Below are 1,019,592 nucleotides of genomic sequence, written 5' to 3'. Positions count from 1 at the left end.
TTATTGGAAAATGGCACAGCTGATGCTTTACTTTAGTAGAAATTATTTTTCCATGTGTAATATACATGGAGATGAGTATACAATCTCATCAGATGCATGAGTGTGCAGCTCAATGAACTTAACAAAGTAAACACACCCATGTAACAAGCATTCAGACCAAGACAGAGAATGTTACCAACTTCCAGAAGCCCCATCATATCCTTTCTCTGTTGAATTCTCCCAGGATAATTAATATCCTGACTATTAGCACTATAGGTCCATTTTTTCCTGCTTTTGAAGTTTATAATAAGTAGACTCTTTTCCTTCTGGTCAATGTGATGTTTGAGAGATTTATTCATATTGTTACCCTTAGTTGGAGATCATTCATCTCATTTTTGTGTGGCCCTGGTATGACTATATCTAGACAGTTAATATTTGATCAGTAAATCTCTTCATTCAGGGGAGCTGACACTTGTCTGTGGCCTCCCCAGATCTTCTCTGATTCCAGCTGGAATCCACAGAAGGACTCTCAAGTCACTCTAACGACTTGCCTTGGGTGTCAGTATAAAGCATTTAAGCTCTTGCAATTTTTAAAAACTACGTACAAGGTTAGAATCTTTCAGAAAAAGGTTTATTATTTCTTCCTATTCTTTATATTTTATCCCATCAATCTGCTCTTTTAATTTGCCTGATTTAGAATCATAGAACATTTGAGCCAGAAGAAAAAACACATCTCTTGGGAAACATTTTGCATAAATTCTGATAACAGTTGTATGAGTTTCTATTTCCTCAGGAATTATGATAAGAAGTTTTATCACACAGCCCCAAGAAAAACTGAAACAAGTCCATTCACAATAGCAAGTGGAAGCCAAAAATACTTCCCTGAGTATTTCTTGCGATGTACTTTATAATTATGTAGCAGAATTTTTTTTCAATTAAAATGAAAGGCTTCAGAGCATGATAGATTTTTATCAAGAGTAGGGTGGGGATCCCTGGGTGGTGCAGTGGTTTGGCGCCTGCCTTTGGCCCAGGGCGCGATTCTGGAGACTCAGGATCGAATCCCACATCGGGCTCCCAATGCATGGAGCCTGCTTCTCCCTCTGCCTGTCTCTCTGCCTCTCTCTCTCTCTCTGTGTGACTATCATAAATAAATTTTAAAAAAAATTTTTAAAAAGAGTAGGGTGACTTTTTAGTCTATTTCAATAAAAATTTGTATTTTAAAGTTTCACGGTGAAATTCAGTAAGTGTTTTGAAAACTTATCAGAGTTAGCTTCATGGATTAATATCGATACCAGTTTAAAATGTTGAAGTTAAAATAGTGTCTGTGCTCCAAATAAAAAATGAAAAGCTCTAGAGACTTGTGTGTTTTTTTAAGATTTATTTATTTATTTGAGAGAGAGAGAGCGCGCACATGCATGCATGTGGGCAGAAGGAGGGACAGAAGGAGAAGCAGAATCCTTGCTGAGCAGGGAGCCTCACATGGGGCTCAATCTCAGGACCCCGGGATTATGACCTGAGCCGAAGGCAGACACTTGACTGACTGAGCCACCTAGGCATCCCAAAAGACTTGTGTTTTAATGAAATTCTGTTTAACAAATGTTAGAATATAAATAGAACATCATTTTAAGTTGGAAAATCTTTTCATTCAAACAGGGGTGTATATATAACTTAGTTCATTTATTCATCCATTCAACAAAATATTTAAGGAGCATCTGCTGTGCATTAGGCATTGCACTAGGCTATAGACGTGTCATGTGGGTATGGTCAATATTGCCACTGTCCTCAGGAACCTATAGTTCAGTGTAGTTGGAAGATAGTTTCTAGACAGAGTAACTACTGCTTCTATATGTAGTTACAGAAGCACCCAAAAGGCACTAAATCAACCCTTGGATGGTCACGGAATCTTTCCCCAAGTAAATGATACTTAAAGTGGGTAATCAGATACAGGGTAGACGGGAGAGTGGTGTAGACATTCACAAAGGCTGAAGCAACTGGATGCCATTAACTGACATAGGGCATATAGTACAAAAATTTGATGGGAAAAGGAAAGAGAGGGGCACCTGGGTGGCTCAGTCAGTTAAACATCTGCCTTTGGCTCAGGTCATGATCTCAGGGTCCTGGGATCCAGCCCCGCATCGGGCTCCCTGCTTAGCAGAGTCTGCTTCTTCCTCTCCTTCTGCTGCTCCCTCTATTTGTGCTCTCTCTCTCTCTCTCTGTCAAATAAATTAATAAAATCTTTTAAAAGGGGGGGTAGGGGAAAGGAAGAGTAACATAATTAAATGAGCTGGAAACCTGAAAATACACATTCAAAATCCCAAAGAACAATAATCTTTAAGACAGCATAGGAGACTAACATGGGTCTAGAGTCAGGCCAACTTCACATCCTAGCTTCACCACCTGACAGATGTGTGAGATTGAACAAACCCTTTAACTTTCAGAGTCTCAGCTTCCCCACTGTGTAAAATGGGGACGAAATGTAAACATTCTGGGGTGGTAGGGAGGATTCAGTGGGATGATGCATGTGAAAGTGCCTAGCCCAGGTCCTGGCACATACTGAGCACTTAGAAATTGGAAGCTTTGTTATCTTGGAACAAAATCAGGAGCTGGGGGCAGAGTCAGTATTCAAAGACCAAAGTCAGGAAGATAAAGAGTTTCACAGGATCCCTTTGGCTAGAGTTAAAGCTACCAGCAATTAGTTTCCTTTTCAATTGACAAGTGAACCATAAAAGTGAATGAACTTGTGGTTGGTCAGATAAAGGAACCCATCAGAGCTGTAATTTACTTTCCGTGGACACAGTTGTTTACCAGACACACTGAAGGTAGGGATGGCCAGCAGCAAAATTATAAAGCAGATCCGTTTTCAAACCCTCCCAAGCCAGCTTTCAGTTTCCTGGAGAAAATGGGAAATGGACTTCTGGGTCGGTGATCAGTTGGGTATTTGCATTTACCTTGGTCTTTGGAAACCTAGTACAATGACAGTAGAGGAACTGTTATTTTAAGGCAGAAACCCACAGCACAAGTGAGATGAGGAGGGAAGATAAAACAAACTTTAGGAAATTTAGTAGGTATGAGAAAGGTGATCCCTAAATGTGCCTCAAGGAAGCTTGGGGATTGCCTGATTGCATCGCAGAAACCCCAAAAGGCATGGGAATATCAGTACCACTGGAAATGGGGATCAAGTGGGGTTAAAAACAAGAGGAATGGTTTGTAAGTCTGTTAGATGCCCTAGCCAATGTTGGAGAGCCAGGTCACTGGCCTCTCCCAGCCTGGGAGAGGCTGGAGAAGGTGAATAGAGAGAATCATGTTCTGAGGAACACTTGGCACATTTGGGGGTGATATTCAACAAGGTGAACAGAAGGGAGGTGGTTTCTGCAAACATTTATGGAAACATTTGTAACCAAATAAAAGCCAGAGTCTTTTACCTCCATTCTGATTCCAGAAGGCTGGAGATTGGAATGTCTGGGGTATCCGACTAAGCAGAGAGGAAAGACCTAAAGATACTGACATCAAAGGGCCCAATTATTTCTCAGGGGAAGGGAGGGGGAAATACAGTAAGATGAAGTCAGAGCAGGAGACAAACCACAAGAAACTCTTAACCATAGGAAACACACCTGAGGGTCGCTGGAGGGGAGGCGGGTGGGGGATGCAATGACTGGGTGATGGGCTTAAAGGAGGGCACTTGGTGTAGTGAGCACTGGGTATTGTATGCAACTGATGAATCACTGTCCTATACTTCTGAAACTAATAATTATTATATGTTAATCAATTGAATTTAAATAAAATTTAAAAATTAAAAAGAATGCCCCAATTAAATGATCCAGAGTACTAGAAACTGAAGCCACCGAAGAGGCTCCCGCCACCCCCCACCCCTCCACCATGGGACCAGAATTTCCTGGAAGCTTTTTTAGTACCTCACTCTTAAACTCAAGATAACCAAAAATTATCAGACATTAAAGGAAAACCACCAATACAAAAGTGTTGACTCAATATGAATAAGTCTTTCAGAATGTCGAAAAAGAAACAGAGTTTTATTTGAACCCAAGTTAGGACAGCTGCCCGGGAAGCACACTCTTCCCAGGGAAGAAAGTGCTCCAGAGAATGAGCAGTTTTACAGGGTTAGATACATTTTTACATTTTGTAAACACTCAAAAGATTATAGATTAATAAATAGGCAGGAATCACAAGTTTTGTTTTGTTTTGTTTTGTTTGTTTTTAGGAATCACAAGTTTTAATGTCAAGGAATGCAGGGAGTATTGATTGATGTCTTAGGGAATAGATGGTTTTCTTTATTTTATTTTATTTTATTTTATTTTATTTTATTTATTTGTTCATGAGAGACACAGAGACAGAGGCAGAGACACAAGCAGAAGGAGAAGCAGGCTCCCTCTGGGGAGCCCGATGCAGGACTCGATCCCAGGACCCTGGGATCACAACCTGAGCCAAAGGCAGATGCTCAACCACTGAGCCACCCAGGTGCTCCAGGAAACTATTTTCAATTCACACAGAGGATAAGAGTGACATTGCACCTGTGAAACGAGTATTATGTAATTTTAAAAGGACTATTCATGGAATTAAGGAGGGCTTTGGGAAGTTAAAAAGATACATGGTAGCAGGATAAAAAATTCCAAGAAAGTGTGTATGATCAAGTTGAGCAAATCTCCAGAAAGTAGAGAAAAAGAAAGATGGAAAATAAGAGTTGAAAAAAAGAAAAGAAAATTAGAGTACCAGAATAAGAAGTTTAATAGCTACACAAGAGGAGTTCCATGAAAAGAGACAGATAAAACCAGAGGACAGAAATCATCAACAAAATGATTCCAGAAAATTCAAGGAGAGGACATGAGTTTGCAGATTGTAAGAGCTGGGTGTTCAGATAATACATGAAGTTAGACCCATTCCAAGACCCGTTACTGTGCAATTTCCAAACACTATGCATTTGTTTGCTAGAGCTGCCATTCAAAACACCACAGAGCATGTGGTTTAAATAACAGAAACTCGTCATCTCAGTTCAAGAGGCTGAAAGTTCATGATCATGGTGGTATAGACCCCAGAATATATATATTTTTAAAATATGTGAAACTAAAGAAATACCTGATCTGAACATATGTAAAGGACAGTTAGAGAATTTATAAGAGTTTGAGATGAATTAGGGGTGCCTGGGTGGCTCGGTGGTTAAGCATCTGCCTTGGGCTCAGGTCATGATCCCAGGGTCCTGGGATTGAGTCCTGCATCAGGCTCCCTGCTCAGTGGAGAGCCTGCTTCTCCCTCTCCCTCTGCTGTTCCCCCATGTGCTCTCTCGTGCTCTCTTTGTCAAATAAGTAAATAAAATTTTTTTAAAAGAGTTTGAGATGAATTAATAATAAGTAAACGATAGTAAGCAAGCAAAATAACAAACACAAAAACAAGAAAAATATTAATTTCAGGGAATATGAAAAGTTGAGTAGGAAAGGAAAATGCAGGACACCATGATTCAATTGTGAATATCATTTACACAGTTCCAATAACGTTGAAATAAATTATAATCTAACCGAGACAAAGCACGCATGTTGGAAGTTGGGGAGATTAAAATAGTGGTGCATGTTGGCTGTATGTGTAGGTGAGGTATGAGAGGTTGCTAAATTTTCCTATGTACAATCTGTGGATATATAAAAAAAATCATTAATCTGAACATTTATGATTAGTAAGCTTTAAATATTGGTTATGGCTCAACTTAAAAAACCAAAACGCCAGGACACATGGGTGGCTCAGTAGGTTAAGCATCTGCCTTTGGGTCAGGTCATGATCCCAGGGTCCTGGGATGGTGTTCCGCATCAGGCTCTCTTCTCAGTAGGGAGCCTGCTTCTTCCTCTCCCTCTGCTTGTGCTCTCTTTCTTTGGGTCAAATAAATAAACAAAATCATTTTTAAAAGATCAACAATTGTTGCTCAGATTTCAACCTAAGATCACAAACACAAATGCCCACTGGGGTTGGACAAAGAGCTTAACTAAGTGAAGTCGTCTTGGTAAGATGGGATAGTGTATTGGTGGGGACATAGTAAACCAAAGAACACATGCTCTGTTCTTCAAGTAGGCTACCCCTACTTGGCTCCAGTTATAAAAATATATATTGCAAAATTTAAGGATTTTTGAGTTAAGCCGGATATGTAAGTTTTTACAAATGAAAATGTCCTGATTTTTAAAACACTGCTTTATGAAAAAACATAGCTGTGGGCTATATTTGGCCTATATGCTGCCAGTTAAATGGAAGAGGGTGTGGGAGAGACCTAATATCTCTGAAATTATGTTACATTGGGTTAGTCAAGTTGGCTCTGGATGAAAATAATTTTAAACAGCGAACCAAGAAACAAAGACCTATGAAACTAACAAGCCAGAGCAAAACAAAACAAAGAAACGAAAACCTCTGGACCTTAACATTTTCCCAAGGCACGTTGATGCGATAAAATCAGAATTACCTAGTGCTTATAAAATATCAAAGATTTTGCCTTTGACTTCACAAGTTCAGAGAAACAATTTAATTGGGATGACTTCTGCAAATTAACCGACGATCTAAAACAACTGGATGCCTCAGATCCAGCTTATATGTAAAATATTTAAAGTCCATTTTTATTCTGATGTCGATGAATGTCTCACATTTCTCTTAACTTCGAAGCTAATCAGTGTCCTGTGTCAAATACCAAACAACATGTAGATTTTAGTCTTCTCGTTCCTACAGTGTCTATGTCTGTTAGAATGCAGATGAACAGGGGTAAAAGGTCAAGCAAATAAATGAGAAAAATTACAGTATTGTGTAAATAAAGACAGCAAATAGATCAATGGTTGCCTGGGGCCCAAGGTAGAGAGATTGTCCACAGACAATCTTGGGGGATGATGGAAGTGTTCTAAAACTAGATTGTAATGATTGTTGCTCAACTGTATAAATGAATTAAAATTCTTGAATTGTACACTTAACATGGGTGAATGTTATGCTAGGTCAATTACACCTTAACAAAGCTGTGACTTTAAAAAAAGAATAATGGATGATAAAATTCATGGACTAAACTATAATGAGAAATAAGATATTTACATAGTCTCAAAGTATCTCCCCACTAGATACTTATTAACTACAAAGGGGAAAATAGTAACTTTATGGTGGAGAAACTTGGCAGAGGCTGTTTTAACCAAGTGATCAAAGGTAACATCACCCCAAAGGGAGGTATGGATATCATGTATCTTCTGAAGCCACACACATATCACATATCAGTATCTTCTGAAGGGACAGCACGGAGGAGATAATATCAACTTGTGATATTCCAGCCCCAAATGCATAACCTGAATTTAATCCTGAGTTAGCATAAACCAAACCTGGACTGAGGGACATTCTACAGAATAACTGACCAAGTACTATTTCAAAGTGTAGAAGCAGGGAAAAAGATTGAGCAATGCTCCAGAATAAGTAGATTAAAGAGATGTGACAACTAAGTGTATGTAACGTGAGACTAAATTGGATCCTGGTCCAGAATGTGGATGTTAGTGGGACATCCTGAAAAATTTGCAAAACTTGTTCATGTTAATGTCCTGCTTTTGATGATTGTGCTGTGATTGTGTGAAATACTAAAATTAGGGGAAACTGAAGAGTTGTGTGAGAATCTCTGTATTATTTCTGTAACTTAAAAAAAGATTTTATTTATTTAATTGAGAGAAAGAGAGAGAGAGAGAGACAGCGAGCAGGGGGGAGGAGAAAGGGGCAGAGGCAGAAGGAGAAGCAGACTTGTACTGAGCAGGGAGCCCAACTCGGGGCTCCATCCCAGGAGTTTGGGATCAGGACCTGAGCCAAAGGTAGATGCTTATCTGACTAAGCCACTGAGGTGCCCCTATTTTTGTAATTTGTGTAAGTTATTTAGAAATAGTTTTGTTTTTTTTTTAAAGATTCCATCTATTCATCCATGAGAGAGATGCACACAGAGAGAGGCAGAGACATAGGTAGAGGGAGTAGCAGACTCCCCACTGAGCAGGGAGCCCGATGTGGGTCTCGATCCCAGGACCCTGGGATCACAACCCTCCAAAGGCAGATGCTCAACCACTGAGCCACCCAGGTGTCTCTATTTAAAAATAGTTTTAAATGAAATGTTTAAAAGTTAAAATGAAGTTTTTACCTTTTGGCTTGGAAAATGGCTGTGGATTGATAAAAATTAGTGAAGTGATGACCCAAATTCTATCCATTGCTAAGAAAGCAGTAAGTAAGAAAATAAGTTGATGTAGAGATGTATTTAAATTAAGTACTAAAAAGAAATATTATTATATTAACCATTCTCTCCTTCTTGTCCCTCCTTTCCCAGTAGAATCATACTTTATGTAGTATTCTGTATTTCTTTTTCTATTTAACAACACATCCTTTTAATGACTCTTATATTAGTCAAATAAAGTATTTTAAACCCAAAATTTTGATTCTGCTTTACTTAATTTAAAAGATAGGTTAGGGGATTCCTGGGTGGCTCAGCGGTTTAGCACATGCCTTTGGCCCAGGGCACGATCCTGGAGTTCCGGGATCGAGACCCACGTCGAGCTCCTGGCATGGAGCCTGCTTCTCTCTCCTCCTGTGTCTCTGCGCCTCTCTCTCTCTCTCTCTCTCTCTCTCTATGTCTATCATAAATAAATTAAAAAAAAAACACAGGTTATGGGTCACAATGATATTTTATGCAAAACTTGGCAAGGCAAAATTTTATTGACTCCAGGGTTTTTAGAATTCAAAGTACTGCTCTGGTTATTGTGTTGCTCAGTAAAGATAATAGAGTGAATGTTTACATTCTGGTGACCACAGAGACACAATACACAAAGAGCCCCGGCCAGGTAGGGCAAAGTTCTGTGTGTTTTGTTGCTGTTATGATATATTTATCATATGTGTGCTCTGTTCTGTTCTATTACTTTTTCTCATCAATATTTACTGAAAAAGAGCAAGTAGCTATCCAGGTGAGTCGATTGTTAACTTCAAAGTTACTTAATCTCCTGGAATATAACCTTTAACTTGAATGCCTGTTGTGACCTTATCAACATGTTTATTGAAGGAAATCCTAATTGTTTCCTTAATCTCTTGGGGTATAGATGTTACAGGAAATGAAATGCTTTCGAATAAGCTGTATATGAATTTACCACACTTGAGACTAATAAAACATCCACTATCTTTTAGTGTAGAGTCTCTTATTAGTCAGAATGCTTCATTCACTCTTTTTTTGTCCAACCTTCTCTTGGAGGATATTCAAAAAAAGTACTTCTAGCAGTTTCATATGTAGATACAGTGCAAAGCTTTACCCGACTATACTATTCCAGTGTATGAATGAGCCAAATTTATGTAGCTATACCCCTTATGGGTGGATAGTTAGGATGTTTCCAATGTCTTAGCCTTAGAGCAATGTGTTTTAGTAGAATTTCTAGGTCAAAAGGCATATGCAATTAATATGTGGATAGCTACTTTATAACCTGTCTTTCATAAAAAGGTTGTTGATATCTATCTTATTTATTTCAAAAAGTTTAACTTTCAGGGGCTCCTGGGTGGCTCAGTTAGTTAAGTGTCTGACTTTAGCTCAGGTCATGATCTTAGGGTCCTGGGATCCAGCCCTGGCATCAGGCTCCCTGCTCAGTGGGGAGTCTGCTTCTCCCTCTCCCCCTGCCACTCACCCTGCTTGTGCACACACGCAGGTTCTCTCAAATAAATAAAATCTTTAAAATAAATAAATAAATAAAATCTTTTTATAAAGCTTAATTTTCAGATTAAAAAATTGTAGATGCCTTTTGTAACCAGTAATTTGATACTAAGATGTATTTTAAAAATAAAAGGTATCATTTCTCCTTTTTCTCACTGCCTTTGCCACCTATCCTACTTCCCTGAGGGGGACCATGCCATTACAATGATGTGTACCCTTCCAAACATAGAACTCCCACATAAATATGTCAGCATGCACATACATATATAACTTGGTCCTTAAACAACACGAGTTTATGCTATAACTGTATTTTCCCTTATTATTTTCTCAATTTTTCTTTTCTCTAGCTTACTTTATTGTAAGAATAAAGTATATAATAAAAATATGTGTTAATTGACTTTTCATGTTATTGGTAAGGCTTCTGGTCAACAGCAGGCTACCAGTAGTTCAGTTTTTAGGGAGTCAAAATTCTTATGTAGATTTTCTTTTTTTTTTTTTTAAGATTTTATTTATTTATTAATGAGAGACATAGAGAGAGAGAGAGGCAGAGACATAGGCAGAGGGAGAAGCAGGCTTCCTGTGGGGAGCCTGATGTGGGACTCAATCCGGGGACTCCAGGATCACTCCCTGAGCCAAAGGCAGCCGCCCAGCTGCTGAGCCACCCAAGTGCCCCAGAATTCTTATGTAGATTTTCGACTGCATGAGGAGCCAGTGCCCCAAACCCCATGTTTTTCAAGGGTCCAGTGTATATCCATTTATATTCAATTGTATCTAAACAGGATTATATTACAAATACATTTTTAAGATGTTTTGTATTTTATACATGCTATTTCTAAAGGATTTTTTTTTTTCTTTTTTGGGACAGAGGGCTTGCTTCTTCTTCCTCTTTGCATCTGCCACCCATATCACCTTCCTTATTTCTTCTCCCTCAAAGGCAAACCCTACTAACAACTTGATTATGCTCTAATAATTATACATAGGTATATAAATATCACTTCTATTTATATTTTTTGTAGTTATCAGTGCAAAAAGAAGTGTGCCAAAGCTTAATTGTCTCTTGCCAACATCATCACTAGCTTATGTGGTAGAATATTTTATTTTTTTCTTAAAGATTTTTATTTTATTTATTCTAGGAAGAGAAAGAGAGAGAATATGGAGGAGGAGCGGAGGGAGAGGGACCAGCAGACTCTGCCCTGAGCACGGAGCCTAGTTCTGGATTCTATCTCAGAACCCTGAGATCATGACCTGAGCTGAAACCAAGAGTTGGACACTTAAAAGACTGAGTCACCCAGGTGCCTCAGAACATTTCATAAACAAAAATAGATGAAGTTAGGAATGCCTGGGTGGCCCAGTGGTTGAGCATCTGCCTTTGGCTCAGGTAGTGATCCCGGGGGGCTGGGTCGAGTCCCACATCAGGCTATGTGGAGCCTGCTTCTCCCTCTGTTTATATCTCTGTCTCTGTCTCTCTTTCTCTCTCTCTGTCTCTCATGAATAAATAAAATCTGAAAAAAGGGGATCCCTGGGTGGCTCAGTGGTTTAGCGCCTGCCTTTGGCCCAGGTCACCATCCTGGGGTCCCGGGATCAAGTCCCATGTCGGACTCCCAGCATGGAGCCTGCTTCTCCCTCCTCCTGTGTCTCTGCCTCTCTCTCTCTCTTTCTCTCTCTATCATAAATAAATAAATAAATTTTTTTTAAAAATCTGAAAAAAAAATAGATGAAGTTAAAAGAGCCATCAAGATAGAAAATTATATAGTATAATAATCTGTCTACTAATACTTTCCAGTAGTGTTACTCTCGGCTTTGAAGAGGTAAGTTAGGGACACCTGGGTGGCTCAGTGGTTTAGCGCCTGCCTTCGGCCCAGGGTGTGATCCTGGAGTCCTGAGATCGAGTCCCACATTGGGGTCTCCTCATGGAGCCTGCTTCTCCCTCTGCCTGAGTCTCTGCCTCTGTGTGTGTGTGTGTGTGTGTGTGTCTCATGAATAAATAAATAAAATCTTTTTTTAAAAAAAGAGGTAAGTTGTAAAACGAGCACAAAGTAGCACAATAATCAAAATCCAACATGTAAACTCAATTTTTCTACAAACAGCAATTCAGAAATGAATTTAAGCCATGTATTTACACTGTTGCCCAAAACTCACAAACTACAATTAAATTATAGAAGTATACATGTAAAGTTACATACAGTAAACACACAATCCAAACCATGACATGTTATAAAATAAATACAGTATATGCATAGAATCACATTAATTGTAACTAACCCAGAACTATTGACAAGAAGTTATAAATTTAAACCATTAATATTTCATAAGTGGACTGAACTAATTTAATAAGAGAAGCTAACAACTCTCAAATACCAAACTGGAATTGAAATAAAATTTATTGTCATATAAGCTTTAGTTTACCAGAATACTTTCGCTAATCTGTTGAGTTTACTGTGGAGCATGTTCTAGAGGTGTCTAATCAATCTGCAGGACCCTTACAAAGATAGGGTGAAAGAGTTATAATCTCCTTCTCTGTCTTTTATTATAAGATGCCTCTCTTAAGGGATCCCTGGGTGGCGCAGCGGTTTGGCGCCTGCCTTTGGCCCAGGGCGTGATCCTGGAGACCCGGGATCGAATCCCACGTTGGGCTCCTGGTGCATGGAGCCTGCTTCTCCCTCTGCCTATATCTCTGCCTCTCTCTCTCTCTCTCTGTGACTATCATAAATAAATAAATAAAAAAAATTAAAAAAAAAAAAGATGCCTCTCTTAAGAAATACCATGAGTGATTAAAAATGAATGATGTAGTTCTAACTCTAGTGAGAAGGAAAAGGATCAGCACAGATTAAAAGAGCAAGTTCCAAAACAAAGCCTATTTGTATGCTCCTAGTTATACTAAAAGCGAAAGCCGCATTTGACAGATGCATTGAAAAATGTCTGACCACTATGACAGTGGCAGAGACAGTATTAGACCAAAAAAAATTCCAGACCAATGTCACTAAATTGCTCACAGAGAGTGTATATCATCAGCGAGGGGAGGTGGGCGGTGAGGCTTTGGGTAGTGGCAGATTTCCACTGTTAACCTTAGATGCATCTGCACCGTTTGAATTTTTTCTAATTACAGAGCATTCGGCTGTTATTTATATTAAGAAGTGCTTTTACATAAGAAGTGCTTCAGCAGGAACACCTGGGTGGCTCAGTGGTTGAGCGTCTGCCTTTGACTCAGGTCGTGATCCCAGGGTCCTGGGATTGAGTCCTGCATCGGGCTCCCCAGAGGGCGCCTGCTTCTCCCTCTGCCTATGTCTCTGCCTCTGTCTCTGTGTCTCCCATGAATAAACAAATAAAATCTTAAAAAAAAAAAAAAGTGCTTTAGCCATCACTGTGGCACTCCAGGCAGGGAGATGAAGAAAGGAGTATAGGACACTACATCCCGGAAAACTGCCCGATGGCATTTCTGCATTCCATTAACCAAAACTCCATAACATGGCCATTCTCAGCTGCCAGGTAGCCTAGAAAGTGTAGTCTTGATCCTGGAGGCCTTGTACCTAGCTTAAAAATCAGGATTCTGCTATTATTAAACTACAGGGTAGGGAGGGTACTGAGTAATACACATATCTAATTCAGGAATTTCAGATTATTATATATCTAAGTTTGGAGGGATCACTTATTAAACATATAAGTTTGGAGGGATCACTAAAATCAAGGTAGCCTGTAGAAGGGGTAAGTATACAGAAGGATGTTGACATGAAGAAAGTTTCCTACAGAAAGACTATGTGGTCGAGATGTAAGCATGAAAGTGGCTCAGTGGCTTGAGAAGAGGTGCTGTCGTGTAATTGGAGTAGTCCACACTGGGACTCCAGGCCAGAACAGAAACATTAAAATAATAAGAGGAAAGTAAATCAAACTGAAAAGGATTCATGAATCTTCCTCCGTAAGTGAAATCATGGTGCTTCACTGAGAGAGCTATGGGACTCAAAAGACACTGGCTTAAAACTCGGAAGACCTGGCTTTGCTGATAGCACAATATTTCGGTTAAGTGCAACTGAATCCTCTTTGAGGGAATTTGAAGGAAAAGGAAGAAGAAGGAAGAGTGGAGGTAATTTATTTTTGTTTCTGTGTCTTTTACCTACATTGAAGAAATCATGTGTAGGTGTCCGTGAATTTTGCCACTTCTCTAAAACTATAAAAGTTAAAAAGCAAAACATTTATTTTTTTAAAAGATTTTTCTTTAAAAAAAAATAAAAAAAATAAAATTAAAAAAAAAAGATTTTTCTTATTCATTCATGAGAGACACAGAGAGATGCAGAGACACAGGTAGAGAGAGAAGCAGGCTGCCTGCAGGGAGCCTGGTGTGGGACTCGATCCCGATCCCGGGGATCATGACCAAAGGCAGGCACTCAATCATTGAGCCACCCGGGTGCCCAGAAAGCAAAACCAAAGCTACAAATGTCACTTTTAAATGTCCATTGACAAAAGAAGAGGAAATTATTTAGACAGTCTCCTAAACTGTTGCAAAACAATCAGTCTTTTTTTTTTTTTTTTAGTTCTATTCAATGTCCATTCCTTTGCCCAATAGTGTATTTTGGAGACAATGTGCACCACTCAACAGTCCAGCTTGTAGGCTTTGAATAATGTTTCCTTTTGTCTGTGTGTCAGTGAAACTGATCTGTAAGTGACTAGGCTGTGAGTTAAGCCATATTAACATTCTGTTTTAACAGAGACCATGAATTAGAGTAATATTACTGATAGTCTTTGAAATGAAAGTCACACTCTCCAAAAACACTGAAATGTACCTATTTCACCTACCAGCCACCATCAGCATTCTGGGGGAAAGAATATTATTTCATGTCCTTACAATGGTTTTATATCTTAACAGAGGACTAGACAATATTTGAATATTGATATTCTATTCTAACTGAAGTGGTTCCAATAATAAAAGCCTTTGGCTTCTGGCCTTTCAGAAATGTTCCCACTAAGTTCTCGTGCAGTAAGTGAAAAACAGCAAATAAATTGATAAATATTAAGTGTTTAAGAGATGTTTTATTTGTTGTTTGTTTACCAACCACAGCTAGGTAAGGTAAGAGGAACTGGGTTAATTCTGAAACCCTCAGTTTCCTTTCCTCTAACCCAATAGCTATTGCAGGCCACTAATGTGTTCTTTCCTTTGTAGGAAGTTGCAAATCGAGAGAAGAAAAAACAAAACAAAACAAAACCAAGCAGGCATTATTTTTAGCTTCCCTTTGATTTGGACAAAGCTATGGTCCTTACTTTTTCTCGTGCCGACTCTCATAACCATTCAAAGAAGCAAAAATGAGCCAAAGGGGAGAAAGAGGGAATTGTGCCAAAGGACTTAAGGCAGGGTTATTGTCACGATGCTGAGTTGCAGGAATCCAGACAACCAGAGAGCTTATTTGCTCTAATCCGACGCAGGAGGGCTTGTCCCATCAGGCAGACACAGGTGCTGCCTAAATTGGATCCCTCTGAGACCAGGTATCTCCAGTTTCCTTGGAGAAATAGTTTAAGCTTCTCAGCTTCAGACCTTCCTCTGAATATTAATATGGTGGTAACTATGGTGTCTAACCCTTGGAGAGCAAGGGGTTGTTGCAATGAAGGATTTACAAACTAAGCTTAAAAATAGCAAGGATGCGGGATCCCTGGGTGGCGCAGCGGTTTAGTGCCTGCCTTTGGCCCAGGGCACGATCCTGGAGACCCGGGATCGAATCCCACGTCGAGCTCCCGGTGCATGGAGCCTGCTTCTCCCTCTGCCTGTGTCTCTGCCTCTCTCTCTCTCTCTCTGTGTGACTATCATAAATAAATAAAAAAATTTAAAAAAATAATTTAAAAAAAATAGCAAGGATGCTATTTACAAAAATATATCAGTAGTAAATAAATAAAATAGCAAAGATGATCTATTTTTGCAAAATTTTGTTTAATACAACTTAACAAGGCAGCACATGTTAGCTTAGATATGTAGTTGGTGGACTATGGCTCATTGTCTCATTTTGTACTACCTGCAAGCTGAGAATGAACAGTATATTGTGATGTATGAAAATTATGTCAAATTAAAATTTCAAAATTTGTTCTCTCTCTGTTTAAAGATTTTATTTATTTATTAGAGATGGTGGGGAGAGAGAGAGGCAGAGACAAGGCAGAGGGAGAAGCAGGCTCCACGCAGGGAGCCTGAGGTGGGATTAGATCCCAAGTCTCCAGGATCACACCCTGGGCTAAAGGCAGCGCTAAACTGCTAAGCCACCAGGGCTGCCCTGTTCTCTCTTATTATGCAAGTACCTACATAATATCATTGACTTTGCCTGTTAACCTGTAAGACAAAATATTTACTACCTGGTCCTTTACAGAAAATGTTTGAAAATGAGTGAAAATATCAGTGAGGGTGACAAAACATGAGAGACACCTAACTCTGGGAAATGAACAAGGGGTAGTGGAAGGGGAGGTGGGCGGGGGATTGGGGTGACTGGGTGATGGGCACTGAGGGGAGCACTTGGCGGGATGAGCACTGGTTGTTATGCTATATGTTGGCAAATTGAACTCCAATTTAAAAAAGAAAAAAAAAGAAAAAGAAAATGTTTGAAGATTCCTGGTTTAGAAGAGTATGGGATAGAGTGTCAGGTAAACCTGGTAAATCCAGGGCTGCCATTTAACTGTATGACCTTGAAGAAGATACTTAACATTTCAAGGCTTAGTTTCTTTGTCTAGAAAATGGGCATACGAATACTATTCATCTTGCCAGGTTAAATAAGATAATGCTTTTGACATGCTTAACACAATGCGTATCAGATGATAAGGGATCCACACATTACTATTATTGCTGTCATTGTTGTTTTGCCACAAAGCTACTGAAACTAAACAAAAGGCAAAACTGAGGAAATTTTAAAGTTACCTTAGAACATGCAAGACAGTCTACAATATTATACTTAGGAATTTTTAAAAACTTATTTTAAAAGGCATTTGGGATTAAACAACAACAATGCCTCACTCAGAATGGATAAAAGTGGTAAGTCCTATGTTAAGATATAAAAACAGTCACACATGTAGAGAGAGCTGAGATTGCAAGCCATGTATCTGACTATATCAAATCCCTCACCTCTTCAGACACATACATGCTGAATTTTGAAAAGTTGATAAAGTCAGGAAAGAAAATGGCTGAACTCCACAGAATTCATAGGTGATATATTGTTGAAGAGTATTATGGAAATAGAAGAAAAAAATGTATTGAGCTGTGATCTTTATACTCATGCCCATGTATGGCTCAGTTGAGGAATCACTACAAATAGGTCCAGACTTAACTGCAGAAAGCCAGGACTTGAAATCGCTGGACGCAGAACTTGAAGCCATTGCTTCTCAGCAAACTCACGCTGGTACCGCCACGTTTTGATGCACAGTGGAAACGTCAATATTTTTAAAAACAGCAGCTATATTGGAATAAAATTCATATACCCTATTATACAGCTATTTAAAGTATACGGGGGCACCTGGGTGGCTCAGTTGGTTGAATGCCTGATTCTTAGTTTCAGCTCAGGTCACAGTCTCATGGGTCATGGGAAGGATCCCTGTGTGGAGCTCTGCACTCAGCAGGGGAGTCTGCTGGAAGATTCTCTCCCTCTGCCCTCTACCCTCATGCTCATTTTCTCTCTCAAATAAATAAACAAATCTTAAAAAAAAAAAAAAGCATACTATTCAGTATTGGGTTTTTTTTTTTTTTTGTATTTTCACAGGATTGTGTTATCACCACCATAATTAATTTTAGAACATTTTCATCACCCCAAAAATGTACATATTCACAGTCACTCCCCTCAGCCCCCAGTCCTGATTACAACGAATCTACTTTCTGTTTCCACAGATTTGCCTCCTCTGCACATTTCAGGTAAATAGAACCACACACTATGTGATATTTCGTGAATGCCTTTTTACTTACCATAATACTTTTGAGGTTCATTCATCTTATAGCAGGTACTTCATTCTTGTTTGTTGTGAGATAATTTTTCATTGTATGGATGTATCACATTTTGTTTATTCATTCATCGGGTGATGAACACGTGGAGTGCCTTTAACTTTTGACCATTGGACCATGTAAAACTCTTTTTGCTCAGACCAAGACTATATAGCGTTACTCACCTTGACTTCGCTGGGCCTTGTTGGGCACAGTTTGCTCTCGGTGAGATAAGAGATGTTGATATAACATTCTTTCAGAGCTACATAAGGGAATCTTCAAGCATGTGTCTGAGAAATGTGTAAGGGAAAGTGGTTAGAGCTGTTAACAGCTTCTGTTCAGGCAGTAATGCAGTGCAGAAAGGTCACTGAATTATTTCCAGCAAAACCTGGAAATAATTGACAGGAAATGAGTGAAGAAATTGCAAAACAGAATATAATACAACAAAGAAGTTGAAAACATAGGTAAACTCAGGAGATTACATATTATATGACACTCTTTTAATGAAGTTCAAAGACAAGCAAAATTAAAAAACATATTGTCATATATATATAAATGTTTAATAAAACTAAAATGAAAGGAGGGAATGATCAGTCACCCCAAAACAATTCAGGATAATGGTTATTATCTTAGGGGAGAGGCAGAGAGTTGGAATAGGATACTGGCCCCCATTGGTACTTATAACTCTTTGGTAATGTGGTATGCCTAGGGTGGCTCAGGGTGTGATTCTGGGGTCTGGGATCAAGTCTCACATCGGGCTCCCTGCATGGAGCCTGCTTCTCCCTCTGCCTATGTGTCTGACTCTCTCTCTCTCTGTGTCTCTCATGAATAAATAAAATCTTTTTTTTTTGAAATCTTAAAAAAACAAACAAACAAACCTTACTGGTAATGTTCTTGGGCTAGGGATGAGGTCAAAGGAGTTCACTATAAACTTATAAATATAAAAGAGGGCTACCTACAGGTTAATGATGAGAATGTCATGAACCAATGAATATGATAAATGAACATAGGTTACTTGAGCCCAAATTAAAAAAATGAGAAAGAAAAATAAATAAAAGTAATACACGTACATTGTAAAAATTTGGATATCCATGTAAAATATGTAGTTATAATAAAGAAAAAAAGTTTTGCTGCTTATTCCTTGAGGAGGTAGAAAAATTACAATTAATAGTGTTATAGTTTCCCATTCTTTTCCCTATGGATTAAAAAAAGTCTTTAATTTTATTTATTTTTTAAAAATATTTTATTTTTTTTTTTATGAGAGACACAAAGAGACAGAGACATAGGCAGAGGGGAAGCCTGATGCGGGACTCGATCCCATGACCCCAGGACCAGGACTTGAGCCAAAAGCAGATGCTCAACCGCTGAGCCACCCAGGCGTCCCTAAAAAAAGTTTTATAATGACACTAAAAAAAAAAAAATCACATTAATAAAGTCTGTTCTCCACGGGGATTGTTTAGGTCAGGCTGCCCACGCAGCAGGTAGCAGCGGGACTGCGCACCGCGACAGCATCAGGACTGGAGTCCTAACAGCTCCGCCCGCTGCGCTCAGGTTCGGAGGACACGCCCAGGGGGTGTGTCCAGCGCCTCCGGGGGGCGTGGCTAAGAGGCGAGGAGGCGGGCCTCGGCGGGCCTCAGGTAATCGGGGCGGGATCGCGAGGCGCCGCGCGTCGCAGCGTGATGACGTCAAGCGCGCCCGGCGTGGCGCTTCCGGCGTGCGCAGCCGCGTTGTCGGCGTCCTGGTCGCGGAGAGGCGTGCTGTGCGCTTGGCGGGGATGTTCCCGGCTGTGGGTGCTGTGGATGAGGAAGAGGAGCCGGCGGAGGAGGACTGCCCGGAATTGGTCCCCATTGAGACGAAGCTAAGAGAGGAGGAGGAAAAGTCTGGCCCCGGCGCTAAGATCCCAGTCACAATCATCACCGGGTATTTAGGTAACTAACCATCCCGGTCAGAAAATGCCGTGAACGCTGGTATCCTGGGCGTTTGGGGGCTGCCGGTGCCTCTTCACCTTAGGCATCTGGGCCTTCTGGCCCACAGCAGATGTATCTGAGGTAGGGGCTGGGTCGCTCGCTCCCCGGTTTGGGTGGCGTTTCATCTCGGGGCTTACGGATGCCCAAGCCCCCTGCCCCCTTTGCGTTAGATGCACCTTTGTCAAGGGAGGTGGAAAGCTAACTTCGCATCGTGACCCTAGTTGTGGCTCTGCGCTTAGAGGCCTGGACCCGCCCCTCTCCCGCCTGACCTCTCCCTGGCTATCTTAGTTACCTTCCGGAAGCTCGGGAGCCTCCTTGGAAAGTGGAAGTCCTCTCCGTCACCTGTTTGAGTTGGTTTTCTCCTCTCCTAAATGAGAGAGCGGGAAACACCTCCCCTACAAGTCTGTTATCTTTACAGGGTGCCCTGTCTGCACAGTGCGCCACCCACAACGGGCTTCCTCTGGTAGATTCCCCTTCCTTCCCCATGGGCCGGTCTCTTCCAGCTCTTCGGGGAGAGGACTCTTTATTTTTTAAGTAAAGATTTTATTTATTTATTCATGAGAAAGAGAGAGGCAGAGCCATAGGCAGAGGGAGAAGCAGGCTCTCTGTGGGGAACCGGGTGCGGGACTCGATCCCAGGACCGTGGGATCACGCCCTGAGCAGAAGGCAGATGCTCAACCACTGAGCCACCCAGATGCCCCCGGACTAATTTTTAAAGGAATTTATTTTTGATGTTTCCCCACTATTATTCAGAAGCTGCTCTGTTAAGTCCAAGACCGTGTGGTTCAGTTTGGCTTTTCCCATTTTTCTAATTCCTAGGTCGGTAGAGCATTGGAGGTAATGGCCTGAAGGTTAGGAATGAGAGCTTTTGCCAACAACCTTGTTGCTGAATATGGGGGAATATAGTTTCTCTACTTATTCCTGATCTTTTTCTCTCTTTTGAAACATTGTTCTATCGGCTTCCATCACATTTTTCTTCTGAAATTTCCACCCACTTCTCTGGCTTTTCTTTTAAAAAATTTCTCCCACCTGTTTTTAACTTCATCCTTTTAACTTTACACACAGGTAGTTTCTATTCTGGTGTCCCACAGACATCTCAAACTCAGCGGGTCCAGAACTTGAAATGTTACCTAACCCTCCAGTCCTTCTGCTCCTGCGATTCCAACCACCTGGAATATTCTAAAAATGTTCTAATTACCCTTGTGTAATTCTTCCCTTTAATACATTCTTTGTATTTTAGCCTTAATGATCTTTGTAAATGTCAACTGATTGTGTCACACCATTCAGTGGTTTCCATTTGGGCTACAGTTCAAATTCCTAAACACGAATCAGAAGGTCCTTTATGATCTGGCTCTTGACAGCCTTTCTAGGCTTCAAAACTGTGATCCAGACACATTAAACAACTTACTCATAAAAGGTGCCAAGTATGTTAGGCCCTGGAATACTTTTCTATTTTGTTACTCCTCTGTGTAGACCTCCCTCCTAGGTGCTCCATGACATCTTGTACATCTCCTATCCACTCTATAATTCTGTGGCATAATTGCCTCTTGATTGATCTGAATTAACTTCCATCATGCACTCAGTCTTTTGTAAGCATCATGAAAGTAGAGACAGAAAAAAAAAAAGAAAGAAAGAAAGAAAGAAAGTAGAGACAGTTTGTCTCTGTTTTGTGCATTTTTCACCAAAGCCTAGCATAAAATCTGGCCCAGAGTAGACTTTTGAATGCACCAACTGTGCCTTAAAGTCTTCTGTTTTAAGTCTTAGTAATTCTATTAGACAATCTCTTAACTCCACCTCTTCCTCTCCATTTTCATGGCGTCAGTCATGTTCAGGGTCTCTGTCTCACGCTCCATCTGGTTTCTAAGAATTTCCTCAGTGCCCTGTCTCCTCCAGCTCTGTCCCTTTCACTATATACTTCACACTTTTGTGATGTTGAGCTTTTAGAAGCGCTCTAAACACAAGCCTTTCATCCCTTCAACAGCCTTTTAAGGAATATGGCCTAGAAATGTAGAAGATATTAATACCCTAATGATCAGGCAGCCCTGGTGGCGCAGTGGTTTAGTGCTGCCTGCAGCCTGGGGTGTGATCCTGGAGACCTGGGATCGAGTCCCATGTCAGGCTCCCCGCATGGAGCCTGCTTCTCCCTCTGCCTGTGTCTCTGCCCCTCTCTCTCTCTCTCTCTGTGTCTCTCATGAATAAATAAATAAAATCTTAAAAAAAAAATACCCTAATGATCATTAAATCCCTCCTAGTTGTATGGTAGAAATCTTGTATGTCCTTCAGGAGAGACCTATGAGCTTACATGGAAAAGTTCTTAGCAGTACTGTTGAGGAGAATAAAATGCTGGAGAGAACACAAATGCCCACCAGCAGAAAAGTAAATAAATGATGTATTCATACAATTGAACTACACTACGGTGCAATTTTTTTCCCCGTCTTTGAACTTTGCTGTGTATAGTTGTTCTCAAGATAAATGTTTTTCTTCTACTTGAGCTGAACATACTAGGTTTAACATGCCACCTACTGGATAAAGTTAGTGTAGCTTTATGAATTTATTTTCCTAAGTACTGAATATTCTGTACATTAACGTTTTCTACATTCATTCTCCTATTTTGCGTGTGTTTTATGGATAGGTAGACAGATACAGTTGACCCTTGAACAGTGTGGGGTTAGGAGTGCCAACATCTTGCACAGTTGAAAACCTGCATATAAACCCCAAAAAACTACCAATAACCTACTGTTGATCAGAAGCTTTAGTGATAATATAAAGCCAATTAACACATATTTTGTACATGTATTACATACTGTATTTGTATAGTAAAGTAAGCTAGAGAAAAGTTATGAAGAAAAATCATAAGGGGGAGAAAATAAAGTACTGTACCATATTTACAGAAAAGAAAAATCCAAATGTAAGTGGACCCATGACCCACACAGTTAATTGTTCGAGGGTCAGCTGTATATATCATATTTTCTTACAGGTTACTGTTAGCATACTGAAAGTAGCCCTGTGGTCAGTTTGAATTTGTGTCTGTTTAATGACAGATACTGAAATAAAAAATAGGGCTTTATATGTAAATGTTAGGGAAATAAACCGTATATATTTAGTTAAGAAACATTGTCATCATGTAAAAGTGCCTAAATATTTTAAATAAAGTATATGAATAATTTAAATAAAGTAAGTTTACTTTACAATAAATAAAGTACCTCAGTACTTTATTACCAAGAAGCCATTATTTCAATAATTCCTCACTCAATAGAAAGTTTAGATGCCTTAGTGTTAAATATATCATAAATTGTGTAGAAGGCAAATTTTTGTTATATGAGGTTGAAGAAAGCTGTGATCCAAGTTGTAGGAATATTCGTAAATATAAGATTTAATCAGTATAAAGCTTTTTTAGTAGTTTGCAAAAGATACTTTAATCTTTTCCTCTGGAATCTTCTATACCATAGTTAAATATTTTAAAAATAGCACAGAAATTTTTAAAAACAAAATTATAAAAATATTAGGACTTTTTTGTGTATGTGCCTTTAAAATTAGCCTTTGAATGTTATTTAAATACATTTTATAGGTGCTGGAAAGACAACACTTCTGAACTATATCTTGACAGAGCAACATAGTAAGAGAGTGGCGGTTATTCTAAATGAATTTGGGGAAGGTAAGTAAAATTCAATGAATGCCATGCTGTAAGAATTTGTAGGGTAGCTTATCCCCCTAATTGAATTGATGAAAATACAAAGTATTATAATGTGAACACATTGATGCAGATGGTTTTGGGAAAATTAGATTAGTTTCTGTCAAGCCTTATTTTGTAGAGATTGGAGGTACTGAAATCAAGTAGTTTTTTTTTTTTTTTTTTTTTTAAGATTTTATTGATTTATTCATGAGAGACACAGATAGAGAGACACAGAGGCAGAGACACAGGCAGAGGAAGAAGCAGGCTCCATGCAAGGAGCCTGACGTGGGACTCAATCCCAAGGACTCCAAGGATCACGCCCTGGGCCAGGGGCTCATGCTAAACTGCTGAGCCACCCAGGGATCCGATCCCCCAGATAGTTTTTATAAAATTTTATGTAACTTTGGAATTCATAGCAACAGAATAAATTAGATTTTTACATGAAAGAACTCCAGAAGTAAAAATGGAAACATATGAAAGAAAGTTATTTCAGGCACTTTCTGTGTACTTTTGTACTGATTATATATTGTTCACTTGTAACTTCTGAAAAATATTTAAAAATGCTTCGGTTTTTATAAGTTTACCTTGTTGGATGTTTATTATTTGCAAAGCATTTAAAACTGAAGATTTTTTAAAGATTTTATTTATTCATGAGAGACACAGAAAAAGAGGCAGAGACACAGGCAGAGGGAGAAGCAGGCCCCATGCAGGGAGCCTGACGTGGGACTCGATTCCGGGTCTCCAGGATCATGTTCTGGGCCGAAGGAGATACTAAACTGCTGAGCCACCTGGGCTGCCCTAAAACTGAAGATTTTAAAAATAAGTTAAATATATGGTTTCCATCCTTAAGCCCCGGCAGTTGTCTGTGGAAATATATGCATTTAAAATTCCATTTTTGGGGGGGTTTTTGTTTTGTTTTATTTTTTAAAGATTTTATTCATTTATTCATGAGAGACACAGAGGCAGAGGGAGAAGCAGGCTCCGTGCCAGGAGCCCTATGTGGGACTCGATCCCAGGACCCAGGGATCATGCCCTGAGCCGAAGGCGGATGCTCAACCACTGGCCACCCAGACGTCCCATCATTTTTTTGTTTTGTTTTTAATATTGAACTGTGCTTTAATATCTACACAGCAGTGTTAGACACAATTCTTAGATTACTTTTAGAAGTCTTTCTTCTTACAAGTGAACTTTAAAGCTTGCTTTTAACCAAAAAATATGTTGAACTATTTTTTATAGTATGCTATTTTCTCAGTATTAAATGAATAATGGAGCTAGGTTTTATGAAGAAGGGAGACCTGTTAAACTTGATTTCTCATTTTAATAAACTAAAGTGAAAAGCCCTGTTAAAATAAAAATGCTAAGATTTTTTTAAATCTGTCTTTTACTCTAGCTTCTTATTAACATCTGTTGGACACTGATCACATTTTTTGTTACTCTTTTCTTCATTTTTTCCTGATCATTTGTGTAATTTTGTCCTTTACAGCATTTAAAATACTTTCCTTTGCATTTTATTCATATCTTTTATACCCTGAATTCTGTAGCAGTCCCTTTCAAAGCTCTTTATCCTTGCCTAACTGAACTATAAACAGAAACTATATAAATGAAAAATTATTCAGTTTTCTTTTTTGGCCATTTGCTTTACTGGATTTAGAATTCTTCCTTTCTTTATTGGAGGAAAAGTAAGATACTTAAAATTATTCTTGTATGATAGCAAGTATCTCAGAATTTCAAGTATATATTATTTCTTAAGTAAACATTGCTAAGAAAACTTCAGTTTAAAAATTTAGTTTTTAAATGAGCACATTGATACCCTGGCCAGACAAACTTTCTTAAAATGAACTAGAGTTTTTACTCATACTGGGAATATTGAGTACTCTAATACAAACAAAAACAATTTAGAGGAAGATGGAAAGTAAAAAATAGATAAGGCAATCTTCTAAGAGCATTAAGGGCATACAAAAATCAATATATTAAATGTACTAAATGTTGGCCATGGACAAAAAGGAGTGCTTTTGAAATAGGTACTGTATTAGGATATAGGAGTGAGCAAGCGAGAGGCCTGAAGAAGTAAGTTTGAGTCATTGATTTTGGATTTGCCTTTTTAGGGACTTAAATCCTCTTAAAAACGTAAAAGCTAAAGTAATCTAGAATAGTATAGTTTAAAATATTGAGGCTGCGCAAACAGAATGTATTGTTATAAATGTATAAAATGATTTGAAATCTGTGCTATTGATAGTCTCATCTTTGTTTTTGTTGGCTAGTGAACATAATCTAAAGAGTTCACTAGCCAACAAAAAATCTAAAGAGTGTTTCTTGGGATCCCTGGATGGCTCAGCGGTTTACTGCCTGCCTTCGGCCCAGGGCGTGGTCCTGGAGTCCCAGGCTTGGGTCCCACGTCGGGCTCCCTGCATGGAGCCTGCTTCTCCCTCTGCCTGTGTCTCTGCCTCTTTCTCTCTGTGTCTCTCATGAATAAATAAATAAAATCTAAAAAAATAAAATAAAGAGTGTTTCTTGTTAATTACAGGAAGTGCAGTGGAGAAATCCTTAGCTGTCAGCCAAGGCGGAGAGCTCTATGAAGAATGGCTGGAACTTAGAAACGGTTGCCTCTGCTGTTCAGTAAAGTGAGGAATGGGTTTACTGTGTGCTTATTGGTTTGTTATAAGTGTTTATTGATTATATTGATTATATTTACAGCTCTTATTTTCTCTTGTAACTGAATTTCACAGTTTGCTTCTTTGTATTTTCACATAGAAAATAACATTAGGATGTATTAAAGTGTTTCTTGCTATCTTACTTATTTTCTTGTCTGCTCTAATGCTTTGGTCCTTTTATTGAGTTTCTAGTTTCTAGTCACATTTCATGTATACAAAAATTATTATTCTACATTGAATGAGTCATTGGTCTAATTTCCAAGGATTCAACTTCTAAAAATAAAAATAAATGACCATCCAAAAGGTCCAAAGGCTTATGCCGTGTTCTACCAGTGATGGTTGTTTCCAAGGACAGTGTCTGTTTTTTTCACTAACATACCATAGATCTTAGAAAAGGACTTGACATACATATTTACTCAAATATTTGTTGAGTAAATTAGGAAAATTAATACCTGTGCAGTTAATTTTGTATATTTTAGTGAATTAAATTTTTTCTATGTCGTTTACAACTTAGGTATTTGACTTTGAGTCAAATATATTAACAAAGTTAAAATCATGACAGATTTTCTTGAACAACCAAAATGAAATCCAGTAAGTATTTTCTTGCACTGTTGATATTCTAAGAAAAAAGGGAAATTAAAGTCTGGTACCCTTATTCAGAACCAAATTGAAGAGTAATGATCATGTCCCTTTAGATGTTATATTAAACCACTGTAATTCATAAATTTTATCATTGTTTTGGATGTTCAGTGTTTTCTTACGTAATGCTATGAAAATAGATTTTTATTTTAGTCAGGGTTATTAAAGTTTCTTCTGCTTTTAGTTTTAATAAAATTAAAGTATTAACTCTTCATGTATCTGATTTATTTTACTTGTCAGTATATATGTCTCTGTTTTTCTCCACCATTGGTAAATATTGATGGACATGGTGTTAGAAGTTTGGGAATAAGTTAAATTTTTACACGGCTAAAGATATTTTCGTCTCAGGTTGCTATATATACACTTTAAAATGTTTATAATGATCATTTAAAAATATTCAGGTAATCAGCTGTATTTTATATTTTGGTATTCTCCAGGGACAATGGCCTTAGAGCTATTGAGAATTTGATGCAGAAGAAGGGGAAATTTGATTACATACTATTAGAGACCACTGGGTTAGCAGATCCTGGTAAGAAATGACATTATTAATAACCAGAATATAGTTTTAAAACATTTTTAAATGTATTAGAGAAATATGTAAATTAAGCATTAAACCTGTACTCCAGACTAAACACTTTTTGTTGTTGTTTAAAACAGGGAAAATACCGGATTGTGGGTTTTTTTGTTTTTGTTTTTGTTTTGCAGGTAAATCATGATTAGAGTAGTTGGTACTTTTAACTTGATTATAGGATTGAAGTTCAATTGATTGATTTAAGATCAATGGTAGGAACACAAATTGTTAAAAGTATGGAGATTTAGGAAAAATAAGGACATTCTTTCTTTTTTTTTTTTTTTTTAAGAGTTTATTTATTTATTCATGAGAGACACAGAGGCAGAGACACAGCACAGGGAAGAGAAGCAGGCTCCATGCAAAGAGCCTAATGTTGGACTCCATCCCGGAACTCCGGGATCATGCCCTGAGCCAAAGGCAGATGCTCAACCACTGAGCCACCCAGGCGTCCCAAGACAGTCTACTTCTAAGTTTACTTCTATATTTGATTGGTTATGTACTCTACAGAGATCTTATTTCTGATTACTTTCTAATCCAGCTTTCTCAGAGGGTCATTTAAAGATATTTAAGGGCTTTTGGACTTTAATCCCAGCATTGCTTACTTTTTCAATCAATTGCTAGCATCTTGTTTTTCTATTACTAAAGTTGAAATAATTTTATTTGTAAATACTGTCATTAGGTACACAATTAAATTAAGCCTATTGGGCCTTTGTCCTGAGTGTGGAATTAATGATTATCCATGAGTTTTTATCTCTGAATAGAATTTCATGTAAACTTCTCTATTGAAAGCTACACAAAGTTAAACCGTGTTTGTTTTTTAAAGATATTTATTTGAGGAGAGAGAGAGAGAGAGAAAGAGCACACAAGCAGGAGTGAGGAGTAAAGGGAGAAGCAGGCTCCCCATCAAGCAGGGTGCCTGGTTGGGACTTGATCCCAGGAATCTGGGATCATGAACCAAGTTGAATGCAGGTACTTCAGATGCCCCCAAAGCTGACTGTTTTACTGTTTTAACAATTGATTTGTTTCCTTCTTACCCAAATGTCTTTTAGTTGACAGATTATTCCTAGTTTGCTTAGTGTTCATGTGTTCATTTTGTAAGTCCTAAGCGTACCTTTTTTTTTTTTTTTTTTTTTTAGTTAATGGCATTGGGCCATAAAACTATTTTAAAAGTAGTGTTTATGAATAATTTTTTAGGGGTCATAACTGCTTAAAACATACTAAAGTACCTGAAAGGTCCAAATGTAATCAGTGGTTATTGTACTTAAAATAGTAGCATTGTCCTTATGTTTTCTTTTCTTTTTTTTTTAAAGATTTTATTTATTCATGAGAGAGAGAGACATAGGCAGAGGGAGAAGCAGGCTCTGCAGGGAGCACGACACAGGACTTGATGATCCCAGGCTACTGGGATCATGCCCTGAACCAAAGGCAGACAGACGCCGAACTGCTGAGCCACCCAGGTGTCCCTGTCCCTGTGTTTTCAAAATAGTATTGATTTGGGCTGTTTTGGTCCCGAACTAGACCATATTACATACATTTTCATACATTTCCAATAGATCTAATAATAGGACTTGAACTATTTAACATTGATGTTGAACATTAACCTGGTAAGATGGGGAAATATACTGTATGTCTCCTTTTTGAAATAGCAAATAATCAGTTTCATTCATGGTAGCCACTTTATACAGAAAAACTCTTCTAACTTTTCTTTTGTAGGTGAGTTTGATAAAACATGGTTCAGCTCTTCAGAGAGAGAAAGAAAAGTTAAAGATCTCAGTGAAAGCTTTTATACAAATTGTAGGTATGAACAGGTTAATGTTTCTTGCTTTTAACTTTCTTTAGAGTAATGATTTTATTGTTTGGGTAAAAATGGACATTCATTATAAAAAAGATTTACCCAATACCTAAGAAAATGCAGAGATGAAAGTTAAAAATCAATCACACTATATCTCACTATCATGAAATACAAAGTAGGTTGATTTTATTCCAGGGATTTTATTCCAGTGCTACTTGTTGAATGACAGCATCAGTCTCTGCTGGAAGCTTGGGAAAATGCAGATTCTTGGGCCCCAATCCCAAATCTATGAATCAGAATCTGTAAGAGTGGGGCCCAGCAATCTATTTTAATAAGCCCTTCAGGGGATTCTTATACATTCATAAATTTGGGAAGCCCTGCTCTGTGTGCTTCTGAAAGCTGTATAAACATACAGAAATAATTTTATAAAAATGTGATTGTGTTGTTTGTGCTACTCTTAATAATTATTAATTTAGTTTTACTTCAATCTTAAATAGCACTTGGAGGCAGTTCAAGATGGCAGCTTAGGAACACCCTGAACTTACCTCTTTTCATAGACACACCAGATCTGCAGCTACTTAAGAAATAATTTCTATTCAGAAAGATCTGAAAACTAGCTGAACAGCTCCTTCTACAACAAGGAATGGAAGGGCCACATTGAAATGGATAGGAGAGTTGGAGATGGAGGCGTGATCTTGCCAAAACTTCACCCCTCATGCAGCAACTCACAGTAGGGAACTTACAGGTCTGGAGTCTTTCTTGACATGAGGAGGGACAGGTTTATACCCCACTTTGGGTATGCCAGTCCTTGGAGTCTACACTGGAGAGACAAGGCCCCCTAGATGGATTTGGAAACCAAAGGGGCTTGTGTACAGTAGACCTTGGGGGCTCTGGGGAATCTGAGATACTCCTTTTGAGGGGTTCACATGTAAGCACACTCACCTTGGAATCCAGTGCAAAGGCAGTGGTTTGAAAAGTGACTAGTGTGAAGTGATTTATATGTGAAGATTCATTTGCTAATTCTGAAGTGTTTGCTGGAATAGTTGGGACCAGTTGGGACAGAGGTACTTGTGAGAACCATTTTTGTGCTCTCCTTCCACTTTGCTATTGTAGTCAGTCATGGTGGACACAGTCTCCCTAAAGCCATGAGTGTGTGCCCCATCCCCAGCCATCCCCCTGCCTCACTAAAGCTTTGAGAGTATCCTGACCAAATTGTTCTCCTGCGTCCCTAAAGCCATGGATGTGCCCCACCCCCAGTACTCTTTCAGCTTTGCTAAAGCCCGCCTTTGAGTGCAGTCCACAGAGGGAATGCCCGTTAACCAACTGTCCCTGGTGGCCAGACTGGCTTGAATTTCTGTGCCCCATGGAGCTGTAATAGGAAGGTAGTTTGGGGAAGGCTACCATACCCAAGGTACTACAGAGACAGCAGGCTGAAATACACCACTAGCCTACCTGTGATAAAGGCCCATCTCCTTGTCCTGGAGCTCCAGCCTAAGGGATAGGCTTCAGAGGTGCTCTTGCAAGGTAGGCAAGGAGACAACACCATCTTTGATCTCTCCTTTGGCCTCAACACAGCTTGCTAATACTTCCAAAAAGTTTATACACTTGTCTGAAGCCCTGATTTTTGCAGCTGGAGTTCAGGAGACCCCTCTAGATCTCTTGGGCTGGAGATCAGCAGGGTTTACAGTTATGGTGCCCCAGGGCCATATATTTGCCTACTCCAAGAGCTCCTTCCTGTGGAACTTTCAGTCAGCCTGAAACTAGGTGCTGAGATCTCCCTTTGGAACACTGGCAGGGCTTGACACACTCTCACCAAATGGGATCTATCAAGAATAATTCAGGCTAATTAGGTAATCCCAAAGTTTCAGACAACCAAGAGTTAAGGCAAGATGAATAATAAGATTTATTCACCTATATAAGCCTACTTCTTCAAAAGTGGGAGAGATAACCTTTGCTTAATACATAGAAACAGAGAGTCAAGGAAAATGACACAGGAATATTTTCCAAACAAAGGAGACAAAACCTCAGAAAGAAGACCTTAATGAAGTAGAGATAATTAATCTACCTGATAAAAGGTTCAAGGTAATGGTTATAAAGATGTTTACCAGAGTCAGAAGAATAGTTGAACACAGTGAGACTTCAACAAAGGGTTAGTAAATATAAGGAAGTACCAAATACAAGTCACAGAGCTGAAGAATAAAGTAACTGAACTGAAAAATGTACTAGAAATGTTCAGCATCAGAATAAATGAAGCAGAAGAATAGATCAGTGACCTGGGGGCAGGGCAATGGAACTCAGCCAAATAAAACAGCAACAACAGTATTGATGAAGACAGCTTAAGGAACCTATGGGACAATGTCAAATGGAATAACATTCACATTACAGGGATCCCAGCGGAAAAGAAGATGAGAGGCAGAAGACTTCCCTAATCCAGGGAAGAAAACTGACATCTAGATCTTAGAAGCACAGAATTCCAAATAAGATGAACTTAAAGACATCCACATCAAGAGACATAATAATTACAATGTCAGAATTAAAGAGGGGATCTTAAAAGCAATAAGAGAAAAACAACTTGTAAAGTACAGGGGAATACCCAAGTCACTATCAACTGATACTTCAGATGAAGCTTTACAGGCTGGAAGGGAGTGGCATGATAGATTTGAGGTGCTGAAAGGAAAAAAAACTTCCAACTAAGAATATTCTACCTGCCAGTATTGGAGAAGAGTTTACTAGACAAGCAAAAGCTAAAGGAGTTCACCACTACCCTAGCCTTACAAGAAATGTTAAAGGGACTTGGTTAAGCTGAAAAGGAAAGATACTAATAACAAAACGTGGGAAAGTAAAAATCTCACTCGTAAGGGCAAATATATAACAAAGGTAGTGGATTAACCAATTATAAACCTACTATAGGGGAACGTGTGGGTGGCTTAGTTGGTTGAGCATCTGCCTTTGGCTCAGGTCGTGATACCGGGGTCCTGGGATTGAGTCCCACATTGGGCTCCCCATAGAGAACCTGCTTCTCCCTCTGTTTCTCCCTTTCTCTTTGTGTCTCTCATAAATAAAATCTCAAAAAAAAAACAACCCTACAATGAAGGTTAAAAGACAAGTGGCAAACTTGTCTACAACAATTTGGTATGCACAAAGTAAGATGATGTAAAATATGTCATAAAAACAAAATGTGGTGGGGAACAGAAATGTAGAGTTTCTATAATACATTCAGATTTAAGTTGCTATCAACTTGAAATAGGCTTGTATTTAATATGTAAGTATGTGTAAATATATACCTAAATATATAAGTATAAATATAAGTATATAAATATAAATGTGTGTGGGTGTGTGTGTAAGTAGGTTGTTAGCTGTGAACCTCATGGTAACTACAAAGCAAAAACTTATGGTAGACGTAGAAAAGATAATGAGAAAAGATTCTAAACATTAAACTAAAGAAAGGCATCAAACCACAAGGGAAAAGAAAAGAAAAAAAGAACAGAGGAACTACAAAAACAACCAGAAAATAATGAACAGAATGGCAAGAAGTACGTACCTATCAATAATTGCTTAAATGTAAATGGGCACAATCTCCAATCAAAAGATGTAACGATATACTATTATATGTTGGCTAATTGAATTAAAAAGACCTACAGTAATTGAATAGATTTTTTTTAAAAAGGCTCATTTATATATTTGCCCATAAGAGATTCACTTCAGATCTAATGGCACAGAGACTAAAATATGCATAGGAATTCCTAAATAAATCAGATATTGACAGACTTAAAGGGAAAAATGGACAGCAGTACAATAATAGAAGACTTTAATACTCCACTTATATCAATGAATAGGTTATCCAGATAGAAAACCGATAACATATCAGCCTTAAAACAACATGAGGCCAGGTGGACTCATTAGGTATACAGGTAACTCTTGAACAGTGAGTTTGACCTGTGTGAGTGGGTCCACTTATATACAGATTTTTTACAATATAATACTGTACATGTATTTTCTGTTCCTTATGATTTTCTTAATAACATTTTCTCTAGTTTTTTATAAGAATATGATATATAGTATAACCTACAAAATATGTATTAATCAACTATAGTATCAGTATGGCTTCTAGTCAGTGATAGGCTCTTAATAGTTAAGTTTTTAGGAACACAAAGGTGATATATGGATTTTTGACTGCACAGGAGGTCAGTGCCCTAACTCTTAGATTTTTCAGGGGTGAATTGTATACAAAGTATATTATCTAAAAGCCACAGAATACACATTCTTCTCTGCATATGGGTAGGCCTTCAGGATAGGTCACACGTTAGATCACAAAACAAGTCTCAGTAAACTTAAGAAGATTGAAATCATATCAAGTATCTTCTATAACGATAGTGGTATGAAACAAACCAATTACACAAAGAAAACTGGAAAAATCATAAATATGTGAAAATTAAATAACATACAACTGTTATAATCAATGGGTCAGTGAAGAAATCAGACAGGAAATTAAAAATGCCTTGACATAAATGGAAATATAGCATTCCAAAATCTATAGGATGCAGCAAAAGCAGTTCTAAGAGTGAAGTGCACAAAAAGATAACTCTACCTAAAGGAATTAGAAAAACAACAGATAAATGCCACAGTTAGAAGGAAAGAAATAATAAAAGATTCAGAGCAGAAATAAATGAGACTAAAAAACTATAGAAAAGATCAATGAAAGTAAGAGCTGATTATTTTCAGAAATGAAAGAAGTTAACATACCACAGAAATCAAGGATCAAATAGACTATTATGCTAATGAAGTGGGTTAATTCCTAGTAATATACAGTCTTTCAAGACTTCCAATCTTCGGGCAGCCTGGGTGGCTCGGCAGTTTAGTGCCATCTTCGGCCTGGTGTGGTCCTGGAGTCCTGGGATTAAGTCCCGCGTTGGGCTCCTTGCATGGAGCCCGCTTCTCCCTCTGCCTCTGTGTGTGTGTGTGTGTGTGTGTGTGTGTGTGTGTGTGATAAATGGATAAAGTCTTTAAAAAAAAAAAAAAAAGACTTCCAGTCTTCCATGAAGAAGTAGAAAATCTGAATAGATGCATTACTAGTAAGGAGATGTAATCTCTAATCAAAAACCTCCCAGCAAACAAGTCCAGGACCAGATGTCTTCATGGGGGAATTCTACCACATATATAAAAAAGGAATAATACCTATTCTCAAACTATTCCAAAATATTGAAGAGAAGGGAAAGCTTCCAAACTCATGAGGCCAGCATTACTCTGAGAAGGACACCACACAAAAAAATTACAGGCTTGTATCCTTGATGAACACAGATGTAAAAATTCTCAACAAAATATTAGCAAACTGAATTGGACAATGCCTTAAAAGGATCACACCCCATGATCAGTGGGATTTATTCCTGGAATGCAAGGATGGTTTAACATCTGCAGATCAGTGTGATACACCCTATAACAAAATGAGTAACAGTCATGTGATCATCTCAAGTGGGGAGAAGCCTTTGATAAAATTTGGTGTCCATTTATGATAAAAACAGTGGGTATAGAGGGAATGTACTTCAATATAATAAGGGCTATATATAACAGACTCATACTCAATGGTGTCAAGCGGGAAGCTTTCCCTCTAAGATCATGAACAAAATAAGAATGCCCACTCTTGCCTGTTCTATTCAATATAGTGTTGGAAGTCCTACCCACAGCAGTAACACAAGAAAAAGATAAAAGCATCGAAATTTGAAGAAATAAAACTATTGCTACTTGCAGATGACATAATACTATATATGGAAGACCTGAAAAACCCCACCAAAAATAAATAAATAAATAAATAAATAAATAAATAAATAATAAATAAACTCATTCATATTGCTGTATACAAAATTGGTATACACTTATGTGTTGTGTTTCTATGCACAAATAATGAAACTGTCAGAAATTAGGAAATCCTTGTCATAAGCCTAACAAAGCAATGTGTATCAAATAGGATAAAATACCTAGAAATACATTTAACCAAGGAGGTGAAAGACCTGTACATTGAAAACTGTAGGATACTGATGAAAGAAGTTAAGTCACAAATAAATGGGAAGTTATTCTATGCTCTTGTCTGGGAGAACTAATACTGTTAAAATGTCCATAGTACCCAATGCAATATACATGTTCAGTGTAAACTCAGAATTATATTTAATTTTTTATTTTATTTTTTTTAAGATTTTATTTATCCATGAGAGACAAAGAGGCAGAGACATACATAGAGAGAAGCAGGTTCCCTGCAAAGAGCCCGATATGAGACTCAATCCCAGACCCCAGGATCATGGCCTGAGCCAAAGGCAGATGGTCAACCACTGAGCCACCCAGGTGTCCCTCTATCAGAATTTCAATGCTATTTTTCACAAAACTAGAACAAATAATTTCTTCAAAGATTTTTAAAAAGTAATCTATACCCAACAGGGGACTTGAATGTACAACCCTGAGATCAAGAGTCACATTGTCTACCAACTGAGACAACCCAGGCACTCCTAGAGCAAATAATTCTAAGGTTTGTGTAGAATCAGAAGATTCTGAATAGCCCAAGCAGTCTTTAGAAAGAAGACCAAATGGAAGATATCATAGTCCAGACTTCAAACTATACTGCAAAGCTGTAGTATGAAAACGGTATGGTAATGGCATAAAAACAGACACAGATCAATGAAACAGAATAGAGAACCCATATATAAACCCACACTTTTCTGGCCAATTAATCTATGACAAAGGAGGCAAGAATATACAAGGAAGAAAAGACTGTCCCTTCAATAAATGGTAATGGGAAAACTACACCTAAATGAAAAGAATGAAACTATATATACAAAAATTAACTTGTAATCGGTAAAATATTTGAATGTAAAGCCTGAAACCATAAAATTCCTAGAAGAGAACAGGTGGTTAGCTCCTTGACATCAGTCTTGGCATTGAATTTTTGGATCTATCTCCAAAAGCAAAGGCAACAAAAGCAAAATCAGTAAGTGGGACTATATCAAACTAAAAGGCATCTGCACAGCAAAGGAAACCATCAATAAAATGAAAAGGCAATCTACTGACGGGAGAAAATATGTACAAATCCTATATCTGATAAGAGGTTAATATCCGAAATGTATAAACTCAATAGCAAAAAAAAAAAAAACAAAAACAAACATATTGAAAAGAAGGCAGAGGATCTAAACAAACATTTTTCCAAAGAATGTATACAAATGGGCAACAAGCACATGAGAAGATGCTCAACTAATTTTCAGGGAAATGCAAGTCAAAACCACAATATGATACAACTGCATACCTATTAGAATCAAATCAACAAGAAATAAGTGTTGGCGAGGATGCATAGAAGAGGGAACCCTGGGCAGCCCCGGTGGTGCAGCGGTTTAGCGCCGCCTGCAGCCCAGGGTGTGATCCTGGAGACCTGGGATCGAGTCCCACGTCGGGCTCCCTTCATGGAGCCTGCTTCTCCCTCTGCCTGTGTCCTCTCTCTCTCTCTAAATAAATAAATAAATAAATACATAAATACATAAATAAAATTTTTTTAAAAAAAGAAAAGGGAACCCTTCTACACTATTGGTGGGAATGCAAATTGGTGCAACCGGTATAGAAAAACAGTATGGTGATTCCTCAGAACATTAAAAATAGAACTATCATGTGATCAGCTGTTTCACTTGTCGGTGTTTTTTTTTTTTTTCTTTTTAAGAAAATGAAAACACTAATTTGAAAAGGTATTTGCACTCTTATGTTCATTGCAGCATTATTTACAATAGCCAAGATGTGGAAACAATGTGTCTGTCAATGGATGAATAAAGATGATGTGATTAGATAGATAGATAGATAGATATAGACAGATATAGATAGATATAGATATAGATATATAGACAACGGCCTTGCCATTTGCAGCAACAGGGATGGACTTTGAGGGTATTATGCTATGGGAAATACATTCGATTTCACTTATCTGTGGAACCTAAGAAACAAAACTCAGATACAGGGAACAAATTGATGGTTATCAGAGGGAAAGGGGTTAGAGGGCTGAAGCGGATGAAGGGAGTCAGTTATATGGTGTTGGATGGTAACTAGAATTACTGTGGTGATCACTTTGTAATGCATACAAATACTGAACTGCATACAAATACTGAGTCATTATGCCATCCACCTGAAACTAAATTCTACCATTTTACCTTAATTAAAAATGTCTTGAGGGGAGCCCAGGTGGCTCAGCAGTTTAGCGCCGCCTTCAGTCCAGGGTCTGATCCTGGAGACCCAGGATCGAATCCCACATTGGGTTCTCTGCATGGAGCCTGCTTCTCCCTCTGCCTATGCCTGTGCCTCTCTCTCTCTCTCTCTCTCTCTCTCTCTCTCTTATGATTTAATAAAATAAAGTCCTTTAAAAAAAATGTCTTTTGTATATGTGAACCACCTAATGTTAGCCAACACATATTAGGTACTTCACAAATCAACTGTTAGTATCACTAGAATGAACTATCTAATAAATTGCTCAATAAAAGGTAGGCAAAAGCAAAAAAAAAAAAATATGTAATTGAAAAAAGAGAACTTGAGAGAAATGAAGGAACCCTGAATATCAGAAAAATGTTTTTCACTGGAAGGGATATGAGTTAAGGGGAAAAAAGGTTTATAAAGAACATAAACAAATGGGACAAGTTGTTTTTTGAATTCTTAAATTTTTTTTTAATTTTTATTTATTTATGATAGTCACAGAGAGAGAGAGAGAGAGGCAGAGACACAGGCAGAGGGAGAAGCAGGCTCCATGCACCGGGAGCCCGACGTGGGATTCGATCCCGGGTCTCCAGGATCGCGCCCTGGGCCAAAGGCAGGCACCAAACCGCTGCGCCACCCAGGGATCCCTGTTTTTTGAATTCTATGTGTCAGTTCAGAGTATTTTTTGACTCCCTGATATAAAGGAGTAAGGAGTGAATACTTGTGCTTATTCCCATCTCCTGGTTTTGGTGGATTTATTCTATGCTGTGTTGTTAAGATTTTTTTTTTAAAGGACTTTATTTTTTTATTTGAGAGAGAGGTAGCAAGAGATAACATGAGTGGGGAGGAGAGGGAAAAGCAGACACCCCCACTGAGCGGGGTGCTGGATGTAGGGCTCAGTCCCAGGACCCCAGGATCATGACCTGAGCTGAATGCAAATGCTTAACCAACTGATCTACCCAGGCACCCCTGTTTTTAAGATTTCTAACATCTATATTCTCTCACACTTCGTTTAGTTCTGTTTTAAACCGTTTTAGTCCTCATCACCTCAGTACTGTGGCTTCTCCATTCCTGAGTTGATGAATCTCTTGATTGAGTGTATTTCAGGGTTAGGTAATTGCTTCAAGCTATAGATGGCATGTTCCTTGAGTTCTTTTTAATTTTTTAAAAGATTTATTCATTTGAGGGACGCCTGGGTGGTTCAGTGGTTGAGCATCTGCCTTTGGCTCAGGGTATGATCCTGGAGTCACAGGATTGAGTCCCGCATTGGGAGCCTGCTTCTCCCTCTGCCTGTGTCTCTGCCTCTCTCTGTGTCTTTCTCATAAATAAATATTTTTTAAAAGTTTATTCATTTGAGAGAGAGACAGAGTCAGGAGCAGGGCCAGAGGGAGAGGGAGAGAAGATTCCAAGCAGACTCCTTGCTGAGCACAGAGCCTGACATGGGGCTCGGTGTCATGATCACAACCTGAGCTGAAGCCCAGAGTTGGGCAGATAAGCACCCAGGCACCAACCAGGCACCCCTCTTGCTTGAGTTCTTGCATACTTGCTTGAGAATGCTTGTCTTTTGTTTTTATACTTGAAGGATGACTAGGTATAAAATTTCCAGATCACAGGTTCCTTCTCTAAGAACATGGCAAATATTGCTCCTGCTCCTTGATTTTGTATTTTTTGATTGGCAGGATTTCCTTTTTTATTCATTAGGAAGGATATGTGAGTGATATATTTTTTGAGCTTTAATGCTGTTGTTTCCTCTAATGCTTTGAGTATGTCTGCCTGATGTTTTCATTGTTGAAAAACAACTCGGCAGGAGGTGATATCCTTAGGGAGCACTTGTATTAGAATTTTGTGGTCATTATTATATTGGGGCAAGGAATGCTACTGTAGAAAAGTCTGATTTTTTTTTCTGCCTTCTTAAAAGTGACCTGCTTTGTCATCCAAAATGCCTGACAGTTTTTTCCTTTATATTTGGAGGTCAGTAATATAACCAAGGTACATCTATGTGTCACTCATAATTATTTTTTTCTTTACACTGTGCTCTTTAATCTGTAGGTTTCTTCATTGAGGGACATTTTACTTATTTATTACCATGAAGATTTTTTTGTCCAATTATTGGGTCCTATATTTTATGGTACCAGTTTTCCTACTGAATATTATCTTGTTCTCCATACCTTCTATCTTCTACTTGTTTTGTCTTTTGCTTCTGCATTTACTTTAATCATCTCAGATTGGTCCTCTTTGTCAGTAATTTTGTTTTTACCAGTTTCTGTTCTGTTCCTTGATGTTTTAAAAGTATTTGTTAAGTAATGATATGTTTGTTGGCTGTATGTTTATTTCTTTAGCACAAACTACCATTTCATATTATTCTACTTTATCTTGCCCCTTAGAGTTTGTTTTTAATTGATTGTTTTGTTTTTAAGTTCTTTATTATGAATTGGCCTTTGAGAATTTTCTTTGGCTTCCTGGGTTGTTTCCTTCCAGAATGAGTTCTTTGCCATTTATATGCCTTATTCATTTCTTCAACTTTTTCCTTTTATCTTTTTTGTTTCTTCTAAGTTGTTATATAGGTTCATTGTTTTTTCAGCATGTTGGTGCTTGATGTAGGAGGCTCAGAGAACATCGGCTTACTTATATATGGTGTTGAAGAATTATTTTTAATATCGTACCCATCTTACCTAAACTTATTTTTCTCTTGGGCCTCAATTTGAATGCTGAATATTGCAGGGAGCAGGGGAAGGGACACAAAGAAGCAGGGTAACTGAGAAGCCAGATGGGCTATCTGACTTTTAGGCTCTGCTCCCTTAAAGTACCAACTGTTCCCCTCCTGATTTTCCTCTAACTACTCATGAATTCCATATCTTGTGTGGATACATCCTCAAGCTTCAAACCCTTGAGTTCATTTTGCTCTGAGCCCTAGGAAGTGACCCCTCCTCCAAAAATGTGGAAATGGTTAGAAACTTTTACCCTTGCTTGACTTTTTCCCATATTACTTATTCCTTGCTTAGTTCCTCTTCTTTTGAAAGCTGTTTCTGATAAGTATTTGGATTTTATTAACTCTTTCCCCACAGCCACTTCTTTGTGGAGGTAGAATTAAGAATTATCAGAAGTCACATGAGACTTTCTGTTTCTTATTGAGACTATCACTCTTCAAAATTTGTTACAAGAGGTTGTATATTTGGTTGTTGCTGATAACATTTGGCTTTTAAATTTTTATTTAAATTTTTATTGTAATCAGTTTTGAATAGGGAGATTTTATAATCTAGCTCAAGGTTTCTTAACCTTGACACAAATGACATTTTGGGTTGGATAGTTCTTTTTCATAGAGGATTGGCTTGTGGATTGTAGATGTTTTTGTTTGTTTTTGTGGTTATTGTTGTTGTTTGCATTGTGGGATGTTTAACAGCATCCCTGGCTTCTACCCACAAATGCCAGTAGCATTCCCCTAGTTGAGACAGTTAAAAATATCTTCATGGGCAGTCCAGGTGGCTCAGCGGTTTAGCGCCTGCCTTCGGCCTGGGGCATGATCCTGGAGACCCAGGATCGAGTCCCACCTGCGTGGAGCCTGCTTCTCCCTCTGCCTGTGTCTCTGCCTCTCTCTCTCTGTGTCTCTCTCTGTCTTTCATGAATGGATGAATGGAATCTTTAAAAAAAAAAAATATCTTCAGGCATTGCCAGATATTCCCTGGGGAGAAAAATCACCCTGGGTTTGGAACTACTGTTTAACTTATTCTCTCATCTTTACTCCTCTTGCTAAACACCTGCATCTAAATCTTAAACAGTTCTTTCTTGGGTAGCTTGGTAAGTATTACCAAAGATGCACCACAAAAGAAAAAAAAAAACCCTCATACACTCTTGCAGTTCAACTTTATACTACACGAATGTTAACTGTGTAGGACTTACAAGCTATCTGAATAGTAATCCATGAGTTAAAAAAAAATGTTTATGAACAATGTGGAATTTTACTGCGTGAAAAAAATTAAGACCTTTTTTTTTTAATGACTTCTTGTTTGGAGTAATGATACTCAGTGTAGATTTATGTTTTTCTCCCCCATTAATTAAAATCATGTTGTTAGCCAAGTAAGTGAAGAAAATTCTTATTGGCAATTCAGTTGTTTCCCGTTTAGGAGACTGACACTCTCCAGTTCTAAGCTAAATAATTGTCATGGTAAAGTAATTTCCTTGAAAAGAACAGGCATTGATTCGCCCCTGTTACTCACAAATCCTATTTCAGTCAAATTGGAAAACTATTAAGTTTTTGGGAAAAAATCAATAGGTATCAGGAAACCATTAGATCTTGTGGCCCTTGCTATATCTTGCATGAGTAATCACTGTAAACAGCTGACAGGTATTTCTCACTGTTGACACAGAGTGATGCTTGGGGGACCACATCTCTTCAGGGTAGGTGGACAGCTTCAGACACTGGAATGAGTTCAGTTATCCTTGTTTTTCCCTACTCCTCATTCTTTTAGACAGCCCTGTCACTAACTGGACCTGTGATGCTTTGAAAAATCAAATACTTTCTTTACTGCCAGTTTTCTTTCTCTTGTATAGGGCATACTGATCAGGGCTTCTGGTTTGCCACCAAACCAATTTCTGTCAAAAACAAGGTTTAATTTCTTACTTAGAAATTATTTTTCCTCAGACACAAATTTTATATCAGTATTGAATAGTGTGAGGTTTTATTAGTAATGCTGTAGATTATATAATTTTACCTCCTCTTTCTCTTCTTTTTTTCTTCTATAAAACTTAAAAGCTTTTCTCTTTTTTTTTGTCTAATGACTTCAGAATTATCTATGTTGTGGTTTGCTTTCCTTTAGAGAGATAATTCATTATTTGTGAGCTGTATGATTATTAAATTTGAGAGAGAAAAAATAAAAATAAGTCCTATATGCACATATAATACCCAGATTATTTGGTAATATCTGTTGGTAGATTATTATGGCACTGATAGAAGCTTGGTATTGGGTTTGTGATAAGAGTTGATCTGTTTTCCTTCCTTCCTTCTTCCTTCTTTTTTTTTTTTTTTTTTTTTTTTTTTTTTTTTTTTTTTTGAGGAAAAGGGAGAAAGGAAGAAAATATAAAGAGTAAAGGATTCTATCATTGTAATTTCCATAAAGAAGTTTGGAAAGCCATACTTAATTCGTATATGTGTTCGCCTGCTAATTCTGTTAGGACAAATTAAAACAGCATGGACAGAATAATGTTTCTCAGTTTTGTTTTTTTTCCTCAGTTTAAAGAAATATTTTTATTTGATGAATATTATATATATTTTTCAGGTGCTGTAGCTTCTATGTTTTGGGTTGATGCTGAATTAGGGGTTGATATTTATCTTGATGGTAAGTGAAAAAGCAAATATTTTTGTTTTCAAGTACAGTGTTATAGTTAAGATTTTTTTTTTCATTCACATTTTAATCCTCGCATTGTTACTCCTTTTAAATTTGTTTAGTTTGATAATGAAGTGAGCCTTTGTTTATAACAGATTACAAAGCCTCAGACAATGGTAGAACTAGATGCTGGATCTTAATGTCACCTCCCAATTAGTGCTTTCACTAGGATTTTCCTTTTAAAATACGATGTAGGGTTTTGTTTTGTTTTTTTTTTTTTTTTGAGATTTATTTATTTATTCATGAGAGACACACAGAGAGAAACAGAGACATAAGCAGAGGGAGAAGGAGAAGCTGTCTCCCTGCAGGGAGCCTGATGGTGGAACTGGATCCTAGATCCCAGGATCAAGCCCTGAGCCAAAGGCAGATGCTCAACCACTGAGCCACCCAGCTGTCCCTGATGTGGGTTTCTTTTATCCTCTGTTTGATTTATGTACTTAGTATATTAGCAAATGTACAGTATGAGAATCATATTTCTACATTTCAATTTCAAGAATTAAGCAAAGCCCTCACCCCTTACTTTATTTGCTGTAACTTTTGGACAATTTTATTCATAGACTTCATTTAAGACATATTAGAAACTTTGTGAATGAAGTAACTATGCCCCTCTCATCCTTTCCCTTCTTTAAACCAGGTCTTCCTTAGACTAAAGAGTGAAATTTAAGACTGTGCCCAGTCATTTGGCGCTAATATGTGTAGCATGTAGTTGGTTGAATTCCCTAGATATCGTCAAACTCATTCTGCTGTTACCATTTGAAAAAATTATTTAGCTTATACATTCAGAGATTGCCAAACAAATTGACCTTTTGGAAACTTAGGTACATGTTATGGAAAATATTAGTGTGAGATTCAATGCAAAGTACTGAGAATAAGATCTCTAAAGACATCTCAGATTTAAAAAGCAATAATTTAAATGTTAAGAAAAGTCTTGATTTTGATTATGTGAATAAAAACTGGAAAAATAACCTATCTTGTGTAATTTATCACATTCCACTTTATATTATGGAATTTGTCTCATCATATTTTGGAATGTGAGCTTTTTAAAGGCCAAAGAAATCTTATTTTCTTCTTTATTTAATTTAAAAAATATTTTATAATCTCTATAATGCCTTAACATGGTGCTAAGCACTCAGTACACATTTGAAATGTGTTTACTTATTGGTGGAATTGAATTAAATTGCATCTTTGTCAATACTTTATTGAGTAACATTTGGCAACTGAAATAGGTTAGTTGTGATTTTCATTCTCAAGTATAAAGGTGATTAAAAGATGTATTCCTTTGTAGGTATCATAACTGTTGTGGATTCAAAATATGGATTAAAAGTAAGTTGAAAGATTGCTGTGCATTGCTAATTATTGGTTAAAGCTGGGAATGTGGATCGATTATCTTATTTTTTCTACATTTTTGTTTGGGTATTTTAATAAAAAACTTTTTTTTAAATATCCTGAACAGTAGATGAAATTTGTGTGTCTTAATTATTGCATTTTAAAATTAAGTTATTTTCTGTTACCCTGGTTTGATATGATAGAAATTGGAAGTGTAATATTTTATAATGACTGTATTAAAGGATACAGTTTGGGTATGTGTAACTCCTCACTGGGATTCAACCCCAATGTTGATGGGTTTTTCTAGTTGATAGAAAAAAGTGAGCTTGATAAAACAGAACTTTTTTTTTCTTGTTAAACTGCTATCAGAAATAATTGCATTTAAAAATATAATTGCTTTACCTTATTTTGAAGAAATCAAGATTTATACATAGGTGTAATGAGGAGAAACTCTCCTTTAAAAGTCATCCTCCCTCAAAAAAAAAAAAAAAGCCATCCTCCTGTGAATGTTTTCATAACTATCAAGCTCCTCAAATGCATTTAAAGAGACTTCAGTTCATAAAATGCACCTAGTAAGATTTTTATTTATTTTTTTTTAAGATTTATTTATTTATTCATGAGAGACACAGAGGGAAAGAGAGGCAGTGACACAGGCAGAGGGAGAGGGAGAAGCAGGCTCCATGCAGGGAGCCTGATGTGGGACTCGATCCTGGGTCTCCAGGATCATGCCCTGGGCTGAAGGCGGCGCTAAACCACTGAGCCACCCAGGCTGCCCTAGTAAGATTTTTTAAAACATATTAGTGCATAAAATAAAACAGTAATTCTCAACTTTCCAAGTGAAATATTACTAGGGAAAAGAGAATGAAATTATCTTCCATCTCCTGGTCCCAGTCTGGAATGTGGATAGCACCCTAAGTAATCATTTCTAGGAAATTTAAATTTAATATTTAAAATTTCATGTCCATTTTATATTCGGTTCCACAATATATCTGAATTTGTTAATTTGAAAAAGTTTTCCTTCTGGGGCACCTGGCTGGTTCAGTCCATGGAGTTGTGTGACTTTTGATCACAGGGTTGTGAGTTCAAGCCTTGGGTATAGAGATTGCCTAAAAAAATAAAATCTTAGAAAAAAAGTTTTTCTTCCAAACCTTCAATAAAATTATTCTCTCGGGGTTATATGACAGGCTTGTTAAATGGTTACCAGTATCCCTTCACTGGCCCTTTGGCTCCTTCAGGAATAGAGCAGGCTAATTTGAGATGTTTGGGAAATAATTTCTTTGTAGATTTTAAGTCCAAATTTATTAATCATCTTAGGAATCAAAGAAAGATTCCAAATATTATAGTTTTACTCAGAAAAATTCCAACAGTTCTAAAATCGTTTTATTTCTAACAAAATGTTTATGGGGGAAACAAAATACACATCAAATTCTTCACTCTGAATGTTTATTATAGGCATATTTGAATTAATCTCTTATGTATATTTATTATCAAATTTGAGATGCCTACAGGAGATAAGTTATTTTGTTCTTTTGATAGACTTAAAGTATTGAGAGTTATTGAGAGTTAAACTCTTTATGTATTTATGATTACAGGAATAATTTTATATGTCTATTTAGATGTGCAGAGGAGTTAAATAGAATCTATTGTCAGTGTAATTGAGGCCATATAAACAAAGCAACATTCTGAATAATGCAAACACAGTAAACGTTTAACCTTCTGCCACCTTGATAAAACCTCTTAAATTATTAAATCAATATACCTACACAAAACTGACATACTGTCAGGATAATGGAAACTTTAGATTTTCTAAGTCAGATGCCAGATAAATAACTTTTCTTTTATATAAAGAATTTGCCCACTTGTCCAATTCCTCTGGATGCAAAGCTTGACCTCAGTAGCTGCTTGTGATTCAGAGAATTCTGAGGCAGTACAAGTAATGACACTTGGATAATGGGCAGCAATTTAAGGGTGTCATGCTTCACAGAGCCAGCCCATCACAAGTAAAGCTGAGAAATGGTACCCTGTGGCCAGGCAGCCAAATTGAAACTGAAATGGTAATTGATATCATGGGCTATCACTCTAATGGGATTGTCACCCATTGATCTGAAATATTCATTTTTTAATCACGGGCAAAGAATTGGACAACTTCAAATGACAGCTCTCTATTCTCAGGACTTGACACCTAGGCTACCAACATTGTTCTTTTCAGTTCTACAAACGTGACAGCATTTAATGCAATAGAATCAATGGATGAAGTTACACAGGAAAGGTCAAGCGAGAGGTTTCTTTTTGGCTCTTCTGTTATATTGCACTAGCTGTTGAAACAATTCAGTCAGAAAACAGTTTGGCTTGGAAAAGACTAGAAAAATAAATAGACTGACATTATGCAATAATCATTTTCTAGCAGCTGAAATAGCATCAGATCTATATCCAATCCTTTAGAAAGAGAGAGCTGCTTACTGCTGCTTTTTAAAAATGTAGTCTGACATCTTTGACACTAGATTTCTTTCCAGTTTGGTCAACAACAATGTTTCCCCCATCTTTCTCTCTTCTTTCCCATCCACCTTGTTTCTGTTTCTGCAGAAAAGGACACCCAGTAGCCATTCTTAAAGTCATGTCTACCTTGGTGTTATTTCAAAGGGTTTCTTTCACAGTAAGAGATAAAGAAACCTTACACTCTTACTGTGTGCTGACTTGGAGGGTTGAATCTTGACTCTTTGGATGTGTTGGATTAATTAGTACCAAAATCTTTTTTCTCTTTCCTAATATATAAGCAAAAGCCATAGTTTCTCAGCAGAGATAAGGAATCCTTTGGGCGTGTGTGTGTGTGTGTGTGTGTGTGTGTATTCACACATATGCACTCTAAAATTTGGGGGGGGGGGATTGCAAATATTTTCCTTCCTTGCCTGTACAAGTAGAATAGAATACCAGAATTCCCATTTTTTAACATTGTAAATGGAAGTTACCCAACTGAATCATTGATATGGAGAATGTCCTCTTGAAAAACAGAGTGGTTTTAGTCTTTTTGCAGTTTGACTTGGGGAAGTAGGAAGTTACATAAGGGAAATAAATGTTGGTAAATATTTATATGATAAAATAAATGTTAATGTGCATTTATTATTTATGTTTCTATAACCATATATGCATAGAACAGGGCTTTCTATCTGTTTTTCTATAATTATGTATGATTATAACATGTCTTATCTGTAATAGATTGTACATATTGGCCTATTTTTATTTTGGGGATTTTAACTTGTTTTTATTTTTGATGCTTCTTGACTTCCTGAAGGTAGTAAAATATTGGTTTTTCCAAGTTAACTTTTGACTGTAGATTTCTAATCTTCTGGAGAAGTAAATGCATTAAAAACATGGATTACTTGTGAAACTATTAGTTCTATTTAGGTATGGAAATGAAAAACCAAAATCTCTTATTTTCTTGCCATATCTTTTTTTATAACCCACTAACTCAGCCAGAGAGCCCCAAATTCATATGTAAATAAAGCTTCCAAAAGGTCAACAATGTAGTACTTTGAAAAATATTCCAAATTTTTGAAAGAACTAGTATATTCCAGGATCTTTCAGGAACATATACCTTATGAAAAAGACATCTTTGTTAAATATACACCACCGAATAGAAAGGGATTTGTTGCTACACATCAAATAGAATATTTCAAATAACATCCACTTATCTTTGTCAACAAATAGGGGTGTTAACTACAGTTCATTCAACAAATATTTTTTTAGCCTGTGCCAGTTATTATTTCCAGAATGGTGAGAGCCCTTATTCTCTATAGGACATTAATAATAGGGTTTACAGTAGCCTCAGATCAAGAATAACTAGTAAAAATAGTAAACTTTGTCTTTTGGCAAGGAACAGTTTTATATCAGTTATTATAACAGTTATTATATCAACAGTTTTTGATATAATACTCTAATAATAAAAATATAATTTGTAATTTTTAGGTAATCTCTATGAGTATACTCTTACATGATTGTTAACATTTATGTAACATCTGTATACAAGACTGATTTTATATGACATAAAAAGCTTTCATTCATAAGTTTTTAAAATAATGGTCATTTTACTTCAATTGAGCTTGTTTTCAGTTTTTGAAAAATTCCCCTATCATAGGGTATCCTGTGACAGTGACAGTATTAGATTTAGTTTCTTCTTTTGTAAAATGAGAATAGCTATTTCCTTGAATTCTTATGAAGGCTAAATGAGTTAATGTCTGTAAATGGATTTAAGAATTTATGAAGTTTGATTTCAAATACAAAGAATGTTAATATAATCAAATTGCCTTTAACCTCAGTAAACAGCTTTTTATTGTGAGGGTTGGAGTAATGAAGGTGAAACGTTTTGCAGAGATGAGCCTTATGGCATTGATGCCTTTAGGGATTTAAATAGGATTGTGGACAAATAATAACTGCTTCTGGAGAGATAAAAGCTTCCTTGTAGGCCCCTAAATTAGTGTCATAGTATTTTTTTGGAGCTAGTAGTATTTTTTTGACCTCTGGAGAGGGTCAGCAAAGTCAACAGTTGCCCTGAGAGGCCATGTCACTAAAGTGTGGATTTCTCTAAGTGATAAACTGCTTTTAGGCTAGAATTGGGGCTGTGGCCTTCCCTTGTTTCGAGGGCATATGAAGGGCTCAGCACTGAATCCATATTGTATGTAATGCTAGGATGGGAAGTGGGATGTGGGACTGGAATGGACAGAAGTGTATTAGATTTTAAGGAAGTCTAATTTTAGTGGTTATCTCTTTTTTCAAAAAATAAAATAATGAATATTTAGAAGAAAAACAGTTTTAAGAAAAGAAAAAGGCCTATACTTTGACAAAAGCCTATTGCTTTTTGTTTTTATTGACATTATTTAAACCTAGAGGGTTTTCCTTTTAACAAAAAGGAGATAGCAGGGGAACAATTTCAGTCCTGCCCTCTCCTCTCAAAAACCCAACAGGTTCACTATAGGAAAACAATTACAAATGGGGATTAAAATGCTTTAAGTTAGAAAAATTAGTTCTGCATTTGCATGTTCAGTGATAGAACTTGTTGAAATCTATATTAGAAGCAAGAAAGGGGGATCCCTGGGTGGCGCAGCGGTTTGGCGCCTGCCTTTGGCCCAGGGCACGATCCTGGAGACCTGGGATCGAATCCCACGTCGGGCTCCCAGTGCATGGAGCCTGCTTCTCCCTCTGCCTGTTTCTCTGTCTCTGCCTCTCTCTCTCTCTCTCTCTCTCTCTCTCTCTGTGACTATCATAAATAAATAAAAAATAAAAAAAAAAAGAAGCAAGAAAGGAGTCTCCAAAGTAAAATTCATTGTGTTGATATTAGCATTTATGTTTTCCCACAGTAACTTTTTTCAAACTTTGTTTTTGTTTTTTTTTTTTTCCAAACTTTGTTTTTTGTTTAGCATTTAGAAGAAGAAAAACCTGATGGCCTTATCAATGAAGCTTCCAGGTATTCATATTTAAAGTACATACTGATTACTGGGGGCACCTGTGTGGGTGGTTCAGCATATCATGCTCCCAGGGTCCTGGATCAATCACCATGTTGGGCTACTTGCTTCTCCTTCTCCCTCTGCCCCCTGCTTGTACTCTCTCTCATTCTCTCTTTGTCACGTAAATAAAGTGTTAAAAAAAAAAAAAAGTATATATTGATTACTAGCGAATTGGAAAGAAGAAATTATTATGAAATCCCAAGCCAAAGTGAGAAATACAAAAACATAGTCAAGGAAAATTTGTTATCTTTTTTCCCCGGTAATTGAATTATTGCTGTTTATAATGGTCTGATGACTAAATTTTATTTAAAACTTTTACTATATAGCATAAAATAAGTGTTGGGTGCAGCAGTTCTCTGAGAGGAGCTTGGGAACAGTGGAATATTTAAAACTAATTTTTTGTTCTTATGTAATTTCATTGGGATTGAAGAGGATTATAAAGAAAAGAATTGGTTCATTTACTGCCTTCTTCAACAGTAATTCATTTAATTCACATATTCACTGTTATTTAGAACAACAGAGGGACAAATATGGAAATAGTTTTAATTTGCATTTAGAACATTTTTTTGTTTAGATACCTTTATGTTCCTAATTGGGTTGTCTTTAGACTTAGAAATATTTAACTTAGTGTGCCTACCCTAAGCATTCTTGCTAATGGAGGAAAAAGCTTTGCCACACAGCACAGTTGCTAAGTCTGCTGCTGGGGTGAAGGGGGGGAGGCTCTCTGACGTTTGCTAAGGATGATCCAGACATTAATAATAGATTGCCAGCAAGCAGTTGGCTCCCTCTCATTTTGGAGTGTGGTGCTCTGTGGTGCTGTAATCCTGCCTGAACACTGCATTGGGTATATAGGTATAATTCAGATTAAACTGAACTTAAACATTTTTGTAAGCTTATTTATTAAAATATATTCATTATAGAAAATGTAATATAAATAAATAAGCCAAATAGAAAATAGTGAAGTGTCATAAAAGCCACAATGAAGATGAGGCACCTGGGTGGCTCATTCAGTTTAAGTGACTTGATTTCAGCTCAGGTCAAGGTCTTAGGGTATGAGAGATCTAGCCTGTGTTGGGCTCTGTGCTCAGCAGGGAGTCTGTTTCTCTCCTTTTCCTTCTGCCCCTTCCCTCCACTTGTGCTCTCTCTTTCAACTAAATAAACCTTTTTTAAAAAGCCAAAATAAAGTAAAACATAGAAGGCTTCCAGTTTAAATATAGCAACTGTTTATATTTTGAGATGTCCACATTAAATCTTTATTCATAGAACACTTAAACAAAAACGGGATTGCGATGTATATACTATAATACTTGGTATATATTTCAATACTTGGTTTTTCAATGAATTAAAGTTCATTTATTTTTGAGAATTTGGCTATGTTCTTTGAAACAAATGACGATATCTTCAAGTAGCATAAAACTAGAATTAGGGATAAATAGCCTAGTGATTAAAATTTCCTGAGGAATTGAGGAACATTTAAAGAATCTCAGTTCTCTACTTCTGTTAATAGAAAAAGAACTTCTATTTATAGTAAGCTATTTTGTTATCTAGCATTCTGTCAATGGGATTCTTTAACTTGAATGTCTGTGTATCTATTTTACAGAGAAAATACATATTTATAGTGATGAAAAAGACATTTGTCCAAGATCTCGATGTATCTTTTGAAGTGTAGTTTAAAAAAAAATGGTTTGGTGTTCATGTTAATTTGTTTTATGTCCTTGAAAATTCTAGGTAATAACATGGAATATTTTAATCAGTAGACTATCCATGTTTGACCATATTGAATATCTGACTTTTTTGCATTTCTTTACAAAATTATGAGTTGAAAATAATCCTTGATTGTAAACATTTGGGAATATGTTGTAGTTTCAGAGTAACAAGTGAGAGCACTTTGGAAATATCTTTTGAATGAATACATGTGAAATCTGAATTTAATAGTGATGGATGCAATTTATTCTTACTGTTTGAAGCATAATAAATAGTAAATTCACTTACTGTATAGAGTACTATATAGTTCTTAATGCTATTTGATCTGAAGGAGGTGTTGCTATTTTTAATTTCTTAACTCTCTCTTGACATCTGTTCTTTGCTAATTTAGGCAAGTCGCTTTGGCAGATATCATCATCATTAATAAAACAGACTTGGTTTCAGAAGAGGATTTAAGCAAATTAAGAGCAGCCATTAGGTATGAAATTTTAAGTGTTAATTACCTACAGATCCGAAGTGTACTATACAAAATACTAGTATATTATCCTGTAGAAACTTAAGTTCAAGGTTGACCTGCATCAAGTATCATTTGGGAATCATTTATTGTTGATGTCTGATTGGCTATTATGTAAATGGCAATATATAGAATTATTCCCCATTTCTCACAAAATGGAGTTAGAACATAGACTAATATTCAGGATCTTCTGACTCCATCCTCCTTTTCTGGTCTTCTCTTTGACTCTCTCCCTACAGGAAGCTCTCTAACTTTACTCAGGGTGACTTACTTTCCCATGGATGTGTCTTGCCAGATCCTTTATTTACTCTTACGTGCTCTCACTCCGCTAATCCTTGAATTCCTTCATTGTCTCTGTTTTTCTTTGCTTTCTTTTTTTGTTTTTCATAAGCAATTTTATGCATTCTCTAGAGTCCTCCCAATGCCCCCTCCCTCACTCCTCTGTGAAGTCTCCCCTGACTCAGGTGGTCTCCTTTCCCTGAGCCCTCACTGATTTGTCTTCCCTGACTGTCAACTAAACATGCCTGTCTTTCAGCTTTGGTTTGATGTCTTCAGTGTCTGTGGCCAAGATTGGTCAATGTAGGACAAGATGAATGGTACTCACTCAGATGTGCTAAATGACCCAACAGTCATTTGGATTTTTCAAATGGCATTTGAGTTCCAGGACTTTGAATTATTTTTTAAGACCTAAGTTAATAAATGTCATCTTCAAAGAGACAGTCAGTAGCTTTTATTATTAATCATTTCTAATGGGTGTTATCTGCTGACATCAGATTTTGATTCTGTTTATATAGTGTGTTATAAATTGAATCAGTAAAGATAAGGCTTATAAGAAGATTGCCTACAGTGATTGATGATTGAAGAAGTAAATTTCCTATTTGTCTGTATATTTGTTTTATCTTAATAATAATATCCTTTGAGTCTTTACTATGAAAAACTGTAATACTGTCTCCATGTGGAGGGCAGGTAGTGCTGCATAGTGGGTTTTGTTTTTTGTTTTTTTGTTTTTTTGTTTCTGGAAGATCTTATTTTATTCATGAGAGACACAGGCAGAGGGAGAAGCAGGCTCCATGCAGGGAGCCCAACACGGGACTTGATCCTGGGTCTCCAGGATCACGCCCTGGGCTAAAGGCGGCACTAAACCGCTGAGCCACCCAGGCTGCCCACTGCATAGTGTTTAAGAAGATGAACTTTGGAATTTGGTTGGGTTCTACTTTTTGTCTGTTTTTTTGCTGTGTTCTTTTTTTTTTTTAATTATTTTTTTATTGGAGTTCAATTTGCCAACATACAGCATATCACCTAGTGCTCATCCCATCAAGTGCCCCCCTCAGTGCCTGTCACCCAGTCACCCCAATCCCCCGCCCACCTCCCTTTACGCTATCCATTGTTCGTTTCCCAGAGTTAGGTGTCTCTCATGTTCTGTCACCCTCACTGATATTTCCCACTCATTTTCTCTCCTTTCCCCTTTATTCCCTTATACTATTTTTTATATTCCCCAAATGAATGAGACTGTATAAAGTTTGTCCTTTTCTGATTGACTTATTTCACTCAGCATAATACCCTCCAGTTCCATCCACGGTGAAGCAAATGGTGGATATTTGTCGTTTCTAATGGCTGAGTAATATTCCATTGTATACATAGACCACATCTTCTTTATCCATTCATCTTTCGATGGACACCGAGGCTCCTTCTGCAGTGTGGCTATTGTGGACATTGCTGCTATAAACATTGGAGTGCAGGTGTCCCGGCGTTTCACTGCATCTGTATTTTTGGGGTAAATCCCCAGCAGTGCAATTGCTGGGTTGTAGGGTAGTTCTATTTTTAACTCTGTGAGGAACCTTCACACCGTTTTCCAGAGTGGCTGTACCAGTTCACATTCCCACCAACAGTGCAAGAGGGTTCCCCTTTCTCCACATCCTGTCCAACATTTGTTGTTTCCTGTCTTTTTTTTTTTTTAATATTTATTTATTTATGAGAGAGAGAGAGAGAGAGAGGCAAGAGACACAGGCAGAGGGAGTAGCAGGCTCCATGCAGGGAGCCCGACGTGGGACTCAATCCCGGGACTCCAGGATCACGCCCTGGGCCAAAGGCAGGCGCTAAACCGCTGAGCCACCCAGGGATACCCATGTTGTTTCCTGTCTTGTTAATTTTCCCCATTCTCACTGGTGTGAGGTGGTATCTCATTGTGGTTTTGATTTGTATCTCCCTGATGGCAAGGGATGCGGAGCATTTTCTCATGTGCTTGTTAGCCATGTCTATGTCTTCCTCTGTGAAATTTCTGTTCATGTCTTTTGCCCATTTCATGATTGGATTGTTTGTTTCTTTGCTGTTGAGTTTAAGAAGTTCTTTATACACCTTGGATACTAGCCCTTTATGTGATATGTCATTTGCAAATATCTTCTCCCATTCTGTAGGTTGTCTTTGAGTTTTGTTGACTGTATCCTTTGCTGTGCAGAAGCTATTTATCTTGATTAAATCCCAATAATTCATTTTTGCTTTTGTTTCCCTTGCCTTCATAGATGTATCTTGCAAGAAGTTGCTGTGGCCAAGTTCAAAAAGGGTGTTGCCTTGTTTTCCTCTAGGATTTTGATGGAATCTTGTCTCACATTTAGATCTTTCATCCATTTTGAGTTTATCTTTGTGTATGGTGTAAGAGAATGGTCTAGGTTCATTCTTTTCCACATGGCTGTCCAGTTTTCCCAGCACCATTTATTGAAGTGACTGTCCTTTTTCCAGTGGATAGCCTTTCCTGCTTTGTCAAATATTAGTTGACCATAGAGTTGAGGGTCCATTTCTGGATTCTCTATTCTGTTCCATTGATTTATGTGTCTGTTTTTGTGCCAGTACCATACTGTCTTGATGATCACAGTTTGTTGTACAGCTTGAAATCCGGCATTGTGGTACCCCCGACTCTGGTTTTCTTTTATAATATTCCCCTGGCTATTCGGGGTCTTTTCTGATTCCACACAAATCTTAAGATGATTTGTTCCAACTCTCTGAAGAAAGTCCATGGTATTTTGATAGGGATTGCATTAAATGTGTAAATTGCCCTGGGTAGCATTGACATTTTCACAATATTAATTCTTGCAATCCATGAGCATGGAATATTTTTCCATCTCTTTGTGTCTTCCTCAATTTCTTTCAGAAGTGTTCTGTAGTTTTTTAGGGTATAGATCCTTTATCTCTTTGGTTAGGTTTATTCCTAGGTATCTTATGCTTTTGGGTGCAATTATAAATGGGATTGACTCCTTAATTTCTCTTTCTTCAGTCTCATTGTTAGTGTATCGAAATGCCACTGATTTCTGGGCACTGATTTTGTATCCTGCCACACTGTGGAATTGCTGTAGGAGTTCCAGCAATCTTGGAGTGGAGTCTTTTGGGTTTTCTATGTACAGTATCATGTCATCTGCAAAGAGGGAGAGTTTGACTTCTTTGCCAATTTGAGTGCCTTTTATTTCTTTTAGTTGCCTGATTGCTGAGGCTAGGACTTCTAGTACTATGTTGAATAGCAGTGGTGAAAGTGGCCGTCCCTGTTGTGGTCCTGATCTTAGAGGAAAGGCTCCCAGTGTTTCCCCATTGAGAATGATATTTGCTGTGGACTTTTCGTAGATAGCTTTTAAGATGATGAGGAATGTTCCCTCTATCCCTACACTCTGAAGAGTTTTGATCAGGAATGGATGCTGTATTTTGTCAAATGCTTTCTCTGTATCTATTGAGAGGATCATATGGTTCTTGTTTTTTCTCTTCTTGATATGGTTTATCACATTGATGGCTTTTACGAGTGTTGAACCAGCCTTGCATCCCGGGGATAAATCCCACTTGGTCATGGTGAATCTTTTTAAAGAATAAAACAAAAAAATTCTTTTTTTTAAAAAAAAGATTTTATTTATTTATTAATGAGAGACACAGAGAGATAGAGAGAGAGGCAGAGACACAGGCAGAGGGAGAAGCAGGCTCCATGCAGGGAGCCCGACATGGGACTCGATCCTGGGTCTCCAGGATCACGCCCTGGGCCCAAGGCGGTGCTAAACCGCTGAGCCACCTAGGCTGCCCTAATCTTCTTAATGTACTGTTGGATACTATTGGCTAGTATCTTGTTGAGAATTTTTGCATCTGTGTTCATCAGGGATATTGGTCTATAATTCTCCTTTTTGGTGGCGTCTTTGTCTGGTTTTGGAATTAAGGTGATGCTGTGTTCTTTTTAATTCTCCTCTCTAAAATGGGAAATAATATGTACTTCGTTAAGTTCGATTTAAGTGTTCATGAGACAGTGTTGGCAAACTTTGCACAGTGCCTGAGACATAGTAAGTGCTCTGTTAGCTACTGTTAAAATTATTAGAGTATAGATTTTTTTTATCATGGTTTACATAGTATTTTCAAGCTGCAATGAATAAAAACAGGAAAGAAATAGAAAAATGTTTGATATATTTGAAAAGTCTAGAAAGATGAAAGCAGTGAATGGAGATTACTTCTTTTACCCCTTTTGACACTGGTCTCCTAAATTTTGTTTCTCTTTCCAAAATCCTCTACATCATTGTGATTGCTGGAAAGGAGGACATAAATCCGTGTAGCAAACATTTTTGGCATGAAAGAAAGGATTATTGCTACTGGACTTATCCATTGCCATATTGACTGTTTAAGCTGGGTCTGTAACATCAGTAATATTGACTGTTATCCACCTTGTTGCAAGGCTACTCTGTACAGCAATCCCAGTAAAGAATTTGGACAAAGCACTTTGATAAACGACAGACCCTTTGGTTTTGGGTCCTCCATTGTACATCAGACTTGTAACTGACTGGGTGTTTGATTTGAGGAATTGGAAGAAGATGAACATATCTGAGAGAAGTGGCCATCAGGCCATACAGTATATTCAGTTGAGAAGATTAAGAAATTTTGAAATGGTAGAGAGACTTGCCACAGAACCCAAGCTTCAATGAAAGGCACATATAGAAGCATGTAGCACTGAAGGCAGTGGGATTGCTGGTATAAAGATAAATAGTTGTGGTATATAGTATGTGGCAAAGAATTTAGCTAGTATTTTTGGTGCCATACAGAGGGAGTCCTGTTTCATTATATTAATAGTATCAGAAAGGGAAGGACTGGCAAAAACTCTCGTTAGGGAACCAAAAGGTAATTATGTGAAAGAACTTGGATGCTTGACTTAGTGTTACTGTGAATACTCAGGACCATCTGGGGTCAAAGCCACTCACAACTAGGTTTTTACTTCTAGGCTGTGTATGGCCATGTCCACAATGTGTGCTTGTGGAAAATGAGTCTCAGTAAGAATCTTGATTTATCTACTCATTTTGAAAACATTAGAATTACCAGCTGTTCATGAATCATTTTTCCTTAAGTGAAGGATCTCTTTATAATTCAGAGTAGCCCCTAGTTTGTCAGTTGTGCAGTGGATTTTTGCCTATCATGTCTGAAGTAGAATATACCTGATTTATGATTAGAAAAAAAATAAATTATAAAAAATATAAGTTTTATTTAAAAATATATGTTATAAAAAATAGAAATTTGTTTTAATTTTTTATCCAGATATATTTGTATATGCTTATTTCCTGTTTTAGAATAACATGCCTTATGATTTTTTAAAAATTTAACAATTTTTATCCTTTCTTCCTCATTTTTATCTTTATTTCAGATCAATAAATGGACTGGGAAAAATTTTAGAAACACAAAGATCAAGGTACTTTTAAAAGCCGTTATGAATATTTACAAATAATTTTAGTTAATAATAATTATTAAGTAATTGATAAATATACTTGATTCTACTATAAGAAAAATACATGTGCATTTTTAAAAAATGGGGCCCCCAAAATGTTTTAAATGTTCTTTATAAATTAGTTTGGTTGGGCAGCCCAGATGGCTCAGCCGTTTAGCGCTGCCTTCAGTCCAGAGTCTGATCCTGGAGACCCGGGATTGAGTCCCATGTCAGACTCCCTGCATGGAGCCTGCTTCTCCCTCTGCCTCTGCCTCTGTCTCTCTCTCTCTCTCTTTCTCTCTTTCTCTCTCTCTCATGAATAAATAAATCTAAAAAAAAAAATTCCAATCTTAAATAAATAAATAAATAAATAAGTTTGGTTTATTTGGTCAATAAATAAACCAAATAAACTTTTGCTTCTTCTTGTAGCTAAGACTACAGAGCCATGGTAAGACTGGGTAACTGCGCTTTTGCTTCATGAGGAAGACGACCTAGGACTTTTCATCCACTCAAAAAAGTAACTAGTATAGAAATCTCTAAAAGTATATTATTAGGAATCTTATCTTAGCTTGAAGTACTTAAATGGCTTTCTAATATTTAAAAAAAAAATCTTAGTTTTTTCTATAGTTGGAAAAATCTGTTATGTAAAAATAGATGCAACCTTTAAGTTCCTAACACATCCTTTTACATTTTGATTTCCATTTCCTGTAGGTTCTTCTGTCTTTTTATTCTGTTCATACAGATGTGCATTACTTTGCAAAATAGACATATTCTTGAAACATCTGTGAAGTGTATTTCTGTGAATTCTGTTTTCCAACGAATGCTATTATGATTTCAGAAACTTTCTTAAGGGAATTTGTCGTTAAGCTCATTTTTTAATAAGAATGGTTCAGCAGCTGATAGACCCAGCAACATGCAGTCGCATCTCTAAGGCTCACAGCTGGCAGTCTAGTGCCAACCCAGTCCTTAATTCAGAGATTCTTTCCTTGGAAGTGCAGCAGAGGTCTTAGCCGAGAGGCTTGTCTGCTATGGCAGAGATTAGAGGTGCTGACAGACTACCCTAAGTGTTAGGCAGTAACAGTGGCAGCTGCTTGTGTGCATGTGAACAGCTGGGGAATTAATTTGGTATGCATTCTCAGAAGCCACTCATCTGCTGGCAGAGGTAGCAGAAGAATGCCCTTAGTGTAAGTCTTCTACAAGCATACACCAAATGTGCTCCCTGCATTTCAGATTCCAATTGTAGAAAATCTCTAACTCCTACCAGAGCCATTCCTCAGTTATTGGTCTTTTTCTATTGCATTTTACCATTTTCTTTCTCCTTAAACTTTCTCTTCATTACAAAGGGACACATAGACGAAATTAAAAAAATAAATTTTTTAAGATTTATTTATTCATGAGAGAGAGAGAGAGAGAGGCAGAGACACAGGCAGAGGGAGAAGCAGGCTCCACGCAGGGAACCCGACATGGGACTCGATCCCGGTCTCCAGATTATGCCCTGGGCTGAAGATGGCGCTAAACCGCTGAGCCACCCAGGGATCCTCTCTTATCTTCAGTGTCTTGTGTTTGCCATTGTATCTGAGAATCTAGGAACTTTCTGAAATAGTACTTCCTTGCTGTGAGAACTGAAGTTGAATTAAGATCTTTTTCAGTGAAGAGCAGACCTCCATGGTAGAATTCTTACCCTGGTCATGAATCTTACATTAAATATTTCCCTCAGTTCCTTGAGGCAGAGCAACTTGAGCTTCCCAGTTTAGAAACTAGAGATCTTGTTTTTAACAATAATGTTTGAGGTCAATGATGGAAGTTTTGTTTTATTGTGTTTGGTTTTTTGTTTTTAAATTTTAATGCCTCAAGCATTTTGTGGTTGACAAACACTGATAGTGAAACTGACAATAATAAGACTGCTGTAAGCATATATAGAAAAGGCTTACCTTGAATATTTAAGTTGAGGAATAAGAGTCTTATTGGTAAGACTTAAGTTGACTTTGAAGCAAATGGAAGTTCTAATGGACCACATAGACTTAAGAAGGGGAAGGCAGGGATCCCTGGGTGGCGCAGCGGTTTGGCGCCTGCCTTTGGCCCAGGGCGCGATCCTGGAGACCCGGGATCGAATCCCACATCGGGCTCCCGGTGCATGGAGCCTGCTTCTCCCTCTGCCTGTGTCTCTGCCTCTCTCTCTCTGTGTCTCTCATGAATAAATAAATAAAATCTTTAAAAAAAAAAAAAAAAAAAAAAGAAGGGGAAGGCAGTAACAGTGGCAGCTGGAAGATCAGAAGAAGGGCCATTCTTTTTTTTTTTTTTTTTTTTTTTTAACATTTATTTATTATTCTTGAGAGACAGAGAGAGGCGGAGACTCAGGCAGAGGGAGAAGCAGGCTTCTTGCAAGGAGCCCGCCAGATGTGGGACTGGATCCCGAATCCTGGGATCATGCGCTGAGCCGAAGCCAGACGCTCAACCACTGAGCCACCCAGGGGTCCCAAGAAAGGCCATTCTTACCTCTTCCTGACTCTTTTTTAATCTTAGATATTTCAGAGGACTGAACAGAGGAAAACCAAAATCCAGTTGTTCAGTAATATTAATTCAACAAACTACTTACTGGGCTTTCTCTTAGTTGTTAGGCATTTCTTGGCTTGTTGAGGATTTAAGCAATGGGTAAAGCAAAAACTGCCTTTGGAGTAGGTGATGAGTCATTTGGGGGAGACAGAAGTAAATAAACTCAATATATTAAATATAATTAATATAACATCAGTATTAATTGTGTAGGGTCCTATAAGAACCGGGAGATAAAGCAACAACTACCCAGGTCTTCTTGATGAAGATTCAGGACATTTTGAGAAGGTGATTATTGACCTGAGTCTTGAAGGATGAATAGGATTTTCCCAATGAATAAGAGTAGTGATGCTTTTTAGGCATAAGGAAGATTTTGTATTCCAGGGACCTGTGAGTATTTTAGAATGACTATAGCACATGGTATGTGGCAGAGAGAAAAAGACTGAAGAGATGGAGAACTTTCCACAAAAGATCTTGAATGCCATAATATATACTTTGGATTTTTTTTTCCTGTGGGCAACAAGGAGTTTAGTGAAAGATTTTAAAAGCAGAATGAGTCCTGGAGAAGGATTGAATATGATACAATTCTCCACCTAAAGCAGGAGCAGCTTCCATGAGGTAGTGATAGCAAGGATTTGGTAAAAGGTGGTTAGTTGAGTTTTGTAGATAGTGAGTTTGAGGTGCCACTGGGGAAGGTCTTCAGAAATCTGGTTCTGGAGTTCAGGAGTTAGCTATTGGATGGGTATGACAATTTGTAAATCTGGGATTGGCTGGTGGCCCCTGTTTAGGAGACTCATTGAACTTTGGAAAACTAATCTCAGAGTAGCAGCTGACCTCCCCTCCGCACCACATAAAAACTGATGGTAATCATCTTTTCGTTTTTATTTTTTTGTATTACTGTTCCGGAAATATCTGATATTTTTATCTCTAATGAAGGAAATTAAATATATTTCATGCCATAGGAATTAGTTTTTAATTGGATGAATGAAGGAATTTACTTTTCATGGTACTAGATTTTGGGCAGGTCCATGTTAACTCTAATCTGGAACTTTAGGCTTTTCCTGTTTTCCTCTCCATTTCAATCTGGTGAGATACAGTGAGAGATTGGTATTATTTTATTCTCTGTATGTGCTCGCTTTGGCAGCACATATATTCTCTGTAGATTTTTTTGCCCCTCCCCTCCAACACTGCTCTAGCACTCCCCATCCCCCAGTGGTCCTCGCAGTGGAGAGCTCCAGTCTGGTCCAGGTGGGAGCAGAGCTCCCCCAGCCCTATTCCAGCTCTTTCCCCATGTGTACAGAAAAGAGAGGCATGGACCCTGGCACCCCTAGCATCCCAGCTCTGCCACAGGAGCAATGGCAGTGGCTACTTTGAGGCAGCTTCAGTGGAGGCTTATTCTCTAAATTTTAACAGATATAGATCTAGTGTTGATCCTGTGTGTTTTGGAAATATCAAAAGATTCTGAGTATCAAGCAGAATTATTTCTAAACTTGAGACATAGATTCTTAAGAACACTGTCAGAGTGAAACTGTTTATTTAAGAAATGTGTGTTTCAAAACTGACTTTCAGTATTCATACAGTTGGCCTGAATTTCGATATCCAGATGATTGGCAGGTGTACATTTTAAACTAGCTATTTCCTAAGGTAAAGGTGATAAACTTGGGGGAGAAGTTCATTCATTTGCATGTATCAGTATAAACATTTACTCAACTGTCATGGTGAAAATGGAAATATGTTTCATGTTAAGGCTTTGATCTCTTATGTAAGTTGGTATTTAAAAATGTCTTCATGGAACATTTACTTCTTTGATGATTTTCCTGATTCTTTTCATCTAGAATGTCCTGAATTTGAAGTGGTGTTATAGTTTATTAACATATAACTTTGGAGTGTTACTCTTTTAGTAAGATGGGAATATGTCTGCCTCATGCCAGGATAAGTATTCATGATCAAACAGTATTGTTGCTGCAGGCATGAATATATGGCAGACTGCTGAGAATCAGCAAAACAGGCAGAGCTGGTCACTCCTAAGTTACAGGAGGTGGTTTGGCTTACATGTTGGCATATTTTTAAAAATCTTGAATTTGATTAAGTTTTATTTTCCTTGTGACAGAAAAATGGCAAATTCTCGGAGTCTAATTTGGAGATTCATACTGCTCTCACTTTCTTGAAATATTCCTTCGTCGTAAACTTTGATTATAAAGGCTAAGGATCACTGTCCTCTGCTGTTTTACAGGCTCATGTAAATATTGGAACTTACTAGTCTTTGTACTTAAATCAAAAGTAAAGTTCTGTCTGTGATAGGATATTCTCCTCTGATTTGAATCACTGCTTTCCTAATAAAGCCATAATTACCTCTAAATAATTCCCATGGAAATAATATTTATTCAGATAGAGAACTAACTGGGATGTTGCAGTCTCTGCAACTCTGGCCTGAAGGAAATAAACCACATTCTTAGGATGTAGATTAGAGTCATAGAGTGAACATTTATACATTAGTTCCCTGACTCCTCATATTCTTAAAATATTACCTGTTATATCATGGAAGGGGGGAGGTGAAGTAAAAGAAATACAGACATTCCCAAAGAAAGGTGGTACTGTATTGCCACACTAGTTCAATTTGCTTTACTTCCTCCATTTCATCTTTTGAGCAATAAGCTGCTGCTTTGCAAAATTCCATTTCTATAACTGATTTTTTTGGGGGGAGGTGTAAAAATGTATTTGAAATCAAGCTTATAAATTTAGAGGATTGAAAAGAGAATTTAAAGTAAAAATATATGGGATCCCTGGGTGGCGCAGCGGTTTGGCGCCTGCCTTTGGCCCAGGGCGCGATCCTGGAGACCCGGGATCGAATCCCACATCAGGCTCCCGGTGCATGGAGCCTGCTTCTCCCTCTGCCTGTGTCTCTGCCTCTCTCTCTCTCTCTCTGTGTGACTATCATAAATAAATAAATTAATTTAAAAAAATAAAGTAAAAATATAAATATAAATAGCTTATTAAAGCAATGATCAAGTAATTTTCTGCCTTGACTTTATACTGTTTACTGTTTTTTTTTAATTTTATGAAGAAATTCTATTACAAAGTTTGACAAAAAGCTTTTTGTTCCTTGCTTGTCATTTTTATGTGTTTCCCAATATGATATATTGATTAAACTTTAGGTCTACATTTTTGGCAAAAGTCTTAGATTTTTTTCCTTGATTAATTGAATATTTTTCACAGAATTTCCCATTGTTAACACTGGATTTCTTCCTTTTAGAGTTGACCTCTCTAATGTATTAGATCTTCATGCCTTTGACAGCCTTTCTGGAATAAGGTATGTTTTCTGTATTTTGCTCACTTTTATTGTAATGTACTTTTTATTCCATAGTTATAGAAGTTACAGGAATGGTTTATACAGTTACACATTTTATTTAAATGTCTTATCATTCCTGTAGATCATTCCTAATGATTATGTTCTTGAAACTTATTAATTTGATGTTTAGAAATCATAATACATTTTCCTATAGTAATCATAGTGTAAATGGTAGTTAATGTTAAGGATTAATTAATATGTCTACACCAACCACTGTGTGTAATACTTTATAAGAAAATGCATGAAATACATAAAAAATTTTTGGCTTGAGGTATTCCTACAGACTTCTTTTTTCTCCTAAGTGATGTATCACTTTCCTGTTTCTTTCCCTGGAGGAAATCTTTTTGATAAGGGACAGGAATGTGTTTCTTCCCTGGACATCAGTATCTTTTTGTTGTTGTTGTTGTTTTTAATAATCATCTTATTTTTAAGTGTACAACTCAGTAGTGTAAAGTATATTCACATTGTTGTGCAATAGTTCTACAGAACTTCTCATCTTGCCGACGTGAAACTCTGTAACTGTTGAATGACAGCTCTCCATGTTCAGCACCTGGCAACCACCAATCTATTATCTGTTTTTTTTTCTTTTTTTTAAAGATTTTACTTATTCATGAGAGACACACAGAGAGAGAGAGAGAGAGAGAGAGAGGCAGAGACACAGGCAGAGGGAGAACCAGGCCCCATGCAGGGAGCCTGACGTGGGACTCAATCCCAGGCCTCCAGGATCAGGCCCTGGGCTGAAGGTGGCTGAGCCACCCGGGCTGCCCTCTATTATCTGTTTTTAAGAATTTGACTACTTTAGGGGTGTCTGGGTGGCTCAGTCAAGCAGCTGCCTTCAACTCAGGTCATGAACTTGGGGTTCTGGGATCAAACCCTGTGTTGGGCTCCCCTTTCAGCAGGGAGTCTGCTTCTCCTTCTCCCTCTGCCCCTCCCCACCACTTGTGTTCTCTCTTGCTCTCTTTGTCAAATAAAGAATTAAAAAAAAAAAAAAGAATCTAGATTCCTTATACCAGTGAAAGTTATGGCATTTGTTATATTGTAACTGGCTTATTTCACTTAATCCTCAAGGTTCATGTTGGAGCATGTGACAGGATTTCTTTCCTTTAATGCTAAATAATATCCCATCGTATGTACGTACCACATTTTCTTTATCCATCCATCCGTTGGTGAACATTTGGGTTGCTTCCACCTCTTGGCTGTTGTGAACAATGTTGCTGTGACGTGGGTGTGCAAATGTCTCTTTGAGATTTCTGCTTTCATGTATTTTTAATATTTGAAGCATGCCATACTATTATTCACAACAGCTGCACCATTTGAACTTGCCACCAGCAGCGTACAGGATTCCAGTTTTTCCACGGCCTGGCCAACACTCCAGTTGGTTTTGGTAGTAGCCATCCTCCTGAGTGTGAGGTGGCAGCTCATTGTGGTTATGCTTTGCATTTTTCTAATGGTTAGAGATCACGAACATCTTTTCATATGCTTAGTGGCCATTTGTAGATCATCATCTTTGGAGAAATGTCTATGCAAATACTGTATCCATTTTTTAATCAGGTGGTTTGTTGTTTTGGGCCGAGCTGGAGGAGTTTTATATATATATATATTCTAGGTATTACACCTTACCAGATATGTGATTTGGAAATATTTTCTCCCATTTCTTCTGAAGTAGTTGACACAAAAGCCTCACGTGAGAGTACCCTCACTATGCCCAGAGGAAAGGAACATCCTTACCTCTAAAGACTAAAGTACTCACGGAGGAATCTGAAAATACTGGTCTCTCTGAATATCCCCCAGTTTAACACTTGTTTCATACTCTGCCCCCTTGCATCTTTCCTCAGCCTTCCACTCTTCATCAAATGTAGCATAAAAACACTCAGGTTTAACCATTTCTTTGGTTTTTCATTTCTTTATGAAGGCTTCTTTGTGACATAAAATTTACATTAATAGGGGTATCTGACTGCCTCAGTCGGTTAAGTGTCTGACTCTTGTTTTGGCCCAGATCATGACCTCAGGGTCCTGGGATTCAGCCCTGTGTTGGGCTCCATGCTTGGCACTCAGCCGAGAGTCCACTTGGGATTCTCTCTCCCTCTCCCTTTGCTCCTCTCCCCTGCACGTTCTCTCTTTCTCTCTCTAAAATAATATATTTTTTAAAAAACTTAAATTAATAAACTTGTACACTTTTCTCCTGTTAATCGTTCTAATTTTCACACCCAGCCAGGCATCTAAGAGGGTTGAAGAAAACTTTTCCTTCCTTGCACAAGTTGTTGGCAGTTATTTTTAACAACATTAAATATTGAACATGAGAGAGTGTGTGATTTTTCAAACATTTTCTAAGATAATCTCATCCCACACTTGCTTAAAAACAGTGATAATGCATTGGTGACACTTAAAGAAGTATCTACTTATGTGATGCCCTCTCTGGCTCAGGCCTGTGCATAACTTTTCATTGTGCTCAGTTGCTAAAATGGAGAATCCTTTCCTGAGCAACCAGCTGGGAAGGATTTAATTTGACACTTTCTCTACTAAGACCCCCTCCAGTGAGGCTCATTTCCCTCCAGCAGTTCCTACAATCCTCTTCTCTTTTCTAAACTCCCTGTTACTAATTTACCCCTCACTGTTCTGCAAAGCAAAACATCTGCAAGGTTTTAAGTCCTTTTCCTCCTCTCAGCCTTTACCACCATCAGTGTCCAAATGTGTGCTACAGTTGTTAAGGGTATAACTTGTGCCATATTGATCTTCTTGTTCTTTTTCATATCAAAACAGTACATTTTTAAGATTCTTTTTGTTTTCGCTCACTGGCACGTGACCCGAAACTTATATTTGTGGATACTACTTATTTCCTAATAAGTAGATATGTTTAAGGGAAAACATCGATAAAGGAAAAAATACACTCTTCTAACTTTCTTTGGGTACTAGCATTATTTTCACATTAGGAAGCATGGGGCATGTTGAGGAAATTTGTATGTGTATTTTTCTAGACCAGTAATAGATCTGTTGGAATTGAAAAGAAATGTGCTGACATATTTAACCACACAAAATCATGTTGCTGAAGATTAGTTTTTTCTGTATTGTGCGTATATTATGCATGTGAACTTATGTACATTTTTTATTGAAGTGTAACAAACAATGTTTTATTTTCAGATGTACAAAATAGTGAATTGAGAATTCTGTATCTTACTTAGTGCTCACTTTCGTAAATGTGGTCACCATACAATGTTACTACACTATTATTGACTATATTTTCTGCTTTTCACCTTTGAATTATTTATTTTGTAACTGGAAGTTTGTACATCTTAGTCCCCTTCACTTCTCCCATGCCCCATCCCCCTCCCCTCTGGCAACCACCAATATTCTTGCGTGTTTGTTAAATGTGTACACATCATCAGGAAAAATCTTTAAACAATCTGCTAGTTTTTTGCTATAGAATACGTTAAACAGTATGTAAAATTGGAACTGTATAATTGAGTTGTGGAAACTCTCTTCTTTTATGTAGTTCTGTATTCTAAGTAACGTAGAAGGTTAAATCGGAAGTATATTGATCTCTGAATTTATAATCAGTTGTTTTTAGTTTGCAGAAAAAACTTCAGCATGTGCCAACAACACAGCCTCACCTTGATCAGGTAAAAAACATCTTTAAAGAATTTTAAGCATTTAAAAAAATAAATTGGTTCTTTCAGCATTGTTTTATTTGAGACTTGCTAAAAAATATTTTTGAACTGTGTTGCTAATTTTTAGAATATGAGTGCTTTTGAGGTAATCTCATTTAGCTTCTTAAAGTCTAACAGGAATTCATCAAACCAGAGTTTTTTAGAATCTTAAGAAATCATCCTTGCTAGCTTCTCCATTCAACAGGTCATTCAGCAGAGTTAATCAGTTCTTGTGAGAAATCACCACTTAAAAGCAGTCTGGGAGTTCTATATGCAGCCTATTTTTAACTATGTTGAACTAACAGATTAAGGGAAAGTCTGGTAAAAGCATCTACTGCTTAAATAAAAATTAACTTTGAGTTTCACCTGCAGCTAGCGCTGAAAACCTGACTCCCTCAGGTGTCCTTTATTTAGGAGCTCTCAAACTGTACTCCCTGAGGTAAATATTGAAGCTACTAGGAACAAACAAAAAAAAACATGTTTTCACTGTACTCGTCTTTCTTTTAAGCAAGTCATAGACGGTGGAGGTTTCAGGTACTTTCTTTGTTCTATTTAAACATGGTGAGAGCAAGGGGGCCTGTGAGTGAGTGGTGTCTGGTCTTCCCTCCTCTGGAAACCACCACTCAGTCTTTGAAGGATTACTTTTTATGATGGGGCCACTTTTTTGTTTGTCTTCATTCTGGCTCGTATTTATAAGGACCTATACTACCGTGTTTGTGCCACTCTTCCTCTCAGAAACTTAATAAAATATTCATCTTTGGAATTCTTAAAATGAGTGAATGAGAGAAATACAATTCTCTGGTGGTAGAATTTTTGGGAAAAACCAACTGTTTACTCAGCAGTAGTCCTAAAGATGAACCAGAAACGTATTCTTATGGACTTTCCAGGTGAGGGACATCACACTAGGAGTCATAGGTGTAAAAGATGAAGAATGTAGTAGTCTCTTTCAAGAATCTTTATAACTGCTAGTGTCCATATCTGTGGTATCTTGCACATACCCTGTCATGGCATTGATAATGCCTTGTAGTTTGGGTTGAAATGCTTTTTTCCTTGTAGTAATCTGTGTACTCCTTAAATGTGGATTCCTCAGTGCTTAGCACAGGGCATGGTGTGTGGTGCTGCTCAGTGAATATTTGTTCTAAGAATGAAAAGCTGTGATTCTCAAATGGGGAACATCAGAGTCACTTGTGGAACTTTAAAAAAATATATATTGGGTGCTCTCAGTAGTCCCCACCTGTCATATATGCTGGAGTGGGGCCTGGGTATGTGCAAATTAAAATGTATGTACATTTTTAACATTTTATTACAGAAATTTCCAAAGATATACAAAAGTACAGAGAATAGCAAAAGGAACCTAGTTGCGGTGGCTGTCGGCTTTTTGCTGATTTTATTTCCTCTGCTCCACATTTCTTCTGGTGGAGTATTTTTTAAACAGAAAATTTCAAATATACATAAAAGTAGAATAGTATAATAAAACTGCAAGTGCTCTTGCCCTTGCTGGAGTGTATTAAAACAAACCCCAGACAGTGTGTTATTTCACCAGTAAGTAGAGCATGTCTTTTTTTTTTTTTTTTTTTTTAAAGACTCTGCAGGAGATTCCGATGCACTCACCTGCTTTAGATCAATAAGAAAGTGTGGAATATAATACTGCAGACAAAGGACTGTGGGTTTCAGGGGAATGATGGTCTTCTTTGGTTTAGTGGGTCTGAGACTTTATGAAAGATAGTTGGTTTTATTTATTTATTTTTAAAGTACAGTAAAGCTTACAAGTTTTTAGCATACAAGTCAGCGTGTCTTTACATATATTTGTGCCTGTGTATCGGTCCATCTGCACACATGAACACCTATCTCTGTAATTCCCTCTTAGATGGAGATACAGATTTCCACAATTGTTAAGGGAGTTCTCTTGTGTCTCTTTCCAATTAGCAGCACTCTTTGCAAAGATGCAACTGCTATTCTGAGTAAAACATCAAAACATAGCCTTAGACCAGGAGGTTTTTGTTTGGAAGAAAGGAAAGAGAAATCCAAATTTTTGAAATTGGAAAAGTGAGAATACTCTAGAAGAGGACCCTTGTGTAGAAATCTTGGTGGATGTTTAATATTTGAATCCTGAACTCAGGTGTTGGTCTTTGATGTGCTGATGTGCGGGGCAAGCAGAATTCATGCTGTGCTGTCCCACAGCGTCAGGTAAGCAGGATTGGAGCTGACATCAGGAGACCAAGCAGGAGGATGCCCTGTGACAAGAGCCTGCACTGTGTGGGTCACAGGGGGAATAGAAATGGGATAAATCGAGGGCTGATTCACAGGTAGACTTGCCTGAATAGCCTTACTGACTGATGCTGGCGCAGAAAGATGGGAGAAGTGCTGGGAAACAAGCCTGCTTGGCTGGAGAGGCCGAGGCCTAGAGAAACCTGGAAGGCACATTGATTTGGAGAAGGATACCAGACTTTCAGCTTCATACTTGGTGGCAGAGTATCACAGTAGAAATGACCCATGTAGAGTTTCACATTTGGGGTTGAACATGTTACTTCCAGAGAAAGAAAATAGGCAGAAGTTGTTGCATGTTAGATATTGTTTGCCAAAGAGTAGGACACCAAGGGAAATATCCTGGGAGATTAAAAAAAAAAAAAAAAAGACAAGAAAACTAAAAGTTTGGAGTTATTCCTAAATTTTATTTTAGGGGTAGTACCTTATTTTTTTTTTTTTTTTTTCTGACTGATTGCTTTGGTATTTTGCTTCTTCCTGTGTCTGGGGAAAGGAGAGTTAATTTTAGATTCAAAACAACTGGGAAAAAGTCTGATATGGGTAATACCTAAGATATAGTACGTATGTTATTAAGGTTTTATTCCTGAATCCTCTGTAATGCAGCTCTCTAGCTTTCATGGACTCCTTGTTTTCCTTCCTATAAGGAGGACCCAGGGTTGTAGGGTGAGAAGGTGAAAAAACTCAAATGGCAGTCTGTGCATAGTTTATTAAATTAAGAATTATGAGTTGTGACCCTCATCCTCTGCACTGGGAGTTTGCAGATTTCATCTTTAAGGTTTGTCTACTGTGTGAAGAGTGTATTGGTGCAGAAAAACATCTAGTTCTAAAATGTGTATCTCACTCCTTGAGCCCCCTGATACATTGTCATAATTTTTAAAACCCATTTAATCTCATACTGGAGTTAATTGTACCCCTTAGAAATATTGTCATATCTCTAACCTGCCAAAAGCAATGTCATTCCCAGTAAGAATTCTTTAAGCTAGGATAAAGCAGTATTGAGTTCCATGTTGAGACCTTTCCAATATTAAAACCCAAGTTATCCAACTGAATAAAATACATTTTAAGCAGTTTTTTTTTAAGGTTTTATTTTTTTATTCATGAGAGACACACACAGAGAGGCACAGACACAGGCAGAGGGAGAAGCAGGCCCCATGCAGGGAGCCTGACATGGGACTTGATCCCAGGTCCCCAGGATCACGCCCCAGGCCGAAGGTGTCGCTAAACCACTAAGCTACCTAGGTTGCCCATTTTAAGCAGTTTGAAAGGTTGAATTGCTACGGTCTTTTGAAAATGACAAATTATGGGTGTTTTACTATATATTTTGATATGTTATATAATTGCTGTACATTTTGATATGGACTTTTAGGTATTTGTAGTGATTGCTTTAAGAGGGAAAGAAAACTATTTAAATGCATACTATTAAACTTATAAAACAAATAGTTTAAAAGCAGAGTGTGTTTATTTAGATTTAAAAATAAGTGCTTTAAAAAAATTATGGCGGCCAGCCCCCGTGGCTTAGTGGTTTAGTGCCACCTTCAGCCCAGGGCGTGATCCTGGAGACCTGGGATCGAGTCCCACGTCGGGCTTCCTGCACGGAGCCTGCTTCTCCCTCTGCCTGTGTCTCTGCCTCTCTCTCTCTCTCTCTGTCTCTAATAAATAAATCTTTTAAAAAAAGATTATGGCAAAAAAAAGAAAAAGATTATGGCAAACACATGTGACCTACCCTCTTGATAAATTTTTTTTTTAAGATTTTATTTATTCATGAGAGACACATACAGAGAGAGAGAGAGAGAAGCAGAGACACAGGCAGAGGGAGAAGTAGGCTCCGTGCAGGGAGCCCGACGTGGGACTCGAACCCGGGTCTCCAGGATCACGCCCTGGACTGAAGGCAGCGCTAAACCGCTGAGCCACCTGGGCTGCCTGGGATCCCTGCTCTTGATAAATGTTTAAGTACGGTATCATTAGCTGATACTCTCTGCGTAGTCTTGTACAGCAGATCTCTAGGACTTTTTCATCTTGCATGACTGAAACTGTGTTCATTGGACAGCAGCTCCCCATTTCCCTCACCACCTAACCCTGGCAACCACCCTTCTACTTTTTACTTCTGTAAGTTTGACCATGTAGATACCTCGCTTAAGTGGAATCATGCAGTATTTGTCCTTCTGTGACTGGCTTACATCACTTAGCATGGTGTCCTCAAGGCTCATCCATGTTTGTAGCACATGGGCAGAATTTCCTTTTCTTTAAGATGAATAATGGTTCATTAATATGCCACATGTTAGTACCAAACTATTATACTACATTGTCTTTATCCGTCTGTTAGTGTTATACTGTTTCCATCTCTTGGCCATGGTGACAAAATAAGTACTTTTAAAAAGCTGACATTTTAAAGTCGATTTTAGTTGGCTTTCATGTCTCACAAGAAAGTGCTTTCTGCTTTTCCTGTTGCTAGCAACAGTGGAGACTAAATGTCAGTATATTTTGTCCTTAGATTGGTCTTTAGTACTGACCTTTTGCAGTCCTATATGTTTGGATAAAAAACAACTTGGTCTTTTCATATTCTCTGCTATAAGCCTGTCTGCTGGGGCACCTGAGTGGCTCAGCAGTTGAGCATCTGCCTTTGGCTCAGGGCATGAGCCCAGGGTCCTGGGATTGAGACCTGCATCAGGCTCCCTGCAGGGAGCCTGCTTCTCCCTCTGCCTATGTCTCTGCCTCTCTCTGTGTGTCTCTCATGAATAAATAAATGAAATCTTAAAAAAAAAAAAAAAAAGCCTTGTGCTTTTCTGTTTGTGAATAAAATTGCTGTTAATATATGAAGTTTTAGGAAATTATTGAAAGCCGTGCTTTACTATGTTTCTCCTTCCTGTTCTAAAGCTTGGCTTGAGCATCTTATCCTAATTATTCAAGGGGGGGGGGGGTTCTGTTATCATCATCTTATGTTTAGCCCTTGTGTATTTTCATCATTAAGTTGAAATTTTGGTTACAGGAACAAATGGAGCTTTGGATTTTAGTTATGTGACCAGCTACAGAAAATTTTGAGCTTCTGGTTCCTTAGAGTGGACAGTGAGATATTTATCAGGAGCAGGAGGAAAAATAAATCTCAGCGTTAACATTCTAAATGATGTCAACCTTCTCAAACCAAAGGTGACATTCTACTCTTATTCTCATCTCCAGATACTCTTTTTCCCTTTGGCACATGCTTGGTCAGAGATAAGCTGAATTTTTCCTTTGTATTTTTTCCAGAGAACAGAATTATACTTTTGTTTTTGAGTTTCCCAGCTCTAAGTAGTTTAATTTTTCTGAGCCTTATTCCCCCCCAATTTATAAAAGGAAAGTAATTCTCTTTATTCCATAGGATTGTTGTCACAGAGTAAATGAAAAGATGAAGTGACCCAGGCAATAGTACCTGGCTTGGTAGATAGTCAAGTACACTGTAGATACTACCTTCCCACTTAGTGCTGAGAGTCCTGGAAGGAATGAATTAAACCATGAATATCCTTTCATAAAAGTTTCTGTTTAAATATGAACCCACTGATCACCTCTGCAGAATACTAAAAATGGAATTACTGCCACTAGAACTCAGCGAGATAGTGAAAAAGATAGACCCACTATAGTTGTTAGGCAGCATACATGTTCATGAATGTATTCCTTACTTTTGTCTTAAAATGTACCAACAGGGATCCCTGGGTGGCGCAGCGGTTTAGCGCCTGCCTTTGGCCCAGGGCGCGATCCTGGAGACCCGGGATCGGGTCCCACGTCGGGCTCCCGGTGCATGGAGCCTGCTTCTCCCTCTGCCTGTGTCTCTGCCTCTCTCTCTCTCTCTCTGTCTCTCTGTTACTATCATAAATAAATAAAAATTAAAAAAAAAAAATGTACCAACATTGCTATAAAATATGTCAACATTACTATTAAAAAAAAACATGATTGATTATCTCTTGATTTCTAGAGCATTATTACGGTGACATTTGAAGTACCAGGAAATGCAAAGGAAGAAAGTCTGAATGTATTTATTCAGGTGAATGCAGTATTTAACTGATAATGATTTGCCACCTGTTGTGTTACATGGTGGTTGCTGGCAGCAATGGTTAGTCTTATTAAAATATGTCACTTGATGCAGAATCTTCTGTGGGAGAAGAATATAAGAAACAAGGATGATGACTGCATGGAGGTCATACGGCTAAAGGTACAGTGTTCAGTCTCTACCTTTATACTTTTGGACAAAGGCCCTTTCCTTTCCTGACTGTTAAACTGTATTTAAACACAAGCACTGGTTTTAGAACAAATAACTTTTGTTTGTTTTCATTTTTCTTATTTCCATTGCTGAAAAGAAGCTTTGAAAATCACTGTGTAAAGCGTGGTTTATTTGCATAGCTTCATTTAGTGTTGCAGCTAAAACAACCTGTGTGCTTTGAAACATCACCTCCTGTTTTCTCCTCCCAAGTGTTTTGAGCAGCTATGTGGCTGATGAGCTTGACTTGCTGGAACTCCTTTCCTTGGCACGTAGCATGGTCAGTTAGAGAAAACTGAATGAACATCTTTGTTGTTGTTAGGGAACAGTGGGGAGGGAGAGATTGGGAAGGAGACAGAATTTTAAGCAGGTTCTGTCCCCAGTGTGAGCCCCATGTGGGGCTCAGTCTCACGACCCTGAGATCATGACCTGAGCTGAAATCAAGAGTCAGACACTTAACCAACTGAGCCACCCAGGCGCCCTTTGAATATTTTTTTCATTTAATTTTCCAAGAGAGCTTCATTAACAGAGAAATAACATCAGAAATCTTGCTGCAGCTAAATCTGTGTTGCTTGGTGCATTTAGCAGACACTAAACAGTTATCATACTATAAAGAGTTAGAGAAGACTGGAATTCTTGCTCTGTGTTTGGAAACCCACTCGTGTTACTTGGTGTTTGGGTATTTATGTCACGGAAAGTTTTTTCTGAGGGGGCAATGGTTCTAGTTGTGTGCTTAACCGATCAGTAGTCATTTGTCTACTCTCGTTTCCAGAAGTATGCATGAAGTTTTTATTCTTACTATTTGTTGTTATTACTATTAGTAACGGGATTTTCCAGTTAGCTAACTCACGGGGGTCATAGAATGACAAAGTGACTGTCGAGAAGCCATCCAGGTTTAGATTTCTTTACTTCCTGTGCTGGCTCTGCCTGGGATCCTGTTCAGAGCAACGTGGGTGACACTCAGTCTGTTCACAGGTCATTCCCACCCAGAGGAACTAAGCGTGATCCTGCTGCTGCCTTAATGACTGGAGCACCATCCACATCCCATGATCCTAAACTGAGAGATTGTATTTCATTCTGTAACTGCTTTTATCTCCTGCTATTGAATGGGGTACTCAGTACAAAAGCAGCCCATTGGGCATTTATATGAATGCTACCACGAAGTCCTCCACACAGAGTTCAGTGGTTCCTCCTGCACCATCCCAGCGTGACAGTTTGTCTGCAGTCGTCTGTCCTCCTTGGTTCTTCCCTTGGCCTTCCTCTATCACAACAACACTGGGAGATCTGGGGCAACACAGCCTTCACCTTCATAGACTTCCTTCTTTTCTGGCTACAAAATGTTAGTGTGCTAATGATAAACATGTTTAAAATGTTCACTCAGGTAATAGCTAACACTTCCAAGTCTTTATACAAGTAATAGAAAATTGATGTTTAGATCATTCTTTCTGAGGAGTTATTACATATTCAGATTTTAAAAGCAGAAATCAAATCATACTGTACACTCTAATACAATGCTGTATGTCAATTTTATCAGTAAAACTAGAAAAAAAAAAAAGAAAACAGAAGTGGGCAAAGGAAAACAGGAAGAACATATACCTAAAATACATGGTTATGTGGCAGGAGTGACTATGAGTCATTTGTCTCTTATTGTTTTTGCAATGTCTATATTAATTTTTTTTAATTTTATTTATTTATTTATTCAGGACAGACACAGGGAGAGAGGCAGAGACACAGGCAGTGGAAGAAGCAGGGAGCCCGATGCTTGACTCAATCCCGAGACTCTAGGATCACACCCTGGGCTGAAGGCAGGCGCCAAACCACTGAGCCACCCAGGGATTCCCTCTATATTATTCCCTCTATATATATTATATTCCCTCTATATATATTATATTCCCTCTATATATATTATATTATATTTGTTATAACAAATATGATAAACATTATTTTAGAGAAATTTTCTCCTCTGAGGGACCAGTTTATGAGATAATTCATTTCTCATTTTGGCATATCAATTAAAAAAATGAACTTTATCCAGATTGTTTCCTTTCCTTTATACCGTCATTCCCTGCACTGCTCATTGCAACCCAGTCAAAATTATCACCGGAGTCCTTTAATACCTCAAATTTTCCCACTAAAACTGTGAAACAAGGATAAAATCCTTAGAAACATCAATAGAATTAGATTCATATTTGGGCACCCCTGGTGGCTCAGCGGTTTAGCGCTGCTTTCAGCCCAGGGCGTGATCCTGGAGACCTGGGATCGAGTCCCATGTGGTGCTCCCTATAAGGAGCCTGCTTCTCCCTCTGCCTGTGTCTCTGCCTCTCTCTCTTTCTCTCTCTCTATGTCTCTCATGAATAAATAAATAAAATCTTTTAAAAAAAAAAAGGAATTAAATGCATATTTTATCATTTGGTTGTTTCAGTTTTTTATTGTAATGCTGAAAGGACAGCCTAACATATTAATTTTATCATTAGAAAAAGGGACTTTTGCACACTTTTTTTTTTTTTTTTTTTTTTTACAAAATTGGAGGTTTTAGGGGCACCTGGGTGGCTGAGTTTGTTAAGCGGCTGCCTCCAGCTCAGGTCATGATCTCAGGGTCCTGGGATGGAGCCCTGCATTGGGCTCCCTGGTTGGTGGGGAGTCTGCTTCTCCCCCTCCCTCTGCTGCTCCCCCTGCTCATGCTCTTTCTCTCACTCCCTCTCACTTTCTCAGATAAATCAATAAAAAATAAAAGTTAGAAGCTTTAAGAAACTCTTTCTATAATGCACAAATAACTGGATTCAAGTAATTTTAACAGCATCTTCATGGGTTTGTCTTTAAATGGAATAGGAATAATCCATAACACTGATGCTCAGTTTCTGCTTTAAATTTGAACTGAGGCTGATTGATCCCTCTCCTCTGAGCAGGGGCTGGTGTCGATCAAAGACAAAGCAAAGCAGGTGATTGTCCAGGGTGTCCATGAGCTCTATGATCTGGAGGAGACTCCACTGAGCTGGAAAGATGACACCGAGAGAACAAATCGATTGGTTCTTATTGGTAAGTGACAGTTAAATTTCTAAAGGAAAGTAAAATGCATATTTGAAAGTGATATAATATGCTACTTAACCAGTATTAACCAATCTCAACCCCTTTGTCAACCTAACTAAGCCTGTGGTGAATGTATTTGTCTTCATGATGTGATAATATTCATAAGAACTTGTTAGAGGTTTTGTTCTTCTTCAAATTTAGGAAAGTAATTAAAATGCCAATTTGGTTCTAGGGACTTACCTAGAAGTAGGAAGTTAAGGGAAAGAATCACTAATTTAGCTTGTGTAAATTTCTGAAGATTATCAAGCCGTTAATGATTTGGAATTGATAGGCAAACTGTCATCTTTAATAAGCATAATATAATCACACCATGTTTTATTCTGTTTGCAGGCAGGAATTTAGATAAGGAGATCCTAAGGCAACTGTTTGTAGCTACTGTGACTGAAGCAGAGAAGCGGTGGACAACACATTTCAAAGAAGATCAAGTTTGCCTATAACGTTAGAAGCATCACAGAAATTAGGTGATAAATCAGGAGTAAGTTTCCTACTGAGTGTATTTCAAGCATTTCTTCTATGTATTTCTTCTGCTGTGGATTCCAGTGTACTTTAAAATAGTGTTTATTTTATGGAACACATAAGATGTAGTAAGTACTTCAAACATTTGACATTCATACAATAAAATTAATGTCTTCTGAATTGCTTTTTATTTTGTTTTTTTTGTTGTTGTTGTTGTTGTTTGTTTGTTTGAGAGTATGTGGGAGGTGTGCATGTGGGGGAAGGAGAGAATCCTAAGCAGGCTCCATGCTTCACACAGAGCCTGACCTAGGGCTTGATCCCACAACCCTGAGATCATGACCTGAGCCAGAATCAAGAGACAGACACTCAACCCACTGAGCCATCCCAGACACCCAGAGTTTTGTTTTTGTTTTTGTTTTTTTTAATAGATATTTCACAAAATATTTGTCAGAATTACTTTGGGACTTCCATATGCTAAACTTTTCACCCATGGGAGTTATTTATAATCTTTTTTTTTTTTTAACATTTTTATTTATTTATTCATGAGAGACACAGAAAGAGACAGAGACGTAGGCAGAAGGAGAAGCAGGCTCTATGCAGAGAGCCTGATGTGGGACTCAATCCTGGGACTCCAGGATTAGGCCCTGAGCTAAAGGCAGATGCTCAACCACTGAGCCACCCAGGCATCCCTATAATCTTGATGATAAAACTTACTTTCACACTGTAACTTTTTCCCTTAGAACAACACTTACACTGATGATATAGGTATGATTTTTTTACTGTTATTAACAAAAACTTTTTTTTTTAAGATTTTACTTATTTATCTATTAGAGACACAGAGAGAGACAGAGAGGCAGAAACACAGGCAGAGGGAGAAGCAGGCTCCATGCAGGGAGCCCGATGTGGGACTCGATCCCGGGTCTCCAGGATCACACCCTGGGCTGAAGGCAGGCGCTAAACCGCTGAGTCACCAGGGCTGCCCAACAAAAACTATTTAAAAACAAATACCATCACTCTTTTTGTTAAATGAATTTGAAGTCTTGTGGCTAGAGACTTAAAAGTGAAAGAAATCTGAGTTAAAAAATTAAAGCTATCTCTTATTCTTAGTCAATTCTAAGCTGGTAGATTAATGGAACATCAGCCATTTACTTGGTAATATATTTAGATGATTCCAATTTGAGAGCTTTTAACGTTAAGTAGAATTTGCTGTTGATAACATATTCATCTTGATTTCTTTGAACTTTTAATTTTCAACATAAGCAAAAAGATGAGGTGCAAAATTTCAGATATAACTGCAAATAATTTAGGAATATTTAACCATCTTTGTATCAGTCGTTGGTGTATAAGTGTGGCTTACTTACTTCCTATTCCTGCTAAAGGTCAGGTCACTGTAACTGTATTCAGATTGTAAGAGAAAAGCATGAGATGGGATTTAAAGAAGAACTTTCCCAAACTAATGATCATTAAATATCAGGCTATCGAAATGTTTTGGAATATTTTTTCCCCAGAATTTTAAGAGTTCTATCTCTGTACCTTGAATGGTTCCATTGTTTGGAGACAGGCCGACTGATTAGATTATTTGTCTTTCAGGGCACCTGGGTGGCTCAGTGGTTTAGCCTCTGCCTTTGGCTCAGGTCATGGCCCCAGGGTCCTGGGATGGAGGCCCATGTTGGGCTCTATGCTCAGTGGGGAGTCTGCTTCTCTCTCCCCCTCTGCTCCTCCCACTCATGCTCTCTCCCTCTCTCTCTCTCAATGAATAAATATAATCTTTAAAAATAAAAAGATTATCTGTCTCTTTCCCTGCACTCTGTCCCTTTTTTATAAAAGTTCTCTATATTTATCCATTTGCCTCCTGAATCCATTCTCTTAAATTCATGGTTGAGAGAATAAGCTTACTTAAGGTGGCAGCAGATTGGCCAGTAGAAACTCAGCTGATTTTTGAGTCTGATCTGGGCTTTTAATTGCAGTTCTTTTGCTTCTTGGCTGAGTAATCTTGGGCAAAGTGTTTTCTTGAGATTGGTTTCTGTATTTATAAGGTGGGCAGTGATAATATCAATCATTCAAGGTTGTTGTGAGGATTGAATAGGTTTCTAACACACCCAGCTCAGCCCCTGGCACACAGCAGAGCCTGAATAAATTTTTTCTTATTTCTAACAATTTAAATTGATTTGTTTATAGTTAATGTTGCTACACTAATACTCCATAATGTTCTTTGGCAAATAATAAGAATCTAGATTCATCTGTTCTAGGCCATGAAAAAAGCTTACTTTATTTGTCCTGTTGTGGGAGAAAAGCCTGAAGTAATATTAATCTATACTCTTTATCAAACTGTCTGTCTTTATCAAACTCACAAATACTTGTCTTTTCTTTAAAATGTATTAATCTTTAAATATTTTTTATTATGTAAGTATTGACTGAATACATTTGTGTTGTAAAAATGCAAATGTTGCAGATGAAGTCTCCCCTGACCTTTCTCCTTCTGTCACTGTCACTCCTTGGGGGTAAGCAATGTTGTCAGCTTCATGTCTGCCCTTTTACGTGTTTCTTTTCACTTACACACACATGGCTTACACTGTCGTCCAAAGTGAATTATTTTCAGTGATTAGAGTCATAATTTAAGCTGCTGCTTCAGGAGATTGAGGAGCTTGCCATAAATATATCCTCAAGGAAGGGTCTTATTTTTATAATGTGTGTGTTTTAGATAAAATATCATTCTTTATATATTATAATGCAGTTTGCTTTTAAAATTTTTATTTATTTTACGGAGAGAGTGAGAGTGTGAGTGCATGTGCACCTGGGAGAGGGGAGGAACAGAGGGAGAGGGAGAAGCAGACTCCAAACTCAGGGCAGAGCCTTACGCAGGGTTTGATCCCTGGACCATGATGTCATGACCTGAGCTGAAATCAAGAGCCAGCCACTCAACCAACTGAGCCACCAAGCACCCCTGCAGCTTGGCTTTTCTTTTTTTTTTTCTTTTTCTAAACTCAATTATTAGCGTTAGATTTTTCTATGGCAGTGCATATAATATGTCTTATTCTGTAATTGCTGCACAGAAATTAATTGTATAGCATAGAATACATTCATTTAAAAAATCATTTATTGAGGCTTCCAGTCACCCACATGTGAGTGCTAGACTGATGCTGCACAGGACAGATGAGGGCCAGGTTCTTACACTGTTTACATTTTGGTGGAAGGATATAAATAAATTAGAAAATATGAGGAAAATAAGTAGGCTGATAAAAGGACTGGGCGTGGTTGAAAAGCTTCCCAGAGAAGAGATGGTTTCTGAGTTGAGAATGGAGCTGAAAGGAGATGTACATTGGAAGGGAAGAAGGTTCCACACAGAGAGAGCAAGCAGTAGAACAGCCTCTGAGGTGGGAGTCCACGCAGCGCCATGCAAGACCAGGCGGGAGGCCAGGGCCATAGAGGGTGGAAAGCCAGGGTATGAGGTGCAGTTGGACTTGTGAGCTAGGGCCAGCCTCATTGCTCCCTGTGGAGCAGCCAACATGTGCTTTATTCTGAATGCCCTGGGAAGTGGCTGAAGGGTTGTAGCTGGAGAAGCCCTGTGGTTTGTGATCTTGTGGCAGATGAACCAGTCCTTTCCTGCCTTCAAAACTACAAACAGTGCTGCAGTGAACATCATTGTCTAGCGTGTCTCTCTGTTGTCAGGTGAGAATGTAATGTTTCTCTAGAATACAGAGATTCAGGGATCCCTGGGTGGCTCAGTGGTTTAGCGCCTGCCTTTGGCCCAGGCCATGATCCTGGAGTCTGGGGATCGAGTCCCTCATCGGGCTCCCTGCATGGAACCTGCTTCTCCCTCTGCCTGTGTCTCTGCCTCTCTCTGTGTGTGACTCTCATGAATAAATAAATAAAAATCTTAAAAAAAGAAAAAAAAAGGTTCAGGCGGAATCACTAGCTTCCGGCATGTGCACATGTGAAATGCTTAATAGAACTGATAAACTGCTCTTCCAAATGGCTGCAACTTTTTGCGTTTATACAGCAGGGTATGAAAGTACCCATTTTTCCAAACCTAGTTAACACACTTCATCTTTGCCGGTCTGGGTGGAATGGCATCTCACTGTTTTAATTTATATTTTGTACTATATTTTATGTTATTTTTATTTTTATTTTTTTAGATTTTAATTATTTGAGAGAGCACAAGTGAAGGGTGGGAATGGCAGAGGGAGAGGGAGAAGCTGACCCCTCCTCCCCGTGAGCAGGGAGCCCAATGCGGGGCTCTATCCTTGTGACCCTGGGATCAGGACCTGAGCCAAAGGCAGACACCCAAGCATCCCTAAACTTAACCTTCTTAAAGTGTACAATTCATGGCTTTAGTATATCCACAGGTAGCAGCAAGTACTAGCACCGCTATCTCATTCCAGAACATTTTCCTCACTCCGCAAAGAAACTATCCATCCATCAGATCAGCAGTTAGTCCCTGCTCCTAGCCCCCAGCAACTGCTGATCTACTTTCTGTTTCTATAACTGGTCTACTCGGACTCTTTCACCACCATAATGTTTTCAAGATTCATCCTTGTGGTGTAGTATGTATGTATCAACCCTTCGTATCTTTTTGTTCCTGAACAAAAATCTATATACCACATTTTGTTCGTTCATCAGCCGATGGACATTTTGAGTTTCTACTTTTTGGCTATCGGGCCTTTTTTCCCATGTTTAATTTTTTAAACTAATAGAATGTAATTTTCAGAACAGTTTTAGATTTACAGGAAAATTGAGCAGATCGTACAAGATACAAGTACAGATGGTACAAGTTCCCATATCACCTACCACCCCCCCACAACACACACTTAAGGTGTTAAATAGTATGGCACATTTGTTAAAATTAGTGAACCAATATTGATACATTATTAACCAAAGTCCATAGTTTATTCAGATATCCTTAATTTTTACATAGTTTCCTTTATCTTTTCCAGAATGCCATGCAAGATAATTGGATAGACAAGTTAGTTGTCATGTCTTTGTAGACTCTTCTTGGCTATGACAGTTTCTTAGACTTCCCTTGTTTTGGTTACCTTGATAGTTTGAGAATGGTTTTGCTTAGGTACATAAGATGCTCCTCTATTGGAATTTGTCTGTTTTTCTCCTGATTTAGATGGGTTTTGGGGAGCGAGATCACAGGGTGCTATTTTTATCACATCTCAAGATGCTATTAACATGGTTTATGACTATTAATGTTAACAGTGGTCACCTGATGACCTGGCTGAAGTGTTTGTCCAGTTTCTCCACTTGTAAGATTATTCCCCTTCCCTCCCCTGCCCCAGACTGTACTCTTTGGAAGGAAGCCACTCAGCACTGCCCACCACAGTAAAGGAGTAAGGAAATATGCTCTTCCTCCCTGAGGAGTATCTACATTATTTGGAATTCTTCTTCATGGGCGATTTGCTTCTTTTCCTCTGCTTATTTTTTGGGGTTTTGTTTTGTTAATTTATTTTTGGGGGGGGGGGGTTGTTTTGTTTAAATGAGCTCTATGCCCAGTGCCCAGTGTGGGTCTTGAACTCAGGACCCTGAGATCAAGAGTCACATGCTCTACTGGCTGAGCCACCCAGGTATCCCTCTTTCCCCCATTTATTAATTTACTTGATCATTTCATTTTTATCAGTATGGACACATGAATATTTACCTTATACTTTGAGTTATAATCTAATACTCCTTCCTCAAATTGTCCAAGCTGGGGCCACGGAGGTTGGGGTGGGGGACGGGCTCTTTGTCTCCTGTGCCCCCTTTGACACACCTCCACCAATGGGGGTGGTTTCAGTTGTTTTGTTTTTGCCTGTCTTTCCTTTCCTCCTTTCATTTTTAAATAACGCAAATCCCCACAGAAGTTGACTCTAGGAAAACTAACAATACTCCCTTTCCAGGTCTTCAGATTCCTCTGCTGCTGGCCAAACTGTGCCTTACCTGCAGGGGGTTGACGGGGAGGCAGCTGGGAGTCTGAATTTGAATGCAACACCTGTCAGCCCTCCTGGAGCTTAGTTTAGTAGATCACACTAGTAGTAATTGGTGAATCTGGGATTCAAACACAAATCTGTTAGGCTCAGAAGCTTGGGTCATTTGTCCCAGGTTAGGCTACATTTGACTGAGAAGCCTGAGGGTGAGAACCTCAGGAGTACAGGATAAGCTTTTAAAAGACACGAGAGGAAGCGGTTTTCAAAATTTTATCCTGAAAGGACTAGCTACTTCGAGCTACTTTTTTTTTTTTGTCATATTTTGCCCTTTTAGCTGACCTCTGATTTCTTGCTGAAAATTCATTATCATTTACAAGCACAAATGAAAGATTCACTCAGTGACAATCAGTGGCATGATACAATATTTTCACACTGTGTTTTTTTTTAATTTATTTTTTATTGGTGTTCAATTTACTAACATACAGAATAACCCCCAGTGCCCGTCACCCATTCACTCCCACCCCCCGCCCTTCTCCCCTTCCACCTCACACTGTGTTTTTATTAGATGCCTTCTCAAATTCTTTTCACTAGTGGGTGGATATTAAATTATGAATATGCGCTGTTGCTCAGCATTTCACCATAAGATCCCCTTAGATAACACATATTATGTCCCACCACTCTAGTCTCTGAGCAGATTTAAATGAACCCCATTTAAAAATCCTTGACTTTCAAGGACATCAGATGAGTTAAACAGCTTTGTCTGCCCTGTCACTCCTCCAGAACCGCACCTCCCCTTTGCCTTATTTAAGGTTTCAACTTTAGTATTTATTATTATAGTAAAAGTGCTTAATGTTGGATTTTGAAAAGGGAGGGAGGGAGGAGGAGGGAGAGAATACATGTGTGAGAGATTGACCGTCAGACTGGTGCATCCCTTGGTGTTGTGAGGCTATTTTTCTGAAAACAGGATTTTTCACACTGGCTCTGTACTGGTTAGGATGTGGCAAAATCAGTGTAGTTGGTTGTGGATATTAAAAATAAAAAAGCAAAACAGTGGTCACTTGTTTTATGAAATCTATTTTAGTTACCAAAGTCTATCTAAAATAGTGATGTAAAATATACATCCTACATTTAATGTCAAATGTTCAAAGAAGTTGGAGAATCAGTGATGCAAGGGGACTTCTCCTTAGCTCTCCTGCTTTCCTTTCACCCTGAACTTCCATAACTTCACGCCAAGGACATTTCGTCCTTTTCTGAAAAGCTGAGCAGGAGAACATTTGGGGGAGCTAAGGTAGGGAGTAGATGGGACCATGCCAGCCTCGCTCCCACCCCCCACCCCCAAGAACATTAAGAATATTTCATTCATTCCGGATGAGGATGGAATCCACCAGTGAAAATGAGTGAATCACCAGCTATGACACACTAAAGCATTTAAACATTCTTTCAGAGTCAAACACCGTAGATTATAGGACCCCCCTCCCCCATTTCTATCCTCCAGGGGGGAGGCCTGGGTGTCAAGGTGGCCGCAGGTGGTTGGGTCCCGTATCTTCCTACCTCTTCTTCCTTCGCACGTTTTCGAAGCGCTTTAGGGGCGCATCTTCCCTGGGGGCGGGTGGGCGTGAGGAGGAGGAGGAGGAGGCGGCGGAAGGTTCTGGCCCTGTCGGGAACGCGCCGAGGACCCTCTTCATTGGACTGCGTCGGGGGGAAGTGGGAGTCTGGAGGTAGGGGAGAAGGGGTATAAAGGGGAGGAGGGCGCGAGGAAGCCGCGGTAACAGGCGACGCGCATCTTCGCTGGACACTGTTGGACACCGAGGCGCCGGCAGAGAGGAGCCGCGGGGCCTCCATGAACTTGCCCCAGCCCGACGGCCTCGGGCGCGCGGACCCCGGAGGCGGCCGGGCCGACGCCCCGGGGGAGGAGGGGGCCCCGCCGCCGCCCGCCAAGCCGCCCTACTCGTACATCGCGCTCATCACCATGGCCATCCTGCAGAGCCCGCACAAGCGCCTCACGCTCAGCGGCATCTGCGCCTTCATCCGCGGCCGCTTCCCCTACTACCGCCGCAAGTTCCCCGCCTGGCAGAACAGCATCCGCCACAACCTGTCGCTCAACGACTGCTTCGTCAAGATCCCCCGCGAGCCGGGCCACCCGGGCAAGGGCAACTACTGGAGCCTGGACCCCGCCTCCCAGGACATGTTTGACAACGGCAGCTTCCTCCGGCGCAGGAAGCGCTTCAAGCGCCCCCCGCCGCCCCCGGGGGCGCCCCTGCACGCCGCGCTCCCGCCGCCCGCCGCGCCCGCCGCGCCCGCCGCCCTGCACGGCGCGCTCCCCGGCCTGCTGCTCGGGCCCCCGGCCCCGCCGCAGCCCGTCCCGGGGCCGCTGCTGCACCCGCTCCCGCTGCGCTACCTGCTGCTGTCGGCCCCGGCCGCCGCCGAGGCGCCCCGGACAGCGCCGGCCGTCCAGCTGCAGCCCCCTCTGCGCGCCCGGCCTCGCCAGGAGGGCCGGGGGCCGGGAGACCCACGCAGCCCCTTCAGCATCGACAGCATCATGCACGGCGTCCGCGGAGGGGCCCCCGGGGCCGCGCAGAGCCCGCCCCCGCCCCCGCCCCCGCCCCCGCCCCCGCCCCCGTGGGGCTACTGCCACCTGCTGCAGGTGTCCGCCGCCGCCGCCGCCGCCGCCGCCGCCGCCCGGACGCGGTTAGAGCAGCCGCCCCCGCCGCCCCGGGACGGCACCCGCGCTGTGCTGGGCCAACACCTGCCCGGCCCCGCGGCGCTGCTGGGGTGCCAGCCCGGAGCCCCCGCCGCGGCCAGCCTTGCCGGCGGGGACCGCACCTTGCCAGCCTCATCCTGAGGAGCGCACCTGCGCCGGGCGTGACCGGCCAAGCCGCAGCGCAGACGCGCGGGGAGTCCCCAGGGGCCCTGCGCGGACGCGGCGACGCGGAACCCTCGGAACCGCCACTACCCCAACCGCCGTTTGGGTCGCCGCGAAGTATCTACAAGGCTGCAGCTGGAGCGGGCTCGGACCACCGGAACGTGCACCCCGGATCGCGCCCACTCTCGCCCTTTCTTTGCCAGCCTCCGGGTGTGGCTTCCAGCACCTTTCCCGGGACACGGGTCCAGAGGCTGAGGAACGTGAGTGGGGCATTTCGTTCTGGTCAAAAATACATAGACAATGTCCGATGATGCACAACTTGTTTCCCCTTGTTGGCTCCCTAGCAATCGTAAATACTGGTCCCAAGTCAAGTGCAAAATACTCACGTTCTTTATGTTTTCCTGAAATCGGCGTGTAATATAGAACTTTAATTGCAAGACATTTGTTTCCCATCTGTGTGTTTGATGTGCCATCTTCCGTGGAAAGATGTTAAAATTAAAGCTAGCTATATAGACTAAATAAAATGCTAGATCACTACGGTAACATTGTTTCATATCACTTCTCGATTTCTCTCTAAATAGAACTTCTTTTATTTATTTTTAAAGATTTATTTCTTTATTCCTTCTCCTCCTTGCCGGTCCCCTCCCCACACCCCACCCTCTCCCCTCTGGTTCCCCCAGATCTATGAACTACAACATTATCAGGACATTCTTTTGTAACTTGTTCAATTTCTAGAGTTTTAAGAAAGCTTATTTATTAGTGAATATAACCTGGCTTTGCAAACAGAATGCAAAGCCTGTATTTTGGACTAAATACTAATTGACTAGAGTGCTATAAACTTGCTGTAACATTTATGGCAATTGCAAGTTGCCCTGCTAGGTGGTCTTAATCTGGCATTAACTTATTTTCTATATCCGGCTTAATATGAATCTGGTGTCGATGCAATGCCTCAGTGATGCATTAGATCTCTAATAAAGTCTGTATATAAATGTAAAAGAGAGAGAGAGAGAGAGAGAGAGGCAGAGACCTAGGCAGAGGGAGAAGCAGGCTCCTCCAGGGAGCCCAATATGGGACTCAATACTCACACCCTTGAGCTGAAGGCAGATGCTCAACCACTGAGCCACCCAGGTGTCAAAATGGAACTTCTTTTAAAACATAGTTCTTTCCTCCCAGTTAAATAATGTAGTTTTACAGTTCATGTTCTTTAAAGGTATCAGAAACTGTTCAAAATGGCTTTCAAACTTCCAGATAGTTGGGGGGGGGGGGACCCTTCCAAATAGTTGAAGTTGAAAAAGTCCTGGGTTTTAAAACATGAGATTCAGTATTTAATGAAACCTACAGAAGAAAAAGAATTGGCGGGGAACGTAAATATATTCTCCATTTGTTCTTCATTTTTTTTAAAGCTTTTATTTATTTATTCATGATAGACATAGAGAGACAGAGGCAGAGACACAGGCAGGAGAAGCAGGCTCCATGCCGGGAGCCCTATGCAGGACTCCATCCAGGGACTCCAGGACTCCTGGGCCGGAGGCAGGCGCTAAACTACTGAGCCACCCAGGGATCCCCTGTTCTTCACTTTTCTAAATACGTTGGTTTTTCATATGAATAAAGTGGAGCATCATTTGAGATCAATTTAGAATGTAGTGGGCAACATTTACTAGGAGAAAATAAAAGGCAATTTTTAAAAAGCATTAGAATTTTAAAAGCCAGGTTAAAAAGGAAGCATCAAATGAAGCATTTGTGTTCTGGACATTTACAATTAAATCAGTTTTATCCCCAGATGGTTGCCATCTAAGGGCTTATTGTCCCTTTGTTTAGAACAGAAAGAACTTCGCTGTTGTTATTTCAAAAAGAATTTCTTTTTTTTTTTTAATTTTGTTTTAATTTTTATTTATTTATGATAGTCACAGAGAGAGAAAGAGAGAGAGGCAGAGACATAGGCAGAGGGAGAAGCAGGCTCCATGCACCGGGAGCCCGACGTGGGATTCGATCCCGGGTCTCCAGGATCGCGCCCTGGGCCAAAGGCAGGCGCCAAACCGCTGCGCCACCCAGGGATCCCTCAAAAAGAATTTCTGAAAGAACTTTGCAATCAGAAAAGTTTCACTGTCATTGGGCTTCAGGTGACCAGATGGGAAGGAAACCAGAGGAAGATGCCCAACAGGAAATACTCCCAAGAGAAAGCAAGTTTCTAGAGACTCTGCCATACTCTGGATTGTGTTTCAAAAGAATTGCATCCCTGCCACTTTAGGAAAAGTCACTTGGTAAGTGTGAGAAGGTCCTTCCCCTTCATCCACAGCTGTTCCAGCTGTGCATTTCTAGTTACAGGCGGGACAGAAGACAAACACATTTTTATAGCTGTTTATTTGGTCCACCTTTACCCCCGTGTCTCCCCTCCTCCCCATCACTTAGAGCTTCCCAAGGGCACCTGGGTGGCTCAGCTGTTGAGCGTCTGCCTTTGGCTCAGGGCATCATCCCACTGTAGGTCCTGAGATCGAGTTCCGCATTGGGCTCCCCACAGGGAGCCTGCCTCTCCCTCTGCCTGGGTCTCTGCCTCTCTCTGTGTGTCTCTCATGAATAAATAAGTAAAATCTTAAAAAAAAAAAAAAAAAAAAAAAAAGCAACTTCTTCCCAAGTCCTGGCTGCAATCCTCACCTTCTCCAGGCTTGCAGTAGTGCAGTTCTGAGGACCTTCTGGAAAGTTTTCAAGCCCAACCCTCGACGGCCACCTAGACTGAACTTACATTCTCCCTCCTCCAGTTTCCTGCAAGGGCCCCTGTGCTCTGACTGTGGGAGACCCAAAAGCCCCTCTACCCTCCCCCCCCCCCCCATCCAGCCACCTTCCCTTCTCACTTTGCCAGACCCTCCGCACCCAGCTTTAAGATCCAGATCCATGTAGCATGTTCTGCAGATCTGGGGCTACCTTTGTTTGGCTACAAGCCTTAATAAAGAGAGCTTGTTTCCTGCCAAGTACAATCCCTTTTAGGGTCCAGAACCCCCAGCTCCCCCGTTCGGGTGTCTGAGGGGCAGAAACTGGCCCAAGCCACCCGCCCTGCTCCTACTGATGAAACCATACCCAACATGAATTTTTTCTTCTTCTTAATTCATTTTTTATTTCAATTCAATTTGCCAACATATAGTATAACCTCAAGTGCTCAACCCTTCAACCTCCGTGCCCATCACCCAGTTACCGCAACCCCGACCCCCCCCCACCTCCCCTTCCACAACCCTTGGTTTGTTTCCCAGAGTTAGGGTCTCTCATGGTTTGTCTCCCTAATTGTTCCTGCTCAGTTCCCCTCCTTTCCCTTATAGTCCCTTTCACTGTTTCTTATATTTCACGTATGAGTGAAACCATACGAACGTGAATTTTCAAGAAAGGCCTCCATTGGGTGGAAGGGTACATTAAACCTTGGGCTCCAGTCGAACTTGGCCGCAGCGGGACAGGTCTGGCCTCACATGGGGCTCGCGGGGTGCCCCTCCCGGCCCAGGACTGGCCCTGGCCAGGCCCTCCCAGCCCGCGGTGGGGCGCGCGGGGTAGGGGTGGGCGGTGGTGGTGACGGGGGCGTCAGGGGGATCGGGGGTCCTGCGCGCCCCCCCCCCCCGGGTCCCCGCTGCCGACAGGGCCACACCGGCGCGCAGGGCACAGCGCTTGCCAGGTGGGCAGAGCCACGGAGAGACGGGGTCGCCTCCTCCTCCCGCTCGTCCTCTGAGGCCGGGCCCCCTGGACGCTTGCAGGGCGGCTGGGGCGACGGAGGCCGGGGAAAGCGACTCCACCGTCGGGTCCCATGACAGTAACCACAGTGGCTCCCCGTCCTCCACTGCCCCCTGTGTGCCAGGTTTAGCACCCTCCAGCACCCAGGGGGAAGACACCCTGGAATCCCCGTCGCACAGATTAGGAGTTTGCGACTTAGGGAAAGCGAGACGCTCGCCCCGAGACTCTTAGGCTGTGGCCTCGGGGCCCCATTTGGTTTCCACTAACCCTAAGGACGCCCGCGACCTTCTCCTGCCTGGGCCCCGGGTGGGTGGCGGAGACCGAGCGGGTTCCCCAAGCCCCGGCCCCGGCCCCCGGCCCCCTGCCCCCTGCCCCAGGCCGGGCGTGCGGGAAAGCGCATCTGTCCCCGCGCCGTGCGCCCCCGGTGCGTGTGCCGGGCCGTGCGCCCCCCGCGTGTGTGCCGGGGCCGTGCGCCCCCCGCGTGTGTGCTGGGGCCGTGCGCCCCCGGTGCGTGTGCCGGGGCCGTGCGCTCCCCGCGTGTGTGCCGGGGCCGTGCGCCCCCCGTGTGTGTGCCGGGCCGTGCGCCCCCCCCCCGTGTGTGTGCTGGGCCGTGCGCCCCCCGCGCGTGTGCCGGGGCCGTGCGCCCCCCGCGTGTGTGCCGGGCCGTGCGCCCCCCGCGCGTGTGCCGGGCCGTGCGCCCCCCGCGTGTGTGCCGGGCCGTGCGCCCCCCGCGTGTGCGCTGGGGCCTCACCCGGCTACGCCCGAGGGTCCGTCCTCGGGCAGCGGGGACGCAGAGCAGTCGGAGAGTGCGTTCCGCTCGGCACTGGGGTCCCCGTCCTCTCTCTCGGGTGAGCCCGAACACCCAGGCAGCCCGGTGCACCTGCGCGCGCCGCCCGGTGCCTGCAGAGCCCTGGGCCGCAGCCCCGGGAATCTGGACCCGCGCGGGGCTCTGGGTTCGCGGCGGGTCGGGGGAGCCGGGCGCCCGCGGGGGGGAGCCGGGAGGGCTGCGAGGCCGCGCTGGGACTGCGGGCGCTCAACCCGCCCTGCGGTCGGAAGGCGCGGGCCCCGGCGCGGCGGTGGGGTGGGAGCCCCCGCGGGCCCGGAGCGGGGCGTCGGGGGACCCCGGGCAGGTGCTGGGGGCGGGGTGCCGGTGCTCGCGTCCTGCTCCCGCATGCTTGGGGCGCCCAAGGTCGCAGAAACGTCGGGGGGAACGGATGGCGAGTCAGGAGCCTGTCTTCTCCAGTCGCCTGAACCAGACGCCCCTGCTCCGTCCCTGGGCCGTGGAAGCCACGAGCACAGAAAATCTAGAGAAACAGCAGAAACGAGTAAGAGAGAAAGCGAATATGGGCAAAACGGGAATAAGAACTAACACGAAAAAAAAAAAAAAAGAACACGACTGGGAACGAGACGACGCGAATTTCATCCTTTGAGATTTTGCCCCGATCCTCCACATTTCACTGAAAGCCTGGGGTGGGGGGGGGGGGGGGGGCCTCGGCTCTCCTTCCCCCCAGCGTTTAGGAAGAAAGCAGAACGTCTTCCCCAGGAACCTCTGACTCGAGCCCGAACTGTATGTAATCTTACCCAGACTACCTGTAATTCCTACAAAAATGGGTTAGGCTTGATGGCTGTTTTGTCCTGATTATCAGCACTGAAATAATTTAAGTGTGTTTCATGGATCCATTGATTCCATATGCACCATTCGAAGAACTTCAATAGATGATAGTTAGTAATGTCCAAATCTGCCACCACCACCACCCCCCCAAAAAAAACCCACCACGTAGAAATAGGTGTAGGAGAAGCAAAAGGGTTTGAGAATCCTGCCTGAAATTCGGTTCAACATCAGTTCCCTGTTGCTCAACTACTTTAACATAATCAAGGTTTATATGTCAAAATGGGTGCTTATAAAAGAAGTATCTGGAGATAGACCTCATTTTATTATCTGTTCTTGGGATGCAGGAGTATGTTTATTGAAACCAGTAGTCAAGAACATTTTGGGATAGTTATACCTTATTTAGCCAGTGAAGGGGTTTCTATTCCCAAAATACAGGCAAAGAGAATAATGAGATTAAATTAAGCATAAGAGATATCCTTTTTTTTTCCAGATAATTTTGCTATGAATAGCTATGTCTATATTTAAAGTCAGATTTATGACCAACAGTTTTTATTTATTTTTTAAATTTTATTTATTTACTCATGAAAGACAGAGAGAGGCAGAGACACAGGCAGAGGGAGAAGCAGGCTCCATGCAGGGAGCCCGATGTGGGACTGGATCCCGAGTCTCCAGGATCACGCCCTGGGCTGAAAGCGGCACTAAACCGCTGAGCAACCCGGGGATCCCCTGACCAACAGTTTTTAAAATTAGCATGACTAGTACTGTGTGATCTGAAACATCTTTTATAAGATATTGTGCCATATTTCAAGCACTGACTATTTTTCCCTTAAATTTCCAGTCTTTTTGAAATATATATAATGGAAACTTTCAAACATCCACAAAGTTAGGGAGATTAGTATAATTAACCTGCACGTGCCCCTCCCCAAGGCTAACCAGGTTTCATCTTTACCCTCTGACAGTTCTCTGCCCCACTGGGTTATTTTAAATCAAATCCCGGATATCCTGTCATTTCACCCATAAATATTTTTGAACATTTCTCAAAAAGATAAGAATTCCATATGGTGGCATGTAACCGGGATACCATTAGCACACCTGAGCAACTCACTAATGGTGTCGACTTCTCCAGGCAGTATTTACATATTCTGAATCATCTCAAAACTTTTTGTATAGTTGGTTGGTTTGGATTAGGACACACACAAGGGCTGCATATACATGGTTGATACCATCTCTTCTGTGTCGGTGAGGAGGCTTCCATCCCCTATATTGTGCTGCATTTTCATTGTTGCAGAAACCGGACTGTTTCTCCTAAAGAATTTGACATTCTGGATCTTGTGGTTACAGGCAACGTGTTTCTGGTAAGATATTCTCAAGTACAAGGTTATTTATTTAGACTTTTGAATATTTGCAGATAATAGTACTGTTTGTAGAGGGGCAGGGAGTCGTCAAGATACCTCGAAGAGTCAGCTGTTGAGAGAATACATTTTTGTTAGGGGAAGCATGGGTCTGGGGCGGCTTATATTAAATTTTCCCAAATGTATAATTTTTAAAAAGAGATTATATTCCAGGATGTCTAGCTGGCTGGGTCGATAGATCATAGGATTCTTGATCTTGGGGCTGTGAGTTCAAATCCCACATTGGATATAGAGATTACTTAAAAAATAAAATCTTAGATATTACTTAAAAATAAATAAAAATAAAGTCTTGGAGATCACTAAAAAATAAAAATAAATAAAAATTAAAAAATAAAAAATAAGTAAAACCCAGGGGCACCTGGGTGGCTCAGGTCATGATCTAAGTGTCCTGGGATCCAGCCGTGGGTTGGGTTCCAAGCTCAATGGCTCAGTGGGGATCTACTTGTCCTTCCTCTCCCTCTGCCCCCACTCACCTGTGCACGTGTGCACACATACACATGCGTGTGTGTGCTGTCTCTTTCATAAATAAAATCTTTTAAAAGTGTTAAATAAGAGAGATTATTTCCCATGTACTTACAGAAATATAAAATTACCAATCAAATATTTCTAAATCTAAAATTTTAACCTAATAAATTAGAATCAGGTCTTCTTCTGGCATGAATGAATCTCTTTATGCCTTCAAGTCCCAAAGACACTTTGTGTCAAAACTTTGTTTTATATTGTTTTGTATTTTAGAATGAGAAGTAGTAACAATCAATGAGGCCCCAGGTAGGATACTATGGAACATAAATTTTGTGCTCATGAGAAGAAAATTCATTTTAGGATAATTCTAAATTGAAGGGACTCAGGGTGTGAAAGAAATTAGATTGGACAGGAAAAAATGAATAAAAAGTTTAATAAAAATGGAAAATAACTGGGCCCCTGAAAGGCATAGTTGGTTGAATTTCTGACTCTTGGTTTGGGCTCAGGTCACGATCTCAGGGTCCTTGGTTCGAACCCCCACCCCTGCACTCAGTGGGGAGTCTGCTTGAGATCCTCTCTCTCTCTCTCTCTCTCTCTCTCCCTCTGCCCCTCCCCCCACTCTCTCTTACAAATAAGTAAATAAATCCATAAAAAAAGGAACCTAACCAACTTTTTGGGAGTTTCTTTTACTTTCACAGGTATACACACTAAATAAAATTTCCATTTCCATTCTTCTGGAAAAGAAGAAGATATTGGGTATTGGACTTCTATTACCCATTTGTCTCATTCTGCAGTTCTTTGCAGATGTTTCTATGTTATACATTCTCTGAAATCCCTATGAGTCTTATTGATCTTTATATTTCAAACAATTCCCAGCACATTGTCAAAAACACATGTTAAATTAATCTAAATCAGTTGTATCTATAATATTGATAAGTGTTCAGAAGTATTGGGCTCTGATTTGAGCTTAGGTGGATCTAAATATTCAAATTACCAACAGTGTTTGAAAATTATTATTCATCCAGAACAGATAGGGATTTTATTTATTTTTTTAAATTTATTTTATTTTTATTTATGATAGTCACAGAGAGAGAGAGAGGCAGAGACATAGGCAGAGGGAGAAGCAGGCTCCATGCCCGGGGGGCCCGACGTGGGACTCGATCCCGGGTCCCCAGGATCGCGCCCTGGGCCAAAGGCAGGCGCCAAACCGCTGCGCCACCCAGGGATCCCCAGATAGAGATTTTAGATAAGGCTGGATCTGTATAAGACCTTAACTAATAAGTCACATTTCCAGACCATTCAATATCTGTTTGGTAAGCAGTTGATGCTCTATATGATGTGGTTGGGTATTTTTTGTTTGCTTGAATTTCCTGATTCACTGCATTTGTCACTTAATATGATATGATATAATATATGTATATTATATACATGTATGTGTTTATTAGATGTGTATATTTGTGTATATTAGATGTGTATATTTAGTAGCTTTGGAACTTTAATCCTGGAATAGATTTCCAATGTTTACTAAAACTGTTTACATACCCACTGCAAGAAAACAGTTTTTATTTCTTAAAAACAAAAAACAAAACCCCAAAACACCAGGCTCCTGTTTTCTCAGCGACTGAGGCTAGGTGGCAGCCAGGTCTGCAGTCTCTGGACGAAGCATACGTTGGTTTGCATTCCAGCTCTACCTCCTTCTAGCTCTATGATCTTGGGCAAACAACCTAACCTCTCAAAGCCTCAATGTCCCCATCTGTACAGTGGTGATAATTGTAGATTTCATTGCGAGGCTTACCTGAAATAATGCACCTGGAGCACTTAGCAGAGTGGTGCATAAAATGCTCTAGAAAAGTCAGCTGTTCTTTAGTGATGATAATAACTATGATGTGTCCCAAAGTCCTGGTGGAATTTTGCCTGACGTTTTCTTTGTGTGCCGGTCACTCTTCACACGGGCGGGCATCCTTTATTTGCAGCCGTACAGGGGTGGTGCACCTGTTACTTCCCTTCCAGAAGGTGCCCAGCGCAAGGCTCCTGCCAGGTGAGGTCAGCCTTCCTGTGTGAGGACCCAGCATGTGTGCCACCACTTCCCGAGGAGAGCAGAGTCCAGGACACCCCTTGGGCGGGCTCTCCCTGTTGGCCTAGGGAGTTGCTCCTGTCTACCACTCAAGCCTGGCATGGTCACGTGAAGTACACAACCTCTAGAATTAGAATTAGCACACGTGAAGTGACAGAGGCATCCTTCTCTTGAGTGAATCATCTGCCTCATTTCTGCCCAGACTCACTGGCACTGCATAGGAAGATTTTTTTTTTCCAATATTTTCCTGGATTTTTTTCCCCAATAATTCCTCAAATATTGATTGAGCAGTGACTGTGTGAAGTGTTTTGCTTGGAGCACGGGATGCGGGGATGAGCAAGACAGATGAAGCCTCGGGCCTCTGTGTCCGGCCGAGGTCACAGACCAGGACACAGGTGACCATGCTATGCTGGGTATTGTGAGAACACGGAGACGGGTTGAGGGCATGTGTGCAGCCCTGTGGCAGAGGGCGCAGGTCACTCTCCCCGCTGAGATTGGAGGTGGTGAGAGACATGGGTTCTGGTTTATCTTCATCAGGTCCAGTTGGTTCTGGTGGATTCATTCTGCAACCCCCCACCCCACGCTTCAAGTGCAGCTTTGCTCCCTGACTGATGGCTCGTCACCCTGCAGGAACTTCCAGCCACCACCAGACGCTAAGGCATCTGCCTACTGTGGACTTCGTCACCAGCTCTCATAATTGTATAAGGCCTGGCCACTATCATAAATCCCTTACAGGGGTTCTGCTTCTCTGAATCCAGGCGATGCACTCCCCGTTAGGTTATAAACTGCTGGTGGAAATGGACCATATGGCATCATTTCTCCTCTGGAGCCTAGACCAGGGGTCAGCAAAATCCTGTCTTCAGCATCGTGGGTCATGTGTAATCTGCCACTTTTCCTTTTCTTCTCTCCTCTTTCCTCTCCTCTCCTCTCCTCTCCTCTCCTCTCCTCTCCTCTCCTCTCCTCTCCTCTCCTCTTCCTCTCCCTCCTCTTTCTTCTCCACCTCTTCACAACCCTTTTAAAAGGGGAAGCCATTCTTGGCTCATAGGCCATACCAAGGCAACCCATGGCAGACCATAGAGTTTGCTGCCCCTGGTCTTTTCCAGACCAATGGTTATCAAAGAAGTGGAACCTCACTCATGGAGTGATTTTTGTTTTTTGGGCACAGTGATTGGGAGGCATTACTAAAATTTTGGGAGGTGATATTTAGGTCTTCTTTTTTTTTTTTCTGAGAGACAGAGAGCATGAGTGGGGAGGGGCAGAGAGGGGGGGAGAGAGAGAATCTCAAGCAGGCTTCACATCCAGCACCAAGCCTAATGCAGGGCTCCATCTCACAACACTGAGATCCTCACCTGAGCCAAAATCAGGAGTCAGATGCTTAAATGACTGATCCACCCAGGTGCCCCTGGGTGATATTTAGGGTTAGTGAACATCCCGAAATATACCAGACAGTCCCACCCCAGAAAAAAAACCACATATGGTATTTGAATAAAAATTCATGGTGTAACACCTCCTGCCATGGTCTGCATCTGTGGCTGTCACTTCCATGGTGGTTTACAGGTTTATTATTATTATTTTTTAAGATTTTATTTATTTATTCATGAGAGGCACACAGAGAGAGGCAGAGACACAGGCAGAGGGAGAAGCAGGCTACGTGCGGGGAGCCCGATATGGGACTGGATCCCAGGACCCCGGGATCACAACTTGAGCCAAAGGCAGATGCCCAACCATGGAGCCACCCAGGCATCCCCAGGAGCCAAGTCTTGAAGTCTGTTCACTGGATTTGGCACTAGCAGGTCACATGCAGAAGACTCTCGGAGCCAGAGGAAGATAAGCGTGACATATAGGGTGTCTCAGTTTCTTGGGGCTGCCACCACAAAGCACCTCAAGCCAGGTGGCTTAAAACCAAAGCCATTTCCTCTCTCTGAGTCCCGGAGGCTAGAAGTCTGAAGTCAAGGTGCCCAAAGGGCCTCTTAATGCTCTAAGAAAGGTCTCTTCCATGCCTTTGTTTTAGTTTCTGGTGCTGCCAGCAATCCTTGGGGTTCCTTGGTTTGTGGACACCATGTCCCAATCTATGCCTTCATCGTCATGAGACATTCTCCCTGAGTGCTGTGTGCGACTCCTGGCCTCTTCTTAGAAAGACACTGGTCTGACTGGGGAACAATTAGAGAGGGAGACAAACCAGGAGAGATCCCGAACTCTGGGAAACAAAGGGTTGTGGAAGGGGAGGGGGGTGGGGGGATAGGGTGACTGGGTGACAGGCACTGAGGAGGGCACTTGACAGGATGAGCACTGGGTGTTATACTATATGTTGGCAAATTGAATTTAAATTTTAAAAAATGTAAGAGAGAAAGAAAAAGAAAGAAAGAAAGAAAGAAAGAAAGAAAGAAAGAAAGAAAGAAAGAAAGAAAGAGAAAGAAAGAAAGAAAGAAAGAAAGAAAGAAAGAAAGAAAGAAAGAAAGAAAGAAAGAAAGAAAGAAAAAGAAAGGAAGGAAGGAAGGAAGGAAGGAAGGAAGGAAGAAAGAAAGAAAGAAAGAAAGAAAGAAAGACAGACAGACACTGGTCTGGGATGCCTGGGTGGCTCAGTGGTGGAGCGTCTGCCTTCACCTCAGAGCCTGATCCCGGGGTGGTGAGATGGAGTCCCGCACCGGGCTTCCCACGGGGAGCCTGCTTCTCTGCCTAGGTCTCTGCCTCTCTCTGTGCCTCTCATGAATAAATAAATCAAATCTTAAAAAAAAAAAAAAAGACACTGGTCATGTCGGACCAGTGTCTTCATTAATTTACTAACTTAACTAATTATATCTGCAAAACCCTATTTTCAAATAAGGTCACGCTCTGAGGTTCCCGGGAAAAACATAAATTGTGTGTTGGGGGAGTTGGAGCAGTTCCTTGATCTTCAAGTATCAAGGAAAAGAGTGTGGACTTTGCTTCAAGAAGTTGGAGAGAGGGCAGCCCGGGTGGCTCAGCGGTTTAGCGCCGCCTTCAGCCCAGGGCGTGATCCTGGAGACCCCGGATCGAGTCCCACCTCGGGCTCCCTGCATGAGCCTGCTTCTCCCTCTGCCTGTGTCTCTGCCTCTCTCTGCGTGTCTCTCATTAATATATAAATAAGATCTTAAAAAAAAAAAAGTTGGAGAAAGACAGGAATAAGGGGAAGATTATTCTTTTCTTTCCCCAAAAGGAGAGTCTTCAACATGCTACTGTGTTGAATAACCGAAGGAGCCTGGGGATGGGAGGTCAAGGATTCGCAGCTGAGAGCAAGTCATGGGTGATGCAAGGCCCTGGGGCTGGGGCTGGAGCCCAGGAGGTAAGTCCAGGGTGGGCAGGCAGGGGCAGGAGGGGGGCGAGGTGCCGCAGCCAGATGGGGACACGTTTGGGGCCGAGAGGACCCAGCGGGGCGGGTGCAGCGTGACCACGCGGCCTGTTGGGGTGGCTTCGTTCAGCAAATCAAGAGCAGATGTTGAAGCGAGCAGCTGAAACAACAGCTTGAGAAACTGGGCCTACTCTGTGGGGAGAGGATTAGTTAAGGATTCTGGCCATGGGAACCCAGAAGAGGAGGGGAGTCTGTTCGTGCCTATTACACAGGTTTAGGGGAACAGCTTTGGCGTCAACTGGGAAAATGTGCGTGGACGCGGGAGGGGAGAGGCCCTGCCATCGAGGTGCCAGCCCGTGGCTCGGAGACAAGTCTCCGCCCCCTGCTCTTGCTGCCTTCCCCGTCCTAAAGGTCCCGGGTTTGGCGATCTGGAGGTGTCCTTATGGCAAAGAATGGGGGGGCGGGGCGGAGCCCCAGGGCTGGGATGTGAGACTGCTCAGGTCGGGAGGGGCTGGCAGCGGTGGGACAGGCTGTGTGCAGCCCCCAGGACAGCCTGGCCTTCAGTTCCCGGAGAGCAGAGCCACCAGCAGCCTTAGGGGACAGTCCCCAGGACCAGCTCCGGACGTGAAATTCACGAACACCTGTCACAGGCCAGCATCCCACACCTGGGAGCCCTGCAATCTCTCTTTTGCTTCAACCCCCACCTCCCTTGGCTCCTTCATCTCAGAGTCTGTGAGAGGAGCCAGGAGGCTTGAGGAATAATTATTCCGAAGGAAATCCCAAATGTGTTGTGTTTATCAAGTGCAGGGAAAAATTGGAAACAGGGTAAGGGTTTTCACAGAGCTTATTCCCACTGCATCAAGTTTTGGGTCCATAGGAAGGAGCCTTTTCTGGATCATGCTCTTTAATTGTTGTGGAAACTCTGGCCTTAAATCTGAGCAGATGAAAACCATTTTAGGGGAGTTGAAGTCCTAATCGTTGGTGGTGTAAAGCAGCTGAGCCCTGGCCCTGTGTTTTCACACATGGATTTCAACAAGCTGCCTCTACAGCTAGAACCATGATTCCCAATCAGGGGCAAATGCTGTCCCCCCAAGGGACATTTGGCAATGTCCAGAGAATATTTCACCCCTTCTATTTTTGAAAATCATGGCAGACGACAGATAATATAAAATTTAGCGTTCTGACCGCATTTTGGTGGTTGGCTCTGTGGCCTAAGAGCATTCACACTGTGGTGCATCCATCACCGCTGTCCATCTCCAGACCCCTTTACATCTTCATAAAACTGAAACTCTACATGATCAGAGGTAACTCTCCGTTCTTTCCTCCCTCCAGCCTCTGGGAACCCGCATTCTTCTTTCTGTGCCTCTGTGAATTGGACTTCTCTAGGCCCCTCACACAAGTGAACACACTGTGTGATGACAGTCACAGCTGGGGAGGGGGTGCTGCGGGCCCCCAGGGCGTGCGGGCCAAGGGTGCCCCTCAACCTCCTACAACGCACAGAACAACTCCCACCACACAGTGTCACCCAACCCCAGGTGTCACTCGTCCTGAGCTTGGGAAACCCTGAGACCAAAGAGGTCTAGTCTCAAGCTGTAGCATATTAGTCAGCAGATACCAGTTGTGCCACAGTAATAAAGCATCTGGAGACCTGTGATGTCACAACAAGTTTAGTTTTTGCTCTCAACATGGGGCATCATTGGCGGCCCAGGGTGGTGAAGCATGTGATGGCTTTGAAAGCTTCTGTTGGAAGTGGCCACATCACTCTCATCCATGGTTTATCGGCCCAATCAAATCACACGCCCATGCCTCATTTCAGAGGAAGCAAGGAAGTGCATGTTTGTTGTGTGCCTGGGAGAGAGACAACCACCACTTAGCAGTTAAAACTAAAGTTCATGGTGTCGTCTGCTCCGCAGCAGTGCTCGGGCCGCAGTGCTCGGGCCGCTGATGCTGAGCAGCAGGGGCATCAGCTGGGCCTCCTTACTCGCCCTCTTCAGGCCTTGCTGTCAGACTGGCCTCTGCTCTACTTCCAGATTTTTCTGTCGACCTCTGTTCCAGTGAACCTCCCCTGACACATCATCATCACCCAAAGTTCATAGATTACAGGAGGGTCCACTCTTGGTGTTATAGATTGTTTTGGTAAATATGTAAGGATATGTATCCACCTTTATAGTATCACAGAGAATAGTTTCACTGCCCTGAAAATCCTCTGTGCTCTATTTACCTCTCCCTGCCCCGGCCCCTAGCGACAACTGGTCTTTGTATTGCCTCCATAGTTTTGCCTTTTTAAAGAATGTCATATAGTATGACATTGGAACATTGGAATCATCCAGTATACAGCCTTTTCATGTGGGCTTCTTCCACTTAGTAATATGCATCTAGAATATGTGGGGCCAAAGTGAGCACAGTAATATGCATCTAGAGTGCTTCCTTGTCTTTTCATGGCTTGGCAGCTTGTTTCTTTATAGTGCTGAATCATATTCCATTGCCTGGATGGACTGAAGTTTATCCACTCACCCAACTGAAGGACGAGTTTGTTGGTTCCAGGTTGTTGGCCACTTTTCAGAAAGTGATTTAACGGCAAATACTCTGAGACTCAGGTGATTTGGAGGAAATTTCAAATATTTAAAGGAGTAAATTCTTTTTTTTAAAGATTTTATTTATTTATTGGAGAGAGAGAGAGAGAGAGAGAGAGAGAGAAAGAGAGAGAATGAGCAGGAGGGAGGGGCAGAAGGAGAGGGAGAAGCAGACTCTGCAGGGAGCCTGATGTGGAACTCCATCCCAGGACGCTGGGACCATGACCTGAGCCAAAGACAGACACTTAACCAGCTGAGCCATCCAGGTGCCCCTAGAGGAGTAAATTCTTAGTTTTCATCGTAGGTCATTTTTTTTTTAAAAGATTGGTGGGGGGGATCCCTGGGTGGCTCAGCGGTTCAGCGCCTGCCTTTGGCCCAGGGCGTGATCCTGGAGTCCCGGGATCAGGTCCCGTGTCAGGCTCCTGGCATGGAGCCTGCTTCTCTGCCTCTCTCTCTCTCTCATGAATACATAAACAAAATCTTTAAAAAAAAAAATAAAAGATTGGTGGGATTCTATCCTGGCTGCACTAGAGTCACAGAAGAGCTCTTAAAAGTACTCTGATGCTGGGTTCCATTTCAAGCGATACTAAATTAATTGTTTGGATTTTCTAGGTGCAGCCAAGATTGAAAGTCATTTGCACAGAACTCATCCTGGTTGGTATCAATCTCCTTAGAAATTGGAGACTCGGAGATCCCTGGGTGGCTCAGTGGTTCAGCACCTGCCTTCGACCTAGGGCGTGATCCTGGAGTCCTGGGATTGAGTCCCGCATCAGGCTCCCTGAAGGGAGTCTGCTTCTCCCTCTCTGTCTCTCATGAATAAATAAAATCTTTAAAAAAAAAAAAAAAAAAAAAGAAAGAAATCAGAGACTCTGTTTTGATAAGGCAAGTGATGACTACTCCTGATCCTTTAACTTTTTGCCTTTCTCTGTGCTACGAACTAGAACTATAGGGACCTCAGTAGAACCAAAATTCATTCAAGTGCATGAGAAGATTTTAAGCTATTTTTTTGGTGAAAATCTTGACCTTGCTGGAAGTGCTCTTGAAGCTTACTTGCCAAGTGAGCATAAAAACAGTAGTGGGGTACCTGGATGGCTCAGTCGATTAAGCATCTGACTCTTAATTTTTGGCTCAGGTCATGATCTCAGGGTAGTGAGATGGAGCCCCGCATTGGGCTCTGGGCTGGGTATGGAGCCTGATTGAGATTCTCTCTCCCTGTTCCCTAAACAAACAAACAAACAAACAAAAACCATCACTGAGCAGTTACTGTGCAATGCATATTGGACTGAACACTTTTGCATATAATATTTAACATTCTTTTTTAAAACTTTATTTTTTTAAGAATTTATTTATTTTTTTTTTTCATGAGAGACACACACAGAGAGAGGCAGAGACACAGGCAGAGGGAGAAGCAGGCTCCATGCAGGGAGCCTGGTATGGGACTCAATCCCAGGACCCTAGGATCACACCCTGGGCTGAAAGCAGGTGCTAAACCACTGAGCCACCTAGGCGTACCTAACATTCTTTTTTTTTCTTTTTCAATCCAGTCTTCATCCATTATCAGTGTGATAATTCATTTGGAAGTTTATATAAAGTAGGAGAAAGGTTTTTGTTTTTGTTTTTGTTTTTTTGTTTTTTTGTTTTTTTTGTTTTGTTTTGTTTTTACCTTGCTATTAAATCTGGAAATTTATTTTCCTAAGACCCATATATATTTTCTATTTTTAACTTATTAAAAATGTCATGTCAAGGTAATACAATAGCATTGCATTAGTTTCAGGTATACAGTGTAATGATTCAATTTGTGTATACTGTGAGATGATCACCACAATATGTCCTGTTAACAGCCACCACCATACATAGTTAGCATTTTTTTTCTTATGATGATAACTTTTGATTATTTTTTTAAAAGATTTTTTGTATTTATTTGACACAGAGAGAGAGAGAGTGAGAGAGAGCACAAGGAGAGGGAACAGCAGAGGGAGAGGAAGAAGCAGACTCTCTGCTGAGCAAAGAGGCCGACATGGGGCCCAATCCCAGGACTCTGGGATCATGACCTGAGCTGAAGGCAGACACCTAACCGACTGAGCCACCCAGGCACCCCATTGATTCTTTTTTTAAAGAACTTATTTAGAGAGAAAGAGAGCATGAGTGTGTGCGCACTAATATTAGAAGGGGCAGAAGGAGAAGGAGTGAGAATCTCAAGCAGCCTCCCTGCTAAGCATGGAGCCCAATGTGGGGCTTGATCTAATGACCCTGAGATCATGACCTGAGCGGAAACCAAGTGTTGGCCCCCCAATTGACTGGGCCACCCAGGCGCCCCTTAACTCTTGACTCTTGGCACAAGCTTGCAAGGCTGGTACTTTTATTGCCTGTGGCTTTGCAGCCAAGGAAACTATAATCCGGGAAGGCTAAGCAAATCACACAGGTTGTAATTTGCAGACTTGGGCTTCAAAGACCTATCCAGAAATTCAAAAAAATTCTTGCTCTTTTTATCATATCATGCAGCATAAGCTCACTGCAACTTAGCACAATTTGGAGTCAAAACTTTCCCACCAAAATCTAAGTTCTGAGGTTTGCATTTCCTAGCACAATGTTCATGGCTTCCTATTTACTCAGCAGCACTTCCGGGAGCATTTGGGGCCCTCTGACGGCAATCAAGCCCTCTGCCACCACGCTTCTGAGAGAGACAGTCTGATAGATGTATTAACCTTCTAGGCTTCCAGTTTCCCTAAGCCCCGACTAGGCTGCAACAGCCTCAGAAGGCATATCTCTGATGAAGTTACGTCAGATACAACTCTAGAAAAGCCTTCCCAAGAATAAATGTTAACAATGATGCCCTCCACTTGAATCGAGAGGAGGCCTTAAATGGTATCACCAGGTACTCTTCCCATGGCAAGTACCACGAAGGGCTGAGACAGGGGGCCTGAGGGATAGCTTTTAACAACGTCGAGGGGCATGATTCCTCAGAGTGGGCATGAGAATGATTTTCAAAGAAGGGAAGGATGCTCTCATTCTAACTTGAGGCAGAATAATAAGGAGTAAGAATCAGTAGCTGTGACCCCAGTGGTCACTTCAGACTTTATGCAGGAGGGAGAGGGGCTTACAGCTGTGATTTCGTGTGGAGGGCTGGAGGGTTGGGGAGTAGTCTCAGAGCTGTGTCTGTGTAGCAGGTGCACCATTTTCACCCCCTTCATGTATTTATTTGGGGTGACTTTGGGAGCAGGTCCCTGGAGGTTATGAGGGTCTAGAGTACCTCAGACATCCTGGAATACCACCACTGTGAGATACGGAATCAGAAGACGACAGTCAGATGTCTTGATGACCTCAAGACATTCGGTAGAACACAGAGAGAGAGAGAGAGACAGAGACAGAGACAGAGACACAGGCAGAGGGAGAAGCAGGCTCCATGCAGGGAGCCCTACCTGGGACTCGATCCAGGGTCTCCAGGATCAGGCCCTGGGCTGAAGGCGATGCTAAACCGCTGAGCCACCTGGGCTGCCCAAATAAAATCTTAATAAAATAAAATAAAATAAAATAAAACAATACAAAAATCAAATCAAATCTCCCCTTCATGGTTTTGGAACAAAGTTGACACAAAGAGCTGTGTTCAATCTTCTACGGTTTTCCATAGGCCTTAGGAGTCTCTCCTGGTCCTGCTCTGACTCTAATTATTTGTGTGTTTCTCTCTCAGCAGATATGCCAGTGTCACAGGCTTGCATGGGATTGTGTTCTTGACTTCAGGAACATCTGGACCAGGCTACAGTGGCTGAAAGATGACATGTTCTGAAAGGTGAGTGCCTTCAGTGTGTCCCAGGTAAGTGGCCTGGGCACGCACACACCCACCAGACCCTGCCACTCCGAAGACCATCACAAGTGCTGTGATAGAGCACTCACGTGCAATGGGAGGGGAAAGGTTTCTAAGCACAAGCATGGCACACCTGGAGGCGACCCTAGAGAGAAATCTGGTTCATGCTCCTGGCTTTATACAGGAGGAAACTGAAGCTCAGGTTCACACAGGTAACAAATGGCCAATGTTGGGAAATCATGTGAGGGACAGATCTGAGGACCGGGCAGGCACCTGTGATAACCACTGGTGGCAGGAGCTAGGGATCTATGGATGGGGAAGGGAACTACCCCGGACACAGGCTCCAGTCTGGGGGCCAGGGAGCTCATGGGATACCCACTGGAATGAAGGAAAGAAACTGAGGCAGGAGCTGTGCTCTGCCTGGATGTGTGAAGGTGACAAAGGAAGAGGAATTAGCAGAGCAGCCAGGAAGGTGAGAAAAGAGACAGTAGAGGGTGAGAGCATCTGGTGCCAGAGAAGCCAAGGCAGGAGAGGATTTAAAGGGGGGCTCAAGGAGTTTCAGAGTTTTTTTTTTTTTAAAGATTTTATTTTATTTATTTATTCATGAGAGACAGAGAGAGAGAGAGAGGCAGAGACACAGGCAGAGAAGCAGGCTCCATGCAGGGAGCCCAACGTGGGACTTGATCCTAGGACTAGCCCTGGGCCAAAGGCAGGCACTTTACCGCTGAGCCACCCAGGGATCCCCCCAGAGTTTGAGTTGGTGATGGTCACGGCTGCAGAGCAGGGACAAGAAGGGGAGGAGACAACGTGGAGCTGGTGGGCACAGAGGATAATTCCAGATGTTGGCCAGAGTCTGGGAGGAGAGGGAGGCTGGACCCTGGAAGGGGAGACAAGTCAGAGTATGTCTTTAGGAGGGAGTCTTGTTTGGTTTGGGGGAATGAGCTAATCTTGCATAATGGGATTAAAGTTTTCTTTTGCTTTCATCTCTGAGGCTTCCTTCTTATCATCTTTAAAGCAGGGATTAGAAAGAATTTGTCATAGGTTTATGAGGATTAAATGGGTAAAATGCACAAATAATGCTTAGTACGATGCCTGGAACATTATAAACACATAACACGTGGTAGTTATTTTAAATATTTTATCGCTACAGATTTGTGAAGGACTCATTCCAGAATTTTAAGGAAAATATTGCTTACATTTTAAATCTTGGTATCTTATAGTTAATACTTTATGGGGGTAAAGTTGATAAATAAATAAATAAGATTTCACATATTTTGAAAGATTGGTCTGGAAACAGGCCCAGAGAAGCATTATTTTTTTTAATCTCTCATGTACATGTGGAAATTATACATTTTAATTAAGTGCTATTATATGAGCCAACTTCCATCCTCATGGGTGTTGGTGGGAGTTTCCCTTTCGGGAGGGAGAATTTGGTTTTGGACTTATTACTTACATCTGCAAAAGGAGTAAGGAAGAGCAAGAACAGGACACTCTGATAAGCAATTTGGCTGCTTGGTGTTTTTTTTTTAATATTTTATTTATTTATTCACAAGAGACAGAGACAGAGAGAGAGAGGCAGAGACACAGGCAGAGGAAGAAGCAGGCTCCATGCAGGGAGCCCGACGCGGGACTCGATCCCGGGTCTCCAGGATCACACCCTGGGCCAAAGGCAGGTGCTAAACTGCTGAGTCACCCAGGGATTCCCTGCTTGGTGTTTTTTGTTTTGTTTTGTTTTGTTTTTCATTTTGATCTGTAATTCAAGATTGGGGTAACTATTTTTATTTATTAAAAGAAAACTCTTTTGGTAGGCTGGAATGATGTTTAAGCAAGGGTAAATCACAGATGATAGACTTTTCTCTTGAAGTACTCCATTGCTATGCTTTTTTTGAGCAAACTTCATTTAAAAAAAAAGAGCTAAAAAATGGAGGTGGGGTGGGGGTATGGTCAGGAAACCAAGGGACAAAATCTTTTTCTTTTTAAAGAAGACACCTGTGACGCCAGCCAGTGAGCACGGCCACATGGGGCGGAAAGGGATTAGTTACAGCCCTAAAAGAGGGATAAATGCATCTGGTGTCAGATTAACTCTAGCAAACAGACTTGCTTCGTCCCAAATGCTCCAACTCAAAAGCACGCTGATTTCAGCGTTAGAAATGGATGTGTGAAGATGACTTCTCAATAAGCAAAGTGTGTTGGGTGCATCTTAGGTGGACATAAAGCACATCAGTAGGTCTTAAAAACATGATGTTGAGTGCAATGGTATTAAAAAAAAGACTTGATTTAATGCTATTATGTAATTTAAAGCCACATGTGCATAGACAATAGCCCTACCAACTTCTACAGAGATGCATGCATTTAAGGACATGTATCTGACATATTGGAGAGGTTGCCTAAGAGGTAGGGGAGAGGTATGTGAGGATCAGAGTTAAGAGGGGAAGAAAAAAATAAGAGAAGGGCTTTGCACAGATTGATAATTATAAAGAGCCATGAACTAACTATGATTTTAGTTTTTTGAAGATTTTATTTGACAGAGAGCACAAGCAGGGGGAAAAGGAGAAGCAGACCCCCCACTGAGTAGAGAGCCTGACCTGGGGCTTGATGCCAGGACGCTGGGATCATCACCTGAGCCGAAAGGCAGATGCTTAACCAACTGAATCCCCAGGTGCCCCTTAACTGTGATTAAAAAAAAAAAAAATGGAAATCTTGTAGCCATTGGTCTTCTCCTTCTGGCTGTATAGTCAGTCTGATGCAAAGGCAAAGAAATTTCAGGCAAACATGCTGTCCTAAGGGTGACGGGGTTCAAGGGGTTCAAGGGATTCCTGAGATCGTGTTGGGTTGGCTTCCAGAGGGTAAAACCAAAGAACTTCGGTTTCAGCCAAGTGTCAGAAGCAGGGCACCACCTGCGTCTGGCCTCCAGGGGGCGCTCCTCACACGGGCGGACACGGCTGCCCCCGGCCCACCTGGGCTGCAATCCTGGGTCCTACTGCTTTTTCGGGGGCTGTCTCCCAGGATATCTTTACAACTTTCCCTTAGACCCTGCTCTGGTGGAAATGATAAGGATGAAAACAAGCAAGCTGGGAACTACGTCGTGGCATTTTTACATTGAGAGAAATAGGAATATAGGAGAGCACAGATGGAATACCTTAAATATTTTATGACTTTTTTCCCCCCACTCTTAGTCTGCTTGCTTCAGCTTCAGCATGTATATTGGCCTAGAAGAGTTCTTGGAATGAGTTTGAGCTTTGATCTTGTATGATCATCGCTTCTCGGCCTTTTGGCTAAGATCAAGTGTGATCTTGTATGGTCCATCTTGCTAGCAGGGATTCTCAATATGCAGTCCCTGGACCTCGGAGCACCAGCATGGAACTTGTTAGAAATGCAAATTCCAAGGCCCCTTGGGGATGTCTTGAACCACAGACTCTGGGGATGGGGCCAGACCACCTGTGGTTTCACTAGCCCTCCAGGTGGTTCTGAGGCAGTTAAAGCATTAGAACCATTGATCTAGATCCCTAAGTCTTAAACTTGGCTGTATAGACTTTCCTCATAGTAACCTGCCAGCTTTTTATAAGCTTGAGGGGTTTTTAAAAACTCCCAGGCCAGGATGCCTGGATGGCTCAGCAGTTGAGCATCTGCCTTTTCAGTGGTTCAGGTGTGATCCCGGGGTCCTGGGATCAAGTCCCACATTGGACTACATTGGAATCTAGGAGGTAGGGCCCAGACATCAGTATTTTTTATTTCTCCAGATGGTTCTAATGTGCTGCCAAGTTAGAGAACCAATGATCTGGACCAGGCCTTCTCAAACCTTACTGTCCATTTGAATCAACGGAAGTCATGTTACAAGTTGTGAGTGGGTAGGCCTGGGATGGGGTCTGAGCTACTGCATTTTTTACAAGTCTCCAGGGCACACCACCACTTCTGGATTGCCAACCACATTTGGAGAAACAAGGATCTGGTGTGCAGAGGAAAGAGCATTAACTGAGGGTTAGTAGATCTGGTGTTAGGAGGTGGGAGAGGAGGGATAGTCTTCTCAATGAGAAGGCACTTTGAGACCAGAAAACAAAGCTGACGACTCCCTACAGGATATGTAGAGTAGTTTTATTCAGGATAACTTACTGATGAGGGAATCATGTGGGCGACAACCCAGAGCTATGCAGCTATTCTCAAAAAGTCTGAACCTTAGTCCACAGATGTTATAGAGCAATGGGACATGCAGAGGGTGTTGTAGTGAGATCAAAGGGTTCACGTGCACCTAATTGACAGTTAATCTTTCATTAGATCTTGTGGCACAGTCTCTGTGTCAAGAAGAAGAAACACCATGTCATTTTAAACAAATTTATAGCAGGCCAAAGCGAGACTCCCCCCATCCCAGCCTTGGTGGGCATTTCTTTCTTTCTTTTTTTTTTTTTTTAAAGGTTTTGTTTATTTATTCATGAGAGACAGAGAGAGAGAGAGAGAGAGAGAGAGAGAGGCAGAGACATAGGCAGAGAGAGAGGCAGGCTCCATACAGGGAGCCTGATGTGGGACTCGATCCCGGGTCTCCAGGATCAGGCCCTGGGCTGAAGGCGGCGCTAAACCCTGAGCCACCCGGGCTGCCCTTGGTGGGCATTTCTAAGATACATATATTTATCACTAAGGGGCCCAGAACGAGTAGCTCCGAGAGAGCACATAACCAAGACGGCAGGCCAAAGATGGGGTTGATACTGTCGACACTCCTATACCTGGCTTCCTGGTCATGTTTACTTTTATCTGGCTGTCATCCAGCTTGGACTGCCACTTCAGTTCTCTGGGCCAACGTTTGCCTTCCTTATCTATCTCATAGGGATGTTGAGAACACTGAATGACTAACACAGAATTGTTTCCCAAGTGTGTGCACGTACCCCATGAATTTAGAGAGTGTGTGGAGAAACATTTAATATTTTTAATAGTTGTGAGTTTATTGTTATGAGTACTTAGAGTACTAAAGTATTAGTACTTAGAGTACTTTACTTATCACTTTACAAGTGATAATGGCCTTCAGTATATAGTGGCCCTAAAACTACCTTTTAAAAGACATGTATCTGCCCTTAGAAAGTGTGGCCATTTAAATAAATAATAGTAGAGGTCATTGACAGAGCAAAATAAAGACAGGATGGGAATGAGTCAAGTTTGGGAAATGCTGAGAAAGCAGATATAGAACTATGAGAGCTAAAAAACAAAAAAACTCTTGATTTTGATTATATGTTAGATCATTTATGGAATAGGCATTCTGCAACACTCATGTTGCACTCAGGGGTGATGGACTCATTATTCAAAAAATATTTATTGAGTGCTTGCTTTGCACTGGATACTCACTCTTTTGGTCACTGGGGAGAGAGACAACAAATCATCTCTGTCTACAAGGAAATTATAGGAGGATAAGAGGTCATGAAATAAACCAATATGTTCTTTTTAATTTAATATTTCATATGAAAAAAAAAAAGTCTTGCTCACTAACAGCTAGGAAAGTTGCCCTAACATAATAATTCATTCATGTACAAATCAAAATCAGGAAAAGTCAAAAGTCTCAATTCTGACAAATTCTTTTTTTTTTTTTAATTCTGACAAATTCTAATGGATTGGCCATGTTTACCAGATGTAGGGAAAGGAGCCAGGCTGATTTCTTGAACTAACTCAATGGTCTTTGTGTAGTTATGTTATAAGGATGCCTTGTGACAGCCCATGAGGACAGAGCTCCATGAATCTAGTCACTGGCTCTGACTCAAAATAAGAATTTCTAAGATTCCTAAATAAGGAGGCAGGAAGGAATCTAGTATGATTTGACCCATACCTGTGGTCCTTGGCCTCTGCCCCTGAGCATGTGTGGGGATTTTCCACAGGTCATTTCCTGTTTTATTTGTTTAACACTTTGGGAACAAATGACTTAACCTCCTCTGGGTTTCAATGTCCTCACCCATGAAATGACAGGATTGGACAGTCACCAGGTTCTCTTTAGACATAACATTTTGGTATCTATGATTTTACATTTGAGGAGGGATATCTAATGGAGAATACACAGGGGAGGAGTCAAGGGCTTATGAAAGGTTTAGTTAGACGATGAATTGTAAGAATAGCATTTTCTAATAATGTCTTTGTCCAATCGAGGTTTCTTTTTTTTTTTAAGATTTATTTATTTATTTATTTATTTATTTATTTATTTATGATAGACATAGAGAGAGACAGAGGCAAAGACACAGGCAGAAGGAGAAGCAGGCCCCATGCAGGGAGCCCGATGCAGGACTCGATCCTGAGACTCCAGGATTGCGCCTGGGCCAAAGGCAGGCACCAAACCGCTGAGCCACCCAGGGATCCCTGGTTTCTGATCCTACCTGATTATAGTGCCTGGAGGAATGAGTGTGTTAAAAATAAAAATGAGGGGGCACCTGGGTGACTCAGGGTTGAGCGTCTTCCTTTGGCTCAGGTTGTGATTCCAGGGCCCTAGGATAGAGCCCCACATCAGGCTCCCTGATCAGGCTCCCTCCCTCCCCGCAGGGAGCCTGCTTCTCCCTCTGCCTGTGTCTCTGCCTCTCTCTGTGTGTCTCTCATGAATAAATAAATAGCATTTTTTTAAAAAGCTAATCTCCTAAAACCATTGATTACAAAAATAAATAAAAATGAGGTAAAACTCAACTTTATTTGAACTTCTTCATAATGCTGATTTTTCTCTTTAATCTGAGGGTGTGAAAGCTTTGAAAACATGCCCTGAATTGGGTCTATCTAGGGAAAGTGAAGGTGGAGTCAATGCCTGATGAGTTTTTTTTTCTTAAGATTTTATTTATTTATGAGAGAGAGAGAGAGAGAGAGAGAGAGGCAGAGACACAGGCAGAGGGAGGAGCAGGCTCCATGCAGGGAGCTGAGGTGGGACTTGATCCCGGGTCTCCAGGATCATACCCTGGGTTGAAGGCAGGCGCTAAACCGCTCAGCCACCCAGGGATCCCCACCTGATGAGTTTAAATAAGTAGCCAATAAAAAGAGTGACATAAGCCCCCTCCCTTTCATCAACATATGTGTAGAAAGGGACGGAGAAAAATTCTCCATTTTTAATTGTAGGGATTGGGGAACTGGAATGCAGCCATCCTTGCTTGCGCCTCTCGCCTCTCGCCTCTCGATTGTGGCTTTGCTCAGACCCAGAGGCAGGGAGAGGACCCTGTCAGGCCAGCCTCCCTTGCCAAGCCTCCCGCGTCTCTAACCTGCCATCTGGAGACAGGGGTCTGAGATTTATCTCACTTGCACCAAGGAGGAGCCAAAGGGAGGCTGGAAGTCTGCTGGCTCTGTTGCTCCGTGTGGAGGAGAAACAGACGGGGTGAATTTGTGTCTGATCCCGAAGGGGAAAGTGTCTTTGTGCTATATTTCTTTCTGACCTGGAAACCCTGAAAGCAGTTCAGTCACAAGCTGGAAGAGGCAGTTCCTCAGGTCTGGATTTGTTTGCGTTTTGGGGAGGGCCTTGATTAGAAAAGAAGAAATGCTTTATTTATATATGCCAGATGGAATGCAGGGGTCCCTGCTCCGTCTTTCCAGGCACCAGGAACCTCTTGATGAGAATCAGTCGTCTCAATTAGGAGTCTTTCCGTGTTGGGCAGAACCTGATATTACCATTTCCTCCCCAGGATTTGCTGGCATCCGTGCGTTCCCTTCAAGTGATGACAAACTAATTGCACTGGCTTCCTGTCACCAGCACAGTCTTCCTGCAGAGATGGGGTGGAGGGTGACAGGGGGAAGGGAGGAGTCAGTCTTTCCAATGAGCCGGGTCCCCAGCTTGCATTTCTCTGCTAACGCAGACGGGCTCCGTTGCACTTAACATCTCTCCACTGTAAGTGGAGCTGTTGGACCACCTTCCTCGTGTGCACTTGCCATCGGTACCCTCACCGCCTTCAGAGGCTGATTTGCTATCAAAAGGCCTAGTCTTCATGACTAAAAGGAACTTTCTTCCTATGATACTTTGAGCCTACGTGGAGGCAGCTCTGACTCCTCTTAGCTTGCAACCCTGTTGTGATTAAAAAAATTAAATAAAGCAGGTTGGGTGATGTAGTGGTGCCTTCTGGACATGCCTGTCTAGTGGAAACTGAGAGGGTAGTGGAAGGTTTTGAGGCTTCCCTGGCAGCAGCGGCAGCCGGTGATGTAACCAGACAGTGTAGAAGTGTGGGAGGGGATCACACATGGCAAAAAGTGAATGATCATTTTTATATAAAAGAAGTAAGAGGGTGACGGGCAATGAGGAGGGCACTTGATGGGATGAGCTCTGGATATTATATGTTGGCAAATTGAATTTGAATAAAAAATGTAAAAAAAAAAGAAGTAAGAAAAAGAGGGGGGATAAAGGGATGGAGCCCAGAAAAGTGCACGAAAAGGAAAAAAGATTTGCTTTGATGATGAGCCAGAGAGACCATTATGGGCTGAGTCCATGTGTCCAATTTTTAAAGCTTTTTTACTTAAAAAACATTTGTAGGTATGCACGTATTTTAGAATAGCTGCAGGTATGTATTACTTTTATAATCAGCAAATGGATTTACTTCCTTCTCTCTCAGCGGCTCCTTCCCCAAGTCACTGACCCCTGGCAGCCCTAGTTACCTTCTCCCTCTTTCCAGAATGCCAGAGGACAGCTGAGCTTCATGACCCTGGCTCAGGGAGGGTTATGCCATGTAAACATTGGATCTCTAAGTAGCTCGCCTCTTAGAGAAAGTGTGTCACGGTTTTTTTTTTAATTTTTTTTTGTGTGTGTGTGTGTCACGTTTTTAAACTTAGTATTCTGTGGCACTTATTTCATGAGACCATGAGACATTAGACTTGTTATTTTATTTTTTCCGAAGAGGAGGGAGCTCAGTGGTGGATGTAACTGATAAGGTTGTTTTTCCTTTGTGCCATCAGTAGAGGTTCTGTGGGCCTAGGAAGGGGGTGACCACTGGACTGGCACCTCCTGCATAATGTATCATCGGTACCTTTTTTTTAAAACGGAATGAAAATGCAGGAGTTTTGATCTGGGGCAGTCTGGCAGGAGAGGGCTGGTACACTTGGTTTCCTTCTGTCGCACTTTTGGTGAAATGAATTAGACTTTTAAATCAGGAACTTGAGCGAGATGAGTTAGATCTTTGCACAAAAGCAGTGGAGGATTTCCAGCTGGCTGGGGGTATGATATGGAAATGTCTTGCTAAATTGGGGGTCTGGTGGAATGTTGCTCTCCTGGCGGGCTCTGTTTCTTGCAAGTGAGCTGTGGGTTGCATGCAGAATGGAGCGAGCAGGGAGCGTAAGCATTGTCTTGCTTGTGGGAAGACCTGGGGGTTCAGATGTTTTTCATTAGGAGCTGGTTGTGAGCTTTTTCAAGTTAAAGCACTTTTAGTAGGAAAAGCCTCCCTGAGCTGGGTCTTCTCTTTCTGGATATTCTCCATCAGGGAGGCAGGTTTTAGCAGAAAGGGTTGTTAATGGTGGATTTTGTGCAGTGGAAACCCTATGGGAGGATGGGAAAGATGCAGAAAGAGGTGGTTATGGACCTCACCACTTTATTAAAAGCTGTTTGTTTTATTATAACCAGCCAAGACAAAGGCACTCGCTCTGGATGAAAATGTTGCCTTCCCTTGCAATTATAGATGGCTTCGTGCTGAGTCTCACACAGCAATGCATTTCTCCCCGCCTGACTGATAACTGATTTTTCTGGTTGTCCAGGCAATATCCAAATTATCAGGCAAATATTTGTCTCTGAAACAAATATTTTATACCATATTGAGCCAATCACCAGCCCTTTCCAAAGTAAGGCCTGACCTTTCTTTTCCCTCCATTCATTTGTAATTTCTGTTTGTTGGAATCCACTTCCTGTTGGTTCTGTGGATTGGCTCTGATATAACCTGAACAAGGTTCTTCACACCCTTTTTAGACAGAAAACACAGTTTGGCTCATTGTTTCTGGGTTCACACATGGGTTTTCTTGCCTGTGGATACTGATACTGGGGACTTTCTTGGATGTTGTTGTATTAAGGGCTGGGTTATACCAAGAGCTGGAGGCATGGGGGGCAGGGCAGGACTGCCCAGGACTTGGGATACAAGCTGGCAGGTGTTAATGTGGGTTGATCCTGGGAAACTCAGAACTTTCAGGTTCCCACGTGGGAGAAAAAAACCACCCACCATCTGACTGGCAATGTGTGTCCAAAGGAGGGCTAGACGCATGTTGGATGAAGAAACCAAATCAATAGTCATCATCATATTAAAAACAGATGGGTTGATCTTCTTATTTCATTTTATTATTTATTTATTTATTTATTTATTTATTTATTTATTTATTTATTTATTTATTTTTTAATTGAAGTTCGATGGACTGGTCTTCTGATGGCCAATCAGTGGCTGAACCTAGTGGAACAAAGTTAGGGTGGTTCAAGGGAAAGGCACCAGGTAGGTTTTCTTTGTCACATCCTGTCTGGCCTTTCGGTTTCTTGTCCCCATGGTTCAAGGGTGGCCCTGCTCACTCTGACCCTCTATTTCAGTGCCTTGCCTTTAGGAAGAGGGGTGGCTGGCAAGTTTCTTGGTTGTTGGCATATGCTTAACCTTCCAAGAGTTCTGTTTTTATTTTAATTAGGGAGTTCTTCAGTAAGAGCAGACCATTCTAAGATCCTAAGTCAAAAATTTGAAACGGTGGAATTTCATATGACAGGGAGAGATAGTTTTGGGCAACTTAGCTTTCCAAGTGAGCCTGACATGTGAATGACCACTTCTTCAGTGCTTCAAATATGCTTTCAGTTTACTGGATTAATTCTTCTCCCACTTTCTCCAGTATCTGGAACAAGATATGTAGTGGTTAGAATGGAATCAGAGTTTTGCTGTTTACTAGCTGTGTGACCTTGGGCAAGTCATTTAATCTCTCCAAACCTCAATTTCATTCTGTAAAATAGAAGTAATAATGATATCTTTTCAAAGAGTCTTTTTTTTAAGATTTAGTTTTTTAGAGAGAGAGCATACACATGTGTGCGAGTGGAAGGAGTGGGGCAGAAGGAGAGAGAGAGAATCCTCTAACAGACTCCCTGCTGAGCTTGGAGCCAATGGGGGACTCCATCCCAGGACCCTGAGATCATGACCTGAGCCAAAATCAGAGCTTGCTCCTAGCTGACTGAATCACCCAGGTGCCCCTTTTCAGAGTCTTTTGAAAGAGTTTTTGTGAGCTTCAAATGGGTAACACACACACACACACACACACACACAATCCCCTTGTTCTTATGTACATAGGATATTCTTTAAAGATAATAAAAAAATCTGGAAACATTTGATTGCCTCCAGGGAGTTAAGCAGGCATAGGGATGGAAAACTTTTCATTGTTATTCTCTTCCCTATTTTTGGAATTTTGGACCACACAAATGTGTAAGGCACATAAAATATTAAAATTAAAACATTCCTAAATAACTTACTAGGAATTTGGTTCACATAAAGACATGTCACTTTGCTAGCGGCTCTCTTGTACTCAGTGCAGGCCACTGATGAGTGCTTTTTAGAACTTACTTCACTTGATCCTGATGAGTATTAATGTGAAGAAGATGCTCTGGAGGGATTCATAGTTGGGATATCAGACTGTGATGGTTTGGCAGCTATCTTATATATATGTAATAACTTTGTTTTTATTATTTTTTAAGATCTTATTTATTCATAAGAGACACACAGAGAGAGGCAATGATATAGGCAGAGAGAGAAGCAGGCTCCCTGCAGGGAGTCCGTTGGGGGACTCGATCCCAGGACTCCAGAATCACACCCTGAGCCAAAGGCAGACATTCAACCATTGAGCCACCCAGGCATCCCTATGTAATAACTTAATTTTTTATTTTTAATTTTTTTTCCTATGTAGTAACTTTAAAAAGCGTTTTTGTTACACAGCATTTCAAACATATGGGAAAATAAAAGTCTTTGTCTATAATTATTTAAAATGCTCTTAGGAAAAAAAATAAAATAAAATGCTCTTAGGGGTGGCTATAGAATTTATTATCCAAACTGGGATACTGGTGAGGATCACGCTGGAGTAGCAAATGTAAACTCAACAGCCCCAGGTAAACTAGGTTGGAGGGTCAGTTGGAAATTAAGTGTTACCATGACTGTTGAAGTCCCCACTTGGGCCTTTCTTCCTGGTCCATGTTACCCGTGCCCCTCAAGGGAGCCACCATCTTGATGTAAATGTACACCTGTTCATGATCTGTGCGTGGACTCCATGGGTGTATGTCATAAACTGTACAGAGTATTCCATTATGTGTTTCTAAATGTTACTTAAATGAAATCCCTAAATCAGTAAGGCATTTTTTTCCCCTCTTGTTCCTGGAAAATTGAAGGAACTCGACCAGGGAATGATGATGTATTAGCTAAGGTTCTTTTGATGGAAAGCAACAGAAACTACTTCTAGCTAGCTTAAACCAGAGGAGGATTTAATGATGAATATTGAGGCATCTTAATTATCTATCCATGACTGGAAAACAGGAGGTTCAGGGCAGCTCTTTGGGACATGAGCACCAGGTAGCGATGGGTTCAATCCTTCCCTCACACATTATCAACATGGCCAAGTCACAGTGACCCCCAATCTCTCTCTGTCTGGATTCCAGGAGTCAAATTCCAGAGACAGTGAGAGAATCCAGTTGGGCTAGATAGCCCTCCCTGGGCCAACCCCCTATATTTGGTCAGGAATGCAGGATTATGTAGTAAGTCCATAACCACAGAGAACCCATCCCACAGTGCTGGGGCTATTCCCTGCAGAGGGGAAATTGTGAGCTGGGCACCTAGAGAGGTGATAATCATAAGTGAGCAGAGAAAATGTGGAGATGAGAAGGAAAGCTCTGTGTTGATGATTTCTTCTGAAAAAGAACAAAGAAAGGGTTTCCATTTGGGAATTCCTTCCTGGAACTCCTTGGGAAATTTACATGGACTCTCGAATTCTGGATTCTGAGAAAAGTCAATTGAGAAGTCAGGAAAATTGGAAGAAGTGTTATAATTCTCCTGAGAGAATGAAAGCTTAATAGTCCATATAGAGACCTTACTGGTTTGAAGAAATCCACTGACCTCAAGTTGAAAGCAAAAGCAGAAAACATTGATGCATGGAATCAAAGGTCAAGGTTGACATTTCTGGGGCTGAGGACAGGAGCCGTAGAAGAGAAGCATCAGTGGGACTTTCTTGTATCTGTTGCTCTAAGTGGACATTCAGGGCTTTGCTGATAGTGAGTCAGTCTTAGAGATAAACATTAATAAGTTCATGGGCTAGTACTTTTTACATGCATGTTGTGCTAAGAAACACCAGCTTTTGGAAGCAGAATATGTCCTTAAGTCAACTATTCTGACATTTGCCTCTCTGAAGTGCTCTTAACCTTACCAGTAGATCCAGAATATTAAATTATTTGAATTCTACTGGAGAGAACAGTTGATGCTTTGTGGTGCTAAAAATTTCATTTAAAGAAAAGGATAACATTGAACTATTTTGGTATCACTTTCCAGTTTTTAAAAAAGATGTTATTTATTTATTCATGAGAGACAGAGAGAGGCAGAGACATAGGCAGAGGGAGAAGCAGGCTCCCTGCGGGGAGCCCAATGTGGGACTTGATCCCAGGACCCTGGGATCACACCCTGAGCCGAAGGCAGATGCTCAACCACTGAGCCACCCAGGTATCCCTACTTTCCAATTTTTAAACAGTTTTTATTTAGCATTTATTTTGTGTGAATGTTCATTTCTTTTGAATGTTTTCTATTATCCTGCACCTGTATTAGGTAGAGACCATTTTTATATTACTGGATTTTATAATCTTGTCATAACATATAGGTTCATAATAATAAGCCATGCATTTGCTATTATATCTTTTTTTAAAAAGAGGACCACAGAGGGCAGCCCTGGTGGTGTAGCAGTTTAGCGCCGCCTGCAGCGCTATTCATTCTCTCTGAATGAATAAATAAATAAATCTTTTTTTTTTTTTTTTTAAACTTTTATTTATTTATGATAGGCACACAGTGAGAGAGAGAGAGAGAGAGAGGCATAGACACAGGCAGAGGGAGAAGCAGGCTCCATGCACTGGGAGCCCGACATGGGATTCGATCCCGGATATCCAGGATCGCGCCCTGGGCCAAAGGCAGGCGCCAAACCGCTGCGCCACCCAGGGATCCCGTAAATAAATAAATCTTTAAAAAAAATAATAAAAAGAGGACCACAGAAACTTTTCATATAATCCTACTATAGAAAAAATAGTTCTCTGCTTATTATTATTATTATTATTCTTTTTAAGATTTATTTATTTGAGAGAGACTGCATACATACAAGTGGGGGCAGGGGCAGAGGGAGAGAGAGAAAGAGAATCCCAAGCAGACTCCTGGCTGAGCATGGAGCCAGATGCAGGGCTTGATCTCACGACCCTGAGATCATGACCTGAGCCAAAATCAAGAGTCAGCTCCTTAACTGACCGAGCCACTCAGGCGCTCTGTGACTACTTATTTTTCAAAAGCATCTAAATAAAGTGTTATGAAACCTGTGGAATAACATGAATTCTGGAATCCCTGAGAATTCTCAGAAATTCCATTTCCTCATTCTTGAGTACTATTATTAATATCCATCAAAAGTTTGGATGCAGCGTAAGGGACTAGCATCCTATATTGGATACCTGGCAGGGTTAATGGTGGCAGGTTATTTATCTCTGAGCTGCTCTCACTAATGATGTCCCCACTCCTTGGGGCACTAAGATACATGGAGACAACTGCTACTGGGTAAAAACCTGGTTGATTTCAGCTCCTGCTGAAACTTGGAAAAATCAATTCCATGAGAAATGAGATGACCTTTTTCTGGCTTCCAAGGAAACATTAGAAACAAAGAAGGAGAAAAATGCTAACCAATGAAGGTGCCCATAGGCTTCCTGTTGAAGTTGATGGCTATATTTTAATTAACCGAGAAACCCTGATCATCAGCATCACTTTGGGGTTAAAACATTGTGTTCAGAAAACCCCAGGTTAGAAGGCAGTTGTGTGTATTGTTTCTCTATTTGCTTGAGTTAATTTTCAAATCAGTGCGCCCTTTGTAGGCGTGCTCCCAGGGAATAACCGAGAGGGAATCTTGGGGAGAAACTCATCTGCATGGGCAAGGCATGTAGAATTGTTGGGGACAGTGGTTCCTGACACATGTACAAGTAAGAGCTGAGCTGGGCCTGGGCTGGCCTAGAGGGGCTGACAATGTCATCGGCTCCCAGACCTAGAAGGGATTGGTCCTGATGACATAGTATTTATTCTTCCTTTTTTTTTTTTTTTTAAAGGTTTACTCATTTATTGAGAGAGAGAGAGAGAGAATGAGCAGGGGAAGGGACAGAGGGAGAGGGAGAATCTGCAAGCAGACTCCCTGCTGAGTGTGGAGCTGGATTCGGGCTTGATCCCAGGATCCTAAGATGTGAGCTGAAATCAAGAGTTGGCCCCTCAACTGACTGAGACACCCTGGGGCCTTAGCATTTTTTTTAAATTTAAGTATAATTAACATAGAGTGTTATATTAGTTTCAGGTGTAGGATCTAATGTTTCAACAATTCTGTTCATTGCTCAGTGTACTTTTAATCCTCTTTATCTCAACCATCCCCCTTCTAGTAACCACTGGTTTGTTCTCTCTTTTTAAGAGTCTGTTTTTTGTTTGTTTGTCTCTTTTTTTCTTTGTTTTATTTATTCCACATATGGTTGAAATCATATATATCTGGCTGACTTATTTCACTTAGCATTATACTGTTTAGATCATCCATGTTGTCACAAATAGTGAGATGTCATTTTTATGGCTGAATAATATTCTCGTGTGTGTGTGTGTGTGTGTGTGTGTGTGTGTATTGCAATATATAGGTGATATATATATATATGGATATATCCATATATATCACATCTTCTTTGTCCATTCATCCAGTGATGGACATTTCATTGTTTCCATATCTTGGCTATTGTAAGACAGTATTTCACTATGAGTCATGCAAATTGACCCAGCCTTTATGGCTAAAAAAATCCACTCATAAGGCAGGAATACTTGCTAGTATGACATACTTGGTATTTAGCTCCATGATGTAGATGGATATAAATAGCTTTAAAAAAATGACATTACATAGAAATGCTAAATATTTATTCAGAGATTGGCCATATATTGGGGGAAGGGGATCCTAAAACCCAAGACATAAAAACCACCCAAGAAAAATTCCATGTAGGCTATGATTGCAAATGTAAGTTTAATGAAATATGGAAAATACATTTCCTTTATAATAAAGACTTAGATTGTGTTTCTTTTTGAAGCCTTAAAAACAAATTTCAACTATTAAAAAAGTGTAGAGATAGCTTTACAACCTTTTGCATTTTATGAAATAAAGGACTTTTATAAGATTGCTTATAAGCCTGTCAATATTCTGTTATTGGTGTATCATTGATGCTTCTAGATGCTGTGGGGGACTCCTGGAAATGGAATATTCATTTTTGGCAGATCAGTGGCCTATTATTTTTACATAAAACTGAATTAAGATGAAACCTTTTGCTTTCCCAGAACCACAATTTTTACAAGTTAGTCAATTAACATTAAATACTTCTCAGAGTTGGGGCCAGAACACTGCAGTAGTCAGGAAACCACACCTGCAAGAGTTTTCCATCAACTTCTCCTGCTGGCCTCAGGGGATTCCTAATAGCACTTCAGTATTCCGAAGCTTCGAAGCTTCCCGTGGCTACCACCAAAAGCAAACCCCAGGGGCACCTGAGTGGCTCAGTGGTTGAAGGCCTGCCTTTGGCTGAGGTCATGATCTGGGGTCCTGGGATCAAGTCCCATATCAGGGAGTCTGCTTTTCCCTCTGCCTATGTCTCTGCCTCTCTCTGTGTTTCTCATGAATAAATAAATAAAGTCTTTGAAAAAAAACCCAAAACAACAAACAAACTCCAGTGGAACTGGAGCTTTCATGTATTAGGCTGATGGCTCTTTTTGCACAATTGTTTACAAAGTATTTAAGGGTTACAATAAGACATAATCAGAGAGGGAGGCAAAGGATAAGAGACTCTTAACTCTAGGAAAGGGAGGGTTGCTGGAGGGCAGGTAGGTAGCGTATGGGGTAGATTGTGATGGACAATAAGGAGGGCACTTGATGTTATGAGCACTAGGCGTTATATGCAATTGATGAATAATAACTGAACTCTTCATTGGAAACTAATGATACACTATATGTGAATTAAATGAACTTAAAATAAGATAAAAATTTAGGACAAAAAATTAATTTTTTTTCACCCTTAATACGAGTTCACTAATTTGCAAGTGATGTCATGCTGGATATTGTGCTGAAAAGGTTAATTAGACATAATTGCTGCCATCAAGGATAATACTGGCTGAAGATTCAGAATCATTATTATTATAGTAATAGGAATTATGTTAATACCATTTTAATAATTAGTAATAATTACTTATAATAATTTAATAATAATAATTACATAATACGAAAAAATTGCCGTGCTAAGCAATTTGTACATATTTGCTCTCTGAATATGATCATCAACCCTGGGAGGTAGGTGGTAGCATTATGCCCATTTTATAGATGCAGAAACTGAGCTTTAAAGAGGGTAAGCAACTTGTCCAAGGCCATACAGGCAGTCATCCATGAAGGTAGGAAACAGTTTTGAAACCTGAGATACAAGTACATAGAGATCTGCTGCGCACAAACATTTGCAAGACACACGTGCTACAAGTACCTTTCACCTTTCCATCACTTGAACACTCACTTAGTGGCCTTCTAGTGAAAGATGTGGAGAAGCAGCAAGTTCTGTTGGAATTATTCTGTGTGATTTCATTTGCTGGGGGACAGAAGGCTCAGTGGAAGGTGGTGTGTTTTAGGAGAAATATATAATTGACTTCCCCATGACCAGAGCTTTTTGGTCAGATGAAAAAGAGTATTCATGCTTCTGAGATGTCCACTCATGAGATTTTCTACCTGCTTTTCTGCCTCTTGTCTTGTACTATTGGTATTTCTTCTACTCTTAGCGTTAGTGAGCCAACGGCATGTTTTTAGCACTCCCTATGTGCCAGAAGTCCTCTGACTGAACAGGAGTGTGTAATTACCAGGGGTCAAAGATGTGTGCCAGTTTTTCCTGCCAGCAGGGGTCAGGGGCAGGGGTGGTGGTATGTGGATGTGTGTGTGGGGGGGCATATAGAGGAATAGGACATATAAAATAAAATTATCTATGAGTATATTTAATTCATTTTAAGTCTCAAAATCACTCAAGGGTATGTTTTTTTAATTGGGCAATTTTACCTGTTCCCCTTTGCATATTCTGATAAGTCCAAACATAGAAGCCTGATAGAAATTAATCTTTTAATGCCTCACAAGCAAAAATGCAAATTATAGAATGATGTAGCTGGAAGGGACCCCAGAGATCTAAAGTGCTTCGTGGGCTCTTCATGTCCTTGCAAAAGACCTTACTTTACCGTGGTCAGGCAAAATTTGGAAATTTAAAGTTAAATAGGTTTCTTTCCTGTGGACCTCTATGGTCTTTAATATGGTAACGTGCTTTGTGAATCTACAAGATAGAGTGTAAAGTGTTTCAACACTCATTTGACCCCCCCACCCCAAAATCCTTTTGTGGGAAATGCAGGTCTAGCTGAGGCAGCTCTTGCAATCTATGAAGATGGTAGTGGACACCTTTTTGAGGGCAAGGAAGTCCCAAGGTAAAGGAAGGATAGATGGGGTGTTCCTGTTACAGGGCAGGAATTCTCAGTGAAAGCTGAAAGACACCCCGGCAAATGGGGCTCCTCCCCTTCACTGTGAGCCACACCGCAGAGAAGTGTGAACCCAGCACAAAGGGGTGACCAGCCTCTTAAAATCAGGAGAGCGTCTTTATCTCTGACCCAGCCCACGGGGGACATATAAAGGTGGAAGGGGGCTGTCTCCAGGCTACAGTCACAAAGCTGATCTGAGTCTTTCCCTAGACAAACTGGGCACCTGAGTTTAGGTTGAGAAGCACCAGTTTGAAAGCTCTCAGAGCTTTTCATACGAAAATGTGCACCATAAAGCTCCAAGAATGAGGTAGTGTGTGCAGGATTTTTAAAGTTGCTTGACCATGCAGCTTCTTGCTTTGTGTGGCATGTGGGAGGCACTCATGTTCTGAGGAAAGCCCTTTGGGAAACACTGATCTAATCCAACCTTCTCATTTTACCAGTGAGCAGCTAAGGACAAGGCATTTCTTGTGGGGCCCTCTCGGGTTTCTTTCTCCATCACTGTAACACATTTATTGGAACTAACTGGACCAACTTTGAGGGCAGCTTTGGAGAGATTTCTTTAGTTCATAAACTTTTTTTTTTGTTTTTTTTTGTTCAAGGGGAAATCACTCTATATATATCTTGAATTTCCATTGTCAAAAAATGCAGATGAATTCAACCAACAACGTGTATGGAATATCACCTATGCCCAAAGACCCTTTATGCAGAGTGGTGGTCTACAAAGATATAAAATAGTTCTTGCCAAAGAGGACATCGATAATCATGATAAATATGATATTGATGGTGATACCATGAACACCTAACATTTATCGAAGGCCTTTCTGTTTGTCAGGCACTATACCAGGTATTTTAATCCTCCCAACAATTGATGAGGTGAGGATTATAATAATTCTTATTTTGCGCTGAGGATAACCAGGTGAGGAGAGGTTAAGGAATTATTCCAAGGTCATACACAGCTGGAGGAGAGAAGATGTACATAGAAAGTTGTAGCAGCACATGAAGCATTCCTTATGAGTGATGCAAAGTGCTGTATGAATTTAGTGAAAAGAAAAATAAGTTTTGAAAGACTTGATCAATTATGTGGTGGACAATTATGGTTGGTCACCGGTCTCTCTTCCCTCTGGGGAACAACACCCCCTTCCTTTGGAGGAACTCTTTTGCGTTTCACTGTGGGGTCTGGCTCCGTGGGTGGGCACATTGCGTTAAGCTGGACCAGTTGGAGTCTTTGGGAATTTGGCGATTAGAAGCAAGGGAAGAGGGCCACCGGGTGGCTCAGCGGTTTAGCGCCGCCTTCGGCCCAGGGCCTGATCCTGGAGACCTGGGATCGAGTCCCACGTAGGGCTCCCTGCATGGAGCCTGCTTCTCCCTCTGCCCGTGTCTCTGTCTGTCTGTCTCTGTCTCTCATGAATAAATAGATAAAATCTTAAAAAAAAAAAAAAGAAGAAGAAGCAAGGGAAGAGGTTTTTCCCCTTGGCTGGTAAAACTGTAGAAGCTTTTCTGAGATGTTCATGCCTTTTCCGCAGCCCTGCGGAAGAGCTAGGCTTTGGTAGGAGAATCGGTGTTGGAGGTGGAGAGATGGAGTAGTAGATCTTCTGGTTAACTCTGAGGCTTGGAGGCTGAGTCCTCCTCTTTATTGGGGCAGAGAATTTACTACCCTCTCTTCTTCTGGGAATGACACTGTTCTTCCTTGCAAAAAAAAAAAAAAAAGAAAAGTTACTAGACAGTGATTTTTTTTTTCCAGTTTTATATCTTTATTTGACAATCAGCGATTAGTTCTCATCCACATTAACAGTCTGTAGATTTTTGAAAGTGGTGACAGGTACGTAGGTAACCAGCATGTAGAGCTTGTTTGGTGAATCTTCATCCTCGTTGTGTTTTCTGGACAACCGCACACGGATACGGTATGGAACATTCCTTATTCCTTTGGCCCAGACAGCTTTGTTGAGCCTGGTGTCCATGCGCACATCTGGAGTTCCCATCTCCTTCATGGCAAATTTCCGGATCTCTTTGAGTGCCCGAGGGGCACGCTTCTGGAAACCCACTCCATGGATACATTTGTGAATGTTGATGGTGTATTCTCTGGTCACTACCTCGTTGATGGCAGAACGGCCCTTCTTCTTCTCGCCACCCTTCTTTGCGGGAGCCATTCTGCTGGACCCTAGTTGGAAAGGAAGCCTAGACAGTGATTTAAAAAACCTACACTATAGGGATATACACAGATCCTTAGATGTGTTGAGGTTCTGTCTGTTGGGTGCTACAGGGGAATGGGCTCTTGGGGGCCCAAGGAGAAACAAAGACAGAACTATTTTTAAAAAGATACAACAATAACCTAACTTTGGTGTTTAAGAGAATAACTAAAATGTCCAACAGGATTCAGTTGATGGCTTCAGTGGTTTCCCCATCACACTTCAGTGATATTAATAAAAACAGGAGGGGCCATACAAGAATTCAGACCTACTGCAAATGCCACCTTAGCCATTCTTGAATCTCACAGAAAGCTTCCCTTTCCTCATCTGTAAAATCAGAATGATATGAATGTCGTTCCTCCTTCTTTCGTTTTGAGCCTCCACAGAGAAAACAGATGCAAAGCCTTTTGTCAACTGCAGAACAGCATGCAAGTTTCACAGTCCTCTTACTGGGATCAAACACTTTATAACCCTGCAGGAGGTCAAATTCAGTCCCAGCAAGTGGACAGTATTTGGGGGAGGAGAAGACGGAGGAGGAGATTTCAGGCCAGGAGCCTTAGAGGGTGTTAAAAAATGCTTGGAAGGTGAAAGGTGATAGATGAAAAAAAAAATAGTCCCTTCTTTCTTTGGGTTTTATCCTTTTGGTCCATTGTCTCTTCAGTTCTGTTTTCTATGGGGGGGGGGATTTCTTGGTTTGGGATTTTAGATGGGCTTTATCGAGACACAGGGCAGAACGAGAAGTTGCAGGGAAAGGACCCAGAACGGGTCCTGGTACCCTGCTCTTGTTTGGGTTCGTTCGTTCGTTCATTCATTCATTCATTCATTCATTCCTGGTGGGATATTGGAGAGGGCTCTGCCCTTCTCCTCTGAAAGTGATCAACCCGAGTAGGAGCTCAGCAGTGTGGACAAACACCGTGTGGGACCAGCCCGTCGGAAGCATGGACTGGGCTTGGGGGAGGAGAGGAGGAGGAAGGATAAAGAAACACGCGTCGTCTACGTTGCTGTTGTTGCAAGACCAGGGGAAAGGACCTCTCGGCGCTGCGCGGGGCCGGGCGGGGGCGGGGGCGGGGGCGGCCGCGGGAGGGCCGGGCGGCGCGTGACTCGGGGCAGCAAGCGGTGGGGGCGCGGGCGGGCGCAGGAGACGCTCGGCCTCCAGTGGCGGCCCCGCGGGGGGGACGATTCGCAGTTCGCCGCTCCAGGGTTATTTTTGGCCGGGGCTGTTCGCCGGCGGCCAAGGGTTCAGCCCCGTCCCCCCTCCCTCCTCCTCCTCCTCCTCCTCCTCCTCCAGAAGAGAAACTCGGGCTCCTAAAGCGCTCACTTGCGGGGCGCGGGGCGCGGGGCGCGGGGCGCGGGGCTGCGGCGGGAGGGCCGGGGACTCGGGGGTCTGGTTCGGAGCCGAGGGTGCGCTCCGGGGCGCCGCGGGCGCGGGGGAGGCTCGGGCGGGCGCGCGCGGGGGGCGCCGGGGTGGCCGGGGTCGGGCTCCCGGCCGCGGGAGCGGGGTTCGGGGCTCACCCCGAGGGAGCCCAGCTGGGGCGCGGGACTGCCGGCGCCTCGGGCGGTCGCGCGGCGGAGGGAGTCGGGCGGAGCTAAGTTTCTGGGAAGGTAGAGGCCGGGCTCGGGCGGGCGGCGGCGGCGCGGGGCGGGGCGGGGCGGGCGCAGGGCGCCGGGGGCCGGGGCGGGGCGGGGCGGGGCGGGGCCGGCCGGGGGCGGGGAGGGGGCCCGGCGGCCGCGGATGCCCTGGGCTCGCGGGAGCCGCGCAGGACCGGCCAGCAGGCGCCATGGAGGGGAGCCCCATCCCGGTGCTGACGGTGCCCACGGTGCCCTACGAGGACCAGCGGCCGGCCGGCGGCGGGGGGCTGCGGCGGCCCACCGGGCTCTTCGAGGGCCAGCGCAACTACCTGCCCAACTTCATCCAGAGCGTGCTGTCGTCCATCGACCTGCGCGACCGCCAGGGCTGCACCATGGTGGTGGGCAGCGACGGCAGGTACTTCAGCAGGACGGCCACCGAGATCGTGGTGCAGATGGCCGCGGCCAACGGGGTGAGTGCCCGCCGCCCCCGCCGCCCCCGCCGCCCCCGCCCGGGCGCCTCGGGCCTGCCGCCCCCGGGGGCCGCCCCCACCCCCGTCCCCGCCCCCCCCCCCGGGGGCCGCCCCCTCCCGGGAGCCCGCCCCGGCGCCCCGAGCGCTCCCCAGCTCCCCGGCCGCACCTGCCCGCCTTCCTTCCGGGCCTTCTCCTCCCCAGCCCTCAGGACCGTCTGTCCTGACCCCGTTCACTGCCCCCCACCCTTCTTTCCTAGGCTACCAACATCGTGGGCCCCCCCCCTCCTTTTCTCCCGTGTCCTACTTGTACTCCTCTTCTTCCCCCCCTAGATTTGGGCTTGGCCAGACTTAACGGTAGTGTTGTCTCCAGCACGGGCGTGCATCCCACCCTGTACACACACACACACACACACACACACACACACGAGGCTCCGCTGTTGATCCTTGGCACGTTTGGCAAAGTGGCCCCTAAAGATTTTTAATATAAGGTGATTCCTTAACCCAGTGGAATTACTTTACTATTAATTTGATTCAGGTAGGGGTGGGGTGGAGATCAATCTGATGCCACACAGCCTGGGGTCTCCTTGTGGGGGGCCCTGGAGGGGTTATCCCTCCATGATCTGGAATGAGACTTGCCATGCCTTTCCTCTTTTTTTTTTTTTTTTTTTTAAGATTTTATTTATTCATGATAGACATAGAGAGAGGGGGGTGGGCAGAGACACAGGCAGAGGGAGAAGCAGGCTCCAGCCTGATGTGGGACTCGATCCCAGGACCCCAGGATGGCGCCCTGGGCCAAAGGCAGGTGCTAAATCGCTGCGCCACCCAGGGATCCCCCTTGCCATGCCTTTCTTAAAGCAATTCCTAACTTCTCTGCAGGAGGCTGGTGGTTGACAGCATTTTGTGCCTCTTCTCCCTTTCACTTTTCATCCTCATTTCCTCAGACTTTGGGTTTTTCCTCTTTCTACCCAGACTTTGGGTTTTTCCTCTTTCTACCTCTTTTGTTTCTGTCCTACAACTAGAAACCCCTTCTGGCATCACCCTGTACCCCAGGGCCCTCCTTCCCAAATCCCCCAGCCTCTCAAGGACTTCTGCAAGCAGGACACCTCACCTCAGTGGTCTTGGTGGGAAGCGTCTAAAAGAGTCATTTCAGCCTTGTGCGGACAGTCAGATTCACACATGTAGCACATTTAAGCAAAATCTCTGCATATGTGTAAATAAGTGTGAACATTTAAAAAAAGTGAAACTGAACAACTGTCTGGCATACGGATTCCCTTTCTCCTTCCCAATCCCCTTCTTTTAATTTTCTCCCTTCCTTCCTTTTTTTTTTTTTTTTTTAATCTTTAGAGTTGTCCATGCTCTATAATTGTGTATTCTGATTCCCCTCTCTCAGTGTTTTAGGGATGGGGAAAGTGGATATTTTTTTTTTGTTTTTTGTTTTTTTTTTCCCCCCAAATAAAATAACCCAAAAGCAATTGGGAAAAAAGAGCCGAGGGCTGACTTTGGTGGTGGTGGAGCTGTGATTTCCAACCCCTGCAGACAATGCTGCTGGAGATACAAGACTTGTGTTTCTCTCTGGCTCCTTATTTGAGATTGATAAAAACTGGCTTGAATTGGAGAGTTGGAGAGAGGTTGACAAATGGTCTTTTACTCTTGTCTGACAAAGCTGTTCCCATGGACTGATGGAGAATAATGGGCCTTGGGAGGCTATGGCAGCTCTCGTACTCCTTCCTGGGCCAGTTTTTCCAGGGAGTGAGAGAAACATCCACTTATTTTTTTGTGGGTGAGGATATTTTTGAAGCTCCAGTTGTCGATTTGCATGGTCAAGGTATTATTATGTTTACTTATTTCTTGGCACCCGTTACCATCAACTTCTTACTTCAGTGGATCTTCTTTGATAAACACATTTTATTAACTTTAAGGGTGGACTTTATTTTGGGAAATAGCATATGTTAACAAATGGTTAAAGTAGAATCACGCTTAACCTCACAGTTGTTGCAAGAGACAGAATGACAAGTTACAATCCACAGGGAGGCACCATCTCTTAAATAATCTGAAAGTATTATTTCTAAAATGGGTGGGTATGGGTGAAGGGAATGGTCAACATCTACCAAAGTTTCAGGCAGCCAATTTTAACCAATATTTTCCTCATTTCATTTGCCTTCTTGAGGGCTTTTGCTAAAGCACATGGATAATCAGAAGGCTGGCTTCAGGAGACAGGTGGTTTTACCATGAGCAAAATTGGTCTTGAATGATGGTAAATTGATAGGAATGCACTTTTCTTCTCACTTAACCTGTGGAGTTATACTCAGGAGTGAGAAACTGCTTTATTCCAAAAACTTTGCCTCTTTTGACTTCCCACTGGATATTCATAAACAGGCTAGAAAAATGGGAGAAAAATAGAATTATGCTCTTCAAACTGACTTGAATCTGGGTGGGCTGCATCTCTATATCTGAAAAATCTTGGTTGTGTTGTGATAGAAAAAGTTGATTTTACTAAGCAGTTTAATATAAAAGAAAACTGTAGCTGCTCTTTGATTATATAATTGCTGGAGGAGAACAGAAGTTTGGAATTTCCAAAATGATGAACTGCGCTACTTATGTTCTAATATGTCATAGAGTTTGAAATAGATTCTCAGATATATACCTGTACAATTTGGGCAAAAAATTTTTTTATTGTAAAATTATGAAAATTTCAAACTTCCAAAAAAGTGGAGAGAATAGATAAATGGCATCCATGTGCCCGTACTTTAGACTTAACATTTTTTTCTGTATTTGTTTCCTCTTTGAGTTCTAAAGTATTTTGAAATATATTAAAAGTGACATTTTATCCCTAAATTCAGTATGGATCTCTAAAAACTAAGAACAACTTTCTTGATAGTTATATCATTATCATCCCAAACAAAATAAAAAAGGATTTCTTCATACATCTATTACCCAGTCCACATTCAGATTTCCTCAGTTATTCTGAAATGTCTTTTATAGCTGTTTTTTCAAACCAGTTTCTTCTGATCAAGGAGCACACATTGGATTTGGTTGTCTTAAGTCTCCTTTAACCTAGAAAATCTCTTCCTCTTTATTTTTATTTTTTGTTAATGAAATCGACTCGTTGAAGAGACTAGGTTGATTGGCTGTCCTATAGAATGAATGCTCCCCCTCTACGTGCCTTTCTGAAATTTTCTGATTTTCTTTTTATGGTGTCATTTAACTTTTCGCTAAATTTTCTGTGTATATATGTATGTACTAGGAATTAGTTCTAGAGGCTTAATCAGATTCAGGCTCAACTTATTTATTTATTTTTTATTTTTGCAAGACTATTTCACAGGTGATGGTGTATATTCATGTTGTATCATGTTAGAGAACAATCTCTGGGTGATCCATTGTTCGTGATGCTGAGAGGATTATAGGGCTGTTGTGGTGATTGCCTCTGTCTTCCAGTATTTTCTCCCTTGGAACTGGTCAGTAGCCTGTGGGGTGAGCTTTGTACCATGTGAATATTCAGTTCCTGTCAACCTTTCTTCAGTTGTTTTAGCATCCATTAGTGATCCTGGCTTGAATGGATTATTTCGTTAGGGGTTTCAGATGATTTTTGGATTCTTTAGTTCCATCTACATGCTTCAGCTAGCATTTTTCTAAAGATTGGGCATTTCCCTCACTATTGGGCTATCTTGGAGTATAGTTTCTTCTATATTAGCAGAATATAGAAGAAAATATGTTTATTTCTCTCTTTTTAAATTATCAATTTTCAAAGTAAGGATTTGGTGAAATAGCCACGTCCACCGCTGACACATGAGTTTTGTTTTGCTTTGCTTATGCTCTTTTGTGTATCACTGTGGACTCTTGAATATTTATATAATAAGTTTGAGTGGATTCATAAATAAATGAGAAGATATTTTTACCTGTTTTTGTGATGTTTATATAGCTGTGTGAACTTATCTAAAAAGTCCCCAGAAGTATTTTAATGCTTCTTTAAAGATACAAACTGTATCATCCCATATAGAGCAAAAGAAAACTACTAAGTAGGAGAGTAAATAGCATGGTTTAAATGAATTGTGAAATGTGATTTGTTACTAATTTAAACTTAGTTTGTAACTAAGTGATTTTTTATCCTGTTTTTTCCACATCTGCTTCAGATCCTTTCCAGAGGTTTAGATTCTCTACGTATACATTTATTTTAATCTCTTAAAGATTTCAGGGTCTCAATGCAAATAATGGCTACATTATGAAAAAATGCCTTTGCTTTCTTCTGGGTGGATCTATCTGTGACTAAGGGTATCTCTCTCTTACTCCTCTTTGTTCTAGTCTTTTTTGTTTTTATTTTTTCCTAAAATACCTTTAATATTGGGCAGATGGCAGCACTGTGTCTGCCTGAAGTTGACTTTTTCCAAAGTCTTTTTTATCTCTGGAGATGACACTATATACTATCAGTGTCCAATAGAACTTTTTGAGATGATGGAAAGGTTCTGTAATCTACCCTGGCCACTAGCCACATGTGATTATCAAACTCCTGAAACGTTCTTGAAATGTACAAAATGTGACTGAAGAACTGAATCCTATATTTTATTTAATTTTAATTAATTAAAATTTACATTTAAATAGTTACAAGTGATTAATAGCTACCATACTGGATAACACAGCTCTATAATTTAGCATTTAAAAAGTAGAATTTTTTTTTTTATGGGGCCAGATTGTTCAACCAAAAGCAATTATAAGTTAAATAAAAGTAAATCACCAAACACTACAAATGCATATTTGGCAAAGGCAAACCAGATTTCTTCATGTGATAACCACACTCTCTTTTGACTTCAGCCCAAGAGACAGTGAGGTATGGTAGAAAAAGCACTGCATCTCTCAGCAGCTGGAAGGCTTGCTTTCTTTTCCTAGCTCTGCCACATAAGCCACAGAGCAAATGCTTCGCCTCTTGAAATACCTAAAAACCACTTGTTTCCTCACCTATAAATTGGGTATGACAGCATGGCTGAATTATCCTGGCAATCAGATGAAAGCATTATGTAACATCCATACCATTAAGAAATGTAAAGGAATATTATTATGGTCAACTGATTATGTATCATAAAATAATTATTTGGCTGCATGTATTGAATAAAACAACTTATAACTGTTGCAAGTTTTAGCCAAGAGAAAATCCATTTGCTGATGAGCCACACACTCTACTGGCCATATGATGATCAGCAGTGGTAATAATATTATTAACATACAGTTCAGCTTACAGAATCAGTTCAGCTTACAAGAACTCCTCAATGCCTTATGAAGTCTTCTGGAGATAGAGGTCAAAGGGCAATGGTATGAAGAAGGCTGAGTCAGCAAGGGACTTGGGTGCGCCTTCCAGACGGATGCTTGTACCAGTTTTGTCTGATTCCAATGGGCCATGCAGAGGTGGTTGTTCCAAAGAATGGGAGTGCACTTGGCTTGACATTTACTAGAGCTATCTGGGGATCAAATTTTGATGTGATCCCAAAGAGAAGGAACAGGTTTGGAAGGGAGGCAGAGTGGGATATGGTGGGGTGTGGAACATAGGGAAGAAGAAGGAGGCTAGCCTGTGTTTGAACACATAAGGCTTCTTTTCTGGGATGGATCTGGAAGTCTGGGATTGGCTGACTTCAGGTCTCATCTCTAAAAGGGAAAAAGAACTGGGTGGTGATTGTTCTGTATTTTCTACTGGTGTTCACTACAGAATAGGTGAATGGAATGAGTTCTATGGCCCAGACATTAGGAAGGGCAGGTTTGTAATACACAAAAAAGCCCTAGAGAGCCTGCCATAACTTTGTCTTGCTTCCCTTCACAAATCCCCATCCCTGAACTGTGGAAATGGGAAATCCATTACATGAGCAACAGCAAAGTTTAGGTTCCCCGTGGTTCTGTCTCTCTGTCCGGTCAGTTCATTCTTGAAACTTTTAGCCTCACGTTGTCATTCACTGTTTTTATGGGGAAGGAAAAGGAATGGGAGAGGTTTTAGGAACAGCTGGGCCCTCCCAGTTGCTGGGGTGGGTTATTTTAAGCTTTGTTTAATGTGTCCAGAGACCCAGATGACATTTTTAACTAAGCTGCTTTATTAAATCTTGTGATAAAGCATAACGATGTTTATGGAAAAGACAGACACACATCAGCAACGTTATATGTGAAACTTGCCCTAAGAATTTTCTATAAAACATCTGTTCCCTTTGAGTCCTTTGTGAACTCTGGAAGTTTGATCGTTTCTGTACAGACTTGAGGGGTAGAAGTTGGAACCTATTTTTGAGGAATCTAAGCATAGGTAATGGCTTCGCTGACCTTAACCTTCATGTTTTGGGCTCTAACCACTCTTATGTTAGACAAGAGTAATGTAAACAAATACTGTGATAGGTTTTGGATGGGATTATTTAAAAATAATAGGTGGGGTAGAGAGGAAGGTCTGAATTTCCCACGATTTTTAAGTTGAAGGTAGAAAACTCAATGTCTCTTGTTAGCCTACAGCTTTGACAGTTACTTGCAAACACTTGAGATTTGGCCAGTATGCCCTTAATGTTTATACTGGGGGAGCCAAGAGAGAAATTTTAGGTCCTTTCATCTGACTTGACTCTCATTAGTTATGAATAAGAGGATATCTAGCATATACACAAGACTTGTTAAAATCCACATTTTCTGAATCTTTATCTTTCATCTCCTATATTTTTAGTGACGTCATATTTTGGAGGGTTGCATTGTATTTGTATGAAGAGAAAATGTTCAGGAGATTCAAAGAAATTCTTCTTGACACCAAGTCACAGAAATTTTTCTTTCCCTTTCCAAGTTGCTACTTCTAGGTGTTTTTAATGTTACATTTAACTATTGCCTTTTGTTTTGTTTTGTTTTCCTCTGATAAGAGTCCTCTTTTGTAGCTAGGGGTATCTAGTTTCGTATTCAGGGCTTTCTAACAGAAAGAGAAAAGAAGTTGAAACCAGAAGACCAGAGTTTATTCTATTTGACAAAAGATGCCATGGAATACAGGGAAGAGTTTTATAACGAATAGTTAATATCTGCAATATATGAAAACCTTTTCCAAATTAGTAAAAAATTCAAAAGAAATATTGTCAATTACAATAACAAACACATGAACTGGAGATCATCCTCAGTAATAACTGAAGAAATATAAACAAAATCCATCAGTTTGAAAAAACTCTAAAGTACTCAGAGTTGGTGTGAATGTTTGAAAATTGTCATGTTATTGGAAGTTAAATTGATATAACCTTTTGTCCAGGCAGTTCGGCAGTGTGTATTGAAGTTAATGAAGTACCTGTCCAATAATCCAGGAATCCCTTAATCCAAGAATCTGTCTTGTAAATTTCCTAAGACAAATGTGGAAACGTCTGTGTACAAGAATACTTGCCACAGCATTTGCAAAAGAAAAATGTTGAAATAGTGTATATGTTCAGTGGTGAACGGGTACCTAACTTATGACACAACCATACCGCCGATGCATCAAAACCCATAAACAGAGGAGGTGGATCTATATGGTACATGAAAAAGATGTGAATGATAGGTTGTTCAGTGAAACAAAGCAATTAATAGAATAAGAAGAATATGGTTCCAATTTCTATCCCTCAAGTCTGAAGAGAAACGATCAAACTTCCAGAGTTCATGAAGGGCTCAAAGGGAACAGATGTTTTATAGAAAATTCTTAGGGCAGGTTTCACACATAATGTTGCTGATGTGTGTCTGTCTTTTCTGTAAACATTGTTGTGCTGTATCACAAGATTTAATAAAGCAGCTTAGTTAAAAATGTCCTCTGGGCCTCTGGACACATTAAACAAATCTATAATGTAGCCATAGTGTTGGAAGAACATACTCTAGTCAACAGTGAATACGTCTGTTGTATGTATGGTGGGGAAGGAGAATCCTTTCCCTTTCTACTTCATATACTTCTCTTTATTAAATATTCATACACACATACACATTGCTTTGATGATTAAGCACACCAGGATCCAAGCTCTGGATGTGAATTATGATTCTACCATTTGCAACATGTGTGAGCATGGAGTCGTCACCTGGCTTTCTGAGGTTTGTCTTGTCATTTCCACAGGCACACACACACGCACACACACTCTCACTCATGCGCACACACCCTGCCATGGTACTTGAGGTGGCAACAGCTGTTCTGACATACACTTTAACTCAAAGGACTTTTCTGCACGGTCTATGCATTATTCCCTGGTACGAATGAGCTGAGTCAATGCCATGCTTTTCCACCTTAAACCTTTCTGCAGCTCCGGCTGTCTAAGCAGCTCCCCCCCCCCCCTTCTGAAGCCAGATCTTAATCTGCTCATTTCACGAGGATTTTCAAGCCTAATGGACTGGGCCATGTGAGAGATTACTGGGAGGAACAGACCAGCAGAGGCTAAGAGACTCCACACTAATCTGCTGAGTCGTCTGAAAATGCACAGCTGCAAGCACTGGAAATGCATTAAAGTATTTTGTCAGGATGTTTGTCAGGGTGCCTGTTCCTGCAGCCTTGCTGAATGTTTGGTTCGGAGGCATAATCTTTTTTTGGACAGGATCTCCCAAATGTAAAGTGACAGATGCTAATGTGGAATATAATACAGAAGACCCAGCCTTACTGTCATAAATAATGGTAAATTGTTTAATCTTGCTGAGTTGTAAATCTATTATTGCCAGAGGTCTTTAGTTCAGTGGAACACAGTCTAAGGAGTGGGGGCACTTTGCAAATGGGCAGTGATTATTTCCCCACCAGACAGGAATGGGCCTAATGGAATTTATTTAAAAAGCCACGTAAATGCATTTTAATTGATTGCGACACCTACTCAGGAAAAAACACATGGCTGTAGAGACTGAGTTTTTTTGGGGGGGAATATATAGGCATACACATAAATACATGTGTATAAGTATATATATATATATTTTTAAGATTTTATTTATTTATTAGAGAGAGAGAGAGAGAGAGAGAGAGACAGGCAGAGGGAGAAGCAGGCTCCATGCAGGGAGCCTGATGTGGGACTCGATCCCAGATCTCCAGGATCACGCCCTGGGCTGAAGGCAGTGCTAAACCGCTGAGCCACTGGGCCTGCCCTGTTTTTTTTTTTTTTTTTTTTTAAGATTTTATTTATTGACTCATGAGAGACACAGAGAGAGGCAGAGACACAGGCAGAGGGAGAAGCAGGCTCCATGCAGGGAGCCTGACGCGGGACTCAATCCCAGATCTCCAGGATCAGGCCCTGGGCCGAAGGTGGCACTAAACCGCTGAGCCACCTGGGCTGCTGTATATATATATATTCTATCTATAAAGATTCCAAAGATACTGAGTTTATATATATATATATAGCTTTGTTTATGTGTGTGTGTATATATTTTTATATATAACTTTTTTTTTCTGGCTACCTATAAAAGTACCAGATGGAAAGTGTTTTTAAGCATTTAGAGAGTTTATCAAGTAACATATTTATGCACACATATGCACAGGATACTCCCTCCCCCAAATATATATCTTCTTCCGGGACATTGTCAAAAGAAGAGTAGACCAGATGTCAGAAATGTTTGAAGGCTACGTAGAACCAAAGGAGGTGGCTAAATGTTCCCCAGTGACCTATGTTTCTATGGTAATAAATAGAATTGTGTTGGAGTTGGATGGGCTGATATTAAGAAATATAAGTAGAAGAAATCATACTGTTCTAGGCAGGAGTCTGTCTTGCAAGGACAGCTCTCTGCAGTGAGCTCAACAACATGGGTAAGTCAGCAGGTCGGCATAGCACATACCAACAGATAGTACAGATCAGAGGCATGGATATGAAAATGAAATGATCCAGGTCAAGACGAGGGTACAGATGTGATCCTGTCACTCCTTACCATGGACTTCAGTGGTTCTCAGTGAACAGACTTGGTGGTTAAAGAAGGAAGAAGACATTGTTTTTATGTAGGCATGTTAAAACCAATTTGCTATTTCATTGCTGCCAAGCTATATTCAGTTTAATTTATTTGATAGCTTGTGTTTAGTCCTCAGTTTTTAGTTTCACATAGAAAAATTTTGAGTAAAAGGACACTTTAAAAAAAATTATTTTAAAGAGAGAGAGTGAGAGAAAGAGAGCATGAATGTATGTATGCAAATGGGGGCAGGCAGGGAGGAGAGAGAGAGAGAGACTCACAAGCAGACTCTGTGGTAAGCACAGAGCCAGATGCAGGCTCAATCTCATGACCCTGAGATCATGACCTGAGCCAAAATTAAGAGTCTGACACTCAATTGACTGTACCACCCAAGTTCCCCAAAAGAACTCTTTTATATTGATCAGTAAATGATGGTACATTTAAATAAGGGAAGACTATACACATACTAGAATAATGTTGTGGAAGGATATTCAGTGACATAGAAATGTAGACACCAGGGAAGGCCTGGATATATTAAGTGAAAGACATAGGTGACACAACAATCCCTTTTGTAAAAATATGGAAGTACGTAAATGAGTGACAGAGACAGAGAAACAGAGATACCAAGACACAAAGTTTACACACAGTAATGTGAACAGTGCTCATTTTCAGTTTTAGAGATGACTCTTATTTTCTTCTTGTTTATGTGTACTCCCTAAATATTCAAAAGAGTAACACACACACACACATATATATATTTGTAGATAGAAAAACCACTGTAGGTTAGCAAACAACAAAAGATTCATTCAATTACTATGAATTATGGAACTCATATTTAAGAATTAAGAAATGGCCTGGGGGAAGAGGAAGAAAGGCAAAGGAAGCTCCTTGAGTATTTATTTGGTGCCAGACACTGAACTACAGCTTGCTTACATTACCTCCTCTTACCTTCCATCTTTTAGATAACAAAACTGAGACACAGAGGGATCTTGCCCGAAGTCACATAGCCAGTAGGTGGCAAAGTCAGTTTCTATATCCTTGCCCATTAGATACCAGAATATCAGCTTTTTTTTTAAATTAAGATTTTATTTATTTACTCATGAGAGACACAGAGAGAGAGAGGCAGAGACATAGGCAGAGGGAGAAGCAGGCTCCCTGTGGGGAGACTGATGTGGGACTCAATCTCAGGACCCCAAGATCTCAACCTGAGCCAAGGGCAAACACTCAACCACTGAGCCACCCAGGCATCCCTGGAATTTCAGCTTTTATCTCAGGGCACTCAACTGCTTTCTTGACCCAGGTAGATCCAGTGTTTCCTATTAGCGTCTTCAGTTGGGTTGAGCACCTCATAAAATAGCAGCAGACAGGCCCTTTCTTGTTTCAGTGTGCCAAGTTCTGAACCTCAAAGATTTCAGGATTTTCCAAGTGCTGAATTACCTAATTACCAGGAGGGACACAGTTCTAATATCACCACTCCCATTTTGCACATGAGGAGAGCTAGACTGCCTGATTCTCAATGAGATCTTGAGAATTGGTGAGCTGGTTGAGGGATAGAACTTAAGCCAAACTTCTGCATGCCTGTGACGTTTCTGCACATGCTCAGACATCAGGGACTGAATGTGAAATCCATCCTGGTTGGATTCTAGTGCACTCCCATCTCTCCTTCCAGCCCCGAAATGTGTGCACAGAGACTTCCAGGGGGACATGAAGCTGAGGATGGGCTCACTTGCTCCCATCTGGTCTCCACATAACAAAGCCTATAACCAATCTCATCATTATCTATGTGAAAATGGAGAATTCCCTTGATGTTTGGATAACCACATCCATGACTTGAGTTTGTGATTTCTCAAAATTCCACTTAGCCATCTCCTGCTTACTCATGAGCCGCAATGTGCAAAGCCTGGGATGTCTCCCTGACAGTGGGGGCTGAGAGATTGAGGCCCTCCCATCATGGCAGCTTGGCTTTGGGATTTCCTTGTGGGTTTGGGTTTTTGTTTAATTGAGAAGACAGGAAACAGGCATCTTTGTGTATATGGCTTTCTGTGCACTTTGGAGATGGCCGTGGTGGTGGCTGTGTGGTCCTGCAGAACACTCTTTCTGGGAACGATCAAGGAAGCTTCTGTTTATTGCTCTCTTTTCTTTCTGATCCACTTTGGGAATTACAGGGATAGGACACAGTGAGTGGAGGATATTGGGGAATGCCAGGCTTACTTTTTCTAGCTCTTTGGGACTCTTTAAAAAAAAAAAAAAAAGACTTATTTAAAGCCAAAAGGAAATCATCGGTGGGGGTGGGGGAGGGGGAGTCATATTTAAGGGAGTTCACAGATGAAAACAATCCTGGTTCATTAGTGTTATGTTACTGGGAAGAACTCAGTTGGAGTAAAATATCTGCCTCTCCTCTGAGACCCTAGCCTGGGGGTTTAAACTGCACGTCACTGGTCTGTAGGGCTTTGAGCTAGTTAGAAACCGAACTCACTGCTAAATCTAATTTAGAAGAATAGTTGTTAGTGTTCTGAAGAGAGGGAGCCATGAAAAAGAAAATTATTACTTAAAAAAAAAGATTTTATTTATTCATGAGAGACAGAGAGAGAGAGAGAGGCAGAGACACAGGCAGAGGGAGAAGCAGGCCCCATGCATGGAGCCCGACGTGGGACTTGATCCCGGAACTCCAGGACCAGGCCCTGGGCTGAAGGTGGCACTAAACCACTGAGCCACCCAAGCTGCCCAAATTATTACTTTTTTAAAAATTTATTTATTTATTTTGAGGGGGGAGCAGAGGGAGAAAGAGAGAATCTCAAGAAGATTCTCCACTGAACACAAAGCCCAATGTGGGGCTCAATCTCAAGATCCTGAGATCATGACCTGAGCCAAAATCAAGAGTCAGATGCTTAACTGACTGAGCCACCCCGGGTGCCCTGAGAAAGAAAATCATTTTAAAAATTAGCTTTATTGGCACGCAATGTAAAGAAATGGCAGGGCTGGGAGAAAGCTTTATGAGATAAAATGTTCTCTTCTCAGGACACTGGTGTGTGGCATGTGGAGGGGCACACTGATTCCCTCGCACCTGCTATGCCCATTTAGGGGTCAAGCAGTAATGATGCAATCCAGGTGAGGTTTAAGAGTCGATGGGAGGTACCAACATCAAATTAGACCAGACACAGAGGATCGATTAAGTGATGGCACCCTGCAAAATGTGCCTAATTGCACACTGGCCCCTGCTATGTCCACTCTTTCACAAGTGTGTACAAGTGCTGACCAGGGAAGAACAAGCTCAAGCTGGGTCTGTCGGCGTATCTGTGGGTCTGGGAAAGTGTCGGCCTTGCGGGTGTCTGCAGGTGCCTGTGTGATAGTTTTTATGTGGCTACCTGTGGATCCGTACTTGTATACCACCTACTGTGTGTGTAGTAACAGGGCACTAGGGGCCACCTAACCCCTCTCCACGAGTGGGAACGGAATGACAATGTTCCTCAGTGGTGGTGAAGGCCACCCTGTTTCCCCTTCCAACAGCCAAAGCCGGACTGAATGGGAAAGGAACGGCAATTCCTCTGGTGGCCCCGTGGGAGGGTCAGGGAGGAGGCCACAGGGTGCCTTGCCCTGGGCCCCCCTGGGTCTCAGCCTGGGGTTCACTCAGGAATGAAAGGCAGAGGCTGCCTGCTGCAATGCCCTAACCAAGACCCACACTGATTGTGCAAGTAGACCATCTTCTCCTTGCAAGGTAGCAGTCTGCTACATAGGCAAGGGGTAGTACTTCTGAGACTTTTTCGGAGAGTGAAATGGTAGTTTAAGGGATAAACTATTGTCTAAAAAGGGAATTTAGGGGAATCTGGGTGACGCAGTTAAGCGTTTGACTCTTGATTTTGGCTCAGGCTGTGATCTCAGGGTCATCAGATGGAGCACCACTCCAGGATCTGCATTTAGTGGGGAGTCTGCTTGAGATTCTCTCTCCCTCTCCCCCACCCCTCCTCCTGCTCACCCCCCAGATGCTTGCTCTATCTTTCTCAAAATAGAGAAATAAATCTTTTTAAAAAATGAATTTCAAATGTTTGAGGAGAGTGATGGAATTTGGGGAGCAGTAACATAACTTATGTCATGCTTAATTTCACAAAGGGTTTTTATTTATGGGATCTCGTCTTAAGATTCTTGGCTTTGCCAATGAAGACACAAAGTCTCAGAAAAGTGAAGTGATTTGCCCTGTACTGAGTTTGTGGAAGAGGAAATACACAGTGTAGAGGAGGCACATCTGCTTCTTACATGCAGTATTTCTGTCCGCATTCTCACGTTCATCATCTGTTGTGAAATTAGTCATGCGGCCCCACTAGATGCAAGGGTGGGCTGGGAAATGTGGCCTCTGGTTGGGGGCTAGAGGTTGCTCCTCAATGAGAAGTCTGCACTTGGGAGGGGTGGGGGATCAGTGCTCTTTGTGGACTTTGAACCAAGTGTGCCACAGGTGCATTCTTTTCTTTCTTTTTTTTTTTTTTTTAGAGATTTTATTTATTTATTTATTCATGAGAGACACAGAGAGAAGCAGAGACACAGGCAGAGGGAGAAGCAGGCTCCATGCAGGGAGCCCGATGTGGGACTGGATCCAGGTCCCCAAATCATTTTCTTAAGTATCCTTTAAAATGACTGAGGAGGGATCCCTGGGTGGCTCAGCGGCTCAGTGCCTGCCTTCGGCCCAGGGCATGATCCTGGAGTCCCGGGATCGAGTCCCATGTCAGGCTCCCAGCATGGAGCCTGCTTCTCCCTCTGCCTGTGTCTCTGCCTCTCTCTCTCTCTCTATCATGAATAAACAAATAACATTTTTTAAAAAATAAAATGGCTGAGGAGTATTCTATAAGTTGGTACATCACACTCCATGTAACAGGTCTTTCTATTATTGTTCCTTATTTATAAAGATTGCTTTGGATTTTTCACTTTTAATGAATACTGCTGTAGGAATTATCTACACACACATACCTCTTCCCCCTTTATTTTTTTTAAAGGTTTTATTTATTTATTCCAGAGAGAGAGAAAGAGAGGGAAGGAGCGGAGGGAGAGGGACAAGCCCGATGTGAGGTTTGATCCCGGGACACTGGGATCATGACCTGAGCCAAAACCAAGAGCTGGATGCCTAGGTGGATGAGCCACCTAGGTGCCTGTTTCTCTATAAGCAATTGTAAAAAATGGGAAATACAGAAAAATATCACTGAAAGTTACAAATATTTTTTTCAGATTCATGAACCTACAAACCTATTCTCTGAGGGCATTGACTAAACCATCTTCATTACTATATCTGCAGGGTCTTTGACATACCTGTTTCATGGTAATACTCAATAAAATGAGTTGAATGAGTAAATAAATTTTAACAAGAGCATGTGAAACATAATTTATTATGGCTATGGAAAACAATATGAGTGTAATTATTGTCCTATGCCTTTCCCATCTTGATAAATGACACCATCATCCATTAAGATATTAAAGGTGGAAATCTGGGAGTAGATTCTTTTCCTCGCTGCCCTTGTATTAGTTGTTCATTACTGTGCAGGAAATTAAGACAAAACTTATGGCCAAACATGACAACAAAAATTTGTTTTACTCAAGGGGATAGGTTGTTCTGACCTGGAGACTCTCATGAGGTCACAGTCGCGGGTTGGTGGGGGCTTTGTCATATGAAGGTTTGGTGGGGGCTGGAGGATCCATCAGGAGATGGCCCACTCACACAGCTAAAAAGTTGCTGTGGGCTGTTGGAGGCCTCAGTTCCTCTCCCTTTGGGTACCTACGTAGGGCTCCTTGTGTGTTTTCCTGACAGAGTGGCTTGGTCTCCTTCAGAGTCAACCATCCAGGACAGCAATGCAGAAGCAACAGTGTCACTTATGGCTTCACCTTGGAAGTGACACACTCTCTGTTGTACAGTGTTCTACTAATCACCTCGTCCTGCCTTGTTCAGTGTGGGTGGGAACGGCGGGAATGCACAAATGCCAGAAGGCAAGGATCATCGGGGGCCATCTTGAAGGCAGGCTACCAGAGTTTCTTTCTTCCACATTTCATTCTAACTATGTATTCTTTTCATTCTCCTTCAAAAAAAAAAATAAAAATAAAAAAAAAAAAAAAAAAAAAAAAAAAAACCAAACCACCTCAAATAGAATCCCTTCTCTTCATTTCTCTTGTCTCTAGCCTCATCCAAGACACCGTCCACACTCAGCTCTGCTAGCCTTCCATCTGATCTTCCTCTTTTGGCTCTTGTCTCTCTAACACATTTCTCACAAACTAACCACTGATTCATTTTTCTCAATGAATCAGTTCAATACTGTGGTCTTACCATGTACCAGGTTTGTTCTAGGTTCTTGAAATATAGTGGTTGATAAAACAAAGCCGTTAGAGCTTCTACATAGTTGGGAAATAAACAAATATGGAAAATGTTAGATGGTAATATGTATAGTAGGGATGATTAAAACAGGAAATAGGAAACTTCCTATTCCTAGGGATGTGTGGGTGCTGTGTTATACAGGTCAGTCAGTGGTGCTCTCTCTGATTAGTTGACTTTGGGACAGAAACCCAAAGGATAGGAGGAGGCAGGCATATAAATATCTGGGTAAATGTATCTGAAGCAGAGGAAAGAGAAAATGCAAAGGTCCCTCATCATGCTTGACAGGTTTGAGGAACAGTAAACCAACCAGTGCAGCTGGAGCAGAGGAAGGAGGGATGTGGAAGATGTCAGGTCATGGGGTTAGGTCATGTTGGGGCCTTGTAGATTAGGACAATGATGACTTTGGCTTTACTTTGGCTTTGTTGTTGACATATATTTTGCTGATGTGATATGACTTGCTTTCTGAACAGATCATTTGGACTGCTCATTCTGTGATCTTTTAGAATGTAAATGCTCTCCGGTCATTTCCACTACTTCAAGCTCTTCCATGAATTCCCATTGTGTTTAGGATAAAATCCAAGCTTGCTTTGTTATTATTATTATTGTTTGTTTTATTATTAAAATTGACACTTCATTATTCTATTTCACAGAACCCTGCTCATCTCCTTCCTAATATGTATCTAACTAGTAAATATTATTATTAGGCTTATTTGTTTATAGTCTGCCTCCATCACTTGAAAATGTATACTCTGGGGATGTTCTGGGTCTTTCCATACTAAATCATCCCAGGACGGCTTTATTCTTGGAGCTCTTGTGTTTGCTTTTTGTACATTTTTTCCTGTATGTTCCCTCATTGTCATGTTTGGTCAGTTACCTACTTCTAGCAATGCTCTAGTTGGTGCCAGGGTAATTTTTGTTTGGGCTGGATGCTAGAGCTCGCCTTGGCTTATGGGCTACAGCAGTACTTCTCAAATTTTAATGGATAAATGAATTAGCTGGAAGGGGGGGAGAGGGTCTTGTTAAGGTACTTACTGATTCTTCCTCAGTGGGTCCTGAGTGGACCTTGAGGTTCTGCATTTCTGCCATGCTCTTTAGTGATGCCCATGCTGCTGTAATTCTTTGTGAAACAAGGAGATTTGATCACCAAATTTGAAATCACCCATAGGGCTTTAAAGATCACAAAGCCTTGATTTTACCCCGAGATATTCCAGTATAATTAGTCTGAATATTGGTAATTTTAAGGCTTCATTAGGATTCTGAATTGTAGTAACATTCGAGAACCATTGGACTGGATGACATTGGTCTCTATTTTAAGATAAAGCATCCTGGGTAATACTCTGCAGGGCTATGTGGCTTTCTTTTTTAAAAGTCAGTTTTGTAGCTATAGAAAGACTCTGGCCACACCCATGGATGACTTCCAGGTCTCTGCTTACCATGGCTGGATGGTTTTCCCTGTATCCCCAACACATGTTACCAGTGGCAGAAATAAAATTCTTGCCTTTTAAGAGTGGTCATTCCGAGTGTGGTTAAATACACCTGCTGCTGCTGAGGCTCAGTAAGCCATGTCCCTCCTGTATGAGCTCGTGCTGAGGAAGAGAGAAGAAGTGGGTGAAACAAAGAAGCCTCCATTTCTTTTTTCTTATAATTTCTAGCATGTTCGAGTGTAGAGTTTCTAAGCCAGTAACAAATTAAGAACTTCTTGTGTAGTTGAAGCTACCCCTTTGGTCATCAAACATGGATGTTTCAAATGACTAAAAATCAGTGAAGCAGATCCAATTTACAACTTGATAATTGACTGCTAGATGTGGGTGCCCCAATGGTGTTGGAGATACAGGACAGGAGAGACAATGCCAGAGCTCTCCTTTACCCCCTAAGCCAAAGCCCACTCAGTTCCTTTTGCCAAGTGATTTACTGTGTATTAACAGAGGCTTCGATCCCATGTGACTGGATTGATTTTTTTTTTCCTTGGCCAATCTAGATTGGACGCCTGATAATTGGACAGAATGGCATCTTGTCAACACCTGCTGTTTCCTGCATTATCAGGAAGATCAAGGCAGCTGGTGGGATCATCCTAACAGCCAGCCACTGCCCTGGAGGACCAGGGGGAGAATTTGGAGTGAAGTTCAATGTTGCCAATGGAGGTATGTAGCTTAGAATATACCTTAATCATAATAATTTCTGTTCTCTTATGTTATCATAGTCTTTTTTTAAAAAAATATTTGAGAGAGAGAGAGAGAGAGAAGCAAGAACACAAGAGCAAGAGAAGGGGCAGAGGGAGGAGAGGGAGAATCTTGAACAGACTTGGGTTGAGCATGGAGCCTGATGTGGGGCTCCATCTCATGACCCTGAGATCACGATCTGAGCCGAAACCAAGAGTCTGACACTTAACTGACTGTGCCACCCATGTGGCCCTATTATTATAGTCTTACAATGATCCTCCGATATATAGACAAGCAAAGTGGAGGGGAAATGGCTCAGAAAGTTCCAGTGAGGTGCTGTATTAGACAGGTTTCTTCAGAGGAACAGAGCCAGTAGGCTTACAAAGAGATTTTTAAAATAAGGAATTGGCTGAAAAAAAAAATAAGGAATTGGCTGGGTTCTGGTTCCAGATGGTGATGTAGGAATATCAGAACTCACCTCCTCATGGGCACACCGAATCTACAGATATATGGATTAATTTCCTCTGAAAAAACTCTAGAAACTAGCAGAGCAGCCCCTTTACACAGAGAAAGGGCACATGAGAGGAAAATGTCCAAGTGGGTAGGAGAGGCTGGGATACAACCTTACCATAAACCTCACTGCTGGTGAAATAATTCACTATTTGGAGAGAATGTAAAAACCCTGAGCTACTCTCCGAGGAAGAGAGGGTTCGTCTTCTACATTGAGTACTCCAGCTTTTAAGACTGGCATCCGAGATGTGAGCCCCTAAAACATTTGCTTTGAAGACCAACTGGTTCATACCCTTGACCCACAGGGCTGTGGTGATCTGAGGGATGGCTTTTAAAGGGCCCACACACAGCCTCCTTGTCTGCACTGGGGCCCAGAGAGGGAGTTGGCTTGGGTGATGATGGAGGCTGAAAAGTCCTGAGACCTATAGACCCAGGAAAGTTGATGGCAGAATTCTGTTCTGAGTCCCAAGGCCTGAGAAACAGCAGAGCTGGTGGTGTAAGTTCCACTGTGAGTCCAGCTTTGAAGGCAGGAGAGGACCAGTGTCTTAGTTTGAAGCCATGCAGAGAGTGTGAATTCTCCTTTATTCAGCCCCTTATTCTGTCCAGGCTTTCAGTGGGTTGGATGAGGCTATCACACTGGAGAGAACACTCTCCTTCACTCAGTCTACTGATTCAAATGCTAATCTTATCCAGAAACAGCCCTACAGACACATGGGAATAAGGTTTCACCAAATGTCTGGGCACCCCGTGGCCCGGTCAGGTTGACATATAAAATTAACCATCACAATCCTTGAGGTGACATGACAAAGGAGTGGCCTGAAGGGATCTTGAAACCATTTGGTCTCTTGGTCCTCTTCCCTCCTTAGCACAGTGAAATAGTTGAATAATTGATGCCTCTCTGACCTGGAAAGACTTTGGATTTTAAAGTTGGAACATACCCCCTAAAATAATTAGACCCTTCCTGTCATTGTATAGATGAAGAAATCAAATCCCCAAGAGGCTGTTATTTGCTCAAGTTCACATGGCTGCCCAAGGCCAGACAGATGATTTTTTAGCATAACTTGTAGACATCCCTCTTTCCTATAGTGTTGACTTTCTCTCACTGACATGCTTAGAATCATTTCACTTTTCCTTACAGTTACAGAAATGTATAGTTTGGAGGTCTTTGTGGGGTGGGAGATGTGTATAGGGGTGAAATGAACAAATTTTTAAACCTACATAAAGTTAAGGGGGAAAATAAATGGGTAGCCTGTGTCCATCATCTTGGTGTTCCATTTTGCACTTTATTTTCCTAAAGGATTTTAAGATAAATTACAGCATGAAGACATTTTACACAAATCTTTCTGAATACATCTCTTAAAAAGGAAGACATATTCCAACATAACTACATTATCACACCTAATTCTCTAATATCATCTAAAACCTAATCCATACTCAGATTTTTCCAGTTGCCTCCAACATGTTATTTATAAATGTTTTATTTAAACCAGGATTCATCCCAGAACTATGCATTACATTTGGTTGTTAATTCTCTTAATCTTAATCTTAATCTAGAACACTGAGTCTGCATTTACATGTGGGTAGGAGCAAATTTTAACCATTAACAGTTACCTTTATGAATTATTTCTGGCCTGGGCCAGATTATTCATTATTTCCTTCTCCTTGCAGTCATTTTGGACACTATCCAAACAAATGAACTTCACTCATGTCAACTGTTTAAAAAAGAAAAACACCTTATGAAGTGTCCCATACTTAGAGATGTTCTGCTTCATTAAAAAGCACACTTAGGACCCATGTCTAGTCTTGCTACTGAGGATTTTAGGAAAAAATTGGCAATATTCAGGTATTCTATATGCTGTTAACACAGGAAACCGAATGGGCTCAGAAAATGGGAATTTGTAGAGAAATGGGCTATAAAAGTTGCCAAGTTAAACAATGGATTTCAAGTAAGCATTTGGAATTTATATTTGATTTCATATCTTATAAGAACATCTCAGTCATCTCTATGATATCCTGTGAAGCATAAGGAGAGAAGATATTATTTAAATACCCATTTTGTAGACCAAATTAAAGGAGGAAATGAGACCTATTCAGCCATAGAGTGGGGCATTGAATTTATCATTTGGCCTTTAACTGTTTTGAAAGTCCCTTTCTTGTGCTTAATTCTTCATATTTGCATGTCTCAGCATTCTTCATGAAGCTAACATTCTTAATAGCCTAGAAAGATTCACTTGGTTTCTTCCTACTGAAAGTAGAATAAATCTTTATCATAATTTCTTTTCCTGAAGAGGTATTCCTCTCTTTTATTGTGTGTCATATAGATACATTTTGTAATGAATTAAAAGGCCAAGTATCTTGGGGTGCCTGGGTGACTCAGTCGTTTGGGCATCCAACTCTTGATTTCAGCTCAGCTTGTGATCTTGGGGTCATGGGATTGAGCCCCACGTCAACCCCACATCAGGCTCTGTACTCAGCAGAGGGTTTTACCTCTTTCTCTCTCTCTCTCTCTTCCTCTGCCCCTCACCCCACTCATGCTTTCTCTCTCAAATAAATAAATCTTTAAAAAAAAAAAGGAAAAGGCTAAGTGTCTACAGAATTAGTAGGCACATTCAGGGATATGGAACATATCTGGAACTATGTTGTTTTTAAAAGGGATTTAGAGGACAGGACCGTTCTGAGCATGTTTTTTTAAGTAGAGGGGAAGATGCTAGAGGGGACATGGAATTCATAATAAAAATACTGGATTTTCCAGAATCTTACAATGTGCTTGCACTATACTCAGAACTTTACATGTATTATCTCATTTAATCCTTATCCCAATCTGATGAAGTCACTGAGGAATAAAATGGTTTAGAAAATTTGTTTTTTTTTTTTTTTTTTTTTGGTTTAGAAAATTTGACCAGTGTTGCAGAATGAGTAAGCTGTAGAAGCTCAATTAGAGCCCAGATTCTGGCAAGAGGGCAGAACTTCTGAATAAGAAGGTGAAGATGGGGAAAGAAGAAACTCTAAGGGGTGCGGATTGAAAGTTTGGGGAAATAGTTGCTGTGTCTGTTCAAAAAGAAAGTAAAAAGATAGGTTGTCTGCTGAGATAATTTGACAAGGATAGAGGAGGGACTTGGGACATGTTTTGTAAGAGGTACACTGGGAAATGTGTTGAGGATTCATGCCTAACACATTGTAAAGCTAATAAGCAGATTCATTCTTAGGGGGAGCCAAGGGGTGTAATTTTGTGACTATCTCCAGCAATATGATGGAGTCTAGAAATGGCAGCAATGGGGGCTGATGATGGCAATGTCCCAGGGTGGGCATGGCACAGCCTCAAGGAGGCTTGTGCTTTTTTTGGGTGTCTGGACTGACTTCAGACAGTTAGGATTCAGAATCCAGCCTCTGTCTGTCACCAGTGAGGGGACTTTGGTTAAGGATCTCCACCTCCTCAAATTTGTTTCCCCATTTGGAAAATGAGGATAATATTAATTCCTACTTCATCTGCTTTTTGTGAGTGTGGAACACCAAGTAAAGTGTGAAATGTGGTATATGTAAATTTCAATAATTATAGGCTCATGTGATGATGCTAACAAGGGAATGGCTCAAATGGTGGACCATAGCGTCCTGCCTGGGATAGGAGACCAGTGAAACTAGAATGGGCTGATAGCCTGGGATTAATCAAGTGATGATGAGCATCAGTCTAGGAATGAGCAGGTTCAGCAGAGGTATGAAGGAGGGTAGCTGGCAGGTAAGGAATTTGTGGGTTGAAGGCACTCAAATTTGACATTTTTGAAAGGATTGCAAGAGACAGTAATACTTAAGATATGACTCTACCAGCCCCTGACTAAAATGGAGAGGAAAGTCATGGGAGTGGAAGATGTCAAAGAACTTGGAAGTTGTCAATGGATGCAGAGGCTGTTGATGAACTGTGAAGTTAACAACATGAGTGGTTGAGTGGCATCCTAGAAAACTACCATGCTAAAGTTGTTTAACATTTAGAAATCAGTGTATGTGGTCATGAAATCAGACTTTTTAAAAGTGAGGGACACAGCCAAAGAACGTAGGGTGGCCCCTAAGGGAGCAGGGAGATAGTCATGCATTCTCTAATGGGACATGAACAAGACTACTTACTGCTTTAAGTTTTGCAAAAGTTCAAAAAATGTTAAGGAGTGGAGGAGGAGGGTCATTTTTTTTTCGGTCTTTGGTTTTCCTATAGGACAAGGAAATATGGGTAAAATCTACTAGGCTTCTTTCTTATGCACTAGAGTGGGGCTATTGCTATTCCTTTATTTTTAAAATAGCTTTCTTGAGGTTTAATTTATATACAAAAGATCACATATTTAATATGTGCAGTTTAATGTGTTTGGGTGCTGTTCCTTTTTTTATACATTCCATGAGCATTTATTGGGATACAAAAACCATGCTGTGCTTCAAGGCACAGGTCTAATAGAAATATATTGTGAGTTGGAGATGATTTTCAACTTTCTAGTAGCTACATGAAAAAGTAAAAAAAAAAAAAGATGAACAATGCCATTTTGAACCTAGTATACTGAAAATACTATCATTTCAGCATGTTACTGTAAAAATTAAGTACAATCTATTATGTTTTTTTTCTAGGAACTGTTCAAAATTTGATGTATATTTTGCAATTACAATACTTCTCAATTTCACTAGCCAATATCAAGTGCTCAATAGCTGCATATAGCCAATGACTACTGTACTGGCTATAGGGAACTTGAAGGATTGGGATAGAAAAGAAATTATTTCTTGATTTCTTTTTAGTTGAAAGTTACAATAGAGTTGGTGAGTATAATTCATACAAAACCCACCTATTGGCTAACATTTATATTTCAGATCTTTCAGTGTATTCATTTGATTCCCAAACTTGTTGCAAAAAATCAAAAGTGATTTGCAGTAAGATATAAAAATTAAAAAGAAAGTGAAAGGAGGACAACTGTTGATTTTATGTTCATTTAAAGTCTCTCTCAGCACAATTATCCTCTTGACCTTGTGAGGGAACACATCAAATATTTTTGGCTAAACCTCATTTTAAAACCTTGGAAGTCACTCGAGAGAGTGAGTTGGGGAAAATAGTTTACCCTGGTAAGCTCCTGCCTCCACAAGGCAGCCGATCAGGGAGTAGAAGTTGTATTTTCTTTCTCTAGGTGCACTTGGGAGGCTGCAGTTTAAATCTGGAATCCCTTACTTCTGTCAAGTGCATATCCTGTTGGTGTCTCATATCCTGAATAAAGCTGATTACATAATCGGGTCTCCCCAGCAGGTGTGAAACTATTTTTAGGGAAGATGTATCATTGCTCAGAAGTGGATTCAGACAAACAAACATGTGGGTTATTAGCCTACATAAAACAGGTGAGGCTGACCAAATTTCTTCCATACTGGATGAATACAGCACAAGGAAAATGGAAGCTAATTGAACTGTCAACTGTTGTCCATTGTTTGGAAGACGATTGAATCATTCTTTTGCTTGGTGGTGAAGGAGGTAACATTCCCTTGATTGAAGTTGCAGGCACTTTTTAAAAAACTTATTTTTGGTGGTATGCTACTTCCAAATGCAGGTCCTGCACCAGATGTGGTCTCAGACAAAATCTATCAGATCAGCAAAACAATCGAGGAATACGCCATATGCCCTGATCTTCGAATCGACCTATCTCGGCTTGGAAGACAAGAATTTGACCTGGAGAACAAATTCAAACCATTTAGAGGTAATAGATTATATTTTGAAGAAGTTGGAATAACTCCGTGGGTGGGAGCGACTGCTTTCCGCAGGGGAGAGCGCACATTAAAGTGATTGGATTATCTATTTTGGGAGTGACTTCATAAACAGATGTAGTATGACTGTAGTGCAAAGGAAGGTGAGAGAAGCCAAGATACTCAGAACTGGCAACTTTCAAAAATGACTTCCCAAGCCCAGGATCATTTTCAACATAGGAAAAATGTCATAGCTGACTCCATTCCAAGAATAGATTGTGAATCGCCAGGATATGTCTTCACTTTTTTAATTAACTAAGGTGAAAAAGCTGGAATATCTTATATAATTAAGAAGAGAACCAACAAGATAATGGAATCATTAAAATTTCCCATGGAATGTAGGCATTTTTTTTCCCAAGCCACTAAAGCGCTGTTCAACTTGATTCAGTGTGCCAATGATCACCTCTTCTATACCAAGCACTATGTTAGGAGATTTTCCTAGGATTCCAGTACATACCAAATGGATTTAGGCAAAGAACAGAATGAAATTGCCCCCAACTAGCCTTTACTATAGAGTGACTGAAACTTTAAAGTACTCAGATTATAACCTTTAACTTTACAGATTAATATTGAACCATATAACATCATTAATATCATGCATGTTATTTCCCCCTCTCTTTTGTCTTATTGCTTTTTCCTAGAATGTATACAATTAGCCATAAACCAACTTTTTACTCTGTTAGTTCCCTATTAGCTTAAATACAATTGGTGTTAAGATGTTATCCTTATTTGACAATGAATTTAGCTAAAAAGATTAAGTACCAGGCTCACAGCCACATGCTATTTGAGGGACAGGGAAGAGCCTGAAATGGATTGTTGAGGGGTCACACTATGAAGCCAACACTACTACCATTTTCTTGAAGAATTTTGAGTCAATTGCTTGTTTAATCAGCAGAAACTAATTGAAAGCCATGTGATACTGGAAACGATGGTGCCTCCTTTTATTAATCTAGTTGCAAGCATGCGCACACATGTACACACAGTGGTTTGACAACTATAAACAAGGGATATATTATACGAAACAAATGTATTTAAATATGCTTATTTACATATTTTGGAAAAATTGGACAATAAGATGACTGGGAAAAATTAGGCATTACTATGAGGAAGAAGTTATGAGTGCCTTATTTACTTTTGGTCATTTTCACAATTTTTATACTTGTCTAAGAGACCCACATCTTTGGTGAGTTCAGATTAAGGCTCTTTCTGCAGGCACATTGCTAGTTTGATGAGTTTTCTAAAATGCTATGGATACCAGGAAGCGGCTAGAAGAATTCCCTGGTTCCTAAGAAGAATTTGGAAATAATCGCTGGGGATAGTTTATATTCTATGTTCTTGCTGTTTTAAATGTTGAGCAAGGTTTGAGTTAACTGGACACACATCATTCCTTGGCATTTCACTTTACAGGGTCAAGACCATGAACTATTTGATGTGAACTTTCAATTTTCACTGAATTCTACTTGCTTCCTTGTTTTTTACATTTCTGTTTACTATGTATTATCTTCTATGAATACTAAGTACATTTAGGCAAATGGTTCAAGGGCTAAAGAACCAGAATGAAATTGCCAAAATTATCCTATATTGTAGAGTGAGTAAGTCTTCTAACATATTCAGGATATAATCTTTTATTTTATAGGTTATTTTTTACTGTGGTATAATGTATATAACATAAAATTGAACATTTTAACCATTTTTAGGTATACATTTCATGTAGATTAATTCCTAATTTATTGTATAAATCAATATCTCCCTCAGGCCAAAGGATTTTTTTTTAAGCCAAAGGATTAAAAATGATTTGTGTTCATCAAAAAATAGTTGCATTATATTTGAATGAGTACACATACTACACTGATTTAGGTGTAAAGAAGAATATTTTTAGATGTGTATTTGACCAAAGGGATAGTTTCATATAACATATTAAAATTCCATCTGTTAACTATTATACCTGGATTTACTGAAAATTATTAAAGGTGGATTGGTAATATCTTTAGTGCAGGTTTAAGTATTTCAGAATTCCCAAGTAGTAGGTATTTGAAAAACTTGAAAAACAACATACATATGCTTCGAAACTTAACTATGAATTTAAAAGCAGGGCTTTTGAACAAATTTTAGTGTCTAAAGAGTCAAATATTTACTATTCTAGGAAAATACTTTCTTAGTATTATATGCTGATGGTGAAGTTTAAAAAATGTAATGTCTTTTGGGTTTTGTGTATGTCAGATAACTGGAAAAGACTAGTTTTGGATTCCTGGTCACTGGGTGGTGCCAGACACTGAAGAACATTTGTGTTTAATGAAGATTTGTAAATATCTGGCATTCACCCTGAAATCTGTACTGGATTGGGCACACCAGAGACTTCATACAAACTCAGGATTATATTCTTCATCACCAATTCTAACCCTAGATTTGGTGGACCCCAATGGTGTTTAGAAAATAAGGGTCACTACTGAGGTCACTCCTTGATTTGTTTCAAGCTCACTGAGTGGTTCTTTGTCTAACCCCCACAGTGAATGAGTGTGTCAAGATGCCTCTTGACATTGAGGTGTGTGCATTTTTTGGGAGAGAGGTGGTGGAAGAAAGGTGGGATAAAAGGGTACAGTTTTAACACCTTTATTCTGTGGTTGATTCTTCATTTGCTAAGAGGAATGTATAACTTGTATTAAGTACACCTACAGATGACTGGAAAAGTCTGTGGGATCTTGATTGTGCCTTAATTTGTGACTTAGCCTACAAATGGATACTTGGCTTCCTGCATGATGTGTAGGGTTATGATGGGATTGTGAACAGAACGTCACCCTATGAGGGTGGTGATTCATTTTATACTTCCAGATAGACTTCATGGATATGGTCAATGATGTTTCCTTTTGCTTTCATATCCTTAGTGGAGATAGTGGACCCAGTAGATATCTATCTCAACCTTCTTCGGACCATCTTTGACTTTAATGCCATCAAGAGTTTGCTGACAGGGCCTGGCCAACTGAAGATCCGGGTTGACGCGATGCACGGAGGTAAGTTTGTGGTCTTCTCCCAGTTGGTGGACAGGAAATGTTAAGGAGGGCAGCCTGGGTGGCTCAGCGATTTAGCACTGCCTCAGCCCAGGGCATGATCCTGGAGATCTGGGATCAAGTCCCATGTCAGACTCTCTGCATAGAGCCTGCTTCTCCCTCTGCCTGTGTTTCTGCCTCTCTCTTAATCTGGTCTTTCATGAATAAATAAATAAAATCTTAAAAAAAAAAAAAAGAAATATTAAGGAGAGCTCTACCCATGGTGGGTTTCTGGATTATGAGGAAGATTGGATTCATAGATATTCACACAATGTGTGGATGTTCAGATATTTGGAATGTTCTGGAAAATTTCAGAGTTCTTCTCTCTTTTTTTCTTACTTAGTTTTTTTAAAAAAATGTATATCATTTTTTAATTGAAGTGTAGTTGACATGCAATGTTATAATAATTTAAGGTGTGCAACATAGTGATTTGACAGCTCTACATGTTATGCTCTGTGCACCATGAGTCTAGTAGCTACCATCTGTCACCATACAATGCTATTATAATACTATTGACTCTATTTCCTATCCTGTATCTTTCGTCCCCATTACTTGTTCATTCTGTAACTGGAATCCTGGATCTCCCACTCTCCTTCCTCCATTTTGCCCATCCCCTTGATCCCTCTCCCTCTGGCACTTTCTCTCTTGATGCAAATGAAAATAGTGGTGAACAAATGAGTTGGAGCCTATTTGGGAAGGATAGTTAACTGTAATCATTTAAAAAAATCTATTTTGGGATCCCTGGGTGGCGCAGCGGTTTGGCGCCTGCCTTTGGCCCAGGGCGCGATCCTGGAGACCCGGGATCGAATACCACGTCAGGCTCCCGGTACATGGAGCCTGCTTCTCCCTCTGCCTATGTCTCTGCCTCTCTCTCTCTCTCTCTGTGACTATCCTAAGTAAGTTAAAAAAAAATTAAAATAAAAAGAAAACTAAAAAAATCTATTTTGATAAAAAAGTATATTTTGATCAGTGTACATGCATATAATTTAAACAGTCAAGTAGTTAAAAGTTCATTATAAAAAAGTCTACCCCTCTGTTCCCCCCAATTTTCTACAAAGGGAACTTTTTTTTAAATAACAGTTTTAACTTTTTTTGGGGGAAGTATATATCTCCCTATTACTAAATACTATGAATGTACTGAGTTTCAGTTTGGGTCTTACTGACTTGACGATGGAAGATGAGGTCATAGCTTTTTTTCACCCTCTCCATTCACTAAATCCAAGCACACTTCTCTCAACTAATTATATTCTGATTTTGATGAGATCAGTATGCAGTGTCTATATCATCAGATCCCTGCTAAGCCGTGCAACATACTATAGTTATATTTTCTCACAGAAAATTTTAATTTTCTTCATCTTGTTTTCTCATTGCTTAGTTTTCATTAGATGGATTTACCAGTATTAGCCCCCATACTCTCTAGGGGTCTAAGTCCTCCTGCCTTGTGTTCCTGGAAATCTCTGATCTGCTCTGTTCTGCTCTGCACTGGTTGTTCTCTGAGTTGCTCTTATCATCATTCTAGATATTCTCTGTACAATTTCTGGTGTTGGCTATCCTTATTTCTGGATCCTTTGTCTTCCATTTTTGTGATTTACTCCTGTGTTTTGGAGGAACCCATTCTCCAGGAGCTCTGAGAGAAAATTGATGGGAAGTAAATGTGTTTAGTTATTGCATATCTGAAAATGCCTTTTTTTTCTCCTTGCTCTTAACTGATATTTATCTGGATACAGAAATCTAAGATGAATATTATTTTTCTTTAGAAGTTTGAGGGCATTGCCACATTACCTTATAGCCATCATATTGAACTTGAGAAGTCTGATGCTATTCTGATTTTAGTTCATGGTATGAAATCTTTCTTTTTTCTTCTCTGGAGACTTTAGGGCCTTTGGTTTATTATCAGTGTTTCTTCCTTTTGGAAAGATGAGTCTTACTGTGGGGCTATTTTCCTCTATTATGCTGGGAACTTGGGGGATCCTCTTAATCTGGAAACTTGCATCCTTAAATCCTGGGAAATTTTCTTGTATTACTTCTTGAGTTATTTCCTCTATTATTGTCTCTTTTTCTTTTTTTTTTTTTTATTGTCTCTTTTTCTTTCCAGAATGGTTATTGCTTAAGTATTGAACGTACTGGATTAATTCCTTAGTTATCCCTATTCTCTCCTCTGCCCTCACCACCCATTTTCCTTTTCTTTGTTTTGTGCTGTGTTCTGAGATTTCCTCAACTTTATCTCCAGGTCCTTCCATTATGTTTTTCAGTTCCATATCATATTTCTAATTTCCTAAAACTTTTTTCTTTTCCAAATAATCTCTCTCTCTCTTTTTTAGAGGTTATACAAGCATGCATGGGAGTTGGGGAGAGGGGTGGTGGGAGAGGGAGAGAGAGAATCTTAAGCAGGCTCCATGGCCAGCTGGAGCCTGACATGGAAATCAATCACAGGATCCTGAGATCATAACCTGAGCTGAAATAAAAAGTTGGATGTTTAACTGATTGAACTACCTAGGCACCCCCAAATAATCACTTTTTAAAATATTCATGTTTCATGAATGCCATATTTTAAAAAATAAGTCAGGTTTACTGAGATATAATTTATATGCAGTAAAACTGACATCTTTTAGGCATGCAGTTTGATGAGGTTTGATAAGCATATATATACATGTAATGACTATTGACAATGTAGATATAGAATATTGCTCTCTTTCAAGTTCCTTGTGGCCCTTTGTAATCATACCCCACATCTTAACTCCTAGCTCCTGGCAATCACTCTTCTGCTTTTGCCTGCATAATTTTGCCATTTTCTGTAAAACTACCTAAATCAAAGCATAAATATGTAGCCCTCTTCTTCAGGCTACTTTCACTCACATAAAGTTTTAGAGATGGGTTCATGGTGTTGACCATATCAATAGTGATTTCTTGTTACCACTGAGTATTTCATGGAATGGATGTACTACAGTTTGTTTATCTATTCATCAGTTGAAATAATTATGGTTATTTCTAGGGTTTGACTACTACAAACAAAGTTGTCATAAACATTTGTGAATAAGTCTTTATAGGCTACATGATTTTGTTTGTCTTAGATAAATACCTAGGACTGGGATTGCTGAACCATAGGTCAAGTCCACATTTCACTTTAAAAGAAACTGCCAAGCTCTTGTCCAAATTGGCTGTACCATTTGCACTGCTAATAGTGTATGAGGGCTTCAGTTTTTCCATGTCCTCACCAACACTTGGCATTGTCAGTCTTTTTAATTTTAGCCATTCTACCATATCTTGTTGATTTCTATTAAAATATTACTGATGTATATTTTATTTTTTTAAAGATTTTATTTATTTGAGAGAGAGAGCATGCACAAGTTGGGGAAGGAGCAGAGAGAGAGGGAGAAGCAGGCTCTCCACTGAGCAGGGAGCTCAATGAGGGACTCGATCCGGGGACCCTGGGATCCTGACCTGAGCTGAAGGAGATGCTTAACTGACTGAGCCACCGAGGTGCCCCTATTAATGTATATTTTAAAAGTTTTCTTCACCCTATATGGTTTCTTTTTTTTTTAAGATTTATGTATTTATTCATAAGAGACACACAGAGAGAGGCAGAGACACAGGCAGAGGGAAAAGCGGGCTCTGTATGGGGACCCTGATGCGGGACTCGATCCCAGATCCCGGGATCATGCCCTGAGCCAAAGGCAGATGTTCAACCGCTGAGCCACCCAGGTGTCCCCTCCCTGTATAGTTTCTGTTTCTTCCAGGTTGCTCTTTATTCTTTTTGTTTTGGTCTCACATTGACTGAATTTTTCAAAAGTTTGGCAATCCTTGGCTGTCTGGCATGTTTGAGAATGGGGCACTGAAAATTTTGTTAGGAGGTCTGAGCCCATGTGTAGCACTCATCCTCCATGGCTTTACTCTAAGGTCATCTGGTTGGGCTGTTTTGTTCTTTCTTATTGCCCCAATCATATTCCCCAGAAAAGGATCTTTCAGGTTCTTGCCCTAGCATTATCTGGCCTAGAGGGAAGACAGCTTCTCTTTTTTAACAGTTTGAGCAGTATATCTGGTTTTGAGCCTCACTGCCTTGTTTGTACTGTATATCCATCCTCCAATCAATCACTCTGGCTGAGGGATGGAAGATGTTGATTGGGCAGACTTAGGTCACCTTCTCAGCCTTGGGGCAAGTGGGATTTAGCCATATCCACCTGATAAGAACTAAGATGGGGAAGGAATTTATTCTCTAGAGGAAACCCAAAGTATTGCTACTAGAGGAAGGGGAAATAAGTGCTGGACAGCAATGTTCTTTGTGTCTGCAATCATTTTAACTCTACCAACTATATAATTAGATGCTGTAAACCACTGAAGTATATAAAACTAAGCATGTTTTACAAAATAAGTGCTAAGGAGTGGTATTTTCCGGTTCAACACACATTTATGGAGCGCCTAAATAAATTCCTGTGTTAGGAACAGAATCATCATATGTTAGGAACAAAAACATCATAATCAAGGGATGCAAAGCACATAGTTTCTGCATTATTGGGCTCTTAATACAATAGCAGCATGAGTCAAATCTATAGGTGAGTGAGTGAGTGAGTGATGGTAAGACTGGTGCTATGTAATGTATATTTATGAAATAATTAGGTCCAATGGCTTACAAGAAGAAACTACCACAGGTAAAGTTTCAAGAAGGAGGTAGCATTTCTGGAGGATCTGCATTTCTTAGAAAGAATATAAATTAGATAGAGATGGGGAGTAGAGATGCCACCCAAATGGAAAGGACATTATAAACAAGGGAATGGAGCCTGAGGTAGAACTTACAGCACATTTAGGGACCACTATGTAATCCTGTTGGCTGAAATATATGTAAAGCATTGCTTTCCATTTAATTTTCACTGATACAACACAACCCTCAAACAGTGAACATCTTTTGATTTTGCCTGTCAGGCATGCTAGATACTCAATGGATAGTAGTTGAAGTAAGTGTTACTCTGTGTTGTGTCTTGAAAGGGCTTGTAGAATTTTTTTTCTCTCTGCTATTAAATGGCCTTTCTTGTTCTAACCAGAACAGAACACACTTGTGGGTTTCTGCAAAGATTTCATATTGCTGCATATTTCTTTTCAGTTATGGGACCCTACGTGAGAAAAGTCTTGTGTGATGAGCTGGGAGCTCCAGCCAATTCTGCAATAAACTGTGTCCCCCTGGAAGATTTTGGAGGGCAGCATCCTGACCCAAACCTGACATATGCAACAACCCTTCTGGAAGCAATGAAAGGAGGAGAATATGGATTTGGAGCTGCATTTGATGCTGATGGGGTAAGTAGGAATGTTTCCTGCCTTCTAACCCTTTTACCATATCATAAGCCAAGCATTGGAAGCCAGAGAATTCATGGGGCTGGCTGACATGTATGCAGCATTTGAACCCTAATTGGCTCCGCATCTGCTCTTCTTTTTACTGGCTCTCCTGTACTGCAATTAAACAGCCTTTATGTTTCTTAGTTCCAGAGTGCATTATGTTATTAAAAGGTTATTTCTTTTAAAAAATACTCATGCAATAAATCTTTATTTATAGTTGGTTTTGTTAAAACTGCATTAAGGAGCTAGGTTAGGTAGGTAGTTCAACAATAATTCTTGTTCTCTATTATATTTTGGGGAAAGTATGAGATAAGTATATGGAGACTACTGAAGCCTGAGGTAGTCATCCACCTTTCAACAGGTGGGATACATTCTTAACAGTGTCAAGGTCCTGGGCCCTACAGTACTCAGGAATGAACTTATTTATTTAGTTAGTTAAAAAAAAGATTTTGTTTATTTGATTGAGAGAAAGAGAGAGCAAATACAAGTAGGTGGAGTGGCAGGCTGGGGGAGAGGGAGAAGCAGGCTCCCTACTGAGCAGAGAGCCCGATGTAGGACTCGATCCTAGGACTGGGATCATGACCTGAGCCGAAAGCAGACGCTTAACCAACTGAGCCAACAACTGCTGAGCACCACTATACTCAGGAATTTAAAATAAGGCTTCCCATGTCCTCTTTGGCTTCATTCAAGTTGTTTTAGATTGTTGAAATACAGAATGGCAGTAAAGTAGCTTGTGATGATTATGGGAATGGCATTGCCAGCAGCACATGCCTCTGTCCGATCATTTTCACGCTTTCCTTCTGACAGGACCGTTATATGATCCTAGGCCGAAATGGCTTCTTTGTGAGCCCTTCCGACTCCCTGGCCATCATTGCTGCCAACCTCCCTTGCATTCCATATTTCCGTCAGATGGGGGTCCGAGGGTTTGGGAGGAGTATGCCCACCAGCATGGCCCTGGACAGGTAAGCAATGATATCACCGTGAAAAACTGTGTGGTAGGTTTCTGACATCAGTGTCTCCTTTGTCATTAGCTGTAGCTCATTCTCCCCTCCTCCGGTGGGAATGGTTGGAAGTATGAGAACTTAGAGGCATGTATAGTGCACTTGGTATGGAGCATGGAGAATCTGGCGGCCTGAACTCCATTCTTGGTTCTGCCTCTTAGCTGTGGGAACTCGAGAGACTTATTTGATCTCTGAGCCTCATTCTTTTTTTGCCATTCTTTTTAATTTTAGCAATGCTAGTGTGTGCAAAATATTATTTCCTTTTTAAAAAATGGAAGTGTCATTAACATACAGTGTTCTGTTAGTGTCAGGTGTACAATGTGATTTCAACATCTGTACATTACTCGGTGCTCATCATGATGAGTGTGCTTTTTGATTCCCTCCTCCCTCCCTCCCTCCCTCCCTCCCTCCCTCTCTCTCTCTCTCTCTCTCTCTTCTTTCTTTCTTTCTTTCTTTCTTTCTTTCTTTCTTTCTTTCTTTCTTTCTTGATTTTATGTCACAAGCTACGCAGAGACAGAGAGAAGCAGAGACACAGGCAGAGGGAGAAGCAGGCTCCATGCAGGGAGCCTGACTTCGGACTCAATCCTGGGTCTTCAGGGTCACACCCTGGGGTGAAGGCAGTGCTAAACCACTGAGCCACCTGGGCTGCCCCCTTCACCTTTCCCACCCATCACCCCACCAACCTTCCCTCTGGTAACCATCACTTTGTTCTCTGCTTTTAAGAGTCGGCTTTCTGTTTGTCTCTTGTTTTCTTTCTTTCTTTCTTTCTTTCTTTCTTTCTTTCTTTCTTTCTTTCTTTCTTTCTTTCTTTCTCTCTTTCTTTAAAACAATCTAAAATGATTATTTAATTCAATCGAAGCATATCAGTAGTTTCTTAACATTTTTCATTAAATGGTAAAAATATATATGCATTATTAAAATTAGAAATCGCAGATAAACAAAAAGTAGAAAACAAGTTATAATATGCAGTGGTAATCAATTTTGCTATATATATTTCCAGTATTTCTCTTTTTTTCTTACTTAGGAATTTTAATGCAAAAATCCTTAATAAAAGCAAACAGAATCCAAAACATGTGCTCAAATGAGATTTACTCTAGTAATACAAAAATAATTCAATATTAAGAAACCCATTATTATAATTTATTATAGTAATATAAGTAAGGGCAAAAGTGATGATTTTCTTGTTTTATTTCTTAAATTCCACATATGAGTGAAATCATATGGCACTTGATTTTCTTTGATCGACTTACTTCACTTGGCATTATATCGTATTATATTTAATAGCTGAGTAACACTCCATTTATATGTATACCACTTCTTCTTTATCCACTCATTTGTGGATGGACACTTGGGTTGCTTCCATATCTTGGCGCTTATAAATAATGCTACAATAAATATAGAGGTGTTGGGCAGCCCTGGTAGTTCAGCGGTTTGGTGCTACCTTCAGCCTAGGGCATGATCCTGGGGACCCAGAATCAAGTCCCATGTCGGGCTCCCTGCATGGAGCCTGCTTATCCCTCTGCCTGTGTCTCTGCCTCTCTCTCTGTGTGTGTCTCTCATGAATAAATAAATAAAATCTTCTAAATAAATAAATAGGTGCATGTATCTTTTCAAATTAGTGTTTTCATTTTCTTGGAGTAAACACACAATAGTGGAATTACTGGATCATATGGCAATTGCATTTTCAATTTTTTTGAGGAACCTCCATACTGTTTTCCACAGTGGCTGCATCGATCTCCATTCCTATCAACAGTGTGTGAGGGTTCCTTTTTCTCTCAGCTGTGGCACCCCAGCTGCCCAGGTCTCCAGGTGACAGCTCCCTGGGGGAGCCTATGCTGGCCAAGCCCTCAAACCTCAAGTCCTCCCTCTTGTTTCATGTTGTCCTTGGTCCCATCTTCAGGAGGGAGGAGATGAGACTGGACAAGGATGAGTAGAGGCGCCCACAGCACAGTCTCCACACCAGGAAGTGGAGCCTTCATGGGAAGAATGAGAAGGCAGGACAAGGGATCCATTCCTCTTTTTGCCTGCCTGTGGGCTAGTGGGCTGACCACTGGCCAAGCCTTCCCCTGGGGGTGGAGTGCAAATGAAGCTTCTCAGGCAGTGGAGCAGGGCATGGGCTCTAGGCCATTCTGCTCCAGGCCTCAGGAGAGAAGACAAAAGAGGAGCATGAGGTTGTCCAGACAGGAGGAGCCAGAGAAGTTGGGGCAGATGCTTCAGGCAGTTGAATAAAGGGTGTGCACTTGTCTGTTGCCCTCTGAGAACCTCTGCTCTCAGCCAACACCTCAGGAGTCCTCATGAGCTCTCCAGGGCTTCCCAGGCCTGCTCCTCAACCTTTGGCTTCTGTGACTAGGGGTGCTGCTCCTCCTAGGAGGTGTTGTGATGTACAGGTTTCTCTCGCCACCTCATATAGATTTAATCGATCTTGATTTTTTTTTTTTTTTTTTTTAGTGGAACTTCATCTTTCTCCTAAAGATTCTCAGGGATTAAGGCTGAAACTGGAGCTCCACTTCAAGCTTCTTACCCATTTTTAACAAGTAGAGCCCATCCTTTGGCATGCTTACACTCAAATTCCCTTGGTATCAATTTGACATTTACATGCTTTTGCTGGCCTCTCTCTATAATGCAAGTGGCATTTGGGTGTTGACACTAGCTGAGTTGAAGGGGCATTGTGGACACAGTCTAATCACTCTGTGGTTCAGGATCATCTAGAGAAACCAGTCCCGTATTGCTTATATCCTGGCAATCTTTGTACACTTTGACTCTGAATGCAGCCAGTGTGTTAAGACCCTGGGTGTCAGCAGCTTGTTGAGAAGGAGACCTTTCGGAAGAGGGAAATAATGCAAAATCTGATGGGATGGGCTGGAGAGGCATCTCTTGAACCTCACTCTGAGATTCCTTGAGTCTTTGATATCCACTCTAAGCAGTGGCTGGCTGTTTGTGGTTCCATTTTGATGAAGGTAAGGGGAAAAGCGCTTTGCACAGGCCTCAAAAGTAAAAAAGATACTGTAGTCCTTAAAACAAACGCCCCAAATGCACACATATCTTGGGAGGCTCCTGCCAAGCGAAACTTGTGTTGAAATTTTCTCTTTTCTTTTGGCTGAGATTTGCATCATTGTAATAGCTAGTGATGTTGAACTCATTTTCATATGCTTATTCTCCATTTGTGTAACTTTTTTTGTTATAGCTATTCATAATGCATTTGCTCAATTAAAAAATTAGGTTGTCTTTTGTTATTGACTTATAGAAGTTCTTTATATATTCTGGATAATGTCTTTTGTCTGATATATGTATTGCAAATATTTGCTCCTGGCTTCTTGCTTGCCTTTTCATATAGTTAGTGGTGCCTTTTGATGACCAGATGTTTTACATTTTGATGAAGTTTAGTTTATTAATATTTTCTTGTATAGTTAGTGTGTACTTTTTGTTCTCTGCAAGAAGTCTCTGCTTACCCAAAAGTCAGAAACATGTGTTCCCTAGAATTGTTATAATTTTAATTTTCACATTTCAGTCTATGATGATTTTGAATTAATTTTCGTGTATGGTGAAAGGCAGAGAGGAAGGTTTACTTCTTCCTAAATCCAATTGTTCCAACCTTGTTCATTGAAAAGAATTTTCTTTTCTTTTTTTTAAGATTTTATTTATTTATTCATGAGACACACACACACACACACAGAGAGAGAGAGAGGCAGAGACACAGGCAGAGGGAGAAGCAGGCTCCATGCAGGGAGTCTGATGTGGGACTCGATCCTGGGTCCCCAGGATCATGCCCTGGGCTGAAGGCGGTGCTAAACTGCTGAGCCACCCGGGCTGCCCATGAGAAGACTTTTCTTTCCCCTTGGTACCTTTGTTAAAAATAAGTTGGCTGTATGTGTTTGGGTCTATTTCAGGATTCTCTATTTTCTTTCATTGATCTTTTTTCCTATCCTTATGCCAATATTACACTGACTTGATTATTAAACTTTTAAAGTCGTACTGAAATCAGATCCCCCAAGTGTTTTTTTCTTCTTGGCCAAATTTAAAAAGATGATACATCCTTGGTCTTTTGTATTTCTATACACATTTCAAATCAGCTTGTCAATATCTACCAGTTGTTACAGTTTTGATTGGAATTGGGTGGAATTATAGAATAATTTGAGAAGAATTGCATTTCAATAATACTGAGCTCTCCAGTTCATGAATGTGGTTTATCTCTTCATTTTAGTTTTCTTCAGTTTCCCTTACATACTTTGTAGTATAATTTCTCTTATGTATATTTTGTGGTTTGCTGTAGAGGTTGCACACATTTTTTATTGAATTTATTTCTGAGTATTTTTTATGTTTCTGATGCTATGATAAATGGAATAGTTTTATAAGTTTAATTTCCAGTTGTGTGCTGCTAACAGTTGAAAATACAACTGGTTTCTGTAACTTGACCTTGGATTCTTCGACCAGGAAGAGTCTTTTGGATGACCCCACTTTACTTCTCCCTTAGGCTTATGGTGATGATCCAACCTCAGTGCAGGGCAGCACCAAAGAGTAGGCTATATTATTGCAATTAATTTTTGTATATGGTGAAAGCAGGGAGAAAGGTTTACTTCTTCCTAAATCTAATTGTTCCAACCTTGTTCATTGAAAAGAATTTTCTTTTCTTTTTTTAAGATTTTATTTATTTATTCATGAGACACACACACACACACACACACACACACACACACACACAGAGGCAGAGACACAGGCGGAGGGAGAAACAGGCTCCATGCAGGGAGCCCAACATGGGACTCAATCCCACATTGAAAAAATGAATTTTTTTTCCATTTGCCTTTGCTCATAACCTTCCTTAAAAAAAAAGAAAAAAAAAAGGATTCAGTAAAACTGTGAATAGTGCAAAATTGAGCCATCTTTAGACATTGAGGACTCAGGGTCATACAGAAACCTGATTACTATGTAGGTTACTTAATATTATGGGAATGTATTTAATAGTACTTTTCCCTTACTTACACAGGATATTAAAAAGTAGAAAGAAGTTGGGTACATCTGATTTCACTTGATCTTTGCACGAATTTAGTGGGTAATTGGGGAGGCATTATTCTCATCATCTTTTTTTTTTATTTTTTATTCTCACCATCTTAAAGATATTGAATCAAGTATCAGAGAGGCTAAGTGACTTGTACAAAGTTATACAGCTAATCAGAAAGTGACCCAGGATTTGAAACTAGGTCTTCTAGTTTACAATTGCATCTGCCCAGTAACTACCACTAGATCAAGATGATCCCTGAGAAACTAGTGGAGAATATTGCCCAACTCTCCTGGGGGATAGCCAGCAACTTTCCAAATGCTGGCCAGGAGAGGCAGGTTTCATTCTGACAACAAAAACCATTTGTCCTCTTTTCTCCCGGACATTTCCTGGTGGTTCTTGATTTCACTTTGTCCCCTCCCTCCCAATAAAACTCTGTTTCAGTCGGAAACCGGAGTCCTTGCTTAGAAATTTCACAAAGAGCTTGTTCTGATATGTAAGTGACCATTTAAAAGGATTATTCATGCTTGCTGGTTGGGATCCAGAATCCTGTGGGGCTCTGACGTGGTGATTTGTTTTGGGTATTTGATCTGTTGTGTAGTTCCCAGGTGGATTCTCATGATGGACACTTTATGAGCTTCTTTTTTCTTTGGTAAAATAAATACAGCTTCAAACTTTTATCTTAACCATGGTTTGCCATATAAGTTTTATTTTTTTTTATGAAAAAAATTATTGGAATGTGCCCTTTAGTGCCAGGACCCAGAAGAATGACAACTCAGTAGTTGAGATGCATTAAATGGTGCACTTGCCTAAACTCTTGGGATTCCGAATCAGAGGTGGGTGTGAGGGGCCTGCACCCTTGAAACTGATGAATTATTCAGGCAAAATTTCATTGTTTGCAGATAATCATTGCTCCCTGAGGGAAGACTTTCAGTTTCTTTAATTTCTACTCTTACAGTGTCACTGAAACAAGGATTCCATTTACTTCAGAATAATACAGTTTCAGCCTTGAAAATGGCATTCTTTTTAAGCTTTGTCACTCTGAATGTGCCTGATTTGTAGTTGCAGAGAAGTCGGTGTTGCTGAAATCATTTTAGTTCAAATGATTTGAGAAGTAAAGCACATTCAAAGTAGATTTGTGGCCCGAGGTCTGTCTCCACCCCATGCAGAAGTATTAAATAATCCTCTGTGTCATCATCCTTTAATAATATTTATGAAGAGCCCATCTGCACTTGGGAGTGTGCCGAGTGCTGTGCAAAAGAAGGCAAACACACGCAGACTTGAGCCCTTCTCGTTAGAGATATTTACAGCCTCACCCAATGCTAGCAGCATCCTTGAGTGCACTGCAAGGGATCCAGATCTGAAAAGTATGTTTTGACTACAAGGGAGGCCATGTGAGGCGCACCACCCATAAATGTGGTAGGGAAGGGAATCAATCCTTTTCTACCTTCTATGGGCTATTTGTGCCACCCCTGTTGTTCACTATTTACTTACTCAAGAATATTTATTAAGGGCCTTTTGTGTCCTAGACAGGGTCCCTTGCCCTGAGGGAACTTCAGTCTCATGGAGAAAACAAACAACAGGAAGTAAAAGGAAAAATATAAATACAAATTGTAGCACATGCTCATGGGAAATGAACTTGGCTCAGTAATAATTGGTGGGTATGGAGCATGCTGCTTAGATGGTATAGCCAGGCAAGGACTCCCCGAGGAGGTTATGGGTAGGATCAAAGATCAGAAACATTCAGCTGGACCTGGCTATGATGCTAGGATTAGAAATGACCCATGATACATGTGAAAATGCTTATTTTTCAGAATGTAGTCCATAGCTATTTGTTGCCAATCCCCAATCTGAAATATGGACTGTAGCTTTATCTTGAACATATTCAGCTGCTTGTTGGAATCCAGACAGTGTTAATCCTATAAGTATGCAAGTATCTACTGATCTACAATGACATTGGTTTTTACTGCATCCTTTGGATCTGTGCTCTTTTATCTCTAAGATCAGTCATGATGGATCAGAGTAGTGGGAGAGATAGTGATCTGAGCTAGTGTCTAATTACTCAGTCTCCCATACATTGTTTCTGCTACAGAATAATGGGAATTATTTTGCTTCAGCAGATAAATATATTCAAGTGCATCCTGTATTAAAATTAAAGGAAAAAATGGGGAGGGGGGGGCAAGCTCTTTATCATAGGAGTTATTCCCTGAAACTCTCCATAGCTGATTTAGTCAGAGTTAAGGCAGAAAAGGGATGGCACCCTCAAAAGAGATTTACTAAAGAGAACTTAATAATAGTAACTTAATACAAAATTATGGACAAAGTTAAGGAAAGCAAAACAATGAAGAGATGGAGAAGTACCCATGACTCAGAATAATAGAAAGTTGTTAGTTCCTCCAGGACTGAAGTGTCAAAGGGGGAGGGATTAAGTAACCATAAGCCTCTTATGAGATCTGGAGTTGTGGAAGGTGGGCTGTTGGACAGGAACTGAACCTGTCACGTAGGTATAATACCCCAACTTCTCTCTTTTTTCTCCCTCCTATCTCCTGCTGATGATTCCTCTTGATGAAACCCAACTGGAAGCAGGAGTGCAAATCTGTGATGTTTAGCCTCCACAGGAAGAGAGTAGGGCAAAGATCGCCATGGAATGAAATGGGTCTTCCAGTGGACAAATTTTTAAAAGATATTTCGAGGGTGAATATGATTAATTCAACTCTATGCCTCAGTTGAGGCATAGAAAGAGGGGAGAGGATGAGACTGGTATTTAAGCAAGTAGAGATTACTAAAATGACTGGCCAGTGTACTGGTTATGCTGGTTATTGTTGGTTTGCCCCTTCCACTGTATAGTCAAATATCCTACTGGTGTTTTAATTTTTCATATCTCATATTAGCAATGAATTTGAGCATTTCTTCAAATGCTTAAGAGATTTGGGGGGTATTTTTATTAATTGCCCATTCCTGTCCTTTGCTCATCTTTATATTTTGGGTTCCTCTTTTTTTATGGATTTATAGGAGATCATTACATATTGAGATATTAGACCCTTGTCAACTTTAAGCACTTCTAATTTTCACTTTTTTTCCTTCACAGAAAATTATACTACTGAGCTCTATACCCAGATTTGCTGTTAATAAACAGCTCTATGTGGACAACTCAAATTTCATATGTATCAATAGCAACTTTTCTGATTTTCCATGAAAATTGCTCTTGTTTTTTTTTATGGATACTATCTGTGTGAATCATCTATCACCCAAATTATACATCTTGGAATAATCCTAGACTTCTACTTCCTCCTTATTCCCAAGGTACCATTAGTCACTGAGTTCTGTCAGAACAGAGTTCTGTCAGAAAAGGTACTTAAATGTCTCCTGAACTATTCTTTCTTCTCCATACTTGCTTTTACTTTCCTAGTTCAGGTTCCCATAATCTTTTGCTTGAACTATTGCAATAGTTCAGTAGATGAACTGGTCTCCCTGCCTCCAGACCTCTTCTTCTACATTCATATTCTGGACCACCCCATGAAGAAAGCCATGCTTCTCCCTGCCTTGCTTAAAATCTGTTGTTAGCATCAAATGCCTGCCCAATGATATCTCATTTCTGGATTCTAAAGTGTGCATAATTTCCTGATTATGAATATTTTGCTCCTGCCTCCATTTTTTACTCTGCCTCCTAGGTATGTCCTGTTGCTTACAATCCCCCAAATTCAGTGGCCTCTTACACTGCTGGATCTTTGCACATGCTACTGTCTTTCCTTGAATCCATGTTTTTACATGTTCCCTTTGTTCCACCCCATCCTTCCTTATTTTTTAAGGCTTAAGTCAAGTATCACCTCCTTGATAAGTCCTCCTTTGGTGTTGTGTTCTTGCCACCCCGAAGCAGCGTATGGAACTTGTTCTTCATAGATCGCTTTATCACAAATGTCACAGGCATTGAAAACATATACTTGTCTGTTTCCTAATGTCCAATGAGCCCCCTGAGGGGCAACGTTTTTATCCAGTGCCTGGCACAGAATAGTTCTTAATAAACACTTCTTAAATGAATGGGATTTTTTTCCCTTGATACCTTTTGTTTGAAAGAAAAAAAAATAACTAGAACTCCACAGATCTAATCACAGAGTTCTCAAAGTTAAGGACTGAACTACCAACACATTTCTTTTGACTTTTGTACAACGTAAGCTTGTTGATGCTATCACCTGGTGGCATGAGGAAGTGTATCTGAATGATAAGGAGCAAATAAATGATGTATAATTACACAGAGGTCTTTGAGTATAATAAAACTGTGCCTGATTTATGGTTTTCATTTGCATCTAGGTAAATTTGTAGTGAGTCAGATTTTTAATAATGATACAGAGGTATTGATTACAACTTCATCAAGGTGAGATAAAAGGAAGCAATCAGGGATCCCTGGGTGGCGCAGCGGTTTAGCGCCTGCCTTTGGCCCAGGGCGCGATCCTGGAGACCCGGGATCGAATCCCACGTCGGGCTCCCGGTGCATGGAGCCTGCTTCTCCCTCTGCCTGTGTCTCTGCCTCTCTCTCTCTGTGACTATCATAAATAAATAAAAATTAAAAAAAAAAAAAAGGAAGCAATCACATAGTAGTTATTTCCTACTCAATAATTAAAAACTCACTACAGCCTGAACAAAAGCTCAGTATTATTTATTTATTTCTTGCCCTAGTGAGTAGGATGAGGAATGGATTTTTTTTCCCCTAGGAATTTAGAAGATGCCTAGTATTTACCCCCTGTATGGTTTTTGTGTTCACTTACTGGAAAGGAGGCAGACAATGATTCAAGCCCATTTTTGTGTTTCTAAGTGTTAATGCCTGATAAACACACAATAACATGTACAATTAGTAAAGGGCATTTATGAATTAAGTGGCTAAGGAGAAAGGAATAAATTGTTAACATTTTAAGACTAGAAGCTGCAAGAGCTTTGGAGATGTTGGATAAACTATCTTTTGTTCAGTTGTTCAGAGCCATCTTTAGTTTTTGCTGTTAGAGTTGGTCAGAAAAACAATTTTGGATAAGCATTAAGTGACCTGAGTTCCAAAATATATAGTCATCATTACCCTCCCTTGTGAACTGGAAGACAAGCCATATTTAGAAGTCGGCTCTCTCTTGCCTGCTACATTTGCAAGGACTCTTTGCCATTCTTTGGCATCATCTCTAGAAAGGCATGGTCATTGCCAAGGGTGTCCAGCATCTTATCCTCAGCCCTTCCACTTCTTGGCCCTCTTTGGCCTTTGGCTAGTCACTTTGACCACTGGTGGACCCATCCAGTACTGAAAGAAGCCCCTTAACCACCACCCTGGGTATTTGGGGATTAAAGACCATTTTAAGCAGGGATTTCAATTCCATCTGGTCTGGAGCATGTAACTAAGTGGCATGCAGTTGCTTTGCAATGGGAACATTGACTTCATGGCCTGCCTTTATTTATAATCTCAGTTTTGGTTTTGGAGGGCTTGTGTGGTTAAATAACCTCCTTCCATTTTTCTCCTTTGTGACTTAAAATATTAATATGATTTTAAAATCAGTCCCATTCATTTCTTTTTTAAAAAAATATTTATTTATTTATTTTGAAATAAAGCATGAGCCGGGGGAGGGGCAAAGGAAGAAGGAGAGAGAAGACTCAAGCAGACTCCCTGCTGAGTGTGGAGTCTAACACAGAGCTCAGTCCCAGAATCCTGCGATCATGACCTGAGCCGAAATCAGGAGTCAAATGCTTAACGACTGAGACACCCAAGTGCCTCTTGTCCCATTCATTTCTACAGAGAGGCATGAGGTGACTCTATATCTTAATTATGGTGGTAGTTATACATACATCATTAAACACTATGTATATGTCGAGACTCTTGGATCTGTACAATTGATAAATTTTATTTTATGTAAATTATACCTGATAAAATTGATAAAAATAATCAAACCCTATTTATTTAAAAAAACAAAACAAAGCACCTCTCTTGGGTCTTTACTTACCATTGGGGTCAGAAATCAACTCTTGCTCTCAGCATTGAGGCTGGCATTTCATAGATTGGCCAGATTCAGGTGACTCAAGTGGCCTTTGGAATCTCTGCCCATTGCTCTTTTCTCTGGCAAGCCAGAATGTCAATATACTACCCGCAATTGTTGTCTGCTTTGGAAAAGACTCAACTTATATTTGGAGTTGGAGGTTCTTAGATTTCAAGGTCATTGGTCAAATTTATTGACATAAAAGATATAAGAAAGATAGGATAGCCCACCATAATTCTGAGCCATATGCTTTGCCAAGCTGTCAGAGAGGTTTGGCACTTAACAATGATTTTAAATGAAGGGGCATAATGATCAATTGTCCTAGACCTGAAGATTCTGTTGAAGGAAAAAGCTGTGTACTTTTTTATGTGCTTTATATTTTGAAATAGATTTTGAGCTCTAACCAAAAAAGCCAAAAAGTTTTAAAATGGATTTTAAACCCCAACCTCATAGGGTAGTGTTAAGCTGGCCCTGTTGGAATACTGCTTACATGGATTGTTAAATATCACCAATTTTACTTTACCCATTGAGCTAAAGGAACAATAGTATCTAAGAAAGATGCACAGGGTGAATCAAGAAGCTACTCAAAAGTTTTGCCAGCTCAGCATAGAGTAAAAGGATAAATGCATTTTTATTTACAATGTAATTTATTAAAATATCTTGTTCAATTTTTGCCAAATCCTCAGAAGTATTTGTCAGGTGCTATTATTGACATTTTATTTTTGAGGGAGGTATCACATTGAAAGGTTAAGCAATTTGCCCAAGGTCACCCATCAAGAAAGAAGCAGTGAATACTGGTACCAGATTGTCTAATTCTAAATCTAATCATTTTTTACTAATCCTAATTGTTGAGAACAGGAAGGTGTTCTGATTGTATCTTTAAAAAAAATAGATTTTATTTATTTATTCATGAGAGACCCACATAGAGAGGCAGAGACATAAGCAGAGGGAGAAGCAGGCTCCCTGCAGGGAGCCCAGTGCGGGACTCGATCCCAGGACCCCAGGATCACAATCTGAGCTGAAGGCAGATGCTCAACTGCTGAGTCACCCAGGTGCCCCATTCTGATTGTATCTTGAGTGAAAATCATTTGTGCAGGTTGGGGTGTGTGTGAGAGAATCTTTGTTGCTCAAAAAGTGGTAGATGACATCAGATAAGCATAATTAATGTCAACCCCAAGTTGTCTCTTGATTTTAACCTTGAACATCACTACTGTTTAGGAAAGCTCTGGAAGAAGCAGTCCCTGGCTTTAACTTAAGACTTCCAGGAAAATGTTGACTGGCATTCAAAGTAAGGTTTGAATTTTATAGCCTCAGGATCTGCTTGAAGTAGTAAGATCAGCAGTGGCTACATGAAAAAACATTTATCAGGTTTCAACAGCTTTCCTCTATCACATTCTCGATAAAGTGGGTTAAGCAGATAACAATTCTCTAAGAGTTTTTGATCTCAGACAGAAAACACCGATGACCAGAGACATAAAATATACCAACTAGGTAAAATGGGTTCTTTTAGTAAATAATGTGTCAGGGGTTGGGTATATGATGTCAGTGCTTAGAAGAAAAAACAAGACAAGAAATCTTGTCAGCCCCTGTGTGCCCTATACAGGTGAGGGTGGAATCTAGATCTGAGTATCTGTTCATCTTGCCTCTGATCAGGTTTCTGCATGAGGTTTAAAGTTGTCATTTGGAATTCGAAATTCTCTTAGAGTTCTCAGTTGCATCAGTGGTTTTATATTCTAGCATGCAGGAAAACTCTTTGGTGAGCTGTTGCTTGTGTTTAAGAATGCAAGATCTCTATCCAGGACTCACAGAGAGATTCTATCAGTCAGGATCTTTGTGCTGCAAATGAGAGAAAACTAGCTGAAGTAGGGCCTAAATAATAAAGGGAATGTGTTGGCCCACATAAGTAGAGGTGGCCACAGGTGAACCTCTCTCCAGCAGCTCAAATGATACCTCCACTTGACCTGGATATCGCTGTTAACTGTCAGAGAGAGAAGGTATCACTCTCATCCTCAGGCTCCCTGCCTCTGGCTCTCCAGGCTTTCCCTATTGGGGAGCAAATACCTGCAGGATTCTAGACTTCTCACTCTTATACAATCTTGTCTATGAGGAGAAGGATTTCCTTCTTTCCTCTCCCCTCCTCTCTCTCCCACTCTCTCTATTTCTTTTTCTTTCTTTGTTTCTTTTCTTTCCTGTCCAGGAGACAAAGCTTTTTGAGAAAGAAACAACCAAAAACATCTCCTGGAGTCTTGACTTTGTTTGGGATTTGTACTACCTCTGACCCATTGACTCACCAGCCCATGACTGGTAGGATAGGCTGACGGTCTTAAGCCCCTTCCTCCTTATCAGGTGGAGCTGGGAGGACCGTCATTCTTTCCCAAACCAAATGACCAAGAATGGATGTAGTTGTTCTCAAAAGCAGGATGTTTCTTTTCTCCTTCCAAAAGGGGGTAGTAACTGCAGCCATTTGGGACCCCATTCATGATACAGAATGATGGAAGCTAGGTGAGGGCATTGGGGTACAGTTCTGGAAGGAGAACTCAGGACCCAGCTAAGAACTCAAGGTGCCCTTCTTGTTATCCCTCATGCCCCTGCCAATCCCCTGCCAGTAACTGACAATGGTATTGGAATTAGAACGGCAGTGCTTGCCTATGATCCTTGTATAATATACTCATGGATTCATCTGCCCTTCTCTCCCATCCATCCTCCCTCCCTCCCTCCCTCCCTTCCTCCTTCCTTCCTTCTTTCCTTCCTTCCTTCCTTCCTCCTTCTCTCTCCTCTTCTTCTCTCCCTCTTCCTCCCTTCTTTTCTCCATTTCTTTTGACCTCTCCCTCTTTCTTTTCTTTCTGACTTCCTCTCTTCTTCCTTATCTTTTCTTCCTCCAGCCCCTCCCTTTCTCTTCACCTGCCTTCTATTTTGCCATTTTTCAAACAACATTTTTTTAGTACCGGCTGTATGCCAGGCACACTGCTGGGTTCTGGATATAACTAATGGAGTTCACCTTCTCTTCTGCCTCCATTCTTTTTCTGTCAAACTTCATTGTCAACAAAATTTATAAAAATTCTCCGTGTAAAGTATTCTGCTGGATTTAGAGAAATTCATGACTTTAATCTGATGTTATGGTAGATTTGGAGAGTCTTTAAATAATTGATGATGACATATCCTGCAGATTGCCTTACATAGACTCTACTACCTATATTTTGGAGTAGGAAGGAGAGAGAGAACATAAGTTAAGGAGTGCAAACATGTATGCCTGCCAGCATACTTAAATGAGCTCATGCACAAAATGGAACATGGTACTTTCTGACTTTGATTGGCCTCTATGTTCAGACTTATCCAACTTTGAATTCTGACTCCTTTACTCTGGCTGTGACCTTGGGCTGGTTCCCTGATCAGGGTCTCATCACTAAATGAGAATATAAGAACATCTCTCTTATTAAGGATTAAATGAGATAATATATGGGTAGTGCTTAGAGCAGTGCCAGTCTACAGTAGGAGCTCAATGAATGTTAGCTATTATTAACACAATGGTGGAGTTTTATAGATAACAAACTCAAGAATGAACAGTGGATTCTAATGATCAGTCTCCAGTTCTTCTACTAAGAGGGTAGGACTTAATCAGTGGCTACACTTAGATCCTATCTGACTCATCAAGTAACAGTGATTAGGTGGTGCTCCTTGTTGTGGGTACCTCACATTTCCCAGTACAACAAAGCTTTTAGAAGACTGCTCTATGAGCTTTAAGTATGTGTATTTGGTGTTTTTCAGAATATTTTCTAAGTAATGGTTGTTAATTTTCTTTTTCTAAAAAAGATTTTAAGTAATCTCTGCACCCAACATGGGGCTTGAATTTATAATCCTGAAATCAACAGTCTCATGCTCCACCAACTGAGCCAGCAGGTGCCCCTAATGATTGTTAACTTTCTTTAGGTCTTTCTTATGTGTATATGGAAACTTTTAAGTAGGTATCCAGGATTAGACCCATTGCTTTTGATTTTTTGCCTTTGTATTAGCATCCTTTATTTCCTCTTTGATTTCTTCACTGACCCACTGGCTGTTTAGTAGCATGCTGTTTAGCCTCCATTTGTTTGTATTTTTCCAGTTTTTTCTTATGATTGATTTCTAGTTTCATATCATTGTGGTCTTATTTTCTTTAAAGATTTATTTATTTATTTATTCATGAGAGACAGAGAGAGAGAGAGAGAGAGAGAGAGAGAGGCAGAGACACAGGCAGAGAGAGAAGCAGGCTCCACGCAGGGAGCCCGATGCGGGACTCGATCCTGGGTCTCCAGGATCAGGCCCTGGGCCAAAGGCAGGCGCTAAACTGCTGAGCCACCGGGGCTGCCCAACATTGTGGTCTTAAAAGATGAAATACCATTATGATTTCAGTTTTCTTAAACTTATTGAAATTTGTTTTGTGGCTTATCATGTGATCTATCCTGGAGAATTTTCCATGTGCACTTGAAAAAAATGTGTGTGTTCTGTTGTTTTTGGATGGAATATTCTGCATATATATATATATATATATATATATATATGTCCATCTGGTCTAATGTGTTATTCAAAGATATGGTTTTGTTATTGATTTTCTGCATAGATCTATCTATTGTTGTAAATAAGGTGTTAAGGTCTCCTAATATTATTGTCTTACTCTCAATTTCTCCCTCTGTGTCTGTTGATATTTGCTTTATGTATTTATTTAGGTGGCCTAATGTTGAGTGCATAGGTATTTACAATTGTTATATACTCTTGTTGGATTGACTCTTTTATCATAATGCAGTGCCCTTCTTTGTCTCTTCTGACAGTCTTTATTTTATTTTATTTTATTTTATTTTATTTTATTTTATTTTATTTTATTTTATTTTATTTTATTTTATTTTTTAAAGATTTTATTTATTTATTAATGAGAGACACAGAGAGAAAGAGAGGCAGAGACACAGGCAGAGGGAAGCAGGCTCCATGCAGGGAGCCTGACTTGGGACTCGATCCCAGGTCGCCAGGATCATGCCCTGGGCTGAAGGCGGCGTTAAACTGCTGAGCCACCCAGGCTGCCCCAGTCTTTATTTTATTTTATTTTATTTTATTTTATTTTTTTTATTTTTAAAATATTTTATTTATTTATTCATAGACACAGAGAGAGAGAGGCAGAGACACAGGCAGAGGGAGAAGCAGGCTCCACATAGGGAACCTGATGTGGGACTTGATCCCAGGTCTCCAGGATCACACCCCAGGCCGCAGGCGGCGCCAAACCGCTGCGCCACCAGGGCTGCCCCCCAGTCTTTATTTTAAAGTCAATATTGTCTGATGTAAATATTGCAGCTGTGGCCTTTGTCCACTTCTTTTGGCATGGAATATCCTTTTTCCATCCTTTCACTTTCAGTTTGTGTGTGTTTTCAGGTCTAAAGTGAGTCTCTTATAGGCAGCTTATTAAGATCCTTTAAAGCTGTTACAAATTGGAAGATCTTTGTTCACGCTCTCAAGTGCTTCTCTAGAATACATATTGGACCCTAGAAGCCTTCTTTCTTTTTTTTTTTTTTTTTTTAAGATTTTATTTATTTATTCATCAGAGACAGAGAGAGAGAGGAAGAGAGAGAGAGAGAGAGAGGCAGAGACACAGGCAGAGAGAAGCAGGCTCCATGCAGGGAGCCCGATGTGGGACTCGATCCTGGGACTCCAGGATCATGCCCTGGGCTGAAGGCAGGTGCTAAACCGCTAAGCCACCCAGGGATCCCCAGAAGCCTTATTTCTTTAGAAAAATTGTCCTTTTGGGAAAACATAGAGTTTCTTTTTCTTCTTTGAAAACACACCTGTGACTCTCTGTATCCTGGCCCAAACCATTAAATCCCCATACACAGCTCAAGTTTTTTTCTCTGCCACTAATTCTGATGATAGGATTTTGACTTTGCATTGTATACACATCCCATTAAAGCATATAATGTGATTTCTGTGCATATTGTAAGTGCTTGTCCATTCCATAATCTATTCAGTAGTTCAGCCAAAAGCTAAAAAGGTAAAATAAAAAAAGCCACCATTACCAAATGAATTGTCCTGTGATATACCCATGCATGGGGATGAGAGGACAGAAGAGAGATTCACAAAAAATGGCTATTTTAAAATTAATGTAACATCAGCCATTTCCTTTTCAAATAGTATTCAATCCTGATTTACTGTTGTCATGGTCTTTTCAAGCTTTTATAGTGACTTTTTAAAAAGTCATAAGCTCTAGGACTTCTGGGTGGCTCAGTTGGTTAAGCATCTGACTTCAGCTCAGGTAATGATCCCAGAGTTTGGGGTCAAGTCCTGAGCCCCGAGTTGGGCTCCCTGCTCAGTGGGGAGGCTGCTTCTCCCTCTCTCTCTGCCCTCTCCTCTCCCTGGCTCATGCTCTCTCTCCAATGCATGCTTTCACTCTTTCTCTTGCAAATAAATAGGTAAAATCATTTTTAAAAAATCATTAACTCCTCTGTAGTCCCTTTATTTGCAAAGCCACTAATTTCTCTGGTATCTAGGGAGAGACTTAGGAGGAGGAAGGGCAGATATTCTTCCCCAAATGAGGTTTGTTTACCTGAATTTTACCAAAGCTGATAGCTGCCAGGAGAAATTTTAGAATGAGAGTTGATTTGGACAAGGTCATTGGATTTGTAGAGGAAACTTCCATCTGAGGACCACTTTCAGAGGCAGACTGGGTTGTGGCTCTGGGTCAGCTTGACATTGAGCCAGGGTGTGGCTGACTAGAGAGAGATAGCTCATGGAAGAAAAAGAACAAAAAAGGAAATGTAAATGTCTGAGGGTCTGGTACATCTGACTTTACCCATGAGTCTTGTTACTTTTCAAAGCCTGGCTTGCCCCATCTAGAAAGGAAATGGTCAGGGCTGGGATAGTGGCTCATCCCCACAGAGCTTTCAGGGGCCCACATTCCTCCTAGGTCATTGTTGTGCCTCCTTTGGGGATAGCCCTTGCCTTCATGTTTTAGGATAGTAAGAGCTCCAGCCACCGTGTTTACATGTTAGGCAGCTACTGGAGCAAAGGATATAGAAGAAGGGTAAAGAGAAGAGCAAAGATAGATATACCCTCTATCTTTGAAAGAGGTTCATGAAGCAGACACCTGATACTTTTGCTTATATCCTACTGGCCAGAACTTAAATTATATGCCTAACTGCAAGACAAAACTGCAAAAAAGGGAGTCTTTTATTTATGTGCCTTTTTGAGGTAAAAAAAATCTTTTCTGTGAAGCTGTCCAGTACAATACTCAAGTTCACCTTCACTGATGATGAGTAATGAAGTCATGGTTCTGTTAATGAGGAAATCAGTGTGAATGACTTCGAGTGGGCAACTGTCAGTACCTGCTAATTCATTTAAATTATTGCCCACCATTTTTTAAAAATTTTTATTTATTCATGATAGTCACACAGAGAGAGAGAGAGAGAGAGGCAGAGACACAGGCAGAGGGAGAAGCAGGCTCCATGCAGGGAGCCCGATGTGGGACTTGATCCCGGGTCTCCAGGATCGTGCCCTGGGCCAAAGGCAGGCGCCAAACCGCTGCGCCACCCAGGGTTCCCTAAATTATTGCCCACCATTAAAGAACATTCTAGAATTATGGATGTTTCCCTGAAGATGCCATTGTCTTTGACGTCAGTGAGTTTTTCTCTTACTCATCAACAAACATTTATGGAATACAGTTCATGCTTACCCTCAAAAAAATTTTATGGTTTAGTGAGAAAGACCAATATCCTGAGCTACACTTATGATACAGTGTGAGGAATGCAGTAATAGGGGCCATGAAGGTGCTGAGAGGGAAGCATTTACATTGATCTGGATTGGGATCAGGACTTGTGGCTTTAATAGAATTTTTATTTCTTTTGGGTTATAAGTGTTGCTCATGGGAAGCCTTTGAATGAGCTCCTTGAGAACAGGGGCACCTTTTATTCTTTACCTCTGTTGTTGTTATTTTTTTAAAAAAGATTTTATTTATTTATTCATGAGAGACACAGAGAGAGAGAGAGGCAGAGACACAGGAAGAGGGAGAAGCAGGCCCCATGCAGGGAGTCCAACGTGGGACTCTATCCCAGGTCTCCAGGATCAGGCCCTGGGCCAAAGGCGGTGCTAAGCCACTGAGCCACCCAGGCTGCCCATACCTCTGTTGTTTTAAACTGAATATAATGCTTAATCACAGTGGTTCAGTGTGGTAAGGAGGATGAGTCAGGTCAGGAAAAGAGAAAACATTCTGGAAAAACTACCCATTGTGTGCAAGAAAGTGCTCCAGTGTGGTGGAAAAGACCGTGAGTTTTGGATTCACAAAGACCTGAGTTCAAGTGTGAGATCTGCTGTTATGTAGCTGTGCAAATGTAGGGAAGTTATCTAACCTCTCTGTGTCTGTTTTCTCATCTGTTAAATGAAAATTAGAGTTCTTAACCTCATCAGGTTGTCATGCAACTGGTCAAGCGATCAGCACAGAATAAGCATTCAATGGATATTAGCTATTTTATAGTCTACCTAATTTTCCCCTCCCTTTTCTCAATCTTCAAATTTTAAAAAATATTTTATTTGAGAGAGAGAGAGAGCTGGGTGGGGGGGGGGTGTAGCAGAGGGAGAGGCACAAGCAGGCTTCTCACTGAGTATGGAGCCCAGTGCAGGGTTTGATCCCAGGACCCTGAGAGGGTGACCTAAGCCAAAACCAAAAGTTGGACACTTAACAGACTGAGCCACCCAGGCGCCCCTAAACTTCAATTTTATGAAGTTGTTTGTTGAAGAAAGTGCTTTCTCTAAGTCACAGAGTCTCTGGCAACTCAAAGTGAACCTCACACAGATGATACTTCATGGTGTCTTGGTTGAGAATCTTAGAGTTAACAGACATTTATAGTCTGATTCTGACGAATCTCACATGTTAGTATTTCCTACATTCCGTTTACTCTGTGTTCTCTACTTCCTAAAATAGGAAAGGGTGCACTGTTGAAGCGTTGCCAAATTTTCTTTACAAGTGGCTGGCTGGGTTTTCCTTAATTGATGAGTCACCCTGTGTTGATGGGACCCGCATACATGGGAACTTCTAGGTCTTCTCAGGGCTCGCATTCTGGAGTCTCCCTTCAACAAGTGATGTGAGGTATCCTGACAGTCATAGCAGCCGCATGTCAGAGGTGATATTTCCTCTAATTGGCTTGAGGGACCATTTTCTTAATAGTTTCTTCCTTTTATAAAACTATATGCCATGTTCCATTTATGAGAAGAACACAATATTCCAGAGCACGTGAAGTTATTTTGGGATAACTGACCTAACAAATGGAACTGTGAGGTTAGGGAGAAATCCAGTCTCATGGAGGCCCCTGGTCTTATGTGTGGCTTGAAGAGATTGAGGATGCTGATGTGTTCTTTGGGGAGAGATTCAGACAGGAAACATCTGCTTTAATTTGCTCCAACATCAACACGATCGATGTGGTAGGAAGCCTGTTGTTACTGTGTGGGTTCCATTTCTCCAGCCAGAGCTGTGCCTGAGATCAGGGCTGTTTGGACAGGCAACACAATATGGTCCCATTTGTCAAAATATGGACATAACAGGCAGCATTATTTGAGAGTATCCTGGGACTATTTCTCTATATAGAGGGAATTATTTTCCTTCCAAACCTGTCTCTCTATCTCTTTTCCTTTATGTTTTCTCTCTCTTGCCACATTTCCATTCTGGATTTCAATTATGAGTGAACACTTCTCAACCTTAACTCTATCACTGCATCCTCTCCCATGAGTGAGAATAGCTTCCTGTGGAGGATGATTCTCCCCACGGGTATCAGAATATCTGGGAAACAAGTGTGCAAACATGCAGATTCTCACACACTCACACTCACAAAACCTTAGAGATTGTCATCTAATCCTGAAGGTCTATCTTCCTCCTCTCCCTACCTCCAGAGTCACTACCTAGAATTAATGAAAGATTCTGTTACATTAGCATTATAGAATTGGTTTGTAGAGAAACCTGCCTCATTTTTCTTTTCTTTCTTTCATTTTTTAGATTTATTTTACTTATTTGAGAGAGTGCATGCACGTGTGGGGAGGGGCAGAGGGAGAGAGAATCTCTAGCAGACTCCCTGCTGAGCATGGAGCCTGACTCTGACTCCAGAGCTCGGGGCTCAACCCCATGACCCCAAGATCATGACCTGAGCTGAAATCAAGAGTCAGATGCTTAACTGACTGGACCACCTAGGTGCCCCTCATTTTTCATTTTTTGAAAGAGTAAAGGTGGTACCTGACACCTAAAATTTGCCTCTGGAGAATTCAGGGAATTCAAAGTACACTTCTTGTATCAGTGCAGCTGTAATACTAATACTCAAAAAATTATTGCACTGGTAATAAGATGTGGAGTGTGGATTCATAGAGCTGAGCCCACATTTTCTCCATGATTATTTTTTAAATTCTACTGCCATAAAGTCCTAGGCATTGTGAACAACTAATAAAGGAACATTAGTGTTGATAATCTTTGTAACAACAACAACAACGACAACAACAATAACAACAAAGCCTCAGTTACATTCAGATATAATCAAGGTCCTTTTATACCCATTCTGGTGTTGATTAATCAAAGATATTGCTAGAGCCCACTCACACCACCAGTTGTAATAAATCCAGGAGCTTCCAAGTTCTTTTTTGTTGACTCTGGCAGTGGGCCCAAATGAAGGTCAATGAAAAGATCTGTGGTTGGTTACTTTCTCTTCTATCTCTCTCCTATTTTCTACCTGATGATCTGATGGTATATGTATTCCAGATGTTGGTCCCATCCCATGTGGACAGATTCACTTCCTTTCTCTTTCCAGCATCTTATTCCCTGGCCAGGCCGGTGTCTGCACTGCTCTGTGTCAGGTACTCTGTATAGCATGGAGGGGAAGTCCCCAAGGAAATGATAAGACACATTCTCTGCCTTAAAGAATCGCAAAGCCTGAGAGGAGATACAGATGACTAAACTAATAATCATGGAAATGAGCGGTACAAGGCACATTGATGACACAAAGAAGTGATGAATCAAGTTTGCTTGAGACTGGAGGATGCTGGGAAGAGGTCTTCAGAGAGGCAGAGGTGCTTGGAGAGTGTTTTGAAGGTTGAATAGAAGGTTTGGAGAACAGGAGTTTGTCTGGTGGACAGGAAGGAAGGAGAATTGGAAGGACATTCCAGACAGTGGACAGCAATCAGTAAAAGGGTGTGAGGCATAAATAATCAAGACACATGAGGAGACTGATAAGCACGATGTTTCTGGAGCATTTGTTGCAGGACTCAGGGAGGTATGCAGAAATAAACCAATGGTAAAGAATAATGCTGGAAATGTAGCCAAAGGTCGGGATAAGGAAAGGCCACTATCTTGTGTGCTGGGGCCTCATTCTGTAGTGGAGAAACAGTTCTCTGGACCTTCTTATGTTCCTTATGAAGTCTGTCTGGCTTCTTGTCCACTTATTTGCTGGTTATTCAAGACCTACCACTGTCTAGTATCCAGTTACTCCTCACATGCAAAACCTGGGGCCTGAATGGAAAACCATGGGCCAAATCAAATGTGAAGACCTAGGGACCCAGGCTGACCTCTGGGAAGTGTGGGATGTGTGACAGCCCTCAGGGAGAGCAACTGAGGTGCTTGTTCCAAGAGGTAGTGGTAAGCGAGACACTGAACCCAAAGACTAGCAGGTAGGTATCCAACTGGATAAAGTCCTTCAAGGGAATTCAGGTAAGAGCTTTAGGATTGGAACTAGACTCACTTGGCCAGAGTTGGGGCATTCAGAGCACAGTCTAGAACCTGGAGGAATCCTCTGAGCCACATGAATGTGGGCCTCTGAGGCCATGCCCTAGACCACAGGCAGAGAGGTCGTTGTTAGATGCAGGAAACAACTTGGCTTACACATGACTCATATTAATTTTTCCAGAACATTTCCTTCATTTCCACCCAGTTGGAATTTATTGCTTCCTCCTTGGTGGTATAGAACATTCTATTTGTGCTTTTTTTTTTTTTTAAGACATTATTTATTTATTTGAGAGAGAGAGAGAGAGAACAAGCAGGGAGGAGGGGCAGAGGGAAAGAGAGAGAAACAGGCTTCCCACTGAGCAGGAAGCCCAATATGGGGCTCAGTCCGAGAACCCTGAGATCACGACCTAAGCTGAAGGCAGATACTTAACTGAGCCACCAAGGTGCCCCTCTATTTATGCGTTGAAGTAATTTTGTCATGCCTTGTTTCACAGTATTTCTGTACATTTCTGAGTCAACTCTTGATTATAAATTTGTTAAGTCAGGGAATATGTTTTTTTCAACTTTATTTCTATTATGCTTTAAATAGTATTTTGGACAGAGAATACATAAATACATAGATACACTTTTGTTGCCCCCTCATCTTTCTGAATAGAAATTGTGTTTTCTGGTACCTAGAAGTGATTACAGAAGAAGTCAGTATTGTTGCTAAGATCTTAAAATGACTGATTGCCTTATTCCATTCAGTCTGCTATAACAAAATATACACACTGGGTGGCTTATGAACAACAAAATTTTTTTTAAAGATTTTATTTATTTATTTATTTATTTATTTATTTATTTATTTATTTATTTGACACAGAGAGAGCACAAGCAGGGGGAGCTGCAGGCAGAGGGATAGGGAGAAGCAGACTCCTCGCTGAGCAGGGAGCCCGATGATGCGGGACTCGATCCCTGGACCCCAGGATCATGACCTGAGCTGAAGGCGAACAATTAACCAACTGAGCCACCCAGGCACCCTGAGCAACAGAAATTTATTTCTCACAGTTCTGGAGGCTGGAAGTCTGAGAGCAGGGTGCTAGCATGGTCAGGTGAGGGCCCCCTTCCAGAGTGTGGACTTCTCACTGTGTCCTCGCCTGGGGAAAAGGGCTAAGGAGCTCACTGGGTCTCTTATAAGAGCAATAATCCCATTCATGAAGGTTCCACCCTCATGACTGATGCACCTCTCAAAGGCCCCAATTCCTAATACCATCACTTTGGGCATTGAGATTTCAGTATATAAGTTTGGAGTAGACACAAACATTCAGGTCATAGCATTGGCAGATGCAGATGTGGGCTGGTGTGCATTGAATGGTGTCCACACCCAAAGTGAGTGGAACTGCTATCAGAGCAGAAGTAAATTGTCCATGCTTATGGGGAGATGCAGGATCTGGAGAATTCCTTTCACAAATGCTCTGCCTATCTGATTACTGGCTAACCAGTGATGCCCTCCTATCACACATGCAAAAAAAACCTGAAATAATAAAAGAAAATGAAATATTAGGTGAAATGCTTTGAGTCCCAAGGAGTTATGGATAACTCTATTGGGATTCCTACGTGAGTGCCTGAGGAGAAGTGTTGCATAAGTACCCCAGCTCCCTTGCATCTCCGTAGGATCCTGAGGGCATGTGTTTTCACAGTCTCCCAGTATCTGTGCAGGATTAAGTTTCAGTCACCTACAGTGGTAACTGGCTTGAGAGCTTGGCCTTTATTAGCTTTCTCCCCTACCTTGTCTTCCTTTCTTTCTCCCCTACTTAGGCTCCTTCCTCTTCCTTCTTTTCCCCACAGACCCAACCATGTGCACCTGACTCCTTGTCAAGCAGATTCTGTCTGTTTTTAGGGAAACCAAACTAAGCCATCCAGTACATTTATTCTCTTTCTTCTCATTTGGTGTGGATATATTTTAAGGCCCCAACAATTTCCCCGTAACATGCAGATCCAATTATTTGTGCCTGGCTTATGAAAAGTAGGTAATAAGAAAATTAAGGCACGCAGAGAAACTTTACATGTGTGTCCAAAAATGTGTCCAGCTTTACGGCATTATCTTGGGCCCCTCTAAGCAGGAAATCTGAAAGGAGGTGTTTCTAGCTTTCACGATTATGTGTGATTTTGTTATTTTATGAAATCTGCAGTGCAACCCTGTTGGGGCAAGACACTTGATAAGGCTAAGTAAACATCTGCCACAAAGGGAATTTTATCTCAAAAATGCTGTTTCCTCCTCAGCTCTGAATGTTGACAGATTCTTTCTGTCCTCGTGGGGTTTAGCAGATTGGCTGGAAAGCCAAGAGCAAATACCAGCAGGAAGTGTGAAGACCAGGCAAGCTCAGATCCAATGAGGACACCATTCCTTTGCTAAGTTCTTCAGCGTGTTAAGGCAGCCACCCTCTTGATGGATACGGGTCTGCTGGGTATCTTTAGAGTGTCTGCAGCAAAGCTGGATGATGGAGGTTCAGCTTCATTAAATTAGGGCTAGCAGAAGGTCCCATGCAATACAGTTTTCTTGGCCAAAATAAAAAGTGAGAGATAGTGACAGGATTCTATTTGGCGGTTCCTTGATTGAAAGTGGTTTGTGCTTTCAGCTTTTAGACGAATCATGCTGAGAAGCACAAGTGGTAAGGCCCCATGAAACTCCTCTTCTCTCTCCCCTAGACCCTTGCCAAACCCAAGGGACCTTCAGAGAGCAGTATTGAGAGTCAGAGAACAGGGAGCCCTGAGGACAGAGTGAAATGCTTGTGCTGTGTCTCCACTTGTGAAAACGTTGGCTCACGTGCCCTGCGTGATCCATTTCATGGGACACTGAGAGACACGTCCTCTCAGTTCCATCATTCATGACAATATCCAAACTATACGACAGACCTCTTTGAGCACACAATTGTATGAGGAAGAGAAATTAATGCTGGAAAGAAGAACATTTTACACCTGGTCAAGCAGGAAGAGGCCAGACAGCATGTAAAGGCTGCCAGATTTTGGGCCAACACCTGTCTTCAAAACCTATTCACCTCAGACTCTTTACCTTTCCTGGCTGTCAGGAAAGACTTTTCTACTGTGTGGCCGCCCACATCTTCCCTGGCTCAGTGGCCCGCTCCAGACCTGGGAGGAAGCCAAGAAAAGCCTCTTAGCTCTGCCTCAGTTGGACCAGGTCTCTTCCCTGTTGCTGGCCTCTTGGGATACTTCAGTTTCACGTTTGTGTTTTGGAAGCCTCTGGCAGTAGCTGTCCCTGCCTGGCTCACACGTCACTTGGGACACACGGTTGCCACAGCCCCGTCTGGTACCACCAGGGAGCAGGCAACTTCATTTTCCTGCCTTCAGTCTCCTTTTTGCTGTTTGTATCCTGACAAGAGCCAGAGCTCTTCTAGGGGGTCACCGAGGGCGTTTCTGTCCACGTTGTCCTTTTCCCCTTATATCCCCATGTTACAGTTTTCTCACACTCTCCTGCTTGTAGGATCCTGTATTTCGTTTATTGGGTTTGACCAAAGGCGTCTGCTCAGTCCAAGTGCCCCTATTTCCCTGGGCCAAAGAATTGGAATGCTTTTGTATTTACCTCTGTGAACTGGCAGGAAGGAGTCCCCTGAGAATTTGCCCGAGGTCAGGGGGGGCTCTCTGTCGCCTCCCTCTGTGCTGGGGCTCACGCAGAGGCATCCTGCACCTGACTCTGCCCAAGTACACACAAGCGCTGTTATTTTTAGCTTGCAGACCTTTCCGCTCACATCCTGCCGCATTGAGGGTGTGAGAGAGAAGCTCTTTGGAAATCAGACCCCGTCACTGATAGCTCATCCTAGACCAAAAGGACAAGAGGAGAAAGGATGCTTTGTATCCAGGAAAGAAGAAAACTCAGGCCCTGGGTTCTTGTGGCAGGCTTCTGTGTTCTCACCTTGCCTCCACTCTGTCCAGATGCCTCACCTAGCCCGTGAGGGCCTGCGCCTTTGCTGGCACCTCACTAACCCCTGCTGAGCCCTGGGAGTTGATATGAGCCTGGGCCTCTGATATGACCCTGCACCCTGGCAGGTCCCCCGCTGCTCCCCCAGCACCCTCCTGCTGGCACCCATCTGAACTCCTCCTACGGCCCCAGAGCATCTGTGCTTGGGTGTCAGCATGGAAGGGAGGAAGGAGGTGTTGGGATAAAGTTCAGGGGGGAAATCAATACTGTGTGGGGAACCAGGCTTATGGGAGCTTTAGGGTCAATCGAAAAAAAGAGAACATGGTAAGGAACAGGTGGCCTCTTTTATATGGTTGTAACTTCTGCTTTTAATACTTTTCCAAGTTCCTCCTCCACCCCTATGTATGTGTAGGAATGACCTTGCACTTTGGAATTTTGATGGAAAAGTCAGATTAAAGAAGTCTTATGAAATCAATTTGATTTAATAAAACACCATGGATCTCAATCCCATAGCTTATTATTATTATTGCATTAAGTGGGAGATACAGATGCTGGGGCATGAACATTCAGTTGTCTGAGGGAGAAGGTAAATAGAAGGTAATATGTTTTGAGTTTTGTGTTTTTTTAAGTTTTTTTTTTTAAGATTTTATTTTTATTTATTCCTGAGAGACACACAGAGAGAGGCAGAGACATAGGCAGAGGGAGAAGCAGGCTCCCTGAGGGGAACGTGATGCAGGACTCCATCCCAGGACTCTGGGATCATACCCTGAGCTGAAGGCAGACTCACAGGTGCCCCTGTGAGGTTTTTTTTTCTAAGTTTTAAATTTATGTGGTTGCTGGTAATTTTCAGTAAATTCATAGAGTGCCCATTACTGGACATTTTATAGACAAAACAGCAAATACAAATAGGCTTAATGATTAGCTCCAAGACCTGTTTGCTCCTTTTTCTCCCTTTCCACCACCAGCCAGATGTCTAGAAAGAGAAGGGGATCCTGTTTGGGAAGAGCAGGTGGTAGGCACAGATGCTCCTGGGGAGACCTGGCCGTGGCCAGAGGGGGCTGTTGCTTCGGATGCAGCTGGGCATTTTGAAGCTGTGGGGGAAGAAAAGCTGTATGTGAGGGGATGAGGGTGGGACCAGAGACAATGTCCCTAAGCTCTTCTGCACATCCTTCTCCTGCACACTTAGCTTTCCTTAGAAGCATTTCATGGGAACTAGTCTCTATTGGTTTTCGAAATTCCCATTTAAATGTTCCCAGTCTAGAGAGGTCATCACCCATATGCATACTCTCTGAGCCAAAACAGAAACATTCTCGTGGTAGAAAGGAGAGCATTTTTAGTGTCACTCCTAGGGCAGGCTTTATGTCTCTTTGGAGATGCCTTTCCCCCCTCGTGAGAATTCTGTGAACGCCTGTCATTGTTGAGAAATCCTATTCATTCTTCTGAGCACCATCTCTGCTGGATGATGGTTGCAGTCAAATTCCAGTTAGGCTGTGATGCTCCATCCTGAAGGGCCTGGCTGTCTTTGATCTGTAGTCCCAGTTAAAGACAGTTGCCAAATGTGGGGAAAGTGCCTTGACCCCAGCGTTTGGAGCTGTCACTACTTGCAGGCCAAATCAAGTGACCATCAAGCTCTTTATGCAAAAGTACCCCTAGAGGAATCCCAGCTATTTAATAGGAATTGGCTGTTCCCTCTGTACTGGGGGCAGGCATAGCTCAGAACTCTAGGAGCCCTGGAACTGTGTGATTCTCAGCAGCAAACCTCTGAAGTGTGCCATGCTCCAAATGTAGAGTCAGAGCTACTTTGCTGTCTGTGATTTTGTGGTTGGGCAAAGAGAAATAGGTCACATCTGGAGAAGAGTCCTCCAGTTGTGATCCTGAACGCAAATGAGGGTAACAGACTCCTTTGAACTCATGCCACGGGCCTCCAGGTTCATATTATCGATGAGGAATGAAAAAGGGACCCCACTGACCTTGAGCTTAGTCACTCACAGTGCGGTTAAGTTGGATACCTGGTTGTTATTATGATGTATTTCAGGAATATAATTAGATCAAATGGGGGGAAGGGAGGCACTTTGTAAGCCATCATGCACTATACGCATTATTGCTGTGATGAATTGTTTTTTAAATGGGTAACTTGAAGCCACAAAGCTGATTGAGAGACTATTGCCCGTGATTAATTTAGTGTTGCCTCATTTATTAGTCTATGGCCAGATGTGGCGACTTAAAGCCTTGAGGGATTAGTCTGCACAGCTGTGACCTTCAGGCATTCGCCAGTAGGCAGGACAGAACAGGTCTGGTCTTGGTGCCTGAAGAGTCTTTGAAACTTTGGACCTGACTCTGTGATACATGCATTGGGTGCCTCAATCTCTCTGAATGTCCTTATTTGTAAAACGAGGACACTCATACATGGATTCCCTCTGTGTGGTGGTTGTGACACTAACATAAAAATGCATGAATGGTTTTGAATGTGCTGTGAAACAGTACACTGTTATAAAAGCATAAGGTATGATGATGACATAAACATTCTGAAAGAAGTAATATGAACTTGGGATCCATGCTTTGGTCACAGGTAGCTTCTTCTCTGGAAGGCGAGGGTAAGGAAAGGTAGCTGAATGAACAATGTGCTCAGGTGGGAGCACCAGTGCCCACGTTGGGGTGCATAGTGTGACATGTGTGATGTTAGATGTGTTATGGTCATTTTCTTTTGCATTTAGATTGTCTCTGCCTTACTTTTTCCCTGCCCTTTGTCTCAGAGAGCATCACCCCCTCCCACGTCCCTGTCTCCTGCCAGCTTTGTCACTTACCCCAGAGATGTGGAACTACTTTCCATCAGATGGTACAGGCATCTGGGCTTCTCTTGTCCCTGCAGCTCTGGAGGTTCTGACCATTTCCTGACTTTGCAAATCTCTTTGTGGTCTCACCTCTTCTGTTTGGCTGCTTACTCTTCTGTCTCCTGGAGAACTGATTCTACGTTAAATTCTGCATTAAATTCCTTCTGTTTGAAATACCTAGAATTGATCCTGCTTTCTTCACTGGACCCGGGCTGATACAAGATGTTTACTTCATAGGTAGGTATTAGATGGAGACATGGCTACCAGCAATTTATAGAGATAAAAGATGATAGAGAATTTTTTTTAAAAGATTTTTATTTATTCATGAGAGAGAGAGAGAGACAGAGACAGAGAGACGCAGAGACATAGGCAGAGGGAGAGCAGGCTCTATTCAGGGAGCCTGACGTGGGACTTGATCCCCGGTCTCCAGGATCAGGCCCTGAGCTGAAGGTGGCGCTAAACTGCTGAGCCACCTGGGCTGCCAGATGATAGAGAATTTTAAACAAATGTTGAGCAAACTTAAAGGCCTGTAAATTTGGTTACTTTATTTTAAAACAAAGTAGCTATATTTTGAGTGTACACTGAATCTACTTGAGCACTTAAAATGAGCAGTGCAAGGGTGGCTCAGTCATTTAAGCATCTGACTCTTAATTTCAGCTCAGGGCATGATCTCAGATTCATCAGATTGAGTCCCATGTGAGGTTCTGGTCTCAGTAGGGAGTCTGCTTCTCTTCCTCTCTCTCTGCCCTTCCCCTCGCCCCCACCCCCTCACCCTGTTCACATATGCTTGGTCTCTCTCTCTCTCTCTCTCTCTCTCTCTCTCTCGGATAAATAAATAAATCTTTTTTTAAATAAATAAATCTTAAAAAAAAATAAGCAGTTCAGTAAAGTTTGAGATCTAATATTCTGAAGGAAAATTTTTAAAAAGTTTGTTTAACAAAAGCTTTTTCTTCCTAAAATCCTTTTTTAAATCTTAGAGTAACCAACCAGATGTTTTATAGTGTCTGAGTTTGCCAGGTCCTGGCATATAAAATGGGATAAGATCATTATCATCATGCAATAAACATGAATGAAAGAAACGCAAGCTTGCTTTTACAGAAAGCATATGGAGAGAGGCTGGAATCTAAATCTGGGTTCATTGCTATTACATTTCCATGTGATTAATTCTGAGTTCTCCTATGTGTGTTATCTTATTTGAGTCATTGTTTGTCTTGATAAAATTAAGGGTAGGATATAATTTCCTAAATTCTCAATCATGGAAGGTCAGGGGTGATTTTAAATGACTGCATCGTATTAGGTAAACAAAGGGCTTTCCAGTTCCAAAAGGCAGTTGTAATTTCATGTTAAGAATTCTTTGGATCTTAGGAAGTTAGTCAAAGGATTGGAGATGTCAAAGTTCCATTTGCCTATTTGTCCATCAGATCTTAACATTTCCGTTACATCTGTGGAAAGACTTAGAAACATCTGTATTGAGGTTCAGAATGAGTATGAGAGTCAAGTGATGAGCTTTAACTTAGTTTGCACTATCTATATTAAGGATGGAAACAAACAATAAAAGGCCGTTGATTAAGTGAGCAAAACACCAACCTTTTAAAATGTTAGTGTGTAAGCAAAATTATTCTTAGCGGTATATAAAACATCACACTCTGATAATTTGTTTGGAGTTCAAAGTGAGTTGTCCAATACCTGCATTTGCTAAGCACTAAACAAATATGTACTGAATGAATGAACCATAAGTAGAATAAGAATTGTATGCATTTGTTCTAAGTCACCGAAGAAAATAAAAACAATAAAACTAAGACACTATAGCAAGAGGCAGAATTAGCAAGGAAGTATAAAGTACAGGAAGTACAGAGTAAAATGACAGAAAAAAGTCCCTGATTTGTGTTCATATATTAAAAACATAAATGAATTAAAATATTTCAGTAAAAGCAAAGGCTCTCAGAATGGAGTTTAAATGATTAAAAGTAAAAAAAAAAGGGGGGGAGGGGATCCCTGGGTGGCTCAGCAGTTTAGCGTCTGCCTTTGGCCCAGGGCACGATCCTGGAGTCCTGGGATCGAGTCCCACGTTGGGCTCCTGGCATGGAACCTGCTTCTTCCTCCTCCTGTATCTCTGCCTCTTTCTCTCTCTATGTCTATCATAAATAAATAAATATAAAAAAAAATCAGGCAAGGAAACAGAAAACTTACGAGCAAAAATAAAAAAGCAAAATCAAGGTGAGAAAATGTCAGATAAATCCAGGAAGATAATCTTAATTAATTCTTATAACTCATGGATATTTCTGTATCAAATAACAGTATCAAAATATATAAAGAAATAATTCATTTTTTTAAAAGAAACTCTATAGTATTGAAAGAACTTACTGCAATTCTCCTAACTTTTGACAGAGCAAGTAAGAGGAAAAATCCCCAACAACAATAAAATAATGATTTGAGGATTTGATGAGATATTTAATAACATTAATTGGTTCCAAAGTGTTTTTGTTAGGGGGGTTTTAGGCATCATAATCTTTTTGGAGGTGGTCTAGAGGAATTGTCTTGAAACCGTGTTTGTGTAGCAGGGACTCAGTTTCTATGTTTGGTTCAGTTTGTGGGGAGAGATTGAAGCCGGTGATGAGTGGGGCTACAGGCCTCCACCTCCTTCCTCTTGGTTACACCACTGATCCTCAAGGTTCTCCCCATGCTCCCTCTGTCCCATTTAGAAAAGAAGAGAAAAGCAAACATGTAGATGAGATAATGAAGGGAAATAAAATAAATTGGCACACTCACAGGAAAATAAATAGCAGGATAAAAGCATTTTGCAAAGGCAAAAATATAGAAGAGCACACAGTAATCTGAATTTCAAAGAGTAAACGTCCTAGGCTGGAGGAGCTGCCGTGAAGGGAGACAGCTGGAAGGCACAGGATCCAGGAGCTCTGCACAGTCTCTGTTTGTAGCGGGGACAGTCAGGGAAATGACAGCAGTTTCAGGCGGGCCACTTCTCTCTCTCTGCTCTTTGGAGGCTGAGGTCCTTAAAGACTCCTGAGCATTCCATGAAAACGAAGAGACAGCCTGCAATACCACCTCGCAGTCTGAGTGGGAGGAGTGCAGGTGCATATACATCACTCCTTCTTCTCCTTCTTCTCCCCGGGCATGGGAGAAACAGGGACCCAGTAGGGAAACAGGATAGCCTTAGGGACCCAGAATTAGCCTCGAAGGAGAAGCCTTGGCTGAATTTCAGGAGCTGAGCTTTCCTTTCGAACCCATGCAGATGTCATGTCCCTTGACAAAATAAGAAGCAGACACAATCTGTGGCCATTTTCTTCTCACTTCATTTCAGAGCTCTTCTTCTCCTGTCTGCTCTCCCAGGCTCACCCTTCAGCCACTCCTGACCTCATGATGAACAGGGATGGGGAAGTGCCTGAAAATTTTTCCTGTGCAGAGCTGTTGACAATACCTGAGAGGTTGAGGCTAGAAAAAAAAATCAGTGTTGCATTTCCCACAAAGTGTTTCTCAGAATGCTGTTGTTGAGAACTGTTAATGGATGGGACACCTGGGTGGCTTAGTGGTTGAGCATCTACCTTGGACTCAGAGCATGATCCTGGGGTCCTGGGATCAAGTCCTCCCTATTGGAAGCCTGCTTCTCCCTCTGCCTGTGTCTCTGCCTCTCTCTCTGTGTCTCTCATGAATAAATAAATAAGCAAATAAATAAATAAAAATCTTTTAAAAAAGAAATGTTAATATGTTCTAAAACAAGGCACAGGGGTCCCATAGACAAAATACATTTGAAGAGGGATGAAATAAAGATCGTTTTCCTTTAAAACTTTTCACAACCTTGAACTGTGATTCTCCAGTTGAGGGCTATTGAATGAAGTCTTTCTCATACTTGCATGAACAAAGAACCCCAACCCAGGTGCACCTCCTAACATCTCCTAGAGCACTAGGGTTCCTTGGGAACCAAATCTTAACCTAAGCCATCAAACAGAAAAACAATGGGTTTATTCTGTATTTAATTAGAGGGTGCATGCTGGTAGAAGTTTGAGAGAGAGAGAGAGACAGAGACAGAGAGAGAAAATTTGATTCAATATAAGAGAAACTTTAACTATTAATGCTGCTCTGCAAAGGGATTAAATGGGCATCCTTGAAAAGGAAGCTCAGAAGCCCAGAGAAGCCAGTCAGCTCCATTGTTATAGATTTTACAGAAGGGATTTTATATTAGGAAGGAGGTTGAAGTTATTTGATTTTAAAGATCTCTTCCAAATCTGATACTATTTCGAGTTACAATCCCTGCTCAGACCTGTCTTATGATGTTCAAAATTGACTTTCTTCCCTCTTATCTGAAATTAATATAATTATGTGATTAAATACATTTCTAGCAAGGCCAATTTTATATAAGTCTCTAGCTATTCATTTGCTGTTCATTAAAAAAGTGAAGTTTCTTATTCAAAAGAAATAATTTAAGAATTATAATGGATCTTTCCTGAGAATTTTTCTTTATGCGCCTTCTAGTGTAAGTAACCTCAGCCTTGTTTTCTGTCCTTTGGCAGGCAAAACGACAGGTTTAGTAACAAGCAGGAATTATCAAAACTTCCATAGTAGTGGGAAAAAAAGAGAACAAGAAGAAGGCAAAGGAGGCACCCCCCCCAACCCCTGCCTGCTGACACCCAAGTAGCAGAATTGTTTTCAAATAATGGCCAGCAAGGCTCATGGCCAAAGTGTCCCATCTGGTTGGTGAGAATGTAACAGTCCAATCCACTATGAAAAGGGGAGAGAGGGGTACATTTTAGAGTAATGGAGATTTCAGGGTTTTATTACTGATAAATGGAGAGTTGTGGCGGCTTTCTGTTGTTTAGCTATCTTGGAGGAAGTAACCTTGGCATTTTGCAAATATACGTTTGCTATTGTATTTCTTAATATGCATCGTGGAGAGAAAGCAAATCAAGAGAGAACTCTCAGGGAATGTTGGGGTTGGATCAAATACTGTCCTAAGCATGGTCCTATTTTGGAGTTATGATACCTAAATTTTAGCAGTATCTTTAATCTGGAATAGCTCAGTGCTGAACATTCTGATTAAATGCTTGTTTGCTTGGCATGTACGAGGCAAACCATCTTGAAGCAATTGTGTTCAAAGGTCAAGCAGTACGATAACACCTTTTTGATTAATAAACTAAAAGTTTTGACTTCTGTGAGTAAAATTAGTTCACAAAAAGTGACAAGGGATGTCTAATAGGCTTTCTATAGCTGAGATCAAAATGAATTTGCATTGCAAACAGACTAAGATTCACATTTTCTTGATTTTCTGTTTTAGATAAACATACACACAAACAAAAAATAACACTCGGTTCGCAGCAAAGGTTATTTTTATGTTTGCTGTGTAAACCTCTCTGTCCTACTCAAGCTATATTTTAAAAAAATTGGTGAAAGCATTTTAAAATATTTAAAGAAGCATATTGATGTTTAAAAACTAGGAAACGTGGGGCACCTGGGTGGCTCAGTCGATTAAGTGTTTACCTTTGGCTCAGGTCATAATCCCAGGGTTCTGGAATTGAGCCCCAAGTCGGTCTCCTTTGTTGGTGGGGAGCCTGCTTCTTCCTCTCCCTCTGCTTTCTGTTGCCCTTGCTTGTGCTCTTTCTCTCTGTCAAATAAATACATAAAATATTTTTTAAAAACTCAAAAAAAACAGGAAAAGTTTCATCTGCACTAGCCCCAAACTATTTTCATTCTCCAGAAGCAGAGTAGTATGATGGAAAGAAAGAATTTGAGGTCAAATGTCTTTCTTGGGTTTACATTTTCTACTGCCCTTGAACAAGTCACTTATTCTCCTGAATCTCCATTCCTCATGTATAAAAAAAAATGTGCCTTCACTGTCATACTATCATACTTATTTCCCAGGGTGGTTATAAGTATCCAGTAAGAAAATATGTGAAAGAAACTCATAACCTTCAGATTCCTTACACATACATGCAATTATTTTTCGCTCCTTTCTGATCTTTGTTCACATATATATGGTTCCAATCACAGTACCTCATTCAAATTTGTGTTCTACTTTTTCCATCTGACATTATGGCTATGCTATAATTTACCAGCCTTCCCCCTATTGATGGACATTTAAATGGTTTACAGTTGTTCCCTATTATAATAATACATTGAAAAATGTCTTTGTACATTTAGGCCTTTGTTTTTTTTTTGGACCAATTTCTCTGGGACGAGTTCCAGAGGAGAGATTATGCAGTCAAAGTGAATGAACATTTTTTATCTATCCTGGTTTTTGAGCTTTCCCCTTCATCCAAAAACCCTTCCCTTTGGTAACTTTCCTAGAATGTCACAGAATGCTTAAATGCCTTCTTGAAGGCATCCAGCAAGATTCAGCATCTGCATTTGGTGGCCATATTTCCATCTTCAAGCTCTAACAAACCACGAGGCCTCCCTTTAGACTGCATGGTCCTCTGGGGCAAGACTGTACCAGTCACCTTTGCATCTTCCTGTGGTCTGGCCTGTCATAAGATCTCAATGAGTGGTTGTTCAGTGCAGATAATCTGAACAGATGGCTAGTACAGGATAGTCTCCTTATAGTCACCTGACTCACTGAAACCTTCATTCATCAAAGAGTTATTAAACATGCTAGGCCCTGGTCTTAGAAACTGGAGACAAAGAGGCAGATGGAGCATAGGTGGTCTCATTGCCCTAAGAGCTGAGTCCCCAGTGGGAGTACAAGACTTTGCTCTTCAATTTGGTCTTCAATCTGGAGTTAAAGGGTGGAGCTGGCTTGACTCATGTAATGTGATTTCAGGGAAGGCTCTCCCTTTGGTCAAATATTTTTATCATCCACCCTGGAATATCTGTCATTCTGTAACCAAGATCATGTAACAGAGGCTGGGATGACAGAAGGGGTCTCTGCTATGTTGTTGGATAACTATATCCCATGTCAAAAAACTCCAGACTGTGTCGTAAGAGCCAGGATGTGAAAACAGAGTTCCTTGACACAACAGGGGTAGGGAGGGTTTCCAAATCCCCTCTGGAGCAGAAAATCCCTGTTTGATCCTATTGAGCATCATGAGGCCACCTGCTGTGGGCATGGATGCTAGGGGCCACTGGCCAATTCAGGAAAGATCTGAGTTCTGAGGTTTTGACTTGCATATGAATGAATCCATGTCTAAACACTCTATGTATCCTCCTTGCCTCTTGCTGCACAACTTTGATAGGGGGAACAGAAACTGAGCAAATAGTTCTGAAAAGTTTTCCTTGGCCTCAAACTCTGGGTTGTTTTGCAACTGATTCCTTGGGAGTCTATGTAATTTATTGAAGGTTGACTGAAAGCCAATCTTGGGTCTACTATGAAGCCTCTTGTAGTGTTGGCTAAGCTTGAAGTCTGAGAGAAGAGATTGTCAAATAGGGCAGCTCTGATCCAAAATTCTAATTACTGTTGTTTTCTGTAGAAATTCTCAGAGAACCCTGACAAGTTTTTCAGATCCCAGATTGTTTTATGTTGGCCATTGCGCTATTGAGCAATGACTTGGAGTTTGCTCTATGAGTTAGAACGCTGTGGCTTTCCTTTTACAATGGTTTGTTAAAGAGTTCCCCACATTTGGCTAAAAATCTACACACTTTTTGGTGTGCATTGCAGTAAAAATAAATGGACTTGAACCTATCTGCATAGTTTAGTAAAAATAAATGCACTTGAACCTACCAAGAGATGAAACTCAATTTGTTAGCATTTATTAATTGTTCTTATTTTTTTAAAGATTTTATTTATGTATTCATGAAAGACACAGAGAGAGGTACAGACACAGGCAGAGGGAGAAGCAGGCTTCCATGCAGGGAGCCTGATGTGGGACTCTATCCCAGGTCTCCAGGATCACAACCCCCACCCCCACTCCGGGCTGAAGGCGGCGCTAAGCCGCTGAGCCACCCGGGCTGCCCTAATTGTTCTTATTTGATCATAAAAATATTATCTGCCCACCATGGCCACTTGACCAGTGAATCATCTCGGGGACTAAGGAATTTTTCTATTTCAGACACAGTGTCAATGATCCACAAGTTTTAAATGTCAACCAGGAGATGGATCTAGCACAGTTGTGTTGCATGGGTTATTGGTCATAATTCCACATGCGCACATATAGTTAGAGTTTTGGTAAGTGTTTGATTTATTTTTGGCCACCCATAGCTGGTTTCATTATCCCAAATTTATATTGAAGACCAAATTCTTTCAAATTTTTCCATTTCAGCTCCTATTTAAAAAGTGCCTGGGTGTAATTTTTACTTTGCCTCTGTCGACTGGCTTTTAGGCAGGCACGCTAATTCCCATTTCCCCTGAGCCAAGATCATGTCTTCTGTTTCAGCTGCAAGCTAATAACCTGTCAGGAGTATGGAAATATATATCTGGAGTTTGTGATTCTGCACAGAATCAGGATTTCTAAGAGCGCCTGAGAGAGGAAACTCTGCTCCATGCTTCTCATGTTTAAATGTTGGCTCTTAATGTTCATTCAAATCAACTGCAAGAGACCCAGGTTCCTCTGGAAGTTGCTTTCTCTATCTTTTCACCTTCTACAATCTCATATGCACATGCATCCATTGAAACTTATGGAATTTCTATGAGTCTTTGTGTTTTGGGGAGTGCTCCCCATAAAATCATTGCTGCATTACTGGGAAGGTGGCGTCCATGGTACAGGGCTGGGTTCAGATGCCAACTCTGTTAAATACTGGTTGGGTGATCTTGGGCAAATCTAACCTTTCTGTCTTTTGCTTTCCTCATATGTAAAATGAGGATGAAAATTGTCTTGGTTTCAGTTCTTCCAGTGATCCAAGGGCATATGGGTGCAATATTTCAGTGTCTGCTCTAGTAATTGTACTATTATAAGGATTATAGCAGCCTTGTTATAAGTTTTTTGTGAAGTTAATACTCTAAAGCTTTTTGAACAGTTCCTTGCACATAGCAAGCTTCTAATGTGCATTATTTACCATTATTACCTTAAGAATCTCAAGAAAATATCAATTCTCTGCCTCTGATAGGAGACTGAGCTCTAATTAAGCTAAATGCATGCCCACTGTGTGAAGTTTTGTTTTGTTTTCATTTCTAGAGCAGTAAATACAATCGCATGTCAAAAACAGCCAACCAATCAAATAACCAATCAACCAACCAAAATATCAATTCAGGTTCTAAAGCAAACACAAAATTCATAAAACACAAACTTATTTCAGGGAGTTGATCCAAACTTCCAGTTAATATTCTCTCTTGAAGAAGTATCTGTTGCTCTTATATCCCACAAAAGGCAAAACTCAGTGCCTGACAACGGTTTTTTTTTTTAATTTTTATTTATTATTTATGATAGTCACACACAGAGAGAGAGAGAGAGAGAGGCAGAGACACAGGCAGAGGGAGAAGCAGGCTCCATGCAGGGAGCCCGACGTGGGATTCGATCCCGGGTCCCCAGGATCGCGCCCTGGGCCAAAGGCAGGCGCCAAACCGCTGCGCCACCCAGGGATCCCTGACAATGGTTTTTGATAGTATTTTTTAAAGTTAAAAGAAACAAGTGTATCTTGGAATGAATAATATACAATGTGGTGAAAAATGGCCTCCATGTACAATTTTCATTGGTTCCTATGAGTTACACTGTCTTATATTAAAGAGCACTCATTCTGGTTGTCCCTACATCTGGAGAAGAACAGGCCACAGTTTTTTTCAGGCCTCTCTCCCAGAGTTTATTTTTTTATTTTTTTCTCCCAGAGTTTAATAGCTGTCCCTGCTTAAAATCTTTCTTACAGATAATCTGTGTTGTTGCAATTTAAGACAGTTTCCTTTTATCCTATTTTCCACTCATCCTATGGATAAGAGCCCAGTATGGACGTGAACCTCATAATCCTGTCACACAAAGAATGCCAGTGATCTAGACTGCCACTCAGTATTTGTGTTGCTGGGAGGATGAACAGTATCTGGGTTGGTTATTGTTGGTTTTATTCTCCTAATACCTTTGGGCTTTACTTGAAAGACAAAACCCAACTGAAAAACTTCTGTTATTATCTCTCTCTCTCTTTTTTTTAGTTAGGGGGAGAGAGAGAGAGAGAGAGAAAGAGAGAGAAAGGGAGGAGAAGCAGAGGGAGAGGGAGAGAGAGAGAATCTTAAACAGGCTTCATGCCCAGTGCAGAGCCTGATATGGTTCCATCTCATTATCCTGAGATCATGACCTGAGCCAAAATCAAGAGTCAGATGCTTAACCAACTGAGCCACCCAGTTTGGTGCCCCAATTTTCTTTTTATAAAGGAATTCTCAGATTTCCTTTCCTATACCTAGAAGTGTATGTACTTGGGTTCTTCTTTATGATCAGAAGCAAAGACAGCCAGAAAGTTTGAAAACTTTTAGGCAATTTCTAATCAGAAGATTACTTTCTCACTTAATTTTTTCTTTGAATTTGTCTTTTGAACTTAAGAGTATTCAGCTTGGCACAGAGGTAGCATCATAACCAATGAGGTTTATTTTTATTTTTTAAAGAACATTTTTATTTATTTATTCATGAAAGACACAGAGAGAGAAAGAGAGACAGAGACACAGGCAGAGGGAGAAGCAGACTCCATGCAGGAAGCCTGCCGTGGGACTTGATCCCGGGTCTCCAGGATTAGGCCCTGGGCTGAAGGCAGTGCTAAACTGCTGAGCCACCTGGGCTGCCCCAATGAGGTTTATTTGAGGCATGATTATTGCTAATTGAAATTAGAGTAGTCAACCTTAATTTGCATGTATGCATCAAAAATTTAAACCTGCTCATTATATTGTTTTTTTGCAATAAATTTTATACAGTGGCTCTTTTTTTCCTCCAGTTTTATAGGGATATAATTGACATGTAATATTGTGTAAGCTTAAGGTATACAGAGTGATGATTTGATATCCATATATATAGAGAAATGATGACCACAATAAGGTTAACACATCTATGACCTCACATACTTTCCACTTTTTGTGTATGTGGTGAGAACTTTTAAGATCTGTTCACTTAGCAACTTTCAAATATGTAACAGAGTATTGGTAACCATTGTCACCACGCTGTACATTATATCCTCAGATCTTATGCATCTTTTTTTTTTTTTAAAGATTTTATTTATTTATTCATGATAGTCACACACAGAGAGAGAGAGAGGCAGAGACACAGGCAGAGGGAGAAGCAGGCTCCATGCAGGGAGCCCGATGTGGGATTCGATCCCGGGTCTCCAGGATCGCGCCCTGGGCCAAAGGCAGGCGCCAAACCGCTGCGCCACCCAGGGATCCCTCTTATGCATCTTATAACTGGAATGTTTGTACCCTTTGACCACCTTCACCCATCCCACCTCCTCACCCCTCCCACCCCTGGCAATTACCAATCTATCTCTGTTTCTATGAGATCAGTTTTTTTAGATTCCACGTATAAGTCAGATCATACAATATTTATCTTTCTCTGACTTACTTCACTCAGCATAACATCCTCAAGTTTTATACATCTTACTGCAACTGGCAGGGTTTCCTACTTTTTTATGATTGAATAATATTCCATTGCATGTGTGTGTATTTTCTCGATCCATGTATCTGTCATTAGACCCTTAGATTGTTCCCATGTGTTGTGCTGCCATGAACATAGGAGTGCAGATATCTCTTCAAGATAGTGATTCCATTTCCTTCCAATTAATACCCAGAAGTGGAATTGCTAGATCAGATGGTATTTCTATTTTTATTTTTTTGAGGAAACTCCATTCTGTTTTCCATAGTAGACATACCAGTTAACCTTCCCACCAGTAGAGTACAGGGGTTCCCTTTTCTCCACATTCTTCCCAGCACCTGTTATCTATGGTCTTTTTGATAACAGCAGTTCTACCAAGTATGAGGTAATATCTCACTGTAGTTTTGATTTGCATTTTCTTGATGATTAGTGGTATCTGTCAAGCAACTTTTCATGTACCTGTTGGCATTTGTATATCTTCTTGGGAAAAATGTCTATTCAGCGCCTCTACCCAGTTTTTAATGGGGCTATTTTCTCTCTTGCTATCAAAGTTTATGAGAGCCTTACATATTTTGGATATTAACACAGTATCAGATACATAGTTTGCAAGCATTTTCTTTTATTCCATAGGTTCCCTTTCCAGTTTGTTCATGGGTTTTTTGTTTGTTTTTTGCTGTGCAGAAATGGTTTGATTTGCTGTATTCTCATTTGTTTATTTTTGCTTGTGTTGTTTATGCTCTTGGTGTCATAGTTAAAAAAAAAAATCATTGCCAAGACCAATGTAAAGGAACATTTTCCTTGTGTTTTATTCTAGGAATTTTATGGTTTCATGTCTTCTTTTTTATTCTTTTTTTTAATAAATTTATTTTTTATTGGTGTTCAATTTGCCAACATACAGAATAACACCCAGGGCTCATCCCGTCAAGTGCCCACCTCAGTGCCTGCCACCCAGTCACCCCCACCCCCCGCCCCTCCCACCACCACTAGTTCGTTCCCAGAGTTAGGAGTCTTCCATGTTCTGTCTCCCTTTTGGTTTCATGTCTTCTATTTCAAGTGTATTTTTGTGAGTGTTTTACAATAGGTGTCCAGTTTCATTCTTTTGCATGTAAATTTCTAATTTTCCCAGTACTTTTATTGAAGGGATTGTCTTTTTCACATTGAGTATTTTTGGCTCTCTTGTCCAATATTAGTTGGCCATATATGCATGGGTTTATTTCTGGGCTTCTAGGCTCTTGCTTCTGTTCCTTTGATCTAATGTGTCTGTTTTTATGCCAGGACCATACTGTTTTGATTACTATAGCTTTGTAATATAGTTTGAAATCAAAAAGTGTGCTGCATCCATCTTTGTGGATTTTTTCCCCCCTCAAGATTATTTGGCTCCTCAGGGTATTTTGTGTTTTTTTTTTTTTTTTTTTTTAAAGAATTTTATGATTGTTTTTTCTATTCCTTTGAAAAATTCTATTGGAATTTTGACAGGGATTTCACTGAGTCGACAGATGGCTTTGGGTTGTATGGATATTTTAACAATACTAATTCTCCAGATCTATGATCATGGAATATCTTTCTTTTTGTATCTTCTTCAATTTTTTCATCATTGTTTAATAGTTTTCAGTGTACTCGTTTATAGTTTTTACTTGCCGGGTTAAAATTTTGTTTCTAAGAATTTTATTCCTTTTGATGCTATTATAAACAAATTGTTTTCTTTATTTTTCAGATAATTTGTTGTTAATATGTAGAAACACAACTGAGTTTTGCATGTTAATCTTGTATCTTGCAGTTCTACGGAACTCATTGATTAGTTCTAGTAGTTTTTTTGATTAATAGTTTTTTGACTCTTCAGAGTTTCCTAGATATATAAGATCATGTTATTTGTAGAGACAATGTTATTTCTTCCTTTTTTATTTGTATTATGTTGAACTATATTTCTTCTATACTCAACTTGTTAAGAGTTTTTTTTATCATGAAAGGATGTTGAATTTTGCCAAATGCTTTTTCTGTATCTATTGAGACGTTCACATTATTTTTTATCTTTCGTTATTTAAGTGTGATGTATCATATTGATTGATTTGCATTTGCATCCCAGGGATGAATCCCAGTTGATCAAGGTGTAGATCCTTTCAATGTGCTGTTGATTTTGGGTTGCTAACATTTTGTTGAAAATTTTTATATCTGTTTTAATAGGGGCTCTTTGAGGTTTTATTTCTCGTAGTGTCCTTTTCCATCTTTGGCATCAGGGCACTGCTTGCGTCATAAAATGAATTTGGAAGTATTCCCATTTCTTTAGTTTTTTGGAAGACTTTAAGAAGGATTAGTATTAATTCTTCTTTAAATGTTTGATGGAATTCACCAGTGAAATCATCTGATCCTAGGCTTTCTTTGTTGGAAGGCTTTTGATTACTGAGTCAATCTCCTTACTTGTTGGTCTGTTCACATTTTTTTATGACTTCATGGATCAGTCTCAGTAGGTTGTATGTTTCTAGGAGTTTCTTCTAAGTGGTCCAATTTGCTGGCATAAAATTATTCACAGTAGGGCAGCCTGGGTGGCTCAGCGGTTAAACACCTGCCTTCAGCCCAGGACCTGATCCTGGAGACCCAGGATCGAGTCCCACATCAGGCTCCCTGCATGGGGCCTGCTTCTCTCTCTGCCTGTGTCTCTGCCTGTGTCTCTGCCTCTCTCTCTGTGTGTGCCTCTAATGAATAAATAAACAAAATCTTAAAAAAAATTATTCACAGTAGTCTTTTAGGATCCTTTGTATTTCTATGGTATCAGGTGTTATGTCTCTCTTTTCATTTCATTTTTTTGGTATTAAAATTTTTTTTATTGGAGTTTGATTTGCCAACATATAGTATAACACCCAGTGCTCATCCCATCAAGTGCCCCCCTCAGTGCCCGTCACCCAGTTACCGAATCCCCCCACCTACCTCCCTTTCCACTACCCCTTGTTCATTTCCCAGAGTTAGGAGTCTCTCGTGTTCTGTCACCCTCTCTGATATTTCCCACTCAATTTCCCACACTTCTTTCATTTCGGACTTTGAGTCCTCTTTCTTGTTTTCTTAGTGAGTCTAGCTAAAGGTTTGTCAATTTTGTTTATCTTTTCAAAGAAGCAACTCTTAGTTTTGTTCATCTTCTCCATTGTTTTCCTATTCTCTATTTCAGGTATTTCTGCTTTAATTTTTATTATTTCCTTCCTTCTGCTAACTTTGGGCTTCTTTGCTCTTCTTTTTCTAGTTCCTTGAGGCATAATGTTAAGTTTTTTATTTGAGAGCTTTCTTCTTCCTTAGTTGTGTACATTTATAACTATAAACTTACCTCTTAGAAATGCTCTTTTTGCTTCCCATAAATTTTGTTATGTGTTGTTTCTATTTTTGTTTGTCTCAAGACATTTTTAAGTTTTTCTTTTGATTTATTCTTTGATCTAGTGGTTGTTCAAAAGTATGTTTAATTTCCTTGTATTTATGGATTTTCCAGCTTTCCTTATTTTATTCATTAGAATTCCATGTGACTGTGGAAAATATACTTGATATGATTTCTATCTTCTTAAATTTATTGTGACTTGTTTTGTGGCCTAACACGATCTGTCCTAGAAAGTGTTCTGTGTGTGCTTTAAAAGACTATGTATTCTACTGCTGTTAGATCAGATGTTCTATATATATCTGTGAGGTCCATTTGGTCTACAGTTGTGTTCAAATGTGCTGTTTTCATACTGATCCTTACCTTGGCTCTTTTAAAGACAGTTTTGTGAGTATCATACCTGCCTATTCTCCTAGAATGTATTAGAGCCTGAATAAATTTTGTCCTTATATGACCAAGTGTTAGGGCAGTGTGACATTCAAAGAAATAACAAAAAGCAAATGAAAAGTGGGGGTTCTAAATTTTGCTTGCAGTTCTCAGAACACATTAAAAGGGATCAGTAAACAGATCGTAGCCATCTTGCGTAAGATTCTTATTGCCCTACTACTTCCTTATTGCTGGGGAATAAGGAGCTTTTCTTCTCCACTTTCTCTCTTCCACTACTTCCCACTGTTCTCCATTCCTTTTTCACCTGTTGGGTTCAGTCCTTCTAGTCTTGATTCTGCATCATAGGAACCCAGCAATTAATTTGGCAAGAGAAAAAAGATCCCTTGGAGGGGGGGCAAAGAGGAGACACCAAGCAGGCAGGGCCAATATTATTTTTATTGGGGAGCAGAGACCTCAAGTGTTCAAGTGAGACTAAAAATACTCAAATAATAATACATTTTGCATGTATCTCAAAAGCATTTTAAAAAAGAACATGACAGTTTAATGCAGTTGTTAAAGTTCTTTTTTGCTTTATTTAACTTAGTGTAAGCTTTTCAAAGGAGGCAACCTGTCCATAGTTCTCAAGCCCATGGCATTGGAATGTGAGCTTGGAGAAAACTCAGATAATACACTTAGAATATTCTTCTACAATTATAACAGATATAGGGACAAAATGCACAATGAAGAGTCTGAGTCTATTCTACTTCATGAGGAGAGTGGATTTTCCAGGATGTTGCTGTGGTTTTCCAGAATTTCCCTCTAGGAATAGCTAAAAGAGGCAGCTGGTTGGAAAGGAAGTGCTAGGGAGAATGAAAATTGGGTTTGAACAGCACTTTATGGAAGATGGAGAGAAAAACATTTTCCACATCAAAGAGTAGAGGGGTGGTGGTGGCTGCTGGAGGTCCACAGAACGCCAGAGCCTCCCCATCTAGTGCACCCCTGGGAACTCCCATTGCTCATGTATGAGCTGTTTGCAGCCCAAGAACCTTTCTTGCATGCATTGTGCCTCAGGTTATTGGCATACTGCATGGGTTATTTTATTATCCTTGAGGGAGTCTTTTTGTTGTGATGCTTTTGTTTTTAAAAATCCCTTTCTCTCTATATAAGCACTATTAAGAGTGGTCTGTGGCCTTTCAAACATACACAGAGGTTTAATTTGTGTTTTAAACAAACAAAAAATGAGATCATACCCACTCTTAGACTTGAAAATTTCTTTGCTTTCATTTTATAGTTGTCGTGAATATCCATGTCAGAATATTTAAGTATACTGAATTCCTTTTAACAACTGTTTATTTCATTGCATGATTGTAGAATCTTGTACTCAATAATTCCCCTATTGTTGGATATGTAGGTTACTTCCAACTTTTCATTTTACAAATAATGGTGCAGTGAATACCCTGTGAAGTGAGGAAAGTGGAACAGATGATGATTTCTGAGTTCCAATGGACCATGAATCTTACATTGACAAATTGATGTTGCCCAGTTTCAGAGATTTAGGGCTGTTCCAAACCAATATAAAAATCTGCTCTTCAAAAGATTACTAGCAACAAACTGATTTAAGTTGTCCTGATTGAGTTTGATTAATGGACAATCCATTGACCCATGGAAGATTCTTTTGAGACATTTAAGCTGTAATTTCTTTTCTTTTTTTTCCTTTTTTTAACGATTGTATTTATTTATTTGAGAGAGAGGGAGAGAGCACATGCACATTTGAGCAGGGGGAGGGGCGGGGGGAGACAGAGAGGGAGGCAGAAGCAGACTCCCCACGGAGCAGAGAGCCAGAGGTGGGGCTCAATCTCAAGACCCCAAGATCATGACCTGAGCCAAAGGCAGCCACTTAACCAATGGAGCCACATAGACACCCCCTATAAAATTTTCTTGTAGGATTTTTTGAAAGCTGAAAGACACTACTGAACAAACTTCAATTTGACCAGATTTTGTTTATGTGTCCAGTTCACATCAATTTGATGGCTGCATGTTTACGTGTGCACTTAAACATTCCCCAGTATTTGGATAGGGTACATTTGACCTGTTGGCCAATTAACAGATTTGGTTTAATCAGGTTCCAAGTAAGATATAGCATTCATGTGATAGTGCTCTTTCATTTAAAGTCTACGTTTTCCTTACTGAACCTTGGGAAAATCAAATATATAAATAAAATGAAGAGATTGGGAAAGAACTTGTTTTGGTTTCTTTCAACCTCTGCTTACTGAAGGCTCAGAGCCAAAAGGAGAAACATAGAGCAATAGGGATTTTACTATTTACTTGCGTAGCTGAACAGGTCTGTAGATGTCTGGAACCATTCTCTGTAAAATATAGTATTTACCAGCTCTTAAGAGTCTCTTAAGAAAACAATCCTGGTTCAATACAGTAAATATCAAAGTGCAAATCTGAAATCTATTCAAACCAATACAAGAATGGTTTAGAATATGCATTGGCAGATTACTTTTAGGTCAACTATACAAAAGATTATATAAATAATTTGTGCTATTAGCCAATGTACAAAACCTGGTGTTATATTTTGATCCCTCTGTGATATCACATCCTAATCAGGGTGAGTACGCATCACAAATAAGTTATTACTACTTCTGTGCCAAAGAGTGGTAGTAATTTGATTTTTATAAATGAACTTGAGGCCTAATAGATTAGCTAAAGGATGGACAACCAGTTCAATGTGGCCTATTCACAGACTAGTCATTATCCTTCGAAATAGAGCAAAAAGCTCTTCGCAAGCAGGGAATTACCAACACTATCAGATTTTTTTTTAATGATCTTGAGTTTCGTCATTTCAATATGTGAGAACCAGATAAGAATCTTCCTTGAGCAGGAACAGTTTGTAGGTTCTGAGATAGAAGGAATCTAGTGGAGTAATGATGGTCATAAGTGAGTGGAAGTTGCAAGTAAGCCAGAATAATGAGAAAACAGAACCTACAAAGGTAAAATTTAAATATGCATATAGAATAGAAGATGAGGAAGTCAGTGAGAAGGAGAGGCTGGGTTAGGGTGGTGACGAGTCATGACTAGCTGTATACCCTCCTTGGATTCTGAACAACACAAGTTCCTGAAGTCTAGGTGGTCAGTATTTCCCTAGATTTCTGTTAGGCCTTGGCCTCATGGTTGAAATTTCTGTGTTCTCATTCTCAAGTGTATTCTTACAAGCTACTTCATCCTGCAAAATCCTACCTTATTATTTGAGGTAACTTGAGTCAAGACTTTGTTCCTTGCAACTGGAAAAGCTAAGTTAAAAACTTACATTATTAACTGTGAAGAAACCAAGGCTTAAGGTCATATTCTAGTTGCTTAAGGGGCTGGAATTCAAGTCTGTGTTTATATGACTCAAAGGCCCAAACTTTTTAACTCTGTGGCATACATGATATATTTTCAGACACATTCAGGTGTTTAACTTTGACAGCAATACGCTCTCACCAGTTAAGTGAACTACTTTGGAACTAAGTGTAAATTAAATGATATTCCATCTGTATTAATGAATTTCTTCACTAAAATTAAAATATGGTATTGTATATATGCATAACTAACTTATGATTTCCTATTATTGATAATAATTAAGAACTGGTTTGTATATGAAATGTTTACAGCATTCATTTCACTTCATTATCCCCATGAGGTCAGATCACTTTGAAATTAAAATCAAATGAGACATGTCACATACTCTTCAGTAACTTGCAAGTTAAAAATTCTTGGCAAAAGAAATTAATCATAAATTTTGAGATTTATCTCTCTTTTACTAATTTCCTTCTCTTGTTTCATTTACTCTGGTTCTTGTTGAAAGAAGAGGCTTTTCTACACATGAATGTGTATACTATATGTGCACAACCAAATTCTAGAAGGGCTACCAGTTTTTCTCCAGACCAAAAATAGCAAAATGGTGTCCTGCAGTTTTATTTATTTTTTTATTTTTTTTATTTTTTTTGCAGTTTTATTTTTGAATTATTTTTCTGACATTTAGAAATTGAGAGACTTTATATTAAAAAAGATATTGTTAATGTTTTATTGAAAAATTGCCATCTGGCGCTACTGGGCTTGTATTCTCCTATAGGAATAGTTGTTTGGAGCATAGTGGAGGCTGCCTCCAACAAACATAGACTCTCTAGCTCACCACTGTCCCCATCATTTCCTGGTGTCATAGGTCCAACTGATGCTTAACATATACATTACATATGTGGCCAGTGGAGGCATTTGAGTTTGTAATCTCTGATTAAGAACCCAGACTTCTTTTTTTTCTTTTTTACATTTTTAAAATTTAAATTCAATTTGCCATCATATAGTGTAACACTCCCAGTTGCTTATCCCCTCTCTCCCCTTCAGCAACCCTCAGTTTGTTTCCCAGAGTTAAGAGTCTCTCATGGTTTGTCTTCCTCTCTAATATTTCCTAGTCAGTTCCCCTCCTCTCCCTTATAACCCCTTTCACTATTTCTTATATTCCATGTATGAGTGAAACTATATGATGATTGTCCTTCGATTGACTTATTTCACTCAGCATAATACCCTCCAGTTCCATCCACGTTGAAGCAAATGGTGGGTATTCATCTCTTGTGATGGTTGAATAATATTCCATAGTATCTACATACCCCATCTTCCTTATCCATTAATCTATCAAAGGACATCATGGCTCCTTTCACAGTTTAGCTATTGTGGACATTGCTGCTACGAACATTGGGGTGCAGGTATCGTGGTGTTTCACTACATCAGTATCTTTGGGGTAAAATACCCAGTAGTGCAATTGCTGGGTTGTAGAGTAGGTCTATTTTTAACTTCCTGAGGAACCTCCACACAGTTTTCCAGAGTGGCTGCACCAGTTTGCGTTCCCACCAACAGTGTAAGAGGGCTCCCCTTTCTCCACATCCTCTGCAACATTTGTTTCCTGTCTTGTTAATTTTCACCATTCTCACTGGGATGAGGTGTTATCTCATTGTGGTTTTGATTTATAAGAACCCAGAGTTCTTCAGTGTTGGCCATTATCAGAGTGATCTAGGATAGAATCTGAGCAGCTGCGGGTAATCTTCAGCTGCTTGATTTTATTCTGAGAAATTTCTCCCAACTGCAGATGTGCATCTAATATCTCCTGGGGTGCTTCCCCCAAATCTACATTTGGTCTCCTACTTCCCAGCTCCCCAACTGGGGGTAGATCCAGTAAGTCTGGTGTGGAGCCAGGGAATCTGAATGTTTAAAAAACAACCCTCTTGGTTCCCCTTGGTTTTGAGTAAGATGGAAAAAGCCCACCTCATCCCCTCTGCTTTCTGCTGAATGCAGCTATAAAACCTGGACAGGACACATGGAGTAGCTGTTTGAGGATTTTGAGATTTTGAAGAACAAATAGTAGCAGATAGGGGAAGAAGTCCAGGACTTAAAGTACCATCAAACTAGTGGTGAGTTCACCTTATATGTGTGTCTGCCATCTTCCAGCTTGACCTCAGTGTGATCTGAAACCTAAAAGTCAACACCAGCATGGATAGAACTCCAGGAGAAGTTCTGTAGTTCCTAGAGAGAATATGTCAGGAGATTTCCCATTTTTTCCCCTTTCTTTTTTTCCATCTGTTGTGCCATAGATCTCAAGCAGTCCTGGGGTAGTAGTAGCAGTAGGGGTAAGATGGCTGGCAGGAACCCCAAACTTGAAGTGGCTGTGAGACAGTCGGGAAAAACATCATTGCTTCCCCCCACCCTCCCCCGTCTTCCCACTACTTGACTCTCCATCCTCACAGAAAGGGGCAGGTATGGGAAGTGTATGACAGAATAGAGCAAATAAAGCCCCAACTTTCATGTCAGAGAACCAAAAAGAACCCCAGGGAAGCTGGAAAGTATCAAAAGAGAGGGTGGAATCAGGGGAAATTATGAAAGTTATTTATGAACTACTGGGCTTATTCCTTAGCTGAGCATGCATGGATCTGACCCTAAATTGTATATATAGACTTTGAGAACTCTACTGTAAAGTCTTTGAAAACCAAAATTATATTGGGTTAATTTACTAAGAAGATATAACATTCCTAAATGTATATGCTCCTAATAACAGAACTTCAAAGTACATGAAGCAACAATGGAGAGAACAGGAGGAAGAAATAGAGAATCTAGAATTATAGTTGGAGATATTAGTGATCTCTCAGAAACCTATAAAACAGACAAAGACAGATATGTTAGATAGAAAATCAGCAAGGGTATGGAAATACTGAACAACATTATCAACTGGATCTAATCGACATTTATAGAACACTCTAATCATCAGCAGAATATGTATTCTTTTCAAGTGCATGGAACATTTACCAAGGTAAATCATATCCCGAGTTGGTCATTAAAACAAACAAAAATAACAAAATGTAAAAGAACTGAAGTCATGCAAAATATGTTCCCATACTGTAAAGGAATTAGACTAAATATTGATGAGAAAAATAACAAAAATCTCTAAACATGTGGAAATTAAACAACATGCTTCTCAGCAATCTGTGAGTCAAAAAGAAACTTTCAAGGAAAATTAGAAAATATTTTGGACTAAATGAGAGTGAAAATACAACTCATAAAAATTTGTGGGATGCAGATATAGCAGTACTGAGGGGGGGAAATTATAGCAACAAATGTTTACATTGAAAAAGAAGACAATTTTTATTTTATTTTATTTGCATTTATTTATTTATTATTATTATTTTTTAATAATAAATTTATTTTTTACTGGTGTTCAATTTGCCAACATACAGAATAACACCCAGTGCTCATCCCAAGTGCCCCCCTCAGTGCCCGTCACCCATTCACCCCCACCCCCCGCCCTCCTCCCCTTCCACCACCCCTAGTTTGTTTCCCAGAGTTAGGAGTCTTCATGTTCTGTCTCCCTTTCTGATACTTCCTACCCATTTCAAGAAGACAATTTTTAAATCGGTAATCTATACTTCCACATTTTTCCACTAGAAAAAAGACAGCAAAATAAATACAAAGGTAAGGGGTAAAAAGATCACAGCAGAAATCAATGATATTGAAAACAGTAAAACAATAAGAAAAATTAAATAACCCCAAAGTTAGTTATATGAAAAGATGAATAAAATTGATAATACAGCAAGATTGACAAAGAGAAAAAGAGAATATACAAATTATGAGTATCAGGAAGAAAAATCACTACAGAGATTTTAGACATTAAAGGATGAAAAGGAAGTGCTACAAATTACTCTTCGTAAATAAATTCAACAACTTAGATGAAATGACTGATTTCTCAAAAAATACACATTGTCAATATCCAAAATGAAGTAGATAATTTGGACATTTTTATGGCCACTAAATAAATTGAATCTATAATTTAAAACCTCCCCCAAAATAAACTTGTAAGTGCAGACAGATACACTGGTGAATTTTCCAAATATTAAAATAAATTCTACACAATCTCTTCCAGAAAACAGAAAAGGGTGAAATACTCCAAACTTCTTTCATGAAGCCAGCATTATTCTGACACTAAAAGCAGACAAATATGGTATAAGAAGAGAAATATATAGATCAATATCCTTTATAAACATGTGTAAAAATCCTTAACAAAATATTAACAAATCCAGCAATATATAAAATAAAAAATCTGGGGTTTATCTAAGAATATGAGACTGGTTTAATATTCACAAACCAACCAAGGCAATCCACTATCTTAGCAATTTAAAGAAGAAAAACCACACACTCATATATGAATTGAGACAAAATCATTTAAACTAGTTCTTCAATCTACTAAAGGGCATTTACAAAAAAACCGTACAGCTAAAATTATTTTTCATGGTGAAACACTCAATGCTTCCCCCTTATGATCAGGAACAAAAGAAGTTTGTCCACTCTCATCACTACTATCTAACATTATACTGGAAGTAACAGCCAATATGACAAGGCATGAAAAGGAGTTAAAAGGCATATACAGAGTGGAAAGGAAGAAATAAGGCAATTTTTATTCACAGTTGATATGATTGTCTACATAGAAAATCCTGAGGAATCCCCCAAAAAGTCCTAAAACTAGTAAAGGAAAATCAGAAGATACAAAGTGAACACTCAAAAGCCAATTATACTTCTTTTTTTATTTTTTTAAGGATAAGGTTTTTTTTTTGTTGTTATTTGAGAGAGAGAACACAGAATGGGGATAGGGGTTGAGGAGTGAAGATGACACCCCGCTAAGCAGGGAGCCTTATGCAGGGCTCGATCCCAGGACTCAGATCATGACCTGAGCTGAAGGCAGACATATAACTGACTGAGCTACCTAAGCACCCCACCAATTGTATTTCTGTATGCTATCAATATTTAGTTGAAATGAGAACTGAAATGAGAAAAAGCAATACTATTTACAATTGCTCAAAGAAAGTGAAAAGCTTGGCTATAAACCTAACTAAACATAGGATCTATATTCTGAAAACTACTAAACATTGTTAAAAAAACAAAACAAAACACCAAAATGAAGGGATATACCATGTCCATGGTTTGGAAGACTCAATGTAGCAAAAGTGTCATCTTCTGATTATGGTTGATCCACAGATGTAATGCAATTCCAATAAACATTCCCATAAGATTTTGGTAGATGCAGACAGATGAAGTCTAGAATTTATATGGAAAGGCAAAGGAACTAGAGCAAGTAAAACAATTTTGAAAAAGAAGATAAAGCAGGAGGAGTCACATTTTTTGATTAGCAGAAAGCAGTAGGTATTGGCAAAGGGATAGACATATAGATGAATGAAACAGAATAGAGAGTCCAGAAATAGAACTGAATAAATATGACCAGTTGATTTTTGACCAAAGTGCTGAGTAACTCCTAGGAGAAACAATAATATTTTCAATGTATTAGAAGAGTCGGAACTGTGAATACAATTAAAAATTGGATCCAAAGAGGATATATGGATGTCAGATAAGGACATGAAATGATATTCAACATCATTAGCTTTTCGGAGCTGCCAACTGAAACCAGAATGAGCTATAACTACATAATAATTTGAATGAATGGCTAAAATAAAACATACTGCAAATACCAAGTGCTGATGAAGATGTACATCATTTGGAGCAGCATCTCATATACTGCTGGTGGGAATGCAAAATGGGATGTACTGCCACTCTGGAAAACAGTTTGTAAGTTGCTTATTAAAGAGATTATTAGCATATGATTCTATAATCCCACTGCTATGTATTTACCCTAGAGAATGAAACCTTAGGTTCACACAAAAACCTGGACACAGATATTTATAGCAGCTCTATTCATAATATTGACCAAACAGGAAACACCCCAAAGTCCTTCAACAGGTGAATGGATAAACAAAGTGTGATATACCTCTACAATGAAATACTACTTGACAATAAAATGGAACCCCTACTATACACAACTTGCATGAATCTCAAGGGATTATTCTGAGTGAAAGGTGCCTGCCTCAAAATGTCATATAACTGTGTGACTCCATTTATACGGTACTCAAAAAGACAAAAGTCTAGAGATGAAACCAGAGCAGTGGCTACTCAGGGCTGGGAGTGGGGGACTACGTGGATGCCTCGGTGGCCAGGTGCTGATTTGCCCGTGTATTAAGTGTGTCTGTGTGAGTTTCTTGAGAGTGATGGAAATGTTTGTCTCCTGATTGTGAAGCTAGTTTACATGAATTTATACATAAATTAAAATTCATAGAACAGAACATACCAAAAAAGTCCCATTTTACTGTAAGTTTTTAGAACATTAAAACACATTTTAAAATTTTCACCCTTACCATTAAGGTGCTGTCTGGGCTGCATACCACATCTCTGCAGCAACTACCCAATGGTAGGCCTCTTAAGGAACAGAGTTCTGGAACACCCCTCCAAAAAGAACTTATTTTGAAGAATCACAATAAGGAGTAAATAACTTGCAGCAGGAGATAGGCAATGGTTTCAAAGCAAGAGAAGTAAAGGGTCTTAAATGTTGCATGGCTGCCAAGTCAAATAGAAAACACAAATATTTGTATAGCTTTGTAACAAAAGAGCCATATGTGTTTTGGCAGAAAGACCTCTTAATGGCACTTGTGGCTTTAAAATAACTGAGCCTTGCTTCTATTATGTGGAAATTGCACACAGATGTACTGCATGTCAGGGACCACAGTGCTGCCTAGGGGAGAGGACATTAAAGATAAAACCCAGACTGACAAGGAGGCGAATCTGTCTACTTGTGCAGAGGGGGTGAGCCCAATAACTTCTTGGCACTGGATCTTGAGATTGCGTACACTACTTAGAAGCGTCGTTTGGATTACTTTGCTGTTGTGGGTTCATGACTATTTCTGTTTTCAGCTGCACAGATAGTATCTTAAGCCTTTTAGTTTGGGGATGAGGTGTTTGGGGATCAAAAGCAAAATACTTGGCTTTTTGGAACGAGTAGAGTGGTGGGTATTGATGGAGACCGGGTTTTTGGAAACGTATCCCCACACATCCAACTGCAAAGTCAAACAAATTCTCTGCTCCCGAAAAGGAGATACTTAACCCCAGCTTCCCTTTCTATCAAATTGAATCAAATGCTTACACATGCAAGGTTTGGGGTTAAGGAAGCAGAGGTCAAGAAGGGTTCTTGGCATATAAGTAAAAAAACCAATTTTAGGTTACTGAAAAAGAATGCCCTGGAAGGATAAGGGGTAATTATCAGAATCCGAGGAAGAACTAGTCTTAAAAATAATAGGAACCTGGGTGGTGGGAATTATGTATGGGCAATCTCTTTCAGAGAATTTCTCTCTGGATTAAGGAAGAAACTCAATCCATTGTCCCCATTTTCACATTAGTAAGATTCAGCCTGTGCTCATTCTTTGTTCAGTCACATGCTTGCTCTTTGGCCAGGGAAGTGGGGATCTATCACCTTGAGTGACCATGCAGTGGAGAAGGGGGTGGTTCTGCAAAAGCAAAGTTCTGTTTCCTTGAAAAGGGGCTGGATATTGGACGGGTAGAAACAGCAGTTTCCAGATCACCCCTGGAGAATGTGTGGGTGGGTATGGGTGTGATGCAGGGAGAGGTGGAGAAAGATGTTCGGTGTGACGGCAGAGCCTGGACAGGAGGTCCCTGAGGGCCCTGCCATCAGCTGGTATTGAGACCCCAGGGCAAGTCAGTTACTCTTCCAGGAGCTCTGCTTGCTTTTTTTAAAGAATGAAGTTGTACTAACTGTTGCCTAAGATCCCCTTTTGTTACAAACGTTAGGAGAAGTATACTTTGGGATTATATTTTTTACTTGGGTATAAGGTAGTGTTCAGGACATCAGGATTTTATTTTATTTTATTTTTTGAGTTTTTATAGCATTGGTTCTCAAATGTGCATAGGAATCTTATGGGGGTTGGGTGGGTAGAGAGGTCCTTGTTAAAATGCAGATTCCATGGCATCATCCCCAGATTTGGATTTAGTTAGGCTAAAGGGAGCCCAAGAATCTGCATTTCAAACAAAATGGCCAGGTAATTCTGCTGCAGGTGGTCAAGCCTACAGACTTGCTTACCTGTTTGGTTCTCAATCTCTGAAGGGAACTTCTTCAGTGGAAGCCACAGGTACTTAGAAATGTGTAAAGTTGGGTAATCCGCATGCTTCTAAAAGCTCCCGCTTCAGCCCCATAGGCAATGTGGAGATGCTAGGGAGACACTGGACGCTATGGTAGCCAGGTGCTTGTTTGCCCATGTATTAAGACACACACACACACAAAAAAAGACACAACACCCCAGGACTCTTGCATTTTCTCCTCATCTCTGCTTACTCTTTCTGCCTCAAATGTGGCCATGTGACAAAGCTGTGGGGTAGAGAGACTGCCATGTGTACCTTGACAGCTTTCCTTTATTATGTGAGCTACATGAGGATCTTAAATAGAACCTTTTCAGGTGAGTACACATACTTGGTATCAGTAGGGTGTGGTTTCTAAATTTCTGGTTTCAAGAAGTTGAACCTCTGGGCTACACTTTCACATTAAATACATCTCATCTGGGGAGTTATGTTGAAGGAAGTGTGGTCCACTGTTTTCTGGAGTGTTATTTGTACTGCACTTTCTGTCTGGGATCTCCAAGTGTTTTTCTTTTTTTAATTTAAATTCAATTTATTAGCAATAATCGTGCCTCGGATAAACCTCATTGGCTACGATACTGCCACTGCGCAAAGCTTAAATTCAATTTATTAACATACAGTGTATTATTAGTTTCAGAAGTAGAGTTCAGTGATTCATCAGTTGCATACAACACCCAGTGCTCATCACATCATGTCCCTCCTTAATGCCCATCACTCAGTTACCCCATTTCCCCACCCCTGTCCCCTCTAGCAACCCTCAGTGTTTTCTGGAGTTAAGAGTCTCCTATGGTTTGTTTCCCTTCCTGATTCATCTTACTGCTTTTTTAAAGTATTTGGTTTCACTCAGGGATCTCCATGCACATGTGCATTTTGTAAATCGTGAAGGTCTACGTGCTTGCATGATGAGCCTGAATCTTTCTCTACTAGCTTGTATAATGTGCCATTAAAAACCATAGTGGTGGGGATCTCTGGGTGGCTTGGCGGTTTGGCGCCTGCCTTTGGCCCAGGGCGTGATCCTGGAGTCCCGGGATCGAGTCCCACGTCAGGCTCCCGACATGGAGCCTGCTTCTCCCTCCTCCTGTGTCTCTGCTTCTCTCTCTCTCTCTGTCTATCATAAATAAATAAATCTTTAAAAATAAAAAAAAATAAAAACCATAGTGGCCACTCAAGCATTCCTTGGCATTCTGAGGCTGGATAGAGGAATTCGGTCATTTGGACCAGCATGCACTTTGGATAAATTCACAGTCCTGACCCAATGAAGTGAATTATAGCAAGGGTGAACATAGTTTAAGTAGTGATATAACTTATACTTGGATATATCCAAGAAACTTACCCGTGTAATAAATAAATTAAAAAATGTAACTTAAAAACAACCAGTCTAAGAGGACATTACCATAGTGTTTAACTGTAAACGTATGATTTATAATGTACAAAGCATTTTCCTGTACATTCTAATCTGATACACCCTCTTGTCCTTGCTGGTTCCAGGCTCAGGACAGAGGCCTGATGGGAAAAACTGATCTGTGGCTTCTAACAACATGGCTAAGTCCTTTTATAGATAGGAGATAGGAACTCATCATAGCTGACTGGTCCTCTGTCCTATTTCTACATTATATTTCAAACGAAATTGTCCTTTCTTCTCAGATGCTCAACTGGTTGTGTATATGCAGTATGGGTGTATGTGTGTGTGTGTGTGTGTGTGTGTGTGTGTGTGTGTGTGTACTGGGGAAACAAAGCCTAGGCCAGGAGAGAGGGCAAATGTATGAAGGATAAATTCTACATGTTTTTATTCTTGCTTTCTTTTTCTCTTTCTCCAATACTTGGAGGGGGGGCGGTAGGGCTCTGCATACTCTTGGCTTCAAAACGTGTTGATATTTGAGAGAGGAACAAAAATGTTTATTCTTCAGAGTTAAAAAACAAAAAACAAAAAACCCTCAGCAAGTATGCATTCTATTCCACTTGCTCTTGTAAGTCTTTTGCCAGTGAGATGAGCTTTAGATTTTACTCCCTGCTGAAACATCCCCACATCTCCTGATCGACATTCCTCCACTCTTGTGCTTCATAAATTAGCAGGGAGGGTGCCATTGTAATACTTGACCATATAAGGGGAAGAGAGGCCCCGCCGTTATGTGGTTTTGCCCGCATATCAGAACTGTATATACACTCCAGGCCTTTTAAGGGAACATGGTGCGTGCAGTGAAAACATCCCCAGGCAGCCCATCCATTTTCTCTGCTACTGCAGACTCGGTGCCTGCAAGCTGCGTGTCACTGGGAAGCATAAATCACAGGGGGTTGCTGGCACCGAGCTTGAGGGAGGAAGCCTCAGACGACCATGCTTGCTGCCTAGAGCTGTTGGCATCTTTGTTTTCCCTAAAAGCCCATCTCACAGCTTGGCCTGCAGACTTATAATGAGAACTTCACCACTAAAGCACCTTGGTGTTCACCTGCCTAGCCCCCATCCTGGTTATAAATACTTACGATGGCTGCAGCGAGGTGACCACGGCCTCCTGAAGTTTTCAGATGAGTCTTGTCTGGCTGTAGCATTTGGCTTGGTACTGTGGGAGGTCTCGAGTCTGGAGAGAGCTGGCTTGGAACCACAGGGCTTTCTCTTCCTAGCTTTGAGATCTTGGACAAGTGACAGCCTCTCAGAGCCCCAATGTCTTCATCCAAAAACAGGCAACATCAGTGGGATCAAATCCACCTTAAAGTGTTTAGCACAGTACTTGGCACATAGTAAACACTTACTAAATGTTAGCTGTTGCGATCATTACTGTTACTGTCAGAAGAGCGCTATACTTTTGCTCTTTGCGGCATTTCAATGATTCCCGCTGCTCTGAATCCAGTAGGCTTTATGAACAGATTTTCTTCAATAGGCAAAACACATCCAGAAGGCCCCGAAGAATGTCTTGGCACAATTCATTGTATAGAGAATGGGTTCTGGAATCAGGCAAGTCGGGGCCTGAATCCCTGACTGGCCATTTATCAGTTTACGGCATTTTGGATGAACTGCTTAATCTGTTGGTACCTCAGTTTTGTAGTCTGTAGTCTGGTGATAATGGCTGTTTAAAACCAGGCATTTTGGGTGGCTCAGTTCGTTCAGCGTCTGCCTTCGGCTTAGGTCATGATCTCAGGATCCTGGAATCGAGCCCTATGTCAGGCTCCCTGCTCAGTGGGGAGTCTGCTTCTCCCTCTTCCTCTGTCTGCCATTCTGCCTACTTGTGCTCTCTCTCTCTCTCAAATAAATTAAATATTAACAAAATAAAGTAAAACCAGGCATTTTGGTTGCCAGGGGTGGAAATGAATCACGTTAGAGCAAAGGCAAACAAAGGGTTTATTGCAAACCTGTAGAGGGTCCATGGACATGACCTGTGGTTCTAAGGCTGCTCAGTGCCATCCATGAGTGACATAGCAGCCCTTGTGCTCTCTCAGGTCTGGTATGGCTCAGTTTCCCTGGAGGACACCCCCATCTAGCCTTCAGATCCTTCCCTGTCGTGGGGCCTCTGGGCAGGGGTACTTCCCTGGGCTGGGCAACAGGAATAGAGCCCCAGGAGGATTATAGTAAAGCTGACCTGGGGGCCTGGCCGGGACGTGTCCATGCATGCATCAATGTGGGAACACACCCAGCCCGTGCCTGGCACTAGGTAGATGCTCACCAAACCTGAGTCATGTTCCTTCTCTTCTCCCTTCCTTGAGAGTGAATATCCCCTCCTAGAGCTATAGCACCAGAAAGGGGGAGCAGAAAGAGAGCATTGTTGTCAATTCTGGGTTAAAATCCAAAGGGAGAGGGACAGCTGAGCTGGGGAAGAGGGAAAAGGAAAGGCTTCGAAGGGTGAAGGGGCTTCTCCCTATAGGTACGGAGGTTGTCTCCTCTAGTGACTTCTTATCCTACACTCACTCCCTTCTTTGAATTCCACCTTCTTGAGCTTTATTTCCCAGTGAACAAGACAAAAGTCCTGCACGACAGGTCAGAATGAGTCCTGTCCTTCTGTTCTGGCAGGTCCAGCAGCAGCCGTGCTGCTGAATCCTCTAGGCCAAGAAGACTTGGGGGAGACCCTTAGGGAAGTTTGTATGTGACCTTCCTCCAGGTCCCCACACCTTCAGGTAGAGCCCTGGTCTCACTCACGGTTTCCACCTGGCACCCAGGAGCCTCCCAGTGATTTCATTAAGACACCTGTGTCGGTTGGGACTTCCCTCTTTGTCTTGGTAAGGTCATGGGTTCTCAAAGTGTTTTCCTGTTCATAGGCATAGCCCTCTCCATGAGGAACATCTGCTGCTACCTGCAGGGATTCTCAAAGCAGGTGGGGGTCTGCATATTAGAATCTCCCCACTTCGGAGTTTCCTTTTTTAAAAAAAGATTTTATTTATTTATTCATGAGAGACACAGAGAGAGAGAGGCAGAGTCATAGGCAGAGGGAGAAGCAGGTTTCCTCTGGGGAGTCTGATGTGGAACTCCATCCCAGGACCCCAGGATCACGACCTGAGGCAAAGGCAGATACTCAACCACTGAGCCACCCAGGTTCCCCTGAGTTTCTGATAATCATATGTGGTCTTATGCTAGGAGTCGAAATTCAGAGAAAGACACAGCCCTTGTCCATGGAGGAAACAGACACAGACCACTTTGTGGAGAGGGCTGTGAGGGAGGGGTTACCTGGCAGGATGGGAGAGCACAAGAGGACTTCCATGGTGGGTGCTCATGCTGCCCTTAAGGAGCCTCAGGAGGGGACTTTCCTCCTCCAGGGGCCATGCAGGTGTTTCCCAGGAGCTGAGACTTGAAGGACAATTAGGAGGCAACTGGCTGGGACCCTTGGGGTTACAGACTGTTGTAGGGGTTGAGTGGAAGACAAGATGAAGGATTGTTCTTGAAACCTTATTATGCAGGAAACTACCTATGGTTCTGATAAGTTACAGTGCCCTCCCTTACTCCTATTTTTTTATTCTTTTTTTTATACATTTATTTTTTATTGGTGTTCAATTTTCCAACATATAGAATAACACCCAGTGCTCATCTCATCAAGTGCCCCCCTCAGTGCCCATCACCCAGTCACCCAACCCCCCACCCACCTCCCCTTCCACCACCCCTAGTTCATTTCCCAGAGTTAGAAGTCTCTCATGTTCTGTCTCCCTCTCTGATATTTCCCACTCATTTTTTATCTTTTCCCCTTTATTCCCTTTCACTACTTTTTATATTCCCCAAATGAATGAGACCATATAATTGTAATAAGTCTGATTGACTTATTTCACTCAGCATAATACCCTCCAGTTCCATCCACGTCAAAGCAGATGGTGGGTATTTGTCGTTTCTAATGGCTGAGTAATATTCCATTGTATACATAAACCACATCTTCTTTATCCATTCATCTTTTGATGGACACCGAGGCTCCTTCCACAGTTTGGCTATTGTGGACATTGCTGCTAGAAACATCGGGGTGCAGGTGTCCCGGTGTTTCACTGCATCTGTATCTTTGGGGTAAATCCCCAGCAGTGCAACTGCTGGGTCATAGGGCAGATCTATTTTTAACTCTTTGAGGAACCTCCACACAGTTTTCCAGATCCCTTACTCCTAACACACACACATACACACACACACACATGCATACACACATACGCACATGTATGCATACACACACTCATACACACTTGCACACATACACACAGTATACATGCCTATACACGCTCACATACACACACATGCCCACGTACCCCAGGGTCATGTCATCCCTCTTCAGCATTCTCAGTCCCAGCATTCTCAGTCCCAGTCCCAGTCCTCAGGCCTTCAGCCTTTGTGAGCCTAAAGTTACAGACCTGAAAGCAATTATTAGCTCCAAAATCAAGAAAACTGCTGCATCAACATGATTAACTGCCTAGTGTAACGTGTAGAAAATGCGACATATTGTCACTTTGTCATCAAACTCAGTATCCAAGAAATCATCCTAATGCTTGAAGAATCATTTGTAGAGTGTATCTTCTCCTTTTGAAAGGATTCCTGAATGTGCATGATCAATGAGAAAGGATTGTCAATAGCTAATTAAATGAGTGACTTGTTGCCTCATCATTTCAAAAACAGAATTAGAAAAATCCTTTCAAGATTCTTTCGGAGCAAAAAGATTTTTATATGAGATGTGGGTGTATGTTAATATGTTTGGTATTATATGGAGTGAGGCCTCATACACACATATACATTCCCAGAGTTCCTCACATCAAATGCTATTGGGCAGGCCATATGGTTGGAGACAAATAAAATGTGCCATTCAAAGCTGTGTCTTCAACTATGCCAAGACTGTGAAAGGCTTTTAGGTCTACTCCCAGTCATATGACCATTGATCAGGGTATGATGTACTCCTCGCCCTCCTGCTACACCAGGAACGTGGTTTAAGGGACTTAATAACAGTTGCTTCTACTCTGCCTAAATTCAGGTGAGGTTGATGGACAGCTGCTGCATACAGTTGCACAAGATGTGCACTGTGTAAGGACTCCACAGTCCGAGGCAGCAGTGTTCATATTGAGGATACCTCCTTTTGAATATATGTTATGACAATGTTTCAGCAGATGGCATTAAAGTGCTCTTTTTTTTTAATTTTTATTTATGATATTTGCACAGAGAGAGAGAGAGAGAGAGAGAGGCAGAGACACAGGCAGAGGGAGAAGCAGGCTCCACGCACCGGGAGCCCGACGTGGGATTCGATCCCGGGTCTCCAGGATCACGCCCTGGGCCAAAGGCAGGCGCCAAACCGCTGCGCCACCCAGGGATCCCTAAAGTGCTCTTTTCTAAGAAAAGCAGTGTACTACAACACTTTTGACAGCTGGAAATGATTGTATTTTTAAGGGGGTGTGTTTTTAGCACAAGGGCACTTCTTGGGCTATGGCTCTGGGCTGACACAGAGAGTGGTGCTCCTACTGCTCCATTCATCTTTGTCATCCCTTTGCCGTAGGTTGTGGGATCTTGACCCGAAGAGAACTGTTCCTCTCCCACAAGATTGTGCCCCTGCAGTGGTTTCAGTGCCCAGAAGCCATCCTGTCTTCTCTTGACCCTGCCCTTCCTCTGTGATGAAGTTTCGAAGCCCCCAGGTAGGCCCAGCAGGGGCCTTCATACAGAACGGATCCACACACATAAACAGTAAATATGCCCGCGACTTGAACTCAGAGAAGTGGCGGGGACAAGGCCCCCCTTCGGGAGAAGTTGAGTGGCCTCCTTGTTTCCCTGGGGTAGTCTCTGCTTTTCCAATTAATTTCAGGAACTGTGTGTTCTCGCCAACCTATTTTGGTCTCTGCCCCCTAGAGACAACTCTCTGAGGGGAGAGTTCATCTCAGCTACAGCCGGCACTGCATGGGACACCCTGAATGCTAACAGCTGCTTTTCCTTCCTCCTTCCTCTTCCCCCACTGGATCCCTGGGACTGACTGCTCAGGGGATGAGCCCAGGACTCCCTGAGATCCCCATGATCCCTGCTGTCAACCACATGCACTAGCCATGCCCCTGGGCTACCTCTCTCTGCCCAGCTCCAAGCTTTTTGTAATCCAAGACCTAGAGAACCAGTGTCTCTGCTTCCCTGGATGCCTCTCCAACTTCTCATCTCTCAGGCTTCTTTGGGAAAGGCATCTTGCTGCGGATCCTTGACATGACTCAAGGCCGTTTGACATGTTCCTTCTCCTTTGCTCTTCAAAAGTGTTCAGTGGGAGTATATGCTTTTGAAAGACAGCCCTGTGACCGTCATGTAAGGAATATATTTCTTGGTTCATCTCAACTAGTGTTTTCCAACAGATGCTAAATGAGACATCAGCCCCATGAGGTGCTCCTTGTAAACATGAGAAATGGGTATCCTACTCCCTCTTTGAAGTGTCACAGTAAAATAAGGCTTTAGTTCTGAGAAATCCCACAAAAGGAAAGACTGGCCACTTTTACTATAATCTCCTACCTGTTCACAGTACACTTAGAGCTTTGGACTTGCTAAACTAACAGACATTTGATTAGAAGTAAGATAATCAGTCTTTTCAGCCAACCCTCCATATGCAATTCCCTTTGGAAATTCATCCACTATGACTTAATCTTATCCCGAACCTTCTTAAAAATTTATTATTTGTTTGACAGAGAGAGAGAGAGAGAGAGTAAGAGAGTGCACAAGGAGTCTGTGTGCTGGCAACGTGCCTCTTCTGAAGGTCATGGCTCCTGTCAAGCAGTCCTGTCCATCCAGCTCTGTCTCTGGGTCTGGATTCCAGGAATGGATCTGAGGGTGGGGCAATGCTGTGTTACTTGCCCTGGGGGTGCTGTACTGTTCATTATGTTCCCCCTCTCCACTTCCCACACCTGTGTAAATAGTTCCTGTATGCCACGTGAGTGGGTCATCTGTTCCTGTTGGGACTCTGACTGATACAAAGAGTATCTGCACCCAAGTGAGGGATGTATGCAAGGATCCAAAGCTGCAAGGTATTTTTGGGAGGCACTAGCAGAATACTAGTTTGGTATGGCAGGAAGATGAGGGGGGAGGGAGAAGCAGCAGCTGTAGAGCTTACAAGGCTAGAAGCTGTTGCTGATGTCCATGCACTCCTTTGGATGTTTGGGGCTTCCCAAACATCACCCCATTCAGGCCTCTCTAAGTAAGGAGTTTTACTGTTACTCCATTTCATAGGTGAAAGAGCTGGGCTTGTGGAATTATGGTAAGTTGGCCATGGTCACAGGGCCAAGAAGGATGGAGCTGGGTGGGGACCCAGGCAGTCACAACTCAGAGCCCACCTCTCATCCCTGGGAAGGTGTTTGGACTTGATCACATAGGCAGCACGTGTTTGCCTACCTTTCATGTCTACTCAGTTTTACCCCATGCCATGAAACTTATTTCCCACAAAAAGAACTTTTTCAGTCATTTCTTTCCTCATGACCATTTCTCATTAAGCCAAAAACATTTTTAAGGACAAATTAGTGTTAGAGCAGAATGAACATGGCATGGACTTGCCTTATACTTATTGGCAAAATTAAACTCAGTCCTGAGGAAAGGATGGAAATGCTGGAAGGATAAGCACAGTCTCCAATACGGGGTACTCGTTAGGTGGGTGGCTGCCTATGTGTCCTTTGATGAGTGCTTATTTTCTCAGAGCCCATTTAGAGAGGGCTGTCCCATGACTTGTTCTGGCTTCCCAGGAAACTTCAACCTGGGTCATCCATTATCCACAGGTCAGAGTTCCCCATGGGCTAACACACCAGAGGAATGTCTTGTGTGGTCTATTATATTTTAAAACCAGCATGGGCAGCTGCAGCTCACATTCCCAAAGGGAAACCCACCAAATCTAAAGGTCTTTGTGTTTCAGAGCAGGCATTGCCTCTTGGAACTTTGAGTGCTGTGGTCCAGAAGGTTCTTTGTCTTCCTTCTGTCAAAGAACCAAGAACTAAGTCCCTACAGGGAGCTGAAAATGGCAATCTCTATTAAGAAACACATGCAGAACCAGTAGAATCTTCTCTGTGATGTTGATGGATGGGTTAGCAAGCGAAAAGGGAGGGGGAAATGCTTATACTACACAGAATATAAGCCCCATCTCTTAATTAAAAAGGAAGAAAAAAAAGGAGGGAGAAAGGAAGTTGGCTTGGTTCTGTGTTCTATCCACGCAAGTGGAAAGCTCTGAATAAGAATCTTGGGAAATGTGCAAGCCAATTAATTATGGCAGGCTGCTGCTGGTGTATGTGGACTTGCTCTCTGCCTTCAGAGGCATAGTTATGGGTCAAGGAAGATCTTCCTAGTTATGCCGTGCTCTGGTAGCATTGGCAGGTTCTGGATGATTCTCTGAACCCGATGATGTAGGGGCTCTTCATTTAGTAATTCAGTTCCATTCATTCTTCCTGGTTACAAATATCTGAAACCTATTATTAGAAGTAGGAACGCTATCCCATTAGGTTTTCAATTAGAACTAGTGAGGGAGAAATAGTAATTGGAATACTAGGGATCCAAGATAATATTGCAAGGCAGAAATACACATTTAATTCCTACTTTGTGATGTTTTTGCAACCTATGCATTGGGACCCTTGAATCACAGCTGTTTATTTGCTGCTGTATAAACAAGCCACAGCTTGTCAAGTCCCCTACTGATGGACCACTGAGTAGCTTCCGGTTTTGCTCTTTTTCTCTCTCACCAACAGTGCTGTGATAGACATCCTTGAACCATGTCTCCTTGTGCGTACTTATACCAGTTTCTCTAAAATAGATACCAAGAGATGGGCTTGCTGGGTCTTGGAGTATGATTAACTCCCACTTGGATATCTCAATTCCCCTATAAAGTGAGTGTACTAATTTATAATTCTGCCATCAATGTTTAGGTTTCCATTTTCCTGTAACATTCCCACCAACACTTGGTATTATAAGATCTTTTTCTTTTTTTACACAATGAGCATGATTTTATGTCTGGCTGTTTTAAAATTTTCATTTCCCTGCTGTGTATTTTCTTTCTTTTAAAAGGTTTTATTTATTCATTCGTTAGAAACACAGAAAGAGAGAGGCAGAGACATAGGCAGAGGGAGAAGCAGGATCCTCTGCAGGGAACCTGATGCGAGACTCGATCTTAGGACCCCAGGATCACACCCTAAGCCAAAGGCAGATGCTCAACCGTGGAGCCACCCAGGCGTACCTACTGTATATTTTCATACTGGCCAATTAATCTTCCTTTTCTGTGAATGGCTTAGGTCAGTTGAGTTTTTCATATTGGTTTACACGACTTCTTTATTTAGGTTGGCTACTGATCTTTCAGTGTTATGTATTGCGAATATCTTATCTCAGTCTAAGGCTTGCCTCCTTTTTTTGGTGTCCTTGACTAATAGAAATTTTTATGGATTTTAATGCAATTAAGTTTATTAATCTTTTCCTTGTATTTAGCCCCAACACATGGAATATTCTGCTCATTCTTATGAAGAATGGGGATATTACCTATGGGGATAGATTGCCAAAACTCTTCTGTCAAAGTTAGACTGAAAAGGTTTAAATTAACCATCTTAGGGTCAAAATAGGCTCATAGGACACTGGGGACAAGCACTGAGGTCCCAGTGGTGTTGCTGAAAGTGAATCCAGCATGAAATACCAGAGCAAGGAATAGGTTGTTTGCTTTGAGAAAACTGATAATGCCTTCCTATTTCAGTGTTTACCTGTGCTCATGGCATTATCCACAGAATGGTGATGCAGCATTGTACAAATACTAGTTTACTCTAGGTTTTGGTCTCCCTTTGGAATGACTATCCATTTACAGTCACTGTGTATTTATTTAATGTCCAAAATCCAGATATCTCTTCTCTCCTGTTTTATGACATGGGATCGATAAGATTTGTATAATATCCTCCAGGAAAAGATACTAGTTGAATCCAGAAGAGAAAAGAAAGAAAAGGCTTTGAGAAAGAGAACAAGTTTTGTTTACTGAGATATGTTATCTCCTGCGTTTGAGCTGTCACATCATTTCTTATTACTGTTTATCTATAGGAGTGAGTGAGTGGATTGATTCTAAATCTTCCAAGTGTATTATATAGACATTTTAAAAAGCTTCAGGAAGGTGTCTACAAACCAAAAATTCAAAGCAAAACAAAAAGATGAGATAATTCACTTTTTGGTGTTCGGGGAACAATCTCATGGGAATCTGAAGGACTGCTGACAATTGTCTCTTTATCCCTCAGCTTAGCTGGAACTCTTGGGGCTTAAAATTCACCAGCCCTTGCCTTTCAACAATTTTTCTTCTTTGAAAATAATTAGAACCAGAAGCAGTTTACATCAAAGTGCTCAAGCATCAAGATTGTAAACAGACACTTGTTAATTCCCAGACATAGGGTTCCAGATAATTTCCTAGCTTAGGAGAGTGAACCTGTGATTTTTTCAGTTTTACATATTTTTCTCTTGGATCTTTGGTCAATTTCTCAAAGCCAAAATTTTTTCTTTTAAACGATATCAAGATCCTCAGAAATATGCCTGCCTTATGTTTCTTAACAAAATTTAAAATCTAATTAAGAGTCTATTCTTCCGCTGTAACATTTAACCTAAAATCAAAGTGCAGAAGCTTCTAGATAAAGCAGCAAAGGCCCTTGGGTTTGGGTTCCGCCTTTGTTTGTTTTATAGTTGGCCAAAATCTAGAAGTTTAAAGGGAACATGAGACATGTAGATATCTTTTGGGTTTTTTTCCCTATAAATATTCTTTAAATGAAACGTCCATTTCCCTTTGAATTAAATGAAAGATCCCATATGAAGAACAGTGATCACGTGGTAGCTCTGTAGGGCATTTTTTGGTTGTTAGAGCCCCTTCTTTTCATCATTGACCATCTTATTTGATCTTTACAACCTCCCTCATAGGATAAGCAAGAAAGGTGTTATTTAATAAGTGAGTTTTGGGGTTTAGACCAGGCTGAGAAATTGCAGGGCTCAGGGACAAGCAGCATTTTGCTCAAGTTTATATATAGTCGGAAACCTTTTTATGGTCCTCTTACTATGACAGCCTCCCATTTAATATTTATTTTACCTGAAAGTGTGAGTTGCTCCATCCAAAAGATGAGTTTAAGAGTAGACTTTAATGCCCATGAGTTTCAGCTCTTCTCCCACAGGGGCTTTTAACCAATAGCACTAAGTGAGAATTTGAAAGACTAGCAAACTTGTCATAGATCAGGACAACTCTGAGGCAAGGATTATAATCCAAAGTCCCAGGGAAGGGTCTGGCTGCAACTACTGTCTGCACAGTGGAGCCTGAGATCACACCATGGCTTGGCTTCCTCCCCTTCTCCATGCTACCCTCCTAGCCCTTACCCATCTCTCCTTGTTAAATCTCTAGTAGAGGAATCTGTGTCTCAGAGCCTGCCTCTAAGGAATTCCCATCTAAGACACCTAGACTGCTAGTCCTCATTCTCTAGATCTCAGGTCAAATGTCACTTCTTAGGAATTCCTAACTATGGAAAGTTCTCCTTCCACTTCACTTGGTGAGAGCCTTTCCTTCATAGAACATTCCAATAACAACTTTATATACATTGGTTAGTCTTTGACCATAAGCCACATAAGGCAGGGGCCACGCGTGTTTGACTTATCACTCTGTCCCTAGGGCTTGGCATAGTAGCTTAAGAACAATCAATCAAGATTTACTAAACAGACAACAAAAAAAGTGTAGACTTTAAGATGGTTATTAGAAAACCAGGCCTAGCTGAATTCTGACTAATTCGTATTTGTGAGTTGAGTAGGCTGCCTTAGAAATGCCTTTTTTTTAAACATATTTTTTTAATTGGAGTTCAATTTGCCAACATATAGCATAACACCCATTGCTCATCCCATCAAGTGCCCCCCTCAGTGCCCATCACCCAGTCACCCCCACCCCCCGCCCACCTCCCTTTCCACCACCTCTTGTTCGTTTCCCAGAGTTAGGAGTCTTTCATGTTCTGTCTCCCTTTCTGATATTTCCCACTCATTTTTTTCCTCCTCTCCCCTTTATTCCCTTTCACTAATTTTTATATTCCCTAAATGAATGAGACCATATAATGTTTGTCCTTCTCCGATTGACTTATTTCACTCAGCATAATACCCTCCAGTTCCATCCATGTCGAAGCAAATGGTGGGTATTTGTCGTTTCTAATGGCTGAGTAATATTCCATTGTATACATAGACCACATCTTCTTTATCCATTCATCTTTCGATGGACACCGAGGCTCCTTCCACAGTTTGGCTATTGTGGACATTGCTGCTAGAAACATTGGGGTGCAGGTGTCCCGGCATTTCATTGCATCTGTATCTTTGGGGTAAATCCTCAGCAGTGCAATTGCTGGGTCATAGGGCAGATCTATTTTTAACTCTTTGAGGAACCTCCACAGAGTTTTCCAGAGTGGCTGCACCAGTTCACATTCCCACCAACAGTGCAAGAGGGTTCCCCTTTCTCCACATCCTCTCCAGCATTTGTTGTTTCCTGCCTTGTTAATTTTCCCCATTCTCACTGGTGTGAGGTGGTATCTCATTGTGGTTTTGATGTGTATTTCCCTGAAGGCAAGTGATGTGGAGCATTTTCTTATGTGCATGTTGGCCATGTCTATGTCTTTCTCTGTGAGATTTCTGTTCATGTCTTTTGCCCATTTCATGATTGGATTGTTTGTCCAATCATGAAATAGAAATGCTTTTAAAATGCAAACTCACATAAGCTTTTTACCTCAGAGTAGCTCCAGCCAGCAGTGCCAGACATCAAAGAAGGGATCTGGGAGTGAACTCATCGATGTGAAAATACTAAAGGGCTAATTCTAGGGCAGTTTTGTTAAATGTCTGCTAGACGTTACCCAAGGTATCCAGAATGCTATTAAACTCCATCTTCAGTAGTTTATTTCTTGGGATTGTGTAAACATGGCTGACTCAAACATGTATTTAGTCATAACTACTACAGCGGGCTTTTTCTTTTAAATAAATGTTTGTTGAAGTATAAATGTATATAAAGAAAAGGACAGCTTTTAAGTCACCCAAGGACTTTTCACAAAGGGAACATTCCCACGTAACTCATATCTAGATCAAGTAGCTGAGCAGCCCTCCTGAAGCCTGTTTTCTGTGTCAAGTACTACTGCCTCCCTCCCTCCCTCCCTCCCTCCTCCCTCTTTCCCTCCTCCCTCTCTCCCTCCCTCCCTCCCTCCCTCCCCAGAGACAACTGCTATCCTGACTTCTGTCACCGATGATGATCACAAACATTACCATAGTTAATTAACTCATTCACCACAGCACATAATTGCTTTTTTTTTTTTTATGAGAATGCTACTGTCAGCAGATTTCCAGTATACCGTATGTATTCCTAACTATAATCACCGTGCTGTACCTTAGATCCTCAGAACTTACTCATCTTGACTGAAAATTTGTGCCCTTTGGCCAATGTCTTCCCATTATCCCCATCCCCTAGGCCCTGGCAACCACTAATCTATTCTCTATCAGTCTGCTTTTTTTTTAGACTCCATGTATAAGGGAGTTTTTGTTTTCTGCCTGGCTTATTTCACTTAGCAGAATGCCCTCTAGGTTCATGTATGTTGTCACAAATGGCAGGATTTCCTTTTATTTGTGGCCGAATAATATTCATTGTATATATACATATTCATATATACTGCATCTTCTTTATCCGTTTATCCATTGACAGACATGTAGGTTGTTTCCATATTTTGACTGTTGTAAACAATCGTGTAATGAACATGGACATGCAGATATCTTTTTGAGATCCTATTTTCATTGCTTTTGGGTATATACCCAGAAGTCAGATTGATAGATCATATGGTAGTTAACTATTTTTTAATTTTTTGAGGAACTTTCATACTATTTTCCATGGGGGCTGTACCAATTTACATTCCCATCAACAGTGCACAAGGATTCCCTTCTCTCTACCTCCTTGCCAGCTCTTATCTATTGTCTTTTTTAATAATAGCCATTCTAACAGATGTGAGGTGATATCTCATTGTGGTTTTCATTTGCATTTCCCAGATAATTAGTAATATTGAGTATCTTTCAGTATATCTGTTGGCCATTTGTATGTGTTCTTCAGAAAAATGTCTATTTAGATCCTTCACATATTTTTTTTTATTGAATTGTTTGTTTTCTGGTTGTTGAGTTGTAAGAGTTCCTTATGTATTTTGAATATTAACCCTTCATTGGATATAGGGTGTGTGAATATTTTCTCCTGTTCTGAGGTTGTCTTTTCATTTTGTTGGTAGTTTCCTTTGCTGTGCAGTAACTCTTTGGTTTATGTAGTCCCACTTGTTTATTTTGGGTTTTGTTGCCTGTACTTTTAGTGTTATATTAAAAAAATTGCCTAGACCAATGTCAATGGTTAGTTTTGTCTATTTTGAACTACATGTAAAATTGAATCATACAGTATATATTCATCTATGCTGACTTTTTTAACTCAATGTTATATTTATGTGATGCATTCATATTTTTCTGTGTAGTGATAGTTTGTTCATTTTCTCTTTTCTATGCTTCTGTTTTGTGGAAATATGTCACATAAATAAATATACCATTGTCAGTACTGATTTGCATTCCTTTAGCAATACATGAATTCCCTATCTTCACCAGCACTTGGCAATACCACTCTTTTCAGCTAATCTTATGGGTGTGTAGTATTATCTCATTGTGTTTTTAATTTGCAGTTAAACATCTCTACTGATCCTGAACATCCTTTCATATGCTAATTGGTCAATTGGATATCCTTTTTTATAAAGTGCTTGTTCAAAATTTTTGCTCAAGACTTTTAAAAAGGTTATCTGCCTTTTTAACTGATGTATGAGTTTTTTTTAAATAAATTTATTTTTTATTGGTGTTCAATTTGTCAACATGTAGAATAACACCCAGTGCTCATCCCATCAAGTGCCCACTTCAGTGCCCGCCACCCAGTCACCCCCCCACCCCTGCCCACCTCCCCTTCCACCACCCCTAGTTCGTTTCCCAGAGTTAGGAGTCTTTCATGTTCTGTCTCCCTTTCTGATATTTCCCACTTATTTTTTTCTCCTTTCCCCTTTATTCCCTTTCACTAATTTTTATATTCCCTAAATGAATGAGACCATATAATGTTTGTCCTTCTCCGATTGACTTATTTCACTCAGCATAATACCCTCCAGTTCCATCCATGTCGAAGCAAATGGTGGGTATTTGTCGTTTCTAATGGCTGAGTAATATTCCATTGTATACATCTATTTTTAACTCTTTGAGGAACCTCCACAGAGTTTTCCAGAGTGGCTGCACCAGTTCACATTCCCACCAACAGTGTAAGAGGGTTCCCTTTTCTCCACATCCTCTCCAACAATTGTGGTTTCCTGCCTTGTTAATTTTCCCCCATTCTCACTGGTGTGAGGTGGTATCTCATTTTGGTTTAGAGTTTTAAAATGTAAACTGCAGGGATGCCTAGGTGGCAGAGTGACTGAACATCTGCCTTTGGCTCATGGCCTGATCCTGGAGTCAAGGGATCAAGTCCCACATCGGGCTCCCTGCATGAAGCCTGCTTCTCCTCCCTCTGTCTATGTCTCTGCCTCTCTCTGTGTCTCTTGTGGATAAATAAATAAAATATTTAAAAAATAAAAATAATAAAATAAAATGTAAACTGCATATAAGCCTTTTGTTGGATATATGGAAGGCAAATATCTTCTACTCCATGCTGTTGGGGGCTTTTAAAAAGGGAGCTGAGAATTCAGAGTGTAGAAAATAGGATCATGAGCCCTACTAGGCTCTCAAGAAAGTGAACATTTGAAGGGAAATCGAAGAAAGAGGAATCTGGATCTTGTTCTCTTTAAGTCTACTGTAGCTTTCTTGAAGTAGAATTCTAAGAGCAGCTGAATATGCTTCATATGCTTGATATAATCAATCATTGTTTATTTGGCTGTTCTCTCACGTGCTAAAAGGGAGTCATTAATCATTGATATTCCAGTAGAGTATATCACACATAATGATGTAATACTGTATAATTGAGCTAATAGATATTTGAATAACTACTCTGGCCATGCACTGTGTTGGAGACACAAAGATGGATATGTCAGCACCACTTAATTTGGTGAGCTTGTAGGGCACTGTTAGGATGCTTTTGTATCTGTTATCTTGTTTGATCATATGTGGGTAGGGTGATGACCAGATGAAATAGAAAAAGATATTCTCCTGATCCTCAAACCTTTGGTTTTCAGTCAGTCATTGCCTTAATTATATGAGATCTTTATTTCTAAGAAATGCCTTTGTCTCATCTTGATAACCCTACTAATTAATATCTTGTGAAATTCTCTTTCTTAAAATGATTACTTTAAATAAAACATGCAATGGGGCACCTAGAGTGGCTCAGTTGATGAGTCTCTGACTCTTGATTTTGGTTCAGGTCATGATCTCAGGGTTATGAGATTGAGCCTCACGTGGGGCTCTGCACTCAGCACAGAGTCTGCTTGGAATTCTCTCTCCCTCTCTCTCTGCCCCTTCCCCTTCTCACACTCTCTCTCTCTGAAAAATAAATAAATAAATAAATAAATAAATAAATAAATAAATAATCTTTTAAAATAAATGAAACATGCAGAAATGACATTTTTTTATATTTTTATTTTTAGGAAACTACAAGATAAAAAGACCATAAAATAGAGATACTTTATTCCCTGCTATCCAATAACAGCCATTAAATAATAGGAATTAGTCAACTGAAATCATACAGAATTTATTAAGGGCAGATCTGATAAGCTGTTATATTATTTTAAACACTGAAGAGCTATAAAAGTATATAAGATTTAATTTCTGCATCAAAGAACGTCTAATACATTGGTAGTGCTGGTAGTGTGCATCTGTGTGTAGAAGAAAAGTGTTAAGGATGTGACAACATCAATGACAACATGAACATAAAGACCTATGCTAAGTGAAAGGAAACATAATAGCAGGAAGGGTTACTTTGGTTTGATTGTAATAATGAGGAAGAGTCATATTGATTAAGAAAATAGAGCTGCTACTACAATACAATATTCTCAGTCATCAAAAGTTAAAAATAGGTGTTCCTGATTGATGGTTGATTCTGCTCCAACTGGCAATTTAGAGACCTAGATTCTTCCACATTGTGAGTCTGCTGTCTTCAGTGTATAGCTTCCAGGTTTGCTGGGCTTGTCCACTTGAAGCTGGCAGAAGAAGAAAGAACATGGGGGATGGGAAGTTTTCATAGCCAGATCTAAAAAGGGTATATGTCATTTCCACTCAAGTTCCACTGACTGGAACTCCACCATGTGGCCATAGCTGACTGGGAGGGAGGGTGGGAAGTGTAGTCCACCGTGTGTCCAGGAGAAGAGATGGATTTGTTGGTCACCTAGCAGCCTTTGCCACAGGCTTCATGGTGGCAGGGCATTTGAGATAGGTCTAAACAGGGCTCCTGGGCAGCTCAGTCAGTTAAGCATCTGTCTTTGGCTCAGGTCATGATCCCAGGGTCCTGGGATTGAGCCCCATGTCAGGCTCCATGCTCCCCAGGGAGCCTGCTTCTCCCTCTTCCTCTGCCCCTCCCCGTGCTTGTGCTCTCTTTCTCATACACACACACACACACACACACACACACAGTCTCTCTCTCTCAAATAAATAAATAAAATCTAAAAGGAAGGAAGGAAGGAAGGAAGGAAGGAACAAAGGAAGGAAGGAAGGAAGGAAGGAAGGAAGGAAGGAAAGAAAAGAAAACAAAAGAAAACAAAAAGAAAAGAAAGAAAGAAAGAAGAAAGAAAGAAAGGTCTTGAAACAACATGAAGTATTTTGACAGAGATTGGAAAGGATTAATCCAGGTAAAATGAAAAGCATGAAGAAGGACTCAGGAGCAGTCAACAACAGCAAAAATGAAAGAGCAAATTTGGAAAATAAGAGATGGTCCAGTTATTAGGAACTTATAGTGACTTTCATGAGAGAAATTGTTGGAAAGATAGGTTGAGGCTGTTTCCAACCTGAAGCACATTTTTAGAGGTTTTAAAAATCAAACTGAGAAGCTTACATCCACTATGGGTTTTTTTTGTTTCTTTTTTAAAGATTTGTTTATGTGTGAGAGAGAGTGTGCATGTGCATGTGCACATAAGGAGAGGGGCCAAGGGAGAGTCTTTTTTTTTTTTTTCAAATTTTTATTTATTTATGATAGTCACAGAGAGAGAGAGAGGCAGAGACATAGGCAGAGGGAGAAGCAGGCTCCATGCACCGGGAGCCCGATGTGGGATTCGATCCCGGGTCTCCAGGATCGCACCCTGGGCCAAAGGCAGGCGCCAAACCGCTGCACCACCCAGGGATCCTGCCAAGGGAGAGTCTTAAGCAGACTCCATGCTGTGTGCAGACCCTGACACCTAAGCTGAAACCAAAATTTGGAGACTTAATGAGGGTACTGTCCAGGCATCCCTGTTCTTTTTTCTTTTTTTAACTCCAGATCTCAACCCCCCACTTGCTGGAAAATGGTTGTTGAGACTTGTTTTCTTTCTTTTTCTTTATACTCTAGTCTTCCCTAGAAAGTGAGTTTCTGTTTGTCTCCAGCACATGGTGGCAGTGGTTAAGAGAGGTGAAGACCCTCAGCATGAGCAGCTTCATTTTAAGCTTTCAGAAACTCTCCAGGGGATCTCCTGCCAAAAACCAGTCTAGAGCATGGTATCTGCTGAGTGCTGTGTTTGGGATGGATCCCAAGTTCAGTAGAGGGAGGAGGGAGGGGAATTCCTTTCTGACTCTAGGGCACAATCGACTCATGCTCAGGATCCCGGAACTTAATTACCCACATTGTTTTCTTAGCTTGCATAGCTGCAACTGTGGCTTATAGTTATAGAAGTATCCGGTCCTTTAAAATCCAGCCTCAACCCTCAGCCCAGTGACCTCCTGACAGTGATTAATGGAGAAGGGTGGGAGCAAGGGAAATCCTTTCCCCTCCCTTCAGATCTGCCAACTTGGCTTTGAACCTACAAGAATGTTTTAGCCAGAAAATATGTGTCCCCACACTCTCTACCCTTTTTCTTACCCTTACATCTGCTCCATGTTGCACATTCTAATAATATGCATTCATATTTGCTAAATTAGTTTTGACCTAGGCTTCACTATCTGCTGACTCTGGAAGTTTCTGTGTGAATTAATCCTCTTTCCCTCAGCTTCTGACTATGAAATTGATGGCTATGAAAATGCACCTTTGATCTAAAATTTGGGAAGGATTTCTTTCATTGTTCCTACCAGGATATAAGTATGATTGCATATATTTCTTAGACCATTAAACAACAACAACAACAAAGCCTTTGATATAATATCCGAATATCTAAAAAGTGCTTCTTTTCAAAGCAAACTTGAAAGAGATTTAGTATATAATTTTTCAAAGTCCTGAACACATTGGCTATATTTGGATATTATGGAAAGGAAGGTGTTCGCTTTCCTGTGGCAAGAGTTTCTTGGTATTTTTTTTTTCTCTAGCTGGCCACAAAGCAAACCTAAAGAAATCATTATTTCATTGTGTCCTTTGTGCTCTGTATACTTTTTTTCCTCTTCTTCACCAAGGTACCCTCATTGGTTCCTCTCCCTGGCCATCAGCTGCACTTACAGCCTTGGAAAAACTAAATTTTGCTGGTGGCAGGCATTTGGTGTTTTGCGTTTTGGCTGCTTGCATGTGGAGAAGAGGAAGCTCTTTAGGTCAATGGTACAGTACTAGATTGTTCCCCAACATACTCCCTGAGATCTACATACCTCTTACAACGTTTGGGGAGACAACATGGTATAGTGGAATGGAACATGAGCAGCAATTAAGCAGATTTGTGTCCAAATTCTAGCTTTGCCTCTTACCTCTGTGAAACCGTAAACGGAACACTTGACCTCTCTGATCCTCTGAGCCTGAAAGGAGACAGCACTGATTAGTTTTAGCTGTTCCTGAAGTTTATCTCAGTGGCACAATGCAGTATTTATTTTCTTTAAGATTTTATTTATTTATTTATTTGAGAGAGACAGAGAGAGAGAAAGAGAAAGCATGAGTGGGGAAGAGGCAGATGGAGAGGGAGAAGTAGACTCCCCACTGAGCAGGGAGCCCGATGTGGGGCTCTGTCCCAGGACTCTGGGATCATGACCTGCCAAAGGCAGATGTTTAACCAGCTGAACCATCCAGGTGCCCCTACAGTGTATATTTTCTTGTTCCCACTTTCTTTTACTTGCTATAATGTTTGTGAGATTCATCCAAGTTGTTGCATGTAGCAATAGTTTGTTCAATAAAATTTATGAGAGTGCATTGTATGTCACAAATCATCTGTCCTTTCTACTCAGTGGATGTTTGCTTTGTTCAGTTCTTATGAATTGTGATGCTATGATCATTTTTGTAAAATCTTGTGTACATTCTCTGTTGAGTAATGTCACACACTGGGTTCCCAGGTATCAGCCGTCAGAGAGATTTTGTTTGCAAGAAATTTGTTCCTTTTTTGCCATCAAGGCCGAAGTTGTCCTCAAGAGCAGCACCTATATGGATGCAAAGGAGGAATTGGACACACAGAGAGAAATTGAACTGCAGTACAGTCACAGCAAAGGACTCAGCCAACCTGTAGGGAGCTTTAGAGCTGAAATGGTCCCACAGAGTTGTGCCAAATAGGGGCAAGGAAGCTAGACCTTTATACACCCTTCATTTACCAGTCATTGGATGTGGATTGACCCAGGAAAGAAAGCATGATTTTGAGTGTGACATCTCTCTTTGGCAGAGAGTGCAGGCCACATCTGTGAACTGTTAGCCATCAACATTTCTACGAACTGGTAGAATGAGTATTCCAATCCTAAAAGTCCTACTGTGTGTGTGCGTGTTGACAGTGAAGCAGAGATGTGCACCTCAGTGTCTACTACATGTTAATAGTAATTTCTAGGAGGTGAATTGCTGATTCATGAGATATGTGCATATTCATCTTAATAGATATTGTCAAACAATATTCCAAAGCGTTTGTACCCAAACTCCCTCTTAATTTAGATTCTGAGAGGGGATCTCTGGGTGGCTCAGTGGTTTAGCACCTGCTCTCGGCCCAGGGAGTGATCCTGGAGTCCCAGGATCAAGTCCTGCGTCAGGCTCCCTGCATGGGGCCTGCTTCTCCCTCTGCCTGTGTCTCTGCCTCTCTCTCTCTCTCTCTCTCTCTCTCTCACTCTCTGTGTGTCTCTCATGAATAAATAAATAAAATCTTAAAAAAAAAAAGATTCTGAGATCCCCAAGTAGGATCTTACCATGAAGATAAAGGAACATTAATAGAAGGGAAACAGATATGTGAGAATATCCTATATATTAACTTAATATTTTCTATATTATGGGGAGAGCAAAACTAAGAACCACTGGAATAGACTATATACCATTTTCTGCCTATGGCTTAACATCCTGAAAAATGTCAACACTGTCCAGAATGTTCTGAAATCTAGTTATGGAGTTATTAAGTTCTAAAGATTTCCTTCTGTGCTGATAAAAGAAAGGAAAAGAGATACATGAGTTGACTGTTGCTTTGAATTTAATTTTTCAGAGTGGCCAAATCAATGAAGGTCCCTGTATATGAGACCCCAGCGGGATGGAGATTTTTCTCAAATCTGATGGACTCGGGACGATGCTCTCTGTGTGGAGAAGAGAGTTTTGGCACTGGTAGGTTTTGCTGGGGTGATGTCACTGGAGAGGGTGGCTGTGGCTGCAGCACTGAGTGGCCCCAGTTTGGAGGCCTATGACCCCACCGTGAATCAAAGGCTACAGGAAGAGATAATTAGAGGAAAAAATCAGAGAAACCTGGTGGGATATGTGCTATCATACATTTATCTCTTATGTCCATTTTTTTCTTTTTTTTAAAAAAAATTCCAGTTTTGGATCATATGGTAATTCTGTTTTGAATTTTTTGTTGAACCTCTACACTATTTTCCATAATGACTCTACCAGTTTACATTTCCACCAACGTTGCACAAGGGTTCCCCTTTCTCCACATCTTCACCAACACCTGTTTTTTTGAATGTTGTTGATTTTAGTCATTCTGACTGGTGTGAGGTGGTATCTCATTGTGGTTTTGATTTGCATTTCCCTGATGATTGGTGATGTTGAGTATTCTTTCATGTGTCTGTTGGCCATCTGTACTTCTTTGGAAAATGTCTATTTAGGTCCTCTGCCCATTTTAAAATCAGATTGTTTGGGGGTTTTTTGGTGTTGAGTTGCATAAGTTCTTTATATATTTTGGATATTAACCCCTTATTAGACATATTATTTGCAAATATCTTCTCCCATTCAGTAGGTTGCCTTTTTCATTTTGTTCATGGTTTCCTTTCCTGTGCAAACACTTTTTATTTTTATGTAGCCTCAATAGCTTATTTTTGTGTTTGTTTCCCTTGCATTAGGAGACATATCTAGAAAAATGTTGCTGTAGCCAATGTCGCATTTTTATGGTTTCAGTTCTTTAATCCATTTGAAGTTTATTTTTGTCCATGGTGGGTATTTACCCTAAGAAGATGAAAATGCTAATTTGAAAAGATATATGCACCTCTATGTTCATTGCAGCATTATTTACAATAGCTAAGATATGGAAGCAACTAAGTGACCATTGACAGATGAATGGATAAGGAAGATATCAGGTGTGTGTGTGTGTGTGTGTGTGTGTGTGTGTTGGAATATTACACAGCCATAAAAAGGATGAAATTATTCTATGTGCAACAACATGGACAGAATTAAAGAGCATTATGCTAAGTGAAATGTCAGACTGAGAAACATAAATAAATATGATTTAATTCATATGTAGAATATAAAAAACAAATGAATAGACAAAAAACAAAATCACCCAAACATCTATCCATAGATGAATGGATAAAGAAAATGTGGTATACACTGCTATTCAACATAGTACTAGAGGTCCTTAGAGTCCTAGCCTTAGCAATCAGGCAACAAAAAGAAATAAAAGGCATTCAAACTGGCGAAGAAGAAGTCAAACTCTCCCTCTTCCCAGATGACATGATACTGTACATAGAAAACCCAAAAAACTCCACCCCAAGATTGCTAGAACTCACACAGCAATTCGGCAGTGTGGCAGGATACAAAATCAATGCCCAGAAATCAGTGGCATTTCTATACACTAACAATGAGACTGAAGAAAGAGAAATTAAGGAGTTAATCCCATTTACAATTGCACCCAAAAGCATAAGATACCTAGGAATAAACCTAACCAAAGAGGTAAAGGACCTATACTCTAAAAACTACAGAACACTTCTGAAAGAAATAGAGGAAGACACAAAGAGATGGAAAAATACTCCATGCTTATGGACTGAAAGAATTAATATTGTGAAATATCAATGCTACCCAGGGCAATTTACACATTTCATGCAATCCCTATCAAAATACCATGGATTTTCTTCAGAGAGTTGGAACAAATCATCTTAAGATTTGTGTGGAATCAGAAAAGACCCCAAATAGCCAAGGGAATATTAAAGAAGAAAACCAGAGCCGGGGGCATCACAATGCCAGATTTCAGGTTGTACTACAAAGTTGTGGTCATCAAGACAGTGTGGTACTGGCACAAAAACAGACACATAGATCAATGGAACAGAATAGAGAATCCAGAAATGGACCCTCAACTTTATGGTCAACTAATATTAGACAAAGCAGGAAAGCCTATCCACTGGAACAGAATAGAGAATCCAGAAGTGAACCCTCAACTTTATGGTCAACTAATATTAGACAAAGCAGGAAAGACTATCCACAGTCTCTTCAATAAAGGTGTGGAGGGTGTGGAGAAAGGGGAACCCTCTTGCGCTGTTGGTGGTGGGAATGTGAACTGGTGCAGCCACTCTGGAAAACGGTGTGGAGGTTCCTCAAAGAGTTAAAAATAGAACTTCTCTATGACCCAGCAATTGCACTGCTGGGGATTTACCCCAAAGATACAGATGCAGTGAAACACCGGGATACCTGCACCCCGATGTTTCTAGCAGCAATGTCCACAATAGCCAAACTGTGGAAGGAGCCTCGGTGTCCATCGAAAGATGAATGGATAAAGAAGATGTGGTCTATGTATACAATGGAATATTACTCAGCCATTAGAAACGACAAATACCCACCATTTGCTTCGATGTGGATGGAACTGGAGGGTATTATGCTGAGTGAAATAAGTCAATCGGAGAAGGACAAACATTATATGGTCTCATTCATTTGGGGAATATAAGAATTAGTGAAAGGGAATAAAGGGGAAATGAGAGAAAATGAGTGAAAATATCAGTGAGGGTGACAAAACACGAGAGATACCTAACTCTGGGAAACGAACAAGAGGTAGTGGAAAGGGAGGGGGGTGGGGGGTGGGGGTCACTGGGTGATTGGCACTGAGGGGAGCACTTGGCGGGATGAGCACTGGGTGTTATGCTATATGTTGGCAAATTGAACTCCAATAAAAAATTTTTTTAAAATTAAAGAAAATGTGGTATATATACACAGTGGAATATTACTCAGCCATAATAAGAATGAGATCTCGCCATTTGCAGCAATATGGATGGACCCAGAGGGTAGAGCATTAAGTCAAATAGATCAGTAGAGAAGAACAGGTAATATATGATTTCACTCATATGTGGAATTTAAGGAACAACAACAACAAAATGAACAAAGAAAAAAGAGACAAACAAAAATCGGCTCTTAAATACAAAGAAAAAAACTGATGGTTGCCAATGGGGGTCGGGGGAGAGATAGGCAAAATAAGTGAAGAGGAATAGGAGATCCAAGTTTCTAGTTATGGAATGAATAAGTCATGGGAATGAAAGGCACAGCACAGGGAATATAGTCAAAGGTATTGTGCTAGTGTTATATGGTGACAGATAGTAGCTACACTTGTGGTGAGCATTACATTATGTATAGAGAAGTTGAATCACTATGTTGTATACCTGCAACTAATGTAACATTGTGTGTCAACTGTACTCAAATAAAAAATATTTTAAAGTTTCCATTTCTTTACAAAATTATCTATTATGGCAATTAAAAATTTTTTTCTTCTAAGATTTTATTTATTTATTTATGAGAGATACAACGAGAGAGGTATTTATTTATGAGAGATACAACGAGAGAGGCAGAGGCATAGGCAGAGGGAGAAGAAGGCTCTGTGCAGGGAGCCCAATGCAGGACTCGATCCCAGGACCCCAGGATAATGCCTGAGTTGAAGACAGACGCTCAACCACTGAACCACACAGGTGCCCCTTAAAAAATGTTATGATAGTAGAGACTATATCATATTGAATTCCCATGGGCCTATCACCTAGTTTCAATCTTCATCAACTCATGATCAGTCTTACTTTATCTTTACCTTCATCTGCAAGGTGAGTGCCCCTCTCTAGTGTGTGAAACAAGCCCTAGTGTGAATCATTAAGTATACAAGCTATTGAGAAAAATATATATAATACCACATTACCATTGTCACACCTAAGATGTTAAGAATTATTCTTTTTTCAGTATTTTAAAGATGTTATTTCATTGTCTTCTGGCTTGCATATTTTCCAAGAAGGATGCTTCAGTTCATGTCCTTGTTCCTCTATGTTTAAACTCTTCCCAACCTCTACCTCTGGCTGCCTTCAATATTTTCTTTTTTGTTTTCAACAGTTTGATGATAATATATCTAGTTTTTTTTTTAACCTTGCTTGGGGTTTTAGGGATTCTTGGATATATTGCTTATTGTCTTTCATTAATTTTAGAAAATTCTCAACCATTACCTTTTTAAATATTTCTCCTTCCCCATTGTCTCTCTCTTCTTCTGGGGTTTTGATTATACACGTTAGTTGATTTGTGACCATAGGCTGTCTCAGAGCTCTTTACACGTTCTGTTTGTTTTGTTTTCCTTTTTCTTTTGTGTTTCAGTTTAGATAGTGTCTATTGTCATTGTCTTTAAATCATTCTTTCCTTAGCTATGTTCAATCTTCTGGTGAGCCTAATGAAGGAATTCTTCATCTCTGATATTCTTTTTTATTTCTAGCATTTCTCTTTAACTCTTCCTATAATTTTTATCTTGGTGAAAAAATTCTCCATATGTTTATATATGTTGCTTATCTTTTCTATTGGATCATTTTAACATTCAAACATAGTTATTCCAAACTCCCTCCCTGTTATTTCTAAAATCTGGTTTATCTCTGATTCTGGTTCTCTTGATTGTTTTATTTCTTGATAAAGCAGTGGCTTACTCTTTCTTGCTTTTTGTGCATCTCACGATTTTTCATTGAATGCTGGACAGTATGTATATAAGAATAGTAGAGACTCAGGTAAGCAATATTTATACACAGAAATGGGCACACCTCTTTTATCAGGCCACTACTGTGCAAGGTTAAATTAATGTAGTTAGGAGTTGAACTGGGCTTGGATTTTATTGTTTCTATTATAATTTTTAGTGTTGCATAGGGTTCAAATTCTTCCAGAAGTGGTATATTTTTACTGTGTGCCAAAAGCAAAGGGTGCTAGAAGAGATTTTTCAGTGTGTCTGTTTCATCTGCAGCTTTCAAAGTTACTGCATGTCTGTGATACAAGATAGACCTCTATGGTCAGGTGCTTGACCCTTCTCCAATGGCAGCAGACATCTGCTTAGTATTGGTGTTTGCTACCTATGCTATTTCCAAGGGCAGAGGGTTTTTACTTCAATCCCTATTTCATTAGCAATGGATTTTTGCATGGGCTCTTAGGATGAGAAAGTTTGCAAGTCATACATCCAAAAGTTTAAGCCTTTTGTTTTCTATCAAAGAAGGATTTGGGGAGCTGGAAGGGCTTCATGCTTGTCTTTCAGCAACTGATCATTGCCTGCATGCCAGCACCAGAAAGTCTCCTTCTCTGTTTTCCGATCTTTTCTATAAGCACCCAGTGAAGGTTTGTGGGAAATAACTTGGAAATGTGTTCCTTATATTCAGGACTCTAAGCAATTTTAGACTAATATGATAAGCTATACTTGGCCTTTAACAATTTTTGAAACTTTTAAGCAACTTATTTTTTACTTGTATGGAAGCATCCTCTTTTTCTCTGATCTACCAAAGGGGAGATGGTTTTGTGTCCTGTTTCTCCTTGAAGAGGCCTGTCACTTTTTGGAATTTACTTACTTTATTGCCTTATGACTTCATATTTCTAATGAGTTCAAGAAAAGCTATGATTTTGTAAGTTTCCTGGCCTTTGCTTATTACTGGGAAAGGAATGGTATTCTCTTATAGATTTCCATACCCTAAAGAGAAATGCAGAAGTAGAATTCCAAGAGTAATTTTTAAATAATTTCTCCTATTCTCACTCCTTCCTTGATAGTTTTTTTCCATTTGGGATCCAAAAGATTTTACTTTATAACTGGTTGATGTCTCCTAAGTATCTTTTTACCTGCAAATCTCCCTTTTACATGTTCTTTTTCTAATTTATTAACTAAGGAAATTGGGTCATATGTCCTATAAAGCTTTGATTTTAATGTTGATATTTCCATTTTTCTTTCTAAAATATTTGGTGCTTACATCAGGTGAAGCTATTGATTAATATGCCTTTTCTCTTCTTTGCAACCACCTTAGCACATTCTAGTATTAATTACAGCATTTTCTTTTTTAAAAATTATAATCTCTTGTGATTTTTAAAAGGTAAATGGTCATATGATTTGTGACTAAAAGATTTTTTATGTTTCCTTTTCTAATATTTACACCCTTTATGTCATATTCTTATTGCATTAGGTATAACAATAATTGTTATAATTCATGATTTTAATGGAAATGGACTTAATATTTTACTGTCTGTTTTGGTGATTGCTTTTCAAAAAATTTTAAAAATATTTTATTCATTTGGGAGGGAGAGGGGTAAAAGGAGAGGGAATTTCAAGCAGATTCCATGCTGAATAAGGAGCCCTATCCTGGGCTTGATCTCATGACACTGCGATCATGACCTGAGAGAAATTGAGAAAGAGTCAGACAGACACTCAACCCACTGAGCTAACCAGGCGCCCCGGTGATTGCTTTTTAATGTTGGTGAAATCTTTATCAGGTCTATGTATTTTTTTCCTATTTTCATTTTACTCAGAACCTTGTTAGAAACCGTTGCTGGATTTATCAGGTGTCCTTTCAGAATCAGGTGATATGGTAGTCTTTTTTTCTCTTTTATTATGAATGTAATGAAATATGATTGATTTGCTGATATCAAACCATCCTTGAATTCCTGAAAATGAGTCCTGTTTGGCTATGCTTAAACAGAATATAGTAAAACCACTTTAACTGGTTATAAGATAGCATTTCGAGATATTTCAGGATTCCTGAAGAAATTTCATTCTGGAGAATTTTCTTCCTTACTCCCTCTAGTGGGTAGATGGTGTGTATTTTTGTTTCCTTGGGAAAGGAGAGACCATATCAAGCTCTCTCAAGTGCTACTGTTTAGACTCAGAATGTATGGCTGGTAGTTGTGCTAAGGTCAGTCCAGAGTCAGTCCATTGTGATACCTTCTTCCTGTTGAGGCCCTAACACATACAACAGGCTCTTGCCTTTTTGGTATTCTACATGTCTAAACCAGTGACTGTGACTCAAAAAATCAGGGATTATATTTAATTTATAGTAATTCTTCTTCTGGTTATTAAAATAACACAGATCTAGCAAGTGGAATGGAAAGTGGTGAGCTCAGGTTATCCCTCCCTCTCTCTTTGTCTTTAGAAGCATTTATTGAGCATTACAATATGTCATATATTTATAGGCTTTAACATTGCAGGATAAAATATTACATGCATAAACCATATTATACCATTAGTAACAAATATTTGCTTACTTCAATTTAATAAACACTTATTCAGTATTTACAGAGTACAGGATATTATACTGCATGATACTTAGAATACAAAATGCTATGATGTACTCTTAAGGAACTCAAGATCTCTGGATACATCATTAGAAAGATGCATAGATGACTGTTTTATGACACAGAAACATAAAGAAAAGAAAAGAAAAAAATGTTTATGTGTTTTATGACACATAAACATAAAACATCTCATAAGAGATGAAAGGACTGGACCATGCCAGATGGAGGGAACAATGCCAAGAAAGAAATAGAGGTTGGAGAGCAGGGGACATGTGTTGCAAGTAGCCAGTTGTTCAGTTTGTCTAAAGCAGTATTTTCTAAATCAAGACTCCTCTGGAGTCATGAGATTAATTAAATGTCATGAGCAACTTTTGAAAAACAAATTGATTAGACCGGAAACCTCTTAGAATGCATTGTGTTTAGTAAAGGTAATGTTTCTGAGAAATATGTACATATAAATGTGCACACAAGTATCTATGTGTGTACTAGGTCTCATTGTCAAGTGTGTTTATTGTGGGTGATGGCCAAAAATGTCTGAAAAAGCAGACAGAGGTCAGCAAACTTTTTCTGTAAAGGGTTGGATAATAAATACTTTGGGTTTTGCAGACCAAGAGAATACGTACTGTCTCCTTCACACTCAGCTCTGCCACTGTAGCACAAATGCAGCCATAGATAATATGTCAGTGAATGAGAATGGCAGTGTTTGAATAAAAATTTATTTTTATTTTTAAAAATATTGATTGTTTAATTGATATATGAGAGACACACACAGAGGCAGAGACATGGGCATAGGGAGGAGCAGGCTCCCAGATGGGAGCCTGATGTGGGACTCAATCCCAGGACCCTGGGATTATGACCTGAGCCAAAGGCAGATGCTTAACCATGGAGCCACCCAGGAGTCCCTCAATAAAAATTTATTTACAAAAATAAACCTAAGTCCAAATTTGGTCCATGGGCCAAAGTTTACTAACATATAGGGTAAGTTAGAGGAGGGATTATCAAGAAGCAGTGCCAGAGATATAAGTGAGCAGGGGACAGTTTGTGAAGCCCTTCACCTGTCTAGCTTTGACATGGGTATATGATTCACGGGGACCTAGGGGACCATAGTCTGCACTGGAGGGAGGTCTGCTCGCAAACACCTTTCAGAAAACTTTGCTCTCAGACAGTGATGCTAATGGCAACTTGTAGGTTGGCCTAGGTGGAAATTTTAAGTCTCACCATTTTTACTTGTTTATCATTTTCCTTTAAAGGAGTACCAGGTAATGTCTTTCACTGTTCTTCTGGTTCAGGTAACATTTGCTTTATTAGCCTGATTTGACAGATGAAGCTCCTGAGCCCAAGAAGTAGTTGAGTGACTCACGCAGGGCCTCACGGCTTAGCAAAGGTCCCCACTTGAATTACCTTACCATTGAACTTAAAGACTGGTCTCCTGCGTTACACTGTGTGCTGTTTTTCCACCATGCTGATCATCAGTCTTTTCCAATGAAAGAAGTGATTAACTCCATCTTTCAGACATTCAATAGTAAGGGACTGTTAGAAGGCCAGCAAAGCTGGACCACTCAGTCTTGCAAAGAGAAAAGTAGCTTCATTCTGCTCTTATTCTGGGCTTTAATGCCAGTTCCTGAGTAGTGCTGAGCTGGTGTGTCAGAATCGCCTGGGAAACTTGCTAAAAATATACATGTTTTCTATCCTATCCTTACTTGGAATCTCTGGAAGGGCCCAGCCTGAAAAATCTGCATTTTATATAAGGATTGTGTGATTTTTTTAAAAAATATTTATTTATTTATTTATTTATTTATTTATTTATTTATTTATTTATTTATTTGAGAGAAAGTGTGAGCAAGCACAAAAAGGGGCAGAGGGAGAGGGAGAGAGAAACTTTAGCAGACTCCTCACTGAGCTTGGAGCCCCATGCAGGGCTTGATCTCATGACTCAGATCACAACCCAAGCCAAAACCAAGATTCAGACACTCAACCGATTGTGCTACCCAGGGTCCCCCTGTGTGATTTTGATGTGCATTCAGAAGTAGGAAATATTGCTCTGGTGAAAACCAGGTATTTTTTTTTTTTTCATTGAGAGTGGTAGAGAGGGGCACCTGGGCTCAGTGGTTGAGTGTCTGCCTTTGGCTCAGGGTGTGATCCTGGGGTCCTGGGATCAAGTCCCACATTGGGCTCCCTGCAGGGAGCCTTCTTCTCCATCTGTCCGTGTCTCTGCCTCTCTCTGTGTGTCTCTCATGAATAAATAGATAAAATCTTTAAGAAATAAAAAAAAAAGAAAGTGGTAAAGAGAGTATCCTTGAGGTGCCATGGGATATGGTATGGGAAGTCCAGAGGCCTAGAAACGTGAGGCTGATGAGTATGTACAAAATTCTTAACTGCCAGCTTCAAGGTCAAGCCTCATGACCTCTGTGACCCCCAGTTCCAATCTGTAAAAGTCAGCTGATTATAGGAGCTCCCTATCTATCTTGAAATATGATTTTCAGAGGCAAGTGAGCTCACTAAGGGAAGAGAAAGTGGAAAGGACAGATAGGAAGGTTTTAGATCTGAAACTGGGGAAGTGCTCCTAAAATGTACCCAAGCTTTCTTGAGTGGAGGCCTTTTCCCGCATCCCTAGGGCATGAAGCTGTGTACCAACTAGGAATGCATTGTTGAGTGCCAAGAAAGCTTGAAAATATGGATCTGACTCAGGCCTAAAAATGTCAAGCTTTTTTTCCAAGACAGGCAAGATATATCCTGAGTGGAAGTTTCCCTTGCCAGCTTCTTGAGCTCCTAGAACTTTCCAAGGTAATAAGCCAGTTATAGGATCAGAGTTCAGACTTCTCTCCTAGGAAAGGTTCAGATCCTGAACAATAGGAAACCTGTATTTATGGTTCTGTCAAAGAACCAAAATCACTTAAGAAGTCAGATCATCTTTTGTGCTAGGACCAGGTATTCACCTACTTCCTGGGAAGAGCCTTGGAAAACTACCTTACAGAGAGAAAGAAGAAGGTTTTATAAATTCTCAGATATAAAAAGAAGAAAACTGGTCATCTAAATGGCATTCTGGCTACTTTTCTAAGGTTCCAAATTTGAAGGGATCTGGACTTGTTCCCATACACAAAAGAGGATATATGAAACAGCTAAACCTTAGATCTATAAACCAAAAATGTTGAAGTTCCTTTTTTTTGGGGGGGTGGGGGGGAGGCAGTTTGACATTGGTGGATGACGCTCTTCTGGTTTCCATCATTGACATCAGTTTTCTAAGTCATACCATTTTGGGACTGTATGAATTGTCACAGCCCAAAGAGTCTTCCTTTACAGGCAACACTGAAGAATTGGTGTGTTTGTGAAAGCCTGGATGAACTCTAAGCTTGACCATCACCTTGAGTATTACTATTACTTTTATCACGTATTCTTAAAAAGCTCATGTTAATAGCCATACAAATGTGTTGAATAAAATCAAGCAACATGACAAGAAAGTACTCCCTGCTGAGTTTTTCACAATAATAATCTCTTTGAATGAGTACTTAGTATGTGCCAGGGCATTGCTAAACCTTCTGTATATGTCCATCTCTCTCTGAAGATTTGGAATTGAATCCACGTCTCCTGGCACCAACATGACTTGTCCATCATTGTCACACCAACTTTTTCCACTGTCAACTTTGGAGCACAGCCTGGTACTCTTGAAGCTGGCTATTTTTACATCTGCCCAGTCTCTAGTACAAAAGGGAGAGACCAAGTGTATGCATGCATTCCATGTCACAAGAAATTTCAAATTTTTGAGATTGGTTAGATCTTTCTGCTTGCTGTGCAGAAATCATCAATGCCCTGAGGACAAGGGCCATGACTATTTTGTTCAGCTTTGTTTCTTTGATATATGGCAGGTCTTGAGTAACTATTTGCTGGATAGATGGAAGGAGAGAGGGAGGGATGGTAGAATGGAGGTAAGTTAAGGTAGAAGAGGAAATGAAGGAAGGCTGGAAAGATGGATGGAAAGTGGATGGATAGAAGGAAAGTAAGGAAGAAACAAAGAATTTCCATTTTGCTATTTCTTCTTTGCATTATTAGTAGTTATATTTTTGGCATTTTTGAGTCGATATATTTCTGGAGATCTGGATATTTCTATCCCAGGATTTGGGAGGATTTATAAAGACAAACCCACCCACACAAATATAGACCAATTGGAAGGGAGTGAGGAGGGATGTTATGAATTATAGTAAAATCAGAGTTACATAAAATTTAAACTAAAGTTTTAATATTTTCAGTCATCATGCAGTTACTAGCTCAAACTAATAGCTAACAAAAAAAAATTAATAGCTGACAAAGTTGGGGCACCTGAGTGGTTCAGTGGTTGAGCATCTGACTTTGGCTCAGGTCACAATCCTGGGGTCCTGGGATCCAGTCCCGCATCAGGCTCCCCACAGGAGGCCTGCTTCTCCCTCTGCCTGTGTCTCTGCCTGTCTCTCTGTGTATCTCTCATGAATAAATAGATAAAATATTAAAAAAATAGCTAACAAAGTGCTTCTAGGAAGATTCCTTCCCAAAGTCTGTGTTAATGAGCAGATTTTAAATTTTAAGTACTGTTAAGGATTTGTAATTTGTTTTATTTACCTGTTCATTTCCTGTGTGTGTAGTTTCTGACAATTACCTGTAAAGAGCCACATGTTCAATAGTGGGCCAGATTCTAGCTTTAGGGATCTTTTGTGTGTACTAAATTCGTACAGCCTTCAACATAGGCATTCTCTGCTGTATAGTCTTATGTTTTATATTATTGACTTATTCTCCAGTTGCTTTATGAAAGGACATTTTATTTCCCCTAATAGTTATATAATTTATAACATTTTTCACAGCCATGCTTTTTCCTTTGTTTATATTTTACATGTGACCCACGTACCTCCTAACTCAAGATTGGGTTCACAGGACTGCTGTTGAGCAAATATTGAATAGATTTAACTGTCCCTTTTTTATATAATGATTTCACTAAATATTGTATATTTTTAAAAAGATGAAATAAAGGAAAACTTTAGCCAATTCCCTATCTAGATGATCACTAACTCTACATTTGTTCTCTAGGGCAGAGAAAGAGGCCCATGGACATGTGAATTGCAGATTATTGAGGTTCTATCACATTTCTTTCTCCTATTCATGGCCAATTTGTGTAAATTTGTCTGGGTAGCAGATGTGATGTGAGAAGGCTGTGGTGACAGCATTATCAGTGCTGGGAGAGCAGTTTCTCTGCCCAGCTAGTTGAGACAGGCTATGTGCACATGTGCAATTCAATCTAGGCTAGGCCAGAGTGCAGAGGTGCCATGATTGGCATCCCCAAGAGCCTCCTCATAAAGTCTGAAAACTGAGATTCCCTTCTGGGCCCTCCACAAACTATCTTATCCCTGTGCTGGAAAAACAGAGCTCCACCTGGAGTGGGAAGAATGTCTCCAGCACATAAAATCCTTTTCTTGGGGCCTCCTCAGTTTTAGTTGCACTGACCCTTCAATTCATCCTCCAAGCTGTTGAAAAGTGGTGAGAGAGGGTGCGTGTGATGCCTGAGTCTGCAGAGTGGGCCTCGGAGGCTGTGTCCATGCTTAAACGAGGGCACTTTGAGACCGAGAATCCTCGGAAATCCTGGTACTTAGCCACAGATGAAGGATCACAGACAGACTCCAAGTTTCTTTGTCCACAAGGTCTACAAAGGACTTCTTACAAGGGGGCCCATCCGTTGGCATTTAAGATGCAATTCTTAGACTTGTGTTTGGAGGCTTCCCCAACTGCTATCTCCTAGTTACTAGGTAACCCCATGGAAACAAAGTGTAATGACTCTGGAGTGACAGGTCCTCACTCACCTGGAGTGATATGGTGCCAACCTTAAATCCACTGGAGAGATTTCTGGTTCAACTTATGACCTGTCAAGGAGCAGTTCTCAGGGAGTCATGTTGTTTTCATCAGCGCCGGTGACAAAAAAACAGGTGGGATGTATGAGTTAGGAGGTCCCATTGTCCCTTACCTTCCAGTGCTGGTGTGCTCATGTGAGGGAGTTGTGTCAGCTGGCTGGCCACCATATTGTTTACACTTTCACCTTGTCCGGATGAATGGCTTGATTGCCCTGGGGGCACATGTTAATGAAATATTGCTGGTATGTATGATTTATTGAGCACCTCCCAAGTGATAGATACCCCTCCTATATATTATTCCATGGAGACTTCTCAACAGTGAAGTAAGGACCATTATGGTCTTTCATTTTCCAGAAAAGCTTACTGAGGCTTAGGGAAGAAGATCAAGCCAATGATCAAGGTAACAAAGTCAGGATTCAAGCCCAATCTCACTGGCTCCACAGACCCTGCTACCCCTGTTTGAAGACAGGCAGAGGGATCATTTACTCCCCTGAGGTTATTCTTTTAGATGGGAATGGGATGAATACCGAGGAACTTGGGAGAATGGTGTCATGTGAACAGCACAATCCTAGGACTTGACAAGCCTAGCTCAACTTGACCCCCTCTATATGTGGTTGAGCCACCTTAGATTGTTTTAACTTTTCTGGGCCTCAGTTTCCTCATTTATAACATGAGTGTTCAGTCAGATGATCTGTCACTTTTTTTTCCCAATATAACCTTCCAGGTTGCTTCTAGTTAGCTAGCTACTTTTAGTGAGAAGTGAATCTGATGAATTAGATCTAGCTACATACTAGAGTTTCACTCAGTCATTGATTTGTTCATTCAGCGGATATTTATCGGATGCCTTCTATGAGCCAGGGCAAGGAGAGAATGATGAATAATTTCAGACACAGTCTTTTCCCTCATGGAGCTTATTGAGTATTGCCATGGTTAGGGTATTAGTCAAATGCCCTGCAGTATATTTGTGTCAAAGACTGTCATTGTTGTCATCACCACCACCACCACCATCATCATCATCATCCAATTTATTGCCACATAGTATTAGTCATTGGGATCTATGTTGGCCACAGCACAAGATGAGCTATACTGGTCAGTTACTGCCATCCTACATTTTTGAGCGGACAGCTGGCCTGTTACTGGATATACATATCCTGGCCTGCTTATATACAGAATTATTTTGTTCTCCACCTGGTGAAAATTTTAGAGCATTTGTTTTTTGAAAGCATTTATTTTTTAAGCATTGGAAAGTGATATTTTTCCATGAGACTTGCTTTTGGGCAAGATTTAAAAAGCTGAAAGTAAGCGATTTGAGACATGAAGAAAAGCAAAACCCCAAAACCAACCCATCACAATTCAACAGCAGGTTTTCAAATCTCAGATTCACCTTTAGGCAGTGTCTCCCAATTTTCCCTTATAACTCCACTATTTAAAAAAAAAAAAAGACAAATCCTTGTCTTGAGTGGCTGAAAAGAGGATGGGAAGAATTTCATGGCAAACTAGTGGAAACTTTGTTTGTAAATGGGAAGGATGAATTGATCTGAGAAAAGAAGCAAAGGGAAATTGGCAACTTTTCCTGACTGTGTGAGAAGGAGGAAGTGCACATTCATGACCCACATCCTCAGGATGGTTGCCTGAGTTTGGCCACATGGGGTGTTTTCTCTGGCGTACTGCAGCCCTGAGAACCACCATCATACCTGGGCTTGCTGATTGTAGCGAAGTCCATCAGTGTCAGAGTCAAACTGCACAGGGTTGGCCACTAGTTGCTGTGTGACCTCATACAAATGGTCTAACTACCATCTCTTATTTGTATAAAAGGAGTTATGCAGTTGTGAAAATTGGATGATAGATGTGTGAGATACTTAGTAGTGTCTGGTGCCTTGCTGCTATTCCATTTTGGAATTTATTGTGCTTCATAATCCTCCTTCAAGAGCAAGGGCATATACCTCCTGTCATTTATGATTCCGGGAACGGTGCATGTACTGAACCTGCACAAATCCTAAAAACCATCAGGGACCTATTTAAGTGAGTGGCCCTTCTTAGGAGATGACCACCCATCCTGGCGTGCCTGGGACTGAGAGGTTTTCTGGGGAGTGGGACATTTACTGCTATAAAAGATCTTGGGCAAACTGGGACGAGTTGGTTACCCCAAAATTGGCAAAACCCTCACATGTTTTCCAGACAAAAAGGGCAGGGAGAAACGAAAATCCCTGACATGCTTCAGCAAGAGCCACCCACCCGAGCAAGGCCTGTGGTACCCGCCAAACTACAGACCAGTGGTCACTTTCATTTAGGACCAAATTTGAACAAATAGAGGAAGAGGCCTAATCCACTACCCCTAAGCAATCTGCCCCTAACATGGTCCTATTTTGACTATTCTTCTCCTAAAATAGTGGCTCTCAATCCCAGCCACCCATGAGAATCAGTTGAGGAACTTTAAAAAAAATACTGATGCCTGGGTCCCATTGCCAAAAATTCTCATTTTAGTGGTCAGGAACGACGCCTGTGCATTGGTACTTGGTTTTTTTTTTTTTTTTTTTTTTTTTTTTTTAAGTTCGTTAGGTGATTCTAATTTGCAGCCTGGATTGAGAATCATAACAGCCGTTTTAGCTTGGGGCCTGCAGCAAATTGCAAATGATATCTATTTTCCTAATTGACAAGTTCGGACGTTCCTGATCTGAGTCTCAGCTGAGATGACTTAATCTGTTAGGAACTTGTGTGACGTTTTATTGAGTTGATTTGCCTATGCTGGGATTTCCATTCAAAGACAATCCCTTTAAGACTGAGTATGCTCTTTAGTTCCCCCTTGTCTTTCATGAAGCCACTAGTCTCACTGGTGTCTGCCTACCTGAAAGTAGTAGTATGGTTTTAAAATGAGAAAATTCAAAGTTGAATTTGAGTGGAGTGGAGGAGAGGATAGGGATATTTCTGATGAGAAAAAAATAGACCTGAGTACCCTCTTTCTAGTATCTGGGTGGGGATGGCAACTTCTCCAATCTTTGGGCTGGGGTGGCCTGGATGGAGGAAGGCAAGGAGAGTGGTACTTCTGAGCTTTGGGAATATGGCTAAAAGCTCCTGGCGAGGTCCTCAACCAGGTGGCCAGGTTTCCAGAGGAACAAGCTTCAAAAATTGTACTGGTATTACTCAGTGCTAAAAATAAATAAGCTATCAAGCCATGAAAATTCATGGAAGAAACTCGAATGCGTATTACTAAGTGAAAGATGCCAGACTGCAAAGGCTCCATACTGTGTGAGTCCAACTATATAATAATTTGGAAAAGGCATAACTATGAAGATGGAAAAAAGTAGAGTAGTTTGTCATGTTTGTCAAAATCATTGCATGTACACCAAGAGCGAACCCTAGCATAAACTATGGACTTCAGGAATTAATCATGCGTCAGTGTAGGTTCAGCAGTTATAACAAATGTCCCACTCCAGTGGGGAATGTTGATGGTGGGGGAAGTTGTATTTGTGTGACGACACGGAGTATCAGGGACTCCCCATACTTTTCATTCCATTTTGCTGTGAAGCTAAAGGTGGGCTACAAAATAAGCTTCCCCCAAGGCCAAAGTTGACAGTTCAGCTGCACATCTTCTTCCTTTTCTCACCTTTTGTTAGTTACTAAAACCTTACAGGACATTCCTGATCCTAATCGCAAGTCCTGTGAGACCCACAAGGATGGGGGTCATATTCAGTCTCTATGCTCTAAAAAGCTATTACTCAGTGGAAGAAATGAGATGATTGATAGATTCAAAGTTCATCACCTGTTTATAAGTGGTAGCGATCCTTTTAATATCCCAACTAGCTCTTTGATAAATGGAATTGAATGGCCTCGAATGGGAACTTCTACCCACCACTGAAAACTTTTTGTCTTTTTTTTTTAAAGATTTTATTTATTTATTCATGAGAGACAGAGAGAGAGAGAGAGACAAAGAGAGAGAGAGAGAGAGAGGCAGAGACACAGGCAGAGGGAGAAGCAGGCTCCATGCAGGGAGCCCGATGCAGGACTCGATCCCAGGTCTCCAGGATCACGCTCTGGGCTGAAGGCAGGTACTAAACCGCTGAGCCACCCAAGGATCTCCAACTTTTTGTCTTATAGTGAAAAAATACATGTGTCTTCTGGAAATAGATCAGAAGAAGAAGAAAACTCCTGTGATTCTATCATTTCAGAGATAACTATTGGTAGTGGTTAGGTGGTCCTCCTCTTGTTCACCTGTGCACATACAGATAGACATACCTACATATATTTTGCTACAAAAACATACTGAAAATTCCTCCTTGGAAAACTGATTTATTCCATTTGTGAAAATTGGATGAGCATCTAAACAAGATTTTGGATGGATTTTCCACAATTATCCTGATGTTTAACGATTAGCCTTTATTTTTCCAATTTTCCTCTCTTCCCTTAGCTACTTCAGTCTTTATGGCTAAAAGGTTAAAAAAATAGAAGAGCTCAGACCAAAGCTGAGTGGCATTTTAAAGACTATTGATTATTACTGCCAAATTATGTTATCAAATTCTACACAATTATACTAATACTTTACTGGTACTAGGTATTCCCCTTCTCCTAACTGATCTTTGCTAATTTGGCAGTCTCTAAATATTACCCCATTTTATGAATTTTGACCACAGACTGAAGATTTGTTCATGTTTTTAATTATTAATATTTTTCTCTTGAAAATTATCCATTTGTGCCCTTCCACGATTTTCTATAGGGGTGTCTCTTTTTCTTATTGGCTCATAAAATATTTGTAAATATGAAATATATTAGCCTGTAATATATAATGTGAACATCTCTCCCCTCTGTTTTTACTCTGTTTATGGTGAGGTTTATTCATTTGATACCTTTGTGTTTTCTGCATTTCTTATTTAATTTACCTGTCACTGATATAGCATTATAGTTCATTTGCTTTAAAGAATTATTGAAAGGAAGGTTGTATCCTCCAAACTCTCTCTACAACATACTATAAGCATCTGATGGAAATGTATCTAAATGCTATATCCTCAGTGTTTCTATCCTTACCTCCAAGAGCTGTGAAGAGCACAATTCATTTTATTTCTTTTTCTTTTTCTTTTTCACAATTCATTTTATTAGACCATTGGTCCTTATGAATTTTGGCAAATGTTTAACTTGTAGGCAAGTATATCCAAGCCAACTCACAAATCTACTATGAAGTTGGCTACAAATGGTTGAGATTTTTTTAAATCCTGCTAAAAGAACTTTATGTCTCTTCTACCACTGAATTATGACATCTTATCTCACAGAGTTAATAGCACCTAATGGTTCTATCTCCAGGTAATGTAATCCAGCTGGAAATGCAAGGTATGTGAAGCCCATGTTTTGAAACAAAAGAGTATTTTTCTCTAGCCAGTAAATAAAAGTGATTTTTTAGCTATAAAAGGACAAAAGGTTTTGAAATTATCCCACTGGGCAGGGTTTCCTAGACTTGTTTTTTTGGCACTTAGCCATGGAGCCAACCTAGCATCTTCCAAACTTCTTCCATTTTTGTAGCAGTGTGAAAAGTTCGCTGGATAAGATGAGAGTCACCCCATGGTGTGATGATTAATGCCTAGGGTCCTCTCAACCTAGAGGCAGCTGCAACCAGACATCTAAAAGTGTCGTCAGCAGATCATTGATCAGCATATAGGAAGAACCAAAAACTGATCATTTTTCCTTTTAAATATCTTCACTGCCCTGTCAAGGTTGTATGTGTTTTCGTTTTCAAGGAAAAGCATTTAACATTTAATACTGTCAATGTTACAAGAGGAGTAAGTGGTTCATAGCTTCACTGAGTGGTTGTCAAAAATGTTTAACTTAACGAATGTGTTATTTCATCCCATTTCCAAGGTTTAAACAGCTTTGTGACATCACATCTCCCGTTTTGATTTTCTATATGTGTTTCATAGCCCCGAAGCTGAAGAGTGCTCTTGTCCATTCTCATTGCTCTATTGCAAGAAGAGATGGTCCACCGCCTGGTCCCAGTCCCCTTTCTCATGTTAATGGTTATTGCTAGTGTCACAGGATAAAATTATATGAATAACGGAGAATAATCTGCTTTACAGTGTGCATTAAGGAATCAGCACCATGTTGGCCTATTGTGTGAATTACCAAAGAGAAGATTAACAGCAACAACAACCACTCGTGACAACCCAGTCAGTGTTCTAAATACATAATCATGTTTTATCTCTTCATCCAGACAGTGACTCTGTGGGGTAGGAGCCATCATCGTCTCTGTGTTGCTAATGAGAATGGCAAAAGTCACACAAAGGGAAGTAGTTGAGCTAGAACTTGAACATAAGCAAACTGACTCACGAGCCTGCCCTCTGAACTGGGTTAAATTGGTAGGACAACTCCACAAGATTGTTGATCATATCCTCATTTTACAGATGAGAAGTCGAGGCTCAGAAAGGTTAATAACTTTGCAACAACTTCTCACACAGGTGGGAAGTAGCAGAGCTTGGTTTCAAACCCTCGTTCCAAAGCCTTCCCATGCTTTCCCATTGCACCATATTCCCCACACTGCTGCAAGTGCCTTGTATTCAGGGCCTTCTTCACTTCTAAGAGAGCTTAGAGTTGGCCAACAGACAGGTGCTTAAGTGGGCCTCCCATACTTTCTTCTGGTTCTTTTTGCACAGAAACCTACCTGTCCAGCTGGCACTCATCATTCGTTTGAATGTCACAATATAAACTGCCTCTCTTTCTATAGAGTAGCTGTAGGATTAAGTTTCCCAATTTTACCTGCATCAAGGACTTTGCAGTTGCTGTTCCTTGGCTTGGAATGCTTTGTCCCTACATCTCAGCATGGCTGACTCTCACTTGTCAGCTCAGATGTCATCATCACAGTGGAGCTGACCACGACTACCTGTATTCATTTCCTAAGGCTACCATAGCAAATTACCATAAACTGGGTGGCTTAAAACAACAGAAATTTATTCTCCCATAGTTCTAGAGGCTAGAAATCCAAAAGTAAGGTGTTGGTGGGGTCATTCTTCCTCTAAAAACTCTAGGGGAGAAGACCTACTTGCCTCTTTCAACTTCTGGTGGCTGCATACGTTCCCTGGCTAGTGGCAGCATAATTCCAATCTTCATCTCTGTCTTTACATAAGCCAATCCTTTGTATTTCTCTTCTCTGTGTCTCCTCTTATCCTTTGGGGAACACTTGTCATTGGATTTAAGGTCCACCTTGATAATCCAGGATGATCTCATCTCAAGATCCTTAATTATATCTACAAGACTATTTCTCCAAAAAAGGTCACATTCACAGGTTGTGGGTGAACATGTCTTTTGGGAAAGCCACCACCAGCCCTGCTGTAGATAAACTACACTACTCTAGGTAATAGTTTTTGCTGCTGTCATACTCTGTGACACTATCACCTAGTTTATTTTTTTTCACAGCCTTTGTTATTATTTAATGCATCTTTTCCTCTTGTGTACTTTTCTGTTGCCTATCCCTACCTACTTGCATTCAAGCTTTACAAATAAAGAGCTATCTTGTTCACTGTGCTGTATTCCTAGCACCTAGACCAACACTTGGAATATTTTAAGGATCCCCAAATACTGACTGAATGAATGATACCACTGGGCAAATGTGATGTCAGCTTGGCTCTTTGGTACTTTCAACAACCTCCAGGATTTTATTTTTTGATGTAATTTTATGTTATTTGAATTTTAGTTGGAAATTTTTGGAAATGCAAGCATATTATGGGACATATATTTATCACAACGGATAAATATATCCAACCATTTCAACATTCAATTGCTAACTGGTCTTCATAGTTCATTTAGCTTTTACTTTTCACCCAGAAAACAGATCCTCAGAAGAATACAAGAATACTTTTTTTCTTTCTTAGGCTCTGATCACCTTCGTGAAAAAGATGGCCTCTGGGCTGTCTTGGTCTGGCTTTCCATTCTGGCTGCCCGGAAGCAGAGTGTGGAGGAAATCGTCCGAGATCACTGGGCCAAATTTGGCCGCCACTATTATTGCAGGTGAGAAGGGTGAGGACCCTGGGGAACTGCTCTTAGAGAAAACTGGCAGACTAGAACCTTCAGAAGGAGGCATCATTCAGAACGATCTGAGGAACAGAGAGGCTGGAACCCCTGAGATGTGGTTGGGGGTCCTGTGAAGGACGTCCAAACCAGAAGGCATCAATTTCCCCTCCCCTAGCGACATTCCTCTGTAATATTTTCATCAGTGACTGTAAGGTGGGCAGCCATTCCAAGAGGGAATCTGAACTGAAGAACCTTAAAAGCCCTTTGGTGCCCCTGAGAGTTGTATAGTCCAACCAGAGGCTTTGCTTATTAGTTCTGCACCCATAATTATCAAGGAAGAGAGGCAGAGACAAAGCTGTGACAGGTCGGTCTGCTTTTGTCATCCTCTCCTTACCTCTGTTTTACTTTCCCACTAATGGCCCAGCAACGTCTAAGGTGCCCTCTGAAGGGGCCACATGGTTCAAGAGCCCCAGATTTTGCTAAAGATTTGTCCCTGTGAAAGGAGACTAGAAAAAGGAATTGTTATCCTGGGAGGGAGGAAGGGAAAAGCTTATTGGCTAAGAGCTCAACGTTGGGGGTTTATATCACTTTCCTGTTTTTGAAGTAAGGGAGGGGGGCATGGTTGCCTGCTAGAAACATATACCTAGATATGCTAGGTTTGTGTTCCTAGTACCAAGCCACGATTGTGAGGGAAGCAATAGTAGGAAAGGATGTCAACTGTAGAGAAAATAGCTATGGGACAAAGGAATTCTTGAGTATTCTCAGAGACTCTCTACATATTGAAAACAGAAATTGTGCCTCCTTTTGTTTATGAACAGCTAACTACTTTGGATGTTTGGTTATATTTCAAGAGCTTAAGACACAGAAAGAATGTTTTAGACTTCCCTTATAAGGTGATTGTTTCTTCTCTTAAAAAAACTCATTTACTTAGATAAATATCAGAGAATAAGAAAGCCTGTGATAGGGCTCAAAACAGTTTGCAGTACTCTAGGAAATGCTGACAGTGCCATCATGTTCTTTGTTCCTCATTTGTCAAGAAGACAAAGGTTGTAATAGCCTGAAAACCACCTCAACTTATTCCTTGTATCATAAAATACTCTCAAGGCAGGTGGGAATTTGTTTTACGTACTAGTATTTCTAACAAGTGCCAAAAAAATCCTGATTCTTGTGGGCCTTTTTGGCATACCAGGGAACTAATTGGCACAACAAACCTTTCTATTGCACAAAGCAGTTCCAAAAAAGTCCAACCTGATAAAATATGTTATGATTGCCAATCTCTGGCTTAGTGAGATCACTTTGAGTTAGGGATGTGTTCCTCATAATGTGTGCAATGATTAGCTTTCTGCCAGTGTTTTGAAGACATGGTGTTATGATAAGTGTATTTATAATATAGTTCATTTTTTTTGTGGCCAAGAGCTTACATGATAATTACTTTGTTCATAACAAATACCATATTAGAGAATATAATGCAATGGAGATTTAAATTCTTGTAGAACATTGACTAATGTTTCAGATTTCTGTCCAAAAAGATCACAGAGATAAAAAGGGAGGAGGGAATAGGTAGAATGAAAGGTAAATACTTTTTTTCAGTCTCCAGCAGATACAAGTTGAGAGATCCTTGTGAAATAAAATGCCTCCTATCCAGTTTTTTTGGGAGTGGGGAGGAAGAGATAATAAAACAGTTTTGGTTTAACTATTTCTGAGCCTAAAGTCATAGCTGGGAACCCAGATGATTTTCCTTGTATGAGTGGACCCCAGAAGGAACGCTCCATTGAAAGATTTCTTGAAAGTGTATTGTGGTGGTGGGTCAGGGGATGTGGTTCATGGTAGGAAAGGGGTAGAAATGCCCGAGTCTGCTTGTATATGAAGATGAGCATTTGGGCAGGCTGGTCTGATGACCATCAGCCAGAGACCAAATGTGATCTGTCACATTAGTGGATTTCCTCAACTTCTTATTCTCTTTCAGGACCTCTCTGTATCCTAATAAATCCTCTTATCCTAGCCTCCTCCCCCTCTTGGCTTGGTTGGGTCTTTATCTTCCCCCAAAAGACTAGTGTTAAAGAGAATTTAGGCTCAGAACACATCCACTGTGGAGAATGTTCTGAGAGAATTCTTGGTTATTTTGTTCCTGAGGCTGAAGAGGGCACATCTGGGTAGGAGGGAGAGGTTAAACGATACAGAGACAGGGGACCCACTGCTAGAAATGGCATCATTCCATGTTTCCCATTTTGGCTAACACCCTGATGTTTACTAAAAGTCTTAAGAGATCTTGGGTGAAGAGAAAGTAGTAACAATGATGCAAGTCTTCCTTCTTCCAGTTTGCTGGGAACCCACATCTTGTCCTTGGGTTACATGGAGCCCAGTGTGAGATCCCACTGTAGCCATTTGGGCACAGATACCCCTTGAGGGTATCTTCCTTCTCGAGGAGCACCCCACCCTGCCCAAGTGTGCTATTAGGTCTTGGTCAAGACTCTCTGACATTGGGAAAGACTCTACAATTTCTTTGTGGTTGTGACTAAGAATAAAATCAATTAATAGGTTTAAGCAACGGTGTCTGGAACTGGACTGACTACTTGATATGCATTATGGTGTTTTAACCCTACAACAACAAATGAGATAGGTGTTATTTTTAGTCTTTTTTTTTCTAATCACCTCCCAGCCCCATTGTTACATTTGATGATCTTGGCTGGAAGGACCTTTTTAAAATGGAACAATGGTGGTATTTCTTCCAAGTTTCCAAGAGAGATTTATGATACACTGAGTTCCCTTCCTCCTTCTCTCTTCACCTCCCTTGATTCCTCTCTCTCCTTCCTTCCTCCCATCTTTCATCCCTCTGCTTAGAAATCACTTACTAGAAGCAGCAGAGAACAAAACAGATAAGGTCTCTGCCCTCCTGGAGCTCATGGTTCTTGTGGACAAAGGCAGATAAGAAATAAGTAAACAAATACACAAACAAAATATTAAGAGTGGTGTGAGAGAGGGGCAGACAGAGGGAAGTATCTTGAATGGATGGTCAGAGAAGAGCACTTTCTGGAGGTGACACTAAGTTTGAAAGGTGATGGAAGAGACTGTGCCAGGTATTGAGTAGTCAGAGGGAAGAGTATCCCAGGTTGAGGGTAGAGACAGCAATGGCAAAGGCTCAGAGGCAGGACAGGGCAAACTGTCTTTGAGGACTGGACAGGAGGCCCATGTGGCTGGAGCATAGGGAATAAGGGTGAGAGAGGGACAAAGTTGAGGGGGTGGGTGGGGCCGGATCCCATGGTGCCTTATGGCCTGGGTCTAGAGTCTTGTTCTCAATGTGATGGGCCCTTGGGGAGGGATTTAAAAGAAAGTATATGATTTGATACGATTTTTACAAGTTCACTCTGGCTCCTGTGCAGGACCTGGCTTATATGGGCCAGGTAGGAGAGAGTAGGGACCAGTGCTTTTCTGTGCAGTTCTTCCATGAAAACCAAACCGATGATTCGATGATCTTGAGGGGGCACCCAGTTACTGGCTCTCTGATTAGGTTTGTCTTCACCCTGTGTCCTGCCTTCCCTCCCCAGGTTTGACTACGAAGGACTAGAGCCCAAGACAACATATTACATCATGAGGGACCTGGAGGCCCTGGTTACAGACAAGTCCTTCATCGGCCAGCAGTTCGCCGTGGGAAACCATGTCTACAGTGTGGCAAAGACAGACTGCTTTGAGTATGTGGACCCTGTGGATGGCACAGTGACCAAGAAACAGGTACTTGGCTAGGAAATCACCAGCACAGGCAAAGCCAGGGGCTGAAGTATCCAGCAGTTGGAGAGGTCTTTAGGGATGATCTACTCTGAGGGCTTCATCATACAGATGAGAGCCTTGCAGCCAGGAGAGAAGAAAGCCCTTGGTGAAGGTTGCCTACCTAGTTAACTAATGGTAGAGGATGCATTTGAACACAGGGCCCTGACTGTCTGTCCAGCATTCTTTATACTTGTAACTGACAGGCCAATACTACATATAAACCAGTATTTCCTTCTGAAATGTTTGCAACCTGCAGGCCCTCTGCATGGTGGTCATTACAGATTCAGAAAAGGTTCCAAGGGCAAAATATCCCTTTTCCTTGGCACCCCCCTCAGGTGCAGGCATGTTTCACCTTTTCTTACCTTATGTAATTGAGAATGATAGGAGCTTAACCAGATGGGTTATGGGGGAAAAAACAGTTAGAAAATATGTCCCACAAAACCCAAAAGGAAGATTTATGGTTGAGAATTATTACAAAAGGTAAGTGACAAGTTTAACAATTTCTATCACAGTCTCATCTTTGTGAATTGTGCAAGAGAGGTTGGAACCTATTACATTCATTTATCTTTTTGATTTTGTATATTTATTGACTATGGCAAAAATTGACCACTCTAGGAGCACAATTCAACATTTATAGTTCAAATAAGACACTGAGTAATATTAAGAAAAGTTCCATTCTAAAATACCCAAATTCTGGGATCCCTGGGTGGCGCAGCGGTTTGGCGCCTGCCTTTGGCCCAGGGCGCGATCCTGGAGATCCGGGATCGAATCCCACATCGGGCTCCTGGTGCATGGAGCCTGCTTCTCCCTCTGCCTGTGTCTCTGCCTCTCTCTCTCTCTCTCTCTCTCTGTGACTATCATAAATAAATAAAAATTAAAAAAAAAAAAATTTAAAAAAAATAAAAATAAAAATAAAAAAAAAAATAAAATACCCAAATTCTTATCTTCATACACATTTTTTAAAATTTTTTATTTGTTTATGATAGTCACAGAGAGAGAGAGAGAGGCAGAGACATAGGCAGAGGGAGAAACAGGCTCCATGCACCGGGAGCCCAACGTGGGATTCGATCCCGGGTCTCCAGGATTGCGCCCTGGGCCAAAGGCAGGCGCCAAACTGCCGCGCCACCCAGGGATCCCCCTTCATAGACATTCTTCACCAAGAACAGACAACAAAATAAATCATAAGCTGTAGGGTTTGGTAGACTAGATATAGTGGTAGTTACTGATATTTTTATTTTGACTAATATTTCACACACTGTCCTTATCCTAGGGTCCCTGACTTGCAGATGTTCCAAAGCCTGAAGCCCTATTATTTTCTTAGTATTCTCCTTGTCTGCTGAGTTTCATGGTGATCTGGAATCTCTGTCAAAATGTCATTATTCTTTCATTATAGAAGGCCTTCTATGGCTGGACAAATTGATTACTGTTTTACTTTGGGAAGATGTGGGGTACTGGAGATAAGAGTGGTTAAGAAGTTTAAAGATGCAAGGGTAAAAAAAAAAATTAAAAAAAAATAAATAAAGATGCAAGGGTGTCTGGGTAGCTCAGTCAGTGAAGGGTCTGCCTTCAGCTCAGGTCATGATCTTGGGGTCCTGGGATCGAGGCCCATGTTGGGCTCCCTGCTCAGCAGAGATTCTTCTTCTCCCTCTGCCTCTCCCCTTCCCCCTGCTCATGCTTTCTCTCTCTCAAATAAATATTTTTTTTAAAAGTTAAAAATAATTTTGAAGACCCAGAATCAAATCCTCTCCCTGTCCCACTTGCCAGTTATATGACTTCAGGAAAGTTGCCTGATTTCTTCCTTGTTTGTAAAAATCTCACAGAACTGTTTTATTTATTTTTATTTTTAATTTTTTTTCACAGAACTGTTTTAGAAAGGCAATGAAATAAAAGATACAGAAGCCCAGCTATCCTTTACACAGAGAGTATACACTACGTTTTTGGTAGTTGTGTTTTGTTTCACATGAGGATTTTTTTTTTTTTTTTTTTTTTTTTTTTGGTAGATGAGATTGAATCCTTTCCAAAATTACACTAGTGATCTCCGGAGATATGAAGTCGGTAGCTCAGCACATGGCATCTTAGAGCCTCAGGGCCTTAGATGAATCTTTTCCAATTGTGTCCCATATTCCTACTTCCATTTTGCAAAGGAACTGCAGAACAAACATTTTGCAAATCCAAGGCTTATAAAATATGTGCTTTCTAAATTATTCTTGGGAGGTTTTTGTTCCCTGGTGGGGAAGGCTTGAAAACCATTCCCTGAAAAGATTATCTAGTCGATGCTAGGTTCTGGACTTTATTTGCTCAAAAGAAGCTTGTCTGTTGAGCTAATTTGTTTTGCTGTTAAATCCACTAGTACCTTACCTTGTTTCTTCCCCAAAGCATTCACCATTTGTATCCCTTTTTCTTGGCTCTTTTAATAGTTCACATCAGGCTAATTCCTCAGCTAGATCTCAAGTTCAGACATCTATTTATTCCATGTCCACTCCCCTGCAACCCTGAATATTGGTTTCCATTTTTACTCTGGAACTTATTATTTTTTTCTTTCCATATTCTTTCATATTAGCTCCAATGTGGCCATAAATAGTAAATGCTGCCAGAAGCTGTTCTGGGGAGCTTCTCTAGAAAGAAAGGAAGGTTGTCATTCATCTTCCCAGATCCCAGGACCCAAGTGACAGTTTATTAGCTGGTGGTCCTGAGTCACCCCAGAACTTTTCCATACACTCGGTTTGGCTCACTGAGGGTTTGGGGAGACAGTTGACATTCAGTGGCATCCACATTGTCAGCGAGTCTTGGATGGTTTTTGTACTACCATTGGCCCTGTCAGTGCAGAGTAGGGAGTTCCTGCATCGTGGGGCTGCTGGTAAACTTCCACCACCGAGGCCCACATCTCAGCACTCCTATGAAGTCAGTAGTCATCAGCATTCTGTTCCAGGGATGGTTGAGTCTGGGCACATTTCATGTGATACTGTTGCAAAGCAAGCACCATCTACTCCTGAAAGATATATTTGAATTTAAATGAACATGTATTATTTTTAAATAGCCATAAAGTACTTTGGCACTTCATTCAATAGATATTTCTTTTTTAAAGATTTTTACTTATTTATTCATGAAAGACACACAGAGAGAGACAGAGACATAGGCAGAAGGAGAAGTGGGCTCCCTGTGAGGAGCCTGGTACAGTACTCAATCCCAGGATCCCGGGATCACAACCTGAGCCAAAGGCAGAAGCTCAACCACTGAGCCACCCAGGTGTCCCTCAACAGATATTTCTGAAGAGCATGCCAAATGTGTAATTGGTTTTTGTCATGAAGTTTTGTTTGTTTTTTGAGAGGGAGAAGGGGGGTCAGGGGCTGAGGGAGAGAATCTTAAGCAGTCTCCATTCCCAGCATGGGCCCGACATGGGGCTCGATCTCATGACCCTGAGATCACAACCTGAGCTGAAATTAACTGATTGAGCCACCCAGGTGCCCTGGAACAGTTTTCAAATATAAATGTATAACAGCTTTACCAAGATATCATTCACACACCATATAATTCACCATGTCAAGTGTACAATTCAATGGTTTGTAGTATATTTATAAAGTTGTGCCATCATTACCACAATCAATTGCAAAACATTTTTGTCACCCCCCCAAAAGCAACTTGTACTTGTTAGCTATAATCTCCATTTCCCAGCAATCCCTGACCTACTTTCTGTGTCTCTGGATTTGCCTATTCTGGGTATTTCACAGGATTTGCCTATTCTGGGTATTTCACATAAATGGAACCATACACTATGTTGTCTTTTGTGACTGGCTTCTTTCACTAAGCAGAGTGTTTTTAGAGTTCATCCATGTGATACCACATATCGATATTTCTTTCTTTCTTACTGATGAATAATGTCTCATCAGTGGTTAGACCACATTTTGTTTATCCATTCTTCAGTTGGTGGACATTTGCACTGTTTCTACTTAAAAAAAAAAAAAAGATATATATATATCTTTAGAGAAAGAGAGTGTGCATGAGTAGGGGGAAGGGCAGAGGGAAAGGGAGAGAGAGAATCCTAAAGTAGACCTCTCCACTGAGCAGGGAGCCTGATGCAGGGCTCCATCACAGGACCCTGAGATCATGACCTGAGCAGAAATCAAGAGTTGGCCAATTAACCAACTGAGGAGCCTCTGGCCAACTGAGGCCACCCAGGAGCCTCATGCTGTTTCCAGTCTTTGATTATTATGAACAGCGCTGCTGTGCATATTCACATAAAGTTTTTTTTACAGACATAGATTTCCAGTTATCTTGGGTGTATAGCTAGGCGAGGGGTTGCTAGGTCAAATGGTAACTCTAGGTTTAATCTTTAAAGAAATGGCCACATGGTCTTCAAAAGCAATTGCACTGTTTTGCATTCCCACCGGCAGTGTAGGAGGGTTCCAATTTCTGCACACTTTTGCCAACCTTTGTTATTATCTGTCTTTTTGGTTAGAGAACACTGTAATTTAAAATAATCTACTAAATTATGTGTCATTTTAAAATTAAGATGGAAGAGATTTGATCTATAAGGACAAACAAAGTACGCCTTGCCTAGCAAAACCCAAAGGAAACATAACAAGGCAACGTCTCTGTTTGCTGTGGGAAGCAGATTGCTATGGCCTCTTAAGTGTTGTATTATGTTGGAGTCAAGCAGACATAGATTTGAAGGCTGGCTTTGTCACTGCCTAGATTTGTGACTTTGGGCATATTACTTAACTCCTCTTTTCTCAACTTGTTGGGTCAGGCAGGTGGCATGTTGGTAATAATCATCATGTAGGGTTACAGAGGTTTGAGGAGAAAGTCCTATAAAGTGTCAGGCACAGTGGCTGGTATCCATCTGATATTCAAGAAATATCGGTTGTTTCTCCCTTACCAGAATCCTCAACCTGACTGCATATCAGTTTGAGGAAACGGTGTGAGTGGTGTTCAAGTGTACAGGCTTGAGACCAGAAAGTCTTGGGTTTGAATCAGCATTACTCTCTCATTGATGGGTGATCTTAGGAAGTTACTCAACTTCCCTGTGGCTTTCCTTATCTGTGAAAATAGGAATAATCATTGTGGCAACCTCATACAGCTATTGGGAGAATTCACTTACACATAAAATCCTGACATGTAATAACCACTAATAAATGGTTAGCTAAAAGAAGTTATGTTAAAAGAGCATCCTTTGGAAAGAAAGATTTTGACATTTAACGAACTCTATATGATGAGAAAAGCAAGGAACACAATGCTGAATGGCATACAACTTTGCAGGGTGTCATGTGGAGACACAGGAAGGCCTCTTCAGTTCCTGAGTTGATTCAAAGTCACATTTCTCTGCCTTCCCTAAGTCTCCTCCTCCCCCATCTCTTCCATCCCACTTTGCTTCAGAAAGGAAAAGGTTTTTTAAGGCAACTCCATCTCCTTTTTTGTCCTTGATTTGGGGTCAGAGTCAGGAAACAGACTGGAAAAAAAAAAAAAGCAGTTTCACATATATCTCTAGAGATAAAGAAGAAATGCTCGTCCATCCAAAATGAAATTAAAATCCTATTCTGGTGATAAACCCCACCCCCATCCCCTTCACGGCTGTGGAAGTGTTCAGCAAAGTCGGTCCTGCCTGTGAGACCCTGTGAAGGTCATTTAAGGACCCTGAAGTATTCAGTCCCTGACGTGAATTCCCAAGGACCTCACTGGCCTTCCCATGCCTGTCCAGGTCTCATGGAATTTACTGTGGCTGCCTCCAAGTGGCTGATACTTTTGTGGTGTCAGGTACCAAGAGAAAAGTTGATGTGTGTCTTCTGTTAAACAGGACCTAAGAGAAACTCTGATTTAGAAATACCAATTTAGTGAGGCACAGTTCAACAATTGCAGTTCATCCTCTCATCCTTGTCCCATGAGGGTATGTCACTGTTATTTTCAGGTAAAAGTCTAGTCACATGAATGAATGATGATGGCTTCTTCAAATATGAGTGGGAAAAATAAGCCAGTAGCTCCTCTGAGAGTAGGAAGCAGTTTGATCCAGTTGCTGACTAATTTAAGATGTTCTCACTTTATGCCTTGCAAGGATATGGGAAAGATGAGGGAAAGGTAGGCAGTTCCTTAAGGCTTCACTTGGTGGACCACTCTTTCTCAAGGACGAGTTCCTTGTACAAACATGAAGATTTTCCATGGTGCTAGGTGCTCTGTCTCTTCCTTAACCATTAGCATCCCAAGGAACATCATCAGCACCAGATTACCCCTTAGCATTATCGTCCCCATCTCCTTGTAGCCCAAATCTCCTGGAGTCAGTACACCTTGATTATGAGACTCTCCCAGCTCTGATAGAAGGAATACTCCAATCCTGGTGGTGTGAAAGAAGGATGATATGACAGATGGTACCAGCATCAAGTGATGGCATATTGCCACTAGGATGGGCATCGATCCAGAACCATGACTTGTATTTTGAAAATTAGCTTTCTTTTTTTTAAATTTATTTTTTATTGGTGTTCAATTTGCCAACATATAGGATAACACCCAGTGCTCATCCCACCAAGTGCCCCCCTCAGTGCCCATCGCCCAGTCACCCCCACGCCCCACCCACCTCCCTTTCTACCACCACTTGTTTGTTTCCCAGAGTTAGGAGTCTCTCACATTCTGTCTCCCTTTCTGATATTTCCCACTCATTTTTTCTCCTTTCCCCTTTATTCCCTTTCACTATTTTTTATATTTCTCGAATGAAATCTTGACACCAGGAGCAAAATTTAAGGAACTGAGTCTCTCCTCATGATTCGTCCCATGCCTGTATTTCTATTTAACAAGATCAAAAATCGTGAAATTCCACCAGTGCTGAAGTCATTTGCCAGTAACAGTTCAGCTGATAATAAAAAACCTGATGTAAATAAAAGCATACCAGTTAGCTGATGTGGAAAACCAAATCCAATTTGATTATGTCAGGCTAACTCTGAGCTTATTAATACCTCTTCAAGTTATGCAGGCTGTGTGGAAACATTTTGATGTTGTCCTCAACCTGGAAAAAAGAACCATTTGAAATTAGTTCAGAGGAAAAGCACACTTTGAAGACTGATTGCAAAGTCAATTGGCTTTTGGAGTTGTTGTTTTAATATATAGGAAGGTGTCTGACCTTTTTAATTTCAGTATTCAGAAATAATGAAGCAAGTAAATTGGCAATCTTGAAATTAATGCTTTAATATATACTGCAGTGCTACTAACTCCTGGTCAACAGATAGAAGTATCCTTAGCCCTTGTTTCTGGAGGCATCATATGAAGGCTTTGGGACTATTTTCTAAAATGCTGGTAGTTGAATCCTGCTAAGATGTGTGATAAGAATCTAAGCATTCTGGAATGAATGACATCACAGGTACTTCCTACTGAACTACTAATGTCTGTGTGTAGTCAGGAGGGTGACCGTCACCAGGAAAAATAAATATTAAAGGAAAAAACTGTGGACTATCACAGGAACTGAGGGAGGAAGCCACCCCTGTTGTCTGGGTAAAGTGTGTCTGATTCCAAAATATCCCAGAACTGGGGCTGGTGTTGAGTGAATGGGGATCAACAGCCATTTTGGCCAAAGATGAGGGAAAATGGAACATGTGTGACCTAGTTCCATTGTTCCAAATTTGATAGTTGGAATCCGGATAATTTTTAAGCCTTCACTCTCTAAGCAGCGCTCTCAACACCTAATGTGGCTTTTGCTGGATATGTGTTTTTAAAAGAGCACTTAGGAAGCCATTGGATCTTGATTCCCCCCAAATAATTATTTGCAGTTATTGGTCTCCAAGCGAGCTGGGTTGGTTGTGAAAAAGACTAGACGAGAATTTGCTCCCCAAAGTAAGGCAGTCGTGGCTGTGCAGTCAGTGCACTGCACAAAGGCACCCGGCCTAATGGGGGAGGAGAAACTCAAGTCCAGGCTAGCCAAGAGAAAAGATACTTTTCTCTAATTTGTCTTCCTGCTCGTAATCTCTATAAGGGCACAGTATGGACTAGTTAGCTGCTGCCCTGCTCAACCTCTTTTGAACTCATGCTTGCAGCTAACTCTATGACTTAAACAAAGAAAAATGGGTAATTCTAGTTAATTTTTTTTTATGGAGAGAGATGTCTGTCCAATCCAAATCCTCTGCTTTATATGCTGCATGCTTTCTTCCACAAAATATGGTTCAGATGTTACACAGCAGTATTTTCACCTTGAAGCTTTCCATAAATCATTGGGATCTCCTATGGGAGGTAAGTTAGGCTTCGAGTCTCTCTCTTCCGTGCCTATCTTGTCTCTAGGTTCACATACCTGCTGTGGCCAACTGACTGTATATGTGACATTGTACTAGATTTTGGGGCCACATGCCGTTTTCCCCCTGGAATTCATCCTAAGTTCTTATTTGACTGGATTGGGTGCTGCCAAATAACTGTTGGTAATGTACAGTTCCTCCTTCCCTGCCTGGCTGCAACATGTCCTATAGTCTCCAAATGAACATCTGGCAGCTCTGTGTGTATTTAGCAACTTGCAGATTTCCCTGCATCGATTTACACAAGGGCTTAAAAAAATAACCCAACATGTATTTATCCAACATTTATCAAATACCTGCTGTACAAAAGGCCCTGTACCCATTTGGGGCACCATACAAGGCATATGAGATATTGTTTAAAGAGTTCATGAGAAGCAGTGTGTGACAATCAGCAGTCTCATATGGTTGAACCTAAAATTACAAACCTGGGGTCAGAAGACCTAAAGTTCTGGCTCCTCTTGTGACCAGCTATTACCTTAAGTGGTTTTTAACTCTTCCCTTTCTTTCCAGCAAAGGGAGAAAGTGGCCAGGATGACTCTGAGGTCCTTCATTCAGGACCTAATGGTCTAAATAGACCAAATTAGAAGGGACATTTCATGGTCAAAGAAGCCAGTTCAGTGGTAGTCGTGGAGAAGATAAATGGTAACAGATCTGTGAGTTTAGTAGTGATTTCAGAGAACGTGGCATAGTCTTTAAAATAAAGTTAATCTTAATTCCACCTAATTTAAAAATAAATATGCCATAAACCATCACCATTTAGGCTTTCTTTGGCAGTCTTTTTTTTTTTTTTTTCTTTGGCAGTCTTCTGAAAAATCTGGAAGGCTGGATGCCTTAGAGCATAGTACCATTTTCATTAAAAGCTTAACATACGAATAGTATTTATAGACTGATTTATGATTTTCTTTTTTTTTAAGATTTTATTTATTTATTCATAGAGACAGAGAGAGAGAGGCAGAGACACAGGCAGAGGGAGAAGCAGACATCATACAGAGAGCCTGATGTGGGACTCGATCCAGGGTCTCCAGGATCACACCCTGGGCTGCAGGTGGTGCTAAACCGCTGCGCCACGGGGGCTGCCCTGATTTATTATTTTCAAAGCACTTTTCACATATATTCTCTGATCTGATGCTCACAACAACCAAGTAAGCCAGGCTGCATTGTTTTTCATCCCTTTTTAGGAAACTAAGACTTACAGAGCTCAAAGTGACTTGCTCAAGACCCCTCCTGATTAGTTGAGCCAGAACGCCAGCCCGGGGTTCTCCAGTTGTTATCCTTTTATCATGTCCAAAGCAAAGAGGGGCAAATGTGGGGATAAAAAGAAAAGATCTAGTGATAAATGGAAGCACATTGGTGGATTTTGGGGTGGAGATACCTGCAAAAAATGTGGCCTTTTAACAGCACTGGGACAAGGCTAGGGTGAGCAAAACAGAGCTCTTATCTTTGAGGCATACAACAACAGGCACCCAATGGGAAGAAAATGCTAGGCTGGAACTGAAAGTGCCCCTTTGATACACTACTCTGTGATTAACATTATCTTAGCACAGAAGAGGGCATCTCTTCGAAGCCCTTCTTTGGGTTTGTGGCTGTTGTGTCATCCTGGACATTCAGGCCACTCTTGCTGCAGTGACTACAGAGGTGCCATGGATTCCTTTACAGTTGCTTTAGGAATTCCCTAGGAGACTGTGCTAAAGGTTCTTAGTGTCAAATGGTTCAAGAGGAGATTCTTGTAATAGTTCTGCTATTGGCAAGGTGGTAGGAGGAGGCTTTCAGGACACAGCAGCAAGGTGTTTTATTGGCACCCCCTCACTGTGTTATGGCTCTCCTGAGGTTCCAGTCCATTGGGAGTATATGGGTGAAACCTTAAATCTCAAAGGGATCTTCCTTAAGACTGACATGTATTATAGTCAGTCACTTGATACATGAGGCAGATGACCCAGACAAAAGTGGCTACTACTAGGGTGTCCACATATGGCTACACAGTAGAATCACCTGGAGAGCTTTTACGATCCCAGTGCCCAAGTCATAACCTATTCAAATTAAATTACAGTGTTGGGGCTAAGAGTCAGATAGCAATATTTTTTAAAGACCCCAGCTGATTCCAGTGCATTGCACCTTTTGCAACTAATGGGCTTATGATTTATCTAACATCACACAAGTGGGGACAGGAACGTACAATGGTTAAACTCCATTGTTTTTAGCCAAAACTAACCCTTGCCTTAAAAATGAAGGATGAGTAGATACAGTATCATTCATGACTACACTTCAGGGTAATATGTTTACCCCAGTTCACAGACAGAGAACATAAGTATGTTTTCATTTGGCCTGTGGGCCCTCCTTAAATGTGGAAGGAGGCATTCATTCCAGTGAATGCTCACTCCAGTTGTAAACACACAGTGACATTCACTCAAGTGTTTGCAGGGGGCCTATTGTGTGCCAGGCATTTTCCTGGGCTGTGGGGATAAATGGTGAACAAGGAACAGAAGGCTTTGCCCTACCAGAGCTTATCAGCTAATGAAGGACCCAAAGACATATTTCAGCAATTCCAACACTTTAGGGTTAAGGCTGAGATGGGAACTTATTTTATTCATTTTTAACTGGGCCTTGTTTCTTGAGGAGGATTTGTGGCAGCAAAAACACACATAATGAAGTTGTTAGGATGTAAATAAGAAACAGAAATCAAGACTAGAGAAAATATAAATAAGAGTAGAAAGTCAAGAACAGAAGAAAAATTCATAGTTATGCAAATCATAAGGATCCGCTTGGGCTGAACCTCAAATTTGGCATTAAGTGTTCTGGCAGCCATATTGGAAAGGGAACTATGGTTAATTATTATTGTCAGAAAGACAAAAAATGCCAGCTCCTCAGGGAAGGAAAGGCTTTCCTAACACTTGGCTCTTAAGGAAATGTCTCATGTGGAATTTTATACAATCTCCAATAATATTCCTACAGTGACTGCAAAAACAGGTTTTATAAGGCAGTACCTTGTAGGCCCTACAAGGAAAGGGAGGATGTGAAATGAAAATGCAATTTAATAAATCTATTTTTTGTCATGAGTGGTTGGTCAGAAGTAAGTTGAATCAGGTCACATATAGGTCCAGATGAATCTATGGCTAAAATACCCAGAGAAGTGCATGGATTGGATACTCTTCATTATTTTTCTCTAATTGGGATTTTGGTAAGTCACATAGATAAAATATTTTCCTGGGGTAGAGTTGAAGGGTAAGTATTTTGTGTTGTGGATAATGTAATGGTTTATTACAGGGGTTAGCTAACATTTCCCATAAAAGATAATAAATAGTAAATATTTTAGCCCCTATGAGCCAGACTGTCTTTGTCCTAATGATTCAGCTCTTCGGTTATAACACAAAAGCAGACGTGGAGAAAACATAAGTGAACAGGGCTGGCTGGGTTCTGGTAACACCTGATTTATAAAAATAGGTGGCAGGTCAAATTTGGCTGACAAACTATATTGCCAACCCCTGATTTAACCTGAAAACTAAAAAAAAGCAAAATGGATTCTTGGGATGCTTTTGTTGGAATCACAGAACATTGAGAAACTTGGCAGGTCTTGGCCAGTGGTGACTCTGACCACGTAATTTAATTGAAAGTAGGTGATTATGCACGCTGGCAAGAATATGGCTCCCTTTCAGGGTACGTATTAATTGTAGTTCATTGAAGTTCATTAAATTCATTGAAGGAACATGCAGATGCCAAAGCAATCCAATACAACTTCATACATCAGAGTGACACTCAACAGGCATGGATCTGGGGCACAGTTCTGCAGCACAGAACTGAGTCTAGAACTTTTGTCCTCTCATGTGGAGGAGACATGGGGTGGTTCTCACGTGGAGGTCTCACAAAGCAACAGGATTTCTCTGGTAAGATCTTAGGGGTGGTTTCTTAAGAAGGGGAGAGGTGGAATTATCAGCAGCACCTCGTGTGTGCCTTTATCGGCTGTTCAAGCGCAAAATCTGTTCCAGGCTACTACATGTAGATTCCAACTAGTCTTCTAGAAGTACAGCCAAAGATATGGTGACCCACAAGGGAAAAAAATAACATGATTTTGCTGTATAAAAAAGCTTAGTTGTGAGCTTATAATACATATTGTTTATTTATTTGAGAGAGAGTGCACACCAGAGGGAGAGCACAAGCAGAGGGAGTAACAGAGGAAGAGGGAAAAGTAGAACAGGGAGCCCAATGTGGGGCTCAATCCCAGGACCCTGGGATCATGACCTGAGCCAAAGGCAGACCCTTTAATGACTGAGCCACCCAGGTGTCCCTAATAATACATGTTGACAGTTTGTTATGGCCTGAATTCTGGAATACCTCCCACTGGGTGTATACAAATCTGGGATTATTAATTAATTCTTGGTTAATTACATTAATGGTGTCATGGGAGCTACAGGAAAGGGTTGAGTTTGAGAGGTCATCAGAAAAAGGGGGCCTCAAGTGGTTTGGAATCTACAAGAACAGGTGGCTCAGGACTTTAGCCTTCAATATTGCTTTAACCAACTTATGCATAAACCATAGTCCTGAGCGACCAATTACCTACTCATGTGTCCCATATATGGTGACAAGGTGAGTGGAAGCTTATTAAGAAGACACAGCTTCGAAAGAGTTTGCAAAAACATGACTGTGGGTATAGTTGTGGAACCTTTGGGACCTCGTCGTCTGAACATAATTTGGTCTAGAACCCTTCCTGAGTAGTAGGGAATTGGGGCATTTACTCCATTTGGAATTTCCTAACTGTTCACTCCTCCAGCAGCAGGAAGTGGTTAGGAAAATGGTTGCTGCTTGTAATATATTGCAATGACTAGTCCAGGCTTATGGAGAGCAAGGACTGTGTCTTTATCTCCCTATCCCCAGGGCTTAACCCAGGACCCAATCCCCAGGGGCTGCTCTAAAATGTTTGCCCAGTGAATGAATCCTGGTCAGTATCATCCTGTTTGCAAAGCTAGTATCCTAGAGAGAGGAGCTGCCAGGAAGGGAGCTGGCTCCTTTTTTTGTTACACAAATCGTGGCAGACATTGAATCACTCCAAAAGAGACTAAGGCTATTGTTTTGGGATTGGAACAAAATATGTCTACAAGATGTAAAAAGCAGAAAACCATTCAGATAGAATCACAGTGGCCCCCACCCCACCCCAGCAGATATGGGAGTAGGGTAAGGGACTGGCAGTCAGATTTATATGGCAGGTATATTTTTAATCATGGCTTATTCTTAACAACCAAGATTTAAGGCCAGACAAGTTTCAAGGGCAAATTTCTTAGGGAAAATGTCTGATGTCAGAGCTGCCTGAGACTTCTCCTTTTTCAGAAATAAGTGGCCAGGCTTAATTATTTTGTTTCCTCCTCTTCTTTCCTCTGGCCCCTGCCAGTATGCTTATTTATAACAAGGGCTTTATCAGTTGACTTAAGAAAACACATTTCCTTCAACAAATGTTACAATATGATCTTATGGTCGTTTTATTTTTCAAATATCCCCACCACTGATGAAAACAGATCCGTAGAGAATGGAGATACTGTGAGCCAAAAGCAAATTAATGCTGCCACAGCTCTGCCCCCATGCCACCCTGGTGGCCAGGTCATAGAGCAAGAAGGAAGGACAGAGCCAAGGGGATGAGGTTGTACCCAGGAACCCCAGAACCCAGCTGAGGCTCCAGACCTGAGCCTTTCATTGTAGGCTTCAGTTGAATGTGGGCGTCAGGTGAATCAGAACAGATGAACTTAACTTTGCTAAGCCTAAGGTCACATGGGGGTAAGCTTATCACAGGTAATTTGCTTTACTGTAATAGAGAAACTGCCTACTCCCATTGCATCCAGTAGGCTTCTAAGGGACATTTATTAAATATCATCTCCTCCTTGTCCCTCCACCTCTTTCTGGCTCCCACATCTCCAGACCAAAGAAACTTGAGCACCTGCTCATAGTTTGGCCCCTAGGTCTCCCCCAGCATTAACCACAAGTAGGTATTCATTGTGACTCCCTATGTGTTCATTGGCTCACTGATCCATTCTGGGTGTTCCAGGGCCTGAGGATCATTTTCTCGGACGCATCACGGCTCATCTTCCGGCTCAGCTCCTCCAGCGGCATGCGGGCCACCATCAGACTGTATGCAGAGAGCTATGAGAGGGACCCCAGCGGTCATGACCAGGAGCCCCAGGTATCTTCAGCCCTGTGTGTCCTATCACTTCTGGAAAATTTAGGGAGCTCTTGTGAGCTCGTAGTTAAGTTCTGGAAAGTAAGTTCTGTACTGATAGATCCAGCTGAAGGACAAGCTTGCAGTAACTCCAGGCAGATTGTATTCATTCATTCATTACAGTGTTTGGAACAGAAAAGTTCGGCTCTGGATTCTTTGATGAGTGTAGACCAGCATTTCCCAAATGACTTTCCCTTCTTGATGGTTTTGCAGTTTGTTAATCGGGGTGACATCAAGAAAAAGCACCTTGTACAGATAAAGAAATTTCTGGTGAGAGCCAAGCTGGTCCAATTCCTCAGAGCCTTGACTCTGCGCTTGTAGATAATGAATCTCCAGGTGTTTGGCAGACTCTGAGTTGGATCATGACCTTGAGGTGTGAACGTGGATGGGCCTCCTGTCTGAGATCACTGCAGAGCCCAGCTTCTCTTGAGGGGCGACGGCTGGTCTGTATTTAAATTTAAGGGAGGCTGAGGTAGACCAGCCAAGGCCGGGCTGCCTTGTGTTTGGCAAAGCCCCTTATGTTGTCAACAATAGAGCTAATTAAGAACTCAGAAAAAAATTATAAATAGCTCAACCGTAAGCATCCCCACTCTCACATTCATTAAAGCTGCAGGCAACGTTAATTAATAGCAGAAAGGACCCACCAAACTACACTGCTGGCTGACCCTGGCCCCCTGGTCTCTACTTCACCCTGGGGTTTGAAGCACAGTCCTTGATGAAGTGGTTTCTTGAGGTGAAACCAGTAGTTCTATATGCAATGCTTCTTTTGTGGAGAAGTAGAGAAGCAAAGAAAAACTCGCTGCTGCTCATTTTAGAGTTCCAATAATAATCTGCCATCCTTGTGCCCTAGAATGATATAAGTAAGGGTTTTCTTTGTCAGTGGTTTAGTGTGTTTTTCTTAAAATGGTATCTTTCTTGGGAGCATCGCAAAGAACTTGACAGATAGGGTGCCATTGATCCTTACAGCTGATGCTGTAACCAGAAGATCCATTTGAAGTCACATCATCTTAGATGCAGAAGGAGAGGCCTGGGAGGCTGAGAGCTATTGTCAGTGTCACCAAGAGCATGAAGCAGCAGAGCATGAGGCTAGTATAAAGTCCTCAGCCCTTCCCCATCAGAATCACAGGCTTTCCATGCAAGGACGGGCCATGCTCTGCCAACATAATTTGTCAGTGAGTACATTTCACCCAAGATAGTACCAAATCATGTAAGAATTGGAGGCTTACCCTCTCTTTCCATATAAAACCCTTCTACTTCTCATGTTGGGAAACCAGATTGAAGCAAGAGCCTAAAAGTCCAGAGCTACATACAGGGTGAGGAATGATATTCCTGGCCTCACCAACTCTGACTCACTCTGACTTGAGGCTATTTTTTCTCAACATTCTTTTCCCTATTTGCACAGGGTAAGTGGTTATGATTATTTGCTTATTTTTATTTACCTTCCACACTGACTGCAGGCATATGATGTCCAGGCCTTTAGACACGTATGAAAACGATCTATGTTCCGCAAAAGCCAAGTGGTGCCACTTTTTTTTTTCCCCAAAGCTTCCTTTGAAGCTGAAAACCTCCATAGGCCTCCTGCTAGAGGATTGTGTGTTAAGTATATACTTCAATCTGTGGGTGAAGAAAACATAAGTAATGCTTGTTTCAGCGGCCCATACTGGGTATTTTCCATCCTGTTGGCTTAAAGAATTTGCCATTTTGAATGGTTGGGGAATCCTTTCATTGATCTTGTTCTTCTGATCAGTAATTGGCCCTCCATTTTTAATCATGAGCGAGGGTCTTCCCAAACCTGGCTGGGTGGGCCTTGCCATATTTAGCTCATGATCCAGCTCATAATGTTACATTAAAATAGAACTCTTCATTGAAATAGCTTGTATCATTGACTCACCAACTGACAGCCTATTGCATAATACATTTAAGTCAAGGTATCATTTAGAATGAGGTTTTAAAAGACATCTATACCCCTAAGGAAGAAGAAGATGCTCAGCAGGCTCACCTGTCTCAATACTGCTGAATCATTCCTAGGAACTTAAGTTTGACTGTTGGGGCCTCCTTATTGCCTTGCTTCCCAGGACCCCAGCTTCTGCCTTTGAAGAGCTCTGGAAGAAAAAGCCTTTGGCCAACTGTTAACAGAGATCAAAGATAAGGCATGCTTGCTCCTCAGGGTATTAATAATCCGGGGCCTGATGGCAAAAGACCAGCTATGTTGCTTCCTCAGCTGCAGAGACCTCTTCCTCCATTCTAGCTTGTTCTGATTTGCAGCCCAGAAAGCAGAACAAATACCCATCTCCCCCGACCCCACACACTCAGACACCCAGTCAAGTACTTCTCAAATGTCTAGAGATTCCATTGATAAATTTATCCAATTCAACAGATATTAATGTTTAACTTGCCTTAACTTGAGACCCACTGCATTCCAGTTAATAGCAAGAGGAGTAGAGAGTTCTCTTCAACTGGCTTCTCAGCATCTGGCTATTTTACTTTGGATGGGTAGTTCCTTGTCTATATATCTTTTTAAAAGTTTTTATTTAAGTTCTAGTTAGTTAACATGGAGTGTTATATTAGTGATTCAACAAATATATAGTGATTAAGCAATATAGTGATTCAACAAATCCATACATCACCTGGGGTTCATCCAAGTCCTCCCCTTAATCCCCATCACCTATTCCCCCATCCCCCCCTCCCCCCTCTCTCTCTTCTGGTGATCATCAATTTGTTATTTATAGTTAAGAGCCTGTTTCTTGGTTCGCCTCTCCTCTCTCTTTCTTTTATCCCTTTGCTGCTTTATTTCTTAAATTCATATGAGTGAAATCATACGGTATTTGTCTTTCCCTGACTTATTTCACTTAGCATGATACTCACTAGCTCCATCCAGTCATTGCAAATGGCAAGATTTCATTATTTTTGATGGCTGAGTAGTGTTCGGTGTGTCTATATATACACCACATCTTCTTTATCCATTCATCAATTGATGGACACTTTTGTCCTAACATTTTAAAAATGTTTTATTTATTTATTCATGAGATACACAGGAAGAGGGAGGCAGAGACGTAGGCAGAGGGAGAAGCAGGCTCCATGCAGGAAGCCCGATGTGGGACTTGATCCCCCAGACCTGGGATCACAACCTGAGCCAAAGGCAGCCGCTCAACCGCTTAGCTACGCAGGCATCCCTTGTCCAGACATTTTAAAGATATGTGAACATATTTTAAGCATTAATACTGTGGTAGCTTTGTAAAAGCATTTGTAACCATCCTAGGGATGTACCTAGGAAAACCTGTAGTATAATCCATATCCATAAAAATCCCTGCTCCTGCCTGTGGATTTGTTTGAGTCCATTTTTACAATATTTACTATGCTATTTGTTTTAAATGATGTAAAATAATTTCTTAATTACATCAAAAATGTTTTTTAAGAATTCTATCCATCTAGACCTAGGACTGGGTGGTGAGGGGAGGAAGAAGATTGGGGCCCTAGACAGGGGAGAAGGTACTTGCCTTGCCCTTGCTCTGGTCCTTGGTTAATCAGGAAGGAAAGCCTTCAAGGCCTGTTTCAGGAGGATCACATGGTTTTGAAAATACAAGATTACTTTAATTTTACTGGCAATCAGTAGGCCTTCCTTCAACAGCCCTCAAACCAGCTGGTAATAATTTGGAAAAAGGGATGAGCCAAAGGATTTAAGTTCACCGGTGACCAGAAATAGTCTATTTGTTTTCAACTTTCTTTCCCACCAAGCTTATTAGCAGGACTGCTCAATTAACTTTTTATTTACCTTGTCTCCTTTTCCTTTTGAACCTGAGGGTGGAGTAGCTAATGAACAATAAAAGATCCAAAAGGAAAAGGAAGGAGAAGTTTTGTTAAGGGCTGGATAATCACAGCCTGATAATCAGCTCATGGCTAATCAACAGTTGGCTTTGGTACTTTAATTGCAGAATAAAGCCACACCCTATCTCACCCCAAGCTTTGGAAGGAGACCAGTTTTCCCCAACCCTCCTTACAGTTGAGGGAATTTATGTATTTCTGATAAGCTGTATATAGAATACTTTAAGGACCAATATCTCAGCACCGAGAGTCATATATGGAATTCATCTATCCAACCAAGGGCTGGTGGCCATCTTGCTCTACTTGTTCTTATTATGACTTTATAATCCAGAAATGTTAAGTACAGAGCCATTTTGTGTTATGCTGGGAGAACATAATTTCTCACCTAAACCAGGATACATCTGAGAGTGAAAGGGGGGCACCAATAATAATTATGTTGAGACTGTCCCCAGTAAACCAGAACATTGGGTTATTCTACTTACATACCTCATGCTATGCTAGATCTTCCCATTTCTTTAGAGATGGGCTTCCGAGAGCACTAGTAGTATAAGTCTAGTAGTACAGAGGGAATGCCAGGAATGAAGAGTTGGATCTGTGGTTCTAACCCAGGCTACATACCAGGACCACTTGGGGGCTTTGGTAAAGATATCTGGGCCTGGGCCTCACTCCCAGAGTCTACCTTAATTATTCTGGGGTAGGGACTGCATTTTTGAACAGCTTCCCAGATGATTCTAATTAGGTGAGTGCTCATAAACTTTAGTGTTTATTTACTTTGCCTGGGGATCTTGCTAAAAAATGCAGATTCTGACTGGGGAAGGCCAGAGGAGTCTGCATTTCTAATAGACTCCTTGGAGCCATACTTGGAATAGCAAAGAGTTAGATGAATTGCTAACCCCTAATGACACGTCATTGAATTAATCTAAAATTGTAAAAGCAACACCTGTATTTAGAGCCCTTGCGTGCATGGGCCTCTATCCTCTGGATCTCTCTCTGGTAGCTCACCCAACTTGACTTGTGTAAAAGTGATCGCCTGTCAGCCTCCCCCTTGTTCCTACTCCCTCCAGAAGACCCCTGCCTCTTTCAGCATCCTCAACTCAGTAAGTGGCTGAAAAGCTAAGAATCATCATTATTCTTTTTTTTTTTTTTTTCCTTATCTCACATCCCACCCCCAACCGCAAAGCCTACCAACATGACCTTCAAAGCACGACCAGAGCCTGGCCCCACCTTGCCACCCCTACTGTTTTTATCCAGGGCCAAGCTAGTGTTCTGGCCTCCAGATTATTGCCTTGGTGTCCTACCTGGTTTCTCTCCTTCCACCCTTGCCCACTCCCTGCCCATACCCTAGTCTTAGCACAGCAACCGGAATGATTCTTTTTTTTGAAAAAAGATAGATTCCCTTCATTGCTCTGCTAAAATCCTTTAGTGGCTCCCCAGCTCACTCAGAGAAGAGCCAGAACTCTTACCGTGGTATCAAGCCCCCAACTGGAAATGGCCCCCTTCTCTTTCTGACCACATCTCCTATCTCTTGTCCTATTTCTGTGCTTCAGCCATTGTTCTGTGTATGTGCCAAGAACACTCTGCCTCAGGACACTTACAATGTCTATTTCCCCTGCCCGGAATGCCTTTCCCTGCAATATCTGCATGGCTTGCCCTCCCACTTCTCAGTGAGGACTCCCCTTTTCACCCTGCATAAAATAACCCTGACACTCAAGTAGCACTTATCTTTCTCACCCAGGTTTACTTTCCCCATAGTGCTTATCCCTGCCTCACACATATATTTACTTGTTTTATTGTGTCTCTCCCAGTAGAATGTAAACACCAGGAGGCTAGGACTTTCTTAGTATTTTTCACTGTATCCCTAGTACATACAGTACTACCTGGCAGATGGTAAATGCCCAATATAATTTTGCCAAATGAGTAAAATATTCAGTGTTAATTACTTTGGAATATCTCAGACTGATTATATCACATGGGAGACTGAAATATTCTGTACTCAGTATGAACCTTGGTTACTATTGGGTTTTCTCCTATGCTTGAGAGTTTGAATAAAATCTGTTGTCATTTGTAAGGTTCTGTGCCAGGCACCATTCTAGATTCTTTTTGATGCATCATTATTGTGCTTATCATTCTAATACCACCCCCCATCCAGTAGGTTTACCATCCTGCTTTGGCAGGTGAGTAAACTGATTTGGGGAGCCATTAATACTCAGAGAGCAGGTAATTTCTAGATTGGAGAGTCAAATTAGGTCTTAATAAAACCTGCTAATCCTTGAGGTCCAAGGAGAGAGGATTTCCTCTTACCTGTGCTTGAACCCTGGAGCCTTAGTTCAGTGTTTACTTATTGAGATATATATTTTCTCACATCAACCAACTTCCTCATTCTATATACCACTGGATAACAAACAGTTAAATTCGGTTCTGACACTAACTACCTGGCGTTAGCACAGGCCCCACAGATGAAGGGCTCAGTCCCACAAGACTACTCCCACCTAAGATACTAGTGGAATTAAAAATAAAGAAAATAAAAAAAGGGGCAGCCCGGGTGGCTCAGTGGTTTAGCGCCGCCTTCAGCCCAGGCACTGATCCTGGAGACCCAGGATCGAGTCCCATGTCGGGCTCCCTGCAGGAGCCTGCTTCTCCCTCCACCTGTGTCTCTGCCTCTCTCTCTCTCTCTCTCTCTCTCTCTCTGTGTCTCATGAATAAATAAATTTTTAAAAATCTTAAAAAAAAAAATAAAGAAGATACCAGTGGAAGATGGAGCGTCCAGGCTCCCCACATTTCTACCCATTAGAATACAAATTTAGGGGTTCCCATGATCTCCTCAGGTTTGGTAATTAGCTGGAATGACTTAAAGAACCCAGGAAAGTACTTTCCTTATTATTGGTAGTTTATTATAAAAGATACTATTCAAGAATGGCCAAATGGAAGAGATTCATAGCACAAAGTATAGAGGGAAGAGCGCTCAGGGCTCCCATGGCTTCTCCTGGCATGCCAGCCACCCTTCCAGCATGTTAAAGTCTTCACCAACTCAGAAGCTCTCTGAACCCCATTTAGGAGTTTTCTTTTGAGGTTTCAGCGCATAGCTATGATTGATTCAATCACTGGGCATTGGTGATTGAACCCAACCTCCAGACCTTCTCCCTTCCTGGGAAGTGGGGATTTCCAGCCCTCCAATCCCCTGATTGGTTCCTCAGGCTACAGCCCTCATTTTGAAGCCACTAGAGGTTCACAAGAGTCACCTCATCAGCATAAAATCAGGTGTGGTTGAAAGGGACTTATGATGAATGAATCCACTCCTATCACTTAGGAAGTTCAAAGGATTTGGGGAGCTCTGTGCCTGGAACCAGACAGAAAGACCAAAAATATATAGGTTTTTTTAGAGCACACTTACGGATGTAGATACATGTGAGTGCTTTGAAAATAACTATTTCTCTCTCCCTTAACAGTGAATGGGTTTTAAAAGTTATTTTAAAAACAATTTTCTAAATACATACTTATTAGGATTTATACTCAACAGGGATTCTAAAGTTAGTAGTTAACTAGGAGAATAAAATTAGAAATTGAAATCATATATGTAATGGAGAAGAGCTAGAAATAATGGAATTCAAAAATGACACATAACTGGATACTCAGGTATTCAATTCTCATGACCAGATGAAAATGTATATATGTATATATATATACTTACATATACTTACATATGTACATGTGTCTGTATATACACACATATGTATATACACACATGATTTTGGATTCATACTAAATATATATATAAAACATTATGCTGTTATTTAAAAAGAAAATCTGCACAGAGATTTTATTAATAGCCATACACAAAGAAAAAGATGAGGAAATAGTTCATTTTTTTTCGCCTCAGAGTTTAGTCTGTATTTGCTGTAATTTTAAAACATGGCGGAGGGTGGAGTGATGTAGAGAGAATTTAGAAAAGAAACACGTGGTTAAAAGGTTGGGATGTACACTCTCTGGACAAGTTAAAGAGCTGGCTCATTTTGCTTGTAAGAGAGGCATGACCTGGAGGTCTTGAGGAATTTAAAGAATAATATGCTGAGAAAGATGACCAGCTGTTCTCCATAACTAATGAATATGTAATTTGATGAAATAAACTCAAGCTGAACTGGAAGGGATTCAGATTGACTGTTAGGACAATTTCTCAACTGTGAGGGCACCTGCCCAATTAAGATGGCTGGTCTGTGCTTTTCTACAAGTCTCTATGATCACATAGATTCAAATAATTTTTAAATATAGGCAGGCATGGAAAGAATGGAACAAGGTAATGTCTCAACATTTTCTAGAATCTTAAAATTGGGTTCTGTGCAAACAGAACAGGTCTGGTCAGGTGGGTTAGATTTCCCTCTAGTGGCGTAGAAAGGAATTTAGTACAGCTGTGTGTTCACAAATCAGTGTCACTTGGAGCGGGATGAAACTTGAGAAAGAAGCAAAGATGTAGGGATTTTCTTTATTTCTGCTCACCTAGGTGACTAGCCTCCTAAAAAGGGTGAGCAGAACAATTCTTCTTTTTCTCCCTTAGCTATTGCAATCTGGACTCATGGTCTATTACTATGGATTGTTTTCCTTGGAACTGAGAACTGGGGATGATCATCTGTTGGTGTGTGAAAAAACTCCCTTGGACTGGAAGTTTGGCAGGTGTTTCGCAGGGGCTAGTGTCTGTCATGGTACAGGGATGATTAGGGTTTTGATGACAATGGGCCTTTCCCTGCCTCTGCTGGGATCAGAACTCCCTTCACGGTCCTGAGTGGGTGTTCTAGCATTTGTGGGAAAGTGTGTGCCTGATGAGATCTGACTGCTGCTATAAACCACTCATGTTGAACCCATAGAGTTTAGTTCAAATCCCTCTTTTTGGCAGTAAGCACAAAAGAGACCCTTACTCCAAATATTTTAAGGCTATCTGACATTACCAATTTATCCCAAGAACCTGGTGGCCCTAAGAAGCAGAAGAACTAAAAGTTGTGCCTTGATCCTGGCTTTGAGTAAATTTTAAATTAAGGTTTAGAGACCCCAAACTCTGAAAAAATGTATATTTCCCCTCCCTACTTCCCTATACATAATTAAAAATATAAACAAAAACTTAAAAAAGATTTTATTTATTTCACACACACAACACACACAGAGAACACAAGCTGGGGAACAGCAGAGGGAGACAGAGAAGCAGGCTCCCCACTGAGCAGGGAGCCTCATGGGACTCAATCCCAGGACCAGGGATCATGACCCCAGCTGAAGGCAGACAGCTCAACCGACTGAGCCACCCAGGTGCCCCCCAAAAAAACAAAATTAACTTTGTTAATAAAGGTAAAGAAATCCAACACAATTCTTGTTTTTTTCCTTATGATGCTGTTTATTTTGCTGTGCCCAAAGCACATGCCTAACCAGCTACTGGTTAACCTGGCACTGTTTATGTCCACAAATCACAGAGTCTTGCTGGATCTTGTTTACTCAGCCTGAAAAGGGAGCATGAATGAATTTGCCTTGGTCACACAAGTACAGAGGGTCACTGGCCATAACTCCTCTCACCAGATGAATGGGTTTGACAACTGTGGCAAGCACAGTCTGGCTTTCCCAGCATCCTCTTTGTTCCACCCCAGAAACACAGCCCGACCACGTTTCCATGCCCTTCAGCAGAAAGCTCCTCAAAGCTCATCAGCTGGCGGTGATTCAGGCTTCCTTTGAAGCAGTGCCCTTCTCTGGTGGAGAGTAAATCATTTCCTTTGCTCATAAATAAGAGTGTATCTTGGTAAATGAATACTGATGGTGAAGATGGAGACTGGCTGTGACCTTCAGGAGAAGGCTCTAGACTAGACCATGCACTCAAGCAGCATCAGGAGGAGACACTGCCTAGGCTGGCCACCATGGTTCATGCATTTTTCCTGGGGAACATACGATCTGGGTGGTTGAGGGAAGGAATGTGGCTGTTTTAGCTTTCCTGTCTGTTCTTGGATAATTTTGACATCCCTTTTTTAAAAAAAAAGATTTTATTTATTCTTGAGAGACATGGAGAGAGAGGCAGAGACACAGGCAGAGGGAGAAGCAGGCTCCTCAAGGGGAGTCCCATGTGGGACTCGATCCCAGGACTCTTAGACCATGCCCTGAGCTAAAGACAGACACTCAACTGCTGAGCCACCCAGGTGTCCCTAAGTTTGACTTCCTGATCCCAGGAAGAGAAACCCTGTTTCAGACGCAGGTGAGGGAGTTCCCCGTTCCTTTGTTTTTTGCCTTCCAGGAAAGCTAGGAGGTATGGCAACCTCCAGAAGGGCAGCATTTCAGTACAGAATGCTTAGATCTTAGGCAGGAGAAAAAACAGTGAAAGATTTTATGAAATTGCTTTATGGGTTTTTGTTTGTTTGTTTTTGCCTTGGGTTTTATTTCCAAACATTTTGGTTCATATAAATCATCATATTGAGGGGCACCTGGGTGGCTAAGTTTATTAGGTGTCTGTCTGCCTTTGGCTCAGGTCATGATTCCAGGATCCTGGGATTGAGCCGCATGTCTGACTCCCGGCTCAGCAGGGAGTCTGCCTCTCCCTCTGTGTTCTCTCTTCTCCTGTTTTGTCTCTCTGTCTCAAATAAATAAAATCTTAAAATGAAAAAAGAAAGAAATCATCATGTGAGATATTTGTTGGTTGGGGCCTGTGTTTCTAGACTTAATCATAGCGGTATGGGACGTAAGGAGGCCATGGGAATATTTTAATACGTAGGTTTTGTTATTATTCAGGTATGGTGAGGCCAACAGAACAGGAGACGATTGGGCTTGAAAGGATAGCTTGTTAGTCACTGTTCCCAAGAGGAGAGGCATGCCACTCTATGCAGGGCCACATGGGAAACACTGTGATTAGTTTTGAGGCTGGAAGAGTGGGGGGAAATGTGGGCAAGAGATTTTATTGTGGTTTATATAGAGAGGAACACATGAGACAGTGTAATTAGGTTTAGGATTAATTAGTTTGAATAATTTCAGCAGGCTCTGGGGCAGAGAGGCTGTCCCTGGTTATCTGATACCTGGCCCATGAGTGATTAGGGATGGTGGAGAGTGGCCTAGAATGTGAGGGCCCCATGGGGAGATGGTTGGAGATTGGACTTTGGATTGGTTGGTCTGCACATGAAAGGCATGTTCCTAGGGTACTTATTTGCTATCTCTAGAAATTAGCTAACTCTGGACAGGGCAGTTCCTTGCAGTATCAGCAAGGCCCTAAGATGTCAAAGCATCACAATAAAAGACATGCATAATATGGAGAGGAAAAAAGAAAACTGTAGTCACTTTCTCAGGTGGATAAAATTGCTCCAAGATTTTGGCACGATGTCCAATTGTTCAAAGATTAGGCTTTGGTATCCTACATCCTTGGTCTTGGGCCCTAGGTATTCTGTGATCTTGGACAACTTAACTTCTGTAAGTTTCAGTTACTCTCCAATTATATGGAGATCAAAATACTTTTTATTTCATAGAATCGTTGTGATGATTAAATGAGATCATTCACACAAAGTGTTTTGGACAACGCCTGGCACATACAAAGTGCTCAATGTTAGTTGTTATTAATACCATTGTTCTTGTCATTATTTTTATTACTAGCAGTGTAGACCAATTTTCTAATCACCTGAGGATCAAAAAGTCTCAGACTGATTAGTAACTTGTTTTATAATGGCATTAACCTGTCTTGTCCTATCTTTTCCCATTAAATTCTCTGAAGGCCACCTGTATTGCTGGGAGATGATGTCTTAAGAGAAATGTCAGCTTCTAAAGACTTGGTCTTATAAGAGGGTTCCCAGGCCCTTATGACATGGTATTTTAGATATGCCATACTTTCTAGAAAGGTTAAAAAATGAAGTTGAGATTCTCTACCTGTCTTTCTAATCCCTCCTCTTACTCCTCCCATTCTTTAGAATCCCTACCCTGATGGGGCTCATGGAAAAAATTTGCTGTCCTCCTGGTTTGAAACAAGATACTGAGTTGGAGTTATTTATTAATCCTATTTTATCCAAGATGGTATACAACTGGCTGGCTGTTCCCAGCTCATTTTCCAGAGAGAAATGATTTAAAGACAAGAACAAGTGTGAGACAAAGTGTAGGCTTATTGGAGAGAAGATTCTGGAATCTCTGTTGCTGGTTATGAGGTGCTTATTGGCTTCAAGGTATTAAATGAGAAACATTAGTCCTATGGAAGAGGTGTTAACAAGCTTTTTTCTATCAGAGGCTAGGTAGTAAGTACTTTTAAGTTTCCCCGTTTTATGTGTTTGCTAGGGCTGACATTACAAAGTATCAAAGACTGGGTGGCTTAATCAATAGAAAGTGACTCTCTTCCAGTTCTGGAGGCTAGAAGTCCAAGAACCAGGTGTGAGCAGAGTTGATTCCTTCTGCGAGCTGAGAGAGAAAGATCTGTGACTTTGCTTCTTGGTTTGTGGATGGCCATCTACTCTATCTCTTCACATCATCTTCCCTCCATACATGTCTGTGTCCGAACTATTCCTTCTTAGAAGGACACCAGTCATATTGGATTAGGGTGCACACCGATGACCTTATTTTAACCTGATTGCCTTTGTAAAGACCCTATCTCCAAAGAAGATCACTTACTGAGGGACTGGGGGATTCAGGACTCCAACATATGAATTTTGAGAGGGGGTCACAAACTCATAACATTAGTCATATTATATTAGTCGGTGTTGCAATTTCTCAACTGCCATTGTAGCACAAAAGCAGCCTAGACAATGTGTAAATCATTTAGTAAATTTATTCATAAACTGAAATTTGAATTTCATGTAACTTTCACATGTCACAAAATATTCTGATATTTTCCAACTGTTTAAAAACACAAAAACCATTCATGTTCACAGGCTGAAAAAAAACAGGTCATGGGCCAGACAAGGACGATAGTTTGCTGACCCTTGCCTTAGAGGTTTTAAAACATTACGCATGATTTCTGATTACATTCAGTGAAGCATACATCAAAATGAGTTTGGCTAAACAATACATGTTGTAAAAAGTAAAGTTACATTTATATTCCTGTGTGTGTTTGCTTATATGTGGAGATGAATTTTCAAGTTTTCAGAAAAAGTATCAAGTATCTCTGGAAATCCCCCAATTTGACGTCCTGAGATTGAACTCCCTGGCTTTTGGTTGCAGTGAAACATGAGAGGAAAATGTCTTACTTAGAACATGTTTGTGTTCATGAAATTAAATTCCTTTTTTTTAGGATTTTGATTTTTTTGAAGGAAGTTTCTTTTTCCTATTAAAAGCAGTTGCTTACAAATGATTTTCAGATGAGCAGCATTATATTTTGGAAGAAAAAGGAAAAATATAAAGGAAGAACTTGTGGAGAAATGGGATAAAAAAGAAAAGCACAAGAGAGAGCCCTGGTGAATAGCTGGAACATACGAGAAGCATTTCCACAGGTGCACAAAGCCAGGAGAGCTTGGACTTTGTATCCTGGGGCTGAACGGGCTTCCAGGAGTTGGTCAGAGGTGCTCTTGCACTTGAGGTGCTTTATCAGTGATCCTCCAATCCACTCTCCAAAGAAGTCCCACATCCCATAGGAAGCAACCAGTCTATTGTTACTTTTTATTCTTTGTTTGCTGTTAGTTACATCTCTAGAAATTACATTTAGGATGGCAGGTATGGGTGTTCAACAAAACTTAAGATGCTTGGATGATTTACTACGATTTTCCAACTGTATATTTTATACTATGTTTAGCCATGCGGGCATTTTGATATTGGTGAATCCAAACCCCCAATTTCGACTTACAGTCACATGGTATGTTTCATTCCGATATTGCTCAGAATTTGCAGTCATCATCCTTTTAATGGACAAGATTTGATAAAAAGCTTAAAAGCAGCTATAATGTAGACTGTTTCTATCAGCATTTCAAACTCTTGCTACCCAAAGGACCAGCCGCATCAGTATCACTTGGTTGCTTCTTAAAATGCAGACTCACTGCCCACCCTCTACCCTCCGCCACACCTGCTGAATCTGGTTCTGCATTTTAACAAGCTTCCCAGGTAATCCGGTGCACAGTCAAGTTTTAGAAGTCCTGCTAGGAAGACCTTCATGATGCTTATTTCCACCTCTGCTAGAGCAGAAAGATCCCTCATGCCGAACTACTAGGAAGCAGGGTGACTCACCTCTGCTTTTCTCTCCTCCTTCTAGAAAGTTACAAAAAGTACAGAATAGAACTCAGATAAATATCCCAAGACCTTTGAAGACCTGTTTCTGCTCCTCAGATAATTAACAAAAAAGAGAACTAAGAAAATCAGTTTCGCTTTGCATCTCCATAGAAACACTGCCTCAGTATCAACTCCACAGTGTTAGACTATGTTTTCTTCACACAGTTATACCAGTGGAACTGAACGATTCAAAATAACCCAGGGCTGAACTAAAGAAAGTTCTAATTTGATTTTACCAAGATAGGGAGACTTGCTAAAAGTGTGGGTAGACAGTCTAGCACCATTTCAATTACTAGGTAAAGGTCAATAATGTACTTAAAATACTTAAGGGTTATATGGCAGCTATGTCTTGCAGGCAAAGTCCAAAAGAACATGTTCTTTTGTCAAAAGTAGAAGAAATGCTCAGTCACTGAGCTCATAAAATGTATATTAGCTGTCCATAAATTCCACTGAGAAGTCTTTATAACACGAAAAAGAATCTTAAGTTAGTGGGTCTTTTTTTTAATGATTTTATTTAGTTATTTGAGAGCAAGAGAGAGAGCATGAACAGGGGGAGGGGCAGAGAGAGAAGTAGGTTCCCTGCTGAGCAGGGAGCCTGATGTGGGGCTCGATACCAGGACCTTGTGATCATGACCTGAGCTAAAGACAGACGCTTAACCCACTGAGCCACCCAGGTGTCTCTAGAGGGTCATTCCTAGTTTTTTAGTGCTTGGCATTGGTTTTTCTTCTATACTGCCTCTACTATATGACTCAGGCAGCCTCATAGAAATTTTCTTTCCACTTTACTTCTGCTGTTCACGCTCAGTGTGGCAGTCCTTGCAAACTAGCTGCTTTGGAAACCAATACACCCTTGAGGAGTATGTTCCAAGCACAGTGACGTCTGTTCCTTCTGCTTTCAGCATCATCTTGTCCAACTGCAGGCTGATTGCCTTCCCCCTGGCTGCATAGATGGGGCCATGGAGGACACAAACACAGGCAAGGCAAATGGAGGACACAAACACAGGCAAGGCAAGCTTTCCTGGGGCTGGGCTGGCTCCCTAAGGCAGAGAAATATTACTTCTGACTGGAGTGACTTTGGGTGCCTTTCTTTCAAAGAGCTGAGGACACTTCTGATATTCTTAATCCTTTGTTTTTAATCTGATCTTCCATCAGGAAAGATAATATGAATTTCATTTTATGGGCAAGGAAGCAGAAGTCAGAGAGATGATTGTCTTCCTACCAAAGGTCAACCTGTTGGGGCTAGATGCTGGTCCACTCACTCACTTCCATCTTGTTCTAGCAAGCCAGGCTTCCTGCTTCAGAAATAATAATAATAATAGCACTCATTATATGTATCCCGTGTATCACATACAAAGGTTAGGTAGAAAGGTATGTGTTTGGTGTATCTGATGTCTTATTCTCACCATAATCCAATGTGATGGGTACTCATTCATCCATGTCTTACAAATGAGAAGACTTTAGCCCCGAGAATTTGAATAACCTACTATTTCTAAGGAGTATGGCTGGTATTTGAACCTAGACTCTGTCCCCCGAGACCACAGTCTTCACTGGGGTGCTATACTATGTGCTGTCCAAAACTTTGGGGATGCACACCCATCTATGTAAAATAGAGTAACCAGGGCACCCATCCTTGGTCTGGCATACCCTCAATGTCCCTGCCCACCCCACCCCACCCCCCGGCCCAGTGTGTCCTCTGAGAGTTCTCAAATGCAATCCTTGAGTCTCACAGCTCCAGAGTAGTGGGAAGTCTGGTCTCTCTTTCCGACTTCCTATCCCGTATAATGTCCCCAAATCCTTTCCAAGGGGCTAGTCCTCTCTTAGAAGGCTTACCTTCTAGAAGCTAAGGAATACCTGGAACCAGTTTCATCCAGTGGGGTGTGCAGTGGCAGCTATGGAAAGTGCAGAGAGACTTTCACTTTTCCCAGGAGAAACAGTATCATCACCTCAGGGTGGGCCTCACTGTGGGCATGGGTGGGCCTGGAAGTTGGTGTGGCACTGGGCTCCACCATCTAGCTTCCTAGGCCATGGCGGCTCCCCAGCAGGGAGAGGACAAGAACTCATCCTTTCCAGGCTCCCTCATCTGGGAGTTCTTCCTGCCCAAATCGGCCTGGCGTCTCAGCGGCTCTGCTCTGTAGCTTCCTTCACACGGCTGCTTTGCCAGGCCCTGGGGTAGCCTGTGAGGACTGGCTTGAGAGGAGACAGTTCCTAGATTATAGACAGTTCCTTCATCTTAGCCCTGATCAGTACAGTCCATGCTGAGAATTTGAATAACCTAGTCTCAAGGAGTAGGGAGGAGTGGTGGTGAGGGGACCTCAGCCCCTTCACTCCCCATAAGTTTCCTGGGCTTCTCGTGCAAATCTGCCAGCCTTCCCTCACCATCTTCAAGCTCCTCACCATGAGAATCTCTATTTCAGAAAAAGAGAAAATTTAAATTAGAATGTTCTAGATTCCTGGATATGTAACTATCCAGGTAAAACGTATACTCATGAATATCAAAATAGTTTCACTGCTTCTGCTCCATTATTGCTTGTTCAGGGGTAGCAAATTCAGATGCTACCAGAATAGGCAGCAAATCTTAGTTTAGGGCTAGTTTAAGACCTCAGAGCACAGTAGGAACTTTGATGATGCTCTGCTCTCTCTGGGTATTGCCTTATTAATATATAAGTCTGGGGTGGCCAGATTTTCTGGATTTTTAGAAGTCTGGGTTTTCAGATGAAATTTGACTTTTAAGTACTGGCAGGAAAATGATTACAAAACAAAAAACCCTGTGTGAAGGGCTCCTAGTACTTGTGAGCTAGGTGATTCAATCTTACCCTCCCTCTGGGGTAGAAAAAAAAGATGCTGAAAGAAATAGATAAAAGCATTTTGTGAAAAGCATCAGTGACCAATGACCTAATAAATTAGTAAGACGAACAGAGAAGAGGTTGGAGCTCTGGGAAATGAGCCAGAGCACTTTCTATGCTAAGGTATTTCTCTATCTAGGAGAAGTGCTAAGAACAGCTGCTTTTGGCAAATTAGATAAGGTGTGGGTGACAGGCCTCAGGTTCGGGTGGAAAACCTGGTCTATTGCCACCTGCCTCTTCTGCACAAAGGACTTAACCAGCTAAGAGGCACACCCGTGTGGCAGATTCATGTGGCTAAAGGAAAAATGGTTAGTGTTAAAAACTCACCAATGGCAGAGATCCCGGCACACCAAGCCCTGTTTTACATTGCAAACTCAAAAGGAATCATTCCAAAACCGTACATAGCGTGCAGACCACAGTCCAGAGGGTTATAAATCCACAACTCTGAACTACTACCTCCCTCAGAAGATGAAGGAAGCTATTCTAAGTTTCACGTTATTTCTAGAAGTAATTGTTTGAACAAAATGGCCAGACAACTAGGCACTTGAAGAGACAAAGTGATGTGTGCTAGAATCAATAGAAAATTCAGAAGAGAGGGTAAGCCACCTGAAGGATGTGGTAAGGAAGCTCAAAAAGAGAGGAGAGACTGGGATGTTGGTAAAACTGGAAAAGATCATGGCTAAAGATTTCCAGAACCAGTTAAAGAAATCAACCCACTGGTTCTAGAAGCCCAAGCTGGATGAATAGATGTCAATTCACATCTAGACATGTCAGACTAAAACTGTAGAAAAATCAAAGACACAGTTGTATGACAACTAATTTTTCAACAGCAACACTGAAAATCAGAAGATAGAAAGAGCTGACAATTAGAAATGGTCTTTCTAACGTGAGAGCAAAATAAAGACACTCAGACAAAGAAAAATTGAGAAAATTGCCAGCGGGCCCACACAAAAGCAAGTTCTCAAGGACACCCTTCAGTTGGAAGAGTGAAAAGCAAAGAGAGGCTGATTGTATAAACAGGATTTATACAAAAGAAGGGTTCATATAGGGTTGTCCAAATATTCAATCTTAAAAGATTGAATTGATTTGTATAGACGGGTTGATTTGTATAAACATTGGCTGTAGAAAACATTAATAATAATGCCTTCTGGTGCTGAAAATATTTATCATGTTCTATTATAGAGAAGTAAAATATAGAACCAGAATAGCTATAAGCATCATGGAAGTAATCCTGGTTGAGGATTTGCTTATCTGGGAGGAAGTGAAGGCACAGATGATCATTAGACTTTGATAAGTCAAGGATTCATCTTGCAATTTCTAGGTAACCATCCATAAAATATAAAAAGAGAAGGGCTTAACTTCCAACCTAAGAGAGGAAATCACAAAAAAAAAAAAAAACAGTAAAAAAAAATCAGTCCAAGAGAAGAAAGAAAACCAGGTGGCCCAAAAGGCATGTAAGATGGTAGATTTAAATGATTTTATATTAATTATTTCTTTAAATGTAGAGGAAATAAATGCCCAAGGGAAAAAAATGGGGTGTGGATTTTTTAAAAAGACAACTAAAAGCTCATTATAAGAGATGCATCTTAAAAAAATAGAAAATTTGAAAGTTCAAAAACATGTTAAAAGATACATACAAATGGGCAGCTCTTTCTGCCCATGGGTCCTGTCCCCATGCTTTAATATAAGGCATATACGCATGATAACCAAAAACTTAGCTTTGTTTGTTCCCGATAAAGGTCAAAAGTATTGCTAAAGATAAAGAACGTAAAAAAATAAATAAATAAAGATAAAGAAGGACTCGTTATAATGACCCAGATTTAATTCTCCCAGTTAGACCTTACAATCTTAAAATCCAAAGCAAAAAATTAACAAAACCATAAGAAGAAATAGAGAAATCTACAATCACTCTGGAATATTTTTAACACTCCTCTTAGCCATTACTGAACAAGTAGGTTAAAAAAATTGGTAAAACTATAGACTATTTGGACAGCATAGTTTACAAACTTAATGGGCATATGTAGATACTACACCAAACAGCATCACCACATACATTTTTTGCATGCCGCAGAACACATCTAAAAATTAGCTATATGCCAAGGAATGAAATAATACAGAGTGCTATCACAAGGGCAATTAAAATGAGAAAGCAGGAAAAAATTAAAATAGCAGAAGGCATTTGGTAGTATGCACTTTTAAATCATCTATTCATGATAAAAATTTTGCAGAGAGGAATCCAGAGAGAGTCCTTTAAAGAAAAATCTTGGAGGTGCGCTAAGCATGGTGAATTTGATGAATTCACTTAGAGCTCAGAGAGGCTGTGGCACCAGAAATACAAGCATTAGCTTTACATATAATTTGTGTGTGTGCTTCCCTGTGACTGTTATGTTTCATTGTTCTTTAAAAAGGCCGTTTCCAGGGACACCAAGGTGGCTCAGTGGTTGAGCATCTGCCTTTGGCTTAGGTCGGGATCAGGATTGAATCCTACATCAGGCTCCCTGCATGGAGCCTGCTTCTCCCTCTGCCTGTGTCTCTGCCTCTCTCTGTGTGTGTCTCTCATGAATAAATAAATAAAATCTTAAAAAAAAAACCAAAGATTTAGAAAGGCAGTTTTCAGATAGTGTACCTGTAAAGAGAAAACTTTAAAGGCATAAAGACAAATTGTTTTGAAAATGAGAAGCTCAGTCTAGGGGGTAGTGAGATACAGCACACCTTTGCAGTTAAAATCAAGGCACTGACTTGGTTCAGATCTCAGCTCTGCCCCTTGTCTGCTCTGTGACTTCGAGCACATTATGTAATGCCTCTGAGCCTCTGTTTCCTCATCTGTAAAATGGGGATCATACCACTTACCTCATAGACTTTAAAAAAAATTAACTCAAAACATGAATTGGAGTCGTGGTCGGCACGTAGTGGGTACTCAGTGCCAGCTATGAAAAATCTCTTAGGGGTGCCTCGATGGCTCAGTTGGCTAAATGTCCAACTCTTGATCTCAGCTCAGGTCATGATCTCAGGGTCCTCAGCCCCATGTGGGGCTCCAGGCTGGGCATGAAGCCTACTTACCAAAAAAAAAAAAAAAAATTGCTGAAGAAGAATCAAAACTTTAGAACCCAAGACACAAACTATAGATAGATGCAGGCAAAAGGAGACATTTCCTCTTCCCAAGATTTAGGCAAAGCCACTGACTCAATTCTCCATCTGGCTGTCCAGCCAATTCTATTGCCTGTGACCTAAACCCAGCTGGGAAACATAAGATTTTCTGGCTTCCAAGACTGCTGAAGCAAGAGCAGGCATGGATTTGATGTTCCCATGTACAAGCTGCGTACTTTGCAGGCGAGGTCTCATGGCCACCCTTGGTGACAGAGCTGTGAAGGCAGGGCTGAGGATGCTGCCGAGGGCCGTGTGGTATCCTCTTCCATGGTTACTTACAACCCTGTGGATCAGGAATTGGTATTAGCATCTCAATGTCCAACAGGAGGCACAGAGAGACAAAGAACCTTGTCTAGTAAGTGCCAGAAATGGACTAAACCCAAGCCTGATATTCATGCATCCAACCCGCATGCTGTGTGGGGCCTCCTTTCACTTACACCTGAGCTTCTTTCCCCACTTAATGAATAGTCAAGCAACGAATCAGCCTGAAGCACTGTTTAGGCTGTTCCCTTTTTGCTCTGGTCACCTGTTATTGCTTAACAAATGACCTCCAGGGATCCCTGGGTGGCGCAGCGGTTTAGCGCCTGCCTTTGGCCCAGGGCGCGATCCTGGAGACCCGGGATCGAATCCCACATCGGGCTCCCAGTGCATGGAGCCTGCTTCTCCCTCTGCCTGTGTCTCTGCCTCTCTCTCTCTCTCTGTGTGACTATCATAAGTAAATAAAAATTAAAAAAACAAATGACCTCCAAACTTAGCAGCACCCTACAACACTGATTTCAGCCCATTCACAGTCCCTATAGGTCAGCAATTTGGACATGGCATAGTGGGATGCTTACCCCTGCTCCGTGATGTCTGGGGTCTTCCGTGGGAAGGCTAGAAGGATTGAGAGGGACACAGATATCTGGGATCTGGAATCTTTTAGAGGCCTCTTCACCTTTTGGCCACAAGAGTCAGACTTCTTGTACATAGGGTTACTCCTGGCAGTACGGGAAAGCTGCAGGGCTTTCTGTGATCCACGCACAGAAGTCACATACTAGCCCTTCTGCAAATTCTATTGGCTGAACAAGGCTGCCAAAGTTTCAAGGGAAGAGGGACTAGACCCCCTGCCCCCACCCTGCCACCTATTAATGGAGAGAATTTCAAAGGATTTGCAGTCATAGTTTAAAACCACTACCTCATTCTTATCCTAACTGGCTTCAGGATATGAGATATAATGAAGATGGCCTCACACCTAAAAGCTAAAGATGGTTCAGCAGCATAGAGTTTCCAAGGCATATTATTTTTCTTCCTACCTTCTTTTTTTTTTTTTATTCTTCAGCACTCACTCTTTTTTTTTTAATTTATTTTTTATTGGTGTTCAATTTACCAACATACAGAATAACCCCCAGTGCCCGTCACCCATTCACCCCCACCCCCCGCCCTCCTCCCCTTCTACCACCCCTAGTTCGTTTCCCAGAGTTAGGAGTCTTTACGTTCTGTCTCCCTTTCTGATATTTCCCACACATTTCTTCTCCCTTCCCTTCTATTCCCTTTCACTATTATTTATATTCCCCAAATGAATGAGAACATATAATGTTTGCCCTTCTCCGATTGACTTACTTCACTCAGCTTCTTCCTACCTTCTAATTTGGAAATTGTTTTTGAAATGCGTTCCCCACTTCGTATTAGTGACTAGTGTTTTTATCAGTCAGCATGGGCTAGATAATGTCATGATAACCAGTAACTTGAAAATCTCAGTGTCTTAAAACCCTAAGGTTCATTTCTTATTCACATTATATATGTGCCACACTTTGGCTGGGTGCTCTCCTCCATGTTGCTTGTCCTCTAGTGTCCAGGCATCTGGAACATTGCTGGTTACTCCAATCAGAAGAGCTTTGGCTGAAAGTGACCACATCTTCTCCACTTTTAACCCAATGGCTGGAAATTGTCAAAAGGCCCCACCTGGCCATAGAAGGACCTGGAAGCTCAGCCTTCTGGTCAGGGAGGAGAAGAATGCTAGGAACTAGTGTGTGGCATTAATGGCTACCAAAGTCTGATTAATGCCATGAAAGAAAAAGAGCTTACATTTGTTATTTTGAATAATTTTTCTGAGCCTAGACCTGTGAAGACTTTGAAACCAAATATTTGTTAACTAATCTTTTTGAAGCATATAAATGTGAGCTAGTTTGGATGAATATGAACCAGTATGTGAATGTGTTCAGATTCTATTATATAAACCAAATTTGAAAGTCCACCGAACACCACACATTTGAAGAGATGTGGGGAGGCCAGGTGGGGTTCCCAGCTGGCTGGGTTTTCATGATCCTAAAGTGCACCTTGAGGAAAAACCCATGACTGCCTTTCCCTAGGAAATCACTGGTTTTCAGGGAGACTCTCATAGTCCTGGTAGAGGTTCCATATTGGGCCCTAGGTTGTATAGCCATAAAACGCAGGGTGGAGAGGGTATAAGATCTGGGTGGAGTGTACCTTGAAGCACAGTTGGAAGCTTTCTGCAAAAAAAAGTAAATTTTTTTGCACCCATAGGTCTCTTCTCCATGTAAAGACACACTCTGGAACAAAAGCCAGGCTCAGAAGCAGCCTTGTGGGTGTGCCTCCCCCTCACACCTACACACCTACCAACCACCCACCACATCACTTATAGCAGCCAGCTTCCTGTGACAAAACATAGATGACTGCAGAGCATGCACCCCATGGCAAAGAAGAGCCCTGGAGTCAGAAATTCAAATGACAGGCAAATCATTCACCAAGGTGAATGGACAGCCAGTCATAAAACAGAGGGAAGTTGGGGCACCTGGATAGCTCAGTCAAAGTGTCTGCCTTCAGTTCAGGTCATGATCTCAGGGTCCTGGGATTGAACCCCACATCAGACTCCTTGCTCAGCAGGAAGTCTCCTTCTCTATCTCCCTCTGTCCCTCCACCTGCTTGTGCTTTCTCTGTCTCTGTCTCTCTCTCAAATAAAATCTTAAAAAATAAAAACAAAAACAGAAGTTGTTGATTAGAACTGATGTGCCATCTAAAGGCATTCAATTCATATTTTTTAATAAAATTATCTATTCTATCTATCTATCTATCTATCTATCTATCTATCTATCTATCTATCTATCTAAATTCTGTGCCAGTGGGCAGCCCCAGTGGCTCAGTGGTTTAGCTCCACCTTCAGCCCGGGGTGTGATCCTGGAGACCCCGGATCAAGTCCCATGTCGGGCTCCCTGCATGGAACCTGCTTCTCCCTCTACCTATGTCTGTGCCTCTCTCTCTCTCTCTGTGTCTCTCATGAATAAATACATAAAATCCTTAAAATACATAAATAAATTCTGTGCCAGCAAAAATAGGCGATGACAGAGTAGATTGGGTGGCCATGGATCTCCACTTTGCATACCCCAATATAGCCTTGTGAGAGGCATTGAAGGTGCTTCAGTGTTAATTCCATTCAGTTCCTGGTTTGTAGGATGACAGCTGTGCTTGCACACCCCCACCCCCACTGTGTGCCATGCATGTTGTGAATGTTTCCTGTTCGTTAGCTCATTTCATCCTCACAGGGGCTCTATGAGGTCAGGTCCCTCTATTTTGTGTAGGGAGCATTAAGGCTCATGGAGGGTAGGTGGCTTACCCAAGCTCACACAGCTCACAAGGGACAGGGCCTGGCAGTTTAGCTTCAGAGTCCAAGCTTGTAACTACTCTTCTAGAACCACTGCTTCTAGAATAAGTAGCATGGTACTTTGCAAGTGTGATTCTCAGACCTGAACTGGATCAGAATCACTCTGGGAGCTTGTCAGGGCTATCCCCTCCCTGACTGCTCCCCCAGATTCACCGAAACGGCATCACCATGACAGGAGCCTGCAGTCACATCCTTCCGATTCTTCCCTCAACCTTAGGGTAGCAGTCTTCCGACCACCCTTTCGGAAATTTCTTTTGGAGCTTTTTTTTTTTTTTTCAAATCTTACTATTTTTTTTAATAATAAATTTATTTTTTATTGGTGTTCAATTTGCCAACATACAGAATACCACCCAGTGCTCATCCCGTCAAGTGCCCCCCTCAGTGCCCGTCACCCATTCACCCCCACCCCCCGCCCTCCTCCCCTTCCACCACCCCTAGTTCGTTTCCCAGAGTTAGGAGTCTTTCATGTTCTGTCTCCCTTTCTGATATTTCCCACACATTTCTTCTCCCTTCCCTTTATTCCCTTTCACTATTATTTATATTCCCCAAATGAATGAGAACATATAATGTTTGTCCTTCTCCGATTGACTTATTTCACTGAGCATAATACCCTCCAGTTCCATCCACGTCGAAGCAAATCGTGGGTATTTGTCGTTTCTAATAGCTGAGTAATATTCCATTGTATGCATAAACCACATCTTCTTTATCCATTCATCTTTCGATGGACACCAAAGCTCCTTCCACAGTTTTGGCTATTGTTCTTTTGAAGCTTTTAACCTGTTTTTAAGAAGCAAGGTTTCCTGGGATCCACATGCAGAAAGCCAAACTGAATCTCATTATTGTTCCAACTCTAGGAAACATGTTTTTAAAAAGTAACTGATTCCCTAGACCATGGCTTTTGGAAGTGGTTGGAACAGAGGGAAAAAGAGAGGAGGTCAATGTTTTCAAGGAGAGTCCTTTGAGCCACACCACCTGGACAGTGGTCCTTTTTTGTAGCCTCTGCTTTCAATTGTGCAGTTGTATTTCTGCTAACAATTCTGTGAGTGGTGGTAGCGGGGTGGGTGACCATACTTTCCCTCTGAATTGGCAGATGTGTTCCACATCAAGGAAACCTCTGAAGTTTGCTGTGAATCTACCCATGAAGAGAAATGTGGAAGACACAGTAGGGACATTTGAGGAGGGTGGGCGGAAATTATGGTGATCTGAACCCAGCTAGTCATTGCCCATCCTGTTACAATGTTTTTGACAACAGAAGGAAGGCCAGAAAGGGACAGGAGAGGGAAGAGGAGGAGGGAAAGAGTGACCAGGGGGCAGTTCTATGAAAGTAAGCTGTCACATCTTGCAGGTTGGTCTGTGTTTGCACCACAGGACAATGACAGGGCACTGGGACTCTGCCCGATGCCCATCAGTGGTGCCCGCAGGTGCTGGCCAGTGGAGTTGCTCTGTCCCCTTCCCCATCTTTCCAGGATATTTTTGAGTGTGGACCCAAAAGGAGCTCACATTTGAACAAATAGGAAAATTGGCTTCATGACCCTTCTGTTCTATCTTGCACTTGCAATCTAGGGACTACCTTTCACCTCCTAAAGTCCCTGGTCAATAGCAGGAGTGGGGAGGGTGGTGGAGAACTGGGCCTGGCCTGTCTGGTCAGTGTGGTTTTTAATAGGCTTGTCGCTGTCATCCCAAAGTTTTTGGGTGTAGTTTTTGTTTTGATTGAGCTTCTTTGGAAGCGTTTCATCAGCTTATATATTGGGATGGCTCTCCACCCCTCAGAAGAGAGCTTTTCTGGAGGCCGGGCTTCTGATAGTGACAAGATGGGTGGTTCCCTCAGTGCGGGCTCAAAATTCAGATTTATGTGGTCATTTTTCATAGTCTCCATTTTGTCTAATTTTAGTTATATTGTAGGTCAAGACAGGTATATGTGTCACATGAAAAGGGACTTAAAAGTCAAGGCTGTGGTTGTATGGATTGTAATAAAGAGTAGAATCCTGCAGCGTTTAGCATTTTCACTTAATTTTTATTAGCAAAAAAGTATTTGACTTTGTTTTCAGTAATAATTCCTATTCTAGATGCTTCCCAAATGCGTTTAAAATAGTCAGTCATCCTTCTTACCTAAAATGTGGCTTATGGTAACCAGACTGGCATCTAGCCTATAGGGAACCCTTGTGAGAACTGGAAAAAGTGTCTGGGGAATGGACAGGATGATGAGGCTGGTGGACGGCATCTTTGTGGGAAGACCAGGTACCCCTTCTTCTAGGAAGATGCCACCCCTTGCCATCTTCTGAGATGAGCTTGGGATGGGTTTCCACTCCCCTCACCGCTTTGGGCAGGAGCCCTTATAAAGTGGGCTTGAGGGTGACAGGTCCTTGTCCTTGACTTAACTCTCTCTGTTCATTGTGTGCATGTTCAGGATTTGAAGGGCGCTGTAATCAGATACTGTCTCCAATGCCCAAACATATTGGAAACAAAGTCAGAGGATGACTCTGAGTTTATAATCCTGACAGGTATGGGTTGCTCTATGACTCCTAGGATGCATAAGAAATGTTGCATTTCTGTATTGCATGGATCAGGCTATCTTTAAGTTGGTCATCTCAGCCTGAGTTGCCAGAAAGCTCCATAGTGCCTATTTGGAGCTCCCTCCCTTTTCCTGAGCATCAAAGACCACACAGGAGGGACAGATGCTTGGAGAGGTGCATGCTATCCTGGGGGGAATGCAGATTTGTGTGGTTGGCCGTACCTCTGCTGCTCTGTGCACCATGTCTGTGTGTTGTTCCTGCCATCTATCTGGGGCACTGCTCTGGTCAGGGGCACAGGTTCTTTTCCTTGATGGTCCTTGCCACTGCCCACAGTCCTCCCTCCCTCCTCAGCATTGCTGCATCCAAGACTTAGGTTCCCACCATTTTCAGAATACAGAGGCCGTTCCCTGGATTGGACAGCTTTCCTTTCCTTTCAACTCTGGATAATGATGCCGTCACCCCAGCCCTTGCTCTACATTAGTACTTAGTGCTAATTAGAATCCCCCAAGAACCTAGTAACCCTTCCCAAATGGGGAGGGGTTCCCAGCCTAAGAAACATGAAGCCTGGACTCTTCTTTGGGTTGAGGAGGAGGCAGGTGGGGGAATAGATGGACAGTCTCATTTCTTCCTGGTGAATCTTCCTAATGAAGGGGACACAAAGCATGAGGTGGTTTCTCAGTAATCACTCACTGCATTAAACACTGGACAACTCACCTGACTACCTAATTTCCCAAACCTGCTATTTTCTTCAGCAACTCTTATGAGCAAAATACATATTGTGGAGGAAACAGACATATGTAAGAAAAGCTTTGCCTTCTTGTAAAGAGCTTAGAGTTTAGTGGAAGTGTGGGGAGAAAGAGAGAGGGGGAAACAAAGTCTACAAATTCCTGTAAATCAAGATAAAAGGAATCATCAAAGAAGCAAGTGAGTGTCTGGAGACTGGAAAGAGCCTACCTGGGCAGGTGGGATGGTCAGAAGATCTCAGGAAGGAAGCCTCAAGAGATGGGGGAGATTGCAACATGGTTCTAAACTGATAGAACAACACATGTGCAAGTGGAGAAGAGAGGTAGGTGGGCTGCCTCAGGCCAAGGCGTCACAGTTTCAGGGGTGCAGCAGTGTGAGACAGGAGCAGAGAGCAGATTCAGGAGGGAGGGAAGGGTGTCATCATTTCCTGTGGCTTCTCTAACAGTCCCACACACCAGGTGGCTTCCAACAGTAGCAACGGCTCTCTCTTGGTTTGGGGGGCTAGCGTTCTGAAATCCCGGTGCTGGCAACCCACACTCCCTCTGAAGGCCCTAGGAGAGAACACCTTCTTGCCTCTTCCATCTTCTGGCAGCTGCTGACACTGTCTGGTTTGTGGTTGTGTTACTCCCACCTCTGGCTCCTCTTCCCTCTGATCCTCTTGTGTGTGGGTATGTGATCTTGCACTCTCTTAAGAGGACAGCTGTGATTGCACTTAGGGTCCAGCTGGAGAATCCAGGAAAATCTCATCTCAAGATCTTTAACTTAATCACATCTGCAAAGAACCTTTTCTTTTCCCTCAAAGGTCACATGTATAGACTCCAGGAACTAAGGCCTGACATCTTGGGGGGCTGTTATTTTGCCCACCACAGAGAGTGAGACCCAACCATCAAGAGTCTGACAGCCATGCCAAGAGGGCCTGAGAATAGCCTTGGAGGGATCTTCTGGGACTTTTTTTTTTTTTAAGATTTTATTTATTCATGAGAGACACACAGAGAAAGGCAGAGACACAGGCAGAGGGAGAAGCAGGTTCCATGCAGGGAGCCCGATGTGGGACTCGATATCCGGACCCCAGGATCATGCGCTGAGCCAAAGGCAGACACTCAACCACCAAGCCACCCAGGCATCACAATCTTCTGAGCCTTTTACATCAGGGCACCAGATGAATGAGTCTGGTCTGAAAAGCTTAGTGTGGTGAGACTGGGAACAGGTAGGAGTCTCCTGCTAGTCAGAGATGGCAGGTGACTGTGTTAAGGAGGGAGCAACGAGAAGAGGAGTAGTGAATGGATGGGGAGCCACTGTGGAAATATGACCAATGGGTTTGGCCACTGCTTGAATGCGGGGGAGAGACAGAAAGACTCACCGAAGAGCACTTCTGGCCCAGCCATTGGAGAGATTAGTAGGATGTGCTGGTGCAGCTGTGAGCTGAGTTGGTGAGGAAATTAATTTTAGTTCACAAGAAGTTTTGTTTTATAAGGAAAGATGCTTTTTCTCACTGGTGGTAAAAGCTGAGCCATAGTCCCTCAAAATGGTCCAAGAAAAACATCATTTGGGCTAAGTTTATTGGATTAATGTAATTTTGTCTTGATTTGTTTTAAAATTTTGATTTATTTTAGAGCACAAAGAGACTGGGGTTAGCTCAAGAAATCCAAGGGAGGGTCCTGTCTTAGGGCCAGGTCCTAGAGACCAGACCTTGAGCAGAGTTATAGATTCAGGCCCCCCTGGCAGGAGTGAGTGAATAGTTACTTGAGAGATTATTGGGATTCACATCATTCTTTTCTCTCTACCAACTCTTTATTATTTCCCTCTGGTCTCTTTATTTTTTATTTTTCATAGTTTCTTGTAACTTTTTGTGATCTTTCTTACAACCCCTGGATTACCGTGGCCCCTTATACCCTCATGGTTAATTAATTATAACCTTGTGGTTAATTTCCCACTGCTAACTGGCTCGTTCTTTCATTACCTATCAGTTTAATCCCTGAGGGAAAGAATCTGATCAGCTGGTTCAGGTTTTGTCCCAGGCTGTCTGGCAGGTTGCTGGCCAGACTTTGATGGCTGCCTGAAGGTCAGGAACCCACTTCTGGTCCAGTCAGCAGGGGCAAGGGGGTGTGTGATGCAAGCAAGAAAACCAAGCCTTGAGCTGGAGCAAAGGGCTTGACAGGTACAAGAATCAGCACACCTTAGAGCAGGGTTTGCGAAGTGTGTTCCCAATACCCCCAACACAGCATCACCTGCAACTTGTTAGAAATGCACATTTTGGGGCCCCGACCTCAGACCTCTTGGATCAGGAACTTGAGGAGGGGACCAGCAGTCTGGGTTTTCACAGACCCTCCTAGTGATTCTGATGCACATTCAAGTTCAAGAACCATTGCCTTAAACTAAGCAAATAGCACAGGGACTAAAACCAAATGTTGGAGTGAAATCATTAGAGGAGGTCAGCCCATTCTGTAAGGGTGTTGATGCCAGCTGCCCCTAAGAATCTAAAGAAAGTGGCATTTGTTATAAATTCCTATTTTATTGATACTAGGAGATTCATGTCTTCTATTGGTGAATGATCTGCATTCTCTTCGCTTGTATTACCTACCCCAAACAAGGAACTGGGATAAGTGCTGTTATCCCCATGCCCGCCTCCCCACACCCTTACTTCCTTGATTGTCCAAATGGTCATCCTTCCTCAAGACCAGCCCAGCCCTGGGCTCCCTCCACGAATTCTGACAAATCTGGCTTAATAAGTGATTGTGTTTTGTGTTTCCAATTAGGGTTTTGTTTTTCTCAAAAAAAAAAAAAAATCAGTTAACTATTGACTTTGAGTCTTGTGACATTCAGATCATTTACACCTCTCTTGTCTATTGCCCATTAGGGGAAGAAGTTCAGTTGGTTAGGAGTTTGTTTTTATGGCCCTAATTTACATGCACATGCATCAAAACCACCACCACAGCAACGTAAAGTATGAGGAGATGGGAGAAAAAGTGAAAGGAAGAACTCTTTCTGTCCTTCCAGGGAGCAGGAACAGGTTAAAACCTAATACAGGACAGAGCTTAGGGTGAGGTCAGCTAGGTACAAAATTTAATGAGGCACCAAAAAAAATCTCAGCAATCAAAACAAGTATTGCCATTAAAAAATCAAAATCCAGGGATGCCTGGGTGGTTCAGCGGTTTAGTGTCGCCTTCGGCCCAGGGCGTGATCCTGGAGTCCCGGGATCGAGTCCCACATCGGGCTCCCTGCATGGAGCCTGCTTCTCCCTCTGCCTGTGTCTCTGCCTGCCTCTCTCTCTCTCTCTCTCTCTCTCTCTCGAATGAATAGAATCTTTAAAAAATAAAATAAAATCAAAATCAAAATCCATACAATTAAAAGCTATGATAAACAAAGTATCCAAATTTTAAACAGAGGCAGGCTCCAATTCCCTCTTCATTCAGACTGCTAGGCTTGTTAAGTTGAAATGACAACAAATATCCACCCGACTCTCCAAGACAGAGGAAGGACATCAGAGGCACAGTGCCAGATGGATATGTTGCCAACCCAGTTTGCCCCAAGAGGGGTGCTCACTGTTTCCTACTCTTGAGTGTAGAAAAACTAGGTCAAGTACTTCCTAGAAAAAAGATGCTATATTCCTAATTGATTAAAGTCTCTATTAGTGTATTCTCCTAATTTGTGAAGAATCATCTTGGGACTTCTAATACATTCACATAACCAGGAATGCACTCCTTCCTCCTGTCCTTCTGTTCTTAATCAGTCCTGTCTGACCCCTTGTCTGAGGTGGGACCTGCCTGGTGTCCCCGGTGACAATCCCACTGTTCTGTCATTTCTCCTCCTTGGCTCCTTTTATCCACTCTGTTTGTCCTGACATTCCTCGAGTTCAGGATTGTGGGATGGAAAGAGCAGTAGAGGAGGGAATAGTGTGTTCTGAGCTCAGCTGCCAAGCAGACGTGTGGTCCTGGGCTCATCATGACTCTTGGTGCTTCGGTTTCCTCATCTGTGACAAGAAGAACTCAAAACTAGATCATCCCATGCTCCTCTCTGCTTCTCAAGATCTGTGCTTCCGGTTCCACCTCAGAAAGCTCACTTCCACGGGTTTCTAATTTTTAGCTCCTCATCTCACTCCGGATTCTGAGGGCCTTTCCAGTTGTTTCAGGGAAATTAATCTCCTCTCACTTTTTTCCATGGTGCGTAGTGAATGATAGGAAAGGAGCATCTGGGATTCACGTGTACTCAAAGCTGTGATTTCTTTTTTTAAGATTTTATTTATTTATTCATGAGAGACACAGAGAGAGAGAGGTAGAGACATAGGCAGAGGGAGAAGCAGGCTCCCTGCTGGGAGCCCAATGTGGGACTCAGTCCCAGGACCCTGGGATCATGACCTGAGCCAAAGGCAGATGCTCAACCACTGAACCACCCAGGTGCCCCCAAAGCTGTGATTTCTTTTTTTTTTTTAAGATTTTATTTTTTTTATATTATTTATTTATGATAGTCACACAGAGAGAGAGAGAGAGACAGGCAGAGACACACAGGCAGAGGGAGAAGCAGGCTCCATGCACCAGGAGCCCGACGTGGGATTCGATCCCGGGTCTCCAGGATCGCGCCCTGGGCCAAAGGCAGGCGCCAAACCACTGCGCCACCCAGGGATCCCCAAAGCTGTGATTTCTAAAGAAAAACAGGACAGCAAAAATCCAGTGACCCTTCCACTTGCCGAGCACACCCTGCATGCATGGTCACAGAAGTCTCTGCCTCCTCAGCTTCTTTTTACCAAGCTGAAATAGCATTCATTTATTCAACCAATATCCATTGAATACCTCCTAAGTAGCAGGCACCTTTCTAAGGCCTGAATTAAACAAAATTCCTGCCCTGGTGGCATGACCACTTATTCTAGCATTTATATACATTTGCAAATATTCTAGTATTTACTTTATATACTCAGACAAGAAAAAAAATACATTGATTAATGATCCTTAACTTAATTCTAACTCGAAGTTTCCATTCCACAAGGCTGATGAAAATTTTAATCTTGGGCATTTTTAGGGACCTGTCCCAGAACTCCTTAGGGTCAAACAAATATCTGAAGACTTTCTGGGTTGCTGGATAATGGTGAAAAGACCTCACTAGTGTTCATTCCATGGTGATCATCAATGATGTCCTTCTTCTCAATCCCTCATGGTCCCTGGAGGGCAGATGGCACCACAGCTTCTGTGCTGTGTTGGCCTGGAGCTCTGTGCTCAGAGTAGAAGTTCCATGTTCAGTCTTTCTCATATGGACGTAAGTCCCACCCAAACCTTTTTCTCTGACATAATCAGGGCAAAGGACAAGTGCTTGATTCATGAATCCAGAAAGAGTTAAAAGAGGTAACTAAGTGCCTATTTTGATCATTGTATTTTCAGCACAAAACATATATAAATGTATACTTATTTGTCAGTCTTTTAATATTGACCCAAGACCTTTTCTTTGAATATGAGCACACTATTTGGTATTGTGATTGTCTTTCTTGAATAGATTCCCACTCATATTTCATCAGTCATGTTCACTTTTAATGTCTTTATAGTGAGTGGGAATTTAAAGACATTTGGGAAGTCATCTGAAGAAAGAATTTTCTAGACATTTTTTTATTCCTCCTCAATATTTCACTGTATCTCACTCACATTAATTTCACAGGATTAGCTAATTGCCATTATCTAGATTCTTTTCAGAACATTCGACTTAATTTCCATAGAAAGAACTCTTCCTATGTATACTCACATCTCATTGGTTTATGTATCATTTAATTACATATTCTGAATAACTAGTGTAACAGGTGTTAACATATTTAGGCACAAACTTAACTGACTCCTGGAAAGCATATAACTGCTGGAGGCAAAAGTAGGTGAGCGTATTAGAAAGTGATATACTGGTTCACAGACAGCTCCTGTGCTGTGGACATCAATCAGGATGTTTTACAGAAGAAATGAAAAGCAGAGGTTTATCTACCAAGTTCAGTGGAAATCCTTTAAGAGAACTTCTGCAGGGTTTACAACATTGTTTAAAACTGTGCTTCCAAAAAATATAAATAAATAAATAAATAAATAAATAAATAAATAAATAAATAAATAAATAAATAAAAACAAACTGTGCTTCCAGGGGGATCCCTGGGTGGCTCAGCGGTTTAGCACCTGCCTTTGGCCCAGGGCATGATTCTGAAGTCCTGGGATTGAGTCCCGCATTAGGCTTCTGGCATGGAGCCTGCTTCTCCCTCTGCCTGTGTCTCTGCCTCTCTCTCTCTCTCTCTCTCTCTCTCATAAGTAAATAAATAAATAAAATCTTTAAAAAAAAAAAAAAAACTGTGCTTCCTTACCCTCTTGCCAATGGATACCGCCACTTAAAGTCTTTGATCTTGAAACACACAATGATGTGAAACAAATTGTGTCTTAATTTTCAGTTCTTGAAGTTTCAAGTTCAATTTCATTGCATTTTCTTAAATAGATGGGATAAAGTTCATCTTTTTATTTGCCCTCCAGAACTTCAGTTAAAGTGATTGTTTTTTAACTTCATTCTCATTCTCCATCCTCATTTAACCTCTTTTATAGATGTTAATGAAGAGTTATATAGCTCCCCCAAAAACTGGGGCAGGGGTGGTGAAGAGAAGAGAGGATGGGGAACGAAAGCCAATAATCTGATTTCCACACCTAATGAGTGCTTGGCTCCTAAAGAATCCAGATGCCCCTATGTAGGCATCACATGGAATATGGCCTTGCAAAATTTGTATAGGAAATTTTTCTGGGCACCAGGAGGGTTATTAAAAGAAAATAAAACTTTCTGTTTCTGTATATACTGTTCATGGATGCAGAACCAGAGGGAAATACAGTTTGCTTGTGCACTTGTAATGAAATGGCTCAAGATTCTCATCTCCCTTCTAGCTTCCAGGATTATATTCAAGTTCCTCCATCTAGTCATCTTCATAGAGTAAGATGATTTCATACATTTAGCCATTAATGTGTGAAACTACTGGGCTTGCCTCTAGAACAATCTATCCAAAGCACAGGTCTCACAGTGTCACCTTTTAACTCTGAAAACTCCAGCATCTCTCCTTGCCTAATGAGTTAAATCCTTACGCTTTGCACTGGCGTTTCTATCTCTCCAGACAAGGCTTGCTCACTTATTACTCAGGACTGCCGTGTATCTACACTCCACTCCCTCCCTCCCTTCCAAAAATAACAGGCTTTCTTTTCCTCAACATGATATCTTTGTTTCTTCCCTTATGCTATATTTCCCAAACTTCTATTCCATCAGTATCCTTGTCTTTAAATGGACTTACATTGTTTTCACTTAAATCTATTTATTTATTATAGAAAGCCTGCACGTACATGAAAAAAAAAAACGTGATATCCCTTGATAAATAAAAGCTCACGACAAAAATGAATTCAATAAGATATACAATGATATTACCTTCTAGCTAGGTGATGCTTGCCTGTGGCATGCTCTGTGTTGGTTCGTGTGTTAAAGATTGGCCACCAACAGAGTTTCTCCTTGATGAAATTAGGAGGGTGGAAGAAGAATGGAAAATGGGGTGACGTTCTCATTCTTTTGTAGGTAATGCCAGGTCCATGAACCATCTAAAATAATCTCCTGTATCATTAATTTGTATGTGTATGTGTTCCACACTTTGAAAAACAATGCTTTACTCTCATGAAATGAGAAGCAACTGGAGGGCAAGAAATTATTCTTTCCATGTCCTTTGCTTTTTTGAGAATCTACTCCTTAGGCCTCTAAACTGCCCTCCTTCTGGGGAACACTAATGTTATTTGATGGGAAGAAATGAGTAGATATTTCTGAGCATTAGCCAATGGGTTGGTCTGTTTTCTCTGAAAGTCAAGATAGTAGGTTCTGCAGGCCTCTGGTCCTAGGCTGGAGAATGAGTGTGTTTCCTTAAGTTCTTGTGCATATACATGTGTGGGTGGGGTGTACATACTGTGGGGGTAGAGTAGCAGAGGAAGCCTGTGGGGTTCTCTGGACTTCCTTAGTTCATAAAGCTTTGTTCATGAAATGCCCCGGTGCTCTGGCAGCCGGGGTTGCTAGATTCCTATCTGAGATCAGTGTTTTGGGGTTGCTGGACAACCTCCAGAGACCATCTCCTCCCCTAACCACCCCCCACCCCACCCTACCCATTTCTCTCTCCTTTTATGGATGAGGAACCAGGGTCTAGGGAACAGGTGTCTCACCAGCAGTAACTCTGCCTTTCAGCTGCAAATTGGAGTTGAATCCAGATGCCTGCAACAGAAACCAATCCCAGTGGCCCTCCTGTTGACTGATGTGAGTTGTTCACAGACTTTTCCCTTCCTTTTCCAGGCTGTGCTGAGTCCTCTTATTGCCATCGCGCTGAAAATATCCCAGATTCATGAGAGAACTGGCCGGAGGGGCCCCACCGTCATCACTTGAATGGAGGAAAAATCAGTCACCAGGGCCAAAAGAGAGCGCTTGGCGGGAGACACTTCACCCATGCCTTCTTGCTACCTTTTTGTGCCTTTTATGACTTTGAAACACACACACACACACACACACACAAACACACACACACACACACACACGATAATTTGCTGGTGGTGGGTGGGGGGAGGGAAGAGAACAAAAAAATCTGTTTTCTTAGGTTTGGGTCAATTCCTCCAAATGCAACAGGGTGTTCAGTTGCCTGTTAAAGCTGCACTATCATTTGGTATCTATATTCTATCACACAATGGAACCTCACCTTTTGAGAAAGAGTAAGTAGGCCAGGAACATGTCCATCATGGCATCTGTGCATCGCTGGCATTAGGTGAGAAAGGTTCTGAACTCACGCACAGAGCGCAGCACCAGAATTAAGCTTACCCCAAGCCACGGGTGCTGCTGGGCAGACCAAGGAAGACTGTCCTCCTCGGCGTGGTGGAGGACCTAGCTTTTCATCCTGGGTCAGGTGTCCCGGGGGGGAAGGCTGTGCAACTCCTAAGGGCGCACCTCATGGCTGCTAGCCACTGGAGGGCCCACTCCCCCACCTTCTGACCTCTTGGGAGTCCCCGTGCCACCTTCCCTCACATCTTTGGAAGCATTCTGCAGATCACCATGGCACACTTTCAATGAAACATATCAAAGGGTGTTTTCCTCTCTTATTTTGTAAATAATATTATTTTAGCTCTTAAGCTGGCTGCATTCCTTCAGATTCAGCCATTCAGGGCACAGGTGGGAAGCAGTTTCTTGGCAGGACTCTGCAGATGAATGCCTCCCATTTCAGCAGCCCTCCCTTGACGACATCATGGAGGGTGATACAGGGGTTTATATTAATTCCTCCCTCGAAGACAAAATACCACCATATCTGCTGTCTCTCTGACTTTCTCTCCACTCTCTTATCTCCCAGTAAGGGCCAAGTTTAAAGTAATCATTTGGACACAGTTCAGATCTTAATAGCAGTGGCTGTAGAAGGAGATGATGAAATGCTGGAAAAATAGAGTACTTGTTGGAAGAAGACCTTATTGGTGGTAGTTAAGGGCTTGATAAGAGGGAAGGGAGGGTGGGACCCCTGTGAGAAACTAGAAGGTCACAACTGGCTTTCTTTGCCCAGGAGGATACTGCAGCTCTAGCAGCCTTTATCTGCACTCAGCCGGGACACTCGGTGTGGGACCTGTTTGTGTATGTTTTGCTTCCTTGGGAACGACACTCTCACTTACCCTGTTGTTAGCACAGATGACGTGGTGCTCTTTGTGAAGCAAGGTGGTACTGCTGTAGTCAGGATGAGCGCAAGCAGGGAGATGTTCCCAGGAAGGAATCTGTGTCCACTCTCTATCTCTGCTTCTGTCAGAAACTTACTAGGATATGTAGTAGCCAATAAAAAAGAAATTCCTGATTTCAACCCTACGCATGGACTGTGGATTTTTGTTTGATTGTTTTGCCATTAGTGGTCACATTTTGATAAGTCTGTCTTTCAGAACACTTGCAAGGGCTGGCTTTCGTTGTTAGGACCTGGGAATTTATTATATAAATGGAACCAGAAAAGGCAGATTACTCACAACTGCCTTTGGGAGTCAGCAGAAACTAAATTGGCAGCTGGTCTTTGATCGTAAGTATCTTTGTTTCCTAATCATAGAGGGTGGCTTTGAGCAGAGATTCTAAAGTCATGGAATTTATCAGCAACGAATGTAATTTTCCTTAAAGCTTTGGTTCTCAACACCTTTAAGTGGTGGTCTGTGATAGCCATCCCTTCACTACTCGGTTCTATGTGGGTCCACACAGCTGGATGCGTTATCAGGCTTAGCTCTCAGTCAGAAAATATGTATTTTTTTTCTTAAATTGCTGAACTTTTAATCACCTCTAACTTCAAAGGTCAAATATAAGGTAATCCTCATTTAAAAACTCTGTTTTTTATTTCCAGCATGTGCATCCAGCAGCCCGAGTATACCTTCATTCATTCATTCATTCATGCATGCATGCATGCATTTAACAAACACTGATTTAACAACTACTCTATGCAGAGTGCTGTTTTTGGTGTAGCGAGGAGATGTATAAAACACTATTCCTGCTCCTAGGAGTTTGTAATTTGGGAACAGGAGGCTATAACATACTCAAAGAAGCAGGAGGACATGAATGTTACTGTAGAGGCATGAACAACATATTATGGGAACACACAGAGGTATTGACTCTGAGATGGCAGGACACTAGGCACTTGATGGGTTTCCCAACAAGTGGAGTTTCCTGGGACTTGTAATCATTTACATTATTTTACCAGGGGTCAATGTAGCCAGACCAAAGACTAGGAATTGAGAGGTAGGATGGCTGGAGATGAGGCTTGCACTGGGTCTAGTGAGAGGGTGGCATGGATGAGAGGTTGGAGAAGCCACAGTGTTATAAATATCAAGCAGAGCACATGTTTGGGTCCAGCTATGGAAAGAAGCAGCTGCACGGCCACCTATTTTTACAGAGCTTTTTCTCAGCGAGGTTGCCAAGGGGAAGGTCCTGTTGTGGCTCTAGAATCCAGCCTTTCTCTCTGGAACCTGCTCAAATGCACATTGCCAAGGTATTATTTCTGCTTTATGTAAAATCCAAGCTTCTCTTGCTGAGCTATACATGCATGTCCTCTGGCCTTCTCAAGAGAGTTGAAAGACAGGAAGTCACTCTTCTGCATGTAATGGTCTTTATGTCTTAAAGATGAAGCTCCAGCCACCAGAGTTTCTTAAATGACTGGAACGATCTGAGAATTTTGTGGGGACCACAGGAGACAATCATAGAGGAGACCGTGGATGGAATGTGGCAATCGTCAGAGCCACTTTTGTGATCGACTAGTATTGAAGGGTTCATTCGCTATACCATGTGCCCCCAGGATGGTGACAAGCAACAGTATGTATAGGCCAGTGGTTCTAACCAGCGCAGCACCTCTACCCACCCAGGGGGTGTTCAGAAATGTGTGTGTATACATGCCAGAGAGGCATTTAAGGGAGGGGACCACGGATTCTAAATATCCTACCAGGTGAGCCAGTCCCTTAGAATGAAAAATTGTTTTGCTCATTCATGATTCTTGGGTTTATTAACTGACTTGAAAATGGCAGGCAGCCATTATTAAAATGAGATCATTTATCAGGTCTTACTAATCCAAGGTGCAGCCTATATCCACAGTATTTACAGAACAAATAGTTTTTGTGTGGCATCTCAGACTGAAGGGCTTGGACATGACCTGAAGGCTTTCCACACAGGAAACCTCAGATTGATGACCAGCCCCACGGTGGCACATTGGGCTGACAGTTGGCTGTGCTGAGCCTGTGTTCTCTGCAGATCATACAATGATAGGGATGGTGGTGTGGTGACTTCTGATTGGTCAGCTGTGGGTCATTGCAAGGCATGGGATTTACTTCGGCAGTAATATCCACTAGCCATGGCCGGTGTGAGGGAATTTGTAAAGCACCTATGGGAACTGATAGTGACATAACAGGTGACTCCATTTTATTGCTTGATCACGCACTGGGTACTCTTGAAACATGTGCACACTGACATCCCAGACACCTGCCTTGAGGAATGTCCTTTCTTGAGTGCAAAAGGGCCTGAGAAATCGTGTACCTTTTGAAATGATGTAACTGCCAATAAATCAGTGTTTGGCCTTTCAACGGTTACAAACAGCAAGAGATTATCAGAGGCAGCAGAGCTTAGCAGATGCCTGTTCCACTCCAACCAGCTGGAGTCCTTATCGGTGGAAATGGCTCATGCAGTTGACAGCCCATTTGGTATGTGAATCAGTCTGACCTGTCATGGAAAATTATAGAACCTGGTGAAGATATGCATTATAAACTCAAGTCTTTATCATCTTTTCATGTCTTTTAGCACCTAGTACGTGACCTGCAATATAGGTGAGCTGGGGAGATTCCTCATCAAAGACTGTGCGTTTAAGTAGGATCTTGAGGGATGAGTAGAGCTGCCAGAAAAAATACTTGTGAGTTTCGGAGCAGAGAGGTAAAAAATACACATGCTACATATTGGATATGCAAAGGATGCAGCATTATGTATTTTATAACTAACCTTGTCCTGCTCACCTTCTGGGGGTTGGAAGGAGTACTTAAAGCTGCCTGTCAGAGAGATGTTATAAGATTAAAATCCTGGAGAGCCGTCATCTCTGAGAATTTCCCTTCATCATTGACAGGTGAGCCTACCAATCCCATTTGAGAAAAGGGAATGAGCAAGGACTGTAGTGAATGTTTGCCTCTTCTCCACTCACTTGTAATTGATGTGTTCTCCTTGCCATTCAGGGAATCATGGTTCTCTGTCCCTCACCCCTAATTTTACCATAAATTTAAGGAGGAAGATGGGATACAACGTCTACCTCCTGGAGTAAGTCCCCTAGGGCTGACCAATGAATTAAGCACAGCAGAATGCTTTTGTTCTGACTTGCCCAGCGGGTTTTAATTGCTAGGCCTCTCAAAAGTAGGATTTGTTTGGAGTGACACTCCCGTCCTTGATGCTTGCTTCAGGGTACATCTGTTTTTTTAAAAAGCAATAGCTGTCTGGGAGTAGTACTTCTTTTCAAAAAGCACCTGGCTTATCTTCTGAATCAATAGTTGATGCTCAGTAATGTTTGGGTTTTCAAAAAGATTAACTCATCTGGATGCTGTGTTAGTTCCACATGGAGAATCAAACCTTGACTTATGTTCCCCTATTGATTTTTTTTTTCTGATACAAAACAGAGATGAAAGAGAAGAAAGTTTATGTACAAAATTTATTGCAGTAAAAAGATCAAAACAATTTTCGTATGTAAACCAAAATTAACATGTCTTATATGACTACCAGAAGTTGGAAAAACCACCTATTACAAATGCAAACTCTGGATGAAAGCCCAATGACAGAATTTGTTCTGGCCCGTGGATGTGCTGAGACCCCAGAGATCTCAGGATAACAGTCTTGGTAGAGGGATAGAAAGAGAGTTCAAGAGAGAAATAATATATTGCACTGCTAATAAATGATCACCTTCCCATTGGACAACCATGAGTGACCTTCATATCCAATTATACCTTTGATGTCAAGGATTCAAATCATGGGTGCCCAAATGTATGTTTCATATAAAGGGACCAGGACTTCCTTTTGTGTGGCTTCCTGTGTATTTGCCAGGATATGAGTAATCTGTGTGCTCAGCAAAAATGGGAAGAGGAGGCCATGGAGGTCTCATTCCATCTCGACAACTTTCTTCCTCCCTGAAAGCTCTTCATCCTTGCCATCACTGTCCAAACCCCCCTCTGCCCCTTCCCTGAGGGCTGCCTGTTACCAATAGGAGCCACCTTTCATCTTAGATGGAATGATCAGAGAGAATGAAACCGCAGAGAGGTGAGGGCCAAGCTCCTAGGCAGAAAACATGGAGGGAGTATTTACATTTTAAAAGAGAACCCTATTCTATGTCAACTATACCTTAATGAAAAAGTTTAAAACCTTTTTTTATATTAAGAAAAAATAAAAAGAGAATCTTAAAGGAAGATCTCTGGCTTCCCCAAGGGCTGTAAGGTATTGCACAGTGCTGGGGCTCCTCTTCCTGTTAGGGTCCACTTTCTGAAGCTGGAGAGAAGACCAAACTGCTCCGTGGGAGAAGGGAGGGAAGACAGGGTTAATCTAGCACAAATGTTTGAAGTAAATACATCCTCTCATGCCCTTCTGTAGATGCTGCTTCACCCTACTGGCAACAACCATATGCTATGGGCAAAGTTTCTTCTTAACACCTCAAAGTCTCAGTTTATACATCTGTAAAAGGGGAATAACCATTGCACTTATTTCTGAAGGGTATGATGAGGGCTAAATAAAAAGCATAAAAGGTTCATGGCACAGAACCCATCATATAAGAGACATTCCATAGCTATTAAATAATAATCCCAGCACAAATTCCTCACTTGATTGAGGAAGAAACTGAGGCTCAGAGAGGTGAAGATTTTTGTCCAAGCTCTAATGCATCTCTTCCCACCACGTTTCTACCTGACATGTCCTCTCGTGTTAAAACATGTAATAAAGTATAACAAAGCTGAAGAGTCAGTGGGTCTTAAGATAAATGTCCCAAGTCTACAAATGTGTGGGTCTGTATCTTGAGACACAAAGAATTTTCTGTTAAGGATCAAAGTACTACAATACAGTCTCCTTTCTAAAGATCTGCAGTGGGGGATTTTTTGAAATATACATTTCATATATATTTTAATGTCTTTCAAGATTTATGTCAAAATCTATATTAATGCCACCTATGGCTAGTAGTTTCCCTCCCTAAATTCTGTGTTTTTATGAATTTTTAAGTATTCTATCTGTTCAACTTGAGTCTCTAAGAAATCTCATCATCTCTGCTTGTACAACCATCCCGTTTTTAAGATATTCATTGAAAACTTTGTGTTCGAGCCATTTTGAAAGGAAATATTACAGTTGTTTTCCACATAGAAATAAAATACACATAACTTAAAAAGTAATACAAGTAATATTCATGGCTTCCAAGAGCACATCTCCCACAACGCGAACTACAGTGTCACTCTGGTAAATCTGGAGAGAACTATGAAACCAGCCAACAAAAGCTGCAAATTAAACCACACTGATCCTTCGTTTCCAGCACACTCTCCGTTTGTGATTGTTGGGTGATGTGGTACCTGAAGACGCACGGCTGGCTGCCTCAAGAGCAGCACCTGTTCCTCCCCAATGGGGGCTGAGGTGATGGGAGGGGGTTGAAAGTCAAAGGCCTCTTGGAGCAGAGCTACAAAATTGGTCCCCGAAGCCCACCTGGGCTGGGATTAGCGCAAATCCGTTGAAATGTTGTTGGCTGCCGCCGGCTCCTTCTGGGGTCCCCGTGGGCCTAGCACATCTGTGGAACTGCATGACATCCACAGCATTTCCTCGGCAAGTGCTCCTGGGGGTCATGGAAGACACTTTCCCTCCCATAGTCTGGTGCCTGCATTTATTATTATCAAGTCTAACCCATGAGGGTGCATCACGAGCGCAAGGAAGTGTTCCCTGCTTCAGCATCCTCGGCTTTGCCTCTCAGCATCCTGTAATGGTGTGGCTGCCGGCACCCCACCTGCTACAGACTCCTCATAGGAAGGGGGAGCCTCTGGGTGGGCATCAGCTGCGTCCTCAAATTCCAGGCCCGGCTCTGTGTACAGTGGTGGAGGAATATCTGAGACTTCTCCCTCTGTAGGACAGGGTTGCTTCTCAGCATCAAGACTCTCTTCATATGCAGGAGGGTAGAAATCTGGCCTGGAGATCAAAATGCCACAAACATACATGTGTTATTTAAGTGGTTAATGCCAAAGAGGCATATGCCTGCCTCTCTCAAATCACATTGTGTGAAGTGAAACTGTTAAGAAACATTGATTTTGAAACAGATGTACTTCTTCCCTGGCATCACCAGTTTTTTTTTTTTTTTTTTTAAATGTGCTGCTCTTCCAGCAAAACCTTCCTTATCAGCCATTGGATATGTGCCTCTCTCGTCCTATTTTTCCCAGTGGGTTATTCCAAGCTCTTGCCTCTCTCTCACTCATGGGAACCAGGGACTTTCAGCATGAGATCGTTATCAGGGGGAGAGACACGGGGGGCGCCTAGGCTGTGCAACCTCCTTCCACCCAGTTAGTCCATTTGCATCCGTGACCCCATTCACACGCACCTCATTTTCGACTCAGTTGTGCTGTCTCATATCCTCCAAGCCAATAAAATAATGAAAACCAATGTATAAGCTTGTCAAAATCACTGTATATACCTAAGCCTAATGTATGTTGTGCGTCAGCTACACCGATAAAACATTTACTCAAAAATCCAGCTCTGGGCTATCTCCTCAAATGTATCAGCTGCTTCTCTCTTTCTTCTCACTCTTTCAAGTCTCAGCAACTGGTTTCCAAAAAAACATACTCATTTCTCAAACCATTTCAACCAACAACTTCACATAGATTTCACTTGCAGCTCTTTGCAGGCCAATAGGCCAATGATGAAAGGAGCCATTCGTGCCAAAGGTGATGTATTCACTGGTCATCTTGCCCCATGTTGCTAATTGCTAAATCCTTCTGGCCTCTCCATCCTGAATGGGACAGGGGTGGTGTGAGATGAGGAAGAAAGAGGGTGAGCTTGATGGAGTTGTGTATTTATAGAGTGAATTCCTTAGTGCCCGCAGGGAGTGTTTGTGGTGTGTAACCACAACAGAACAGAGCCTGCCACTTGTAGCCACAGCTCCATCCCAAATATTACCAGGCGCAAAGCCAGATAGCTGAAGGAACGGTCTACTGTACGGCATAAATCTCAGCCTTCCCTCAGAATAGCTAAGACAGTGTCATGGGACACACATGTAAAGACATTAAAGACAGAAAGGTGAGCTGTTCCCTGGAGCGACTTGAGAGGCTCCAGGGTGACTGCCGCCTGCCCCTAAATCCCATCCAGCTCTCCCAGTCCCATTGGCACATGCCAGTTCATATTCTCAGTGCCCGAGTTCCACCATTGCAGACTCATTGGCTCTGATACCTCAATGTGGGTTCCCATCTTGAATGCAAATGTTTCTGAGAAATGCAACTCTTCCCTGACTGAGTTCCTGGTCATTCTGTGTAGGCCAGGCATCTACTAGATGCAGCAGGAAGATGTCCATATCACAGATCCCTTTGAAATAATTCAGCACAGTGTGAGGCTATGCATGTGTTAGTAAATTTAATAACTTCCTCCTATAGGAGGCAATCAGCTACTCTTAGCAGGAATTCACACTCTAAAGGCAATCATCTTAACATTTAAGAAAAAAAAATAATCACTCAAGAAGCATCATCCATAATCACCTTAGTCATCTTAATCTTTTATCAAACCCAAAGATCTTGCTAGTTAGTATAGTAAGTATTGGAAATGGGGTTTAGTTATTGTAATTAGTATCTTATTAATGAGCATAATAATGTCAAAAATCAACTGTCATGGGTAAAATTATTTACATTCAAGATACATGGAGTAGCTAAGATATTTTAGATGAAGAGGGCAAAAGAATTTAGGAGTCCTGCAGCCTGTACCTGGAAGATGATGCCTGAAGTTTTATCCCTAAATGTCTTGGGTCAGCCAAGAATTAGGAGGGTTTCAGTTGTCTGCTACTGACCATAAGGTGAACTGATTTTTGTTTTATTGTAATGAAATATGTGTGACATTAGATTTACTGCTGTAGCCATTTTAAAGGTACAGATCAGTAGCTTTCAGTACATCCACACTGATAAGCAACCTTCACCATTCTCCCTCTCCAAAACTTTTCCATTACCCCATATTGAAACTCTCAGTAAACAATAAGTTCCCATTCTCTCCTCCCCACTGCCCCCAATAACTGGTTTGCTTTCTGGCTCTGAATTTCACTACTCTAGCTATCTCATATAAGTGGAATCATGCAGTATTTGTCTTTTTGTGTCTGGCTGCTTTTGCTCAGTATAATGTTTTCAGGGGTCACCCATGCTGTAGCATGTGTCAGAATGTCCTTCCTTCTCATGGCCAAATAATATTTCATCATATGGGTAGACCACACTTTGTTTATCCATTCATCCACTGGACGACCCATGGGTTGTTTACACCTTTTGGCTATCATGAAGAATACTGCTATGAACACTGGTGTACAAAGATCTGTATAAGTTCCTACTTTTAATTCTTTTGTCCACTTACCCAGGAGTAGAATTGCTAGATCAAATGGCAATTCTATATTTAACCTCCATACCATTTTCCATAAAATGATTGCACTATTTTCCATTCTCACCAGCAGCGCACAAGGTTTTGGATTTTGTGTATTCTTGCTAACACTTGCTGTTTCTGTGGGGTTGTTTTTTTTTTAAGTAAGAGCCATCATAATGGGTATGAGGTGGTCAGGTTAACTGAATTACCTCTGGAATATGACTTGTCCTGCGTTAAATAAATCTGTCAGGCAAGGTGTGATGAGAACAGCTAGAAAGGTGGTAAGCTGGGACCTCACTGAGTTCATGGAGAGATTGCAGGACTAATGCAATACCTGCTTGTTCATTTGTTGTGGGCCAGAACCTGGTCTGGAACTTGCTTTCCATATAACCTGGTAGCCGGGTTATAGGGAATAACTTGCCACCACCTGCTTCTAAAGACAGCTTCCACGATACAACAAGAGAACCTGAGTTGGGCCTCTTCTATTGGCTTAGGTAGGTTTTCAATGGAGGGAGATGTTGTTTTTCAGGTAGAAATCCCCTCTCAGTTCATGGTTTTCCCCAGCACCATTCTTCCTAAGGACTAACTCCAGAGTAATTTCCCGACAGGAAAGCTTCAGTTCTAGACCTACAGCCCCCTGCAGGACGTGCTCCACATATTGCTCCACATCTTGCTCCACAGTGGGGTTAGGTTCATTCTGCTTTTCCAGAATTCAGTCCCATTGCAACCCTCCTCCATCCTCTGGCCTCTCAGCACATACCTGTCGACAGTGGCCAGGGGCAGTGCCCCATGAGAAAGATGTCTTCTGAGCACATGGGTGAACACTCCTTTGCTTTTACTTGCCTGGCGGTAGGTGCTCCAGAAAATTCCACTCAGGAGGATCACAAACCCCAGTGGCAGAAGCATATAGGCCAGGATCAGGTTCCCTCGACAGTTGAATATTGATCCTGAGGAAATGAAGAAGGCCCCCAGGCAGATCATCAGGAAGCCCATCAAGAGGGCAAAGGCACAGAAAACTAAACCCATTCTGTTTTGCATCCCAGCTCCTTTGGAACGTTTCCACTCCCCTGCTTCCTTGCTCAGAGACAATGCTCTCATTAGCCAGCTTGGAGCTTTATGTGCTCTGGGACCAACTGGCCTTTGGACAATTAAGTGAAGCAGGCACTTAGAAGCTATTCATTAACCACTGAAAGTTACCGTAATATCCTTGGAGGATTAACCTAAAAACACAGCATTGTGTAAGGCAGGGAGGAGTGGCTTCTCTTTGCTGGCTTGCTCTTCTGAGCTGGGTAGGACCCTTAGCCAACCTCGGGTATTTGAGGGGAAGTCTCTCATCTTTTGATTAATCCCCATGGTGGGTAATTCCCTGCTAATGCTAGAGAAATTAACGTTTGTTTTTTGATGAACTATTTTCTTTGTGCTTTGGCAGGGGATCCTTTCTTGATTTCTTCTTTCTCTGTACTAAGAAGACATTTTTAAACTCTTAAGTTCATCTTTCTTTTCTCAATGAAACTTCCTTTATGGCCTTCACCCTATGCTACTGGAAAAATCCCAAGAGAAGTACCCATGGTGTTAACTCCCTTCTCTGTTAAGAAAATGAGCATCCACAGGAGAAGGAAAGAGAATTCTGGAGAGAAGGGTTGTAATAGCACTTTGGGAATTTGGGGGAAAAGTTTCTGGGGATGGTCGTAAAAGGTGATGATCTGGGGGCACCTGGAAGGCTCAGTTACGCATCTGCCTTCGGCTCAGGTCATGATCTCGGGATCCTGGGATTGAGTCCCCCATTGGGCTCCCTGCTCAGCGGGGAGTCTGTTTCTCTCCCTGCCCCTCCTTCCAGCCTGTGCTCTCTCTACCTCAAATAAATAGGTAAAAATCTTCTTTAAAAAAGAAGAGGTGATGATCTGGTGACTTCTCTATCCTGTTTTTTTTTTTTTTTAAGATTTTATTTATGTATTCATGAAAGACACAGAGAGGCAGAGACACAGGCAGAGGGAGATGCAGGCTGTCTGTGGGGAGCCCGATGTGGGGCTCCATCCCAGGACCCCGGGATCACACCCTGAGCCAAAGGCAGACGCTCAACCACTGAGCCACCCAGGTGTCCCTGATACTGGTTTTATATCTTTCCCATTGTTGGGCCCAAATGTTGGGGTCCTGGGGTCATTTCTGGCTAACACATAGGTGTTTGATAAAAATTTTTGCTTGTTACTCAACTGCTGGCAAGCATTCTTGGCTTACCTTTCCTACTCTCAAGAAAAGCCACAGGTATTTAATAAAAGAGTGTTCCCTAAAATGTGTAGCATGTTTCCACCTCCAAGCAAAATAAACACATGTGCAAAGTGCTGCCTGTTCAATCCCCACACTCCCTAATACACACAGCTTAGAGTTTCACTAGGCACACTAGTATATTAAAAACTCTGAAAAGTCCTACAGTCTTTTTCCCCTCATAAAACACATATGAAGTAAAATTTGTTTTGGTAGATGCTGCTAAAAAAAATGTTCCCTGTCCTCTCCCCTGCACCATCTGCTTCCCTGTAGCATTGCCTCAAAAAATCTTTACAGAACCAGCCTTCTGTTTCCTGTCTGGAATTTGTTTCCTCCATCTTGACTGTCTTTGGTTATAGACACCCTATTCTAGATCTGATTCATGCCCTGATTCCTTCCTTTTTTATGTGATCTTTGGGCATGTCCCTGCCAAAATTCTCCTGCCCACAGGGATTCTGGGTCACTTTTGTGCAGAGAGATTATCTTCAGTCCCTTGCCACTCCTCTACCCCACTACTCCATTACTTTTATTCCATTTACTTTCCCGATGGAAAAAGGAATTCTTTGTGTAGTGCCCCAGTGGTGCTATGTACACCCTTTAGCCTTATCCCTACCAACTCATGTTATGGGGTCGGAGTGAGACAAAGACACTGGATCAAAAATAATATAAGGTACTTCCCTATTTCACCTCCTAACCTCTACCTTTATTAGCTTCAATACTTACCCTGATCTACTTTCATCTTCTCCTCTTGATACTATCCCTGCAATCTGAAAACAACCCTTTCTCCCTCCTTTTCCAACTGGTCGTGAGGTTTTCAGATTTCTAAGATGCCCCTGATGATTTTTGCCTTCTGGTATCTGTATCCCCCAGAATGTGAGCTGGACATAGTGTAGGCTGGACACAGTGACTTGATTCGAACCAATAGAATATTGTGGGATGTCACTTCTGTGATTAGGTTGCAAAAGATTGTAACTTTGTCTTGCTAGCACTCTTTCTATTGTCCTTTCTATTGATGGCTTATACCTTTGAAGAAGGAAGCTGCCACGTTGTAGAGGCCCATATGACAAGGAACTGAGTGTGGCTTGTGTCCAACAGTCCATGAAGAACTGAGGACCTTAGTCCATCAGCCAGTGAGAAACTACATCCTGCCAATGATCATGGGAACCTGAAATCAAATGCTCGCTCAGTTGAGCCTTGGGATGACTATACCCTAAGCAACACCTTGCTTGAGAGACCTCAAAGTCAAGGACCTAGCTATATCATACCCAGATTCCTGCCCCACAAAAACTTTGAGATGGCGGGTGTGTGTTGTTCTAAGTTGCTATGTTTTGTGGCAATTTTTAGGCAGTGAGAGAACTAAAACAGCTCCTTGGGACTTGGAATCCAAAGGGGACAATCAAGGTTAGGTGTTTGCCTAGTATCTAGCCCATAGAACTCGCCCTATGAAGGTTAGCTATAGTCATGCCCACCATTATTGTTATTGTCATTAATGCTGTAGTTCCAAAGAGCTGAGAAAGACCAGCATTTCCAACTGAAAGGTCGGAAACTCTTGGGAGTTGAGTCCCAAGAGCAGGTAAGTGGTGGAGCCCCAGAGCGACCCCTACATAGTAGAGTAAGGAGGATAGCACTCTTGAGGAGGACTGCCCACCCATAGGGTTGGGCTTCTTTGTTTTAAACCAAAACTGAAAGGTGAACTAGACTGGGCATTATGACAGGTCAGGTCTACTTCCTGTGATCACACAAGTGTTTGAGGAAGTAAGTATCCCTGTTCTTTCCCTCCTCCAATTCCAGTGAAGGGTAACTAGTGCCATACAGTTTGTTAGGTAGGTTCTCCCCCTCCAGTACCTTTTATGGAGTCCCCTGTTGTTTCAGAGCAGTGTATTTGTTATTGGTGGTGGGTTTTTGTTTGTTTTGGTGAGACATTGGGTAGGAAAGAGCAAGATCCAGGAGATAACAGGAAGATAGGAGGATTTCAATACTTTATATAAAATAAAGAGCAAGATCCTGGGCTCAGAACAGTGGAGATGTTTATCTGGGGTGGGGTTTGGCATTGGGGAGAAAGTACAGGAGGATCTGTAGTTTATGAAGAAAGTGGATGAGAAAGAAAAGAATCAGTATGGAAATATGAAATATTGCTTGGAATCACATGTCTTCTTCATGATGTTTTTCATTTTTCTAATGAAAAATTAATGTCGAAGTTATTTTTGCCTGTTTGTGCTTATTATTATGAAATATTTAAATTACTAAATAATTACGTATGTTTTACTGTGACTCTGCTTCAGTCCTGAAGCACATGCATTATGCCTCCCTGAACATTATTCCCCTTTGATGCCTCAAATATGGTGATAGTGACATAGAACAAACATGGAGAGAAAGCACCCTGGACTTCATCAGTCTGGAAGGAACAGAACCCCAAGCAGAGGGCAGTTGTAACAACAGAAGAGAAAAGCAGGTCAACTCCTCAGGTTTGGGGAAGAATGAAAAGAATCCAATAAAAAGCCAGTCCCACACCAAAACCTCACCTTAAAGAGTTAGTTTCAAGTGAGCTTTGAGCCTTTGGCTGGGCTTCCTTAAGCTCTGCCCTGCCTTCTAGATTTGCCTTGACCCCCAGGCCAATGTTCCTATTCCTGTCCACCTCACCACTCCCAGCACTGAGTGTGAGAATGAGGGGGGCCAATTATATTGACTTCATTTAAAGGTGGAGTAACTAACTGCGAGAGGGATTTCTGAGTCACCTAAGTTCATACAAACATCTTGGGACTGATGGGAAAGAGAATGTCCTGGAGGAGTATGGACAGAGGCCCACCTTCAATAGAGAGATGTTCTGGGACCCAGTAGAAGCCAAGCCATAGTCCTTGTCCCAATTCCCCATCAAGATATCCACCTGGGAAATGTCTTGCTTTTAAACCAGTTTATTTAGTCATTATTATAATTTTTAAAAATTCACCAATCAGCAAAAGTGCCTGACCTGGCAACAAGCAGTAGTAGCATGTTATTTGGTTGACAGCCAAACTATTTTAAAACATAATCATTCTTTCAACACTGTTCCTTTGAGCATGACTGACCCATGAGCACTTCTGAACATTGAGTGCAGCCAGTTCCAAGCACTGTTTTGGTTTCACGTCAGAGCCCCCCGACACCTCACCCTCCTTTTGGACTCTTCTGCGTAATACACCTTGAAGCTTCTAACTGCACTCCAGCCTTTGTTTACTGGGCAAATGGGCCAGTACCCTTCTCTTAAAAACAGGAACATTGTATTGCTTTGGATGAGAAGTCAATGGGGACTTTGGAAGGAAGCTAATGGTGTGTAGAAGCAGTTGCATAGGAGAGGTCAAGAGTTGAGGGAGAGCGGTCAGATTTCAGAAGGTTACTTTGGTTTAGGAAGTGAGGCCTTGTGGGAGGTGGGGAAGGTGAGCATATGCGTAGCCAGCCATGTCACCCTCGTGGTGATTACTGAGTGATTTCTGGATTAGCCTTTCACACGTGTGGGTTCACTGAGCACTGGTCACTTCCTTCTCCTTGTTTTCTTTGCTTTTGAACTTTTCCCCCCACCTCTCTTTTTCCCCTCACTCACTCAGGAAGATTTACACGAAGGCATTTTAAGGTTGGCAGAGAATAAACAGCTTCTCAGGAAAGGAGTGGCATGACGTGGTGAAGTGATATTAGACCGGCACACAAGGCTCATACTCACCTTGGAAAGAACGTAGTGTGTTTCTAGGAAAGAGAAAGCCACGCAAGGCTAGGACTGGTGAGGCCTGTGAGGTACTCTGAGTATAAAACTTATGGGGTGCCAAAACACTTAGTAATCAAAATAAATCATATTTTTGAACAATATGTTTTAGAAAATCACATTGGCAAACTATGGCTCATGGGCTGGCCACCTGTTTCTATAAGTGAAGTTTTGCTGAGGAAATTGAGTCATGTCTGTGGACCAAGCAAGAAGACAAATTCTTGGAGCTCTGCTTCCAACTTAATCCACAAATAAGCCAGAAAAGATTTCATTTCTTGGCAGATCTCTGGAAAACTGAAAAGAGACCAGAGCCACTTCGGATCAGAGCAGAAGCTTAAGGCAGAGCAGAATCTGATGACCTGCTTTTACACTAGTTGGCATGGTGGTCAATGACTTGTAAATATGATATGGATTCTGTGTCCCACCTCATGAAATTCTATTTAATATTGAACTTCTTCTGAAAACGATGACAACTCAGCAGCAATGAGCATCTGTGGTGCTCGAATTATTGTCTCCATCTACCATCCCACTGAAAAACCCAAATATCTTTGTGGAAGTGGCTGATTCTAGGGCTCAAGCAGAAGACCTGAGAGATGTAATGTTGAACTGGAAAGCAAGGAAGTGAACGAACATTCCAGGAGCTATGCCTAAGAGGTGGAGGAGCCACCCTGAAGGGGTCTCCAGGGTTTCTTATCCTCAGCACTACTCACATTTTGAGCCAAATAATCCTGTGCAATAGGGACTGTCTTGTGCATTGTGCAGTGTTGAGTAGCAACCCTGGCTCCCATCTACCTACTAGCTACCTACTCATGGAAATTAATAATGTCTATTGACATTTCTAGATGTCTCCTGGGGATCAAAATTGCCCTTGGTTGAGGACCACTGCAGTAGCCCAAGATGGGACAACCTAAGCACCAAAAGTTCAGATACTGAAATAAATTTAAACAAATAAAATACATAAAAATCCACAAGTCCATAATATCTCTTCATTTTTTGCATAATATCTCTTCAGCACGAAAGAATAGTCATCTCCAATTTTTAAAACGTCCTTCTATATATTCCCTTTGTTCCCTCCTTTATCAACTTTTTAGATGGAAGTGAGAGCTTCTGGAAATTTCTTTATCTCTGCACTGTGTTTTGGGAAAGTCCCTTAGCCAAATGTTCCAGCTCATTAATTTAATATTCATCTCTGCCCATTTTGTTATTCAGCTCAATTTTTAAGGAATGGTGATTATATTTTTAATAATCTAGAAGCCTGAGTGTTTCTTTCAGATGGCTGCTTTTCTGTTTTATGGCTGCAATAATCGTCCCAGCAAATGAAAGTTCTGATAATAGGAGCCAACTTTTCAGGTGTGTTGAGTAGAATCTTGCAGGTGTACAGGTAGATAATCTTGGTTTGGGAGATTTCTCTCCCCAGCATATGAGATCTGGGAAACTCATATCAGAAGCATCTCTTGGTTTCTTTTTCTTGTCACCTCTTCACACCCTGATTCCTTGAGTTATCAAGTTTAGCTCTACTTCTCTGTCCAGAGTCAGCCCTTCTGATAGAACAGCCCCTCGGTTCACTGTCTAAAACAGTTATGAGGCTTTAATATGGAAGCAAACACCACTGTCGCCAGAACTTCAGCTATGAAGGGCATGGGAAGATCATGACCAGCTCAGGAGTTCATAATGCAGTCTTTTAATTTATGGACCAGATAATGATTGACAAGGCCCCTCCCTGCAATGTACTGGTTAACCCTGAGCTTGAAGTCCCTCTAGTTAGTGTACAAATAACTCTTACTTGGCAATATCCTTTTTCTGGCTTTTAAAAAAAAGAAAACTTTTATTGCTCTATCAATCCAATTCTCTTTGTTCCATTTTTCAGGAAATTTTCAAATTTACTGATCTTTAGTTGTAACTTTTCTTGTTTGGCATTTCAGTGGAATTCAGGGAGGGAGGAAAAGTAGATGGGTGTGCTCAGTCTGCCAATCTGATCCCCAATTTTTTCTGAGTGTTTAAGGATGTGAGTGGATATTATTTACAAAATTAGGACCGGACTATATATGTAACTGTGTATTTTACTTTTTTCATTAGAACAACATGTGTTTTTATGTTGCATGTTTTTGTTTTGTTTTTTAAAGATTTTATTTATTTATTTAGAGAGTGCAAGAGTTCTTGAGCAGGGAAAGGAGCAGAGAAAGAATGAGAGAGAGAGAGAATCACAAGCACATTACACGCTGAGTGCAGAGCCTGACACTGGGCTAGATCCCACAACTCTGAGATCATGACCTGAACCGAAATCAAGAGTTGGATGCTTAACCAACTGAACCACCCAGGTGCCCCATCATGATTACATGTTTTGAATGAGCCTTCACAGTTCATCAGGCTGGAGTATAATTAATTTTCTTTTATTTCTTCAGCACTGAATAATTAGGTCCTTGGAGACAGAGAAAAATGTTATCCTAAAGACTAACTGAAATGTCTGCCATGTAGTATATCTGTAAGTGCTCCTGACTCAATTTGATTTTTTTTTCTTTCATTTGAATAGGTCAGAACCAAGGCAGAGACTGGGGATAGGAGATGAAGGGAGTCACAGGAAAGAAGGTTAGTTTGGGAGCAGAGAAGACTAATACAGGCATTCCTATCTTCTGGCTTGATTTTCCCTCTCCTACTTTTTGGTGCAATCACAGAAGTCAGTCCTTAGTTGGGTTGGAAAATAAGGATATTCAGATTTTCCTTCCTCTTATTAAAGCCCTAGAAATTGGAACCTATCTTTAGAATACAATGTTTCTTTCAGCACATATCAAAGTATGTATAAAGTATTTCGGAGGAGATGTGTTTCTACTTTACAGGTGTATTAACAAGTCTAAAGATGGTGTTCATCTACCCAAGTTGCTATTTACTGCCTCAGAAGGATGAGTCATTCTCTGTTTACACTGAGGGACTGAAGTTATATCTGCTCACAGCCGGGAGTGTAATCAAGTTGTGAAAATGCCAGGACAGTAACTGTAAGCTCTCATGGGATTATGACAGGAAGTGTTAGAAGCCTTTGTTTAGGTGTATTGGGATGAAGAGTTCAGTACATTTGAGCACGTGTTGGAAATCCAGACAAAAAGGCAAAAGACAACACTGTATTCACAGGGCAGATTTATCATCAAACCCAGGATAATTTTTCAAATTTTATAAATATAACTGAGATTCAGAAGCAAATGATTCCCATTTTCTATCCACAAAAACTGAAAAACAAATCCAGGGTCTTATTTTTTCTCTTTTTTTTTTTTTTCAATACATCTATTTATTTGAGTCACCAGTGTCTAGTACAAAGGGAAAAAATGAATAATTCATTAAAAACAGCTCTATTTTTTCAATGAGAAACTGAGATTTAGTCACAAATTACTATCTCAACTCATACAGTAGCCTCCTACACTTTTCAAAAAAATCAATAAGGGCCCAAATTTGTTTATTTTTTGAAAGATGAGTGAAAGAAGGCTGGAAGAGACAATGTGCCACTGATCTACAGGAAGGGAATAACTTCGCTTAAATTGAAATATGCTTAGTTTCTCATATCTCTCACTTTTCACATGGCTGGACATGAAAAATATATCTATATCTAAAACAATTGTCATTGTAATGTATTGAGTCCCACCATGGGCCAGGTACCATTCATTTACTCTCTTTAATTCTCACAACATTGCAAGATAAATCTAAGCTCCAACTGGGTTTGGAGGATGCCGATTCTGCAGAGGACCAGCAACCAAGGTCATTTAGAGCCAGTCTGCAAACCAACAGCTACCTGGCTGCATATCCTACACTCTTCATCTTACCTTACAACGCCTCTCTTGACAGCTGACTTTAAGGCTGGTAATTTTACTTGTTAGGTTACAATTGATAAAATTATTAATCACTATCTCTAATGGATTTTTTTTTAAAAATTATGGACTTGCAGTATTTATTGATCACCTACCATTTATTTTTTATTTTTTATTTTATTTTATTTTATTATTATTTTTTGATCACCTACCATTTATATCACTCAGGATGAGCTAGGCTTTGCAAACAACCCTAGATATCAGGGAGTTTAAATAACAAAAGTTTATTTCTTGTTCACTCAACATGTTTATCATGGGTCAGCTGGGGCTCTGCTTTAAGTTGACATTATCTCAGCTGAGAGAGGAGCTACTCTCCAGAACATTTATAGTCACAGGAGCTAAGAGAAAAGACGACGCTGAAGGATCTTACGTTGCTGATTAGAATTTTGGCCCAAGGTGTCATGCACCACTTTACATACAACTGATTGATGATTATGGACCACATGTCCCTAACCAACCACAGGAGTCCAAGAAGTGCAAACCTACTATGCCTAGAAGACTGTAATAGAAATATTTGGTGAGCAGCACTAACTTTATAAACACGTATCCAGCTAGGTGCTGGGAGGAATACAAAGAAAAGACATGGCCTTTGTTCTTAGAAAGCTTACTGTTGAGACAGGAAAAAAAAGCAACCTTGATTCAAAGAAGAATAAGTGCCAGACTAATATAAGCATCATGTGAGAGGAATACAGAGGAAAGAGTTAATTTTTAATTGATTTGATTCACTGTTAATTTTAAATGGCAAGAAGCCTCTGCAGAGAATACAGATGAGCTTTAAAAGCTCAAAGAATTTCACAGCATCGAAAAATATTTTAGGGAGAAAGCTATTCCTATTAAGGGAACTGTGTGAAAGGGGTTAACACATTCAAGCAGACATGGGTATAGTGGTGGGAAAGGAGAGGCAGGTGGGTAAGATGAGCAATGGAATCAGAGACAGGAAAGCCACTTGGAGGCAGATGGTTGAAGTGTCTGCACCACACAAGGAAATCTGCCTTTATATTGAGGTTGCTACATATTATCAGAACTGTCTTGGAGACTCTCAGATAAATCAATATTGTCACAAATGAATCACCATCTTGACACATGTATAAAAATATATGTATATATAAAATACATCTTTATATTTATAAAATATATAAATTCATGCCACTTAGCATAAATATATATTATATATATAATATATAGAGAGTAAAATAACACTGTCAGAGCAGAGTACCTGACACAAAAAAGGCAATCGATAAAAATGGAGGAATGAATGAATAGAAAGAAATTTGATAAAGGTGTTATACATTAATCCTTTGATAATCAAATTTTGAGGATCCATATCGATTTTTTTTAAGTAGGCTCTACTAGGTGAGGGGCTCTGGAACTCATGACCCTGAGATCAAGAGTCAGACGCTCAACTAATTGAGCCACCCAGGCATCCTGACACCTAATTTTTTTAACCAAGAAATAAAAGTTCCTGAAGAGAGCTGCTCACTTGAAACCTTAGTAAAGTGTCATTCACTTCTACGTCTTTAATGCCTTCTCTGTCTACCTTTCTCCAGCCTATGGTACGTTAATTCTTCTAACATTTCCTTTTAGGTTCAGTCCTCCAGTTCTTTAACCAAAATTGTCTTTTCTCAGAGCCTCCAATTCTGGACAGTACTCACTGAGAACGTCCCCCAGCACTTCAGATCTGCTGGGTTACACTCACTGCCTGTGTGTAGGAGTTTTCATCTCAAGCCCGCAATCCTGTAGATTTGGTAAAAGATGCTATACTAGGAAACAGACCAAATTTAAAAAGCAACAAAACCCTCAACCTGCCTAAGGCTGTAAAACAATACAGAACTCTCCAGCAGCCAAGTGACATGTCAGCCCTGGGCTAGGATTTTACACCTCATGGGAACAGAACAGGGTGACCTGAGGAGTAATGTTAATGGCTTGAGTGGGTCACAGCTGGAAGCTTTCTGTGTTTATGCTAAAATGCTGCTCTGCTTCCTTATGCAGAAAATAAAAAGAGGATCTGTTGAGTCAATGAAGCAAAACCTTGCAAAGCATATGTGGCGGTCTGGGACTCGTGACAGCAGAATGAGTGAGAGAAGGAATGGACAGAGAACGGGACAACAGCAGGCAATATGGTAGATGCTGAGGGCCTACTGATGCCCCAGCCGGTGCTTCTCAAAGGGCCAGTCCATGCGAGTCACTTGAGAATCTCGAGAACATGCAGATTCTGGTTCATCGGGTCTGGGGTGGCGCTTGCAACTCAGTAGCTCTGCAGGCTCCCAGGTGATGCCAATGTTGCTGGTCCCTGAACCACACTTTAAGTAGCAAGGAGTCTGGGCAACTGCTTCACCTAGCCTTCACCTTGGTAGATCCTTAAAGGTCAGGTGTTTCCCCATCTGTGTTCAGGGAGAGTAACCCCTCCCCAGCCTCATGGCTTGAACAGGAGCGCGTTAATCAGCCCTAAGTCCATGATGGTAATTGTGCTCCCTAAGCCAGTGAGTGATTGGCTTGGGGTGAGTCATGTGACCCACCCTGGTCAATGAGATAAAAGAGAAGGCTGCGGGTCAGGGGAAGAAATGTTCAGATGGGGTTTTCCTGCTCTGGTAGAGCAATCCAAGGTGGAAATTTGCCCCTTCCTGGCTTGGGAGATTACCTGGTGAGGGTGGGGTTCTTGGAGCTGCTGTATTCATCTTCTAAGCGTAGCAAGGGATCTCTCTGGCCCCTTCCACCTACCTCTCCATAGGATCCTATCTTTTTTGTAGGCATCACCTACTCTAGTTCAGCCTTGAACTGTTAGAATCTTAGCGGGCTCTGTTTGGGATCCTCTTTTTTTCTCATCAGGCATTCTCTTAACTATGGCTTTCAAACTGTGGGCAGGAACGCACTGTCAGGTCATTAAGTCAACACAGAAGGCTGTGAGCTGCGCTGGCAAGAGTGTCTGAACGTCACGTGGCAGAAGTAATGGTCAGGGTAATTTTCGTTTGTGGGGTATGTGTGCTATAAGATGTATTTCTCATTGTAGGTCCTCACCAGTGAAGTTTGAGAGCCACAGGGTTCTGTACTCTCATTTTTTTCTGTGATTCTCAAACTTCTCCACCTCTACCTGCAGATCTTTATCGGTTTTAAAGCTCTACCTTTCCCTGCCTACTCAACATGGGCACTCTGAAAGCTCAGCACTCCACAATTAAAGCCACACTTGCCGTCATGCTTTCTGAGCCTGCCCCATGCTCACCCACCACCCACTCCAAGCCGCCTCTTCCTCCTCATTTCTTGCGTTGGGAAAGGGCACTATCACTCCCACCCCTGCATAGGCCAACTGAACCTTGGGAATCCTTCTTGGCCCTTCACACCCAACTTTGTCTTTGAACTTCGCTTATTTCACTCCTATGTCTCTTACAAACAGGCATCTTTTAAGTACCTTTTCTACTCCCCCGTTAGTGCTACCGTTCTGATCCAAAGCACTGTCCTCTCCCTACCTAACCGCCTCTCCACAGCTTCTCTTAGCCCCGCCCTTTTAAAAAATTTATTCATGAGAGAGACAGAGACATAGGCAGGCTCCCTGCGGGGAGCCTGATGTGGGACTTGATCCCGGGATTATGCCCTGAGCCAAAGGCAGACGCTCAACCACTAAGCCACCCAGGTGCCTCGTTTTAGCCCTTTCTAATCCATTCTCTGCAGCCAGAGGAACCTATTAACCATGTCATTTTCCTATTAAATTGAAGGTTGGAGCCAGTAATCAATAGCCTGGCTGGAAGGAACTCCAGAACTGGTCCCTAACCATCTCTCCTGCCTGGTCCTCATACTTCCCATTTGGGTCTGCCCTCAACCTTTTTATTTTTTTTTAATTTTTATTTATTTATGATAGAGAAAGAGAGAAGGCAGAGACACAGGCAGAGGGAGAAGCAGGCTCCATGCACCGGGAGCCCAATGTGGGATTCGATCCTGGGTCTTCAGGATCGCGCCCTGGGCCAAAGGCAGGCGCCAAACCGCTGCGCCACCCAGGGATCCCTGCCCTCAACCTTTTATACATACAGTATTGCCTCATATTTGGGACCCTGGAGTTCCTTGTTCTTCCAGAACTCTCTTCTCCCCTCATCTCTTAATTCATCAAACCTCCCCTATTGAAGTCTCAGAAGGCTATTAACTCCTTAGTAAGGACTTCCTTGGCTCCTGGGTAAGGTTAGGTCCTTCCAGCATAAAGCACACCATAATTAGAATTATTTACTTGTTCTAAGGTCTTTTCCACCCTGAGGCTATAAGCTTCATTCAAGCAAGGACCGCATCTGCTTTGTCTCCTTACCCTGGAACCACAGCACCAAACCCAGGGGCTGGCATACAACAGTAGTTTGTTGTTCAAATAGATGAAAGAGGTGTTTAAGACACTTCTCTGATTAATCATGAGGACCACTTGTGATGTTCCATTTTTTTTAAAGAACTGATTGCCTGAGAGTGGGATGTTAACAATTGAAATGCTCTGGGAGGTTTGGACCTGTTGAATGTTCCGAATAGGGGCTGTCCACCCCCCACTGAAGGTCCCGTATCTCACAGAAGCATATATATTTATAGGGAGTCTTTGTTACTTATCTGACCGAAAGGTCCAGGCTAATCCAATTCCTACAATGGTTCACTCTCAAGTTGACCTATCTTTATTAGCCTGAGCTCATTCAAAGATGGGACTTAGTGACCTCTGGAGTAGTGTGATTCTTTCTCGCTTACATGGCCATTTGTCATTTTTCCTGTCCCTTCTGACCCCCATCCCCCTGCCATCAGTGCCAAGCCTGCACACAAGTCAGGCTCCTGACTTCTGATAAGCGAGGCTTCACTTAGTCATGCCGTCCAACATGCAATACCTCACTGGGTCTCCAGGGGATGCCACAATGACCGCCTTGGCCTTTCTTTGAAGTTGAAAGTTAAAATGAGTTTTCTCCAGTTGCTTTTAAGTAATATAGTTAAATATTACAGTTAGGTTGACCCCTGTCCCCCCTACATCTCCCCTTTGACGTGATCTGCCTTGTGCTGACCGGCCTACTGACCCGACAAACGTGGCCCAGCTGCAGGAGGAGGTAGCAGGAAAGGGGACATGTTATACTTTAATTAAAAAAGCAGTTTTGTGTTCCCAAATGCTTGGGACAGGTGCTGGAGGTTCACCTACTACATCCTGTAGAAACTACAAAGGCCAGACCTCCTGAGGGCCCATGGTCTCTTCTCCAGCCAATGCAGTAATCAGGGCTGGTATGGACTTGGTCCCGTGAAGGTTCCTTCCTAACTAGGCTGTCAGGGTGTCAGGAAGGGGTGAGGTCTGGCATCCTTTCACTCCCCATTCCCACCATGAGCTGAGACTTTGTCAAGGTGTAAGAACGGGGTGAAGTCCGGCATCTCCTCACCACCCCCCACCATGAGCTGAGACTCTGTAAGCATCTCTGAACCTGAAGCCCCAGCTCAAAAAGAGGGAGCACAGGCCCTTGTGCTCTTATTCCACCTCCTGCCAGAGGTAAATGCAAAATAAGGCCTCAGTCCTGAATGAGGCCATGGGGGGACCTCTTGGTAAAGCAAGTTCAAATTGTATTCCAATCAAGTGCCCAGCGGTATTGTCCTTGCTCTGTGCATGTAAGTTTTGGGGAAACAAAAGCCTGAGGCGGCTGCCGGGTCATCCTTGCCCTGCTTCCCAGGGAAATCCTCTAGCTCTTAAGGACCACTTTGCATCTGGGTGCTATTTACTTTCCTCCACTTAGTATTTCACATGGTTTCCTCACTTACTCTCCCTCTCTTTATTTGGTCCTTACTCTTCTGCTCTCCTGTCTCTCCTCCCTTGTTCCTGTATTTTTTGGTGGGATAGCATTTCTATTTCTTCACATGCTGCCTGTAGGAGCGCCGGGCTCTATATATCAAACTAGAGTGGCCTTGGCTTATTTACGTTGGGGTCCCTAAGAACAGACTCAGATGGAAAGCTGCACAGAGCAGGTCTCAGGAGTATCCTGGAGGGAAGCGCAGGTGGCGGCAGTGGCGGGGGAGAAGCTGACCCACGAGGGCTTGTCTCTTCTCTACCCAGAGGCCTCAGCCAAGCCTGCAGGGAGCCCTGGATCTGGACAACCCTGCAGGCCGAGCTGGATGGTCCCCCATGAGGGACTAGTAGGGGGAGCTGGTTATCAAAACCCAGAGGCTCAAAGATGGGGTCTGTGGAGCAGGAGCCCCTGAGAAGGCGGCCCTGGGAGCTGTTGGCACTTTTGCAGGGGCAGCCAGGCTGGGTCTGCAGGGGACAGGGGAGCTGGGATTTGATGTCAGCTGTTGCCGCTGGGGTGAAGGGGACTGTTGGGGTGAGGCTGGTGGTTCCAAGGAGCCAGTGGAGGCCGTGAGCCCCACCTCCTGCCACCCTGTGCCCTCTGGTGCCCCCTACTGGCAGAACCCAACAGGAAGGTGGTACAGAGGAGACCCACCCAACACCACCGAGCAACACCAGAAGCGGAGATAAGGTCTTAATAAGGGACACATCTGGCAATGGCATCCACAGGTGGGAACAGTACCAACCAAGGAGACGCACCTCCACCACCTTTTTAAAAAAAGGACAGGTGCCTTCCATGACCCCGATCCCCACCTGGCCAGTGTCTCCTTCATTTAGCTTCTTTTTTGAGACTGATCCTGAAATGAGCATGAGATTTAATGCTGAAAACTTTAATTGGCTCCAGTACCACCTCGTGTTGTTGGCCTGGAACGAAATTTCTCCTCTGTCTCCCCGCCCAGTCCACAGGCACCCTCACCAGGCCCCTCTTGATGAGAGACGTGTGAGGGTTTTCCAGTCCTGATTTTTCTGGAATTTACGTGCACCACTCTGCCCTGGGATTCTAACCTGTCACTCATGCTCCTGTTTTGTTCCCCTCTTTCTCCTACGCGGAGGGGGCTGCGAAGGTCAGGCTGTTTTCCATCACAGGCAGCCCAGCAAGTGCTGTCTCAAGGGAATTTTGATTCCCTGAGATAGACCAAAGCACTAAGTGGGGCTATTTTCCCTTGATATGGATTTGGGGGGAGGTGCGCATGGGGGGAGGGAGAATTGATGTAATCGGGGTTTGGCAAAACAAGTCAAATTTTTGTGGCCTTTAAGAAAGGCCACAACTGTCCTAACAAATTAGTAGAGAACACTGAAGCCAATACTTATTTTGGAAATTAGATCCTGGAGCCCAGAGAAGGGAGCTAAGGGTCCTAGGTTGTCCATGCCTTGCAACCTTGAGGGCCTGGGTTGGCTGGTAGAGGAGGAGGCTGAGGGCACGGGGTGGGAAGAGCACAGTGTGGCTGCAGGGGCCTGGGTTGGGCTGCCCGTCCCTGCTTGTGGGCCATGGCCAGGGTCCTGCCACCCGAGGCTCAGAGTTCTGACCTGGCACTACCGAAGGGGCAATGGATTCTATGATCTCTTATTTTCCTACAGTCTTCAGATATTCAAATCTGAGGTTTCCTTCTCTTCTTACCACCTACTTAGGACCCCTAATGGATGAGCAGTTTCCTCCTATCAGCCCTCCAAGTGTCTTTACCTTGTCACTGCTGCGTAGGATTTGTCACCCGACGCCCAGCCTGTCCTCGGCTGAAGCAAGAACACGGGAGAGCCTCTATGTGTGCTTTACATCAGGCACAGAACTAAGGTATATCAAGGTGTGACTTTTTTCTGCTCCCAAGAAGTGACCATTGACCATAATGACTTGAGTACCCACTGTGCGCCAGGCTTCCTGTACATTCTAACTAAATCTTGGAGGTTGGTTCTCATTTTGAGATACAAAACCGAGCCTCACGGCCCTCGGATGACCCAGGGCAAGAAAGGGACAAAGTGGGATTTGGAATCCAAAGCACAGCATAAGGGCAGCCTGGGTGGCGCAGCGGTTTAGCGCCGCCTTCAGCCCAGGGTGTGATCCTGGAGACCCGGGATCGAGACCCACGTCAGGCTCCCTGCATGGAGCCTGCTTCTCCCTCTGCCTGTGTCTCTGCCTCTCTCTCTCTCATAAATAAATGAAATCTTTATTTTTTTAAATAAAATCTTAAAAAAAAACACATCATAAGAAAATGATATTGAAAATCTTTTCATTCATCAGGATTATGTTGAGGAAGTCTCACTCTGGCACTATTGCATATTTTATTTTTGTTCTTTGTTTTGTCTTTGTATGCTGGTTTTGACGTAACTTTTTAATACCTCTATAATACCTGCTTCTCTTCCCTCCCCACTTCCTCCTCACAGAGAGAGAGCAAATCTTTGACTTTGGCAGGCAAGAGAATCATGCAGGAAATTAGTGACATCATTTTGCCTTTGCTGTATACGTTTTCATAGTTACCTCCTATGTACAGATTTTCCATTTACAGTTAGAGACATGGTTTCCTTATAAAATAAACTTTAAAAGCTGCATAAGGGGCCCCATTTTTAAGCGTCTGACTCTTGACCTCAGCTCTGGTCTTGATTTCAGTCTTGCACCCAAGCTCCACACTGGGCATGGAGCCTACTTAAAACCAAAAGCAACAATAACAAAACCCTGCATCAGGTTTAAAAAAACAAAAACAAAAACAAAAACAAAACTTGAGTACCTCATCACTGAGGTGGTACTTGGTTGTAGCAAATATCCTGAGGGTATGACCTTAGATAACCTTTCTGAACATTTAGACAGCATCCTTGTGATGCAGATGTATGACATGTAGAGCAGATTGTCATTTGCTTCCTGTGGGTCTCCTGAGGAGAGGCATGCTGGGCAAGTCATGACAACCAGGCACATCTAACTTTCAAATGCACACTTACTGGGGGAAAAAGCTGTGCCTCGTTTCCCACTGCTCTGTAAAATCGCAGAGTTTGGGGGGAAATTTTACTGTAGTTTTGCTTATTACCATGCAATTTTTCTTCTTTAATATTCAAATTGTGTTTATTACTATAAGGAGCTTAGAGCCTTTGAAGTACTTTATTTTTAACATGCATCCCCTGCTGCCTCCTCCTCCACACACCCACAGGACATTGAGAATAGCAGTCAAATGTTGGAGCCTGCTTCAGTAATCATTTACCAAGCAGAAAGCTTATTAAGAAAAGTCCAGGGACTTGTAGGGCACGTATTTTATTCACATGGGGCATGATGACGTGTGGTAAAACTTTGGTGTCTTCTAGAACACGCAAACATCTGGAAATACAAACTGGAATTTATGTGTAGGGGTGAACCTTTTAAAAAGAGCTCCTGGGGGATCCCTGGGTGGCTCAGTGGTTTAGCGCCTGCCTTCAGCCCAGGGCGTGATCCTGGGGTCCCGGGATCGAGTTCTACATCGGGTTCCCTGCATGGAGCCTGCTTTTCCCTCTGCCTGTGTCTCTGCCTCTGTGTGTGTGTGTGTCTCTCATGAATAAATAAATAAAATCTTTTAAAAAAACAAAAAGAGCTCCTGGGACCTATTTTAGTGTTATCATGGAATTTCAGCAGAAATTTCAACAAGTGGCCTGTAATTTCAGAGGTGAAAGCCTGTGGGGTGATGGTCGCGGGAGAATGAAATGAAGCTTACCTGGGTGCTCAGGTGTGAATACTTGATAGTCAGAGCAGCAGTTAGATCCTCAGCCTAAAAAGTAAAGGAGCATACTCCATGGTACTTATGGTATCAGCTTTCCAAAAAGACCAGCATACAGAGTCAGTTGGCTTGGTGTTTCTATTAGGGAATAATTGGAAACAGTAGAATTACTTAGGACAGCATGGTCTCCTGACCAGCATAGTCACATTCCCCAGGAAGACAGGTTGCCAGGCCCCACCCCAGAACAACTGAATCAGGACCTCAGGGGAGAGGTCCCAGCAAAGTCCCACACAAGGTCCAGCTTATGTTTTAACAAGCCTTCTAAGTGATTCTGATGCATACTCTAATGTCAATGGAACCACCAGTTCAAAGGAAAGGCAGTTTCCATTTTACACCTCACATCTGTCTGAAAATCTGCCACATGCTGACCGTAGACATAAGTACACACAGAATGAGCAGTAGTTCCTCCTTACCTCTTCCCTTTGCATGCTGAAGAAAATAAATACAATCCTCTTCTAGGCTAGAAGAGGACAACTTTGCCACCCTGACTGAATTCTCTAGGGCAACCACAGTGTTCTAGAACCCAGGGCTTGACTCACAGAAAGTAAAGAATAAGAACATTGTGATTGTTATTTTAGCAACTTAAGATGTAGGATCTGACACAGAAGAGGATTACCTCAGAAAATGGTGCTCCTTGATTATCTCCTAGACAGAGCTAGGCCCTGGCATGGGCAAGGGGGGACACGCTAGAAGGGAAGCAGAGAGTGTCTATGTGTTGCTGGTGGGGGTAGGGTGAAATGTGTCGCGGGGGTTCCCTTGCTTTCACAAGGGTGTTCCAAAGAGCCCAGGGCTGGGTGCCTACTCAGCTTAGCCATGGTTTTAGATCTTTATGGCTCTGCTAAAAAGATCTAAAATTCATGGGATAAAATTTAGTCTGTCTCTTCTCATCTCTGGGTCTCAATCCATTAAGAGAACAGATACCATGGTGATTTTAGCTTAATCCCACAAAGGAAAGGGAGCCTGCCTTTCTTCCTCACCATGGTGTCTTCAGGCCTGGAATACTACCTACCTCAGAGGTGATAAATACTTGAAAGTATCAGTGGGGCTGGTGGTAGAGTGTATTAAAAAAGTGAAAGGTAGGGCAGGATGTTTCCCCTTTAGACAATGAGGTGGGAAAGAGCCAGAGGCTGACACTCCCTGTACAGCATCTTGGTTTATCCAAGGAAATCTAGGTAAGTGTGAAAAAAAAGTTTGGCAGTCAGGGGTCAGGAGTTGGGCAGAACCGAACTTACATGGGATCATGTAAGAAAGGAAAGGGAAGAAAATGAGTAAGGAGAGTCCAAGAGTCCATAAATTATATATAAGCAAATTAGGGTGGTTTAAAGTTATGTTAACTAATATTCAAGGCGATCCCCGGGTGGCTCGGCGGTTTGGCGCCTGCCTTTGGCCCAGGGTGTGATCCTGGAGTCTCGGGATCGAGTCCCACATTGGGCTCCTGGCATGGAGTCTGCTTCTCTCTATCATAAATAAATCTTAAAAAAAAAAACTAATATTCAATAAGTATTAAGTTCCAATTATGTGCCAGGTACTATATGGAGACACTTGTGATTTTGCAGTAGACAGAAATCCCTATCCACATCGAGCAGATAGCAACTGGCTCCAGAGGGAATATTAGTAATAGCTACTTAATGATCTAATAATATCAGTTGGGGGTGTCTGGGTGGCTCAGTTGGTTGAGCATCCAGCTCTTGATCTCTGCTCCAGTCTTGATCCTTAGGGTCACGAGTTCAAGCCCTGCATTGGGTTCCATGCTGGACATAAAAGCTGCTAAAAAGAATGATGATAACAATACAGTAAAAGAAAAAGGATATCAATTAATGATTGATTACCACCTGCCAGGCTGTGTCACCATCAGCTCACTTAGACTTCACCAAGGAAGTAGTTGGTGAGCTTCTGTTCTTAGACCAGCTCTCATTTTTCCCAGGGTCATTCTTAAGACCTCGACTTTTCAGGGTACAGGCCTTGGGAGTGAGCAAAGGCAGAACTCGTGGCCTGGGATGTTGCATTTCAGCATGGCTACTAATGTGTAGGCAAGTCACCTCCCCACTTAGAGCTGGCTACCTATTGTACTTAATGGAATAATAGTTTTTGGTGCTGTTTATATGAAAAATAAGTTTAAAAAAATGATCTTAGAAGAAACATCAGATGTTTCATGGTGTGTTGTCAGGAGAATATTAACAGTGAAAATACTATAAATTCTCAAAAATGACTTAATAAAAAAAACAAGACTACCCAATTGACATGAGTTTAGTTGAAAATTCCAGCCAGATGGTGATTACCAAAGAACACCTTACAGCTAAACATACATACATATTCTTCTGTAAAAATTTCCATAAAGAGATTAAAAATATACATATAGATAGATATTCCAGCCAACTGTGCCTGTATCACAACAGTACTCATAAATGTCAAGTTTTTGAGAAAGTTTCAGCTTTCTCCAGGGGTTCTTACTGTTTCTCATACCTTCTACATCTAGAGTTTGCTATGCTAAACTAATTTCAGTTCTCCATTAAGTTGGCAGATGATTATACGGCATCTGTACTGTCCCGGGTGCTGGGGACACAGCAGCAAACAAGAGACAGGGCAGTTAATTGTCCAGTGGGAAGACCGATCCCGGACACGTAAATCTCAAGTATTCAGAGTTGTGACAAGAGGGAAGGAAATTCATGAGCCTGTCACGGACTTTCACGGAGTCAGGGGAGTCCAGGATGGCTCTGAGAAGAAGGGGGGCTTTGAGTGAGTCCCAGATGGTGGACGTTCTGTGTCCACCAGGCAGAGAGGAAGAGAGTGGCTGGGAGGCACAGAGCCCACTGAGAGATGTTTTTGAGTCCACGGGGAGTCAAAGATGTGCCCTGGGTTTCTGGCTGCGCAGACCCTGCCTAATGGCTCTTTTGGTTGCTTCTTCGTTTCCCTTACAAGACTGAGGACGTCTTGAGGGCAGGACCAAATCCCGTTTCTTTATCTCAGGCATCCACCGTAACCTCTGATGCACCTGTACTGAAGGAATAAGTGCATGAAGTCAGGATGTTCTCATCACACAAGAACTTAAAGGCACTTGGACTCAGAATTGGCCCCCCATTCTGCTTCCTAGCAGGAGATCCGGCCTCTCGCTGTGTTCCCCTTTCCACGTATTGCTGGGGCTGTGCCTGGCAAACGCTTGCGTGTGGGTGAGAACAAAGTTCTCTAGTGGTTGGTCGTGGTTAGGGGCCCGGGCTTCGTAGCTAAGCTGCTCGGGTTCAGTTTCTGGCTCTGCTGCTTCCTAGCTGTCTAGTGTTGAGCCAGTTACCTGTGCATGCCTCATTTTCCCCACCTGTAAAGGGAGGGGGGCCTAGTAACAGTGCATCAGAGGGTGGTGGGAGGTTTGAGTGTGCTAATAAAGTGCTGAGCGTGGTCTCTAATGCACAGGAGGTGCTGTGTAGGGACTAACTGTGCTCTGTCCTGCACATCAGCCCGGCTTTGCTTCCTTTGCTCCCTCAGCAGCCTCACACTGTTCTTCTGCGCTGAGGGCCACCACCTTGTGTCCCTGAGCATCTCCCCGCTGCCCCCCTTCACCCGTAGCCCAGGAGAGCTGAGCCCTGGCATTCCACATAGAGGCATAGACCAGGGAGAGAGCATACAGAGGGGGCCTTCCCGCTCCCACACAGGTGCATACCGGCTTAGGGTTGGTTTCCACGTAGGCTCATGACTTGGTCCCAGCGTTTTCCACGTGACCGGAGACCCTTCAGCTATTTAGCCAGCTGTTTCTCAACAAAGATTCCCAAACTCTTAGGCCAGTCTCACCTGGGGTCCAACAGGTCCAGGGGCTCTTCTAGGGCTCAGAATTCCCTGGTCTATCAAGGACTGTCTCAGCTGTACTACAGTTGAAGAATTGGAGCATTCCTCTGGGAACTTAACTCTATTTATAACATTATCTCTATGGGAAAAAGTATTCCGAGTGACAACGGATTTCAAGAATATTTAGATCCCAGCCTTTCCATTGCTGCAAAACTGCTGGTAACTGTTTCTTCACATGTAGAGATTACACTGAAGTTTTTTAAAAATTGCATTTAGAATAAACAAATAGAACAAGGAAAAAGCAGATGTTGCTTGTATTTTGGGATGAGGTTTTTTTTTTAATCAAGTGATTTTTTTTTTGTGAAACAATGTTTATTTCAAAAGGTGACATTATTTACTGTTCATTGGCCACTGAATTAAATCTGTATGTGTTTAATCTCAGTCTTCGCAATAACCCTCTGAGATGCATAATAAAGAATCTGAGCCCATTTATGATGCTTAGCTGCTGACAGCTTTGAAGGTCCACCCTTCTGCCTCCTATCTTGACAAGCTTATAAAAAACAAAACAAACAAAAACCTTGGGTGTTCCCTCCTTTGGCTCTGGTTGGAAGTTTAAATCAGGTAAACTCCAGTTGCAAGGGGAAATCCCCCCCACCAAACTCAAACCACTGTCCTTTCTCTGTTCCCCTAAAATGTTCTTATACTTGCTTGGCTACCCACCCCCCCACCCCCCGCCCTTACACTCTCCAGAAAGCCCCAGAAGTTCTGTGACTAATAAACCTTTTTAGAGCCTCAGGGCATCTGTGTGGCATCATCAGTCTCAATATCCAAACCGAATTTTGGGTAAGGGGTGGATATACCACTCTCTGTTTTGCAGATGAGAATGTGGAGCCTCAGAGATGAAACTGCTTGCTAGAGGTTATAGAACCAGATAACTGGGTCTTAACCAGTCTACTCTTGTCCTACTTCAGGTCAGATGAGTTTTGCCTTTTGAGAATTAGTGTATAGGGGCACCTGGGTGGCTTAAGCATCTAACTCTTGGTTTTAGCTCAGGTCATGATCTCAGGGTCCTGGGCTCCACAATCAATGGGGGATCTGCTTGAGGATTCTCTCTCTCTCTCTCTCTCTCTCTCTCTCTCTCTCTCAAAATCTTAAAAAAAAAAAAAAAAGAAAATTAGTGTACAATGTTGCATCAAGGACTCATACCTCTTGCTAATATTTAACACCTACCTTGTCTCAAGGTATGTCTCTTGTCTTTTTTTATGCATTAACTCATAGCATCCTCTTACCCCCTCTGTGAGCTAAATACCATTGTTATTCCCATTTTTGTAGATGAAGAAGCTGAGTAGCAGCACACTTAACTGATTCAAATTCAACCCACTAAGAAATAGTGATGCTTGAACTTGAACCCGGGCTTTGTGGCTCAGAACCCAGGCTTTGTGTACACTTAGCCACAGGGCTACGATGCCTCTTACACGGTATACAAATAAAAGAGCTGATGATGAACCCAGTGTACAAGGGTTGTATTCTTGCCACTGCTTCAGGACATGTTTTAAGGAAACCCTATATTAATAACACATTCTCTGGTTTCATTAGTGCAAGGGGAATCCATACATATTCCCTCAATACTGGAAACTTCTAGAAGGAAAAGCCAATTATTTGTTGTCACTAACATCCCTCTCCTTTGCCCCCAATAATGAAGAAGTTGCTTTTTATACAATGCGGGCTCAATAAATGCCATTTAAATAGCTTAAAATCAGTGGGTGTCGCAGAGCAAGTCCTTGCAATTTCACCTCCACCCCCCATACTGTGCTACGCGTCATTACAAATTGGCCAAGACTCTTCAGCCATTGCCATGGAAACTCTCTAGAATCCTTGTTCTCCGTCTTGTGCCATCTGTTTGACTAAATGTATAGCAAGGAAAATAATTTGTAATTTCTCATAGGAAAGAGCCCCAAATTCACCAGGAAAATGTATATTTTTAAACCATCTGCTGCCCCTCTAGGCTTTCCAGCAACTTCTCTGAAGCTAATAAATCGTACAAAATTTTTCATGGTTGATTCACCATATATGGCTACTAGCTCTAGAAACCTAGTTATTTGGAAGGGCAGGAAAAACTATGAAAGAAAATCAACACAAATTACACTACTAAGAATTGGCACAGATGTGCACATTATTTCAGTCTGTGTACTGGAGTCAAGGTTAGCTGCTTTTAAATCTTGGCCTTGACCTCCTCTCCCTCAAAAGCCTCGGCCTAATTGCTGTAACATTTCCCATGAACAAAGCTAGCTAATAACACAGAGCTGTCAGAAGATAAAGGAGCCGATGAAAGACTTTGAGAAATAAAACTTTATGTAACTGTCAAATATGGTCACTCCTCGGAGGAGATAGAGCAAAGCTAGAGGCTGAAGTGTATGCATTGGAAGGTACTTCATTCAGGTTGATGCATTTCAATCTGTGCTCCAAGGAACCCCTGGATTCCCTCTGATTTCCCTCTGGAGCTGCCAGAGGGAAGAGGTGAGTGTAATCATCCCAAGACCCACCTACCCCACTTTCCCAGAACACCCCTATATTTATTTGGTTGTTACCTGAGGATTCTCATAAAAATTGGTTTTAACAAATAATCCAAGAAACTCCTGATATAGTCCAGCTACCTCATTTTAGACTTGAGGACATAGAAAGCCAGAAAGGTAAGTGATTTGCTAAGAGCTCAGGAGATACTCAGGTGTGGCCAAGAGTAGAACAGTTCTCGGAATCCCCAACCTAATCCTCTCTCGTTGATCTTTTAGGCTGGAAATACGTTAATGCACATCTGCCACTTAGAGTTCTGAAATATTTTCTCAGTCCCCTTCCTGAAATCCATTCTTTTGTCTACTAATGTCTTCTCTGATTTTATTTTCATCTGGCCAGTGGCATTTGCTGCCTAGTAAAGATTTTTCCAACAATATCCTCATTGCTCTTCAGGCAGATAAATCGTGTTTATTTCCTGAAAATTCCCAGTGCATATGTATGCTTCTGGGACAAATAAAGCCACAGAAGCATACTAGCAAGGTTCTAGGTCTTGATATCTCCAAAAAATGGTACTCCGTGTGATCCACTTCAAAGAAAGCACTTTTTGTTCATGGAATGGGACATAATCATATGTCAATCATAAACCCTCTCTCTGACAGAAGTTAAATAGCTAAATTCATCAGATCTTCCAGGAGAAAAAATAATAATGGAGAAAGGCCTATGTTGTCTTTGTTAAATGGAACAGGCTCCAGGTGATAGCATTGGTACTCGAAGAGACCGTGGAGATGATTTCTCCTTCAGGAGAATCTATGGTTTCCAATTTCAGTTATCATCATCTTCTTCACCATCTTCAGTGCTGCTGCCACATCTTGAGCACTTACTATGGACCCAGCAACTGGTCTAAGCTCTTTACCAGCACTGCCATTTAATCTCCATGATCCCTCTGGGTATCATTATTCCCCCATGCTTCAGGTATGGAAATTAAGATTCACAGTGGTTGAATCAGAGCCCCAGGTTCGCACAGCTGCATGGAAGGCCATTCACTCTACCTTCTGTGGTTGGTGACTCCCAGCCTCACAAAGCTGGTAGATGGCAGATTCAGGAATCACACCAGGACTATCAGGATCCAAAGCCCATGGTCTAATCGCTTATGCAAGCATCTGCTTCAGAAATTCATACATGTGTTCAGACTCTGAGTCTTGTATTGATAATTGTTGATAATTTGTTGATAATTATGAGTCAAGAAGGAAGGAAGTTGGCTATTAAGTGGTGGGTGTGACGCAAACCCGAGACAAGTTCCCAAGGAGACTTTATTCATTCTGGGTTTCTTGTTTTCCCCCAGATATAAAATAATTTTAGTTTCATGGTATAATTTTTTTTTTATTCTTAGTTTGAAGTAATTTCAAACTTAGAGAAAAGTTGTGTTGAGAGTAAATAATTCCCCACCACTCGTTATCAGATTCAACAATTATTCACACTTTGCCACATGTGCTCACACACATTCCCTGTTTACAATCTCACATATACACATATATAATTATACATGTACACATGTTAGTTATCCTTAAAGTGTGGTTCCCGGGAACCAAAATCACCTGATGAGTACTAGTTAGACATGCAAATTCCTGGAATTTACCCCAGAATTGCTAAACCAGAAATCCTGGGGTGGCAACCTTAACAGCCTGCCAGGGTATTTCTGGGATTCACCCAAGTTTGAGAACCACTGTCCTGTGGGAGACCACTTGATAGGGAATTGTTTTAAGTACTTGCTCTTTTTCTCATAAAAGGAGAGAACTTGGGAAAACTTGGAAGGTGTAGCTCAGGGTTTCTAGGGTTGATCATGACATAAAAAAATCATTGTTGAGTTTTTCAGCAGCCCACTGAATTGGTTCATATGAAGGGACTCTATAGGCTAACATAAGTTCTAGGACTTAGTGTTTTCATAAAGATTCAAATAGAACTTTCCAAATTGTTGCCTGGAATGTATTCATTTCTGTGTACTTAATCCCTCTGAAGCTGTTCTAATTTTTCTGCTCATACTCATATAAAAGAGATCTTACGGAAATACACATAAATCATTATAGAGAAGCTTAATTATTGTATAAATTATGGTCACCAAAGTGGTTTATTAGAATTTTGAGAGGATGAGAGTTTGAGTTGAATCTCCCCTTTCTAGAAAGCAGTTGAATAAGACTGTTAAACTTTGAAGTGACAGATGAAAACATCAACCATGTAAAATTCACATTTCTCCCTTTAAGTAAGTGATTCAGGGTTTACAAACTGCAAAGTGCAGTATTCCCAGCTTCAAAGCATGTGTGTGTGTGTTTGCTTGCAAGTGGAGCCTTAGTCTTGCAACAGGTTTCGTGGTTACCAACAATTATTTCTGTAGTCAGGGTCAGTTACCAGCCATCGTAAAACAGGCTGCCCATGACTATGTACATAGAGCAAGGGATAAACTTCCATAGAAGGAACCCTGGAAAACATCTCTTTGGGCTATTAAAGTCTGCGTATATCTCTGTGAAGTAGTCCTTTTAGGGAGGTTTCTTCTTAGTTAATATGACATTAAGTCATAATAAATAGCTGAAATTATAAAGCCTAGATGATCCATTTATTTCAGACAGAAGTCTGTAAAGAGGGATGCCTCGGTGGCTCAGCGGTTGAGCTTCCGCCTTCAGCCCAGGGTGTGATCCCAGGATCCAGGATCGAGTTCTGCATCGGGCTCCCTGCAGGAAGCCTGCTTCTCCCTCTGCCTGTGTCTCTGCCTCTCTCTCTGTCTCTCATGAATAAATAAATAAAATATTTTTTTTAAAAAGTCTGTAAAAAAAGAGGAGGAGGTGGGGGGGGGAAGAGCTGTAAAAGGCAGAATTTGGGGCAGTTTCTCAGTGTTTTAAAACAAAATCTGACCTGTATTTAGAATTTGTGTGTAGGGAGGGAGAAGGAAGTTTAATAATCATTTCCTGGGATTTACAGGCTATGGAATTTAGATGGTATTTATGTATGTTTATTCATAAACGTCAAAAATCTCTGTCTCACAACACCTCAGCAAAAAGGAGACAACAAATGAACAAAAGACACAACCTAATATATTTTGGGATTTTATTCCTCCCCTACAGGCAAGATAATCTTTTGGGAAACTGACCATTCTCAAAACTCCCCTTGTAATGTTGACCCCATGTCGTCTCCTCCCAACAATCCCAGCCATCAGTTATAGGTAAAGTTTTGCAGGCCCCCTCCTTGTACTATCCACCCCTGCAGCTCTCTCCCTTTAGAATTGACTTTGACATTTAGCAACTCCTTTCTCCGTAACTTTAGGTCCCAAATCCAGCATGTGAAGTACTGTTGCACATCCTGTTTTATGATACGGAGCCCAGAAATGACACATTTCTGATAAGTGAGGCATGAGAATTTATCAATATAGCTTTTATGGCAATATAATCACAAGAGCTCTGAACTTGGGATCCAGTAAACTGAGTTTGAGTTTGGCTACTAATGAGTTTGTAACCTTGGGTTCATGCTAACACTCATTGTCCTCATTTGTAAAATGAGGTGGTTGGAGTAGGTGGCCTAGGAAATACCCTTGACCACCCAACTTCTATGATACTTTTTTCCCTGGTTTAATTGAGATATAACACTGCATAAGTCTAAGGAGGAAAATATAATGACTCATCTGTATTGTGAAATGGTTAATACAATAAGTTTTGTTAACATCTATTGTCCCATATAGATACAAAGAGAAAAATGTTTTCTTTCTTTGTGATAAAAAATTCTTAGTATCCACTCTTTTAACAATTTTCAAATATGCTATACAGCAATGCCAGCTCTAAGTCATCATGTTGTATACTATCTCCTTAGGACTTACTTATGTTATAACTGGAAGTTGGTGCCTTTTTACTACCTTCCTCCGACTCCCCTGCTCCACCCTCTGCCTCCAGGAACAAGTTTGATCTGCTTTCCTATGAATTTGATTTCTTTTTTCTTAAGATTCCACATATAAGTGTGATGAGACAATATTTGTCTTTCTCTGATTTACTTCACTTAGCATAATGCCCTCAAGGTCCATTCTTGTTGTCACAAGTGGCAGGAATTCTTCTTTTTGTGGCTAAATAATAATCCATTGTATACATTTACCACAACTTCTTTATCCATTCATCGTTGTTGGACACTTAGGTTGTTTCCCTGATGTGGTTTTTGTAGATCATGCTACTAAGAGCATAGAGGTACAGAAATCTCTTTGACACAGTGTTTTCATTTCCTTTGGTTATATTCCCAGAAGTGGAATTGTCAGACCATATAATAGTATTAATTATTTTGAAGAGCCTCCATACTGTTCTCCAAGTAGCTATATAAGTTTACATTCCCACCAACAGTGCACAACAGTTCCCTTGTCTCCACATCCTCACCAGCAATTGTTCTCTCATCTTTTAAGGTTTGTTTGTTTGTTTGTTTGTTTATTTATTTATTTTTGACAAAGAGAGCACGGTTGGGGAAAGGCAGAGTGAGAGGGAGAAGCAGGATCCCCGCTGAGCAGGGAGCCCAGTGAGGGGCTCGATCCCAGGACCCTGGGATCATGACCTAAGCCAAAGGCAGATGCTTAACCGACTGAGTCAGTGAAGTGCCCCTATCTCTTGTCTTTTTGATGATGGTCATTCTAACAAGTGTTGAATAATACCTCATTGTGATTTTGATCTAATAATTAGTGATGTAGAGTACCTTTTCATGTATCTGTTGGCCATTCATATATCTTCTTTGGAAAAATGTCTATTCAGGTCCTTTGCCCATTTTCTAGATTGGATTATTGGAGTTTTTCTGTTACTGAGTTCTAGGAGTTCTTTATTTTTTTTTTAGATTTTTTTTTATTCATGAGAGACACAGAGAGAGAGAGGCAGAGACACAGGCAGAGGGAGAAGCAGGCTCCACACAGGGAGCCCAATGTGGGACCAGATCCTGGGACCCCAGGATCACACCCGAGGCTGAAGGCAGACACTCAACCACTGAGCCACCCAGATGTCCCATGTTCTTTGTATTTTTTGTATGTTAACCCCTTTTTGGATATATGGTTAGCAAATATTTTTTCCCATTCCATAGGTTGCTTTCCACTTTGTTGATCACTCCTTTTGCTGTGCAGAAGCTTTTTAGTTTGATCTGGTCCTATTTGTTTATTTTTTATTTTGTTGGTGTGCTTTATGTGTCCTATCCAAAAAGTCATTGCCAAGACCATATCAAGGAACTTTCTTCCTTTGCTTCCTTCTAGGAGTTTTGTGGTTTCCAGTCCTGTCTTGCATTTAAACCTTTAATCCATTTCAAGTTAATTTTCGTGAGTCCTGTGAGAGAGTGGACTAGTCCCAATCTTTTGCATATGAATATCCCGTTTTCCCAGCATCGTTTGCTGAAGAGATCATCTTTTCCCTACTGAGTATCCTTGGTTCCCTTGTTAAATATTAGTTGAATGTCTATGCATGGGTTTATTTCTGGGCTCTTGATTCTGTTCTGTTGGTCTGTGTATCTATTTTTATGCCAGTGCCATATTGTTTTGATGACTATAGTTGGATAATACAGCTTGAAGTCTGTAAGTATGATACCTCCTGCTTTGTTGTTCTTTCTCAGGATTGCTTTAGCTATTTGGGGTCTTTGGTAATTCCATATAAATCTTAGGACCTTTTTTTACTTCTGTAATAAATGAAACTGGAATTTTGATAGGAATTGCGTTGAAGCTATAGATAGCTTTGGGTAATGTGGACATTTAAACTATTAATTCTTAAAAAAAAAAAATAAAAAAAAAATAAACTATTAATTCTTCCTATACATTAATATGGAATACCTTTCCATCTTCTTATGTCTTCTTAGATTTCTTTGATTGTTATCTTACAGTTTTCAGTGTAGATATCTTTCACCCCCTTGGTTAAATTTATTCCTAAGTATTTTATTGTTTTTGATGCTATCATAAGTGATATAATTTTCTTTATTTTTCAAATAATTCATTGTTAGTGTGAAGAATTGATACCGAGTTTTGCATGTCAATTTTATATTCTGCAACTTTGCTGAATTTGATTAGGTCTAACACTTTTTTGATAGCCCTCAGGTCTATGTAGATATATAGATAGATGGTTGGATAGATATTCATGTCATCTGCTAATAGAGACCATTTTATTTCTTTTTTTAAGTTCTGATGCCTTTTATTTCTTGCCTGGTTGTTCTAGCTAGAACTTCTAGTACTATGTAGCATAGGAGTGTGAAAGTAGGTGCCCTTGTCTTGTTTTGATCTTAGAGGAAAAGCTTTCAAACTTTCACCATTGAGAATGATGCTAGCTGTGGGCTTACTGTATATGGCCTTTACTATATTGAGGTACATCTGTTCTGTACCTAATTTGTTAAGAGTTCTTATCATGAACAGAAGTGGAATTTTGTCAAACACTTTTTCTGCATCTATTGAGATGATTATATAATTATTTTCTTTTATTCTATGAATGTGATGTAGCAGATATATTTGTGTATATTGAACCATCCTTGCATCCTAGGGATAAATCCCGCTAGGTCATGGTAAATGATCTTGTATTGTGCTGCTATATTTGATTTGATAGTTTGTAGATATAAAAATTTTTTTAATTTAAATTCAATTTGACAACATATAGTATGTAGATGTAAAAATCTACATCAGCGATATTGTCCTGTGGTTGTCTTTTCTGGTAGTCACCTTACTTGGCTTTGGTATTAGGGAAGTGCTAGCATCTTAAAATGAATTTGAGAGTGTTCCCTACTCTTCTAATTTTTTGAGTAAGAATCTGGTAATTATTGACATTAATTGTTATTTAAATGTCTTGTAAAATTCACCTGTAAAACCATTTCATCCAGAGCTTTTCTTTGGTGGTAGATTTTTTTTTTTAAAGATTTTCTTTATTTATTCATGAGAGACAGAGAGAGAGACAGAGAGAGAGAGAGAGAGAGAGAGGCAGATACACAGGCAGAGGGAGAAGCAGGCCCCATGCAGGGAGCCCGATGTGGACCTGATCCTGGGACTCCAGGATCATGCCCTGGGCCTAAGGCAGGCGCTAAACTGCTGAGCCACCCAGGGATCCCCTGGTGGTAAATTCTTAATGTCTGATTCAATCTCTGTATTAGTAATTGTCCTGTTCATATTTCCTATATCTTCCTGATTCAATGTTGGTAAGTTTTATGTTTTATGATACCTTTTTCACATTATGTCCCAACAGCTACAAATATAAATTTTTTAAAAATAATAAACAGGACTTAAAAAGAAAACCAATATTTTAAAAACTCAGTGTACCAGAACGTATGCCAAGTGTGTTTTTATGGGTCATCTAATGTTATCTTTACAATGACTGTGTAAGGCGTTTTGGTTTTCTTTCCATTTTATAGATAGAGCAATGAATTTCAGAGAAGGTAAATAATTTCTTGTTATTACATGGGCTTAAAGTGCCAAATCTGTCATTTAAACTACTTGGATTTAAATAAATAAATAAATAAATAAACAAACAAACAAACTACTTGGATTTTATTTTATTTTTTTAAATTTATGATAGTCACACAGAGAGAGAGAGAGAGAGAGAGAGAAAGAGAGGCAGAGACATAGGCAGAGGGAGAAGCAGGCTCCATTCCCCGGGGGCCGACGTGGGACTCGATCCTGGAGACCCGGATCGCGCCCTGGGCCAAAGGCAGGCGCCAAACCGCTGCGCCACCCAGGGATCCCTACTTGGATTTTAGATCAAAGAGAATTGAGTCTGTATTTATAACTTATTAATAGAATAAAGCCCCTTCCGATGTGAGTTTGATTATGGATATGTATTTTTATGTACATATATTACTCAGAGATTGTTTAGAAAGTAGAGCCAGAATCCACAATCATTTTAGAGTGAGAAACTTGGCAGGGTAGAAATATGTAACTTGCTTAAGGATAAATGTTCTGGTAATAGAATCAGAAGGTAAGGGATTTTTCATAAGGCTCTTCTGGAGTTTGAGAAGAAGTCAAAGATTCCATAGTGGGAAAAGTAGAAGTTATATAGCCTAGCCATATACTATCTAGGGAGAATGAGAAAAATGTACTCTCTGTACTAAGCTTTTTAAAAATCCAAGTAGTTATTTAATGAGTTGCAAATGCTTATTTGATATCCTATGAGAGATGCCCCTCGAGGAATGTGTAGATGGTATCACCTTCCCAAGAGTCCTAACAGACATGCAGAAATACCAACCACCATGGTTCAGGATATTTACTCGCTAAGCAGCACATGACAAGGCTGACTTGTTCTGTTACGAAAATGTACCATTCACTTAAAGAAAGTGAAAATCTTGTGCAAATCTTCTCTGACAATAGAAGGCATCACCTAAAAAAGACAGTGTCAAAGTAAATGCTTCCAACTGAAAGACACTGGCCAGTAAAACTCACCTGCCTGTTTCCCCAAGACCCCTGATCTTTGCCAAGAGATGAGGGTTTCCTTTTGCTTAATGAAGTAAACAACTCCATGCTGCTGAATCAACCAGTCCATGTTCTATGTCCGTAAGTGAGAAACATCCTGGGGAAAATGCCCAGATCTAATGACTCCTAGGTATTTAATGTATGATTGTTGTATTATCAATGTTTTCTAAAATTTAAAGAATGTCTCCTGATGCCAGCAGCTTTAGGGCTCTGCAATAAAGCAGCAGAGGAGATATTTGGGGCATTTTGCACTTTCTTTTACCACTATTCTCATTAGGGCCAAGTCTCAGTGAATTAATTCTACCTCCAACAGTCAAATGCTATCTAAAATCATTGTTAACTTTAGGTTCTTTAGGCTCTTGTTTAGAGCATAAGCAGCAAGAAGAAACCCTGGAAAAACCATGTTTTGAAATGTTTCTTTTCTAATTGTGCTTTTATATACCCAGTTGGACAAAACATCTAGTTCCCTTAGGGAAAGAATTATCCACATAAACAAAGATAGTAAAGCTGGTTTTTTTTTCCCATTTTTGCTTTTATTTCCTTCTTTCATCCATCTGTGTAATGACTCATGGACCACACCACTTACTGGATGCCAGAAAGTACAAAATGACAGAAGCATCGAATCTGTCCTCAGGAAGTACATATTTGGCTCGGTAAGACAGATGGATAAATAATTACTAAAATATGCGGTAGAGAAACCTATTTGAGGGGGGGAAAAGATGATTCTGAGAAAATGAGGGATTGACCCAACGAGAGGGGATAGAGCAGTGAGGGACTCATCAAGGCAGTGGTGTTGCTCGGATTAGCCAAGCAAAGATTGGGAATAGCAGGAAGGAGCAGAGAATATTCTCCTGGGACCGAGATCCTATCTACGGCTTCTCGATTTTCTATTTCACTTGGGCCAAAGAGAATCTATAGGAGAACAAAAGGAAAAAAAACCACTACAAAGCCTAAGGAACAATGTGGTGTCCAAGCTTGAGAGAGTGTGTGTGAGAGAGAGAGAAAGAGAGAGACAGAAGCATTTGGTGGAGAGTTAAACCTCTAGATGGACAATAAACAGGTTAGGGATTGGGACTGAGTGTCCAGAAATAGGAGGAGGGAATTAAAATGCCTTCTACTTTTTTATCTTGATTGTTAATGATGAGCTGGGATGAGAATGGTTTTTATCCTTTAATTACAGCAGTTGGTGGATAGAGTATTCAATTGTGGATCATTTTTGTTGTTGCTATTAAGTCAATTATACAGTTATTTGTCTACATTTAAAATTTTGGATGAGTGAAATTTGCCATTGTCTTCCAGATATTTAGTGTCCAGACTCCTCCCCCAAGAGAGTACTCTGAGCCACCCACATAGTCTAAGCAATGACAGGAATGCTCTCATGGACTCTACGTGTGCAGATATGGGGTATAGTAGAATGTATATTTTAGGGTCACCCTTTCTCATCAATGTATACCCTAGAGCAGAGATGAAAACAGGTTTCAGGTACCGACTCTGATCTGTAGACTAGCTGGCTTTACAGAAATCTCCACCGTGCAGGATTCCACAGCTGTGTCAAGAACTGGCAAACATGAATGTCTTGATTGATAAGCTGTGCATGTTGCTTGTGGACCTTGATACCACTTCTAGCTTTGCCACGAGGTAGTTTTATGACCTTGAACAAGTCATTTCACCTTCCTAGACCCCAGCTTCTTCATATTTGAAAAACGGAAGTTGGGTTATTCTTCCTCTCAGCTTTACATTCAAATTTTAAGTGTGGGGAGTACTTTTTCTACATAAGATGCAGAGTATTTTTTTCTATCGCAGATTCATATCTGAGTTACATCTTGTACAGTCTGGTACAAAAAGGACCCTGGATATACCATTTTTTTAAAAGATTTTTTTATTTATTTATTCATGATAGTCACAGAGAGAGAGAGAGAGGCAGAGACACAGGCAGAGGGAGAAGCAGGCTCCATGCACCGGGAGCGCGATGTGGGATTCGATCTCGGGTCTCCAGGATCGCGCCCTGGGCCAAAGGCAGGCGCCAAACCACTGCGCCACCCAGGGATCCCTGGATATACCATTTTAAGAAGTAACTCACTTGAGGCTTAAGCTGATAGTATGTTCTATTTTGATAAAGTGGCATTAATAATTTGACAGTCATACACAGTTCATTGTGACCATGTTTGGGCATGAACATGTGGTACTTTTAAGGTCTGAGTGGGAGTTGTGGCTGGGCCAGGGCCTTAGCTGCCACTTAGCCAGGCTTCTCATCCTTCTACTCTTTCCTTATATGTCCTTTCTTCTGGCTCTAATCCTTTGTTTGCTCTATTTAACCACCACATCTCCTGGAGTCAGGAGGGGGCTGGAGTCCTGCCTTGCTGGAGGTCAAGGTCTAATTCTTATCATTTGGGTTTGGTGGTAGATAGAACTGTTGGAAGGTGGGTAGTTCAATGAGGCAAAAGGTTACAAAGAAATGTCTAGATGGAGTTCTCAAGGCAGTGTCTAAGATTGGCACCAGCCGGGTCCCAGGAAAGGAGGCAGGTTTGGAGAAATCTAAAGGCCTACCAGTAACACCCATGGATGTACCTTCTCCAAATTGGGCCTCCCACAAAGCATATTTGAGGGAACTTCCTATAGGCTTGTTTCTCAGGGCTGCCTCTACTTCTTTGGGTTCAGAAGAGCAGCAGTAAGCAGCCTGGTGATCCTCCACCCCACTGAACAGTAGACTCTTTAGGGAAACTGTTGAAAAATACTGATGCCCAGTCCCTAGCCCCAGAGGTTCTAGAAGAATCAGTCCATAGGGAAAATTGGGAACTAATTTATGGGTACATTTTTGAAACTCCCCAGGTGATTAAACTGTACAACTAAGATTGAGAATCACTCCGTTAGGACCTCAACAGTACATATTTACTTTAAAAGCTGTCCACAAAAAAAAAGGCTAATCTGCATCCCAGGGTGTATCCTGGTGGCCTGTGGTTAGAATTTGGACTGCAGATGTATTTTGCTTGGCAAACACAATGTTAAAACAAAAAGCAAGCAAACAAAGGCCGTAAATTTGAATGCCTTTTCAGGAGGCCTGACAGCAGGCCTTTATGATTTTTGTTGCTTGTATGACTTGTGTAGGTATTTGGTTTGGCAGCTTCTGGTCTCCTGAGACCAGTATAGAGAAGAGCAGTGGGAATAATGGTGGGTTGGGAGAGTGAAGACGTGGGTGTAAAGGTGAGGAGGTTTGAGATGGAGGATGGCAAGAGGAGGATCAGAAATGTGCAGATAATCTATTTGAAAATATGACTCCTCGTTCCTCTGCGTTTCTACCTTATTGCCACATTTTTGTGACTAGAGTAGGGCTCCAGCCCCAACTCCATGACAGGCCATTCCCAAGGGGGAGGAGTTCTCATAGGATGGATCAATTTTAAAAACACTCATAGGGCCAGGGTGCTAGGTGATGATAGACAGGAGGAACTCGCCCCAAGGAAACCTGTCTTTGGACCCTGGTTGGTACGCTGAGTTGGGTCTGAGCAACGATCTCAAAAATGTTGTTGCTTCCGGCCTCCTCCAGCAGCCTTTGTTGGCAATGAGAACTATTTCCCAAGGTCAGGGGCAGGGCCTTCACTTCCTTGCAGAAAATCAGAAGGTGTGGGTGGACTCTGGTGTTTGTGGTTTTCCTACCCACTGCAGTATTTCTGAATATGTAGATAATCTCTTTCTGGGAACCTACTAACACCTTTTATCATAAACTCTCAACACAGAGAATGGTACTAATTCATTTTTAACCCAGCGTTTCTACCACAGATCCTTGCCTTAATTCACCTGGGAGCAGAGCCCGCCACCCCTGCTCCAGCAGCGCCCTCCCAGATGCAGAGCAGGGATGCTGGGGGCGGCAAGGAGTGGTTGATGGGCCTGGGTCACTTTCAGTTCTGTTCTTTTTACTTACAGGTAGGGCCACAAAATCTCAAAGTTCCCTTGGTGATAGCACATTACCTCTGAATTAAAGCTGAGAAGTAAGAGTTGTGTGGATTGGCTGTCCCTTTTCAAACTGCAAAAGCCAGCTCGGGTTTGCGGTCAGCCCTTCTGTTTCTGCTTCCTTTCAAGGGCATTACAAGGGTGAGACCAGCTCTTGTCTTAATCCTGTAAATGGGTATGTACCTGTCCACATTGAAAGAGCACGTGACACAGACACCTTCAAATATGGTGGAAGGCAAATGGCCTGGGTTTCCTGCTGGACCTTCAAACACCGTAGCTCCTCATGCTTCCAGAGCCACTATCTTGTACCCTCAGCTCCTGGGAACTTAGCTAGAAGCAGGATGTACTATTTTCTGTTTCCTTGTTTGTTGTAAGGCCCTAAAACACACAAGACTTGAGTAACAAGGATCTTATTGGGGGGATGAGAGCTACAGCAATTTATGCCAGTCTTCTGGACTGGACGACACAGGAGCTATATGTGCTCATCCCTCCAATTCACATACGCCTGCCACCCTGCCGCCGGGTGTGGGGGGGTGGGGTGTGGGGGGTCCTTGAAGGGACATAAGAAAGAAGAGTATCTTTATTTGAACATAACCACCTCACTATAGGCAAACATAAAATTTCTACTAAATAACTTTTAGACATTTCAACAAAAATAAAGATCAAGAATGTGGAATCATTCTGGCTTTAATCTTTATTCCTTCCTGTGGCGTAGGAGGTAATGATGTCTCTCTCTCTCTCTCTCTCTCTCTCTGTTCATGAGCCGCCATCTTATTTTGGGTTTGGGGGTTTTCCTATGTCCATATGTTCTCTTCATCATCATGCAAGAGACTTATTGCCATTAAAAATGATTTCATAAAATTATTGCCATAAAGATTATTTTTATTACTGCTGCTGACGTGCCTGCTCCTCCACAGGATATTTTTATCGATCTTTCTCTCTCTCTCTCCATGATGACCTGATAACACCTTCTCATGCTGCCCTTTGTATGATTTACAGCATCCCATTTTCTCTTTGGTCACCTACCTAATTAGTGACATGCCCAGGGTCATCTTAGACTCCATCCCGTCCATTTTTTTAAAGATTTTATTTATTTATTCATGAGAGACACACAGAGAGAGGCAGAGACACAGGCAGAGGGAGAAGCAGACCCTCCACTGGGTGCCAGATGTGGGACTCGATCCCAGGACCCTGGGATCACAACCTGAGCCAAAGGCAGATGCTCAACCACTGAGCCACCCAGACATCCCCCATCCTGTCTATTTTGATGCTATGTTCATGACTTCATTGGTCACACTTTTTTCTCCAGTTACATTTGCCATGTACTGGTTATTCCAGTCCTTTAGAAGGGCTGACCCCGGCACGGGACTCCGTCCTGCTGTCTCAGCCCTGAGGAGCTCTATTGCCCTAACCCCATTGTCCTGCATAAAGAAAAACAGCTCTCTCACTGAGCCATGTTTCTTTGCAAAATCGAATCCACAGAACACTAGGTAATTGAAATATAAATACATTTAATAAAAAAAATGATGCTCTGCATGTCTGTACAGAGGGACTTCGCGGGGGCAGGGGGAGCTTCACTCATTCACAGATGGACGGATTTGCCACATATTTGATGAGAACTCCAGGGGGCACCACTGATAACCTCCCCGGATCCCCACAGGCCCTGGGCTCTGTGTGCCATCGCCCAGACTGTGTGCTTCGCTGCCTGCCTGTCATTCCCAGCGTGGCTCCTTCTCTGAGCTTAGACCGTGACCGCTGACGTTACATTGCCCATCTAGAGCTTTGAAGCGCCTGGGAGCTGATGACCTACTGTCCCCTCCCTGACCTCTGCTACCCAGTGACTGACTGATGGCTGTGGGAGGGACGATTGAAAATACCAACTGCTTTCCCTCAAGAACAAACTCTGCTGAGCAGTTTATGCTCTCTTGCTCCCCCAGTGGACCCAGGGATGACTGAAACTTTCTCCGGGCATCATGGTTTCTTTGTTTTCTCTGGACTCCCTACTTTCTGGGCAATTTCTTCCAGGAACTGATCCTTAATAAATCATGTGCATTTACATTTTTGATTCAGGGTCTGCTTCTAAGAAAGCCCCATGTGTGACTTTTTTTTTTTTTTTTTTTTGGTGCCAGACACTATGATTAGATTCTCATGGAAATGACCACAGTGAAGAAATTAACAAATAAGATAAATAGGTTTTTGGATATTATTGGGCATCCTGGATCTCTACTAAAATAAACGGTGTGCCAGTCAGGGTTCTAGAAGGAAAGAGATGATATACCCAATTTGAGTAATTTAATGACAGTTGTATAAAAGGACTGCTGATAAAGCATGGACAGGGTGTAGGGATATGACAAGGAACAACACACTGTCCCAGAGCAGGTAATAGCAGCTAGCATTACTCCCTCCAGGGACAAAAGGCTGCCTGATGGGAACTGTGGCCATTGGTCGAGACAGAGCCAGTCCCTGGGACCACATACGAGCAAGTCCAGGGAAAAGAGGCAAGTAGGGGGCCTGGTTGTAAATGAATAAGCTTTTCAGTGCTTAATGATGTGTCATTGTCAAGAATGATTTGAACATAGGAAACCATTTTTATGGATCACCGGATGACAACTCATGGAACACTGGTGGCTTGTAGATGCTGTTGGGGAAGCACTAGATGTGAGCGCTATTTGAAAATAATCCCTTAAGAAACACAGCATCTTCTTGCCTGTGGAATTTCCCTGTTTCAAATATCCTACTTCCCACTGCCTCTGTCCAAGATATTGAAGTCATAGGGTCTATTCTCTTTGATGCAAGAAACCCTGCATCAACTAAGACTGCTATAGCAAGCATCTGCTGCCTTCATCCTGAATCACTGGTATTGAACCTATGAACACTTCTCACCCTGTTATTTGTAGTCTAGATGATAGACCTACCTTGCCTCTCCTCTCTGTGGTCTGTGCCCCCACCTTGTCTCCAGTTCCCATTCTCCTCTAGTTGTGTTGTTCTAGGTATTATCCAGTGTACTCTCCTTTTTCACTTTGGGGAGCCTTTTCCTGGGAAACCACCACCATAAGCAGGACTTTGCCCTCCCCACTGGCAGGGAGCAGTGTTTCTCACCCAGGGAGCAGAATCCAGCAACCCCACCCCCCACCCCAAGAAGGCAAGAATGAAACCAGGGCTGCTTCCAAAGCTCCAGCCTCACTTGATCAGCTGCCCACCCCAAGAAAAGTCATTTAACACTTCCTTTCTTTTAACTCATTCCCACCCACTGGGTAGGGATTATAAGGCACCAAAAGGAATGCAAGTGTTTAGAGAGATTAGGTGTTTGGCAAAGGGGAATAGTTCAGGAGTTTGAATGGAATTTAATTGCTTGCATAAAGCAGAATTCTAACCCCCCCCCCCCCCCCCCCGCCCCGAATTCTAACAAGCTGTGTTACCTCATTTCTGATTCCACAGCAGATGAGAAAGAAGGTGGGTAGGAGCAGTGGCGGTAGGGATGGGCAGTGAAATAGTGAGCCAACAGGTGAAATGAGAATAGAAAGATCTCAGGAAGGTTGCAGGCTGCAGGCAGCTCACACATAGACCACCGGCTCTGTCGTGGAGAAAAAGTAGGAGAACTGTACTCAGATTTCGGCTGCTTCCCAGCACTTGATTGCTCATATTTATGGTCACAGATCTGATTTTTTCAGGGAAAAATGGGAATCCCAAAGCAAACTGTTAATGTAAGTCATTGTACTCTAAGGTGGCAGTAAAGAGTGTAATGCACCTTTTTAAAATGTTTATCCTCCTGGTTAGATAGTAATAGTGAACATTTGCTAAGTAGTGTGAGGCTGAGACTATGCTAATGTAACTTTCATATTCTCCTTTAACCATTGGGATAACTCTGCGAAGTCTAAACTATGATCATCCTCATTTTACAGAGGAGGAAAGTGAGGCTTTGAGGGGCTAAGTCCAGTGCCCATCTGCCACACTGTTGGCATGTGGCACAACCAGGCCTGGAACCAGCTCTGTCTGGTCATAGCCCATGCCTGTGATCACTGTCCTCTGCATGCAGAGCCCCACAAACGGGTTAGTGGCTCAGGAGTTACACCATCAGCCCTCTGGAGCGGTCCCTCTAGCCACAGACCATGTCTGAAAAATGGGGCAACATTGTTTCTTAAACCAGCTAATTTCTAGAGGATGTTCCTAACAGGATAAATAGAACAGTAATAAAAGTTACATCAAAAGGATGTAAAATTCCATCATTCCAAAAGAATGAGAAATAATTCGATTATGCACAGAAGCAATCTCTGAGGGGGATAAATCCCACAAACTCTGGTGGACGTGACTCAGTTTTTATCGCTCCTTCAGGTCACCTTTGCCTTTGTCCTAGATTCTTCCCTACAGCTCAATCTCTGCCTCCTGCCCTCCAAAAGAGAGCGCTGGGTTTCCCAGGACAGGTCTCAACCAGCACCCAGGGCGACAGGATAAGACAGGACGTGACCACTAGAGGGAAGCAGGGAGGCCCTTATGCTTCATGTTTCTGGGGGATTCAAATTTGTGTTGGTTTTAAGGCCATCATTTTAAAGACACTTTCATCCAAGAGATACACTTGATCGTGCGTGGATGGTGCCAAAGAAAACCGTGCTCTGCGAACCATCAGGACACCTCATTTCCAGCTCAACAGGCCTGGTCTGATATCAGCAGGTAACTTTGCTGGAGGCCCCAGGTAGAAAAGGCATTTTCTTCTGCTCCGTCCGTCTGGAGCATTTGCGGGCTATATTAAATCCATTAAAGTTTGCCCCAGTTCAGGAATTCGTGTTGATCACAAACAACTGCAAAATACCTGATACTTGTCATTTCTGTTTTGAGGGAATTGTATGAACCCAGAATAGAGGCACCAAGAGGGGGCAGGTATGAACAGAAATTGCCCACACGCTCGCCCGCGAGTCACCTATGTTCTGAAGGAAGTGTACCAACTAATAGCACCACCTAAAGACTCCTTTGGAAGACTGCAGAATGTTCCATTGGGGTGTGCATTGAAAAGGGCTCTGTGGTTATTAACATAATGACAATAATGATTACTCTGGGATTTATTTTTCAAGTGCCCTCTTTGTACATGTGGCTAAGAACACATCGCTTGAATGGATACACTTAAGGGTTTTATACAAATAGCAGTGGGAGATTGGAGAAGGTTCAAGACGTTCTTCAACATGAAATAATAAACAGCCGTCTTAAAGGAGGCCAAGGAGTATATTTATGGAGAAGGAAAGATGGTCATCGCTGCCAATGTAGGACAGTGGGACAAGATGGTCTGGGCACTGTCACACGCAGGGCCATGATTGAGCAGCTCCACCCTCCAGGCCCATGATGGAACACACACCTGGCCTGCTGCTGTCCTGGCCCATGGACATGGGTCTCTATGGGGCATTTGGAAGCCAGGTCCCTGCAGCCTCCCCAGACCAACCGACAGAAGTTCAAGTGGCCCCGGCCCCGGGGGACTTCCCATCCTTGTTTTCTGGCTCTATCCCACAGCCTGACCAGTAGTAATACCACTGGCTTCATTTTCCCAGCTCATCCCAGCCTACCTCTCTAGGGCCTCCCCTCAGTCGGGCAGTGTGGGGGGGTCTCTCTAGGATGGAAGTGGTCAGTAAGAACAGTCCCCAACATTCCGGGTTGGAGGGAGGCAGCTTCTGCTCCAGCTGAGGTTAGCTGCTCACACCTCCTCCAATACTCCACCTGCTGTGCCGTCTTTCTACCAGTTTACATGCCATGACCCCTGCCTGGAGCCCCCTACCTTAATACCATTCCAACTCCTGTCCATCCTTCAAGGCCAGCTAAGATCTCCCTCCCCTAGGGCTCTTCTCGACCATTCCCACTGCCAGAGCATCCATGGCACAGCATTGGCTCTCACTAGGGTTCATGTTGCCTGGCACACCGTGTGTGTAAGCACCCAGGCTTGACAGCCAGGCTGCTTGGTCCTGGGGGTGGCTTGACCACCTGCAGGCTCCGTGACTCTGAGTCATGGACTTGACAGCAGCTTCCTCAGTGTCTTCATCTACAAAATGGGAACAGCCTGTCATACCTAACTCATCAGATGGTAGTAAGGATGAAATGAATTAGATCTTAGTTCCTGCTACATATTAAGAGCTGTATAAATGTTCATTTTTCTCTGGATAGCACACATTTTTCAATTTCATATATTTTAGTTTAACTTTCTACAGTCAATGTCTTCTTGTTGGCATTACTTTAGGTGCTATGGTTGAGCTACCTACCTCCTGTGCCTTTTTGTAGTCTTCATAGCACCCAGCCAGTAACGTACACACAGTCGAGGGTTATTAATTACTTACTGCTTGACATAGAATACAAATTGGCAAAAGCAGGGTCTTGTGGTCTGCCAATAGATTATACCAATCTGCGAGCTATGGGTCAGTGTGTGTCACTTTCAAAGGTATCCTGTTTCAGTTAGACCTTGCTACAAAACCCTACCCTAATACATGGTGGCCTAAAAATAATGATTCATTATTTCTCATGGTTGTGTGGTTTGACTGGGGAATTCTGTTGGTCTACAGAATTCAGTTGGAGGGTCAGTGAGGCTTGAAGGTCCAAGATGGCCTCATTCTAGCCTATTGGTTGGTGCTGGCTGCTGGCTAAGCTTCTTGGTTCTTCTGTACATGGCTTTGCACACCCCCCCCAACTAAGTCAGGCAGGGTATCTAAGAGAGTTAGAGTCAAAGCTATATCACCCTCAAGGTCTAGGCTTTGCAACTTCCAGTATCACTTTCGTCATATTCTAAAGATCATACGACCAGTCCAGATCCAAGGAGTGGGGAATTAGACCCCACCACTTGATAGGGGGAGTGGCACAGCCATATTGCCAAAAAAGTGTAGACACAGGGAGGCCCGATCCATTGGAGGCCAGTAGGCTGTTGAACTCACAGCCCTAGTAAGAGGTTTGGTGAACTTGTGAGATGACAGTCTCGATAACCTCTCTCTGTTGTGCTTTATAGTCCAACAAAAGTATTCAAGACCATTTGCTGTTTTGATGTTCACAGCAATGCAAAATTCCTCTGACGCAAGAAGGAGAAGAATTATCATCTTCATAGCATAGACTAGAAAGAAAGCTGCAGTTATACAGGTTCTCCTGACTCACAACCAGTTATTAACAGAATTGCACTATTAGGACTGTTGCCTCTTTTTATTATGAAATATTTGTCCCACAAAAAGCATGGAGAATAATAGAAACACCAACCCATGTGACTACTACCTAGTTTGAAGACTGGAATGTCAGACATTCCTCCTAAGCCCCCTTTGCCTCACAGCCCAGCCCTGTACCCCTCATTTCTACATAACCATGGTCTGTCTGGAATAATGTTCATCTCAAATTTGGTGTTTATCATTCCTGTGCATACTTCTCCCATTTTATGAATATATATGTATATACTTAAAATTTTATGTATTTATTCATGAGAGACAGAGAGGCAGAGACATAGGCAGAAGAAGAAGCAGGCTCCCTGTGGAGAGTCTGATGTGGGACTTGATCCCAGGACCCCAGGACCACGACCTGACCCAAAGGCAGATGCTCAACCACTGAGCCACTCAGGTGCCCCTATAAATATATTTTTATTCAGAAATAGTATCTACCATTTTTTATTGTTTCTAAGGCACTTTTTTTTTTTCACATTTCAGTATCTTTGAAATCAGGATGCTTTTATAATTAATGAAGTCTTATAACAGCTGTCAGCCAGGTGGCAGCTGTGTCAGAGCCATACTGCCTGCACATCCACTAACATCAAAGGTGTCAGGAAAATGCTTGCAGAAAATTGCGGAGACAGTAGGAGGGCACTTGGTTTACCCTTAGGAACAAAATGGTTGTGAGGAGAGAGTGGGCGAAGTGGTAAATCAGAAATGTTTAGCAATGTTCCAGGATAATCTAAAAATTAGTTATACCTAGTTGCAAAAATAGTTTAAGAACTCAGTGCCAATGACTGTTAGTTCTTTTATGTTTTTTTTTTTTTTTCCAGAAATATTATCACCAATCCTCTGGTTGGATGAAGGATGGGAAAACACAGGTATCAGTGACATTAAGTCAAAAGACTGAGATAAGAGTTTATTTTTTTTAAAGATTTTGTTTATTTATTCATCAGAGACAGAGAGAGAGAGAGAGGCAGAGACACAGGCAGAGGGAGAAGCAGGCTCCACGCAGGGAACCCGACGTGGGACTCAATCCCCGGTCTCCAGGATCACACCCTGGGCTGAAGGCAGCGCTAAACTGCTGAGCCACCCGGGCTGCCCAGAGAAGAGTTTAAATGTGGAAATTAAATGAGGAATTCCTTAACTGATTTATTCCACTTACATTTTCCTTTTTTATTGCATACGCAAAATAATAGATGGTTAAAAAAAACCCTCTACTCAGATATAACCTTATCAAATTATGAGACAAGAAGGCATTTTCCAGTTTAATTCTCAGCATTTTTTGTCTTAATGGTACACAAAATAATGGTATATCTTATCAACTTTAGGTACAGGGTGTCCCGTTGCACCTATATTTCTGCTAGCCATGCTTGTTTGCTCAACATTATGTTTCTGAAATTTTTTAATCTGATAAATGTATCCCCCATTCATTCACCTTAACTGCTATATAAAATTCGCTTGTATATATAAGGCAAGTTCTATGTGTCCCTGTTACCCAATCTCCAATTGATGGGAAATTTAGATTGCATCCAGTTTTTTTATTTCAAAAGATACAGTTATGAGCATCTTGTTCTTTCTTGTGAACAGACTTTCTGGATCCCAGAGCATACACAACTTCCACTTACTAGATATTCCCAAATTGGTATCCAAAGCATTTATCTGACGCACAGCCTCACTAGTAGCATGTGAGAGGTCCCAATGCAAGAAAGCCTTACCTGGGCTCCCAATCTCCTCTCTGAATCCCTCCAACTCACTCCTCTACATAGTCCAAGTGACCCCTAAAACACAGTATAGATCAAGTCACAGCTCCACTCAAAACCGTTCGGTGGATTTCAGTTGTGCTTCCTGACAAGATCACATGGCTTACCTGGCTCTTAGTTCTCTTGTTAACCCTATGTCATATCGGATCCACCACCACCACCACCATGTTACAATCCAGCAACTTCAATGATCCTTTTATTTTATTTTAATTAATTTATTTAAATGCAAGTTAGTTAACATATAGGATATTATTGGTTTCAGAAGTAGAATTTAGTGATTCATCATTTACATACAACACTCAGTGCTCAAGTACCCTCCTTAATGCCCATCACCCAGTTACCCCATCCCCTTCCCCCACACCCAGCAACCCTGTTTGTTCTCTATAGTTTTTTTTTAAATTTTTATTTATTTATGATAGTCTCACAGAGAGAGAGAGAGAGAGAGGCCGAGACACAGGCAGAGGGAGAAGCAGGCTCCATGCACCGGGAGCCCGACGTGGGATTCGATCCTAGGTCTCCAGGATCGCGCCCTGGGCCAAAGGCAGGCGCCAAACCGCTGCACCACCCAGGGATCCCTGTTCTCTATAGTTTAAAGTCTCTTATGGTTTGCCTCCTCTCTGTTTTTCTCTTATTTTTCCTTCCCTTCCCCTATGTCCATTTGTCTTGTTTCTTAAATTCCATATATGAGTAAAATCATATATTTCTCTTTTTCTGACTTATTTTGCTTAATATAATGCAGTTTAGTTCCATCCACATTGTTGCAAATGGCAAGATTTTATTCCTGAATTTCTTGATTTTGATCACTGAGTAATAATATTCCATTGTATATACACATCTTCCTTTTTTAAAAAAAGATTTTATTTGTTTGAGAGAGTGATCGAGAAAACATGAGTGGGGGCAGGGGCAGAGGGAGAAGCAGACTCCCTGCTGAGCAGGGAGCCTGATGTGGGGCTTGATCCCAGGACCCTGGGATCATGACCTGAGCCAAAGGCAGATGCCCAACTGACTGAGCCACCAGGTGCCCCTGTATCACATCTTTATCCATTCATCAGTCAACAGACATTTGCGTTCTTTCCATAATTTGACTATTGTTGATAGTGCTGCTATAAGCATTGGGGTACATGTGACCCTTCAAATCAACTTTTTTATATACTTAGGATAAATACCTAGTAGTGCAATTGCTGGAGATCCTTTTCGTTCCTAGTATCATACATGCCTCTTCTCTCCCCTCAACCTCTGCCCATGCCATTTCCTTTTTGGAATGCTTTCCTCAATAAAAACACACCCACCCCACCCAACTCTAAATTTTGATAACTAACTCTATTCATCCTTCATGTCTAAATTTACCCATCTCTTTCTCCTCAGAGTTGTCATCCCCACCTCCATCTCTGCGGGAATATGTGCCTCTCCAGTATACATTGCTATTTTATAGCAACTTCCCCCTGTGACATCCTCACACAGTGCTAAAACCACCTCTTTCCTTATTTTGACCTCCCACTAGACTTTAAGCCCCCCAGAATGGGGATGGGGGGGCAGTGTCTTTCTTGTTCACTGCTGTCTCCTCACCCTATAAATAGTTTATATGGTTTTCAATGAATACTGTATTTGTTGAACAAACGAGCATGAATCAAGTCAGCACTTGAACCCAAATTATTTGACAGCTGGTTGCTTATAGGGACTACTACAGGTTCCCATTCCATCCTAGACAATTCTTCCTAAGTCTACAAACTACTAGCAGAGGGTCAGGTGGGTTGTCCAAGCCACCGCAAGGGGGAAATACCAGAGAAGAAATACGGGATTGGGGTGTCAAATTACAGAAATTCCTTTAGGTTCATTGCAGCTGACGGCCTTCCAAGCAGGCTCTTGAGTTTAGGTGTGCGTGTGTACAGGACAAATCTGTACTGTACCACAGGGGAAGGAAGAAAAGAGTCTGCTGGGATGGTCCTGTTTGCAGCCACCTACAAAGCCTGGGTAATGGAAGGCACATCTGGAGATGTTTGAGAAGCAATTAGACATTCTAGAAATAGAATGGAAATGAAATGGAAAAGGTTGAAGTTAACAGAGAGATATTAAAAATAGTCTGGGATTATTTTGAAAGACCATGCTCTAGTTTTTCAATATGTTTTCTAAGACAAGAAATGAATCTGGCAGATCCTGACAGCCCTCTGCTACCACTCAAGAAAAAGGCAAAAAACATTTAGTTTTTAAAACATCTATACCGACTGTGGCTTTTTGGCAGAATATCACAATTCTGAATTTAGGAACCCAACATCTTCGTTCTGGGTTAAACAGCATAGGCTGACATCTCCTAAATCAGTGGCTCTTAGACTCTGGCACGCATCCGAATAACCAGAAGGACACAAATGGCTGAACCCCACATTCAGAGTTTCTGATTCACTTGGTCCAAATGAGGCAAGGTATTGACATTTCTAAAAAGTTCCTAGAATAATAGGCAGGAATGAAGTCCTGATTCTTGTTACAGCTTGAGTGAGCCTCAAAAACAGTATGGTATGTGAAAGGAGCCAGACACAAATGGCCACATATTGTATGATTCTGTAGAGACAGAAGATCTGTGGTTGCCAGGGGCTGGTGCAGGGGGGAGGCGGGGGGAGTGGGGGATGAGGAGCGACTGCTCAGTGGGTACAGGATTTCCTTTCGGTGACGAAAATGGTTAGCAGCCAGATAGAGGAGACAGTTGCACAACACTCAACAGTATAACTAAGTGAGAATGAATTGTACCATTTACCACTAACATGGCCACTTGGAAGTGATGTGAATTTTAGCTCAATTTTTAAAATTTCCTAGGTGATAGTGAGACAGCTGGTCCAGGGACCACACTTAGAGAACTAATGACTCCACTTACAGGTACAACACACACAGAGAGGAGAAGAGAATGAAGGAGGCTGAACTCCAAAGTGGATAGAAGCTTCTATGCAATCCCCCATGCAGGTCTATGGCTGAAAACTCCATAAGTCTGAACCAGGTTGTTACTTTGAAATCTTTGTTCCAGACTACCTTCTACATGCTTATGTCCTCATCTGGAAGATGGAAATAAGAGTATCCCATTTGTAGGGCTTTTATGAGACCCAGACAAGGGAACTTTAAATAACTGTTATGATTTCATACAATTATGATGTTGCTGTACATTTGCCTTCACTGATCCAATCCCTTTCTCTCAAATCCTGTGAGTGATGTCTCTCCTCACCTTCCTGTGTCTACACCTGAAAGATGGCATTTATGCATACTACAACATAATGTGTATTTGTATATTATTAGAGAAAAATCAATCCTGTGTTAGAAGACAAAAACAAATGGGATGTATGGCTACATAAGTTGGTCACCTAGGGACACAATAGAGTATATAGAGCAGGTGAATGCTGAACATAGAGAAAAATACAAGGACCAAGAGACATCTACTAATCATGATAGAATCAGTATTCTTGAGGCCTTAAATTAACCCCAGTGATGATGGTCCTTCTGGCCCTATATGTTCTGTGCCCAAGAAATATAGATGAAGATCAGAGCTGTTCATCAGGCTAAGGGATAAACTACAGCTTTGGCCAAGTGTACTTGCTCCTGTGTTTCTTCAAGGGAGCAAATGCGTGTTTTTGACTCTAGACCCTCCATCTGCCAATCTCCTTTGCTCAAACATCTACTCTGGTCCATGTACCCTAACACTATGGGGAGTGGGGGGGAATCAGTGGTTGCCAGGAGCTAGGGGTTGCTAGAAGTGGAGGTGGGGGTTGACTACAAAGGGGTGGAGCAGAAGAAAATTTGGAAGAGGGAATGGAATTATTCTGTATCATGAGTATGGTGATAGTTTCATGATTGTATTCATTGGCCCAAACCCACAAAATTGTACACAGAAAAGGATGAATTTTATTGCATGTAAATTATACCTTCCTCAAAAAATAACTATGGTATACAAGTCCTTCCCCAAAATATTACAGTTCATTTGTTCCATGATGGAGCACAGTGATTGTTTTATAAAAGCTCTTCACATGGGGAGTATCTGCTTCTCTCCAAGATGGAGTAACGGGGAGTGGGTTTTTCCTTCCCACCTAAGACAGCTAAAAAAACAGACAAAATACATGATATAATAGGTTTCATGTCATTGGCCATCAGGCAACCAAGGATGGTTATCCCTGCAATTGGAGGGTGATAAAGTATTTATTATCTTAATTTTGGTGATGGCTCCATGGATGTATATATATAGTAAAACTCACCAAATTGTTCATTTTTCTCATATGCAATTTATTGTACATCAATTATACCTCAGTAAAGGTTAGGTGGGGTTTTATTTAAGGTCCCTAGGTGATTCCAAGAATATGGGTAGAGGAGTTGAGAGTCGTCAGCCCAAACATATGACCTTAGTTAGCCCTGGGATCTAATATCCTTTGTTCCTAATAACTTGAGTCCAGCGTAACATAGCTAAAGAATATAAAGTATTAAAGTTCATTAGAAGATGTACTTTGCTTAAATGGAACTCATTCTGGAAAATAAATTTGTACTTGCAGGAATAATATTTTTTGCTAATGATTCTTCTGATAGCTCAACCTTCCATGAAGAATTTTTAAAGATTGGTACAAAACACATTAATAATGACTCCGGGGCAATTTACAATATGTATTAAGAACCTTAAAACTGTTGATAACACTCAACTCGGAATTTAAACTAAGGAAATAGGAAATGGGCTCAGGGGTGCCATTGCCACAGAGCTAGAAATAGCAAAACACTGAATGAACTCAGTGTCTAGAGGGAAGTAGTCACATGGGTTATGGGATGCCAGTCAGAATAGAGTAGGTCTGGTTCAAATAATGCTGTGGAAGAATACCTAATGACAAGAAAAAGTCTGTCAGATAGGATGCTTTTGGTTACAAGTAGCAGGAGATTTTGAACAGCAGGAATTGCAAAGCTTTTTATCTTACCATGTGACAAGATGCCCAGTTTAGGGATGGTTGCGAGGTTGGTGCACTCAGAAGCTTGGCAAGGAAAAGCAGTGCTGGTTCTGCCAATCTTTCCTTTACTGGCTGATCCTCTCAGGCTCGCTCCTTCGCCTCGCCAGCCTGCAAAATGGCTGCCCTCGTTTCCGACACCTCCTGCGTGAGAAGAAGCTTCTTTTTGCAGGTCAGGTTTTTGGTTTTTGTTTTTAAGAACACAAGAACATTTTCCAGAAGCTTCTGACAGACTTCCCTCAGGTCTCTTTGGCCAAAATAACGTCACATGCTTATTCCCAAGCGAATCACTGACAAGACCAGGGGAATTATCTGGAATGGCTTAGACCAATTAAGTTTTATTCCCTGAGGCTGGAGAAAATCCCAGCCTTCCCTCCGGCACAAGGCTGGCCTATATCTGAATAAAAAATCAGGGTTGGCTGGCAAAGCAAAAAGGAGAGAAATGGCTATTAGCTAGGCTAACGCCAGCTAACACAAACAGTCAATGTGATATAATTCCATTTTTAGAAATAAAAGTGAATGTAGATAGGCTCCGGAAGAAAGAGTGAAATGCTATACATTTTTAAATGTTATCTCCAGTTGGCAGAATTACAGAGAGTATTTGTTTTTCTTATATCTGTTTTTCCTTTTGTCCCTCAAATTTTCTGTGATGAATATGTAATGAATTTGAACAAGAACAAAAACCCTCAAGAAATGTTATCTTAAAATATTTACAGCTCTTACCAGGGCTTTTTGAAAAGTAAATACTAAGAGCAAAAATGTTTTACTCTTATGGAAGTTTAAACCAAGGGCATTCAGGTGAGGATGGTATCTGGTGCAGCCTCCAAGGCTGGGGCCTCTTGCACCCACATGCATCACGAGGACCCAGGGGCCCCACAGTGATGCCAGCAGGTCTACCTGAGGAGGCTACCCCTGCTGCTTAGAAGACTGTGACCCATCAGTTCTCTTCTCAAAGGGAAGAGAAAGAGGTCAGGGCAGCACAAACCAGATTCTAAGCCTGTTCTCAGAGTTTGCAGACAGAGGAATTACTGTAGACCAGACTAGGAAAAGGGGTTACCCAGGGACCCCTGGCCACACCACAAGCAAAAAGATAGGGCTGGAAGAATGGAAATGGAAGGCATGAAAAAAAAGATAAAAAGCATTAAGGTCACTCTGTGCCCCCACGGCACCCTTGTAGTAACTTGGCACAGAAGCATATGACATGTCGTGGCCATGTCAGGCTGGAGTTGTATCCTGCTGTACCTCATGCATCACGTGTGGTCACTTCTCAGTCCATACCTGGGACTCAGAGGGATGAAGGAGACCCAGAATGGCCAGAGTTGGCCAATACTGGAGAAAAGGCATTCAACAGCCAAGATATACTCTGACAGTATACATTTAGTCACCAGACCTCTGAGCTTCTCTCTCAAACCCAACCAATTCTGGCCTTCTGCATCCATCCCAACACTGGGGGAGATGAGAGAAGTGACTCCAATGGAAACCAAACCCACCAGCTCTAGAGTAACCCAGATCTCAGTACCTATTGACTCCACCAACTCCTAGCTGTGAAAATTTGGGCATGCTCTCCCACCTCCTAGTGCCTGTTTCTTCACTTGTAAAATGGGGATAAGGCTACTTAAGACATTGAATGAGCTAGCTCAATTTAGGTGGGGCAAACGTAGGCTCTGCCTGAGTGACAATACCAGAAGTATCCCTCTTCACCTTGGGCTCTGAGCACCCAGATTAATTAAGTGCTCTGGAGCCATCAGAGTCACTTTTCTGAATCGAGGTTTTAATAGAGGCAGATTGCAGGGGCTTGCTCTTGCCAAAAAAAAAAAAAAAAAAGGGTTCTTTGACAATTATACCCAGCTAACTTCACCTGCTCACAGCTGGACCACCTACTGCCAGGGAAGTGAGCTCTGGCTCTGGGGGAAGACAAATTGTGCCCCAGGGGATGAAAGAAGAAAATAAGTTGAAGGGCACTGCCATTCAGAAGGATTCTGTGGGCAGTGGGAGGGATAGATAGGACAAGAGAAAAAAGAGAAAGCAACCAGAGCCAGACACTGGAGGGATTCCTCTGTCTAGGAGAAGCTGCAGCTTTGGAAACATTGAATTCTTTGCTCTTCCCAGGGTGAGGGAACAGCTCATAGGAGCTTGAGGTGAGGTGGAGAATAAATTCTCTCCAATGAACATTTCTGGACTATCAAAGTGCTTCACTCAGTCTACATAAGACCCCGTCAGTCCTGCAGTAAACAAGGGGATCTCTTCTGTGGGTAGAGTAGTCTTGGTTGCCTATTTGGACATGAATTCTGGTTCAATAGCCATTGAAATTGTCCTGAATTGGGGGGAGGGTAACATGGGACATGTGAAGATGAGAACTCTCAATGTCATGTTTATTTACCCACATTGCATGAAGTGAAAGTGGGTCTCCTACAACAGAGTTCACCAGCCTGCCAAAAAACACTCCATGACAAAAGTCAGAGCCTGTGGACTCCCTTCCTTTTTTTCACCTAAAATGTTTTGCTGCGTTTCTGTATTTCATCTAAGAAAAAGAGTATATTTGTAAAATAAATATATTTTCCACATTTGCATTTTGATAATAGTGCATTTGAGATTTCAGAGATCATACAGCTAGTGATTTTAAACGTACCTGGGAACTGAGACTCAGAGGTGAAAGCGCTTATCCAGGGTCATAAAAGTTGCTGGTGGTTGACCCAGGACTGGAGCCCAAGGTTGTATGCAAATATTGATGGATTTATGTGTGCATTGACTAGTTTATACTAGATCATAAGAATAAAGAATTTCTTTATTAGATATGTTATTTGCAAATATCTTCTCCCCTGCCCCCCCAATAATAACTAATCTTTATTTCATGACAATACATGTCCATACTTTAAAGATCCCAGTAGCACTACCCAATATACAACTGGAAACAGTGGTCCCTAATCTTTGAATGCAGCTCCTCAGAAAGAGCTACCTCCTAACCTGTCACCTGCTTCCTCTGATTTGTGTCTCCATGTTTAAAAATAATCTGCTAATGTCACATTTCTTTTTTAAAAAATAAGTTATTTACTTATATAGATTGAGTGTATGAGCAGAGGGAGGAGCAGAGGGAGAGAGAGAGAATCTCAAGCAGACTCCCCGCTGAGCATGGAGCCCCAAGCAGGGCTTGATCCCATTGCCCTGAGACCATGACCTGAGCAGAAGTCAAGAGTTGGATGCTCAACTGACTGAACCACTCCATGTACCCCTAACACCAAATTTCTTGAGTTACCAACTGAAGGCATAATCTACTGATTTCTGAATTTGCAAGATGAAGGTTTAGCACTTCTACCCCCTCATCCCATCCCACCTATATTTGGCATTTATTTTTAAATTTCTGATTAGGGATGCCTGGGTGGCTCAGGGTGTGATCCTGGGGTCCCGGGATTAAGTCCCGCATCAGGCTCCTCACAGGGAGCCTGCTTCTCCCTCTGTCTATGTCTCTGCCTCTCTCTCTGTATCTCTCAAGAATAAATAAATAAAATCTCTTAAAAAATAAAATTTCTGATTAAACTGAGAATCAGCAAGTAAATCATTACAATCATGTGAATATTTTTTCCTGCTGAGTCAAGTAACATATTATGATTTTATTTCCTTTCTATTTCCAACTTTTCTTGTTCTTAGAGCTAATTGTCACTTTATGTATTTTTTTTTAAAGATTTTATTTATTTATTCATGAGAGACACACAGAGAGAGGCAGAGGGAGAAGCAGGCTGCATGCTAGGAGCCAGATACGGGACTTAATCCCAGGACCCCTGGATCATGTCTTGAGCTAAAGGCAGATGCTCAACCACTGAGCCATCCAGGCATCCCAGCACCTTATATTTTAAAATTTCCTTATTTATCCTGGTACTGTCGTGAATTCTGCACTTTCCCACCAGCCCTATTTCCCACACACATCATGTTTCCTTCCAGTTAAATCTTATTCCTGGCCGGATCTTGCCTGGAGCCCCATCTTCCTGCTCTCAGGTAGCCAGGAGCTCCTTAGGCTCTGCCCAGACATCAAGCTGGCACTGCCCTTCACAGGAAATCCTCTGTCTTGTATTGGGGTCCCCTGTTTCCTAACCCCATGTATTTTTCCTGGATGAATAACTTAGTCATTTTGGTGGAGTACTTTCAGAGAAGCAGTGTATAAGAGGTAAAAATTTTTGTGAAAATGGCTGCATTCTACCCTCATACTTAGTTGATAGTTTGGCTGGGTATAGGGTTTTCCTTGAGAATTGTGAAGGCACTGCTCCTTTGTCATCTGTCTTCGCAGGTTCACATTGGGAAAATCTGATGCCACCCTGGCCTTCTAATTTTTTTTATACAACCTATTTCTAGGGATGTTCTCCTTATCCCTTTGCAGGGGAAGAACATATTGAGCATCTACTAGAGATTGGACATTTTATTAGAAGCTTTACATGCACTAACCTTGTTCAGTCCTCACCAAAGATAACCAAACCTGAAATAGAAATTACTTTTTCTCTTTTCAAATAAGGTAACTGAGACTCAGAGAAGGTAAGTGAATTATCCAAAACATGGAGCCTATCATAGTAACCTATGCTGTAGTGCCAACTGCAAAATCTCAAAGAAATTTCTTCTGTCTCTATCACGTGTCCTACATGATTGTCAGTGGGCTCTGCTTCTCACGGTCACTCATGGACCCCAGCTCCAGAAGCTCTAACTAAATATGTGCTTGCAGGATTAATTGCACTACAGGAAGGGAAATGACAAATCTCATAATGGTTCTCACAGTTTCTGCCTAGAAGTAACATGTTCCATTGGCCAAAGGCTGTCACATGCTATACCTTACTTTCAAAGGCAGTGGAAGTATTTCCATGGGAGAATTCCTTCCTGGCATTTTTCCAGAAGTGCACTCCCCCCCCCCCAAATCCCAAGTCCCAGTAATAGTTAGCCAAGAAATTGGAAAAATGGGAAAAAGTTGTGATTCTTCTGCAAGATTTAAAATGGAAGAAGCAACATAGAGATGTTACTAGTTCAGAGAAATCACTTGGGTCAAGTTGAAAGCAAGACTAAGAAATGCTAATGCACAGAATCAAGGTTAAAGTGACTTTTCCAGGAACCAGAACAGGGCCACCCACCCCAGAAGCCAAGAGCATGAGTCCTACTAGCTGCTTTGGCTGTGTTATGTGTTTTCATGGCCCTGTCTGTTAAGTGAGTCATTCTTAGAAATAAAATGAATATCAGTAAGCTATACATAATATACTTCATGCAAGTCCTATGAGTTATGTTTGAAGAAATCAGTTTTGGAAACAAAATATACCCTTAAATTGGCAATTTCAACACATGCTTCTATTTAGTGCTGTTAACTTTGGTAGGAGATCTGAATGTTATGTTACTGGAACACAACTCACTAACATTCACTGGTGTTTCCCAGTGTTTGAATGTTCCCTCCAGGCCACAGGTCTTTGTAAACACTTTAATGGAAGAAATGCAAAGAGCAGATGATGTGAATATTGTGGAATACTCTGACGGGAAATTAGAAACTGAACAAAAATCTAAATGAGTAAAAGCAGTATCATTTTCAACAGCAAAATCAAAGCCAGGGCAAGAAGACAAGAAAAATAAATATTTTTAATATTCATCATTAAAAAAGGAAATAAATGTATATGAAGCCATATGTACTCTAAAGCTCAACTCAAAGGTGCTTTTGGATGCACTCCTAACAGTTGACCAAATGTCAAGGCAAAAAAGGAAATTGGTCAGGCAGTTAATGCCTTGTGAGTTTTAAATTTTCATTTTAATAATAATACCTTATAGAAATATTTGTTGCTCTACATTCCATTTTTATAACAATTTTCATTTGACGTTTATCCTATGTCTCTTTTCCTTTTAATATGTTCTATTGTCAAATGTCTATCTAAGGAAAGACTGTTTTTACATGTTATTGAAATATATATAATCTTATCATTAGAAAATTATTCATAATAATAATGAATCATGTATTTATTATTATTTTTTAGTGAAAACCTCCAGCAGTTTGCTCCTATTACAGAAAAATGACCTGGTGGCCATTATAGTTGCACATTATTAATTAAATGTCATGAAAAATACAGAATAATTTATGATTTCAGAATTCCTGGGAATTCCCATTTTTTATTCCCAAATCTCAAAGACTGATGCCTCTTAGGAATCTGGAAGTACTAAGCAGTGGGAGATAGGACTACTGAGAGCCTGAAATGACCATACTCAGAAATATTTAGTAAATAGTACTAGGTACCACCCAAATGTTGGAGTTAGAATCAAAATCTTTCTTATTCCAGACTCATATTTTGTCCTCTACCTGAAATTTCCTCCATTGTTACTAGGTATTAATATTCATTCATTCATTATTCATTCATCAATAATAATTTATTGAACCCCTTGTGTGCAGGAATCATACTGGTCTAGCACAGAGATGTCCAATCAGTATTTGTTGACTGCCTAATTACCAGGCACTAAAAGGTGCTCTAGCAAGAAAACAGTGGTTCTGAAGGAATGACACATAGGATACCCACCTTTTGATGGGGAGTAGAAGGTAAAGTCAAGAGAATGACAGGGCAGTTGGAATGGAGAGTATGGAGGATGGCTGGTGGCGTCCCAGTTAGCACTAAAAGTATTCCTGAGACAAAGGGATGAAAGGGGGAAAGTTCTGAAATAGAGCCCCTGGGCTCCTGAGAGAAAGATGAGAGAGTGCCAAGACACATAGCAGACTGAGTAGGACCGTGGATTTCGACATCTCATAGTCCTGAATTCAAATCCTAAATCTGTGGTCTTATCAAATTGCTGAAATGCTTGGAGTCTTGGTTTTCTTGTTTGAGAAATAGGAACAAATCTTAATCTCAAAGTGTATAATGTAAGAAAAATATACTTACGTACTTATAATACATCGAACTCTTGGTACAGCATTTGGAACATTGTAAATCCTCAGTGAGAGCTATTTATCATATTTTATTATCATTTTTGCCTAATCCTCAAAATTCTTGAGAATTTTCAAATATTTATGAGTAATATGCCATATGAAGATTTAGAAATTTCTTCAATGAATCTAGAGTTCTTGCCTAAGGGGAGACTATTTAAAATGTTGTCTGACTTTCTGGAGGAAAAAAAAAAAAAAAGACCCGAGCTTTCATATTTCCTTTTTCATTCAGTGATGGGAAAGGTTTTTCTTAGCCTGTTTGTCCTGAAACCATGGATACAGAATAAAAATAAAATAATGTGGCTGCCCTGGGATTTGAGATGCATGTGGTAGTCAGAAAGCATAAATAAATATATCTGATATGTTTCCAATATCTTCAAGGTAAACGTGGAACCCAGCTCTCCTCAAGCTTGTTGTGGGGTCATGTTGCGCCCTCTGGTGGTCCATCTTTTCAATGGTTTTTCAATGGCTTTGCCCGCCCAGATGAGCAAACTTGAAGGAACTACCTCTTGGTGAGTACTTTTCTCTTCAACAAAGAAGGAGTATCTATAGTTTGGGAGCTGCTTTCTATAGTCAAAGTCCTGAAAATGGCTCGGTCAAATCTGTTTCCATGATTTTCTAAGGGAAGATAGCCTTGTGGGTGCATTGATGAGTAGTAGTAGTAGTAGTAGTAGTAGTAGTAGTAGTAGTAGTAGTGTTTTTCAACAACATTCATTTCACTTTCATATATATGTCACCTTGTACCTGTCTTGATCTGTCTGGTCAGAAGTGCAGCCAGTAAGTAAGAAGTGGCACCATATGACAAATATCCCTGGCAAAGTGGGCTGTGGAGGCTTTGTATACCATGACAGGGAGTTGAGACATAACACTTTAATCAAATGATCCTTATGACAATGAGGAGATACTGAAAGGTTTAATGAATGGGAAGGAGGAAGGGGCATGATCAAATTTATACTGCAGAAAGGTCGCTCTGGCTGAAGTGAGAAGAATGGATAGTAGTGCACAAAATCTTGGAGGCCAGAGGACATTTGGGAAAAAATTGCAGAAGGGCGGGTTTGAGATTATTATAGTCTGGGCCAGGTGGTGTAACAGGGCTGAAGAGGAGAGGATGAATTCCTGGAGATGTTTGGAAGGTAGCATCATGAAAGACTTGGCTCTTAATTATATGTAGAGAGTAAGAAAGAGTCAGGAGTAGAGAATGCTGCCCAGATTTTTGCCTTGGGCATGTGGGTAGATGGTGGCAGTATTCAATGAAATTAGAACTCTGGGGGAGATCCAGATTTCAGGCAGGGACCACCTCAGAGTTCAATTTAGGACATGTTCTTATAGAGGAACCAATAGAATAGCCAGGTAGGGAATGCCAGGTCACCTATTCATCTGACTCTAGATCCAAGCTCTTTGTGCTGTGCTTGGCTGCCTCATCCTCCAGAAAGAGATCAAACTCTGGAATGGTGGGAAGAAGGTGCTGTCAAGGATTTTTAGTCCTATTGGCCCAAATGATTTGTCCTGGGTATCCCTTTTGGTCTTAGAGAAGGAATAATGGAGAAGGAGTGCAAGGAGGAAACCTCAATATTTCAATATTCCTTTTTCCAAAAGCATCCACTGTTGTAATACTGTAATGAACTCAGGCAAGAGTCATCAATGGATGCTAAAACCAGTTTGTAAACAAATTATCTACACAGTCTAAAAGTATCTCTATATAGATTTATTATGACAAAAGGAAATAGTTACCTTTAGAGTGAAGAAACCTACTGACACCACCAATGTCCATCCACAGATTATTTATTAATTATAAAAAGGGAAGTATTTCTCACAAGTAAATCATCTGGATACTACTTTAAGCCCATGATCAAAGTTAATGTCATCAATAGTAGGACAAACTGACAACAGGTCCCTCCCAATGTGATGTGCTGAGAAGGACCTGGCAGATGCATAATTTGAACCTGTCCAAAGGAAATACCACATAAACCAAATTCAACAGACATGCTAGAAAACCACAGGTCTATACTCTTCAAGAATATCAGTACGATGAAAAACAAAGGTTGAGAAACTTTTCTGGAATAAAAGAGACTAAAGAAACATGACAGCAAAGTGTAAATAAGTATTTCTAGATTGGGAAAACATGTTATAAAGGAAAATATCAGACTGGTGAAATTTGAATATGGTTGTGTTTAGTAATAGTATTACATTAATGTCGAATGTCCTCACTCAGATCATTATAGTGTGCATTTGTTCTTAGGAGACGCTTGTCCACAAGTTTACATGGAAAGGGTCAGGGTGTCTGCAATTTACCTCAAACATCTCCTGTCTCAATCCATGCAGGCTACTGTAACAAAATACCATAGATCAGGGGTGACTTATAAACAAGAGAAATTTGTTTCTCATAGTTCTAGAGGGTGGAAGTCCAGGATCATTGTGCCAACATGGTTGGGTGAGGTCCCTCTTCCAGGGAGCAGACTTCTTACATTCTTATGTGGCGGAAGGGCTGGGGAGTTCTCTGGGGGTCTCTTTCATAAAGGAACTACCCCTCATCATCATCTGTCTTCATCACCTAATACTTCACAAAGGCCTCACCTCCTCAGAACATCCCACTAGAGGTTCAAATTTCAACATATAAATTGGGGAGTGGGGCACAAATATTCAGCCTCTGACAATATTAATATGCAGCAGTCTCTGACAATATTAATATGCGGGACCCCTGGGTGGCTCAGTTGGTTAAGCTTATGCCTTCGGCTCAGGTCATAATCTCAGGGTCCCATGATTGAGCCCCATGTTGGGCTCCCTGCTCAGTGCAGAGTCTGCTTCTGCCTGCCCCTCTGCTCTTCCCTGCCTTGTGTTCTCTTGCTCTGTCTCAAATAAATACATATAATATTAATAATAATAATAACAACAAATGTATATAGAGAGATAAACCAAGAATGGTAAAATATTAATAACTGTTGAATTAAGAGTATATAATGTTCCATGTACTCTTTTTGCAATGTTTCTATGGCTTACTTTTTTTTCAAGATAAAAAGGAAATACATCTATCCAACCCATACACAAGTAGAGGGGATTCCAAACACAGAAATCTAACCAGTGTGTCTTTTTTTAAAGTCAAATACAAAATAATATTATCTTTTATAGCCACCAAATTCCATCTTGATGAAATGTCAAAATAGAAAACAGGTGAAGGAGTAATTTCCTGCACTGCCAGGCTCTTAAGAATGTACAGTATTTGCTGTCAATTTAGAACCTGCAGTGTTTAGAGAGGAATTTGTTTTCTTTTAAATCAAGGCACCTCAACTGAGAGCTCCCAAGGTCCAAAGAGCAGCTGGAGCATGTGCTGCTGCCAGCAGGCATCCGTGTCCACCAGTCACGTGGCCACGGCAGGCTCTGGAACCAGGCAGGCTGTGCAGCACCGGCTGTTCCTGCTGGGAGCTGGTGGGATGGTGGGGGTGGGATGGAGGTAGGGGTGGTGGGGTCTTTTCCTGGATCTTTCTCGCTGCTCAGGTGAGCTGGTGCAGGAAGTTAGGGAATCAGAGCTCTGAAATGCATCTTGGAAGGCACCCAGGCCATCTCCCTCCTGCCCATCTGTGGCTTCAATCTCCTCTACAGCATCCCAACCAAGCGATCTACCAAGCACAGTCATAGCCAGTGGGCTGAAATCCCCAGACAGCCCCTCCATTTTCAAAAAGCTTAAGTCACTAGAACATCATTTGTCTTAAAAAGAAGCATCAGGACAAAATGTCTACTTCAATCTGTCAAGGCACCTAGTAAACAATTTTTAATGAAAAAAAATGTCAAAACAGGTTAACTAAAATTGACTTATAGTCAATAATTCAAGTCCTGGTGACTGTGTATTTCAGATCCTTCAGCGAGGCATCTCTGATTAACATCATTCAGAAATAAGAGAAATTTATGTATCGGTGCTTTTTCGTCACCTTCTGAGACATGTCCATTTTATGAGTGTATTTTTTAATAAAACACAGGCAAAACAATTATATGTACACATACCATACGCATATGCATATGTATGTGTTCAGATAGCATGTTTGCACGTGCAGAGGTAAGATGTGGGGAGGATAAGTAGGGCATTCCAGGGGAGTGGGCATGGGCAAAGGAGAAAGGAAAGCTTTTACTTTCCACCTTATATGTTTTGTTATTGTTTAAATATTTTTTAACAAGGAGCATGTGCTATTTTTATCAATATAACACGTTTCTCAAATTTTTAAAAGACAACACAAAAGAGAAATCGCTTACATTGAGCTAAAATCTGATTGCCTGGAGTTTGCATTTTTGTACCACACTTTGGGCAACTCAAAATAAGCCTTTTCCTTCTTGCACATGGCAGCAAGTCAGCTATGTGATGCCACCCCTTGGGGACCTCATGTTTCTCTTCTCCAAACTGTGTATTCCAATTTCCTTCGGCTGTTGTGCAGTTGACAAGGTTTCAAGTCTCCCTGACATCCTGTCACCCTCCACTGAGCTAAAGCAGATCAAGTGGGCACAGAGAGAAATTCATTCGGAAGTCAAATGGCAGTTGGTCATCTGTTGAAAGTTAGCAAGCCTGTGGTTCCCTGCGTTCATCCACTAACTTGGCCTAACTTTGTGGGGTCTCAGTGCTCTATTGAGAGATGCATCAGTGATGGACAAAAGCCGGGCCCCTGTTATCAATACCACCCCAAGCTCCTACAGCACTTATAAAACCTGGCTGACTTATCAATGCAAAGCCAGGACAAGAACAACAGAGGTGTCACATGATATCCTGGTCTCACTTATCCAGAATGAAACCTGTGTCAGAGCCTGAAGCTGCTAGCTCTGTGTTCATTTATCATTGCAGTGACCACGCCTTCTGTTGCCCAGTTGAGTCCTGGCTTAATGCCGATTCATCCTTGCATATGATTGATAATGTCCTCTTTACTCTTTTTTTTTTTTTTAAGGTTTTATTTATTTATTCATGAGACAGAGAGAGTGAGAGAGAGGCAGAGACACAGGCAGAGGGAGAAGAAGGCTCCCTGCAGGGAGCCCGATGTGGGACTGGATCCCAGGACCCCGGGATCATGCCCTGGGCCGAAGGCAGGCACTCAACTGTTTGAGTCACCCAGGTGTCCCTGTCCTCCTTACTCTTAAAAGGCCTATGGTTTGGATGAGGAGATATATGGTCACCCCACTTACCACGTATCATAGTAATAACACCTCCTTCACATAGAGAAGTGTTCTTAACATTAAAGAAGAAATTTCTCCCTGGCTTCAGCAACAACATCCAATGCATTTGCAAACCTTTCAGATTCATAGGTGCCAAATTACAGGAAATGAGATGGCTGCTAGCATGGCTTTTCCTCTCTGAGGTTACATAACCACCTTTGAAATGGTCCCTCTCTCCCCCCAACTTTATTCTGGGGAGCCAAGAACTAGATTCCATGAGATAACTGATTTTACCTGGTTAGCTTTCCCAGCCCACTTAGCAAGAAGCATTTGCTTGATGCTCCATCCCCACCTCTCCACCCAGGAAAATGTATTCCCCCTGGAATCAGGAGCATTAACAGTGGTATAGCCAAGAGATGCACGTGACGCCAGCCTACACCTAAGACAAGAGCACGTAACAGAGCGATCCAGAGCATGGACTCGGCCACTTAACTCGGGCAGGTTTCTTAACTACTCTGTGCCTTAGCTTCACCATCTGTAAAATGAGGTTGACAGTGGCCCTACTTCATACAGCTGGCAGGAGGTTTAAATGAGGTGGGTTTTTTTTGTCTTTCAAGTTTTTATTTAAATTCTGGCTAGTTAATATGCAGTACAATATTAGTTTCAGGTGTAGAATTTAGTGATTCATTACTTACAACACCCGGTGTTCATCACAACCAGTGCTCTCTCCTTAATCCCTATCACCTATTTCATGCATTCCCCCCCCCCCCCACCTCCCCTCTGGTAACCATCAGTTTGTTGATGGAGAGTCTTTGATGGTTTGCCTCTCTCTTCTTTCTTTCCCCCCTATGTTCATTTGTTTCTTAAAGTCTACATATGAGTGAAATCATATGGTATTTGTCTTTCTCTGACATATTTTGCTTAGGATAATACTTTCTAGCTTTCTGTTTCCATCCCTATCATTGCAAACAGCATGATTTCATTCCTTTCTATGGCTGAGTAATATCCCATTGTGTATAAATACCACATCTTCTTTATCTATGCATCACTAGATGGACTTTTGGTCTCTTTCCATAATTTGGCTATCGTTAATAATGCTGCTATGAACATCAGGGGGCATGTATCACTTTGAATTAGTATTTTTGTGTCCTTTGGGTAAATAACTAGCAGTGTAATTGCTGGATCTTAGGATAGTTCTATTTTTAACTCTTTGAGGAACCTCCCTACTGTTTTCCAGAATAGCTGCACCAGTTTGCAGTTCCACCAACAGCGTGAAGAGGGTTCCCCTTTTCCTGCATCCTCGCCAACACCTGCTGTTTCTTGTGTTGTTAATTTTAGCCATTCTGACAGGTGTGAGGTGATAGCTCATTGTAGTTTTGATTTGTTATTATTTTAAAACAGTGCCTGATGCATAACGTGTGCTACATAAGCATTAGGCAAATGATAAATAGAATAACTTGACCTTCACTACATGATTTCAGACTAGAATGGTCAGAGAAAAGAATATAAACAAGAACTATCTGAGTGGATCTGCTTGGGAAATTTGAGAATCCAACTGGGCTCTGTTTAGGAAACATAACCAAAGAATAGAGTTTTATCAGCTGAAGCTTCCCACCCATTGCAAACATGGAGGAAATTGTCCTTTTATAGATTAGTGCTCTGGACACCTGCCTGCCTGCCATTTCCTCCATGTCAATAGAGGCTAAAATAGGCCATCCTCATTACTGCGGGGAGGACACAAACAATTAAATGGTTGCTACACTGTATCCTGTTCAAAGACACAATGTCACAGGAAGAAACACTAGCTAGGCCTAGTTGTTGACATTGCTTCATTTACATGAAGCGTCAGTAGGTTTATCTGAGACACACAAGGGGAACACACTTCTTTGCCATTCTCTCCCGTGATGTATCATCAATGTTTGTGCACGAGGCAGATGGGATGTTTCAGAGAGCTGGAGTTCTCAATATGTTGGACCTTATCAACAATATATAAATTATTCTTGAATGGGATCTTTTCTGAGTCTGAGTGCTCCTCCCATTCTCTTGCTGTTCCTTTCCATAGCTGGACCCCCCACCACCTGGCAGTACAAGCCAGCATGGCCCCAACCTTCCTCTTCAAGCCAGCTTTCTCAAGCCCAGTAGTTAATTTACTCCCTTTCTTATCCTACCTTCCCTTCATGCATGAGCTAATATTGTACATTTTCCTAGTCATATGGCTGTTCTGGGAAGTTTCAAGGATATTATGAGTCAATTTCATTAATTCAACACTTAAAGAGTCGACCTTGTGTCTTTTTTTAGGTACTAAGGAGACATCTCACTTGGCCTCCACGTACTACTGTCTGTGACTGATTATAGATTTTGCTTCTTTTAAATATATACATATATATATGGTATTTTTATGAAGGAAAACAAAACAAGAAAAAAAAAACACCACTCCTTTTGCTCTGAATTTAGAACCAGACTCTAATTCCTATTCCAGACTGTCACGACCGCAAGGAAATGAGGAATATCCTTCCATAAAACGCTTCCCCTCCTGATTTCTTTCAGATGCTTCAAAAACAGTCAGAAGTTTTAGGTCATTCTTTGGCCAAAGTCTGGCTCGGGTCATATACTCTGTCTGGGCCTGAGGCTGAGACGGTGTAGAGGAACAAATGACATTAGACATCTGTACTACCTACCGTTGCCAGATTCAGCAAAGAGGGTTTGAATCTCAGGTAAAAATGAATACATTTTTAGTATATGTCTGTGCCATTCAGATCGGTACTATCTGTAACACGGGACAGACCTGTGCCGACACATGACTTCTTGTTCATCTGAAACTCAGATTTAACAGCATGCTCTGGTTTTATTTCGGTTTTGGGTTTTGGGGCTACCCTAATTCCAACCCTCAAGGTCAAAGCCATGCATCACTGGCCCCAGTAAGCACATACAGAGCACGCCAGTGCTCCCACACACTTTTCCTTGTCCCCTTTCAGCCACCCGCCTTATTAGTGTCTAGATATTGCAGAGAGGATGAGGGGAGGTATTTCCCACAGGGATTGATTCCTGATGCGTGAGGCCTGAGTCTTGAAATTCCCCAGGGATGAAGTAGCATCTGTTAGAGCTCTATTATCTTCAGCTGACTGTTGTATTTGCATCTAGTGACGGGGACCAAAGAAGGGGAAGCAGAAGAAAAATCTTCTCTCATGTGCTTTTAGGGCAAGTTTGAGGTTTTAGAGTTAAAATATAGTATACTGGGGCTCAGGAGGTTAAGCATCTGTCTTCAGCTCAGGTCATGATCCTGGGGTAAGGGGATGGAGTCCCATGTCAGGCTCCCTGCCCTGCCGGGAGCCTGCTTCTCCTTCTCCCTCTGCTGTTTCCCCTGCTTGTGCGCTCTCTCTCTCTCTCTCAGATAGATAGATAGATAGATAGATAGATAGATAGATAGATAGGATCTTTAAAATAAAATACAGTATTTTAGAACAAAGAAAAAGTACCAACCAAGATATAAAACAATTTATCTGATACATTAGAATTGTGTATGTATTCATTAGTCACAAATGGAAATGATTTTGGAGGCCATCTCCTCTCCTGCCATGTTACAGATGAGAAGACAGAGACTCAAAGAACATTCCTTTCTGGAATGAGATGGAAGGGGTGTGTGTCTATGTGTGTATATGCATGTGTGTAGTGGTAGGAGTGGTAGTGGAACAAGGCAGGAGAGGAGGAGGAGGAGGAGGAAAGAGAAGAGGAGAAGAAGGAGGAGTTGCAGAACAGGGAAGAGAAGGAGGAGGAGGGAGAGGAAGAGGAGGAGAATTGAGGCAAAACTACCTGACGTCTAAATACCTTCCTGCTGCACCTGTCCTGCTACAAGTTTGTGCATTTCTATAGCTTTTCTATAACTTTAAAACTACTATGTAACTAAAAAATGAAATCTTCCCACTTGTAACAACATGGCTACACCTTGAAGGCATTATGCTAAGTGAAATATGTTAGAGGAAGGCAAATATCATATGATATCGTTCCTATGTGGAATCTGAAAAAGCTAAATTCACAGAAGTAGAGTGGTGGTTACATGGTCTTTGGGGTACAGAAGATGAGATGTTCATCAAAGAGTACAAACTTCCAGTTAGAAGATGAATAAGTTCTAGGGATCCAATGTACAATATTGTGATTATAGTTAACAATACTGTATTATACACTTGAAAGTTGCCAAGAGAGTAGATCTTCAGTGTTCTCACCACACAAAAAGAAATGGTAACTAAGTGGTTGGAGTCTGAGCAACGAACAATGGGTAGTGGAAAGGGAGCTGGGCAGGGGGTTGGGGTGACTGGATGATGGGCACTGAGGGGGGCACTTGATGGGATGAGCACTGGGTGATATGCTAAATGTTGGCAAATTGAACTCCAATAAAAAATAAATAAATGAAAAATTAAGTGGTTGGAGTGTAAGCTAATGGTGGTCATCACATCAAATAAACACATTGTGCAGCTTAAACTTAAAAAAAAATTAAAATATTATGTAACTAATACATATTCCTTGGAGAAATTTCAGAAATACATGCAAACAAAAAGAAAATTCTCTTCTATAAACCCCGCACACATGGATTACTATTGTTACTATTTTAGTGTATGAAGAGAACATATTGGTACGGATGGCCCAGCCTTCATTCTGCCTTCTTTAGGGAGACACACCATATTTTGCTCCGCGGATGGCCCCTCAATCAATAGACTATCATTTCTAGTGGGCTTGCCAATCTGGATGTCATGACCTCTGCTGACTAAGCAGTAGGCAGGTGGCTAGGGTGATATTTCCATCTCCAACTAAATGAGCCTCACAGACTGAAAATACTCACCTTCCTTCCTCCTGAAAGGAGAACAGTGAAGAGATCACCCATTAGTTCCCATCACTCAAACATATAGTACATCCCTGGGTCCTGGGCCTTCTGAGAACTAATCTTCAGCTTTGCCCTCAATTCTCTTATGGTAAATTAATTGCATTGATGGTCCCAATTGGTGGCCTTCTTACTCATGCCCATTCCAGAGGTGGAATCCTATGAAGAGGGGGAATCTAGTTCCACACCCCTCAGATCTGGGATGCCTTGTGATTTGATTTGGCTTGAATGCAGGGGAGGCGAGTGTGCCAACTCAGAGCTTAGGTTTCCAGGGACCTTGTGCGCTCTTTCACTCTCTCTCCCAGAACCCTGACTCCCCTATAAGGACAAGAAGGGCCTATGCTGCTGGAGGATAATAAAACATTTGGAGGAGAGCCCAAGGCCTCAGTCAACTGGCTGCCCTGAGATATATGATATATGGTGTGGAACAGTCTATACTACTGAGATGAATAAATTGATTTTTTTAAGCCACTGCATTTGGGGTGGTTTGTTATGTAGCAATAGCTAACTGATACTTCCATGAACTTCCACATCTGTCCAATAAATTCTTTCTCTTGTGAGCCAGAGTGAATTTCTGTGGCTATAAACAAATAACTCAAATGGACACTTTCTATTCTTTTACCGGAATATGATCATACTCTATATCCTCTTTTGCCTACCTATTTCCCTAAGCAACTGATTTTGAGCACCTTTCCCTAGCAATAAATTGGGCCTAGTAAACAAGGCAAATCTACTAAACGGCACTTCTGAGCCTCTGCCCAAATCCTTTTCCATCATGACATTATGCCCATTAGCCAAAATGCTGTTCTTAGATAGGCCTAGCTTGACCTGTTCAGCAGGAAATGCCTTTGTTTGGTGAGATTATTGGACAGTACAATGATTTTTCACAGTTTGATGTCCAAGAGAAGGACACAGTCATGCCTCAGAGGTGCTTAAGGGAACATTAACATTTCCAGCCATTGTTTACCTCTTTGGAAAAATAAGGCAGTAATTTTTATTCAAAGTGTTCCATTCTCTTCAAAAGGATAAGACAGGGATGGAGAAGACAGAAAAAGAGGTATTTCCTATAGTGACTTTATTTTCTGAAAAAGAATCTGAGTGATTAAAGTTTTCCAGTTCTTTTCTTTCTGGTCATCCTATTTCCAACATCATCTTTCTTCTTCTTCTTCTTCTTTCTTCTTCTTCTTTCTTCTTTCTTCTTCTTTCTTCTTCTTTCTTCTTCCTCCTCTTCCTCCTCTTCCTCCTCCTCCTCCTCTTCCTCCTCTTCCTCCTCTTCTTCTTCTCTTCTTCTTCTCTTCTTCTTCTTCTCCTTCTCCTCCTTCTTCCTTCTTTCTCCTCCTTCTTCCTTCTTTCTCCTCCTTCCTTCTTTCTTCTCCTTCTTTTTTTTCCGCCACCAAATCATAGCTGCAAAGTGACAGGGGGAGAATGCAAGGCTTGTCTGATAATCTGAGTCTTTACACTAATGGAACTATATTAATATCCCCCCCCCAAAAAAAAATGAGTGTTTGTCAAATGCATCTCCTACAACTCAGCACATTCTTCTCTTGGAAGGGGTTTCCTGAATGCATTACCTGCTTAGGCCCTTTCCAACATGAGATATAACTGAAAGTGTACTCTTATCTTGAGTCCTTTTCTTTTGCATCTGATTTTTTTCTGGTAATAATAATAATAATAATAATAATAATAATAATAGCTAGTATTTATAACATTTCCCATGGGATTTTGCTCACTGAATTCTCATAGAACTTCCAGGAGGAAGTATTTCCCCAAGGCTTAGGGAAGGCAAGACTATGTTGCAAGGGCCCGCAGGCAACAAGTTTCAGAGCTGGGATTTCAACCCCATTTTGTCAGACTTTACCACAAGTCACAATGCTTTAACTTGATGCTACACTGCCTCAGTCACTAGGGGATTTTTTTTAAAAGAAAAAAAAAAAAAAACCTAAATCATCAAAGTATGGAACTTATACTTTTTTTTTTTTAAAGTAGAAAGCAATAAATGGTCTTAATGAGCCTCTCTCCAATCCCACAAGGGTGTAATGTTGAAATCATACCTGATCTTCCCTGTCTTTCCACCCTAAGCAACTTCCCTAGTTTTCCACAAAAGCCTGAGGGGACAGGAGAATAAAAGTCTCTCTGAATGAGACACAGGGGACCCTGGTACAGAACCTCACTCAGGAACTTGAGAAACATTTGTGATTTTGCTGCAGACAATTGTGTAGGTACCTGAGAGTGAGAAAGAATGTATGATATGCTGAGCAAGCTCTCTCACTTCTGAAGTGGATTTCTTCTTAAAGGGTGAATAATTATGGGAAACAGAAGAGCACCTACAAGAAAAGCCAAGGCTAAGAATTACAGCTCATTCTATCAGTACTATGCAAAAGAACTTTCTGTGATTATGGAAATATATTCTATCTGTGGCATCCAATACAATAGCCACTGACCTGGTATGGCTGTTGAGCCCTTGAAATGTAGCTAGTGTAGGAGAGGGGACTAAATATTTAATTTAATTTTCATGAATGTTAATCAGTTAATTTTAATTAGTTAAAATTTAAACATAAATAGCTACATGTGGCCAGTGACTGCCATATCAGATGCTACAGCTCCAACTGGCCATAGAAGTGTGGTGACTATCATAGTGTGGGTCATCAGGGAAGGTTTCATATTAAGACATATTTTGAGCAGCTTCAAAGTAGAATAGGGAAGGAAGAAAATGCAATTGGAATGAATAAAGAAGAAAAGCAAAAGCTTCGTCCTAGTCAAACACCAGAGGTTTAAGATTTAAATACCTAGTGCAAGGACCATGGAAGTCATGTAAGGAAGGGAAATAAGTTAGTGGTAAGAAACAGTAGGGTGCAGTGGGGACTAGGGGAAATTAGAGACACTACCTTATCTAAAGCATTGGTCACTGGTCTACTAGTCCGCTCCAGCCAGTTAATGCCATACAGAAATGCAGACTCAGTGATGGTGACTGTCTTATTTTTTGAGAGAAGTCAGAAATTCAGATTTTTATGTTGTCCCCTAGTTTTGAATGTTGGCACCTGTACCAGTCAGCATGAGCTAAATGTTTTCAGCAGACCCTACTGGTGCCCTCCTCGTGTCTGCTCACTTGTCCCTGCACGCCAGGCTGCCTCCTGAACACACCTTTATCTCTCGCTGAAGACATCGTGTGCACACTTGGCGTTTGTGCAGGGCACTCCTGGAAGGTTGATGAATTTGTGCTCTGGAAAGCTGCATTCCACCAATGACAGATGCAGGGGGAGGGAGTGCATCAATACCCCAGTCCCCTCACCTCTCCGTTGAGACAGCTCCGAGGGCTCTTCAGGGTTTCCCCCCCACAGTTCCCCTGTGTGACGGGGCACCAGCTGCCCACAGCAGAGACTGGGAGACAGGGCATCATTCACGGGTTTCCACCCCTACCCCCTCCCAGTCCACAGTCCCCTTCAGATAAAGGGGGGTGTCTCCAGGGATCATCTTCAAATAAATTACTTGCACACGACATTGTATCTCAGCTATTATTTCCAGGGATCGCCTTCAAATAAACGACTTGCACCTGACTCCGTATCTCGGCACCCGATTCCGGAGGGACCTGAACAAAGACGCAGCTGTAACACACAAACTCAGCATCTCGGCGGTGGACTCGGTGACGTTCTGATGTGCCCTCCTATCGTGGTGGGGACTCCGTCAGATCCTTCAGGGACAAAGGCTCTTTTCCACACGCGGATCTCCATCTTGCATGCGAGTTTCTCTGCACGCATTCAGCTCCAGATGGAGAGGCGGCGCCTGGAATGCTGGGAGAAGGATTTTCAGTGACGACACCTAGAAGCCCAGCTCCCATTGGCAGGACTCAGTCACGTGGCCCCTGCTCCCCGCGGGGGGAGCTGGGAAAAGCACCGCAGCGCCGCGCCATTACACAGGAAGCATCTTTCTCGGCGGCTTAAGATTCAGCAAAGCACGTTCCAGGCTAAAGAAACCGTGTCTGGGGATCCCTGGGTGGCGCAGCGGTTTAGCGCCTGCCTTTGGCCCAGGGCGCGATCCTGGAGACCCGGGATCGAATCCCATATCGGGCTCCTGGTGCGTGGAGTCTGCCTCTCTCTCTCTCTCTCTCTCTCTCTCTCTCTGTGACTATCATAAATAAAATAAAATAAAATAAAAAAGAAAGAAACCGTGTCTGGGGGCCACAGTCGGTTTGCTGCTCACCAGTTTGGAAGTTCTCACCCGCACATGAGTCCCAAAAATTGAAAAAAAAAGTTGCTAAGAAGTCAGCCACCCAGCAAGTTCTTCACTTCTGCAGATGCAAGAGTCCTACCTTCTACCGCGTTGGGTGATAAAATGAATGTATGGGAATCAAATCGGTTCTTCACTGACTGATTTTACAATTTCAGGGAGAAAATAATTGCATCTCTGATAGCCCTTGTGTGAGCAGAGGCTCCCAACGTGATAGCTTCCCTTCCTTCCTGCCTTCCCTGCCAAGCGTTTGTCTCTCTCTAAGGAAATGGTCAGTTATTTATTTATTTATTTAATCTTTTTTTTTTTTATTGGAGTTCAATTTGCCAACATATAGCATAACACCCAGTGCTCATCCCATCAAGTGCCCCCCTCAGTGCCCGTCACCCAGTCACCCCCCCGCCCCGCCCTCCTCCCCTTCTACCGCCCCTTGTCCGTTTCCCATAGTTAGGAGACTCTCATGTTCTGTCTCCCTTTCTGATATTTCCCACCCATTTTTTCTCCTTTCCCCTTTATTCCCTTTCACTATTTTTTATATTCCCCAAATGAATGAGACCATATAATGTTTGTCCTTCCCTGACTGACTTAGGAAATGGTCATTCAAATACAGTCTTCGTCTCCTGTCGTCTTTGACCCCTCCCCACCGGCTCGGACACTCTGGTCATCCTGCTTATTTCTCAGACTTGCCAAAGGAGGGGCGCCTCAGTGGCCCAGCGTCTGCCTTCAGCTCAGGTCATTATGATGGGCTCCTGGGATCGAGTCCCCATCTGCGGGGAGCCTGCTGCTCCCTCTGCCTATGTCTCTGCCTCTCTCTCTCTCTCTCTCTCTCTCTGTCTCTTGTGAATAAATAAAATCTTTTTTTAAATAATTTTTAAAAATGTGCCAAAGGAGGGTGCCTTAGTGCAGTCCGGGTGGGCATCTGACTCTTGGCGTCTGCCCGGGCTGTGATCTCAGGGTCTTGGGATCGAGCCCTGGGGCAGATCCTTGCTCAACTCTTGGGGGAGTCTGCTTGGGATTCCCTCTCCCCCTCCCTCTGCCCCTCCCGCTCACGCTCACTCTCTTCTTCTCTAAAATAAATAAATAAATCTTAAAAACAACAACGAAAGCTTGCCAGACGTTCCCCCACCTCCCAGGCTCTGCAGACCCTGCCCCCGGTTCCAGGGCTGTGCGCCCTCTCATGCTGCCCCGTTTCCCCGGGCTTTACCTAGCTGGCCCCCGTGTATCAAACGGGTCTCACCATAAATGTCCTTTCCTGGGAGGGGCTTTCCCTGACTGCCCCAAATCAAGCCCCTGTCTTCTCCCCGCTGCTACGCTCGCTCATTCCGGGTACAACCGTGGGGAACCGTATCTGTTTATCTCATAGGGGTTTCCTCCAGAGCCTGCCGCTTCCCCGCCGGACACCTAGCAGGAGCGTAGTGTCTGGCGTGGTGCTCAAAATAGGTTCACACAAATAAGTGAATACCAAGAAAAAGTCCACCGCTTTGAACAATTTTGTGAGGATACCTTTTATAATTAAAACAGCATACCCCAATCTGTTTTGAAAGTTTAGTTAAGCTTTACTGGGATTTGAGAAAGAGGAGTATTTGTACAACGAATGCTACCTGAAGCAACAGAAGAAAATAAAAATTCTTTCTTTATCCCAGAAATCCATGAACTTACTCTTTTCTAAAACTGGCCTTGATAAACTCCCTGCGATCACTTATGTCAACAGGAGGGTAGAGTGGAAAGGTCTTTGAAAAAGCGAAGAGGCCTAGAGGCGCTTTACAATGTAGAGGGTTAGTTCCCAAAAGCATAATTGACCTAAACGATCTGCCAGGTTTCCCTGCAGGGTGGGGGTGGAAGGGCATTAACCTCTCTTTTTCCCTTTTCTTTACCCTGTGCGTTCCAGTCCATCCATCATTTTCAACTATCCTCCTAAACGTAGCCCCTTCTCCCCCCAGAGGTAGTGGCCCTGAATGAAAATAAAATAAAGGACATTACATTAAGAGACTGTAGAGGTTTTTTTCTAAGAACATTTTCTTCTTTAGGTCTGTGCTACATTTTGTCTTCGATTGTTCTCAAGTGGCCCTGGGGGCATTTCACAGAAATTAGAAGTCAGCTGGTCAGACCATTTGGTTCCAGATCCAACACCTGCCCATCGTGACACTGAGCAAGTCCCGGAGTCCGGTCTCAGCCCCCATCCCTCCTGTGCAAAAGAGGAATACTGGCGCCTCTCTCATAAGCTGACATGGCCATGCATGAGTATTACAACATGTGAACACTTTAGAAAAGGGGGGGAGGGTAGAAAAAGGAAAGAAAACCTCACCTTGGATCCACTATGAACTATTTATCTACTTATGTAACCTGGACTCCGTGGGTTGCACCTGTTTTTTCTAAAAGCATCAAATGAAGGGATGGTGGGCTACAGGACCTCTGTTGTGCTTTAGTGTTGACATTCTCCAGCTCATGGTAAATGACAAAAGAGCTGGAGGTTCTGCTTTTGCTCAAGATTGTGTCACTCCAAGCTGCCAAGTGCACAATGAAGCTATCTAAGAAGTACTTACTTGTTTAGTTAGAAATGTGGTTTTTTGGTTTTGGGGTTTTGTTTCGGAGGGATTTGTTGCCAACTGGTGGGATTTGAAAGTGTTTTCCCTGTGGGAGGCAGATTCGGAAGTCTGGCCTGCTGAGACACTTTTGGAAGCTGAAACTAATTAAAATATTTATTTTAGCCCCCGTAGCTAAGACGCAGCAGGGGAGAAAGTCCAACATTCATTTTTATGAAAGTGTAATTATATTCACTAACCTTTTGTGTACCCTGTTCGGCAACTGCCCCGGGGCCACCCCACCTGCTCAAACACCTGCCCAGTGTGCGAGCATTTGGTAGAACAGTACTTAATGCCTGAGCTAAGGGCATGTGGGCTTCCCCACCGCCACCAAGGACAATAGAGCCTTGTTACACATTTCATCACCTATAGACTCACCTCTGGGGGAAGTATTTTCCTAGTTTCACCTTCAAAGAGACCTATAAAGCTACGCAAAAGAGAAAAAGAGAAGGAGAGAGAAGCTAAAATAGAAGGTAAGGTCCATTTCTGTAGGTGATATCATAGAGATTGAGAAAGACAGGAGACTATGTAAGAGTCCACCACCCACCCTACTTCCTGACCGCTTATGAAACCCTAAGAGAAGTGTAAAGTCACATTATGAGACAAGCTAATGTAAACATGCATGGTTTTTGAGTGGCAAAAACTAAGGGGGTAAAATTAATCATTTTACTTGCACTGAAGACAAGTGTCTCCGGGGATGACACTGGTAGAACTAGGAGTGCACACAAGGTCCACGCATCAGCTAGGTGGTCCACTCGCATTCCCTGTTACTCCTTCCTACTCTTCACCATCACTGTCGCCATGAATACTCTACAAGTGAGGAAACTGAGACCCCTGGAAGATCAGTGACTTGGGAACTAGTTCTTAGCAGTCTGCGAACATAGACTGAGAGATCCCATGGACAACCCCTGAGGTTGGAGCTCCAGCTCCGCTAATGACCAGCAAGCGTGATTTTGGACAAAGCCCTTGTCTCGCTGAACCTCCATTTTGCCTTCTGTAAAAGGGAGGTGATAATGAACTACCCTTCCTGTGAAGATTCAACTAGTTCATACCTGTAAGATACCCGGCACATCACCTGTCATAGGAGGCGTGGTGAATCATGGGGTGTCATCACCATCTGCAATGACCGTGCACAACTGGGGGGCAGCAGAGTCAAGATGCCTTGGGTTGTTGTATTCTCATTCTTTCATTCCTCCAGTTTTCTAAAACCAAGTTCGGAGAAAATCAGAGGTCATAGAGGATGGATAGGGAGAACACGAGAAGTGCAAAGAAACAGTCCTCCTATCTCCGGAACACACCCTACATGGGGCCTTTGACTTCCATCCCAGGCGTTAGAGAAAAATCTGTTTGATGAGCTAAGAAATATTTGTTTTTAACAAAAGAAGAGACTCTGTAAGGCTTCTAGAATTCTCAGCCTTGATGATGAAGAGGAATTACAATGTACATATTTTATTGGTACAGGTGGACTCCCCATTTCCCGCCTCCCCAAGACTTTTCTCACACACATTCACCCTTTCTCTCTCCCTTTTCTACCTTTTGACATCACCTCATTCTTTAAGAGCCAGTCCAAATTCTATCACCTCTCCACGATTTCCAGACCTCCCCTCTCTCTGGATGCCAATACGTTTATTTTTAGTTTAACACTTAATTGATTTTTCTGTTTCATATGAACTAAACTCCCTCAAATAGATTGTGTACTTCCTTTGTCTATTCCATAGGGTTTGATACTAAGTTGAAAAGCCATGAGGCTCTAAATAGAGGCGTGCTTTGTATAAATTCTTGTTGAGAAGTGGACTGGTTTCCGCCTTTGTGAAACACTCACCTGGCAGTGTGGACTGAACTATGAACTTGGCACAGAATTTAAGACTTGGCCCCCATCCTCAAGGAACATTCACCTCTAAAGAGAACAAAGCTCACAGCATCTCATAACTGGAAGACACTGTGTCAAAGGGCTGAGCAGCATGAGTTCTAGTTAATTTCCCTTGCTTTTCTTAACATTCAAATGTACATAATAGTGGTAACTACTTTATAGGATCTTTTTTGGGCTTAAACAAGATAATGCAAGTCAACCTCGGTGCAGAGCTTGGCATATACTAAGAGTTCAAAGTTGGCTATAGGTAGGTTTAGAAATGAGAAAAGTAATAGGCCAAGGTAAAACAATAAACACTCAAGAGGCTTACCTGGACATGTTCCAGGTACAGCTCATGCTGCTGTGTAATTATTTTTAAGGCATTTTGTGCTAAGTATGTACCTCACAGTAGGAATAGACACTTCTGCCCATGCCATTTCTGTGCAGTGGAGCAGAGAGAGGGAAATAATGCTAAAGAATTGGAAGGGAGCTCACTTCTGGGTCTGGGAAGATGCAGATGGGAGGTGCCTCTGTAAGTCATGGCCATTTATTGTGACACATAAAACAACAGAGTCCCAGGTCATGAGCCTGGAAGAATTGCTTGCTGCACATTCCATTATGAGTGCAGGAGTGGCGGAGTTCACTGAGCTACAGTGGAACTGTTCGCTTTTCTTCAACAGAGTCCCCATTAAAAAATAATAAATAAATAAATAAATAAATAAATAAATAAATTTGTTTAGATTCAATTTTATTAATGTACCATATATTATACATTCAGGGGTGGGATTCAGTGGTTTATCAGTTGCATATTATGACATCAGTGCTCATGACATCTGTGTTGTCCTTAATGCCCATCATCCGGGTACCCCAACTCCTACTCCCCACCCCTCCAGCAACCCTTAGTTTCTCCCTAGAGTTAAGAGTCTCTTATGGTTTGCCTCCCTTTCCATTTTTCTCTTATTTTTGCAGAGGCCCTGTTTTAACATAGATAGCATTTCCTTTTTCTAAGGACTGCTTTGAGGACAACAAGCAGGCAGACTTGATGATTTGAGCTGGAATCATCTGGCTTTGGAGGCATCTTGTGGCACAGCTGCCTGGCTCTGGGAGCAGTCGTGTCCAACAGTGGCACACAGGAAGGGGGAAACCAGCTCTTGGGGGGGGGGAATGCCTTTGGTCTCCCCCAAGGGGGGTCTGGGAGTCCTTTGAATCATAATGATTTGGTTTCTGGTGGTTGCTGGTCCTGTTGGAAGCACCTATAACAACAAAATGAAGCTCCCCAGCAACTGCACTTCCCGTGAGGGCACAAATAGCTAAAAGGGGGTTCTGGTTCAGAAGCTCCCGTTCCAAATTTAACCTGTGTTTTTGGTGAACTTGGTGGGGGGTGGGGTGGACACCTGCCTAGAGGGTCTCAGGTGGATCCTATTGATATGCATCCCCACAGCTGGGGAAGTTGCAGTGCTAAGTTGCACTTGGTTGAACTATGGTTTTGGATGTGATCGTGCTCCTCGCCTGAATGAAGATAAAAGAGAACCGCCTACAAGGACAGATTCGGCAGAAGCGTGTTGAAATACACAGGGGAAGCTTGGCAGGCTCACGGCAGAGGGGCTGACAGCTAGGAAGGTGAGAGGGTAGACGCCCAACGAACAAGAACGGTATAGAGAGCTTCCTCCCTCTGTGCCCTGCGATCAGGACCATACCTGCGTGACCTTGGTTCTCCTCCTCCCCCTGGGACGTAGGGACTATGATCTTCCACTCATTTGCAGCTGCCCTAGGTGCTAAGTCAGACACCTGCCCAGAGAGTTACTTGGACCAGAAAGTTCAGAGGCAGGACTTGAATGCAGACCGGTCTGATTTCAGAGTCTGCTCCTTCCACCATACCAGCCCTGTGAGTCCCTAACACTGGCTTCGCTGACACCAACACATATTGCACACCTGCTGTGGGCAGCGCACAGACCCCCGGGCAGGGGGCATGGTAAAATCGAACCAAGTGTGCCTGTAACGTAGCTCTGAAAGTTCTCAAAAAACAATGAGTTCTTTGCGTGGTCACTGATTGGATGAGAATAAGGGCCATCTCCCAAAGGGAACCGTAATCCTTCCTGGGGAGGATACCCTATCTGCTCCCTATCCGGAGTGCCCTGCCCAACAGCCTGTACCTAGAAGGCTCTGGAGAAACATCTCCTGATGCTGCAGGGAGGGGCTGGGTGTCCTAGAATAAAGCAGGGCTTGCGGCTTACGGTCCTGAGCTGGGGTCCCAGCTCCACACCACACTAGCTCAGTGCCCTGGGTAAGACAGCTCACCCTTTGGGGACCCAATTTCTTAGTTTACAGGAAAGGAATAATAAAAAAATGAAAATATAACATATGCCCTGGTCCACTTGACAAGGCTCTGTGCAGATCAAAGTGATTATATAAACACGCTGTAAAAACACTGTAAGAAATGTCTTCATTGAGCTTTATTCCTTGGAAATACTGCAGGAAGCAGGAGGGGATATTACAGAGGATGGAGTGCTTGGGGATGACCCCATAGAGGAGAAGGGCAAATGAAGCCACACAGCCTTCTGGATTCTAGAAGCCTTAAACTGCTGAGTTCTCATTTCAGGGCAGATCATAATTATATGTTTGAAGGCTGGAGGGGTGAAGGATGGGATCCAAAATTCTGTCCAGCTCTGATTCAGGGGCAGTAGCCTTGCCATTGTTTCTCCCTGTAAGATCCGCTGGCTTCCGCACCTCGGGAGTGACATCTCCCCAGGAGCAGGAAAGCCTAGTGGTCAGGACTCAGGGTCCCGATTGGGAGTTCTTCCTACAACAGAGTTCTTCACCAACTCTAAAACCATATCTGAGCAGAAAGAAAAGATAATAGCATCCACCTTAAAAGGTTATTGAAATTATTTATTTTTAAATATTTTATTTATTCATTCATGAGACACAGAGAGAGGCAGAGACACAGGCAGAGGGAGAAGCGGGCTCCGTGCGGGGAGCCAGATGTGGGACTCGATCCCAGGACCCCAGGATCATGACCTGAGCCAAAGGCAGAAGCTCAACCACTGAGCCACCCAAGTGCCCTGTTATTGAAAATATTTAAATGAGGTAATTCCTATAAAGTGTTGAGCCCAGGAGCTGGGAAAGAATTATAGGCTATGAGGAATATTATTATTACATTTACAGTTATGGCTACTACGTATTCCTGATCTTCTTCTATCAACCTCACCCATTTCCATTAAAGTTCAATATCCTAGACAGAGATTTTAAGGCCCTTGGTAAAGGTTAGTGAAATCAATGAACTGAAAGTCACTAAAAAGTTGTAAGGAAAGAATCAGAAGCATCACCTTCCCTGGATCCAGCTTTTCCCCCAATAATCCAAATTAAGAACCCCAATTAAGGCAGAGATAATCTGCTTTACAAGATTATGCCTCAGTGACATTGAAGGAATATTATATTGTGTATCCCTTTGGTTGAGAGTCCCAGAAAGAGCTTTTGGAGGTGGGGTAAGGCAGTCAGTGTCATTTACTATTAATTGCCTTCAATTTCTAGGCTTTCCTAATCCCAAAGTCATGCCCCCCGGCATCCCCCTCACAAAAGGACACTGAATAGTCACAAGTCTTCCTGATTCAGCCTCCAAAAGGAACGTTAACACAAATGTCATTACCTGTCTTCAGGATTTATAGGGTTGGGGGAGGTTTTTCTTTTCGAATGGAGAGGAAGGAGGGAAGAAGAAAAGCTAAAAAGCAAGTCTCAGATTTCCAGAAGTAGTGATGGACACTCCCCACCCTCGAGGCTTCCTTTCTCTCAAGAAAAACAACACTCCTGGTGTTTCCCAGGAGAGCCCGGGGCCTAGCCCCAAGCAGACAGATGGTAGTGATCCCACCCTCCATTTTGCTGGCCAGAGTCACTGGAGGTTAAAGAAGAGGAAGTAAGTGAATTCAAGCGTACATCCTGATAACCTGAAGCCACAGGACCAATGTCACTCAGTCTGTTAAAAATGACCAAAGACTCTTCTCTTGGTAAAAAAAAAATTCAAAAAACCTGAGCAGCCATTTTGTGTCAAGGAGGCTGCCCGAGTCCAATGCACAGAGTTCCTGATGTGTCTTGGTTGCTTGTGGCATTGCCTTGACACCAGCAGACCTCTCTGGAAGAGAGCACTGGGCAGAAGGAAGGCAAGTGCTTTGTGTGTGAAGCAGAAGGAGACATTGCCTTTCAGACCCAGCAGATATTTGCCCTCAGGCGACTCAGCAGAAGCCTGGAAATCCCAGAGCAGCAGCTTGGCAGTCCCGCGTGCTACACATTCGCCTGAGCATTTTTATGCTCGTATCAACACTTGTCCTTCTGTTTGTGTAGATTAACTTTAAATAAACTTGTTCTCTTTTTGGGTGGCATTTCTTGTTTCATTTCTCTTGATTTCTCTCCCCCTTACATTTCATAATCATTCCCATTCCCTCTGTGACACTTTGGGAGCAGAAAACCTTTCCCTAGGGGATGATGTCATGATCACCTTCTGGCCACAAAGGCAGGAGTTCATCTTAAGTGGGAGGACACCCGCCTGCCTGCTCAGACTGGCTCTGAGCTGATGTGTCAGTCAGCACCTTCTCTGGGGAGGCTTGGAGCCCAGTGTGGCAGTTAGGACCACATGGGGGGGCAGGTGACACCTTGAATCCTGTCCTTACCAGCGAGCATTTCATCTCTTAACCCCTGGAAACCTCAGCTTCCTGGTCTCTGAAGTTGGGATGACGGTAGCATCCACCTCGCAGGGATGTTCTAAGGATTACAAGATATTATAAAGTTTCAATAAACCCTAAGTCCAAGTGTGGTAGTTTATTGAGGCCTCGTTTACCTAAACACCTGACCCAGAAGATTGAAGTAGATGTGCTTAACATAGTATGACATCTTTTTTTTAAAGAATTTTTTTATTATTTATTTATTCATGAGAGATAGAGAGAGGCAGAGGGAGAAGCAGGCTCCATGCAGGGAGCCCGATGTGGGACTCGATCCCAGGACTCCAGGATCACGCCTTGAGCCAAAGGCAGGTACTAAACTGCTGAGCCACCTGGGAATCCCCTCTTATGACATCTTTAACGTGATCTGCACTTTTCCTAAAAATTATAATGCTTTCATGACTTCCCGTCCTGCAAGGTGATCTACCTTGAGGTGGATGAGGACAAGATGTAGTCCATCCTGAGCTGCAGCACCCTACTTTCTCACCCAAATCCCTATCCATCTTCCACTTTTTACCACACCTTCTCTTCAACCTCATTAGGATCACCACATGACCTCTACTTTGGATCCCATACTCTCCCACCTTCCTTGGGAAGAAACCTTAGATATATCAATGATCCCTTCTCTGCTCTCAACTAGGTCCTTCCAATCCAGTATCTGACCCCCTCTCAGTGCCTCCATGTTAGAAAGTAACCTCCCTTGGCCACGTCCCCACTCTGGTCCCTACTCCACTTTCCCCCTCCTTTCAGAATCAGCCTTTTAACAAATTATGCATTCATTGCTGCCATTTTTCAGACCCAATTCACTCCTCTGTGCATTATAATCTGATTTCCAGCCCAATCTTCCAGGAGTCCTCAAACCACTCACGCTCTCCATGTTGTAAATCCAAAAGACGTTTTCAGTTTCATCTCATTGACATCTCACCAGCATTGGATGTGGCGGCCTCTCTTTTTGGACTTCCTTGGCTCTGGGATCTCGCATCTTGGTTTCCCTCTCACCTCTCTGACTGCTCCTATTTTGTCTGTTTCCAGATCATTCTCCTCCCCCTTTCATTAACTGTGGAATTTTCTTCTGAAATTATTATCAGTTATGGTTTCAATTATCCTCTCCATGTCAGTGGAAACCCACTTATATGTCCCATAACAGACTGCTCCTCTGTCATCCAGACCTACATGCCCAACTACCTATTACATCTCCATTTGGAAGGCATTCCTCACAAAAATGTCTAAGACCAAGTTCATGATCTTTCCCAGCAATCTGCTCCTCTTCCTTTATATGCTGCTCAAGGAATGGTACCATAATCCATCCTGTGTGTATCATCCCCTATGTCTTCCTCTCCCTCATTCACCATAGCTAATTTATCACCAAGACCTACTTTCTCTTCCATTTCAGAAATATCTCTCAAAACAATCCCATTCCTATGCTGCCATCATGATATGTTTTCCTGGACTTCTTCCCCATTTGTTCTGCTAACCCAGCCCAGTTCCTTTTGCCACTGCAGCCAATCATGTCATGTTCTTTGAGAAAATGTGTCAATGACTTCCTATTGATCCCAAGAAAGTAACCAAAATCCTGATATAGTATGGCAAAGACTACTTTTCCATAGTATCCATTTCCCCCCCCCTTTACAAAGATCTGATAATGTTGGGATGGCATTGTATCTTTCTCTCACACACACACAAGATACTTTTAACCTCCTATAGAAAGAGGAATATAACCTATAAGATGTAAACAGAAGCTGTTAAATGGAGTGGCTAGGAAAGTCCTTTAAAAGGACTTGTAAATCTTCATGCCTGAAATGTGGATATGATGGCTTAAGCTCCAGCAACCATTTTGAGACCTTGAGGATAGATGCTAGAATTAGGAATGGTAAGGTGAAGGAAGCTTGTGTCCTGGTGACTTTGTAGAGCCACCATACCATGTAAGACTTGATGGTCTACTTCTGGGCTTCTATGTGAGAGAACAAAATCCTCAGTGGATTAAACTCACTATTGCTGGATTTCTGGCTCTAGCAGTTGAACTCAGTCTCCTTGTTAGCCACAGGCTTTACAACATCCTGTGTGGCTGGTGTTTACCTTATCAGCTTCCTTCGCCCCACTCTTACTTACCCTTATGTTCTTCAATACACACTGGCCTGAGTTCAGTTCTTCATATACATCAGGTCAGGGCTTTCCTGACCAGGGCCTTTCTATACTTTCCCCTCTGTCCATAGGACTTTCCTTCATGACCCTTTGTCCTCCCACCTAATTTATGTCTAATCATCCTTCAGGTCGCAGTTGGTGCAGAACTTTCTTAGGAGAGTCCTCCCTAAAACTCTTTTCCTCTTCACTCCCTCATTCTATCAATCTAGGATAGATTCTGTGTTAGGTGCTGTCACAGAACTATATTTTGCTTCAGAATACTATTCTTAGCTTTAGTAATTAGTCATTCACTTATGTAATTATTTGATAAATATTTCCCGTTAGATTTGAACTTCATGAAAGCAAGGGCTAAGTCTGTTTTTGTCTGACATTTTATTTCCAGCTTCTGGCACAGTCCTTGGGTGTGTGTGCATGCGTGTATGTGTGTGTGTGTGTGTGTGTGTGTGTGCGCGTATGTATTTGGCACCTAATAAATACTGTGAAATGAAGAAATCAATGAAGATCTCTAGTCCATTTTTCATAATCTGTATCAGGACTCCTAATTCTCTTTTGCCTTAACCAGTTTCTTGCTAAAATTTTCAATCACCTTGCACTAACACTTTCATAGTGTTTCATGGCTTCAGAATACCTTCATACAAATCATCTCATTTTCAGTCTCTCCAACAGCCCTGTAAGATACTTAGTAGCAGATCTTTTCCTATCAAGCCTTTCAATGTAAAATCAGTTATTACTGATCTGTTTAAAGGGTCACCCAAGTTTGTGACCTCATTCCCTCTCATTTAAATCTGGAACCTCAGCAATAAATTGCAATTTTGAGAATTTTTCTACTGGTCTAGGGTCATCCATGTATATACTCAAACTGAAAAAAGACGAGTTAGGCAATAAACTCTTCACAACATACCCCCTCTCCCTGCCTCCCATCCAAATATGGCTTTCTTGTCCAATTCAATTCCCTTGACCTCAGATCCCAGGTGATGCTGATGCTGGTGCTTCAGGTATGCTTTGAGAACCACTGTTATAGAGGCTCCTCAAGGAAAGAGGATGCATTTCTCTAAAGGAATCTGGCAGTGGATGATTTGCTGCTCTGCATATTATAGCAGCCTGCAGAACATGTCAAGTTAGGTATAATTTCTAGCTCACCAAGAACAAAACAGTAGTGTCATGACAATCCTGAGAACCACTGAGCTGTTGCATATCACCCTATGGGTAATGAGGAAGAGACACCATCAACCTGCACTGGGAAAGCCCTAGTGGGTGGGTAGCTTGCCCAGTTTCCTGAACCTACCCTTCTCCCAAGACTGTGGTCCTTAGATTACTGCAGTAACTCTGCATGCTAATGGGCAGCCTGCACTTCAGCTTCTATTTCAGCAACTCTGTGAGCCCAGGCCACTTAACAAGTACTGGTCCTTGAAATACAAATGGCAAGAAGCAAGCAGGATGGCATCTTAGATTGTAACTCTACTGGTGGTCATAAATTGGAACTGTTTCCTCTGCGATCCTAGCCATCTGCCATAAAACCCCTGAAAACCTTGGCAATCCTAATATCTGCACATTTTACAGTTTCTTCAATCAACATGCTCACCTTGTTTCACATTTTCATCCTCCATTTCCTTCCTAACATAGTCTGGGGGAAATTGGTTTGTTCCAATTTCCAAAGTATGGTTGTGTCTACTTTTATAACTGATTTTGAAAACTGATTTTGGATATAAGGTCCAGGACCAAAATGAAGTCTACTTCATTTCAACTATTTCTTTCATCCATCCAACAAATCTTTATTAAGTTCCAGGCTATGGGATATACCAGGATAGGCAATAGACACACCAAGAAAGATAAATATCTCCAGCACCCTTAAGGAACTTCTCTAAAAGGTCCATTTCCCACCTGGAAGATGAAGGTAATAATAACCCTTATCTTATGCAGTTGTTAGTAGTTAAATTAAGTAATACATATTTTTACTAGAGTGCCAGTATACCATAAACACTCGGTACAAGCTGGTTGTTACCAAACTAGGTAGGAAGATAATAATACCAATGTTTCAACTGATAGGCAAAACTATCATGGCTTTATCACAATTTGAATTTAAAAGTACCTAAAGAGGAAAGTATAAAATTTTGTTACATCTCCCATTACCAACATTATCATTCTAGCATTTAGTTATGTGATTACCCCAGGCTTTGTTTAAGGTGTACTGTAGATCACCCCTATAAAGCAGTATAAGTTGTGTCTTTACGACATTACTATCTGCTACATGTAGGATTATTACCACCATCAAGTAATAATAACCACTAACACTTTGAGTGCTTACCATGTACCAGGCATTATTCATAAATGCTTTGCAACTATGACCTCATTTAACCTCAAGACTACATTAGGAAATAGATACTAGTTTCATCAGATAAGGAAACAGATACCCAGAGAGTTTAAGTAGCACACGAAACTTCACATGGTTCTTACTATAAACATGTATAGCACTTTTCAGCCCTGTTCACACATGTGTGTCAGAAGAAAAAGATAAAGTGTGTACATGTTCCAGATCTTACAATGAAGAGGATTCTGGTTCTATCTGCTTCATTTCTTCTTTCAACCACTGAGGTAGTTCTCAACTGGCCAGGTGGTCCAATATGTTAGACTTCTGTGCTGCAAAATGGGTAAGATGGATGGAGGGAGAAAGGGACTTGCATTAGGGTGTGAGAGTAGTCCAAGGAGCATTGAGGAAAGAGGCGTGGGTGTTGCTGCAGTATATGTCGAAAGTGGGTGCGAGATAAAAGAGGAATTTTGAGAGCTATGCATTCTAATGTGTTCTCAAAAGACAAGTAAATATCTTGAGTTATTTTTTGAATGGCTTTTTTGGATGCCAGTCTGGGCTTCCTTAATTGAGAGAATGCTTTGAAACTAGATGACATGGATGAACAACTTGTAAATAGGATGGGGGTATATTTCAAATGTGATTGTTTGCAATATCATATAATTGGTGACAACAAATTTTGAAACACTTTGTTCTGGGATACTGTTTCTTACCTTTCTTAAGGGTCAGAACACATAGAAATAACACTGCCCTTTGCAGAATGCCATGAAATATTGATAGGTCTAATTTTCTCATAGAATAACTTTAGCAAAGTTATCAGGTGAGCTGAAAATAGATTAATGGAATTTGAGAGCTGGAAAGGGCCTTAAAAAGATGGAAACACTCAGGTTCATAGGAAAGTTTACTTCCAGCAATGAAGACTTGATTACATAAATTCTTTGCAAGTCTCTGCATCTTCATTGATAAGAGCATTTACAATATCTTTAAGAAATTAAGCTTATGGGGTGTTCAGCTACTCTAAATCTCCTACTAATTCATCCATTTTTATTTTATTCATTGTTATTTATTTTATTTTTTAAAGATTTTATTTATTTATTCATGAGAGACACAGAGACAGAGAGAGAGGCAGAGACACAGGCAGAGGGAGAAGCAGGCTCCATGCAGGGAGCCCGATGTGGGACTCGATCCTGGGTCTCCAGGATCACACACTGGGCTGAAGGCAGGTGCTAAACCGCTGAGCCACCTGGGCTGCCCTCATCCATTTTTAAGTAATAGCCAAAAAGTAATTCTGGGTACACAAAAATTAGAAATCCACTGTGGGGAAATTTTTTTTGATTGAGAAAATTGATCATCATTACCTAAAGAGGTTTCTCAAAATTAGAGGTCCATTATCATATATTGGTGGTAGAATATTTTGGTTCTGGCCACTGAGAACTAGTGTTCTCTGGGAATAACATATGAGAACCACCGAACTAGGAACAAAGGTGGTTACAAAGATGTCATTTTGGGACCTGTGTCTGTTGAAGTCGGGTACTGATGTACCATTAATCATATAAATGTTTTGAGAACCACCATTTTCATCAAGAATCCCTGTAATTATTTTCTCCAGAGGAATCATAATGTTTAATGATGTTATCAACCATCCATCAGAATATCTGATCCACATGACACACCAGTATTTTTCCAGTCAGAGGCTGAGTGTTTTTTGTTTTTTTTTTTTATAAACTTTTATTTATTTATGATAGTCTCACAGAGAGAGAGAGAGAGAGAGAGAGGCAGAGACACAGGCAGAGGGAGAAGCAGGCTCCATGCACCGGGAGCCCGACGTGGGATTAGATCCCGGGTCTCCAGGATCGCGCCCTGGGCCAAAGGCAGGCGCCAAACCGCTGCGCCACCCAGGGATCCCGAGGCTGAGTGTTTTGACTAGCTTGTGAATTTAGACATTTACAAGAGTAGGGATTCAGATGAGGTTACTGGAAAAAGTAGAATTAGACTGTGGATTTCTATGCCTGGCATTTTCCCAAGTGATGTAGACAGAAAACTCTTTTAATACAGAACACATAGAAATTTTAGTTAAACTATAAAAACATTCTCTTAACTGGATAGTTCTCACACACACACATAAAAAAGTAGTAAGTAAATTTTTAAAAATCAAGGAAATTATCAGTGGCCAAAAGTAAACAGGAAATTGACAACCAGAGGGATAAGGAAATTGATACTGGGAGCTTGGGGAAGAAGGGTTTCAGTTACTTAGGGTCTTGTTTTTTAATGGCTTTGTGTCCCTGCAAAGTGAAGAATTGAAAATGAAATTTCTGCATAAAGCCAAGATCTCTAAAGAGCTTTAACCTTGCCTGGTAGCATAAGGCAACAACCAGGAAACTTCTTGGTTTCAGTCTAGGTCCCAGTGGGGGAGAAAAAAAATCACACCTAAAAATTTATAATCACAAGGATGTCCTCATATGGTTAGGCATGAGTTAGAATTTCAAATTCATATGACCTACATGACTTAGGAAGCCTTCAGCTGAAAAATAAAAATCAAAGTGGTTTCTGGTGAGTCATATACCTCTCTAGTGACTGGTAAATGTACATTCACACCCTCTTTAGGGGGACACATAGCAAGAGGAGACTCCCAGGGTTTTAGATAATGGAATTCTCTGTTAGTGCCTCTCAGTTTCTAAAAAAATTAAAACTTGAAAGAAAAAAAATATATGAAAAGAAAAACTATGAAAATGAATAAGCTGAACTGAAAAATTGACAAAAAAGAATTTCTAAAAATGTAAATGTAGTCAATAAAATTTTTTTAAAACTTAAGGGAACAATACAAGTCAAATGCAGATAAAAAGAACATGAACAAATTGGAATACAGATCAGAATAAATTATTTAGAAAAGAGTATAGAGAAAGAAATTAAAAGTATGAAACTTGGGGGTAAGAATAGCATTTAAAGAGTGAGAAAGTCTAACATGCATGTCATTGGTGCTTCAGAAGGACAAAATAGGAAGGTCGTATTCAAAGCAGGACCCTGGGACACACCACAGTGTAACTGTAAAATACCAAAGGCAAAAATAAAGAAACCAGAAATACATTGTTGACCAAAAGTGCCAAGAAACAATGATGAAATTCCATCAAGCAACTAGCATCTTTTTGTTTTGTTTTTTTTTTAATGCAAAAATATCACTTTGCACCAAAATAAATCATGATTCTTTGTAGACTTAGCTAACTCCAGATCTCTCCAGGAAATATTCACAACGAACCTGGAATAACTTTCATAGAGACCAGAGAATATTATCATGTCAGTATGACTTCAGTGCCAACCTGAATATTTTTCCATTGTCCAAGAAAGGACAATTTGAGCAAGAATAAGGCTATTAATTAAAATTATTATAGTTAAAATAAGTCAAACTTGTTAAAATCTGTGATTTCATACTAATACTGCAAAATACCTCAGTGATCACCCTGGGTGCCAGGGTAAGATGATAGGCATATGTATCAACCACATTATTTTGAAAACTGGTGAACAAAAACAAAGAGCCCATCATTTATCCTAACTCTGCTACATGAACTGAAACTCAGGGTAACAAGAAGTATTTAGAGAAGAATGTATAGAGGAGTTTAACTAATAATGAAAAAGAAGTGATAAAATTTCTTTATCATTAGTAAATTTATCAAATGATTAAAAAGTATGTTAACTAATAATTGTCACTTTAAAGACATACTTTGACTATTATCAGTTAACATACTTTAAGGAAATAATGTATTTAGATAATGCTCACCCAAAACTGCTGATTTCACAAAAAGACCGACAACTAGACGTTATATACCTCCTTCTGTAAACACACAACACCAAGGAGGAAGAGTCTTGCGAAACACAAAACAAAATAAAAACACAAATCTAGGCAAGCCTCTAGATTAACTACCAATATACAAGAAATATGAAGGAGAAGGGAAATTCTTGATACCTTCACATTGTCAAAGCACATCCTTGTACAGAATAAACAAGCCAGGTTCTCCAATAAAAAAGTTTCCAGGAAAAAAAAAAAGTTTCCGGTGGGGGGGGGGGGGACAAAAGGAGGAGGGATCTATAGATTAAAAGAAATTTAGAAGACCTATGAACCAATAGCTATAAGTTATTTGATTCCTTATACAAAGTGTCAAAAAACCCCACAACAACAACAAACATATACAGTCAGAAAAATGTGAACACAGGCTGTCTAGTGATATCAAGATCAAGGGATTATTATTAACTTTAGTGTCTTAATTTATCATGGTAAGTTATACACACACACACACACACAGTACTTAAAATAAAATATTTTGTTGTCTTGTTAGTTAAAAACATCAAAGACACTTAGGAAACCCAGAAGGCAGTGGGAATGACATGTATTAATTAAGCAGAGCAACATATAATGACCAGTGAAAGTAACTATTCTCATGTTTAGGAACAGCAATGAGGAGCTGCTTTCTATACTACTTGGGAACATGATTACTGGGGAGAAATCATTATTTAGAACAGATCTCTTAAACTTATCAAAATACACTTTAAGTGGGTTTTATTACAATGATGCTTTTAAAAAATGATAGCCCATATTAAGAAAGTGTCATTCAACTTGACATCCTTTCAAATCATGATCAGGAGAGCTTTGAAGGCATGATCATAAGCCTCTGAAGCTAAATGAATCTTTTGCCATGGGAAAAAAAGAATACGAATTATGTTTTCAAACCTACAGCAAAGTATCCTCTTTTGATCTGTTTCATTTTCAACCTCATATAAAATGCTAACTAAGAAACTAGAATGATTTAAAATATTACATTTGAGATATCATGATGGGGGAAATACCATTTAAAAAGCATTCAAACATGGGTGCCTGGCTGGCTCAGTTGGTAGAGCATGTGACTCTTGATCTCAGAGTTGTGAGTTCAAGCCCCACATTGGGCCTAGAGCTTACTTAAAAAAAATTTGTGCGTGTGTGGACATCAACAGATGAATGGATAAAGAAGATGTGATTGATATATGCAATGGAATATTATTCAGCCATCAAAAAGAATGAAGTCTTGCCATTTCCAACAATGTGGATGGAGCTAGAGAGTATTGTGCTAAGTGAAATAAGCTAGTTAAAGAAAAACAAATACCATATGAACCAATAGCTATAAGTTATTTGATTCCTTATACAAAGTGTCAAAAAACCATATGTGGAATATGAAAAACAAAGCAGATGAACATAGGAGAAGGGAAGGAAAAATAAGATGAAAATTGAGAGAGAGGCAAACCGTAAGAGACACTGAACTCTAGGAAACAAACTGAGGGTTGCTACAGGGGAGTTGGGTGGGGGAGGATATAATTGAATGATGGGCATTAACATGGGCACTTGATCCAACATTGGGTGTCACATGCAACTAGTGAATCACTAAATTCAACCTCTGAAACTAATTTTAAAAATTTAAAAATAAATAAAAAGTATTCAAGAAAGTACATGCAAATGCAGAAATTATGGTACCAAAAGGAAAGGACTCAGAGTTAGAAAAATATTAATATCATCTCTTTAAATTATCTTAGGTTGATACATTAACAGCCATATTTTAAGATTATTTTCTTGATTTTTCCTTAAATATTCCTGTCTTATAAAGAGCATTTTCCTTTTTGAATTGAAGTGTTTTCTATAGTTACCAAAAAGCACATCCTTATGATATGCCATTGTTCATAAATAAAATTTAAAAATAATTTTTAAAGAACATGTTTTTATTCATGGTCAAAGAGGAACTTATAATGGAAATCAGAATTATTTGAAATGAAACATTAGTCATTTGCAAATACCTTCTACCATTCTAAAAGTTGCTTTTTGGTTTTGTTTATTTCTCCTTCACTGTTCAGAAGCTTTTTATCTTGATGAAATCCCAATAGTTCATGTTTGCTTTTGTTTCCCTTCCCTCCGAAAATGTATCTAGTAAGAAGTTGATATGACTTAGGCCAAAAAGGTTACTGCCTGTGTTCTCTAGGATTTTGATGGTTTCCTGTCTCATATTTAGGTCTTTCATCTGTGTTGAATTTATTTTTGCGTATGCTGTAAGAAAGTGGCCCAGTTTCATTCTTCATGTTGCTGTCTAGTTTTCGCAACACCATTTGTTAAAGAGACTTTTTCCCATTTAATATTCTTTACTGCTTTGTCAAAGATTAGTTAACCATATCATTGTTGGGTCCATTTCTGGGCTTTCTCTTCTCTTCCATTGATCTCTGTCTGTTTTTGTGTCAGTACCATACTGTCTTCATCACAAGAGCTTTGTAATATAACTTAAAGTCTGGAATTATGATGCCTCCAGCTTTCTTTTTTCTTTTTCCATATTGCTTTGGCTATTCAGGGTCTTTTGCACTGCCATACAAATTTTAGGATTGTTTGTTCTAGCTCTGTGAAAAGAGCTGGTGGTATTTTGATAGGGATTGCATTACATATGTAGATTGCTTTGGATTATATAGAAATTTTAATAATATTTGTTCTTCCAGTTCATGACTATGGAATGTTCTCCCATTTCCCATTTCTTCTTAACTATAGAGAACAAACTGAGGGTTATTGGAAGGGAGGTGGGGAGTGGTTAAATGGGTGATGACTATTAAGGAGAGCACTGGTTGTGATGAGCACTGGGTATTGTATGTAAGTGATGAATCACTACATTCTACACCTGAAACTAATGTTACACTGTATGTTAACTAGCTGGAATTTAAATAAAAACATGAAAGACTAGAGTTTTAATTTCACTGACTACTGTATATGAAATAATCCAAAGAAAGAAGGGAGCACATTATACAAAAGAACACGAATTAATGAAATTAAAAACAGAAATGATGAAGTTTAAGAAAGCTATAAATGACTTTAGTGTTCTCTCTTACTGAATCCATTGAGAGATCAACAAAAAGTCACAGATATGAAGATCAAATTATGTCCTTTATTAATAATAAACTACGGGGATCCCTGGGTGGCGCAGCGGTTTGGCGCCTGCCTTTGGCCCAGGGCGCGATCCTGGAGACCCGGGATCGAATCCCACGTCGGGCTCCCGGTGCATGGAGCCTGCTTCTCCCTCTGCCTGTGTCTCTGCCTCTCTCTCTCTCTGTAACTATCGTAAATAAATAAAAAAATTTAAAAAAAATAATAAACTACGTAGAAGGTATGACTTAGTGTGAGAGCCAAATGAGTCTACTGGTACTCTCTGTCCAGCCTCCATTTGTAGAACTTGGAAGTACATGCTAGAGAGAACCAGATGCACTCACCTAGGATTGTTATATTACAATGGTTTGGAGAGTAGAAAGAGATTCACTTCCTGGTGTTTAAGATTTTTTTTTTTATTTTTATTTATTTATGATAGTCACAGAGAGAGAGAGAGAGAGAGAGGCAGAGACATAGGCAGAGGGAGAAGCAGGCTCCATGCACCGGGAGCCCAATGTGGGATTCGATTCCGGGTCTCCAGGATCGTGCCCTGGGCCAAAGGCAGGCGCCAAACCGCTGCGCCACCCAGGGATTCCGGTGTTTAAGATTTTTGAGGGTGAACATTCACTCAATCAAGAAATGAGTCCCAACAATGGATTCTCAATAGAGGTAGAGCACAAATATGTATATTAAGATGGAACAGGGAATAAAACAGATATTAAAATAAAGGAAAATGTGAACTTTAAACAAATTTAAAAGTTTAGACAAAATGGATTTCCCAGGAAAAAATAATTTTGTAGAATTGATTCAGAAAAAAATAGAAACACAAACGAACTTAGAATCATTAGAGAAATTCAATCTGTATTAAGAATCTACCCAACATCCCCCACCCCATGTCAAAAAGGAGAAGAAGGGGAAGAAGATAGAGAATGAGAAATAAAAAGCAAAGAACCATAACTGGATCCAAATAATTTTACTAATGAGTTTTACCAATTATTGGAACTGGCAAATCCAATCTTACAAAAAATGGCTCCAGATAATTTGGACCATTTAGATTTTTCTCAAGGATGATTGATTTAAACTTCTTCTCTGAGGAAGGAAAATTCAATTTTCCTTTCACTTCTTGAATTTTCTTTAGTAATGTTTACTTTCTTTTCATAAAACATTCAGAGGGAGGGGAACAGGGTTATAAAAATATTATTCCTTCATTCATAGAAAAATGGTCAATGTGAAATAGGAGAGTTTACGTATAGCCCATAACAAGGGAAATAGTCAATATTAATTTAAAGAGGGTGTGTGTGTTGGGGGAGACAACTATGCACCTGTTAGAATGGCCAGAATTCAGAACGTTAACAACACCAAATTCAGAATGCTAACAACTATCAAAGAGTAGTCTCTTTAATAAACAATGTTAGGGACACAATGTAGAGTGATAGGAATCCTCGTTCATTGCTGGTGGGAATGTAAAATGGTGTGGCCACTTTGGAAGATAGTTTACTGGTTTCTTAGGAAATGAAACATACCCTTATTGAATAATAATGTACCCTGGTATTTACCCAAAGTAGTTGAAAACTTATTTTTACACAGAAAACTGCACATGGATATCTATAGCAGCTTTATTCATAATTCCCAAAACTTTGAAGCAAGCAAGATGTCTTTTAGTAGGTAAATAGATTATAAATATACCATGGTCCATCCAGACGAAGGAGTGTTATTCAGCACTAAAAAAAAAGTGAAGTATCAAGCCATGAAGAGACATGAAGGAAACCTAAATGCATATTCCTAAGTGAAAGAAGCCAATCTGAAAATACTATATATATATATTATACAATTAACTAACGTTCTGAAAAAGGCAAAATTCTGGGGATGGTAAAATGATCAGTGGTTGCCAGAGGTTCTCATGAGGGAGCATAGTAAAGTATGGGCTTTAGGTGATAATGATGTGTCATTGTAGATTCATCAACAGTAACAAATGTATCTTTGATGAAGGATATGGCAATGCGGGAGACTACACATATATGGGGGCATATGTGTACTTTCTGCTTGATTTTGCCGTGTACCTAAAAGTGGTCTAAAAAATAATCTCTTAAATTTTTAAGAAGAAGAGACCAGGGATCCCTGGGTGGCGCAGCGGTTTGGCTCCTGCCTTTGGCCCAGGGCGCGATCCTGGAGACCCAGGATCGAGTCCCACATCGGGCTCCCGGTGCATGGAGCCTGCTTCTCCCTCTGCCTATGTCTCTGCCTCTCTCTCTCTCTCTCTCTCTCTGTGACTATCATAAATAAAAAAAAAAAAAAAGAAGAAGAGACCATGTACCTATACTTAAGGTCAATTCATTTGAGAACTTATCTGAAGCAAAGTTCATGGAATAAATAGGAGGAAAAGTTTGTTGCCCCTTCAACCAAGAAAAGCCAAGGAGTCCAGTTCTAAGCCAGCTACCTCTATAGACATTAGTTCTGCATTGCCAACCTGCCTGAAAACTGAAAAATTTCCCTTTAAGATCCAAAGCAAAGATGCCCACCCTTGGGATCCCTGGGTGGCTCAGCAGTTTAGCACCTGCTTTTGGCCCAGGGTGTGATCCTGGAGACCCAGGATTGAGTCCCGCGTCGGGTTCCCTGCATGGAGCCTGCTTCTTCCTCTGCCTGTGCCTCTGCCCTTCTCTCTCTCTTTCTATCATGAATAAATAAATAAAATTTTTTAAAAATAGTGCCTCCCTCATGAACATCATTATTTAAAAAAAAAAAGATGCTCACCCTGGCCACTTTTTTTCAACAGAGTACTAGAAGTTCTTGTCAGGGCAATTAGACAAGAAAAGATAAAAGGCATCTAAATCAGAAAGAAAGAAGTAAAGCTATCTGTCTTTGCACATGATATGATCATATACATAGAAAAGCCTAAAAATTCAACCAAAAAATTAGAATTAATAAATATATTCAATGAAGTTGAAGGATACAAAATCAATATTCAAAAGTCAGTTGCATTTCTATATAAAAACAATGAACTATCAAAAAGAAATCAAGAAATCAGTCTCATTCATAATAGAAAAAAGAGAATAAAATACTTAGGTGCAAACTTTACCAAAGTGGTTTAAACCCTGAAAATAATTAAACATTGATGAAGAAAATTAAAGATACAGATAAATAGAAAGACATTCCATGTTCATATATTGAAGAATTCATATTATTAAAATGTCCATAGTACCCAAAGTGATCTACAGATTCAAGGCAATCCCTACTAAAATCCCACAGGCATTCTTTATAGAAATAGAAAAAAAAATAATCCTAACATTCATATAGAATCACCAAAGATCCTGAGTAGTCAAAGCAATCTTCATCAAGAACATAGCTGGAGGCATCATACTCCGTGATTTCAAAATATATTATAAAACTAAAGCAATCAAAATAATGTGGAAGTGGCATTAATACACACACACACACACACACACACACACATACCAATGGAACAGAATAGAATACCCAGAAATAAAGCCATGTGTATATATATATATATATATATATATATATATATATATAGTCATCTGATCTTTGACAAAAGTACCAAGAGCACACAATAAAGAGTAGTCTCTTTGATAAACAATGTTAGGCACACTGGATATCCACGTGGAGAAGAATGAAATTGGATCCTTACCTTATACCACATATAAAAATCAATTCTAAATGGATTAAGGACTTACACATAAGACATGAAACCATAAAACTTCCAGAAGAAAAATGGAGAAAAGCTTTTGGATATAGGTCTGGGCAATGGCTTTTTGAATACAACTAAAGTACAGGCAACTAAAACAAAAGTAGCAAATGAAGTAGCATCAAACGAAAAAGCTTCTGCACAGCAAAGGAAACCATCAACAGAATCAGAAGACAGCCTGTGAAATGGGAGAAAATGCTTGCAAACAATATATTTTGGATAAGGAGTTAATATCCAAAATTTATAAGGATACAACTCAATGGCAAGAAAAAAAACCCAGTTAAAAATTGGCAAAGGACTGAGTGTACATTCCTCAAAAGAAATTCATAAAATGACCAACTGGTATGTGATGAGGTGCTGAACATCTCTAATTGTCAGGGAAATGCAGATCAAAGCCACAATAAGATATTACCGCATACTTGCCAGACTATGTCATCAAACAAACAAACAAACCAAAAGACAACAAGTACTGGTAGGGATGTGGAAAAAAGGAAATTCTTGTATGCCATTGGTGGGAATGCAAATTGGCGTAGTTATTATGGAAAATAATTTTGAGGGGGATCCCTGGGTGGCTTGGCGGTTTGGCGCCTGTCTTTGGCCCGGGGTGAGATCCTGGAGTCCCGGGATCGAGTCCCGCATCAGGCTCCCGGTGCATGGAGCCTGCTTCTCCCTCTGCCTGTGTCTCTGCCTCTCTCTTTCTCTCTGTGTCTATCATAAATAAATAAATAAATAAATAAATAAATAAATAAATAAATAAATCTTTAAAAAAAGAAAAAGAAAGAAAAAAAGAGGCTGCTCCAAAAATTAAAAATAGGACTATCATATGATCTGGCAACCCAACTTATGGATATTTATTTAAAGGAAATGAAAGCATTATCTTGAAGAGGTATCTACACTTCCATGTTGATGTAAGCATTATTTACAATAGCTAAAATATGAAAACAAGCTAAGCGTCCATGGATAAAGAAAATGTGGAGAAATATGTATATTTCATATGATAGATATATGGAGGGAAAATGTTATATGCATATATACGTAAGTATAATTGGAATATTATTCACCCTTGAAAAAGAAGGAAATTCTGCCATTTGCAGCATGGATGAACCTGGAGGACATACACTATGTGAAATAAACCAGACACAAAAAGACAAATACTGCAGATCTTGCTTATATGCAGAACTGAAAAATGTCAGACTCAGAAACAGAAGATGGTGGTTACCAGAGGCCAAGGGAAGGAGATTATGGGGAGATGTTGGCTCAGGAGTACAAAGTTTCAGTTATGTCAGACAAATTCTGGAGATCTAATGCACAACAATGTGGCTATATAATTAACAGTATTGCATCATATAATTGAAATTTGCTAAGAGGGTAGATCTCAACTGTTCTCACCGTGCACTTAATAATTATAACCCTGTGAGGTGATACATATTTTTTAAAGATTTTATTTATTTATTCATGAGAGACAGAGAGAGAGAGAGACAAAGACACAGGCAGAGGGAGAAGCAGGCTCCATGCAGGGAGCCTGATGTGAGACTTGATCCCGAGACTCTAGGATCACGCCCTGGGCCGAAGGCAGGCACTAAACAGCTGAGTCATCAAGGGATCCCTGATACATATGTTAATTAGCTTGATTGTAATAAATATTTTACAAAGTATACATATATTAAATCAAGTTGTATACCTTAAATATATATAATTTTTAATTGTCAACTATATCTCAGATTGAAAAAAAAGATTCAGTTATGGTGTCAGCTATGTGGTGACACTTTTCAAAGTCAGGGTAACATCCACCAGAATGCAATATATGCTCTAAATTACCAACCAGTATATGGCAATGTTTCTCTTATAGGCAAGTCTAAGGGATAGAAATGGGAGTGGGTCCTTTCTCTTCTATCCCTAATAATCCATTAGTAAAATGTTTGATTTTGTCACCAAAACTTTGGGATCTCTTGGTTTAGAAAAAAAAAAATCCCAAGGCAATAATTTCCATCAGGAAACACAGCAGTGGGTTTTTAACTGGAAACTGACATGCTCTACTGATCATTTTAGGCAACTCATGCCAAAGAACAAATTAACAAAAAAAAAAAGTCTCAGTATTTACTGGCTTGGGTGATTGATTGATCATGACCATCAAGGAGACTATCAAGGTGGGGTCAGGGAAGAGTATGTCTGAAACATAGGAGATCTTTTAGGCTACCTGGTAGCCATCCTATCTCCTATGATAAATGTTAATGGAAAACTACAAAATCCAATACAACTAGGATTGCTCATGGCCCAGACCCTTCTGGAATGAAGGCTTGATTCACTGTATCATGCAAGATTATGACCAGCTGCACTGCTTGCTGAGGGAAGAGAAAATATAGACTGTGTCATGAAAGAGAAAAGTATTAAGTACCAGCTATGACTATGTGACCAGTTGTAGAAACGAGGACTGTGGGTCTTTATGAGTGCTCCTTGCTTTAATATGAACATGTTCTTAATAAACATTACATACTGTAATCTTTTCTAATTCTCCTACTTTTTAACATAGGATGTGTTAATAGCATTTAACTTTATATCTCAGTGTTTAAGTTAAGGGCTTAAGGCAAAGTGTAACTGAGTGAGCAGAGGTTGGACTATTATCCAAGTGATGGACACAAGTGACACATGAACTTCTGTGTATCCTCTTTTGGGGGAAGGGTTTACATTTTCCAGCTGTATGAAGGATAGCTGCATCGGGTTATATGGAAGCATGATTGCACCATTGTCTCTACTTAAAAATTAAATGTGGTTTAAGAAGAGAGAGACAGAGACTTGTATATGCATGCCAGGGTGATGTAGAGGGAATCGTGGTGGTTTGTACTGCACCACCTTGGTTAAACTGGGAGCTGGTTCCCAGAATTACATTTTGTGTGTGGTTCCAGGTTATAGTTGGCCAAAAAAGGATCTTGTATGAAATTTAGGAGGCAGAAGTAAGGCAGTGGTCATTAGTCTGTAATCGTCATTTTGTTCTTTGTTTTCCAATATGGTGACAGATGGATGCAGAGGTGTCCAACAGTTTCCAGCTGTAACTCACTCTCTTCCATTATATGTCCAGCTCCTCTTCTGGCCCTACTGACCAACAAGAGCCACTGGTTCCCCTCCAGGTGCTTAATTAGGATCCTCCAGAGGGGGTAGCAGCTTCCTACAGACCTTTACATGAACTCCCCATTCTCAGCCCCCTTCCAGTAGCTTGATATGCTTGACTTTTCAAAATGACCAGTTGGTGACAGCTTCTCTGACCCTCCAACTCTCTACAACTCTTCCCATACAGTGTAAAGTCTATTTATCCATAATAGATCCTTTATCCCATAACACTTGTAACAACTCATCTTTCTACCTGAACTCTGATACAGATGAAATAAGAAACATCACATGCGGGCAGCCCCGGTGGCGTAGCGGTTTAGCGCCGCCTGCAGCCCAGGGCGTGATCCTGGAGACCCTGGATCGAGTCCCATGTCAGGCTCTCTGCATGGAGCCTGCTTCTCCCTCTGCCTGTGTCTCTGCCTCTCTTTCTCTCTGCATCTCTAGGAATAAATAAATAAATAAATCTTTAAAAAAAAAAAAAAAGAAAGAAACATCACATGCAACTCCTTGAAAGTATCTATAAAAGAGACTTTGCCTTCTTTATCCATTTCTTCTTCCTAGTGCCTGGAATGCAGAGGTGATAGCTGGGGCTCTAGCAGCAGTTCTTGGGCCATGAAGGAGGAGTCACATTCTATGGATAGAGGAATAGCAAGAGAAGGAGCTAGGTTGATGATGGTTGAGCCACCCTATCAAGCCGCTTACCTCTGGCTTTGTTTACATGAAAAGAAATATATTTGTTTAGACTATTCTAATTTCTGGTTTTATATCAGTCACAGCCACCCTAATGTCAAATTTTCTGTTAGTCATAGCCTAAATTAGTTTTAATTGAAATATTACCTGAAGATTTTCTTTTTCCCTTTTTATTTGCTGCATGATATTTCATCAGATTAATATACCACATTATAATTAACCATTTATCTCTGTGGATGGGCACTGAGGTTTACTCCAACTTTCAGATATTATATATAAATGATGAGACACACATCTTTGGGAATACATCCTTTCCCTTTCCTTACTTACAAATCTCTCCCTCCAGCAATATGTAAAGGGAATTTTGCTGTCCCCATCTTCATATCCCTAGTGTCTAGAAAACTATAGTGTTCCAACTATGTTTGAGCAGGAATGGGTAAATGAATGAATGCTACACGACTCTAGTCATAATATTGCAATGTTCAACCTGTCAGCTATTCCCAACTGTTGGTCCTGCTGACCAAATTCTTACCTAGGAAGCTCCATCCTATCTCAAGCCCAGAAGATATCTAAACGGCCCCAAGATGCAAGCTAATTTTTGTCTTAATATCAAGTCTGTGCCCAGAATACAAAAAGCACAAACAATAAAACAAAAAAATTATTAAGTTGGGCTTTGTAAAAAAAAAAAAAATCAGTTCATCCAAAAGGCAGCATTAAGAGAATGCATGTAGACAAGCCACAGAATGGCAGAAAATATTTATATATCATATACCTGCTTTTCATTTTTTTGACTGCAGAGATTTCTGTTACTTTAAGCTTAGGAATGCATTAATTGCCATGCTTTTTGCAATTTACTCAGCATCTGAGAATTTTGTATAAAAGGTATTTCAGAACACTAATGGATCATTCTGCCAGAAGTAGAAGCCAGTTTTTTGTTTTGTTTTGTTTTTACTTTTCAGACTCTCTATAAAATACAGTCATTTTCTGATTAGCATTAGGAAGAAATACAGTTATACCATATGACTACCTTATTTCACATTTAAGCAGAATTGTGTAGCCAATCCTATCTAGTTCCTCCCTTTGGAAGTAATAGAGCTACCCTATGAACCAGCAATTGCACTACTGAGTTATTTCCCCAAAGATACTGATGGAGTGAAATAATGAGACACCTGCACCCCCATGTTCATAGTAGCAATGTCCACAATAGCCAAACTGTGGAAGGAGCCATGATGTCCTTCAACAGATGAATGGATAAAAAAAGATGTGGTATATATATATACAATGGAATATTACTCAGCCATCAGAAAAGATGAGTACCTACCATTTACATTGATGTGGATGGAACTGGAGGGTATGATGCTGAGTGAAATAAGTCAATCAGAGAAAGACAATTATCATATGGTTTCACTCATATGTGGAATGTAAGAAATAGTGAAAAGGACCATAAGCTAAGAGGGGGAAACTGAGTTGGAAAAACTAGAGAGGAAGACAAACCATGAGAGACTCCTAACTCTGGGAAACAAAGGGTTGCAGAAGGGGATGTGGATGGGGAGATATGGTAACTGGGTGATGGGCATTAAGAAGGGTGAACGATGAGATGAGCCATGGGTATTATATGTTGACAAATTGAATTTAAATAAAACTTTAAAATGGGAAAAAATATCAAGTCCATGCCTTTCATGCCTTCATCCACCCACCCATCCATCCATCATCCATCCATCCATCCATCCATCCATCCATCCAGTTATTCAACAAATATTTATGGAATCTCCCTATAATGCATCAGGTATAGTATCTGATGCTGGGGATGCAATAATGGAAAAGACCCAGTCCTTCATCTCAAAGAGATGAACAGCCTAATTGGGGGACCACTGGGGAGGCAATTACAATGCAGAGGGACACTCTGGTGGGATAATGGGTTCATGGAAGGCCCTTAAGCACAGTCAGGGCAAGGGGGAGAGAGGATGCAGAACTCTTCAAGAGGTCAGCTCCATAAAGTGGTGGAGAAAGGTAGAGGGCGTTCCCAGGAAAGGAGAACAAGACCCCCATTTGTGGATAGCATATCCTTCTCTGACTGCCAATACCTAGTCTTAACTTTCTTGAGTCTGGTCCCTGACCCCTGGTGACTCTGAGATACATGGTGTGATGGTTCAGACTCCCAACACCACTTTCTGTTGTGTTCTTTAACCATATTATGTTATCTTCTTTACTCTTCTCACGGCCCCATCTCTCTCCCTAGACTTAACCTTGAATTTTCTTATTTGAGCCTTTGTTAATTTCCTAGAGCTGCTGTAGCAAAGCACCACAAACAGTGGCTTAAATAACGGAGATTTACTGTCTGACAGTCCAGAGGCAGAAGTATGGGATCAAAGTATCAACAGGGCTACTTCTTTCCGAGGGCTGTGATGGAGAATCTGTTCTCAGGTGTTCTTTGGCTTGTAGGTGGCATTATCCCTGCGTCTTCACATTGCTTTCCTTCCATGTGTTTGTCTCTAGGTCTAAATTCTTTTTCTTTATAAGGATCCCATCATATTACATTGGGGCCCACCCTAATGACCTCATTAACTTGGCTATCTGCAAAGATTATTTCCAAATAAGGTCACATTCAGGGATACTGTGATTAGGACTTCAAAATCTTTTGGAGGGATACAGTGCAACCCTCAACAGAACCCAAGATCTCAGCTCTTGTCTAAGTTTTCTGCTCTCTTCCACCTCCTACAAGGTGACAGTCCAGAAAACCACCACCAAAAAAGTCCTTATGTTCATGCCTGGGAGTTTTGGTTTTTTTTTTACTTGCATTTTATCTTTAAGGTCCCCATGTTGTTGCTGGTCCATTCCTTAATGAAACTGACCACCTGCTTTAACTTTAAGGCAGAGGAAATGAATAACAGAAAATACAATCTGACATGGCAATGAGGCCATTTCCATTTAGCTTTTTGCAGATCCCCACCATGCACATCATTCTCGTAAACTGTGGAATTAAGCAATGAACCCACTGGGTAGGGCCTTGTTGCTCACTATTGTTGAAATGGACCTAATGATAGCTGGATCCCATGGGCAGATGAATCTGTGTTCAGCTGTGCAGGCTGAGTACAATCTCAGGATGGATGTCTATTATAGGCTGCTGGGAAGCAGGCTCACTTGAATGTCTGCTCAAAAAATTAGGCCTGAGAGTGCAGGCAAGCTATCCACTGCTTGACCAGAAAAGCAGGCTGTTGCAGCGGGAAGGCATATTAGTAAACCTTTTCCAAAGACTCTGAAGTAGTATGCATGGATGAGCTTTCCAGGATGTATGTCAGTGTTAATACCCCACCCACATGCCCTGGGATCTTCCAAAGGTTACCTTCAGCTTCAGTGAACAATTTCATATACCCCGAAGCCTTCTCAAGCACCTGTCTCTTCTGCCTTAGGGCTTTCTGTGGCTGGAGGACCATGCTTACTCAAGGGCACAGCAGGCTGGGATAGCTGGAAGGTTAACTCCACAATTCCAAGGTATGTTTTACACATCATCTCAGAGGGTCTCCAGTAAAACTGAGCCTCTGTTAGCCACGGTGGTGTCTGCTAATTAACAAACTCATCCTTTATTGGGTTTCTTTCCTTCTCTGGTTCACTTCCTCATGTTTCCTGAAATTACCTCCCAAATAAACTACTTGTACCCAAATCCTTATCTTAGGGTCTGCTCTTGAGGGGACTAAACTTAAATCACAGCACATAGGGACAACTGGATGGCTCAGTGGTTCTGCCTTTGGCTCACGTTATGATCCCAGGGTCCTGGGATCGAGTTCCGCATCAGGCTCCCCGCAGGGAGACTGCTTCTCCCTCTGCCTGTGTCTCTGCCCCTCTCTCTCTGTATCGCTCATGAATAAATAAATAAAATATTTAAAATAAATAAATCAGGGCATACAAGCCCAGGAAACTCTATGCAAAAGTATGTGTGCCTGTGTATTTTTCTAGGAATGGTATATAGTTTTCATCAGGTTCTCAAAAGTTCTTACCCAAAACCCAAATAAGGGTAAAAAACATTGTTCATCATTTTATGGATAAAAAGAGTTATTTCCTTCAAGTTTAATCAAATCTCTTTCAGCCTGGGAAACCAAAGGGAATGGAGTCAGTATTTCAACTTGTTGACAGATCGGCATGATGGGAACCAGGATGTGTGGGAGTTCAGAACAGGAAAGATCTTACATACAGCCCTCAAGTGATGTTTCCAAGACTGGTGATTGTCTAAGGCTAATCTGGTGTGTGTATGTGGAGTGGGAATGGGAGTTATTTTATGTTAAAGGGAGAAGGGCCAGTCACAAAAAGATACAAACTGTATGATTCCATTTGTATAAAATACCTAAAGCAGTCAAATTCATAAAGACAAAATGTAGGATAGTGGTTGCTAGGGGTTGGGGGGAGTTGAGAATCGAGGGGAGTTGTTCAATGGGTATAGAATTTCAGTTTTGCAAGATGGAAGTTCTGGAGAATGGTTGCTCAACAATGTGAATGTTCTTACTGCTATCGAGTTATACACTTAAAAATGGTTAAAATGATCAATTTTAGGTTACGTATATCTTACCACAATTGTCAAAAAAATGTCTAAATGCCCCTCATCGCAACAAACAACAACCCAAAAAAGTACTGTGATTACCTGTACACCACCCCCGCCCCCCCATATTGGCACTAGGTCTTTTTTTTTTTTTTTTTTTTTTTGGCACTAGGTCTTTTCAGAGACTGGTGCTCACCATGTTGTGTGGTAAGGACTTCAGGGACTCAGCAAAGTCTATGGGGGGCGGGATATGGAAAAAGAGGTGAGAGGGGTGGCATTGGTCCCTGGCCTAGGAGTGACTTCAAGCAAATCCCTTGATGTCTCTTTGCCAACATTTCTCATAAGTCAAGGAAATCACTCGCTGTTGTGAAGCATCTCGGGTAATTGCCAAGGGAACATCTACTCAGGAGGAAGAGGGCCAGATTAGACTGAGAAGTTCTCCACCAGGAATGATAAAAGTGAAAAAGAGGAAGGAGAAAGGTCAGTGAGCACTGCAGAAGCAGAAAGGAAACAGAAACTGGAGATTGGAAATAGCCAAGAAGGAAGTGAAGATAAGGAAAGACCAGACAGCGAAAGCTACTGGCAAAGATGCTTTGGAGCAATTGGTCTCTCACTGTAGTCCTTGAACCCCTAGAGATGTGTGGACAGATTCTTGGTTCTCAGTGCTCAATAAGGATATTTAGATATTATTTTTTTCTTAATATGATAACCCAGTAAATGATTTAAGTACATTCTGCATAATATGGCATTTGTGGGTATGTAATTGCTAAGCGATTCTCGAGTTAGAGAATTTGAATTTTATTGACTTTTAGTGTCTGGCCACTGTTAGGTGGGTCAGTTATAGTGCTGTGTCTGCCACTGTCCTCATGTCAAAGTCCTGGGTGGTCATAATTTGTCATTGGAAACCTTTCTCCAGGATAAGATTTTAGTCCCTCTGTTATTTCATTAATTGAGATTTAAGTTGGCCATCATGACAATACTGAGGATTTGCAATAATGTACTATTGTGATTGCTGCCAGTAGGTGTAAAATGTAAGTAAGGTTTTGGAGCTAAGGAATCAGCAGAGGAGGACATGTGACTCCTCTGTGCGAGTGAAGGTTTCACAGGAGTTTGAACATCCTAGGTTGAAATCATAGAGGTTGTGATATAAAGAAAACTTGACTTGAGATCAAATTGTTTTTAAAACATTCTATTTCTCATATTTACCAGATTATGTCAACACTCTGGTAGTTAACTCTTTAATAAAACCAGAAATTTGTTTTTGGCCTCTGCTGGGTAAAAATACTTGAGATATTATTTTCTTCTATTGATGCCACCAATAATTAGAGAAATGCATTTGGTCCAGATTTTGGTAATTCAGGTAGAGCTAACAAATTTTAAGTGAGTATGATAACTTTTTAGAGTTTATAAAGAAATGCAATATTGCAATTGCCTTTTAATTTTGATTAAATATATTATTAACCTCAATTAATGAAACAAAACATTGTTATTAATATGATTTTATGCAAAAAAACTTTGCAAATAGACATTATTCACGTTGGTATTGCTGATACAGAAATCAAGAGCCAGATTAATGTATATCTGGACGTTTTTGTGTGTTTACCAGTTTATTGTAAGAACATTATAAAGAATACAGAAGAACCACCAGATAAAGGGATACTTAGGGCAAGGTTTGGAAGGGTCCCAAAGCCAGGCACATCTGTCCCCATGGAACTGGGATGCACCACCCTCCCAAAGTGTAGATTCATTCACCAACCTGGAAGCTCTTCGAACTGCATTCTCTTGGGTTTTTGAGGAGGCCTCATTACATAGGCATGCTTGATTAAATCAGGCCATTAGTAATTGATTCAACCTCTAACCCTTCTCCCCTCCCTGGGGCCTGGGGGGTAGAACTGAAAGTTGGTTGTCTTTTTGCTACTAAAGCCTACCTCAACAATTTAGTTTTAGCCAAACAGTAATTTCTATATTGTTAATTTAATATTACAAATAGAAAATTGATTGGCTTTCTTATTTTGGTTTACATTCAACTTGCACATTTTTCCACCTTTGTCTAGTGTGTAAGAGCTATGGGCACAATGAGACTATGCCTAGGTTTACTTGTACTTAATGTTACAGTGAAAGTGCTCAAGTGAACCCTGGGAAGTCTATGAGACTTCGTCCTTTCAGAAGAGCTTTGCATATTACTCAGCCTAGGGAATTACCACATTAGAGCTGAAGAGGAGGGCCATACCAATGTAGACTAGGCTATCAGTGTTGAGACTGTTCTCCATGAGACTCATGCTTCTGCGCCTCTTGTGAGAAGACACATTCACTACCTTTGTACAGGACTATCTCTTCAAGGTTATTTGTAGAGTGAGCAGCATTGGCAGAGAGACAACGTCTCTCTGAAGCAAAGTGTAGATTTGCTTACAATGTTGGAAGATAAGAGAATAAAAGGGAGGCATGTTTACTGTCCATTATAAATGATTCATGTTTCTTAACCTCTGTGTTCTTCTACTGTGTAGGCAGTATACTGTGTATACTGGTCCTCTTCACATTGCCCTAAGGATATTGACACTTGAGGAACTAGAACAAAAAGGTTTATATTCTAGCTGCTACTATTGTTATGAGTAAAAGAACTATCCTTTGTCTCTGACCCAAGAGTTCTATGTCTCCTGACATATCCATGAAACTGTAGCTAGCTGAATTGTTAGCTTTCAAGTAAGGCAAAAATCTCAGACCCTTCTGAGGTTCTAGACAGTTAAGCTGACCACATCATGACGTATGATCTGAATGATGGATACAATTTGGCTAAATGGATGTGAAGCTGACATTCCATTTGGATAATTGTCACAAATATTTGGAATGGAAATTGGTTGTGGTCTGTGGTAAGGTAGTGAATAGGATTAGCCTATAATAGAGGGTTCGGGCTAAGTACCAAAACTTAGATTGAAAATTATTCAGGGGCTAAATTATCATGTGTTTAAATGTTAGGTTAAAAGAAATCTTGGGGACACCTGGGTGGCTCAGTGGTTGAGCATCTGCCTTTGGCTCACGTCATGATCCTGGGGTCCTGGGATCAAGTCCCACATCAGGCTCCCTGCAGGAAGACTGCTTCTCCCTCTGCCTGTGTCTCTGCCTTTCTCTGTGTCTCTTATGAATAAATAAATAAAATATTTTAAAAAATAAAATAAAAAATAAGCCCTATATGTAATAGAAAACTTTGAAAGGTTTCTAGCTCTCTTTCCTCTGAGTGATTGGTTTGTTTGTTCATTTATTTACTGAAGCAGGGAGATGACATAATGAATGTCAAAGTCTCATGCTGTAATTAAGAGTAAAGTATGGTGTAATAAAGCATCACTTGACTCTGCCACTTACCAGATGTGTGACCTTGTGTAAGTTACTTCTCTGAGTCTAATATTTCCATCTGTAAAAGGGGGATAATAGTCAGCTTAGAGAGGTATCATAAAGGTAATAGATGATGTCTCTAAAATGCTTAGTGCTGTGCAGTATGTACAGTCAGTAAATGGTGCAGATTCTCAGCTAGCTATGTTCAGAATATAGAAATGAGAACACAATCATCCTTTGTTTTGAAGTTATAACAGTTATATAAGGATAAGGTCATTAGGACCCAGGCTAAGATGGTGATGGTGGTAACAGAAAGGACCTTGAATAATAAAAAAAAAAAAACTACCAGAACTGAGATTGACTGGACATAGTGAGAGTTATCATTTGTTGCATGCCTCTTATGTGCCAAGTGCTATTCTAAGCACTTTAATTCAATTCACTCAATTCTCCTAAAAACACTATAAGAAGATACTATTATTGTTGCCATCTTACAGTTGAGAAAGCTAACACTCACTGAGATAAAAATAATGTGCCTAAAATCAAATAACTAAGAAAAAAGCCAAATGACTCAAACTCAGGCAGCACGGTACCAAAGCCCAGGTGCTCACCTATCATGCTACACCGTCTTCTCACCATGAGAAGAAGAAGGGAAATAGTGAGGATTTGCTGGTCTGGAATTTCCAACAACCCTGCCATGTCTGATTCTGATGCTTGCTCTGTCTCTTGATATTGTGGGGGGGGGGGTGTTTTGTTTTGTTTTGTTTTGCCTTTCAGTATGCCTTGTAATTTTTTCCTGATAGCCAGACATGATGTACCAGGTAAAAGGAACTGCTGCTGTAAATAGGCATTTCATAATGTGGTGTTGAGTGTCGGGGAGGGGAACCATTCTACAGACCTGTGATTAGGTCTCAGTCTTTCAGTGAACCTGGGCTGCTGGACTGTGAACCTCATGAAGTTTTTTGCTCTTTTAGATGGGACAGAATGGCTGGACTGGCCTGGAGTTGGGTATTTCCCCCTTAGATGAGTTAGGCTTTGATAATACCCTGGCAGGTCTGGCTCCTGAGGGCACACCAGAGTGCTCTGGTTTATTCCAAAATTACTCCTTTTCACTGCCTCCTGCTGGAAGCCCAGGGGGATTTTTCTCAATATTTACTGTGAGAACCTATTTGAGCTCCTGGAGGTCGATTTCACAATATTGTGGAGACCCCAAGCAGGGCCCCTCTGGAGTTTTTGAATCTCAGATTTGTCCACAGTGAATCTGCAGCAACTCCAATGACAGTTCAGGTTCTCCTCCCCAGCACCAGTTTCTGTGGCATTGTCCACGGGTGAGTCTCAGCTTTGGAAAACCATGACTCCCTCTACACCCTTGTGTCTCCAGCCCTGGGGGCAGAAGTTTGCCCTGTGTCTTCCAAGGATCTAAGAATAGTTGTGGATTTTTCAATCTGTTCAGTGGTTTACTTGTTGGACAAAGTAACAGAGTAGTGGCTTCCAAGCTCTTGACAGGCAGAGTTGGAAACTGGAAGTCTTCCTTGCTGGTATGGGATCTGAGGAGGGCAGGAGGGGTGGAAGCTTGCTCTAAGAAAATGTGTGGGAGGGGATCCCTGGGTGGCTCAGTGGTTTAGCGCCTGCCTTTGGCCCGGGGCGTGATCCTGGAGTCCCGGGATTGAGTCCCATGTTGGGCTCCTGGCATGGAGCCTGCTTCTGCCTCTGCCTGTGTCCGCCTCTCTCTCTCTCTCTCTCTCTCTTTCTCTCTATCTCTCTGTCTTTCATGAATAAATAAATAAATAAAATCTTAAAAAAAAAAAAAAAAAAGAAAGTGTGTGGGAGGGGGAACATCAAAGTGGAGGTGGCCTTAGCTGCCTTTGTGAGAAGCTGGCACTGAAGACAGCGATGTGAGAGTTGGCTATTACACAGGAGATGTGTTCCATCAACATCACCCTCTTTAACTATCAAAGGTGTGTGACCTTAGGCAGAGACTGCCTGGCATAGCTGATCAGGAATTGGAGAAGAGATAGGGACATCTGGCACCTCTGGGACGGGGGTTGCAAGAGTATCGTTATGGGTTCTATCTCCTGAGGAGGACACTCAGGCCCCTTCTGTCAACAGTGACCATGGGTTTTTTCCCCGCCTTTAACCTCACCATTGTCTTGACTGCCATCATCAACTCTCCTTTACTTCTTATGATGGACATCATGGTATAATGGAAAAAGTTCCAGAGTTGGAATTAGATGAATCTGGGTTGAAATCCCAATTCTATAGCTCAGTGATTTTGTGTAAGTTAATTATAAATCATTTAGTCTTGGAGGGGTTTTTTAACTGTCAAATGAGAATATAATACCTTTCTCACAAGGTTGTGGTGAAATGACTGTGGAAAGCCTTTAGTAAATGTTGGTTACCTGCCCCCAGCTACTCCATCCTCTCCCCTCCCAGGCTGGTTTTAAGCCATAGCTGCAAATTCTTTGACACTCTTTCCATTGAGAAGTGGGGTCTATGTCCCCTTTCCTGGAATCTGGGCAGGCTTGTGACCACTTCAACCAATAGAATAGGGTGGAAGTGTCATTATGTGACGTCTGTGGTCATAAAAGATGATGCAGCATTTTGCTTATTCACTAGAACACCTGCTCTCAGAGGCCTGAGCTACCACATAAGAAGCCTGACCACACTGAGGTTGCTGTGCTGGAAAGCCCACATGTAGATGCTCTGGTGGACAACCACAGCTGAGCCCAGCCTTATGATCACTCCCACCAAGGTACCAGGCAAGTAGTAACACTGAATTGGCCCCTTCCAACCAGCCCAACTGCCAGGCCTCGTACCCAGAGTGACCTCTATTGATGCTACCTGGAACAGAAGGATCACCTAGCCAAACCCTGTCCAAATTTCCACCCATAAAATTGTGAGATACAATAAAATGGTTATTTTAAGCCATTAGGTTTGGGGATAGTTTGTAACCCAGCAATAGTAACTAGAATAACCCCTTTTATCCCAGTCCCTTTATTGCCAGGCTCTTTACCTGAGATTGCCAATCCTGAGTATATTCTGATTTGAATCCCATTCTTCCTCACATCTCATTATGCAAAATGTGATTTGAGGGCAATTCACTGTAGCTCCTTTGTGCCTCCTTCCATCCTTCCTTCTGTAAGAATTTCCTGGGTGTTTCCACTGTGCTGGATGCTAGATTGGGCATGATCCCTTTCCTCTCTGTCAGGGATCAGCACACTTGTTGAAAAGACCAGAGAGTACATAATTTAGGCTTTGCAAACAACCACGCAACTCTGCTTTTGAACCACAAGAGCATTCATAAATGGAAACAAGTAGGTATGGCTGTATTCCAACAAAACATGACTTACAAAAATAGGCATTAGGTTAGATTTTCTCCACCAGGTCAAAGTCTGCTGACCCCTGCTCCAGGCACTTAACGCCTGGCTGGGAACATGTTACCTCTGCAGATGTCTTGTGGGGGCAATGTGGTGGTACATGCCAGCATTTTCTAGCGGCCAAAGAAAGAGTATCCACTGCACCACTCCCTTTCAACTCTAATAGGACCTGCAGTGAAGCTGAGTCTTGGCTGACAGAGGATGGATGTTCAGACACAGAGATCATGACACCAAAGCACATAGCCCCAGAGCACAAACAAGGATGTTGAACAGGCTGATTGAGCAGAAGATGAGAATGAGGCCAGAAGAAAAGTGATAGATAAGGCAGGAATGCTAGAGGACCTCATTTTCTGAAATTGAAAGAATGCTTCTTCGGCTCACTCATTTTTCTCTCCAAAGAGACAAATCAGATAAGGTAAAATGACTGTGAGCTTCATAGACGCCTGCCAGGTGTTACTGAGGCGATCATCTTTCCTTTTCAGGAAAATAGCTTCTTAAAGTAGCCATCTTCGGAACACCTTGTAAAACCTCTCCCCCTCCCTCCAGCAGAGTTGATGTTCTCAAGAGGGAGCCAGAATAGCATGAAACGTTCCATCAGCTCTTCCAGCAGTGAGACTAAATACACACAAACTATTGCAAATTTATATCTGCAGTGAACGCAAACAATGACCCAGTGTCATTCTGCTGTGGGGTTCATCTGGATAAATCACGAAGAAGGGGATGGATAAAAAAAAAAAAAAAAGAAGGGGATGGATACTTGTGACCAAAAGATAATGACTCTGGTTTTATTTTTACTCTTATTTGGTAGATCTGTCATGAAGCTAGTGAATCCAGATTGAGATCAAAATTGAAAACCCATAGGCGATACAATGCAGATTTTTCCGGCTATCTCAGCTTTGTACCTTTAAATCAGTTAGTTTATTTCATTTAAAGGGGCTTATTGGAAGGTTACACAGGGAGGTAAGGATGGCAAGATATCTTCTCAGAGATGCAAAGCAGACAATCTCATGAAGAACTAGCAAAGTACGGGATACGGTAGTAGTTCTGATCCTCCTTCCAAAGGTCAGGGAACCTAAGAGGGGTGGCTTTGTCTTACCGTTTTCTTACTATCTTCTTCCTAAGTGTCTTTTGGCTTCTACTCCCACTGCCAACTGCTAACCCTTTCTAGTTCTTTCCGTTACACTCCATATGAGAGTGTGATTAGGATAGTCAGTCCTGCTAAGAGTAAAACACATCTGTGTGAAGAACCATTGCAGGACTACCAGTGAGCCTATAAATTATGGCTTAGGATCAGTTTCTCATCTTTGGTTCTATCAGCTGAGGCTGGTGGATGGGGGCCAAGTGGTACAAAGCCTGATTGCCTAACTTTGCTCACACGATTCCTCTCTCTGACCTCCCTAAGCCCCAGTTTCAAGCCATGGACACCAAGAAGCAATTCTCCAGGACCTCCCTAACTTGCTTCTCACTCTTATCCTGTGTCTACCAGGTTCTTGACTCTGAGTCCTCTCTTAATTGTGAGTCCATGCCTGGCCACTTGTATTTGTATTGCCTTCTGACTCTACAAGAACCCTCAAAGGCTTTGACTCAGGTTTATTGTGCCAACTCTGTTTCATATTGCCTTGGAAATGAGTCCTGACCCAGTGGGGCCTGTTGGCAGTGAAGGGGTACAGGCTAAGCTGCTGCAACAAAGAGACCTCAAAAGTTCAGAGGCTTCAATAAATATGATTTTATATCTCTTCCAAGTAACGGTCCAGTAACGGTCCAGAAGTAAGTGGTCTATCCTTACCTGCTACCAATAGCATGTGGCTTCCTTCTTTGGGTCCCAAGATTGCTGCTCCTCTTAATGTCTTTTTCCAGCCAGCAGAAAGAGGGGAATGACAAAAAGGAGAGTATGCATCCTTAGAAAAGGGAAAACCCAGCAGTTACTCATATTACTTCTGCTCACATCCCACTGACAAAATCCTAATCCCATGGCCCTCTCCTGGCTTCTAACGAGGCTGGAAAATATAGTCACTAGATGGGCAGTCTAGACAACAAGTGGGCTTGGCCGCAAGAACCAACTTTTGGCCCAAGCTCAGGGGGAGATCCAGATTTCACAGGACCTAAAGCTTATACAACTCTTGGAGCCCTCTTCTAGTTACAGAATGCAAACTGATAACCACAACATTATGAATACAGGACCTTGGAAGAGGTCTTTTCTAGCAAGGGGCCAGAAAGCTTCAGCTTTGTCAGCTTCGTGGTAAACCTACCTCTGTTCAGGTACATGAGTCACTGTCTCAATCAAATTCTCCCAACTTGTACAAATGGCACTTTAGACCATTTTTTGTAGGATAGATTTTATAAACGTTCCAAGCCAGTGCCAAAAGTGGTGGCAGCGTTTTGCTAAATGATGAGAAAACAAAACAAAACATGCCTCAAATTTCCTCTTTCTGGTGCTTTTGCTGTAGTCTCTAACTAGGCAATGAGGTTTGCTGGTGGGCTCACCCCAGCAAGGGCTGAAAAATGATCTGCCTCTAATGGTGTAACTGGGTTATAGTCATAAAACCTGCTGCTGTGATTTCTCCTCGGGTGCAGTCTACTTCCCAGCCCCTGATTGGTGGAGAGATCTCCTTATTTATGGGCAATTATTCTGTGCGGACAAGATACCATAAGAAGCCCGTTGGGCAGCTGTTCATGGAAACTCTTACTGTGTCTTCATTTTCATATCAGTGAGCACACTGTAGGAGACGAAGAACAGACTGAGGACTATGGCATTATCCTGCACACAGTCAATCAAGACCAAGCTAATTAGATTTTCCAGGTGCTTGGATACTGTGGGACTGCATATTACATAAATACATAGATAAACATTCCCCAGCCATGAAGACAGAAGAATAGCTGCAGAAAGCTGCAAAGTAAGTCTTTAGAAAAGGCTTAAATTCTCTTGCTTGCATATTCTCTCTTTTAGGAAATATAATGAAATTCCAGGACAATTGAAATGCTTGGACTTGTACATTATTAATGAGTTTTATGGAGTATAGCAGTGTTCCCCAAAATGAGAATCTGGAAATATACATGCCAAAAGCTAGATGAAATCAAATATATAAATACTAGCACATTGAGGAAAATATTCAAAACAGTTTGATGCAAGGGATAATGATTGCTATTCATATGTGCATTCATACCATCCCTTGACTACATTTAATATCCTTGACTTTATATAGGAGATTTTAAAAAAATCATGTTATTCATTCATTAAAACCATTCATTGAGAAGCCTTGGGTCTGCTGGTGGATGTATAGCTCATACACAGCACTCCTGCTCTTTAGTGGCCTTAGCATACCCTGCCTCCCTAAAGGTTATCACCAGTACCTATGTATCTAAGAACACTGTGGCTTTGTGCCTTCTTTTCTGTGAATATGGACATCTGGGTATTTGTATGGTCACTTCACTAGCATTTCTTCTTATGTCTTGCGTGGATATTCCTTAGGGGTCTGTCCCTTAGTTCTTCCCTCCTCTTCCTTAACATTCATATGTTGCTAACTTTTCATGCTTTGTCACCAACTCAAAACTTTCCCCTTTGAACTTGGAATAGATTAAATGGAGTATCTACTCTTTTTTTTTTTTTTTTTTTTTTGGAGTATCTACTCTTAAATGCAATGCTAGCACCGCAATCTCAAACATTTCCAAATGTGAACTCACTGTCCCTCCAACCAGTTTGGTCTTCCTCTTGTACTTTGTATCTCCGTGAATGGCTCTGTCATCCCATGGAGCTGGAAGTCACTCTTTATTCCTCCCTCCTGTTTATCTCATTCTCCATGTTCAGTCACCAGGCTGTGTTGATCATACTCCCCACCCCACTGCCTGTACTTTATCACATATCTGCGTACTGCCCATTCTCTACTGTGGAACCTTCAGCCAAAATTTCATTATCTGTTGCCTAAAGTACTGAACTACTTCTTGTCTCCCTGCTTCCCACTGCCAGGTGATTTTTTTCTAAAGACACGTGTCAGTTATATTATTGCTTGGTCTGAAATGTTTCACAGTTCCCCACAACTTTTAGGATAAGACCAAAGTGCCTTAGCATGGCATGCAACACACTTTGTCTTCCATCTCTTGCTAATCTATTTGGCAAAATCAATGTACTTTGGAACTCAGAAAAGTCAGTGCTTTCTTTGTTCTCTGAAAATGTAGGTGCTCTAGTCTTCTTTACTTGGAGGACTCACCACCTCTGAGAAACTTTCTTTCACTCATCACACTGGGTTTGCTGCCTCTTCTCTGTGTTCTCACCACCCGCTGTGTCTTCCTGTCCCACAGTTCCTGCCATCCTGCATAGGGACTGCCTGTTCTTACTGGATTCCCCCACACTTTGACTAAGCCCCTTGATCTTATCAGAAATAGACATTGTGCTTTGTTCTTCTTTATGTTGCTTACATCTTAGCACGGTACTGGCCCATAATAGGCATCAAGAAATGTCCACTAAATGAGTGAGTTTGGTAAAAGAGAATCAAGTAATAGATGGGTGATTGGACTTAATAGTTGGAAATGTCTAGAAATTATTAATATAAAATTCCCTTGACAAATTCTACTCTACTATTTGAGGAATCACTTTCCATACTCTCAGGTCCAAGTTCCTTATCCCTCAAACCATAGCTAAGTGTGTGATGAGCATCCACTGTGTGTCAGAAATGTCACAGAGCATCAAGGATATCTAGGTTGTAAAGTTGCCTATGGCATTATCTCTCCTGCAAGTATTTCACAGTCCAGGTTAGAGACATGGCTAATAACAACTAATTATATTGCAATAAGATGTTTGTTATTAATACAGGTTATATAGAAAGTCAAAGAAACACCTTATTTTTCGGAGACCAAAATAAGGAAGAGGTGATATTTGAATCTTGAAGACTGGGTTGGTATTTACTAGGATGATGAAAGTTCGGGTATGAGTAAGTTACAGGGGGAAAGATCAGTCCTAACCTTAGGTGTTTGACCAAATTCTGGGGATGAAAGGTGGAGGGCTCAGCTGGGCAAAATTGTGAAGGGAAATGTCCATTGTGCCAAGAAATTCAGACTTTGACTTCCAGGAGATTGGGAATCACTGAACAATTTTAAACAAGTTTAATCCAATTTGTATTAATGAGGTATCATATGGATAGCTCTATGGAGATTTTTAGAAGCAGAAGAAACAGCAGCAAGACTAGTTAGGACACTATTGCAGTGTTGCAGGCTAGAGATTATGGAAGCACCATATCCTAGTGGTTACACCTGAAGACCCCTGCCTTCACATCCAGGCTCTATTGGGATGTTGCTTCAAGTTACTCTGTGCCTCAGTGTCTTCAATGGAAAATTGGGCTTGTAATAACACCAATGAGATACCCATCAAGATTAAACAGACATTAATACAATGTGCTAATTCTATGAGGGCATGAACCAAAAAGAACATAGAACGGAGGAATCAAGTCCAAAAAATACTTAGCAAGTAAAATTGAAAGCATTTGGATTACAATAGTATATAAAGGTAAAGAAATGGGTAACTCCAGGATGATTCCCAGGCTTCTGGCCTGAGCAACTGGGTGGTGGCTTTCAGAGGGGGTTTCCTGGCCTGAGTGGTGGTGCCTTTCAGAGAAGGAAAAACAGGAATTTTTTAAGAGGTTAGGGTTTGATTTTGTAAATGTTGAATCTGAGTTTCTTGCCTCACATTCAGACGGGCTTATTTAACAGACTGTTGGGAATATGAATGTGGAGTCCTGGGGGAACACCCCTAGGCTAAAGATGAAGATTTGGACCTGTCACCATCTAGGTAGGAACTGAAGCCAGGAAATTGTGTGACCAAATGGAGACAGTACAGATCAAGAAGGGGGTTGAAGGCAGAGCTCTAGGGTACATTGACACTGAAGCAGTAGCTAGAGGTAAAGGTCCCAGAGAAGAAGGCTGAGCAACATGAAATAGAGGAGCAAGAAGAGAATCATAGAGAATAAATTAAAGAATAGATAAAGTCACCTGTTACTTAGCAATGTCATGAACATTCGGTGCCTGATGATATACTGTACTGGAGCAATGTCTCCAAATTCCAAATCTTATGAAAATTATTTGTCAGCATTCTGTTTTGTTGAGTCCGGCTTCCAATCTTTGAAGCTTCAGATTTAAACTAATTTGCATAAATAGTTTGTATCCCAGAAGCAAAGCAAAATGATGATACTGTAGCTGCAGTACTTCAATTTTCCATTTCAGGAATCAGGCTGTACATAGCTCAGTTTTCTAACAAACACTTATTATTTGTTAAATCAAGAGATAAAACACCTACAAGGATTAAATCTTTGATAGGGCAATTATATAAGTGATGGGGAGAGAGTCATGTGATTTTTTGGTTCACATTTTTGGTAACTCAGAAATTTAGAAGAAATTCCCTAATATGGTTCATTGGTACCATTTAACCTGTCATATATTTTAAAAATTATCAGTAGGGGATACTTGCTCATGAGAAAATCAGTGAGCATGATGTCATAGAATTCTTATAATTAAAAATTATCCTACTGAATGAGGGTCTAATAGAAGGTAGGATAAAACATCCTCCACCTAGAAATTTTAAGATTTTAAGAAATCCCGATTCAATGATAGGCTACGCAATGTGAACCTGTGTAATTTTTACTCTCCTTTATCCATCATCTATGTATTGAACAACTGTCTTTGCCTGGCTCTCTGCAGAGTACAGGGCATACAGTAGCACTCAAGGCAAATACCCCCCATGCTTTCATGGGGTTCACAGTAATGCAAGGACGTCAACTTAACAATAAACAGAAAAATAAACCAAAATTATCTTAATCTGTAATAAGTGCTGTGATGAAAAGAAAGGGCTGAGCATGGGGCTTACAGGTAAGAAGGAGATAGCCTGAAAAGAATGAGGGGAAAGCATTCTAGGAAGTGATAATAACCCACATGTAAAAGCCTGCTTAGAAATTCAAGAAAGAGTGGCTGGATGGCTCATCCAGCCGGGTGGCTCAGCAGTTTACTGCCGCCTTCAACCCAGGGCCTGATCCTGGAGTCCCGGGATTGAGTCCCACATTGGGCTCCCTGCATGGAGCCTGCTTCTCCCTCTGCCTGTGTCTCTGCCTCTCTCTCTCTCTCTCTCTCATGAATAAATAAAAAAAAATTTTTTTAAAAGAAGGAATGGGGCTGATGTGTCCAGTTTAACTTCTTAATGTTAAAGAAGTTTCACCCAGGACCCGGGCAAAATGATGCAGGCTGCCATTATAGGGGACAAGATTCTTTCTTGGCATTTCCCACATTGGCACACATAGTTATGAATCTAAATAGCAGGTAAGGGCACTAAGCACTCCTTTGGAACCATGGAACAGTTTATACCTATGTTGGGGGGATGTTTACTCCTGCTCTTGACAGGCTTGGGTTGCAGATTCCATTAGCTGTGAAGGAGAGCTTACTTGATCTCACTGGTGAAGTGATGTTTAAGTCAGGAAGACTGGGCCTCTGTAAACCCACATAAGATAGATTCACATTCAAAAGGAGCATCAAAGAACTGAAGGGATACTACCAGTCTTATAAACAAGATTTGGGGAAAGTAAATGGATTTCCAAGGAATTCAGGATTCTCTAGGGGCTCCTAGGTGGATCAGTCCGTTAAGCATCTGCCTTCTGCTCAGGTCAAGATCCCAGGGTCCTGGGATGGAGCCCTGTGTCAGGCTCCCTGCTCAGGGGGTAGGCTGCTTCTCCCTCTCTCTCTGTCCCTCACCCCACTCATGCTCTCTCTTTTTTTCTCTCTCTCTCTCTCTCCCCCTCTCTCTCAAATATAGAATCTTAAATCTTAAAAAAAAAAAAAGGAATGTAGGATTCTCTAGCCAGACTCATCAAGGTAAAAAGAGAAAGAACCCAAATAAAGTCAGAAATAAGAGAGAAGTAATAACTGATACCACAGAAATACAAAACATTTTAACAGAGTACTACAAAAACTTATATGCCAACAAAATGGACAACCTAGAAGAAATGGATAAATTCCTAGAAGCATGCTGTCTTCCAAAAATGAGTCAGGGAGAAGTAGAAAATTTGAACAAACTGATTACTATTAATGAAACTGAATCAGTAATCAAAAAACTACTAAAAAATAGAAGTCCAGGACTGGATGGCTTCACAAGTGAATTTTACCAAACATTTAAAGAAGAGTTAATACTTATTTTCCTCAAACTATTCCAAAAATTAGAAGAGGAAGAAAAGCTTTCAAATAAATTGTACAGAAGATTTCATCCAGCCAGTATGGATGATACCAAAATCAGACAAAGACCCATAAAAAGAGAGAGAGAGAGAGAACTAAAGGTCAATATCCCTGATGAACATGGAGGTAAAAATCCTCAATAAAATCTTAGCAAACCACATTCTGCAAAACATTAAAAGAATCATTCACCATAATCAAGTAGGATTTATTCCAGGGATGCGAGGGTGTTTCAGTATTTGCAAATCAATCAATGTGATACACCACATCAACAAAATGAAGGATAAAAATCATATAATCATCTCAGTAGATGCAGAAGAGCATTTGACAAAATTCAGCATTCATTCATGATAAAATTTCTCAACAAAATGGGTTTAGAGGGAACATATCTCACCATAATAAAGACCATATATGGAAAACACACAGAGAACATTTTACTCAATGGAAAAACCTGAAAGCTTTTCCTCTGAGATTAAGAACAAGACAAGGAAATCCACTCTCGCCACTTTTATTCAACATAGTACTGGAAGTTCTACCCACAGTAATGAGACCAGAAAAAGAAATTAGAGGCATCCATAATAGTAAAGAAGAAATTAAACTGTCATTATTTGCAGATGACATGATATTACACATAGAAAATCTTTAAGACTCCATCACAAAACCATAGAAGTAATAAATGAGTAAGTTTTCAGGATATAAAATTAATACCCAGACATCAATAGCATTGCTATACATTAATAACAAGGCAGCACAAAGAGAAATTTTAGAAAATGGTTCCATTTACAATTACACCAAAAAGAATAAAATACCCAGGAATAAACTTAAGCAAAAACATAAAAGCCTTATATTCTAAAACTGTAAAATATTGATGAAAGCAATTGAGGATGACACAAACAAGTGGAAAGATATATATACCATGCTCATGAATTGGAATAATTAATGTTGTTAAAATGTCTATATTACCTAGAGCAATCTACAGATTCAATGCAATCCCTATAAAAATACCAGCAGCAATTTTCACATAACTAGAACAAATAATCCTAAAATTTGTGTGGAACCACAAAAGACCTTGAATAGCCAAAACAGTCAACAACCAACAACAACAACAACAACAACAACAGCAACAACAACAACAGCAACAACAAAACACAGATGAAAGTATCACAATTCCAGATTTCAAGATACACTACAGAGATGTAGTAATAGAAACAGTATGGTATTGGCACAAAAAAATAGACAGATAGTTCAATGGAAGAGAATAGAGAGCTCAGAAATAAACCTATAGGGATCCCTGGGTGGCGCAGCGGTTTAGCACCTGCCTTTGGCCCAGGGCGCGATCCTGGAGACCCGAGATCGAATCCCACGTCGGGCTTCCGGTGCATGGAGCCTGCTTCTCCCTCTGCCTGTGTCTCTGCCTCTCTCTCTCTCTCTCTCTGTGTGACTATCATAAATAATAAAAGAAAATTTAGAAATAAACCTATACCTATGGTCAATTAATCTATGACAAAGGAGGCAAGAATATGCAATGGGGAAAAGATGGTTTCTCCAACAAATGGTGCTGAGAAAACTGGACCATTTTCTAACACCATACACAAAAATAAACTCAAAGTGGATTAAAGACCTAAACATGAGACTGAAACCATAAAACTCCTAGAAAAGAAAACAGGCAGTTATTTCTCTGACATCACTACAGCAACATTTTTCTAGATATGTCTTCTAAGCTGAGGGAAACAAAGGTAAAATTAAATTATTGAGGCTACACCAAAATGAAAAGCTTCTGCACAATGATGGAAACCATCAACAAAACAAAAAGGCAACCTACTGAATGGAAAAAGATATTTGCAAGTAATATATCTTTTTAAAAAAAGATTTTCTTTATTTATTCATGAGAGACACAGAGAGAGAGGCAGAGACATAGGCAAAGGGAGAAGCAGGCTCCCTACAGGGAGCTCGATGCAGGACTTGATTCCAGGACCCTGGGATCATGCCCTGAGCCAAAGGCAGATGCTCAACCACTGAGCCACCTAGGCGTCCCTCCAAATGATATATCTGATAAGGGGTTAATATCCAAAATATATAAAGAACTTACACAACTCAACACCAAAGCAAAACAAGTAATCTAATATAAACATGGGCTGAGGACATAAATGGACATTTTCCAAAGACACACAGTTAGGCAACACACAGGTGAGAAGATGCTCAACATCACTCATCATCAAGCAATTGCAAATCAAAAGCACAATGAGATATCACCTTACACCTCTCAAAATGGCTAAAATCAGGGCAAGAAAGAACAAATACTGATGAGGGTATGAAGAAAAGAGAATCCTTATATACTGTTGGTGGGAATGTAAATTGGTGCAGCCACTGTGGAAAATACTATGGAGGTTCCTCAAAAAATTAAAGATAGAATTACCACGTGATTCAATAATTCCACTGAAATTCCAGTGAAATAAACACTAATTTCAAAGGATATATGCACCTTTATGTGTATTGCAGCATTATTTACAATAACCAAAAGATGGAAACAACCTGAGTCTATCTATAGACAAATGGACAAGGAAAATGTCACACACACACACACACACACACACACACACGTGCACACGGGATTCTACACAGTCATAAAAAAAGGGTGAGATTGTGCCATTTGTAATAACATGGATGGATCTAGAGGGTATTATGGTAAGTGAAATAAGTCAGACTGAAAAAGGCAAAGACCAAATGACTTCACTCATATATGGAATCTAAAACAAACAAAACAAAAAAGCAAACAATAAGCAGAATCAGGGGCACCTGGGTGGCTCAGTGGTTGAGAATCTGCCTTCAACTCAGGTCATGATCCTGAGATCCTGGAATCGAGTCCCGCATGAGGCCCCCTGCAGAGAGCCTGCTTCTCCCTCTGCCTATGTCTCTGCCTCTCTCTGTGTGTCTCTCATGAATAAATAAAGTCTTAAAAAAAAAAAAAGCAGGATCAGGCCTGTAAACACAGAGCGCAAACTGATGGTTGCCAGTGGGGAGGGAGATGGGGAGATGGAAAAAAATGGGTTTAGGGAAGTGGGAAATGTAGGCTTCCAGTTATGGAGTGAATAAGTCCAGGAACAGAAGGTACAGCATAGGGAATACAGTCAAGGATATTGTAATAGCAATGCATGGAGGCAGATGGTAGCTACGCTTGTGGGGAGCATCGTGTAACATCTAAACTTGTTGAATCACTAGGCTGTACACCTGAAACTAATGTAACATTGTGTTTCAACCATACTCAAATAAAAATTAATAACTCAAATTAATAAGTTTTTAAAAGAATGCAGGGTTCTCTGACACACAGGGACAAACATTCTTGTTATTTTCAGCATCTAGCTTAGCAGTTAGTTGGTACTAGTGGCCTGAATGGCTGAATGAGGGAACAGACCTGGCATGAATTGGGACACAGCTTGGTGTAATGGAAGTCAGCTTGACTCTAAAGGCAGCCAGACCTTGCCACTCTGGGTTTCTGGGACCCTCTGCTTCTGCATCTGTAGTGCAGGGATGATGATGCCTCTCTGGGAGGCTGGATGAAGATTGGAGATGATGTATTGAAGCATCTGCTATGCTAATTGCCATTGGTAATTTGGTTGCTATTTTTATTATCATCATCCCAGGCTCCTCACTTGGTGCCTTTGGCTCTCATCCATCTTCTAAATCACGCAAATGGGGTTTTGCCCTGCCCCCTCTTGTTGCCAGCTGGTCATCTTCTGGCTGGGTTGTGTCCCTCATATCTTGCCAATCCCTGCTTACCCTCCACTGCAGCGCACAAACACACTCTTATCCTTTAGACCTTCCGGCTTCCTTGCCATTCCTCTAAATAAGCCAAATTACTTGGAATTTTTTTCCCCCGTCTAGAACACTCTTTCCTTCTTCCTCCACCCTCTTATATTTCAAGACCAGGTGACATTTGTGAGGCCCAAAATGTGAGTCTTGATTGAAAACAAGGATTTTCCATCCTATTTACCAAAGGGGCTACTGGAAGCTTCTCATTACTGAAGATACTTTCATGGTTAGTGACTCCGCGTACAGGTTAGCTTTTGTTATTTTTATGATGTTTAGCTTTTTTGTTATTTTTCAGCTCCTTCCTAATAAAGCTGTGTTTTAGAGCCCAGAGTTACAGTGGGAAAGAATATTCCATGTGGGAGATAGCAGATAATCTACATCATGATCCCTGCACTACACCTGCTCACAATAAGCAAATAGGTGTAAGGCTTTATGAGCCTAAGAAATGCACTTACAGTTTGTAAAAACTAAAGATCTTAATCAAATAGGAAACTTCTCCCAATGGATTACTAAGCTTATGAATGAAGTTGCAGGGAGGTGGTCCAGGAAAGGGGTCTACCAGCGAGCAGTGTAAGCGGGAAGCCCTCTCTGTTCTCTATCTCAGTACCCCTGGAGCTCTACAGAAGTGATTCTGCATGTGTTGCCTTTTTGTGGAGAAAAATTTGTAACTCATCCAGTAAATGAACTCCTTTTTTCTTTAAAATGGAAATTGGGAACCATGCCAATAACAGGGAAATTAAGTGTCAGGATGTGCAGTGAGTACTTGAGACCTCAAGCCCTCTTCTCCCACTGGTCTTCCAGAACATTGTAGGCCATCTACCCTATAGGTAGGAGATTTGAACCATTTCTTGAGGGGGAGTCTGGCCAGCCCAGGGGGAGTGACTCTAAAATACTAGCATCAATCTCCCCAGAGAGCCTAGCGACACAGCCCTGGAGGGATGCTCAGAGTTATCAAGCCCTGTACCCATGCCCTCGGAGATTCTGGTCAGCATTTTAGCTCCCCTATTCCTCATCATGAGCAAATAGCCAAGATTACCAGACAGCTTAGGAAAGCCTCCAACAATCAGATGAACAAACAAAAACGTAACAGGGAAAAAAAAAAAAAAAACGTAACAGGGAAAACACAGGCTATTCAGGGAGAAGAAAAGTTTATCTCTGTAAACTATAATAAATATCCACAGAGATAGGAGATAATGCATCCCTAATAAAGGGAAATCTAGAAAACAAAAAGAGCTTTTGAAAAAAAAAAAAAAAAGCTTTTAACAGTGGAAATGAAGATAATTTGAAGGAGGGATTAGAAGATAAAGCTGAGAAAATCTTCCAGAGAGTAAAGCAAAATGACAAAGAGAGAAAGATAATAGAGGAACAGTCCAGAATATTCAATACCTATGTGATAGGGGACTTTGTGGTAGAAGATACACGGGGGTGGGGGGGATGGGTTCATTGATGAAATAATGCAGTGGCTCAGTGGTTTAAGCGCCTGCTTTCGGCCCAGGGCGTGATCCTGGAGTCCCGGGATCGAGTCCCACGTCGGGCTCCCTGCATGGAGCCTGCTTCTCCCTCTGCCTGTGTCTCTGTCTCTCTGTCTCTCTCTGTGTCTATCATTAATAAATAAATAAAATATTTTAAAAAATTGTAATAATTATAAAAAAAACCAAAAACATTTCCAGACCCAAAAAGGATGGGTTGCCAGATCAAAGGACTCACAGCAGAACGAGTGAGAACAAACCCACACCATTGCACATCATTGTCAGTTTCCAGGGACACTGGAGACAAACTTAGAACCTCAAAAGCATCCAGAGAGGAAAGATGATGGGTCAGCCACAGGGAAGCAGCAGTCAGAACAAGCTGAGACTCTCGATAGCAATACTGGAATCAAGAAGATATGCAGCCATACCTACAAAATTCTGGAAAAAATGTGCACTGAGATCACACTCTCAGCCAAAATATCTTGTGTATGAGGGTAGACGAAAGATGCTTTCTGGGGGTGCCTGGGGGGCTCAGTCGGTTTAGTGTCTGCCTTCGGCTCAGGTCATGATCCCAGGGTCCTGGGATTGAGCCCCGAGTCAGGCTCCCTGCTCAGCGAGGAGCCTGCTTCTACCCCTGCTCGTGCTCTCTTGCTCTCTCTGTCAAATAAATAAATAAAATCTTTCTTTTAAAAAAAGATGCTTAAAAAAAAATGCTTCCTGGAATACATGATCTCAAGAAATTTGCTTTCCACGCATGTCCCCACCAAAAGAGGGAGGACACCAGAGAAGTACAGAAAAAAGTGAGATGCAGAAAACAGAAGGTCCAACAGAGCAAAGAAGGGAAAGTGCCCCCCCGAACACAGCAGAGGGGGAGCTCAGGGAGACAGCTCTGCAGCAGAGGCAGGGGCAGCCAGTGCAGACAGAGCATTGTGGCAGGAAGAGAACAGTGTCATTAGCATGACGCTCGCTGCCCCTGTCTGGTCTTTAACTAAAGGCGACATGTCTAGGTGAAATTGGCCTACCTTATCTGCGCTTGGCCTGTCTCCCCTCCACACCCTGCTCCCTGGATCAGCAGGGACATCCATCACACACACACACCCCACAGATGTGATGTGTGATCTGCTTTGCCCAATTCTTTTTCTTTCAATTGTGATGAAACACCCATGAGGTTTACCTATTTAATTATTAAAAATTTAACTATCTTTAAGTTATCTACAGTTTAGTAGGTGTTATGTCCACTCACAGTGCTGTGCAACCAATCTCAAAAGCTGTTTTCATTTTGCAAAACTGAAACTCTATGCCCATTCAACAACTTCCCATCCCTCCTCCCCAGCCCCTGGAGCCATCCTTCTACTTTCCATCTCTATGAATTTGACAACATACCTCATAAAAGTGGAATTATACAATATTTGTATTTATTCATCTATCTGAGAGAGAGCGAGAAAGAGCATGCATGAGCGGGGTAGCAGAGGGGAGAGGCAAAGGGAGAGAATATCCAAGCAGACTCCATGCTGAGTGGGAAGCCTGACCCGGGGCTCGATCTAATGACCCTGAGATCATGACCTGAGCCCAAATCAAGAGTCAGACTCTCAACCAATGGAGCCACAAGGCATCCCTATGATATTTGTCTTTTATGACTGTATTATTTCACTGAATATAATGTCTTTAGGGGTCAACCATTCTGTGTGTTACAATCTTCCTTCTTTCTTAAAAGCTGAGTAATATTCTACTGTATATAAACACATTTGTTTCTTCAATCACTCACTGATGAATGCTAAAGTTGCTTTCGCCACTCAGCATGGTGAACAATGCTGCTGGGAACACAGGCACCCAAATATCTCTCTGAGACCTGCTTTCAATTCTACGGAATATATGCCTAGAAGCGGGGTCGTTGGATCCTAAGGTAATGCTATTTCTCTCCCATGATAGAGTGAGATACAGTTGACACATGACATCATGTAAGTTTGAACTATAAAAGGTACTGATCTGATACATGTATATGTATCAGAATGCAGAATGATGACTACATAATGTTGGCTCACACCTGCATCACATCACATAATACCATTTCTTTTTTTTTTTTTTTGTGGTGAGAATATTGAAGATCTACTCTCCTAGCAATTTTCAAGTATGAAATACAATATTATTGAGTACAATCAGTGTGCTGTATTTTAGGTCCCCAGAACTTATTCATCCTGTAACTGGGCATTTGAACCCTTTGACCAACAACCCCCCCTCCGCCGTCAGCCCCTAACAACCCCTGCTCTAGTCCAGATTTCTAGGAGTTTAGCTTCTCCAGATTCACACACAAGTGACACCACTTACTTATCTTTCTTTGTCTGACTTATTTCACTTACCATAATGCCCCTGAGGCCCATCCATGTTATTGCAAAAGGCAGGATGTCCTTCTTTCTCCTGGCTGACTAACATTCCATTGTGTGTGTGTGTGTGTGTGTGTGTGTGTGTGTGTGTGTGTGACGTCTTCTTTATCCAGTCATCTCTTTACAGGCACTTAGGTTCCTTCCATATCTTGGCTCTTGTGATTAGTGCAATAAACATAGGAGTGGAGATATCTCTTCCAGGTCCTAATTGCATTTCCTTTGGCTAAGTAGCCAGATTGGAACAGCTGGATCATGTGATATTTCTGTTTTTAATTTTTTGACGAACCTTCATACTGTTTTCCGCAGCAGCTGCACCAATTTGCATCCCCACCAACAATGAGCAAGGGTTTCAACTTCTCCACAGCCTTGTCAATGCTTTTCATTTCCTGGCTTTCTGACAGTAGCCATCCTAATGGTTGTGAGGTGGCATCTCATCATGGTTTACCCTGTTCGTGAGAGTTAGGGGAATCCATGGTGACTTCAGAAGATATTAGAGATCCCAGTCTTTGACCACATTTCAGTAGACAATTAGTGTCTGGGCCATTCTACAACACTGCCAGATACCCTGCCTGTGGTGATCTGGGTTGAATTTGCACAAAATGTCCATTTGTCAAGTGGGACTATGAGAATCCTAGATCACACTTAACACCAAGTTTTAGTAATGACTGAAGGATACAAGCAAGCTATAGGCACAAACAGAATATTTTCCCCCCAGAAAGTCCTAAAACCACCAGTTGCCAAAAGGTGTCCCTTCTCCTGCATTAGAACACATTCTGATATCTGATCAACAGATTAGGTTTAAACCATGTATGGGACTGCACTCAAAGGCAGCTGCATCTGTTTGAAGCCTCTTGGTTTTATAATTTATTATATATAGATAGGGAAAGCTTACCTGACTACTCCCCATTGCCCAGCCAACCATGCCCCCTCACTTATTTTAAAGATTGTATTTATTTATTTGACAGAGAGAGAAAGAGTAAGAGAGCACAAGCAGAGGAGCAACAGAGGGAGAGAAAGAAGCAGACCCCCACTGAGCAGGGAGCTTGATGTGAGGCTCAATCTCGGGATCCTGGGATCATGACCTGAGCTGAAGGAAGACAGATGCTTAACCCACTGAGACACCCTGGTGTCAGCCATGCCTCTTAATCCAAAAATTCCACATTTACTTACATCACTCAATGTCAAGTAAGCAGGTAATTCCTATTGAAAGTATTTTAAATGTAGACCTGCCCCATATCTTTCTCCCTCTAGATGTCATTGCTGGGATTATAGGGAGGTCTGGTGGAGGCACCCCCAGCAGGGAAGGAGTGTGTTACAGGCCTGTGTTAATTATTTTTCTCCCACTTCGTCCCCATGACTCAGATATGACCTTGAGCACTGCCTTCCCCTGTAGTCACTTCCATGCACGCCCAGGGAACCTGCCCATGGACTCTGTCTCTAGGACTCCAGAGCGGACCCTTTTCCAGACTTTCATCTCAGAGAGGTGAGATCGCCCTGTCCTTGACACAGCTAGACTTCTGCTTGCTACTCAGCATTTTAAAACTAAAACATATTTTGTTTAGATACATACGTAAAAGTGTGAAATCTGTAAAGAACAGCAAGGGGCTGATTAACCCAAAGTAAGGTAAATGTTTATGCCAAGGTGGGAGGGAGGGGATATGATTATGGAGGGATACACAGGAGGTTTCTAAAATTCTGCTAAAGATCTATTTCCTTTTTTTTTTTTTTTTTTAAGATTTTCTTTCTTTATTCCTGAGAGACACAGAGAAAGAGGTAGAGACATAGGCAGAGGAAAAGCAGGCTCTCTGCGGGGATCCCAATGCAGGACTCGATCCCAAGACCCCGGGATCACATCCTGAGCCAAAGGCAGACGCTCAACCACTGAGCCACCCAGGCGTCCCTAAAGATCTCCTTCTTATCCAGGATAATGTGAACCTGGGCTTTACTGGTTTTCAAACTGTACAATTTTTTAAAAAGATTTTATTTTTGCCCATCACCCAGTCACCCCCACCCCCCGCCCTCCTCCCTTTCCACCACCCCTTGTTCTTTTCCCAGAGTTAGGAGTCTCTCATGTTCTGTCTCCCTTTCTAATATTTCCCACTCATTTTTTCTCCTTTCCCCTTTATTCCCTTTCACTTTTTTTATATTCCCCAAATGAATGAGACCATGTAATGTTTGTCCTTCTCCGATTGACTTATTTCACTCAGCATCCACGTCGAAGCAAATGGTGGGTATTTGTCATTTCTAATGGCTGAATAATATTCCATTGTATACATAGACGACAGCTGCTTCATCCATTCATCTTTCGATGGACACCGAGGCTCCTTCCACAGTTTGGCTATTGTGGTCATTGCTGCTAGAAACATCGGGGTGCAGGTGTCCCGGTGTTTCACTGCATCTGTATCTTTGGGGTAAATCCCCAACAGTGCAGTTGCTGGGTCGTAGGGCAGGTCTATTTTTAACTCTTTGAGGAACCTTCACACAGTTTTCCAGAGTGGCTGCACCAGTTCACATTCCCACCAACAGTGTAAGAGGGTTCTCTTTTCTCCGCATCCTCTCCAACATTTGTGGTTTCCTGCCTTGTTAATTTTCCTCATTCTCACTGGTGTGAGGTGGTGCTGGGGGTGGGGCACTTGATGGGATGAGCACTGGGTGTTATGCTATATGTTGGCAAATTGAACTCCAATTTAAAAAATATATGTAAAATAAATAAATAAATAAAATATTTTAAGAAAAGATTTTATTTTTGTATTTGAGAGAGAGAAATAGCACACAAGTGGAGGGGGGGCAGTTAGAGGGAGGGGGAGAAGCAGGACCATGACCTGAGCTGAAGGCAGATGCTCAACTGACTGAGCCACCCAGGTACTCCTTCAAACTATACCATTTTATACTCTTCTGGATGCATGATACATTTTACAATTTAAAAATTTGAATGCATTCTAATATTCTGGTGATATTTCAGTATTTAGAAGACATATCAGCAAGCCCACCATTTTTTAAAAGATTTTATTTATTCATGAGAGACAGAGAGAGAGAGAGAGGCAGAGACACAGGCAGAGGGAGAAGCAGGCTCCATGCAAGGAGCCTGACATGGGATTCAATCCCAGGTCTCCAGGATCATGACTTGGGCCGAAGGCAGGCGCTTAACCACTGAGCCACCAGGGATCCCCAAGCCCACCATGTTGACACCTGTGTTCTGTGACATGTTCCTCCTACAAGTCACCATGGGATGCGGGGGTGTAAAGAGAAAACCCCTAACCTAGGAAAAGGAAGAGCCCCCAGCATTCTAACATTCTGCTCTATCTACCACCATAGCTGTGCTTCAGAGGGCAGGTCACTTGCTCTCTCTGATCATCAGTTTGCTCATCTGTCAAATGGGATACGGATAGTGGGGAGGAGGGCTCAGCTACTGCCCTCGTGGACCTTAGTGACTGGTGAGACAGAGGCAAGTAAATGTAGGCTCTATGGGAGAAAGGTGGGGGAAAGCAGCAGGTGCAATGGGGGCCATAGAGAAGGGATCTCTACAATTTGAAAATGAAGTGCCATATATTTGATATATGTGATTTTTAAGGGGAATTTTAGACTTCAGGGTTTAAAGAGGAGGCTGTAGAAATTCTGTCTTTCAGACTAGAAATAAAAGATCACTCTTGCTTCCTACCTCCATACCTCTCGTGTGCTTTTCACACTGTTGTGCATTTATTCATGTGTTTGTCTCTCCCACAAGATCATGGGCTCCTGAGGGCAGGGCTTGGTCTTATTCATCTTTGTGTCAGAGATGCTTAGCCCATGCTCTGCTGTTTCCCAGGGACTGAGAATCAAGTGTTGCCCCCTTTGTCATGGCCACTGCCTATCTCTGGCCCCTCTCCATCTCTCTAGGCTCTTCTCATACCACTGTCCCTTGCTCAATACACTCCAGACAACCCGGCCCCTCTCTGGTCCTTCAGTCATATGAGGCTCATTTTTGCCCAGGACCTTTGCACTTGCTGTTGACTCTTCCTGGAGGGCCCTTGCCTCGGCCTGTTCTTGTCACTCAGCTTACACACCGTCTACTGGCAGAGGTCTGCCACCACCACCGTATTTAAGAGCACCTTTCTCTGTCTTCCCACTGGTCCCCTCTGCCCTCTGCCCTATTATCTTGATTTACTTTCTCCAAAGCATTTTCATTACTTGTAATTATATTATGAATTTACTTTTTATTTGCTGTCTCCTTCATTTGTGGAGGGACCTCTAGTTTTTGTCATTATCATTTCTTCTGTATCTCCATTAACTAAGCTATTGTCTAGCATACAGTGGGTACTCAATACATTTTTTGAATAATTAGTGGACAGGTATTCTATAAGTGTCTCTATAACTGAGATGAATAACTGCTTCCCAAAGAATGTTGCAACGAACAAAATTGACTCAAGATTAGTATGCTAATATCATACCTGACACATAGCAGGCACTCAGTAAAAGTATTTGTCCAATGAATGAATATACAGAACATATAAATTGCTCTTGCAAATCAATTTTAAAAACCCAAAACCAATATATAAATTGGCAAAGGAAAAACTTTTAGAACCAATGGGTTTAGCAAGGTTGCAGAATTCAAGGTCAATATACAAAAATCAATTGTATTTCTATACACCAGCAATGAATAATTGGAAGGCAACTTAAAAAAAAAGTACCACTTACAAACTACACCCCTCAAAAAAGTATTTAGTTATAAATCTAAAAATATATATGCAGGATCTGTGTAATGCAAACTGGAAAATACTGACAAAAGAAATATAGAGCTAAATAGATTAAAAGACACATACCCTGTTCGTTGTTAAAATATCAGTTCTCCCTAAGTTGATCTACACATTCAACATAATTCTTAACAAAATTTCGGCAGGATGTTCTTATAGATACCAACAAACTGAATCTAAAAATGATATGAGAAGGCAAAGGAATAGAACAGTCGATTTGATTCTGAAAAGGAGGAACAAATTTGAGGAGTAGTGCCACCAGATTCAATAGAAAGAGCCAGTAATCAAGACACTGTGGTATTGGCAAAAGAATAGACATTATAGATGAGAGAAACAGAGCACAGTTCCCAGACTTACCCTACATTATTGATTAACTGATTTTTCTAAAGAATTTATTTATTTATTTATTTATTTATTTATTTATTTATTTATTTATGAGAGAGAGATAAAGAGAGAGAGCATGAGCAGGGGGGAGAGAGAGAGAGGGAGAAGCAGACTCCCGCCTCAGCAGGGAGCTCCACATGGGGCTCTATCCCAGGATCCTGGGATCAGAACCTGAGCCGAAGACAGATGCTCAACTGAGCCACCCAGTTGCCTCTGATCAACTGACTTTTGACAAAGATGCTAAGGCAACAGAGGAAGATAGCCTCTTCAATAAACAGTGCTTCAACTGGATATCCATATATAAACAAGTGAACTTTAACCCATATCCTACATTATATATGAACATTAATTAAAAATACATCATAGGCCTAACTATAAACCTTAAAAACATAAAACTTGTAGAAGATAACATACGAAAAAAATCCTTATGACTTTGGGTTCTATGAAGATTTCTTATATTACCAGAAACACGATCCACAAAAGAACTGATGAATTTGAATATCATCAATTTAAAAACTTCTGGGGGATCCCTGAGTTAGGCTCCCTGCTAGGCAGAGAGTCTACTTCTCCTTTTGCCCCCACCCCACTTGTGTTCTGGCTCTCTCTCACTCCCTCTCTCTCTCAAATAATAAAATCTTTTAAAAAAACTAAAATTTCTGCTCCACAAAAGATACTCCAGAGAATGAAAAGGCAATCTATAGACTGGGAGAAAACATTTGCAAATCATATATTCAACACAGGACTTATATCCCTGGTATGTAAAGAGCTCATAAAATTCAATAAGAAAATAAAACCCAATTTTTAAAATAGCCAAATGATTTGAACAGATTACTTTATCAAAGAGTATATATGTATTGCAACAGATGGTAACCACACATACCATGGTGAACATTTTATAATGGATATAATTGTCAAATCACTATGTGGTACACCTGAACCTAACATGACATTGTATGTCACCTATATTTCAATTAAATATTTTTTAATTTGGAAAAAATAATTGCTTTTTTTTAAGAGATTTTATTTATTTATTCATGAGAGACACAGAGAGAGAGAGGCAGAGACATAGGCAGAGGGAGAAGCAGGGGCCCTGAGAGGAAGGAGCCTGATGCGAGACTCGATCCCAGGACCCCAGGATTACAACCTGAGCCAAAGGCAGACACTCAACCACTGAGCTACCCAGGCATCCCCAAAATAATTGCTATTTAAAAAAGAGGATATACAGATGGAGAATAGTCACATGAGAAGATACTTCTCACCATTACTTGTTACAGAAATATAAATTAAAACTACAATGAAAGACAATTTTATATTAATCAGATTGTAAATGTAAGTATGAAAACTCCAAATGGTATGGAAGATGAGGCAAATATTGGTAGGAGTATGGATTAGAACAATGTCTATAGCTTGCAATGTGGCACAATTAGGTTGAAGATTCATATACCCCAGGACTCATCATTTCTGCTCTTAAACAGATCGAGATAAACACTTGAACTTGTATGCAAGAAAGGTGTACAAGTATGTTAGCTACAGCATTGTGTAGGAATGGGGGGAAATGTAGAGAAATATCGAACAGGAGAATATATAAATTGTGGTTTGCTTGCACAATAGCAACATCAGGGATACCATCTGCCTTCAGCTCAGGGTGTGATCCCAGGATTCCAGGATCGAGTCCCTCATCGGGCTCCCTGCGTGGAGCCTGCTTCTCCCTCTGCCTGTGTCTCTGTCTCTTTCTTTGGGTGTCTCTCATGAATAAATAAATAAATCTTTAAAAAAAATTTAAAAACAGTGGCAACATCATATTGCAGGAATTAGCAAACTATAGCCCTTGGGTCAAATCCAGCCCAATGCCTGTGTGTGTAAATAAACCTTTATAGGAACCCAGCCACCCCCATTTCTTAATGTATTGTCTATGGCTGCTTTCATACTACGATGGCATTGTGAAGCAGTTGCAGTAAAGACTGTATGCCCCAAAGCCTAAATTATTGACTATCTGGCTTTTATAAAAAAAGTTTGCTGACGCTTGTCATACAGCAATGCGAAGAGATGAATCAGAGGTAGATGTACTGTATCAGCCAGGGTTCACTCAGACAAAAGGAACCAGTGGGAGACATATAGTAAAAAGTTTATTGCAAGAAAGTGGCTCACGTGACTGTGGACCTGGCTATGCAAGGCTGAAATCCATAGGGCAGGTCATCCGGAAAGGCAGACTGGAACTGCCATGCACGCATGAATTCAAGCTCCTGTCCACAGACACAACTTCTTCCTCTTCAGAGAAGCCTCAGGGGCACCTGGGTGGCTCAGTTGGTTAAGTGTCCAACTCTTGGTCTCAGCTCCAGTAGTGATCTCAGAGTGAGGAACTGATTGCATCAGGTCCATCCAAATTATCTAGGGTAGTCTCCTTTACTGAAAGACAACTGATTATGGACTTTAATCACATCTATAAAATATCCACGGAGCAACACCTAGATTAGTGTTTCACTGATTAACTAGGAATTGTAGCCTAGCCAAGGTGACACATGAAAGTAACCATCACATATATCAACAAAGACAAATCTTATGAATAGAATGCTAAACAATGACAACAAAATGTCACAACATAATATGTGAGGTACAGGTACCCTTTACATAAAAGCTTAAAACAAGGAAACAAGTAGACAAAGTTGATGGATACATGGGTGGATAAAAAACTGTGGAGCAATGATAAACAGCTATTTTTGATTCTGATTGCCACTGGGTGGGGGAAAGGAATGGAATTGGGGACCAGGTATATTGTATCTGGGATTGTTTTTTAAGGCAAGAGACTCCAAACCAAGTAAGGCATGTAAAAATCTTACTAAGTTTGACCCCGCTATTCCAATTGTTTATTGTATTACTGCTAATACTTGTATGTATGTTTACAATCTTTCACAACAATTTTTCTTTTAAATCAGAATTATTGCCCTTCTTCAGACAAGCCTAAAAAGCACAATGACATTGGGTAGTCGGGTTTGAGTTAGAATCATGCTGGATAGGATCAGAGAGTTAGAAGCTTCTTTTTTCCCCCTAAATGCCAAATCTGCTTTTGGTGGCTGCTTTGGGGATTTTTTTTTTTTTTTTTTTTAATGGATCAGTGTTTCAGGGAATGAGCCTTACCTCCTGGGAGCCAAGCCTGGAAAATCACAGTGTTTACCATGCTCTAGCCTATGCCCAGCGGAGAACACAGAGCAGCGTGAGTCATTCTTAAGGGAGCCCTGACCTTGGCTGACCTCCACAGTGTCAAGGTCTGTAGCCAAACAGAACTCCTGACTTAAGGAGCTAGAGATAAAGAAGCAGGTGGCTGGTCACATGGCACACAGCCACTGATGGAATGAGACTTGTCAGACCTCCCAGGGGGCTTTCACCAGGGCCTGCCTCTGTGTTCACACACTAAGGCACATGGTGCTGAGGCTTCTTCCTGACAAAAGTCAGATGACTTCTGATTTCGTAAGTGGTTTTATACACAGACCCAAAGAATGCAACCTGCCACATGCCTGCATAAATGGATTGACTGACGCTTCATATGGCACACCAACATTAAGTCTTTTTGCAAGTTAACTCTTTAGTGATTAAAAAGAATGCATGTCTTTGCAAAATATTTAGAATATCTGAAAAGCAGGGGGAAAAAAAAGTCTCCCAAGAATATCTTGATACTCCGTGTTATTGGTAATCTTTTCTTTCCCTTTGTCATATGTATGTATGTTTTCCTACAGTTAAGTCATCCTTTGGATGATGATTATTGAGCACCTACTGTGTGATAGGCTTTCTTCTGGGTGCTAGAGCTATATCAATGAACAAAACAATCACAGTCCCTGTTCTTAAGGAGCTGAGACTGAGGAGGGGTAGGCCAACCACAGACAAGTAAATGCATTAATATAGGAGAAATTTAGATAATATGTGGTGTAAGGGGGAAAGAATCACTGCTGACAACACTGAAGATTTATAATGTGCTGTCGAAAGCCCTTTACCTCATACATATTACTACATTGAGTAAAATTTATGTGCATGCGTGTGCATGTGTGCAGGCACTCTAGAGGGAAAGTAGTTACTGTAGATCTTTCAGTACAATGATCAGGAAAGTTCTCTTGGAGATGACAGAGGGGTCAAGGTGTCCCTGAATGCAAGTTGACAGCCTGGGGAAGATCCAGTTTAGGAGCCTTCCAGTAGAGAGAACAAGAAGTTTAAATTCCCTGAGGACAAAATAGCACGTTTGTGAACCAGAAAGCAGAAGACAAGTCTGGCTAGAATTTTGGGAAGCGAGAGGCAGAGTGGTCTGCAGTGACACCACAGCTGCGTATCTTGTGATCAGACCATGCAAGTTTTTGAAGTCCACAGGAAAGGGTTTCACTTTTATTCTAAGATTTCAGAAAGCCTTCAGAAGATTTTGAGTAGCAGAGTGACAAGACCTGATATTTCTGGCTTTCGGGATCACACAGCACCATGTTTGGCAAACGGATTTGAAGAAGGCAAGAGCCAAAGCAAGGAGACTAATCAAACGGTTCCTGTGGTAAGGGTGATGATGGAGCAGATGGATAGGAGTGGAGAGAGTCAGGATTTTGATAAGGTGGTAGTGTTTTGAGAGTTCTCTGAATAACATTTTTGCCTAATTTTATAAAATAAAAAGGACTTGAAATTTCTTTGAAAACAGAACTTTGAAACATAATCAGCCACAATTCAGGATGCCACACTGGTGAACGAGCAGGAAAGCCTAAGAATGATACATCCCAGGAAGATGGGGCAGGGTGACCCCAGGACTGTCTTCGTGGGTAGCTCCAAGGGACTTTTGAGAGCAGCAGAACCAGACAAGTTTCTCTGGCTCTTCTATTCCCTCCCCATTCTACTCCCTACTTTCACGGTCTCATGTCTCTTTGAGTAAAGGCCAGCTTTTGTTAAAGCTGCTACTCAAGGAGGGATGGAGACCGTTCCTTGACACATCTGTGCCTGACTCACCAACATCCTACAGACAGTCTGAAGGCTGAGGACCCTCTTTGCTAACACTCTGCTTGCTTTTCAATCCATGGAAAGTTGAAGGCAGCTGCAAGTGGGGCTTTACCAGAGTCTGCAGAGCATGCATTATTGGTTGCTACATAGAAGCAGTTGGCCAGAATTTCTTCCTACCTGAGAGCCTGCCCCTTCTTGTAAACAGTCATGGCCAGATATTTTTTTCTTTCAACCCTCCTTTGTAGCCAGATCGCCAGTCTCAGAGTATTGTCTTGGGCCTTACATTTGCTCTCTAATGACTGTAGGATGGCTGCCTCTGTTTCCCAACTAGAATTGGCTACAGTCTGGGTTTTGCTAATTGAATCCTCATGATGTGACTTAAAACAGCCCTCTGTTCTCTATATTTCCTATAAAGTTGTAAACCTCAATATGTGTGATCCTTACAACAACTAAACAAGGCAGGGCTATTAATTCATGGCTCCATATTATGGAGGAATGAACTGAGGCACAGAAAGGCTCCATTCCAGAGCTCATGATGCCAGGGTTTGAATACAAGCAGATGCTTTTAACCTCTATCCTGCACACAGAGAAATGCATCAGAAAGACACGAATGCAACTCCCTTTGGTTGCACGTTCTCCAGGAACAGCTAACTGGCTGGCTCGTAAGCCTAGAAATCAATTAACTCAATTAGCAGCAGTTACTGAGCATCTGTAGCGTGTGCTGGGCTGAACTGTGGGAAACCAAGATGGACAAGATGATGCTGAAGATGATGAGAGCTGCCATGCTGAGATCTTACTGTGTACCAGGCCCCATGCTAGGTGCTGGGGATACAGCGATGATCATCACAGTCAAAGCGAATTTCATGATGGAGCATATATATCCTTGTGAAAGATGAGCAGTGAATTAAATTCTGTAACGGGGATTATTCAGAGCTGTGCAGTCCAATCCAGGAGTCACATGTGACTATTTAAGTACAATTAAATAAAATTTAAAATTTACTTCCTCAGTTGCACTAGCCTCTTATAATTGCTTTAATATTTTTAAATGTGTCATTTCCCCCCTTTTGTTTTTTTTTTTCAAAAAACTTGCTTGATTGAGATGAACTTATATACCATTCAAAGGACCCATTTAAAACGAACAATTCTTTGGTGTTCAGGATAATCATAGAGTTTGACACCTGTCATTGCTATCAATTTCAGAACATTTTCATCCTCCTCCCCTAAATTCTAGCATCCATTAGCAATTCCCCATTTCCCTACCAAGTCCACTTCTCTCCAGCCCCAGGCAACCACTAACCTATTTTCTTTCCTTTCTTTTTCTTTTTTTTTTTTTTTAAAGATTTATTTATTTATTCATGAGAAACAGAGAGAGAGAAAGAGAGGTAGAGACACAGGCAGAGGGAGAAGCAGGCTCCATGCAGGGAGCCCAACGTGGGACTCGATCCTGGGCCTCCAAGATCATGCCCTGGGCCAAAGTGGGTGCTAAACCGCTGAGCCACCCAGGCTGCCCTATTTTCTTTCTTTATAGACTTGCCCCTTCCAAACATTTCCTATAAATGGAATCAAACAACACAGCCTTTTGTATCTGGCTTTTTTCAGTTCACATAATGTGTTCAAGACAAGGCTCATCATTGTCGTAGCACACATCGGTACTTCATTCCTTTTACTGCTGAATAATATTCCATTATATGAATGTATTATGTTTTGTTGATCCATCTGTCAGTTGACAGAGATTTGGAGTGTTTTCACTTTTTTGAATAAGGCTCCTATGAGAATTCAGGTACAAGCTTTCACGTGGATGTTCATTTCTCTTAAATACCTAACAGTAAAATTGCTGGGTTCTATTGCAACTCTGTGTTTAACCTTTTGAGGAACTGTCAGACTTTTTTTCCCAAACTTTGTGACCTTTTATATTGCTACCAGCAAAGTAGATGGGTTCCAGGTCCCCCAAATCCTTCTCAACACTTGTTATTATGTTTTCTAATTCTAGCCATCCTGGTGGGTATGAAGTAGTAGCTCATTGTGGGTTTGTGTGTGTGTGTGTGTGTGTGTGTGTCTGTGTTTGATTTACATCGTCTTAATGGCGAATAATGTTGAGTATCTTTTCATGTGCTTACTAGTCACTTGTATAACTTCTTCGAAGAAAATGTCTATGCAGATGCTTTGCCTTGTGCACATGTTATCTTAGCCTAAAAATACAGTATAAAATGTTTTAAAGCACAATGAGCAAATAGTAAATGTTGGAGAGGGTAGACTCTGGGTTTGAAACCATACATAACTTTTTGTCATTGTCAAATATTAATATTTCCCCCGTCCTTTATCTTCTTCTGATTTGAAAAAAGTAGCACAATATATTTTTTTAAGTATACACAATATTAACCTGAAGGCAGCAACAATAGCTAACATTTTAGCAGATTTTCCTCCAGGATATTTTTCTTGACTTTCTGTACTTTTATGAAGCTGTAGCGTATGTGCAAGTTCAAATCATGCCTTTTATTCTAATCATGATATAATAAATGAGCCCTTGTAGATTAAGTAAACTTTTTTTAAAAAAATATTTTATTTATCTATTCATGAGAGACACAGAGAGAGAAGCAGAGACACAGGTAGAGGGAGAAGCAGGTTCCCTGCGGGGAGCCCGATGCAGACTCAATCCTAAGTCCCTGGGATCACACTCTGAGCTGGAGGCAGACGCTCAACCACTGAGCCACCCAGGCATCCCTAAGTAAACTTCTTTAACCATGTCTTCTGAAAGTCTCTAGAAGAAAATGCCTCTATATTTCTTGGTGTGCAGAATGCTCATTAGAGAGGACTTCTTATACTCATTACTTTAAAGTTAAGGGAAAGTTATTAAGTCACCCAAATACACACACTATCCCCCAACCTATGGAAACTACAAACCCAGCAGAACTTGGGGAGGATGTAGCTTGGTCCTTGGCTGCAATCTGATGCTCCCTCCCTACTTCACATGAGAAGGACAGCCTGAGGAGGCTGGGCAGCTGTCCAAAATTTTCTAACTTGTATCTTCATGGCATGGCTTTGCTTTTTAATTTAAACTCCTTGTAAATCCTCACAGTACTATGAACCCTCATATTTTTCCTTAAGGGATATTTGTGCTGGAAAGAACTACATTCTTGCTTGCTTGCTTGCCCCATCCTCTTTCCCCTGAAGTCACCTGTACCATCAGGACAGGCTGACTGCAGATACAGCTATGTTTCTTTTCACTTTTTTTTTCTTCCCAAAGGCTCCAGAGTTTCCAATTGTAGCAGCTTCAGAAGCTGATTGCAGATTCCATTTTCTCCCCTGATAATGGAATCAATAGCACTCTGCTCATGGCAAGCGCTCCAGAAGACACTTTTACACTTACTTCAAGTGTTCAATTCTCTGTAACAATGCAGGCTGTTGACTCTTTATGTTCCCATCTATATCCACAAACACTGCCAAGACAGCAATACCATCCAAAACACGCATACAGTAGGCTGCTTCCAATCTAAACATTCAGGGAAAATACCAACATATAAGCACAGAAGAATAAATCTGACTGCTAGAGACTCTCCCTCCTAAGTTTCCAGTCATGGCTGTGTGAGAATAAGCTTAAGATGAATGATTTGTCTTTATTTCAGCACATTGGGGAGACAATGTAGTATTGTCCCCGTCTTCCCCAGCACAGCACTTAAACATATTTTTCCAGCTTCTTGCTGGTAGGTGGGACCATGGACCAGGTTCTGGCCAGTGGAATGTGGGTGGATGTGATGTGTATCACAGGCATCTTAAATCCTTTGGTCTCTCTTCTAGTACAGCAGGGATTTGGGAAGCCACTTGTTGAACATAAAGGTGCCACAAGATGGAAAGACCCAGGGGCCCTGAATGACTGACTACATGAAACCAACCCTACCACCAAACCATGTTGAACAGAGGCATGAACAAGAAATGGACCTTTATTGTACTAATCCACGTTAACTGTATCTTACAGCAGTTTTCATACCCTCATTAATATATTGCCTTTTCCTATCCCTCATCCCAGCAAAATATTCCAGGTTGCTGGGACAGCTTGTGGTCAGTGTCTCTAAAGAGACATCAGAAGAAGAGTTCCATTTTGCTAGCAAAGCTTTCAGATTCAAAAATCACCAAGAGATGAGGCTAAGCCAGGAAGGTTCTGCCCAAATGGTTCCAAATCAGCGAAGCCCCTATATTTGTTTGAGAATGGGATGAGATGGCAGTCCTGGGTTTCATTCTTGGTTCCACAGCTGGATTTTGTGACTTTTGTGACATACCATTTCTCAGGATTAATCATTGCAATAGATTTTGAGAAGTTCTGAGTAACTCTGCTGGTGTACTTCAGCCTCTTTTCCCTACTTCAAGGTTTTGAACCAGCCCCTCCAACCAAAAGAAGGTTTCTTATTGTCTTAGGAAGACTTGGCTTTCAATTTCCATAATATCTAAGCTCAGACTTGACATACCAAATGTGTGTACACATTTTACATGCCTTTATGCTGCTTTCTGAAATGCAGCTTGAGTCTCTGCTGCTCTTTCATTTCTCTTTTACCTTCTTTCCCCCCCTCCCTCCTGATATTCTCAGATTTCCTGGTCATCCTTCAAATCAAACACAGTTATATTATTTTTATAACTTCTGGACAAAGTGAAAATTCACCTAGAAAAGCTACACATGAGACTGTTTGTAATAAGAAAAAGATGGCAAAGAGAAAAGGAGTAACTGAACTCCACAGAAAAGAGATCCTATAGGCTGGTGGGAGTTCGACTGGAGGTTTTAATGGCACATGCATTTTTTTTAAATGTAAAAGCAATGAAACATCAAAAAAATTTTTTAACCTTAGGATTATCTCACCCTAGCACAAAACTTTAATTTGTAATTGGTCTCTTTTAGAAGTGATTCATGTGAATGTATTTTTTGCATGATTACAATCTCAATGCATATGACTTTATATTTTGGTATGAATTTGTTAGGGAAATATTTCTTGGCTCTTTTTCATATTTCTTAGTTGAGTGACCTGGTGTTTTTAGGGTCAGCCCTGTATGCCTGCTAACACTGGGCCTCCCCTTTGCATCACGTTTCTCCGGGAAGAATGCAAACATCAGCTAGTCTTGAGGAGAGCTAGGAGGATGCCAACCTCAAGGCAAAGAATAATGAGTTAAATCGGGCTTGCAGCTGGTAGAATGGCAAATAGTCTAACTAAAAAAAAAGTTACAGAAAAAATATGAAGGCAATGGGAATTGCTTGAGATACATATGTACTTTCTACTCAGGGTTCTGAGTCCTGAATATTCACCTTGCTGTATGCCTTGACACTTGATGTCCTGCAATGTCACAGAGGAGGGACATAGGTGATAATATCTGTGAAATATAAAACATGATACAAAAATAAGGAGGTGTTACATGCAGAGCCCTGAGTGGTTTTGAAAGAGGAAATGACTCCACCAAGAAAAACCACAAAACCTACCCAGCTTCTCTATCCCAGTGCAAGTGTCTAATGATCAGAGACTGTTAGCCTTACAAGTGACCTTTCTGAGCCTCCTGTCTGACACTGCCATAACACAGACCAGGAATCTCAATCCGAGAGATGATGCAGACCTCACTGTTGTAGGGACAGGGTCACGATGAGAAAGCAGGAGTTGTAGTTAACGTTCTTCTCAAGCCCGAGAGGAAAGAGGAACAGGAGATGGATGGGATTAAGGCAGCAGAGATGCAAGAGGAAAAGAGAGCAAAAACTAGAGGAAAGGGAAGATGGTATCAGAGAAGAAGGAAGGGAATTGGGGGTGGGGTGTTCAAGCCTTTGCTAACCTGAAGAGCAAACTCAAAATTAGAGAACAGAGTTGACCCTATGGTCAACTGGTCCTCTGAAATGAACACCTCAGGTTGTACAGGGGAATCAGCTAAGCATTTGGCCTCTTTCATCTGCTTAGAAATGAAGTTTCTAGAAAGAGAAGGCATGGTGATGTAAGACGATCTTTCAGAGGTTGTAAAGAATGAAGCCTCTCTGCTTTTCTACTGTCTGCTGTCCATGGAGGCCATGCATACCTTTCACGTGGATTCCTGAAGGATTTTTCAAGTTGAGGAGTTAATGGTGGATGAACTGCTAGACATAGCCATGGCTGACTGGTACTTCACAGATTCCCTTTGGCAACTCCTTTCTGGATCATTTTCCCTTGAGATGTCACTAAAGAAAAAGTTAAATATACATTAGCCACCTAGAGAAACACAAACTCCTTCAATTCATGGAAAGGTCCAAAAATGATTTGCAACTAGCCCAAAGTCCCATAGCTTAGAAGAATGCATCTGATGTGGTATAACAACCACCCTAAAACTTAGTGGGCAGGAGAGCCCCTTTACTCCTGTTCATACATACTGCCCCCCAAATAAAAATGTAGAGCTTGAATCTGGTTGGTCTTGTGACTAATCAATAGAATGAAGCAGAAGTAGCATTCTAGAACTTCCAAGCTCAGTCCTAAATTTCCAGTCCCTTCCTCTTGGAAGCCAGCAACCAGGTAAGAAGCCTGCCCCCCCCGCCCCCCCGCCCACCTCCCTCAGTAGACTACATGCTACAGAAGCCCAAGCTAGGCACGTGGGAAGAGAGAGACCATGTGGAGGCAGATGGAAGTGCCTGATGTGTGAGTGGGGCCTTCTTGGACCTTCCAATTCAGCCCAGCTGCCAATGCAGCTAGCTGACTGCAGCCAAGGGAGTGACACCAGCCAATGCCCAGCTGACTCATAGAATCATGAGAAATAGTAAATGGTGGCTGTTTTTTAATTGTTTTGTTTTTTTTTTTAAGATTTTTTTTTTTTTAAGTACATGAGAGACACACACAGAGAGAGGCAGAGACACAGGCAGAAGGAGAAGCAGGCTCCATGCAGGGATCCCAATGTGGGACTTGATCCCAGGACTCCAGGATCATGCACTGGGCTGAAGGCAGGCTCTAAACCGCTGAGCCACCCAGGGGGTCCCTGGTGATTGGTTTTGAGGTGCTTTGTTATGCAGCAATGGAGGATGGAAGCAGTGGCTTCAAACAGCCACCGTGCATTATTTCTCATGAATGTGAGTTGGGGGTGGCTCTGTGGATTTGGACCAAGCCTGGCCAATCTCATTTGGACCTGCTTGTGCCTCTGCGGTCTCCTCAGGGCTTACTGCTCAGGAATGGCCTCAGCTGTGATAACTCATCTCTGTAGTACAGGGTCTTTCATCTTTGTTTTTTGTTTTATTTCTTTTTTAAGATTTAATTATTTATTTGAGAGAGAGAGAGAGAATGGGAGGAGGGGCAGAGGGAGAGGGAGAGAATCTCAAGCAGACTGCTTGCTGAGTGTGGAACCCAATGCGGAGCTTGATCTCAAGACCCTGAAATCACGACCTAAGCCAAAATCATGAGTTGGGCCCTTGACCAACTGAGCCACTGAGGGTACCCTCAGGATTTTTCATCCTTTAGTGGGCTTGTCCTCCTTGGTAGAATTCTAAGAACAAAAGCAAAGTGCACAAACTTCAAAAAAAAATAAACTTTTTTTAGAACGGTTTTAGATTCACAAGAAGATGGAGGGGAAGATACGGAGATTTCCCTTATCCTCCCTGTCCCCCACATGCACAGCCTCCCCCACTTATCAACATCCCCCACCAGAGTGGTACTCTTGCTACAATCAGTGGACCTATTTTGACACATCATTATAAGCCAAAAACCATAATTTACATTAAAAATTGGTGTTGTACATTTTATGCTTTGGGACAGATGTGTAATGACAAGTACCTACCACTGTAATAACATACAGAGTAGTTTCACTGCCCTACAAGTCCTCCATGCTCTACCAATTCAAACCTCCCCACCCCCAACCCCTGGCAACCACTGATCTTTCTACTGTTTCTACTGATCTTTCTACTGTTTCCATAGGTTTGCCTTTTCTAGAATGCCATATAATTGGAATCAATATGTAGCCTTTGCAGACTGGCATCTTTCACTCAGCCATATGCATTTAAGTTTCCTCTAGGTCTCCTCATACCTTGAGAGCTTATTTCTTTTTCCCATTAAATAACATTCCAATGTCTGGACGTCCCAGTTCACCTACTAAAGAACACATTGGTTATTTCCAAATTTTGTCCAAATCATGAATAAAGCTGTTAAAAACTCTGTGTATAAGGTTTTTGTATGGAACTACATTTCCAGCTCCTTTTGGTAAATGTCAAGGAACATCATTGCTGGATCCTAAGGAGAGAGGTCATGTTTCATTTTGTAGGAAACAGTCAATTGTATTTCAAAGTAGCTGTACTGTTTTGCTTTCCCACCAGCAATGAATGAGAGTTCCTGTTGCTTTACATCCTCACCAGTATTTGGTATTGTCCGTGTCCTGGATTTTGGAAATTCTTTTTGTTTTTTTAATTTAATTTATTTATTCATGAGAGAGATAGAGAGGCAGACACAGGCAGAGGGAGAAGCAGGCTCCATGCAGGCAACCGGATGTGGGACTTGATCCTGGGACTCCAGGATCATGCCCTGGGCCAAAGGCAGACAGACGCTCAACCACTGAGCCACCCAGGCATCTCTGGATTTTGGAAATAGGTATGTCGCACAACATTTTTTCAAGTCTTCATTTACATCAAGTCTACTGAGGGGTTCCTGGGTGGCTTAGTTGGGTGGTTGCCTTTGGTTTCAGTCATGATCCCAGGGTCCTGGGATCCAGCCCCCAATCAGGCTTCCTGCTCAGCAAAGAATTTGCTTCTCCCTGTGTTTGTGCTCAAGCAAAAAAAAAAAGGCTACTGACATTCCACTGGCCAAAGTTAATCATATAGGTGGGAATACAAAATTAGAGACAAAAGACCTGGATAAAGGGTGGTCACTAATCAGGGCCATTAATGCTATCAAATCTACTATAAGGAATCTATACATGTTTCTCATAGGGGAGTATAAATAGCATTATTAAGATTTTGGATTAAAATCTAGAATCAGGGATGCCTGGGTGGCTTAGTAGTTTAGCACCTGCCTTTGGCCCAGGGTGTGATCCTGGAGTCCCGGGATCGAGTCCCACGTTGGGCTCTCTGCATGCAGCCTGCTTCTCCCTCTGCCTGTGTCTCTGCCTCTCTCTCTCTCTGTGTCTCCCATAAATATATAAAATCTTTAAAAATAAATAGATGAAATATAGAATCAGAGAGATCACATTTGAAATTAAGTAAAACAATTAGATGAGCACTTCCTCTAATTTCTACTTTTTATTTTTATTGACATTTTTAGTTAACATATAGTACAACATTGATTTCAGGAGTAGAATTCAGTGATTCATCACTTACATATGAGACCTGCACTTTCTAATTTTTAAATGTGTCCAAATTTTCTGCCAAGTGACTATCGCCAGCGATATTGATCTTTTATTTCCACATTAGAGGGTGACTTTCCCAAATTCCTGTTGATGTATACGTAGAGACAGAATTGGGAAGAAATAACAGGTCTCATACAGGACCAATAACTGTGTGGTCCCTTGTTCCAGGAATTAATTCACAGAAATGATCTTCTTAAGGCTTTTGGTAGAGTTCCTTAGAATCCTGTTTCGTAGGAGTTAGCTCTCTAACTAGCCAGTGGGCAGTCTGCTTTGTGAATTGTCTCTGGAAACCTAAGGCTGTTGGCGCCTTGTGCTTTACAGATGGGAGTCCATCAGTCTCTTTATGAGAAAGGAGGGCTGTGTGTACCCATGTATGCACGCATCTGTATGTAACGTGTGTGTGACACCCCCTTCACCCCATCCACTTTAAGTTTGCTTTTACCTGTTTTTGCTTCCCCTGCATTGCCAGGAAATATTGAAAATTGGCTTTGCATTTACACTTACCTCTCTGGGAAGCAGATTTGTTTTCCACTCCCTGGATTTCAGATGGACCAGAGGGGTGAGGAGCAGAGAAGGGGAGACTGGGATTAGCATTCCCAGATCTCAGCCAGCCTATTTACAGTGGTGCAGTGCTGCCCCCTACAAAGCGATGCACTGCAGGCAGATGAAGTGTTCTTGGATCTGTTCTTTCTCTGCCACCCTCTTTATCTACCCCAAATTGTACTTTGTTAGTCCCGTGTTTCTGTTATTATTCAGGAATTGGGAGTCAAGGAACCTGTGTTCTGGCTCTTGGGCCACTTAATGTCTTTGGATCTTAGTTCTCTCTTCTGTAAAGGGAAGCTAGACTAGATGTGTGTTCCTGTTCTGAGCTTTGAAGAGTCTAGGATGCCAAGATAAAACCAGAACGAAGTCACAGGGTTCTAAAAACACGATACCCTAAAACTCCCAGTAATGGCCAGACACATCTAGAAGAAGTAGGCTGGAATAACAGTCCAAGAAATAACAGACATTTGCATTACCAAGGAATGACTGTACTTGGTTCCCAGCGGTTAGTAAATCATAACAAGCTTAGCCAAGGTGGGGGGTGGGAGGTACATAAAGATTTCAAAACCAAAAAGAGGGGTTCCTTTACTGAGAACTTAGGGAGTATCCTTTCTTTTCTTTCTTTCTTTCTTTCTTTCTTTCTTTCTTTCTTTTTTTTTTTTGGGGGGGGGGGGTAAGCATCCTTTCAATCAGAAATTCACCGTGACTCTCCAGGCCAGGGATATCTGAGTATAAGGACCATCAAGCGCTGCTCTTCCTCCAGCAGAATGTATACCACGCTTTGCATCAGGGGGTTTGCTTTTTTTTTTTTTTTTTAAACAAGGATAAGGAAGGAAATGATGAGGGTGAGAAATGCCACTTGATTCCATTCATCTGGGAGAGGAACCTTTTCGGTTCCTACTAAGTAAATTCAGCGATCGCTTGCTAGACAGCTTTTTTTCCAAGGGAGCCCTTCGACCTGCCTCCTTTCTCACTCCTCTCCCCCAGCATCTAGTGAGATCGCCCCGGCGCCCACTGGGCGCCGCCGAGATTTGGCTCCCTCTCCCGTCACCCCCCATTCGCTCTGGACCCCCCGACGTCCCTCCAGCCTGCTCTGTCCCCCGCGACCCCCTCGCCAACCTACCCTACCTGTTGGGTAGGACTTACTTCCTGGGAACTCCCGCTGTCATCACAGGGGGGCACAGCGTCGCCTGGGCAGCTTAGCTGTCCCTTCCTAGTGGCGGGGCCCCCCTGTCCTTAAATGCGGGCTTCGCGGCAAGCAGAGTCCAGCGGGCAGGCGACCAGGCGCTGCAGAGTCCAGGGGCCCGGGGGAGGGAGGATGCCCTACCCCAAGCACCGCTCTGCGCAGCGGGGCTGCAGGACTTTGGAAGCGCCGCGAGGCCCCGGCCAGCCCTGGAACCGTGGAGAACCCGCCCGAGCCCCGGCTCCCCGAGGCACCGACTGCGGCGGACCCCGCCGCCGCCGCCGCTGCAAACCGGTCTGGCTTCCCTGCAGGGCGTGCGGGGATGGAGCAAGGGGGTGGAGAGAAAAGGGGAAGAGCCTGGGCGGCGGGCGGGCGGGGCCTGCAGCCTCCCCGCGCCGCGGCCGCCGCCGTGCAGACTGCTCTCTCCGCGCCTCGCTCCGACTCCGGCGCGCACCGCGCGGGGACCCAGCCGGGGACCCGGACCCGGACCCGGACCCGGCCCCAGCCCCAGCCCGGGGGGCGCCGCTGCTCCTCCCGCCCCGGGGCTCCGGCCGCCGTTCGCTGCTCGCTGCGGACGGAGGACTGGCGGGGAGGGAAGGGGAAAGCGGGGACACGCGCGCGCACACACACACACTCGCCGCGGCGCGCGCATTGCACACTCGCAGCCGCGCGCCCCCGCCGAGGCGCGTCCCGGGCGAGTTTGGCCCCGCGGCTCCGGCCCGGCACCTGCCGGCTCCCCCGCCGCGCCGCGCCCCGCCCCCGCCCGCCGCCCCCCGACCCCTCCCGCCTCGCCCGCACCGAGCTCCCGGCGCCGCGGGGAGGCAACTACATCCAGAGAACTTGCAGACTGTGGCGCAACTGGTCTCGACGGCGGAGGCGCCCGAATGCTGCCCGGGTGAGGTAAGTTTCCTGCGCGTCCCCGGCCCCTCCCCCGGGACCCTGCCCCCCACCCCGCGGGGGCTCGGGGGCTCGGGGGCTCCGCGTCCTGGGGAGCCCCGGACGTCTCCCCACCCTCGCGCTGCGTCCGCGTGGGTGCTGGGGCCGGGTGGGGGGGTCGCGTGTGGCCACCGAAGTGGGACCTCCATCCGCGGGGCCCGCGAGCACCCCCAGCCCCCGCCCCCGCCGCGGCCGCGTGACCCCCGGGGACCCCTCTGGGTCACTTAGGCGGGAGCTCCCTCCCCTTTCCAGGGGAGCCAGCTGAGTTTTGCAGCTGCCGGAGGGAGAGCTCTCCCACCACCCTCCCCCGGCAGTAAACTGAGGCGAACTTGCGAGGCGCCCCTGGGATCTCGAGGGGGGCTGGCGAGTCGGCGTTCTGGTCGTTTCTGGCGCCGAAGCCGGATTGCACAGGTGCGCTACGGTTGCAACCCAAATGCAGCAGCCGACTTCTGCGTTTCCCCTGGTTCTCTCCCCGAGCCGGGTCCGCGTGACGCTTCGGCGGCGGGGGCGGGGGCAAGGGGCATGAGAATGCCGGGGTTCCACTCGCCAGGCCGGAGCCCGGAGTCGCCCAAACAGAAGACAACAAATGTCGGCTTATCTCTCGTCTATGCAGATGAGCCTGTTGTGTTCCTCATCCCCCAAGCTCACTTGTCTCTGGTGCCCGCCCGGCGTGGCTGGGTAGAAACCTGTTCCGGAGAAGTTGTTTGGATAGGCTGATGAATTCTTTCATCTGATCTACCGAAATCTGGGCTCTTAACAAGAAAATGCTAGTCACTCGGATGCTTTTTGAAAGGCAGAGTGTTGCAGACCCCAAATGCCCAACCATCCCCTCCCCAGTCTTTGCAGGACCTTTTCAGCCTCCCAGAGGCCCTGGCTTTAAGGCGAATGACCCTTGCTTGGTTGGGCCTGAGGATATGTTAGTCTCCTGCAAAGAAAAAAAAAAAGAAGCCATCTCCCCATTTGCACTCTTGAGCGTGGCTTTGGGGGAACCTCTCTTGCCCTTCGGGTGAAAATCATCCATCCAGACTTTTCTGTTGTTCTGTGGAAAGGCTGAAGTGTTCTGCAGTTGTTGGAGAAAGCCCGAGCGTTGGTTTCATTACCCTTCTAATGTGATGAAGTAAAATAGTGCTCATGGAAGCTTTAGTCAGAACATTTCCAGCTGAAAGGAGGCCCTGGGAAAAAAAAATCTTTCTCAGCCAAGTCCATGCCAGTGGCACGTTGAGTAAGCATCATGCATGGACTCTGAGCTGAGGGGAATGGTGCATTCCAGGTACAATGATGGGAGTGGAGACAGCAGCACCCAGGAGAAAGCTGTGAAATCTGAGACTCTTGAATAATAATAGCATCTCAGTTGAGAAAGAAAACTGTTAAGGACTGAATGGTAAAACCACACTATATTTTTGCCCAAATTAAGGAGACTAGAGGGATCTCATAATAATACCTTGCACTTGAATCAATGCCTTGTTATTTGTGAATGCTTTTCAACGCTCTCATTAAATTCTGACCATTTCCGAGGGAGGCAGGGCAAGGATTATTAACCACATACTCAGAGGAGGAACACGCGGCTCCCAGATTCAGGGACTACTTGTCAGGGTAGTAAGTGGCTGGAATTAGAGTCAGCAGGCAGCTTCTCTGAAATACCCCCACCAACCCCCCCCCGCCCCCCGGCACCGCCCAGTGCTGTTTTGTACTTGTGGAAGGTTTCACAATGGCCACACTGTTTCTGCATTTATTGTGGTCTGCTGTGTCTCACTGTGGATCACTGTTCTCATTTCACAGACGAGCAAACTGAGGTTTAGACAGGGATGAGAGTTTTCCTTGGTATCCTGTCTAAGCTAGTGGAGGTTACAAGACTAGAACTCAGAGCTCTTGACGTCCAGTCCATGGCTTTGCAGATTATGCTGTTGTCTTGCTTCTGATGGCAATGAGGAGATGTGCTGGGTCTTGCAACACCCTAGGGACTGTTAAGCATGCCTGCTGGTGACGGGAGTTCTAGTTCTGGCACCCTGTTTGACTGTATGACCCCCGGGCCACATCATATCAACTTTGAGCCTCAGGTGTCCCATATATAAAACAAGAGACTCATAATCAATTATCTTCCACTTTCTAGTTTCAGCATTCTGTTTAACTGATTATCTATTCCACTTGTAATTTATTCCCCCTTCCCCTAGTCAATTCCCCCCCCCCCCGGCCCCCCGTAGTGAAGGGAAAACATTTGCAGAGCACTTTAGCTTAGCATTTGTATTGTTCAGCATTATTATTTGACTTGGAAATCTCCTGATGGGCTGATCTACTCCAAAATACATGTCAAGATTCACTTAAATATCCCAGCCAACTCATAGCTTTAATTTTTTTTTTTTTTTTAGATTTGGAGTTTGTAAATAGTAATACTCAATAAATTGCTGTTGAAGGAAGGAGATGAATGAAGTCACTCTTAAGGAAAACACAGGCTGTAAAACAAAGCATCTCATCATGTAAATTCCCAGCACCTGCTCACCCATAAGGTGATTTACCTACAAGAGGTGCCCCTCCTGAATCTGGCAGGTACAGATGCCTGTTGTTGCACGCCTTCCTGAACGCATCATATAAAGAAGAGTTTTTCTCCATGTAGACAGTAACATTCCTAGAAATTAACTTGTGCCCTTTTAGGAAAGAGTCTTGAGATGGAGAAACCAACCTCTTCCCCCCCCCCCCTTGAATGAATTTCAAGCAACTGCTAATACTGGCTGGTGGTTTCAGAGAGGAAGCCTAATTAACGAAACCGACCTAGTTTCTGTTCCCCATTAAGGGTCCTCTTTCCATCCCTCCTTCCCATAGACACAAAAGTTATGTTTTTATTTTCAGAAGAGGGATGATGAAAAATTATAATGGTTCTTAAATATTATTAACAGATCCAGCCATTGGGGTCGAAGTTTGTCTTTGAGATAAAGACATTAAATATGAAATAGTTCAGAGACCTGTGCCCCTTTTATGGGTAACACAGCTGAGGCATCGAGAGGTGAATTGGGTTGCTCGGGGTCACACAGAAGTTTCGCAGGAAGAGTAGGGCTAATGTGGAATTCTTAAGAAGGTTGTGCCCGGAGCTCATGGTGAAGGTACATTTTGACTTTTAGTAATCATAGAGGTTAACGGAAAACTCCTGTTTACTGATAAGTATTAGTGAAACATCATAATTTTAGATGAGTTAGTATTTATATTTTTGCATTTTCTTATCCAGGCAGATACCATTAAAGGGAAAATTCCTGTTTTCCTCTATCCACTTTGATTATTTTGACTTACATGTATCACCAGACTCAGAATTAATATTTTGTTCCAACCAGTGTGTGGAGAAAGGGAACCATTTGAATAGAAATACAAATGTATGGTGGTTTTCCAAGGTTCTTTTCCTGGTAAATAAAGCCAGAAGCCAAAGGTGGCATTGCCATACATCCGGTAAAGTCATAAATATGTATAAATTTCATTTGCATTTTCATTTTGCTTGTACTTTAGTTAAATGGTGAGTCAGAACATTTGGTATCCTGGAAAAAAATACATTTTTTTTTTTTTTTTTTTACTATGGCTAGAACCTTCATTAGCTACACTGTAAAACATCAAGTCCTAAATGTATTTGTTGCAGGAATGTGTTCTTTGTATCGAATATATTAACTGGAGTTGGAAGGACTCTTTAAGAAACTGCCCAGTTAGAATTGTACATTATGTAGCTCATCTGTTCATTTGTGGACTTCTTTATGGCTATGCTAAATGTCAGGCGAGTCAGAGAGGGAGCAAACCTAGCCTTCTGTTTTAATATTTTTCTTAAAAAAAAAAAAAACCCTCTAAACATGATGAAATTTTTGAAATAGTGTAAACAGCTGGCTGCCATTGATGAAGTACTTTGTGCAGCCAGGTTCTGTTCCTGTATAAAAGATGAGGCTCAATTATATCTATTATATATCAATTATATCTATTTCTCTCTAGTTTCACCAGAGATATATCAAGGAGATGGTGATATAGGAAAACACAAGAACCCTACTCAGACTGGGTTACTCTTGGGTAATGTGGATTTCAAATATGGGTAATAATTAGGACATGGTACCATGTTTACTCAGTGGTGAGTGCGTGGGCATTATTTTTAAGTTAAAACCTGTCCTTGAATGGGCAACTGCCTGAAGTGTGTGTTCCTCCTATAGAAAGTCCTCTGTGTTGTTAGTGGGACTGCATAAACAGCAGATGTGCAGTATGTTTTGGGGAGTTCTTGGGTGTGTGAGTTCTTGAGACTTGTTTTCTCTAAGGGTTTTAGAAAGTCACTTGTAAAATTGTGATGAACTGTAAAGCATTGAGTGGACGTATTGCTCCACTAAATCCGGGTGTGTGTATTTTTCAAGTGGTTCTTCAGTTGGACTTGCAAGTACCGGAAGCCTGGAAAGTGTAATTACCTTGAATTGGAACTAAAGTCATGGGATGAAAGACAGAACTGTAAAAAAATTTTTTTGTAAGAAAGAGGTGGTACTTAAGCCTTGGCATCCTGGGATGCTGAGCAAAGGGATTTAGGAGGCAGATATAGTTAGAGCCAGAAAAATCTATTTCTTAGCTTGACAGACTGGCACAAGTGATCCAGTAGGGTCAATATATTGGGTAGTGGGTTTTCAACATCTAATACAGACTTTCTTCTTTCTTTTCCTTTTTCAACCACACCCACGAATCCTGATCTCTGGATCTTTGGTCATAACATTTATTGATCAAGTAAGGAAACAAGAGCAGCAAAAACAAAGCAAAACAAAACAAAACAAAAAACAATGCTGTGAGGGTGCCTGGGTGGCTCAGTAGGCTAAGCATTTGCCTTCAGCTCAGGTCATGATCCCAGGGTCCTGGGATCCAGTCCTGCATCCGGCCCCTGCTCAGTGACGAGTCTGCTTCTCCCTCTGCCCCTCCCGCCTGCTGGTCCTCACTCTCTCTCTCATGTAAGTAAAAGCTTTTTTTAGAAAAAAACAAAAAACAAAAAAAAAACAAACAATACTGTGACCCACTTGAGGGAGCAGTAAACATAGGTGGTTAGCTAATATTTGCCAATGGGAAAGGTTAGGCATCCTGTTTTATTTATCTTTATATTCTTGGAACTTAGCTTTATGGCTGGCACATGGTAGGGATTTAATAAATGTGTACTGGGCAATTTATGCATTCAAACAAATAGCACTCACTCTTCAAAACTCTGGGACATTTTGTAATTATTCTAATGATTTTATTATTTTTCAGACCAGTTTAGAAACACCAGTATTTTTTGTTTTTAAAGATTTTATTTATTTATTCATGAGAGAGACACAGAGAGAGGCAGAGACACAGGCAGAGGGAGAAGCAGGCTCTATACAGGGAACCCAATGCAAGACTCGATCCTGGGACCCCAGAATCACGACCTGAGCCAAAGGAAGATGCTCAACCACTGAGCCACCGAGGTGTCCCAGAAACACCAGTAGTTTTAATACTCGTTAATGGTCCTTCATCTCTCACCATAAATAGGGTTCATTCACCAGACCTCCAACCTTCTTTTAACATGCCTATGAATTATTTTTTAAAAATTTCTTCTTAACAGAAATAATAATCTGAATATAAAATGTGTCATGCCTTTTATTATTTGTAAGTTTCAGATAAACATATTTTTAAAGCACCTGGAGTGGCTTAGTAGTGAGTTTACCTCAAGTACACAGACAAGAATGGACTTTAAGCTTCCCTAAGTTACTCAGTTTAAATGTCGCCTCCTCTGGGGACCTTGGCCTTCTCTGATCATCTAACCTGAAGGGAATCTTCTTCGTATGTTTTCTGTACTTATCACAGTGGATACTTATACCTGTATGTATTTCCCTTGTTTTTCTGTCACCCCTCTCCCAACTCACATTCAGCTCTAGAAATTCCTTGAGGGCAGAGGTCATGGTTCTTTCACACTGTTTTTCAAGCGTTTGGCACATAGTAGGTGCCCCGTAAATGTTGGAATGAATGAATGAGTCCCCTCCATCCTGTCAAGACAAACTGGGCCCCCGTTGTTTCACTCAAGTCAAACAGGTTCAGCTATGAAGACAGTTCTTCTGGGGGCACCTGGGTGGCTCAGTGGTTGAGCATCTGCCTTCAAGCTCAAGGCATGATCCCCGCGTCCTGGGATCGAGTCCTGCATCAGGCTTCTTGTGGGGGTTCTACTTCTCCCTCTGTCTATGTCTCTGCCTCTCTCTCTGTGTCTCTCATGAATAAATAAATAAAATATATATTAAAAAAAATAGTTCTTCTAGGCTAGCTGTGGTAGCTCTGTGAGAATGACATCTGAGTCCTGCAGGAGGAGGAAACAGTGCTTGCTTAGGTGAGTATGTGTCATGAGTATGAAGCAGAGTCTCTATTTGGAGAGCCATTCCTTTTTGTTTATTCAAAAATGAGTGGTAGCAAACTAATAAGTAGAACTTATCAAGCATGAAGCAGAACATTCCACAACTGTTAAAATGGAACCTAAAATGACCTAAGTTATAAACATTCGTAGTTCATAATTAAAGACAGGTTGTGGTGACATCGTAGGATGCTTCAGGTAGAAAGTTCCTTGTCTCAGCTGACTTTTCTTTAAGTGTAGGCTACATCACTAGCCCGACCCCAGGGAGGAGGCCAGGACAGTGGTTCTCAGGTGTGGCCCCTGAACAGCATCACCTGAGAACTTATTAAACTAGCATCCAGTACCCTAGGCCAGCTGAATCAGATTCAGGGGGAGTTCAGTAATCTGAGTGTTGGTTTCTAGATGATACTCCTGTCGCCTCAATATTGGCAGGAAGTGTTGATTCTGTTGCTCAAAGTATAAAACCTCTGGAAACACTCAGCATTTCCAGGTGATTCCTGGGTGTGTGGGAAGGGTGCCATCTTCCTGCTTCTCCAGAAATTCTAAGGGAGAAATAAAACCAGTCCTGGCTTCTCTTAAAGATCATAAGAGAACAAACTCATTGACTGGATTGGGTATCTCGGACTTGAGGTGATCCACCAAAGCTCTTGATGGTCATCGTCCTGCTAAGCGATAGGTCCTCCCAGGACTGAGGTAGACCTGGGTGTGTAGGTGATGAAGGGTAAGACTCTTTGCATAACTTCTGTTTGGGTGTTGCTCCCACAGGATACTGAGTACAGGAATGATTTTATGAGCTGATGGTTGTCTAGGCAGAGGAGACTGTGATGTCCTGGCAGTTTTCAGAGTATTTCAGGTCAGTTCAACCTGCTAGATACTGATGGACCGCTTGGCTAGGACCCTACCAGGAGCTGTGGGGTATGTACGAAGGTCTAAATGTCATCTGGCTTGACTTGGTTGAGAACTTACTGTATTCCAGGCACTTCGGAAGTGCTGTTCATTCATCTTCACCATGCTCCTGACGGTAGAGGAAATGGAAACCTGTTCAGATTCTAACATGCTCATGAACGCAGCCTATAAGAGGTGGTGCCTGAGATTCTAGTCATGGTTTTTCTGATTTTAAAACCCACGTTCTTTTCACTGCTTCATGTCTTTGCACCACGAAATGTAGTTTGGGAAGAAGAGATTTAGAAGGGAAGACATAAGTGAATCTAAACTTTGTTTCTCTGACCTGGGCCTCTCTGTGAGCTCTAGGTTGTATTATTGCCATTGTGCTTGTACTTGGGTATTCAGAGGCAACTCACAATTGACATGTCTAAGATCAGAAGATGGTTTTTTTTCCTCTGCATACCTGGTCCTCTTGCAGGGTTCCCTTGCTCTCTGGTGGGCACCACTAACCACCAGGCCACATGAGACAGAAACTCAGGGATCATCCTTGAGCCCACAGCATCTCATCCATCCTGCATTTCTGTTGCTTTTTGCTTTCTGAACATCCCCCCATCTGTCTGCTTCTCATTATTTCTATTGATTGCTTCCTAATCTAGCTTCTCAATCCTCTGCTGGATTCTAGCCACAGCCTTCCTGGGATCCTGAGTCCCCTCTGGCCTTCCCCTCATCTGTCACCTGCAGCCAGGGGCAGTGGAGGTGGCCGGAGAGGACCCTAGACCCTGCTGGCCGGATCCTTCCCACCCACATGCATCCAAGCCCTCATGGAAGCAGATGTACCCTGGCCCCTGCAGCTTTCAAGGTTGGTGGCCTTGTGAACAGCATGGCCTCTGAGGACCTGCTCTTCCAAACCAGTCTTTGTACATGGCTTTTTCAGATACTCAGTCACATTTGAGCTGTAAGTAAAGGAGAAGTATCAGTCGGCCTTCCTTCAGCCTGCTGTAACAAAGTACCATGGACTGGATGGCTTCTAAGCAACAGCAGTATATTTCTAACAGTCCTGGAGGCTGCAGTCTGGGGTCAGGGCACCAGCACCCTCGGGTTTTCATGGAGGCCCTTTGCTGGCTCCAGACTGCTGACTTCTCATGGTATCCCCACATGGTGGAAGGAGGATGAGGAGGCCCTCCGAGCTCCCTTTTTTCTAAGGGCACAAATCCTGTTCATAAGCGTCCTGCTGTCAATATCTCATCTCTTTCCAAAGGCCCCACCTCTTAATACCATCGCATTGGGGGTTAGGATTTCCACTTATGAATATTGGGGAGCTTAAGCATTCAGAGCATTGCACAGCCCTTTATGGCTTTCTCAGTGCCCTATTTAAGAACTGCATTCTGTACACAGAGAAAACCAGTACACAGAGACTTACAAATAACAAATAGATTCAAAAGAAAAGTTGCACGAAAGAATACTTTCACTATACTACATTGAGATGCGCTTTGGTATTTTCAGATATGTTCCTTCCCAATTACAGCCTCTAGCGAACACTGGTCATGATCCACCAAATTGATTATGCTCCCCATGGGAGGGTCCGGGACCTGCACGATTTGGAAAGCACATATCTTATCTGTCCTCTGCTCCCGTGCTGCCTATGTAGGAACTCAGACCAGAGACCTGCATTTATTGGCCAGCTGACCATGACTCCTCAGCCAGGGCTTTTTCTTCTCCTCTGGGTGCATGGAGGGCCGTGAATTGGACGATCCCTTAAAACCCTCCCCCTCTGCTGTATTTTCATTTCTGTCAAGAAATCATGGTAAAGGGACGCCTGGGTGGCTCAGTGGTTGAGCATCGGCCTTCAGCTCAGGGTGTGATCCTGGAGACCCAGGATCGAGTCCCACATTGGGCTCCCTGCATGGAGCCTGCTTCTCCCTCTGCCTGTGTCTCTCATGAATAAATAAATAAAATATTTAAAAAAAGAAAAAGAAATCATGGTTAAACTTTCAGAGTAAGCATGTGATCCAGCCCAGAGTTGGGGGAATTGTAATAAGGAGGCAGCCCTATAGGGATAAATAAGTTACAGTGGTGAAACACATCCTTTAAACTGGGGTATGTCTATATTTTTTTCATATGATGCTCACCCTAAAGTTCATACTCACTTATTTTAGCAAGAATCTAAATATTGTGAGAAAAAATGAACTCTACTTTAAAACTATGTTAGGGGGCACCTAGGTGGCTCCGTGGGTTGAGTGTCTGCCTTTGGCCCAGGTCATGATCCCGGGGTCCTTGGATCGAGCCCCAAGTTGGGCTTCCTGCTCAGCTGAAAGTCTGCTTCTCCCTCTGCCTCTGCCCCTCATTCCTCGCTTATGCTTGCTCACTCTCTATCTCAAATAAATAAATAAATAAATAAATAAATAAATAAATAAAATCTTTAATAAATGTTAAGAGCAATTCGCCTTTTTTTTTTTTTTTCCTGCCTGAAATTCACTGAGACCTGGAGGTTGCCCATTTGCATTGGCTGTTCAAACCCAAAATGCAGAGGACTTGCACTCAGAGACTCCTGGCTACTCAGAACTTTTGGGGCAGGCTGTTTTACTTCTGGAGTAATTTGCCTGATTGCTAAGGGTTTACTTACTCCTTTAAGAGTCATCATTTATTAAAGCTGCTTTTGCATAGAAAAGTTCCTGAAAAGTTGTCACACCCTTCCCCACCCAATTCTTGGAAAGATTATATAGAACAGAATGTGTCTTTTATGCTCTAAGAAAGTGATAGCTTTTGGGTCTACTCAGGGATGCAAAACTCTTTACCCCTGTACCAACTGGCCCCTCTTTACTAACTTTGAAAATTGCATTTGTCTTCTCTTGATTTTTTTTTTTTTTTTTTTCTGTTAGCCCTATTTCTGTGACTTTCAGCAGTGGTAGCTCCTTCATTCATTGTTTGTTATTGAGAAGCTGTTGTGATCTTGGGGACCAGATAACACCCTAGTAGCTGTCTAAATTGTTTCCCAAATAAATTCATATTATGCATTGAAATTGCTTTTTAAAAAAAAGTTTTTCAGGGAGGGCCTTAAGAGTTCTATTTGTAAAGCAAGCAAGCTTTAGTCATTTCTCATTCACTCCGTTTATTGGCCAATAAAATATTTTTCTTAGGTCATGTTTCGAGGTGGTTCAGATAAATAAATTGCTACCTTTTTAGCCTGGGATAGTCACGATTTCTTTTTTCTTTTTATAAAATATGTGTTTACTGCATTATGGCATAAAGCACACTTTCATAGACTGTTTCATTTAATTTAAATAGAAGTGTAATTTATGAGTGTGTTGGTGACAGTTTGGTTTTTAATGTTTGATGCCTTTGAAGGTGGGAGGTGGCAAACATATTTCTCTTCCCATTGGAGAAATGGCATTAAAAGTTCCCCCAAGTTTCCCGATGTCCATCTTCCATTAGAAAATGCACTTTAATTCCTGCAATGAAACAAGTAAGGTGAATATGGGAAATTTAACTTTATTTTTTTTTTGAGAAATGTAACCTATTTTATTTTATTTTATATTTTATTTTTTAATTTTATTTATGATAGTCACACACAGAGAGAGAGAGAGGCAAAGACATAGGCAGAGGGAGAAGCAGGCTCCATGCTCCGGGAGCCCGACGTGGGATTTCGATCCCGGGTCTCCAGGATCGCGCCCTGGGCCAAAAAGGCAGGCACCAAACCACTGCGCCACCCAGGGATCCCCGGAAATGTAACCTTTTGAAGGAGTGATGTGAGCCACACTGTTCTTAGGCTTGTGAATGCATTACTTGGAAACAAAAAATCAAGCATTGTTGCTTTAGCGAGCTGTTTTTAAATGATGTCCTTTTACTATTTTTTCCAAGACACATGGTCCAGACAGTAGCGGTTTGCAGGAAATGGAGTAAGTGGCAAGTCTCTCATGCTAAGGGATAAGAGAGAAACATGGCTTTTGTTTATGTTTATAGAAAACAATGGAAATGCAGCTTTTAAGGTTCATGTACAGTTGGGCTCCATTATTTAGTTTTGCAATTTCTCAGAAACTCCCTCTTCAAAGTGGCAGTTTATAAACATAAACATGATGCGTCATTTCATTTTGTGCAAGCTTTATATGAGAAAAAGTCACTTTCCTTGTAAATGAGACGACTTCTAGAAACGTTTTAGAACGGAGTGTCAAGTGGCCTTACAGGTACACCTCTCAGCTTCAGAGATGATGATTAACAGCCTCAATGGTTACATTTTTACTGGTTTCTTCTTTGCCTCCTTCCTGAGAAAGTGGTTTCCCCAGGGGGAGGGACTGTGTTCTGGCCACCACTGTATTCCCAGCACCTACGAGGTTGTCCAGTGCAAAGAGGGTTCTCAATTAACATTGGTTGGATGGACAAATACATGATTTTCTTAAGCCAGAACAGTCTTTCCTTCAAAACTTCCCAGCTAACCTTCCTTTTTATAATGTCAGCATTCTAGCCTCTAGCCTTTCCATTGCTCCGTGTTCTTTTCCCAACCAGCAGCTTTGTTCAAGGCCAGATTTTCCTCCGTGTTTTGTTTTTTTTTTTTTTTCTCTTTTTTGCATTCCTCGTTTCTTGGCCTGTAGCTTTCAGAGCATTTGAGTACCTCAGGCCTCACTTGGTCCTGGCCACTCATCTGCTCTTGGGATCCCAGCTCTTAACTCTGTAAAAAGTACATCCATGATTCTTACATTATTATAGATTGTATGAGAGGTCATAGAGTATATTCTAGGTTGGCATTATAGATCATATTAAATATACTTGAGTTGGTACCTTTTAAGAAACTGAATGTCTCCCTTCCCAAATACTCAATTTGCATCAAAGGTACCCTCATTCTTTTTGCCTCCTTTCAGAATTTTAGCAGATTTTTATTATGCTCATCCTTGTTTCTGTGTAGCTTTCAAGTCCTGAGGACTTAAACATGTTCTTATCTATTCTCATTTATATTTCCTATACGAATGCCTCTTACCTGGCCTACTGTAACAGCTTCCCAAGTGGCTTCCATACTTACCCCTGCCTTTAATCATTCACAGTGCCTGCTGTCAAAGATTATAATTTTGTCACCATCAGGCCCCCAGATGCTTAGATGCTTTACTGTGCCTGAAATCTTGATGTTTTGGTTTGGTCCACAAAACCATCCATAGCCTGACCCTCGCAGACCATTCATTGTCATTCTTGTCACAGTTGTCCTTGTAGAAGTATAACATGACACCAGGTCCATTTCTTAAATGTGTACTCTGTACCAGGCACAGCACAGAAGACATGAAGTCATGAAGATTTGCAGTGCATTTTGGAGCTGTGTGATCACATGATGAGTAGGGTAGGTGCAGGTGGAAGGAGGTAGGGCTCCAGGGGGTTGCTGGGGCCAGACCATGGACATCTTGTCTGACTTGCTAAGGAGCATGAACTTTTCTTTTATAAGCAATGAGGCAACAACTACTAGATTTTCATGGACAGGTGTTGAGCTCCTGTTTTACGTTATATCAGCAACATTGGGCTATAGTTTGAGAGATGAGTGTGGGGAAAGGATTGGAGATGGGGATTAGAGGGTGGGGGTGGTTAGTTACAGGAGAGATGAGGACCTGATTAAGGTAGTGAGGATGGGGCAGAGTGAACAGATTGGACATTTAGGAGGGAGAATTTACAGGACTGGGCGACCACTTGTGTGTGAATTTTGAGGGAACAGGAGTAGTGGAAGATGGTTCTCTCTGGCTTTTGGCTTGAATGACTACAGAGATGGGGGAGTGATGGTCAACAGAGTACTGAGAAGAGGCCGCATCTATGCGGAGGCTGTGGCAGGAGGGCTGTGATGATGAACCTGGTATTGAACATGTATTTGAGATACCTGTGGGATGTCAGGGTGGAGGGTGGCTGTCAGGAGAGAGGTCTATGATGGAAATAATGGCCGTGATGGTCCTTGGCTATGGGCAGTGATTCAGGTGATGGGAGTGGATGACACTGAGATTGAGTAGAACACCCAGGCAAGAGGGCCTACAAGGAAGCTATACAAATGTGGCTGTAAGGAGAGAGCCCCAGTATAGAGACAGGGTTACGATGTCTCACCAGTGTCTAAAGCCATGGGATGAAATGAGACTTTACAAGAAGGGTTAATAGACAAAGAAAAGAAAATGTCTGAGAACCAGCATCATTCCCTCCTCTTCCTTTACAATTTATTTCTGTATACCTTGGCTTATTACATTTGTTCTTATTGAATCTTACATTTTCTTCTCCGTTTAAGGAAATGGCATCAGATTTTCATGACTCTACTTATGTCTCACTGTTGGGGAAAGCTGCTTTGACCCCACTAATTTCCATACTCAGTTGGCCTGAAGTGATTTCTCAGGCACACATTCCCTCTGGCTGTCTTGGCTTTTCTGAATCTTCAAGAACTTTCCCTACAGGCTGACTTCGCATTTGTTCTCAGCTTATCTTTCCAAGCAGACTTGGAGCCCTGACAGCAGGGACCATGTCTTCTCTTGCTTTGGGTTTCCCACCCAGTCTGATGGCTCCAGTGTCTTCTACGGACTAGCCACTCCTACTGCTTGTTCTTGACCTTTATTCTCCTTTAGAAGAATGAAGTAGAAAGGCAAGTAACTCAGAGTTCTATAAGGATTTATATCAATTTGTGTACCCTGAGCTACCTTGAAAGGGGCCTGCTTATAATGTGTATGTAGCTGAAATGTTCTATTTCTCCCTGAAAAAAAAAAAAAGAAATTTAATTTATAAAATGGTCCACAAAACCAGTGCAGAACTCTTGTAATTTGTTATTCTCACTATTTGAAACTTCGAGAGGAAGGGAAGGTATCTTTTGGCCTCTCCCCTGCACCTAGTATTTCGTAGTTGAAGCAGAGTTTATCTCCTGATTTCACTGGGTCATGCTTCCTGTGTTTTTCGACAACATTTTGCATACATTTGCACAGGCTGAATCTGGATGCAGCAAGCTCTGGTCTGAGAAGCAGAGATTCTGGTTCATCCTGCCCTTCTCCTGACATTTGGGTGACCTTTGGTCAAGTAGCTTGACCTCTTTTGTGGCATTCTCACCCTCCCTCCCATCTGTTGAATGAGAATCGATACACTGGCTCCTGGCTAATTCAAAGGCATGTTGTGAGGCCAAATGAAATGAAGGCCTTTGAGGTTCTTAGAACAAAAGCCTCATGCACATTATTTCGTAAGAATTACAGGTCAGGCTCCGGACAGCCACATTTATAGCCTATGGGTAAGCAGATCTGAAGCAGAGGGTGTAGCATCTGGTGTGCTTGCATTCCCATAAAAGAAGAATTCTCCTTCCTTATTCCCAGGGGCCAAGGGTGAGAAGTGGGACGCTTGGCTAAAGTCTGATCCAAGTTCCAGAATTGAAACACATCCTCAACTTGGGTGAGGAGAGCAACAAACCTTTATCTTTAAAAAGAGATGATGAGGCACCTGGGTGGCTCAGTGGTTGAGCATCTGCCTTCAGCTCAGGTCTGATCCCGAGTCCTGGGATGGAGTCCCACATTGGGCTCCTTTCAGGAAGCCTGCTTCTCCTTCTGCCTGTGTCTCTGATGAATAAATGAATGAACAAATAAATCTTTAAAAAATAAAAAGAGATGAGTGTTGGATATGGAGGTTTGTTGAAGAAAGCAAAACTCATATTTACTTCTTAAAGAAACAGAATGCTGGTAGGCAACAGATAATTCATATGAGAAACTCCAAAGACGGATATGTGTTCAATGTATGAAGCAAGTTCCTTGCTTACTCAGTTCAGATTGTATGGTGTATGGCTGTCATTGTCATACCTTACAGAGCACCTAACACCATGCCTCACATACAAAGGTGGTCAGCATTTCAGTTAATGCCTATTTAGGTGGAATAGAAGATCCTAGAAGTCCTCCAGAAGGCACTTTGAATATGTGTGGAATCTTTAAGGTTGTTTGAGGCTAATTGGACCCAATTCCTTAAATGAGAAATGAAATAAAAACTTAATGATAGCAAAATTTATAGTCTAATGACCTATATCAGATAGCAGGGGGGATTGGCTAGAGTTACTGATGTGAGTGATACCAGACCAAAACTGAAGGGAACTCATGCAGTTTAATATTGTTGGAATAGGGGTTATGACTGGGGATCTCTAGTCATGACTTTGGGTCAGAGACCAAAATTTTAATTCCTTACTTAGCCTGGCAGTTGGCATAATGGCATAATCATAATCAGACAGGTGCACTTTCTTGGTTTTCTGCCCTTGGAGTCAGACTGTGGCCTCACTAAGTAAGCCTGGTGGACTTGGTTATGTATGCAGGCTAGATGGCAAATGGTAGCAAAGTCACCAGAGAGTAAGAGCATGACTGACAGAAGCTGGGATGATGTCAAAGCAGAGAGAGGAGAGAGTGCATGTGGTAATGTCCTCATCTCCTAACATGGAGGAGTAAGATATGATTATGTTAAAAGTTGGTGGAGGGGCATCTGGGTGGCTCAGTCGGTTAAGCATCCAGCTCTTGGTTTCGGCACAGGTTATGATCTCAGGGTCGTGGGATCCAGCCCCTCATTGGGCTCCATGCTCTCTCCCTCTGCCTCTCCCCACTTCAAATAAATAAGTAAATCTTAAAAAAAAAAAAAAAAAAAAAAAGTTGGTGGAATTCCAGAGTTGTTGCACCATCTTGCCTTCCCACCTGTGGTACGGGAGCATGCCAGTTGCTTCATATCTTCATCAACACTTGGCATGCTCAGTCTTTTGCATTTTTGATACTCTAATAGGGTCAGAGTAGGAACTCAGTGTGCTTTTGAATCATATTTCCTTAATGGCTAATGATGTTGAGCATCTACTAGCGTGTTTATTTGCCATCCTTATATGTTCTTAGGTAAGGTACTGAACTCATGTATTAATTCTAGTGACTTTTTGGTGGCATGCATAGATTTTTTTTAATATATATATAGGCAATCATGTTGTCTGTGAAGAAAGGCAGTTTGGCTTTAACCAAGAAAAAAAAGGGCAGAAACACAAATGAAGACTACTTACAATAAGAAGGTAATGAACAGAAGAATTAAAATGTTAGGAGGAAAATCCCTGTGATGAGTCAAGAATAAGAAATTTAAGCATGTTATCAGGTTACAGAGATGACCACCAGGAAACCAAAACAGAAAATTTGGAGAATGGTTGTCTTGGAAGAATAGAAGCAGCAATAGGGAAATCAAGATGGGGTCATTCTCCTGAAGTTTTCTGTTATCATTTGATACATTACCTTGCACATGCTTGTCTTTGATAAATCACGGGTATATTGGTGTTGGGCTCCCTGCTCAATGGGGAATCTGCTGCTTTCACTCCCTCTGCCCCTCCCCCCTCCTCATGTGCATGCAGGCTCATCTCTCTCAAATAAATAGATAAAATCTTAAAAAAATTTTTTTTTTAAATAAATGAAGAAACTATGACGCAGGGATTTTAAACACAGTAGTCAAATATACACAGCCAGATTTCAGAGCCAGGTGGTCGAGCTCCAGAACCTCCTCTATTGGCCACCACACCATATTATATTTCATGGAGGACAATGGATATGATACCGTACGTGCATAGAATGCGTGATCCTTGGGACACCTGGGTGGCTCAGAGGTTGAGTGTCTCCTTGGGCTCGGGGAGTGATCCTGGGGTCCTGGGATCGAGTCCTGCATCGGGCTCCCTGCAATGCATGATCCTTGATCTTAAAATGACTTATTCTCTGAGGCTGTCTTCTAAAGCAGTTTCTAAGTTTAGTTCATTCATAATTCACCAGATATTTCTGTGCCTGCTAACACAGTTCTAGATATTAGGATTATTCCTTTTTAGTGAGCGAGGCCAGTGTATAATTTGTAATTTACATATGGTATATAATTTAATATACAAATTTAATAGGTATATTAGTGTATTTTATATACATGTAATATGAGATATTTGTATGTGTAAACTTAATACAAAGTGCTGTGGGGAAAAAAATAGAACAGGAGAAGGGGTGGAGTGATGGAAGCAGTAGTAAGGGCATGTTCTTCTCCAAGGGAGGGCAGGAAAGTTCTCTGTGAGGGAAATACATATGAGCAATGTCTTATCTGGGGGCTGCTATAACAAGTGGACCACTGGCTGGGTGGCCTAAACAGCAAACGTTATCGCTTATAGTTGTGGAAGTCCAAGATGGGGTGCTGGCAGATGCAGTGTCTGCTGAGAAGGCCACTTTCTAGTTTGTAGGTGGCCATCTTCTCATTGTATCCTCACATGTTAGAGAGAGGAAGCAGCCCTCCACCTTTTTATAAGGGCACTAATCCCATTCACCAGAGCTCCACCCTCATGGCCTTATTACCTAAAGGTCCTAGCCTTTTTTATTTTTTTTAAAGATTTTATTTGTTTATTCATGAGACACCCAGAGAGAGAGGCAGAGACATAGGCAGAGGGAGAAGCAGGCTCCCTGCGGGGAGCCTCACCCGATGTGGGACTCAATCTCAGGACCTCCCGGGATCATGACCTGAACCAAAGGCAGACTCTCAGCCACTGAACCACCCAGTTGCCCCAAGGTCCTACCACCTAATACCATCACATTAGTTAGAATTTCAACCTTTAAATTTTGGGGGAAGGGCACAAACATTCAGTCCCTAGCAAACATCGTTCTACATGAAATGGATGGGCACACTATACAGACTTGGAGAAAAGCATTCCAGGCAGAAGGAATAGAAAATGCAAAGCCCCGACGTACTACATGGAAACCAGTATGGCCAGAGCTAAGGGACTGGAGGGGAGAATTTGGGGCCATGGCGAGTCTTATAGATCTGATAGTGACTTTGGGTTTTATTTTTGGTGTGATGGGAAGCCCTTAGAGGGTTGAGAAAAGGAAGAGGATATCAGTGAGAATGTTCTGCATTGTAGCTCATGAAGAGGCAATATCTTTCCAAACTGATGGTGTTTTGCTGGACAGTGCAAGTTTGAATGAATGAGTGAAACTGCTGGGAAGTCCAGTCCTCTGTGGACAAGGGAAAATTTTGGCCTGCACCACACTACCATGTGCCTTAAAAGTGACTTATTGGGGGGCATCTGGGTATCTCAGTTGGTTAAGTGTCTGACTCTTGATTTTGGCTCAGGTCATGATCTCAGAGTTGTGGAATCTAGCCCCATGTTGGGCTCCACGCTCCTCATGGAGTCCACTTGAGATTCTCTCTGCCAGTCTTCTTGCTTGAGTGTGTGTTTTCTCTCTCTCAAATTAATCTTTTTTAAAGAAGGTGATTTATTGGCTGGGACACTAGTTCAGTGTGGCTACATAGAGATGATAATTCATGGTACTGATACTGATTACTTCCTATGTTGAGTAAAGTACATGTGCTTAAACACCATTAAAAAATTGTGTTTCTTGGCTATAATTGCAAGGATATACTCAGGTGTGTGGGGTGCTTAAGGAGAAGTAAGAAATTTTGAAGGAAAGGTTTAACTTGAATTTAAAATATTTGCATAAATGGAAATACTGGATATCCAAATACATTTTTTTCAATGAAATGTGAAAAGAATTTAGCAGCCATTCTTTTTGCATCCTCACCAATACGTATTACCTCTTTTTTATTATGACCATCCCAGTGGGTGTGAGGGGTAATCTCATCGATCTGTGGTTTTAATTTGCATTTTCCTGCTTATCAGACTTCTTTATATATCTTTATAGATCTTCTTTAGTGAAGTGTCTATTCAGATCCTTTGCCTATTTTTAATTGGGTTGTCTTTTTATTATGAAGTTTTAATAGTTCTTTAGATATTCTAGATATGTCCTTTATCAGATATGTGATTTGCAAAAACATTCTCTCTTTATATTGCCTTTTTTACTTTTTCATGACGTCCTTTGAAGCCTTCAAGTTTTTAGTTGCAATTAGTCTAATTTGCTTTTTCTTTGGTTGCTTGTGTTTTTGGTGTCATACCTAAGAAATCTTTGTCAAATACAAGGTCACAAAGATTTATGTCTGTATTTTCTTCTAATTGTTCTATGGTTTTAGCTCTTAGATGTTGCTCTTTGGTCTGCTTTGAATTAATTTTTGTACACGGTATGGAGTAGGGGTCCAGCTTCATTCTTTCACATGTAGATATCCATTTGTCCCACTAATTTTCGTTGAAAAGACCATTCTTTCCCCCATTGAGTTGTCTTGGCACCTTTGTCCAAAATCGATGCACCATAAGTATAAGGGTTTATTTCTGGACTCTGTTCCATTGATCTGTATGTCACTTCTTAATGCAAGTACCAACTGTATTTACTGTAACTTTGTCATAAATTTTAAGTTGGAAAATGTGAGTCTCCCAACTATATTCTTTTCCAAGATTATTTTGGTTCTTCTGAGTCCCTTGAATTTCCGTATGAAATTTAAAAGCATGTTGTCCATTTCCGCAAAGGGGCCACCAGGGATTTTGACCGGGACTGCAATGAACCTGTAGATCAGTTTGGGAAGCATTGCCATATTAATGATAATGAGTATTCTAACCCATAAATAGAGAATATATTTCCTCTTCATTCTAATTTAATTTCCTTTAAAAACTGTTTACCTGTTAGCATTACAATACCTTCCAGATTTTATTTATTTATATGCATCTCATTTCAAAAAGAATTTGAGGTGGCTGACCAAATTGTATATGAAAATAGAGTCAAGGGGGAGGGGAAGCTGGTGATAGGAGAGGGAGGGGGGGGAAGCTGGTACCTCAATGTACTGAATATTTGCTAGAATGGGATAATCAGTTTTGCCCCAAACTTTCCAGTAGCTCATCTTCAGCATTTAATGTGCTGAAAGTATAGAACAAAATGTAAAGAAATATAAACCGTAGGCATCAACTCTCACCTTTCTCCAAAGCTCAGCTATTACCAACTTCTATGCAAGTAAACCTTGGCTTTTCTTTGAAATCTCCAGAAATGAGTTCCTTCCTCTCAGAAGATGATAACATGCCCACCTGTCACAGAGAAGTGCCCAAGGTGTCCCTCCTGCATCTTGCATCCAGTAAGGTCTACAGAAGAGAGAGCTTTTGTGTCCAAGCTCAAGTGCAAATACCCTCTTGCTAAAAAGGAATTAGCCTTGGTTGAAGGAAAGACTTTAAACTTCCCTTCTCTAGTACTTCCCAGCATTTCAATGTTTCGTATTTTTGCTCCACAACAGGAAAGAGCCCACTGCACCTCTGGTCCTTATCACACACAGTTGGCACTCTCTGTGGTGATGATTTTATTCCAATTGAGATATTACCTTAGCGAAATACAAATCAAAACCACAATGAGATACCACCTCCCACCAGTGAGAATGGGGAAAATTAACAAGACAGGAAACCATAAATGTTGGAGAGGATGCGGAGAACAGGGAACCCTCTTGCACTGTTGGTGGGAATGTGAACTGGTGCAGCCACTCTGGAAAACTGTGTGGAGGTTCCTCAAAGAGTTAAAAATAGACCTGCCCTATGACCCAGCAATTGCACTGTTGGGGATTTACCCCAAAGATACAGATGCAATGAAATGCCGGGACACCTGCACCCCAATGTTTCTAGCAGCAATGTCCACAATAGCCAAACTGTGGAAGGAGCCTCGGTGTCCATCGAAAGACAAATGGATAAAGAAGATGTGGTTTATGTATACAATGGAATATTACTCAGCCATTAGAAACGACGAATGCCCACCATTTGCTTCAACGTGGATGGAACTGGAGGGTATTATGCTGAGTGAAATGAGTCAGTCGGAGAAGGACAAACATTATATGTTCTCATTCATTTGGAGAATATAAATAGTAGTGAAAGGGAATAGAAGGGAAGGGAGAAGAAATGGGTAGGAAATATCAGAAAGGGAGACAGAACATAAAGACTCCTAACTCTGGGAAACGAACTAGGGGTGGTGGAAGGGGAGGAGGGCGGGGGGTGGGGGTGAATGGGTGACGGGCACTGAGAGGGGCACTTGATGGGATGAGCACTGGGTGTTATTCTGTATGTTGGCAAATTGAACACCAATAAAAAATAAATTTATTATTAAAAAAAGATATTACCTTAGCAACCAACTTACAGCACACTCAATTAACATACTTCCTATCTGTAATCAATATTCATTAATGCTGAATCATTTCTTTGCTTTGCCTTGCTCTATTTTTTATTTACTTATTTTTATTGAAGTATAGTTGGCATACAATATTGTATTAGTTTTAGGTGTATAACCTAGTGATTCGACATTTGGATACATTACAAAACGATCTCCATGATGAGTCTAGGTACCATCTGATACCATATGGAGTTGTGACAATATTATTGACTGTATTCCTTATGCCCTACTTTATATCCCCCTGACTTATTTGGTTTATAACTGGAAATTTATACCTCTTGATCCCCTTCATTTACTTTGCCTATTCACACCCCCTTCCTCTCTGACAACCATCAGTTCTATGTATTTATGCGTCTATTTTGGTTTGGATTTTTTAGATTTCACATACAAATGAAATCGTATGGTGTTTGTCTTTGTCTGACTTCACTTGGCACAATGCCCTCAACGTTCACCCATGTTGTCACACATGGCGACATTGCATTCTTTTCTGTGGCTGAATAATATTCCAGTGTCTGTGTGTATCTTGGTTTCTTTATCCATTCATTCATTCCTTCATAGATGCTGAGGTTGCTTCCATATCTCGGGTATTGTAAATAATGCTACAGTGAACGTGGAGGTGCATACACTGTTTGAATTAGTATTTTTGTTTTCTTCAGATAAATGTTCAGAAGTGGAATTGCTGGATCATATAGTAGTTCTGTTTTTAATTTTTTGAGAAAACGCCATACCGTTTTCAGTAGTAATTGTGCCAATTTATATTCCTACCACCAGTGCTGGAGGGTTCCCTTTTCTCCACATCCTCACCAATCTGTGTTACTTCTTGCCTTAAAAAAAAAAAAAAAAGATTTTACTTATTTATTCATGAGAGAGGCAGAGACATAGGCAAAGAAAAAGGCTAGCTCCCTGCAGGAAGCCCAATGCGGGACTCAGTCCCAGGACCCCAGGACCATAACCTGAACGGAGAGTAGACATTCAACCACTGAGCCACCCAGGTGCCCCTACTTCTTGCCTTTTAATACTGGCCATTTGGATGGGTGTGAGGGGATATAGCTCATGATTTGCCTTTCCATGATGATGAGTGATGTTGAGTGTCTTTCCATATACCTATTGGCTATGTCTGGAAAAATGTCCTTCAGATCTTCTGTCCATTTTTTAACTGGATTATTATTATTATTGCTGTTGGGTTGTGTAGTTCTTCATATATTTTTATTGTTAACCCCTTATTTGCTATATGATTTGCAATTACCTCTCCCATTTAATAGGCTTCCTTTTTATTTTGTTGATAGTTTCCAGTACTGTGGAGAAGCTTTTCAGCTTGAGGTGGCCCCACTTGTTTGTTTTTGCTTCTGTTGCTTTTGGTGTCAAATCCAAAAAATTATTGCCAAGGGGTACCTGGGTAGCTTAGTGCTTGAGCATCTGCTTTTGGCTCAGGGCGTGATCCTGGGGTCCTGGAATCGAGTTCCGCATCAGGCACTCTGCAAGGAGCCTGCTTCTCCCTCTGCCTGTGTCTCTGCCTCTTTCTCTGTCTCTCATGATTAAATAAATCTAAAAGAAAAATCATTGCCAAGATGTGTATCAAGGAGCTTACTGCCTTTGTTTACTCCTGGGAGTTTTATGGTTTTAGGCCTTACATTCAAGTATTTAATCCATTTTGAGTTAATTTTTGTGTATAATCTAAGATAGGGCTCCAGTTTCATTCTTCTGCATATAGCGGTCCAGTTTTCCCAGCACCATTTATTGAGCATACTCTCCTTTCTTCCCTGTATATTCTTGGATCCTTTGTTGTAAATTCATTGACCATATATGCCTGTATGCCTGGGTTTATTTCTGGGCACTCTATGCTGCTCTTATACTTGGTTACATTTATTCCTAGTTGGGTTTTTTTTTTTTTATATACAATTGTAAATGGGATTGTTTTCTTGATCTCTTTCTTATAGTTCATAATAAGTATACATAAATTGCATCTTGATTTTGTGTATTGACTTTGTATTTTGCAGTTTAATCCATTTGTTAGCTCTAATGGTTTTTTGATGGAGTCTTCAGAGTTTTCTTTATATCATCCTATGTTACCTGCAAAGAGCGACAGCTTTACTTCTTGATTTCCAGTTTGAATATCTTTTGTTTCTTTTTCCTTCCAACTTGCTGTAGTTAGAGCTTCCAATACTATGAAGAATAAAAGTGGTGGGAGTCTGTATCCTTGTCTTTGTTCCTGATCTTAGAGGAAAATCTTTCAGCTTTTCATTGTTGACTATGATGTTAGTTGGTGGGCTTGTCATATATGGCCTTTATGATATGGAGGTATATTCCCTCTAAACCCACTTTGAAAGTTTTTATCATAAATGGATGCTCAGTTTTGTCAAATGCTTTTTCTGATTTCCGCATCTATTAAGAGGATTATATTTTTATCTTTCATTTTGTTTATGTGGTATATCACAGTGACTGATTTCTGGGTGTTGAACCATCCTTGTATCCCTGGAATGAATCCCACTTGATCATGGCATATAATCTTCTTAATGTATTGTTGAAATGGGTTTGCTAATATCTTTTGAAGATTTTTGCATCTGTGTTCATCAATAATATTGGCTTGTAGTTTAATTTTTTTAGGTTGTCCAGTTTGTCAGCATAAAATTGTTTTTCATAGTCTCTTTGGATATCTTGTATTTCTGTTATCAGTAGTAGCATCTATTTCATTTCTGATTTTTTAAATGTTTTTGAAGAGAAAGAGTAAATCCTTAATTTCTCTCAACTGGAACAAAGTAGATTTTGGCTTATTTCTGGGAGATATTAAAATCTCCAGCCTAATTTATCTTCCAAAACATAAAAGGAAGATAAAATCTTAACATATTCAATTGTTTATAAAAATTATGTTAGGGGGATCCCTGGGTGGCTCAGTGGTTTAGCGCCTGCCTTTGGCCCAGGGCGCGATCCTAGAGTCCCGGGATCAAGTCCCACATCAGGCTCCTGGCATGGAGCCTGCTTCTCCCTCCTCCTGTGTCTCTGTCTCTGTCTCTCTCTCTCTGTGTCTATCATAAATAAATAAAATCTTAAAAAAAATTATGTTAGAACCAATAAAATTAAGATTTTTAAGATACCCATGAAATAGGGAAAATATATCTACACACACACTCTCACACAGAGTTAGTGTCCATAATATATAAGGCACAGATAGACTTATGTTACAACTAGTCTTTATTTGGATAAATTGCTACAGGTTAAATATTACTGTTTTCACATGTGAGAGAGACCAATGTGTGCAAAAAGAACCAAACATGATAATAATGAAAGAACAACAACATGAGGTAAACTGAGATCTAAAAAAATAATTAAAATAGTAAGTTACAATCTTCGTGTGGCTGTGTAGAATTGGAAATAATTGCACATGATTGGTAGCATTCAGATTAGTACATATTTCCTGAAGGGGTGCCAAAATTATTTAACAAAAGCCATTAAAATGAATGTACCCTTTGATTCAGTAATTTCTTTTGGCAGGAGAAAAAAGTAGGAAAAACAAATCTTGTTAGAACAATATTACTTTTAATCATGAAAGACTACAAATAACTTCGTTATCTAACATTTGGGGAAAGGATTAGATGAACTAATAGCTCATAACAATACATTATTATTTACAGATAATATACTATGGCAAAGCCTATGGAAAATAGCTACAAAAAAGAATATAATACTGTAAAAGATGGTGTATAATCAGGTACACTGATAAGCATGAGAAAGCATAGAGCACTTTCATACAATTTGCTTTGATGATTTTGTTTACTGTTTTATTGTGTGTATTTGGTTGCATGTGAATACGATCTGAGGACTATGAGGATATAATTCATAGGGTGTCATAAGATGGAGAAAATAATATGTGGGGTCAATAGGATTTGGAGCACCTGGTACCAACAGCGAGGAACTAGAACTCCAGGGACCATCCCTTCTCTGCTTTCCATAAAGGGGAGTATAAGACAATTGATGAAATATCCTACAAGACTAGTTGGGACTAGTATCAGTTCCTAAAATGTAACCCATATCAGCAGATTAAATTTATCTATGAATTTAAAAATTTCTTAAAAGAAGGTTTCAGATCTATTATAATAAGCCATACCCAATTACATTTTAAAATTCTATACATAAACCTATTAATTCTTTTTTTTTTTGAAGATTTTATTTATTTATTCATGAGAGAGACAGAGAGGGGCAGAGACATAGGCAGAGGGAGAAGCAGGCTCCCTGTGGGGAGCCTGATGCGGGACTCGATCTCAGGACCCCAGGATGATGCCCTGAGCTAAAGACAGATGCTCAAGCACTGAGCCACCCAGGCACCCCCAAATTTCTCAATTTTTAACCAATATCGCACTCCTAAGTGCAGTGATACACAACTAAACTTGAGGAAAGTGGAGAATTTCAGGAAGCCCACAACGAGTCATTGGAATGGAATTTGACCTGGACTCTGTTGAGAAATAAAACTCTTGAGCCTGTCACATCAGGTGTATTGGAACTGACAATAAATTCCAAGGATTTTAGTGGGTGCTTAAAATGGGTCCTACCCATTTTATATATACAGTAAGTATAAATACAGATTGGCTAGAATGGAAACAAGAAAGGGATCGTGGATTTCCTAATTATCTGGAATTTACAGTGTTGCTCCAGTATATCTCCTTTGTTCATGGGAATTATTGCTAAGAGGCTTTGAAACCTGGCCACTCCCTTTACAGTCTTAGAGGCTACCCCTCCTTATTTATCCTTCAATCATTAACAGGTGAACAGATATTACCTCTATGGCCATCACTGTTAAGGAAGGTTACCTTTAGCCCAAGTCTATGGACCCTTTTAAATATGTGTGATAGTTCAGTTTCAAGGGTCATGTGTTAAGTTTTAGCGCTGCTTTAGAATCTTTGAGGCTGTTCTAGACTACTTCTTGATGTCTGAAAGTTGCAGTGTTTCAGTTCAGCATCAGTTTATGAGTATCAGTTCCACCTGCAGGATTTCTGATACTTCTCATGCCTGGATGGAATGTGTCTGTTTTGCAGGGGGAAGTGAGGAGAGGCATACCTGACATTGCATTGTGGACAATGGACAGGGATCCAAGATGAGCCAACTCCTTTGTCTTCCCAGTGAAGAACAGTCTCTAAAATGAGGCTAATGTTGATATTTCAATGGGTTATGGAGAGGATGAGCTGAAATAAAGGAATATGGGTAATAGGAACTGGGTAAATACTACTTCGTTTCACTTTTCCTGTGCTTTTAGAACAGATCCACACATATATATATATATGGATCTCTGAAAGACAGAGAGAGGCAGAGACATAGGCAGAGGGAGAAGCAGGCTCCCCATGGGGATCCTGATGCAGGACTCGATCCTAGGACCCCAGGATCATGACCTGTGCCAAAAGCAGATGTTCAACCTCTGAGCCACCCAGGGGTCTCTCTAGCAGATCATAAGCTTTCTGTAAGGTGCTGAGGGCAAAGGGGTTAACATTTAGAGTGGGGTGGGGAGGGAATTGCAAAAGGAATGAGTGGGCTTTGCCCTCAAGGAATTACAATAGATTAGGGGAGCCAGGCACTTAATTAGGAGAAGATAATGCAGTTGGAAGAATGGTGGCAATAATGCTGAGCAGGGTGGGGGTTGAAGCCAGCCTGAGTCAGGGCCCCAAAGTCAGCCTTGGAGGTTGCAGGACTGCTGCTGGTTCTCTCCAGATCTGAAGATGGGCTGGTGCAAAGGGCTTACACATGCTGTGAAATTGCTCCCTGAGAGAACTACACCTCAAAAAGTGTCAACGTGTTAGAATTATGCTCTTTGCTTTTGAAAATGGCCTCTTCGCAGTATTTCAGGAAGTATTTTGTAATAACCAGATTGCAACCCTTTTTATAACGCAGATTTAAGGAGACTAGGAAAGGAGCGAGCTGTTTTCCAGCAACTTCCAGCTCATCCTCTGCTTCCAGGGCCCTTCTGCTTCCACCACAGCTTCTGTGAACCCGCCCAAGGGATAGTTGCTTCTAGAAGCTCTTGAAATCTTTCCCATGACACTGGAATAAATAGTGGAGGTGGAGGAGATAACGTTTTATTTATATTTCTCTTAGGACTTACCACTCCTCAGTGTGTATTTCAGTTATTTGCAGGAGTGTCTTATCTGCCCTGCTGGATTGTAAGTTCCTTGAAGGAAAAAGGGTCTCTTGTTCATTTTATAGTAAATAAAACTTTGTCCACAGCATTGCTCTTTACTCCAAAATCATGCTGATTGAATTAGGTGGATCACTTTTGTGTATGTGTTGGACAGTGCCGTTCACGGGTGTCTGCAGCTAATCATTTGGGTTTTGTCGTATTTGGGATTCAAAGGAGACTCATTCCCTACCGTTTCTAACTTAGGCTCTACTGGCATATTCCCTTCAGTCTGCTTGGGGATCAGCATCGCTATGTCTCATTTTTCATTCATATTCCTTCAGAAACTCAGAACGATGACCACCTCCATAGGAGGTACTGGTTTCAAGTCTGAGAGCTAAACCAGGCAATTGGGTCTGGTAGACAGAAGAGAGTGGGGGGTCTAAAGATAAGCATCAACACATCTAACAGAGGTAGGAAGGCTCTGAGAGAGTTCAGAGTTAAGTAGCAGTTGGCATGGATAGAGACGTCAAGAACACAGCGAAGTAGAGACATTTGCCTGCCCCTTTGGCCAAGCCCTTGGTCACTCTTGGTTGTGTGGAGCGGACTTTACAAGCAATTGCTGGCACAGGGGTGCAGGTATTCTTTACGCCCAGCGTCTGTTGATGCTGCTGGTGATGATGTTGAAGAAATTGGAGCCTTGCACCAGTTTTGATGCTTTGCACCTGCTGGGGAGGTCAGTGCCTTCTTCCTTGCAATAGAAAGGAAAGGTGTTTAATTTAGGTGTAGGCCACAAAGTGACTGTAAATACTCGTGTACTTGTGTAATTAAATTGGTGCCAGCTTATGTTTAGAAATCATCTAAGAAGCTGATCATCCAACCACAAAATTACCAGTGGGAAATGAGAAGCAGATGGCTGAAGAGAACTTTGCTACATGTTGTATGCACTTACACAGGATGGGACTGGGTGCTGGTTACTCTTCTGGCACGATGCCTTGCCCCTGCCCACTACCCTGGCATCACAATCCTTAAACTGTACACACTTGCCTATTTTCTTTTTCTCCATTTGTTCTGCCTGTGTCCATCAGCCCTTCTAACTGGTCAACGTGTGAAAAATGATGGCTAACCACAGTGCTTGCTAAAGAAATTTTTATAAAACGCTGTCTTCCTTGAGTCCTGTTGTCTATGCTGTATGCAAATGCAGTGTGATGTTTAGGCTTTGGGGGAAACAATTGAATAAAAACTTTCTCAGTTTGGAGACCCTTAGACCAAGTATTTTTAATTTTCCTTCTGAGATCACCACTTATTAAAATACCTAGACTCTATAAGGGATCATTTAACTGGTAAGGAGGCTGTGGGATGTGCTGTGGTGATTAAGAGTGTGAATTTCGGTTCATATTCTGTCTCTGTCCCTTCCATGTGACCTCGGGAGAGCCGCTCAACTGCTTTATTCTTCAGTGTTCTCAGCTATAAGATGGGGGTAATTATGTGCCTACCTCATTGAGTTGTTGTAAGATGGGATGCTATGGGAAGCTTCTGTGGGAGGTACTCAAATATTTGCTGGTGTTTAATGGACAGTTAGAATCATCAGTGTACAAAGGTTATATAGAACAGTAGATGAGTTCATCCCATTAGAGTGGAGTTGGGGAGATAAGCTCATGAAACACAACCAGCAGGGCTAGGAATGCAAAATAAGATGGGGTTTCTGAGAGTTTGGAGGAGGGGAAAGATCACTCCTGTGTGTGAGGCACACAGGATTACTGCAGCTTAGAATAAACAAGAGAATGGGGAGATGTTCTAGATGGGAGGGAAGGACAACAGAAGCAAAGTCTAAGAGCGACACCCAGCATTATCTTCTATGGCTTGGTTCAAATGCCCTGAGACAAAGGGATGGGAATGTCTGTGTAGTTGATGGAAGGCAAGTGAAGAAACATTGATAAACAAGGAAGAAGATACTTATCTACGAGCTGTAATCTGATGGAGAAACCATTCTACAGAGCATCTGGTGAGGTTAAAAGGGGAAGTGGGGAAGGCACATTAGTTCAATTGTTGTAGGAACCTTCTAACCAGATGGAGGCTAAGCCTGTACTTCACAACCGCATACCTGGAAGAAGCAACAGGAGATGACTGTCTCAGCTTCTGGTGGGTGACTGAGTGGTCTAAAAATTAAGTCCAGGGCAGCCCGGGTGGCTCAGCGGTTTAGCCCTGCCTTCAGCCCAAGGTGTGATCCTGGAGACCCAGGATCGAGTGTCATGTCGGGCTCCCTGCGTGGAGCCTGCTTCTCCCTCTGCCTGTCTCTGCCTCTCTCTCTCTGTTTCTCATGAATAAATAAATAAATAAAATCTTAAAAAAAAATTAAGTCCAATACCTTTTGGCTCTTTTGGGTCACTTCACAGAATACAACCGAGGAAGTATTGGACTTATTGCTGACCACTCAGGAAGAATTACTATATCATAGGGAAGTTGCTGGAACCTTTGAAGAGAGTGTTGATGATCTGTTTGGAATTATTTTTAACAAACATTTTAGAACTTTCTTAGATTTAGAGAATTCTCAAGAATACAGTACAGAGTGGCAAACGCTCATTTTCCTTTATCATTATCTTTCATCCCTACTCCTGAACCAACATCTATACATTATTATTGACTGAAGTCCATACTTAATTCACATTTGCTGTGTTTCCCTACTACCCTTTTTTGTTCCAGGATCCCATCTGGGATACCACATTACATTTATTTGTCATGCCTCCCTAGGTTCCTAATAATGGTGTCAGTTTCTCAGGTTTTCTTTGTTATTGATGACCTTGACAGTTCTGAGAATTAGTGTCCGGTGTGTTATAGAGAGTCCCTCAGCTGGGGTTTGTTGGATGTTTTCTCGTGATTAGATTGGGATAATGTGTTTCAGGGAAATACTGTGCCATTCTTATCACACCGTATCAAGATTACATATGCTGTTAATATGACATCATTGCTGATGTTGATCTTGATGGGTGAAGTAATGTTTGTTGGATGTCTTCACTGTAGAGTTACCCTTTCTCTCCTCCCACTTTCCAGACTGTACTCTTTGGAAGGAAGTCACTGTGTGCAGCCCACACTTAAAAAGTGAGGAGTTATGGTCCTCTCCCTTGAAGGAAGAGTATCTGTAAGAATTATGTGGAAGTCTGGGGCACCTGGCTGGCTCAGTTGGTGGAGCATATGACTCTTGATCTCAGGGTTCAGACTTCAAGCCCCACATTAGGTGTAGAGATTATGTAAGATCTTAAAAAACCCACAGAATTATGTAGAATTCTTCTACATGGGAGATTTGTCTCTTCTTCCTCCATTTGTTTATTCAATCATTTATGTCACTGTGGACCCTTTTGTGTTATACTTGGAGTTATAATCCAATATTGCTTGACTTTCTTGCTCAGACTCATCTAGCTTTGGCATCTTTCATTGTTTCCTCTTTCCATTCACTCCTGTATCCCTTCATACCCCCTGTCCCTGTAGAGTTTTGTTTGCCTGTTTTTACACCTCCTTACTTCCTCCTGACACTACAAACGCTCCTGGCTCATCTGGTGTATTTCCTGTCTTGGATCTCTTGGAATTTATAAATAGGGGAAAAAACTCTGGTCATATGACATGCAACTAGAGCTTTAGGAGGGCAGAGCTTAAAACATTCAATGGAAATACATTGGATCTCATGGCTTTTAAGGGATATGTGACCCAAAAGGCCTGAGAGTTTCTGGAAAGCGGGACTCTGATTGCACAAATAGTATGAAACTTGATGGCAGAGATGGGAGACCACATCTGAAGGAACCAGTGTGGCTTCGGAGGACATTCAGTGATTGACTTGATTTTAAAAAGGCATGCGCAGAAGACTCCTTCCTGATTGAATGGACAGTTTCCATCAAGAGCATCACCAAAAGTTAGCTGCTGGTTTGTGAAAACAGCATAGCGGCAACACTTAATGGAACTGATACAGTTTACCTTTAAACCAGTTACGTCTTTTGACTTCTTTGAAACCGTCTCTCATCTTATTTGATTCATTTAACGAATATTTATGGAACACTCACTGTGTGAATTCACTTAGGCTCTGGAAATGCATCAGTAAGCCAACCCACAATGTCTGAGTTCTTAAGGAGTTTTCATTCTAGTTTGGGGAGATGGGTAGCAACTAGGTATTTTTTAGAATGACAGATGGTAATGCATGCTATAGAGAAAAATAAAGCAGTATGAGGGGATTGGGGAGTTTGGAGGTGAGGGGCTGGGATTGTTATTTAAGACAAAGTGATCAAAGGGCACGTGGGTGGCTCAGTCTGTTAAGCATCTGCCTTCTGCTCAGGATCCTGAGGTCCTGGGATGGAGTCCTACATCAGGCTCCTCACTCAGCAGGAAGCCTGCTTCTCCCTCTTCCTCTCCCCCACCCCCACTCGTGCTTGCTTTCTCTTTCTCTCTTGCTTTCTCTCTCAAATAAAATCTTAAGATTTAAATTTTTTTAAAATTAAAAAAATAAAAATCAGTCAAGGAGAGCCTGGTTCATAAGGTGGTGACATTTGAGCAGAGAATGGAAGCGAGGTAAAGAGGCTGCAAAATACAGATGACATCCCCCACACACTATACACTTATACACATAGACACCAGAAAGGTGTCTAAGTATGTAGCATATGTGGTATGTTATTTTTAGTAATACATGCATACTCACAAAAGGTTCAACCTGGAAGTTAATACAAAACTGAAATGTCACTTTGTGACAGATGTACCTTGAAGTGATAAAAGGCAATGCTGTGAGGTTGTAGGGAAATAGACATGCCTATGTACAGATAATGTAACTACGTATTTGGAGAGCAAATACATGACTGTGCCCTTTTTTCCAGGAGACCTACCCTGGTTATGGTACTTCAGGCAGAGGGGACATTGAGTGTAGAAAGTGTGAAGGAGGGTGCTTCCTATGTTCCAGGAATAGCAAGTTGGCCAGTGAGGCCAGAGTGGAGTCAGCAAGACAGAGCAGCAGATGGGAAGGCCAGAGAGATGGAGTGAGTAGGAGCAGGCGCATGCCTGGGTGAGGGGTACTGCATGCTTGTGGGGATGCCAGTCACATACAGTACATGTGAGTGCCTCTCCCCGGAGCCATGCACTGCTCTGGACCTGGGCTTTGTAAATCCTTTTTGAGACTTCAGCTTTTTCTTTGAGATGACAGGAAAAAGGGTTTTGTAGGATTTTGAGCAGAGGAGTAAGGTAATCTGATTTCATATTTGAAAAGAACCCCTTGGGCTGCTCTGGGTGCGAGGAGCTTGAGGTCAGAAGCAGGGGGACCAGTTACAAGGTGTTTTAATCTATTGATATATTTTCATCTGTTTCTATGCATCTTGATCTATTTATATGTATATTTTGTAGAGTAGTAATTGTTGTTCATACTATTTTTCCATCTACACATGTTTGTATTCTCCTGTTGCTCTATAGTCCTCTGTTTTTATCATCTGTAGTGGTTTCCTAGTAGTGTATCAATTCCCTATTGCTGCTCTAAACATTTACTGTAAATTTAGTGGCTTAAAAGGACACAAATTTATTATCTTACATTTATGGAAGTCAGAATTCCTACAATTTAGATGTTGGCAGGGCTGTTTCCCTTCTGAAGGCTCTAGGAAAGAATGTTTGCTTATCTTTTCCAGCTTCTAGAGCTTCTATGTACTTTGACATAGGACTCATCCCCTGTCTTTAAAGCCAGTAGCATGGCAACCTCAAATCTCATCCCACAGTCTCTAACCTCTCCTTCTGTTGTGTGTCATTTCTCTAGCTGAGTCCTTCCTGCGCTTTCTCTTACATAGACCTTGAACACATTAGACCCACTTGGATAATCCAGGATAATCTCCTCATCTCAAAATCCTTAACCATGTCTATGAAGTTCCTTTTACCACGTAAAGCAGCATATTTGCAGGTTCTGGGTATTAGGACATGGACATCTTTGGGAGGGGGCATTATTTGGCCTACCACAGTTGGTGTTTTATGGTTCCTCTAATGATTCCCGTCATCGGATATTTAAATTGTATCCAGTTTGGAGCTATTATGATATTCCCCAAAGACATATTTATATACATGAACCTTTTTATATTTTCAGGTTTATTTCAGAATGTGTCCCTTAAGATAAGCATTTAGCTGGAGATTTCCTGGTTTCCAAAGGGCAAAACAAATTATGTACTTGCCCATAACACAGTTACATTATCATAAGTCCATTGGGTATGTCCATTTCCTACAGATTCACCAGCCTGCTTTTTAAAGGTATGTTTTCATGGTTTGCTTCAAGATGACATTTCATGGTTGCATTCATTTCTTTACTGGCTAGGAACCTTTTTGGTGCATGGCATGTGCATGGTTGAGTGTGTACAGTGCGTGGTATGTTTTTTGTATTTTGAAAGTAGTGTTTTAGTTTGTTTTGCTTTTCAGCTGTTTCTGGAGCCAGAGGAATGGAGACAGAGACAGAGTATTGCATAAGAGCATAAGACTGACATTAATACGTGACATTTACAGAACTATTTTCCTTTCAGTTCTCCAGCAAAGAGTACAGTGATCTTCAAAAAGAAAAGAGATTGGGGCATCTAGGTGGCTCTGTGGTTGAGTGCCTGCCTTTGGACCAGGTTGTGAACCTGGGGTCCTGAGATCAAGTCCCACATTGGGCTCCCCACAGGGAGCCTGTTTCTTCCTCTGCCTCTGTCTCTCCATGTCTCATGAATAAATAAATAAAATCTTTTTTAAAAAATGAAAAAGGATTAAGAGGGATGTATAAGACAAGGAAAGAACATGTATGTAACTTGAAGGAGTTCACATCTCTAGGACATTCTTGGCCCTATCTAAGGGTGTTGAAGGAATTAGCAGATACCACCTTTGAGGCACTGCCAATGACCGTTGAATAAATCTTGGAGAGGGAGAGAGGTTCCAGAAGACCAGACACATACAAATGTTGTTCTGTTCAACCTTTGAAAGAGTTGAACTCCTGACACTTCAGTATATGCAATGTTCCCTTGCAAAAATTCCAAATTCCCATCATGTAAATGATTTAAAACCCATAGAAGAGATTGCATCAATCCCTAGAAACCAGCATAAATTTCCTAATGTCTAGTCACCCATTAATCACATTGCCTTTTTAGATAAGCGTCCTAGATTGGTAGAGGAAAAGAGAGCTAGAGACCTAGAAGCATTCGACAAAGACCTCTCACATGTCTCCTTATGCACATAATAGCAGTTGGAGGATGGGAGAACAATCCAGGACATTCACAGCTGAGTCTTTTCATGTGCTATAGTGCAGTTCATGATTGAGTGACAGCTTGGAAAGAAGTTCCCAGTGGCAAGGCTTCAGAGTTTAGTCTGGTCTCCATATAAGACAGTCCCATAGGATTTGGATGGAAATCTTAAAAATCCTATATTTTATGTGGTTGATGACACCAAGTTCCACAGGCTAGCCAAACCTATAGAATAAATATTCACGTGATGAAGTAAATATTTGCCAGCTATGAAAATGAGCCCAAACCATACGTTTAACAGAAAAAATGAGAATGTTTAAAAACTAAGGTTGCTTTCCCCCAGTTAAAAATAAAAGCAATAATATTTATCTAGTGAGAATAGTTATTTCAGGTTTAATTCCTGTATGGTGGGAGAATGCCAGGTGCTACATATGGTCGACGTGAGAGCATGGAATAATGTAAAAATTGCTAAAATGAAAGGAAAAGATCTGGGTGATACCTCTGGCACTGCCATGAGCTAACTGGTTGTCATCCTAGGCAAGCAGTTGGCATCGCCGTTCTGGGTGTGAGTTTTCTTATCTGAAAGTTGGGGACAGAAAGTCATGGAGTTAATCACTGCCCCATTGCCCGCTCTCATGTTCTCATCAGGCACTTACAAGTTTGTCCTCCTGCTCCTCAGTTAGTTGGCCACATTTCTAGATGAAATAGAGCCTTCTAGATTTTTCTGGGTTAAACAGACCATTTCAGGCCCTTGGCGAATTTCTTTTAATCTGCAGGTTCTTTCAGAACTGCTCCCTTCAGGGTCCTCTTAGACCACTTATTTTCCCTTTAATCCAAGGTTAATTAAGCCCTGCACTTGAGCCCCTTGTGATCAGCCAACCAAGACCAACACCTGTTCTTGCTTAGGGTTCCAGCCCACCCCTTCGGATTTCAGAATGAGATGGAGCCTCTTTATGACCAGTCCAGAAAGTTCTCCCTGGTTTTACCAAAGGGGGCCTTGCTGTCAGCACCTGCATCCTCCATCATGCTACCCTGGACCATCCTGGTCAACATTGGCTCTTGATCACTGACTCTTCCTCAGCTCTATCCCAGGCACCGCCATTTTAATCTAGTTGTATCCATAGTGAACACTTAATTTTGAACTTTAAACTTCACATTTTATTTTCCCTATTTATATCTTCATGTTATCCATTCAAAAAGGGCTGAGCATATTTCATGTGCCTTAACTTACCCTTGCCTTGTCAAATTTTTCCCTATTGTTAGTCATCAGACAGGATCTAGTATTTGTGTTTTTGCTTTTATGGAACATAATGTACAACTTCATACAACCTAGTGTTCTGCTTCTTGGATCTTATTTACTATTTTTTTAAGATTTTATTTATTTATTTAAGAGAGAATGAGAGAGCAAGCATGAGCAGATGGGAGAGGAAGAGAGAGAGGGAGAAGCTGGTTCCCGTGCTGAGCAGGGAACCCAAGGCAGGACTCGATCTCAGGACCCCAGGATGGTGACCTGAACTGAAGAGAGACACTCAACCATCTGAGCCACCCAGGCACCCCTCATCTTATTTACTTAGATTAAATTCTCAGAGTTGAGGTCCGTGATGGAAGGCTGCGTGGATATGGTTCTTTGTTTCATCTTGGGCAACTTTTGACTGAAAAAGCCAAGGAGAGAGGCCACTTTAGCACATTACCTTCTTCCCTGAAACCCTTAAAATATCGTGGAATTCCGCACTTACTTACATGTAAACCTGTACTTTTCAGCCGCCTCCTACGGCTTCCCTCAATCCCAAAATCGTTTTGGAGGACTGTTGTACCATCTGAGGATCTCTCTGGTTGCTGTACTTGTCAGCCAGCTCTTGCCTAAATTTCTCCTTTGGGCTTCATCTGCCTTGAGTTCTTCCTGGGGTCAGCAGTTTTGCATTTTCGCAGCTCATCTCAGACACTCCCAGCCCTGCCCTGCCTATGCATGCTCCGGGCTTTGCAGCTAACTTCAGGTTCTAAGTCTCAGCTAATTACTGCTGAGCCCGGGTGGCAGGGCGACCGATGCATTGTCCAGGCTCCTGCTCGCTCTCTGTCCACCTGCTCTAAGTATATCTTGGTTTCGTGTATTATGCTCCATGTTAGCACAGGGGCGGGAAATGAGCTCCCTGCTTATGGCTGTGATCCAGGGGAGTCTCTGTGCTTATCTGAAAAAAACGTCTTTAACTTGCCACCTGTGGCCAGTCCCTCCCTGCTCCTGTGTCCTTGGAGGCCGCCTCCTCACCCCTTGCCTAGAAAGCTCTTCAAGCCCAGCCAGCCTGAGATAAGCAGAGTGAAACAGGAAGCCACTCCTGTGTGGCCGGAGGCTGCTCCGTGCACCTGTATGCATCAAATGTCTGAATTTCCTTCCTTAAGAAGTGAGAGATTTTGGAACTGATCCTTTTGTCAGATTGAGATGATGGCTTTTTTTCCCCCCTAACAAGTTCCATGTTTACAAATAGGGGAATACTTAAAGCCTTTATGGTATTTGTGCTTCTAAGGACGGTTGGCAGTCTGTCTACTTTGTATACATGTTTTGGGGCTGGGTAAATGTTAAATAGCTCTCATCTAGCGTGATGCCATGGAATGGAAGTTAAATGGCTGTTAATGTGTGGAGATAGCAACAGTAGAAGACAGAATAGCCCATTTCTTCTCTTTAGCCACAGAGATGCCTAGCTTACGGTTGGAGATCCCTTCTTTTTTTTTAAGATTTTATTTATTCATAAGAGACACAGAGACAAAGAGAGAGGCAGAGACACAGACAGAGGGAGAAGCAGGCTCCCTCTGGGGAGCCCGATGCGGGACTCAATCTCAGGACCCTGGGATCGCAACCCAAGCCAAAGGCAGACATTTAACCACTGAGCCACCCAGGCAAGTTTCACCCTGACAATCTCTGGAGTTGGGCTTCTGAGCAATGCAGGTGTAAAACTTTGTAACCTGGACGCAGGTTCAGTAGCTGTGACAAAGTCACTGGAGCTCCTTTAGCAACAGACTTTTTTGCATGTCATAAAACTATGATATAATGACAGGCAAATATTTATTTAGTAAGAAGTGTAGGTGTGCGCAGTAAGACTTGCTCTTTCCTTATGGAGTATTTCCTTGTGAAGTTCATTTGTCCTGACTCTAGGGCACTGTGATATCACAGGAGTGGCACAGGCCATAAATGTTGCCAGGTCTGAGTTCAAGCCATGGTTTGGCTAAGTTGTCTACTAGTTGTAAGCCTTTAGGTTCGGAAGTCATCCGAGGGTCCAGAGGTGTTTTACCTACGTAATTGGGAGGAACTAGGAAAAATATGAAATTAGGCCATTTCTAAAGACAGTATCTTTACAATATCTAATCAGTATTCCTAAATTCCATTTCACCTCTCATTATTACAATTACTTGCCCATTTCACCAGACTTAAAAAGAAAAAATATATAGCCTGTATTTCCATCACATAGACAAAATCTTTATTCATATGTTAAAGTATTTCCTTCCAGTCTTTATCCTAAACAGACATATGTAAGAGGGGCACCTGGGTGGCTCAGTCGATTGAGTGTCTGATTTTGCCTCAGGTCATGATCTCAGGGTCCTGGGATAGAGCCCCATGTTGGGCTCCTTGCTCAGCAAGCAGTCTGCTTCTCCCTCTCCCTCTCTGCACACCCTCCCCCACCATCTTGTGCTCTGTCTCTCTTTCCCTCAAATAAATAAATAAAAACTTCTTTAAAAAGCCAGATATAGGGACCCCTGGGTGGTGCAGCGGTTTGGCGCCTGCCTTTGGCCCAGGGCGCGATCCTGGAGACCTGGGATCGAATCCCACTTCGGGCTCCCGGTGTATGGAGCCTGCTTCTCCCTCTGCCTATGTCTCTGCCTCTCTCTCTCTCTGTGTGTGTGTGACTATCATAAATAAATAAAAAATTTTTAAAAAGCCAGATATATATGTAAGAATGGGTAAAACATCGTGTGTCCATGCACACGATGTGGGATCATACCATATGTACATTTGCGTAAAGTGATTTTTGTTCCTTTTACTGGCATACCACAAATATTATCTCATGTTGTCTAAGCAGTGCTGTGAGATTTTATGTACAACTAGATTGCCTGGGTCATTCTGCAGTTTCTTTTGAATTTTCCATATTGGAGACCACATTATAGGCACTCTTCAAGCTAAACACCCTGGGTTTGTGAACATCCTGTGTGAGTACAAATAGCCAGCCTTTGCCATTCCAAAGAATAAGCATGAGGAAGACCCCAGGGCACCTTGTGCCTTCTTGCTGTCCACTGCAGAGGGATGCAGGTGGACATAGCCAGGGGTCCGAGTGGTGGTGATAGTGCTTGTGATCCAGCAGTGTCTCACATGACTTTCACAGATAATTTTGTTTGTGCACAGCCAGGTTCAGCAGGGCTGATGCTGGGCAAAGGGTTGATAGAGGGAAACTGGATAATCAAGCCTCGCCTTTTTCTGCCCTGTACCACCTGGCCTCTTGCTGCCTCTGACCCCTCCTCCCATCCCCCATGTATCTCCCCGTCCTCCATGGGCCTGTGGCATTTTGCTCATGCTGCAGATAAAGCTCTTATCGTGTAGTAACTGGAAGTGTTTTGTGGCAGTTGCTGGGTGTGAGGAAGGGCAGGGTAGGTTATAAGAAGTCAGAAACGTATTTCCTACATTAGTGAATTTCAAAGCTGGAAGATCATCTAGTTCAGGTTAAAAGGACTTGTGAAGATGAATGGTGACTATTTTAAAATCACTTTCTGTTTTTTTGTTTGCATGTAGTGTTTCAGCAATGTTATAGGTTATATGGTTTTGGCTGGCTTGTGTACACCGGGCAGTGTCATAGTAGGAAATAGTCCATTGAGTGGGAACTTTCACAGATGCCCTAAGAGGCTCCTTCCAGTTCTAAAATTCTGTGATTTGTAGCATTGTTTCTATGGGAAGAGGCATTCCAAGTTCCAAAGAGTTGAGCCCGTGGATCTCCACTCCTTTTGAGTTGTTGAACCACCCGTATATGAACTCATCCTTATATATGCAGGTAGGTGTATGTCACTTGTTTTATGTGTAGACAACAGTAAGAAAAGTACTGTTGAGTGAAACTGCCACCCTTATGTGGCAGGTCCTTTGCTCAGAGCCTCCACATGTTCCCTGGTCCTCCTCACAATGATTGTTTGAGATAGGTATCATCCCCTCCATTTTACAGATGAAGAAGCCCAGCAGAGCCAACACATGACTGCAGACCCGTCCAGCTCCAAATCTTGTGACCTCTCTTCTTTGGTGCCTGATGCCTCCCAACCCTGTGCTAGCTAACCTGCCTTCTCTCTGCTTCACCCCCAAAGGTCCTTCCACAAGAGAGGTGAAAGTTCTTTTATTTTTTTTTTATTTTTTAAAGATTGTATTTATTCATGAGAGACACACAGAGAGGGAAGGAGAGAGAGAGAGAGAGAGAGAGAGAGAGAGAGAGGCAGAGACACAGGCAGAGGGAGAAGCAGGCCCCATGCAGGGAGCCCAATGTGGGACCTGATCCCGGGACTCAAGGATCACGCCCTGGGCCGAAGGTAGCGCTAAACCACTGAGCCACCCGGGCTGCCCTGAAAGTTCTTTTAAACATATCTATGTTACTTGCTTTGAGAGACTTGAAACATTGATTCTTGTACGTGGAGTCATGTGGCACAATGGAGCTTTTCAATCTTTCTGAGCGGGGAGTGAGTAGGCCATTGACATGGTCTCAGACTATCAAAGAATATCCTGAGGAAAAAAACCTTTATATAAAATGACACCGAAGTATTCAGTTAGAAGATTTTAAAAAACCTACTATTAATCATCTGTAGGGAATAGAATGGTGTAGTCAACAATGATGAATAGCAGGCCTCTCTTTTAAAAATAAACAATATACTACAGTATTCACATGAGTCTAGCTTAAAACATGGGCCAGGATATCCATTCATTTGTTCATTTACTTACTAGCCATGGGACTTTTGAACCCTCCTATACCAGATTCCATGCCAGGCTGCAGGGAACACAGAAGTAGATGAGATAGTCCCTTGCCTTTGGGGAACTTAAAACCTTAATAGACAGAGGCCCAGAAACATCTTTTAGAACGATCTAGGCTTTAAATGTGTGCTCATAAGAGTAAGTCTTAGATGTGAAGAAAAATCTGTTTTCTCCTGGTAGAGATGTTGGTGAGCATTATTTCCAATAATGTAAAGACTCAGCCAGTATGCGTTGATTGGCAAAAACCCACAGAAATATAACACTGCAACAGTTGTTGACTTTTGCACATTGGCTCTACCACAATGCCAGTTGACCGAAGAGGAGTTCTGTCTTGGGTTTGACTGCTCTGCGCTCTAAGATGTGCTTTTCATGATATGGCAAAGGGGGCATGAATGCAGGGACTTAGGCCTCATCTTGTGCTTGGTGTCCTGGGGTTCCCTGCTGGGTGTGAGTTGAGGCTCTGGGCTTCTCAGCTGGATCCCCATGGAAAGAATCCTATTAGGATGACACCTGAGGACAACACTCATGAGACTTGAAATTGGGAACTCTGTTGGGGCCTGGTTCATGAGGATCAGAGCTGAGCGTGGTGGTGGATCCTGGTGGGGATCCCTTCCTGAACCACCACGTTTGTGTTTCTAGAAGAGGAGGGGAGGGTACAGGAGATGAGAATGTCTGGTGTGGGCAGGAGGTCAGTAGTCTCAGTTACTACAGATGCTGAAGGCTCTGCTTGGCTCGATGAGGAATGGAGGTGAACCTGGGAACCATGGTGGTGTCAGTGTTCCAGCCCAGGCATGATGGACCTCATTTTTACTGTATTTTCCATGAAATGTGCTACCATGAGGAAGTTTTATGTGTCATCTGCTTCAGACAAATAGACTTTCTAGGATGCTATCAGAACACAACCTGAGCTCATCACCTACTCTCCCATGAAGAGTTATTTGGCCAGAAGGCATTTTCCTTGTTTCTGGATGAAAACCTATCATGTTACTCTTCTGATTGCTCTTATATTACAAAGAGTCTCATTTTAATTTGCCAAATACTTAAAATGTCTAGGACCATGTAATATTTGAAGTTCCCAACTTCATTTACATTTATAACTGCCCCCCCCCCCCCCCAGGCTCTTACAGGGAGGAGGGTCTATGGCTGGACATCCTCTCTCTTGCTTGCTCAGTAGCTGTTGCTTCTGGGTTAAGGAGGGGTGGGAAGGACAGGATGGAGCCTAGGAACATTTTTATTGGCAGGCAGGATCAAAGTAGAGCTGTTTTTGTGTTGTGGGTTTTTAGAATTGGATCTTGCTCTTAGGGAGCCCTTTCATGGGTTCTTCAGAGAGATCTGCTCACCCTGTCTCTGGGGCCCTCTTACCTGCAGTCACCTTGGTTTGGCTACTGTACACTCTTTCTCTAGTCTTGTTGCTACTCCTTTCTTAGTCTCTGGAAAGCTCACTGGTCCATTTGTTCTCCTGTCTGCTGGGTTCCACTGCTGTCCACTTGGCCCTTGGTTGGCAGAGCCAGATAGAGCCCCATATATATGCTCTTGGCATGATCCATGTCTGGGCCATGGCAACCTTTGTCTCCACAAACTTGGGGGAATTGCAGGTAATCCCAGTGTAGGTGTTGCATACTCTGGCTTGTCCCTCAGCATTCAGCCAGCCACCTCCAGCTTTAGATTTCTCAGGCAGACACCAGCAAGGTGGTGTCTCCCATATCATAGGAATCTCCAGCTCTCCATCTAGTTCCCCCTGAAACTCCTCACTGGGCTGGAGAGGGGAAGGCAGGGACTCCCACCTCTTCCCTAATCCTCCCTTCTAGGGCCAGACTGCAGATGACTTGGTTTAATCATCCCTCCTTTTAGCCACCAGAAGCCTCATACATTTGCATTCTCACTGTGAGTGAGGTCAAGATCAGTGCACTTGGTTTTGAGCTATGTTCTTGAGGAACTGTATCTAGGCCTGGCACTTCATCTTGGAATCAGATATCTAATCTTATCTTAGTGGCTTAGTTGACAACGTCCATATTAACATCCTAGAATACTTTTTTGGGAAGCAATGCTTATCCTCTGGGAGGTTCACAAGCTACACGGCATAAAAAAGGCTTCCAGGCCTCCTGCCCGCTTTGCTCTCACCTCTTCCTCACCTGACCTTCCTGCTGCAGGGCCTGTGCTCACACTGTCTCTCCCTGCTGGAAGCTCGCTGCCAGCTCCTTGTGGCTTCTTTGCCATGTTGGCTCCCCCTGAGCCTTCGGGATTCTTAAATGTTGCTGCCCTTTCTTACCTCTTCCCCATCGAAGTAGATTACCCCTTAAGTCTCTGCCACTGCATCCTCTCCTCTTTATTTCCTTCATAGCACATATTAAAGAAGATATCTTTTCAAAATACAAATCAGACAAACTATTAAGTATCTTTCTGTCCCATTCAGTTGTAAGCCCCATGGCGGAAAAGTCCATGTCTGCTATATTCAGCAATGCATACCTTATTCATACCCTCCCAGTGTTTGTTGAATAAATGAATAAAGGCATGAATTAAAAAGTCAGCTTTGGGGACACCTGGGTGGTTCAGTGGTTGAGCATCTGCCTTTAGCTCAGGGCATGATCCCAGGGTCCTGGGATCAAGTCCCACATCAGGCTCCCTGGAGGGAGCCTGCTTCTCCCTCTGTCAGCGTCTCTGCCTCTTTCTGTGTCTCTCATGAATAAATGAACCCTAAAAAAAATCAGCTTTGTTTAAGCTCTGATTTCCCAAACATGTCTCTTCTTTCATGTTAACTCTCAGCGTCTGGGGGCATGGTTGCATGGGACGCTCAGCACAGTTTAGGCAGTGTGGATAGGAGCCTTCATTTCCACTGTATACTTTTCTGGTCATCATTACCCATCCCCTTCACTTTCATTCATCCTCACCATCTTCCAGCATGATCTTTGTTTTTGAGATCAGCACAGTGGGACCATCACCCCATTTTACAGATAAGCATGCAAGGGGAAGTAGTTAGGTGTGGGCTCCCTGAAGGAGTTAATGGCAAGCATGGCCCAGAGCTCAGTGCTGCCAGGGCAAGCTTGTCCTCTTCGGTCTCCCCTGCTGTCCCTGTTGTCACAGCTGTTCTCTGGCCTCAGAGCAGGACTCTGGCCTGATGCGCCGCTTCCAAATTGTGTAGAGGCCACAGCTCCGCCTTGGTTTGTAATGAAAAGCCCAGAACCCATCTTGCATGGTGCAGAGCAAGAGCATTTTTCTTGCAGATGCAGCAGCTAAGCAAGCAGTCCATTGCAGTCCTTGGCCTACACAGCTGGAATTTCAGCCCCAATGAGAAGATCTTCCTTCCCAGGGGAGAAGTAGAGGCTGGATTTTGAAGGAAGGTGTTGGGCTTGAACTAGGCTCAGCAGTTGCCTTAGCTCTCCTTTTTGCCCCCGTTACTTGACAGACTGTCCTTACCCCAGCCCCAAGTCCCAGGAACCTAACATTCTTCCTTTGACAAGTGTTATTTACTCCCTGCAAGACCCATCGGGGCAGTCCAGCCTCCCCGACATACACAGAGACTTGCTTCAGGAGGGGAGAACCTTATCTCTTGTGTGCACATTCTTCTGGTGTGTCCTATCTAGTTATTATCAAATCGAAACTGCAGCTGTTGACAGTTGGTTATGTAATTACCATGTGTTGATTATACAGTAATAGACCACTACTCTCATTGGTTATCGATTATTGCTGTGTCTTCACAGTACACCGTGCAATGGAGCATTTTATGCTGGCTTCCTGATGGTTATCACTTTATATTAAGAGTGATGCCTCACATTTGAAACGTGCTCCAGAGTTAACTGAGCACTTTGGTTTTATTAGCTCATTGGGCTCTTTTATAGGAAAATGCAACTGGCTCCTTATTTTAGGAGAGTGGGAGATGAAGTTTTTTTTTTTTTTTTTTTTAAGATTTGTTTTTATTTATTCATGAGAGACAGAGAGAGGCAGAGACATAGGCAGAGGGAGAAGCAGACTCTGTGCAGGGAGGCCGATGTGGAACTCGATTCCGGGACTCCAGGATCAGGCCTGGGCCGAAGGCAGACGCTAAACTGCTGAGCCACCCAGGGATCCCTGACATTTTCACTCAGGGTATCACTTGACTGTAAATGTTGGCCTGATGGTAACTTCTTTTTTTTTTTTTTTTTAACAGCAAGTATTTCGTAGTTGAATAACAAAAATTATAAAGGGAATTTGGCATGCTTAGATTCCAGTTCTTGAAGCCTCCTTTGTCAAAGTCCAACAAGTAGAGGAGTAGAACCAGGGTTGAATGAAATAAATCCTAAAATGAAATAAAATAAAAATTCTTGAAATTAAAAAAATAATAAATAAAAATAAATCCTGGTTTCTCGGCCAGGTAACTACTACTCTAGGGTGCAAACCAGAATATGATTTAATATTATTACATTGTCAAACAGTGGGTTGTCCACTCTGGAGTTTGCTTAGCATGGAGGCCTCCATTTATTTATTCTTATTTTTATTGAAGTGAAATTCACATGACTTCAGATTCACCGTTTCAAAGTGAAAAAAGAGAGGCAACCACCACCATCTAGTTCGGAAGCATTTCCATCTCCCCAAAATGAAACCACCTGTCACTAAATACTCACTCCCTGGTACCTACTCCCCGTAGCCCTAGGCAACTAATCTGCTTTTTGTTTCTATGGATTTAACTGCTCTGGATATTTCATAGAAATGGAATCACACAATATGTGTCCTTCGGTGTCAGGCTTCTTTTGCTTAGCTTATGTTGTCAAGGCTTATCCATGTGGTAGCAGGTGTTAGTACTTCCTTTCTTTTTATGGCTGCATACTCAGTATTTTTAATGTCAGAAATTCCTGGGGTTTTGAAAAGTCTGGCCCTGACCCCACCCATAGACCTACCATATCCTTCTCTTCCTTGGCAATACCTTCCTTTCTCAGTACGCTTGGAACTTTGGTCCATAATGTACAAATCCGAAAAATTTGTGTGCAGTTAAAGCTGTAATCTGTTGCATATTACTTATATATTATGTTACATAGGCCATTTTATTCAAGGGCTATAAGTAATTCTTCAGATAATAAGATACCTCCTTGGGGACAAGAAATGTTCATGAGATTATGTCAAAATAAATGGATGCAAATATTCACAAGACTCTCACAGCATGGAAATTTGTGCTTTCCAGAAACTTCTGGCACTGCTTAAAACACATGCGGATTTTTAGTTTCCTCACATTGGTCCCGACTCAGAGGTTGGGACCTGCTGGTTTAAGACCTGTTCTTCAGCTTTTGTAGGTGACGTGATACAAAGAGAATGGGCTTCTAGGTAAACACAGCTGGGTTCAGATCCTGCCTCCACCACTTGTTAGCCATTTGTCCTTGGGCACATGACTTGAAATTCCCTCTTGGGTACATGGAAGTGATGTTATCTGCTTGTGGTGAGCTGAAAAATCGCTCTCCAAAAATATCCATGTCCTAATCCTTGGAACCTGTGTTACCTTATTTGAATAAAAGAGTCTTTGCAGAGGTGACTCATTGAAGGATTTTGAGACAAGCAGATTCTCCTGGGCTATCCATATGGGCCCTACATAGCATCACAATGTTCCTAATATGAGGCAGGGGAGATTACACATAGAGACACAGCACAGATGGTACATAGACACGAAGAGGAAAAGGTCATGTGAAGATGGAAGTAGAGAGTGAAATGATGCGGCCACCAGCCAAGGAGTGTCAGTGCTGGAAGTAACCAGAAACTGAAAGAAGCAAGGGATGGATTCTCCTATAGAGCTCTACCCCTCGGAGGGAGTATGGCCCAGCTGACACTTTGATTTCAGCACAGTATTACTGGTTTTGGATTTCTGGAGTCCAGAGGTATGAAGGAATACATTTGTGTAGTTTGACCCCACCAAATGTGCTGTGATGTGTTGCAGTATTCTCAGGAAACGAATGTACTTCTTGGGGATCCCTGGGTGGCTCAGCGGTTTGGTGCCTGCCTTCGCCCAGGGCATGATCCTGGAGAGCTGGGATCGAGTCCCATGTCGGGCTCCCTGCATGGAGCCTGATTCCCCCTCTGCCTATGTCTCTGCCTGTCTCTCTCTGTCTCTCTTTGTCTCTCAAAAATAAATAAATAAAATCTTTAAAAAATCAGCTTACTTATAGCTATATTTAATTGGCATGTTGTACTTAGGTATCCTTCCTTCTGTCCTTGGGTCAAAGATGGTGTTTCTCAAACTTTGCATACAGCAATTAGAAGTTATAGCTCTAGAGCTACATCTCAGCCTCATCATGGTTGACATCCTGGGCCAGATACTTCTTTGTTGTGGAGGCTGTCCTTTGTACTGTAGGATGTTTTGAAGCATGCCTACCCAACTAGATGCCAGTAGCACCTTCCCTCCAGTTGTGATAACAAAAAATAAAAGTCTCTAGACATTGCCAGATACCACCTAGGGAACAAAATAACGCTCTGCTGAGAACCACTAACCTAGGTTTGATCCCAGCAACATCACTGCAAGGCTCTGTGTTCCCAAGTACATTGAACAACCTCTGAGCCTCAGTCTCATTATCTCTGAAATAATAATAGTCCCTACATCACAGGGTGGTTGCGAAGGTATTCACACCATATAATATACACAAAGACCTCAAAATAGTGCCTCGTACCTAGGAAAGTGTTGAATACATGAAAACCATCATTATCCCATGTTCTACTGTACTAATTTATCACATCCTTTTTAGTAGTTCCATTATAGAAATAATGGGGCTTTAAAACTTTTTCCATATCCTACCTTGTATGATGAAACTCAGTATTTGAAATTAAACACCCTTCTTTCGTTACCTGCCCTTTCCGCCCCACTGCTTCCCAACACTGTGCCTAAAAATTGAGGAATCATGGCTCGGCTTGCATGCTTGGACTGCCTGTCAGCCGTGCTAACTCACTGAACTCTTCATATAATCCCCTCGATGAGCTGTAATAACAAGAAAACCCCCTTCCATCTGTCAGTGATCGTTCTATTATTCTGTAATTACAGCTTTCTCCTCAGTGACGTAGCTGCAGAATTCACTAATAGATGTGTCAATGTCTCTATTCACATGTGTGAAATATTTAGCAGCGTTTAGCAGTTTTTGGTGAAATGTTAGAAAGCGTTCTGAATAGATACCATCATCTACTTTTGTAAGGAAGAGGAATGTGCTCCAACTGTGGTTTGAGCCATTGTGTGTCTAAGCACTGCAGGCATGGCAGTGAATAAAACAAAGATTCCCTGTTCTCAATGAGCTTGCATTCTAGCCCAGAATAATAATAATATGCATGATGAGTAAGTAAATGGTATAGCGTATTGGAGAGTGGTAAGAACTTAGGCAAAGAAGTAGCCTAGGGTGGGGGGGATTGGGAGCGCTGGATTGGCACTGGGGACAAGATGCAATCTTGAATAGGGTGGGAACACTTTTTAATATTTTCATAGGGATGGATGAAAATGCCTTTGTGGATTGAAACCATTGTTTGCTAATGCATCTCTGCTTATGATGTACGATTTGAATACCTGAGTCTCTCGAGAGCCCTAAACCTCTGCTCCTTCTCCATGGTATTGTCTGGGAGTGTCTCTGAGGGTTAAGCCCTGTGGCTTTGGTTTATCCCAACTGCCGTGGGAATTCTTCATGGGAATGGTTCAGGGATAATTACTGTCAGTGCAGTCTTGGGGAAAGAGTGTGCCTAGCACCTCAAAGCACTGTTACTTACGTCAAATAGATTATCTTTTTAATTCTGGCTCTCTACGTATATAGTGGATGACTTCGAGCAAGTCACTTAATGTCTCCAAGCCCCACCCTCCTTATGACCTTTGTAGAGATTAAATGAAATAACGCATCAAAGCACTTAGATTTGTGTCTGGAGTATAGTAAATCCTCAGAAATACTGGTAGTCCAATTTTCCGATTGCAGTGTAGAAAATTTCTAACGTAGTATATACGTATTCATGGTAATTGTAATTGTCTGCTTTAGATATGTGCAAACATTGCTTTAATAAATCCTGTTTGCAAAAGGTGAATCTACGTAGAGAGCCTGTGAGCTGGACATACTGAATACTCTGTGCAAACTTTCATAAAGGGAGATTGAATTGAGTAGAGGCAGTATATAATTCAGGTAATAAAAGTCCAGCTATTAAAAATGTGATGAATTAGTTACCATGGATGGTTCCTTTGATTGACTTTTGTGGGTAATAGTATGGCTATTCACCTCACTGGTAGATGCTTGGAGAGGCATTTATTAGATGATGGAGTAGAACTAGTTGCCCAGTGATGCTGAATGACTTCGGTGGTCCTCAGGGACTCAAAGGTTTGGGAAATAATAAGGACCAGGAATAGAACATACCTGGGATGCACTGCTGCACTGCCAAAAAAAAAAAAAAAAAAAAAAAAACCCTAGAGGTCATGGAGGTGGTGACCACCACACTGTGAAGGTACTAAGTGCCACTGAATTATTCGCTTTAAAATGATTGGTTTTATGTTATGTAAATTTCACCTTAATCAGTTTTTAAAAAAATGAATTTCTGGGGGACGCCTTGGGTGGTTCAGTCAGTTGAGCATCTAACTCTTGATTCCACTCAGGTTGTGATCTCAAGGTTATGGGATCAAGCCCTGAATGGGTCTCTGTGCTCAGTGCAGAGTCTGCTTGAGATTGCCTCTCTCTCTCCCTCTGCTCCCTCCCCACTCATGTGCTCTCTCTCTCTCAATAGCTAAATAAATAAAATATTTTAAAAATTAATAAAAATGCATTTCTGACCGTGCAAGAACTGAAGCCCAGATCCCCATCTCCTTGTCTACTCTTGAAAACAGTTGCAAAAGAATAGGGCCTAGGTGGCACCCAGGTGGCTCAGTTAGTTAAGCATCCCATTTTTGGTTTCAGCTCCAGTCATGATCTCAGGGTTGTGGGATCAAGCCCCACGTCTGGCTCTGAGCTCAGCTGGGAGTCTGCCTGAGGATTCTCTTCCACTATCCCTCTCTTGTGCGCTCTCTCTCTCTCAAAAAAAATAAAATCTTTAAATAATAAAAAAAATAGGGCAGTCCATATGGACTAACTTCTCTTTAGCTTTATAAATGTATTAAAAGTTTAATGTTTCAGATATGCAATGTGTGGTGCCTGTTTGCTTGTTTATAAAATTCAGTCCTGCTGTACTGGTTATATAGCTAGAAGCCAAAGCTGCATCCCCACAGTATCCATCATAGTATCTCACCCGTAGTAGCTGCTCAATAAATGGGGATTGAATTGAATGTATGATTTTTTTTTTCTGTGTTGCTGCAACTTGAGAATGTAACGTGTTAGTGGAAGTGGAGTTGAGCTGTGCCATCATAGTGATCTTGAAGTTCAGCTTGCTCTAAGTTGAGTAACCTGGACCCAGGGAGGTTGGGTCACTCATATAGTTAGTTGCCAGACCAGGGTATTGTGTTTTTCTTCCCTAGTCTTATTGAGATCCAGTTGACATACAGCAGCTTGTACAAGTTTAAGGTGTGCAGTGTAATTATTTAACTTATGTATATCGTGAAATGATTACAGCAATAAGTTTGGTTAATATTCATCATCTCATACAGATACAGACAAAAGAAAAAAATTGGTTTTTCCAAAAAGAAATGGTCTTTTTCTTGTAATACTTAGTAAATATTTAGTATTTACTTAGTAAATACTCTCTTAACAACTTTCAAATATACCATTTGGCAGTGTTAGCTATAGTCATCACGTGTTGCATTACCTCCCCAGTATTTATCTTGTATCAAGAAGTGTGTGTACCATTGGACCACCTGCATCCAGTTCTCCTTCCCCCACATCCCACCTCTGGTAAACACAGATCAGATCTCTTTTTCTGTGATTTTGGTTTTTCTCTTTCTAGATTCCACATATAAATGAGATCATACAGTATTTGACTTATTGCACTTAGTATAATGCCTCAAGGTCCACCTGTATTATCTTAAATGGCAGAATTTCTTCTTTTTATGGCAGAATGGAACTCTGTGTGTGTGTGTGTGTGTGTGTGTTTGTGTATGTATGTACTGCATCTTTGTCCACTGATTCGTTGATGGACACTTAGATTGTTTCCACACTTGGCTGTTGTAAATAATGTTGCTGTGAACATGGGGTGCAGATGCCTCTTGGACATACTGTTTTCATTTCCTTCAGGTATATTCCCAGAGGTTGAATTACTAAATCTTACTGCAATTATTTTTAATATTTTGAAGAACTTCCATACTGTTTTCCAAAGTTGCAGCACCGATTTGCAATCCCTCTGCTCCTGGGTGTAGTGTCTCAACTTCATATTTATGAAAACATCTGTAGGTAATTCATTCTATCATTGCCATTGGGATATGATTTGGTTTCCTTTTTTTCTCCTCCCCCTCTCTCTCTCTCTCTCTCTCTCTCTCTCAAGATTCTGGCAACCTGATGTTTGTAGAAAATCCTCTTTCTAGGACCATAAAACCCATGTTCCCTTCCTCTTTTTTTGCTACTGTTTCACCATGTGTTTCAGCTGGCTCTCGGAGTTTCTGCTAGCTCACCTATCAATTGGGAGGAGTAGTACTTTGTGTAGGGGCCAGAGATTGGACTAGGTGTCCTTCTGAGGCTCTTTTTGATTCCCCCTGCTTACTCAGTGATCAACTGGTGAGTTGGTTCTGAGCTGGTTTAAAGGTGAGGGGGTATTGCAGGTTCTGGGTATAAATCCGAACTACTCCTCCTACTGTTTTTATGACCATGGTTGAGAAAGGATACAGAAGGAATGAATATGGCCATGGAAAGAGTGGGAAAGGGTCAGATCTGGAGTTTGGACAAGGATTCTACTATCCTTTAGGTTCTCAGTATAACAAAGTATGATTGGTTGACACTAGAAGGTTTGAAAGGGGCATTGTAAGAAGCAGGATCTTGAGCAAGGGACCATAAAAATGAGGATACCAATGGTGTCCAAAGTAAACAAGGTAGGTTTTTTGGTTTTGTTTTATTTTGTTGTAGTGAAAACAAAGGAAAAAAAAAAAAACAATTTTTAAAAAACAGAAACTACCCAAGGAGAGCAGGCAGCAGGGGAAAATATAGGCAGTAAAGATTCAATAAAAATAAAATCCAGCGTCTGAGCATAATGGTTAATGTAATGCCATAATGAAGCTTCCAATCTGCTGGTTCCTCTTATCTCTTCATTAAGTCTTCTCCCAGGAAAATCGGCCATAAATCTGCTTTGCCTAAAAACTATAAACTTATTAGTAGAAAAGGAATACATCACTTATGTAGAAAATTTAGAAAATGTACATAAGGTAAAAATCAGTCTCACAATTCAGAATAACTAATTTTAATAATTTTGGTATATATCCTTCAGTCTTCTCATTTGCGTTCACTTGCACATCTTCTTAAAGAATCATAAGGAACAAACTGCTTTAGAATCTACTTCTTAAAAACAAGATGGGTGGCACCAGGCTGGCTTAGTTGATGGAGTATGGGACTTGATCTTGGGATTGTGAGTTCAATCCACACGTTGGGTTTAGAGTTTACTTAAAAATATTTATATATATGTTACATATATAATATATGTTATATGTTATATAAATATCTAAAAATTTATAAATATCTCTAAAATAGAAATATTTATGTAAATATAAAATATTTATAAATATATAAAATATAAGTTAAAATATTTTTTTTAAAAACTTGAGATGGCATGTATATACTTCTGTCACTAACTAGTTTTCTGTAACATTTTTAATAAACCTAGCATATGTACAGATTACTAGTTTTAGAAACGTATTTTAATCATTAACTGTTATAAGTACTATAAATATGCTTTAAACATCTCCGGTCATTTCTGTGGGATAAATTCCTGGAAATGCAATTACTGGATCAGCGGGGGCTCATGAAATGATAGTGTTTTTTAATGTACATGGCCAAATTTTTCTCTGGGAAACTAATATTTACCTAGATTTAGACCAGCAGTGGGATTGGCTAGTTCCCTGCTTATTTGAAAACATTTGACATTTTCACTTTATAAAATTATTGGCACATTGGTATCAGAAACAATGTATCATGTATTCATGTGCATATATTTGATTTTAGGTATGTTTGAATATTTTTGGCCATTTGTGTGATTTTTTTCCCCCCAAATTGTCTTATGTCACTTGCCTGTTTTTGAAAGCAGAATTTTTAATTCTCTAGAACTCTTTATCGGTTAAGATTCTAAACTCCCTTTCTGCCATATGTTGCAAATAATTTGCCTTTTGGTTTGGTCTTTAGTAGCTTTACTTGACTCAAAGATTTACATTTTATGCTGTCAATTTGATTAACATTTTTCTGTGGGAGTTTGGCTTCTGTCATGCTTAGACAGGTCTTTTCCACCCCATTATTATATAAATATTACTGTAATTTTCTTCTAGTACTTTGGTGGTTTCGTTTTTCGCACTTAAATTTTACTGCATCTGAAATTTATTTCTGGGTCAGGTGAGAGATGGGGACCAAACTTTATCCTTTGCAAAATGAGTAGCCAGTTGACCAACCTGATTTTAATAATTCATCTTGTTTGTGTTTGTTTGAAATGTATTAATTATGTGCTGAATTCTAGGCTAACCTTAAATACTTTACTGCCAAAAACAGAACAAGTTTTAGTTCCTGTAGCTTTAGAACACATTCTGGCAATATATCTAGTAGTGCAATTTCTAGTTTCTCATCCTCTTTGCTCCCAATTTACTGAGTATTCTTGACAGTCTTCTAAAGGAAATTTAGAGTAATCTTACCAGAAAGAAAACTTCCAATGAAGTAGTAATTGTAACTGAATTACATTTTTAAAAAGATTTTATTTATCCTTGAGAGCCAGAGAGAGCCAGAGACACAGGCAGAGGGAGAAGCAGGCTCCCTATGGGGAGCCAGATGCAGAACTAGATCCCAGGACCCTGGGATTACGACCCAAACTGAAGGCAGATGCTCAACTACTGAGCCACTCAGGCACCTCTGGATTACATCTCTGAATTAATTTGGGGAAATTGTGATCTTCCATAATTCTTCATTTGTTTCCCACAGTAAAGTTACATGGGTTTCTTTAGCTGGTTCTCTATACTTCTTTTTAAATGTCTTCCTGTTTGTTTGGTATCTTTTTTTCCTTTATAAATGTGAATTTTGCTCCCATTATATTTCTAGCTGGTTATTTCTACAAATTAAGGAAACTATTGATTTTTTTATGTTTTGGCTGTGATTTTTTTCTTCTGGTGATACTACTGGATTTAAGTGGGTTGATTATCTTATTTCCAAATAATGTTAATTGTATGTTCTAGTTTCCATTATTTATAATTTTGTACTACTTTGGCTGATACTTGTAGAAAAATATTTAGATAACAGAGGCGATAGGAGGCATGCTTGTCTAGTTTCTGACTTGAAAGGGAGTATCACTAGTGTTTTGCCATCACACATGATTTGTGGTTTTCCTCCTACATACAGTACCTTGGCAATTCTGGGCTCTTTATTCTCCAAATAAGGTACAGTTAATAAGTTATTGGTGTGTGGCCTTCTCAATGTATAACAGTTAAACTCTGGAAATGGTAACTATATTTCCCTGGAGTTCTGTGACTAAATGGCGACATATCAGTCTTATATGTAAATACCTTTTATTTTAGATTCTAAGTGATTTGTACTTGTACTCTATGCACTTCTGAACTGTTAAAAATCTGTAAGACATAATTTGGAGTATCTTCTACTCAAATTAGAAGGGCAGGTCAAGGGCTCCTGGGTAGCTCAGTGGTTAAGCATCTGCCTTTGGCTCAGGGTGTGATCCCGGGGTCCTGAAATCGAATCCCACATCAGGCTCCCTACAGGGAGCCTGCTTCTCCCTCTGCCTGTGTCTCTGCCTCCCTGTGTGTCTTATGAATAAATAAATGAAATTAAAAAAAAAAGGCAGGTCAAAAATTCATGTAACATAAAGCCTTCATTTTTTATGCAGGATTATTAAGACCTTATAAGCACAGTGTCATTCAACAGATGAGTTTCACTCCTACTTCAAAGAAACAAATTTAAAAAAACACAAATGTTAGTTTTATGGTGTCTTTAGAGACTGCTTTTCTAAAGATACTATTTTTGGTTTTCATATGGATCTTATTTTTTGGATTTGTAGTGGGATTTTTGAAAGCACTTTTGGGAGTATACATCTGTTTAATGATGTCACCAGCAGTTTGCAAAATGTACTATATGCTGATGTCAAAGGAGCATGCTAATTCAAAATATATTCAAGTACCTTAGTAATATGGACCCCTTTTATTTTTAAACACACAAAAACACAAAAAAGGAAAAGTGGCCTGTATAAGTAATTCAAGTTTCTCCCTGAAAAATGTGAAAAATATTGAAAAGTGTAAGGAATTTAATCCTACTAAGAGAGATAAGCATTGTTGGCATTTACAATAGTTTTTCCTTCGTCTGTGTAATTGCTATCATACTGTAAATACAGGTCCTTTCATCTAGAGGTTGTAATCACATGTGTTTTTCCTTGCTTGTTTTTCCATGTAGAGCATTTAATCAAGAAAACAAGGGGCACCTGGGTGGCTCAGTGGTTGCGCAACTGCCTTCCTCTCAGGGTGTGATCCCTGGATCCCGAGTTCGAGTCCCACATCGGGCTCCCCACAGGGAGCCTGCTTCTCCCTCTGCCTCTGTCTCTGCCTTTCTCTGTGTCTCTCATGAATAAATAAATAAATAAAATTTTGGAATAAATGAGTAAACAAACAGGATGGTTGGGCTGTGGGAATCTGGAGGGAGTAATGATCCGTGCAGCCTTACAGATGGCCAGCGTCCTGAGGAGTCATCCCAGGGCATGACCTCTGCACAGTCCACCACCATCCTGAGACAATGACTGAGCCAGGTGTCCTCAGAGAGCCTGAGAAGCAAAGCTGAGATTATCCTGCATGACCTCTGGGAGGCTTAGGGTCACCTGAACAAAATACTCCTTTTTTTCTGAGCCACGGTGTAGATTTTGCTTGGACACCTTTGATCAGGCATCTGACACACATGGCGATATTACCAGTGTAGACTCTCCCCTGTTGTGCAGAAAGAATAGCTTGGAGACAGAGGTGTCTGAATCTTAAGGCCAGATTGCAGGGATTTTTTTTAAGGGTCTTTGGCCACGTGATATTGTACATAAATATTTTTTAAGAACCCTGTTTGACAGATCAGCATATCTCCCGCTGTGGTATAATATTAGTTCTAAAAACTTATAACTGATCCATTACCAAAGCCAAAAAAAGGGGGTGGTGGGAGAGCCTGAATTAGAAATTTAATGCGAAGAATTTGTGAATTGCTGGTATTCTCATTTTGTCAGCGTGACACATTTGTGTAAGAAATAGATTTCTAAAAATGTATAATGGCTGCTCTGCAGTCTACGTATTTGTTCTTACTTTATGGTGGTTTCACAAGGTCATCTGTAAATTAAGAGCCAACCAACAAACAAGGGAAGTTTTAAGAAAGTAATTTTATAACATTGTTTTCTTCCAGTCATCTTAGTATTCCAATAATTAAAAATAAAATTAGAAAAAATTTTCTTTTATCTTGGATATTTTTATAAAGTTTGGAGATTCTGATGATGTATACATAGAGACTTCTGCCACACGTTCCCTCTATAATTTCTTTATGTCAAGGGATATATTTTTTGCCTGTGTTTCCATTTTCTAGAATTTCAGGTTGAAATACACAAGTCTCAATCTATTCCTTTAGAACAGCACTGTCTGCTAGAAATACAGTGAGAGGCACTTACGTCATTTTAAATTTTATAGTAGTCACATTTTACCTACTCTATCAAAAATATTATTTCAACAGTCCCATGAAAATTTAATGATACATTTTATATTTTTTCTTCAGGCTAAATCTTCTAAATCTATGTGTATTTTACACTTATTCAGACACTGGATTTTCATCAGAAATACTGGGTCTTGATTTAGATTTCATAAGCTTTCAGTTGAAAAAGTAGACTCACATTCCCAGATGTTCCAAACATATGTAGAAGTTTCCCTGTGTCAGAAACAAGCAGAGTTTTAATACCTTTTTAAGTTAAAATTAAATACAATTAAAAATTCACCTCCATTATATATATATTTCAAGAGCCATTTTAGTTTTATGCGTAGCATTTAATCCTAGTTATTAGTAGCATAGGGAATTGGAAGAGAACTGGCTTGAGAAAGAGAAGACTCCTGTTGGCTCTGTGATTAGCTGTGTGACCTGGAATATAGTACTGTTGGCCTCGAAATCTTCATTTATAAATTAGTTGTAGGGAATGGACCATATGTTCTTCACAGAGTTCCCTTTGATGCTCATTAAATATTATGAATCTTGGGTGTAGAAAGCCTCAAAATGCCACACCAGTTTGAAGGTGTTTCAGACCATTTCTGTAAAATAAATAGCTGTTAAGTGTTATGTTTCATGATACATAGCTTAGGTATGAGGATAGAGAAGGGAATAGCCACATCAGATATGGTATCCACAGGAGCTCTTGGCTCTCCTTTGGGGGAATAAATGTTCACATGCTGTAGAAATTATAGAACTAATATATCTCTTTTTCATGAAATTGCCTATATTTATTTCCTATTGCTGCTTAACAAATTCCCACAGATTTAGTGGTTTAAAACAATACAAATTTATCTTTATAGTTCCGAGAGCCAGAAGCCTAAAATTGGGCTCAGGAGGCTAACATGGAAGTGTCAGCAGGGCTACTTTTTTTTTCTGGAGGCTCTGGGGGAGAATCTGTCATTTTGCCTCTTTGAGATTCAAGAGGCCAGCAGCATTCCTTGGCTGATGGCCTCTTTCCATCTTCAAAGCCAGCAATAGCTAGCAGAGTCTTTCTCCCATCCTGTCATTCAGACATGAGCTTTCCTGCCTCCCTTTTGCATTTGCAGGACCCCTCCGATTACATTGGGCCCACCAGATAATGCAAGATAATCCTACTTTAAGGTCAACTGATTAGCAACCTTAATTTCACCTGCATCCTTAATCCCCTCATCCTGTGACACCCGTATGGTCACAACATAGTCACAGATTCTGGGGATTAGGACGTGACCATTTTGGAGGGACCATTTTTCTGCCTACCACGTTGCCAATCCCTGACATTTCATAGTTTTTGCTAGTACTTTTAGAGCTAGTCATTTTTGTTTCTCTGCTCCCTTTTCCTTGTCTGAGATAGGGAGCAGTCAGATAACAGAAGGCAGGAATCAACTGGAAGAATTCAGGCTAAGCAGTGACCTCAAATGACTAAAATATTTCTCTTCAGTGAAGCCTACCTCAATCTCCACCTGTTTGTAAAAGCTAATTAGGTGTTGAAGTTTCTCTTATTTGGGACCATGTTCCCAGCCATGGAATGAGAGAGGCTGTGTCCTTCTCAAGAGAATAGGGATGCATTACCTAAGTTTATTTTCTCCTCTTTACCTTTCAACAGAAGAGCCATAAATGTTTGCCAGAGTTCAGCATGCAGATTTTCTCTCTGCTGAGCAGGTGGTCAAAAGTTGTGCGATGATGTTCTCCTAAATACAGAATCATAATGTCCCTGTGAACGTGCTCATTAAGAGAGAAAAAAATTGGACTGTATTAATTTGCATTTCAGTCCATTCTTTTGGGTAGATCTTTATATCTGCCTCTCACTATAATTATTTGCATCTCTGGTGAAAATGTTACATTCATTTCCAGATGAATTATGCTATTATCAAAGGCTCCGAAGGAAATCTTCTGAATTCACCATTAGCATTTAGAAAAAATGGATGAGAAGCTGATATAGAGAAGGTAAGGTAGAGATTTTTGAGTGTCCTAGTACTGAGTAACAAAAGTAGCACTTATCTTTAGGTCGACAGTGTTATTTAGATTTTGCCCTCTGAAATGTTGGTTTGGAGGGTAATAACCTGTTGGGAGATCTCAGTGGTTAAGCTCCATTTCATATGTATTATAACCTCTGTCTGGGCCACTCACTCAGAAATGCTTATGAGTGCATCCTCTGTGCCTTATTTTTTGGAAGGCAGTGGAATTACTGTCCTTGGAGCTGCCATACTGTACAGTTGCAAGATTCCCCATTTGTGTCACTCTGTAGTCTCCGTGAATGGCACCCCCTGGAGTTGTGCAGTGAAAGACTTGGAGGCCTTCTGAAATGACCTTGACATTGCCCATGAAGGACATTGTCAGTGAGGGAGTCCATAGCCTAGTGAGGAACAGATTTACATTGAGACTCTCAATTTTCAACATTACATGTATGGGGGCATCTACATGGTAGTATCTGACTTTTTCTGGAAAAGTTAGGGTATTTGGAAAGGTTTTGCAGAGGAGGTCCTACCTCAACTGAGTCTTGAAGAATGACTAGGAGGTGGTCAGATAAGAAAAAGCTGGACAGTTTCTGGGCCACATCAGTGGTGTGCAGAAGCATATGGCATTTGCAAGACCTGCAAATATTTCAGTATGACTAAAGTGTGAGATTCATGTAGGAACATGATGAGGCAAAGCATTTAGCCTTTCTGTGCCTTTAGTTAGTTCCTCATTTAGTAAAACGAAGAATATAATGTTAGCCACCTTTGGGGGTTTTGTGCATGTTAAATGAAATACACCGTAAGTGAAATGCTTATTAGGAAGGGGCTTCCATAGAAAAAAAAGCACTTAACAGATGTCAACTGTTGATGAAGGTGATGACAATCATGTCACATGAGGTTAAAAAAGTAGGCAAGGTCTGCAGGGCTAAGCAATTTCAATATCATAGTGCTGGCATGGGGAAATTATTAAAGGTTTTTTTTTTTTTTTAAAGTAAACATGATTCACAGCTTTGTAGATTCATAAACTCAGTGTTGTCATTCTATAAGGCTAATTAGACCCTGGTGAATTGATTCATACCACCCAAAATCATCAGATATGATGAAAAAGGCCACCTTATCAATTTACTGGCAGAATGGATGGAAAACACTTGGCATGCTGTGATGAGTATGTCAGTGAAGTGCTATATTTTCTTCCCATGAATTGGTAAACTTGCTTGAGCTCCTGGGTTAACATCACACTTACATGGTCTGTAAGTGAGGATGAGAGTCAGAACAAATGGAGATGAATGACTGAAAAGGCTGGTTTCAGCAGATGATGCCAACCCATTGGATCCGTCTTGGTCACAAACTATATGTCTGTTGTACAGATAAGGATTCTCAGAGCATTTGGTTCAGGGCACCATCTTCTCTGGAGATGCTGGAGACACTTATCTTTTCTATCCTTTGGTACATATCCCCTTTTGTGGACACACTCATCCCCTTGCTTTTTTTTTTTTTTTTGTCTTTACCTTTGCTTCAGTCTACTTGTAGAAGATGTCATAGTTTTCCAGTTCTCTTGATTCTCTTTAAGGTTGGCTGCTCTTTGATGAGATTTGGGGGTGTACTTAATCTCAACAATAGACAGTCTTCATAATGGTCATTTTCTCATTTCATGCAGGAATTAGGTGGTGGGTTATTTCTGGGAATATGTATTCATTTGAGCCCATCGTCCACGGAAGCTGAATTTACAGTGCTACTAATGATGTGTAGAATGGCTTTCCATTTCTTAGTGTCCTCATAGTCCCCTAATTCATTGTTCTGGTCATCTCTTCCCCTAAATTGTGAAATCCATGATGTTTGGGAACCTCTGGTATAATGAATGAATAGGTAGGATAACACTTGTGTCTTAAAGTTGTAGTATTTGTATCAGAATAAACATTCTCTTATCACAGTACTGTTGCAGGACTTTAGAAATATTTTAAGATATTTTACTGAATGCTTTAGGAATATAAAAATAGGGACACTTGGGTGGCTCTGCGGTTGAGTGTCTACCTTAGGCTCGGGTCGTGATCCCGGGATTCAGTATTGAGTCCCTGCGAGGAGCCTGCTTCTCCCTCTGCTTGTCTCTGCCTGTCTCTCTCTCTCTTTCTCTATATCTCTCATGAATAAATAAATAAATCTTTTAGAAAGAATATAAAAACATTTCTTTTACTGGATTTTCATCCTGTCTTTTAAGCTATAGTGTTACTCTATACATTCCACCAGGCCTTGATCGCAAGGTCAGGCTGATTAAGTAATACTTTATCCAAACAGAAAGTAATAATGTTAAGACAGAATTATTCTAGTGACACTTGATGAAGTAAACCTTTTCTTGCCCTCACCTCTATTATGTGATCTCTTAATCATAAATATCAGTGTATCCAAAAAAATTGATCTTATGTTTCAAACTGTAATTATGCTGGTTTCTTTAATAGTTATTAGAAACATGGAAGCATTTTACACATTTGTGTGCATTTTTAAACAAAACCGGGTTTAAAAAAAAAAAGTGGAGAAAGCCCATGTAAATTCACTGCCTTATGGAATATGTATTCTGAATATCATTTTTATTTATTTATTTATTTTTTATTTTTTTTTTTTAAAGATTTTATTTATTTATTCATGATAGTCACACAGAGAGAGAGAGAGGCAGAGACACAGGCAGAGGGAGAAGCAGGCTCCATGCACCGGGAGCCCGACGTGGGATTCGATCCCGGGTCTCCAGGATCGCGCCCTGGGCCAAAGGCAGGCGCCAAACCGCTGCGCCACCCAGGGATCCCTGAATATCATTTTTAAACACTGAAACAAAAATGCTTTGATGGAATGCTACAGTCACTGCTCATTATCTTGAATTCACTTGCAGGTCATTTGTTCTTAACTGTTAAAAAAAAAAAGTAAATGTTCTTGCTCCAAAGGAAATCAGTCACAATTGTTCATAATGGGTGCTTCTTTAAAACTGAAAACTCTGGAAAAAAATAAAAATGGAAACTCTGAGAAAGACTGTACTCATAATTTTTAATGTTTCAGACATTACAGATGTTGAAATTTTGATGAAACAAGAACTTGCCTCCAGTATTATTTTAGTGGCCTGTTCTGTGGAGCAGTTAGAGATAAAAATGTATTATAATGAAATGTTTACTAAAATGCTTATACTGTGCTGAAAATTTGGGTGTGGGCTTGTGCTACAATGACTTCTATGCTCTAGCAAAAATGTTCAGGTACATATTTATGTTAATACAGCATAGAGAAAATGGTGGTTCTCCCTTATTTGGAATAAACTAAAAGTAAAATTCCAGCAACAGTATCAGAGCTGTTAAAATGCAAGGCATGTTTTTCTTCTTACTGTTTTAATTCTCCACTAAAGCAGGACCTATGATTTTAAGAAATCAATATAATTTACTGTGGCTGTTTCGTTTATAGATAGATATCAGATAATATAAAGTGATTTCTTAAGTTACTGTAAAGGACCAAAGAGCACATGAAAGAAAATGTCCAATCGGTTAGTAATTTTTTTAAATGCCAAAAGAAAGTGCTACATTTTGTTCCCTAAGCCTGAGTTTGAGAAGAGTGATAATACCAAGGTTAGAGTGGATGGGGGGAGAATAAGCACTCAGATTCTGTTGGGAATGTCAATTGATGTACATTTTCTTTAGGGCAATGTGTTCATCAGCCTTGAAGTATTTATCTTCCTATATTGCATTTCTACCTCTGGGAATTTAGTGTAAGGAAATAATTGAACAATAGTGGAAAAAAATAAAGCACTGCTATTCTTTGTAGCATTGTTTGTAAAAGCAAAAATTACAAACGTTACCAGTTTCCATCAGTAGAAAATGAAATTATGGTTCTTTTATCCATGGGATGCCTTAGAGCTGTATGGAATGATGCTGTGCAGGAAAAGATGGCATATGTAGTAAATTACAATCTAGTGGATGTAATTTGGTCTCATTTATGGTTAAAGAAAAAGCGTGTTTGTTAGACTTTGTGGATGCATCTGACAAAATAAACAGAAGCTATCGCTGGACAATGGATTGCAGGAAACCTTTATTCTTGGCTCAGTTTTGTTCTTTGCTTATTTTTTATGTAAGTAGAAACTTTTTTACAAGAAAAAGTTTTTTAAAATATATCTTTGACTAGCAGTTCAACATGTATAATTGGATGAGTATACAAAGATGTTAAATCAACACAGTATTGTTAACAGTTGAAAAAAAATTAACCTATCTACCTATCCCCTATTGTCAGGAATTTAAGGAAGTCAGGGTATAAGGATGCTTCATAGCCATTGAAATTGAAGATGTAAATCTGTATTTATTGATATAGAAGAGATGTATACATCATATAAAAAATAAAAAGGCTAATAAACATTGTAGGTAGGTAGGAGGGTAGGAATGTAGACAGATAAAAGTCTGGAGTATTTTACATGATAATTTCACTAGTAATTATTTCTGGATGATGGGATCATGGGTAACTTTCAACTTTTCCTGTGTGTCTTTATTTTTTCAATTTTGTTACAATGAACAAATACCTCTTTGATTACTAGAGAAAGTAAAAATCAACAAAATTAGAGACAAAGAAAAATTATCAAAAAATTCTGTAAGATACTATGTGAAATTCTGTGGAGATACACGAAGTATGTGGTATTTCTAGAAAAAATTATTTTATCAAAGTAGCTCCCAGCAGAGAGATCCTAAGTCAGTAACCATGTAAGAAATGAAAAAGTTATCGAAAAGTGCTCTCAGGGCACCTGGGTGGCTCAATGATTGAGCATCTGCGTTCAGCTCAGGTTGTGATCCCCAGGTCCTGGGATCAAGTACCACATCAGGCTCCCCATGGGGAGCCTGCTTCTCCCCTCTGCCAGTGTCTCTGTCTCTCATGAATAAATGAATAAAATCTTAAAAAAAAAAGTGCTCTCAAAATTCAAAGTGTAAGCCCCAGATGGCCTGAGTAAATTCTTCCAGCATTTAAGGATATTATTAACAAGGGTGAAATTATAATTTGTTAAAATGGGGCTTTAATTGGGAAATTTGGTGTAAACCAGATTGTCCTATGTAAACCTGGATGAGTGTTCACATTATAGTTTCAACATTTTCTAAGTATACCACAAAAAGTCAAACTTCCAAGTTTAAGATGTAAAAATGATCTTTATAACCAGAACTTTGCAAAGGTGGTGTGTGTGCACATGTGCATATGTACACTCACATATACTGGAGATCAGTCTTGCTTATGAATATTGATGTAAAACACTGCAATAAAATACCACCAAATAGAATTTAGCAGTACATTAAATAAATACTAGAGCTAGTGGTACATAACAGGAATGTGAGCTTGGCTCCACATTAGGTCAAAAAAGAAAAATCCATGTGCTTATCTTAATCAATGCCAAAAATGCTTTGCTAAAATTCAACATCTCGTGATACGTTGATTGTGGCAGTGGTTACATGACTGTACACATTCGTCAAAACTCCTTGAACTATATTCTTTAAGAGTGAATTTTATTTCATGTAAATTTTGCCAAACTTAACTTTTTAAAAAAAAAATTATTTATTTATTTATTCATGAGACACAGAGAGAGAGAGGCAGAGACACAGGCAGAAGGAGAAGCAGGCTCCATGCAGGGAGCCTGACGGTGGGACTCGATCCCGGGTCTCCAGGATCGCCCTGGGCTGAAGGCAGTGCTAAACCGCTGGGCCACTGGGGCTGCCCCAAACTTAACTTTTAGAAGAATAAATCAAATCGTTTATGGTAACAACAATAACAAAAGGAATACACATTCCTGATTTAAAAGGGAAAAAAAATTAACTTGGTGCAATTAGAAGTAGTAGAATTTGTTACTTTTTTTTTTTTTTTGCTTTATTTTAAATACATAGTCTTATGCCAAACCAGCATCATATTTTGTGAAACACAAGAAGCATTCCCATTTAAATCAGATGTGTGGTAAGAATGCTCACTTTTGCTGAAATTATAAAACTAACTAGAAAGTACCAGCCAGAAGATAAGAAAAAAAAAAAAATATATATATATATATAAACATTGGAGTGGAAGTTGGCAAACCTCCTGTTATATGTAGGTATTTGAAGTGCACACTTGGAAAGTAGAGAATCAACTGAAAAATGATTACGAACAACAAGAGAGGCCAGTAGGCTGGGTGGCTAGTTCTAACTGGTGCTAGTGGGGAGAGCAGTGGGAAGAAAAAAGGAAAAAGTGGATGCATACATTATCCACTAGGACAGGTTTCAGGGTATCGCCCACCATCATTCATAGGCAGTGCCACATACCCGGCCCCTGCCAAGCACTGCAGGGCATTCTTCCACCTGGAAGACATGACTGTTGTCCTCTCCTAGAGAGCATGTGGCCAGAGATGGGTTGAGCATCAAAAAAAAAGACAAAGGATGTTATGAAAAGAGTAAGAGGAATGACATTCCTGGGTCACAAGGGCCAAGCCTAAGGTCAGCCTTTCTACCTTTTGATCAGTATTAGTGTTAGCATTTAATTTTTTTTTGATAACTGTTAAAAAGCATTAACTCTTTAATCTTTAAGAAATTGAACATCTGTACAGTGTGAGAATTCACATTCTTAGAGATCTGGATTTTTCAACCTCTCTCGAGGTCCCAGCACCCTTCTCAGCAGAAACAGCATTAGCGGGAACAGAGCAGTGGCTGCCTCTCCCCTTTAGATGTGTGAGGGCTCTCCAGTCTGCTGAGGGCAATGCTCTTTATCTTAGTGCTATCACTCCATCTATGTGCCTGCCCTTGGAAGCATTTCAGTTGGGTCTCCTGGTGTTGGTAATACACTAAAGAGAGATACGGGACCAACTAGGTTCTTAAGTGGTAAAGCAGTGTCTCTAGGAGCTGACTTGTCACTGTGTTGGTTAGTGTGATGGAAGGAACATTTAAACAAATTACAAAATATTTATTTTATACACCCAATAATCCCTAAGTCCCCCATCATAGTTTTAAAAATTAAAAAATTGTTTTTATTTAAAATACCAGTTGGAGGGTTGATCTTTGTGGGGAACTGGCCATCGTCCACCTCTTCCTCAACATTCTTCCTTCTGGGCTCTGCAACATGTGCAGAATTCCTTTTTGGCCAGGGTGATCTTTCTCTTCTTTGACACATCATTAGATTAATTGAGCCTTTAGATTTTACACATTCCTAAAGCAAATTAAGTGGGAAAAATGGGACAGGCTTTCACCACCACTTATGTTGTGGAGCTTTTTCCAGCGTATGTTCTGTGTCGGGATCAGTGAAGTATTCTAGAAGCAAGAGGATTAATTGCATTTTGCCTACATTTTTTTTCTGAAGAAAGGTGGAAGTTTTTATGTTGTCAGTCATGGAGCCAGTTAAATGTAAGTAGCACTCTGAAATCTTGGCTCCTCTTTTATGAAGAAGGATGTAATTTCCGCAGATCGGGGCTGATCTAAAGCTAAAGGTTATTTTTTTATGCTTAAAAAAATATTTCTGGTGCCCTCAATTCCACCTCTTCATCCACTTTAGGGCTTTTCATCTTAAGTATCTTTTTTTGTACCATCTACATCTTTCTTGCTACTCATCTTTTCTCAGGAGGAGAAAAATAGTTTAAGAAAGTCCCATCCTTAAGACCCTACCCATGACCTGTCACTGGTGACATTTTGTTGCTTGTTTTCTTCATTGTCTAAATGAAAGCACCGGGCACCCAGTCAGAACTTGAAAAATGTTCTCTCAGTCTGAATCAGCCAAGTTTTCCAAAGCTTACTCTATGTGACTGCCCCCCACCCTGTCTGTTACTACCTCCCCCAGGCCTTGCTCCTTCCATCTGATCTTTTTTTTTTCCTGCACTCTCTCTCTCTCTGGCTCTACCTGAGTCCTCTCGCCAAGGTCACCAGGTGTCTCCCAGACACAAGAAACTCCCTCCACAATCCTTATTATATTCTTGAGCATTTCTGCCACGTGTGATAGGTGTCAGATGTCCCATGTGTAACAAGTGGCATTTGTGAGAGGAACTCTTTATTTTTGCCTCTCCCTGTAAATTTATTCAATGGGGAAAGGTCTACTCTTCTGAGTGTAAAACTCAGGAAGCTTTCTGCTCACTCTTAGGCAATAAAATGTCCTCCTGTCACTTTAAGACACTGCAGCTGGAATGTCAGATGTTGGGTGTCTTGCAGTGGGCAAAGGCTGCACCTTCACATCAGCCACTCCCCTCCCTTGGGGGGTGGGAGTCTGCTGCTCAGCTCCTGAGGAGGGTGGGGTTCTCTCTCCTGCCTTTGACCATCTCCCTGCGCTTCTCACCTCTCTGGGTCAAAACAGGGAAAGGAAGGAATCCAGGGAATAAAAAAACAAAAATTCTCAAAGATCTTACTCAACTGGTACTATTGTAAGATGGCTTCTCACGCTTCCAAGTTCAGCAAGTCCAACCAGACTTTCCCCCAAGTTTCCTCATAGACTGTCTGATCTTCCTCTCAGCTAGCTGAAAGCAATCCCCTCATCTTCAAAGCTATTAGTACTTTTTTTTTTTTTTTAATAAAAATTAGACTACCCTGTCCCAGGCCCCATTGAATAGGATTCTCAAGACTGGGGCTCTGTTGCATTTGTTTTCAAAATTCCATGGATGATTCTGGTGCTCACTGCAGGCTAAGGACCCAAGATCTAGCCTATATTATAGTTAATAATTTGCAGCCCCCCCCCCCCTTCCTGGACTCTCACCTTCCTTGGGGTCTTTTTCATCTTTATAATACCCTCTACGGAACCTTGATCATAACCGGCTCAGAGGAAGTGTTTTGTGGAAAGCAATTGGCAATCTCAGGGTTCTGGCAGAGAAGCTTTGCTAGCAGTGTGTGTTCTGTCTTCAGATTGAACTGCATACAGTTCTCGTGCTCAGTAAATACTGGATGAGTTCCTGGCGAGGTGGTTAGTGCCCCAGAAAGAGAAGAGAAGAGAGACCACAGTCTAGTTAAATAAGATGTACTGGTTGTGGTTCCAGGCTCTCTTTTGAGAAGACTCGTTTGTGTGTGGCTGTATTCTAAGAGCTTCACATGTATTACCTCAATTAACGTTCACAACCATCAGTTGACAGAGCGACTCTTATTCTCATTTTTTAGGTAAGAAAACAGAGGCTCGGGGATCCCTGGTTGGCACAGCGGTTTGGCGCCTGCCTTTGGCCCAGGGCGCGATCCTGGAGACCCGGGATCGAATCCCACGTCGGGCTCCCGGTGCATGGAGCCTGCTTCTCCCTCTGCCTGTGTCTCTGCCTCTCTCTCTCTCTCTCTGTGACTATCATGAATAAATAAATAAAAAAAAAAAACTTAAAAAAAAAAAAAGAAAACAGAGGCTCAAGGAGGGTACATAACTTAATCCCCAAGGTCATGCAGTTGTAAGGTACAGTCAAGATGTAAACCCAAGCTCTCTGACTTCAGAGGTCAGGTTCTTAAATACTATGTTACAGCAGTTCTCACTCAAAGGGAGTAAAGCTTTAGAGAAATTTGGGGAGATGCCAGGGTTAGCCCTCTCCTCCCTCTTTCCTTTGCCTTTCTCTCCACAGTTTGCCTGCCTGCCCTCTTGCCCTGCAGAAGCATTAATGAAAGAATTTGAGCAAGAGGAAGGGGGTGTATGTACTTTGATGAGATGATTTCAGAAAATTCACTCTGGCAGTGTTTATGCAAAGTGGGTAGGATTGGAGTCATTCTAACTGGTCAAGGCTCATTGGCATTAGGGCAGTTGTCAAGGAGCGGGGGACGGGGCCCAGTGCTTTAGTAACAAAGGCAGAAGGGAAGGGCACCAGATGTTAAGGACATACAATGATAAGAGGAAGGAGAGGGGTGATCTAGAATATGTTGAGTTTGGACTTGGTTGTCTGGGGAGATTGTTGTGTCGTTCATTCTCAGGGAGAGCGGATTTGAGGGAGGGAAAAGTGAATTTGTTCATTGACCAGGTTGAAGGAACATCAGGTGGAACATCAAGTGGCAGTGCCGCATAGGTGGCTACAGATTCCAGTCTCAAGATAGGTCAGCTGTATCTAGGGATAGAAATGTGAGAGACATCAACACATGGGGCATAGTTAAAACCATGGACGTAGATGTTGTTGCTTAGAGAAGGAGTTTGAAGTGAAAGCAGAACCATGGAGCAAACATCACAGAGCAATCTGTACAAATTTAATAAAGTATCCTGCCTCTGTCCTGGATGTCCTTTTGAACTCAAAGGAATCATTGAACTCAAATCTCTGAACCTCAGTGTACTGGCTGGTCAAGTTTAGTGTGGGTTATTTCTTTTGTTTCCCACAAAGATTGATTGATTGATTTGAGAGAGAGCAAGTGTGCAGGGGGAGGGACAGAGGGAGAGAGAGAACCTCAAGCAGACTCCATGGTCCATAAAGAGCCCGACATGGGGCTTGATCTCCCGACTCTGAGATCAGGACCTGAGCCAAAATCCAGAGTTGGACCCTCATTTAACTGAGCCACCCAGGCACCCCTAGTGGGCATCATTTCTAAAGCTGCCTTCTGATCAGACATTCTGCAATTCTAACTCTTTGCATTGGTTTTCTTGTCCACTTTGGGACAATAGGGCATTGATTAATTGCCTGATTTTGTAACCTCACTGGTATCTGTAAGCCCATGCAGTTATATGGAGGCCTTTTCTGTCTTTCTGATGAGCAGAATGATTACCCTGTATGTGTCCAGCCCACTGACATTCTTGGAAGATAACCTGGAGCACCATGAATGTGGCAGCTGTGAGGAATCCAAGGGGTAGTAGGTGAGGTGATGAAGAGCTCACCTCTGGGCTCCAGTTTCTTTGTCACTTACCTGGTTATGCCACCTCAGGCAACTTAACCTCTCTAAAATGAGGACAATAATCCTAGAGTTGGTGTGGGGACTGAACAAGTTGATACACAGTACTTACAGGGGTCCTTGGCACACATGTCTTCACTCAATATAAGCCACAATTATATGATGACAGGAGTGATGAAAGCATTGGTGGATTGGTGGAAAGCGTCTTAATTGTCAAGGTTGAAGACTTTTGGTTTTCAAACGGAGAGGGAAAAAGAAAAATCGGCATCACTTCCTAATGAGTAGGAACTTTCAGATGGCTAAACTACATGAATGGTAAAAATATGCTTCATATTAACAAATGGAACTATACTTATGTTCACTTTAGAAATGAGCAGGTGCGATACAGGAGGAATTAGAGCACCCCCACCCTTAATATTTGCTCTTTGTGTTGCATTTACTTGTCCTATTTAGCTTGAAGGACAGTGGGTAAAAAGAGCAGAACAAATCATGAACTGCTCTCTGTCTCAGTATTAAACCTTGCTACCTTCAAGTATCAGAGAGGGTAAGAGAGACTTAGCTGTGCAGTGGCTACCCTCTGAACCAAAAAAATTTCCCTTAGGCATGTTCCTTACCAGTCTAAATCTGGCTTCCAATTCCTTTGGAACATTGGACCCACTCTTCAGAACATCCTGACAGGTGTCAGCTACCTGGAGGGAAAGACACATTTTGAGGGAACAGTGACTAATGAAACTTCTTGAATCTTTCTCCAGCTCCCCCCCCCCCACTCTGCTTACTTTGTCTGAAAGAGGCTGTGTTCAACTTGTTTGTCAGGAATAGCCAAATATGTGTCCCTGTGCAGTTTATTATATGCCAGGAAGTACAAGCAACATGACAGCAGTAATTCAAAACAGGGTTTAAAATGAATAAATAAGAATAAGCCCCTGGGATTAGTCCCAATTGAAAGTTCAGCGCCACCAGGGAGGGTAGCTGCTGTCTTTGGGGATGAACAAATGGCTTGCTGTAGGGAATAATATTCACTGATCCAGCCACATTTTTACTTACTGACAGCCTTTCCACCCCTGTGGGGTCCATCTCTTCTCAGATTCAGTAAAATTCTTAGAAAGGAAGTTTATTATTTCTCCACGTCAGACACTGTCAGCCGCATGTGAACCTTTTCACTCATACTTTTTTAAACGATAGAACATGTATCATGTCTCTAAAAATTACTCTGGTCTTGGGGAAGAAGATGAAGAAAGAATTTTCTTCCACAGAATCAAACTAAAAGTAAGAAAACAAGGAAGCCCTCTGGTGAGAGGGGTAGAAAGGGGGGAAAGATCACTTTGTGATTGTGGCACTGAAGTTTTTAATACAGAGGGAGCTATTGGCTTTTACTGTTTGTAAGGCCTCGTATGGACATCATGCCATTTGATCCTCGTAAAGAGGTTGTGTCCCCACTTCATAAAGGATCTAAATGAAGCCCAAAGAGATTGACAGACTAGTCCAAGGTCGCAAAGCTAGAAGTATGATAGTCTGACTCTGGGTCTGACACCTTTATTTATTTTTTTGCTGTGATCGTGCTGTGTACTAATTTGTTGAGCCCTCATAGAGGTTTCTGAGACACCCAACTGGAAGGCCCAAATATGTAAATCCAACTAGATTTGTAGCCTTTGCATGTTTTAGAGTTAACTTTATACATTATCCATAAAACCCTGAGTTATTTTTTTCCTTCTTGCTGGATGGATCAAGATGGCAGGCAGGGAGAGAGCAGTACATAGCCATAGAAAAGGGTATCAGTGATTGCCTTGGTTTATGGCCTAGGAAAAGTTCGATGCCAAAGTGAAGGTACCAAAAAAAAAGGAACGCTGCCAAAAATATATAAAACCAGTGAGGAACAAATGATATCAACTCATTTTTCTCTTCTATGGAAAGATGTAAGGCAGTAGAGAGTAGGGGCTGAATGGCTCTTTTTAGTATCTTCCCTGATACTCTCTCCTTTGAGTAAATTGAACAGAGTAACTACAATTCACATTTATTTGTTGACTTGAATTTTGCTGAAGGCCTAGGCTGTGAGCTTCTTCTGGTGGGGCTTTGAGGCCCTTTCTACCATTGGGCCCATGTCTGTATGATGAGTGTGGCTCCGTGTGAGTGGGCTGATGAAAAAAAGATCATTTTTTTCAGCGGCCATGAAAAAAATCTCAATGGAGCGTCAGAAGTCCCAGAATAAACTTCTGCTCTGATTTTCTAATCTTTGCTGTTGCTTTAAAGCTTTAAGGATTGGTCAAAAGATCCTTGAAAGCAAATTCCTTAGAGAGGACCTATACTTAGTGGGCTCTCAATAATTGGAGAGCAAATGGCTGATAAGTTTCTGATATCATCTTCTGTTTTTCTTTCGTTAAGATAATTAAATAACTTCATGTCTTTAAGCACAGTTCTCATTCTTCCCATATGTGATAACAACCCCTGCCGAGTTCCTGGACTCAGTTTACTTTAACTGTTCCATCTCATGAATGATGCTGGGAGGATATGTCAGAGCTGACTTTTAGCAGATACACAGTTGAGAAAGTCAAAGGCTCTGAAATGAGCTTCGTTTCCTCCTTTGTGTCTTCTTAGAAATAACTTGATTTTGAGGGCACTTTGGGGATAGGACTAAGGAGAGCTGGTGGTTCTGTTGGTGATCTATAAGCAGCCTAAGACAAGTATCCAATGCTTACAGGAGGTTGCTGGAGTCTGTTGGGTGTTTACGGCCCCAGGGAAATGTAGCTTGAGGAGTGTGTGTGTGTGTTTCTGTGTCCATTCTTTGGACTGGCAAGGCCAGCTAGCTGTTCTCCCACTGATATCGTTGTGTGTTGGAGAGATTTGGAAGCTCAGCATTCCAGTTTAGACTCATGATTAGTGTTTGAACAAAATATCTCCCTTTCAGTTGAAGTATTCTTACTCTGTCTTCCATTTATATTTCAAATTCCCATCGTCTCTTTCTGTATTGATAACATTTTGAAGTCTAGCTCCTTAAATAATATGGTGTATAAATTTCAAATATTTAGTGAATTTTCACATGTGTGTATACCTGGGTAACTAACACCCAGATTAGGAGATATTTATTACCTTGTGCCCACTCCCCGCCCCAGTCATTTGTCCCAAAGGTAACCAATATTTTGACTTCTACCACCACAGATTGATTTGGACTGTTGTTGAATATCATAAAAATGAAGTCACAGAGTATCTACTCTTTTGTGTTTGATTTCTTTCTTGAAATATTATCCTGTAACTCGTTGATGTTGTTGAATAAATAATGCCATTATATAATTTATTCACCCATTCAACTGTTTATGGATATTTGGGTTGTTCCCAATTAGGGGCTATTACAAATAATAATGCAAGGAACATTCTTGGGCCATGTCTTTTAGCAGATATAAGCATGCATTTCTCTCAGGTATATACCCAGGAGTGTGTTTACTCAACCATAGAACATACATGTATTTTCTTCTTGTAGGTACTGCGAAACACTTTCCCTAAGTGATTGAACTAGTTGATAACCACTAAGTTCCTATATTATGAAAGTCCACTTTTCCTCTGCAATATTTTTTTAAATTTTTATTTATTTATGATAGTCACAGAGAGAGAGAGAGAGAGAGAGAGGCAGAGACATAGGCAGAGGGAGAAGCAGGCTCCATGCACCGGGAGCCCGACGTGGGATTCGATCCGGGGTCTCCAGGATCACGCCCTGGGCCAAAGGCAGGCGCTAAACCGCTGCGCCACCCAGGGATCCCCTTCTGCAATATTTTTATTCTAGGTTGGTGATGCTTGTTACTATGGGATGTTGAGATATTTGTCAGTCCATCTAAGGGCGTATATGTATATACACACATTTTTATTTCACAGTCATTCAATATGGATGGATTCAGAGGTAGATGTTTGCCTTGCCATATGCTTGGGAGTTTAATAATGGAAAAACTGCCCCTAGGAATTAAAAGGAAACTATTTGTTAGCTTAAGAAAATGTAATATTAATCACAATAAAGCTTAACTATTGAGTGGGTATCTGCCTTTATGACTCAGGAGTGAGCATGAATATCAACTGTCTGTGGTATTTAATTCATACCCAGAGTGAAACCAGAAGGATGAATTGACTCAGGGACAATCTCCTGAATCCTGCCTCTGGCATTATTCATTTGTAACAGGCTGAATTGCATTTTATGGCTGCTGTTTTCTCTCATTTATCCTTTATTCCTTTGAGAGGAAGCAGTAACTAAATATATTAAACACTGCTTAGAATCTTCAGCACTGAGCATTTTAATTCTATCAAGAGTGTATCAGCATATGGTTGAAAAGGAGTGGAAACTTAGGCCTTTGGTTTCATAGTTCACATAACGGTTCATTCAAGTGATCGACCTGTGTGGTTGGGAGGACACTTTAATAATAATATTGATAAGAGAAAAGGATTTGTCAAAGTACTTAGAATCAGTGGAGAAAAGCCTGTTAAGCTGGATAACAGGGTTTTCTTCCCTTCTGGACAAAGCTGTGCTAGTCCATTCAGTCATCAATCATTTATTTGCACAGTGATTCCACTACTTACTGAGTCCTACGTCCTAGGCTCTGGTTTAGGTATTAGGCATATAGCAGGAAACAAAGCAAAGGCCTTGTTTTTGTGGAGCCGACCTTCTTGACAAGGATAAGAGGCAAGAAAACTATGTCATATATGTCATTTGGTGCTCTAGAGGAAAATATAGGCAGTGTAAGGGGTATGGGAGTGAGTGTACGTTTGATGTCATGAACTGCTGTTGGTTTTTATAAGGGAAGGTTGGGGAAAGCTTCTTAGTCAATGACATTTGTATAAAGACCTGAAGGGATGGAGCATGTGGATGTCCACTGGAAGAAGAGGAAGCCAAGTGGAGGAGGGAGCATGCCTAGTGGGCTGAGGATAGTAAAAGGGCCTTTGAAGTTGGAGGGAAGGCATTGAGGGGGACAGTGTCTGGACGTGGGGTCAGAGGGACAGTAGGGACCCGGATCCCATAGGGCTCTAATGACTGCTGTAATGACACTGACTTTTTTCTCTGAGTGGGAATTCCCCTGAAAGGTTCTATTCAAGTCTTCCCTTTAGAATTACCTTCAACTCTGGCTGGAGAACTGACTTACAGAGATAGGGGTAGAAACAAGCAAATGAGTAAAGACAGCTAATAGGTGTGTTCAGGCAAGAACCAAAAGGCACGGATGTCTGATTTTGTGGACTTTTCACCATCTTTGTGCTTTTAATAAAGATAATTGTTTTTAAAGATTTATTTATTTATTCAGAGAGAGGCAGAGACACAGGCAGGGGGAGAAGCAGGCTCCCTGCAGGAAGCCCAACGTGGGACCCGATCCCCGGTCTCCAGGATCACGCCCCGGGCTGCAGGCGGTGCTAAACTGCTGCGCCACCAGGGCTGCCCCAAAGATAATTGTTCTTATCCAGATGTGGATGAACAATGTTGGCACCTTTGAGCCACGAGTAATAATTTAATAATACAAAAATTAGCATTATGCTGTGACTATTAAAAAGTTCCATAATTCATGCTTTTTTCTATTTATCCTATATTAATTTACTTCTGAAGGCTCTTCCTCATCTCTCTCCTGTTTTTATTCAATAAGGTACCATTCTTTCAGCCACTCATGCTTGAATTTGTCATTTGTGACACCTCTCTCTCCATCCTCTATAAATGCAAGGAGTCGGGTACTGTCATTACCTTCCTGTCTCTCAAATCCATCTCCTTTTTCTGCCGCTCCCAACTTGAGCTTAGACCTTCCTTTTGTCTCGCAGTTTAGCCATCAGATTCTCCTTCTCTAATCTGTGAGAAAGGCAGCAAAAACAATGCAGGTTTTGAAGTAGGACCTTAATTCAGATTGGCTCAGGTCTTTGTTCTTCTGTGTAGCTGTAGGGCCTTTTGCAAATTTTTTAAAGAAGATATATTTACTTTAGAGAGTGAGCAAGAGTGAGCACAGGGAAAGGGGCATAGGGAGAGGGAGAGTCTTAAGTAGACTCCACATTAAGTATGCAGGGCTCAGTCTCATGACCAAGATGACAACCTGAGCCAAAACCAAGATTCGGATGCTTAACCAACTGCACCACCCAGATGCCCTCCTTTTGCCATTTTTTAACCTCAGCTGTCCTGCTATAGAATGAGCATAACAATATCTAATTTGTAGGATTGCAATGAGGATGCAGTGGGACTGTGGAGTGTTTAAAGTGCCTGGCAAGTCGTGGGTGTTGGTTCTTCCCCCTTCCATTCTTCGACTTCACTCCATCATTGAGCTGTCTGGCAGGTCCTAAAGTATAGTTCTCATAGCGTCATTCCTCTTGTCAGAAAGTTTCCACGGTTTCCTGTTGCCTCAGATGTTAAATTTGGGTCCTTTTGGCTGGCATTCAGAGCCCCGGTTCTCTCACTCCCACTTCCATTTCCAAGTTTTTCCCCATTATTGTTCTTCTCCACGTATATCACATCATGTATTAGCAAATTCACTATTTTGTCATGCTGTCGCATCTCTATGAAAAAGACCATCGCTCCATAAAAATCCTACCTATCCTTTAAATCCTGCCTCAAGTACTGTTGCCTTTGCAAAGCTAAGAATCTGGAAGTGGCTTCTCCCAATTCTAAAACATCATTGCCCTTTTAGGAGGCAACATGGTGCCCAGGCTTTCTGGAGCCAGAACGCTCAGATTCTGCCCTTTACTCTCATCCTGGGGACATTGCTTAATTTCTGCATCTGTTTTCCCCTGCAAAATGAGGACAATAATACCTCCTTGAAAGGGCTGTTTTGAGGAGGTAAGTAATAAGGTACTACACGTGAAGCCCTTTAAATAGTGTCTGACACCTGGCAAGCTTAAATCAGTTTCTATATAATTATAAGCATGACTAATCAACATTATTATATCATTAGGACCTGTACTTCACAGGGAATTCAAACGAAAAGCTATTCTGAGATAACAGTGGAAAAAGAGGCATAGACTAGGAACCTGGATCCTAGTACTGGTTCGCACTACTAAACAAGCTGTGTGATGGTGAACGTCACTTTTTTTTCCTTCAGCTGCAAAAAGAGAAGAATGAACAAAAATCACTAAGCTTTCTTTCGGTTCAGACAGCCACATGGCTGTCCGATAGCCACCTGCAACTCACATCGCCCAAGGGAGAAGTCTTAATTCCCACCTGTTGAAACCCACTCCATCCCTATCTCTGTAAGTGACCATGCTGTGTATCCGGCGGAAGCAGGAAACCTAGGAGTTGCCTTTGAATGGCCTGTTCATTTCATCATCTAAATCCAACCCATCTGAGGCCTGTCCTGTTGGTTCTACTTCTCCCTGTCACCGCGGCTACAACCCTAGCCGGGTCCTCTGCCTGCGCCTCGGCAGTCGGTTCCTCATCGGCCTCTCTGCTCCCACCCTTGCCTACTTTCAGCCTAATTCCCACCCAGCCCAAGCGATCTTTAAAACCTAAACCAAAAGAACACCACTCTCCTGCTTTAAACTCCCCAGTGGCTTTTCATTGTACTTGGGATGAGAGATCCAGACTCCTCTGCGCCCTCACAACCACTCTCCCCCCTGCCCTTTCTTCTCTTGGCGCCAGCTCACCAAACTGACATGTCTAGGGCTTTACTAGCACGTGCTGTCTTCTGTGCTTAGAGTATGCATCCCCCAGATGTCAGCGTGACCTGCATCTGGAATTTAGATCTCCGTCCTTTCTAATTGCCCGCCCCCCCTTTCTATCAGTAGTGCTCTATCACACCATCTTTTTTTTCCCCCTTTCCTAAGGTTTACCACGATCTGAAAACAGCTTTATTTATTCATCTCTCTCTTTCCTTGCAGTAGAAATGAAATGCCCTCCTATTAGGGCCTCCTTCCTACCAGTGCTTAGTGCATAGTAGGTATGCAAAAACAAAACAAACAAAAAACCCCAAACCGTGATTTTCATGAGATACCAAAATTTATGTTAATTGCCTAAGCTGAGTGTTGTGTTTTTAGAGCGTGAAGCCCTCTTACTTTTGCCTCCGTTTAAACCCTCGTAGGGAATGAAGATGATCTTGGAGCACACATGCTCGTGCTGGAAACGGGACTAAATTAAGAGGGATCCCGGGACAGGCTGGCTTTCGCTCCGGGGCCTCAACAGCCTCCGCCTCTCACCCCCCACCCCTGCTTCCAGGACTGCCTCTCCTCCGGCCTCCCTCCTGCTGCTTCTCCTCTCCCAACCACCCCATTCCCTGCAGACAGCAGCCTGCAGGCTTCGCTGCGGGGGTTACACCCTTTCCTTGACCCCCCCCACCCCCCCACCCCCCCGGAGCTTTCATTGTTCTTAGGATCAGGGCCCGGGCCACCACCTCCACCTCCGGCAGGCCAGCCCCCCCCCCCTCCCCCGGCTCCCGCCTCCCACCGCGCTTCCCCTTCCTGGACGCCCCGCAGCCCGCACCCGTTCCGTGTCCTCCGGAGGTCAGGAGACGGCCCCTTCCTCAGGGAAGCCCTCCCTGCTTAGGCCAAGCTCCGCTCCCCTTCGTACGGCCCCCGCATCGCCACCAGCCTCTCTGTCAGAGCTCTGCTTTGCTACACCCAGACTCCGGGGACTATGGTGACCTTCGGAAGCCGCGTCGCCGCGAGCTTGCGGCTCGGTAGTAGTAGCTAATTGCGGAAGAAAAGGGCTGAACGGCCGCCGCCGGGCCCCTCGGCGCCCCTCCCCCTCGGGCTATGACGCATTAAGCAGGCGCCGCGCGGAGAGAAATCTCAGGGCGCCTGCGCGGAGGGGCACGCATGCGCAAGAGGACGAGCCCGCTGACAGATTGGCGGCGGCGGCGGCGGTGGCGGTGGCCCCAGCCCTGGCCCTGGACCGCGGGGAATGGGAATCCCAGGTCTCTGAGCGCCGCCCCCGCCTCCCTGCCCCCGACATGGCTCAGGAGAAGATGGAGCTAGACCTGGAGTTGCCTCCGGGTGCTGGCGGGAGCCCGGCGGAGGGCGGCGGCAGCGGCGCGGGCGGGGGCCTCCGGAGGTCTAACAGCGCCCCCCTGATCCACGGCCTCAGTGACACTTCGCCGGTGTTCCAGGCCGAGGCGCCGAGCGCCCGGCGGAACAGCACGACGTTCCCGAACCGCCACGGCCTGCTGCTGCCGGCCTCCCCGGTCCGCATGCACAGCAGCCGCTTGCACCAGATCAAGCAGGAGGAGGGCATGGACCTCATCAACCGAGAGACCGTCCACGAGCGCGAGGTGCAGAACGCCATGCAGATAAGCCACTCCTGGGAGGAAAGTTTCAGCCTGAGTGACAACGACGCGGAGAAGTCCGCCTCCCCGAAGCGCATCGATTTCATTCCGGTGTCACCAGCGCCGTCACCCACCCGGGGGATCGGGAAGCAGTGCTTTTCACCATCCTTGCAAAGTTTTGTGAGTAGCAATGGATTGCCTCCGAGCCCTATTCCCAGCCCAACGACTCGGTTTACTACCCGGAGAAGCCAGAGTCCCATCAATTGCATTAGACCAAGTGTTCTTGGACCACTGAAAAGAAAATGTGAAATGGAAACTGAGTATCAGCCAAAGAGATTTTTCCAGGGCATCACCAACATGCTTTCTTCTGACGTTGCACAGCTGTCAGATCCTGGCGTGTGCGTATCGTCTGATACCCTTGACGGAAACAGCAGCAGCGCCGGATCTTCTTGTAACTCACCAGCGAAAGTCAGCACTACCACCGACTCTCCTGTGTCGCCTGCCCAAGCGGCCTCTCCATTTATTCCAGTAGATGAACTTTCATCTAAGTGATTCACCCTCCCATCCCGAGACTCGTTGTTTTCTGTTTTTGTTTTTGTTTTTGTTTTTTTTTTGCAATGGAGAGAAAAATCAAGTTGGAGCAAGCACTGAACTTTGTCAATTAATTTGAGGCTATTTCCTATTCGACCCTTTCCTTTTTTTTTTTTTTTTTTTTTGGAATTTCCTGAGATGTTGTTACTCTAGAGAACTTTTATGTCAGGTTCCTGCGGGTGCCCTTGAATTCAGTGTAGTGATATTTTCAGACGTTTTCCAATAAGTGTGTTGAAGCATACGTCTTTATGCTGCTAATATGTTTAAATACATATGTTATCCCTTGATTTTTTAAAATAATCGAGAGCTCTATTTATTTATGGGATTATTAAGTTCTGATGCAAATATAAATGTTGAATTAATCAGTATAGTAAACTGATGTTTTAAAATTCCATATTTCATGCCCACACTAATTTTTGATGTTATTTTTCCAGTGGTCGCTAATTTCTATTTGATGGAGGATAACCTAGTTACTTACAGCGGTTTTTAAAAATATGTTAGTTATAACATAGTGATCCAGTGGTTGTCTATTTTACCCAGGAATCCTCGGATATTTAATTTTCTGGGTACACAAGTGGCTGCGAGGGGGGAATGATAAAAACAAAATATAAAAGTTTGCAACAAGTCTTTTTAAATTAACTATATAAAAGTAAACAAACGCATTTTCTAATGAAGTTTTAATAGTAATTCTAATAAGTCATGCCAATATAACTACAGAAAAGTTTAAAAATTTTTTCTAGACCAGAAAGTGCATTCTCTTGGGTATAATCCTGAAGGGACATGGGACAGTGCCTTGCAGTCTTAGCCCACTGTACATAGGCTGAGACCAGGTCCTTTGTACCACTGCAAACTTAAAAGTTTCTCAGATGTAGAGAATGTGGGAAGCCCTGTTGAACTTCACCAGAGCACCCAGGCAGATAAAAATCTCTCAATCATTGATATGCTTTAAAATATCCAATTGTGCCTCAGTGAAAATCCCTGCCAACAAGGAGCCAGAGCAACTTTTGGCTGCTTTTCTGCTCTGCCCATCTGTTACCTTCCTGGTTTTCCCTGGCTCAGGAAGGAAGCGGCTGTTTCCTTGCCAACAGGTCCTTCCTCTCCACCTCCCACCAAACTAGGGCATCATCGGTTAGACAGAGGTACAGTGTGACTTGGATTTCCGACAGTGAGCAACAACAGAACTGTGGAATTGTTGCAGGAACCTGTGTAGTTAAAGCCACAGCTGGATTTGACTGCCTTGGGGATGCCAGTTGATTAAGGGTCAGTGACTTGCAAGAGAAAAAAAAAAATCAGTGGAGAGTCACATAGGTAAATCGTTATTTAACTTAGATTTTGTTAAAGGTAGAATTGTGAAATGTTCTTTTCTTTGCCTTTTACAACTAAGACAAAATATGAAAATATTTAATAACAAATGTTTTTATATTATACCTTCCTATATCTTCCTTTACTAGATAGGTAGAAAGAATGGCAGACAAAAAAAGGGGAAGAAATAAAAGAGACCAAGACAAAAAGCTCCGGCTTTCTTTAAGTAACTGCCTACAGAGACTTTAACAATTATGTGGAATTTTTTTTTACAACTACGAGAATAAATGGAACTAGTCAACTTTTGAAAGTTGCCTTAAGAGTTCAATGAAACTATGTTGAGGGTAAGATTGTGTCCACAGGCTTAAAATTCTCTGTTCTGGGTAATAGTTCATGTGTGCCAGTCCTGACCTTGTTCCTCCAGTATGTCCAACTTCCTGTTGGGTACCTTGATCTGCTTCCAGACGTACTGTAACCTCAGCATCTCCAAAACAAAAGTTAGTATCTTTTCATCGAACCTGTTCTTGAGTTACCTAAATTGATGTGCTCGCTGATTTTCTAAACGAGAAACCATAGAAAGCGTTTTTGACTTTCCCCTTTTCCCTGTCACATCCAGCGTGATCACTCAGTTCTGTCTACTGAAGTGAACCTGAGACCTCTCCGCTACACTGCTTCTGTTGCCTCTGATTCAGCTTAGGTTCCAGCCTAAGTGATTTCCCACCTCTCCTCTGGCCTGGTCTTCACCCCACCTCTAAAGTGATCTTTCTGATATATAAACTTGATTTTCCCCCCTCCCGCTTGAAAACTCGATGTGCATCCTCATTTCCCACGGTGTAGGGAATGCTTTCTGTAACCTGGCATATAATACTGTCCTTCGTGAACCGGGCATATTGTAAAACAGCTTCACAGCTCTGCTCATCCTACCCCGACACACATCCTTCCTTCTTACTCTGCAAACACTAGACTACTTGATATTCTTTAAATATGCCATGTACTTTCATGTGTTGTGCCTTTGGATGGATTGTTCTTTTCCCCTAAAATGCCATTCCTGTCCTTTTCAGCCAGGCAAGTGCTTTGTTTCTTTTTTTATTGCATGTTAATTTAACTATGAAAGAATGTATACCTGCTGATTATAAAAGTATTTAAACAATGCAGATACCTATATAGTAAAAACTGCAAGTCTGCCTTTTACTATGTAAAATTCATCTTCCCTTCCTGTTGCTAATTTCTGTTAATTCAAGATATACTGTATAAGATGTTTTACCCCTCATTTTCATGTATATATGTATATAAATTCAGGAACCACCACGCCCTTGACATCTCTCTTCCTTTTCTTTCCTCCGAATCTTCTCCAAGTCTTAGTGATTTTCTCTTCCAGAATCTATTACTTTGTTTTCATCTCTGTTGCCACCCCAACCCAGGCTACCATTCATTTCCCTCCGAGACTTCTAGCGTAATTCCCATCTCTCCCTCTCACACTGTCTTTGGTAGGCTGTCCATTCATTCTCCATACAGCAGCTAAAGTAATCCTCTTAAAATTGCATATCTGATCTTCCATCGCCCAGCTTAAGGCTTTTCATTTGCTTCCTGTTATGTTTGTGGTATACCAAAATACTAATTCTGGCCCGGGAGGCCCTGGGGGATCTGACCCTTGCCCCTCCTTCTTGTTTTCTGTACCCCACCCTCACTGGCTTGCTTCCTTCTCATTAAATACATCATCTTCTCTCCCATATTAGATCCTCTTACCAGATCATTTTCTCTGAAGGTACAGGGAAACCTTCACATCCATAAGCTTATTTTTCTATATAGGTGGTAAATTTTAAATCAGATGAGGCTCTAAGAGTTTATGTAGACCATTTACATTGTCATATTATTGTTCATAAACTTAGTCTATTACTTTGTAGACTGTAAGGGCTTAGGTCACGTGAGAACTATCCTTCAAAAAACATTTGTAAGATATGAGTATTGATAAGCTATAAACTCTGCTGAAAGTCCCAGTGCACATATCAACATTTAGTTAAAGTACAGTCTGTTCTATATAACAAACCTCTGTGGTATATTTTCCTTTATTTTGTCTGTTATAAACACTATGAAAATGGAAAAAAAATAATGGTCACCAAATCTGCGACTGCTGGACGTCAGAACCTTTAAGTGTACTTAAAAGATTGATTGTAATCAAGAATAACCTGTATCAGGATGCCTTCCAGTAATTCAGGTTTATTAGGTTAGGTCAGCTGGTCATACACCTATAGAAGACACAACTCTTAAATATTTGGCAGTAAGATGGGGAAAGTGACCAGGCTTATGAGGGGAAACAGGACTAAGATTTTTTTTTTCTTACGGCCACATTTATAGAGGAGTACAAAAAGTTTGAAGATCCAAGAGAGAGGTGGAAGATGGGAATCATTGCCAGAACAACAAACCAAGGAAGGTGATGTAAACTACATTTCCAGGGTAGCATCAGCGTATAGAAGAGTCAAGGGACACCTGGGTGGCTCAGTGGTTGAGTGTCTGCCTTTGGCTCAGGTCATGGCCCGGGGTCCTGGGATCAAGTTCCACATCAGGCTCCCCAGTGGAGCCTGCTTCTCCCTCTGCCTCTCTCCACGTGTCTCTCATGAATAAATAAATCTTAAAGAGCCTGGGAAAGGAGGTCTGGAGGCATTTTATTTTTCTTTGAAAACAGAAAGAGTGAAAAGACCCAAACAAAGATATCAGTACATGTTAAATTGATTTGCTATTGCAGGAGTTGATGGGTGTGGAGGAAGGTATATATAAAGTGGAAAGGATTTGTTTCTGATTACTCTTATTTTTTCAATTATTGAGTAGTCTAGGATATTTGAGTGTGGACGGGAGTAGATTTAAAAGCTTGAGCAAAAGAAAGAGTTAATGTTGCCTTATGAAAATTGTAAAGCAGTGACTCAAGGTCAAAAGGCAGGTTTACTAGGCCACATTGGATGCGAGGTTGCAGTTGGATGACAGATACAAAAGAAGTGGTTTGGATTGACCTTGGTTTAAGAATTGGTCAAGCCAAGAACACCTGGGTGGCTCAGAGGTTGAGCATCTGGGTTCGGCTCAGGTCGTGATCCCAGGGTCCTGGAATCGAGTTCCACATTGGGCTCCCTGTGGGGAGCCTGCTTCTCCCTCTGCCTGTGTCTCTGCCTCTCTTTCTCTCTCTCTGTCTCTCATGAATAAATAAAGTTTTAAAAAAAAAGAATTGGTTAAGCACATCTAGGTTGAGTCCAGTGTATGGAGCAATTAAAGATTCTGCTAAAAATGTGGCTGAATTACTGGCCAAGGCCTTGAGGATGGTAACAAGTTAGCAGTGAGTGATGGACGAGGCCCCCTTTCTCAAGGCCTAAAAATCAGCCGTGACAAAGTATACAGAGAATTGGATCTCATGCAGAACTCCTGCTTCAGTTTTGCCCATATTTTTCATGGCTAATTTGATTTTGTTAGAGAATCAATCTTCAATCAGCAAGCCTTGAGTTCCGCTTATATGATTAAAAAAAAATTAGATTGCTCCCTGTAGCCAGCACAGTTCTTTATGCCTGCCCTAACTTGCCATCCATGTAAAAAATTGTCTTAAAAGTTGAAATGACCTTTCTATTAAAAAAAAAAAAAAAAAAGTTATATATAAAATACTTGTTATGTGTCAGGCACCGTTCTAGGTACTAAACAATTTCACTTACAATTTACTTACAAATCAATATCATCTGAGAGATAAATGCTATTGTCATTTTACAAATGAGGGAGTGGAGGCAGAGCGAGGTTAAATAAGTAATTTGCTCAAGTTTCTAAAAGTGGGTGGTAGGCAGAGTATTGTAGTAGTTAGGAGCACATGCTGTGGAGCCCAGCAGTGGAGAGGATTACGTGGGTCAGTATACGTAAAGTCCAGCAGTGCCAGGCAGTTTCCGCAGAAATGTCAGCTGTCATCACCTGGGAGGTTGTCATGATTGTCATCTAGTGGGGACTGGCTAAGGAAGCCTCTCTTGATCCCCCTTGGCTGATGGAAACTTGCGTTGACGCTCAGTGACAGTATGCTGTCTACCCTTCAGGGCAGCCTGTCCTTTTATGAGGTCAGTGTTTTCCACTTTGGAGGGTCTTTCTTTCAGCTGACATGTTCATCTGTAACTTCCATTGTTGAATTCAAGGCTGTCTCTCTGGAAAATGCAGAACAGGCCTTATCTCCCTCTCTCTCTTAGGTGATAACTCTTCCTTCACAGATTGGAAACACTGATCCTCTGTAATTACCTTCTCTTTGCTGCTGGCTTTGAGAAATCTGGAGCAGTTTTTTCACTGTTTTTCCCCTGCGAAATAGGACTATCATCCTTTATAGCCAAGATTTTTAAAAGATTTGATCCCTTCAAGACTGCTTGCCTTCCCCAGTGGGAAAGCAAAAGATGGCCTGATAACATGACCCATTGCCGGTAACAATAATTAGTAATAATTAGCACTAATATTTTTTGAGCACTAAATTGAACACCTAGACACTATTTCCAGTGCTTTGTACATATGAGTTTATTTAATTCTCAGGACAGTTTTGTGGGGTAGGTGCTGTGATTATTTCCATTTAACATGAGAAAACCAAGTACACTTTCTCAAGTCTCTATTCCTTTTTTTTTTTTTTTTTCTTTTTGAATTTAGGTCTTTTTGTTGTTTTCTTATGAACAGACTTTTTCCTTATTTGAAATAAAGTCTATTTTCCAGCCTACTCTTGCTGCCACTTATATGTTGAATCAAATGATATGTTTATTTAAAAGGATGATTTTAGACATATTAAAGGAAGCTCTCAGAAGAATTGTTTTCTTTAGTAGTAGGAAAAATTAAATTGGTATAGAAATAAATTGTGGTTTACATATTTTCAAACTGATTTGCTATTTGAAATAAATACCAAAATACAAATTTTAGACTATTTTCTTAAAAGTATATGTATATGATTTGTTATATTCCAGTTATACAGTATCCTTGATTGCCCTTAGATTGTCATTCCAAGGGAAACAAAAGCAAGACTATTTTGACTCCCCCCCCCAAAAAAAAGCCCTGTAAGTTTAAAATGTATCATATTTTTTCCTTTCTTTTTAATTGAAGTATAATTAATATAGAGTTAAAGTAGTTTCAGGTGTACAGTATGATTCAACAATTCTGTACATTACTCAGTGCTCATCAAGATAAGTGTACTTTTGGGGAGCCTGGGTGGTTCAGTTGGTTAAGCATCTGCCTTCAGCTCAGGTCATGATCCTAGGATCCTGCTCAGCAGGGAGCCTGCGTCTCCCTCTCCCTCTGTCTACTACTCTGCCTACTTGTGTGCTCTCTCTGTCAGATAAATAAAATCTTTAAAAAAAAAATAAGTGTACTCTTAATCCCTATCACCCAGTTCACTCATCACTCCACCCACCCCCTTCTGGCAACCACCAGTTCTCTGTATTTAAGAGCTTTTTTTTTTTTTTTTTTTCTGTTTCTTTGTGTGTTTTGTTTCTTAAATTCCACATATGAGTGAAATCATGTGGTATTTTTCTCTGACTTGTTTTACTTAGTATTATACCCTCATCCATGTCATTGCAGATGCAAGATCTCATTCTTTTTTGCGGCTGAGTACTATTCCATTATACATACCATGTCTTCTTTATCCATTCTTCTATTGATGGATATTTGGGTTGTTTCCGTATCTGGTTTTTGTAAACAATACTGCAATAAACAGCGGTGCATATATCCTTTCAAATTAGTGTTTTTGTTTTCTTTGGGTAAATACCCAGTGGTGGAATTACTGGGTTATAATTCTAATTGTAAATTTTTGAGGAGCCTCCATACTGCTTTCCACAGTGATTGTACCAATTTACATTCCCACCAAGATTACATGAGGGTTCCTTTTTCTCCACATCTTCGCCAACATTATTTCTTGCCTTTTTGATTCTAACCACTCTGACAGGTGTTAAGGTGATGCCTCATTGTGATTTTGGTTTCCATTATTCTGGTGATGTTGAACATCTTTTCATGTGTCTATTGTCCATTTGTATGTCTGCTTTGGGAAAATGTCTATTCAGGTCCTTGCCTATTTTAAAATCAGATTATATGTTATTTTGATGTTGAGCTGTGTAAATTCTTTATATATTTTGGATATTAACCCCTTCTCAGATACATCATTTGCAAACCGAAAAAGACCATAGACAGTAATCTGTTCAACATCAGCGGTAGAAACAATTTTCTCTGTCTCCTCAGGCACGGGAAACAAAAACAAAAATTAAGCTATCAGGACTATACCAAAATAAAAAGCTTTTGCACCCAGAAGGAGACTATCAACCGACAAGGCAACCTATACTGAATGGGAGAAAATGTATCTTTTTTTTAGAGCGAAAGTAACAGCAGGATTTAAAGAAGGATCCAAACCCTTTTATTGCCTAATAACAAGCTTGTCTTCTTTTTCTACAAGAACTCTCCCCAGAGGGCAGAGATTTAAATTCAGAACAATTGAGCAATCTCTGAGAAACTTTATTATTTTTTAACTTTACCTCCTAGGAAATGACTTCACTGTTGAATGAAAGGACCAAAAGAGGAAAACTTTGCTTTGAGTACATTTTAGAATTTGTGCTTAGACTTCAAGTTTCATGGTGTCATGTTCCTACGTTAGACATTTTGAAACAAACCCATCAAAAGGTGCAATTTGTTCCAAAGGGTTAGTTATCATTTTCAAAGTTCAGCAGGTATTTAAAAATCACTTCAAAGGTGACTTTTAGTTGTGTAGCTTGTGAAAATGATTTTATAACAGAGAGAGGTTAGAGATAACATCAAATACTCAAGTGTCATGCACATGCAATCTGAGGTACACAAACGTACACACATTCACGTGCGCACACGCCTGACCTACTTTATGAGCCTTGATCTGTGTACTTGGAGTCATAATTGAGCTTTCTTCCCATTCTAGATTTCCCCTCCTTTTCTCCTGATTCCAAGTGCTACCCTAAAAGAGAAATGGGTATGTGTCTAGGATCTCTTTGTGCCTGAAAGCTACTTCTCTTTTTTGAACTTCTAGAATAAGTATGTAGGGAGATGTGAAAATCAGTAACAGGTTCTAAGGCAGTATGACTGCAACTGGAAAACAAAGCCTGTTGCTTTTATTGTCCCATGGAAGTTCAGTTCTGTATCCATGCCAGGGGTAGTTCTGGTTTTTTTCCAATTGCCTACAGTGGTCTTCCGAGCCAAACTAACATCTAGGGCTTGGCTAGCAAGGCATGTTGTGAAAGAAGACAATTGAGAAAGATCTTTTGTCCCCTTGGAAAGTCAAGTGGTTGGTTGAAGTAACCATTCCTGTGATTCAGGCAGTCCCTCCCCCTTAATTGAAAGAGAAAGAACAATTTTACTCTTGCAATGCCAGGAGGATTACCGGAGCTCTGGAGAGACCGGTAGCTAGTGAGTGTTGGTATCTTCTGAAAGGAAAAATATGAGATGTTGAGGAGGGAATGGCAAGTGAGAAATTGGGTATTTCTTTTGGTGTGGGAGACTTCTCTTGGACTCTTGGTAGCTCCTTGTTGACTAAACCGTGACGTTGATGCTCATTTCTTCGTGGACCTTTGTGTACTCTTTCTTCCAGTTCTTTTGGGACTTGGAGTTAAATCAAGATATGTTTATGAATTTCTTTGAGCATCTTTCTTTTAATGTTCTCTTCTTTTGAGTCTTCTGAAAAGATAGTAAATGATAATAATTATCCTTGTCAGGTTACTTGGGGTCAAGCATTAGAAGTCTTGGAGTTCTTTACCGTACCAATTTATGCTAAGTTTCTAACTCTGAATTAAAATTCTAAACCTATTTGTAGGGTCTTTGTTAGGGCTCCATTTTACCACACTACTTCCTACCAGATTTTTCCCCCTCCACATGTCCTGGGAATTCTAGGACTCTAATGAGCTACCTGAGGTTCCTCAGGGCTTCATGCTCCCATATGCTGTGTTTTGATAAGCTGTGTCCTCTACTGAGAATGGCTCTTCACCTCTCCTTTTTCTACAGTCTCTAACAGCCTTCTTTCATTAACTCCTTCAAAACTTAACCCAAGAGGTACATGTTCTGGAAAGCCTTTCTTGATGGCCCCTGCCTCTCCAACCCTAGCCAGTTAGATGACTTTCCTCTGATCCTGTTAAAACCCAGTGCTTCCTTCTATTAAGTGTGTTACCAGCTGATATTTGTATGGTTTCTTGTCTCTTTGCCATGTGCTTAAGCAAAGGCTCAGCCTTTTACTCCTGCCCCTAATATCTGTGCAGAGCACATTCTAATTGCTAGAGTTTACATGGAATAGATGAGTAATGGATAAATGGGTGAAAAATTGGCACAGGCTATTTTTAAGAGAAAGGAATCCAGTCATGTGACTGAGTGTGCAAAGAGACTAGAAATTCACTTTTTGAGCAATTTTGACTTGAGCATCTATTATATGCACTTCATACTGGCTAGTCTCTTAAGGCACATCAGTAGACAAAGACTCACGCCCTTGTAGAGCACACGTTGTGCTTACATTCTAACAGAGTACTGGGAAGGATGACCACATATATAATAAATAATTACATAACATGTAGAGTGAGGGGAAATGAGGAGGTCAGAGTGGCTGGAGCAGAATTACTGAAGGGTAAGGTAGTCAGAGGGGCTGAGAGAGGTGGGCAGAGGAGGGATTGTTGCAAGTGTAGATATCATAGGGTCTTGTGTACCATGGAAGGATATTGGCTTTGATTATGAGAGATGGAGAGCCATTGCAATGCTTTGAGCCTAGAAGTGGCGTATCATTATAAGTTTTAAAAGGAACACTCTTGAGGCACCTGAGTGGCTCATTTGGTTGAGTGTCTGCCTTCAGCTCAGGTCATGATCCCAGGATCCTGAGATCAGGTCCTGTGTTGGGCTCCCTCCTCAGTGGGGAGCCTGCTTCTCCCTCTGTTCCTCCTTCTCTCTCTCCATCTCAAATAAATAAATAAATAAATAAATAAATAAATAAAGTCTTAATAAATAGATGGGAGGGATGGATGGTTGATTGGATGGTTGGACCACTTTTTCAAAGATGATAGTAGATTTTAAAGGGCAGGTATAGAAGCAAGGGGGCCACCACCTGCAATCCAAGTAAGAGATGGTGGTGGTTTGGGTGCAAGTGGTAGTAGTGGAGGTGGAAAGAAGTGGTTATATTCTATATTTTGAAGGTAGAGCCAACAGATTTAAGATGGCCATGATAGAGAGAAATGGATAATTGCAAGGTCTGGGGATCTGAGCAACTGGCACAGTGGAGCCACCATCACCCGAGATGCAGAAATTTATGAGTGTGGTCAGATTTTTGTTTTTGGCTTGTGGAGTTAGGGGCACTAGTAGCTCAGTTTTAGATGTTTAAGTAAACGATCCTAATTAGACATTCAAGTGGAGATGTCAAGTGAGCAGTTAGTTATGAGTCTGGAGTTCAGGAGAGGGGCTGGACTGGAAATACATTCTTGAGAATCATCTACCAATAACTGGATGGTTTGTAGAATCAGGAGAACACTTGAAATCACTAAGGGTCACATGAATGAGTGTCAAGAATAGGATAAGAACTGAACCGTGGGGCACTCTGTCACAGTAAGAGGACACCGAGAGGGGGCAGCCAACGAGGTAGGAAAACCAAGAGAATATGGTGGCCCAGAGACTGTGTGGAAGGAGACGGAGTGACCAGGTGTGTCAGTCGCACCTGATCTGACTAGTAAAATGAGGACAGATCACTGAGCGCTGACTTAGTAACACAGGTGTTACAGGCCACCTTGGTGAGAGTCCTTGTTGTGGAGCGCTGGGCTGGAAACCCTATCAGAGTGGCACAGGCCCCCGAGTGGAGTCCACCCCCTGGCTGAGGAAAGTGAGTTATTTCAGATCATTGAGAATACAGAAGAACCCAGGTAGGGTCATCGTCCCTACTGATCAATTGTTTATAAGCATTTCCCAAGAAACATCTTTTTACATATATGTGATTATAGTCTGGGCAAGAAAAACAGGACAAAATAAAATGTTCTTTCCTTTTTGATTTTTTGTTTGTTTGCATTATTGTGAGGGGAAAAATCTATAAGTAAATGTTTTTACTCCAAACGTGAGTAAACTATAAAAGCTAAAGGCTTACTGATTCACTTCTTCATGAATTCGTCTGATTCATTTTATTCCCTTGTCATCTATTTTTGATGGCTTTTTTCCACTTATAAATTGAAATTTAGTTCCACACCCGTGACACAATTACTTCTGTACATTTGGCCCAGTTTCTTAACCCAGAGACATTTTCCTCTTCAGTGAGTGCTGTGAATTTTTTTTTAAGTAGTTCATTGTCCTCTTAGAGTTTTATTTAGGGACCGATTATTTTTTTCGTATTCCTTTTCAAAATTATTGTCGAACGGTGGGAGAGGAGGGCACCAGTAATGATAAGGAAGAAGGAATGCCTTCTTTGCGTTGAATTGCTCAAATTTCATTCTAATTATAAAATATTGTCAAGCTCATTCTTGTGGGTTGGGCAGCCTGTCCCAATCCTTTCTAGAAGAGGACTCGGACATCTAAGCCAGATCTGTACCCAGGAGAGAACGTTGCCTGCTCTGGGATCCGCTCTCTCCTGATACTGCATTTCTGTCTTCCAAGACTCCAATCAAGTCCTGCTCATTCCATGGAGCCTCCTCTGCTTCTCCTGGCTCTAGGTAGTGTGGGTTTCCTCTGCATCACTGTACTGCCTACTGCCTTTAGCCCTTATTTTGTTGTTGATGGTGTGTGTTTAGGGGTGGGCTGGGGAGGTAGTGTTACCATAATGGTTAAAAAGCACAGCCTCCACAGACTGGTAAAAACTGCATTTCAGACCTAGCCTTTCCACTTCCCAGTTCTGTGATTTTAGGCCAATGTCTTAATCTTTGAGTGTCTTGGCCTTTTCACTTGTTAAATGGGTATAACTCCTACCTCAAAAGTAGTAAAAATTAGAGGGGACAAGGCATGCAAAATTACTGACCAGGAAACTGGTGACCTAAATAAACGGGAATCTGAAAAATATGTGTAATATATGAACTAAGCACCTGTCTCTATGGCACATTTCCTGGAAGAAGGGGATACTGACTTATGTAGCTTTCCTAATACCAATTTTTAACTATGGAAAACTCAGTGTTTATTACGATAGTTGGTGTTTGGGAAATGGTGGTTGGGGTAGGGGGATGCATGCTCATGGAAATATGTTCTGCATGTCATAGTGTATTTCGTTGCTGCCCATCAGTGGGTGCGTTAGGTTTTAGGAAACCTTCTAGACTCAGACTCTTACAGTGCACAGTCTACGGAAGAGATGTTACAAATTTTATGGTATAGGAAGTCAGTAAGTTTTCCTTTTAGTTTTCCTAACACTCATGAAAATTGCTGAGTTTCTTCCTCTTCTTGACATTTCACAGCCCAGAATACAGAAAGCTGCTTTGATTTTCACACAGTCTATCAAATTCTGTATAGTTAGGAGAGGAGCTTAGATGACTTTTACTTTTAAGTAAACTTTCATAAGCCAGGTATTTTAATAATGTGAAAAAAGATGAGAGGAAATAGCCAAATGGGCTAAAATACACACACACACACACACACACACTCTCTCTCTCTCTCTCTCTCTCTCTTTCTGGTGATAAAGCAGAGAAACTTTAGAAAATTCTAACAAGCAAAAAAAGTACACTGAGATGCCACTGTTTATACTCCCATGTATATCATCCTGGGCTTTGTCTGTGATAGAATTTGTGTATATAACTTTCATCCCAAAATGGCACTATACTGTAGAGTCAGCTCCATAAACTACTGTTTTTCATGTAATATACAGTGAATATTTTAAATATACTTCTGCATCATTTTACCCTCTGTGGCTGTACTGTGTTATAGTTAACCAACTATTTTTGGCTCTTTAGAACGTTTCCAGTTTCTTCTCAGTTAAGTGTTTTGATGTATGTCAGAACAACTTTTGAAATTCAAAGACCCCCCCCCCCAGAGTTTTCTTGGACATGCCAATATTAAATAGCAGATATGTTCATTTCAATTAAATTTTGTCCACTTTTAAAACATTCTTTTCCAAGTCCATTTTGAGTGATTTATTTAGTGGTAATATTTGGAGCCCCTTTGTGTGACTGGGGGAAAAAAAGTATAGTTCCCTGGAAATACTGTGTTTTTCAGATTTTTTTTTTATAAATCTGCAACAGCCTTTTCCTCATTCAATCCAAACTAGAGAGTTATGAAATGTCACCAGGAAAATGTTGCCCTGAGGTTTTTATCTCCTAAAGTAGAATGATCTTTAATTGAGAGTTAGTAGGGTCACCAGTAGGTAGGTTGTTACAGTTTGCTATTTCAGTGGAAGAAAGACTGAAACGTGAGGGATGGAGGGCAGGTGATGAAGGAGGAGACCAGTTAAATAGATATCTGCCCCACAGACTTAAGATCACCACTGTTTCCATCTTTCATACCTCTAGCAACTTGAGATCCCAATTTTCCAAGTTATTCGTGATAGCAAATATTACCTCCAGCTGCCCATTGAAAGTCTCAGAAATCTTGACATTAAAACTAGCATAGTTCTGTTTCATGCACCAAGAGATGACAAAAATCTTTATTACATCATGTTTGTCAGTATTAGGATTATAAAATATGGTCACCAAACTTCTAAGTCTTAGGAAAAGGAATAATAGAGATGACTTGATCGTTCATTTTGCAATAAATGTCTGACGAATACCTACGATGTAGCTAGCTGGCACTGGGCTAGGGACTGGAGTTATAAAGAGGGATGAGCAAGGCCTTAAGCTATCTAGATGGGATCCACATACATACAGATAAAAACCTAACAGTGCTTTGTAGTACTTTTTTTTGTGATATATAATAGTCATATTTCCAAAATGGTACTGGAGTTCAGAGGAAGGGAGAAACAAAGGTGTTTTTAAAAGAAGCAACTCATTACCAGATTGATAAGTGAAGAGGTATAACAAGAGACAGGGGGTCCACCAAAAGTGTCATGGATTCTGCAAAAGACAGTTTTATTCTGGGAATTTCCAGCAAACAAGAATTGTAATCCTCATGTAAAACACTTCTTGAGTTAAGGTTTTAAATTTTCTTTACTAAAAATAATGTTTTCTCATTTTCCTGTATCTGACTTTTTAAAAACCTGATTATTTGTTTATTCCTTTTTACAAAATTATTAAATCATTTTATCTTTAAAAAAGTAAATGAAATAGACATGGCTTAATAATATGTTCGTGTCACTGCTTCCCATCCCAGTGACATACTTTTTTTTCCTGCCTTGGATTTAATAGCTTAGAATTATGGCTGTTCACAAAGAGAAAGATAGACTACACAAAGAACCTGTAGTTTAAATTATTGACTAAATTTTTTGTGCTCTTAATAATACTTCAAAATACCGTGTACATCAGTTGGTCTCAGCATTGGAAAAGCCTTGGGCTGTACATTCTGAGATTTGAAAAAAATAGATTCACAGTGGAAATGAACCAGAGGTTTAGACTAAATAGATATGTTGTAAGAGAACCATAATGATCTTATTTAAATATTTTCCACATTAAAGCAGGCATGTAGTACTGTTATGTTATAGCCATAATTTTTTTAATAAATGAATTTGCATCCATCATAATTTTTTTTATTTCTCTATGGAATTTCACATACTAAACAATGTGAATACTTGAAGCAAATAATCTTTTGGAGTCCAGATTTGAATTAAACTTCTTCCAAGTATAATGATTCCTTTATTAATTTTGAGCTTGTTTTATAAGCAAGGATTTTTTTTTTTTTTTTTTTTTTTTAGATTCGAGAAGCCCAATTAACAAAAAGTCTGGAGATTGATAAGTGGGGTGAATTTCTGATATGGTTGTAATGTTGTTCACTGGGTAAATATTTCTTGCACACCTACTGTGGGCCTGACCTTGAGCTTTCATTAACAGTTTTATCTCGTTACTAATAGACATGTTAATTCCCTGGCTTCATGGAGTTTATATATTATAGAGAAGGGAGGTAGACCCCCGCCCCCAGCCCGCAAGAAAGGCACATCCAGATAATGAAATCATTGCCAATTACAATAAAGATTGGGAAGGAAATACACCAGGGGTGGAGAATTTAAATGGTAGAGAAGCACCTGCCTGGGATAGGGGAAGGGAAAAAGACAGCATGAGCTGAGGATGGAAAGCAAGTAGGCAGCTGCTCTTACAAGGTCTTATAGGCCAAGATGAGGAGTTTGAATTTTATTTCAAATACAGTGAGAAAGGCATTAAAGGATTTTATACAAGGGACTGATCCAAATGGATTTTCTTGTATGATCATTCTCGCCTTGCGGGGAAGGAGGGCAGGGAGACCGGGAGGAGGCTATCATATGAGTCCGGGCCAAAGGTGCTGTTATTGGGGCTGAAGGATAGCCATGAGGATGGAGAGGAGAGGTGGTTCTCAGAAAGCAGCAGGACTTCGAGGAGGGCAGTGGGCAGGCGGGGGGTGAGAGAGAAATCCAAGATGACTCCTGGTCTTCTGCCTTGAGTAAAAAGGGGCTGTTGAATGAGATGAGGAGGTCAAGAGAGAGCATTTGGGTTCTGCTGAGGGCACGTTATGTCTAACATGTTTCTGAGAAATCCAAAGGGAGCTGCCCATTAGATGTGTACATGCAAAGCTAAAGAAAGGCCTGGGCTCTAGCTAAAACTATATTTGAGATGACCACACTTTCCATCAATATGTTGCTTTAATAGATTTTAAAGAAGCATTTGGAGCATAATCGATAATACTGAAGCTCTCTATCTATATAGTACATATCCTGCTTTAATAGATTTTAAAGAAGCATTTGGAGCATAATCGATAATACTGAAGCTCTCTATATAGTACATATCCTGTTCTTTGATTCAGTTGAGGGCACGTGCCAGTTGTGAAAAAGAATGAAGTCCTCTTTGGTGACTCTTCTATTATTCCAGAGGCCTTAGCATGACACACAAGACCTTTCCTGCAGAACCTTCCAGATTCCTGCTGGTATCCCTAGATTTGCCCGATGACAAATAATTATTTCTGGAAGGCACCATGTTGTCTCACCTCCATGCCTTTGCAAATGGTGCTCCTGTGCCCTGGAACACTTCCAGGTTTTTCTCCCTTGCTGTCTGCAAGGCATCATTTACAAAACAACCCTAAGGGGTAGGTACCACCTCCTCAGAGGAGCCTTCCCAGAGTCCAGGCTCCATGCCCCATCTGTGTGCTCCTCTGAGGAACCTGTACCCACCCTTTCCAAGCACAGATTATACTGTTTTTTGACTGCCGCTTGAACCTTGTTCTCAAGCAGTACAGCTCCAGGCAGTACTCAAGGGCAGCGCTTCCTTGGAACACCTACCAGTGGTCTTGTACTTGGAAGGGCTTCTCTCTCTGGCCTTTGTCACAGAAGAAGCTGTGCCTCTTCTCCACAGCAAGTCTGAGAAGCCCAGAGATGTGCCCAGCTGAAGCCCATGTGATCCTTTCTCTGCCATGCTCCAGGGAACCAGGACCCCACATTCCAGAATTCTCTGCACTAATGATGCTGAGCCCACTCTGAGGGCCTCTTTCCCAGGTCTCCTGAGGGACAACAGCCATGCCCCAGTGACAACACTCCAGGGTCTGAAGGATGGGGAGCAGGGTTGTCTACACATGTGCACATGGGCCCTTCAAATGTGGGACAGGACCACAGTGGAGAAGAGAAGGTGGTGGCAGGGCAGGGGTCAGGGGTTAGTCCTTTCTGGCCCAAGACGCCAAGGAGCCTGAAAATTCCAAATCTAAAGCCCACCCTTTTCACATCAGAGGAATTTAAAGTGGTGATGCTGGTGAGGGTGGAGGTACCTGTGGGCAGCAGGTGCCCAGCTTACTGGTAAGTGAACAGGAACCTCACAGCACACCAGGTGCAGGCCCGGCCCCTGCGCCTGTGGGACAGGCCTCTCCTTAGACTGCCTGTGTTGAGCCCTGCCTCCCTTCCAGCACCTGGCCCAGGCCCTGAACAAGCACCTCTGTGTTTCTGAGGGAATAATCCAGTCCTCCCTGGCTTATCTGACTTGTGATGAATCAGGGTGACTGGACATCCCGGAGCCTGCTGAGCTCCACTGCTCCTCCTTACTGGCTACCCTAGTGTTCAAGGCCCATCCTGATCAGCTGCCTGGGGCTGCAACCTGTACTGAGAGTAGGTCTCTACACCCACTATGTGTGGTTCTACAAAGGTGCAAACTGAAGAGCAAATGCAAGTACTTTGTAGCCCACAAAAGCTGCTAAGCCTGGAATGTGCTGGTGCAAAGGGTCCTTTCTCTTGGCTGAATCTGCCCAGGGGAGATTTTTTTCTCATTTTTGACAGAGGTGGGCTTCTGCTAAGTCAGAAGGGGTGCTTTGTTGTCATTCAAATGAAAATGTCCTAAGCTTTCCAGGGTCCTGGCAGGGTAGAAAATGTGGGCAGCTCAGGCCCAAGCGCTTCATTACTGTCAGGTTCATGAGATGCATAAGCTGTAAGCATTCCAAGTGCCAGAATGTTTTGAGTGATTGTCTCCATACCTGTATCTCCTTGCCGCTCCACCAATGTCCCAAACAGGAAGCTGTTCATCCAAGTCCCAAGTGTCCATGCCCATCCCCGGTGCTCATAGGCCTGTCTCGTTCAACACATGTAGCCACCACATAGATAGATGGATCCATAGGTAGGCCCAGCCATCACTTTATCCCAGATCCTTCTGTCTGACTTCCAATAAGGTGAATTGAAATTGTGTTTGGCAAAAGGGGGGCAGGGGGGCGGGCAGGTGCTTTTCTTGAGCCAACACATAGCCCTGTGTATTTTGATGAAAATCCTCCAAGTGCAGCTCTCCAAGGGGAAACAGCCAGCCCAGGCAGGAGGGTGCCTGGAATTCCAGGGATATTTAGCTGTATTCACACTAGGGAAAAGGCACATATTTTTCCTGTTGGATTGCTGATAATAACAACATTGCTCCATCCTTCCTGGATCTCTTTTAGTTGGGCTGAACTTGGGGTTTATCCTGTTCCTGGATACTGAAAAAAGAGGGTATGTTTCGTTTTGAGGCATCAGCACAGCAGTGAACCTTGAGGCATCCTGCCAGGTGAGATTTGAAATATCCTAAAGCTGAAGATTTGGTATTTTGCCCCCCCCCCCACTTTCAAAACGATAGGAATTGAAATAGTTTAATAATAAGATTAAGAATCACTCCCCTGAACTGAATGTACCACTTACCAAGAAGTCTTTGCCAGAGCGGACAGATAAGCAAAAGTCTTGAATTATGTCTTCCCTTAAAAGTAAGGTTGTTTTTTGCAGACCAGAGTGCCATGGGCACACCCAGGTGAGGTTTGCAGATGAAGGCACCTTACTCTAAGAGAAGCCCAATCTCAGCTCGAAGTCTCTCCTACTCAGAGTAGCTGCTGTACAGGGTCTTCATATTTTGCCTTGTGACTCATGCCATATTAAATTCTGATGGAATGAATGATGTTTGTCCCAGAGTATTAGAGCTCTTAATATGTTGTGCCATTCTAGAGGCAGTGAGGAGGTAGAGAGCAGTCAGCATCTCAAAAAACAGATGAGAAGAAGATGCTCCAAAAGGTGAATGGTGGGCCTCTCTGGGTGGGGAGACCGTTGGCCACTTTTACGTTCTTTGTGATTTTGTGGGTCAATCCAATATTTCTACAGTAGATGTGAACTGTACTTAGGATCGTGTTTTGAAAATTATTCCAAAGGAGAATCCACTTTAAAGAAACTAAGAAGATCTTGTGTGAAGTGGATCTAACACAAGAAGAGAAGGGCAGAAAGCAAAAAGAGAAAAGCAAGATACCTCCTTGAAGTATGAAGTATTTGGGATGCCAAGTTGATCACTATCCTTGTTTTTCATCTTATTCTATCATTCTTAAAAAAAAACAAAACAAAAAACAACAACTTGAACATTGATTTATCATCCAGTGCTCAAAGGGAGAGGAAGAAAACATTTATTAAGCATTGACTTAACGTGTCAGGACCAATGATAAGACATCCTGTCTGCCCTCCAGCTGGCGGGTCTAAGAAGTGTAGTGGACAGACTCATAGACACGTTCATTCAACTTTCGAGTCTGTCCGTGTGCCATGCACTGTGCTATGTTTTAGGATTTACACGTAAATAGGGCAAGGTGATTGCCCTGAAAGCAATGGATGGTGATGGCAGTTTGGTGAGTCAGTGTCATGATAGGGGCAGGCTCAGGGCACCCCAGGAGCATGGAGGAGAAGCAGTGAACCCTGATTTAGGAGGAATAGGGTGGGCTTGTAGAAGGAAGTGGTGCTTGAGCTACATCTTGAGGATGAGGAACACCTGGCCAGGGAGAGGGCCAGTGGCATGTCAGGCACCACAATGAATGCAAAGGCAGGCATCTGGCCACCTGAAGTCATCCCATATGGCCGCAACTGTGGGGGATGGGGGTGGCAGTGGGGAGAGAGGTATGAGAGACCCCGTCAGGAGAGGTCATGTGCTCTGCCAAAGACTTTGAGTTCTGCCCCGAAGCAGTGGGGAAGCCACTGCAGCATTTTAAAGAAGGAGCGTGGCATAGACAGATTTGCATCATAGAAAGGGTCCCTGTAGCCATATTGTGCCTCAGCCAGGCTGACTAATGAGGCTGAGGCAGTGATCTGTGCAAGGAACCCTAGGGTCTCCATTAAGATGGTAGCAGGGAAAATGCCAAGAAAGGATCAGAACCAAAGATGACCATTGAGGAGATTAGAGAACTTGATTGATGGACTAGGGTGGGGGGGTGGGTGTTAAGGAGGACTGGGGTGGCCCGTTGATTTGGGGCTTGGATCACCAGGTGGAAGACAGTAGCATTCTCCCAGTGAGGCAGGATATGAGAAATTGCAGCTGGAGCTTATGGGATTTATGGAGCCAATAAGATGCTGTAGGGCCCCTGCAAGCAACTGAAAATTAATACAGATCTGGAGCTCAAGAAGGTTATCTGGGATCCAGTGTTAGTTGGGAGTCATCATAGGTTGGTTGCATTTGAAGCTGCTGGGAATGGATGAGATTATTCAGAAGGAATGAGAAGAAAAAATACAGAACACCCTGTAGATCATGAATCATTAAGAGGGAGCCTGCCAAAGAGATGGACATCCATTTGGGCAGGTAGGGGAAGCCAGGAAAAGTGGAATCCGTGCTCATGCTCGCTCTCAGGGCTGCCATCATGGACAGAAGGGCAAAGGGCAAATGACAGGTGCCAGAAACGCCCAAGCCTACTGTGTCTGCCTCTTTAACAGATGTCCCAGGACATCACCATCCCCCGACCTCTCAAGTTTCTCTTGTTTCTCTAACTTGGCACATTGCCTCCCCAAACAGAATCTGGGCTATGTTAGTAAAGAACGTCGGGAAAGGGACTTAGGGTAAGTGGCTGGCAGTGTTGGCCAAGCCAAGGGAGCCAAGAGAATAGGGGCCCTCAGTGAAGGAGGTCTGGTCATCGGTCACTCCACAGACATTTCAGGGACACTGTATATAGGACACTATATAGGACACTGTCAGGTCAAGGCTTTGGAGACGTCCATGAAGATCATGAAAGATCACTTCTGCCTCTAGAAGTGAAGGCAGGCAGTGCGCACCTGTCTCTGGAGGATTCAACCCCAAGTGTAGGGGGAGTGAGACAAGGCTGTGGCCAGGGTCAGGACGTGGAGGGTCCCAGGAGAGATTGAGCATGCTCCTGCCCCCAAGGTGAAAGCCAAGGTGAACTCTGGGATGATGGAGAATGGGGGCTCCAGGCAGGGGCATGCTAGAAGAAATCTGGGACACACTGTGGCTATGCACCAGACAGAAGGCTGGGGTCACCTGTGCTCCGGAGTTCACGGGTAGGAAAGGCAGCCAGTGGAGGGACCTGTTGTCCCTCTGGGAAGCAGGAGGCTAGCTGCCCAGATGGCAGGGAGGGGGTGTAAGGAGATAAATGGAAGTGGTTAGGAGCCGGGCTTTGGAAGTGAGCAGTGAGCAGCCTGTGTGCTTGCAATCCTGGTTCTGCTACTCACTCGCTGTGTGAGCCTGGGCATGTTATGTAACGTCTCTGTGCTTCTGCCCCCTCGGCTGGAAAAATGTGGATAATAACAGAAACCTGTTTCCAGGAAGTGTTGGGCGACTCGAATGGGTGAACTCAGGCAGCACTTAACACGTGCCTGGCACAAGACACGCTCCGTACAGATTAGCTTTAATAATCATCATGGATGGGACTGAGGGCAAATGCAGCCTGGGGCCCCAGAAACCCCAGAGTGTAAGTGGTTGGCGGAGGGTTAGCAGGGCCCAGCATGGGAGGCACTGTATTCTAGAATGAAAAGAATCAGGAAGTCCTCCAAGACGGGAAGACACTTGACCGATACCTGGGTTCACAGAGAGGCCCCTTCTGGGTGAACAGAGTGTGGGCCTAGGCAGAGGTATGCTCTCTTGAGACCTGAGAGGGCCTTGTGAGGTGCAGGCAACCGTGTGTGTGTGTGTGTGTGTGTGTGTGTGTGTGTGTGTGTGTGTACACGTGTGTACGTGCAGAGGCTCTCTGCCCTGAAGGAGGGAGGCAGGGAGGCCAGCAGAAGAGCGGCCTGAGCAGGAACTCAGGAGGCAGGGCAGTGACAGGATCTCACCCTGACCTGGTGAGGGTGGTTGATGGTGAGGATGATGACAGTGAGTTTTTGGAGCGGGTATTCCATGCCAAGGTCACCAAAAGGGTTTTATAGATGCATCACCCCTCACACCTGCCCCAGGAGAAAGGCCCTGTGGTGCTTCCCATTGCTCAGAGGAGGGAACTAAGGCGCCAGATTAAGTGACTCATGGGCACCGTACAGCTGTCAGAGCTGGACAGGGTGACTCAGAGCCTGTTCCCGTGACCACCACGCCGTCACCATCTGTCCCAACGGTGTGTGGCTCCTCGGAGAGGGTGACAGGTGGAGGCCGGGCCCATGACCTCAGCTAAGCCTGTGGCAGCCTACGGAGAGTGCCTTGATTGTCGTCTTCAGGTTAGAACCCCTGCAGGGAGCTCAAGTGAATGGTGGATGTGGGAGGTAGATACCGGGGCCTTCCAGAACCCAGCTGCTAGCTGGGGAACACGGCAGGACTTGCAGGGCTGGACAGCCGTGAGGCAGTAGTACCATCTCTGTCTGTCTGTCTGTCTACCTAGTCTGTGTGTCTGCCTACCATCTGGTTGAATTGCCTGTACTTGGTTTTACTCTGCCGTGACTTTGGCTGGTGCAGGCCAGACCTGACCTGGCGAGGCCACGGCCAACACCGCTTGACCCACTGGGTCTCCACGTTGTAGAAAGTTCTCCATGGTGGTAATCTGTGCCTTCCCTCCCCTGTTCCCTGGGCAGCTGGGACGGGGGTGGCGAGGGTGGCACCAGGGCAGAGGGGCAGCCGCTCTGAGAAGTGCTGTGATCTTCCATAGGTAGGGAAGCTTGAAACCTTGGCCATGTTGGGCTTCCAGACCTGTCGGTGCCCAGGTTCTGGCAACGTTTTCCTTGTCATTGCCATGCAGGGCTCCTCCCACAGACTCCAGCTCCACCTTTACCTTCTAGGTTCCTGTCACCGGGATGCCCACAGCAGCTGCCAGGTGCGTGCCTTCCTTCTGGCCCTCCCTCCCCATGTCATCTCATCTGGTAATAACACTTTTGAAAATCTCTGTGGCCTCCTACTCAAAAGCCTTGAGCAGATGCTCCGTAATTTGTCATACCCATGGTCGGCTCCCAAGGCCGCGCAGCCCGGGGACTGATCACCATCTCCACCTCAACTCCCCTCTGTTCAGTCAGCGTCATCTTCCTCTGTCACAAGCCGTCTCCTTCTGCACTCGTGTCCCCAACCTCTTACCTCGACCTGTGTCACCTCCCTGTCGTCTGAACGATGCCTCTTACCCTTGGTTCTACAGGTCCATCAAAAGCATCTCTCTGCTCAGTGTGTCTTAAACACAACCAGGCACATAGCAAACACTCGGGAAATTTAATAACTAGTGATTAATAGCTGATTTATGATCTCTTGGCCTTGGGGGTTTTTTTCCCCTCTTTTTAATTCTTTATTGCATTTTTTAGAACATTCCAGATGAGCCCTCTGACTGTGATAATTGAATACTTGTTAGAAGCAAAGCCAAGTAAAAGGAATTAACTCCTAATCCTGTTAAAGACTTTCTCATTATTCTGTGCCTGTGTTTTGGCTTCTCTTCTAAGTGCCTTGACAACAGAGACCATCGTATTCATTATGTGCCCCCAAAGTGGTATATACAGGAATAATGCCGGAATAAATGTCCGAGTGGATGAGTACCCTCCTGGGTGAGGAGCATGTCAGACGTGGTCATCTCATTACTCATGTTTTCCCTGTCTCTGTGCATTTACATCTGTGCCTCGTTGGAAAATGCTCTCATGACTTCTTGATGGTCAGGTTCATTAAGCCCGGAACTATAGAATATTTTTGGATAGAATTTTTCCTCTGCTGGACGTCTTTCTGCCTTCAGCAGCATTCTTCATGAGCTCAACCACAATCCTGCTTACACCCTTCTATGTTCTTCCAGACTCCCCACAGACACACACACACACCCCGCCCCCGCCGCCCCCAGCACCTGGTGCAGAGGAAGTTCTTTCGGGTAAGCCACCAGCTGTCCTTTGCATTTGGGGCATACAGGAGATCTGTTACTTTGGCTTTCTCAATAGAAGATGAAACAGATCCAGAAATGCTTTGCAAACTGCTCTAAGAGCAAAACCAAATAGATTTTGGTTCTTTACTTCTGAATCCAAACATTGTCTACCAGTTATAACTGGCTTTATATTTGCATAGGGTTTGCACTGTTCTTGCTATTGTAACAATTAAATAATTCCTGGCATGTAATCTTGGGGAGGAGGAAGATGGGAATAGTTCAGAAGTAAAATGTGGACAGAAAGCATAATCTGGTAAATTTTTAAAAATGAGAAACTTTGCAGTATGGTAGAAATACAGTATTGCAAAGTTGGCCTCATACCAAATGTGTAGCAAAAAGTGGGGAAGCAGACATTTAAGCATTATAGAGGGGCAACAAATCCAGCTGTGTGAGATCTTTAGTGATTATTCCAGATGTCTCTGGGACAAGATGATAAAGTAACAGTGTTGGCAAATCTTCACACATTCTTTTCTCACATGCCAAAGAGAAGCCCAGGTGTCATGACTCCTGACCCTCTAACACCACCACCAAATACACCTACCCACCCATTCGATGTCTTTGTGTATTTAAATTGAAAATTGGAGCAGGAGGAAAGTGTGCAGTAATGGTGTTTTCTTGAAAGGCTGTGAGTTGCACCAGTCCGAGAGCCATGAATTGCACAAAGTTGTTTTCATGGGCTGCTTCCTTCTGTCTACTGTTTGCAGAGAGGACTTGGTTTGAAAAGGCTTATGAATTCTTTGAGCACCACCTTTGTTGAAAACACACATTATGAGTGTTTCATTTTATGCTGAGCCTTTTGTCATTGCCATTTATAGCTATTCTGTTTATTCCCTTTGTGAGATCCATTCTGAGAGTGAATGTGTTTCATGAGAGAATATAAGAGCCCCGCAATTTGTTTTGATTGGTCTCCATTTTGATTCCTAGGGAGCAGGTGCTGTAGTTGGGAATTGGTTTTGGCAGTGCCTTGGTTATATAAATATTAGATACATGAAATGAAGCCTCATTTAAATTATATTCATCAGAAAGGATAGGGGAACTTTATGTTGAGTCCAAGAGCCCCACGGTTCTGTTTCTATAGCATTAGAGCCTACAGATGAGCAACATACCTTGTGTCTGAACACAACGTGTGTATAGGTGACCTCCTTCCCTTGTGCATCCACTTCACATGCAGATTGGCTGTATTTCTTCAACAGTTTCTGCAGATACTCTAAAGGAAATAAATCTGGCCCTATGATTTCTTAATATAACAAGTTTCTTCTGGTCTGGAAAATACAGGCATTTTTACTCTTCAAACTCTGTCAAGGATTATTTTCAGTTTGATGTATTTTTGTTATACTTATATTGAATATTTAATTTTATATGTGTATTAAATAACATTTAAACCTTGGAAAAATACTTCATCCCATTTTTAAGGCTTGATTTTTCCTACTTGATGCTTCCTACTTGTTGCTATTTATTGCCAAAATCACATTAAAAAAGTATCAAACTGCTTAATGCCCTGGAAGGACTGCCATATTCTCCTCCCCAACAGAGTTGTTTACAAGGCTGACATTTTCCTAAGAATGGCTTTTGAGGTTTTCATGAATATATATAAACTTTCACAAGTGTGTTTTTATTCAGGCGAAGAATTGAACAGGGACTTATGATCATAGGTAGAATAAGCGATCTGAAAATCTGTTTGTAAACCTTTAAGTAACATTCTAACCTTTGGGCTGCTTCTGGGTAAATTCCTTTAAACACACACACACACACACACACACACACACACACACAAATTCAACATCTTATGCACACCCTCGAAACTATGTTAAATATGTTCCTTCATGCTGCTGGGTCTTTCTCTAAGCAAGCTGCTGTGGAGCCTGGCATCTTGCTCACTTTGTGCTTCTCAACCTTGTGTCCCATGAGTGCTGCTCTAAGTCCATTTTCGGTATTCTGCAGAAATGGAGCTTTCCAGGCTCCCTGTAGGCTGATTTGCATAGTTTCTCCTCGGAGAACCCAAAGTAGAACACATACCACGTTATACTGTAGCTGTCCCCATGTCTGTCTCTCCTGCTAATGTGACTTCTTTGAAGACTAGGATCTTTGTCTTTATGGCTTCAAGGCCCCATTCACTGCCTGACATGTAATGTTCAATTAGTGAATTGAATGAATGAATGAATGAATGAGAAAGAAAGAAAGAAAGAAAGAAAGAAAGAAAGAAAGAAAGAAAGAAAAGGAAGGAAGGAAAAGAAGGAAAGGGAAAGGAAGGAAGGAAAGAAAGAAGGAAGGAAGGAAAGAAAGAAAGAAAGAAAAGAAAGAAAGAAAGAAAAGAAAAGAAAAGAAAGAAAAAGATTGCATGAATTAGTTTGCTGGCAGGTAATGAATATGAACTCAGAAGAGCATAATTTAAACACAAATGACGAACATTGACATGCAGGCATGACGAAGGCCCCAAATATTTTTTAATTGCTTTCCCTATTGGGAAATGTTCTAGATAGTGTTACCATATGTAGTCTGAATGGCAAGAAAACATTTGAATATGGCTATCTTGTGGAAGATCTATTCCCATAGGGCAGGTTGCACTTATAATGAGCAAATAATTAATGAGTCTTCTCCTCATTCCAAGGAGGATCTGAGATGAGGCTCTACCCAAGAAATGGCAGTGGCACCAAACCACTGGCACTAATGCAATCAGCAGAATTCATGGCAGAAGAGACATAAATAGGAGCCCAAGGTCCCAGAGAGTTAACAGCAGACATGGACATAAACCCTAAACCTTCAGAGGCCTATTCTCCTGTCCTGCCCATTCTTCCTTGTAGCTTAGCTTCATCAGTATTTAATGAAGTGTCTGTTTTTATGAGAAGACCAGTAAGGACTTGTGGGTAGTGCCCCTCACCTCTTGCATCTGTCTACAGGTTGGCCTATGTAGTTGGGTAATTAGATAATTAGCTGTTTTCCCCTTGCTCATTTGGCCTTGCTTATTAGAAAGCAGACACGATCTGTGACAAATTAAAAATATGGACTTCTCTGGCCCTAGCTAGAGGTTGGAAGTGTTACCACTAACTCCAATATGGCCTCCAGGTGTCACAGATCTAAAAGTTTTAGAAACTCTAGAGTTTTCAAAAACTTCCCTACCACCTTGTAAATTCAGAAATGCCCTCTAGGTTGAGACTCACTGATGTAGAACAAATTTTACAGAAAAGAATTATGTAAATAAATATTGTTGGCTAACGTTTTGATTGCATTTACAAATTGAAAAATGAAGTGTGCCATTTATTAGACAATCTTCTGATTGTTGGATAACTAGGAGAGAGAGAGTGCGTTATTGTGGAGAGCACAGATTTGAAGTCAGACAACTCCGGATCAGATCTCAGCCCTGCCACCTCTTGACTTGACCCCAGGCACATTGTCCCAAGTCACCGCCTCACTCCCACACTTGATGAAGAGGCCACCGAAGAGCCTGACTACTTTGTAGCCATCTTCTATTTAAGCTCTCTGCAGATCCCGGGAGTCATAAAAATAGAAATGTTTGTACCAGCTCCTGGCCTACCTCCCAATCCACATTTCCTTTGAGAATCATGTTATGTTTCTTATGCATTATCATTAGCTCATATCTGCTTTCCCCCTTTCATTTTATGTTTTATATGTTATTCTGTGGCCTGTCATCAGCCTGTGTGTCTTCAAAGGCATATGTCATTCTTCTTTTCAGTGTCACAAGACAGTCATCCCTTGTGGGATGCATTTCCAGGCTCCTCACATCAGATGGCTTTCAGTGGGCTGGTCTGTGGGAGCCATAGACAGGGATTGGCGGGTACAGGGGGTAAGGAGAATCCAGGATGTTTTTCCCCATCTTCTGCCTTTGGGGGAGGGGGGTGTCTCCATAAGTGACTCTGTCTTCCCCATGCCTCCCAATGTGCCTCTCCTTCTGTGGCTCTAGTGTCTACAGTCAGCCTTCACCACAGTGTTCTGGTCCCAACAGATGACCCCCAGCCTTTGAGGTTTGTTAACACCCCTTTCTGTCAGTGTGTCTCTAGCCTTTAAAGCCCTAGTGGCTTCCTGCTGATGTGAATCTCTGCATCTCATCGCCATTTTTGCCTAGCTTTTCGGCTCACCTGTCAAGTTTATACCTAATTCCATGTATTGAGTTCCCTCTCTCTTGTTTTTAAATTAATTTATTTACTTCAGAGAGAAAGAGAGCATGAGTGTGAGGGCCCAAGGGAGAGAGAGAATCTCAAGCAGACTCCACGCTGAAGGCAGAACCCGACATAGGGCTCGGTCCCCCAACCATGAGATCACGATCTGAGCTTAAACCAAGAGTCAGATGCTTAACCGACTACACCACCCAGGCTCCCCTAAGTTCCCTCTCTTAACACACCCGGAATGGTTTCCGTTTTCCCTACTGGACCCTGACAGCTCTTTTGAAGTAGTAAAACATCTTTATTGCCTTTCCTAGTCAAGGTGATTAAGATGATCCTAAGCCTATGAAGCAGGCTGAAAGTATTGATTCCCCAGACTCACCACACAGAGGTAGTGATTTGGTTGTTGTGGTGTGTGGACCAAGAATCTTAATTTTCAGAAGGCTACCGGGATGGTTGCAATGCCCAGCACTGGTTTAGGAAACAATGGGGCCAGGCTAAAGTGGAGGTGCTTGGCGAGGGAGTCACTGTGTTCGTGCAGCCACTAAGGACTTCACTTCTGCATTCCAGGATCACAGCAAGAGCCTGAGTTGGCAAAATTAAAAATGAATACCTTCTATGGGTGTTATAGGACAGTCAGGTATACGTGTCAATAGCACAGGCTAAATGGGAGCATGCTAAGGGATTATTTGCAGTGTGAAATGAGATCATATATGGGGCAGCTTCTCACACATAGTTGTTGCTCAACAAATGATAGTGTCTCTCCTTCCCTCAAATTAAGTGAAAGCACAGAAATGTAGAAAGCTATGAAATCATGTAAATTATATATTTCTGAAGCCAACAGAATCCAGATACTAAATATCAGAATGGATAGATAAACAATTAAATAGTCAAAAAATTTTTCATTGCTTGGTATGTATCATGGTTATCTGAGCTGGTGTCTCAACATTCTAATCATATGACACTGTGTTGGCTCTGTTTAATGTCAGAAATAATTTAAGAAAATAAGTTCTTGCTGGGAGTCTGTATCAGATTACATGTTAACACATTTCCTAAGGAGACCTGAGCCTTATGATTATGCCCTTACTTGGCCACTAGAATTTCTGCATTCCAGGTTCTTGCCAGAGACTATAACTTTGAGTGCTTCACTGTCCAATTCTTATCAAAAGGTTGGTTATGAGAAATAATTTTCATGGAGGATTGCCTGAAGGATATGCAGTCCATTCATTCCTCATTTAGATAGCCTAAATATTATTCATGGTTTAAGTCAAGTCATTAGATCTCAATGTAATAGCTTCTTGTCAGTTTCCCTTGGCAGGATTAGTGAAAAAAGACACATCTATCCTTATGGAATTTTTGAACTCTGTGTTAAAAGAGGAAACTCTCAAATTAAGAGTACAATTCCATTTACAGTTGCATCACAAATAATAAAATACCTAGGCATTAACTTAAGCAAAAAGATGAAATACCTGTATTCTGGAAACTATAAAACATTGGTGAAAAAAATTAAAGTCAACACAAACAAATGAAAACCTATTCTGTGCTCATGGCTTGGAGGAATCAATGTTGTTAAAATGCCCAAACTACCGAAGCTATCTACAGATTTAATGCAATCCCTATCAAAGTACCAACGTTTCTCACAGAACCACAACAAATCCTAAAATTTGTATGGAACTGCGAAAGACCTCAAATTGCCAAAGCAGCCTTCAGAAAGAAGAACATAGCTGGAGGTATCACAATCTCAGACTTTAAGATCTACAAAGCCATAGTAATCAAAACAAGATGGTACTGGTATAAAAATAGACACATAGATTAATGGAACAGAGTAGAGAGCCTAGAAATCATCATTTATTAGGTCAATTAATCTACAACAAAGGAGACAAGAATATATAATGGGGAAAAGACAGCCCCTTCAACAAATGGCGCTGGGAAAACTGGACAGCTACATACCAAAAAATGACACTGGACCACTTCTTTATACGCAGAAAGTCAAAATGAGTTAAAGACCTAAATGTGAGACCCAAAACCATAAAACTCCTAGAAGAAAATACAAGCAGTAATGTCTTTTTTTTTTTAATTTTTATGTATTTATGATAGTCACACACACACACAGAGGCAGAGACATAGGCAGAGGGAGAAACAGGCTCCATGCACCGGGAGCCCGATGTGGGATTCGATCCCGGGTCTCCAGGATCGTGCCCTGGGCCAAAGGCAGGCGCTAGGATCCCCAAGCAATAATTTCTTAGATGCCACCCATAGAAACATTTTTCTAAACAGGCAAGGAAAAAAAAAAAAGAAAAACTGTTGGGACTGCACCAAAATAAAAACCTTTTGCAAAGCAAGGCAAACCATCAACAAAATAAAAAGGTAAACTCCTGAATGGGAGAAGATATTTGCAAATGATATGTACACTAAAGGGTTAATATCCAAAATATATTTTTTAAAAAAAACTTATACAACTCAACACAGAAAGACCCCAAATAATCCAATTTTAAAATGGGCAGAGTACCTGAATAGACATTTCTCCAAAAAAGACATCCAGATGGCCGACACGTGAAAAGATGTTCAACGTCACTCATCATCAAGGAAATGCAAATCAAAACCACAATGAGGTATCACCTCACACCTGTCAGAATGGCTAAAATCCAAAACACAAGAAATAACAAGTGTTTGGTGAGGATGTGGGAAAAAAAAGGAACCCTTGTACACTCTTGGTGGGAATGCAAACTGGTGTAGCCACTGTGGAGATTCTTCAAAAAATTTAAAAAAGAATTACCATATGATTTAGTCATCCTGCTTTTAGATATTTACCCAAAGAAAACAAAAACACCAATTTGAAAAGGTATTTTTCAAATACTTTTCAAATACCCCTATGTTTATTGCAGTGTTATTTGCAATTGTCAAGATACGGAATCAATCCAGGTATCCACTGATAGATGAGTAGATCAAAAAGATATGGTTTCTTCATACAATGGAGTATTACTCAGCCATAAAAATTAATGAGATCTTGTCATCTGCAACAACGTGGATGAACCTAGAGGATATAATACTAAGTGAAATACATAGACAGAGGAAGACAATTGCCCTGTGATTCCATTTGTATTTGGAATTCAAGAAACAAAACAAATGAAAAAAAATAAAAAGATAAAAAAAATAGACCCTTAAATATAGAGAACAAACTGGTGGTTACTAGAGGGAAGGTGAAGAGGGGAGGCTACGGAGTGAAATAGATACGGGGATTAAGAGTATACTTATCTTGATGAGCACTGAGAAATACAATGAATTGTTGAATCATTATGTGAAACTAATATAACACTGAAACTAATATAATATAACACTGCATGTTAATTACACTTCTGTTGAGAGAGAGAGAAAGCTTGCACAGGTTTCTAGACAGAGAAAAACAATTAAGTGAGCCAGAGAGGGGCATCAGACTAGCATGACATTACTCACCTGTGAGCCAGGAAGCAAGAACAGAGCAGTACCATATATATAGAAAGTTGAAGGAAGAGGACTGAGCTAAGAATCCTGTAACCAGCCAAGAGATCTAGCCATATATGAGGCCAAAAGAAAGCAACATTTCTGGACATGGAGTGACTCAAAGTGGGCCATCAGTGTCCCACTGCTGAGGAAATTAAAAAGCATTCCAGCCAAATAAAGTTGAATTCGAAAAAGGTGTTACAGTAGAGGATGAAGAGCCAGAGAAACAATGATGATCAATGAACCTTGTAAAACTTTCATCAAGTCTAAGGAAATGATGAGAATGTGACTGTGAGCTATAAATTTTCATTTAAGATTTCTTCAGACAGAAGATCCATGTGGGCTAAGAGGAGATGTTTAGTGGTTCAAAGTAAAGCAGTCAGTGAGAAAGTTAAAATACTCTGAAATACCCCCTGTGGATGAGGAAGAGAGAAGAGATGTTGTTGTAGATTGGTTTCTCTAGAAACAGGCAATGAAACAGTTTGGGGTCCAGGATACTCATTAGAAGTCCATACCTGTGTTATGCAAAAAAAGCAGGTTGAAGTCCTAACCCCTGGTACCTGTGAATGTGACCTTTTTTGAAAATAGAGCCTTTGTCACCAAGTTGAGACGATGTCATGAGGGTGGTCCTCACACAATGTGACTGATGTCCTTATGAGAAGAGGAAAATGTTTTGTGAAGGCAGAGACACACAGGGAGGACACTGAGGACAGACCCATGCAACCACAAGGCAAGGAACACTCAGGGTCAATGGCTGCCACCAGAGGCAGGAAGAGGCTGGGAAGGATTTTACCCAGAGCCTCTGGGGGGTATGGCCCTGCTGACACCTTCACTTTGGACTTGTAGCTTCCAGAAACGTGAGAGAATAAATTTCTGCTGTCTCAAGGCACACATGTGGCGATGAGTACAACCTGTGAATGGAGGAGGTAGGGAGCACAGTTGGGCAGGCAGAGGTAGAAGCCAGGCTTCCATGCAAGACCCATGAAGCCAGCCCAACTTGGGGTTGGGCTGCTCCGTCATTCAGTCATGGGATGTGGGCAGCCTCGGGGACACCATTGCCTGGGTGAGGTGGTTCTTCACAGAGACAGCCATAGGAACACAGATTTTCTTAATGATTTAAAAATAGAATGATAACTAAGCAGATATACATGGAATGAAATGTTTTCATTGCTAGGAGGGAAAAAAATGGAATTATGATTTGGTTAATCCAGCACAGAAGAAATGGGTAAAACTAAATAACAATAAATTGTAGTTACAAGTAAATAAATATAATGAGAGCAAACCAGACATAATCATAACACAATAGATGTGAATTTGTTGAAATCCCCTTTCCAACGACAGACTCTTAAATTGGCAAAAACAAAAGAAAAACCTGGTTTTAAGCTATTTGTAAGGAACACAGACAAAACAAAATGACAACCAGAAAAGTTAAAGAAATGAGCAAGGCTATGCCAAGTATGTGCAAATAAAAGGAAAACAGAAGTGGTGTACATCAACCACAGTGGAACCAAACTAAAATTATTAAATAGGAGAAGAAAAGGTACTTCTAAAAAATAAAGCGTACATTTCACAGGAACACTGTACTACATGCATTATACACTGCCAGTGTTGTTATGGAAATTTTAGGGCAAAAAACAAAAAGAAATATAGGAGAATATGATAGAACTATAATCATGGTATCATACCCCAAGCAGGAATAAACACCCTTATTCAAACATCTTTAAAGTTGTGGTACTTGTATTTCTCTGGACCAGACTTGTTAAGTGAGTTAACTATTTGAAGGACCATTACTACATTCCTTTCTATAAAAAGGCTGAAGCGTCAATCCAACAGTGCAGGAAGCCTACCTGCTTATTGACATACTTATCAGCCCTGGATGTCCACCATCTTTGAAATGTTTGCCAACCTCATGGGCAGATAATAGCTTCTCAGACCTTTTAATTCCTGTTCCCTTACCACTAATGGGGCTTACCCTTCTCACAGGTTGATCGGTGACATATATTTCCAGTTCATGTCCTTATTTTTAAACTGTGTGGCTTGTCTGTCTTCTTTTATAATCAGTTTGTTTCATCTCCTAGTATATTAGACACTAACCCTGTCATATGAGTTGCAAACTCTCATTCTTTTTTTGGCCTTGTTTATGGTGTCTTGTGCTGTAGACATTTTAAATTTTTACAGGGTCAAATCTGTTCATTGTTCCTTTATGGATTTATGTTATGGATTTACTGTCTGACTTGGAAAGAGACAACCAACCTGAAATTATACAGGTGTTCCCCCTATATATTCTTCTAATACCTTTCTAGTTCCATTTTTAACGTTAAGTCTTTCCTTTATTTTGGCTTAAACTGATTGCATTGTATTATCTCTGTAGGCAGCTCTGATCTTTGTTGGGAGCTGAGGTAGAGAAGTGGATAAATAATAACCAGTCATTTCTATTTTAACAGAAACTTGGGAAGGAAAACATTTTCAACAATGAATAGGTCCCCCACCATGACCGACTGCAGATGACTTGCCATTTCATTCACAAAGGTAAGAAAATATAGTCTATGTTTTTAATTAATTCCAACAGACTCACAATAGAGTGCTTACCTCGTTTATATTTACTTACAAATATTCTAAATCATCTTCTAGTTCACAACCTTTAACTTTGTCATTATCAAATTTAAAACAAATGACAAATAGAAACAGGAAATTTTCTGAATGTCAACATGCCTCAGGGGGCAGAATAGAACCCGGGAGATTTGGTTTCTGCTATTGATTACTGCATGCAGTTCAGTTTTTAAATAGCATTAGTGTTTTCCTTATTGTTAAATGTAGAGTGCTCTTTGCAAAATCCTTGGAGGATATAGCAAAATTTTAAAATGAAAACCCACGGCAGCCCGGGTGACTGAGTGGTTTAGTGCCATCTGCAGCCCAGGGTGTGATCCTGGAAGCCCAGGATCAAGTCCCATGTCAGGCTCCCTGCATGGAGCCCTCTTCTCCCTCTGCCTATCTTTCTCTCTCTCTCTGCCTCTCATGAATAAATAGATAAAATCTTAAAAAAAAAAAAAAAAAAAAAAGAAAACCCAAAGCATTCATAACCTCATCATCCCTAGATAATCACTAGTAGTCCTGTGAATTTCTTTCCTCCTTCCTTGCATGCACATGTAGAAATACATATAATTATATATAATCTTTTTTAAAACTACTTATCTCAACTCCCATAGTTATAAACGATGTACCTTAACTAGTACAGGTACATAGCAAGTTTAAGAACAAATTATAATTACTACCACTGTGTCCATTTTCAGTAGCCATTTGCAGTTTACCAAAACATATCCCAGCATCTCATTTGCCTCCCCTGCACAGACATCCTGATGAATAAGTCCATGTGACCTTTCTGAAACATCGTCCTAAGAAATACCTTTGAATTCAGGCAACATTTCGTGGTGTCCCTTTATCATTATTGTCTGTTTTGTTCTGCTTAAAGGGAACTGTTTTTTAAAGGATAGAAGTTTACCTCTTTTTCTCCTCTTCCCTACTGTCCATTCAGGGGTACCCTACAAAGTAAACACACACACACACACAAATCTCATCGTATGTCCAGCATTCGTGCTAGTTAGCTAACCCCTTCCTAATGTGGTTTTTCCAAACACTCTTTAGAGTTGCTCTTGAAGTTGTTTGGTTTTCAAAGCTGCCAAGTCTTACAAGTAAAATGACTGACATGGCATTCTCTAGGAAAGTCTTCATTCTGCTGCTTCTAGTACACAGTTGAAGGTTAAAGAAAATCCAACTCTTACTATCACTAGCACATACTAGGTTGGAGACACAAATGTACCCTTAGAGAAGTGGGCTAGAACTTCATACAGATAATTCACCAAAGAGATACAAAGAACCAAAGAAACATGACAGAGATGTCTGTCCTTACCATGAATCATACAAGTGCAAAATAAAATAATATTTTTGCCCAGAATTGGCCAAGTGTTTTGATTTTAAATGAAAACACTTGCTGCTGGTAGAGTTCTAAAGTAGGTGTATTTTACCCAGTAGACATTATTCTAAGAATCTCTGGCAGCTGTTGACTTGCTGTTGGAACTATAAGAACACAGAGTACAGTTTTACTTGTAACAGAAAAATAGGAAATATCCTGAATGTCCATTAATACATATCAAACTCTGATGTATTTTTATGATAGAATTATTTAGACATTAGACATTTTCTCTAATATTTAGTGATGCAGAAAATGTTTATGAGATAAAGTGAAAAGGGCAAAGACAAATTTGTATAATGTATGATCCCAGTTTTGTTCAAAATAAAGAAAACACACATTTGAAAAAGATCAAATAGTAGAAAGCCAAATATTAATAATTATTATTTTGGGGTAGTTGTATAAAAGGTGATAATTTTTTTAAAATATTTTATTTATTTATTTATTCATGATAGACATAGAGAGGCAGAGACACAGGCAGAGGGAGAAGCGGGCTCCATGCTGGGAGCCTGACGCGGGACTCAATCCCAGGACTCCAGGATTGTGCCCTGGACTAAAGGCAGGCACCAAACCACTGAGCAACCCAGAGATCCTCGATAATTTTTTTTTTTCAGATAAAGTACCTGCTTTTACTTAGGGAGAAAATAAATATTACTTTTTTAAATTTAAAAATTACTTTTAAATTTTCAAATGACTGAAAAATAATGGTTTTACATTTGATTAAAAAAAATCAAGGAGCCTTCCTTGTGTATTTCGAAACTCACCTTAATTCTGAATTAGTTTGCAGAGAGTTTTGAGAGCTGGTTATGTCAGGAAAATGAAAACGTGGCATATTCAGTAGTATTTTACATTTTATTTAATTTTTTAAAGATTTGTATTTATTTATTCATGAGAGACACACAGAGAGAGGCAGAAAGATAGGCAGAGGAGGAGGCAGGCTCCCCACGAGAAGCTGGATGCAGGACTCCACTGCTGGGGCCCTGAGATCCGGCCCTGAGCCGAAGGTAGATACTCAACCTCTGAGCCACCCAGGGGTCCCCATATTTTACATTTTTAAAGAAAGGTTTAAATCCTCCATGGAGATTATTTCTGTTGAAACATGTACAGTCTAAAAGTCTTTTTCATGTGGTTTATGTATACAATGGAATATTACTCAGCTATTAGAAATGACAAATACCCACCATTTGCTTCAATGTGGATGGAACTGGAGGGTATTATGCTGAGTGAAGTAAGTCAGTTGGAGAAGGACAAACATTATATGTTCTCATTCATTTGGGGAATATAAATAATAGTGAAAGGGAATATAAGGGAAGGGAGAAGAAATGTGTGGGAAATATCAGAAAGGGAGACAGAACGTAAAGACTGCTAACTCTGGGAAACGAACTAGGGGTGGTAGAAGGAGAGAAGGGCGGGGGGTGGGAGTGAATGGGTGACGGGCACTGGGTGTTATTCTGTATGTTAGTAAATTGAACACCAATAAAAAATAAATTTAAAAATTTAGAAATAGAAAAAAAAATAAAAAATAAAAATAAATAAATAAAAGTCTTTTTCACTTATGAAGGAAGTTATAAGGAGTTAATGACATGGCCATTTATTCCATGCCAACTATCTACAGTTGCCACACCACTGGAACCTTCCAAAGAATCCAGCAAATAATGTAATTGATGCTGTTAGTCCTTACGTTGTTTTTTATCACCTTCCTTTGGGGGGTCAGCTGTCTTCCCAAGCACAAAATACCCAAGTAGATGGAATCAGATGCTGCCTGTATTGATCTAATGGGGTGTTATTTACCCATTCATTCTACATATATTTACTAAGAACTTACTATGTGCCAGATGTAGTGTAAGTGTTTGAGGTCTATCAGTGAACAAAACAAAACTAGAGTCCCTGCCTCTGTGGAGTTTAAATTCTTCAGGAGGAGACAGACTGAGGCAAACAAAAACCCACTGTGATAAATAAGGAAACTCTATAGTGTGTTGGACACTGATGAGTTCTATGGGCAAAAAAGGAAGAAAGGAAGGAAGGAAAGGAAGGAAGGAGGGAGGGAGGAAGAAAGATAGATTAAGGAGAGTCAAGGGGAATCAGGAGTATGAGGGCAGGGAGGTGCCAAATAGGTTGTAGTTTTAAAATAGGATCGTCAAGCAAAGCATCAGATAGAAGTTGACATTTGAGCAAAGGCCTGAAGGAGATAAGCAGGTGTCTGGGGAAGATTGTTCAGGCAGTGGGAATAGCTGAAGCAAAAAGCCTTAATGTAGCAGCATTCCTGTGTGTTTGAGAAACAGTGAGTGTCTGAAGCAGGGGGAAGGGGTTGGGGGAGTTTGAAGGTGCCGAGGTAGAGGAGGAATGGGAGGAGGATGGATAAATCATACAGGGCTGCATCAACTGTTGTAAGGACTTTGGCTTTTACTCTGGGTGAAATGGGAAACCACTTAAGGGCAAAGTGACATGATCTGATTAGGTTTAAAGATGGATCACTCTGGCTGAGCATAGATTGTAGGCGCACAAGGGTGGCATCAGCAAGCCCTGTTGGGAGGCCACGAAGATGTAACACATGTGCGAAAAGATAATGGCTCTGCTCAGGAACACAAAGCAGGAGTGGTGACAGGTGACTGGATTCTGGACATTTTTCAAAGGCTTTGCTGGCTTGTTGACCGTGGTATAAGAGAAGGAAGACTGAAATTTAGGGCCTGGGAAGCAAGAAGTGGAAGATACCATGAACTGAGATGAGGAAGGTCCAAGTGAAGGAAATTTGGGAGGGAAAAGGGTTTTAGATTTGCAAAATTTGAGGTGTCTGTTAGGTATCTAAGTGGAAATACCAAAATGACCATTTAATATGCAAATCTGGAGCACAGAAGAGACATCTAGATGGTATTTGGAGATTCCAAAGCAAGTATGGATAGAGACGAGAACCAAGCAATCATTCTTGGACAGTCGAGCATTAAGAGGTCATAGAGAAAGAAAGAGGAACCATCTAAAGAGACTGAGAAGGACCAAGGAGGTACAGGGTGGGTGGCAGTAACAAACAAAAGAGTATGGCACTCTAGAAGCCAAGTGAAGAAAATCGGTCATGGGAGAGGGAATGATCGTCTAAGACAATAATCTGATAGGCAGAATGGGGGCTTAGAATTAGCCATTGGCAACATGAAGGTCATTGGTGATCTTGAGGAGGTGGTTCTCAGGGTAGTCATGAGAGCAAATCCCTGATTAAAGTACATTAAAGAGAATATGTGAAGAGGAATCAGGGCTTGAGAGGAGCAACATCTTTTTCAAGGAGCTTTGCCACAAGGAGGAATAAGGGAGTGAGGGGGAAGTGGAATCAAGAAAAGTCTTCTTTTTGTGAAGATGGAAGAAATGGAGGAGCTCCCATGGGAATGAAATAGAGTAAACAATTAAAGCTGACGTGAGAAAGGAGAGACCTGGAGGAGCGATGTCCTTGACTAGATGACAGGCTCCACACAGTTTAAATAAGCTTTCATGTTTTAGAGTCGTTAACTTCTGTCACATTCATCGCCAGTATTTCCACCTTGTCACTTGCCTTTTAATTTGTTCATGATCTATTTTGACATTGAGACATTGAGAGCTGTGAGTAGTCAAATCAATTAAATTTTTGTATTACTTCTCTAACTTTCATGCTTATTGAAATCTTTGCCTATTCAGGGATCCAATATCAGATAAATATCTATATATTCTTTTAAAATAAGATTTATTATTTATTTTAGAGAGAGAGCAAGGAGAGGAATGGGGAGAGGGAGAGAGAGAATCCTCAAGCAGTCTCCATGCCTAGCACAGAGGCCAACACAGGGCTCAATCCCAGGATCCTGAGATCATGACCTGAGCCGAAATCGAGAGTCAGATACTTAACTGACTGAACCACCCAGTGCCCCAAATAACCTATATATTCTTAAAGTAATGATGTAATTTGAGCTTTTGCAGGGGCACAGTCAGGGCTTTGGTTTGTTTTTTTTTATAGTGAGCCTGTTATTATTAAACCACTCAAATTTTATAATTCCAATATATTATTCAAACCTTACCAAAATGTTAGGAAGAAACTAGAAAATCAGTTATTTTTTAAATGTATTAACTAGGTACCATGTGGGAAACTATAGTGTGTGAAACATCTATCTATATTATAGTAGAGAGATTATAGTCCAATTAGTTACTTGGACACAAATGGAAATATAAATTTATCTAAAGGAATGCTTTGATGGGTGGGGAGTAATAGGTCTGGTAAGGTTGCCATGATCCATTCTTTAATTTTCTTCAATGGTTTTTAGTCCTGTCAAATTAAAGTCAGCCATTTAGGGGATCCCTGGGTGGCGCAGCGGTCTGGCGCCTGCCTTTGGCCCAGGGCGCGATCCTGGAGACCCGGGATCGGATCCCACGTCGGGCTCCCGGTGCATGGAGCCTGCTTCTCCTCTGCCTGTGTCTCTGCCTCATTCTCTCTCTCTCTGTGACTATCACAAATAAATAAAAATTTAAAAAAAATTAAAAAATAAATAAATAAATAAAGTCAGCCATTTAGTTCCATTGCAGAGAAATGGCTGGCAAATTCTATGGGTTTCTTTTTTTTTGAGAGAGAGAGTATAGGCACACACATGTGAGCAGTGGGGGAGGGGCAGAGAGCGAGGTTGAGAGAGAATCTTAAGCAGATGCTATGGCCAGCTCAGAGCCCAACTCAGGGCTCAGCCCATCTCACGACCCTGAGATCATGACCTGAGCCAAAACCTAGAGTCAGATGCTTAACCAACTGAGGCACCCAGGCACCCCCAAATGGCTAGCAAATTCTTAGCTTTAACACACATTGTATTTATTAAAAGCCCCAAATTTAAAATGTGCTTCAACAACCTAAGTCTTCATCAATAGATGATTGGATAAAGTAGATGTGATAGATACTATGAACTATTACTCAGCCATTTGTGACACCATGGATGGACCTAGAGGGCATTTTGCTCAGTGAAATAAGTCAGAGAAAGACAAACACCAAATGATACCACCTATATGGGGAATCTAAAAAACAGATGAATAAATAAAAGCAGAAGCCGACCCATGAATACAGAGAACAAACTGCTGGTTGCCAGAGGGGAAGGGTTGGGGGAATGGGTAAAATGGATGAAGAGGAGGAGGAAGTTCTAGGCTTCCAGTGATGGAGTAAGTCATTATATAAAAGACACAGCGTAGGGAATAGAGTCATTGCTATTGCGACAGTGTTATGTGATGATAGATGGTGGTTGCACTTGTGAGCACAGCCTAATGTATAGACTTGTCAAATCACAATGTTGTACACCTGAAACTAATATAATATGTCATTTATACCTCAATTAAAAAAAAAAAAAAAACATGTGCTTCAGAGGCTTATAAGAAGGTCAGAAATGTTACCCCTCCTTGGTGTATAGGATGCTCTTCATGTTACTTAAGATAAGAACCTGGGGCACTTGGATGGCTCAGTCAGTTGAGTCTCTGACTCTTGGTTTCCGCTCAGGTCATGATCTTGGGGTTGTGGGATCGAGATCTGCATGGGGCTCCACACGGAGTCTGCTTGAGATTCTCCCTCTCCTTTTGCTTGTGCTGTCTCTCTCTCTTTCACTCTCTCAAAAATAAATATTTTTTAAAGATAAAACCCTTATGTGTCATGGTTCCCTGATTATGGAGTTATCCTTGTTTACCATATAAGCCAACTGGCTTTAAAAATTCGGATGAATTAAAAGTTAAACACAAAAATCTTAGCATTAAAAAGTGAAAGGAATGTATTTGCTCTGATACATCCTAATGATTAAAAAGTATATATATTTGCTCTAAAAACATTGGAAGAAGTCACAAAGGGAATAATATTGAGTGCGAAAAATGTAGAACTCTATGTCATAATTATAAAATGAAAGCAGCATAGAACATGAATAATGTGCTTGCAGACAGATTAATAACCTTGATACATAAAAATCAATAAGCAAAACACTAGTAACAATAACCATAATAGGTAAAAATCAATAACTAAAACTCTAAGAGCCCCGTAGATAAATGGACACAGTAATAGAAAACTCAGAAGAAATACAGAGAGCTAAAAAAGGATATGCCAACCATGTTAACCTTCACCAATAATTTTCAGGAGTGCACATTAATATCAAGAGATGATTTCTTTCACCTAGGAAATTAACAAGGATAATTAAAAATAATAGTCACTGCTAAACGTGTAACAAAATGAGCTCCCACTCATTGATAATAGCATAAATGGGTATATTCTTAAGGAGAAATTTACTAAAATGCTTTTTAATGACCTTGTAGCTCTAGGAATCTAAGAAAGTGGACAAAAATAGAAGCCTCAAGTAATTACTGTTGTATCATTTGGAGAAGCGAATCCCTTGGACCACCTCCCTATCCTGTACCATTAACATTATTAAATGATGTATTAACACACAGTTGTGTTTACACAATGGTGTCTCTGGCAACTAGACAAAAATCACTATTCTTACAATGAATATTTATAATCAAATGGGAAAATCCATATTACATAAATGTTCATTGAAAACTGCTGGGTACAGACAGTATCCTAATATTTTTAGTACAGAAGTTCATAGAACAAAAGGTGGAAACAAATATGCCCAAATGTGAGAGTAGAGTTACCCGAGGGCAGTAGAATTGAGTACTTTTTTGTTCTGATTTATATTTTTTGGTACTTTCCAGATACTTTTACAGGAAGTATCTTTAATCAGAAAAAAAAATTTTTTAAGACTTTATAGAAAGAAACTTGTACACATGATCTGGGTTTAGACCAGGTCCACCATTTCCATACCACCATTGTGAGAGCATATGGAGCCAGTGAAGTATGCTATCAAAATGAATTAGAGATCAAGATTGATTTCAGAGAGATTGGGAGACACAGATTCTTTTTTTTTTTTTTTTTTTTTTTCCCTTAGATTCTAAGAATTCTCTTCCTTTCTTGGAAACAACTGCAATTACAACAAAAACATCATTAACCAAACTGGATTCTCCAGTTAACGATATTATTAGCCTATAGCATTTCACAGTAGTGTTGTGAACTCAAATAGGCCCATTTTGCTCTTGTAGATGTCGTCTGCTGCTGAAAATGGAGATGCCACACCTGGAAAACAGAATGAAGAAAAAACTTATAAAAAGGTGAGTGACTGTTTCATTTTCTTTCTTTAGCCCAGAAAGAGGAACATTTTCATTGCTTAGAATGTTAATCTACCCTAGGCCTTTTCTTCCTCTAGAGCAGTTGTATGTAAGTTACTGTCTTAGCTTCTTGTTGCTCTCACAAGTGACTACACATTCAGGGGTTCAGACAACACAGATGTATGATCCTGTAGTCACAAGGCTGACACGGGTCTCCCTGGGCCAGCATCTGGATGTCTACAAGACTGCATTCCTTCCTGAAGGCTCTAGGAAAGAGTCTGTCCCTTTATCTTGTTCAAATTCTCCAGACTGCCATGATTCCCTTCCAACTTCAAAGCCAGCAAAGACCAGCTGAATCTCTCTCAGGCTGTAACTCTCTGACACTTTAAAGGGCACTTGTGATGACTTTGAGCCCTCCTAGAGAATCCAGAATAATCTCTTTGTTTTAAAATCAGCTGGTTAGCAACCTTAATTTCTTTTGCATCCTTAACTCCTCCTTGCCATATAACAGATTCATGGGTTGCAATGATTAGGACATGGACACCTTTGCAGGGATGAATGGGTGGGGGGCATTTTTCTCCCTACTACAGTTACTGTGCTATAGAACATTGACAGAAGGGAGTTATTTGAAGACCCTTCTAATTCCTAAGAAGACCCTTCTGTGTATGCATTTGAATCTTTTTTCTTTTTAAGATTTTATTTATTTGAGAGAGAGAGCAAGAGCACCAGCAGAGGGAGAGGGGTATGGGGAGAGGGAGTAGCAGGCTCCTTACTGAGCAGGGAGCCCAAAGTGAAGCTCAGTCCTAGGACCCTGGGATCATGACCTGAGCTGAAGGCAGACGCTTAATCGACTGAACCACTCAGGCACCCCCAGTATGTTAATCTTTTAATTGACTTGCTATTTCCCACCAAAATTTTATACATTTTCTTATCTTTGTATTTTGGGAAAAAAAATTATAACATGAAATTCTGTCCCATTCCATTCTAAGCCTCTCAGTTTCCGTGTCTTCAGGTCGTTGCAACAAAAATCCCCTTCCAGTCTTTCCAGTGTATCTTACCTTGCAACTCTTTGACTTTGATAAATTCATGGCTCCTGGCAAGGAAGCAAATGTTCAGACACATTACTGGAGGAGTATATGTTCTCAGGCACCGCTGCTCCTGCCTTTTAAATTGACTGTACATTTTCCTTCTAAAAGTCCTTGCCCTCCTTCCCTCTTGGGAGTAGGAGGTTTGTGTATTGAAGGTTTAATCTATCTTAATTTTTCCATTTGCCTTTTATTCTTTCATGGATCGCTAGCATTAAGTTTTGTCATAAAGTACATGAACCATCTGATCCAACCACATGTTTGGGTCATGGAATGAACATGATATTTCCAATTCTGTTTTCATATGGGCAGATACGCCTTTTTTCCTGATAGATCTTTCCTTCTGGCTTTCCTACTCAGTTGAACATAGAACTATAACCAGGGAGCTGCTGTAGGGGGAAGATTCAAGAGCTCAAAAGTGTCTGGTTATATAAAATTTGTGAATCTGGCCAAAGGCAATGGTACACTGTTACTTATTTGTAGACACAGGTAGAAAACCAAATCCCATCTCACTTACCCAAGACTCCTTGTAAATTGAGTCAAGCATGAGAACTGGCAGAGAGATGATCAAGTTGCCAGCCTATCCCTGTTTGAGATCCATTTCGGGTGGTTTTCTCAGTCACCGTCCGGATGCGCTGTGGTTCTTGGCTGGCCTCTGACCCACAGGAGTTCTTCCATGATGCAGAAGTAACACGAGGAATGTGACCAGGAGATCTTAGAGTCTGCTGAGTTTGTCTTGTTCACAAATTGATAAAGGAAGTTTTCAATAATAGGATATCTCTGATTCTCTCATTAATGCCTCTAATAGCATATTTGACTCAGCGGTGTTGGTAGGGTGATAAGAACTAAAAATCAGATCTGAAGATTACAAATGATTCCAAAAAATAAGAGAAGATACAAGAAACTTGACAGAAAAAGGCCAACAATTTTCTTTTTTTTAACGTGTAGTGGCAGTGGAATCTTTGGATGATCTCTGATTTTAAGAGGAAGATAAGCAGTGGAGGAAAGAGGTCTTTAGCTTTTCTGAGAAATGCACCAAAAAGACAATATAATGCCTGAGTCTATCACCCTTAATAAATAGGGTGTTGATACGCAGAGGAAGAAGTAGCGACTATGCAGAGAAAGTGTGGTTTTTACACAGGTAACAGCTCAGCTGAACTACTCAATTTAAGTCTTTGCCGTGAAGCAAAGACATCTTCAAACCGGAGGTGTTAATAGTGGAGTTACCAGAGGTGATAAGAGTCTCACTAGCTGTTGGAAATGTGTCTGTCTCTAGGCCCAGATGAACCATTTCTCAAGTGAAAAAAATTCAAGTTAGGACAGAGAAACACCGAGTATGAGCTTTGAAAAATCCGGACAGTGGAAGGCTTTAGTGAGAAGCAGGAGAGAAACAAATATCATCCCTCTTTTCAGCAATCAGGAGAAAGTACATTCTGGAAACCAGATGTGGGACTGCTCCTCCACATAATTTGAGCATGGACTAGTCAATATATGGCTTATGTACATTTAGAGCGGAAACACACGTCTTCTACAAACCTGCAGAGGTTCATCAAGGTATAGTTGATGTCAAATTAACTACATTTTCTATTACGAGAGAGTCATTAAATTACTCTCAGATAAGGAGGATTCTCAAGTTTAATGAATCTTGATTTAATGGTGCCAGGAACATTGTCATGGTATCCTTTCAGACAAGGTAGAGAAATATTGCCTGGATATTGCGACTACTGGGCTTGTACCTGGTTGGACTAACATTTCCAATGAATGGTAGTTTTGCTTCCTTGTTGCCTTGTCTCAGCCAACATGGTACGTGAGTTGACCCTGTCTAGCTTAATACTTTTTACCCTTGACCTTAATGAAGACATGAAATTTGTGCTACGCCAATGTGCAAATGACAAACAACTGGGAAGGTAATTAGCAGACTAGCTGAGTGTCATCAAGGCCACCGTACATTTCATTAAATATTGTCCCTTTTGGGATACCTGGGTGGCTCAGCAGTTGAGCATTTTTGTCTTTAGCTCAGGGCATGATCCCAGGGTCCCAAGATCGAGTCCCGCATCGGGCTCCCTGCAGGGACCCTGCTTCTCCCTCTGCCTATGTCTCTACCTCCCTCTCTGTGTCTCTCATGAATAAATAAATAAAATCTTTAAAAAAAAAAAAAAAGGTATTGTCCCTTTTACAAATACTTGGAAGTTACCTTTCTTTCCCCATCCTAAAGACCTGACCATGAGGAACACACCGTTTTAATATGGAGCTTTGACAGCCCATTGGGTTTTTGCCTCTGACAGAAGTCAATCCAGGTTAAGAAGCCCCTGACCTAATGTGCTGGACAGGAGAAGGGTATCAAAAGAGTTTATAAGGAACTCAGGGTTGAGTGGGAGGGACAAGACCTGAAAACCACTTTAGAACCTGGTAGTTTATAATAAAGGATTCAATGGAGGAGAAATCATTATGGGTTAGAGTTAACAAGGAGGCTTGGGCTTCCTCTGTCAAGCCCCAGATTTATTGGACAGCTGCCAGCACCACTCAGCATCACGAGTGCTTGGATTTCCATGTGTTTAGGGAACACTCAGTGTTCATGGAACAGTGCCGTCCTCTGAGTCTTGATTACCTGCATGATTATCGCAGCTGACTACTCCTTGTTATTTCAGTTGCCCATTTTCCTAATTCATTATCAGTTCTTGATAAACCAAAGAATAGCTAACATCAGTGGGTGAGGCTAATAGCTGAAATAAGAATTTTGACTTAACCTGCTTAAAACAAACAGGTTGCCCATTCAGACAAGCATTAAAGGCTGCCTGGGTGTGTTTACAGAGTATAGTATTTCCATTTCCAGTTCATTTATGGAGTGTCTTCCGAAAGAGTTGTAAACACAAAAGCCTACAGCAGCCAAGCAGGTAACAGAGGAGTGAACTATTGGGGGGAGAAAGTGATAGACAGGAGAATGTGTCTTTTTTTAAAGGGGGAGGTGGCACTTGACGCCATCTAATAGAGCCCATGAATGAGTGCTTCCCCGGGGTTGCCAGACATACTGATTTTCAAGAAACCAAAATGTGCGCTCTGATGCAACACCTCCCAATTTTTAAAGGTTGGCAAACTGATGGAAAATTTTTCAGAACTCCTCTCTGGGTAAAGCAACAAACTACTGATCACATTTGACCTTTACACGATGGCCAGCCTGCAACCTTTGCCCTGTTTATGTAAAGATGTGAGGTGGGAAGAAAGGAGGATACAAAAGAAATGCATACAAGACCTGGTCCCCTGCCCTCTGTGACCTTACAGTTAATTCAAGAGGAAAAAAAACAAAAACAAAAACTAAAAGATCTACATGAAAAAATTAAATAATGACTCAAAATGGTATTACGTGCCAAACCAAGTGGCATTTCACGTAATCCTCTAGCAAGTGCTGACGAGCCCAAAGCTTATTCCAGTCTTCTGAGGAAAAGACCTTTTTTTGAACTTGTTCATTAACAAGAGCATTTTGCTGGGAAACAAATTTTATAGATGCCTCATTGCTTTCTGGCACGTTGGAAAATCCCACTCCTTCGGTGACTGCGGATTGATTTACCTACTCATTTGTGAGCACAGAGAGAGCTGAATGTGATTTGGTAGAGGGACAAGAGAGCCTGGCCTGGACAAAGTGTCAGTGTTTAGGGAAAGTACAAGCAAATTTGGGGGGATGGCCTGGCTCTAAGTGACAGGTAGCCTCTAGAGCTAGTTTATGGAGTTTGCCTTAGAACTTTCTGAAATTTTGAAAATGTCCTGTAATCTGCGCTGAGACACTAGCAACAAGCTGCATGGGGCTGTTGAGCTTTGGGATCTGTGTCCAGTTTGTCTGAAGAATGAATTTTTAATTGTAGTTAAATTTCAATGTAGATAAGCACACGTAGCTAGTGGCTACCATGTTGGGCAGTGCGTTTCCAGGCAGTGAGGTACCATGACGTTGGTTGGGAGATGAATGACATGAAGAAATAATAGTACAAATCACAATGAAGGTTGACCTGAAAGCTTCCAGAAGAACTACTAGAAATGTGCTACTACTGATAGAAAAACAGAAATTTGAGGAAGACTTTTTTTTTTATAAGGTGAGAAACTTAGAAGGACACTGAAGCTTGGAAATCAGTTCACTTTAAGAAAGTTCTCAGCCCCGGGAAAATACTGATGTTGGAGATCTCAGTTTTCCGTGTTTTTTATGTGAAGAAATTGCCCACCCCTCCCCCACTCTTACAACACAAAGAGACGTCAGAGTGATTGACTTATCCCAGTGATTCTAGCTGTTCTCTGTCAGGGAGATGATTAAAACCTCTGGCCATGCGATGTCCCAGTTTGGTGACTTGTTCATTGGAATTGATCATCGTTTCACCAGTCAGCTGGCACAGACTGCCCCAGGTACTTGTTACTGCCACCATTGGCATTTCTTCCTCTCTCAAGATGCCACCCCAGATGAGCATTCCAGGCTTCTTGCCCTCCCCACCTTCTACTTCTCCTTCCATCCTGGGGTGGCCCACAATAGCGCCCCCAACCTGCTGGGGATTCTGGTTTTGATGACTACTGCAGGTTGCCCAAGGGTGGGGAAGGATTGCCTGCTTTTGGCATCAATGACCCACCCATCACTCTCTCTACCTATTTTCTACCATGACCAGCACGCTTGATGGCAGCACTCAGAATAGCAGACTAGGACCCAGTGTCCTTGATCCGGGTTCCGTGGTTTTTTCCATTTTGTTGTGTTCTGTGTTTCAAGGCCTTAGATGTCAATGAATTTCAGTGTCCAGCCAGTTTGCCTATCAGGGAAGTAGGCAGTGATGAGGTTAAGAGGGAAGAATGCCAGCCCATCATGCCAAGAAAAGATGACTTTTATGATCTTTTAAACATAGGTAAGGTAACGACTCAGAGATACTTTGATCTAAGTGGGAGCATTTATTTAAATACAAGCTCTTTTATGAAATATTTCTTGGAACATATACAGGTACTGGTAACATTGGTTGCCTCCAGGGAGAACTGGGTGGTGAAAATTTTGAGTTGGGGAAAACTTGTCTGTATATACCTGTAGATCTGCTTAATTTTGAACCACATGAATGTCTTACCTGTTCAGAAATTGAATAAATAACGTTTTAAGATGGGAGTAGGGGCTGCCATGTGTCCCATGCCCTGACTGCTTGTCCTTCCCTTCGCAAGCTAGAGGGCCATCACCTCCATAAAACCAGATACTTGCTTTGTGCCCTGGTAGAGCTCCACTCTACAGCTCAACCAGAGACATGTTTTTCTGTGCATTGGGCAGCAGTTCTCATGAAAAGCAACCACAGTAGTCCCTAGGAAGAGTGATCCTTGGGCATTCTGATTGTTATTCCTAGTCACCTTCATCCAAAACATTCTAACCCAATGGTTTTCAACCACCACCCCCCTCCCCCCACGCCCTCCCAGGGAAATTTGGTGATGTCTGTCTGTAGACATTTTTGATGGTCACAGTTGCTGCGCTTGTGCAACTGGCATCTAGGAGGTAGAGCCCAGCCATACCATATCCTATAACACATAGGACAGTGCCCACGACAGAGAATTACTGAAATGTTAGTAGCAGCAGGGCTGAAAAACCTTGCCCAAACCAAACTATCCTTTTAAGAAGAGGGTAGATGTGAGTCTCACTCTTCTAGGTATTAGTTGTAAAATCTTAGGCATTTTTCTCTAATTGATCTGAATCTTCATTTTTCTCATTGATGAAATGTCATTAATACGTATCCTGAGTGCCTCACTGTGGAGTGAGGATCAGACACATCCTGGAAAAAGTAAAATACCAGTGTGTGAAATCACTGTCTTTATTAGAAAAAGCAAGATCCCTCAGCCTCTGATTTCCAATCAGATTAGTTCTCTTAGTACCAAGCAAGGCAGCTGGTGTGATTGCCTCCCCCAGTGCTGGGCTGATGAGGAGACTGGTCAGTTAGCATCCTGGTTGCTGGGCTCATGAGGAGACTGGTCCAGTAGCATCCTGGTGCTGGTTCCACCTGGCCTGGGCAGGGAGAACAGACAGTGCATGCTGGAGCAGGACTCTGGCATTCCATACAGCCATGGTTTCAGAATAAGAGAAAGATGTGCTCCTTCCTGATGGTGGACTGCCATTATGTATGTGTGTTTGTGTTTTTTAATTGAGCAGCAAGCAGATGAGCTACCTCATTCTCAGGGAAGGGAAATTTTTCAATAATCCCATTAGATTTAGAAGCATGTGGAATTATATACCATTACCATCCACCCACCTGTGCAGATCTTCCCTCCAAACCCTGCAGCGTCTGTAGGGTATCACCTGTGTTGCTGTGTTCTTCCTAAGTCCTAAAGCAAGTGATTACAGATCTGCTTTTATGACTTCCCAGCTACATTTCAGGTAATTAAGCAGAAACAGCAGGCAGCTTCAAGTAGGAGGAGAAGCCAAACCATCCTATCAAGGTGTTCCCTGGCATTGTTCATTTCTAAGTGACCTATTTTGACCTTCACATTGGAGGGAATGTCTATGTGTTAAGCCACCCGGGTTTGCCGCACTACTGCATTCTGATTAACTATGGAATTGCCATCTCTTGTGTGTGTGTGTCCCTGATCCTAATAAACATTGCATTGGTGTCCCCACAACACCCTAAACTTGCTGCACAACTTTCTTCAGAGCAACAACCACCACGCCATTGTTGGGTTTAGTGTGCATGGCAGGTTTGGAGGCTGGTGTTTTCCGTAGCATGCTGGGCCAGCTGAGCTGGAGCTCCTGCTCTCAGCACAATGTAGCTTTTGCTTTCAAATTTAAAGGCTTAATATGCCCAGATGACCTGCATACTTCTTTCCACAGTTTGGACAACAGGATTCTGATCTGGACCTCAGGCCTCTTGACCTAAGGCCTATTGCTTGTCCATTTTTTTTTTTTTAAGATTTTATTTGTAAATAGTCTCTCCACCCAACATGGGGCTTGAACTCACAACCCTGAGATCAAGAGTCACATGCTCCCCTGACTGAGCCAGCCAAGGACCCCAGCTTGTGCATTTTTATCGCTTCCATCCCATTTCCCTTGTGCATTTTTATCGCTTCCATCCCATTTCCCTTCCCAAATCACTTAACAGAGATTTTTAAAGTTGTCTCTTAGAAATTGCTTAAGAACATAGAAAAGAAAACTTCTAGAATTCTTTATTGTGGATTCCAGAAAAGAAGACCAGCAACATAAGTTAGGTTCTAGTCTTCTGTCTACTGCACAAACACTAATAAAATATATGCCTTGTGCTTATTCAGAATTTTTACTGTTTTATGGGGTTAGAATCATTAGTCGCTAGGAGAATCTAATTTATTGAACTCAAGCTGTTCTAGCCAGAAACCTGTTAATTCAGCAAAGAAAAGCATAGTTATTTTCAATTGGAAGCAATTTTAAAAGCTTTGTTAATAATAAGAGCAACATTTATTGAGTGCTTAGCATATGCCAGACATCTATCTGAGCACTTAAGAATTCTTAACTCATTTAATCTGATAACAACCTTGTTGCTATTTTATAGATGAAAAACTGAGGTACAAAGAGGTTCAGTTAGCTGTTCCAGGGCACCCAAGTAAGTGGCAGAGTAAGGCTGAGATTTGAACCCCAACTATCTCTCCCTGGGGTGTGTCAGACCCAAACCACTGCAGTATTTTCTGAAGCCTGTGGCACCTATGACATTAAAATGGAACGTTCTCAATTATCCACTAGAATGGTGGAGGCCAGTGGTATAAATGAAACTAGCCACCTTTGGAATTGGGCCAAAATAAAACTGAATAATTTTCAAACGTGCTTTCCTCCATTCAGTGGTTCAGAAGCCACCTTGCCTTGTCCAGAGTGTGTTTCTCCACTGAATATAGAATCTGCGTTGTACCCTCAAAAGGGGTATGACTAGAAACTACATATTAATTTTGAAATGAAAAACCATCTGATCCTTGGGCATTGTGTGGAACTCTGGAAATAAAATGACAAAGTGATGATTTCAAAAAATCATTCTTGAGCCCAAAACTAAAAATTGACATCCATTTGGAGGGGGTGATATATTTTGAACTGTCATAGTAGGAGAAGAACACGCTTCAGACCTCACTGTTCTGCAGGCTGTCACAGGAGGAGTAATAACTCACTAATAATCTGCTTCCATAGCTCAGAAGATCTGATAAAGAAAGCATTGGGTTGGAGGGTGAATACTTTGAAAGTTATTTTCCTGTGTGGGAGTCAAGTTTCTCCAGATGGTACACCTGTATTTTCTGGCAAGTTCGCTGTCTGTAGATCCTGTGTCTGTGGCTTTTATTGTACCACACAAGGCAGATAAGACCAGCCCTTTGCGCAGAAGCTGTCCGTGAGACATTTCAGTGCATCATCATCAAGGAGAGAAGCAAAAGAAGATAGCTGTGGTCTCTGAGGACTATAAAATTGAGATTCTCGCTCTGCTCTTATCTTTTCTGTTTAACCCCCAATACATATGTATGTCCAGACACCCAGAGACACGAAGTGGGTTCGGTTATAAGGAAACTTTTTAACTGTTCATTAGGTCTGGCTGTGCTTGTTTTCTCAGTGAGATCATCACCCATGCTTACTTTGATGGGAGTGCTTTTTACTCATCCAAGATGTGCTTCTGTATCCTGTGCATGATGGATCAGGGAGCTTTAGGTTATCGAGCCCCTAGCTGACATATAGGCTGTCCGGGTGACATTCTATTTCTCCCAAGCTACTTTTTCATGCTCTGACTTTGTCATTTTTTTAAGGATGTGGTTAATATCTGGGATATAAGATGTGCGTTTGATTGTATGTCCGTGCATTCATTCATTTATCCAGCTGACAAATACTTACTTAGCTTGACACCATGCTGGGCCTTGAGGGGAGAGCAGACGCCAGGACAAATGTGGTCCCTGCCCTAAGAATGCTTTCATTTTTATGGTACAGACAAACCAGAAGAAGGAAACATAATAAAACAATTACTAACTTTTAAAGTCCTGTGAAAGAAACCCACACATATATGGTAAATCAACTTATGACAGAGGAAGCAAGAATATACAGTGGGGAAAGGACAGCCTCTTCAGTGACTGGTGCTGGGAACACTGGAGAGTCACATGCCAAAAAATGAAACTGGATCACTTTCTTATACCATGTGCAAACATTAACTTAAAATGAATTGCATACTTGAATGTAAGCCGTAAAACTCCTTGAATAAAATAAAGACACTAAGCTCCTTGACATTGGTCTGGCCGGTGATATTTTGAACCTGACTCCAAAGGCAAGAGCAGCATAAGCAAAAATAAACAAATAGGATTACATCAAACCAGAAAGCTTCTGCACAGTGAAGGAAACCACCATCAAAATGAAAAGGCTGCCTACTGAATGGGAGAAGATATTACAAATGATATGGCCAATAAGGAGTTAATATCCAAAATATATAAAAACCCATGTGACTCAATGACAAAAGAAAGCAAGATGACTACAAAATAGGCAGACAATCTGAATTGCCATTTTTCCAAAGAAGGTGGGAGATAGCCAACCAAGTGAAAAAATGCTTCGTGTCACTCATCATCAGGAAAATGCAAATCAAACCCACACCTCACGCCTGTTGGAATGATGCTTATCAAAAAGAGAAGAAATAACAAACATTAGTGAGGATGTGGAGAAAATGGAACCCTCGTGCACTGTTGGTAGAAATGTAAATTGGTGCAGCCCACTGTGGAAAACAGTTATGAAAGTTCTTTAAAAATTGAAAAATAGAGCTACCGTATGATCTAGCTTCTGGTTATTTATCTGAAGAAAACAAAAATACTTATTCAAAAAGATATATATACCCCCATGTTCATTGTAGCACTGCTTAAAATAGCCAAGATATGCAGACAGCCTAAATGTCCATTGGATATAAAAAAGATGTGATACACATACACACACACACACACACACACACACACAATGGAATACACTCATCCATAAAACAGAATGAAATCTTGCCATTTGTGACAACATGGATGATCTTAAGGGTATTATGCTAAGTGAAATAAGTCAGACAAAAACAAATAGTGTATGATTTCACTTACACATGGAATCTCAAAACAAAACAGAACTCATGGATACAGAGGACAGATTGGTGGTTGCCAGAGGGGAGAGGAAAGTTGTGGTGGTCAAAATGAGTGAAGGGGATCCATAGTACAAACTTGGGAGTTATAAGTTACAGGGATATAATGTATGGCATGGTAGTTACAACTATATTATTTTATAATATTATATAATATGTATTGCATATGCAGTATATATTACTATATTGACTATAATATTGCATTGTATATTTGGAAGTTCCTAAGAGTTAATTTTGGTAGTCCTTATCATGGAAAAAAAATTTTGTAGCTCTACATGGTGCCTGATGGCAACTGGACTTATTGTCACTTTACAGTATTTACAAATATCAAATCATTACATTGTACATCTGAAACTCACGTAAATGTTATATGTCAATAATCCTTCCATTTAAAAAATGCTGTGAAGAAAATAAGAGCAGGGTTGCTATCTTTTTTTGTTGTTGTTAATTTTTATTTATTTATGATAGTCACAGAGAGAGAGAAAGAGAGAGAGACAGGCAGAGGGAGAAGCAGGCTCCATGCGCCGGGAGCCCGACGTGGGATTCGATCCCGGGTCTCAAGGATCGCGCCCTGGGCCAAAGGCAGGCACTAAACCGCTGCGCCACCCAGGGATCCCGGTTGCTATCTTTTAGATGAAGGATTTCGGGAAGCCTCTTTAAGAAAGTGACTTGGGGGCTGGGATTGCAAGTGCAAGAAGGAGCCAGCCAACAGAAGAGTAGAAGTAAGAATTTCTTTGGCAGAGACAACAGCATTTGCCAAGTCCTGGAAGCAGGAAGGAGCTTCATGGGTTCAGGGAATTGAGGGAGAGGCCAAGCGTGATGGAGGATCTTGAGCAAAGAAGCAGAAGTAGGACAGTGAGAGCAGTGGCTCTCACCTGAGCCCCACATTATGTCCCAGGGAACGCAAGGCAGTGCCATCACAGCTTGCGGAGGACCAGGGGCAGGTGGGGCCAGCATGTAGATCAGAGCCCAGGGATGCTGCTACACATTGCACAATGTGCAGGATAGGGCTCCGCCACAGAGAACTATCTGGCCCCAACTATCTAGTGCTAAATTGAGAAATCCTGAATTAGAGAAATAGGTGGTGGCCTGAGCTGAGAGATATAGTAGGCTGGACTGCTTGTGGTTGCATATGGGAGTGAGGGCATGAACCGAATGTTTGATGATCCCTGGAATCTAACCCAAGCACCTGGGTGGATGTCGTGGCCATTGATCAAGATGAAGAGGAGTGGTATAAGGAAGGGTTTAGGAAGGAAAATCATGTCTTCCAATTTGGACATGTCAGTTCCAAGACATTTTGAGCCATCGAAGGGGAGTATCTAGTTGATAGTGAGAAAGGTGGATTTGGAACTCAAGGTTACCCTCCTATTTGTTGAGCTGTGGATTCCCGAGGAACTGGTGAGTTAGACGGAGGAGAGGCCCCAGGACTGGGAAACATTTACATTTTGATACAACCTCTTAAGACTCTCCTTCATAGAGTTATGTTCTTGAAATAAACAAAGCTGGCCGACTCATTCCCATACACGTAGTCTTCCATCGGCCTTCCATTACCCACAGAGAAAATCCATACTCTGAAGCACAGCATAGGCATCCATAAAGAGTCTGTCCACAGTGGGCTTGTCTTCTCGCATCTTCTGCTATTCAGCACACACCTAACTCCTGCCACACTGGATACGTGCATCCCTGTTCCTTTAGGTCCATGCTGATCATTCTAGAAGGTCTTCATTCCAGAAACAGCTCTGTCATCGCCCATCTACACGCTCCTAGGCACTGACTGTTGGTTACATGTTCCCAGACCTCCCTCAGCACCCTGCACTTGACCTGTTATATCATGAATGACTTTGTGTTGTAGTAATAGCTTGCAGTTATATCCTGCCAACTGCATCTTGAGTAGCTAGAGAGCAGGGGCCTTGCCCAGTCATCTTGACATCCGTAGGGTCCCATACAGTGCCTGGCACCAAACGTTCAAGAGATGTATCACTTTTTTCTTCTTAATTCTAAAATTGTCATAGACATCCCAGAGAGATATATTCTTGAGCTACAGTTCCAGATCTGCAATTAGAGGTGAGATATGCTGGAGGGAAGAAGGGGGTGCTGGGAGAAGGGGGTGGAATTTGCACTTTGGGTATTCGGATCAGAGAAAGAACGCTTTGAAAGAGCCCAGTTCAGTTCTTTTGGCTTTTTATGTGTCAGAGATGAGAGCGATTATGTCTCTCTCCGGTCACTGCATGACTCTTTAAAAGTTGACTATTAATCTTTTGGCATCCTTAAGTCCCCTTGTCTATGGTCTGCAGACGCCTTACAATCGGCCGCTCTGAGTGTATGGAAGAGTTTCAGCAGTGAATTTTAAAAGGCCGTCTCTTCCCAACTCCATCACTTAAAGGTTCCATTCTTTCTAGATATTGCCTCAGTTAAAGGGTGCCACTTGGTGGGTGCCAGTTACTGTCAGGGAGAATCAGGATTTAGGAGGGCTGCCCTCCTAAGTTAAAGGCTGCCCCTAGGTGGGTGCCAGTTACTGTCAGGGAGAATCAGAATTTAGGAGGGGTTGGCAGCCCATTTCTCGAACACAGTAGCATACCAAACATCTTTTTCTGTGTAACATGAAAGACACAGGACCAATAATTTTTCAGGTTTGCTATTTCAAAGGGAAGGAGAGGGAGTAAAAGCCTGGCAGTTTTCAGAGCAGCTACAACCTCATGAAGTAGACTTTAAACCTGCAGTCAGGACCCAGAGGCAGGCGGTGGTGATGAGAGCCCCGGCCCTCCTGCTTTGCCTTCATCCCTCACTAGTGCAGAGCTGAGACAGGGAGCCTGGCTGGGTTGCCAGGCTGGCTCTGCTGTTTATGAGCTCAGTCCCATGCAGGACAGGTAATGTCTGAGCAGAGCAATGCCACAGTATGGTTTGACTAGTGAATCTGATGATGGATGAAAAGGCACTCGGAAGACCATAGTTGGCTATACAGATATTAAATTGGTACTGTTGTCACTAGATCCCCATGGAATGTAAGCCCCACAAGAACAAGTACTTGGCCAACCAGCTGGAACTCAATACTTAGTGAAGGAACAGATTTTACTTCACCTTCACATGCTGCCACATTGTTCACCTTGGAATTCCAAATGGCTTGGGACCCTGGTCTCTGTGGATGGCAGTCCTTGCTGTTGGGTGTTGAGGTGATAAGTTATTTAGAAAGAGCAGTAGGACTCTGTGGCCAAAGGAAATCTAACTTTTGGTTATTAAAGACACCTCAAAAAAAAAAAGTATCCTATGGAAAACAAGGAAGTTTCCTTGGAAAACAAGGAAAAATGTTTTCCTTGATTTCCATTTTATTTAAGTAAAAATTAAAAGTCTTGTAGCTTTACCATCTCTCTGGTTTATTTTTACGAAACTGATTTTAAGCTCTAAGAGTCCTTTCTCTTCATCTTTCTTTGCCTTTGTGTGTTGTAGCTACTGTTCCTAGGCCAGTAGAATTCCCCAGGGGGAAATGAAATGTTCTCTCCAAGGCTGTAGAATGCAGTAAAATGGGGTGAGCTTGTGCCACTCAAGACTACAGGATGGGGAAGTTGGGGGTGGGGAGGGCATGTCCAACTTTGTGTTGCATGTGTTTTAAAGAAAATCTCAGAAAACAAAGCAGCACAAGTGGCACAGTCATCCCCTAAGAATTTTTTTTTATTTTTAACTTAATTATGATAAACTCAGAGACAGATCTGTTCCGCCATTTCATCGCCTGATGTCTGATGGAACACTTAATTTAGATATAACTGATATTATAAATTAGGGGTGTCTTAAAGTTGTAAATACAAAAGAGCCTTTGAAGCATTGAAGTTTCATTTGTGAACAAAATCAGAAAGGATGGAGTCTTCTGAGGTTCTGCTTTGATAAGCAAAATCCTGTTTTCCAAGGGAAGTATTCCATGTAATAAAAACAGTAAGTTTCTCTTTCCTTTTGGACTTTGAGGTATGCCAAGTTGGCCTGCTTTGATGCTGACCTCCATACTTTTTGTTCATACATTTATTTTTAAGCAAGTTTTATTAGCATATGGGATACTTCCATTGACACATATATTGCTAATTTTTAAATTTGGGGTTTTTTCGGAAAATGGAAGTCCTGAATTATTTCACATGAGTTTCCTGAAGGGTGAGAAGAAGCTACCTAGCATGATATAGCTCATGATTGACCTAGCCAAGGAAAAGGGTGTCTTGCTGGGAGCCAGATGGCTCCACAGAACAGAAGTAGCTGTGCCTATCAGAGGGGCAGCCACGGTGCTCAGAATCTCTTGGTGCACAGGGCAGAGTCTGGCTGAATCTAGGGTACCAGGCCACAGCCCTTTATCCATAGGGTTCCATCCTTGTGAAGGAAGAATTTAAACTGGCAGCCTACTCTTGAATAGGAAACAGTTATAACCATCCACGGCCTTCCTGCTTATTGGCCCAAACTCATCCTCCCCAATGTCACCTGGACCAGAGATCATTGGGTACCCAGTGGCCTCAAACAGCATCTTTGGCCTTAGAATATCTGTTTGCCCACCACATGTTCTCACTCAGTAGATAAACCTGAGTACCTATACATATTAGGCAACACGGCTATAGCCTTGAATACAGGGGATTGGTCTGTGACCTCACAGAATCATGTTATACAGGGCCTGGACTTTTTAGCACTGTTGCTGACTTACCTTTCAAAAAGTTTTCAATTTACACTGCCTCCAGCTGATTTAAGAAAGTGCATGTTTTCCCAGGTTCTGACACTGAGCCCTATTCATTTTAAGAATCTCTGCTAGCTAGATGAAAATGCCTCAGTTTGCATTCATTTATAAGAGCTACTTACATATTAAGGGCTTGCATTTTTATTGCAAATGTTTTTTTAAAATTTTATTTATTCATGAGAGACACAGAGAGAGAGAAGCAGAGACACAGGCAGAGGGAGAAGCAGGCTCCATGCAGGGAGCTGGATCAGGACTCGATCTCGGGACACGCCCTGGGCTGAAGGCGGCGCTAAACTACTGAGCCAACCAGCTGCCCGTATTTTTTGTTGTTGTTTTTTAATTTTATGTTTTTCTTGTTTTAAATTAGTCTTTAATTTTGCTCTCTCTCTCTCTCTCTTTTTTTTTTTTTTTTTTGATCCAGGCTTTTATGAAGTTGGATTTGTTAATATTTCCCTAAAGGCTTTTGTCTTCGCCCTCATTTTTAAATGTTATGCTGGAAATGCTTTGTTTAAATTATAATATTCATAATAATGTAAGACTTCCCAAAGAATTCTTAATTTTCAAAAATTTATATTTACATTAATTCCTCTAATTAAGCTTCGGAATTCTAAGATTGTTGCTTCTAAAAAGATTGCTATTGCGATCTTTGTTGAAATTGGTTTAAATTTATTAGTGATTTTAGAGAGAAGTAGCATCTTTAACTGTTAGGTCTTCCCTTCCAAGAGTTAAATGTCGGTATATTTATTGTCTTTTATGGTATATTTATTGTCTTTTATGCTCCTCAGTAACTTATAGTCTTCTGAGACTTTGTACCTATTTTTTATTAAAAATTTTCCTAAGTAATTTATGTGGGATTTTCTTTTTGTTCTTATTGTTATGGGTTTTTTTTTTCCCTCTATTACAAATAAGATTTTTTTTTTCATTACATTTCCTAGCTGGGAATGTGTGAGTTCTTGACTTATGTGAGTTTGTTTTATAAACTGCCAACTTTATTTTTAAACTATTCTCCTAGGTCCATGATTGATTCTTGGGTATGATAGGTGGCAATCATATCATCTGTAAATTATTTTTCTCCTTCTAACCAATATTTTGTATTTAGTTTTCTTGTCTTATTTTACTAGTGTGATTTTCCAAAATAGTATCAAAGAATCTTAGTGATAACAGGACTGCCTTGTCCATGATTTTAAAAGACAAATGGCTATTGTACTGTCTCCAGAGTATAATTTGTGGCACACATGGGTTATTAATAGCTATTTAAGTAAAACTTTCTTGGCCATATACATTTGGGAGGTACTATGGAAATGGTATAGTGTTGTCATTTAACTCAAGAACTATTTTCCATATTGAGAAAGTTTCTTTCTGACTCTGGTTTTATTAAGAGTTCTTTAAAATCTTCGGATCCGGGATCCCTGGGTGGCGCAGCGGTTTAGCGCCTGTCTTTGGCCCAGGGCGCGATCCTGGAGACCCGGGATCGAATCCCACATCGGGCTCCCGGTGCATGGAGCCTGCTTCTCCCTCTGCCTGTGTCTCTGCCTCTCTCTCTCTCTCTCTGTGACTATCATAAATAAATAAAAATTAAAAAAAAAAAAAAAAAAAAACCTTCGGATCCCTGGGTGGTTCAGTGGTTTAGTGCCTGCCTTTGGCCCAGGGCATGATCCTAGAGTTCCGGGATCGAGTCCCATATCAGGATCCCTGCGTGGAGCCTGCATCTGTCTCTGCCTCTCTCTCTCTCTCTCTCTCTCTCATGAATAAATAAATAAAATCTTTTTAAAAAAGAGTTCTTTAAAATCTTAATTGAGTATTGACTTCTGTATATAATTGATTTAACAGACCATGGAAAGGCAATCAGTGGAAACAGCTTTTGAGATACTCTCAGTACTTGAAAATAGTAAAACTGTGTTTCTCTTAAAATATTATTTAATTTGGATTTGGTATCAGTCTATGGATAGAGTATTTGTAGTTTGCTTATAATTTGGTGCAGTGTTTAGAATTTCTTCCAATAGGCCTGCTGTCCTTTCCCCCATACCAGAGTAATCTGTGTGGAAATTATCCCAAGAGTTAATGCTTTTCACAAGCTGTCTCGGGGAGGTATGTGTGACCTTTGCCTTAAAAACAACAATAAGGGGATCCCTGGGTGGTGCAGCGGTTTGGCGCCTGCCTTTGGCTCGGGGCGCGATCCTGGAGACCCTGGATCGAATCCCACTTCGGGCTCCAGGTGCATGGAGCCTGCTTCTCCCTCTGCCTGTGTCTCTGCCTCTCTCTGTGTGTCTCTCATGAATAAATAAATTACTTATTTAAAAAAAAAAAAAAACAATAAGGGGCGCTTTGGTGGTTCAGTCAGTTAAGTGTCTGCCTTCAGCTTTGGTCATGATTCCAGGGTCCTGGGATCAAGTCCTGAGTCGGGGCTCTCTGTTCAGTAGGAAGCCTGCTTCTCCCTCTCCATTTGCTGCTTCCCCTGCTTGCGCTCTCTTTCTCCGTCTCTCTCTGACAAGTAAATAAAAAAAAATTTTTAACAAACAATGACAAAACTGGTTTTGTCCAAACCACTCTGGACAGGTCCCAGTCCAGAACATCTTATTTATAAATAGCCTGCCATTCTCCCTACTTGAGTTCTCATTCTCTCTCTCTCTCTCTTTCTCTCAAAGTATTTAAAACAATAGCAGTAATAAAGCACAATAGTGTAGTCTGTGCCACTCCTGACAAGTCCCAGTAGAACATCTTATTTATAGATAGATTCTTTCCTTTGGAATTAGTGCAGCAAAGAGTGAAAGGGTTGGGCTGCTTTGTGTAGACAGGACCTAAAAGCATTTGGGTGTTTTAAAATTTATGTGTGTATTTGTTTCCTCCTGCTGCTGTAACAAATTACTGCAATCTTCGTGGCCTAAAACAACACAATTTATTATCTTACAGTTCTGTAAGATAGACATCCAATACATGTCTCAACCAAGCTGAAATCATGATGTCAAAGGGGCTGCATTCCTTTCTGGAAGCTCTAGGGGAGGGTCTACTTCCTTGCCTTTCCCTGCTTCTGGAAGCCACTTAGATTCCTTGGCCCATGGCCCCTTTCTCAATTTCCAAGCCACCAAGGAGCAGTTAGTTATATCTTTTCACACTGTATCTCATTCACCCCCCTTTTTTTACCTCTTCTTTTTTCACTTTTAAGGATTCATGTTACTATATTGGGCCCATCCAGGTAATCCAGGACAATCTCCCTGTCTCAAGCTGATTAGCAACCTTAATTGCACCTACAACCTTGTAATATTGTGCCTTCTAAGGTAACATACTCTTTTAGGCTTCACAAGTTTTGTTAGGACGTGACCATATTTGGAGTCCATCGTTCTGTGTCCTAGAGTAGAATTTAACCGTGTCCTCCTCTGTGCACCTAGAGCACTTTGTCATCCCTGTAGCACGTACTGTCAATCTGAGACTCTGAACAGACACTGATTGAGCTCCTGAGGCGTGGAGAGGAGAGACAGTCTCACATCTGGACTTCCTCGACCTCCTCCTCTTCCTCCTCTCTTTCCCTTCCTGTTCTATTTAACCCCTCCTTTGAATCAATAAGTGTAATAAAGACACCTCCAAGACCTAAATCTCCCTGTGATAAACTTACATAGATAAGAGATTGTTTTACAAGGTGGAAGCATGAAACAGGACTTCTGGTGCTTTCCTCATGATTGAGAAGCAAGGATGGCTCATGGTCCTACTATAACATGAACCAGTCAGTCTTTGAACACAGTTTTTAAAATCCAGTTCTGAGCTCACTGCCAGAGGTAGTCTCCTTCCTTGCCTGTATTATGCATCTCCCACAGTACCATTTGCCCTATTATTTCTTTGGTGTTTACAGAAGCAGGTCATGTTTATGAAGCATGTCCAGAAAAGGGAAATGATAGATGGAAAAATCTCTACATGGGGTATAGAGTCAAGTGATGTCTAGATTGGGATCAAGGGCTAGAAATATGCTGGTGACTTCATATGTACCATGGGACTGGTATTTTTCCAGCATGGAGTTTGGATAAACTTGAATGGATCTTTTTAATATTTCTTTGAAAATGGAACATTAGCTATCCTCAGAGATTTAATCTTGGGCAGAAAATTGGAGTAAGATCATCACCTCCGATGACAGGATTCATCTGTTTTCTTGAAAGTCGAGTGGATATCCTCTGCAGTTTTGCAGTTACTGTTGAAATGAAAATCATCACCGTCACTCAAGGTGGAAATAGCAGAAATGATTAATTTAGAAAAGAGAAGGATTGTGGGGTGGGTGGAAGTGACATTTGTCTGCATTATATTCTTAGAAACTTAGACTGTGAGAGTTGGAAATGCCTCTGAGAAAACTGTTCATTAACATATAAGGAAATAGAAGCGCAAATACTGGAGTTGTTGGCCAAGAGTGTGCTGAGTGCAAGAAGCAGAGCTGGAGCTCTGGGTGCAAGTATCTGGGTCCTCAGCCCTTCTCCATACTTTGCACTTTTTTTGCAGTGTCTTTGACAGCTGCTCAGGGTGACCAGACCAAGCCACTCGCCCCAGAGATGCCCTTCGTATCAATTTTCACTTGGGCATTTCTCAGGCACAGATGGCTCAAACATTCCTTGTGTGGTTTGCCCTTGAGAATCAGAGTGTCATCTGCTGTGGGAACAGCAGCCCCTGGGTTTGTGAGTACGTGTGCATGCCTGTGCGGAAGGCTGAGGAGGTGGGCAGGCTTGTTTGTACACACATGATGCATGATGCCAGCTGCCTTTTTTTTTTTAAGGACCAGGATCCATCATTGGATTTTTTGTTTTACATTTTTTAAATTTTATTTGAGAGAGAGAGAGAGCGTGCACGAATAGGAGGACCAGATGGAGAGGAACAAGCAGACTCTGTGCTGAGCATGGAGCCTGACACAAGACTCGATTTCGCCACCCTGAGACCATGACCTGAGCCAAAATCAAGAGTCAGATGCCTAACCGACTGAGCCACTCAGGCACCCCTTGTTTTTTTCATTTTAAATCACTTCAGTACTAGTGTTTTACATTTGGCTTGATGAAACAAAATGTGAGTTAAAACAACTGTGAAGTTTTAAGACACAGTTCTTGATAAACCTAAAATACACAGCATTCCGTGAACACAAATAGCATATACGCAGACAACATAAGCAGCAACGTATATTCACCATAAAGAAAATGCTGATTTATGTTGGCTTATATTATGATGGTTTTGTACTTCGATGAAGTTGTGGTTTTTCAACCAGGGCTAATTTTTCCTCTCCTCCATTCAGAGCATGTAGGGAGCAAGTATGCGTGGACATACTTTTGATTATGAATTTGGAGGAAGTGATGCTGCTGGCATCTAGGGATAAAGGCCAGGGATGCTGCTGGGCATCATATAGTGCACAGGACAGCCTCGCACATACACAGCAAAGAATTACCGAGTCTACAATGTCAGTGGCAGGGTACCTGGGTGCTCAGTCCGTTAAGCATCTGCCTTCAGCTCAGGTCATGATCCTGGGGTCCTGGGATGGAGTCCCATGTTGAGCTCCCTACTCAGTGGGGGGGGCCTTCTTCTCCCTCTGCCCCCCCACCCCACCCCTCTCTCTCAAATAAAATCTTTCTAAATAAATAAAATAAAATATCAATGGTGCCAAGGTTGAGAAATTATGGCCTAAGGGAATCTATGACTTATCTGATACTTGGGTTTAGACATCTTTTTAGGGAGTTGATTTAGAAATGGCTTTGCTTGTGGAATAAATGTATCAGAAGAGTATGTGGCCTGGAGAAATTTCTGTAGTCTACTTGGGTAAGGGGATCATTTTTCCCAACAGTGGCAGAAGTGCCCCTTTCACTATCTCAGGCTTCTGTTCTTGATGATGGGAATTTAAAAATCAGCTTCCCTCTACCTTTGACATCTATGGATTCTGTGGTCGAGGATTTAGAGGTACTGTTTTCCTTTGGGGTCACCATATAGTTTATATAACCAAACCCAGAATTACAGAAGATGGTTAAGAAAGTCAAGACTAAGGTATGCATCCATTCTTTACCAAAACAGACCAGTCAAGGAACCCAATGGCAGGTGAGGAAGTAGACCTCAATGTGGTCAGATCGTGGCAAAGACCATTATGGCAACAAATACTTGAAGAGGGGACCCTAAAAAAAAAGAAATGACTAGGGGCTGCCAGAGCCCTGCCTGTGTACTGTGTTCTACTTAGGGACTAAGTGTATTAAGGATGATTAGTATTTCCTTGTTCCTTTTTGAATCTTTGAATGAAAATTTCCATATTGTTTGGGGTTTTTCCCTATTGCCAGGTGGTTAAATTCCAAACAAATTAAATCATGGTCTAGAGACATAGGTATTTCCAATAATGCTCATGTAGGGCTGATGGCAGATGGTTTCCCTCCGATGAAAATAACACCCCTTCGCCACAGAAACCTGTAAGTATGAGCAGCTGTGGTGCTTGGTGCCGGGACCACCTGTGTGTCTGGCCGCCCAGCTTGGTGGTGGTCGATGGAAGAGACTGGGACTGCTTTCTCTCACTTCAATTCACAGTGAGATGTTGCCTCTTGGGACAGACTGTTCATTTACTCAGGCAGACTGAAGAGATTTTTTCCCCCAAGCCATATACTTATTGTACCAGGTACGTCCGTTTCACAAGCCAGACTGTTTCTAATCAATCCTCCAGTAGCCTAAAGCCAAGCACTGACAGATGCTAGTGCTGGGAGAGAGGTGGAGTGCTAGTGCCCAGGAACAGATCCTATCAGAGTGGGCCTGAAAGAGCAAAGGGTAGAGGTGTAGGTCAGAAAACAGGTAGAGGGGATCCCTGGGTGGCTCAGCGGTTTAGTGCCTGCCTTCAGCCCAGGGCATGATCCTGGAGTCCCGGGATCGAGTCCCACATCAGGCCACCTGCATGGAGCCTGCTTCTCCATCTGCCTGTGTCTCTGACTCTCTCTGTCTCTGTGTCTCTCATGAATAAATAAATAAAATCTTAAAAAAAAAAAAAAAAAAGAAAGAAAACAGGTAGAGACAAGGTCGAAAATCAGCCAGGCCTTTTGTACAGAGACTCAACATGTAAGAGAACACAGTACAGAAATTTCTAGATAGAGAATTGCTTGGTTATGTGTATCCTGAAAGTTGGCTACTGTAGGGCCTAAGGCGTACCCCTTACCTCAGGGGTGATGCATCCAGAGCCTCATAGAATCTTAGTGTTGAGATGCTCTACCCATCCAATGTCATCTGCTCCATCATTCAGCCAGCACCAAGTTGAGCACTGAGCAAGGTATACAGTTAGTTGGTAGACACACTTATGTCATTGGAGAATGTGGGGTCAGGACAACAGAACCCACCACAGTTTCCTCTAACTGTTACTAGGGAAGGGGGAAGGAAGCACCCCTCCATTGAGCAATAGACTGCGGGTTAGGCACTTCCACTTGTGCTATCCCGCAGGCCATTTATTTGCTAGGGCCATCATGGATCCTTTTAGGCCAGGCCTCTGGAAGACTCATTTGTTGGAGTCAAGTCCAGAGGTTGAAAGACACTGGCTAAGAACAGTCACATCTTCTGACAGTCTAGAAAAGGGTCAGAGTCTGGTGGTGAACTCTGGTGGGAAGAATCCTGAACTAGGTGTTTATCAGTTGATAGCTCTGCAACCAACTCTTTGGCCTTAGGCAACATCAAAATGAACTTATATAATAATGCTCTCTCAAAGTTTAAGAGAAAAGGACCAGGCAGATATAAGCAGCCCTTGGCTGCTACCCAGCTGGCACTTCTGGAAATTGCACATGGGTGAAGAAAAGATTGCTTCCTCTTGCTTCCCTTATGAGAAATGACTATGCTGTTCTCCTTTCTCAGTATCAGTCTTACTCTGAGAGTTGTAATCCAAAGTAGGCAAAATGCAGTTACTTCCTGGTGTATTTTTTAATGGAACAGCTGTAACTGGAAAAAAAAAACCGAACAGGAATATAATGTTGGAATGAAATAGGTTAAACTTTACAAAGCAAGTGACTTCTGCTTGGTGACCATGTATACGAGAAGATAAATTAGAAAGTTTGACTTTCAGAATATTATTTAATTTTGATTTTTAAATTTTATTTATTCATGAGAGACACAGAGAGGCAGAGACACAGGCAGAGGGAGAAGCAAGTGCTCTGCGGGGAGCCCGATGTGGGACTCGATGCCAGGACCACGACCTGAGCTGAAGGCAGACACTCAACCACTGAGCCACCCAGGCATCCCAGACTTTCAGAATTTTATGTGTGGAAGAAATCTTGGCAATCTTCTAGTCAAACGCCTTCATTTATAGGGGAAGGAAATGAGACCCAGCGATGTCCTGGAGCTTTCTCAAAGTAGCTTTCTCACAGCCCCCTGACAGCAGAAGGGGCCCCAAACTTAGATTTTTCTACCTCCTTCCTGATACCAAATGTCTGTTCATGTTTGCAAATTAATATGGCGGGCCTTCTGAAATGAGGGTAAGAGTCTTTGTCTATGAATGTTTTTTTTCTTGTCCCTTTCTACCATTGGTCAAGAAGCTGGTTGGTGGCAGACACTCAACCGCTGAGCCACCCAGGCGTCCCTGGTGGTGTTTTTCTATGGCTTTCCAGAAATATAGGCAGAACTACCAAGCAGAAGTAATAAGTTAACAATTACTATTATGATCATTTCAAATAATTAAGTTGTGAAGGGAGGGATGGCTTCACTTCCCACTCAGAGAGGACAGCTTGATCATAGGAATTTAGAGAGGGACCATTAAAAAAAATCCTCTTACCATCATCCCTCATCCCTTGGGCCTTCCACCTGCTGGTTCAAGACTGTAAGAAGGGTTTAGGACCTGCATGGAAAAAAAGCAGTTAAAGATTGGCAAGCAACACATTGATAGGAAACAATGCTTTTCATTGTCAGTCTATAAAAATCATTATAGTTTTGGTTTGTAAAAGTTATTTTTGTTGTCTTTAGGGTTCTGTCACATGTAACAATCATATCCTTACCTCCTTTTCTTCCTTTCAAATCTTAGATCCCTGAGCTTTGCCTGTTACATAAATCTTATTTATTCCTATACAAATATGTATACACACGTGTCAATATTTTTTCATGATGTTATTTATTCTTATAACACATGTAGGGTATATGTTATACATAAATTATGAGATTGTCTATTATAAGATATCTATGAGATAGATATAAAATTCCCTCTGGCCCACTTACAGAGTCTATCTTGAAAATTAAACTAAGAAGAAGAAAAATTGAAGTGAGGGAAACTTGAATGGAGAAATAAAACTAGTTTTCCTTCCTTCTGGCCTGCTTCTATGTCCTGTATTGTATTCCTCATTTTATCTATGTTTTGTTACAGATCAAGAAACTTACTTAATAAATTGAGGTGACTCATACAAATCTAAGCACAAATGGGAAAAATAAATCCAGGGATCTCTACCCCAGAAAGAAGTTTCATTTCTGGCTTTCTTCTTTTTATTTGGGTAAATGGATGGCCTCCTGTTTTATGAAGTCAAAAAATATACATCCTGAATTAATTGAATGCAGAATAGTAACCAATGGACCTGCCAACACTATCAGAGCACAAGGCACTGGGTTATTTCTCCTCCTTAGCTAAATACGTTCTTCTTTTCATAACTGAAGAGGTCAGTTGGTGGAATGAAGAGGAAAGATTGGAGATGTCTTGGTGTAGGTAATAGAAGAACAATAAGATCTTACTTGCTGCTGGTGTTTGCAGAAGTATAGTAAGTTGTTCTAGAAGTCTTTGCCCCCTTTAAGGAGTTTTAATTATCTAATTCCTAAAACAACAGCAGCTCTGTGTGTGTGTGTGTGTGTGTCTGTCTGTCCATCCATCTGTCTTCATATGCAGCAAGAGCTTTTGCGGGGCAGGAGACCTGGGGCAAGGCTAGAGGTTAGTGGCCTCTCTAATAGGTGGGACTAATATAAGGCCATCAAGGATGGTGGAGACAGTGACATTGCTGAAGGGTTTCCTTTGGTGGGAAGGACTCGGTTGTTGTCATGCACCTGCGCTATGTAGAGCCACTAGACGAGCCTAGATTCTCATTCCTTTTGTAAAGATTTAAAATGCTAACATTGCATTGAAACCTTTCTATTTTGGCACCAACTTGATGCCTCTCAAACTCATGCCCGTGTTTCCCTGCACCTGACCTGACAGAGTTCTGTGAAAATGTCTCCTGGGGACACTCTAAGGGTGAGGCTTGGCCCTGCTCCACCTCCACACCTCTGGGCAAACCATGGATTTGCTGGTCAATGGAGAACATAAATAAAAAGAATAGCAGCTGGCCTGGTTTGGGCCTGGAAATAGGCCCACACAGCCAGGTTAATTCTATGGTCATTAGACTAGCCATAGAATTTAGCTGGGCCTGTGCTAAATCAACTGGCAAAGCTGACATCTCTGTATTTCTGTGTCCCGTCATGATGTTGAATATGATAGTTGGGAACATGGACTTGCATATAAGGGCCAGCTTTGTCACTTCCTCACTATGTAGCTTTGGGTAAGTTTCTCTATCTTTTTCTTTTTAAGATTTCTTGTATTTATTTTAGAGAAAGACCAAGCACCCAAGTGCAAATGGGGGACGTGGGGAGGGGCAGAGGGAGAGAGAGAGAATCTTAAGCAGACCTCTCACTGAGGGCGGAGCCCAAAACGGGGCTTGATCTCACAACCCTGAGATCGTAACCTGAGCTGAAATCGAGAGTTGGCCACTTAACCAACTGAGCCACCCAGGCGCCCCTTGCTTCTCTGTCTGAGCCAGTTTCATCATAGGTAAATCAGAAGTAACAGTTTTACTTCTCGAATAGTTTTGTGAAGATAATACATATCAAGGTGAAAACACCTCTCATGCACTCAGTACAACATCTAGATCACAGTAGGCACTCCAGAAATGTCAGTACCAGCAGAATAATGAAATGATCCCTGTGTGCTCCATTCATTCAGCTTTCCCCAGAAAGAAATGAAGTAGAGGTAGGGCAGGAGATTGCTACCATGTGCAGTAACTCCAGCTACAGATGGCTGAGCACTTCCCACTACAAAGGAGGCCACCCACAAGATCTTTTTTAACTATACAGTGTAAGACTCTAAAGGGACAGGTAGAGAAGTGTCTTTACAACTTCTCTGTATCTCTCCCCAGGTGTGTTTCTCAATCTCCCCTCATTCCCAGGTTGCTGTTACGTGTTTCCCCCAAAAGAGCCCCTCATCCCAATGAGCCAATTATGGAACACATTTCTTTTTTTTTTTTTTTTAATTTATTTATGATAGTCACACAGAGAGAGAGAGAGAGAGAGAGCGCGCGCGGCAGAGACACAGGCAGAGGGAGAAGCAGGCTCCATGCACCGGGAGCCTGACATGGGATTCGATCCTGGGTCTCCAGGATCGCGCCCCTGGCCAAAGGCAGGCGCTAAACCGCTGCGCCACCCAGGGTTCCCTGGAACACATTTCTATTTGCAAAAAAAAAAATGTGAATCTGATATATCTTAGAATTCTTCTAAGGTACTATTTCAAATCTTAACAACTAGAGAAGTACAAATGTGTATTATAGTAAAAAGAAAGAAGAACCATTTCTTAGATAAGAATAGCTACCCTTTCTACACTGTGAAAGCTTATAATTTCAAAAATTAAAAAAAAAAAAATCCTGAGAGCAGACATAGAATTTTACTGCTTCAGAGTTTCTGGTGGCATTATTTTGTAAATGCAGTTGAGCTTTAATTGATATAAAATAATTGAGCGTGGCTACTAGTGTATAACCATAAAGAAATGAAAATTATTAATTTAAAAGCGGATAATACAGCAAACACACAAAAGAGGTGTCCCTTATAGGTGATCAGGAAAATGGGAACCCAACCAGCAAGAGGAGCACAAAATAACAGTATTAATGGTAGCAGTGTTGGTGAGGGCTTGATGACAAGCACGTTCTTCTACTCCGTTGGTGACAGTATTGACAAAATGTCTTAGAATGCATTTTGGCAGTACCTACCAAAAGTATAAATGTACATATCTTTTCCCTCAGCGTTCTAAGCATCTATGCTGCAGAAATACCCAGGAGATAAATGGGCAAGAATATACAAGCAAGGGTGTTCATTGCAGCATTATTTGCTATTAAAAGAGAGAAGAGGGATCCCTGGGTGGTGCAGCGGTTTGGTGCCTGCCTTTGGCCCAGGGCGCGATCCTGGAGACCCAGGATCGAATCCCACGTTGGGCTCCCTGCATGGAGCCTGCTTCTCCCTCTGCCGGTGTCTCTGCCTCTCTCTCTCTCTCTCTCTCTCTCTCTCTCTCTGTGACTATCATGAATAAATAAATAAAATCTTTAAAAAATAAAAAATAAAAAAAAATAAAAGAACAGGAACCCTAATGGCCATCAGTAGAAGAATAGATATAAAACAGTTGTGTTGCATACAAACTATGAAACACTCTGTAACCATGAAAAATAATGAGAATTTGTGTAGATGGACATGTTAGGATATAATGTAGAAAAAAAAAAAGACAAATTGCAGGGGCAGCTGGGAGGCTCAGTCCATTGAGTGTCTGCCTTCAGCTCAGTTCATGATCCTGGGGTCCTGAGATCGAGTCCCACATTGGGTTCCCTGCTCAGCAGGGAGCCTGCTTCTCCCTCTGCCTCTCCCCCTGTTCGTGCTCTCGCTCTCTCTCTTAAATAAAATCTTTTTTAAAAACTCCAGTAGAACTATTCAGTAAGAGCCATTTTTATTCTTTAATAGATATATGTGCACATGTATTTTTGATGTGTAAAGAAAAAAGTATAGAAAGACACACATAAAAGAAGTGATAATAGTTAGCTCTGAAGATCATGTTCACATTTTACTTCCCCTTTTTTCTTTTCAAGAAATGTAGAAAAGACATTTACTACCAAGGTATCCATTAGAGGTGGTGGGCAGGGTGTGGTAGAAGGAGCTGAGTGGTCATGCTTTGGGCATCCATGGTCTTCTCTCTGCTCTTTCTCTCTGTTGTCCTGGGCTTGGGTTCTGAGTTCCTCCAAGGTGCTCCAAGACCACCCTTGACTGCAGGTAGGAGCCACCCATGGATTTACTATCCACCCTGAGCGGGTGTTTGTAGCTCTGCAAACACCTGCCACTCACCACCTGCACACCCACACCCTGATGATTGGAGCTAGCTAGGTCTTTGGCCGTGGTGGCCACTCAGTCTCAGAGTCACAGGCTCCCTGTCCTACTTTCTGTGGTTAAGTTATTGGACTTGTTCTCAATGAGTTACATTGTGGGGTTGTTTTTTGTTTGTTTTTTGTTTTTTTGTTTTTGTTTGTTTGTTTTAATTGAGCAGTGCTGTCTGTGTAGACATTCCTCTTTCAGTTTGAGACCTTTTTGGGTCTGTATCATATTTCAGGTAAAGAACGTCTGCTCCTGTGTTCACAGGTCACCAGCACTTGGAATACAGGTTCAATTATGTATAAAACTCAGAACCGGAATGCCTGTGGCTTACACGGAGTTGAAGTTTGTTTTTCTCATGCACGACAGGATGGAAGTGATTTACTTCCTCTGCAGAGTCATCAGGGGTACAGGTTTCTATCTTGTTCTGCTCCCATCATCTGTGGGCAGCTTCCAGGTTGGATCAGGGAGGGCTGCTTCATCTCCAGCCATCACATCTGCAGAGGACACACTCTGTCCTGATAACAGTGTGACCTGGGAGTTGAACACATCATTTCCTCTCACAACACATTGGTCTGCAATTAGTCACCTGACAATAGTTGATGGCAAGAGAAGCAGGCAAAATACCCAATTAAAATTTCTATTACTGTCTAATAGAGTTTCTTAACATTGGTACTATTTGTGTCTGGGGCTCGATAATTCTTTGTTGAGGGGGCTTTGCTGTGCATTGTATGTTAGCAGCATCCCAGGGCTCTGTCCAAAAGATGTCAATGGGACACACACACACCCCCATTTATGACAACCAGAATTATCTCCAGACACTGCCAGGTGTCCCATGTGGGACAAAATCAACCCTTGTTGAGAATAGCTGCTCAATAAGAAGGGCAAATAGGTACTGCAGACAACTAGCATCATCTGCCATTGGCATTGTGGTGTCCCCTCCCCAAAGCAGTGCTTAGCACTAATATATTTTACCTTTAAAATCAACAACTCCCTTACGGGAAACAATACTCTTAAGACGAGGTGAAACTTGGTTTTTGTTGATTCTAGACAGATGAAAAATTAATCCCTTTTTATTTTTACCTTTTGAATCTAAACTTGTATCAAATAAATAATATTTTAATTTATTTTAGAGAGCACACAAGCAAGGGGAGGGGCAAAGCGAGGGGGAGAAGGAATCTCAAGCAGACTCCCTGCTGAGCGCTGAGCTTGATGTAGGGCTGGATCTCACAACCCTGAGATCATGACTTGAGTTGAGACGAAGAGCTAGCTGCTTAACTGACAGAGCCACCCAGGTGCCCCAATAATATTTTTATTTGAATGTACAAACAAATGAAACTTTCTTCCCTAGTGTATATAGTGTTAAGGTTATTATACTGTTCCCCACTGATGATGAATATCTCGGTGTATGCTGTAATATTTTGAAAGGATAACATGGCAGCATTCATGATGCTGTTCTGTCCTAAATCAAAAATTTCATCTGCACTTGATGGTATATCTCCTTTAAGGGCAATTAAGAGTATATAATTTACCACTGCTGAATACCTAAAGAGTATGGTGTTTTTCTGTTAATGAGAAGCATTCGCTTAATATGCTTTTCCATTCCAATGAGAGAATTCCACTGCCAATCATATAAATAAGGTAGAGATCATTTAAAAGAAACCATGAAACACCTTACCTTTGTTCTACCTTTTCCATCACATTTAGAGACTCAAACCTTCCTTCCAACAAGTGGATACACAGAGATTTTGTTAAAAGACTGCTTAGTAATAAAAGAAAATTAAACATAAAGCGAGTCTGTCTTGGGCATCTTACAAGGTTGTTTAGTGCCCAGTATGTCACAATGACCTTGTTGTGAGGCGGTTTCTCCATGTGGAAGCTCTGCGCAGGCACAGGGTAGGAACATAATTATTCTTACTCATTATCTCCAGCATTCTGATTTTCAAAATTGTAGAAGGCTGCAGAAATTATATAAGAAAAGTAGTTTCCAACTATGACAGTAACAGAATACCACAAAAGTCATTTGTGAAACCACACCTACTGGGAGAAGGGAGACAAGATGTCTAGCTGCTCAATGATCAAAGATTGCATGGAGAGAATCACAGTGGAAGTGGACCTAGGGCATAGGTGGGAAGCCAAAAGGAGAATGGAGAAGGATGACACTGAAGGCATGGGGACACGCCTAGGTTTTAGTTAAGGTTGTAGGACCTATGGTGTGGCCAGGACAGCAAGCCGTCCACTGGAGTCTGTGTTCCCTCTTCTAGAGGAGAGCTAGCCCTTCTAGAGGAGAGGAAGCCAGCTCTCCTCGAGTCCCGGTGAGGCAGTGTAACTGATCTTTGCTGGTGGACTGTACGTGGGTCTTTCCCTAGAGGGTCTGGACAGTGAATGGATGACACATTCAGATTGAGTGATTTGAGGAGACTTTACAGAGGACACTGTTGGCAAAGGTATGGGGAGAATATAAGGAAACTACAGGGAACAGCAAGGTATCTTGAGACTAGTACATACCTCGTTGCCTCCCTTAGGCCTGAGAGGTTAAGAGAGTGGTAGTTTCTAGAACACAAAATAGGAGTTATCTGGAGATTCCTATAAGAAAGGAGCTCTAACTTTCAGGATGTACCTGTCCACATCAGATTCCTCATAGGAACAAAGAAGGGAGTAAACACTGGCATCACTCTCAAACTTCCCATACATTACTGTGGAGGTGTCCCATTGGTTTTTATTGCTAGACTTCCCAAATACATTTTTAACAATCTATAACTGGAGATGAGCAGAGGACCTTTAATTCTGGGAGTCACCTGAAGAGTCATAGACCTACCCTAAATTTTATCCTAGGGCAAGAGAAAGAAGATCTAACCCCAGAATAAGTTTAGAAAAGCAATGGGAGACAAAGTTGATGATAATTACATTTCACGAGGGTGTAGCTGTTACATAGATTTCTAGCAGTGGGACCTTGACCTGAAAGAAAGTGAGATTTAAAAACTGAGCAAAGGGGTACCATTTGCCTTCAGCTCAGGTTCTTATTCCAGGATCCCAGGATCCCGGGATCAAGTCCCATATCAGGCTCATCGCAGGGATCCTGCTTCTCCCTCTGCCTGTGTCTCTGCCTCTTTCTCTGTATCTTTCAAGAATAAATAAATAAAATCTTTAAAATTTTAAAATTAAAAATGAGCAAATCCCAAACATGTATATACATGTACATATGTGTATATTCATCCCTCAAAATGAATTGATATAGTAGCAGTACCTTGGTTGAAGGACAGTTCTTTTCCTACATATAACAGAACATTTGGGAAATTCAAGAAGTATAAGGCTTGAAAGTACAGATCACCTACTGTTCCACCACCCACAAATAATCATACAGTTTGATATATTTCTTTCCTGACCTATTTTCCTCTGTGGATGTGTATAAATAAGGTTGTGAAGTTTTCTTTTTCAGATTTTATTATATGTATTTTGCATCCTGCTTTTGTAAACTACCATTTTATTTTTTTGAAGTTAAAAGCACATTTGAAAAATATGATTTAAATGATGACAGGATTTGATTGGAGTTTATCGATGAATTTCGTCACGTATTCAAGATCCATACTTGGACTTACTTATGAATCAATGATACGAGAGACAAAGAATAGAGAATTTAACCCATAGCTTTTGCTATGCCAGCAAGTTGTAACATTCATATTCCCAAATGAAACAGCCGCTTGGTTGAGATTCTGGTCACTCCTTTCTTCAAGTTCTCTTTTCTCAGTTTCTATAAAGCCATGTTTTCCTGATTTTCTTCCTACTCCTGCAGTCACTCCTCTGTCATCGCTAATGATTCTCCTTCTGGTCCCTCAATGTTTCATCATGTCCAGGGCCCTTCTAGAACTTTCCACCGTCTCCTTGTGTTACTCACCCAGCTCCTTGGTTTTCAATACCCTTTATATGCCAGAAACACTCAGATTCAAATTTTCAGCCCAAACCTCTATTCAAAGCTCCAGACTTGTATCTTTATGTCTCTAACTGGATGTCTCATTGGCATCTCAAATGGAACGTTTGATCATCCCTCCAAAACGTGTTCCTCCTCAGTCTCCTACCTTAGTCGAGGAACTTCCATCCTCTCAACTTATCCAGAAAAACACCAGGATTTGTTGGTACTTTGCTTGCCCTCATTTCTAGTTCACAGCAAGCCCTAACTCCTTCCAAAATCTCTCTCACATTCTTGTCTTCTGTCCATCTTCTCATCTGTGGGAACCACTACAACAGCCTGCTAACTTTCCTTCCTCCCAGCAGCCAGAATGATCCTTTTCAAATTAGGATGCTGTTTCCTTATCAAAACACAAAAACCCTTTGCATGGCTGTAAGCCCTGGATCTGGAACACTGTGGAGGGTGGAGCACTATGTCTTTCCGGCCTCCGGTTCTGGCACCTTCTCTGTGGCCCACTGCAGTTGACCCCCGATGGTCTGTTTTTGGGTCCCTGAACTGCTGCTCGTCTCTACCTGGAAATCTGTTCCCCCGACCTCCTCATGGGACTCACGGTTCCTGGTGGGCCAGGACTCTGGCCAGGCCACTTCTGTATCCCCATTCATAGAAGAGCCTCTGGCACATGTGGGGCCTCCAGACAGCCTGCGGACTGGCCCTTCTTACCTTCTAGGTTTCTGCCTGTGTACTGTTCCTCAGGGCCACCTCTCCTAACTACCTTTCCAGAATGGACCTCTACCCTTTGGGCCTCAGTCACTTCACCCTCTTGTTTATGTCCCAGACTGCTGTTGTCATTATGTCTGAGGGTCTTTGCTTGACATCTCATTCACCTACTAGACCAGAAGCTCCCACAAGAGCAAGAACCATGTCCTTCTTTCCCCGATGCCTGGCTCACAGAAAATCCGCAGATCTTTGTTAAGTGAAAGAAGGGCATCTGACCAAATGGAGTTCTGAAGGGAGCTCTTCTCTTTGCCTGAGGAAATCCCAGAGAAAATGCTAGAGTCAGTCCTGAAGTAGAGAAAAACGATCTGCAGAATTATGGGGCCCTCATGGTTGGCTCTGCCCCAATCCCTAGACTTTGTATATATGTTACCTTAAATGGAAAAAGGACTTTGCAGATGTGATCCAGTTAGTGATCTGTGGATGGGGAGATTCTCCTGGATGCTATTTGCTACTGCAGCAATAGAAAGTTGACATAAGAAGGGGAGGGACTGGAGACATGGTTTGAACAACCTGAAGGCAAGAGGTGGCCCCACTCTCTTTCAGCAGGCCTTAGGTTGTTCACCCCCAGACTTGCCCATTTCTGTAGTCCTATGACCCATTCTATGCAATCTGTCCCTCTGTCTTTTCTCTTATTTCTATCATGGGACAAGAAGCCTATGTCTCCATTCTTGAGTATAGGTTCAGAGATGGGGCTGGGCTGGGGGTTACCCTATACCTGAGAGTGGGCTTCTTCCTGTTAGACGAGAGCTGCCTCCTCTTGCTATGAAAAGGTATTACTGAGCCAGGTGTTTATGGCCTAGTCTAAGGCACCTTGGCAGTGAACATTTGTAATTTAGAACTAGACTTCCTAGATCTGTGTGTGGTTTTGGAAAAAACAGACATTCTGAAAAAAAGAAAGCACATCAGGCCCTCTCCTTGGGAAAAATGCACATAAGCAGGAAATGTCATAGGCAGTTGTTAGGTATCATGGACCTATAATGTCAGCTTGCTCAAAGGATAGAGTGTGGGTGTGGGTGTGTTTTTATGAGTGTGTGTGTGTGAGTATATGTGTGCATGGTGGGGGGTGTTGGAGGGGTGGGGAATCTCTTTTTAATTTGGATGCAAGAATCCATGGATGTCAGGAAGGAGTAATGCTATCAGATGGGCTTCCATGTAAAGCTAAAGGGTTTGGGCTTAATCCTGCAGTGAGGACACCAGGAACCCATTAGAGGGTTTCAAGCTAGGTGGTGACACAATGAGATCTGTACTTCTGATAAAAATCACTGCGGCATCATCTATAATGGCTGCAATCCCATAATTAGTTCATCAGAACACCTTGGAGGGGAAAATGCTGTTGACATGAAATGTTTTCATACTTCCTTTTCAGGCCAGTGATATCAGATGGCATATTAAGTGATCCAATTTCATAGACAATGTGCTGAAGAAAGCAGTTTCCTGTAACCCATGTCACTTCATTTAAATCTTACTGTTGTCAGGATCACTGCTCCCGTAATAGTAGGTTTCCACAGATGTTTAGTCGTATTGTTGCTGTCACCATGATTAACTCATCGTGCCAGTACTTTTTGGCTTCAGTCAGATCTGTCTCCAGCAGAAAAATTCAGGCCCGTACAACAATGTCGAGGGTGGAGCACTGAACCAGGGGCCTTGGTGATCACAGTTTCACCCCTGGCTCTGCCATGCACTGCCAAGGGATTTAGATTCAGTTAATCTCCCAGAGCTGCAGTCCTTTATTATAAAATGAGCTTTATTTTTTAAAAATTTCTTAAAAGACTTTATTTATTCCAGAGAGAGAGAGAGAGAGAGAGCAAGCAAGCATTAGGGGGAGGGGCAGAGAGAGAGGGACAAGCAGATCCCCCGCTGAGCAGGGAGCCTAACATAGGACTTGATCTTGGGACCCTGAGATCATGAAATGAGCCGAAACCAAGAGTTGGATGCTTAACCGACTGAGCCTCTCAGGTGCCCCTATAAAATGGGCTTTGTAAACCCTCCCTACCTATGTAAAAATTATGAGGATCAAATACGATCATTAAAAGATAGGTCTTTGAAACATAGGATCTGTTACACAAATGCAAGCTGACCTTCATCTTCCTCTTATTAACATCATCCCTGTGCAAGTTTGGGTTAGGAAAGAGGAGTTATGAAAGTAAGTGTTGGTGGTTTGCTTCTGTGATGTTCTCTGGTTCTCTCTCTGAGTATGAAATGCTGTAGAGGTTTTACTAGTATCCAGGCAACATGTTGCTGCCACTTAGCCCATGCAAAGTACTGACCTAAAAATAGATTGTTTCACTGTGTTCTGAAATCTTGAACTATATGTTTTAAAGGAGTCAAAGGTCCCTGTTGGAGTTCGACAGGAAAATGGTAATGTCCCAGCACTGTTAAAACGTACGTAGAGTCCTGCCAGGCAAACTGGAGAGGCTGAGTATGTGTGAGCCGTCCACTTGTTACTGGTTCGCTGATCTGTTGGAGGGTATCCCCAAGGAAGGAAGAAGGGCTTGTGGTTCACAGTTTGCAGGGAAAGAATTGCTGATTCTAGAAGACCAACCACTGGTACTGCACACAGAAGATTCTTCATCATCATCATGGTTTACTCTTCTGCCAACCATAGACACTCCAGGTAGCATTTCAATTTTACAGGGTTTTTTAAAAGATTTTATTTATGAGGGACACAGAGAGAGAGGCAGAGACACAGGCAGAGGGAGAAGCAGGCTCCTCACAGGGAGCCCGATGTGGAACTCAATCCCAGGACCCTGGGATCATGTCCAGAACTGAAGGCAGATGCTCAACTACTGAGCCACCCTGGTGCCGTCAGTTTTACAGTTTTAAAGCACATCTTGCTCAAGAGTGGCTGTGTTAGAAAATGCGACAGCACTGCCCATCACCAGGCCCCATGGTGAGGCCTTTACTGCTGGTGACTCAAGAAACCACATGCCTCTGTGAATGCCATCAGAAATTTCCACAAAGTAGGCAAAATGCTTTTTAATTCTACACAAATGCATCAGGGCTAAAGCACTTAATTTTACAGGGAGATGGAAAGGAGGAAACCTCAAAGCGTGATCCCTCCCTCAGCAGCAAAATACCTCCTTATGTTTATACCTCCCCACATTATTAGTAGTGATACTAACATAAACATTTAACGTTAAATGACATTAACCAGTATTTATACTGGTTTACCAAGTGGTTTACAGTTTTTCCTAGGCTTACTCATGGCTGGGTAGGACTGGAAGCAAATAAAATATTTTATCCCTATTTTATCAAAAGGAATGGCTCCCACAGAGCTACTTCCTTTGCTGAGGTCAAACGGCTAGACTTTAAAGGCAACTTCTGACTTGGATTCTGGGCTCATTTTGGAAAAAAAAAACAAACGAAAAAACAGATGTGGAAGCAGCGTGGGCTTTGCAGCAAGACTCTACCACATGCTAGCAACATGGCTGGAGCAAGTCCCTTAACCTTGTAGTGCCTTAAATCCCCACCTGTAAAATGGGTGCAATTGTTGCTACTTCTCAGGGTCCTTGAAAGGATCCTATGCATTCAGAGATTTAGATGTTATATGCTGTGGTATATAGTGGCTTATAACTTGGACTCTGGAGCCAGACTCCCCAGGTATGAGTCCTAGTACCACATCTTCCCTAGCTGTGTGACCTAATGTACGTTACTAAACCTTTCTGAGTTAGTAAAATGGAAATAGTAATAATACCTACTTCATAGGGTCATTGTGAGGATCAAAGAGTTCGAATAATCAAAAGCACTTAGAGCAATGCCTGCCACGTAGCAAATGCTCCGTAAGTAGGTGCTATGATTATGCTGGATTGTGATTGTGTGATGGTTGTATATCTAGTGTCTGACACAAAGAGTTGATCCAAAAAATATTAACTTGTATTATAATTGCTACATTCTCCCATCAGAGCTCTTGAATTTTAAGAAGTTAAAAAGAAGGTAATAGGATCACAAGTCTGCTTGGGGGTTTAACATAAACAGACGTCAGTAGGGCTCCTTCCACAATCTTATTCTTTGGGGAACTCAAAATTTAATCTTCTGCCATAGGAGGAAGATTTTTCCAGTGCTTCTTACAGCAAGAGCCAATCCTTGAGCCTCCCCCTAGACCTCCAGAAAGCCTAGAAATGCAACCCATCCATCTGTTCTTGGTTTTGGTTTTGGTTGGCAATGCCCATTGACTTTTTTGTTTAAGGACATTTTTTAGAGTCATCATAGGGTAACAGAAATATTGAGAAGGTGTGGAGATTTTCCATGTACTCTCTGCCCCTACACATGCAGAGCATCCCCACTGTCACCATCCCCCACTAGAACACAGTGCATTTGCTACAATTGATGAACCTGCATTGACACATCATAGTCAGCCAAAGTCCATGGTTTCCATTATGATTCACTCTTGATGGGTTTCTATGGGTTTAGACAAATGTATAATGACCTGTAGCCACCAGTACAGTGTCCTACAGAGTATCTTCCCTGCCCTGAACACCCTCTGTACTCCACCCTCATCTCCCAACCCCTGGCCACCTCTCCCCGAACCCCTGGCAACCACTGCTCTTTTTACTGTCTCCATGGTTTTGCCTTTGGTCTGTTTTAATAAGTATCGCAGAGATTTTCCTGCTTTCTAAAGTTTGAAAATACCAGATAGAGACTCCTACTATTTGATCACTTTCTGTTGCTGGGGGTCAGGGAGGAGGGTAGTCAACAGAGAATTGAGTACTACATCTGTGTGACAGGTGTTCCAGCCCAAGGAGCGCTAGATGACTGAATTAAGTTAGAACTACAGATAGTTCCAGAAAGCAGTCAGGGGTAGGGGACAGAGAGAGACAGGCACTTTGAGAGCACATGACCATGTTGATAGGTCTGGAACAGAACTCTTTGGGGTGTCGGATCCTCTGGAAGATGCTGATGTCATACCTTGTGCCATACAGCTCTGAGTAATGGATAGGAGAAGGGATGCCTTTTGAATTTTTATGCAAGGTTAAAATGAACTCCATTTCAGCCTTCAGAAGTCAGAGCTCTGGGTACAAAAGGTCACTGATGCCAACTGGTGGCATTGCAGAGCTCAGAGTGGAGAATTAAAATAGCAACCTTTTTGTTTTCGGAGCACTAGTTGCACTGGGGGCTTTGAGTTCTAAGTCTTTTGCCATCCGGCTGCCCTGGGATCTTAAGTAAAGAGGCATGCGGGCCATTTTTCTGCCTCCTGTACAGAGGAGAGTAGGGAGTTGTCGTCAGACTAGGGATGATGTCACATTTGCAATGGGGTGAGCAAGCCACCAAATGATGACTCCACGGGGAGAAGGGTTGTTACCAGCTGTGTGGGTGGAAGTGGCTGAGCTGTACACTGATTGATCGTGGCCTCAAATTTGATCCTTAATCCTCAGATTTCCTTAATTATGGAGCTAATTCATTCTTAAAGGCTCAAAATTATCTCTGCATAAAACTCTCAGACCCCTTAAACCTGTCTGGATGCTGTTCTGTGATCACAAACAAAGAACACATAGAACAAGCTAATCTGCAGCCTTTCCACCCCACCTCCAAACAAACCACCACTAGCATAGGACTAAGTCCCCAAAAGTTGACTTCTGAAATGGCCACACTTTTACAAACATCAAGAAGACTGTCTTCTAATTTTCCTAAATGGTGTTATTCTGCTTTTTCTCCTATTGTGTTGGTTAAAACTATGTACACACTCACACGCATGCATGTATACACATGTGTGTAGATGCATCATTCCCTAATATTGTGTGAATTGAATTATGGAATGATCCTGGGAAAGTAGTCGGTTGGAAGTATTGGTATTCCAGTTCTGTGGGTTTTATCACAGATCAATGTAGGAAATTTTGCTGATGGATCCATGGCAAATGAAACCAGTAAGCAATTTCCAAATTAAACTTTATCCAGATTCAGGTTACTTTTTGTTCTCTCATTTCTTCTGAAGATAAAATACTCTTCCTCACCTGTAGGTATGTTCTAGAACTTCAGATTTTTAAAAAATGTGGCTGTAGCCTTTCTCTTTTGATAGAAATAATAATGCTACATAATGAAAGTATCCTACCAAATTTCTGAGTTCTTACTAAAAGAAAGGTGGAGATTTGGGACTATAACTTGACCTTAGAAATATTTGTAGGAAAGATTATCATTAAAAAATTCCATATCAAGGAGGGTCCTTAATGTTCAGAATAGACTCACCATCAAAAGAAGCATCCTATCATCTCTCCAAACCCAGCTTCCTCTTTGCTTTGGAACAAGAAAAAACATCTGACCTCACTCGCTGCTTGGAACTTTGAAGGAGACCTTGACCATGGAGGTTAACCCTGACCTTTGTTTTCTTTGCAGACTGCATCATCTGCTATCAAAGGTGCTATTCAGCTGGGAATAGGATACACAGTGGGGAATCTCACTTCCAAGCCAGATAGAGATGTCCTCATGCAAGACTTTTATGTGGTGGAAAGCGTGTTCCTGCCCAGGTAAGAACATCTCTGTTGGTGAGGATTTCTGTGCAAAAGAACCTGCCTGGTGGCATCTCCACATTGAAGACTTTCCTACCAGTGCATGCAAACGTGTTCACGCTGGACCTTTAGCAGGCCTAGAAGCAGTGCAAATGATTGTCACTTTATGTTGCCTCAATGGCTTGCATTTTTTATATGGAGAGAGGAAGTAGGTTCTGTCCTGTGAGCTACTTGTAGTTTATGTAATGCCTAGAAGACTGTGTGAAGACAGACTTTGAAATTCAGTGGGAAAGAGTGCAGTACTCACAGAGTAATGTCTGCATGGGTTTAGCAAAAGAAGGCATTTTAGAAGCAACTGGTGCCAGGTTGTTGCTTCCTCCAATTTCAAAGATGGGCTGGAGGCTCACGACTGAGCTTCATATCTGAGCTCAGTCATGTAGGTCTTCATTCATGATGACTTTGACTTAGCTTTCCTCCAGAGACCTTATGAGACTCCTGCTATCCTGACACCATATTTGCAAGCACACCCCAGTTAACCATACGTGCCACCATCAGCTTTATCATATTTTTTTTTTGGTGGGCAGTGAGTACATTTATTTATTCAACAAATAAATCTGAAATGGATGGTGGCTTTGGTTGCACAACAGTGTGAATGGCCTCAATTGCACAGAACTGTACACTTACACATGGTTTAAATGGAAAGCCCTATGTTATATTGTCTTTACCAAAATAAAGTAAATAAATTAAAATTCTTAAAGCCTAGTGCTAGGCTGAGAAGAAGTAATCATTGTTAAATTGGAGATGTCACCACTACTGACAGGGATTTTCAAAGAAAAGGATCTAGAAAATAAAAATACAGCTACTTGATTTGGGGGCTTAGGGCAATTAATTTATCTTTGGGGCTATGAGTTGACTTAGAAGACACATATATATTTTAAAATAAGTATTTCTCTGCCAATTAAGCCACTTTTGTTAATAGTTATTCCTGGGCTCGGGTGAGAATGGCTGGGGTGACCCTTGACCCTCAGGACCTGCATGGCCTTATTATTATTTTCTTAATCTTCAGGGAAATGATAGTTACATATATCTCCATGTCCAGTTGTCAACTGTCTGGAAATCAAACCATTAGGTGATGAACCCAGACAGCCTAGTTTGGCTGAAGAATACAGTTGATCTATCAGAACTTTTATTTTATTGTATTTTATTTATTCATAGAGAGAGAGAGAGAGAGAGGCAGAGACACAGGCAGAGGGAGAAGCACGCTCCATGCAGGGAGCCTGACATGGGATTTGATCCCCGGTCTCCAGGATCACGCCCTGGACTGAAGGTGGCGCTAAACTGCTGAGCCACCCGGGCTGCCCTATCAGAACTTTTAAAATTTGCTTCTCTGGGGTCCTTAGCAGCCCCCAAAAGAAGTTTCCATATACAGGAGACAGACAGCTCAAACCTAAGATATAATCCTGTTTTCTCATGACACTGTTCATCTTTCCATAGTTGGAAATTGTCCTGTGTTTGTTTTTATTTATTTTTTTAAGATTTTATTTATTTGAGCAAGAGAGAGAGCAAAAGAGGTGCAATCAAGTGATCAGGGGGTGGGGGAGGGGCAGAGGGAGAAACAGATTCCCCACTGAGCAGGGAGCCTGAGCTCGATCCCAGGACCCTAACATCATGACCTGAGCCGAAGTCAGATGCTTAACCAACTGAGCCACCCAAGTGCCCCTGTGTGTTTGTTTTTGCAGTCTGTTTATCATTCCCAGAAAGTATATATTAACTACATTTTTTTTTCTCTAGAAACTCAGGAAGTCACAGGTTTATCTGAATCTTTTATTCTGACTTTTTAATTTGGCTACAAAGAATAAGAGAAATCGAGGTCTTCTGTGGTAGGGTGACTGGCAGTGAGTTCAGGCCACTGAGAGCAGTTACAGTGGCAGATGGGTGGATAAAGAGCATGCACCATCCCCCAGTCTCTTCTACCTGTAGTGTCCAATCAATAGAGCCAAGTATGGATGGGCTCCTGGGAAAGCATGGCCAAGCATGCACTCCCCAGACCTGCAGCCTCAGCATCACCTGGAACTTGTTTAAAAATGCATATTCTTGGACTCCACCCCAGATCAACTGAATCAGCAGCTCTGGAAGTGAGACGGAGCATCTGTTGAACAATCCCTCCAGGTGATTCTGAGCGCATAATTGTTTGAGAACCACTGACCTGGCACATTACTTCCCATGTTACAGTGATAATCTTTCTGATAGATAACCAAGTTTCATTCTTGGAGTTGTTAGATGCTTTGTGCAACTAATAAAACCCCAAATGACTTTATAAATTAATACCTAAAATTTTATCTAGCAACTAAATTATACATGACACTCTGTGAGATATTTTACAATATGGAGCACATAAGTAGGTCTTCATATGTACTATAGGTACTTTCATGGTGCCATCAATCCTTTTGTTCATGGATGATTTATTATAAGCATGTTATATCTTATAATTAAGACACAATGAGGTCTTTTTTCACCTTTTTCCTCGGGAGTAGGAAAGCCAGCATTGTCCATACCCAGTATTTGTGTCTTTGACCTCTACTCTCTGTGCCAGGGTAACAACACCAGTCCCTGCATGGCAGACACATCACTGGGTGGAGAGGAATACCTAGCTAACTGACCCTACTTAGAGGAACTCTCTGTCACATTTAAAATATATCATTTTATTTTTTTTTTCAATTTTCATTTATTTATGATAGAGAGAGAGAGAGAGAGGCAGAGACATAGGCAGAGGGATAAGCAGGCTCCATGCACCGGGATGCCCGATGTGGGATTCGATCCCGGGTCTCCAGGATCGCGCCCTGGGCCAAAGGCAGGCGCCAAACCGCTGCGCCACCCAGGGATCCCTAAAATATATCATTTTAAAGGATATATAGCTTTTATTTATTTTTTTTGAAGATTCTGTTTAATTTTTTTATTTGAGAAAGAGAGAGAGAGAGAGAGCACAGTGTTGGGGGGGTAGGTGGGCAGACTAACACCGAGCAGGGAGCCTAGTGACTCAGTCCCACAACCCTAAAATCACGAGCCAAAGGCAGACACTCAACCGACTGAGCCACCCAGGTGCACCTGAAACATGTATAGCTTTTAAATGTCAATATGACATGAAGCATTTGATTCAGACAAGAATTTCTTTTAGCAAACACTGTATTGTTTGTTTAAATAACAGATGTACTCTGGGTATATTTACATAAGGACAGAAGAAACATATATGGGCCTTGCCTCAGTTTCCTTATCTAGGCTGTTTCTTCATTCGTTTAACAAAGCGATTGGAGCCAGCGTTTCTCAGTGGCTATTTTGGATAAGACAATTCTTTGTGTAAGACTGCACACTTCAGGAATTTTGTCACCCCCCCAAGGCCATGCCAGTAATATCTCCTTATTACCCTCACAATCAAAATGCTCCCCCAAAGTGATGAGTAAATTCAATATCTTGATCATGGTGATGGTTTCATGGATATAGACACCTATGAAAATTAACAGACTGTACCTTATTATATGTCAGTTATACCACAATAAAGCTGCTAGATAAAATACCCTCCCCATCCGCCCGTACTTCTATACCTGCCTGGAGATGGGCGGGGGGGTAGGGGGGCAGCAGCAGGACTGTCCCTGGTTGTGAGCAACTAAGCATTCTGAAGTGTCTGATGGCTCTAACATGCACTGAATCTATCTGGGTCATGAAGAAAACTAATTGCTTAGGGTACCTTGAGATGTTCTAATTCACTACCATTGTGAAGCTGCAGGATCTGTTTCCCTTGGCAACAAAATGCATTTGTTATTTATTTATTTATTTATTTATTTATTTATTTATTTATTTATTTATTTATGTTAAAGTAGCTCAACGTTATTTTTAGATAATACATATTTGTTCTACAGATGATTTCATTTTGTAGATGGAAAGCCTCTGGACTTGAGATTTGAAGGATAATGTAAAATCCCTTTCAACGATCTAATTGCATGATCTTCCAAAATCAAAGTAGAGGAGTAAAAGGACTTTGCCCATATCTTAATCTTTTGACCCTAGGTTCTCTGCTGTGATCAGAAACTTAGTTATAAATTTTCATGTATAAGTGAAGAAGAAAGAGGATGTTTCATAATGTTTTGCCTTGTAAACATGAACCTCAGGTGGCAAAACTTAGGAGTACCTACTATGAGCCACCCATGGTTTTATTGATATAATATTTATATAACATGATATTAAATTATTGTTTTTACCTTTCATCTTTACCAAAAAACAAAAATATCCATTTTACATAGGAAGTAGATAAGGCCCTGAGACAGTAAATGGCTTTACCCAAAGCTGTACAACCAATAAATGGTAAAGGCAGGATTTGAACTCAGGGTGGCTGTCTCCAGAGTTTTGCGTTTCCTTACACTGTGGCAAGAAAGCACAGTAACAGGATTCCTACTTTTTTGAATCAGAAAAAGTATCCAGCTTTGACCTCAAAATTATCAACCTAAAGCTGTCTCTCCAGGCCCTCAATAAGCAGCTGTAATACTTCTCCACTTTTAGAGCCCCCATCACTGTCTTCCCTGTAAGGGAAAATACAGCTTGAAAGCTGGCACTAAAAATGTTTATAATTTTCCATATTCAAGAATAATCATCTACCTAAAGAATTCCTAAAAGTCTTCTGCATTTTAATCTCTTCACTTAAAAAAAAAAATCTCTTCATTTATAAAATGGAGTTCAGTTTGACAATAAGGATCATTGCAGAACACAAATTGCCCGTAAGTTTGATGTCTGCACTCTTTGGGATTTATGTGAATGGCCAAGGGATACCGTCATTGAGCAGAAAATTACTCAGAACTATTGTCAGGGTGAAACATTTTTCTAAATGGCAAGCAAACATACTGGTCAATGGTTCATATGAGCGTTGTCAGATTTCAGTGCTAGATATTATGGTTTTGATAGGTTAGCGAACTACCTGCATTTCAAGTAATGTTGATGTTAACTCATCTGAGAACCTATCTTTATATACCACGGGTCAGCATAGTACAGCCCCTAGGATAAATATGCCTCCCTGTCCCATTTTGTTAATAAAGTTTAATTGGAACACAGCCATATCCATTCATTTACATGTTGTCTGGAGCTGAGTAGAGCTCTAAGTAGTTGCAACAGAGACTCTAAAAAGATTGACAACCCCAGCCAGTACAGATATTCTGTGCCAAGCCTTATATAAGTAGATGTGGACAACACATAAGACTGCTAGAATAGTCCTCCCTGCTTTAAAGAGGATTTGTGGCCAATGCTGGACAAGTCAAAGAGTATGATGTCCCTTCAAGTCAAAGCTCTCTAAATATTTGTTCAACATTTAAGTAGTGGGGATGGGGAGAGACGGATTTCCTATTAATAAAAGGTACATGCCTCTTCCTTTAGTTCAAAATAAAAGGTTTAGTGCATGTACTGAATATTACATAACATTTTAACTTATCTAAAATTGCCTTCAAAACACGACTTCCCAGGGTGGTACCAACTGCTTGGGAGGTTTGGCATTTAGACAGTCATTGATATCACGTGTTCCCGGTCAATGACAGCCCACAATACATTATTTGATTTTGAACTTTAAGCTGCTTTCATCTACTGATTTTTAAAGACTGGCTGTCAGCCAGCTGGCCTCAAAAGATGGTGCGGCCTTGCATTGCACGAGATAGCACATGTCTCTCTGTGTGCCCGAAGTGCTCGGCAGGAGGGTGACACCAGCAAGGAGTGTGTCTTTGGCTTTGTTTTGCTTTGTTTTCCCATTCAAGAGCACTAATTTGGCAAGAGAGAGGGGACCGATTGAAATTTCACTGGTTAAATCAAGAGTCATAAGGGACTCCACTTGCCTGAAATGGCAGAGGAAATTAATAACACTTAAGTCAGCTTCTACATACCCTGACTTACAAAGGTCCAATTTGAAGAGTAGGTGCCACCATTAATTTGTTACTGGACTATAGAGTCCCTTGTCCCGCTGTATTGCTGCTCAAAGTTTGCACCGTTGGTACATTTAGACAAAGCACCCTCCAGTTACCCTGCTTCTTGTCGTCATGCTTGCTATGATGGCTAATTTTATATTTCAATATGACGGCCTAAGGGATGCCTGATAACTGATAAAACATTATTCCTGAGTGTGTCTGTGATGATTTCTCCAGAGGAAATTTGCATTCAAATCAGTACATTGACTCAAGAGTACCTCAGCGATTTGTTGTGGGCATCATTTTATCTGTTGAGGGCCTTAATGGAACCAAAAGGTAGAGGAAGAGCAAATTTGCTCCCTGCTTGAGATGGACAGGCATCTTCTCCTGCCTTCAGACACTAGCACTCCTGGCTCTTGGGCCTTCTGACTCAGACCAGAACTTAACACCATTGGTTCCCCTGGTTCTAAGACCTTTACATTTGAGCTGGAATTACACTACCAGCTTTTCTGGGCCTCTAGCTTACAGACGGCAGGTCATGAGACTTCTCACCCTCACTAATCACCCAGGAGTTGCTGGCCAACTCCTTTTGCCAACAGGCTCCAAACCCACTACTGACAGATACAGTTTGAAATCAATGAATTCACCAAATATAAAGTGCTGCCTTGAAATCATCAAAGCTCTGGCTCTCGGCTCCCAAACTGAACCCCTTGTGTGTCCTGGAAATGCTAAAAATAGTTTCACCTTACTACTTAGCACCAAATCTCTCCTCCCAGCAGCACCCCAAATAGTGCTAGGTTATCAGGCTGTGAAACCACAAAGCTAAGGTGTTCACAGTCCATACAAATGGGAATGCTCATGTGGCTAACCAAGCTTCTGTAAGTAGAATTCTGCCCACCTGACCCTCCAGTGGGAGGTCCTCCTGGAGAAGAGCTGGTGTGTGTGGGCAGGGGGTACCCTGAAGCCTGTAACCGAATCCTGAAAAGGAAGACTAGCCTAGGAATGTCAAGTTTAAGTTAAGGCATTCCTGTCTATTTCAGACTTCCGCTGGTCTCGTGTGAATCTAATCTCCCAATTTTATTTGTTCCTGACCAGCTTAGGCCTTACTTTCTCTTCTTGGATTTTGATTTTTTTATCTACTAAAATGGCAAATGCCAGGTGATGGCTAATGATCCTGCAAGCTTCAACAGTGTCTAATTCTAAACATCTGTTGTCATCAAGAAACACATATTTTTAAATTTAAGATGAGCCATGGCTTTGGCCTTAACAGTAGAACTCTCCTCAGAAGAGGTGAATATCAGAATGTCAGAAATTGGTCCGTGATCAAACTTTCTGGTGAAACAAGAGAAAAGGAGCAAAATAAACTACTGTTCTTTATCCAAAGGTTTTCCTTTCCTTTATGGAGTTAACGTACACTTTCCCTTATAATTTGATAAGTCTAGTACTTTGAATTTGCTTAATTGTCTAGGTAATTTGCTTAATTGCTTACTTAACGAGAGAAAGTTGGAAATCCCATGTTGGCCTCCAAATTTTTGTTATTGAAATTTGACCAGCTTTACAGGATCTGAACATCTGGAACCATGGCTCAGAACCTCACAGCCAAAATTTCCAAAACCTCGTTTTTATGCCAAGACAGGAGAACTTTATTTTCCCCTCAGACACTACATAAATGCATTGAAGGAGCATGATATAAAACTTGAGTTGTGAAGAGGTCATTTTTGCACAGTATGTGTAGATGCTGGGCACGGTCTCCTGATGGGTACCACCAGGCTCCGGCAAGGAGAGCCCGTAGGGGCTTCTGGTGGGACTCTTCCACTGGCCAGTGGACTGATGTTCATGGCAGCTGTGTTTATCTGCATTTTAGCTAAGCATGTCATACATGAGCCAAGGGCCCCTGTGCTGGATTCTGCAGGCCAGCACCTACACCCACACCCACAGCCAGCAGATTGCCAGTCTGTGACCTCTAAAAACCCTGGTTGCTATCTACTGGCGGAGCTGTTCTGCACCTGCCATTTGGTCCTGCTGTCATGCACTGTAACTCTGGGCAAACTCCGGTGCCCATTAATCCCATTTCCTTTAGTAAAACTTCATTCATGTCCAGCTGGCATTTGTTACTCACTGGAGCACCTTAACACAGAGAAGCAAACCGTTCTGCTGGGGTGTATGTGTAAGGTTAAAGCTTTTAACCCAAGACCTTTAAAAAATATACTGTGAATGGTAATACATATAAAAGGGTTTATTCTTATACGGCTTTTTCAAAGAAATACTGTAAAAAGTCCCTTTCATCCTTGTGCCTTTTACCCAGTGTCCAACTCCAGTGAACACTGTTGCTAGTGGTCTGTTAATCCTTCAAGGATTTTTTAGGCATATCCATACCCCACCAAATTTATTTTCTTTTTGTATATAAGTGGTGGATGATATACACAGTATTCGGCCTCCTGCTTCTTTCACTTAATTTATCCTAGAGACCTTCCATGTCACTGTGTAATAAACCTCCTCATTTTTTTTTTAGTAGCTAGATAGTATTCCAATGTGTGCCTGAACCATAAATAATCTGACCTACCTCTTCAGAGACAGACAGAGCTAGTTTGCTTCCAACCTGTCCTTACAAATAATGCTAGAATGAATAACCCAGTACACATATGTTGTTTAGTACATAGGCTAGTTTATAAATTACAGGCATGCATTTGCTGGGTCATAGAGTTACGTACATTTGTAATTTTGACAGAAGTTGTGAAGATGTCCTCCATAAAAAGATACCACCTTACTTCCCACTAATAATGCTCCAGGGCACCAAATTCCCCTGAGCTTTACCAAAATTTTGGATTTTTGCCAATCTCCTAGGTAGTATAGTCTCAGTGACATTTAATTTGCATTTTTTATGTTATAAACGAGCTTGAGCATCTTTTCATATGTTTCATTTATTTATACATCCATTTCTGTGAAGCGCTTGATCATATCTTTGGCTGCTGTTGTTTTTTTTTTTTTTTTTTTTTTTTAATTAACTTTTTGGTCTTCAACTTTGCTGTATATGAGAGCTCTTTATATTAGGGGATCAGCCCTTTGTGATACAAGTTGCAAATATTTTCCCATTTTGTCATTTTCTTTTATTGCTTTTTTTTTTTTTTCTTTTTTTTTAAATACTACCTGGTCAACTCCTCCTCCATGTGAAGTATTCAAGTCTGGGCTGTTTGCCATCATCATACAGCCTTGATCATCCAAACATATGAGGGTTCTCCACATTCTAGGCACCTGGCCACTCACATTTCTGTTCACTTTGACATTGTACCAGGGCTCAGGAAACACAGCTTGTAAATGGCAGAGGTGAAACTTGGACCCAGGCCTCTCTTGACTATAAGGAGTCTGAGCATCGTCACCATCACCACCACCCTGGCTATTCAGCATAATTTAAGAGAATGCAAGCTGGTCTTCTGTTAATCAAAGGAAAGTAAAAGTCCTAAGATAAAATCTACTAGGAAAGAAACAGAGTGGTGATATGTTATGACTCACTACTTGGGGAATGTTCCCTTCCATCCGTGCAAATAGAGAGATTCAAGATTGTGTAATGTCAGTAAATAATTATTAGTTCATGTATGTTAATGATGCCATGAAGAAATTTTTACTCTGTGTAATGCCTATGATGAGTATCATGTCTACTCCCTCTCCATTTTCTCCATTTATGAAAATGTATGTTATTAACTGTCCCATACAGGCAATTGACACAATGTCTGTATCTCATTGTGATCCCAACCTAGCTAGATTATTTTTTAATTCTTAATGATTTGGCAGATTTTTCCACCAGCTGTCAGTGTAGATACCTACAGAAGTAAATGTGCCCTTTCTCATCCCAGATACATCCTGTGTGTGTACGTGGCTGTCTGCTCTCCAGGAAAACATCACACTATCCTTTTTGCACCATGACTGAGTGAACCAAGTAGTCAGGGGGATGTGAATCCAAGGGAAAGTGTCTTAGTTGATGGTTTCAGGGAAAGGTGAGCAGCCCAAGAAGCTCAGAGTAACCACAAATGAAAATAATGATAAATACTCTATCTTTACTGATAGAGTCTTGGGCCCTCAAATGCATAAGAATAAGCCATTAAAAAAAAACAAAACAAAACTGGGAGCACCTGAGTGACTCAGTGGTTGAGCATCTGCCTTTGGCTCAGGGCGTAATCCCAGGGTCTTGGGATCAAGTCCCGCATGGGGCTCCCCACAGGGAGGGAGCCTGCTTCTCCCTCTACCTGTGTCTCTGTCTCTCAGGAATAAATAAATAAAATCTTAAAAAAAAAAAAAAAAAAGAGAGAGAGAGAGAAAAACAAAATTTCAGGGACGCCTGGGTTGCTTAGTCGGTTAAGTGTCTGACTCTTGGTTTTGGCTCAGGTCGTGATCTCAGGGTTGTGAGATCAAGCCCCATGCTGGGCTCCACTCTTAGCAAGGAGTCTGCTTGAGACCCTCCCTCACCTGGTCCCTCTGCCTCTCCCCCTCTTCCCATGCACTCTCTCTCTCTCTCTCAAATATTTTTTTTTTAAATCTTCTTTCTTAAGAAAAACCCCAAAGATGTAGACCATTGGGTTTTATTCTTTGAACGTTGAAGGTAATGTAATGCGCTGTAAGGAATTAGTTACTTTGATCGTGGGAAGTAGAAAAGGGAGAAGAGAGTGGAAGAAATAAGAAATTGGCAACACTCTTAGCCCTTGGAAAGCAGCTCACTTCAAACCCAAGGCATCGTGCTGACTTTTACTTGGCTTGCAACAGTGAGGAAGGATGTCAGAGGCCACTTTGAGCCTTGTTGATTTTTACCCCTTATTTCTGCATAGCCCACATTTTCAAGCTACTGCATATCTGATGAGCTCCAGAATTATTCCTTTTGACAATCCCGGAGGACCTATAACTGAATACATGTCCCCTTAAAGTCTCAAAATAGAGAATAAGGGAATGTTCAGATGTAATGCCTGGGCAGTGCATACATATTATGATTATTCAACTATACTTGCTTAGGGAAATGGAAACTATTCAAATAAGCAAGTGATTCAGGGCCATTCTGCACATTGAGCTGACACAATAAGAGGTGACTGCTCTCATCCCAGGCAGACCCAGTTCCTGGGCCATTCCCCTAAAGGGCAAGCTTCGTCTCTAAAGATAAGATGTATTATCTGCTGCTGGTCCCTAACAGCACAAGCCAACTACTTCCTCTGGGAGTCACCAGAAGAAGCAGTCATCTGTGACCATGCAGGAGGAAGAACTGGCTATAGTAGATATATTGAATAGATAACCTTCTAAATGGTCCTCAAGAGTGATTTTTTTTTATTATGGTGATTTTTTAAATTAATCAAATGATTTTTAAAATTCTGATGTAATTAACATACAGTGTTATATTGATTTCAGGTGTTCAGTGTAGCGATTCAGTAATTCTATACATTACTCAATGCTCATCATAAGTGTACCCTTAATCCCCATCACCTGTTTCACTCATTGCCCACCACCATCACCTCCCTTCTGGTCACCATCTGTTTGTTCCCTATAGTTAAGAGTCTGTTTCTTGGTTTGTCTCTTCTGGGTTTTTTTTTTTTTTTTTTTTTTTGTCATTGTTGTTATTGTTAATTCCACATATAGGTGAAATCATATGGTATTTGTCTTTCTCTGACTTAAGTTACCTAGCATTATACTGTCTAGATCTATTCATGTTGTTGCAAATGGCAAGATTTCACTCTTTTTATGGCTGAATAATATTCCATTGTGATATAGAGAGAAATACCAGTGATTTTTTTTACCTTACTTCTTGACTTGAGCCTAAGCTTCATGTAAGAATCAACTATACTGTTGTAGCATTATCTTGAAAACCCATCCTTTCAATTAAAAAATGCTTATTGTCAATGATCTGTCAGGTAGTGATACAAAAATCCAACTGCCTTGAAAAAACTTCAACTGTAGTAGATTCCAAGTGTTTGTTGTATGCTAAAAGCCTTTTAATTTGCACAGTGTTATTTGTATCCACAAAAATCAGACCAAGACAAAGTTATAGAGTCTTAATGTCCCATTTAGAATGTGGCAAAAAGAGAACTTGAGCTCTCTATAAAATTGTATGCATCTACTGCATTGTTCTTTTCACAATGAAAACTTTAAGTATAGATAAATTAGGTGGCTTGTCGGATGTCATGTGAAATGTATTACAGTTGTAGTCAGAATACAATGAAGAATAAACATCAAAATTCAGACTAGAGGACGCCTCTAAGGAGAAAGAGGGTTTTATGATCAATAAAAAGTGGAGAAGGCAATTCAACTAAATAGATAATATTTTATTTCATAAGCAGCATTTTGGCTCCATGAGTAGTCACTGGTTTATTTCTTCATACTTTTCATGTGTCATCAATATTGCACAAAAATTTTTAAAGATGAACCCGGGAGAGGGAGAGAAAAAGATAATGATGTATCTGGGAATGGAAATACAATTTTAAAATCCCTAAAATATTTAAGGTCTCTTTTCCTATAAATATGGATGTAAGAAAGAGTTCAGATTCAGGACTCCTCTCTTTCTGGTTTGATGATTTTGCTAGTGACATATTTTTAAAATTATTTCACTTCCACTTTGAAATGTTTAGCCAATATTCATGGCCAAAAAGAATATGCATTTTTCAAATTATTCCATGCACTAAGCCCTGGATCTTGTACCTAAAGTATTACAACTGTGAGTTCACTGGGAAAGATGGAAAATCACAGGCGCAGATGGATGATGAAGAGTTTTCAGGCTGGAGACCCACTGTGATTGGTAGGGAATGTGATTGGTAGGGAATGCCTGCTTGGAGTGGCCCCCTCTGAGTTAGCATCTGGTTTTACCTGATGGCCATTGCCCTTTGTGACATGAGCTCAGAGAGACCCACAATTGGGGTATGTTTTCCTAGCAGGGAAATTGGCTCAGGACCCATAGTCAAAATTGTCTTTGCTAATAATGTTCTCTCTCTCTCTCTCTCTCTCTTGCTGTTTTTTTATTTTTATTATTATTTTTTTAACTGCAGTGAAGGGAGCAATCTGACCCCAGCACATCATTACCCAGACTTCAGATTTAAGACGTATGCTCCACTAGCATTCCGATATTTCAGAGAACTTTTTGGTATCAAGCCTGATGATTACTTGGTAAGAACCTGTAAATTTTCCTTCCTTCTCCAGAAACGTGTGATATAAACATTTGTCTCATAGCAACAGTGACAAGTGGCTTGTGTCTCTTATTTTATAAAGCTCTGGAGCATAGTAAAAGGTCCAAGTTTCATAATGATGATAAATTTAGCTTCAGAAAATGTGATTGGGCTCTGCTGCATTTACTGATAGCTACAAAATCTGCTATGGTAATTGATATTTAAATAATTGTGGGATTGGTTGCTACTCTAGATCATTATTCCAACAGATATATTATAATTAGTTCTAAATACTCCTGTGAATTTTGCTGATTGGATTCTATTTGAAAGCCTTCCTATTTTAATTGCCTTATTTATACCATTTGTCTCAAACCTGCCTTGGCCTACGGCCAGTTTCACCTTGACCTACAGCTTGAATGCCTTTTCCTAGATGCTAGGGAGTTTTGTTCTCAACATCTCCTGATGCAAGCTCTCTTTAAATGTCTTTTCATTTGGTGCAAGGACCTATTTTATCCTTGGAATTGTCTTTTCTCTCCATCTTTCTGGCACGTGGCAGGATGAACACAACAGCCTTTTGTGAGGTAGTCTGATGTGACCTCAGATTGTTACCTTATTCCTGTTCAGGGAGCCAGGAACTTCCTTTTTGTTTCAAGAGGAAAATGGTTTATTTCGTAATTTGATCACTGTTAACACCCTGGGGCTCTTCAAAATTGGTTTTCAAGAAGCTGTAGGAAGGATGCCATCAAATATTTATTGTTCCCCCCATTCTGAATGATCTTAATAAGACTCAAGCCAGATCCTGGAATAAAGCTTTGCAGAGGAAATATGGCAACATTTATCACTTGGAACAAAGAGTATTTAAACTGCATTTTATAATTTAGGTTAAGATGTACATGATAAAATTCAAAGCTGATTCTATTCTGTGCTGATGAAAACCCATGTGTGACCCTCTTCTCTTTTTTTTTTTTAAGTTTTTTTTAAACTCCAGTTAACATACAGTGTTCTGTGAGTTTTAGGGGTACAATATAGTGAATGAGCAGTTTAATACATCACTTGATGCTCATCACAACAGGTATACATCTTAATCCCCATCACCTATTTTCCCCATCCCTTGCTGCCCCCCTAACTTCTTTAGTTGGGCCCTGAGAAACTCCTATGACTTCTGCCCGATGAGATGATACTGGTTCCTCAAAGCACGTTAACAAATCTGCACAGAGCAGTGGGAACTGAATAGTAAACCCCTGGCATCCTGCTGCCCTAGAATGTGTACCTCCAGGTAGCTTTCTGCCTTATGCCCCTCTGAGATGTCGGGTGTCTCTACCCAGCACTTCCAACCTACCCTCACCTGCTTCTCCAGTACACAAAGCTGCAAATCTAGGGGAGGGGACATGGGTGGGTATGGAAATGTACTAGAGAAGATTCTTTGGTTTCTAACCATTCTGTGATCATTGAGCATCACTGTCATTTGGGAAATGTGCTTGGGGAACTCAAGTCTTGGGGTCTTGATACTTTATTGAAAACCATACTGTGCTCTGATCTCCTGCCACACATTAGAAATTAGTGGATTCTCCTACTGAATTTCCTTGAGCTGTTTTTAGCCACTAAGATGCCATATACTTGTACTTCATAACACAGATCCAGTTAGTGTGATGACACGTCTTCCTGTCTGCCCTTCACCCTCCTGTGATCATTGAGCTGCAGGCTGAGAAGCCCACTCTTGCACTCATTCTGTCTCACAAAATTGCTTTCTTGGGGGAAGGCTTTTTCCTGATCAACCACACACACAGCTTATACAGTCTCCTAATGAGAGTTTAAACTGGCAAGAGTTACTTCCGTCATGAGATTAGAGTATTTACAAAGGAGCACAGGAGACTAAGTTGATGGCTTCTCAGAGCAAAAGTCTTCCTTCATGTAGCTGGCAAAAGGTAAATTAATTGATGAGGTACTTTGGACACTTACTGTAACAAAAATACTTGGCTACTAATCAGAGGGATGCTCAAAAATTGTAAGTCATGACACTTAGAGAACTTAGAATGATGATTTGTTTGTGTGGGAGAATCACCAGCTCTACCAGGCAGTAAATAAAGAGACTACAGTACAACAGTAAATGCCCAAGGATTTTGAAGAAGGGAGGGGATCTCTCTCTGTTACACAGAGGATGAGGGGGGCTTCTTATGGATGTGAAATGGTTTCACTGTGACTGAAAAATTAGAAGCGATTTGATGAGGTGCAAAAGAAGGGAAGCATATTCAGGGGAGAAGATTGGTTTTAGGACTGTGGGACCACAGATGCAAATGCATTACATGTTTAGAAGTACTTTGGATGGATGGACCAACATGGCAGGAGGGGAAGGTTTGGGTCAGGAAGTTAGAAAGACAGGGCCAGATTATACAAGTGTTTTGTTTTTGTTTTTGTTTTTAATTATAGGAAATTGGTGAAATTTAAAGAGCAATTACATATTTGATTATGTTGAGGAATTTGATTTTTGGTGGCCGGATGGTATTATGGTTCAGTGGGAGTCATTGTCTTTTTGAGACACACGCCCAAGTATCTATGAGTGAAATGAGTTGATGTCTGGGATTTGCCTGGAAAGAATCTGAGGGAAGCAGGCAGAGTTATAGCAGAAACAACATTGGCTGGGAGTTGATCATTGTCGAAGCTGGAAGAGAGACATATGGATGTTAATCACACAATTCTGTTTACTTTTATGTAGTTTTGAAATTTTCCATAATAAAAACTTAGTGGGGGATGTAGGGAGAAAAAGATAGGACCAAGTAGGTCAGAGTGCTTTTGTTTGACTTCATTTTCCATTTCCCTATAACTGGCCCCGTGTCTGGGATCTACAAGAAACAGAAAAAGGCCCTGTAGCTGAACATGGCTGCCAGGTCCCCAGTGGTTACTGCCACCTCCCCGCCCTGCATCTGAGACACCCACTGGAGACACCCCCAGCCCAGAAGTGGAAGTTCATCTCCAAACCACTCAATGTGAAGACCCCAGCCAGTGATGTGAAGTGTGGCAGATGAGGAAAGTGTTTTTTACCTGACATGACATGCTTCCCAGAATTAGGTAAAACCCTGACTTTCTAGCCCAACCATTCATTGTAGATGAGCAGCCTAAAGCTGGGGTCAGAGAGGTACCCAAGGTTATCCACATTGATGGGCACAGAGCCCATCACAGACCAGAACAGGGATCCCCCCAGCTGTCCCCCTGTGTGTTATTCTGTTCACCAGCTGACTTCCTGGCCACTGTGCCTCAGACTGCTCATTAAATGTGATCTCAGCATAACACGCCCTCAGCCATCAGACTATGAGCTGTGATGATCCATTCTGAAGCATCTAAGCCCAAGGAGCCAAACACCCCTAACAAAGCATTTTTTAGGAGAGTTAAGCCCAAATAAAGCACAGGAGAAACAAGTAAGACCTCCCTTTAAAAAAAATAGATAGATGATAGATAGATAGATAGATAGATAGATAGATAGATAGATAGATAGATGATAGATAAATTATAATAAAATAAACTGTGTGAAGGAAAAAAAGGACCATTCAAAACGAAGAGTACATCCATCCTGGCATCTGTCTGAATGGGGCTCATCAAACCCAAATCTGTGAAGATCTACGGATCTAAAAGGGGGGAGAGGGTAACATTATATAGTGATTGGTGACTCCACAGAGAGGTTTAATATTGGATCCCTGTGGTATGTGTGCATTTCTACTTAGTCTTGTGCTCTTGTGTCTGAATTTTAGCCTGAATTATTCTGTTTATGTTCTTGGTACCATTAAGATTCACCACCCGCATGCCGATTGCAAATTTCATGTTGGAACATGCATAATTTGGATTGTGAGGCGCTTGTATATGCGCAGCACAGTGGCATGACTGCACCTCCTTCCTTATTTGTTCCAAAATAAACGCCTCCCAAAGGAAGGCCAAGGGACCCGGAGCATTTTTGCCCATCTCTGCTTGGGCAGCAAGCCTTTGGTTTGACTTCCTTCTGCCCCAGGTGCCCAAGTGTTCCAGAATCCAGGGTGATTCATAGGACATCCTTCTAGACTCACAGCCCCCAAGAGAGAACAGGGGTGACTATTTCACACTATCAAGGGGAAGAAATGGCAGGAAGAATGATCTCCAGGGCACCGAGAAAGTTTACGTTGTTCATTTGCCTTGGCAGGGCCCAGCTGGGTTGTACTTGGAGGCCTTTCCAGTGGGGATTGTGGGGAGGCCCTGCAGGAAATGGAAGGGAGAGAACGAATGCATTGCAGCAGCTTGTGCGGAAGGCAGGGCCCCCAGGAAGGTGCACAAGACGCAAGTGTACATGGGGGGCTTTGTTGATTGAGGCTAATTCAGATTTTCCCATCTCGCCTCTTTATTTGCTCATCCACAGCAACTTCTCAGAGAAGGTCGCTTAGCACAGAGCATGGTAACCAAGGTCTAGGGTGCAAAATTACAGGTAATAACGGTAGTGTTCCTGGTCGGTATCGTAGCGCCAGTTGGCAGCGCACTGGTGCTCTGCCAGCAGTGACCCTCCCCGCACCGGGTTATTAAGTGTCAAAATAATTTTTTGCCATGCACGTTCATTTATAAATTTATATAGGACGCTTTGACAAGTAACCAATGAAATACTTCCCATATAATGTCACTGCTTATAGAAGAATTTGAGACTTTAATTGGAAGCAGATGTTCAGGTCTGAATCCAGTTTTCTCTAGACAGCTCTTCCTGAATCACCCCCTAATTTCTCTATTTGCAGCCTCTAATTTCTGCATTCTGTGTTGTTGTTGGACTTTCACAACATTGACTCCTATCCGTAAGAAGGTTCTGTGCCAGGAATTCAAAGCCCATAATAGAAAGAATCAGGATTCCACAAGAGCCTGAGCGGGGCCTGCCTTCCCTCTTCATAAGACCTTAGGGTGTTGACACCTTTATTTTCTGGTGTCTCAAATTCCTGAATATACAAAAGACGTGGCTTTTTTTCTTGACTCACTAACAACGTCCGAGTGTGTCTTTGGGGAGCCCTCCGGTCGCTGGAGTTGGGCTGAACCCCTTAGTATGTCCCAAGGCACAGCCAGCTCTTCCTCACCTGAAAGGTGTAAAGGTGTGTACTGCACGCTGTCTGCCCCGCTCCCCTACATACGGTCACGCAGAGAGGACGAGGAACAGCAGTCGCTAAGTGGTCACCCATTGCCAGAGGTTTTGAAAGCATCCACTTTATTTATTTATTTATTTATTTATTTTTTGAAAGCATCCACTTTAGAAACTTCCAGCTGCTTTCATGGAGCTGTTATTGGCTTTGTTTTAGAGATGAGGCTCCTTGGGCTCTGGAATCCCCAGGCACTTAATCCAGGTCACTCACGTAAGTGGGCACTGATAGAGGCATGCTTTTTTAAAAAAATAAATAAAATTTAAAAAGGTGGTTCCAGAGGTGCCTAGGTAGTACAGTGGGTTAGGTGTCAGACTCTTGATCTCAGCTCAGAGCATGATCTCAGGGTCCTGGGATCGAGGCCCACCTCGGGCTCTGTGCTCAGCGTGGAGTCTGCTGGATATTCTCGCTCTGCCCCTCAGCCCCTATTTCTCTCTCTCTCTCTCTCTCTCTCTCTCAAATAAATAAACCTTTTGAAAAACCACAAAAAAAAGGTGATTCCAAGGCCTGTGCCCATCCCACTGATGAGCTTTCCACCCAGATCCTGCACGCACAGCAGAGAAGGCACTGTCTGCTTCCGCGGGCTCTCACGCATCCTGTTTGCGGCCGCGGGGCAGTGTTTGTTTTGCTTCCTAACCTCTAAGTCACCCACAACGGCTGAGGCTCTGACGCTGCTCATTGAGAGGCGAGCCAGCAGGAAAGAGAAGTGGAAGACGGAAGTTGCCGTGACTTTGAGAAAGGCGGCACACAGTTGCTTCTTTCTTTGCTCAGAGCATTTTGATTCCCTGATCCGTGTGCTGCCAAAGCAAGATAATTTAAAGTCGACATCTGGAAACTGCCTTTTTGTTGTTTCTCTCCCACTTTCTCCCTTCTCCTTCCTCTTTCCCCCCACTTCCTACTCCCCTCCTTTCATATTTTTCGGTGCTGGGGGTTGTTAGTTGATAAACACAGAGCTCCATAACCCAAAACTGACTTTGCTGCTGGGTTTGGGGCATTTTCGGGGAGATTGATAGCCCTTCTTCACTTGGTGGTAGCATCCAGCCACTTGTGAGACAAAACATTGTTTAAAGCCTACAGTGTACAAGGCACAGATCGTGCAGGGTACCACGGCGTAAGATTCAGGTAGTCTGTGCCCTCACCGAGTTCTGCAGTCTGATGGGGACTCGGAATAAGAAGCCAGCACCGAAGGTTCCCTGATGAGAACGTCCATTGCCAGGAAGCAGATGATCTAGACTCATGGGACCAGTTTTCCGGAGTAAGTGCTGCCCAGCAGACACTGAAAGCCAAAGTCACAGAGCAACTTCCCCACTGTGCAACGGTGGCTACTTGGCATAGCAGACGGGAGCTGTCCTCCACTCCAGATCTCCCTCCAGCTTTCAGCTCCCTTAGAGAAAAAGTCACAGTCCTGCAGTGGCCTGTGCTGCCCTATGCACCTGCTCTTTTGGCTCATTCTCTCAGCTCTGCTGACTCACTCTGCTCCAGCCACTGGCCCCCTGGCCATGCCTTGAACTCCCCAGGTCTCAAGACCATCGCATCTGCTCTCTCCTCCCCCAGCCAGCCACAGGCCTCTGCTCAGATGCCCTCTTCCCAGCGTGGTTTCCAGTGACCAGCACTACTGAAAATTCATCACAAACCAGCCCTCAGGCACTGCTGGCACTCCAGCCCCTTTCCATGCCCCATCGTCTCCATAGCACTCATCACGGTCCGATGTACAATTTATTTCCTGCCTGTTTTCTCCTGCTAGGGTCCAAGCTTTCATGAGTACCTGGGACATTACAGATGCTCAAGAGAAGTTTTCTCAGTGTTAAATGCATACATGAATGAGGTATAGCCAGCCTGATGAAGAAGGAAGAGGTGGTTTTCGGTAGAGGAAAATGTAGAATCCCAGGCACTGAGAGTCTGGCGCATTTGAGAAAAGGGGAAGTAGCTTTCTGTAAGTAGAGCTCGATATTAAGGGGGGAAGTGATGAAGGAGAAGGCTGGAGAGCAGGGCTGGGCCACTCATGGCCTTGATGGCTCTGGTAGGAAATCTGGGTGTTAATCTTCTAACCAGATAGTAGAAACCACTGAAATATGTGAAGGCATTGGAGGATATGATCAGATTGGTGTTTTAGAAAGATCTCCAGGGGCACCTGGGTGGCAGTTGGTTAAGCATCTGCCTTCAGCTCAAGTCATGATCCCAGGGTCATGGGATCGAGCCCCACATTGGGCTCCCTGCTCAGCGGGGAGTCTGCTTCTCTCTCTCCTTAGCTCTTGTGCAGTTGTGTACGCTCTCCTCTCTCTCTCTCTCTCTCTCCCTGTCAAATGAATAAATAAAATCTTGAAAAGAAGGAAAGAGAAAAAAGAAAAGATCAATCTTCCGTTTCCTGGTGGAAATGCACGAGAGAAGTCAAGAGTGGATAGTTGAAGCAAGGTGGAGTCTTCCATAGTAATGAAGGCATGACATGAAATCAGTGAACTTAGCATATGAGCAAAAGAGATGGCATGAAGGGAGTAGATATAACAATAGTCTGGATGTGAAAGGCGAGGAAATGGGAGGCATCAAGGGTGATGCCCGAGTTTCTGGTTTGGGAACAAAAGAAATAACGTTTCTATTCTCTAAGATAGGGAAAAGAGGGAGAAGATAGAGATTGAGGGGAAGCAGGTGATCTAGAGTCACCACGTATAGTTGTGCAGGGTGTGCACTGCCCAAGAATACCTGGCTAAACTGAAGTAGAGACTGGAATCCAGCCCTTCATCTCATCAGCCTTGTATCTGACCCAGAGCTACATCTGCCAGAAGAAAGAGTAACTCTTTCTAGTTACTGCAAAAGCATCATATGGGCTGACCATAGCCCTGAAATGAATTTGATTCTGAACTTGTTACACGTGAAGTGCTTGTGATGTAACCAGATAGAGATATCTATTTAAAAGTCAGGCGTACATGTCTGGAGCCTTTGAAAGTGATCTGAGCTGGAGCTACAGCTGTTAAGAGTCATCTCCTGATTGAAACCATGCGCGGATGACATCTTATGGGAAAGTAAATAGTGAGAAGAGAATAGGTATTGGTGTTGACATGACAAATACACGGTGTGAGTCATACCTTCAGTGGTTATGTTAGGGGCACTTGCTGGAAACAGAGCGCCATAGATCACAGCAGTGTTTGCATTATTTCATTGAACAGATGTGATGATTGGTTCTGTCATATGACATGGGAGGGAGGGTGATGGAAGGGGAAGGCATTTCTGTTTCTCATAAAAATATTAGGTTAAAAGGATCAATTAAATTCTTAGAAATCTCAAAGGGCCCTCTTAGTGTACGTGAACCCTCAATTGAAAGCTCATGGCAGAGAACATCCTGTTTCAGAATGATCAGAACGTGTAATCCTGTGTTTTTCCTCCTTGGAAGCATCATATACAGTAAATGTATTTTTTTAATCTTTAAAAAAAATTTTATTTAAAATTCAGTTTAACATATAGTGCATTAATTTCAGGGTAGAATTCAGTGATTCATCAGTCACATATCACCCAGTCACCCAATCCCCCCCCAACCCACCTCCCCTCCAGCAACCTTCAGTTTGTTTCTTAGAGTTCAGCATCTCTTATGGTTTGCCTCCCTCTCCATCTTCATCTTACTTTATTTTTTCCTTCCCCTATATTCATCTGTTTTGTTTCTTTTTTTTTTTTTAATTTATTTTTTATTGGTGTTCAATTTACTAACATACAGAATAACACCCAGTGCCCGTCACCCATTCACTCCCACCCCCCGCCCTCCTCCCCTTCTACCACCCCTAGTTCGTTTCCCAGAGTTAGCAGTCTTTACGTTCTGTCTCCCTTTCTGATATTTCCCACACATTTCTTCTCCCTTCCCTTATATTCCCTTTCACTATTATTTACAGTCTCTTCAATAAATGGTGCTGGGAAAATTGGACATCCACATGCAGAAGAATGAAACTAGACCACTCTCTTTCACCATACACAAAGATAAACTCAAAATGGATGAAAGATCTAAATGTTTTGTTTCTTAAATTCCACATATGAGTGAAATAAATCATAGGGTATTTGTCTCTCTCTGACTTATTTCACTTTGCATCATACCCTCTAGTTCCATCCACATTGTTGCAGATGGCAAGATTTTATTCTTTTTGATGGCTGGGTAGTATTCCATTTTATATATAAATATACACCACATCTTCTTTATCCACTCATCTGTTGATGGACATCCAGGCTCTTTCCATAGTTTGGCTGCTGTGGACATGGCTGTCATAAACAGTGGGGTGCAGGTGCCCCTTCGAATCACTATGTTTGTATCCTTTGGATAAATACCTAGTAGTGTATTTTTAATTGTTAATTTATTTACTCTTGTAGTATTCCATCTGCAGTGAACCTCTAATAGAGCTGTCTAACCCTGGAGCCAGTGGATCCTTGTTTTTTGTGACCAGTGATGATGAATTTATCATCAAAACCGTTCAGCATAAAGAAGCTGAATTCCTTCAGAAGCTACTGCCAGGCTATTACATGGTAAGTAACCATCCATAATTGAAACTCCTGCTTGAGATTTAATTACTTTCCGTAAGTTTTTCCCCCCTGTGCTTTTTTACAGTGACCCTGCAGCATGTTTCTTTCTCTTTGGTGAGCTTTGTTTTGCATTTGGATTATACCATGACCATTGTTGAATAGATTTTACAACATAAGGTAGAACTGTTAGTAGAGCATGTTTCACTCACACAGTTCTGGGTTCAAAACCCAGCTCAGCCATCAGCAAACTGTGTGACCATAAGTAAGCAATATAACCTCTGAGCTTTAGTCTGAACAATCTTTAAAAGCAGAGAAATACCTTTCTTAAATAGTTGTTGTAATAAAGAAAGAATATGAGGTGTAAGATAAAGGAAGCAGTGCATTACCAGGCTCTTATGCACCCGGTACATAGTCATGATATGAATTCTTAGCATTCATTGAGTGCTAAGCTATATGTGAAACACAGCTGTAAAAATATTATTTAATTCCAAAATCTGCTGGAGATTAGTCACACATATAAATATAGGAATCAGGAATCTAAATAAAAATCTCAGTGGATAGCATGCACAGATTTACGAGGTTTGATCCTGAACAAAACTGAGAAATATTTTTTAGAGCATGTTGTCTACTTTATGGTTGAGAAAACAGAACACCCAGAAAACAAAGAAAAATGCAGCCAAATAAAATTCTTTGCCCAGAGATACATATTACTAATTTCAGTGTATGTCCTTTCTGATGTATTCTATTCATACACACATTTTTAAATAATGTAAAATTGACATCAAACTGTCATTGCACTTTACTAACCTGCTAAATGAGCAAATCTTAAATGTGTATACGTCTAAGCTTAGATAGATTAGTCTCTTGTTCTAGAACTCCATGGTCCAATATGGTAGTCATTAGCTATATGCAGCTATTAATTTGAAATTAATTAAAATTAAATGAAATTTTAAAACTTAGCTGAACAAGTGGTTTATCCCAATCATATAAGCTAGTATAACAAATAATATGATTTATCCAGTCAAAAGAAAAAATATGAACATGGTGTGGTAATCCAAATAAACGTTGAATAGAAACAAAGGCATTCAAAGTCAACATCTTCTCCTGCTTAAAATTCTTTCAATTGGCAGGGAAGTTTTAACATAAATAAATACATGAACACACACATATTATGCATTTATCAGTCTCCAAGAATTGCAAAATACCTCATGGAGAACAAGAGCCCTTTTGTTGGAAATAATAGAAAAAGATAAGGATGCCCCTCAATCAGGGTCCTTTTGATGTATTTGTAAGAATTTCTACCAATAACTTGAGTACAAAAAGAAATAGCAAAGTAAAAACACTCTTCTCTTGTGAATGATACAATTAAAAATGAGCAAAACTTTAAGAAAATTAACCAACAGCTTCTAGAGGTAATGACAGTCCAGCAGATTTGCAGGATATGAGATGCATCTACGTGATCCCTGGTATTCCATTTTGTAGATCATCTAGAGTAGGAGATAGAAGGGAGAAAATGAGATCCTATTTGCGATGACAATAACTTACACTGAACATTATTAAAAGAATAAAGATACAAATGAATGAAGACTTACTATCATTCTGTTAGGGAATGCAAGTTATAGGAAGTACAATAGGGCAGGCTGGGTGGCTCAGCGGTTTAGCACTGCCTTCGGCCCAGGGCGTGATCCTGGAGTCCTGGGATCGAGTCCCACATCATTCCTGCATGGAGCTTGCTTCTCCCTCTGCCTGTGTCCCTACCTCTTTCTCTCTGTGTGTCTCTCATGATTAAATAAATAAAATCTTAAAAAAAAAAAAAAAAAAAGGAAGTACAATAATGTGTGAGCAATAACCCCAAGAGAATTTTTGTAATAGGAACTAGGAACTCTAAAATACTTGAGTCTGTAAAAACAAATAAACTACAAATTGTTGTTGAAGGACATAAAATAAGTTCTGAAATAATGAAACACACATTGTTCCTGAACTCAGTATTATAAAGATGCCAGTTCTCCCAAATCGTTTCATAAATCTGATCTAACTATAATCAAAATGCTATTAGGGCTTCTTCTCCAAGAAAATACTAAATGTCAGATGACACTGGTCCTGCGAGGACAAGGAGTGGATCCCCATCACCGAGCTGGGCCATCTGTTGAAGAACATGAAGATCAAGTCCTGGAGGAGATCTATTTCTTCTCCCTACCCATGAATCTGAGATCATTGGCTTTTTCCTGCGGGCATTTCTGAAGGATGAGGTTTTTGTAGACTATGTTGATGCATTGGCGACTGCTCCCCCTCGGCCAGGGACCACACTACCACCCTGGGCAGCTTTGCCAAGGCCACTTTGGACGCCATTCCCAAGACCTACAGCTGCCTCCCCCGTACCTCAGGAAACAGACTATTCACCAAATCTCCCTCTCAGGAATTCACTAACCATCTTGTCACAACCCACACCAGAGTCTGTAAAGAGGACCAGGCTGCTGTAGCCACCACATACTTTATAGGAGAAAATTAACGTGAACTAAGTCTGTGTTTAAAAAATAAATAAAATAAATGCCTGGTAGGATTTTTCCCTGAATGGATTCATTTGAAAGTGAAAACAAAACAAACAAAAGAAAGTGAAAACAAGTATCGTTTTAAGAGCGTTTAAAAAAACAAACAGTTGTAGAATTAGACAAAACATTTCTGATAAAGAATTAAAATGGTGAGCCTGCTGTAACATATACCAAAAATCTATAAACGTATACTAATATTTAAGATATTAATATAGAGGCCCCTGGGTGGCTCAGTGGTTGAGCATCTGCCTTCAGCTCAGGTCGTGATCCTGGGGTCCTAGGATCGAGTCCCTCATCGGGCTCCCCACATGGAGCCTGCTTCTCCCTCTGCTTGTGTCTCTGCCTCTCTCTGTGTGTCTCTCATGAATAAATAAAATCATTTTAAAAGACAAAGATATTAATATATTAAAGAATTAGTACAGTGCTAGACAAATAAGTGAATTCAGACAATACCGTATTTCAGATCTTTCACACACAAAAAATAATTCCATATGGAGTAATGACCAAAACTGTTAAAAACTTTGAAGAAAAATGGAAGAAATTGATAACCTTGGGGGTATAGAAAGCTTTGCCAAATAGGAAGCAAAAAGAAAGCACAGAAAGGACATAAATGTGACTACATCAAAAGGCAAAAACATCTGTATAACAGAAAAAACACCAGTCACAAAATTAATGTAAGCCGATAGAATACTTCTAGAATGATGAAAAGTGGGAACAGTAGTAAAAGCCAGAAATCGGGAGGATAGTGGAGAGTAGAGAAACTTTTCGTAATGTTAAAGGCTTACTTACCTCCAGCAAACTTTTTAACTTCTCTCCTGCTTTTAAAGTGAAACAAAGATAGGCATGTATTTTTTTATTTGTATATTCAAAAGGACAACATACTGAAAAAAAAATACCCCACAGAGAATAGGAAAATGACAAATATCCAGAGGATATCGAGAATTCCAACAATAACAAAGCCTACAGAAAAACAAGGGTTTTTCTGTAAGAGGATATTAACACAGAGGATAATAACACAGAATTGTCTCTGAAATGGCTAAAAATACATGCAAAATGTGACATTTCTCTAATAATCAGTGGTATTCCAATTTTTTAAAAAATGAGTTTCCTTTTTTTTTTTTTTAAACCAGTCATGCTAACAAAGATCTTAAAGCCCGATACTACACATCACGGATGAAGGGTGACAAGAAATACATAATCTTACAAAGTGTGATTGTAAATTGGTCTGCCCATTTTGGAAGACACTTTTTCAGAGGCTATTAAAATTTTAAATGCTCATCTCTTTCACCCCAGCAGTTAATTTTCTTTGTAGTCCCCTTAGATCAGAGTCTCGCATGGCACTAATCAATTCTTTGCCTGGTTAGTTGAATCTTACTTGGGACTCTCTGTTTTCAGTTCAGCAACTTTTAATGCTGTGGGTTTAGAACAATGAAAGTGCTATTCCAATGAGCCAACTTAAGAACCAGATCCAAAAGAGTGATACTTTAGTAATGGCCATGAATAAAGATAATCACACTTCATTTTTAATTATCATATTAGATGAAAACACATATTTAACACTATTATTTTGTGAAAATAGGAGAATTAACAGGTTTGTTTCCTTTTTCTCTTTTTTAGAATTTAAACCAGAATCCAAGGACCCTTTTGCCAAAATTTTACGGACTGTATTGCATGCAATCAGGGGGCATTAATATCAGGATTGTGGTAATGAACAATGTCTTACCGCGCTCCATGAGAATGCACTTCACTTATGACCTGAAAGGCTCCACTTATAAGCGAAGAGCATCCCGAAAGGAGAGAGAAAAATCCAACCCCACGTTTAAGGACTTAGATTTCCTGCAAGACATGCACGAAGGGTTATACTTTGACACAGAAACATACAACGCGCTCATGAAAACACTTCAGAGAGACTGCCGGGTAAGGAAATGGCATTACTGTCATTGCCTTTGGAAAGGCATCTGTGATATTGTAACCTCGAGAAGGAATGTCCAGAATGGACATGTGGAATCCCATCGTTGACAGTCCCGGAACCCATCCGAGCTTCCTTAATATTGAAGGAATTGGTGGATGATAAGGGAACTATCTGGGGTACCCATGGATTTTACTAAAAAAACTAAGTCTGCTTTCTTTGGTCAAATGAAACAAGAATTTGGGTTTTTTTCTTCTCATCCTCTCCTGTGGTTAAAGTGGAGGGAAAAGAAAGGTTTAGGTTTAATGCAGTGATTAGCTAGAAAAGCCATATACAAACCTTTTCACAAGTTAAGATTCCAGCCAAGGGAGAGAAGTTGAAAGAATTGATAAGAAGATCCCCAGACACTCAGTGTGGTTGCAGAAGCAAGAGGCAAGCAGTACATTTGCCTAAACTATTTTGGGAGATCAGATCGGATCTCGACAAAGCAAAGGCCATAATATATGCAAACTTAGCCAGAGTGGCTGTCCCAAGTTAGGAGGAATTCCTAGACACCCCCCCACCCCAGCCTGCAATTCTTAGTATCCAAATAATAAGACCCAGAACCTGGGAAAGATTTTTCCAATACGGTGAGTTTACAGAAAGTAGATTTCCTTGGAGAGAAAGATGAAAATGGAGCTCTATGGCTTCTGAAGAACGCTGATTATGTGATGAAAAAATTCTCAGAAACAGCATTTTGTGGCCCAGGTGCACTTGGGAGAACCATCTAGATTCCCAGCTAGGTTGGACATAGTGGAGATTCACTGACATTGAGCCCCAACCTGGTCAGGGTGGTTAGGACCTGGTTCCTGGGAAGTATGAGGCATGTGGCTTTTAGCACGTACTGTGGCTTTCTGGACCTTAGTAGGCCGGGACAGCTGACCTGCATTGGTGTAGATGAGAAGGAGGTACAAACCCTTGATGCGAAACACAGTTCTTTTTATGGGTCTTTTCTTTCTACATGTTATGGTGTGCATGAGAATGCACTAAGTGTGTCATTGGCATGGTTTGTTGCATTGATAGAGATGTTATTTCACAGCTCCTATTCCTAATATCTCACATGCCAGACAAGCCTGATATATTTTTTTAATGTACATTTCATTTAATTTTCTCAGCACCCATCTGAAGTATGCGTTGTTCATATTCGCATTTTAAATTGGGGGATAATGGCTCTTAAGGAGGTGAAGGAACCTGCCCAGCATTACTTATTAGCAAGTCAGTGGCAAAGCTCACACCTGTTTGGGTCCAAAGTACGTGCTCTTAACAATTACAATGTAAAGGTTCACTGTAAGGATTTTTTTTTCTTTTAAAATTATCTTTTCAGAAGTCAGGGGAAGAACAGTGGGAACGAAGCAAACAAAAAAAATGTCCAGCTGTGCTATTCAGATATCTGGGTGGATATGAATGATTCATGTTTTTCTTTAAAAAAGAAAAAACAAAACACACACGCATTTTAGTAGAAACCTTTTCCTGTGCTTTTTTCTGCCCTTACAGGATGTGGGTGAAAAGTGACTCTTGATTCCCCAGAGTTTAGTACAAGCCAGTCCAGTTTTATATTTGGTTTCTCTGTGTGTCTGTGTGTGTGTGTGTGTGTGTGTGTGCGTGTGTGTGTGCGTGTGCTGCTTGCATCTTTAATATGGAAAGTCATTTTTTTCTGTCTTTTAAAAACACAGGCTCTGGTGCCAGAAAAAAAAATGGCGGGGGAAGTCAAATGTAAAAGAGCTATAGCACCAGATTTGTCTGTTTATTAGTGTTTCCTGAGTCCCATATTGATGGAACAAGGTCAAACATGTACTCTTCGTCAGGAATGAGACCCTGGAGAATTTCTTTTCTTTTTTTTCTTTTTTTCTTTTTTTTTTTTTTTTTGGAAGACTTCTTTTAAGGAAGGTCAGTACTGAGGTCCTAAAGCTAACTCCCTCTGACTCGCTGCATTTGATCTTGACCCAAATACAGACCATGAAACTTCTTTAAATTACGCACAACATTCATCTTTAAATAGGCTTTTCTCAGGGTGGTGTGGGAGCACATAAATGCCTCATTGGAGTGGGAGGGAGCCCAAATCCCTTGACCATGACCAAGGCCTTTGTGATCTGGAGTCAGCAGCTAGTTCTCTAAGCAGAGCTGCCTTGAGGAACTCAGGCACATTTTCAGAATGGTGGTTCTTCGTGTTTCACAGTCATGGGCCTCTTTGCAAAACTGATGAGAGCTGCGAACTGTCTCCCCGGAAAAATGCCCATCCACCCCACAATTCCTGTATCCCTTGGAACTCATTACACCCCCATCCACCTCATCTCAGGCGCGGGGCCCCCATCCTAGAGTCAGGCAGCGATCCACTCTCTCTCCCCAGAGCATCCTCTAAAGAGCCAGCACCCTGGATGCCTAGAACAGGACATGTGGTTGGCCTTACTGGAAGCATCTCCTTGGCCTGATGTCTTCCTCACTTTGTAGAACCGTGCTTTAGTGCAGGCCGAGGTCGAGATGTAGGCAGGATGTGGGGTCACCTCCGGGCTGGCGCCAGTGCCGAAGCATCAGGACCTTTGTGGCTCTCAGTCCTCTGTCTCAGTGAGGTGGTACTGCTCAGACTCTAGACCCACACCAGTCAGGGGGGACCGCTTGACCCTGTCAGCAGCCCGGCCACAGAAAGGTGAACTAGGCCTGTTTTAGGATACATCCTTTCATTCACTTATTGGACACGTGCTGCAGGCCTTCTGTCTGCCAACATGGGGTGAATGACCTCCGTGTGTAATCAGTTGTCATACAGTGTGTCAAGTGCCATGATAATATTCTAAGGCTGTATGCACATCAGAGTGGGTGACATCATGGCTTGGTTTTGAAGAAGAGTTCTTCAGGCAGGCAAAGCGGTAGAGGCATGTTTCTGTTCCCAGGCAGTTCTGATAAGCCTCCTGACCTCTTGCTTCCTGCCCATTCCACTCCTTTCATTTTGGGGGCTTGACTTCTCAGACTGCAGGATCCCAGTCCCCTGGCAGGAAGACAGCTGCATGGCTCATTGACCCAGTGTGGCTGGTGGACATTCCACCGAGCTCCCAACAGTCTGCTTCCCTCAGTCCCTGACAGAGCTGCTGCTTCTGGACTCTTGTGTCCAAAATGGCCTGATCTGTGAGCCATTATCTCCCAGGATCCCTGGGGCAGCCTCGCTCTGCTTTCCCCGGCTTCCCCAGCCTGAGCTGGGGCCCTGGTCTATCTAGAAGCCTGCCCCCTGGGATGGTCCATCCTGGGCCAACTCCCCCACAGAGCAGCGTAGCCGCTTGCAACTCTCCTGGAAAACGGAATGTACTTCATCTTTCAAACCTGCTGAGCCTACTTCCCATACGATTCAAACAAAGGCTCTTTCCAAAAGCAGGGACCCAGACCCTGGGCTCTCCCTGGTCTCCACGATGCTGTTCCCTGTTGGCAGTGTCTGGGAACAAGTAAATAACAGGGTCCCCTTTCCTGAAGCATTTCCGCTCCCTGGGCCTCACTCTCTGCCTGCCGTGGCAGCCTTCTAACACCCGTAAGTGACCTTGACCCAGGGTAAGAGCCGTGATCAGAGTCCTGCCAGGACTTCATCGGTTACTTGTTGCTGTCAAAAACAGGAAGGAGGATTTATTCAGACCATCCCCATGTGACAGACAAGCTGAGAGGCAATTCTTTATACTCTGGAAGTTACCATGCCCCATCCAGTCAGCCACCTAAGTAACCCTCGGATCAGAGTTCTGCTCTGCTCCATATGCATAGCCACTGCCTTTCTTAAGACCCTGATGATTCATTACTGGAGGTTCTGCAATAATCTCTTTACTCATCTTTAATATCATTGTCTTCCAACCTATGCCCAAGGCTTCCACCAAAGTGATCCTCTGATCAGAAGACCGCCAGGTCCTTAAGATCCTCTAAGTGAGACTCCCCACTGCCTGTGAACCAAGCCCACTCTTCCTAGCTTGAGACACTAAGATCTTTCCTGCTGTGGCCCCTGGAGAAGATATTCTCCAGATGCTCCTCCAGCTTCTTTTTCAGCCTTCTCTTGCCTCTGTCCAGAGCATCTTCTTTCTCCAGCCTTTCCAAGCGCCTGGGCCCAGCCTGTGAAGATTTTGGCCTTTTTATATATATATATATATTTTATTCATTTATTCATGAGACACACAGAGAAGAGAGGCAGAGACAGAGGCAGAGGGAGAAACAGGCTCCCTGTGGGGACCCCTATCCCAGAACTCAGTGATCACACCCTGAGCCAAAGACAGATGCTCAACTGCTGAGCCACCCAGGCACCCTGACTACGGCCTTTTCCTGCATGGCTTGCTCTGCTGGGCTGTTCTTCCCCTCTCTTCTTCACCTTGCCCTCACCTGCTCCTCTGGGAACCACCCGGCATCACATCCCTCTGGGACCACCATGCTGTGGCTCCTCATACACCCTGGCTTTACCTCCTTTGTGGGATTTAGCACGCTCTTTTATTTTTTCGCATGCAGGTCCTTGAGCTTGAGAATCCAACATTCATCTGTCACTGTATCTGCATTGCCTGGTGCTTAGTAAATGTTTATTGTAATATGTATTTGAACCAAGGAATAAGCACCATAAGCCATCTGATGACAAAGAGAGACACGTTTAGATTGTATCTCCAAGAAAAAAATCTATCTTGGGGACTTCTGTGTATCTAGCTGATTTCTGAGTTCTGCCCGTTTTGGAGGAAGTATCTGCTTTCACTGCCTTTGCCTGCCAGATTGGCACTGAGAACGTAATAAAGCAGATGATCTCCGTTTTGAATCACTCGGGATTATTTTGAAAAACAGTACCGATTGTCCCCATGTTAAGCCATTTGTGTAATGAAAGTATATTTATCTTTCAGTTGTTTTCCCATAGAAGCAGTACTGTAGAAGTCATTAGACTTGACTTTACTTAATACTGACCTATGTCTCCTTTCAATGTTTGTGTTGTCTCCCTAGCTAAATCTGTAAATATCTCAAAGGCCAAAGCTTCTTCCTTATACTTCCCTGCCGAGTACAGTACCTGGCTTATTGTATATACTCTGTACATATTACAAGATTATGTAAAAAAAAAAAAATTTTTTTTGAATTGAAATTTATGCATTAATTTTGGAAGAATGGTTAGGAGCTATTTTGATATTCATTTTTAATTTATTATAATTATTTCTTCTCTGATATAACTTATCTGTGAAAAATTTAAAAGGTCCCCAATCACTTAATTAATTTGATAAATTATTACATCTTACAATATTTATTGATAACTCTGGGGATATGACATCGCTGCAAAGTAGATTAGTGAGAACTTGTGTTTATAATCCAAATATTTCTTATTCCTTCAAGTGGGAGTCCTACCAGGCACAGTCCTGGTAATTAAAGACCCAAATGACTTATTTTACACTTATTATCATTTTTTTGTTGCGCAGTAAGGTTATTAATTTTTAAATAGTGTGGAACGAATTTTCTTTTTCCACAAATGTCTGTCACCATAAATATTAATGGGTTCTCAGAATTTAATGAAACCAGTCGTAAGAATACTGAGACTTTTTAATGTGCAGAGTGGGGTCTTTCTAACTATGCACAGCAAGCTCTAAATGTGTAGATCAGATTCTTCTCAGCTCTGGGCATGCTTGTATGGGGCACCAAGTAGATGATTTTCTGTACTACTTAATTTAGCATTCTGGCTACTGCTTACCCCTTAGCTATAATTTTGTTCAACATTAATTTCTTGCACTTAGTTGAGACCGTTGTATTCTTTCTTTTTATACTGGTTGCATATAAGTTATCATTCCCAGTTACCATTAAAGAGGAAACAGTGCTTCAGATCGCATTTCTATTAAGTGCAGGAATATCGACTCCACATCTCTGTATCTTTACCTTGAAAGATTACTTGCTGGGGCACCTGGGTGACACAGTCTGTTAAGCCTCCAACTCTTGGTTTCAGCTCAGGTCATAATCTCAGGGTCCTGGGATCGAGCCTCACGCTCAACAGGGAGTCTGCTTGGAATTCACTCTCTCGGGCAGCCCGGGTGGCTCAGAGGCTTAGCGCCACCTTCAGCCCAGGGCCTGATCCTGGAGACTGGGGATCAAGTCCCATGTCGGGCTCCCTGCATGGAGCCTGCTTCTCCCTCTGCCTGTGTCTCTGTCTGTCTCTTTCTCTGTGTCTGTCTCTCATGAATAAATAAATAAAATCTTTTAAAAAAAAAAAAAAAAGGAATTCACTCTCTCCTCTCCTTCTGCCCCTCCCCTCACTTGTGTGTGTGCCCTCTCTCTCTAAAAATACAATAAATCTTAAAAAAAAAAAAGAGAGAGAGAGAGAGAGAGAGAAAGATTACTTACCCAAAAAAGGCATAGATAAACTCACTATCTTTCAAATTGTTTTACAAACACTCTAATCCCATGGTATATTTCATTTGCTCCATTGTTTCAGATTACGACTTGCACTCTGTATGCTTACTATTATTTTGATACCATGGCAATATAAACAGCAAAGTCAAAGTCGGTAAACACATAAATAAAACCAGCTCCTAGAATCAAAGATTGTTTGAGCTGGAAAGAATCATAAAGGTTCCTGGGAAATAGTAGAATGGTGCTTTCCACACTCTAGTCTGAGAGAAATAATTTTGGACATAGATGTTCTCTGCCTAACCAAATAGATTTCCTTGTTTGAATAAAGACACTATCATGTTCTCAAGGACTTTGAAAAAGTTGTCTACTTAGAAATCCTCTTTGACAAAAGTTCTTACTTTGAGATAGACATTCACATGTAGTTGGAAAAAATAATACAGAGAGATCTTTTATCTTCACCAAGTTTCCACAGTGGTTACATCTTGTATGACCTCAGCATAATATCAAAATCAGGAGACTGTCATTGTTACTGTCCACTGACCTTTTCCAGATTTTGCCAATTTCATGCGCACTCATTTGTGTCTCTGCGTGGGCATACATGTCTGTGGTTTTACGCAGTTCTTTACGTATAGATATTGACTTCACTACCACCATCAAGTATGGAGCAGTTTGCTTCACAAAGATCCCTCATGCTACTCTTTTATATATAACCAGAGCCTGCCCCCTCCCAGCTCTTCCCCAAACCCTCGCAACCACCAATCTGCATTCTTTCTCTTTAATTTTGTCATGTCAAGAATGCCATATAGGCACATCTGGGTGGCTCAGTGGTTGAGCTCAGGTCGTGATTGCAGGGTCCTAGGATTGAGTCCCACATCAGACTCCACAAAAGGAGCCTGCTATTCCCTCTGCCTATGTCTCTGCCTCTCTGTGTGTGTCTCTCATGAATAAATAAATAAAATCTTTTTTTAAAAAAAGAATGCCATATAAATGAAGTGAGACAGGCTTTGTTCTGAGATTGGCTTTCTTCACTCTGCATGATGCACTTGTGGTCCATCCAAGTTAATGAACACATCAGTACTTGCCCCTTATTATTGCTGTATGAGATCTCGTGGTACAGATATGCCACTGTTGAACTGTTCATCTGCTGGAAAACATGTGGCTTTTTTTCTCTAGTGTTTGACTGTTACAAATAAGGCTATGAACATTTGCCTGCAAGTTTTTATGTAAGCATAATGCATTTCTTTGGTAGAAATTCGGTCTCGTAAGGAGCTGCCATACTCTTTTCCAGAGGGGCTGTACAACTTTACATTCCCACCAGCAGCAGGTTGAGTGATCTAATTTCTTTTCATCCTCACTGGCTTTTGCTGTCGTTGGTATTTTTTGTTTTAGCTCTTCTGACAGATGTGTATTTAAGTCTCTTGTTTAAAAATGACTTGAGGGGATCCCTGGGTGGCTCAGCGGTTTAGTGCCTGCCCTTGGCCCAGGGCGCAATCCTGGAGTCCTGGGATCGAGTCCCGCGTCGGGCTCCCGGCATGGAGCCTGCTTCTCTCTCTGCCTGTGTCTCTGCCCCTCTCTCTCTCTCTCTCTCTCTCTATGTCTATCATGAATAAATAAATAAAATCTTTAAAAAATAAAAAAATAAAAAATAAAAATGACTTGAGTATATGTTCCAGTGAAGCAAAAGATATACCCAATAGGGAAGGATTTGGGGGGAATATAGGATTTCGGTGACAAATGAAACAGAAAAACTTAAGAGTTAAGTTGAATGACTGATCATGTGTTCATAGGACTTAATGCAATCGATAGGGGTTCTGAAGGAGAGGCCTAAGGTACAGGACTTGGCCACGTGTTTCTAGTCCTAAGCCTTTCTAGGAGACTGAATGCTCATAGGACTTCATCTAAGTCTACATTATAGCCATTGATATTTCTAAATTATTTTGTAATTACTCAGGTATGTGGTTAACATTTAACCTTGTGAGCCTACTAAATTCCACTCCCCAGGAGAATAGGAACTGTAGCACTTAGGTCAACATTAGTCTTTAGGGAAAGTTCTAGAAATAACAGTGTAGTGGTGCCTGGTGTCCCTATTTAAGCCTGTGACTCAGCTGTTCATCAATCCTGCAAGGGGGCTGACGTTTGTCTAGGCACTTGCTGGTGGCTGCCGTTCAGCACTGGTGCAGGTGGGTGATGGCAAGCAGGAAGAGAAGGGGCAATGTGTCAGGACAAGAGTTTCAGGGAGGCTACAGAAGTCAAAATATTTTTCTGTGTTCTTGACCTTCTACCAACTCGGGGATACTTCAAGTTGAGCCAGACAAGTAACTCTCAGTACTTTGCAAAACCAGACTTTCCAGTTTCTGGTGGAGGCAGGGTTCCATCTTAGATAGAACCTGTAAATACCAAAGTAGCTTAGCATTTAGAACACATCATACATAATATATAATCACAAAATAGACATACACAGTACGATACTTATCACATGATTTCCTGGACAGTAAAGACACATTCTCAAGGCTCATTGTGTCTCTATGTTGGGTCAGTTGACATTTATTGTGGACTTGCTCTGAGCCAGAACAGTGCTTGACATTACAGGTGGGCATTCATCAATCCTCAGAATGGCCCTGTGATGTGAGTGGCATGATTTCCTTTCCAAGATAAAGAAGCAGAGACTCGGGACAGGTGACAACTCCCAGGTCCCCAGAGCTCACATGTTGGATCAGGTGTCTCTGACTATAAATGCAGGCTCCCCTACCAGTGTGTTCTCTGTAAGGAGTCTGTAGTCTAGATTAAAAAACATCTGCTGGAATGAAAACATTAAGTACCAATACGAATTCAAACAAAATGGGCTGAAAGTGCCCAGTGACTGGTTTTCCCACTCTGACTAGGAGCTGGTGGAGAAGGTACTATAGGAGAAAGGATTCTATCAAAGTAGAGAACTGGATTTGGATGAGGCAAGAGAGAGGAAAACAGTACCAATGACTGAGGAACACAAAATAAAATCAGTAACCCAAACAATTTTAAAAGTTTAATGAAAAGTGTAAACAAGCCCATTAACACTTCCCAACTGTTACCAACTGGCGTACGTGTGAAATACTATCAACTTAAAAGCAAAACTATGTTCTGAGAAATGTGATGGTCATGGTGGAGTTGACTGTTTTTCAAAGATTGTTTTTCACATGTTGTGGGAGGGAGATGAGGCCCGAGATGTGCTCTTGGCTCCTATGTGAGCGGCTTTCAAGAATTCTCATCAACCACAGAGGTGACAGGATTATCAAACCAGCATTTGTTTTAACCCTCACTTCAAACCAAATGGAACGTTGTGAGAGAATTTCTACATAGAGAATGGAAGTGGGTGGCTGAAAATGTCTTCCTTGGCCCTGGGCAAACTCCTCTTCCTTTTCCTCCTAAAAGATCACCTAAAGTTAGACAACTCAAGTATTCCCTGAGGTGTGGTGGTGGTGGTTCTGTGTCTAACCAGCTTTCATTTTAAGTAGCTTGTCACACATAGAAATGTACAACAGTTGAACTTAATGGAAGCTGAAGTCCTTGAGCTTATGAAATGGAATGATGCTATGTCTGATGTATTAGGGTTTTCTGCTTTGGTGTGAAAAGAACCAACCTGCCTTTGATTTTGTGGTTGACCAGAAATCTAGAGGTAAGATCTGTGGAGGTTCCCAAACAGAAGGATTTACAAAATATCTGAGGGAGGCAGGAGAAAGAAGGAAGTGTCCCCTAAGGGCTATCTCCTCCCCACTGGGAGTCCTGGGAAACCAGAGAAGAGAGCTGCAGCAGGAAGGGGAAGTGGCCTCAGGAGGGTATGATGGTGGCAGCTCTGCCTTTGAAGATGGCTCTGGAAAGGCTGTGAGTTTGGCCAGTGGGGATCCAGTTGTAGATGCCAGTGTGTCAGTCACATGGATGATCCTGTGAAATAGAGCAGTCTTGTCAACACCCAAACCAAAGGAGACAGGACAGCAAACCCTAGTAGCTTATGAAAGGGAGTTGAGGCTCTATAGCCTAGGAGAAACTTCTAGGGTACCTGGGTAGCTCGGTGGCTGAGCGTCTGCCTTTGGCTCAGGTCATGATCCTGGGGTCCTGGGATCAAGTCCCACATCGGGCTCCCCACAGGGAGCCTGCTTCTCCCCACTGCTTCTCCCATAATGTAATTATGTATTACATTTCAACTGTGTCTCTGCCTCTCTATGTCTCTCATGAATAAATAAAATCTTTAAAAAGAGAGAAAGAAACTTCTGGAATCTGGTGACAAACTGAGTTGCAGAGTTTGAAGGAGTTTGAGAGTTTGAGAGTTTCCTGGCTCTGGGAAAATGTTACAAAGTTTAGGAAACTATTCAGAACAATCTGTGGCAGGTTTCCCAGCTTGCTGTGCACCTGTCAAACGTGATCTTGTCTTCCTCCCAGAAGCTTTCAACTCCGGCAACTGGAAACACTTTTGAAGGGGAAAACCCGTTTGATTTTAACAGGGCTTTATTTTATTCATCTGACATCCAGTGCTGAGTCTCCATGCTGCTGCAGGAAAGGGGTCTGCGGGACCGTCCTGTGAAAGGCAAGGTACTTCCTGGGCCACGTACTAGTTCTAGTTCTTCCCGAAAAGATCAGCACACACTGGCTTCTGAGATGAGAGGCTTTGGTTCACATAAATAGCTCTTCATCCTTGTATCAGTCAACACTTTTTATCGGGCTCCTGCAAGTCAATATTCCTTTGATGTCACCAGTGTTCTTCCTTCAAAGACATTTTTAAATGTAGTGCTTTGATCAGGCAAGTATAACTCTTCTCCCCTCACTTTCTCTCCCTTGAAATTTTGCCCTTCTGTATGGTGAGGTAGCAAGTTCACCCCAGGGAAATTTCAGCCTGGGAGAGTAAGATGGCCAAGAACAATCTGTTATTAATGAATTTATGTATTACATTTCAACTTTTTGTTTAAAAGGGACACATCTGTGCACTTTTCTAAACACACACACGCACACACACACACAGAAAGCATTTAAAAAGGGGTAAGTTGTCCACTGGATGTGTCAGTTGTCCATAGCTCTTAGTGATGCAGGGAAGTGAAAACCTGATTTTTATGTAAAATATCCTTGTCTGACCTGAATGTGAGCCTGCCTAGAGTCCATGTCTTGTTAACTTCCTCGCTTCATTTCTCCACAAGAAAACCTCATTCATAAACTGCCCCTTTGTCTACCTTCAACCAGCTCCAGCTGTTCCAAAAACACATAGTGCTGGGTGCCAGCACCACACTGGCTGAGCTCTCAAGCACCTGCTAATCTGGCTTCAGACGATGTGCGTCCTTGGGAGGTGGAGATTAGACATCCTCAGTCCTCTTTCTGAAAGAGCTATCCATCTTCTTTCTAGATTATGAGAAATTTCAGGGGGAGAAAATAGCAAGACCTTAATTTTCAAGGAACAGCAAAAGCCATGATTCCAGGTTGCAGATTTCCTTGTCTACATTCAGATGTGTGGGGAAAATAGAGTTTCTTAATTTTCTACTAATCTTGTTCACTAGATTCCACCTCCCCAAATATTGGCTTATAAATTAAAAATATTCCCATCTTTTCTAGTTTAGTCACCTCTCAATTTAAATATTCTTACTCAAAGCTGAACTCTCTGTCATGTCTGTCTGGTGTAAACTGGCTCTCTTTTACTACTCCATGTTTTTGGGTAAACCCTATTGGAGATGCTAAAGTTTCCATCACTTGGTGACACATAGAGACAAGATACACTTGTCCTGGGCTCGTTAACGAGCAGACACTTAACTGACTGAGCCACCCAGGCGCCTGAATACATTACTTTTAAATGTGCTTACAAAATCTTTTATTAAGAAATCTTTGTTGGTAGAAACAAAGTTATCTATAAAGTGGGGCGCCTGGGTGACTCAATGGTTTAAGCATCTGCCTTCAGCTCAGGTCATGATCTCGGGGTCCTGGGATCGAGCCATACATCAGGCTCCCTGCTGGGCAGGGAGCCTGCTTCTCCCTCTCCCTCTGCTACTTCCCCTGCTTGTGTGCTCTCTCTCGCTCTCTCTCTCTCTCCCTCCCTCCCTCTCTCTCAAATAAATAAAATATTTATTTTAAAAAAAGTATAAGAAAAAATCCAAAACTCCCCCAATATAGAAGTTGATGTGTGTGTGTGTATATATATATATATATATATATGACTGTACATATATATATAATTACATATGTATAGTCACATATAATCTGTTGAAGTAGTAGATGGCTATTTCTAATGCCTATAAGATACACTTTGATTACTGCAAACTTTTTGAGTGAGCACAAAAAGTGGTGGCACAGGTTAATCCAGCACAGTCTAGCCTTCTAAATCACTGCATTAGACACAGTGAAAAACACATTATTGCCATAACCAGGCTAAGAATTGAATATTTATTTCCGTCTGCTTTACCAGCCAAAATTGTATGGCTTGTCACAGTCTATTTTTTCTTTTTATTATGTTAGCAAGGAACATTCCGAGCTTTATTGAGGAAATTAAATTAAATTTAAAAGGCAGTATTCAGCTTTAACTGACTTGTACATACAGGTAATTCAGGAGCTATATATACTCTAAGGAGCCTACTTTGGGTGGAAAGACAGACCCTTGGATTCATTTTACCCGTGTGTTCAGGAATGTCTCCCTGCATAAAGGCATCAGGATTGAATTGTCTTTTATTGTTGAATTAACACAACTGTTTTTGCCTGTCATTTTATCCTTTACTCAAGGACTACACTATAGGCCAGCAGAAAAAACTCAGGGATTTTTTTTTTAAGATTTATCTATTCATGAGAGACACACAGAGAGGCAGAGACACAGGCAGAGGGAGAAGCAGGGTCCCCGTGGGGAGCCCAATGTGGGGCTCCATCCCATGACCCTGAGATTATGATCTGAGCCAACGGCAGATGCTCAACCACTGAGCCACCCAGGCATCCCGAGTTGCATTGTCTTTGCCACCCTTAATATCTTTCGGTGCTGAGTGCCAATTTTTAAATGTGGCTGTTTTTCAGAAGGTCTTTTGGACTTATCCAGTATTATCCTTTCTCAATCTCATACCAGCTTAACTTCACATCCCTTACAGATTGGAAATGTGGAGAGAGAGGCAGGAAAGCTAAGCAGGCCCTGAGCTATGTTTCAGAGCAGAGCATCCATCTTAGAGCCAACGCCAAGTGCTCTTAGATGACTTAATAGTCCTTGAAGGTGACCTCACCTGTGACACCCTCTCTTTGCAAAGGCATCCTAAAAAAGTGATATTCTCACTAGACTCTAAGTTCAACCTAGTTTATATAGCAAAATAAGCTTACCCTGTATCTACCATTTAGTTGTGTGCCTACTAATCAGTAAATAAAAAGTCTCTGTAAAGAACAGCTTGATTTTTTGCCCTTGACATGGTTTTTATAAATACCTCTGGTGTGGGTAGGCTTGAAAACACTATTATCTTTATTCTTCTGATGATACAGAGCATGTAATCACAGTAAATTCTTTGAGTGCTGAAGATTTTTCACAAGCGTTATGATCTTGAAATGCAGCATTGAGTTCTTATATTTGAGATAGAAGATGTAGCACTCTACATTCTTTGCTGCTGAATATTTTGGTTTTCATTTGCTTGCGCACATGGACAGCAATATAAAAAAATGCACATTTCTGCTATGATCAGAGTGCACAGCGGGGAACACAAAGCGTAACAAGCCTTTGGTACACAGAACATTCTGGTGTGTATGATAGGAAAAATACAGACACAACCCAGTCCTACTCCATAGAGGGACACTGATCCTGTGCCTCAATTTTCAGAGGGGAGATGTATTTTCAGTGTTTTATGCAGATCATGAGTATAGTTTTCATGAAGAGTTAAGATAAGCTTTGAAAAACTAAAAAGATTTTAAAAGACAGTTACTTTTGGGACACATTTACAGGTAACTAAGGGATATACAGCCTGGAAGGTGTCTTTAGACAGATGTTAAGTAACCGGCAGATCTTGTCTGAAGTCACAGTAGCAAAGACCTTTGCTCAGTGTCACCTGAGCAGTGCTGAGAGGCTGAAGGCTTTGAGCTAGGGGCGTGATGGAACCTGGTCAAGCAAGGGGATCCAGAATATATGGGAAGGTGGGAAAAAGAGAAGTGGAAATTAAAGCATTAGCACGAAAGAATGTTCCAATTATAGAAGCTGCAGGATTAAGCAGCTTAATGGAAGGAAAAGGAGTCAGGAAGTCTGAAATCCACATCAGACTGATTTCGCATTTTAAGAAAGGGAAAAGGGGCAGCCTGGGTGGCTCAGTGGTTTAGCGCCTGCCTTCGGCCCAGGGCGTGACCCTGGAGACTCAGGATCGAGTCCCACATCGGGCTCCCTGCACAGAGCCTGCTTCTCCCTCTCCCTGCGTCTCTGCCTCTCTCTCTCTCTGTGCTTCTCATGAATAAATAATTACAATCTTTAAAAAAAAAGATAAAGGGGAAAAGAACTGCTTTGGAGGAAAATAAATGTTTAGGGTTACAGCATGACAGTTGCATAGAATTTAGGAATGTTCAGAAGCCCATTGGAAGTACAACGGGGCTGGAGCTGAGGAATGAGTTCAGCCTAAAGAAAAAAATTTAGGAACTGTCTGTAGAGAGATAATAGCTGGAATCTACTCACTAAAGGATGCTCACATATTTTTTTTTCCACTTCTCCCTCCCACTGCCATCCACGTTCAAGTATCATCTCTCTTTTTTTAAATATTTTTGAGTATAGTTGGCACACAATGTTAAATTAGTTTCAGGTGTACAACCTAGTGATTAGATGAGTTTAAACATCCTGTCATGTTCACCACAAGCATAGCTACCATGTGTCCCCATGCAGCACTATCACAAACCATTGACTCTCTTCCCTATGCTGTGCCTTTTATCCCCATGACTTGGTCATTCTCTTAACTGGGAGCCTCTATCTCCCATTCCCTGTCACCCATTTTGCCCATCCCCACACCCCTTCAGCAGCCATCAGTTCTCTTTTGTTTGTTTATTCTTTTTTTTTTTTTTAGATTCCACATATGAATGATACCATATGGTATCTTTCTCTGATTTAATTCATTTTAGCATAATACTTGCTAGGTCCATCTGTGTTTTTGCAAATGGCATGATCTCATCCTTTATTATGGCTGCATAATATTCTACTTGGTATGTATGTGTATGCCTCTTTCTTATCCCTTCATCTCTTGATGGACATTTGAGTTGCTTCCACATCTTGGCTATTACAAATAATGCTGCAATAAACATAGGAATCCATATATCTCTTTAAATTAGTGTTTTTGTTTCCTTTTGGTAAATACCCAGTAGTGGAATTATTGGATCATAAGGTATTTCTATTTTTAGTGTTTTGAGGAACTTTTGTCCTCAGTGGCTACACCAATTTACATTCCCACCAACAATGCAAGAGGGTTTGCTTTTCTCCACATCCTCCCCAAATACTTGTTATTTCTTGTCTTTTTTGCTGTAGCCATTCTGACAGGTGTGAGATGATACCTCATTGTGGTTTTGATTTGCATTTCCCTGATGATGAGCATATTTTCATGTGTCTGTTGATTGTATATCTTCTTTGGAAAATGGTCTATTCAGGTTCTCTGGCCATTTTTTTAGTTAGAATTTTGTGGGGTTTTTTGGTGTGGTATAAGTTCCTATATTTTGGATACTAACCCCTTAGTGGATATGTCACTTATAAACATCTTCTCCCATTCAGTAGGTTGCTTTTTTGTTTTGTTGATGGTTTCCCTTGCTGTGCAAAAGTTTTTATTTTTATTTTTTTAGGATCTTATTTATTTATTCATGAGAGACGCAGAGAGAGAGAGGCAGAGACATAGGCAGAGGGAGAAGCAGGCTCCCTACAGAGACCTCAACACATGACTGGATCCCAGGATCATGACCCAAGCTGAAAACAGAGGCTCAACCACTGAGCCACCCAGGCATCCCCAAAAGCTTTTTATTTTGATGCAGTCCCAGTAGTTGAATCTTGCTTTTGCTCCTCTTGCCTTAGGAGACATACCTAGAAAAATGTTGGTGTGGAAGATGTTAGATTACCACCTGTGCTTTCTTTAGGATTTTTATGGTTTCCAGTCTCATGTCTAGGCCTTTGATACATTTTGAGTTTATTGAAGAGACTGTCTTTTCCCCCATTGTAAATTCTTGTTTCCCTTGTCATAGATGAATTGACCACATAAGGGTGGGTTTACACTGGGCTCTGTTGTATCCATTGATCTATTTTCATGCCAGTACCATCCTGTTTTGATTACTATACCTTTGTAGTATATCTTGAAATGTGGAATTATGATACTTCCAGCTTTGTTCTTCTTTTTCAGGATGGATTTTGCTATGCAGGTCACAAACTGGAACAAATAATACTAAAATTTGTATGGAGCCTCTAAGTGCTATCTCTTATCCAGACTATAGAAATACTTCTCTGTCAAAAATAGCTACCTCTCGTGTGAAGTTTCTGTACAGCACCCTGACTTTCTGCTTCTGAGCCTTATTCCAATCTGTAGTTGAGGCTTGTATAATTTTTTTTTAAAGATTTATTTATTTATGATAGACCTAGAGAGAGGGGCGGAGACACAGGAGGAGGGAGAAGCAGGCTCCTTGCAGGGAGCCCGATGTGGGTCTCGATCCCGGAACTCCAGGATCGCGCCCTGGGCCAAAGGCAGGCGCTAAACCGCCGAGCCACCCAGGGATCCCCGAGGCTTGTATAATTTTGAGGATGATATTGTCTATTCTACTTGCCCCTGAAATTCTAGCAACTTCCATGGTGCCTGGGACAGACCAGATGCTCAGTTGTTTCCTCCCACAAAAAGAATAAAGGAATGTCATTGCTGAAAAGTAGGGAGGGGAAAATGTTGAGAGAGAGCAAAGATGTTCACCAAAGGAAAGGCAGGGAAAGACAAATAGGAAGGCAGGGAACAAGGGCTGAGGGCAGCGGGGATTCCAGGGGGTGCAGTCAGCAGGGATGAGTCTACAGGTGACGGAGTGACAGTAACAGTAGTAGCCAGCATTTATTGAATGCTAAGACTTGATGTGGATTAACACAGTCTGCATGATAACCCTGCAGGGTCAGAGTTCCCATTAGCTCTGGTTTACAGATGAGAGAACAAGGTCCAGAACAGCTCTGTACTTTACCCAGGGACACATAGGTGTCAAACCAGACCACCAGGCCCCAGAGCGCAGAGCCTCAGCCACCGCACAGCTGCTCCTGTTCCTCAGGGCAGAAAACCAGGTGCAGTGAGTGTATGACACAGAAGGTGGAAGAGAAGGAAGAGGGGAGGGGGACCAGGCACTCTTGGTGACCTGTGACCATGGAGAGAGGACAGCACTGCCTGTCATACTGAGTTAGGATATTTCCCACATTGGGTCACCAGGTGTATAGAAACCATGTGAATAAGAGCATTCCCAACATATCACCGGCCAAAAGAACCTAGCGGGAAAAACAAAACAAAAACAAGGTGCCTGGCTGGCTCAGAAGGTTAAGGGTCTGTCTTTGGCTCAGGTCATGATCCCTGGGTCCTGGAATGGAGCCTTAAGTCAGACTCCCTGCTCAGCTGGGAGTCTGCTTCTCCCTCTCCCTTGGCCCCTCCCTCCACACCACCACCCCCACCCCTGCTTGTGCTCACTGTTGCTCGCTCGCTCTCTCTCAAATAAACAAAAAAAAAAACTGAATAAGATTCTTTTCTCAAGAATAGTTTTGATCATGTCCTCAGGATAACGTACCAGATACTCCCAACATTGCCTTTTTTTTCTTAAACTGTCTTCCAGTATTATTACTCTTAAAATCATCCTTGAGAGGGAAGGGGGAAAAAGAAATCTGGCTTTGACAATAAATGCTACAATACCATTGGGGCATGCCACCTTACTGTCAATCTTACATGTGTCTGTGAATCATTCCTGCTTTCTTCTTTTTACAAGTGGGGAAGTAGGGGCACCTGCGTGGCTCAGTGGTTGAGCATCGACCTTTGACTCAGGTCATGATCCCCGGTCCAGGATCAAGTCCTACATCGGGCTCCCCGCACGGAGTCTGCTTCTCCCTCTGCCTTTTGTCTCTGTGTCTCTCATGAATAAATAAGTAAAATCTTTTAAAAAAAAATACTTAAAAGTAGGAAAGTAAAATGTGGCCTGAGCTAAATGGAAAAGCGCGTATTTGCGTCGTGACCTCCATTTTGCATGGCAAACACACAGCAACAGAATCCACCAGCAACAGCCAGGTCAGGCAAACATTCTGGAAGAAAATGTTTTCATGCCTAAGTGACAGACTAGATTGATGGGTGTCTGTCATGTTGCAGAATGTTGCACACTCTCAAGCCTCACACGTGCTAAGATTTTGGCAGATATATTTGATTCCTTTAATTAAGGAACCAGGAGGATATGAATAACAACTATTTTGTTCCTAATTGATGCAGATCTACAGAGCACGTGATTAGAATCTGTTCCCAGAGTTTTTCATTACAGAAGTTTTTGAATTTGACTCAAAATATATGCTTATATACTTATCTTTTTCTTTAACATTTTTTTTATGGATACTGACTTTACCTAACCCAAAATCTGACTGTCATGGTCAGCTTCCCACACAGTGGGAAAAGAATTTATCTTTTTTAAGCTTTTCACTCTGAAAGTAGGAGCCTGGCCTCCTAAAGACAACTCAGGATCCTTCAGGGACTCTGACAATCCAGTTGACGAGTACAGAGAAAATGATCCTATTTTAAAAATGTATGTGTAGCTTTTTCATCATCGATTCTCTCTTGAGGCTTGCTTTTCTAAATAAGCCAGGACAAATATTTGGCCACTGAAAGTATCAGGGATAGCATCGGGAGTTAAAATTGGACCCAGCCTGACTTTGTATCGCTTATAAAATACACATGTTCTCTCTGGCCTATCCTTAGGCAAGAGAAGAGACTGTAAGTACAAACCCAACGGTTCAGGTTGAATAGGGCATTGAAAATATAAGGAAAAATTTTTCATGGAGAAAGCGTTTTAACAAGCACAACTCACTTGTGGATGCTTTTTTGCAAAGGAGAAAGAAGGAAAGGTGATGTTGTCAGGAGGACCTTTCCATTTTTTTTCCCCACATCTCGCTTTAAACCACCTTGGATGTCTGGTAGGAACATGCACGGTATTGTCACCATGTCTGGTTAGAATTCTCTTTTGAAGCCAATTTACTGCTTTGAGGGGACTACTGAGCTGTGCAGGGCATGAGGCTGTGGGTTTTTTGCTCATTGAACATGGGACTGTTTGCCCAGATCTTAAGGCTCTCATTTTATACCCCATCCACCAGAACTGTGATGCTGCCAGCTGACCTTTTCCTGTTGACACTCAACCCAAAACTTTTAAAGGGACCCAAAAGGGTGCTGGTAAACAGGCTGAAAATGCAGTCATATTTTTCTGGCTTTTTGTGCATTTTGTTGTCAGAAGTATGACTTCAAGGGTGTTTACTTCAAGACGACTTCTGTAGCCTCTCTAGCGCTAGTGTGAGCGATGAGTCACCATGACTTATAATTAGGATGAGGATGGCTAGCAAGGAGTTGCGCATTTTCTCGAGAATTTTTCCAGGCACTAGATCTGCATTGCCATGCTGAATTTTTATAAGCACCCTATGCGCTATATAATGTAATTGTCAGCCCTCTGCAGAGGAGGAAATGGGCACAGGGAGGTGATGAATCCTGCCTAGGTTACAGAGTCCGTGCTCTTTATCCTTTATGTCATGACCCCAGAGCGTCTTTAAGAATGGGGAATGCCTGGGTGGCTCAGTCGATTAAGTGTCTGCCTTTGGCTCAGGTCGTGATCCCAGGGTCCTGGAATTGAGTCCCCCACGGGGCTCCCTGCAGGGAGCCTGCATCTCCCTCTGCCTGTGTCTTTACCCCTCTCTCTGTCTCTTACAGAATAAATAAAATCTTTTTTTTTTTAATTACAAAAAAAGGGACACACGAGCTCGGAAAACTGGCATCTCAGGTGATGATCACGGTGCAGGGTTCATGATGCCATCTGAGCGGCCACTGTTCCCAAGCTACCCTTGCAGGATGGATGGGAATTACAAAGGCCAAGGCCCTTCTACTCTTGTGTCTACCTGCAAAGCATGTCCAGTGTCTGTCAGTGTTTCTCCTGAAGAGGTCGGGGTCCTTGGCAACCGTGAGGCAAAACTGGCTTGTTTCCCATGGGACCTTGTGGCTTCATAGAAGGCTAAGGCACTGACAAACCTCCCTGGAGAACCAGCCAGTGGGGTCTGATGCCCAAGTGTTGGGTCAGTGATGTGGAGCTTCTCCTGCCAGACTTCCCTGTTACTTCAGTCTTGCCTCCACTTCTTAGCTTCGGGAAGCTAGGTCCACATTGCTATCGGGCCTCTTTCTGATCTCTTGGGTTAGAAAGTTCCATGGCCTAATCCTCTCAAGTAATCAGATTCTACTCTCAGCTTTTGCTTGCTTCTTTTCTCCAAGTAATTAATTTAGTAAACTGAAAGATGACCAATTGATACTCTGAGTAATTGATACTCATGGGCAGTCCCCTTCCATTTGTCCTCACTGATGGCAAAGATGCATGAGACCCAGGGATGACCATATTTCTGGAAGGCCACCTAGGCCATAGTTCACAACCCCTTCCCCCCATCAGACAGTATCCATCAAGTGGCAGTCACAGGTATGTGAACCCTCAGGCCCAATCTCTGTTTGCTATATCATAAATATGTGATCAAAAAGCAGTGAGGGACACCTGGGTGTCTCAGTTGAGCATCTGCCTTCTGCTGAGGTCATGATCCCGGGTCCTGGGATCGAATCCCACATCCAGCTCCCCACAGGGAGCCTGCTTCTCCCTCTGCCTGTATCTCTGCTTCTCTCTTTGTATCTCTCATGAATAAATAAATAAAATCTTAAAAAAAAAAAAAAGCAGTTGGACTCCCCTGAATGTAATAATACACTACTAATTAAATTGAATTTAAATTTTAAAAATTTAAAGACAGAGACACCTGGGTGGCTCAGTGGTTGAACGTCTGCCTTTGGCTCAGGTCATGATCCAGAGTCCTGGGATCAAGTCCGCATCAGGCTCCCCACAAGGAGCCTACTTCTCCCTCTGCCTATGTCTCTGCCTCTCTCTCTGTGACTCTCTCATGAATAAATAAATAAAATCTTTAAAAAATTTTAAAGACAAATAAATAAGCAAGCAAGCAGTTGGGCTCAGAGAATGAGAAGCCTAAGGAAGTCTGGGTATTCAGTCCCTGGTTAAACAATTATCTATAGACTCTGCTCCTCAGAGACATTTCCTAACAGGGTATGGTGACAGATTATCATGTTGATTCAGAGACAACTGTTCTGCCATTGCAGGCTCATCTTAATTACCGGGCTGTTTTGATTTCCCAAGCAGCTTTGTGTGAGAAATGCCAGGCATTAGAAAATCTGTTGGAGAGAAGAACTTTATTGTAGAGGATGACACCCCATTTTCATGCACTCCTGAGTACTCCTCCTCCCCCGAAGCCACACCTCGGGAAGCCTTGTTGACCGCTTCTCCCCCTTGACTTCCTCTCCTGCTATTTTCCTGTCAGAGCATCTCTCCCTCCTTCCTCTGGCTGCAACCGGCTACTTTTAATTCCTTCTCTTCCCCACTGTTTGCTGAGTGGGTAACTAAGCATTAAGTCCCGTTGTCTGTTGAGATCATAACTTCTTAGAAACACTTATACAGGGAACCGAATGGCAACTCTGAAAGACAAGCTTTCCAAAGGAGACCCCTGAACTCCAGCAAGGTTAAGACTTGGAGAACGGAATCCAGACAGAAACATTCTGGGCTGACTCCTCATGCTGAGAAGGTTACAAGTGCATAGTTGTTGCTGTCTGTGCTCTTCTGTCTACGAGCCTGGCCTCTGGGGTTGACTGCCCGGGTTCACATCCCAACAATGCCACTTATAATGACATTGAGCAAAGTACTTTATCTCCCTCTGTTTCAGTTTGTTCATCTGTAAAATAGAGACAATAATAGTACCTCAGTCAAAGAGTTGTGAGGGTTGTGAATCTGAGTGACCTACTTAGAGCCTGGCATGTGGGAAGTGTTCAATAAATGTTATGAGTGAAACATTTCATGGAGGGTTAAGAAAAGATGTGCTTGCTTTAGATTTGCATAAAAATATCATCCTGGAGCCTTTGTTATAATCCTTACTGAATATGACCTGATAATAACCCAAATGTTTTTATTTTGATTTCTCCTCTACCAGCCATCCCCTGGGAGGGATGCAGAAGCTGTGCGTCTGCACATCTAGAGCTTTCTGATTCTCTGCAGATGAGACATTGAGCTGCTCCAGTTGACCAACCTTCTGGTTCTTTTTCTCACTCAGGTGCTGGAAAGTTTCAAAATCATGGACTATAGCCTTTTGCTGGGAATCCACATCTTAGACCATACCCTCAAAGAGAAAGAAGAGGAGAATTCACAAAATGTGCCTGATGCTAAGCGGTCTGGGATGCAGAAGGTCCTCTATTCCACAGCAATGGAATCCATCCAGGGTCCAGGGAAATCTGGAGATGGGATCATCACAGAGAACCCGGACACGTAAGTGTGGCCACCCACATGCCCACCCTCCTCCTGGTGATGGCAGCCCACATGAGTGGGTAATGAAATGCAATCATGTTCCCTTCATGGTGGCTCTTTGAGAACAGATTCCTACCTGATGCTAAAATGGATTAAGCAGCCTTCATTTCTATTCATCTGCAGATAACTAGATGAGTGGGAGTTCTTCGAGTTACTACCATTCTTTCACCCACATGGTTTCTTTTTTCAAATGGCTCCATTTCTGAACAATGGCTGAAAATGTTTTTACCCCCATTTACTCCATATGCAAAACGTCGACCACAACAGGAAGAATATACTTTGAATCTGAATAAACATGTATTTAAGCAAACACGTGACAGGAATTACATTCACAATTCAGAGCTTCTTATCTGCATAAGAAGATTCTGTTGTTCTAGGTCCTACACCCTGGCAGATGTGATCCCTTGCCTCAGCCAGATGTGCTCAGTAACTGTATGATTAGTTTGCATATATAAAGTGCATATTGACTAAGAGAAATAATTACAACCAAAGAAAATTATTGAAACGGTTGACTGTCACGTGCATTTACCAGCTGTACAGGAGACTGAACGAAAGGCCTCATTTTCGTTGGCCATAAGTGATTGCCTTCTAGGAGTCTCTGACAATGACTAAATCACAGGCATATTTCACTTTTATAAAGGAAATCCATACATATCAAACTTTTAAAAACTCCTTGCCAGTAAATCCATCTAAATGTCCAATAATCGATTAAATAAATTATTCTATATCAGTATGGTGAACTATTACGCAGCCATTAAAAAACACATTAGCATTGAATATGAGGAAAAGTACATCATTTAGCAAATGAAAACTTCAAGTTCTAAAACATGCTAACTTAAATAATTGCTTTTATGGACTAGTAAATACATATACACACATATTTGCGCTGGAAAGGTGTACCAAATGCGAATAGTGGTCCTTTGCATTATAGGAATGGGTTCTTTTAAAAATACATATAACCTCACAGTAAACAGATAAAAGTGTTGCATTTTTTAAAAAGCAGTATTTCAAAATACTTGAAAAATTCTTGCTTGTGGTTTTAAAATAGGAATAATTTTTTGTTTGGATTCTTCCCATCCAGCTGTCCTGAGTTGACAGCTATGGTTTCATTCTCCTGTGTGGGAAGTATATCATTTTGGATTCCCAGGAAGACTTTACCCGAGGCAAAAAAAAAAAAAAAAGGAGGGGGGGAGGGCCAGAATTCTTAAAGTTGTCCATTTTTATTTATAGTATATTTATCAGATACGATTTTAACTTCCCATTATAATACATTGTAAAATATTTTCTCTCTTGCTCTATCAACAGAATGGGAGGCATTCCAGCTAAAAGCCATAAGGGAGAGAAATTACTTTTATTTATGGGCATTATTGACATTCTGCAGTCCTATAGGTAAGAAATTTGAGGAAGCAGCCTTTCATGATTTCAAAAATTAATCCACAAAAGATTCTGAAATTCCATCATATGGGAGTGATTTTACATTTTCATTTTTATTTTTCTATCTATTTACATTTAGGTTAATGAAGAAGCTAGAACATTCCTGGAAAGCCCTTGTCTATGATGGGGTATGTGATTCCCCTGTTCCTTGTTAAACGATCTATTTTTGTGATTTCTGAGAGTTCAGGGTGTATCTAGGAAGTCATGTCAGCAGACAAAACGATGGCATTTTATCTGTGTGAAATCTGAAGGACCCACTTATAAGAGGAGAGGATGCTAAGAAAAAGGGGGATACTCTTTGCGTAGGTGCTGGGAGAATCAGGAGGACAGGTGAAATGAGTTTCTCACAAGACCGAACTGTGGGGTGGTCTGAACCTGACTTGAGTGGTCCACGGCCCTGGATTTGAATTGAACCCTGCCTTCACCACTCTGCTAACCACGTGATCTAGACACATTACTTGTGATCTGGCCTCTCTTGGCCTGGTTTCCCATCTGTACCAGAGACATAGTGATAGCACCCAGGACCTGCCCCAAAGGGCTGACATAGGGATTAAATAAAACAATGCACTTTAGTGTTCAACACAATAAAGACATCACAAGTGAAAACTTACGAGTTGTTATGGATGCATACACAACTGAGACTAGACTGGCGTGAAGATGTCTGTTGGACCCAGAATTACATAACAAAGGAAAACAATGATCAAGCAATAGCCTCCCCTCCCCCTCCCTACTCTCTTTCAAAACACGTACACACATGCTCTCTCCTCTCCCGATGTTAGATTTGAACTTTTTGCTGCTGACAGAACATTTACTGGCCTTGGCCTCCCTCAGTTAATAACCCGAAGTGACACTTTCAAAGAATATATCGGGCAAAGATGTGCTCACACATTTTTTAAAAGATGTTAGCAGAGGCTTTCCTCTGAAAGAAGATAAATTATAGATACCATTCTTTTTCCTTTATTGGAAAGAACACCCACTTCCTCAGTTCTGTGGAAGACTGGTAATAACCTTTCAGCACGAAAGATCTGCATTTTGTCCACAGGCTAAGGAATGGGCTTTGTCAGAATGCACTTGTAAACAACAGGTCCACAAATTTGTTTCTAAGAATTAAATGTAGGCTTATTATTCAGATCAAAGATTCCTTCTATTTCAAGGCCAAGATGGTGGGTTCATTTTTTTTTCCCCTTCCAGCTGACAAAAGTAGAGCCTGCATAATATGTTCAGCATAGAAGAGAGACAGTGAACACCCTTCCCCTTCTGTTTCCGAGACAACTCTAATTCCTTGTTACCAGGCTAAGATTTCTGATGTAAATGACCCAGTTCTTAACCGATCAGATGCTGCTCAGAGGCCCCTACCTTTGTCTAGTTAAAACACACCTTCCATTTTTGGTGGGATCTTTTTTTAAGAGCATCATTTATTTGTGGGATGGTAAGCAGTAAATTCATTTTTGTTTGTCTGCTAGCATGCCTCTTATTTAACGGATGTTTCTTCATATCAAAGAGAAACACGGTCCAACTTCTCAGGGAAAGCAAGATCTGAGTCTTACTCGTCTTGCACTATATTTCTAAACTACTATGCTTGTTGTACGTGTCCACTTCAGACAGGAGCTGCATGTCAAACCAGCAGGAGATTCCCACCATATCTACAGCATCTCTGATGGTCTAGAAGACCCTTATACCTTGGCCAAAGAGGCTTCCTCTATACAGCGTCCTTCATAACATGCTGATGATAGAATTACCTATGCCTCCCGTAACACCCTATTTCACAGATGAAAAAAAAAAAAAAAAAAAAAAAAAGATGGAGACACCATGACACTGTCTTCTTCCTGGATCACACTGCTTATTAAAGTTAGAACTAACACCAGAACCAGGTCTCCAGACCTTTGGTCCAATGTGGGCTGCTTCTTCCAAACTCAGAGCAGGCGGTTTATACCATCTAAACTTAAATCTTCAGGGCCCCTGGGTGGCTCAGTCAGTTAAATGTCTGCCTTCAGCTCAAGTTGTGATCCCAGGATCCTGGAATCGAGTCCCACATCCAGCTCAGTGGGGAGCCTGCTTCTCCCTCTGCCTGCTGCTCCCCCAGCTTATGCTCAGGCTCACTCTTGTTCTCTCCCTCCCTCCTTCTCTCTTTCTCTGTCAAATAAATACAATTTTTAAAAAATAATAAAAGTGAAATTTCAGAACTTTTTTTTATTAAAGTCCACAATCTTAGCATCAAAAGGGAACGTTTACTATTTCTAGAAATGTTATCTTAAACAATAAATACGTGATCACTGAATAAACATGTAGAATTAGCTTTTTCCTCCATCTCCTTTCCTGGGTTTGTAATAAAATGCCCCTTCAGTCCTGAAGACTCCTGCCAAGCACGAGAGAATTGAGTTAACAATTCAATTCAGTTCAATTCTATCTAATTAGTAGAGAATTCAGCATAACGGAGCTCATCAGTCAGCCTTGTCCCCAAGGAATCTTCTATGTCTGTGCACCTGATTACTATGAGGCAAAACCACACTTTTTTCACTCTTACGTTAGTGTTCTTTTGCTTGTTTTATGTCCCTAATTTTTGTCCCCGACTGAAAGCGTTATCCTTCATTTTAGATGACACTAGAAACACTGGTTGCCTGTATGTAAAAAGCATTTAAAAGCCCCACATGGCAGCCAGTGGAATGAGGATCAGCCGTTATGCTTTATAAAAAGCATGGTTAGCTGTCCCGTGCCACTCTTCATAGTCTCTTCTATCATGAATATCTAGGATCTTTGCTCATATTGTCTTATGCCTGCTTCCCCAGCCTGATTCCCAGGCACCACAGGTCACAGGGTGTTGCTCTTTTCCGGCTGCCAACATCCATGCCTTCTGGTTAAGGACATTGGCTAACAGAGAACCAAATGGGTAGATCTTTCTTTTAGCTTGAAATGAAGTGAAAGGTAAACCTGTGACACTTGATTTGTATTTTCAGGACACTGTTTCAGTTCATCGACCAAGCTTTTATGCTGACAGATTTCTAAAGTTTATGAATTCCAGAGTTTTCAAGAAAATTCAAGGTAAGATTCTTAGGAATTTTTGTAACTTGTAGCACTTACTCATTGATCTTATTGTGTGTATCTTTGCAAGATATTTATTAGCAGGGTTTGGACTACTTATCTCCCCAAATCTGTGATGACTTAGTAATTAGAGTTAAGTATCCCATTGGGTATTTGAGGCCATAATCATAAGAGTCCTATTTTGTGGTGGAAAAAATTAGAAACTGCCTAAAAGTCCAACCCTGTATTATACTGGTTAAATATATTATGGTACAATTTAATGGAATAATATATACAATAAAAATCATATTAAAGGTCCATTTAGGAGACACCTAGGTGCCTCAGTTGGTTGAGCATCTGACTCTTGGCTTCAACTCAGGTCATGATCTCAGGATCATGAGATCTGGTCCTATAGCAGACTCCATGCTCAACTCTATGCTCAGCACAGAGTCTGCTTGGGATTCTCTCCTTCTCCTTTCCCTCCCTTTCTGCTCCTCCCTATTCACATGCTCAAACACACACACACTCAATAAATAAAATCTTTTATAGACATAGATTTATTCATACATATATATGGATAAAGGATAAAATTCATATGATCATCTCAATACATGCAGAAAAAGCATTGAATAAAGTACAACATTCATTCGTAATAAAAACTTCCCACAAAGTAGGGTTAAAGGGGACGTACCTCAACACAATAAAGGTCATATTTTAAAAGCCCACAGCTAACCTTATACTCAATGGTGAAAAATGAGAGCTTTTCCTCTAAGATCAGGAACAAGACAAAGATGTCCATTCTCACCATTTTTATTCAGTGTCATGCTGGAAGTCATAGCCACAGCAGTCAAACAAGAAAAAGAAATTAAAGGCTTCCAAATTGGCAAGGAAGACATCAGACATTCACTATTGGCAGATGACATTATACTATTATATGTAGAAAACCCCAAAGATTACACAAAAAAGCTCCTAGAACTGATTGATGAATTCATTAAAGTCACAGGATACAAAATTAAGACACAGAAATTCACTGCATTTCTATACAATAATAACGAAGTAGCAGAAAGAGAAATTTAAAAATATTTTAAATCACCAATTACACTTACCCCAAATATAATAAAATAGCCTAGACATAAACTTAGAAGGTAAAGTACCTGTACTCTGAAAACTATAAAACATTAGTGAAAGAAATTAAAGATGACACAAATAAATAGTAAGATATTCCATGCTCATGGATTGCAAGAACCGATGTTAAATTGTTCATTCTACCCAAAACAATCTACAGCTTTAATGCCATCCCTCTCATTATACCAACAGTAATTTCACAGAACTAAAAGAGCTAATCCTAAAATTTGTATGAAACCACAAAAGACCCCAAATAGCTAAAAACACTCTTGAAAAAGAAGAACAAAGCTAGAGATATCACTATCCCATATTTCAAGATATACTACAAAGCTATAGTAATCAAAACAAGATAGTACCATCACAAAAATAGACACATAGATCAATAGAACAGGATTGAGACCAGAAATAAGCCCACACTTGTATGATCAATTAATCTATGACAAAGAAGGCAAGAATATACAACAGGGGAAAGATGGTCTATTCAACAAGTAGTGTTGGGAAAACTGGACAGCTATACACAAAGGAAACTGGGTCACTTTCTTACACTATACACAAAAATAAACTCAAAATGGACTAAAAGCTCAAATGTGACACCTGAACTCATAAAACTCCTGGAAGAAAATAAAGGCAGTACTATCTTGGATATCACCCTAGGTAAAATATTTATGGATGTTTCTCCTCAGGCAAGGGAAACAAAAGCAAAAATAAACTCCTGGAACTACACCAAAATAAAAAGGTTGTACACAGCAAAGGAAACTTACTAAATGGAAGAAGATGCTTGCAAATGATCTGCTTACATCTGATAAGGAGTTATATCCAAAATATAAAGAACTTCTACAACTCAATACACACATAAGAAAATCTGATTTTAAAATGGGCAGAGAAATAAATAAATAAATAAATAAATAAATAAATAAATAAATAAATAAATAAATAAGGGCAGAGAAAAAAAAAATGGGCAGAGGACCTGAATGGACATTTTTCCAAAGAAGGCATGTAAATGGCCCGCAGACATATGAAAAGATGCTCAGCATTACTAATCATCAGGGAAATGCAAATCAAACTGTCGTGAGATATCCCCTCATACCAGTCAGAATGGCTAGCATCAAAAAGACAAAAAATAACAAATGTTGGCAAGGATGTGGAGAAAAGGGAGCCCTCATGCATTGTTGGTGGAATCCAAACTGGTGCAGCCACTGTCTAAAACAGTTCCTCAAAATATTGAAAATGGAAATACCATATGATCCAGTAGTTCCACTACTGGGTATTTACCCAAAGAAAATGAAAACACTCACTCAGAAAGATACTTGCACCTCTATTTACTGGAGCATTGTTTACAATAGCCAAGACATACAAGCAGCCAAGTGTCCATCTATAGATGAATGCATAAAAAAGATGTGGTGTTTGTATACAGTGGAACATTATTCAGCTATAAAAAAGATGGAATCTTGCCATCTGCAATAACATGAATGGACCTAGAGGATATTATGCTAAGTGAAATAAGACAAATACCATATAATTTCACTTTACATGTAGTGTTTTGTTCTCAAAACAAATGAACAAACAGACCCTAAAATTCAGAGAACAAACTGCTGTTTGCCAGAGGGGACATAGGTGGGGGGATGAGCGAGACAGATAATGGGGATTAAGAGGTACAAATTGTAAGATATAAAGTAAGTCATAGAGATGAAAAGTACAGCACAGGGAATATAGTCAATAATATTATGTAGTGACAGGTGGTGATTATACTTCCTGTGGTGAGCACTGAGTAACGTATGGAATTGTCTAATATATTATACATCTGAAACTAATGTAACATTGTATGTAAGTTATACTTCAATAATAAATTTTTTATTCTAAAAACTGAAAAAAATATATAATTTTAAGATGTTTTATCAACTGTGATTATTTTAAAGCTCTTAATGCTTAGAAGCGTACTTTCTTTGTAGGTAAAAACTTTTCCTCCCTGCTTCTACCCCCAAGAAAACAGTCCCAAGTCTTCAAGTTTCTTCTTTCAAATTACCTTTTTAAGTCTTACTAAATCCTTACATTCCACCCCAGAATTGAGTCATACTGGCAATGTAATAATGTCTGCAAAATCGTATAATTTTTTCTAGAAATATTAGTCATCATAATGTTGAAACCTCACTGAAATCTCTACCCAGATAATGTATCTAAAGCACTGAAACTTAGCTTCCTGAAAGGAATAGTACATTCATGTGGTAAAAATCAACTGCTGTAAGATTTTCAGAAAATAATGCATTCATTCAACCAACAGTTGAGCACCTGTAATGTACCTAGCACTATACTAAGCATGAATAATATAGGAAGATTTTTTTTAATTAATTAGTTCCTCCCTCAGTAATTTTTGGGTCAATGATGAGAACATGTAACAGATTTATAATCTAATGAAGCAACTGTTAGTAGAGTTTTTATATACACTACTGTAAGTACACAGAGAGAAATAAGACCAATTCTTCCACAAGAGAGCTTCAGAGTGAGAATAAAGTAAGTCCTAAAAATAAAAGCTAGCATTCATTAGGAAGAGGAGCAAGAAGGACATCTGAAGTCACAAAAATAGCATGTGCAAAGGCCCAGGGGTAGGAATAGACATGGTAGTTTCTAGGAATAGCAACTAGATGTGCTAAAAAGCAGTAAAATACAGAGGCAGGTAAATGGCAGAATGTAGGGCTAAAAATGGACACAGGATCCTTATCACCAGATACCGTTTAGTCAAAAACAAATCCAGAAGTTTCTGCAGCATGAAAGAAAGTGACCAGCAACCCAAACCATTTTTTTTTTTTTTGAGGTTATCCAATCAAGAGAAGTCCCTGTGGCCTTCAGTTTTTGCAAAATTGAATCCTCATCCCAGGAGTGAGTGTCAGATAATTCCTTTAAGGAAGATTCACCGTTGAGGTACCATGTGGCCCTGGCAGGGGTTCCATTTTGGTCCTCCTTGCTCCTCCTCCTGTGTGAGGCGGATAGCAAACAAAGACCTATTTCTTTTAATAGCTCTTGGCCTTTCCTCTACTGTGAACCACAAGGACACCCAGTTCTCGGAGTATCTTCCCCTGGTTCACGTTTCCCTGCCGCTGCCAACATTCTTTTCATCCTAGCTGTTTCTCAATTTAGAAAATCCGCATTGACCGAAGATCTGTATAGTGCTCCAAACTTTTGGTCTCACGGCCACTTTAACTCTTTATAATGGTTGAGGACCTCAAAAGGCTTGCAGGCATGTGGGCTGTTTCTCTAGCAATATTTCCCATATTAGAATTTAACACTGAGGAAAATGTTAAATATTCATTAATTCTCACAAAGTAGTAACTTTAAAAACATATGCATGTTTAAAAAAGCCATTTTCAACAAAAAGTTAAAAATTCACATAAAAAGTAATTGTGACAAGTAATACTTTTCTAAAACAATTTAGTAAAAAAAAAATTAAATAAATAAATAAATAAATAAATAAATAAATAAATAAATAAATAAAACAATTTAGTGAGAAAGTGGCATCGTTTTACATTTTTTCCAATCCCCAACGCTGGTTCATAGAAGACCTCTAGATTCTCACATCTGCTCCTGAATTCAGTCTATGGCAAGAGGACATGTGGCATCTAAAAACTCTTAAGAGTGAGAAAGGCAAATTATGTCTTGATATTATGAAAATAGTTTTTTTACAGTTTTTTTAAAGTAAGCTCTATCCCCAACATGGGGCTTGAACTCACAACCCCAAGATCAAGAGCCTCACTTGCTGTACCAGTTGGATCCAGCCAGGCACCCTTGAAAATAGTTTTAACATCGTAGACCTTCTAAAGGGTCTCAGGGGCCTTTAGTAGTCCCCGAGCCATATTTGAAATCCTCTGACTTAAAAGTTTTAAAATATTATATTGGAAGACAAAGGGTGAGAGTTTATAAAAGCAGATAGAGGGGCACCTGGATGACTCAATGGTTGAGCGTCTGTCTTTGGCTCAGGGCGTGATCCTGGGGCCCTGGGATCGAGTCCCACATCGGGCTCCCCGCAGGGAGCCTGCTTCTTCCTCTGCCTGTGTCTCTGCCTCTCTCTGTCTCATGAATAAATAAAATCTTTAAAAAAAAATAAAAATAAGATAAAAGCAAACAATGTTGAAGCAGAAGCCTGGAAAGCAGGTGTCACCACTGTTTTGATAGGATTAGGAGTTAAGGAAAATATGACTTATTTAGTCCATTTACTTTCCATTAAAATCCATTTTGGGGGCAGTCCTGGTGGCTCAGTGGTTTAGCACCGCCTGCAGCCCGGGGTGTGATCCTGGAGACCCAGGATCAAGTCCCACATCAAGCTGCCTGCATGGAGCCTGCTTCTCCCTCTGTCTGTGTCTCTGCCTCTCTCTCTGTGTGTCTCTATGAATAAATAAATAAAATCTTTTTTAAAAAAATCCATTTTGATAGATTTTTAAACATTCACAATGCTTTCCCGTCAAAAAACAGCTCTGATTTTCTCTCTTCTCCCCCTCGCATCAGCCAGGAAGGTGGAATCCTCTAGAAGGATGGCTGGGGTTTCATGAGTTCTAGCTCTGTGACCTCAAGCAAGTCAAAACTTTCCCAGTCTCAGTTTCTAGACCTATAGAAGGGTGGCCCACGTCCCCCAGATAGCCACATGGTGGTTGAATGTTGACCTCCAAAACCTAAAGCTCTCTCCAGATGTTAGTTATGATGATGATGATATTACTATGGTAGTAAGACTGCTCACAGGACACATACACTTTCCCTTCTCTTTGAGTGGAGAGATTGCCCACTCTTCTTTCCCTGCTTGTGTGTCCCAGAGTCCTTGTCCAATTGAGCTCTTGCAAGAGCTCATCTGGGAGGCCCCAGATGAGCTTGGCAATCTAAGCTCTGAGCTTCCCAAGGCCAGACACGATTACTCTAGTCCATCGGCGCTCAGGTGGCCCCAGTGTGCACACCTTCAAAGGCAGAGAGAGACTGCCAAAAACAAGTTCAGGGAGAGCACAAACAAGCCTCGACTCCCTCACTCCTTCCCCTCCAAGGAAATTCTCTGACGGTGTTAAGCCAAGAATTATTGCAGCAGGGACTGCATAGGAATAGGGACAGTCTGGCTGCTGCCAGAGCCCCTTCCACAGACGCATCATTGGTAAAGGCACAGCCTTTGGCAAGCAGGATTGACGATGAGGTCCATTTGCCATGGTCCAGGTCCCCAGCGCACTGCCGAGGTTGTAGAATGCTGTTGGGACAAAGGTCAGGCCTGAATGATACATTATACATCTGACATAGCCGTGACCTAGAAAGGATCCAGAGGGCAGGAAATTTCAGTGGAAAGTCACTTTAAAAGCAAAAAGCAACCAGAAGTGACTTTGGCTAAATTGGGCTTCATGAGTATAAGATTCAGATTAAACATTGGCATGTTTAGAAATTCCCAGTCCCCAAGTTAATAAAACCAGGGTCATGAGAATTCTCCTTGCTTTACCATCTGCATTTACCAACCCACCCAACCTCCTCCCAGCCCTAGAAAAACATTGCTTGGCGGCCAAAAAAGTGTCCTTCAGCAATAGAACGTTTAAATTTCACCTCGGGTGGGTGAGACTTGACTTCAAACTCTGGATGCGTATTCCAGTTCACGCACATTCTAGGATCTTCTCATTGAAGTCAAAGTCATTGTGGACGACTAAAATTGCCAAAACAGTTTTGTCTCCCTTTCCTCATATATATAAAACAAAGTGCCTTGCTTTCTGCTCAAATAATGACAACTATGTTAATAAGAAAAAGTCTTAATTGAATAAAAAAAATTAATGTGGTTTAACAGTAAGTGTCTTTGTCTCTCCTTTTTCCTTCCTGTCTAGCCTTGAAGGCCTCACCTTCTAAAAAGCGTTGCAACTCCATCGCTGCCCTGAAGGCAACCTCTCAAGAGATCGTGTCTTCAATTAGCCAGGAATGGAAGGATGAGAAGCGTGACTTGCTGACTGAGGGGCAGAGTTTCAGCAGCCTTGATGAAGAAGGTAAAAACATGTAACTTTTTTAAAAAGAGAAAAGAAGAAAAAGTCCTTCTGATTTTGCTTCTATAGGTGATATAGACTCAGAGTAGAACAATTAGAACACACCTGCTCTAAGAAACAAGGTATACGGGGGCACCTGGCTGGTCAGTCAGTACAGCGTGCTGCTCTTGCTCTCAGAGTCGTGAGTTCAAGCCCCACTTTGGGCACAGAACTGACTTTAAAAAAAGATAAAAGAGGGGCACCTGGGTGGCTCAGTGATTGAGTACCTGCCTTTGGCTCAGGGCATGATTCCAGGGTGCTGGGATCGAGCTCCACATCAGGCTCCCTGTGAGGAGCCTGCTTCTCTCTCTGCCTATATCTCTGACTCTCTCTCAATGTCTCTCATGAATAAATAAATAAAATCTTTTGAAAATAAAAAAGAAATAAAATCTATTAACTTCAAAGGGATATTTACAGTATGACATAGTACAAATTTTTAAATGCATAAATAATATATGTGGCTGATAATAAAAAAAAAAGCTGGAAGATGTACTAAGATATTTAGAAATAAAGAACCCTAACCCCACTATCAGGAGGTAACAAATCTGCACGTTTTTGTATTTTTACTATAGACTTTGTTCTTGGTATGTGTACAGTGTGTGTGTATGTGTTTTAAATGCACATATGCATTGTATATATATGCATATACACATATATACACAATGTAATAATGAATTATCCATCTATTTAGGTCTTTAATGAATTTAATAAAAGTTTTATAATTTTCCTTTTGCTTGTCATATACATCTCCCTTTTGTTAGATTTGTTCTCAAATGGATAGAGAGAGACACAGACATGTATTTTCTATCCTTTCAATAGTGGGTTTTTTAAAAGATTTTATTTATTTATTCATGAGAGACACAGAGAAAGAGAGGCAGAGACACAGGCAGAGGGAGAAGCAGACCCCCCGCTGGGTGCCCGATATGGGACTCGATCCCAAGACCCCAGGATCACCACCTGAGCCAAAGGCAGACGCTCAACCGCTGAGCCACCCAGGCATCCTTCAAATAGTGTCTTTTTAAGGTCTGGGTTTTCTGGCTGTTTCTTGCTACTGTGTAGACCTCTCTTCTTTTTCCTTTCTTCCTTACCTGCCAGCTAGGACTCCTAGAACAATGATGAATGGAAGTGGTGATTGCAGGCAATCTTGCCGTGTCCTGATTTTAAAGGGAATGCCTCTCGTGTTTCACTGTTGAGAAAGAAGTTTACTGTATTTGATCACTGTAATCAGGTCAAGGAAGTTCCTTTTTATTTCTGGTTTGCTAAAAGTTTTTTTTATCAAGAATGAGTGTTGAATTTTATCACATACTTTTCCTTGTCTGTCGAGTTGGTCATGAGGGTTTTTATTTTTTTCCTCTTCTAATCCTAGGAGAGGAAGTGACATTTTAGACTTTTTTTTTTTTTAATCAGTATATTCTTTTGGGAATCCCAACATTTCCTGAAAATTTCTTCTACTTTGATTAGATTAGATTTCTTCTGGAGCTTTCCTTTCCCCCAGAGTCATTATAGTCAGGTGTTCTTCGTGTTCCCTTCTGCAGAGCTTATCCACGTGTACCACGTTGGGTTAGTTTCTTTCTCATCTTCCAAGAAACCAGCTAAGACCCAGATTCAGTGATTCTGACAAAGGAGTTAATGACTTGCTCCTTTCTCGGGGCTGATGGCTGCCGTTTCTGCCCCTTGCCCTAAGCTGCCCTTGTACCAGCATCTCCCCTACCATACTGCCTGGTCTTCTCAGAGCACCTATAAAACTGCAAGGTGTCTGTAGTCTGGGAAATAGGATTAACTGATTGTTAAACAGTATTAGTTAAACTTACAGGTCATATGCACCATATAACTTCTGGAGTTAAAGCAGCAAGTCCAGTCATTCATCTGTGGGGAGGGAAAGGGTATTAATATAAACACTACATAACTTCCAGAAAGTCTGCAGACATGGGAAGTAGGGCACATATTGTACTTTTTTTCACAGATGACTTATTCCACCCATTGCTTCATTTTTAAAGGTACTTCACCCAGAAAAGCATCTGAAGATCAAAGAAAAACCTACTGAGCATATTCTTTGAAAATGTTAACATACTATTATAAAATGAGTTTATCTGGACAGCTCTCTATATGTACAAAGTTTGCTACAAGGTTCAGCCTTCTTAGAATGCTCTGTACTTGGGGGCTTCCCTTTACATAGGCACCACATCATCACCAAATTCCCTTAATTCCCCTCTAGTTTTTAATCCTCTCTTCTGTGTCATCATCCATGTCTCTGGATTGTATCCATTTTCTGTTGTCCTGTAACAAATTACCAGAATGTCAGAAGCTTAGTAGAACTTCCATTTAGTAGTCCACCGTGTGTAAGTCAGAAATCTGGCAAGGCTCACCTGAGTTCTCTGGGCATGGCTCATCAGGTCTCAGAAACTGGGGTCGAGGTGTCAGCTGGGCTGCATTCTCATCTGAAGGTGCTGGAGAAGAAGCCTCCTCCAAGGTCATCACGTGGTTGCAGAACTCACTTCCTTGTAGTTGTAGGGTGGAGGGCCCATACCTTCCTGTCTGATAGCTGCGCACTACGTCCAGCCCCCTGAGACCATCCACATTCCTTACCAGGCAGCCTGCTGCATCTTCAAGACTTTCTTACCAGAAAAAAAAAAAAAAGACTTTCTTACCAGTCAGTCTTTCTCCCACTTCAGATCTCTGACCTTCAGACACAGATTTCAAAGCCTCAGTTGACTAGGCCAGCCGCTCCCCTTGTATTCTCTTTGACCAACTCACAGTTAACTAACTAGTAATATTAATTACATCTGCAAAATTTCTTTTGCCGTGTAAGATACAGTAATCACAGAAGTCCTGTCATATTCACTGGCTCCACCCACACTCAAAGGGAGATGATCAAGTGTGCAGGTCACTGGGGATCATCCTAGAGTTCTGTCTACCATGCTAGGTATTTTTGTTTTTTGTTTTTCAAAAAAAAACGAAAGATATAGGAGCTTGAGGAAACAGCTCTCTGTTTCAAAGAGCTATTCCTAAAAGATTGGGGGTCAGCTCCTCAGTCTGGCCCAAGTCCCTGGACAGATCATGTATCTCTGTATAGTATCACTCAGGTAGCCTCTGGTTTATGAAGTCAAGACTAGAGTCTGCATGAGCCTTTCTAATTTAGCTCCATCTGCCTTATGTTGACTAGCAATTTATTAGACTCTGATGGGAGGTTATTTTTCAGATGCACTTTTCAGTATTATAACATTTCAATATTTTCCTTTGTATTTAATTAGAAGGTGGGATCAAGTATATTAAAGATCACTGGCCAGCTGTCATATTACATTGAAGCCTTTCTAATTTTTGCATGTAGAGCACTTTTGTGACTTATGTTTTTATATGATTACCATCTGTTGTTCATCATGGCAATTCTTTATTTTGACCTGAATCGAAGGCAGAACTGCACCCTCTCACACATTTTAAAGTGTGTCCAGTCTCCTGGTCCAGAGTCCAGCCCTTCTGTCCTTACCCTTTCCCTCTATGCCGCGTTCCACCCCTCCATCTACACCTCTTCAAACCCCAAATCCAAAACCTCATACTCATGCCATAGTGCCCATTAGGACTGTTTTCCATTCATACACTTCCTAAAAATACATAATTTTGAGCCTGTAAAGGAATACTAGAAGTGCCTTGAAGTTATATTGTATTTATTATCATCTGTCTTAGTTTCGTTTAGGGGAATGATTAAAGAAATCCACAGTCCAGCATGGTGACTTTAACAGCAGTCTTTTTTTTTTTAAGATTTTATTTATTTATTCATGAGAGACCCAGAGAAAGACAGACACAGGCAGAAGGAGAAGCAGGATCCCTGCGAGGAGCCAATTGTGAGACTCCATCCCAGGACTCCAGGATCACACCCTGAGCCAAAGGCAGATGCTTAACTGCTGAGCCACCCAGGCATCCCTAGTTAACAGCAGTCTACTGTATATTTGAAAGTTGCTAAGAGAGTAGTTGCTAAAAATTCTCATTGCAAGAAAAAAAACATTGTAACTATGTGGTGATGGATGTTCCCTGAACTGTGATGATCATCTCACAATCGGTATGTGTTTGAAATTGTCATGTTGGACACCTAGAATTAATATGATGTTATATGTTAATTAGATCTTCATAAAAATTTAAAAATCAAATACCTCCCTAGGTTAAAAAAAAAATTAGTTTGAGCCGAGCTACAGAAGTTGAAGGACAGGACTCATCCACAACTATTATGTCCACAGTGTTCTATCACTGGGGATTTGCAAGTGTATTTTTTTAAGATTTATTTATTATCAGAGAGGCAGAGACATAGGCAGAGGGAGAAGCAGGCTCCCTGCAGGGAGCCCAGTGCAGGATTTGATTCTAGGACCCTAGGATCATGACCTGAGCTGAAGACAGATGCTCAACCACTGAGCCACCCAGGTGCTCCTTGCATGTGTATTTTTAAAGCAACTCTGTTCTTGGTGACTAGATCTGTCATTAAAACACTGTCTCTGACAGGCTGGGCAATAAGGGATACCAACTTGTCCACCGTTTGAGTTTGGGATGATTAAAAATGATCTCCGAATAAAAAAGAAAGAAAGAATCCACCAGACACAGAGAGAGTAGGCATGGGTCCCTGTTCAGCCTTGACTATTCTGCTTCCCTGCGTAAACACTTTCACAAGCACCTACATTTTATAAAGGAAATGGGAGTTTTTTCATTTTTTTTTAATTTTTTTTTTTAGATTTTATTTATTTATTTATGAGAGACACAGAGAGAGAGAGAGAGAGAGAGAGAGGCAGAGACACAGGCAGAGGGAGATGCAGGCTCCATGCAGGGAGCCTGATGCAGGACTCGATCCCGGGACCCCAGGATCACGCCCTGAGCTGAAGGCAGAGGCTCAGCCACTGAGCCGCCCAGGCGTCCCAGTTTTTTCATTTTTAAAAAGGCAGCCTTGGCTCTTAAAATATGAGGCCAAGAGGAGCCGTGGATGATGCTCAAAGATGTGTATGGGCACAAAAGGGGTTAAGAGATAGCTGGCTGTTAGTCTGGGAAGCATTTGTTCCCTGGCTGTTAAAAAGTCTGAGCACTTAGATCTAAATTGAGAATGATAGATACATGCATATCCTAGGGAGGGAAAGCAGGTTCCCTGTGTGTCTCTACATTTGCCAATCATCTTGTTAATCTCTGTCGAATTATCTCCTTAAGCTCCTACAAGCATTTTATATCATCTTTTGAAACAGTAAATCACTTTATTAGGTTTTAAAAGAACATTCATAATGTCATTTCCATAAGCCATTTTGTAAATTAATGCCATTTCCTTTCTGGTTAACCTGTTTGCAAGAAGCTATTTTACATGTCTGCGGCAGTTCGGAAGAGTGAAGTGAATTCATAATTTAATTTGCAACCTGATAATGTAAAATGAATGCTTTGGAGTCAATTTAAATTATTACACATATTAGAGCACCATTTTTTGCAGAGATTCACGAGTATGTGTTGTGCTTCTGTTACCCAGCACTGGGATCCCGACACAGGCCAGACCTGGTGCCTAGCACCCCATCACTGTTTGAAGCTGCTTCCTTGGCAACCACCATTTCGTCTTCTTCCCTATATGTCGATGAACATTGTCCACATGACAGGACTGCGCTCTATTCAAACAGGTGAGACTTAGCATGATCATATTACCAATCTGGCTATTACATCAGCATCACAGCTAGACAAGTATCTCTGAATTAGAATATGCTGTCCCTGGCAACCAAGATGGGACTATCACCTGCCCTATAAGTAAGAGAAAGAGAGAACATGCTTGATTTTTACTGTGGCAAGAAGCAAGCACATCCAGGGGAAAACCCTCATTATTTTTCTCCACAGTTAATCATTATGTCCTATAGAAATTATATACTTGGTTCTAGGGAAGAAGACCTTTCATCGTATTTCTTTTAATAATTTCTTAGGAATGGATTTTTTTTTGGCAAGTACTCTTGGTTAATATTGCAGATAACTGTAAAGACCTTTGAATATTCTCTTTCTATTTGCATGGCCTTAGTAACTGTGGTAGGCAGATGGTCCCTCAAAGTTGTCCCTTGTCCTAATCCCTGGAACCCATGACAGTGTCACCTCATATAGCAAGAGAGACTTTGCCAATGTGATTAAAGATCCTGAGATGGGAAAAGTGTCTTGAATTTTTTTAGGTTGTCTCAATGAAATCACAGGGTCTAAAAATATATATATATATAGTTTTTTTGGGATCCCTGTGTGGCGCAGCGGTTTGGCGCCTGCCTTTGGCCCAGGGCGCGATCCTGGAGACCCGGGATCGAATCCCACGTCGGGCTCCCGGTGCATGGAGCCTGCTTCTCCCTCTGCCTGTGTCTCTGCCTCTCTCTCTCTCACTGTGTGCCTATCATAAATAAATAAAAATTAAAAAAAAAAAAAAAAAATTTATATAGTTTTTTTAATACTCAGGCAGTAGATAACTTTATCCTTATGTTCCTTCATAGATCACGGAGTCACACCAAATTCAAACCCACAGGGAAGCTAAGAAGTGTTTACATTAAATGTGTCCTTCCTAAAAATTCTTAACAGTATGCCAGTCTGTCCTCAAGCAGTAAAATCTGATTATGCACAGAGTTTTGGTCAGAGGAAGACAGAAGATTAGGGTCAGACAAAAAGAAGTGATTTCAGAAGCAGAGGACAGAGATACCTTGGAAGGTGCCACATGCCTGGCATTGAAGGTGGAGGACAGGGTGGTGAGCCGAGAAGTGCAGGCAGCCTCTAGAAGCCAGAAAAGGCAAGGAAACAGATGCTCCCTTGGAGCCTTCACAGAGGAAGCCAGCTCTTCCAACACCTTGAACTTTAGGACTCTGACCACCAGAGCTGCAAGATAATAAGTTGTGTGATTTTCAGCCAGTCAGTTCATGATCCTTTCTTACAGCAGCCATAGGCAGCTAATCCAGTGACTCTCACACATTTAATGATTTAAGATTTGAGCGTTGGATGAGGACTACTGTAATTTCTTAAATGGAGAATGTATTATTAGATATGTGTGCTTTTTAAACAAAACACTGTCAAACGTTGATTTTAATAATAGAAGATGATATCTTTACAAAAGGACCACAATGTTGTCTGTGGGCTTAGCTGTTTGACTTTTTTCTCTTTCCATATGTGCAGTTCTGTAACTAGTCCCACTTGCCAGGCAGGGTCTACTATATATGTTCTTGATAATTATCTATTAAATTATGGACTAGCTCTTGTTAAAAATCCAACTCTTGAGAATCAAGATCACATTTGTGTAGGCAAAGTGCTTCTTACACCATAAGTCATCTTCTACCCCTAGGGATGCAGCCTGGCTCACTTGCAGAAAGAGGACTCAAGATGGTAGACTCATTTGTAACATATATGTTTATAGATTCTAGCTTGTTCTTTTGGCAAGTTAACGTGTGGTCATTGGGGCTTCTGGAGAAATCATTTTCTGTTGCCATTCTCTTCCTTCTCTGCTAGAGACATAGTGGGGGTGGGCGTAGCAGAGGAGGCAGCCAGCCTCGGCCTGGAGAAGTGAAACAGATGGCAGGGTGAGCCATGGATCTTCATGGAGCTTTGCTTAGATAGCTCTGCTGGAAGGGTCACCAGATAAGGCTGCATTATAAATTATTCCGCTCATCTGAACCGTAAGAGAAATTTGGTTAGCTTCCTTGGGTGAATCGAATTTAAAGTGACCTATCCCTTACATTAATGTGTACCTTAAATATTCAAATTTGTTATGTAAATTAGTCAAGCAACAGCTTTCTTGTTTCTGTGGTAGAGCTAAGCACCGTTGTTTTGTTCTCCAATATAAATAGCGGCTGGAAAGTCATAGGAAGTTTCTTACAAGGTCGAAAACAATTCTTTGTGAAGCCATGGTGGTTTCCTACTGTTTGCTACTGTTCTCATTATCCAGGGCGCACAATTGGATATGCTGTTAAATTATTTACTAGAATTTTCAACACCGGAATAAAAGGATTTTTTGCTTGGTTTGGGCTTTTTGGGTCTTTTTAATGATAGCGGTTGTGGGTCAATATTCAGTCTCTCAGCCAGAAGTACTCAATTTTGGGGTATTCATGAGGTCCCTCACCATCTGGAACTGCCTCCTTCCTGGCCAGTGTGGGCACTGCATGCTCCCAGGCTGTGGCATAATTCTTGGTACTTTTATTCATGATGATAGTAATTATCATATATGTTTGGATGGGAAAAACATTAGTGTTATCTGCGGTATTTTTCCCTTTCTTTTTTTGAAGTGAATCGTCTAAAGCAAATCTTCCTTGGCATTATATATCTCCAAGTTGTAATTTGAATGTCACAGCTGCTGGTCGGGGATTGGTTACAGGAACAAGAAACTGCTCTATCTTAGGAAGAAAGGGATTTAATACAGGGAATTAGATGCTTACAGAGTCCATGAAAAGACTCTGGACTGGACATCAGGAAATCACCCCTGGATGACACCACCAAACTGGCCACCAGCAGCCCTGCAGCCTTGGCCACAATCAAGCAGGTGCCCTGACAATGAACCACAAGCCAACAAAAAGCATTTTGGTGACCCCAGAATGTTTTGTTTTGCTTTTAATATTTTATTTATTTATTCATGAGAGACACAGAGAGAGAGAGAGGCAGAGACAGAGGCAGAAGGAAAAGCAGGCTCCCTACAGGGAGCCCGATGCAGGACTCAATCCCAGGACCGCAGGATCACACCCTGAGCCAAGAAGGCAAGCGCTCAACCTCTGAGCCACCCAGGTGTCCCAACCCCAGAATGTTTTTTAAATAAGCTATAATTTAAAAATCAAGCAGTTTCACTAAAATACCCAGGTCCTTTTGAAAAATCACTAGTTTGGGCCCCACTTAGCTTAGCATTTACCAGCTGGAGGGGAGAAGCACAGGCCCTTTGAGTCACCACCTTCTGCTTTGTTCACCTGAGATGTTGCCTACCTGACCCCCTGGACATTTCTGATTTTAGCCTGGAGATAGAAGAGAAGCCAAAGACATGCCTCTGATCATACCCAGTGCCTTAGGGCAATCATAAGGAAAAGATGCTAAAAAGGCACAGAGGTGCTCAAAAGAAATTAATAGCCTGTGAACTCCTGGGAATCAGTATCCCTACCTGCCCCACCATGCCCAACCCTAGTTGTTCGACAGGGAAGCCTTACCAGCAAACTGAAAAAAAATATTGTCATACTTTCCATCATTTTTTTTCCCTTTAGAGCCTTCCTAGACCCATGTGAAGTCTCTGGAGATGATAAACAAACATTATTCTAAATCTCTTCCAGCCTACTATGTTTTAAAACCTAATCCAAATAGCCTGGAAAGAGAATAAGTTGAATATTGATGTTATAATTCACATGTTAGGTTTTTCTGTCTTTGAATCTTTGTTCTGTTAAGGCGGGGTGGCCTGTTTTTTCCATTCCAACTCTAAGCTCTACATCCCTGCCCTTAAATCAGCCATAAATACTTCCATTAGTGGTCGTCATTCTGTCAGTCTTTTTAAAATCCTTCACTCTGAAAGGTGTCGGTTAGTGCTGGGATGTCTCCATACCTAAATTATATATTGCAGTGGGAAAACTGCTGTCTCTGAATTATTCCCCTTTTTGAGGGATTATTCTTTGTCACTGCAAAGACTCTGATAGCAATCTGTTCTTTTCAATTTTTTTAGTATATTCCAAAAATTGAGTAAAGCAAAAAATAGCATTTTTAAAGTGTATATTGGGGCACCTGAGGGGCTCAGATGGTTGAGCGTCTGCCTTCGGTTCAGGTCATGATCTCAGGGTTCTGGGATCAAGCCCCACATCGGGCTCCCTGCTCAGCAGAGGGGTCTGCTTTTCGCTCTGCCTCTGCCTCTTCCCCTTCTCCTTCTTTCTCTCTCTCAAATAAATACATAAAATCCTTTAAAAAATAAAGTATATTTTTAACCTGATGACCAGGCGTACCTGTTTTCATGAACTTCCACTGTGCAGATCAGTGTTAGAGCACGCAGCTCGTAGGAGTGGAGAAAATGTGTTGTGGGTCTGTCCTTCCCAATCAGATGGTACAATTTAAATTCTGAGTTTTTGATCCTTGAATTCTTCTTTCCCTGTAAGAGCTCTGTTCTTTTAGAGAAGGCATACATTGAGCTCTAAGAAATGCAATGGCCAGTGTGTTTTTTCTCAAAATTAAGAAGAATCTAAAGCAGAAATCCACTACACTCATGAATATTAATTTCCCTCATGATTTCCTGCACCATTGGTCACAAAGCTGGTGCTCTGATCATGCATAAGTATTGAGAATCCTACTGCATCCCAACTTACGTAGAGCTTCCCTGTCAAACTTGCCTTTACCTTCATTGCTGCCCTGGCCGGTCTCATGTTTTACTGGTGACTGTTTCGAATAGGTGGCTCACCCTGGGGGCATTTGGAGTGTTCTAAGAAAGGCCATTGTATCAGAGGAGACACTGCTGGTCATTTGCACGTAGAGGGATAGCTTGCAAAGTCTCCCGGAGTGATGAGTCCAGTGTCATAGATCTCAGAGGCTGACCCAGGGGATCTGACTGTTGTTTTGTGTACTTTTCTTCCTGCTGTTAGAGTCTCATAAACCCAGGAGAGGGGTGGAGCCGAGGTGGAATGACCCGTTACCTTACAGACTTGTCTAAGAGACAAGGAAAGGGAAACGCAAAGACACGTGCATTCTGTGACACGTTGCCACAAGGTCACATGGTGCACCAGTAGGATTTAACTGGAACACGCGCTCTGGGGCGCAAGCCTCACATTCTCTCCACTGTTAACATCCTTTCACTAACAGCCTCTTGTCCTTCTGTCTTGTCCTTGCTGTGTGCGCTGTGCAGGATTGATGGACCCGGTTTTCCTAACATGAATTATGGCTCATAACTGAGCGACTTTTTTGCTGCTTAATAACTAAAGTATTTCTGTTAGACAAAGTGGTGGGTTCATATGAATGCCTGCCCATGACGTTTGTTCAAAGTCATTGGCTAAGGTTGCTTATTCAGAACATCATGGCAGGGTGCCTTGGCGATGCATTCTGTTGAGCATCCAACTCTTGGTTTCAGCTCAGGTCATGATCTCAGGATCATGGGATCAAGCCCCACATCGGGCTCTGCGCTCTGCATGGAGTCTGCTTGAAATTCTCTCTCTCCTTCTCCTTCTGCCCCTCCCCTCCTTCTCAAATAAATAAATAAATAAATAATCGCTTTTTATAAAAGAACATCATGGCTACGGGAACTCTTATCATAGCAGTGTTTGTACTTCAAACCATCAAAATCATCTGATAATATTACTAACTATAATAATAGCTAATTCTTGGGCCTTACTAAGGTTCCCTGTTAAGTTCTTTATATGCATCAGAGTGATTTCATTCTCCCAGCCACCCTGTAAGGTCGTCATCATGTTTATTATCTCCAGCTTATAGATGAGGCATGTTCACAACATCAAGTCATTTTCCCGAGGTCAAGTGGCAGCCAAGTGGAGCCATGGTTTCCATGCATAGCATGGATACTGAGCACGAGGCACCAGCCACCCTCACCCATGCTGTCCCGTTTCAGATCTCGTGCCCTTGAGACGATGATGCTTTTCATGGAAATTCAGTAACACCCACATGAGGTCTACTCTCCCTCATCCATTTTGCCTTTTCTTTCTCCATGTGATTGTAAGTGAGGATTTTTGCTTCTCAAGATGTTAGAGCCCCAGTGTTCAAACACTAAAAATATGACATACTGACTGAAATCCACAAGCGACCTGAAATAGCTCCTTCCTCAAGTTTTTATTTCCAGCCGTTCAAGTAGACACCACATCTTTACATGACTATAGAGGAGAGACTTTTGTTAAATACATTTCTTCTTGATTTAGACAATCCTATATCTTCCGTGGAAAAGGTAAGGTTAAGAAAGGACATTTGTTACAAGATGAGGGGGAAAGGAGGTGGGTGGCCAGAACTTTCTAGTAATTCCAGATCCTTACTCATAACCTCAAGGGAGGGACAGCATCTGCCTCTGGCATCTGCTGTGCACATGGCAGCTGCCTGCTGATGCAGGATATCATTCTGAGCCCTCCTGTGGGTGCTGGATATTGAATCTGACTCCTCCAGACTCTTTGTTCTTCTATGGTCCTTAGTCTGGTTACTTCTACCTTGCAGACAGACCATTACCACCACCATTCATTACCTCCAGCCAGGCCTTTGTCTTGCATGTTCATTATAAACCACCAGTGAGGGCACCCCTTCTAGCTCTCTAATGTTGTTAGGCAAGCAGGCTCCCTGTGGGAACCCCAATGCGGGACTCCATCCCGGGACTCCATCCCGGGACTCAGGGATCAAAACCTGACCTAAAGGCAGACGCTCAACCACTGAGCCACCCAGGCGTCCCTGAAATGTGGATTGTTTTACTGCTTCTCCAAATGGTTGTTACAAAGATTAGTTGAGAAAGTAATGGGGAAGCACGTATATTACCTCCCTGGTACCTAGCAAGCACCATCAAAGTATTTGTTAAAATAATCCAGCGATTCCATACTCAACACCTTGCAGCTTCCCATAAGTTCCACCATAAGGGGCAGGACTTCATTGTTTTTTTCAAAACGCCATCCTGGAATGTTTTATTAGTGAGCATCCAGTCAAGGAAACAGAAAACACACTTGGAATTTCAAACAGAATTTAGTAAAGAGAATTCGTTACCAACTGTAGCTGGACACGTAAAAAGGCGATGCTCTAGAAACCCAGGTAAATGACTGTGGGCAGCAGCTCTGGGCATTCACCCTGCCACCTTACGGAACCTAGACTCGTGAAGGAGGCCCCACCTGAGGACCTGCTGGCACCTTATGAGAAGGGACATCGGAGGAGGACATCACCTAAATTGCTGGGCCAGCAGCAGAGACACAGCTGCCTTCAGAGACACTATCCTCAGAAAGAAGAAAGAAAAAAAATGAGAAAGAGGTGGACCAAAGGCTTCTCCCCTCCTACCCCCTCCTCTCTGGCCAGAGCAGCCTGAGGGACGTAGTGTGCTGACTCCATCTCAGCATCGCAAGGTAAAGTGAAACAGGTTGTAAATAACAGCCAAAGTACATAGGGCAAAAACGAGAAAGATGCAAGACCTCTTAAAAAAAAGGGATCGGGGATCCCTGGGTGGCGCAGCGGTTTGGCGCCTGCCTTTGGCCCAGGGCGCGATCCTGGAGACCCGGGATCGAGTCCCACGTCGGGCTCCCTGCATGGAACCTGCTTCTCTCTCTGCCCCCCTCCCTCTCTCTCTCTCTCTGTGTGACTATCATAAATAAATAAAAATTTATTTTAAAAAAAAAGGGATCGCTGAGATCAAAACTTGACAAAGGTGGAGTGTGCGTGCTGGAATGGGAGTGGATGTAGACTCTACACAGTAGAAGGAATCACAGAGCCACTTTATTACTGTGCCAAAATAATAGTAGAATGAATAGCTTGTGAATGTGAAAAAAAATAAAATTTTAAAATTATCTGTATAATTGGAGACTCTAGTATTTACCCACAAGTCTGTCTGATGGTCAGTAACATTTTCCCTGGTACTGCACTGGAGTGGATGCTGGTTACAAACATGCCTAGAAAAGGTCTCCATGAATTGCAGGCACATGGGATAGATAAAAAGGTTCTTCAACTCAAGAATTCCCCAAGCAGGTTAGTAAGCCTGGGGAGTCTGGGTGAGACCTCCTCTGACAGAGCAGCAGATACATTTTGGAGGCAGAAAGCCTTTTTATTTTATTGCCAACAATACCCCACCTGCCCCGTCTCATCAACTGAATATAACTCGATCCAGAGCAGACACGCATGAGGGGCTGGTGGATATGGTGTCACTACCTTTTATTAAAAAAAAAAAAACACAAAGAAAAGGATTTAGTTAACCTCTCCCCAATATCAGGAAACTAGGTCACCAAGCAAATGATGATACATGTTTGGGGAAGAAGAATACTCCTCAGGATCCTGAAGCAAAAAATCTGCCTCATTACCCAGCCTCCCAAGAGAAGATCTCTTTTTTGGGAATTAGGACCATTTCAGGCCTGCTGGGATGACAGGTGAACCTAAGAGTGGTGTCACATCCCTTCCCAGTTGTGACTGAAGCACCTGCAGAGAAAATTGGAGCTTGATAGAAGCTTCATAATATGCCTGTTGGTTTAGCTTCCCCCCTTCGCCCCAAACCCAGCAAAGAAAAAAAAAGGATTTACATCACATAATCTGCACCTGGATTTTACTAGATGCCTTTTTTTTTCCCTTTTGACAAATTGTAGAATTGCTTCTGAAGTGATTAGCTTTTCAAATGATCCTACGTAGATTTTGGCATGGGCAGGAAATTGAAGTGAATTTCTCAAATATCTGACATTTTATGAGGAATAATTTAGGATTCAGCATTAATTCAGAGAACACATTTTTTCCCTCCATCTTTTATTCATTTATTCATAAATTCGACAAATACTTGTTGAGCCCCAAACATGCCAGACATTGTGCTAGGGGCAGATGTGATTCCTCTCCCCCAGGAGATCACAGTCTAAAGAGGAGACGTGCTGGGTGCCTGCGTGGCTCAGTCGGTTGAGTGTCTGACTCTTGGTTTCAGCTCAGGTCATGGTCTCAGGATCTTGGGATAGAGCCCCACATACTTTGTGAGAAATCTGCTGGAGATTCTCTCTCTCTACCTCTCCTTTTGCCCCTTCCCGCTGCTCATGCACACACTCTCTCTCAAATAAATAAAATCTTTAAAAAGTAAAGGGAAAGTGCTGAGTATTTAGTTTTTTGTTGTTTGTTTTTTTTTTACTCAGGTGTAATTCACAGGTAGCATTTTTTTTATTGCAAATGTACAACCTAATGATTTGATGATTATGCATGTTGCAAAACAGTCAGCACGGTAAGTTGAGGTACCATCCCTCTCCATACAAAGTTACCCCCCAATATTTTTGTGTGGTGAGGACTTTTAAGATTTACTCTGTTGGCAACTTTCATGTTTACACCGCAGTATTATTGACATGCTGTGAACATGATGTAACATTACATTCCCCCTCGTGTGACTTACTCATTTTATAACCTCTCCACCTCAGTCACCCATTTCACCCACCCCTCAACTCCACTCCTCCCAGCAACCACCATTGTATTCTCTGCTTGAGTTTTGTGGGTTCGTTTTCTTTTGTTGTTGGTTTTTTTAAGATTTTATTTATTTGACACAGAGAGAGCATGAAAGAGCAGAAGCAGGTGGAGCAACAAGTAGAGGGAGAGGGAAAAGCAGGTTCCTCACCGAGCAGGGAGCCCAATGAAGGGCTCAATCCCAGGACATCAGGATCATAACCTCATAACCCTGAGTTCATTTTGTTTCTGTTTAGATTCCACACACAAATGAGACCATCCAGTATTTGTGTTTCTGACTTTATTTCATCACTTTGACATAATACCCTCAAGGTCCATCCATGTTGGATTTCATTTTTTTTATGGCTAATACATTTTTTGATGAAGTGGTACACGGTAATATTTCTAGGTGACTTTTGTGCATAAAGATTTTTCATGGAAAAAAAAAGATTTTTCATGGATCCAATTTTGGACAAGTCATATTGAAAAAAAAAGTGGCAGAATGTTCGCCAACCAATGGATATCCTAACTTACCTTTTATCCATTTTCTGCCTCTTAATTCTGACACCAAAAAACTACATCTCTGTTTCTCTTGACTTCAGCCACTCGTGCTATATCTCTGGGAGAATGATTTGCCAGTGGTAGAGGCATCTCCATGACCTTTCCAGGCCCATGCCCTCCTGCATGAAACCTCTAGAGGGATACCTGTCCATGTGTGACTATTCTCTACATCTAGGCTTCAGCATGCTCTTCAAGAAATTCTTATGCAGGACACCTGGGTGGCTCAGTGGTTGAGAAGCCGCCTTCAGGTCAGGTCGTGATCCCGGGGTACTGGGATCAAGTCCCACATCAGGCTCCCCACAAGGTGCCTGCTTCTCACTCTGCCTATGTCTCTGCCTCTCTCTCTGTGGCTCTCATGAATAAATAAATAAAATTATTTTTTTATTTTTTTATTATCGGCTTGCAACCTAGTGGTGCATCCAAACTGAAATCCTTATGCACACTCGAATTTAAGAAAAAAAGTTCTTTGGAGATACCCCTCTGCCTCCATCTTCCTCAAGGAATAAAGCAATTTCTTTGCTTTGTGGTTCATCAGAAACACAGATAGGCTTATTCAAGGAATTAAGAGAACCTAACAAATTCCTAAAATGCAAAACCATACCAATAATGGGGGGGGGTTCCGATTACAGTGGAACAGGACCTCAGTTTCTTGCTCCCACCTCCAACCTCCCTGGACATAGCTTAAGCACAGCTCTCTTGCCTCAGAGCTATTCAGTAACACCTCTGGAGAATTCTCCAGCCTCTGCAAACCTGCTGCCTAGCTCATCCCCTCTGACCATAGACCAAACTTATTCTGCTCAGCACCTGTTCTTGACTTCCCTCAGTCTACAGTGATCTTTGACTCAGCAGCCAAGCAAAGTCATTCTCTTTAAGATCCTATGGGCTTCCTGACTCTCTCACTCTGCCTAGAGGTCATTTTGGTCCTTCTCAGCCCCTGGAAATTGCCCTCTCCAGCCATCTGATTTGTCCCCATCACACTCCACTTCTGCTCTGATGAAGCCAGTCTTGTGCACATTGGTCTGTCACCCTCGATCCCTCCTGCCCAAGTGGCCACACACAGGGCAGCACACAGACTTGTCCACACCTCTTAGCTGCCTTCAGCTGCCATGGTCTATCTTTGAGGTTCCCCCTCTGCATTCGCATTTGCCTTCTGAGCCGTCCCTCCCCTACCCATGGGTCCTCTGGTGCCAGGTTCTGCCAGAATCCCAAGTTTAATTTCTTCTCCTATATACCTGAAATCTACACAAAGTGTAACAAATATAATTTCTGCCAAGGCAGGATGAGGAGCGGGTCCTTTGACCAATCCTCTGTGATCTGTGGGATTCTGCTCACAATAGCCGGCTCTGTCTCCCTGTAATTTAGATGACTTGGGTGTCTTCGAGGGAACAGTTCCACCTGGAAGTCCACAGCCCCAAACTGGCTCCTGAGCACTTGCTAATTTTCAGAGAAACTGACAGGCCCCACCCCCCACGAGTGTGCTAAATGCATCTACCCAGCCAGCCCTTTGCTCTTAGCTCATTGTGGTTGTGGGCGTGGGAGGGGGTGGGGATTAGGTAATTGTAATAATGAGGGAATTAGGAGGCAGTGATAAAATCTCAAGTCAGAATAACATTAACCTAAAATGTAATTATTTAATAGCCTGCTTTCAAGGATAAAGTAATAAAGATGAAATCTATAATGATGTAAAGGGCCTCATTATTTTTCTGGCCAGCCATATTAAAAATTAGCGTGTGAAGGGTCACAGAAGAACTTACTTAGGGCCAGACTTGAACTTGCGAAGGGCCAGACTTGTTTTCTCAACACAGGCCCTGGCTGAAGTGGAAATGTCATCCTGGCAGCCTCTTGGCGGGCTCAGCTAGGATTTCTCCTCCTTCTCTTCTATTGTTCCTCAGCACCATGGAAGAGTACTTCTGTGTATTGAAGCACTTCCTCTGAGAAGAGTTGTTTTATCTTTTATTTATACACAAGCGCATCTGGGTCGGTGCCCTAATAACTCTCACTGCTGTGACTGTTCATTCCTTTTGTCATCCCTGAGCTGTGACAGGAGAGAAGACAGGAGTGCCAAGGCCAAGCCAACGTGTACCTTTTCCCTGCCCACTCTCCCGGAGCTTCAACAGTTGTAGCAGCAAAACGCACGCAGAAAGAGTTTGGGGGACCTCGGGGTCCATTTGGCACCGCGTCATCCAGCCCTTTTATTCTTAATTGTTTTGTTTCAAAATTCTGTGCACCAAGTTGAACAAAGAGTTGGATAAAGTTTCTTAGGAAAAAGAGGAAGTCCTAATACACCTCCCTTTACACCTTCCCATCCCTAGATGCAACCACCTTCACCTCTTTTAGCTGATTCCTTTGGCACTTAATTCCATATCTCTACATGGCACGCTAATATTTTTTCCCACCACATACACACACACTTCCCACCCCATGTCCCACTCCCATTTCCAGTATAGTTACGTCATGCTTGTGCTTTGATCTATCTTGAATGTTCTAGTAGGACTGTGTGAATACTGTTTGCTTTCCTTCTCTGTATGACTCTTTGTTTTCCTTGTAATAAACACCACCTCATTCTTCTGTTTGCTTAGCTTTCCATGTATTTGTCCTTAATGGAAGCCCAGACGCTGTACCATTTGTCTTAATTGCTTTTCCAACTATTCAGTTGCATCAGGTTCTGTTAATTTCCTTGTCTTATAGAAGTTTCCCCAAAAAACCTTCTTAACCTTCTCCAGTCTGGACTAATTGCCCTGTAGGGCCTAAGGCACATATGTTATGTTGGAGTCTTTCATTTCCCCATTCTGGGGATCCTAACCACCTCTTGTCTATATCAGATCCCCTATTTCTCATATCCTACCTACATTTTCCTTTTTTTTTTTTTTTTTTTTGCTAATCACCTCATTTGGGGAGAACACATCCTCCAGTATCTTTCTAAGGAAAGGATTTATGAGGGAGAGTATTCCAGGCCCCACATGGTTAAGCAAGTCTTTTTTTTGTTTTTCATTTTTTAAAGATTTATTTATTTATGATAGACACACAGAGGGGGGGGCGCGGCAGAGACACAGGCAGAGGGAGAAGCAGGCTCCATGCCGGGAGCCCGACGTGGGACTCGATCTCGGGGCTCCAGGATTGCGCCCTGGGCCAAAGGCAGGCGCCAAACCGCTGAGCCACCCAGGGATCCCCGGTTAAGCAAGTCTTTATTCTAACCCTGACACTTGATGGGTTAGCAGATCTAGAACTCTATATTGTAAATTTCTGTTTTCAAATTATAAAGGCTTTGCTCCATTATCTTCTAGTTTCCAGTTGCTGTTGAGAAATCCAGTGCAGTTCTGATTCCTGATCATCTGTATGTGGCCTATGTTTTTCCCTAGGAGCTTACAATCTCTTCAGTTCCCCCTTTTGTCTTGATATTTTATGATCATATGCCTTGGGAGAGGTCTGTTTTCAGCCATCATGTTGACTACTCAGAGACTTTTTTTTTTTTTTTTTAATATTACTTATTTGACAGAGACAAAGAGAGAAAGCACAAGCAAGGGCAGGGGCAGAGGGAGGAGCTGAGGGAGAGGGAGAAGCAGACTCCCGACTGAGCAGGGAGCCCAAAGTGGGACTCAATCGCAGGAACCTGAGATCATGACCTGAGCTGAAGGCACTTAACAAATTGAGCCACCCAGATGCCTCCAGAGGGACTTTTTAACCTGCAAACTCATGCTTTTGAGTTTGGGGAAATATTCTTTTTACATTTCCTCCCCTCTCTTTTCTTATTTTTGAAGCTCCTTTTATGCATATAGGATCTCCTGCATTTGTCCTCCTGTTTTCTTTCTTTTCTTTCTTCATTTCTACCTGTTTATTTTCCTGTCCTATGGTCAGAGAGAGTTCCTCCATTTTTCTCCTAATCCTCCCACTGAGATTCTCCTTTCTGCTGTTGTGTTCTCTAAGAATTCTTTGTTCGCTGAGGTTGCCTTTTGTAGCCATCTTTCCTTATTTCACACTTGTAATTTCTTTTCTCTGTGAGGCTCTCAGAACTGTGGGGTTTTGGGGTTTTGCTCTGATTTTTGTCTTTTCTCCCTTTTTGTTCTCAAGTTTATATGGGGTGCCGCCTTCTGTTCTGGTCCATATCCTTCATGTCAGAGGTCTTCCTCAGATTTCCACAAATCCTTGCTTGTTGCTCAACCATGAGTTTGAATGGGAGAATGCAGAGTTGCCTGGAAGCTTAAACGTCTGAACCAGGCTCATTAACCCAGCTTTATAATCTGGCTGGACTCTCCAAGAGTGGCACCGATATTAGTATTTGCCAGTCTTTGCTGTTGAGCTGGTCATCTTCCCCAGTGGAAGATCTTCCAGTTTCTTGCTCGGAAGGGAAAGGCCTGGCTGTCAGCCTGCTGGGACCTGGGGCAGGGAAGAGGACTGGGTGTCTCAGCATCTAATAGGCACACATTCATTTCATTGCTCTCTTTCTCTGCCATTGGTATCCTTGGGTCTAGATAGCCTCTGTTCTATAACTTCATCAGAGGAGGGGAGTAAAAGGTCTAATCTTTTGCCCCAGTGGGGCATTGTATCTGCCCGGTTATGTGTCTCTTTGCTTCCTCACAGGTGGCTTCACATTCAGTTCTTTTTTTTTTTTTTTTTTTTTTAAGATTTTATATATTCATGAGAGACACAGAGAGAGAGAGACAAGACATAGGTAGAGGGAGAAGCAGGCTCCCTGCTCAGTGGAGAGTCTGCTTCTCCCTCTGTCTCTGCAACCCCTTACCCATCCCACCCCACCCACACTGCCCTACTTGTACGTTCTCTCTCTCTCTCAAATGAACAAATGAAATCTTTTTTTTTTTTTTTTTAAAGAAAAGTCTATGGAAAAAAATGAACTGAATCACATCTTCAGTATCAGAGTATGTTTAGTTAGATGTGGAAAGCAAATTTCAAGGACTCAGGTGTGATTACCAGGGTGAGAGGGAGAGAGAAATAGGGAAACAGAGAGAGAGAGAAGAGGGAGGGTGAGGGTGAGAAGGGGAAGGCAGGGGAGGGCAGGCAAGAGAAATATAAGTAAAGACCAGGTAGAGCTGTTTCACTAAAAATCTATAAAACATCTAGCCCAAGTAGTATTGCTCTGGGGCCCCTCTAACAGCAAGGCTGCAGTCCCCCATGTGCCACAGGGCTCCAGCACCTGTGGGCTCCAGACCCAGCAGGGGAGCCTGGGGCAGATGGGGTCCCACTGAGGGAGGCTGGGCAGTGACCAATCTCAGTGGGTAAGATCTGATGATAACACCCAGGAGATGGCTCTGGGGACCTACAGCTATATCTGGGGGGTCCCTGAGAGGGGACTTGGCATCTACCTCAGCAAGCAGAGCAGACACTCATGAAATGTAGGCATTTGACTGTAATTCCATTCGTTCCCACATGTTGGTGGCAAGGCTGAAGAGGCACACAAGTTAAAAACACAACGTAACTTAGTCCAGCCACTGCTGTCTTGCCAGCACCTTCCATCAGCCCCTCCCTGACGTGGTGCTTGTGTGCGGAACATAAAGGCGCTGGGCAGACCCCAGATGGTTCCCAGTTTTCAATCTCATGAGAACATACCAGTCAAAGCAAAAATACAAAGAACTCTTTGCAAAATAGCTTCTTTAACACATTCGCCCCCCGCCAGGAATAGATTCATGATGAACTGATGGTTTTGCCTATCCTGAAAGGGGCCACCCTGCATAAGGAGCCAGACGTGTGGGTCCTACTTCCAGTCCTGCCATTTAGTTACCTCCTCTGGATCCTTACTCCACGAGTCTCGGGGCCACTCTGCCTTTGCAGACAAAGAAGCAAAGGCAGCTCAAACAAATCCCTTCTGACTGTACAGTCACCTGCAGTGCCTCTCAAACTATAACAGAGGGTGGTTAAAAGAAGACCTAACCCTTTAAAAAGGGTAGAAGATAGGGGGTTGGCTAACCTCTACATCTGCATTTTGGAGCCTGGGAAGCACATGGACAGGTAGTAGGTAAAAGAGAAAAAAAAACAAAGAACTGAATCTGGGGGCACCCAGTGCTGGCTGTGATGCCCACAGCCGAGGAGGGAAGAGCTAAAGACAAAAAGCTGCACATCCCCCATAGCACTGCTCATTTCTTTGGTATAATAAACACTCAGAAAATGTATCTTCATTTCCCAAATGCACCATTTGGGGTGCTTCAGCATGGTTGAACTAAGAAGGGTGCCCAAAAAGAGAAATGCTATTTTATTAGAAAGGCTGATTCCGAGAAAGTGTGTTGATCGCATATTTCTAGCCATGTTCGTACCAGGAATGAGTACCTTGAACTTTCCAAGCACAGGCAGGTACATTGAGCTTGTCACCTGACACTCTGTGACAGCAGAGTTTCTCAGCTGGCTCTCACTGGTCACTCCATCCCATGTGTCACCCTGGGGTTGAGGCAGATTGAAAATTCATGTCCTTGTCTCGGTGACATAAAAACAGCTGTCAGTACACAATGGGCTCCCACGAAAGCACTCTCAGTGTGATGTCCGGAGAGCTAGGGCGCAGGAGATTTTTGTTAAAGAACACACAACTCTCAGACGCAAGCAGAGCTCAGCACCTCTTTGCCAAGACGAGAAGGTGAGTCACCTGAGCACCAGCCACAGAGTGAAATAATTACCTGAATTCCGGGGAAGGGTGAGAGCTTTATATTTTTAGAGCACTTACTGAATAATATTTAGAAAGTCTCTTACTCTTTCATTTTAGAAGACTTTTTTGGAAAGCTGAAGAGTTACGGGTATTTATTAATTCACAATTTTTACAGCTTGTGTTAAAGATCACAATCCAGAGAGCACATTGTGAATGTCTACTCTGTGCCATGGAGTCAGCCATGCACTTTATAGATATCATTTTATTCAGTGCATCTGTCAACCGTATCAGGTAGACACCGATGGAGTTAGTGAAAGGGACTAGAAACATACATGACAGGGACATCGAAAAGTCAATTAGTAGGGCGACTGGCTGGCTCAGTCAGTAGGGCATGCGATTCTTAATCGTGGGATTGAGTTCAAGCCCCATGTTGGATGTAGAGATTGCTTAAAAATAAAATATTTAAGAAAATAGTTATTAAAAGAAGTCAATTATTGTCAAGGCCATTGTGCACTCAAATCAAAAACATAATAACTTGGCCCCTAACATGAACTTCTAGATACTAATAAAATTATTTTCCTCTAAAAATTTTTTCTCCTAAAAATTTTCCTCTAAATTCTTCAACCATTATGAATATATTCTCAAATGCATCATTTGACAGCATTCCTATTTTGAGATCTCATGAAATGTGACCTTAGTTAATTAGGAAATGGCCCCCATAACTAACAAAAAAAAAAGAACACAACAGCAAATTGTCGAGTCCTTGGAATCATATACAATTCAGGCTTAGATCCATGTTTCTTGCATATTTATATGTTGCTAGAAAATGTATAATAGCTTATGACATCTCATCACTTTGCAATGAGAAGCGGAAGTGAGCCTGGTATTAGAAATGCTTTCAGCCTAAGGAACAGAAAACCTGTTGGTAAGCATAGCTTAAGCTAGAACTTTCCAACATATATGGGGAAGCCCACACATGAGCCACAAAAAGGTGTGCGGAGATATTTATCCCCTAAGTCTTCAGGATGGTGATGGTAACCTGGGGCAGCTGAAGCCCTTAGCGTTCTTCACCTCAGGTGCCAGCAATCTCCTCCAGTATTCCCAGAGGACAATGCAACAATTAGCACGTCCTCTGAGTGTCAAGACACACACACAAAAAAAAAAAAAAAAACATTGGGTGGCACTGGTTTAAAATATAGTAAAGATATTTGCTCTCCTTCTACTCTGCCATCCTCCACTTTTTGTTTTTGCTTGTCATAATTTGTTGCCCCATGGTTACAGAGTGGCTGCCATAGCTCAGACATCATGTCCTCACTCCAGCAGAAAGAGGAAAGAAAAAAAAGTGTTTCTCCCCTTCAGATGCTCAGATCTTTTATCGAGCAAGTTGAGGGCCTGGGAAGGAGTTGCCCAGCTGCGACCCAGCAGGATCCTCTAATGCTCATGGCCAGAAGGGCACCACATGACCCCCTCTCCTGCAAAGACGCCTACCTGCCCCCAGACTACTGATCTCCACCTACTACCTAAACTCAAAATTTGGGGTTCTGTTAGCAAAAATAAGGAGGTATGGCAATTGTGCAGATAACAGTGATTCTGACAAACACAGCCTGTAAGAAAAACGCCAGGATTTTTTTTAATGAAACAAATATTCTGCTTCTCATTTAAACTGTTTCACTAAAATACCCCCCACAGGATCATTTACCCCCAAAACTAAAAGCCTCTGTGGAAGTGAGTTTGAAACAGAACATCCTACAGAGAAGAGAAAGGTTTGTGCAGATCTTAGTCCAAGAAATATAAGGTTTCTCAATATTTTTATTCTAAGACAGCAGAGCAGCATTTGTGATTTGGTAGCTTTGAGTTACAGAATTAGGTATGACTTTTTTAACATTTTTTTCCTGTTCAGTTGACTAATTTTTTCATTATGGATTACATTTGCATTAATATTTTTAATTATTCTTCAAATCTGATGACTCTTTGGAATGTCATGTGACATATCCCAAAAAATGGGCAACAGAACTCATTTTCTTTCATTTCTTAAATGCTGAAGTGAAAGTCATCATGAGGGATGCCTGGGTAGCTCAATGGTTGAGCATCTGCCTTTGGCTCAGGGCGTGACCAGGGTCCTGGGATCGAGTCCCACATAAGGCTCCCTTCAGGAAGCCTACTTCTCCCTCTGCCTATGTCTCTGATTCTCTCTCTTTGTCTCTTACAAATAAATAAATAAATAAAATCTTTTTAAAAAAAAAAGATAAAGTCATCATGATACCATCGTGTCACACCACAAATTTTAAAGGATTACCTTTTCTTTATTCAATACTTGGTTGATAAAGTCATCATGATACCATCGTGTCACACCACAAATTTTAAAGGATTACCTTTTCTTTATTCAATACTTGGTTCAAGTATTAACTGTTGATATTTGGAGGTATTTTTTCTCATTCCTCAGAATTGACAAAGCAGAGTTTTGGTCCTTCTATGAGAAATTCCGGCACTGAGGTGAGAAACAAAACTTTTGCTTACTTGATCATTTTTATATGGTTGGTTCATAATATTTTCAGTATTGAGTTAGAAGAAAAAAAGAGTAAGATGTCCAGAGGCCCAGCATCTCTCCTTCATAACTTGAAAAATCTAAAAAAAAAAAAAAAAAATCTTGGATTTGAAAAACAGAAAAAATTCTGAATCAATTTTTGGTCTGTGATAAGGAACTCTTTCTGATTTGTGAAATTGTTTTCTGATTATGAAAGTTATGTAAGAACTTTATAGTATAAGGGGTTCAGAAAACAAGACAGTTATTTCTTTTTTTTTTTTAAGATTTATTTAGGGAGAAGGAAGGAGAGAGCATGAGGCATGGGGAGAGGCAGAGGGAAAGAGAGAATCTCAGGCAGACTCTGGGCTGAGCTGAAACCAAGAGTCAGACACTTAACTGACTGAGCCACTCAGGCATCCCGAAGGCAGTTATTCTTAATCCCGCTACCTGGTACAGTTGTTCATGCCTCTGCCAACCCCACTCAAGCTCTTTTAAGATATGTATGGTTCAAAAAAAAAAAAAGATATGTATGGTTCATTGTATGATTGTAATCATAGTATAAATGCCACTTTCTTTTTTTTCAAGATTTTATTTATTTGACAGCACGTGCACAAGCAGGGGCAGAGAGAGAGGGAGAGGGAGAAGCAGGTTCCCTGCTGAGCTGGAAGCCCAACACGGGACTCGATCCCAGGACCCTGGATCATGACCTGAGCCCAAAGCACACGTCTAACCAACTGACCCACCCAGGCGCCCCCCGCCCCCGCCAGGTTTTAATTTTATCAGAGATATACTTTAGTGTCAGATAGTTCTTCAAGGACTGTCGTGAAAACCACTAACCCTTCTCTGCCATCTTCATTTCCTCCTACCTAAGGCTATCATTTTCACTTTTTTAATTTGATTTTTTGGGGAACTTCTCTCATCACTCTAAACAAAATGCTGCTTCATGGTTGTTTTGTTCTCACCTTGGAAGAAGATTGTTTTGTTGTTTTGTTCTCACTTTGGAAGAGGATGATACAGCTCCCTTTCATCACCTCCCACCTCCACACCATTCTCGTCCCCCTAGCCTCCTAGTAGAGATGCATCATAATTTTGATTAGACTGATACTGACCTGATTACATCATAAACACTATTCACATCTGTGTCCTCTTTTGAAGTGTCATTACTTTTCTTAGTATTTTTCCCCCAAATGAATGATGTCCTGTTCCGCCTTGCCAACTAAACTGTCTGTGTACTTCTCGCCAGTTGAATCTCAAACCTGTCACCATGTCTGACTGGTTCAGAGACATTAGACATTGCATCCGTGCCTACCCCTGAAGACTGTCTCCCCAGAGCCTTCTGATCTGGCCCAGTCTACTCGCTGTGCCTGGCACACAGCTATCCTGAGAGCTCCCTTCACCTTTGCTCTGGGAGTTCCCTTTGTTGTGGGTACTGGCTCCCCTGCTCCTAGTCCTTATGTCTTCCTCTTCTTGGTTTGTTCCCTTCCTTTTGTGGAGCACATCCTCCAGTATCTTTTTGAGAAAAGGACTCATGGGAAATGAATTTTTTGAGATCTTGCATGTCTGAAAACGTCTTCATGCTAAACTCCCTTATGACTGATAGCTTAGCAGGGTATCGAATTTTATTTTGGAAATAGTTTTCTTTTAGGATTTTTTTTTAAGATTTTATTTATTTATTCATGAGAGACACACAGAGAGAGGCAAAACATAAACAGAGGGAGAAGCAGGCTCCCCACATGGAGCCTGATGTGGGACTCGATCCCAGAACCCCGGGGTCACGACCTGAGCCAAAGGCAGACGCTCAACCACTGAGCCACCCAGGCGTCCCTTTCCCTTAGGTTTTTTGTTGTTGTTGTTGTTAATTTTTACTTATTTATGATAGTCACAGAGAGAGAGAGAGGGGCAGAGACACAGGCAGAGGGAGAAGCAGGCTCCATGCACCGGGAGCCCAACATGGGATTCGATCCCAGGTCTCCAGGATCACGCCCTGGGCCAAAGGCAGGCGCCAAACCGCTGCGCCACCCAGGGATCTCTCCTTTAGGTTTTTAAAGGTATTCTTCCCTTGTCTTTAAGCTCCCTGGGTTGATGTTGAGAAGTTCCAAGCCATTCTGCTTCCTAATCCCTTGCATGTGACCTATTTGTCCTCTTTTCCTGAAAGTTTAAAAGAATCCTCTGTTTTTCCTGATAAGGTGTGTTGCAGTAGGTCTTATTTTCATCCATTGTAAGTTATACTCAATGGAACTTTTCAGTTTGCTTATATCCTTCACATTTAGGAAATACTTTTTCTTTTGTTTTTCCTTATTGTCTTTTGTTTATAGATCTAGGACATTTTCTTGATGATTTCCTTGTCTTTTTATTCCCTGTTCTCTCTCTTTCTGTGTCTCCTTGTTTGAAATTTGTAGCTGCCAGACTGGCCTTCCATGTTTCCATTGTTTTTCTCTGTCTTTAGCCCTTTGTCTCTGCTCTATTTTGTGTGTTTGTGAGATTTCCTCAAATTTTCATAGCACCCTCTTTTTTTTTTTTTAAAGATTTTACTTATTTATTTTAGAGAGAGTGTGTGTGTACATGCAAGTGGAGGGAAGGGCAGACGGAGAGGGAGGGAGTCCTAATCAGACTCCCCACTGAGAGCCTGACACTGAGCCTGACACTGAGCTCCATCTCATGACCCTAAGATCATGACCTGAGCTGAAACCAAGAATCATCTGGACACTTAACTGACTGAGCGCCCCTGTATATCACCATTTTATTGAGTCATTTCTGCAGTTATATTTTTTACTTTCTGAGACCTCTTTCTTGTCTTTATGATTTCTTTTGTAGATAGCATATTGTATTATTTCACAGTGGTAGTAACTTCTCTGAGGATACAAATGATGATCAGGATGTGGGCATTTGGGTATTTTCATCCTCCTGCATAATTTCATTTTCCTGCCAGTGAGCTGCTTTCTGTATTTTCCATCTCTTTTATGTAGTTACTTTTCTCAGATTTCTGGTAACCCCTTGTCTGCTCTACTCTGTAGAGATGGAAAATGATTTAGTGGGTACTGAGTACTGGAGGAGCTGGGGGGATGGAGGGCGCTTGCTCATGAGAAAGATTTTCTTTCGGAGGTGATGAAATCGTCTAAAGTTGGTCATGGGGATAGTTGCACAACTCTAAACATATTAAAACCCACAGTTTAAATGAACCAGTTGTGTGATGTGTGTATAATACCTCAGTAAAACCATTTCAGACAAAGTGGGACAGTACCAAGATGTTTTAAAAGCCCAAAATGTGTGGCTGAAGCTGGTCATTTGTGGGTTCCACTGTAGGCTGATCTGGCTGAGCTATTTTGTTGGAGGAATCTCTGATATCAATATCTTTGACTTTCTTCTTGAGTTGATTAGATCCCCAAGGCAAGACTCTATCGCCTGAGGCTAGCTGGCTGGCTGCCCCATTGTGGGAGGGAGGGAAGAAAGCTGCCTTTAAATCCAGCAGGCTGGGGATCCCTGGGTGGCTCAGCGGTTTAGCACCTGCCTTTGGCCCAGGGCGCAGTCCTGGCGTCCCGGGATCGAGTCCCACGTCAGGCTCCTGGCATGGAGCCTGCTTCTCCCTCCTCCTGTGTCTCTGCCTCTCTCTCTCTTTCTATGTCTATCATAAATAAATAAATAAATATTTTAAAATAAATAAATAAATAAATCCAGCAGGCTGACGCCTACCAAATCTCTGCTTGTTTCCACTATGATTCCTTAGCACCTGGTGGTCTCCAGTTCAAAGACAGTCTGCTCTGTTCTAAACACTGTAGACAATCTCTCTCTTTTTTATTTATTTATTTTATTTATTTATTTATTTACTTTTGGCCAGGATTGAGAAAGTGCAGTTGCCCCACGGTAGAGAGGAGCTGATGTGCCTGCTTTTTAATCAGACTTGAAAACAAACATACTTATCCTAACTTCACACATACATACACATAGATACATTTTCAGAGATACTTGGTACCTCTAATTCCTGAGATTTTTTTAAGGTTCTGTGATTGAAATTGGTTTCAAGCTTTTTCCTCAATTTTATGAGTTTTGGGGTAGGAAGCAAAGGTGAAAGCATCTGTTCACATCATCTTTACCTGAACACAAATACACATTTTGCCTTCTCCAGTTATCCAGGGCTGTAATGATATAGATGACTGAGATTACTTATTCATTTAAAATTCTGATTTGCAAAAATAATAATAATAAAGCATTGAATAAACATTTGCTTCTGGTCAAAAATACTCCTGTTTTACGCACAGTTCAAAGATTTGCAGATGGGCAGCCCCGATGGCGAAGCGGTTTAGTGCCGCCTGCAGCCCAGGGTGTGATCCTAGAGATCGGGGATTGAGTCCCACGTCGGGTTCCCTGGATGGAGCCTGCTTCTCCCTCTGCCTGTGTCTCTGCCTCTCTCTCTCTCTCTCTCTGTCTGTGTCTCAATAAATAAATAAAATCTTTAAAAAAAATATTTGCAGATATTTCTCTGTGACCAAAGGAGAATATATTAGTTTTCATATGCAAAGAGAAAAATCAGTCATCTCTGAATTCAGAGAGCTAGGTAAGTACATTCAGAACCATAAGGCTTATGCTGAGCTGATTTAATGGAAATAGATGAAAGTACCTTCTACTCAAGTCATGAAGCCTTTCTTTACCTTAGCAAGTGGCTCAGGTTTTTAAATTCCTACCGCCTCATAAAGATCATATAAACTGTACTGTTCATTTTGCATAGGTGAAATTGGATGTTTAATACTTGCCTTAAATACTCACCTCATGTGGTTCTTTCATTTGAAGGGAGTCATGCAGCCTATCTAGACTAAATCTGAGTATTCAAATGATGGGGAGCACAGTGGCAAACCTTACCATCCTGTGATATTTGACCTTAAAGCTGGGAACTGATTTAATTCCACTTTGCATTTCTAGAATTATACCTGGCATCCAGTTATCATTTCTTACATACTCATCAAGCAAATCACTAAGAGAGGGAGAATTAATCAACAGCACAATTATGTCATATGTATTGTTACCTTCGAGAAAATTCTAAATTACCTCCACCTCCAACTATAAACATTTCAATAGAATTCAACCTTGGGCCAAATTCTGCTTGTAAATAACCATGATCCCTAAGATTACCACAGTCTCTATAACCTTATGATTCTGTTTCTAACCTAAAATGCCACCCTTCATTTTACTCTTAAAAAGAACCCTCATTTCACTGCATTAATAAAAGAAACTTATATTTGATTTAGATTATTATGCATAATCACCTGACCTTTCCCAAATGTTACAGCCATCTGGGACTGGCTACATAATTTGCAGGATCCCATGCAAAATTAAAATGTGGGGCCCCTTGTTCAAAAATTAACAGTTTCAAGATAGCAGTAGCATTGAAGCAAGCAAAAGGCATCTACAGGTCACGTGTCCGTGAAGCCAGCCCCGTGACCATTTCCAAGGCAGCCGGGGGCGGGGGGGGGGGCAGACCCTTTTGGTATTTCTTCCAATAATAGTTGACTTTGGTTCAGCTATTCAGGGGCTCCACTTCCCCTGCTAAGAGCTCTTTACTGAAATAGTAGTTTGAGACCTTCATTCTATCATCTTCACCTGAAACTCTGCATTCCCCATATATCCTGGAGTTAAATCATGCTGCTTTTACCCTTGAGACAGTAGTTCCTGAGACCGTGTGCATCCCACTGTGGGCATGCAGTGTTTGGTGACAGTAATTTTCACGTACTTTCTTCCTGCTGCAACAGTAGCTTTCAGGGGCTCACATTTTTCGAGCCAAATAAATTAAAACTTGAGATCAGATCCCCAAGGGAAAGAGACCTTAAATACAAATCTCTCCTCTGGTTCTCAGCTCCTGGCAGTCAGTAGAACTACTTCTTTCTCCTATACCTTGTTTTTGGGCTCAGTGTGCCTGAGCACCTACTTTTCATACCAGGAAGAAATGAAATCAATAGCCGTTTTCTTCCCAGTGGCAGTCTTTAAACTTCCTTCTTTTGTGCCAGTAAGTCATCATTCTTCTTGGAGTCAGCCTTTAGAGTTACTCTTGTCCAAGGCTTCTTCGACTTGCTCATTTTGAACTTTGCATCTGATAGATGCTTAGAAATAAATGCATGTGATTCCACCCTCACCCATAGAGGCATTTTATATGGACACCATGGACTGAAAAGTCTCTTAAGGGCTTATGGGAGGATGGTCTGATGCCATTGAGAGAAGACCTTCAGAGAGGTAAAGAGCTAACATTTATTCATCACAATCAAGAGTCCCACCTTCACAATCTCAGAAGAGGGGTGTGTGTCCTTGTGTTGAGCTCTGAATAAATGGGTACCTCCATGAAGGGTGCAAAGGTGCTGTGTCTGTGCTCCCCAGGATCTGCCATGGAATAAGCAGGACCTGACCCAGAGCTGACCCGCCTCCCATGCCATCCTGGAAACTGATGGATCTGGCATGAGAAGACAGGCTAAGAGCTCTTCCTCCAAGGGGGGGAGTCAAAAGTCCATGCCTACCAAAAAAAAAAAAAAAAACCTAGAAGTTATAAAGAGATGATTGTTCTCTAGAAGGAAGAGTTTAATTGTAAGATTAAAGAAGAAATACACTCCTTCTGAAAATGTAAGCCTCACTGGAGCTGAACAACCATCTAGGAGAAGTGCTATCAAGGGCAGAGCAGCATCACGTGGGTTTTTAGCTAAAATGCCTCTCAGCTTCCTTGTAACCCTGCCATTCTGGGTTTCTCTTAAGGTAACTCCCAAGAAAGGGGTGTTTGATGACAACAAATACAGAACCTCAGGGGAAGAGAAGGAAGCCTCTTACACAGATATAACCCCTCTCTTCCCTTCGTTATGAACAGAGCAAAACCAACCAGCAGGTGTGTAGGCCTTAAATAGATCTGAGCCTTTGCACCACTGCCCACACTTGGCACAGTGTACTTCCTCCAAGGAAACTGTAAGATTATAGAGCCATCTTTCCAGTCTGAACAGGTAAGCTGACATCAAGGCTCTTGAATTAGAAAGCTCTCCTGCCAGCCACCAGCTACATGACTTTACTTCCCGGGCCTCTATTGCCTCACCTGTAACAAAAGAGTAATGACATCTACCTCACAAGATTAGTTGTGAGGATAAGACAGGAAAAATGTATGTGATGACTGTCCAGTCAGTGCCTAAAATAGAGCATATACTCACATATCCACCTTTTAATAAGATAGCCCTGCAAACATTTTTGTAGACATACCACAAAAAGTCACTGGGTGCAACTAGCAGGATCAGAGGATACCTAGAACTCTCCTGCGTCCCCAAGGAGGAATAATTTTGCATTCTGCCTTCATTACCCCTGGAACTTCAGTTGGAAAGCTGGTCCCAACCAGTGACTCTGAAGCTGTGATTTCATTTGAAAATTCAAAGTGAAGTACAAGGGAACAGAGGGTGTCCCTGGAAAGGCACCAGAGTTTACATCACCACTGCCACCTCGGATGCACAATCTAGTTTTAAGAGACATGGCCTTTCAGCCTGAATTAATACCAATCACAGACTAGGGATGGTTTTTAAAAACGAATCTGGTTCTGAATTCCTGGCACATAGGAAATATACAAAGTTTGTCCAACACATGAATGATGAAGTAAATGAGATTACTCTTAAATTTTTGGATTAACTGTAAAATTATTCCAGAGTGCCATATTTACTAAGGATTGAAAGATCCAACCTAGTTCCTCAGTAGTTCTATACATAATCCATCCAAACCAAAAAAAGATGGATATCTATCCTTCTCCACTAAAAAGAAAGAGGAATTAGTGTACAAAAAGCAAAACAATGGGGATATGGGGATCCCTGGGTGGCGCAGCGGTTTAGCGCCTGCCTTTGGCCCAGGGCGCGATCCTGGAGACCCGGGATCGAATCCCACGTCGGGCTCCTGGTGCATGGAGCCTGCTTCTCCCTCTGCCTGTGTCTCTGCCTCTCTCTCTCTCACTGTGTGCCTATCATAAATAAATAAAAAGAAAAATAAAAAAACAATGGGGATATGTCAGAGGGCAGAGGAGCCAACTGAAAGAACTCTCAATGGCTAACACTGGGATAGTTTGAGCAATCAAATAACATAGCATTGAATTATAACCCAGTGAAGAAATATGAGTCCATGCTGATATTAATGTATGGCTGAATGAATAAATGGAGAAGAGATAAATCACAAATGCAGAAGAATTCCAAATTACTTATGTAGCTACTGTGCCCTCAAAGAGGTAAAGCATACCTCTTCCTACCTTAAGTATGGGCTGCGCTTAGTGATTTGTATCCAAAGAGTGTAGCATAGAAAGAGAGCTAGGGGTAACCTTACTGTGTAGAAACCTGATAAACACCATCTTGGCCAGGCCACCAAGGTTAATATCCTCAGTTTAAGTCACAGTAATAGTATATACTCTTACATGATGTGATGAGAATGGACTTTACCTCTGTGATCTTCTGCCCCAAAACCTATAAATCTTGTCTAACCATGAGAAACATCCACTCAGGGGCATGTGGGTGGCTCTGTCAGTTATTAAGCATCTGTCTGCCTTTGGCTCAGGTCATGATCCCAGGGTCCTGAGATCGAGGCCCATGCAGGCTCCCTGCTCAGCAGAGGTCTGCTTCTCCCTCTCCCTCTGCCCCTCCCCCTGTTCATTCTCTCTCTCTCTCTCTCTCTCTCTCTCTCTCTCCTCTCTCTCTCTCTCTTTCTCTCTCAAACAGTTTTTAAAATCTTTAAATAAACATCACTCAAACCCAAATCATGGGACATTCTACAATGTACCTTTGAAGTACTCCTCCAAAGTATCAAGATCTCCAAAAACAAGAGAGGTCTAAGAAACCATCACAATCTGGAGGAACTCAAGGAGATACAACTGAATGTAATGTGATATCCTGATGGGACCCTGGAACAGAAAAAGAACATTTGCGAAAACTTACAAAATCCCAATGTAGTATGAAGTTTAGTTTAAAAAAAAAATAAGAGTTAGTGCTTTCTCCCTCAAAGTGACATCACCAAAACTGACACCATAATCATGCATTATAGGAGCACTTCGTTCTAATGTGATTTTGAGGGATTATATTTGAAAACTACTTCTTGAGACTTTTCTTAAAATAAGGCAGACTTAACTATACCAGTTTTATCACAAAGACAATTCAGTAATCTAATAGTGTGGGCCCTTTTTTTGTAGCTAGGCTTAACTGTGATTAATGTATTATGCAGATTATATTTTAACCCGCCACGGAATCTCAGTCCATATAAGACTAGATGTGGATAACTTTGGCTCTAATAGCTCAGACTTCCAGTCTCCAGAATTTGGCGTTGGATCAAAGAAGTTGTTTTTTTGTTTTTTTTTTTAAGATTTTATTTATTTATTTATTCATGAGAGACACACATACACACAGAGGCAGAGACACAGGCAGAGGGAGAAGCAGGCTCCATGCAGGGAGCCCGATGTGGGACTCGATCCCAGGTCTCCGGGATCACGCCCTGGACTGAAGGCGGCACTAAACCACTGAGCCACTCGGGCTGCCCCAAAGAAGTTTTTCATGCATACATACCAAGGGGTAAGGAAAACTTTCCTGCTTATATTTAGCTGTCCATATTGGACATACAAACACCTATAATTTTTTTATGTCCCAAATGTAGAAAACCAGGCTCTTTGTCTTTTGAGGAAAAATACATGTCAGACCATGCCCCAGACACTGCTGGTGTACGAACCTTAACTCATAGCTCACTTGGCAACACTTGTCATCATCATTACTGTGCTCTTTTTACGTCTATGCCAGTCTTTTCCACCCTCAAGGAGATGAAAGTCAAAGCCGGAAGGCATATGGTTTCTCTGAAATTGGTTCTGTGTACAGTAATGATTTTTATATCTTAATAAACAATCAGCCCATCTCTTCCTGAGGACATATGACATTTCCTGTGAACATGTAAACTGTTTGATTAGGTTTCATTTGCATGACTAGCCCTAGGTAAACATGTTGGTCCAACTTTTGGATGAATCAAGTATAGTGTAGAAATAAACCACTTCCCCACATGTTGTAGGTGGTCCATTTCTTGGGGTCCTAATGCCCAGTTATCTCTCCTAAGCGATGCTATCATTCCTTGACGCTCCCTTTGAGTTTTCTATCAACTTCCTTCTGTTAGGTGGTAATAATGGGTACATTGCATTGAGGTAGGAAAATAAGGCTGTCTCCTCGATTACTGTAGAACATGTAACATTCTGTAGAAATAATAGGTATAAGATAGGGCTTTTTGCTTGCAAGCAAGAGAAACTGGCATTGCAGGGGAGATCACTTGGAAAATACCAGTAGTTCACAAAGAAAGGGCTCAATTGCTAAGCCAAGGAAAGAATATGAAACACGGCAGCCCAGAGGATTCATTCCTTAGGCAGAATTTCTGGAACTGCTCCTGTCACCCTAGGCCCTCATGCTGCAGTGTAGGGACTCTGCTACATCCTTACTCTCACTCAGCTTGATTCCAGAGGATCTCAGGCTCACGGACAGCTTTACATTTGGCTGCAGCTGGTGTTATTACCGAGCTCCTATACTTTTCATCCATCATTTGTCACACTCCCCACATTCCTTTCCTTGAGAGAGTCCAGTGAGCACAGGTTGGATGAAAAGCTCACCCTCGTAGGGTGACCTGCTGCAGGGTGCATTCCCAGCAAGCAAAGCCTAGTTCCCCAAGTGCTGAGTGGGCTGCTCTTACCAACAGAGGAAAGAAGTGCTGGGTGACCAAGAAGAAACTGTGTATAATATCACTAGTGTGGGGAAGGGAATGAGAAGACTCAGATCTGGCCTAGAATGGTGGCTAAAGCCACTTGTATAAAAATAAGCATTACCTTAGATGTATTCCCATAACCTTTCCTTATCTATCAAGTGGGAATAATAATCCTGTCTCAGAGAATTGTGTTTTATTGTTGTTTTTCTCGGAAGCCCATTCAGGGCCCTTTGCAAGTCCTAACCCCTGCCTCCTTTCCGAATGTCACCGCCATCCTGACGTCTAAGACTGTGTGTTAGTGTTGCCTGGTTGTGAACATTATGTAAACAGAATCGTACAGTATATACTCTCTTGTGTCTAGCTTCTCTGCTCAATATTATGTCCGTGTTTCATTGATGGTGTTGGTGTGGCTGGATTTATTCTCACTGCTGAATAGGAACCATTCTGAAGTATACCAGTATTTGTTTATCCATTTTTTTGATGATGGACGTGTGAGTTGTTTCTGTGTTAGGGTTACTCTATAAAGCTTCTGAGGACATTCTCATATATGGCCTCGATGTCATATGAATACATTTCTATGGGGTACATACCTAGAAGTGAAATCACTGGGTTATCAGGTGTGTGTGTGTGATCAGAGTTTTCTGTTTACACTGCCCCCAGCTATATATGGATTCTGGTTGTATCACATCCTAGCCAGAGCTTGGCATTATCACAGAATTGTTTGATGTTTCGATCCAGATCATGTTAAATAGTAGTTGAGAGCTTGATCTCAACTACTGCTTAATAAAAATTATTAATAACTGCTTAATAAAAATTAATTGTATTTCCAATGGTTCTGAAATAGACATGACATCTATAGCCATTTTGCATGCTTTTCCAACGAATGATATTTTAGTACATTTTGCTGTTAAAGTTTTTATCTTAGCATGGAAGTCATTACTGGGTTACTGTGTTGGACAGTCCTTACTGCACTGAATTCTTTTTTGCATGTATTTAAAGCTTTGCTTGGCAAAGTGTCACTTTGGCCACTTCCTAATGGGCATCCTCTCCCTGCTTCCAGCTTGTGTCCATGAGACGTGGTAATGGTGAGAGCACCAGGCAGTGCATCTCTCCAAGCTGTCCACTGCTCTCTTCTCCATTCAAAGCTAAGACCAGCATCAGTCTTAACCTGGGTCATGCTGGGGGTTTTACTGGCAGTGGCAGGCAGTGTTATTAAGTTTTACACTTACCAGCCTGCCAAACCTGCATCTTTCTGCTTCTTGGGACCTTATTTGCTTCCTGCATGAAACTGTGATGGTAATACCTACCTCGATGGGTTGGTAAATCACAAGTGAGATAGTATGTAGAATGCCAGGCTTGGTGCCTCAGTCGGGGGCAGTTAATACTATTATTAGAAGTGGTGGATATTATTGTTGTTTGATCTTAGGCACAGCGTGCTTAAAACTGTAGAATTGTTTCATTGAACAGTGTTTTTTAAAAAAAGACTTTTTTTTAAGATTTTATTTATTTATTCATGAGAGACACACAGGGAGAAGCAGAGACACAGCCAGAGGGAGAAGCAGGCTCCCTGCGAGGAGCCTGATGTGGGACTTGATCCCAGGACCCCGAGATCATGACCTGAGCCAAAGGTCTGAACCACTGAGCCACCCAGGTGCCCCCAGACTCAGAATTTTAAAATAAAATTTAGCTATTTATAAGAACTGTATTACCAGACTGTAGAAGAAGAGCACTCGCCAGCCCAGGGGCTGGGACCACCACACCCTATTTAACTAACACATCAACATTATAAGATATCTTCTATACCCGAGCACATTCTCCACCTCCCACCCTAACCCTTTCTGGGAATTGCTTTATGATCTCCCGGAAGAAAGAGCCTTAGTTCTCTCAAGTAAACAAACTCCAGTAAGGAAGGCTGATAATACACATTTGAAAGAAGGTCAGGTATACATTTGGAAACTAGAGGAATCCCAGTGTTTGTTCAAAAGAACAAAAAGAAAACCTATAAGAAACTCTTTGTGGCTACTCAAGAGAATAATATTCAGGATAGATTTGTTGAGTTTTTAATTCATTATGGGACACAGAATTCTCTTAATGATATAGCTTGATATCCTCATTTTTAAAAAATAAAAACTGTCTATTGGGGTTCCAGGGTGACTTAGTGGGTTAAGCATCCAACTCTTGTATCAGCTCAAGATCATAATCTGAGAGTCATGAGATCGAGCGCAGTGTCAGGATTTGCACTGAGTGTGAAATGTGAAACCTGATTGGGATTCTCTTTCTCTCTCTCTCTTTCTTTCTCTGTCTGCCCTTCCCTCCCCACTCTCACACTCTCTCTGTCACTCTTTAATTAATTGATTGATTAATTAATTAATTAAAAACTGGCAATTATCTAGCCCAACACCTTTACCTTACAAATTATGAAACTAAGGTGCTTAGTGGTGACATTATTGACTCAACATCACTTAAATGTAGATGGGTAGCAGCAGAATCAAGGTCAGAATCCAAGGTCCTTCAAGTCTGGACCTGGTAACCTTTCTGTTGATCTCAGACATTGTAAGAGGTGATGTTGACTTTCTAAAATCATTGACTGGTGAAAATTTAAAACTGTTTAAAGGATCATTTGTTCTTCCTTAAATTGTTTTTTATTGAAACTCTGTGCCATCTAGAATTATAGCTAGGGTTAATTATAGGTTGTCAAGGTAGGGCACTGTGCCAAGTCTTTTAGATGCTTATTCATTATGTGCTCGTAACAGGACTGGCCTCGGCTTTAATGATTCCAGTGGGTGTTTGGTTTTCCCTGGCAATTAGTGGGAAATTGTCCTACATAAGCAATATTGCACAGAGAGGATTGTCTGAGATCATCTTTCCCACAATGCGAGGGAAAGCTTTGGTAAGACAAAGTAGGGCATTAATACCAAGACATTCATCCAAAAGTTGTGGATTTAATTTCCTTAATATATATTATCTTCCATACACAAAAGTATACACTCTTTCTTAGTTGTCACATTTTAGAGCTGAAAACAATGGGCTCTAACCCTTCAGAGCCAAAATACCCACATAGTTGTATTTTTAATGTGTGTCAATTAAGAAATTACATGTGGACATCAGAATTTGAGTGCCTCTTGCACTTACTCTGAGGTCCCACCAGGCTCTATGGTTCACTGACGAGTAACATTTTACCAGAAACAAGAGTGATCGTGATGGAAGCAGCAATTTCATACAAATTTTTTTTAAAGATTTATTTATTTATTTTATGATAGACATAGAGAGAGAAAGAGAGGCAGAGACACAGGAGGAGGGAGAAGCAGGCTCCATGCCGGGAGCCTGACGTGGGACTCGATCCCGGGACTCCAGGATCGTGCCCTGGGCCAAAGGCAGGCGCTAAACTGCTGAGCCACCCAGGGATCCCCTATACAAATTTTTTTATACAAAAAATTGCTCCTAAAAAAAAAAAAAATTGCTCCTAATATTTTCCTTGCCTTTGTGAAGTGGTGTGCTGGAGCCCACTTCTTCTGACTCATCAAAGTCAACTGTCAGATTTTGTGAGCCAATTGTTAAACACAGCCATTACTGGAAATTAAATGACAGAAACTTATAGTTACATGAGTTATATTTTTTAAAGGTAGTCCTCAGGGCACCTGGGTGGCTCAGTCGGTTAAGCATCTGCCTTCGGCTCAGGTCATGATCCTGGGGTCCTGGGATCGAGTCCTGCATTGGGCTCGCTGCTTAGTGGGGGGTCTGCTCCTCCCCACTGCTTGTGCACTTGATCATGCTCTCTCTCTCCCTCAAATAAACAATCTTTTTTTAAAAAAATCTTAAATAAACATAAAGGTAGTCCTCAACAGTCATCCCTTCATAGTTACTTTACTCCATATCTGTTATTTGCTCTGGAGGGTACGTGGATGTACAGTACCTGTGTAGTAGAAAGCCTATGTCTGGTGTGCTACTGTGCACTCCTTACCAGCTTCTCATTCAGGGACGTCACATTGGTAGATTGAAGTAAGAGCCCTTCTTCCACAGCAGGTGTCAAGCACTGAAGTCGGGGCTAGATGTACAGTTCTGTTGATTGTCAATTTTTTTAACTTGAAAGGGTTCAATAGCTATAGCCATCACATTGTGGATAACACAAAACATCAAGGAAATAGTCTTCCAGTATTTGAAAACTCTTTTCCCATTCAGGACAGACGTAGTTCATGTCATTGACAAATGATTGAAATTTTGACACGTGTTACACAAGGAAATGCTCTCAAGGACTCGAAGTGACACATACTTTGAGAGCATTCTTATGAATTGCCATTGAGAAGTTCCATGTAAACAGAATTTAGACATACATACGAAAGGTGGGCAATGTCCAAACTCAGTTGAGTTGTTTTTTTTTTTTTTTTTAAGATTTATTATTTACTCATGAGGGACACACAGAGAGAGGCAGAGACACAGGCAGAGGGAGAAGCAGGCTCCCCGCGGAGAGTCCATTGCGGGACTTGATCCTGGATCCCAGGATCACGCCCTGAGCCGAAGGCAGATGCTCAACCGCTGAGCCACCCAGGTGCCCCAAAATCAGTTGAGTTTAAATCAGACTCCAAAAATGGGTAATTTAGACTTCTTGGGTGTAGGTAGAATAAATAGGGAAGGGTATAATTTCAGCAGGAGCTTGGAAACATGAATATTAGTATTGACAGACTGCTAGCCGCATGAATGTGTAATGAAAAGGCAGGTTGTATGAACAGGGTAAAATAACAGGTAGCGTATTTTGTGGTGTCTTAACAAAGCGCCGAATCACTTCTTAGTTGACTTGGGCGTGCATTTTCTGGAAGCTGGAATTTATCATGTGCGATGCATGGTGCATGGCTATGTGTCTTGACCCCAGTATTTTCGGCTCCTAGACCCCAGGCAGGGCCTGCCTACAGAGGCACACTGCCAGCCCTTCCAGGCGCTCTCCACACCAGCTGCAGAGCACAGCCCGCACTGAACCTCAAAGACACAGACAGGGCTTTTGGGGTGACCAGCATCCTCACCCGAATTCATTACTACACTATCCAAACTGGATTGTTCTGGTCCCCAGCCATTCACAGGAACACACCACACCACTTCTGGGCTGCACATCAACCCTTATCATCCTTCTAAGCCAATATTTCTTCTTTTCTTGTTTTTAGATTTTAGTATTTCTTTATCTCAGCCAAATACTTCAGTTTTGAATAATGCCTATGACAGATTTCTGCAGAGTACTATTTTCAAGAAAGTTACGTGGGTAGCTCAGTGGTTGAGCTCAGGGCGTGATCCCGGGGTCCTGGGATCGAGTCCCACATCGGGCTCCCCGCAGGGAGCCTGCCTCTCCCTCTGCCTATGTCTCTGCCTCTCTCTCTGTGTCTCTCATGAATAAATAAATAAAATATTTTAAGATAAATTATATGGGAAATAGTACATATGCAACTCACTGAAGTTTTATCATGCTAAATATATTTGGAACTTAATATCCTACTTCTTGTTCCTACTTTGCATGTGTGATTACAAAGTATCCTCCTATAAAACTCTTGCTTTTATAATATATATTTAATAAAAATTATATCTTTAAGATCTATAATCTGATTTGATAGACTTACATAGTAAAATGATTACTGTGATCAAGCTAGCTAAATATCCATCCTCACATGGTAATTTTATTTGTTTGAGACCAAGAGCTTGGTTCTTCTTACTACATGTTAGCTTGTATGTTTCCTTCACTAGATATGGACTCTTGAAGATAGAAACTGTGTTTTGTGTCTCTTTGTTTCCGACTGGTTGGTTTGGTTTTGGGGAGGAGGGGTTGTTATATAATGCAGTATTGTTAACTAGTTCACTATACGTTATATCCTCAGGACTTGTTTATCTTATAGCAGGAAAGTTGTACCACTGTGTGTGTGTGTGTGTGTGTGTGTGTGTAGTGAGCAAATGGCCAGTATATACTAGGGTAGTATCAACTGAGGTCATCATGCTATACCCTTGATCTCTAGACTTACTCATCCCACATAACTGCAACTTTGTATTCTTTGACCAACACATCCCATCCCCCTGCCCTGATAACCACCATTCTATTTCTGTGTATCTGACTTTTTGATACTCCACATAGAAGTGAGATCATGAAGTATTTTTCTTTCAGTGTCTGTAAGCTAGTATTTCTTGAGCTATATTCTAGAACCACCTGCTTCAGAAACAAGTTGTTCAAAACGTCACTCCCAGGGCACCTGGGTGGTTCAGTTGGTTAAGTATCTGCCTTTAACTCAGGTCGTGGTCTCAGGGTCCTGGGATCAAGCCCTGCACTGAGCTTCTTGCCAAGCAGGAGGTCTGCACTCGCTCGCTCGCTCTCTCTCTCTCTCTCTCTCTCTCCCCCTTGCCCTGAAATAATCTTTTTTAATTATTATTATTTTAAGAAAGTCATTCCCTGGGTCTGTTGGCAATCCTAATGTACATTAAAGCTTGAGAATCACTGTTTAAGCAAGTGGGTAAGCTGACCTTGTTTTTAAAGCACCTAATTTGTTCTTTAAATCATAGGAAGGGTCTTGGACAAAAAGGTCACTATCTGAGATTAAAGCCAAGTCATGATTTGAAAACCAAAATAAGTCCTATTTGTTCTTCTCAGAGATGCCAGTGCTGTAAACTTCCCAGAGCATCCCAGCCAGGCACCTCCCATTCTTTCCCCACTGGTGTTCTTTTCAATTTGACTCCCCCTAAACTGCTTCTGTTTTGTTTGTTTGTTTGTTTGTTTGTTTGTTTTTCTGCTTCTGTTTTTAATGACTCAGGACAGGGTGTTGACCTGTCCGGCAGAGACAAGTAGTTTATGTGACATCTTCCGATTATTCAGATCAGAGCTTGTAATTAGTTTGGCATTGGCCTCACCACATCTAAGAAACTTCTTGTCATTCTGAACCTCCTTGAAGCCACCAGCCACACTGAAAATCAATTCTGCTTATGGGTTTCTGATCACCCTGAACAGTTAGAATTACAAATACATCTGTGAAAGCAAAGCTGCCTTGTAATTTGTTCTCATGTTATTTTTTTCCAACAGCTTCCGCAGACTTGATAGTAATTTGGACATTGACTAAATGATGTCACGCTTATGCTGACAGTGGTCATTTAAGCCCTCTGCATTTTTAGCATTCTGGTGTAAGGAGGACCCAAGTCCAGTCTGAAAGATAGGGCTCAAATATTATCTAATGATTTTTGGTAAATAATAAAGCCTCAATGAATGCCTTTTGGATTTGACTGAAAAGGGGCCTTACTTTTTCAAGTTAGAAATGTAGTGTTCAGGGATGCCTAGGTGGTTCAGGGGTTGAGCATCTGCCTTGAGCTCAGGGCGTGATCCCAGGGTCTTTGGATCAAGTCCTGCATCAGGCTCCCCACAGGGAGCCCGCTTCTCCCTCTGCCTGTGTCTCTGCCTCTGTGTGTCTCTCATGAATAAATAAAATCTTTAAAAAATAATAAAGTTCTTTTCTTAAAAAAATGTAGTATTCAGGGGATCCCTGGGTGGGTCAGCGGTTTAGCGCCTGCCTTCAGCCCGGGATGTGGTCCTGGGGTCCCTGGATCGAGTCCTGCATTGGGCTCCCTGCGTGGAGCCTGCTTCTCCCTCTGCCTGTGTCTCTGCCTCTCTCTCTCTCTCTCTCTCTCTGTCTCCCATTGATAAATAAATAAAATCTTTAAAAAATAAATTTAACATGTAGTATTCAGCAAAGAATAGGAATGGTACTTCTTTCAGGTCCGCAGAATACTAATTTCCTGAATGCTGGGGTGAGGTGACTGGTGTTACGGGCTAAGGTGGGGGAGAGTGAGCGCGAGCGAGCCAGCCCATTGGCCAAGGCAAGGTTTTCGTGGGAGCACCGATAGCTCCCACACAGGTTTGCTAGGATTGCTGTCCCAAAGTACCACACACTCATGTGGCCGGCACAGAAGCCTCTTGTCTCCCCCGCGTTGGAGGCCAGGAGCCCACCGTGTTGCTCATGTTGCCGCCTTCCCAAGCCTGTGAGGGAGAATCTATCTTGTTGCCTGGTGGTTTGCGGTCTTTGGCGTTCCTCAGCTTATAGAAGCATCACCCCCATCTGTGCCTTCACCCCCACGTGCTGTTCCCTGGGTGCACCCCGGGACCTCAGTCACACGGGATGAGAGCCCACCCTGCTGTGGTGCAAAGTCATCTGAAGTGACCCTATTCCCAAGTAGGGCTCTGTTCAGAGGTACTGGGGGTTTGGAGTTCAACACAATTCAACCTCTAACACAATCCCTCTGAAAAAAGCGTTGCTTTTCTGGATTTTTTTTTTCTCAATCCTTACAGCAAGTAAAGTCACAAAGTAGCTGAGCATCCGGCTGCCGACCACTGTCTGTGGGAGGGAGATCACTGAGGGGCAGTGTATCGTGCTGAGGTTGGAGAGGAGTTATCTCCTGGTCATTTTCTCTTAAACCCTTTTTGGTCCTGTCAGCTTACACAGCAAAAGGCATATCCATGTCAACCTATTGATTTCAGCATTTCCGATATGCTAACCCTGATCTCAAACTTCAGTTGTCTGGGGAAGCTGAGAGAGGGCCAGCAATCCAAGCTTCTGAAAGAATCCAAGCTTTTAGAAGCTGGAAGGACTTCATCAAAAGCAAAGCTCTGACATTTACAGGGAGGAAGCTGGAGCCCAGAGAAGTGAAATGGCTCACCCAGCTCCTTAGCCCCTGTGCGTCCCAACAGTGCACCTGAGTTGGTACCAGAACTCAGCCTCCCTGCCTCTTGTTCCAGCTCATTCTTCCACATACAGTATCCAGAGCACATACCGCACTGCTGCTCCCAGCTATGGAGGCCATGGGTCCACTGGGATTGACAAGACCCCAAGTTCCTATTGCCTTTGTGATGCTTTGCTGTAGCTTAAGAGTACAATCACCTTGGCTTTCAGCACATGCCACCCAGCTGGGGCTGTTTTGTGGGCTGCTTATATTAGAATTTGTTTTATCCCCCTGAGCCTTACCTCTGGGACCTACTTAAATATATTCTCTCTCAACTCCATGGATAAGCACTCTGGGAAGAGAATTAATTCTGATACTAAGGTCTGCTGATATGGACAGAAGACATGTTTTCCAAGAGATCCTAAGTATGATTGAGTGTTGTGTGTCTAAGAGAAATTATTTTGTCAAGGTTTTTGATTTTTTTTAATATTATATTGTAACGATATATATACTTATTTGCTTCTTTGTAGCATTTATATTTCTTCTACATTTTTCAAAGACTTTAAGTCAATGACCCAGCAATGCATGAACGATTTACCAACTTATGTTTTGCTTGTACCTACAAACAGTAGGCACTCAGTATACATTTGGACAAATGACAGTTTACTGAGTAAGGCACTAAGTATACATTTGGACGAATGACATAGTTTACTGAGTAAAAAAGTAGATACTATTTTTGATACTGGTAGTTCATTATTGAAATATAATTATATATTGAAATATAATTTACAGTCACATCCACAAATCTCAAGTGTGTAGTTCCACGAATTTTGACTGATGTGTACACGCAAGTACCATCACCCAGATCACAATAAAGAATATTCCCATAACACAAGAAAGCTCGGGGTCAGGACCCCCAAGGTCATGGACACCTTCTCCTTTCTTTTCTTCCAGAAGCTGAACAGTTTTAGCTTTCCCATGTTGTCTGTGATTCATCTCAAATTAATTTTTGTGCACAGGGTATCAGAGTTCCTCTGGCTATTCTTCAGTTTCTATATCTGCTGCTCCACTTAAGTCAGACAATCGAGACTTACATAGAGTAATAGACTGGTCCCTGCGAGATGGATCCATAGATCTCTTTTCTTTCATAATTGAACCATTGTTGTGGAGAGGATCTTAGAAATGCAGCAAAGAGCTCATTGTCTGCAGTAGTGGGATATTTGCAGGCAATGTGTGTAGGCCATGGCTCCAGTTATCAGCCTGGGTTAAATCCAGGTGCCACCATTTACTCCCGGTGGTTCGCCCAGTTAGCCTTAGTCCCCACATTACAAACAGATAGCAAGAGACCCAACCTAACAGGGTTATCGTTCCTGATTTGATGAAATCATGTGTGCAGTACAGTCATCACAGTACAAACATCACTCTCAACAACAACTGCTAGCTTTAAGCGTGTGTGTGGGAGGGCGTTGGAAAGGAAAATAAACCTCCTAGAGATGTGTGGTGGGAAAGGCCCCTGACCTTGAAGGAGGGTTCCTTTGCAGAAGAGGCTTCTCTCCAGAGCCCCCCTCCCCCCTACACACACACACACACACACACTCATTCCCCCCATTCTTCTGTGCAGCTCCTGTTGCTAGTGCTGGGAGCTCAGCTGGCCCTGCTCTGGGAGCCATCACCTCAGCTTCCTGTTCCCACCATGCCTGCCCCCAGCAGCACAGTGTTGGCTTCTGTCTTGACCTGCCGGGTCAGAGTGCTGCTCTGTGTGCTGTGTCTGCCATGGGCTTTATGTCTCGGGCGTTCACTTATGGGGGGAGAGCGTCAAGCTCCAGGCCAGCACCAGACCCCCGGGGCAGCCATCCACTGATTCCCAGGAGAGGGACTGCCACTCCGCCTGCCTCCAGTAGGAACCGGCCGCCTCCTCGTGTAAAACTAGCAGAAGGTGGAAAGCACAAGACAGCAGCAGAAACAGCCACAAGGCAGAAAGAAAGCAGCAGATCCCTCTGAAAGCCCCCACCCCGTGTGGCAGGGCAGGTTAGGAAGGTAGGTGGTGGAGCAGTCAGGCAGTGACCATGGCCCAGGGCTTCCCACTTCACTGGGGCCCCCCTGGGGCATCCAGCACACTTGCCTGTGCACTCAGCCCCTGAGCTCCCCATGAAAGAGACGCCCCATCCTGGCATAAGTGTGAGCTTTGTTGCATGCAGATGCTATCGGGGTTGCAAGTAGGAGCCCCAAACTCCAGAGTTCCACACCCTGTAGCTGCCTCAGCCCTCCCACCACTGCAGCCAGATCTGAGCCATGCTGGAATGAGCCTGCATCTCTAGGGCTCGACAAGTACTTGCAGCCTTTGAGAGAGACTAGGCTGCCCTGGTGGGTTTTGTCTACAGGGAGAGTTATCCCATCCGCTTTTCTTATCAGATAACGTTCTGGTAGCTGAACTTAAAATAGCGGAAAAGGAATTCTTTGTGAAATGTTACGATAAACCTGTCTGTGCAAGCAGATGTGATCCAAGCCCCACCCCACCACAAGAGAGGCAAGAGTCCCAGAGGTAAAAGTCATGGTACAGACAAGCATGACTCTGTCGGCATTCACTGTCATGTGCGTTATCTGACTTAGGTCTCTTGATGGCCCTAGATGGGCAGGGCAGGACCTGTCATTCCTATTTCTAGAGGAGGAAGCAGGAGCTCGGGGTCAAGACTTGCCCAGACTAGTCACTAATAATCAGAGGACAGGGCTCATGTTTAGGCCTCCTCCACCCTCAGTCTACACACTCTCTGGGTTTAAACCCCATGGCAGTCCATTTCTAAAGGGCAAAAAACCCCTAACACGAAGCAGCCTAACACGTGGTGAATTTAAGCAAAAAACAAAAAAAAAAAAAGATTCCACTTAATCTCATTGGGAACATTTTTCTTTGAGTGGCCCAGCAACCATGGCTTTGAATCCAGAGAGGGAAACAGAATGCTCACTCCCTGTTGGCCAGGCATTAACAATATTTACATAGTCATAAATTCTGTGCATCAGTTTTCTAATTTTAGAATCAATCCATGGACAAGGCAGGAAAAATGTGGTTGTAGCTACAAGATAGAATATAAATATTAACAGCCATGACAAAGTAGAGATTTTAAAAAAAAAAAGGTTAAGTGTATCTAATGCAAAGTGAGAGAGGAAAGCAGGGGGGCAAAGAAAGTAATACAGGAAAATAAAGATATCTAGTAGATGAAATAAAAAAAGGTTAGGTGTACTATTCAGTTACAAACTAAACATAAATAGCAAATGCTGGGGAGAAGCGGGGTATAGGAGAGGTTCACGTCCTCTGATGGAATCAATAAATGATGCTTTTAGGTTGAGAATACCTTTTATCCCCTGATTCATCAAAAGGTATGAAAGGAACCACCAGAAATGCTTAAAAAGAGAGAGAAAGAGAGAGAGATCTCTAAAGAAGCTGCCCCTGGAGTGGGGCTCGGGGGTCAGGAGGTTGTTGCTTTTCATCGTAAGTCAATTGCATCATGTGATATATTTTTATTACTTTGATAAAAGAACATCCAGACAATGAGAGGATAACTTTTAAAGACAAAAACTGTGGAGCGTACCATATGTCCCCTGAGCAAATGTTCCCTTGGGAATTAGCTCTAAAACATTCATTAGGTCTGCAAACAGAAATCAGAGTGTTCCAGGCCATAAAGCCATAGATGACTTTTCAACAGTCCAGCCAGGCTAATGCTCTCCAATGAAGCCAAACTAATGGTGTTACTAACGGAAAGGAACGTTTTTATAAGTGACAGAGATGCCTCTGTGTCATCGGGGAATCATTAACGTCTGCTCCCCGGGGGGAGCACTGCGAGGGATCTGAAATGCGCCCCCCCCCCCCCCCTGCCGAACAGCTCTTACCTAGGACAAGCTTGCCATGTGTGCAGAGCCCAGAGCAGCTGCAAAGTATTGGCAGCTCCTCTGATTGTACAAGGGAAGAACACGACTGGGTGGATTAACAGTTTCCTGAAAGCCTTGTTGCAAATTAGGCTCAATTAGCCCTCAGACAGTCTGAATTGAGGGAATCGTGGCAAAAGTTGATGGTGCAGAGCCCAGGCAGGCAGCCAGGCTCTTAAACCTAGTCACGTAACATTGCTTCTAGAAATGGATCTTCCCAAGCTGCAAGGCTAAGGAATGGCAGGCCCTCTGACAACCGTTGGGTTGTGAGGGCATTGCTCCCAAGAGAGATGCTCCCACTTATAGTGACCCCCTAAAAAGCAATCTGGAAAACTATCAAATTAGAAATTGATTCCAAATAGGCGTGTGCCCAAGAAACCCACGGTACAGGAAGAAATTAGGGCTAAATAGCAAGAATATCCGCCAACGTCAGAAGGGAAGACAAACGTGAAATTGATCAGTGGCTCAGACATTTAAGTGAAATTCCTTTTTAGAACCAATCTATACTATTTGAGGCATCTTCAAGGAAGGAGGAATTTGCTGCAGGCTATGGATGCATTTAGTTGGGTTGGATGGTTTATTCTTGCATTATCTCCCTATTCCTTTAACATTTACATTTCATTAATTTTTTTAAGTAGCAATGGACATTCACATACACATAGGCTCTTAATCACAAATACTTTTATGTTCTATGTGAGGCGCTTCTTGATTAGGAAAGAGACCGCTTTATCCTCCATGGTGTGTAGAACCTTTCCTCATCGCCTCGCTAAAAACATCACAGGATGTGAAAAAATGAATAATTTTCATTATCAGTTTCAGCAGATAACAAAACAAACCTGCAGGACTTGCAAAGCAAGTGACTAAAAAAAAAAAAAAAAAAAAAAGTTGTGCAACCGGTAGCTGACCATCCATTCCAGAGGCAGTTGGCATGTGATCTTTGCAGAGAGCTGTCAGGGGGGTGGGGGTGCACTGCAGTGGGACACTTCAGAGTGCCGGAGGGTGCCCCATGGAGTACAGGGGACCTACACGTGTCCCCTGGTGTCTGGCTCCTGCCTGACTCCACTGGCGGAGCAAGGAAGAGTTTGCTGTTTACAGATGATCCACACCACTCACTCACTCGTGTCTCTCCTCTGTGTTTTAAGAATTTATCCCATGGTCTGTCTGCCTTGATACTGTGTAAACTCCAGGAGGCGGAGATGATTTGAACCTGCTATATCCTAGTGCCTCGACCACAAGATTCATAAATGGGTGTGTGTTTGTGTTGTACGTTCATTACCCTCATCACTCCTGCATGTTTGGTGCTTTTCTCCTTTTATATGTAGGAAACGAGAGCTCGGGAGGGTTAAGAAAGTTAGCCAGTATCACACCGAGCTAAGAAGAGCCAGAATTCAAAGCTAAATCATCGAATTCCAAAGTTCATGCTCTATCCGCTCGGGTATCTGTTTCCCTAAAGTGCATTCTCTTTTAGGGGAGGGACCTGCCAGTTCTGTACTCTGATCTCACTGGGCACGCACCGAGTCAGGAGCACGGCAAACATAAAGACAGGTTCCTGGATTGGTTCTGTGGCTTTCAGTCCCCGCCAAGAGGTATTAATGTGGGGTTATCCTGAGTGCACTTACTGGGACTTCACCGTATACGCGCCTGAGGATTTAGAATTCTTTCATCTGTCATTTTAGTAATTAAAATGTTGGAAGCTTAAGTATTCTTGTTAAATATTATCCTCTTTTTATTGTGGTAACACACGCATGACATAAAACTTCCCATCTTAACCACTTTTAAGCATTCAGTTCAATAGTGTTACGTACACCCCCGTTATTGTGCAACCCACCCCCAGAACTCTTTTCCTCTGGCAGAATTGAAACTCTGTCCCCATGAAACGGCTCCTCATTCCCCGCGCCTCCCGCCCCCACCCACCACCATTCCCCTTTCTGCCTCTGCATTTGACTACTCTAGGTACCTCATTAAGGTGGAATTACACAGTATTTCTTTTTTTTTAAATGAAGGCGAATTAAGATTTTTTTTATTTATTTATTCATGAGAGACACAGGCAGAGGGAGAAGCAGGCTGCATGTGGGGGGGCCTGATGCGGGACTTGAACAGGGGACCCCAGGATCACGCCCTGGGCTGAAGGCAGATACCCAACCACTGAACCACCCAGGCGTCCCCATAGTATTTGTCTTTTAATAACTGCTTTATTTCACTCATGTTAATGGATGAATCTGTAGGACATTATACTATGTCAGAATTTGCTTCCTTTTGAAGAGGGAATAATATTGCATTATGTGTATATATCAATTTTGTTTGTCCATTCATTCATCAGTGGGCAATTGGGTTGCTTCCACCTGTTGGCTCCTGTGAATAATGGTGCTGTGAACATGGGTGTATTCATTTGCTAGGACTGCCATAACAAAATACCATAGACCAAGTGGCCTGAGCAAGAAAAGTTTATTTTCTCATGGTTCTGAGGCCTAGAAGTCCAAGATCAAGCTGGCAACAGGGTTGGTCTCTTAGGAGGCCTCTCTCCTTGGCTGGTCGATGGCTGTCATTGCCCCTCTGTCTTCATACACTGTGCATGCCTGTGCCCTAATCTTTTTAAGATTTTATTTATTTATAAGAAAGGGAGGAGCAGAGAGAGAGGATCAATCAGACTCCATGCCGAGCACAGAGCCCAGTGCAGGGATCAATCTCAGGACCCTGAGATCATGACCTGAGCTGAAACCAAGAGTCAGATACTCAACCAACTGAGCCACCCAGGTGCCCCTCCCTAATCTCCTCTTTGAAGGGCACCAGTCATACTGGATCAGAGACTAATGATCTTATTTAACCTTAATTACCTCATCTCCAAATAGACACACATTGTAAAGTACTGGGGGATAGGACTTCAAAGTATAAATGGGGAAAAAAAAAAAAGTATAAATGGGGGTTTAGAGGAGACACACCCTTTAGCCCATAATACTGGGTAAACAAATATCTCAGACTCTGTTCTTAGTTCTTTGGGGGTATATACCCAGAAATGGAATTGTTGGCTCACAGGGTAATTCTATTTTTAACTTTTTAAGGAAGAAAAATTATGTTTATTTATAAAGCATATTTTGCTTACTTTTCCCCAAACCTTCCTGGACATCTTTACTCTCCTCAAGCAAAGATCTGTGGGGTCATATCCAACACCATAAATTGCCTTTGTTTTTGCTGGATCCCAGGATTATTTTCAAGCTCCTAGGCACGTCTACCTATGCTACCGCAGTTTCAACAAGGGCAAATTTCTAAAATTTCAGCAGAGCTAGCCCTAGAAAAAGTGTTTAATTGGAAAACAAAGTTCAGATCCTAAACTCAATTGCAGTGTGACCCTGGCCAAGTACCTGCACCTCCCTGCCTGGTCCTCAGTTCCCTCAGCTGTGAAGTTAGAGGCATTGGGGTGACAAAAACTGGAGGGGTCAGTCAGAGATGATGTAAACAGAAGAGGCCAGAGAATGCTGGGTGCCCTGGATGGAGCTCCCATTACCTGGGTGCTGCACCACATCAGTTAGTCCTGAAATGTTGTAGAGGGTTCCTCAGGCTTCCACGGACCTGCATGCATGGTCTCTTCACCCCACAGCATGAAATCTCAGAGCCCAGTTCTTTCATGTTGCCAGGTCAACTAGTTTTTTTTTTTCCTCTGAGGAAAAAAATGTTTTTGAGTAACTGCCTTATTAATCAGGAATTTATTCAAAACAGCTCTAAAATTGATGTGACCTAAACTATTCCATCAGATTTGATATTTCTATTACTGTGCAGTGAGCAATTTTAAAATCATGACCCTTAGGTGCCTTGTGAAGCTCTTCACTTTATTAAGACATTTCACTTACTATAAAATTTCTCCATCTAAAGGAACAGTTTTGTGCCTTTAGTATATTCATAAAGTTGTATATTACTAGAAGCTAGTTTTAGAATGTTTTCAATATCCCAGAAATTCCACACCCAATAGCAGTCATTCCCCTATTCCCCCCCTCACCCCACCCTTGGCGACCACTCATCTGCCTCTCTCTAGATTTACCCCTGTTGTTGCACATATCAGTACTTCATTATTTCTTATTGCCAAGTAATATTCCATTGTGGGAATTATTTAATGTTCATCAACTGGTGGGCATTTGGGTTATTGACACTTTGGGACTATTCCAAAGAATGCGACTGGGAGCATTTGTATGCAAGTTTTGGTGTGGGCACCTGTCTTCCTTTTTCTCAAAGCTACATCCAGGAGTAGAATGGCTGGGTTGTGTGGTTTCCCGAAGCTGCTGCAACTTTCTCTACAGTCTCAGCAGCAGCGTGGGATGGCTTCAGTTTCTTTGCATCCTCTCCAGCTCTTGCTGTTGCCTGTCTTTATTATAGCCAGCTCAGTGGGTGTGAAGGGGTAGCTCACATAGTTTTTACTTGCGTTCTCCTCATGATTGATGTTTAGCATTTTTTCATACACTTATTGGCCATTTGTTCTTCTTTGGAGGAATGTCTGTGAAGATCCTTTACTTACTTTTTAACTGGGTGATTTGCCCTTTTATAATTATATGCAGGTTATATAAAGAACACTTATAAATAAGTCCCTATGAGCCTCATTTTCATCCCCCAACTGATGCTCAGATTATGCTAATATTCTATTTAGCTAATATGCTATATATTCTAATATGTGTGAAAACAGTACAAATAAAGTTTGATTTTATCAAATTTAACTAAGACTGAGGAAATCTGGTATTTCTGGTTTTCTGTAATCATAGTATTTTTTAGCTAAAATAATAAATGTACCTATTAAATCCCAAAGAATACCCTAAATTTTTTCTAAACTTTGCTGGCAGCTTACTCATAGTTACCAAAAGTAGAAGATTAATATTAAATTGAAAAATATCAATGGGTTTACTTCTAGGGGAGTGACTCTGGATACAATAGGATGGCAAAAAAAGGAAGATGACTTTAAGCTCTATTTTGCACTATTAAAAAATAAAAATGTATTAAGAAAAATTACTTCCAGGGTGCTGGCTGAGTCGAGCAGTACAGTATGCAACTCTTGATCTTGGGATCATGAATTCAAGCTCCACTTTGGGCAGAGAACTAACTTAAAGAAAAATCACTTCCAGAATATTCTGGGCTATATACCCTTAATCTTAAATATCACACCTGAAAACTCAAAAAGGGAGAAGCTTAGTTTTGAACTTCAAATAAATTCTATGATCGTAAAATAACCCAGAAGCCACTAGTTATTATTTAAAATTATATAAAAATAAAATAGGAACAAAAAAAAACAGGAATAAAAATCAGAGTCATACCACACCTATGTATTTCCTGACCACCTTGTTTCTAGCTCTGATGTTTAAGGAGATAAGTAATTCATCTTTCGTGGGTGACATTGTAGCAGTTGAAAAAGCAAAGGCCAATTAAAGCCCATCACATCATCATTACTTTTGACCCAGAAAAGAACTTGAGCAAGATCATTACCACACGGTGCTTCTCAGAGCAGCTTCCCTTGAAAGCGGATAGTTTACTAAACCAAGGAATCTGTAAAGGTTTACAGTATACATTCAGCAGCTCGACAGAGGCCACACTCCCCTTGCTCTTTCAAGTCCATCAGAACAGATTGTGTCCCACACTGTGTAACCCTGCTTAGGGTTTTGAAAACTAAGAGGATTTTTTTTTTCTTTTCTGTGTCCAGAATGTAAGAGAAAGCCCATTAAGGCAGACAGAGTACAGGGGCTCTGTACTCAGTACCCCTTCATTTCCATGTTCTCCCATAGACCCAGCCAAGAGGCCCCCAGGAGACTCCTCCCACCCCTTCTTCTTACTTGCCTAGTATTTTTGTAACTTTTTCATTATCTTTTATGATCAGGAAAAATACAAATGAACGTGATTTTTTAAGATTCATTCAATTCTGGTGATACTTTTTTTAATATTGAAAAGGTCAGGATTTCTATGTCACAGAGCTTCAACTAATGGGTTCATATGTACGGAAAGAGAGGTTTGTGTAGCCTAGGGAAGGGCAGTGGGTTACAGAGCCCTCACCAGTCTCCTGGGCAGCAACCAAACTCCAACAAGAAGCTCAAAGAATGGCTTCAGACCAGACTCCTCACAAGGGATGAGCTGGGCCCTGCAGGGGTGAGAGAGGGAGCAGTCTTCTACGCTCCTGCTCCCAGCCTTACCAGCTTGGCTCCACCTGGCTGATGGCCAGGACCCCTCTCACAGCTCTTGAGGCACCCATTCTCCCACCACTATTGGCAGATGTCACGTTCCTGCAAAACCTTCCCCTGGAAAATTTCCCAGGTTAAAGATATAACCTTGATTCCATTGGGGGGAAACCTGTGCATCCCTGAGCCCCTAGATGGATTCCCAATCTCAGTACTATCAGAATGGACCAATTACTTCAACAGTCGACACTAGTTCTTGTATTGTGACCAGACAAGGCGGTTTCCCCTCTTAAAGACTCTCGGGCACGACTGTCTACCTGCATTCCTTTGGTGGTGCTTGTCCTATTACCAAAATGACACCTAGGCTATCCTCACAAGCCCGTGATACGGTGCTCGGGGTCCACACAATTCCTTGTTACTCAGAGTGTAGGCCTTGATGCTTATTAACAATGAGAACCAACAGGCTCTGTTGCAGATCAGCTGCATCACATGTGGGGGTGTAGGGCCTAGGAAAGTGGGTTTTAACCAACCCTCTGAGGGATTCTGATGTGCATTTAGGTTTGAAAATCAAGGTTATAAGTGGACCTTTCATGCCAAAAAGGAAAAGAGAACAGTACAAAGAAAGAAATCAATACTGATCGGGCACAAGGTTATCTTTATAAACCAGCAGAGCCGGAGTACTCTAAGTGGAGAACCTAAGCAGCAGGAACAATCTATTCGAAGTCCAAGCTGGTCGGTGGGGCCTCTAGATTACAGCTGTCCACCCTCATGAGGCCGGGGACCCCACAAATCACTTCTTAGAAATACAAACAAGTGTCCCGTGCAGGGCAGTAAACAGAAAATAAACTGACCAAATTATTTAAACTCAAGGGAGCGTCTCTCCAGGTAGGACCGTATTGCCTTTGAATTCTGAAAATCATTTTTTTTTAAATCATTTTTTTTTTTATCCCAAAAAGCTTTCCCAGACTCCACCTCATTAGCCACAACTTTGGAGGGATCCACGGATTTTGCTCTGGAAGCCACATGCTCATTATCGTTCTTTCTTTTTCCAGTAAAGGGTTACCTTCCAGTTCAACATTTACCTTGGAAGAGGGGACCATCTACTTGACTTCTGAGCCAAACGCTCTGGAAATGCAGGATGATAATGCCTCCGTGCTTGATGTCTATTTAGTAAGTACTTGTAATTTCTTCCCCTTCCCTTCTGGTTTACAGATGGATGCAGGCCACGGCTTACACAAGAACAGGTTCTGTGTAAACCCAGGCGTACTTGGGTTTAAAACAAAACAATGGCACTCCACCCCTTCTACCAACAGTGTGTCTTGTCACAAGCCATGCTTTCATGTAGTTCATATAGAACATTCCATGAGAGAATATGGAGGGTAAGAAGCTCAGTGACCCTATGTGATAAGAGACCAGATCCCCGGATCACAAGGCAAGGTGTGGCTCCTCCATGTTAATGTTTTGACTCCACTACAGTGGATCCCCCTTGTGCGTGAATCTTCTTGAATCCTGCATTACTGCCTCGGTAAATTGGTAGCTGAGAGGTACAGAACAGGGCTGTGGTTTAGAACCTTCAGTCAGCACTAGAGAATCTTGGCCCTTCTCTGTCAGTTGTCACCAGCCAGCTGCATGACCCAGGCAAGAACCTGTGTTTCCTTATTTGCCAAAGGAGGGGAGTCATGCTTACCTCACCAGGCCACTTAGAGGATCAAGTGATCATGTCTGTGAACACCCTTTAGTGCCAACTTGTCAGCAGTGGCTTAAGTGAATTATTTGATGAGGTTTAGAAAAGTATGGTGGACTAAACTATAAAGAGAAGGGGTGATTTCCCTACAAAACACATCCCACACACATTCTCCACATCTCTGTATACCTGCACAAAATCACATAGAAGGGACAACATGTGGATTTCAAGTCTTCCACTCTTTCAAGTTTTGCTGAGCACATGTGTGCAAGCTCCATGTTGGGAAGCGGCTCCACTTGGTATGTGCCTTGAGCCACACACACCCACTCCCTCATTTTACACTTCTCCATATGCCCCAGCCTGGCCCTGTTTCCTCGAGCATACTCTGCAGCACCTCCGTCACCGAAAATGCTACTCATTATCCCAGAGCCCTCCAGTGTCTTCCCACTTCTCCCAGAGTAAGATCCAACGTCCTCAACACCCTGCATGGTCTGATCTATTCCACCTCTCTGTCCTCCTTTCTCTGCCCCTGTCTACCAGTCATACTGGCCTTGGCATTCCTCCCATAACTAAGCATGTCTCTGCCTCAGGACCTTTGCTTTTGCCATTACTGTCCAAATGCACTTTCTTAGCTGTCCCAAGCTTGCTCCCTCACTTCCTTCAGTCTCAGCCCAAACATCTCAGATACACTTTCCATGACCCCTTATATAAAACAAAAGCCCCCTCTCCACAACAACCATTGTGGAAGGACTTTTTTTTTTTTTAATAACCTCTGACTATCCTGGTTGTAGCACTAACAATTTTTTTTCCACTGGGCAACACTCCTCACACTGCCCCCACTTTTTAAAACAAGTCATGGTGTATTTTAAAATCCTTACAGACGAGTGGTTTCCTCTGTATCACCAAGATGATAGGGAAATAAATAGAAAAAAAAAATACAGTAACTTCCTGGTCCCAGGTGAAGTGTGAGAACCAAGTGAACTCTATTTTCATGAGCTAAGAGTTCATGCTCCTTGTATGTATTTTAAAAAGCCAGATTTGCACCAACCGGGGGCACGTGTTACTCCCAAGTGGAATAGGAGATCACGAGGTAGTTAAATGGCTCTGCTGAGGCCAGTCCTTTATCTGTTCCCCTTATTCCTTTCCTGGAAAGCTTGTCTCATTAGTCATTTTAATTGCTCCTCCTTGATGTTTTCAATTTCATTTACAAGAAAACTGCTTATGTGCTTTTACTACCGTCTAATTTTATTGTGCTTCTGTGTCTTTCTTGGACAATGAAAGGCAAAACTTTTGAGAAAAAGGTTAATGCTTGCCTCCAGAAGCCATAGGGAAAAGCTGCAGTGTTAACTGTTGGTGGTGGAGAGCACTTGAGCACCAGTTAGAAATGAAGGCATCTGGGAGTTTAGAACTCAAGGGAGCAGTAGTGATGGTCACCCCGCTGCTGGCTCATCCCCTTGCCCTCCCAGCACAGGGCTGGTTGTGCTTCAGAAGCCTGGGAGGCCAAGCAGCAGAGAAGGTAACAAGGCAGTAGAAATTCTCACCAAGCTTGGAGAAAAGCTGATCTGATCTAATCTTATTTTGTAGCTACTCACGATAAGCTATTTAACATTTTTCAGTGCTTCCTACAAGCCTGGAAATGTCCTAAATACTTTGTCTTAAGCCATTTAATCCCCCACAACCCGCTATGAAGCAGACGGAGCTCCATTTTACAGAAAAGAAATGGAAGCACATGGAGATTATCAACTCGCCCCGAGTTATGCAACGAGTAGCTGATCAGAGCTGGGATTCAGACCAGTGGAGCCTAGCCCCAAGCCCACTCTTAATTACTGAGCTGCACTGCCCTGATGAGGAATTACACTGCCTTTGCAATACAGAAATTAGACTCCGAGAAATCCAATGAGTGGCCCAAAAATCAGATAAGAGAACATGCAAAGAAAATACAGAGAAAAAAAAAAAAAAAGAAAATACAGAGAAAAGGATACAGAGACAATACGGAATGTGAAAATTCAAGAATGCTGTAAGGGGAACAGTTTGGAGCACAGGATTTTGAACAGTAATAAACGGCCCAACTGAGCACATACCACGTGCCACCAGCCACTGTCCTGGGGCTTTTCTGACACAAGCAGCTCCAGGAAGGTAGGTGTTCTGTTGGTCTCCATTCACACACATAAGGAAACAGAAGCTCCCTTCCAGTTCTCAGAGCTGATAAATGGCAGCTGGAAATTCAAATCCAGCTCCATTGCTCTTCTCCCTAAACCCAACCCATGAAGGAAGCACCCGTCCCCATGGATTTGGCACTGGTTATACATACAGGTCTGCCAACCACGTTGCTGGAATCCTGTTCCTTATGAAGGTGAGAGATAGACCCGACAAGAAAGAGGGAGGACAGTGTTTGTAAGGCTCTAGTTCTTGATATTCTAGTACAACAGTTCTTAAATCTTTTGATGCTGGTACCTCTTCAAAAGTATTGAGGATCCCACAGAGTCTGTGTATGTAGGTTACAGTTATCAATTATTTATTTTAGAAATTAGAAATTTTAATATTTACTCAATTCAATATCATTAATTCATTCAAAATAATTAAAATAAATTTCTATCAAAGTATTTTCCTGACAAAAGGAAATTGAGAAGAGGAGCATTATTTTATATCTTTAAAGTCCCTAGTATCTGGCTTAACAGAAGGCACTTGTTTCCACGTTAGTCTGTTGTGATTTAGTCTGTTGTGATAGGGCACTCCTTGTACTAACACTGTATGCCCAAGAGAGGCCAGGGGAATGAAAAGACATCTTCATATCAACGAAGACTTGACAGATCCTCAAAATGGTCTCCCTTCCACTTGTTCTAGTGCTTTAACTTAGCCCCCTTCTCCTGCTGAACAAAATGGGACATAAGTTAATTACACAGAAATAGGCACAGGGGTTCTGTGGAGATCTCTGCCTCTCATTAACCACTGACCTTAAATTGATCACCCATTCAAGGCCTCTCTTTTCTCATCTGTAAAATAGATCATTAAATCACCTCTAAGACCCCTTCCAGTTCTGGCCTGCTGTGGCTTACTCTAAATTATAAAGACTTACAGTAAGAAAGTTTTACCAGAGTAACTAGAGTTGTTTTCCCAAATTTTGCTGCGTCATCACATCCTCTGTCCTAAACCTTCACGGTATTTAAACTTAAATTTTTTGGCAATACATCTAGAAAGTTCTGCACCATGAATTTGTAATTCCAGGATGTGTTTTCACGCTGGAGATTTTTATTTTGTATGTTGCACACTCCTCCAGTTCTGAAAGGATATGGCTCATTGCCCTTTCTTCACTATTTCCATTTGCCTCTACACTGTGAAAGACTGAATGGGAAAACCTTGGCTCACCTTCCTCTGGACCTAAATAGAATCTTCTTTAGGGATGCCTGGGTGGCTCAGTTGGTTAAGCATCTGTCTTTGGCTGAGGTCATGATCTCAGGGTCCTGGGATTGAGCCCCATATCGGGCTCCTTGCTCAGTGGGGAGTCTGCTTCTCCCTCTGCCTATCACCCTCTCTCTAATAAATAAAATATTTAAAAACAACAACAAAATCCTCACATGAAGGGCAATCAGAGGCTTCTGTGGGAACATTATGTTCAGAGTTGTAACCAGACATAGTCTGGTTTCTCTTGTAATGTTTCTTCTCCTTTAAGATACAGTATTTCTCTATCAGTAGATATAAGTCTCATCCCCCAGTGCTGTTATTTGTATACTAACGTATAATACTGCCTCTATCCCTTTAAAAATATAGAGGATTTAAACCAAATAATGTATGCACACCAGATAACATCTATTTCGTTTTCAGGATCCACCCACATTATGTGTGTATCAATTAGGCTGGCTGTCCTGCTTTCTGCCATGATTTGACATGAAATCGAAAGCATAGTTTACCTTAAAAGGCAGCTAACTGTTCCATCACCCTGACTAAAGAAAGCACTGGGTTTGGGTTCCGTGTTCCTAGCTATCACCCTGCACTGCTCTGAAAAGGCCATTCACCTTCACTCCGGAGCCTTTCAAGATGATTCATTTGCCCATACTCCATTCGAGGGGCGGTGTTTCTGAAGATTATTTTTATCCAGTGACCAGACATGTGTTTTGAATTTGGAGTTGATGGCACAGATTGGGTATTTAAAAGAATACAAGAGAGATGAGCAGGCTCTATTGAGCCTTCATAACACAGTCTGCATAATAGAGCTAGATTCCACTTTGTGAACAATCTCAGATAGTCTATGGCACTGAAGCTGTCACTGTCACTACTATCCTACTTGCTAAGGCAGCTCTGCCTGACATAGAATGCAATTTTGTATTAAGGGCAAGAGGAGCCACTACCAAAATGCAGCTGAGAAATGTTATGGGGATGACTAGTTGGGAACAGATGGGTAAGTAGGGGATAATGGGATCGCTTGTCTCATAACACAGAAGTTTGAAAGGTGGCTGCCACCAACAATGACTTCCTTTTACTCTCAAGTTTATATACTCTCTTCTTTTTTACACTTTCCCTATTAACGCCTCTCACTAATAGGTACTTTCATCCAGATAGGTGTCTCTGCAAGACAGCTGTTGGAGTACAAAAATAGCTGTGGGCAAAGAAGAAACAGTTAAGCCACTCCTTAAGCCATGCCTGTATTGGAGATTAATGCTTTGATGTGTAGCTGGTGGACCGTTTGATTATTTAATGTGTCTTTAGGGTGGCTAATATTCTTTGATCACAGGACGAAGGGTGGCAGAGAAGTGAAAATGATTGAATTAACAGCTTATCATGGCATTATGTAGGAGAAAAGCCTGAGAAAAAAAGAAGAAAAACACTTTAAATTAGGTCATGGGGGTCTTAGAAAACCCACCGGAACTTTCTGCCAGGAGAAACTGCATTTGTGGATTTGACTCTAGTGGCATAGAGCTTAAAGACTTGTATGCAGAGTATCCGGGTTCTTTAATCACTCCTATTTGAGCCAGATTGGCTGCTGGTGGGGCTGCTGATTTGAAACAGGGGCAATTCTGTTGCTTCTCAGCAGAGAGCCAAAGAGGCTGCTTGGGTTGTGGTAGATTTTAGCGTGAGCGGAGGAGGAGAAGGAGGAGGAAAAGCAAGCCACTGTCTTTGGCTTGTAAGGCAACCAGAATGTGGTTTCCTTCTGCCACAGGACCACATTGGTAAGAAATGGAGAGATTTCAGCAGAGCAAAATAGGACCCTTTGTTTATCTCCAGAAATGCTTGGCCCTTTTAAGTCACTGACCACTGTCCTAAGACATGTGGATGGGTGGGAAAAATGGATCCCAGCACCTGGACCCACGGCACCAACAAAGGATTCCCATACCACAGGCTTTCAAATTGAGAAGGCAACCCATCTGCGATAGGAGGTCACCCATAGGATTTTTTTTTTCCAATGGTGTTAAAGTACTGTTTAAGGATTAGCTAAGGGAATTGGAGCTAGGCCTACTGGCCTCTCCATTAAATTAGCACAGAATTAGCAATTGAGTGACAGCAGGACTAGAGTAGCAGATTTTTTTTTTTTTTTTCTGTTGGGTCCTAGCTTTATAGCAACTCTTGGCCTCACAGTCTTCAAGGTCAGCTCTGCAGGTGAGCTTGCCTGAGGCTCCTACTGCATGATGGGGGGTGGGGACGGCATCCTTTCTCCACCTTTGCCCCCTAGCCCTGGCTTCCCACCACCTCCCTTCTCCCTCCAGAATCTCCCTATCTCTTCTCTCAGCTCTCAGTTTGCATATTCTTTGTCACCGGGAGCCAATATTTACTAGTCTCCTGAGCCTTTCCAACTCTTGGGAAAAGAGCGTCTGAGGAACTACAGTCTCTAAAGACGTGACCTTGGAGGCCACCAGGCACTGAGCCTGCAGGAAACAGATCGTAAATTCAGCATGAGCTGCATTAGGAGCAAATGGGAAGTTTAAAGAAAGCGAGTTTAAATCCTACCCATGGACGTTGGTTAACAGGGCTGTCTTCAGCCATACTGTTGCCTCTTGTGGGATCTGAGAAAGAATAGGAAAATATGGTAGGTTGTAAGTACTAGACACTTGATAAAAAAAAATAAAATAACCCCTCCCCCCACCGAGTGTGGTGGATGGTATGAGGAGGACACAGGAGTGGAGATCTCAGATGCTTGGCTTCCTTTGCTTTTTCTCTACCTGCCTTAGTGTCCTAGGGCTGCCCTAAAGCCAAGTCCCCGGATCTAGGTGGCTGAAACGGAAATGTATTGTGTCACAGTTGTGGAGGCCAGAAGTCCAGGATTCAGGCGAGGCAGGGCCATGCCCCATCTGAAGGCACTGGGAGGGAATCCTTCCTTTCTGCGTCCAGCTTCTGGTGGCTGTGTGTTCCTTGGCATTCTTTGACTTGCAGCACTGACCTCTGCCTGTGTCTTCACGTGGCCCTCTCCTCTGTGCCTCTGTGTGTCCTCCCTTCTTGTGTGATGGGAAGCAGAGCTAAGGTGAACCCCAGGAGGCTCCTGCTGCAAGCACTTGCATGAACTGGGTTTTTGACGGTGTTCCTGCTTTCAGCGAACGCTACTGCCACCTACTGGCAGAAAGGCACCGCTGCCGTCAGGGGAGAAGTCCTTGAACTGAGACCGAGTTAGGAGCGAGTGCCCTTCAGTGGACTGTTTCCACTCCATGGACTGTATCACGCTCTGAATGCTGTGCGTGCACATGCGGCAGGGCCACATCCTTCAGGTGTCAAGGGCAGCTCCCTCGGCCAGGCCCGGCACCTGCCACCTTTCAAGTCGGACCGGAGGCGCTCGTTACAAGCAGGTGCAAAAATGCAGGTGCTTGTCTTTGCCAGGACTCGACCATTCCCTCCTCAACTGTCAAGGCCAATCCTACTTGAGCCTCTTTGAAAGGCCCCTTGGCAGTTTGGGGATTCCACATAGAAAATGCTCTTTTTACTGTTTGAGTGGCAACCTTAAAGTATCAACAACTACGAGGTGGACAAATACTTTTCTTCACTTTGAATCTTTGACAGATCATCCCTTAATGGCCTCTCAACTCCTAGGTGGCTGTACATTGGCAAGTAACCCCCAGTAAGGAATATGATTAAGTATTTTTAAAATTAAATAGAGATTTTTAACTTAAAAAAAAAAAAACACTTTCTAAATCCCAGTAATGGGTACTATATTAGTTACCTAGGCCGTCACAACAAAGTACCACCAGCTAGGTGGCTTAAACCGTGGAAATGTATTGCCTCACAGTTCTGGAGGCCAGAAGTCAAAGATCAAGGTGTTGGCAGGGTGGGTTCTTTCTGAGGGCCAGGGGGAAGGAGGTGTTCCAGGCCCCTCACCTTGGCTCATAGATGGCTGTCCTCTTCCTGTGTCTTCACATTGGCTTTTCCCCGTGTATGTCCAGATTGCTTTTTTGGCAAAGGCATCAATAATATTGGATCAGGGCTTACTTTAACCTAATTATCTCTGTAAACACCCTACCTCCAAAAGTGTCACATTCTGGGGTCATGGGGATTAGGACTTCAACATAGCAGTTTTGGAGAGATGCAATTCAACCCATAATGCCTTCACTGTCTTTTTTGTAAAGAAAAATGGTACCAAGAGAAGTGCTGAGACAGAAAGTCTCTGGGGGTATAGTTTTTATTTCCTACCCTCAGGAACAAACCAGGGCCTCTAGCCTCTCTGCTTTCCTTCTACCTAGGTAGAAAAGAATCCAGGGGTATCATCCAAAGGCAGTGCTCTTTTTCAAATGGAGATATTATTCCCACCCCCAGCATTTTCCAACTGAGGCATAAGCAGGGGTCAGAGTCGATTTTGGGTTTACAATCAGCAGAAGTCACTCACTGACTGGAAAGTCCACTGTAGAATTGTCAGCCCGTGTACATCGTGGATGCCCTCGGGCTTCTCTTGGGCTTTTGGAAAACAAATTAAGACAGCAGGGAACTGTGTTAAAACATCACTGCTGCACTAATAGTTTAAAAAAATGAGAGGCCGTAATCTTTAATTCATTCCCATGAGACACCCACAGTGCCAGCTTTGTTCATGAGTCTCTTCTCACCAGGATTGGCATATCTCTTTTCATTGTATATTTTACAAATTCAAGGTTGGTGGCAACTCTGCATTGATCTGGTCCTTTGGCACCATTTTTCCAACAGCATTTGCTCACTCTGTGTCTGTGTGTCACTTTCTGGTTAATTTTTACAACATTTCAGACTTCATTTTGTTTTAGTGATCTCTGGTAGTTTGGGGAGCTACAAGCCACACACGTAAGACAGCCAACTCACCAAACCTGTGTTCTGATTGCCCCACTGTGCAGCTGTTTCCCCATCTCTCTCCTCAGGCCTCCCTATTCCCTGGCACACAACACTATTGAAATTAGGCCGATCAGTAACCCTAGAGTGGCCTCTAAGTGTTCAAGAGAAAGGAAGAGTCCTGTGTCTCTCACTTTAAATCAAAAGCTAGAAAGGATTAAGCTTAATGACGAAGTGTTTTGGAAATAGAGATGGACCAAAAGCTAGAACTCTGCAACCAACAGTTAACCAAGTTGTGAATGCAGAGGAAAAGCTCTTGAAGAAAGATGAAAGTCTTTCTCCAGTGAATACATAAATGATAAAATGAAACAGCCTTATTGCTGCTCATAGGAAGAACGTTCTAGTGGTCTGGATAGAAGACCAAGCCAGCCATAACAGTCCTTTAAGCCAAAACCTAATCCAAAGCAAGGCCCTAACTCTCCTCAAATCGGTGAAGTCTGAGAGGTAAGGAAGCTGCCAAAGAAAAGTCTGAAGCTGGGACACCTGGGTGGCTCAGCAGTTAAACACCTGCCTTCAGCCCAGGGCATGATCCTGGAGACCTGGGATCGAGGCCCACATCAGGCTCCCTGCATGGAGCCTGCTTCTCTCTGTGTGTCTCTGCCTCTCTCTGTCTCTCATGAATAAATGAATAAAATTAAAAAAAAAAAAAAAGTCTGAAGCTAGCAGGGGTTGGTTAGTGAGGTTTACTGTCTCTGTGACATTAAAGTGCAAGGTGAAACAGCAAGTGCTAATGGAGGAGCTGCAACAAGTTATCCAGAAGATCTAGTTGAGGTTAATGAAGGCGGCTACACAAAACAACAGATTATCACTGTAGACAAAACAGTCTTATATCCGAAGAAGATACCATCTAGGACTTACCTAGCTGAAGAAGTCAGTCTTGCCTTGAAAGCTTCAAAGGACAGGCTGATCCTCTTATTAGGGGCTAATGTGACTTAAATTGAAGCTGGTGCTCTAAAAATCCTAGACCCCCTAAGAATTAGCCAGTCCTTCCTCCTCCTGTGCTCTACAGATGGAACAAAACCTAGATGACAGCACATCTGCTTCCAGTGTGGTTTACTGAGTATGTCAAGCCCACTGTTGAGACCTACTGCTCAGAAAACAATATTCCTTTCAAAATAGTAATGCTCACTGACAATGCACCCAGTCACCCAACGGCTCTGATGGAGATATACAAGGACATTAATGTTTTCATGCCTGCTAACAAAATATCCATTCTGGATCCCATGGATCAAGGAGTCATGTTGACTTTCAAGTCTTAAGAAATACATTTCTTAAGGCTATAGCTGCCATACATAGTGATTCCTCTGATGGATCCGGGCAGAGTAAGTTGAAAATGTTCTAGAAACAATTTACTCTCCTAAATGCCATAAAGAACATTCATGATTCATGGAAAGAGGTCAAAATATCAACATGAATAGGCATTTGGAAGAAATGGATTCCAATCCTTATGGATGACTTTGAGAGATTCAAGACTTCAGTGGAGGATGTAATTGCAGATGTGGTGGGAAGAGCAAGAAATCTAGAAGTAGAGCCTGAAGATGGGACCAAATTGCTGCAATCTCATAACCTGAGCAGATGAAGCGTTGTTTCTTGTAGATAAAAAAAGAAAATGACTTCTTGAGATGGACTCTATTCCTGGCAAAGATACTGTGAAGATTGTTGAGATGACAGCAAAGAATTTAAACTATTACACAAACTTAGTTGACAGAGCAGCAGCAGGGTTTTGGAGGATTGACTACAATTTTGAAAGTTCTACTGTGGTTAAAATGCTCTCCAGCAGCACCACATCCTACAGAGAAATGATTCGTGAAAGGAAGAGCCTATCAGTGCAACAAACTTTATTGTTGTCCTGTTTTAAGAAATTGCCACAGCCAGCCTGATCAGTCAGCAGCCATCAACATCAAGGCAAGACCCTCCACCAGCAAAGAGATTACAATTCGCTGAAAGTTAAGATGATGGGGATCCCTGAGTGGCGCAGCGGTTTGGCGCCTGCCTTTGGCCCAGGGCGCGATCCTGGAGACCCAGGATCGAATCCCACGTCGGGCTCCCGGTACATGGAGCCTGCTTCTCCCTCTGCCTGTGTCTCTGCCTCTCTCTCTCTCCCTCTCTCTCTCTCTCTCTCTCTGAGTGACTATCATAAATAAATAAATAAATAAAAAAGAAAGTTAAGATGATGGATGGTTGGCATTTTCTTAGCAATCATGTATTTTTTTAATATATTTTAAGATGCTATTTATTTATTCATGAGAGAGACACAGAGAGAGAGGCAGAGACACAGGCAGAGGGAGAAACAGGCTCCATGCAGGGAGCCCGATGTGGGACTCAATCCGGGGACTCCAGGATCATACCCTGGGCTAAAGACAGGCACTAAACCACTGAGCCACCCAGGCATCCCATCAATTGCATATTTTTTAGTTAAGGTATGTTCATTGTTCTTTAGACATAGTCCTGTTGCACACTTAACAGACTAAGTGTAGTGTAAACATAACTTTTATAGGCATGCAAAACCAGAACATTCATCTGACTGTTTCAATATTCACCTCATTGTGGTAATCTGGAACCAACCCACAACATCTCCAAAGTATGCCTGTCATCTATCTGCTGGTTGGTATGGAACTCTTTGATAGGGCATTTAATGGTTGGCAGGAGGCCTGGCACTCCCTGGGCTTCCAACACCTCAGATTTCAACAGACATCCTGCCAGATTGGGCACAACATGGTAGTTCTCATCCAAACTCGATATACACTTCAAGGACATTCCAGATTTCACACACTGCCTCACAGGTTCTTGGTTAAACACCTACAGTCCTGGTTTTTCACCTCTATTTTTTTTTTCCCTAAGTGTCAAGGTAGGCAGTTTGGATCCTAGCTTCTCTAAGGTTCCTTCTATCTATGAAATGCCATAGCAGTGTGTGATTTGACCTATTCATGTGCTGTGTCCTCATTTCTGTAGCAGTAGCCCAAACACTCATTTCACTTCCAAGAAAATGGTGAGCTTTTGTATTCCTGCAGCTACTAGTCTAAGAAAAATCCCCCCTCCAATCGATCTTCAAGTGATTGTGCCTTGTGATGTAACTCCCAGCATGAGGTAGATAGGAATACAGTAAAATGTAAATATAGAGCGTTAGCTAAAAAAGAAAAAAGACTCAAACCTCCCCCAGAGTCCTACTGTGGCTGTTTTGTGTTTGAAATTCAGAGTTCTGAGAAATCAATCTGGTGAACCCAGATTGAGAGATGGAGAAATGGAGAGGACTCCAGAGTCAAGGAGATGAGGTTAGGATGAGGCATGGTGAAACCTTTATGGTATGTATGTAGTGATGCTGTGTGTTTGGGCTACAATGAGTACAATGAGGCAGGACTAGTTGCTGTCCTCTCATGGCTACAGAAGGACCATCAGCCAGAAGGAGGAGAATAAATAATAAAAAGGAGGGGATCCCTGGGTGGCTCTGTGGTTTAGTGCCTGCCTTTAGCCCAGGGCATAATCCTGGAGTCCCGGGATTGAGTTCTGCATCAGGCTCCCTGCTTTGAGCCTGCTTCTCCCTCTGTGTCTCTGCCTCTGTGTGTGTGTGTGTGTGTGTGTGTGTCTCATGAATGAATGAATGAAATAAAAGGAAACAGAGCAGGGCTGAGGTAAACAGAATTCAGAAATTGCTGATAGAAATGGGGGCTTAGTGTAGAAAAAGGGAATAGGGAAAGATTGTTATCTATGTTAACCTGGAAAGAAAAGAAAAATCAATGCCTTCCTCTCATGAATAGTAGATGAGAATTTCAATCTGAAACCAAAATGAAGATGCATTTGAATACCATGCAGGGAAAGATCCTACTTCCATGGGGCCCCTGGCCTATACCTAAGGTAGATGTAGTTAAAAAAGAACATCACCCCAAGGGCTCACAGAACTTGGGGACTTCATGGACCACTTATTGAGTAATGTTCATATTGACCAACCTGACAGTTATGAAGCTCTGCCTAGAATGGGGCCACCACATTCCAACTCTTACAAAATTTTATTGACTAAATACGTTTTTAAAATGTAAGTTAAGGGATCCCTGGGTGGCGCAGCAGTTTGGCGCCTGCCTTTGGCCCAGGGTGCGATCCTGGAGACCCGGGATCGAATCCCACGTCGGGCTCCCGGTGCATGGAGCCTGCTTCTCCCTCTGCCTGTGTCTCTGCCTCTCTCTCTCTCTCTCTCTCTCTCTCTGTGTGTGACTATCATAAATAAATAAAAAATTAAAAAAATAAAATGTAAGTTAAGACACTTAAAATAACAGTAAGTACATACCTATCAATAATTACTCTGGAGCATTTAGATGATTTAATCAAAAAACATGATCTAGCAGAATGCATGAAGAATCAAGACCCATCTAGATGCTGCCCACAAAACACTCACTTCAGACCTAAAGATACATGTAGACTGAAAGCAAAGGGATGGGAAAATTATGTTCCATGCAGATGCAAGTGGGGGGTGGGGGAGAGCCAAGATAGCAATACTTAAAGAAAATAGACTTTAAAAAGAAAGACTGTAGGGACACCTGGGTGGCTCAGTCAGTTGAGCATTGGACTCTTGATTTCAGCTTAGGTCATGATCTCAGGGTGGTGAAATCGAGTCCCATATCGGGCTCTGCACTCAGTGGGGAGTCTGCTTCGATTCCTTCTCTCCTTCTGCCCCTCCCCGTGCTCACACATGCTCTCTCAAAAAAAAAAAAATTTAGGGGATCCCTGGGTGGCTCAGCGGTTTAGCGCCTGCCTTTGGCCCAGAGTGCGATCCTGGAGACCCAGGATCGAGTCCCAGATTGGGCTCCTGGTGCATGAAGCCTGTTTCTCCCTCTGCCTAGGTCTTTGCCTCTTTCTCTGTGACTATCATAAAAAAAAAAATTATATATATACATGGATTAATCTGACAAAATAATGTAACAATTGTAAGTATCTATGCACCCAACATTGGAATACCTAGGTATATAAAGCAAATACTAACATATAGGAGAAATTACAGTAATACATTAATAGTAGGGGACTTTAACACCCCACACACACACACTTATATCAATGGATAGATTACCCAAGCAGAAAATCAGTGTGAAAATAGTGTCTTTAAACAACACATTAGACTTTGGGGCTTCTGGATAGCTCAGTCCATTAAGTATCTGCCTTTAGCTCAGGTCATGATCTCAGTGTCCTGAGATCGAGCTGCATGTTGAGCCTGCATTAAGCTCCCTGCTCAGCAAGGAATTTGCTTTTCCCTCGCCTGGTTCATGCTTGCTTGTGCACACGCTTGCTTGCTCTCTCTCTCTCTCTCTCTCAAATAAATAAAATCTTTTTTAAAAACCACACATACTAGACCAGATGGACCTAATATATATATGGAACTTTCCACATAAAACCAACTGAATACACATTCTTTTCAAATGCACATGGAACATTCTCCAGGACATATCACATGGTAGGCCACAAAATCAGTCTCAATAAATTTAAAAAGACTGAAATCGGGCAGCCGGGGTGGCTCAGCACCACCTTCAGCCCAGGGCCTGATCCTGGAGACCTGGGATTGAGTCCCACATCAGGCTCCCTGCATGGAGCCTGCTTCTCCCTCTGCCTGTGCCTCTGCCTCTTTCGAATAAATAAGTAAAATCTTAAAAAAATAAAAATAAAAAATAAAATAAATAAAAAGACTGAAATCATATCATGCATCTTTTCCAATAAGATGAAAGTAGTTAAAAAAAAAAGATGAAAGTAGTTATGAATCAAAAGGGGAAGAAATGGGGAAAAAAACAAACATGGAGGCTAAACACCATGCTACTAAATAACCAATGGGTCAACAAAGAAATCAGAAAAATACATGGAAACAAAAGAAACTAAACAACAGTCCAAAATCTTTGGGACACAGCTAAAGCATTTTTAAGAGGAAAATTTATACTGATACAAACCTTTCTTAAGAAAAAAATTAAAATGTTTTAAAAAAACTAATCTAACCTTATACCTAAAGGAACTAAAAAAAAGAACAAACCAAGCCCAAGGTTAGAAGGAAGAAAAAAATGAACAAAGCAGAAATAAATGAGAGACTAAAAACACAAAAGAAAAGATGAATCCAAGAGCTGGTTCTTTGAGAAGATAAAACTGATGAAAAATTATATGCCAACAAATTGGATAACCTGGAAGAAACAAACAGATTTTTAGAAACAATCTTGCAAAACTGAATCAGGAAAGTAGTAGAAAATCTGAACAGACTGATTACCAGCAATGAAACCAAATTAAAAAAATAAAATAAAATAAACAAAAATGCAGGATCAGATGGCTTCATAGGCAAATTTACCAAACATTTTAAGAAAAGGTAATACTTACTCTCCTCAAACTATTCAAAAAAAAAAAAAAAAAAAAGACAAGGAAGGAAAGCTTTTAAATACATTCTGCATGGCCAGCATTACCCTGATAACAAAACGAGAAAGATACTACAAAAAAAGAAAACTATAGGCCATTATTTGTGATTAACATACATGTAAATATCTTCAACAAAATATTAACAAACCACATCCAAGGATCATTAAAGGATCATTCACCATGATCAGGTGGGATTTATTCCTGGAATACAAGGATGGTTTGATTTATAAAATCAACATGATCCACGACATTAACAAAGGATAAAAATCATATCTCAGTAGATGCAGAAAAAAAAGCATTTCACAAAATTCAACATTATTCTTAATTAAAAATTCATTTTAGAGAGAACATACCTCAACAGAATAAAAGCCATATAGGAGAAACCCACAGCCAGCATCCTACTCGACAGTGAAAAACCAAGAGCTTTTCCTCTAACATTAGCAAAGGACAAGGAAGTCCACTCTGGCCAGTTTTATTCAGCATGGTACTGGAGATTGTAGCCACAGTAATCAGACAAGAAATTAAAGGCATCCAAATTGTTAAGAAATAAATAAAACTGTCACTATTTGCAGATGATACTATACACAGAAAACACTAAAGACTCCACCAAAAGAACTATGAGAACTAATAAGTGATGTCAGTGAAGTTGCAGGACACAAAATTAACACATAGAAATCAGTTGAGTTTCTAGACACTAATAACAAAGCACAAAGAGAAATTAATAACTATTTATAATTGCACAATTAATAAAATACCTAGGAATAAATTTAAGGAGTAAAAGATCTGTACTCTGCAAACTATATAACACTGATAAGAGAAATTGAAGATGACACAAATGGAAGTACAGTCCATGCTCATGGATTGGAAAAATATTGCTAAAATGTTCATACTACCCAAAGCAATCTACAAGTTCAGTGCACTCCCTATAAAAACACCAACAGCATTTTTCACAGAAGTAGGACAAATACTATTAAAATTTGTACTAAAAGTGAAAAGCAGAACAGCTGTAGGTTTTACATGTACCGTGATCACGAGGCTAACCGGAAGGTGGCTTCCTGCCACTGCCCAGCATCCTAAGAGAGGATCAGACCACATAGTGCTGACCCAAGGAAAGATCAAAATTTGAAGTAGAGCTTCTATGGAACGCTTACCACTTTCACACCATCAAAGTCAAAAAATCCTAAGTGAAACTATCCTAAGTTGGGGGCTGTCTGTACCTAAATAGTCTTTTACTTTTCATACCAGCTACTATCACACCTGTACCTTCAGGTCTCAGAATTTAAAGTATCATTTATTGGGGCACCTGGGTGGCTCAGCGGTTGAGCACCTGCCTTCGGCCCAGGGTGTGATCCCGGGGTCCTGGGATCGAGTCCTGCATTGGGCTCCCTGCAGGGGGTCTGCTTCTCCCTCTGCCTGTGTGTCTGCCCCTCTGTGTGTCTCTCATGAATAAAATTTTAAAAATAAAATATCGTGTATTTTCAAAGCACCACATGCCCAGGCAGACACCCTGGCATTGGCGTGACAGATGACCGTGTGCATGCCTACACACAGCACTTCGGATGGCGACAGCTCAAACGACCCTCCGGCATCCCTTCTCTGAGATCTGGCTGAGTTCTCTTGCCAAAGCACCAGTTCCCATTTCTGCTTCTAAAGCCACAAGGCCGGGGTGATTGAATCCCAGGTCACCTCAGAAGTTGCTACTCTTTGGGGCAGTAATACCGTGAAGTCTATCTTGGTGTTGGGAGTTGGAGGGACTTGCATGCGTGCCACATTGTGAAGAATCGGGTCAAGGGCTTATCAGTTTCCTGAAGGAGAGTCGGCTGGTGCTTTGGTCTCTCAGGTGGTGGGTGATACAGTACTTGAGGGTTATAATTTGAAGGAAAATTATAGCAAGCCTTCTACTAAATAAGGGGATAATAAAATTGCTTTCTGCAGACTTCTCAGTGCGGCCAGGCAGGGAGACACTGTGCTTTCAGATTCCACACAGACTTAAAGACCTGTCAGGCCACCTCATTTTATCATAGTTATAAATTAGCACAAAACAGACACTTTCATGTAACCAGTCATGTCATCCCAGGATTACATTATAACATGGATAGAGTGTTGGCAGTTCTTACCCTACTTAGACATTCCTGTACCCTGGAGGTGAGAGTGGATGTTAATATAAGTTTATAGAAACTTCTACAACATCCTCAGTTAAAAAAAAAAAAAAAGTTACAAAGTGTGAATATAAAAGATTTTTTATGACCAGATATTGAAATGATTCATTATTTTTAATACTAAGGAGGGTATGTTTTATTATGTAAAGCCTCCTTTGGTTTTTTTACCAAATTATAAATTTAACCAATCTTGAGAAACACCCAAATGTTACTTTTTTTGTAATAATTTATATAGAGAGTATTTACAATATTCTGAGTTATTTGGGGATATAAATTTTTCAACGGTATTTAATAAAGTCCTGTGGTTGAAATAGACACTGACACAGCCCACCATGACTGCCCAAGTCCCCTCAACTGGCGACCATATGTGGTACATGTTCTGGATGCTGGGTCTCCTGCCTCAGCTCCATCCAGAAGCTGGTCAGCATCAGCCCTCAGTGACAGCAACCACCCCTCCTTCACTGACTACTTTCTTTACTCTGGTTGGGAAACACTTCCACGGGGTGCCTGGGTGGCTCAGGGTGTGATCCCGGGGTCCTGGGATCAAGTCCCACATCAGGCTCTCTGCGGGGAGCCTGCTTCTCCCTCTGCCTATGTCTCTGCCTCTCTGTCTCTAATAAATAAATAAAATCAAAGAAAGGGGTGGGGGAGAAGGAGGAAGGAGGCAAGCAAGCAAAAACTTTCAGGTTGCAGCTGAACTTTCATGTATATGTTCCAGTTCTTGTCTTAGAGCCATTTAATGTTACCCATTGGTCTCAGCAGATAAGAAACTGGACTCATGTGCCTGGAGTAGGACATGTGGCTCAGGGTGCCTGATGGAAAAAGACTAGGAGGGGTGAAGCTTTTGCTGCTCTTCTGACTTCACACATTCTGATACTCTAATCCCACCCCCAGAATCATGGCCATCTGTGCCATAATTGTTGAGGACACGTGTCCTAGGACTAAACCCAACTCTTCCTTCCCCATAGCCAGCCTTCAGATATTGGAAGACAACTTTTATGCCCCATCTCTAGACCAAAACACCCAGGTTTCCAACCATTTTCATGGGGTCTTGGGTTTGGAGCCCAAAGCTGGTGGGTCACCTCAGGCATGGATCTACTTGGGTCATGGTCTTGTCCAAGTTTAGCATTCGAACCCAGACACAGACCTCCACCTGTGATCTAGACAACAGAACAGAACTATCACCTTTCAGTTTTGGTTTTTAAGAAAGCAGGATTCAGGCCGCCTGGGTGGTACAGTCGGTTGAGTATCTGACTCTTGGTTTCAGCTCAAGTTGTGATCTCATGGTTATGAGATTGAACCACACATGGGGCTCTGCACTTGGCACAGCCTAAGTCTCTCTTCTCCCCCTCTCCCTCAGCACCCCCACCCCATGCTCACACTTTCTCTCTAAAATATTTTTTAAGTATTTTATTTAGTTATTTATGAGTGACACAGAGAGGCAGAGACACAGGCAGAGGGGAGAAGCAGGCTCCCTGCAGGGAGCCCAATGTGGGACTCGATCCCAGGACCCTGGGATCACGCCCTGAGCCGAAGGCAGATGCTCAACCACTGAGACACCCAGGTGTCCCTAAAATAAAATTTTTAAAAAACAAAAAAGCAAGGAGGATTCATAAAGCTGATTGGTAGAACCATATCACTTTATGTGGATTTTATGTCTCTGATTGATACGCACCACACAGAGTTATCAGACTGAGCCTGATTCAAGTCCACTTTGCCGTCCTGAGAACGTGAGCAGCTTCTGCTTTGCTGCTACAGCTCAGGACACTGAACACTTGAGCTATTTCTGAAAGGTGATTTGAGTGGCAGTTTGAGAAATTGTACATTTAAGCAGGTAAAGCTTCCTGACTTAGATTAATAAGAAACAAAGTGGAAACTAATAAAAATTACAACTTTCATTAAGCTTAAATTACATGATAAAATACTCATTTTTATTTTTAAGATTTTATTTATTTGTTCATGAGAGACACACAGAGGGAGAGGCAGAGACACAGGCAGAGGGAGAAGCAGGCTCCCTGCAGGGAGCCCGACGTGGGACTCAATCCCAGGTCTCCAGGATCAGGCCCTGGGCTGAAGGCGGCACTAAACTGCTGAGCCACCCGGGCTGCCCAAATACTCATGTTTAAATAGAATCTTTGACATAGTCTCTTAATAATTTTCAATCATCTCAAACTTTTTAATTCACTTTTTCAGCCTCCAAATGAATGTGTTGGGCCACACAATCTCTATGATTCCAGCTCCAACCTTCCCAACTATTATTGTAAGGACACTTTCACCTGCCTGGCACAAAATGATACATATATAGTTTGTGTATACAGTGTATGTGTGTATACCCACACTCACATATATACACACACACTGTATTTCCCCAAAGTTTATCTCTTAAAACTGCCCTATAAAGTAGCATTCATCACTCCCATTTTACAGATAAAACAAGGTATAAAGAAAGTTAAGTAATTTGCCTAGCATCCTCTAGCTGGAATAATTAGGAAATCAATATTTAGTCCATCGTGTCTGCCTCTAAAACTGAACACCGTACTGCCTTCCCCATATGTAGTTCGGTCACAAATTGAATTAGCGGTCTCTAACCTTAAATGGTTACCATTTTAGGTTAAATATTTGCTGGACAGGGGCACCTGGCTGGCTCAGTCAGAAAAGCAGGTGACTCTTGATCTCGAGGTCATAAGTTCAAGCCCCACATTAAGTGTAGAGATTATAAGTAAATAAACTTAAAATATATATATATATATATTTGCAGTGGCAGCCTGGGTGGCTCAGTCGATTGAGCATCCAACTCTTGGTTTCAGCTTAGGTAGTCATCTCAGGGTCCTGGGATCGAGCCCCACATCTGGCTCCGAACTCAGCGTGGAGTCTAATTGGAATTCTCTCTCCTTCTCCCTCTCATGCTCTTGTGATCTCTCTAAAATAAATCTTTAAAAAATGTATATTGGCTGGATATATTTTTTACTCCCCTGTCACAAGGACAGTGTTTGAAAATGAACACAACATTCATAAGTTCAAGGTGATGTTCAGGTGGTTCTGATTGACTTCAGGCCTGCTACGCCACAGCACATGCCCAAAGCCCTGTGCCCTTGAGGTCAGGAGTGTGCCTCAGCCAGCACTGCTTCCTTCTTTTTTTTTTTTTTTTTTTAATTTTTATTTACTTATGATAGTCACAGAGAGAGAGAGAGAGGCAGAGACACAGGCAGAGGGAGAAGCAGGCTCCATGCACCGGGAGCTGGACGTGGGACTCGATCCCGGGTCTCCAGGATCGCGCCCTGGGCCAAAGGCAGGCGCCAAACCGCTGCGCCACCCAGGGATCCCTTCCTTCTGAGCCCTAGTACAGCACTGTGATGGTGGAGGAACTCGATACACCTTGGTGTAATTACGGGCTGTAGGTCCACTAGAGAAGCCAGTGCTATGCTAATCATGGCAGAGGAACCCCAAGCCCGATGCACCACCCACTTCTATGTGCACATTTCCCAGGTACAAGGCATCAGGAGAAGTAATGAATCTGTGTTCCCATTCGTGAGGAGCAGTTATAAATCAATGCCAAAACTTAGTCTTACGGCTGCTTTCTTTCTTTTTTTCCCCTCTCTCCCCAGTGAGTGAAAATGGTGACCATGAAACATGAATACAGTTGTGGATAAGAAGTTTCTCCACTTCAGAATTACCCAGAGGAACTTGGCTGACCCCCACTGCACACAGAGTAATAATCAACTGGACTTAGGAGTTTGCAAGGTGTCAGGGGAGCCGTGGCCCATAGGCTGATCAGCAGATGTGATGGGAAAAATACCACACTATTCTATCATTTGCTGTTGCTTGCTCAACTGTGAAGAACTGCATGAGCTATATTTAAGCTGCTTTCTATACCATTGCCAATCACCATTTTGGACTTGGAAATGCTATTTTCCTATTGACATTTGCATTATTTCGTTTTGCATGCATCCAATGATTATACATAAGCAACATATGTAATCTGCTTATTTTTTAAAAATTCATCCATTAAAAATGGTAAAGTATAAATTCTGCTCTTTTTTTGCAAAATTATAATCATAGCCCATGTCTTTAAAAGTTTAAATTGGTTTCATATAAAGATCAGTGTAATAGGTCTGCATATACTTTATAGAAAACTAGCTTCTATAAAGATTTTTTCACTGTTTACTAGTGAATTGAGAAAAGCAAAGCTATTTATAAAAGGCCTTATGTTGTGTACATACATTGTCTTTGAAATATTTGTGATTTAGTTTATTGCTTGTAAAAGAGAAATTATATAATTTATTTAGTAAATACTATTGTAAACTATAGTTTTATTGAGAGAAATAAAATATTTTGTTCTCAATTGTGGTAGTACATTAATTCCACAATTAATGGTCTTTACGTTTCTTTGATTAATTAAAGAGAACCTTGATACTTCTCCATTTTTAGATATTCAGGGATCCTAAATAAACTGACTCTCATGAGAGATGGAGAGAAAATTCTCTGTACCCTAAGAAGATGCAGTAGCAGATTCTACTCAACTTGAGAGACTTTCCTAAATATCCTGGTGTATTAGTCAGCTTTCGCTATGTTATGCTGTGGTAACAAACAATCCCCAAATCTCTTCATAGGGAATCCAGAGCAGCCCTTGTCTAGGACATGCCCTTTGTATAGCAGGAAAAAAAAAAATGATAGTGGAAACTGGCAATGCGAACTCTTAAATCTTCTGCCTAGATGTGGCTTACAGAACTTCTGCTCATGTTTCACCAGCCAAAGGAAATGACATTGACAGGATAGATGTCAGAGGAGTGGGAAGTATACTTCTCACCAAGGAATTAACTCAGCAGAAAGGGGCAGTGAATATTTTAATCAGTTACTGCTTAAATCTACACAATCTCATTAGTGTCTCAAACAGCAAAGGCTCCAAAGGCTGCCTAATCATATAATGAGGAAAGAAAATCATTAGAAAGTAATATGTCCAAGACCACAGAAAGACATTCCTGATTAAGATGCTCAGTGTAAAATACTTCAAGTTCAAACAAGCAGATTCTTATAAGCAAACATGGTATTAACTTTTGTAAATGTAACCTAGAGCCAGGGTTACTCAGTGTAAGTAGTAATTTTGCCCATATAGTTGGTGCTGACAATCTGTCCTGGGTTGGAATTTCAACAGGGAATTCTTATGAAATAGCCTACCGAGGATTCTTTGCCACTCTTGCCCTAGTATTCATAGATGCTAACAAATACTCTCACCACAGGGGTCTACCTAGCTGGAATCCCACTCTTTCTCTTTCCAATTTTAAATCTACCCCTCAGTAGACTTTTTTATGTACCCTAGTGGGATTGATGCCTCTCCATCAGTGCCCTACGAGTAACTTATGATTTCTGTCATCACGGATTAGTTTTGCCAGTTCTTGTACTTCATATAAGTGGAATTCTATAGTACATACTCTTTATCTAGCTTTTTGTTATTGTTCAACACTACATAAGATTTATTCATTTCACTGTGTGTAGTAAAAGCTCATTATTTTTCACTGCTGAGTAGTATTCCATTGCATAAATATTCCATAGTTTTCTGCTCAACTGCTGACGAGCATTTGGATAGATTCCAATTTAAGGATATAATGAATGAGGAGACCTTCTAGACCCCTTCCTCCACACAGCTCCTACCTGCAGACAAATTTGGCTTCTAGCACCTATACCAGACATGAAAGAATTTTTCACAAGAAATATTATCAGGAAGTAGATGACCATCCTCTAATTCACCTAGGAGAGTCTTAGAGTTTATGCCTACACTCAGGCCTAACAACAGTACATTCTTTTACTCTCAAAACTGTTGCTTTTTAGATCACTAAAATATAGTTACCTTACCAAGGGAGAAAGTTTAAAGATGAAAACATTGGAGATTCCCCAGTAATTGACTCACCCAGGGCACCCTACAATGAATTTCAGCTGTAAGCCTTCCCCTACCACCAGTGCTAGTAGCATTTAGTCCCCACTCTTCATGAGCAGCCAACCAAGGATCACAAAATTTCTCAGGAAATTCTCCGAGACAGATACACCAAGAGAAGATAGGGGACTGGGGGAAATGGGACTATAAGAAGCAAACTTAGAGGCGCCTGGCTGGCCTAGTCAGTGGAGCATGCGACTCTTGGTCTCCGGGTTGTGAGTTCAGGGTCCATGTTGGGTGTAGACACTACACAACAATAAAATATTTTTAAAAATTCAAGACAGAAATTACCATTATAACTTTACAGGTTACAAATTATATGGCATCCATGAAATAAGATCAGTAAGCAATTACAAAAATAAACATTCAGAAAGCATAAGAGAATATGGAAAGCAAAAGCATGAGAAGTAAAAGCATGTTGGCAACAATTAGGGACTAAGAAAGTGGTTAAAAGATAAGGTTAAGGAAATATCCAAATGATTTTTAAAAGAAGAAAAAGAATTTTTTAAAAAATGAAGACCATTTCACCAGATCATATACTCAATAGGAGAGACCAGGGAGGGGAAAAAAAAGCTTCAAACCATGTAAGAAAATTTCCCAGAACTAAAAAACATGCATTTCCAGATTAAAAGGGACTCTGAGTTCCCAGAAAAATGGACAAAAAGGAACCTAACCATGCAATTTCAAATCACCAAGGATGATCATGAGATTCCATAGGCTTTCATAAAGTAAAATTAATTTTACATAAATCTCAAGGGGCAGAACTGAATCAAAGTCCTCAACAGCATTATGGAAGTCAGAAACTAATAAAGCCTTCAAAATTCTGAGAGAAATCTATTTCTAATTTCTAATTCTACACCCTGTGTATTATTTAGGATCCCCCAGAGAAATAGGAGAGACATAGACGTAGCTAATAGATTTAAGAAACTGACTCATGCGACTGCGGGAGAAGGCCAATCTGAAATTCAAATGGCAAGTTAGCAGGCTGGATACTAAGGCAGAAGTCGACAGAGAGTTTTGAGGCAGAATTTCTTCTTTTCTAGAAAACATCAGTTTTTCCTCAAAGGCCATCACTTGACTGGATGAAGCTCACCCATGTTATCAAGAGTAATCTTTACTTAAAGTCAACTAATTATGGACCCTTAACCACATCCACAAAATATTTCTCAGCAATACCTACATCAGTGTTTATTAAGTAACTGGGCACATTACCCTAAGCAAGTTGATGAATAAAATTAACAACCACATCCTGAAAAAATACTTATATGTAAGAGTAGAATAATCTATACAAAAATAATTTTCATCTGCCCTTTATCCAGAAGCTCCAAAAAGGTGTGTTTTAGCCAGAATGAGAGCGTAAACCAAGAAAGAGAAAGCCACGAAAAATACAGACATAGGAGCTAGAAAATAAGAGATCCAACCCAAGAGGAAGGTGAAAAGAATCCCCAGGATGAAGGTAAAGGGAAATCCCAAAATGACAACAATGGAGATCTAAAAACCCCTCAAGCTTAGAGAGTCTCCAAAAAAGTGAAGTTACCCAAGAATTTGTAAAATAAGGACATAAAATTTTAACTCTTCGTATCCTGGAACTGATCCTAGAGTTAGGGGAAAAAAAAAAAGAGGACATTTTAAAAACTGGTGAAATATGAATAATTAACATTATTTAATTATTGAAATTTAATTAACAATGTTGTATGAAGGTTAATCTCTTAGTTTGGACAAATGAACCATAGTTACATAGGACATTAACATTCAGAGAAACTGAGTCAAGAGTATACAGAAACTATCTTTGCAAATTTTCTGTAAATCTAGCCTTATTCCCCAGAAAAGTGTATTACAACTGAAAAAAGAAATGGTCAAAAAATTTAAATAGAGATTTCAAAGCAAATATATGGATGGCAAATAAGCCCAAGATGCTCAACATCATTAGTCATTAGGGAAATGCAAATTAAAATTATAATGACACTCGACTACACATATATTAAAATAGCTAAATTTTTCTTAATTGACATTGACAAGTGCTGGTAAGAATGTAAAGTAATTCTAACTCTCATATTTTGCTGGTAGGAATGCATAATGGTACAGCCACTCTGAACAAAAAATTTCAGTTTATTTTGAAATTAAACATACCCTGGAAGCTTCTGGAAGATGATAGCAAAGTAGGACCATGGGCTCACCTTGCCCTACAAATACAGCTAGATAACTATCATTTCATCCTAAATGCCCCAGAAATCAACCTGAAGACTGACAGAACAAACTCCACAAGAGGAGGCCCCATCAAAGGAGGAAAGAAGTGCGGAGATGTGGCTTGTGAGAGAAACAGCTCACGGCTGCTGTGGTGAGGAGGGAGCCATGGCTGCAAAGAAGGATGAGAGACAGATGAGCACACAGGGAAAACAAGTGCCCATAGCAAGTGGCTTGGAAAGTGGGATGGCCTGAATTTTACAGGAATTCTTGTAACCAAAGGAGCTTAAAGCTGGGAGTTTAAAGGTCAGTGGGCTTAGGTGGGATACAGTCCAGAGGTCACTGCACTGCTTTTGTTTTTTGTTTTTTTTGTTTTGTTTTGTTTTTTTAATAGTTATTTATTTATTTATGATAGTCACAGAGAGAGAGAGAGAGAGGCAGAGACACAGGCAGAGGGAGAAGCAGGCTCCATGTACCAGGAGCCCGACGTGGGATTCGATCCCGGGTCCCCAGGATCGCGCCCTAGGCCAAAGGCAGGCGCCGAACCGCTGCGCCACCCAGGGATCCCTGCACTGCTTTTGAAGAGAAGGCAAGCCAACAACCCACAGACATATAGCATGGAACAGTGACCTGAAGCACAGCAGGGGCACAGGGTGGGGAGACTGGTCACTCATCTCAGAGCATGAAATGGCCGGCAGGCACCATTTCACTCCCCGACCCCTCAGCATCAGCATCAACATGCTCTTACCTCACTTGACTATACTGAGCCCTGCCCCTGCGCTCCAGTGGAACCACCCATGCCAGTCTTAATTGCCTCAGTCCCAGCATGGAGGGGGCCCCCTCCCCCAGAAGATGAGCCCCCAACCTCCACTCTCCCCACATCTCCTGACCAGAGACCAGTGCAAGGCCTTGGTTCTACAGCAGTAGTGGTAGGTCTCATTTCACAAATAGACCAGAGCACACCTAGTTAAAATGCTCCACATTCAGGCCAGGGACCAAACACTGCCCACAACAGGCAAAGAGGCCTCTGCAGATGACTGGCCTGAAGGATAAAGCAGCCAGGGCACATGAGCAGAGCTCAGGCTGCACACATTAGAGACATTCCTCGAAGCACCATGGGTAACGGGGCTCTGGGGAAGGGGGGACACTACACTGCAGGCCACTATAGGAACTCTTCTTCCTAAGTCCATCATCCTCAGAAACAGGAGATGTAGTTGACTTTCCAAACACACAGGAACAGGCACAGAGACAGACAAAATGAGAAGACAGAAGAATTTGTCTCAAATGAAAGAACAGGACAAGGCCACAGCCAGAGATCTAGGCAAAACAGATAGAAGTCACATGCCTGATGGAGACTTAAAGCAGTGGATCATAAGGATACTCACTAGACTTGAGAAAAAGAGTGGAAGATATCAGTGAGACCATTAACACAGAGATAAGGAATAACATAGCAGAGATAAAGTGTCAAGTAATGAAATGAGAAACACGCTTGATGGAATGAACAGCAGGCTGGAAGAAGCAGAGGAACAAATATCCTAGAAGAAGACAGAGTAACAGAAAGTAATCAAGCTGAACAGAAGAGGGGGAAAAAAAAGAATTAGGCAAAACAAACCCCACTTAGAGAACTCAGTGACTCCATCAAACGTGGTAATATCTGTATTATAGGAGTACCAGAAGGAGAGAGAGAAAAAGGCAGTGGAAAATTTGAGGAGGTAATACTTGAAAACTTCTCTAATCTAGGGAAGGAAACAGATATCCAGATCCAGGGGGTACGGAGAACCCCCTTCCCAACAAAATCTACAAAAGTAAATCCACACCAAGACATATTGTAATGAAAATGGTAAATACAGTACTAAAGAAAAAAAATCTTGGGACACCTGGGTGGCTCCGTGATTGAGCATCTGCTTTTGGCCCAGGGCATGACCCCAGGGTCCTGGGATCGAGTCCCACATAGGCTCCCCACAGGAAGCCTGCTTCTCCCTCTGCCTGTGTCTCTGCCTCTCTCAGTGTCTCTCATGAATAAATAAAATCTTTTTAAAAAAGAAAAGAAAAGAAAAAAATCTTAAAAGCAGCAAAACAGAAGACTGTTGCATGTAAAGGAAGCCCTCTAAAGCTATCTGGGGATTTTTCAGCATAAACTTTCCAAGACAGAAGGGATTGGCATGATATATTCAAAGTGCTCAATGGGAAAAATTTGCAGCCAAGAATACTTTATATAGCAAGGCCATTATGCAGGAGAGATAAAGAGTTTCCCAGATAAACAGAAACTGAAGGAATTCATGACCATCAAACTAGCCCTGCAAGAAATCTTTAAGGAGACTCTTTGAGTGGAAAGGCCAAAATAACAGTATATAAGGATGAAACACAAAAGCAGTGAAAATAAGTATTTTTGTTTGCCAAAAAAAAAAAAAAAATCAGTCAAGGTACTCACAAAATAAAATGTAAAATATGACACCATTTACCTAAAACATCAGGAGAAGAGGAATAAAGCTGTTCAAACTTAAACAACCATCAACTTAATACAGGCTGTTCTATGTAGAAGATCTTATATACAAATGTAATGATAACCACAAAGAATAAAGGGAAAGAAATCCAAATATATCACTAAAGAAAATCAGCAAACCATGAGAGGAAAACAACAAAAGATCAGAGAAAATCTTCAGTAACAACCACAAAACAAGTAATAAAATGCCAATAAGTATGTATCAGTAATTACTTTGAAAAGAAATGGACTGAATGTTCCAATCAAACAACATAGGGTGACAGGATAAACTAAAATAAAAAGACCCAGGTGTCCCTGGAGCCTCAGTCAGTAGAGTGTACAACTCTTAATTTGGGGGTTGTGAGCTTGAGCCCCATGCTGGGTTGTAGGGAGTACTTAAAATTTTTAAAAATTAAAAAAAAAAAAAAGACCCATCTATACATGCTGCCTACAAGAGACACTTTAGACCTAAAGACACCTGCAGATTGAAAGTGAGGGGAATGGAGAAATATTTATCATGCAAGTGAATGTTGAAAGAAAGCTAGAGTAGCAATACTTACATCAGACAAAATGGACTTTAAAACAAAGACTGTAATAAGAGACAAAGAAGGACACTATATAATCATGAAGGGGACAATCCAACAAGAAGATATAACAATTGTGAATATTTTATGCATCCAACATGGGAGCACCTAAATACATAAAACAGCTAATAACAAACATAAGAAGGGCAGCCCTGGTGGCTCAGCGGTTTAGCGTGGCCTTCGGCCCAGGACGTGATCCTGGACACCCAGGATCGAGTCCTGCATCCAGCTCCCTGCATGGAGCCTGCTTCTCCCTCTGCCTGGGTCTCTGCCCCTCTCTCTCTGTCTCTCATGAATAAATAAATCTTTTTAAAAAAATGGGGATCCCTGGGTGGCGCAGCGGTTTGGCGCCTGCCTTTGGCCCAGGGCGCGATCCTGGAGACCCGGGATCGAATCCCACATCGGGCTCCCGGTGCATGGAGCCTGCTTCTCCCTCTGCCTGTGTCTCTGCGCCTCTCTCTCTCTCTCTGTGACTATCATAAATAAATAAAAATTAAAAAAAAATTTTTAAAAAAAATATTAAAAAAAAATCTTTTAAAAAAATAAGTAAACTATAATAATAAGTAACAGTACAGTACTTTAAAACTGCCACTTACATTAATGGGCAGATCATTTAAGCAGAAAATCAACAAGGAAAAAATGGATTTGATTGGCACACTGGACCAGAAGGATTTAGTAGAAATATTCAGAACAATCCATCCTACGACAGCAAAATACACCCACTTTTCAAGGGCACCTCAAACATTCTCCAGAATAGAGCACATATTAGGCCAACAAAACACTCCTCAACAAATTTTAAAAGATCTAGGGCAGCCCAGGTGGCTCAGCGGTTTAGCGCTGCCTTCAGCCCAGGGTGTGATCCCGGGGTCCTGGGATTGAGTCCCACATTAGGCTCCCTGCATGGAGCCTGCTTCTCCCTCCGCCTGTATCTCTGCCTCTCTCTCTGTGTCTCTCATGAATAAATAAATAAAATCTTAAAAAAAAAAAAACACATCTAAGTGAGGGTGCCTTCTCAAACTATTCCAAAAAATAGAAAAGGAAGGAAAACTTCCAAATTTATTCCATAAGGTCAACATTACCTTGATCCCAAAACCAGGTAAAGACACCACACACACACACACACACACACACACACACACACAGGAGAACTACAGGCCAATATCTCTGATGAATACATATGCTAAAATCCTCAACAAATACTACAAAATACTAGCAAACTGAATCCAGTAATACATTTTTAAAAATCATTCACCATAATCAAGTGGGATTTATTCCTGGGTGGTAAGAGTGGTTCAGTATTCCCAAATTTATCAATGGGATACACCACATCAGTAAGAGAAAGGATAAGAACCATATGATTCTTTCAACTGATGCAGAAAAATCATTTGACAAAGTACAACATCCATTCATGATAAAAACACTCAACAAAGTAGGTTTAGAGGGAACATATCTCAACATAATAAAAGTCATATATGAAAAACCCACGGATAACATCATCCTCAATGGGGCAAAACTGAGAGCCTTTCGCTTAAAGTCAGAAACAAAAGAAGGGAGTCCACTCCTGTCACTTTTATTCAACATAGTGCAGGAAGTTCTAGCCACAGCAGTCAGACAACAGAAAGAATAAAAGGCATCCAGAATGTAAGAAAGAAGTCAAACTTTCACTATTTACAGGTGACATGACACTATATATAGAAAACACCAATAGCTGGGGATCCCTGGGTGGCTCAGCGGTTTAGCACCTGCCTTTGGCTCAGGGCGCGATCCTGGAGTCTAGGATCGAGTCCCACGTCGGGCTTCCCGCATGAGCCTGCTTCTCCCTCCTCCTGTGTCTCTGCCTCTCTCTATATATCTACTATGAATAAATAAATTCTTTTAAAAAATTAAAAAAAAAGAAAACAGAAAGCTCCACCAAAAAACTGCTAAGACTGATAAATGAATTTAGTAAAGTCACAGGATACAGTATCAATGTACAGAAATCTGTTGCATTTCTATACACCTATAATGAAGCAGCAGAAAGATAAATTAAGAAAACAATCCCATTTACAATTATACCATAAATAATAAAATACTTAGGAATAAATATAGCCAAAGAAGTAAAATACCTGTCCTCTGAAAACTATAAAATACTGATGAAAGAAATTAAAGATGATGCAAAGAAAGAGAAAAACTGGGCAGCCCGGGTGGCTCAGCGGTATAGCGCCGCCTTTAGCCCAGGGCCTGATCCTGGAGACCTGGGATCCAGTCGGGCTCTCTGCAGGGAGCCTGCTTCTCCCTCTGCCTCTGTCTCTGCCTCTCTCTCTGTGTCTCTCATGAATAAATAAATAAAATCTTAAAAAAAAGAAAGAGAAAAACATTCCATATTCACGAGCCAGAAAAACAAATATTGTTAAAATGTCTAGACTACACAAAGTAATCTATATATTTAATGCAATCCCTATCGAAATACCAACATTTCTCACAGAACTAGAACAATTTTAAAATTCTTATGGAACCAAAAAACCACGAATACCCAATTTCAAGCAATCTTGAGAAAGAAAAGCTATGCTGGAAGCATCACAATTACAGACTTCAAAAAGTTATGACAAAGCCGTAGTCATCAAAACAGTATGGTACTGGTATAAAAACAAATAGAACAGAATAGAAGATGCAGAAATAAACCCACAATTATATGGTCAATTGATCCTTGACAAAGTAGGAAAGAATATCCAACTAGAAAAGGGACAGTCTCTTCAACAAATGGTGTTGGGAAAACTGGATAGCAACATGCAGAGGAATGAAACTAGACCACTCTTTTAAACCATATACAAAAATAAATTCAAAATGGATGAAAGACGTAAATGTGAGACCTGAAAGAATAAAAAAAAAAAAAAAAAAGCCCTAGAAGAGAACACTGGCAGTAATTTCTCTGACATTTGGTTATAACAACTTTTTTCTAGATTGGTCCACTGAGGTACAAAAGCAAAAATAAACTATTGGGACTATAGCAAAAAAAAACTTCTGCACAGCAAAGGAAACAATCAACAAAGCTAAAAGGCAACCTACAGAATGGGAAAAGATACTTGCAAATGATATATCTGATAAAGGGTTAGTATCCAAAATATATCACAAACTTATACAACACCCAAAACACAAATAATCCAATTAAAAAATGGTCAGAAGACATGAATAGACATTTCTCCAAAGAAGGCATACAGATGGCAACACACACATGAAAAGATGCTCATCATTACTTATTAGGGAAATGCAAATGAAAACTACAATAAGTAGGGGCTCCTAGGTGTCTCAGTCAGTTAAGTGTCTGACTCTTGATTTTGCCTCATGATCTCAGGGTCATGAGATCAAGCCCCACATGGAGCCTGCTCAAGATTTTTTGTCTCTCTTAAAAACAAAAACAAAACAACAAAACAACAACTATAAACCTACAATGAGATATCGCCTCACATCTGTCAGAATGACTAAAACAAACAAAAAACAGTAGGTGTTGGCAAGGATGTGGAGAAAAAGGAACCCTCTTGCACTGTTGGTGGGAATACAAACTGATGCAGCCACTATGGAGAATAGTATGGAAGTTCCTCAAAAAGTTAAAAATAAAACCACCCTATGATCCACCAATCACACTACTGGGTATTTACCCAAATACAAAAATACCAATTCCAAAGAATAGATGCACCCCTATGTTTATAGCAGCATTATATACAATAGCCAAGATATAGAAGCAGCCCAAATGTCCATTGATTGATAAATAAAGATGTGGCATGTATTTATGTACATGTACAAACACACACAAATATTATTAAGCCATATAAAAAGAATGAAATCTTGCTATTCGCAATGACATGGATGGAGCTAGATAGAGAGCACAGAACTGTGATAAAAGTCAGAGAAAAACAAATACCATCCATATGATTTCACTCATGTGTAGAATGTAAGAAACAAGCAAAGAGTGGGGAAAAAATGAGACAAACCAAGAAACAGATTCTTAACTATAGAGATAAAACTGATGGTTACTAGAGGGGAGGTGCATGGAGGGAATGGTGAAACAGGTGATAGGGATTAAGGAGTACATTTGTTCTCAAAAGCACTAATTCTGGAGACCCAGGATCAAGTCCCACGTCAGGCTCCCAGCATGGAGTCTGCTTCTCCCTCCTCCTGTGTCTCTGCCTCTATGTCCATCATAAATAAATAAATAAATAAATAAATAAATAAATAAATAAATAAATCTTTTTAAAAATAAATAAAATAAAAAATAAAATAAAATATACATTGGGGAAATAATCTCTTCAATCAGTGCTGTTGGGAAAACTGGAGAGTTCCACGTAAAACAATTAAAATGAATCACTTTCCTACACTCTACACAAAAATAAACTCAAAATCGATCAAAGATCTCAAAGTGAAACCTGAAACCATAAAACTGCTAAATGAAAACAGGCAGTAATCCTTCAGACATTTTTCTAGATGGATGTCCTAGACAAGGACAACAAAAGCAAAAATAAACCACAGGGACTACATCAAAATAAGAAGCTTCTGTATAGCAAAGGAAGACATCTATAAAACGAAAAAGTTACCTACTGAACCAGAGAAGATATTTGCAAATGATACATCTGTTAAGGAGTTAATATCCAAAATATATAAAGAACTTATGCAACTCAACACCAAAAAAACAATCTGATTTAAAAACGGGCAGATCTGAGTAGATATTTTTCCAAATATTTTCCAAAGACCTACATACAGGTAGCCAATCAGCACATGAAAATATGCTCAAGGGCAGCCCCAGTGGCTCAGCGGTTTAGCGCCGCCTTCCGCCCAGGGCATGATCCTGGGGACCCAGGATCGAGTCCCACTCGGGCTCCCTGCATGGAACCTGCTTCTCCCTCTGCCTATATGTGTGTGTTTCTCATGAATAAATAAGTAAAATCTTAAAAAAAAAAAAAAAAGGAAAATATGCTCAACATCACTAATCATCATGGAAATGCAGATCAAAACCACAGTGAGCTATCACTTAACAGTTGTCAGAATGCTTAGAAGCAAAAAGACAAGAAGTAACATGCGTTGGTGAGGATTTGGAGAAAAAGAAAGGAACCCCCTCCACCGTAAGAATGTAAATTGGTACATTCACTGTTGGAAATCACTATAGAAGTTTGTCAAGAGGTTAAAAAATATAAATACCAGTATGAATATGAATACCAATATGAATACCACCATTCTATATTTACCCAAAGAGAATGAAAAATAATTTGAAAAGATATAAACACCACTGTTTTTTACAGCATTATTTATAATAGTCAAAATATGGAAGCAACCTAAGTATCTACTGATAAATGGATAAAGGAAAGGTAAACAAATATTATACATATAATGGAATATTGTATATTATATATCATGGAATATTACTCAGCCATGAGAAAAAAAATGAGATCTTGCCGTTTGCAACAACATGGATGGACCTATAGGGTATTATGTTAAGTGAAGTAAATCAAAGACAAATGCCATATGATTTCACTTAAATGTGAAAGGTTAAAAAAAAAACAAAACACCAGTCAACAAACAAAAAGAAGCAGACCCATAAAAACTGAGAACTGGTGGTTGCCAGAGGGAAAAGGATGGAGGGATGAGAAAAATGGGTGAAAGAGAATAAGAGGTACAAGCTTCCAGTTATGGAATGACCAAGTCACAGGATGAAAGTTACAGCAGAATATATATTCTTCTCAAATACACATGGAACAGTCGCCAGGACAGATCATATGATAGTACACAAACAAGTTCCTGCCAGTTTAAGACCAAAATCACACCAACTATCTTTTTATGCAAACACACTTGCATAACCAATGAGTCTAAGAAGAAATTAAAAAGGAAATAAAGAAACACCTCAAAACAAATGAAAATAGAAACACAACATATCAAAACCTATGGGATGATGCAAAAGCTGTTTTAACAGAGAAGTGTACAGCAATGAATGCATATAAGAAATTAGAAAGATTTTGGAGAGTCGGGTCACCAAGATTGGTGAAAAGTGCATCTCTGACTCCTCTCCCCCTCACAAGAAGAACTAACAACTACACAAGACATCACTGAGACAGCCGCAGAATATGAGAGTCAAGCTGAAGCACTCTTAGGGACCAAGAAAGACCACATTCGAAGGGTAAGAGGTTACCTACCTGCTGACTGTATTGCCCCTCCCCCAGGCCAGCGCAGCAGCATGCCAAGAGATGTCCCCTAAGCCTACAGTCCCTCCAGTGGAAAAAAGAAAGCTCAGGGTGGACTTACAGCTCCCCCAGAGTTATGGGTCACTTCTTGGGAGCCCCAACTCCAGTATCACTCCACAAAAATTGCAGGGATATCTGCAGAACTTGACCACTGGCAATCTGATTGCGATGGAGAAAGAGGGAGAAGCTTGCAACAACCAGCACTTAGATCTTGGCAGATCGAGTTCCTACCTGTGGTACTCAAGTAGTCCCAACCAGGAGTTATGCTCATTTATAGAATCAAGATGGTGATGCTGTCAGTTCAAAGAACTCAGTAGGGGGCAAGTCGGCCTGATTTGGGTCCTCAAAGAGTTTTCCCAGGCCTAGAGATTGGTCTGTCTCTGACCATTCAGGGAAGCTGAGTCAAATACTTGTCCATTGCTAAGTATAGCTCCCAGGTCCGCCTGACCAAAAAGGTTGGCAAGTACACCTGGGAGCTGCAGAGCCCAGTAAGGTTGAAGCCCAGAATGTGTCAGGAAGAAATTATAGTCTGCAGAGGAAAGCCAGTAATTCTATACGGCCAGGGATCTTGGGGTCTGGGTCAGCTTTAGTCAAAACCACAAACCAAGAGCCTTAGAACCTTGAAGGTATTTATCCCACTTTTCTCAGAAAGGGAAACTAATCCATAACCCTGCCCATTGCTGAATACAGCCTTCAGCTTTCCTGATCAGAGAACCTAATCAGAGCACATGGGAAGCTGTGTGGCCCATGCAGCAGACCTGCTTACAGTGACACTTGAAGAGAAAGCACAGCCCATGGCTTTCCCTGTCTGCAGAACAAAACTAGTGCCCTTGTACGGCCATGGAATTCAGTACACAGTCTTGCCTTATTTGGGTCTCCAACCAATAAGCCATGCAGACCCTGCTGCCCCGCCAGGATAAGGACGTTACTTCATAGCCCCACCTGCTGTTGAATATGATAACCAGTCCTAGTAAGTATGACCAGTGAACCCAGACAACTGTAGGGTTCATCCTACAGCCTTGCTTGGGCAGGAAACAAAGCCAGCAGTCCTACCCAACAGTTCTCAGCTGGTGGCATCCCCTTAGAGCTCAGGCAGTGGCCTTGCCCAAAGATAGACCCTGATAGCAGGCCCCACCTGCCCAAAGATGTTATAGGCAGACATATCTACACTCAAACTCAGCTGAACAGTGAAGTCTTTCCAGAGTGAACATGTACAGTCTTAAAGAGACTGCTTATTCAAATGCACAAATACCAAGGTAAGGAATCAAGGAGCCCAAAACTAAATTAATTAAAAATAAATAAGTATCAAGTAAACATAAAACCACGAAAAGAAACTAATTAAGCTCTGACCCTAAAGAAATAGACAACTATGAACTACCAGAAAAAGAATTTTGAATAATTCTCCAGAACTTGGGAATCCCTGGGTGGCTCAGTGGTTTAGCGCCTGCCTTTGGCCCAGGGCACGATCCTGGAGTCCCGGGAACAAGTCCCACGTCGGGCTCCTGGCATGGAGTCTGCTACTCTGCCTCTCTCTCTCTCTGCCTGTTATAAATAAATAAATAAATCTAAAAAAAAAAAAAAAAAGAATAAGAACATTCTCTTTCATAAAAATAAAAATCTCCAGAACTTTAGTGAACTACCAGAACTTTTTTTTTTTTTTTTTTTTACTACCAGAACTTTTAATAGGAAAACAATGCGTGAACAAAATTGGAAATTCAAAAAGAGATACCATCAAACACACACACACACACACACACACACACACACCACTAGCAAACCAGAAAATGAAAAAGACAATGAATGAATTGAAGAATTAAATCAAGCACTTCAAAAGCAGATTCCACCATTCAGAAGAAAGAAACCATCACCTAGAAGACAGGACATTTTATAGTATGTAGTCCAGGGGCACCTGTCTGGCTCAGTTGGTAGAACATGTGTTTCATGACTTCTGGGTTGTAAATTCAAGTCCCATATTGGGTGTAAAGATTACCTAAAAACAAAAGCTTTTGGCACAATCAGTTAAGTGTCTGACTATTGGTTTTGGCTCAGGTCATGATCCCAGGGTCTGAAATAGAGCCCCACATCAGGCTCCATGCTCAGCATGGAGTCTGCTTAAGACTCTTTCTCTCTCTTTCTCTCCCTCCCTCTGCGTCTCCTGCCTGCATGCACACGCACGTACATGTGCTCACTCTCTCTCAGATAAATAAATCTTTAAAAATAATTAAAATAAAAATCTTTTGGGGATCCCTGAGTGGCTCAGTGGTTTGGCACCTGCCTTCGGCCCAGGGATCAATCCTGGAGTCCCGGGGTTGAGTCCCACATCAGGCTCCTGTGTGGAGCCTCCTTTTCCCTCTGCCTGTGTCTCTGCCTCTCTATCATAAATAAATAAAATCTTTTTAAAAAAACCTTTTAAGAAAAAATTAAAAAGCATGTAGTCCAAAGAAAAAAAGTAAAAAAACAAAACAAAAACAGTAAAGGGTAAAGAAAAAAGCCTAGGGACTGAAGAGACAATAAAAAAAAAAAATCTGTGATTTTAAGAATTTCAAAAAGAAGAAAAAAAGAGACAGAAAGTAAGTGTACTTTCTGAAAAAATTATAAATAATGACTGAAAACTTCCCAAACCTGGTGAGAGAAAGGACATCTAGATCCCTGAGATCCAAATAACCCTAAAGATGTTGAGCTCAAATAGGGCTACACCAACACTTGTAATTAAATTGTCAGAAGACAAAACAAGGAAAGAATTTTGAAAGCCATCAAGAGAAAAAAAAAAAAAAAAGAAGTTACATGCCAGGGAATACCCATAAGACCATGAATGAATTTCTAAAAACAAAACAAAACAAACAAACAAACAAAAACAACCAAAAACAAAACAAACACAAAAACCTTAAGGCCAGGAGAGAATGGGATAATTAATTCAAAATATTTAAAGAAAAAGAAAGAATTCTATCCCCAGAAGAGCTGTCCTTCAGAAATGAAAAGATAAGGACTTTCCCAAGGCCATTATATCCACAACATACCAAAATTTAATCCAGAAGAAATAGAAAAGCTAAACAGACAAAGCATTAGTAAGGAGAGTCAATCATTAATCAAAAGTCTTCCAAAGAAGTACTAGGACCAGATGGATTCACTGGTGAATTTTACCAATCATTTCAAGAGAAATAATGCCAATACTCCAACTCTTCCACGAACCAAAAAATAAAATAAAATTTTAAAAAAGGGAATATTTAAAAAAAAATTTTTTTTTTATTTTAAGATCAGCATCACTCTGATACCAAAGTCATGAAATCACCCTACCAGAAAAGTAAACTACAGGTCAATATCCCTGATGAATACAGTTATGAAAATTCTCAAGAAAATGATGGCAAACTGAATTCAGCAGTTCATTAAAAGGTTCATTCACCATGATCAAGCTGGATTTTCTCTGGAATATAAGGATGTTCAACATATATAAAAATCAATGTTATAGATCATATTAATAGAATGAAAGGAAATCATATGATCATTTAAATAGATACTGAAAATGCATATGACAAAATTCTACATACTTTCATGCTAAAAATTTCTTAAATTAGATAACAGAAGGAATGTACCTCAACATAATAAAGGCCATGTATGACAAGCCTACAGCTAACATCATATTCAATAATGAAGGGTTGAAAGTTATGCTTCTAAGATCAAGAACACAATAAAAGGGGGGTGCCTGGGTGGCTCACTCAGTTAAGTGTCTGCCTTTGACTCAGATAATGATCCCAGGGTCCTAGGATCGAGCTCCCACATTGGGCTCCCTGATCAGCGGAGAGTCGGCTTCTCCCTCTCCCTCTGCCTCTCCCACTGCTTGTGTGCTCTCTGTCAAATAAATAAATAAAATCTAAACACACACACACACACACACACACACACACACACACAGAAAAGGTGTCCACTCTCGCCACTCCTAATCAACCTAGTACTGGAAGTCCTAACCAGAGCAATCGGGTTAAGAAAAAGAAAGACATCAGAATTGGAAAGGAAGAGGTAAAAGCATCTATTTGCAGATAAAATTTTATATAAAGAAAATCCTAAGGACTCTACCAAAAATTATTATATCTAACGAATGAATTTAATAAAGCTGAAGGATACAAAATAAAAACATGAAAATCAGTAGCATTTCTATGCAGTAACAACAAATTATTCTGGAGAGCCTGGGTGGCTCAGCTGTTGAGTGTCTGCCTTTGGCTCAGGGTGTGATCCTGGAGACCCAGGATCAAGTCCCATATCAGGCTCCCGACATGGTGGATCCTGCTTCTCCCTCTGTCTATGCCTCTGCCTCTCTCTCTCTCTCTCTCTCTCTAAGTTTTAAAAAATTATTCTGAAAAGAAAATGATCCCATTTACAATAGCATCAAAATATAAAATACCTAGGGATAAATTTAACCACAGAGCTAAAATATCTCTACTCTGAAAACACTGTAAGAGAGCAATAAATCAAAGAACATCGAGTGAAATGTATGTGGCAAAGTAGGAAGATCCTGAGTGCACTTTCTCCCACGGACACACCAGGGCTGCAACTACATACCAAGAAACAGTCTCTGAGATCAACCTGAAGAATAGCAGAACAGCTTTTCCACAGCTAAAAATACAAAGGAAAAGCCATACTGAGAAAGGGTAGGATGGGAAGAGACATGTTCTTATTGGGAACCAAAAGCCCACAGGGCAACCCACAAGCAGGAGGACTCTCATAGGCCTAGAGGTCCTCCCTGAGGGGTGAGGTATCCAAGCCCATACAAGGCATCACCCACTGGGAGGATCCACACTGGGCACATAAAACCCCATAACATCTAGCTTTGAAAATCAGCAGAGCCTAGCTCTGGGAGAGCTGAAAAGCTGTAGGAAACTGAGACTACACTCTTAAAGGGACAGCACATGGGCAGCTCTGGTGGCTCAGCGGTTTAGCACCGCCTTCGGCCCAGGGCATGATCCTGGAGACCCAGGATCGAGTCCCGCATCAGGCTCCCTACATGGAGCCTGCTTCTTCCTCTGCCTCTCTCTGTGTCTCTCATGAATAAATAAATAAACTTTTTTTATAAAAGGGACAGCACACTATCACTCAGTACAGACACAGCAGTTCGAAAAGCACCTGGGCCATACACGTGGGTGATATACTGACTAATTTGGGGGCATGTGCTGGAGAGGTAGAGATCTATATGAACTTTCTCTGAAGTGGAAGTGCTGCCAGTGTCATCTTTCTTGTGCTCCTTTAGCCAAGCTGGCTTGACGCTGGTGGATGCCAGTTCTGACATTTTCCATCTACCTTTCTAGCATCTTTGCTCTGCGCCGGTGTTCCTCTATGTATCTGCCCCACCCAACACATTTACCCTAGCAGATACCCCTCCAAAGAAGCTCACAGCCTAGCATACATGGCTGGAGGCCTCAGCTAGACTGGCGACCCTCCAATGGGACTCCTTCCCTGGGGAGGGGATGAACCAGGTTGCCACCTATATGTCTGCAATAGTCACAAGTGGGACTCCCAGACAGCCTCACCCAGTGCTAACTCCATTCCCCAGTACACTCATAGTAGGCACAGCCTAGTCACAAAAGGAGGGTGCATGTAGCACACACAGAGTGCCTGGTTCAAGTGACTGGAGGTGATTTTTAGACTCCAGATGATGCCTTCTATATAAGACCACTACTGTCAAGACCGGATGATATATCTACCTACATAATACCTAGCACAGAAAGTAACACAACATCATGCAAAATGAAGAGACAGTGGAATATCTTGCAAAGGAAAGAATAAGACTAAACCTTAGCAGAACTACTCAAGATGGTGATAAGCAATATACCTGATAAAAATTTGAAGATAATGATCATAAAAATACCCACCAAACTTGGGAGAAGAGTGGATGAACTGAGTTCAACAAAAAGATAGAAATTATTTTAAAAATTAAACGATAGAGGCACCTGGCTGGCTCGGTCCACAGAGCACACGACTCTGGATCTCAGAGAGTTCAAAGTTCAAGCGCAAGTTGGGTGCAGAGATTACTTAAACAACGTTTTAAAATCTTAAAAAATAAATAAAACTTTAAAATTAAGCAATATAAAAATGATAAGAGCCAATCAACTATACCTATTGTGGTGAGAATTGCATAATGTAAGGAACTGTCAAATCACTAAGTTGTGCACCTAAAACTAAGTTAACACTGAATAACAATTATACTCCAAAAAAAATTTTTTTTTAAGTAGGCTTCTCACCCAGTGTGGAGACCAATGTGGGGCTTGAGCCCATAACCCTGAGATCAAGACCTGAGCTAAGATCAAGAGTCAGACACTCAACTGATTGAGCCACTGAGGCACCCCTTCCAAAAAAAAAAAAAAAAAATCTTTAAACGAAAGCTGAAGAATACAGTAACTGAAATGAAAAATACAGTAAAGAATATCAACAGCATATTAGAGGATACAGAAGGACAGATCAGGGACATGGGAGATAGTAGTGGAAATCCTCTAAAATGAACACAAAGAGAAAAGAAAAATGTTTTTTTTCCTTAAGATTTTATTTATTTATTCATGAGAGACAGAGGGAGAGAGAGGCAGAGACATAGGCAGAGGGAGAAGCAGGCTCCATGCAGGGAGCCCAACGTGGGACTCGATCCCAGGTCTCCAGGATTAGGCCCTGGGCCAAAGGCAGGCACTAAACCGCTGAGCCACCTGGGCTGCCCAGAAAAGAAAAATGTTTTAAGGGAAAATAGGTTAAACGACTGCTGGGGCAATATTAAACATACTAACTTCCACATTTTGGTGGTTCCAGGAGAAGAGAGAAAAAAGGGGGCAGAAAATTTATTTAAAGAAATAATGGCTGAAAATTTTTCTAACCTGGGGAAGGAAACAGACATCTAGGTACAGGAATTACAGAGAGCCCTAAGATAAATCCAAAGAGGTCCACATCAATATACAAAATACTTGGAGTAGCAAAAATATAAAATTAAGAATAATAAAACCAGCGAGAAGAAAGCTACAAGCTACATACAATGGAACACCCAAAAACTATCAGCTGATTTTTCAGCAGAAATTTTGCAGGCCAGAAGAGAAGGACATGATATAAAACTAGTGTTGAAAGAAGAAAACCTACAACCAATAATATTATACCTGGCAAGGTTATCATTCAGAATTGTTAAAGAGATAAATTTTCCTAGACAAACAAAAGTTAAAGTAACCCATCACCTCTAAAACAGCCTTACAAAAAAAATGTTAAGAAAAAACTAGTAAAATCAAGTGTATGCACAATAAAAATATAGTGCTTTTAGGGGCGTCTGGCTGGCTCAGTCTGAAGAGCATGTGACTCTTGATCTCAGGGTCATGAGTTCAAGGCTCCACATTGGGTGTAGAGATTACCTAAATAAATTCAAAAATATACATACAGATAGTACTTTTAAAACGTGTTCAACTGTAAGAGACCATCAATGTAAAATAGACTGCCATATACCTAGTGTTTGTTTTTTTTACAACAATGGCAACCACAAATCAAAAAATCTATTGTTGGGTACACAAAAAATAAAGGCAAAAGAATCCAAGTGAAACACTAAAGACATCAAAGGCTCCTGGCTGGCTCAGTTGGTAGAGCATGCAACTCTCAATCTTGGGGTTGTGAGTTCAAGCCCCACACTGAACACAGAGCTTACTTCAAAGAGAAGAAGCAAGACATCAAATCCACAAGGGAAGAAAACAAGAAAGGAACAGAGAAGAACCACAAAACTACCAGAAAACAGGGGCATGTGGGCGGTTCTGTCTGTTAAGCATCTGCCTTTAGCTCAGGTCATGATCCCAAGGTTCTGAAATGGAGTCCGGCATTGGGCCCCCTGCTCAGTAGGAAGTCTGCTTCTCCCACTCCCTCTTCCCCTCCCCCAGCTCATGTTCTCATGCTCTTGCTCTCTCAAATAAAATCTTAAAAAAAAAAAGTACCAGAGAACAATGAACAAAATCACAATAGGTATGTATATACCTATCAATAATTACTTTAAGTGTGAATGGACAAAATGTTCCAATCAGAGGTAATACAGTGACTAAAGGGATAAAAAACAAGACCCATCCAGATGCTGTCTACAAGATACACTCTTCAGACTTAAATACTCCTACAGGCTGAAAGAGAAAGGATAGAAAAAGATAATTCCATACAAATGGAAATGAAGAAGATATTTGGGTAGCAGAACTTTTATCAGACAAAATAGACTTACAAAGGTCGTAACAAGAGACAAAGAAGGGCATTACATAGCTTACGCTCGCTTCGGCTTCCACTGTTCTGCCACGGTCTTCTCTGGACAGAGAGCCCTAGGAACCCCCGCTTGCACACACTTCAGCTGCTCAGCCAAGGCATCCTCTGCATGGAGAGCCTTAGGACCATCCCAGGCAGCACCCACTTCAGCTCTGCCCTCCCAGCAGGGCAGCCCAGCAGGAAGTGCCCTGTGACCCACAGCTCCAGCCAGCCAAAGTAACCAGACACAGTTCACACAGGGGGATGACCATACACAAGACCATTCCTTTAAGTCTAGAAGAAGTAACAGTTCCCCCTAATTCACAGAAACACAGAAAGTCAAGCAAAATGGGGAGTTAGGGGAATATGCCCCAAATTAAAGAACAAGAAAAAAAAAAAACCAGCAAAAGAACTAAATGAAACAGAAATAAAATAAAAATTTTTTTAAAAAGGAAACAAACAATATGTCTAATAAATAGTTTAAAGTAATGATCATTTAGATATTCATCAGATTGGAGAGAAGAGTTGAAGAATTCAGGGAGAATTTCAACAAAGAGAAAATATAAGGACAGACCAATCAGAGTTGAAGAATACAATAACTGAAATGAAAAATACACCAAAGGAAATCAGTGGATTAGCAGATGCAAAATAGATCAGAAATCTGGAAAACAGGGTTATGGACAGCAAAAAGAAAAATAAGTTTTAAAAAATTAGAATAGGCTAACAAATCAGCTGGATACCAAGAAGCAAACAAACATTCAAATTATAGAAGTCCCAGAAGGACAAGAGAGAGTGAAAGGAGCAGAAAACTTATTTGAAGAAATCATTACTGAAAATTTCCCTAACCCTTGGAAGGAAATAAACATCCAATTTCAGGAAGCACAAAGAATTCCAAACAATATTAATCTAAGGAGGTCCACACCACAGCACAGTAATTAAAATGTCAAAAGTTTATGTTAAGTGAAGTAAGTCAGAGAAAGATAAATACTGTAGGATTTCACTTATGTGAAATCTAAAACACAAAACAAATGAGTGAACAAACAAAAAGCAGAAGCCGACCCATAAATACAGAGAACAAATTGATGATTGCTAGAGAGGAGGCGGGGGGGGGGGGGTGAGCAAAATGGGTGAAGAAGAGTGGGAGATACAGGCTTCCCATTATGAAACGATAAAGTCAGAGGGATAAAAGGTACAGTGTAGGAAATAAAGTCAGCAGTATGGTAGTAGCATTGTATGACAGACAGTAGTTACACTTGTGTAAGCACAGATAACATATACAGGTGTTGAATCACTATGCTATATGCTTGAAATTAATGTGATATTATGTCAACCAAACTTCCATTAAAAATGGGAATTATGGGATGCTTGGGTGGCTCAGCAGGTGAGCGTCTGCCTTCTGCCTTTGGCTCAGGGCATCCTGGAGTTCCGGGATTGAGTCCCACGTCAGGCTCCTGCAGGGAGCCTGTCTGCTTCTCCCTCTGCCTCTCTCTGTCTCTCATGAATAAATAAATAAACCTTTAAGAAAAAAAGAAGAAGAAGAAATTACAGGGCGCCGGGGTGGCTCAGCCAGTTAGGCATCTGCCTTCAGCTCAGTCATGGTCCCAAAGTCCTGAGATGGAGCTTTGCGCTGGGTTCCCTGCTCAGCAAGGAGCCTGCTTCTCCCTCTCCCCTCTGCTCATGCTCTCTCACTCTCTCTCTTTCAAATAAATAACAAATTAAAAATATTAAATTTTTTTAAAGGGGGAATTATATAATGATAAAAGGATCAATCCAACAAGAGAATATAATGATGTTAAATATCTATGTACCTGACATAGGAGCACTTAAATATATAAAGCAAATATTAATAGACATAAAGGGAGAAAATGGCAGTAATGTGAGAATAGTAGGCAAATTTAACATCCCGCTTACAGGAATGGATAGATCATAGAGACAGAAAACCAATAAGGAAACAGTGGCTTTGAATAACACATGAACCCAGATGGACTTCACAAATACACACAGAACATTTCATCTAAAAGAAGCACAATATACATTCCTTTCAAGTACACATGGAACAATGTCCAGAATAAATCACCTTAGGTCATAAGACAAGTCTCAATACATTTAAGATTGAGATCCTATCAAACATCTTCTCAACCAAAGAGTGTAAAAACTGGAAACGAGTTACAAAAGAAAACAAAACTGGGGATCCCTGGGTGGCGCAGCGGTTTGGCACCTGCCTTTGGCCCAGGGTGCGATCCTGGAGACCCGGGATCGAATCCCACCTCGGGCTCCCGGTGCATGGAGCCTGCTTCTCCCTCTGCCTATGTCTCTGCCTCTCTCTCTCTTGCTCTCTCTGTGTGACTATCATAAATAAATAAAAATTTAAAAAAAAAAGGAAACAAAACTGTAAAACACAAACACGCGGAGGTTAAATAGTGTGTCATCGAACAATATATCAGTGTTAACCTAAGAAATCAAGGAGAAAATTTAAAAAATACTTTGATATGAATGAAAATGGAGACAATATTCCAAAATCTTTGGGACACAACAAAAACAGTTCCAAGATGAACGCATAGAGTCCAAGAGCAGGCTGCACCAAAATGTGCCACTTTAGCATACTGATTATTTTAAATAAAAGCTACTTAAGAAATAACCCATAGGAAGACACTCCTCTGTCCACCCCAAGGTAGGAAACTAATCTTCAGTGTGAAAAATATCCTTCCTACATACTAAGAAGTATAAAGACATCCTTATTACCAGAAACTGGGACTTTAAAGCTGAGAAAACTAGGGGTACCTGGCTGGCTCAAGTTGGTAGAACATGCAACTCTCAGTCTCAGTGTTGGGAGTTTGAGCCCAACATTAGGTAATAGAGACTACTTAAAAAAAATAAAATCTTAAAAAAAAAAAAAAAAAAAGAAAAGTTGAGGAAAAACCTTCTTTTCAAGTACACACATTTAAATAAGTGTCCTAAATATTTTTGCAGCATCCCACAAAGTTTGGTAAGTTACGCTTTCATTTTCTTTTTGTTCAAAATATCCTCTGAGTTCCCTTAAAATTTCTTCTTTGATCCATGGGCCTTTTTTTTTTAATTAATGAGAGACACACAGAGAGGGCCAGAGACACAGGCAGAGGGAGAAGCAGGCTCCACGCAGGGAGCCAGATGTGGGACTCGATCCCAGGTCTCCAGGATTACACACACACACACACACACACACACACACACCCCGGGACAGAAGGCGGCACCAAACCACTGAGCCTCCATGGGCCATTTAAAAGTATTTTATGTAGTTTGCAAATATTTAATAACTGAGAATTTTCCTGTTCCTGGACAAAATTAGATTAGTGGCTGACAGGGACTGAAGCAAGGGCATTCACTACAAAAGGAGCACGAGGAAACTTCCTGTAGTGATACAAATGCTCTTTGTGATGTTGGTTATGCAATTGTATACAGTTTTCAGAATTCACTAAATGGAACACTTAAAAGAAAAATAAATAGAATTTTCCTGTTCTTGAGTTCCCTTTTAATCCCATTGTGATCAGAAAATATACTTTTTAAGACTTAAATCCTTTTAAATTTGTTGGCACCTGTTTTTATGGCCCAATATAGTCTACCTTGGTAGACATTCCATATGCTCTCAAGAAGAATGTGTATTGAGTGTTCTATAAATGTCAACTAGCCTTGTTATTTATAGTATTGTTCAGGTCTTCTGTATTCTTAATGATTTTCTATGTGTTCTATCAATTACTAAGGAAAAAGAAAAAAAAAAACAACAACCCAGGAATGTATGGGAAGGCAGAGGGTGTGATTCGCTTTTCCTTACTCCCTCAGGTCACCATATTGGAACAGAGACTGAACCACTTGATTCCCCACAACAAATTGGCCTGTATCACAAACGCCTAGCTACAGCCATACACATTTTTCTTCCCACTTTCTCTTCATCTTGTCCTTGACAGTTCTGCATACCCAAAGTTTTGTTTACTCACCATGGCTACATCACTTCTAGCTAGCAAGGGAATACAACACCCATTCCCCCGCCATACAGGCTGGAGACAGACAAAATGGTGAGGAATCTTGCTCGACTCCAAGTAGGTTTCTACTATAAGCATTTTTTTTTTATAATTCAGGAAAAATTAAGTAAGCAATTATCTACTGTGTGCCAAGCCTAATTTTGAGTTTATGGTCTCACATTAAGTGATTAAGAGGGGATTAGCTATATACTCAGAGAGGATCAGATTGGAGGGGAGAAAGGAAGGAGGAAAGATCTACTAAGAGATAACAAGCCCAACATTTAGAAAAGGGAAACCCATATTCCCTCAAGAAGAACACAACATGGCAAGGAGGAGGGGCAATTGTCCCTCTTTTAGCTCAAGGCACGTCCCTGAAAGATGGGAATTCTAAGGCTTCTCCATAGAATGATCTTATTTTCACTTTCATCACAGTAAACCAGAAATTTTTTTTTAATTTTTAATTTTTTTTATCAGAGTTCAATTTGCCAACATATCGCATAACACCCAGTGCTCATCCTGCCAAGTGCCCCCCTCAGTGCCCATCACTCAGTTACCCCAAAACAAGGATGTTTCTGTTTTTAAAGATTTTTATTTATTTATTCATGAGAGACAGAGAGAGAGGCAGAGACATAGGCAGAGGGAGAAGCAGGCTCCATGCAGGGAGCCCAATGCGGGACTTGATCCTCAGACCCAGGTTCACACCCTGAGCTGAAGACAGACACTCAACCACTGACCTACCCAGGCATCCCTAAACCAGAAATTCTACCCATTTCTGATTTAGCTCTAGATTACTCAATAGAACAGATACACAAAGAGCAATCACTGTTAAATTACCCTCAAAACCTAAGTCCCATGTAGAACAGTTCATGTGAAGCAGTCATGTGTCATCCCAAGAATTCATAAGACCTTAGTCACTGCAGTTCAAGTGAAAAAACACAGGTTCTAGACAGAGCACGGGCTGCATCCCAGAAACATCTCCAGAATAAGAGGTCAGGACATCAGTATTTAGCTGTCCCAGAATTAGTGCAGAGTAATTATACTCTACTTCTCTCTCCTTTCTGTTCTGCTTTTCTTCTTCTAGAGAAGCAGGAAAGTCCCTAGCATGACCAAGGGCATGGAGATTCCCTTTGCATCCACATAAGCCCTTTCTGCTGATTGGAAAAGATTAGAGTGGCGGGACTGGTGAGTTCACAACATATGGTTGGCTATAGAGCACAATTAGCAGCTGAGAGCCAGCCTCTCACTTCCTGTCTGCTCATTAGAAGGCCATCAAGATAGTTCCTCCTCTCCCTGAAAAGCCTCCCCTGGCAGTCACACCAGCTGATTCCCCTTTTGGCCAATTATATAGCTGTTTCCAAATGGCTAACAGTACAAGAAGGCTTGTATCATTCGATTCTTTGTCTCCATCTGTAAAATGTTTTATGAGAACAATGGAAAGAATGTCCCCAGAATTCAAACAAGAAATGCACGTGTCTATCTCCACAGGATTTATGTAATATTGCATGTTCTGGTCCAGAAAGAAATGCTTATCATAACTGGATTTTGACAAGCCAGCTTCCAGTTTATTTGCCTCCTAGGAGCGAGATAGTGTAGAACAGCTTTGAACACCAGGCTTCTATGTCAGATGTATAAGCAGCAAGAATATCTATAAAATGTTGACTTAAAAACTGGCAGGGACACCTGGGTGGCTCAGTGGTTGAGCATCTGCCTTCAGCTCAGGGCATAATCCTGGAGACCCGGGATCGAGTCCCACGTCGGGCTCCCTGCATGGAGCCTGGTTCTCCCTCTGCCTGTGTCTCTGCCTCTCTATGTCGCTCATGAATAAAAATAAAAAAATAAACTGGCATGGCCTCTGTTATATGAAAGATGGAAAATTCTATTATGGGAGTCAGGAAGTTTAGAAGGTGGAGAGAGAGTTTACGGACAGTTACTTATAAAGTACTACATTTCTTGGGCACCTGGGTGGCTCAGTCAGTTAAGCATCTGACTCTTGATTTCAGCTCAGGTCATGATCTCTGGGTTGTGAGATGGAGCCCCCAGGTGAGCTCCATGTGAAGCAGGGAATCTGTTTGGGATTGTCTCCCTCTGCCCCTCCTCCACACACCCCCCCCCCCAGTTCTGACCCTCGCCCAGGCATGCACTCACTCTCTTTAAAAAAAATAATAAAGTACTACATTTCTTAAAAATCTGGGTGACCATCCATCCCTTGGTACCACTGATTTTGTTACATTTATACAAATGGGTTGACACACATGATAATCAGCATTGTAATATTAGGATACGTAAAGTAAACAGACCTGGAGTTAGCCCCACTTGTTTACCTAAAAGCGTTCCTTCTCATAAGAAAATGTTAACAGTGCTTATCTCTAGGGAATAAAAGCACTAGAAGTGTAGGGAAATGTGGATTGGAGGGAGGGAAATTTTCACTTTTCATTTTACAAACTTCTGAACTGCTTAAATTAGTGTTGGCCAGAATTACTTAACTTACTAAAATAAAAATGAGGTGCAACTATGAATTTGAAATGGGAAAAAACTAAGGTACATGAAGGCAATAAGTTATATTAATATGAAAAGGAACAGCTCTATTAATGTATATATACGTATTTTACATACATATTTACATATACATCTAAAAGCAGAAAAAAGACCTATAAAAACAGACCATAAATTGGTAGAACTTACCTCTGAGGATGAGAGCAGGATGAAGAAGATGTTATTCTCTATTCTTCCTTATTTGGTTTTTTAGAAGTGCATTTACTTATGTGTAACTCATATAACGTTTAAAACAACACAATGGGGACAATTTTTGGGGGGGGACAATTTTTATAAAACATCCCCCTCCCCATTTTGGAAGCTCTCTGCTTTCTCCTGGTAACAGCACTCTGAGGGACTGATCCCACCCCCTTATCTGATTTTTTTTTTTTAATTTTTATTTATTTATGATAGTCACAGAGAGAGAGAGAGAGAGAGGCAGAGACATAGGCAGAGGGAGAAGCAGGCTCCATGCACCGGGAGCCCGATGTGGGATTCGATCCCGGGTCTCCAGGATCGCGCCCTAGGCCGAAGGCAGGCGCCAAACCGCTGGGCCACCTAGGGATCCCCCCTTATCTGATTTTGATGGGTTTTCCAATCACAGGCTCCATCCCCTGAGTCAAGTCAAGGGTGGCACATGACCCTAGACAGGCCAATCAGTTTATCTCTCGCAGAAATTTGAATCGGGAGGGGCACCTGAGTGGCTCAGTAGGTTAAGGGTCTGCCTTCAGCTCAGGTCATGATCTCAGGATCTTGGGATCAAGCCCCATTTCAGAGTCCCTGCTCAGCAGGGTGACTCCTTCTTCCTCTGCCTCTCCATCCTGCTCACTCTCTCTCAAATAAAAATCAAATCCTTAAAAATAATAATAATAAAAGTGTGAATGCTATGGTATGTGAATTATATCTTCATTAAAAAGAAAAGAAATTTGAATCTGGAGCAGAAACACATGGGGGTTGGAAGCATTTGCAAATAAGTCAGCCAAAGACAGCATCTTAAAAGGCTGTCCACATGCCTCTGGGGCTGTTAAGCAAGTTTCTTTGGCACCTGTCCTTCTTTGCACCAGTTTTTCAATTCTTCCTTTATGTGTCCTTCCAGTAAATTCCTTAAAAAAAAAAAAAAAAAAAAAAAACTCATGGAGGTCGAGAGTAACAAATTTATTGAAACATTATTGTTGGGGGATCCCTGGGTGGCTCAGCGGTTTGGCGTCTGCCTTCAGCCCAGGGCGTGATCCTGGAGTCCCTCAAGTCCCACATCATGTTCCCTGCACACAGCCTGCTTCTCCCTCTGCCTCTTTCTCTCTGTGTGTCTCTCATGAATAAATAAAATCTTAAAAAAAAAAAACATTGTTTCAGGATTGTTCACATTAAGTCCATATTTCCTATAGGGCATTCAGGTGGAAATATCTAATAGACTGTTGGAAAAATAAAATTGGAACTCAGCAGAGAATAGAATTGGTGGCAAAGACTCAAGAGGTATGAGTACGGCCAAAGTATGTGATCTAAGACAACAGAGTCAATGATGGGACTGCAGGAAACACCACTTTTTGAGGAAGGGGGAAGGCATATCAGACGCTGCCACTTGCCCACCATGGTTGATGAGGCTTGCTACATCCGGTCCTTCCCAGACCTTGAAGGTAATTCCTCATGTATACCTATCGACTGGGCCTTGTTTGCATAGATGCAAAGTGACTGCATGTGCTTGATGCCTGGTCATTATAACATCCATACAGTGGAGCTAAGAGGACAAGTAAGAGACTACCCAGGACAAGATGCTAGATCAAAACGTGTGCACCATGAAAAAAGCTTTTGCAACCATTTAAGGTAAAACCAAACCTCTTCTACCATCACGGTAACAGTCAGTACATCTCATGACAAAGAGATGGGGCCCTCAAGAGAAAGAGAACAGATGAGCACTTCATGTTTTCCTGCAGAGGTCCCATCCAGGGCACTTGATAGCTGGTGATGTAGCACACCTGCCAACTAATGCTAGAAAAGGCCCCAGGTGGTACAAAGCATTCATCCTAGCATCTGCCATATAAATCAGGGGTCACATGTGAGAAAGCCCACAAACACATCAAACCCTGTGGTTCTCAGCCTTAACTGTACATTGGAATCACCTGGGACATTTTAAAAAAGGTGACTCATCCCGCCCCCCAAGATTCTGATTTAATTGGCCAGAGGTAGGGGTACCTGGGTGGCTCAGTTAAGCATCTGCCTTTTTGGCTCAGGTCATGATTCCAGGATCCTGGGATCAAGCCCCAGTGGGGCTCCCTGGTCAGCGGATGCCTGCTTCTCCTGTTCCCTCTGTCCTTCCCCCACCCTGATGCTCTCTCATGCATGAGCTCTTTCAAATAAATAAGAATCTTAAAAAAAAAAAAAAAAGCTCCCCAGGTGATTCTAATGTGCAGCCAAGGTTAAGACCTCTGAATAAGCCCATAAATATCTTTTGTTTAATCTGTATCACCCTGGCCTGTACAGTATATTTAAATTTAATTTTTTCTAATAATTAAAAATTAGTCAGTTACATGTACCCCAAACCATCCAGATTTCAGTCTTCTGTTGGAATATCTGTCCACGGCAGGCCTGCATTCCCACAGGACGCTATTCAACTGCGAGGAGTTGTAGCCACACCTTATTATAAGCATTTTCTCAGCACTCCTCCGTCCTCCCCACCTTCCCCATTGTCACCACAGCACAGGGCCAATGACGTTGCTGTTTATCGTCCTGCTTGTGCTGTGGGTGTTCTTGTATCAGTGTTAACAGAAGCCAAACAGTGCTTATCCCTGTGTCTCCAGCAGAAGCAGATGCGGAAAGGCAGTGCAGGAGGACCGTGCATTCCAAAGGGCTACCGCCCATTCTGGAACCTTCCTGGCCCCTCCAGCATTTATGTTTCCCCAGTGGGAGCACCACCAAGACACTTCACAGCCTACAGAGCAAAGAGCTAGGTACAGATCCCACCACAAATGAGAGTAATTAGCTCTCTAAAACAAAAGAAAGCTACATTTAAAATAAGAAAAATAGGGACGCCCGGGTGGCTCAGCAGTTGAGCGCTTGCCTTCAGCCCAGGGCGTGATCCTGGAGACTGGGGATCGAGCCCCACATCAGGCTCCCTGTATGGAGCCTGCTTCTCCCTCTGCCTGCGTCTCTGCCTCTCTGTGTGTGTCTCTCATGAATAAATAAATAAAATCCTTAAAAATATATATTTAAAAAATAATAATAAATAAAAATAGGGTTCACCATGGCTCCAGAGAAGGAACAGGAGAAATAAGGAAGTGTAAGTAGTTTGAGGAAATTTGTATCCATTATAAGGGATACAAATTATAAGGGAGCTGGAGCCAAACCCATCCTGTGGGGTATAGAAGTGCCTACCTAACACCTGAATAGGAAAGGAAAGATTGTAACTTCAGAGGTGGATTGCAGATTTGCTCCAAAGGCAGGTGGGGTCCAATACAGCCAAGTTTTTTTTTAAGATATTATTTATTTATTCATGAGAGACAGAGAGAGAGAGAGAGAGGCAGAGACACAGGCAGAGGGAGAAGCAGGCAATACAGCCAAGTTTTGATTCTATTTGAGAATCCACCCCCCAAAATCTGCCCAGCATTGGTACTTTCCTCATTTGGCCTCTGGATCTGTACACACTCTCTTCTCAGCCTGCTATAGTCTGCCCTCCCCTGTCTGGCCAACTCCTCATGAGTCAGGCCTTAAGGACTCATGCCCTCACCAACCCTGGGAGGGGGGACAGATGGGGGGGGGGACACTCCCATGTGCTCTTACAGCATCCTATAATTACCCTATTAGAGCATTATGTGACATTTGTTGATACTTTTAAATTCTTTCTCCCTTCCCAAAAATCAACTCAAAATGGATTAAAGACTTAAACATTAAGATCTAAAACTGAAACTCATAGAAGAAACATAGGAGAAAAACTTTATGACATTTGCCTGGATAATTCTTGCATATGACACCAAATAGCATAAGCAACAAAAGCAAAAATAAATAAATAGGACTACATCACACTATAAAGCTTCTGCACAGCAAAGGAAACCATCAACAGAGTGAAAAGGCAACCCATAGAATGGGAGAAGATATTGCAAACCATACATCTGCTAAGGGGTTAATACCTCAACTATTGAGAAACTCCTACAACTCAATAGCAAAACAAAACAAAACAAAAACAAAAGCAAAGCAAAAAGGGCACTTGGCTGGCTCAGTTGGGAGAGCATGCAGACTCTTGATCTCTGGGTTGTGAGTTTGAGCCTAGCATTGGATGTAGAGATTACTTAAAAATAAAATATTTAAACAAACAAACAAAACCCAAGTAACTCAATTAAGAAATAGATAGAGGATGTGAATAGACATTTCTTCAAAGAAGATATACAAATGGCTAACAGAGATATGAAAAGATGCCCAACATCACTAATTGGAAAAATGCAAACCAAGACTATTAAATATCACCTCACACCTGTTAGGAGGGCTATTATCAAAAAACTGAAAGGTAAGAGTTGGTGAAAATAAAGAGAAAAGGGAGCCTTTGTACACTGTTGGTGAGAATGTAAACTGATGCAGTCTCTATGAAAAACAGTATAGAGGTTCCTCAAAAAATTAAAAGTAGAATTTCCACATGATCCAGCAATTCCCCTTCTGGATGAATATCAAAAAGAAAAATTGAGGGGTGCCTGGATGGCTCTGTCGGTAGAGCATGCGACTCTTGATCTTGGGGTTGTCAGTTTGAGCCCCACATTGGGTGCAGAGATTACTTTAAAAAAATAAAATCTTTGGGCAGCCCTAGTGACTTAGTGGTTTAGCACCGCCTTCAGCCCAGGGTGTGATCCTGGGGACTCAGGATCGAGTCCCACGTTGGGCTCCCTGCATGGAGCCTGCTTCTCCCTCTTCCTGTGTCTCTGCCTCTCTCTCCTTCTGTGTCTCTCATGAATAAATAAATAAATTGTTTAAGTTTTCTTTTGTTTTTATTTATTTATTCATGAGAAGGGGGGACAGAGACATATAATTATGTTCAATGTGGGACTCGATCCCGGGACTCCAAGATCATGCCCTGAGCCAAAGGCAGATGCTCATCTGCTGAGCCACCCAGGCGTCTCAAAATCTTTAAAAAAATAAATAAATAAATAAATAAAATAAAATCTTTTAAAATTTTTGAAATCAGCATCTTGAAGAGATTCCTGTACTCCACAGTTGCCAAGATATGAAAACAACCTAACTATCCATCAACAAATAAGTGGACAAAGATAATGTAGTATATAGAAACAATGGGCTACTGTTCAGCCTTCACAAGGATAGAGATCCTGCCATATGTGACAACATGGATGAACCCAGATGGCATTATGCTAAGTGAAACAAATCAGTCACAGTGCAAGATTCCACGCGTGTGAAGTATCTAAAATAATCAAACTCATGGAAATAGAAAATACAACAGTGGCTGCCAGGAGCTGGGGGAGGGCTAAAATGGGAGTTGCTGTTCAATGGAGATATGGTTTCTTTTTTTTTTTTTTTTTAAGGTTTTTTTATTTATTTATTCATAGAGACACGGCTAGAGAGAGAGGCAGGGACACAGGCAGAGGGAGAAACAGGCTCCATGCAGGGAGCCCGATGTGGGACTGGATCCCGGGTCTCCAGGATCACACCCTGGGCTAAACTGCTGCGCCACCGGGGCTGCCCAAGGGATATGGTTTCAATTATGCAAGATTAATAAGTTTTAGCAACCTGCTGTACAACCTGGCACCTAGAGCTAACAGTACCGTACTACTGTGCACTTAAAGCTTGTCAAGAGGGTAGATCTCATGTCAAATGTTCTCACCATGAAAAACATTATCTACTGCATGAGCTGCATGAGAAATGTGTTTGTTATGAGTCTGGGTCATCACTACATCATCAGCAACCACAGTGCAATAAATAATGACGGATGGATGGGTAGATGGATAGTTGCAGGGATGAATGAGGCAAACACGGAACTGGAAGAGAGTGCATGAGTGACATAGAAGAATTGGAGATTCTCATCAGAAAGTGGGATCTTGGGGTGCCTGGGTGGCTCAGTGAAGCTTCTGCCTTCAGCTCAGGTCATGATCTCGGGGTCCTGGAATCGAGCCCCATGTCAGGCTCCCTGCCCAGCTCCCCCTTCCTCTCCCTCTGCTTGTGCTCTCTCTCTCTCTCTCTCAAATAAAATCTTTTCAAAAAATATTCTTGCACTTGACTCTCACAGGGCAGCATTTTCATCCCCCATTTTGTTTATGAGGAAACTGAAACCCAGGGAGATTAAGGATCTTCTTGCTCAGGGTCAGCAGATGTGGCAGGTGGGGCTGGAGCGGGTTGCCCTGCCCCTGCCCTTACACCCCCACCCCCAGAGCTGCCCTGCTACACTGCACAGCGCTGAGCATTACTGGCAAGTCACAATCCTCACAGATTAGCTCACTAGTAGTTCATGGAGCCTCACGTAAGTAATAGTTGCCATTAGTTCACAAGGCTTTCACTCAGGCAAGCAGAGCATTGCTGGAATGAATGGGGAGCTGAGGAGCCTGTGGGAAAAATGCCAGAAAAAACTCTGATGCAGGGCAGCTTGGGTGGCTCAGTGGTTTAGCGCCGCCTTCAGCCCAGAGTCTGATTCTGGAGACCCAGGATTGAGTCCCACATCGGGCTCCCTGCATGGAGCCTGCTTCTCCCTCTGCCTGTGTCTCTCTGTCTCTCTCTTTCATGAATAAATAAATAAAATCTTAAAAAAAAAAAAAAAAAACCTCTGATGCAACTCTTCATTATCCAGAGGCAGTCTCCTTTCGCTCTTTCTCCAGCGAGGTCCTGGCCTGAGCCAAAAGGCCAGGCTGTCTCTTAATTGCATTTTACAAGCAGGGAATGGGGAGCAGTAGTCCCCACCTTAGACTGAACCAGCTCCTAGCCGCCCCCCAACCCTTAAAAACAAATCACCACCAGAGCGCCTGGGTGGCTCCTTTGGTTGAGCAACCAACTCTTGGTTTTGGCTCAGGTCATGATGTCAGGGTTGTGGGATGGAGCCAGGTCTGACCCCACAAGGAGGGTAGAATCTGCTTAAGATATTCTCTCTCCCTCTGCCCCTCCTCCTGGTTCATGCACTCCGTCTCTCTCAAATAAATAAATAAATAAATAAATAAATAAATAAATAAATAAACACCCACAAATTTAACAGCTGAAAAGAAAGAAAAAAACTCAGTATAACCCCTTCCAGGAGTCCCAGGGCCTAGGCAGGGGTGCCACCTGCTGGGCAGTGGTGTCCCCTGGAGGGATCTGGGCTAGTGTCCTAAGTAACCCCCCTTGTCTCCTTCAGAGAGGGGCTGGGACCAGAAAACCCCCTCTCCCCTCAACTCCTACCTCAGCATAAAATATTTTAACAATACACATATAAATTAAATTCAGTTCATCAACAAGTTCACCTCTGAAAAACAGAAGTAGAAGGACAGCCACAAAGATGCCAGTGACTTCCATCTGGAAGATCTGACCCTGTACGCACATTCAGGCTCCCCTTGTTGCTTAAAGCTGAGACAGAGCGCGAGGAGGGCCCTAGGTCCCTCAGAAAGCAGCGGAGTGGGGTGACAACGGCCATGGTGGGCGGGAGCTGGCATGGCTGGATGGCCAAGAGTAAAGAAAGGGTACCCCCCTCCTTTTCCCCTAATGATTGTCAGGACCACCCACTCCTGTCCTGCCCGAGGGGTGACAGGGGGCACCTAGGTCAGCAGTAGGGACCAGCCTCTCAGTGATCCTGCAGTCCCCTCCGGCACACTCTGTGCTCTGCCAACCATGTCCCAGGGGTGCTTTCTGCCCTTGGGGGCCTCAGGTGTAGGAACATGCTTCCTTTTTTCTAATATTTTATTTATTTAGGGACACCTGGATGACTCAGTTAGTTAAGCATCATGATCCCAGGGTCCTGAGATCGAGCCCCTTGTGGGGGCTCCCTGCTCAGTGGGGAGTCTACTTCTCCCTCTCCCGCTGCCCCTCCCCCCACCCAGGTCATGCTCACTGTCTCTCTCTCTCAAATAAATAAATAAATACTTTTTTTTTTAAAGGCACACAATAGGTGGCCAACACAACAGAAATGTATCTCACTGTTCTGGAGGCTGGAAGCCCAAGATCAAGGCCTTGGCACGGGATGTCAGGTGGTTTCCTGAGGCCTCTCTTCCTGGCTTGCAAATGGCCACTCTCGTACCACCTCTTCACCTGCTCTTTCCTCTGTGTTTCTGCACCCATGATAGTTCTTCCTCATCTTATAAAGAAACCAGTTATATTGGATTAGGACCCCACCTTTATGACCTCATTTTATCTTAATTACCTCTCAGAAAGCTCTACCTCCAAATACAGTCACATTCTGAAGTATAAGAGGTTAGGAGGGCAACATACAAATTTTGGAGGAGCACAATTTCATCCGTAACACCTCTCTAATTAATTAATCTTTGACACATGCTCAGTATATATATATCGTATGAGAATTATGTTAATGTATTTGCTTTGCAATACATCTCAGTCCACAAAATCCACATGTTCCTACTGCATCACTCTGCTTCCTTGAGGGCTATTGGTATATTAACACTAATTCAACAAGAATGACACTTTTTAATTTTTTTGTAAATTTATTTTTTATTGGTGTTCAATTTGCCAACATATAGAATAACACCCAGTGCTCATCCCATTAAGTGCCCCCCTCAGTGCCGGTCACCCAGTCGCCCCCACCCCCCGCCCACCTCCTCTTCCCACACCCCTAGTTCATTTCCCAGAGTTAGGTGTCTCTCATGTTCTGTCTCCCTCACTGATATTTCCCACTCATTTTTTTCTCCTTTCCCCTTTATTCCCTGTCACTATTTTTTATATTCCCCAAATGAATGAGACCATATAATGTTTGTCCTTCTCCGATTGACTTACTTCACTCAGCATAATACCCTCCAGTTCCATCCACGTCGAAGCAAATGGTGGGTATTTGTCATTTCTAATGGCTGAGTAATATTCCATTGTATACATAGACCACAGCTTCTTTATCCATTCATCTTTCGATGGACACCGAGGCTCCTTCCACAGTTTGGCTATTGTGGCCATTGCTGCTAGAAACATCGGGGTGCAGGTGTCCCGGCGTTTCACTGCATCTGTATCTTTGGGGTAAATCCCCTCTCTGTCTCTCTCTCTCTGTGTCTTTCATGAATAAAAAAATAAAATCTTTAAAAAAAAAAAAAAGACACAGAGAGAGAGTCAGAGATGCAGGCAGAGGGAGAAGCAGGCTCCCTGCGGGGAGCCCACCATGGGACTGGATCTCAGGACCCCTGGATCACACCCTGAGCCACCCAGGTGCCCCTGAACACTACATTTTCTAACCTGAAAAAGTAGGCCCTTTTTCAGTCAAACCCACCAAACATTTTTGAGGCTTTATTATTTACCAGAAATCACTAGATAATATTTGAGCCCTATCTTTCAGACTGGACTTGGGTCCTCCTTACATCAGTGTGATAAAAATGCAGAGGGCTAAAATGACCACCCTCGGCATAAGAGTGGCAACATTTAGTCAATGTCCAAATTACTATCCCAAGAATGACCCTCTAAAGTGATACTTCAGATATGTCACATGCTTCTCTGGTCCTCTCAATCAGTCTCAATTATGAGTTTTTTGTATAGTGAGAAGGCTCTGCCAGAAGCTTTCTTCATCCGTCAGCTCAGGGATCAAACATAATCACACATGGCCCCAAGGGACCCTGCAGGAAGCCTCTCTTAGCATTAGAAATCCAAACCTCCTTTTTTTCTGGCTACTGAAAGTTTCAATAATTAGCACATTCTTTAACTAATTTACAGGTTTCATATTTATTGTCAAAAATATTTTGGAATGATGGATCAATTAATTTGTTGAATATCTTATGAAGTTAATCTCTTTTAAGCTCCAAAGTCATGTATCAAATTGCATTCCAGAGCTAGGATTCTGATTCTGGTGCTATAATCAGTCTCCTGAGACATACGGCTATTTCTCATCCCTCATTAGAGAAAAATTTGCCCTTGGCAACTGTCAGAGGAACATCCTGGACAATTTCTCTTATCAATCAATCCAAGTAAATACAAGGGACTTGCTTTTCCCCAGAGCTGAAGTCAGCTCCTGGCAGTAAGTTAAATGTGAGGCTCTGAGTCAGAGCGCAGAGCCGAAGCCCAAGGCCAGTCAAGGGTGAGTGAGGGACGCCTGGGTGGCTCAGTGGTGCAGCATCTGCCTTTGGCTCAGGTCATGATCCCGGAGTCCTGGGATCCAGTCCTGCATCGGGGAGCCTGCTTCTCCCTCTGCCTATGTCTCTGCCTCTCTCTGGGTGTCTCTCATGAATAAATAAAATCTTAAAAAAATAAAATAAAATTCTGGTCCTTATGGAAAAGCAGCAGGTTGGTCTATGTAATACAAGGTGGTGAAAGTCTGTGGCCCCATGTACCAGACAAAATGAATGGATCATTCAGAATATCTGCACATTGTCCTGGTTGTTTAAAAACATGTAATCACATATTGTGAGTGAGAAGTTGAGGACAAGTTTTTATCATCTCCTGTGGAATAAGGTACCACTCTTTTCTTGGCTCCCTGGCAAACTTTCCCACCTACTTGGTCCCCTAATAAGCCCTGGACCCCTGACCTGACCAACCAGCTCACCGCATGGCTTCAGCAACAGTGATTGCTACAAGGGACGGATCTCAGCAGAGCCAATCAGACCCCTTCCTGGGATTGAACTCCCGAAAGCAGGGAAACTCCATTTGTTTGAGCTTGTAGACCAAAAGCATTGAACCAGAAAACAGGAGGCCTGGGTTCCTCTGGCTGTCCTCTAACTCTCAAATTCCTTTTTTTTTTAAGAATTTATTTATTTATTCATGAGAGACACGAAGAGAGAGAAAGTCAGAGAGACACAGGCAGAGAGAGAAGCAGGCTCCCTGCAGGGAGCCTGATGTGAGACTGGATCCCAGGGCTCCAGGATCACGCCCTGAGCCGAAGGCAGACGCTCAACGGCTGAGCCACCCAGGCGTCCCAACTCCTCAAATTCTGACGTGCTCTCAGAGAGAAGAGTGCATGCACGCCATCAGATGTGGTACCATATCAAGCAAACTCTCAAGAACAGTTCAAGGAAATCTGCCAAATGATTTTAGAAACCTGCTAGAACCGAGTGAAATTAAGCCGAGGACTCCCCCATCCCATCCCATCCCAAGTCCTTAGGCTAGGCTATCCTCGTTCTTCATCTGCTCAAAACTCAGCCAGATCATTCCAGCTCTTGCATGACACAGGATCTAAGAGAAAATATCTAGACCATTGGAGATCTCAGAATATAAGTTCCAGGGACGCCTGGGTGGCTCAGCTGGTTCAGCATCTGCCTTTGGCTCGGGTCATGATCCCAGGGTCCTGGGATAGAGCCCTGCATAGGGCTCCCTGCTCAGGGGGGAATCTGCTTCTTCCTCTCTCCCACCCCCATTCATGGTATCTCTCAAATAAATAATTTTTTAAAAAGAATATAATCCATGAAAGCAAGGAGTTTTAATAGTTCATGACCATTTCTCCAGCATTAGAACTGTGTGCATGCACTCAGTAAATACTTGATGGAGTAAACTCTGACAGCCCAGGAGGTTCAATGACTAGACCAAGGTTGCCTCCAGCAAGTCAAGAGTTGAGCCAACCTCTTCCTGCAGATTCCTTCCCAGTCAGCAATGGTGCCCTTCATGATGAATACCCGGCACCGATCACACAGCCCAGGAGCCAGCAAGGAGTATTCTTATTCCAGGAATTGGCTCCATATGCACACTCAACAGTACTGGTGTAGGTTTAAGTACTTTCTGAAGCCGTCTGTGCTTCCTCCGGAGGCCCATCTGCTGGAAAAAAATTTCGGACCAAGCAGAGCCCTCCTCTAGGGGTTCCAACAGGAGTTCAAGGTCCTGCTCCAGTTGAAAGAACCTAACTCTGAGGGCAAGGTTTAAATCATGGAGAGGCGCTGGTTCTGAAAGTGTGTCAAAAGGCTGAGTCGCATTGGCCACAAAGCCCAGAGGGAAATGAAGTGGAGACACAATGATGCTCTGCCTGGAAACCATGAAGTCTCTCCAAAGAGAGAATGTTCATTCTGGTGATTTCCTCTCCACCGCAGTGATGAGCATGACGAAGCCATGCAGTCCCTGGAACTAGGTCACGAGACTGTCTAGGAACCTGTTACCAAAACAGCTTAATTTTTGTGATTAGGACCTCAGTGCTGGGGGGTCGGTTTGGGTCAGGAGCCTTACCCTCAGAGGCCAGTCTGAACTCTGCCTTTGTTCCTGTGGCCAAGAAGAAACAAGCATTGTCAGTGGTCTATCCACCTTTCTCCTTCATAGTTGTTTAAAGTCTCAAATGTGAGTTACAATAAAAAATAAACTTTAAAAAACATAGATATATACATATTGTCAAGAAAGACAATCTTGCTTTTGCATGCTCCAAGATGGGAAAAAGCTAAGAATTAATAAATGGTTGATTCTGCTTTTTCATAGTGTTTTGTATGAGGTGGGTGTGGCTGGATCTTTAATGTTCCAGGGAGCTTTTGTCCATAAGGAAGAACTCTGTACTGTTTATTCTTTCACAAATCCTAATTCTGGAAAAAAAAATTCATTGATATTAAACAAGCTTTATAAATCCCCCTCCCTCCAAAAAAAAAAAAAAAAAAAAGGTGAGCCTAGGACTCAGTGACAAGAGAATGGGAATAGTAACTGTTGAAATGTTACAATGAGCTAAGTACCATTACCACAAGTTTGTGCACTATTTCATTTAATTCACACCACACTGTGTGGCGGGTACCCCTCCTGTCTCTGTTCTACAGGTAAAGCTTATCTAGCAGGTCACCAAGCGGGGTTATTCATCCACTCCTTCATCTGGCCAACAGTTACTGAGTACCTACTACTTACCCAGCGCTGGGGTGGTGAACAGAACAGATGCAGAGCTTATGTTCTAGTGAGGCAGACATTTGGTTAGCAAGTAACACACACACACACGCACCCACGAACAATGCATTCGCCACTTGGGAGATGTGCTCTTGTTACAAGACTCTTTCCTCTGGCAGTGCTCTTGGTTCTTGGTCACGCTACTTGGAAGGATGAAGACCACAGAGTGGTGGGCAGCAAAGCAAGGCTTACTGGGCAATAGCAAAGGGAGAGTACAAAGCTCCTGAGGAGGGAGGGACCCGAGAGGGTTCCCATCAGAGTTTCTAAGTCTAGGGGTTTTTATGGCTTGTCAGTGCACTGTTTTAATTTGATCAACCCTCCCTGTGCCTGTCATCCAATCAGGTTTTTGTCACCTATCACGTGGGAAAGGGTGGAGGGCTCCTGATACGGGAGAACTTGGTTCTTGTCTCACGGAGTCAAAGAATGAGTGAATCTTGCATGAATCTTGCAGATGACAGAAAGTGAGCAAAGTGATAGAAATTTATTAGGCAGAAATACAGAGAAAGCTCTCAAAAGGGAGAGGGGTCCCAACAGGGTTCCCACTGAGGACTTTTATGGTCTGTCTTTTTTTTTTTTTTTTTTTTTTAATGGTCTGTCTTTTATAGGAACCTGCCCAGGGAACTTGGTAAATTTCTTGTCAATATCAGGGTGGAGTCATAAGTATCGTGTCTATATTTAGAACAAACATGGTGGACTTGTAACAAATAAGATGTTTCTTTGTAAATATCATGAGTACAAACAAGGTGTTCCCTTCTCTCTGGTTAATATCTTCTCAGTAATATTTCTCTACATTTGGGATTTTTTAGTAGCTATTAAGGGGGGTTACTCCCTAAATATACCTAGGGAGCCAGGTATATTTTTTCTCTTTTTACTGTCTTTTCTTTTTTTTTTTTTTCTTTTTACTGTCTTATCTCTGTTTCTTTGGGATGGATAGGAGCCTGACTCTGGGGCCTTTCCCTTATCTTTCCCTGCCTAGCCCCATCTGCCCCTAACTCATTCTTACCTCACTTCCAGGGTGGTACAAAATCCTTTTAAGGGTGGTTTCCTCTTAGGGCAGGGGGCCCCAGGTCCCAGCCTGCCTGCCTTCCTTCCAACTACCCTTCATCACTGCTGAGAAAATCAGTGGATACAAGTGTCGGAGGGAAATGGGATGGAAGGAGAGGTCTCCTTTAGGTACAGTGGTCAGAGAAGGGCTGTTTTGGGAGGACACATGGAGATGGAAGCCTGTGGATGAGAAGCACTCCCAGCTTTGTGATCAGCTGGAGGAAGAGTGTTTCAGGAGGAACAGCAAGAGCAAAGGCCCAGGGCACAACGGGGCAGGGCAAGGTGAAGGACTAGTCACTGTGGCAACAGGGCACATGGCAATGCTTTTCTACAGGATGAGTCTGAAGGGGGAAACAGAGGTCAGATCTCTTTCTCCAAGAAATATATACATAGTTATAAATAATTACAGCCTACTGATTATACATATAATTAATGCTAATTAATCATTATATTGTGGTGATTATATAGTTATATATAATGTATCTATATGTATACTACATCATGTAATATATTACATAATATATGATGGGATGCCTGGGTGGCTCAGCAGTTGAGTATCTGCCTTCTGCTCAGGGTGTGATTCTGGGGTCCTGGAATCGAGTCCCATATTACGGTCCCCGCAGGGAACCTGTGTCTCCCTCTGCCTATGTCTCTGCCTCTCTCCCTGTCTCTCATGAATAAATAAATAAAATCTTTAAAATAAGGCAGCCTGGGTAGCTCAGTGGTTTAGCGCCGCCTTCAGCCCAGGGTGTGATCCTGGAGACCCGGGATAGAGTCCCACGTCAGGCTCCTTGAGCGGAGCCTGCTTCTCCCTCTGCCTCTGTGTGTGTGTGTGTGTGTGTGTCATAAATAAAATCTTTTTTAAAAAAGATTCATAATAAATAAATAAATAAAATATTTTTTTAATTATTATAAATGAATAAATACATAAATAAATAAATATTTTTACAAAGTCTTAAAAAAGGGCAGCCCGGGTGGCTCAGTGGCTTAGTGCCGCCTTCAGCCCAGGGTGTGATCCTGGAGACCCGGGATCGCATCCCACATCAGGCTCCCTGCATGGAACCTGCTTCTCCTTCTGCCTGTGTCTCTGCCTCTCTCTATGTCTCCCATGGATAAATAAATGAAATCTTTAAAAAAAAAAGTCTTAAAAAAAAGAAAAATTAGAAGTACTATATGATCCAATAATCCCACTTCTGGGCATTTACCTGAAGAAAAGGAAAACACCCTCATGTTCATTATATTCTAATAGCCAAGATATGGAAGCAACCTAAATATCCTTGGGGATATGAATGAATATGGATATGGCATATATACAAAACAAAATGTTACTGTCATAAAAAAAAAAAAAGAAGAAGAAAGAAATCTTGCCATTTGCAACAACATGGACGGACTCAGGTGACATTATACTAAAGTGAAATAAGTCAGACAGAAGAGGACAAATACCATATGATTTCACTTATATGTGGAATCTAAGAAACAAAACAAGTAAACAAGCAAAAAACCAGATTGATCAATACCCAGAACAAACTGGTAGTTGCCAGAGGAGGGGCAGATGGGGGATGAGCAAAATAGGGGAAGGGGATTAAGAGATACAAACTTCCACTTATAAAATAAATAAGTCATGGGGATGAAAAGTACAGCATAGGGAATATGGTCGGTAATATTGTAATAATGTATGATGACAGATCGCAACTACGCTTATCATGGTGAGGATAGTGTCATGTATAGAATTGTTGAATCACTATATTGTACACCTGAAATTAAATTAACATAATATTGTAGATCAACTATACTTCAATTAAAAATAAATAATTTGGGGGACACCTGGGTGGCTCAGTGGTTGAGCTTCTGTGTTTGGCTCAGGTTGTGATCCAGGGGTCCTGGGATCAAGTCCCACATCGGGCTCCCTGCATGGAGCCTGCTTCTCCCTCTGCCTATGTCTCTGCCTCTCTCTGTGTGTCTCTCATGAATAAATAAAATATTTCAAAATATAAAAATAAATATAAGTAATTTTTTAAAATAAAATCTGCAGGGATCCCTGGGTGGCTCAGCGGTTTGGCACCTGCCTTTGGCCTAGGGCGTGATCCTGGGGTCCTGGGATCGAGTCCTGCATCAGCCTCCCGGCATGGAGCCTGCTTCTCCCTCTGCCTGTGTCTCTGCCTCTCTTTATATATCTAAAATAAATAAATAAATAAATAAATAAATAAATAAATAAATAAATAAATAAATCTTTTAAAAAATAATAAAATAAAATAAAATCTGCTTTTCTAGCAGATACCGTCTTTAAAAAAATAGATCATTCTGGTGACTTTGGCTAAATTCACAATTTCATCCAAGACATACCCTACTATAGTGGTTCTCACACTTCTGGAAGCATCCAATTTCCCTGGAGGACTTGTTAAACCACAGATTCCTGGGCCCTGCTGCTGGAGTTTCTGATCCAGTAGGTGTGGACAGAGCTTGAGAATTTGCTTTTCTTTTTCTTTTTTAAATACAGATTTTATTTACTTATTTGACAGAGAGACAGAGCAAGAGTACAAGCACGGGAGCAGCAAGCAGAAGGAGAGGGGGGAAGCCAGCTCCCTGCTGAGCAGAGAGCCTGAGGCAGGGCTCCATCTCAGGACCCTAGGACTATGACATGGGCTGAAGGCAGATGCCCAACCAAGTCAGCCAGGTGCCCCAGAATTTTCTCTCCTAACAGATTCAAAGGTGCTGCTAAAGCTGCTGGTCCAAACATCTTGAGAATCATTGCCTAGAATAAGTCCCATCAAAGTCCTCTAAAAGCCAAGAATGTGAGCTCTAGGGGAATTCTCTCCCACCACCACGTACATAGGCGTTGGGATTGTCTACACAACACCACCCTGCACCTGCCCTTGGGCTGAAGAAATAGAGAGGGGGGAAAGGCTCTGGGGGCCTACAGGGCCCTTCAACATCTCTGCACAAGTCACAGTGCCCAAGCTTCTATGTGTGCATAATTCCCTTTGATCACCTCCATAAGTCCAGAGCCGTTTTTTTTTTTTTTTTTTTTGAGTGTAGTTGACAATGTTACATTAGTTCCAGGTGTACAAAATAGCGACTGCAAGAGTCCAAACATCATGCTGTGCTCACAAGTGTAGCTGCCACCTGTCCCCACAAATCACTACTACAGTACCACTGACTGCATTCCCCACTTCCATTCCATGACTCATTCAGCACATAACCAGAGGCCCATCTCCCACCCCCCTTCACCCATTTGCCCATCTCTCCACCTCCATCCCCCAGCTGCCCCTCTGACAACCATCAGTTTGATCTCTGTGTTTACAGGTCTGATTCTCAGTTTTGTTTATTCATTGAATTTTGTTTCTTTGTTTAGAGTCCACATATGAGTGAAATCATAAGATATGTCTTTCCCAGTCTGACTGAGAAGCACAGATTCTTGCGAGGCCTTTGTGTTCTCTGCTCTGCTACTCTGAGCCTGCTTCCTTGACCGAAAAGACGGGGCAGGGATATCCACTTTGCAGGGAGCAAACTTTGGGAGCAGGTACCAGGACCTTCCCTATGCCAGAACATGCTAAGCATGCTGGTTAATAATAGTGCAACTCCCCAAGTATATAATAAAGTTCTGAGGCTGTGAGAAAAGCCTCACTATTAGTATGGCAGGGTCTGGAGCTGTGGCTGGCAACCAAAACACTTCCCTTTGTCTCTAGTGAGGGCTTACTGGTGAGGCCTCTGTGAGCGCTTCTCAGCCCTGGCACCATTACCATTCTGTACTGGATAATTCTGTGTTGCAGGGGACCATCCTGTCTATTGCACAGCATCTCTGGGCTCTCCCCACTATATGCCAGTAGCACACACGTCCCCCATTCCCACTTAGTTTCAACTATCAAATGTATCTCCAGATAATTTACAGGGGGAAGTGGCTTCTGCATGCCCAGCATAACAGGTGCTCAATAAATGACTTAGAGTTAACTGAAGGCAAGAGAATGTCTTTCATCCAAAAGAATGCCCCGGGACTACCTCTCTGACAGTCAATTAGGTCCCACCTCCTCTACCCTATTTTTGCAAGGCCCTGTGCAAATGCCACCTCCTCCGTGAGGGCTCCCTTGATTGTCCCCACCCTTAGTTGTTGTACTCTCCCACTTGGTGCTGATACCTGATAATTTGTGTTCTTGACACTTGTCATTTAGTGCCTCACACATCTGTATCTGTGTCTTATCTCCACTATTCACAAAGTACCAAGGTGGCTTTAGAAAAACTTGACACCCACTACCTTCCCCATAAAAATTATATTCTCTCATATGCACGTGGTATTTTCTCAAGCCTATATGAAATATGAAGGAATGGGGATCCCTGGATGGCTCAGCGGTTTGGTGCCTGCCTTTGGCCCAGGGCGTAGTCCTGGAGACCCGGGATCGAGTCCCGCACCGGGCTCCCTGCATGGAGCCTGCTTCTCCCTCTGCCTGTGTCTCTGCCTCTGTGTGTGTGTGTGTGTGTGTGTGTGTGTATGTCTCCCATGAATAAATAAATAAATAATATTTTTAAAAAAATATGAAGGAGTCCCAGGGTGGCTCAATCGGTTAAGTGTCTGCCTTCTGCTCAGGTCACAGGCCCAGGGTCCTGGGATCAAATCTCACATGGGGCTCCCTGCTCAGAGAGAGCCTGCTTCTCCCTCTCCCTCTGCCTCTTCCTGCCACTCCACCTGCTTCTCCGTGGTTTCTCTGTGTCAAATAAATAAAGGGACGCCTGAGTAGCTCAATGGTTGAGCATCTGCCTTCAGCTCAAGGTGTGGTCCAGGAATCTCAGGATTGAGCCCCACATATGGCTCCCCACTTCTCCCTCTGCCTAGGTCTCTGCCTCTCTCTCTCTCTCTCTCTCTCTCTCTCTCTCTCTCTCTCTCTCGTCTCTCATGAATAAACAAACAAATCTTTAAAAATAAATAAAAATATAAATGTTCACAATTTGCATTCCCACAATTTGCATTCCTTTGCAATATACAACCTAAGTAAAACTGTCTTTTACTTAAAATGTATTAACAACTTAATAGCGTGCATTTAGCAGAGTCTAAAAAAAAAAAAAAAAACACTTTACATAGATTAACTCATTTTATCCTTAAAACAACCCTAAGAAGGGGATCCCTGGGTGGCTCATCGGTTTAACACCCGCCTTTGGCCCAGGGTACGATCCTGGGGTCCCGGGATCAAGCCCCGCCTCGGGCTCCTGGCATGGAGCCTGCTTCCCCCTCTGCCTGTGTCTCTGCCTCTCTATGTCTATCATGAATAAATAAAATCTAAAAAAAAAAAAAAAAAACCTAAGAAGAAACTTTTTATAAACCACGCTTTCCAGATGAGGCACGGAGAAGTGAATTAACCCGCCCACTGGTCACACAGCTGCCAAGTACAGAGTTCGGCCGCAAACCGGGCAATCCCTCTGCAGTGTGCAGGTCCCAAGGGCTCCAACCTCGCACAGCCAAGCGGGTTCAAGGCCTGCGCCGCGTCCAGGTCCCAGCAAGGCTGCAGCTCGCAAACCCTTCCTGGCTAGAACCCTGCAGCCGTGGGTCGCCAGGCCCAAGGCTCCGAGGACCGAGGGCCGTGGTCACGCCTTCGCCTGTTGCCGGGGGCAAGCCCTGTGCTTTGCACGCAGCGCGCTCTCCCTCTGTCAAATACGGAGGCCGTGCAAGGCGGGGAAGCGCTTCCCGGGTCCACCCCGGGCCCGTCCCGCAGCCCGCAGCCCGCAGCCCGCCGGAGCGCCGAGCCCCACCGCGCCGCCTGCCGCCCGTAGCCAGCAGGTGTCGCCGCGGCGTCCCCGGAGCCGGAGGGCGGAGCGGCCGCAGACCGCGAGGAGCATGTGGACGCTCGGGCGCCGCGCCGCCGCCGGCCTCCTGCCCCGCTCGGCACCCCCGGGCTCAGCCGCGGCCGGCGCGGGGACCCGGGGGCCCACGAGGGCCGCCCCGCTCCACGGCGGCCGGGGGCTGCGCGTCGGGACAGGAGCGGCCCGCGGGCCCAGCCACGCCGTGAGTACCGCGCCGCGCAGCCGACCGGGCCGCAGGCGGGCGGAGGAGGCCGCGCACGCTGGGACGCTGCGGGCACGCGCGCTCACGGGGCTCCGGCGGCGCCGCGGCCCGGGGACGCGCTCTGCGGGCGGGGGCGCGCTCTGCCGGCCGGGCATGCGCTCTGCCCGCGGGAGACGCGCTCTGCCGGCCGGGCATGCGCTCTGCGGCCGGGGACGCGCTCTGCCGGTCGGGCATGCGCTCTGCTCGCGGGAGACGCGCTCTGCCAGCCGGGCATGCGCTCTGCCGGTCAGGCATGCGCTCTGCCGGTCGGGCATGCGCTCTGCGGGCGGGAACGCGCTCTCCTGGCCGGGCGTGCGCTCTGCCGGTCAGGCATGCGCTCTGCGGCCGGGGACGCGCTCTGCCGGTCGGGCATGCGCTCTGCCCGCTGAGGACGCGCTCTGCCAGCCGGGCATGTGCTCTGCGGCCGGGGACGCGCTCTGCCGGTCAGGCATGCGCTCTGCCGGTCGGGCATACGCTCTGCCCGCGGGGGACGCGCTCTGCCAGCCGGGCATGTGCTCTGCGGCCGGGGACGCGCTCTGCCGGTCAGGCATGCGCTCTGCCCGCGGGGGACGCGCTCTGCGGGCGGGGACGCGCTCTGCGGGCGGCGGGCGGCGGGGGAGCGCGCTGCCCTCTCCGCGGGGTGCCCGGCCGCGCAGCCCGCCTCCTGGTGCCCGGGGTCACGTTTGCACCGGCCTCTGCTTTCCGGTGCGAAAGGGCAGTGCACTGCCACGGCGGGGGACACGCAGCGCGGAGGCCCGGCACCCGCCCGACCGCCCACGGAGGGAAGGTGGCGGGGGACCCGCTCCCGGGGGGCCGTGGTGGTCGCCCAGCTCGCCGCCTCCCTCTGCCAGAACTAAGGTTTAAGTGCTACTATATACGGTACTGGGTACTGCACCACACATGTGTATGGCAGATGAGCCTAGCATCTGCGTAAATATATGTAAATAGACTGAAACAGCACACATACCAACAAAGCAGTGTGTAGTAGTGTGTGTTTATAACTCTAGAGCAATGTGTTCAAGAATGTGCTTTTATGAACGAAAAGCTTCCTTGGAGCCAGGTGGAACTACCAAGGCCCTGGAGCGCAGTAGGTAGCGCAGCAAAGCTTTTGGAATAGGACCCGGCCTGGCTGGGTTCTGCAGAGCTCTGCGACCCCGGGGACCACCCCTCCCAGAGGCCTGGCTTCCTTTTCGGTCTAGAGATGAAAGGATGAGGAACGTTCATCCTGCCGAGCTGGGGTGAGGATCCAGTTGGCTGAACGTGATAATAAAGTCTTCAGCTCTGGGAGTTAATTCTCTTTCCTTCCCTTGGGGATGCAGTGAAGCATCTGACCCAGGCAATCCCAAGACCTGAGAGGAGGCAGCCCAAGGAGTGGCTGTGGAGTGAGGAAGACTCAGCGGGGTAGACGGGATGTGTAACCCGGCTTGGAGGTGGCGCTTGGAGGTGGCAAGAGAGCAGCATCCTAAAAGGGGGACCTGCCTGGGCCGGGTAGGCAGGTGGACAGTAGCTGAGTGGCAGGGTGGACCCTGCGTGGTGAGGAAGGCAGGTGAAGTCCAGCCCAAATTGCCTGTGGAGCTCTGGAATTGGGACTTTAGACTTAAACTTCCCACGGCCCTGTTATTTGACCGTGTGTGAAGAAAAGTTAGAATTGGTTGCCAACACTCAAAGTTGGGACCTTTGATACTGGATCTTGCAGCTTCTCCAGAAAAATAGGCAGTTGTGACCATGCTGGTTCCACGATGTCCCAGTGCGGAACACAGACATTTATTACCCTTCTCCTGGGCTGTTCTGTGCTGTTCCCACCTGGAGCTGCCCTGGCTTGCACTTCGACCCCTGTGGGCCATGGATTGGCAGCAGTTTTTAATTTAGGACAGTGACAAGATATGGCATGGTCTCTTGGATGGTACCTAGTGGCTGTTGAGGGCTGTTGACTCAGAAGCATGCCCAGCTTAGAGCTGCCACGCAGCGGGTGGGCACTGGACACACATTGGGATTAGGAGTCTTGGGAGGTTGGGAGATAGTAATCAACCTGAATCACCCCACTGGGCCTCCTCTACCATGTAAATTAATTGAGTTTGTTGAGCTTGTCTGTAACACAAGTTCGCTTACACATCTCCAATACTTGCGGAGTTGGGTGGATGACGATGGCAACTGGGATCACCTTGTTTAATTTGTTTTAAGGCCTGAACTGTCCTCAGGCTGACTCCTAACGTCTCTGCGCGCCAGAACTCACCAGGACCTGAGTTCAGTGGGTGGGCCTCTTCCCCATCCTTATTTTCTCTATTCCCTATCCTACTTCTACAGCACCGTGCAAAAGAAATAGAATGGGAGGTGCGTGTGTAATTCTAAATTTTCTAGTAGCTACATTACGTTGACAGAATATAAAAAAGCAGGTGAAATTAATTTCGATACCACAGTGGGACACCTGGCTGGCTCAGTTGATAGAGTATATGACTCTCCATCCCAGGGTCATTAGTTCAAGCCCCATGTTGGGCCTAGAGGTTAGTTTTAAAAAAAGATTCCAACACTACATTTATGTAATCTCGTTTTTCAAAATATTATCATCTCAACATTCTGGGTTCTCAGTAGAACCCAGAATCTACAGAAATGCTTTCCTTCTAAGTGTGCAACTCTGTGGCCCAGGGAGGCATCTGGTTCTATCAGGCACTGATCCTCAAACTTTCCCTGGTGCACTGGAGGTAGCTCCAAGGAGAGATTGCCACATGTTGCCATCTGTTACATAACTCCATGAGCTGCTGCTGCAGCCATGTCTGCACACCTCGGAATGTTTGCAGACACCTGTGAATTTTTGTAGAGGAACAAGATCATCCCTATGACCCATGGTCTTTTGGCCTCAGGCCTGGCAAGCAGGTTATGACCTAATTCACTTTAAAAAATTTTTTTTAATTTTTATTTATTTATGATAGTCACAGAGAGAGAGAGAGAGAGAGAGAGAGAGGCAGAGACACAGGCAGAGGGAGAAGCAGGCTCCATGCAGGGAGCCCGACATGGGATTCGATCCCGGGTCTCCAGGATCGCGCCCTGGGCCAAAGGCAGGCGCTAAACCGCTGCGCCACCCAGGGATCCCACCTAATTCACTTTAAATTCATTTTTATTGTCTTCCACAGACAATGTACATGAATTTATACATAAATATGTGTATGTAAAATATGTGTCCTGTTTAAAGATTAATAACTGCCACATTCTCACCACTAGATTAAGAGACCGAATATTAGTTGTTCCTCGGAAGGCTCTGGGGCTCTCCTCATTACGACCAGGCCTCCCTGAGAGGAATCTGCTCTCCTGACTTGTCAGGCATTCCCCTCTTTCCTTAGAGTTGCACCCCGATATATGTCTCCGTAAACCATGCACTGTGATGCAAAAAAACAAAACAAAACATGCTGCATTTATTCTGCTGTGACTTTTTCCTTGTGTTCAGCATTGTTTTTGAGGTTCATTGACACTGACGCAGTGTGTCACTTAACTCATTTTCTCTGCTGGATAGTATCCCATTGGGTGAGCACGTCATACTCTATCCAGTGTCCTGGTGGCATCCATGTGATTTGCCCATGGTGCTGCTGTCACGGTGGTGCTGCTGTGGGGCCTTCCTGGGCGTGGACAAAGGCCCTTTGTGGCTGAATCCTCAGAATGGCATTGCCAGGCAAGGGACCAGGAAATACTCAACTCATTTGATGCCGAGAGTGGTTGTACTGGTTCATCCCCCCTGGAAGCGGGTGAGAACTGACTTCCAGCGTTGTGCTTTGCCGAGGCGACCCCTTTTGGGGTGAGGGCTGGCCTCCCTGCTGGCCACCCAGGCCAGGCCTCCCCAGGGTGGACCTCAGTTGAGTCATGCAGTTCCAAGGCTGGGGCCTGAGAGGGTAGGCCTAGAACCATCTCATATTTCCTCAGATGCCTCCCATGAGCCAGCCCGGTGCTGAGCCCCCAGACTGATTGAACCCTGAAGACTCAAGCTGGGCAAACCCATCACAGAGTGATCATCCAAGAGCCCCGGGTGGCTTGGAAGCAGGAGGGGTGGCTGCTGGGTGGCTTCAGGGGGAGCACTCATAATACAGCCCTCCCCACTGCGAATCCCATCTGTCGCCCACTAGCAGAGTGGGGCAGCTTCTCCCGTGGGCAGGGGCTGGATTTTGCCTCTGATCTCCTGCCTCTCTACACCTTTGTTGACATGCTCCAACACCGAAACTGACTGATCACCCTCCAGCCCTGTATTTAGGGTATTCGTCTCCTCCTGTCTAATGCTCATCACCAGTCCATATGGCAGGTACTGTGATCCCTGCCTTCAGGGGTTCTGAAAGGTTAAGCAGGTACCCAGGGAATGTGAGCTTGGGAAGAACCGGTAAGAGACCAGCAAGGAGTCTTCGGCAGCAGTTCCTTTGATGATTAGAAACAGACAAATACAGGGACGCCTGGATGGCTCAGTGGTTGAGTATCTGCCATCGGCTCAGGTCATGATCCTGGGGTCCTGGGATTGAGTCCCACATCGGGTTCCCCGCAAAGCCTGCTTCTCCCTCTGCCTGTGTCTCTACCTCTCTCTCTCTCTCTCTGTGTTTCTTATGAATAAATAAATTAAATTAAAAAAACAAACAGCCAAATATAAATGTCTGTTTCTGGCTGTGAGTAACTTGCATTACAGCAAACTTTGCACCCAGAACAGCCATCCAAGATATCAAAGTCAAAAGCAAAAATGAAATGGGAAAAGGCTGAAGCAAAGGTGTCAGACTGCAACAGCTAGAATTTGAGAGGCCAGGCTCCTGGAGAAAAGGGAAACTCTGAGCTCCCAGTTCTCGAACTTCCCTTACATGTCCACAATCCTGTACGATTCCCAGCTGTGTGATTCTTTCCACTGTGGCCCAGACCCTGGAGCCAGATGGTGTGGGTTCAAATCCCGGCTCCTCCACTTTGTATCTGTGTGCTTGTGTGACTTTGCTCAGTTTTCTCATCCGTAAAATACAAATATGGTCTATCCTTGTGTTTCACGGATCCTGTACTTCTGAATTCACCTGCTCAGTAAAATTTATCTGTAACTCCAAAAATCACTACCTAGGGTGGATTTTGTGGTCACTCTGGGACACGCAGAGAGCAGCAAAAACTTAGACTTGGCCCCACACTTGCCTGTTCCCACTGAGGTCAAACAAGATGACACTCTGCCTTCTTGCCTCAGTGCCCACACTGTCATCAAGTGTCCTTTTCACCACCTACATAGTGGTACATTGTTTGCATTTTTGTGGTTTTCGTTGGTTATTTCACTATTCGTTTTTATTTTTGTTTTAAGATTTTATTTAATTTATTAAAGAGAGAGAGAGAGAGAACACAAGCAGAGGAGAGGGAGAAGCAGGCTCCTCGCCGAGCAGGGAGCCTGACTGGGGCTGGATCCCAGGACCCTGAGACCACAAACCCAGCCAAAGGCAGATGCTTCACCGACTGAGCCAGCCAGGCACCCCTGATTTCACTATTTGAAATGGCCCCAAACATGGTGCTTGTGATTCAACAATATGTATCAAACCAGGGCTCTTTAAACAAAAATGCATGCAAACAAGGTTATGTATGGGTCAGCTGGTCACATGAGCCTGAAGCCGGCAGGAAGCTAAGCCTGTATCTGCCCTAGCAGCATCTCGCTAACCTTGTGTTCATGGTGACCTTATAGAACAAACTATTGCGGGGCAGCCCGGGTGGCTCAGCGGTTTAGCGCCGCCTTCAGCCCAGGGTATGATCCTAGAGACCCGGGATCGGGTCCCACGTCGGGCTCCCTGCATGAAGCCTGCTTCTCTCTCTGCTTGTGTCTCTGCCTCTCTCTCTCTCTCTGTGTCTCTCATGAATAAATAAATAAATAAAATTAAGAAAAAAGCAACATATTTTTTATTTATTTTTTATTTTTTGCATTTTTTTAAAGCAACATATTTTAAATAAATAATAAAATCACAGCCTCTGTGCTCTGCACCCCCCCTCCCATTTCTCCCTTTTCTGCTCATTTCTCAGCCCCTTGCCCTCTGCCTTCTCCTTCCTCAGCTTGCCAAGGGCACCAATAGCTCAAGAGTACGGCCTCTGAGCCCTGCTCCAAAGTGACCTTCAGAGAAGGTAAATCTTACCACCAACCACCTCAAGCTCTCGGATGCCTTCCCAGGTTGATGTCCAGCTGAGTGCCATCACAAGGCCCTGTGGCCATCTCTCCATCCTCTCCCCTGCCACCTCCACTCTCATGAACCACTTTTCTCTCCTTTTACAGGCTCTGTCCTCTCCCACACTGGGGCAGATCCCTCAGCCAGGGTCCCCTCGGTGTTTGTCACCATCCTCTGGTTATGGCATCTGTCTCACCAGCTGGTCCATAGGGCTGCTGGCCCCAGAGACAAGTGCCTGGATGCTCAGCAGTTATGTATTGGAAGAAATCAACAGGTCACATTCATTATCTCCTGCAGATCATGTTAATGAGACCTGTCCATCTGCAGTCCGATCCTCTCTTCTGTCTGCCAATGTTGTTGCTTCTATTAGTCAGATCCCGGGAGCTTTGCTGATGCTCCCTGGCCTTGCTTGTGCTGATCACTACATAACTCGAACAGCCTGGAGCAGTGCTGCCCATGGAGCTTCCTGTGATGGTGACCGTCCTACATGCCACTAGCCACAGGAGGCCACAGGACACTTGAAACATGGCCTTCCAGAACATAGAAGTCCTGGAAGTGGCACTTGCCCCCTCACTCAAATTTTAGCGGGAGGTGACAGGAAAGAACTTCTTAAATTTCATGTCAATAAATTTAAACTTAAATAGTAGCCTGTAGCTCTGGGCTATTACACTGGACAGCACAGGCTTGGAGAGAGCCAGAGCAAACTCCAGGTAATGCATTACAAGGTAAAAACATTCCAGAAGTACTGGGGGGGGGGGGGGGGATTTAGCCTGGTTTATTCTCAAATGCACAAGTAGTGAAATCTAAACCTTGCGTTCACAGACTGTAATACACTGAAAAATGATAATATTCTTCACAGACTGTAATACACTGAAAAATGATAATGTTCTTCTCAACTTTGGCTTTTAGAATTTGAGCCTCCACCACCTCAATCGGCTTGTGAATGTCAAAAAGCAGAGTGTCTGTTTGATGAATATGAGGACAGTGGGAACTGTGAGCAGCCCTGGGTAAGATAAAGCACCTTCCACATCAGAGAGCCCTTCCCCCTCCTCCCTCCTTCTCTCCCTCAATACATAACGTGTGCATAGCTGCTCATACTTCTATTATATTTTTAATTTTTTTCCTTTTCTGGGACGCCTGAGTGGCTTAGTGGCTGAGCATCTGCCTTTAACAGTGTGATCCCGGGTTCCTAGGATTGAATCCTGCATCAGGCTCCCTGCATGGAGCCTGCTTCTCCCTCTGCCTATGTCTCTGCCTCTCTGTGTGTGTGTCTCTCGTGTATAAATAAATAAAATCTTTAAGAAATAAAAATTAAAAATAAAAATAAGTAATATAAAATATGTTTTTCCTTTTCTCTTACCAGTTTAAAAAAAAAGCCCATCGCACCCAAACCTGTTTTCTCCCTTAGCAGCAGCACTCATAAGCATCTTTCCATATCACCAACTACCTACCACATTGCTTTATTATTCTTTTTAGGTAGCTCCACCCGCAGTGTGAAGCCCAACATGGGGTTGAAATCACAACCCTGAGATCAACACCTGAGCTGAAATCAGGAGTCAGATACTTAACCAACCAAGCCATGCGGGCACCCTTCTACTACATTATTTTTAATGAAATATTATTAAAAGTTATGGATGCACCACAGTTCATTTAACCTATCCCCTATTGCTGGACATTTAGGTTGTTTCCAGAGTTCTATTATTATTCTCTCTGGTGACTTAGCAGTTAGTGTAGGCAAAGACTCTATAACGAGGAGACCCAGAACTGTAATGGCTCAGGCTGGGAGTGGTTCGTGTCCTCATGGTCAAACAGTCCAGGGTGGGCATGCCTCTATGAGTGAGTTAGGCAGCCGGGGTCCTTCCAACTTCCTATCACTTGTCAGTACCTTACTGTTGTCTGCACCTAGGAGCCCGGTGACCCTGCCCAGGTTCCAATCCACAGAAAGGGACCGGAGCATGGAAGTCCTGAAAGTGGCACTTGTCCCTCACTCAGATTTAGTGGGAAGAATTTGGTCATAGGACCCCAGCTAACTGCAGGGGATGCTGGGAATCTAGCCTCTTGGGTGCCCTGGAAGGATGTGGTGGGTTTGGTGCAAAGCTCCAGTCTGCTACAGTCTGCTCCCCACCGCCGATGTTTGCATGGCCCCTCCTCCCACACATAGACTCACACACACATTGGCCTCTAACCCCAAGGCTGCCACCACAGGCCCAGATGGTCCCTCATCCACCTCAAAGGCCAAGATTTCCAGGTGACATGAGGTCCTCTTTCTGGAGTAGCTTCTTTGACTTATACACACACGCACACACACACACACAAACACACACACCCGATGGAGAGGGGTTCTTCACTTCCTGGCCAACTCTTGATATTATCTGTCTCTTTCAGATATTGTCTGTCTCTTTTTAATCATTCTGGTGGTATCTCATTATGAATTTTTGAAAATTTTATTCATTTATTCGTGAGAGACACAGAGAGACAGGCAGAGACATAGGCAGAAGGAGAATCAGGCTCTCTTCCACTTCCAGATATGGAACTCCATCCCAGGACCGCTGGATCACGCCCTAAGCCAAAGGTGCCCCTCATTGTGATTTTTTAATGTGTGTTATCCTGAAGATTAACAAAGTTATACCTACCCCTTGTCATGTGTTCACTGGCCATTTAAATATCTTTTTATTTTCTTTGGTTTTTGTTTTTTTTTTTTTTTTTTTTGAGAGAGAGAGAGAGAGAGCACAAATTGGGGGGAGGGGCAGAGGGAAAGGAGACTCCCCACTGAGCAGGGAGCCTGACTTGGGGCTTGATCCCAGAATTCTGAGATCATGACCGACGGCAGACACTTAACTGACTGAGCCACCCAGGTGTCCCTGGATATCTCATTTGAAATGATATCTGTTTTAGTATTTTACCTTTTTCTATTGGGTTTTGTTTTTCCTATTGACTTGTAGTTCTTTATGTATTCTGGAAATAAGTCCCTTTTCAGATACATGTAATGCAAACATTTTCTCCCACATTGTTGTTGGCCCAACATAAATTTTAATAATAAAAACACAAGCAATGGAAATAAGCATAATGTCCAGCTGAAGAAGTCAGGTTGAATAAATCATATAAAATAAAATACCATGAAAGTCTGTATGTACTAATATGGAACAATTTCCAGGGTACATTAAATAAAAACTGTAAGGTGCTTCAATTTCTGTATTAAAAAGAATACAAAATTCCAGATGGATACAGAAGAGACTTATTTGTAGTTGACTGTGCATGCGGGCTGCTTACTTGAAAAGAAAGGGATTCTTCTGTAAAATTCTTTCATGCTGATTAAAATTTCTGTGTGCATGGTAGCTATTTTCCTTGAATTTTTTAAAGTTTAAGTAAAAACTGGATGTGTTGGAGTGCCTGGCTGGTTCAGTCAGTGAATCATGCGACTCTTGATCTTGGGGTCGTGAGTTCAAGCCCCACACTGGGCATAGTGCTTATTAAAAATAAATTAAGTAGCTTTGTGCGGTGGTCGGTCCGGCTGCTCTCGTGCCGTGGTGCTGTGGCGGCTCGATGCGGCGCCCACTCTCCTACACCGGGGCCCTGCTGGGGAGGGGACGGCAGCCTCGGGTTGAGCAGGATGAGCTGCCCTTACAGACTAGAGTTTCTGATGTGCCCGTGATGGCGCTTTTGGGAGCTGACCCATCCCAGGGCGGAGGGGGGCGTTAGGCTGCCGTCGCCCCCCCACCCCGCTGACCTTTGGTGTCCTCCCAGACCCCTGGTCCTCGCAGGCCGATCCGCAGCGCTACCAGGGTGCTTGAAGATTTCCGCCGCTGTTACCCTTGGTTCAAGCTTGATTATTCTGGAAGCCTACCTGGGGCGGTGCCCTTTCAAAGGTTAGGTACTAATCAGATACTGAAGGGCTGAAGTTTGTAATTCATCCTCTTGGATCAGTGCTATTGAAATGACTGTACCCTTGGAATGGCTCCTGCCACTCGAACCTGCAGTGCAGTCTGTGAAGAGTCACGTCCTTTTTCCTTGGCTGCTATGGGTTTTGTTCATGCAGAGGATGCCTCCTATCTGGTTGGTGTTGGGCAGATCCTAGGAACTTCCATCTAATTTCCCTGCATTAATCTATGCAAGCAGCTGTCAACTTACTGGAGGAAAGAAACTGCCCAGAAATTTTGAGATGCTTAAATACTTTTAGACCAATTAGATTTATTTAATATGAATACTTGTTTTTATTAAAAGGATTCCAATAAAATACTTTAAAATAAAAAAAAAAAAAAAAATTAAGTAAATAAATAAATGTGTGGGTTTTGACATTAATAAACTGGAGGAGTTTGGTAAATATGTGTTTTGGGCGGTTTTCGTGTTTTCCCTGCAGCTCTCTGGATGAGACCACTTATGAACGACTGGCAGAGACGACACTGGACTCCTTAGCAGAGTTCTTTGAAGACCTTGCAGACAAACCTTACACATTGGAAGACTATGATGTCTCTTTTGGGGTACCTCTCTGCTTATTTTCTTATGTCTGTTTCTTCTCTAAGAATTCTAGCTTATAAAACAAATGCAGAAATACATTTCCCCCTCCAGTGGAGTTACGCATCCAGCAGCAGGCAGTTACCGATAGGACCAAGAGACTGGAGTTTTATGTTCTCGCCCTATGACCTTGGGCAAGTCACAGCCTCTATGAGCCCCTGTTTCTGCTTAAAAATACCGGTTCTCAAACTCCCTCTTGGTGCCTGTGAAGGTAAATCAGGGAGGGACCAGGCATGTGTTTGTCTAGCAAGAGGACTCTCTTGCAGGCATGGGCAGCTCTGAACTAGGCCACTCCTTCTCCAGCCGGGTGTGCTCAGAGCACACAGACAGGGGTTCCTCTTCTGGGGGGTTCTGATTTGGCAGGTCAGGGTATATTCTCAGGAAGCATATTTTCTAAAAGCTCACCTGGGATTTTAACATACACCCTGGGTCCCACCCCTAGATAATTTTTATTTAGTTGGTCTGAGAATATGGCCCAGGCAGGGCAGGGGAGGTTTTTTAGTTTTTATTTTTATTTTTATTTATTTATTTATTTATTTATTTATTTATTTATTTATTTATGTATTTATTTATTTATTTATGTATTTATTTTGGTTTTTTAGTTTTTATAATCAGTCCTCGGATGATCCTAAACGCAGGTGGCGGCAGGCGGATCCCTGAAGCCAAGGGAGTGCTGCTCTACATCGACTGGCCACCGGGTGGCAGCCCCGAGTCGGGGTGCACCTTTGCCTTTAGCATGCTGTTCCGGCTGCAGGGAGGGCTCCTTTTCTGGCAGGAGAAAATCCCCACCGAGGTTAATCCTCTCGAGAGCAATTAATTAATAGTCAGAAATGTTATGAAGTGGAATTATTTTGGACAACCAGCTGTCGGGCTAACGTGATAGGAACAGTGTGGGATATTATTACTGGGGAAGCCCTTGGGCAGAGAAGGGACTCCCTCCGATGGAGCAGGGAGCAGAATCTGGAGGATTTCCAGACTAGTGGCAAGGACAGTGAGGGACTTGGAGGTCAAATTCAGGCGATGGGGCAAATAAGGACTGGCTGCCTTCCAGGTGGATTAGGTGACTGTGGTGAGCATCGCCCAGGCAGGGTGCTGTAAGTGCTTACACAGACAGCCTTGGAAGGCAAGCTGCTGGGAGACCATTACTAACTGGCCTCCCCAGGTTGACTGTGGGATGAGGGAGCTGGGGGCGGTTACAGGGCTCTTCTCCCCCAGCCTCCCTACCAGGGGCTGGCTGTACTTCTAGGGAAACCCGGTCTCTGGCTAAACTCGGCCATACATGCAAACATTCATTAACATGCCACAAAAGCAGCCACACCGCCCATTCTTCTAAGATTAGTGAGAATACTTAGTGACTCAAGTATTTTGCATGAATGTTTCATTAGTAGTGAATGTGCCAGTGTTCTAACAGCTGGATTCTGTGTACCTCCCCAAATCAAGGAGCAAAGGCTCCTGCTCAGGGGCGCCTGGGTGGTTCAGTTGGTTGAGTGGCTGACTCTTGATTTCAGCTCAGGGTCCTGGGAGTGAGCAGCAGTGTCAGGCTCTGTGCTCAGCGGGGAGTCTGCTTCTCCCTCTGTCTCTGCTCCCCCTCCCGCAATTCTCTCTCTCTAACAAATAAATAAATCTTAAAAAAAAAAAAAAAAAAAAAAAAGACCCTACCCAGTGGTAGGTCACAGGACCCTACCTGAATCCTACCTGCAGAGTATCTCTCTGAAGAGGGACCCAGCTGCTGGGCTTTCCAGATTCTGTAACCCATTCCTGCAAAGGGAAGAGACACCTGTGTTTTTCTAGCCAGTCCATATATCTAAGTATCGTTCTCCTCACCAGGGAAAAATTATTTCTAACAAATCATTTACTAATTAGGAAATTCTCTAGTACACACATAGAAACTAAAGTATACAGTAGCTGGCTCTTTTGTTGAGACTTCTGATTGAGAACTTTGAAATGCTATCTACCCTGGGGTGTGAACTCCTGATTTGAGTCTCTCAGGTATTAGCCGACATATATTTCACATATAAATCTATTGAAACTACATTATAGGCAGTAGAATACCTGTATCACTCTTATTTGAGCTCTGTTGGGGTGTAATCTTTCCCTGTCCCCAGGGTCCAGTTGGGCATTGTCTCCTCTGGGAAGTCCTCCTAGATGCTCCAGGCAGATACCACGCTTATTCCCTTGCCCTGCACCCTGAAGATGACTCTGTAGAGCACGAATCACTCTGTGTTGTCTCTACTTACATATCAGCTCCCATGGTGAGACTGAGTTCCTTGGCAGCCAAGACACTGTCCATTCTTGGTATCCCAATGCCTGAACCATTGCCAAGTACATGATAGAGACTTAATGTTGATTCCATTCACAAATGAAATGGGCCCACGTGCTTTTCCAAAACATACTTTCCCTGATGCCACTCAGCATCATAGACGTTTTAGCAACTTGCTCCTGGCAAAGTAGACAAATGAAAGCAGTAATCCAGAGAGACCCGAGAGCACATTTGTTCTGTTTGCTCCCTGTGGAGTGAGAAATGTGAGCAGCATCTTGGCTGTCCTGTTTTCTTGTCAGTGGAGTAGATCATCTGGGGTGTGGGTGTCTGGGTCCAGGCCTCACTCCCCACTGGCCCTGCCATTAGAGGGGACTGCCCACCACAGCAGAATGCACCTCCTGTCACTAGGCATCCATAAGTCTGCTGCACTTGACCAGCAAAATCTGACCAGGGCTGTAAGAAGCACCATGCTGTCGGAGGGGTTACTTCCAAGCCACCTTCCTTCTTCCCCCTGGTGGAGCCCTGGGCTCTTTGACATTTTAATGAGAATTTGTTTGGTGTCATGTTCTTTACTCACTAAGCTGTTGGCATATCAGTGCCATACAGCAGAGGTTTCTTGACCTTTCCTGGAGCTTCTCCCGAGAGAAACGTACCCATATACCTGTGAGTACAATCTCAGCTTCAGGGCAGGGCAGCTTGCAGACCCCTGGAGACCATCTCTGGGTGGGTGCCAGCTTACCGACACTTGCTCAGAGGCAGCATTTCTTCTGGGTATGGAGACAAAGCATCTAGCTCTCCATCCTGGATTTGTATTTTCTTTCCAAGAGCCCCCTAAGTGAATTATCCTAACTTCTGTGAGTGGCAGTTTCTTCAGCGGGGAAGTGGGTGACATCCCTCTACTTCACGGGATTTACATTAGGATTGAACTTTAAAAGTGCCTTGCATTCATTATTCTTATTCCTTAAGAGGGGTATCTTTTTTTGAAGTGTGGGAAGCCACATATACCTGAAATTGCCCACATCAACACTGCCATCTCCTATGTGTCTATATCCACACAATGAGCTAGTGACAACAGAAATGCCTCCTTTTGCTCCCATGTGTGTAGGGCTGATGTTGACTAGCGGGAATAAGCCTCCACCAGCTGCAGATGGGGGGCTATTGTGACTGGTTAGTGACCCCCACCAGAAGCTGCTAAGTATTTTGACTCTCCCCCACGTCCCCACCCTCCTCTGCATTCAAGTCTGCCCACAAGCCCAGAATAATCTGAGTGTCCCTTATGGAATAATACTAATGAACAAAAGGCCCTCTTCATCTGGGCCACTTACAGACAGTTCCAAAAGGATCAAGAACTCCTGGTGAACCAGTAGGCAGCTAATTTCCTTCCCCTCCTTCCTCCACTTGCTAGTTTCCTCTGGAAAGAGCCTCTGGCTCCAGGGGAAAAAATAATGACACGCAATGAACAGCAGAGGGGTTGGCTGAGGATTGAGACTTTCTGCCTTGTGTAACAGCACCCTTAACTTCGCACGTTTATCAGCATCCCTGGTCACTGTTCTTTCCTCCACAAATATATTTTTGCATCCGTCCAGTATTCTGCACTAAGAACCAATGCCAACAAGCAGGCCGCTCAGATGCAGGTGCGGGGAGGAAGGTCGAGGGGCCGTGGGGGCCACGCACAGGCCCTGGTCCCAGCTGCCGGGTGTCAGGCTGACCGTGCCGGGGGTGCCTCAGCTGGGGTCATGGTCTTGGTTGGGGAGGGGTGCTGCAGAGAAGGAGCCGGGTGGAGGAGACCGCTTGAGGTCTGCATGGCTAGGAGAAACCTCACGGCTGCTTTATTAATAAGCTCTTTGTGAATGAGAGGCCAGTCCCCTGGAATCATTCCAGAAGATTTTGAGTTGGAAAGAGTTGATTTTGGCTTTCAGCAGTTGGATGTGCCATCCCTGGTTTGGTCTGTTCTAAGGGGTGACAGTGAGCAGGAGCGCATACAACCCCTGAGCGCCTGCACCCCTCCATCCCTGCCCTGAGTCTCTGGACTCTATGTTGTCCCGAGGAAGGCCGCAGGGTTGATGAGACTCAGAGTGGCCCTCTGTGCTCTCCACTACGCCCTCACCTCCCCAATGTGGGGGGCAAGGCGTGGTGGAGCACCCAAGGACCACAAATAGGTCAAACTGCAAACAATTCTGTCTCGATCCCCTGAGCCTGCTGCCTCATGGAAAAATAAGCTATGAAAGTATGTATTTGGAGGAGGAAGGAATGGGGAGTGGCTGATGAAGGGTGTGGGGTTTCTCTTTGGGGTGGTGGAAATAGTTGAGAATTAGTGGTATTTGCACACTTTGTGAAAACACTTTGTGGAATACTAAAAACTGTTGAATTATGCAATTTTAAGATACTTTTTCTTTTCTTTTTTTTAAGCAGGCAGAAGGGCAGAGGAAAAGGGGCAGAGAGAATTGCAAGCAGGCTCTATCCCACCACCTTGAGATCATGACTTGAGATGAATTCAAGAGTCAGACTCTTGGGACACCAGGGTGCTCAGCGGTTGAGCATCTGCCTTCGGCTCAGGTCGTGATCCTGGGGTCCTGGGATCCAGTCCTACGTCAGGCTCCCTGCGGGGAGCCTGATTCTCCCTCTGCCTGTCTATGCCCCTCTCTCTGTGTCTCTCATGAATAAATAAATAAATAAATAAATCTTGAAAACAACAACAACAAAAAAAGTCAGACTCTTAACCGACTGAGTGCCCCAGGTGCCTCAAGACACTTTTAAGTAAATGAAAGGTGGTAGTCCTACCAAAATAGAAAAGGTGGGTTTCAAGAAAAATTTTTTCCGCAAACTTAATGGGGTGACTAGCTGGCTCAGTGAATGGAGCACGTGATTTCTGATCTCCAGGTGGTGAGTTTGAGTCCCACCCTGGGTGTAGAGAATACTAAAAAAATTAAACTTTAAAAATAAAAATAAAAAGCGAACTTATGTACACTGTGATCCTAGTCCTTTTCAGAAATGCATTTAAAAACTGGAAGCTTGGGGATCCCTGGGTGGCGCAGCGGTTTGGCGCCTGCCTTTGGCCCAGGGTGTGATCCTGGAGACCTGGGATCGAATCCCACGTCGGGCTCCCGGTGCATGGAGCCTGCTTCTCCCTCTGCCTGTGTCTCTGCCTCTCTCTCTCTCTCTCTCTCTGTGTGACTATGATAAATAAATAAAAAAAAAAAAAAAAAAAAAAAACTGGAAGCTTGGGGATCCCTGGGTGGCTTGGCGATTTAGCGCCTGCCTTTGGCCCAGGGCACGATCCTGGAGTCCCGGGATTGAATCCCGCGTCGAGTTCCTGGCGTGGAGCCTGCTTCTCCCCTGCCTGTGCCTCTGCCTCTCTTTCTCTCTCTATGTCTATCATGAATAAATAAATAAAATATTAAAAACAAAACAAAAACAAAACTGAAAGCTGGGACAGCCCGGGTGGCTCAGCAGTTTAGTGCCGCCTTCAGCCCAGGGCCTGATCCTGGAGACCCAGGATCAAGTCCCATGTTGGGCTCTCTGCATGGAGCCTGCTTCTCCCTCTGCCTGTGTCTCTGCCTCTCCCCTTCCCCACCCCGTGTCTCTAATAAATAAATAAAATTTAAATAAATAGATAGATAGATAAATAGAAATAAAAACCGGAAGCTGATAGCTGAGAGGGAACAGCTTGTATCGTTGGTTAATGGAATCAGGAGAGCTCTTCAGGTTATGGCAACATCAGCTTCTTTTAGACCCAAACAGATCTGGATTTAAGATTAGCTCTGCTGGTTACTAAGTATTCCTTATTACTCTGTCCCTGTTTCCCTCATCTGTAAAGCTGGGATAATGATTCCCACCTCTGATAGTTATGGTCACAGGGAATACAATCTTACACAAAGTGTCAGATACAGCGCTTGGCACAAAGTAGGTACTGGACAGTATTGGTTAATATTTTTATTGATTTCATTTTATTTATACTCTTGTATTTCTGATGTCTGTATAATTCCTCTTTGTTTCATTTTTCATCAGAAAAAAATGTTGTTAAAAGTATAATTCAGGGGCACTTGAGTGACTCAGTCGGTTGGGCATCTGCCTTCGGCTCAGGTTGTGATTCCAGGGTCCTGTGTTGGCCTCGGGGAACCTGTTTCTCCTTCTCCCTCTACCGTTCCCCTCGTGCTCTTTCTCTTTCTCTCTTATTCTTTCTCTCAAATAACATCTCTTTTAAAAAAAAAAGTGTAACCCAGTTGAGTCCTCCCTTGCCTATCAGTTACATTATGTATATCATATATATTATATGTTATTATTATCACACAAACCAAACACTAAGTGTTCTAAGAAATGTTCAGGGCCTCTTGATTGGAAAGGGGCTTAGAAGCCCACAGAAAAGCGGCCGTGTGTCTCCATGGGCTATGCCCGGGGTGGGGAACAGCCAGGGGCTGCCTTTTGCACACCAGCTCCAATAAAGGGACTGGGCAGTGTGGCTGCTTCTGTAATATTCTGAGCATTCTAAAGAAACCTCAGACCTTAAGAGTAAAGGGCTCCTTTGTTTAAAGAGTGTTTTCAAATTTAAATGAGCATTTATTGAGCAAAGATGGACCAACCAGTCTTTTAAAGAATTCAGGGCCCTTGAGAGCAGCTTGTGAGATGCGTGGGAAGGATCTGAAAACAAAAACTGTCTGGAGTGTCGGCCTTCTACCAGCAGAGCTGGTGCTATGGCTCTTCTAAGACCAGCAAAGCAGGTGGTTTGACTCCTTCCCTCGACTTTGCCTGTTTTCCTTGTTTGGGTAATGAACTTGTCCTGTCCCACCTTCGGGCTGACGTGGTACCCAGGTAGAGTTGGTGTCTGCATTTTTTTTAGCATCCTTTTGTGTGTTCCGATGGCCTTTGAGGGGACTAAGGCAGCAGGCAGGATGTGGAGGCTCCTCCTCAGGCAGGCCTCTGCTGCTTCCTCACCTGGAGACAGGAACACTGGGAGTCCCCGGGGAATGCGGGAGAGCACAGCCTGATTAATCAGAGTCTGAAAGCAGTGTGCTTCTGGCATGATCTGCTCCTCCTGAACACGAAAGACGCGTCTTCACGGGTGTGTTGTGTACTTGCCTGGGTGTCGAGATATGAAGCAATTGTGACAAAGTGGTAACTTTGCTTTGTTTTATTTTCCTCATGCTTTTGCCACCTGGTCCGCCAGAGTGGTGTTTTAACAGTTAAACTGGGTGGAGATCTAGGAACCTACGTGATCAACAAGCAGACCCCAAACAAGCAAATCTGGTTATCTTCACCATCCAGGTACGTCCGGACATCGGCACCCGTTGTTGTTCAGCTCCTGTGAGGTGTGGTGTTGTGGACTCTCTAAGAGGAGAGTGGCCTCGGGGCTGGGTGTCTGTGAGCGCACCTCTCCTGATGCTTCCTGCTCACCCCATCCTCGCAGGACAGTTTTAACTCTTCTTCTGTAGCTTCGGTCAGCCAGTGATCTGGCTGCTATAAGCAGGTATTGAGATATTGGCAAGATCTGAAACAAAAAGTTTATCACTTTTCAGAACCTGCCCTGGATAGTTTGTATTAAATCATTCATTGCCCTGCCTTTTTAAAAGCCACTTTTGGGGACACCTGGGTGGCTCAGCAGTTGAGTGTCTGCCTTTGGCTCAGGGCATGATACCAGGGTTCTGGGATTGAGTTCCGCATTGGGCTCCCCACAGGGAGCCTGCTTCTCCCTCTGCCTATATCTCTGCCTCTCTCTCTCCCTCTCTTCTTTCTCTCTCTCTCTCTCTCTCTCATGAATAAATAAATAAAATCTTTAAAAATAAAAAAGCCACTAAAAAAAAAAATAAATAAAATAAAATAAAATAAAAAAGCCACTTTTGATGCTGCAGCCTCAGAATGAGCTGCACTTTGCCTTCAAAGCAGGTTAAAGTTTGACCTTTAGCTTGTTTTCAGCATCTTGCCAAAGGTTGGTTGCATTCTCTCTGTGGAGGTGGGAGTGTGTCTTAAGCTGGGACTCTAGGGCATTGAATCCCTCCTGCCTTTTCCATCAATGTGCTTTCAGTGTAGTAGAAGAAAAGACTGTGTCGGAGGCCGCCTGCTCTGCATCTCAAGGCCTGAGTGTGCAGGGAGAGAGGGTCCCTGTCCATCTGCATCTATCTGGGTGGTTATAAGGGCTCTCAGGCCAGCCTTCCTGGGTCATTAGCACTTCCAAAGGCAACATACTGACTGTGCTTTGGGAAAGGTCCAAACATAACCAGCATGTAATTCTCTGACACCCCAATGGTATTTGCATTTAAAAAAAAAAAAATTATATGGGCACCTGGGTGGCTCAGTCAATTAAGCATCCAACTACTGATTTGGGCTCAGGTCATGATCTTGGGAGTAGGATCGAGCCCTGAGTAGGCTCCACCCATATCAGTCTGCTTGAGATCTCTCTCTCCTCCCTCTGTTCCTCCCCTGGCTCTCTCTTTCTCTCTCAAATAAATAAATCTAAAAAAAAAAAAAAAAATTATAACTCTTCTCCTGTCCCAACATTCATATCATTTTTTAGGCAGTTAACATCATACTCTTTATCATGCCATGTTATGTAATTATTTGTTCAAAATAAATAAGGTGTTATGCCTTCTTTGCCCTAGTCTCATCTAGGAAGCATGTTATAATTCAACAAACAATTCCAGAAATCACTCATTTCTAGCAAGGCCCTTATAGATTACATTGCTTTTTATTTTTTCATTTTTTTCTTAAGACTTTATTTATTCATAGAGACAGAGAGAGAGAGGCAGACACAGGCAGAGGGGGAAGCAGGCTCCATGTAGGGAGCCCGACATGGGACTCAATCCCGGGTCTCCAGGATCATGCCCTGGACTGAAGGTGGCGCTAAACCACTGAGCCATCCGGGCTGCCCTATTTTTTTTCATTTTTCAAAATATTTTTTAAATGTATTTATTTATGAGAGACAGAGACATAGAGGGAGAAGCAGGCTCCCTACAGGGAGCCTGATGTGGGACTCGATCCCAGGACCCCGGGATCACAACCTGAGCCAAAGGCAGACACTCAACCACTGAGCCACCCAGTTCTCCCTGTATTGCTTTTTAGACCCAGTTAACTTGAAATTAGGTGTTTTATCCTACGTGAGACAATTAGCCTGTTCTCTTTGGCCTCAAACAGTTGTCCCAATCCTAACCAAAACCATGCATGAGGACTGTACATTCTTACCCTTCACGTCTGGAGGAACCATATGAGAAACTGAGTGGATCTGTTCAAACCCAGCTGTCACCTTTGGAATTTGTGGCTATATAAATATGGGCAGGGCACAGGAACCATCTGTATGGCTCCACGAAAGGAATTCCCTCTGTGTTGTATCTGGAGGCCAAAAAAGTCTGTACCATGTTTGGACACACCTGCCAGCAATATGATCCTACCCCAGGCTTGTTTGATCTGTAATTCAAAATGGAAATATGGAAAGAAATTCTGTCAAGCAGACATTTACTATCACAGATACTGTGTTCCTTAAGAAAAAAAATTATTTTTCCACTCAACTTTTTATGTCCAAAAGAATCTTAAATGGGAATGCATTTCTGATATTTTGGGTGGTTGTTTTGTTTTATTTTGTTTTGTTTTAAATGACAGCTTTTCAGGTCCTGTGGAAACAGTGGTCTCTCCCAGCTAGCTTGCCATCCTGAGGAGGTAGGTTGTAGGGTGGGATAAAGCAGAGGTCTGGGTGGACACCTGGTTGGGAGCAGTGGAGGAGCCTGCAGGTTTCTCACCCTCTCCCTGGCATTTCGGCAGCAAATCTGAGTCCAAGGCCCAAGGAATGTTCTCTGTATTTGGTCCAGACTATCAGTTCTTTCTCTATGGCCTGGATCATTTGTATTTGACTGGTCGTGTGTATTAAACAAAGGCCCTAGTCCTTGGGGTTTGTCCCTATTATCTCCACGATTATGAACATGGTCAAACCCAAGCATTTGGTTGATAATACAGAAATCTTTGATGCTTTTTGTATAGTCCGCCAAGATGCTTCCCTTCTAAGCTTCCCTCTTCCCTGGCAAACTCCTTCCAGTCTTGACTTTGGGAAATCTCTCCCTGAGAATGCAGGTGGACCAGGCGCCCCTTCTTGTGAGCTCCCAGGGCTCCCTGCTCCATCTCCATCAAGGCATGCCTGTGCATCGTCACTGTCTGCTGGCAAGCCTGCCACTAGTCTGAGTAGAGGCAGAATTAACGGGCACTGTTGTGTACATCTGGAATGACCAGACATGTCAAAACCCTACTACATCCAGGTCCACACAAATAACTCTTCCCAGCATGAATGGATATACACTATTGTTCATTGAACGAGCTTGAGGTGGAGAAACTCTCAGTTTCATGGATTTAAAATATATTTGGGGGGGAGGGGGGGGGACGCCTAGTGGCTCAGTGGTGGAGCATCTGCCTTTGGCCCAGGGAGTGATCCTGGAGTCCCGGGATCAAGTCCCACATCAGGCTCCTTGCATGGAGCCTACTTCTCCCTCTGCCTATGTCTCTGCCTCTCTCTCTCGGTGTCTCTCATGAATAAATAAATAAAATCTTATAAAAAAATAAATAAAATAAAAAATATTTTTGAGAGTTGCCTGGGTGGCTCAGTCAGTTAAGTGTCTGTCTTCAGTTCAGGTCATGATCTCAGGGTCTTGGATTGGACTCCCTGCTCAACAGGGAACCTACTTCTTCTCCTTCTGCCCCTTGCCCCACTCATGCTCTCTCTTAAAAAAAAAAAAAAAAAGAACAAAAACACCATAATACCATATATATATGTATATATTATATATTTTACACATATGTATAGATTATATATGTGTATATTTTATATATATATATATAATAGTATAGGTGATCACCAGGAGCTGGGGAGAGGAGAGGGTGAGGTGCAGAAGTGTTTTGGTAGATAGAGGTAGTGGTTGCACATGCTATAAATGTACTAAAATCATAATAACAATAATACAGGTAAGGGAAAGTTTGTCAGTGGTACACTAATGGCTATAATTTTAAAACATTGCTCTGGGGGTACCCGGATGGCTCAGTGGTTGGGCATCTGCCTTTGGCTCAGGTCGTGACCCCACGGTACTGGGATTGAGTCCCACATTGGGCTCCCCGCAGGGAGCCTGCTTCTCCCTCTGCCTGTGTCTCTGCCTCTCTCTCTGTGTCTCTCATGAGTAAATAAATAAATCTTAAAACAAACAAATATAAAAACCACTGCTCTGACCTAGCAGGTATCATATGTGAGTTAGGAAAAGTGAAAGATCAGAATGTGATTTACAGAGACTCATCGATAGGGTTCAGATGTTTTCAGGTCTTAAGAATTGTTCTGTTGAATTGTTGCAGGGGATAAATTGTATATTTATTTTTAAATAGAAAGACCCTGAGACTAGAAGTCAAATGGATGCTTTGTGAAATGGACTTTCTGGAGCTTTCTTCCAGTCTGTGTCTGGATGGCAGCATTTCCTCCAAAGGGCTGTCCTCATGGACCTCCTATATATTTATTGTGTCTTGCAGTGGGCCCAAGCGCTACGACTGGACTGGGAAGAACTGGGTGTACTCCCATGACGGTGTGTCCCTCCACGAGCTGCTGGCCACAGAGCTGACTAAAGCCTTCAAAATCAAACTGGACTTATCTTCTCTGGCCTATTCTGGAAAAGGCACTTGAGGCCCAGCTTTGTTCCAAAGACCTTAAAAGCTAAAAAGCCAAGACCCCAGCTTCATCCTGCAGCTGAGTATCTGTTTTTTTCCATTCCTGCTTTTGAGGACAGTTGTGGCATGTGACGGCTCTGTGAAAAGAGTGTGTTGCCTCCCACTGTCCCCCAAATTTGGATTTTTAATTTCTATAGTTTCGGGGGGAGGGGGTCTTTGTGTTTTTGTTTTGTTTTGTTTTGTTTTTGTTTTTTTGTTTTTAGGATTTGTTGTCTGGTTTCTTTCTTCCCAGGATATCTCTTCTTTTTCTCATGCCCATATATGCATACATTTATATATAACCTTACAACAAAGAAAAATAAGAAGGAAAAATGACTTGATTTCACTATTCCTACTTTAAAGGATTTAACTGCCTAAAACCATGTGAAGAGCGGCTGGCCCCACCTCCCTCTTCAGTCCCCAAAGACTCATTAAAGAGTTGCCTATAAATGTTGCCACGCCTCTTGAAAATGTCAACATTCCTAAGCCCATTAGTAGGAAAGTGTCAGTGACATTCAGGAATTCTCAAACTAAAGATCATTCTCTATTTACACTTCGTGTCTGCTAAGGTGCAGCCTGCATGGGAGACTCGGGGACGCAATGCTGTTTCTTCCACAGAGACGTGTATAGGGCCATACACGCATGTTTCATTTCAGGGGTATGTGTGTGTTCTGTGTGTCTGTGTGTTTAAGTGAAAGGCCCGCATAGAATCAGCTGCTCCAACAAAGGTCTGAGAGTGCAGAAAATCTCCCAAAGGCAAGAAGGGGGAAGGGCCATCTTCACAAGCTAGTGGATATAAGTATAATAAACTAGATGGCCGGGCTGAGGAGTGCTTTGCAAATTGTGAAAGACCATATAGATGAAAAGATATTCGTGTTAATGAAAAGAGCCCTGGTCCTTCACTTAGCTCAGTTTAACCTTTTCTTACTGAAGAAGGATTTCTCAGTGACAAGTCTATGCAGAGATGCAGCATCTCCATTGCCTATCTCTGGGTGAGTGTCACAAACTCCCTGGACCTGTTTCCCCCACGTGGTAAATGAGAGGTGGAACTTCATAGAATATAGTTGATAATTCCCAGTCCAGACACTCAGTGGTCCTGTCAGGCCAATTTAACAGGCTGGTCTTAATTCCTCCTGATACACGAGGGATGACAATGAATTATTTCCTTAAGCTACAGCAGAAGCGTATGGTCAGGGATCCCCGGGTGGCGCGGTGGTTTAGCGCCTACCTTTGGCCCAGGGCGTGATCCTGGAGACCTGGGATCGAATCCCACGTCGGGCTCCCGGTACATGGGGCCTGCTTCTCCCTCTGCCTGTGTCTCTGCCCCTCTCTCTCTGTGTGTGTGACTATCATAAATAAATAAAAATTAAAAAAAAAAAAAGAAGCGTATGGTCATTGGTATTGTTCTACTTGAATGTCAGCTGAATTCATGTTCAAATGATACCTATCTTATGGTGTCTTTACCTTGCTGAGCTAGTGTTGTGGTCTGTGTCCCTCCCAAATTCCTATGTTAAATCCTAACTGCCCCCCCCCAACCTTGGTGTGATGGAGTTAAGAGGTGGGACCTTTGGGACCCCCAAAGGGGGGCGGGATTAGGTCATGAGCACAGAGCCTCATGAAGGGAATTAGTGCCCTCATATAAGAGACCCCAGGGAGCTCCTCACCCCTCCCACCACATGAGACATGGAAGGTGATGGGGCCTTGATCTTGGGCTTCCCAGCCTGCAGAACTATGGGAAATAAATTTCTGTTGTTTCTAAGCTATCCAAGTCTATAGTATTGTGTTCTAGTAGCCCAAATGGACTAAGCCTGCCACACCCTGAGACCTCATTTTAAACTCTACAGACTTGCATCTTACACAAGAAGAAACCATGGCTCAGCTAACCGCTCCAGAGTTATGTTCCTGTACCGTTCTGTTGCTACTAAAGAAAGATTTATTAGTGACAAGTCTATGCAAATGTGTAGCAAACACTTTTGCAACCCGTGAACAAAAAGCACATTGCATTATGGAAAAAAAACTCTTAACAATAGAACAATAGAAACAAACACTAAATGGGTATTTAAAATATTTCCTTTCTTAGAAAAAAAAATATTTCCTTTCTTCAAAAATAAAATTATTTTTTAGTGTGGGTGGAACTTTTTAAAGTGTGTTAAGTCAGTACAAGCGAGAAAATAAAACTGCATGTGTGTGTGTCTATCTCTTCTAATGAAAGTTTCACTATCTTGCTTCCTTGGAACTCAGCTAAGTGATGCACTCACCTATCTGGGACACAACATAAAAAAGATTTAATCGGTCTCTGTAGGAGGAGAACGTACCTTAGGGGATCTGTGCTCTTAATGCTTCCCTTATGGACTATCTTTTCAGGCCTACTTTTACTTTATATACAATGCTAACTGGTTTAATTATTTCCTTTCTAAGGCCCTGGGAGATACCCACTTAAGACAGTAGAATAACTAGGACCACAAGAACAGTCACCAAGGGAGGAATAAAAATCATTCTCTGATTAGCAAACTGGAAAAGCACAACAGTGTGGGTCCAGGAGCCTCCCACACCCCAGACCTAGGAGCATCATCACATTTATGGTATCACCCACATTAATGATGAATTTCCAGGAAAACGTTGAAAATTTTCAGTATTAAATGTTAAAGGAGGCGAGAAAATACACAGTATAATTTCAGAAAGCTTTCTACTATGTTTAGCTTCCTGAGTAGATAGATCCCTGGGCACTGGAAAATATAACTACCCAGAAGGACTAATTTACTTCACTCTGAGGATACAGAGAAGCACTGGGGTGTGTGAAAGAGAACCTGAGATTTAAAAAAATTTTTTAAATCAGGATTTTAAAAATGTCTCCAAACTCTGCTACCGACTTATTTGCTGATACTAGCCTCACTTCTCTTACCAGTAAAACGGTGGTATCTAACCTATGGCTCCTGGGCCCACGTGCAAAGCACTTTTGCAAAGGTACATGACAGATATTAGCACATGCACAGCACAATTTCATATTCACATTTGGGAGTTTTCCCCAAAATATTACTTGCAACATTTTCTATTCAGCTGCAAACTTATTCCAAATGTTCCTCTTGGTTGTCTTGTGACAGATCCTGATTTCCCAGAACAATTTTTCCTGCCACCTCCAGTGTTTATATTTTATTCAGTCTTCTTCATAGTTCTAAAAATAATTTGGCCAACTTTAAGTTTGATAGTTTGTATTAACCAGTAAATTCACAGTGTGTTTCTTAAGCTATACCTACCCCCATATTCTTTTTCTTTAAAAAAAAAAAAAAAAAAGATTTTTTATTTATTTATTCATGAGAGACACAGAGAGAGAGAGAGGCAGAGACACAGGCAGAGGGAGAAGCAGGCTCCATGCAGGGAGCCCGATGTGGGACTCGATCCCCGGTCTCCAGGATCACACCCTGGGCTGAAGGAGGCACTAAACCGCCGAGCCACCCAGGCTGCCCCTGTCCCCATATTCTAATAAACCCCATTGCTACCTCTAAAGAAAGACCCATGTTCATAAATGTGAAAAGTTTGCCTGGATTGGCTAGGCAAGGCTGCCAAGGAAAGCTGGCTTCACACCTCCAAGGTATACTCTAAGATTAAAGTAATTTTAGGTCATGTTCAGTTGAAGTCTTGGCATATATTTATCTTCAGTCATCCAAAAGGGAAAGGAAGAAGTAAAGCTGTCACTATTTGCAAATGACATGAAAACCTTAAAGACTCCAACAAAAACCCGTTACAGCTCGTAAATAGTTTTGGTAAACCTGCAGAATACAAAATCAATGTACAAAAATCAGTTGCACTTTCATATACCAACAATGAAGTATCAGAAAGACAAATCAAGAAAACAGTCCCATTTACAGAAGTCTCAAAAGGATTAAATACTTGGGGCGCTTGGGTGGCTCAGAGGTTGAACATCTGCCTTTGGCTCAGGTCCTGATCCCAGGTCTTGGGATCAAGTCCCACATTGGGCTCCTAATAAGGAGCATCTTCTCCTTCTGCCTGTGTCTCTGCCCCTTTCTCTCTGTGTCTGTCATGGATAAATAAATAATTTTTTTTTTTAAGATTTTATTTATCCATGACAGACACAGAGAGAGGCAGAGACACAGGCAGAGGGAGAAGCAGCCTCTGTGCAGGGAGCTGGACGTGGGACTCGATCCTGGGACTCCAGGATCATACCCTGGGCTGAAGGCGGTGCTAAACCACTGAGCCACCTGGGCTGCCCAAATAAATAAAATCTTTAAAAATAATAATAATAAATATATATATATTTAATTTAATAATAAATATATATATTTAATTAATATATTATATATATATATATATATTCCTTAAATACTTAGGAATATATTTAACCAAAAATGGAAGATCTGTACACTGAAAACCAGAAGACCTTGACTAAAGAAATTAAAGAAGATATAAACAGAACTATTAGAAGAATTAATATTGTTAAAATGTCCAAACTACACAAAGTGATCTACAGATTCAGTGAGATCCCTATCAAAATTTCAATGCAATTTTTCTCAGAAACAGAACAAACAATCCTAAGATTTTTAATAGAGCCACAAAAGACCCCGAATAGGCAAAGCATTCTTAAGAAAGAACAAAGCAGGGCAGCCCGGGTGGCTCAGCGGTTTAGTGCGTCTGCAGCCCAAGGTGTGATCCTGGAGACCAGGGATCCAGTCCCACATCAGGCTCCCTGCATGGAGCCTGCTTCTCCCTCTGCCTGTGTCTCTGCCTCTTTCTCTCTGTGTGTGTGTCTCTCATGAATAAATAAATAAAATCTTTAAAAAAAAGAAAGAACAAAACAGGAGGTATCACACTTGATAAGTTCAAACTATGCTGTAAAATTATAGTAATCAAACAGCATAGTATTGGCATAAAACAAACACAGAATTGAGAGAGCTCAGAAATAAACTCATACATATATAGCCAATTAATTTACAGCAAAGGAGCTAAGAATATACAATAGGAAAAGGATATCTCTTAATAAATGATGGGGAAAAACTAGACAGCCACATGCAAAAGAGTGAAGTTGGACCCCTATTTACACCAAAACCAAAAATCAACCCAAAATGGATTAAAATCTTGAACCTAAGACCTGAAATTATAAAATTGCCAGGAAAAAAACACAGAGGTTATCTCCTTGACATCAGTTTTGGCACCAAAAGTAAAGGCAACAAAAGCAAAAGTAAACAAGTGGAACTACATCACAATAAAAAAACTTTTGCACAGCAAAGGAAACCATCAAGAAAATGAAATTAAATATTTCCTTCTATTGGAGAATAGAAGGAAATATTTGCAAATCACATATCTGATAAGGGGTTAATAACCAAAATACACAAGAAACTTATAAAATTCAATAGCAAAAAATAAATAACCCAATTAAAAATGGGCAAAGGGAGGGATGCCTGGGTGGCTTAGCGGTTGAGCGTCTGCCTTTGGCTCAGGTTGTGATCCTGGGGTCCTGGGATCAAGTCCCACATCAGGCCCCCTGCAGGGAACCTGCTTCTCCCTCTGCCTGTGTGTCTGCCTCTCTCTCTCTCCCTCTCCCTCTGTGTGTGTGTGTGTTTCTTGTGAATAAATAAATAAAATCTTAAAAAAAAAAAAAAAAAAGACAAGGGATAACAAGTGTCCAGGAGGATATGGCGAGAAAGGAACCCTTGTGTACTGCCAGTGAGAATGTAAATTAGAGCTACCACTGTGGAGGCTCCTCAAGAAATGAAAAATAGAACTACCATAGGATCCATAGATCCATTTATGGGTATAGATCCAAAGGAAACAAATCCATTATCTCAAAGAAACATCTGCATCCCATGTTCATTACATCACTCCTAATGGCCAAGTTATAGAAACAACCTAAGTGTCTGCTGATAGAGGAATGGACAAAGAAAATGTGGTATATATGGATGTGTGTGTGTATGTGTGTAAACATATACTCATCATACAGACACACATACAAAATGAAATATTATTTAGCCTTTAAAAAAAGAGGAAAATTCCGTCATTTACAACAAGGATGATCCTGGAAGGCATCATGCTAAATGAAATAAACGAGAGGATAACAAATACTGCATGGTACTTACACGTGAAATCTGTAAATCAATCAATCAATCAATCAACATTGTTTTCTTTTTCTTTTTTTTTTTAATTTTTATTTACTTATGATAGTCACACAGAGAGAGAGAGAGAGAGAGAGAGGCAGAGACACAGGCAGAGGGAGAAGCAGGCTCCATGCACCGGGAGCCCGACGTGGATTCGATCCCGGGTCTCCAGGATCGCGCCCTGGGCCAAAGGCAGGCGCTAAACCGCTGCGCCACCCAGGGATCCCTCAACATTGTTTTCAAGTCAAAACAGTAGAAAAGTGGTTGCCAGGTTTAGGGGGAAATAAAGGGCCAGGTTGGTAAAAGGTTACAAATTTCCAAGGGACAAAAAAAAGAAATAGACTGTTTCTATTCTTATAATAAAACAGAACTAAAGGGCTTAAGTCAATAAAACCAGGACATATTTATTGAGCTGTTTATTGAAGATTTATTAAACTGTGGAATAAAGCACCTGCACGCAGCAGGAAGATTGGCTCCCAAAGACTTTCCTCTACTCTCACAAGTCAGGCCTCTTGAGGTTCGGTCCAGGTATAAATAAATACTAGTGCAAGGTAGGCCCCTACTTTTCACTTCTGTTTCTGTGATTTGTGGGAGCATTGGTAGTGCCATATCTTAACTTCAAAGTTTTTAGCCTTATTTCTGCCATGTTAAGTGGAAAAGGTGCCTAGATTATTTGGAAAAATAAGACAATGCCATTCCCTAGTTACTTTTACTCCCTTCAACGCTAACTGATTAAAAAAAAAAATGGCTTAAATAAAACCAGAAGAGAAAGTAAACTTTAAAAATCTCCAAGGCTCAAAAGTAATAGAATTACATGAATTTAAAATCAAAGTTGCCATGTGAGGCTGTCCAGGCTGTGCACTGCATAAATCTAGGCATCTCTATTCACAGAGATGACAATAATCACAATGTGATGTGAATGGTACCACCTAGAGCTGTGCAAAATGTTTAGAGCATATCACTTGATTGTGCTGGAATTCATCTGGCCAGCCCATAAGCAAGTCTCCTCAAAAGTTTCACCAAACATTCCCTAAATCTGCCCCCCTTCTACCTGATGAGGGAGCAAAAGGCAAGCTGAGAACAAAGTACTAGCAGACACCCGACGAGCTCCCCCGCCTCCTGGGTGGGATTTGTGTGACCTTCCTCCAGGATGGTCCAACTATCTTATTGCTAATGCTTTGCTAGAGGGGAAAAACAACCTTAGTTTGATAATAGCAAGGCCTCCAGTACCCTGAGGGTCCTCTTTAGCATATGAAAGTCCCTTGAGACACCTCCCTTTGTCCTTACCTCCCCCAAGCCCAGAGTATTTAAGTCAGCCATTCTTCTTGACCCGGCGCAGCCCTGCTTTCTCCCCACGGGTCCTGTCTCCCTGCTTCAATAAAATCGCCTTTTTGCACCAAAGATGTCTCAAGGATTCCTTCTTGGCCCTGGGCTCCGGACCTCTCCAGAACTATACATCATGCCTACTCACAATCAGGTTCTCATCATTTCTCACCTGCATTATTACAGGAGATTTCTTGCTTCTCCCTCCCTCCCTTTCTCTCAGCCCATCTTCCATGCCACACCCAGAGTGAGCTTTCAAAAGTGGGATCCCCTACCTTTGTAAGATGCATTTTCCTCCCCTCACTCAACATGTCAGCTATGACAGTTCCAAATCCCCAGCTCCCTAAAGGGTTTGCTTCTCCTGACTCTGAGACTTGGCCAGCTTTGAACCCACACTGGTCCTTTATTTCCCACTTTTCTGCTCAGGGCATTTGTTGTGCCTGAAAAATGTTCTTGGCTCAGCCTTGCTGATCCCTCCTTCAATGGGGCCTCTCTCTACCTGTGATGAGGGAACAGAAGGCTAACTGAGGACAAATCACAAGCTGACATCCCCATGAATGACCTCTCCTTCCACAGGTGGCACGCCTGTGACATTCCTCAGGCACTCTTGGCTGCCCTAAAGCTAAGGGAAAGGAAAAACACAGTTAATTTATAGAGATTATAGTCCTATAGACCTGAGTCTTCCTCAGTTTACAAAATGTCTTCGTGATTTACAAGATAAAAAGCATTCTTATTAATAACCTAACTTCTGGAAGAAAATTCCCAACTGTCTTAACGATAATGCTTTACTGGAGGGGAAAAACCACCTTCATCTGACAGTGAAAAGGCCTCCAGTATCTTGTAGGTCTTCTTTAGCATACAAAAATCTTTTGAAACTTTCTTTTTTTTTTTTTTAATTTTTTTTTTTTTTTTTTTTTTATGATAGTCACACAGAGAGAGAGAGAGGGGCAGAGACACAGGCAGAGGGAGAAGCAGGCTCCATGCACCGGGAGCCCGACGTGGGATTCGATTCCGGGTCTCCAGGATCGCGCCCTGGGCCAAAGACAGGCGCTAAACTGCTGCGCCACCCAGGGATCCCGAAACTTTTTTTTTAACCTCCCCCAGCTCCTAAGGATATAATCAACCACCTCTCATGAGCCCAGGGCAACAGTTCTTCCTGCCCACAGGTCCTGCCCCCTGTGCTTTATTTTATTTATTTATTTATTTATTTTAATTTATTTTTTATTGGTGTTCAATTTACTAACATACAGAATAACCCCCAGTGCCCGTCACCCATTCACTCCCACCCCCCGTCCTCCTCCCCTTCTACCACCCCTACCCCTGTGCTTTAATAAAACCACTCCTTTGCAGCAAAGATGTCTCAAGAATTCTTTCTTGGGGACACCTGGATGGCTCAGTAGTTGAGTATCTGCCTTCGTTGGGATCCCTGCAGGGAGCCTTTCTCTATCTCTGCCTAGGTCTCTGCCTCTCTAGGTGTGTGTCTCATGAATAAATAAATAAAATATTTTTTAAAAAGAATTCTTAAAAAAATAAAAAAAGAATTCTTTCTTCGTCATCGGCTCCAGACCTTGCTCCACCAAACCTCATCAACATTACAAAACTGCATCACCCTGGACCCCCTGATTGTCCCATGATCTCTCAGCGCACGGTATTTCTTCCCAGCACTGATGGCAACAGGAATTAACTAGTCTAGAACATGCCGCCTCTGCTGGATTATACCCTCCATGAGGACAGAACCGTGTATCCCCAATTTACTGCTGTAGTGCCAGCACTGAACACAATTCCTTGCACACAGAAAGGTCCACATAAATATTAAATGAATGTGTGATGATTATGGGTTTCCCAGGGTAGCCCAAATAAATGTAGTTCTAAAAGTGATAATAAGAAATGTAAATTTTATAGAAAAATGGTTGGTGGGGGGATCCCTGGGTGGCTCAGCGGTTTAGCACCTGCCTTCAGCCCAGGGCGCGATCCTGGAGTCCCCGGAAGGAGAACCACATCGGGCTCCTTGCATGGAGCCTGCTTCTCCCTCTGCTTCTCTCTCTCTCTCTCCCTGTGTTTCTCGTGAATAAATAAATAAAATCTTAAAGAAAAAAAAAGGCTGGTGGGGGTGGGTGGGGGTGTCAGTGAGGGGTGTAGGGAAGGAGAAAAAATCCTTTTCCTTGAGTCATCTTAAGGTCGTCAAGTTGGGGCCCTGTCAATTAGACTGACAAAAGACAGGAGTACGTGGCTCTTGATCTGGGTGCTGTAAGTTTGAACCCCACATGTAGAGATAGATTACTTAAAAATAAAATCTTTTAAGAGGAGGGGCGCCTGGGTGGCTCAGTGGTTGAGTATCTGCCTTTGGCTCAGGTCATTATCCCTGGGTTCTGGGATCAAGTCCTACATCCGGCTCCCTGCAGGGAGCATCCTTCTCCCTCAGCCTGTGTCTCTGCCTCTCTCGGTCTCTCATGAATAAATAAAATCTTTTTAAAAAAAGAGAGAGAGAGAGAGAGACTAACAACAACAACAAAAAAAAACGAACAAGAAAGACAAATAGAATTTTATTAACATGTGCATTAACACATGAACACAAGGGAGAACCCAGGGATGAATAATCCAAAGGGGTAGTTGGAATGTGGGCTTCTGTACCATCTTGGGTTAAGAAAGGCAAAAGGTTTTTGGCCTTCTAGTCAGGATAGGCAAGTTTTAGAACGGTGACCTTGAGAAATATGGTAAACAGACTTGTTTAGTAAACTTTGTAATGCAGATTTAATCTAGGTCCTCTCCACCAATAAGAAAAAAAAAAAAAAAAAGAGTCCTTAGATCTTCCGGGTAAGGGGGAGGGAGGTATTTTTACAGTTGGAAACATCCTTTAGAAATGTAAATTACAAAAAAAAAAAGAAATGTAAATTATCCTTTACAAAAGGAAAACAGTATCTAGTTTGTAGAGTTTTTCCTGTTTAGGGCTGATTCTCCCTGGCCTTGAGTCCAGAATAATTCATACCCCAAAAAGGCATATTTTGGAGTGGTACATTCTGGTACCCTTCACTTAAGCCAAACATTAGAGATTTACAAAACTACAAAATAATGCCATTCTTTCTTTTTATAAGATTTTATTTATTTATTCATGAGAGACAGAGACATAGGCAGAGGGAGAAGCAGTCTCCACGCAGGGAGCCCAATGTAGGACTCGATCCCAGGACCCCGGATCACGACCTCAGTTGATGGCAGACGCTGAACCTCTGAGCCACCCAGGTGACCCCACCTTTTTTTTTTTTTTTTAAGATTTTATTTATTTATACATGAGAGACACACAGATTGAGAGAGGCAGTGACACAGGCAGAGGGAGAAGCAGGCCCAATGCAGGGAGCCTGATGTGGGACTCGATCCTGGGACCTCAGGATCACACCCTGGGCAGAAGGCAGGTGCTCAACCACTGAGCCACCCAGGCGTCCCTAAATAAATAAAATCTTAAAAAAAAAACAACAAAAAGTAATCTCCGTGTCTGTGTGGAGTCCCTGTACATATCCAGTACATTTGATTGTCTCCTGTTCACCTATCTCTTGTCAGTTTGCTTTTTTTTTTCCTTAAGATTTTATCTCTTTATTTGAGATAGAGGGAGAGACTGAGAGGGAGTATGAGCAGGAAGGGGGCAGAGGGAGAGGGGAAAGACTCCTCGCTGAGCAGGGAGCCCAGTGTGGGGCTCCATCCAGGACCCTGAGATCAGGACCTGAGCTGAAGGCAGATGCTTCCCTAAGCCACCCAGGCAACCCCAATTTCTTAGTTTAACTAGAAGGACCCTTGAAGGGGACAGGAGCTCTTGCTCTCTGATTACCCACAAACAAAAGCTCTGTGGAGTTCTCTATAGCTTTTTTTTAAAGACTATTTTTAGAGCAGTTTTAGGTTCACAGCAAAAATGAGCAGAAAGTACAGGGGTTTTCCCATATGCCCTTTGCCTCCCCTACTCCCAGCTCATGGACAGGCTCCCCTGTTATCAAATCCCCACCAGGGTGGTTCATTTATTAAGATGGATGGACCGACACTGACAGTTGGTAATCATTGACAGATGGTTTACCTTAGAGTTCAGTCTTGCTGTTATGCCTTCTATGGTTTCAGACAAATGCATAATGACACATACCCATTATTCCAGTGAAGGAGGTGAGGACAATTCAAAATATGCGGCTGCAGCATACTATTTTGGTCAGAAGGCACTCGAAAAACAGAAAGCACAGGGAGAGACTTTCTCTGACCTCCTCTTATCTACCTCCTTTCATAGGCAAAAGAAACTCGCTTGTCATAAATCCCCTCCCTAGGAATTTCATCATCCCGGAGGTTTGACCTTTACCTTAGGAGAGGAGACTAGATGTTGACACCACACCCAGACAGACATTGTCACACACTATCCTACCTATCTCCCATTTATTCTTCTTAAGGGCCCATCTTTTTTTTTTTTTTTTCTTTGTTAAGATTTTATTTATTTTTCAAAACAAAATTTTTTTTTTAAATTTATTTTTCATGAGAGACAGAGAGAGAGAGGCAAAGACACAGGCAGGGGGAGAAGCAGGCTCCCTGTGGGGAGCCCAATGTGGGACTCCATCCCAGGACTCTGGAATCATGACCTGGGCCCAAGGCAAATAGATGCTCAACCACTGAGCCACCCAGGCACCCCAAGAGCCCATCTATCATTTTTAATAAATATTTACTTTCCCCTAAGGGACCTACAGCCCCTGTCTTCTTCCCCAGGAAGATCTTACATAAACTCAAATCTCAATTAGTAAGTTTATATACATTTTCTCCTGTTAATCTACCTGCTGTCAGTTTATCCCATAAACCCAGCTATTACACCAGAGGGAAAGCCTTCCTCCCCTACAATATTATTGTTAAAGAGAAAACCACAGACCCAATATGGCATCACTCAGGCCAAATCACCAACCACGGTTATAACCTAATGTAATTGTAGTTTCAACTTTTTCCAGAATTGCAGTCTTAACTGGACAGTCAAGAATCTTCTGCTCTGCATCGGTGAGGAGATCTACCACAAGGGCCCTCCCCATTCCTCAGGGGAAGATGAGGTCATGTGCCTGATAAGACACTCCCTCCCAACTTCTCCCCCAGGGGAAAGTGACCTTGCCTGGAACTGTCCCTTTTTTTTCTTGCCCTACCCTCCTTCCTATAAAAACCCTCCAACATCTACAACTCCTGGGAGCTCCCCCCTACCAGATGGGATGCTGCCCGATGCTTAATGAAGCCAATTAGATCTTCAAATATGCTCGGTTGAACTTTGCTTTTTAATAGCATCATACAGAGTATTTTCACTGCCCTAAAAAGCCCGGGTTCTGCCTCTAAAGAGGTCCTGAGTTTTTGTGTTTGTTTGTTTGTTTGTTTTTGTGGATCTACTGCACCATCCTTTCCTCATAGTAATCCCACAATCCCACTTAGGTTTTCTGAATTTCTAGAATTAACGTTGAGACCAATTCTAGACCACCAAGAGCCTCTGACAGCATCCCCTATGCTGTCATTGCCTACCTTCTTCCTTTGTGGCCCATTTTTGCCTCTTTTAAGGGCCCTTTGATTCAATTTTATGCATCACCTGCTGAGACCTGCTTCTTCCAGATCTGGTACTAGTCCCTTGAAACCTAAAGGCACAGGGGATGGAGGAGGAAACATTGGTCTGTCCTCAGGTGGAGCTACCCATAGATAATGGAAACTTTACAAGGACCTGACTCCTTTATCCTAAGCCAGGTATGTGCCCACCTCTGGGAGGCGGAAGCAGGGAGCAAGAAAATGAATCCTACCTCCTGTTCCAACTTGGCAGTGTCTGGATGGGTACCTGCTAGCTCCCCTGACATTGCTTCCAGAAGGGGCTTCCGGCCTTGGTAAGCTCACTGTCCTTAAATCCCAGCTCTAATGGGTGGGGTCTTTCAGGGGTTTTGAAAAAAACTTAAGGAGCACCTGGGCGGCTCGCTCGATTAGATTAAGCTCCCAACTCCTGGTTTTGGCCCAAGTCATGATCTCAGGGTCTTGGAATCAACCTTGGAGTCTGGCTTCACACGCTCATCACATCACACAGTCGGCTTGTGCCTTTCCCTACCCCTCTGATCCTACCCCTGCTCATGCTCAAGTGCTTTCTCTCTCTTCCTCTAAAGCAAATAAATGAAAATTTAAAAGAAAAGAAAAAACTAAGAGAAAGTTAAAAAGATTGCAAGAAGCTATGAAAACATCATGGTGAACATCCTTCCAGACACTGGGATATAAGTGGGCCTCAGTTTGCTTTTCACAACCGACCTGATCATCCTGATGATCATCTTTGTGGTTTGTGACCACTGTGTGATTCAGCAACAAACTGCAGCCTCTGGTCTGGCTGCTTTTCCTTTTCTTGGGATTTTTCACCAGTGTTTAAGAACATTTTGCCAGGTCCACCTCATGCCCGAGGTAAAATGCACACGCCATAGATAAAGGTAAAATCATCAGGCTCCCAAGGAGAATTCACTCACCATACAAACCACTGGACAAACTCTAGGGGCAGAGCAGAAGTCTTTGACCAACTCCCGACTCCCCAGAGGAATTCCTCTGTAGAGCAGGAGAGAAGTCAGGGGCCACAGAGATGATGAACAGTCTTGTTAGGAAAATCAGAGCCACCTCTAGTGGAGGGATGTTGGTGGGGCAGAGAAGGGAGGGAGGAAGTTGGAACTTTAGAGGCATTACTAACAACCCCTGTCTCTCCCCCATCCCTTCCTCGCACCCCACCCTCCCCATGGCAGAGAAAAAGGCGTCCCTGGGGCAGCTTGAAAGGAAGGAGAGATTCCCAGGGGCTCTGGGAAGTGAGGTCACTGTTGGGAAGGCAGGACATTCCCAGTGGAAAGCATTCAGCGCTGCTTTGGGGCTGCAACCCTATAAATACATTCTTGTCTAAGATCTGATACATGGGCTCAGAAGATGGGCCATTAAAAAAATAAACAGTATTAATAATATTAATAATCAAGAGTGTCAGCAGTGTTGAAATTTTTCTGGAACGGTTTCCTGAGTTGCCTAATGCCCAGAGAAGGAAAATAATAGTGTTCAGTCATAAATTACAGGATTAGTGCACATAGCTATCAAGATGATGAGCCAGAGCTTGTAAATTGGTTTTGTTTTGGTCTAATAGATGTTTTTCCTCTGTGTGTGTGTGTGTGTGTGTGTGTGTGTGTGGTTTCATCACTTTTTTTTGCCTCTGGCTCTTTCTGATTAAAAAAAAACTTTAAAGAGGTAGGACATGACACATCAGATGGATCTGTGTTTATGTTTAAAAAAAAAATACTGGAGCAGCCCAGGTGGCTCAGCGGTTTAGCGCCACCTTCAGCCCAGGGCGTGATCCTAGAGACCCGGGATTGAGTCCCACATCGGGCTCCCTTCATGGAGCCTGCTTCTCCCTCTGCCTGTGTCTCTGCCTCTCTCTCTCTCTGTGTCTCTCATGAATAAATAAATAAAACCTTAAAAAAAAAAAAACAAACTGGCTCACTACACATGCTGAAGGGGGACGCTATTAAGAGCAGTGTTTTTGCCTTTATTCAAAGATTCATTTATTCAACTGACTTTATAGATTGCCCACTTGGTCCAAGCCAGGAGCTAGGACACCAAGGTGAACACACATTCTCTCCCCTCAAACAGAAAAGTAAACAAATAAAATGTATTGGGAAGAGTTCTGATCAATGAAAATTGTAAATCAAGACTGCCTCATATTCACTGAGACATATGTATGATACTTTTAAAATTATAAACGGTAGTACGGTTGACCCTTGAACAACACAGTTTTGAACTGTGGGGGTCCACTTTTTTTTTTTTTAAGATTTTATTTATTTATTCCTGAGAGACACACAAAGAGAGGCAGAGGGAGAAGTAGGCTCCACGCAGGGAGCCTGATGTGGGACTTGATCCCAGGTCTCCAGGATCACGCCCTGGGTTGAAGGTGGCGCTAAACTGCTGAGCCACTTGGGCTGCCCCAGGTGGGTTTTTTACAGCACAATACTGTAAATGTACTTTCATGGATTTTCTCTTCCTAATGATTTTCTTTTTTTAAAATTTTATTTATTTATTTGTGAGAGAAAGAGAAAAAAAAACACAACAGGGAGGAGGAATAGAGAGAAAAGGGAGGCAGACTTCCCCACAGCAGGGAGCTCCATGCAGGGCTTGATCCCAGGACCCTGGGATCATGACCACAGCAGAAGGCAGATGCTTAACCAACTGAGCCCTGCCCCCTCCCCGCCCCACATACCTACCCCTCCTTATGATTTTCTTACTAGGGACACCTGGGTGGCTCAGTGGTTAAGTATCTGCCTTGGGCTCAGGCCATGATCCTGGGGTCCTGGCACCGAGTCCCATATCGGGCTCTCTACATGGAGCCTGCTTCTCCCTCTGCCTGTGTCTCTCTGCCTCTCTCTCTCTCTCTCTTACTCTCTCTCTGTGTGTCTCTCATGAATAAATAAATAAAATCTTTAAAAAAATTATTTTCTTACTAACATTTTCGTCTATCTCACTTTATTGTACTAATAGAATGTATAACATATGCAACATACAAAATACATGTTAATCCACTGTTTCTGTTACTGGTAAGGCTTCCAGTCAACAGCAGACTATTAGTAGCCAAGTTTGGGGGAATCACTGGTGGTACTCAGATTTTCAACCGCGCAAGGGTTGGCGCCCGCCCATCACCCCTGCGTTGTGCAAGGGTCAATGGTACACTGTACAGACTGCTTTGCACCTTTTTTTTTTTTAAGATTTTATTTATTTATTTATGAGAGACATAGAGAGGCAGAGGGAGAACAGGCTCCCTGCGGGGAGCCCGATGCGGGACTCGATCCCAGGACCCAGGATCACAACCTGAGCCTAAGGTGGACGCTCAGGCGCCCCTCGGATTTGGTTTTTTGTTTTGCTTCTTTACTGTACAATATGCCCTGGAGGATAGTCTACCTAGTAGTTGTGCATTTTAAATAGATGCTATGGCCGTAAGCAAGCAGTGGGCAAGAGGATTTGGGCAGCCTGTCCAGGGCTTGGTGCCTGGTTAGGAGTGGGAGGCATCTAGGCCAGTGCTCCATCTACTGGAAATTTCACTCACCCTCTTGCACTTCTCTAGAGTTGCTCTAGCAGAAAAGGGCAAACCTGGAAGCTACTTTATTTATGCTCCATCCCAAGACCCTGGGATCATGACCTGAGCTGAAGGCAGATCCTTAACTGACGGAGCCCCTCCACCCCCTTCCGCGCCGCCTGGGTCTTAAATTTTCTAAGCGCTCCATCACAGAAGTACAAGTGCTTAACAACCCCCTTTGGATTTATACACCTGGATTTGAAACCTTACGATAAATTGCATTCGTCACAATAATGGAAAATCAGTAGTGATTTATCATACACTAGCCCAGCGCTTAGCCCACCAGATCCGAAGCATAAATAAAATAGCTTCCAGGTTTTGCCCTTTTCTGCTAGAGCAACTGTAGACAGCCCAGCAATAGTTGGAGCAATAGAAGTATATTTGTTTGGGATGGTTGTCGGGTTTCGGGTTTGTTTGGTTTTTGTTTTATTTTGCTATGATAATTCTCAAATAACTTTTAACTTTTTTTAAAAAAAGGTTTATTCTCTTAGTTGCTCCTTCATAATCCAGAAATCAGTCAAGTGCTGTGCATGAGATGCAGCTTGCACACTGAGGCGAGTCTCCACTTTCCATCCACCTAATCTTGCACGGGCATTAGTAGGATTCTCAATGAGACAGACGTCCGTGTGACATGGACTGGACAGTGGGGTTTCCCATGGGTCAGCACTGATTTCTCCCTCCACAATGACACAAAGGCAAATACCAACAAAACTCTGCCTTCCTCAGTTTCAGGACTCACTTATCGAAAGCCTTCTTTCTTCTGGTGATGACACACAGTAAACATCTGCCCTGCCAACTCCCTCAGAAATTCCACTAGACCTAAGGGCTCAATTAGGTAAACAAAGACAGGGCCATCTCTTCTCTCCGCTGATGGGCAGCTGCCGTGAAGTCACACTTGGCACCATTGTGTTCTAGCATGGCACAGTCACTAGCACTCACACTTAAAGCTGAGAAACAATACCTTCAATAAAGGGTCTAGATGTGGAGAGTATAATGTCCTGGAGGTACCCAGAATAAGAAGTCAGTTCTGACCAACTTGCTTTGAGCACCTATTGTATGCACTGTCACACTCTTCTCATACTCTACAGTCTGGTCGGCAAGAAAGGCAGAAGCATAATGCCTTCGATCCAGAACCCAAAATTGCATTCAAAGAGAGGCTTAATATAACATACCATATCAGTTCAAGGAAATTGGCAATTGTTTTTGATTTAGGGAAAGATTGGAGGAGAAGGCCTTGAAGGATGAACAAACTGTAGCAAGTGGAGAGGAGAGGAGGCACTCCATGCCAAGGAGTCAACTGGAAGGACAAATGGGGCCATTTCTGATAGGGGAGAGATTTGAACAGAGGTGGGAAGAATGTGAATCCAGATAAAGTAAGCAGTCTGGAATCTGGGGAGCAATGAATGAGTGAAGAGGGGATGGACAAGGGGCTAGATTTAGGGGCCATGAATCTGTAGATAAGGGATTGGAGTATGCTCCTGCTCCTGTATTCTTGCTCCATGCAAGAATTTGGAGGAAGGGGGGATCCCTGGGTGGCGCAGCGGTTTAGCGCCTGCCTTTGGCCCAGGGCGCGATCCTGGAGACCCGGGATCGAATCCCACGTCGGGCTCCCGGTGCATGGAGCCTGCTTCTCCCTCTGCCTGTGTCTCTGCCCCTCTCTCTCTCTCTCTCTCTCTGTGACTATCATAAATAAATAAAAATTAAAAAAAAAAAAAAAAAAAAAGATTTTGGAGGAAGGAAGAGACATGTTTATAAACTATATGGCTGGGACGCCTGGGTGGCTCAGCAGTTGAGTGTCTGCCTTCGACTCGGGGTGTGATCCTGGAATCCTGGGATCGAGTCCCATGTCAGGCTCCCTGAATGGAGCCTGCCTGTGTCTCTGCCTCTCCTCTGTGTCTCTCATGAATAAATAAATTTAAAAAAAATTAAAAAAACTATATGGCTTTATTAGTCACTGTACTACAACTGTTACATCAAAAACAGGAAGATGTGGGATCCCTGGGTGGCGCAGCGGTTTGGCGCCTGCCTTTGGCCCAGGGCGCGATCCTGGAGACCCGGGATCGAATCCCACATCGGGCTCCCGGTGCATGGAGCCTGCTTCTCCCTCTGCCTGTGTCTCTGCCTCTCTCTCTCTCTCTGTAACTATCATAAATAAATAAAAATTAAAAAAAAACAAAAAACAGGAAGATGTCATGTCATCTATTAAATTTGGACCTTCTACCATGGTTAGTAAAAAGCTACAGCTAGTTCAGGGAATTTTATTATTCGTGGCAGAGTTTTGCTTATGACCTAATATCTTTATTAAGTCTTTTATGAGACTTTGGCATGCAGAGAAATTACGATGTTATTTCTCAGAATTGATCTATGTAACATTCTATAATTAGCACTTACTAGTTTTTTCTCTTCTTAAAAAATAGTGTTTGTTTTTCTTTTAAACAAGGAGAATTTGCGGGTATGGAAATGATAAGATCAGATCTATGTTTGTTTGTTTTCCCCCATCACCTATTTTACCCATTCCCCATCTACCTCCCCTCTGGCAACCACCACTTTCTTCTTTCTTCTCTATAGTTAAGAGTCTGTTTTTTAGTTTGTCTCTTTTTTTCTTTGTTAGTTTCTTTTGTTTCTTAAATTCCACATATGAGTGAAATCAATCATATGGTATTTTTCTGCCTCTGACTTAATCTACTTAGCATTATGCCCTCTAGATGCATCCCTATTTTTTTTTAAGATTTTATTTATTTATTCATGAGAGAGAGAGAGAGAGAGAGGCGGGGGGTGGGGGGGGTGGGGGGGCAGAGACACAGGCAGAGGGAAGCAGGCTCCATAAAGGGAGCCCGATGTGGGACTCAATCCCGGGTCTCCAGGATCACGCCCTGGGCTGAAGGTGGTGCTAAACCGGTGAGCCACCTGGGCTGTTCTAGATGCATCCCTATTGTTGCAAATAGCAAGATTTCATTCTTTCTTATGGCTGAGTAATATTCCATTATATATATATATATATAGAGAGAGAGAGAGCTTATATACATAGATATATGTGTATATGTGCATATGTGTATATATATATATATATTTCCCACTCTTCTTTATTTATTCATCTATAGATGGACACTTGGGCTGCTTCCATCATTTGGTTATAATAAATAATATTGAAATAAACATAGGGGTGTATATATCTTTTCAAATTAATATTTTCATGTCCTTTGGGTAAGTAGTCAGTGGTGACATTACTGGATCATATGGTAATTAATTTTTTGAGGAACCTCCATACTGTTTTCCACAGTGGCTGCACTAGTTTGCATTTCCACCAACAGTGCACAAGGGTTCCTTTTTCTCCACATCCTCACCAACACTTGTTGTTTCTTACGTTTTTGACTCTAGTCATTCTGGCAGGTGTGAGGTGATATCTCCTTGTGGTTTTTATTTGCATTTTCCTGATGATGAGTGATGATAAGCATCTTTTCATGTGTCTATTGACTGTATGTCTGAGAGAAATGTCTGTTCGTGTGTTCTGTCCATTTTTTAATTTTTTAAAAATTTATTTATTTATTTTATTATTATTTGTTTATTCATGATAGACATAGAGAGAGAGAGAGAGGCAGAGACACAGGCAGAGAGAGAAGCAGGCTCCATGCAGGGAGCCCAACAAGGGACTGGATCCCGGGACTCCAGGATCACACCCTGGGCCAAAGGCAGGCGCCAAGCCGCTGAGCCACCCAGGGATCTCCCCTTGTCCATTTTTTTAATTGGATTATTTTTTTTTCGGATGTTGAGTTCTATCAGTTCTTTATATATTTTGGATACTCTTTATCAGACATATCATTTGCAAATATCTTTTCCCATCCCAGAGGTTGTCTTTTAGTTTTGTTGGTGGTATCCTTCATTGTATGAAGCTTTTTGTTTTGGTATAATCCCAATAGTTCATTTTTTATTGTTTCCCTTGCTTCAGGACACATAGCTAAAAAATGTTGCTATAGCCCATGTCAGAGAAATTATTGCCTGTACTCTCTGCTAGGATTTTTATGGTTTCAGGTCTTACATTAGATTTTTCATCCATTTTGAGTTTATTTTTTAAACTTTTTTTTTTTTTTTTCTTGAGAGAGAGAGAGAGAGAGAGAGAGAGTACAAGTGGGGGGGAAGAGCTGAGGGAGAGGGAAAAGCAAATTCCCTATTGAACAGGGAGCCTGATGTCAGACTTGATTCTGGAACTATGGGATCATGACCTGAGCCAAAGGCAGATGCTTAATCCACTGAGCCACCCAGATACCCATTTTGAGTTTATTTTTGTATAGTATAAGAAAGTGTTCTAGTTTCATTCTTTTGCATGTAGCTGTCCAGTTTTCCCAACACCATTTGTTGAATAGACTGTCTTTTCCCCATTGCATATTCTTGTCTCCTTTGTCAAAGATTAATTGACCATATAATTGTGGGTCATTTCTGGGCTCTGAAATGGCCCAAGCCATGAATAATCTCCAGTTATACACAAATGTTTTTGGGGAAAGGGCTGGGGAGGAGGAGGCACCAGGAAAAGAACAGTAAACAAGGGTAAGGTTAATGTGCAGATTTAAATCTTTGTCTTCAGGACACCTGGTGGCTCAGTAGTTGAGCATCTGCCTTTGGCTTAAGCCTTTGGCTTAAGGCCCTGGGATCAAGTTCTGCATCAGGTCCTCCACAGGGAGCCTGCTTCTCCCTCTGCCTGTGTCTTTGCCTCTCTCTGTGTGTCTATCATGAATAAATAAATAAATAAAATCTTTAAAAAAATCTTTGTCGGGCAGCCCTGGTGGCGCAGCGGTTTAGCGCCGCCTGCAGCCCAGGGCGTGATCCTGGAGACCCTGGATCGAGTCCCATGTCAGGCTCCCTGCATGGAGCCTCTTTCTCCTGTGTCTCTGCTCTCTCTCTCTCTCTCTCTCTCCCTGCATTTCTATGAATAGACAAATAAAATCTTTTTTTTTTTTTTTTAAATCTTTGTCTTCTTCATTGATAAGAATTTCTAGAGATTTAGAGACCTCCTTCTCTTCTTGGTGCAGAAAGGAAGACAAATGTAAATTGCTCTTAAAAAACCAAGTAACTTCTACTTGGTTTTCAGGGCTTCTTTCCTGCCTGACGTTTTTCAAAAAAAAAAAATCATCGTCCTAAAATAATCCATATGCCAAAGAGATATATTCTGGGGTGGCAAATTCTGCTTCTCTTCATTCCAAATCATTTCTGACTTATCTGGATATTTGAGATTAACTCGCTATGATAATATCATGCGGAAGTCACAAAACAAATCATACCCCACAGTCACACAAATTAGTGGGATACATCTTAAAAACTGAACATGTTCTCCTTTGACTTGTTCTAATTTGCTTTCCCTGGAAACTTGCAGAGAAATGAGTATATTTGCTCTAGGTGGACTCTTGTTTTCTTATTGATATGAAAAGCAGTACAAGGAAATGGAGTTGTTTTTCATGTGAGGAGGGGCAATCCTTGTAAATATAGGCAGAGCCAGTGCAAATTTATAAGGTAAGGACAGCCCAGATGGCTCCGCGGTTTAGCGGGGCCTTCAGCCCAGCGCGTGATCCTGGAGACCCGCGATCGAGCTCCACATCGGGCTCCCTGCATGGAGCCTGCTTCTCCCTCTGCCTGTGTCTCTGCCTCTCTCTTTCTCTGTCTCTCATCAATAAATATATAAAATAAAATAAAATAAAATAAAATAAAATAGTAAATAAATAAATAAAATAAATAAATATATATATAAAATCTCTTAAAAAATTCATAAGGTAAGAATTTTGAGGTGTGTATGAGTTTGCAAAATTTTCCACAAGACTCAGAAAGCACACGATAGTTAGGGTTAAATAATACATGTCCAAGCCGGGAAAGCAGAGACTCTACAATTTATAAAGGTGCAATAAGTGCACCATGACCTGCTGAAAACTCATCAATAATGGCTTATCTCCTGGCGGTTTATTTTTCCTATCCATAATCCTTCATCTGAAATATTTGGGCCAAATGTTTTGGAATGCAGAGCTCTTCAGGATTATCAAGAATATACTACATAGCATTGCAAAATACATCCAGCGGTCTGGGGCAGTACTTCATAATTAAACCCATGGATATATCCACAGGGAAATGTATGATTACTTATACTAAGTAGAATAAATACGGATCATAAACAGACTTAAATCAATTCAGGTCAGATTTTGCTGCCAAATTTGCTTAGCACCAGGGGAACCTGAGTGGCTCAGTGGTTAAGCATCTGCCTTTGGCTCAGGTTATGATCTCTGGGTCCTGGGATCGAGTTCTGCATCAGGTTCCCTGCAAGGAGGCTGGTTCTCCTCTGCCTATGTCTCTGCCTGTCTCTCTGTGTCTCTCATGAATAAATAAATAAAATCTTATAAAAATTTTGTTAAGCACCAAAATTTGGTTTCAGAGACAAAACTCTAAAATTTCAGAATTGAGGCTGAGGGATTATGGATCTGCATGACCTTCCTCTGTATGATTGCAAAAAGCAAGCCATCACTTGGTACAATCTCATGAGTGGCTATAATGCTATGACTCAAGAATCTGGATCTAGGTAGGAATGAATGACTCAGCATCAATTCCTTCCTCACAAAGTGGATAAGTCTGTAATAGGAGGTCCTTTGTTGGGGGGCTATTTAGCGTATATTAGCGGGATCTGAAAATAGACAAGTAAGAACCACAATGCATTTGCGGGGTGCTTTCATCTGGCTCAGCAGAAGGCAAAACCCTATGAATCATATCCATCCAGGCAGGTGCAAGCCACAGACAACCGATATCTCCCAAGTGAATTTGAAAGGATCTTATTACCCCGGATCCTAAGAGGGTTGTTGCCCGTTGTCTTGGGAACCATAGGTAAGGATAATTAACCCAGCTCCTCATTTTAGTGACTCCTCGGCTCTTGATACAATTTCTCACAGACATGGGTGCCTAACAGTTGCCAGACCCGCATTTGGGATGTATTTCTCCTGGAGAGTTGACGTGTAATTGTGGCTGTTCCGTCCAGGACAGAGAGCATGGACCATGCTCTCCAAACAGGCCACACATTGGACTACCTCTGGTTTCTGTCTCTTGGGTTTCAAACTGGCAAGTGTGAGGCAAAACAACCTGGATAATGTGGTTCATAGGATGGCTTGGGAGCCAGGTGAGTAGCTTTGTTTTGTCCTCAGTGTGAGTATTCAGTATAGAAGGAACACACAGAATTTTCTGGACAGGAGCATTTAGTCATATCAAGTCATAAAATTATTATTTTACTTTTGATTTATTATTTTGTAGGGAATCATACTTTGATGAGGAATGTGGTTCCCTATACCGAATTTAATGTTTCAGCTCAACACACATTATTGTATCTTTGTGCCAGATATAAGCCCTGTCTGCAGAGTGGAGATGCTAGGCTACAGTAAGCCTGGTAGGATATATGTGTAATTAGGAATAGCCATAGGAAGCAACTTAGACTAATTTTTTAAAAATATTTTATTTATTTATTTGACAGAGAGCACAAGCAGGGGGGAGCAGCAGAGGAAGAGAGAGAAGCAGGCTCCTCACTGAGTAGGGAACCCAACATGGGGCTTATCCCAGGACCCCCGGATAATGACCTGAGTTGAAGCCAGATGCTTAACCAACTGAGCCACCCAGACACAGAGCTTTGACTAACGTGAGCAGAAAAGTGTGAGCAGAAAAGCTTACAGGAAAGCTTGTTGGCAGACTCAGCTGGCATGGGCTTTTGCCTACATGATGCCCTAGATGACTGAAGGTGGAGGACTCATCTCAGACCTATGAGGGTCAAAACATAGGCAAACACAGCAGGGCAGAAAGACCAGAAAATCCTTGTCCCCTGTTTCAATCTCTGAGCTGTTGTACCAAAATGAGACTGTCTGCCTTCAGATATTTATGATGTAAAAAACAGAACAACAACAATGAAACAGACCTCTATCTTGTTTGGCCACTTTGGTTGAGATTCTGTTCTCTGTAGCTGATCATAATTGTAATACACTATCTTAGAGTTTTTATCTTTGCATATATATAATTTCTAGCATTAACAACAACCTACGAGGCAAATAATATTATCCTCAGTTTTAAAAGGTGAAACGGGTACCTGGGTGGCTCAGTTGGTTAAGCCTCTGATTTCTGCTCAGGTCACAATCTCTGGGTCCTGGGATCAAGACCCATACCGAGCTCTCTGCTCAGCAGGAGAGTCTACTTCTCCCTCTGCCCCTCTTCTCTTTCTCTCTCAAATAAATAAAATCTTGAAAGAAAGAAAGAAAAGAAAAGAAAACAGGTTCAAGTAGGTCTAGGGAGCTTACCTCAGTACACAACTAGAAAGTGAGCACACATGGGGACAGATGCCCAGGTCTGGGGACTCCCAAACCCATGCTCTTTCTCCACCTGTACCAGGGGCCTCTCTCCAGAGTTCTTGGACTGGCAGAGAGGCAGGGTGCAGGATGGGGGTGGGGAGGGGGAGGAGACGACTGGTCCAAGTCTTTTATAGAAGCACACATGGTTACAAGGCCTTGAACCAATTCATTAACATGCGCTTGTTAAAAAATTGAAGGAGTTAGCTCAGATCCTACAGCTTTTCATACTTTTCCTCTGGGCACAATTGTTTTCAATTCCTGTTCATCAGAATGCAGAGCCACAGCTATTCTGTATGTCCCACTTACTATTCTGCAGCTCTCAACTAATAGTATTTCTTGATGTTCTTATATATCCCACAGTATTTTATTTTATTTTATTTTATTTTTTTCCCACAGTATTTTAAATTACAAAAATGCCAAATGCAATCTGTAAAATGCTGAAATGGGGAGGGAAATTATCTGTGGTGTCACTACCCCAAATAAGACAAATACAGTTTGCATTTTGGTGTGTTTTGTTCCTGTCCTTCTGCCCCTGTGTTTCAGCTTTGCATAGTGGTAATCATGGTAGGGAATTTTGGATTCTGTAATATTCATTTACACTGAATATTACATTGTAAGTATTATCTACAAGCTCCATGAGGGCAAAACGTCCTTTTTTTGTGCGTCATTGTATGTCATTGTATTGTCTGAGCTCAGCATGATATAGTAAAGCTGGCTCAATAAGTATTTGTTGAGTGAATAAATGTTGCTACATACTCTTCATAGTTAACATATATATGCCCACATAATGTACCTTTCAATGGATATGTCTTAGTTTATTTAATATGCCATAATTACTGGATATTTTCAGTTTTCCATTTTTTGCTCTTATGAATAATGTGTTGTTGAAAAGTTCTGTGCATATAGTCTTTTCTGTATTTGTGCTATTGTCTGAACATAGGAGCCTAGGGTAAAATATAATTTTTATGAGTCTAGATATGCTTTTTGAAAATGCTTTCAGAAAGGGTGGGAGCAGTTTACAATGGCAATGGCAATGTAGCAGTTTCTTCATACCCTCACCTGCCCTAGTTTGTGTTGTGTTTTTATTTTTTTATTTATTTTTTTAAAAAGATTTATTTATTTAAGATAGACAGAGAGGCAGAGACAGGCTCCATGCCGGGAGCCCGATGTGGGACTTGATCCTGGGACTCCAGGATCGCGCCCTGGGCCAAAGGCAGGTGCTAAACCGCTGAGCCACCCAGGGATCCCCATGTGTTGTGTTTTTAAATTGTTGCTATTGATTTCAGTGTAATAAGCCCTCAGTCAATTAGCATGCTTACGTAACCTCACTTTAGCATCCCAGGCATGGTGTGCCAAATACGTATTCATTAAAGTGTGAGCCCATGATTTTGGCCATGTCCCTAATACTCCCACTATTTCCCAATGTATCAAAACGCATGTGCGATTCAGTTGTATCTTAACCTTTAATTTCTATGACTGGCCTACATATGTAAATAGCAGTTATAATTATATATTATAATTTTATTTACAGCTTTTTGTTGTTTAGAACATTTTGAGCATCACATAAAAAAAGATGATTTTTACATTAGACCCTAGAAGTACTCATATTCTTGTTTTCTACAAAGTTGTTCAATGAAATTTATCTCTATATCTACATATGTTTCTATTGACATCTTTCTCCCTGGAAATTCATAGGCAATCCCAGCTCCAGGAAAACTATACTTTTCATGTGTGTTTAAAATTAATATTCACCAGAGACTTCACTAAAACTATACTAATCTTTGGACTGTTAAAAAGTGATCAACAGAAAGTATTATTTCTTTATGGGCCATTTATCAAAGTCCATCACTGAATGCCATAAAGTGGGCAGTGTGCCAATGACTTAAACTGCTGTTTTCTTAGAAAAACTTCCCAAAGTTTTGGCCACAGAACCTATCTTAGGTTTAGGAAGGACTTAAAGTATCATGCCAAAGCAGACTGGACTATAATGTGTGTTAAAGGGGCTCAAGATAACTGATGCAGGGATTTCTGAGCATGGAGAAGGGATGATCTTTGGCTACTCCTCTTGCCTTTCTTCTCAATACTCTGACAGGTAGCTACATGGGAGGTATTTATCTGCCCCATTTCTGCCTCTGCTTGGGGAGAAAGTGGAGCTGCTGTCTCCCTTGCCCCATGGAGGAGGGACCTCAGGTTTCTCCAGGGCCCAGGAGCAATCCTGTTCTTAGGCCAGACAGGTGTGACTGGGGGCAAGGCCAGGATAAGGAGTGTTGGAGGAGCACTCAGCAGCCACGTGACCTGTGCAACTGTGGCCAGCGTGTTCCTGAGAGCTGCAGCTGTCCTGTTCAATCTGCAGTTATACACCAGGCCCCATGACCACTACCTCTCACTAAGTTCCCATCAAAACACACATCTTCCTTCCCATTAGGATCATTACTTTATCAGCCAGAAGATACTGACACATCTTCTAGTTCATCCCATGTGTTTATTTTACTTTGCTTTTTTAAAAAGACTTAATTTTTTTTTTTTTTTTTGAGAGAGAGAGTGCATGACCTGGGGTGGGGGCTGTGGTGAGGGGCAGAGGGAGAAGTAGAAGCAGACTCCCCAACCCCCACCAAGCATGAACCCCTGATGGGTGGAGGTGGGAATGGGGGTGGGTGGGTGGTGGTGCTTAATTCGAGGACCCTAGGATCATGACCTAAGCTGAAGGCAGACACTTAACTGACTGATCCACCCCGCACCCTTTAATTTTACTTGCTTTTTTAAGATTTCATTTTTTTATTTGACAGGGAGAGAAAGCGAGAGAGCACGTGCATGAGAGCATAAGTAGCGGGGGGAAGCAGGCAGAGGGAGAGGGACAAGCAGGCTCCCTACTGAGCAGAGCCTGATGTGGGGCTCAATCTCAGGACCCCAGATCATGACCTGAGCCAAAGGCAGATGCTTCATCAACTGAGCCACCCAGGGGCCCCTTATTTTCTTTTCAATTAAATTCAAAACAGCACCCCCAAAAAGCAGAACTGTCTTTTCTAACATTTTCCTATTCCCCTAAATCACCTTTTCAATTAGCCAGAAGATAATGAGTATCCTTCTAACCCTTTTTCTATTATTTTGAATGTATATATATGTACACACTATGTGTATTAATTGCATAAAGAGGCTCATGCCAGATGTATTGCTCTGTACCTTGCTTTCTTCCTTAACAATGTGTCATGGACAACTTTGCATATTGAGTCATACAGACTACCTGTTTTTACCTGATAGAGAGCATTCCTCAAAATCAGTCAGTAGGTATACTATAAAAATATGTGACTCCCAAATCAGACAAGAAAGACATTCAGAATTCAGCTTATTCGATCATTTATCCTCCCTACATTTACATAGGAAAAATTTCAAAAATACAAAACAATGGAAAGACTAGTACAGTGAACACCCATATACTCTCCACTAGATTCAACAATTCTTACCACTCTTGTTGGCTGTTATTTCATTCCATGACAGAATTGTATGGTTGTAAAATGAAAAGCATACAAAAAGAAGCAGGATTTATCAAGGCCCAGGTCTTAAGAATTACAAAGGAAAGATGTTTATAAATCCAAAGAGTCAAAGGAAAGTAAAAAATCCACCCAACCGATTAACCTGGAAGATGCAGATTTCTATGAATAGAAGGAAGAATTAGTAATGTAAGGATGTGGGCAAAAAGCTATCCATTCTTGAAATTAGGGAGTGACTGGTGTGAATATAAAGAAGTTTAGGGATGCCTGAGTGGCTTAGCGGTTGAGTGTCTTCCTTTGGCTCAGGGTGTGATTCCCAGCGTACTGGGATCGAGTCCCACATCGGGCTCCCTGCATAGAGCATGTTTCTCCCTCTGCCTATGTCTCTGCTTCTCTTTCTGTGTCTCTCAGGAATAAATAAATAAAATCTTAAAAAAAAAAAAGTTTAGTGAGCTGTACCTTGATGCATTTTCTGGTTAGCTATGCAATATCAAACATACTTTGAAGGCAAAACCCAAATGGCATAGGGTGGTATATGTGTTTTCCTTGGTGGGTGAAATGAAGAACAATTCTCATCTACAAATTCTGGTCTTGCAATGATCTGACATCTTTTCTCTAAAAATCACCGAGAAAGTAATTGTCTGCCTAGAGAGTGGACATATTTTGATTCCAAAGGAAAATTTAGAGTCAAACATGGAAATGGAATATTATACAGCAGGAAAATTGGATGAAATACAGCTATATTCAACAACTCAATTAAATCCTAGAAATATAATCTGTAGTAAAAATTGTTAGTTGCAGGGCAGCCCCTGTGGCGCAGCGGTTTAGCGCTGCCTGCAGCCTGGGTAGTGATGCTGGAGACCCGGAATCGAGTCCCACATCAGGCTCCCTGCATGGAGCCTGCTTCTCCCTCTGCCTCTCTCTCTCTCTCTCTCTCTGTGTCTTTATGAATAAATAAATAAAATATAAAAAAAATTGTAAAAAAAAAAAAATTGTCAGTTGCAGACCACATAAAAAGTGTGATTCTATTTTTATAAATCTCCCAAAACAAGCAAATCCAAACAACATATTACTTAGGAAGATGTACATGTTTTGGGGGAAAATTGTTTTAAATATTTATTTATTTATTTATTTATTTATTTATTTATTTTAGAGAGAGAGAAAAAGCATGTGCATGTGGTGGGGGGAGCAGAGGGGAGAGAGAGAGAGAGAGAGAGAGTCTCAAGTCGACCCCATGCTGAGATCCCAACCTGAGCCGAAACCAAGAATCGGATGCTTAACGGACTGTGCCACCCAGACACCTCTAAAAAAGTTTTTTTTTTTTTAAGATTTTATTTATTATTATTTTTTAAATTAATTAATTAATTAATTAATTTATGATAGTCACAGAGAGAGAGAGAGAGGCAGAGACACAGGCAGAGGGAGAAGCAGGCTCCATGCACCGGGAGCCCGACGTGGGATTCGATCCCGGGTCTCCAGGATCGCGCCCTGGGCCAAAGGCAGGTGCCAAACCGCTGCGCCACCCAGGGATCCCAAGATTTTATTTATTTATTCATGAGAGACAAAGAGAGAGAGAGAGAGAGAGGCAGAGACACAGGCAGAGGGAGAAGCAGGCTCCATGTAGGGAACCCAATGAGGGACTCGATCCCAGGACTCCAGGATCACATCCTGAGCCAAAGGCAGATGCTCAACCGCTGAGCCACCCAGAAGTCTCTAAAAAAGTTTTCTTAATGAATTCATTATTTAGGATAGTGATTCCCTTGAAATGGATGAGGGTGGTTAGGTCTTGAAAGCACATGGCATCATCAAAAACACTGGTAATGTTCTATTGATTAACTGTGTGTTCATGTATTCGTTTTATTATATGCTTTCAAGGGTATATAGATGGTACATTGTTTATATGTATCAAATATCACATAATAAAGTTGTGTAAGGGGAAATAAAGGCTAGACTTACAAAATAGAATAATAAAACATGTAGTTATGCACTATTTACACAGCCATTCTTTTAATGGCATTTATTTATTTATTTAAGATTTTTATTTATTTATTCATGAGAGACACACACGCACACACAGAGAGAGAGAGAGAGAGAGAGAGAGAGAGGGGCAGAGACACAGGCAGAAGGAGAAGCGGGCTCCATGTAGGGAGCCTGATGTGGGACTCAATCCTGGGTCTCCAGGATCAGGCCCTGGGCTGAAGGTGGGGCTCAAACCACTGAGCCCCCTGGACTGCATTCTTTTAATGGCATTTAATTCTAATTTTTTTTGTATTCTAGTACACAGGAATAAGCATTCTTGAGTATAATTCTTTCCTTACTTGTGAGGATGGGGTAGATACCTGGAAATGGAATTGCTGGGTCAAAGGGTGAAAACCCTGCAGTTAAATGCAAGACTGGGGGGCAAGGTGCAGGAAGAGGGACTTGGAAGCAGGTGGTCAAAAGGTACAAAATTTGAGTTATAAATAAATACAAGAGACGTCATGATGACTATAGCTAACAGTGCCGTGTTATATACGAGAAAGTTAAGGGGGTAAATTTTAAGAGTTCTCCCCACAAGGAGAATACTTCTTTTTCTTTTTTCTTTTCCCCTTAAAAAAAATTTGTTTTTGAATTTTAAGTTAACTCTATAGCACATATAGGGCTTGAACTCATGCATGCTCCACCAATTAAGCCAGCCAGACACTTCCCTTTTCTCTTTGTATTGTATCTATATGGGGTGATGGATGTTAGTTGATCCTATTGTGGCAATCATTTCACAACAGATGTAAATTAAACAATCTTGCTGTTCACTTTAAGTCTATACAGTGATGTAAGTCAATTATTTTACAATAAAACTGGACAAAAAATGTCAAACATACACAGGCAGCAGGAAACAAAGTCAAGATTAGAAACAAAGCTCTTGGGACACCTGGGTGGCTCAGCAGTTGGGCGCCTTCCTTCGGCCCAGGTGTGATCCTGGGATCCAGGATAGAGTCCCACATTTGGCTCCCTGCATGGAGCCTGCTTCTCTCTCTGCCTGTGTCTCTGCCTCTCTCTCTGCATCCCTGATGAAAAAAAAAAAAAAAAAAAAGAAAAGAAAAGAAACAAACCTCTTTCTGGACTCTGTGGTGCACCTGTTGCCAGTAATGAAAACACCTGTCTTATCAAAGCAAGTGCCCCACTTCAGACTGATTTGACTTCTCCCCCATCCTGTCAGTCCAGCCTGCAGGTGAAGCACAGATCAGTTTCAGAACAACAGGATGCAGAACACAAGAACTCCCTGTCCCGAGAGGCAGCAGAATAGGGCTTTGTCTCCCAGAAAGGCAAGATGGTTTCTATGGGGCTGCCTTGGGGCCAGGGCAGGGAGGGAACCTCTGCTGAGCTCCAAGTCAGAACCCAGAGTTCTTGCCCCATTTTTCATGCCACTGCCCCTGGGGCCCATGGAGGCTTCTCTTTTTATTTCTCTGAGCAGATTTTGAAATGTGTAATCTTCAGAGTGGAAATGCTTAGCAGTTGCTGAAAATGCTCTTTTGTAGACTGTAGGAAAGCACAAAGGAATACATACAGCATGTACCCAGAATGAATAGAGTGGGTGGTAAAAACTGAGATAATGTCAGTTACCAGCTATGCCAGCCAGAGTCCCTTTCTTCCTACCTGAACACATCCAAAGAAAACCCCAAATCCAAGTCTTTGAAATATTTGTTTCAGTTCAGATACAGAAAGAAATTAAACATGTATTTTAGTGTGTGTGTGTATATATATAATATGCCACCCAAACACATGTAATAGCAACATCAACCCCATATACTAGTAAATCAGTGGCATGTAATTAAAACATATTAAAACTTAGAGAATGTCAAGTTTCCCTCAAATAGCTTAACCTTTTTTTAGTGTCTAGCTATTCTGAACTGGGGCCCAAACAAGAAATACATGTTGTGTTTCTTCAATGTCACTTAAGCCTTTTAATTTATAGGTTTCTTCCCCTTCATCTCTAATGCCTTGCTGGCTGTTAGGAAATTGGATCATTTGACTTCTTGAGTTTCCCACATTCTGGATTTTGTTGATGTATCCTGTCAAGTGGTGTTCAACATATTCCTTTCTTCTAGTTATTCTTATAAATGGGTAGTTGGATCTAGAACCTTGGTCAGACTCAGGTTTGCTCTTTCTGGCCAGAGTGTGTGATTTGTGGTGGTGTGTATTTCCAGCAGATGGCACATAACGTCTGGTGATCTTTTCTACGATGTTAGTGACCACTGATGACTGTTGCTTTGATCCACTGTTTTTATTAGGGTTTTGGAAAATGCTGATATTCAAATATTGTCAATCCTCATTTGTTGGCTGGAATAGTTTCTTCATCAACTATTTAGTTATCCTGAGACATGGTTTGTACTTGTCTTAGCCTGGATTTCCCAGGAAGCAGAGCCTTGAGTTATGGGGCTTTATTGGGGAAAGTGATCTTACTGAAAGTGAGGGACAGGAGAAGCAGAGAAAGCCAATAGAAGGGAGACTCACTCAGTAGGCTGCTGCTTCAGGCACCTGCTTGCTTGATGAGGGTGACTTGATTTCTGAGAAGCAATATATATGGAGTCTCAGGATATTTCATTTTGTGGGGAAAAAGAAAGGAATATTCATATGAGATTGGGCGTGTTCAGGGCGGTATGGCTGTAGACAAGAAAGGAATATTCACATACAAGCTTTTTTTTTTAATTTTTTTTTAAATTTTTATTTATTTATGATAGTCACAGAGAGAGAGAGAGAGAGGCAGAGCCACAGGCAGAGGGAGAAGCAGGCTCCATGCACCGAGAGCCTGACGTGGGATTCGATCCCGGGTCTCCAGGATCGTGCCCCGGGCCAAAGGCAGGCGCCAAACCGCTGCGCCACCCAGGGATCCCTACATACAAGCTTTTATCCCTCACTGGTGGAAGCTTAGACAATGAAACCTTAACTTACCCAGTCTTCAGGGCAGTGTATGTATGGGCATCCCCATCATGGCACGACAGGGAAGCATTGGGGTGGGAGGAAGGAGATGAGCCTTATTTTCAGTGATTTTTCTTCTTGAGCCTTAAAATTTACCCCAGTTTGGCTGGTGGATGCTTCTAAAAGTTAGCTTCAGATTGTATTTGAGGTCAACCTTAGTTTTTGATAGCTTCCCTGTTTCCTAAATTGACAAGATATTCCAGGCATATTTTGAATATTTCTTGCCTGTGATCGAAAATCAACCACTTCTCCAAGTAGATATAGTTCTTCTTAGGGAAATATAGTATTGAGAGACCACAATCTGAAATCTCGGAATGCTTATTCCTACCAGATTGGTCAATGTTAGATGAGTATTTTGAATAAATAGACCTTATGATGTAGGAAAAACAGGAGGGTTTAAAGCCAATGGCCAAGAAAAAATTCTTGAGATGTCTTTGGTGCAAAAAGGTGATTTTTATTAGAGCACAGGGATAAGACCCATGGGCAAAAAGAGCTGTATTTCAGTCGTAAACAGTGGCCCATTATATACCTTTAAGTTGGGAAGGGGTTAGGGATAACGTAAGCCTCTTGGGTATTTCGAAAACAAGATTTCCAGGATCCTGAGGGGGCTGGCTATTGTTAGCCAATATTGTTAGCCCTTTCTCTCTCTGTGTGTCTATCATGAATAAATAAATAAAATCTTAAAAAAAGAGATTTAATTAATTAATTATTTATTTATTTGAGAGAGAGAGAGAAAGGCAGAGGCACAGGCAGAGGGAAGAGCAGGCTCCACGCAGGGAGCCTGATGTGGGACTCTAACCCTGGGTCTCTAGGATCCTGCCCTGGGCTGACGACAGAGCTAAACCACTGAGCCACCTGGGCTGCCCTAATATTGTCTTTTGGTCATAGCAAAGTGTCAACATTGAGGCAGCTGAACTCCCAGAGGAAGGTCATTCTGCCTATTTCAAGAACTTGTCAATGAGCTATAAGTAGTTAAGAAAATTTAATAATTTTTCTTCTGCCTATGATTCCCACATCACTTGGATTTTTTTTTTTTTTTTTTTTTAAGAGAGAGCAAGAGAGCATGAGGGGAGAGGCAGAGGGAGAAAGAGAGACAGAACCTTAAGCAAGCTCCATGCTGAGTGTGAGGATGACCTGAGGCTGGATCTCATGACCCTGAGCTCATGACCTGAGCCTAAATCGAGTTGATGCTTATCCTACTGAGCCACTCATGCAACCCTGGAAATATATATCTATGTTTTAAGAAAAGTATGCCATGAAAAAAAAAATTAATAAAATAAAAAGAAAAGTATGCCATGAGTTCTAAATAATAATTCCAACTCAAATTTAATATTGCTTAACTGCTTTGGTTTTATATTTATTTTTTCATACTAAAAAATTTTGATTCTAGGATGCCTGGGTGGCTCAGTGGTTGAGCGTCTGCCTTTGGCTCAGGGCATGATCCTGGGGTTCTGGGGCTGAGTCCCGCATAGGGCTCCCTGCATGGGGCCTGCTTCTCCCTCTTCCTGTGTCTCTGCTGTTCTCTCTCTCTCTCTCTCTCTCTGTCTCATGAATAAATAAAATCTTAAAAAAAAATCTTGATTCTTAAGGCCATTCACATAATTACTTCTTACTAACATTATTATTATTATTATCAAAAAGCAGTTTAGTTTAGTTTATTTATTTATTTTTTAAGATTTTATTTATTTATTCATGACAGACCGTGAGAGAGAGAGGCAGAGACACAGGCAGAGGGAGAAGCAGGCTCTGTACAAGGAGCCCAATGTGGAACTCGATCTTGGGACTCTGGGATCATGCCCTGAGCCAAAGGCAGACGTCCAACCGCTGAGCCACCCAGGCTTCCCATTGTTTAGTTTTTTTAAAACATTTTCCAGGGCACCTGGGTGGCTCAGTTGGTGAACTGCCTTCAGCTCAGGTCATGATCCCAGGGTCATGGGATGGAGTCTTGCATTGGGCTTCCTGTAAGGAGCCTGCGACTCCCTCTGCCTGTGTCTTGTTCCCCCCTGCTCTTGCATGCTCTCTCTCTCTCTCTCTCAAATAAATAAATAAGATAAAATAAAAAAAAAAACATGTTTTCCATCCTTAGAGTATATACCTAAGGAATGTGGAGTTAAATAATTGTTTTAAATTCACCTCACATACTTTCCACTTCCATGGGAAATTACTGTTCTCTTTTTAAAAATTGTACTGTCTACTAGGCTCAATCTACTCACTTTTTGAAATAAGTTGTTGATAGGTAGCCCAGAAGTCTAAACTGAATGAACCTGAGCTTTATTAGAAGCGCTCATTCATTCCATTACTTCTGGCAGAGGTTTGGGTGGGAAGGAAGGCAGGAGGGTTTGGCAGTCATATGCTAAGGTGTCTTCAATGAGCCTTCTTGGAGGTTTTTCTTTGCATGTGCAGGAAAATATACATAACACGAAATTAGGCATTTTAACCATAAAAAAAAATCTTATTTATTTGTTTGAGAAAGAGGGAGTAGGGGGAAGGGGAAGAAGCAGGCTGCCCGCTGAGCAGGAAGCCCGACGTGGGGGGCTGGATCCCAGGACTCTGAGACCATGACTTGAACCGAAGGCAGACGCTTAAGCACTGAGCCACCCAGGTGCTCCCTTTTTAACCATTTTTAAGCATACAGTTCAGTGGCATTAAGTATACTCACACTATTGTGCAACCCACACCACTATCCCTCTCCAGAACTTTGTCATCATACCAAAGTGAAATTCTGCACCCATTAAACAATAACTTCCTATTCCCTTCCCAGGATTTTTAACGTGACTCCATGGAAGGCGCACCTGCCGGCCAGTTGCAGGCTTGGGCACTAGGACGCCGCTGCCTTCCCGGCGAGCAGGGGTTCCCGCGGTGACTAAGCAGGCCCTGCGGTTAAGGCTCCCGCCCTCACCTATTGTCCCAGCGGGAGGAACCGGTATTTCCGGATTGGGGCCTCAGACCCTGTGATCCCGGCTGAGGGTGAAGTTCGTGGGGGAGGGGCGCGGAAGCGTATCAAAACTTAACTCGCCACCAAAATCACCAACCCGCTTCTTATCCCACCCACCCCCAAGCAAGAGCAGAGATCCCAGCAGCGCCAAGCACCTGCAGTCACGGCCCACGACCATCCCTCCGGGGTCTTGGAAGGGTAGCGCGGCGAAGTGCTTCCTAGCGCACAGCGCCGAGAGGACCGGGAAGCCGGGCCGAGGACGGGCGGGAAGGCGGCAGCACAGCGAATCCCCTCGGCCCCCGCGCAAAGCAAGCTCAGCCGCGGGTCCCCGGAGCAGGGAAGCGGCCGCGGGTTGGATGCCCCCGCTGGAGGCCCCGAGGTCCCTGCGGCCACAGTCCTTGCCCCACCGCTGGGTGGCGCCTGCGAGCCCCCCCCGTCGCTGCCAACACCCCAAAGCAGGGCTGCAATAAGCTGCGTGTCTTGCCCCCAGACTAGAACCTGGCGCCCTTGGGGTCTCGAGGGAGCAGGTGACAGCCGCCGCCCGTCCTCCTCCCCTCCGGGCCGCGGCTCTCTGGCTCTCCGCCGCCCACTCCCCCTGCCCCCACCCTGGTTTTTTTTTTTTTTTTTTTTCCTTTCTCCCAGACCTCCAAACAGGAAATAGCTCGAGTCCACAATAATACACAGGAGCAGCCAGCGAGGCCACTGGTGCCCGCCCATTCCCTGGGCAGCGTCCCGCACCCCGGCTCCGGCCAGGCGCCGCCAGCGACCAGCGCGGCCGCGCGAGGGACACCCGCCCAGCAGCCGCGCCGCGTCCGAGCGCGCCCCCGCGCCCCCGGGAGCCGCCCTCGGCCGCGTCCGCAGGCGAGTACCCCCTCCCCTCCCCTCCCCTCCGCCTCCCCTCCCCCGCCCCCGCCCCCGCCCCCGCCCCGCGGCCGCCGGGGCTCAGCCGCCGCCGGGATGCCCCCCACCGCTCCCGGTCCTGCGGGCGAGGGGTGTGCGGGGTGCGGCGCGTTGCTGGCGCCGGGATCTGCGCGCGGGCGGAGGCGGGGGGCCGCGAGAGGACGTGCGGGTTGGAGCTCCCCGCCCCCGTCTCCCTGTGCTTTCGGGGTGTACTTTGTTGGGCGCTGGTATCTTTCCTCTCTGGGGATGCTTGGCGGACTTCTCTGCCTGGCAGCCCCCCGCGGGGGACCGCAGCGCATCGCAGGGTGTCTCTTGGGGGATCGTCTGGAAGAGGGTTCGGGCACGCACCTGGGGCAGCTACAGGTGCCCTTGGGAGCCGCCGTCCTTTTCCTACCTGGCCTGGCGCCTTCTCCCCCAAGGAATAGGGGCTCTTTCACTTTCTGTTGAGCTCTTTAAAAGGGCCTCTGGTTTCTGCCGGCGCGGCCGGCGCTGGCGGCGGTGGGGAGGGCAGGAGCTCGTGCCCTGGGGCGAGGGAGGCGCCGGTGAGTTGCAGGCAGGTGGGGGTTGCGGGTCGGGTCCCCCGCGGGTCTCAGCTACGGGGCTGGCGAACCCCGCGCGGCCGAGAGCCCGAAGGGGCCCGCGGGCCACGGCCACCTGCGGGGCCTCGATCTGCGCCCCCAGCGCCGAAGAGCCCTCCCTTCACCAGGCTGGGCGTCGTCCGTATTCAAGGCTGCAGGGCTCTTCTATAGGGAACTCAGCGAAGCCGAGCAGGAGATCTTTATGTTGGATAAAGGCCACTGAATTCCAGGCATTCTTCGAGCTTGAGAAGGGTGTTCTCGGGACTGTTTTTGAAGTTTGCGGGAAGGCTTTCTGCGAAAATGCCTCTCTGTCCACCGTCCTTACCGACGGTGGCACCTTCCTAGTCCCAGAGGTGGGTGGGGACACTTGGGAAGCCCCCGGCGTCGGGCACTGTGTGGAAGTTTCTCAACGCATTTTTACGAACGGTGGTTGGTGGGTAATTTCCGTCCTCAATTAATTCTCTTGAAAGGTGTGACTAATCCTCCCCATTTCCTAGTGAGGGGACTGTGGTTCTAGATGGTTAGATTGATAGCGGGATAGTCTTTTTACTCCGAAGTGCTCTGAGGCCCAGCGGGTCCAAGTGAGATCCAGGCACTAGCTGCTTCACCTGGGGGCCTGTTTTTGTTTTTTATTAATATTTTATTTATTTATTTGAGAGAGAGAGAGAGCACAAGCAGGTGGAGCAGCAGAGGGAGAGGGAGAAGCCGACTTCCCACCGAGCAGGGAGTCCTCCCCCAGGGGCCGGATTCCAGGACCCTGGAATCTTGCAGGACCTGAGCCCAAGGCAGATGCTTAATTGACTGAGGCCAGCCAGGCGCCCCTGGGGGCCTGTTAAAAGTGAGCCCAGACCTGCCGATTCAAGATCCCCAGGGGATCTTTTGCACAATAACATTTGAAAAGCACCACCTAAGGTATCTTGGGGTGAAACATACTGTCCAGTGTGGAGAAGGGATTTATAATTCACTTCCATACATTTTCATCAACTGCCACATTTGAAGTGGAGTTGATGAAAATTTTGCCAAAGCAGGAAAAACACGCCTTTATTTTGCCAAAGCAGGAAAAACACGCCTAAGCTGCTAAGTGTCAGGCTACTCAACGAGATTTGGACATGTGGTTAGCACACGAGCCTGTGAATTTTTTGTTTCTGGATACTTTTATTCTTTAACTGTTATTATGATAAAATATACATAGCATGAAATTCACCATTTTAACAGTTTTACATGTAGAGTTCAGTGCCATTAAGTACACTGACAAGGCAACCATCACTACTCTCCATTTCCAGAACTTTTTCATTGTTCCAAAAACTCTACCTGTTAAACAATACCCCATTCTTCTCTCTCTCCCCAGCGCTGGAACTACTGGATCCTCTAAAAGGTATTTTTTTGTAGGGTCGAGAAAAGGTTGAATGGGAATAAAGTAAAAGTAAAATCATGTTCCCAGAATATGTATAAACATGTAGGGATTTCTGGGTCACTGTCTTTGTGGCCATGGCATGGTAGCTTCAGGTACTTAGTGTGCATATGCTTTCTTTTAATAGAGACAACCAGAAATCCACGAGGGTTTCCTTTCTGTTTTGGCAGCAAAGGAATGAAGCTACCCAAGGCTCAAACTGCACTGATTAACTAGATGCACATTAATATCTAGATGCTTGTTGACGTTTATCTCTACGCTTCCTTTAACTAGCTTTATTTTAGGTATCCTGTTTATACTGGGTTTATTATTATTTTTTTAACAGTGACTCAAGTACTTTTTTGAAAGTAGTTGGAATAAACCTTAAGGAAAAAGTTGCTGCTTGGTAAATACAGGAATACAAGGTCACAGCAAAACTTCAGAAAGTAGATTGGAAATAATTTTCCCAAATACCTCGAACTATGTATTTTGTTTCTGCCCCCCCCCCCTTTTTTTTTAATGGTTTTATTGATTTATTTGAGAGAGAGAGAGCTCAGAGGAAGGGGCAGAGGGAGATGGAGACTGCCTGACAAGCAGGAAGCCTGATGTGGGGCTCAATCCCAGGACCTGAGCTGAAGGCAGATGCTTAATTGACAGCCACCCAGGTGCCCCTTTTTCTGCTTTTATGTTAAATGAGTCCAATGGTCCAACAACATTATTTCTAGTTGTAAAAATGTTTGTATAATTGAGGAAAGTCTTGTAATAATGAAAGTCATTGACCTGCATCTGCTTAAAATTGTCCAGCTTGCAATTTGAAGACATACATTTAAGTGAGAACACAAATATGAATTGACAAACTAATAAAAGTGCTTTCATTCATGAGCTAAGAAAGTCATTGTTATGGAGCAATGATGTGGTTTCAGGCTGCCTGGCTGGCTCAGTTGGTAGAGCATACTACTCTTGGGGTTATGAGTTTGAGCCCACGTGTAGACATTACTTAAAAATAAAATCTTTAAAAAAGAGAGAGAAAAGAATGTGGTTTCAAATATATACGTGATCAAGGATATTGGGAAGATTTACTAAATAGCTGAGTGGTGGGAAATCCTTCAAATTCTTCCCAGATCCTTTTTTCTTTTACTCAGATACTTTTCCTGTGTTTTGGCTTTTATTGGAACGAGGCTATCTACTTGTAGGAAGGAACTTACAGCTTCCTTTGAATGAAAAATAATTTAACTGGGCAAGATTAGATATAAATTCTCCTTCTTGAGGAGATTGTTGTATTCGAAGAAATTCAGATTCTTGTCTCCTTGTAATTGCAGTAAGTAAAGGTTTCCCTTCTTCCACTGCGTTTTCTTCTTAAATAGCAATATAGTCCAGAGTTTTATTTGGTGAACAAATGCTATTTTGTAGTCCACACATGAGAAAAAAAATTCCTTAGAATGTGTCCAGTGAATGGTTTTTTCAGTGATGTCAGGAGAATCATTGGGGAGTTTAGTAAAAATGGGTAATGTTGGTCAACATTCTCAAGATCTGAGGTTTAGTAGCCTGAATGTCTGGAAGAACCTACTGGTCTCCATAGGAGAGATCAAGGTATTGGACTACTCGATTTAGAGTCCATGCCTATTGCAAATTAGCTATTTTCAGATACATTCTCATTAAATCTATGTAATGATCTGGGGAGAAATATTTCTTTTCCCCTCATTTTACAGATGAAGCTAGTGGTGGTCTTCCTACTCTAGACCATGGTTCTTCTCTATTGCTCTTTCGTGTAGAATCGCCCCTGCCTACAAATTCCCCTTCACCTCAAAGCCGAAATACATAGCCGAAATGAAGAAGCTATGAATTCATTAATATCTTTTGGAACATCAGGTACTACATGCACTAGGTCCTTAGGCAAATAAAAAGATGAACCAAAACTGAAATAAATTCCCAAAGAGCAAAGATTTTTAAAAGCAAAGGGTTCTTTTCATGGGACCACAAGATCTCTGATGAGTGATGAATCAGATTATACTTGGCTTGAATGCAGCATTGTTGTAGCTGGTCCAGCTTCCGGAAAAATCAAGACGTGGGAATTCTCCCTACTGAGATGAGTCAGCCTTACCATCTCTGCAAATCGGCCAGTCAGTATCTATGTGGCACCCCTAGATGCTAAAGAGTATGGAAAAAAGGGTGCAGGATTTAGGTGCAGGAGGAACATCTGCCCTCAACAGTTAACTGGTTTTTTTTTTTTTTTTTTAATTTTTTTATTTATTTATGATAGTCACAGAGAGAGAAAGGCACAGAGACGCAGGCAGAGGGAGAAGCAGGCTCCATGCACCGGGAGCCCGATGTGGGATTCGATCCCGGGTCTCCAGGATCGCGCCCTGGGCCAAAGGCAGGCGCCAAACCGCTGTGCCACCCAGGGATCCCGTTAACTGGGTTTAATAAACCTCATATAGTCCGAGTGGCACATTCCGAAATATAAAATTAGGGGCATGATTATCTCCCTTTGAGATAATAGTAAGAACTCTAAAGAACTGTATTTGCAAACGTGCTTGTGAATTTTATTTTATTAAAAATTTTTTTAAAGATATTTATTTATTCATGAGAGACACACACAGAGGCAGAGACACAGGCAGAGGGAGAAGCAGGCTCCTCACAGGGAGCCTGATGCGGGACTTAATCTCTGGACCCCGGGATCATGCCCTGAGCCAAAGGCAGACGCTCAACCTTTGAGACACCCAGGCATCCCAAGTGCTTGTGATTTTTAAAATGAGAGTAGAAATCTATCTCTTATTTTCATTTGGGAGAAATTTATGATGCAAAAAAGACAGAAGCAGCTACATAATTGAGGTATCTTTTTATTTTTTTTTTTAATTTTTATTTATTTATGATAGCCACAGAGAGAGAGAGAGAGAGAGAGAGAGAGGCAGAGAGAGAAGCAGGCTCCATGCACCGGGAGCCCGACGTGGGATTCGATCCCGGGTCTCCAGGATCGTGCCCTGGGCCAAAGGCAGGCGCCAAACCGCTGCGCCACCCAGGGATCCCTCTAATACTTTTTAGATAACTGAATCTGTAATTCTTTTCTTGCTTTAGGCCATTAAAAACATAATTTTATTGGGACTCCTGGGTAGGTCAGTTGGTTAAGTGTCTGCCGCTTGATTTTGGCTTAGGTCATGATCTCAGGGTCAGCCCCAGTGTCTGGCTCTGCACTGAGGGTGGAGCCTGTTTAAGATTCTCTCTCCCCCTCTCTATCTGCCCCTCACCTCTAACTCTCTCTCTCTTTTTCAAGAAAAAAAAAATAATTTTATGGAGATATAATTCACCTGCCATACAATTCACCTATTTAAAGTATGCAATGCATTGGTTTTATTCCCAGAGTTGTGCAACCATTACCATAATCAATTTCAGGACATTTTTTTAAAAGATTTATTTATTTATTTATTTATTTATTTATTTATTTATTTATTCATAGAGACACAGAGAGAGAGAGGCAAAGACACAGGCAGGGGGAGAAGCAAGCTCCATGCAGGGAGCCCGATGTGGGACTCGATCCCGGGTCTCCAGGATCACACCCCGGGCTGCAGGCAGCGCTAAACCGCTGCGCCACCGGGGCTGCCTAATTTCGGGACATTTTTATTGCCAGGTATTCTAAAATGAATACCACTCCTCCATGAGCCCTTTCCACCCCTTAGCTGGCATCTCCCAATCCCTTTCCTTCCCCAGGCTAAACAGCCCGGATCTACTTTCTGATACAGATTTGCCTACTTAGGACATTTCTTTTTTCTTTTCTTTTCTTTTCTTTTCTTTTCTTTTCTTTTCTTTTCTTTTCTTTTCTTTTCTTTTCTTTTCTTTTCTTTTCTCCTTTCCTTTCCTTTCCTTTCCTTTCCTTTCCTTTCCTTTCCTTTCCTTTCCTTTCCTTTCCTTTCTTTTCTTTCTTTTCTTTTCTTTCTTTTCTTTTCTTTTCTTTTCTTTTCTTTTCTTTTCTTTTCTTTTCTTCTTTTCTCTTTCCTTTCCTTTTCTTTTCTTTTCTTTTTTCTTTTCTTTTCTTTTTCTTTCTTTCGATTTTATTTATTCATGAGAGACAGAGAGAGGCAGAGACACAGTCAGAGGAAGAAGCAGGCTCCCTGCTGGAAGCCCAGTGCAGGTCCCCAGATCCCAGGATCACACCCTGAGTCGAAGGCAGATGCTCAACCGCTGAGCCACCCAGGTATCCCTACTTTTATTCTTTTTTAAAGGGAAACTAGGGATGCCTGGGTGACTCAGCGGTTGAGCATCTGCCTTTAGCTCAGGGCCTGATCCTGGAGTCAGGGGAGGGATCGAGTCCCACATCAGGCTCCCTGCATGGAGCCTGCTTCTCCCTCTGCCTGTGTCTCTGCCTCTCTCTCTCTCTCTCTCTCTCTCTCATGAATAAATAAATAAAATCTTAAAAAAAAAAAATAAAGGGAAACTAGACAGAGAAAGGAAAATCAGTTTTGAATAGATTCCCTAATTGCCATGGGTTAGAACAATGAAAACGTAAATTGAGCCTTTTGCTCTTTTTGAAATTTATTTCAGTTTTGGCTCATCTTTTTATTTGCCATAGGGCTTCGTGCATGTGGTACCTGATGTTCCAAAGGATTTGAGTGAAGAATTAATTAATATCATAGTTTCTTTGAAATGAAGGGGAATAAGCAGGCAGGGACCTATTATCCTATATGCTGATTTAATGCACAGTAAGAATCATGCACCTCTCAAATGTTAGTAATACACCAAAAGTGTGCACATCAAACACACACACACACAAAAATGCATTGGTGCTAATGATGGACATTTTAAACACTTGAATGAAAATATTGTTTGATATTGTGTGGGTTAATATTTGTCCATTCTACTTATTAAAATATACTTTTTTAACAATTTATTTAAAAATAAATTAAAAATTATATGCATTGGTTTTTAGTATATTCCCAGATTTAATTTTTTAAAAAGATTTTATTTATTCATGAGAGACACACAGAGAGAGGCAGAGACACAGGCAGAAGGAGAAGAGGCTCTCTGCGAGGAGCCCGATGTAGGACTTGATCCCAGGACCCCCGGATCACAACCTGAGCCAAAGGTAGACGTTCAACCACTGAGCCACCCAGGTGCCCCACGGATAGACATTTTTGCATGAGTTAGTTAATTTTGTTTTTTCTTTCCCAAGCTGCAAGGCAGTGCTTTTCTCTGTAGTCATGTGGAGAATTGCCTTCATGCTCTACAGTCACAAAATAATTATGAATTTAAAAAATACCTCTTGCATTTTGGAGGCCTACCATATCGAACTTGGGTTGTGCTCTTTTGATCTTGTATTACTGGTAAATATAGGCAGCAGTAAGAGAAAGAGGGAATTCACCTGGATTTAGAAACATTTGAGAAATGTTTGAGAAAGCCACAGGGTAAGCAAGTGGAAGTGTGTAGTGCAGTGGTTCTCAAACGTCAGCTGCATCTGAATCGCCTGGAGGGCTTGTCTACAGCCCCAGATTTGAGTTTTTAACTTTGGATTCGGTAGGTCTGGGGTGGGGCTTGAGAATCTGCATCTCTAACAAGTCATCAGGCAATGCTGCTGCTGCTGGTCTGGAGCTTTGTGTTTTGAGAACCAGTGGTCTGGAGGCATTTGGAGACATCAGACTGGAGCAAGAGTGGGGAAGGGACAGAGCTGGAGGTCAGCTGGGTGCCCTGTGCATACAGGAGCTTGGTGGGGCCTAGGAAGTGGATACCATCTGAGGGAGGCAGACATAAGTGCTGGGAACTGAAATGTAGGGATGGGGTAGGGGCTGGATGCTGGAGGAAGAAAAGCCTCTGGGATATGGGAAGAAGGGGCAGAAGGCTATGAGGAGACCCAGGCCAGCGGGAGCCCATGAACTCTATGTAAACAGGGGAGTGAGGGCATGTGTGGGGCATTGGTTGCAGAGGTGGGAGGGATCGGGCTGTAACCGGCTAGTGGGCTAGTGGGTGCTGTAGCACTACAGTCCTGACCTTTCTACGCCTTTTGGGAAGCCCAACATTACTGGGGTGTGGGATATGCTGCTTGGGGACTGCAGGGTCCAGTGTGAACTTTTCTCATAAGACCAGGGGCCCCTTTAGTCCTTCAGCCATAGCCCTGAAGTCATGACTGACCACTCGCCCTCTTCTTGTCTGTCACTACCAGTCGGACTCAGCCTAGAACCAAGGTGAGCTATGTCAACCAGAGGCAAGACTCGTTTATGCAGGCAGTGATCTTGAATTTTATTTTTCCTCCCTTCATGTATTTGCTGCTCAGCTTAATAGCTTTAGGATCTGTGCTACCACGTGTCGAGTCTCCTTAGTGTGACTTGGTATAAGCCGATTCAGAGCGTGGGTGCTGACAGTCCATGTCATGAAGGTCAGCTTTGCTGCAGAAGAGAAACCCAAGAAGGACGTGGTGACCCAGGGCTATTTACTCTTCTCAAGCTGAGCTGTGTTCCACCTTTTCTGCTGGTTTCTTGCAGTCCAGACAAACATCCCCTTTTATTTTATATTTTATTTTAAAGGAATCTTCATTGTATCTGAGGATGCAGAGCATTTCTCTTTTGAGTTTTGGAAGAAGGCCAAATCCTGCCCAGGGGTTTCTGTGTTATCATTTGCCAGTACCTGTCATTGGCAGAAGAGAGGATGTACTGTCAGTGGCTATGAACTAGCTGGTCGGCCAGGAGCTGAGTTAGCCCCTGACTATTTGACACTCATCTATTTGTCCCAGATCCCACTCATCCAGTTGCACATCTTTATGTTCCTGCCTGGTTCCTGTGGGCTCTGGGTGTGTGAGTCCTGTCTTTCACAGACAGGATTGGACAGGAAGCATTTTACACTTGGCTCCTTTGCAGAGATGGTGTCTTGGAGTCCCCAGGACCACCCCCAGTTTCAGTGATTTGTAAGAGGACTCACAAGACTTAGTACATGTACTGTGATGCATCCATTACAGTAATGGACACAGAGCAAAATTGGCAAAGGGAAAAGGCACACGGAACAAAGTCTAGGTTTGGCTACGTCAGCATTCCCTGTAGAGCATGTACCAGAAGTTCAGGTTCCCAGAAGGGAAGCTGGTATTAGGGTAAATTACATTGTTTGTGCAAACAGTTTAGGGGCAGTGAGCCACTCTTATCAGCTCTAGGAGTGGTGGGAATTTTCTCCAAATCAAGTTTTCAGACTCCAGCCAAGGGCCAATCTTACAAGCATCTTTTCAAAGTGTGTTAAAACTATTTTGCATACTGATGGGGATGAGGGTGCAAGGTGAGGATGGTGCTAGGAGCCCTGCACTTGAGGAAGGGGTCTGTCCATGCAGCTTGGGTCCAGTGCCACGGGAGCTTTGCTCTGTCTGACCAAATTACAGGAGGGTGGAAATGAACTTGGGGTTTGTACTCAGATCTTTATTTTATTTTTAAAAGATTTTATTCATTCATTCACGAGAAACACAGGCCAAGGGAGAAGCAGGCTCCTTGCAAGGAGCCTGATGCGGGACTCAATCCTGGATCCTGGGATCATGACCTGAGCCAAAGGCAGACGCTCAACCGCTGAGCCACCCAGGCATCCCAGATTTTGATTTTAGGATGACAGCTAGGATTCCTTCGCCGCAGGGACAAAGAAGGGTGGCAGTACACATTAAAAAAGAAAGCCCTGTTCATTCATTCTTTTCATTATAACTTAAAAAAAAATGTCCTGGGGTGCCTGGGTGGCTCAGTCAGGTGAGCATCCAACTCTTGATTTTGTCTGGGGTTGTGGTCTCAGGGTCCTAAGAGCAAGCTCCTCACTCAGCAGGGAGTCTGCTTGGGATTCTCCCCTCCGCCCCTCTGCCCCCAATTTTCTCTCTAAAATAAATAAATAGGGCAGCCTGGGTGGCTCAGTGCTTTATTTTTTATTTTATTTTTTTTATTTTTTGGCTCAGTGCTTTAGCGCCACTTCAGCCCAGGGCCTGATCCTGGAGATGCAGGATTGAGTCCTGCGTCCAGCTCCCTGCATGGAGCCTGCTTCTCCCTCTTCCTGTGCCTCTGCCTCTCTCTCTCTCTCTCCCTCTGTGTCTCTCATGAATAAATAAATAAAATCTTAATAAGTAAATAAATAAATAAAATCTTAAAAAAGAAGTAATCTCTACTCCCAATGTGGGGTTCAACTCATGACTTTGAGATCAAGAGTTGCTCTCCCATGCACTTATTTATTAACACAGGCTCTTTTTTTTTTTTTTTTTTTAAAACGCATGCTCTTGATCCCCGTACTCTACCAGGCAATGTGCCAGGTGCTAGGGATAGAATGGTGAGCAGAGTAGAGTCTGCTCTCGTGAGACCCACCTTCTAGAGGGAGACAAATAAGTGGCAATTACATTTCATTATGGTGGTGACATACCAAGGGCCCCAAGGCACCTACCCAGGCTTAGTGGGTGTCAGAAGACATGAATTTTATAATCAGACCAACCTGGGTAGGAATCACGCCTCCACTACTTATTACCTGCATGGCCAGGGGCAAATTGCTTAGTCACATGGTGCCTGTGTGTCATCTGAAAACAGGGAGACTTTATAACCACTTCTTAAGCTGGTGTGAAAATCGAACAAGGTAATGCATGTAGAATGCTTATCTCAGTGACTGGAACGGTGGATGTGTTTGCTACATCCTGGTTTAGTGACATCTGGGCAGGGGGAGGACTGTGTTAGCCAGAAGGAAGAGCATCTGCCATACGCTTGTTGGTGTAGACTCTACTGCCTGCCTCCCTCCAGTCCTGGGCTCCAAGGTGCTCACTCTGCTGGTCTGACAATACTCTTCGCTGTTATGAACTCTGTAGAACCTAAGTCGATAAGTATTTGCTGAGGAAAGAATGATTCTGGCTAGTACTTGGATGGCACTTCATCTGGTCCAGGTCCTAAGAGTTTTGCATATGTTTGTAAAATTTAATTCTCACCCAATCTTAACAGGTGGGTGCTATTATTATTCTCTTTTACAGATGAGGAGACTGAGGCCCAGAGAGTTTAAAAGACTTGCCAAGGCCACTCAGCTAATCAAGCCTGAAGCTGTGATTCAAACACAGGCAGTCTGGTTCTAGAGTGCAGGGTCTTAATCATTATACCTTGCTGCCCTCTTAATGAGGAAGTAAAACCTAACAGTATTGGGTATCTGTCATGTGCTGGTTCCTGAGCAAGGAGAGGTACAAGAGATACAAAGATAGAGTAGGATATCGTACCTACCTTCTGGCCCATCATAGAATGCTCAGGGAGACCGGTCTGTAAAAACATAATTTTTTGAAGCCAATTAAAATGTATTGAGCCCTTGGGATGCCTGGGTGGCTCAGTGGTTGAGCGTCCCTTTGGCTCAGAGCATAATCCCAGGGTCCTGGGATTGAGTCCTGCATTGGGCTTCCTGCTTGGAGCCTGCTTTCTCCCTCTGCCTGTGTCTGCCTCTTTCTCTGTGTGTCTCTCATGAATAAACTAAAAAAAAAAAAGCAAAATATAGGAAAATTTTAAATGAAATGATTTTGAATTTTTAAAAAGATTTTATTTATTTTTTCATGAGAGACAGAGAGAGAGACAGACAGACAGAGACAGGCGCAAGGAGCCTGACATGGTACTTGATCCCAGGTCTCCAGGACCACGCCCTAGGCCTTGGGTGGTGCCAAACCACTGAGCCACCCGGGCTGCCCATGATTTAGGAATCTTGTGGAGTTTCAGGATCCTGACTATTAGGGGGCACATGGAAGCTCAGTGACCCCAGGAGGTCTTCTGTTTTCTGGTTGAGATGTCTAGGGGAAAACCCAACTCATGAAGAGGAGGATTAGAAGGACAGTGGAGTCAGCATGGTGGTGGTGGTGATGGTGGTGGAGCTACCGGAAAAGGAGAAGGAGAAGGAAGAGGGTGTTTTCTTTCTACAAACCTCACATTGGGATCCCCTGGAAACAGCAGATTGGGAAAGAGGAAGGAGAGAGAAGAGGAAAGCCTGTAGCCAGGAGGAGGGTGTGAGGGGAGGGTGAGACCCTCCTGTCTCAGAGGAAGCAGCACCAGGGATCCAGGGACCACGGGGCAGATGCTCCATCCAGATCATTGGATGCAGGAGGATCCAGTCTAGAAGGCACTAGAACAGAGTAGGGACAAGTCAGACCTGGCCTAGAGTACTGACCCTGCGACTTGGGGGCTCTGTGATCTAGGGCAGTCTTCTCAACCCTAAGCCTTAGTTTCCTCCTTGTAAAAGGGGGACGGTAACGCTGCCTTCTCACTGTATTGGTGTGGCTGGAGTTTTGTTGCCCTTTCGGATATTCTTTGTCTCAGGTCTGCAGCTTCCGTCCTGAATGGGTGAGTTTTTGTCCAGCCTCCCTTATTCTCAACCGAGGATCACGAGCTCTTTTCCCAAGGGACAGAATCTGGTTCGGAGAAGAAAGGGTCCCTCCAGCTTCTCAAGGTCTTTGAATCTCTTTTTGTAGAGTTCCAGCTCTTTGTATTCACCGCTCATCTTGTTATTTGCTTCAGACCTTTCCTCCTCTGGCTCTGCCTCCATGGGTAATAAACCCATTAAGCCCCATTTCTTTTTTCACAACAGTGCCCCATCATTTCATTTCCTCTCCTGGAGGATCTGGACCACACTTAAAATTCAGGCTTGCTCAATCTGGCTTTGTTGGGATGACCTGTCAAGTGTGCTTTGCTGTTCTCTTCTTCCACAACGTGGGTGTAGATTGATTTTTCTATCCATCCTGGGTGGTGAGATACATGCTTGATTTTAGAATGAGTCAGTTTCCTCCTCGATCTTCATGCCTTGTTGTGAACAAAGACTACATCCCCTGATTCCACCTTACTACCCTGTTCTCTTCCTGCAAGAGAAGCTGATCTCTAATGAGTGAGTTTCGGCAGACCCTTGCACTGACCCCACACATGGGCAGAGTGCTGTCTGCACATCACTGGTCTTTCTCAGTTGTACATAATACTTTTTTTTTTTAAGATTTTATTTATTTATTCACTAGAAACACACAGAGAGAGAGAGAGAGAGAGAGAGAGAGGCAGAGACACAGGCAGAGGGAGAAGCAGGCTCCATGCAGGGAACCTGATGGGGGATTTGATCCTGGGAACCCCCGGATCACACCCTAGCTGAAGGCAGATGCTCAGCCACTGAGCCACCCAGGTGTCCCTGTACAGAATACTTTTAAGTGCATTCTTCTTGAATCCTTGTTTTAATGGATTCAGCTTCTGCTACCAGAGACCAGCTCATTCTCACAGTATCAGGCATTGGCTCATCTTGAACATGGAGGATTTTTTAACTAGTTGATTTGCTATGAGGCCTATGCTGGACCAAATCCCAGGCTGGACATGTCCAGGCCATCAGGTACTTCTAGGTTTCTGTCTTTTTCCATCACAGGGCAAAACTTCATGAGAGTTTTACATTTTTGTCACTTCAGGCAGTGTTATGAGTTGAATTGTATTCCCCCAATACCCCCTAAAATTCATCTGTTGGGATGGATTTCTGTTCTTCTGGATGAAGTACTGTTCTAGTACTTCAGAATGTGGCCTATTTGGAGATAGGGTTTTTACAGAGGTAATCAAGTTAAAATTAGATCATTAGGGTGGGCCCTAATCCAATATGACTAGTGTTCTTATAAGAAGAAGTTTGGACACAGACACATACAGAGGGAAATTGATGTTAAGACACAGGATGGAGAGGGCCATCTATAAGCCAAGGAGAGAGCCCTGCTCATGGCCCTCAGAAGGAACCAGCCCTGCCAACACCTTGTTCTTGCACTTCCAGACTTCAGAACTATGAGATAATTAAGCTGCAGGTTTTCTGTTAGTTAAGTTCCCTAGTCTGCAGTACATTGTTAAGGCAGCCCTAGCAAACGAATTCAGACAGAATAAGAAAAGCTGCCTGAAACCAGGTGAACTGTTAATACAGCAGCTGTCATGGCTCACGCCGCCTCCTCCCACTGATATCCCAGGAGGAGCGAGACTGGGGCTCACATAATCAGGTTCTTCTGATTAAACTCCACAGTCTCTTCTGGGTTCACCAGGATTATAGTTTCAGGGCTGAATGAGGCTCCACACCATGGGGCTCCACTCTGAGGCTCTGTGTCCAGCTCAGCCACAACACTGATCCCTGAGCAGGGCTCTGCCTGGAATCAAACCTGTTTCTGACAACCAGGCAGGCCATTACTGCAGAGGGTTGGGTCAGGCCTGGATCCATGTGGAAGTCGACACCCTCAACTGCCAGGACTCCTTTCCTTTAATTAACTCTTTCCATGGCCCAGAGGACCCACCCTATCCTCTGGAAGTGCTTGAACACATAATTTAAACTCACTGTGTTTCCAGTTTTGATAGATTGAAGCAGAAAGTATTTGAGAGGGCAGAAGAAGGAGTAACCTAGCCCAGTCTGGGGGATGTGGGGGTAGCGGGGTTCAACCAAAGAGAGCTTTCTGGAAAAAAATGAAGCTGTAACTAGTTATCAAGGAAAAGAAAACACATTTACATGGTATATGCTCTATGCTGCACATGTGCTAAATACTTTCCACATAATGACTGATTTAGTATTATGAGATCAGTGCTATTATTAACCCCATTTACAGATGAAAAAAAGTGAGACAAAGAGACATTAAGTGACTTGACCAGGATAAGAGCTCATTAGAGGTGGAGCTGGATTTCAGTCCTGGGCAGTGTGGTGCCCCCGTTCAGGCTAGGGAACAGAGGGGTGTGTCAGCAGGGGGACTGTGTGTGAACTACGCTTCCCAGCTGCTGGCAGCTGACTGTTATAGCTCAACACTTCAGAGCTGGTGTCCCTAACAGGTTCCAGAGACTTTGTACCTTTCTTGAAATTGCAGAGCAGAAGTGACTAATATCCTCCTAATCCAACTAATGGCCCAGCCCTTCTCGACTGAAGCCAGCTCCCATCAGTGTTTTAAATTCTGTGCATTGCCTCCTGGCTCTTCTGTGCCCAAGCAAGAGAAGTGCTAGAGTCCTACAGCTCTAGGTTCAGAGTACACATGTAGCACGAACACAGTTTCTTCCAAAAGCAACAGGAAGCCGATTTCCCTGCACATGAGGGGTGGAAAGTTTTTTATTTCTTAGGAATGAGGAATCCATGAATTATGATGTATGCATATAATTTGGGAGGAACAATTAAGTGATATTAATGTTGGCTATTAATTATTCAGTAGCAGAGGTTAAAAATCTGGGAACTATTTTAAGGGAGAACCCCTGTGGTTGGTGGATACTACCTGAGCAGGGCCTGCAAGACCCAGTGTTCTCTTTTTCAGGGTTTCCATCACTCACGCCAGCCCCTGGGTCCTTGTTCCCTTCAGCCACCCTGTTTTTTTCAGTTTCTGTTTTTTCCTACAAAGCTATTCAACCTTGGGCTTTTCTGCTTCTTCAACTGTGTGCTGAAGGAAGTTGTGGGTGTATGGGCAGGTCAGAAGTTTGTAAGCCTGTAGAGAAGAGAGGAAAGGTTTTGTTTGTTTGTTTTAAGATTTTATTTATTTATTCATGAGAGACACAGAGAGAGTGGGAGGCAGAGACACAGGCAGAGAGAGAGAGAAGCAGGCTCCATGCAGGGAGCCCGACGTGGGACTCGATCCCAGGTCTCCAGGATCACACCCTGGGCTGAAGGCGGCGCTAAACCACTGAGCCACCCGGGCATCCCGAGGAAAGGTTTCTACAAACCTCACCTTGAAGAGGTCTTGGGAGTGGAAAAAAGAACAGATGGCAGAGGTGGAAGAAAGGAGGAAGGAAAGGATGACAGGCATCGAAGGCATATACATCATCCTCATGAATTATTAAAACCACCCCTGTGTTGTGGTTTTATTCCAGTTTTACAGATGATAAAACAGGCTCAGAAGGGTCAAGTAACTTGTTGGAGATCACTTGTTGGTGTTAAACAGCAGAGGTGGGACTCAGATCCAGTCTTCCCATGTAAACACACCTCTCTCCCTGTGTCATGGGGCTGCTATGAGTGGGCACCACGGGGCCAGGTGAGGATGGCTTCCAGCTCTCATGCCAGGTGACCCAAGACAAGGATTCAAGAAACAGAAAAAGGCAAGAAGTGGTGGTGGCTGCGGGCTGGGCAGGAGGTGATTTCAGACAAGTATTGGGTTGGGAAGGATAGGATTAAAATGATGCATTTGGTGGCATCTAGTTGAAGTTTGAATGGTTTGAATAAACCCAGTAGTGAGTGTATTCTGAAGATGACTGAAGAGAGCAGATGGGTTTGGACAGAGGCGGGTGAATCTGGGAGAGCCACAGCTAACGTTCAAGAACTCTGGTGACTCTTTTACATCGTGTAGCTTTTTTTTCTTACAGTGACTCTGATCGGTCACTTGAGTAGCCAATACGTAAAAATATATTATACATGAAGATATTAAGTGAGTAGATAATATAACGGGCTGCATAAAGTCATATGGTTTATTTGCAGTAAAGCTTAAAAAAAAATAGCGGTTTCCCGCAACTCTTCTACTTTTAGTTAGGGCTTTTTCCAGCTCCCTGAAAAGCAGACCACACCCTGTAAAACAGCCCATTTGGGACATTAGTTCATTTCCATTTTTATACTTCTAAAGCACAAGAACAGTTAAAATACCCAGGAAAGAAGGATGTCCACTCCGGCAGAAATAAAGTATAAATAATCAGTTCAAAGGGAACACCAGTCTGGTCTGTGAATTTTTATGTTCAATTTTAATCATGTAGACTAAAGTATCCTTGAGTATCTTATCCTGACTCAGAAGCTTTTTTTTTGGATCATGTAGACCTAGAGTCATGTTTTTAAACAGATAAGTGATTTTTTTAAAAAGATTTTATTTATTTATTTATGAGAAACACACACAGAGGCAGAGACGCAGGCAGAGGGAGAAGCAGGCTTCATGCAGGGAGCCCGATGTGGGACTCGATCCCAGAACTCCAGGCCCAACGCCCTGGGCCAAAGGCAGACGCCAAACCGCTGAGCCACCCAGGGATCCCCCAGATAAGTGATTTTAAAAATCAGATAGTTGGGGACACCTGGGTGGCTCAGTGGTTAAGCGTCTGCCTTCCGGCTCAGGGCGTGATCCTGGAGTCCCAGGATCGAGTCCCACATCGGGCTCCCTGCTTGGAGCCTGCTTCTCCCTCTGTGTCTCTGCCTCTCTCTCTCTCTGTGTCTCTCATAATAAATAAATAAAATCTTTAAAAAAATAAAAAAATAAAATCAGACAGTTGCAGCTGTAAAGAATTTCTAGAATTCGAAGGGAATTAACTAAATAAATACATATTTCTGAAGAGTCTCTAGACTTATAAATAAAATGTCATATAAGTACATATCTGAGTGGGGGTATTTAGGCTAGATATTTGTTTTCTATGTTATTGTCCTGCATTGTCTTATGAAGGCGATCGCACAAAGATGACAGTTTTTTAAATGGATAAATAAATTATAAAACAGAACAATCCCTTTATGGAAGAAAGCAAATTCTTCCTAATTATTTGCTAGGACAGAGTTCTTTTCCTCATCAAAGACCCCATTTTAGTTTTGTATGAGGTCATCATAGATAAGAATCACTTCATAAGTTGTATGTGTGTGTGTGTTTGTTTGTTTGTTTTTTTCAGGTTTTATTTATTCATGAGAGACACAGTGAGAGAGAAACACACACACAGGCCGAGGCAGAAGCAGGTTCCATGCAGGGAGCCTGATGCGGAGCCCCATGCGGAGCCCGATGCAGGACTCTGGGATCACACCCTGAGCCAAAGGCAGACACTCAACTGCTGAGCTCCCCAGGCATCCTAAGATGTGTGTTAAATGCATACGAAATTCCTATAGAAAATGAAACGTTGAAACAGGCCATTTATAAAGTATTGTGTCACTTATAAAGTATTGTGTCACTTTCACCCAAGTAAAACAGCTGCCAATGGATAACGAGTTTAACTTGATTTTTTTTGTTGTTGCTAGCTCAGGCTTCCTTTCTTATTTGAGAGGGCTGTATAGTAATTTTTATCACGAGTCATTAGAAATACAATTTGTTAGAACAAAGACTGTTGTGTAAGTATAATTACATCTTCCTGTATGATTAAATGAAGGCTGTATTGTAGCTTTTTTCAGCGGTGGCAGCTGTAGCAAACCAAGTTCAGCCTATAAAAGAATTCCTGTGACTAACTGGTACTAATTGTTTACGGAACAACCAGTGGGAGTAATATTCATGAATACTATGGAAATGAAATATTCTGAGACCAAGTGGTTTACCCCTTGTTTTCACCACCCTGCTGTGGTTAGATGATATTCATTGTATAATCAGGCCAAGTGAAGTGGGAGTTCTTAGTCTTTCGTTGTTGTTGAAATATGACTGCATTCGTCTGGTCAGGCCTCTTGTCTTCTAAATGGGAAATTGAGGCTTGAAAGGATCGAAGGGTTATTTAAATCACTGACCTTCAAACTTGTTTGCTCGGACACCCCATCACATTTTTAAGGACACCCTGCAATATATATGAGTATAGTAATTTATAACTTGCATATCTATTTTTATTTATTTTTAATTTTTTTTTAATTTTTATGATAGAGAGAGAGAGAGGCAGAGACATAGGCAGAGGGAGAAGCAGGCTCCATGCACCAGGAGCCCGACGTGGGATTCGATCCTGGGTCTCCAGGATCGTGCCCTGGGCCAAAGGCAGGCGCTAAACCACTGCGCCACCCAGGGATCCCTGGCATATCTATTTTTAAATCAAAAAATTTTTAGGGACGCCTGGGTGGCTCAGCAGTTGAGCGTCTGCCTTTGACTCAGGGCTTGATCCCAGAGTCCTTCCTGCATGGAGCCTGCTTCTCCCTCTGCCTATGTCTCTGCCTTTCTCATGAATAAATAAATAAAATCTTTAAAAAATTAAAAAAATTTAAAATTATTTTTATTTTTTAGCTTTTATTTAAATTCACGTTAGTTAACATATGGTTTATTATTAGTCTCAGGGTATAAACACACTCAAGTTAAATTTTTTTTTTTCAAGTTAAATTTTTGATGGGTGAGAGAAAATAGGAAATAGATGGTTTAGCATTTTCTGTCAATACTCCAAGGACTTTTGGCATGTACATCCCACTTTGGAGACCACTGATTTAGGTCATTCGGGTTAAAAAAAAAAAAGATAAAGACAAAGAAACTTGCTATTGAGAAAAGAGAATTAGGGTGCCTGGGTGGCTCAGCGGTTGAGCGTCTGCCTTCAGCTCAGGTTGTGATCCTGGGGTCCTGGGATCGAGTCCCCCATCAGGTTCCCTGCAGGGAGCCTGCTTCTCCCTCTGCCTGTGTCTCTGCCTCTCTCTGTGTGTCTCTCGTGAATAAATAATAAAATCTTAAAAAAAAGAAAGAAAGAGGGCAAGAAAGGTCCTCCAAGCTGAAGGGAGACATTTACAACAACAAGGAAGTGGTAGTCTCACCATCTCCAGAGGATATATTTTTGTGCTATGGGAGCTTGCCTATGTTGCATTATAGAAGTATTTTAAAAGAAATTAAAAAAAAAAAAAAAAACCCAACCCAAACAGGATTGTGTCTCAAATTTTTTTTAAATTGTGTCTCAATTAATTAATCTTTGCTATTGACTCAGGCAAGGAGTTTTTTTTTTAATTTTTAACTTATTTTTTTTCAGGCAAGGAGTTTATAGCATTTAGAAATGCTTTGCTATAAAATGACAACTGGAACTCCTTATTTGTCAAAGCACAGCTTTTCAGATAGAAGTAGAAGGAGCAAATCAGTTTCTGGTTTTAGTTCATCCAGAGGCATGCAGGCTTTTTGGACCAATTATTTCCAGACCTTGAAATAAATCACCTCCTGTGCCATTAGTACTTGAAGGATTAGCAGCCTCAAAGATTTATGTGCGGATTAATTGGGGAGTGTATGTTAGATTGCTGTGTTTAGAACCACGGTTGTCCTGCAAGTCATTTTCATTAGTGCTTTATTCAAAATTCTTTAGCCTTATATAATACTGACGTTGCAGGGAAATCCGAATGAGCCTTTTCTTTTTCTTTCTTTTTTTTTTTTTTTTAATTTATTGTGGCTTGGCCTCAGCCTTGCCACCACCCTCACCCCACACTGTAGGGGTACACAGTGAGGGGTACACGGAACATCTAAAAGCACAGGGGCTTTGGGTAGCGCAAAGATTACTTCGATTGCTTCAGCTGATCAGTGCCCAAAATGTACATGACCTTTTACTGAGAGAGACAAGATGAGGTACAAGAAGTACATGGCCATCCTGGAAGCCGCAGTGGGTATCACCCCACTTAACAAAAGAGAGCTTCTTCCTGAGAGCAGAAGACATGTGAATCTCTGGCAGCACCCCGGGTAAGCAGAGGAGGGTGGAAGATGCTTTGTGTGTGTTTGGGGGGTTCTAGACAGAGGGGAAGGGTCATCCCTGTCCTAAGGGTAATAGGTGGGGGAGTTCTTCACTGAGAACTTGTTTCTTCCTAGCACATAGGGCCTTGACAGACAGAATTAAAATAGTAATACAATGCATGGTAATAATAACTCTTAAGAAAAATTTTAGTCTAGCAGCCAAGAAGATGAAGTAATGGGTGTTTTTTACATTTGGATATTTTAATTTTCTGATTTTGACTTTTTCTTTTTTACATGGTCTATACATAGAGCAGTTCTTAAAGATGAGTCAGTGTGCCTTATTTTTTTCCTACGATGCAAGTATTGTTCTGATTAAAGTGTACATGTGGAATGTTTTGGATAAATACTTTTTATTTTGCTTTATGTCTCTTTCTAATGCCCCACTAATTAACCATGCTGAAGAAAGGTTTAGATGTTTTCTTCTGAATGGTTAGAGTCCTGGATCCCTATTTTCTTCTCTAAAGTCCCTTTTGTGTCTTTTACACATTGAAGAGAAGTTTAATTTAAGGTGTTAAATGGCAGATAGTATTTTTAGGGACTGAACTTAATTTTAATTTTTTTAAAAGATTTTATTTATTTATTCATGAGAGACACGGGGAGAGAGAGAGAGAGAGAGGCAGAGAGAGGCAGAGACACAGGCAGAGGGAGAAGCAGGCTCTCTGCAGGGAGCCTGATGTGGGACTCTATCCCGGGACTCCAGGATCATGCCTTGAGCCAGAGGCAGACGCTTAACTCCTGAGACACCCAGACATCTCAATTTTTAATTTTTTTAAAAGATTTATTTATTTATTTGAGAGAGAGCTCAGGAGCGTGGGGGGAATGGGGGAAGGGCAGATGGAGAGAGACTCTCAAGCAGACTCCCCACCAAGCAGGAACCCGGCATGGGGCTTCATCCCATGACCTTGAGATCACGACCTAAACCCAAACCAAGAGTTAGACGCTTGACCGACTGAGCCACTTAACTTAATTTTTTTTAAAAGACTTTATTTATTTATTCATGAGAGACACAGAGAGAGAGAGAGGCAGAGACACAGGCAGAGCGAGAAGCAGGCTCCATGCAGGGAACCTGATGTGGGACTCGATCCTGGGTCTGCAGGATCGCGCCCTGGGCTGAAGGCACCGCTAAACCGCTGAGCCACGCAGGGCTGCTCCTGAACTGAATATTTAAATTGAATGAACCACATATCGGTTTTCACTCAAGGACTAACTAGAGGCATCTATATAGCTAATGCTCTTTCTTTTTAAAAAATAGAAAGTCACAACTTATTTTTTTTTTAAGGTTTATTTATTTAGAGAGCAAGAGCGGGAGAGAGAGAGCGCTTGAGCACGAGTGGGAGGGGCAGGGAGAGAGAGAATCCCAAGCAGCCTCCATGGCCAGCTCAGAGCCCAATGTGGGGCTCCATCCCACTACACTGAGATCATGACCCGAGCTGAAATCAACAGTGGGACACTTAGCCAATTGAATTACCCAGCTGTCCCAAGTCATTAGCTTATTTTTATCATATAAACAATATACATTCATTAAGCAAGATTTTAAAAATACAAAAAAATAAGAGGGAAAATCATTTGTAATCGTATCTCTCTAAGAGAATTACTATAATCATTTAGGTCAGAAGTTTTCAAAGGAGGGAGGGAGGGGGCAGGATTTGCCCCCTGGGGGACATTTGGCAACATCTGGGTAAAATTTTGGCTATAATAACCTGGGGAGTTGCTGCTGGTATCTAGCGGGTGGAAGTCAGAGATGCTGTCCAACATCCTAAAATGGACAAAAGAATTATCCAGCCCAAAATGTCAAGAGTGCTGCTGTTGAGACATTTGATTTAAGTAGATTTTTTCCCAATCTGCAAAAGGTAATTTTTATTAGAAATACATTAGATATCCCTAAGAAATTTTAGGGATTTTAGGGATGCTTTCGAATGGAATCCCGAGACCTCATCATCATCATTATTAACTGTTTTATTCTGTCTTAAGAGGGAAAGAAAGTGTATATATGTGCCAAGAGGGCAAAGGGTATATAGTGACCTTGGGAGAGTCCATGTGGGTTAATGTTTAGTGAGGGCCATGGAAAACATGTCATAATGACCAAATATGGTTCTGTAAGTAGCCCCTAAAGATGGGGCATACTGTAGCTTGGACTTTTGTTCCAGAATGTTGGAAGTTAAGAGCTGGGAGGACCTTTTGTCACAGACAGCAGACAGGTTTCTTATGGCATACCAAAGCCAGTTGATGTGTGGGCTGCTGAGAGTGTCGAGTGAGGGAGAGTACCTAGGTCAAGTCTGAGCTTAGCAGAAAAGAAATATTGTGATTGATTAGGGACATACTAATATGGAAAATTGGAGAGGTGCAACATGTGTCTATATCTTCATCACTCCCTAATTCTAATTTGGTCTTTGATTTTTACAACTGTGAAACCGAGACTCATTTGAGTCACCATGATTGAGGGCTTGGCCCTCAGACAGCAACTGGATGTTCTTGGTTTCTGGCTCAAGATCATTCCTTAAGGGATTCTCCCTAAACAGACCCACAGGATTCAGATGTGTAAATGGATTGCCACATTATTAATTTCTTTTTGGAGATAACCTTTTCTAGCCATTGGAATGAGTGAGTAACCTAAGTAAAACCATCTCTGCTTCTCCTCATTTCCCCAAGTCAAGCCAAACAGAAGTCAAACTATTCATTCCAAAGTGATTTTTTTTAAAGATTTTATTTATTTATTAACGAGAGAGAGAGAGGCAGCGACACAGGCAGAGGGAGAAGCAGGCTCCATGCAGGGAGCCCGATGTGGGACTCGATCCTGGGTCTCCAGGATCACACCCTGGGCTGAAGGCGGTGCTAAACCGCTGAGCCACCTAGGGATCCCCCCAAAGTGATTCTTAATAAAGAAAGTTGAATGTGCTCTCTCTCTCTTTCTCGTTCTCTCTCTTTTAAGAGACATTCTCTGAAACCTGATGAAATAGCACAATGTCACAGGACAATGAGATCTTTCTTGTATCTGTAATACTTTGAGTTCTTTAAATACACATGGACTAAACATTGTTCTGCTGGTTCTCATTCTTTTGTTTGCTGACTCCCTTTTCACCTAACAGTCTTCCTTTGGACATGGAATATCCTTCATTAAGCTTTTAACAAACTCTCCCTTCTGTGAATTCTAGCAGGGGTTATCTCCTCCTGATTAATTTCACTAATCAGGGGATCCCTGGGTGGCGCAGCGGTTTGGCGCCTGCCTTTGGCCCAGGGCGCGATCCTGGAGACCCGGGATCGAATCCCACGTCCGGCTCCCGGTGCATAGAGCCTGCTTCTCCCTCTGCCTGTGTCTCTGCCTCTCTCTCTCTGTGACTATCATAAATAAATAAAAATTTAAAAAAAATTTCACTAATCAGTTCTAAATCTTGCAGAGCAGTTTGGTGTCTTGTTTCTCATTCACATGTACATTTTAATAAAATCTTAAAAAAAAAAATGAATGGCTTCTCCGTGTGCACATTTACCCCAATGCCCTGAGACATGATAGGTGCTCAGCAAACACTTACCAGTGCTTAACTCAGTTTCAGTATAGTCACAAATAAAAAAAAAAATGTTTAAAGGAACTGACATTCAAACTTAAAAATACTGATCCACCTATGGATTTCCCTTTTATTCCTTTTTTTTTTAATTTTAAAGATTTTATTTATTTATTCGAGAGAGAGAGAGAGAGAGAGAGGCAGAGATACAGGCAGAGGGAGAAGCAGGCTCCATGCAGGGAGCCTGATGTGGGACTCGATCCCGGGACTCCAGGATCATACCCTGGGCCGAAGGCAGGCGCTAAACCGCTGAGCCACCCAGGGATTCCCCCCCCCCTTTTAATAAACTACTGTTTATTTTTTATTTTAAAGATTTTATTTATTTATTCGAGAGAGAGAGAGAGAGAGGCAGAGACCCAGGCAGAGGGAGAAGCAGGCTCCATGCAGGGAGCCCAACGTGGGACTCCATCCTGGGTTTTCAGGATCACACTCTGGGCCAAAGGTGGTGCTAAACCGCTGAGCCACCCGGGCAGCCCTGGATTTCCCTTTTAAAAGTTTGTCCAAAAAAAAAAAAAAAAAAGTTTGTCAAGTTTTTCATGTTTCTTGACATTAATTTTACGTATCTGTCAATGCTATTGAAAACTCTATACATATGAATATAGTTTAGTTCTTTCACAAGCTATTTCTCAATTTAAAAGTAGCCCTAGTCAATATTGGTGTATTTTAGACATGGTTGATTGTTGGTGGTTCCTATACATGTCAAAAACCTTGGGAATATTATCAAAGAAAGTTAAAACCAAGATGTTTTAGAAATGTGGAAGACTGATTTAATTAAAAAGCAACCTGCTTCAATACAAGAAACAAGCACTTTTTGGAGCTGATACCTGTAGAAAAATTTCATGGTAAGGCCAAAAGCATAAGAAAGCCCATCTTGATTTGCTGGCCATTTATTTATCTTTGGAAGTAATAATAGAAACCATGCCTGTGCTGGGCTGTAATCCTGTTGCTTGCTTTGTAGGATGTCCAGATGGCGTTGCTTTAGCCAGTGCCTACATTTCCTGCTGATGCTTGGAAGAGAAGGGAAATGTGTCCCCTGCCTGTATAAATAAAATTGACATTATCCTTTATTTCTATTTCATTGTGTAGGGAGTGTTTTGCACAGATACCACAATATCACTTTGTCTAGCAAACAGAAGAGTATGCCCAGAACTGGTGAGAAGCCACATTCTTCCTCCCACTGGACATGACTGCCCTGTGTGAAGCTCCTGGGGCCCAGGCCTCACCCAGAAGTGAGCTTAACTCCTTGTGCAGTTCATTTATTTTTTATTTTTTTAAGATTTTATTTATTTATTTATGAGAGAGAATGAGAGAGAGGGGCAGAGAGAGGCAGAGACACAGGCAGAGGGAGAAGCAGGCTCCATGCAGGGAGCCTAACGTGGGACTCGATCCCAGGTCTCCAGGATCACTCCCTGGGCTGAAGGCAGCGCCAAACCACTGGGCCATCCGGGCTGCCCTGTTTTCTCTATTTTTTAAAAACGATTTATCCATTTATTTGAGAGAGAGAGAGAGAGCGAGAGAGCACATGCACAAGTGGAGGAGGGGCAGAGGGAAAGGGAGACTCTCAAGCAAACTCCCTGCTGAGTACTGAGCCCAAAGCAGGGCTTGATCCCAGGACCCTGAGATCATGACATGAGCTGAATCAAGAGTCAGACACTTAACTGACTGAGTCGTCCAGGTGCCCCGCTATTGTTTACTTTAAAATGGAAAATTTTACGTTAAGCGTATTTAATTGTAATTTTAAAAGTTTTCTCCAGATATTTTCCCACCTGCTAAGTATTCTTGTCACCTGAAATTTTAAATATTTATTTATTTGAGAGAGAGAAAGAAAGAGAAGTGTGCAGGGTTGGGGGAAAGAATCTCAAGCAGACTCCCACTGAGCGTGGAGCCCATCGTGGAGCGCCATTCCGTGACCCTCGAGCCAAAATCAAGAGTCGGAGGCTTAGCTGACGGTACCATCCAGGTGGCCCATGGTTTCTTTCTTGAAGTAATGAGAATGCTCTAAAATGGATTTTGGTGATGGTTGCTTAACTCTGTAAATATATTAAAAGCCATGTTATAAATGGCTGAATCACACAGTATGTGAACTTCAGTGCACTTCCCAAGATCTTACTGTGCTGGAAGTATGTTGGATTTTTAACCACTCTGTCCTTTTCAGGGTGCGGAGTACCACGTTATTATCGTCTCCCTGCGAGTGGGATTGGCCCTTCGGCTGTACCTCCTGGCACGAGCATTCCACAGAGCACAGACGTGCGCTGGCAGGCAGCCTGCTTTTCCAGGTACTTGCTTTTTTCTCTCATCAACCTGGTTACTGGCTTTCCTCCACCTAAAGTTCGATGTGAATGATTTTGCATCTTAGAGGTAGTCAAGGGCACCCTTTTCTATGTTGCTGATAGAGGAACTGTTCAATATCAGAAAATTTCCTTGTAACATGGTATTTACCAAGGAGCAGAGACATCATACATGCATTTGTGGTCTGAATTGACATGTATAACTTTGCCATGATTGGATGAGAATTAATTTGAGCTCCTTCCTGGCCAGAGTATATAAATCTAACTCCTGTGGTTCAGAATAAATGCTTGGCAAGGTATTTTAGTGCCTGGGGTTATAGGTCATTCTAGCAAGTCCTGTTTTTTTCCATTATCTTTGAGGTAGCAGAATTATGTAACTGTGGTAAGCACTTTGCTGAAAATATTAAAGACATCGGTTGCACTGGCTTCCAAAGATTAATTATGTACAAGCTTTTAGTGAAAGAACTAAGAGTGAGTATTATCTATTTACTGATTCAATTTTAAGTAGGAATTAAATGAGATTTACAGGGCATTACATTTTATTTTGACAGATGCTGGGATGTGTTTGCTCTTAGTTATACTTTAACCCCTGATTATAGGCCAGTACGTGGTCCACTGGAATGAGGGTGGAATTTTTTTTTTTCATGTGCTTGTTTCATAATTCCTGTCTGTTTGAGCTTAAAACCCCTGCCTGGGTAGATTCTAGCTCTTTGTCAGAGCTTGAGTTTAATAGAGTGTGAATGGCACACGCCAGGGTAGCAGAGAGCAAATCCCAGTGTTCCTGCACATGCCTTAATGTTTCTGAGTTCAGATCCATCATCTGTGAAAGAGAGGGTCAATGTGACGCTAAATGAGCTAAAGTATATATAGCAAGAACTAGGCACACTCTCTCGGAGTCTAGTTGTCCAAATGGGGACACTTGTGGGGAAGCCCTTGGTTTCCAATAAGCTGACAGGGCTTGGAGTGAGTTCTGTTTGCTGAGATGTTCTCTATGGAGCTCTTAAAGTTTCCAAACATAAGAAGACAGATGCTTACCAAGAGTCCAGCAGTTTTCCTGAAACTAGATTTCTGGGTAGGATCTATTGATTTTGTCAAATGAATTATAGGAGCAGTGTGGGGTGTGGCAAAGGGGGATGGTACTGGCATTCATTGTCTGTAGGAGGGGGGAAGGCTCTTTGTGACTCAAACAAGCCCCTTCTAATAAACACTTCTCTGGTTCTGATTCCCTGTACTACTGACCACAGGTCCTTTGATGTCAGTTAGTTTGCCCAAGACAGAGCCTTGCTCCAAAGCTCTTAACTGTGTAAAAACTTAAGCTTGGTTTCCTGGGGTGACTTAGCCTCAGGTGAACTTGGGTGGCAAGGATTTTTTCCAGAGCATCTCACATCATCTTAGTTTCAGATCCAGCAAGCATTTATTAGGAGCTTTTTATTTGCTAGGCACTGGGCAAGGTGCTTTTACCCATATTGTTTAACCTCAAAACAACCCTGAAAGGAAAGGTGTTATTTACAAATAAAATCTCTGAGATTCACAGATTTTAAGTGATTTTCCCAAGGTTGCACAGACCCTGATCCCCAACTTCAGTGAGATTCCTCTAGTAACAGCTGACTGTATATACTGAGTTATACTAACTCTACAGAGCTTGGATACTTAACTCCTAAACTCAGGATAGTAGCAGATGTTTCTCAAGAGCTTGTTCTTTTTTTTTTTTTTTTTTTTTTTAAGATTTTATTTATTTATTCATGAGAGACACAGAGAGAGAGAGAGAGAGGGAGAGACACAGACAGAGGGAGAAGCAAGCTCCATGCAGGGAGCCCGATGTGGGACTCGATCCTGGGACTCCAGGATCACACCCTGGGCCGAAGGCGGCGCTAAACCGTTGAGCCACCCGGGCTGCCCCATCAAGAGCTTGTTCTGATCCATTGATGGTGACTGCCTGGAGTTAAGGATTCTTAGGTCCTGTCCAAGCAAGAATGTTAGGGTCCGTTAGCATCCAATGCCTAGCATGGGTGGAGGAGGGTTCCTGTATCTCCTCCTGTTCCTTGACCTGAGGTTTCTGATCATTGGTCTTCTGGAAGTACGTGAATCTGAGCAGAGCTTCACTTCTTAGACATAGCTTCTTCTCATTGTTAGGTGATTTAGGGATCTCAGAGTTATCATGGACTCACCCCATAATACAGGCTTAGGAAAGCCAGCTGAGGGATCCCTGGGTGGCGCAGCGGTTTAGCGCCTGCCTTTGGCCCAGGGCGCGATCCTGGAGACCTGGGATCGAATCCCACGTCGGGCTCCCTGCATGGGGCCTGCTTCTCCCTCTGCCTGTGTCTCTGCCTCTCTCTCTCTCTCTGTGTGTGTGTGACTATCATAAATAAATAAAATTAAAAAAAAAAAAAAAGGAAAGCCAGCTGAAGGTGGAAACTTAAACACTTTTACTTCTATGCACCTGAGAGTCTCTCTGTCATCCTGTCTCCCCAGGGGCTCCCCAGTCTGTCGGAACACTTAGGGAGCTCATGCCAGCAGCCAGACCTCCTCACACTGAATCGCATAGGTCCACAGTAGTAGTGCTCACACTTTAGGACATCAGAAACTCCTGGAGGACTGATTCAAGCAGGTCCCTGGGTCTCACCCCTCAGTCAGTGTGGGATAAGGCCCAGGAGTATGCATTTCTAACAAGTTCCCAGCCAGACCATACTTAATTTCCAGACCATACTTTAGAGAACCGTTAAACTAGAAAGAGCTAGTTTAGAGCATGGGCTTGTTTATAGATGGTATATGTGGCCACTTTCCTTACCTGTGGTGAAGGGATTGTTTCCTCAAACGTTTAATGAGCATCTCAAGCAGCACACCTAAGGGAAATTTAGAGGGATAAAAGGCTCATCCCTGGGGGGCCTGGGAGTCTAATTTGGAATCAGTAACTGCACTGCTGTGGAAGCAGTGCACTGCTGTACCTACCACTTGTGTGGATGGGAGCAGAAGGCCTGAGGTGGTGACTATGTGAGGAGGGCCTCCTGGGGAAGGTGATATTTGAGAAGCAACCTGAGAATGAAAATTGCTGGCCACATGAGCAAAGTGGGGAAGGGAACTTGCAGAGCGGAGACTGTATAGTGTAGGCCCTGGAGGTGCTGCACCAGGCTAGAGGAAAGTTCTTGTGTGTGGTGAGAATCCCACTGTGATTCTAGTATTACAGGTGAAGCATCAAGCTATAGTGGCAACGATGAAAGCTTTTTATTTATTTGAGTTCTCACTCTAATGTAGTTGGTACAGTGATGAGTGTTTTATCTGCATTGTCCCACCCTGCGAGGTGCAGGTCCAATTATACTCCTGATATGTGTTGGTTTCCTAGAGCCGTACAACAAAGTACCTCAAACCAGCTGGCTTCCATGATGGAAATTTCTTGTCTCAGTTCTGGAGGCTGGAAGTGTGAAGTCCAGCTGTGGGCAGACCTGTTTCCTTCTGAAGGTTGTGAGGGGAAGGTCTGTTCTGGGCATCACTCCTTGACTTGTAGATGTCTATCTTGCCTGTGTGTGTGTCTGTCTTTGTATCCAAATTTCCCCCTTTTATAAAGACACCACTGTATTGGATTAGGGCCCATGCTGAAGACCTCACTTTAACTTGACTAACTCTGTAAAGACCCTGTCTTTAAATAAGATCCCATTCTGAGATAACAAGGGACAGGACTTCAACATGTGAATGTTGTGGGGAACACATACCATCACTTCATAGATGAAGACACAGAGGCAGGGAAGCTGCTCAAGTCACACTTGCCAGTTGCGTAGGTCAAGAACAGTTGGCTGATGGTTATGGCTTAAACCTAAGAAGTAGCAGAACAGGGGCTTGTTCAAACACAGGCCTGTCTGACTTCATAGCTGTGCTCTGTCAGCTCAGTGCTTCACTGGCTTCTGGTGTTTGTTTCTGCCATGTTTCCTCAAGGTTCCCTGGGAACGCGGTGGCCTGCATCCAGGATGCCATGCTGCTAGCCTGTCAGTTTCTGGCTCCTGAGTTTCTGGATAAGATAGTCTTCCATTTCAGTTTTATATCTTAACCTGCTTGACTATGAGAAGTTATTAGAGCATATGAAATATTTAAAATTCATGAGGTCTTTTTAAGAAAATGTGCCATTTTTGCTGTTAAGATGTTAAATACTGGGGGTGCCTGGGTGGCTCAGTTGGTTAAGTGTCTGACTTCTTCAGTTCAGGTCATGGTTCAGGGTCCTGAAATCAAGCCCTGAGTCAGGCTCCCTGCTCAGAGGGGAAGGAGCTTTCTCCTTCTCCCTCTGCCACTCCCCCTGCTTGTGGTCTCTCATTCTTTCTCAAATAAATAAATAAAATCTTTAAAACAAATGTTAAATACCTATAAATACAGAGTTTATCTGGTATAGTTATTCTACTCTTAATGTCCTCAAACAGCCTAAATGTAAATAATGTGTTTGTTAGCCCTTAAACTTATGCAAGTATATTTACTTGGAATTATTTTAGCATGTAGGGGTTCAAGCACCTTGGCTGTCTATCTATAAAGATTCAGACAAATAGTATTGTTGGTATCCACACAATAATTCCATATTTTCCTAAGTATTTAAAATATAAGACCATCACTCCAAATACTTATTTCAAAGACTTTGTTATTTTAGCAATTCAAGCAAGCTTTCATCATGACAAATTGGTATACCACTTAAGTGAAAGAAAAATAAAAAATAAGAAGGGTTTATTCAAACTTTTGAATGCATTAACTATAGCCTGACATGTTTTCCAAGCAAATATAGAGCACGTGGTTTACTCATGAAATCAACAAGACAAAGTGGTGGCCATCTGGCTTATCTCTGGAAATTTGAGATGTCTGGACATTGTTAAGTAGAGCACATAGATGAGTAATCCTGAAGCTAGGTTCTAAAAGAGAAATTTAATCATACTCCTGCATGTTTAAAAGAATCCAGAACCTGGGAATAAGAAGATGACTAGGTGCTTTCCAAGCCAGATCCCTATCTCTTACTTTTTACAGCCAGGTTTCTTAAAAGGATTCTCTGTACTTACCATCCTTTTTCCTCACCACCACCTGCTTATCTCTCTAACACTTCCTCCTTCACCTATTCCAGTCACTTGCGGTCCAGTAATGGTTCCAAGTACTCTACAGGCTAAGCACTGCACTGCCTGAGAAAATCTACATGGATCAGCGCTCTTCCCCAGCTAGGAGTTCGGTCTTAATTATACTCAGCAGTTATGCTGCTATGCATGCTGCCTGATTTGGGTGCCTGGTGCTGTGACTGTGTGCGGAAACCTAGAGACAGCTTATTTTATGATTCCCATTAGCCTGCTAAGATTGAGATAGAGAATTTGCAAGTAGCTTGTGCTTGGAAGGGGTGTCATCATTGGAGCTCTATTTTTTGGTCTTTTATCACTTAAAAAAAAAAGATTTTATCTATTCATATTCATTTATCTCACAGAGAAAGAGAGGCAGAGACATAGACAGAGGGAGAAGCAGGCTCCCTGTGGGGAGCCTGATGCAGGACTCGAACCCAGGACTTTGGGATCATGACCTGAGCCTAAGCCAGAGGCTCAACCCCTTAGCCACTCAGGTGCCCCCATCACGTTTTTATCAACAGAGTGGTCGGTGACAGCAGTTTCCAGTTTAGCCAAATTTTGATTTGTTTGGAAGTAATATAGTTGTACAGCAAGATTAGACAAAACATCCTGGACAGAATTTCCTTCACTTAATCATAATTATATTGATATCTTTAAAATTATTGATTTTAATAATATGCATAATTATTTGATTATAATTACTCCTAATTTTTGATATTGATATTTGAAATATAATTATTGAGATTCAAAAAAGTCAATTTCAGTGCTTAAGTCTAGTTAACTAAAATAACTAACTCTGTCAACACATTTTTAAAATTTAATTTTATTTCATACATTTTTCCTTTTTCAAATTTGTTTTTTAATTTTTATTTATTTATTTATGATAGTCACAGAGAGAGAGAGAGGCAGAGACACAGGCAGAGGGAGAAGCAGGCTCCATGCACCGGGAGCCCGACATGGGATTCGATCCTGGGTCTCCAGGATCGCGCCCTGGGCCAAAGGCAGGCGCCATACCGCTGCACCACCCAGGGATCCCCTTTTTCAAATTTTTTTCTTTTTTTTTGCAAGACTTCTCATGTTTATTTATTTATTTTATTTATTTATTTATTTATTTATTTATTTATTTATTTTTTATTTTTTTTATTTTTTTAAATTTATTTTTTATTGGTGTTCAATTTACTAACATACAGAATAATCCCCAGTGCCCGTCACCCATTCACTCCCACCCCCCGCCCTCCTCCCCTTCTACTACCCCTAGTTCGTTTCCCAGAGTTAGCAGTCTTTACGTTCTGTCTCCCTTTCTGATATTTCCCACACATTTCTTCTCCCTTCCCTTATATTCCCTTTCACTATTATTTATATTCCCCAAATGAATGAGAACATATAATGTTTGTCCTTCTCCGACTGACTTACTTCACTCAGCCCCTTTTTCAACTTTTTAAAAGATTTTATTTATTTATTCATGAGAGACACACAGAGAGAGAGGCAAAGACACAGGCAGAGGGAGAAGCAGGCTCCATGCAGGGAGCCTGACGTGGGACTCGATCCCGGGACTCCAGGATCACACCCTGGGCCAAAGGCAGGCGCTAAACTGCTGAGCCACCCAAGGATCCCCTATTTTGTTATATATTTTTTTTATTGGAGTTTGATTTGCCAACATATAGTATAACACTCAGTGCTCATCTCGTCAAGTGTCCTGCTCAGTGCCCATCACCCAGTCATCCCATCCCCCCCCACCTCCCCTTGTCAACACACTTTGGTAGAATCTTCGTAAACTTGAATTTGTGCTTCTGATGGCTTAGGTCAGCATAACAAATTTGACAAGAAAGCAAGGTACTTTCCCAAGACTTAGAACAAGAATCAAAATACTTTAGCAACTAGATGGTAGATAGAACTAGATCAGTCAGAGAAACCAAGTATGGGCTGGCTCAAAACTTGATAGAAATGCATACTTGGGGCACCTGGGTGGACCAGTTGGTTAAGTGTCTGGCTCTTGGTTTGGACTCAGATCATAATCTTAGGGTTATGAGATCAAACCCCATGTCCTGTTCTGCATTGCATTCTTGCCCAGCCCAGCCTGCCCACTCTCCCTCTCCTTCTGGAAGGAAGGAAGGAAGGAAGGAAGGAAGGAAGGAAGGAAGGAAGACAGAAAGACATAATAGGCATACTCCTGGGCCTCAACTCACACTGACTGAAGCAGAAACTCTAAGGGTGAGACCCAGAGATCTGCTTTAACCAGCCCTCCAGGAGTCTCTGATGCCCTAAAGTTTGAACACTACTGCTGTAAGTCTATGAGATTCAGTGTGAGGAGGTTTGGCTGCTGATGTGAGCTCTGTAAGTATTCTGACAGACTGGGGAGTCCCTGGGGAGACAGGACTGCAGAGGGGCTCCCAGGTGCACAGAAGTAAAAGTTTTTAAGTTTTCACCTTCAATTGGCTTTTCTAAGCCCATATTATGGGATGAGTCCATGATAACTTTAAGTGGCCAGAATTGGACATAAGGAGTGTCACCAATGGGGTGGCCAATTTAGTGGTAATATAACTGCCAATCTGGAGAGAACATGAACCAGAATTTATTATATAGTACTAATATTTTGTTAAATGGGAAATCTTTTTAACAATATAAGTGGTAAGTTATAAAATATTTTATGTTATATATTACATATATATTATATGTAAATAAATACAATTATAAACTAGGTATCTATTAAATTTACTAGTGTTTTATTAAAAATTATTAGTATGCAAAATTTATTTTGTCCTTCCATCCTCCCTTTTTTTAAAAGACTTTATTTATTTATTTAAGACAGAGCATGAGCAGGAGGAGGGGCAGAGGGAGAGGGAGAAGCAGACTCCCCACCTGAGCAGGGAGCCTGATGTAGGGCTCCATCCCAAGACTCTAGGATCATGACCTGAGTAGAACTCAGATGCTTAACCAACTGAGCCATCCAGCTACCCAGGTGCCCCTTTCCATCCCTTTCTAAGTAACACCTAACTCATCTGTTTAAATGTTTTCATCTATATTTAACATGCAAGTGGTGCATTCATTCTGTTTAACATATCTTACAGGTTACTAACTTACTATCTACATTTTACACGTCTTATAAATTCTGCTTGAGTTTTACAAGCAACTTACTTCCTCATCATCTTTGTGAAATAAATCTTAGGAGTTTCATCCACCTGATTTTTTTTCTTGTCCTCTATACCAGGTTTTGTTTTGTTTTTTAAGATTTTACTTATTTGACAGAGAGAGAGTACACACGCACACATGAGTGGGGAGGGAGGGGCAGAGGGAGAGGGAGAAGCAGACTGCCTGCTCAGTGAGGAGCCAGACATGAGGCTCTGGATTTCAGGACCCAGAGATCATGACCTGAGCTGAAGGCAGCTGCTTAACTGACTGAGCCACCCAGGTGCCCGTCTATACCAGTTCTTAAAAAAGAACTTTAAATAAAAGTATTTTTTTCAGCAAATTATAGTATATTCACACAAATGGAATATCATGCAGTTAGAAACATGATGATATAGATCTATATTGCTATGAAAAAAGTCAAGCAATATTCTCACACAGAAATAAAGGTCGCAAAAGTGCATGCCTAGTATGGCCCCAGGTATGCAAAGTTGTATATGATATCTACGTGCTTACCTGCATAGAAGTACCTGGAAGGATGCTCATCTAGTTACTAATAGTAGTTTACTCTGGATGGTGACAATTTCATTGTATTTTACCAATTTATTTTTTTGAGAGAGAGTATGTGAGTGCACACATGCGTGCACAAGCCAGGAGAGGGAGAGAGAGAATCTTAAGCAGCCTCTATGCTCAGGTGGAGCTCAATCTCATGCTGAGATCATGACCTGAGCTGAAATCAGGAGCCTGATGCTTAATGCTTAATGACTGAACCTCTCAGGTGCCTCGTGGTTTTGTTTTGTTTTTTTTTTAAGATTTTTATTTATTTACTCATGAGAGACATACACAGAGAGAGAGAAGCAGAGACACAGGCAGAGGGAGAAGCAGAGGGAAAAGCCGAAGGAGAAGCAGGCTCCGTGCAGGGAGCCCGATGTGGGACTTGATCTTGGGACTCCAGGATCACACCCTGGGCTGAAGGCAGGTACTAAACCGCTGAGCCACCCAGGGATCCCCCCGTGTTTTGGTTAATTTTTTATGATCTCCTGTATGGTTTGGGTAAATAAACAACTATCATGTATATAAAAACAATTAAATACAAATTATATGTATATGTGCAAATATATGTAAATAAATACAAGAAAGAGAATGATGGGACCTGATCTTTTCTTTTGCAAAGCAAAGACAACATTGTACAAATGGAGAGAATTATTTTCTGACCTTTTGAATGTTTTACCTGCCTTCAAAATGGTGATCTTTCTGTCTTGTGTCAGAGCTGAAAAAATGTCCCTAAGGGGCATCTGGGTGACTCAGTAGGCTAAGCGTCTGCCCAGCATGACCCCTCAAGGGGCTTCTTGCTCAGTGGGGAGCTTGCTTTTCCCTCTCCCTCTACGCTTCCCCTGCTTATGCTCTCTCTCTCTTTCAAAACATAAATAAAATATTTTAAAAAAGAAGAAAATAAAGAAGGAAGCATACAATTTCCCGGGCCTCCTTGGTAATGAGCCTCACTTAGGGAGGTGTGTTCTCAAGACATCCACTCCCTGACCCTTCTCAGACCCCTCCCCAACCAGCATCTCAGAGAGGGCCTCAGGTAATTCTTGTCATCAGAGAAATTTAGCAGAAGTCCCATAGGAACATAAGAGTTGCCAGCCACATCTTCAGCTTGGGTTGTGCACCTCCTCGAAGTGCCTTTCCCAGGCCCAGTGTCCTTTGTTTACAAAGCCTTCGCTAATTTATGACTGCTCTGGAAAACTATCTGCTTGCAATGTTTTTCTAAGGGCCCTTTCAAGTCTGAGGATTCTTTGAAAGTCTAGGAGCCTCTTCAACAACTTTAATCTATGCTGATCAGGGATACTGCATTCATCAGACTATAGGATTCTGGTGATAATTTTTTAAAGCAATTCACGCAGTGCCAGAGGCCCCTCTGGTTCCCTGGAGGACCCATGTCTCCTGCCAGAGTCCCCTGGGTCTCTGTCACCTCAGGTTCCCTCCCTTGCACGTGAGATGAGAATGTTTTTACTTAGTCCAATTTTTAACCTATTAAAGTGTTTTTTTCTTAAAGTACTGGTTTAGGGAAAGGGTGCTCCAGAGTTCAGTTAGACATCAGATCACATTTACATCAAGGATTCTCATTAGCTAGCCCACAGCTGGAGTCAGATGGCATTTGTGGCATTTCCTTTTTTTCTGGAAAGAGAACTTTTTCTGACTTTTATGTGCAGAGAATTCAACAGCATACACTCAGCCCAGTTTGGTGACCAGTTCTTTAACCTTTGCCTTTTCCAACTTGGCAATGTGAGCTGATAACTCTGGACCTGGGATGTTGCGTCCCTGGTGGATCATACCATATCCTTCGTTGTAATTGGTCCTGATGGCTTCCACCAGCTTAGCCAGAGCTCCTTTGTCTTTCCAGTTAACCTGTGTGAAGACAACAGTGGTGCAGGTCTTCCCGTGGGCCAGACAGATGCCAGAGCCATGCAGTAAGTAGGGAGCCCCCATCTTATGATGCAGGGCAGGCAGGAAGATAACCAGCTCGGTGGGATCATGTGTGATCACTGCCAGCTGAGTCTTCTTGTTTTCCACTAAAGGAGTGACAGTATTAACCCCAGCTTGAAGGACAGGCGACCTCTTAGTGGGGACATCCCCTTGGCTGGCAGCTTTCTTCTCAGCCCCAGCCAACAGTCTCTGCTTCATCTCTCACCTTGTCTCTGGTCTGTATTTGTGGGCCAGCTTAGGCAGCTATGTAGCAGTTTGGAGGTCCAAGGCTGTGTGAACTGGTTAATTGTGGGAGGCACTTTTAGACATTTATACAGAATAGCCCTTTTCTGCTGCAGCTGGATGTAGTGGGGCCATCTGACAAAGCGGGTGATGTCCTTTTGGGTTGGTTGTCCTGTCTGAGGCCAAAATACTTGGACTTTTTCTCAAGCAGAGGATTGACACTTTAATGGCTTCTTTAGGACAGTAGGGTTCAGGGCCACCTTCTTCCCTTTAGCCTTCTTTTCTTTTGGCATCTTGGATGGCTGGAAGAGAGAGCTATGGCATTTACCTTTTTCATACTGCTCAGAAAGAGCTTTACTAACATGACTCCCTAACATTTGGTTCAACCAAAGCCCTCCTGAGTTCTGTTAAAAGAAGCCATAAGGAAAACAGCAGTAGAAACCAAACCCCACCTGTCTTCTGACTCCGTGCAGTTGATCCATTGCAGTAGAGGCAGTGAACACAGGGGCAGGTGAATACTGATGGGGCTGAGCTCCAATTCAACAGAGCTGTGTCTGGAATCTCCTCTGCTTTCTAGTGGATTGGGGACCTCAGGCAATAGCTGTGATCCCCCCTCCAAAGCACAGTTTCCTTATCACTGAAGCAAGGCAATAATACCAAATATACCAAATATAGAGCGAGGGCTCTGTGGGGACCTAGATGAAATGAGTTAAAATCCTGTTTGAAAAATTTCTGACACATAAGATGCTTTTAATCAGTCTTTGCTTTATCAGGGTTTCTGGTTTTGTTTGTTTACTTTTAAAGATTTTATTTTATTTTTAAGATTTTTTTTTATTTTTTTATTTTTTTTTTTAAAGATTTTTATTTTATTTACTCATGAGAGATACAGAGCGAGAGAGAGAGGCAGAGACACAGGCAGAGGGAGAAGCAGGCTCCATGCAGGGAACCCGCAATGGGACTCGATCTCGGGTCTCTAGGATCAGGCCCTGGCTGCAGGCGGCGCTAAACCACTGTGCTACCGGGGCTGCCCCCTAAAGATTTTATTTTTAAAACATTTTATTTATTTATTCATGAGAGACACATAGAGAGAGGCAGAGACATAGGCAGAGGGAGAAGCAGGCTCCCCACAGGGAGCCCGATATGGGACTTGATCCCTGAACCGCGGGATCACATCCTGAGTCAAAGGCAGACACTCAACTACTGAGCCACCCAGGCATCCCAAGATTTTACTTTTAAGTAAACTCTACACCCAACCTGAGGCACGAACTCGAGTCCTCGAGATCAAGAGCCACTCCCCTGCTCTACTGACTGAGCCAGCCAAGGTGCCCCTTGTTGGTGCTGTTTTTTAATAGAGGGTTAAAAAGTGGCATCTGTCCCTGAAAAGAGTGTGGATTTTGTATACTCTGCATTGTAAACAGAAGTTCAATAAACCCCACCTCTGAGGCCCTAGGGCACCCTGCCAGGAGGGGAGGATCCTTCACAGTGTAGAGCACTCTCCCTGGCAGGGCCTGTCTAGACGAAACCGTGCTTCGAAAGGTCCTTCTAGGATCTCCAGGCTGGGAGCTGGATTATGCCCTGTCTCAACCCCTTGCCCATCAGGCTGAGTATGCCTTGACCTTGCCTGCCAGCCTGGATGCACTAAGACCATCCCAGTAGGCGTCCTAGGAGCCTGCCTGTGAGCCCGGACCACAAGGTCAGCCCACGGTCTCCCCAGCACCAGGCCAGGGCCTCCTCAGACACATAATCCATCCGGCCCACAGCTGACTCTGAGGTGCAGAGCCAATTCTTCTGTCAGTTTTGTAGCCAGCTAAACCCATCGTGCCCAGAAACATTGCCAGGTTCTCACATTGGGAGGAAAGGCTGGGGTTTGGGATTTGTGCCAATGGCGGAAAGAGGAGAGGGTAAACTGAAAGCCACCATCCACTGAGAACTGAGAACTTTCTCCCCCAGTGATGTTTTTTTCACTGTGGCACTCACGCCAACATCTTTTCATTGTAGTAATAACAACATCCCTGCTGCCGTCTTATCAATAGTAATGATAATAATAAAGTTAAAAAGAGAGAGCCATGGATACAAGGTCCTTTGCTGTGTTGAGCTGTGTTCCTTCTCTCAGCTTCCCTTAGCCCAACCACACAACCCACCAACCCTACCTTTTCATACCCCTGCACTCTGCTCTCTGAAACGTCTGCCTCATGATAAGCAAAATGCTCAGCTGGACTCCGTGTCCTAGCTTTCACTTAAACTTGACTCTCTCCTGAGGCCATCACTTCCTGGTTGCCACCTCAAGGGATGCTTCCTGCTTTAGATAGAAAGAGAAATCTAAGCAGAAGCTGGCTCTGTGGTCTAGGCAAGGAAGCGCAAACAAAGGCTCTAGAGCAGAAATGCGCTTGGTGGGGTCTCTCAGGAGCAACAAAGAAAGGCCAGTGTGGCTCCAGGATGTGAGCTTGGAAAGAGACCAGGAGAAGTTGAGTTTGGAGAGGGCAGCAGGTTCAATTCATGTACGACTTGGAGGCTGTTTTTAGCCCAGCTTGTGCTCTAAGACAAAATGCCATCGGCTAGGTGGTTTGAACAACCAGACATTTGTTTCTCACAGTTCTGGGGACTACAGAGATGAAGATCAGGGTGCTGACAGACGTGGCTTTTGGTGGGGGCCCTCCTCCTGGCTTATTGGCAGCTGCCTTCTCCACGTGTCCTCACATGATCTTTCCTAGGAGCATGAGCCTGGAGAGAGATCTCGCTCTTACTCTTTTTTTTTTTCTTTTAAAGATTTATTTATTTATTTGAGAGAGAGGGAGGGGGAGGGGCAATGGGAGAGAATCTTCATGCAGACCCCCCACTGAGTGGGGAGCTAGATGTGGGGCTTGATCCCACCACCCAGAGATCATCATGTAAACCAAAACCAAGAGTCAGATGCCCAACCAATTGAGCCACCCAATGCCCCTTTCTCTTTTTCTTGTATAAGACCACAAATCTCATCATGAGGGTCCAAATCTTATGACCTAATCTAAACCTGACTCTCTGGCAGCCCAGGTGGCTCAGCGGTTTGGCGCTGTCTTCGGCCCAGGGTGTGATCCTGGACACCCGGGATCGAGTCCCACATCGGGCTCCCTGCATGGAGCCTGCTTCTCCCTCTGCTTCTCCCTCTGCCTGTGTCTCTGCCTCTCTCTCTCTGTGTCTCTCATGGATAAATAAATAAAATCTTAAAAAAAAAAAAAAATCTAACTCCCTCCCAGAGGCCCGTCTCCAGATACCAACACTTACCAGCAGATTAGGACTTCAACCCCTTTGTGGGAGGCGGTGGTTAGGGGAAACACAAACATTTAGCCGGTAACAGAGGCTGTGACAAGAAGTCTGGATTGGTGACATTTTGATGGCTTAAAAGGATAGAGGTAGGAGATCTGATTTGCCTCATGAAAAGATCACTCTGGTTGTTGGGGAGGATGGATTGGGAAAGTCAAGGTTGGATAGAGGGAGATAGCAAAGAGGCGAGTCCTAGAGGAAGAGAAACTTTCTAAAATTAAAACATGTAATTAAAAAAAAGTTAATTTATTTGAGAGAGAGATAGAGCCTGTGGGGGAGCATATGAGTGGGGAGTGGGGGAACAGAGGGAGAGGGAGAGAATCTCAAACAGACTCCCCACTGAGCATGGAGACCGACTCAGGGCTCGATATCTTGATCCTGAGATATAACCTGAGCCGAAATCAAGAATCAGACACTTAACTGACTGAGCCAGCCAGGTGCCCCCAAACATGTAATTTTTAATACATTAAAATACTAATCTCTTAATGTTTTATGTATTTATTCAAGATTTTATTCATTTATTCATGAGAGACAGAGAGAGAGAGAGAGGCAGAGGCATAGGCTGAGGGAGAATCAGGCTTCCTATGGGGAGGGAGCTCGATGAGGGACTCGATCCCAGGACCCCGGGATCACGACCTAAGTGATGCTCAACCACTGAGCCACCCAGGTGCCCTGAATCTCTTAATGTCTTAATGTTTTAGAAGTGTCTTTGGAAATTCACTACCAAAGATTCTTTTTTTTTTTTTTTTTTGATAGTCATCACAGAGAGAGAGAGAGAGAGAGAGAGGCAGAGACACAGGCAGAGGGAGAAGCAGGCTCCATGCACCGGGAGCCCGACGTGGGATTTGATCCCCGGTCTCCAGGATCACGCCCTGGGCCAAAGGCAGGCGCTAAACAGCTGCACCACCCAGGGATCCCACTAGCAAAGATTCTTAAGGAGAAGTTAATCTTTACTCTTTAGATGATCTTTTGGGGATAATTATCACGTTGAAGAAATATCCTGTGTTCGTGAACTTTTTTGTTCAATTTTTTTCTGTCAATATCAAACAGAATTTTATTTACTATTATTTATTTATTTATTTTAAAAGATTTTTATTTATTCATGAGAGACACACAGAGAGAGAGGCAGAGACACAGGCAGAGGGAGAAGCAGGCTCCATGCAGGGAGCCCGACACGGGACTCGATTCCAGGACTCCGGGATCATGACCTGAGCCAAAGGAAGACGCTCAACCACTCAGCCACTCAGGCGTCCCTTATTTACTATTTTTAAATTAAAATAGCACTGTAATAAGATCTCACTTTTGTTTAAATTATTTCAGTCCCTGGGGTATTCTTGTAGCTAGCCTTTTATCCATATTTGCACATATGTCTGGAATGTTCACCTTATGTTGAAGCTGTTTATTAGGATTTTAGATGATTTTTACATTTCTTTGTGCTTTTCTGAACTGCTCCGAATGCTTTATAATGAGCATCTTTTTTCTCCCCCCCAAAAAACTCACTGGAATAGAAAATAAACAAAACAGTCTTAACTATGGAACACTATCAATAGTGTTAACACCTCCGTTACCGTGTCCTGAACGGATGGCTATGTGAAAATTGGCATTGTCAAAAAAAAAAAAAAAAAAAAAAAAATTGGCATTGTCCTTGGAGACACTAACATGTAGATACCTGGATGTTTTGTAAAGTGGTAAACTAGAGGCAGCTTTCTGCTCTTCCTGCATAATACTGAGATATGGGAACAATCCTGAAGCCAGGGAATCTGCAAAGTGCTTGTCGGTGAACTAGAAACACAGTGTTTCCAAAGGTAAAGCAAGAGTCTTGAGTTGCCCAGAAGGCTGAGGTGAACCTGAGAGGTTTTCTTGTGGATTATAAATGCAGTCATCTGTTCTTTGCATAATTCTCAAGTGCTGAAGGCTAGTTTAAAAATAATTTGCTTTCTCTGCAATGTGTACAGACCTATGACTGTTACACTTTCAGTGAACTTCGCTGCATTGTATCGGATTTATAGGACCATCATAGATCTGGATGAGGAATCTCAATGAGAAGTCTGTTTTTCTGTGGGGCTTGGGGGTCACATGGGATTATATGGTACTGGGAGCTGTTCCATATACAGGTCTCAGTGCTTTAACTAGAAACTAAGGATTTGGGATACTTAGAGTAGCTAGTCACCCCCCCTCTCAAAGAGGAGTACTTTAACACACTTTGAAAGTAAGCAGGAGGGATCCCTGGGTGGCTCAGCGGTTTGGTGCCTGCCTTTGGCCCAGGGCATGATCCTGGAGTCCCAAGATCGAGTCCCACGTCGGGCTGCCTGCATGAAGCCCGCTTTTCTTTCTCTGCCTCTCTCTATATATCTCTCATTAATAAATAAAATCTTTTAAAAAAATGAAAGTAAGCAGGAGAATACCAAATAAGTAAAAGTGAAGATGTGAAGGGCAGAACAGGACTTTCGATGCTTTTCTCCTGAATGTTAGTTCAGGTGGGTCCTTGTGGACAGAATCTTCTAACTGTACATGCACGTCTGCTGGGATGCCCGTTTGGACTGAGAAGGGTGGGAGAGGCCAGCAGAGAAGAGGCCACCGTAGGGGAGGTGAGGGCAGGCCAGGCCTGTCTCCTGAAAGGGGCCCCTCCCTCGGGCTGAGTGTTAACCGTGGTCTCCGCATGTTAATCATTCCCCACTTGGGCAAGTCTCCTGCCTTACCATCATTTGTTTACTTGGTTCTGTCTTCATCACACTGTGAGCAAGCACCACCCACTCCGCCCCGCCCCAGTATATATCGTCTTTGTCGTTTTTTTTTGTATCTGCCCCAGGGTACATGGGAGGCTTCAGGAAATGTTTGTGGTGGAAAAGTGTCTCTGTGATTGCAGTCAGCCATTCTTTGTACAGGCCAACTACATTGTTCAGTTACCCTGTAAATTTTGCTTTTTTTTTTTTTTAAGTAAAGATTTAATTTATTCATGAGAGACACACAGAGAGAATCAGAGACACAAGCAGAGGGAGAAGCAGGCTCCATGCAGGGAGCCCGATGCAGGACTCGATCCCAGGACCCCAGGATCACAACCTGAGCCGAAGGCAGACACTCAACCACTGAGCCACCCGGGTTCCCCTCTTTTTTTTTTTTTTTTTTTTAAGACTTTACTTCTATATTTTGCGAGAGACACAGAGATAGGAACAGAGATAGTGAGAGAGAGCATGTGAGTGGGGAGGAGAGGGAAAAGCAGGCTCTCCACTTGGGGCTCTATCCCAGGACCCTGAGATCATGACCTGACCCAAAGGCAGATGCTCAACTGACTGAGCCACCCAGGTGTCCCCCTTCTGTAAACTTTTCAATGTCAGATCCCTTTGTTCCCATTTAATGACACTTTATAACTATACTGCAAATATATATGTATATATACCCATATACGTGTCTGTCTATATGTATGTGTGTGTATATGTCTATATGTGAGTATGTGTGTATTTATATATATATACACACATATATATATATATCTCCAAATCTTAACATTCTTGAGGAAATCTGATGAAAAGTATTTATTTATTTATTTTTAAAGATTTTATTTATTTACTCACAGACACAGAGAGAGAGAGGGAGAGAGGCAGAGACACAGGCAGAGGGAGAAGCAGGCTCCATGCAGGGAGCCCGATGTGGGACTCGATCCCGGGTCTCCAGGATCACAGGCTGCAGGCGGCGCCAAACTGCTGCACCACCAGGGCTGCCCTGATGAAAAGTATTTAGCTTATTGCAATTAATTTGAGGTCTTCTGACCAACTTGTTACGAAGATTTTGTACATTGTAATGCATACTGAAAAATACTGAAAACCTGTCCATTACACAAACAATATGGCACAAACAATAACTACGATTTGAAAAGAGAAATACATGAAGCCCCAGCCTGTCACCAAATCATGTTCCCATTTGCTTTCCAATTCATTCATATGTTTTTTCATAATTTCTTCATTGCCATCATTGGGTAGGTAAAATTTGTGTTCTTTTTCATTGGTTATTATATTATTATTCTCATTGCTGGATAGACCTGTAATTTTAAATGACAGCTTGCTAGGCCAATTCAGTGGATCTGCTGTAATTCAGTAGCTGTCTATTTTTGGATATTGTTGGTTTCCATCCTTTGTTACTATAACCTGGCATGAAGTGCCTCACCTACCAGTCAGCCACGGAAGTCTGGCCTCTAGTCTCATCTTTCCAGGGAAACAGCTCTGGCCAAGATGAGCACTGGTCTTCTTGGTGAGCATCTCCTGTTCTCACCTTGACTGACCTCCTCACTGGTGCATGTTGCTGGCAACTCTCCCCTGCCTGAAATTCATTCTTCCTTTGACTTTGTGGATGCTGCCCCAGAGAGGTTTTTCTTCCCTTTCTGACAGTTCCTCTTTGGTCTCTGCTCAGGGGATCTGAGCTTGCCCCCTACATATTGGCATTTCCAGAGATGGGTCCTATCTTTTTTTTTTTTTTTTTTTTTGCCTGTCACAATAAGGGTTATTATGAAAAGAGGCTGGATGGGTCCTATCTTTAATCCTCTGCTGCCTCAATCTACATGGTGTCTCTGAATAGTCTCCCTTCCTCCCCTGACTTTGGCTTTCTTGATACATTGACAATTCTCAAATCTCTTCCTCCATCCCAGAGAGCTCGCTGCCCAAGTACTCATCAATGACTAGTGCCTAGTAGACAATTGAACATCTCCACCTGCATGACCCATAGCCCTTGAAACTCAGTCCTTAACTAAACTCACCATCTTTCCTCCAGCCCCTCCCAAGATCTGCTCCCACTCCTGCATTCTCTGGTAGAGATACCGTCATCTACTCTGCAAGCCAGAAACCCGAGAGTCACCTTAGACTCACTTCCCTCTTCCTTACGTCATTTGTAATCAGGCAGTCAACCAGCCTGCTGATTACACTCCCTTGATTTCTCTAGAAATGGTTCCTTTTTGTCTAACGCTGCCTGATAGCCATGTCATCTATCACCAGCCTTCCCACAAAAAATTGCATTTTTTTTGCTGGTTTTGTCATTCTTACTGACACCCCTCCCCTCACCCCCACCTGGCACATTCATCTTTGCCAATCTAATCCCACTTCTGCTGTGTTCACAGGAGAAGGCAGCCCCTGCCTGCCTGGGCAATCTCCCCTCCTGGCACTGAAGGGCAAGTCTGTGGTCTCTTCATTCCTTATTTCTCCACTTGTATTTAGTCCCTTCACCTGGAAACATTTCCCCCCTCTTTTTGTCTCACAAATTCATTCCTGTATGCAACCTCATGTTTGGAAAGCCTTCCCTAAACCCCATTCCCCTAGTCTGGGTGAAGAACCCCTCCCCCAAGGTCCCCAGAGTACCCTGAGCTTTCCAGGAATCCCAGCACTTAGTTTTTTTACTGAGCGTTTGCTGTAATAGACTGAGCTCCCCAATGTGAGAGCCTAAGTCTTTTATCAGAGGGTCTGGCTTGATAGAAGTGGTTCAGTAATTGTTTGATAGAAGTTCTTTGGAGAGGGCACCTGGATGGATCAGTGGTTGAGAGTCTGCCTTTGGCTCAGGTCCTGATCCCGGGGTCCTGGGGTACAGTCCCATATCAGGCTCCCTGCAGGGAGCCTGCTTCCTCCTCTCCCTATGTCTCCGTGTCTCTCATGAATAAATAAATAAATATCTTAAAAAAAAAAAAAGTTCTTTGGAGAAACACATTCCAGGAGTGGGGTTCAAATGTGCAACCCACATGTGAAAAATATGTACTATTAATTGCTCTTTCAAAAAAGTTGTATTTGTTTGTAACTTCTACCAGCACTGCTAGTGTACTAATCGAGTTATCTTTTTCAACAACTATTTATTGTTAATCTGTGTCAGGCATTGTGTCAGAAGAATAGTATTTCTAGTGTAAGAGTATTTCATTATTTGGAGCAGTGTAGTTCTATAGAACTTTCTGCAATGGTAGAAATATTCTTTATCTGCACTGTCTAGTATGGTAGCCATGAGCTGCGTGTGGCCACTGAGCACTGGAAAGGTGACTAGTATGATGAAGAAACTGATACTGTAATTTCCTCGCATTTTAGTTAATATATTATTTTTATTATTTTTTTGCATTTTAGTTAATTTAAATTAAAATGTATTAAATACCCACCTGTGGGATGTAGTTATTGTATTGGACAGTGCATCTCTAGAGAGAGAAAAAGGAAATCCTTCATCGGATGTGAGTGCTACATTCCAGATTCCTGTCTTCTTTTTTAAATGCTAATGAAAGCTCACATCACTAAGGTGCGACCAGTTCACAAAGGCTATCATGGTTACGTTGGCACTACCTAATTTGGGAAACATTTTTTACATCGCGCTTAGGTCAGGAGGATAAATGCCTCACATCCGGAAGACAACCTAAACGTCCAGGGTCTGGAGACTTGAGGCAGAGGGGGAAATGTTACTCAACAGTGCTTTTTATCCAGAGGCATGCACTTAGCTACCCCAAAGGAGGCCAGAAGCCTAACACTTTCGGAGAGGCATCTGCTGGACTTGTTTTTCCACATAAACTGCCAAACTTGTTTTGATTCGGCAGGAAGTGAAGCAACTTTTCAGAGAGAGAGAGAGAGCCCAGCATCCCAGCATCTGCATCTCATCAGCGGGTCAGGCCAGACCTTTACACCTTTACCTTCCACTTGTGAGCCTAGGCCGAGTTTTGCTTTAAGGGGAAGCAATTTTAAGGGAAGCGCAGGGTGGGGTCCGCAATTTTTTCTCTTACATGGTTGGTTCCCTTAAGGTTTCAAACCCAAAGTTGTATTTTTAGTCCGTGTACCTGTTTTGAGTCTCGGAATCACTTCCGTGTCCCTAAAATAAGGAAGCCTTGCCTTCTCTTGTGCAGTTCTTTGCACACACAACTCTACAAGGAGTAACTGTACTGAGCTGAATTAAATAAATCCTGCTGGATTAGCACGTGTGACCTGCCGGTAGCCTTCTGGAAGCTGCCGATGAGAGAGGCGTTCGAATCTCTTTATTGGAGTGGCTGGAAATGGGCCAAGGAGATACACACCTGGAGTTGACGCTCCTCAGAAGTCGTGGTTTGTTTCGGGCGAGCGTGCGGCGGCCTCGGGGCCGGGGGGCCAGCGGCTGGGCCGGGGCGTGCGGCGCGACGCCGTGCAGGCCTCCAGGCAGCGCACAAAACGTGGGGTTCCCCTCCCCTCCCTTTCGGAAGGGAGCCGCAGGGGCGCCGCCCACCTCCGCAGACAGCGCGGGGGCCGGTGCGGTGCGCACGCGAGCTCCTAGGGGGAGCCCGGGACAGACGGCCCCGCGCGCAGCCGCCCCCCGCCCCCCGCCCCGGGCGCTCCAGGACCCGGACCTGCCGGCCTGTGCGCGCCGCGGAGCGAACCATCGCGCCGCCCGGGGGGGGGGGACGGCGTGGGGGCCGCGGGGCGCTCGGACCTCGGGGCCCCCGCCCTCGCCGCCGCCGCCCCCGCCCGTCCCCCGCCAGGAGTCGCCGGTGCGGCGGCCGGCCGGGGCCCCGCGGATTGGCCTGGGCGGGCCCTCGCCTCCCCCCGGCCGCGCGGGGGTGGTAGCGGCCCATTTGAGAGTTTCCCGGGTCCCGCGGCCGGCGCGGGGGCGGGGGCGGGGGCGGGGGCGGGACAAAGGGGTGGGCCCCGCGGCCCGGCCGCCCCGCAGTCCGCAGCCCCGCGGCCGCGCAGCCCCGGCGTCGGGTCCGAGGACGGATCGGCGGAGCGCGGGCCCGAGCGGGACGTGCGCCCGAGATGCCGGTGCGAGGAGATCGCGGGTTCCCACCCGGGCGGGAGCTGTCAGGCTGGCTCCGCGTAAGTCCCCTCTCGAGTCCGCGCGGCTGCGACGCGGGTCCCGGGGGATGAGCGTGGGAGCGCGTGCTGGGCCTCCTGTTGCTGCTGCTGCTGCCCCACCTGGACGCGGGGCCGAGGGCGGGGGCGGGTAGACTTCACCCGACCGGGTCGTGGCTCATGGCCTCCAGGGCCCCTGGATCCCTTTCTCTCCTCTCTGAAGCCCCTTGGGTTTGAGATGAAGCCTCCGGGACGGTAGGGGACCCTGCCCTGAACTCTGTCCTGGATCTCTGCTACCTTGAAGGCATCTCGTCCTGCCTGTTGTGTAGCCTGCTGCGTGCCTTTGTGTTTTCCTTCTCTGCTTCAAACCACGTATTCTACTTGATGCAAAGTTACAGGCATGTGTGTATGAGACCGACGGACAGCTCTTGGGAGACCAGGAAACTCATTTCCCCTTTGAATCAGCTACTTCTGTAATACAAGTTGTTTTCAGTAGGGACTGGAGATGGGGTTTTGGAAGAAGCCACAAAAAGGGAGTGATGAATGCTTCCTCTCTGGTGTTATCTTACCTGTCACCATTCCCTTTAAGTCTTTATTTGTCAAGTTTCCACTTTTACACAGTAGTTTAAGTTATAAATAATCAGGGTTTTGACTACAGGGTTTTAAACATTCTTGAAATGTGGATGAACTGGGGGAGTGAATACTCCAGGGCTTAGTAATGGAATACAGCCTCCCACCTCTATTTTAGCTTCAGTTCTTAGGCAGCGCTGGTTCCCTGGCAGCTGTCTGGGCTGAGTAATAATGGTTGTGGTTTCCCTGCAGTTCCCAGCAGAGTCTCACCCCATCATAGAAACTGCCCTGTGATTCCACACACCCTCCCTCGCCTTGGGGAATCCTAGCAGAGGGGGAAGGAGGCCCTTTACTTGATGTTTTGGTGGTCTGTGGCCAGGTGTGCCTGCTGACAATCATTTTGGGAGAACCAGACCTGCTTTGTCAGAATCATTCCTTGGAGAGACGGTGTGTGTGTGTGTGGGATGGTGGTGGTGGTGGTGGGGAACATCTACACCCAACCTGGGAAGGAGATGTTTTAAGTGAGGAGTTAGTAAGAGTCATTGAATTTGTAGCAGTTAATATCCTGCCTAAGAATGAAATTTGACTATTCAATAAATTTTCATGAACAAGTTCACTTCAGTGTGGGTAATACAAGCGTTTAAGAGTGTGCCTCTGTTACAGTGTCTTGTTGCGGAAGCACGCAAATAATTGAGAATGACGAGTTCCCATGAGAAATATGGATGGGATGCTGTGGCTTCCCCTCTCCAGGGAGGTGAGAGAAGGTGTGCTTCACTCCAGCAACAGTGGCTTTTGGGGTGGTGTTTCTTGAGCTTTTTCTGAGCTGCTACCAGAGATTGATGAAGGGGGGATTTCTTTCCATAAAATGGGTGCTGCAACTTTTTCATGACCACACACCTGCTAAGCCTTGAATGCCAACAAGAGAACTTGAGATGGAGGGGAAGGTCCTAAAATTCCTGATGTATTAGTGACTTGACTTTCCCTGTGAAAAAGTGAACTGGTTTCCTGTAAATATTTCACCCCACCCCCTACACAGGGAATATTACTATTTTTGAGGCACTGAAATGCCTGAAACCAGTGAATTTTAACATCGCCCCCCCCCCCCCCCTTGGGGAATTCCATTTGCAAGGACTTCTGCCTACATTTGTTTAACTTTTGATCTAATTCTTTGTACATTGACAAAAGGTTACAGCCAGCCATTTATCTTTTGCAAAAGTGCCTGGGAACTCAAGGGAGATGTAAAAATCCCTGCAGTGACTTATGTTTAGAAAGGTTTCTCTTCTGAAGGTATTAAGAGACAGATGAGTTCTTGAAACTAGGCGGGGCCATCTTAGTTCTGTGTTCTGTAGTTGAAAAAGTCATGCAGATTGGGTCTGGGAGTGGCAGGAGGTATGGGTGGCAGGGGTGAGGTTAAGAGGAAGGGTTAGTAATCACTGCTGAAACTTTCAACATACCCTTACCAAGAATATGAGCCATCAGGGAATTCCTTGCCTAATCCCTAAAGCAAATCCCATTAAGAAGCTGTGGCTACAGATTACTTTATCTAGGTTGAGAGCTGACTCTCTATAAAATGCCTCATTGATTAGGTTCTGAGCAGTAATCAGGTGGCCAACAGTTGGTGGCCAGATGGCCTTGGACTAGCCAGCCCTGGTGTTAAAAGGTGTTTACCATTGAAGGTGATTTGGGGTGTAGTAATGTAGGAGAGTGATTGATGCACATGTGTGAGGTGGAAGGGGGAGGGTTGGCCGGGCGCAGAATGATTATCTCAGGTGTTTTACTGAGTTAGTTTCTTGGTCCTAAATCCAAGGGTTGGAGTCAAAAACATAGACTCAGAGGTCAGACTTAACACATATTTTGGGGGTTAGAAACTCTAGAGTTAAGTGAACTTTTCAAGATTTAAAAAGAAGTCTTCCCTAAAACTATTTATGGCCTACTTCACCTCCTCAGTATTTTTTTTTTTTTTTTTTTTAGTAATTTTTATGATGACTCTTGTTAGCAGAAGCCCATGTAGCTCCCAAATTTATGAGAGTCTAAGGTGGTATTACCATTAAAATTTTTTTTAAAGGTCATGTAACAGCAGTGGAAAAATGTTTTCAGGCATTCAGTCGTAACATTAAGTACTGGGAATAGCTAGTTCCAGGTCTGAAGGGTACCTGGGAAATACAGCTGGCTAAGCTCGTACACCGCCTACATTATTGCACACGAGGCAGAGCCTGGAGTTGGAAAGTATTATTTTTTCAGCTTGGTTAAGAAATGCACTTAACTTGGCCTCTCACTTCTAGAGCCCAGGCAGGCCTGGGGAAGCCTTCCTATGACGGTGACAGTTTCAATCTGTTTTGAAGGGGTCTAGAGCTTCTATCATCCAGCCAGCCACTCTATCCAAAGCATCATCAGCCTTGATAACCTGTGAGCTCAGAAGAGAGACTAAAGATTGTTGTATTGAAGAAATACCTAATATGTTATTAATAAGCTTTTTTTCTGCCACTGCCCCAAATAGTGTTTTTTGGGCACTTTTTTTTTGCTCTTCCCCAAACAGTGTTTTCTAAAGTGTGCTACACAGACAGACTCATGGGTGGGGTGGCACATTATTTTTCAGTTACTGTGCATGAATATTGTACTTCAAGGATAAAAAATATAAAGCTGGCTACCAAATTCACTTATTTCGGTTGCTTAGAGTGAAGTACAAGAACTATTAAGTAAAACAACAAGTCTGATGTAAGAATAATAAATTATGGGGATGAGTGGTATGAGAATAAGGCAAAAACTGTAAATGTGGCCCTTGAAATTTGAGACTTGGTAACACTGTTTAAAATATGAATGTGATGTTTTAGTTACGGAGGGCTGTGTCTGTCTTGACCACACCTTCAGGAATGGCCCTGAGAAGCCAGTAAAGTTGAATTTGACAGACTTTGTGTCTTAACATGTATACTTTGCTCTTGTCTATCCAGCTGTCTTATCTTTTATTGGAGACAGTGTATTTGTGAAGCAATTTGATGCCTTGCTTAATTCTTATTCCTTTCTCTGCTTCCCACAAGACACTCTGCAGATTTTATTTATTTTATTTTTAAAATATTTTATTTATTTATTCATGAGAGACACACAGAAACACAGCAGAGGGAGAAGCAGGCTCCCTGCGGGGAGTCCGAGGACCTGGATCTCAGGGCCCTGGGATCACGACCTGAGCCAAAGGCAGACCCTCAACCACTGAGCCACTCTGATGTCCCGACTCTGCAATTTTTAAAAAAAATTTTTATTTATTTATGATAGGCACACAGTGAGAGAGAGAGAGAGGCAGAGACACAGGCAGAGGGAGAAGCAGGCTCCATGCACCGGGAGTCCGACGTGGGATTCGATCCTGGATCTCCAGGATCGCGCCCTGGGCCAAAGGCAGGCGCCAAACCGCTGTGCCACCCAGGGATCCCCCGACTCTGCAATTTTGAAGTCTGTTGGTGTGACATCTGTGATAGGTTGGACTGAAAATGGAGGAAATACTTGGGCTCTGCAACAGGGACATCGCTGTGCTCTGGAGCACAGCTTGCTTTCCTGATCCAGCAATGCCAAAGGCAACAGAGAACCAAATAGCCTCACGTGTAAATGCATTTAATTTTTTATTATTTTTTAAAGGTTTAATTTTTTAAGTTATCTCTACAACCAACATGGGTCTTAAACTCAAAACCCCGGGCAGCCTGGGTGGCTCAGCGGTTTAGTGCCACCTTCAGCCCGGGGCGTGATCCTGGAGACCTGGGATCGAGTCCCACGTTGGGCTCCCTGCATGAAGCCTGCTTCTCCTTCTGCCCGTGTCTGCCTCTCTCTTTCTGTGTCTCTCATGAATAAATAAATAAAATCTTAAAAAAAGAAAACCCTCAAAACCCCGAGATCAAGAGTTGCACACTTCAGCAACTGAGCAAGCCAGGCGCCCTAAAATGGATTTAATTTTTTAGAAACGTACCTTATGTTGGTCTTTGAAGTAGGCTCTGGCAAGGATGGTAGTAGGAATTGAAAGTCTTGAGGTTAAAAAAAAAAGTAACCCTAAAAAAAAAAAAAAAAAGTAACCCTGCCTTGACCTAGAAAAAAATGAGCAATTGAAGTTCATGGTCATGGTAGGTAAATAAAACCAGAATAGAAAACACTTTGTTTCAGTCACCAAAATACTTAATCATGTGTGTGCATGCACACCTTTTACGTGAACTACTTAGCCTTCAATTAGGAACTTGTACTTTAGTCATTTTAAATCTACGCAGATATTTGTTTAGTGCCTCTGCCAGATAGTTACAGTTAAATCAGGTCTTTTTTTTTTTTTTTTTTTTTTTAAATCAGGTCTTTAATCTTAAAAACATAACACATTCTTTCTTAATCACTTATCCATCTTGCCCTTTTTTCTTTTTATTAAGCGAACTCTATCTCACAAGGTGGGGCTCGAGCTCACGACCCCAAGATCAATAGTTAGATGCCTACCCCCTGAGCCAACTGGGTGCTCCCATATCTTTTTTTTTTTTTTTTTTAATTTTTATTTATTTATGATAGTCACACAGAGAGAGAGAGGCAGAGACACAGGCAGAGGGAGAAGCAGGCTCCATGCACTGGGAGCCCGACATGGGATTCGATCCCGGGTCTCCAGGATCGTGCCCTGGGCCAAAGGCAGGCGCCAAACTACTGCGCCACCCAGGGATCCCCTATATCTTTTACATTTTTAGATCATAGCAATATGCGTGTTTGTAATAATGTTTATTTTAACTTTCAGACTAATATTTCCTAATTATAATATTCACAACTTATAGTTTGCTTCTGTTTGTCCTTTCCCAACATTGCACACGTGTGTGTGTGTGTGTGTGAGAGAGAGAGAGAGAGAGATTTAGGGGGTGGTAGGAATGTTAGGAGTTAGGAGTGGTGAAAGCATACACTTCAGAAATCTTTTGTGAGGGACACCTGGGTGGCTCATTGGTTGAGCTTCTGCCTTTGGCTCAAGGCATGATCTTGGGGTCCTGGGATCGAGTCCTGCATCCGGCTCCCTGCATGGAGCCTGCTTCTCTCTCTGCCTATGTCTCTCTCTCTCTGTGTCTCTCATGAATAAATAAAATCTTTAAAAAAATATTTTGTGAATAAAATATTTGTACTTAAGAAGCTGGACTGACCAAAAAAAAATTCAAATGAAACCATTAATTATGGCGAAGATCTCATGTCCTGTCCTTGAATACAAATGTTTTCTAAATTTTACCTATATGCATATATAAAGATGGACTTCAGAATTAATTAATTAATAGGGAGATTATTATTTTCTGTTGTAGATTTTAATCAGCTACATGAATATATACATTATGTTCACAAGAAAAAAATGGCATCATCTTTTGAAACCTTAATTACAGTATGCCTCATCTGATAAACACTCTCTATGAGACTAAATACATAGTTATATATTTATAGTTAGTGACAAGCCAGAGGCATTGGGAGGGGGATATAAATAATATATTTTGAGACAGTTATTAGGATAGTCTTCCTGGTAGGTAACAGTTATTAGACTGTAATTAGCAGATAATGATTAACGTCCAGTTATATCTTTGCCATTGTATTAAAGAAAAGCTTTGGTAGAGATGAGAGAACACTGCAGATACTCTTGTCATTCTAGTTGAAGGTGAACAGGGGGAAATAATGCTTTCTGATCATCAGTAGGAATAAATGAACTTTTCTTTTTTTCTTTTTTTTAAGGATTTATTTTTATTTATTTATGATAGACATAGAGAGAGAGAGAGGCAGAGACACAGGCAGAGGGAGAAGCAGGCTGCATGCCGGGAGCCCGACGCGGGACTCGATCCCGGGACTCCAGGATAGCGCCCTGGGCCAAAGGCAGGTGCTAAACCGCTGAGCCACCCAGGGATCCCCATAAATGAACTTTTCTTAGAATTGTAGCTTCTAAGATGTTTGTTCCTCTGAGGAGGATATATGGTCTGATACGGCTTTCTTGAGAACCACCTTTTTTTTTAAGAGAGAGAGTGTGGGGGTGGGGCAGAGGCAAAGAGAGAGGGAGAAGCAGACTCCCCACTGAGCAGGGAGCCCAACGTGGGGCTTGATCCCAGGACCCTGAGATCATGACCCAAGCCCAAAGGCAGATACTTAACCTACTAAGCCACCAAGGCTCCCTGAGAACTGTTTTTTGAGAGCCATTTATTGTCACAGCAATAAAGGAAATGTTCCAAGTTCTAGGTTGTGAGGTTCTTTTTTGCCTTACGCAGTCAAGCACACCTGAGACCCTAAGTCTGTGTGGGAAGGAGGATAGTGTATGCTCTGAGAGGCAGCCAGCTCATTCTCAGTCCATGAGAAACTGCTTGTAAATATTATCTGGCAAAAGCAGAATGAAATTATTTTAGGGAATTAATTAGTAAAATTAACCATTTCTGTTTTTGAAAAAGAATGACTTGTTTAGAAGGAACGTCCCTGTGAGCTCATTTTTAGAAGCCTGGTTCCTTCCTTACCCTTCTTCACTCAGCTGAATCAGTTTCCTTCTTGCCTGTGATTGGCTGGTGTGCACATGCCAGTATTTATTAGAGCCCTTATCATGTCTGCTCCATGCCAGTCACTTCCCGTCTGCCTGAGCCCCTCCTTGGTCTGAGTCATCTGGGTAACCCCAGCAGCTTATAGGACACCAAACATATCCACCAAATTTGCCACACTGAACTGACTGGATCTGGGGAAGGCTTTTGTTGCATAAACCAGTAAGAATTGAAGACTCAGTGGGAACTCAGAAGAGTGGATTCCTGACATTTATATAGTGAGTGGATGGATTGTCTGTGAGTAAGAAAAAAACTGTAGATGTATATACGTCTGGACCTTCTCTGTAGTGGTATATAAGCTGTACTAATTAGCTGGGTGACTGCGGCTAAGGCATGTAAATCTAAGTTTCTTTATAGGGAAATGAGTAGTTGTATTTAAAGTCTGAAGTCTTCTCCAGTGCTTAAGGTTCTAAGTGGGTATAAAGCCTGGAGAACATTCTAAATAATTTCTCATGGTTCTTGTTATCTTAAAGTATTTTCATGCTCCTTAAAACACTTGTGTTGTTTTCTTTCTGGTTTTTTCTTTTAAGAAAAGGTCCAGTGGATTTTCTCTGAAAGATATTTTTCTGAAGGACGAACTGAGAACCCAAGAATGGCAGTAGTTTAGCTCATGAAGTGCTAGAAAGATCTATTATTCAGTTGCAGCTTAAATAATGTACCACCACACCATGTGCTGTATTCTCTTCCTTGCTCTGCAGCCCAAGCCAATATCTGCAGTTATCCTGCATTGCTTCTTGAGGATCATTCTTTTCTTTCTTCTTCCCCTCCACTCTTCCCATTAAGAGCTGCATACTGGGAGTCTCCAATTCCCCCTTCTTTTTCTGTGGGCTTCTCTTACAGGGGCCACATTGCCTCTAGCAGGAGGAAGGTAAGGCAGGCCTGGAGCTGGGAGCCTATTCTGGTTTGTTCTTCACAAATGCGCTGAAGATGAGCTACCTGGTTACTGCTGTAGGCTCTCGTTGTTCACCAACTAACACAAAATCACTCACTGTTGCTCGAGTTTAGGCATCACTTTAGGCACTTCTGAGGTTTTCAGCATAACTTGAGGCAGAACACTTTGCCTACCCTGGGCTGGTCTGTTTAGTGTCTGCATGAGTTTTAAGAGGGGAGAGAGATTTGTGGCATCTTCAACACTCATTGAGATTTTCCAGAAAGGGAACTGGAAACATTTGTGCTTTTCCTACTGGTGTTATTATTGGAGTCTAAAAACAGGCAAGCGGCAACACACTGAAGTGAAGAGGCACGGGGTTCATCTTGAATACCGGTGGCCTTCTTTCTAACAGACCTGAATTTGAATTTTAATTAAAGGTCTGGGAGAAATATTTCTCATACTGCTTAAGTGCACAGTTTGCAGATGTTTTTACCCAAATCAGGAAGAGGCAGGAAAGGTGGACTCAATTTACCAAAGAACTGAGGTTAAAAAAATGTGCAGGAAAGCAGAAAAATTTTCCCATAGAAACAGTGGGTGGTATCCAGGGTCTATCCTTGCAACCTTGTTTATTCATAATGAAGCTTTTTTAATATTTTTGTTTTTCTGGTGTTTTGTTGAAGTATAATTTACATACAGTAATATGCATAGATCTCAAGGGGACAGCTTGATAAATTTGTTTTTGTTGTGGTAAAGCACATAAGATCCACCATTTTAACCATTTTAAAGTATACAGTTCAGTGGCATTTAGTACATCCACAGTATCGTGCAGATACCACTATCTGGTTCCAGAGCTGGATGAATGCTTACATGAATGTATTCACCTGTGTGATTACCACCTAGATAAAAAAAAAAAACAAGACTTTCCATCACTCTAGAAGCTTCTCTCGCCACTTTTTCCTTCTGTTACTACCTTACCCTGGAGGGAAACTCTCTTCTGACTTCTCTCACCATGGGATAGTTTTCTTGACTTGGAGAGAATCTATATAAATGAAGTCAACATTTTGTGTCTGGCTTCTTTTGCTCAACATAACTTCTCTGAGATTCATCCATATTGTTATGTGATTCAGTAGTTCTTGTTTGTTGCTGAGTAGTATTCCATTTATATGAGTTCACCACAGTTTGTTTATCCATTCTTCTGCTGATGGATATTTACATCGTTGTCAAGGTTTGTTTGTGTTTTCTCCTATCATGATTAAAGCTGCTAGGGAAACCACCTACACCTTGCTTTGTGGACTTATGCACTCATTTCTTTTATCTCAATTCCTAGGAGTAGAAATGCTGGATCATATGCTGGGGATATGTTTAACTTTCATTCTGTAACTCTGAAGTCAGGCAGACCTGAGTGTGAATTCCTTTGTCCTGCCACTTGCTTGTTCTACCTCAGGCAGTTTACTTTTTTCATGTTCAGTTTTTCTCAGCTGTGAAATAGGCTCTGTGTACCTGACTAGTCAAGGGGCAGTGAAGAGGAGAGACAACATTTTAGTTCTTTTAAGGAGAAATGCATTTAGAGGAGAGCATTAAGTGCCTACATTAAGAGCATTAAGTGCCACTGGCTTTAGTACTTGCCCCCCAGAAAGTCAGAAAGCTGCTGTGGCCCAGAGCCAGGACCTTGCAAACCCTCTGCCACCTTCTCAGCCTGTGCAGCTCAGAGGTGGCTGAAATGATAGGGAATTTAGTGACAGCTGCAGAGCTCAGGTCTGGCAAATCTACTTTTGCCCCGAGACTGCTGCTATAGGAAAAAAGGAAACAATGGCATCTGCTTTCCTGCCTCCTTCTAGATCTTAAACAAGTGCACTGTGTTGGCCAAAGGTTGGGGGGTTTCTGGCTGCTTGGGAGTACAGGAAGATGGGTGCCAGCCAACCAGAAATGGAATAGATGCCTCTGAGGGTTGCACTGGCAACCTAAATGGCAGTGGTTGTAACTTATTAGCGTTCTCATTATTACAGAAGAACATGATGTCCAAGGAGTCCTAAGACCGCTTTCTGTCACACACATTCAGAATCTGTCTTTTGACTTTATAGTCACCTGCTGGAGGATGGATGCTGCTCTAAGACCTACCTGTCACATTAATTATTTCTCTGAAGGGCCTCAGCTTCTTTGGCAACTAATCTGTGATTCTAGGTACTTTTCTTTATGAATAAGCTTGAGAAATTATAATTTGCAAGCTTACCTATTAATGTAGAAACTGAAAGGTGACTTAATTCTAAGAACAGCTGTTTTGATGTATACTTTATGAAACTTGAGTGTTTTCTTTTTGAATTCTTTCTGACTTGTTAGTTTTTAATAAACAAAAAGATGATATATAAATCTTGTTGATAGGGACAACTGGGTGGCTCAGTGGTTGAGTGTCTGCCTTTGGCTTGGGGCGTGATCCCGGGGTCCAATGATTGAGTCCTGCATAGGGCTCCCTGCATGGAGCCTGCTTCTCCCTCTGCCTGTGTTTTTGCCTCTCTCTCTGTCTGTCATGGATAAATAAATAAAATCTTTAAAAAAAAAATCCTGTTGATAAGATAGGCTAAAAAGGATATTCCCTTTTTGGGTCTTTAACTGCCTTTGTCTTTTGACAAATGAAATGGAAAGAAACTACATTTTTATCCTATTTGGTGCCTAGAATCTCATGCTTACAGCACACTACCAAAACACTGGACAATAGTGACTGCCCTATTTCTAGCTTCTATTATGAAATGTGGGCTACACTGTATTGCTCTTTAGACATTTAAACATCTTGAATCAATTGAATCAATTTTTTACTTCCTAGGGACCTTACTATTATTGCTTTGAGGTGAGTTGACCAAGTGATTTATTGATTAACATTTTATTTTAAGCTTCTATCTCTAGTGCTACTCCGGAAGGCTCTTTGCAGAAAAATCTGAAGCAATAGGAATGCAAATATTTTAAGTGCCAAGATAAGCGTGACCAGTGAAACTTCATTTCAGCCACTGGTGTAGTAGTTAGAGTGAGCTGGTTCTTTGCAAAGCTGCTTAAATTTTATTGTGCTAGAAATATATTGACAGAATCCCATTTTATCTCTTTTTAGCCAGACTTACCCAGTCGGCCAGGGCTAACAATGGATGTCCAAACAGTTTACAGTGGTTAATACAATGGACAAAGGGTTTCACTGTTTGGAGAGTGGAAAAGAGAGCTGATGGGGAGCTTCTTAAGGGCACTGACCTAATTCACTCCTTCAACAAAAATGATATAAATATATATGTATTTTGATCCAGGTGTCTATAAATATTTCACCTAGTAATATTACAGCTTCAGGAAGGGCCGTGTGGTGCTTTGTATATTTTGTTAAGTACAGCCTTTATTTTTATTTGCCAGTGGCCTTTAGATTTTTTCAGTGAGTCAAGTTCTGGAATGAGCTGATATTCCACAAAAGTTAGGGAATTAAGAAAGGCAGCTGCAATCACATGTCACCCTCGTCAATCCTGAAACCTCCTCACATTCAGGAATTTTAGTCATGTACTTTTTAAAGATAAACTTTTCTGTGAGCCTTTTTTCCATAAAATGTGGAGAAACAACTGAGTTAAAAATTTAGTTCAGGCATTGCTAAATTTCTGAGTATCGTATTTATGATTTATTTTGTTCAGAAAACGTAAATTGCCAATGCTTTTACCATTTATTACCATGAAATATTTGCAGCCAGCATGTACTGCTTCAAAGAATATCTCTCACCTATTAATAGAACAGGAGCAAAGGAGAGCACACACGTCACTATGGGGTAAAAAAGTTCATTGGGCTTACTTTTAAGTTTCAAGTAATAATTGCATTGTTGTTCTAAGTGGTCTTTGAGTATGACTGGATGATTAAATATAAATGTTGACCTGATTGGATTATATCCCAGCTGTGAACTGTCCTGAAAAAACTGCAGTAACCTATCACTTCGGACAGTTACCAGACTTGTTCTTTTGGCTTTATATTTGGGATAATGATTTATGCAGTGAAGTACTGTAGAAACTGGGGTGCTGTCATGTCTGTCTATCCTTCATCTGTTTCACCTTGGCTAAATTGGCTCTATTTGTATACCTGCTACATGGATAGTCCATGATCTTCACAGGAAGTAAGTAACAAGCTTTTTGATTGCGATGAGCTTAATCAGAATGAATGCTTGGAAACGGTGAACTGCAGAAAAGGTCCTCCATTAGATCTAATCTAAACTAAGGTGCATATGTTTATCTTTTCAGAAGAGCAGGGTGTTTTCATGGGGGCCTGTGTTCAGCTGACTGTTGGGAGGGCTGTCAGTTTCAGTGTTGGGGGATGGTTATGAGTTCTTGAGAGCAGGTCTTAGATCTTTGCTTTCCTAGTCCAGACATAGCATAGTTGTTCAGGCAGTGGAGGAAGGTGAAAGGAAGACCGAGGGGCAGGTAAGTCACAAAGGACTGAAGTGGGATCTGCATGGGTGTGTGTTTTCTCCCTTTTCTTACTATATTCCCAGTCCAGCAAAAAAGTTTGGAGACTGGTGGAAACAGCAACATTCCATCATTGGAGGAACAAATCTAAAATATGCATTCGTAAAGCTTGTAGAGCAGCTCTGAGACTGTGTCCTTGATTTCTACCACTTAGGTGTGCTGGGGGCAGGCTCACCCTGCTCAGTGGCCAGGTGTGCAGCAGAACTTCCACTGTTTGTGAAAAATGCCTAGTCGTGAGGAAGCCCAGGACACTGAGCGAGATGCTGTGGGTTTTACTCTGTACTGTGGGAGTTCTAACTTTCCTGTAGCGAAGTGAAAGAAGGAGGCATTTACAGATGGAGTGTTAGACCCTTGGTGCAGATCTCACTGACTGATGCCTACCACTTGGGTGTAGGTGTTAAAACTGGATTTGATAGGGTGAGGAAACTGGCTCAGAAATGTTAAGTAATTTGCCCCGTGTCACACAGCTTGTGTGGTAGGCAGGGCTTCTGAGTCCACCTGACTAATTCGAAACGGGTAGGTTCTTCGAACTCCACTGGCCTTTGCTTTTCAGAATCAGATGGGTAAAGATATAATAGGAGAAGGCTCTCTGTTGATTTTTAGGAATTTAAACATTATCACTGAAAGTGTATGCAAGTTTTTCTCTCCAGGAAATCATTAGTAGCAATATTATATAAATTATTATTGTTGTTATTATTAGTATTATTTTAGAGAGAGCGTCTGTATGGGCGAAGGGGGGAGGCAGGCTGAGGGAGAGGATGGGAAATAATCTCAAGCCCAACACTGGGCTCAATGCAGGGCTTGATCCTTCCACCCTGAGATCATGACCTGAGCTGGAACGAGTCGGATGCTTAAGCAACTGAGCCACCAAGGTGCTCCACAATAATATATTAATGTTTTTAAGAGGTATTTTCATTTTTCAATGAGTTGTTTGTCTTTATTATTGTATATAGGATCTCAAAGACTCTAAGATGAGTAAGACACAGATTTATGGGGAAGTAGATTATATAAACAACTAGCTAAATCACAATTTATTATAGAAATACTAAGAATATGTCTTGTCCATGAGAGTCTTTCTTCAGGTCTACACAACCTCTGGTTAGAAATGACTGTTATCCCATCAACTCCTCCCCAATCATCCACCTGCCCAAACCCCCCACAATTGTTGTTAATATGAAGAAAAACTTGTGGCTAAAAAGCACATGGGTTGTGGAATCAGAACATCTTAGACTTGCTGTGTTTGGGAAGTTGGCTGTTTAAAGGGTCAGAATTCTATCACAAGTTGCCTGAGGATCAAAGTACATCTTTTAAAACACCACATACCTCCCAAGAAGTTTAGGCTACCAGATACTCACACTTTTGTGTGAAATGGAAAGTAAGCCTTCTTTTAATATGTAGTCAAGACCATATGATAGATATAGTGAAAATTTTGATTGAGGATCAAGATAGAGTTGGAATTTTGGAGTTAGAGCATTTTGTTGGTGGAGTAGATGTTATGGAGTGCCATGTGTTCACCCTTGGGCAGGTTGGGATAGGAGGATGTTGAAAACAGCAAACAGCCCAAGGGGTAGAAAGAGCTGGGAAAGCTCCAAATACAGACATTGTTTCTTTACAGTTTCCCCCTGGAATCCTGTTAAGGGTGCCTTTTCTCTTCCTTACTGTCTCACTACACAGCTGTCTTCCCCCAGGATCCAGAACTGATGAGTTAGATGAGCATGCGTGGGCAGTCTGTTAAAGCTGACATTATTTGAAATGTTGATTCTTAGGGATGCTTGGGTGGCTCAGTGGTTGAGCATCTAACTTTGGCTCTGGGTGTGATCCTGGGGTCCTGGGATTGAGTCCCACATTGGATTCCCTGCATGGAGCCTGCTTCTCCCTCTGCCTAGGTCTCTGCCTCTCTCTGGCTCTTTCATGAATAAATAAAATCTTAAAAAAAAAAAGAAATGTTGGTTCTTGGTCCTAGGCTCAGCCACAACAAATGCTGGCTATATAGTTCTGACCAGATTGTAAGTCGAACCAAACTTCAGGGTGGACAGTGGAAACTTCTAGTGTTTATACCCCTCTTTCTCTCTCTCTCTTTTTTTTAAAGATTTTATTTACTTATTCATGAGAGACACAGAGAGGCAGAGACAGGAGAAGCAGGCTCTATGCAGGGAGCCTGATGTGAGACTCCATCTTGGGACTCCGGGATCATGCCCTGAGCCAAAGGCAGATGCTCAACTGCTGAGCCACCCAGGCATCCCTATATCTCTCTTTTTAAAACATTACTCTTAAAGCCCCATTTGGTGTTGTGGGTGCCATATCCTAATCTCTCTGTGAGGGTGCACAGAGAACATTCCGGCTTGAAATCAGGAACCAAGGTTTTTATTTCTCATTGTCTAACACAGTTCTTCACAAAGTGTCTTGCCCAATGTGGATAATACTAACACATATAGTTAATGATCTACTTTGAGGATTATCTGAAGCAAGATTTTGATGTCAGGCCAGCTTCCTGTGTGGTGTGTGATTAGAAATTGTGAACAAGTTCAGAATTTAGCTTAGGTAAATTATAACCAGTAAGTTCTGTTGCTACCAAAACCAAGTGTAGTTCATTTTCAGTTGACCTAACTTTTGAGTTATGTTCGCACTCAGAACTTACTCCTTATTATTTAAAAAACAAAAAAAAGTAAAAAAGTAAACGAGCAAACAGAACAGGATTATCCCCAAACAGTGACTGGATCCTAAGAGCAGTTCTAAAGTTTATTTAGGATTATAGTGAAAACCAAAGTGAAGGAAAAGCACAAATCAAGAAGTGTGTGCACTTCCTTCGGTACTGGTGTGAGCAACTTCCAGGTAAAGACAGTGTCTTGGTCAATAGACACCTGCCACATCAGTAGGCCGTTACTAAATTTTGCATGAGTTTAGACTAGACTAATCAACTGCCTGTTTGGTTGGTTGTCTTTTTGTTTTTATTTTTCCCTGCTTACTAGCAAATAATTGTTCTTACCTTTTTAAATGGGTACATTTTAAATTAGTTATGTAAATGTTTATGTAATATCTTCTGCCTCCAAAGCCTAAAAAATATACTATGTGGCCTTTTATTTTTATTTATTTTTTTAAAGTTTCTCTCTTTTTTTAAATTTTTATTTATTTATGATAGTCACCCACACATTGAGAGAGAGAGAGAGAGAGAGAGAGAGGCAGAGACACAGGCAGAGGGAGAAGCAGGCTCCATGCACCGGGAGCCCGACGTGGGACTCGATCCGGGTCTCCAGGATCGCGCCCTGGGCCAAAGGCAGGCGCCAAACCGCTGCACCACCCAGGGATCCCACTATGTGGCCTTTTAAAGAGAACATTTGCTGGGCCATGGTTTAGAACTCCCAGAAGCAGGAAGCTTGGGTATCTCGCCCTACCTGACCCGTTCTACTATCTGGACATGCAAATGTCAAGATACTGACTTGTGGAAGAGTCTCACTTCTTGAGGACACTCTTGTCTGACGTCCTTCTTGGCTGTGGGAAAACGAAACAGAGACGGGGCTGGGTTCGTTTGCTTTCTGGTTTCAGTCCAGGAAGGTGACAGATAACAGGGACCAGTTGAGAAGTTGAATGTAGACTCCCTCCAACTTAAGCAGTAACATAAGCACAGGCAACTGTGGAGAAAATATATTTCAAAATACATTTTGTTTACAGGGTGTAGAAAGGCCATGAAACTGAAATGTCCCTGTAGGAGTCTGAAACACCTCTGTCTGGGTTTTGGATGTTCTTATTTTCCTGGATTCCAGCCTTGGGACAGCACTGATTGTGTTTCTACATTGTTGACTATTTCAGTTCCAAGCGGTTCATTCTTTTCTGTCAGGGAAACCTTCAACATTATAATAAAATGACGTCATGGGTTCAAAGTCTTGACAAAAATGTAGTGCAGAAAAGGAGTTGATGTTCCTCCAGCTTAGGAGATCTAGAAAAGCTTTGGGGTGACATCAGTGGCTGATACCCCAGCCCTTGAGCCAATTGACTGTCATTTTCTCTTTACTATTCCAGGCCTTCCTACATCCTAAAAACAAGCATCCCTTGAGGGTGGGGAGGGACTATGTCCTGTGTTGTTAGGTCTTTGTTTTGCATTTTAAAAATACAGGCTATTTTTAAAATCTTACTCAATTTATACCACATTGACTTTTTTGTTTAGGGTGCCACTTAACATAGGAAACACCCCTCTCACGTGGCACTTCAGAGTTTATAAAAGCTCCCACGTAAAATTCTCAGTCCATCTTGACAAAAACCCTGGAGTGATGGGTGTTATCATCCAAGATGCTCATGGAACAGCTGGTTAGTGACAAACTTACAGAGCGGAACAGCTAGAGAGCTTCGTGTGTTGTGTTATTGTGTGTTTCCCTGACCCTGTTTCTTGCCCACTCCTCAGTGACAATACTGCAACTGTGTCTTTGGAACCTGGCTTGGAAATTATAGTTCACTTTATAGTTTTTCCTCACAGTAGAAGGGGGATTTTGGCTGGAGCCTTGGATGGACCCCTTGGCTTCAGCTGTCCTGAGAAGCCATTAAATGCCCATGGAATCAGTGTCAGGCCCCTCTGTCCACCTCCTCCTCACCTCTTGTGTCCAGTAACCAGCTGGGGCTGTCGACCTAGGCTTACATTTCTTTTCTAGCTCTCTGTAAAAATAAGGAATTTAGACTCAAATATATAAAAATACAAATCTGCCTGCGACATTGACCTGCCTCAGACTTGCTCATAGATGACACCAAGATCGCTCCTGAGTCTCGGGGGGGCCCCCCCCAGCCGCCACCCTCTCTGTGCCTCTAGTGTGGTGGCCTGTTGGTCAGCCTTCCTCAGGGAGCTCCATACCCTACTTCCATGAGGTCCCAAAGAAGGAAAGGCTTCCTTGATCTCTGGAAGAAGCCAGTCCTTTCTGTTCTAGACCTTTGTGTGCTTTCCCCTCATAGCATTTGTCAGCTTTTATTTTAGTTCTGCCATGATTTACATTGACCCTCCTGTGCCTGAGAGCTCACTGAAGGCAGGGCTGTGTTTGTTATCCTCATTGTTTAATCTCAAGTGCTCAGTACAGAGCTGGAAGGAAAGAGGTGCTTGATAAAATGTGTGTAATGAACCAACAAATGGATCCCACCTGCTACACGGAAACTTTTAACTCCTGTAGGTCTGTCTTCTGGAAATTACGTTCCTCTATACTAATTAGGCCCAGTGATTAACAATCAGAAAGTGCTATCTTCTGCTTCCCAGATGGCTTAAATTCCTTTGAATATCCCCACAACAGCCAGAGCCAGGCTAGCAACTTTGTAGGGTGATGATGTATTGTAATAAGCTTTATGTTAATGAATGACAAGTAAAAGTGTTTATTTTCTACTTTTAGTCCTCCCCATTTGCAAATTTGTCTTGCCTCTTATAAAAGCTATAGTGGTAGGATTTTATTGTAATTATTAAAGTTCATTTCTAATTTCCTCTAGATGGCATTTATTTTGAAATTTTAAATTTGAAGGGAAAGAACATTCTTTTTATTTTTGCATTGTTGCGCCACCTGGTGGATTATGTTTGTTACTACCCATTGCCTGTTCTGATTTCCTGACCTGCCCTTTCCACAGAAGGGAAATGTTGGGTGCCTTTTTATGTTTTAAGATTGCATATGGTTTCTACCAATTTCTGTTACTAGGCAAAGATGGATTCTTCTGAGAGAAGATCAACATTGCTGAATTCAGAATTTTAAAAAAATGTTGACCCGTATCTGAAATTTCCCATGTCACTAATAAAAGGACAGTGCATAGTAGGGGAGGGGGCATCTGCACACTATTTTATGGACTCAGATTACCTCAGTTTATAGAATAATGACATACAAGATATTAGACCAAAGAATGAGGTCTTTTTCTAAGTTTAGAAACAAGACTGTTTCAAACATCTTAACCTTTTTTTTTTTTTTTTTTAATTTTTATTTATTTATGATAGTCACAGAGAGAGAGAGAGAGGCGCAGAGACACAGGCAGAGGGAGAAGCAGGCTCCATGCACCGGGAGCCCGATGTGGGATTCGATCCCGGGTCTCCAGGATCGCGCCCTGGGCCAAAGGCAGGCGCCAAACCGCTGCGCCACCCAGGGATCCCTTAACCTTTTATTTAATAAATTTTGTCATGAGAAGAAAACATTAGATGCCTACTCTTTTTGTATAATTTGATTCAGTTACATCTACAGTGTTTTATTATTAAGTCAAAGTCATTAGTAAGGCTTGCTGGTTTGCATTTTCAGTATTTTTAATAGCTTGGCTAGGTCTCCCACTTTGCCTGGTGTGGGAGGTGGATGCAGGAAACCTCACCTTTCCCCTTCCTGTCTCTGGTCTTTGCCGCCCCCTCCTCTTAATGGAGTGTATTCTGGTGCAACTGAGAGTTCTTGTTTTTCTCTGTTGTTTCCTTTTTTTTTTTTTTGTAAGATTTTATTTATTTATTCATAGACACACAGAGAGAGAGAGGCAGAGACACAGGCAGAGGGAGAAGCAGGCTCCATGCAGGGAACCCAACGTGGGACTCGATCCCGGGTCTCCAGGATCGCGCCCTGGGCCAAAGGCAGGCGCTAAACCGCTGAACCACCCAGGGATCCCTGAATCTTTTTTTTTTTTCTTAAGATTTTATTTATTTATTCATCACACACACACACACACACACACACACAGGCAGAGACACAGGCAGAGGGAGAAGCAGGCTCCATGCAGGGAGCCTGACTTGGGACTCGATCCCCGGTCTCCAGGATCACGCCCTGGACTGAAGGCAGCACTAAATCGCTGAGCCACCACCTGGGATGCCCAGAAGAAAGAGAATCTTAAGCAGGCTCCATGCTCAGCACAGAGCCCAATTCAGGGCTCCATCTCACGACCGTGAGGTCATGACCTGAGCTGACACCAGGAGTCGGAAACTTGAGTGATTAAGGCACCCAGGCTTCCCTTGTAGGAAAATTTTTAAATATTATCAAAAGGATCCTTAAAGTATGAAAGCAAGTACTGTAAATAAGTAGTCTTTTTTTTTCTTTTTTCTCCTCAAAATGGTATTTAAAAACCATGGCATTTGACTCATCTTGATCCAGCATTGTGAATTGCTGGAATAATGGGTCCGGACATAACGAAGATGCTTGGAAATGTTGGTGGTGTTCAATTTAGAAATACAAAATATCGAGAAGGCTCCATGCACTACAGTTTTGCCATAGTATTAGTTATAGTAACCAAAGAAAGATAGAAACTTTAAATGACTACTAGGGATATGGTTAACAGATTATAAACTAAATGTGGCTATTTATAAATTTAAGTTAAACATTTAGTTTCTTAATTGCAGTAGCTGCATTTTAAATGCTCAACAGCCACATGTGGTTAGTGGCTACCATATTGGGCAGTATAGCTACAGAACATTGGGGTTACAGCTCAGAGTTCTGTTGGAGATAGCACTAGACCAATGCCTCTAACTTCAGTGTGTGCCTTAACCACATGGGGGCTCTTGGTAAAATACATGTTCTTTTCAACAGGTCCAAGGTAGGGCTTTGGGATTCAGCATTTCCAAGGAACTCCTAAGTGTTGGCAATATAGTACCTATACGGCAATACAGTATCTATACATGAGGTCTTTTAAATTCTGCGTTTATTTCCCAATTCTGATAGAAAAGGCTTGTCTTTGAGGCTTCAGACTCTAGGCTTACTGGCTTTCTGGGGATTAACCAGGGATACTGATATTTGGTGGGAGCATGTGTGAGCCATCCTCTGATGATGCCTAGGGTCTAGGAGGGACGGTTTATTATGTGCTTCATTAGGGCCAACCCTGCTAGCAAGATTTAGCTGAGCACTCTAATGACTGGTTTTCTAACCTGCCTTTTGACAAAGCAGTTTATAATTTTATTTATCTTGGTACTTGTCACGGGGTGGTAGTTTGTATGGTTTTTTTTTTTTTTTTTTAAGTGAAGCTGTTTTTTAATGTTGTATGGGCTTAGTCAGATTCAAAATCATAGAGTAGACAGGGCTGTGTCCCTGTTGCCAAATTAGCACCTTCCTTTTTGGCTTATTGATGGTTTCTATGTAATTATAAATAAGAATGGTCTGTTTAAATTTTATTTATTTATTTACGATAGTCACAGAGAGAGAGAGAGAGAGAGGCAGAGACACAGGCAGAGGGAGAAGCAGGCTCCATGCACCGGGAGCCCAACGTGGGACTCGATCCCGGGTCTCCAGGATCGCGCCCTGGGCCAAAGGCAGGCGCCAAACCGCTACGCCACCCAGGGATCCCCAGAATGGTCTGTTTAAATTACAAATTATACTTTATAGTTCACTGTATCAGAAATGTGAACATAGAGGTCTTAAATGTAATTATCAGTTGATTTTTTTTCCCCCTCCTTATATCTTATTAAAATTGGACTCATGCATATCTGGACTCAGATTGTGACCAGCCACCTATTAGTTTGGAACCATGTGCAAGTTCCTTAATATTTCAGGTTAATTTTTAGAGCAGTTTAAGATTCATAGTAAAATTGAGCAGAAGGTACAGAGATTTCCCATATACCCTCTACCCTTTACACTGGGTAAAGCCTTACATCATAAGTATTACCCGTCAGAGTGGTATGTTTGTTATAGTTGATAAACCAACACTGACACATCATTACCACCCAGAGTCCATGGTTTACATTACAATTCACTGTTGGTGTTGTACCTTCTGTGGATTTGGACAAAGGTATATGACGTGTATACATCATTATAGTATAATTCAGAGTATTTTTACTGCCCTAAAAAATCCTTTGTGCTCTGCCTATTTTCTCCCCTTCCTTCTAACCCTGACAGCCACTGATCATTTTATTATTTTCATAGTTTTGCCTTTTCCAGAATGCCATATAGTTTGAATCAAATGGGATGTAGCCTTGTCAGATTGGCTTTCACTTAGGAATATGCATTAAGTTTCTTCCGTGTCTTTTCATGGCTTGAAAGCTCAGTTCTTTTTAGTGCTCAAAATATTCCATGGTTGGGCACCTGGGTGGCTCAGTTGGTTAAGCATCTGCCTTCAGCTCTGGTCATGATCCCAGGATCTTGGGATTGAGCCCCACATCGGGCTCCCCACTCAGTAGCAAGTCTCCTGCTCCCTCTCCTCTCCCTTTGTGATCTCTTTTAGTCTCTCTCAGATAAATAACTAAAATATATTTTTAAAAATTATATATATATATATTTTAAAGATTTTATTTATTCATTCATGAGACACACAGAGAGAGAGGCAGAGACACAGGCAAGGGAGAAGCAGGCTCCACGCAGGGAGCCCAATGTAGGACTCGATCTTGGGACTCAATCCTGGGGCTCAATCCTGGGACTCCAGGATCACACCCTGGGCCGAAGGCAGGCGCTAAACCACTGAGCTACCTAGGGATCCCCCCAAAATAATATTCCATTGAGATGCATCACGTTTATTCATCCATTCACCTACTGAAGGACATTGTGGTTGCTTCTAAGTTTTGGCAGTTCTCAATAAAGGTGCTATAAACATCTGTTTTTGTTTGGACATAAGTTTATAACTTCTTTGGGTAAATACCAGGGAACACGATTGCTAGATTGTGTGATAGGAGTATGTTTGTTTTTGTTTGTTTTGTTTTGTTTTTTTAAGATTTTATTTATTTATTCATGATAGTCACACAGAGAGAGAGAGAGAGAGAGAGAGAGGCAGAGACATAGGCAGAGGGAGAAGCAGGCTCCACACAGGGAGCCCAACGTGGGATTCGATCCCGGGTCTCCAGGATCGCGCCCTGGGCCAAAGGCAGGCGCTAAACCGCTGCACCACCCAGGGATCCCTGGTTTTTTTCTTGTTTTGTTAAAGATTTTATTTTAGGTAATCTCTACACCCAACATGGGGCTCAAACTCAAAACCCCAATTTTTTGTTTTATTTTTTTAATATTTTATTTTTTTGAGAGAGAGCATGAACCGGAGGGATGGGAAGAGGCAGAGGGAGGAGCAGGCTCCCCATTGAACAGGAAGCCAGGCTTGACCCCAGGACCCTGAGATCATGACCTGAGCCAAAGGCAAATGCTCAACTGACTGAGCCACCCAGGCACCCCGAGTATGTTTGGTTTTAAGGAAATCACCAAACTCTCTTCCAGAGTGGCTGTACCATTTTGCATTCTCACCAGCTTCTACTGCTCCATATCCTCACCACATTTGGTGGTGTCTTTACTCCAGATTTTGGCCCTTCTAATATGTGTAGTCCTATCTCTGTTTTAATTTGCATATCCTTGATGACATACGATGTTAAACATCTTTTCTTCTTTTTTAAAAAATTTTTATTTTATTTATTCATGAGAGACACAGAGAGAGAGAGAGAGAGAGAGAGAGAGAGAGAGAGGCAGAGACACAGGCTCCATGCAGGGAGCCCGACATGGGACTCGATCCGGGGTCTCCAGGATCACACCCTCGGCTGCAGGCGGCGCTAAACCACTGAACCACCAGGGCTGCCCCTAAACAGCTTTTCATATGCTTATTTGTCATCTGTAAATCTTTGTGGGGTGTCTATTAAGGTCTTTGGCCTGTTTTTTTAACCAAGTAGTTTTCTTATTTTGAGTTTTTGGAGTTTTTTTGTATATATTTGCCTGATAATAGTTTTTTTTTTCTTTTTAATTTATTTGATGGGGGGGGCGGGGAGAATGAATGGCGGGGAGGGGCAGGGGTAGAGAGATCAGCAGGCTTCCCACTGAGCAGGGAGCCCAATGCAGGACATATCTATCCCAGGACCCCAGGATCATGACCTGAGACAAAGGCAGAAGTTTAACCCACTAAGTCATGTAGGTGTCCTGATAATAGTTCTTTATTAGACATCTTTGCAAGTGTTTTCTCCTAGTTTTTATTTAGTCTTTTTATTCTCTTGACATTGTCACTCACAGAAGTTTGTAAACTTAATGAAGTCCAGCTTATCAGTTCTTTGTTTCATGGCTCATCAGACCTTATATTTTCATAAATAAAAAAAGGAGGAATGGGTTTTTGGAAGGGTTAACAGTTAATAGCCATTAAATACTTAGCACAGTGTCTTGGTGCTTTGTAATGTTCAGTCAGTGATGATATGTTTTGGGTCCCCTGATTCACACATGTGTTCACAGAGGAGCAGCCCTAGGGAACTTATACTTAGCAGGCTATTGCAAGAGCCAGAAATAAAGTCTGACCTGGTTCCCTTCCTGCACCCTCTCCTTCTCAAGTCACTAGGCTGCAGTCAGTCAGAAGAGTTGCTGAGCTGGGTTGACTGAATGCAGACCAACTACTTGGGAATGACCGTCAAGCTTGTCAGAGGTGTCCCAAGCACCAACAACCATGGTGGGGATTTTTTTGTGTTTTGTTTTGTTTTGTTTTGTGTTTTTGTTTGTTTGTTTTTTGGTTTAAAGGCCAGGAAGTGATCACAGGTAGTGTCTGAAAGACTCTATCCAGGTACAGGGAAAGAGGCAGTGTTCTTCAGTGGAAAGGATACAGGCTTTGCAGCCCCACTGACCTGAGTTAGGATGTGTCCTCTGTCACCTTTTACTTATATGAACTTGAACAGGTTACTTTACTTCTGACTTCTGTCTTCTTTTCTGTAGGATGAGTCTAATAGTTATGATATTGATGATAGCTAAAAATGATAGAACATTTACTACACGTCAGGCACTACCCCGAGTTCTCTACATGCATGGTCTTATTAAATTCTCCTAACAACCCTAGAGAGGTTAACAGTTGGGGAAACCGAAGCAAGGACAAATTAATGTAATTTGCCTAAGTTAAGTGGTGAAGCAGAGGCCAGAATCCCCACTTTCTGATTATGCAATCCATGATGTGTCCCTTAAAGAAAAAAAGGCTTTTTTTGAGATACAGTTTACATACATTACAATGAAGGTGTACAGTTCAGTAGTTTTTCATATGTTCACAGAGTTGTGCAACCACCACCATATCAATTGTAGAACATCTTTATCACCACAGAAAATAATTCACACACCCATTAGTTAAATCATCCCATTTCTCCCTAAAATCCTACTCCTAAGCAGCCACTGATCTACTTTTGGCCTCTGATTTTGCCTCTTCTGGACATTTTACATAAATGGAATCATACAGAGTATTTGTCTTTTTACAACTATCTGGCTGCTGCTGCTTCTTTTTTTTTTTTTTAAACTATCTGGCTTCTTAAACTGTTTATAAGATTCATCAGTGTCACAGCGTATACTAGTACTTCATTCCTTATTATGGCCGAATAATGGTCCGTTGTGTGGATGGACCACATTTTGTTTACCCATTTATTGATTGATAGTCATCCAAATTTTTTCCACTTTTCTGCTATCATAAACGATACTGCTGTGAACATTTGTGTACAAGTTTTTGTGTAGACATATACTTCCCATTCTCTTGGATTCCATGATGTGTTCTTAACTACTATACTATGCCCTTCTGGGAGACAGAAAGCAGGCAATTCTTATTTGGGAGTGATCTCGTTATACTATTGCTGCAGTGTTTTTGGTGGGTACCTTAATTGAGACTTATGTGATGAGCACTCAGCAAGGCTTTTACAAATATGAAGAACTTCATTCAGTCCTTACAGCACTTATAATAGAGTAGACGTTGTGAGCCTTATTTTACAGGTGAGGCAACTGAGCCTCACCTAGTAAACTGCTCAAGGTCACAGAGCTTGTAGGATGTGTAGGGAGCTGAGCTCGGACCCAGGTGTGTGTGATGGCCTACAAAGCTCTTCAAAATCAGATGGCTGCCATTTCCAGGGATATATCAATGAAGACTCTGCCTCCCACTTGGAGGTTTGTTGGCCTGGATTTTACAGAGTGCTTTCCATAGAAGTTTGCTTCCTTTCACCCTATGGAATAGACATTGATACTCTTATTTGTATCAAGTGGCAACTGAATTGTGTGTGTGCCCAAGGTCATGATTGGGTTGGGGGGTCGAATCTTGGCTGAAAGTGTCTTCTTGGAGTCTAGTTTCATTGCTCTTTGCATTTCAGCAGACCTGCTTTTTAAACAATAGTAGGATTCCCAGGCACACCTTCATTGTCTCCCAATTCTGTCTTCATTGTAGTGCAGACTGAAGTTTTCCCTTAGGTAAATAAAGGGTGATGGGGTTGAAGAAACCTCTGGTAACTTGGTAACTTGTACCTTTCAGCAGTGGGCCTGGAATCTAATCCTGTGAATTCTGATGACCTATCAGGAACCCCTCTTAAAATTTGTGTATGTTACTTTTTTCTTAACCATACATATTGTAAGGTGTGGCTGTGAGCACATCTTACCTTCTGGAGCCATAAAGGGGAGGGTAAGGAGCTGGTGATCTCTTTGTTATCATCCCATCAGAAAATGAAAATACTTGTGGAATAAGCTATGGATGACTTATTGGCAAACCAAAAATCACATAAAGACTTGTTTAGTTTCCTGCGGACGAGTCTACTGCTATAAGGAAGGGTTTACTTTGAGAGACCACAGGCAAGTGGCCCAAGGCCAAGGACTTGGTTTATAATTTTAAAATTACTCATTTTGGGGGCACCTGGGTGGCACATTTGGTTAAGCATCTGCCTTCGGTTCAGGTCATGATCTCAGGGTCCTGGGATCGAGCCCCGTACTGGGCTCCATGGTCCGTGGGGAGCCTGCTTCTCCCTCTCCCTCTCCCCCTGCTTGTGCTCTCTTTATCACTCATTCTCTTTCTCAAATAAATAAAATCTTTAAAAAAAAAATTACTCATTTTAGGAAGCTGGACCTCCTTTTCTGCTTTTCCTGGGAAAAAGCAGTTCCTGCTTACTTCTTTGATAGATGTCTTGAAATTGTGCTCAGCTATTGGAATTTTTACTAAATCCTTCACAACCATTAAAATAAGACCAGTTTCAAGGTGTGCTTGAGCGGTATGCTCTTTGTAACTGCCATTCCCTCATCGCTCACCTTGCTCCAGCCCCACATGGTCTTTTTTTCTTCCTTGAACACAATGAGATTCTTTCTCATCTCAGGGCATTTGCACTTACTGTTCTCCCACCTTGGAGAGCAGTTCTGATTTTTTTAGGATTGGTGCTTTCCAGTGTCACAGCCCATGGCACTTAATCCTCCTGCCATTATAATATATGTTTATTTATTACTCTTTCCCATTAAATTCCTTCTTGTGAAGGAAGAACTTGGCTTATCTCTCCCATCAGTGTGGACAGTGGGCCTTTATCTTCCTTTGCTATGGCCGTCAGTAGTACTGAGTTGTTACTGTGTACTCTCCTCCTTATTGGACCGTGACTGCCTTTTGCAGTGACTTCAGGTAATTTGTCTTTCAGTCCACAGGCTGCTGTTCAGGAAATGTTTCTCGAATATATGAATATGGAGTTTAGGAGTCTTTGGGGGAGGTAAATTGCTAAACGTGAGATCATGTTATTGAGGCAGCTGTTCTACCACAAAATGCCCTTTTGATGCCCCTGGTATAAAAACTGCTAGGGAGAGGCTGCAGTGGTTCCCATGGCTACTCTCTCGGTTCCCCCTTTCTTAGGGTCTTTGCTCTGTGCTAGTCTTTGCATCCTGCACAACCCACCCCCACCCCTATACCATTCATTTTTCAAACTTCATCTCAGGGTCACTTGCTTAGGGGAAATCCCCCACCCTCCCATCAGGTGCTGGCTCTTGCCAAGCTTCCTGAGGGCAGTCAGTGCAGTGTCTCTAAGTGCCATGCTTTATATTTATCCATTCATTCACTCACTTCATTCATTCATTCATTCATTCATTCAATAATCTCAATGCCTACTGTGGGGCTCGAACTCACGACCCTGAGATCAAGAGTCACATGCTCTTCCAACAAAGCCAGCCAGGTGCCCCCAGTGCTGTATGTTTTAACTGACATCTGATCCTCAGAGTCTAGCAGGCTGTACTTAGTAAACATTTGCTGAGTGAATGAGTAAAGAATTGGTGATAGTGTATGTGCAAACCCATGTTCCACCACAGCACTGTTCACCATAGCAAAGAGGTGAGAGTAACCCAAGTGTCCATCTATGGATGGCTGGATATACAGAATGTGGCATACACAGACAATGGAATATTATTTGGTTTTAAAAAGGAAGGAAATTCTGATGTATGCTACAAGAATGAACACAGAACATTACAATAAGTGAAGTACGTCCCACAGAAAAAGACAAACACTTGTAAGACTCTTATGTGCAATATCTAGAACAGTCAGATTCATAGGAGCAGAAAGTATGATGGTAGTTACCAGGGGTGGGAGGAGGGGGCAACAGGGAGTTGTTTATGGTGTAGAGTTTCTGGTTTGCAAGATGAGTCTTAAAGACTCGATACACAACAATGCGAAGTACTTAGTACTGAACTGTACACTTAGAAATGATTAAGATGGTAATTTTGCAATTTTTTTTAAAAGATTTTTTATTTATTTACTAGAGATAGAGAGAGAGAGAGAGAGAAGCAGGCTCCATGCCGGGAGCCTGACATAGGACTCGATGCCAGGTCTCCAGGATCACACCCTGGGCTGAAGGCGGTGCTAAACCGCTGAGCCACTGGGTCTGCCCAAGATGGTAATTTTGTTATGTATTTTTTTTAAAGCACAATTAAAAGAATTAGGGCAAAAACTGACTTCTGGAAATCACTGTATATGAATCTGAAATTCTTTTTTTTTTTTTAAGATTTTATTTATTTATTCATGAGAGACAGACAGAGAGAGAGAGAGAGAGAGAGAGGCAGATACACAGGCAGAGGGAGAAGCAGGCTCCATGCAGGGAGTCTGACGTGGGACTCAATCTCTGGTCTCCAGGATCATGCCCCGGGCTGAAGGTGGCACTTAACTGCTGAGCCACCTGGGCCGCCCTGAATCTGAAATTCTTAAGGGGTAGGATGCCTTTGACTTCTGGGCAGTATGCATAAATAAATGAGGGAAAGAAGTATTTATTTCCTCACGAGGGAAACTCAAGTATTTTCCGAAGGATTGTCAGAGTCCAAGAGGGATCTGCTTTGTGCTTTCCCTCCTTGCCTAGGTTCTTGTGCTTCTCTGCTCCTGGAGCCTAGGGAGCCCGTGAGCTGGGGGATGAGCCTGGCTGGTGTGTAGGGAGCTTGCCTCCATCTGCACAGCCCAGCTGAGTCCTGGGTGTTGTATTTCCTGCCTTTCTCTTTGTAAGATTTGAAGCAAACTTTTACTACTTTCCTACCCTATTTTGCTGTTCTAATGCTTATGAGGAACTTAACAGAAAGAGATGAACTTTTTTTTTTTTTTTAAGATTTTATTTTTTTATTTATTTGAGAGAGAGTGCAGGGAGGGAGAGGGACAAACAGATTCCCCACTGAGCAGGGAGCCCAACGCCAGGCTCGACGCAGGACTCCATCCCAAGACCCTGGGATCATGACCCAAGCTGAAGGCAGACACTTAACCAACTGAGCTACCCAGGCACCCCAAGACATGAACATTTCTGAGTGCCTCTTCAGCATGTGCCCTTTATAGAGGTTATTTCATTTCAGACTGACAGTGGCCCTCTGAGGTGTAGGTGGTATTATCCCCATTTTATAAAGAAGGAGACACCGTATCCAAGCTAAGTGACAGAACAGACTGTACTCCAGATCTTCTGCCTTTACAGCTTATGTTCTTGCCTCTACTTCAAGTTGCTTCCTGTATGGTCTCCATCTCATAATCCATATTTATCAAACACCTTAACCTCAAACACTTTGGATGGTGCACTCGCCACATTTGCAAACGGCTTACTTTGACCCCTTGGTGTAGCATATATCATAGCAAGAATGAGGACTGGATCCTGAAGACCATGCTTCTGAAATCCCAAACCCAACTGTGAAACCCCAGGCATCCCATTAAGTCTTTTCTAGACGTTCAAAAACCTAAAATGTACTTTTCCACTGTCCCCCAACCCCCACCACTGGTAAAAACAGAAACAGATGGTACAGCTCTTTGTTATTCTTTTATCTGCTAAATTTACAGAAAGGTTAGGGAGAAGAGAAAACTTTGCTGAGTGAGCACTCTGTCCCCCAGTTGGCTTCAAGCTCCCTTTCGCCTACAGACCTCTTATCTCCAAGGATGTGAAACATCTTATCTTCAAGCCTTTAATTTCTGTGTGACATTGGCAATTCCATTCACCTGAAACACCACCAGTTCATTTCCAGCCAGCTTGTGCCTTTTGTGTGTGTACGGGAGGGTCTGTATAAACAAACACTTCTCTAACTGTTCCTTTCCAGAGTTTTGCTCCAAAATGTCCTATTTGCTTCATGATTTCTACTTCGATTCTGAGTCACTCTATATGGCTGACAAGAATATCTGCTCTGATCCTCTCCTTCCCTTGCATGGGAGAGAGGGAAGGAAAGAAAACCGTTCAAGTGGTGTAAATCCAGACTGCTTTCTTTTTTTCCTCGCAAGTGGTGCTTTTCAAAGCGTTCCAGCGTCCCTGCTGTATGGATGTGTCACTGTGAGAGATGACAACAGGATTTGCTGGGAATGTGGGCCACTATTGTATCCGCCTTATGTAACCACGTGGAGTGATGGCAATGGGTGAGCAGCCTGGGGTGTAGGCAGTGGCCTACTGATTAATCTCCGGAGGCCATGAAGACTGCTCAGGTCCTCCAGAGGATGTGGATCCAGGCTGTTAAAAAGTTGGGGAGATTGAAAGGCCATGTGAGTCTCCCTGCAAGCTCTCCCCCCTTTTCTTTCCCAGCCTTTCTTTGCGGGTAGTGGTTGGGGAGCAAAAGCTTTCTCACAGTGACTCCTTTCTCTTTGGATTTATTTGCGCTTCTGGCAGTTTTCAGTAACAAATTGTGACATGCAGCGTGTAGTCAATGGTGGGTTTTAAAAATACTTGGCTTATTTTTAGCAGATGTGTGAAACTGATAGCCTCTTATGAGGCTTATGAATCAAAGGCTGCTGTTTTCCATGTGTTGGGAGTCTGCAAGTGCTGTTTTGCTTCCTGAGAATGACTTAATATACTGCCTCGTGGAAGATGTTCGTGTTTGGGAATTTCTTATTTTATGGTAAAACTTTTTGTTTCCTTATTCTATAGCCATCTTTATTCTAAATCTAGGTTCCTAAATCACAGGAAACAGTTCTTTTTTTTTTCCTCTTAAAGTTTGAACGGTAAGTACTACTGTAACATGTATGAGTGTTTACATTTTTGGGTGGGATTTTTTATCAGGCAGCTCCATTATGGACCGAGTTTGAATAATCTTTAACTTTAGCTATGGCCTCCATCTGTCTGAACTAGCAGTCTGTGGACAAAAAGCCTAAAAGTTGCCTGTTGGGGGAGTAGAGATAGTGCAGACTTTTGGTTATCTGCCTTCTGGTTGTTGTTTTTTTTTTAGAAGACATTTTTCTTTTTGGTTTTATTTTTTATTTTTATTTTTTGAAATATTTTATTTATTTATTCATGAGAGACATGGGGGGGGGGGGCAGAGACACAGGCAGAGGGAGAAGCAGGCTTCCTGCATGGAGCCCGATAATGGGACTCGATCTTGGATTCGATCTTGGATTCCGGGATCCTGAGCCTAGGCAGATGCTCAACCCCTGAACCACCAAGGCATCCTTGTTAGTTTTTAACATATTTATGCAAAATGGAGGATTTTACCTGTTTGGCCAAGGTATTTCAAAGGGAAAACAACAATTAGGGGGTATTTTAAAAAGACAGGTCAAGTAACTATTTGTCCTTGCCCCTTTCCCTTCATTCTTCATGTAAATACCTTACTGTTAAACACAGTTTTTTATTTATGGTAGAAGATTAGCTCCCTTTAACTTTCTGTGTTGTCTGGGGATAACTCATTATAATATCAAAAGAGTTATAATGAAAACAATTTACATGAAAAATAAAAGTGCTGAGGGATTGGTGTGAAGTACCCTGAAGATGCTCCTTCCTGGCGCTTGGGGGGGGGTAGGGAAGGAGTCTGGGGAGTTCTTCACCCCACTGCTCCCACAGGGGAATGGTCTCTCCCTCACCTGCCTTCTCTGCATCTCTCAAGTTATTGCCACCACCCTGTCTTTCTCTCCTCCAGTCAAGTGGTAACACTTTTATTTTGCTCTTTTATTTTGCAAAGTTGGGGGTTAAAAAAAATTTGATATAAGGTCCCTGTCTAGGAATCAGGTACACCTTGATGTCCACTTATATGTCCCCCGTTTTTGAACTTAATGAAATGTTTGGTGCACATAAAGGAATTATGAATCTAAATCATAAAGCCTACTTATAAAACAAATAGCATGGAGCCTCACCAGGATGGATACAAAGTCCTTTCTCTCTCTGCCTCTTGCCCAGCTCACTTCATCCTGAGGTCTGTGGTTTTCATTACCTTGCTTTTTATTCCTTCTAGTCTTTTTTTTTTTTTTTTTTTAAAGATTTTATTTATTTATTCATGAGAGACAGAGAGAGGCAAAGACAAGGTGGAGGGAGAAGCAGGCCCCCTGTGGGGGGAGCCAGACAGGGGACTCTATCCCAGGATCAAGACCTGAGCCAGAGGCAGACGCTCAACCGCTAAGCCACCTAGGTGCCCCTTTCTTTCCTAGATTTACCACACACATACACATACATAATCCTAAACAGAACATCCCTAAAGAAAAAATTACTTTTGCTGGCTCTTTCTTTATTGTAGTAAAGAACACCAGAGAACATAAAACTTAGTTTCTTTACTGCATAGTAAACATGTTCACATTGTTGTGAAACATGGTTTGCTTTCTAAACTATATAAAAATTGTATCAGGCTTTGCACATGCTTCTAGGATGTTTTTCACTCAACATTCTGTTTGAGTTGCATCTGTTGTGGTACATGTGGCTCTAATTTGTTTTTATTACATTATAATATTTCATTTAAATAATATATTATGATGTATTTGTCCATTCTGTTCTTGATAGATATTTGGGTTCTTTCCAGGTTTTGGCTGTTGAGAATATTGCTGCTATGAATACTCTTTGTGTGTATCCTTGTCACTTACTCATACATTCCTCTCGGGCCTCTGCCCGGAGAGAAATCACTGCATCATGCAATATGTGTGTCTTTGGCTCTAATATATGTGTGCTCTCTCTGTGGCCCTGTATGCAAAGCTCCTCAAAGCTAAGCAACAGCCCGTTGGCATTCATGCAGAGTCTGAATACTGATAGCAATTCTAGGATCTGTGCACAGCCCTGCCAGGTTGGGTGGGGCCCAAGCCCAGTGGCCCAGTTTGAAAGGCATGAGCTGAAGCCCTCAGCTAAGCTGCTGTTTGCTGGCAGCCTGTCCCAGGGAGGTGATGTTCTGAGGAATGTGTGACTGTGTGGGGAGTTCTTTGTTTCCCAAAAGGTATTTATATTGATGAGGCAGAGAAGACACTCAGTGATTTTCTTTTTGGGCACACCATGTTTGGTAAAAAACTCCATGGGCTTTGGTGATTTTTATTTGCCAATGTATCAAAAGGGTCATAAATCACATGCTTGGCACATAGTGAGTACTTAGTAAGTATTTCTGAATGAATGAATAAGGGAGTGAGTGAATGAAGGGTCTGAGACCTTCATAAAAAGTCATAGTGCTGTAGGCTAAATACACAGTTATGATATATTTTAATAGCTTTCAAAAGAGCTATTAAAATCTATTTACTTCAGTTTCCTCATCTTTAAAAAATAAGATTTAAAATTCATCACCTGGGCAGCCCCGGTGGCACAGCGGTTTAGCGCCGCCTGCAGCCTGGGGTGTGATCCTGGAGACCCGGGATCGAGTCCTGCATCGGGCTCCCTGCATGGAGCCTGCTTCTCCCTCTGCCTGTGCTTCTGCCTTTCTGCCTGCCTCTCTCTCTCCGCCTCTGAATAAAAAAAAAATAATAATAAAATAAAGTAAAATAAAATTCATCACCTACTATAACAGAAATATATTCTTATAATATTATGTTTAAGTAGTTAATAGTTTATGTCACAACCCACTAACCCTAGGTAAAGAAGAAGCCACTTACAATCTGATCAGTTCATACAAGTTGGGGAGATTTTTGGGCTCTTGGCAAGGTTTGACTGATTAAAAATTTAATTCAATTCTGTTGGGGTGGTAGTGGTAGGAATAGGGGTTTAATTCTCTTTCTGGATAAATCTGATTTAAATTACCCCTGTGCATAGCTCGGGAATACTTAGTATAATCGCATTATGGAAGAATAGTGAATTTCAAAAGCCATTCTACTTGGGCAACATTTAAAAAATAAAGTTTTGTAGCAGCTCACTCACAATTGGCTAAATGATAACAAATTTTATTTTATTATTATTTTTAAGATTTATTTATTTATGATAGACACAGAGAGAGAGAGAGGCAGAGACACAGGCAGAGGGAGAAGCAGGCTCCACGCCTGGAGCCCGACGCGGGACTCGATCCCGGGACTCCAGGATCGTGTCCCGGGCCAAAGGCAGGCGCTAAACCGCTGAGCCACCCAGGGATCCCTAAATCCAAAACTTTAAAAGGAGAATTTGCTGTTTTAGAATACATTTTTATTTTAAAAATAAAGAGTAATGTGCTTATATAAAAATAATTCTCTGCCATATCACAGCTCCTGAGGAGATTTAACCTTTTTTTGGTATTCTTCCCATCTCTTGTTTATATGCTTATATAAAGTTTATAGCCAATTTTTATTTCTACGCCTTCCACCAAGAGCAGACAGACCTAATAATATAAAACCAACTAGCTCTTTCTCTCTTTAATTAAAAACACAGTAATCATGAGAATTAAGTAATTATTTTTAGTGCCTGTACATTTCATTTTGTTGATTCATTTAACCCAAATATCACACCGTTTTTGGACACTGTGCACCCTCCCACCCCTTAGCACCACTCCTCCCACCCCAATTCTAGGGGTGATTGTCATGGTACTGGTTAGTTCTTTCCTGATGATTTTTAGATGAATATTTTGGAGAGGGTGCTGCATGATGTTTTTTCTTAACGTATAGGGATATTGCTATATTTAAAGAGCTTGCATCTGTATTTATTGTACGCAACTTCCACATTAATTCATTTTGTTGAAATTTGCCAGCTTTAAGGTAGAGTCAAGTATTGAGAAGATGAACTTGGGGAGCATGCATGCTAGTTGGTACGTGGCTGGTTAAAGCCACATTGAAACCTGAAGGGGCCAAGGAGTTAGGAGGTAATCTGTGAAATGGAAAGAAATCATCAGTTCTGATCAACTAGGTTTCTGCCTACTGTTTCCTTTTACAAATCCAGTTTAATTTTCTCTCAATTGAAAAACAGAGGTCTTGGTGAACAAATCTAAATGGGGAGATTTACATAATTTAGATAATTATCTTTTTGAATGTTTACCTCTTTTTTCTTTAAGATTTTTTTTATTTAAAAAAAAAAGATTTTTTTTATTTATTCATGAGAGAGTGAGAGACAGAGAGAGGCAGGCAGAGACAGAGGCAAGAGGGAGAAGCGGGCTCCCTGTGGGGAACCCCATGCGGGACTCATCCCAGGAGCCCCGGGATCAGGGATCACAATCTGAGCCAAAGGCAGATGCTCAACCACTGAGCCACACAGGCGTCCAGAATGTTTACCTGTTTAATTGCTTTGATGTGCCTTCATTGAACCTAAACATCGCCCCTTTTGGGTGCTGATCCCACCCATCCCACCCCTATCCCATAGCACCTGGTCCCAGGGATGCTGATAGCATGGCTCCTAGTTCTTGCCTGTTCCTCAGACAATTTGTATTTTCTTTTTAACCCTCGAGGTGATTTTTTTTTATTCTAGTTTTTTTTTTTAAGACTTTATTTATTTATTCATGAGAGACACAGAGGCAGAGACATAGAAGGAGAAGCCGGCTCCTCACAGGGAGCTCAATGTGGGACTTGGTCCTTGGACCCAGGATCACATCCTGAGCTACCCAGGTGGCCCTATTCTAGTTTTTGATCTATGAATTCTGATCTCTTGGAGGCAGATGGTATTAGCCATGGAAATGTCGTAAAAGTGAGAACACGGAGGGTGAACTAAAGGATCATGACTTCCTCACACATCGAATCATCAGTTAGTAGCTACTTAAGACCAGGCTGGTTTAAGTAGCTGTATACTGTATAAACAAAATTGCTTCTTCCTACCAAACCCCTTTGCCAAAGGGAACAAATGATCTGTTCCAATAGATCAGTTGATAGAATAGCCTTTTGTGTTAAGCTGTGTTTCCCCCAGTTCAGAGAGTTTGTTAAACTGGGGCGGGGGCGGGGGGGGGGGCACACATCATCTGAACATTTTCTGATTCTTTTCTCTCTCTCATATTAATATCAGTGTAGGAATGCCAAACTTGATTTGAAAAAATTCTAATGTAAAACAACTAGTTTTGTTTTAATTATCTTAATTTGTATATAAGTATAGTAAGGCCTTTTATTCATATAATTATATTTTTGTGTCCTTGTGTTTTAGAAACTCTCTATTAAAAAACATACCTGGGAGCACCTGGGTGGCTCAGTCCGTTAAGCATCTGACTCTTGATTTTAGTTCAGGTCATGATCTCAGGGTTATGGGATTGAGCCCCACATTGGGCTCCACATTGGGCACAGATTCTATCACTGTCCCTCTGTGTCCCCCACCTCGCTCACTCTGTCTTTAAAAAAAAAAAAAAAAAAAAAACAATATAGCTGGGTTTTTAATTTATCCTGCGTATATTTGTTGTGATAACTTTTCTGTATTTTGTATTCTAGAATATGTGCTATATTTGTGCTGTTTTTTTCTAAATTTCCCCTTTCGCCTTTTTTTGGATTGGCTTTTGGTTTTTGTTTTATTTTCCTCTCCATTGTTGGAATTATGTACCATCAGTATTCCTATAGTGGTTACCCCCAGAAAATTTAACATGTAGTTTTAAATCAGTGAAGTTTAAAATTAATTAGCAATTTAACTCTGCTCCTGAATACCATGTATGTATGTATGTATGTATGTATTTATTTATTTATTTTTTAAAGATTTTATTTATTTATTCATGAGAGAGAGAGCCAGAGACACAGGCAGAGGGAGAAGCAGGCTCCATGCAGGGAGCCCAATGTGGGACTCGATCCCAGGTCTCCAGGATCACACCCTAGGCTGAAGGTGGCACTAAACTACTAAGCCACCAGGGCTGCCCCTTATTATTATTATTATTTTTTGAATACCACTTTTTTTTTATTGCAATCATTTATAGTTTTATTTATACAAAATATGAGGGTATCCATTGTTTATAAGTGTAGGTTAATAATTACAGATCAAATTGAACAATGTTTATCAAGTATGATTCTGTATCAAAAAAGATAAAAAATATCATTTATTATACCTTATTATTCTATGAATACCACGTTTTTAAAAGTGCTTTCCTCCCTGTCTCTCCTCGTCCCCTGTTTACCCTGCCTGTGATATGCAGTGCTTCCTGAACCTGAAAAATCTTCAATTCTATAAGACCCGTTATCTCTTTGAGTATTGTATTACTCTGGTACCCTCTTAGCATCTCCTTCAGGAAATCTAACTAGACACAGACACATTACATTGTAAGACTTCCTTGGTCTTATCTTTAGCATGTCCCACTTGTTAAGTGCTTTTTGCTGCATTCTGGGTCACTTGTCTTCACATCTGTCTTCCAATTATTTATTGTCTTCAGCTGTGTGTAGTATGTGATTCACTTCATTGTTGATCCCATTTCAGTGACATATTTTTATTTCTAAAAGCTTTGTTTGCTTTTTTTTCCTTCCAGATTCACATGGTCATTTTTGATGTTCTTTTATTCTTTCAGTAGTATACTTTCAGTTTCTCCTTTTAATTTCTTATGATAAACTTCATGTTGTACCTACTTCTCTGAGCCTGTGACTGATATTTCCAGGATTGAGTCTTTGACTCTGTAGTTTTCTGTTTCTTTGAACTCTCACTCATGGTGACTTGTTTTGTTTTGTTTTAAATAATAAATTTATTTTTTATTGGTGTTCAATTTGCCAACATACAGTGGTGACTTGTTTTGTGTGTGTGCGCATTCAAATTGTGAACTCCTGCTCCTCAGGTACTTACCTGGGAGAGAATCTCCATTTGCCCCTGTGTACCTGTGTGGCACTACCATGCAGAACCACTCTGAGTGTGTTGTGGGGAGGTGTGCTTGATCTGTAATAAATTATAGTCCCAGGCTTGTGTGAATACGGGTCTGTTGATAGGAATTGTCCAGGGAGGTATTTTTAGTTATTTCCACTCTATTCAGAGTTGAGGATGAACAAAGCATGTGTCCCTGCCATCTCCATCTGCCCCTACTATATCCATCCAATCTAATCTCCACCCTACGTGGATTCTTGTTTGTTTGTTTCAGTGCTGGTTTATCTCTCTGGCTTTGAGCCTTCTTGGTATTTCTAGTCTTTAAGGATTTCTCTTCAAAGACAGTCTGTATAATTATTAGTATTTTTAAATTGCTAGCTGCCAGTTTCAGGCTTTTCTGGACATCTATTTTGGTATATTGTCAGAAACTGAAGCCTCCATCAATTTATGCAGGCATTTTCATCTTTCATGCCTAGCAGTACTGATAGAGAAGAGGCTACCCAATTGGGCACTCTCTGAGAAGGCCAAGGATTCCTTTAGACATAAAAAGGCATCAAGCTTGCCTAAGAGATCACCTTTGATGGGGAAGGGAGGTGATTAAAAAAAATGAATAAAAAATACCTCTTTGAAACTCTAGATTTTGGGGCACCTAGGTGGCATAGTGGGTTAAGCATCTAGCTCTTTGTTTTGGCTCAGGTTGTGATCTCAAAGTCATGAGACTGAGCCCCGAGTTGGGCTCCATGCTCAGCAGAGTCTGCTTGGGATTCTCTTTCCCTCTCCCCTCCTGCTCTGTATGCTGGCTCACTCTCACAAATAAATAAATAAATCTTAAAACAAACAACTCTAGATTTCTTTTTTGAGGGATTTTGTAATGATTGTTTTGGAGTGGTGATAATAAAAAAAACTCAACACTTAACATTTACATATCTATTACTACATATTTCACTAATTTTCCAGTATTGTTAAGACTGCCATTTGATTGAAGGGGTATTTAAAAATAGGTGATATAATGTTCCTCAAAAATGCCAACTCTTTTGGGTTTGTAGAATGTGTGAGCTGGACTTTCTCTTGAGACATTTTCAATTTTATAATGCTTTATTTCTAGCACTGAAATGTTTGTGGTTCTAATCCAACTGGTTTTGTTGCTTTAAAATAGGCCCCAGGCATGGAAGAACTGATATGGGAGCAGTACACTGTGACCCTACAAAAGGTGAGTGCTATGCAGTTCATCCTTGCTACAATCCTGTTTCTTTCTTTCTTTATTTTTTTTTTAAGAGTTTATTTATTCATGAGAGACACAGAGGCAGAGACATAAGGGAGAGGAGAAGCAGGCTTCCTGCGAGGAGCCTGATGTGGGACTCGATCCTAGGGCCCCGGGATCATACCGTGAGCCAAAGGCAGATCCTCAACTGCTGAACTACCCAGGCATCCCCTGTCCTTGAGTTTATAGGCCATAGATCTTAGTCATTTTTGCCCAAACATGGTTTTTCCTCCCTTAAAGTGTATGATGCATTGTAGCAGGCAGTAGTTATTATATTATCAAAGATTTGCATGCTAATATATTTTTTGGTTAAGGTTTGTATAATAGAAAATTATAGAGGTTATTCAATGTATTTACTTATCTCTAGAGAGAATGGGTTATGAAAAAAGAAAAGGAGGGGAAAAATGAAATAACCTATATTATTTAAGGATGTTGAGGTAGCTTCTACAACTGTTACAATTTTTTTTTTTAAGATTTTTATTTATTTGATAGAACAAGCAGGAAGCAGGGGGAGCATCAGGCAGAGTTAGAGGGAGAAGGAGGCCCTCTGCTGAGTAGGGAGACTGATGCCAGAATGGCGGGGCTCAATCTCAGGACACTGGGATCATGATCTGAGCTGGAGGCAGATGTTTAACCTGAGCCCCCCAACTTTTATGATAGTAACTGTAATATATTAAGTCCAAACTAAATTTTGAAATGTTGGTTTAACAATCAGGAGACATGGGTTGTATTCCTTGTCCTACTCATGATTCTATTAAGAGGTGCTGAGTTAATCAGATTTTTAAAAATCCTCTCCTTTTGCCCATGGGATTGACAGAAGCTATGAATATATTTCACTTAATATGTAGTCATTCACAGATACTGCTCTTCTTGATTAAATGAGGTACTACAAATAGCTTCTAGTACATGGACTCCAGCACAAAATGGTTGCTTAATAAATGTTAGCTCTCTTCCTTTTTATTCTTCTAACAGCAGAGTTTGAGGTAGGTGTGATAGGTGTTAGCCCTACTTGAAACAAGCACAGCCACCCAGAGTCTGTATGTGATCTTGTGGGTGGCTGGGCTGACCTTATTCCATCAGCTGCCCTGCTCAGCATCTCTGTGACTTTTGTGGGCTCCGCTGGGGTCTTAGTCCTGCTCTGAGTCCCTCCAGGCTCTGGACTGTAAAGTTCCTAGAGGGATTATAAGTTCCTTAGGAGAGTTTTCTTTTGACCCTTAGAACCGTGAACTTTTCAAACCCTGACTTTGGTAAAAGTTAGTTCCTGTATAAATGAATTAAATTAATCCTGGTAGAAAAAAACCCAGACGCAGTGGTTAGGTGCCAAACCTTCTGGAGCAGTCACATAACATGATTTCTCCTGGTGAGTGGTTTCCCCCTAGGGTCTTACTTTTCAACTCTGGACTAGAGTTCTCTTCTGACTCTTCTCTGCACCCTGCCACCAGCATTTCACATACCCCTTGAGTTGTGGCTCCCAAGTGGCAAAAGTGAGAGACGTTTTAGGTCTAGAGGATGGAGCTACCTCTGTATAAACTAGCCACCCAGGTGATGGTGCTGCCCCATCCAAAGCCACATAATTAGGGACAATTGTCTAGCCTGCATTATGTTGCTAATTGTTTGTCTCCAGTTGGTACAGTGGGTCCCATGTGGGAAATCTTCCATGGGTGGGAGGAGACTTCATTTTATTCTCTGAGTACACTTCTACATAAGCAGACCCTGATTTATAGTTATAATCACATATAGCCATATCATTTGGATGAAACCTTACGAGCTTATTAGCTTTTTAAGGTTTTGTTTTTAAGGAATCCCTATACCCAACATGGGGCTCGAACTCACAACCCCCAGATCAAGAGTCACATGCCCCACCGATTGAGCTAGCCAAATGCTCTGGGAGCTTAGCTTCTATACACACTGAAATGAATTAGGGGTATGTATTTTTTCTGGGTTCACTGTTTTACATTTCTAGACCAATCATGATATAATTAATCTGTATTTTCTGTCTTATACACATGTAGGAAGGAGTTTAATGCTTTGCTTTCTCACAAAGTCTTAAAACTAAGTTTATCTTCATATTTTAATTTTTAAAATCCATTTACTTTTTCCCCCACCCTATATTAAAATGAATCCACCAGTTCACCTAACTTTAAAGTTAAAGGTATGCTTGAAAAATAGTGCTTTATACAGATTCAGTTGTGACTGAAGCTGTTCCAGCTCAGGTGAGACTATGAGAACAGGTATGACTAGTGATTTGAATAGCACACCCCTGTTTGGACAGAAGATGTAATTTCCCACCCCCTGCCAGCTTCTACTGATAACTCTGTTCTGTCAGTCTTTTACAGCTTTCACAAGACTGTTTCTTTTAGATAAGGAATTTCCCTTTATAAACCTGTCAGCTACCCATGATGGTGCTTTATTTTGTTTCTCATTTGTATCTGTAAGCCCTTTGTTCCTGAGCTGTCTCTCCTTATTGGTTTGACCTTTATTTTACCGAGTGCTTGATAAATCCTGAAAGCCACTTATGGAGGGATTTCTATTTTTTTATTTTTCTCTTAACTCCAATGAACAGGATTCCAAAAGAGGATTTGGAATTGCAGTGTCCGGAGGCAGAGACAACCCCCACTTTGAAAATGGAGAAACGTCAATCGTCATTTCTGACGTGCTACCGGGTGGGCCTGCTGATGGGCTGCTTCAGTGAGTGTCTTTTGCCCTAGCCCCAGCCCCTGCCAGCCCCATTGGTTGGTTCTTGACAGGGTGCTTTGGGCGGTGGGTGTGCACTTAAAAAAGAACTTTTATATATACTGAAGAGTTTTAAGGGGGGGGGGAACTGGGTAACTGGGTGACAGGCATTAAGGAGGGCACGTGATGTCATGAGCACTAGGCGTTATACAAGACCGATGAATCACTGACCTCTACTCCTGAAACTAATAATACACTATATGTTAATTAATTGAATTTAAATTTAAAAAATCATTAAAAAAAGAAAAGTTTTAAAGTAAGAATTGAGAATGTAACATACAATGTTTTAATAAGCTCCAAACATTTGGAAATATCCTAATTCCAAATATCCAAATATCCAATATTCTTTGGAGGGAGGAGAGCAGTCCTTTCCACACAGGGAAATAGTTATAACTATCACAACTATCATTCCTAGGCTTAGGAATCATTTCTGAGTGTGGAGTACAAAATCATCATGCTTTCCCGTCTACCTCCAACACTTTATTTTACCTTATATTCATTAAAATTTTATTTTATTTATTTTTTTCATTAAAAATTTAATGACGATACTTTGGTTTAATGATCTGATTTGTAAGAGGAATGTGGAAATTGGGAAAATTTAGTACATGAAAACACAGCCAGCCGTCTGGTCTGAAGAGATGATGCCATTTTAAAAGATGCCTATCTGAGTTAGTTTCCTCAGGATCATTTCTTAGGGCAGAATCTAAAATTAATTATGTGGCTGCCTTGGCCAGAGAGAGAGCTCAAAAGTTTAGGTTCTGTTGGCTTTTGAAGTCTGTATGGTCATATCGAAGTCAGCAATCTTTAATACAGAGAGCAGTGTAGAATTAAAGAATAATTTTAGGGAAGAGATATTTAAGAAGGTTTTTAATGACCTCAAAATTTCTTTATTAATCTGAGGCAAACTACTAATCTCTTCCCCCTCCCCTTAAAAACACAGGTGGATCTAAACCTGCTCTGGGGTCTCCTTTTCTTTTCTTTTCTTTTCTTTTCTTTTCTTTTCTTTTCTTTTCTTTTCTTTTCTTTTCTTTTCTTTTCTTTTCCTTTCCTTTCCTTTCCTTTCCTTTTCTTTTTTTCTTTTCTTTTCTTTTCTTTTCTTTTCTTTTCTTTTCTTTTCTTTTCTTTTCTTTTCTTTTCTTTTCTTTTCTTTTCTTTTCTTCTTTTAAGATTTTATTTATTTATTTATTCGAGAGAGAGAGAGAGGCAGATACCTAGGCAGAGAGAGAAGCAGACTCCATGCAGGGAGCCCGATGTGGGACCCAATCCTGGGACTCCAGGATCATGCCCTGGGCCGAAGGCAGGCGCTCAACTGCTGAGCCACCCAGGTGTCCCTGTTTGTAGACTTTCTGCAGCCCACCATGCACCTCGGGGAGGGGAGGGCTTGGTGCAGAAGTTCTTTTTGTGCCTAGACCTTGCCACTGCTGCGTCCCTCCTGGAGGCACCCTTGAGTGTGAGTCATTCCCGCTGGTTTCCAGTAGACAGAGCTGCTCGTGGGTTTCCTCCTAGTAAGGACTCACATTGAGCTGACTGATTCGGCCTCAGGAGTTGTCAGACACCGAGCCTTTTAAGCATTTGGGGTCAATTTGCTGCTTCTACGTGTTCCTAAATAAACGATTTACACTGACTAGATGGGAGTTTTTCATGTCTTATTTTTATTTTTTGTTTGCAGAGAAAATGACAGGGTGGTCATGGTTAACGGCACCCCCATGGAGGATGTGCTCCATTCATTTGCTGTCCAGCAGCTGAGAAAAAGTGGGAAGATCGCTGCCATTGTAAGCTCTGTGTTTGCTTTCAGCTTGCCTCAATAGCATCTGTTTATATGCTAAGAAGAAAATTACCACTTGCTTCTAAGCACTTGACAGAATTACATAATTTAGCGGCTGCTAAGTTTTTGTTTCCTCTACTTTGGGGTGACATTGTAAAGATGATGATGTAAAGATGTAAGTAATCTCTCCCTGCCTTTTCCTCATCCTTCTCCTAACTTTCAGTAGTTCTCTTATCTCAGGAACCAGGCTACACAATCCTAAAACAATTAACTAGACTGAAAACACTTGTAAAACGGCGTTAATATAGAAAATAAATTTCAGCTCAAAAACCCATTTGTAAAGGCCCAAAAAAGATCTGCCATATCTTAATAAACTAGACTGTCTTAGGAGATATTGGCAGTCTGTAGCATTCATTCATTTATTTGCTCACTCATTCATTCAGCAAACACTGGTTGAGAATCAGCTATGAGCCAGATGCCTCCTGAGCCCGCAGCACAGAGTACCTACTCCAGCCAGGCAGATGGACACATGAAGCCAGAATTGGAGCACACTATGTTTAAGCGCAGTGCTAGGGGGATGTACTGGGTATGTGGTTTTTTTTTCCCCCAACTTTATATTATGAAATTTTCAAACAAAAAAAAAAGTTCAAAGATTTGAACTATAAACACTTAATATAACTTGTTCAGTGTTAATATCCTACCATCTTCACTTGATTTTCCTAGGTATACAAATGCATACATTTAGCGAACTATTTGAAACAAAGTCGCAGATAATGACCGTGTCCATCCTACTTAGTTCAGCATGCATCTTCTCAATAAGGGCATTCTTCTACATAACTATAACACTGTCATCCTATCTAAGGAAATTAATAGTGACTTTAAAGTATCATCTATTTTTTTTAAATTTTATTTACTTATGATAGTCATACAGAGAGAGAGAGAGTCAGAGACATAGGCAGAGGGAGAAGCAGGCTCCATGCACCGGGAGCCCGATGTGGGATTCGATCCCGGGTCTCGAGGATCGCGCCCTGGGCCAAAGGCAAGCGCCAAACCGCTGTGCCACCCAGGGATCCCTAAAGTATCATCTAATATCCAGTCCAAATCCCAAGACATCTTGAAAGATTTTTCTTCCCCCAGCCAGCATCCAATTAGAGCTCAATCACTACATTGGGTCCTTATCTCTTTTAATCTAGAAGGGTCTTTCTTTCTCCCTGCCCTCCCCCCCATGACATTGACTTTTAGATGAATCTAGGCAGTTGTATGTAGAATGTCTCAATTTTTGGATTTTTAAAACTTAGTGATTTAAAGTTCTTTGATGCTATTCACAGTCTGAGTAGAAGCAGATTTTGGAGGCACTGAGTTATACTCCTTGTTTTATACTTGATTCTATGAGGTGTTTTTTTTTTTTGTTTTTTTTTTTTTGTTTGTTTGTTTGTTTTTTTTAACCCAAGGGACTGGAGGCTTAGTGAACCGTCAGGGACAGAGTTTTACTGACCAGAGAACTGGGGCTGGGCTCTTAACCACCGCATGGTCTGTATTTAATTGTCACTGCCCTGCATTCCCACTGTGTTTGTTTGGGTGACAGGTGGTCAAGAGGCCCCGGAAGGTCCAGCTGGCCCCGCCCCAGGGCAGCCTACCCGTCGATGAGGATGACCGTGCTTTTGAGGTGATGGATGAGTTCGATGGCAGAAGTGCCCGCAGCGGGTACAGCGAGAGGAGCCGACGCAGCAGCCACGGTGGGCGCAGCCGCAGCTGGGAGGACAGCCCGGAGAGGGGGCGTCCCCATGAGCGGGCGTGGAGCCAGGAGCGCGAGCGCAGCCGTGGCCGGAGCCTGGAGCGGGACCTGGACCATGACGATGACTACCGGCGGCCTCGAGAGCGCAGCCGGGGCCGGAGCCTAGAGCGGGGCCTGGACCATGACGATGACTACGGGCGGCCCGGAGAGCGCAGCCACGGCATGAGCACTGACAGGGGCTACGACCGTGGCTACGACCGTGGCTACGACCGTGGCTACGACCGCACCTATAGCCCAGAGGCCGAGTATGGCCGCAGGGCCCAGCCCGATGCCCGGCACGCAGGGTCCCGGAGCCGCAGCCGCGAGCACTTGCGCTCCCGCAGCCCCAGCCCTGAGCTGAGGGGGCGGCCGGACCATGCAGGCCAGCCTGACTCGGACAGGCCCATCGGGGTCCTTCTGATGAAAAGCAAAGCAAATGAAGGTAGGCATGCTCCATGAAGGAAAGCACTGTTACAACAGCTAACTCCTACATGGCATTTAATGCTTGCCAAGCACTGACCGGCTCATTGCTTCCTCCTAACCACCTCACGTGGGAGTTTCTTATATCTACATTACGTACATAAGGAAAGTGAGGCACAGAAAGTTCATGAACTTGCACAAAGACATGTCATCAAGACAGAGGCAGGATGCAAAAATGTGGCTTTAAACTCTTAGGCCTGGGTTTCTCAAAGCAGCATAAGCACCACCTTGCTGTAAATGCTGATTTTCAGGCCCCAGCTCAGCCCCACTGAATCAGAAACACTGGGAAGAGCCCTCGGAGTCTGTGTTTGTGTTAACAAGCTCTCCTGGTGAGGCTGGTGCAGCTTATGTGGTGAAACCATGAGAGAGGACAGGACTCCAGCTAATCTTGGGTTTTTGCTCTGTGGCAGGCCTGTGCTAGATAAATACTCTCTTAATCCTCACCAGAACCCTGTGTGGTAGGTAGGAGACTTCATTTCTGTTGTACAGTTGGGGGGACCATGGTGCAGAGAGGTTTTGGCATGCCCACAGATGAGGTGGGCCCTGGCCCAGGCTGCCCTGTCCCATACTGTATTCCTTGGAGCACTTGTATACCCTTCATTTTTTTCTTCTCTCTCTTTTTCTTTAAAGACTTTATTTATTCATGAGAGATACAGAAAGAGGCAGAGATATAGGCAGAGGGAGAACTAGGCTTCCTGTGTGGAGCCCCATGTGGGACTCAATCCCAGGAACCCAGGACCACAACCTGAGCCAAAGGAAGACGCTCAACCGCTGAGCCACCCAGGTGCCCCAGCAAACCTTTCATTTCATCCAAAATTCACTAAAGCCTCATGTGGCAGCTAGAGAAGCCAGTAGTACCTGTAATTTAGATGAGTATCTGAAACTCCGAAGGGAAGTGACTTGCCCACATCTTGAAGCCAGTTAAGTAAGTGGTAGAACCAGAACTCAAACTCCATCTCCTAGAAGTAGATAAAAGTAGGTGAGTAAACAGGGCTTTAGAGTAGGTACGGAGGGATCCCTGGGTGGCGCAGCGGTTTGGCGCCTGCCTTTGGCCCAGGGCGCGATCCTGGAGACCCGGGATCGAATCCCACGTCGGGCTCCCAGTGCATGGAGCCTGCTTCTCCCTCTGCCTGTGTCTCTGCGCCCCTCTCTCTCTCTCTGTGACTACCATAAATTAAAAAAAAAATAAAAATAAAAATAAAAATAATTAGAGTAGGTACGGAGATATTCCTTGCATCAGTTCTTGGTTAAGACTTTTTAAATTACTTGTAACATATCATTTGTCTCCTTTTGTTCTCTAATTCTCCTTCCAAGAGGAAAAGAGATGAAGAGCACCCCAAAATGCAAAGTGAACTTCTGGCCCTTTACATTGGCAATTTGCATTTCAATGGCCTGTCTGAGGAAAGAGTTTGTTTTGTTTTTACTTCTTCTAGTAGAACACAAAGTTGTTATAGAACTAGGTGCCCATTACAATACACAGGGATATGAATAATGGGCTATGCAGAGTCCAGTTCCAGAAAACAAAGGAGAAAAAGAGATTGCACTATCTATAAGGAATGTACATTTTAGGAGGTTTAAGGATTCTATACTTTATTTATAACCACTGATAATGACATATTAATTGATCAATTCCCAGGAATTGTACACTTAAAAACAGCTCTGCTCCAAGACTGAAATGTGGACATAGAGAAATTTTGAGAATGACTCAGCATGAGACCTCCTTCAGAGAGGCCTGATGCACATTCTGTAGGGCTTGTACCCCATGTTTTTGAGTTACCAAAGCAGTACTTTTCATACTTTTCCTCCTCCCCTTTCTCTTCCTTGCCTCCTCTCCCCTTCTCCTCTCCTTCCACCACAGAAAGCCCCACATCTTACAAACAATCATGGATGCACACCTCCATATCAAAAACTTGCATGTCTTTCACGGAGCAGTACTTACTCTGTGTGATGCATTCTGAGAGATTCCATTACATTAAATCTTAAAATGCTGTTTATAACTTACTAAATTAATTTCAGGACTCATTAATGAGTTGTAACCCACAATTTGAAAAGATCTTATCTGTCATAAAAGATTGCTCAAGCCATCCCTGGTCTTAGTAATACTATCAAGGATAAAAAGTGCTTATGTCCCTTTGCTAAGATAGCATTTTACTCCTCCTGGGCCATTATGTTACTTAAACTTGGAATTCATGGGGAGAAAAAAGTTCCATTTTAAAAAAAGATATTTTACCACTGTTTGCTAGGATTACATCATAATTTAGTTATCACTGGTGAGGGTTGCCTAGAAATTAATCTTTAAAGAAATCTAGCAGTAGGCAAGACCAATATCTGACATAAGAAAAATATCCACTTATATGGCCTGCTGTTACATTTCATGGGCACCAGATAGTTTGACTGGTAAATGTCTTAGAAACTGGTCAGCTTATTTTTTCTCCATTTAAGAGATGCCTAAAATAGGGATGCCTGGGTGGCTCAGCGGTTGAGCATCTGCCTTTGGCTCAGGGTGTGATCCCGAATTCCTAGGATCGAGTCCCACATCAGGCTCCTTGCATGGAGCCTGCACTCCTCCCTCTGCCTGTGTCTCTGCCTCTCTGTGTCTCTCATGAATAAATAAATAAAATCTTTTTTTTAAAAAAAGAGAGAGATGCCTAGAATATACCAATAAGAACCTATTTGCAACTGTTCAGTAAGACTGCAGCTTTTTTTTTTTTATTCATTATTTATTATTTACTTAGTAAAATACAGTGTATTTTCTTTTGAGAGCAATTCAAAGTTCATATGTTCATAAAACCAGAATATGTTGGTTTTAGTTAAATATTGCTTTGCCTGGCTTACTGACCCTGTTTCTTTGCACACTGAAACTTTTTCAATGCCAAACCCCACATGTCTGAATCATTACACATAAAGGGAATACTATTTGCAGTGCCTTCCTGTAGGAAATAGGGCGGTCAGCATAACATTTACTGAGATGTACTGAGATGAATTGTTTTTTGTTGTTGTTCCCAATGTAAAGTGTTAGTTTTAGAGGAGATACTCATTTTAGCCTTCAATTAGTTTCTCCATTTGTTCACATTTTGAGACATTTGTTTTCTTTCTCCTTTTTACCCCTTTCTTCCTCCTCTTTTCCTTTCCCACACTTTTATTTCTTAGTGGTTTTTTGGAACCACTTGAAAGTAAGTTGCAAGGGTGGCCCTTTACCCCTAAATATTTCAGCAGGTATCTCCAGAGGATAAGCACATTCTCCTACATAACCATAATGCCATTACTGGTTCTTAAGAAAATTAACATTAATACCCCTTTCCATACAATGTAGTATGGTTCATTTTGAAGTTGCTTTGAAATAATGTAATCCACTCCCACCCCCACCTCTCATTCTGGAACAAGAATTTAGTGAAGGCTCATGCATCACGTTTGGTTTTTATGTTGCTTTTAACCTTGAACTATCCCTCTGTCTCTTGTTTTTTACATGTCACTTTTTCAATGAGTCCAGGCTAGTTGTCCTACAGAATGTCCCACGGGCAAAATTGATTTTTCGTAGATTTTTTAAAAAGATTTACCTATTCATTTATTTATTCATTCATTCATTCATGATAGACCGGGGGTGGGGGGCAGAGACACAGGCAGAGGGAGAAGCAGGCTCCATGCAGGGAGCCCGATGCGAGATTCAATCCTGGGACTCCTGGGCCAAAAGCAGGCACCAAACCACTGAGCCACCCAGGAATCCCCATTTTTTGTAGGTTTTTAACTTGATCTAAAAAGCAGACTAAGTGTTCACTACAAGTGGATAATATATATATGTGTGTTTGTGTGTGTGTGTGTGTGTTTGTCCCTTAGAGTACGGTCTCCGGCTTGGGAGTCAGATCTTCATAAAGGAAATGACCAGAACCGGTCTGGCAACTAAAGATGGCAACCTGCACGAAGGAGACATAATTCTCAAGGTAAGTGGACCAGGAGAGAGAGTAGCTGAAGTCACGTTTGGCTTTCTAGTCCAAATTTCCCATTTGAGTGCTGATACAGTGAAACTTTGTTGAGATGGGAGTCAATAGTAAGAAAAAAAAGCTGGGGGGCCAGCAGGGTGAGATTTTTATCACAGAAAACAGACATGGAGATTTATAATAGTGTATTATCAGTTAAAAGTGAATACTTTATTCTTCTCTGCTTATTTAAAGTTTAAGCTACTATTCCCTAAACTAAGAAAAGATGAGACAGAGAGTTGTTAGTTTATGAATGCTGAATGTTTAATAGTTTTTATAAACCTCTCCAGTCAGGAAACATGTTCCATTAGTAAACCAAACCAATGTCTTGAGCTTGGAAGTTAAATAAATTAGCAGAGTAACTTAAGTATATCACAGCTCTCTCAAGCCTGTATTTGGGGTCCAGTCATGCAGGGTTATATTGAATTTAAAGGATAATTCATTTTTAGTAAGTCAGTCATCCTAAAGCGCATGTCTGTTTGAATAGCTGAGCAAAAGCCCTTATGCTTTTAGAAGGGAAAAATACACACTTTGTTTCACTGTGAGTTACTGTATTGCATGTAACATGACCGTTACCCCGTAAACACAGATAAATGGAACTGTAACTGAGAACATGTCTTTAACTGATGCTCGAAAACTGATAGAAAAGTCAAGAGGAAAACTCCAACTAGTGGTGTTGAGAGACAGCAAGCAAACGCTCATCAACATTCCATCATTAAATGACAGCGACTCTGAAATAGAAGGTAAAGAAGGGGGAGGCTGTGAGCTCAGCTGGAAGCATGGAAGGCTGTTGGGTTTCATATTGTCAACTAATTTAGCATAGCCATCTAGTTGGAAGTTATATTTCCAACAAAAGCTTCTCTTTTAAACTTTAATTCCAGTAAATGGTGGTTATTTTCTTATTTAAGTGTCTGTTGAAGATAGTTTTCCAATATGAAATTCAGGTGCCCCAGTGGACTCTGATTTAGGCCACTGAAACCAAATTTCAGTAAAATTAGTAAAAAAATACATGTATGAGTGGTTTAAAGACCTAACCGCATCCATTTGTAAATTGCTCATTCTTATACTTTAAGATGTTTTTAAAAGATAGAGATTTCTCTCTTTTTTTTTTTAAGATTTTAAAAATTCATTTATTCATGAGAGACAGAGAGAGAGAGAGAGAGAGGCAGAGACACAGGCAGAGAGAGAAGCAGGTTCCATGTAGGGAGCCCGATGTGGGACTCGATTCACAGACTCCAGGATCACACCCTGGGCGGAAGGCAGACAGGCGCTCAACCACTGAGCCACCCAGGCATCCGAATAGATAATATTTCTAACAAAGAGAAGATCATAGCTAAAACAGGTAGACACTATAGTAAAGAATCAGTCAGAATGGCTGAATATTGTGGTATTCATTGATTAGCGATCTGTGTCACTCTTCTGTCTTAGGAAGCAATGTTCATTTCTTGAATATTGTGATTATACATGTATAACATATACATTAAAAAAAAAGTAGGCACAATACTTCCTAATTAATCATCTAATGCTTCCTTCGTGCAGAAGAGTTTATTTATTTATTTATTTATTTAATTTTTTTATTTATTTATGATAGTCACGAGAGAGAGAGAGAGGCAGAGACATAGGCAGAGGGAGAAGCAGGCTCCATGCACCGGGAGCCTGATGTGGGATTTGATCCCGGGTCTCCAGGATCGCGCCCTGGGCCAAAGGCAGGCGCCAAACCGCTGCGCCACCGAGGGATCCCCGTGCAGAAGAGTTTAGAAAAGATTAAGTTCTCAAGTTTGAAGACAGACATATTGATTTTTTTTTTTTAAAGAATTACTTTGTAAAATTTCAAGACTTAGTTTAGCTTCCATTATATCAAAAGTGTAATCATTTGGTTACTGCTGTGAGTGCAGTGCAGGAAAACAGAGCATAAGAAATAATCCCCACATGCTAGGTGTTTATAGGTTACTTCCTTGCTATTCCAAGTGAGGTCCAGTTGCATGAGCATCCTGGAACTTGCTAAAATCACAGAATCTTAGGCTCTGTCCCAGAAGAGCTATATTCTAACAAGATCCCAGGTGATTCATATGCACATTAAAGTTTGGGAAGCACTGCTTTGTGTGGTTAAAAATGAGTGTATACATATATGATCCAGTAATTGAATTTTGATTCCTTAGTAGCAGCTTTGAAGGAAAGTATAATGTAAGAGGTATGTAAAATTCTGAATTTGGCTTCCTCTTTATTAATTAATGCCCTTCTTTTGAGAGGTCCAGATTTTCTTCAAGGGAAGACTGCTAGACTAATAGCACAGTTATTGCCTGTCTCTTTTCCATTTCCTATGTTGCCTTACCTCAGTATCATTTCTGGTACAGGTCTTAAATATTTTAATAAAAAGTCTTTTCTTATTTTTGAAACCAGATATCTCAGAAATAGAGTCAAACCGATCATTTTCTCCAGAGGAGAGACGGCAGCAGTATTCCGACTATGATTATCATTCCTCAAATGAAAAACTGAAGGAAAGGCCAAAGTAAGATGATGTAGCCTTCCCCTCACGCGACACTGAGCATACACACATACATATTTGTGGATCTATTACATTATGAGACATTAACGTGATGTGTGCTTAAGTTCAAGAGAGGACATGCAGAACAGATGGTCCAGGATGGGCGCCACACCCACTCCCTTTAAGTCCATGGGGGATATTGCATCTGTGGTTGGCACAGAGAACAGCAAGGAACCCAGATACCAAGAGGAACCACCAGGTGAGACTCCTTTTAAATGTGTTCAAAAGTATGTGGTTGGTAATTCCAGAGGATGGCCAGATGGAGAGAAATTTTTAAAAATCATTCTTACATATGGAAGAGGGACTCCAGTCTCTGTCTTTTAATATTGAAAAAACAGGGGGTACCTGGGTGGCTCAGTCTGTGAAGTAGCTGCCTTCAGTTCAGGTCATGATCCTGGGGCCCAGCGATGGAGCCCTTCATCGGGCTCCTTGCTCAGCAAGGAGTGAACTTATCCCTCTCTTTCTGCTGCTCCCTCTGTTTGTGCTCTCTTTCTCAATTAAATTAAAAACAACAGAAAAACTAGTCTTTAAAAAGAAAAAAAGGAACAAACAAACATAAAGAAAAACAGCCCTTTCTATATACCAACCGATTGGTCACATTTTGTTAATATTTGATTAGTTATGGTCCTGGTGTTTCCCTTCCCTGATCCCAACCTGAGTAATTTGTTCTGCTCTTAACATTTTTGATAGCGAATGTGTGGGTTTCTTTTCCTACTCACCTACCAGTTCTCAGACTCTCCAGACACCAGCTGGTTGTCCCGACAATCCAGTTCCGGTGCTGACTCCCCAGGGTTAGTGCAGACCCTGCAGGTTAAGGACTCAGTCCAGCAAGGTATATCCACTTCACACACCACTCACTAGTTCCAGGTGATACGTAACTTCTGACCAACCCCCTCCTCACTCAGGTTTGAGAATTTGCTAGATTGCCTCACAGAACTCAGGGAAGCCCTTTACTTATAAAGGATACAACTGGAGAATGGCCAAATGGAAGCAGGGTAAAGGGCAAGGGGTGCAGAGCTGTCATGTCTTCTGTAGAGGTACCACCCTTCCCAGTGTCTCGATGTGTTCACCAACGCTGAAGCATGCCAAAGTCCATAGTATGTTTATGGGTTTTATGGAAGTCTGTCATGTGTGTGACCAGTTATTACCTCAGTCTTCAACCCCTGTTCCCTCCAAAATGATGGGGAGGTGGCTGAAAGTTCTAAGTTTCTAATTATGGCTTGCTCTTTCTGGTGACCAGCCCCCACCCAAGGCTATCTAGGAGTTACCTCTTTAGAACAAAAGTTGCTCTGTCACCCGTGAAATTCCAAGGGATATAGGAGTTCTGTCAGGAATTGGAAGCAAAGAGCTGAAGATGCTCTTGGCACCACTGTCACTCTGGAAATTAATAGGGACTTTAGGAGCTCTGTATCAGGAACCGGGGGCAGAGACCAAATATATCTATTTCCAGTCCTGTCGCAGTCACATTTTGTTTTATTTGATTAGCTGAAATCCTGTTGTCTCCTGCCTCTGCTCTCAACCCATCCCTTAGCCCTGCCCCCACCACCCTGAAACTATCATGATTTTACATGCATAAATATTTATTGATGGAGATTTTTTTTTTGATGGAGAAGATTTATGTGGTTTTTAAGTTATAAAAATATTATCTTTTGCATATGATTGTGCACCTTGCATTTTGGAAATTTCATTTCTTACCCCACTTATTTTGAGAAACCATTGGCATCTGCTAATGTCTCAGAATTAAACTTCAAAGACTTATTTTTGTTGTTTGATGTGATGGCTAATATGTAACATAAGGTTCAGACTTGAATTTTTGTGGATTTTGTACTTTTTATAGAGATAAACTCACTCCTGTTAGTCCAGGTTGATAATGATGGCTTTTTTTTTTTTTTTTTTAAATCCATAGCTCCTCAACCTAAAGCAGCCCCAAGAACTTTTCTTCGCCCGAGTCCTGAAGATGAAGCAATATATGGGTATGTATTTCAGTCTCTTTCTTTTCTTTTGTCCTTCCACATACCTGTCTCCTTAACTGAAATCCAGAAGAATTTTTTTTTTTTTCTTTTAACCACAGATGGTGATTTTGCAGATAATTAGCCACCTCTAACCAACCTCTGTTGCTGGTGTTTATGAGAAATAACTTGTAGGAAAGTAAAATGTGGAATTGGGTGAACTTTGTGATGTTAACTTTGAATGCTTGTATACTCATCTGGCTACTTTTCCAGAATGTGGTTCTGAGTATTTGAGTTTACCAGATCAGTAACTCCTAGAGAGGTGAAGTATTGCTTAGCCACAGGGCCTCTGTAGGGGCCACAGTATCCTGATGATCCTAGTGTGTGGAGAGAGAGGAGGAATGACACACCACTCTGTTCTGGATAATGAGGACCACTGATTCGGTGGTGGACAAGAGCAGCAGCTCCTGGAGTAGGACCTGGCCTTGACAAGCCCCAGGCTGTGGTGGTACCGGGCTGTCCTTTGGAAGAATCCTGAACTGGGAGTCAGATGGCCTAACCGTGCCTTTTATTTGCTTTCTAATCTTAAATGAATTTACTTAAACATCTGTATTTCTACTTAGTAACCAGTTAAGTGGGCCTACTGATACTCATCTCACAGTCCCCAAAAAGATAAAATGATAAAAATGGGAGCTTTGTAACATGTAAATCTCTTTATAGATACAAGAAAATCTTTCACTGCTAATGTTGGTTCCCCTTTACAAAGAAAAATCTCCCGTATTTCTTTTCTAAAACGGAACTCATTGCAGTCCCAATACCAAAATGGTGAGGTTTAAGAAGGGAGACAGCGTGGGACTCCGGTTGGCTGGTGGCAATGACGTTGGGATATTTGTGGCTGGTATTCAAGAGGGTACCTCGGCAGAACAAGAAGGCCTTCAAGAGGGGGACCAGATTCTGAAGGTAGGAAAGCCCATCCCTGTTTCTACATGTTACTAGGAAAGAGTGGGGTTTCTGGGGTCTTATGTAAGGGAAGGGGAGGTGGTCCAGCTTGTGAAAATAGACCAGTTACAGCTTTGTTGATGCCAAGTATAAAGTCTGTTTCCCTCAAATGGGCCCTGTCTTCTCAGCTCTGAACCCAAAACATCACTATGTCAGTGGAAGCTCATAGTGTTCAAGACCCTTGCAGGGATTTTTATTAGTTTGCTTAACAAAAAAATTAAGATTCTAACTTCAGGCCTGGGAGGAAGATCTCTCAAGAGATCTTGCTAATGTTTGTTTTTTTTTGTTGATTCCCTGCCTGATTGTCACTTTTAAGACCATGTGCTGTATTTGAACAAAGGATACTGGCTTAGATCTTTATTTTTATTTTTATTTTTTAATTCATTATAGTCATAGAGGAGAGAGAGGCAGAGACACAGGCAGAGGGAGAAGCGGGCTCCATGCCAGGAGCCCGACGTGGGACTCGATCCCGGGACTCCGGGATCGCGCCCTGGGCCAAAGGCAGGCGCCAAACCGCTGAGCCACCCAGGGATCCCCGGCTTAGATCTTTAAACTTAAATCCTGTCCTAGCCTCTCATTAGTTCTGTGAGCCTCATTCAATCCTGAGACTCAGGTTTCTGTATCTCTTCAGTGGGGATGAGAATACCTGCCTTGTAGAGGCCCTGGGAAGGTAGAGAATGGATAACACTACAAGGATTTAGCAGAGTTCCTGGCATAAAACAGGAAGGTCAATGTCTGTTTTTCTCCCCATTGGAAAATAACAAGTTGCTGTCACTCAATATGTTGTTTATATCTAAAATTGTCCAAGAATGGTTAATCAAATGTTGATCCTTTTAGGGTTACTATATATGTTTATATAATCTGTGGGCTTTAAAAAAACAATAAACAACTCAGCTTTGACATTTCATGAGATACATATATTGTCCGCTGACTTATAAACGTTGAGAATGTCAAGTACCTTGTGACTATACAAAAATATAGAATCCTAGGGAGTTGTCTTCACTGAATTTCTGCTTCTGTAAACTTGGATTTCTTATGAGTCACTAGGGGGTCTGGTAAAAAAAGCATCTTGGTTCAAAGGTGAGGGGAGGAAAAAAGTTGAATTCCCAAGGAAGCAGGCAACAGAGCACAAAAATAGGTAGTCCTCTTCCTTTTTGGCTCTTGGCCTCATTGCAGTTCAGATTTCATTTATGGAGCAGATGAAGGGCAAACCTTGATCATGAGCTTTGCTAAGATTTACAGTGATATTCTAGACCCTCTTTGGCTTTGCTCAGGGTCCTAGAAGACTAAGTATACCTGAGTGAACCTCGTGGTAGCACATGATCCTAGGAAATACTACTAAGTGCTACTGATAAGAATCCCATCAGAGTGCCAGCTCATACCAACTTACTCTTGAGCTGATGCCAAAGGAAAAAAAAAACATTTCTTAACTAGAATGGGGCCATTAGGAAGTCAGGAATTTGGAAGCCTTTGCTTATGAAGGTTCAAGGATAAAATATTTTTGTATGCTGGGGGAAGAGAGATTTTTCTGAATTTCCATGAAAAAAACAGTGAATTCACCTATGGGTTTAACACACCTCTCTGTAAGTTGTTAAAGATGGGAAGCGTCATTTCCATAGGTAAACGTCATGGTATGCAATGCTTACACGTAAGAAAGTGTCTTGTTTCCTGTTACCACCTTGGTGAAAGACAAGGAAAAAACTGTGGGAACTGTTTTTTCTTGTTTTTGTTTTGTTTTGTTTTGTTTTCCAGTAATCTCATCTGAAAGACAATAGATAGTCCTCATTCTTGGGCGTGAATAAATTTTGTTAAAGGAACCTTTAGTTCTGCAAAGGAGTAAAAAAGATTGAGTTTGCCTACTGGGGCAGAGAAGCTGCTGTACAATCAAAAGCTGTAGCTGATAGCGAATCCTTTTCAGGATCACAGCAGACACGGCTAGCCCCCATAGACTACTAAATAGATAATGAAAGAGGGTATTTCTTGGAGAGGACTGTAGAGCCTAACCTTCCAGTATCAAAGTGCTGTCATGGCCTCTTTAACAGTAATTTGTTTCGATGTTCCTTTTCATGGCCAAATTGAATGTATGTGGTAAACTCTCTCTACATTTACTAATCATTCTTTTTCTGTTGAGGGTTAAGTGGGGCTCTTCCCTTTGTAAAGGTGGCAGCCTAACATAGAACAAACACACTAGTGTGCTGTGGTCTTATGAATATCAGAAGTCTGTGTGTTTTCATGCTTGGCTTGACTGTCTCTTTGTTTATTATTTATCTGGTATGGTTCTTACTTCTCTTTCAGAAACTTTATGGGATGGAAAAGAGAAAGAAACGCCTAAGTTTTTAAACATAATTACCATGTGTGATTTAATTTTCACTGTTTTATTTTTGGCTTGATGCAAGATTAGCCTCACATGGCCATAGGATGGACAGAGGGACCCTCAAGGTCTTCCCTAAAGCCCCATGGCCTTGTCTTACTTAAATAAAAGCATATACAGTGCATATGAAAATGTGGCATATACAGCTACAGGTGTATATATATAAATGGCACAAGAAAGGATTAGATTCTAAAGTGTGATGATCCCTAATTGGGGGATAGAGAGATGGGAATGACAGATATCTTAAATGCTAAATATTGTTTCAAAGGGAAAAGTTACTAATTTACCTAAGTAAATGTCATACTTCACTATTCTGTTTTAAAATGGTTTTAAAGGTACTGAATAAAGATTCCAAAATGCCTTTTTCTTTGTGCCACGTTTCAGTTTTACTTGCTTTCTGACTTACCTTTCAAAAGCTATGTACTGTGTCCCCTCTTTGGTCATTGGGAGATAAGTGTTGTGGCTCCTTGCCAGAAATAAGTGCGCCAGAAGCGTAAATATTTAAGCCTGTGTATTAGGCTAATGGCCTGCCATTATAAGGCTAATGCTCTTCAATTTCATAAACACATATTAAAAACCTTTTAGGTGAGAGAAGCTATAGGAGAAAGGTGGAATTAGATTTTTATTTTCAGGCTTTTATTAAAATCACTTTGAAGTGTTTTTAATACCTTAAGCTGAGCCAGCATGCCTGTTTACCATAAGAGTCCACCACTCCCTATAGCATTATAGTTAAGTTTCATAATTGTGTATTACCTCCCTGACCACCTCTATGGGAAACTCAAGAAGAAACAGACACACTAACATAACAAGAAATTTTAATCTGATCCAGTGACAAATCCTTGATGGAATGGCATATTTCTAATGCCATATTTGGCATATTTCTAATGGCAGTGTGGGGAGACAGGAATGTGTGATGCCCATACAGCCCAGGCCCATAGCAGGTACTGGGAGGGCTTGAGTTGAGACACTAAGGGCTTTTTTTTTTACATCCAGGCCCTGATGAAAACAAACATAAAAAACTTAGGTGGCATCCTTTTAAAAAATGACTTTTTTCTTTTCTTTTTCTTTTTTTTTTTTTTTTTGTCTTGTTTTTCTCCTTCTTATTAGGTGAACACACAGGATTTCAGAGGGCTAGTTCGGGAAGATGCCGTTCTCTACCTGCTAGAAATCCCTAAAGGTGAAATGGTGACCATTTTAGCTCAGAGCCGAGCTGATGGTAAGCAAATCTGATCATTAGTTTAATGTGGGGAGTGGGGGAAGTGGGACAAGGATGAGAGAGGTATAAGTCTGGGTATTAAAAAATTGAAGTGTATCTTCACTCAATTTTTGGGTCACAGGTATGTGAAGAAAGTTTGAGTACCATTTAATGTTCTATAGAAATATTTTCTGTGCACCAACTGAAATAATTTTACCAGTTGTGTCAATTTGGAATAAAATCACTTTTCTGAATAGTGATCTTTTTTTTCTTTTTTTTAAAGATTTTATTTATTTATTCATGAAAGACAGAGAGAGAAACAGAGACACTGGCAGAGGAAGAAGCAGGCTCCATGCAGGGAGTCCGACATGGGACTCGATCCCAGGTCTCCAGGATCAGGCCCTGGGCTGAAGGCGGCACTAAACCGCTGAGCCACCGGGCTGCCCTGAATAGTGATCTGTCTTTAAGTACTGCCTGGAGTTTACTGGATTTTTCATATGAAAGAGGCAAAGGGCCATGTCTCTGGGGCAGCTTCCACATTAAGGCTTACCAGTCTGACAAGTTGCTGCACCCTTCCAGACCTCATTGTTCTCATCAGTAAAATAGGGGTTCACAGTATCTTCCCAGTTTGCTTCAGAGGTTGATTGGCAAGTGTATTAGGCTTCTCTAAAGGAATGGAATCCATAGGGGGTGTGTGTGTGTCTGTGTGTTTGTGTAGACAGAGGTATATTATAAGGAATTGGCTTACATGATTGTGGAGGCTGGCAAGTCCCAAGGACTGCAGGGTGAGTTTGGCAAGTTGGAAACCTAGGAGAGCCAATAACTTGGTTCCAGTCCAAGTCTGGAGGCCTGACAATTGAAAGAGCTAATAGTGTAGTCATAGTTTGAAGGCTGGCAGGCTCACAACCCAGGAATACCTAATGTTTCCACTTGAATCTGAAGGCAGGAAAAAGCTGATGTCCTAGTTCTAAAGCAGGGAAAAGTTTGTTTTTTTCTTACTTGGAAAGGGTTCACTTTTCTGTTTTATTCAAGCCTTCAACTGACTGGATGAGGCCCACCACTCAAGGAGCACATCTGCTTTACTCAGTCTGCTAATTTAAATGTTAATTTCCTTCCCTAAGAGCCTCAGTTACACACACAATAATGTTTGACCAAATGCACCCTATGGCCCAGTCAAGTTGACAATAAAATTAACCATCACAGTGACTCATGAAGTTAGTTTTTTGTCCTTCTTCCTGTTTGAGTCCTGATTCCCATAGGGCCTGTTCACTGAGTTTACTAAATAAAAAGTAAAAAGGGTGATCAGAGATAGGAGAAGCTGATAACTCTTCAAGAAAAAAAACCTCTAGTTAAGCAGAATGCAACATACAAGAATCCTTTTGTTTTTCAGTGTATAGAGACATCCTGGCTTGTGGCAGAGGGGACTCATTTTTTATAAGAAGCCACTTTGAATGTGAGAAGGAAACTCCACAGAGCCTGGCCTTCAGCAGGGGGGAGGTCTTCCGAGTTGTAGATACACTGTATGATGGCAAGCTGGGCCACTGGCTGGCTGTGAGGATTGGAAACGAATTGGAGAAGGGCTTAATCCCCAACAAAAGCAGGTATATGAGATCATACACTCTCCTACATCTCTCTTAAGCCTTCTCCCTACAAATCAATTACAGTCCCTTCCCTGCTCAAAGAGGAAGCCCCATATGATTTCATAATTTGTCTTTATGTCCTCTTCTATCACCTGCTTCTGGTTCATGAGGTATGTCCTGGGACTGTGAGATCACCTAATTTGCTGTATTTAGTTAGTATCATGTGGTTCGTTGTTGCACCTGGCTGGTGTTTAAACAGTTTCCTCTGGAGTGTCTGCTGCCTTGCATAGCACACGAGCAGATACCAGAGTGGCTGGAGCATGTCAACACGATCCTCAGGAACAGGTTGCCCTTTTCCACTGTGTGGCCCTCATCCTTGGGAGAGGCTTATGCACCCCAGTTAACATGTTGGGTGGCTGACTGGAGAAAATAAGAAAGATAATTGTACTTTGGCAGGAATTTGGGTTATGTTTACTATACACCAGCCTACCAGGGTAGCCACGTTCACTGTGTTTGTTACTGAGCTATTTCTGGTAGGTTTTATGTGCACCCAGCCCTTCTCTGCTTTCACTGGGTAAAGAAAGTCCCCACATTTCCCACTCTGAAACCTCTTCACTGTCAAGCTGCATCTTCTCTAATCCAAGTTCATAAGCAACATTGATGGGTTTTGGTTCATTTTAACTTCATTTGTGCATTATCTAATAAGTTTTTACTACCTGTGGTTTCTTCTCTTAGAGCTGAACAAATGGCCAGTGTTCAGAATGCCCAGAGAGACAATGCTGGGGACAGAGCAGATTTCTGGAGAATGCGTGGCCAGAGATCTGGCATGAAGAAGAACTTAAGGAAAAGTCGGGAAGATCTAACAGCTGCTGTGTCAGTTAGCACCAAGTTCCCAGCTTACGAAAGGGTTTTGCTGCGAGAAGGTGAGGAAGCCAAGTGGGGCCAGGAAATGATCTGACTGGGCTCTGAGCCTGTTTTTCTTCATTTTCAGACTGTAATAAGCAGTTTCAAACTTACCATTTAAACCCATGCCAGGCTATAGAGTTGCAATCATATTCAAACATGAAATAAGACTTCCAAAAAAGTGAGTTATGCAAACTCCTACATGGAAGTGTATTTCCACATTTCAGTTATTTTTTTTTAAAGATTTTTATTTATTTAATCATGAGACACACACAGAGAGAAGCAGAGACACAGGCAGAGGGAGAAGCAGGCTCCCCATGAGGAACCTGATGTGGGACTCGATCCAGGACCCTGGAATCACAACCTGAGCCAAAGGCAGATGCTCAATCACTGAGCCACTCAGAAGTCCTTCAGTTATTTTTTTAAATACTACCATTCGCAAGTTTATATATGTTACTTCTAGCAAAGTTTGTATTTGATCCTGGGGAGGGGAGTGAAGGCATATTCTTCAGAAAAGAGCACGTCTAAACTGGGGGAGAGAGAACATAATTTTTTTCATTTAATCATGTTATCACTAGCCTATAAAATACTTTTTTTTTTTTTAAATATTTTTTTTTTCAATTTTTATTTATTTATGATAGTCACAGAGAGAGAGAGAGAGAGAGGCAGAGACACAGGCAGAGTGAGAAGCAGGCTCCATGCACCGGGAGCCCGATGTGGGATTCGATCCTGGGTCTCCAGGATCGCGCCCTGGGCCAAAGGCAGGCGCCAAACCGCTGCGCCACCCAGGGATCCCTAAAATACTTTTTTAAAAAAGATTTTATTTGACAGAGAGAGAATGAGAGCAAGCATAAGCAGGGGGAGTAGCAGGGAGAGGGAGAAGCAAGGCTCCCCGTTGAGCAGGGAGCCCAATACTGGACTCAATCCCAGGACCCTGGGATCATGACCTGAGCTGAAGGCAGACACTTAACCAAATGAATCACCCAGGCGCTCCAAAATATTTTTGCTTATCTTAGTAGCTGATGAAATGTGTTTCCGTGGCCTTTCTTGTCTCATTTCAGCTGGTTTCAAGAGACCTGTGGTCTTATTTGGCCCTATAGCAGATATAGCCTTGGAAAAGTTGGCAAATGAGTTACCGGACCTGTTCCAAACTGCTAGTAAGTCTGTTGATGATTCTTTTCTCTCCCAGTTATTATTTTGAAAAATATCTAATAACATACAAGAAAAATGAAAAAATAATGAATACCCACATACCTTTCATGTGTAGTTACTGTCACTGATCAAAAAGCTTGCCATATATATCCCCTGCCATAGACATAGACACACACTTGAAAAAAAACTTCTTGTGAACCATTTGAAACTAAGTTTTTACCAATGAGAATCTCTTCACAAGGACATTCTTCTCCTATACTACATTGTCACAGCCAAGAAATTTAACACTAATAGGGTAATACTATTTAGTATATAGTCTATTTACGTCTTTCTAGAGTCTCCTTTTTTCTTTTTTTTTCTGACTTGATATCTTGCAGAGTCCAAGCCCTTTGTCTTCAGTTGTTGGACTACCTGCTCCCTCATGATTAGACTTCAGTTAAAGAGGTGTGATGGGTCCTTCTCATGGTCTCTCTTCAGGGCGGCTCCTGACATCAGATGTCTCACCATTGCTGATGCTGGGATGAAGTCTTTGGTCCCAGTTTCTAAAAAAAAATTAATAAAAAAAAATTAATTAGCCCTTTGTTTTTGCTTTTGCAGAAACGGAACCAAAAGATGCAGGATCCGAGAAATCTAGTGGGGTGGTCCGGTTAAATACTGTGAGGCAAATTATTGAACAGGTGAGGAAATTCATCCAAAGGCCATGTTGTCAGAAATAATTGGGTCATAGTTTGCTGCAATCCTTTTTGGAACAAAATCTGTATTTTAATAATCATTAAATGTTAATGATAAATAATGAATATAAATGTAAACTATTGCATTGTGTGGAAATCAGCCGATGTTCAGTCGCAGGGATGTACTGTTTTTTTCAGAGTTCTCAGCACTGTACCAAATAGCATGTTAATTCATTTTCTTAGCAGTGGGCATAATGTGGAGGAGAACATTTTCTGCTTTTTGATTTAAACTGATAAGTTTTATCTGATGCAGCCTTAAGACAAACTCTCTGTTGCTGTATGACTTTATATATACATTTACATAACTTTTGCCCATTTCTAACAGGATAAGCATGCACTATTGGATGTGACTCCTAAAGCTGTGGACCTGTTGAATTATACTCAGTGGTTCCCGATTGTGATTTTTTTCAACCCAGACTCTAGACAAGGTGTCAAAACCATGAGACAGAGGTTGAATCCAACATCCAACAAAAGTTCTCGGAAGTTGTATGATCAAGCCAACAAGCTTAAGAAAACGTGTGCACATCTTTTTACAGGTAAGTGAAATTTAAAATTGTCTTTGCTCCACAATGGGAAATAGAGAATGAAGAATGGAAGAATTAAGAAAATAATTTGAACAAAGAAGAGTGGTCTGGAATCCTATTCATGACTCCTTGAAGACAAATGAATCCTATCAGTATATTAGTTTCATGGTGTTTATATATTTAATTTTGGCTGAAAATGATCATAAAGATCCATGACATGCAAAAATTTGTCATTTTGATGGGTTCAAATTTTTGTGTGGGACTGCAAGCTAGTGATTGAGCCCAGTGCACCATCTAGCACCCACATCTCTATATAGATTGTATCATTGTGCCCTACTTACCATGCATATGTGCACCAACAGGGTGCTAGGAACTTGGTTTCATTATTTAAAAAGGTCCCCAAAATAGAAACTTGAACACTCTGTGTATTGGATGATATTAAGGATTTATTTCTCCTTTTTAGGATAATAAATCATACTGTGATTATGTTTTAAAATAAAAAGTCTTTATCTTATAGGACTCTGTGCTAAATAAAATATTAATGGATGGACCTAATATATATTTATGGATGATCTAATATGCCTAGTAGCATTTGCTTAAATAATCTTTGGTGAGGAGAGTGGGTGGAGGATATAGAGAAGACTAGCCAAGAATTGACAGTTGTGGAAGCTGGGTAATATATGCAGACAAGGAAGTTCATGTTCTCTCTACTTTGTGTATGTTTTAAGTTTTACATAACAGTTTTAAGTTCCTGAAATGAAGACCCACATCTACTATTCCTTATAAAAGAAAAATAATGTAAGAATGTAGTGTGTTGAGTAACTGAATATATGCAGTACCTATATATGTCACTAGTTCTGTGAATGTGGTACAATTCAGGTTTAAAGGGGTTATATGAAGTTTTTGGTCATGCAGTTTTGTGGGAGGGACTGTGTGGATAGAATATACTTGAGGGTAATGAGAGCTCTTTCGAGTTCAGTGCTGCTCACCGTTACCTGTGTCATTTTTAGCATATCTGACACTGGGAAAGGAGGAAGTTGATGAATATATCTCTACATCAGACTCTTGTTTTATTGTCACTGGCTTTTCTTGGTAAAGAGACGCACTTTTTACCACTATGGTAAAATGCTGAAACTGACAGGTAATTTAGCCACATGTACAGGAAAGAGTGGTCTATAATAAACTGGGTTTTTATGAATGTAGAGTCTTAAGAGCTTGTGCTTTTGATACATTCATATATATTTCCTCTGTTGTTTTTATTACTGCTACTACTTATGGTAATAATAATTATTACTATTTTTATTATAGCAGTAGCTAATAGAGGTACAGCCTTTCATGTCTGCTTATTAGACCATAAGAAAGGTCAGCAACTTCTGCAAGGTCACACATCTAGTGTATGGCTGAGCTCAGGTGAAATGGACTATGTGTCCAGTATTCTATAGAACACAGATGTATTTTTTAATGCTGGAAAGGGTCATACAGTGTAATTCCTCCCTTTAATAGGTAAGTCATCCATTTAACCAAAACCTGCAAGATTGTGACTGATATTAAATCCCACCTCACACCCTCCCTCCACCTCTGGTTAAGTCCACTAAATGACTAGGGGCATGTCTCAGAGCTGAAGTTAGGGTTCATTTGAGGATAAGAGATACCAGGAAGGAAAATAAGTTTATGGCATTTTTTTGAATTACTAAGTAGGAATAATAGAACTTCTCTGATGAACACCGTAATTCAAAATCCAAATCCAATCCAGTAATGTTGTAGGTGGTCTCCCCAGGCTCAAAAATCCTTTTCCCTTTATGCACAGTAAGGAGAAAGTCCTTTTTGCGGCAGATGAATATTTAATAATGACAATATTAAAATGACTCCCCTCGCAAACTCAAGGTACTCCTCAGTTAAGTGGAGATGACAAGGGAAGCTTTATTCTGAGATCTGCCCCAAAGCAAGTTAATTCTCAGTGTAAGTTAAAATGTTAAGCTACCTTTCCTTCTCAGTTTAAAAAAATTTATTATAGAATGCATTTATGTGTATTTGTCACAAAATTATTTTTCAAACAATGTTTGAATTACATGTTTTTTTGAAATTCCTGAAGCACTCATTTCATGGTTTGAAGACCAATGAAATGGAACTGTACTGAGAGACCCAAGCAGGGCCACCATTTATAAATGTGAAATTGTGGGATTTTTAAAGTACCACAGGATATTCTAGCACTTCTATTAGCTTCTCCAGGTTTCAGTAATGTGAAATTTTTACAGTTCAGTCCTAGAATTTTCCAAGTATTCAACAAAGGCCACTGTTATTATTAGTGATACTACTTTATATCTATTTTACTATCTTTCAATATTACATGTAAAAAAAAATAGTTCCATGTCATTATACAGTCTTTGAAAATGCTTGAGGGAAAAAGTGAAACTTGTACCAGCTGAAAGAACCCAAACTGTAGTAGCCAATTCTTGGTTTCCCATGGGAATGTAGAGACTGGTAACCAGCGGAATAAGATGGAGGTCTCTGGCTAGATACCTTGGTTGATGGTTGCTCATTTATAGGAGGGTCCCTGTCACATGAATAGGTTGAGATTTAATTTACATAACCTATAATTCACCCATTTAAAGTGTACAATTCAGTGAGTTTTAGTATATTCAGAACTGTACAGCCATCACCACAATCAATTTTAGGATGTTTTCATTATTCCAAAAAGAAACCCAGTATCTTTTAGCAGTCATTTCCAGTTTCTCCCCACCTGTCCAGCCTTACATGTCACCATCTGCTGTTGCACTTGGCACTTCCCAACATCCTCCTTGGCTGGGGAGGGAGTAATGACCATACTTGTTCAACGGCTGGGAATGGATGGCCTCAAAGTTCCAGGATTTCCAGCTAAGACAGAGGTTAACTGCAGATTCTTTATATATTTCATTGTCTGGAGTTTCAGAGATGCATTAAGTCTATCCAAGGGGATATAGGCCTAGTCCAGAGGTTGGGAGCAACAGGAATTAACTGATATATATAGCGTATAATAATGCTCAAAGTCAAAGAATATGTAAAAACCTAATGAACAAAACCCAACAGTAAATCAAAGGTACTTGATTGCAAGGGAAGGCAGTATCACAGTTGTGCCACCCACTTCTTAAAAGGAGGAGGTCAAGGGCATGAGTTGGATGGAGCAACTTAGTCTGTGTTACCTTTATAGGAAGCTTAAGAAATGAACTACACTGTAGTTCATTTTTACTGTAGTTAAATGTAGTTCTACAGTGTAGAACTACACTGTAGTTCACTGTAGTTCATTGTAGTATTTTTTCATATACTTGATTCGATGTAAATTTAATCATCGGTCTTATGACTTTTTCATTTTATCAGGAGGCATGAATGAACATATTCTCTCCATTGCATAAATGGCCCTTTTAACTTTAGGTCTTCCTCATGATACAAACTGTATTCATCTCAAATAACTCCAATATAAGGCTCAAAAAGCAGCTCTACAGTATAAATTTCCTGCAAACCATTTATTTTTTGTTTCTAGGGTATACAATCTCATTTCCATATTTAAATACCATGGCATCATATTTTACCTAGGAGAACAATAATCTTTGCAAAGTACCATGATAAAGATACAAAAGTCCAAGGAATCAAGGTTATTTTCCTTGAGTTGTCCAGTGTATCAGTTTGTTCTAATACTATAAATAATTGATAACCAAGGAAATTCTAAGCTCATTCAGGATTTTCCAAGGTCAGGGTTAGATGAAATGGAAGAATGGCATAGATTACTAGGAAGAAAACTTGAAACACAGTTGCTTACAAATTGCTTAATGGTTCTTTTTTGGCCACACATACACACACACTTACATAATTACACAGACTTCAGGATAGATAGACCAGGGGGCCTAACAGCTCTTACAAGCCCTGGTTTTCTTTTGGGTGCTACACATAATGCCATACCCTTTAATAAAAGGCTATGACATGGGGATCCCTGGGTGGCTCAGCAGTTTGGCACCTGCCTTCGGCTCAGGGTGTGATCCTAGAGTCCTGGGATCGGGTCCCACATCGGGCTCCCTGCATGGAGCCTGCTTCTCCCTCTGCCTGTGTCTCTGCCTGTGTGTGTGTGTGTCTCTCATGAATAAATAAAAATTTTTTAAATAAATAAATAAAAAGCTATGACATAGTTTTAAAAAAATCCTAATTTACCTTCAGTCTGATCATTTTAAGCCCAACTGAGCAATTTGCTTGATCGGCTTATCCCTGTTAGGTCCATAAATACATACTGCTGGAGGACAACTGCATATGTTTTATTTGGTTATTTTGTACTCATTTTTAGATGAGCTGTGTTGTACGGTGGGTGGCTAGGGCCATAGGTTCTAAAAGCAAACTGAGCTTGCATCTAGGTTTCTTCACTCTTCACTTGTTTCGTGTCAGGTCTTAGACCAGATAGTTACTCTTAACTACTGTCTCTCAATGTCTCTTCTGTAAAATGGCAATACCTACTATGAAAGGTTTGGATAAACAAGAAATGAGCTCACCTGTGTAAGGTATTCGGAAAAGTGCTTGGTCGATCCATAGTACTGCTATCTAAGGTATATTTTGTTTGGAATAGAAAATTTATATTCTTTGAATATACATCTGTAGAGATCGGTTAAGTATGTATATTCTAAAATATTTAAGTCCATCAAAGTTATATACACTTAAATGTTACCTTTACTATTTTTTTGAGATATCCAACAGTAAATTTGTATATATTTTTGTCACATACATGCCTATGTAACAGTCTTTAAAATATAGCACTTTCATATTTGTTTTAGATATGTTTTCTTTGCTCCTAAACACATGGTTGTTAAAAACATATTTTTTAAAGGTAGCTTTTCTGAAAAGTAGACATTCTGAAAAGAACGTTATTCATTTTTAGCTTTATAACATTCATCTGTAATGTAAACTCCCAATAGCTAGATGGGTAAGGGTTTTAATTACATTCAACTAAAGGGATTTATTGTTCAAATATGTGCGTACTTTTTCTTGCATTTGCCAAAGTATTAATTCAGATATGACAAAAATGAGGAAAATTATATGTGAAGTAGCATTTTTAATAAACATTGCTCTGGAAATTGACGCAAACCTTTTGTTTACATTTCTATAGCTACTATCAACCTAAATTCAGCCAATGATAGCTGGTTTGGCAGCTTGAAGGACACAATTCAGCATCAGCAAGGAGAAGCAGTTTGGGTCTCTGAAGGAAAGGTATGTGGCATAGATATTCTGCTATGAGGTGAGAGTCCGTGTTCTGAATCTTTTCTCAGGAGGGTAGTGAATGTAGTCAAACTATGCCCATTTGAAGTGATTTCAACATATGTGCTAATCAAGTTGGAAATTTTATAAATTCTCTGAAAAATAAAATGAAGGGACTTTTCAAACAAAAGTAGAATGTGATGTATGTGACCCTACATTCACTTCCCTTTTACTTTTAACGTAGTAACTAGTGTTGTATTCCAAGCACACTAATCAGAGCTTACAAGATCTTGTGCTGAGCTCCACAGCTTACTAAGGATACAGGAAAGTCAGCATGGAGGGGAGAGGTGAGCATGAGAGTCATGGAGAATATGATTAAAAATGAATTTTTTAAAAAAGGAAAAGCTAGCAAGCAGAGTTGGAATCATTTGTTTAAAAGATTGGAGGAAAATGTGTCCTAGGAATTTGAATAGGTTGGTAAGAGAGGGCTTGGAAGCTTGTGTAGGCCTCTAAAATTGGCTAGCTTCTCATCCATGCAGGTAGTTTACCCACAGTTCTACTGAATGGAGGAAGCAAAGAGATCATACAAGTTCCTGTGGTTCTAAGGAGGCTTTGGTGCTAGTATTCTGTAGTCCATCTGAACTGAACTAGTTTGTGAGATGTCAGAGGATGATTTTGTTGTGAAAGTGACTCAATTACTAATTAGATTGTTGAGTCCTAGTCTTGCCCTTTGGAAACTGCATGTGTAGTCAAGATGTCTAGCATCTTCTAAGTGCTTACAGCCTGCTGAGGTTCTGTGATAGCCTCCTTTGTGAGAATAGGTTGAACAGGACATAGCTTCCTTCCTTGGGGATTTGAGAATTTTGTCGAAGAGTGGAGAGGTGTGCAGGCACCAGGCAGTGTGAATTTATTACAGGGGACAAGTGTTAGCAGAAAAAGCTGAAAAGGAGCCCAAATTCTAGAAGAGAAGCACAATAATCTGAGGAAGCATGGCTCAGTAGTGGGATACAGGATGGTAGTAAGGATAGGGTGGAGGGTTCCAATTTGAATCCCTGCACAAAAAATGAATAGTCGTTTCAAGCCAAGTGATTTCAGGAAAATAAAGATGACTTCCCTTTCTAGGGCATGTCAAAGTTTCAGTCACTTGGCTGTGCCCTTGGGAATTTTCTTGAGTCCCCACTCCCAGGAGCCAAGTCGACCCCACTGACCCTCCGAAACAAATTCCTCTAGATGGAAGGGATGGATGATGACCCTGAAGACCGCATGTCCTACTTAACTGCCATGGGCGCAGACTATCTGAGTTGCGACAGCCGCCTCATCAGTGACTTTGAAGACACCGACGGTGAAGGAGGTGCCTACACTGACAATGAGCTGGATGAGCCAGCTGAGGAGCCACTGGTGTCTTCCATCACCCGCTCCTCGGAGCCGGTGCAGCATGAGGAGGTGAGGCGAGGCAGACCACAGGCTGTGAGGCCATGAGCAGGAAAAGGACGTTCTGGTGTTTCACTTGAATTCTCCTGGACAACTGTTTATTCAGGGTGCTTTGGAAGGTATTCCTGAGTTGGAACAGATGACTTCTAGGGGGCTTATGATCCCAAGTCAATGCCTATATGATAGCATTTGTGGTCCATGGGAAAGCCAGACAGGAACTAAGTGCTGGGAGAGATTGACTGATCAGCACTCATCACACTGATGATCTAGGGCATGATGGATACACTGAACAGCTTTATGTGCCAGCTGTCCAAATTACAAGTGGAACATTATTTTTAAATACAATTTTGTTGTATTTACTTGTAACCTTTGATTAGGTCTCTCTGTACTTTTAGGTATCCTTGCTTTTTCTTATCCATCCTCCCTTTAACCTTTCTAATCTTGCTGGAACTCCTGAGTGTTTCCCCATCAGTTTCCTTCTCTCTTGTACTTCAATTTTTTAATTGAGTTTATGATCAAATATACATCTGGTCATGTGTACTATGCATCCACTGGTGAATAGCTTCTGTGATCCTAGAGATTATGTCAATAGGCACTAAGTTAGGACCAATTATTAGTTGTACCTCAGAGAACATTGGAACAGTGTAAATGAGGTTATCCATATATTTGAATAGTTGTTATTCTTGTGGACTTCTCTTTAGCAAGTCAGCTCATTTTGGTGAATGATTTTATTCTTTATGAAATAAAAGTACAAAAAAAAAATAAGGTGAAGGGAAGATAAAACCCACCAAGGCCAAAAAATTAGTATATATTAGTAGACAAGTTATAAAGAATAAATTAACTCCCTCATGTCTACAGGTGTAGATGAGCCTAATGCTTAAAAATATTAATAGCTGTAAGTAACAAAAGAGATTTTAGACTTTGGGAGGATTTTGTATGTGGGGAGGAATTATTTTAAAGGAAGAGACTATTAATTAACATGGATTGCAGCTAATTAAAAAAAGTATAAAGCATTAGCTAATAGGTATTTGCTGATACCTGCCTTTTTTAGTAAAGAAGCACTGGGGTATCTCCATTTATACAAGTTATGAACCTCAACTTCTGAACTTTTTGCAACTTGGCAAAACTCCAGCAAAGCAGATGAGTGTTCTCTTCTCTTTGCTGGGATCTTCTTGTGAATGAACCTTTATGTTTTGTAGAGCATAAGGAAGCCCAGCCCAGAGCCACGAGCTCAGATGAGGAGGGCTGCTAGCAGAGATCAACTTAGGGACAGTAGTCCACCCCCCGCATTCAAGCCAGAGCCGCCCAAGGTACGTGGCTGGGAAGCCCATGATGGGGAGGAAGAGGAAGCAGACACCCAGTTTCCTGCATAGCCAGGAAGAGCACACACAATGAATGGTGTTGAATTTATGTTTTTGGCTCACTTCTTTGTTATTAAAACGCATCTTTTGGTTTGTTGGGTGAACCCTAAAATTAGGGAAGAGTGAAAAGAAGGAAAGGCAGTTTTAGGAAGAGCATACAGGTTTAGAACTGTTGGTATTTATTTATTCACTTATTCATTTATTTTATTTTTCATTAAAATTTTTTTGTAGCAAGAATAAAAGTTTGACAAATACTAAATGCCCAGAAACACTGATCTCAGAATCTGTTTTTCTTTTTCAGTTAGAGTTTTCCGCCCACAATCTGATTTAGATATACCAGAAAATCCCTACTGATGATTGACTAAAGAAAACAATCACCACCACTGTTTATGATCCCTCTCATTATGAGGCCAGCTTAATTTATTTTTAAATTAAATCATTACTCAGAACAGAATCAATATAAGAACACATGGTATATGTCATATGAACCAAATCTGTAAGTATAGGCTTTTCCTTATAACCTAGAAAGATTTCTCCATTTAGCTCAATACCTTAGATAGGAAGAAAGCAATCACTGGTTGTATGAACTGTCAGAAATAGGGACCTCATAAAATATATCACTGAAAATATACAACCAGGCCTAGGATCAAAGGATGAAGGAAAAGTGGCCATTGGCATTATATGCTACCCTTCCTGCTCTAGTCTCATTCATGGCTGGACAGAGGCCTTCCCTCTGAGCTAGGGCATGCACCCTTGTTATGTGAACTCAGAATCCCACTCTTTGATCTTGAACACTCCCGACTTGTTCTGAGGTCTTTTTCCAAGGTATTAATCTTAATATCCTCTAGTACAAAAGTAGGTCTGAACTACCTCTAAACTTGTAGGCCCCCAACCCTTCCCCAACACCCTCTTGGTTTCCTAGAGTTCTTAATACTTTTTTGTAGGAAGCAGGGTAGGGCTCAGGATGCCCAACCAGTGGCTGTTTGTCCTGTAGTATTTGATCCCTTGTCAGAATGGTATTTGTTGACCACTTCTGGAAACTGATCAGGAAATGGGAGTGTATTAAATCACTAATACAGATTTGAAAATAAACTGAAAGCCCAAGGTAAATATATGTTCATTGTTCTCTGCAGGCCAAAACTCAGAACAGAGAAGAATCCTTTGACATCTCCAGATCCCATGACTATAAGTCAAACCCCTCAGCCGTTGCTGGTAATGAAGTTTCTGGGGCATCTACCAGAAGCTGTCCTCCTCCTATTGCAGCAAAACCTTCCTTTGGAAGGTCTATACTGAAGCCCTCCACTCCTGTCCCTTCCCCAGAGAGTGAGGAGGTGGGAGAGGGCAGTGAAGAGCAAGAAGGCGCTCCCAAGTCTGTACTGGGCAAAGTTAAAATATTTGAGAAGATGGATCACAAGGCAAGATTACAGAGAATGCAGGAGCTTCAAGAAGCACAGAATGCAAGGGTAATTATTTTTAAACCACTAGATTACCTTAGCATGTCAACAGTAAAAATGTTAGGTTTCATTTAATATAATGATTTGCAGTCTTTTTTTCATACAGACCTGAAAAGGATGTTCACATGCAATGATACCACAGGCACATGCTATGTGTATGTCATTTCCAGATTATCAGCTATCACTGTGTCCCTTTTCTTATAATCAAGAAAGCCTGACAACTATAGGTGAATAAGATTCTGCTTTTCATACTTAGAACTTTATATCAGGTTCTGGAATGGGGAAGTATGACAAGAGAAGCAGTGCCTCTCAGAAGTTATTTTTCATTAAAACATCCGTTGTATTCATTTGGTAACTGAATTTAAATTTGCTCCCAGATTTGCCATAGAAAACAAACAAAATAAAAAGAAAAAAGAAAGGAAACAAGCAAACCTTGTATGCTAAAATGAAAGGCCCATAGATTGTAGTTTTCGATACAGTTTGAATTTTTGTGCCATATGCACATCTAACCTTTTAACAGTCAAGAATTTAAATGAAGGCTCATTGATCATATCCTGTCCAGTGAATATGGGAGTTTTCCTCATTTAAGTCTGTCACAACAGCAGCAGTGCTTCTGAGCATTTTTCTTTTTCGGTTTTGTTTGTTTTGGCAGTAAAATATACATTTACCATTTTAACAATTTTTCCCCATTTTAACTATTTCTTAAGTGATTAGTGGCATTAAGTACATTCACAGTGTTCTGCAGTCATCACTACCATCCATCTTGAGACTTTGTCGTATCTCCTCACTGAAGCTCTATCCTCCCTCCCCCAGCCCTGGTAATCACCGTACTACTGTCTGTCTCTGTGAACTGGATTACTTAGGAACCCCATTTAAATGGAATCATACAGTATCTGTCCTTACTGTAGCATATGGCAGAATTTCATTGCTTTTAAACATTTTACCTATTTTGACATGAAATACTAGGTAATCATACACAACCATGAAAACTAGAGAGTTGCTTCTATTTTTCCTCCTCTACTTAAAATAGTTTGGATTGGAAAATGGGACCAGCAAGAAACCAGCAAGCCACACCAGCAATCATTCATTCTTTCCCTTTTGTTCTTCTTTGTTTCCCTTAATTACCACAGATTGAAATTGCTCAGAAGCATCCTGACATCTATGCAGTTCCAATCAAAACACACAAGCCAGACCCTGGCCTGTCCCAGCACACAAGGTAAGGGCTGCTCAGCAGTATTAGGTCTAAAAAGAGGGCTTGTCTAGGACTCCTAAGAAAAAAATTTCTTCACCTACGTATCAATGTAACAAGAAGACCACCACCACCACCCCTCCCCACCCTGGCCAATGATTTACCTTATCCAGTCAAAAAAAAAAAAAGTTTGTTTTTTTTTGTTTGTTTTTTTTTTTTTAATTTTAGAGAGAGAACAAAAGCAGGAGGGGCAGAGAGAATCTCAGGCAGACTCCACGCTGAGTGCTCTGCCCAGCACAGGGCTCAATCCCATGACCCTGAAATCACGACCTAAGCTGAAACCAAGAGTCAGACACTTAACCAGCTGCACCACCTAAGTACCCCCTTATTCAAATTTAATCGTAAAGATTATAGAGTCAAAATTTCATAGTAATTTTGCTTGTGTGCTAAAACCAAGAGCTTAATCACTGACATTTCAAATTAGACCCCTTTAACACACTGAAGCACAGATACATTAAACTGTATTGGGAGAGCACATGAGCAGAATTCCTGGGGCTTAGACACTAACTGTTTTGTCACTAATATATTCTGGCTCTTAGCCAAGCTCCTTAATTCCTTTGCATCACATAGCAAAGTCAGGCCACTTGTGCTGAACTGTGGTCTGAAGGGAAGGTGATGATCAATGGGCCAGTGTTGGTAAGATGCTTCATATTTAAAATGCCATATAAGCATTAGGAATTATGGCAGTGTCTTCCTGTTGAGGTTTTTATACTGGATTGTTTCCTGCTTCCGAGAACAGAAAAAGAAAGTCACAGTTTCTTTTGGCTGTGCTGACTGGAAGCTAGAGTCCAGTTTTACAGCAATAGAACACGAAAGGCAAATTTCTTCTTTAACAATTGAGCAGTGGTACAGCCAACCAGGTGGTCCCTAGTTGACTGAAACTAGAAGAGAAGTCACTCTGCTGGGTGAGCTTATAGCCAAAGACTCAGGGATGGGGAAGGCACCTTCGGTCCAGCAGGGGAATTCTTAGGTCAGGGAACACAGGGCTGACTTCCTCACTCACTGCCCACATGACAATGGCCTTAACCTGTTAATCCCCACAGTGAAACTGGAGTGGGGCCCAAGGTAGCCCTGCCCTGCCAGCAGGGTGTGGTGTGTGTCTCCGAGGTCTGCGATTTGTCTGGGGCATGTGGCCGCCCTTCCGCGGGCAGTCAGAAGCCCTGGATGAGCTTTGGGAGGCATTTAACACTCTCACTTCGTTAGTTCCAGGCCACCCGAGCCCCAGAAAGGCCCTTCCAGGCTCTACCAGGATCCCAGAGGAAGTTATGGCAGTGATGCTGAAGAGGAAGAATACCGCCAGCAGCTGTCCGAACACTCGAAGCGTGGCTATTACAGCCAGCCTTCCCGGTACCGGGACACGGAATTATAGATGCCTGATAGTCGGCGTGTCCGTCTCCCCACTGCCACCACCTCGGAGCAGCGCTCCCACTGAGCATGCGACGGTTCTTTCTAGGGAAAGTGCACTGCGGAGATTTGGGACCCTGAACTCCCATTTCCTCAAGGGGAGCCCCGGGGGCAGCCAATGCAAATAAAAACTGAGGGCTCTGTTTGTGGAACTGGGTCTTGAGAGTTGATGGCTTTTTGCTCAGAATCAAGAGAAACACTACAGTCTGATACTGTTACCTGCTTCAGTGGACCAAAATTTGTATTAATTCTGTTTGCGTATTTTTAACATGTATATTAAGAAGTGATAACTATTTTCCCTCATTAATATCTGCCTTTGAGGACTGTTTCAATGAGAGATGGAATGTGAAAAAGGAATTAAAATGCTGTTGGACTCCCAACTAAATTCAAAGAAATATTTTATTACAACTCTAAGTGCCTTTGATGAGAAGTGTCTTAAATATTCTTCCTTTGAAGCTTTATGCAAAGCCATAATGGACTAAGACTATTTTGACTAAAGTTTTATACCAGCTTAATAACTATGGTTTTCTCTGCACTGTGTCATCTTTTCAAGGCATTTGTCTTTGTAATATTTTCCATAAACTCTGTATATATAGTAGCTACATGTGGTAGTTCAGCTACCAGTGCTAAATAGCTTGACGACCAAGAAATTGGTATAGAAATTTTTGTTTAAACCATGTGCTCCAGAAAAGCAGATACTTGGAAAAACTGTATTTCCAAAAGTGTGTGTATTGACAACAGTTTTATAATTTAATAAAAAGGAGATTGAAATCAATAATTTGCTTTCTGGTAGATTTTTTTTTTTTCTGGTAGATTTCTACACTAATTCCTATTCCTAAATGCAACTTTTATTTCAATTAGTGATCAGGAAATGAGAACATACTCCTTGCTGAACATGAAAATGGAGACCCATGTGGAAAAGAAAATGAAACTTACCAATCATCTCATCCTTCAGATACTTTTAGTGCACTTCCTTGGAATACATATTTGTGGATGTCTGTGTGTGTTATAATTAGGGGTGTACTGTATTTGCAGTTCTGTTTTCTATTTCTTCTTGTTTTTTGTTTCTTTTTTTTAAGGATTTTATTCATTAGAGAGAGGGCAAGCATGGCTGGGAGGTGGGGAGTGGGACAAGCAGACTTCTAGCTGAGCATAGAGCCCTACGTGGGCTGATCCCACACCCTGAGATAACAACCTGAGCCAGAATCAACAGACAGGCGCTCAACCAACTGAGTCACCAAGGTGCCCATTTTCTACTTAAAAAAAAAACATATTTTTTATTCATTTGAAAAAGAGAGGGAGAACAGGGGGAGGGGCAGAGGGAAAGGGAGAAGCAGACTCCCTGCTGAGCAGGGGGCATGATGTAGGGCTCGATCCCAGGACCCCGATATCATGACCTGAGCCAAAGGCAGACGCCCAACCAACCGAGGTACCCAGGTACCACTACTTTTTCTATTATGAACATTTCCCACAGGGAGTAAAACTCAAGTATGCATCATTGCTAGGAACTGCAGAATAGTATATTCTATGACTTCAAAACTAGACAATTCTGCTATCTCAGGTCATTTGGATTGTTTCCAGTTTTTTATCTCTTTTACATGAAATGCACCTTCACGTATAATCCATTTCCGTACATCAAAGATCAACATTTTAATCCTTATCTGCAGGTTGTTTCTCAGAAGTGGAATTACTGAGCAAAACCATAAAGGAACGTAAGGCTCTTAATGTTTACTGCCAAATTGCTTCCTAGAAAAGTTGCATCAATTTATACTCCCTCATTCACTCTTTAAAGGCTGAAATATGTTTAGAAGTTAAACAAGACAGCCTAGAAATTTAGGCTTGTATGAATCAAAAATAGACTGAATTTAGGAAAGGAGAAGAGTCTTGGTTCCCGTAAGAGTCTTTTATAATCTGAATTGCCACAAAGGTGTTTAGCTTTAAGTTGAGTTAGAAATCAGCTTACTCAAAACAGAGTTATATAAGAAATATATCCTTGATTGTGTGTCTATCAACCTGGGTGCTGGAATTCATAAGCCACTTAGAGCAGTGACATGAATTTCTGACCGGTTGTGAAGACATGGACTCCAATCTGTGTGTTTGGTAAATAAAAGTCCCCTTTTGTGGATGGAGAAAGATACACTGGTTGTATATGATGATTTAGTTTGCTTGTGTCCCTTAACTGTCTGAATGAGCCTTTCTGCAAAGCTAGGGAGGAGAAAGGAGGCTTTGCATCAGGATCTGGGCTGTCATGGTGCTCTGCCCTTTTTTTGTGGTACATTAAGTGGTGCAGCCCAGCAGGACCTCTGTTCCCCTCTGTGCATTCCTCCAGTATGCCCGATGGACCACTAGTGCCTGCCCCACTCATTTTTCATTAATAGTCTTTGTTCTGGGAAGGATTTACGGCTATCTGCAACATATGTGGGTTATAATTAAGAAAACCTAATTTGCGCTAGGCAAATAAGGAAGGAAGGAAGAAGAATACCAGAATAGGAAAGGCAGAGCCAGGAGGGGGGAGGGTAGTGTTCACAATACACATTGTCTGGGCTCCTCTGCTTTCCAGAGGCCAGAATAGGGCTCAAGATGACTGGTACCTGATTTGATTCAAAATGTCTGTAGGGCGTTAGGGAAATTGTTCTGGAATTCTCTACTTCCCCTCTTTTTTTACACTGTGTCACGCAGCCATACCCACTTGCCTGCAAGGGTGACTTTGAAGATCTGTTTCTTTCTTTTTCTTTTGTTTCAAGATTTGATTGATCTAGACAGAGAGCGACCAAGTGGGCCTGAGCAGGGGGGAGGGGCAGAGGGAGGAGGAGAAGGAGAAGGAGAAGCAGACTCCCCGCTGAGCAGGGAGCCCAGATGCAGGCTTCCGGGATCAGGACCTGAGCGGAAAGCAGACGCTTAACCCACTGTGCCTCCCAGGTGCCCCTTTTTTCTTTTTTTTTTTTTAAGATTTTAAGTATTCGCTATAACCACGGTGGGGCTTGAACTCACGACCCCAGATCAAGAGGCACACGCTCCACCAACTGGGCCAGCCAGGCCCTCCCGCCAGAGGGGCTTCTTCTCTTTTTCTTTCAAGTAATGCCAGTAGTAGCACAGTAACAGGGGGCCCTTTAGTAAAAAAAAAAAAAAAAAAAAAAATCTGGAGAAGGCGCCTGAAAACATAGGGTGGATCCTGCAGCGCAATGCGAACCTCAACACGAAGTCGTAGCATAGGACACGGTACTTCCCGAACGGACGGCGGCGCCCTCGGCACGTGCGCGGCCTCCCGCGGCCTCCACACGGTGCCGCTTCCCGGGCAGCGTGCTCAGGCTCTGCGGGTCACGGCCCACCCATCCCCGAGCTTCCTCCCTGGTTCTGCCACCCGCGGTTTTGCTCCAGGAACAGCAGGAACGGAGCGGGGCGGGGGCTTCGGGGGAAGCCTGCATTCGGGAAGCAGCACCAGCACCAAGCGCTGAGCGCGAGCTGCGCGGGGAGCGAGTACAAGGGACCTCCGCAGTGGTTACCGCAGCGGGAAACGCCGTCCACTGGTGTCACACACGTGCCTCCTGCTCCTCCCGCTCAGGCGGCGCGGACGCTGCGCCACCTGCTCCGCGTCGGGCCTCGGCTGGTTGAGGGCCGGCCGCTACGGGCGTGTGCGCGTGACGTGTGCGCGTGCGTGCGTGCGTGCTTGCGTGCGTTGCACGTCATCGCCCTCGTTTCCCAAGCAGAGGCACGCGTGCAGGGGGAGCCTGGCTGCTGAAAGGCTGGAGCGCCCGGCGGAGCGAGGCGCCAGGGCCCGGGAAACCCGACGGCGCGTCAGGATGATGAATGGGCTGTAAGTCGGCCGAGGCCTCCGGGCCGAGAGAGGTTTTCTGTAGAGGGTTTTAGGATGGGCTGGGGGAGGGGGAGGGGATCCCCGGGGGGCGCAGCGGCTCAGCAGCTCAGCGCCGCCTTCAGCCCAGGGCGTGGTCCTGGCGTCCCGGGATCGAGTCCCGCCTCGGGCTCCCCGCATGAGCCTGCTTCTCCCTCTGCCCCTGTCTCTGCCTGTCTCTCATGAATAAATAAATAAAATCTTTAAAAAAAAAAAAAAGATGGGCTCGGGGAGACATTAGAAGGGTTCTCTTGAGAAACAGAACCAACAGGAGAGATCGATCTATTTTCGGCCCCAACTTCCCTCCCTTTTTTCGTTCTTAGAATTGGCTCATAGGATGAGTACCTCCAAAATCTGCAGAGTAGGCGCAGGTAGATAGAGATCTGCAAAGGCAGCCCTTAGAGCTTCTATAAGCTCAGGTTCTAATCAGAGCACTTTTACATCAACCCCCAGTTTTGTCAGTTATTAGCAGGCACCTTCGGGCAGGTTACTCAGCTGTTTAGGCCTCTCCTTCTCAGGGACAAAATAAGGACAGGGGACACCTGTGTGGCTCAGCTGTTGAGCGTCTGCCTTTGGCTCAGGGCGTGATCCTGGGGTCTCGGGATCGAGTCCCGCCTCGGGCTCCCTGCATGGAGCCTGCTTCTCCCTCTGCCTGTGTCTCTGCCTCTCTCTGTCTCTCATGAATAAAGAAGCAAAATCTAAAAAAAATAAGGACAGAAAACTACAGCTTGTGTCATAGTTTCTTTTTTAAATTCATATTAATCTCAGAGACACAGAGACTAATACATTTGATATTAATCAAATGATTTGATACATTTATGTAGTGCATTATGATTAACTTTAAAATTCTTCATTCATTCATTCATTCATTCATGAGAGACACAGAGACAGAGGCAGACAGAGCCAGAGGGAGAAGCAGAGCTCGATGCGGGACTCAATCCTAGGACCCAGGATGACGCCCTGAGCCAAAGGCAGATGCTCAACCACTGAGTCACCTAGGCATCCCTATGATTACCACCTTAGTGTTAGCTAACACCTTTATTATGTTATATAATTACTGGGTTTTTTTTTCTGGGGAGAATAAGTAAGACCTAGTGTCTTAGAATAAAGTTAAATTCTTTATCATAGCATTCAAGATTTTCTATTGTCTGTTGCTGTGTAGACTGCATCATTGGTTCTAATTCTTCATGTCCTCTCTTTATATGTGTCCTTTGCCAGATGACTTTATGGCTCCTTCCACAAAAGGGTTGGAATGTAGTTCCCCACCCTTTGGCTTCGGATTGACCATGTGTTTTTCTCTTGCACCTCTGCTATCCTATGAGAGGAAACTCCTCAGACTAGCTGCTGTTTTCTGAGCAGGGTGAGAGAGAGGTGGAGCAGAAACATTCTACCTATGCCCAGCCTGTATCGGCTGATGTGTAAGATATGATAAACAAGTGTTTTTTAAAACCACCAAGTTTTGGGGTAGTTTTTGTGCAATAGTAGACTCCAAATCCTTGTTCAGGTAACTTTCTCCTGCCAAAAGCCCATGTATGTTGCAATGTCATAGGAGGACTTGTTCCCAACTGTGATTTCCAATGTCATAGGAGGACTTGTTCCCAACTGTGATTTGTAAGAAATATATAGTTGGTCATTCAGATAACCAAAATAGATTTCTCCTGTTGGTCTTTGCTCACAGCTCCCCAAACCCTTGGAACTTCCTAAGTGCTAGGAGTGATAAAGGTTGGGGGCGCCTGGGTGGCTTGGTTGGTTGGGCATCTGCCTTTAGCTCAGGTCAGGATCTAGGGTACCTGGGTTTGAGTCCTGGGTGGGGCCTCCCTGCTGAGCAGGAAACCTGCTTCTCCCTCTCTCTCTGCCTGCTGCTCTGCCTACTTGTGCGCTCTGTCTCTCTCTCAAATAAAAAAATAAAAATAAATAAATAAATAAATAAATATTTTAAAGAGTGGTAAAGGCATCTCTTGTTATATTAAGGAGGGTGACTTCTGGTCTCCACTTGTGGTTCGGTGCTGGTTGCCAAGAGAACCAACCATGTGATTAGAGCATTGGAATCTTCAGTGCTCACCCCCAGAAGTTGAAGCAGCCAATGAACATTGACTTAGTCACTCATGGCTATGCATTGGATCCTCCACAAAAACCCAAGAAGGCTGGGTTCAGAGAGCTTCCTGATTGGTGAAAGCATGGAGATGCTGGGAGACTGGCACCCAGGAGAGAGCACCAAAGCTCCACAAACTTGCCCCATACCTTCCCCTATATATCTGGCTGTTGATTTGTATCCTTTGTTGTATCCTTTAATTAACTGGTAACTTTAAGTTAAATGTTTCCCTGAGTTCTGTGAGCTGTTCCAGCACGTTAAAGGAACCTAAGGAGGGGATAGTTGGAACCTCCAATCTGTAGCCTGTAGATCAGAAGCACAAGTAATAGCCTGAAGCTTACGACTGGCATCTGAAGTGAGTGGAGGGCAGTCTTGCAGGGCAGAGCTCTTTTTTTTTTTTTTTTTTTAAATTTATTTATTTATTTATGATAGAGAGAGGAGAGAGAGAGGCAGAGACACAGGAGGAGGGAGAAGCAGGCTCCATGCCGGGAGCCCGACGCGGGACTCAATCCCCGGACCCCAGGACCATGCCCTGGGCTAAAGGCAGATGCTAAACCGCTGAGCCACCCAGGGATCCCCAGGGCAGAGCTCTTAACTTGTAGAATCTGATGCTATCTCTGGGTGGACAGTGTCAGAACTGAGGTGAATTCTCTGACACCCAGGTGGTAGTTGAGAATTGCTTGGTGTTGTGTGTGTGGAACATCCCCCAAACACCACCCCACATACATTGAAATTGGGTCAGAGAACCATGAAAACGTTGATGTCAGTTGACCAGTTCTCCTTCAGCTGAGAATACCTTCTCCTTTTCTTCACCATCTTTCAAAATCCTACTCATCCTTCTAGGTCCAGCTAATATGTCACATTTTCTATCACTCCTTCTCTGATATCTCCAATCAAATTTAACACTAATTCCTTCAGTAATCTCCCATAGCCCTTTATCCGTATTCTCTGATATTCTAGTTATGAAAGTACACTCATTCTAAGCTTCCTCAAAGGGAGTATATGTGTGACTTACTCATCTCTTCAGTGCCCTGCATATGTTCCAGAAATGTTTGTTGGAAAAATGGAATAAATGAATGAATGAATGAATGAATGAATGAGAAATAAAATGAAATGTAATGTCTGTCTTCCACAAAAACATATCAGTGGCCTAATGATTTGCTGACATTGGGCCCAGTTTAAACTTCCACTCTGATTGCACTGATATAAACTGGAGAACATTAGTAAAACAGGTCAAGAAAAACTGCTAAGAATTTACTTTGGCTAGGAAAAGACAAACTAAATTAAAGTATGATTTTCAAAAGGATGAAATTATGATTCTCATGCAAATATATAAAATGAGCACATGTCAAAGATTTTATTCAGTGCATTACTTAATGAAGGAACCAGTAAGGTGTTCATACTGGTTTAAAGAGCATTTGAGGAGCTAGATATATATAAGCAATTAATTAAGGAATATTACAATAAGAATTCTGAGTTACATACAAAACTGGTTAAGATCTTATAGAATAGTAAATGATTACTTTTGTAGATATCTTCTTCACCAGACAAATTTTTCACACCTCTACCAGACAAAGATTTACACATTAACATATAATTTCACCAAGTCTGGGAACTTTGATAAATGGTTTTAACAGGAATTAGTCACTATGTGAATTATGTTCAATAGTCACACCAATTATTTTGTAGATCATTAAAAAGATTAATTCCTTAAATTTGGATTATAGCAGGAACTTTGGCAAGCTAAGTCAATTAAAAATATTTATTGAGTGTGTCTGTGCGCAGATAAACAGAGACACTATGTACTGAATATGATCCATTCTCTGACTTTCAGAAATTTACACTGTAAATTATTTGTGTAGGAATTTCCTGAATGGATAGTCAGGTTTGTTCTTTGCAATAGCCCTGCATAGTGAGATTGGCAGATGTGGTTCTGACAATTTTACAAGTAATCTATAACTTATTTAACTTGCTCAGAGTCCCTCAGCTATTAAATCACACATACAGTTTGGATTCAAAACAAAGTTTTCTGTTTCTCAATCCAGGCTTCCTGTTTCTCCAACTAGAGGCCCCTTTCACAGAATGCCTTGAAATAGTCTGTGTATCATGTTATGTGATTTTCAATTTACAACTTTTTAAAAATATTTTATTTATTCATTTATTTGAGACTGGGGGAGAGAGAGACAGACAGACAGAGAGAGAGCAGGAGGGAGAGAGAATCTGAAGCAGACTCCACGCTAAATGCAGAGCCTGATGTGGGGCTCAATCCCATGACCTCAAGATCATGACCTGAGCCAAAACCTAGAGTCAAATGCTTAACCAACCAAGCCACCCAGGCACCCTTCAATGTACAATTAAAAAAGAAAAAAAAAAAACAAAAAAAAAAAAAACAGTTTAGAGCTGGGCCTGCAAATTGCCAGATCCTCAGAATTTATCTAGTGCACAAACTTGTTTGGCCTACACAGGGCGATGACATTTTCTTAAATTTAAACCTCAGCTGGGATGCCTGTATGGCTCATTCAGTTAGGTGTGTGCTTTGGGCTCAGGTCGTGATCCTAGGGTCCTGAAATCAAGCCCCATATTGGGCTCCTTGCTTAGTGGGGAGTCTGCTTCTCCCTCTCCCTCTGCCCCTTTCCTCCTGCTCATATGCTCTAACACTTTCTCAAATAAATAAATAAATACAATCTTAAAAAAATAAATACCAAAGTTTACACACAAGTCCAGATTTGGGGCTTTTTGTAAAAATGGTAGGTTTGGCAGCTCTGGGTTCACTTTTTAAATTTTTTTTAAAAGATTTATTTATTCATGATAGACATAGAGAGAGAGAGAGAGGCAGAGACACAGGCAGAGGGAGAAGCAGGCTCCACGCCAGGAACACGATGCGGGACTCGATCCCGGGCCTGCAGGATCGTGCCCTGGGCCAAAGGCGGGCGCCAACCTGCCGAGCCACCCAGGGATCCTCTGGGTTCACTTTTATATATGACTGCAGGCTGGAGTTGGGTGTCTGCTGCCCCATACAGACAGTACCTGCCCAGCCTCACTAATCTGGCCTTGTTGATGGCCAGGGGCACTGGGTTTGCAGCCCTAGCTCATCTCTCACCTTACATTCCCTCTCCCCTCCCATTCCCCAAGCAGCGTGCAGCATCCATGAGGCTGCAAGGGAAGCCAGAGTTCTGAACATGGAGAAGGAACTCTGCACCTCTCTTGGGATGGTTTGCCACTTACTTGACAAGATAGGCCAGAAGTTCCATGTGGCTCTAAAGGGAAATAATGAGTATATCTCTTCAAGTCCTGTTCTCTGTGGCTAATATGGTTGGAATGGGTTAGAACCAGAAAGAGAGATCTGGGGAAGGGTGGCAGGTATATTTGTGTTGCTTAGAAAATCAGCTTGATGGGATCTCTGGGTGGCGCAGCGGTTTGGCGCCTGCCTTTGGCCCAGGGCGCGATCCTGGAGACGCGGGATCGAATCCCACATCAGGCTCCCGGTGCATGGAGCCTGCTTCTCCCTCTGCCTGTGTCTCTGCCGCTCTCTCTCTCTCTCTCTCTGTGACTATCATAAATAAATAAAAATTAAAAAAAAAAAAAAAAAGAAAGAAAATCAGCTTGAGGGACATGTGGGTGGCTCATTGGTTGAGTGTCTGCCTTTGGCTCAGTGTGTGATCTCAGGGTCCTGGGATCAAGTCCCACAATGGGCTCCCCACAGGGAGCCTGCTTCTCCCTCTGCCTATGTCTCTGCCTCTCTCTGTGTGTCTCTCATGAATAAATAAATAAAATCTTAAAAAAAAAAAATCAGCTTGAAGTTCTGCTGAATAAGGAACAAATGGGATTCCTGAGCCATGGTGGCTACCTTTGTTAGCAAGATCACTGAAGCGTTTGTATTTGTGAATGTGGCCTGGGGAAATACAGTCTGAAAATTCCACTAGAGAAATACAAGGTTGGCTAGTACATTACAGAAGATCAGATAATAGTTCTAGGCCAGCTACTGGATTTATCCCTGTGCCTGTATTCTTCAGGCTTAAATTAACTAACATTTCTTTCTTCTTCCTTTTTTTTTTAAGATTTATTTATTTATTTATTTATTTATTTATTTATGAGAGAGAGAGAGAGAGGCAGAGACACAGGAGGAGGGAGAAGCAGGCTCCATGCCGGGAGCCCCACGCGGGACTCAATCCCAGGACTCCAGGATTGCGCCCTGGGCCAAAGGCAGGCACCAAACCGCTGAGCCACCCAGGGATCACCACTAACATTTCATCATTAGTCAATACTCATCCATCAGTAGATATGCATGTAACAGAGAGGAAAGGAAGCCAATTCTACAGTCTTCAGCTTTTGGACTAACTGGGCTGAATGAGGTTTCCATGGAAGTATCGTAGTGCTCATTTTGTGGGATGCAAAGGGAAGGCCATGCCTTCTCCCTTTCAATCGCTTTGTTGTTGTTGTTGTTTTTTTCAATCGCTTTGTTATTTGCTGCATAGACAATTGTCCTCAAAGAAGAGAGGGGTGCTGGGAGAAGGGGCTGGAGGGCCTGGGGTATAGCCAGTCACTCCCATCCTCAGCTGAGGGACTGGTCCTGTGACCCAGGGTGAGTGGGTAAGGCTCAGTCTCCTCATCTACAAAAATGGCATAGCAGTAGTTCTGCTCACGAAGTTTGATTGTGAGAAACGGGGATTTGACATAAGTGACTGGCCCACAGTAGGTACTACACAAGTATGAGCCAAACCTACCACCAATATAGGTTGGCTTTCTTTCTTCTTTGACAAAACTTAGAGGTGAACAGTTCCTCTGAGGCCAGTGAATTAACAAAGCACAGTGAATGAGAATGCTGGCCCCTGAGCAGACTACTTGTGTTTGCATGCCTCTCTGAAAACTACTGCTTAGAGAGCCTGAGCTAATCGTATAACCTCCATGTTACAGCCTCAGTTTCCTCATCTCTAAACTAAGTGTAAAAATTGCACCTATCTCAAACAGTTGGTGGTGAGGATTATATGCCACAATACAGGTGACTCCTTAACACAGGACTTGGCACATAGTAGGTACTCAATAAATGTAAGCTTTAAAAAAAAACCTAAAAAAATAATAAAAATTTAAAACTAATTAAAAAAACTAGGCCAAAAATTCATCTTCAAAAAAATCTCATGGAGGGGGATCCCTGGGTGGCAGAGTGGTTTGGCACCTGCCTTCGGCCCGGGGAGTGGTCCTAGGGTCCCAAGATCGAGTCCCAAGTCAGGCTCCCTGCATGGGGCCTGCTTCTCCCTCTGCCTGTGTCTCTGCCTATCTCTCTCTCTCTGTGTCTCTCATAAATAAATAAAATTAAAATAAATAAATAAAATCACAAGGAAAATTAAGGACACTTCCAATTCAAAGTTCTAAACACAAAATCCAGGTATGTCATTTCATGGACTTGCTTGTATAAAGTATGTATGTAGGTATTTATTAATGAGAAACACAGAGAGAGAGAGGCAGAGACATAGGCAAAGGGAGAAACAGGCTCCTGTGGGGAACCCGGTGTGGGACTTGATCCTAGGACCCCAGGATCATGACCTGAGCCAAAGGCAGACGCTCAACCACTGAGTCACCCAGGTATCCCATGGACTTGCTTCCTTAATTGAAGATGAACTTGGCAGCCAATAGAAAGGATCCACATTCTAACAGAAGAGCCAGTTATAGAATAGCTGTCCCCATGAAGAAGTCAGTAACTTTGTCTTTGATTTTTCCACCTTGACTCATTCCCAAGAGTTCAGGATTTGGATTTCTAAAGTCTTCTTCAGCATTTAACTAATTCTTTGTGGATGGAAGAGGCTGGGACTGTTTCTCCACACCTAAACTGTTTTTTGTCATAAATCACTTTTACAATGACAAAGCAGCTGGTCCCATTGCTACGTCTTTCCATTCTCCAAATCTTCCTTCATAATGCAGAAGTTATCCCCACATGGGCAGGGCTAGAAATATGCCTCTGAGTCTTCATCATATTGGAAGTCCTTGATCTCCACCTCATTTTGGTGTTTTTTTTTTTTAATTATTTTTTTTCTTTTTTTTTTAATTTATTTTTTATTGGTGTTCAATTTACTAACATACAGAATAACCCCCAGTGCCCGTCACCCATTCACTCCCACCCCCCGCCCTCTTCCCCTTGTACCACCCCTAGTTCGTTTCCCAGAGTTAGCAGTCTTTACGTTCTGTCTCCCTTTCTGATATTTCCCACACATTTCTTCCCCCTTCCCTTATATTCCCTTTCACTATTATTTATATTCCCCAAATGAATGAGAACATATAATGTTTGTCCTTCTCCGACTGGCTTACTTCACTCAGCATAATACCCTCCAGTTCCATCCACGTTGAAGCAAATGGTGTGTAATTGTCATTTCTAATAGCTGAGTAATATTCCATTGTATACATAAACCACATCTTCTTTATCCATTCATCTTTTGTTGGACACCGAGGCTCCTTCCACAGTTTGGCTATCGTGGCCATTGCTGGTAGAAACATCGGGGTGCAGGTGTCCCGGCGTTTCATTGCATTTGTATCTTTGGGGTAAATCCCCAACAGTGCAATTGCTGGGTCGTAGGGCAGGTATATTTTTAACTGTTTGAGGAACCTCCACACAGTTTTCCACAGTGGCTGCACCAGTTCACATTCCCACCAACAGTGTAAGAGGGTTCCCTTTTCTCCGCATCCTCTCCAACATTTGTTGTTTCCTGCCTTGTTAATTTTCCCCATTCTCACTGGTGTGAGGTGGTATCTCATTGTGGTTTTGATTTGTATTTCCCTGATGGCAAGTGATGCAGAGCATTTTCTCATGTGCATGTTGGCCATGTCTATGTCTTCCTCTGTGAGATTTCTGTTCATGTCTTTTGCCCATTTCATGATTGGATTGTTTGTTTCTTTGCTGTTGAGTTTAAGAAGTTCTTTATAGATCTTGGAAACTAGCCCTTTATCTGATATGTCATTTGCAAATATCTTCTCCCATTCTGTAGGTTGTCTTTGAGTTTTGTTGACTGTATCCTTTGCTGTGCAAAAGCTTCTTATCTTGATGAAGTCCCAATAGTTCATTTTTGCTTTTGTTTCTTTTGCCTTCGTGGATGTATCTTACAAGAAGTTACTATGGCCGAGTTCAAAAAGGGTGTTGCCTGTGTTCTTCTCTAGGATTTTGATGGAATCTTGTCTCACATTTAGATCTTTCATCCATTTTGAGTTTATCTTTGTGTATGGTGCAAGAGAGTGGTCTAGTTTCATTCTTCTGCATGTGGATGTCCAATTTTCCCAGCACCATTTGTTGAAGAGACTGTCTTTCTTCCAATGGATAGTCTTTCCTCCTTTATCGAATATTAGTTGCCCATAAAGTTCAGGGTCCACTTCTGGATTCTCTATTCTGTTCCACTGATCTATATGTCTGTTTTTGTGCCAGTACCACACTGTCTTGATGACCACAGCTTTGTAGTACAACCTGAAATCTGGCATTGTGATGCCCCCAGATATGGTTTTCTTT

General features: G+C 41.9%; 9 protein-coding genes, 8 long non-coding RNA genes and 4 pseudogenes across 74 annotated transcripts; 9 read left to right on the top strand and 12 right to left on the bottom strand.

Annotated features, from left to right (window-relative positions):
* Window positions 1-19,262: 19,262 nt before the first annotated feature.
* LOC144319687 (zinc-regulated GTPase metalloprotein activator 1B) lies at window positions 19,263-76,972 on the top strand. Of its 12 annotated transcripts, none has more exons than XM_077908160.1 (16): window positions 19,263-19,510; window positions 23,118-23,204; window positions 25,747-25,843; window positions 26,950-27,041; window positions 28,797-28,877; window positions 42,357-42,416; window positions 43,750-43,787; window positions 49,202-49,248; window positions 51,384-51,470; window positions 57,154-57,198; window positions 63,017-63,073; window positions 66,678-66,729; window positions 72,968-73,036; window positions 73,139-73,204; window positions 76,156-76,285; window positions 76,667-76,972. In XM_077908160.1, the coding sequence occupies exons 1-16, from the start codon at window positions 19,357-19,359 to the stop codon at window positions 76,771-76,773; spliced, it is 1,269 nt and encodes a 422-aa protein (XP_077764286.1). In that variant the 5' UTR covers window positions 19,263-19,356; the 3' UTR covers window positions 76,774-76,972. The 12 variants fall into 12 exon arrangements, with proteins under 12 accessions (XP_077764286.1, XP_077764314.1, XP_077764323.1 ...); XM_077908234.1 differs by lacking the exon at window positions 19,263-19,510 and adding an exon at window positions 19,557-19,630; XM_077908188.1 differs by lacking the exon at window positions 28,797-28,877.
* A 7,566-nt stretch (window positions 76,973-84,538) lies between these two features.
* LOC144289179 (forkhead box protein D4-like 1) lies at window positions 84,539-85,540 on the top strand. The gene has a single exon (XM_077857685.1). It carries the CDS (start codon window positions 84,539-84,541, stop codon window positions 85,538-85,540), a length of 1,002 nt encoding a protein of 333 aa, XP_077713811.1.
* A 39,398-nt stretch (window positions 85,541-124,938) lies between these two features.
* Window positions 124,939-125,360, bottom strand: LOC144289480 (large ribosomal subunit protein eL31 pseudogene; annotated as a pseudogene).
* A 1,764-nt stretch (window positions 125,361-127,124) lies between these two features.
* On the top strand, window positions 127,125-316,571 carry PGM5 (phosphoglucomutase 5). Its single transcript, XM_077907901.1, has 11 exons — window positions 127,125-127,434; window positions 145,608-145,770; window positions 151,860-152,006; window positions 154,935-155,060; window positions 160,192-160,382; window positions 161,229-161,383; window positions 240,489-240,604; window positions 261,462-261,597; window positions 265,146-265,329; window positions 279,649-279,783; window positions 315,036-316,571. The coding sequence occupies exons 1-11, from the start codon at window positions 127,174-127,176 to the stop codon at window positions 315,123-315,125; spliced, it is 1,704 nt and encodes a 567-aa protein (XP_077764027.1). The 5' UTR covers window positions 127,125-127,173; the 3' UTR covers window positions 315,126-316,571.
* On the bottom strand, window positions 218,095-218,173 carry LOC144289615 (U4 spliceosomal RNA; annotated as a pseudogene).
* LOC144319665 (uncharacterized) lies at window positions 267,276-272,693 on the bottom strand. Of its 3 annotated transcripts, XR_013385429.1 has the most exons (5): window positions 272,468-272,693; window positions 272,237-272,353; window positions 270,612-270,811; window positions 270,242-270,402; window positions 267,276-268,354 (listed from the first exon to the last, which is right to left on the bottom strand). It is a non-coding gene; the product is annotated as an uncharacterized LOC144319665 (long non-coding RNA). The 3 variants fall into 3 exon arrangements; XR_013385428.1 differs by lacking the exon at window positions 270,612-270,811 and having other exon boundaries at window positions 272,468-272,691; XR_013385426.1 differs by lacking the exons at window positions 270,242-270,402; window positions 270,612-270,811 and having other exon boundaries at window positions 272,468-272,685.
* Window positions 316,572-319,893: 3,322 nt separating the features above from the next.
* Window positions 319,894-325,918, bottom strand: TMEM252 (transmembrane protein 252). Its single transcript, XM_077907988.1, has 2 exons — window positions 325,576-325,918; window positions 319,894-322,403 (listed from the first exon to the last, which is right to left on the bottom strand). The coding sequence occupies exons 1-2, from the start codon at window positions 325,911-325,913 to the stop codon at window positions 322,166-322,168; spliced, it is 576 nt and encodes a 191-aa protein (XP_077764114.1). The 5' UTR covers window positions 325,914-325,918; the 3' UTR covers window positions 319,894-322,165.
* Window positions 325,236-394,128, top strand: LOC144319679 (uncharacterized). Its single transcript, XR_013385436.1, has 5 exons — window positions 325,236-325,309; window positions 342,112-342,271; window positions 384,041-384,171; window positions 391,334-391,500; window positions 393,965-394,128. It is a non-coding gene; the product is annotated as an uncharacterized LOC144319679 (long non-coding RNA).
* LOC144319670 (uncharacterized) lies at window positions 366,277-372,497 on the top strand. Of its 2 annotated transcripts, none has more exons than XR_013385431.1 (4): window positions 366,277-366,321; window positions 367,404-367,536; window positions 370,853-370,906; window positions 372,212-372,497. It is a non-coding gene; the product is annotated as an uncharacterized LOC144319670 (long non-coding RNA). The 2 variants fall into 2 exon arrangements; XR_013385430.1 differs by lacking the exon at window positions 366,277-366,321 and adding an exon at window positions 366,328-366,572.
* On the bottom strand, window positions 370,977-474,411 carry LOC144319613 (uncharacterized). Of its 17 annotated transcripts, none has more exons than XR_013385394.1 (5): window positions 474,044-474,411; window positions 469,082-469,220; window positions 438,900-439,011; window positions 401,518-401,667; window positions 394,619-395,063 (listed from the first exon to the last, which is right to left on the bottom strand). XR_013385394.1 is itself a non-coding variant. In XM_077908021.1 (4 exons), exons 3-4 carry the CDS (start codon window positions 438,913-438,915, stop codon window positions 394,762-394,764), a joined length of 318 nt encoding a protein of 105 aa, XP_077764147.1. In that variant the 5' UTR covers window positions 438,916-439,011; window positions 469,082-469,220; window positions 474,044-474,411; the 3' UTR covers window positions 394,619-394,761. The 17 variants fall into 17 exon arrangements, 3 of the variants coding, with proteins under 3 accessions (XP_077764147.1, XP_077764137.1, XP_077764127.1); XR_013385390.1 differs by having other exon boundaries at window positions 438,900-438,960; window positions 474,044-474,410; XR_013385389.1 differs by lacking the exons at window positions 394,619-395,063; window positions 401,518-401,667 and adding exons at window positions 425,683-425,822; window positions 436,750-436,955.
* A 415-nt stretch (window positions 474,412-474,826) lies between these two features.
* Window positions 474,827-775,145, top strand: PIP5K1B (phosphatidylinositol-4-phosphate 5-kinase type 1 beta). Of its 6 annotated transcripts, XM_077907928.1 has the most exons (16): window positions 514,506-514,606; window positions 514,772-514,924; window positions 587,779-587,863; window positions 596,361-596,429; window positions 636,387-636,517; window positions 649,446-649,563; window positions 659,039-659,191; window positions 663,355-663,654; window positions 686,319-686,530; window positions 687,875-687,958; window positions 688,083-688,131; window positions 690,958-691,042; window positions 697,975-698,130; window positions 703,652-703,796; window positions 753,373-753,490; window positions 774,409-775,145. In XM_077907928.1, the coding sequence occupies exons 4-16, from the start codon at window positions 596,361-596,363 to the stop codon at window positions 774,409-774,411; spliced, it is 1,623 nt and encodes a 540-aa protein (XP_077764054.1). In that variant the 5' UTR covers window positions 514,506-514,606; window positions 514,772-514,924; window positions 587,779-587,863; the 3' UTR covers window positions 774,412-775,145. The 6 variants fall into 6 exon arrangements, with proteins under 6 accessions (XP_077764078.1, XP_077764044.1, XP_077764054.1 ...); XM_077907918.1 differs by lacking the exons at window positions 514,506-514,606; window positions 514,772-514,924 and adding an exon at window positions 474,828-474,980; XM_077907937.1 differs by lacking the exon at window positions 514,772-514,924 and having other exon boundaries at window positions 514,537-514,606.
* On the bottom strand, window positions 531,003-552,753 carry LOC144319652 (uncharacterized). Of its 7 annotated transcripts, XR_013385407.1 has the most exons (7): window positions 552,470-552,753; window positions 549,758-551,096; window positions 544,674-544,748; window positions 544,172-544,285; window positions 541,982-542,174; window positions 532,929-533,023; window positions 531,003-531,521 (listed from the first exon to the last, which is right to left on the bottom strand). It is a non-coding gene; the product is annotated as an uncharacterized LOC144319652 (long non-coding RNA). The 7 variants fall into 7 exon arrangements; XR_013385421.1 differs by lacking the exon at window positions 541,982-542,174; XR_013385416.1 differs by lacking the exons at window positions 531,003-531,521; window positions 532,929-533,023 and adding an exon at window positions 536,091-536,270.
* PABIR1 (PP2A Aalpha (PPP2R1A) and B55A (PPP2R2A) interacting phosphatase regulator 1) lies at window positions 552,798-560,862 on the top strand. The gene has a single exon (XM_077907974.1). It carries the CDS (start codon window positions 552,939-552,941, stop codon window positions 553,800-553,802), a length of 864 nt encoding a protein of 287 aa, XP_077764100.1. The 5' UTR covers window positions 552,798-552,938; the 3' UTR covers window positions 553,803-560,862.
* On the bottom strand, window positions 596,280-627,232 carry LOC144319676 (uncharacterized). Its single transcript, XR_013385434.1, has 4 exons — window positions 627,054-627,232; window positions 621,021-621,083; window positions 616,398-616,463; window positions 596,280-596,394 (listed from the first exon to the last, which is right to left on the bottom strand). It is a non-coding gene; the product is annotated as an uncharacterized LOC144319676 (long non-coding RNA).
* A 47,573-nt stretch (window positions 775,146-822,718) lies between the features above and the next one.
* FXN (frataxin) lies at window positions 822,719-845,960 on the top strand. Of its 2 annotated transcripts, XM_077907851.1 has the most exons (6): window positions 822,719-822,901; window positions 829,987-830,084; window positions 833,435-833,555; window positions 841,014-841,111; window positions 843,437-843,493; window positions 845,333-845,538. In XM_077907851.1, the coding sequence occupies exons 1-5, from the start codon at window positions 822,734-822,736 to the stop codon at window positions 843,474-843,476; spliced, it is 525 nt and encodes a 174-aa protein (XP_077763977.1). In that variant the 5' UTR covers window positions 822,719-822,733; the 3' UTR covers window positions 843,477-843,493; window positions 845,333-845,538. The 2 variants fall into 2 exon arrangements, with proteins under 2 accessions (XP_077763977.1, XP_077763966.1); XM_077907840.1 differs by lacking the exon at window positions 843,437-843,493 and having other exon boundaries at window positions 845,333-845,960.
* LOC144319576 (uncharacterized) lies at window positions 839,768-882,602 on the bottom strand. Of its 2 annotated transcripts, none has more exons than XR_013385371.1 (4): window positions 878,808-882,602; window positions 878,370-878,445; window positions 876,968-877,080; window positions 839,768-841,334 (listed from the first exon to the last, which is right to left on the bottom strand). It is a non-coding gene; the product is annotated as an uncharacterized LOC144319576 (long non-coding RNA). The 2 variants fall into 2 exon arrangements; XR_013385370.1 differs by having other exon boundaries at window positions 878,370-878,422.
* Window positions 882,487-1,006,942, top strand: TJP2 (tight junction protein 2). 14 transcript variants are annotated; one of them, XM_077907815.1, is made up of 24 exons: window positions 882,487-882,630; window positions 908,639-908,759; window positions 969,275-969,328; window positions 971,943-972,067; window positions 973,782-973,884; window positions 975,463-976,093; window positions 979,966-980,069; window positions 980,695-980,848; window positions 982,506-982,614; window positions 982,716-982,849; window positions 984,557-984,623; window positions 985,409-985,559; window positions 989,077-989,185; window positions 990,555-990,765; window positions 991,480-991,667; window positions 992,709-992,804; window positions 993,397-993,476; window positions 993,856-994,066; window positions 999,177-999,277; window positions 1,000,496-1,000,708; window positions 1,001,896-1,002,006; window positions 1,003,191-1,003,520; window positions 1,004,642-1,004,727; window positions 1,005,964-1,006,942. In XM_077907815.1, the coding sequence occupies exons 3-24, from the start codon at window positions 969,284-969,286 to the stop codon at window positions 1,006,127-1,006,129; spliced, it is 3,525 nt and encodes a 1,174-aa protein (XP_077763941.1). In that variant the 5' UTR covers window positions 882,487-882,630; window positions 908,639-908,759; window positions 969,275-969,283; the 3' UTR covers window positions 1,006,130-1,006,942. The 14 variants fall into 14 exon arrangements, with proteins under 14 accessions (XP_077763941.1, XP_077763841.1, XP_077763874.1 ...); XM_077907715.1 differs by lacking the exon at window positions 882,487-882,630 and having other exon boundaries at window positions 1,003,191-1,003,269; window positions 1,003,378-1,003,520; XM_077907748.1 differs by lacking the exons at window positions 882,487-882,630; window positions 1,001,896-1,002,006 and having other exon boundaries at window positions 1,003,191-1,003,269; window positions 1,003,378-1,003,520.
* Window positions 889,055-929,968, bottom strand: LOC144319572 (uncharacterized). Of its 2 annotated transcripts, none has more exons than XR_013385369.1 (4): window positions 929,097-929,968; window positions 912,479-912,579; window positions 911,560-911,614; window positions 889,055-891,246 (listed from the first exon to the last, which is right to left on the bottom strand). It is a non-coding gene; the product is annotated as an uncharacterized LOC144319572 (long non-coding RNA). The 2 variants fall into 2 exon arrangements; XR_013385368.1 differs by lacking the exon at window positions 889,055-891,246 and adding an exon at window positions 906,762-907,520 and having other exon boundaries at window positions 929,097-929,966.
* Window positions 915,107-919,971, bottom strand: LOC144319563 (large ribosomal subunit protein eL8 pseudogene; annotated as a pseudogene).
* LOC144319579 (uncharacterized) lies at window positions 993,001-1,009,786 on the bottom strand. The gene is made up of 2 exons (XR_013385372.1): window positions 1,009,668-1,009,786; window positions 993,001-993,341 (listed from the first exon to the last, which is right to left on the bottom strand). It is a non-coding gene; the product is annotated as an uncharacterized LOC144319579 (long non-coding RNA).
* Window positions 1,009,787-1,017,864: 8,078 nt separating this feature from the next.
* Window positions 1,017,865-1,019,592, bottom strand: part of LOC144289407 (diphthamide biosynthesis protein 3-like) — a 4,186-nt pseudogene continuing 2,458 nt past the window's right edge.

The sequence above is a fragment of the Canis aureus genome, chromosome 1, assembly GCF_053574225.1.
Source record: "Canis aureus isolate CA01 chromosome 1, VMU_Caureus_v.1.0, whole genome shotgun sequence".
Classification (NCBI taxonomy): domain Eukaryota; kingdom Metazoa; phylum Chordata; class Mammalia; order Carnivora; family Canidae; genus Canis; species Canis aureus.
The sequence above is the reverse complement of the archived record's forward strand: the minus strand, read 5'-3'. Positions and strand labels throughout refer to the sequence as shown.

What these genes read in the sequence shown, in the direction of transcription:
- LOC144319687 (XM_077908160.1), top strand. Translation starts at nt 19,357, where the DNA reads ATGTTCCCGGCTGTGGGTGCTGTGGATGAGGAAGAGGAGCCGGCGGAG. An exon ending in AAATTAAGAGCAGCCATTAG is followed by an intron (nt 51,471 to 57,153) that starts GTATGAAATTTT and finishes TCTTTATTTCAG; the next exon opens with ATCAATAAATGGACTGGGAA. An exon ending in GTCTGAATGTATTTATTCAG is followed by an intron (nt 73,037 to 73,138) that starts GTGAATGCAGTA and finishes CACTTGATGCAG; the next exon opens with AATCTTCTGTGGGAGAAGAA.
- LOC144289179 (XM_077857685.1), top strand. Translation starts at nt 84,539, where the DNA reads ATGAACTTGCCCCAGCCCGACGGCCTCGGGCGCGCGGACCCCGGAGGC.
- PGM5 (XM_077907901.1), top strand. Translation starts at nt 127,174, where the DNA reads ATGGAGGGGAGCCCCATCCCGGTGCTGACGGTGCCCACGGTGCCCTAC. An exon ending in CTGCATTTGATGCTGATGGG is followed by an intron (nt 160,383 to 161,228) that starts GTAAGTAGGAAT and finishes TCCTTCTGACAG; the next exon opens with GACCGTTATATGATCCTAGG. An exon ending in GGCCGCCACTATTATTGCAG is followed by an intron (nt 261,598 to 265,145) that starts GTGAGAAGGGTG and finishes TTCCCTCCCCAG; the next exon opens with GTTTGACTACGAAGGACTAG.
- TMEM252 (XM_077907988.1), bottom strand. Translation starts at nt 325,913, where the DNA reads ATGAGAGCATTGTCTCTGAGCAAGGAAGCAGGGGAGTGGAAACGTTCC. An exon ending in CCCCTGGCCACTGTCGACAG is followed by an intron (nt 322,404 to 325,575) that starts GTATGTGCTGAG and finishes TTTGATCTCCAG; the next exon opens with GCCAGATTTCTACCCTCCTG.
- LOC144319613 (XM_077908001.1), bottom strand. Translation starts at nt 396,822, where the DNA reads ATGTCTTCAGCGAGAGATAAAG. An exon ending in GTCTTCAGCGAGAGATAAAG is followed by an intron (nt 395,064 to 396,800) that starts GTGTGTTCAGGA and finishes GTCACTTTGCAG; the next exon opens with CTATGATTTGGTGGCGGAAA.
- PABIR1 (XM_077907974.1), top strand. Translation starts at nt 552,939, where the DNA reads ATGGCTCAGGAGAAGATGGAGCTAGACCTGGAGTTGCCTCCGGGTGCT.
- PIP5K1B (XM_077907918.1), top strand. Translation starts at nt 596,361, where the DNA reads ATGTCGTCTGCTGCTGAAAATGGAGATGCCACACCTGGAAAACAGAAT. An exon ending in CACTTCAGAGAGACTGCCGG is followed by an intron (nt 663,655 to 686,318) that starts GTAAGGAAATGG and finishes TTTCTCACTCAG; the next exon opens with GTGCTGGAAAGTTTCAAAAT. An exon ending in CAGCAGCCTTGATGAAGAAG is followed by an intron (nt 698,131 to 703,651) that starts GTAAAAACATGT and finishes TCTGTTACCCAG; the next exon opens with CACTGGGATCCCGACACAGG.
- FXN (XM_077907840.1), top strand. Translation starts at nt 822,734, where the DNA reads ATGTGGACGCTCGGGCGCCGCGCCGCCGCCGGCCTCCTGCCCCGCTCG. An exon ending in CCCGCGGGCCCAGCCACGCC is followed by an intron (nt 822,902 to 829,986) that starts GTGAGTACCGCG and finishes TTTGGCTTTTAG; the next exon opens with AATTTGAGCCTCCACCACCT. An exon ending in GGAACTGTGAGCAGCCCTGG is followed by an intron (nt 830,085 to 833,434) that starts GTAAGATAAAGC and finishes TTTTCCCTGCAG; the next exon opens with CTCTCTGGATGAGACCACTT.
- TJP2 (XM_077907730.1), top strand. Translation starts at nt 960,717, where the DNA reads ATGAAGACTGCTCAGGTCCTCCAGAGGATGTGGATCCAGGCTGTTAAA. An exon ending in ATACCAAGAGGAACCACCAG is followed by an intron (nt 982,850 to 984,556) that starts GTGAGACTCCTT and finishes TTAAATCCATAG; the next exon opens with CTCCTCAACCTAAAGCAGCC. An exon ending in TTTGGGTCTCTGAAGGAAAG is followed by an intron (nt 999,278 to 1,000,495) that starts GTATGTGGCATA and finishes AAATTCCTCTAG; the next exon opens with ATGGAAGGGATGGATGATGA.